Genomic DNA, 1,062,898 nt, shown 5'->3' with positions numbered 1-1,062,898 from the left:
AAAATTTTATATGGTAGTGACATATTTTTTCTCTCTTAAAACCAAAGGAAAAATAAAAAACATCCATCATAAGATGGCAACCACACTGATAACACACACCATGCTTTTAAGGACTCATTTAGAGTCTTGCAGAATGCTCAGTAATTATATTGGTCCTTTTTTAGGACAGAATCATCTGCTATTGAAATTTTGCCCCATGATCCCTTAAAGGTTCATTTGAGGTAATTCAGAAAAGGGATGCATTCCTTATTTCTGTTTGTGTCCTATTTTCTGTTGTATTTCCTTATCTAATTTCTCCCCTTCTGTTCTATTGAAGTCAGTGCTGAGAATCAGCACCTTACACGAGCATTACAGCAAGGGAGTGTAGGAATTCCACAGCCAATTTCATATAAATATTTGAAAGCACAAGAGAAGCAAGAGGGGAAGAGAACACTTATCATGCAGTGTGCAGTCATAAAAGCATCAGAAATGCTGCAACAGAACTGGCCCAGCCAACCAGCCAGCTCAAGATCTGTCCCTGGCACCCAAGGTTGTCCTTCCCTATGTCACCTTGAAAAGTTTGGTTCTGCTGCAAACAACTTTGCTTCCTCTGAATATGTTGTTAAGCCCATTAACAGAGCATAATATATGGCTTGTAAAAATTCCTACCTGAGTGTGTGTGTGTGTGTGGAGAGAGAGGGAGCAAGGAAGGGGTGGGGGGGAGGGAGGGAGGGAGGGAAAAAAGAAGGAAAAAAAATAAATAAGAAAATCTACTGGACCTCTTGAAATCACTATTCGTTGTTTGAACTTACACTCTACTTTTCTCCCGGTCTTCTTCAATCCTGTGAGCAAGAAGCCTGGTTGTTTATTCCCTTAGTCACTTCAGATGACCTTCTCCAACCTTCTCCAGGGGCTTACATTTTATTGAGGGCCAATAACCAGAAGTGCTTTGGGTGATAGGGCACAGTGAGGTACTTGATTTCCCCTGTCAGAAGTGAATTCCCTTGTTGATGATATTCAGGATGCAGACCTTCTGAGCCCTACTATAGTCATCTCACAGCTCCACAGCTATAATAATTTGTACGCAAATTATACATATCTACAAATGATGCAGAGACAAATAATGCAAACTTGGGTTCTATAAGTATTCTGAGGATTTCATATTTACATAATCCATTTTGCAGTATTTTTCCATATTTCTAACCCAATTCAAAGTGTCGCAGCTATCACCATTTGTTAATGGAAGTATTCCCCAATTACATTGTGCTTACTTACCTTAGGGGGTACAATAAAATAAACTGCCTACATTTTTGTAAAATTAGGGTTTTAAATTCCCTTGTACCACCCTCAATTAGCCCATTTTCTGTCTTTATTCTTTAGCAGACTTTAAAACTCTAATACCTGTGTATCATGAGTGGGGGATTTTGAAAAGGCACTCATGACTCTCAACTTTTGAGATGTCATTGTGATAAATCGGATGTGCCCAGTAAACCTTCTCCCAACTTCCTATCAAAATGCTCCAAAAATACATTAAAAAGATAGAAACTGGTGACACAATTATCAGCTAAACTTGCCATGGTCGGGGATTTACATTAACTGAGTCACTAATGATTATGAGTTGAGAAGCCCATTGTAGGACTACATGTCACAAACTACACACCCCACCCTGTGAACCAGAGCAGGCCAGATACTTGCTAGGAAGGCTGGACTCACACCCACCGTCCAGGCTTAACCAGCACTGTTCTACTGAGGAAAATAGGAAGTGCAACCCAATTAAACACTGACTTCCAAGCCCAGGGCCCTACCCTTCCTTGCCCATATCAGCTGTTTTTCTACATACATTCAGTCACTGTAACTCAGTTTGCAATACACCATGAATAACTCTTAGTTGTCAGAGGAAAAATATCACAGACAGGAGTAAAGGCAGGAAGAGATTTGTGAATGGTGGATGTTCTTTCGAACTGTGTCTGATTTTCCATGTCATGTCAAAAAAGCAAATATCAGATCAAGGTTCAACCAAACATGCCCAAACTGGAAGAAGCCTGTCTGTGGCAAACTGAGCAAGGGCACTGAATGTCAAACTGAACCAAGAAGCAGGAGCTGCCAGTACCCAAGTGAGCAGCAGGGACGTCTAAGACCTAAGGTTGCCATCTTTTTTGTTGATGAAACAGTAGCCCTAGAGAGCATTTTGTCTCTTTAAGGATGATAAAGAATGGCTAGCTGGCTGGCTGGCTGGATGGGTGGATGGATGGATGGATGAGAGGGAGGGAGGGAGAAAGAAAGGACGGAAGGGAGGGAGGGAGGGTAGAAAAAAACATATAGCATGGGAATATAGGTATAGGTGTAGATGTAGATTAGAGATACAGAAACATACATAGATATAAATATGTGTCCATGCACATGAACCAATAGTAAAGCATAAAATAAAGGGATATTCTTGAGACTTGGAGGAAGATACTAACTTTAAAAATGATTTTCTGAAACTAAAATTAAAATCTTACATTTCTCTGATTTCCTCCAAAAGATACAGGAGGACATGACTTCTTTGAAACAAGATCAGGTTGTCATGCAGAAAATGACTAAGATGAGGACAAATATGCCAGAATGTTCTGGTCAAAACAAGAAACGACTATAGAGCAATCCAAATTTCAAGATCAGCTTAAAAAAATTCTCATTGGAAGCCACAAAGCACAACAAAGAGACTGCAGAAATAAATTGACTCAGTGATGTAGAGACAAATATAAGTCTATCAGTCATCCAGAATACATATAGAATGTCTAGGATAAAAATCAATGAGTTAAAAACTGTTCAATAGGAGGTCAGAAACTGGCTTTACAATTAAAAAATTACAAGTAATTTTGAGGATTAAACCAAAGCAGTAGAAACAGAAATAATAATCAAAGATATAATAGAAGGTGATTTTTCTGTGCTAAACAATGAATTGAAATAACTTAAATCAATCAAATAAACAGAAAATAATGTTTCTGAATTTTGAAAATAAGGAAAAACTCATACACATCAAGTAAAAAAGATACCTATAAATCAGGTTGACCTCAGACTCCACCTGCAAACAAAACAAACAAAAAAGCAAAAAACAATGGAGGGAGGGAGGGAGACGCAAGAGGGAAGAGATATGGGGATATATATATATATGTATAACTGATTCACTTTGTTATAAAGCAGAAACTAACACACCATTGTAAAGCAATTATACTCCAATAAAGATGTTAAAAAAAAAACAATGGAAAAATGCCTATATATTTTTAAACAGGAAAGTTTGTGATACATTTCTAAACCTAGAACGCTGATATTTATATGTGACAGCAATAGAAAGAAAATTCTAGGGATACCTCAACAGATAAAACACACCACTTATGTCAAAATTAGAAACTCAAGAATTGGGAAGTTATAGAATAAGAAATAATAGTGCTGGGCATTGAAACTACTTAAATACTGTAAGGGGAACAAGTGCTCTCAATATGTGTCCATATTTTTGAAATTGTTTAACAGGTTATTAGTCCCACTTCTGATCTCCTGAATCAGAATCTTTGAGAGATGGAGCCTGGACATTTGTGTTTTTCAAGAGCTCCACAAAGGATTGTGATATGCAGCCAAGTTTGAGAATCATTGTGATAAATGGACAATATCTTTGCTTGAATTTGCCTTCTTAATGAATAAAGTCAGATTTTTATTTGTTTATTAACTATTTTTATTTCTTCTTTTGTGAATTATCTGTGTTGTTGTTCCTCTGAATATAGCAATATTTTTCTTACACTTTTGAAAATGTGTATATATTAAGAACATTAAGCATTTGTCATAAATGCTGCAAATGTTTTTCACAGTTTATCATTGCCTTGGACTTTGTTAAAGAGTCTATCTAGTCATTCACATTCACAGACACGGATTTTAACTCTTCTGGACTCTCTGGGTCTCTATAATTTTTAAATTCTTGCATGTCTTTCCTGTGTGTCTGGCATTCATACATCAAGAAAAATGAATAAGGAAAATATGCACATCTCTAGGACAGCCATAACACTATGCATAGGGAAAATACATTATGTGGTAGAAACAGTAAATGGGACAGATTCTTTCAAAGGTTGCCCTGCCTCCTTCCCTCCTGTTTCAGGACCAGGAGAATTTTGGAGGGCTTCTTCATCCAAAGAACCCCCATGGCTTCTCTAGGAGACCCCAGTTGACCGAAGGTAACTGAAACCTCAGAAAGCAAAACCCTGGATAAAGGGAGACTACCGCATTTCCATATTGCTCTTGTACTTTAATAAAAATAATACTCCAGTCATTATCACCATCATTAATTAATCTTTAGTGATTATTAATGTGGTGCTTCACATAAGGTGCCGTTAAAACATCTGCTTCGTAGAGGGCAGACAGCAGAAGCAAGAAGAACTACAATCCTGCAACTTGTGGAACAAAAACCACATTCACAGAAAGATAGACAAGATGAAAAGGCAGAGGACTATGTACCAGATGAAGGAACAAGATAAAACCCCAGAAAAACAACTAAATGAAGTGGAGCTAGGCAACCTTCCAGAAAAAGAATTCAGAATAATGTTAGTGAAGATGATCCAGGACCTCAGAAAAAGAATGGAGGCAAAGATCGAGAAGATGCAAGAAATGTTTAACAAAGACCTAGAAGAATTATAGAACAAACAAACAGAGATGAACAATACAGTAACTGAAATGAAAACTACACTAGAAGGAATCAATAGCAGAATAACTGAAGCAGAAGAACGGATAAGTGACCTGGAAGACAGAATGGTGGAATTCACTGCTGTGGAACAGACTAAAGAAAAAAGAATGAAAAGAAATGAAGACATCCTAAGAGAGCTCTGGGACAACATTAAATGCAACAACATTTCCATTATAGGGGTCCCAGAAGGAGAAGAGAGAGAGACAGGACCAGAGAAAATATTTGAAGAGATTATAGTCGAAAACTTCCCTAACATGGGAAAGGAAATAGCCACCCAAGTCTAGGAACTGCAGAGAGACGAATACAGGATAAACCCAAGGAGAAACACGTGGAGACACATAGTAATCAAATTGGCAAAAATTAAAGACAAAGAAAAATTATTGAAAGCAGCAAGGGAAAAACGACAAATAACATACAAGGGAACTCCCATAAGGTTAACAGCTGATTTCTCAGCAGAAACTCTACAAGCCAGAAGGGAGTGGCATGATATACTTAAAGTGATGAAAGGGAAGAACCTACCACCAAGATTACTGTACCTGGCAAGGATCTCATTCAGATTCGATGGAGAAATCAAAAGCTTTACAGAGAAGCAAAAGCTAAGAGAATTCAGCACCACCAAACCAGCTCTACCACAAATTCTAAAGGAACTTCTCGAAGTGGGAAACACAAGAGAAGAAGAGGACCTACAAAAACAAACCCAAAACAATTAAGAAAATGGTTATAGGAACATACATATCAATAATTACCTTAAACGTGAATGGATTAAATGCTCCAACCAAAAGACACAGGCTTGCTGAATGGATACAAAAGCAAGACCCATCTATATGCTGTCTACAAGAGACCCACTTCAGACCTAGGGACACATACAGACTGAAAGTGAGGGGATGGAAAAAGATATTTCATGCAAATGGAAATCAAAAGAAAGCTGGAGTAGCAATACTCATATCAGATAAAAATAGACTTTAAAGTAAAGAATGTTACAAGAGACAAGGAAGGACACTACATAATGATCAAGGGATCAATCCAAGAAGAAGATATAACAATTATAAATATATATGCACCCAACATAGGAGCACCTCAATACATAAGACAACTGCTAACAGCTATAAAGCAGGAAATCGACAATAACACAATAATAGTGGGGGACTTTAACACCTCACTTACACCAATGGACATATCATCCAAAATGAAAATAAGGAAACACAAGCTTTAAATGGCACAATAGACCAGATAGATTTGATATTTATAGGACATTCCATCCAAAAACAGCAGATTACACTTTCTACTCAAGTGCGCATGAAACATTCTCCAGGATAGATCACATCTTGGGTCACAAATCAAGCCTCAGTAAATTTAAGAAAATTGAAATCATATCAAGTATCTTTTCTGACCACAACGCTATGAGATTAGAAATCAATTACAGGGAAAAAAACGTTAAAAAACACAAACACATGGAGGCTAAACAATACGTTACTAAATAACCAAGAGATCACTGAAGAAATCAAAGAGGAAACCAAAAAATACCTAGAGACAAATTACAATGAAAACACGACGATCCAAAACCTATGGGATGCAGCAAAAGCAGTTCTAAGAGGGAAGTTTATAGCTATACAAGCCTACCTCAAGAAACAAGAAAAATCTCAAATAAACAATCTAACCTTACACCTAAAGGAACTAGAGAAAGAAGAACAATCAAAACCCAAAGTTAGCAGAAGGAAAGAAATCATAAAGATCAGAGCAGAAATAAATGAAATAGAAACAAAAAAACAATAGCAAAGACCAATAATACTAAAGCTGGTTCTTTGAGAAGATAAACAAAATTGATAAACCACTAGCCAGACTCATCAAGAAAAAGAGGGAGAGGACTCAAATCAATAAAATTAGAAATGAAAAAGGAGAAGTTACAACAGACACTGCAGAAATACAAAGCATCCTAAGAGACTACTACAAGCAACTCTATGCCAATAAAATGGACAACCTGGAAGAAATGGACAAATTCTTAGAAAGGTATAACCTTCCAGACTGAACCAGGAAGAAATAGAAAATATGAACAGACCAATCACAAGTAATGAAATTGAAACTGTGATTAAAAATCTTGCAACAAACAAAAGTCCAGGATCAGATGGGTTCACAGGTGAATTCTATCAAACATTTAGAGAAGAGCTAACACCCATCTTTCTGAAACTCTTCCAAAAAATTGCAGAGGAAGGAACACTCCCAAACTCATTCTATGAGGCCACCATCACCCTAATACCAAAACCACACAAAGATACTACAAAAAAAGAAAATTACAGACCAATATCACTGATGAATATAGATGCAAAAATCCTCAACAGAATACTAGCAAACAGAATCCAACAACACATTAAAAGGATCATACACCACGATCAAGTGGGATTTATCCCAGGGATGCAGGGATTCTTCAGTATACGCAAATCAATCAATGTGATACACCATGTTAACAAATTGAAGAATAAAAACCATATGATCATCTCAATAGATGCAGAAAAAGCTTTTGACAAAATTCAACACCCATTTATGATTAAAAACTCTCCAGAAAGTGGGCATAGAGGGAACCTACCTCAACATAATAAAGGCCATATATGACAAACCCACAGCAAACATCATTCTCAATGGTGAAAAACTGAAAGCATTTCCTCTAAGATCAGGAACAAGACAAGGTTATCCACTCTCGCCACTATTATTCAACATAGTTTTGGAAGTCCTAGCCATGGCAATCACAGAAGAAAAAAATAAAAGGAATACAAATTGGAAAAGAAGAAGTAAAACTGTCACTGTTTGCAGATCACATGATACTATACATAGAGAATCCTAAAGATGCCACCAGAAAACTACTAGAGCTAATCAATGAATTTGGTAAAGTTGCAGTATACAAAATTAATGCACAGAAATCTCTTGCATTCCTATACACTAATGATGAAAAATCTGAAAGTGAAATTATGGAAACACTCCCATTTACCACTGCAACAAAAAAAAATAAAATACCTAGGAATAATCCTACCTAGGGAGACAAAAGACCTGTATGCAGAAAACTATAAGACACTGATGAAAGAAATTAAAGATGATACCAACAGATGGAGAGATATACCATGTTCTTGGAGTGGAAGAATCAACATTGTGGAAATGACTATACTACCCAAAGCAATCTACAGATTCAATGCAATCCCTATCAAATTACCAATGGCATTTTTTATGGAACTAGAACAAAAAATCTTAAAATTTGTATGGAGACACAAAAGACCCTGAATAGCCAAAGCAGTCTTGAGGGATAAAAACAGAGCTGGAGGAATCAGACTCCCTGACTTCAGACTATACTATAAAGCTACAGTAATCAGGACAATATGGTACTGGCACAAAAAGAGAAACATAGATCAATGGAACAAGATAGAAAGCCCAGAGATAAACCCACACACCTATGGTCAGCTAATCTATGACAAAGGAGGCAAGGATATACAATGGAGAAAAGACAGTCTCTTCAATAAGTGGTGCTGGGAAATCCGGACAGCTACATGTAAAAGAATGAAATTAGAACACTCCCTAACACCACACACAAAAATAAACTCAAAATGGATTTGAGACCTAAATGTAAGACCGGACACTATAAAACTCTTAGAGGGAAACATAGGAAGAACAGTCTTTGATGTAAATCACAGCAAGATCTTTTTTGATCCACCTCCTAGAGTAATGGAAATAAAAACAAAAATAAACAAATGGGACCTAATGAAACTTCAAAGCTTTTGCACAGCAAAGGAAACCATAAACAAGACGAAAAGACAACCCTCAGAATGGGAGAAAATATGTGCAAACGAATAAACGAACAAAGGATTAATCTCCAAAATATATAAACAGCTCATGCAGCTCAATATTAAAAAAACAACCCAATCCAAAAATGGGCAGAAGATCTAAATAGACATTTGTCTTCTTCTCCAACGAAGACATACAGATGGCCAAGAAGCACATGAAAAGCTGCTCAACATCACTAATTATTAGAGAAATGCAAATCAAAACTACGATGAGGTATCATCTCACACCAGTAAGAATGGGCATCATCAGAAAATCTACAAACAACAAATGCTGGAGAGGGTGTGGAGAAAAGGGAACCCTCTTGCACTGTTGGTGGGAATGTAAATTGATACAGCCACTATGGAGAACAGTATGGAGGTTCCTTAGAAAACTAAAAATAGAATTACCATGTGATCCAGCAATCCCACTCCTGGGCATATACCCAGAGAAAACCATAATTCAAAAAGACACATGCACCCCAATGTTCACTGCAGCGCTATTTACAATAGCCAGGTCATGGAAGCAACCTAAATGTCCATGGACAGACGAATGGATAAAGAAGAGGTGGTACGTATATACAATGGAATATTACTCAGCCATAAAAAGGAACGAAATTGGGTCATTTGTTGAGACGTGGATGGATCTGGGGACTGTCATACAGAGTGAAGTAAGTCAGAAAGAGAAAAACAAATATAATATATTAACACATACATGTGGAACCTAGCAAAATGGTACAGATGAACCAGTTTACAGGGCAGAAATAGAGACACACATGAAGAGAACAAACATATGGACACGAAGGGGGGAAAGCGGGTGAGGGTGTGATGAATTGGGCGATTGGGATTGACATGTATACACTGATGTGTATAAAATTGATGACTAATAAGAACCTGCTGTATAAAAAAATAAATAAAATTAAATTTAAAAATTTAAAAAAAGTAATTGGGACAACAGGAAAATAAATATACACACATTGGGCCTTTTAAGGCCATGCCGTGTTGAGGAAATATTTCAAATCCCTGTTCAAACATAGAAAGGAGAAAAGGCAACCACTTTTAAGGCCATAAATCCCACACGACTCACCCAATTCTGACTGAGAACTTGCTTTCTAAACCCTCAGAGGAGGATCCACTGGTCTTTTCCTCTTAGGTTTTTTCCTTTGTTTTCATGTTTAGGAAAGCCTTTCTCACCCAAAGGTATTTTTTTTAAATTGATCTGTATTTCTTCTGGCCTTATGGATTCATTTCTTACCTTTAACTTATTAATTCATCCTTACAATTGGTGTACTATTATATTTTCCATTTTTCAGAGGACAATATGAAGGCTTAGAAATGATTCTAAAAACTTGGCTGAAGGTCAGGTCTTCTGATTCTAAATCAGTTCATTTCCAACAACCCTAGGATATGAACTTGATTTTCAACCATGGTAGCCTCCTATAATTCTTGCTATTATAGGAACTGGGCTAAAGGACATGGACTGGCATGGGCCAAAGACATGAATGGAATAATGTCTGACTTATCAATGCCCTACCCTCGCCAGTGCAACAACAGTGGTTGGAGGGATGCTCTGACACTGCACAAGACAGTGGGGCTCCGATCTGCCCTAGGGACCAAGTGGGAGCCACCAACGTGTGTGTTCAAACTTCAGCATAAGAGCCTTTTCCAGGGGGGATCTGTGGAACCTTCTCATATTTTACTTCCAGTTATTTTTCAGTGTATATTAGATTTTCAAGAAACTACAGAACTAGAGCTCTTTCAAAGATAAAAACAGAATTCTTCCTCTATATAGTAGATACCAAAGAAATAAATCAATCTCAGTGGTATGAATTGAATATTTTATTCCAGTGTTTGTCTGAGCCTATTAAATGAAAAATAATTACTTTGATCTTTCAGAAATGTGCTTGGTTCTGTTTTGAGAATTATTGAGAAACATAACATAAGAGAAAAATGGGCTAGATAGTGTCACATTTACTTCTACCTTTTCTAACATCTCCTTTGTAACTCCAACTCTGAAACGTGGGAGCCCACAAGTACCTTTTGGGCTAAGATTGACCCAATATTAAATATGTCAGTGTGTCACTACAGAGATTTACATAAGGACTGAGGAGGGATTTATGTATGTTTTTCGAAAAGTGGTTAAATCCCTGCTTGGTATAGTGGATTTTTATTAAGGAAAAGGAAAGTGATGCCAGTGTACTGCCTTAATTAAAACTCAGCTCTGCCATTTTTTCTTTCTTCCTTTACAACAGAAAAAGAGAAGTGATTAAATAGAAAGATTCTGTTTTATAAACACCCGCATTTTTTTCTTGATATCTCGTTGATAGGAATATACTGTTCTTAAGGTATAAACTACTCACCTTGGCTTTCTGTGTCTTTATTTTTTGTGTGGTAAAGATAAATTGCAAATCATCGTGTTGTTGTTGTTTTTAAATATTTATTTATTTATTTATTTTGGCTGCGCTGGGAGCAGCCAAAATAAATAAACAAACAAATAAATAAATATTTAAAATAAATATTTTTGCAACATGCATGTGGAATCTAGTTCTTGGACCAGGGATCGAACCTGGGCGCCCTCTCATTGGGTGCACAGAGGCCTACCCACTGGACCACCAGGGAAGTCCCAAATTGCATATCATTTTGGATGCTATCTCTTAAACTTTCCCTGTGAACAAAGCACGCTTTTCTGTGAGATGACTAAGGTAATTAAACGAGTAAAATGCAACTTAACACCCTATGGTCAGTGTTCCAAATTTATAGGCATTGTCTACAAATCATTCATTCATCAAGCACTTATTGAATACTTAGATGTCAGGCACTTTGCAAGATATTTGGGACACAAAGATGCAGACAACTGCCCTCACAGGACTCATAGGCTAATAAGGGGCTCTAATGAGTGAGTTAATTGCAACATGATGGTGGAAAATGGTATAACAGAAGCACATATAAAATATTAAGCCAATGGAGGACAGAGGAGCCAATCTGCTTGTGGGAGTTACGGAAGTCTTCACAGAGATTCTAATATTTGGGTTGAGTCTTGAAGAAAGAAAGGAAGTTTAGCAGTTTTAGCAGCATGAACAATGTTCAGAAGTAAGCAATCTTAAAAGACAATTATATGTTTGGGGAATAGTAAATAAATCTGTTGAATTTTAGAATATGGGAAACATGTTGGGGACAAACATAAAAGGAGACTGAAAAAGTGGATTGAAGCCTAGATCAGAGTTGGTAAACTTTTTCTGTAAAGATAGTAAATATTTGTGGCTCGGGAGAGACTTATTCCACTCTATACTTGCAGTGTGAAAGCAGCCATCGACAATATGTAAACAAATGGGCATGGCTGTGTTCCGGTAAAACTTTATGTGCAAAAAGAGTTGGTGGGTCAGATTTGGCCCATGGGCCGTAGTTTGCCAACCCATGACCTAGGATCTGAAGGATAGTTTAACGTCATATTATAGATTTGAACCCTATCCTCTGGATGTCTATAAGCATGGCATGATCAAACTTGTTTTCTAGGAGGTTAACTGTCATATCATCATGCAGGCACAGTGGGAGCAGAGATAGACATTAGGACAATGGTCTGGGTGCTGAGACAGAAAGATAGTGGGAAAGAGGAAAAGGGCCAGATGTTTGAAATACTTCCAAAGCAAAATGAATAGGAACTGAAATTAGAGTGGAGAACGAGAGGATGAAGTTGACTTTGACTCTGAAGTCTCCCCTATGTGTCTTAACAATCAATATAGGGAGGATGGGGTCCTTCACTTCTGTATCCCAGTTATCTTTTTGTCTATTTAGAAGCTGAAACCAGAAGATAAGCCCCAAAGGTCTGTCTCTAGAATAGGAACTATCTGGTTTTAGGTCTCAGCTCTTATTCTAATTGTCAAGCCCTAAGTTATAAAATTCCTGGAACTGGCCACACCCAAGACCAGCAAATCAGTCCCCTGCTAAATCACTGATGTTAAATGCTCTCATATTCTGGAAAATCCTTAGAGATCTTGGAATCTAAAGATAAGGTATAAAGCAAAAACATAAAGGATGAAAATAAATCCAAAATTTTTTTCATTTACATTCTTGTTTTACATTCTTTTCATGGATGTTAAATGTTCCAAATGGTTGTATCTTGACTACAAGATGTCCAGAGTACATTGGAACTTAAAAATAAATCACTGCCATGACTCAGAATTGAAATTACCATATCATAAATTTCTTAGTAATCTCTCTATCCCTGGGCACCTGGCCTTGTCACCATGTGTTTAAATCCTATGATTTATTCCTCACCCCTCCTCTGCTCTCTCACCTCCATTTTTGCTATAATGGACAAGAGTCAGCTCTTCTAGACAGAACATTTTTGCTCACCATTAGCGTTTTGGCTTAGTCTGATCAACATAGATCAACTCAGAGGTTTCCTGAAGTGGCTTTTAAAAACTGAAATGCTTGACTTTCTTTGGTCATTGTTTTTATTTATTTATTTATTTATTTTTGTTTGTTTGATTTATTTTATTTTTTCTTCATTTTATTGAAGTATAGTTGATTTACAATGTTTTTTTATTAATTTTTATTGGAGTATGTTTGCTTTACAATGTTGTGTTAGCCTCCACTGCACAACCAAATGAGTCAGCCATGCACATACTGATATCCCCTCCCTTTTGGGCTTTCCTCCCATTTAGGTTACCACAGTGCATTAGGTAGAGTTCCCTGTGCTATACAGTATGTTCCCATCAGTTGTCTATTTTATGCATAGTATCAATAATGTATATGTGTTAATCCCAGTCTCCCAATTCCTCCCACCCCACCCCTCTCCCCCTTGGTATCCATACAGTTGTTCTCCACGTCTGTGTCTCTATTTCTGCTCTTCAAATAAGATCATCTGTACCATTTTTCTAGATTCCACATATATGCATTATTATATGATATTTGCTTTTCTCTTTCTGACTTACTTCACTCTGTATGATATACCCTCTAGGTCCATCATGTCTCTACAAATGACCCAATTTCATTCCTTTTTATGGCTAATATTCAAAACAACACATGCACCCCAATGTTCATAGCAGCACTATTTACAATCGCCAGGACATGGAAGCAACCTAAATGTCCACCAGCAGAGGAATGGATAAAGAAGATGTGGTCATTGATTTTAAAGCATGACTTACCAGTGAAGTTCGTTTGAACACTTTTCCTATATCTTTGTGATGATTAATTGCTGGCTTTGGGACCTCAGTCTTCCCTGTTTTGGGTTCCATTGTGGGGCCATCTTGCTTTGCGGGATTGTTGAGAATCCCAGACTTCTCTGCCTCCTCAAGGTATCACCTGGTGACCCCGGGATTCACAGTACTGCAGAAGTGTGCTTCACTGGCTTGCCTTCCATTCCTTGGAAAATACAGATCATCTCACAGCTCCAATATAAGCTACAAGCACAAAGTGATAAATGAATATAGGTAGAATTTGTACTCCAGAAATCTTCACTCTGAAAGTTGTCTGCATGTCAATAAGGAAATTGCAGCTCATGTTCTTACATGTGTTCTGTTTTCCTCATTGGATGTATAGGCAAGCCAAGTACTTTTTTTCCAAGGACTTTGCTTTCAAAATGAAAAATTAAACACATTCTAGGCTTTTAAAAAATAGTTTAATTTGACTAAAATTTTATGGGTTAGGAAGACTTTTAGAATACCATATACTAAAAATATTTTATGGACAAAGAGCCAAATATAATTAAAGCACAGTTTTAAGTTAAGAGAAGTAGGTTCTTGTTTTGATAACTGCCAAAAAGTGTGTGCTGTGACCGTGTAACTAATTTCTTGCCCGTAGAATTATAAAGTTGGATTAATGCTTGATATCCTGACCAACTTTTAAAGCATTGTATTGTTTGTATATATAACTACAACACGTTTGACTTTTGGTAGTGCACCAAAGTAACTGTACTAAATGTGTGGCTAAAATCATTACTATTAAACCTGATTGAGGAAATCAACGTTAGGTTGCAAAATTATTCTTAAATATTTGTCTGATGGATATAGGAGTTCCTAAAAGATAGCGCTGTGCAAAGAAGATGGAATATGCCAGCAACTCTTCCTATGGTTTTATGGTAGAGTTCCTTGCTGCTTCTTTTCCTACTGCGAGGATGGAGGAGCAGTCCAGACATTTAGATAACTAAGAGGGGTGAAAGTCAGTGATCCTCGGAGTGTGACCATAAGACCATCTTAATTCAAATCACCTAATTTTTTTTTCAGTGATGATTTCTGGATCCATCTTATGTCTACAGAATCTAAATCCCTAAGTGTGGAGCTCAGGATTTTGCATTTTAAGCAAGAAACCCAGGTGAATTTTGTGTAAATTCAAGGTGGAGAACCAGCAGTTCTGTTGTGAAGGTTTGGAGTTAAGTAGCTTGAAAGGCTTTGGAGTCCAATAAACTCATTGTCAAAATGATGATAATGAAATCCACATCACAGGATTTCAGGGCATCAAGTGCCTGGGACATAGTAAACATTCAGCATGTGATGGTTATCATTGTCATCATTTTTGTTTGAATTGTTTAACTATTTGACTCAATTCTCCATTTTACAAATGGAGAAGGGCTGTGTTTTGTGGCAGAAATCTTTATCGTTCAAAGTGGGACGTTGGCAGTTTGGCATACCTCTTATGACTGTCATCTTTCCTCAGGGATGAGCTCTGTCTGGGAATTGAGATGTACCTTCTGAGCTACATCTGACTGCCATGGTGTTGTTGATGCAGAGACAGGGCTGCTACTGTCTCCTTGTCCCTGCGAAGATGAGCCCTTATCACTTTAGGGAACCTTTGTTTCCTTTCCTTTGCTGAATCTAGAGCTCAGAGAACACAGGAAATTCTGGGTTGGGTTGTCATTCTCTTCTCTTGTTTTCTTCTCCCTCGTCGGAAAACAGGAGGGAGGGATGGAATGGTTTGGGGGCCTCTTCAAGTTCTGAAGTTCAAAGACAGCATCTAATGTTTTTGAATCATAATGTTAAAGACCTGGAAGAGAATTTAGTGGTGGTATTCTATGACATCAAGTGACATACCGTCTTTGTGAAAATTGGTAAAGCAGAGAGAAAATCATAATGATTTGGGAATATTGGAAAATGTTAGGTTTCATAGCTCAACAACCCTCATTTCAGTCCACATAGTCAGCTGGCCTAAAATGTTTCTGTAGCAGAATCTGACTAGATATGGCTATATTGTGCTATTACATAGCAATGACAGGGAATATTTTCTATGTGGAATAATTTAGTCAGGGAACTTGACATTGAGATTTGTTCAGTGCCTTAGGGTTGGGCTTCCTAGAAGCAGAGTCAGAGATGGGGTTTCTTGTCAACGGGATTTACTGAGGGGAATTGCTCTCAGCTGAAACTTGCAAGAGAGTGAGGGGATCAGGAGAGGGCAGGGGAAACAGGCAAATATGTGGGTTGAGCTGACACCTAGCCATGGCCTGACACTCCCTCCCCCAAGAACTCTGGAGCATACTGGCATCTCCCAGTCATCCTGCCTGGAAGCAACAGAACTAGCCTTTTCTACCCTATTTAGTGAGTCATTGGCTGTAAGCCATCATCCCTGTCCCCCTCCTTGTCGGATTCTTGATCTTAAAATATCTCATCACCAAATAGGTTTGCCCTCGGTTTTTAAGAACTTTTTTTTAACATGATGGTATTTTTCCTCTGTTCCTAGTTTTCTTAGAATTTTATTTTAATCATGTAAATATTCTGAATTTTATAAAATGCATTTCCTGTATCTGTTAAGATAATTCTGTATCTTTTTTTCTTTAAGTTGTTAATAAAGATTAATAGTTTTTCTTCTGTTAAACTACCCTTGCATTTCAAAGATAATCCCTTCCTAGATAGAGTATATTATTTTTCAGGATGCTCACCTTCTGTTTGAAATTTATGTATCTGTTGCCATAACTGAGTTTAGCTTACTTGGTATTGAGGTTGTACTAGGTTCATCAAATGAGTTGCAAGCTTTCTCCCTTTTTTTCCTATTATTTAGAACAGCTTTTATAATATTGGGATTATCCATGTATTAGTTTCTTGAGGCTGCTTTAACAAATTATCACAGACTTGGTGGGTTAAAACAAGAGAAATTTATTTTTACAGTTCTAGAAACCGGAAGTCCAACATCAAGGTGTCAGCAGGGCCATGCTCCCTGCAGAGGCTCTAGGGAAGATTCTTTGTCTCTTCGAGCTTCTGGTGGCTATTGCCGCATCTCTCCAGTCTCTCTCCAGGGTCACCTGTCCTCCTATTCTGTCTGTGCCTCTCTCCTCTGTGTAGCTCTTATAGGACACACCAGTGGATTTAGAGCCCACCTGGATAATCAAGGACAATCTCCTCATCTCAGGTTCCTTAACTTAATTACATCTGCAGTGGTTGTTTGCTCAAATAAAGTTAATATTCACAGGTGCCAGTAATTTGATGTGGACATAACTTTTGGGGAGGCCACCATTCAACCCACTACAATCTGTTTCTTGAAAGTTTAGTAGATTTCATCTCTAAAATCGTTTGCTCCTGGAGGGTGGTTTGAGGTTAAATTTTTGAATACTGATTCAACTTTTTAAATAATTTTAGGCTGATTCACTACTTCTTCTTGAGTCTGTTTTTGATGCTTAATTTTTTTTCAAAGAAAGTATTAGTTTTGACTGTGTTTTCAAATTTACTTACACGAAGTAGTACACTGAATTCTCTTAAGATTTTCTAATCAAAATGTATTGTATATATACTTATGTGATCTAGTGCTTTCCTAATATCATTTATATACTTACTACTATTTATATATATTCACAGATATATAATATATTACATTACATATAAATATTTGTATCATCTACTACAGTGCTAATATTATTTCAGTGTACACTGTTGCTCTCCTTTTATTAATTTTTGATCAAATTTTCCAGTTATCCAATTATATTCATTTTTAAAAGAACACAAGTCACTTTCTTTTGAGATCTTGCAGAACCATCTCCTCTAAGATTTTTACCTCCCAGGCCCCATGTAATTTCCATATCCAACTTCCTTGCTTCATTTTTTCCTCCATAATACCTATCAGCATCTAGCATACTATACTTTTTATTTGTTCATCTTATTTATTTTCTGTCTCCCAAGTAGAATATAATTTCCATAAGAGCAGAGATTTTCATCCTTTTGGATCACTATGAATCCCTGGTACCTGTAACAGTCAAAAAATATTTGTTGAATGAATGAACCAAAATTTGTCTTAAATGTGTCAGTCTCTGCCATTGCTTTGTTTTCTATTCATTAATTTCTGTCCTTTATTAGTTATCCTTTATTTTCCCTAAATTTAAGTACTTTTTCTACTTGTTTTAGTAGCTTCTTGAGTTGAATACTTAAATCATTAATTTTTTCTTTCTTTTTTCTAATATGAACATTAAAGATAAGCATTTTTTCTCTTGGTACCTCTCTAGCAGTATCCTAAAAGTTTTATTTGGAGAATTTTCATTGCCATTCAGTTCTAGATGTTTTATAGTTTCTTTATGATTTCCTCTTTCATCCATGAATAATTTAATAATGTGTGTATTATTTTTAGCATTCTTAAAGTGAAACAGCTATTGTTGATTTACAATTTTATTGTACTTTGGTGGAAATATATGCTCCTTGTAATATTAACTCGCTGAAATTTGTTGAGACCTAGTAACATGTAAATTTTGCAAATATGCCATTTTTGTGGTATGGTATTTGTGGTATTACAGATAAGGTAAATTCTTCTATTATAGTCTGCCCTCACTATCCACAGGTTCTGCATCTGTGGGTTCAACGAACTGCAGGTGGAATTTCGGTTGGTGGCATGTGGAACCTATGGATACGGAGAGCCAACCGTATTTTGTTCTTCCTGAACTGGGGCATATAATTCTCCTTAGTAACATTTGTACTTCAAACCTTATGAACATTCCCTCTTATCACATAGATTTCTCTTCCTAGTGACATGGTCATTGCATTACAATTTATCAAAATCCACTGACTTTCATAAAAATATGTATTTTGCAACATACACAAAAAATCAAATTACAGGGTTTTTTTGAATTTATTTTAGGCTGTGTTGAGTCTTGGTTGCTGCACGTGGGCTTTTCTCTGGTTGCAGCCAGTGGGGGCTACTCTTCATTACGGTGCGCAGGCTTCTCATTGCAGTGGCTTCTCTTTGTTGTGGAGCCCGGGCTCTAGGCACGCGGGCTTCAGTAATTGTGGCACACGGGCTCAGCAGTTGTGGCTCGCAGGCTCTAGAGTGCAGGCCCAGTAGTTGTGGTGCACGGGCTTAGTTGCTCTGCGGCATGTGGGATCTTCCCGGACCAGGGCTCGAACCCGTGTCCCCTGCATTGGCAGGCGGATTCTTAACCACTGTGCCACCAGGGAAGTCCCTCAAATTATAGTTGAATATCACTTATCAGGCTATTCATATCAATGGTATTAAATACTACTGCGAAGTGTGAAACTTAAATTTCAGGAAAAAAGTGTCTTAATATTTTTTACAGAATATCGTGAAATATCCAAAATGTTTTCCCTTACAGTATCAATTGAAAAAACTCTTATAAACATTATTTCCTCTACTTGATAAAACTAGTGAGTTAAAAATGAAAAAAAAATGGCTGTCTCAAATGTACATAATGCTCTAACTTTTAAAATGTTAATTTTAGGCAAAAGCTTTTTTTTTAAACATTCTTTTCTGGGAGAAAGAGATTCTCATTCTGAAATGAGAATTTTTAACCTAAAAGAACATTTCCTCCAATTTAAAAAATATTTTTGTCAATCTAAGAGTTAAAATGAAATGTCCAAAAAATTAAACATCACAAATGTCAGCAGCACCTAGTGACCCAAAATGTGGGTATTTGAGTATATATGTCATGTGTTATGAGATCCAAGATAGTACAGGCAAACCTCAAGTCACAAAAAAAGATGCCTTAAAAAAATGTTCCTTTATAAGCCAGTTTTTGGAGCTTGACCCACAGTGGTCCTCAAATAAAGTTAAGACAAATAATGAAAGAGAGTGAGGTCCTAGGATAGCCCCTTCCCTAATGATCTGTTAAATCCAAAGGCACTAGGAATGCAGGATAATATTATGTAATCACTGATAAAATAATGTTTCTAAAAGAAAATACATTTAGAGTTCCAGCTTAGAATGTCAGGCACCCATCTACCCATTCAGCCGAGAGATAGAGCCTCCCCTTCCTCTGCCCCCATCAGCCTCAGGCTGCCAGTGAGGGACTGCTGAGCACGGTTACAGGAGCAGAGTTTGCTTGGGAGCTTGGGCCAGTGCTGGTGAAATACCCTCCTTTCCTAGCCCTAACTTTGGTGCCCTTCTCTCTTCTTTTCTTATGCCATTGCATGTACTCATTATGAATTAGTGGGGAACCACCAGACTGAAAATAGCAGTGGAGACCAGGAGAAGGGCAGCATTGCCTTGTGGTTGGAATCTTTCCTTTGCCCCTTGCCCATGGTCCAGTCTTGGTTTTCAATGCCCTCTCTGAATCAAAAGAGCCTTCTCTTTGAACAGACTCCTGCACAGTGCTTGGACCAGGTGATTTCGAGCCTCTGCTAGATTTTTGAGCTGGAATTCTCTCCCCATGAGTTTACGTCCAGCTTGGTTTTGTGAGCCCTTAATTGCCAGTTTTGTAAGAATCAGACATCATCCAGTTCAGCCTGATGCCCTTGATTCTAGGATCTATCCAAAGGAGAGCAGCTAGTCCAGGCTTCGGTCAAACACTGAAATATGTTTGTCTTCTTCAACTTGGAATGCAAATTTCTTAACTAAAAACAAGCTGAAAATTTTGCTCAAAGCAGGGATGCAATATTTTTTATTCCTAGATCCCCCTAGTACCAGGGGCTGACACAAAATAGTGGTTATATTAGTTGACAATTCATTGGCTACTAGGAACTGAAAATCTGACTGCTGTTGCTTTCACAAAGAGAGGTTTGTTTTTCTCAAATAAGCAGTCCGGATTAGACATCTGTTGGTGTTGGTTCAGCTGCTCAGTCATGCCACTTGGGATCTGGGCTTTTTCTCCTCCATTCCGCATAGTGTATTGGATTTTTGTTCTCATACTTGTCAACCATGTTCACAAATGGCCACCCCAAGGTCTGGGCATCACAAGGCAGCGTGCTCGTCCAAACCTGCCCTCGTCTGCCTTCTGACATACCACAACGATCTCCAATCCATCTCTGCTTCCACTCTGCCACCACCCCCAAATCCATTTTCCATGTCACAGCCAAGATGGTCTTTCTAAACATAAAATCAGAGTCTATTTTTTTCCATTACTTAAAACACTCCTTTGTTCCTAGTAGAATTAGAAGAAAACCCAAACAGGCTGTAAGGCTCTAGGGGATCCAGCCACTGTCCCCTTTGCTCCTCAGCTTCTGTCCTTCATCCTCCCTCTCTTCTTATCTTCAACCAACCTGCTTTCTTGCTGTTCCTCAGAAAGATACTGCTTAGTGTCACTCTAGGCCCTTTGCACTTCCCATTTGCTTTGCATGGAATATTTTGTTGCTTCTTGTTTTCCGTATCTCTGCTCAAAGACCATATATTCAGTGAAACCCTCCCTGACCATCCAAAATAAGTAGCCATACCCTCTGCCCTCTTCCCCCACCCCCAGTCATTCCCTTTTTCCATTCCACCATGGCTACCCAGTGATTCTTGCTCCTGGCTGCAGGTTTGAATCACCTGGGAAACTTTAAAAAATACCACATTCAGTCCCTATTTCATAATTCAAGTCTAATTGATCTGGGATGGGCCCAAGCACTGGTATTATTTTTAAAGTGTCCCACGTGATTCTCTTGCAGCTATGATTGACAACTACTGGGCCACATGGTTAAAGGTAAGAAACTGTGAACAATAATTTTGGATAATCCTATAATACTGACTTTTTTTCTTGCTATAACTTAACTTGATGAGGAGGAATTAGGATAATAGCCATTCTTGGTATGTATCTATACTAAGAAACTAGTGAGTATTTGTGTTAAATCAAAACTTAGGGTAAAGAATTACTTTCTTGGAAGAAAATGATCCAAATGAGAAAATAGTGTTTGCTCTGTGTGTGTGTGTGTGTGTGTGTGTGTGTGTGTGTGTGTGTGATTCTCAGAGTGTGGTTTCTCAGTTTAGTTTGCCCTCTGCACCCCCTCTTCTAACTGTATGGGAGTTGTCAGTTTTGGGGAGATGGACTGTGGAGGCGGGGACCTCAGGGGGCTCTCAGCAAGCCTGATGCCCGCCCGAGTGGTCTATGAGAGGGAAGGCACGGGTCAGAGGCTGACAGATGGTCTTTCTGCCACATGGACGGCAGGCAGATGGCTCTGACAGTTTGGACAAGGCCACCACTTTTGGGCTACTAAGGCGGAGCTCTGAAAAGATGCTTGAAGAAGCTGCCGATAACAACCCTCTCTCCTGCCCTGAGCAGCCATTGAGCCTGAAGACTCACACGAGGTAGGGAGGGGGAAGAGAAGCAAGAAAATGAGGAAGAGTGAGAGACTATGGCTTGCTTGCTCCACGAAGGTGGCCCTTCCACTCCCCGCCCCTTTCCTGCTGCGGAGCGTGTGGGAGAGACCTTGGAGACAGGACGGGGAGAGGTTAAGCGCACAACCATCATCATGCACAGCTGCCTAAGTAGTTCCAGCTCTGCATAGCCTTCAAAGTGTACCAACATCTTTTCATTCCTGTTTGCTCTTAATGCTTGAATCTAACTCAAAGCATTGTCTTGTGGGGCCACATTTGTACCATTCTCAGCGTAACACCTGGCCTCCAATAAGAACTCCTAGCAAGTGGGCTATGACTTAACATAGCCCAAGGTTTAAAAGGAAGTAAAAACCAAATCATGACTGCCTTATTAACACATCCAACGGTTTTCCTTCTGCTGTGTGACAGCAGTCTTCTCTTTTCCTACCGTATGCTCTTATTTTCATTGACCAGTAGGGTCCGTTTCTACTGAAAGCAAGGAGCCGTTGTGTCATGGGAAGGGAGTGGCATGAAGAGGTGAGAGACTAATCCCACATTTACCTCTAATTAGTAATTACCTTTACTCATCCCATGAGGCCCAGGCACATTACTTAACCCTCTACAACAATTGTTTGCATGGGCAGGATTTCTTTGTTTCCAGTTATCTCCACAAGGGCCCAGAGGAAGATCTTTATGACTCTCCCACTTTGCCAGGAGACGTTTGGGAATGGCCGCTGCAGTGAGCACGCCCGTCCTTTTTTCCCCACGCACTGCATTTTGCAAGGCCTCTTGGCACAGAACTACAGCAGACATTTAATTAACATAAAACACTGTATAACACCATCAAGAAAGGAGCTAGATTGGGAAGCTGGCAATTCCCCAACCCCATGCAGCCAAGTTCTCAGACTCAGGTCTGTCCTTCAACTTGCTCATGGTGGTTGAAGATGCAGGAGGTCTCTCCTATCCCAGAGCTATCTCCTCTGAAGCTCCTCCACCAGCATTTTCTGGTGTAGACTCCTGGGGTAGAAGCTGGGGGCACTGCTGCACCCCCTTCTCCCATCTGTCTTTTGGGATTCACCATCTCCTTTGCAGCCACTGGGTCACCCCAGCTACAGGCTGAACAACTTCTGAAAACTGCAAGTCTGATTCAGGACACTTGTGGCCTTTAGAGTCTCATGATCTTTCCTTGCTTATGTCCATGTGTCTTCTTCAAAGCCCACTCCAAGTCCCCACTCTCCAGCTGTCACCCTTGTTGTGACTAGAGCCTGACGTCCCCTTGGAGGCCTTCATGTCACACCTAATTTGCGTGTCATGCCTTGTTCTCCAGTTAATTGGATCATCCCCATTTTAACTCATATTACATGGAAAAAAGGAATGTGTTTGATTTCTTGGCAAAATGTAACTGAGCACTTGCGGTGTGTCCAGCAACTAAAAACCTAAGGCTGAATAAGGTGTGGTCCTTATCACTGAAAGGACCTGTGGTCTGATGAGACGTCTCACACATATACCTCACTTTAATGCAATGTAAGAACACTCTGGAAGCAGAGACAATGGATTGACCACTCTGCTAGGCAGGAGGGGCATGTAGAATCAGAGGACAGCAAAGGATTCTGAAAGCAGCAGTTTTAGCCGAGCTTCTCTCATGGCCCCACCCAGCCTTCTTCCTTGTTCCAGATGCAGGTCTCAAGGTTCACAGATGTGTGGAGTTGAATGATTTTGGGGTGCCGAGAAGGGCTTTCATAGGATCGCCCTCTGTGGCCGGGCCTAGATCTGAGATGATAGCATTTGAGATTTGTTTTAATTGTCATCATTTAGGGAGCAAGCCCATTAAGCCTAGAAGATGTCATTTTGGATTAATTTAGGATTCCTACTTTTCTTCTTTTGTTCCTCTTTGGTCATTCTTTACTCCTTCTAGGAACATCTGACAAACTCTGATTGAAAGGTAGAGGTGTACATAGAGATACTTAGGGTTAGACCTACACATGGGCAGATTTCCTTTTCTCCTTAATTTATCCAAGAGGATTGCCTGATTTTCCAAAAGTTACTTTATTAGAAAACCAGTGACTGAGATGGGGGTGGGAGTGGTGGGTAAGGGGAGGAAACATAGCAGATGGAAGCACAAAGCCAAAATCAGAAATAGTATCATTTACTAATGCCATTTGCAGCAACATGGATGGACCTAGAGATTATCATACTAAGTGAAGTCAGTCAGACAGAAAAAGACAAATATCGTATGATAGCACTTATATGTGGGATCTAAAATATGATACAAATGAGCTTATTTACAAAGCAGAAACAGACTCACAGATACAGAAAACAAACTTATGGTTACCAAAGGGGAAAGTGGTGGGGGGAGGGATAAATTAGGAGTTTGGGAGTAGCAGATATAAACTACTATAAATAAACAACAAAGTCCTACTTTATAGCACAGGGAACTATATTCAATATCTTGTAATAAACTATGATGGAAAAGAATATGAAAAAGTATATATATATATATATATATATATATATATATATATATATATGAATCACTTTGCTGTACAGCAGAAACTAATACAACATTGTAAATGAACTATACTTCAATTAAGAAAAAACAAACAAAAAAACAAATAGGACTGAAATTCATGGGTCTAAGCATTTTAGTTTGGAAATAAATATGAATGTGCTAAAAAAAAAAAAGAAAAAAGAAATGGTAGCATTTACAAAGACATTATGATGTAGAAGGGAAATTATGATTTTGAGTATTAGGGAACCTGGGCTCAGGTCCTCATATAACTATTCACTGGCTTGCAGTTTTCTCTGAGCTTTACTTTCCTCCCGTGCACTGTCTACCTTTCAGGTTTGTTTTGCAGATCCCATTCTATACTGTTATATGAATGTCCATAGTTTGGTTAGATAAGCTCAGCTTATTTCACACAGATCCTATTCCAGTGTGATCCATGGACCAACAGCATTGGCCTTACCAGGTGCTTGTGAGAAATGCAGACTTTTGGGCCCCACCCCAGACCTCATAATAAATTGGAATCTGTATTTTAACAAGATCCTAAGTGATTCATTTTGAAAAGTCCTCATCAAGACCACTAGTTCTCAAATGTGGTTGCACATTAAAATCACTGAGGGAATGTTAAAAAATACAGGGCGTCAAAATTCCTTTCCCAGAAATCCTCACGTAATTACTATGGGGGTCGGCCTGGGCATCAAGGTTTCTAAAAGCTCCCCAAGGTGATTTCCACATGAAACAAATTTTGAAAATCATGGCTCTGAACCAGTGCTTCTCAAACCATCTCTTATGGTTTGAGACCATTTTGCTTATAAATTTCCAATCCATCTGGTTGTAAAATTTAAAAGTGTCACATGCCTTGAATAATAGCAGCAAAGTCAAATTGGTATAAAAGTAGATAAATTCCTACTTTCAATTTGTTCCTTCACTTATCACAAACCTGTAACAGAGAGTTCTTGGGCCAACAGTGGTGTCTGGGCCACACTTGGACTGAGATACACTGCAGTCCAGGCCACACTTCACCCCAGTTAGGACAACAGCCTCACCCATCCCCTCCGCATTGACTCCCTTCTTCTAGGTCAGAGGTTGGAGTATATTCTTTATTTTATTGACCATGCAGTTATATGGCACCTATCTTGTACCAGGTACTGTTGTAAGTGTTTTACATGTTTTCACTAATATTAGTATTAAACTTATTTATCATTTTCCTCTTCACTTTTGTGGGAGCAGAAACACGGCATTGGAAGGTTAAGTAGCTTGCCCAAAGTCACAGAGTTGGTAGATAGCAGAGGCAGGATTTTGAACCCAGGTTGTCTGGCTCTTTATCACTATGCTGCTTCACCCACAGGTGCTTGTGAGAGAAAGGACTAGTCTCCCACATACACCACATCTCATCTGTCATCTGTCCTGTCCCCTTGACCCCTAAATGTCTCTGAGTCCCATCCCTACACCTCCATCTCTTCATCCTCTTCCCACTCACTGCCTCTGTCCAGGCTCTTGTCATCTCTCTCCTGCACTGTTGCAGTAATCTCGTCTCTCCCTTCTGATGTATCCTCTGAACCTTCTTCATCAGGGTGATCTTTTTCAAATGCAAAGCTGAGCAGGTTCTAAATCGTTTAATGGATCTAAATCAGTCAAGTTCATCTTCCTACGGTCTGCACAGCAGCCACTTTGCAATGGAGCACTGCCTGTCTAGCCTCTTTCTTGTCCCTTCCCCTCCTCTCGCTCCAGCCATGCAGAACCAACCACACTGGTCATGGACTTTGCCTCAGCCACTCATGGTGTCAGGTCTTTTGTGCATTTGGTTTCCTGGATGGAGGTCCTCTGTCTGAGACTGACTCACCCTTCAAGGTGTAGCTCAAGTATTGCTCCTCCAGGAAGTCTTTCCTGAACACCCTACCAGCACCACACCACTCCTGGTGGCTTGTCATTCCCTCTTCATGCTTCCCCCATAGCATTTGTGACACTCTGTCCTGGTTCCTGGTTTCTGTGCCAGCATCCCTTTTGACTATGACCTCCTCAACTCTGTGTCTTTAAAGCTAGTACAAGTTCAGGATCATAGCAAGTACTCACAATTTATTTGGAATGAATGAGTGAGTAAATGAATGCAAGCAGAACCGCTGTACCTCTTTAGAGACCCAGGGGCTGCCCTTCTTGCTCCTTTTCTCCCTTTCCTACTCCACTCCCTTGCACTCCCACCACCCTCTGCCTTTGAACAGGAAAGCTCTGTGTCCTCATTTTAGCCTTGCCAAAGCTCCTCAGACTGTCAGCTTACGGAGTCTGCCCCTTCCTCCTGAGAGCCTCAGCTGTTGGGCAGCCAGCAACAAAGAGTGGTCTAGCTTCCTCTTATCGCTTCCCTGCTCTGTGTGCCCTGGAGAGAATACTAAATGTGTACACAAAATAGATGCTAAAATATTCATGAATATATTTGGAAGATTTTTTTGCTTAAGCCCCCTTTGTCTGAAAATAGAATAGAAGAGACAAATAGACAAACGTGACACACAAAAGTGTGGAGAGAAATATACAATAAGCAGTTAGATGCAACTGATCACTTTGCACTAGGTTATCTAAAGACCAATCTTAAAACATACCTGAACATCAAAGGAGAGACATCCCTCTACTGTCGGAAGAGATTGCTTTTTAATGAATGTCTTCTTTCTGTCTTCAGGACCATGAGTCACAAGGTTGTTCTGCCTTTCTCCCCACCTCTTTAACATCTGTCCATTATCCCTTGAGGCGATCAGGCTTTAGTGAACATGGAGAATTGGGTCAATCTGGATGGCTTTGCCTCAGCTTGCTTGGTGTTGTGCATGGGTGGATCGTGGCGAGCCCCCAGGGCAGGCAGCTGGGTGGTGATCGTGGCTGGTGCTATCAGGTAGCCTTAGACAGAAGCAGGAATGGGCAACCTCACTTGACTAAGAGAGAGGGGACTCTCTGTCCTTCTAAGCCTCCTGCTTGTGTTCTCCATATCACTGGTTTCCACAGAGAAACCCAGTTCCTTCATTAAGACCGTCCCAATCAGCCTTGCCTACAGGCGTGTCTCACACTTCTAACATCCTGTAATGTTAATCACCTTTTCCATTCATTTCCTTCCGTCTGTCCGTCCTTCCTTCCCTCCTTCCTTCCTTCCTCCCTCCCCCCTTCCTTCCTTCTTTCTTTCTTTACCTTCCTCCCTTCCTTCATTTTTTCCTTCCTTCCTCTGCCTGTCTTTTCTTCCCCCTGTGAATAATGATCTTCCTATCGCTGCCAAACCTGGAACAGTAGATATGCAGTAAGAGCTATTTCACCATTTATTAAAGGGTATGGAAGTTATGCTTCAATGAGGAGACCATTGCCCACTGAGATACAGCTCTTTTCATGGAGCTAATATGTGTAAAAATATACTTGTGTAAAAAGATGAGCATGCTAACGTAAAGCTCGGGCTTTGGGAAATGGACTGATGTCAGACCTGAGACCAAGTGGCCAGGGTATGAGGGCAAGGCCACACACTGGGAATGGGGACAAGGGTGGGGTTTTTCCCAAAGAGTGGACTTTTTCCACTATGTCTCATCCTGGAAGGACAGTCCCAGGGCAGGAAATGAGAACTTGAGAGACAGGACTTAGGCTGACTTGAAGAGAAGACAACAAATGTCCACCTTCCTTAATGCAGAGCTTGGCTCAGCCCAGATTCTAAGGCCTAGAGCAGTTTCTGCAATGGTGGGTGAGCTGCCCTTGGCCTGGGGAGGCAAGCAGCTGACCCCATGAGAGGTTCCAACAGCTGTGATATTGCTCTATGTTCAGTACATCCATTTTTCTTGTCTTTTGTTCAGCTCTCAGTTGAAGTTACCATTAGTTGTTGTGGTGTGTGGAAAGCTAGGGAGAGACCAGTGTCCATGTCTGGGGGTGTGGAGTGTGGGGACACAGGGTCCTCTCCCTGAAACAGGACTGGGTGTGGAAGCAGCTCCATCACCCTCAGCCAGAGCCTGGTCTCAGCAGAGCCATGGGAGGCCAGTTAGTGGGTGGTGAGGTGGCATGACCAGGGAGTCCAGATAAAGAATTTAGGTGTTCATATCCTGAGCAATGAGCAGCCTGGGCAAACTCCCTGATACAGATGAGGGCCTCTGAGGAGGCGAACTTCCAATGCAACATCATCAGGGTCTGTGCCTCCATCATTTGTGGCCAACGTAGATTCGACCTTGAATAACAATGGCTCCAATTTGAAGGAAGACAGGGGCTGATAGGCTGAATAGAGACAGGATCTTTAAGTTAGGCAGAGCAGGGTTGGGATTTCAGACCCACTCCCTCTACTTAACATTCCACTACCTTGATAATGGTTTGCACAAGTTACAAAGTGTCTCTGAGAACCAGTACATTATCAGTAACATAGGGATTAGTAACAAGTAAGAAGTCTGGTTAGCATTAACAAAAATAAAAGCAAAATAACTACAGTGCCTTATGTGTACTGTTAGATGATCTAATGATCGTGATTGTTAGTTTCTTTTCCCTTCTATCCAAAATGGCAGCTGAAGGACACTTGTCCCAGTTGACAAGCATATCCAGTCATACTACTTTTCACAGTGTTTGTACAAACTTCACAAGCCTCAGTAGAAGGGGTACAAGTAGCTGTTGCTAACCCCTGAAATCAGTGTGAGAGATGGACTTTCTCTGCCATTTTGCCTGCAAATCACACCATTTAAGCAAGTGCTTAGCTCTCGTGCTAATTGCTGAACCTATTTCTAAGCCTACCAAGCGATGCAGGCAATGGGTATGGAAGGTCTCCTACTTCAAAGGTCTAGAGGCTGAGGATACTGAGAATAGCCCCTGAACTCTGTAGCCTAGTGACAAAGACAGAATTTCAATTTTATGTGGTATATGCTATGGCAGAAGTATGGATAGTGTCTTATGGAGGTTATGGCAGAAGTATAGATAATGTTTTCTGGAAGCAGCAGCAGCAGAGAGGGGAGTGGGATAGCCAGAATGCTTCCTGAAGAAGACAGCACCTGAGTTGAGTCTTAAAGGAAAAAAAGAGAGTTGAGCAAATGAAGAAGGGGTATGGCATTATGTAGGTAAGAAGCCACACTGAGTAGGGAAACAGGGATGGAAGAGCTGAGTATGTACAGAAGAATAATGTTTCTGGAGAATAAGATTCAAAGGATGAGATGAGGGGAAGTGAGTGTTGGGTGTTAAAAAAGGAGCCAGGTCATAGAAAGTCTTAAGTTCAACGTTACGGAGCTAGTACTTTCATCCATAGGCAGTGGTAACCACCAAAGGATGTTTACCAAGGAAGGAGCATGGCCAGAATGAAGTCTTAAATCTGAAGAGCAACGTGTGGACTTGAAGGGAAATGACTGGGAAACAAGTTAGGAGGAAGCTGCTGCTGTGGGGATGGGGGTATAAAGGAGGGGGCTGGTCTGACAACTCTTCAGGAGCTAAAACGGGCTGCATGACTGACAGAAGGCCACAGGAGCAAGTCTGGAAAACAGAGGAGGCACAAGAAGGCCCCAGAGATCCTGCCTGCCTCGAGTCAGTACAAGTCCACTGTAAGGAGAAACCAAGGCACAAGGACAAACCTTACTTTTCAAATTTGATAAAGGTGGCCCTTGAGCTTGGGACACCTGAACTAAAGACAATAGCCCTCCTCACATGGAAGGAAATTCTTCTTGCTACATAAGACAAAGGAAAATAAGAAGTGGCACCTTTTAAAAATAAATTGACCTCTGTGGTCAGTAATCTGTAAGATTATGGGCTGTATGATCACAGAGTACCCAATACCTTCTATTTACTTTAAAGGTAATTTTCATCTTAATTTTTTTTTCGAGACGTAAGCTCCACAAACACTTATAGGCATGATATTATTTTATAGCCAAAAAATGAGTGAAAGAAAAAGGGAAGAAAAAGGGGAGGAAATTGAACCTGAGTCTGTTGTAGAATGAGGATACTACTACTCACTTTCCCAACCATGGCCACCCCTCTTCTAGACCCTGCTTTCCCAGCTGGGGTGGAAAGCTGGCAAGCTGATTGGTCATAGTGCAGAACACTCACTGGGCCACATTTTACCAGCAAGCATGGTGCACTGTGCCCGGAAAGGCAAAGCCCTCTGCTCTCCTCCTGCTCTGCTCTTGCCCCTCCTTCTTCCCTGCACCTGAGCTGTTAAGGTGAGACCACCCCCCCAGAGCTCTTGTCTCCCTCTTTCTTTTCTCTGTTTCCACATGGTGCAGTGGATGAGTAAACCCACTCTGGCTGTCTCTCTCCCTCTTCACAACCTCACTTTGTCCATTCTGGATTTTAAAAGTTTTTTATTATGCGTTATATCAAATTTACCACTTATGAGTGAAAATTAAGACTTTATGTAGTTTTTAAATTTATTTATTTATTTATTTATTTTTGGCTGTGTTGGGTCTTCGTTTCTGTACGAGGGCTTTCTCTAGTTGTGGCGAGTGGGGGCCACTCTTCATCGCGGTGCGCGGGCCTCTCACTGTTGCGGCCTCTCTTGTTGCGGAGCACAGGCTCCAGGCGCACAGGCTCAGTAGTTGTGGCTCACGGGCTCAGTTGCTCCGCGGCATGTGGGATCTTCCCAGACCAGGGCTTGAACCCGTGTCCCCTGCATTGGCAGGCAGATTCTCAACCACTGCGCCACCAGGGAAGCCCCTATGTAGTTTTTATATGTTGTAATATTTCTTCAAATAAATCTCTCCTACAAATAAAAAAAAGTCACAGTGCAGCACACTGACCTCCTCCTAGTTGAGATTTGGGGTGTGGGCATAGAGACGGGGAGAGTGGTGGTTGCTTGTCCACGTTAGTCTCAAGTCTAAGCCACATGCTGCAGTGAGGTTTTGTATCAGCGTTTTAGTTTGGGGGCTGGACTCTTGCTCAGCTATTAATAAAGTGGCACCTTTGTTCCCATTGTGTTATTGTCCCTTGTGCATATAACACTCTCAGGGGAGAGGGCTGGGGGTGGAGGGAATGGGAAAGAGTGGTTATCGGGACAGGATATCACTCTTCTTGGGTCTGGGTCTCTCTCTGGTCAAAATCTCAATGTTGTGGGCAAACACAAACATCAATTTCTGATGATTATAAAAAGGAAAACTGTCCCAGCAAGGATGAACACCACTGTGGAAATCTGATCTAGACTTGAGGTTTGGGGATCCAACTTTCCTTTGAGATCTGAGGCCGTGGCCCTTTCTGATGTTTACAATTATCTATTATTCTCCCTTTGGCCTATGAAGTCCCAGATTATATGCTGCCAATCCCATGTTCTGACTTTGAAACCATTTTACTCAAAGAAATTAGGTAGGGGGACTAAATGTGATGGCCAATCTTAACTATTTTATTAGGCCCTGAGCTTAATAAAGGTTATGATCTACACAAATCCTTTGAGGAAGGAGAGCAGTAAACAGTATATGCATAAAAAGGGGCAGAAGCAAGTCCATGTATTGAGTGCCCATTATGTGCTAGGCACGGTGCTGTTACTTTACCTGCATCATTTCCTTTATTAAGAATTATTGGGCATGTGCTTTGCACTTCATAAGGCACCACGCTGATGTCAAGTACACCTATTATAGTAGAGGGGAAAGCATGGATTCTGGTGGAGAAGACTCAGCTTTACATCCCAGCTCTGTACCAACGAGTGATGTGACCCTGAGCCACTACCTCATCTTTCTGGATATCTCCATCTTCATATGTGAAAACTAAATAAGGAAGGACTGTATCTATCATGCCTGGGATAATATCTGCAAAAGAACTTTATAAACTAGAAACACAGTGAAGCATTTTGAACAGAGATTGTTAATTAGAGGTCCTTTGTATGTGTGTGGTTGGGGGCTGGACTTGCCCTGTGAATTGGCGTCTGGTGAAGAGGCACGTGGGGAGAGACCACGCAGAATCATGCGGTCTGCAGGGTCCTGAGATGGTTCCTATCAGTGTTTTCAGCTGTAAATGAGCGCTCTGGCCTTGTAAGTTCTGGATTTTGCTAAGTCATTTAGGAGTTACATGCCTGCCAAGGAGGTGCCAGAGGAGCATAACTTGCTGTGCTGCTCTTGTGAGTGTGAACTACACTTCTCAGGTACTGGCAGGACTATTATAATATTTGGTGTGATGTTGCCTTCTGTTATCACCACCTTACCCTCTCCTCTTTTCCCAAGCTGTGAGAATGGGAGAGGTGCTATGTGGTTCATATGACTGGGCTGTATTTGAGGGTTTGAAGAAAAGATAGATACATGCATTGTATCTTAATAAGTTGCCCTTCATGATGTTAGGGTCTTTTATACAGAGTTTGGTGGTCGTGGACCACCCACAGTTTACCAGAAACTGGAATATGTATTTGTTTGGGATTTTTTTCCCATCTGAAGACAGTATTGTATCTTTTGTCTTCAATAGATATTCAACAAATGTTGAATAAATTTTTCTTAGATTTCATCAGTTCACCACTCAAAGAACTACCCAAATGCTTAAGGAATCGAACCCACTGTTGTAAAAATTCACCAGTACGTATTGGCAATGCCTAGTGTGGTGGCTAACGTCAACAGAAGGCCTCAAACCAGTGGTTCTCATCTCTGTCAACACGGTAGACTCACCTGGGGAGCTTTGGGGAAAATCACAATGCCTTGGCTTCTTCCCAGAGATTCTGGTTCAGTTGGTCTGGGGAGGGCTCTAAAAATTTATATCTTTAGTAATCCACTGATACCGAAGGCTTGGTTTTACTTTGAGTAGAGGGTTTCAACATTGACTATGCATTAGAATCACCTGGGAAACTGGGAAAAGTACTGATGCCTGGGTCCCACTCTCAGGGGTTCTGATTGTGACCTGGGTAACAGGATTTTTTTTAAAGCTCCCTACTTATTTCTAATGGAGCCAAGGTTGAGAACCGATGACTTAGAGGGAGCTAGAAACAGCTTTTCTTACAAAAGTACAACTCATAATTAACACAGCCAAACTTAAATAAGAAGATATATAGGGCTACTCCTATTCTGGTCACTGTTTAATGTTCGTTGAAGTACATTTCATTTAAAAAAATTTTTAAATCAAATATCTCATCCTTTTGCATAAATCCTAGCCCTGAGTATAATCTTAGACTTGAATAAATTGCTTCTTTCTTAACTTAAATCTTGGTTCAGACTCTCGCTGAGATGACTCATGATTTTTTGGCCAGTTTGTTGTCAAAAGTCTGTGGAAATTTATTCTCAACCTTCTGCCCCCTTTTTCTTGCCTCAACCATAAAGAGCCGCTGCCCCCTTTCCATATGGATTTATAGAACTCTGAAGGCTCCATTTACTCTGCCATTTTGAGAATCAGTGAGGAAAATCAGCTACTCCTCTGACTCCCCAGGACCCCCTCTCTCCACACAGCTAGAACAGATGGTTCCCAGCCATACACATTTTGGTTTCAGCTTTTAAGTTCAACCCGAAATCCTGCCTGGATTTTGCCAGGGATGCAATGACTATATAGATCACTTTGGAAGAGAATTAATATCTTTGCTATATTAAGTGTTCCCATCTATGAAGACCATATACTTCTTTAATTTAAATATCCTTTAAAGTCATTCAATAAAGTTTTATAATCTCTGAAAGATCTTATACATATTTCATTATATATATTCCTAAGTTCTTAAGGCATTAACTATATCTTTTAAAAATCTATTTGTTGCTAGTATATGATTTCTGTATATTGATTTTTTAACCTGGCAATCTTACTATACTCTTATTAATTCAAATAATTTATCTGTATATCCTTTTGGAGTTTCTAAATATAGAATCACATAATCTGGAACAAAAAAGACAGTTTTATTTCTTCTTCATCAAAAACTATGCTATTTCTTTTTTTAAATAAATGTAGTTATTTATTTATATTTTTATCTTTTTGGCTGCGTTGGGTCTTCATTGGTGCACGGGCTTTCTCTAGTTGTGGCGAGCGGGAGCTACTCTTCGTTGCAGTGCACGGGCTTCCCACTGCGGTGGCTTCTCTTGTTGTGGAGCATGGGCTCTAGGCGTGTGGGCTTCAGTAGTTGTGGCACGTGGGCTCAGTAGTTGTGGCTTGCAGGCTCTAGAATGCAGGCTCAGCAGTTGTGGCGCACGGGCTTAGTTGCTCCGAGGCATGTGGGATCTTCCCGGACCAGGGCTCGAACCCATGTCCCCTGCATGGGCAGGTGGATTCTTAACCACTGTGCCACCAGGGAAGTCCCTGCTAATAACTTTTTAAAGTTACAAATGAATGTTTAGTTGTATCAAGGGTTGACACTTTCTCTATCAAGATGAGTATTTTTTCCCTGTAATGTGTTAATATGGTGATTAAATTAATTTAATTTGTTTTCCTAATGTAAATCAGTCTTGTATTTCTGGAATAAATCCTACTTGGTCATGATATATTCTAGTTTTCATGAGTTTCTTGATTTGGTTGCTTAATTTTGTTTAGGACTTTTGCATCAATGTTTATGAATGAGATTCCCTGCAATTTTCTTGAATTGTCCTTGTTAATCTGGGTAGCAAGGTTATGGTAGTCTTATACAATAAAAGATGGGGATCACTCCCTCTTTTTCTGTTCTTTGGAAGAGATCATATAAAATTGAAATGATTAAATATTTTTAGAACTTGCAGGTGAAGAAACTGGGCCTAAAATTTTCTTTGTGGGAAAATTTTTGACTGTTGCTTTACTTTTATTTATGGCTATGTAACTATTCAGGTCTTCTTCTTATTCTTGAGTCAGTTTTAGTGTTATATTTTTCTAGGAATTTGTTGATTTTATCCAAATTATTCATAATATTTGTTTATCTATTTGACATCTACAGCAATTATTGTGTTCTTCATTTCATTTCAGATAATGATTGTTTGTAACCTCTCTTTCATTATAATTTTGCTCAATCTCACCTGTTTTAAAGTTTTTCAAACTATCATCTTTTTAAAGAATAAACTGACTTCGTTGGTTTTCTCTGTTGCGTGGTCTCTCTCAGTTTTATTCATTTCTATTCTTGTCTTTACTATTTCTTTCCTTCTACTATATCTGCATACTGTCAATACTTTGAAATTTGTTGAGAATGGCTTTATGGCTCAATATAGAGTAAACTGTTCATATTCTGTCTACCTTTAAAGAATGTACAGTATGGAGTTGCTGGGTATTGTGTTCTTTATTTGTCAATTAAACCAAGTCTGTTAATCATGTTGTTCAAATCTTCTGTATTTTTACTGGGTGGTTGTTGTTGTTGCTTTTGCTATCAGTTACTCCTATAATGATTGTGGAGTTTTCTCTTTCTCCTGGTAGTTCTTAAATTTTTGCTTTATATAGGCACTCTGAATTTCAAATCATTATATCTCCCTGGTTAATACAACCTTTTATCTTTATGAAACTTAATCTTTATCTTTAGCGTTATTTTCTTTTGACTTTAGGTCCATTTGGTCTGATGTTAATGTAGCTACACTAGCTGTCTTTTGATTAGAATTTGCCTAATATGTCATTTTCCATTCTTTTACTTTTAAACTATTCTATAGTTATATGTTGTAGATGTGTATCTTATAAATAGTATATGGTTAGCTTTTTAAAATCCATTCTGATATTTTTGTCTTTTATTTGAAACATGTATCCATTTATATTTAATGCAATTGCCAATATATTTATATTTACCCTCATATTTTGTGATTTCTTTTTGACCCTCTCTTATGACCTTCTTTTTCTTTTAATTATTTTTATCTTATTCAAGTTTTCCCCACTACTACTTTGGAATTTATGTTCTATGTTCCTGTTCTTTAGGGACTACCTGGGAGATTACAGTAGGTCTATGTAATGTATCAGAGGCTAAGGTTAATATCTTTATCTTCCCCCAGGACAAGAAGTTTAGAAGAGTTAAACTCCATATCTACCCACTACCCAACTTATATGCTATTGCTGTGGTGTGTTCTAATTCAGTCTTAAAAAAAAAAAAAAAAACCCTTGGTAAATGTATTAGTTAGGTAATGTTAGAGGTTATAACAAGTAAATCCTGGAATCTTGGTGGTTGTACTGTGAAAGCTCATTTCATACTCATGTTCCAGTCCACTGGGGGATATTTCTGGTTGGGCTACCTTCCATGTGATCATTCAAGGATTCAGGCTACTTCCAACCTGTGGCTCCACCCTCCTTTTTGTCTTTCATTCACTCTCCATTAAGCCAGCAAATGGGAGACAGTATAACCATTTCTTTACCACTTTACACCAGAAGTAACCCTTATTACTTTTGCTCAAATGCTAATGACCAAAATGCAGTCACATGCCCATATCTAATTGCACTTAACACAGGTTCCTCATGAGAAAATAGAGAGAACAGCTGTAACTACCTTACAGCATTTTGTGAACATGAATCTCAGTGTATGGTTGAATATTTAGTAAGTGCTCACCATGTGCCAGGTACTGTACTAAGTGTATAGTTTTTATCATCTGGTATAATCCTTACAGTAACTTGTAAGGTAGGAGCTAGCTCATTTCCATCATCAGACAAAGTAACCAAAGCTTCAGGTGAAGTTGACTGTCTCATCTGGAAAGTAGCCTGTAGCAACTTCTCTCCCTGCCAATCTTTTCATGACAGAAGAATCCTTCAAGGCTAAGTAACTCTGGGAAGCCTCTTCTGACTCCTCCCATGCCTACTTATTTTCTTCTCCTATTTTCACATCTAAAGCATACTGTTTGCACTTATATGAGCCACCTTGCATGTTTCTCTATTTGTTCCATGTGAGTTAATGTTGTTTTCTCAACTAAATTGTTACTTCTTTGATGGCATGTAACGTCTTACACTTAATTTATCATCCCCAAGCTGAAAGCTCAGAACACTGCACACAGAAATGTCCTAATGCCTATTGTTGATAATGCCTGAGGCTCTTTGTTTTTTTTAATTCTTCACAATTCTTAACACAGTGCTAAGCAATTAAAGCATACTCCATAAATTGTGTTGATTGATGGATAAGTGTATCTTTATATGCAGGATCTGCATAATGTCAAGGTGGCCACAAATAGAATGGACTGGACTGCACATTGACTTAATTATATGATGTTTGGATTTTAATTCCCTGGGCTTTACCTTTCTAATTTATAAAATCAGGTGTTTGAACTCAATATCATAGGTCTCTTTTACTTCTAAAATTCTATAATTTTGTGGAGTTTGGGGATAACAAATATATTAAGTTCTTACATGATTAATTCATTTAATCCTTGAAACAAACCTGTTGGTAAGTAACCATTATCCCAGTTTTATAGATGAAGAATCTGGGGCTCAGAGAAGCTGAATAACTTGTATAAGGTCACACAGTTACTAATTGGAAGAATTGGGATTCATGCCTGGGTCCCATAGAAACCAGAGCACGCATTCTCCCTCCTTTACCACTCAGCCTCCTAAAAATCTCTGCCTTAACAGTAATGGAAGTTTTTTTTATCAGATTTCCTTTAACTGCTTTTCCTCGAAATGGACTGTCTCAAGCCTAACCATGTCAGAGAAAATCCTAAGGCTATTAGATCAGAAATCAGTCGCTGGCAGCTCCTCCTTGCAAGGTGCGTGTTTGGCTCACTTTAATTTGTCATTCATTAAGCCTGGAGGAACGGAAAGAGAGACATCTTTGACTTTGCAGGAGCCAGAAGAACAAAGTTTTTACCCAAACTCGACGTAAACACTTGGGTTTCGTTTGGGTTTGAGATTCTGGCAAAGGTTCAAAGCTTTCCATTTTCTGTGAAGCCATTGCCCATTCCTGTCAGGAGATCAGTAAATTTTGAAAGAGATTCCAGAGCTGATGGGTGAGTCACAGACGTCCGGACTCCATAGAGCCTTGCTTGCGCAAATGAAATGACCAGATAAGATCCTGCGGCTTCTTTCTGTTGCATGGACGTTTGCCATCAAACGCGACATAGAACTGGGTTGTTAATGCCAATGGATAAGAGGAAAGAATATTGTGAAAGGGACACTTAGAGGAGTGTCCAGAGGATCTCCCGAGACTTTGGTTTGACTTTGCTTTATGATACTGTCAAGTGCTACAGAAATATCAAGGGTATGTCAGGCACAGCTCAGGGTAGTGGGTAAAGATGTGCAATTTGGAACAGGGAACAAGCTGGCCTGGGATTGAATTCTAGTTCTGCCATCTACCCATGAACTTGACCAAGTTACCTAACCTCTCTAAGCTTCAGTTTTCTCATCTATAAAGTAGGGATAATATCAGTAGGATGGACTATTGTGAAAGCAAAATGAAATAACATATATGAAGAAGTTAGCAGAATTCCCAGAACACAGTAAATACTCTGTAAGTTGTAGGATTTTTTTTTGAACATTGAAATATCATGTTTTTAAAGCCTTGGTCCTCTTTATCTTTTCAGCTGAGGGGACTGAGGCCCAGACAAGTGAAATAAACAGGTCCTTCGTTTCACAAGTGATGCAGAGGAAGAGGGGAACTTATGTTTCTCGACACATAAAATATCTCTCCCCTATTTCTTGACTGAACTAGCTGGAGAACCCTTCCAGCTTCCTTTCTTCATCTGGCCCAGGATGAACAGAAAGCAGGAGGATGAGAAGAGCAGGACAGCCCTGAGTGTCTTTGAGCTATTGGAGGTCTCTGTCAGGCTGGGCCAGGTCACACTAGGTGCTTGTTATACTTTATGGAACTTCAAGTTATGACTTAATACTTGATTGTTTTGTTTTGTTTATTTTGGCATTTCTGATCTCTTAGACAACCAGGCTGTAAAAAGTTTCTGAGGGAACTTTGGGAGAGAGAAAACCTCCTTCTGGTTTGTCTCTGGCCTTTAGCAGTCTGGCTAGGATTTCAGGTAGCTGACATTTTCAACTTGGGGCAGACCTGAGAGGCAAGTTGATTTTGTGCTGGGAGAAATTGCCTTCGGTTGTCAAAACTTCACAGAAAACTGGAAACTATCTTAAAGTTTCACTGAAGTATCAGGGGAAATACCATTGAAATCCAAATTCTAGAAAACAACAACAAAAAATAATAATGAAGAGATTTCACATGTTGGATTTATTTTCATACTATCTCATTATAGCGTGGAGTATCAATGGAGTAAAATGTTCCTGGCTAAAAGGACTAGCTCTTTGCCATCAGGTTTGATTGCAAAAAAAGGGGCACCATTGATTGCCATAAAGCAATTCCGTCTTCCTGTGAATGACCTCTCAGGCCAATATCCCCTTTACTTAAATTCAGTGTTGGGGCTGCCAGATAACTTCAAGAAAAGGACCACGATCTTTATAAAAATCTATCAAAGTGTTTTTCCCATGAACTACAAGAAATAGTGATGATATACATTACAACTTGTATTTTAGATTAGATCTATATGGTTTTATTAGTTGTTATATCTGTGTGTACATCAAATATATCCATTGCGTGTGTTATATCTGTGTGTGTATGTGTATTACTACAATGGTCACTGCAGATGGATTAATTATTCATTCAGTAAATAAGTATTGAGGCCTTACTATATGCCAGGCACTTTTCTATTCAGTCTGTTGCTTTCTTTGTTTTATAGATAATCATGTCCCTAAAACTTCTTCCACACTATCAATTGACAGGAATTGAGAGAGCATATTTAACTTATTTTAAGCAACTTTGGTAGACGTAGTCTCCACTGAAAGCTCATGTTTCCATTTATCAAGATATATTCCTTAAAACAATAAGAATATTATGTCCAAAGCACATGCTTCCTCATAAGGAGAAATCAGAGGGGACTATTTGTCCAAGGTAACAACAACCAGATTTCTACTGATTAGCTAAAATTAAGGTATTCAGGTCATGGTACTGTAATTTTTTCAAAAGGAAATCACTTATTCACATATCTAAGGCTCCTCTGCTTTTAAGGGAACTTGATATACAAATGAACTGGTAAATAATTCTTCTGTAATGGAACTATAACTTATTTACTGAAATATGTATCAGCTGTTAAAAGAAGAATTTTGCGCATAGCACAGGGAGATCGGCTCAGTGCTTTGTGACCACCTAGAGGGGTGGGATAAGGAGGGTAGGAGGGAGACGCAAGAGGGAGGAGATATGGGGATATATGTATACATATAGCTGATTCACTTTGTTATACAGCAGAAACTAACACACCACTGTAAAGCAATTACACTCCAATAAAGATGTTAAAAAAAAAAGAAGAATTTCTGTGCTCAATTAGATTTTAAAGCTTTTTTTAAAAACAAAACTGTCAAACATTCTTTACCTTAAAAGAACACTGTGGGATAAAAGATAAATAATTGCTAGATAAAAGATTCTGGTTTATCACATTATATGCTTTAAATATATGTATTAATAGTAATTAATATTTATAGAGCACTTGTTATATGCCAGGCACTGGTGCTGAGTTCCTTGGATTCCTTACTTCCTTTAATCCTTATAATATCACAATGAAATAGATGCTATTCTTATTCCTTTTTAGTGGCTGAAGAAAGTTAGGGATAGAGAATGTAGGTAACTTGTCCGCAGTTATGTAGCTGGTCAAGTCATAAAGCCAGGCAGTCTGTGTCCAGAGCCTGCCCTCTCCAGAAGCAGCAGAATGGAGCAGAGGAACATGGGCCTTGGAGACAGAGAACATCTCAGGTTAGAATTCTGACTTCACCACTTACAGGCTGTGTGACCTTGGGCCACACTATATATTCAGCACTGCTATGTTGCAGACTGCTTGGCTGGTAGACAACACTATATTGACTAGGAATCATGCCAACTGAGTCACTGTGTGGTGCTGCATACAAGATACCTGTATTAACTCATCAATAAGTTAATACCGTACAGAGATGCACTGGTAAATATGTAACCACAAGCCCTCCAGGGAAAAGATCACCCTGATTGATGGTTGGGGTTTGCCAATTTCTGTGGTGTAAATACTCCCTTATGGCTGATTTCAGGGTGAGAAAACTGAATGCTGAGTTGGAAAGAGATGCACACAATCAAGTCCTCCAAGCTGACACAAGCAGCCTCCAGCACACCACTGAGGGAGACTCATTCTCATACACAACACCAGGTAAGCATCTGGGTACATGGTTCAGGTTTTGAGAGTGAGGGAGAACATCTGGACATCAGGCAAATCACAGTACGATCATGACACGGTTTACTTAAATGCCTGCAAGGAGGTTGATTACAGCATTGCTATAGCAAAAAACTTGGACAAAACTCAAAGACAAAAAGTAGGGGATTCGGAGATACTACAGTGCAATGCTGAAGTACTCAAAACATTCACCAGAGTGAATTTGGATCAATGAATGAAATTATATTTCTATTGCAATTGAGGCACATACTGTCACAGATACATTCAACAGGTGGACTATTGTTTTGGGTAGGCATGTAGACTAGGAATAGAAAGAAACAGCATTTTAGAGGTAGGAGGAATAGCATAATGCCAAACCAATGCCAAAGAAAGATTTAGTGTTTACTGTAAAATAAGGCAACTTGTCCTATTAGCAATACAAAAATGTTGTATGGCAATTAATAATGTTAGTTACACAGTAATGAAGTGGGACTAAATGAATATTGCAAAGCTCTTAGCATAGTGTCTGGTACATAGTAAGTGTTCAACATATGTTGGCCATAATTATTATTCTGATTAATTACAGTGTCCCATATGATAGAATAATGGTCACTAAACTTTTACAGAAGATGTATTGACATGAAAAGATATTCACAATTTATTTGAAAATGAAAGAAGTTTTATCTTATTTCTGGAAAATATATATAAATATAGTGTTTTTTGATAATAGGAAAAATATCTGAAATATCATAAGTGGTTCTTTATGGATGGCATGATACTGCTTCATTTTAATTTCTTTGTTGTGTTTGTGAAGATATCCAAGTATTTCTACAATGAATTTGCCTTGTTTTTATTATTACAATAAATTATTTAAATTAAAAAACAAAACACACCTATATAATTATTTATCTCCTTGTTTCTTTGGAAGAAAAATCAATACTTGCTTTGTGGTTCAACACTGGACAATCCAGCAAATCTTTTCCTTGTTAGTTTTGTTGAATAGTAGATTGGTTAATACCTAGACAGAGGGCTTGGATAATATTTTGAGTCCTATACTACCCCATGAACTTGCATGGCTGAAAAACAGAGCAAGCCCAGAGAATGGGAAATGTAGCTGGAAAAAGTTTAAAAAATGTAAAAAAATCACCTCAGATCCTTTGTCTATTTTTTATTTTAAACTAGGTCTTCATCTTTAAAGTAGATTTTATTTTATTTTATTTTTTTAACATCTTTATTGGAGTATAATTGCTTTACAATGGTGTCTTTCTGCTTTATAACAAAGTGAATCAGCTATACATATACATATATCCCCATATCTCTTCCCTCTTGCATCTCCCTCCCTCCCACCCTCCCTATCCCACCCCTATAGGTGGTCACAAAGCACCAAGCTGATCTCCCTGTGCTATGCGTCTGCTTCCCACTAGCTGTCTATTTTACATTTGGTAGTGTATATGTGTCCATACCACTCTCTCACTTTGTCCCAGCTTACCCATCCCCCTCCCCATGTCCTCAAGTCCATTCTCTAGTAGGTCTGCATCTTTATTCCCATCTTGCCCCTAGGTTCTTCATGACCTTTTTTTTTTTTTTAAGATTCCATATATATGTGTTAGCATACGGTATTTGTTTTTCTCTTTCTGACTTACTTCACTCTGTATGACAGTCTCCAGATCCATCCACGTCTCAACAAATGACCCAATTTCGTTCCTTTTTATGGCTGAGTAATATTCCATTGTATATACTTACCACATCTTCTTTATCCATTCTTCTGTCGATGGACATTTAGGTTGCTTCCATGACCTGGCTATTGTAAATAATGCTGCAGTGAACATTGGGGTGCATGTGTCTTTTTGAATTATGGTTTTCTCAGGGTATATGCCCAGTAGTGGGATTGCTGGGTCGTATGGTAGTTCTATTTTTAGTTTTTTAAGGAACCTCCGTACTGTTCTCCATAGTAGCTGTATCAATTTACATTCCCACCAACAGTGCAAGAGGGTTTCCTTTTCTCCACACCTCTCCAGCATTTCTTGTTTGTAGATTTTTTGATGATGGCCATTCTGACTGGTGTGGAATGATATCTCATTGTAGTTTTGATTTTCATTTCTCTAATGATTAATGATGTTGAGCATTCTTTCATGTGTTTGTTGGCAATCTGTATATCTTCTTTGGAGAAATGTCTATTTAGGTCTTCTGCCCATTTTTGGATTGGGTTGTTTGTTGTTTTGATATTGAGCTGCTGGTAAATTTTGGAGATTAATCCTTTGTCAGTTGCTTCATTTGCAAATATTTTCTCCCATTCTGAGAGTTGTCTTTTCGTCTTGTTTAAGGTTTCCTTTGCTGTGCAAAAGGTTTTAAATTTCATTAGGCCCCATTTCTTTATTTTTGTTTTAATTTCCATTTCTCTAGGAGGTGGGTCAAAAAGGATCTTGCTGTGATTTATGTCAGAGAGTGTTCTGCCTATGTTTTCCTCTAAGAGTTTGATAGTGTCTGGCCTTACATTTAGGTCTTTAATCCATTTTGAGTTTATTTTTGTGTATTGTGTTAGGGAGTGTTCTAATTTCATTCTTGTACATGTAGCTGTCCAATTTTCCCAGTACCACTTATTGAAGAGGCTTTCTTTTCTCCATTGTATATTCTTGCCTCCTTTATCAAAGATAATGTGACCATATGTGTGTGGGTTTATCTCTGGGCTTTCTATCCTGTTCCATTGGTCTATATTCCTGTTTGTGTGCCAGTACCATACTGTCTTGATTACTGTAGCTTTGTAGTATAGTCTGAAGTCAGGGAGCCTGATTCCTCCAGCTCCATTTTTTCTTTCTCAGTATTGCTTTGGCTATTTGGGGTCTTTTGTGAAAAAGTCAAATACAAATTGTGAAATTTTTTGTTCTAGTTCTGTGAAAAATGCTGGTGGTAGTTTGATAGGGATTGCATTGAATCTGTAGATTGTTTTGGGTAGTATAGTCATTTCCACAATGTTGATTCTTCCAATCCAAGAACATGGTATATCTCTCCATCTATTTGTATCATCTTTAATTTCTTTCATCAGTGTCTTATAGTTTTCTGCATACAGGTCTTTTGTCTCCTTAGGTAGGTTTATTCCTAGGTATTTTATTTTTTTTGTTGCAGTGGTAAATGGGAGTGTTTCCTTAATTTCACTTTCAGATTTTTCATCCTTAGTGTATAGGAATGCAAGAGATTTCTGTGCATTAAAGTAGATTTTAGACTACATATCCAGTGTGTCAATCTCTGTCTTTCAGTTGGAGTATTTAGAGCATTTACATTTAATAAAAGTATTAGTATGTTTAAGTTTAAATTTATCATCTTTCTATTTCTTTCCTATTTGTCCCATTTGTTAGTGTTCCTTTCTTTTTTCCTACCTTCTTTTGGACTGAGTTGTTTAACAATTCCATTTTGTGTCCACTGTTGGCTAATTAGCTATACATGTCTTTTTCTGTTTTTTATTTATTGGTTGCTCTAAGGTTTACAATGTGCATTTTTATTTATATATGCATATCACAGTCTACTGTATACTTTATTGTAGCAGGAATCATAAGTCCCATATCCTTTTTAGAGCTTAGGTAGTAAGTAAGTTGATTAGAATTAATGAGTGAGACATGACAAACAAAAATACAATTAATGAATCTTTATGTGAGATAGAGTATAGACCTACTTTTCATTGTAGGAGTATCTGAGTAGATTTTATTTTAAGACTTTTCATCCTTTTGTTTTAGAGTTCTAGAGAAGCAGCTCAATGTAATAGAAAGGGAATGTGCTTTGGAATCAGGCCATCTAAGGTTAAATACTCTGGACCACCACTTTCTGTTATGTGACTTTAGACAGATTACTTAAAATGTGTGAACCTCTTCTGTAAAAAGGGGGTAATAATATCTATTCTTCCGGAACTTTATGAGGATTAAATGGCATCATATGTGTAAATGCTTTAGTGGTAGAGAGCACATGCTTAGTAAGTGATAGTAGTTTTCAATCAGGAAGATGTGTTCATCTTCATTCAGTAATTTTTAAATGGCTTTTTTTTGTCAAATTTATATTGGAGTCGAAATGAATTTTTATTTCTCTTAAGATCCCCCTACACCCCCCAAAAAGTCAGGCTTCAAATCCTGGCTCTACTGACACTCTACTACTTGAAGTCAGGTAAATCGCAAAATTTCAAGTCTTTGCTTCCTCCTCCATGAAATGGAGATAATTTTGTCATAATTTTTTCAAAAAGTGATTGTGAGAATGAGTAGAACTCTCTTTTTAAAATGGCTGTACCAACAGTATATCTTTATCCAAATGTAAGGTACTATTAAGACTTTGATGATGATGATAATGATGATAAATACTGGAGTTTGTTACCATGTTCTTACCTAAACATGAATAATCCAGACATGGATTGTGCCCCCAATGATCTCACCATCTAGTTGGAGGGAGATGGATGAAAATTTGAGATCATATCTAGCAATAATGGGTAGCATGTCATTACCATATAAGGGGCATAAGCAGAAAATGCTAAACTATTGCAGGGAAGGGAGAAGTTTGTGGACTCAAAGTCTTCCATCTTGGTGAAGGGATGTATGACCAGGTTCATAAAGATGGGTAAGAGTCATGTGAGTAAAGCAGAGAGAGGAAGGGGAGGCCAGGTGGAGCAGGACTGCAGCAAAGTGTTGGGGTGAGCAATGTGGAGGCTGATGTGCTTCTCCCAGAACATAGGATCCACCAGTGCAGCTGGGGTATGGTCTTGTAGTGGGAGACAGGGCCAGACAGGTACACCAAGGCCTTGCATCCTCAGTGAGGAATCTAAACATTTTTCTGTAAGCTAAATGTTTTGGGAATGGAGTAGGATAGAAAGGGATTGGCACTATATGAGGAAAGGGGTGTTAAACTTAATCAGACCCCGTATTTGTTGTTTCCATTAAGGTTAACATCTAGTCAAGAGCATCATTCCATTAAACTAACATCTTGCAACCTACAAACATGTTTTGATAAATACAGTAATTTTTCAGGAATATGGCAAAACGTTTTTATATAACCCTATTTATCTGGAGTAGTCAACTAGTTTTAAACTAAATATGTATATTTTATATAATAAGAGGATGTTATGCAGAAAACAGTACGTCTCTAAACAATTTTTGTTCCACTTCGTTGGAAACATTACGTAAGCACCACACACTCTTTCAAAATTGAATATGGAACCTGAGTTAGAAGACACTTTTCTTTCAAGGCTGCATTCCCATAAACTACCAACCCTGGAAATGGATTATTCTAGAACAGGGTTTGGTCTCCGATTTAAGAGACAATCCACAGGCTTTCACTTTGGCTCTTTCCAATCTGTGGCTTCTTTGTCCTGTTCTTTATTGACGAGTTTCCTCCTCATAAGGGAAAATGTGGGTAGCAAAGTTTTGCAGGTGAAGTAAAAGTTATTTTTAGCCTTTTTATAAGCTCCTGGGGAAAATTGCATTTCATTTACCATATGTCATAATGGCTCTAGATAGAATGGAAGACTATTGGACCTGAGGAACGTGAAGATTCAGGCCAGTAATATAAATGTTGTCAATCCAAAAACACTCAAGGACGGTACTCGCTAGAATAATTATTTTACTTAAGCTATGGCTAGTTCAGTTAACTTGGCAGGCTTGAATTGAGTTGAAATTCATTTCGGTTTTAAAAAACACTCAGGCAGGCTGATGGAGTTAACTAGTTATTTGACTAAATTGACTCCCAGTGTGAAGTAACTAGTCAATTTAATCAAAATGTTCCAACTGACTCTGCATGCAGAGGTAAATGCAGGCAGTTGAACGTGCTCTCCTGGCTATTCTTTATTAAATGAAATAACAAATGTAAAGAGTTTTATAAAATGTAATATGAATAGCAGATGATATAAAATGGGCCAGAAAGCAAGCAGTTTCTGCCCTGGGATTAGCACTCAGCAATCTCACTCACAGAGTTTCGATCCTCTAAATATATTCGCCAGATTACTGCTTAAACTCACAATCCACCTTGGGTCTTCCTGACTATATCCGCTAGGATATTTCTGGTCATTCTCTGTAGAGCCAAAATGTTTTGAGGATCTACTCTGTTCTGTACATGCCTTTATGCATACAAAGATTACATTTTCCACTTAAGAGGAAAAAACAGAAAATTAGATCATTTGTAACATGCTCTAACAATGGACTAAAATATTTTCTGCCTGGGATGTATCACTGCCAATTGTTTTGTGTCACAGGAAGAAAGGAAAGAGGGAGGGAGGGAAGGAAGGAAGAAGGAAGGAAAAAGAAAAGAAAGTCACCGCATATTAGAGAAAAAATATTAAGTGGAATCGGCATCATATAAAATGAGTAGTAAATTGAACCAAGTTAAAGCATAGAATCAACCCCCTTCTAACCCTAAGAATCTCTGGGTCTCAAAAACAAAATCATCTCTTAGCATCCTCCTTCCTCCCTCTTTTGTAACATTTTATTAAGATGCTGTGGTGCTTCTTTTTAAAGAAAAGGACAGATTTTTAAAGATGCAGGATATATTCAGTAGCATGCAGGACTCTAGAAATAGGGGTTTTGAATGCTAAGCCTGAATGTTACTATCTTGTGGGAAATGGGTTCAGTAGATGAGTCCTCCTTACTGTGGAGAAAGAGGAAAGCTGAACAGTTTGAAGACTTCTTAGCAGTGAGACTTGACTCTGAAGAGCCTTTGAGGTGAGTGACATGAATCAGAAACATATGGATTACATTTCGCTTCAAGTGCCTCAGGGCTCAGAGTGTTTGGCTAAGTACATTTTAGGTTTTTCCCAGTACAGAATTAAAAAAATACGATTGCCTGAAGCAGTTTCCCAAGCCCAACTTGTACTAGGATTCAGTTCAAGGAATGTCTTGCCCCACTTCTATTAGAAATGCAAATGAGCCCCAAGCATTGGATTTTTCAGAATGCTCTCAGGGAATACATGGCTGATCTGTAGGAGGCAGCTGTATAGATGGCATCATTATGAGAAGAGAAACAGAGAAGAAAGAGAAAGAGAGAGAGAGAGAGAAAATACCCCTTCTTCAACTATCCAGATGATGAGTTATCAAATTCAACTACTAGAATCTTCTCCCTTTGTGCTAAAGCATTATTTGTGTCCTTTCTAATTGTCTCTTACCCTGAGCAAAGGGAATTCACAATGGTGTGTGAACCTCTGAGTGTGAGTGAGGTCCTTAGGTTGTCTCCAGTGAAGGTCACTAGAAAAGACTGGTCCAGAGGATCATACCAGAAACCTGTCAGATCCTCCAAAAAAGGAGAGACTAGTACTATTGCTAAAATGAATACAGGATACATATTTCTTCCCTAATACAAGGGTATTGGTGGTATTGGGACTAGATTTCAGTTGATTAACCTAGGACTCAAATAATAAAGATGATAATAATGTCAGATATTTACTTAATATGAATAATCTGATTTTGATAAATTTTAAGACCTCATCCCTAGACATTCTGATTTCAGTTTCTGGAATAGGGCATGGATATTTAGTGTCCAAGACAGAAGATGTGCACCAGGAAATGCATTTCAGGACTGTTGGGAGTAGCATTCTTTTTGTAATTAAAAAATAAACAGCCTGAATGTTCATAAGCAGCAAAATGGAAAAATAAACTGTACTATTTTGTATTATGTCATACAATGGAATTTCTCTACAGCAGTACAGTGGACTGTGGACACAAGTTATGAACACATAAATATGGCAGCATCTTAGAAACACATGGAGTGGACACTCCCACTGGAACAACCACTCCTCTTGCCTCTGGAGACCAGATGTAGCTGTCATTGCTGCCACCTCCCATCATCAAGACAGATGTTTGCTGTCCTTGGGGTGAGGGTATCTGATTGGCAAGCCTGGCCCCTGCTTTCAAGGCAGCCTGGTAAAGCAAATCTCTCTGACTTTAAAATTCTCTAGCGGTGGGTAGAGTAAGGTCTAGATTGTGAGGTAGGAAATTTCCAAAATAGAGGAAGGAAGATTGATGTTGGGAAGCTGAAAAGAATACCAACCGTTATTGTAAACTCCACGAGAAAGGCATGAGATATGAGAAGCAGGAGTGAGTCAGGAAACCAGTGAACCCATTATTAAGTCTAAATAAGCTGTAGTTGATGCTTTAAAAATACTAGTAACACACTAGAATTTAACTCCTAGATAGTATCTTATGGGAGATGAAGAAGAGATGGGGAATTAAACACATCATAAATCTTTTGTCCAGTTTTGGAGAATAATATAGATAATGAGTAACTCTAGGGATTGATAGAAAAATATGTCTAAATATTACATTTAAAAGTGTAAGGATGAGGGGAGAGAAGTGAATAGCTGGCGCACAGAGGAGTTTTAGGGCAGTGCTCTGTATAATACCAAAATGATGGAGACGTCATTATATGCCCAAACCCATAGAATGTACAGTGCCAAGAGTGAGCCATAATGTAAACTATGGACTTTGGATGTCACATCATAATCATGTGACGTTAAACCCAGATATCATTGGATCTTTTAACCTTCTGAAAGTTCCTTGAGTATTGTTAAAGTAGAAATAAACTCTGGCTTCTAAAAAAAATGTGACAGTGTAGGTTCATCATTTATAACAAACGTACCACTCTGGTTGGGGGTGTTGATAATGGGGGAGGCTCTGCACGTGTGGGGTCACGGGGTATATGGCAAATCTCTCTACCTTTCCTTCAGTTTTGCACTGAACTTTAAACTGTTCTAAAAAAATAGAGTCTTAAAAAATTGTAAGGATAATTTCTTGGGGTAATCATTAGAATGGGCCACAAGAACGGCTTCAGAGGTGCTGGTAACGTTGTACTCTGATTACATCAGTGTGTGAAAATATATCAAGCTGTATGCTTGTGATATATTTTACTTCAATAAAGGTTTTTATATTTTATGAAAGAGCAATATGGGTACATGGTAAAAACACACACACACACTTTTTTTGAAAGTATAGAAAGACATAGAGTAAATAATGTCTTCCAATACCTCAGACCCACAGCGTTCTATGTCCCCTACCTAGAGGCAATGCTGTAATAATTTCTTCTAAATCCTTCCCGAGATATTTTAAGATTGTGTGGATTCATGTTTGTGTGTATGGGTGTACTTATGAGATATATATGTATATATACACATATATTTATGTACATATTTATTCATGTGTATTTCCCCCTCTTTTATATAATCAGTGTACTATTATATTCTACATGGTGTTCTCCATCTTGCCGATTGGGTTGATTTGCCTCCTCCTTTTCAAGGGCTGCACAGAAGTCATGGATTCTATTGTATGGTTATACCATTATTTATCCAGTCTGTGCCTACTCAAAGCAATACAGCAGAGAATATCTGTATAAATATGTCACTGAAGACATGTATGACTGTATTATATATCAGTTACACATATATGTATGAATATATGTATATAAACATATGAAATTGCTAGATCAAATGGTAGATGCCTTTCTAATTTTGATCTCACCAAATTGCTCCCTGAAAATGTTGCACCCTTTATATTTCACCCTTTATATTTCACAAAGTGTTATCAGAGTTTTTCAACATGGCCAATCTGATAAATGAAAAGCACCACTTGTTAATTTTAATTCACCTTTATTCAACTAGCTAATTTAATAGTAGTTAGATAGAACTTCTCTCATGTGTTTAATAGCCATTTGTATTTAGTTTTTTGTATATTCTTGTTTTGCTCATTTTTATAGTGAGTTGCCATTTCTTTATTAATTTTTATTGTGGTAAAATATACATAACATAAAATTTACAATTTAAACTATTTTTTTAAGTATACAATTCAGTGGCCTTAAGTACTTTCACAGTTATGCAGCCATCAGCACTATCCAGCTCGGGAACTCATCATTCCCAACTAAAACTGTACCCACTAAACAGTAACTCCTCATTTCCTTATTAATTTGAGTCCTTTATATATTAAGATAATTCATGATTTATCATTTAAATCCCCTTAATAATCATCTGAAGTAGGCAGTTGCTTGTATGATTCATTCCAATCAGACTTTTACCCTTGGCATTCAACTAAATCTGCTCTTACCAAGGTTGTCAATGACCTCCATATTGATAAATCCAGTCATCACTTTCATTTCTCATCTTGCCCTATCAGCAGAATTTGACACAATTGATCACTTCTTCTAGTAAAACTTTTCACAGTTGGATTCCAAGGTGCCACAATCTCATGGTTTCTCTTTTATCTCATTTGCTTTTCCATCTCAGTCTCCTTTGTCAGCTCTTCTCCAAGTTTTCTAATCTTTGGAGAGGCCCAAGTCTCAGTACTTACATTACTTCTCTTCTTCGTCTATACTCACTCCTTTGGTGATCTCTTCCAGTCTTGCAGCTTAATAGCATCTATATGCTAATGACTACCACATTTATAACCCCAGCCCAGATCTCTACCCCGAACTCCACACTTGTATATTTAATTGCCTCCTCAATGTTTTTACACAAATATTTAATAAGTATGTCAAAACTAACAGGTTCGAAATTGAATTTGTAGATTATAGCTTCTGATAATAGTACATCAACTTGGTTGGACTATCCCTCCAATAAATAGCAGTTTAAAACTGTGGGCAAAATATTTTAAAAACACATTAGAAAGCACTACAGAGCAAAAAAAATATAGAAAGAAGTTGTAGGGAAACAGCCCCATGAAAAAATAGGAATTGTATGTGGTATATATACATTTTTGTGGCTATTTGCCTGAGGGCACTCCCTGATCCACATGAGGCAAGGCTAGAGAAAGTCACAGACTTGCTGAATTGAGGTGTCAGAAGACAGAGTTTTGGGCTGGCAGAATGACTTGAAAATTAAAGTTGGGAGAAATACCAGAAAGAAGGGGCTGAAGAGGGGTCAAACCCCCAAAATACGAATATAACTCTTAGGACTGTTGAGTAATCATTGAATCATGCATGTCATGGGACTATTCCAGGGGCCCTGCAGAAAGAGCATATGAAGGCTAAACGAACTGAGAAGAGATCTCAGCTGCTTCCCACTACAGGAAAGACAGTTTGGGTTTGAGTCAATGCCCTTCACAGGGAGATAATGGAATTCAGAGTGTCTACAACTTACTACACACTGTCCAGCATTCAGTAAAAAAAAAAAAAAGAAATACACATACACACGCACACACACACACACTGGACAGATGAAGAAACAGGGAATGGAGATCCAGACCAGAAAAAAAAAGCAATCAATGGAAATGACCCAGAGATTTTTCAGATGTTGGAATTAGTAGATAAGAACTTTAAAGCTGATATTATATATATTTCAAGGAAATAAAGTTGTATTCATAATGAATAAATATGAGAAATCTGGCAGAGTAATTAAAACTTTAAAAGAATACAATAATTGTATTAATTAAAATTCTATAAGGTGAATTTAAAAGCATATTGCAGATGGTAGAAAAAGAGTGAATTTGATGACGTATCAATAGAAGTTAACCAGTTTAAAAAAGAGAAAAAAAGTACTTAAGCAATTTGCTTCATCAACCTATGAGAATATATCAAGCAGTGTAATATATGTGTAACTGGAATCCCCAAAAGGAAGCAGAATGGTGCAGAAAAAAACATTTGAAGAAATAATGGCAGAAATTTTCCAAAATTTGGTGGAAAAACACTAAAATTTCAGATCCAATAAGCTTAGTAACAATGGAAATTAGAGAATATTTTGAATTAAATGATAATAAAATTACAATATGTGAAATGTGTGAGGTGCAGTTAGAACAGTGATTAGGGAGTAATCTGTAGCTATAAATGCTTATTTTTTTAAAGTTTTAAAATTAATGATCTGAGTTTTCACTTTAGTGAGCTAGAAAATTAAGAGCAAATTAAACCCAATATAGTAGAATGAAAGAAATAATGAATACAGAAATCAATGAATTTGTAAGTGGAGGAATTTAAAGTCAATTGTTTTTCTACATACTAGCAACAAATTAATATTATTCATTTATAATGCCTACCAAAAATAACAGATTTAGGAATAATTTTTGTGTGAAAGACTCATATCCTGAAGATTGCAGACCATTACTGAGAGAAATTATTGAAGACTTAAAACAAATAGAGAGATATATCATGTTCATGAATTAGAGAACTTAATATTGCAAAAATATCCATTCTCCTCAAATTGATCTATAGATTCAACACAATCCCAATCATAATCCCACCACAATTCCTTATAAGAATTTAGAAGCTAATCTTAAATTTTATATGGAAATACAAAGTACCTAGATAAACTGAAGAAAAGGAAGAATGAAGTTTAAGGACTTGCACTCTCTGACCTCAAGACTTTTTATAAATCTATAGTAGTCAAGGCAATGTGACATAAGGTGTAGAAAGACAAATAGATCTATAAGGACAAAAAAAAGGACCTTAACCATTACTTCATATCAAACTCAAAGATCCATTTGAGAAGAATCATGAAATATAAAATCTAAAACTATAAAATCTTAGAAGAAATTATAAGAGAGTATCTATGTTACCTAGGGTTAGTCAAAGATTTCTTAGAAAAACAAGAAAAACAATTACTATAAAACAACAACAACAGAAAAGATAAATTAGACCTCATCAAAACTAAAAACATTTGTTCATCATTAAGAATATTAAGGAAATTAATAAATACACCACAGATTAAGGGGAAATGTTTGTAAAAATATATCTGGAAAAAGGTATTCTACAATCAAAAGGCAAGCAAACTGATAAAATATTGATATAAAGACTCGAATAGACATTTGACTAAAGAAAATACAGGAATGGTCAAGAAGCACATGAAAAAGTGATAACATCACATTCATTAAGAAAATACAAATTAGGTCCACTATGAGGTATGCATTGCCTACCTTTAAATTGGTGAAGATTAAAGAGACTGTTATGCTTGTCGATGGGAGTATAAAATGATATAACCACTTATTTTTTAAAGGTCTGATAATTTCTTTAAACATCTGTGACCCTAATTCCACCTCTACCTCTAGTATTTACCCAAGAAATAAAAGCACATATTCACAGAGACTTGTATAAGAATGTTCACAGCATCTTCATTTATAATATCTCCACACTAGAATCAGCCCAAGTATTCATCAACAGAATGATGATATACAAAGAAACACTAAGGGGCAATAAAATGCGGTATATTCATATATTTATGCCATGGAATACTATTTAGCAATAGAATGGAACGAATGAGTGAATGGTGCAACAACATGGATGAATGAAAGTAGACTTACACAAAAGTGTAGTGCTGTCTGGATCTCACAGATACCATGCTGAGCAAAAGAAGCCAGACAAAAAAGAGACACAAATGGTTCCATTCATATAGGCAAAGTAACTCTATTCTGAAAAATAAAAAAATAAAAATTGGAGCAGTGGTTGCCTCTGGTAACTGAGAGGGACAAGGGGGAACTTTACTGGATGATGGAAATATCTCATGTCTTGACGAGGGTTTAGTTTACACAGGTATATTTTTTTTGCCAAATCTCATCAAATTGTGTAGTTTAGATTTATGCATGTGAATATATGTAAATTTTAGATTAAGAAAAAATGTAAACTAATATTCAACTCAAATTAATAGGTTTTCTTTTCACTACCTTCTGTGTATTCCAAGCTTACACAAATGAGCAAATATGTTGAGGATAAGGAAGTTAGCTTTCTCACTGTTGGGGAAGGGGGTTACAATCAGGGGAGGGAAAAGGTAAGAATGTACCCTGTGCTTCTGGATTGGAACTGGAGATATCAGTATGAAATCATGACTCTTAAGGCAGGTATATAGATAAATAGACGGATAGATGAAAGAAGGAGAGTGAGAAATATTTATATATAACACAGGTATGTGTGTATATATATATATATATATATATATATGAATGATATATACATCTGTATGTCATAGATATTGACACATATTACCCAGCTCTATTTGCTGAGAGGGTACAGGAGCAATTACACAGCAGTATTACACAGCAGTAGGAATAAACATACCTAGTGCCCAGATCTTAGTTTCTGCTCAAATATCTTTCTTTCATACACCCATCCTTCAAGTATGTTCTTAAATGTCTTCTCAGTGAGGCTTAAGCTGCTCTATCCTATGTAAAACTGCAACTTTTCATCCAGTCTACTCTTCTCATCCAACATCCTTGGTTTTTGTGCACAGTGCTTTTTGTATCAATTTCTAACATGCTAATTAATTAATTATATATATTTCCTCTCCTCCTGCTAGGGAGTGAACTCCTGGAGGACAGGGATTTTTGGTTCATTGCTGATTATCTAGCACCTAGAACAGGGTCTGGCACATACTAGGTACTCAGTAAGTGTTTGTTGAATAAATGAATGTCTGACCACGTTACCGGAAACAAGGTTTAAATTCATGGCCAGTAAGTAACAGAGGTGGGATATAACGCATCTTATATTAACTGCAGGATTCATTACACAAAATGCCTTTATCATGTGAAAGATCTGTAATATGAAACCAAATGTGACTCTGCATCGTAAGCACTATATCCCCTGCGGCACTGAAGGTAAACTTCCTTGCTTCCTAGTTCAGCCCAGGCTTAGGTTAGGCCAGTTCAGAGAGTAAACTCAAGAGATATACTTAAAATCCTTTTGTTCTGAATGCTCATTTAGGTCACTGAAGATAGACCAGGCCTTTGAGGTAGATATGGTGGCACCTGCCCAATGAGTTCACCTTGGGGACATGGTTTCTCAGCCCCAGGACTTGCTGGGGCTGCAGGTCCTGTGTATCCTCTTTCTTTATCCTCACACGCTCACCAACAACCTGGTAAAAGAGTGTTCATGTGAACTCCTAAGAAATTTGTCCACGTAAGGGAAAAAAGGGAGTGAAAGGAAGAAAGATGTCACATCTAGAGATCAAGAAGAAACAAAAATTAACATCAAAAGAAACAGCTACTTGTTTGGCAACTGATGACTGTTTTTCTAGAAAAAAAATATATTTTCTCTAATATTAGTTTCTAAAAGGGTAACTGCAGAAGAAAGAAACAGCTAGATTTCTCCTTAGCAGAAGCACAAAACTATAGACAACAACAAGCAGCTAAAGCAACAAAAGAGGAAAAGCTCTGTCTGGACATTTTGGCTTAAAACAATTGGAATTTGGAAGAGGAAAAAGAATGTGACGGTTTAGGTATCACTCAAGTCTGTTCAATTGCAAATATGGACCTAGAGGTCCAGTAGTTCCTTTAGATTCCCCAGTCCATTAGGTTCTGAAGGGGCTGCTAATTATACAATATATTCCTTTGGTTGTAGGTAAACATATGACCTTTACCTGGCTGATCTTAATACCAAGAACCCTTGGCCATGGTGTTTGGCTTAGGAATGATCTCATGCCCTAATGGGCAGGATCTTTCTGTAGATTTCATGTAGAGACTAAGCGAGATAAATCCTCATTTTCTCCTGAGTTTCCCAACCTGGGATGGCATAAACCTGACTTTGTTGATGCTCCCCGCTTCTTGTCAATGGAGAAAGCCTGTGGGCAGCAAAAACAAATGAAGCCAAAACCAGGTATGAACAGAGAGAGAAAGAATGAGAGAAGCCAGGTTCACTGTCTGAATTCCTGGGAGCCTTCGAGACTAATCCTGCCCCTGGACTTCCTAGCTGTTTGGGTTTTTTCTAGCTACTTGCAGTAAAGAGAGTCCTGACCAACAGACCCACCCTTCAAAATGCCATTTGTCTATTTGTCAAGTGATTCTTTACACCGTTATCTAAGCACTATAAAGAGGAAGAAACTGCCATGAACCCAGTCTTCTGAGAGCTGAAAACAAAAAACATGCAATAATAGCTGTTGAGATTCTAAGAATTCCCCCATTGCAGTTTAGTAAACCTCAGGGTAGTTTTTTCATTGAGCCATGCTTAGCCATTGGTTGAACTCAGGTGGGCTCAGGAACCAGTCCCATTGGATCTCAGCAGCATAGATAAGTAGGAGGAGGAAATTGTGAGGAGACCAAGTCCAGGGGAACTTATGTAATTATAGGGATGACTCTGAGAAGAGCAGTCAGGAGACCGGCTAAGAGTGCTAGATTTAGGCCAGCCTCACAATCAAAGGAGATCCAACATGAGAGTGAGACAAAAGGGTAGAAGTGGATGAATCTGTGAGTCACAAAAGGTAGCAGAATTACAGTTCTAGGTGACTGATCCATGGGAGGAGTGGTATCCAGACTGTGGCTGGAAGTATGGGAGGTGTTACCAAGTTATACTGACCAGAGTCCAGCAGAATTCCAGCCTAACAGGTTACAGTTCTTTGGAGATCTGGTTTGCCTTTTCTGTGTGGGCAAGACACCTATCAGCCACATATTCAAGGTCCATGTGAGAACCCAGAGTTCAGAATTCACAGTGAGCTCTGAGTCTTCACCCAAAACAGTCTGGAGAGGGTGAATCAGATGATGAGTGTAAGCTACAGTCCTAGAAAGGGTCCAGGGACAAGCCGGAAACCAGAGTTCAACACTCACATCCAAGGGCTTGTGGGGAATCCAGAACTGGAAATGAAAGACCAGAAAAAAGTGGTTCAAGGCTGAAGAACCAAAGGAACAGACTAGGAGACAGGAGAGGTGATGAGAACAAAGTGAATGCTTCTAAGAAAATTTCACAAAGGACGTTGCAGTGCTCCCAACTTGTTTTTATTAATGGGCTATTAAGTGTGATGTGGCAGTTGGTGGACATCAGGGAATAGAGGAAGCAAAGGCAGAGGCCATTGACACACAATGAGCAAACTGTGGGCTCTGGGAAAGGCAGCATTCAGTGGGTATGCAGGTTGTTTGGGCCCTTTCCTGAATACTGTTGGGGTGAGGTAGTGGCACTATTCACTGGACTTATAGTCATGTCCCAAGAATGGCAGGATCCTGTTCTGCCATCTGCCCTGTTCACTCCAATAGAAGAGAGAGGTGTAATGGGTATGAGCAGACTGCCTGGGCTCAAATGCTAGGTTCACTGTTAACTAGCTCTGTGACCTTGAACAAGTTATTTAATCCCTATTCCTTAATTTCCTCATCTGTAAAAAAGGAGAATGTTTTGGTACTACTGCATAGAATTATTATAATAATATCATTAATACACATTAAACACTCAGAACTGTCCCTAACAGATATTAAGCACTCACTTAATGTTAGCAGTAATTACTCTCTCAAGAGAGAAATACATAGGAACAGTTAGGAAATAGGAAACAAAGGGCCACTTTGCTTTTATCTTGCAAGTATCTAATAAGCCCAGTGCAGAGCACATGATTTGAGTTTAAAGTCTAAGGGATCTTTGCTACTCCCTAAAGCTTAAATCCAAATCTTGGATCTTAACAATGTCTGGCCTGGCTTATTATCAGAAGCTAGAGGAATGACCCCTGTGCTTGGGAATGTTTGAGAAAAGAGTCTACTTATTCACCAGCTGCAGCGAAGAGAGGACAGCAAAATGCGGAATGATGATGCCCCTAGTAAATGTGGCCCAATGAATGCCCCAGGCTGCTCCCCAGTCATATTAGTAGCATATTTCCCTACCTAGGTAGGGGTACTTTGGAAAGGGGGAGTGGGCTGGATACATAGGGAGTAGAGCTGGGTCTCTGTGGAGAGAGCCGTGGCAGGTATGTCCATGCCTATACATGGATATCCAGCCAATTATAATAAAGCTACTTCCAGAATCCACAGGCTGGTGGGTCTGAGCTTGTTTCAAAAAATTCTGCCTCCTGCTTTCAGGATTTGCTTAGGAACTGGCTGGAACAAGAAGCAACTCATCACGTGCATGGCTAAGTGGGTAATACGGCAATTGACTGAAACTTTACCCTTGACCATACTTGTATCATTTCTACTAAAAAGTGTACAAACTTGGGTGATACTTTACATAACAATGAGTTTATATTGATAACATTTTATTTCCATCTTTTAAAGAAGCTATTTTTTATTACTAGTTGGCTCAGTTAAAGCTGTTTAAGAGGTGTGAACAGTGGTGCCTTTCAGTGCAGGGTCCTGTAATGCTCTTTCAACAACTCCTCCCGAGCCTTCAGCACTGCTGCAGGCTGCTTTCACACTTACAGTTTCTTTTTTTTTTTTTTTTTAACATCTTTTTTGGAGTATAATTGCTTTACAATGTTGTGTTAGTTTCTGCTGTATAACAAAGTGAATCAGCTATACATATACATATATCCCCATACCTCCTACCTCTTGTGTCTCCTTCCCACCCTCCCTAACCCACCCCTCTAGGTGGTCACAAAGCACTGAGCTGATCTCCCCGTGCAATGGCAGCTGCTTCCCACTAGCTATCTATTTTACATTTGGTAGTGTATATATGTCAGTGCTACTCTCTCACTTCGTTCCAGCTTACCCTTCCCCCTCCCCGTGTCCTCAAGTCCATTCTCTATGTCTGTATCTTTATTCCTGTCCTGCCCCTAGGTTCATCAGAACCATTTTTTCTTTTTCTTTTTCTTTTTTTTTTCAGATTCCATATATATGTCACACTTATAGTTTCTGATGATACTGAAGGCAGCCCCCCATGCAGAAGTTATATAGAGATATGACATAACCTTGGTGTGCACCCTAATTTGAAATGATGAGAATACACAGAAGGAAATGTGTGAGCAGATATTAAGAATATTGTATACAATTAATATTTATGTACAGCATGAGATGGGGGCATCTACTGGAACGTAGTGGTTGCAGCTGGGAAGGGTTGTTACCTGTGAATCCCAGTTTCTCTTCATTTTTGGCATATTGGATTCTACAGATAAGATTTGTGGCAAGCCTCCTATAGTGAAATATTGCTGCTTAACCTATGAGAGCAGAAATTTTGTTTTCCCTTTCTCACTTCTCTCTCACCCCAGAATAGTCTCTTCTGCTTAGGTATAGACAAATTTCAAAGAAACACAGCATTTCTGGTCTGGAAGCAATCTCTTAGCTCATCATTCTTTTTTTTTTGATACATATTTCCCTTCTAGAATCATGTTTCTTTTTCTTAAAATACATCCTTTAGATATTCCTTGAGTGTACATCTGTTGTTGGTAAACTCCAACTTTGTTTGTCTAAAAATGTTTTTGTTTCATTTTCATTTTGGAAAGATCATTTTCCTGAGTATATATGTGTAGATGGTTATTTTTCCTCAGAATTTTGAAAATATTACTTAACTGTATTTGATTTTTGTATTGCCGTAAGGAATGTGATGTGTGAGTCCAATTGTTATTTCTTTGGAGATAATCTTTTTATTTTAATTTATTTTTTTAATTTATTTATTTTTGGCTGCATTGGGTCTTAATTGCTGTGTGCGGGCTTTCTCTAGTTGTGGCGAGCGGGGGCTACTCTCTTCATTGTGGTGCACGGGCTTCTCATTGTGGTGGCTTCTCTTGCGGAGCACAGGCTGTAGGCGCGCGGGCTTCAGTAGTTGTCGCATGAGGGCTCAGTAGTTGTGGCTCTCAGTTGTGGCAAGCGCAAGCTCAGTAGTTGTGGCGCAAGGGATTAGTTGGTCCGCAGCATGTGGGATCTTCCCAGACCAGGGGTCAAACCTGTGTCCCCTGCATTAGCAGGCAGATTCTTAACCACTGCACCACCAGGGAAGCCTCCTGGAGATAATCTTTTTTAAAAAACTGTTTTTGAGATTTTATTTATCTTTTTTATCCTATAATTTTATTTATAGATAGAGATTTCTTTTCTATTTCAGATTTATTGTGCTTTTTGACTCTGAAAATTTGTGATTTTTATCATTTCTGAAAAATTTTCATTATCTTTCAGATATTATTCTTCCCACTTTCTCTGGTCTTTTCTTCTGCAATTTTGATTAGATGTTTTCTAGACTTTCTCTTTCAACTGTCCATATTCTATTACATTTTCATCTTTTCCTCTAAATAGTAAGTGCTTCAGTATGTACTATGCAGTAAGCTATTTCCTTAGAGCTATTTTTCAGTTCACTAATTCTCCCTTTAACTCTGACCATTCTGTTATTCAGTCCATCCACTGATTTTTAATTTTAAGAGTTATGTGATTTTTTTATTCATAGACATAATTTGTTTGGTTTTTCTCAAAATGTGCTTATATTTTTTCTTAATATATTGTTCCTTGATTGTATTTTCAATTTCCTCTCTTATTTCTTTTCATGCCAATTGTTTATTCTTTTTCTGGCAACTCCTTCCTGAAGTCCATGGAAGCCTAAATCTCTTTCTTTGTAGTTTTGTCAAATCTTACACATTTCGATTTGTTTCTCAGAGTTTTGTAAATTTGGTTTCTCAACTCTTATTCATTTCAGTTACACCTGTATGAATTCTGCAAAGTCCGCTTTGAGGGTGATTCTTTACAGGAATAATTTGCTTTTGTTTCTGCCTGACACTTTGTCCATGACCATTGTAAGTTAATTTGGGGCTGAGGCTTCCTAAGTCATCTACATAGTATAGTAATCCATGTAAACACAGACCTGTGTTCACAAATTTGAGAATTTTTTCCTCACAAGAGCTTACATCCAGATTAACAAGTTTCTCCTCTTCCCAGCAGGCTAATGTTTTCTACCCACCCTTTCACTGAAGTTAAACTCCTTTTAAAGCTCTTGATTCTGTATAGGAGTCCTAATTTCAACTCTGTATCTTACATAGCCCCAGGGTTTGTCTCATGTCCTCATATGCAACCATTAAATCACACTGAGTCACAGGGACTAGCAAAGGCCCTGAGAGCAGCCCAAGCTTCAATATAAGTCTATTACTCTTGTTCCCATTCCTTCTTAGTTTTTGGCCCTTAAGGATTTCTCTTACTTTGTTGTAAACTTGTCCAAACCTTTAAACGTCTCTGTTATATTTTATCCCGTGTTTCTAAGTGTTTTGAAACAGGAGAGTTTTTCAAGATATTTATAATAGTTCTTAATAATTCCCTGATATGAGTTGCAAGGTTAACTTAGATCAATCTGTTCTTTATCATAACACAACTCTGATTTCAAATGTTTGTTAAATCAATATGTTTAAATAAATAAAATACAATAAAAGCAGAACTTCTCTGGCTATATAGCTGGGCAAGCTCAGAATTCTGCCTCTTTGGAGTTTTCCTTACTCTTCATGGCAGCATCCAAGATACCTGCTAGGACCTATAGGACTACACAGGTAGTGTAGGACTTCTCTCTTAGACTGAGTCCATGCCACAGAACGAAATGAGTTAAGACAATAAATTGAGGTAGCATCTCTCTATTGAGGCATTTGGCTTCCTATTTGTAAATACAAGTGGGGCTTATACCTAAACTTAAGGCTAATGTATTTATATGGTCCTAATAAGTTTAAGTGCAGGGTTACCTTGATTTCTATAGCTATGCTCATGAAAAATTTAATGTAAATCAAATCCTACATTCCCACTTACTTTCATTGTAATATCAGAGCTATGTTACCATGGGAAAATTAGTATGGCCCCAGGACCCAAAATCACCTTAAAGAATGCAGAAAATCTATTATAAGTACATATTAATTGGAAAAAAAACCAATTTTTTATAATAAAATATTATCTCTTAATAAAATATTAAGCACAAAAAATGGAACATTGTAAATTAGATTGTAAATGAGATATGGAAGAAAGAAGCTCCGTTTCATTAACCAAGCACTCCAGGCTTTAAAAAACTATATTTATTATATCCACAAACCCTATCACATGCAAAGACAGCTGAATTAAGCATGTCTTCTCTGATAGTTTCTGGTTCACACTTTTCCCAGGTATGTTAGAACAGTTGAAAATGTAATGGAGTAAAAAGCTGGTCATAGACACAGACAGGTTTAGATATCTGTAACCAAGATCCTCTGTCAGTGTGAAGCTCCCACACTTTCTCTTCTGGTCACAATTGCAGGTAATACCTTTTAGTGGCTGGTTTCAGAAGTCAGAGCCAGAAAGATTTGTGATCGGAAAGGTTGGAAAAGTGGGATTGGGTGGAAAGACCACATGACTCGGAGATTTGTTTGCTTCCTCAGCAGGACAGCAAGAGCAAAGGGAAAAACATGAAAGTGAGGCAGGAAAGAGGGAAGGGAGACAGAACAAAGAAAAACACAAGGCAGGATGCAAAAACCAAAGTGCCTTTACTGGAATGAGCAGAGTCAAATTTAGGAAGGGACACTTGTATGTGTCGGCTCCTCCAAACTCCTTCACCCAGTGGCCAGTATTCTCTATATTTTGTGACATGTCTTGTCTTCCTTACTCGACTAAATTTCTTAAGAGTGGAGCATAAATAATAATTGTTATATTTCTGAAACACTTTGTTTATAATGAGATTCTCTCTTACCTTATCTCACTTATTATTCAAATTAAGGAAGGCATTTGTTAAGATTATCTCCATTTTACAACTGAGGAAATTGAGTTTCAGGAAAGTTAAGAGATTTGCCCAGGATCGCATAGCTAGTAAATGATAAAGCCAGGAGTTGGAACAAAGTACTTTGACCAACCTTCCTGTGTTTGTCCTACCAAACCAGTACCCATGTCCAGTTCACTTCTGTATCATTTATCACATCTTGCATAGGACTTTACACAGAGCAGATGTTTATTTATTGAAGGAATAAATGTTTCTGGAGGGAAACAAACTTCCTATTGAGATGGCTTGCGGGAATCTTTTCAAGTGTTCATGTGAAATTATATCATGTCCAATTTGACTCTCCAGTTGTACTTCATCTCTTATGTTATATGTGGTTATCTGTATAGCCATGATTTTCCAAATGTCTCCAGACCTTTCTCCCACATGGGAGGGGCCCGTTAGAAGAATACAGCCTCTTTCTGTAATAGCTTACACTTCATGATCTCTTCTTCTGGACGCTGGAGTTGGCTTACACCATTGGGAGTGATGGTTAAACTGCTAGAACTAACATTTGTAAGCCATCCACCAGAGGCCAGGACAGTGCTTGGAGTTTTAGAATCTTCATATCATTTAATCCCCTCAAAATATGATCATGTGAGAAAGAATTATAATCTACAAGCCTCAGAGACATTGCCCAGATTAAGTAATTTTCCCAAGATGATTGTGCTAAGTGAGAAAGTACGGATGCAAACTGAGGGTGACCTCATTCAGCAAACATCTATGTCAAACCTACTCTCTTCTAGTAGGTTAAAATGCTAAAAACTGCCTCCAGGGAGGTTTAATTTAGCTGATGAGGCAGATAAGTGAAGAGATAGAGGATTGCAATGCTGTGTAGCAAGGGCTATGTGAGAACCAAGCCTGATGTGCTGTAGGAAGGGGTTTTGAGGAGTATCAAAAGAAGACTTCACGGATTACCATATGATCCAGCAATCCCACTACTGGGCATATACCCAGAGAAAACCATAATTCAAAAAGACACATGCACCCCAATGTTCATTGCAGCACTATTTACAATAGCCAGGTCATGGAAGCAACCTAAATGCCCATCGACAGACGAATGAATAAAGAAGATGTGGTATATATATGCAATGGAATATTACTCAGCCATAAAAAGGAACAAAATTGGGTCATTTATAGAGACGTGGATGGATCTGGAGACTGTCATACAGAGTGAAGTAAGTCAGAAAGAGAAAAGCAAATATCGTATATTAACGCATATGTGTGGAACCTAGAAAAATGGTACAGATGAACCGGTTTGCAGGGCAGAAAATGAGACACAGAAGTAGAGAACAAACGTATGGACACCAAGTGGGGAGAGCAGCGGGGGTGGGGGTGGTGTGCTGAATTGGGCGATTGGGATTGACATGTATACACTGATGTGTATAAAATTGATGACTAATAAGAACCTGCTGTATAAAAATAAAATAAAATAAAATTCAAAAATTAAAAAATAAAATAAAATAAAATTTTTAAAAAAGAAGCTTTTGAAAAGAAGATTATGTTGAACTAAGTCTCTGGGGACGTTTGGAAGTTAGTCATATACAAAAAAGAACAAAATACATTAAAGGCAGGGATTATAATATATATAATATACACAAGACAATATATATGAGAAAGGAAAATGAAATATCACAGGTCCTTGGACATGATAAATATTCCATAGTAGTTTCATAAAAAATGAACAAGAAGGACGTCCCTGGTGGCGCAGTGGTTAAGAATCCACCTGCCAGTGCAGGGGACATGGGTTCCATCCCTGGTCCAGGAAGATCCCACATGCCGCGGAGCAACTAAGCCCGTGCACCACAACTACTGAAGCCCATGCACCTAGAGCCCGTGCTCTGCAGCAAGAGAAGCCACCGCAGTGAGAAGCCCGCACACAGCAATGAAGAGTAGAGAAAGCCCGTGCACAGCAACAAAGACCCAACGCACCAAAAATTTAAAAATAAATGAATTAATTAAAAAAAAATAGAATGAACAAGTGAATAGATAGATGGTTGTTCTACTCAGAGAACTGTCAAGAGAGCCAGAACTTAAGAGGGTGCGTGGTTTAGTGGAGCTAAAGAAGTATGAATAAAATTGGGCATCAAGCTTAAGAGTTTGAATTTGGTCCTGAAGTTAATAGGAAACCATTGGAAAGTTTTGAGCAGGGGAGTGCTACAAGATTTAAGTTTGGGAAACACCACTCTTACAGCAAGCTATGTATAGGGTATAAGTGAAGAAGGCTCAAACTCTAAGCAGGGAGAAGAATTAGGAAGCTCCTGTAATAATAACACAAGAAGATGTTGCAAGAGGCTAGACTAAAGCAGTAATATTGGAAATGGATGGGATGGGACTAACTTGAGAAAAACTTAGGGACAAAGAGTCTATATATAGGTTTGGGGAATGATTGGATTTGAAGATGACCTGGTGGTGGTCTTCTCTTTTAATGAAGTTGAAGATAGAGTGGCAGATTTGGGGGAGGGGAGTGGATTGTTACACTTGGTGATGAACACATTGAATTTGAGACCCATGTGAAAACATCAGAGGACATCTAGATGAATATATCAGCCTGGAGCTCATGAGAGAAATCTACTCATGTTGATTTGGGAGTTATCAACCTATAGGTGGAATTTTAATCAAGAATTAGGATGAGATCACCAGGATATAGGAATGGAGATCCAAGGATACAGCTTCAAGGAACACTGAATATAAGATACAAGAAGAAGAAGAGCCCAAAATGAGCCTGAGAGGAATAATGCTGAGGAGGAGGAAAACTAGGAAGGAGGGAGGGAAAGGTGGTATGGACACCAAGCCAAAGAGCGGGTAGTTACTCCTCTTAAATGTCAGAGAGAAAACACTTGAAACAAGGACACAAAGTTGTTCTGTGGGTTTCACAACAAGGTGACTCTGGAAAGGAGGACATCGGGTTGGAGGCATAAACCCCAATGCAGAGGGTTGCAGGACAATGTGAAGAGTAGGCAGCAGCAAACAGTCTTTCAAGAAGCTTGTCTGTGGAGGAAGGAACTGACATAGGACAGTATCAGAAGGAAGATCAGATATATGTGTTATGAATATTTGCTCCCAGTCTGAGGCTTATTGGTTTATTAATCATGTCTTTTGATGAGCTGACGTTTTTAATTTAGATAGAGTCCAATTTATCTTTTTTTTCTTCCTTTGTGGTTAGTGTTCTCTGTGATCTCTCAATGAAATCTTTACCTAGCCCCAAGGTCATGATGATATTCTCCTATGTTTACTTCTAGAAGTTTTATAGTTTTAACTCTATGTTTAGATTTATGATCCATTGTCAATTAATTTTTGTGTATGGTGTGAGGTAGGAATTGAGGCTCTTTTTTTTTCCCAATGAATATGCAATGGTTCTAGCATCACTTTTGAAAATACTTTTTTTCCTCATTGAATTGCTTTGGTCCCTTGTCAAAATGTATTTGACTACATAAGTGTGGGTTTGTTTCTGCCCTCTATATCATAGTTCATTAATCTCTCTGCTTATCCATTTGTCAATACCCTATTCTCTTGATCAGCATGTCATCTTGGCTCCAATTATTCAGTTTTTAACTAAGCAGTTAGTTCAGTTGACTCACCATAATTATAGAGACATTTGCCATTGTTTTATTCTTTCATTTATTTGTTTTTTTGTTTATTTAATGCATATTTATGTATTGCCAGCCTTGTAACAGACACTGTGGTTGGTACTGGAAAACAGCAATTAATTAATTAAATGTAATTCTTGTCTTAAGGAACTACCATAGTGAGGGAGACACTTAAAAAAAATCATTATTATACAATGTACTAAAAGTAATCAGTCAAAAAATATTTATTGAGCACATACGTATTGAGCTTGGCAGTGTGGGTTACTGAGCTCATGTCACATTTCAGCTTTGCAAATGCAAGTGTGAGCTGCTCTTCCTAACCTCATGTCACCCACATCTTATCTTTTCCAAGCTACACATTCACTGCTAATTAGTTGGATCCTTCTCTTTTGAACATTTTCCTACCACAATAGTATGAATAGTAATACCTTATATTTGCACAGTGCTTTCAAGTTTTCAAAGTGGTTTTACATCCATTATCTTGTTTTTCTCTTTACATTTCTCCTGTAATTTAGGAAGAGCAAATAATGTTATTTTTATTTGACAGAGCCAAGTAGATCACAGAAGTGTTAAGTGATTTGCTCACCGTCACACAGCTAGGTTTACAAACCTTCCCCTTTCCACCACCTCAACTCCCTTTCTGCTTCTTTTCCCATTAATCTCTCTTTTCAGCATCTTACCAGTACATGCTGTACTGGGAAGGCTTCCAGTTTCAGGTACCACTCCTGGGCTCCAAGTTAAGCTGCCACAATGGTTCCTTATGTTGAAAGACTACAATAGGTTGTCAGTGTTATCTTCAAGTGCTGACGGAGATTTATGAATGGGAATGGAGAAAAGAATCATGATCATTTTCACTATTACAATTGCCTGCAGAAGATTCATAAAATTTCTGACACATTCTTCATCCTTTTTGCCAGGCATCAGCTGTCAAGGGAAGGTCACCCCTTCCCACCCAGCTTTGGAATGAAGTGCTAAATGTGTCAGAAAGCTCATGCCAGGTGCAATCTTCTGCCTTGTAAACAGTTTTCATTGATAATACGTTAAAGTTTGCTTTCTTTTCTTAAGCCTTCATAAAGGTGCTTGAAAACCAGCACTGTCACTGATAAGTGTCTCCCTTATTGTGGGACTTTTATGGATATGGGCTTGTTTTAAAAAGTTAAGTTGTATAAGTGGCTGGATATCTTGAGTCTTGTTTGACAATACGTTGACCAGGGTGTCAGGGCAATTGCTTTTACATGAGGAAATCTACACCAGAGTTCTGAATTTTCCTGAGCTCATTCCCTTCTTCCATCCCCTCTCCTTTCCACCTCCAATAGCTTACAAAAAAAAAAAAAACCCAAAAAAACCTTACCAAGCCTCTAAAGACATGGAAATGTTAAATGCATATTTTTTAAAAAAGGATTTTTAGGTCAGTTTATTTTTTTCAGTGTTAATGCAGAAAAGGGCCCCATTTTGCATCCCCGCTGGCAGTGTAGACAGAGTGAGGAGTGTGTAATTGGGATCACGGCAAGAAGTATGCTAGGGACTGAGAGAGTTTTACAAAATTAAACTATCAAGAGGATGGGAGGGAAAAAAGGAAGAATATTTCTTTGGGCAGAATACGGGATACAGTACATGCCCATTTTTCGACAGAAGATGAAAGGGATGCATTATCCTACCAAATCAGAAAACAAAAAATGCTGGCAAAAACAGAACATGAAATGATCAGTTTAGCTCTAGGTATTATTATTATTATTATTAAATCATATATTATCCAACCAAGCTTCAGGGTAGGAGAGTAAAGTCAAAGTTGGATCAGAATTTTGGACCAAGAGTACGTCTACAGCGCTTTCACACTCTCAATTTCTTAGTCACCCAAACTCATTATCTTGGGCTCCATTGATGGATAAGTCAAGAGAAGCAGAGGTTTACCTAAGGTTACACAGCTGGAGACTGTCCAAGCAAGAAACTAAGTCTTTTTGAGTAATTCCTCCTTTGCCTGATTCTTATCCAGTCTGTTACAGTACCCTGACAGTTTTTCTGCTTCTGTGCTTTCATTTCATCCCTGCTGTCTCCATGCTTACCAAGTCTCTCAGCACTTTACCTCTAAGGTTCTTCATTCTGACCTCCTCCTGTCTTACACGTACTGACCTCTGACCTTCAGAAACATGGCTCTCACCATGTTACACCCAGGCATGCCTGTTCTCCCTGGGCTGCCTTTTTCTCAATGCCAATCAAAATCCCTATAACCCATGTCCTTCTGTATTCATTTCCTAGGACTACCATAACAAATTACCACAAACTGGGTGGTTTGAGACAACAGAAATGTATTGTCTCACAGTTCTGGAGGTTAGAAGTCCAAAATCAAGGTGTCGTGGGGCCACACTCCCCCTGAATCTTTCCTTGACTCTTCCTTTTAGGGCTTTGCCAGCAATCTGTGCCATTCCTTGGCTTGCAGCTGCGTAATTCCAATTTCTGCCTTTGTCGTCCCATGGCACTCTCCCTGTGTGTCTCTGTCTTTACCTGGCCATCTTCTTATAAGGACACAAGTCAGGTTGAATTAGGGCCCACCCTTCTCCAGTAGGATCTCATCTTAACTAATTACATCTGCAATGGCTCTGTTTCCAAATAAGGTTAATGACCTTATTTCCAAATAAGGTCATATTCTTAGGTATCAGAAGTTAGACCTTCAATGTATCTTTTTTTTTTTTTGGTGTGTGTGTTTGGGGGGGAACTTTTCAACCTGTAACATCTTCTTAAAGTGGCCACATCCAACCTAGCTAGCTTTAAATCCCAAGCCTCCCAGCATGTAACCTCAGTCTGGTTCCACGTGTGCAATACAGACAAGTCAAGTGATAGCGCCACCGTCAAGGAAAAAAGGCTGAGTCCTGGGGAGAGTGTCTACCTGAGAGGGAAGTTTATTCAAGGCCTCCTAAGGCATAACAGCTGGAAGGTATTGTGGTCAAGGGGAGCATAAAGTTGCTGGAGAGGACTACATACTCTCTCTTGTGTAAGACTCACCATATTCATTCCCACTTCCAGAGCTTGACTTATTCTGTTTCTTTCCACCCCCAGATAATATCCATTCTGCTTAGCCTTCAAAATCCTATCCATTCCAGAAAATCATTTGCACAGTACACATTTTCTTGGAAGCTTCTGGACAACAATCCAATCTTTATTTTTAATTCTCCAGCCCTCATGGGACCTGCAGCTTGCATAGCTCAACTTTGCACCTAGCTATGTACTGCCCATTACTGTTTGCACCAGGTCTGACCATTCATTCTCTGTCCCCCAGAGGACTATGGTCTGGGATGAACCCTTGGAAAGCTGGGACTCTTTGGGTTAGATAAAGCTTAGGCACCATCTATTTCCTGATTTCTTAAACTATGCTGAGAGGTGCCATGCAGATGAGTGTGGTGAGAGAGGATGTCAGTGGAAGAGCTTCTAAGCCAGCCACCCCTGTTCAATTAGTCATCCTACTTTGATCTATTTTTTTTTTTTTTGGAAGAGCTATGTAAGACATTATTTGGATTTGAAAGAGTTCTCCAGCTAAAGAAAAGTTTGAAAACACAAATTTAATTTAGTTTCTTCATTTTACAGGCAGTTTACAGTTTAAACTGAGATGCGGACAGACTTAATGTCTCCTCCACCATGACACAGCTAGTCTGAGAACTAAACACCTTCTTTCTACTAGGAGTATACCTACTTCATCTGGTATAATTCTCTTAACAAACTTGGGGAACAGCTGTTATTATTTCTCTTTCAAAATGAACAAAATTTAATACAAAATAAAATTCACATGATTTGCTTGAGCTGTGCCAGTTAGCAGGGGTGGAGTTATATCCTAAAGCACCTGTTCATTCCACTGGACCACACTGTCTCAGAAGAATCAGGAACTCTTGGAGGTAAACCATGAAGATCATTTAGTTGCACCACTTTTATGATGTTTGTGGCAGACCTCTAATCATAAACTCATTAAAGGCTGGTTACCATCATGATGTGTGACACGTTAGGGATTCAGTGAAAATTGATTTAAATTATTGTGTCATTTGGTCATATTTTATATATGAAGTTTATATATTCAACTTTGTAATAAAAGTAGTATTCTGTTTCTCTATATCCTTAGTAAGCCTGAGATAGAATAGGTTCTTATTTAATGCATAGTCCTGCTGAAATTGTGCCATAATGAGGTATTTAATCTATTGGTTTCTTCTTTTTCTCATGTATTGTACTAAAAAACTTTAGTTTTCATTCATATTCCCTCTTTTTTGTGCCTCATGATTTCCAAACATGGCTGGCTTCTTCTAAAAGCACCACCATAAGTGGTCTTGGGAAAGTGTTTCAGTTCTTCTGTGGAAGCCCCTTTATAATCCAGAGAAGCTAAATTAGGCCACAATAACCTAAGGGTCTGCAATGGTCCTGTTTTTTCTGACCTCAGGCAAGAGACCTTCTCTGGTAACGAATAGGGATACCTAATCTCTCTTTCCCCCTGGACAGCATGATCCTGAACCCAAGATGCTATAGGAAGGTGGCATATAAGAAAGCTGAGGAAAGGATCTTTTAAGTTTCAAGTGGTTATTAAATATTTTACTTTTGCAAGCCTTTAAATTGCCATAGGTGCTGGCTGGTGTCTCTTTGTGTTAGTTATGAGTGATATAAAACTGTCTGGCCAATGAAAATTTAAAGGGATGCTTTCACTGTTGTCTGTGCTAGGTGATATTTCTTCTCAGCTCAGTAAGCATACAAGAATTTTTGAATTCTGATGCTGTGCTATGTGCTGCAGTGTTTGAATATAGGGAGAGGTAGAAATTTGTCTCCAAAGTAAGTATCCATTTAGAAAAAGGGAAAGGCTAGCATGAGCCCAGTGGCGTTGGATTGGAATTAGAAGTATCAGTATGAACTCATGGTTTTGTAACATATATACAAAATGATAGATAAAAAAATAATTATAGGGCTTCCCTGGTGGCACAGTGGTTGAGAATCTGCCTGCCAATGCAGGGGACACGGGTTCGAGCCCTGGTCTGGGAAGATCCCACATGCCACGGAGCAGCTAGGCCCGTGAGCCACAACTACTGAGCCTGCGCGTCTGGAGCCTGTGCTCCGCAAGAGAGGCCGCGATAGTGAGAGGCCCGCGCACCACGATGCAGAGTGGCCCCCGCTTGCCACAACTAGAGAAAGCCCTCGCACAGAAACGAAGACCCAACACAACTAAAAATAAATAAATTAATTAATTTTTTAAAAAAAATAATAATTATAGATGTGTGTACACATGGGTTAATAAACATATATGGATTTCCTATCTCTGTCCAGGAAGAGGGCCTATAGGAAATGGCACTCTAGCAGCCATGATCACACCTAGTACCCAGATTTTGGTTTCTAAATACCATTCTCCAATAAAAGGAACCTGGACTTCTTGGAGAAGTGGTTGATTCCAGGGCTGGGGCAGGGAAAACACAAGATGAGCCTGGAGTATCTGTGGTGCCACAAAGTAAGAAGGATGAGGGCATGCTGAAAAGGCAGGAAGCTCTCAATGGCCAAAGCCAGCACAATTTGAACAACAGAAAATAATGATAGGGCTTCCCTGGTGGCACAGTGGTTGAGAGTCTGCCTGCTAATGCAGGGGACACGGGTTCGAGCCCTGGTCTGGGAAGATCCCACATGCCGCAGAGCAGCTGGGCCTGTGAGCCACAGTTACTGAGCCTGCGCGTCTGGAGCCTGTGCTCCGCAACAAGAGAGGCCGCGATAGTGAGAGGCCCGCGCACCGTGATGAAGAGTGGCCCCCGCTTGCCACAACTAGAGAAAGCCCTCAGACAGAAACGAGGACCCAACACAGCCATAAATAAATAAATAAAATAAATTTAAAAAAAAATAATGATAGTATTGGATTAGAGCCCATACAATAAAGCAAATATTCATGAGTCTATGTTAATATAAATTAAAAATTGAATAAGTAAATACATGGGGAAGAAGGGACATTTTTTCCTTACAGAAGAAGTCCAATTCATCATTGTAAAAAGAATGTGCCAAATATGAAATCAACATTAGAACACCATAGTAATAATTGTTTTAGGCAAGATCCACCAATGGATGCTAGAATTAGTGAGAAGAAATAGGATATTTGCATAGTCTAAAAGTATCTCTCCCAAGATTCTTATTCATTCCAAAGGGAAAAATAGTAACTTTACAGTGGTGATATCTGCAAGCAGCATTTTTACTAAGTGACTAAGGTCAGCTTTGACATCATGTATCCCCTGGTACGATGCACTGTGATGTGCTTGCCAAGACAGCAAGACTTGACATATCTTGCCAAAATGTCTGACCTCAATCTAATCATGAGAGCTCATCAGACAAACCCAGATTGCAGGACAGTCTACAAACTAACTGACCAGTACTCTTTAAAAGCATCAAGGTCATGAAAGACAAGGAAAGTTTGAGGAACTGTCACAAGATTGAGGGAGGCTACGGAGGCATAACAACTAAATGCAACATGGGGTCCTGGGTTGGATTCTGAAACAGAAATAGTCTGTTAGAGGAAATACTGGTGAAATCCACACAGAGTCTGGAGTTAGTTAAAATTACTGTGCCAGTATTAATATCCTAGTTTCAGTCATTGTACAGTAGTTATTTAAAATGTTAACATTATAAAACTGGGTGAAGTGTATAGGAGAGCTACCTGTACTATTCTTGCAACTGTTCTGAAAATATATAATTATTTCAAAATAAAAAATGTAAATGGTACGTAAGCATCCAGCTAGGACATTTTCTTTCACAGTGAAATTTGATTAATTGCAATTCAACTAACTGGAACCTTAAAGTATGGAAATTTTTCTTCTCTTTATCTTCTGTAATTAGCAAAAAACCTAGCAAATAGGCTACCTAGGATTTATTCAGAAATTTCAAGGGAAAGCCTGGAGTTAGTGTAGCTCCAGTATAGTCTATAGTCCTGGATTCTGGGGTGAGCCCCACCTCACCTCCCTGTCTAGCCTCTTCCTCTCTGGGCAGCCTACTCTGCAGTTTCTAAGCCAGTTTCTGAACCCATCAGGCACTTCCACATCTGTACTTTATCCATGCTCTTTCCTCGACCAGGAACTGCTTTTTCCCTTCATCTATGCACTGGCTTTGGGATCAACCAGAGCTTGGTTCGATTTATGGATAGTCCTGTCAAAAATTTGTTATACAAGTCTAAGTGAGTTACTTAACTCTCTGAACCTTGGTTTCCTCATCAGTAAAACACAGGCACTAATCCTTGTTCTACATGGATTTTAAGGTGTTGAGCTCAGTGGCTGATCCCCATAGACACTCCGTAAAGGGTAGCCCTGCAGTTGGTATTAATGATGCAAGGTTCATCTATGCCATCTTTCCTGCGAACTCCTTAATTGATTAATTTATTTGTGTATCCATTAAACAAAGGTCTACTGCGATCTACCCCGTGCCAGGCACTGTGCTAGACCTTAGAAAGACAGCAGTCAGCAGTGCTGATGGACCCAGCTTACAAAGGCTAATGCAGGAGGCATGTATCAAACAAGTCCTTCCAAGTGAGAACAGTGCTGGGAGAGGGGAAATGTTGGTTTCTGAAACCTGCTCTAATCTCATTGATAAGAATCAGTTACTCTTTCCTCTGCTTTCAGACAGCAAGGACAGATTCTTGATATTCACCGATTTCCTCTGGTTAAGCAGGAGCAAGGGAAGGTAAAATTAAAATAGATTATTTAGGACTATTTAAGAAACTTAGACTTCTCCAGAAAAAGTTCATTTCAATAGCAAGTGCTGCTCTCATTCATCATGTCCTAATTATCTAAAAATTAACTTTAATTCCTTATCAGTACTACTCACTTCATCTATGCATTCAACTGAAATCTCTGAGGGCCCTAGCTTGGGCTGGATACTTTGTTGGACTTCAGCTTCAATGAGCTCCCTGTCCAATGGTTGACGTCAAGGTACATAAATATTATAATACGGTGTGATGAGTTAAAACCCAAAGGCGGGAGCATTAAATGCTGCCTCGGGGGAGAAGTCAGAGAAAGCCTAACCAAGGAGGTGATATTCACCTGGGTCTAAAGGAAAACAAGACTACTTTCTGTGAAAAGGACCAGGATGTCCTTTATCCTTCTGCAAAATGGTAGAGAATGTACCACAGAATAAAAAAAAATTCATTAAATAGTCAGTAGTGTGTTCCCAGACCAATAAGTTGTCGTTTTACTTCTGTCCCACTGGATTTTGTAGGCTAGGAGGCAAGGACCAGCTAGGGCTCTGAGAAGGCGCACACTGGATGTTGTTTGCAGACTGTCCTGAGTGCCAAATGTAGGCTAGGCCTCAGTATGTGTGTTCATCAAGTTTGCAGTCGTTCTGGGTGATTCTATTCTTTCTTCAAGTGTTAAGTTTCTTTTGATTAATATCTGCATATGAGTCACTCCCCAAGCTGTATTTTTTCATACTCATCATATCTCTTTCAGTCATTTCCAAACACCTCCCTGCCTCTCAAATGCTTCTCTGCTGTGGGTGTTTTTGCAGAGAACACATCCTGCCCAGAAGCCTCAGGCTCCCGTGTGTGCCACCAAATATATCAGCAGTCTATTCAGAATGAGCTTAGAAATTCCTGCCTGGAGGGCACCATCTAACCCCCAGGGATGGTTGCCAGAGGTTCTGTAAACTTTGTTTCTCGGAAGAGTCAGGCAGTGGGATGTGCCAGAAAGGGGTCATATATGCTGCACCTGGAATCTTCTTCAGAGTCTACTTTTTATTTTAATAGTATGCAGTGGGGATGCTACAGCTGGGGTTGTAGAAAGAGCTTTAACCTTGGAGTCAGGTGATTTGGATTAAACTCCAGTTCTATCTCTTGTGAGCCACTGTGAGTAAGCGTTAACCTCTCTAAATTTCAATATCCTTTTCTGTTAAATGGGCAGAATAAAAATTGATCATGCCCATCTTCTTGTGAAAGTCTGATGAGATAATGAACATGAAAGCTCTGTAAACTGCAAAGCACTGTAGAAATTTGAGCAAGGTATTAATTTCAATGATAACCCTAAATAATTCTGAATATAATGGAATGATTCTTTGATGACATTTTCAGATTTAAAAATTAATCACTGCCATTTTTCTAGACAGCTTATTATGATTATCATACATTACTGGAAGAAAGAAATTATCATTTATCTGAGCTTTTCTAGATATATAAATTTTTGCTCTGTATGGTTAGTTTGTCATATACTTCAAAACCCCACCAAACTGCAAAATGTTAACAAGAGATGATGCATTTATATCCCTCCTGCCTTTGAAGTTAGAGGAAGAAAAATACTGAGAACGCATATCCTGTGTTAAGAGCTCAGGCTGGGGGGCCAGGCACATGAAGTTTGGATCCCGGCTCATCTGGGTCACAGCTGTTTGACCTGGGCTTCAGCTCCTCATGGGAATAATGACACCTCCTTCATAGGTTAGAGTGGATATTAAATAAAATAATGCATGTGGAAAACTCTTGGTAAACTGTTCAATGCCTCAGATAAATTATAGTTACCATCATTAGGTGAGAGATCTTGTATTCTTTTTTAGATTGACACGAAACAGTCATATCTCTGGGTGGTGAGGTGTGTCTGACAGTGCTCTGTATCATAACGCATTAGAACATAATGGAAAAGACCATGAATTACAGTCACACTTCTTGAGTTCAACTCCTCTTACTAGCTCAGTGACCTAGGTCAAGTTATTTAACCTCTCTGTGCCACGGTTTCTCGTTTCTAAAATGGAAATGACAACTCCCTCAACTTCACAGGGGTGTTATGAAGAGAAAATGAGTAAGATAATGAATGAAGACTTGATGTCAAAGGTTAATTCTTTTTATTACTACATATTTTGTGTGCCCAGTATTTCAAAAGAGCCCCTTCTTTCGTGATCAGAGTGAAGACATGCCAAAGGAAACACTTATATACTGTTAATGGACAGCAGCCCCCCTGCCTCAGAAGCTGTTTTCCTTTGGCGGGTTTATTTATTTTATTTATTTATTTATTTTTCACACACACACACACACACACACGCACACACACACACACACACACACACACTGTATTTTATTTTTACAAGAGATAAATAGACTGACACCAAGCATTGTAAATGGATGACCACAACAAAAGCAACAATGATTGCAATTACCAAACACGAAACACACTCATACTATGTCATAATATTGACATTCAGTCCAGTAATCCTCCACTGTAACAGCTCCTTTACTTTGCAGTGAAAATTGATTTGTATATTCTTTGCCTCTGAGTCCTTGTGGGATTTTTTTTTTTTTAATAATTCAAACAGAAAGTCACAAAAATTATAATCATCCTGGCGGGTTTATTTATGCTGGTTTTCCATTTGGGAGGGCTTGCTTTTCCCCGTCTCTCCACCTGCATCATAACTGGCTGCAACATCCAAAGGCAAGATTGGCTTTTTCTTGGAAACCTGCTGTGATAGGACACATACTAAACTAGAAAGGCTTGTTTGTAGTTTGCTCATCATATTTTAGGCACCGTCGTTTGCACGATGGGACACTGGTCTGGGAGTTGCCAGCTTCTGGCTCCAGCTCTGCCACCAACTCACTGTGGCCTTGAGCAAGTCTTTCCAGCTCCCTAGCTCCCAGGGTCCTCCTGTGTGCACTAAAGGAGAGATTCTCTGTTTAAGGAAATGTTCCAATTGCCAAAATACTTCCTTTCTGCATTCTTCATGTTTAAATGTTATTTTTAATTTCTAAAACAAAGCAAAACAAAAGATGGTGGGCGTAGTTGATAGGTTATTTAGGGATTGTTTCTTTTGATGCCCATTTTGAGGCAGAATTCAAGGTGGCAATTCTCTCTTGCTATACATTTGTGCTTCTTAAACCCCAATTTGAAAGCCGCTGCACTAGATAAGAGGCTGGCATGAGTCCCTCAGGGGTGACTGATAACTGAGCCCCACCTCCCCAAGCCCACTGGAAGGAAGGACATTTGGGGCTCCACATTCATTAGGAAAGTCTAGATTCCCGAGTGCATTGCAGAATTATTATTTCCTGGGAACAAAGCGAACAAATACAAAATGTTTAATGAACAGTTATGAGAATAGATTGTTGCTTTCCATTTTCCTTTCTCTTTCCTCCTGGCACCATATCGTTCTTCACCTCCTACTGCAGTGATCTGTCTCCCCTTTCTCCCCTCTAACTGGAAGCACTTCCTTTGGGGCAGGGGTTATATCTTACTCCTCTCTATGTTCCTAGTGACTAGTACCTGACTCTGCACATTATAAACACTTAATAAACTTAGTTGAATGAATGTGTGATGGATGGATGATCACTAAGATCCTTCCACCTTGCACACTCTAATTCCTATACCAAAATATTGACTGATTTACTTTTTCCGTTACATCTGGCATGGTCTCTGGTCTTTGGGGACAGCATTAAAGTATAATTTATTAAATATTGACGCATGTCCTTTCTCTTTCCTTTTATTCCTTCCTTCAGTCTGTAACAGACACTGCGTAGGTATGACTGAACAAGACAGACATAGTCCTGCTGTGGATAGTAGGAAAGCAGAGTGCATGAGGTAGAGGGAAAATGCAAGCTTCCTAAGGTGGAAAACTCTGAAAGTCCAACTGGGATCTTTCTGTCGTCATTCCAAGGGTTAAAGTAAGCTATGTCATAGACTAGTCAAGTGCTTCTCCTGAGACCATCCCTACTTAAATTCATTTCTGCCAATCATAATGTCCTACTTGTGCGAGCTTGCTCGGGTATTACCTCTGTCTCAGTAACGTAATCTTCTACCCTCTCCTCCCCGTGCTGCCATCTTATTTTCATCCTCATAGATCACACTTCCCTCTCTATCTGACTCAGCATCATATTAACTCCTCACTGGCCACCTCCCTCATTTCTCTTTTTCTGTTTTTTAGTGTTGATATTTTCTGCTTGTGTAGCTGGCCTTTCCACCACTGGCCCCGTTAGCTAATGGGAGGCAACAGATTTTAGAGAAAGAGCCTGAGCTTTGAAGACATTCAGACTTGAATTTAAAGTCTAGCTTCACTAATTAACAGTTATGTGACCTCGGGTAAGTGTCAATAATTCCAAATGCCCAGAGAGGTCAAATAAAATGAGGAAACTGAGTTTCAGAAAAATGTCTCTTACTGTTTTCATTCAATCTTGATTGGCTATGTGCCTTTTATAATAATAGCACTTAGGATGTATTAAGTGCTTTTATAAATGCCTTGCACATATTCACTCATAAATTCCTCACAGTTTTCCTAAGAGATGAAATAATAATCCTTATTCTCATCTCTATTCCTACTTTATATAAGAGAACGCAGACACACAGGAAGTTGTGGTATGTGCCCAAGGTTGCAATAGCTCATGAGAGTCAGAAGCCTGATTTAAACAAGGGCATTTCACTCCACACCATGCACTCTGGCGCCTCCCTGTTCCCAATTATACTTCACTTTCTTACCTATAGAATGAGACTAATAATATACATTTCATTTTCATGAGAATTAAATAAGATAATGTATAGAAAATCCCTGATGCTCTCCTGCCATTTAGTGGATGGTAAACAAATGTCAGTTCTAACTCTCTCCTTTATTAAAAAAGAATACAGTCTGTGATTTTACATTTGTCTTCATTTTGTTATGATACACCCACTGTGTTCTACCTATTCTTCATTCCACATAGATATAAAAAATGTGTCATGCTTTTCCTTTTATGAATATTCTCTCTTCTCTGTTCACTCATCATTAAGTCTCCTAGCTGCCATCCCATAGCCTTTATTTAACAAAAAATGATTTGCATCAGTGTAAACATGTATGTAGTTCAAAAAGGCAAGTGGTACTAAAAGATTTATCCTGAAAATATCAGTACCCTGCCTACTCTGCCCCGCATTCAAGTGCTGCTCCTAAGAGGCAACTACTTTCAACTCTCTTAGTCTTTTTCCTAGAGTTTGCTTTTATATTTTTAAATAGTATGTATATGCTCTATATCTTGATTTTTTAATTTTATTGAAGAGTAACATTTTTATTGACATCTTAGGTAAGATGAGGGTTTAACAACTACCACCACCACTCCCAGTCACAAACACAACTGTCCCACACATCCTTGTATTTTAATTACATCACAGTTTTGAAAAACGTAATGTCCAATCTCTATATCATTATGAACACTGAGTTAAACATATGTAGATAGATAGATAGATAATGTGTATATGTCTAGCTTATACATCATGTATATATACATATATAATGTGTGTATATAGGTGTGTGTATGTGTATATATATCTCTCTCATAGCTTAACCAAGTAGTATTCTATGATTACATTTAGTTTCTCAATCACCTTTTTGTTTTCCCTGGAATTAATAACTGCCTTTAACTCTCTGTGTCTCATCACTAAATCATCTGACACGAGGGAGAGACCAAACTTTTAACAGAAGGAGCATCTACTCTACCTAACCCCTGGCTTCCAGTCCGGCACCTCACCTTTCCCTTCTCTGTGCCTCCTGTTCCCAGGTTTGGAGCTTCTCTGGTCCAGTGTTTTCACAGAAAAGACCTCTGGTTACTTTTGGGGTGGAAAAGCAATAGAGATTTGTCTGCACGAGTTCAGAGAGGGGTGAGGGATCCTTTAAATTAATGGTTCTCAACTGGCGGGAAATTTTGCACCTGAAGGGATATTTGGCAATGTCTGGAGACGTTTTTGGTTGTCACAACTGGAGAAGGGGGTGCTTCTGGCATCTAGTGAGTGGAGGCCAGGGATGCTGCTACACGTCCTATGATGGGAGACAGCCCCCAAACAAAGAATTCTCGTGCTCCAAATGTCAGTAGAGCCAAGGTTGAGAAACTCTGCTTTCGACAGGATTTCCAGCAGTCATCTTGTTTGAAGACCCTCTGCTGTCTCCAGAGGAACTTGCCATCTCTAATTCCTGAGCTTTTCAAAGGCCCTAAAGAATGAACCAACTGGCTTTTCACTCGTACCTCCCTGTGCAGACACTTATGTTCCAATGATCCCTCATCTACAAGTTTTCCACCTTCCAAAATACTTTTTAGCATTTCTGGTCCTCTCTTGTCTCCCATCCCATTTTCCTTGTCCTCATAGGCGCAAACCTGTTTTATTCCTTACCTGTCTTTTCAGTTGAGTTTTGAGAGAGAGCCGAAATAAATGGGTGTGTTCAATCTGTCATGTTTAACTGGGAGTTTACAGCTTTCCTAAAACTCTTAAAGAACTATTTTCCCACTTTCTTTTTACAGTCCTATGACATGAACTACAGGTTGTTCCTATGTTTTTTATATTGGGTCGACCAAAAAGTTCATTCGGGTTTTTCCACATCTTATGGAAAAAAACCCGAATGAACTTTTTGGCCAACCCAATACAAAGATTCTGGGAGTGAATTGTCATATAAGGATGGACAAGGGGTATTTTGTCCTCTGTAAATGTGTTTGCGTTATGAATAAAAACAGAAGTCAGAGGGCATGAAACATTAGAAAGCTTAGGCTCAAGTGGTGTAAGGGCTCTGAGTGATCATCTAGACCAGTGTTTTCTACCTTCAATCATATCACTTGACCATTCCAGCCATATCCATTTACCTCTTGTACAAATAATAGTACTCAATAAGCATACTTTTAAAACTTAAAATTCAACTTATTTTCAAAGAGAACGTTGTATTACTGCTATCAGTGGAATAGCAGGATCACTTGCCATAATTAGAAGGTGACCTTAAAATCAAATACCATTGGTGGGAGCGGTAGTGGTGGAGACAGCATTTCAGTTCTAGCCAGATACTGCTGCCTGCCAAAGGCTCCGAGCCTGAGGCCCACTCTTTTTAAAAGGAAAGTCAGTAAGGGATTAGAAGGGTGTTAAAGACATACCAGTACCAAACTGAGGCTTTCTCTATGATGATACAATGTGAGAAAAGACTGAATGAATGTTGAAAAGGGAATTAATGTTTTTGCTATGTGGTTCAACGTGATCATATGTTCCCAAATCCCAGATCAGCAGCGTTAGGCGTCAGCTCCATTGGGTAGCTCTAGCCTAGTCCAAACCTGCTCTTTATTCTTCAGATGGTGAGTTGAAGGATGAGGGGGAAATACCCTTCACAGCATCCCCAGCTGGGTAACAGCAGTGTGGGTGCCCAGTTCCTGGTCTCCAGGCCCTAGTCTGCGCTTTCTCTCCTGTACACATCCAGCGTCCCACCAAAGTACAGGCGCCAATAAGGAAGTGTTGAAAGAACTGAGTAACAAAATGCAAAGTCAAAAGCAGTGAGACCTGTTTCTCTTCCCCCTTTTCCTGTCAAACATGCAGCAATACATAAGGATTGTTAAATTGACGCGCACGTGTCATGGAAGCCTGCTGGGTTCCCTCTTCCTTTGGACCATTTTTCGGTTAAGGATTGTTTTCCTTTTGAAAATATGTTCTAGCTACTTTTTCACAACATTATCCACACTCTACAGAAAGGAAGCTTATTAAAAGTTAAAAAGGAGCACAGAAAATAGCACTTAAGTTGGAGCCGAACAAAAGAATGCATATGGTGGGAAAACTGAGAATCGTGCCTTTATTAATTAACAGTATTACAGGTTCCATTTTCATATACATTTTTAACCCGACAGATTTAGAAATAGATATTGAGCAGTCATGATCCTGAAAATATAAATCATATTTTGACTTGGAGTTTCAAAAAAAATAAAGAGAGGAAAGCTTATATCAGGCTAATTAATTCCATTCACCATATCTACAATAGAGATTCTCACAAAGAAACAAAACCAAGGAAACAACGTAATTCCCCCAAATTCCTGGGCTCTTTTATTTCTCCAGTCTTTATTTCTAGATGCATTTCAAAGGCAACTTTCACTTCTACAATTAGGCTAATTTTTGCTAATCAGGATGCCCCGAAATATGGGGTGCTGGGGAGTCTAACAATTATTGAACACCTTTTTGTGTAATGCAAGTGGGTATTTTTTTAATGAGGTGGAATTCATCCAAAAATGTTACTCCCTACGTATTTTAAACATCTCTTGTTTTATTTGTTAGTGACATCAACCATAATAGATGAAGTGTTGGCATGTTAGTCATAACACATATGCCTCCCCGGGTCCTTTTTCATCCTAACACATGGAGCCCTCCCTGGCCAGGAAAGCAGAGCTGTGCTGCTCTTTGCACAGAAGTGGCCCCTTACTGAGGAAGGTGGTCATTTGACCTGAGACAGGCCTCTCAGTCAGTGGTCACCACCAGTGACCTGTTTTGAAGGGCTTTGTCCAACTGGGCTGAAAATAATGAGCTAATTCAACCAGGCTATCTCCTTCCTCAAATTGGCATTCATAATACAGAGCTACAACAGACACACAGCGATGGAAATGCTTTGCAAGAGAAGTCATTTGGGCCATGAGAGAGGAGTGGAGAGATCCATGGGCCTGATTCTGATCAGGTTTCTACTTCCAGGCTAATCTGCTTATATTTTTGTAATCACTCCCCTTTCAGGGTAGTCCAAGGGAATTCTGTTTCCTCACTGATAGAAGTAGGTATTAGCAGGCCCATTTTGTAGGTGAGGACACTGAGGCTATGAGGTAGGCTATAAAAATCACTCATATAATTCAAATTCAGGCCTGCCTTTGTCCCAACCCAGTGCTCTATTCACCATGCCTTGCTGCTTTCCCAGATTCACCATCTGAGACCCCTTATCCCAGGATCACACAAGTCCAGAAACATTCACAAATAGGGAGAAGAGACCTCAGTCAGTCCTATCTTCAAAATGCCTCCTCGTCCTTTTCTCTCTCCCTCTCTCTCTCTTTTTTTCTCTAACTCCCTCAGTTCTGACTTGGCCCCCTTATCTTGCACTTGAAACAGGTGCTCTTGAACCTAACTAGACTTTTATTTCCAACTTCTGCCCTCAGCCAAGCCCTCTCCACACATCAGCCAGAGTGATTTTCTCAAAACATCTGTTGATGTTCAAATGATGCTCTGCTTCAAGATGGTGGATTGAGTGAAGCCCCTCACCCTCCCCTCTTCATAAATCCCATCAGTCTTGGGAAGCATAGAATGAAGCACACTTTTCCAAGTGTTGAGAACAGGAAGGGGAGAGATATATCCATAGCAGAGATTTTTATAAATTTATGGAGGACTGACTATAAGGGGGATGGAGTCATGTTAACTGATAAACCAGGGAGAAGGGAGACCCAAGTCAGAAAGGCTGCAGGAAGGTGGAGGCTGCTCCCAGAGCAGCTCTGGGACAGGAGGCAGCAGACAGAATTCCTACTGAGGACAGAGGCCTAGAGGGGAAGCAGGTCCTAACAAGTCTGTGTTGAGTGCTGTCTTGGGTCCGATGCTCAACATGTTTCTTCATTTGTAAATATGGTAGGATGACCAAGGACCACCAGACAGCTGAGGCAATCCAATAGCAAGAAGGTGGACATCCACAACCAATCACCCAGGAGGTACAGAGAATTTTCAGGAAGAGAAGCAAGCTTTTAATAAATTCTTATTAGTATCCTCAGAGAGACTTAAGAATGTATTTTCCCTATAAAGCACAAAACAGGCCATTATGGAAAGAAGCAGTCAAAGAACAAGAAAAAATTCATGGAAAGAAAAGATATATATTTGCTTGCCAACAAATTCATTTAAAGAGCTACTAGAAAACATGGAGGAGTTTTTCTAAACATGGAGCAAAAAATACAAATACAGAAAAAGAGGAGGTGAACAAATATGAGACACAGAAAATCAATCAAGAAGGACCAACATCCATCAAAAGAAAGAATGTTTAGAATGCCCAAAGACAAAGCAGAAATAAAGAAAGAAAATATAATCTTGGAAATAAAAATGATATTAATATTAAAAACTCAATAGATGAGGTAAACTTTAGATTGGACACAGTTTAAGGAAAAACTAATGAAAGAGAAAAATGAAAAGTACTAAGCAGATGAAAAAGATGTTCAGCTTCACTAGTTATCAGGGATTTGCAAATTGAAACAGTGGATTCTATTTCACATCTCTTTGGTTGGCAAAATTTTCAAAAAGTCTTAAAATGCTAAGTGTGGATAAAGATGTGAATAGAAATGGGAAATCTCATATACTGCTGAAGAGTACAAATTGGCACCACCCCATAATTAAATATTTAGCAGGATCTAGTAAAGACGAAGATGCATATACCCAACAAACTAGCAATTTCACTACTTAGCATCCTAGAGGGAATTTCACACATGTGCACAAGGAGATATTTATAAGAAGGCCTATTGCAGCATTGTTTGTGATAACAAAAAATTGAAAACAACTTTAATACACATCAACATAAGGGATAAATTTAGATATAGCCATACTGTTGAATACTTTAAAATACCTAAAAAAGAATGAATTATAATTATCCATGTATCAACATGAATAAATTTCAAAAACTCTATTGAAATGTGCAATATATAAATTTGGAAAAAATGTGCAAACCAGTTCTACATATTGTTTAAGACATGTATGTATGTGTAGTAAAACTATAAAATTATGAAAGGGAATGAAAAACACCAAATTCACAATGACAGTAAACTCTGGGGAGGAAGGGAGGAGAATAGTGTTAGAGAATGTTACCCAGGAAACTTCAGTATCTATAGTTTAAAAAGATATTGTGGGAAATTTCAAACATACACAGAAGTAGAAAAAATAGTAAAACATACCCCCCTGTACCTAACACCCAGCTTCAATAATTATCAAATAATTATCAAACACTTTGCAAATCTTATTTCATCCATTTGCCCTTCACACATATCTACTTATTTTTCTGGAATTTGTAAAGAAAATATCAGACATCATGCTTTTTTTACCCATAAATATTTTAGTAAGCACTTGTAGCAAATGAGAACATTTTAAAAACTTAATTACTATACTATTCTCATATTTATCAAAATTATCAGTAACTTCTATAGTAAGATGAATAGTGGTCCCCCTAAAGATATCCATAGCTTAATCCCTGGAATATGTGAATATGTTACTTTACATGGTGAAAGGGACTTTCCAGGTGTGTGAAGTTAAGCCTCTAGCAATGGGGAGAGCATCCTCAGTTATCCAGGTTAGTTCAATGTAGTCATAAGGGCAATTAAAAGAGGGAGGCAGAAGTGTCAGAGTAGGTGATATGAGGAGGGAAGCAGAGTGAGCTTTGAAGATTCTGCACTCCTGGCTGTGAAGGTAGAGGAAGGGGATGTGAGCCACGTAATGCAGGTGGCCTCTTGAAGCTGGAAAAACCAAGGAAACAGATTCTTTTCCTAGAGCCTCCAAAAGGGATGCAGACCTACCGAACCCATGATTTTAGCCCAGTGAAAGCCATTTCAGACTTCTAATTTCCAGAGATGTAAGGTAATAAATTTGTGTTGTTTTCAGCCACTAAGTTTGTGATAATTTACTGCAGCAGAAAGAGGAAACTAATGCAATTTCTTAATATCATCTAGTGGACAGTCAATAGTTAAATTTCCCCATTGTCTCAGAAATATCTCATTACAGTATTTGTGCTGGTACATCAATAGAAGAACTAATTTAGGGGACTTCCCTGGTGGCGCAGTGGTTAAGAATCCGCCTGCCAATGCAAGGGACACGAGTTTGAGCCCTGGTCTGGGAAGATCCCACATGCTGCGGAGCACCTGGGCACTTGAGCCACAATTACTGAGCCTGCGCTCTAGAGCCCGCGAGCCACAACTACTGAGCCCACGTGCCTAGAGCCCGTGCTCCGCAACAAGAAAAGCCACCAGAATGAGAAGCCCACACACCGCAGTAAAGAGTGGTCCCTGCTCGCCGCAACTAGAGAAAGCCCACATGCAGTAGCAAAGACCCGATGCAGCCAAACATAAATAAGTAAAATAAATACATTTAAAAAAATAGAAGAACTAATTTAGGAATCAGAGGCCGGCCAGGATTTGTTATCGTGTGACTTTGGGCAATTCATTTGCCCTCAGTGTTGTTTCTGGTTTGTTTTTTAATGTGTGTAATGGGAAGTTTTTAATCAGCATCCCTATCACAGGGACTAAATTACCAAATGTAAACATACTTTAAAAAGTTTAAAATGCTGTGTACTATCAGGTGATTGGCTCATAATCCCAATTAGCCAAATAATATTTATTGAGCAACTATTATGTGCGGGATGCTTCCAAGCAGAGGCAGGACACCCGTATGAAAAAACCTGATTCCTGACCACAGGAGGTTTACCGTCTGGTTGTGAAAAGCATCCTAATGTCAGTGGAGGCCGTATGAAATAGTGGGCACCCCAAGATGTGAAAGTCAAACAGACCTATGTCCAAACCCAGTCCTATTCCCAGCTTGGCCACGTACTCTTGGAAAAGTTGCTTAAGCTCTGAGGGCTCTTGTGTCCTTCAGAGAGTTGATAGGGTGATTCAAGGAGTTAAGCCCTGTAAAGCTTTGGGTAGGTGAAAAGTGCTCCAGGCGAGCTGGTTTCCCTTCCAGGTGTTCTAGCAGCAAGATTAGCATTACTCAGCCTAGATTCATGACTCAGCAGGATGAAACTATCTAAAGGATGTGCAAGCCTGAGGTGTTGGCAGCTCAGAGAAGGTGAGACCATTGTCAGGTGGAAGCCCAGAAAATCAGTGGCTTAAAGAAGATTGTAGGATTTGACCCAAGCCTTGCCAGGTGTGGATCATGTGGACAGGGAGAAAGTGGGGAGGGCTTCCGTTCCAGCCGGGAGAGGACAGGGATGGGGAGGCAAGCTCACATTAGGAGTCAGACAGCAAGGAGATGGGGTCAATGGCAGAGGAGATTTACAAAGGGCAATAGCAGAAGAAAAGATGGGGATGGAAGCTCACAGCCAGATTACAGGAAGTGCTTTATCAACTCATCCTTCATTTACCAAGTAAGTCGTAGCATCTACAACGTGCCAGTCATTATGAACCCTTCTCTTTCCCCCTGCTACTGCTGCTTCAAAGAACCTTGAACCCTGATTTGTCTTGCCTTTTGGAATTCTATAGCTTAAAAAATAAATAAACATAGTACAAGCAAAATTCATAAATCCCAGGCAATGGCATCGTGACAGAGAGCAGAGCACATTGAGGCCACTGCCAGAAGCCAATTCCTGCTCTGAACCTTCCATTAATCCCCACAGTTTCCATTTAATTTGGAGGCCTGTACAGAATGTCCCACACAGAATTGCTTGCTGTCTTATTCACCTTCATCTCTGAGTTCCTGTTTGACCCTTACATCAGCATATATTACCCAGCCCCATACCCTTCATGGCTTTTTATTTGAGGGGAGTGACTCCGAGTGAAGCCATTCCTGGGTCATGGGCCCAAAAGAAGCTGAGTGAGCAGACATATGGAAGGGGAGTTGTTTCAGTGTGAAGTGCTTGTTTCTGTCCTCCTTTCTGGCTGTAGGTTAGGAGGCTGGATAGGAAACAGTGCTGTTGGTTAGGGTTGAGAATAGCAAACAGAAACCCCCTGTGTATTTAAGACAGAAAGGCATTTAATATAGAAGAAGGACTTATCAGATCACGGGGAGGGCTGGAGAGAGAGCTCTAGGTTGACCCTGCTCCCAAATAGCTCCCAGAGCACTGCAGAACTGACCCACCAAGGGAGCCACCTTCTGTGCCCCAATCAGGAGGCTGTCCCTGGAGCTGAGGACACTCCAGGGTAACCAAGATGCTGGGATAGAAAGTCACTGCTACAGACACCATCCAATTCTGTAACTGACTCCCAGCTCCACCCCTCACCAGTTTGTATGCTGGGTAACATACATAATTCTCTGAGCCTCCATTTCCTCTTCTGGGAGATGGATGTAAAAATCCAACCCAGATGGTGGTGGTAAATAGGAAAAGGGATAGGGTAGTGGAGGAATCTACCCCCACTGATCTGAACTCAATGAATTTCCATCCCCTCCTCTTCCTTCTATGGCTGCTGAACGCCTCAGAGAAAAAACACGTCCGTATGGGAGTGAAATTTTAAGTTTCTGGCTACTGACTGAGGGAGGAGCATCTGGGACAATATCAAAGAGCAAGTGAGAGAAGTTTTAACGCTGTGTTAAAAGTCCACAAGAAAGTCGTCAATGTATTCAATTTAGTTTAAAAACAAAACTTTAATTTGCATGCATTGTGGAGATAAAATCGCCAGGTGGACAATGGCCTTTTCCACTGTCCAGGAGAGAAGGATGGCTTCATATGGACACTGCTTTATCATTCTTTGCCCCTTATCAGCTCCATCCCTTTTCTCAGCTGTAGAGAAGAGCTTCTCCAATGGAGCCCCAAGGAGCCAGCCCTGGGGCTGTGGTTGCCAGCAGTGTCCACGTCTCTATTACGATGTCTGCCTGCTCGTTTCTTGCCAGAATGAGTCATGGCCCCATCATAATCTTCATGAGTATCTCTTCAAACACAGTCTCCTCACTCCTGCTGGTGATCAATCTTTTTAATTCTCTTAACATTTCCTGGGAACTTACACAAGGCCAAACACTGGGCTGCCTCTGGAGGAAGTGAAGTAGGATCACTCTCAGACTAGAGAGGGTGGCAGGCATGTTAACAAAAACTATAATTCAGTGTAATGAGTGTATAAAGAGGATCAAGGTTGGGGGTGGTGTAGAGGAGAAGAGCCCTGGCTCTGCCAGGGGAAGTTGGCAGTGCTTTCCAGAAGGGCCTTACCTTCGTCACTCTCTCAGCAGCATCCCACAGTCCACCACTGCATCCTCCCTGGACCCTCCCCGCTTGGTTTAGGGGGACACTGCTTCCCCCTTGCTTACTCCCCCTTCCTCATCAGTCTCCTTTGCCATCTCTTCCTCTTCAAATGCAGCTCTAAATGTTGAGCCTACCCAGGGCTTCTACTGAATCCAATTTCTTCTTTCCCTAAAGTTTGTCACCATGTGACTGAATTCATTCCCATGGGTTTAAATGCCCACTTTCTGCTAATACACCCAACACCTCTTTTCTGAACTCATACATCCAACTGCCCACTTAGCATCTCCCCTTGAAGATCTTAAGAACATCTGGAAATTATGTCCAAAACAGAACTCTTGATCCCATGTCCCCGACCCAGGTTCCTCCATCTCAGTAGTAGTACAGTCATCCACCCTGCCCTTTGTCCTCCTAAATGCCACCTTTCATTCCTCCCGTATGCAACCCATTAGCTTGCTGGTGTTCAAACTCCAAGCTTTAGCTCTAATCTCTAAGTTTAGGCCGTCATTTCCGGCCTTGACTACTGTTAGCCTGCCTCCGCTTCCGTCCCTTCCAATTCATTTGCACAGAGCAATAAACATGATCTGCTAATAATGAGAACTACAGCACATCAATCATCTGCTTAAACCTTCTAATGGCTTCGCATTGCATTTAGGGTAAAATCCCAATTCCTTCCCTCCCATGTAAGGCCCTGTATGATCTGGCCCATATCTACGTCCCTAGACTCATCTCCTGCCATGAAACTAGATGTGTCAGAGAAGTTGCTTCAAACCCAGCTCCGGGAACACAGTAGTGCTGACAGGACCAGGACCAGTGAGCCAAAAGAGGCTTGAGGTCAGGATGGGGTGGGGGGACATGGCTACCTGAGCAATCTCAGGTTCCTGACCCCCGGTAGTGGTATCATCAGCACACCCAGATCAGACAGACTCAGTGGACCCCAAAGCAGGATCCCCAGTGACCAAGCAGGCCATGTGTGCTTTCACGGGAGGCCAAAGCAGACCCAAAGGACAGGCACACTGCCTCCTGTGCTCTGGTACCGTGGAAGGAGGAGATGGGGGAGTCTGCTTGAAAGTTGAGAAAAGTACAGATAGGAAGTTTAAACTTTGAATTGATTGAACATTTATCAAAAGAGAAACTATTTTAAGTCATAGTCACTTAAGTGGAAATGCTTCTTTTCTTTTTTCTTTTTAACTCCATCACTTGGAATGGAGCTCCAGAACAAGGTGAAGACAATTACAGTAAGTTTTAAAAGTTCTTTATTTTGAACACATCTTATTTGTGACCCATTACAGATATAAATGTAACTATAGATGTGGACATAAATTGGAAATAAGTTAACCTAAATGTTAATAATAGTCATTCCTGGGATGTGAGAGCAAATATTTTAACTTTTTAATATTTTTCTCCTTTCCAATTTTTCTGCAATGAGCATATGTGACTCAGAATCAGAATAGCACAGTTACTGTTTTTTTGAGAGTTCAAGCATCTCTTCATCTGTGAAGACATTCCTGATTCCAAAGGCAACACCTAAGAGCTCCTTCCCTGTCCTCCAATAATTATCTGGCTTTCTCACCAGGTTGTGAGCTCTTCAGAACAGGGGCAGTGTCTCGTCATCTATATATTCTCAGTGCCAGCCCAAGACACACAGCCATTGGACATTGAATAAGCATTTCTTAAATAAAAGATTAAGAATCCACCATGAGAGATTCTTCCTTTTGGCTTTAGACATTGCATTTTTAGGATACTTTTGTTCAATTGCTAATGTCTAATAGGATAATAAACCCTTTGTCAGCAATTAACATTTAATAAAGAATAACCGAACAGGGCTTAGAAAAGCAAGGCAGCAGACCATAAATTGGGCTTGTCAAGGAAGAAGCTGAGGGACTTCCCTGGTGGCGCAGTGGTTAAGAATCTGCCTGCCAATGCAGGGGACATGGGTTCAAGCCCTGGTCTGGGAAGATCCCATGTGCTGCAGAGCAACTAAGCCCGTGCGCCACAACTACTGAGCCCGCATGCCACAATTACTGCAGCCCGCGCGCCTAGAGCCGGTGCTCCACAACAAGGGAAGCCATGGCAATGAGAAGCCCGTGTACCGCAACAAAGCGTAGCCCCGACTTGCTGCCAACTAGAAAAAGCCCACGCGCAGCAACGAAGACCCAGCGCAGGCCAAAATAAATAAAGAAAAAGAGGAAGCTGAGACAGGGTCAGGGGCCAGTACAGCCCGTGAAATGATGTAACGTGGAGGGAGGCAGGACCAGGGCTGGCGACGTGAGTGAGGCACTGACCTTGGGCACAGAATTTCAGAGGGCTCAAAAAACTAAGTGATCAAGATAAATCATATTTCAGTGCAATATTTTTAAAATCAAAATTTATGCAAAAAAATCCACAATAAGCAAAAATCAAAATTGTTCAATAAAAATAAGCTCAGTATCACTAATTTTCCTTTTTGCCTCAGGCTACAATGTGGTCAGTACAGTGCTGCTACTGATCTTGTCTTGACTTAAAAGTTTGGTATTTTGTTCATCCTGGAATTTTTTTTAAATTAAGTTTAATTTTTTAAAATAATACATGGAAATATTTATCTTGATGATGGAGTTTTTGCCGTCACCTTAAATTTTGCCCCAGGGTGAGTGCCTCCCCTCCTCCTAGTACCAACCCTGGGTGATTGCCAGCTATGTGGGATGGGGGGCGTGGGGGGGTATTTGAAGTCCACACTCTGGGGCAGGAGAAGGGATCTATCTCCCTGGCCTAACACCAAGTGTCTTAGTCTATTGGAGCTGCCATAACAAAATACCACAGACTGGGGGGCTTAAACAACAGAACTTTATTTCTTGCAATTCTTGAGTCTAGAAGCCTGAGATCCAGGTACCAGCATCGTCAAGTTCTTGGTGAGGGCCCTCTTCCTGTCTCACAGACAGCCACCTTCTCCCTGTGTCCCTTATGGTGTAGACAGAGGGAGAAAGCACTCTGGTGTATCTTCTTATTAAGATACTAATCCCATCGAGGGGTGCTACCCTCATGACCTCATCTAACCCTAATTATGTTCCAAAGGCCCCATCTCCAAATACCATCCCATTAAGGGCTAGGACTTCAACATATGAATTTTGGAGGAGCATAATCAGTCTGTAACACCAAGGGTGAGCATTGCTTTTGACAACAGTGCCCGAAACAACAGCGGGGATATTAATAATATTAATAATGTCTTAGAGCATGTCCCAGCTTCACTTACACTGTCTCATCTAATCATCACGGGAAGTCTGTGAGGAAGGATGAGCAGGCATGGTTGGCCTGTCTACAGGATGAGGGGACCTGATGAAGGCAAGTGGTACGTGACTAGCAGGGTGTTGTTTGAACTCAGGGCTCCTGGTTCCAAAGCGATGCTCTTTCCACCACTAGAGCGCTCTCTCTCCCTCTCGCTCGACCGGTGAAGGACATTTACTTATCAGGTACTTTAACCTCTGTTATCTCCTTTACGGTTCTAACCACTCTGTGAAGTAGGCAGGACAGGGATTCTCATCACTGTTTTACAGTTGAGGACACTGAGTCCAAAAAGACATTGCGTTGGCTCAAACCATAGAACACCTAAGTGGGAGAGTCAGGTTTCAACCCAGGTTCTGTGAGCACACCTCCCCCCTAGCAGAGACACCCAGGTCCCCACCCCGTTCCATTGTGAGGGGTGAGGGGGTCCTGCCTGCTTGCTGGGCCTGGGCTGCTGTGATGACAGGAGACCTTGCAAACCTGCTAAGTGAGAGGGTGTCTTCCTGCCAAGGCACCATGGGGCAGCATTTGGCTTCTTGGCATGATGGAATGTGCTGGCATGCTGGCAAGCTGTTCACATCCAGCGTCAGCCTTTTCTGGAGGCCCTCTGATGTTCACAGCCCTCCTGTGGATGAGGGCAGTTCCCAGGCTAACAATATGCAGATGGTCCTCAGGACAGGCTGTGGGGAGCCAGGCTCAGGTCCCTCATTTCACCTGCACTGATCAATTGGTAGCATGAGGGGCTTTCAGAGTCTCCCATATACCATGTTTTCCTCAAAACAGGAGATGTGCCCAGAGTCCCTCCAGGAACTGTAAAAATGCTAGCATGTGGTAAATGGACCACACATCTTAAAATTCAAGTATGGCGACAGGAGCAAAATACTGGGGAGAGAAAGTTGATCCCAGCCAAAGACATGTAATCAAAGAGGAGCCAGATGAAATCCCTTGAGGAAGAATTCAAGGGGTGTCTCATACAGAACTCAGCCCTTTGAAACCCAGGGAATCAATCACTAAAGGCTTTCATCTGCTTAGTGGAGCAATGATGAGTCTTTAGAAAGAAGGATGTCAGGTAAATGCGTTTGTGGCTCCGAATAAAGAATTAATGCACACCAAAAGTTCCAGCGGCCACAATATTAACTATAATATGAATGACTGAGAACAACAGTATCAGAGGCTGGCAATGTGTTGGAAGCTGCCAATGGGACGAGCATCCAAGGAAAGTTTTTTGTTTTTTTTTAAATTAATTAATTTATTTATTTATATATATTTTTTGGCTGTGTTGGGTCTTCGTTTCTGTGCGAGGGCTTTCTCTAGTTGCGGCAAGCGGGGGCCACTCTTCATCGCGGTGCGCAGGCCTCTCACTATCGCGGCCTCTCTTGTTGCGGAGCACAAGCTCCGGACACGCAGGCTCAGTAGTCGTGGCTTATGGGCCCAGTTGCCCCGCGGCATGTGGGATCTTCCCAGACCAGGGCTCGAACCCATGTCCCCTGCATTGGCAGGCAGATTCTCAACCACCGCGCCACCAGGGAAGCCCCAAGGAAAGTTTTATCTTCCTTAGACAGCATCTATCCTGTGGGAGTCTAGAGCAGACCACATTAAATAAGAAAACACCAGTTATTTGCCTTTTCCTCTTCTCCTTTTCATTCCTTCTCTTCCTCTTCTCTTTCCTTCTCCTTTACATGTTTTCCATCTGTGTCATATTCTTTCTCCTTTTTCCTCTTACTTCCTCTTTCTCTTCCTTTGTCTCTCTCTTCCATCTTCTTTCTAGCTTTCTCTCTCACCAGTTATTCCTTTTTCCACTTCCCCTTTCTCTACCCTTTGCAGCTAGATTTTTTGCTCCTAAGTTCCTTTGGCTATGTGATCTGGGGCCACCTGGAAACTGAGAAGTCCCCCTGGAAATGAAAAGATTATACAAGAGGCTTGTTGGCACAGGAAAGGAGAGCATGTGTATTGCTTTTAAGTTTTCGAAACTGGAATGTTATACAGCCATTAAAAATGATGGCCCTGAAAACAGCTTATCTGCTACATGGAAATGAAAAATTCAGGATGCAAAATTGTATGTGCAGCATGATTACAATTGTGTTTAAAATCCAGCCTAAATCTATGCAGAGGGAAAGCCTGGAAGGAAATACACCAAAAGGTTGACAGCCATCTTTTTCAAGTAGGGAGACTTTAGGTGATTGTTCTCCATTTTTTACTCCTTTCCAAGTTTTATTTAGTAAGCACACATTGCCTTTCTAGTGACAAAATAAGCAGTAGGATGGTCTTGCCGGGAACTTGCTATCAGGGCACTACCACTTTGCAGCTTGAGGTCACACCTTGTAATGGGCAGGGCTTGATGCCAGCTGAGTGAGAAACAGCTACTTATGAAATTTCTTACCAGTCCCCACACAATGCATGGTTCATGGAACCCTACTTGCTTTTCAACTTCGAGACAGGAAATTCATTTTTATTGAGTCCCCCAATGAGGGAGCCGGCATTATATTGGAAGCTTCACATACCTTATCATTGCAGCCCTAAGAGAGAGGGGCTATTATCATCCCCCTTCTACAGAGGCAGAAACTGAGACTTGGTAAATGATTCATTCACCATCACACAGAAACTCAGTCATAAAATAAACTTTAACTCAGTTTGGTCTGAATTCTCCATTACCCCAAGTGATCTCCAAGGAGTTCAAGCTTCTGAAAGAACCAAAGGTGGGGAAAAGCTCCTGAGGATAGTGAAAAATTATAGAAACCAGACAAGTTTGGGTTGGGAAAGGAACTAGCTTATTGTACGGAGGTGAATTCCCTGAGTACTGCATGATATTGGTTATCACTACTGGCTTCTGAGAATGTCTTTTCCCTTGACATCTTAGTTCAAAATGTTTCTATATGGAAGCAAACTATTAACTAGGGACCCTAAGAGTTCCACATTCAGTGCACATTACCATGCACTGCAAAAAGTAGATTTTTAAAATAATTTTTCGGTCTATATCATTAATTATTTTTACTTACTACTAAGACAACTTTATAATATATCATGAGGAAAATAAAGATATAATATGACCATTCAATCACATTAACTGTTCACATTTTTCATTGGTGTCTATAACTTTTTATACCTGTGTGTATGTGTTTATACAGTTGCAATCATACTTTTACACAATTTTTGTCTCCGTTTTGTCCCTAACATTTGATATATGCTTTTCCATTTCCTATACTTTGTTATTATAATTTTCAGTATGTACCTGGTGTTCCTGAAATGAATATGCCACAGTTATCTTAATTCCCTATCATTGGGCATTTTGTTGTTTTAATCATTACAAATAATGCTGTTATAAATATGTTTTATATATCACTTTTTTTTTCATGTGAATTATTACCTTAGGACAAATTCCCAAGACTTAGATTACTGGTACAAAATATGTAAAAATAGTAATGATTCTAAATATGTGCTGCTGAATTATAATCCAAAAAGGATAGACCAATATATAGTACCCAGATCTTAGTAAGTACTTAATAAATGTTTAATGAATACATGAATAAATGTCATCAGCGACATATGTAAATCTTCTTTTGAATATATAAACTGTTTAAGCGAAAGAGACATGTCCTTAATTTATTAAATGCATGTATTCTAGTCACATTGGATGAAACCAGAACTTCTGAGAACCAAATGTTCTTTTCTCATTTATTTTAGTTGTTCTAACCAAAGATTTCCAATAAGGGAAGGTTCTTCAGGAGACTGATTTGGAGACTTTTGCTAGGGAAAGGGTGGAAATGGGCCCCTTCACTGTGACCACTGGGAGCCTGGGTCTGGGTTGGAAGCCCTTGGGATTTCCAGGCTCCCTCAACCCGCCAGGTTTTCCCATGTCCACGTTGGCTTCCCAGGTCTGTGCGTATTTCCCCCATCCCTCAGGATCTCTTGAGTTTAAAGCTCCAGTGTTACCAGTTCTCCTCTCCTGATTCCAGACTTGAGCAGAGTCTTGGACAGTAGATCCACCACAAACAACCCAAATGAAGACACTGGAAATGAAGAAATGCACCAACTAGAACTCAGAATGTAAGCCTCAAAACCAATGTGTAAATTTGAGGGAAGTAAGAGGGAATCTTTCAAGAAAATACTCATTATACTCCCCACAGGACTAGAAAGCCAACAAGAGCACAGAGAAGACACCAGTAATGGTGGAATCGCCCTAAAGGCAGCAGAATCATCAGATACTAGCTCATTTGACAGATAATAGGAAAAATAATAACTACAAATGGGAGCTTGCAGGAACAGCAAAAGATAGCACTAAACTTGTAAATATGATAATAGAACCAAAGGTATCCATGGACACCTTTTCATCAGGGTAAAGAATTAGCTCTAGAAGCCTATGCATATCCAACCCAAATCCCACAAAATGTACAAACATTTGATATAATGCAAGAGAACAAGAGACCTGGGCAAAAGAATGTGGGGTTACAGCCAATGGACAAAAGAAAACCAGGCCCAACAGGGCCAGTGGTGGAGAATGTAAAACAGGAGGGTGGGGGTGAGTCCAAGCAAAATGAATGGTATTTATGTGAAGAGTGTGTTTCTCAACTGCTGTCCTTAAAGATAGACCATCAGAAGGTGACCGGTCAGAATTGAAACTGAAGGACAAAGACAAGCTCTCCTAAGTGATCATATGCAAAAAATAAGAATTATGTCACACTTCGCCCATCCACATTTGGCCCAGAGCAAAGGCCCTTGGAGGGACATCCACCCAGAGCTAAGAGAAATAAAGCTAGTTCACATACAGCTTCTTGCCAAGATTATTGTTCTCCTCGTAAGCACAAAGAGAATGTTCCAAGACCCACCCACAGGATGTGAAATGATTTGTCAACAAAGCTCCACAGATACAACGATCACTTTAGGAAGTAATGTAGCTTTAAAGCTCAGCAGAGTACAACATATTTTTTCTTAAAAGATATTTCCTAGTAATTAATATTCATTTTACCAAACTTTGCTGTCTCATGTGTGATGTTCTCTAGCCTAAGTGCTTCTTGCGTTTGATGCTCTGGTTAATACACAATGAAGTGTTGTCCCTTCTTTTTCAACAAGTCTTGTAAGGTCAAAGCTTTGAACTTCATAAGATGAATTTATTTAAAATGATGCATTCTTGTGACTCTAGGAACAGTACTTAACACACTGCTCTGCGAATTTTGCGCGTTTTATAAGTGTTGGTAATGATAAAAAGGCCTGTGTCAAAACCAGGGAAAAATGTTTTCAAAGGGGTTGTATCATCATGCTCACTGAGCTTGGATTTTTTTTAATTAATATTTATTTTTATCAAAGTAATACATGCACATAGTTTAAAAGTCAAATAGTTCTAAAAGCCTTATAGCAATTTCTAAGTAATTCCTTGCCCCACCACTTCACACTTTTTCCAATGTCCCTCTGTAGAGGCAACTATTTTGGTTTTTGGGGTGTTTCTTCTGGCATTTAAGCATACACATTTCTAAATAATATACATATATTGCTCTCTTTGGATTAATGAATTTTAAGTATTTTTTTCTGTCTATTATGATAGATGAGGATTTAGCTCCTTCTTTTCTGCTTCTCCTTCCCCATTATATTTGGATAAATCAATATTCAGTTATTTCTTATGCACATGTTTCTAGCTTTGTATTGTAGAGTACTACTCGATATTTGCTTTCTTCCTTGCCCTTTGTCTTTTCTGAAGTGGATTGACGTGTGTGTGTGCGTGTGATTGTGTGCATTTTCATGTTACTAGTCATCTTTGTATATGTTGTTAATTTCCCCCACATTTTCCCAAAGCTTTTCAGTACAATTTTCTACACAGTCAGCCACATCAAGAAATTTTAAATTTTCACTTTTTTCTTGGGTATATCCATCTGGAATACCTTTATCCTCCTCCTATCTCAGCCGAGTGCTGTCCAGACCAGTGGAACAGTGTCATGCTAGAAATTTCCTTTGGTTTTTCTCCTGAGTTGGATTTCCTGCCTTCGAATTTTTCATGATGCTTTAGAAATCTAAAGTTATTCTGATTCTTCTTTTTATGTACCTGTCCATTCTCATTGTCAGCTTGTAGGAACTTTTCTTCGAGCCAAACACCCTGAAATGTCACAAAAGTGTCCATTGATGAGAGCCCAGTTCCTCCCACAGTACCCTCAAGGGACCCTTTTAATCTGGAGATTCATGTCCTTCAATTATAAGAAATATTCTTGAATCATATTATTGATTATTTCCCTTCCTACATTTATTCTGTTCTATCTAGAACAACTGTTTTTTGAATGTTGAAACAAGTTAGTTGATTCTTTAACTTTTAAAAATCTTTTCAAAAATACTTTCATTGAGACTTTTTCATTTCTGCTATCATATATTTGATTTCCATAAGTGTGCCTTGTGTGTGTGTGGGTGGGGGGGAGGCGGTGTTTGTTCTAACTGTTCCTTTTACACAGCATTCTGTTCTAGTTTTGTGGATGTACTATCTTTTCTTATTTCTGAGGATAATGATGATTGATGATATATTTGTTGTTCTATTCTCCTTGTATAACCTGCCACCTCTGATTTGCATTGTTCTGTTTGTTTTGGCCTCCATCTTCTGTGTTAGAGGCTGTCCTCATGTGTTAGGTGATTCTTCTTTTTTCATGATAATAGGAAATAATGTAGTTGATTAAATTTGAGACCCGCAGTAGCATTTTGTGGGCGAGCTCTTTAGGGGAACCTCTCATGTGATTATTTTTTGGTCTCTTCCCTTGGTCTTGTCACATACTCCAGGGAGTACTGTTCCAGCACCCTGCTGGGAGGGCAAAATCTGGCTGCCAGCATTCTAAGCTGAACCACAGAAGAGGGTTGGAAGTTCTCAGCATTGGGTATGTTATTAACCACTCAATGCCATCCACTACGCTTGTCTACTCCATGTCCAAAGACCTTTTTAAAAATCTTATCCAGAGAGTAAAGCTCCAAACTTTTCATGAAATGGGAAACAGATAGTTACCCAGGAATGAGGATTAGGGAAGGGAATCTCCTTCAAAAAAAAGTGCCTTTGACAATCATTTGATTTGATCTTTCCACCTCTTCTCTCCTAGTTCCAGAACTTCTGGTGCTGACAGTTCCCGAGCCTTTTAAAGATTCTACAGTACAACTTTGGTTGGTTGTCAGATTTCCTCACTTCATCTTACAGTTTTATCACAGCTGCTAGGTGCATTATCACTCATCTGCCTGCTTTTCCACCTTCAAACATTTGAATTGTTGTTGCCTCTCCTGTTTTCCCTTCCTCTTAGGTTTATATCTTTTAAACCAACTACTTGCCTTGTTTTAGTGTATTTTAGGAGTGAGCTGTATTACCGTAGGTGTTCAGGTATTGCTGTATTTGATTTGAGCCATATAAAGCTGCCATTTTTTATAGGTTAAAAAATGGTTTGAAACTGGCAATTTCATATGATTCAACCCTATGTATGCCTCTTTTTCCACATCACTTTAAAGTTCTCTCTTTTTTTTTTTTTTTTTTAAGTTTGGTAACTTTTTAATTTTTTTTTTTGGCTGCGCCTCAAGGCTTACGAGATCTTAGTTCCCCGACCAGGGATCAAGCCCATGCCCCAGCAGTGAAAGTGCCAAGTCCTAACCACTGGACCACCAGGGAATTCCCAAGGTTGGTAACTTTTTTCTTTTTTTGAATTTTATTTATTTTTTATACAGCAGGTTCTTATTAGTCATCCATTTTATAAACATCAGTGTATACATGTCAATCCCAATCTCCCAATTCATCACACCACCACCCCAACCCCCTGCTGCTTTCTCCCCTTGGTGTCCATACATTTGTTCTCTACATCTGTGTCTCAATTTCTGCCCTGCAAACTGGTTCATCTGTACCATTTTTCTAGGTTCCACATATATGCGTTAATATACGATATTTGTTTTTCTCTTTCTGACTTACTTCACTCTGTATGACAGTCTCTAGATTCATCCACGTCTCTACAAATGGCCCACTCTCGTTCCTTTTTATGGCTGAACGTGGTACATTGTACATATGTACCACATATGGTACATTGTATATATGTACCACATCTTCCTCATCTATTTGTCTGTCAATGGGCATATAGGTTGCTTCCATGACCTGGCTATTGTAAATAGTGCTGCAATGAACATTGGGGTACATGTGTCTTTTTGAATTATGGTTTTCTCGTATATATGTTCTTAAGTTGTGCTTCACATGAAAGCATGAGATCACCCTGTAAAATCAACCTGAGTATTTTTGACTGCATGATACCTGCCCACATTTTTACTCCCCGCATTAATTGCTCCTTTTCCCAGCAAAAGGATTTCTGTGTGCCTTGCCAGGGTAAATACACCAAGCTTTGGTGTATTGAAATGAGTAATGGTGTTGACATTAAAGGTGCAATTCTTACCTTCAGTATTTACTCTCTGTATAATATTAGGGATTCCCTGATCCTTAGTGTTTTCCTTAATAAATCCTTCTGTCTTTGGTGTTAGACAGCACTGATTTTACAAATTTATTAGCTGAGTGACCTTGGAGAGTCTTCCTTTCTAAATCAGAGTGATAGCATGATGGGAGGACTAGATGTGACCATGAAAGTAAAGGTCTTAGCATTGGTATCTGGCATGCAATAAAGGTCTCAATGTTAATATTATCATTATCAATTGTTAGCAGTATTAACAGCAATAATACATACACAACAGGTATTAAGTTACAAGGATCGAATACATGTTCATTTCCTCTCTCACCATCACTGCTCTATAGATGTGAGTCAGATAAGACAACATACGGAAAATTTCTATGTAAATCCTATCTATAGTTTGCCATGTATTGCAGACCACTGATCAATATTTTTCTTTGGATTGGTTAACCCAAAGGAAGCTGCAGAATGTTTAAAGTAACTGCTTACTGCACCTGCCGATCAGACAAATGTACTTTCTGTTGCTTTTGTACCTTTCTGAAGTAGCTCCCCAAGCCACTGGGATCCAGACCAGCAGAAGTGACAAGTTAGGTGCAAACCAGTCTCTTCTAGACCCAAATGTATTTTATTTTTCAAAACTGAAATTGGTGTCAAAGAATAATCCTTTCCCCTAAAGCTTTTAAGAAATGTAATAATTAAGGAAAGAATAAATGTTAGGCTTTCTTTTCCAAATGTGGTCTTCCCTGCGTATTTTTCAGATGTCAGTAGATGAGACTAACCAAAGCATTGTTGGTCAATGTGGCTCTTAGTTACACTACTGTGAAACCTACTGTGATCTTGTACAACTTTGTGAGATGTAAGCATATGAAGAACCTGTAGATGGATCAAAGGATGGAAAAAACTTCCCAGGTTATCTTCCCATTGGTTTGAGACTATTTCTATGAGAAAGTCTACAACAAGAGTGTAAGTCTTTTGTCAAATGGATAAAGTAGAGTCCAATAGGAAAAAGTCTTTAAAAGAGCTGTATTGTGATGTACTATTGCTAGTAACTTGTTAGGAAGAAATGTCTTATAGATTAAGAGAATTATTCAAACCATCCAATAGTCTGTTTTTAGAATTAACAGAACACCACGGTTATAGAACAATCAAAGTGGAGGAGCAAACTAACTGTTATTGAACACTAATTCTCCTTCTTAGCTCCCTGGGGAAGGAAAAGTGGGGATTATTATCTATTAAATGAATGAGTAAACAGAGGCTCAGGGAGATTAAGTAATCTACTCAAGAACTCCCAGCATTTTATGTCGAAGTGGAACTGGAACCCAGGACTGTTCAGTTCTAAAGTGTTAGCTTTATATTCTCTAACCTGACATATGAGATAACTAAGACTTAAAAAGGGGAAGTGATGCACTTGAGGTTTCCCTGCTAGTTAGTAGTTAAATCAGAACCAGAACTTTGGTTTCTTGACTCTTAGTTCAGTTCACCATCCTCTACTTTATATTGTCTTTTTCACAAGTCACAAGTCACCCCGTAGACTGTCATTGTATAGATAATTTTGCCAAGTTCATAAGTGAGAATGGATTTGTCCTGGTCTCAGGTTCTAACACAAGGTTAGTAGAGAGAATGGAGATGAGTCCTGCCCTGGGAGAGTTCTTAGATAGCCAGGAGCTTAGTCAGCAGAGATTCTTTGTCGTTTCTTGGCTTGGTCAGATAGTGGCTGTTGAGATTCATCATTTTGTTACTTCTCAGATGTCTGTGAAGTAACTGAGAACTAACAAGGCCCCCTTTCCAACTGTGATATTGAGACATAATCATGAGAACCTACAATGTTTGCTTGACTTTGCGTAGAGAAAGCTCATTTGTCTAAAGGAATAATCCCTTTGAGCATGATGATTCAGGCTGTCATTCTCTAAGTCCACTCTAGTTGTTACAGATTCCACAGGCTTGGCCATGGCAGAAGGACTTTAAATGAAACCTCTGAAAATGTTTTAAGGGACATCTTGATAGCTAATTGCTGTACTTAATGCTAGGGTGTTGGAAATTTTTCTTTTAAGTAATGGGATGTTTTTCATGCAGTGAAAGAATTGCCTTACTAATGAGCTCCATGTTAAAACATACTGAATACCAACTCTATATGTGTATGTATAAATGACAAGAAAAATTATCATCAGGAAAGTTATTATTAACTTTCTAGAATATTCTAAGGGCAAAGAATGAATTACAGAAAATATTCAATAGATCCATGGAGATTGCTAGCAAATAGGAAGAACATGCAATGAAATTAAGCCTGTTTTAATTTTCACTTCAATTTTAACCTTATTTACTGAATTGTTAAAGTGTCAAATATAACATATGTGTTTGTACGTATAATCTGTGTAAAAATTAACTGGAATGCAGGTAGTTTGGTGAATTCTGATCTCATGGTGGAAAGATTTCAGCTTTGAAACCAGAAAGACATAGGTTGAAATTCATGATTTGCCACTTAATGGTTGTGTTATCCTTAGTGACTAGATGTAAGCATTTTGAGCTGTCTATGGAATCAGGGTAATAATGCCTACCCATGATTAAGCATCTAAGAGCCTGGAGCTCTTAGAAGAGTGCCTAACACATTGTACAGATTGTGTTATTGCCTCCAATTCGTCACCCTTTCCTGAATTCACATTGCTTGCTATGTATCTTTACAATGCTCTCCTGCTGTGAGCAGGGCATACTCGCTTGCCTCTTGTCTTGGGTGTGGTCCTGTGATATGCTCTGGCCCATAAAATGAGGCAGACTGTGACATGTGACAGTTCCCAGCTGAGGCCTTAGAGGCCTTGTGTCTTTCTGCTTTGCTGTTGCTCCTCTTCCATCACTGTGAGAGCATGCTGGACTAATCTGCTAGTTTCAGGAGGAGGATAAGAGACATATGGAGTGGAATTGCCCTAACTAAGCTGCCCAAGCCTAGAGCAGAAGCCCCACCACTCCCCTGCCACAGCCAACCCATATACACATTGAGTAAGTCCAAGCAGAATGAACAGAGCCACTTAGGTAAGCCCAGCCTACATTAGCCAACCCTCAGAAGCATTAGCTATAGTGATAAATGTTGTACATTTATAAAATCAATTGTTTTAAACCACTGAGTATTGAGGTGGTTTGTTACACAGCAGTCGCTAATTGATATACTCCTAATAGGTACCTAATAAGATCTTTTTCTTTTCTTTTTTTTATAAATTTATTTATTTATTTATTTGTTTTTCACTGTGTTGGGTCTTCGTTGCTGCGTGCAGGCTTTCTCTGGTTGCAGCGAGCGGGGGCTACTCTTTGTTGTGGTGCACAGGCTTCTCATTGCAGTGGCTTCTCTCATTGTGGAGCATGGGCTCTAGGTACACGGGCTTCAGTAGTTGCAGCACGTGGGCTCAGTGCGGCACGCGGGCCCTAGAGTGTGTGGGCTTCCGTAGTTGTGGCATGTGGGCTTAGTAGTTGTGGCTCACGGGCTCTAGAGCACAGGCTCAGTAGTTGTGGCGCACGGGCTTAGTTGCTCCGCGGCATGTGGGATCTTCCTGGATCAGGGATCGAGCCCATGTGCCCTGCGTTGGCAGGCGGATTCTTAACCACTGGACCACCAGGGAAGTCCAAAATCTTTTTCTAATGAAATCCAGAGTTTAAAAACCACAACACATGAATCTTTCAATGACATACCTGTTTGTACCAATTTGGCCCCCTTAACAAACTCTGTACATGCACAACTGAGGCTACAGACACCCTACAGATTCCTTCCAGAAGCTCAAAGTTTGTCTCCAGTGTCCTCCTTCTCTGTCAAGGTATCCTCAGATTCCATTACTTAGTGCCTGGATTCTTTCTCTTGGCCCAGCTATGCTGACTTTCATCTTGGTCCTTTTAACAGCTTGAGTTTTTATTTTGATTGAGGCTGGACACTCTCACATAATATTCAGCTTTATGCCAGCAGCTCACAGGGCTTGTCCCACCACATCCCCATACTCAGCCCAAGCTCTGAGACATGATTTCTGACTTTCCTTTTGTCTAGGAAGAAAAACTGAGCAAGAATTACCCAGGATGATAATGGCTTAAGTAGCACTCTGATTGTAACTTTTGTTGGAATCTCTTGGCTAAACAATTCTAATTGTAGCGTGAGGGCAAAACAAGAAATTTTACAGAGTCCTGTCAAAATCCTCCTCTCAGATAAGTGAGAGCCCAGGACACTTTAATCCCAGAAGTCCATACTGGGCAGAGGGTAAAATGAGACCAATCTTCAGGTTTATAGAGAATAGAAATAAAGAAGGTCCAAGAGACAACAGCAATGAACGAAACTCAAATCAAAAGCCAACTAGACAGTTCAACCAAAATATCAATACAAAGGACTTAGGCCAAGAGGCGTAATCCAGGAGTGAGGTGATAGCTAGGAATCCCACTCCATGTTAGAGTGAGAAGATTTCCACTAGAGAAGGAAATGGGTCCTGGAGAAGATCCCTGAACTCTACGTAGAGCTCCTGAGAACTCAGCTATGGCCAGGGAAAAAAACTCCCCATGTCACATGACAATTCCAGCTGTACCTTCAGTGAACTAACTATACATCAACTAATCATTACTGTCAGAAGACTTCTAGTGGTTCTTGGGCTTTGTATATAATACACATTCAAAATACACATTCACATTTTAACATTCAAAAAGCGAATCTCACCCAACCACGTTTCTCCCAATTACTCCCAATCATTCCACAGGAGAAGAGAGGAACAGAACAGCTGCCCTTACTCACCATACCCTGGGGACAGCTCAGCTTTCTCAGTTCCCAAGGATTCCATGGGTACAGGGAGATGTCATTGACAGTGGAGAGAACTGCTGTCTATATATGAAGAAAATTGTTCATATCTGCCCACGGGCCATATGTAGTCATAGAATTTTAACACAGAAGTGTGTGTGGTGGGGGAGAAAGAAAACTAGATGACCAACAAGGGATCAATCTTCCAATAGGTTGAATTAGTAGAGATCTAGGTATGGATGTATTTCACATGTCTAGTAAATCCTGTAGCCTTCTAAAATACCTTACATCTCTGTCTGACATTGTATCATTAGAGATTCATTTACTGGGTTAAAAGAGTACCTTAAATATTTCTCCAAGAGTACTCCATTATAATAAAGTGGTCCTTGGGAGAGGTGAGAATCCACTAGTCATCTAAACTTTAGTGGCAATTAGCTTAATAGAATGAGGTTGGGATAGGCAGGCCGACTTGGTGGAATTTCATGGTGGGTATCATAAGGCCCTAAGCACCTGGCTGTGAAAACGATGGCAGGGTAGGGACCAGGAGACAAAGAGAAGAGTAGACAAAGTGAGAGAACTGAGAAAATTTTCACATGCTCAATAATTAGAATGTTGGAAACAAGTAGGAGAAAGGACAAGCCAGGGTTCTAATGCTAGCATCTTTCTCAGTGGACCATCTGGGGGACCACCTAAAATAATGTACATAAAGCATCTAGCACAATGCTTGACACACACTAGGCACCCAATAAATGACAACTATCATTAATTTTATTATAAATAAGTTTTATTTCCCTAAAGAGATGCCTGTGTTCTGAAACAAGTGGCCAGAGACCAGTCTTTGAGGCTCAGATCTGGAATCCCTAAACCTCATTCAAGCCCACTTTTAAATCCTTATTCTACACAGTTTTCCTGCTACCAAGCCTGCTGCCCATCTCCCATTTAAGCCCTTTCTCTCCCCTTCCATTTGGATATACCATCTGATTCTCTGGTCCTTCTTTCTCACCTGTTTTCCTTTCATTTCCTTTGTTCAGTGTTTACGCAGACCTAACACGCTTCCTAGAATGAACCACCCTTCAGACTCTCCTCCTATATATGGTTACCCTTATGCAGACCTTTCTAGTCTGTCCTGGATTCACAGGAACAACCTTAATGGGAAGAAACTTGCACTTTTAGAAAAACTGAATGTTAGACCTCGTGCTGCCCTTGGTGGCTGTGTGACCATGAGAAACTAACTTATCATCTCTGAGCCCCAATTTTCTCATCTATAAACCTGAGATAACATTTTCTACCCTGTCTATTCATTCAGCATTTAATTCATATTTATTGAACAGTGATCCATGTAATAAGTATCCTATAGTGAGTGGAAAATAAACATGGTCCTTCTCTCCACAGACCTTATAGTCCAGGGTGGGAGAAAGCAACTCAGACATTACTAAATAATGTAAATAAATATAAAATAATAAACATGATTTAAAATAAAGTCAACTGTGGCAGGTGCTGTGAAGAAGGGGAGTTGAGGGGCTTCCCTGGTGGCGCAGTGGTTGAGAATCTGCCTGCCGATGCAGGGGACCCGGGTTCGAGCCCTGGTCTGGGAAAATCCCACATGCCGCGGAGCAACTAGGCCCGTGAGCCACAACTACTGAGCCTGCGCGTCTGGAGCCTGTGCTCCGCAACAGGAGAGGCCGCGATAATGAGAGGCCCGCGCACCGCGATGAAGAGTGGCCCCCGCTTGCTGCAACTAGAGGAAGCCCTCGCACAGAAACGAAGACCCAACACAGCCAAAATAAAAAAAATAAAAAAAATAAAAAGAAGGGGAGTTGAGCATATATTAATAATAGAAGGATTTTACAGAGCAGTGGAATCAGGGAAGATTGAGTTGCCCTGAGGAAGTAAAGCTTGAACTAGGGTTTGAAGAACTGGTATGAGTGAACAGGACAAGAATATGTAGGAGAAAAGCATTCTGGGCAAATAGAACAGCATTTTCAAAGGTCCTATAATTACATGGGATATTGACAAGACTTGATGTTGAATTGTATAAAAAGGTGGAGAAGGTGAAGTTTTGAGAATGTTCTTCCTTTCTAGTGGGTGAATGGCAGTTCCAAGCAATGTATAGCTGTCAAAAACTGAGAAGGGTTGGGACTTCCCTGGTGGTCCAGGGGTTAAGACTCCATGCTCCCAGTGCAGTGGGCCCAGATTCAATCCCTGGTCAGGGAACTAGATCCCACATGCTGCAATGGAGATCGCTCATGCTGCAACTAAAGGAGCCGGTGCAGCCAAATGAAAACAAACAAACAAACAGACAAACAAAAAACTAAGAAGGGCCTAAGATTTTACCCTACTTAGAAGCTAACAAGTTAGTCTCTTACAGTTTTATGGATGCTGGCAGAAGACATGAGACTCCTGGGCTAGAGACAAAGGACTTTCTTACTCATGTCATAGCCAAGTGTGGGTTTAATGTTTACATCAGTTTCCCTTGCCCCAAATCCCACGGGGGTGCCTGAAGTGGCCCAGGTGGATGCTGTGCACACAGCAGGTTCTCACAACTGGGGACCTCCAAGCTTAGGTAACACAAGTCCTTTATAATGAGTGCACACAAACCTGCCATTTGCCCTGGAAGGAGACATAATCTTTTATTTTATTGGACAGCAAGCAAATCTGCTCTTTGTTCCAGAGGTTGTCACTCCCTATAGAAACATCCTTAATAAGACAGTCCACAAAAAGGCCATGAGTGCCTCTGCTCTCAAGATGTGCAGAAACATAAGAGTCCTAGAGGGAATTGACATCCTATGGTACTAAACCCTGGAGAAGAATCATCAGATTTTATGGCTGCCGTGGAGATTGAGGATGAAACATAACAATGTATGCTAAGTTGACTGCAAAACTACAAAAAATTAAGAATTAACCATGTCACCATCTTTTCTTAGTCAAGTCACACTTTGTGTGTGCTTTGCTTGAAGCTTTGCAATCAATAAGGAGGAAAAGAAAACAGGAAGGGAAGTGACATTTGGTAGTAAGAGACTTTTGGGATATTTCTCACATGCCAGGTTGAATGCTAAGGTAGAGTTTCTTATTTTGCTCTCATAAACACATTATAAAATTAATTTTATCCTCATTCTACGTACATGTAAGGAAATTGAGCTTCCGAGAGGTAAAAAAACTTCCTCAAGGCCCCTCTGTAGGTCAGTGGTGAAGCAGCCATTCAATGCCAGGTCTCTTTAACCACTAAACCCATGTTCTTGACCACTGTTTTACATTATGTACCATTTTCCTGCATTTAATCTTCACACAAACTCTATCCTCAACTTTCACAAAAGAAAACTGACACTTGGAGAAGTTGAGTAACTGGCTTGGTTCTACATTCTGTGATATGTAGCGCTCTGATGGGCCACCTTTCTTAAGTCTCACCGATTAAGGTGACAGTAAGCAAAGAGGAGGGGTCATGGCAGTGGCTGTCTGGCCTTGGTCAGTAGGGGTAGAATTATAATAGTCATATGTGAGTCTATGAGAAATGATGCCTTTTCTCATATCCCTTGAAAAATGGGCCAACAGGCCTTATTTGAAAATCTGTTATTAAAAAAAAAAAAGCTCTGTGAACACAACAAGTATCATGAATATGACACTAGCTAAATAAATTATGGAATATCCATGCTCTGAGATACGATGTTAGCCATTAAAAAATAAAGTAGATATATAGGTACTGACATGAAAATAGCTCCAAGATGTATTAGTATGTGGGAAAAAAAAGAGCAAGTAACAAAACAATATTTACATTATTTTCTACATTTGTGTAAGAAACAAAACCACAAATATACGTGTGACTAGAGGTAGATGAATAGGAAGAGGATAAGAGGATCACTAGTTAACATGCCTGGGAATGTGTGTGGGGGGGAGGGAAGGCCAGCGAGGAGACTGTGGCCCCCAGGGGGATCTTTACATTTCATTTTACATATTTTTGTACTGTTTGAATCTTTTACAATGAGATTGCTTTTCTATATCACTTTGGTAATGAAATGTAAAGACGAAAAGAAGAATAACTTCACCACCCCCTTATATTTGTCACGTCCAAGTGTGTTCCACGTGCACAGTTGGCGCCACAGGACACATTTCCATGTATTACCGCCTAGCATTTAAACCCAGGGCTTGAATTTTGCATGTGCCCAAGTACCTTTTAACATTGCCTATGGAAGGATTGTCATTTAAAATATGTTTTGTACTGCTTTTGAAACACATTTAATCTTTTCTCCATTAATCTGCTTTCCCTAAACCTTTCCCTAATTCTTCTCAAGGATTTCCCACCTGCTGTGCAGGATATACAACAGAGTGACTCTAATCATGTTTGGAATTATTTTTATCAATTTAATCCATATTTGGCAGTTATTTCCATTCCCAAGTCTTAGACATTTTAGGAAGTATGCTGATCAACTTCTCAGTGTTACATGACATTGGCAACAGATAAGATAATAAACAGATAATTATCTTCTGAAAAATAATGTTAGCTCTTCACATAGGCTAAGCTTAGCTGAGCTCTATCTACTGAATATGTTTTAGGCCTTCCAGTTGTGAAAGTTCTCTACAGCCGAGAATAATACTCTTTGACCAGGTTCTATACAGGCTGCATTTGTTTTGAAGCCCTTTTTATGCAGGCTTACGGGTTTGTTGTTTTTTGCTAGCTTATGGGCTACCTTTTGATGTGTGATCCAGTTTGAGACTTTAAGTAGAGAGGGAAGGTCAAGTGGCTCATCATTTGAAATTCTGCTTCCTTAGATTTGGCCAGGACTCCCTTTTGTCCTTGAAGGAACTGGGGGTCAGTTTCTCCCAGGGTTTTGACCCCCTTGGCTGCAGATGCTGGGTCTGCTGCCTCACTTTGCTTGACAGAAATGGCATGCCCCTCAGTGTCTCTTCATTTACGCAAGACACAGCCTTTGGGAGCATGCGGGAAAAGCAATGAGGCTGGCATCAGAGAACACAGCCACTGGGCACTGGGTGGGCCCAGGGCTGCCAGGAGACAAGGCAGACATCGTGGAGTGTATTGTTTGACTTTGTTTGTTTGTTTATTATGCTTTTGTCATGAGAAGGAATCATGAAATGACACCTGGTAGTTCTGATAGAAAGCTCTGTGTTTTGAGCCATAGGGTTTATGTCCAGTTTGACATGCTGTGTGATTTGGACTCTATCTTCATGGTCTTTGTGCACTGTGAATTCCGACCTTTGCAAACTGGAAATTATATCCACTAGCCTTGTTCTAATGCTGTCATAAAACACTAAAAATCCTTTACATCAGTGAAACCTCACCAGAATGAAGTATTTAGTTTCTTTCTATACCCAAAGCTTTACGGGTCCAACACTGGCTCTGCCACTTACCAGCTGTGTGTCTTTGGACAAGTAATTTAATCTCCCGAAGCCTTGATTTCTTCATGTCTATAAAATGAACTTCCTTCATGAAATTGTTATGAGAATTAAATGGGATAAAAGTAACAACCCCGAATCTACCCCGCCTCTGGACTTCTCGTCGTGCAAAATAATTAATGTCTTTATTGTTTAAAACACGTTACCTGGGGATTCTTCTACTTGGAAACAAGAGCATCCTGACCAATGGGTCACATCTGATTTTGCTGCTTCCAGCCCTTAGGGTTATGCTTAAACAACTATAGCCTGGCCCCTCAGGACTCAGCCCAGGAAATGGCCATCCTGGGGGTCATTTTCCTTCTGCCCCTGCCTTCTGACAATAAACATGTGGTAGCATCTGGAACTAATACTTCGGTTCCTGAATTCTTGCCCTATATGCTATTTAATTGCTTCAAAGAGACAAACCCTTGACTCTTTCCTCTCAGCTATTCTACTTGGAGTCTGAATCGTGTGGCTGAGTGCCTACCCTATGTTTGTTTCATATCTGCCATTTGGCCTCAAATTTCTGTCCCATGGTTTCCTCCACAGCCACTGCTGTGACTTTCCTAGTGAGGATCTCCTGCCAGCCATACTTTATTTCTCTGCCAACAGCACTAAGCCTCATGTTCCAAGCTTCCCAATTTCTCCATAGTTCTTGTACATGAGGAAGACACTGCTAGGGAAAAATTAAATGATATTTCCTTTCCACTTTCTTTTTCCTGCATTCTTTTTTTCCCACTTATATAATAATGCAATAATGTCAATATATATGAAATACTAAGACCTCAATTTTCTTAGAATCTAAGCTGTTTTGTTGAACTTCTTCAAAGCTCCCCATTCTTTCCTCATCAATACCAAATTCAGCTGGGTGTTGTGTGAAATAGCCTGTGTGACCCTGAGTGCATGCTCTGAATCGCTGTAATTGCTTAGAGTAGGACTGAGTTTCTTGATTATTGAATAGATGAATAGATTTTTCTTGCCTAATATAACTACTAGCCCCATGTGATTTTTAAATTTAAATTCAGTATAATTAAATAAAATAAAAAGTTCAGTTTTTAATCACACTAACCACTTTTTAAGTGCTCAGTGGCCACCAGTAGCTAGTGGCTACCATATTGGACAGCACAGATTATAGAACATTTCCATCAACACAGAAAGTTCTATTATACAGTACTGTTCTGGATCATGAAGTGTCAAATTTTAAAAAAACTGAGTGTTAATTTTCCAATTATGGAAGGGATATGAGCTTAAATATGGTGATAACTTGTTGACCTTCAGGGTCACACCTCTGCTCCACAGACTAACCGTGTGACCTTCAGCAAATTACTTCCTTGAACTTTAGTTATTCCAGATCTACAAAATGGTGGTAAAATGTATTGCCCACTTCCCTGAGCTGTTGTATATGAAAGTGCTTTGTAATTAAAAAATTCATATTGAACTTGGGGGGGATTGTGGGGGGTGGAGGTACTTAGTAGAAGTGATCACCATGTGTCCTTTGCCAGCTCTTAAAATAGGGGGACAATTTTGGGGCGGATAGAAATGTAGTATTGGCCGCAGCTCCACTAGAAACTGGGATCCGTCACATGCTGTTTTTGACAGATTCATCATATCGTCAACCTTTCCTCTCGACCCAGCTGCACCCAGGAACACACACTGGTTTACTTGACCATGTTTGACAACATTTCATCCAGGGCCACAGCCTTAAGGGACAATTCTTACCCACATTCTTACCAATGAGGATCTGAGTAGCACATAGGGGTCCCTCGTTTCATTCGGTGGCTGTCATTGACCTTTCAAGACCAAATGCCAAGAGTCCATTCTGCTTTTTGATTCAGGTACAGAGGACCACCACTCACCCTGGGATAATGCCCTGGTATAGCATCACTGAACTGACTCTTAAATAATCTCGTCACAAACAACCTGTAAGCCATTTGTAAAGTCCCACAATTTATGCCATTTTCCCATGGTGGAGGACATTAGAAACTCAGCCCCATTTCATTATCCATTTGAATAACTTTTTCAATTTCGAGCTTGCTGCCTAACCATGGGGGCTGAATTATGACTAGATTCCCACTCTCGCTCTTTCTCTCTCTCCTGCTTAGTGGGAGCACTAAATAGATAAATAAAAATCACTGCAGAATAATTGTAGGTGCTGTGGGCTAGAAGCCAAACTGGGCTGATCTGCAGCCTCTGAGCCTTGTCTGTCTGGGTCTTTTTTTTTTGGCCCTTCATTATAGGGAATTCAATTATAATCTTTCTCCATAAGCACAGTGGAAGTTTGCATACACCAGCCCTGAGGCATTATTCATCATAATGCATTTTGAGAGTGAAAGAAAAAGAGGAAGATATCTCTGGTTTCCCCTAAAGCTGTATTTTTCATTTGGAGACTTTGTCAAATTTTAGCATTTTTAACCCTCCCCTAAGTCCCTTTCTCAAGCATAAGCTATTTTCAGAGCGTCCTCACAAAAGTGCTAGAGGATGGCTCGAGTACGAAGTCAAGGCTTGTTGGCATTTGCCGGGGAGGGTCCCTCACAAAACGCCGAGCAAACAGAAAGAAATTTAAGCCTGGGAATTTGTCCCTTTCCTTGTAGGATTTTGGGACTGGGGGAAATCTTAGGGAAAGTTTCCACTGAAGGAGAGACAACCAGATCTGTAGGAATCTGCTTTCTCTGGTACTACACCCTGTCCTAGTAATGACAGCTACCACTGAATGCTTCCTACGGGCCTGGCACTATTCTGAGTGCTTAAAAGGTATTAACCCATTTAAAATTCATAGAACTCCTTTGAGGAAGATAGTATAATTATTCTCATTTTGCAGAGGCAAACCTAGAGAGTCTTTTTTTTTTTTTAAACTTAGTCCAGTTCAGAGAACTAGTAAGTGGAAAAGTTGGGATTCAAAATCTAGATAGATCCTCTTCCATTATCCTTTATATATACACAAATAGTTTATATCAAAATAAGGAAGAAATACTCAACATTACTACGGTTCTCATGTCCGCATCTTGTCACGTAGTTGTAGGTGTTAGTTATAACTATTTTTTCCCACTACTCATTCTATATTGTATTCAACAAGCATGTTGGTTGGTTGTGGTTCCTTTCCTGGTGGAGTGACCCAAACCTTTGTTCCTGAAGGGTCTTGACCATAAGCAGTCCTGCATATATTAAGTTGTTGTAGTTTTTTTATTTAGTTTAATCATAGGTCAGGGGAGTATTAAGGGGCTCCAGGGAATTTCTTGCATTCCAGACATATTCCTCCTTTACTTCATGGTGTAGTAGCAAACCAATTTCCCCCTATAGTCAGGCTCAATCACCCCAGTCAGTAGAATAGCTCCCGTTTTTTGCCTGTTGATTCTCTGGTTTGAGGATCCCAAAATGGCCAGGTGGCAGTTTCAACTTCCACTTTCAGAGAACCATTGCTGTGTCCCATGGTGGAAGCGTTCCTCCTTCGGAAAGTATGTCCTGTACCAGATCCCTCACTTGTGGGGACAAGATGCAAAAATGTTTCTAGCGGATGACTAGTGAGAGAAGTCTCAGCCATTTCCACCCCGGTCACAGTCCCATGAGTCCTGTCTATGGGAGAAGCACCACCACATGTTGGTTGCTGATTTAGAGCACATACTGCCTCCTGTGGAACATCGTCCCAGCCCTGCAAAGTTTTGCTACCCAGTTGTCACTGTATCTGAGTTTTAAAAGCCATTCTACTATTCTGTCAGGCCAGCACTTTAGGAGGGAGTGGGGGACATGGTAAGACCATGAGCATGGACCCATTCCTATATTTCGTTTGCTGTAGAATGAGTTCCTTGACCAGAAGATAGGCTGTGTATAATATTATGATGGTGAAGAAGGCATCCACAGGTCAATGGATGGCGGCTGTGGTAGAAATATTGCAGGTAGGGAAGGAAAATCTATATTCAGAGTAAGTGTCTATTCCAGTGAGAATATAGCTATGCTCCTTCCATGGTGGAAGTGTTCTAATATAGACAACCAGATAGCTGAATGATACCCCTGGGGAAAGATGCCATACCAAGGGCTCAGCAGGCTGTTGACAGATTGGGCACTCTGTGTTACTGAGCCCATGCATAACCCCCGCCATGTCACCAGAACTACTTTGTTTGTGAGCCCACTGGGCAAGGATAGAGGAGGCTGAGGAAAGAATCTCACTGATGTTCACAGGACAGGTTAGCTGATCTACCTGATTAAGTTTAGGATAATCCACAGTTATTCTTCAAGATGTATGTGTCTTCTGCATTGTTGAGTGGGGAGGTGGTAGGGATCACCATCCCTACATCTTTCAAGTCCTTGATGGTGTCACTAATGTCCATAATCCTTCCAGAAATGTGGTATTGGTTTTGGCTTACTATTTTGGTAGATAGGGTCAGTTTCAGTGCATTCCACTTGGCCATTATTACCATAGTAGCTCTCATTCATTGGACAAAGGAGTCAATATGGAGATTCTCCCAGTTTGTAGTACTTCTATTCCGATTATGCATTCTAGGCCTAGTTTAATGACTACAGTTTTCACTGTTATTAATGGCCTTTATAAGAACAACCACCACAGTTCTCTTTAAGGAGGCTGGAGCCCCCCTTGCAAATTTCTTGTTCACAACCTTGGTAAAAAGAATGTGTTTATAACTCCTTAGGGGACGTGATGAGGAAGTGAGTGAGCAGGTCTTACCTGATAAACCCACTCTGGCACTCCAGTCTCTCTAAGACTTTAGATAACTTTACAACATACTAAGGAAGTTCTGGCTTCAAAGATATTCTTTAGACCTGTAAATGAATGTTCATAGTATCTCTATTCATAGTAGGCCAAAACTGGTAACAACATGAATTTTCATCAACAGATGAATAAACAAATTGTGTTATATTAATACAATGAAATATAGAATGAGCTACTGATACATGCAATAATATAGATAAATCTCAAAAACATTTTATTGAGTGTTAAAAGGCAGACACAAAAGAGAAAATATTAGATGATTCCCCGTTTGTATGAAATTTAGAATAGGCAAAACTAATATATTAGTGTTTGCCTAAATCAAAGGAGATTGGGGATTGGCTAGTAAGGAGTACAAGAGAACTTTGGGAGTGATGAAAAGGGCCTGTATCATGAATGAAATGTTGCATTTTTCATCTGTACACTTAAAATGGGTACATTCATTTTTTTTTTAAATAACTTTATTTATTTACTTATTTATTTTTGGCTGCGTTGGGTCTTCCTTGCTGCAGGTGGGCTTTCCTGTAGTTGTGGCGAGCGGGGGCTACTCTTCGTTGCGGTGCGCGGCCTCTCATTGCAGTGGCCTCTCTTGTTGTGGAGCACGGGCTCTAGGCACGCAGGCTTCAGTAGTTGCGGCACGTGGGCTCAGTAGTTGTGGCTCGTGGGCCCTAGAGCGCAGGCTCAGTAGTTGTGGCGCACGGGCTTAGTTGCTCTAAGGCGTGTGGGATCTTCCCGAACCAGGACTCGAACCCATGACCTCTGCATTGGCAGGTGGATTCTTAACCACTGTGCCACCAGGGAAGCCCAGGTACATTCATTTTTTAACAACTTTATTGGATTCAAAATACCATATCATTCTCCCTTCATAAATTTACAGTTTGATGATTTTTAGTGAGTTAAACAACTGAGCAACCGTCACCCTAAAAGTTTCCCTCCTGCCCATATGTAGTTCACCCCCACTTACTCCCAGCCCTAAAGAATCACTGATCATATTTTTATCTCTACAGCTTTGCTTTTTCTTGAAATTTCATGTAAATAAAATCATGAAACACATAGTCTTTTGTATCTGACTTCTTTCATTCAGAATAATGTTTTTGAAGTTCATCCGTGTTGTTGCATGTATCAGTAGTACCTAACTTTTTATTGCTGAATAGTATTCTATTATATGAAGAAACCACATTTTGTTTATCTCTTCATTTATTGGTTGATTTTTTTCGATTGTTTCCAGGTTTTGGCTATTACAAATAAGGTGCTATTAGCATTTATGTGTAAGTCTCTGTGTGGACATATGCTTTCATTTCTTGTAGATAGGTAGAAGTGAAATTGGTGAGTCCTATAATAAGTGTACATTGAAATTTTTGAGAAATTGCTGCTTAAAAACTTTTTAAGAGACTTTTAAAGAACCTGCTTTTTAAGAAGCATCATGGTATAGTGGAAAGAATATTGGCATTAGAAGCCAACAAATCTGAACTGACTTCCCATCCCTGCTGTTTAGCAGATGAATGACCCTGGATAAGTCATTTAATCCCTTTGTTTCCTCATCTGCAAATGAGTGTAAATAATTCTATATTTTATCAGTGTTGCAAGAAATACTTTAGATAATGTTTATAAAGTGCCTAAGTACAAAGATAAGGAACTCAATAAAGGGTAACTAAGAAATGAACCTATTTACAAAACAGAAATAGAGTCACAGATGTCGAAAACAAACTTATGGTTCCCAAGGGGGTAAGGGGGTGGGGAGGGATAAATTGCAAGATTGGAATGGACATATACACACTACTGTACATAAAATAGATAACTAATAAGAACCTACTATATAGCACAGGGAACTTTGCTCAATACTCTGTAATGACCTATATGGGAAAAGAATCTAAAAAAGAGTGGATATATGTATATGTATAAATGATGCACTTTGCTGTACAGCAGAAACTAACACAACATTGTAAATCAACTATACTTCAATAAAAGCTAATTTTAAAAAATAGTAAGTAAGGATAATCACAATAGTAGTAGTAGTAGTAATAGTTAATGCCTCAAATACTTTGTTATTTGGGGAATAGAGTTAGCACAAGCAAATAGTCCACTGATCATCCCCAAACCCACAGCCAGATCAAACAACAGGTGTTCGTTATATAAAGTGTTTGCTGGTATTTATTTTCATTCTTCCTTCTTTTCCTGAGCTTCACTTGGCATATGGATCAGTGAACTTCTCCAAATGCAGGCCACTAGATAAAGTTGTTGACAGGAGAGAAACCAGAAGGCAAGAGAGAACAAACCAGAAAAACAACAGTAGTCTTATAACTGTGCCTAATAAAGCCTTCCTGAGCGGCTCAGGATCTCAGAGCTTATCACACAGGAGAAATCGGAATGAAAGAAGCATGTCTCCTTACTTAACCCATTCAGTGTAACAGTTTGTCTCTGTACCTGATGTGGCCAAGGAATAGGTTGTTAAGGGCTCAAGGCACCTGGGGAGGACTACGAGTATTCTCTAGCTTTAAGAAATACACCATCTAGTTAAGAAAAGAGCCTATAACTCAGGAAGGAGTCAGCCGTCTGTCTACACAAGACAGTGCATAGTCAGTTGCTCAGTGATGTGGTCCAGATTCACTGACTGCGGGAGTCTGGCGGGGAAAGATTTGTCTGTATATGGGGGAAATTTTGTCGAACAATGTAGGCTTGAAGTGGACACCAAGTATTTCCTTTTTTAAGATGGATAACTTTAATAAGGCCTCAGAGAAAGAGGAAATATAGGAATAGCGGACAGATATTTGGAGGGTAAAAGGGTAGAAATGGATGTACTATGAAATGATCACTCAATTTCTGGAACATGACACTTTAAGACATGAACTGATACCAATGTGGCCATTAAAACAAAGCTAATGTTCAGTTTAATGTTCATAAATCAAATAATGATGGCTTTTACACTCAATGATTTTGAGGTTAGCTATCCAGGAAATAGTCACCTTGCAAGAGAGAAGGTAGCAAAAGATCCTACAGTTATGTAGGATTTACTACATACTGTACAGTGTGTACATCGTCCTGATTGGTAAGTACAGTGTGTCCTGTGGGAACCTTGAAAAACATAGAAACGTACACATACACAAACATAACAAGGAAACTGATTTGGCCATAATCACACCATCCAGAGATTCTGTTTGTTAGAATGTTATCTTTATCTTTTCAAAAATGTTTACATGTGTGGTTGGAATGATTGTAGTGATGTCGCATATGCAGTCTTACACTGCACATTAAAACTCATTCATCCTCCCCTCAGATGAAGACCAGGTCAATTCAGATAATGAGAAGTCTTCCAGTCACCTTTGGTCACACAGCAGTTTAATTCAGTAATTAATGTCCAGCCCAGAGTAACAAGATAAAGTTCCATCTTTACTTAACGGCAAAGTCCCCACCCCCACCTCTCCCACCCTCCAGTTTGCCCCGTGTAGGTCCACTGCCTGCTGTGGGAAAGGGGGCTTCTTTCTTCTTTCCTCGCCCAGTGCTTCTACTTCTCCTGTGACTTGCCCACTTGGTTTCTGATTCTATGGAGCTGGCATGTGAGAAGGGAGAAGAGAAAAGGACGCAGCAGAATCCGTACGTGACTGATGCTCAGTACTATCTGGTCTTGGCAAGTATTTAGGCTCCTTTTTTCTCTCACAGAGCATTTCTGTGGGTTTTTTGGAGATCCCCTCCCCAACCCTATCGTTGGGAATTTCTCACTTATAATTCCCTGGGTACTAGTGGATGCTTTGTCCTGGCTGATCATTTAAAATGCCTTGCTGAGCCTTTAAGATCTAGCAGTATATCTCCAGTTTGCTTTGCTGAGGTTCCTGTGTCGCTCCAGGTGGCCCCTCTTGGACAGGATCTCAGGCAACTTCTCACCAACTCTCTCTGGCATGTGGCCCTCAAATCTGGCCCACAAGAAACAAACCTTCTACCCATGACGGGAGTGAAATTACTTCCCAAACTGCCGCCCCTAGTCCCCCTCTGCCAGCTGCTGACTCCAGCTTCTCTCTCTCCAGACTTTTCAGGCATGAGTGACACACTCCAGAGTTCTCCACGTTGTCTCGCTGAAATCTCTTCCCTGGACTTAAAAGGGGAAGAGAGAGATGAGCCTCACAAAACACCAATAACTCTCTTCCTCTCTAAATAACTCCTCTTTGCATCTGTAACTTCAGATTCTGTTTACACTCTTGAGGTGGATGAGAGGTTGAGTTGCAAGACTGTTTTGTGAACACCTTGGGAGATCCTCCATGCCTCTCTCACATCTGTTGTCTTAGGGTCACAGCTTAAACTGAGACTAATCTAGTTTTATGTGTGTATGTTTAAGTGGATATATATAAACAACTTTTGGCTCCCATAAGGCATGGGATTTGGCTGTGGCTGAGATGAGATAGTGGTTCACTCACCATTTCCTCTTCTTCCTAGATATACAGCTATACAATATTTCCCTCTCCCCTTGCACTTATGTATTCTCATGGGAGTGTGACTCAGTTCTAGCCAAAAGAATATGAGTGAGTATGACACGTGCCTCTTCCAGGCCAGGCCTGTAAAAACATCCCATACACGAACCCTGTAGATTTTTCCTTTTCCACTGCTTTGTGCAGTAGAATGCAACCGTCTTGGAAGCCACATGTTAAAAATGATGGCACCACAAGTGGAAAAAGCTTGGGTCCTAAATTTTTACAGGGAAAAAAGCCTCCCACCAGTAAGGAACACACACTTATGTTAGACTTTACGAGAATGAGAAAGAATTGCTATTGTAAAAAGCCACTGAGATTTTGCTGTTGCAACTGTGGGCATTACCCTAACTAATATACCTTTTTTATGTTAGGGTATTGGATGTTTCTTCCTGATTTGCAAGATCCTTATATTTATTATTAAATATGTATTATTCACTTTTGTCATAAATTTTGCACACACACACAAAAATCCCAGCTTGCTCTTTGCATTTAAAATTGTCTTTATGTTGAGTGCCTGAAAAAATTAAGTTTTATACAGTGGGATCTGGCAATCAGTATTTTTATGATTTGAGTCTTTTGCCATTATGTTTAGAAAGGTATTCTTGAATGTTGGTAATTATAAATTCAATTGCCAACCTCTCCACTGATATGCTGGTTTTCCCGGCAAGTCTTAATTCCTGGTTTGGAGGCTTCTCATCTAGAGCTACACTAAGATTTTGAAATGGTCACTTGAAACTCACTTTGAAATTCTGAGTGAAAGGTTCTCAGCTAAAGAGGGAAACAGTATGTGCAGCTGGGCCTGGTGAATAAGATTAATCTTAGACCATTAAAGAAAAATGTCTTGTCAGAATTTACATAAGTAAAGTTCAACTTTAGAGTATCACTACTTTGTATCTTCATTCCCATTTCCGGCCAGACACTCAACACTCCCAAGATAATTCCTGGATGGGTAGGAATCTTCAAGAACTCTCTCTTTATTCCTGGCCTTTGAGCCATGATTCACGAACCCAAGTTTCATGATGCCACCCTCCACCTTCTCTTGACCTCTATCCTATTTATTTAGATAACTGCAGTGAAAAACAGAATCTGAATTAACATGAGCCCTCACATCTGCATTACTTATTCTACAACCAGAGTGGCAAAGAATGGCAGAATTTGTGCAACTTTGGGGAGGAGACCCTTAAATTCATGCTACCTCAGGCACTCCCACTTCATTTGTGGGTAGGGGTGACCCTGAGTCAGACAGTGATTAATGTAATTATTCAGCATCTGATTTGATCACTTGCCAAAAAAACCCCAGTGTTTTCAATGGTCTGATTTCCAGTATTGACATACTCAGGATTTCCGTGAAATACAAGGTGTTATTTAGGGAAAATGTTACATGTCAAAAGCATTTGCCTTCCTAGTACTTAACATAGTATCTGACTTATAAGAGCCACTCAACACACATGTGTTGAATGATTGAAAACCTTTGCCATCCTCGGACACAGAGAGTGGCTTGGAGGTGTCATGTACAAGCATACCCGAGAAACAAGAGTAACTGGAGGAAAAAATCATGAGAATTGAGGAGAATGAAAGCTTAGGACATCAAAACAACAACAAGAAGGAATGGCAAGACTAGAGCCAGGGATATGATCAGGTTGCTGTAGGTGCTGGGAGACAAGGGTTGTCCAAGAAAATGGCACCAGCTTGAAGAACTGCCATTTGTGAGAAACCAAGAAGGAGTTCCAAGGGAGAGAGAATCTAGGAGAGACAAATATGACAGAGAGCCACTCCCAAAGCCTCATGGGAGAGAAACAGAAAGATCGGTGCCTGCTCTGGTGATATATGAGCTCAGTCACTCCCCAGTGAAGGACACCCCCTCACACAAAGCAGGACTCTCCGGCACTTTGTGCACCCTTAAATCATCATGTGGGAAGACATTGCTTTCTTTTTATTCAGCCCCTTACTGAAACACTATCCTGAGGGCTTCCAGAGCTGGGGCAGGAAGAGGAAGAATCTGAAATACTGGAAGGGGACTCCAGATACGGAGAAAGTTGACACCATCCCCCCACAAAGTGAAAAACATGACCAGAACACCCGACATAAGAACTGCACCCCTGAACGGGCTAAGATCTACCCTGACACTGTTTCATCTGAAAAAGCAAACCATTTGTATGTATCTAAATGTGTGGCAGGGGACTTCCCTGGTGGTGCAGTGGTTAAGAATCCACCTGCCAATGCAGGGGACACGGGTTCGAGCCTTGGTCTGGGAAGAGCCCACATGCCGCGGAGCGACTAAGGCCGTGCGCCACAACTACTGAGCCTGCGCTCTAGAGCCTGTGCTCCGCAACAAGAGAAGCCACCGCAATGAGAAGCCCACGCGTCACAACGAAGAGTAGCCCCCGCTCACCACAAATAGAGAAAGCCTGCGCACAGCAACCAAGACCGAACACAGCCAAAAATAAGTATAAATAAATAAATAAATAAATGTGTGGCAAATATGCTTAGCATTTAGCAAGTCCTCTCCTATTATTTATCATTATCATCTCATGATTTATTAAGTCAGAATAGCATCTCAGATTACTTTAGCAGTGAACAGGAGTGGAAGGATAAGAGGTCTAGGGAAGCTTAACTCCCATAAGAAGCTAAAAGATTAGATGGTTAAGGTCTAGAACAGTGGTTCTCAAAGTATGGTCAGCTGGACCAGAAGCATCAGCACAACCTGTGAACTTGTTAGAAATGCAAATTCTAAGTTTTGGATTTTTTCCTTAGAATAATTTCTCAGAAGAACAGTTACGGTACCAAAATATATAAACACCCTTAAGGTATGTTATATGTATTTCTAAATTGTTTTCTAGAAGGATTATATCAATTTACATTTCCATCAGCAATTAATAAGCATTCTAGTTTGACCACACATTTACCAGAATAGAGTTTCATTATTTTGGTTAGTTTGGGGCAAATATTATAGGACAATTACGGTACAAATAGAGGGGTGATTTAATTCTCATTCTTTTATCTCTTCCTTCCTTGTACTTGAAAGTAGAACATGAGTTGACATTGCCCATTCCCATCATTAAACTAGAACCAGAAACTTGAATTTTCTTATGACATTATTTGCTCGGGAGTCTGAATAGGGCAAGTCTGATTTGAATCACATCTAAGAGTTTAGTTAATTTGGTTCTCAAAAGAATTCTTAATAATAACACCACTTACAAGGTGCTATCAAGGTATGATCCTTGAAGTGTTAAATTGAAGTTTCAATATGAAAAGAAGGAAAAAGTAAGAAAAGATAGAGTAAGCCACATTCAGTCTTTATAATTCCTCATATTTATATTATACCTTTTAACTAATAAGCACTTTGACATCAATTATTTCATTTGTACCAACACTGTTATTCTAAGTCTTAAGAAGCTAAATAAAACAAAGCTTTTGGAGGTTAAGTGACTTGCCTAAGGTTACAGAGCTGCTTTTAGCAGAGATTGACCAAAACCCTAGAATTTCTATTCATTCATCCAACTATCCATCCATTCATTGATTAAGTGAATAAATATATATTGAACATGCTGTATTTCAGTGCTAAGTCCTGAGACTAGAGCACCGAACAAAAAATAGAAGTGGTCCTTGCCCACATAAAGCTTGCTGTTAGACAATAGGAAACAGACAGGGAAGCACTCAATTACATAATACATAATAAACTACATAAATTAAATTGTGGTACATGTTATAGAGGAAGGAACCATGGAGAGAATAATAGAGAGCTATTTTATTTAGATAGAATGATCAGAGAAAGCTCCTCTAAAGAAGTGATGTACAAGCAAAGATCTAAAGGATAACAAGGCTTCAGGCCAGAGCATGGTGTGTGTGTGTGTGTGTTTGTGTGTGTGTGTGTGTGTGTGTGGTAAAAGGTGCATTCCAGATAGATCCTGATGTCCAAATACCTGACATGGAAAAGCTTTGGACAAGTTTCAGGAATAGAAAAACACCAGTCCGGCTGGTGCAATCTACAATCTCTGCCTCAAACTGCAGAGCCCACGCTCCCTGGAGCCTGCGCACCACAACTAGAGAAAAGAAAACCCACACGCCACAACTAGAGAGAAGGCCGCGCACCACAGTGAAAGATCCCACATGCCTCAACGAAGATCCCGCCTGCCGCAACTAAGACCTGATGCAGCCAAAAAAAAATAAATAAATCTTTTTAGAAAATTAAATAAATAAATAAATAAATAAATAAATAAATAAATAAAAGGGACCATTGAGTGCCCAGCACAATAAATGGGAAAAGACCTACAACATGGAACTTTCCATTATGAAATTTAGAACCCAGAGGTAGAAGACCCAGAGATAGACAAGAAGAAAATAACCACATACAAAGTAAAAGGAACCAGCATACCATTGGACTTTTCAACAGCAACACTGAAAATTAGAAGAAAATGAAGCATTGCTTCAAAATTGTGATCGGTCATGATTTTTAACATAGAATTATATTCCTAGCTAAATTTTTAACCAAAAGGATGAAAATACAATATGTATATTTTCATAATTGCAGGAATTAAAGTGAATGTACTCTTTCTTAGAAAGATTGAAGAATGTCCTTCAGCAAAATCAGGTTGTAAACCAAGAAAGAGAAAGTGATGCAGGAAAGATTTTACTTGCAGGAAAGATTTTACTTAACACAGAAGAGTGATGAAGGGGAGTCATGAGATGTCAGCTGTGCAGGAAAACAAGGATTGACTGAAGCAGGAGGGCAGAAGGCTATGGAAGTAAAGACTCCAGAGAAAGAAATGGAACTCTTAGATTATCTGATGTGTTTGCTTTTTGGAGAAGATTATAAAAAGCCAAATAATACTGTTAGGAGTCCATTAATTCCATGCATATGCTTCTTTGATAAAAATGAAAACCAGTTAAAAAAAGGAAAAAAAAACATAAGCCACTGGATTAGTTTGCTCAGGGAAAGAGAAAAGCAGCTACGAGAGTCCTGAGAACATTCTGGCTCAGAGGTCAGATAAAGGGAAGAGTGGGTGTCATGGGAATCAGAAGGGAGGGTGTAAAGAAAGGGTAGATGATTGCTGAGACACTGAACAAGCTGAGAATTGAAAGCTGTCCTTTTGATTTAGCATCCTGTAGGTCTTCGGAAACTTTGGCATGCACATTTCCCGGGGAAATCATTGGCAAGTTGGAAGGGGGCAAAAGCCAGAATGAAGTGGGATAAGTTAGTGTGAAGCCAACGTATAGACAACTCTATTTGTCTTAGTCTATGAACTCAAGAAATAGTGGTATATGGAAAGAGATGTGGGGTCAGCAGAGACTTTTTGTTTTGTTTTCAGTAGATGCAGGAGATTAAATAGAGCATGTTTGTTTATTGGTGGGCCTGACGCAGTAAGAGAGAGAGGGACTGAAACTGTAGAAAGAGGGAACAACCAAAGTAGGACAGTGTTTGAGGGGATGAGAGCCAGGGTGCACATAGAAAGGATTGGACTTTGATAGGCTGAAGGGCACTTTTTCCATTTTAACCAGAGCAAAGAAGGGGAAAATGGTCCCCAATGAAGATTGCACGTTTGGTGGAGTAAAGATGGTTTTTCAATTTTATCCATGAAATGAGAAGTCATCATCTGAGAGTAGAGGACGAAATGTAGGAGGTTTCAGGAGAGAAAAAGAAGTTAAAAGTCGTCTTCTCAGGGAATAGGGAAGTAAGTCAACAAAAGAAAAATACAAGACTTGCTGGGCAGTTTTGAGTGCCCATTTGAAGCTGGAGCTTGTGAATTTAAAGTGATCATATAGCTCCATTGCATTTTTCTATCCACAGTCAGGAGTTCAGGCACAAGTTCAGAGAAGGAGAAGGTGGAGTTTACCCAGTGCTGCTGTCTTGTCTGATGAATAAGATGGAGGGAGTGAAGATCAGAGGTTTTCTCAAGGAAAGGTAATAGTGAGGGAATGCTAGAATCTAGACTGATGGCCAGAGGGAATGGGCTAAAGAAAAAATGGGGGGATCGGTAGGCAGGATAGCTTTTTGCCCCCAGGGGCTTTGCAGTGTCGATGGAAAGTAGGCATCTGAATACCATGACACAATGTAATCATTTTTGCTGGGATGGTCATTGGAAGAATAGGGTTGCATGCTTGTCGAGAGAACCTGTGGGGCTTTCCTTCAGGCTGGTGTCCATGGCAGAGCTAAAAGTGCCAACTTCTGAGTTCCTGCCATCCTTCTTCAGAGTCCCGAGGGAAAGAATTTATTTAAATGAGGGTTGACCTAAAGTTGATTCCCAGGTCTCTTCTAGCAAGAATACCCTATGTCCTGTAGAAGCCAAGGCCTAGGCTATCAGAAAACTGGTGTTTTAAATCCTGGGGCTGCCACTTAATGGGCTGTAAGGCTTCAGGGAAGCACATAGTCTGCCTGACCTTGAGAAATATCCCTGGTTTTTAACATGTTTCTTAAAGATCTGATTTTGAATGAGCAGAATGTATGTGTCCCGCCATAGAAAAGAGAACATCATGCATCATCTTACACATAAGTAATAGGGTTTTATTATGTCAAACGAGGAGTGTCCAACTGGCCTTGCTGAATACTTATTGTGAAGAGGAAGAGCTATGGATCAATTACTCTGAAATCAATTATCTTGGTTGACGTTTCCAGGAATAACTGCGTGGTAAATACTAATCCTATAAGATGTGACCATTTAGTTACTTTTTGCCTGTTCCTCTAACTAGCGTGCTTCCTCCAGCTTCAGGGGTTTTGCACCCAGGATGCTCTTCCCCAGATCCACCCACATTTAGAGCTTCACATTCTGCAGGTTTCATTTGAACACCACCTCCTTGGAAACACCCTCCCTGACCACCTCCTTGCGTACCGTCTCAAGCCCACTACCCTTATTCTCATAGACACAGTCTGTGAGTTTTCTCCTAGCACTTAGCTAGCAACTTTTATAATTATGTATTTATTTGTGTCATTTATCATCATATCCCCTATCTAGTGCCCAACAGGTGGAAGACATTAAATTTATATTGAAAGGTTGAAAAACTGGAGAATATTAATACCTTGGGTATGATGACTTTTTGTGTGATTAAGTGGTTATGTGATTGTGGGGTTTCCCACACTGGTCTTCCACCTCTATTTGGGCAGTGATCCTGTGTTGGTTTTTTCTTAATTTTTAAAAAAAATTTTATACAGTTTTAAAGGTTACTTTCCATTTACAATTATTACACAATATTGGCTTTATTCCTCGTGTTGTAGAATAATACATCCTTGAGCCTATCTGACACCCAATAGTTTATACCTCCTCCTCCCCCACACCTACGTCACCCCTCCCCACCACTGGTACCCAGTAGTTCTCTATATCTGTGAGTCTCCTTCTTTTTTGTTATATTCACTGGGTTGTTGTATTTTTTAGATTCCACATATAAGTGATGTCATACTGTATTTGTCTTTCTCTGATCTATTTCACTTAGCATTATGCCCTCCAAGTCCATCCATGTCGCTGCAAATGGCAGAATTGCTTTTTTTTTTTATAGCTAGGTAGTATTCCATTGTGTATATGACAACTTAGGTTGTTTCCACATCTTGGCAGTTGTAAACAATGCTGCTATGAGTGATCCTGAGTTTTGTTCCCAAGAGTATGCCTAGTACGTGACAGGTGCCCCCGAAAATGCATTGGCTAAGTAAATAAATTGAGGGATGAATGAATGGATGGATAGACAAATATGTTTCACAAATAATTTTTCTAGAAGTAACATTGCCCAAATATAAGTGTTCTACAGACGTTTTATTGAGATTTTCTTTTAGCCGTGTTATGTGAAGTATTACTTAAGACCACAGTCATTCAACTATGTGGATTCAGAAGAGCACTTTTGGAGAAGAATCCTGTTCCTGCTCAGAGTTTTTGCTAAAATTTACTCACCTCAGAGCAGGGTTGAGATGGCTTTTGTTCAGGTTGTGTTCTTGTTAAGCAGCTGTGCCCAGTTTTCAGTTAACTCATTTGGGTCTCCACTCAACCAAAGCCCCCTGCTCTTTGAATAATCTCTGACTCACTGCTACTTAGCATCTTCCAAGCTGAGCTTAGGAAAATGGCACTGAGGGATGACAGTAGAGAGAAAGGTTCCTTGAAGGATACGTCCATTTCTCCAAGTTGTCCAGATGTAGTTCTGAATTAAACCAGAGCAGCCAAAAGCTAGGTTCTACACCATATCCCATTTGTCCCAGAAGGACTACATTTCTGAATTATGCTTGGTTTTGATGCATTAGCCTCCACTGGGGATCACTGTAAACATAACCCCATGAAAGCCATCCTAGGGTCTATCGTGAGTAACTGTTGAGAAAGTCGTTCACTGCGGCACACCATATTCCCTGTAGGAAGGGCCACAATAGATATCCTCACATGATCTGGGTGTGAAGAAAGGTTTGCTTTCTTTGAGAATTGTTTATATTTTTAAAATTACATAATCACTGTGAACTGTTCAATGATCAGATTCCCCTTTTCTTGTTGGCTTCTGGAAAGTTGAGAACCAAGAATGGCTCGCCCCTAGCAGGCATGCATTCCTCATGTGCTCATTGAGAGCCTCATTCCTGGCTCTACTTTGTTTGCACCCAGATTTTTCTTCTTGTCCCCACATTTAAACTTGTGCTGTCTTGTCCTGTGTGAGATATTCTTGGACATTGCTTCAGATTACTTTATGGATGAAAGTAGAACACGAATAACTGAAAATTCATAATAATCTCTGTCTTGCTGAATTACTGTAAGAATTACCCATAAAACACATATGCAATTTAAAATATCAAAGGTATTCAAGTAATGATTCTGCTGCAGCTACTATTATTGCTGGTGCTGGTGCTGTTATTGCTGTCTACACTCTATGGTCTCACCTTAAATTTCCTTACCTTGCTAATCAAGCATTGCCTGTAGCTTTAAAGAGACCCTGGTTAGATTATTGCGTTAGTTTCCACCCTCCTTTCTCCCACACAGTTACCCTAATGGCACATACTGGATAACAGCTGGAGAGTATTAGGGATGTCAGTCTGGTTTTAATTTCATTAAGAACTACTTGAGACTGCTTCACAGATCTGGCCGCTAACCACTTCGTGAGAGAAGGGAAGGTACTGAGCTTTGAAAAGAGGGCCTGTTCAGAATCCCGTGAATCATTCGGAAGCATTGGTCGTCAGCTAGGACTTTGCCACCCAGAGTGCGCTCAGCAAGCCAGCGGCATTGGCCCTACCTGGGCACTTGTCCGTCAGGCCTCCTCCAGACCTACTGAATCTGTGTCTGCAATTTAACCAGAACCCCAGGTGATTTGTATGCACTTTAATGTTTGAGAAGCACTGAACTAGGACAAACTGTGAGGACAGCAGTCCAGGCACCCTGCATTAGCTGCTGGAGAAGTGCCATGCCGCCAGCCCGCTTGGCAGAATTTCGATGGGATTATGGGAAGCATGTGCACGCTGTGATCTGATGAGTGGTTCAGATCCTAGCTCTACCACTGGTGTGCTGTGTGACCTCAGACAATTGGCTTCACCTTTCAGAACTCGTTTCTTCATCTGTTATATAGAAATAATCACACACATGCCCCTGGGAAGGTTACTATGAGGATGGAATGAAATTGGGTATGTTAGGATGACCCACAAAGACATAAAGTATGACAGTTTCTAAACAATGCCTTATGACGACTGGCTGCAGTCTTTGCCTAAAGGACACTGGGTGTTGTGGGATGTCTCTAGACCACAGGACCTAGAAGGTGGCTATCTATGGACCAGGTGCCAGAGTCACTGCAGGCACTGTCTCTGAGGGTATAGGGCTCTCCAGACTGTGGGTATCTGCCCTTGGGGCTTCTGTCCAAGCAAAGCTTAGCCAGGACCTTCTTGCTTGATTCTACCCTAAGGGGAAACCAACTGGGAAGGAGTAGGCCACCCTAAAGAATAGGAATTATTAGTCCCATTTGATAGGCGAAGAAAGGGGAATTGATTGACTCACAGCTGACATTCACAGACTTGGTGTTTGGACACAGCTTTTTCAACCCTGTGCTCTTTCTATCTACATGATGATTATTGTGGATACATTGACCCCACCATTATAATTGGGATTTAATTAATACCAGTCAAATAGTACCAATCCTAAGGTAAGGTGCCCTCCTCTTTAATACACACCCAGGATACACAGTCCATTCACCAAAATAAGGACTGTCTTGTTTAAACACTTTTGTAAATACAAATGGTGTCTCCTTAATTATAACTCCCTACTATCCCACTGGCCTTGGGGCTCTAAATCGATTTTATGGTTCTGCTCATTGCAATGAGGATTCATCTCACATTGAATGGTCCTTTTCCTTAAGGACAGTGACCAGTGGCTTCCTGGAGTCCACTCTACATGATTAACTTGGTAATATGTCGCCTGCATCTTCCTGGGCTAAAAAGCATCAACATTTCACATCAGGACCTTGATTTACTAACCGTCTGCTCAGAAGTCTGTCATCAACGGGGATGATTTCTTACTCCCTCCAGACTGCACGACTTTGCCAAGGTTCTAGTGAGTCAAGGCCTGACCTTGAAGGCAAAAGGCATACTGTACCTCCCTCTTTAATTGGTTTAATCGTCTGCCTGTAAAGGTAGGCGGCAAGCTTTTCTGGTTTTTCTCGCAAATCTCCTACATGTTGGAGATGTGACTTCAAGACAACCTCGTATGTGTATCTCTGAGGAATTTCTTCTTTATCGAGACTTTATTGTTAGGATCTTTGATACAGCAGTCTTTTAGTTGGAAGGAACAGATTCGCTTTGTGCCTCTGGGAGGGAAAAAGAAGAGATGAAATGAAAAGATACATGTGTATGCTCACCCAGGAAAAGTTGAAGAAGTGGGTAATAGCAAAGTCACAGACTGGGCTTTCTTTGGGGGACAGCTCTTCTTATCTGTCAACTACACTTTCACGAGGACTCCTGCTCTGCTTTTATTTCTGCTGTGTTTAGTTGTGATTTCCTCATAACTTCATCCCACATCCTACATCATGGCTGACAGGTCCTCTACTCCATGGATATTGTTTGACACTCAGGCCTTACTAACTGGCACCAACCTCTCAGTCTCCACATGGCAAAATTCCTTAAAGAGAAATCCGATTGGTCCAGTTTGTTTTGACTGGTCAGGCATTGATTGCCTTCGGGTTGAGTGTCTACCCCAGTCCAGTCTGATCATGGCTCCGTCATCTCCCTCTTTCAGTAGTGACCATGAGTGGGGTAGGTCCTCTGGGAGCCATCATGGGCAGGACATGGACTTGTTAGTCCAGGCACAGCCTTGTCATTCCAGTTCTCTGATCCTCGGTTTAGTCAGGGCAGAACAAGTATGCACAAAGTTACATCAGCTACAAGTAGCACCTGTTAAACTCCCCCATCCCCAGTGACCTCAGGAGCACCCAAACACAGCAAGCAGGGTGAGTGGGAGAACAGACAGCAAACACCCCGTAAGGAAGGATATTGCCCTGGCCAAATCCCTGGGGCACTCCAGGCCCCTCTGTTTCAGCAGCTCTGAAACTCACGTGTTGTGTACCTCTGTTTAGACCCTCCAGGTCTTGTGTCTTGCTGACTTCCTGCCTCTAGTTAATCCTAACCTCTGACTCCGTAGACCCAGCCCCGAAATCTTAGTTCCCTGGTTCTAACCTGTGATTCCTGATCTCTGATGCTTGTCCTCTTATCTAACTTGTTTGCCTTTTCATATCCTCATTTTGAAAATCCAGCTTGAGGATAATAATATACTATAGTGTCTGCCTCAGTTATGGGCATCTAGCACAAGGATAGTTAGTGGAATGACACACATAAAATAAATTGATTCTTTCCTCTAGAAATAATGTGATTGGGCCATTCACTTCATAGAATATCAAGTAGCCATCAACATTGAGAAAAAGCATATATGAAGAAAGATTCTAAAATAGGATGTTAAAAAGAATGTGGAACTGTTCTTACACTATGAACATTCTTATATAAAACAGATACAGGGATTAAGAGAGACGGAAAATTTTGAAAGAGAAAACCTAGGGGTGTTCACGTTGCACTTTTTCTGAAAATCCTTCAGAGTTTGGGTTGCTATACTGCTTTTCCATGTTGTTTAAAAGGGAGGTGGGGGTGGGATGAGAACGGTGTGAAACTGCAGAACAAGTGATCAGAGGGAGGAGGAAGTGCTTTCTAATTAGCTGCCACCGTTGGATGTGCGAAGTCGGCCTGATGCTCCCTCGCGCTCCCTTGAACACAGCAGAAATGTTTCAAAGTGCTTTGCCAAAAATGATCAGTAAACTTTCTTTCAAGTCTGCTTTGTCAAAGTCATGATTAAACGGTGGAGGATGCCAACCAGAAGTATGGAGGTAGAGTGGGGTCCTAACGGAGTGAAGGGAATAGAGTCTGGGGATCAGATTGAAAGAACAGAAGCATTCTGGGCAGGAAGCACCAACAGCATGAAGCAGAATGGCCTTCCAGGGTGATGTATTTGGAGGTAACTGAGACACCCAGAGAAGATCCGGTCTTGGTTGGTCTTTGGGAGTGCAAGGGACCCACGTCCCAAAGGCCTGTATGTTAACCAAGATTCCGAGGCCCAGGCGACAAAGTGATAGGGGGCACTCAGGATGGGGAGGTCAGCCCTCTGGAGCTAATACTGTCCAGCTACCAGAGTTATGAAAGCAGAATCGCCCAGCCATGTGCAGCACCAGGGATGGTCGCCCCAGGCCTCATTACATCAGCCTCCCTGCACTTCAGCTTTCCAGCAGGGCACCATGGCCTTGTGTGGTCTGGCTGCCCTGCTCTGAGCAGCAGTTAACACAGGGAGAATGTGTTGGTTTGTGTGCTGCATACTAAACTGGTCTCTATCGTGTATAAGTGACGTTAGACTTCCCAAATAAGCTGCTCTTCTATTGATGACTGTCATGTATCTGAATCCCAAGGAGCATGTCTGTATCACCATGGACTTCAGGTAGAAGATTCTGGGCCTTGACTGTAACCCTTTTGCAGCTTGACAGGAGATAGACAGTGGCTCTCTGGACGAGGATCTTAGTAAATCTGAGTTCTATTACCCCGTAGATGCCAAAGAAGCAAGGATGAGAAGTAAGGTGATAGGGTAGCCAGAATGTTGAACTAAGAGTCCAGGAACTGTATTCTCTCAGCAGCTCTGAAACTCACGTGTTGTGTACCTCTGGCAAATCATTCAGCCTTTCAGGATCTGAGTTCCTCTTCTAGCCTATGGGAATAGAACTATTTCAGATTTGTTTTAAGTTATGTTAATAATTACCGGATTCGGTCCTATTCCTTTAAACCTGTCAGCCCAAGGTTTCCTAGCCAGAACCCAATAATAATGAATCCCTGGGAGTTTCTTATATGAATTACAGTCCATATCCTGAACTGTTTTATCCTGTCCAGCCTTGCTTCCTAGCTGCTCACACCTCAGGTCTTCTTGGCTTCTGCACCTCATTTCTCATCAATGTTGAGATGAGCCTCTTGGGGAAGAAGCCTCTGATTCCAGTCTGCCCCTTCTCCACACACTCTCCTCTTGGACTTGGCATTCTCTGAGACCCTCCCCATGACAGCCTGGCTCACTGGACCCTCCCTGGCACCATTTTCACTGCATTTCACCCTGGATCCAACAGTGAGAACTACATAATCATTATTTAGTGCTCTGTGATTTTTTTGAGAGTCCCGCCCTTAATCAGAAAGCATGTTGGTATAAGACAGGAGCTGGGCCTTGCTTCTTTGTCTTTTGCTGTTTAAGAAATATTCTATTTAATACTTTACATAATTGTCCTGACTTGGGGACTGACTATATTTTAAAAACAGAAAATCCTGAACGAACCTGAAAACACTCTGTTGTAAAGTTCATTACATATAAAGTAAGCCCTAAGAGACATGAAAATGTATCCCATAAACAAAAGAAGAATTTTAGAGACAGTTCATTTGGAAAATGCTGTACCATGCATAAAAGCATATTAACGGCTCTGAGAAATACTGTATTAAAGAAACCTATTTAAATTTGCCTAATCCAGTATTTGCCACATTAATCTGACCAAGAATCCTTTGTTCATGAACATCTATTCGTATATATCACATCATTGGAGCTATGCAGGACATTTAGACAATTAGATTTAGACAATTTAGACAATTTAGATTGAGACAACTTTAATGTTCCCTATCTATCTATTTATCTGTCTATCTACCTATTGCTATCTTTCTCTTTTCTCCTATCATCATCATTGTTGTTATCATTTAATAAACCTCCAGTTGTCTGAAGGTTATAATATTAGTGATCAGAAAAAAGTCTGATGCAGTGCTACACAAATACTGTGTTATACATTGAGAATGGCTTGTGATGATACATTGAATGTGTTGCTTAGAAATAACTTAATAGTTACCTGCAGGCATCAAGTCCTAGATATGTGAAGTGTATTAGACACTCTGGGGAAATAATCAAAGAAAAAAAAAGAGAAGACTTTAAGAGGCTTATAATCAAGTTGGAAGAAATAACTATCATGTTACAAAATAATTTGAAAATAACTCTGAAGAAACCTATTAATGCCCAAAAAATAGTAAAATAAAGTCTATAGAGCTATCTAAGAAAATAATGGTCAGAGGAAAATGGAATTGATATCAGAAGTAACTGGAATTGGGTAATCAGAGAGCAATAGAATTCTGGAAAACATTTGGGCAAGGCATAAAGAACTTAGCAGACCTGGGAAAACTAATTCTAAACTCTCAGAGGAAATTGGCAAGAGTCCATTTTATTTCACAGAATCTGCAAAAGACTCAGGAGTTGATCTAGTCAGTTACCTCAGGAGGCACAGAGTTGGGGTACGGGTGGGGGATATGGAGAGATTAAAATTAAGGATGCTGGGTTGGAAGTCTACGGAGCATTTAGATCTCCAGATCCCCTTCACTGCTCCTAACAGCCCGGGAAATGCCCTTCCTTTACCCCCAATAAAAGGCTAAAAAGGATAAAACAGAGTCTCTGGTTTGGGGGAAGTCGGCACAGTTGAGGATGGGAGTACTGTAGCAAAATTGCGGCAATTAGCAAAACATAGACATATTAAATGGCAAGAGCACCAGTTCCCCCACCCCTGCCCCAGTCGTTTTTTTTTTTTTTTTTTACATCTTTATTGGCATATAATTGCTTTACAATGTTGTGTTAGTTTCTGCTGTACAACGAAGTGAATCAGCTATATGTATACATATATCCCCATATCCTCTCCCTCTTGAGCCTCCCTCCCACCCTCCCTTCCCCACCCCTCTAGGTCGTCACAAAGCACCGAGCTGATCTCCCTGTGCTATGCAGCAGCTTCCCACTAGCTATCTATTTTACATTTGGTAGTGTATATATGTCCATGCCACTTTCTCACTTTGTCCCAGCCTCCCCTTCCCACCCTGTGTCCTCAAGTCTGTTCTCTACGTCTGCATCTTTATTCCTGCTCTGCCACTAGGTTCATCAGTACCATTTTTCTAGATTCCATATATATGCGTTAGCGTACGGTATTTGTTTTTCTCTTTCTGACTGACTTCACTGTGTATGACAGACTCTAGGTCCATCCACCTCACTACAAATAATTCAATTTCGTTCCTTTTTATGGCTGAGTAATATTCCATTGTATATATGTGCCACACCTTCTTTATCCTTTCATCTGTCGATGGACACTTAGGTTGCTTGCATGTCCTGGCTATTGTAAATAGAGCTGCAATGAACACTGTGGTACATGAACTCTTTTTGAATTATGGTTTTCTCAGGGTATATGCCCACTAGTGGGATTGCTGCCACAGTCTCTTGGCAAAACAATGGCAGGGAAGCCAGGCAGGTATGATCCAGACAGACCTCAGAAAGGGTCAGTTCTTGGGGATCTGAACTGCCCAAGAAGGAACATTGAAACAAAAAAGCACAGTGAAACAAAGATGTAAGACATCTAGGGAAAGCCTCTAAAGTGGAAATTGAAGACCAAAATAAACGAAAATAAGCAACTTAAAGGAAACAGAGATGAAATGGGAAGAAATTTGCAAAATATTATCATCAGTGTCCTAAGAGATAGATTAGAAGATACTTCAACCATGAAATAAGAACAGTGTACCGGGACTTCCCTGGTGGCACAGTGGTTAAGAATCCGCCCACCAATGCAGGGGACACAGGTTTGATCCCTGGTCAGGGAGCTGGGATCCCACATGCCGCGGAGCAACTAAGCCCATGCGCCACAACTACTGAGCCTGCACTCTAGAGCCTGCGAGTCACAACTACTGAGCCTGCGTGCTGCAACGACGGAAGCCTGCATGCCTAGAGCCCGTGCTGCATAACAAGAGAAGCCACCACAATGGGAAGCCTGTGCACCACAACGAAGAGTAGCCCCCACTCGCTGTGACTAGGGAAAGCCTGCGGGCAGTGATGAAGACCCAAAGCAGCCAAAAATAAATAAATTAATTTTAAAAAAGAAAGAATAGTGTACTATAAAAAGAATCATTCAAAGAACAACCACCACCGCCAGCTCTTGGAAATTAAAATTAATTAGAAGAAACAGACCAATTGATAGGAGTTTTCAAAGATTAGTGAAGGAAAATTCCTTGAAAGTTAGGAAAAAACAAAGAGGAGAGAATAAGAAAATTAGACAGCCAGTTCAAGAAGTCCAACATCTAAAAGTTCTAGAAAAGAAGAACAGTAAAAACACATGGAAAGAAACAATCAATAGAATACAAGAAAATTTCCCAGAGATAAAGAACCCAAGTTTCCCATTCAAGAAAGCTAAGTGCCCAGAAAAGTAGATAGCAATAGACCCATACAAAGAAAATCATTCTGAAATTCCAGAACACTCAGCTTGAAGAGAAAAACATATAAAGTTCCACGAGGAAGAAAACAGGTCACATAGGAACAGCTATGAGGAATCAGAACGACTTAAGAGTTCTCAGAATTAACATTGGAAAGTGTTAAGCAATTGAGCAATACCTTCTTTTGAAATTCTAAAGGACTATTGTTTCCAATCTAGAATTCCATAATAAGCCAAATTATCATTCAAGGAAGAGCATAATAGACATTTTCAGTGATGCAACATATCAAAATATTTACTCACCCCAAGACAATAGAAAACATGGGATACAGGAAACAGTAGATCCACCAAGAGGGAAGAATCCGCAGGTGAAGGAAGATCCATGGGTGACAATGGTCCACTCAGTGTAGAGAGCAGTCAGTCTACTTTGGAGCAGGTCAGAAGTCTCCCGTAGGGACTTATTCAGAAGATAAAGCTGATAGAATACTGCATCTGAATGTCCTGAAAAGAGATTTAGACAATTGGTGAGCAGTTTAGTTTGGGATTTGAATTAGTGCTAAAACATAGAAGCTAAGCAAAGAAACAAGTAAAAATATCATCATTATTTAAGCAAAACCAACAAGATGCGGGAAAGGAAAAGCTGTCTCAGTTTTGAATAGCACTTATATAGTCTTTATAATAAAACACTAATGTCATATTTAACCAAAATTACCATATGACTCCATTAATAGGTGGAGAGATGGGAAGAGTACATTGTGTGTAGGAGCAGAGGAAGGAAAGAAAGATAAATCCTCACCCCTTATAGTGAGAAATAAATACTTCTTACTAAAACTGAAAAATCATGAGGTAGCAATGCAAGCATATTTTCCAGAAATCTTGAGGTAAATGTCAAAATGATCAGCTAAAAGTTTTTGCCCCTGGGGAGAGAAAAATGGTAGGTGTGGGGAGAGAAAAAATGGTAGGTGTAGGGAGAGGTGCTGGGGAGAGGGAAGCTTTTTTTTTTGGTAGCAAACCTTAGAGAAACCATTTTACTCTTTAAAGTGTGTGCATTTATAACAAACTGTAAGAAAAAAAATGAGGGAAGGCTTTACAACTCATTTTGTAAGGTTATAATAGCCTTGATATATATGAAAATGAATTTATAGACCAATCTGTTACAAGCATAGATACAGAAATCTCATATAAAATATTGACACATATAATTTAGCAGTATTTAAAAATAATATGCCAAATCCAAATATATTTAATCCCAGAAATCAAAGAGCAAAAAAGCATTTAAAAATTGAACAATATAACACACTGAGTTAACAAATGAAAGGGGAAAACATGAGACCATTTAAATAGATTTAGGAAAATCATTTGATAAAATGTAGTCTTTATTCAGGAAATAGACTCTTAGCAAACTAAATTGTAGAGACAATTTCTTTCATATGATAATAGGTATCTAAAATCTACATCATACATTATATTTAATGAAAACTTTAGAAGCAGTTCCATTAAATTGAGAAACATAACAAGAATACTCACTATCACCACTTCTAAGATTCTAGCCATTGCTTTAAGAAAAGAAAAAAAAAAAGTCATAAGTATTAGAAAAGAGAAATGTCTTTATTTATAGTGATTTTTTTTAATAGGAAGTCCACCAAAATTTACCAAAAACTTCCATAATTAATAAGAAAACTCAGCATGATATCTGGATATCATTTTACTATTCAAAAGTCAGTATTTTTATATATACCAAAAATAAACTCTCAAAATGAACTGGAAATAAAATTTTCGTTCACAATAGCAACAAATCTCTGAGATAATTAGTATGAAATCAACAAATATGTGTATTATAGCTCTGGAGAAAATTTCAAAGCTTTATTGAATCACATAAAAGATTTTCTGATGTAATAGAAATTGTATCATGCCCATCAACTGGGAAACTCAATATCACGTATATGTCAGCTCTCACCCAGTTTAATCTATAAATACAAAGAATGTCAGTTAAAATCCCAAGGAAGTTTTTAGAACTTGGCAAGTTGATCCTTAGGTTCATGAGGAAAAGAAAAATGTGTAAAGTAGCCAATACAATTTTGGAAAAAAGAACAAGATTGGGGTTGGTGGTGGTGCCTGCCCTATCAGATACCAAGATGCCTTATAACACTATACTAAGTGAGATAGTACATTACAGACAAAAAGACAGAAAAATAGACCAATAAAGTCATCAAAAGTGAAAATTGATATATAACAGAGATGGCATTGCAAATCAGGGACAGAAATGGACTATTAAAACAATAAGAGGGAATTCCCTGGTGGTCCAGTGGTTAGGACTCCAAGCTTTCACTGCCAAGGGCCCAGGTTCAATCCCTGGTTGGGGAACTAAGGTCACACAAGCCGTGAGGCACAGCCAAAAAAAAAAAAGGAAAAAAAAAAAAACCTAATAGGATGTGGGGACAATTGGCTATCTATACGGAAAAAGATAAAATTGGAAATTTGGAACCCTATCTCATACCATACACAAGTACATTCTAGGTGGATTAAAGAATTGTAGGGGAAAAAATGTCATAAAGTATTCTTTATGAAAATGTAGAAGAACATGTTATGACTTGGGGTAAGGAAGGATTATATAAACAACACAAATTGTGATTATATAAAAATTTAAAAATTCTGTTCAACAATAGACACAGAAAAATGAAGAAAACAAAGCCCAGGTTGGGGGAAAGTATTTGCCATACACATAACTTACAAAGGATTGATATCCAAAACCAATAAAGAACTCTAGAAATAAAAAGACAAGCAAACTGATGGGGAAAAGGGCAAAAAATAAATAACAGTCCAGAAAAGAGGCACCTCAAATGAAAAATAAACAAATGTAACAACACTTATCCCTACTAACAATCTGAGGAAATGCAAAACAAGACAATCAGAGGCCAGTTCATACCAACCAGATTGGCAAACATTAAAAAGCCTGATGACATTAAATGTTAGCAAAATGTGGGGAAATGGAAGCTCTCAAGAACTGCTGATAATAATGCAAATCAATACTGCCTCTTTAGTGGGTGATTTGAAAATATCTAGAAAAGTTGAAAATGTGTGTGCCTTACATATATTCCAGCTTTTCCACTTTTACTATGTACCCTAGAGAAATGTATACCAAGAGCCATGTATACAAAGAGCCATGCAGAAAAATGTACATCCTAGCATGGTTTGTAACAGCCAAAAACTGAGATATGATCTAAGCTAACAATGGCTGTTACTGTTTGGATAGAAACTTTAACGCCATGACGTATCTTATGTGGCTGCTCAGAAGTTTTACATTCAGCCATTTCAGGCCCAATGTCATGTGAGCTACACACACTCTAAAAACAAAACCTTTCTATTCCATGTTGCAGCTTGGTGCCTGTTATCAAAGGGACAAAGCCATATCATCATTTAGAACAGAGCTCAGACACCTCAGTTGTGACAGGTTCAAAGCTCAATTTTGCCAATTTAAGAGAACACAAATGTAATCTTTTTGGATATGAACAAAGACTGACAACTATGTTGATCAGATATTTATTTGCCAATTGTAAAAATGTCTTTTAATTTTGTGCGTTTGCTCTTAGTGAGAGCCACAGGTTCTACAAGTGTAAATGTGGATGGAATGGATCGATGTAAGCTGATTCCCTGATGATCAGTGGGCTCCTCTGAACAGTCCCTGGTGACACATTCTCCTTTGAACACTTAGTACTTTTGGCAAGAGGCACCACTTGGACCAGGCAGCTGTGCTTTCCAGAGCTCTGAACATCTGTCCAAATTGTGGCACAAAACCTGCCTGTCCCAAATTGACCTCATTACTCATTTATAAACATCCAAATAGATGATAGGGGAAAATCATCCTTGTGCTGCACGAGGGATCGCTCATTATTCTCCCCATCAGCTCCGCTGCTGGCTTGCATTACTGGGGAGACCTGGAGAGCTTTTCAAAGGGCTTAACAAACACCACGTTACCACTTTGGATGCAGCATAGACATAACAAGCCTGGAAGAAAAGAACAGCCTTTGTCCCACCTATTCAGAGATGATTCATATATGTAGTATGAACACATCGTCCAGAGCACTTGTTCTTTGATGCTTATTTCCTGTTTCCTCTTTTAATGAGCAGCCCAGGTTTCCCTGTGTGCTGTGGGCTTTGTGAGCCCCTAAATGGTTTCTAGGGAGCTGCCAGTAGCATTAGCTGGTTTGGTAAAGCATTTGGACTCTTGCCCAGTTTCCACTTCACCTTCAGATGAGGAGGAACCCAGTTGAAAGCCCTGATCAGACTGTGCTTCCTGTAGTTTTTCTAAAAGCCCAAGGGCAGCCTGAGAAGGATGAAATGTTTCTGTTCAATTTTCAGATCAAATCCAAGTAACAGGAAATTAGTAATGCTGTTAAGCATGAGCTCCTTTTTTGTGCAAAGGATACTTTATTTTAGAATTAATTTTTATTCCCTTTCAGATAAAGTCAATAGATCTGTTAACAAGTATTAAGCATCTATAGATTACCTAGCACAGGCCATTTACAATAAGTGGTCAAGGGTATGGACAGCCTACATTTGAACCCTGCCTCTCTTATTTCCTAGCTGTGTGGTCTTGGGCAATTAATTGAATTTCTCTAAGCCTCAGTTTCCTCATCTGTAAAATGAAAATAATCCTAGTAGCTGCCTTACAGCGTCGTTGTGAGGATTAAACGAGTTAACACATGCAAAGAGCTGGGAACGGTGTCAAGTGCATGGCAAATATTCAATAAATGTTGGCTACTGTGAAAACCTAGTGCTGTGCTATACATTTGGAGCTAAAAGAAATTATACAGCACTGCTGCTTCCCTCAAAGGTATTTAATTGAAAGAGACAAGTACTATTCATATGAGATAATTAGTGCACAAAGCATTTTCTTTGTCAGCAGCATAGGCTGAGGTAAACTCCTAAGCAGAGTGATGCAGGCTGTTAGGAAAGAGGATTGCATCTGCTCTGCCATTTCCACCACGTGGTGTTTAAAGAGTTAACAGAGCAATGAGATCTGAGAGCAATGAAAACATAAAGCAAGACTCACAGAGGAGACAGAACTTGACCTGGGCCTTGAAGTTTCAGCAAAATACACACAGGTAGAAGAGGGGTCTGGCGAGGCCATTTTAGAAGGAAGAACTACGTGAGAGAAGAAACAGATGGAGTAAATCTGGCATGTGAGGAGATGATGAGGCAACCTTAAAAATGGGATTTGGGCACCTGTCACTCTTTGCAGCACCAGTTCTGAACTGTGCACCTGCAATGACTTTCTTCATTGCTTTTCCACCCAAATACTCCTGTTTCTTTCCATGCTATCTCTTCCCCACTTTATCTTCTTTCCTTTACCCAACAGACCAGATGCTTCCAACTCGTGATTACAATTGAAATCTTCCCCTAGCTGAACAGCCTCTGGACATTCTTGTAAAAATCTCTCCCGCCTCAACATGGTCCCTGGTATCCATTCCCCAGGATGGTGCTCTTGTCAGAGTTGACCCTACAGGAAAAAGACACGTTAGTCATTGATATTCATTTCAACTGCTTCATGAAGACACATTTTTTTTTTACTTTTATGTTTTTTATAAATTTATTTTATTTATTTTTGGCTGTGTTGGGTCTTTGTTGCTGCACGCGGGCTTTCTCTAGTTGCAGTGAGCAGGGGCTACTCTTCGTTGCGGTGCGCGGGCTTCTCATTGCGGTGGCTTCTCTTGTTGTAGAGCACGGGCTGTAGGCACGCAGGCTTCATTAGTTGTGGCTTGCAGGCTCTAGAGCACAGGCTCAGTAGTTGTGGCGCAGCGTGTGGGATCTTCCCTGACCAGGGATCAAACCCATGTTCCTCGCATCACTTTGTAGTGATTTCCAGTACAATTGCAATCTTGAGCCCTGTCACCCTCACCAATAGTAAGGCCTCCAAGTAACAGGGACATTGGACCTGGTCTCCAGCTGAGCAAGGTGGACTATATTCCAAGGACTTGCTCATCCTGGAGCCTGTTCCTTCTAGATTAGTCTATAGCTTCCAAGTTCTAGGGTTGTGCTTTATAGGAAGAGGTGATGGGGAGAGGGAAACTTTCTCAATGGGAAGATTTCCCATCTGAAGCCTAGGCTCTTCTTAACCCTTGACAAAGGAATCTTTTAAACAGTGCTCCTTTCCGCACTGAATTGTCAATATCTGGCCAGAGGCCTTGGAATCAGAACAGAATAATTCTGCACAAATGTATGGCAATAACTTGCTCACTCCTTGGGAATCCGGTGGCCTATGATGTCCTGGTAAGTGGCCTAGAGAAGAAACACAGTCAAGGCAACGATAAAAGGGAAGGGACTTTCACCTTTCTATGTTATAAGCCAAAGACTTCTATAGACAAGATGAAGCAAACCACAAACACTGCCTTAAGGCAAATATGCAGGTCAAGTGACCAGACCTTGCACGTAATTCTGAACTGGTCCAAAGACCTCAGAAGTACTAGGTGGAGTCTCCTCCAGTCCACAGACCTTTTGTCAGTATCTTACTACCTGCAGGGACTTGTGCAGTGCCTGGCACATTTGAGTATTTGGTAAGTTACCAAAGCTCGTACGTTAATGGCTTCAGAGCATCTGAACAGAATCAATCAGAAGAGTGAGAGATTGGAGAATCAAGTGGGTTAATGGGGTTATGATTATGTTTGTTTAGTTCATAGGGACATGCACATTTGTGATTTAACAGGTCAGTTTCATCCTTGCAGGAGAAACTCAGTGGTCCATGATGTGGGGAATTTTCATTTTCCTCTGGCCCTGGCCCTGGTTTGAATTGCACGTGCTGATGGGTTAATGTGTGTGATCCCATCAAATGGCTCCTGAGTGAGCCTAGCAGAGTGCTGGAATCTACGTTTGACACAGATATTTGTTCTCTACTCATATCTATGTATGTGTTTATGGGAAAATTGTGTGGACAAGTTGAAAGTTTAAAGTTCCTGAGGGTCTCCTATGATTAAAGTCTTGTCATACTAGAAAAGGAAGGAGGCATCAGATCTAATAAAGGGTCCGATTAGAACTAAAGGACAAAATTTCCTTCCTTTCAACACTAGAACAGGTTTCTTTCCAGAGCAGCTTAATGATTTCAAGGGGGTCCTGGATAGGCAATTTTTCAAGGATTTTGTGGTCAGGGGAACCCATGACATCTGTCTTCGTACCTCCAGTACTCAGCTCAGTGGCTGGCACATGAAAGGTCTGAGTGAAATCATAAAATATTAGAGATATTAATGCTCTAATCCAATCACACCACTAACCCAAGAGGAAAACAAACACCAGAAAGGCTAACTGACACCCTCAATATCTCACACTATGCCAGTACTAGATACAGCCCAGGTCTTTAAATGCCATTTCAGTGCTATTCCTGATAGAGAAACACTTCACATTTATATTCATAAAAATACTCTTGAGGGTTAGATAGACTCACATATTAAGTGGTTTCTCAAGCTATTTCTAGAACTTCTTGAAAGAAAGGGTTGTTTCAGGACATGGTGAATTGGAACTTTTCCTTTCACCCTTAGCTTCACCATTGTACCACCTTCTCCTCCACGCAGAGACTGACATGAAAGGACATGAAAAAGGCACACAGTAGATTCACTACCTCCAAAGGGCTAAAACCCCCTTTGAAAGAACTGGGACTTTAAGGACTCACTTGGGGGTGGGGGCTCACTTCCCAGTTCACCCTCATGATTGACAAAGACGCGTGGAGGAGTTTCAACCATGTGTTCAGGAAGCATGGATAGCATCATTTATGCTCCAAGCACTGGGCACTGTGGATGGTGCTGGAAGGATGTAAAGAGAAAACTGATGCTGACGCTGATTAGTCCAGGGGAGAGAGAAGACAACTGCTCCCATACACAGGACATGCACTGAGGGCCAGACAAAGTGCAGGGGAAGCTCCAAAGAGGGAAAGACCCCATCTCCTGGGAGGCAGTCAGAAAAGTCTTCTTGGTCTCTGAAGGATGTGTAAGATTTGCAGATGTGGTTTAAAGACCATTCCAGACACAGGGGAAGGAGTGGGCTAAGGCATAGGGGCCGGAAATCTCTGATCTGTGTGTGAAATACTAAATCATTCTGTCAGAAATGTAAGATTTATGAAGGAAAAACAGTCAAGCAGAGGTCAGTGTTTGGTGCTAAATTATTGGGACTTTGATATAAAGAGCTTAGAGCATTTAGGGAGTCACTAGTGATTGCTAAGTAGAGCAAAGCAACGATTGAGCAGTAGTATCACAGTGTTTCGCTGGCAGTACTGCAAAAATTCGGGTGGTGGATGCTGTCAATGTTCTGTCAAGTGCCTGGGTCCCTTAAAAGTCTTTTGCTATTTCTCTGTGCCCCCCTTCCCAGCTTCTATATGCTTCACTTCTAACAGCTCACAGCTGAGAGTTTATTCAGAGGACCATCTTTGGGCTACAGGAGGAACTTTGACAAAACCAGCAGAGTGCTGAAAGTGCTGGTGAATTGACATCCCTTGGGGCAGCCCTTAGCCAATGATTGACAGTGTAGAGGTATGAAAGCCCAGCTCCCTTTCCTCCACTTGGCACAAACTCTGAGGTGCAATGTACACTCCAGAGTTCCCTGCGGGATCAGGCGAAGGCTGGACTGTGTGTGAAAGTTCATCTTTGCTTAGATTCTTCCCCTCCCTGTCTTGCTTCCTGTACTTCCTTAGCAGTTTCTCCAAGAAGCACTTCTTGATAAATTACTTGCTTATGAATCCTCATCTCATCTCAGGGTCTGCTTCTAACAGACAGACAGGTTGGAATAGGAGGAGTGGTAAAGTCAGGCCAGTTAGGAAGCTCCTGCGAAACTCTAGGCAAGAGATTGCGGAGACCTGTGCTAGGAAAATGGTCATGTGATAAAGGTCAGGAAGGCAGAGGAGAAATATTCCAGAAACAAATAAACAAGACCCTTAGATACATAGGGGAGGTAGGGGGAAGTAGAAGTCAAATAAGAGCCTATAATTTCAATCCTACATAATAGGATTCTGTTAAAAGAGTTGGAGAAACATATAAGGAAGAGCATATTTGGGAGAGGAGACTGGTTTAGTTTGGAGAGGCGCCCTTGCAGTACGAGGAGAAGAATTCTGTAAGAATGCTGAACAGCTGACAGAAGGGGTCAGGGATGGAGATCCCATTTGGGCCTTCATCAGCACTGAGCTAGTCACTGAAGCCGTGAACTAGGAGAAGCTTCTGGAGAGAGTCTGGGCTTTGTGTCCATCTATGGAAGTCCCCAAAGAGGAAAACATGGCAAAGCTCTTAGCGTTTGGGAAACCAAGTGCAACCCCAGCAGTGGGCATGACAAGGTCTGGGATGGATCTGAGCTGACTTCTGTACCAATGTCTGTTGACAAAAACACTCAGTGAGAACTCTGCCTGGCAAGTGACCTCCACTCCTGCAGCCCCTTCTCTCAGAAATGTGTCTGGGAAGCATTCGGGGGCCTGATGCACACTGGAAAATAAGCCATGACAGTCCCGAGGATGTTGATCAAAAGGCAACATTGTCTGTAAAGAGTTCATTGGGGAATTGTTCGTGAATCTGTTATTTTATTCTAAAGATCTTATCACAGCATATCAAGGCTGGAAGAGACCTGAGAGGTCATTTAGTTCATTTGGCAGATGAAGAAACTGGCAGAAAACAGTTGCATGGTCAGGCTGGATCGTGACCAGAGAGCTCATGCCTCCGAAGGCCAGTGCTGGGCTCTTTCCTCACCCCACTCCTGTGTTCTCCATCCCTGTCCTGTCCTGCCATTCACATCCTGGTCAGGGTTGGGAGGCCCTCTGCATGGAGTCATGTTTCAAATGAAATGATTTTATAGCAACTGGAGCATCTTAGTCTGTCATAGGACAATTGTTAAGGATTTACTATGAGGAAGGATGTGAAAATGCAGAAGAATGCTATTCAAATGTAACAATAACGCAGAATGTCTCTACTTTGTGGCGCTGTTCCTATGCGATGATTATAGATATCAATTAGGATCATGAAATTAAGTGAAGCCACCAGACCTCTGCAGGACTAAACACTCTTCTATCCTTTTCATTTACACTGGACTCCAAGCAACCAAATGAATATCATTTGTATCTGTTGAAGGGAAATCATGTTTAAACCAAAGCTCCTAGTTAATTAAGTCAAGTGGATGTCTCTGCCATGAAATAATCAAGCACAAACATGTACTGATCAGCAAACATGGGCCGCGCATTGTACGAGGTTCTGGAGTTAGAGAAGTACCATCCATGCCCTCAAGAGGTCACAGTCTAGCAGAGGCAAAAACTTGTAAAGAAACGATCAAAATACAGTGAAATAAGTGTATTGATAGAGAATTGTCCAAGGACAGTAATGGAAAAATAGGAGTGCAGGCTCTCACTAGGGAAGGACTTGATTTACAGAGAAGTTGGTGTTTTCCATGGAGCTTGGATGAGTTGGAGGTGAGCCAGGTAGGAAAAGCAGGAAATAAAGGACATAGAGTCAGGAAAGTCAACAACAATACCAAAGGCAAGGAGGTAGGGAGAGCTTTGCTGTTTTCAAGAGTTATATGGGATTTAAGTATCAGGCACCTATTTGAATGGAAGGCTGAGTGGATGTCAATGAGTGGCAGCAATGGAGGGCAAGGTTGGAATGAGGAAAGGGCCAAATGATTGAGGGCGTTATAGACCATAATGCTTTGCTGGCTGTATACAGTGCAGGCCAGTGGTTCTCCAGGTGTGGTAGGTATCTCCAGGTGTGGCATCCAGCAGCATCACTATTACCTGGGAAATTGGTAGAAATGCAAATTGTCAGGCCCCAGCCCAGCCCTATTGAATTAGGAATTCAGGGGGTAGGACCCAGGAATCTGTGTTTTAACATGACCTTCAGGTGATTCTGATGGATGCCAAAGTTAGAGAACCACTACTCTAGGCGCTGGGGAGAAAGAAAAAGGTGAAAGATGATTTTATGAAGACAAAGAACCACATTCATTTATTGGGGCTAAAAAGGAGAAAGAAAGCACTGACTTTTCTCTACAAAAATGCTAGCTCAGTCCTCCAGCAGTGCTCAGCTAGAGCCTTCTGGGGTCCTATCTGGGTCTTTTCAATCGAGTCCTGTCTCATCAGGTAAGTAATCTTGTAGAAACAGCACCTTATTACCCTCCATCAAATGAGCAGTGAGGAAGTACTTTTCATTTGAGTTAGATGACTGAAAAGATTTGTCTGGGGCAATCACAGTAGATGGCAGTGATTTAAGCTAAGTTCAGCTCTGGGAGACAGCTGAGCTATGGGACAACCAGTGTCAAGTTTAGGCTGAGGTGTCAGCAGGCATGTTGAACTGCACTCACACCCGAAATAGCAGGAATTCAGTGCATTCCCCGATCCTCTTTCAAACCAATTTCTATATTGAAAAAAATGGAAGTTTACACCTGACCCCTCATCTGAGGGTGAAGTCAGATAACCTATGACTCGGTTGACTGAAAAAGCAAACAGTCACCCGCCACTATCACCTTCCCCCCAAGACACTAATGAAAGAAAATGGAAAAATCAGTAGAGAAGCCAAATGATTCATAAAAATCAATTGAAGCAGCATGAGATAAGCAGAAAGCTTAAATTTTAAAAAATGAAGTTAAGGCCATCAGACAATTCCAAATGAAAATAAATATCTTTAAACAAGACTCTGTGTAACCTTGGGTGATTGCATTGGGCAGGATTTGACCACAAAATTCATGGTTAAAATGCAGAGGGATCTCCTTGGCCAGGGACACATTATAACAGACCCAAAAGAGGTAAAAGGAGCGATTTGAGCATCAGCACACTGGACAAAGGCTTGCGGAGGATGGACCAACAGGCATGGAAGCTGGGTTGGTGTACATGTTGGAAGCTTCCCCTTTTACCATGACACACACTGCCCACAACTCCCTACCCCGACAGCTGGAGCTGGTGTGGAAGCCGGCAGAGCACATGGTCAATAGGCAATTACAGTAATCGACTCTTGGAGGAAGTGACACAAGTGTAAATAGCCTACTCCCAGTTGGTTTGTGATTAACGTGACAACTTGGACGTGATTCCCTCCATGGAAGCAAGGACAGCCTAGTCACTTGGAGTAAAAATGGATAAAAGAGTGTCCTCTTCTATCCATCGTGCCCAAACTCTCAGTTAGTATCAGCTGAAGAGGAAATCCAGGATGGAAGGAATAACTGCATATACCTTGAAATAAAAAAAGCATGTGTTGGAAGTACCAAATATTTGCAAAAGACCTCACATATACATTAATGCACTCAATCCTTTATGAAGCAGTTGTTAGCATGGGCCCTATTTTATCCCTTTTTGACAAGGACACAGGCTCAGAGTGGTAAAACAGCCTTTTCAAACAAGCTGGGTAGCAAACGTCAGATTTGAGCTCACGAGTTTTCTGAACTTAGATCCTGAACTCCTCCAACCACAGGAAGAATTAAGATAATTAACTGGGGCTGCAGAGGAGGCAAAGTGATGCATGGGTGTGCAATCAAAAGACATTAATGAAAAGCTTATTAGATCCAACCTTAGGCATTAATCATGGCCTCAAAACTCAACACCACCTCAGTCGCTCTGGCTGTCACTCCTTTGGGTACTCAAGAGTGTGGAGACTCTCCAGACCTTGGCTGTTAATGGACCCACAGAGGGAAAAAAGACTTCTACCTGCACCTTGGGATTCAAGAGATAGTAGCAGCAAACTAAGAGAGGTGAAGATTTTAAATGTGGTTTGGAAAATGAGGCTTGGTAGAACAAGTTAGGAGGAGAGCCATGTATGACAACCGTGATGGGAGAGAGTCATACCTTCCCAATGGGGTGGAGATTGGGAATTCCCAAGGTCTTGTTGTTAATGAAGCTAATTTTAAGTTACAGAGGAAAATGGAGGTGATAATTACAGCCCTTGGAGGATAAGATCAAGTGTATTGGAACCAAGGCTTCGTGTCAGAAATAGGGGAGAAGATGGGAAAGCAAGCTATTCTAAGGGGACAAAATGTCTTGGCAGACAGGAAATCTCATGTTCCTGGTAGAGGCTGAAGCTCTAGAGAAAGGAGCCAGGCATCATCCTGGTTAAGGGGTAAGAAGCCCAGGGTGGGCCACATCTCTGCGGGTGAGGAAGTGTGGGGAGGCCTCAGGCCGTGGGTTCAGCCTGCCTGGGGACCAATGATACCCTGTAATGCCTCTCTGTTTGCACTGACTCTCAGAGCTCCAGCTGACACGTAACTGGTGTCATCAAGGAGGGTGAGGACCACTCCTCAGCTGTGAGCTATCAGACCCAGGAGAATTCTTCAAGCTCTCAGAAGCAAGTGCTTTCAGAGCAAGTGCTTTCTCCCCTTAGGAGAAGGGGAGGGAGGCTGTGCCTGAGTCTGAGGAGGCCTCAGTACCGTCTATTTATTTTGCCTTTTCCATAAACCATCGCCCCCTTGAGAGAACAGTCATATAATAGCTTATAGGGACAGGGAAGACATTCTCTTTGTTGTGAGGCAGCCAGTGAACGAGAGGTGGGAGAGGGGGAGATGCTCTAATAAGCTGCTTGTGATGGGGGCCAAGAGGACAAAAGCAAGCTCAAGTGACAAAAGATGGCCAGGACCTGCCTTCAGGAAGGAGTGTGCTCCGAACTGGAAGCCCTTGGTTTACAAATGCCATGATGAGTTTGGGCATCCGCGTGGGAGGGGAAAGGCTAGGAGAGAGTTAAATTGGCCTGACTCCTCACCCTCGAGAGAAGTTAAAGTTGGGAACAATTGAGAGAAGACATCCAGTGACACTTGGGAGCTCCATGATTCCTGGGTCAGGGATAAAATGACGTGTCCAAGAGGCCAAAGGGGTGTTGGGAGAACAGCAGTGTCCAAAGAGGGAGTTCAAGGTGTGGGTTGAAGGGTGTGATGTAACTTCCTTTTCTCTGTCCTCTACAATATTTGTCAGACTCTAGATGCTTATTGTTACTTTTCCATGAATGAGTTATTATTGGGGGTCAAGGTTGTCTAGGAAATGAGCTGAGTTCTGCCCTTTGCAGGGATCCAGGAGCCAATGCTTAGAGTAACAGCCCTCTGGGTTCTACACGGACCATCTCATTTAACGTTCTCAGCAACTTGGTGGAATAGATATTATTATCACCATGTGAGAGTGAGGAAGCTGAACCTCCAGGAGGTCTGGAAGTTTGCCCAAGATGTTGAGGCAAAGTTGCACACAGATCTTGGTGATGGTAAAGCTCCCTTGCTTCACTTCCATATGAATCGTTCTCAAATGTGGTCCCCTGCGCCAGCAGCATCGGCCTCACCCTGGAACTCGTTAGAAATGCAAACCCACAGGCCCCGCTCCAGACCTACTGAACCAGACGCTCTGGGGGTGGGGCCCGACATCTGTGCTTTACTAGGCCTTCCAGAGGATTCTGATGCTCACTCAAGGTTGAGGACCATTGATCTGTACTCTAGTGCCTCTCAGAGAGCCCACCCAGCCCTTCAGGTCTGATGGGTCTGTGACTCACTGCCGGGGACGTGACATGCCCCTTGACAGCTCCAGGTGCCTGAGTGAGCAAAACCTGCAGAGGCACAAAATTCAGTCCCTCGGCTGTACAATGAGATCAACTTCCAATCTCAGAGGGACTGATGGGACCCCACGGGTGGTAAGTGTGTGCAGACGTAATTATAGTTTGAAAGTCAAGGCGACGATGTTAGAAAGACCCTTAATCAGCCTGCTCCAACATCACCCTGCCTCCAGGCCACCTCAGTAGTATCTGTCTTTGGGCAGGACTGTCCACTTTTTGTTTTGCCATGTCTATAGACTGGGAAAATAGGGGCAGTGCGTCTTTCAGATTTTTATATATAATATATACATATGGCTCTGGGCTGAGCCACAGAGAAGCAGAAAGTGTGGTGGAATGGGAGTAGCTCCTGGCTTTTGAGCTCTAAATTCACGTTTTAACTTCGCAGACAGTTCTCTCTGTGATCTGGGGCAACTCACATAACCTCTTTGTAAAGCAAGGATTATAATAACATCTACTTCTCATAGTTTGTCACAAGAATGAGAGACCCTGCATGAGGCAGTGTTTTGTAAAATGCAACATTTTATGTTGTTGTCATTGTTTAGAGAGTTAGAGTGTCATCTACTTTCCTACCCCAACCTTCAGACTTCACAGGTAGGTACCTCATTCCTTCAAATTTCCCCTCTCTCTGGAGTCAATGATTGATAACGGATGTTCATCTGGTAAGTGAATCCTGGTATTCTCTGATCCCTATTGGATAGCACAATGCCCCATGTAGAACACGCCAGGGAGTGCTGGGACAGGCCAGAGGTGCAGGGATGTTTCAGTCCTGGGAGCCTTTTAACCACTTTTCCTGAGGAGACCCATGGTTTTTAGGTCAGACAGGGGCACTTGGAAATCATGGAATCCATTCTTACCATCACCCACCCCCTTTATTTATAGATGGAGAAACAGAGCCCAGAAAGGGGAGTGACCTGCCCAAATGGCCTGTTTCTTTCCTTTTTTAAAAAATTATTTATTTATTTATTTTTTATTATTATTATTTTTTGGTCTTCGTTTCTGTGCGAGGGCTTTCTCTAGTTGCGGTGACCGGGGGCCACTCTTCATCGCGGTGCGCGGGCCTCTCACTGTCGCGGCCTCTCTTGTTGTGGAGCACAGGCTCCAGACGTGCAGGCTCAGTAGTTGTGGTGCACGGACTTAGTTGCTCCGCGGCATGTGGGATCTTCCCAGACCAGGGCTCAAACCCATGTCCCCTGCATTGGCAGGCAGATTCTCAACCACTGCGCCACCAGGGAAGCCCTAGCCTGTTTCTTTTATTTATTTATTTGTTTGTTTGTTTATTTATATTTTGGCTGCACTGGGTCTTAGTTGCAGCACACGGGGTCTTTTAGTTGCGGCATACGGACTTCTTAGTTGCGGCATGCATGTGGGATCTAGTTCTCTGACCAGGGATCAAACCCCGGCCCCCTGCATTGGGAGCGCGGAGTCTTACCCACTGGACCACCAGGGAAGTCCCAGCCTGTTTCTTTATAGCCTCCATTCTGAGAGGATGTTTCCCTGGAAGGCGAGAGCACCTGTCCTGGGCAGTGACATGGGGCAAAACCCTCCTCCCAGGTGCCAACACAGGCCATTTCTCTGGTGCATTTGTACGTGACAAAGACCTACTCCTGGCCAGAGATTTTTCTAGTTATAGTATGTAACCAAAGTGCCTGCTAGATTGCGAGTCAACGTGGAAGCTGGGAAAAGAAAAGAAACTTTTGAACGCAGTGCAGTTAGAATGGTACTTATAATCTGTGAAAGATAGCATGGCGATAGAAAGCATGCTAGCCTTGGGAAAATACAGACAGCGTGAATTTACATATTCTTCATCATCATCATTATCGCATTAACATTTATTGGGTTCTTACCTAGTGTCAGGTGTGATGCCAGGTTCCTTGTATGGGTTATCTCATTTCATCCTTCAGTGGGTCCAGTGGATGAGGTATGAGTATCGTCTCCATTTTGAAGGTGAGAGCACTGAAGCTTAGTTAGGTAGGAGATGCTTAGGTAAGTGATTTGCCTGAGGTCAAGTGAGCTCGCTATTAACCAGTCAGACCCAGAGTTTGAAATCATGCTGCTATCCTTTTTGAAAGGGCCACAGCTTACAAACTGGTGACTTGAGCCAGATTAGTTCACCTCTCTGAAGTCATCTAAAAACATTCCAATGATAGTAATCCAGCCGCCGTCACAGGGTTGTTGTGAGGATCAAAAAAATAAATAAAAATCACTTTGTTAACTTACCACACACAAAACTAATTACTATTATTGCTAGCTTACTTACAAAAAGAATAAAGGACACATTTATTGTAGGGTAATTAAAATGGGAGTAAAGGAACAAGAGTAGTACCAGAAGACCTAGGGTAAAGTGAGTTACTGCAACTGAGAGATGAACAAAATAGCTTGGAGCTTCCCAAAAATCAAGGCAAAAAAGGGAAACAGTACCTTTCATAGTGCTCACTGGCTTATCAAAGAAGGAATGCCATAATGTCAGGGAAGACCAACCTCTTGCACTACATTCTAAGGATAATTTATCCCCTTATTATTCTATAAAGGATATTAAACGACACAGTAGAGGCTGCTTGTGGTGATGACTTTACAAAAATTTCAGGAAAGTTTTTTTGAGTGACCTTACTTATATAAACCGAGGGCTTGATTGTCATTCTAGGAAGGTGTTCCAGTAAGTTAAAATGATACAGCCAATGCATGTGTAGTGTTCTGCTACCTCATAGAGAAATAGAATCTGTCTGAAGAAGAGTTTATAATTTGATCTCAGTGACATTAGAAGGATTTTCAGTATAGAGCCTTTTCCTTTGAGGACATGGGTCCAAGATTTCTCTAAAACTATTCCATCTTCTGCCTCCCGATATACAAATAGAGGCCTTCTCCAAGACAGTTGTTCTTAGCCTTCTTTAAGAGAGGTGTATATGGCAGGGAACTATATTCAATATCCTGTGATAAACCATAATGGAAAAGAATATGAAAAAGAATGAATGTGTATAACTGGGTCACTTTGCTGTACAGCAGAAATTAACACAACATTATAACTCAACTATACTTCAATAAAATGTATAAAAAAGAAAGAGAGAGGTGCATATGGGACCACATGCCAAGGAGAGAGGTCCATCCTGTGAAGGCAGCCCAAACGGCCGCAGAGGGAAGTGAGATCAGTGAGGCAGATGAGACCAGGAGGAGGCAGGTGGCTCCCCTGGGCACCCAAGAAGCTGCCAGGTGGAAGAAGGCATAGGCTTGGTTTCCATAGCTGCAAAGACCAGGGTAAAATGAACAAGTGGAAACTCCCCAGAGATCCATTGATTCTATCACAGCCTCAGGTAGCAGTTATTGTACCTTAGATGCAACTCTTGGGTGACTTTCCTTCTGAGAAGTTAACTTGTATTCAGATTTTCATGGCTATGACATCTCTGGGGGATTGGATGGGAAAAAGGAAGCTAACTTGGAGGAAACAGAAGCATTTTCCTCCCTTTCTTCCTCTACTGTGAGCTTTTGGAAAGCAGCATAGCACAGTGTTGAAGGCATGGGTTCTGCCACTAAATTCCCAGGGTTCAAATCCAGCTGCTGCTGTTTACTGAGAACAATAGTAATACTTGGGGTTGAACTGGTTGTTCAGCTCCCACCTCAGATCCATTTCTATCCTTCTCTGCTGTACTCGGTACCCGAGAGGCTGAAGTTTATGGACTCTATCACCCAGCTCAGGGCCCTCTGAATTCCACTGGAGTTCCACCAACAGAAAGTGAGAAGAGAAGGGTCAGGGTATTTATTAACTTTCAATACCTTCACTCTGCCCACACTCAGTGAGATCCTAATTGGGGCAGTGGATGCAGTCCTCGACAGCCACAGCTCCTGTGGGGCGGCCACAGCTTTCACCCCTAGATTCTAAATACACTGTTACCCTCCTTGACCTTTCCTGTTGTTGTGATGAGCAGTAATGATTCTCATTGTCTCTCGTCTGTGGGTTCTGTGCCATTCTTAGATGATTCCCCTAATCCAGATGACACATCCACAAGAGTAAATAGCTCTTTTACTTAACTCTCTTCCCTTACACCCTGTGCTTCAGGCCATCTGTTTTCTGGCAGGGACCCTGACTGATACAAGGTTGTAGGGAAGTTAATATGTTTAGTGCCTGGCACATAGTAAGTGCTCGATACATGTTGGCAGTTATTATGAGCAGTAGCAGCCCAGGCCCTCCTGAGCCCCAAGGGAAATACAGAAGTTTTTTTCTTATCTCTATTGTCGGAGCCATCCCAGAACAAGAAGCTCTGCCTGGTGAACCATTGGGTTCAATGATGGGAGCAGATTAGCTGAAAAACTAAGAGAGGGAGTTTATCCTGAAGGGAGAAAAAGGATAGCTTAGGGTTGGAAACCTCCTCAGACATGAGCCCTGACAGCAAGTGCTGGGGCCAGAGGATGAGGAGAAGCCCCAGGAATAGTGGGAGGGAGCCCCCAGGAACAGTGACTGGCTAAGAGGAGCCATCCGAGACCCAGGCAGGGAAGGGCTCTCCGGGCAGCTGCCCTTGTATTTTGGGATGGGAGTCTCCCACCATTGGTTCAATGACAGTGTGAATCCTCCCTACCACACCTTAGGTCACATGTAAGGAGACCCTTAATGGGAGAGAGATGAGCTCCAGTATCTGTGATTTGGGAACAGGCTTGGTGTAAGCTGGGGACCCAGGGGAGAGGATACTCCTGTCCCTTGTGGAAGAACTTCTAACTGTTGGAGTTGGCCCAAGAGAAGCTTTGCATTGGTGGAGATGGTTCCCCACCACTAGAAGGCCCACTGTGTCAGAGAAAGGTTGTGTCAGTCGGGGTCCTGGGAGGAAGCAGATGGCACAGTCAAAGTGGGTAATCAGTGCAGAGATGAACACAGAGGCTATTTACAAGGTGTGGGCAGGCAGTGGCAGCAGCCAGCTCAGAGGGGCCCATGACAGCCCGTGGTGCGTGCTCCTTCCCAGCTCTGCCTGCCTTGAGCAACTTCGTGTTGGTAGTTTGACATCTGCCATGATGGAGCATTTACATCAAACACCACAAATCGGGCTTTTGGGTTTTGTTTTTTGTTTTTCATTTTTGTTTTTGGAGAGCTGGTTTACCAGTACATCACCGTAAGAAGCATCCCAGGGCTATGAAGAGCTAGAAAGTGTTACCACTTCTGGGCTTGAAAGAACGAGGGGAGGTAGCAAATACCAGAACCTCCAGGCAGAGAGCTGTGAAGGCAAGACCTCTGGACAGAATCTGAGGTCTTTGGTAGAGAGACAGACATAACCCATGGCTACCCCCAAGGGAAGGAGCCAGGGAAATATTTACCAAACTACGCTCTCCTACTGCACGGCTCCCATTGGCCAAACACAATGAGAACCAGAAGGATAGGAAGCCAGTGGCTTGAATTCATACAGGCCAGTCTCCTGGGTCTGGACGGTGAGCGTTGCAGGACAGATCTGGAGCAAAACAGCAATCATGCAACCCCCCTGGTAGAGGAAATTCAAGCACTGTGATGAGAGTGGAGATAGGGGCTGGACCTGGGAATTTTGAGCCTCTTGCAACCCAAGAGCCTATGATAACAGGAAGGGTTTTCCCAAGGTCCAAGGGTTCAGGCAGGTGTTGAGATGTTTGAGGTGAAGGGCAGGGTGCCATGGAAGGCAAAGAAGGAACTCCAACTGTGTAGAAACCAATCTGCCTGCCTCAGTCTGGTCCAGCGCAGCATAACAGCATCCACGTCGGAATTTGACTAAGGACCCCCCACTTCAGAAAACACGGCCCTTGAGTCCTTGGAATTCATAATGAATCCTTTTTCTTTGGCTTCTGTTATTTAGCACATTTCAGACTAGAAGAGAAACATAAACATTTTCATGCCACATCTAATACAATTATAAGGTCATTACACATTTTGTAGTGCAAAACAGCTGTTTCAAAGATTCTTATTAGAATTTAACAGAGTTTTATTTGTTTGGGGCAAAAAAAGCAATCTTTTAAATTGTGATTTAATGAGACTGTTAAATGTTCATCACCAAGTGGTTACTTACTAAAGCTGCATGGAGCTTGGCTATTTGAGTTCAGAAGAGGTTTACACACACACACACACACACACACACACACACACACATGCACACAGGAACAAATCCGCACATTTTTCTCTAAACCCTCTTTTCTCCCAAATTATGACCCATTCTTTTAAGGACAAACTTTATAAAGCTAAATAGATCTAAACTCCAAATTTCTGTGTCTGAGTGGCTTTTAAGTCAAATTCATGAGTCTTTGTAAAAATACCTTGGCTTCTAAAAATTATCTTCCCAGCACCTTTAAAGAGGGATGTGTTTGCATTGCAATTCACCAAATGATAAAATGTCTGTTACCAGCCCTAATATTTGGGGTTCTATATATATAGGTTCTTGTAGTTTTTAGAGTATTTCTCACTAGATAGAGAGACTTGACATACAACCTTCTTTTCTGGGGTGAGTGTTGGGGGTAGAGGGAGAGGAAGGATTTTGCCTGATGACCTACCAGTGATCTAATACAGATGTGTCATTTTGTCAGTCTGCAATACTGTGGCAGTTAATCCACCAGCATTTATAATAATTGCTGTATCCTGCAGAAACTGTACTGTGATACAATGTATCCCTGGAATTCATAAGTAGGTTGTTTAAATGCAAAATAATTATTAAGCACTCATTCTTGGAATTCATCCTGAGATAAGTAGCCCTTAAGAAAATGTCTAATACAAAATGACATTTGGGTTTTAGAATATATAACCTTTTGTATTAATGGTATCCCAAGGTGTTTTACATAGTAATTGGATGGTAGTGTGGTAAGTATTTCACTAAATGAAATGGCTCTTGGGACTGAAGTAGAGGTTTAGCTATTCTTGGATTTCAAGTTGGATTTCATTGACTACGGGGAGGTGAGGGGGAATGCCAGGCTGTTTAAAAGTAGCCCAAGGCCGCCTTGAAACTTCACTAAAAATATCAGCTTCGAAGCAGAAGGGATCTCAGAGGTAAAGAGACCAAGCCCCTCTATGATAGATGAGGGACCTGGATACAAAGGTGAGTTAGTGGCCCACACAGGGCTGGAAACCAGGTCTCCTAACCGAGAGGACTTGAGGCATAATATTCCTTCAGGGTTCACATTTCTCTCTGTCTACTAGGTCCTAGCTAGGTAACTCAGAGCAAGTGAGCAAGTTCCTTAATATTGGTGGGACTCCATTTTGTTATCCACAAAATTAAAATAAGTTAATCTGCCAGAGTCACGGGAGAAATAAAAATTATATATATACAAATTAGTTACACACACACACACACACACACACACACACACACACAAATTCAGTTCCGAACATTTTCAGTACTGATTTGCATCACTTTTCATATTAATGCTGTTAATGTTTTACAATTACAACTTATAATTAGGCAAATATGACTCATCCGACTTTCCATGTCCAAGTCTCAGCACTCCACCCGCACATCAAAAAACAAACCAAAATGCAGTTAGATGCCGACTAGATGCTAAATAGAAAGTTTGTAATTTATTGTCTCATCGAAGATTACATTGTGCAAGTGAATTGATCTCGTGTCAGTCATGGACGTCTTGAGACTAGATGTACGTCAGACTTGGAGAAGATGAATGTAGATGCTAACTTGATATGTTTGGTGGGGGAATGCCTTAAATTGCAATGGGTGGGTGTTAAAAAGTACAACCACACAGCAACAGGCTGAGAGAGAGATTGCCGGGCATATTTGAACAGATAATACTCTGAATTTTTTGTACATTAGACTATATATTTATATACATGAATATCCTTATAGATTGACCACTGCCACCCAATTTAGATTTATGGAAGTTCATACTGAATCCTTAAAAAAAATTAAGAATAATTACTAATTTACCGAAGGGGTCACAACCAGCGGGTTCTTTGAAATGCCTCAGCTCTCTAGTGTGAGTAAAGTATGATTTGACTTGTTTTAAAATCAATTTACGAGTAAAATTTTCAGGAACACATCTGCTAGGTAAAGCAAGTTCTGCCAGTATCCTGCAGTGAAAGTGACAGTGATATGTTCAGTTTTTGTAATGGATAAAATTATGTGAGCAGAGAACATAATTATATATTTTAGAAAGCTCCTAGAAATACTTATAAACCTGGATTTTAAAAATCACATTTTAGATTTCTAAATCAGTATATGAAACTGTTCAGCATTTACCTCTTTCTCTGGATTGGCCACCTTTGAGACACCGGTTGGGTCATCCCGCAAATACTATGGAAGACCTACTAACGACTGCACTCTGGAGGCTGTTAGAAAAGCCACAAAGCCTTTGCACGCTGGTGACCTAATTTAATCCTTGGGCAGCTCTATGGACTGGAATATCATTATTCCCATTCTACTGACAAGGAAATTAAGGCCCAGAAAAGTAAAGCCATGGATCCAAGTCACGAGGCTGGAATTCTGGGCTGGCTTCCTGCCGATTTCTTAAAGCACACCGCTGCCTCTTCTCCCACTGCCCTGGTTCAGAGCAGCACCATCTCTCACCCCAAGTAGCACAGCACCTCTTCTTCCGGTCTCTGCCTCCAGCTTTGTTCCAGTTCATACATCACAATTCTGACCTTTCTGCTCTCTGCCCCAAACCCTAAGTGGCTTCTTATTACCCACAGATAAAGTCCAAACTCTGTAACATGAATTCCAGACTCTCCGCCATCTGTTCCCCATATATGTCTCTACCCTTATTTTCACTCCTCCCTGCTTTGCATGTTTCATTCCCAGCCACGCAGTCTGACTGTAGGTCTCTGCAAACACTACATATGTCACCTTACTGCTTGCTTCTGTGTCTCTTCTCCCAGAAATGCCTTCCTCTCCTCTTCGTCTGGCTCACTCCTGCTTCGCCTGGGTATCGCCTCCAAGGACCCTTCTCTGCCCTCCCCCCATCTCCCTCGGTGGGCTTTGCTGAGCCTCCCCAGGGTTTTCATAATCCTCTGTTATGGCCCTTGATGCATTATTCCATGGGCATGTTATTGACTGGATGTGTCCCTCGACATCAGAGACTCTGGGATCATCTTCTTCTCCCCAGAGCCTCACTCAGGGCCTGGTCCACATTAGGTGCTCAGTAAATATTTGTTGGATGGATAAGTGCATGCATGAATGAGTAATGAAACATAGGCCAGGGCTCTTAAATGTAAGTGCAGTGTAAGTCTAGCTCTCTTTTCAATATGCCAAAGCTCTAAGTAACAAAACACAGCGAGCACTACCACCCACACCCCGCCTCATACTTAAGAAACTCACAGACCCAGCAGGCATGGGACATTCAGACCCAGAACTAGAGAGAAATGGCAGCAAGGGGTGCTGCATCAGGGGCTCATGGATTCCTTGTAGCACCCTACCCTCGGGGAGCTGTAGGGAAGAACCCTTCCTTGCCGCTCCCTAGCTTCTAGTGGTTCCCAGCAGTCCTTGGGGCTTCCTGGTTCGTGGCTGTGTCACTCCAATCTCTGCTTCCGTTATCGCATGGTCTTCCATCTGCAAAGACCTCCTATCTAAATAAGGTCACATAATATTTCACATTCTGAGGTTTCAGTGGATATGAATTTTGCAGAGACATCATTCAACCCATAGAAGAGGTGTCTCTCAGTTCTTTCTACAGATGGTTCCATTTACAAAGTGGTTACCAAGACCCTTCTTTATCCCCTGCCCAAGCCCCGGTTGGAATGTCTGCAGAACTTAGCTGGACTGGATGTCTTTCCCTTGAACCCCCAGTATCCCATAACTGGGATCCCAATAACCCATACCAGACTTTCTTTTTTTTTTTTTTAATTAATTAATTAATTTATTTATTGGCTGCATTGGGTCTTAGTTGCGGCACACGGGATCATCGTTGAGGCACGCAGGATCCTTCGCTGAAGCGTGCGGGCTCCTCATTGTGTCACACGGGCCTCTCTCCAGTTGTGGTGTGCGAGTTTTCTCTTCTCTAGTTGTGGCGCGCAGGCTTCAAGGCACATGGGCTCTGTAGTTGTGGCGCGCGGGTTCCAGAGCATGTGGACTCTGTAGTTTGGGGCATGCAGGCTCTCTACTTGAGGTGCGCGAGCTCAGCAGTTGTGGCGTGTTGGCCCAGCTGCCCCACGGCATGTGGGATCCCAGCTCCCCGACCAGGGATAGAACCCATGTCCAATGGGAAGGTGGATTCTTTACCACTGGACCACCAGGGAAGTCCCTACCAGACTTTCGTGATATCAGCCCCTCTTTTTTCTGGACTCCAGCCATCTTCCTATCCCTTCCTTCTGTTTGGATGATACTCTGAACTACAGTGGCCTCACTCAGGACTTTTGTCTAATGGTACTTTGCATCCTCCTCCTGTTCCCCTCACGACTGGCCCCCATATTCAGAGCAACCACAGACATATCTCCACGGATGTGCTCCCAAGCCCTGCCCTGGCTCCCCACCCTGACACTCGACCTTGCCTAGGCTGCAGCTCTGATGGATTCCAGTCCTGGCATTCTCCAGGCTGGCTTACCTCACCTCTCACAAAACCCTGATTCTAACAAAGTAATATATTTTCCCTGAAGTAATTTTTCCCTTCCTGAAATCCCCTATGACTGTTGCAGATCTCATTTATAAACTGAAATAGTCCAGATAACAAGTTCCAAGTGTACTAACACTTTAGCATCATAACCTGTTAGAAGGGAAAAGATTCTTGGTCGTCTTCCTCTCTTTTAAGATGTTTTCTGTTGGTCAATCTGCATGCTTCCCTCTAGGGCCCCTCTTTAAAATACTTACAGAGGCAAAGGCAGAGGATTCAGCTATATTTGTACAATCGTTGCTGGCGTTATACAGGAGACAGATGTGGATTTCATCTTTCATTAGCACAGTACCTATAGTCTTTTAAAGCAGACCTGCTTATGAATGTGAGGTATGAAATACATCTGAATGTACTCTTCACCTAAAAAAAAAACAAAAAAACCCAGCAAGTTTCACACCAGAAACTTCTTCCTGTATCAGGCAATGGGGTGAGATGAGGCTCTGACAAAAATGGTAGGTATTACATAACAGTCCCGTCTTCTTACAGACGCGTGCGCAGCTTTAAAATAGAAACGGCAAAGTGGTGCATTGTCTGCAGAAGCAAACTATTTGAGGGAGGTTAGCAACATTCCCATTGCCCACAGTATGGAAGTAACAAATAAGAAGGGGATGAAAAAGATCCCTATTGGGCATCTCGGAGTGATATCAGAGAAAGGATGCTGGTTAGACATCATTTAGGAGAGTTTCAGTGGTCAAAGGAAGAGTTTCCATCACCTTGAGGGGTCAGCTCTCCTTGAGTCAGGAGAATCTGTCCCTGTGTCCAGAGGCCACTTTGTAAATTGTACTATCTATAGAAAGGATGTACAGGGTGGAATAGTGTCTCCTAAAAATTCATGTCCACCTGGAACCTCAGAATGTGATCTTATTTGGAAACAGGGTCTTTGCAGATGTAATTAGTTAAGATGAGGTCATACTGGATTGGAGTAGGTCCTAAATCCAATCAGTGGCTGGTGTCCTTATAAGAAGAAGGCCATGTGAAGACACACAGGGAAGACCAGGAGATGACAGAGATTGGAGTGATGCAGCTACAAACTAAGGAACTCCAAGGATTTCTGGGAGCCACCAGAAATTAGGAAGCGGCAAGTAAGGATTCTCCTGTTTTAAACCATCAATTTGTGGCAATTTGTTACTGCAGCCCTGGGAAACTAATCTACCACCCAACCCATTTTCACAACTAGGTAAGAATAAGCTCTCTTGCTACTGCCCCCCACGAGGATGCTGCCCCAAGTCACACAAATGCCCTCTCTGTTCACCTGTCTGCCTTGCTCATTCCCGCCCCCAGGCGCCGGTTCACACTCTGGCATTGCCCTCTCTCCTTACCCACCAAGTCTAGTTCTTTCAAGACCTTGCTCAAGGCCTCAGCCCTCGCTCAAGGCCTCAGCCCTCATCAGGCTCAAACTAACTATTTTAGGGTGTCCTTCTGCTTCTCTGTGAATTGTTTAGACCAATGATTTGGGCCCACTGCTGTCAGTTTTGACCCCTCTCCAAATTCCAACCTCCTGCCATTCCTCCAGACACCCCCTCCTCCCCCAGCCTTGTGAAGGCTCTGCACTCACAAGAGACACTCACTGAATTTGTACTGAATTTGTGTCACATGTCTAGTGGGTCAACGGCCCAACAGAAAATTTTATAGCATGTCATATAGTCCTCTGTGGCTTGCTGCAGTGCTGGAATGCAGATCCAAACATGCTGTACACCTGAAGTGGGTTTAGAAGGTGGCTTGGCATTGTGGGAAAGAGACGTCACCTTGGAGACCCAAGGTGGAGATCCAAAGCCTTTGCTACTTATTAAGTATTGTAAACAAATTAGAGGTGCCAGAAGGCAAATGACTTCCTCCCCCATTGGCACTTCTTAGTTTGGGGCCCATCTTTGAGCTTATGTCCCCTGTTAGACTGTTGGTTCCATCCAAGTGCACTGCCTTTGTGGGCAAGGAGAGGGTTAGGTGTGCTGCTGAGGCTCAAATTCAGGAATTTTCAGTGGGAGCATAGCAGAAGGGAACACACCACTGGGCATGGAACCCACGAAGCTAATCAGGAGAGATGTTCTCTGCCCGCCATGGGGTGCCCTGTCCCTTGCGTCTCAGATCCAGTTCCTCACAGGCCCTGCTGTAGCCTACAGTCAGACCCTGCTCCCCACCATCAGCTGCTACTGCCAAGAGACAGGAAGGGGTGGGCAGGAAGTCAGCAGCCTGCCTGCTCCCTCTAAGCAGCCTATCATGCCCCTGGGCGCCTGCTCAGGGCACCCACCACTCCCAGGGGTGGCGCACCCTTAGCATTAGTCCCAACTTTCATCAGAGAACTCACAAAAGAGTCTTCCGTCTAAATCCTGCTGCTTCCTTTGAGATATTTCTCATCGTTCCTTCTAGGCCATTGTTAGTTTCCAGTGTTGCTGTGATTTTTTTTGGGAGGGTGGGGAGTGGGGATGGTTTTCTTTCACTTCTAGGGCTTTAAAGCAGGAAGGGAAGGCCATCGTGTGTGCTCAATCTACCACGTGATCAGGAAGCCCCAGGCAAATTATTTAACTTCTCTAGGCTTTGTTATTTTAATATATAAAATTAGAAAAATGATAGTAGCTATCTCATAAATACGGATTCAATGAGATAATGCACGAAAATGCATAGTACAATGGCCACACACAGAAGGGGCATAGATATTACAAATGCATAACCTTTGATGAATCACCTGACTTCTCTGAGCCTCAGGTTCCTCATCTGTAAAATGGGGTCATAATAATGACTTTGTATCTGACACCAGTCAATGTTGTGGTCTTTCTACTTTTCTCCTGAAAAACCTGTGCTCCAGCCACAGGGACCCATTTGATGTTCCTCACACAGTTCATTGTTTCTGGCTACTGAATTATCATTTTTGCCTCTGATATTCACACTGTGCCTGTACTTTCCTGCCTAGGGAAACACTACTCATTGCCGAGGTTACTCAAATCTCACGTGCTCTGGTAAACCTTCTCCTTCCTTCAGTCATTCATCAAGAATTAGTCACTGAGCACCACACGAGGCTAGGAGCTGAGAATTCAGCAGTGAACAGAGTAGACAAGACCCTAGCTCTCACAGAGATATATTTTTAAAAATAGGCTTTATTTTTTAGAGCAGTTTTAGGTTTACAGGAAAATTGAGAGAAAGGTACAGAGATTTCCCATATACCCCCTGCCCCTACACATATATAGCCTCTTCCATTTTCAATATCCCCCACCAGAGTGGTACGTTTGCTACAATTGATGAACTATATTAACACCTCATTATCACCCAAAGTCTATAGTTTACATTAGGGTTCACTCTTGGTGTTGTACATTCTATAGGTTTTGACAAGTGTATAATGACATGTGTCTATTATGGCATCATACAGGGTAGTTTCACTGCCCTAAAAATCCTCTGTGGTCCACCTATTCATCCCTTCTTCCCACTAACTCTTGGCCACCACGGATCTTTTTAACATCTCCATAGTATTGCCTTTTCCAGAATGTCATTTGGCTGAAATCACACAGTATGTAGCCTTTTCAGATAGGCTTCTTTCACTTAGTAATATGCATTTAAGTTTCCTCCAAGTCTTTTTGTTACTTGATAGCTCATTTCTTTTTACCTTGGAATAATATTCCATTGTCTATATATACCACAGTTTATTTATCCATTCACCAGCTGAAGGACATCTTGGTTGCTTCCAGGTTTTGATGATTATGAATAAAGCTGCTATAAACATCCATCTGTGTGCAGGTTTTTGTGTGGACATAAGTTTTCAACTCCTTTGGGTAAATACCAAAGACCACAATTGCTAGAATGTATGGTAAGAGTATTTTTGGTTTTGTGAAAAATGGCCAAACTGTCCTCCAAAATGGCTGTACCATTCTGCATGGTGCACCATCAGTGAATGAGAGTTCCTGTTGCTCCACATCCTTGTCAGCATTTGGTGTTGTCAGTGCCCTGGATTTTGGCCGTTCTAATAGGCAGGTATTGGCATTTCATTATTGTTTTAATTGGCATTTCTCTAATGATGTATCGTCTTTTCACGGCAGCTAATATTTTAGGGCTGGCAATTCAGTCTCTCCTCTACAGAGCACAGAGTTCTCCAGACGCTCCATGCATCCCTTTATCAGTGTTTTCTCCTGCAGGCTGGCCGACTTTGGAGCAGGCCTGTCAACTTTCATTTTCTTATTCCCCAGAGCACTTGGCACAGGGTGGGTGCTCAATAATTGTATGTAAGGTGCCAGCATGTTGAATGATTGGTTGAAAATTTGATCAGCATGCTGGTTTAGAGGATTCATGGCAATGGGCAAGAGTAAAAAGATGTGCAGCAGCATTTGTGAAATAATAAGCAACAGGCATGTATGCCAGTGCCTGGATCAAGTGCTGCTCTCAAAAGCTGCGAGTTGACTTCTGGCCAGAGCCCTCTTGGAAGTTTCTTTATTCTGCAAGTGCAGCTCTTTTCCTTTGCTTGACGGGGGAATGTATTGAGCGCTCCCAGATGGGCCTTTCCCCAAACAGGACCCACTGGGGCCCAAATGAATCAAGTTGAAGGAGGGTGAGCAGAGTTAGTAGCGAGAGAAAGTCTTAGCTGCAAGGTCAAGCCTCATCTGAAAACAGGCACAAGGGAAGACAGGCAGTTTTTCTCATATCATTGTACAAGGAAAAGGGATATTTCCTTCCTTTGCTGGTGAATACCTTCTCACTATATGACTAAGTAATACTATCATGATTGATTCCATCTCCCACCTGAGATGAGATCCCAGAAGAATTCTGGCAAAATCCTGGAACCCAGTGTTGGAAGACCCAGTCCCAGCCCTACCACCACTCTAGACAACTCAGATAACCTCAGACTCCTGACCTCTCTGTGCCTCAGTTTCCAGATCAAATAAAATGGACATGGTGAAAACTTCCCCCTGGGTGTGTAGTCATGAAGAAGTATGGCAGTTAACTTGAAATGCTTTGAAAAACTGTAAAGCACTCTATAAACGCAAAGCATTAATATTTCCCTCTTAGAAGCAAGTTCTTAAAGTGACCCCTTGCCTACTCGGCATCCTTTTCTCTTCTCTGTCTCTGCTGCAGGAAGCAGCACCTGAAAAACAGGGAGAAAAGAGCAGAGAATGCAGACTTGAGGGAACTGATGGCCTCTACGAAAGGAAAGGAGCAGAGAAGCTAGAAAATGAAAGAGCCAGTAGTTCAGCACAAGGACGCCGAGGAATACCTGACCTTGTTAGAGTGTTTTGCCTCATTCAAAGCACATTCCCCACACTGTTTTTTTCTCACAAGAGCTGGTTGAGTCTATCTAGGTCAGATAGATATTCTGTTCCATTTGAGTGACAAACTGAGGCCTAAAGAGGATAAGTGACTTGTGTGAAGTTCATGGAAGTTCAGAGTGGAGCGGGAACTACAAGAAAAATCTCCTAAATCCCAGCCTGGAGCTTTTTCCAATACAGCCCACCATGCTGCAGTATTAGGCAAGAGAGAGTGCGCCTTGGTCCTACGGTCCCTCAACTGAGAAGGATCCTGGGAGACAGTCTTAGCTTCTGTAATCTTAATAAACCTTTTTGAGATCATGATGAAGCTCTGTTAAACCCAGCTTCCAGGAAAATGCATGCACCTCACTCCAATTTTAACACACAAGTTCAAGGGCTTGCTTGAAGCCAATTTACAGATCTGGAGTTGAGTCCCTCTTCTAGGGTGTACTTAGAGACGTGTTCTAAGCAAAGAGGTGAAACGTTACTGACTGCTTAGGGGATAACTGACAGGTAAGGGAGTCATTTTGTTTTCTTCTACTTAGAATACCTCAACTAACATATACATTTCAAAAAGGAACTGATTTTGAAAACAGGAAAATAAAAAATAGACTTTGATCCAAGCAGCCTGTCCCAAGGACTGCCAAAACGTGAGTTACACATCCAATATTTAAAAGACTTCAAAGTAGACCCAAAAGGTTATTAATTTTAGAAATTGCCACTGTTACTACTATTATTGCTTTTTGAAATTATGACTTTTTCTGCAATTTTTGTCACTCTTTCTCTCTTAAACCTAAAACTTCAGCTAAGTAATGCTAGATAGGAAAGTTAAATGTAAAATACTGAATTTTCAAAACTCTTTGCTCACGAAGGCCTCAGCTGGTAGTTTATAAAAGGTCAACAGCTACTAATAAGAATAGTTGTCTCCTGCTTGTAAATTGAAATCGTGACAAGTTTAGAATGAATTTTGGTTGTGTTTTTTTTCTCCTACAGCCCAGTGTTAATTCTCATAGCCATTCCTTTAAGCCTTGAATCCAAATATTTCTATACCATTTTTTATGTACAATCTAAATGTAAATTTATTAAAAAAAAAAAAGCACTGAGGAAACTCTTGGTTCAGTGGTGTCTGAGCTTCATAATCCAAGATGTGTTTGGTTCATTTAACGTGAGATCTGTTTCCTGAGTAGAAATTCTTTTAAACCTGGGTATTTAAAAAATCTTGCCCAAAGTTAGGTCATCCACTTTCATGGCTAATGTGAAGCCCCTTCAGACTCTTTCCAGGGTTTCAGTCCTTTACCTGAAAATTGGAGGTGTCCCTGGAATCCTTTACTTAAAATATCTGAAGCTGACATCTCTTTTCCCCTTGAAACTTATTCCTCAACTTCCAATTCCTACTGAAGTCACCATATTTGCTCAGGTATGCAGGTGATAAGCCCCTAAGATACTTTGGATGCTCCCATCCCTGTACCCCACCCATCCCTGTTCATTCCAGCCAGTTGCCAGGTCCTAAGTTGTCCATCCTCACAGCATCTCTCAACTGCCCATCACCTTCATTCTCACAGGTGCTCTCTAAGCTGCTACCTGGACTGATGTTACTGATTTTCCCACATCTAATATCGATGCGCTCTTTCTTAATGCTATATTTTTGAACAAAGCCCAAAACTAAACAAACAAACAAAACAGCTCTAATCAAGTCATTCCTGTGCTCAAAACCTTCAAAAAGCATTCTTATATCCAAATTATTAAGCATGGCATTCAAAGCTCTCCAGGGCCTGGTTCCCACCTATATTTCTAGGCTTTTCTTCCTTCTCCCAGTTACACACTCTAGACTCCAGTCATATTTCCCTGTTTTCTACTCCCAAGCTTCTTTCTGCTCCACTCTTTACTCCATTAGAGGAAGAGTGTGGGAGCTTCACTGCTTAGTTTTTCAAGTTCAGCCCATTACAAGCTGTTAACGCTGGGCAAGGCACACAACCTCTCTCTGCGTCTTGTTTGTAACAGGGGGATAATAACACAGATGCTGTAAGGATGACTTGATTTAAGTATGTAAAACCCTTAGCAGAGTGCCCCCCACACAGGAAGACAGAAATAATCGTCAACTACTGTTATTATTCGCCCCCGATTTATTTTTATCCCAATTCCTGTCATTTTTCAATGCCAAACACACGTCATCAATCTCTTGAAGCCTTCTGTCATCCTCAAAGGATAATCTTTCTCCTATGAACTGTCCCACACCATTTTCTAACTCACATTTACTTGTATCCACACATTATCTCTGCCACCAAATTGTAAATTCCTTTTAGAAGCAGGATTTATTCATTCAGTTAATAGCACTTGAGGGCCTGCTGCTATGTGCTGGGCTCTGTGTTAAGCACAAGATCAATATCTCATTCCTCTTTCTGTGTTTGCCAGCATCTAGCTCTGTAAGACATAGCTGGCACTTAATAAATATTTCTGTCATAAATGGATGATTATGCCCATTCAATTAATGATTTGGTAAGAACATAAATGATCTCTTTTCCCCCAAATTGTGAGAGTGTGTAAGCCCCAATACAGTGAAATTAGTAACCTATTTTAAGACAAAACTTTAAAATCCTGTAATCTTAAGAGATGCTACCTTTTTTAATATTTTAAAAATGAATCATTTCATTTAACAAAATTCCTAGTTTTTTTTAGAACTTAAAAACATGCACACGTTTACGGAATATTACTCAGCAATAAAAAGGAATGAACTAATAATACATGCAACAAGTTGGATGGATCTTGAGGGCGTTATGCTAAGTGAAAAAGCCAAATCTCAAAAGGTAACATTCTATATGATTCCAGTTATATAACATTCTCAGAAATGACGAAATTATTATTTTCTTAAAGATTTGATAATGTATAGATTATACTTCATTTAAAGTTATTTTAAAATATTGGCTATATTCCCAGTGCCATACAATGGATCCTTGTAGCTTGTTTATTTTATACATAGCAGTTTGTATCTCTTAATCCTCTACCCCATCTTGCCCCTCCCCCTTTCCCTCTTCCCATTGGTAACAACTAGTTTGTTCTCTATATCTGTGAGTTGATTCTTTTTTGTTATATTCATTTATTTGTTTTATTGTTTAGATTCCATATATAAGTGATAGCATAAAGTATTTGTCTTTCTCTGACTTATTTCACTAAGCATAATACCCTCTAGGTCCATCTATGTTGTTGCAAATGGCAGAATTTCATCCTTTTTTATGGCTTATATTCCATTGTGTGTATATATTTACACACACATATACACAACATCTTCTTTATCCATTCATCTATTGATGGACACTTAGGTTGCTTCCATATCTTGACTATTGTGAATAATGCTGCTGTGAACATTGGGGTGCATGTATCTTTTCAAATTAGTGTTTTCATTTTCTTTGGATACATACCCAGGAGTGGAATTGCTGGATTATATGGTAGCTCTATTTTTAGTTTTTTTGAGGAACCTCCATACTGTTTTCCATAGTGGCTGCACTGATTTTACATTCCCACCAACAGTGTACAAGGGTTCCCTTTTCTCCACATCCTTGCCAACATTTGTTACTTGCAGACTTTTTGACATTAGCCATTCTGACAGGTGTGAGGTGCTATCTCATTGTGGTTTTGATTTGCATTTCTCTGATGATTAGTGATGTTGAGCATCTTTTCATGTGCCTGTTGGCCATTTGTGTATCTTCTTTGGAAAAATGCCAAAATTATTGAGATGGAGAACATATTAGTGATTGTCAGGGGTTGAAACAGTGAGGGGAAGGGGGTGGGTGTGACTTGAAAAGGTAGCACAAGGGAGATATTTGTGGTGATGTTCTGTATCTTGATTGGGGTGATGAGTACAAGCATCTACACATGTGATAAAATGACAGAGCTATACATACACATTGCAGCAATATCAGTTTCCTGGTTTCAGTATTGTGCTCTAGTTACATAAAGTGTGACCATTGGGGGAAACTGGGTGATGGGTACACTGTACCTTATCTATACAGTCTTTGCAACTTGCTGTGAATCTGTAATTATTTCAAAATTGAAAGTTAAAAAACTGTCCAGGTTTAAATAAGGAAGTTGTCTGGGCTCTTCTGAGAAATTAAAAGGAATCACCAAGTTTCCTAGGGACCCGTGGGGCTGGGACCTCATTGGAAGCGTAAGCAACTTCATGGGAGACTCTCCTGTTGGTCCTGATGTCACTGCTCATCAGAGTTACTCCTGTCATCACATTACTCCTCTTTATACCTGTCACTGCTTTCTTTTGGTGCACATCTGCCTGCTGTATGCATCCTTTTGATCCCTTCACTTCCAGCCTTCTTAATGTTTTAGGTATGTTTCTCACAAAGAGCATTTTTATTTGTTCTCAATGCAGTTTGAGACTCTGTGCCTGCGAAGATGTGTTTCATTCATCTGTGTAATGTATCAGTTAGCATTTAAGTGGAGAAACAGAACAAGTAAGAGATGTATATTAGGAAATTTATTGCAAGGAATCAGGTCAAACAATTATTGAGGCTGGTTTGGCAAGGCTGAAATTGTAGAGCAGGCTGTCAGAAAGGGCAGGCTGGAACTTTCAGGCGTAGACTGAAGCTGCTATCCACAGACTTGAATTTCCTCTTCTTCAGGGAAGCCTTGGCTCTGCTTTTAAGACGTTTCAGCTGATTAAATCAGACCCTCACAGATTGTCTAGGATAATCTCCTTTACTTAAAGTCAACTGATTATGGACTTCAGTCACATCTACAAAGTACCTTCACAGCATCCTCTAGATTAGTGTTTGAGTAACTGGGGACCATAGCCTAGTCCAGTTGGTAAATAAAATAGACCCTCATAAATAGTATATTGTTATCATTAACATATTTGGATTAATTCCTACTGTCTTATATGGATTTTCTCTTTTACTAGGTTTTTTAGTTGTTGCTGCTGTTCCTCTCCTCTCCTTCCTCCCCCTCCTTCTTTCTTAATTCCCTGCCTTTTGTTGAACTGTGAGTTTCTCAATTACCTTTTAGCTATTTTCTAGTTTGCAAGTTATAATTTTTATTCTTTATGTGATTGCCTTTAAATTTTTTAAGATCCATATCTGACTGTGTTTTTCTAACCAAGTCTAAAAGTAATCGTCTTTATTCACCCAAACAACAATGAGGAAAATAGAGTATTCTAATTATTTCTGAACTACTCCACACTTAAGAAAATAAGTCATGTTTTATAAGGCCTTATTTTTAAAATCATATTAATTGTTATTTTTTTCACTGCCCAGTGTCATTTTTATTTATGAACATGCTTACTAATATTTTTCTCATCATCACCACTTAGATTCTATTTCTCCCTTCTAGATTCTATTTCCCTCATCAGAAAGTTCTTTCAGTAAGTGATAAGCTCTTTGTAGTTCTTAAAATATCTTTATTTCATCCTCATTCTTGAGTGATAATTTAGTTAAGTGTAAGATTCTGAATTGGCTGTTATATTTTTCCCTTGATACTGTGAAGGCATTATTCTTTTTTCTTCCAGATTACCTTCTGACTGAGGAGAAGTCCAACATCAATTTGATTGTTTTTCCTCATAGATTTCCTGTCTTATCTCTTCTGGTGGTTTTTAAATTGTTTTCTTTATATTTGACGTACTACAGTTTCTCTGTCAGTCCGTGTGTCTGTCTCTCTTTCTCTCTGTTTCTCCTACACCCCACCTCAGTTTTCTTCCATTTGGGAGTTTGTGTGTGACTTTTCAATCTGAAAACTCATGTCTTGCTACAAAATTCACCAACATATTTGCATGTTACTACTCCTTTCCTTCCTCTCCCCTTCTGGGACTCTTTTAGACACATAATGGAGTTTCTTATTCTATTCTTCATCTCTTTCATTGCCTCTTTCTTTTATTATTATTATTTTAATGTTTATTTATTTGGTTGCGCCGGGTCTTAATTGCAGCAGGTGGGCTCCTTAGTTGCATCTCACAGGCTCCTTGGTTGTGGCATGCGAACTCTTAGCTGCAGCATGCATGCAGGATCTAGTTCCCCGGCCAGGGATCGAACCCGGGACCCCTGCATTGGGAGCATGGAGTCTTAACCACTGCGCCACCAGGGAAGTCCCTCTCATTGCCTCTTTCTTATCATACATCTTTGAAGTCTCTAAGTTGGATTCTTAAATTCATCTTCCAATTTATTAATTTTTGCTTTGGTCTACTTTGACATGTTCTGTTGAATTTTACAACTATGACAGCAATATTTTTCATTTCTAGAATATATGCTTATTTTCAAGTCTGCTTACTCTGTTTTCATAGTAAATTCTTCTAGCATGAGTTCAGTTGACTGATTTATCTCTTTGATCATTCTTTTATTTTTTATTTTTTAAAATTTTTTATATATATCTCTTTATTGGAGTATAATCGCCTTACAATGCTGTGTTAGTTTCTGCTGTATAACAAAGTGAATCAACTATATGTATACATATATCCCCGTATCCCCTCCCTCTTGAGCCTCCCTCCCACCCTCCCTATCCCACCTCTCTAGGTCATCACAAAGCATCAAGCTGATCTCCCTCTGATCATTTTTTAACATAATTATTTTGAAGTCCTTTGGAAACTGCTCTATTTTCTTTAGTATCTCAACTGAAAATTCTCTCATTTGTTGTGTCTGTTGCGTCTCTCTTATGAGAGTGGGTTTCCTGATGTGCTTCATATTTTTTACTGTTAGATTCTTCTCAACAGTTGTCTTCCACAGTAGTTTCTCAGTAGTGCCCTAGATTGTGGAGGTGATCTCATCCAACAGTTAAGCATTTGCTTCTAACAGTGCCCTCCAGATTTATCAAGTATGGAACACTTAAAAATTGTTTTACAATAAAATATTTCAGGCATACAAAAACATATAAAGAACAGTATAATGGGTACCTGTATAACCTTTTTCAGCTTAAGAAATAAAATATTACACATACTTTTGAAGCCTCCATATATCACCTTTCAATTGCAATTTCTTCCCCTCCTACCTCCAGAGATAAACACTATGCTGAATTTGGTGGGTTTTGATCCCTTACACATCCATATATTCCTCCAAATAATACGTGTGATTGCTTTATATATTCTTTAACTTTATAAAATGGTATCACACAGTATCATTTTGCTTTCATTTTCAATTAAAATTTTTATTTTGTCATTTTAATAATACATAAATCTCTAGTTTATTTAGTTACAGTTCTATATTATATTCCATGGCATGGATGTACTATAATTTAATTATTCATTCTACTGTTTATACATATTTAGCTTTTTCCTAAATTTTGCAGTTACCAGAAATGCTGCTGTCAACTGTCCTGTACATGCCAACTTGTACACACATGCAAGAATTTTTCCAGAGAAAATCCCTAGGAAAATAATTGTTGGATAATAGGGAATCTGTTGTCCACTTAATAGATTTTGTCCAACTGCTCCCCAAAGCTACACGTAATTTACTCTTCCACCACTTATAAATATCATTTCATCTGGCTCTTCATCTTCACCAATTCCTAAAATTATCAGCATGTTAATATTTCCCACTCTTGTGGGTTTAAAATCATATCCCTTTGTGATTTTCTCTTGTGTTTTATATCTCTAGTCCGCAGTAAGAGGAGACTTTTACACTTGTACATTTGCCATTTGAGTTTCTCCCTCTTATTCCAGTTCTTTCAAATTCTTTTTCTTCTTGACTTTGGGATGCTTTAGAATTAGCAGGATGCAAATTCCCAGTAGTAATCATTGAAAATGTCTCCTCCCAGTCTCACTTATCTTTCACTTTTCTAATGGTGACTTTTGGTTTATAGAAGTTTTCATCTTAATATAGTCAAAGCTCTCAATCTATCAGGTTAACATTTGTGCTTATTTGCCTGGTTAAAAAATCTTTCCACACTTTGAGTCATAAAAATATTTTCCTACTTTTTGTTTAATTTTAAAGTTTTGCTATGTAAATTTAGCATTTAAACCCACCTGGAATTTATTTCAAGTATGGTGTAAGATAAGCTTTGCTTTTATTTTTGTATATGAGTAATTAATTGTGCCAGTAACTTTGATTAAATTTTCTTTTTTCTAACCACTCTACAGTTCTACCACTATCATAGATCAACTTTGCATTCATGTACAGGTCGGCTTCTTGCCTTTTATTCTCTTCCATTGACTTATCTGTCTTCTCTGTGCCAATTCCACACCATTTTATTTATTATAGCTTTATAAAAACTTTGATATTTGATAGAGTAAGCCCCATTTAGCCTTCTTCTTCTTCAAAGCTGCCTTAGCTATTTGTGGCACATTGCTTTTCCATATAAATTTTAGGGCCAGCTTACCAAATTCTGTCAAAGAACTGTCCATTTTTATTGGAATCACATTGAAATATTAGTGTACATTGTGCATTTTACACTAATCCTACTATTTAATTATGTATATTAGTGTAAATTATGATATTGAGTCTTATAAATTCTTGATACTCAAGTGTGGTTTGTAGACCAGCAGCATAGGCATCACCTAGGAACTTGTTAGAAATGCAGAATCTCAAGTTTTGTTTTACTGACTTATCTTAAAATTCATTAATCCTTTCTTCTACTATTTCTTATCCACTACTAAACCAATCTATTAAATTCTTTTTATTAGTTATTATCCTTTTATGTCTAAACTTTTTGTTTAATTCCTTTTTTACAGATTCTGCGATGCATTCTCTAATGAAATGCTCTATTTTTCCCTCGATTTTCTTGATCATACAATCATACTGTGATCACTTGCGGGACTATTTCTATTGTTATATTTTTAACTCTGGTCATTTGATCCCCTTTCTAGCTTTCTGTGGTAATTTCCATTGAATGCTGGACATTGTATCTAACAGTAAAAAATGTAAAGGCTCTGGATAATGTTATCTTTGTATATGGAGGATTTAATTTTTTTCTGGCAGGTGCACAGAGTACAGGCAGATTACTTTGATGAGCTGAGACTGGGCTTCAGGCTTTGCTGGAGACAAGGGACTCTATTTTCAATTTGCTTTTGCTCTTAGGGCCCAGCTGTCAGTCCTAGAGCAGTCAGTCCTCAACGGAGTCAGTCCTCAATGGAAAGCCGGGCGTGTTGACCAGGGCCTCTCCACTTCTGTAGGTTCCAGCTCCAACCTCTTTCTCTCCAACCAAAGCCTCTACTCAAGCTCTTCAGCCTCACAGAAGCTGCTTTCCACTTGGATTCTTGGCACCTTGCCCAGTGCACATGCAGCTTAGGAGCTGAAAAACAGCTCTAAAGAAAATTACCTGTAGAATTTTTAAGCTGACTTCTTTGCAGTTCCCACTTCTGTGAGATCTGGACTTCTCAAGTCCTGGCCACCTGGGTCATCCAAAGTCTCCAGCTCAGTGAGACCATCACAAACCTCAAGCTGCTTCTTTCTACTTTTCCTTGTTCCACAAATCAGCAAATCCCCTTAGGGGAACAAATAGAGGCTAATGTGATGTTGCCCTCAGTGGGCTTATCTTCTCTTTAAGACCTTGAACTCTCACATCTTATCTACCTTGGTTGATCTCTGATGACTTCAAACAGTTCTTCTTATACTGAGTAAAACAGTTTTTACCCAGTATAATTATTCTTGAATAGTTATTGTTGGTAGTAGGGTTAGTGTTATACAATTTTTCCATCATAGACAAAAATAGAAGTCACTTTTTTTTTCCATGAAAAGAGTATATTCTTTTATTGTTTTTGTTCATACATGTTGTTTCAACTTTCAATAGTAAAATTCAATAAATTTGATTCCTTAATTATAAAAACTTGCTTTACACATTATTTACATGTTGCCAAAGTCTACAGCCATACAAAACATCACAAGGATTTGACTCTATGCATGGTACCATCACAAAAACTATGTATAACTAAGTAGTCACTTTATACATAGTTTTATTTCAATCTATTTCCTAATTTTTTTGAGTAAGTGGTTTTCAATTGGTTTTCAATTCTTTTTCTTTTTTTCTAATAGGAGAATGTGAGGTGTGATGTTCTTGTATATATACCATTGTAACTATACCCCACAAGTTTGTATATATCCATTAGTATTTGGTTCTAAATATTTTTAATTGTCTACTCTGATTTATTCCTTGACCTATGAGTTATTTAGAAGTGGAGTTTTAACTTCCCAAATATTTGGGATTGTTTAGTTTTCTTTTTCTTACTCATTTCTAAGTCATTTGCACTTTGTTCAGAATTGTGATCTGCACGATATCATTTCTTTGGTATTTATTGGGACTTGCTTTGTGGCCTTGCTTTGCGAGACATGATTCTTGGTCAGTTTTCACAGAAAATCTATAAATGTTTGAAAAGAATGTGTATTCTCAAAAATTGTTGGGTATAAGGTTCTATTTGTACCCATTCTGTCGAGCATGATGATTGTGTTGTTCAAATAGTCTATATTCTTACTAATTTCTAGAGTTGTCATTATAGTGAGTTATATATTAAAACTTCCTGCTGAGATTGTGGATAATTCTATTTTTCCATGTAATTATGTCAATTTTCGCTTCTCTGTATTTTTGATATTCCAATTTAGAATTGTTATAGCTTTCTGGTGAATTACATTTTTATCATTATGTAGACAGTGCTTTCATCTCTAATAGTGCTTTGGGTCTTAAAATCTCTTCTATTTTTATAAAGCTTTCTAGCTTTTATTTGGGTAGTATTTTCAATAGATAGATAGATAATGTATTTGTGTTTACATTTATTTATTCTTTTATTCTTTTATTTTCAAACTTTTGGTTCAGATGTAAGTACTCAATTCTTATTTTTTAAACTAACCTGCAATATGTTTAACCACTGAGTTTAGATCATTTATAGTTATAACTCATACATTTGGATATATTTATACTGTATTATTATATGTTTCTTTTTTAATTTTCCTATCTTTTTGTCTCTTCCCTGGTTTTTCTTTTATAATTGGTCAGGGTTTTGGAGGGGATTTTTCTCCCCCATTTTTCACCTCTGCTGGTTGGGAAATTATATGTTCTTTATTCTTCTAGTGATGCCCTTAAAATTTTAGCAATGTAACATTTTCAGTATGGTTTCTGGGAAGAGACATCCACAAACAACTTTAAGCCTAAGCCCCTGTGCTTCCCAGGTAATAGGAACTTGGCCCACATGAACATAAGGCACATAGCACCTAGCATGGGATTCCAGTTTCTTTCTTAGGCAAATGTTTTACCCTTCACAGCCCAGGATGAGTTGTGTGCCACCGGCCACTTCTTGGGCTATGGATCTGAGTTGTTCAGCACAGTAGCCAGTTGTCCAGTACCAGCTGCCTACGGTCCGGACTCCTTCCTAGTCAGGACTTCCCTGCCCTGTGGCATCTAGCAGTTCCTGGCAGCTCCGTGGCCTCCCTATTGTCAACCTCTTGTTGCTTTTGTTTTGGGTGTCCTCCTCATTTTTGGTATCTTGATATTTTCACGTCTTGCTTTCATACTTAGTTACATTTCTAAGTTTTTTCAAATTCTATCCATAATTTCTCATGTTTGGAGAGAGAGAGTGGCATCCACAGTTAGCTCAATATACCCATCTAAATTCACTCTATAAAGCCAGAAAACTTGCAAAATTTAGAAAATTATCTCTTCTAGTTTGGAAGATCCTTACATCTAAATCCCCTCACCATTAAAGAGTGCTTCTACTACAGTACAAGGGATTGGTAGTGTAATATATCAAAAAATTCAGTTAGTAGGTAGACAGAGGACTTCATTCTGTGTCAGGAAATTCATGTGAGTTCTGGTTCCATTGTTAACTTTGTGACTGAGTAAGTTATTGAGTCTCTCTCTGAGATAAACTTTTGCCCTCATATAATGCGGCTAGTAGATGCTTCCACCTACCTCCTATTTCAAAGAATCCCCTTGAATATTAAATGGAAGATTAAAAGATTAAATTATGTAAGTGAAAGTTCTTAAATTTTTTAGAAGTATCTATCAACAGGTAATTACTACTATTAGTGTCATTATCAATGGCTAGTTATATACCAAAGAGGAGAAGAGTTGAAACTCCTGGAGCATAATAAGTACATTTCAACTAACCTACAGCTTCAAGCATAATGCCCTGAACAGAACAGATGCTTAGAAATTATGGATGGGGGACTTTCCTGGTGGTGCAGTGGATAAGAATCCGCCTGCCAATGCAGGGGACACGGGTCTGAGCCCCGGGCTGGGAAGATCCCACATGCCGCAGAGCAACTAAGCCCATGCACCCAACTACTGAGCCTGCGCTCTGGAGTCTGTGAGAGTCACAAATACTGAGCCCGCGTGCCACAACTACTGAAGCCCCGCGCCTAGAGCCTGTGCTCCGCAACAAGCGAACACCGCAATGAGAAGCCTGCGCACCGCAACAAGGAGTAGCCCTCACTCGCCGCAGCTAGGGAAAGCCCGCACGCAGCAACAAAGACCCAACGCAGCCAAAAATAAATAAAATTAAATCTTAAAAAAAAAAAAAAGAAATTATGGATGGATCAATGTACAGCAAAGAATCCATAGCAAAACTTATAGACTAGTTTTTTTATTTGTGTTTGAAAGTTAATACGTTCGAGGTATTAGGTCAGGAAATATTGTCAGTGTATTGCTCTCTAGAGTAGAATTCAAGCAAATCCAAACGTACTTTCAGTTATTGGTAGACACGTAAGCTTTTAATAATGGGTAAAAAAAAATCTTTCTCAGAATGATTGTCCTTGATAGCTGAAGTGTAGTAAGGCTTTAAAAAATACATTAACTAATTGCTTGTTTTCTCTGATGTTTGCTATTAATGGTTTTTAATTGTAACATATGAATTTTAATTCATTTGCCCCCAGAAACCAGAAAAAAATGAAGGTAAACATGGTGACTGCTGCCAACCCCAGGGGTTAGTGAGGTACACTTCACGTTTCCCCTATTTGGATGATATAAGTTGAATTCTCTGCATGAGACCTTCAGACAAGTTCTTTACGATAGAAACCCAAAGCGAGAAAGTTGATTGCAGTAGCTACCCTGGGCAGAGTCTTTCTGAAACAGCTATTGCCCAGCATTGTTAAAAATGTACTTGTGGAATCTCAATGTGGTTTTTGGTCCCAGAGGGATATTGTAGGCACAAGCTTTGCCAGCAGGACAAGGGGGCAATCTTAAGATCTCTCCTTTATATTTATAGATCTGACCAAAATGTGGGAAACCATCAGGGAAGCTGAGGCTCTAGCCATAATTAGTCTGTGTTCACCAGTGCCCGTAAGTTACTTCCTGATGGGAATGTCAGAATCCTCATTACCTGGGGAGTGAAGGAGGGTTATCACCTCCTACCTTAAATCCACTTGTTTAAACTCCACCCTGGTGAACCCAACCAATGCTCTTTTCAGTCCAGCAAGCTTTCCCTTCTTCTAGTCGTCCTCTGCCTTGGTATTAAAACACCATCAATTTCATACCAATCTCCTACTCAGGAGTAAGCAATGCCTCCCCATTGGTTACTCTCTAAACTCATTCTGCATTCAGAGCCATCCACTATGTTTTCTGGCTTGGTTCTGATTCTGGTTCCTCTCTCCTGCATTTACTGCCACTGCAGACCCTTGCTCTGACGGCCCACTCTATGTCGGGCTTCTATGTGTTCTATTCATTCCCTCTCGTGTTCCTGGAGCTCCTCTAGCAAAAGCCCTCAGCTTTTGAAGGGCTCCACTTGGAACAGTGTGGGATGAAGGACATCCTTTAGCCATGCAGGTGAGCCAAACCAATCTAGTAGAATCACCTGCGCGGGGGGTCTTGCTGTCAGCTGTCCCTCACATTCTGCCTTCTGCATCTCTTTCAAAACTAATCCAAATCTCACCTTTCTCAGCCATCTCAATGCATTCTCTTTTTCCTCTCAGTGATTTTAAATCTTAGAGATTTAAGATAAAACAGATAAAAGATAAAAACTTCCATATTGGGAATCAATATTTCCCAAACCTGAAAAATATATCAACTCTTCCAGTGGGGGAAAATAGTCTCTCATATCCTTACTGTTAACTTAAATTAGTGTTATGATGATATGTAAAATATACAACCATAAGATGAGGTACAAATCCTTTATAATTTTATATTATATAAAAAGTTATAATTATGTAAAACAAAAATTCACAACCAAAAACAAGTTCACAGCATGTCACAGACAGTGTTCTTTTGCTGCATTAATTATGACAGAGGATGTCATTTTGCTGAAACTAAACCAGCAACAAAAATGTGTTTCTGAGTGCCACAGTGCAAGTTCTTCTGGGTTCAATCAATAATCTGCCACTTCTTAGCTGTGTCACCTTGGGCAGATAACTTCTCTGAGCCTCAGCGTCCTCATGTGTAAAATGGGTCAGTGGCTGTATCATACAGTTATTATGAGATCAAATACGTCTGGAAAGTATTTAACCATAGGACGTTTGTGAAGTTTTCTGCATAGTGTCTGATACATCATAGGTGTTCAGAAGTTGGTAACTTTTACTATCATTATTAGACTTATACCACTGTTCTCATTTTATAATTTTAAAATACTGAGTCTTAGTCAATTAAGTAACTGTCCTTAGGTAATGGAAGATTCTTTAGGTTAAAATGCTCTGGTAAGAGCCTACAGTACAGAGAAGAAACATTACAAATTTAGGCTTTCTTATGGTTATAGATTGACTCCATTCGGACAATAATCCAAACACCACAGAGCATAATGTTAGCGTTACAGGAATATTTCATTTCATTAATTTATTTATTTATTCCCAACCTTGTTCCCAAAAGCATTTGAGGCACCTTGCATATGTGTAATGCAAAAACATGATAAAATAAACTGAAGAGGAAAGCAAAATAAAGAGAAAATAGAGACTCTAGTAAGAAAGTCAAGGTTAATATCAGTTAGGCATACTCTACATTTCAATAAAGTCACTAAAGGTAATGCAAAAATTTCCAACTTTTCAAAGAACTGAAACATAAGGGATTTTCCTCCTATGAGTCATCAAATAGGAATACTGTTTGAAGGAGTGACCTTGATTTCAACAATGTTGTTGCTTGAACCCAATTGTGAGTTTTATGCAAATGATAACTGCCTTGTTCCCCAATGCAAGTGAGTAGCATAATGTCAAAGATATAGTCAGTAAGAGCCTACTTTTACAGTAGGGTGGCCCAGCCTGGTCTGCTGATGTGGAGGGACTGCCACCCTTCATGAGACCTCCAGGGACAGTATTTCTTTCAACTGGGCTTTTGGTAAATACTGAATAACATATTTTTTGGTTGATAAAGATAATAAAAGCATCTGCATCTTGAGTGACTCCTATGGTCAAATCCTCAAATGCTTTGTATTATCTCTGATACACTAAGGACTACCGTTTATGTGATGCTTTCTATGTGGCAGGTATAGAACCTATAAATAGTGACTATAAATAGTTACTGCATTTTATCCTATAACTATCCTATTTTACCATGAGAAACCAAGGCTCAAAGAGGTTATTTAACATGTCCAGGGTCGTAGAGCTAATAAGTAACAAAGCTGGGATTCCAACCCAGGCTCATCTGACCACAAAGCCATCCCATGGCTACAGATAATCAGCTCTTCTCAGAACTGCGGGGGGAAGACAGAAGGGCAGGACCAGGCAGTTCAGTCTTGCTTTTGTATATATGTCTGGTGGTTTTTATTATAGTAATGATTACAAACATTTATTGAGCCTATTATGCACCAGACACTGTGCTGAGCACTTTAATATCAATATGTCATTATAATTTAGTATTACCCTGTAAGCTAGGTCCTGATATTATTATCCCTATTTTATAGGTGAAGAAATTGTGGATTAGAAAGATTACGTAACTTACTCAGAGTCTTGGAGGTAATGGTGCCAGAATTTAAACCCCGGTCTAACTGTTTTTGGAGCTGGTCTTACTATGTTGCATTACTGCTAGGAAGTGTACAGAGGGCAGAGGGAAGGTACTATCATTATAGATCTTCGTATCTCCTGAGTCATATGGCCGTGCAACTGTGGGTACTCAGAAACTATTCATTGAACTGCCGGGAACATTATCAATCGTGGGTTGCGTGTTGATGGCTATCTACTAAGGATCCATATAGAAGGAGGTAAAAGGCTATGTATGCAATGATGGCAGATGACAGATGATGGATGGATGGATAGAAAGATAGATTGATTGATAGATGATTGATAGATACATAGATATAGGTAGATGGTAGATATATATATAGAGAGAGAGATAGATAGGTAGGTAGATTGATAGAGGTAGACGGTAGATATAGATAATGAGAGAGAGAGAGATTGATAGATAGATTTTCCAGTACATCTCGACTCAGATACCCACTCCTCAGGTGTGTCACCTTCAAAACAGTTGACCATCATAATCATTGGTCAGTTTGCCAAAATAGCACACTCTTGTGGTAAGGCTACATGATACAGGTTTTATGTCAGCAATTTTGAATAGGGAACTTGTTCTTTTCCTGGCACAATCCAGGTTTTCATATTTTTAAACAATGAAGTCATATGGTGAAACATTACATTTGGTGCTCATTTTATCAGAAAATTAGTCCCAATTCTCCACTTCTCTTAGTAAGTGTAGCCTGGCCAAGTTGTCCTCAAACATCCTCTCCCACACCTGAATGCCAGCCAAGCTCCAGGGCAGAAGGTAACAGATTTCCAGAATGAAACCTTTCAGCACCGGCAGCCAATCACGTGGGAGTGAAGGAGGCTCTCTCCTACAACTGAAACCACAAGGGAGTTAGAACAGGAGGCAAGATAATTACCTACCTGGCCAACAGCCAGGGGAGCAGCCCGGCCTCTTGTGAAAATGCCATGGGAAATGTAATGACCACATGTGGTAAGGAGGACCTCGCTTTCCTACCTGATCTGATAAGCAAGGTCAAGGCAGGACACTGATCCCAGGGACAGAAGGGACCGGTATTTATTATTTATCCAACACTAGGCAACAGGCAGGTTCTGCACGATGCAGGGATTGGTCTCAGCACCTATTTTAGGGCTTAACATTTTTCTCTGGGGACCTAAGTTTCTTGAGTTTAGTGTTTCCCATTTCCTTAAGCTGAGCCCTGATGTCCAGGGGTCTCTAGTGACCTGCATGGGAGTGGGGGTCAAGGCTTCACAGATATTGGAAGTTCACCCTGTCTCCTCACTCATGAATTCACCTCGGCTTCTCTTCCTCTGTCCTCTCCATCTCCCTGTTGCTCATCCATCAGGACTGAGCTTAAATGTCTCTTCTCTGGTCCCCCAAGAGTGGACAGGGGACTCCCTTGGGGGATGCATAGCGCGTTGTAACATCTGCCACAGCGTGCACCTCACTGAACTTTGAACTCCTGTTTCTCTCACTAGACTGTGAGTTTCTTGCCATCAGGGACTGTTCAGTATTTTATTCAAAGGCGGTAACCAATACCATCTGTTCTTGTGTAACACGTGGTCCCTGTGATGCAAATGAGCTCATACACAAGTTGCAAAGAGGGGTATGGTGTCTGCGTAATGTGGAAGTCTCATTGGTTTGTAGGCAGTTCGTTCTAACACTTTCCTCTTGTTCCATCAAACAGCAGCCAGTGCAAACTAACATACTGACTCTAGCAAGCCACGAAAGGACACGGTCCTGAACCCAAAGCCCATTCACCTCAGTGTGTACAATCCCCATGTGTCCCCTCAGAGATGCTGTAGGTTTCCTGCCTGGATCCTTCCAGCCTACCTGCTTCTACCAGGGTCACTTCCAGATTTCAGGACCTGTCAGTCACTTTCTGGCTCTCCCTCACTGAGGGTATTCTCTGCCCTCCGGGAGGGAGCGCTTGGCTTGTGTTTAAGGCAAGAAGTGCCAAGGAATTAGTGCCCCAGGAGTGATCTGCAACCTGCCAGGGTCCCACTTGGGGTTGAGTCCCAGTTACCCGCAGTGGTAGCTCCTCATTAATGGCACTTAATAAAGGGAAGAGATTTTCCTCCCTTCCCTCTTTCACTACTCTACTCCCTCATTGTGCTTCCTGAGATCACCTCCCAGTAAACTCCCTGCACCAAAATCCCGATCTCGAGGTACATTTTGGGGGAAAGCTACACTAACCCACCTCGCTCTTCCTCTTGACTGCATCTTCATGTGGTACTGCGAGTGCCTATAGCAGGGCCCTCCATAGCCTTGCCCTTGGCCCTGGCCCTGCCTCCGTAACCCAGCAGCTTCCAACTCCCTTACCCCTCACACCCACTTCTACCAAGTAACATCACCTTTTGAAAACTACTTGTTTAATAAATATTTACGCTAGTTTTTGTCTTTTAGAAATTTAACATGTCTTTTTTAACTATGCTATATCTTCTTAGAACACCTATTTGTTGTTACTTGTGTTAATTAATGCTCGGGTTCCAAAATTGCCTAGGTTTTGAGTGGTCTATTCTAACCTTATTTTACCTCCAAGTCCTGCTTTTTTTTTTTTTTTTTTTTTACAGAATATGAGGTTTTTTAGGAATATGTATATTGTGTTACAGCATAGCCACCTGTGTTTAGCAAGGTGCCTGGCATTCATAAGTTGATCAATAAATGTTCAGTGAATAAATAAATAGATGACTGGCTGCATGAGTGTTCTAGTTGTCCCACCTAACTTTGGAGAAGCTGCAGTTTTCCATGTGACAGAACCTTCCATTTAAAACTAAGACACCAATTCATATGTCCATCAGAATTTTCAGCAATGTTTTCATTACGATGATTACCTATCTTATTGGATTTCATTATGTATCATTAAGGTATTGGAAGAAATTTTTAAATGCTTAAAGGAGAATATTCTAATGAAAAGGCCCTCTCAGAATTTGAATGTGTATAATTCATTATGTCTAGCTACATATTTATTTCTACAGAAGCACCACGACCTGTAAGTTGGGTGGCAGCTATTTTGCTGTCTGCATGTAGGTTGTTTTTATTCCTGCTGTTTCTAAGTTTTAAAAACATTTTTCACTGACAACGTGCTATTATAAAGACTACAGTCAATTTATACAATTTAGATAAATATATTTCAGCCAACAAGATTAAAATGATCCACTTAACTCCATAGAACAGTCAATTAATCAGCATGTATGGAATTGATTAAACATATTTTACTTGGAAGGGACTATGCTATGAATCATGGGAAGATACACAAAAGTCTCAAATGATCATAATTTAGGTTTTTCATGGTTGGACTTCAAATATCCTGCCCTCTTTTCCCCAGGAGTACATGAGCCCCATTTTGGGGTTTGAATTAGGTGGTACCCGTAATAATCAATATCCTCCATCTTCAAGGGGCTTTTATTTACATGGGAAGATAGACAAGCGTGGGAAGGAAAATAAATTGAGACAACAGTGTAAGTAGCACAGATCTATTTCCTCCCAAAATATGTTCCCCATGTGTCCTAAGGGTTCTTTGGGAGATGGGCGAGGAGCTGAGTGTGGAGGGTCTCGGACATCTCAGAACTCCACTTCTTTTTTCAAATTGGGCTCATGCATAATGTTTATTATATTTTTAAAAAGATTCCACTGCTGGGGGAAATGTTGAGATTCACAGGCAGAATCAATAAGAACAAAGAATTGGGAGGAAGGGTTGGAGCTGGGGGTTCCTGTGAGCTCTGGTTGTGTAGGAAAGCCTTTTGAGGGAGAACAAGGAGAAAGGGTCTTAGGTGGGCCTTGAAGAAGGGGTGAAATTTAAGATAAATGAAAAGAAGGGAAAATGTTAGGTCAGTAATGAGGCCCATCAATATATATACACACAAGGATATATAATTGCAACGAACAACTTAGTGCTGCCCTCTCCCAAAATACCAAACCAAAACAAACAAAAAAACCTGCCACCTGAAATATCTAGATATCCAAGGCTGAGTGTGCTTAACCTGAATTTTCCGTGTTTCCAAAAATTTTTTTTAAATTCGCTTTGCTTACAATCACCACTTAGCTGAAGGCAGTGGGCATAAAACATACTTTGGGGGGGGGTCAGATGTTCCTGGGATAGAATTCTGCCTTTGAAACTTACAAGCACTCAACCTCTTAAGATATTAGTTTCCTCATTTGTAAAATGTAGAAATACCACCTAACGGGTGGTGTAATTATACACTCTACAGAGGGTGTAACACACTGCACACTACATACTAATGTTTCATGTACTTTTTGAACATGAGTGAAAATAATTTAGTATGTTGTAACTAAGTTTTATGTCTATAAATTTTTCATTACTCATCACCTGCTAAATAAGAGTAACATGGGCCCTCATGCTTCCTATATTTGAGAGGGGAAGAAAAATATCTCTGCAAAAAAATAAAGTGCAAGATAGCATTAAGGCTGTGTGTAGCAGAGGATCAAACAAGTGACTGATGTTCCATGCGGAGACCACCACACTATTTTGGGTGTCTGTGCATTTGCACATGCCATTTCTTTAATGTACCCCCTACCCTTTCCCACCTAGACCAGAGCTTCTCAGATGTTAATGCGTTACCAGGAATCTAGTTAAAATGCAGATTCTGATTCCCTAGGTCTGGGGCAGTGCCTAGGATTCTGCATTTCCAACAGTTCCCAGGTAATACCATGTTGCTGGTCTACAGACCACACTTTGAATAACTAGGACCTAAGACTAATTTTCAGTCTTTAAAACCCTGCCCTTGGGTAAGACCTCCCTTGAGGAAGCCTTTCTACCTTGACATTGTCTCAGTCATGGTGAAATGCTAAGCAATTAAAGCTTCAAGACAAGTCCTGTACCACTAGGAATGCCAGCTAAAATCCAAGGTTCTCAGTTAAATTTGAATTTCAGATAAATAATCCCCCAAATTATATTGCATGGGACATACTTATGCTAAAAAAGTATTTGTTGTTTATCTGAAATTCAGATATACCTTGGTGTCCTTTATTTTTATTTGCTAAATCTAGCAACCCTATCTACCTCCTACTGCTCCCACCTACTCCCAGCGCCTGCAATCACGTTGCTGCTCCTCAAAGTCTTAAACAGACATCCCAGAGCAGGCACAGTCTTTTCTCCACGCCAACATGGTAACTTGGGGGCACTTCTGATTTTTCACTTAGTGCACAAGATGAGCTCATTGTTCACTGGACATCTGTCTTCCTGTGAGCTCCTTGAGAGTAAGGACAGCAGCAAAGAAGGCCTAACACAGCCCAAAATAAATAAATAATTAAATTAAATATATATATATGTGTGTGTGTTGATTAATCCAATCAAGGATTATCTGTCGACATATTAGAACCAAGTGTAGGCAGGGGAATAAAGGAGGAGCCCCTGCTTATCTCTAGAACTGTCTCCATCTTTCAGCCAAATGGAGCACTGACAAGGTGTTGCCATGTGACAACTCTGATATTCACGGAGGCTGACATAGGGCCTGTTGCCTCGAAAACCACACGAAGTCATGGAAGACCCATCGCAAGAAGCAATTTCAATTCATTATTCAACATTTACTCAAGCTTAGGTTCATTTGGTATATGTAATCGCTAGCAAGCCACGTTTCTTTTATGAAAACCGAGAATCCAAACACAGAGTAATTACTCTATGGAGGAAAAAACCACCATCGGTCAAATAGTGTCACTCTAAATATTGACACTGTATACTTTCTGCTCTGGGTTAACCATGTGGATCCCACTGGCCTCCCTCTGTCATGCTGTCTCTGCATACAGAGAAGGAAGGTATTAGGTATAGGAGAATGATAGGGGGAAGGTTGAAAGTCTGAGCAGCAGCCCAGGAGGCAGAAATGAAATGGTCAGTGTGGTAAGAGGGAAAAAGGAAGAGCTGTACATCACATTTACAAGTTACAATGACCATCACCACCATAGTACCCTGTGGTTATCAACCCCCATGCTAAGTGCTTTATACATGTTAGCTTATTTGGTACTCAAAAAAAGTCTTCTGGAAAGTTGTGCAATACCCATTTTACCCCACCATCCCTGAGGTCTACCCAAGCAGACCATGCACACCTACTGTGGATAGAGCAGAGGTCTTTTGATTCCAGGAAATCAACTTTCAACATCCCCTTGCTTGGATACCTCTATCATCCCACCTCCCAAAGTGAATTTCTGTTAACATTTGCTTTGTATTTTTTCTCCCTCATAACAATTTACGTTGAGCATCTTTTCATGTCAAGAATGTTTCCGTGAGAACTCTAGACCTCCGGCTGAGCTCAGGGTGGAAGTACAGGATGCCTTGTCCCCAAGGCAGGAGTGCCTTTCAGATTGTAGAGAGGCAATGACTTTGGGTGAAAACAGTTACAGGTCTTCAAAACCAATCAGTTCTGCTTTTTTTGTTTTGAGAGGTCAGACCCCAAGTGGACATCACAGTGGAAAGAGAATCCCAATACATTTATCATTCCAAGGAAAAACTTAGCAATCACATGCTTCAGTCTCCTTATTATTCCAGTGTAGAAACAGGCTCAGAGATGTGAAAAGCATGCCCAAGCCCACATAACCAGTTAACCTTCAACCTAATCTGTGCCTGTGCTCCACCAGTCTGCTACCTGGCTTCTGTCATGAAGCCAGTGCTAACTGGAGTGCCAAGCTAATCTGAGTCTCAAAACTACCCTGAGCAAGAACCTAAAACTATGAATATTCAGCACTCTCTCTCATACAGATGTGAAAGTTCACCCAGCAAACTTACAGCTTCAGTACTCTTTGCTCATTACTGAACAGAGGCTCCCTCTTTCCCCTCAATACCGAGTTTCCAGGATATCAGCAACAATGCTTCTCCAGTCTAGAAAGATGTAGACGCCCCCATTTCCAGGTGTGTGGGGCTGTTGAAATGTGTGGCATTGATAAGTGAAATGTCTTCCTAGTATTTTCTTCCAGTAGTGGAAACGCTTACTTAGAAGCCATGCATGATTATTATTTAATTAAGAAGATAAGGGTAATGAAATCAAATTTAAGGACATCTAAAATCTCATCACCCAGAGATAAGTACTGTCAATATTTTGTCTATCTTCCTAGGTATTTTTCTATGGATGTATGTGTGTATGTGTGTTTCTCTGTATTTAAATATATTTCTCTTACAAAAAGAAGATGGTATTATACTTACTGCTTAATCATTTTTCAATTAACAATAATAGCAAATTTCTCCTCATGTCAATAAATGCATTTCTTAACCTGTTTTGATAGATGGAGAGCATTTTATTGTTATGTATTCATTTAGCAAATATTTACGGAGCGCCTACTTTGCCCCACATACTGTGCTTGGTACCAAGGATACAGAGTTGAATAAGACAGTCAGCATCCCAGCCTTCATGGAGTTGCATCACTACACAATATAACCAGTTTGCTTCCCAGCACCATTTGGGGTTCTGAAGTTTGAACTTCTAGGCCTGTGTAGCTGGGGCAATAGCTGGCACTCAGTATGTTGAGATAGCATCCTGCGGACACAGTTACCAAAGGCCAGGAGGTCTTTAGAATTGGTTTCCAGAGAAGTGACTTTCTCACATCTCTCTTCTTCTCACCTTCTGACTCTGTTTTTACTATAGGGCCTGATACATATTTAGTACCCAATAAATTCTTGTAGAACTTAGTGAACGCAAGTTATTGTTATGTGATATATGAATGTGCTCTCTGCTTATAAAATGTGCATTTTAAAATAATTTACTCCCCTGCAATGTAATGTTAGCAAGCAAAGAACACTGCACAGAAGTTACCTTGCTGTTCTTTTTTTTTTTTTTTATAAATTTATTAATTTTATTTATTTATTTTTGTCTGCATTGCGTCTTCATTGCTGCACACAGGCTTTCTCTAGTTGCAGTGAGCAGGGGCCACCTTTTGTTGCAGTGCACGTGGTTCTCATTGTGGTGGCTTCTCTTGTTGCAGAGCACGGGCTCTAGGTGCATGGGCTTCAGTAGTTGTGGCATGCGGGCTCAGTATTTGTGGCTTGTGGGCTCGGTAGTTGTGGCTCTTGGGCTCAGTTGGTCCACGGCATGTGGGATCTTCCCAGACCAGGGATCAAACCCGTGTCCCCTGCATTGGCAGGTGAATTCTTAACCACAATGCCACCAGGGAAGTCCCACCTTGCTGTTCTTTATACTATATACTAGTGTTTAATACTGTACTATATTAGTCTATTCTACACTGTACTATGCTATGCTGTAATTAGTACCTTATGAATAGCTTGTCACATAATTGCTATACTTTTGTCCTAGCAATGAGTCCACAAAAAAACAAAAATGCTTTTTCATTCACTACCCTAGGTGATAAGGATAGCATTAGCCCCTTTTAAATGTGGGGAAGTGAAACCCAGAAACATTAGGTAACCCACTGAATATCCTAAACTAGTAGCTGTTGGAGCCTGAGCCAGAATACAAGCTATTGCTTTGCTTGTTAGTTTAGCTACAGAGCATCAGTAACAAAGCAAGTAAGTTCAAGTAAAAGCAAAGCAAACACACTAAATTGGAGGAATGGATAACAGAGTCAAGATGGCAGTGTGGGAAGACACCGCTTTAGTGTCTCCCCACAATTAAGGTGCCTGCTGGCCTCTGTTGGGGACCCTGACACCCAAGGAGACGGGAGGAACCCCCAAGTGAACTGGTAGGATGTTGGGGTACTAAGGGGGGAGGAGAAGTGGAGGCCAGACAGGATTGGCGCCCCTGAAGCTGGGGAGATCAGGAGAGGCAGGTGGGCGGGGCCTTCCGGGAGGAGCGAGAGAGGAGCGGAGGGCAATCGCACAGCCCACTCGGGCACGGGGAGCCTGCTGAGCTCACTCCCAGGCTGGTGCCCTGCCCTCCAGGGCCCACCCTCCCCCAGCCACATTGGTCCTGGGGGCATAGGAAGGAGGTCGAGGGGAGAACAGGAGAGGCAGGTGGGAGGGGCCCTCTGGACTGGAGGAGCAGGAGAGGAACGGAGGGCGTTTGCCTCACCCACTAGAGCCCAGGAAGCCTGCAGGACTCCCAGGTGAGGTCCCCTGCCTTCTGAGACCAGGAGTGGGGGGCTGTTCAGTTGAGCCTAAGCCCCACCCCCCACAGCCCCAAGGGCCTTTTCCAGCCCTGTAGGTCCTAAGCATAGGCCCCACCCAGTGCCCAAACCTCACCCTTGCTTAGGCCCCGCCCTCCACAGCCAAGGCCTTTTCCCCTTATTTTTTTCTTTTTTTTTTTTCTTCTTTTTTTTCTTTTCCCTCCTCCTCTTTTTTACTATTGTGGTACTGTTGTACCTTCCGGTTGTTGATTCATCTATATTTTTATTTTTATATTCTTTCTAACATATCTGTTAGTTTCCTGGTCTAATTTTATTTTTTACTTTGTTATGGTTCTCTCTCTCTCTCTCTTTTTTTTTTTTCTGCCACCCCACGTGGCTTGTGGGACCTTGGTTCACGACCCAGGGGTTGAGCCAAAGTTCCTGTGGTGAGAGCTCAGAGTCCGAGCCACTGAACTAACAGAGAACCTCAGACCCCAGGGAATATTCATCAGAGTGAGGTCTCACGGAGGTCCTCATCTCAGCACCAACACCCAGCTCTACCCAACAGCCTACAAACTCCAGTGTTGGAAGCCTCAGGCCAAACAACCACTAAGACAGGAACACAATCCCACTCTTAAAAAAAAAAAGAGATGGCAAAAAAATATGTCACAGATGAAGAAGCAAGGTAAAAACCTACAAGACCAAACAAATGAGGAGGAAAGAGGCAATCTACCTGAAAAAGACTTCATAGTAATGATAGTAAAGATGATCCAGAATCTCAGAAGTAGAATGGAGGCACGTATTGAGAAAATACAAGAAACGTTTAACAAAGATCTAAAAGAACTGAAGAACAAACAGAGAGGAACAACACAATAACTGAAATGAAAAATACACTAGAAGGAATCAATAACAGAATAACGGAGGCAGAAGAACGAATAAGTGAGATGGAAGACAAAATGGTGGAAATAACTGCTGAGGAGCAGAATAAAGATAAAAGAATGAAAAGAATTGAAGACAATCTCAGAGACCACTGGACAACACTAAATGCACGAACATTCAAACTATAGTGGTCCCAGAAGAAGAAGAGAAAAAGATAGGGTCTGAGAAAATATTTGAAGAGATTATAGTTGAAAACTTCCCTAACATGGGAAGGGAAATAGTCACCCAAGTCCAGGAAGCACAGAGAGTTCCATACAGGATAAACCCTGGGAAAAACACACCAAGACACATACTAATCAAACTAACAAAAATTAAATTCAAAGAAAAAATATTAAAAGCAGCAAGGGAAAAACAAAAAATAATATACAAAGGAATCCTCATAAGGTTATCAGCTGATTTTTCAGCAGAAACTCTGCAGGCCAGAAGGAAGTGGCAGGATATACTTAAAGTGATGAAAGAGAAAAACCTACAACCAAGATTACTCTACCCAGCAAGCATCTCATTCAGATTTGATGGAGAAATCAAAAGCTTTTCAAACAAGTAAAAGCTAAGAGAATTCAGCAACACCAAACCAGCTTTACAACAAATGCTAAAGAAATTTCTCTAGGTGGGAAACACAAGAGAAGAAAAAGACCCACAAAAACAAACCCAAAACAATTAAGAAAATGGTAATAGGAACACATATTGATAATAACCTTGAATGTAAATGTATTAAATGCCCTGACCAAAAGACACAGACTGGCTGAATGGGTACAAAAACAAGACCCATATATATGCTGTCTACAAGAGACCCACGTCAGAGCTAGGGACACATACAGACTGAAAGGGAGGGGATGGAAAAAGATACTCCATGCAAATGAAAATCAAAAGAAAGCTGGAGTAGCAATACTCATATCAGATAACATAGACTTTAAAATAACGACTGTTACAAGAGATAAAGAGGGACACTACAGAATGATCAAAGGATCAATCCAAGAAGAAGATATAACAATTGTAAATGTTTATGCACCCAACATAGGAGCACCTCAATACATAAGGCAAATGCTAACAACCATGAAAGGAGAAATCGACAGCAACACAATAATAGTAGGGGACTTTAACACCCCAGTTACACCAATGGACAGATCATCCAAACAGAAAATAAATAAGGAAACACAAGCTTTAAATGACACAATAGACCAGATAGATTTAATTGATATTTATAGAACATTCCATTCAAAAGTGGCAGAATACACTTTCTTCTCAAGGGCACATGGAACATTCTCCAGGACAGATCACATCTTGGGTCACAAATCAAGCCTCGGAATATTTAAGAAAATTGAAATTGTATCAAGCATCTTTTCTGACCACAACACTGAGATTGGAAATCAGTCACAGGAAAAAAACTGTAAAAAACACAAATACATGGAGGCTAGACAGTATGCTACTAAATAACCAAGAGATCACTGAATAAATCAAAGAAGCAATAAAAAAATACATAGAAACAAATGACAATGAAAACATGACAACCCAAAACCTATGGGATGAAGCAAAAGCAGTTCTAAGAGGGAAGTTTATAGCAGTTCAATCTCACCTCAAGAAACAAGAAAAATCTCAAATAAGCAACCTAAATACACTTAAAACAACTAGAGAAAGAAGAACAAAGAAAACCCGAAGTCAGCAGAAGGAAAGAAATCATAAAGATCAGAGCAGAAATAAATGAAATAGAAATGAAGTAAACAATAGCAAAGATCAATAAAGCTAAAAGCTGATTCTTTGAGATGATAAACAAAATTGATAAACCCTTAGCCAGACTCATCAAGAAAAAAAGGGAGAGGACGCAAATCAATAAAATTAGAAATGAAAAAGGAGAAATCACAACTGACATCGAAGAAATACAAAGGATTATGAGACAACTACAAACAACTATATGCCAATAAAATAGACAACCACAAGAAGAAATGGACAAACTCTTGGAAAGGTACAATTTTCCAAGACTGAACCAGGAAGAATTAGAAGATATAAACAGACCTATCACAAGTAATGAAATTGAAACCATAATTAAAAATCTTCCAACAAACAAAAGTCCAGGACCAGATGGCTTCACAGGCAAATTCTATAAAACACTGAGAGAAGACCTAACACTGATCCTTCTCAAACTCTTCCAAAAAATTGCAGAGAGAGAAACACTCCCAAATTCATTCTACAAAGCCACCATCACCCTGATACCAAAACCAGAAAAAGATATCATAAAAAAAGAAAACTATAGAACAATATCACTGATGAACATAGATGCAAAAATCCTGAACAAAATACTAGCAAACAAAGTCCAACAGCGCATTAAAAGGATCATACACCATGATCAAGTGGGATTTATCCCAGGGATTCAAGGATTCTTCAATATATGCAAATCAATCAATGTGATACACCACATTAACAAATTAAGGAACAAAAACTGTATGATCATCTCAATAGATGCAGAAAAAGCTTTTGACAAAATTCAACACCCATTTATGATAAAAACTCTCCAGAAAATGGGCATAGAGGGAACCTACCTTAACATAATAAAGGCCATATATGACAAACCCACAGCAAGCATCATACTCAATGGTGAAAAACTGAAAGCATTTCCACTAAGATCAGGAACAAGACAAGGATGTCCACTCTGACTACTCTTATTCAACATAGTTTTGGAAGTCCTAGCCACGGCAATCAGAGAAGAAAAAGAAATCAAAGGAATCCAAATTGGAAAAGAAGAAGTAAAACTGTCACTGTTTGCAGATGACATGATACTATACATAGAAAATCCTAAAGATGCCACCAGAAAACTACTAGAACTAATCAATGAATTTGGTAAGGTTGCAGGATACAAAATTGATGCACAGAAATCTCTGACATTCCTATACACCAACAATGAAAAATCAGAAAGAGAAATTAAGGAAGCACTCTCATTTACCATTGCAACAAAAAGAATAAAATATGTAGAAATAAACCTGCCTAAATAGGTGAAAGACTTGTACTCAGAAAACTTTAAAGCACTGCTGAAAGAAATCAAAGATGACATAAATGGAGAAATATACCATGTTCTTGGATTGGAAGAATCAATATTGTGAAAATGACTATACTACCCAAAGCAATCTACAGATTCAATGCAATCCCTATCAAACTACCAATGGCATTCTTCACAGAATTAGAACAAAAAATTTTACAATTCGTATGGAAACACAAAAGACCCCAAAGAGCCAAAGCAATCTTGAGAAAGAAAAATGGAGCTGGAGGAATCAGGCTCCCTGACTTCAAGCTATACTACAAAGCTACAGTAATCAAGACAGTATGGTACTGGCACAAAAGCAGAAATATAGATCAATGGAACAGGATAGAAAGCCCAGAGATAAACCCATGCACATCTGGTCGCCTAATTTACAACAAAGGAGGCAAGAACATACAATGGAGAAAAGATAGCCGCTTCAATAAGTGGTGCTGGGAAAACTGGACAGCTACATGTAAAAGAATGAAATTAGAACATTACCTAACACCATACACAAAAATAAACTCCAAATGCATTAAAGACCTAAATGTAAGACCAGACGCTCTAAAAGTCTTAGAGGAAAATATAGGAAAAACACTCTGACATAAACCACAGCAAGATCATTTTTGATCCACCTCCTAGAGTAACGGAAATAAAAACAAAAGTAAACAAATAGGACTTAATTAAACTTAAAAGCTTTTGCACAGCAAAGGAAACCATAAACAAGACAAAAAGACAATCCTCAGAATGGGAGAAAATATTTGCAAATGAAACAACAGACAAAGGATTAATCTCCAAAATTTACAAACAGCTTATGGAGCTCAATATCAAAAGAACAAACAATCCAACTAAAAAATGGTCAGGAGACCTAAATAGACATTTCACCAAGGAAGACATACAGATGACCAAGAGGCACATGAAAAGATGCTCAACATCACTAATTATTAGAGAAATGCAAATCAAAACTACAATGAGGTATCACCTCACATTGGTCAGAATGACCATTATCAAAAAATCTAGAAACAGTAAATGCTGGGAAGGGTGTGGTGAAAAGGGAACCCTCCTGCACTGTTGGTGGGAATGTAAATTGATACAACCACTATGGAAAACAGTATGGACGTTCCTTAAAAAACTAAAAATAGAACTGCCATATGACCCAGCAATCCCACTACTGGGCATATACCCTGAGAAAACCATAATTCAAAAAGAGTGATGTACCACAATGTTCATTGCAGCACTATTTACAATAGCCAGGACATGGAAACAACCTAAGTGTCCATTCACAGATGAATGGATAAAGAAGATGTGGCACATATATACAATGGAATATTACTCAGCCATAAAAGAAACGAAATTGAGTTATTTGTAGTGAGGTGGATGGACCTAGAGTCTGTCATACAGAGTGAAGTAAGCCAGAGAGAGAAAAACAAATTCTGTACACTAACGCATATATATGGAATCTAAAATAAAAAAGAAAAATGGTACTGATGAACCAGTGGCAGGGCAGGAATAAAGATGTAGACATAGAGAATGGACTTGGGGACACGGGGTGGGAGGGGGTAGCTGGGGCTAAGTGAGAGTAGCATTGACATATATACACTACCGAATGTAAAATAGTTAGCTAGTGGGAAGCAGCAGCGTAGCACAGAGAGATCAGCTCTGTGCTTTGTGATGACCTAGAGAGGTGGGATAAGGAGGATGGGAGGGAGGCTCAAGAGGGAGGGGGTATGGGGACATGTGTATGCATATGGCTGATTCACTTTGGTGTACAACAGAAACTAACACAGTATTGTGAAGCAATTATACGCCAATAAAGATCTATTAAAAATAAATAAAGTGGAGGAATGGGTGACAGCAGAACCTCCTCAGTCTATGTTGCAGCAGAAAGAGTAAGAGTTTTAGAATCCCAGGGAAGTGGGTTCAGATCCCAGCTCCACCATTTATCAGCTCTGATACCATAACAAATTTCTCAATTTCTGGGACTCAGTTTTGTCATCTTTACGTAGGAACTTGCAGAGGCATGATGAGGATTAAAGATAATGTATACAGAAGTGTCTTACATGGGACCTGCACATCATAATGCTCGATATGAAGATGCTATTGTTGAGAGCATCATCATATTATTACTATTGCTATTATTACTATTATTATTAACTTCTGTGAGAGGGAGGATATTCCCTTCTCCAATCCTTTATTAGAATATTCAGAAGCTGAAGAAGTTTGGAACTGCTCATCTGCCATGGGGCTCTGTTTACATCTTGAATTACTCAAATGAAATGTAAAAACAGCTTCACTGCATCGTAAAGTGCTCATTACTTTAATTCAAACAGCACAGAGTTCCCCTCAAAATAAATGACTCTGTCCATCTGTTTATTTCCCTATGCTAAACTGGTTTCCTGCTTTTCTTGGGCTGGTGAGAAACACTTCAAAGACAGCTGATGTAAACTAAGTAGGGAAGTCTCCAGCCCACATCACTGGGCCCTGGAGGGCCTCAGACAGCCTGGGTGGAAAGGCAGTAGTACAATATCCAGGCTGTGTATGTTGTGATGTCCACAGTCCATAGGCATTGTCACTCAGAGGTCCACTTTAGGGAAGGATTTTTGGGATGCCACTTTTGCCATTTTTTAAAAAATTTATTTATTTTTTGTTATTATTTTTGGCTGTGTTGGGTCTTCGTTTCTGTGGAGGACTTTCTCTAGTTGCGGCGAGCAGGGGCCACTCTTCATTGTGGTGCGTGGGCCTCTCACTGTCCCGGCCTCTCTTGTTTTGGAGCACAAGCTCCAGACGCGCAGGCTCAGTAGTTGTGGCTCACGGGCCTAGTTGCTCCGCAGCATGTGGGATCTTCCCAGACCAGGGCTCGAACCCGTGTCCCGTGCATTGGCAGGCAGATTCTCAACCACTGCGCCACTAGGGAAGCCCCTCTTTTGCAATTTTTGACATCAATTTCATTTTGTATGATCAAATATAATTTTATCTTTGTAGTCCTTTAGATCATGACTATCATAGGACACAATTTCAATCAAAATCTTGATGATAACACATAAATGATTCTGTGTAAAGACCAGAAAAATAAATTGTATGAAATTGATACCTAATTTATTAAATGTGTTTGTCAGTATCTTATTACTGTTCTAAGCCTTGAAAACTCATCAAAAGATCCCTCAGGCATATGCAATTATTAAACTAAGTTATCTTCAATAATTTTCTTATTTTTAGTCATACAAAAACCATAAATTTTCACATATTTTTAAGTTCCGTCATTATTTGTCAAAACATAATTGATTAAACTGTCTTTTAAACATTTGATGCCTTTAAGTGTTTACACTTGTTATATGTGGGCCTCCATTTGTATTCTTGCTGCAGGCCTAGCAAATGTTAGGGACAGGCCTATTCCTGGAGCATGGTGACTACAGTGATTATATGAATCGACATGTCTGATGGTGCTAGTGTTGGATTGATCAGGAAGACTAAGAGACTTTGACAGTTATGATCTGTCAGAAATCTTCTTTTATGATTTTTACATAGACTTGACCCTTCTAATCTTTTTTAAAAATTGAAGTATAGTTGATTAACAATATTGTATTAGTTTCAGGTGTACAACATAGTGATTCAAAATTTTTATAGATTATACTCCATGTAAAGTTATTATAGAATATTGGCTATATTCCCTGTGCTGTATAATATATCCTTGTAGCTTATTTATTTTATACATAGTAATTTGTACCTCTTAATCCTCTCCCCCTTCCCTCTCCCCACTGGTAACCACTAGCTTGTTCTCTATTTGTGTGAGTCTGTTTCTGTTTTGTTATATTCACTAGTTTGTCTTATTTTTTAGATTCCACATATAAGTGATAACATACAGTATTTGTCTTTCTCTGTCTGACTTATTTCACTAAGCATTATGCCCTCCAGGTCCATCCATGTTTTTGTAAATGGCAGAATTTTATTCTTTTTAATGAATGAGTAGTATTCTGTTGTATGTGCACACCACATCTTCTTTATCCATTCACCTGTTGATGGACACATAGGTTGCTTCCATATATTGGCTATCGTAAATAATGCTGCTATAAACCTTGGGGTGCATGTATCTTTTTGAATTAGTGTTTTCATTTTCTTTGGATACGTACCCAGGAGTGGAGTTTCTGGATCATGTGGTAGTTCTATTTTTTGTTTTTTGAGGAACCTCCATACTGTATTTCACAGTGCGTGCACCAATTTACATTCCCACCAACAGTGTACAAGGGTTTCCTTTTCTCCACATCCTCGCCAACATTTGTTATTTGTGGTCTTTTTGATGGTAGCCATTCTGGCAGGTGTGAGGTAATATCTCACTTGGTTTTGACTTGCTTTTCTCTCATGATTAGCAGTGTTGAGCATCTTTTCATGTGCCTGTTAGCCATCTGTATGTCTTCTTTGGGAAAATGTCTCTTCAGGTCTTCTGCCCATTTTTAAATCAGGCTGTTTGTTTTTGTGATATTGAGTTGTATGAGCTATTTACATATTTTGTGGTCATATCATTTGCAAATATTTTCTCCCATTCAGTAGGCTGTCTTTTCATTTTGCTGATGGCTTCCTTTGCTGTGCAAAAGTTTTTAAGTTTAATTCAAACAATAGAATTTAAATTAAATAAAATCATGGAAAAGATCAATGAAACTAAGAGCTGATTCTTTGAAAAGATAAACAAAATTGATAAAACTTTAGCCAGACTCATCAAAAAAAGAGAGAGACACAGCCCAAATCAATAAAATCAGAAATGAAAAAGAAGTTACAATTGACACCACAGAAATACAAAGAATCATAAGAAATTACTATAAGCCACTATATACCAATAAAATGGACAACCTAGAAGAAATGACCAAATTCCTAGGAATGTATGATCTCCCAAGACTGAATGAGGAAGAAATAAAAAATGTGAATGACCAGTAACCAGTAATGAAATTGAATCAGTAATGGAAAAAAAAATTCCAACAAACAAAAATCCAGGACCAGATGGTTTCACAGGTAAATTCTACCAAACATTTAGGGAGAGTTACCTATTGTCTCAAGCTATTCCAAAAAATTGCAGACGAAGGAATGCTTCCAAACTCATTCTGTGAGACCAGCAACACCATGATACCAAAACCAGACAAAGATATCACACAAAAAAAGAAAATTATAGGCAAATATCACTGATGAACAAAGATGCAAAAATCCTCAAAAAAAAGTCAGCAAATCAAATCCAGCAATACATTAGAAGGATTTTACACCATGATCAAATGGGGTTTATCCCGGGGATGCAAGGATGGTTCAATATCTGCAAATCAATCAGTGTGATATACCACATTAACAAATTGAAGAATAAAAATCATATGATTATCTCAGTGGATGCAGAAAAAGCTTTTGACAAAATTCCACATCCCTTTATGATAGAGAACTCTGGGCATAGAGGGAACATACTTCAATACAATGAAGGCCATACATGATAAGCCCAGAGCTAACATCATACTCAACAGAGAAAAGCTTAAAGCATTTCCTTTATGATCAGGAACAAGACAATGATGCCCACTCTCACCACTTTTATTCAACATAGTATTTTAATTCCTAGCCACAGCAATCAGAGAAGAAAAAGAAATAAAGGGAATCCAAATTGAAAAGAAAGAAGTGAAACTGTCACTGTTTGCAGATGACATGACAGTATACATAGAAAATTCTAAAACGCCACCAAAAAACTACTAGAGCTTATCAATTAATTCAGTAAAGGTGTTGGCTGCAAAATTAATATACAGAAATCTGTTGCATTTCTATACACTAACAATGAACTATCAGAAACAGAAACTAAGTAAATAATCCTGTTTCCAATTACATCACAAAGAATAAAATACCTAGGAGTAAATCTAGGGAGGTAAAAAACCTCTATTCAGAATACTATGATTCTGATGAACAAAATTGAAGATGACACAAACAGATGGAAAGATATACTGTGTTCATGGATTGGAAGAATTAATATTGTTAAAAAGACCATACTACACAAGACAATCTACATATTCAGTGCAATCCCTATCAAAATACCAATGGCATTTTTCACAGAACTAAAACAAATAATTTTAAAATTTCTGTAGAAATACAAAAGACCCTGAATAGCAACAACAATCTTGAGAAAGAAGAACAGAGCTGGAGGTATCATGCTACCTGACTTCAGACTATTCTACAAAACTACCATAGTCAAAACAGTATGGTACTGGCAAAAAAAACAAAAACAAAACAAAACAAAAACAGACACCTAGATCAATGGAACAGAATGGGGAGCCCAGAAATAAGCCCACACACTTAAGGTCAATTAATCTATGACAAAGAAGGCAAAAACATACAATGGGGAAAGACAGCCCCTTCAATAAGTGGTGCTGGACAGCTACACATAAAAGAATGAAATTAGAACATTTTCTCACATCATATACAAAAGTAAACTTAAAATGGATTAAAGATGTAAATGTAAGACTAGAAACCATAAAAATCCTAGAAGAAAACATAGGCAGGACACTCTGTGACTTGCAGCAGTATATTTTTGGATCTGTCACCAAATGCAAAGGAAACAAAAGCATAAATAAGTGACCCTTCTATTCTTGATTATAAATCTCAATCAAATGTGCAGGGTTCTCAAACTGCTAAATTCTTAAGCACTACAAAGCTCCTTTTGATTTTCAGGCAACCTTAAATTCAGTTTCATCCTGGATAACTCCTAAATAGTTAATAGCATGCAGATTTTCATGTTTAAATTAGGAAAAGAATTACCTAAAATCTTACCATTTCCACAAATCACTTGTTTTTATTTTTCTGTATGCCACCTTAGTCCATATTATTTGCATTACTAAGAAGAGTAGTATATTTTAATTTCTGACCTATTTAGAATTTTATATCCTATTTTTTTCTGCTTAACATTGTAGTATAAGTATTTTTTCTATGTTGTTACAGAATCATCACAAATAACTACAGAAATTTTTATCAGTTTGGTAGACTGTATTTTATGTAATCATTTTCCTATTGTAGATTTTAGTTGTTTCCAATTCTTTCCTATTAATAAATGTTGCAATATATTATTCTCTCTTTCTCTGACTGGTCTTATTTGTGGGATTTCTTAGCAGAACTAGTAGTAATGATAGTAGTAGAAGAAGAAGCATTCTACAGTCCATTATGGAGAGCCCTTGGGAAAATTATATTTCAGAATTCAGAATCATTCAGATTTTAGAAAGGTCATATGGTGAGTATACTATATATCATATAAAACTCCCAGTAGTGTCTGAAAGCAACACCCCATAATCAATCCCATTGATATTTTCAATAGTGAGATGTATGAGTATTCACTCTATATAGTAGAAATAAAGACTATAAATAGCCTCTCATCAGTTTAGCTCAAGGTTTTTTTTATCAGATGAGTTGAGATCAGGTCAGTTATTGCTGCCAGATGAGTTAGAAACCTTTTCAGAGATGTTTGGAATTGAAAATAAGAGATTGGAGGATCATATAAACTGTAATTAACACTAGCTACCATGAATTTGGAATTTATTATTAAGGCCAAGTACTATATGAAGCTCTTTTAAGCAGCATAGATTTGGATTTTTAATTTATATGAAAATTTGAAAGCCTTTTTCTTTAATAAGCAAGAAAAGTCTATTCATATTTATTTACATTAATGTAATCTTTGGTCTCAGTGCTTTCATATCATCTTACTTTTAATTATTGGATGTATTATGTTGTATTTACTAAGTGTCTTTCTCTGTTTGAGGTACCTCTTTGCTTTTTCAAAACTTTTATTGTAGTATTTAAGTAGGTCTCTATTTTTATTTTAATGGCTACATTCATATTAATACTTTTTATAGTATTCTTAATTCCCTCTTTACTTACTTAATCTCTTCCTCGATTATAATAGTATTAGTTAACTCTCATCTATTATATAAGTCGATGATCTTACTTTAAGTTCACTCTTTTTTTTCCCTTCTCTCACTTTTTAGTTTCATTCTTTCTATTCTATTAGAACATCTGATGATATTATTCTTTTTTAAAATTAATTTTTATTAGAGTATAGTTGCTTTACAATGTTGTGTTAGTTTCTACGGTACAGCAAAATGAATCAGCTATACATATACCTATATCCCCTGTTTTTTGGATTTCCTTTCCATTTAGGTCACCACAGTGCTTTAAGTAGAGTTCCCTGTGCTATACAGTATGTTCTCATTAGTTATCTATTTTATAAATAGTATCAATAGTGTATATATGTCAATCCCAATCTCCCAATTCCTCCCACCCCCCATTCCCCCTTGTTATCCATACATTTGTTCTCTATGTCTGTGTCTCTATTTCTGCTTTGCAAATAGGATCATCTATACCATTTTTTCTAGATTCCACATATATGCATTAATATGCGGTATTTGTTTTTCTCTTTCTGACTTACTTCACTCTGTATGACACTCTCTGGGTCCATCGATAACATATTCTTCAACCCACAATGCCACTCTCATTCTAGTCTTAGATCTTTAGCTAAATATATGAAATATTCATCATCAGTCCTTCTGCAAAGTTTTGTCATTTATCCTTTGGTTGAATGATATGCATCCTCTAAAGTAGAGACCAGTAAACGTTTTCTGTAAATTAGGGACAGAGAGTAAATAGTATTTTAGGCTTTGCAAGCTATATGGTCTTGATCATAATTACTCAACTCTGCCATTGTATCACAAAAGCAACCATACACAATATGTAGACAAATGGGTGTGGCTGTCCCCCAATAAAACTTTATTTAAAAAAAATTTTTGACCTGTGAGCTATACCTTTTACCCCTGCTCTAAATCCACAGGAATGGAATGTATGTCCAGTATTCTCTGAGTTCTAGCACATTCAAAACTATTTTCATGTGGCCTTGATAGTTGAAGGAGAGTATAGCTGTATATAATAGCCTTGGTTTGCACTTTCTTCCTCAAGCTTACTGAAAATGCTGGTCCTCTGTTGCCTTGCCTTGTAGGTAGTTTTGTGAAATATGATGCCATTCTGATCCTCTTGCCTTTGTAGTCGATTTTATCTTTTTCCCTGGAGGTCTTAAAGAGTTTTCTTTTTCTTTAAAGATTTCTTTCTAATCGTTTTACCAGGATATTTTAAAGATATCTAAATCATTTTCCACAGTACCCAGTGAGCCCTGATTCAGGTCTTCTTTTATTTATGAAATGCTTTTTTTTTAGATTTTAGTATTAAATATTACACCTGATTTATTGTTTCAGGTTTCTTCTTCAGACCACAATTATATTTATGCTCAATCTCCTTTGCCTGACTTCCATTTCAACCACTTTCTCTCTAACCTGTTTTACTTTTTTCTTAATCTTGCTTTCATTCTCTTGGTTATTTACCTGTTTACTGCTCTTTATTAAGTTTTTATTTCTGATATTATTTTGTCTTTTTCACCCATTTTGTTCCTGAGTTCCATCAGCTCATGTTTAATTCTTCTTTTTTCTGTCCATTTGGGTTCTTAATTTTTATATTTCTGATTCAAGGTGTCCCCCCCACCCCAGTCTTGATTGAAGATATTTAATTCCATTTAGAATGCTGTGTTAAAGTTTTCTTCAGATTTATGGTTCACTGGGGTGGGGGGGATTTTTCAGCAGCAGAAGAGTTTTATTCACATCATTTTACTTTTTGCAGTAACTTTGTGTAGATATGGTATGCTTTTTTATTAGTTCTGTCCCTTGCATGGATAGATTTCCTAGTTAGAGAGCAACTTTCTCTGTCAGCTCTGTCTTCTTTGGGGAAGGTTCTTTCAATGATGATTTTGTTGGTGAGCAGAGGAGGGGAAAGAATTTCACATTTAGTTTCCCTTCATTTCTTAAGAATCCTTAATTTTTCTCTTATTTCCTTCTTTTTCATCACTGCATCATTACCTCGGGATACCACCTTCTTTATATTTATCCCCTTCTCCTCCAGAAGCACCATTTCTTCAAAGCTGACACTTCTGGTTCTGCACACTCTTGAGTTTATGTTTTGGGGGGAAGGAGGAAAAAAAAGATTTATAATCAGGTGTTTACCATTGTTCTGCAAAACTGGAAGTCCCACCTGTTCATTATGACACTTTTGAAAGTATATCTTTTTTTATTTTTTATGGATCCAACAAGGAAGCCTGGTATGCTTTTTAAAGATACAATTGCACATCTCCTGGGTTCATAGTTACATCATGGAGACTGTCTTAAATACTCATTCCCAAGGATAGGAAACACCTACTAGTCAACCCTGTTTTCCTTTACATAAAAGTTCCTGGCATGATTGAACATAAATTCTTTCATAATGTAATGAGGTATTATACAACAGAGTTATTGTTTGCTTTCGTTATTCAGTTATAATTCATTATTATGTCTAATTTACTAGCCTTATAAGGACTTGTCAGCTTTTGGTACTTGAATACATTGTGCAAGTCATAAAATCTCAGAATGTTATCCTGAGCATCCTTCCTCAGCCCAGGAAGGGCACACAATCTGATGGGGTTGCCCCAGGGTTCATAGGCTCCGAATTTCTCTCCTCCTGCCCTTCGCCAAGAAGTAATGGTATTAATGGTTAAAGTTCTTAATTTTTTATATTAATGATAGTAAGTATTCCTGTTATAAATATATTATCAGGAGAAGAGGCACATGCAGTTATTACCATCAATTAACAGTTCAGTGCTCAAGCATATCCCTGAGAAAATGAGAGTTAGGACCAGTAAGGCTGTTAAGGAGAGGCATTGAAGGGGCTAAAAACAATAGCAAAAACAAAACAGCAAAAGTAATAGTAGCAGCAACAGCAGTAGTATTGACTACCATGATACTGTACTAATCACAGAATTCCATCCGTTTGACCATCCTATGATTTTTAGTATAGTATAATTATTCCTATTTTACATATAAGGAAACAGAACTGTAAAGAAGCTAAGTCACTTTTCCAAGATACAAAAGAAATGCAGACTTGATGAACATAAATTATCTCATTTAATCCTATAATAGTGTTACGAAGAATTTAGTGTTATTTTTACTATTTTTCAGATAAGAAAATGAAAACTCAGGTAACAAAGTGTCCAACTTGAGAAACTTTAGAATTAGTTAAAAACAAAAATAACACACAGGCAAGTTAAAAAAGAAAAAAATTTAAATCACTCATATTTTTACCCTCTTGTGATGACTGCTGTCAATGTTTGGCTGTATTCCCTTTCAGTAAATACACATATGCACACATGGGATCCTACTAAATGAACTGTTTGTAAACTGTTTTAATAACTATGTGAAAATTCCTCATGTGCATGTATTGTTCCTAAAATTTTGTATTGTTGATCACTTAGGTTGTTTCTTTTTTATTTGTTTGTTTGTTAGTTTATAAGTAATGCTGTGATGAATATCATAGAGGGAAATTTTTTTGCACATGCCTAATTACTTCCTCTGGGCTTAATCCTAAAAGTTCATTTCATATTTAAAAAGTATTGTATCTTTAAAAGATTTAATACTTAAATCACATTTCTAATAATCTAAAATGTTCCAGATCAGAATGATGCCACTTTATGTCACAGTTTTGAATTTCACTCAATATGTTGAGATGTGTGATCACAGAACTCTCTACATACCTGCACATTCATACTCCAAATGCATAACAGTGCCTAATAATATATTTCCACTGAAATAATTTTAAAAGCCCTATCACTGAAAAAGTAGACAAACATTTATGTAGATCAGAAACACCTAAGGCAAGTTGCATCTGAAACCTTGATCTTCTATTCTGCTTCCAGAATAGAAGCAGAAAAAGGCAGCCAGGTTTCATTCCAGGAGAAAGGAATCAAACACAGCTATTCATGGTGACAGATCATATTTAGACTCACTTTGTGAAAAAGGTTCTAGGGTAGGGCTGTCTCAGTGAACTGAGGTTGAAAAGGTTTAAACTCTTACGTGGGTCTGCTGAATGGCTGAGTAATTAAAGATCTAGTCCCATGGGACAAGAATTTAGGGGTTCCAAATATGAAACCTGTTTCTGAACAAGGGACTCTACACTGAGGGCCTCTATGAAGGCAACCAGGAAAAAAAAAAATCCAATAGAGAAGACTGAGATCAGAGAGAAAAAATAACGAAACTTTCATACAAATGAACTTGCATGCAAAATGTCAAAGCTAATGTGGAAAACTGAGGTGCAAAAGATACCTCATCAACCAAAATAATTTGACTTTGAGGAAATGCATAAAAAAAGGATTCTGAAAGCAATTTCAAAATAAATATGTTTAAGGTCTATAAAGAGATTAAGGAAGCAATGACAATCATAAATATAGTAAAGAAGTTACAGAGGACTATTAAAGCAACCAAATAGAAACCCTAGAAATGAAAAATATAGCCATGGAAAGTAAGAACTCACAAGACAGAATAAACACCACACTGACCAACACAGTTGAAAAGAGAATTGTTGATTGGAAAGATAATTCTGAGGAATTTATCCAGACTGCAGAATGGAGAGATAAAGAAAAGAAAAAAATATGAAAGAGAATTTAGGAATTACAGATAATAGAATAAGAAACTGTAATATATATTAGAAGTTCAAGAAACAAAGGACAGAACTGCAGAAAGCAGTGTTGAAGAGATGTTAGCTGAAATTTTGCAGAATTAAACAAAGATTTCAATTATCAGAGAGACAAAATGAACACTGAATTGCACACAGGAAAAATAAAAATGTGAGTGAAACTAATGAACCCTAAGTTTTCTATTATGTAGTATTATGGAGCATTTCTATTATTACAGGGTTACATGCTTTATTTTATAATTTTGGTCACTATTATTGGTTTTGTTCCTCTTGAAACAATTATAAAGTACACATGACTAAATAATGGAAAAAATACCTTGTGATACAATACAATGAACTAAATGACATGAATTCTTCCATACTAAACATGAAGGACTTCAGTATAGAGCTCAGTTTCTCCAATATCTGCCCACTAAGTACCACTTAAAGGCTATTCTTTAAGTCCACGTAAAGGCAATTCTTTTTTATTTATTTATTTATTTATTTATTTGTTTGTTTGTTTGTTTGTTTATTTTTGGCTGTGTTGGGTCTTTGTTTCTGTGTGAGGGCTTTCTCCAGTTGCGGCGAGCGGGGGCCACTCTTCATCGCGATGCACAGGCCTCTCACTGTCATGGCCTCTCCCGTTGCGGAGCATAGGCTCCAGACGCGCAGGCTCAGTAGTTGTGGCTCACAGACTTAGTTGCTCCGCGGCATGTGGGATCTTCCCAGACCAGGGCTCGAACCCATGTCCCCTGCATTGGCAGGCAGATTCTCAACCACTGCACCACCAGGGAAGCCCAAGGCTATTCTTTATGTCTACATAAAGACAACTAATTTTAGGTTAATTTTTAAAAGATTTATCATAATTTTTATAATAAAATATTAACATTTTCAAACTAAAACATTAATGGTATTTTTATGTTAGTCCCTTTTATGTCAAGTGTGTATTGTTTACAATCTATCACCAACTTATCTGTACCAGGCCTACTATGAACTTCCCCAGATCTACCCAATCCCACTTACAGTGGCTATTTGCCTTACCTCCTGACCAAAGTTGCTTTAGCCATAGTTCACTCCATTCTCAAGATTATAAAGCCTAGGTGCTGCCACCAAATGCATGCTTAAGTAGCCCCTGTGTATGTTGTCAACTGATAAGGAGAGGACGCCACACCTGTGTACTTGTTGGAGTGGACCCATGGAGACTTCGGCTAAAGGAGAGTTGCCACCTTTTAAATGGACCTCAAACACTGGAGGAGGAAAGGCAAAAGGGAACCAGGAGATAAATTTGTCAACCTTTCTCCCACTTCCATCCCTCTTTACCTTCCCCTGCCCAGGGTTGTTCTGAAACATGTATGTTTCATATGGCCTCAAGGATGATACCTCTCTAAGAATGAACAACTGAGCTGTATTATGGCATTTGGCCACCTCAGTAATGCACTCCCCTGTATTTGATCTCTCCCCTTCCCTTAATTAATTCCCCTTTCCCTCACTCTTAATTCCCTGGAATTGTATCTCCCAATGAAGTGTTAACAGATTATCTTTTGCCTTAGGCTCTGCTTTCTAGAGAACCTGGGCCAAGACTGTATTAATATCTGAGAGATAACTTGAGCCATAGGCCATGTTCTGTATCCAGTCAATTTCTCTTTTTGCTCTTTCTATTCACTATATTAGAAAATCCAAATTTACAGTCACAGGTTGTCAGGAATGGCAGCAAGTTTTTGGTGATTCTGACAAATGGCTCTGGATTGAATATGGACATAGAAATTATGAAGAGATTTCCCACTGAAAACTACTTTCATCATTCAGTCAGATGCTAAATCAATTAGCATATCACATTCAAAAGCCAGAAGGTTGAATATTTCAACTTGAGAGATGGCAGCAAATGGATTCCCAATTTTGCTCTCATTGCATTTGATTTTGGAAAGTATGTCTGCATGTCCTTATGGTTCACATTATCTGATGAGTGTAGAAAATCAAGTGATGGAAAATGTCAAATTCTTAGTGGTAATGTTATTTGCACCACACTCTGGTCTTTGTAAGACATCCTAACTTTTATCCTTGACATTAAAAAGCATCTTTTAAAACCTGAAATAGTAGGTTTATCTTATTCAAAAGGCTTAAATTATTGCTAAGAAATACCACCTGATAAAAACACCTGAATTCATAGAAATGGTCTTTATGAGAATTATGAGAATCATTATTTTATTTACTTTTATTAGACACATTTTAATATGTTATTATGAAAGTTTTTCAAACATACAGAAAAGTTGAAAGAATTGTACTGTGACCACTCATATATTACCTAGACTCTACGGTTAACATTTTACCTTATTTGCTTTATCATATATGTGTCTCTCTATCCATACTTCTATTCATACCTTAATTCATCTCATTTCTGATACATTTCAAAGTAAATTGCAGCATGAACATTATTAACTGGAGTTCAGTTTCTTTTATAGTTCCTTGTAAAAATAAAATTCATTGTATACAATGAATGTATAAATCTTCAGTATACTGTTCTGTGAGTTTTGACAAATCTAAGCACCTATGTTATACAAACCTCTATTGATATGTAGAAAAGCTGTCACTCCAGGAAGTTCCTCGTGCCTCTTCCTAGACAGTTTCCACCTCTATCCAGAGACAATCACATTCTGATTTTTTTCACTATAGATTAATTTTGCCTGTTCTAGAGTTTCATATAAGTGGAATCATAGAGTCTACACTATGAACTGTTTTTTCTAAGAACTTTTTCACTGAGCATAATGTTTTAAAGATTCATCCAAGCCATTGGGTATACCCGTAGTCTATTATTTTCTATTACTGTGCTCTATTACATTGTACAAATACATCACAGTTTATTTAACCATTCTCCTGTTGATGGACATCTGAGCCATTTCCAGTTTGAGAATATTATGAATAAGCACCTATGAACATTCTTGTATAACTCTTTTTGTAGATATATGTTTTAGTTTTTCTTAGGTAAATACCTAGGAGTAGAATTTCTGGGATCTAAGGTCAGTGTATATTTACTTTGATAAGAAACTACCAGACCATTTTCCCAAAATGACTAAAGCACTTTTTACAGGCCACCAACAGTACGTGAGGGTCTCTGTTGCTTCACAGCCTTGCCAACATTTGGTGGTGTCAGTCTTTTTAGTTTTAGCCATGTTAACTAGTTTATAGTGGTAGTATCTCATTACGGCTTTAATTTGCGTTTTCCTGATGATGTTAGCACATTTCCATGTGCTCATAACCATTTGTATATCTTCCTATGTAGAATATTTGTTCAAATATTTTTGTGAATTTGTTTATTATTGGCTTGTGGAAGTTCTTTATACATCCTGAATACCAATTTTCTGCCAGACACATATATTTTTGTGAATGTTTTATCCTAGTCTATGTCTTGTCTTTTTATTTTCTTAATTGTGTCAATTGATGAACAGAAGTTTTTATTGCAATGAAGTCTAATATATCATTTTTTCTTTTATGGTTATTGTGTTCTGTGACTTGTCTAAGAAAATTTTGCCTACCCCCAAGTCACAAAAAAATATTATTTTATATTTTCTACTATAAGTTTTAAAGTTTTAGCTTTTACATTAAGCTTATTATCTATCTTGAATTAATTTATGTGTATTATGTAAGGGAATGGTAGAGATTAATTTTTTTTTTTTTGAATGGACATCCAGTTTTTCCTTCACCATTTATTGAAAAGACTTTGCTTTCTCTACTGGATTACTTCTTTACTTTTGTAAAAAATCAGTTGAACCTCTATAGAACACTCTACTCAACAACAGCAAAGTACACATCTTTCTCCAGTGTACATGGAACATTTTCTAGAGTAAACCATATGTTAGGCCACAAAACTAGCCTCAACAAATTTTAAAATGTTGAAATCATACAAAGCTATATCCTCAGATCAGAATGGAATGAAATTATAAATCAATTTAAAATGGAAATTTGGAGTATTCAAAAATATGTGGAAATTAAACAACAGAGTTCTGAATAACCAATGGGTTAGAGGGAAGAAACTACAAGAAAAATTAGAAAATGCTTTGAGATAAATCAAAACAGAAACATAGCATTTCAAAACTTATGAGATACACTGAAAGTAGTGCTCCGTCAGAAATTTATAGCTACAAATGCCTACATTAAAATAAGAGAAATCTCAATTCAATAATCTGACTTTCCACATAAAGGAACTAGAAAAGAACAGCAAACTAAACCCAAAGCAAGAAAAAGAAATGAAATAATAGATATTAGAGTGGAGATAAACAAAATAGAGAATAGAAAAACAATTCAGGAAATCAGTAAGCCAAAAGTTGGTTCTTTGATAAGATCAACAAAATTGGCAAACCTTTAGATAGGCTGAACAAGAAAGAAAGAAATTAACTAAAATCAGAAATGAAAGAGGGGCTCTTACTACTGAATTTACAGAAATAAAAGGATTCAAAAAATTACTATGAATAATTATATGTCAACAAATTATATGGCAACAAAGTAGATAAATGTAATGGACAAATTTCTAGAAATACACAAACTGCCAAAACTCATTCAAGCAGAAATAGAAAACCTGAATAGGCCAATAACAAGTAAAGGGATTGACTTAGTAATCAAAAAATTTCCAACATAGAAAAGTTATGACCAGATGATTTCACTGGTGAATTCAACCAAACATTTAAAGAAGAACTGACAGCAATCCTTGTCAAACTCTTCTAAAAAATAGAATAGAAGAGAATACTTCCTAACTTATTCTACGATGCCAGTACTATCCTAATACCAAAGGCAGACAAACAAAACATATGAAAGGAAAACTAAAGACCATTATCCCCTGTGAATATAGATGGAAAAATTCTCAACAAAATACCAGCGAACTGAATTCAGCAGCATATTAAAAGGATTATACACCATGACCATGTGGGATTTATCTCAGGAATGCAAGGTTGGTTCAACATACAAAATTGAATCATTGTAATACGTATTAAGAAATTAAAGAAAAAAATGATCATCTCAATAGATTCAGAAAAAGTATTTGGGAAAATCCAACTCCCTTTCAAGATAAAAACACTAACAAACTTGGAATATAAGGGAACTTCCTCAACCTAATGAAAGGTATTTATGAAAAACCCACAGCTAACATCATATTTAATAATGAAAGACTTGGGGCTTCCCTGGTGGCGCAGTGGTTGAGAATCTGCCTGCCAATGCAGGGGACACGGGTTCAAGCCCTGGTCTGGGAAGATCCCACATGCCGCGGAGTGACTAGGCCCGTGAGCCACAATTGCTGAGCCTGCGCGTCTGGAGCCTGTGCTCCGCAACAAGAGAGGCCACGACAGTGAGAGGCCTGCGCACCGCGATGAAGAGTTGCCCCCACTTGCCGCAACTAGAGAAAGCCCTCGCACAGAAACGAAGACCCAACACAGCCATAAATAAATAAATAATTTTTTTAAAAATGATGAAAGACTTAAAGATTTCCCTCTAATACCATAAGCTAGTCAAGAATGTCAGCTCTTAACACTTCTATTCAAAATTATAATGGAAGTTCTAACCAAGGAAATTAGGCAAGAAAAATATAGAAAAGGCATACCTATTAGAAAGGAAGAAGTAAAAACAATCCCTATTTGCAGATGGCATGGTCTTATATATAGAAAATGACAAGGAATCCAGAAAAAATATATTAACACTAATAAGTTAAGCAAAGTTACAGGATACAAGATCCATGTAGAAAATCAGTTGTGTTTCCATATACTAGCAGTAAACAATTAAAAAATGAAGTCAAGGAAACAATTCAATTTATAATGCCATCAAAAAGAATAACCTACTTAGGAATAAGTTTAACCCCTACACTGAAGACTATAAAATATTACTGAAAGAAGTTATAGAAGGCCTAAATAAAGGAACAATATCCTGTATTCATGAATTGGAAGGCATAATATTTGTAAGATGGAAATACTCCTCAAATTGACCTACAAATTCAATGCAAACCCTATCAAAATTCCAACTGCATTTTTTGCATAAATGGGCGGGCTGATTTTAAAATTCATATGGAATGTAAGGAACACCAAATAGCCAAAATTATCTTGAAAAAGATTAACAGACTCATTGGAGGATTCATACTTCCTGATTTAAAAATTTACTTTAAAGATACAGTAATAAAGACAGTGTACTGGGACTTCCCTGGTGGTGCAGTGGTTAAGAATCTACCTGCCTACACAGGGGACATAGGTTCGATCCCTGATCCGGGAAGATCCCACATGCAGTGGGGCAACTAAGCCTGTGTGCCACAACTACCGAGCCTGCGCTCTAGAGCCCACAAGCCACAACCACTGAGCCCGCACGCTGCAACTACTGAAGCCTGCCCACTCTAGGGCCTGTGTGCCGCAACTACTGAACCTGCATGCCACAACTAATGAAGCCCGCGCACCTAGAGCCTGTGCTCCCTAACAAGAGAAGCCACCGGAATGAGAAGCCCGCACACCACAACAAAGAGTGGCCCCCACTCACCGCAACTAGAGAAAGCCTGTGCACAGCAACAAAAAAAAGACCCAATGCAGCCAAAAAAAAAAAAAAAAAAAGGACAGTGTACTATTAGAAGGATAGATTTATAGACCAAAGGAATAGAAGTGAGAGTCCAAAAATAAACCCAGACATCTGTGGCCAATTGATTTTTGACAAGGGTGCCAAGATCATACAGTGGAAGAAAAAATATACTTTTCAACAAATGGTATTCAGGCAACTGAATATCCACGTGCAAAGGATGAATTTGGACCCCAACCTCACACAATATGTAAAAATTATCTCAAAATATCAACAACCAAAACTACAAAATGCTCAAAATAAAATGTGGATGTAACTCTTCATAATATTAACTTAGGCAATGATTTCTTAGGTATGATACTAACAGCACAAACAACCAAAATAAAAATGGATAAGTTGGACTTCATCAAAATTTAAAACTTTGTGCATCAAAGGTCACTATCAAGAAAAAAATGACAACCTACAGGATAGGAGAAAATATTTGCAAATCATGTATCTGTTAAGGGTCTAAAATCCAGAATATAAAAAGAATACTTACAACTCAGCAATAAAAAGAGAAACAACACAGTTAAAAAATGGTCTAAGAATTTGAATGGACATTTCTTCAAAGGAGGTATACAAATGGCCAATAGGCACATGAAAATATTCTCAACATCATTAGCCATTATGGAAATGCATATCAAAGCTATAATGAGATACCACTTCATGCCCACTAGAATGGCTGTAATCATAGTAATGTTTTTAATGGAAAAATAAGAAGTATCAGCAAGAATTTGTTGAAACTGGAACTTTCGTACACTGCTGCTGGAAATAGAAAATAGTATAGCTACTGGGAAAACTATTTGGTAGTTTCTCAGAGAGTTAAACTTCGAGTTTCCATAATGATGCAAGAGTTCCTCTCCTTAGTTATATATGCAAGAGAATTGAAAATATATGTTCATATTAAAACAAATGTTTATAGCACTATTATTCATAATGGCCAAACAATAGGAAAAAACCCTAATGTCTATCACTGGATGAAAGGATTAATGAAACGTGGTATATCTGTATACTGGAATATTATCAGCCATAAAAAAGGAATGAGGTACTAATATGAACCTGGAGAATATTACACTAATTGTACAACGTGGATGAACCTGGAGGATATTACACTAATTGAAAGAAGCCAGACACTATAAAGTCCACATATCATAGGATTACATTTATATGAAATATGCAGAATAGGCAACTCCACAGAGACAGAAACTAGATTAGTGGTTTCCAGGGACTAAGGGAGAAGGGAACAAGGAGTGACTGCTAACAGGTACAGGTTTTGTTTTGGAACGATGGAAATGCTCTGGAATTAGGTAATGGTGATTGTTGCACAACATTGCAAATCTACTTTAAAAACCCACACAATTTAAAATTGTGTACTTTAAAATAATGAATTTTATGTCATGAATTTTATCTCAATACAAAAACATGTTTTGAAAAAAAAAATCAGTTGATGACATAAGTGTGGGTCTATTTCTGGGCTTTCTAATCTGTTCCATTGATCTATTTGTTCCTTATACCAGCACCACCCTGTCTTGATTATTGTAGCTTTATTGTAAGCTTCCAAGTCAGAGTAAGTTTTCTAACCTTACTCTTCTTTTTCAAGATGGCACTGGATAGGTTGTATAACCCTTGCTTTTAAAAACTCAGGTGCATGCCTTTCCCTTTCACAGCAAGCATGCATCAGCGTAGGAGAACATTCTTGTACCTACTGCCCGTTTCTCTGCACAGCAAATTGAAAAAACAATGTGCTTGGTGGCTCTGATTTGCTTATATTCACAGAGGTCAATATTTCCTTCAGTATTTAATCAAGATCAAAAGGACCATTGTTTACTCCCAATTGACTTTTTTGAATAAATCAGTTTGTGGACTGGTGTTCAGGGAAAACATTTTTGTGTGTCTGTGGTAATACATGTTGTTGCATATATGCCTGGTGTTCCATCAGTATTTTTTACAATGTACCTTTTCCAGTTTAATCTTAGTTCAGAAAATGCCATTACCTAAACGCCTGTACATGAATTTTTTTTTTTTTTAAGATTTATTTTATTGATTGATTGATTGCTATGTTGGGTCTTCGTTTCTGTGCTAGGGCTTTCTCTAGTTATGGCAAGCAGGGGCCACTCATCATCGCGGTGCGCGGGCCTCTCACTATCGCGGCCTCTCTTGTTATGGAGCGCAGGCTCCAGACGCGCAGGCTCAGTAGTTGTGGCTCACGGGCCTAGTTGCTCCGCGGCATGTGGGATCTTCCCAGACCAGGGCTCGAACCCGTGTCCCCTGCATTGGCAGGCAGATTCTCAACCACTGCGCCACCAGGGAAGCCCCATGAATTTTTTAATGATTCACAAACAAAAGCTTATCAAGCACTTCTTCCTCATACATATACCATAATATGTCAGGACCTGATTTGTATGCTACATATTGCTGTTTCTTTTCCAATTGTGAGAGAATAATTGTTCTTTTACATTGTATGCCGCAGTTGTTTTGCCATGTCCATCTTTTTCCTTTGATAAAGGAATTTTACCAATAGCTTGTTCTTTCTAAGTATAATATTTGTTATATTGGGGATTACTTTATAAGCTTTTCTTTCAGGAGTGACACTTGCTCCTTGTTATGCTATAAAGAATGTGACTTTGAAGGATGCTTCTGTAATTTTGGATTCTTCTTTGCCTTTAGTAACAATGTACATCAGTTCTGTGTTTATTTTGGAAAGATTATTTTGTGTTTACTATGGAAAATCTAAATGTATTTACTAGAGAAGTCAGTGTGTGTAGACAGATTTTTTATGTGGCAGTTTCATACCACTATTTGACAATTTCATATCAGAAAAAACATTCAGAATTGAAAGTGAGTGGCTGGCTGGCTCAATAAAATCTAATTTTCAGATTCATCATGATTCTTTCTATTATCTTTTTCCTTTTTTGAATGTGTGTGAAAAATCATCACACTTGTAACTACATGTTGTCCCAGAACACAGATGCACAGCTTCTGTTTGCACTGGGGCTGTTCACTCTTCATGTTTCAGACATTATTTTGAATTGTGTTTGTTATTTTATCACCACTCGTGTGCTTCAGTCAGTGACTGCTGAATTAGTGATCATTTCAATTTATTGGAACTATAATAATAGAGTAACAGTAATAAATGCATATTTCGCAAACAAAAATGATAACATACAAGAGACATAAAAAATGTTTTAGCCAATATTAACTCTACCAATTACCTGAAATTAGCCAAGACAGAATAACTAATATAATTCTAGTAGTGCATAACCAACATTTAAGAATATAGTGATTCAGAGTATAACTCAATTTCTAGAAAATCTTAATTAAGCTCATATTTCAAATGTATATAAACAGAATTTTTAAAAACCTTTTCCTCTGAAACCACAAAAGACCTGGAGAACATTTGATAGATTACCAGAGACCACCAAGATGCCCAAGACCCACCTGAAAAATACTGGTTTATAGACTTACTTCTCTATTGAGACACATAACCAGAATGTTTAAACGTGGCCAACTACCAAGCCTGTCTTCTTGAACTGCTTCACTAAGTTGTTACCCAACTTTGCTAACAGTCTGTTCCCCTTGCTTGTTGAACAAGCTATAGTTCTTAAACACCTCCCAGGCCACTGAGCTTCATATTGCCAAATTCCCATCCAGAAAGTGTCTATCAACTTATATTTCCCACCAGCTGTGTGTGAGAAAGTCTGTCTCCCCAACTCTTCACCAACTCTGGGTAAAGAGAAGTTGCATTTCATATGATGCTTGTATTCTTAAGATAGCACTTAATACAGAAAATCAGGTACAGTCCAAATGACTCTTGAAGGTCCCTTACATTGTCCATGAAGTATAGAGAGATAGGGCCAACATCTCTTGTCTCAAGTGCAAGCAGGTTCATTGAGTGGGATGTGAGCCAAATAACCCCAATAGTTTTCATTGTGATTTTTCTCTCCCTTTATCTTTTTATTTGTTTTTGACTGTATTATAATTGTTTTGTGCATTGCCTTTGTCATGTTTTAATTTGGAGCATTCATCTTTTTCTTATGTTAAGGATGTGATTATGTTTTATTATGTGTATAGTTTGAATATGTTTCCTAATATGCCATCTCTGTGCATGGAATGGCATATGTGTGTTTGTATGTATGTGTGTGTATGTTCTGTTTATGGCCCTCCCCACTACTAAATTAAGTATGTAACATCCTAAATTTAATTGTAGAATACTTCCATTTTTCATATTTGAATTTTTAATCTTTATGAAATTCCTTTTTATATCTACAGCATGAGGTAAGCATCAAAGTTTGTTTTTCCTCAAGAGCTTAAACTACTATCTCCTGGAGGGACATCCTTAAAAGTTCTCTGATATTTTTATATTTTCCTGTTCTGTTTTTTATATAAGACTTAATAATCTGAAAGATAGGAAAAAATCAAGACATATTTTTCCTGTAACATACTTGTGCCCAGGGCTTTTCCTTCCTCTTGGAGGAGAATGGTGCTACTTCGATGCTTTGGTTATAAATAAGACAGTGGAGAAAAGACAGAAAGCAAGCTCTTTAAGCCTGTGGCAAAAGCTGTTATTTATCCCTCAAAATCAGTTCTTGCCTTCCTCCTTAGTAACAGAACTCCCAATTCTTAGCTAAGTACCTGACCAGCCAGCATGACTATATAATTACTAACTTCCTGAAAGCTGGGAAGTATCTGATTTTTATGAAATGTCTTTAAAGGTAGGAGGCATGACCTTTCTTACCTCTGCTTCTTTATTGCTGGCTAGGATGTGGCATGATGGCCGGAGCTAAAGCAAAAATGTTGGACTCTGTGGAATCATGTTAAAGAGCCCAGAGCAGTGAGACAGAAGTAGCCTGGGTCCCTGAATTTGTTGAGCTGGCATTTTAGTCCTGGACTGCCTGCTCCTTCTCTTTTTTTACCCAAGAAACAAAATTAACTCCTAGCTAGGGTAAAACATTGTTGTTTTGGATTAGATTTCTGTTATATGTAGCTGAACTTAATCCTGAATGATATAGAAACACAGAGAGGGCTATGTGTTATTCAGCATTATAGTCACAGGACTTGACACTGGACCTAGAACATAGTAAATGCTCAACAAATGTTTGTAGGAGGCACATATTTCCATTTATAGTCAAGATAGTAGTGATTCTGAGAATTTCAGGAAGGTTGATATATATACATTTCGCATCTCATCTTTCATATTTGGGCCTATGACTTTGAAACTTTAAAGAAAACATTATATCCTCTCAGCCATATTTTCCTAGTAGTCATCTTCCACAGGCAACTCTTTAAGAGACCCTCTTTTGTTTGACTTTTATTTTTTATTTTTTAATTTTTTTAATATAAATTTATTTTTATTTTTGGCTGCCTTGGGTCTTTGTTGCTGCGCGCGGGCTCTTCTCTAGTTGTGGCGAGTGGGGGCTACTCTTCGTTGCGGTGCGCGGGCTTCTCGTTGGGTGGCTTCTCTTGTTGCAGAGCATGGGCTCTAGGCGTGCGGGCTTCAGTAGTTGTGGCACTCGGGCTCAGTAGTTGTGGCTCACGGCTCTAGAGCGCAGGCTCAGTAGTTGTGGCACACGGGCTTAGTCGCTCCACGGCACGTGGGATCCTCCCCTAGCAGGGCTCGAACCCGTGTCCCCTGCATTGGCAGGCAGATTCCTAACCACTGCGTCACCAGGGAAGACCTAACTTTTATTTCTTAAGAATGGGCAAATCCAGGAGTGCTCGCCACCGTTTTGATACGTTTTCCCTTGGAGGGTACTATGAATGGGGGATGGTGAGTTATCTAGAATAGAGCCCAACTAAGCTCTGGCACTGTGGTGACAGCTCTCTGCAAGGTTTATGCGCCTATTCAATTGTAGTTACATCCTTCTGCATTCCCTGGGGGCCCATCTTTATGGAGAAATAGGCAGTTGTCCAAGGATGTTGGAAGTGAACATTCCTTGCTAATTATTTAATTTTCGTCTGGCACAAACTAAAGCTCTCAAGTTTAGCGGGACCTGTAAGTCAATTACCTTCCTTTGCTACCAGAGAGGCTACCACTTAGAACTAAAAACAAACACAGAGCTCTATTCTTGCCCTTGTCCTCTGCCTCAGCCAATGAAACTGCTGTTTTCTTTCACCTGCTGTTCATGGAATAATGAGAGCAAGCATCTCCAGCTTTCTGTTGTAGATTTGAGGCATCAGTAAAAACGGAAGGTAGACAAAAATACTGGCATCTCATACTCCATTTTCTTGCACGTGCTCAGATCTTCCTTTATTTAATCTACAATTTATCAAGTACCAGCTTGGGACGTAACACCCAGAACAGCCCAGGGAGAAAGATGTCAGGAAAGTGGGGCTTAGAGAGGTGAAACTACTCACCCAGGGCCACACAGCTAACAAGTGGCAAAGCAAGCGTTTGCGCCCAGCTCTGCCCTGGTTCTGATTTAGGCCCCAGACCATGATTATGTTACCTTTACTGTTAAGAAAGTTTTTACCTTCCTTCTTTCTTAACGAACTCTTTTTCACCTTTCAAAACACAGCACAGGTGTTGCTTTCTCAGGATGTGGTCCCTAATGCCAGGACTGAGGCTCTCTCTGTGCTCCTGCAATGATCTGCATCTTTATTCCAATAAAATGTTTATTTTGAGCACTGCATTTACTATGTGTCATAAATGTTTAGCATGGATTATCTACTTCAGTTCTCACAAGGCTTCTTGGGGAGGTTACTATGATTGTGGACAATTGCTGAAGATGAAACTTGAATAAATAGAACCAGGGGTGCAAATTCAGGTCTTTTTGATTCTGGAGCCTGTGCACTTAACCATCGTGGTGTACTGTACTACAACGAATTAATTTATTCATTTGAAGATGTCCCTCATGGACTCTACGTTCCTTAAGACCAAGGACAGTTTGTATTCACTCTGTACTCTCAGTAGGTAGTACAGGATGACACAGAACAAGCACTAGCTCATCTGATTTAAATCTCCCTCCCTCTCTGTCAGCCCTTGAATGGATTACCACTGTAGGAAGTAGGAATGTTCATTTGTGGGAATGGACATAGTTCCCCCAGAAGTGCACATCCCATCAAAAATAGAGAACTGTGGATTCATCTTCCTGTGGCATACACATACTTACAACTTGGCTGAACTTTTCTCCAGGTACTTCCAGATACGTGATGAAAATAGCTTTCAAGGAAGTTCCCACACAGGAATGTCCCCTATAGTCTGGTCATCATTAGCTGATTCACCAAATATTTCCCAGGCTCCCTTCTGGGAACGTGTTGGGATTTCCCTTCCCTGCCGCCTTGAGTAAGGCGAGCCTGTGTGACTTGCTTTGGACCATGTAGTGTGGACAGAGTGCCAAATGTTACCTCCGGGCGAAAGCTTGAAGAGCCCTCATGTGATTTCCCACTGGTCCAGTGACCAGCAGTATTTGAAATAGGACTACGAAGAGCAGATCCCCACCTCTGACCTGCAGTGAACATTCGGGTGAGCAAGACACAATCGTTGGTCGTTATAAGCTATTAAGACTGGGCGGTTGATTGCATCCACCATATAACAGTCTATCCTGACTGTGGCACTCATGAAAGTCTCCAATGGAGTGATTCTTGGCATTTTAATTTTGCATTGAGGAATTAGAAGGAGAGTCATTAAGCTGAGGCTTAACCCCAAAAGCTTTAGACCTACTGGAAGATTAATGACAGTCATCAAGCTGCAGAAAGTTCTGATTCAGAGTGTGCTGCCGATCGAGTGTCCTCCATCTCCACAGGAGGCTGGGAAGGTTGAAATGAGCCCAAGCTGAAGGGGTTTAAGTTAGATGAACAGAAATATTCTGAAGGTCAGTGGGTGGACTAATGTTCTGGAATCTCCTTCCTGATTCTCTTTTGAAATCAACAAAGATGTCAACCTTGCCTGAGACTGGGTGGTGAGAGTGTGCCGGGAGGGTGGGTGAAACTGCTGCTCTTGAGGAGTGCCTTCTGGCTTTATGATTTCATATCTTCTATCTTGGCTGGTTAGACGATTCATTTATACATTTAACCAGATTTTTCCCAGGGTGTAAATTCCCCCCAGAGATAAACACTTTTAGGGATACAGTCAGTCTGTGAGGCCGCTAGGGTACCATTCAGTGCTTTGCAGCAGCAATTTACCACACGGTACCCTGGTGACTTGGGGAGTGAGTGCGCATCTATAACAGGGCTTCCTTCGCATCCAGAGATGCACTCTCAGAATCCTCCCTGCAATGCATGGACAGCCTAGGGTGGAAAATGGGAAGAGCAAGGCCCCCTAGCTGCTCTTCTATTCCCATCACACTCTCACGCTGGGCTGCTGTGTCAGTGGAAGATAAGCCAAGGTGAATTAGTGAAGGAGGGGACTCAACTCCTGAGTATGTGCCATTTCCCTTTGGTTAGAGACACCTCTTCCCTGGGGATCATCCCTCCCTGAGGGGCCTGCTGTGTTGCCCAGGATCCCAAATGTCAAGGGTTTTTCCTGGACCACAGTCCCAGGAAGATGTCCGTGATTTTGTCCTACCTTCTCTCTCTTGCCTCATAAACATATAACCCTGTTATTTTTCCTTCTTTGAGGATATTGAATTCATATATACATTCATTCAACAAACAATTACCAACTGATTAGTATATTCAGGATAAAGTCTTAGTTAATCACACAGTTTCTGATTTAGATGGATCTGGGTTTAAATTTAGACTCCACTACTTATTGGCCTCCTGCCTCTATGCCTCACTTTACCCATCTGTAAATTAGGGGTAATAAAAGTGCCTCCTTCATGGTGTTACAGTAAGGATTAAATGAATCAATGTTTCTGAAAGGTTTAATAGTGCTGAGCACAGAATAAATATTACTTATTATACTTACTTACCATCTACTGTATGTGCCAGGCACGGAAGTACTAGAGATATAAATATAACAAGAACCTGTTTCTTACACTCAAGACGCTCATAGCCTAGAGCTATGATTCTCGAAGTGTGGTCCGGGACCAACATCAGCAGCATCAGCTGGGAACTTGTTAAATAGAGGAATTCTCAGACCCCACCCAGACTTACTGAATCAGAAACTCTAGAGCCCAGCAGTCTTTTTAACAAGCACTCCAGGGGACTCTGACCCTCACTCAGTTTGAGAGCCTCTGCTTTATATTACAGGAATACTAGTATCTTACATCTGCAGAGTGCTTAAACTATAGAAAATATTGCTACATGCTTTTAATACTGGTAACAGTCCTGCAAAGGAGCAATGGTTATTTTTCCTATTTCCAACTGAGGAATGGAAGGTTCTGCAGCAGAAATGGCTGGCTCACTGACAGGACTGCATTTGTGCTTGGGTATCCATCCCTCAGGGAAGGTGACCTTTCAACAATTTAGAATGAATCTCAGTTAGCCTAAGCCAATTCTGGTACTCCCAATCCCTTTTTCAGTGGTTGGTTTAGGAGTGGGTTTGTGACTCAGTCTAGCCAACAGGCATGAATGAAGATATATTGAGGAGTTCCTGGGGCTTGTTTTCTCTCTTTAAAAAAAAGCACAAGGACGAGATGGCCCTCTTCTCCTGCTGGACATGATACCTGGTACAGCAGCAGTCATACTGTCATCAAGAGGGAGGTAGCATGAGGCCCAAGCCGACATTCAGAGAATGCAAAGTAGGGAGATGGAAAAGCCCTTGTCGATGTCACTGAAGGCAGAATTAGCCAACCCCAGGACCATCCTATCATAGGACCTCTTGTATTATGACACATTTTTATTCTTAAGACATTTTGAGTGAGTTTTCCACAACCCAATAAAGTCCCACATGGAGAAAGACTGGCCAAGGGTAACAGAGCTAGCCATCTGAACTCATGTTCAGAGGTTTTAAACCTCTGCTCTCTCCATAACATAACTTGCTGAAGGATGGATCCTGATGGATGATGGTTCTGATAGATGGGGCAAAATTAATACAGTAATTCACACACATACCTCATACTGCATTCCACACCACTCCCACCACCCACCCCATCAGCTTGTTTCTTGAGCTGAAATTCTAGACTATCATATCTTTATCTCCAGTACCTAGCAAAATGCCAGGCCCACAATAAATGGTAACTAATATTACTTTTACAATGCCCTAAAAAATGTTTGTCAATGGAGGGGAATGACCAAATAAACAAATGAGTGACTATTGAAGGGTGGATGGCATATATGTATACATTTAAGGTACTCCCACTCTGTAAAAGTCAGTTTAATGGTAGTCTTACATGTTTAAACCCAGACAAGCTCTCACTGTAAAAAATGTCAGAGTTCAGTGGAGGAAGTACCGGAGAGGAGGGAGGCTTATTCTTTTGATAGAATCACTGCCCATAAGAGCAAAAGGGGAATTTGTGGTTACTGAGACCATCATTTTAGAAATAAGGAAACTGAGGTCCAGGAGAAGCAGTGACTCACCTGAGGAAACAGAGCTGGTTGGAGCCAAACCCAAACTGAAGCCTGTTTTCTGTGTCTCCAGAACACAGGGCTTGAACTTCTGGCTCTCAAATGCCTCTCAGCGCCTTCAGAAACCAGGGCCCTTTGCTTTGAGAGGATTCTGCTGACCAAAGTGTGGAGGACTTCTCTGGGGGAAGGACCGGTGGGAGGGAGGCTGCCTCCACTCCCCTGGTCTACCCTCTTCCTCCCCCTCCTCCTCCTCCTCCTTCCCCTCCCCTTCCTGCTCTCCCTCCTTCTCCTTCTTCTTTTCCCCCTCCTTTCCCTTCTTACTCTTGTTTCTCTGTAATCATGTCTTTTTTTTTTTTAAGTCTTCCTGTCTTACATAGAATCAGCAGATGTTAGATTTGGAAAGGACCCTACAACTCATCTAGTCTAGCCTCCTTGTTTGATTGATGAGGAAGCGGATGTCTGGGGAGAGGAGAGGAGAGTGATTTGTCCAGGAAATCTGAACAGTTCTAGAGCCTGCATTGGGCAGTGAAGGGCAGGTCTGGTGTCGTCTGAAGTTGGGAAGGGGGGCAGAAGGGGGGCAGGGTTGTCACCCTCAGATCTGCCATCCATGAGTTGTATGATCTTGGTCGTGTTACTTATCTGCTCTCTGTGCTTCAGTTTCCTCAAATATAACAGGGGAACGATAGCTTTAGCTGTTTATTGTGTCATTGTCTGGGAAATATGTGTAAAGTGCAGGAAATATGTTTGAAGAACTTGAAGGCTGAGTGCTCAGTAGCTGTTAGTTGTATAATAATATCTAATATCTGCTGATGAGGAGGATGAGACAATGATCAAGAAGAAAGACCTGGAATTTGGACCCAGGTTTCTTAATTCTTGTTTATTTCCACGGATCCATCCATCTGCCCCCTTTTCTTCTTCATTTCCCTAGCTTGAGATTTAAGCTTTAGTTTTGTTTTTCATTTTATTATTGTTTGCATTAGAAAGAAAATGTTGTCATAGAAAGAACATGGGCACTGCAATTAAACAGACCTAGATTGAGAGCCTATATTCACTGAATATTAACTATGGAGCTCTGGTCAAACTCCCTAAGAATCTGGGCTAAGTTTCTTTGTAAAGCAGAGAATCCATCACGCAGTTCCTAGCACTGTGATAACGTAAGTAACACTCCTTGTATGGTTCAAAACATGTTTGACTTTTCCCTGAAGCCACAACCCAGTAAGCATGCAGGTAAAGATTCCAAGTCGTAACTATATCTTCTCTGGGGCACCCCCAAAATTGAAGAGTGGAACTATTTGCCCAAATGGGCCAAGCCCAGAGTAACTCGAATCCAGCCTGATCATTTGGTTAAGGCTGAGGCCAACTGGTGACCTTGTAGAGTCATATGGTTAAGGTGTGGTTGACAATGAACGTAAAATATTGACCCCATTTGGGGCCACACTCATGGGGATCACGTTGTCTCCTATCTTAAAGGCTCTGTCTGTCCTCAAAGATCCCCCTGCTCACAGTAAAACAAATGGTGCTCTCAAGTGACCTTTCTGTCAGCCAAATGAGGACAGCTGCCAGTAAAGTTTGGTTTGCTAAACTTGGGCCCATGAAGCAGCCTGGGGCGGAGGGGGAGGGGTGGTAAGTGGGGAGATGGGGGTCCTGGATCCTCCTTTCACTCGGCCATCAGCTCTGTGAGTGACTTTGGCCAAGTCCGCACTGACCTCTCTAGTTTCCTTGCTGACACTTAAGAAACCTTCCTGTTCTCTGGGTCCACAGTGTTATTTCTCCATTTGATGAACTTCCTCAGCACCAGAACATTCCATCCGTAACATCTTCCATATTGAACATCTGCTTTATTCCATCTCTTGTAACACAGCTCCCTCCAACACTGTGTCTTTTGTAGTGCCAAGAATTCTTTTGGCAATTAAATGGAATTGCAGAGGGGCCTTGGAAATCATCTGGTTCCATCAGATGAGAAAACTGAAACCCAGAGATGTTGAGCAACTTCTCCAAAGCCACACAGCCTTTTGGCAGCTGTTCTGTGGCTCCTGCCTTCAGCCTCCTGCAGTGACACAGTGCTTAGTGCATGATGATGTATCCTTTTTGGTCATATCATCATGGAATAAGTGCAAAGGGTAACAGCTGTGTAGACCCAAGGCTTTATTTTCTTTGTTTTGACAACATGTCCCCAGGAAGAAAATATTTGCGGATCTAACTTTTGGATGTGAAGCAAGTGTCAAACTGAAATGTTATTGACTCTTCAGTGCTTCCTACTCTGATAAATGTATCCAATATGTTCCCAGTGACTCATCTGCAGGGCGGATGTATCTTTTTTTTCTTCTCCTTTGACACTGACATTTTTGTAGTTCTACACAGCGCTCCCCCTCCCCAAATCTGCATATGCATCCACAATTAGCCACAGCACTATGGAATTTCATCCAAAAATTAATAATTTGATTGGTTATTCAAAATCTCAAGCATCTTGACAGCCAGCAATCAATTGAGGGGGAAAATAATATGTAAACTGATGATTTATCTTCTTCTTTTTCCAACAAATGAGCCTGTCTATGAGCCAGACAACATGTTGGGAAATTATGGGAGGATGATTTGCTTGATCACTATATCTAGACGATCCCTGAAAGATATGAAGGGTTTTCTAAAACTCAGGTTGGTCCTTGAAATATTAGCTTTCTTACTGTAAAAAAAAAAATCAGAAAGGGGAGTACAACGTAATATTTTTATTTTCACAGTGTCATAAAGAGGTTCAGAAAGATCCCAAACTGAAAACTGTGAAATAAAATTAGTGATGAAATAAATGACATGAGAGCTTTAAGACTAAATATACACTGAGACCCTTAAGTGGCGAAAACTCTGCTGGGAAGAAGCGTGGTTTACAGACGACTAAAGCTGCTGATTTTAATTAGCCCCAGGTATCCCTTTTCCAAAATGTATGGCAGAAAACAACTCCCTTAGAACAGATCTTTATAAGATCAGTTATAAGGTCTTTTATAACTTCCACGTATTTACAGAATTTTGAATGCCAGAAGGCACAAAAAGGAAGAAAGCGAGAGAAGGAAAAAAAAATCTTAGTGTACCTACATACTGAAAATATGAAAAGATATGAAAAGCAAAATAAATACATACATTATCTACACAAGCATCCTATGCCTTGAGACTATAGATCCTAACTTCTAATAAGAGCAGGATTCTATACTCTTATACACAGGTTCTCCAGAAATATAGACATTTAGCAGTTAGCACCCACACCAGTGTTTTCACTTTAACGATAGATAAGTAACAGACTCACCAGCAATTCATTAGAATTCAACCCTAAGAAAATCTCTGATGATACCTTTTTATGAATTTGACCTGAGGCTGCTCACTAGAGGGAACAGAAATTGCATCTGACACAATAATGTGCTTTAATTGTAAAAGGTCTTAAAAGATAGGGAGTTCCCAAAATGAATAGGAGAGGGACCTCCCCAAAGCAGTGGTCAAAATTTTTTGGTTTATTTTATTGATGGCATTTGGTTTAACACCAGTGGTTCGCAGACTGGGCTGTTCGTTAGAGTCACCCATGGAGCTTTTACCACTCCCAGCCTGGGCTGCACCCCAAACCAATTAAACCAGAATCTCTGAGGGTGGGACCCAGGCATCAGTAGTTTTTAAAACTCTCAGGTGACTACAGTGTGCAACCAAGCTTGAGAATCTCTGGTCTACAGATAAGCCATCTCTGATGATTGGATTATTGGCCGCAATTGTTCACTCTCCTGTGGTAAGTAGTGCTACACATTCATACCCTTGCCCTGGCCTCTTGGTGGGCTGAGGGTGTTTCCCCACCCCTTGACTTTGGATTTGGCCATGTGACTTGTTTTGGCCAATGGGCTGTTAGCTCATGTGATGCCTGCAAAGGCTTGACCTGTGCTTGGTTGATGGGCTTGCTCTCTTGTGCACTTGCCTTTGGCCATGAACAAAGCAGGCCTCAGTCAACCACTGTCCCAAGAACAATGAGAGATGCACAGAGCAGACCTAAATCCAGTCAGCCAACAGGAGCCAAGCCCAGCTGAACCCTAGCCTGCCTACAGACATAAGAATGAGAAAGAAGTGCTTATTTTTGTAAGCCACTGAGTTTGGGGATGCTTTGTTATGCAGCATTGTTGTGTAAAGTAACTGACATATGTAAAATTAAAAAAAATTATTTAGTGAGATGGCCAACTACATTCCTTTTGGCATGAAAGAGAGGAGCAACTTAGAACTATTTCTAAAGGAAAGTTTGACCCATAATATCTACTATGATGTAGCTTTTTGGAGCAGTGCTACCGTCTTTGTCACCCTTCTGATCTGTTAAGCAGAAAATACTTCCTGCTGATTTCTTACTCAGTTTCACACAGGCCCTCCATCTAAACATTTATCTTCACCAGGGCAGAACTGGCATTCTGAATCATCAGTGCCCCAGGCTAGTTTAACAGGTTTTTTTTCTTTTGCCTTCTTTTTTTTTTTTTTTTTTTTTAATTTTAAAATTTAAGCTCTATCCAAGTTTTTGTGGAAAAATGGGAAAAATGCCCTCTCTATGTAACTACCACCAAAATAATGAGCCCGGTATAGACTTAGTTATGGTAAGGTTCCTTACAGGGACGGGGTTGGGGGGTCAGTGGTTGTGCTGGAGATGTAGGCCAAGTTAAGTCCACAGAGGCATGGATCTTTTCTCTCATAATAAGAGCCCTCCTTAGGATTCATAGTTGTTCATATATGTGCATTTATAATTTAGGTAGTCTTGAATTTAGGACAGTGGTCCTCAAACCTGAGTGTGCATCAGAATCACAAGGATGGCTTGTTACAACACAGATTGCTGGACCCCACCCCCAGAGTTTCTGACTCAGTAAGTCTGATGTGAGACCAGAAAAATCTGTATTTTTTAAAAATTTTATATTGGAGCGTAGTTGATTTGCAATGTTGTGTTAGTTTCAGGTGTGCAGCAAAGTGATTCCGTTATACATATACATGTATCTATTCTTTTTCAGATTCTTTTCCCATTTAGGTTATTACAGAATATTGAGTAGAGTCCCCTGTGCTATACAATAGGTCCTTGTCGATTATCTATTTTTTATACATAGTAGTGTGTATATGTTAATCCCAAACTCCTAATTTATCCCTCCCCCCAACCTTTCCCCTTTGGTAACCATAAGTTTGTTTTCTAAGTCTGTGAGTCTGTTTCTGTTTTGTAAATAAGTTCATTTGTATCATTTTTTTAGATTCCACATATAAGTGATATCATATGATATTTGTCTTTCTCTGTCTGACTTATCACTTAGTATGATAATCTCTAGGTTCATCCATACTGCTGCAAATGGCATTATTTCATTCTTTTTTATGGCTGAGTAATATTCCATTGTATATATGTACCACATCTTCTTTATCCATTCATCTGTTGATGGACATTTAGGTTGCTTCCATGTCTTGACTATTGTAAATGGTGCTGCACTGAACATTGGGGTGCATGTATCTTTTCGAATTATGGTTTTCTCCAGATACATGCCCAGGAGTGGGATTGCTGGATCATAAGGTAGCTCTATTTTTAGTTTTTTAAGGAACCTCCATACTGTTCTCCATAATGGTTGTATCAATTTACATTCCCACCAACAGTGTAGGAGGGTTCTTTTTTCTCCACGCCCTCTCCAGCATTTATTGTTTGTAGACTTTTTGATGATGGCCATTCTGACGGTGTGAGGTGATACTTCATTTTAGTTTTGATTTGCATTTCTCTAATAATTAGTGATGTTGAACATCTTTTCATGTGCTTTTTGGCCACCTCAATGTCCTCGTTGGAGAAATGTCTATTTACATCTTCTGCCCATTTTTTGATTGGGTTGTTTGGTTTTTTGATATTGAGCTGCGTGAGCTGTTTGTATATTTTGGAGATTAATCCCTTGTTGGTCAGATCGTTTGCAAGTATTTCCTCCCATTTTGTGGGTTGTCTTTTCGTTTTGTTTATGGTTTCCTTTGCTGTGCAAAAGCTTTTAAGTTTAGAAAATTTGTATTTCTAACAAGTTCCCAGGTGACTCTGATGTTGCTGGTCTTTGGACCACCCTTTGAGAACCACTGACTGGAGTACAAAGTATATATGTTTGAGATGTATTCTCTTTGGGACATTGCCTTGCACAGGGAAGATTCTTACATATTTCCTCAATGGAAAAATGCCTGTATATAACATTAAGAGTTGGTCCACCTGGAGAACAGAAATGGAGTCAGCAGCCTCAATTCTCTTTGCAAAAAGCTCATCTGTTCCCACAACCACTTCCTAAATGTGTATCTTTAGTCCTGACTCCAGCAAAAACAACTCATGAAAAGCTCCCTTTTCAAGGACGCCTTCCTTGATTTCTCCAACAGGGAACACTGGCTCTTTCTTTCCAATCCTAGCACTTTATCTGAACCTGTCCCATGGCATTTAATACTACATAGCTTAGAGTACAGTCGCTGACGGACTTGTCTTAGACCCTCATAGAAGATGTACAATCTACCTGATTCATCTTAGAATCCCTTATAGCATCTTTCCATAGCGGGTGCAAAATAAAAATTTATAGAATCTAAAACCAATTAGTGAATATCTATGTGAAGGTGGCACAGAAGTTCAAAAGATTAAAACTTGAAATAAAAAGCCTGCACCATCCATTACAATGACCACTAGCTACATGTGGCTATTTAAGTTAATTGACATTAAATAAAATTTAAAATCCACTTCCAAGCTACAGTAATCAGGACAGTGTGGTATTGGTGAAAGAACAGACAAACAGACCAATGGAACATAATAGAGAGCCCAGAAATAGACCCACACGAATACAGTCAACTGATCTTTAACAAAGGAGCAAAGACAATACAATGGAGAAAATGTAGTCTTTTTAATAAATGGTGCTGGAACAATTGGACATTTACATGCAAAAAAATGAACCTAGACACAGACCTTACAACTTTTCATAAATATTAACTCAAAATGAATCATATTCCTAAATGCATAACACAAAACTATAAAACTCTTAGAAGGTAACATAGGAGAAAACCTAGATGACCTTGGACACAGTGATGACTTTTTAGATACAACGTCACAGGCAGGATCCTTGAAAGAAAGAATTGATAAGCTGGATTTCATTAAAATTAATCATTTCTGCTCTGTGAAAGACAGTGTCAGGAGAGTGAGAAGACAAGCCATAGACCAGGAGAAAATATTTCCAAAAGACATATCTGATAAAAGAATGGTATCTAAACTAAACAAATAGCTTAAAAATCAATAATAAGAAAACAAACAGCCCACTTAAAAATGGGCAAAAGATCTGAAAAGATACCTCACCAAAGAAGGTACACAGATGGCAAATAAGCATATGAAAAAATGCTCCACATCATATGTCATTAGGGAAATGTAAATTAAAACAACGAGATACCACTACAAGCCTCTTAGAATGGCCAAACTTCAGAACAACAAGAACACCAAATGCTGCAGAGGATGTAGAGAAACAGCAACTCCCATTCATTGCTGGTGGGAATGCAAAATGATAACAGAACTTTGGGGGCAGTCTGGTAGTTTCTTACAAAATTCAACGTACTCTTACCATATGACCCAGCACCTGGGCTCCTTGGTATTTACCCAAAGGAACTGAAAACTTATGTCCAAACAAAAACCTGCACATGGATGTTTATAGCAGCTTTATAATTGCCATAACTTGGAAGCAACCAAGATGTCCTTCAGTTGGTGAATGGATAAATAAACTGTGGTATATCCAGACATGGAATATTATTCGGTGCTAAAAAGAAATCAGCTATTAAGCCATGAAATGACATGGAGGAAACTTAAATGCATATTACTAAGTGAAAGAAGCCCATCTGAAAAGGCTACATACTGCGTGACATTCTTGAAAAGGCGAAACTATGGAGACAGTAAAAAGATCAGTGGTGGCTAGGGGTTGGGAGGAGAGAGGGATGAATAGGTGGAGCACAGGATTTTTAGGGCAGTGAAACTACTCTGTATGATACTATAATGGTGGATACATGTCATTATACATTTGTTAAAACCCATAGAATGTACAACACCAAGAGTGAACCCTAATGTAAACTATGGACTTTGGGTGATAATGATGTGTCAGTGTAGGTTCATTGACTGTAACAAATGTACCATTCTAGTGGGGGATGTTATTATGGGGAAGACAGTGAGCGTGTGGAGGCAGGAGGCATATGGAAATCTGTGCACTTCTTGCTTAATTTTGCTGAACCTAAAACTGCTCTAAAAAAATAGTCTATTTAAAAGGAAAAAATTCAGTCACATCAACCTTATCTCAAGTGTTCACTAGCCACATATGGCTAGTGGCAATCATACTGGATAACACAAATATGGTTCTATTGGAGAAACTCCTCTAAGAATTCCCAAGTCACTTTCATCTATATTATCAGACCCTCACCAACTCTGCTGTTAAGTGGTTAAAAAAAAGGTGATCAAACCCATTTTATAAATGGGAAGATGGATCTTTAGAGAAGTTAAGTGAATGCTTCATGGCAAAGTGGAGGAGTCTAATCTATAGAATAACTATGAGACATGAGAGAGTATCTAGAATCTAATAGGTGTTCAATAAATTGCACTCCTTTATTTGTTGATGTATTCACAGCTTCCTTTATTTTTAAACCATACCTGCATTTATCAATGTGTTAGACACAGAGCTCAGCACTGAGGATGCATAGGTGAAGAAGTGAGACACACTCCCTGTCTTCAAGGAGCTTACAGTCTAGCCTTCTTTCCCCTTGTGTATTGCAAAGTCAGCCAAAGACCTTAGTGAGCCCAATACCAGTGGGCTCATCATGATGGTTCTTTAACAAACACTGACCCAATACATCACCTCACCTCACCCAGGTGAAGCTTAGGTGTTTCAGGTTGGAAACACTGGACTGCAGGACACCTGTTCTTAGGTTCCCTGGCAATTGCATGTTGTCAAATGCCTTTTTTCTTATCAAAGTCGATGGCCTCAGGTCCAGAAGTGAACGAAGGGAACATTAGCTTCCCAGGGCAGAGCCCTTCCTGCTCCATTCCCTGAGGGAGATTCTTAGTTCCTTTTGTGGTGGTCTCTAGGGCAGCTGAAGCCTCATCACTGAATGCCACTTAGTTTTGGTGAGCACATCTTACTTTCTCTGTAAAACACAATAGTTTTGCTTCTCTTTTCCTTAGCACCCAGCTTAATGCCCTGCAAAAAGTAGGCACGCGATTAAGATTTTGTAAAATGACAAGATGGATGTTAACTCTTGACCCAGTGGTGCCCCCCAGCTGAACCCTAGCAGTTACTCTAGTTAAATCATTAGAACACCTACTATGTACCAGATACATTCCATACCAGCCCTGACCAATAGATGTATAATGTAAAGTACACAGTAATTTTATATTTTCAGTAGCCAGATCTTTAAAAGTTAAAATAGATGAAATTATTTAAATAATATATTTTATTTAACCCAATATATCCAACCTATTGTCATTTCAACATGCACTCAATATAAAATTATTAATGAGACACTCTACATTTTTTTGTACTGTCTTCAAAATCTAATGTGGATTTTTAACATTTATCACGTATTTCAGTTTGGATTAGCCACATTTCAAGTAGCCAATAGCCACATGCAGCTAGTGGTTACTGCATTGGACAGTACAGTTTTATACAGTATTTTATTAAAGATGCATAACAATAATAGCAAAATTTTGAGTGGCAAGCATTTTAGAAGGCTCATCTTATCTAACCCTCCTAATTACCCTCATCTATAGATGAGGAAACATAGGCGTAGAAATGGTGAGCGACTCATCCTTGACCACACTGCTAGTACGTGGCAGAGTTGGATCTTGAATTCAGGTAATAGGAAGATTCCACATCCTGCCATGGATTAATTGGGTGTCTTGAGCAAGTCACTTTAGTTTCCTCTTCTACAAAATAGGAAGAGGGGTGGAGTGGATCATCCAGAGTGGACATTGCATGCCTTCATCTTCCTTTTTATTTTGAAGCATCTGGCAAGCCTGGATCTCCTGTTCCACCCATGAGGACTTCAGATTTACACCGGTCCTCCTCTGATTTGAACAAAGTGCTGTTCTTAACCTGGACTTTTCTGGTTGGGGCTGCTCTGACCATAAACCTATAAACCTTGCAGCAGGATGGAGAGCCCCTCCCATGCCCAAGAGCGGTGCTGCATGTTCATTTGAGTTTCTTCTATTTTCAGCATATTGTCCAGCTGCAGTTTCTTGATGCTTTTTTGAAAGAAAAGAAACTTCTTGCCTGGGCACTTGGTTTTAATTTTCTGTCTTCTTTGTTCTTAGGTATGTTGTAGAAAGCTCCCCTCTCCCAAGGAAATTCTACTATATATTTCCATAATTTTCCTTCTCTCCCTCTCTAAGAAATGCAAAGAAAATAACTGTCAACATTTTTTTGCATATATAAATTTTAACAGCCCATACGTGTCAACTAATCTTTTATCCAGGAAGGAAAAGCTTATTTCAAGTGATTGAAAGTTGAAACACTTTGGTTTTCATTCTTGTTGTGTAATGGAATCACTGTGTGGACATGCTACCTTATGATTAGATCATCAATTCCATTCCTCAAATCCACTAACTCTAATAAGTTCCTACTGTGTGCAAGGGCAAAGCCCCTGTTTTCTAGGAATGGATCTTCCACCAGGGAGGGTAAGGCAAGTGTTCAACCAACCACAGCACAAGGCAGACCAGATGCCTTAAGAGGGGTGCACAGTACTAAGTGCAAATATTTGGTTTGGGGTAAACCGGGGTGGTTGTACAGAGGAGCTGCCTTTTAGAATGGACCTCTAAAGAAAGGTAGGGATTCAATTAACAGAGAAGGCAGAAAGGGCCTTTCAGAAGAGGCAGAGGCAACTGTGCCTGTATCCTGCACTCCAAGCAGGAAGAGGAGTAGAGAGAAGCACGTGGCCTGGTCTGAGGATTACACATGGATTGCAGGAATTATGTAAGGATGTCAGGCCGTTTAGCAAACTCCTGGCGCCAGTGTCCAGCTCCCAATCTTCCACCCATGGGAGACAGCATTCATCAATCACAGCCCACACCTTTCCAAACAGCCTCAGGAGTTCCTTCATGAGATGACATCAATTTGCCATCCCTGGTGCAGGAGTGCAGGGCTAAGTGAGGTAGAGCCTTGAATACCTTGTTGACTAGTTAGTAGTTAATTGGATAGGCGATAGGGAGCCATTTAAGTCTTGTAAGCAGGGGAGTGACATGGTGGGAAATGAGAACTGTAGTTCAGGATAATGAACTTGGCAATGCTTTCTGAGATGGATTAGAATGGTTATAAGACCAAAGGCCAGTTATTTGGAAGGTTATGGTTTAGACGAGCAGTAATGTCTGGAATTGGAGTGTTAGCTGCAGAAAGGAGGGGCAGATGTCACAGAGGTAGAATTGAAAGCAACTGGCGAGTCTGGCCGGCTGTGGAGAGCGAGGTGCAGGAGTGAGAGAGGGGAGTCAAAGCCAACTCTGAGCTTCCCAGTAATGACCTTGGAATAAGAAAAAACTGGAGTCACCATCAAGAGGGGAGCCTGTGATTGAAGAGGAGGTAGGGGAGTTCTGGTGAGTTTGGTGAGGGCTAGAGGAGTCTACAGAAAATGGTTTTTAGGCTTCTCTCTTCTACAAAGCATAGGTTTTTCTAAGCCATTGTCTGTCTCAGAACTCAGTACTGCAAAGTAAAATAACCATTTTTAAGCAAACACTATTGCCTTTCACAATGAACAGAGTCTAAGGAAGGCTCCCATCCTTCCAAATATTTGGAAAATTGGAAAGCCTTATAATTAGTAATCAGGGAAGGGACATGAGGGAAGGAAAGAAATATAAACCTAATCACTGTGCTTCTCAGGTTTCAAATGCTTCCCCAGTCGAGGTAATTTACACTTTAGTAACAATGATTGACAGTCAAGGAATGTATCTAACTCACTTTTATTTTTCCCTTAGGGAAAGCATGTGAGTTCCCAATTGTTTTAAATTGCAGAAGCAGTAATTGTTTTAGGAAGGCAAGAGAAATGGCTTTTTGGTATCCTCAGGGGAATATGGAGTTTCTCTTAACTAAGGTCACTGGGGCCATTTTCAGGATGGTCTTTCCTGGGTAAACAAATACCAGTTTAGTCAAAGGAAAACAGCAAAGGAACCCATAAAGGCCCAGGGGAATAGGTCTCACCCAAAATATTAATAAGTTGCTATTGGTACGTAAAATGAGCCAGAGATATTTTTTAAGCTGCTTGGATCCCAAATAGAATCACTGGTGAAATTTAATATGAAAAGTTTCTTTTCTCTCAAATATTCTAAAATAAATATGGAGCAGTGGATGTATTTTGACACACTTACTGTCCCAGAGGAACTTGTTTATTAAACCGTGCACTTTGATATATTTGTTTACTTAGAAAAGTCAAGTGTGACAAGCTAGGTCAATTGCATCAAGAACGTTATTAACAGACTGACCCATTGTAAATGGTGTGAAGGCTGCTCTGGAAATCTGTGCTTTGATGTATGGGGAAACCGACACATCTGATTTGGGAGGGAGGAGACAATCATGGCATTGTTTGTAGGCGCCAACAGACAGGCAAAAGCCAGGGATCCTTGCAGAGACTGGATTAAGGTATCAGAACTGTTCACATCTCATTTGCATCACTCCGAAGAGTGGACCACAGGTTTTGCTGATTAACACACAGACCATGGCAAATAGCATTGTGTATTTGAAATCAGACCAAGATCAGTAACAGTAACACAAACCATGTGTGAAGTTTGGCATATGGAGGTTCCTCTTAAGCTATTATCTAACTAGGTTTTTTTCCTCTTATTTTTAAAAAGCATTTTTCCAAACCAGGAAGTTAGCAAAAGCAAAATGTTCCCCAATTCCCTCCCCACCTCCTAAATACTCATATTTATGCCACCTTCTGGTATATAACAATATTTTTTGTTGTCAAAATTTGCAAGTCTTCTGAAAGGAAGGTGGGCGTGTGTGTTAAAAGTGTACTGATTTCATCAGTGTCTCGGCAGGCAAGAGGAAATGGTGGATTGAGTATTGAGGCAGGGAAATCAGGCTACTACCACCTGAATATTTTCCACTCATCCAATTTGTATTTTTCCTTCATAGTGGAGCTCGGGATCAAAGTAACACTGATGCAATTCTTCACTACCCTTGGGTTTCATTAAGCACCTACTATGTGATGGGCATGTTTCAGTGGAAGGGGGGAGAGCAGAATGATGCCTACAATGATGTGACTTATTAAAAGCTGTTAATTACCTGAATTTTATCATCCAGATGTTAACACCTCTCCAGTATATCTTTTATGGATGAGACTGTACATTTTATAGCAATAGTACCAGTGGGAATTGACAATTAGCAGCCATGCATTAACTAGATGCAGTGTGGCATATTTCATCCAGGTTAGATAGTCCTCGACCAAACAAGCCAAAGTTTTCTTTAGTAGAAATTGCCCTGCCAAGTGGTTTCTGGATCCTTCTCGGAGGAAACAGCAAAGGAGCTGAAAGCGACCTCTTTCAACCATACCAAAAATTGGCTATCCATGGCAATTCTAGACTCACAAATTGTGTTTTAGACACATCTATCAAACCAATACTGGAAACCCACTGGACGTCCCATCGCAAAGTAAGAAGTGCCACGTCCTCCGTCCTCCCATCCTCTGCCTTGCTTGGGGTGTCAGCCCAGGTCTAATTCCTTTTTAGTTTCTCCTCAGTCCTGGTCTGGGCTGGCAGGGAGCTACCTGCGATTCCCCAACGTGGATAACCGGATTTGTTTCTTTCCAGGCTGGCTGCGGATGGGGACAAGTTCTGCTCCCGGGAGTCTCAGAAGTAGGTACAGAATCATTGTCGCCAATCTTAATTTCCGTCCCTGGGCTAGGGGGGCACGTGAGGCTCTCCCCTCCTCCTCCACTCTTTTCCCCACCTCCCAAAATTGGCAGCCAGTCCGTGGCTCTCGGTCTGGGGTCTGGAGGGTGGGGAATGTGGGTGTGGGGACCGGCTGGAGAAGCTCTCGCTAGCGCTGCCTGTGGCCAGACCCGCCTCCCATCCCCTCTCCGGCGCACACACACGTCCACCCAGACACACTTCGCGCGCTCCCTTGCGCTCTCGCTCGCCCGCCCGCCCGCCCGCCGCCGCCTGCTCTCTCCTTCTTGCTCTCCCCGGTCTCCTTCTCCTTTTTTTTTTTTTTTTTTTTTTGGTACCATAGAGTTGCTCCGAAAACAGAAGATAGAGGGAGTCTCGGAGCTCGCCATCTCCAGCGATCTCTACATTGGGAAAAAACATGGAGTCAGCTCCGGCAGCCCCCGACCCCGCCGCCTGCGAGCCGGGCAGCAGCGGCGCGGACGCGGCCGCCGGCTCCAGGGAGACCCCGCTGAACCAGGAATCCGCCCGCAAGAGCGAGCCGCCCGCCCCGGTGCGCAGACAGAGCTATTCCAGCACCAGCAGAGGTAGGAGGCTGCGAGAGGGGCTGAGGAGGGGGCGGCGGGAGCCCCGGCGCGGAGCTGGGGGCGGCCGGGAGCGGGCGCCCGGGGCACGGGGTCGGGGGCCGCGCGCGAGCCTGCGCCGGCGCCCCGAGCTCGGAGCACCCCCTTCCCCTCCCCCCTCTGCCCCCCAGAAATGTTGCAAACTTTTGCAGCCCGTTCTCGGGTTGCGGGAGGAGAGGGGGGCGGGGGAGGCGGCAGGAGGCTTGACAGCCGGCGGGTTCACCCCCTGGCTTTGATTTTTCTGCAAAGAGAGGAGGAAAGCCGCGTTGCCGAAATTAAATACGCTCCCCAAAATACGGAGAACCGGAGAGTGGGGGCCCGGGAAAGAAACTTTTAAAGCGGCAGTGTCCTTTAAAAAGGAAAGGAAGGAAAAAAAAAAATTCTGTTTATGACCACCCTCTTCCCCCTTTACCTTTTCTCCTCTTGACAGTCTCGGCCCCGGCAGCCCGAGACGGGGTGGGTTTTCGGCCACCAGCAGAGCTGAGGGGGGCGTTAGGAGTGAGTGACCAGGGCAGCCCCGGGGGTGGAGAGGGGGCGCTCCTGGACTTGGGGGGCGACGTGGGCACCTTCTCTGGAGCACGGCGGTGGGTTTGGGATTTGGAGATTGGGCTGGAGGAAGCAGGGTGCGGGCGCGCGAGGTGCTCGCCAAGTTGTCTGGAGGGCGCGGCGAGGGGAGATGCGCAAGTTTGCAGACCCGGGGTTCGCAGCCGGACGCCCAGCCTGGCGGGGGGCGTGTGCGCGTCAACTCGCCCGGGGCGGCGGTCCTGTGGGGCGCTCCACGCGCATTCGGAGTGAGCGTCTGCAAAAGCAAACAAGCAGAAAAAGAAAGATTGCCAAGGCACCCAAACTTATTTCTGACCTGGGAAATCCTTCCCTCTCCAAGCGTTTCTGCAAGAACCTGGGAATGGTCAGTGCGAGTTGAATGCTGGTTGGATAGTGCGATCGATATTCCCCCCTCCTCGGGCGATATTTACACACTTCATTTTGTAGAATGTGTGTGCGTGTGTATGTATTTGTTTGGGGGGGCTCCATTGCCGCCTCCTTGCTTTTTTTCTAGCTAAAGTGGAGTGTTGGGGAAAGCTCACTCTCTTCCTTCTTTCTTAAAGGTATCGGCACCTGATGTGGGGTTTTTTCTTGGGGATGGGGGATTATTTATTTGAATGTGCCTGGAGTTTGCAAAGAACAGGAGGAAGCTACGGCTTTAATTACTGTTGTTAATAATGTATAAATCATCCCTGTCACTCTAGAGGAAGCAGGCTAGAGCGAGCCGCCCAGGGCTGGGGGGCAGAGAGGATCTCCAGCCCTGGCTTGGGCACTGGCCCAGCGGGCCCCCTCCTCTTGCCACTCGGCTTCTGGCGGCGATTGGGGAGGGCGGGAGAGGCGAGTGCGGGCCCCCGGGAGCCGCTCCCTTCTTCTCGATGTTAGAGTTGGAGGTAGGAATATGGCTGATCATGTGCTAGCTGTTTTACAGTATTCCCCCCCTACACACACACCTTAGCCACACCCCCTGTCCAGGCGCTTTCCCATTCACGGAATTCGAGTACAGTAAAAGCCATCAGGATGACACACGCGAAAAACATTTAATTAAAGGCGATTTCGAAAGAGTGAACACATTGAACTGCGGTTTGAGCGGGAGGGAGGGGGCAGCGAGGGTCGGGAGTACAGGGAGGGGGATCGGGGCTGGGGGCCGGGACCTGCAGCTAGCTCGGGGAGTTTGTGTGTGGCGAGCTTTTGGCTGCACAGAGTATATTTAGACCTGAGACGGTGGATTTGGAATGCGAGCGGGTTATGTAACAGGGTTAATCAGAAACACTGGAGAAAATCCCCTTCATGTGTTTCTGAGCCTTTTTTTTTTTTGGAAGGGTGGGGGACATAGTATGTAGGAAGCCACAGTAATTTCTGGTTTGTGCTGCCACCCCCCTCCGTCTTAGGCATCCCCCTCCCTTGTGTTATTAGCATCTTCAGGTGTCATTCTTGCCAGAAGGTGTTCTTGCAAGAGATCGGGATGGCAGGCTGCAGAACTGACTAGCAAATCCGTAACTTGCTGTTCTTGCAAATTATATAACGATGGGGCTTTCAGTAGCACCAGCCCCCTAGGCTCAGCAACAAGGGGAGAGGGACAGAGTAGGGGTAGGATGCATCTTGCACAGCTGACCTGCTGACCCACATCCCCTTGCCCCCTAGAGGGCCACCCCCCACTCTCTCTTCTTTGAACCAATCTGTTGTCCATCCTTCCAGAGATTTAATGGAGGGAGGGAGAGGAGGTAAGGCCCAAACACTCAACTCACATCCTGCACGCAGGCACTAGGTTATATAACAGTCTGAATGGAAAAAGGAAGGTCAGAGATGGAGGCATCCTTTAGCTAACACAGCAGTAGTAATAGCTTCCAGAAATTATGTGCATTTGCAGACTTTAACCTCAGATGTACTGTCTGCTCCTGAGGGGTACCAATCTTTGAACGTGAGAGCTAGGGAGAGAGAGAGAATGTGTAAGTATGCTTGGTAGATGAGAGTGATTTGAAAATGGGAAATGTTTGGGTTTTCAGATGATGTAATGGAGTTGGCAGAATATGCAAGTCGGCTCCCAGAGTGTAAGCAGCAAGAAAATTGGAGCTGGCATCCAGTATTAATGTTGCATAAATTACAATATCGGAAAGAAATTAACCTACACACTACGTGATTACGCCTTTTTAATACTTAAAACATAAAGGCACACAACTCAAAAGGAAAAGCAAACATCGTCACCTTAAAATTAGCATTTTCAGCCTCAAGGAGGGTTGAGTGGAGTCCTTGGCGTTGGGTGAAGTGGGATGCTTTCTGATTCGGAAGACGCTTTCCAGAGAGGTAGCTGGGTTAGCTTCCAGGCAGCCAGTGTTTGCAGTCCACAGAGATTGTGGTCAGGATTCTCATGACATTGAGGTGACCTCATGAGACATTACCTAGGTAGACTTGAAGCTGTTGCTGGATTCTGAACTCCTGGGAATCTACCGGTGAATGGGCCATGCACCGTGAGTGCCTGAGCTTCCAAAATCAGATGTGTGACTTTATAATCTGAAGGACGGCCTCCCCTTCTTCTGAAAACTGGGCAGGGAATGTTAGCAGTTTCAGTGGAACTGTTCCGTTTTCTGGGTGTTATTAATGATGGCTGGTGTCATTCAGTTCCATCTTTTCAGCCCAATGAAAGGGAAGAAAGAAAGGCAAGAGGCAACATGGGAAGTAAGAATGAAGCGGAAAAACTACAGCGAATCTTTAATTTAACAAGGCTTTCAGGGACTTCAGGGAGCCATGAGCATTGTAACATAACAGTTGTTAAAAACCCTCTTTCAAGTAAGTCAGAAAGAGAAAAACAAATATCGTATATTGATGCATATATGTGGAATCTAGAAAAATGATACAGATGAACCGGTTTACAAGGCGGAAATAGAGACACAGATGTAGAGAACAAACGTATGGACACCAAGGGGGGTAAGGGGGGGGGGTGGGAGGAACTGGGAGATTGGGATTGACATGTATACACTAATATGTATAAAATAGATAACTAATAAGAACCTGCTGTATAAAAAATAAATAAAATAAAATTTAAAAATTCAAAAAACACCCCCCAAAAAACCCTCTTTCAGAATCTCGTTATTCTACGCATGCCAGAGCTTACATATTCTACCTCCCTAAAGTTAACCTCACGGAGCTGTGTGCCACGCAGCTGGTCTGGAACACCAGTGCTGAAGGTGGAAGGCTTTAAGGCCAGGCTGACCTAAGGGAAAAATCGAAGCCAAAAGATGGGATTAACACTGAAAAGCTCGGTTGGGTTGAGATCGAACCCCCTGGAAGCTCAGCTTAGATTGACTTAAAATCAGTTAAGAAGGCCTGTAGTTTATATGGAGCCCTGAGGACTTCTAGACCCACAGACGTCTTTGCCTTTCAAAGTGCTTTGCCACCATTCCCCTCCTCCGTCTTGGCTGATTCACTTTCTGGTCTGCTTTCTTGCCTGGCAATTTCGAGCACTTTCTAGAGATTGATTCTTGCATCAGCTTTTCTTATGTGGACCTGGCTCTCCCCAGTGAACAAATGATGCCCCATAGTTTGAAGGAGCTACTGGCTGGGATAAAATTCTTTGCCAGAGGGATGGAATAATTATTTTCTAAACTAAGGGACTTTCATTTTCCAGTAAATTGCTCATAAAAACATTTATAATTATACCCTTTAAAAATGTAATAGAATAATTTTAGAAAATGCATTTGATGATGATTATGATAACCTTTTCTGTTGCTTCCTCCTTCTTTCTTAAAAAGAATTGAATTATATTAATCCAGAAGTCAAATCCTGAGTGGCTAAAAACATTTACAACAGACTCTATTTTTTATGTTAGTCACCTGCTGGAATTTTCCAAAACCTACCGGCGTTAAGAGGAGCCCTTGGCTTTAGAAAACGTCTCTGTTTCCAAAACTGAGCCTGCATGGACCAGACCCCTCACCAGGAGACCTTAAGCTTGTGTTTTCCAGGTAGCAGAGGTCCGGGGGGCACAAGCACGAACTGCTGGTTCCACATCAGACTCCTAAGTGGGATGTAGGGAGGTGTAGGAATGTTCATCACAATAGCTGTTGCCTCCGGATGCAAATGTTCTGGGGTCTTTGGTGACAGCTGAATCACTTTTGGAAGCAAACTGATCCCTGTCCAAAGCTAACCTTTGGAATGTGAGTGACACAAGCCCAGGGGTTCTTCTCCATGGGCCATACTCTTGTCAGTTCTGAGTTAAGATTCACGTTTTTCTCCCGATTCTCCCATTCTTGCCTTTAGGAAGTTGTGGTGTGATGTTGGAAGGACAGACTGAGTTGGGTGTCACTTCGAATTCCGTTGGTGTGGTGTGGTCCCTAACAGCACGTGCCACTTTTTCTGAGGGTGTCCCCCCCCCGCCCCCCGCATCTTCCTGGTCTCCTTGATGAATGGTGCTTCTAAGCTTATCTATGTATTTCTGTGTCTGTGGAAGCAAAATACTTAACCACATTTCAGGTGTCTGGGGAAAGAGTTTTAATGTGATTGCCCCACGCACAAAATTTTTTACAGAGAACGCCACTCTCCTCAAATGACGTATCCTGCTGCTTGCCCTCTTTGTCTTTCACGAGCTAGTGTGCTGGGACTCTGAGGTGGACATCATCCTTCCCCTCCTCAAGGAGATTCCTGACCCATTCATCCCAGACTAGTAATAGGTTCTTCCAGAGCAAGAAGAGTCTGCTTTGAAAGGCCTTGAGGTGCCAGAGTGAGCGCCAACCTAGAATGTGCAATACCTTTCTGAAAATGAAGACTGTCTTCCTCGCTGAGAATTTCAGAACAGCCTCCTATCTACTTCTTTCTCTGTCTCTCTGAGGTGTTCTCTCTTCCATCATTTAAAGAAAATGTTTTTTTACGAGGGTGTTTTTTTTTTTTGGTATCTCATTCAGAATGGAAAGTGTTGGTTTGAAATGAGCTGTTAAAATGTTCATCCATCTTATTAAGCTGTACATTAAGAAAAATACAGTTGAGTATTGTGAATTAACACCTCCCCAAAACTCTACAGGTAGACAGTGTTGGAGCATTGATTAATATACAATAAACCATGATTTTTCTGTAAGAGTACTACCAAGGTGTCACTGATGAATTAGTTTTTCTGGCTAACAGGAGATTGAGCAGAAATATTTTTTGTCTTTTCCTTACTGAATGTGTTTTTAAAGTGTGCTGGTCCCCTTTCCTGCCCTGGAAAGAACATTGAGGATGTAATTGAATCTTTCTTGGAGGTTCGAGGATCTTAGGGTACCACAGGGTCACTGTTCTGAGGATGAATTCTGATTGTACATTATACAACTGTAAATGGAGACAGTATCAGAAATTGGGCTAATCTGTCCTGATCCCTGCTTGGAAATTGTTTTCTGTTTTTGGTTAAATCTTCAATATCAGTATGTTTTGTTACTTGCCTCCTTTGTTCTCTGAGTTGCAAGTTGCGGAATAGAAATTCACATCAGTTAGTTGATTCTGATTAGTTGATATTTTTACTTTAGAGGAAAATTTCGACCTGAGTCTAGACCTTAATTCTTTCTCTAGTGGCGTAGAGGATGTAAAATCATCCTTAAGAATTTAGGAAGGCTATTGTATTTACAGATAAGTTACGTGCTGTATTACCGTAGCATTATGTAACTTCTCCCCTGTGTAGTGGTAGATAGAAATGTCAGCTATTTTTGCCTCTCCTTTAGATGAGTTGAAGGGGTTTCATCAATCCTGAAAGTTAGGAAATTCTAGGGTTAGAAGGAAGACTTACAAGGATGTCAATAAAGAACGGTTAGATTTCTCCAGAGGAGACTCTCTCTCCAAGCTTAGGCCCTTGTTCGCTGGACCAGTGTGGAAAGCATCCCAGGTACTACAATCAGAGGCTGACTTTCTCAAGACCATCCCACCTGATTTAATGGTAGTCTGTGGTTATCTTATGATATTTTTTTTTTTAACATCTTTATTGGAGTATAATTGCTTTACAATGGTGTGCTAGTTTCTGCTGTATAACAAAGTGAATCAGCTATACATATACATATATCCCCATATCTCCTCGCTCTTGCATCTCCCTCCCACCCTCCCTATCTCACCCCTCTAGGTGGTCACAAAGCAGGGAGCTGATCTCCCTGTGCTATGTGGCTGCTTCCCACTAGCTATCTGTTTTACATTTGGTAGTGTGTATATGTCCATGCCACTCTCTCCCTTCGTCCCAGCTTACCCTTCCCCCTCCCTGTGTCCTCAACTCTATTCTCTACGTCTGCGTCTTTATTCTTGTCCTGCCCCTAGGTTCTTCAGAACCATTTTTTTTTAGACTCCATATATGTGTGTTAGCATACGGTATGTGTTTTTCTCTTTCTGACTTACTTCACTCTGTATGACAGACTCTAGGTCCATCCACCTCACTACAAATAACTCAACTGAGTTATCTTATGATATCTTTGATATTCTAGTGTTGGAAATTCAGCTTGGGAGTCTTAGTGTTCTTTTGTGACAGCCTTATTATTATTATTATTATCATCATCATTATTTTACTTTTGGAGTATAGACATAAAGGAGATTGTCTAAAGAAATCCTTAGAAGAGTGGAGTAGGGCATGATGAAGAATAAACGTACCATAGCCCGTGGGTTAGGCAGGCTCCATTTCGGCTCTGGCTTTTACATGCTAATGTGAAAAGGAATTACAGGTAACAATTCCCTTGTGTTGGTGGAAGAACAATCTTTTTTTTCCTAACAGATGTTTATGGCCTCCACTGACACATCATTATTACAAACTGTCTTATCACATTACATGCTGTGGCACGTTGACAATGGCACGGCCCTGTGGTTTTCCAGTGATTGTCTTGTCCACAGAATGTGCCCTTCGTGGCCCTGTCTGTAGGACCCACCACAGTGGAGGGGACAGGTTTTCCCACACCCTGGAAGGTGCTGGAGGCCTCCAGGCTGTCCCAGGTAGTTTCTACACCCTTGCTGCTTTCCCTGGAGCTCAATCAGAGGCTGGAAACGGAGAGGAATAATCAAGGTGTAGAGGATTTACGGTCACCCAGCCTCCAATGATCTCTAACAGTGTGGTTGGGCATTTGAGTTTTGATCATGAACTATCGTAAAGTTTTTTTAAACAATTAGGAAGTTCCTACATCTGTGAACAGACCATAATAGATGAAACTCTTCCTGGGTACCAGGAAGGGTACCACTTGGTACAGGATTCTCACGCCTGTGAAGGAGACAGTGCACTGTTAAAAATACCTAGCTTACTTCGGGGGAGGATTTGGCTGAATACTGATGAAGTTTATGAAATATGAATGTTGTGAAGTTGCTGTACGTAAGTGGTAGGCGTGTGTGAAAGAAGTAAAAAGCAATAAAATGGTGTATAAATGACACTCTGAAACTTGATGGACTTGTATACGTGACAAGAATGGTGACGTTCGGGTCTGTGCCTAATGGGGGAGAGTCAACTGGCTTAAAATCTATATGTCAGACTCTCAATGTGGGACTAAAAATTACAGCGTATAGAGTCATTTGACTTATTTTATAAGCGAAGACTGCTACCAAGGATAAACAGGCAGGTTGCAAAGAGGAGAGGTGAAACGGAATGGGGGGAAAACAGGAGGGACCAACACTTGAATTTGTAATGAGGTATGGTAATCACTGTTTTAAATAATCCAGACTATTAACAGCTGTGCTGCTAGGTAGAGAATTCGTTATAGCCAAACAAAAGGCATCACTATGAATTTTAGGTTGTGTGGGAGAAATCCTCTTGATCCCCAAAGCATAAAGGCATGTGCTGAGAAGCAGAGCTGCACACGTAATTTTTTCTGTCTTATCCTGATTAATTGACAGCCGACTGTATGCCTCTTTCCTGAAGGTGACTTTACAATCTCCAGACACAGACATTTCTCTCAGAAGTGGAGTGAAGGAAGGAGAGCCACATGCTAAAGTGTGTTTCACTGAGTGAAGTATTTGGGGGGAAAGATAAGAGTGGTGAAATAGGGGAAGGGGGTCGTGCATACAGAGATTAAGGATGCTGCCTGTGGGGGGCTGGGGAGCGGGGGCTGTGAGTGAAGGAAGGGAATCTCTAGAGGGAAGGAGATTCCCATGCAAAAGAGGATGAAATTAGCATTGACTCTGAAATGGCTGGGACTGTGCCTTTCTAATTTTAAATTATCTTTAACAAGGACGATGAACAGAGGAAAAGTTGACACTTTGAGAAGTTATGACAAACTTGTTGAGAATGCCAATTGACAAAGGCAGGTAAGGGAATATTTGGAGAAACAGAACAAGAACAGGTCTGAAGGGCAGGCCGATCTGCTGCCTAGTGTGTTAAGGGAATTGGCGGGCGTGTTTATTGACTCTTCCAATTAGTTTTAAAGAAACCCGAAGAAATGGACAAAGACGGAGAAAAGACAACCCGATATGATTCTGCCCTTCCAGAAGCAAAGAGGCCTATATCATCCCATATGATCGACGCCAGTTATGGGGAAGAGTGATTGCTTAGAAGTTAATGGATTTTCAACAGACAAATCGCAGAAGAAACGGGTACATTTCGCAATTCTCTTCAATAAACTGCATTGCTTTTCATTTTCACTGTACACTTATAAAGCCGGTGGATGGTAAAAAAGGCCACGGTAACAATAGAGCATGTACTCCCAGGAACGTTTGTGTGATAGGGATATTATATCTGGAAGTACAGAGCACCTGCTAGGGTGAACTGCCCATAACTCTCAATTGTGCAGGTAATGAAGCAGGGGGAAAGCAAAGGCAAATGAAATACTTTGATAATCAAAGACGATGCTTCTTCTAGTGATTGTATTAGTTGACTGATGATGAGAAGGATGAAATTGCTGGAGTTGTATTTTACCGTTTCTGGCACTGTGACCCACTTTGGATGAGCACATTGCTACAGAAAGTGCATGAAGCATGGTGAGCTGCTAAACTTTCTCGAGGCCCCCCAGAAGAATCAGTAGGAGAACTGAATGTACCCCTGAAAGGGCTCTAGAAAATTCAGCAGCTCGCTTTCTCATCTTGAGCTTGGGGGTGTACATTAGATATGTAGGGCTCACTCATGAGGCTGCCATGGGTCATGTTTTATTAGACTAAAGCCTGTTAGAGCCAGAAGAGGCCTTAAGAACCATCTAGCCTACACCCCACCCCCCGTTTGGACTGGTACCCACAGAGATCAGAATGTGCCTGAGGTCCCATTCCTAGTAGGTAGCAAGGCTGTGACCAGAACACAGGTCTTCTCCCTCCCTAACAATGTTCCTTCCACTTGTGTGCTATGTCAGGATGCTCAGAAGTTCCAGCAAGTTCTTGTCCACCAGGAGACGCGCCCCCGCCCCGCCCCGAGGCTATTACGTTATGTATGCAGGTTAACCCAGCCTTAGGTGGTAGATATGTATGAAAGTAACTTTGTTTTGGTTGTGCATCAACAGTAGAACATTATCAGTATTATTATATTTTAATCCCACTGGGCATTTTTATTATTCATTAAAAATCAGCTGGTGAGCTTGTGGCTCTGCCAGTAAAGCCATTCGAAAGAATAGTGAAAATTGTGCCTGTGTCTCCCGCTCTGACTTGGTAGAAAGTAAAATACAGGACATAGGGTGGGGCATCCAGTACTTGGAGCCCTTAGGTTTGCTGGAGCTAGAGGCAGCCAGCTCTAGCTGTGCAGGGGGGGAGGGTTATCTCTCAGCAGCTGTCCTCCTTCATCAAGGCAGAGGGTTTAAGGCTATGTCTTTTCTAGGGATGCTCCTGAGCAAGTCAGTGAATGGAATAGTATGTAGCCAGTAAAAATCATGTTGTAGTGGAAGATGCTTGGGATCTACCACTTAGTGAAAAGTCATGGCTTTCATAGTAGTGTGCACGGAATGGGATCATTTTTATAAAAACTATAGTGTGTGTGTGCGTGTGTGTGTGTGTGTATGTATGTATATATTAACATGGGCCCACGTGTACCTAAATGATGAAATGATAAAGTGGTCAACTCTGGATGATGGAATTATCTATGAGTTTCTCTTTCTCTGTGCCCTTCTGTATTTTCTGAGTTTCCTGCATTATGCATGTATTATTTTTATAACTCAAAAAAATAAATCTTTTTTTTTTTTTCGAAAGAGATTGTTTGTGTGTTGTGAAACTGAGGCCACTTTGAAGGGACTGATCTGAACTTAGTATGTTACACAGAATTTCTTGATGTTTCAGGATGGGCCAAGTTTACTGGCCCAAAGAGCAGTACCTTTGACAGTGATATTTAGCCAGGAAAACAAGGGTCATTCAGCTTGGATATGAAAACAAGTGTTCTAATATTGGAATTTCTTTTCCCTCTAGTGCAGTGTCTTTCAAGGGTTTATTATGAGAAAAACATAATATATTGTAAGCCAGTGTACACACAACACAGTAAACTTTTCACATTAAGTATCCATTACCTGCAATGTACCGTTATTTTTGCTTTATTATTTAAAGACAAAATACAAGTCATGAGCCACCAAATTGGTTTCATGATCTATTTATGGGCTGCTCCTCAAAGTTGAAAACCACTGTCCTGGGCATGAGGTGTAGAAGCAGCCTTTCTGTGGGCTGTGGCCTGGAGGTGGGAGGAGAGGAGGGAGGGAGGGAAAGAGGGAGGGAGGGTTTCCACAGTAACTGATGTCGGACTCCAGGTGTTACTCATTATAGTTTCAAGGAAGAGTTGGGGGAGGGAGAATAAGGTAAATGCTTATTATTTGTAATCATTCGGTGTCTTTATGCCACTTATAGCACATGCTCATTAATATCCTGTTCTGTTTAGACATGCATCTGCCTAGTTTGGCTTAGCATGTAAATTCCGGGATCCCCTTTGCTTGGAGCTGTCATCACTGTGTACAGGCACGAGGGTGGCATTGTTTCAGTCAACAAATATTTACTGAGCACCTTCTCTGTGCTGGGCACTGTGCTAGGCTCTGGGGATAAAGCAGCAGACAAGAGAAGTCAGATCCCTGACTTCCTGCATCCTACATTCTCATGGTGGCATCTCAGTGTAGCCCGTTGTCTGGGTCGCCTTTGACCAGACACTCTTGAGGGTTCTTCTCCACATGTGTCTTGAACTTAGCCTCTTTTTACCTCTGTTCCTTGTATGGACCCTGCCCCTGGCCCTTCTCTTCTTCCCCATCCAATCTCCCATCTTATGTTCAGTCTCTTTGCTTCCTGAGATCCTACCATCGTTTTAACTTCAGATAAGACTCATCCCGGCCTTCCTGCAGTTCTCAAGCCCCGTGTCTTTTACAGTGGTCAGTCACATGGGCCTTACTCATTCAATCAGCATGTGGCCTCTTCCTTCGCCAGGTTCCCTTACACTATCTTCTAGTGTTATTTCCTGGGCAGGAGCCTAGTCCCTGCAAGAAGACGAGCTCCGTGGTTTATTCTTTCACCCCTGCACAGCGCCTTGCAAAAAGTTGGTGCTCCTTAACTGTGCAGATCGTCTCTCCCACGTTGCCCTGCAGAGCTGTTTGCTGTCTCAAAAGATTCAGCTCTGCACCTCCCAACTCTGCAAGTGCAGCTTCTAGTTGCTTCTACTTCCAACTGGGCCTTGGGTTTGGACCCAGCCACCCTTGTTTGTCCCACTTCTGTCTCTCTTGGATCCACCAATCCTCCCCTCCGTAGCAGGTTCAGGCCTGCTCCAGTCTTGAGCAACTCAGACCAAGGCTAGACGTGTTGGGAAACAGCATACGTGGCTGGTACAGGCCTGCTGGGAGTGAGGCCCAGGTGTGCCGTGTGCTAGCTGTGTGACCTTAGGTAAGTTCATTCACCACTCAGTCTGTTTCTTATGTCACCTGAAAACCAGGGATGTTTATGATGCCGGCTTCCCACGGTACTTGAGAAGCTCACCTGCGAGGATGCCTGTGCAGCAGCTGGCGGGATGCCCAGCACACATTCGGTGTCGCTCCAGTGTTGGTGGTGACGGCGGAGCACACCCAGGAGCAGGGGGCCCTCTGGCCACTTCTCCCCTGTGGCCTCTTCAGGTCTGCAGCTCCCTTTGCTTCCAGCATTCCTCCCTGGTTCTGATTGGTTGCTCTGTGAAATAAGCAAGAGTCCTAGGGCATCTGAGTCTTTCCGTTTAACCACCAGTTCTCTTTCCTGAACTGGATCCTATCCCAGTCCCTCAGCTCCGCTGCCACAGGCTAGATCCTGCCAAGTGCAGGCGAATCACTTAAGTTCAACCCCATCAGCCCCTTGTTGGGCTTCCCTGAGGTTACACCCCACACCTTCAACTGAACCAGAGGAGGGCCTCATGTGTGCCTGCTCCCTTCCCCCGCCCTCACTATTCCTGTAGTACCGCTGGCTGCCCCCTCCAGCCATCTAGGCTGGGGGAGTGCCCTCCTTCCCACTCTGCTGGGTGCTCTCTCATGCCTCATTTCTCAGCAACCCATCTTTGCTTGCCCTCCCTCCCCCCTTAGTCACTTTCTCCTCCCTGCCAAAAAAAAATCACAGTGGAGAAGCTTGTCTTCGAGGGTTCCATTCAACTTGCTCCACGTTAATGCTCCACTATGGTGACCCACCGCTGAGTCTTTCACTTGTAATGTAATCTAATAATTTACATGCACTTTGCAAGCAATACTCTCAGAGACTCACAACCTGCTTGAAATCACTCTGCTGTTACAGTATTTGAGCTGATGAGAGAGCAGCACGAGAAAGAGTAGTTATTGGTACTACAATGGTATTGGGTAAATCTGGGAAAATAATGTTAGCACAAGGTGAGGGTGTGCCGATGGATTATAATATCCTTCCTTAGAGAATCATTTAAGCTTGCCAAGGGTCTTTGATTGATTTTTGGCTTGTAATTGGACTAGGCTCGGTCAACGTATTGTAGGGATAGAAGCATAGGAAGCTAGAGGAAGTGAGCTAGGCGTGGAATCCCATCTTCCTGGGATGCTGTGAAAATGTTTTCGTTTTGATATACTGCATGACTTTTACAGAATTAATTGGCACTGTGATTAGGTTGTTTTATTTCTTCACTCAAACATGTTGGAAGCCGAGCCTAATATGCAGTAGTAATGAAAATAGAGTAATGCTGTAATAATAGTGCCATTGTAAAGTGAATTACACCATTAAACATCTATTATGTCTAACTTGTATTGTGATGGTGTGAGTGATACACACACACGCAGACTTAGAGTAGCTGGTCTTTAAGAAACAGACTCTAGCTGAGAAGCCCCAATCCTATAATATTGAACAGTCAGTGAATGAAAATAAACCGTTGTTCAGTGAAAAAGTGAATTTTTATGTATTTAAATATAAATGTATATATGTATACACACATATATACAAGTACAAACACATAAACACACACAGGCACACAAATATTGTACCAGTCAGGCAGATCAAGAAGAAGATATATGACTAGCATTAAAGTGCTTGCCTGTGTTGCCTTTTTAACAAATTGGCTGGCCCGCCTGGGGACAGGTATCAGTTACGGCAGGCCAAGTCAATAATAGTATCAAGGGTAGGGTTTGAAAACAAGGCTTCGTGTATTTGTTTCAACCTTTTCATCCTTATTATGTCTGGGCGCCTCTATTAATTGACATGTCTCAAGTTGGGAAAGAAGCATTAATGGCGCAGGAACTGTGGTCATTTTATTTTGTCATTTGTCTCCCAAGGAAGGACATTGGCCAAACAACTTCTACCACAGCAGAAAGAGAGAGGCATATTTTTACGCCTTAAGTCATAAGCTAACCCTAGAGCAGAAACAGGATCTGAGAAGGCGGCATCAGATGTGGCTGCTCCCAGTGGGGCATGTGAATTAAAAAGTCCCAGGATGAATTACACTTTGCTTTGGTTCCAGTGACTTTATCCCTGAACCTTCAGGAGAATTGGCATCAGTGGGATAGTTTGGCAGTAAATGTGCATGGATTTGCAGCCATTTCCGGGGAGGTCCTGAAGACTTACCTGGTTAATCTCCAGGCTCCATTGCCGCCTCCAAGACCTCCTCTCCATGTTTTCGTGCAGAGGCCATCTGGAAGGGATTTTGTTGGTCGTCTCCACCTCTCACCTGCCCTCACTCCAGGATCTTGCTTCTGCAGCATTGTCAGTCATTACCACCACCTGGTAATCTGAAACCCCAGAAAGACCTCGTCCAAAGAGTTGAGATTTTATGTACTTTAGAATATATCTAACTTTCATACATATACAATGCTGGCTCCGATGACCAGAATATCAAAAGCAAATGTTCTTCATAAACAACTGTGCTTTCTGTATCTCAGGTCAATAGTGTTGATTTTTTAAACTCCGTGAGCATTTGAGGAAAGAGTACACAGTATCCATGCCTGGCATCTGGATTAAGAATATATTTAGTGGAGAAATTTTATTGCAAACCTTGATGAAAAAATATCAATATCACATTGTGCCCAATAAAACATTATAATGAAAATTACCATGGTGTTTGACAATATCCTGGTATTAATTGGTCTTGTCCATTATTATTTCTTAGTAGCAAACACACTCTGGTTTTATCACTCATTAGTTATAGTCTTTATTGAAGTCACATTTTGCTGCTTCAGCTCTGTTTATCTTCTTATTGGTCTCAGTTCCTGGAGGGCAGCGTTGTAGATTGTCTTGAGTTTTCTGTCCCACATCTCTGCCTCTTACTTTGTCGTTCAGTGAATGCCCTCAGGATGCCAGTGACGGTACAGTTTAGAATCAATATGTGAAAGATGAGCCAGCTGAGGGAAAACTGGGATGAGGCAAGAAAATCTAATATTCTTCGAAAGCTTCAGATGTTTAAAGGTGATGCAATATATTGCCTCCTTTCATTGATACACTAGGTATTAATTGAGCACTTACTATGTGCCACATCCCCTGTTGGTCAGTGGAGGTACAGAGTTAAATTAAGGGAAGAATCGATAGGCAGGAAAGACACATTAACTAGTCAATTTCAAAAAAAAATATGGAGCGTGCTATAATAGAGATATTTACAAAATGTATAGTGCACAGAAGAGGGAGGAAACATTTCACGAGGAGTCAGGGAAAGCTCACTGAGTGGGTATCTCTGCCTAATTTTTGGAAAATTGGGGAGTGATTTGCTTAGAGGGCAAAAAGTGAGAGGGCATTCTGGGCCAGGGTTCATGAAGTGAAGTTCATGGCACATTCAGGTAGGGTGAACGAGGTGGAGCCTGGCCTAAGCATAGACTATGTGGGCAGGACTAGGAGATGAAGCTGGAGAAAGAAGACAGGGGCCAGGCTAAGCATTTTGGACCTTTTCCTAGGGCAAAATTTTGAGCAAGTGAAAACTATCTGATTTCTTTTTGGCGAAGTACTTAAGCCTAAGTATGTTGAGGTTGGGGTGGAGGATTGACGGTGATAAGGAGCCAAGTTAGGAGATCTCTGGGGTGCTTCTGGAGAGCCGTACTGTAGGCTGGGACTGGAATGCTGTGAGGAGGTGGGCTCTGAGGGAGCATTTCCCAGGGGGCGGAATTGGAGGTGCATGGTAGAAGTTCCGACAGGAGTCAGTCCCAGAGTTGGGTGGAATTATTGGCTGGGACGGTTTGGGGTGTGATGTGAAGAGGGGAGACGGCAGGGGTTCCATTTTGGATGGGCTGAGTTGGAGGTGCCGGGGAAGTATCTGGAAATGTAGGTCTGGCAGGGAGCGTGTGACAGTGTGGCACCTTTGGGATTAGGAAAACCAGTCTTTTAACCAGGGCCTGGAGCTCAGGAGGGACCGCCGGGCTGGAGATATTACAAAGCAGCATTTATGACAGGGGACTGGCAGGTGAAATTTTTACACAGGACATGTTCCTGGATTTTGAAGTGAAACCAGGAGAAAATAAGCCTAAGGTCCAGGTGGGTGTGGCTAAGAAAGTTAAGAGGATGGATTGGTGCAGCGACAGAGAAAAGTATCTCGGAAAACTGGCTTTGGACCTGGAAATCTTACATTTACTAGAGGCACACACACACACAGAACAAACCAAGAATGTCTTTAAATTCAGAGTGAGGTTTTAATGCACTTTACTGCTTCGGATTGCATTTGAGTTTTATCTGCTTGGATGGTGGTCTTGTTCCCAACATGTCTAATTGATGATTGTAGAGTTGTTGCCCTTTTTAAAAAAACTTTCTACACAGTCCAGCTTTGATTTATCCTGTCTATAAAGGGAATCTGCCTCACACTTGACAGAACCAGAACCTCAGGGTTGGGAGAAGTGGAATGCATAGTAACTGTGGAGAGCCACATTGCCCTGGGAGAAAGGCTTTGTGGGAGAGAAGGTTGAAAGAGGGTCTTGAGAAAGGGTGTGAGATCTTCAAAGGATGGGTCTAGCCGTGGGAAACTAAAGGGAAAAAACTTTTTTTTTAAGTCGACCAGGAAGAGACAAAGAAATGCACAAGTGTTTGTTGGTGAGCTGGTGGTGATAATGTTGATAATGATTCTAGTGGGATCGCTATTCTGCATGTTTGCAGCACTTACTGTTTGCAAGGAGCTCTCCAGTATTCAGTAGCCTCTGGAGGCCCTGGAAGGAAGTTGATAATGTCGGAGGCCACAGAGCGACTAAAGAATAAAGAAGTGTTGTGTAATTAGGGAGACCTGTTGACTTGAAACAACTCCAGTGAGTGTGACAGGAGGGGCTTAGCCTGTTGGAAGGGCCCTCTCTTTGCCTTCTGACGTGGTGGCTGAGCTCCTATTGTTTTCAGTGAACCCTGACTAAACACTTCCCCCGCAGGTACGCTGCTAATATGTCACATGAATTATTTGTGTTATCTCCGTGCTGTGAACTTAGAGGCCTCTCCCCACAGTGCGATACGCAGATTAACACGAAAGCCTGTTTTGTGTGGTATGGGGGAAACCAGGCACATATCAGGGAGCCGTTTTGTGTGTGTTTGATCTGACAGTGGGGAGGCCTTGGGACGCCAGTGTCTTCTAAGACGCGAAAGCTGAGCTCCGGCTGGAGTTTTCTTCAAAGAGGTTTAAATTTTATCCGTTGGCACTTCTGAGAAGGGGAAGGAAGGTTTGGAGTGGGTGATTCTGTGATGATTCTTTTCTTGCTGCTGTTTTCTTCTCGGTCTTTTTAACTTTGCAGAAAGCCCTTCCAGTTGTACGGTCAGACCCTGTTCAGGACGTTGGTGGCCAAACAGTCCCCTTTTGTTCAGTGAGCGTCCTATTTTTGTTGCTCTTGAAAGGTGCCCTTTAGGACAGCGGAGCCTTTCTTTGGGCTGTTTAGAATCAAGGCCTGAAGAAATCTAAACAGAAATCATTCTCAGCCCAGGCCAAATGTCTCCTTTGCTTAGCGAGGCTAAGCTAACCCACACAAGATGAAATCTAACCAGCTGGTTACCTGAGAACCACCTTGGGGAGTTCTCCAGCCTGACTTCTTGCTTTGGCCACCATCCCAAGAGCCAGGGAAAGCTGAGGGTCACGGCCTTTCTGTGCAGAGATGCAGGAAGAGAGTTCCGGCTCCTAGTGAAGAAGCATAGGTTGGGTTATGTTTTAAAGGGTCCAGTGTCGGCTTGCAGACGGTTGAGGCTCTATAAGGATCCTGAGAGGAAATAGCTCGGAGTAGATATTTATGATCATTAGCTTAGTTGTCTTAGAGTGGTGCAGTTTTTTCCCTTTATCGCTCAAGCTTTCAGTGAGTCCATTTTATTCCATTTACTTACTTTTTTTTTTTCAAAGAAAGAAGTATCCATAGCTTTAGCCCACCTCACATATTTCTGTTATTCCCAGTTCTGCCTTTTTCTTTCACAAATTAGGTAAACTAAGTCATTTGAGAAAATTAGGCCATATATAGGATTTGATAGTTTAGAGGTTGTGCAGTTTGAGGTTGTTTTATTTGCTTCTGTTATAACAGGTATGAGGTTAGGCTCTGTGATTTGTAACAGAATCTTTATTCCTGCCCCAAAGATCCTCTGGTTTAGGGCTCACAGACCTCATTGCACAAGTACTGCCTTCAGTTTTGGAATTTTTCTTTCCACTTTAGGTATCGCATGGGTCAATCAAGTGGAATAGGGGAAGAGTTTTGGGCTTTGTTAGAGAAAGACTGGCCAGACAAGTTTGATCCCTCGGGGCAGTTTGGAACCTTCTTGAGCATGAGGTCATTGGTATATTTAAATTCTGAGCTTCCACTCGTACTGGTCAGTGAAGCTCTGTCCCTCCTCATTAACTGTATATTTTCCTCTGTGTTTCCAGAGGAGGAGACACCTGCCTGTCTGGGGAACCCCAGCATCCTGGGAGTGTCCGTACAGCTGGCCCCTGTGTATACAGACAACTGAAAAGTGAAGCGGTTTGGAGATGGGCATTGTTTTAAAGCTCAAGTCATATATTTCAGAAAGTTAAGGACTGGTTCTGTGACAGGGAAGTTGAGCTAAATATGCAGTTCTATTTTAATTTTCACTTTATGCCAAGGCGAAAGCATTGGTAGATAGGCTATAAATGTATAAGTAAGTCACTGCAAGAATAGCCCCTTGCAAAATGCAGATTTAGGAAGGCTAAATATTTTCTCACATACTTTAATGCACATGTATAACTAACCTCTGATTGAGTTCCTGAGAAAGGGATGTTGTATAACCACTTAACCTTGTTCACTGTAATGAATTGTACAGCAGTCTGCACAACTGTAATGGAAGTATTTGGTTGTCTTAGCTTAGGCTGCAGTGACAAAATACCATAGACTGGGTGGCTTAAACCACGTTTATTTTCTCATGGTTCTGGAGCCTGGGAAGTTCAGACCCAGGTGCTGGCAGATTTGGTTCTTAACGAGGGCCCTCTTCCTGGCTTACGGATGGGCAGTCTTTTTACCGTATCCTCACATGATGGAGAGAAGTTCTGGTGTCTCTTCCTCTTCTTATAAGGGCACTATTCCCAATGGGGACCCCACCCTCATGACCTCATCTAAACCTGTTTACCTCCCAAAGATCTCACCTCCTAATATCATTACAGGGGGCAGCGGTTATGGCTTCAACATATGAATTTGGGAGGGGGCAGGGACACATACATATAGTCTATAATGTTGGTGGACACTTAACGCTTTCTAGTAATTTTCAGGGTGGTCGATTTGTCTCCAGAAAGTTGTTTAAAATTCTTAACTTGCTCATTTGTTTGTTTAAACAGAATCCGATTTTTCTGTGTATGTTTTATCGTAGGCATGGCTGTGTCTCATCATATTCCTGTACTGTTTGAAAGCTACAGTAGTAAAGCCCAAGGTAATTAAGGCTGTGGTATCATTGTTTTAAATTAGTGTGGGTGATATTTTTAATGTAATTCAACGACAAATTCCTTCCTATTCTGCATAATTGGATCACATGTTAATTTTGTGGCAAATAAAGATCTATTTTACATTTCTATTAGAAAGACAAGCCCCTGTGGCTAGGTCTGAATTTGGATGTTTGCTGTTGGTGGTACTGAAGCAGTGAGCCTTTTAGAGTCGATTCAGCTTCTAAAAAAAACGCATCTGTGACTCTTTTGAGTAAGGAAAGAGTTTTCAATCTAAAGGTCATAAACAGGCATAGGTTTCACATAAAAACAAATATTGAGAAGACAAGAAAATGAAATATACAAGCACTAATGCAAGCAGAGAATAACTAATTCATAGGTTATCCAGTATGTTCTATATTCCCCAAAACGTTGACCTTTGCCTCAAGCACATCTGTTTGTGAATGGTTATCTGTATGGTTAATGCCTTGGGAGTTTGCATGAAGCAAAATAATAAAGATAAGTTGTGAGTAGTGCACTAAACCAGTAATCAAGAGACCTGGGTTCTCATCCCAGCTTGACCATTGATCATGGAAGTGGCTTTGAGCAACTGGCTTTCACCACCACCACCTCCTCCCACCCTCCCCCAGCCCCCCAGCCCCACCTTCTTCAGGTGAGTCCCAGGTGTAGCTTATGGAGGCACTGAACTACAAGTTCCGCCAGCTCTAATGTTCTGTGACCTCGTGACTAAGACCCAAGTTTTAAATGCAACAATGAATATACATTCCTTATTTTTTTCTCCCTTTTTTAAAAAAAAGAGGCATAATTTACATATCATAAAATTCACCCTTCTGAATATACAAGTTAATGATTTTTAGTAAATTTATACAGTTGTATAACCACCACCACGATCCAGTTGTGGAACACCTTCTGTCACCCCCAAAAGATCCCTCATGCCCATTTGTTGTCACTACACCCTCCTCTGGCCCAGTCTAAGAGTCATTCATCTACTTTCTGTCCCTGGAGATTTGCCTTTTCTGGATGTTTATTTAAATGTAATCATATAATATGTGGTCTTTTGTGTGTCACCTATTTTACTTAGTATCATGGTTTTGGAGTTCATCTATGTTGTAGCAGGTATTGGTATCTGGGTCCTTTTTATTGCTGAATCCTATTCCATTGTATGGACATACCGCATTTGCTTTATCCATTCATTAGTTGACAGTTTCCTTTTTCTTCCTTTTTTGTCCTGTGGGGCACTTATTCTCACTGTAGCCTACTCCATATGGGGAAAGAACAGATCTCTCTTAGAGAAATGCTAATTCTTTATCTCATATCTTCTTTAGTAGAAGAGGCCAGAATTTTGTGTTTTAAACCACTTAAAATCTTCCAAGTTAGTGGACTGAGCTGTCTGGGTCATTGAAAATGTGATCAAACAACCATGTAGTAACTATCAGTAAATGGGAAAACACTAGCTGTGGACCCTTCTCCATGATATACAATTAAAGTAAATGTGAGGTTTCCCCATAAATGAACTTGACTCAAAAGCTTTCCCAATGACAGCCTGCTTGTTGTTTTACACATTGGGTGATGAAATACTTGGGAGCAAGTGTTAAGGATACTGGCCATTACTCTGACGTAATAATGTTACTTTTCAGCATTTTCCTCTGAGAGTCATCAGAATTATTATGAGCAACAACAAATCCAGAGAGGGAAATACTTGCAGAGAAATTCATGCTTCATTTTTCAGCTATGAATCACAAAGACCACTGAATATAATTGTGAAGAAAAGGTGGATAGAATGAGAGAAGCTTGAGTTAAGTATTCGGGCCGTTGATTTCTTGAAAGAGATGCCATAGGCTAGACTCTAGGGATTTCGATATTTGGTGTTCTTTTTGTGTTGTGAGTGAAAATGAGATGTGTAGGCCCATTTGGTAGGCTCTTAGCTAATGGAGGGTAGCAATTCAGTACTCTTGATGCTTCTCAAATGGTTCTCCAGTTTGAAGTTTACCTTTTGAAATGTGGCTAATCTGCAATATGTTTCTATCTTCATCTATTCCCAGGTCCATTCAATTTTCTTGGCTAGTGTGTCATGGAGGATGAAGGAGAAAGACTACTCCCTTTGCCTTTCTCACCTCCATGGGGTCAATATGTTTTGTAGCCATGCTCTAGTCTAAATCTCAGAAACTGGACCCACAAGTAGTGTGTGTGTATGTGTGTGCGTGCACGTGCATGTGTGTATGTGTGTGTATGTACATACATATATATACACACATAGATTCACACACATGTATATTCTTCCAACTGCGTAATACGGCTAGGCCTCTGAAAGCCAGCAGCTTGACTCTGTTTTATTTAGCATGCTAATTATAAACAGCATCAGTAATATCTTTTGGAATTTAGATGTTAGACTGTTTACTATTCCCAGTGGTGGAAGTGATGTTTAGAGCATCACACCCTGCCTCTTGGATCCTGGGAAAGCTTTGCCTTGGTTGAATCCATATGGTCGGTTACTGTAGAGAAAGATAAACCAGGACATTCTTTAGTAAACCTCAGACCCTCCTTTGTGCCGAGCCTGAGCTATGGTAGCTGTGGGCAGAGAAGCCTGCCCAGGGCTGGGTGCTTCCAGGCCTTCCTAAGGATGATCACATTCTTACCCTTCTCTCCCACGGCTTTAAAGAGGGAAAAAATTTCCTCCTCTCACGCAGGAAGGAACCAGTTAGGAGAAAAGTGTCATGTCACTTTGTGGGTGGGGCGAGGGAGGGAAGGCCGGTGGCCTGTCTTATTTGGACCCATGTTACAGTATTATCACAGTTGATCATTACTAGAAGTATTTATGTATGAGTCTCTGCCTATATCATGAGATCCTTGAGGATAGGGATGCAGTAGAGTTACCTCTGTGTTTTCCAGTGATCCCAACACAGGGCTTTGCATACAGCAGGCACTCAACTATCGTTTTGTGAATAAGTAGATGATGAGTAGATACTTTCCATACAACAAACGATATCTGTGACAATGTTAGCATTCACTGTAGGGCCTGCTACTGTTGCTGGGAGCCAAAGATAGAGAAATAAAGGACCCAGTCCCCGGCTCTCTCCCTCTCCACCTCCCTGCCTCCTCCTCTCTCCTTCCTTCCACAACCATGTATTCAGTTCCTATGCTTACCAGGCCCTGTACTAGGCATTTAGGTTATAGATATGAAATAAAATATTACCCTGTACTAGGCATTTAGGTTACAGATATGAAATAAAATATTATCTGTATCTTTAGTGAGTTTGCAAGAACAGTTACCTTGATATGTGATTTGATAAGAGTTCCTAATAGTTACGAGCTCCTACTTATTGGTCACTTACTCTGCTCCAGGCCCTGGGCACACTGAGCTCAGCTCTTAAAATTCTCTCTACCTCCCTATGAGGCAAGTATTATGATCCCCATCTTGCAGATGAGAAGACTGAGGCCTCTCGCGAGTGGCTTAGTCAGAGCCCAGGACATGGACCTCCCCTACCACAGCTCACGTCCCCTTCCCCTGACTGTGATAAGGGTGTCTAGACAGCAGCCCTGGGGCCCCGGGGGCCTTTTTATCTCTGTTTATGCTCCTCTCCATCTGCAGAGGTGGGAGGTTGCAGTCTCGGCAGGTGGAGCCCCTTGGAGTTGTGCAGGGTTCAGCCAAGTCAGCTGACCACAGCCACCCCTAGAGATGGTTCTTTACTCTCTCTTGCCCTCTGGCTGTTCCTGTGGCAGCTTCTTCATCATTCCGGTTGCAGGTTTTCCTTTCATTCCTTAGGTATCCTGTTGCCCTTCCCGGGCTGGAGGTGGTCCTGCCAGAGAACTCCTAGAGATTTAACTCTTCCTCACTGCCCTGGCCGACTTCCGGCTGACTAGACAAAGCGAAACCCCGAGCTTGCTGGAGGAATTCCTGCATGCAGTCCTGACAAGTAACTTTAACCGACTGTTCAGAGCAACCTGTGATTGCGGCTTGGCAGCTGCATGTGCCGTCGACTGTGCTTGTTAAAGATGCCGAGTTTCCCACATGCCAGGGCCCGTGAACATATCCTCAGAACCTCCCCCAGCTCCTTCAGCGCTTTGCAGCCCTAACAGGAGCTGCCAGCAGAGAAGCTGCTGAACTTGGCATTGGCTGGGGCACGGTTTTATTCAGCCAGACTCTTGTGGGCTTGCTGCCCCTGGTATGGAAGCCGTCCGTACAAGGAAAGTCATAATTATTACCATGGACCCTTCTCTGGTTCACTGCTTTCGCAAGAAGGGGGGAAACCCAAACTTCATAAAGTTAGTGAGACTTGCCTGGGCCCACATGTGACACGTTGGTATTTCGAGGCAGGGTTTGGCCCGGTGCAGGGCAAACAACATGAGAACAGCAACGGTGCCGACAAGCACACTGAAGTTTTTAGATTGAAAAGCCTGAACAGAATGTTCAGCTGGAGCTGGGGACATATTCCTTTCCTATTTTATCTCTGCCATAAGCCTTGGGGCTGATTGGAAAACACACCCGCCGCAGGATGTGGATGGATAGCCAGGATTTTATGTTTATTTCTTAGACCTGCTCATGCACGGTCTCTCGGTCTCTCTCCTTCCCTCCCTCCTCCACCCTGCGGCCCCTCTCCCCCTGCTTCCCTCTTCTCTTTCTCTCCCTCCCTCCCATCTTCTCTCTCAAGCTCTTTTGGGTGAAATCTGAAAGCTGCTCCTCATGTTACTGGTGAGGAAGTATTCTTTCTCCTTATAGAACAATGCTAACTTCCCTGACATTGACACTAGGACCCAAGTGATTTTTGCAAATGCAAATCTAATATACCTCTCCCTTGCTTAAAACCCTTCATTGAATTCCTATTGCTCTTAAAATAAAATCCACACCCTTTAACATAGCCTAAATGGTCCCTGTCTAGCTTTCAAGCCTCATCCTGCACCTGTCTCCTCATCACCCCATCTTCCCCGCACTCACATACATACTCTGTTCTCTAGCCGTACTGAACTTTGGTGCTCAAACATGCAATACTTTCTCGCCTTCACCTGCTTTCTCTTATACCTGTGTTCTAGCCACTCCACTGATTTGCCCGTCACTCATTCATTCAGTAAGCAATTACAGAGCATCTCCCCGGTGCCAGGTGCTGTTCTGAATCCTAGGGATACAGCAGCGCAGACAGTCTTCCCTTGCTCTCACAGATTGAAGTCCTCCCTTGCTAATCCTGTTCATCTGATGGATCTCAGCTTGGATTTGCTTGTTCCTGGAAGCTTTCCCTGACCTCTCTCCTCTGGGTTAGATATATTTCCTTGGCCTTTTAGATCACCTGTATTTCTACTGTCAAAGTATCTGAATCCAGAGTTTTGAGCTCTTTGAGAGCGGGGAAGTTCCTTGACCAGGGTGGCACATAGTAGGTGCTCACTAAAAACCTGTTGAAGAAGTGAATGACGGATGCATTTAACATGGAAGGCTCTTAGTGAGAAAAATGTTCTCCCTGCAGTCATTTCAAACAAAATGCATTCTCCACGTTGTCAACAAGTTGGCAGTGGCCTTTGACCAATAGGAGGAACCAATTGTGCAGATGATGTGTTGGCTGTCAGTCAAATTGTTGCTTCTTTATAGGTAATTTGTCTTCCTGGTTGCTTTTAACCTTTTCTCTGTCTTTGCTGTTCTGCAGGGTCGCTATGATATGTTTATGTGTGGATTTATGTGTTCATTCTGCTCAGGATTTGGTGTGCTTATTCATTCTGATAATGCTTTCCTTCTGGAAAATTCTCAGACCTTGTCTCTTTTCTCTCTCTTTCTGAAACTCCTTTTAGATGTATGTGAGATCTCATTTCATCTTCTGTTTCTCTTCTCTTTCATATCTTTTATCTCTGTTTCTCTCTGTTCAACATTCTGGGCAATCTCCTTGCTTTTTTCTTTGAGTTCACTAACCTTCTATGTCTAATTTGCATCTAAACTGCCCATTGAATTTTTTACATGGTTGTTTAATATGCATACAAAGAAATAATCATGGCATTACCTGTGAATACTCTTCTGTAATCGTCACCCAGATCAAGATAGAGGACATTGCCCGTTCCCAAAGCTAAACGTTCTTTCGACTTCCATTGTCATAGATTAGTTTTGCTTGTATTGAGTTTCGTATGAGTGGAAACATACCAAACATATTCTTTTGTGTCACGTTATTTGAGTTTTTAATTTTAAATGACTAATATTTGTCCTTTCTAGATATTTTTTTTCAAATTTGTCTATTTTTTGCCATAGTGTTCTGTCGCTTCATTATTTATCCTCTTTCTTTTTTTTTAACCTCTTTAATAATTTCAGAGTAGCTTATTCTATAGAACCTACCATAATATTCTATTATGTCAAGTTCTTATGGTGCTAATTTTTTTATTTGTATCTGATGTATAACAGATCTTTTCCTTATGTAGTTTTTGATTGTGGATTCATCTTCAATCAGAATTTTTCATCAGGGAGTCTTGTATATATGGAGCTGTAGAAGTGTTCCTATCTTACAGCACAAGGGTAGTATAAATTCAGAACCTGGATACAGTTGCATATTACATTGGATTAGGATTTCAACTTCTTATAGGAGATTTTTTTTTATTACCCACCTGGAATTCTCAGTAGGTGGCGAGTTTCTTTTTCGCTTCCTTTGGTCAGAGGTAGAGTTTTTGTAGTGTTTCTTTCATGAAGGGGGAAATTTTTTATGGATCTCTGTTTTAGTTGAGATCTCAGTTCTAGCTTTTGGCCTAGCAAGGGTACAAGGTCACGTCTCCCATCACTGTGAGGGTGTTAGGACTCCGACCCCTATGTGCCCTCCCCAGGGTGTGTACATAGAGGGATGTGTCCCCCCTGCCCCCAACCCAGGCCATCACTGCATCATGACGTCATTACTTTTCTGGCTCTAACATTTTTGCTTTGTTTCTGGCCTCTGTGTTTCATCCTAAGTTTTGCTTCTGGTAAGCTTGTATAACAGAATACATTATGGAGGCCCACCCAGATCTCCTGAATCCAGATCTTTAGAAGGAGGACGTAAAAACCCTGTGTGTTTAGGAAATGCCCCAGGTGGCTATTAAAATCAGGCAAGTGTGAGACATGTTACATATGGTAATCTCTTAGGTTCTGTTTAGTCTGTGATGTTACGAGGACCTAATGTTTCTTTCTCTGTTTCTGTCCATCCTCCTTTATCTTACCTCTCATATCACATCCCTACAAAAGTGGGCATTGAAATGTCTAATCTGGATATTCAGGCAAAAATGAGTTGGTCTCATTCTATTTTGAGTTGCATTAATCTTCCCTGGCCCATGGCTGGAGGAGGCCCTGTGAGACAGTGGTTTACTATTTTCTGTCTCTGTCTCATCAGAAATGTCATGATAACCCAGTGGTGTGCAAACTTCTGAAGAACAATAGAATTACTAAATACTTTAGTTAATTCAGAAATATTTCCTGGAAAAATTTGAGTTAATATGCAGGGTTTGAAGATACTTGTGCAGTTAAGTACCCACAGGACTGAATCTGACTAGAGGCAAATCACCCAATTACTGGCAGGGAATGAAATCATGTTTACAGAGAAACCTTCAGAATCCCACCTGCCCCTGTTTCATCTCTTCACCATTTTTTTTGGCTCGCAGCATGATTGCATTGTTTTGGGGGCCTGATTCCAGATTTATTTCTTAGTGGGTTATTCTACCCACCTCTCTTACCAGCCACCATGGCTACTGTGCGATATAAGAAACCGCCTGTAATTCTTTCCCTTTATTTTGAAGAAGCAGCAGGTTCATGGGTGCGGCAACAAATTCACAGAGACTTTGACATTCACAACATTTAACAGGATTGGTCAACCTGGTCTGACCTTGCTTGGGCACCTGGGTCTGAAAACAATAGCTACCCATCCTTTGGGTTTGTGCGTGGTACCTCCAAGAAATGCCTCAACTTCCAAAACAAAAACCCAAATGTAAATTACGAGGGTGGCATGGAAGATAATAATTGTTATGAAGACTGATTTAGAAAAATCGTTTATTGTGCTGCTCTATCGCTGTGAAAAAATATGTAGCTTCTTGCATTTGTTAAACCCAGCCGGCTTCTGCTTTCTGGTCTCAAAACACACTTTGCATTTTTTTTTTTGTTTCCCCTGGGACCGTCAATTTAATTCAGGAATGATCTAATTATGAGGAAGTGAATCCAGTCCTCTGGATCATACGTGTTGACTACTGTGGGAGAAGCCCTGGCAGATGGTTAGTTCAGAGTGAATTTACCTTGGGATTGGGGCTTTAGACTGACAGCTTTTTTCACTCAATTATGTGCAACAACTGCCAAAAGGACAGCATTGAATTTGATGCAGATCACGACTGTTGCAGGCGTTGATAAAGTTTAAGCCCATGCCCTGAGTCAGCCAAACTTGTTAGGGTGTTTCAAGGCACCACGTTGTTAACGGAAAGCAAAGCCCAGTGATGTACAGAGGAATATGAGGCCCCTCCTTTAAAATGCAGGTATTTATTTCCTTTTCCAGGTCAGTTGCTCTATTTAGGGCCTCTATTTTGGTGTCCTGTCTGTCAGTGATTCATTAGGTATCTCCTGCAGTTGGCTTTTGCTCTGGGCCCCGCGGATCCTGCAGTGACTCTGTGTTCCCCAAAGTTAATTTATTACTATTTTATTTGGGATACACAATGACCCCACTCTCCATGCCCTGCCTACCCTGGATGGCTCTCTAAACACCTGAGAGGCAGGGTCCCAAAAGGAGAGAGACCTTCCCAGCGGGTGGGGTGCTTCCTTACATCGTCGAGAAGGCCCACATAGCTTTCTAGGCCATTCCTCAGCAAGTCAGCTTAGGCCAGAAACTGTGCAGAGCGATTCTTCTCCCTGACTTCTGCCGGGTGGCGCTCGGCAGTCTCCAGTCCTCACCGCAATGGACAACTTTGACTTCTTTCTGTCTCTTTCCGCTCCCCAAAGAGTCCCCTGACTTAGTGCTGTGTTTCTGTGGTGTCCAAGGTCAGGACCCATTAAGATGTTTTTGAGCAGGGCAACGAGAAATTGCTTCCTGCAAACCACGGTCTTGGAGGTGGGCCCATCAGAGGGGCTCCTTTGCCCATCCCCACCCCCAGTACCAGGCCTTCCTCACCCTCCATCCTTCACCCCAGAAGCGCCCAGGTGCCCAGCAGTGCCACACAACTGGTTCAGTGTTGTTATTTCTGTTTTACAAGCCTGGGGAATCTGAGCCTGAAATTCCTCAGTCAGGTATATGCCGTTGTCAGCCCATTCATTATCAGTTTCCTGATTTACTGTGTAAGTAGTTTTGATCATCCCTGTCATATGTGATTACATTCCCCCCCCCCTTCCCATAACATCTCGGTGTAATTGGTTTGATAAACTCAACCTCAGTCCAGTAGTTTGCTTGGAATATACTTTCACCTTCTATCTGTGTGACTAAGATGGTTTTGAATTGCTCTGCTCAGGGAAAATCAGGCTTCGAGCACCAGGCCCTTAGCTGCGGAAGCAAATCACCTGGGGCAGGCGGCACAGGCCTGGGATAGCTGGGGGCTTCTGTTAAGCTTCAGGACTCGAAATGGAATTTTCCTTTCCTCCCCTGCTTGGTCCAATAGTGGTGTGTGTTTCTGTGCATGTGTTCTTCAGCATCCAGAGAATATTCATGTTGTACCTGTATCTGGGACCACTGGATAGACCTCTTTTCCATACTTCATCTTTCTTTTTTTTTTTTTTTTTTAATTATTTTTTATTTTATTTATTTATTTTTGACTGTGTTGGGTCTTCATTGCTACGCATGGGCTTTCTGTAGTTGGGGCGAGCGGGGGCTGCTCTTCATTGTGGTGCATGGGCTTCTCGTGGTGGCTTCTCTTGTTGCGGAGCACGGGCTCTAGTCTAGGCGCGGGGGCTTCAGTAGTTGTGGCACGTGGGCTCTGGAGCACGGGCTCTAGTCTAGACGCGGGGGCTTCAGTAATTGTGGCACGTGGGCTCTGGAGTGCAGGCTCAGTAGTTGTGGCGCACGGGCTTAGTTGCTCCATGGCATGTGGGATCTTCCCGGATCGGGGCTCGAACCTGTGTCCCCTGCATTGGCAGACGGATTCTTAACCACTGCGCCACCAGGGAAGCCCCATACTTCATCTTTCTTAGAAGTTGGATGTGTTTGGTTTTTTTTTTTTTGTTCCAGGAGGAACAATGAGGAAAAGGAGCTTTATTTTTTCCATTTTTTTCTTTTTCTTTTCTCCCCTCCCCACCAGCGGTACTGCTCCTGAGGGCAAAGAAGGAGGAATCAGTATGCTTTGACAATGGGGCATTTTTGGTCAGTTAAGTGTTTTGGTTAATTTTGGGTTAAACTGAAATACAGAAGCTACTTGGAACTCTTTCTTACTAACATTAATTTGTCCTACAATTTAGCACCCAGAAGAGCTCTAAGGCTTCATGGAGAAGGTAGTTGTAGAATTGAGATGAGAAGAATGAATAAGATTTAGAGAAGGACAGATGGTTGGGCAGGTTCTAGAGAAGGGTGTTTCTGCTTCTAGGGGGCCACACCCTCAGCAAAGGCAGGAAAGCTGGAAAGCCAGGGTGGGGAAAGGGACAGGCCTCCTGGTATGTGGGTGGAGGAAGGGGGAATAAAGCCGAGTCATGGGAATTAGCATAGAGAGTAAGGTTCTTGATTACTTTGGGCTTTGGAGTTTGAATTTAAGTCTGTGGGCACTTGGGAGCCATGGAAGGTTTTTGAGCGAGGGGTGGCATCATCTGAATTATGCTTCCAGCAAAGTAAACATAACAGCTGCATACAGGGTTGTCTTTTCCTTTTAGAGGAAAATATAATGCAGGCCAAAGCTTTAGCAATGCTTGAATAGTAATTATTTTAAAGAACTGTCATTCTAGAATAAACCTTTTTTGGAGAATATTTCCTTCCAGGACACAAACTTTCCTGGGAGTCATCCTTGAGAATTTGTGCACAGTCTGGTCTTAGCACATAGAAGCCGGATCCCCCTCATTGGCATATCCCACCAGCGTGATTCTGCAGAATAGTACTCATTCCCAAATATCCATGATCAGAATGTTTAGCAAATGCAGATGTGGATGTGACAAGGATGAGAATGTGGATCAGTCATCAGCGGTAATTTCCCCTGGTTATTTTCTTAGATCTAAATTTAAAGCGGGATGGGAAGACGTTATGATGGTTTATTTCACACAAACTAGACTTACTCTTTTAGAAGAATCTGGCTGTCTGGTCATTCCTGGACTGCTCCTCTTTCTGTTCAAGATTCTGTTATTTTACTCACCGTGATTTTTTTTCATGAATGTTAACTTTTAAAGTGTTGTATTAAAATATTATTTATCTTGATCACTGAGTTTTTTGGTCCCCTTTAAGTTTTGTGCCTGAGGTATCTCGCTTGCTTGCTTAGTCTGGCCCCGTTTAGTTTACAAAACAGAGTGGAAAATCTTCTCCATGCTGTGAATTTTTTTCAGCATCTCTTCCAGTCTGCTCTGTCCTTGTGAAATATGCCCCTCACACCACACGAAACAAACAACAACTAAACCAACACAGCTCTCCAGCCTCCGTGAACTCCCTGGGGGTCTCTAGTGGTGATGGCTTCTTTCTTTCCTGGCCACCCCTGCTCCCCATCAGGTTTTGAGATATGCAGGGGGAGAACATCTTATCAGTGGACACCTCTTTGTCGAGATCGAGTTCACCAAGGCTCTTTGGATGGGGTCCAGGACAAACCCACTTCATCATGAGTTCTGCTGGGGAGTGAAGAGGATTGGCAACATGGTCCAGTGGATTTATCTCTTTTGACATCTTGACAGTGAATGTCCTTCTCTTGGCCTCACCTGACATAACCCAGTTTTGAATGAGAGGTTCCCTGCAGAGTTATTCCTTGTCGGAAATGAACAAAGAACTGCCAGTAAAACCAGAGGGAGAAATGATAGATTTGGAAGGGCCTCCTGGAGAGTTAACCCTCGTCCTTATTTTGCAGTTGCCAAACCTGAGGCACAGGGAGGTGATGGGGCTCCTCCTTAGCCCCGCGGCTGGCAGTGCAGGGCCAGGCCTAGCACCCAGCCCACAGTTCCTCCCTGGGTAGCCTTCGCCACGCCGTGGCCATGGTGGAGCCCTCGCCTGGGGATGGGGATCCACTTTGTTCTCGCTGGAAAGCAGCTGGTTATTAAAGCCTTGCCCTGATTCTAGGGTTCAGTGCCTCTCCTTCCGGACTACATTAGGCCCCCTAAGTGCCTTTATTGCCATGTGGGGAGAGAGAAAATGCAGACAGCTTGGTTGTTGAACAACCGTACTCTTGTCGGCCCTCGGTGTCTTCCAAGCAGCTATTACAGGGGGCTAGTGCCCTAGCATGGCACAGGCTGGCCGGGCTGGCCTTCTCCAGCAGCTCCTGAACCAGCCCCCTGGGGTCCACGGGGCAGTGTGGCTTTAAATTTTCGTTGTTTCCTAAGTTGTGCTCTGGCAAGCCAGCTCTGCCTTAAACCTGCAGAGTTAAATTTACCCCGACTGACAACTGTATATGCAGGGTTTAGTTACATAACAGCAGTTGCTGCCTTTCACATCGTGCTAATCCAAACATGGGGCTCAAAGAGACCATGAAAACGCAAGCTTCCGTTTGGTGCGCTCCATGGGTGACTGGCTTATACATCTTTGAATTTTTTTAAGCACTGTAACAATTATCCCATTATCCTGACTTGGGTGCCATTAGGTGACTTTTTAAAATATCTTAATTATTAGGTTAGCAGATGCTGTGTGCACATGTGCAATTTGTTAATTTATGCTGTTTGAAATGAAATCCAGTTGTTTGCAGCGTCTTTCATAATATTATGGCTAACTGAATAGGAGTGCTGCTGGAATTGTAAAGCTCCTCGCAGGGAAAATGTGCATGCGAGCCCCCGTGTACTCTTTGATCATAGCCTTGTGTGCTGTTGTGTTATTTCTGTGTGGCTCTCACCTCCCCAGTTTTCCTCTGAGAAGATCATTAGATCCCTTGCAATCTGTAGTGGGCCGGTGGGCCAGGCATAGTGTCTTAAGAGCTGCTGCAGCCAGAAAAGGAGGCTTTTCCATCTTGAAGCAGCCTTGGCTTGTTGGGGGACTGCTGAGCTGCTTGAGTTGTCACACAGAGGCTCAGGGGATCTGAGGACTGGTGACACATGTTACTGGTTGGTTGATGGTCTAATCCTGCCAGGTATTCAGCACAAGCTGCTCCTTAGCCATTCAAGCAAGCCCTAAATATTTATTGAGGAGGTACTGCTCACAATGCTAAATAGACATGATTTAATGGGGCAAAAATACATGGCTTTCAGGGTCAGATCTGGCTTTGAATTCTGGCTTTTGGCTTACCTACAGTGTGGCCTTGGACAAGTAATTTTATGTCCTTAAGGCTCCGTTTCTACAAAGGCAATAGAAATATCCATCTAATAGCACACCGATCAAGATTATAAAACGGCCAGCAATGTGCTTGGCACATACGAGATGTTCACTAAATGGTCAGACCTTCCTTCTATTGCTCTTGGACACTCATGTGGAATAGAAAGACATCTGTGGCCTCAGGAAATTATAGTCTCATTGGAGAGGCAAAGCATCAATGTGTACTGAGTTAAGTCAAGGTTCAAAGTAATCGTTTGAGATCCATCACAAATAGTCTGGGATTCATTGGCTAGGGATTGGTATAGACCTAAAGTTCACCTAAAGGAGGGGCTAGATCACTAGTAAGTTGAAATGCAGGTGTACCTTGATGAGTCTTTGAGGGACGAAAAGAATTTAGGTAGATGGAAAGCTCCCTGGGGATTGTGTGTGTGTGTGTGTGTGTGTGTGTGTGTGTGTGTGTGTGTAGGGGGGTCTCAGTTGCTTATCAGCAGGGGCAAATAGTGTGTGAAAATGCACAGAGATGAAAAGGCCCAAGGTCGATATGGGAAACAGTAGAATATGCTTTGTCTGGGAGTGATGGTTTGTATATGGTAAATAGTGGAGTAGGAGGTAAGAAATGTAGATCTGAACCCCACTGTGGAGAGCTCTGAATACCAAGGAAATCATTGCATTATCTAATGTGGTTTGGCTTGTTTAACCATGGAACTCAGGATAGACCAGCAGACCTCTGGGAAGCCCAACAGGGCAGTGAACCAGGGGATGGCGAGTAGACCTCTAGTGGCTGAGAGAGTTACTGCAAAGTCTAACGATACGAATCTTGCTTCACGCGTAGTTTTCACAAGCTTGGCTATATTGTAAATTAGAAGCAGAATGCAAATAATTTCCAGGCTGACAGCAGTAATGGCTCACAGTCTGAAATCTCACAGTGTCAAAAGAACTACAGAAAGCAGAGAAAAAAATTATAAAACAGCCTGGGATCATTTAGGGATGGCACAAACCCACCTGTATACCACTGTTGATCCTAAAGAAACCACTGCTTTACAAAAAAATAATAATTGATGACATAAAATAACAACCTTAACAATGTTACTTATAATGACAAAAAAAGGGCTAATTTTCTTTTTACTGGCACAGTGCTAAGCATTTTACTTACTTAATTCTCACGGCACTTAAATGAGAATGGTCCTGTTATTATCCTTGTGTTACAGATGTGGAAAATGGAGCTTAGAGAGGTTAATTAACTTGCCCAAGGTCACAACAGTTGGAAAATTGTATAACTAGGATACAAACCCAGGCAGTGAGGCTCTACCTAGGCTTTTAACAAAGACTCTCTACTTCCTAATAACCTCCAAGCCTTTAGTCATTTTAAAATAATATTCAGGAAACTCTTTTAATAGCACACTGAAATGTCCAGTGTTTCATTCAAAAATACAAACAGTGAAAAACTAAACTGAGTTTCTGTTATCTATGAAATCAGTTCTGTTGCTTTCTCCAACAATATGGTCTGAGAGAGTATCACACATTTTAAGTCAAGGTAAGAAGTATGTGTTGCTTTGTGCCTATTCCCCCTGCCCCCACCGTGTGCATTTTCTTTTCTTCTCTGGGAACTTGAAAGGGCACAGGGTCGTACATCTCTGAAAGGCATTCAACTTACCTTCTGCTCTAGAACTTGAAGCAATTTCATTAGTGCGCTTATTGATTCATGTTGGACTTCAGTGTACTTCTCACTGGCCATTCATTATGAGTCTGGCCTGGCTGCAAGGGTGAGTGAAGGGCAGCAGGAGGTGAGCTTTGTAACAGTGCCCTCCTCGGGGCTGTAGAGAATCACTATGGAGCCCCTTTCAACTAAGGCAGTTCTTGAAAATGGGGCCTTAGAAGACCAGTAACCCTTCCTATGCCTCAGAGCCATCCACTTAGGTTAGTGCCTCCGGTGGCTTATGGTGGTAATGGAGCATTAAGCCGGGAGTCTTGGCCTTTGATACTGGCACTACTGTGTGATCTTGGGGAAATTATCAAACTTCTCTGGTTCTCAGCAGATCTACCACTGTAAAAGTGGAGAATTAAAAAGATATCATACATGTAAAGCAATTTACATAACGTTTTTCACATTCAAATGGAGCTACTATTGATATTGGTATTGGTCACAATTCTTCTGAGTTCAAATGAGAAAAACCAAACTCAGACTAGCCAAAAGAGGAAATTAACGGGCTCACGTAACTAGAAAGTTTAAGGGGAAGGTCAGGACAGCCAAAGAGTTTCTGAGTTGGCCTTTCTCTGTTCTCAGGCATTTCTTCTCCAGTAAGAGATCCAAGGGAAAAAGTACAATTGTCTTCTCTCCCTGGGGCTATGTGAATCCTTAAAAACATACTCATTGGCTCAGGCTGGATCATGTGACCCCACCCTGCACCCTTAACCACCTCTAGTGGGGGCTGTATGACCCTCCACGGCCACCCTGAATCTTGTGCCTGGCCTTGTGGAGAGCACAGTGGATTCTACAAGTATATTATTGTTTGATGAAAGGATAGAATTTAGCTAGGCTGAGCTGAGAGAAAGACAGGAGTATTTCAGGATGATATGAACAAAAGTAAAAGGGATGGGAATTGACATCATGTGTTGCAGGATTAATCAAAAGACATTATGTTTGGAATAGTTTATCCTGGAAGGGAGGGAGATGTAAGGTGGGAGAGGGAATATGGGCTGCAGTGGGTCTTGACTGCTGGGGTTTTTGTTATTCTCTTGGTGAAAGAGAGTTGCTGAAGGTTTCAACACTAAAGAGTTATAATAGTAATAGCAACAACTAATATTTGCAGACACTTCTGCATTTGCCAGTCACTGCCATAGATACCTTGTCTGTTGGACCTCACAGCAGCCCTGGGAGGCAGGTGTTAGGTTTCTTTTACAGATGAGAAAGTAAGTACTCTGAGATATTAAGGGACTTGCTAGAGCTCTCTGAGAGCCAGAGGCTCAGAGCTGGGAGGTGCTCTGCTCACCAAATCACATATGCCGGGTGAGGGACACAGTGCGTTTGGAAGTGAACTGGGAGCCGCGTGTGTCAATCATTCATTCATTCCCTGACTCACTGTTGAGTGCTAAGCAAGGAAAAGCAATAGACTGACTCACTGCCCAACTGGCTTTGAGTCTTAGCAAAGTGAAGAGCCACCTTGGGTCCTGCAGGCTCCTGTATTTGGGATGCTTCCAGGTAGCTGAGACTGGGCCCAGCACAGAGCTGCAGATGAGGCCTGGTTACTGAGCACGATTCCCCATATTTTGTAGCACGTCTGCCTTTGCTGGTGAATGGAGTATCTGTAGGCCCCTGGTAGGAATGGTAGATCTGTCATCCTTTCCCTCCCATTTAGATTTTCTCTTGGACCATGGGTCGAGTGGGCTGGAACCCTTGTAGCCTGGTTGGGAAACCGGCAATCCAGAGTAATTTGCTTTGAAGCACAAGCCAGTACAACATGTCACTTTTGAAATAAAACACATTAATTTACAGGATGACTATTTTATGGTGAAGAGCAGCCTGCCTAAATGAGGGAAATTAAGGGCCAACGGTCAAGTCCTCTGCATTATTCACACCATCCTCCTCAATAAATCACAATGGCCGAAACCACAGGTTAGCACTTAACTTAAATAGCCATGTGTTGGTTAGGGACGACTGGTGTCGACATGACCTCTGTTTGCACACAACATGCTTTATGGAGAGCTACTCCCCAAAAGCTGCGCGTCTCCCTTGGCTGTCCACCTAAGTACCTTGTGCACCATTAAACAAGGTTGAGATTGAGCCTGGCCTGCAGTTGTCATCTTCATTCCAGGCAGCCTTTTCTGTGAGAAGTGAAGCTTGAATGGCAATAGTCGTTGGCATTCAGACCTTATAGCACTCTGCAGACCTGATTTTTAAATATTCCTGTTGCCACCAGGTTTTCAGAACAGAAGCCAGACTACAGAATGCGGGGAAGCAGAATTCACGGATGAGCCCATTGGCAGCTTGGGTCTTGCTGAAGGTGCCCTGATGGACAGAACTGTACTTGGGGTTATGAGGGTGTGTCCTTGGGTTAGTGCGTGGGTCGTGGTTGCCTGAGTGCCACTTTATTGTGTTTATTGTTTAGAGAGAGAGAGCCTAGATCAGCAGTCACTCTCTCCATTCCACTGGAAGGAAGGGTAGAAGGGGAAGATGAATATTTTAAAGCTTGACAGTGTGTTCATCTGTGAAGCTCCGGTTTTGACTAAAGTGGTTTGGACACAGCCTGAGAAACCCAGTAGCCAGCCTTTTGGTGTCCTGGTGCACATCAACATGAACTTGAAAGGGGCTGGGTGGTGGTGTCAACTTCCCATTTCACTTTTCACTCTCACCTGTTAGGTGTGCCCTGATCAGAGTGGATTTCTCTTTTTTTTTCTGATGATGATACCACGAATAGCAATTTGTGAAATAATAATGTAGGTAACAGTTACAGAGTGCATGCTCTCGGCCGGGAGTGGTACCAGAGGCTTCGTCTGTAGTGCTTCCATCCTGCATGATGATAGTGCAAGGGAAGGGCTGCTGTTCCTATTTTTAGATGAGGAAACAGAGGTTCAGAGCTTTGCCCAAAGCCACAGCAGTGGGGCCAGCCTTTCGACAAAGGTCTCTTCGACTCTAAAGATTATGTTCCTTCTACTACACAACACTGCCTCCCCAGTGAAAACCCAAATATACAAAATATCTCCCTGATGCATTTAGTCTTTGTTTATAGACCATTAATTTCTCAGCTGAAAGGCTAGGAATCTCAAAACTATGCTGTTATGAGCTGTTGAAGATCAATTGGTTGTTTGTTATTTTTAAAGGAAGCCAGTAGGAAAATAGAATTCTTATATATAAACAGAAGTATTTATGCTTTATGTGAAAAATGTATGAAATTATACATATATATACACACATATACATATATGCAAGCATTCTTTAATATATCCATTGGGTGATATATAGGTTCTTCCTTGAATTCTTTATGTAACCTATTTTTCATGGCTTTATTTTTTAGCAAAAGCATCTTCTGATATTTAAAGGTAGGCTTTACCTTATGTAGAAGATGTCTTTGTAGAGTTTAGTCAGTTTAATTTTCACGAGACATCATGCTTTCCGTGCACCCTGTAAAATACTCAATTTTAGGGAACCTATTGGAGTCCCTTTTGTTAGTGGCCACCCTTTGTAAACTGAGGAGTTACAGCTTTTTTGTGTGTGTTTCCTCATTTTAGGTCTGAGCACACTGATCTTCTTAATGCAGGACACACTGATTTTTTTTTTTCTGGCCAACGTACTAACTGATGGAGAAAATAACTGATTTATATACATGAGAATTTGCTTCAACAGGCTTTTGGAGTGAGGAACAGATAAACTTCAAAATGTATCGTGGACTTCAAGTCAATGTATATAAATCTAATTTATTCCTTTTATTAAGAATTGCAAAATTTCCCATAGTGTAGACACGTGTTAATTTATTCATCCCTGTCGATGAATATGTATATTGTTTGCAGTGGGTTTTTTTTTTTTTTTTTTTTTTTTCATTTCACACAATGCTGGAATAAGTACAGATATTCGTTCTATCTTTAGCATCTGGGGCCCCTTTTAGGCTGTAGCTCTCCTTCTTGCTGGGACATTGATATTGTATTGGCCTCATATGGCTCCTTCTTCTGCCATCTTTTAAATCATCTACTCTGGATCTACTAGGAGCTGGGAAGCTAGGTAAGAAGGCTAGTAGATCTTTTCTAAGACAAGAGCCCAAGGATGCTGAGTAGGAACCTGCAAACACAGTGCCTACATATGGATGCTGTGTATTATTTATTGTCTTCATCCTTTCATGTTCTCTGTTATTAGACCATTAACCCTGGGAAGTCAAAGGTCATCTCATATTCAGTTCTGAATCTTTTATAACATCAAGCATGAATGTAAAAATTCATTCATTCAAGAAACATTTACGTACTGTGTTAACACTGAAGAGTCAAAGATGAAGACGTGGTTTTTATCCTCAGTGAGTTGCTACTTATCACCCAGCCAGGTCATCAAGAGAAGCAAGGTCTCTTTACTCTTGTTTTCTTTCCCCAGAGCTGTGTATTTTTTCATTTTCCATTCAGTTCTAGAAAATCTGGGCCTGGGTTTGTAGTGCCTTTGGTTCTGACAGGCTAGTAAAATGTTTCCTTTCTCAGTGAGTCCTCCAGATATTCTTTCTTAATATTGATAACGGTGGTAAGGCTTTTTCACACTGACTTGTGTTATTCATGTGTTAGGAGACTATGTCCTCCTTCATTAAAAGTGTTTTGAGCTACCTGAGGGAATCTCCTAGAGAAACATGTGGCCTTAGATGCTTTTGAGATGCCCCGTTTGTGTATAAGCAGTAGGACCACTTTTATTACCTGCCCTCTTCCAATCATGGACCTCATGCTTTGAAAGATTTTGATCACCTAAGTATTTAATGGTTATTTCCCAGTTTTCATTAGTCAGACAATGGGAGGAATGTATTGTCAAAGTAAGTAGCTAATACAGTTCCAGCCGGGAGATCTGGGTTAGTCTGTGCTAGTATTGCAAACGCAAATACACCTTTTCTGTCAGAATTTTGGAACTATTCCATCCAGTTTTGCATAACTCATTAGCACCTGGATCCCTGGATCGGGCACTGCTGCTGTAGAGTAAGAGCCCGCCAATTTACAATCCACAGATCAAACCCGGCCCACGTACTGCTCAGTTGTGCAATAAAGTTTTATTGGCACACAGCCATACCCATTTATATATATATCGTCTACATGTGCTCTCAGACTACAAGGGCAAAGTTGAGTAGTTGCCACAGACACTGTAGGGCCTGCAAAGACTGAAATATTGGGGGGGAGGGATAAATTAGGAGCTTGGGATTAACATGCCCACACTACTATATATAAGATAGATAACCAACAAGGACCTACTGTATTACACAGGGAACTCTACTCAGTATTCTGCAATAATCTATATGGGAAAAAAATCTGAAAAAGAACGAATATATGTATATGTATAACTTAATCACTTTGCTGTACACCTGAAACTAACACAACATTGTAAATCAACTATACTCCAATAAAATTTTAAAAAATACCTTTCTTAAAAAAATATATATATATACATATCTTTCTTAAATTAAAAAAAAAAAAAAAAGACTAAAATATTTACTATCTGGCCCTTGACAGAAAAAGTTCTTCCATCTCTGGCCTGGTCTAAAGGAAGGCTACTGAGGTAGGTGGTATGTGAAACGTCTTCAAAGCATAGGCAGCTCGAGGCTGGGTTAGATTGTAGTTGGAGGGACCACAGGGAATGTACAAGATGTTAACAGAAAAGGTGTGGTGGAGGAGGGCACCGCCCAGAGCCTGTCAGGACCCTCCCTCTCATGGGGCAAAGGTGGAAGGTCTGGAAGGCCTGAGGCAAAGAGCTCAGGGCTGTATTAGGGGAGCATCAATCACCGGAGAGGATGTTAGGGGACTGCCTTTAAATTCCTGCCTTAGGACCAGCGCAGAAGGAAGTAGAAACACTGACAAAGCGAGACACTGGGCAGTTCCGTCTTCTCCCTCACAGAATGTTCTCCAGAGCCCCCCAGGGGGCTTCTGGGGAAGCGACCAGATAAACAGCAGCTCTTGCCAACAGTGCAGGCTTGTAAACTCTTTCTCCTTCCTTTTTATGCCTGTGGTGATAAACATATGCTTTGAAGCATGAGATTTGATTATCCTGTCTTAGCGCTTATAAATACAAATGTGATTAATGGTCATAAAAAACAGGTTGACAGTGTAAGTCTAATTCTCCGCAAAGTCTCCCCGCACTGTTCTCTGGAAATGCTCATTTCTTACAGGGGCACGTTGAGCAGCGTGGGTGACGCAGGCCCCCAGCCCGTCCCCACCCCATCCCCTCCTCCTGCTCCTGGTTTTCCCCTCAGATGCCCCTATCCTCTCCTAGGAGGCTCTTCCTCCTTGATCGTTAAAAGGGGTGGATTTTCCCCGAGAGAGCTACCTGAGGTAAGCATCTGAGCCTCTTTGTCATGCCATTAATAGTCCGGAACTCTGCAGAAAGGCATTTGGCTGCATCCTCCATTCCCCACTTGGGCCTGGCTGGCCGCCTATACATGTTGGGGAACAACACAACCTAAATCCGGACAATTTGTATTTTAGTAGCAACGGGGATCTTCGTGCTCTCCCTCTGTCATTTTGCATTAAAGACCTGCCACTAATAAAACTAATTAATAACTGCTGGCTCAGTGTGGAAGAGTTGGACTTCTTAAACCTGGCAGGCTGCCACCGCTGCTTTTGAAAGAAGCACTTCATCTCTGTCATGGACAGGATGAATATTTCTCCACACTTCTAATTGGACAAAGTGCCTTTCAAACTCGCTGGCATTTCGGAGAGAGCAGAGAAGTAGTTTGTGTGCTCTCTAGATACAATCACCTCTCGGCTGCCTCCGAGATGGGGAGCCAGTTCCTGAGGGAAGCTGGCACGGAGGGCCCTGAACTTTCTCTCCTTTAGTGACTCCTTCTGACTTCACCTCTGACCTCTGACCCGAGCGGGAGGGAGTTTGAAGGGCAAGCGGGTGACCTGAGCTCATCAGACCCACACGGTGAAAGAGTGAGTGGTTCTCATGTTTGGGGAGCAGCACAGTCAACTAGCAGGAGTGGAGAACCCAGTGGAAAATACCGATTTCTAGAACCCTCCCCAGTCCTCTGAGTCAGAATCTGCAGAGGCTGTGCTAAAGCATTTGCATTTTTAACAAGCTTCCTGGATGCTTCTGATGCACACAGGAGCTGAGGACCACAGGTATAATCCCAGATTCTTTCATCTCCTGGTACAGGATGGTTTTTCAGTCACTCACTGCCCCAACACATCTTTTTAAATGACCCACGTAGGCTGAGTGCTGTGCTGGGAGATATGAGGGAGGGAGGAGCTCACCGTCTAGTTAGAGACACAACACATACGCACATGAAAACATCAGTGACAAAGAGTTAAGCAATTAAATGCAACAGACAAATTGTATTCCGTAGACAATTCATAGATGCTCCATTCTTCACAGTGTGGTGGGTCTGGCCACAGAGAGAGCTTTAGTATGGAGTACTGAGTAATTCAGTGTGTTTGTGTCTTCCCTGGGGTGAAGGTTAACCAGAGCACTTTAGAGCTGGGCAGCGAAGGATGTATAGGAGCTTTTTACTTAGAGAAAGAGAGTGGAGCATCCCAGGAAAGGCGAGGGGTAGCAGAGCAGGTCTCAGTCTCTGGGCGTTTCATGGAGCTTGTGTGGTAAGAGACCAGAGGGAGAAGGTGACTGCAGACCATCTTCTGGTGAGGCCACCAGAGCCATGGGAAGAGCTGAGATTTTTGTTGTGCCTAAGGTCAGGTTGGTCTGTAGGGAAACCAGTGAGGCCCTTGTCCCAGACTAAGCAAGAGATGACGGAGGCTGGGATTTGAGCCCTGCCTCTGGATGGAGGAGAGACTTTTTTTTTAACTTTTATAAAATTTGAAATAATGTCAGATATGCAGAACGGTTGCAAAGATAGTACAAAGAACCCCTGCCCGCTCCTCAGCCAGCCCACCCAGAGTTAGCATTCTCCACAGCATCCCCACGCTGCGGTTACCAAAACTGAGAAATGAGCCTTAGCAAGACGCCGCCATCGAAACTACAGACCTTATTTGGATTTCACACTGGCTTTCCACCAGTGTCCTTTTTCTGTTCCAAAATCTAATCCAGGATCCCACATTGCATTGAGTTGTCTTGTCTCCTTAGTCTCCCGCAACAAGGACAGTTCCTTGGTTTTTCCTTGTTTTTCACAACCTTGAGCCTTGTGAAGAGCTTTAGTCAGGTACCTTCTAGAATGTCCCCCAGGTTGGGTGATCTGGTGTTTCCTCATGGCTAAGTGGAGGCCAGGGCTGCTGGGGAAGCCCACAGTGGTGCACTGCCCTTCCCAGCACACCATGTCAGGGGAACAGGACCCCACTGTTTCCCATTTTGGGAGATGTAGACCTCCATCCCTTAGTGAAGGTGGTGTGTAATAGGCTTCTCCACTGTAAAGTCACTCTTTTTCCCTTTGAAATCAACGAACACTTCAGGGAGACACTTTGAGGCTAGGCAAACGCCCATCTTCTTAAACATACAGAAGTGTGGGCCGCTCCTCAAGCCTGGGCCTGAGCTCTCTCTTGCTGCCTCCTTGTAGGATCAGCTCTGCTGCTTCACGGTGATAGTCTGTCTTCCATCATCCCTCAGTCAGCTCGAGGGAATAAACACACATGCTATGGATGTTCCTGGGGTAGCGGTGGCAGGTGGAAAGCATTGCTTTTATTTATGTAGGGAGGAAGTGGTGCTCAGGGCTAGCGATTTGTCCAAACACACATTTCCAAACGAGTATCTGTACTTCTTTGCTTTGGTATGATGGAAACAGCACTGTATTGCAGGAAAGGAAACCTGAGGCCCTGTCTGTTTCTGACAGTCCTTAGCTGTGTGACCCCAGGTAAGGGATTTGAGTTCTCTGGGCCTCAGTTTTCCTAAAGTGGATGGGGTTAGATTAGTCACTTCCTGGGGTGACTTTCACCTCTTAACACTCTGTGGTTCCTCAATGAGATTTCCCCCTGGGCTAAGACTCTAGCTCTAACGAGGAAAACTGAGTTATAATGGAGTAAAGAAAAGAGATACGGACCGTGTCTGGGTGTTAGTTGACCTTGGAGTCTCTGATAATTGAGACATCCAGTAACGGTGGTTTGAAATCAGACTAATGAATGAGAAATAAATTGCTATTTTCAAAGTCCAACAAAAGGATACACATCCAATTATACAGGGTGGTTGTGAGGGTGGAAAACCTCTTTTATGCTTCAAGACCTTTGCTCTCTGTAGCTTTACATAAGATTAGATGGCCTTTAGTTACCCAATCTCAAATTTCCACTTGAGTGCTACTGGTATTGCTGTCATCTTTTGGAGGCATGTGGACATCTCTTCCATATTAGATTCTGGGCAGCATCTTAATTCTTACCATATGGCCACATTCTTAAAGGTAAACATGGAAACGACCTACTTTACCCATTTCTTTGCCAACACTAACCCTAGGCATACAAATTCTTCCTTTGCTGTACTAATGAAAATGTGTGTTCTTTGCTGATGGGCATGTCACTTGAAAGGTGGCAACAAAGCCTGATTGATCTTAGAGCATGACTTTCCAGCCTTCTTTGATGTCATATAAGCATTCAGATAGTTAGATTTCCCCTCTTCTCCAGTCCTTTTCTGCTAATAGACTGTTTGTCACTTCACTACAGTTTTTTGCCTTGTGAAGTTTTTACCTTGGTTTGATTTATCATTTGCAATACTTGCCTCTACCATTTGCAATTTGTATCCTTTCAGAAGGATGAAAAGCTAAAGCTTCTTCCAGGAGATATGTTTTTAGGAGATGGCTCTCTTTCAGTGGGCTGCTCTTCATTCTCAAACATGGCAAGACTAACTCATCATCACTAAGACACACATGCTGGATTTCTAGCCAGCTGGAAGCAAGTAGAATTTCAAGTAGTAAACTTCCTTATTATTCTTTTGCATTGTACTTAATTCTGGTAGTTGTCTTATGCGTCTGTAAGGTGACTGACTAGAGTTTGTGTGGGTTTTTAAAATGTCTACAGTGTTTTGGCGCTGATAGGTACTGGAACACAAAGGTAGGCAGTGCGTGGGCCCTGCCTGCAAGTGGCTCAGGGTCTACTAAGGAGATAGTGGAAGTGAAGAACTTCAATAGCATGTGCTTCATGCTGCCACAGACATATGTACAAGGTACAGAGGTAAGTCAGAAGAAGGAATTTTTAATTTTTTCTGGGAAAGAAGGCAAGGAAAGCTTTTTGGAGGATGTATTGTCCAAAATGGATTTTACAAGATAAAGAAGACATTTCCAGGAAGAAAGATTGGAAGAAGCACATGAACACCATGGAACCCAAGAAAGTTAACTAATTGGTCCACACAGATGACCCTATGACTTCGTGGTCTTCTTAGCACTTGACTCATTCAGGATGTTACATAATTTAATTAGCCTTTGTATAAAGTCCTCATAAACCCCTTTGGAAGGACATGCTCTCTGAATTCAGAGAACATACTGTTTCTCTGAAATGAGAAATAAGTGGTGATAGGATGGATAAAGGAAATCCACTGATAATGAGAACCCATTGCCACCAATACCTACCCTCCTTTACTTGCCTTTACCTGTCTTTAGCCTGTACTTACCAGGCATCTTCTGTCTTTGTTTTGGCTCTACACTTTTGTGTTCTTACCATCTTTTAAAAAAATCATGTTGTGAGCGGGTACAGAGGCCTGAACATGGTCATCCCAGGGTCTTTACTGGCCATATCCATATATTGAACTCTGGAGTCTCTTGTACATTTAAAAATAATTAATGCCCTTTAATCAGTCAATTTGCCAAACATTTGTGTATTGAGCATTTACTGTAAGTCAAGAACTGTGCTAATAACTGGTTGTCAAACTGTTTGGTTTCAGGATCCATTTACACTCTTAAAAATTATTGAGGACCTTCAAGAGCTTTTGTTTATGTGAATGATATTTGCCATATTAGAACTGAAAATAGAGACCATTGCATCCTACCATAAATAACATATTATAATAAAAATAACTATTTTCCAAAACGAAAACAGAAGAATGGCGTTCTTTTGTATTCTTGTAAATAATCTCTTTTATGTCTGGCTTAGCAGAAGATAGCTGGATTCTCAACTCTGCCTCTGCATTCAACCTGTTGCCATACACATCATGTAGCCTCTGGAAAACTCTACTTCTTGTGATAAGTATTATTATGAAAACAGTTTTGACCTCATCGGTTTCCTTGAAACAGTCTTGGGGACCTACAGGGGTCCAAGAACCACATCTGTGGGAACTGCTGTGCTAAATGATGCCCTTACTCTCCCTAGAGTGGAGATGCTGAAACACTGGAGGTGGCTTGAAAGGAACCAGAGGAAGCTGACTGCAGACTGATGGCCTCCAGCCTACGCTACACGTCAAAAGAGGAGTCCACGGATATTTCATGAGACTGTGTTTCTCTGGGTTTAAGTCCACAAAAGAAAAGAAACCTCCTGTATTTAGGTTTTCTTTGTGCCAGAGTATATGGATGAGGGAGGGTCATGGAAAAACATTAAATAATGGACCAGATATACGAAAATGTTTTCATCCCATCAAAAGATATTTCAGAAGTTGCATGTATTCTATGCAGTTAGCTATTCAAGACTGTGCCATTGGTGTGATGTTTCTGTTTATCAGATGTCTCTTGGCAGTTTTCTGTTTGTCAGTTGTATGTGGGGTTGTTTTCCGTTTAAACTAACTCATAAACCATTTTCTCCTGTCTGGTGGTGTGTGCGTATTGGTAAAAGGGGTGTCATCATTGGTAGTTTCTTCTTAGAGAGTATCTTATATCTTTAAGGAACATTTTGGGGTGATGGTTTATTTTAGAGTTAAATTAATCAAAATATCAAAAAGCTTTCCAATGCTACTGTAAAAGCATTTTTTAAAATTTTTTAATTTTATTTTATTTATTTTTTTATACAGCAGGTTCTTATTAGTTATACATTTTATACATATTAGTGTATACATGTCAATCCCAATCTCCCAATTCATCACACCACGACCACCCCCCGCCCCCCACCGCCACTTTCCCCCCTTGGTGTCCATACGTTTGTTCTCTACATCTGTGTCTCTATTTCTGCCGTGCAAACCAGTTCATCTGTACCATTTTTCTAGGTTCCACATATATGCGTTAATATACAATATTGTTTTTCTCTTTCTGACTTACTTCACTCTGTATGACAGTCTCTAGATCCATCCACGTCTCTACAAATGACCCAATTTCGTTCCTTTTTATGGCGGAGTAATATTCCATTGTATATATGTACCACATCTTCTTTATCCATTCGTCTGTCCATGGGCATTTAGGTTGCTTCCCCGTCCTGGCTATTGTAAATAGTGCTGCAGTGAACATTGGGGTGCATGTGTCTTTTTTAATTATGGTTTTCTCTGGGTATATGCCCAGTAGTGGGATTGCTGGGTCATATGGTAATTCTATTTTTAGTTTTTTAAGGAACCGCCATACTGTTCTCCATAGTGGCTGTATCAATTTACATTCCCACCAACAGTGCAAGAGGGTTCCCTTTTCTCCACACCCTCTCCAGCATTTGTTGTTTGTAGATTTTCTGATGATGCCCATTCTAACTGGTGTGAGGTGATACCTCATTGTAGTTTTGATTTGCATTTCTCTAATAATTAGTGATGTTGAGCAGCTTTTCATGTGCTTCTTGGCCATCTGTGTGTCTTCTTTCGAGAAATGTCTACTTAGGTCTTCTGCCCATTTTTTGATTGGGTTGTTTGTTTTTTTAATATTGAGCTGCATGAGCTGTTTATATATTTTGGAGATTAATCCTTTGTCCGTTGATTCATTTGCAAATATTTTCTCCCATTCTGAGGGTTGTCTTTTCGTCTTGTTTGTAGTTTCCTGTGCTTTGCAAAAGCTTTTAAGTTTCATTAGGTCCCATTTGTTTATTTTTGTTTTTATTTCCATTACTCTAGGAGGTGGATCAAAAAAGATCTTGCTGTGATTTATGTCAAAGAGTGTTCTTCCTGTGTTTTCCTCTAAGAGTTTTATAGTGTCCGGTCTTACATTTAGGTCTCGAATCCATTTTGAGCTTATTTTTGTGAATGGTATTAGGGAGTGTTCTAATTTCATTCTTTTACATGTACCTGTCCAGTTTTCCCAGCACCACTTATTGAAGAGACTGTCTTTTCTCTATTATATATCCTTACCTCCTTTGTCATAGATTAGTTGACCATAGGTGCGTGGGTTTATCTCTGGGCTTTCTATCCTGTTCCATTGATCTATGTTTCTGTTTTTGTGCCAGTACCATATTGTCTTGATTACTGTAGCTTTGTAGTATAGTCTGAAGTCAGGGAGTCTGATTCCTCCAGCTCTGTTTTTTTCCCTCAAGACCACTTTGGCTATTCGGGGTCTTTTGTGTCTCCATACAAATTTTAAGATTTTTTCTTCTAGTTCTGTAAAAAATGCCATTGGTAATTTGATAGGGATTGCATTGAATCTGTAGATTGCTTTGGGTAGTATAGTCATTTTCACAATATTGATTCTTCCAATCCAAGAACATGGTATATCTCTCCATCTGTTGGTATCATCTTTAATTTCTTTCATCAGTGTCTTATAGTTTTCTGCATAAGGTCTTTTGTCTCCCTAGGAAGGTTTATTCCTAGGTATTTTATTCTTTTTGTTGCAATGGTAAATGGGAGTATTTCCTTACTTTCTCTTTCAGATTTTTCATCATTAGTGTATAAGAATGCAAGAGATTTATTTCTGTGCATTAATTCTGTATCCTGCAACTTTACCAAATTCATTGATTAGCTCTAGTAGTTTTCTGGTGGCATCTTTAAGGAACATTTTGGGGTGATGGTTTATTTTAGAGTTAAATTAATCAAAATATCAAAAAGCTTTCCAATGCGACTGTAAAAGCATTTTTAATAGACACAGTACTATGAGTATTTTTCAGTACCCTTGAAAGAAATGGGTATGCATATTCTAGATAAAATTGATATATTTATCTGTACTCTTCAGCTCACATAATGGAATTTGATCACTTTTGGATTATATTTTGAAGTATTTAGTGCCGGGTATTTAAAATGTTTTAAAAGTTAACTAGGGAGAAAAGATGAAAGACTTTTTAATTTCCTTGGATCTGAATAATTCAAGTTGAAAGCTTCTGTATTCAATTTTCCTTGACTTCTGTTGGTTGGTTTGGGATTTTTTTTGGCCTGGGATTGAATATTTTGTGTCACTTTAGGAAAGTCAGGATGTATCTAGCTTTTGAAGTAATAACCCAGATTTATAGTTGAATGGATTTAGAATCAAAGGATTTTGAAAAACACACATTAGGTCCATTGCTCTTTTTTTTTTTAATACCATTAACAGAGAATCAGAGTATTCCAACACACTTTCCGGTGGAGCTCTTGGAAGTTTTCCTTAAGGCTAAGAATAAAGAAATGGAAGGAAGACTTTTTTCCCTCCCTTGCTCTTTCCTTCCTCTTCACTTTTTTCTTCACTTTCTTCTTTCTTCCTCGTTTTTGCTTTAAAAACATTTCTTTATTCTTTCTCCCTCAGATTTGCAACATTCAGAGGTCCATTAAATTGTAAAAAACAGCGATGTGATGGAAACTGGGCCCTGGTGCTGACAGCAGTATTTTTCACGTGGTTGTGAACATGTGTGCAACCACAAATTAGTCTTTGGTTCAGTTATTTGTAGTAAAAATGCAGTGATTTATAAATTTCCCCTTTCAAAACGAAATCTGGAGTGTGCAGACCACACAAATTACAAACATATTCAAAGATGTAAAATGTCCAGAGTGAAAAACCCAAGCCTATTAGTATTTTTAAAAACAGATTTCTGGAAACACAAGTCCCCACTCATCCCCTCAATCCCTGTGCTCGCTTGGATTCTCTAACCTTAACCCAAAGCAGCGAATCCTCTTCCTTTCTGCTAGAGGTAGCATTATTTGTGGGTGCTGAAATGTTCTAGACTTAAACATGAGAGCTCCTTCTATCATTTCATGGCAGGCCTGTTATACACACTGAATGGCTGTATGGGGATTATTGGATTATCTCTTCAGTGTCTTTGATATCTTCAACCACCAACATCCATCTGAGGCCGACCCACCCTCCTCCCTTCTTTTTCACCATCTGCTTCCCCCCACCTATGGGAACAGGCATTCCACAAACACACGATAACATGTTAATAAGAGGTCAAGACGTAGAAAGCATGAACATTCATATCATAACCTTTGTCCCGCTTTTGATCATGTGTGAAGGCCTGCCTGAAGTTCAATAACAACCATAAGAGCGGTAACCATTTTTGTTAAATGCTTATTGTATGCCAGGCATCGTGTTGGTCACTTTATATGTATTATCTCATTTGATTTTGAATTGCACAACTTCTTTAAGGTAAGTACTATTATTTTCCCATTTTGCAGATGGAGAAACATTGGCTCATCCAAGTTCATGCCACTTAGGAAGTAAGTTTTAAAGCAGTCAGTAAAAATATTTTATTTTCATAGACTGGTTTACTGGAAGGGCTGGCCATCAGATGTGCCAGGAAACGGAACCTCTCTGAAAACTAAGGATTCCCCTAGTCACTCCATTTAGGCAAGATTGGCCATAGACTCCATTTAGGACACCAGGTTTTCATTTTGATCCACATGAAACTAAATGCGTTAGAACCACCCCCCCTCCCCCGACCCCATACTGGCGGGATTCATTACTTAAACAGCAGTAGGGTGGCCTGCAGAAGGTGCACCCCACGATCGAACTGTCCACAAGTAAGAGGCTGTTTGAATGCACTGTACACCCTCCTTGCTGTGGAGTGATGTGCAGCACTGAGTAAGAAGGAACTAGATCTAGTTGACCTGGGAATATAGTCAACATATGTTAAGTGATTAAGGTTCAGAAATGAATAGATGTGTGTGTGTGTTACATTTTTGTTAGTGTGAGTCTAGGAAATAGTATGACAGTATATGACTTGTACATATCAAGCTATTGATCTCTGGAAGGTAGGAGCCTGGGGTTAGAGTGAGACGGGGAATGCTTTTTTCTTCATGTCAGCTCTTCCTGTTCTGGTGCTACAGTGATCCTATTTTCTTTGTGATTAAAAAAAAAAAAAATTACTAAGGAAAAAAAGACAAGTCTGACTCACAGCAAGAAACATGGGTTAGGGCCTCAGCTTAGGGGCTTATTAGCTGTATGACCTTGGCAAACACCTAACTTCCCTGGGCCTCAGTTTCCCATCTTCAAAATGAGAAGATGAGACTGGGGATGTCCGGAGTCTCCCTAGCCCTTGTGTTTGTGAAACTTTGTGAGACGCAGTGCTGGCAAGGTGCCAGGTCCCCTTGAGCCCAGGGTTCTCAGGACTGAAGGGCACAGCCCTTGTGGCATCTTTAGTTAGAGGTGCCCCTGCACAGGCTTGAACCTTTGCCTGATGAGCTCTGTGCCCCTGGCCGGTGAGCTCCCGTGATGAAGCTGTGTCCTTTGAAAGAGTGTTTTCCAGCCTCGATCTAGAGCCTTTTCTTCTTCCACTGATATTTTGATGTCACTACTTACACTCTGGAAAATCATAAGGATGTTCTTTTTTAAAAATTAGCAGAGTAGTTAAGAACATGGGCTTTGCAGTCAGGCAGATTGGAGTTCAACTTTCAGCATTGCTAACTGTGCAGCTGTGGGCAAGTTAGTCAACCTCCTGAGTTCAGTTTTCTCATCTAGAAAATGGTGATCCTAGTATCCCAGAGGGCTCTGGTGAGGATTAGATATCATGCATATAAATAGAGGCTTCAGTTCCTGGAACACAGTAGGTGCTCAATAAACATTACCTGGTAATCAGTAAATTCTGTTCCCCCAGGGAACAGATGCCAAGTGAAAATGTGGAGTTGGATGGCTGAGGCTTCCTGGGGTCTGGGAAGGTGCAGTCAGGCTCAGGAGACATTTGTTCTATTTTGGGTGTGAATGTGGTGGTTGATAATGATGACAAATGCAAACATTAAAACTTTATGTCAGAGTTTATTACAGGAAGTTTTGATCACAGTGAAATACTAGTTCCTGAGAACCATTTGTGCATTATTAATCCTGGATCACATTCTTAAGGGAAAAAATGAACCATCATTTTTTTTCTCTCTGTTTAATTGCTGTATGAGCCCCTCTCCCTTCCCTTCTCTTTTCCTCTCCCTCCTGTTTCTAGTACAGTAGCTACTCCTGGTCTCCGGTGACAAATTAGACGTGCTAATCCTTATTAAGAACCTTCTTTGGCCAGTGCCTGTGCTGAGAGCAGGGGGAGCAAAGAAGGTTAGTGAGAACCAGTCCTGTGCTTAAAGAGCTAACTGTCTACTGGGTCAGACTAGGGACAGCTCTCCATGATAGAAGGCAGAATGTAAGCAGGGTGCTGTGGGGGCAGGTGGGACCTGACAACTGCTAACAGGAGAGAGCAGGCAAGGTTCCCAGAGGAGGCCTGGGAGCTGGGCCTGGGAGGAAAGGGTAGGACAGCCTGGGGAATGGTCCAGAGCAAAGCACAAAGCTGAGAGAGTAGGCAGTGTGCCTATTACGTGGTGAGTTGCCCTGGGAGATTAGAGTTACCATGTCTGTGAAGAGTCATGGTCAGGATGGAAATGTTGCCCAATCTTACCTGCCTATAAAGGTCTCCTGGGGAGCCTGCTACAGATTCTCAGTCCTCTCACCTCTTGTTCCAGACTCTGTGCATAACACAGTTCTGAAAGATGGATTTGAAGAGATAGTGAGGGCCAAGTTAAGAAGAGCCTTGAATGTCATTCAGAGTTTGGACTTGATTTGACCTTAGATCCCAGGGCATCAGACAGTATTTTTAACTAGCTCTTTTTGTGCAGACCTAGAAGATGCTCATTGCAAATGATACTCCGGTAGTTCTAGGTTAGGGGCTCCTCATGGGAGATCTGGGAGAGCTAGGGCTCCACAGAGACTTCACTGGGGATCTTCAAGCTATGTTAATTGTTTCGAAAAATCTAATGCAAGTTATGTGTTCATCCTTCCTAAGTTTGTAACTAGTTTAACTAGTCCGCTCTTTGGTCTGGAAATGTATTAACATGGTGTGGCAATTTGTAAGGTAAGGCAGCACTGTACAGTGGTTAAAAGCACAGATTTTGGAGACAGATCTGAATTTCAGACATGTTCCACCGCCTTCCAGCTGCAGGATCTCAAGCAAGTTACTTCACCTGTGTGACTGTAACTCCTGTATGTAAAACGGGGTAACAGTAGTACCCAGCTCAGAGAGTTGTGGAGAGGATTCCATGAGAGAATGCGTGTGCAGGGCCTGGCATAAAGAAACGCTCAAAACCCGTTGTTCATATTAACCTGTCTCATGGAAAAATAATCATACATGACTATGTGTAATTTGTCTGGTAACAAAACTCCGAGGAAATAAAAATAACAAAGGAGCCTTGAAGGTGAAGAGCCTGGAAAGCTTCTTAAAGGGCTTGTTTGGAAACAGCCTCTAGAGCGGAGAGCAAAGACATGGCTTTTCTTAGCTCCCCGGTCTAGGATGGATGCTCCTTAGAGGACCCTCACACTTAAGCTCTGCCTCTGGAATGTGATCTATCCTGGAAATGGTTCTAACGGAAAATAATAGAAGATTACTTGCCAGGAGAAGAATCAAGGGAGAGTGTGTATTTACTTTGGGCGATTTTCCCATTGCACTGGGTTAGCCTGCCAGGAAGTTAAAAATAGTGGTGATAAGCAGTCTGTGAATTGGTCCCTCTTGGGGTGGCAAGGGTCAACTGAAAGCAGAATTGTTCCCCTGGGCCCCTGAGAGCTCCACTGTATCCCCCTCTAAGTCTGTTTCGAGAACCCCTCTTGCAGCTTCTGTTGGCTGATCTCCTGCCATCTGCATACCCTGCCCGAGTTTCCCTGCCTGTCCTATCAATTCCTCAGACTTGTTCTCAGCAGCCTATGTTAAACCAACCCGTTTTGGATGGCCTCATGCTTTAAATACTCTATTTATAACCAGTAATTTATGTTTTCATGATACTTCATGTAGCAGCTGGTCTTTGTGCCACCGTAATAAGGGAATAATGAAATACATGGTATTTATATGGGTGGCTGTAGTGTTTGTCGTTTTGTATATGGATTGCTGTTGTAGGAAGCATGTCAAATTGCAAAGGGTCTTTTTTTTTCTCTTAAAGATAAGCCCCAGCGTATTAAACATTCATCTGCCATGTAAGAACATTACACCATCTTTTTGTTTCCTTCATCCTTATTTTCTCATGGAAATACATTCAGATGTCTATAATATATATTGCTCTCATAAAAAGCTCCTCCTTGCAACTGGTCCCCTGAGCAAAGTGTAAAAAAATCTTCATCAACAGTTATTCCAAAATAGGCTGATGTGCATGACCTTCAGGCTGGAGGGTCACATCTAAATACCACCATGTATTTTCAAAGCAGAAATAGAGACACAGACATAGAGAACGGGACGTATGAATACTGAGGAGGGGGGAGGGAGTGAGATGAATTGGGAGATTGGGATTGGACATATATACACCACTAAGTATAAAATAGGTAACTAATGAGAACTACTGCATAGCACAGGAAACTCTACTCAGTGCTCTGTAGTGACCTAAATGGGAAGGAAATCCAAAAAAGAGGGGATATAGGTATACATATAGCTGGTTCACTTTGCTGTACAGCAGAAACTAACAACATTGTAAAGCAACTATATTCCAATAAACATTAATAAAAAATTTTAAAAATAAATACCACCACGGAGCACACTGGAAAACTTGGCTCCCGAATTCCTTGAACCCTGGCAAGCTCATGACCTTGAGCTGTGGATGAGGTGTTGAGGATCCGTGGACCCAAGAACCTTTGCCCTTTTAAAGGCATCACCCCACTGCCCTGCTGCCTCATTCCCAAAGGGGATGTTTGGTGTCTTACGTTGTATTTCATTGTTTGGCCCAGCTGCAGAGACTGGGAGGACCTGTGACCCAGGGCTCCTTCTGAAGACGATACAAGGCTAAGGCTTCCAATAAGCGCCACCTGGAGGAGTCGGGGTGGGGAGGCGGGGGGTGGAGTGAGCAGTGTGCTGTAGGTCCCGTCCCCTCTGCTGGATATATTAGTCAGGTTGCCCTAGCAGCTCTGTGGAAATCAAAAAGTGGAAAGAGTGGGTGGGGACCAGGGAGCATGGATCCCACAGACCTGAGCCATTTATTCTCCTCTAATGAATTTATCCCCAGATCACTCCAGAAGAGTGTTTCTCAAAGCGTCAGCCAGCACCACCAGCAGCATCACCTGGGTGTTTGTTTGAAATGCAAATTAAGGCCTATTGAAGTCTGGGGGTGGGGCCTATGATCTGGTTTCTCAGGCCCTGCAGCTGATTGTGATGCCTGCTCCCAGTTGAGAGTCATTTATCCATCTCATCGGAATCTCCTGCTCCTCAAAACATAACCAGGGCGTCGTGGCCCACATCCCCGTGTGTCCATCGACGGGTGGAGGGCTGAAAGGACACGAGAGAAGCACAGACCTGCCTTCTGCCCTGAAAGAGTGTGCTGGCTGCCGGCGGGGCCAGCCTGGCATCGTTCTGATGACCAGAGTGCGTGTGAGCCAATCCTGGTGCCTGGAAAGAGAATGGGCTCTTGAGTTGAACAAAAGAGGGTTCAAATCCTGTCCTTGCCAGACACTAGCTGAATAACCTAAACAAACTGTGTAGCCTAAGTCTTACTATGAGGAGTGGGAAATAGTGGTGTCTAGTGGGTGCCCAAGAAACATTTTTTTACAAAAAATGAAGGGTGAGGCTATGAAACTAAAGGGATGTCTCTGGGCCACAATAGCACTTCCTGCGGCTCGCATTAAAATTTGACCACGTGGCCCCACTTTACCTAAGGAAGCACCAACAACCAATTCCCTCACTCCTGTGATGCTTGCATTGCTTTATTGCTGTAACCGTGGCTGACATCCTGGGAGTCCTTTCAGGGGGCCAGGCAGTGTGCAGGGGACTAGACATGTATTCTCTTCTCACATTTAAATAATGATCCTGTAGGGAAGGGTGGGAGGCACAATAATGACCCCCTAAGGATGTTCACATCCCAGTTCCTGGAACCTGTGAGTACATTACTTCACAGATGTGGTAAGTTAAGGACCTTGACCGGGGAATTCTCCTAGATGATGTGGGTGGGCCCAGTGTGATCACGGGGATCTTATAAGAGGGAGGCGGAAAGTCAGAGGTAGAGGAGAGGGGTGAGGAGAGAGAGCATGCCTGCACGCGGGAGAAGGAGGGAGGGAGAGAAGTTGGAAGATGCTATGCTGTTGGCTTGGAAGATGGAAGGGGGGCCATGAGTCACACGCTGCAGGTGGCCTCTTAGAAGCTGGAAAGGGGAAGATAAACGAATTCTCCCCAGTGCTTCCAGAAGGAACACAGCCTGTCAACACCTTGCTTTGAGGACTTCTGACCTCCAGAACTGTAAGTAATACATTTCCGTTATTTAAGCCACTGAGCTTGTGGTAGTTTGTTCCAGCAGCCATAAGAAAATAATATAGGAAGTCTTACAACTGTCTCCATTTGACAGATGAGGAAACTGGGGATCAGAAAGACAAGGCAGCTCCCCCTGGGTCACTCAGCCGGGAAGTGGTACAACAGGGAATCATGCCCAAACCCAGCTCCAGAGCCACACTTGGAACTCTCATGATACACACTGCCTCTGCGGGAGAAGGTGTCTGGAATAGTATGACTTGAGTTCTGGGCCCCCTTTTCTATTTTACTTGCCTAGCAGAGTCGGCAGGAAGGTCGACAGCAGACTCAGCTCTGGGGTGAAATGAGATGAGTTTTTCTTCCCAAGGGTTTTGTACCATTAATGTGAGCCGTCTCTCTTTTCTAAGGCATTTTGTAAGGAAGGCAGTTTCTGGGGGTGGTGATGAGAGGAAAACAGGAAGTGGCTTTAGCATCCAGTGCAGCTCCGTCAGCTGATTCAAAACAGAGCCCCCCAAAGTGCTTTCTCATGAAAACGGGGGAGAACAATTAAGCAACTAAGAAACACCGGGGTGAAGAAAGCCTTGTAAGGCTGGAGAAAGTCTGCGTGGCCCAGCTCCCAGCTGAAGTGTGTTGTTCATTTCCCATGTGGAGGAGGCTTGGAGGTGAGAGGCTGCATTTCCACTTATTTAGGAAGTTTATGCTCTGGGATCAAAGAGTCTAGGAGCCTAGAGAAGAGGCAGCAAAACTGCCCACCCGGAGAGAACTCCAGGGGGGTGGGGATGCCAAGCACAGCGATATCATCAGGATCCCCCCAAGAGCCAAGCTCCAGACTGAATGTTTTTAATATCAAAGTCAGGCCAGGGTTCGAAAGAAGCTCAGACTTCGTTTGAAGCTGTGTGCAGGGATGCAAGAGGGAAAGGGCCAGAATGTCCCTGGTTAAGGCAAAAGGAGGCCCAATGCAGTGAACACCTGGGGGCCAACGCTGTGCTGGCAGCTACAGGGGCTGGTTGGAGAAGTCAGGCCAGCTCTACCTCCAAGGGCCTTAAGCCCTGGTAGGAAGAAGACAGCATTTGCACAAATTGCTCTAAGGTAAGAAACAGGAGGCTAGAGCCACAGGGAGGCACAGAGAATAGTGGGTGTTGGGAGGAGAAAGAAATCAGTGCCTGAGGTAGAAGGGAGAGAAGGGACTAGTTACGGAGGGTCGCTCTGAGGCAGGTTCCATGCTAGACATATTCACATAAATTCTCTCATTTAGGCAGTCAGAGATGCTGAGGTGAACGTTACACTGTTTTGTAGAATGAGGCTCAGAGAGGTTAAATAACTTGCCCAAACACAGCGAGTCCAGGCCAGAACCAGGAGTGAAACTTGGTTTTGGTTTCAAGCCCGGTCACACTGTGTTGACTCCTGGGGGGAATCATAAAATGCCTCCTGAGTTATTTAATAACGTGGAAAGATGTTCAAGAAATACAGCTAAGTGGATAAAGCAGGTTATGTGATCCAGCTCTTATTAACACACATTTATCCTAAAAGATCAAGATGCATATATAATACACTCTAATGCCCTAATGAAATCAAGTGGCTAACTCAGAGTGTTGAAGTTGGGGGTGATTGGTTAAAATTCTTCTTGCTATTTTACAGATTTTCTACAGGGAACAACACTTAATATATTGATAAATACTAACAGAACTCTGGGCTTCTAAACCCATTTGGAAGAGTTTGGTCTGAGCAGAGATTTCCAAGTATTTTAGAGGTGCCTGAAAGAGTGGGTGCCATTGGGGGATTTCCGAACATATCAGAAGAGCAAGAGCAAATGTGTAGGAGCAGGAAATGTTATGACTATTTTTGCGTCCCTGTGAATGTGCAGGAAACAAGGATTCAATACGAGGATCGTGTAGGACAGTAGAGGGGGTGAGCATGGTTTGTGGAGTTGTTGCCACCTTGGAGGGCCTTGAATGCCAGGTTAAGATTTGGTGCAGAGTTCAACATTTTATGAGGGACCTAGTCCAGAGGTGGTGGTTGAAATGCTTTGCTAAAAGTAGCAGTTGAAATGTGGCGGGGAATTAAGTGGGGGCTTTGTTTCTGAGGTTGCTTTTTTGATAGAGAAAACCTGGGGAAAGTCCCCTGATCCCAGCACTGCTGGTTCTGGGTTGTGGCACAGGATCACCAACTAGCGGTTACACAACCAAATTGTAGGGCTAGTGGTCTTACAGTCCTGGGTTGTAGAAAAACTGCATCAAAGACAAAAATCCTGGTCAAGGTATCTACATCTCCAAAGACTTCCAAAGGTTTATAAATATCTGTATAAGGAAAGGAATATTTTAGTGTTAACCTGGGCATCCTTGGTGTGGACACTTCTTCAAGTAACTCAAAATTGTTCACACCCAGCAGATAGAAAAATAACATTTATATCCTCTGGAATATATGAGTATCTGGGTTCAGCTGGAAGTTGAGAGCACTCAATAGTTTTGAGACTTGTAATGAAGAAGGAAAAACTTTAATTCCTACCAGGTTGGCATTTAAGAGACTTAACTGAGTACCAAATGAGCAGTGATTTTTACGGAAGCCCTCATTTCAGCTGATTCCACTGCCTGATTAGATGTCATTACAACAAGGACTGGATTTTGAACGAAGAAGAGTTGAGGATGTAGCCGATTCTGTGATTTTTTATTTTTTTTTTTTTTATCACTGCAACTGATTTGAGCCATCTTCTGGCAACCAGGACTTTTTCCTTTTCATTCTCTGTTGTAATTCTAAGGAGGGCTGGGCTGAAGAAGTGAGCACAGCTGGGCTCAGATAATGGTTCCTTGGTAAGGATGTTGGGGAAGGTGCTTGGGGAGGAATAACTATGATCAAGGAGATGTAGTGAGGAAAAGAGTCCTTTTTTTTTTTTTTTAAACTGTGTTAGCTTTTAGCAGGCAGAGTAGCTATGGATAAACACATACAGGATCTGTCTGCTTCCCATGGAGCCCTGTGTGTGTTGGGATGAGCACTTTGCAAAGAGTCCTGAAGTCTGGGTGCTAGACCTGGCTCCACCCCTAATTTGCTCTATGACTTTGGGTAAGATGATCTGAGGCCACATGTTCCTTAGCTGTAAAGCTTGGTTTTTTATCTGCCCTTTCTACAATATAGTGGTGCTGTGAGATTCAGTCAAACAGCTCTGAGTAAATATAAGGTGATATAATAGTTAATCAGTGGATGTGCAATTTCTATGAAAAGCCCAAATGCTGTGTAAAGTTTACCTCTAATTCCCTCCCCATTCCTCTCCCTTTGTACTGTTCCTGCTCCCATCTGTGTCTGTTCTTATTCCTATCTCTGGCCATTTTCTCTAGTCAGATTCGGAAGGTGGACAGGGGGAAATTATTCTGGCATTCCAGGTTGGCTTATTCGTCTGTTACCTACCAGTGCTTGACCATGTGGTGGGTATCCAGTAAAAACTGGCTAGTTTAACAGGTCCTGAATACTGCCAGTATCAATCTTGTCTCTTTCCATTAGATTCCTCAGTAACTTCTTAAGGAAACAATTCTTTAAAAAGGTTGGTGGGACCCCAGGCCCCAGTCGGCTCTAATCAGGCAGCCTGCCTTCCATCTGTCTTACATATGGGATTTCTTTGGGGTAAAGATTCTTTGGAATAAAGTTTGAAAACGCCAGTGTTGGCCTTGGTCTAGGACAAAGACATTGGATCAAAAGAAAAGAGTTAGATAAAGGAGAAGACTCCGAAGAGGTGGAACAGCTATAAAATGATAGAAATGCTCTGGGAATAAAGAGTAGACCTAGATAGATGTAGCTGCTTTTGAACTGTTGAAGATGGGGCTATCATTCCAGTAAGAAATAACCCCAAAGGATGACAGCTGGAGTTGCATGTGCAATCAGTTGTTCAATTGATGGCATTTTCCTAAAGCTGGCGAAGAACTGACTTCTGTCACTGGGTGCTTGGTGTGGTATTGACCTGGGGATGCTCCTCCCCAGGTTGGAGCAGCAGGAGGGTGAAAAGAATGAAACTTTGGGGACTTGCCTGGTGGCGCAGTGGTTAAAACTCCACACTCTCAGTGCAGAGGGCCCGAGTTTGATCCCTGGCCAGGGAACTAGATCTCACATGCATGCCACAACTAAGACCCGGCTCAACCAAATAAATAAAAATAAATTTAAAAAAAAGAATGAAACTGCGTTCTTCCTACAAGACACAGATGCTGTGTTCACAATGATAGCAGTTGATTCTTTGGGTTTGAGAGGAGGGCCTGGGAAGAGAAACAGGATGCGTACCTCTAAGTAGGAGCTTCCACTGGAGTAGGTAGTACTGGATGCAGGGTGACTGGGGGGCAGGGCTCCTAGTCTGGCTTGGGAAAGATTCTCTGTTATAAAATCGCACTGTATTCTTTAGTATACACGGGCACTCGGAATTGAGTGGGGCTTCCTTGAAAAGTACTCTAATTACTTGCAGCAGTCTTATTTTTCTGTTATACCTCCATACCTTTCTTTTAATAATTAAAAAAATCAAATTTGCAGCTTCCAGATCTCTTGAGCCCTTACAAAGGAACCCTCTTTATTATCTGCAGATCTAGTACAGAAGAATAAGTGTTCGTTTAGGCTTGATGGATTCAGAATTTGTGATCGCTGTGTCAGAGGTAGAGCAAAAGTGGGCCTAGCTCTGCTCAGGAGGAAAGGGCTGTCCAGAGCAAGTTCATGGGAACAAGGTGCTGGTAGGTAGTTAAGAGAGTGCCATGTGATGTCTTCATTACAAATCCTCCTTGCCTTTTCATTAAAGCAGACCTCTCAAAGTAAGGTTGTGTTATGTAGGCTTCTGTTGCTCTTCTTGATAAAAAGAATGACACCTGATTGTTCAGGAAAAAGCAGACTTTTTTCCTTTAATTCTCATGATCCTCCATCCCCTCTTCTCCCTAATTAGTCTGAAAGAGAGCAGCTTTACCACATAGGAAAATTATCAGCCTGCCAACAAGTGCTGGCCATTTTTGGGTTTGGGGACTGCAGAAAGACAACAAATATGGGAAATACATTTAAAGTGCTGATGAAACCTTATCCTCAAAGTCAGAAAAAAGCACACATTAATACATCATTAAGAATGCACTCCCCACATGTTTGTGATCTGAGAGGTCACTGAGCCACCTGGCTAACACATTGGCTGTTCCAGTGATAGGCGCACTCCCACAAGAGATGAAGTTTCCAATTATAAGAGCTTGTCTGGGTTTTCCATTGTTGTTTATTTTTAGCATACAGGTGATTAAATTATCTAGAAGTCTATTGAGCCCAGCCTCAGTAATCTGACTAATTTAGATCAAATTAGTCTGTGTTACCTTGGGCAAGTCACGGGATTTCAGCCAAGCCTTAGCTTCTGCATGTGAATTATGGAGATAATAGCCTCTTTTTGGAAAGAAACAATATGTAAAGAGCTCAGTGCCATCCTTTGCCTGTAAAAGGTGCTCTGGAGAATGATAGGTATGATGGTAGACAGGCTGTGCATTGGTTTGGATGAGAAGATGACACCAGATTTCCTGGGAGAACTCTGTGTAAGTCATCTTTGCTCCAGAGCAAACCCACAGTTGTGATTTCTCTCCTCCCTAACCAGCTACCACTGACTTTCTGGCTCAGCTGTGTACCCTGATCTCTACACATCCCGTCTCAATTTTCTCACTTCCCTCCACATCCCCCCTCCTCCAGGAGGAAGTACTGAGCATGAATTGTTCTTACTTGAAGGTTAGGCTCATGTCTGAGTGTTGGTCGCTGGTGCTTTCTTGCCTTGTCTAATTTGTCAGTTTCTAGAAACTTCTACGTGCCCTGCCCTCTGAGGTCTTTCTGGTTTTTGGAATGATGACTTGCCCATGAACAGATAGTCATAGATGCCCTGACCCATTATGGCACTGATGTGTGGACTTTGACTTACCTGGGTGTGAACTGGAACACGAATGCCCTTGGTTTCTCCTCCAGGACCTAGGACCCTTGTCTGCTTAATTCCCATGTAACCTTCTGTGCTTTGGTAAACTGCCACTGAAGCAACTGATGTGTACAAACATAGACACACAAATAAATGGAGAAATAGATAACTGGAGAACAGTAAATAGAATTTGGTAAACCCCCCTGGAATAGATGGAAAGAAGTCATCATGTGTAACTACGTTGGATGTGATTCTTGGGCTGCCTGAAGCCATTGACATTGATTCGTTGATGCATTGAGTTACCCGGCCTGTATCAGGTCTGTGCACCTTATGAGCTATTCTTCTGGGTGCAGTGAGGGACACACAGATTGGAAGACCTGTTCCGACCCTATTAAATCGAGCATAAGACAATTCTACGTTCTGCCAAATTCCCCAGTGATCGTGGGCTTTTGTCTGGTTTTCCGTTGAAGAATTATGATGAGGATTGAGTAGCTGGAACCTGTCACAGAAAGCCCAGAAACCTGCTTCACAAAGTAGCTTGTGTACAGCTGAAGGAGGACTGGATTGTGTGTCTGGAGACCTTGTTTGTGGTCTCGGCTCTTGACTAAGTGCGACTGTGGATAAAACACTTAACTTTCGTCTTGGACTTTGGCTTCTTTAGCTATACAATGAGGCAGCTGATCTAGGTGAGCCAGCTCTTGAATAATATTAATTTATAAACATTAATTTGAAATGTCAGGGCTGAAAGAGCCCTGGATTGCTCTCACCTTATCCCTTAACATTACTCAGAGTTGGTAGATCCCCTCACCAAGACCATTGCTTGTGAGCCTGGTGTGGAAGCAGAAATGCCTTCTTGGGCAGCACCTGCTTCATGAACAGTCCACAGCATGTGGCTGGTCTCCTGGGTGTGGCCTGACAGGGCTTTTGCCAAGACTGGTTTCTTTAAAAATACACACTTACAAAGATGTTTCTTTTTGCTTTACCATTTTTTCACTTTATGTGATATGAAGAGCAAAATTAGCTGTTAGAAGTTATCACCATTGTAATGTGACCTAGAATCAAAGACTCCACCAGGTGGTCACTAAACACATCTTTCTCTGGGGCTGCTGATGGCTCAGGGCACGTTGACATGTGTACATATGACACGGGAAAGCTACATGTATGTTTCAGAGCAAGTTCATTCAAGTTACAGAAGCCTATTATTAAACTGTGGAATATTTTTGAAAGCCATCCTTAATTTCTTTCTGATTATAGGCAAAATATTTGCTTATTTTGGAATAGAAAACAATAAAATATCCCAGAAATGACCACTTTTTAGCATATTTGTGTATATATAGATACATTTCTATTTTGTATATGTGTTCAGCCTCTTGTGTCAAATATTAGAACTTATCCATTTCCTATGTGATTAAAAGTAGTTCAAAAACATAATTTTCAGTGGCTGCGTATAGTCCATAATGGCTGTACCATAATTCATTTAATCTTTGCCACAATGTATCAGTGTTTTTTTATTTAGACCTGGTGAGCTTTTTGTTCATTTTGAAGTGGCCTTTGTAGGTAGGAAGACAAATAGGTCTTCAGACTAACAGATTTGAAGTTTATGTTGATTGGGAGGAGAAACCACATGTAATTAACATCTTAAAATTTCTGGCCACAATCTAAGATGCTTAATGTTTAAAAATTCAAATAATACATAAGGACTTCTTTTGGAGATTCTATTTTTATAGTTAAGTGTGACTAAACCCTACAGTAGAGATAAAAACAGTCAAAACAATAAAACATGCAGAAAAGATAGGAAGGGATGAAGACATTTATGGAACACAGGCTATGTGGATGCACATATGTTATCTCATTCTGTTCTCACGACCAGGCAGTGAGATAAATGGTACCTTATTTCAAAGAAGACAAAACTGAGCTCAGAGAGGTTTTGCACTGGCCCAGGTTTATCCCGCTGGAAAATGGCAGAACCGGCGTTTGAACCCAGGTCTATCAAGTCCAAAATCCCAAATCCTCCTATATTTTACCAGTCTGCTAAATACAATTAAAGCCTGGCTTAAGGTAGTCGCTACCTGCTTCCCTCTCCCACATCACTATAAATCTGTAGGAGAAATTCAGAAAGACAGCCACTGCTCTTGAGGATTCTTGGCTCCTTGGAGCTACTTGGGCCTGGGAGGTTGGGGTTCACGTGGGATCCAAGTTGATACTCAGTTTCCAGCATCTACCCTCCTTTAACTTCAACCAGAGCAACCTAGCTTCTCCTAGTATTACAGACTGGGCTTCTGAGTGAGATGTTTCCCTCCATTTTTGCAGCTTGCCCCTCCTCAGAGTAGCAAAATTCCTGCCCGAGTGTTGGACAGGAATGCGATTGGCTTTTCATGGGAACTTGGCTTGAAGCAGGTCTTTGCTCCCCTCAGCACAAAGTGGGCATGTTAGAGTGGTACATCCGCCTGAAACGTCCTCCCCAGATTTCTAATGGAACTCTTCCTTCATTGAACAGATTAGTGCTTGAGACTCAGTGAAAAAAATTTTTTCTTTGTACTAACTCTGCATTTGTGACTTTTATGTCTTCATTTATAAAGACAGTTCTCTTCATAACCCCCTAAGAGTTCCCGCTCAGAGAATTGTCTGTCTTTGCTATGATCAATTATGATAGCTCTAAAATAGCATGCAGTTCTGAAATTCTTCACTCGCCACTGTTTCTTATCACCTCTGCAGTGTATTCACTCATCCATTTATTCATCAAGCAGATACTAAAGACCAGCTCAGGACCAGGCCCGGAGCCTTACTGCCTCCTCACCACTGTCCCTTTCTAATCATTTGCAGAACGCAGTGTTTCAAGGATTTTCTACCTTTGCTGAAAGTACTAATAAGCATAAACTTACTTACTTATTAGTACTTGCTTAATATAGTGAATATTAAAGCTCAATAATAAGATGCTATGGTGTGAAATGTGTTTCAACATTAAAATAACAATGCTGTGAAAATAAATTTAATGTAACGTGAACTTGTAAATTACAAAAAAAAAAATTATCTTTCTCACCTCAGTTACTTTACATATGTTACCTTAGGCTAAAGACCTAGCAAGTTAATGCCTATAAACAGGGAATGGTTTTTTACTAGTATCAGTAATTGGAGGCAGGTTCATGCTACTTTGCTATTTTTTTTTGTTTGAACTTCATCTTGTCAATTCTTGGATTAGTGATTCCTGTCAGTACCGTGAGAGCTTATGTGGTATAGTGCTTTAATTTTGTATAACACTCTCCCATTTAAAAAATTCTTCACAACAGCCTGTGATGTATGTACATACTAGTGTTCCCACTTTATAGACAAGGAAACTGAGGTCACCTAGCTGGTGATCAACAGAGAAGGGAATGGAGCGAATCATTTTCCCAGATTCCACTACACCATATTTTTCAGAACTGGGTAGGAATGGTGTTTTTTATCATTTGGGTGTACTCATCCCCAGAGCCTCACAAATGAAAATCTCAGTAAACAAATATTCCTACTTAAATGAACAAATGCTTTTCATTCACAGTAGAAAACTGAACCTCAAGAAATGAATTTGGCAATAGCTGGTACTCTTTATGGACAGCTGCCCAAACTAGTGAAACATACATAATATACACCTTGTTACCATTGCCCATTCAAAATGCAGTGTGATTGATGTGAAGGTACATTATTACCCTCAGTCAGTATGTTGCCTGAATGCAACATGGAGGGGGTATTTTGGAACACGATGTGAGGTTTCCTGATTGGAAATGTTCTTGAACTAAAATATCCTTAGTGAAAAGCTTTTTTGTGATTACAAAAAAAGATCAGCATCTCACAGGTTACGTGATTTGCTAATTACTTTGAATTCAGATCAGGTATTTGTGGTGAAATTAGCATGCAAAAACCAGTTTTTTACCAAATATAAAATAAATAGCTAGTGGGAAGCAGCCACATAGCACAGGGAGATCAGCTCGGTGCTTTGTGTCCACCTAGAGGGGTGGAATAGGGAGGGTGGGAGGGAGACGCAAGAAGGAGGAGATATGGGAATAGATGTATATGTATAGCTGATTCACTTTGTTATACAGCAGAAACTAACACACCATTGTAAAGCAATTATACTCCAATAAAGATGTTAAAAAAACAAACAAAAACAACAACAAAACCATCAGTTTTTGACAAGGACTTCTGACGGAAGAAAGGGATAGCTGTAGGTGATAACATGGTAAGAGAAAAATGGGGAGTAGATCTTCAGAATTAAATTTTGTCGCCTAGGTTAGATGATGGCGTAATGTTTTAATGATGTTTTGCCAGAGTAGATGGATACATAGGAAAGGCAAAGCCATTTCTTAATGAGAAGTGTCTCAAAGGGTGTGGCTTTTCCTTCAAAAAGGCTAATAACTGAGAAACTCTCTTATGTGGGCTAAGTTACCCCCTCGCATTCCATGTAGGAGAACTTGCCAGAGCTGGTTTTTTTCTAATTAGCAAAGGGTAGGAGGTTGTTCTTAATATATTTACTCAGAGGCCCTGATTTATTTATATCTATTTATATATATATATCTCCTGTCTGTATATTTATATGTGAGTTACTCTATGCTTGCCGTTTACTGCAGTCTAGTCCTCAAATGACTGAGGCTGAATCCAAGGGAAAAGCCTACAGACATTTGGGTCATGTGCTTCCCCTTTGTGGCCTCTGTCCTTAGCTACAGGTGCTGATAAAAATGTGAGTGCAATATTAACGGTGTACTTTTTTCTTGCGGTCCTCCCCACTCCATCCATGCCTCCATCCTTTAAATGCGAGAGACTTTGCTTCAGAATGACTCACCCCTGAAAAGGAATGGCACTCTTTTATTCTCAAGTCTTTCATTAAATATTGTTTTACCCAACATGACAGCTCTTGCAACCACCCGGATGACGAGCTGTTTCTTTGGGGTCTCAGTTACTACATCTGCAAACTGGGGGGAAGGGGGATAATGGTACCTACCTCAAAGGACTGCATGAGAAGTGAATGAGTGGATACTTGTAAAGCACTAGAAAGGTGGTTAGTACATAGCAAGGGCTCAGAGAGTGTTGATTCAATCAATAAAGGTAAAGACTGACTGCTCCCCGGAAAGTAATGAGCTTCCTACCTATTTAGACGTAGAGGAGGTCAAAATAATGTGCCTGTGAGCAATATTAACTACCCTGGGGCAGGAATGGAAGGTTAATGACCAATTCATGTTCCAGATTGCCCATCCCCCACCAGTTCTAGAAAGTTGAGAACGCAGGACTTAGAAAAACATCCTGGCTGATTTCCAGTAGAGATGACCCCTCCAGGGAGGAGACTGTCAGACCTTACTGTAAGCCAAGGCAGATCAGCACGTATTTCCCTGTTGTCTGGAGGAATGGAAAACTCCACGCTGTCACTGCAGACGCTCTGGAGATCACATCTGTCAGGATGGAATTGCTCATCCCACACTCTGTGGATAAGGACTTGGTCTCCAAGTCTGACATGTGATCAGTGCTCTGTTTGGGACCGTGGTCCTGCAAACTCTCTTGGAAGGAAATTTGGTGAGTTTTCCTATGCATCAGTGTGCAGCTGGGGTTGGGCTTTGGCATGTTTTCCCATGATTTGAACTGTGGCTCTCATGCCCTCCAGGGTGTGGGATTTGGCTGCAACCAAGGAACATACACATGCTTCCGAGGCCTGACGTTGTTTCTCTTTCAGACCCTGATGTGGGTCTGAGGCATGCGGTGATTGCCCGGTGCTGCTTTCATTTTCATCCATTCATTCTTCCACGTGTGCGTTTATCCATCCATTTATTCAGCAGTCATGTAATAATGGCCTAGTGTGGGGCGGTCCCTAGTCTAGGGCTAGTCACTATAAACACTAGTGGGACAAATCTACATAAAATCAATCACAAGGATTTTTATTTCATCTGCGCAGGCCAAGTATTTTTCATAGCGCCCGGCTCACGGTGGTGGGTGTGTCCCTTAAATCTTGGCTATTCGAGAACAATAGGATAAGTGTTATAATCAAGCTGAATGTGAGGTGCTCTGAGAACCAAATAAATGGTATTTGTGTAGCACAAATACCTGATTCTGTCCAGTATTTAACTTTACAATTTGGTTTCATATTCACTATATCCCTTGCTTTACATAAATAACTCTTGAAAATTAAAAGGTGTTTTTCTTTCCTTGGTAGATGAAACACAGAGGAGCTAATTTAGCTCCCCAACATCGGACAGTGTTGGTTTCTGTGCCCAGCATGAACTGTGTCTGGTTTGAAGCCAGTTTTTGCATTCATGGCATCGCTTGTGTCATGCTAAAGGGCTATTCCCACCCCTCACCCCCCAGAGGTGGTAAAACCTAATGCTTCCAGTGGTATCATCTGCTCTCGTTTGGCCAAAGTACTTGGTTTTGGTCATCTATTAATCCCACAAACATACTGAGTACCTACCACGGGCCAGGAGCTAACTTAAGTATTGTGTTTAAGATTTACTCCATGGACCATGTGGGGTTTTTCAGTTTTCTGAAGGTGGGAAAAGAATCAATTGTATTCTACCTTGGAAAAAAAAATTTTAATTGACTTTACTGAAGTATAGTTGATTTACAATGTTGTGTTAATTTCTGTTGTATTAATGTATTAATCATATTATTGCTTGGGTGATTGAGAAGGGTCTCGGGGCTCTGGCAGTCCCCAGGTTCTTCAATAAGAACATCCTTCTTCCCATTCGTTATAGAAGATAGATGGTGTTGAGCTGAATCTGCACAGGCTGTCGTTTACATTCTGGAAGATCCTTTTAAAAGGCAAAGCCTCGTTAGGGGCTACTACTAAGTCACAGAAGTGTGAACTTGAACAAGTTTTTTGACCTCTTCTCACTCAGCTTTCACATGATCTGTAAAATGGAGGGGTCTGCAGGAGTCTCCAGTTCCAAGGGTCTGTGTAGTTCCAAGCCTTGGCTGTATTTCATGGCCCTAACCTAGAGGATGGCTTTTAGAATGCCATAGTTACCAACATTTTTCTCCTTCCCAAACTGCCTCTACCTCCTAGGGTCTCAGGCTTCCTGTTTGCTTTTCACTCCCACAGATTCCTGCTGGGCTGTTCTCTGGCGCCATCTCTTCCTGTATTTGGGGAAGATAATAGAGAGGAGCTGAGACGACTCCTTGGGGGAGCCTCTTCCCTGAGCTAATTTATGATTCATGTGCTGTAGGGGGTGCTGGCCTGTGTGGGGAGAAGGGAAACTTCCCTTTGTTTCTTCCTTTCGCTTGAAAGAAACAACTCAAGGAACCTCCTATCTCAGGCGGACTCCTCTTCCACACAAGGTATTGGACCAATTATCCTAAACATGGTAACAGGAACAGCTATTTAAATATCTTTATTTAAATATTTTAATACCTCCCTTGTGACCCACTCTTTTTTTTTTTTTAATCCTCTGCTTTATAGTCAAAAAAAAAAAAAAAAAAAAAGGGACAGGCAACTGGCTTGTCACCCAGTAAAGAGTAGGAACAGCTCTTTGGCTTTGAGCAGCTCACGAGACTTTTTGTCTGTGAAAGTTTTAGGGAATTTCTTCCAGAAAAGTCATGTGTGAGAAGGGTAAATGGTTGCAGCTGGATTAACACCCTGGCTGTTGAGTTCCGAGGCATCAGTGGCATCTTTCTCTCTCTAATTGATCCCATTTTCCAGAACACAAAGCCTGGAAGGCACACTTGCCCATTCCTGGCTTGACTTGTTGAAAATGTTGGAGTCACCCCTCACCTTGAGTGTGGGGAGGGGAAAGTCACTCTTGTGGGGTGTCAGAATCTCCGGACCTGTGTCCAGTGATTCACTATACTCTGTATCTAAACACATTATCAGCCGTTGTCAAGTTTCTGCTGTGGTTGGATAATTAATATTATTGGAGGAAACAATGAATTTCTTCCCCTCACAGCTGAAGACAGAATTTGTCAAGCGTCACACACAAGTGTATTTTGCTTAATCTTTCCCATTTGAATGATGTCTGTTGCCCAATAGCCCAAGGACTCCTCCAAAGTTCTTCCCATGCCTGAAGCCACCACTCTCTAAACAGCCAGGATCCATTTAAAGAGGAAAAACCAAGCGACTCTTGTAGCTTTGCTCTTTAACTTCTCTCTCTCTTTTCTTGTTAGTATGGAAACACTTTTGGTGCCTTTTCTTAAGTTGAGTTTGGCTGTGTTTAAGGTTTACATGCCTAAAGAAGTGTTGGTTCCAACATCTTGAACAAGGGAAGTGATAGTATCTGCATCATTGATTAGCCCAAAGATCTTGCCCAGGCTGACACCCCCTCCATAAGGGAGAAAGCAGAACCATCATTCCTCACATGTCTCAGTTCACTCTTTAATGTTGAGCCCGTGAGTATTTTCTGCCACAATACATGGCAGACATAATCAATGACATAACCAATGACTTTTCCATGCAGGACACACACCCACATGGAGGCATAGATACAGTGGGAATCTTCGCTCTTAACACCACTGTTTTCTTTCTCATTTGAGGAAACATACCGGAATGTAGGGCTGCAAGAGGAGCTTTATTATGTGATAACATTCAGTCCCTTTAATTTATGTAGGAAAGCTTAATTGTTTGAACACTTGAGAAGGTGTCCTATTCTTAGCTACGAATAGTGGATGACACATCTGGAATGACAAGTCATCTAGAGTCACTGAGAACCACTTCTTTCCATTCCAGAGATTTTTCTACTGACCTCTTGCCCAGAAGTTTGGTTGGTAATGGAGCACTGTGGCTTAGTTTCTTAGTAATGGTATTTTTCACTTTGAAAACCAGGGCCTGAGAAGGCTTGTGGGCCTAAGAGTCATAGCGACCTGCCTGGTATATTAACAGTTGGCAGCTGGCCTCAGGGAAGTCTGGTATATAAGCATCAAATCAGCTTATCTGTGGATCCTTCTACGTTGCTCTTCCCTCCCTTAAATAGGATGTGCTAAGAGGAAGAGTGTCATTCAGAGACCCCAAAAGAGTAAAGCGGTTTTGTTGGTGGGGAGCAATACTTTCAAAATGAGCTATGGGCTTTGGAGAGGTGGAAGGGTAAATTATGCATGAGAAAAAAAAGGGGTAAGTTGAAACCTTGGTATTGGGACATGAAGGAGAGATGGAGAGAGTGTGGTTAGGAACTGTGGGGTATAAGCATTTGCGATCCACTGATCAAGCAGAAACATCTGCTTCACGTCAATAAGTTATGTGAGCTCACTGCAGGCAAGATGTCCAAGTGGCCGGAAGTGGCTTGGCCCTACAGATTCTGCTCACTGTTAAGAGCCCGATAGATGCTAGCAAGCATGAGTGGTAATGGCTGAGAACCGCGCTCCAGCCTGGGCCTCCATGTCATTGTGTGTCCTTGCATAACACTATGCTCCTGAGGGTTCTGAGCAATTGAAGAGGGAGCCCATGCATGAAACCCACGATCCAGAATGCACAAGGTCATTACTGATGCATGTAGCCATAGAGAAGAGTCATGGAGTTTCAGAGCTGGAAGAAAATTTAGAGCGTGTCATGCCCAAATCCCCTCATGCAAATCAATTAACAAAAATTATATAGCCAAACAGTCACATCAATGCCCTGTAATTAGTAACTGGAGTTTGAGGTACTCAACAAGGTAATAAAGCCCATTAACAGCCGTCAGACCCGTGGAGTCTCTTTGGCACAGCTAGTCAGTTAGCAGCTGCTCACTGGATGGAGTGGTTGAAAGGAAGAAAATACTGTCTGGGTGTGTTGTGCCCCATCCAGCCTGGGCCAGTCACACCCATGTTTCCTTTCCTGGTAAAAATTAGCAGAATTTCCCTTATTTGTCTGGAGACTGGAGGAGGATCAAAATCTTGAGGGACAAACCATCCCATCCCACTTAAGGAGTATACAGTGTAAGCTGATTAGAACAGGATATTAACCAGAAAATGGGTGTATCGTGTGGTTCTCCCTGGTTCAAGGACAAACTCCTGGACTTGGCATTGAAACCCAGCCCCTTGGGGCTCCAGCCTGCCTTTCCAGAATCCTTTCCTTTTCCACACCCATGCTCCAGGTATTCTTGTGGATCTTCCAACCTTCTCTGCCCTCTCACGACTATATCTCAGATGGGATTCCTCCCATAGTCTACTTGGTTTACTTTGGTTCAAAGGCCAGTTCAACTATGACTTGTCTTCCCCTGAAAGGTAAGGAACACTGATCAGTCAGTCCTCTGTCCATAATGCTTAGTCCATACCTGCCCGATGGCAGCCCATTACAGAATCCTGCAATGCATTGATTGTTCGTCTGTAAGTGCTTGGATATTAGGATCTTTTTGTTCTCCCAGTTTAACCTAGAGCCTGGCAAGATGTATAGTTCCCTAAGAAATACTTATGAGTGTACAGAAGGACAGATGCATAGATGTGTATCCCCAAAGCTGCTTTCCTGGTTTTATAGTTTGTATAAATGTAAAGGGCAGAGAGGTCCATCTGGTTTGTTCACTGCTGAATGGCCCAACTTCTAGAATAGTACTTAGCACATAATAGATTGCAAAAAATATTTGTTGAATGAATGAAACCCAATAGAATATTTGTTCAGGACTTTGAAAAGATAATCGACTTCTGTTCACAAGTGTGATTGATTTAGAAGAAAATAATTATTAGACCTATGATGATTCTTTTCTTCACAGTGGGCTCACATTGTTGTTGTCTTCCTCAAGGACTGCATATTGCCACTTGCTTCTAGTAGCTTCTTGTCATTGATAGTTGGACAGGAACTTACCTCTTTCTTCATGGTAAGAATTGGGTAATCCTTAAGGGAAGGTGAGTTGGAGGTGCTGACTTCAGAAAAAGGTCCATTTAAAATGTGTTTATAGCACTGACTTTTCTACCATGGCCTTTCCTGGTTTATCATTCTCTACCAGGAGATTTGGTGGTGGTGGGGCAGCAGGGAGGTGGAGTTGTTTTTAGTTTATGTATAGAGGAGAGAAGCTGTTGACTTGCAGAAAGTGTTTGAAATAGCCCTGGAATTTTTCCCAAGCTACTATGACTGACAGCTTGATGGAGAAAGATGAACAGCTATTTTAACCAACTCTAAAGCAAACTGGGCCTTCTTTATGACAGGAATACGGCAAGTGCAAGACAAACCACCCGATAGTAGCGGACACACAAACTGGGGAGCAGCATCCTGTTTTGTTTGTTGATTTTTGCCTTGCATCAATCGTAGCACTTTGCTTACAGTAGGGTATGAATAAATAGGTGCTGCCTTTAAAGGAAATTCTGACGAGTTTCATCATCAAAAAGGGTGTTAGAGGTCAGGTCTTTGAAACTTTCCATTTAAAAATGAAAAAGATGTTACCCAGGGAAGGGGATATTCAGTTCAAGGTGTCACAGATCTATAGTGGCAAAATCAGGACTGGTATGCAGTACTTATCCTGTGGGATTTAACTTGTGGGCTATTTGGATTGGCAGTCATGAGATGTATAGTAATGGGATGCTCAGTATTTTTGAATCCAGGAGTGGGTTGCAGTACTTTTCATTTGCCTACTAAGCTTCATTTGGTGCCCAAATATTATGACTTGATAATGATTAGGAGCACTGTTCCATACATGTCTTCCACAAAGGAAAGGGGAAGGCATTAAAGAACACAAGGGAAATGTTGGTGTATTCACTCATCCCATTTAGTGATGGCTTATTAAGTCTACAACAGTGCCCTGGTGTCTAGTGAAAGAGCACTGGATAAGTAGTGTAGAGTTCAGGGTGTAGTCCTGACTCAGGCTTAACTACTGTGCATCTTAACCAACTTGGAGTTTGGGGTCTTCATGTCAGCATCAGACTTGTCGACATCAAAGATGCGGAAAGCTTTCACCTCGTGTTGGCAATTGGTATTAACTGCCTATAGTGCTGGGTTGAAAAGAAATCTGAGGCCACATTTGGGTGTAGAGTAAATGAATGCTATCCATGATTGGCTGGTGATATCTGCTATGGACAGTGGGTAGGAAGTTACATCGTGTGTGCAACTTAATTGCTATCCTGGATCAGGTAATCTGTGAAATTCTAATGCCTCTGCACTATTGCTCCATAAGGTTGAGTCATTGCCTTCCAAGAACTAAAAACCTCTGCAGATATGCATAGTTGTTTAGTTTAATCGAAAATGAAAGCACCAAAGGGCAACTGAAGCAATGTAATGATTACAAATGTAATGATTACAAAACTGTAGAGAAACGGCAGGGGTTTTTTTTTTGTTTTTTTTTTTTTTTTCTTCAGACCATTGGCCTTAAACAGAACAAAAGAAAGGCATAGTTTACCCTGGCCAATCCCGTTTCCATGTGTTTTGATGAAGAATATTGAAACTATAGTCCAAATGCACCAGTAGAATTCTTCCTGAGTTACTATTTATCCTAAATGAAAATTTAGTCATCTGTGCGTCATTTCAGTGAAAACCTTGAATCTTTAAATAAGTCACATGAAGTTTAAAAATATAAGCAAGAACCTTTTGTATATTTTGGTCTAGGAGACAGATTTAACTCTAATTTGAAGTTGTGTTTCATTAGGGATGTATTCTTTTGACTATGGGTTTAAATTAAGGTTGTTATACATAATAGTGTTAGCATAGGGAGGGCTGAACAAGGTCATTAAATATGGACCAAATTTGAGATGATCTGCTTGTATATACATACAATCTGTATATGTTCATCTCGGCAAAGGCTCCAAAAGAATTATTTTTAAATTGTACATCCCATTTAAAAGAATGGCAATTGATGTAGATAAGCTTCAAAAGCCCAAGCAGGATCAATCAAACGAGGGTGGTAAGTGTTTTACAAGTGATTTTCTGATAGTGTATTTCTTTTACTTCTAAGATATATGGTAGAATGTCCCCCATCAGGTGTGCCTTATTGCTACACAGAACCATAAACTGTGATAGGATTTCTCCAAAAACTAAACTTTAGAGTTAATTTAGAAGGAGGATTTAGTCCTGTTTTACCATGTGTGGTACTCCTAAACTCTTCAAAACCAATGACACTCATCTTAAAAACCATGTAACGTTGGAATCGGAAGTGCCATACTTGGTTCTTGTCTCTTGTTTTACTGGAAATGTGAGGCTGTTTGCCTAAGGACCCCTGGCTGGTTATGGCAGAGCTCGTGACTCCTAGTCCAGTGTCTGTTCTTAAATACTTAAGAAAATAAAGACAGTATAAAACAGGATGAAGTCATGTGGATATTATAGCAGAGGAAATGGGAGTACTTAGCCAATGACTTGACCTTCCCCAGTCAATGCTTTGAAAGCTGCTCTGAAGCTTTATCCTCTGGGGTATTAGTATGTTTGATCATTTCTGATGCTAAGAAATAAGCACTGTTAGGGAACAGCTGCCTTCACTTTTGTTGTGGCTCCTTGGACACCCCTGGTTAACGTTTGTGTTGAATCTCAACAATTACTGATCCTTATAAGGTTAGTATATTGACTTCTCCTTCTTTGGAACTGATTTTCTTTATGGTGTATCTGCCCTTTGCTGTAAGTTGCTTCAAATCCTCTCTGGGAGGAAATGAAAAAATAAAAAAGAAATAATTTAGAGAGAATGGTATCTTCTTAGCAGCTTGAATAACTTTTAGGTGTTGGTGATGGGGTTCTTTTGATGAGAAACTTGTCTGATACGCTCTCTGTAGGAGAGAAGGAAGCCTTTGGGGTAACCAGGTTTAAAACCAAAGATAAGGTGCCTCTGTAGATGAAGAGGGATGAGAGGGACCATAGATGGGTAAGCACAGAGAGATGTGGAAGGTACTGTCCAGTGGGGACTCTTCCTTATGGCCCCACAGATCTTGAATAACATGAAGAATCACGATAGGCCAGGAATGGTTGAATTTCTCATGGAAGCTGGTGAAGGGGCTATCTTTGCTGTGGGTGATAGCACACAGTCACCTGACTAGATGAAGTCCTTAAACCTGAGTTACATTTGCTTCTATAGACCTCAGCATTTGGAATCCCCAGGTGTAGCTTCTGTCCATTTGTTAGAAGCATCATCAAGGGGAACAGAGCAAGTTGCCTGATATGAAGCCCCAACAGAGCCAGCAAGGGACTCCCATCTGACAAGCACGAGGGGAGGGATCTGAAATGGGTGCGTCTAGATTACATGATTTGTATGCAGGGTTTGTGAACTTCCTTTGTTTAATCAGCTTTCAAAAAGGGTCACCTGGGAGATTTTGGGGCCCATACAGAAGATCACCCAGGCCTCCTTTCCTCTTGGAGTAGTCAGACCTCATGATTCCATTATGATCTGATTTCAAAGTAACTGCTGAGGAGGTTTATAAGGACCGTGTAATAATATGGAACATTTGATCAGGGTGTTATCTGCTCTACTTACTGACCTGAATGAACTGGCTATGAAATTGCAAGAATGCTATAAACATATTAAGCAATTCCTCCCACTCTGCTTTTGTTGGTCTCCTTTCTTTTGGGGGGTGGAGGGGGGTGGTTTGAATTAATTTGATCTTTTAATAATACTTCATAGCAGTAGATCAGTTGTGTTTCATGCCTTGGCTATGTTTCCGGAGGTGAGGGAGAGCTTTTTGATAGTGAGCTAGGTGATGTGGTGACCCTGGTAGCAGGTCATCCTCTCCCTGCCTTTGTAGTCCAGCGGACTGTGTAATATCTGGGGAAATGAAACTGCAGGCCAGACGTCCAGGTCTGGCTTCTGAAACCTCCATTTGGATGTACCTTAGGCATCTGAAACTGAACAGGCGCAAAGCAGAGCTTGCCATTCCCCTCCTCCTCTTCCCCCTACACACTCCACTCCTCTTCCTCTTTGCCTCCAACCCTTAGAGACCAGCGTTACCTTCTACCTCCCTACCCTGGCCTGATGCTCAGAGCCATGATGCCTCCTCTCTAAGCATGCACTGCTGCCCACCTCACTCTCCCCCATGGCCGCACCCTTGCTCTACACCTGTAGTCCCCTTCTCCCTCGACTGATGTGGCAGCCTCCTCGCCAATTGCTGTATCCCCTTCACACCACTCGCCACCTTGTTGCCAGAGGGATGGCTCCAGGAAACAAATCAGACCCTGTCACTCTTGGTTTAAAATCCTCCTGGTGGCTCTCCATAACCTTCCCGATAACGTGCATATTTCTTAAGGTGTTTCTGAATGAACTGTCCTTGTTTCTGGTTCTGTTCTCTTTCTCACCATTTCCTCCACGTGATACCCAGGCTGTACGCAACTTGGGTTTATACAGTGAAGCAGGGAGGGCAAAACCCTAAAATCTGGGGACACATAGCTACACACACTCTTGCCTACTGACTGACGGCTCCCGTGTTAGAACTGAGATCAGGGTGCCTCCACTCCGGTTACCCGGACTTAGAAACGTGAAAAGAGTGTCACCTGGTTAAGAGAACCCCCCTGCTTACTCTGCTTACCCTCCTTTCTAGCAGAATATGAAGTTACTGATGGAAGGCTCATTTTTCTCCTCAATTTCATCTTTTTTTTCTTTGGTCTCCAACTATTCTGTCTTCTGGGAGGGCTGGAGTCAGGACTTCCTGAGCCAAAATCAGCTAGCATCTAGCAAGGGCTGGAAGCTTCCAGGCTTCTTCTTCAGTGTCCTGTGGTACCTGTCAGATGACGCACCTCTCGCTTCCCTGAGGGCTCGGGAGGGTGGCTGGGACTTTCTGTGCCTTAGTAACTTGGCTTCCATCAGGAGATGGAAGAGCCAAGCCCAAGTGGACTGGCCAAGCACCAGAGAAGGCCAAAGTCACGGCTCCCCAGCCTGCAGGTTCCTTCAGTGCCCCTCCCTGTCCTCACGGTCCCCTCAGATGGTGGAAATGTCTGTGGCTCAGGCCGTGGCTCTGTGAGTGACTCATGTGAAAGTTGTGGGGAATAAAATAAGACAGCCTGAAAAGGGCCAGAATGCATGAGGCATCTGCCAAAATTGGACCTTTTGTGATGCTTGGCCTGCTCATTGCTCTCCAGGCACTCAGGGGCGGCAGAGGAAGTGGAATCCGTTTAGTTCCCCCGTGACTGCCCCCCACCACGAATAGCCTGGAGAGGGTTTTCTTGTGAAAACGTCTGCTTCAGCCTTCTGTTGCTAGCCTGTGTTTTATTGTCTCCCCCTCCTCTGCTGCTATTTTACTGCCTCCACCCTGACAAAGCACCAGGTTTATTCTCTTGCTCTGTGTATTTGCCCACTTGGATGTCTAACCGATGTATCAGCCTCAGCTAATACATTAGAATTTGAATAAATGTATAACAGCAGGTAGCAAGTGAGTGGTGACAGGGTGACATATTGACTTAATATCTTGTGTAGTGTGATATGAAGGATGTGCCTTTTGGTGTGTATTTTCATTTTAATTATTTTTTGTTGCTTTTCTTAGGCAGACACTTGTAGGCAGTTTTGCGTAATTGTCTGAAATCATTAACATGTTTATTAAATAAGGAAGCAGAGTGCATTATCTAGCGAATCAATTATGTAAATGCACGAGAAGCATAAGAAATTAGTCTTTAACTGTTGCTGAACTACATCCATTTTCTAAATTATAGATGAAAGTTGCTGGGTGTACGTGTGCATGTGTTGGGAAGAGGGGGAGTGTTTAAATTCACACACACACACACACCCCCCGCCGCTGCTTTCTCAGTTTGAAAGCAGCAACAATTAATTTACGGTTTTCTTCGGGAGGGGGCATTTCTGAGGTACAGAAACTAGTAGGGGTTTCTGTAGATCCTTCGTGTAGATGACAACAGATGGTTGGCAGTGAGAAACAGAGCAATCTCTATTGAAGGGTCTGGGCGAAATGACAAACAGTGTCAGTGAAGCAGAAGCAATAGTATCCCTCCTCGGGATAACAATACTATCTAGGTTCAAAATCCTCAATATGTCTAAACCAACCCATCATTCACTCTGATTGCTTTTGATTAAAATCTTTAAAAGGTTCCTGTCATTGGTTCAAGTCTAATTTTTAGTAACATTGGCTATTTTCATTTGGGAAGCAGTTGTCTCAAATATTCAGGAACTCGGAGTACCCACCATCCCCTAACTCATTAACTGATCTTGACATGTAAGAGAAGCATCCTTCACTTTGTCACCTTCTTGGTTTTTTGTCTCAGAATTTTGTAGGTCTCCTTTCTCCCCACAGATTGAAATAGTTCACCCAAACAGACATAGGTTTCCCTTGTTCAGCCTTGAGTTCAGTGACTAACAGGAAAACAATGGTGTTGGACTCCTGCCCTTTCTCTTGGCAGAACATACTTCCCTAACCCTTGGTCTGATGGCAGTCCGAACAGGAAGACGGGCAGAGATCCACCTACTGTGAATTCTCTTCTAGGGAAAGGTTTATGAGCAGGTGAAAGTGTACTTAGAGGAGACAGTAAGAAGATGAAGACTTGCATTCTAGGATGTGAAATTTTAGCGCTCTCAGCTAGAGATACTTGCCTGTTACTGTTTCTCAATTTTCTTCAAAATGGAAATCATACCAACCATTTAGAATACCAATGGTTGCTTACAAAATATTTTGGGAGACAAAAGTAAAATTCTGTGGGACGCAGGAGGATGTCGTAGAAAGAGGTAAATGGCTAGATGTGAACTGGACTTGGCCACTTAGAGTTATCATTTAAACTGTGTGTGCTCTGTAAATTGGTAAAGTGGGCATGATAAGACATAACTCATAGGGTTGTGAAGATGAATTAGAATATATATTAGTGTCTATTAGCCTAAGTTGCGCATAATATTTCAGTAGCTCATGTTTGCTTTCCAAAAGTGTTAAGAACTACTAGGATTTGAGTTAAATTTACGGTATAGTTTCCTATGAGAAAGTAAATAAACCTAGAGACTTTATATAGATTCCCTGCATATAAGAGTAAGTTTATGATAGTAAGTGAATCCAGGAGATCGTCTTGCTGTAGTAGTATGGAAACAAAAAGAGGGTTCTTTTAAATGTAGAAAATATCTTAATACATAGACCATAAAGATATCTCTATAGGTAGATATTTCAATTTCATGTTCAGATTTTCTTTTTGACCATTACTTTAAAAGTAATACATATACAGGGTGGGGAAAAAAATCAGCATAGTATCAAAAGGTGTACAATTAAACACATCTCCTATCTTTTTATTTCTGAATTGACTCCCCAGAAGTAACTAGGGTTAATAGGTTTTTTGCATATTTGGGATATACATATGAATCTCTCGGTAGGAGCAATACCTAGAAGTGGAGATGCTGGGTCAAAGAATGTGTACATTTTGAATTTAGAAAGATAGGCCAGATTGTCCTCCAAAGAGGTCTTAGGGGTTCACATTCCTCTCACCAGTGTTGTAAGAGTATCAGTACTGACCACTCTGCATTGGCTGCCATCTTCTCTTTGCCTCTCTAATAGGACAAATGGTATTCGTTGTTTTAACCTGTGTTTTGTTAGTTGTGAATGAAGTTGCGTATCTTCTAGTTTGTTTATTAGCCATGTCCTTTGCTTTTTCTATGTGCTGGCTCTTCCTAAAGCACAGGCCACAGTGCTGTGCTGCTCAGGACAAAGCTCCTGTTCCCTCAGCTGCTGCCCAGGCTTTAGCAAAAGGAACTGCCAGCCCCGCTTTGGGGACTGCTGCAGCTGAAGAGATCTGCTAACCCGAGATCTCTCTCTCCTGCCCTAGAATACCCATATCCAGCTCTTAGTCAGTATGGGACTGTAAAGGCCCAACCCCTTTGCTGCCAATTTGGCATTTCCAGTCCCTGAGCTGCCCCTGGAGCCAGTGGAGTTCTTTGTTGGGATTTCATCACTGCCCAACTTCTTTTGTGTAGTCGCGGTTCCTTCCCTTCCCCAGTGGGTATTGGTCCTCAGAACACTCCCCAGTGACCCTCCTGCACCCTATTCTCCATCTCTAAATCTGCTTCCCAGAGAGCCCAACATTCAACACTAACCTTACCATTTGTATGCTGGAGTCTTGGTCCTTTTCTAAATGATTCGAAGACACTCTGTTTAGGAGAAATGAGCCATTTGTCTCACTTAAGAGTTATAAATATTTTTCTTCTTTGTCATTTGCTTTTCAGTTTCTTGTTGGTGCTCTTTGCCTTTCGAACGTTTCAAATGCTGATGCAAATTTATCAATTTTCTTTCCTTTTATTTTTAAACTTATGGCATTTGGTTTTTTGTCCCTTGCCTAGTAGAGCCTTCTTAGGCTAAGAATAATTTTTTTAATGTTCTCTTTTTTTGTTCTAACAACTTTATTTTTTACATTTAAATTTTTGAGCCATCTGGGATTTATTTTGATGTAAGACGTGAGAATGGAACCAGCAAAGTTTTTCCCCCTAGTAACTGGCCACTTGTACCCAACATATTTATTGGGTAATCCATCATTCTCCCACATCTGAAATTCCAACTTTATTATATAATTTCTATGTGTATTGTCTATTTCTGAACTATTTTTGTCCCATTTTTCTGACTGATTTTTTGCTAGTAATAAATTGTTTTAATTATCTTAGCTTCATAGTATGTTTTAATATCCAGTGGGGTTAAAAACTGTATATTTCCTGACAGTTCTCGCAGGTTAATTTTCCATGTGCATTTTAGAATTAACTTGGCAAATTTCAAAAATAGTCTTACTGGCATTTTTACTGGGATCACATTAAATTTATAAAGTAATTTAGGGGGAAATAATATCTTCACAATCAGTTTTACATCTGTGAACACTTCGTCTTTCTATTAATTTGTCATCTTACGTCTTGCTGTAGGATTTTGATTTTTTTTCTTATGAATTCTGTATACTTCGAAATTTCTTAATTCTACGTTCTTTTGCTCTTGTACCTAGTATCTTTATATTTAATTGACTTTTGTTTTTATAAGAAAAGCTATTAATTGTAATCTAGTTTAGTAATCATCTAGCTTAATTGTCTTTTAATGTTTTTATTCATTTTCAGTTGATTCTCTTTGGTTTTCTAGATTCAGAAATGTATCATCTGCAAAAATAATAATTTTGCCTCTACCTTTCCAACTTTACGTGTTCATGACTGTATTACTGCTTGGGCTGTCATACAAAATACCATGGACGAGGAGACTTAAAAAACAAATCTATTTCTCACAGTATTTGAGACTGGGAAGTCCAAGGTGAGAAGCAGAGAGGAGCAAAAGCATGAGCTCCCGAGTACCTCTTTTTGTAAGGACTAACCCTATAAGATCAGAGCCCCACCAATAGGACCTCAATTTACCTTACTCCAAATACAGCCACCCTGGGGGGTTAGGGCTTCATATGATTTGGGGGCGGGGCACAATCATTCTGTCCACAACAGTGACTTTCACCTACTTGCATTGGCTGGCGCTAATTGGGAAGTATAAGATTACAGAGTATTGGTAGTGGCCATTCTTGTCTTAATGAGGATGCTGTTTACGTGTCACCATTAAGCCTGGTTCTGGCTTTTAAAATATCTTTATATTTATTTCTTTTTCATATTAAGAAGTATTTATAGGGGTGGGAGGGAAAAATTAGGAGTTTGGGATTAATACATACACACTCCTATATGTAAAATAGACAAACAACAAGGACCTAGTGTATAGCACAGGAAAGTGTATTCAATATCTTGTAATAACCTACAATGGAAAAGAATCTGAAAAAGAGTAGATATATGAACATGTATAACTAAATCACTTTGCTGTACACGTGAAGGTAATACAACATTGTAAATCAACTATACTTCAATTTAAAGAAATTTAAAAAATTAAAAAGTATTTGTAGATTCCTAGTTTATTAACACATTAGTGATTGTGATTTTATCACATGCTTTTTTAGCATGTATGGAGATGATCGCATGGTTTTTCTCCTTTAACTTATTAATACTATGAATTATAGAAGTATAATTCCTGTTCTTGAAAGATCTCAGAATCCTTATAATTAGTCCTATTGGTCGTGGTATGTTTATTCTTTCATTGTGCTGGTGGATTCTATTTGCTAATATTTGAGTTAATATTTTTACATAATTATTTAAAAGTTAGATCTGAATTTTCTTTTTTGGGGTATTTTGTCAGGTTTGAAATCAGTGTTTTGAAAAAGCTGTTTTGAAAAGATAAATTGGAGGTTTTCTTTCCTGAATACACATTTGAGTATTTTAAATGTAAATCAGCATGAAACAGCTTATTGTTAGTGTCTTTTTCAGTACGTCCCTAAATATGTTTTTTAGAGGAAAGTATTTGACGAGTTATAGTTAATAATTTTCAAGGCTGAACCTGTCCTATTCAAGCTGAAGAAGAAAGATGGAGGGCAGACATATATTCCTCAGTTAAGGAGAGATGCCAGAGGAGCTGAGAAATGCATATGTAAGTTCTATGAGAAGGTGAGGAGCTGTGGAAATCAACTGGAACACTCTGGAAATCCATAGAGAAATCTTGGAGATATTTAAGGTAGCAACAACCAAAAACAGCCTTTGTAAATTGGTCTTTTTGGATTGGTCTGCACACTGTATTGTGTGCAGTCTGCAATTATAACTCTTTATCCTGTAGCAAAATGTGAGAAGGCTAAGTGGTGTCAGAGTTCCTTTGTCCTCCCTTCTTTATACTCTACTTGGTAGACCCTCCCCATACCTTAGCCTCCTGCCTCTTCTTCCCCATGTAGCCCAGGACCCACCTGGCACTACTCACTGGCCAGACACCAGGACTGTCCTTTCTCCTTCCCACCAAAGCTTACCCTTTGTGTGTAAGGAGCTGTTAGGCCAATCCAAACTCAAGTGCAAATTGGTCATGGTTTGGTTCTGTCTCCCAAAGGTGACCTGTGTGTATTTTGCAGGGTGCTGATAATATTTAAGCCCAAGGAGCAGGCAGTGTCCTACCAGGTGGGCTTGCTGGGCCTTTTTGTGTGTATGATGGAGCTGTGTTCCCCACATCTAAGTGGCTGTTAGGGGTCAATCTTGTACTTAGGAAGTCAGTTCATGGTACCATCTGATTTAGCCTCAGCAGTCTTTGCTCTCCTCCAATAGATTTCTAAAATTAAAATTTAAAAAACAGCATTTTTTTCTGGTTTGTTTCCCCCTCTTTCTCATGCAGGACAGTGGGATTAAACTGGATCATTTTGCTGCTTTTTTAGGTTTTTCTTTTGCTCTCTGGGTCTCTCTTTGCTCGTTCTGAGAAATTGCGTTAGACTTTATAACAGGGCAGAAGATTACTTAGGAACGTGTATTGGCTTAAACCTGTTCCGGTCACACATGGTTCTGATAAATTCATTCCAAATTCTACATTAATTCCAAACTTAACTGATCATAAAAATTTACTTCTAATAGCATAAATTGAAGAACGTCGTGTATAAGACAAATCTATGAATGTGACTTAACACCAGCAGTCAATATGTACTCCTTTCTAAAAGATATATCTGTATCCATATATCTGAAATGCAGCCTCTTGAAATGTGGACAGAACTCCTTGATCAGTTTTTGGCTTTAAAAATGAGGAGGATTTTTTTTTAGGGTCCAGTTCACACTTTTCTGTTGTAATACAGATAAGGGTACTGCAAATAGAATGGGAGTTTAGGATTGAGGGTTCTGAAAGGAGGTTTCTTGTGTGAAAAACAGCTTTTCTTTTTTTTTTTTTTTTTTTTTAAATTTTATTTATTTATGGCTGTGTTGGGTCTTCGTTTCTGTGCGAGGGCTTTCTCCAGTTGTGGCAAGCGGGGGCCACTCTTCATCGCGGTGCGCGGGCCTCTCACTATCGCAGCCTCTCCTGTTGCGGAGCACAGGCTCCAGACGCGCAGGCTCAGTAGTTGTGGCGCACGGGCCCAGCCGCTCCGCGGCATGTGGGATCTTCCCAGACCAGGGCTCGAACCTGTTTCCCCTGCATTGGCAGGCAGACTCTCAACCACTGCGCCACCAGGGAAGCCCCAAACAGCTTTTCTTGACAAGCTGTTTGTCATCATTTGCGGCAGCCTCTCTTTTCATTTATTTATTTGGTTTGAGGGAGTTAAGAAGGTGTTTGGTGTATTTTGTGCTGGCAGTTCACACGTCAAAGACACGAGACTAAAAATATTCCCCAAATATGAACATACAGTGGTTTCTTCTTCTTCCTTTTTTCTCTTCCCCCAGTGTTAAAACCCCTGACCCAGCCTGTTGAAATGCCCCTGAGGTGACCCCCTGTGCTTCTGCTCTGGATTTCCTGGGCCCCCCACCCCCGGCCCTACATTGTTATTTTTTACAAAGATTTTGGGGTTCCCTATCTGACCAGCTCCTCCCCCATGGTTTGAACAATTCCTCATCTCTTCCTCTACCATTGCAACTTAGCTTTCCTGGTTCGATTGCTTTCTGTTAAAAGATAAACTGAGACCTATTAAATTTGAGTCCATTTGAGCAAACATTGATTTGAATCTGGTCGTGCCAAACTGGAAGTGGTTAGGAGGACGGCCTGCCTGCAGGAGCCAGGGGAAGGGGGGGTGCAGAAGCCTAAAAGGGAAATGACGTGACCGGCTGGAGCGTCAAGCCTAGTGGGCTGTTTGTGATTGGTTGTCCTTAGCATTTTGATTTTATAACCTTGAGACATTTACAGGCTCAGGTTTTGGTTTGCTTATGTAGACTGCCAGGGAATTAGAGCCACCTCAGTCTGAAGGCCTCCTTGTTTAATTAATTTAACACTCTGTAAGTCAGACAAAGTCAAGTATCATATGATGTCGCTTATATGTGGAATCTGAAAAAACGATAGAAATGAACTTATTTACAAGACAGGAGTAGACTCACAGACATAGAAAACAAACTTACGGTTACCAAAGGGGAAAGAGGTGGAAAGGGATAAGTTAGGAGTTTGGGATTAAAATACATACACTACTGTGTATAAAAATAGATAACCGACAAGGATCTACTGTATAGCACGGGGAACTATACTCAATATCTTGTAATAATCTATAATGGAAAAGAATCTAAAAAAGAAAAAAATATGTAAATACACATATATAACTGAATCACTTTGCTGTACACCAGAAACTAACACTACATTCTAAATCAACTCTATTTCAATAAAAATTTTTTAAAAACAACACTACCAGGACTTCTCTGGTAGCACAGTGGTTAAGAATCCACCTGCTGATGCAGGGGACACGCGTTCAGTCCCTGGTCCGGGAAGATCCCACATGCCGTGGAGCAACTAAGCCCATGTGCCACAACTACTGAGCCTGCGCTCTAGAGCCCGCGTGCTACAACTACTGAGCCCGCGCGCCTAGAGCCCGTGCTCCGCAACAAGAGAAGCCACCGCAATGAGAAGCCCACACACCGCAGCGAAGGGTAGTCCCCACTCACGGCAACTAGAGGGAAAAAACCGTGCGCGGCAACGAAGACCCAACACAGCCAAAAATAAATACATAAATAAATAAATAAATAAATAAATTTATTCAAAACAAAACAAAAAAACACTATCAAGGCATTGTCCTGAAGTTCTGGCAGAGGACCATTAAAGAGTGAGGGAGAGCTCACACCTGGGTGGGAACATGGTAGAATGTTTGTTGAAGGACATGACATTTAACCTGGATCTTTATCATGAGTAGGATTTTGACGGGGGGTTATCAGTGAAGCACACCTATTCGTGCTGGTCTGTTAAGTACCCCTACCAGGCAGCATAATTCCTAACTTAGTTGAAAAGCACCTAGAATGCAGAGGCCTTGAAGGAATCACAGAAATGCTGAAAATTTTAGGGACTGTGCTAGGCCTTCTGCCGAAACATGAAGCGAGTGAACTCAGAACCAAGTTTTCTTTGCATTTCTTTCTTCCTCTTTCTTTGCATTTTTGGAAGTGAGCAGATCCTGGTAAAATGAGGCAACTGACGTGTTGAGGAGCAATTTTCTCTCTTGAAAAATAAGTTCGACATTGTGCATTCAGTGTACTGTGAATGTATATGTGTACTGGTGGTTACATTTATAGCAGTACAACTGAGAATGTGCAAATGAAGTCTGGGAGGTGCCGAATGGTGGCCTCCAGCATCAAGCAGAACTTTCCTGGGATGAGAGGAACTTCCAATCAGGTAACAGTTCCTTTCATACCAATTTTTAAAGCAGTATTTTTAAAGAGAACCTGGAAAAAGGCTAGAATTTTGGGAAAACAAAAAGAAAAGCTTTTGGAGAGCATCTTTTTTTCTTGTGAGTGCGTGTGTTTTTTTTTTTTAAGGTTCTTTTCTCCCATCAGGTCTTAAGCTCCCCCTGTCTCACCAGTCCCTGGTACCAGCCACCAAGGCAGAGCAGCACGTCAGTGCTGGCCTGTAGTCAAGTTGCTGGGTTTCATCAAGCCATAGGTGAGCCAGGGGTTTATCTGAAGATCTCCCTGCAGAATTGAGCTCATAGGCTTAAGGGATCTGCTTCCCTGGGCAAGATTATAGTCCCTTAAAGCTACAGGGTTACCATCACGCTGCTAGCTCAGGTGGCCCCTGCGTTGCCTCCATCACATTTTCTCACCCGCAAATCAAAAACCTTTCTATTAATTTATCCATAAGTTGACATGTTAAGATCCTCTTCTTCCTTTTTTCCCAGTCTGACTCCACGAATTGGAATACTTTGTGTTCCTTTATTTTTTTGTTGGTATGTTTTTATTTTCTAAAAAAGTAAATAAGACTTTGGGTTTTTTTCAGGCAAATTGACTAATTCTTCTCATCTATTAAGTTAAACAAGTGTTGTTACCCAAACTGGGTTCCATGGAACACTGGTGATTGGTGAGGGTGTTAGAGTTTTTCTGTGGAAGATATTTCCGGGGTCAGTTTAGTTTGGGGGATCACTACCTGCCTCGTCTCGCCTCGGTTGCTTCTCATTGCACATTAGCATATTAAAGACTCAGAGGTTTGCAGGTAAAAGAAACGATCTGTAAAATTTGTTGAGTCCAGTATTTGCAGAATTATTTTTTCCTCATAGTACCTCTTAACATCCAGGGGACACAAGGTGTTCCACAAACCAGTCTGGACTGTGGGGAGTAAGACCTTCCCCACATCTCGTGAGGGCTTCTCTGTGTGGATCACAAGTGTTTTGCTGGTATAGTAGTTTGATTTTAAGGCGTGAAGGGACTTGGATTCCTTGCAATAGAAAAGCTCACACATTTTGCAAAAGATTTCCAAAGATCTGTGCTTAAAACAGGCAGCCGCTAAAATCTGAACATTTTCAGAGTGGTCTTCTTTGCCCTAGGGAAGGAGTGACAGCCAACCCGAAGCAGTAAGTTTTCATACTGTGTAAAGTCTGCTTGCTCTCTGAATATTTTTATTCAGACATTATTCAGCATACACGGAACCATCTAGCTCCATCCCACATCTCCGTGAGTCACTTTTTTTTAAGTACTTCTTTTTTAAAAAGTGTCTCATGCACATAGATAGAAAAAAAAAGAAAGAGTAAAAATAAATCCTGTTGTTTAATTTAAAAACCCAAATGAACCTTAAGCACCAAATACATATGTTTCTCACTTTCTTGGATTACCAAGAATTATCACCTGTGTTCTGGTCCTAATCCAAGCATGTGAGTTAGCATTTTTTAACCATAAAAATGAATGCTACAGAAACAGCATGTCAAAATAGAGATGATACTGTGTTAAATTCTCCCAAATGATTCAGTATAAACCAAACACGGAAAAAGTCTGTTATAAGCATATGCTCAGGTTAACAGCTCCTTCTACTTCTCTTTCCAGGGTAATTATGTTGTCCTAATGGACAATACCTTTGCAATTTATTTGTCGCTCTTTCAATATTGTTGCCCAGGAAATGGGATGTTGAAAGTTACTCATTATTGTTGAGTGGATTTACTCATTGTGAGATATTTATGTCGGAATTGTAACCTGTTACTACTTATTATTTCATCATTAAATTCAGTGCATGAAAAGTGTAATATTATAGCTCTCTATTACTGTGTTAATTTAACGTAATGCAAATTGATTGTTCAGCAGGAGTGGCACTCATTGCAGACACATTTTAAATTTTAAAAATGGTAAATGTATTTGAGCTCTGTTCTGAGAATGGAGAGGAAGTGTATTTTGTGGTGCTGGAGAAAATCTGCATTTGGAAAGGCCTAGAACACTGACACAAGCACAGTTGTTCAGTGCTGCAGGGTGATGCCTTTCATCACCCTGCAGCTCAGTCTGGCTACAGACACATACTGCCAGGAAAGGGGGCATTTAGAAAAAGAGAACAAGTATGTGTGTGATATGAATTCTGCAGGAAAGATCTTAAGGCCTGTTCCTTTAAGAAAATTAATACAGTATTCACAAACACAAAAAGCAGTTGAACCTCATTCTCCAGGTTTGGGCTGCCTTCCTTTCTTGAGAGAAAACATCTTTGAAAGTTAGACCATCAACTACTATTGCTTCTGCATTGTATGTGCTGTGGACCAAATGAGTGATCAAGAGCCTGCAGTGAAATACAACTGGTCAGAGTTGGTAGTATTCAGAAGACAGTTTAATGTAAATAGATCCAGATTTTGTTCAAATCTTGTTTTTCATTCATACTGAGAAATGTTGACCACGTTTATTTGGGTCTGAAGACATATCTGCTCCTCCTTTTCTGACTCTTACTAGCCTTGATCTCCGGTCATCGGATATTGGACCATGCCTACGTGGCATGGGTAGATGCCTAGATGACAAATCCCAAGAAATATCTATATGTGAAACTGAGACCATCTTGACTTTGGACTTAAAATAAACATGATGTTTATGAATCTTATTTTAAGAGCATAAACTTGAGAAAGAGATGATATCCTGTACAGGAAAGCACTGTGAATGAAGTTTCAAGGGCTTCCCAAGGGCATTGTGTTATAATAGCCATTATTGTGATGATCACCATACTCAATGCCAGTCTCGTGTTGATTGATCCATACTGGTGTCTCTGAACTATTTTAATTGAGCCCTTTAATCTGAAGAACTGCCCCGTTTCCCCCACCAACACCACCAAAATGAATGAATCATCTTGTTTTTCTGGTTTTACTGAGACATGACTGACATACAGCACTGTTTAATGTGTACGGCATAATGACTTGACTTTCATATATTGTGAAATGATTACGACAATAAGTTAACATCCATCATCTCATAGGTTTAAAAATATTTTTCCTTGTAATAAGAACTCAAGATTTACATGCTTAGAAACTATCAACACTGCCATATGGTATATTTAATCATCATGTTGTACATTATATATCCCTAGGACTTATTTATCTTATAACAGGAAGTTTATACCTTTTGACTGCCTTCATCGTATTCCCCCTCTCCACACCACCCTCCCCACCTCTGGTAACCATAAATCTCTTTTTCTGTGAGTTAAGTTTGTTGTTCATTTTTTGAGTCCACAGATAAATCAAACAGTATTTGTCTGTCTGACATTTCACTTAGCATAATGCCCTCGAGGTCCACGTTGTTGAAAATAGCAGGATTTCCTCCTTTTTTTTGGCTGAATAATATTTCATTGTATACATATATGTACCACAACTTCTTTATCCATTCATCTGTTGAAGGACAGTTAGGTGGTTTCCATGTCTTGGCTGTTGTAAATAGTGCTGCTGTGAACATGGGACATCTTTTCGACATAGTGTTTTCATTTCCTTCAGATATATTCCCAGAACTGGAATTGATGGATCATATGATAGTTCTATTTTAAATTTTGGGGGGAACTTCCATGATGTTTTCCATAGCAGCTATACCGATTTACAGTTTGTCCAAGGATGCACAAGGGTTTCCTTTTGTCCACATCCTCACCAGCACTTATCTTTTGTTTTTTTTGGTGATAACCATTCTAACAGGTGTAAGGTAAGATCTCATTGTGGTTTTGATTTGCATTTTCCTTACAATTAGTGATGTCGATTACCTTTTCAGGTACTTGTTGCCCACTTGTATAGCTTCTTTGGAGAAATGTCTGTTCAGGACCTTTGCCCATTTTTAAGTTGGATTGTTGTGGGGTTTTTGCTACTGAATTGAGTTCTTTATATATTTTGGGTGTTAACCCCTTAGCAGATATGATTTACAAATATTTTTTCTCATTCTGTAGGTGTTTTTCATTTTGTTGATTCTTTTGCTGTGTAGAAGCTGCTTAGCTTCACGTAGTCCCACTTGCTTGCTTTTGATTTTCCTGCTTTAGGTGTCATATCCAAAAAATCATTGCAAAGATCCATGACAAGGAGCTTTCTTCTAGGATTTTTATCATTTCAGTTCTTATGTTTGAGGGTTTAATCCATTTAGCCTTAATTTTTGTGAGTGGTATAAGAAAGGGAGCCAACTTCCTTCTTTTATACGTGAATATTCAATTTTTCCAGCACCATTTATTGAAGAGACTGTCTTTTCTACATTGAGTATTCTTGGCTCCCTCATCAAATACTAGTTGACCATATAAGGATGGATTTATTTCTAGGCTCTTGATTCTGTTCCATTGGTCTATGTGTCTGTTTTTATGTAAGTACTATACTATTTTTATTATTATAGATTTGTAATATAGCTTGAAATCAGGAAGTATGAAGCCTCCTCCTGATTTGTTCTTTCTCAGGATTGCTTTGGGTATTTGGAGTCTTTGTGACTTCATATAAATTTTAGGATTTTTTTTTCTACTTCATAGAAGATGCCTTCAGATCCTTGAAGGGATTGATTGAGTCTATAGATGGCTTTGGGTAGTAAGGATATTTTAATAATAACAATTCTTCCAACCTGTAAACATGGAATACCTTTCCATTTATTTGTCTTCAATTTTTTTTCATTGGTATCTTAGTTTTCAGTGTAGAGATCTTTTACCCCTTTGATTAAATTTACTCCTAAATATTTTATTGTTTTTGATGCTATTATAAATGGGAGTGTTTTTTTCTTTTTCAGATAATTCATTGCTAGGAGAACTGCCAATAAATGACTGTAGGTTCATTTATTGTTTGTTTACAAGAAATAGAAACCTCTTTTCTTCCCCAACTCTGTTTTGTGGTAACAAGGTACCCATTCTCTTTTGTCTCATTGTAGTCTAGTCATGCCTTTTCTATCCTTTAATTAAAAGAACTAGTAACCAGACTTTTAAAAAATACTTAAATGATTTTGCTTGGATTGTTAACAACAGTAGATTGAACCTCAAACATTCGATAATGGCTACAAATTTGCTCCACTTTGAGCTTTATGACCACTAAAATGGAACCATCTCTAGGGTCAAGGGTAACAGCTGGTTAACAATGCCCATCTGGTGCCACATGACCATTTAATGGTATACAGGAGGATAACAGGGAAAGTATAATTTCTGAGAATGGGTTTTTTTTTTTTTTTTTTTTGGGGCTGCGTTGGGTCTTTGTTGCTGCGCGAGGGCTTTCTCTAGTTGCTGCGAGCAGGGGCTACTCTTTGTTCAGGTGCGCAGGCTTCTCACTGCAGTGTCTACTTTTGTTGCAGAGCACGGGCTCTAGGGGTGCAGGCTTCAGTAGTTGTGGTGCGTGGGCTCAGTAGTTGTGGCGCATAGGCTTAGTTGCTCTGCGGCATATGGGATCTTCCCAGACCAGGGATGGAACCCGTGTCCCCTTCATTGGTAGGTGGATTCTTAATCACTACGCCACCAGGGAGGTCCCTCTGAGAATATTTTAGTGGATAAATATTCCAGGGGTAGGGGAGGGTCAGGTTTTATGTCGGTGGGGATGGACATGGATTCTGAGCTTGTATGGTGAGGAAATCTTTTCTTTCAAGAATAGCGGATAATAAATTCTGGAAGTGGCATGCTAGATTTAAATCAGGGTCAGTCCCTACAAAGGAAGATGGGTGATAAAGATGCTTACAACATGTACCACGTAGACCTTTTAGTAGCCCCTTTTGTTGAATTTTTGAAGATCCGGATGCTTTTTGTACTCCACCCCCCAGCTTCAAGTTTTTTACTTCTTCTTCTCTCTTTTTTTTTTTTTTTTTTTTTAAACGATCAGACATTGAGGATTCTTTTTTTAATTAATTAATTAATTAATTTTTGGCTGTGTTGGGTCTTCGTTTCTGTGCGAGGGCTTTCTCTAGTTGTGGCAAGCGGGGGCCACCCTTCATCGTGGTGCATGGGCCTCTCACTATCGCGGCCTCTCTTGTTGCAGAGCACAGGCTCCAGACGCGCAGGCTCAGTAATTGTGGCTCATGGGCCTGGTTGCTCCGCGGCATGTGGGATCTTCCCAGACCAGGGCTCGAACCCGTGTCCCCTGCATTGGCAGGCGGATTCTCAACCACTGCGCCACCAGGGAAGCCCCAAGTTTTTTACTTCTTTACCCAACCTGTATACATAACCATGGGTCAGTTTTACTAATGTTTCAGAGGTGGCAGCGAGATGACCGGCTAGGTCAGCATCTCAGTGGTGCGTACTTGATTGTCCTCCTTGTTCAATCTAAGATGATGTGTCAGGTCTTGTTCCCAGTGTTGCTTGGTGTCCCTCAGACTTTCTAATCAGCTGGTTTGTCACTTTCAGCTGCCTCTGAGCTCACCACCCATGGTTCTAATCGTCCTGCTCTCCACTTACCTGGCACCAGGCTAAGCGCTTGTGCAAAGGATGTATTTGTAGCTACATGGTTTTGGGATTTGGTGCTAGGTTTTATTTTATTTTTTGAAATGCAGAAATAAAAGTCTGACATTACAAATGTGAGAATAACATCAAAGTGTGAGAAAAGCTCTCACACTTACATATTATTCTCACACTTTGGGGAACAAAATAAGGCTTTATTGGTACGTTGTGTCTGCACTGCTATAAGTGGAATATATCATATTATTCCTCCAAAATTATGATATAAACAGATAACAACACAAAAGTTTTGTTAAAGCAAACATTTAACTAGTATACATCCTGGAAACAAAACAATGTAAAGAAGAAGGGGAACTGGTTACTGTTAGAAAACAAAAGGAAAGGAGGCTACTTTCTGTGATTTTTCAAGGATTCTTGATCTTATCTGCAAGAATGGTTCTAACCTCAAGAAATGTACAGCCAAACTGAGTTCTTCTACTACTTAAGTGATGGAAGCCCATATCAGATGCTGACTGAACTAAAATCATGGTGCCCCTGACCTACTTCATTCCAGATTAAAAAGGAAGGAAGATACTAATTTTTTAAATTATTATTTTTAATATTTTATTATTATTATGGGTATTAAGTTTGAACAAAAAGACTTTAAACTGGTTTCACAAACAGATGCATTCTACCTCTATTTGGGAATTAATGTAAATAGACCACCTATCTCCTCATCCATTTATGGTATGTTGTGTGAGTACCAGCTCTGATGTCCTTTGGTTTGATTTCTGTTCCTATAAAGGGTTCCCATCTTCAAAAGGAAGCTAATTATTGACCGAGATTGTTGACTTTCATGCATACCTTCCAAAACCAAGGAAAGAATGGAATAATTATCCAGATACCAAAGAATAAAAACATGTTCCCCTTGATTAAACAGGTAGTTAAGGCCAAAAGAATTCTTCTTATGTGCTTTTCTTGATAGACCAAATAATTATTTGAATTTTCAACTCTATCACCCTAGGGAAAAATAACCTTACATGGTGAGTTCTCTTGAAATCTCTCAGGATGTGGGATGTTGGAAAGGGCCATGTTTCTGGCGGTGATAATCAGTAAACGATGGGAGCTGTTGGAGTGATATACTGATGAAGGAAAATGCCTGCTCTCCTGAAGGCCCATCAAAACACAAAGACGGAAAGTCTCCAGGTGTGATCACACCTGTCAGACACTTGGTTATGTTATGTTTCTTAGGCCAAGGACAACCAGAAAAGGTCAGAGTTAGGTTTGAAAATTGTGTATTTGGTAATCTAAAAGTGAGTTGCACATTTCCCTTTTTTTTATAAATCAAGCTTGAGTCATTGCATAGTTGTGTATTATTCCTACCCAAGGGATTAAGAACAGGAATTCTTGCTCAATTCCTTATGGGTTCACTATCAAGGCTAATAATTACTGAGTGCCTGCTCTGTTCCTGGTACTCTTCTAAGTGACTTACATGTGTTCTTTTGACGCTGCCTTACGGAATTGGTGAGGTACGGTTACTGTCTTCTGGCCTGTCCATGAAGAACTGGAGCTCAAAGTTACCAGGGACCTGGTATTCAAGCACTAGTGGTAGCTGCAGGGTCTGTGCTCTTTGCTAACCCTAGACTAGCTGTTCTTAGGTGGGAGAGGAAATCTTTTGTAGGCCACACTGATCAAGAAACTTTTATATTAACACTATTAATCTTCAATAAGCTCTGAAAGTCTAGCAGACCATTCAGCACTTTGAGACTGGCCTGGCCAAGCCAGTTCTCAGACTTCAGCAGATTTCTTAGGGAAGGATGTAAGGTGTCAATGAGCCATAAATGGCTAAATGAGGGTGCTAAATGTGGGTGCCCACTGAGAGTTCCGAAAGCCCAGGGCTGCTCACTTAGTCAACTGTGGTTCCAGAAATACGTGATCTCACTGCCTGAGCCTGCAAGGCGTCAGGCCTATCACAAAAGAAACCAGCCAGTGCTTTCAACAAACTGGGCTTCCCCTTTCAGTTGGGTTTCGGTAAGATGTTCACAAGAATTTGTCTTCGTAGTGGGGAATCTCAGTGTACTATGCTGCTGTTAGAATCATTTTCATCGAAGCTAGTGACATGGTAGGAAGAAGGGTAGGTGTTAGAAAGGTAGGGACAGGGGTTGGTGGTATCAAGGCAAATGTTCCTAGATTCTTGGAACTTGCAAGGAACCTAAAATAGGATGCCGGAGAAACCAGTCCATTTCAACAAATGGCTGATTGATTTCAAGTTGGAGGAGAGCAGAGAAGGTAGGCTCATGGAGTAGATGTAGTCATGGCCTGAGAGTCCCTCCCTTGGAGCCGATGGACCTTGCATCTGTCTGGGCTTCCTCTGGCCACTCTGACTTCCAACTCAGCCCCATCCCTGGCTTGCGTGATGTCACGGTGCCCGCTGAACTTCTCCCTCTCCCAACGGTCAGTGGCCACTTCCGGTTTTCTTGCTCCTTATATATGCTTCTCCAGATTGTTCTTGCCTTGGGTCATTTTTGTTTTAGTTTGTTTTGTTTTCACAGTAAGATGGTTATGTAAACCTGCTGAAAGGGTCAATTTAACTTGTTTTACTGTTAATACAATCGTTACCAAAGTCTTGTGAGAATTAGGCAATGCCAATTTGTGTTGCTATCCCATAGTTAAAAGGTTCAGGAAGGTGTTCAGAATTACTTTGTCTTTACATTCCCAGAGGGCATTAGCAGTTACCGTGCAGAACCTGATGTATTATCTGTTTGACATTATTTTATATACATACTAATAATTAGGAAAGTACTTCAAAAAAAAGACAACTTGGGTTTGGGGGTAAGAAACAAAGCTGTTTCTTTTATACATTTTCTAGTATTTACAGTTTTAAAGAGTTTGCTTTTTGAAGCATGCTTAGTTACTATTAAACTATTGTGTTCTCATAGTTGGAAAAATTGGAAAAATCTAGTGAAAAGTAGGCTATTTTAATTAACTGCCAGATTTCACAACAGTGGAGTGTTCCATTTTGATCCAAAGAGATATATAGCAGGATTTATTCAGCGAGTTCTTGATATTTATAAAAGTGTCACCAGTGAAAACGACACACATTTATACAGGTCAGTCATATAACTGTACCCGGCAAATGGTACCAAACGTATGGGCTGTGTTTCCCCCGCTAGCAGTGCAATTTGACCTTATTTATAGAACAGTAAGTAAAGTCGATGTTCTTTCAGCTGTTTGCATTTCTGACAGAAGTACTGTTACAGCAGAATGTATCCAAAAGCCAGAGGAAATTCAATTTATGTTTATAATCACTAAAGAACAAGCCCTTAATTATTGCACTTCATTTTTAAGAATTATAGTTATAGCACATTGAAATTTACTTTTTTATTATTCATCTTTCGACATTACTTATTACAGTATCATGAGATTATTAAATACAATATTGGAAGGAAAAATCTGAACTGGAATGTTCGATGCCTATAAAACAGGAACAAGGATGATTATACTTTATTATGGGAAATAATTTTTTTAAACAGCAATAACAATCTAACATAGGAGACACTTGGGTGAATTGTCTTTGTTTTGCCATGATGAAGGTCATGGTTTATTGATCATGCAAACATCCATTAAGATATAAAAAATTAATAATTTTCTTGTTGACATGTATATGTGCTAGCATTTAATGTAGTTATATTTGGGGGAAATTAAGATGAATTGAATTTATTTTTCCGGAATGCCATGGTTTCTGTAAACCACTCTGAATTACGCACTTCACTGAATTTCTACTTCCATTTTATTCGGAGAATAGGCAGATTAGTGAGCAAAGTCCCTCTTTTTTCAAGACTTGGATGCAAATCTGATTTCTCTTTTATAAAGAGAAGAGGGAGGGCAGGATGGAGAGTAAGAGGGAAGCGATTGGGAATGCCCAGAGGGACGTGAAGTCTGCCCATATGTTCCAGATCCTCTGGTAATCAGGTTCTCAGCATCCACCCCCCCAATTTCCAGTTCAGTGCTGTTTTTCCATATGCAAATTTCTCCCTTTGCCAATGATGAAATTTTACGCTTAGAACCATTTGGTTCTAAGGCAGGATTCAGGAGTCAGGTCTGCTTTCTCTCAATCCTGTGCTCCTTCCCTTTGATTCCCCTGCCGGCCTCGGAACTTCTCAGCGTGTTTGTCCACTGCACCAAAGCAGGGCTTGGATTTCGGAATGTTGACTTTCATTTCATATTTAATGTATTAATATATCAAAAGTGCTTAGGACACCATCTAACAGATAGTAAACAGTATAGCAACGTTGGCTAGTAGTAATATTATTATTTTTGTAGCATTAGTAACTTGACCCCAGTTTCCCAAACTTTCCAATGAATGATCAAAGCCGCCCCCTAGAGCCTCCTGCCCGTGCCCAGCAAGCTGCCAGCCGGCCCAGCCCCCAACACAAGAATGGCTTCCAAAGAGACTGCAGCTGTGTTCCCTCCAGAGAGGCTGAAGCACCCTGCCCAGCAAGCGCTGCTTCAATCTGCTAGAAGTCTCTTTGACAAAGAATCTAGATTGATTTTTTTCCATGCGTGAATCAAAAACTTTCAAAACAACTATTTTTAACAGATAAATACATAAATAACAGAAACATTTTGCTGAGACATCAGCTGGATCTGGTCCTCTGGAGAGTTATGGAAATAGTCCCTGGTAAAAACAAAGGCAGGAGTGTTTGAGACTGTCAGGTTCACACCTAATGTTCAAAAGTGGTCTGACTTTGCCGGCCGAGCAGAGCAGGCTTGTTCTTCCCATAAAACACACTGGTGAACTAGCTCTGCGGTGGTTGTTGGTGGTTTGCGTCACTGGATACTATAGAGGGTTTGGGTAGTAGGTGTATCCTGGGAACTCCATATGCATGCTAATGTTATTTATAAATTTGTGGAGTATTGGGAAAACTTTTATATTGGGGTCAAGAGACCTGCAATTCATCCACTACTCATGAGCTGGATCTTATTGATACCAAAACTACATTGTGAACATAGATGTCAGCCTTCTCTTCTTTGCTGCTGCTTTTTTTTTTTTTTAATACATTTTCTGACATTTTATTATGTTGAAACATACATGAAAGTTGAAAGACATGTATAGGGAAAATCCATCCTAGAGTGGATTTCAGCAGTTGTCATGCCGCCAACTACAATGTACTGAGGACTTACGTTCCAAGTCCTGTGCTATAACCCTTGACCTATATTTTCCTCATTTAATCCTCTTGGTGACATTAGAGATAGATAAACTTAGCTCTATTTTATAGATGAGGAAATCGGGCTGAAAGAGATGAAATTACTAACTCAGAGTACTTTTAGCTATTAAGTGGCAAAACACAATTGGAACCCAAGTCTATTAACTCTAAATTCTGTGTTTAACTGCCACCCTACTGCCAAAACATCTCATGCTGCTAGTGAGAAAGCTTTCACTTCGTTCTTTGATGTTCATAGACTCAAAATCTTCAAAGCCCACCATAAAACATTGTCTTTTTCAGGTCTTCAGGTGTCTTATTTGACCTTCCTGGGCCTCTTTTTCCATCTGTGAGATGAGGAGGTCATAGAGGATTTTGACCTCTTCCAGCTCTAAGATCATGTAGAGCCAGTTACCATTACCAGTCTTCAGATAGGTACATGTATGTCATCCCTTCCCAAACACATCTGAGTTACCTCCATTGTATGGATGAAGAAACAAGTAAAATATTATGCCAACATCACTGTAACTAATATTATTATGCCTCTTCTTCAGAGCAATGGAAAAATATTAATTATGCTCTCAGGGTTCAAGGGAAGGTTTCTACGGGTACTGTCATCTCCCCTACTCTTTATCCTCTTTCTGCTTCCTTCCCTCCCTTCCTGGTTTTCTCCTTCCTTCTTGATAGGGAGACATGATCAGGGTGTAAGAGTCCAGAGCGTTTTGGAGTTGATGAGCAGTCATCTTCAATTTCCTGTTCTTTGCAAACGTTCTTAAGAAATTGAAAACATCTGAAACTTTGTTAGCTGACTGTGGGTTGGTCACCTGCTTAGTTGAACTCTCTGAGGACTTTCTGATGAAGAAGGGGGGGGGAGAGGTAGTGGTCTGTGTCCTTCTTACTCTCTCCTCAATCTTGAACCTCTTTGAGCTGCAGACAGATGTCAGGATGAGAAGGTGGAAGCAGGCAAGCAGATAGTTGGAGGTGTTTCCTTCTCTCATCCTTCACAGAGCCCTGGCAGAATGAGCAAGTGCCCAGAGTTTCTGAACCTTTGATTCATCAGAACCGAGACTTTGAACTTTGCCATTTAAAACTTTGTCACTTTTTTTATTGTGATAAAACACACGTAACATAAAACTGACCATTTTAACCACTTAAAAATATGCAATGCAGTGGCCTTAAGTACATTCACAGTGTTGAGCAACCATCAGCACTCTGTAGTTCCAGAACCTTTGCATCCACCCAAACAGAAACCCTGTCCTCACGAGCACACACTCCCCACACGCCCATAATCCCCTCCCCCAGCCCCTGGCAACCATTGATCTACTTTCTCTATGTATTTGCTTATTCTGGACATTTCATATGAATGGAATTATATAATATGTGGCCTTGTGTGTCTGGCTTCTTTCACTTAACATGATTTAAGAAAATAATGACACCTCTAATCGCCAGGTAGTTTTACTTTTTTCTTAATTTGCCCTCAGATCACACATGGTACCTGATTTTCTAAGCCTCTTCAAATACTTTCTGTAATACGCAGAAGGGGAAAATATCTAGAAGTGAAGATGATAATCTAGAAATAGGAGATCAAATAAAGAGTAGACGTATTTCCATAATGACTTATAAAACTGCCAAATGCGGATTTTGATTTTCTGCCTGGCTGGAAAATCATTGAGTGTTAACAAGACATGTGAATTCTTAAATTATTTTTTTTTAAGTTATTTTCAGCTATTTTAATTCATGACACTAAATTGCTATTGTCCAAAGGGTCGGGGGCATTCAAAGAAGGGAATGGCATATAGGCACATGCCTGTGGTGGCCCGTGTTTCTTCATGGGTGGCATGTAAGTTAATGTGTAGGACTAGATGGGTGAGTCTCTTTCCCGGGCCATGGTCTGCTCATGACCTTGGACTTCACTTATCACTTGATGTCCTGTCTGTCGGGATGCTTTCCCAAGGTTGGCTTGTGCCCTGAGAGAATATATCCCTTGTGATCTGCTTTCACTCCCTTGGAGGAAATTCAGAAGGCATTCTCCTCTCCCCTTTTCTGACAGTTATCACAGCATTCATATGTGTTCCTGGCAGTTGAGAACCAGAGAGAGAACACTGCAACCCTTCCGTAAAGCTGGAAAGACCAAGGGAGCATATGTGACAAAATTCATTGCACACCCCATGTTTTCTCTCTGCCGGCATCCCTGAGTTACCTAACGTAATCCACAGCCTCAGAGGCCCGTGCTCATGGTATCTGTAATTAAATTCATTTGTATGGGTGCCCAGGGAATTCGAGTGACGAGCCCTCTGAGTGGTTAACTACAAACAGGAGCATACTGGAATTACAGCATCCTTTGGGGTCTTGCACATTTCATTGGACTGATCTGGAGTTTGGGTACTCTTTGGTTTTCTTTATTTGCAGTTGAAAAAATAAAGGCAAACCAGTCATTCTCAGGTCAGTTTATCATTTTTTTTCCTTGGTGCTTTTTCGGTGTACCCCTGGAGGAGAAAAAAAAAAGCCACACAGCAATCATGATATAGGGGAAATACAAGAATCAATCCAACTTAAGTAGAAATGACAAAGAAGCTGACTCCTGAGATCGTTTCAGTGTGAAACCAAAAGGATTTTCCCTCCGTTTCCGCTTCCTTTTTTTTTCCTTCAGATTTAGAACGCTATGGGTAAGCCTCTTCCACTGACTACAGAATTAGGTAGATTAATTAGCACCTGTCCTATAGCTGTAAGAAGTTGGTGCATACAGCGTGGACTCAGAGTCTGTGCCAGACCACTTAAAAAGGAACAGTGTGGGGTTCAACTTCTGGCCCTTAGACATTTTCATAAATTAGAAATATTGAGAGCCAGCCTTAGTGCTCTGTCCTCACTAGAGAGCCAGATGGTTGAATGGAGTTGTGCTGGGTGATTTGTCTGGATGGCCCATGTTAATGATGACAAATGAACTTGAAGACAACTGTTGAAAAAGCCTGAAAGGCTGAGTTCTGTAGTTGAAATGTTCTGTCAAATTTTAAAAAATCAGCTTAAGTGCCAGCAGTGCAAATCTTCTAGAAGGCCACCGGAAGGAAATTCCTGCATCTCCAGATAGGCTGCGTATTTGTTATTGCCATTAATTGGGTCTGTAAATCATGTGGTGAGAGAAGAAAAATCTTGGGTGGTGGGGAAATGACTGCCTATTTCTTGGGATAAGTATTTACTAAACATTTCAAGTCAGTGAAGTGACAAGTTGTTGAAACAAAGGGACTAAAGGGTGTAGAGTCACACGGGGACCTTTTTTTGTGACCCTGATTTTCCTGATCATGCACAAATTCCATCTCTTTATTCCCACCAGTCGAAATGCTGTATTTAATTTGTTTAATAATATGCATGAGGAAGACTTAGTATTCCTCACATGTCATCCTCCAAAGTGCATTGGTAATGGTGTTATCAGAGTTACTCCATCATGAGAAATAAACCAAGTCCTTTTGCTGTTGGAGAAAGGCTGCCAGGCATTGTTTACCAGACACTCAAGGTCAGAGGGCAGAGTCAGAAGTACACTTGGAAGCAGTTTGAAGACTGTGACATACTGCCTTTCAGAGAAGGTCCCTGCTGGATCTTTCCTGGGTGGGTGTCTAATATTGTAATATAATATAATTGGATTTTAATTGCAATCTGATTTTAGTGTGTGTGTTTCCGTTTGCTGCTGCAGAAGGACGATGCTCCAAATGAAATTATACAGTACCTCTCCCAGGGCAATTTGTTCTCCACCAAAAATATACTGGGAGAATAAAATGCACGCTGTGTTGTTTGCCTTAGTTTAAAGACTTAACAACCTAAGTCACTTTATTCTTGGGTGTTTTATCTTCTTTTGTGGTTCACCCCAGCAGTGCAGCCTGGTGGAGAGAGCATGGGCTGCGTTGCGGGCTATGGAGTTCCAAGAGTGACTCTGCTTCTTCCCAGCCTTGAGTGCCTGGGCAAGTTACTTAGCCTCTTAAAGTTTCAGTTTTTTTACCTGTAAAATGAGGATACGCAGTTTATATCAGGTGTGTGTATGTGGGTGAAGGGCGGTTATGATGATTAAATGGAATAAGTCATGGAAAGTATGTATCTGGCATGTGGGATAGAAAGTGACTTTCTGGATAATGGTAATTTTCGCATTTAGTATTCTTCACTGTCCCCATATAGTAATTATTGAAAAAAAAATTTGAGAGCCTTTGTTGATTTGAAGATAGGGAAAATCAAGGTCTGGCTGTTGACTGGAGGAGTGGTGAACGATAGCCAAGATTAATTCCTCATAGCGTCAGAAGAGGGACTATCTAAAGAAAAGTGACCAGAAATCTTCCCAGCTCTCATTACTCAGCGCAAAACTATAACTTAATGTCATTTCTTGAGGTCTCATATTACATTAATACTGGTGTCAACTGGTATTACAGTATGGCTTCCCAATGTGAAATTTTGCTTTTTTGGTTTTTGTGCTACAGTTCTGTGGCCATTATAGTATTGCTCACAGTAAATGTGCCAATTTTTCACTACCTTTTAGCTAATTGATTTTTTAAGTTGTGCTAATGGCACTGATTTTATTCAAATCAAAAGCATTTGATATGGGACTTCCCTGGTGGCACAGTGGCTAAGAATCCGCCTGCCAATGCAGGAGACACGGGTTCGAGCCCTGGTCTGGGAAGATCCCACATGCCGCAGAGCAACTAAGCCCGTGCGCCACAACTACTGAGCCTGTGCTCTAGAGCCCACGAGCCACAACTCCTGAGCCCTTGTGCCACAACTACTGAAGCCCATGCGCCTAGAGCCCATGCTCCGCGACAAGAGAAGCCACTGCAATGAGAAGCCCGTGCACTGCAACGAAGAGTAACCCCTGCTCACCACAAGTAGAGAAAGCCCACGCACAGCAACGAAGACCCGACGCAGCCAAAAATAAAATAAACAAAAAACAAAAAACATTTGATAGCTGGGCTTGATGGAAAACAGAAATTTTAGGTTCATCCTTGTTGGCAGTTGTGATTCAACTAGGAGGAGAAATGGGGAAGGACAGAAAAAGAAGCAAAATTTTAACAGTATTTGCTAAAGAAATCAGAAGCATTGTCAATTAAAAATTGTTCATAGAAAAAATAATTGAAATAGTGTAATAAAGCTGTTTTATTCTAATCTAATTTTTACAAAAGGGAATATTTGGGATAAAAACATCATATGCATTGTAATCTAATAAATGGAATGATTTGCTATGTAATTGAAATAAGCATGAATTCTAACAGAACTAATAGACTTTCTGTGCCCACTTGTTTGAACGCCATTCAGAATAGTAGAATATAAATATCTTGTAATCAAACTGCTCTGCAGATAAACAATACCAACAGTCCTGAATTTTGAAATTTGATAATACCTCTCTACTTGTAATATCAAGAATATTACCAAAACTCCATTAGTTTTCATATATATAGGGTATTTAATAACTCGTTTTGGCATTTCCTCATCCTTTTTGCTCTCAAAAGATGTGCTTTTTGCAAAAATGTGATAATTGGCTTTTGCTACTAATACTAACATTAATAGATGTAAAATATGACATTTAGTGAGGAAAAAGCAGTTTTATATTTTATAGCCAATTAATTTTCATACCACCAATGCTGCAATAATAGGAAGAGTTGATAAAGATTTTTTAAAATTTGATTTATTTTGATTCTCTCTCTCCCACCAATCCAAACACACCTTTTTTAGGGGATGGGTTGTACAAGGAAAGGTAACAGTGTTAACTCCTGCTGTGGATTAGATGCTGGAAAAAAGACAAAGATGATAAATAAAAGGAATAAAAAGGTATTACAGTCTTAGAGTCCTGAGTTCAGCATGGAAAATCAGCAGTCACCTAGTGAATTGTGCTCTCCTTATCAGATGGGGAAACTGAGGCCGAGAAAGGCGTTCCTTGTTCTTCAGAGTCCTGAGGCTCATTAACTGCAGCACCTGGGTTAAGATTGAGTTTTTATTGCTCCCGGGCCAGATTTGAAAAGTAATTAGGGAAAAGTGATGCCGAGGGGGGGAACAAAAAGAAAAAAAGTTAAAAAAAAAAAAAGGTTGAATAAATGCAGACAGGGGGTTGCTTGTAGTGACCAATGTTGGGAACTCCAGGGTTTTTCTTCTTTTGTGATTCTCTGTCCAGAAAGCCATGTTCAAGTTCAGCCTTCTTCTGCTGTTGGTCTTGCTAAGCTGTTCTATGAGAAGCCAGACGTGTGTGGCCTGTCCACCCTCCACTTTTAAGTGGGCAGAGAGGGTGCTGAATCGGCATCCACGGCAGGCAGGCGCCTCCCCGTGCGTGCATTTTGTTCCCGCCTGGAGGTAGGCTGCAGTCAGGGTCCACATATATGGGAAACAAAACCTACCAGCATGAATTATTATAAGCTGCCCCCACTAGAATATAAAAACAGTATTTTCCCAGTGTTGGCATTATCTCTGAGCCCTGATAAGGGAATGGCTTTAAGGAAAAGGAGCTGATACCTTAGTGGTAGAGGTTGCCAAGCTGCATAATTGGCCAAGAGGCGGGAGGCTGGCCCTGGGGAGCAGGGTGGGAGATGCGCATTGAAGGGAATCGGCAGAGCCCGCGTGGTCCTGGCTGCTTAGGGATAAGGAACCTTGCACTGGCCTCCAAGGGCTGTTCGCTTGTACTTAAGGAAGTCTGAGGCCTGATAAGCATTTTATTTAGTAGAATAAGAAACTTCAAGGACTTGGGAGCGGTCAGAAGTGAGTTGTTTCTGTCTTCTCACCAGCATCCTACCTGGAGATGGCAAGTGCCTGGAAAGGTTGGCCCCAGGATGGAGGGCGTGGACAGCCTTCCCTCTTCCCCAGGCAGAGGTGGACATGGGGGGCGGGAAGACATTTTAGGTCAAAGGCATGCTGTGAAGTCTCACCTAGGCCAGAGCAGTGCTTCTCAAACTTGCCTGCGTATTACAATCACCCTGGGAGGAGGGGAAGGGGCAATTAAAAATCCCAATGCCTAAGCTGCCCTCCAGACCAGTAAGAATCTCTGGAGGAACTAGGGGAGCTGAAGCACCAGCATTTTTTAAAGACTACCTAGGGACTTTCAATCTGGATCTAAGTTTTAAGAGCTGGGGGACTAGAACATTCCCAATCTGTAGATAGTTTTATCTGAGGAGTTTTTGAGGGGGAATCAGTTGTCTTGGGCCACAGGAAACTTTTCAGAGGCTCTGCACCCTAAAGTGGATTAGACACACTGGTTTAGCCCAGGAGAAGGAAGAGGAAGAAGAAGACACAGACAAGATGGCACCTACCTTCATTATTTGGGGTGGTGCCCTAACTACTCTGTTTTGGTGTACACTGGTCTGTGAGTCAGTGAAAGCTCTGTTCCCCCTGCCCCGTGTGCGCGTGCATGCGAGCACACACACACACACAAACACACACACACACACACACAGAGGCAGTTAACTGAGCCTTTGATGTATTAAGAAAGATTCTCACTACCTATATAGGGTGCACCCTGCCCCCCAACCCCCCATAATAGAGCAGAGCCACAACAGAGGAGTGGAGACTCAGGAAAGAAGTCTCATCATGAGTCGATTAAAACCCCAGCCTCCTGACCTGCAATCATAAGTTCCTGGCCCGGGGAAATAGCTCTCTAATGGGCTTTAGGCAATAAAGCAACAAGGTTGAAATTGAGGTTACATTAAAGCCTAATTTTCTTATGAGGAAAAAATGTGCAAATGAATATGAAAGTGATGTACCTTTGTAATACAGCTTCTTGCCTGTGCCCAAACATCCTTAGCCTTTTGTCTCAATTTTCTCAGTACAGCATGTGCCTGAAGCTACCCGAATACATTTTACCCAGTAATGCGGTCTCTCTTAGCTGGGGCGTGGACAGAGAGGGATGTTTTAGCTCCACTTGGGGTGATTCAGGACTAATGAAGCTTGGTACAGGTAGGGACGTCTGCCTGGCCACCACACACCTAACACAAGCCCTTTTCTGGATACCAGAGGACGATTCCAGACGCATGGCTTTAAGAACTGCCCCTGACTAGCTGGGTAGGCTTAGGAAAAATGTCACACTATCTTAGCCTCAGTTTTTCCACCTGAAAAAAGGGTTACCCTCAGTAGGGTATTTATGAGATATCTGGGAAAGGGCTTGAAGCATTAGAGCCACAAATAAAATGTAAGTTACGACTTTATTAGATCCAGTTCTGGCCAGGAAGCCAGCTTTGTAACCTCAGGCAAATCATCTCACTGTGCTGAGCCTGGTTTCCTTAGTTTTAAAGTCAGGAGTTTGGAATGGACACCTTTTAATATGTTCTAGCTCTCTATATAGTTCTTGTGTCTGTATTCTAAGGAGATGGTGGGTGTGCAGGTTTCTAAAAGTGTCCTTTTTCAAGTGCATCTTAGTTCTTAATGCCTCTCTTCCCCTCTCTGTTATCCATTGTGAAATTGTAGAAATAGAATGGGAAGTGACGGAATAACATGGAATAAAGGCAGCCAGAACTTTTCAGCTCAAACAGCAGAGTTGGGCTTGAGAAAGAAGGAAGTTGTGTGAGTGCAGGGAACTGCTGAGATGCCTTTTGGAAACACTGTTTACTCTCCTGCAAGCACTGAGAAAAGTGATCCAGAAATACCAAGTGAATATTTTTCCTCTTACATGTGCTGCTTATTTCCCTGGTGTTTCTAGGCTGTGTTAGCCTTTATGCTTAAGCAACGCGTCTTACATTGTCCAGGATTTCATACACAGTGGAGGACATTATGCTATTACCACTTTTAATGTTGCAATAATGTTTATAACCTGCAGTTATGTCTATGGATCCTTATTATAACTTCTACTTGGGCCTTTTTTTTTTTTTTTTTTTTTTAAAGAAGTCATTTTTTTTCTTTTGGCAGCTACATTGCTAGGGGCTTTGAGGATTTCCTTAATGCCATCACTCAGTGGGTGTACATTCTGAATTGTCATTTTCTGCTTTTGTGCAGTTTCTCCTGTTCCTGTGAGCTTCGTTAGCTGCTCATGCAGAATGTGACTCTTTGGAAGTCTAGATTGCAGGCAGCCCCAGTGATGCCCAGAGCCTTGTTAGGAGGGCATTTCTTCTTGCCCTTGGCGTGACAGATTGGAGATTCTGGTGCAGACTGAAGCTGAAATGAATTGCAGAGATGAGACCCCAAAGACAAAGAGACATGCAAGTGGCTATGGGCTTCAAGGAGCAATTTAATCATTGCTGACTTCAGGTTTACTAGTTTGCAGAAATAATAATTCCTGTGGCAGCAAAAAGCTCCTGCTTTAAGAAGTTGTTAGAGCTTGAGTCAGAGTGGTGGGCTCCCAAAGTCACCTGATGGTATTTAGTAAATTCTCTTCGGAAAGGATGCATGGATCCCTCAGAAAAAAATACACATCCCTGCACCGCACACAGCCTCCTAGTTCTGCTTCTTAAAGGCTGTGTGCCCTTTGGGAAGAGAGTAACTTCTCTGAGCCTGTTTCCTCATCTGTAAAATGGGGCTCTAACCTATTTATTTTACAAGGTGGTGTGAAAGGATTGAAGCTAATGCTTGTTTAAAAAATCACTAAAAGGACTCCCAATGCATTTTATTTTTATTAATTTCCTCCTAGCAGATAGTGGAATGTAAGGCTTTGATTCCTCTTAAAAAGATTTGTGGCCTTTAAACAAGGGGATTTAAAAACTTTTTTTTTCCCCTAGGACAAGGGTCTTCAGCCCCACTTTTGCATATTCCATTGTGACTTAATTGGTCTGGAATGGGGCCTGGGGCTTTTAATTGTTTTGAGGTGTGATTTAAGACAGTATAGTAGGGACTTCCCTGGTGACTCAGTGGTTAAGAATCCGCCTGCCAATGCAGGGCACATGGGTTCAAGCCCTAATCCAGGAAGATCCCACATGCCATGGAGCAACCAAGCCCGTGCACCACAACTACTGAGCCCACACCACAACTACTGAGCCCACACCACAACTACTGAAGCCCGCGCACCTAGAGCCCATGCTCTGCAACGAAGAGTAGCCCCACGCTTACTGCAACTAGAGAAAGCCCGCATGCAGCAACAAAGACCCAACGCAACCAAAAATAAATTAATTAATTAAATAATTTTAAAAAGTATAGTACACAAATCTTTAGTGTATGGTTCGAATTTTTACATAGGAATACAGACAGCCATGTGCTACCACCCATAACAACATGTCGGACATTTGACATCTGTATTTTTTTTCTCCAGATGAGTCTAATGGACAGTCAGGGCTGAGAACCACAGCCCAAACAGATGGCCCACCCACACTGGGTCTGACACTAGCTTTTCTTCCCTCCTCAAAATGTCCTGTGTGTTTTCACACCCCAGTGCCCATGCTCTTCCCTCTCATCTTCTGTTTCACAAAGCTCTAGTCCCACCCCATCCATGTGCCCCCAGCGTCTATACCCTCCTCCTTTGTTGCTCCCTGCACTTAGTGCTACGAAGCGTGTGGGTAGAGCTTGGTGCTAGGAGCTTCTCCAGCACAAAGACTGGATTTCTCTGGCTCTTCATATCCCCAGGGCGAGCTCACCGAGCATGCGTGGAATAAATGAGTCGACCCTGGTACAATCATATCATCCTGGCCATTTGCTTCTCACCACAACAATTAACTGTGATGGAGGGGGTTCAGAGAACAGGTGCAGTTAAGTCTAATTTTTTATTGTGGCCCTTGTGGCCAACCTGGGAGCAGCAGTGGGGCAAGCCCTGGTCACAGGCGACTTCTGAGGACGTCTCTGGGAGTTGTCCTGTCTCTGGACAAGGCCATTGCTGGTCCCTGCGCTCTGGTTCATTCAGTGGCTGCTCTCCCTCCTCTGTTCACTGAATCTTCCCAGACTTCACCCCCAGTTTGTGCCGATATCCTGTGTTTACGGCGTCTTCCAAGCACCCCGACCCTCCTAGATTTCCTTTTTTCTTTCCTGTTTCCTCTTGTATTTCAAGTCCATATCATGGTCGCTTATGACAAGCTTGTCAGGGCCACCTTCATCTCAAGTGAAAGATGAACTGAGTCTTAATACCTGTTCTGTTCTGTCTGCCTTGGAAATAAGTGGAGAAAAGTGTTTCAAAGATATTTGGGGAGTTTAAAATGTGGATTTTATTTGTTTACTTTCTGATGTGTTTTTATGAACAACAACCACCAGAAAAAAGAGAAAATGACTCCTCCCATTTTTGGCAAGAGGAGTGTCATCCTTGAGAAGAGTGTGATGAAAGAAAAATGCCATCTCCCACCATCACCCCCACCCGGGCCTGAGCTGCTCTCGGACCTTTCTTCCTTTGCAGTCTTCCCCAACTCTCTGGGCCCTGTGTCGAAATTTCCTCATCTGTGAAATGGAGATGTATAGTCCTTTCATTTTAAGTCCTCTCTAAAAACAGGTAAGATTGAGAAAATCGGCTGAAACTGGACTTTTAAAAACTCTCTTGCAAATCATGTTTGGATGTTTTCCTTAATAGCCAGAGACGGCAGAGAACTCATTCATTATGCTGCCACTTGCTATTTCTCACCATGGAAAATAATCCCAGTCCCCCTTTTTTGTGCTTTAGTTCACAAGGCCCTTTTCCAGGCTTTATCGTACAAGAGCCTTACAACTGGCCTGTGAAGCCGAGACAGGGCAGGTATTAAGGCTCAGTGGAGGTATTCCCTTCTTTAAGAAACCTTGAAACCCTGACATTCCCCCCTCATCACCACCCACTTTTCTTCCTCACACTTCTCAGCCTATCTTTATCAACATACCCACCACATTGTAGGATCATCTGTTTGTATGTCTCTCTCTCCCCTGGACTGTGGGCTCTTTGAAAGCAGAGACCATCTATCATGTCGTTATAACCATGCCAGTGTCTTGCTGTCAAGTTCAGTGTGTCTTCTTAGTTGAATGAATGAAAGAAAGAATGAATGAATAAGGTTGCAGAGTTCCACTTGATATCCTGAGACCAAGCAATTTGAGGACATTTCATCTATTTCTTCCATATGATTTTTGTGGCTGTTTTGTTGTGGAATTTTGAAACCTTTTTTGTTTTTTGTAACAATTTTTTTATTGTTGTATTTTGTAGAATCAGTCATTTAGAAGACCTACATTCTTATTTTGATGGTTTATGTGATGCTTCAAAATACAAAATTCGGAATTTCAGAAGCCTCAGTACAGTAGGTAAACTGCAGTTGACTCTTTTGTTAGTAAATGACTTGGAAAGATTCAAGTGATTTCAAAATCCAGCTTCCCAGTGTCTGAGAGAACATTCCTCATACACACGTAGCAGTCAAAACAATTCTATAGGGTATAAAAGATGAAGTGATAGCATTTCTATTTCAAATTAAAGTTTGCTAATTCTATAAATGAGAAAAGATTGAATAATGGATGACAAAATATTTTTAGCAGGAAAAAATTTACTTTGGGAGGCACTTAGGCATATTGTATTTTACTAATGTACAGCATATGAGGCAGTTGATAGGAATAGAAGGAACCTGGATTAAGAACTCTTTATTAACATTTACACACTAAAGTGGAAAAAGGTGTGTGAATGTGAACTTAACGAAATCATGGTAGATAAACAGGAGAACAGCATCCTTGAATGGTTTTATTTTGGATTTAGTTACTGCCATTAACAGGATATTTGTGCCTGCAACCTAGTGGGGTTTGATTTTGTTTTAATCCGATTTGTTGGCTGAGGCAGTTACCTTGTTTAAAAAAAAAAAAAAAAAATATATATATATATATATATATATATATATATAACTTTTAACATCCAGCTGCTTTTCTGAGAATTACCCATCTATGAAGGAAAAAAAAAGGTGGCACCATTAACATTTATGAGAAACAGACTTAACATTATCACAAATTATACAGTAAAGTATCTTGGCCTTGGATTGAAAGGTGTGTGTTTGTCTTTGAAGCTGATGTATTTTGACAGCACACCAGGAGGCAGCTCACTCTGAATAATGGGCAAGATGAGAACCTCAGAGGGAAGAAATCACTCCCTTAAGTGAGCGTAAACCAGATAGGGGGTAAATGAACTTCCCCACCTGGACACATCGCAATTTTAGAAGGACTGATCACGCAAGAGGTTAGTGCTCGCAGGGACCTAGGAGCCATTTAGTTATATCTTTTCTGTTTACAAATACAGAATCTTGAAGCTAGAAAAATAATTCTTTCAGCTTTATCCGGTGTGACAGTGGCAGAGCCTTCACGGGATGAGCACTTTGTTTGAGCTTCACATCCACTCCAACCAGAAAGTCCACATTGCAGTGATATTTGTAATCATCTGGCTCATTTCTCTATTTTACTACCTTGTCATTGCAGTTCGCCTTAAAGGAATGGCTGCTTGGTGTGGGAAGTCTAGGAATGGGGTGTCTCGGGGTGGGTGCTGGTGCTATGAGGGCTTCAGGAGAAGAGGCAACGTGGGGATCCTTTTACGGGCACTCTCCTTTTATTCTGCTGTTACCCTAGAATTTTCTTTTCTTTAGGCCAGTGGTGCACATGGCCAACCCCTATCCTGTAGTGTCTACACCTAAAATGCTAAAATCGGAACCACAGTTTGGCAGTAAGTCTGATGACTTGCTCAGCGGGGAGGTCATCTCTCGGGGGTGCCCTATTAATTGACATTTCCATATCCACCATCTTCATTCCAAAGCCATCTTACATCACACTTGAGTGATGACTGCAGACTTATCCCTAGTCGTCTTGCCTTTCCAATTCGTCTTGCTCATTATTGCTAAAACGGTTCATTCTCCATCAAGACAGTGCTTTTGAGAAAGTGTTGAAGGACCAGCAGAGGGTTCCTGTGGGTTGCCTACAGAGGTGTTTTGCCAGTGGTAGGTCTGTCTTTGACACTGAGCCCCCCAACCAATCTACCTTGTGTTCCCTACACGTGGCTCACCCTTCTCCACCCTACCCAAGTAGCTTTCCTCTCTGCCAGCACAGAACTGAGCTCATGACTCCCCCATCAAGGAAGCCCCTTCATTGATAACTTCTTGGCTTTTTGGCCCGTGGGTGGTCCTGGCGGAATAATCACTGCATCATTCGGTCTGGAGTCCCATTCCTCTTGTGGTGCTGAAATTGCTTCTTCCTTCCCAAGGTTCTTGGGGGCCAGCTTGTCTCCCAAACCACGTGGCACCTGAATCAAGTAGCTTTTCTCTTCCTGTCACACTTCTCTCGGGAGGCTGACTCTCTGAGACTGGTACCCTGTGAGGGAAAACAAGCCCATGTAGCGATGCCATCTCTCTCTAATAGAGAGAAACCTCACTTCGCTCTGTAGCCACAAAAATGTGCTCTTGGCTTTGTTGGAGGGTGTCTGTTTTGGAAATTCCATGGTCAGAACCAGCAGAGCCGTGGCAGGAGGCCGTGTGGTGTGGCATGTCCAGGATCAAGTGTCCTGTCTTTTGAGTCAGCCAGGCTCCCTTTAAAGCCAGTGGTTTGCTGAGAGATCTTGTGTGGGTTTTTATTTTAAATGGCGCCCTTGAATGTGGCTGGTAATGTGCATTTCGTTGGAATATCCATTACAAAGGCTTCATAGTGGAGCACCTCCCGGTAAGAGGGGCCAAATTAAAAGACTTGAAAGGCAACTCCTTCCTGCACTCCGGAGATATGAAAGGGAGCAGTGTCTTCACTGAGCCAGACCCAAGATTCCAAACCTATGGGCGCTGGATCCCTACGGACCTCAGAGTCTTCACTAGGGATGTGGGAATCCGTACACCTCTCACGACCAAACAGTACCTACCTACTCATTGCACACACATCTTCTGTGCTGTTCTTTTGGAAATAAATGTAGATGGTCTTGGGATTTATAAATACTTAAAGCGCTGCTAAATAATTTATGAGAGTTTTTAATTAATGGGCTAAAATGATAATGATGTGGGAGTTTACATAATATTTTGTCATAAAGGAGTCCTCACCCCCCTCTGGGAAAAGAGCCAATGTACAGAGACCCTGGGGGTTGTCTGTGGCCATGTCCCTGTGGACAAACATTGGCCAAGACTGTTAAGTCAGAAGGGGTAAGCCTGCTTGGGCTGCCTGCTGTGGGAAGAGCAAGGTGTAGGGCTAGCTGTCCGCACAGAAAAGCCATTTATTTACATAACCAACTTCATCCCCGGAGGGCTCACAGACCAGCAGCTTGTTCAACCCTTTTTCAGGTGTAGCCTTCTACAGAATTCTCCCTGGAGGAATCACTGGTAAGTTCTTTCAGGCAACAGAGGTACGTGTTAACGCCCAATTTTTTTACTCACAGCAAGAACCATTTTAGTAAATATGGATGTAGTGAAGAAATTGGAGAACCAGCCCTAACAGCAGGACATTTTTTTTTTTGCTGAAGATCACATTAATAGAATTGCCCCCCTCCTTATGGAACAGATGCTGATGGGAGTAAATTATCTAGTCTTTTTCCCCACCGTGTTTCTTAAAGCTGAAACTTACCTGAGCACTAAATGAGTTTGGAAATACGTGCCAGCCGTGCAGTAAAGCTGAAATTTCAGGCCTTTGTCACTTTCTCCAGAGTTCACTTGGGTTTTGGGGAGAGGGAAGTGGTGACATTGAAGAGACAGCACAGTGACATCAGTCTCCAGGCGTTTCAAAAAATAAAGGTCTCTCGTCGCCTCTGCGGTGAGCCCGATTTTCAGTCTCCGCAGTTAAGTTTAAACCTAGAGCTGTGTTGGCCGCAATAAGAACTTTGTGGAGTGACATTTCTGTTTTAAGGGCTTCTGTGGAGACCGTATTGCTGGCGTAGGAATTTAGCTTCGTGGGGCAGGAAACGGTTTCAGGCCCTGGTGAGTAATGTTTCCCTATTTCAGATGGAAAAACATTGAAAATCATGATTTTGGCCCTTCAAGAACAGCTATTCGTGGCTACGACGGTTAACTCTGTCTCTAGTTTTGCTTTGGCAACGATGGCCAATGTACCACAATAACAGGGACTTTGATTTTATGGCGCTTGACATTTTAAAAGTTGCCGAAGTGCCTCACAAGTTGGTAAGCGGACCAGACCGAATACACCTTCTTCTGTGCAGGGTCTCAAGAAAAGGTGGAGGTGGTGTTATGTGTGTGTGTATATATGTATATATATGTGTATATATTTTAATATTATAAATTATATTTATGTATTATCAATATTATGGTTAGTATTTTAATGTTATATAAAATATTTTAAAGCAGGCTCAAGAATTCCCTAGGTAGACATTTTAAGGCCTTGTCTGCAAAATGTGGACTTGGGAATGTCTACGGGCATCATAGGTACCTGGTTTAGGAAGAGATGACTGTGTTGGTTCAGCCCAGTTCCCCCCCACCCCCCAAGAGGACTGTGACCTAGGGCCACAGGAGTAACTTGGTCATTTTCACAGTATTGTTTTGTTGTGCCCAAAGAATGGGCTTTGTGGGAGCAAAGAGCCGCCCATAGGATTTTTATGCTCCTCTAAATTTCACCCTCAAATCTACGTGAAGGGTTATAAAGGCTTACTCTCCATTTCTGTACTTTTCCTGCCCCAGACAGGGGATGACCATTTTGAGGACGCATGTGCTCCCTCGTGCGCCCATGCTCTGAAAAGTGCACGGTGACGCCACCTGTGTCTCTACTGGTACCGTTACTCGGCTACATGTTGAATCCAGTGGCCTCAACCTCCCACACCTGGCAGAAGCCGTACATAGAGGGCGCTTGATAAATTAGTTGAGTTGAATGAATGAGTAAATGAAGGCACAGCAAATATTAGTTGAATGAATGAATTGATTGTGCAGAGCATATTTAAAACTCATAATCCTCAGGAAGAGTTTGCTTAATGGCATGCCAAAGGGATTATAATTTTTTTTATCTTTGCCTTTTATAAAATTCACACATTTGCATTGCATATTAAGACTCATTCTTCTTCCTTAGTTTTTAAAATTTTCCATCTCTGATAGCTAAATGAACATAAGGTTTATGCTTTCACCAGAATATGGACATACTTGATAATATCCTGAGAAACAAGACATAGGTGAGAATCTTAGTAGTTCTCTAAGGCACACTTACCTTGTGCCTTAGTGACAGAATTTCTGAGTTTAATGAGTGCTAATTAGACAGCAGAAGGAAGAGATTTTATATATATGTGTGTGTATGTGTGTGTGTGTGTGTGTGTGTGTGTGTGTATAACAAACTTGACATGAATAGTCACAACTCAAGAACCATAATTGAATTAACAGGGTAAAAGTTTATTTTGTGGTATTGCCTTCAATCACCAAGTCAATGTTGAATAGAAAGAAAATCTCCCTCCTGAGGTTTTCTTCCTCCTTGAGGAATGCACTCTGGTAATTTTCAGAGATGTGCAAAGGAACCAGTGTACCAGCTAGCAGGGCTGCTCTCCAGAAATCTCTGCTTCCGTCTCAAAAGAAGAGAGACCCAACTCAATCTCTTCTATTAACTACTTGAAGTTCTGAGGTTGAGGATGAGCTCATATACATTCTTCTCAAGAAATTACATACTGCTACTGTTTGTTACCTTAAAAAAAAAAATCAAGACTGGCAAATCATTCAGCTTTCTTCATTTCTTCATCTCTAGCCACCTCTAGTCTCACCTCGCCACAGACTCTTCAAGCCCACAGTGCTCTCTCCTTCCTTCAGGGTCCAGGCTGCACAGTCATTCAGTCCAGTAACATTTATGGAGGTTTCCTGTGTGTGAAGGCAAGACACACAGAAGCAAATAACTACACACATGTGATTGACAGTCTGTTGCACAAGTAATTTCAGGAATAATGCCTCTGTAGAAAGGAGGTACAGGGTGCAAAGAGGATGGGGATCATAGGGCGGACACTGACCCACTTGGAGGATGGGTTGGTCAGGGAAGGGTGCCCCAGAGAAATGACATTGAACCTCAGACATGTAGGGTGGGTGGAAATTAACCAAGGGAAGTATTAGGGAATGAGCATTCCAGGACTTAGAGAGGATTCTGTTCTCTAACCATCAGCCCTACCAACACATGGAATTATAAAATTATAAAAGATAAGGTACTACTCACTAATCACCTCAGTTGCAGGTTTCTTATTTTCCCATAGGAAATAAATATCAAAGAATGAAGTAAATATAATAAGCCACTCACATTAATGTAAGTGTATATTAATACTTACTATGTAACAGGCACTGTGTGCAACAACCCTCTTAGTCAGGTACTATAATCATTCCCATTTATAGATGGAGAAACTGAGGCCTGGGCAGTTAGATAACATGCCCAACGTCCCATAGCAAATGAGTGATGGAGTCAGGATGTGAAAGCTGGGCAGTCTTTTTCAGAGTTCATGCTTTTAACAGCTGCACTGTTCTGTGTGTGCTGTAGGCAAAAAACATCTCGTGTTTCTTTTTAGGTTTGTAGTTTCTAATGCAGTGCTAAGTAAATCAACCCCCAACAAACGCTTACCATTTAATCAGGTTAGACTTAGTTATCCCATTGCCAAGGAGTCTTTATTTAATTGAAAACAAGACGGGCTGGAGAAGCGCTTGCTGATTGAAGCACGTATTAGCACAGGCAGTGAGGTATCAAGAGATTGAAACCTCCTGGTTTCACATTGCCACTTGGCCACTTTACCTAATACTAGAACAAACTTTGTGGCCTTTTTGTGAGAACTTTCATTCATTCCTCAAATATTCGTTGGGTAACTGCAGTATGCTACCCACTGTTCTAAAGTACTGAGAATTCAGCAGTAAACCAACCCTGCCCTTGTGGACCGTTCATACTGATCACCTAATGACGTGTCATGTGTGCAGTGCCTCTTACTGGTTGTCTGTTACTTTTATTATTTGGTGCTTCTGTTTAGTGCTTTTTACAGGCAGTAGTGGTACATTCCTAGTTTTTTTGATAAGACACGTCAAATGAGAAGGCAAAACTGGGTTTATAGATGCTGATGGTAAATTGGATCATACAAGATGATGATGGTGGTTCTTTGGAGGTCTTCATCATGATCACTGTTGAATTCATCATACAACAGTTGGCCTCAGTTTTTAAGATAGCCGAAGTGTTCTCTTTGGGCCTTAGACTAGCATTTTGATACTATGCATTTTAGTAGTAACATTTTGGTGGTAACAGAGGTCTACCCACTTTTTCTGTAAATGGCCAGATAGTGAACATTTTAGGATTTGTGGGCAGTGGGGTCTTTGTTACAACTCTGTCCGTCGCTGTAGCAAGAAAGCAGTCATAACATATGAACGAATGAGCATAGCTGTGTTCCAAGAAAGCTTGTTTATAAAAGAAGTCATTCAGCCCATACATCATAGTTTGACAACCTCTGTTCCAGAAGGAAGTAAAAACTGTTAGTGATAGCATTGTGGATGGCATTAGTTTTTTAAAAGAAAAGAAAATGTGAACTGACATACAAAATAACATTGACTTACGTCAAATTCACAAGATACTCCTTAGATACTTTTATGTTTGGATTCCACTCTTGATGGTTTATTTCTTACTTTGCCTGACCTTCTTTCTTGATTGGTTTAAGACCAAGACCAGTATAAGGAAGATGTTTCAAGAACCGGGAAAGGACATCTTTCCTGGAATAGAACCAGAGTTAAACTGTCCCAGGGGATTTATGTTGGGTATAAGAAAGAATTTTCATCAGTGAAGACTTTGCAATAGATTTAAATAGATTACTGAGGTGGGTTATTGCTGAAAAGGCTTTTCTTTCTCTAGACATTTGAAATTCTAGATAGGGCCCACTCTGGCAACTCGTCAACAATTATTAATCACTCAGTGATGAAAAATCTGACTTTCGCCTTATCTTATCTGAGATGGTGAGTTCCTGATCTGGCCACAAGGCTGATGGTGGATGAACTTAATGGATTGTATGTTCTCCCTGGGCTTGGGTGATGAACTTTATAACATTAGCAAACTAAGATGAAGTCTCACTGAAGTGTAGTAAGGGAGAGGAAGCCGCTCTGAAATAGAGTAAAGGAAGCATTTTCTAATGACTTTCATGAAATGAAATTTTATTCAAGATGCCAAAAGTGCCACAGGGTAATGGGACCATGACCAGCAAACACCTATGTTAGATAAAAGCAAACTTAATTAACATATCAATAGTTTGTAGATCTTAGGTGCTTCCAAAGTGCTGGAGGGTGTTTGACAACTTTTTTCTTCCCTATAGCTCTTTTGCTTTCTGTTTGAAGAACTATTTTAAACAAAGAAAACCCCTGTTCCAATCTATTTTGGTCTCAAGGATGTCTGATTTAATATAATTTTCTCACGTTCCTACCAACTTGCCCAAGGTGAGGAATAATTTATTTTGTTAGAGCAAAAGAACAAAGAACTTTTGGGGAAATGGAGAATAGTGGACTTCTTTAAAAAAAAAAAAAATACTGTAGTTCTGAACATATTGGCAAAACTGCCACTTACCATTTTTAAACCTCTATATTCTTATGGTCTTACTTGCATTCAGAGGCCTTTGTGAATTTTTTCAAATAGGCAGTCATGCAAAAATAGCTCTTGCTCTATCACCGGTCTCCTGTGTGTTTAGATTTGGTTGATGGGTGTATTAGGAACAAGCAGAGCAGAGGTGATTCCAGCCCATTGGATACGGCAAGTAATTACTTCAGCGATTTTGGAAGCAGTGAAATACACGCCCACTTGAGAAATAAATGTAGCCAGGGCCAAGGTGGGCAGATGCTGGCTGTTCAGTGACCATGCTTCGAAGATGTGTGTAGGAGGGGAGCAAGACTTCCAGGAAGACTCAGTACCTTCTTCTGGGATTATTAAGACTTAAATGAGTCTGAGGAAGGGACCCGGCACATAGCTCCTTTACCGTAAAGGTGATTTTCCATCCTTACCCCATCTTTCTGCTTTTAGTTGCTCTTAGGAAGACTTACTTTGATTCAAACAAAAAATGCATTTGTTTTAAATCCACTGCAGAAGAATCAAGGGCCCATGGCCTCCTAGAGTTCATTATCAGATGGGAAAAATATATACTGAAAAATAGTGAAATGAGAGTTATGGAATAAAAGATGACTGACTGGGTTTGATAACACGGGCCCTGATGATATTGAGTAGTAAAATTGATATTCAAAATATAAAAAATTTTTTAAAGTGGGGCATAGGGGAAGATGGAACTGGTCCAGAATGGTTAAGGAAGGCTTCATGGGGGAAGTGTGATTTGACCAAAGCCTTGCTGGGTGAGCAGGATTTGGATGAATGGGGAGGAAGGGGGTCACGGGTGGTGAGAGTTGAGCTGTGGAAAAGCAGACATGTATTGTTCTTTTTAAACTATTGACTGAGGACTTTCCTGGTGGCGCAGTGGTTAAGAATCTGCCTGCCAATGCAGGGGACAAGGATTTGAGCCCTGGTCTGGGAAGATCCCACATGCCGTGGAGCAACTAAGCTCGTACGCCACAACTACTGAGCCTGCGCTCTAGAGCCTGTGAGTCACAACTACTGAGCCCGTGTGCCACAACTACTGAAGCCCGCACGCCTAGAGCCCATGCTCTGCAACAAGAGAAGCCACCACAATGAGAAGCCTGCACGCAGCAATGAAGACCCAACGCAGCCAAACATACATATATACATACATACATACATACATAAGTAGAAGCAGTGGGATAATATATTATAAAAAAACTGTTGACTGGTGTTTGATAGGACTTAACAGATGCTTATGAAATGAATAAATTATCCTTTTGATTTTTTTTCTCCTTTGGGCGTAGCCTATACCACCCCACTTAGACCTGATTTCCATACTGTCTCACATGATCAAGGCAAATTGTCTGTCTGGCTACACTGTTGGTGCCTTGTGGGAAAGGCCCATGTTGAGTATTTCTGCCTCTGCTAGGGTTGAGTGTGGAGCAGATGCTGCCTGAACACTCCTCCTCAGTGAACAAGATGGCCAAAAACAAAGTGTGCTGAGCCTTGACAGAAGCTAGGATTTTGCTGGGCACTTTGGGAAAGAGATCTTTGTAACATGAGTTGCTTTGCTACCACGGACAGCACACCTACCTCTAGGATCTGCATGACCCCCGTTGAAATGAGCCCATATACCTACGATGAGTGTCTCCGTGCCAGCTAGGGAAAATAACCCTTGATTGTCCTGGAAACAGATTTTGTGTATGAACTTGACCCATGCTGCTTCTACAATATGTCTACTTTTAGGCATGTGGACTTTGGTTTATGATGGTCTAACCTAAAGAGTGAAAGTATTTTCTTCACATGGTATAAGGGGGCTGATAGTTACCTAGTATTTACTATGTACCAGGAAATGTGCTGAGTGCTTGAAAAATGTCATTTATCTCTCACAGTGGCCTGTGGATATGGCATGTCCTGTTTTATAAGAGAGAAGTTCAGGGCATTGAAGTGGCATGGCCAAGGTCACACAAAAAGTAAGTAGCAAAGGCTGAATTTCAATCCAGGATTCTGGTACAGAGTGACGCTCTTCCCACTGTGTTAAACTGCCTCCTATGTAACTGTTTTTTATGTAGTACATTTTTATGGGTTGACTAGGTTTGACTAGGCAGGGGGCGGGGGGTGGGGGGGAGAAGAGACCGATTCAGATGAGGTGTAATGAACTTGGTAGGAGAAGAAATTACATTCAAGGGATTGATAAGAAATCATCTTGAATTCCTACAAGTTGGTGAGATTACAAAGGGTCCCGAAAAACTTCAGACTTCATGAAATGTCATGGGAGCTACTGGAAAATTTTTAACGAGAGGAATGACGTGACAAAATAATGAATTAAACACTTGTTGAGAGGGGAGGGTGGGATGAATTGGGAGATTAGGTTTGACATAAATACACTACCATGTGTAAAATGGATAGCTAGTGGGAACCTGCAGTATCGCACAGGGAGATCAGCTTGGTGCTCTGTGATGACCTAGTTGGGTGGGGGTGGGGTGGGAGGGAGGTCCAAGAGGGAGGGGATATAGGGATACATACAACTGATTCACTTCGTTGTACAGCAGAAACTAACACAACATTGTAAAGCAATTATACGCCAATTAAAAAAAAAAACTTATTGAACACATACTATGTGCCAAGTTCTGTGTTAGATCAAATTGTACATTGTTCCTGCTCTCGTGGAACTTTTATTCTGGTGGGGAAGACAGAGTTTATTTAAATAATCTCATAAATACCATGTATAGTTTCCATCTGTGGAACATGCTTTAAAATAAATGTATAAGAGCCATGAGAGGGTAAATGTGAGGCCTTCCCTAGTCTGAGGAAGTGACTTTTGAGTTAAGACCCAAAGGGATGAGAAAGGGTTAAGTAAGTGAGAAGAGCGCCCCATGCAGAGGACTAGGCTATGCAAAGGCCCTGGGGCAGATGGAACTTGACCTATTTGAAGAATTGAGGAGGCAGCCTTCTGTGGGGGCCGAGTATGATGAAGAGGAGAGTGGGGTAAGATATGGATGGAGAGGTAAACAAGACCTAAGTCTTGTCAGAACCGTACAGACAATTGGAAGGCGTCAGTCTCTATGCAGTAAGGTGGTTATGTGCTCCGAAGGTGGCAGTGGGTGATGAGCAAGGAGATGGAGGATGAAGATAAAGGTGAAAGCTGCTAGTGACTGGGCCCTGATACTTCCTCTGTTTCTAAAGAGAAGGCTGAACGCTGAGGTGCCATCCTCCTGTTGTGTTTGCAAGCTGTTGACACAACCTGGAAAGGTTAAGAGTTTTCAACAGACTTGTCAGAGTTTGTGTTCTATGGAAACTGACAGAGCCTACAGGCTGAGGGGCTAATTTTAATAGAAATAACCTAGGTGGGTTTGTTAATTTTCTGCATTCTCTCGATGACCTGTCTGCCTAGCGTGAAGGTGCTTTGATGTGACTAGAACAGAAGGATATTTTGTGCATAGCCAGCTGTGAGAGGAATGCCGGTTTTGCAGCGGAGAAGCGCAGGAAGGTGACAGGTAAGTGGTGAGAAAGGGGGTGGGGGGGAGGATGAGAACAGGTGTGGCTTTTCCCACCTTCCCAAATGCAGCCTTGTTCGTCTGAGATACATCTTCCTTCCCGCACAGAATTCACTTTTATGAACTCGGGGTGTTCAGAGTTTTAAGGAAATTAAACAACTTGGTGAATTGTTTTGTAACTGGCGTAGTGTGAACAACATGGGAGGGGAAGAAATTCTCTTTTCTTTCCTCTGATTCATTGAAGTTGTTATTGTTCCCCTTTGGTTCCATAAAACTTGTGGTGCTTGCAGAGGGCTTTTTGGGTCCAAGTCTCAGGGCACATTCTGCCTGTGTAAATGGATGGGATGGGGGATGGCCTCTCCCCAGCATGCAAATGATCTTGGTGTTGCCTTTGTCCAGTTCTTTGCTGGCCACAGTGTCTGGGATCTGTTCTGGGGGGTGAGTTGCCAGGACAGTGTGAACGCCGTGGGAATTAGAATCGATCCCTGAGCCGTCTGTGCCCACTGCCTTGGGGTCTGTGAGCTCTCCCTGCAGTGGCACACAGTCTCTTCAGGGGGGACAGAGCCGGACACCCAGGAAGGTATGGGTTAGTGCCTTGGTGGTCCTTTTTGTAGTCCTGGTATCTGTGGTGGTGGTTGTGTTGCAGAGTCAGCTGGATATGGGGGAACACTCTGTTTCTGAGTGTCCCAGCGCCCTGTGAGGGCTTGGAGAAAGCCCTCAACCTGTGGTTGACATAATGTGAGGGGAAGTCATTACTCTCTCAGCCTTCAATTTACTAGGTTGGGGGTGGGGTGGGCACAAAGGGCCCCCCTCCCCACCGCGGCCAAGTTCACATCCAGTTAACTCTCAGTGATCAGGCAGCTGATGACCCATGCAGTCATGATTCCGGCTCCCCACCCAGTGCCCCCTGATGCTCAGTGCCAGTCCTCCCTGCCAAATGCCTCGGCCTTGCCCGCAAGGGGACTGAAGCTCATGTTCCGCTGTGCCTTCCCGGGGTTCGCCAGCACACTGCTTAATCCTCCTCGTCCTCGCACTCTAGAACCTCCTGTCTCCAGTTTTCCACGTAAAATCAGTGCAAGAACTTAGGGGCGAGGAAGATGTGAGGGTGTTTGAATAGAAACATCTCTTATATAGATATCTTTCTGCCAAGCATATAGTAGGCACTCAATAGTTTTTGCCTAGCTTGAATCCCAGTGGACATTCAAAATTAAGAGACATTACAAGTCAGAGATCACATTGATTCTGAGATAGAGGAATTGTGGGGGCGGGGGTCGTCTCACTGGGGCTTTGAGAAGTATCTGGTGGTCCCTCTTAGGAAAGCACCCAGTTCTTTAACTGGAGGAATCTGATTTTGTAAAATACCGTCACGGAGGGAAAAGAGTAGTCAAGCAAGGAGATGTTGAGAGAGGAATGTTTGATATTCACAGAAGAAAAAGTGGGGGCATCTTTCAGAGTAGGAGGTGGCGCTGGAGAAGGGCAGGTTGGGGGGTTGTAAGGATGAAGCAGTGGCGCGTGGGGATGCAGGTGCACAGCCAGGAAGTGGTGGGTGCACAGCAGAAGAATTTGGATCAGTCCCCCAGCAAGAAAACAAAACCGTGCTTTTGACAGTAGGGGCCATATAAAAGGGAAACTGGATATCAGAGGATGTTTTAAGAAGAGGCTTGGATGTCAGGGGAATGGAGCAGAGGGAATACAGAGCAGCCACTAAAAGCTTGGGAGGCCAGAGGTCCTCCGCTGTAGCCCTGACCGTGTGGGCAGCCAAGGCAGAACTCACAGTGGGAAGCAGGGCTTTTATTTTATTTTAAAGGAAGGATGTTTACAGGCCACTTAAGGAAGAGGAGAGAGTAGCTTTCACTGTCCCTGTGACATTGTGTAGTCAGTCATCGGCAGCCCTGAGCATGTCAAGTTGGTAGGGCTGAGGAAGGGGCTCCTTCCGTGGAAACCCCAAGGCAACTGTTGACAAGGATGAGCCCAACCACTTTCTTCAGTGGGACCAGGACCTGGACCAGGGTATGGGACCTTGTGATGAGGACTGGGAGAAATGTATGTGGAGCTTGTGCAGAACTAGGATCCAGGGGGACAACCTGGGGCTTGTTACCGTGCATTCCAACAAACGTATCCCAGGTGTGTGCTTGGAGGATGGTTTGGGAGTTGGGCCTACTGCCATTGGCCCTGGAGGTCTAGGTTAGCTTTGAGAATGAATAAACCCACAGACACACACTGTCTACTTCACCCCCATATCGAATCCATCCCCCAGGACCTTGAAAGTTACTTCCAACATTCATACCAAACCCACCTACCATCCCCACTCTGCTCTTCCAGGGCCCTCGGGCCAGTCTCCCACTTTTGCCCTCACTCCCCACCTTTCCCTCCACCAAGACAGAGCAGGGAGAATGTTCTTTTTGAAATGCAGGTCTGGTTCTGTTCCTCTCCTGCTTGGAAGGCTTTCTTTTAACCTGAGGACAAAATTAAAAACCCTTCAACAGGTTTACAAAAGCCTTGCATGGATTTTGTTTTGTAATTTCAAAGGAAGGATATTTACTCGGGAAAAAGGAGGGAGGAATAGATTTTCACAATCACTCCTGCTTCACCTTCCTCTTGCTAAATTCTAGTCACATTGACCTATCAGTTTCTTGAATGTGTCAAGCTTTTTCAACCTCAGGGCCTTTGCACATGTTGTTCCCAATGCTTAGAAAACTTAATCTTTCTCCATTCTCCCTCCTCTTTCCCCCTGCTGCAAACCTACTCATCTTCCAGTCTCAGAATAAATACTATCCTTTCCTCAGTGTCTCATGGTTTCTTCCTACCCCTACATACCCTTACTTTTCCTTCATGTGTTTTGTCACAATTTGTAATTGGGTATCATTTGTGTGATCGTTTGTTCAGTGTCTTTCTTCTCCATTAACTGTCAACATCCTAAGAGCAGGGGCCATACCTGTTTCATTCATCTCAATGTCTCCTGTGCACTTTCAGTATTGATTACGTGAAAGAATGAATGATTGAATATACTATAGCAGGTTGCTCTGTCCCTCTTGGTGCTTCAATGTAGATAAATTTAAGCAGTTATTACCTATTTGTTCATTCTACAAACATTTAATGAGTGGTGACTATGTGCAAGCCAAGAAGAAGGCATATTTCCTTTTTCAAGGGGATTCTGATGGAAGTGACAGTCTTATAATAAGCTAATATTCCACACAGTAGAAGTGTTCTAGTAAAGTTACAGACAAGGTGGCCTGAGTGCAGTCTCTTGTGCTGGTCTTCCAGGTAGGTTATTAAGTATAATTTCTGAAATTAAAGCTGGTAAGAATCGAGGTACCAGGCAAGTGATTAACCATTCCCAAATCTCAACAGACAGATATTAACCTAAACTGTAAGGAGTGTAAGATAAGCGGTGATCTATTTAATTGTAACATGAGGACACGTGTTGGTGAGAGATAATGTGGTGGCTGATAAAAGGAATAATTGAGAACCAGAGCGGGAGAGAGCAGTCGTGTGCCATAGCCACTCACGCTCTGGGGGAGTGGAGACTCTCACTCCAAACAAACATCCGCTCTCTGGGTACCGGTGGCCCTGCCACAGAGAAGGGCAAGCCATTCTGCTGCTTTCACGTGGAACCCCAGTTCCACCAGCTTTTCAAAATGCTATTTCCAATTGGGAGACATTTAAAAATTGACCACTCATAACTAGGTGTGGTGGGGAGAGGAAAGGGGTGACTTATGGCTCTTTTGAATTATGCCTGTGATTTAGGGTGATTGTGACCACATTATTGGATTGAGTATATTAAACATATTTTCCTCCTTTATAAATTATGTATGACAAGAAATAATAGTACTGAATCCAAGTCGACCATTTCTAGAACTCTCTTCACTAACTCTAGAAAATGACCTTTAGATAGTTACTCCAAGAGTATCCCACAAATGGGTTCCCTTCACCTAAGGGTAGAAGGGCTTGAATTTTTTTTCCTGACTTGATGAGTATTTCATGATAAACCAGTTCTGGCCCATTAACTTCATTTCTCAAAACACAGGTTTTAAGAGTGTTTCCTAAAGGAGTTGCCACTAAAAATGGAATGAATTGAACTTGCTGGAAATAAAAATAGATCTGAACATGGTATACAAACTTGATGAAAATAAGTATTTTGGATTTTTTTTTCTTCTGGCAGGGGGTGTGTGTGTTTTAGTTTTGAAGTAGTAACATTTTAATAAATAGCAACCAACATGTGTCTGATGAACAGCAGCCTCGTATCTGAGAATTATTACGAATGCCTGTGAAGTATGAGCCCATGTCCCTCATTCTCCTTGAATCTTCCCTAATTTATCTAGAAAATTAAACAAGGGAGGTAATGTTCCAAGAAAGCCGTCCCCTCTCCGGCGGGGGAGGAGGACAAGATAGACTGTCCTTTTGGAGATAATTGAATGAATACACTATAGCAGGTTGCTCTGTCCCTGTTGATGCTTCCCTGTAGATAAATTTAAGCAGTTATTATCTATTAAATTTGTTCATTCTACAAACATTTAATGAGTGGTGAGTATGTGCAAGCCAGGAAGAAGGCATATTTCCTGTATATGTAGATAGATTGATGCACAATGAATTTGCCCAAATCTGCCTGTGCAGGAAAGTTGGGAACCAGAAGCATCGTGGAATTCCATGTCGTAAGGTGTGGTCTCTCATTCAAGGAATGTCTGCAACGCCTACTCCAATCTGAGTAAATAGGCAGAGGAGCTCCAGTGGTGCGGTCAGTTAGCGTGAGGTACTTATATGAGTAAACAGGCAGGTAGGAATTGTCACTGGGGTGCACCATAATTAGGTGTGTTCTTGAGATTTTTAGAATGATTCTTTCATACCTTTTTAAAATCGACAGTGTATGAAAGATAAATTTTACCCACAGGTGTTTCATCTAATTGCCCCTTCTAGGTAAAGAACGGCCCCATTTCTTGATCCGTCTGATGATGACTTTTCATTTTCTGACATACACTAACCTAATTTGCAAATGAAAAATTTCACTGAAGCATAGATAGCCTGCAAGGGAATTATAGCCCTGCACCTTTGGAAGGGTTCGTTCGGTAGAACACGTGATTGCATTTTAAACAAAAGAATTATGATCTTAATTCACAGTTAAAATAACAATTGCTCCTAAGTGGTACTTATTGTTTTAAAAAGTTTAGACATTCCAGTCACAGTAATCAAGAGGAGTTATGTTTGCTTTAAAGCAACGCAAATGAGGAGTAATTGTCAGAACTTGCTTAGTATTTCCTCACTGTACTGGGAGGGAGGTTTTCCTCCAATTTTACCACATTCGCTTGTTGATACATTTCGCTGATGGTCTTTCTAGATAATCAGAGACTAGAAGCCCTCACGGGCTTGGTGTCCAGCACAGGAGTAGTAATTCTCTTCCAAGCCCAACATATCAGCTGGGGTTTAGTAGAAGCAAATAGGATTTAAACCAGGCACAGGACTCGGGTTTGAAGCTTAATTCCTACAGTGACTGACTCTGGTTGCTCAGAAGGTTGTTTGTCTTGAGTATCAGTTTTCTAAATTGTGAAGTAAGAATTAAAATACAGCTGCGAACTGAGATGATCCTGTATTCAAGAGCTACAACAGTACCCTGGGAATGAAAGCTAATAGTGTATCAGGCTTAATATTTGTTACAGTTCCTTGTGGTTTAGGGCAGGTGAAGTGATTTATAGCCCAGATAGAGCTATTTAAAATGAAACAATATATATATCCAGGTGAGCTATATAAGGAAAGCTTCTACGTTTGTCGGTCCTTTTCTACTCTAGTTTAGAACTTCATTTTTATCCATTTATTCCAAAGATGCTTCTTGAGCTCCTACTGTGTGCTAGGCACTGAGGATAAAATTGTCAACAAGACAGAGGCCCTGCTCTGACGGTGTTTATCCTCCAGGCAGAGGGGAAGCAGCAGTGGAAAGTCCTGGAGGCTGGATGAGCTTGGGGAGCAGGGTGGCCACACTCAGGGCGGGGAAGAGGAGGAAGCTGGAACTGAGGTCAGAGAAGGAAGCAAGTTGGGGACACGTGGGCCTGGTAATTTGGGAGAGAGGGTGTGGATTATATTTCAGGTATGCGGCAACTCCTTGCATTTACTTTGCATGCAGAATGTCCTTTAAAGTAGGGATATTTAGCTGGAAGTCTAAGGTGCCAGGACAGCAAGGCAGCAGGACAAGGCAGACACCTCTCTAATTTACCCTTCTCTTGCTGGTCAGTCTGACCTGTCTTTCTGGAACCTGTTCCCATCTCGTTCTTTCCCAGGATCTTCCAGCGTCTTCCTGTTAGAACTATTCCCCCTCCTGTTTGCTTTTTCCTTGGTGTTGTTCTCATATTCTGCCTTGTTTGAAAGGCCTGGTGTTGGTCTCTCCTGGTAGAGGAGGAGCCTTGGGATGCTGGGCCCTGTATCGCTCACTTTTTCTTTTGCGTCCCTTGCCGTGCACATGTGCCTTCTACATGGGAAGTGCCCAGTAAATATCTATTGAGTTGAAATAAATCTGCATATCAGGCTAGCAGGGCCTAGTTTTCCAAAGCATTGTTTGTGCCAGAGAGAAGCTGATCTGAGAGCACTATGGAAAATGTCCTGAGTGCCCACAACATGGTTTCATTATTTCATTTGTCTTTACATTTTAAGGAACTTGATGGGTCCATAATAAAGTGGTTCATTTATGAGATGGATTTAATTGCGAGGATTGTTAGCCTGGATACTGCTATTAAATTCCACTTACAGAATGGATAAACAACAAGGTCTTACTGTATAGCACAGGGAACTATACTCAGTATCCTGTAGTGAAGCATAATGGAAAAGAATATGAAAAAGAATATATATATGTATAAGTGAACCACTTTGTTGTACACTAGAAACTAACACAAATTATAAATCAACTATATTTCAATTTAAAAAATCAACTTAAAGTACATTTTGAAATTCTTTTTAAATTTTTTCAAAAATTAAAAAAATTATCCATTTAAAAAATTCCAAACATAATACATATTTATAAAAATTCAAACATTTAAGAAAATGCATAAGGTGAAAAAATGAAAATCAACCTCTGATTTCCCCACTATCACCCCTTGGTAATTACGGCTAAGAATTCCTTGTTTATTTTTCCATTATTTTTCACCTGCTATTCCATTTCCCTTCGGCCGTGTCAGTACATACAGACCTGCCTCTATCAGTAGACTCTTTATCAGTGATTGCAGAGTCTTCCCTAATGTGGGCATATTATTTACACTTTATCCTATTGAGGGCTGTTTAGATTGTTGCCAGTTTCTTGCTATTACAGTGAACTCTTCACACATCCGACTGTGCCATTCAAATAGTTTATTTTGCTGAGTCAAACTATGAGTGCATTCTCCATTTTTTTTTCAACGTACGTTTTTCGACTACCTGCTGTGTGTCTGGCACTTTACTTCCATAGTTTCCAGACCATGCAAAGATAAATTATACATTGCCTGTGCTGTCACGAAACTCACTGCCTGGTGGGGAGAGCTGGCTCTCCATAAGTAACTGTACACGGTGAATGGGAGCTAGACTAGAGGGACACGTGAGGTGTGTGGTTCCCTAGAGGGAAAAGAGTCAGACCTGCTAGTGTGTGTCAGGAAAGGCTTTGCCAAAGAGGGGCTGGGCTTTTTAATCAGGTGAGGGGGTGGTGGTCTGGAGAAGGGCATTTTAGGACAAAGAAAAGCACCAGGAAGGGTGCAGCTGGGATGGAGGATGTTGGGGAAAGGGGGAAGTGGAGAAGGTGGGGTTGAAGGGGTGGGCCAGGACCAAATTGCAGCGGCCAATACTCTTACGTTAAGGGGTTTGGATGAAACCTCTGAGCCAGAAAGAGTTTGGAGTTTTTCATGAGCTTCTTTCTCACTCCACTGCATTCAATGCAAGTATGCAAGAGGTTGCTGCATATTCAAATCCATATCTTTTAGAAAAACAGTTCCCTGCTATTTCAAAGAAGCCTTGCCAATAAGCCAGTTCAGGAGTAGAGTTGCTCCTACAGTGGGCATTGCTTTTCAGCAGGAGAGCCCCTGGGTTCTGGTAAGCCTGCCATCTTCCTTGCTATCTCCCCACTCCCGCCCTCCTCTCCATGTGCATGGAGTCGGTGTGCAGAGGGGGCAAGCATCTTCTCTGGATCCTGCACATAAATGGATGGGACTGGTCCCTAAGGATGTCAGCCTGGCAATCTTCAGAGTGTGAAATCCATTTAGAAAAGGATTGGGAGAAGAAAATCAGAAAGAATGGGGAAAGACTGTTTAGATGGGGTGGTTTATACAGTTAGCGGCTTTAATTTTTCTTTCCTGGAAAGGGTTTGCGAGAAAGACATGAAAGGTAAATTCTCCTGTGAAGTGCTTATAGAATTGCCACTCTATCAGTAGGGAAACCGCAGACCAGGGCAGAAGTACTGTGAATTTAAAGCAACCTTGGATTAAATTCCTCAGGTAAGCCTGCTGGTCATGTCTCCCCAGTGCATATTTATCCAGATGTCCTTTTGGGATGGGACAGGACTGATTTTTAATGACTCTGAACCGCCTTCCCTGGGCACCCAGAGGCTGCATTTTGCTGACTCTGGAAGCTCTTTGTGTGAGCTCCACACACAAAGGAAGATGCGGCTCTGGCCGCCTCTCTGGAAGCCTGCCCTTGTCAGTTTCTCCATCTCTGAAATGGGGATTATCACCTCTCTCATAGGGCCTTCGTTGTAACAGGTAACGTGGTGGGGCTCTTCTGTTAAGAGAAATAAAGACTTATGGTATTAAAATATGCATGTCTAAAATAGCTTTCAGTGCTATTTGGCTGTCTTTGCCCGAATTTCACTATGTCTGTAAGTGAGATTCAGCATTTTCTGGTGGACTGTGGATTCCTGCTACTAAATGAGCTTGTCAGTCTCTGCTAAAGAACAGAATGTCCTTGGATTTACCCCACACTGCATTGCATTGCGTGAATTTACCGGAGTGGCTAGATATGGGATGTACCCAATTCCAATTTTTCCCTTGAAAGCTGCAGCTCCATAAGGGACACAGGCGTACACCGCCATCGTGCCCCAGAGTCACATAGAAACCTCGGGAGCCTTCAGATCTGGCTCTGCCGCTGTCTTCCCCCACGTGGGTGTGTGCTTGGGCGAGGTGCTGCCCGCAGGGCCTTCAGTTTCTCATTTGCAAAAATCCCAGCTCTGGGACTCATCAAGAGGAACCAACCTTGTGCTACTCTCACTTTTCCCACGTGTGGATGAATTTGGGGAGTTTTTCTTTGTGGCCTATGAGTCATAATTCCAAACCCACTGGTGGTTCTACAGTAAGCAGCAGGAAGTCCAATCCAGATGCCTTTGGGGTACATCTTGTCATTCTGAGGACACGGGTCTCTGGTGGGAAAGCTGGGCCAGTTGGGAACTCTCCCTGACTTGGGGAAAGTACTTCGTGTCCCAGGAGACTCGGGGGTGGGTTCATTCAGGACCTCTGTGGGCTGCCTCCAGGGGTGAGGAGGGGACAGAAAATAATGCACTCTGGGGTCCCCCAGCCCCTACTAGGCCACCTCAAACAAGCATTCTTATTTTATATCTGATTTCCCTGCTCGTTATTACCTATGATTTTAAGGAAAGCGTTCTGCTGCTTTAAAAAAATGTGTTCAAAACCTCTAGCGTATGTACTCTGTGGTATGTACTCTGTGATTTCGTATCCTTGCACAACCTTGGAGCTGTCTTATCTCATTCTCCCTGAAATTGGAAAATGCATTTGTCACCGGGGCCCAGCCCCCAGACTGAGTTGATATTTACAAAGTTGCCAGGATTCCTCAAATGGGTAGCCACTGACCTTGTTTAGTTGTATCAAAGTCTTTTGGTTTTATATGTGGCTTATTTTAAAATCGTTAGTACATGTTATTAAAAGCTCTTTATTTCTAGAAAATAAGCCTTTTAAAAGAACTGCTTTTAAAAGTATCTTTTTGGTAAACAAATCCCTATTATTAGTATCTAAAAAGTTTCTGGAAACTGCTTCCTATGATGATCTCTGCACATCCCAGCCTTCCCTGCCCTTCAGACTGTGTACAGTATTCTCCTACGTGGCCATTCTAGCTTCTCCCTGGTGGAGCCAGCTCACTCCCACTCCCTAGACCACCGGAAACATTTTTCAGAAACAAGGATCTGACAGTGACTCCTCTGATTATAGTTTTACACCCAAAGGGTATTCTGTCCATCCATGTCCTGAATTCTCTGACTCGTTTGGTAACCTTGATTGAGTGCCCATGATGTTTGAGGCACTGCTGGACCCTCAAGAATCAAGGTTGGTGAGAAAAAAAAAATGAGCCCTTAAGGAGATATAGTGCCTGCTCCCTGGAATTCTCTTTTCTGCTTGATGAAATGTGGACTCACCTTTCAATAACCAGCTCAGATAACACCTCTAGTGAATTCATCTTCACTTTTGCAAAGGAGCTCCACTTTCTCGTCCCTTAGACACTTTGCACACATATCCATTCTTGGTCTTCTGCATCAGGGCTATTGTAGTTAGTTGTCTGTTGGGTGCACTACACCCCTGAAAGGGCAGCAAGTGAGTTATATTTTTCAGGGTATCCCCAGCAACTAGTCCAGCCCTGGATACCTACTAGTTGTTCAAAGGATATCCTCATTTCTTCCCGATCTTTCCTATCTAAGCTGGAAATAACTTATCGCTCCCCTTTATGACATGTATCTTTTTCCACTCTTTAAAGTTATTTATATAGCTGTTTTCTATTTCCTACTAAAATGTAAGCTCCCAGAGGGCTGGTCTCTTGTCTGATGCATCACTGTCTTCCTAATAGAGCCACAAGAATAAGATGTGCTTGGTGCATTTGTGGACCTTATCACATCTTGTTGGAGAGACCTGGTGCCATTGCTGAGGAGCTCCCTTTTTGAGAATGTGAGCTGCGTTCCTGGTTTGCCCTCTAGCCAGTGGATCGTAACCTAGATGGGGCCGAGGCAAGTCTGGGCTCTGTACCGCCATCTATTTAAATAGGCCAGACAACGAAGCATCTGCTACATGGGTTCTGCTTATTTATACCTTGTAGACGTTTGATTAATTAGAGTGAGTGAGACGAAAATATCACTCTGAGGTCAATTTGATGGTCTAGATCTTCCTTCCTGTGACTGGAACGTGAATCTCTACCGCCTAAATCTATAGGTTTTTCTAGGGGCAAGAATTCTCAGTACTCTGAGATCTCCTTGGAAGCCATGGAAATCTCAGCATTTTTGTTCACTCACCTAAAGGAGGAGTCACCCCTTCTCAAGAGGAATGGATGCCTCTTCATCCTCTGTCCTTAGGAGAAAAAGCTGGATCTTTCCAATGAGTATTGTACCTTGACCTGCCAAGTTCATCAGCATGAGGGTCTCTCCTGGGCCCAAGTCCTACAGGTGAGGCATAGCCCTGGGCCATGTTGAGCCTTGGTGAAGATCTCAGGGCATCATGTGCCTCCTAGGACTTGGCAATGGAAACAGGGACATTTGTAGTTCTCTCCCGAAGTAATCTCTGTGCTCTGTGGGTCCATAAGTGTGGTGGACGTTGTTTCACTTTCATTCAGCACTTTCCCTGCTCAGATCCCGTTTCATGGAGCTCTGGACCTCTGTTGACTGTGAGTGATGGATGATGGCACATAGACTACTTCTAGAACTCGTGGAGCAAGAGAAGGACTATGTCTTGCTCCTTCCTCCCCTTCGCAGTTTGTTAGCTTCAGACATGGCTGTCAAGTAATTGGTCATGATGAGGACAGCTTTGTGACAGCCACGGCCTCCCAGGGTTTGATGTGAAACATGCTTTTCCTCAGGAAGAGCTGCAACCCCCCGCATCCAGGTGACCATTCCTGCTTGCTGTTTCCCCACCTGCAGTCACCACCCTAGCAAGGAATGTATCATGAACGGGTCACTCTCAAAGGGTTTTCTGCATCTCCTCACTGTCCAAGGGGACCCCTGAGTATGAGGATGAGAAAACCAACAGCTCAGCCATTGGTGGTGGAGAGGGAATTGTATTGTTGGCCCGCATCTCCTGGCTTAGGGGATAATGCCCAGGTAACCTGCCATGGGCCTTTGGGCCCACGTCATTTGTTTGACTTGTGCCCTTGACAGACCCATACCTGATGGCCACCTAGTACTAGACCTTGTGCTGTGTCTCGGGGAAACTGAGTCCAGGAGGGTCTCTAATGGCACCTAATGTATTCATATTAAAAAGAACCAAGTCATAGGAAAGGAAGATTCTCTTTCTAGTTAAGGTTTCGAAAATGATTAGAGATGGAAGAATATTGTCTTTTTTGGTTCACTTACCTCTTTGTGGGATAACTGAGTAAATATTGTCACCTCAGTCACATGAGAGAGCTATCAGCTATCAGTCTAACCAGAGAGTCTAAGAAGACAAAAGTAGTATTACTTCAGAAAAGAAGTCCAGGAGAATTCAGCAGCCGTATTCACAATGAGTAAAAGAGGCGCTCGGAGAGTGGGTCTCGAGGGGGGGGAGTGTCTAAACGGCAAGAGGGCTGGGGGTCAGTGTTATAGTAGGTCTGCACCTAAGTCATCATTCCCCTACACAATTGCCTAGCTCCCTCTGGCATTTATCTGGAGAGAGGAGCTGGGGAGCAGCCCCTAAATCTCCAGTTTGAATTCCGTAAGCACATTGCTTCGAAACCTCAGTTGCTGTCTGTTCACTGGAGGGGGAAGAGGTCAGTCCTCACCCTTTGACTGTGGTTAGTACCCCCCATTCTTTGCACAATGCCAGCACCACCCAGGGCAGTTCAGAACATTTTAATTTCCTCCTAAAATGTGATTTTGTTTCATTTTGCAATGTGTAAACCCATCAGATTGTAGAGATTTAAGTCAGTGGAGAATGTTATTTAAGTGGAATCTCATGGAAGACACACCCAGCGATCATTCTCATTCATACTTTTCCATTTCTTTTGGCAGCAATGATGCAGCATTTCTAGTTTTCATTATGTAGTGTTCTGGGGCATATTCTTTGTGGGTTTAGATTCCAGAGTAGTATATCTGATTTATACTTGATAAAGCAGTATTTGCCAAGTAAATTTGCTGAAAAGCAGCCACTTCGGCAGAAAGGGAAGAGCTTACTATAAAAAGAACAGAGCATGTTATGGAGCTGCAGTCAAGTTCATTGGGACCAAGAGACATTGGCTACCAAGAAGTCTGGAGACTGAAAGTTTGTTTGACTGTACTTAAATTTCTATTTTATTTCACATTTTTTGGACAGTGTGCCAGCCTTTAAGTAAACTGAGTTCCGTATTTGCTTATCACCAGGACCCTTAATCATTTCTTCCCTGTAGGACTGGTCACACCAAGCTAAACAATATAGGTGACTATACATCTGTTGTAACCATGGAAACAACTGTCAGTGATTTATTAAACATTCTTTCTCCTGACCCCAAACAATACATTGTGTTGGCACAAGTTCCCTGGAGGGTTGTCTTTCCCCTTATCATACAGACCAACGGTAGCCTTACTTCTGTCTTGGTTTGTTCAGTTGTTTGACTATGGTGTTGGCTTCTTGAAACATAGAAGCCCATCTTTGGGATCACCAATAAGTGTTTAAAGTGTTTCTAAAAAGTGTTTCAAAGATAATTTTAGCATGTTCCATTGTATTACAAGTCGTGAAAAACTGAAGCTTACATGATCCTTTTTCTTCTATTGGATGTGGATCCATAGAAACAGTACTTGTGTTTCTAATAGTGGATGGATCAACAGTACTTAGCTAGACCCTCAGCGAAGGTGTGTTGACTCTGCTTTCCTTGAAGTTGTCCTCTTGATGCGAAGTTGCTTGTGGATCAATAGAGAACGTCATGTAAACTCTCTCTAGAGTTAATCTATTAGGACCATCAAACCACGGGGGCTGGGTGAGGTCAATGACTCGGTCCCAGAACTCTCATCCCAGAGGGCTTTGCTGTGTCCTTTGTCTGGGCACCATCGCTGAGGCCTGCCCCTGGGAAGTAGGAGTCTGTGCCAAGCCCCAGAACGCCCTGGGCTTCCTTCATTAAACAAGCCCTTGAATCACGCTCAGGCAGTGGCAGTTGTAGCAGCGCTGACGGATGCCCATTTTGATGGCAATTTGGCAGGGAGTCAAACTTTGGCCCTAAAGCAGAGGTGGTGCAATTAGACAGCTGAGATGCATTCTCTAAACACACACTTTTAATTGATTTCAGCTTGTTCGGTTCACAAAGATAGAGCTCTGACACATAGCAGCCTTCTTAGAGGGGCTTATTTTTACTTTTCCTTTATTCAGCAGCGTAATTCAACAGCACCAGAAGCAACAATAATACAGAGCTCTAAAGAGCGCATATTTGGCATGGCTCGGATACAAAAAGTATTATTAAGAACTAATGAGTGAGATAGTTAGATGTTAACCGGAAAAGCATTAATGAGCAGAAGAGAATTCTGGCATAAACATCTGTTTCTGAAGCAGATGTTACCTTGTCAATCTGCTGAAGAAAAGCCTATGGAAATGGAACAGTGGGCCATTTTAGGTATTAGGAGGGACAGAACGATATTGGAAGGCTTTCAGACACTGTTTCTGGCTGTTCTGAAACTCATAAATGCTGGTGTGCGTCAAGGCAGTGAATTTTGGAGGGTCGTTTTGGGGGTGACAAAAGGTATCAAACAGAGGCACGTTATGTATAGCGGCAGATGACAGTGAGCTGGAGGCCACTGATGCCTGCTTCACGCGGAGAGACTGGGGATTCACATTAATTAAATACCTTGTCTTGTGTCCCATCTTGTCTAGTGTACTACAGTCATTTTAGTACACATACATGGACTGTGGTTGCCGTCATCTTCCTGGGCTACAGATTTAAGACCTATTCTGTGCCCCCCATCCCACCCCCGCCAAAAAAAAATTACCTAACCTTTGGCTGACTTACTGGATAGCTTACTTCCTGTAAATGACTTAAATGGCTGATAATGGTCATATTCTGAGATGATGTAATGAGCACATTTCAGCAGCTTTCAATCTTTCATCCAAGAGTCACTAGGTGGCAAGATTTTCAGGGATCCCCAGTGGAGGCTTGGGGTTTTTTTCAGAGCCTTTAAGTGACACTGGGTTGGCAACTGTCTCATTCGTATCCACAGAGGGACAACTTGATTTGGGTTACTTTCACTTAGTATCATGCAAGGAACTTAGGGCTGGCAGGAAGCTTTAGGATCATCTAGTTGGTCCAAACGCCTCAGCTGAACAGACTAAAAATATACGAGGTTCTGAAGGTGATTTATTATACTTAGCATTGCCCAGCAGTTGGTGAAAGGGTTAGTCCCCAGAATTCAGGCTTAGGTGTGGAGCTCTCCCCACTTCACCCCATTCTAGGGCAAAACTCCTTCATCCTTTTCTTGCCTACTGGAGGTCAAGAATGGGGAGTCTTCTCTAGGGGAAAAAGTCCCTTGGGAGAAGATCCCGGTCTTGCCCTATCTGGTTCTTTGAACTGGGAAGTAGGGACTAGGGCTAACGTGAATTCTGGCCCCCAGGCTGTATAAGTAGAGGTTGCCCTTGCGTGGCTCATTTGTTTATTTATATCCACCCTCAGAATGGTCATAAGCATGGTAATTGGAAATTTTTCTTAACCACTCATCTTTGGGAAGCTGTGTTTACCAACAGTATAATGAGGCGTGGCTCCCCCAGTGGTATACTAGGAGCCCACCGCTTGTCATTGCTGGTGGGCTGCAGAGGAACCCAGCAAATCAATCCTGATTCTAGGGACCCAGAGCCTGCAGTGATAGTTTTTGCTGCAGCTGGATGGGCCTTCTCTCCTTTACAAAAAAGGGTTGCTCTGAAACCTTTGAAGGAGAATTTCTTGATTAGGGGGATATTCCCCATTTGTGGCTATTCCAAGACTTTCTTCCTGGGCCTCAGGGGCTTCTGCCTGGAGACGTTTTAGAAGAAGTCCCCAAGGACGGCCTGTGTATTTAGACATCTCTTCCACCTTGCACGATGTTTGTAAGAGGTAGGGGTCTCAAGCCTGCAGACAGGATGATTCATTTCCTTTTCTCTGTGTGTGTATATGTGTCTGTGCATGCATGTTGTTCATGCAAGAAAGAGCATGAACAAAGCCATAGCTGCAGGAAACAGGATGAATTCCCAAGTTAGCTAGGGCTATATTCTTCTGCAGAATTCCCTCTCACACAGAATTAAGGAAGACCTTGGTGAAGAGTAGCCACTCATCTTTAACTTTTCCCCAGAGCACAGGCATTTACTCATAATCATTAGGGGCTTTTTATTCTCCCTGAGAGAAACTGGCAAAGCTCATCTTAACAGAAAGGTCTAAATTAATTCCTTTCTTTTTTTTTTTTAATGTTTGAGGTGCTGATTCATTTGCCTTGAAAGAACCTTTGCAGCTGTCACGTAGCTCCTGGTGTGTCAGAAGTGGGTTTTGTGTTATGTCGAGGGGAGGTCTGTATCGTACCCCGACGGTACTGGGCACATGATGGACGCACATGGAGCTTGTGTTGGCTTAGGCTTTGGGGAGGTGTCTGTGGGGCTGTCATTTTGGACAGTGTCACTTGTGTTCATGATTCATCGTCTCCCTGACGGCCTTTCTTTCACCTGCACGACGATGACACAGGAAAATGGGAGATTCGAGCAATGTTGCCGTGCCTTTGGGCTTCCTTCCTTTCTTTTTTTAAAATGAAATTTTATTTATTTATTTATTTTGGCCACGCCGTGCAGCATGTGGGATCCTAGTTCCCCAACCAGGGATTGAACCCATGCCCCACACAGTAGAAGCACAGAGTCTCAACCACTGGGCCGCTAGGGAAGTCCCTGGGTTTCCTCTCTTAAATGATTCCTTCCATCATTATTCAGTGTTGATGGAAGAAGCTATGGATAGAATTCTTAAAAAAAAAAAAAAGCCCTTTCTTGTGTTACAGAGTAGGCGTGTGTCCTCCCTCGTGGCTTTGTTGACCGTTTACCAGTTTACTAGCCATTTTGCTCTCAGGACCCAGCCATCACCTCCCTTGACCCTCATACCGACCCTCGGAGGCGTATATTACTAACCAGACGCTGAAGATTATGGAAATTCTAGAAGTTACCCAAGGTCACACTATTAGTGGGTGATAAAGCTGGAGCTTGAACTGAGATCTTTTTTACTCCCAAGCCCATATTCTTTCCACATGACACAGCTGTGTCCTCCCAACCCCTGCCACTTCATGCTACACCAGTCCTGAACTCCATGGACACTCTGGAGCACATCATCATGGTTCTTGGGTCAAACATGACCTGTAAGCAAACTTCCGCAGCTTTCATCTTGGCCCCTGCTCTTGTCCGTGGAGAGCCTCCGTGACACTCTGCCTAGCTCTGTGATAGTTACAGCACTTTCCATACCATACTGTGCGTATGACCTGTATGTACCCTGGCCAGTGTGTGAGTGCCTTGAGGCCAGGAGCCTCGTCTCAGGGCCTAGTCCAGAACCTGGCACATACAGGCCTTACTAACTTTCTGCATATCTGAACTGAAGCAAGTCGATAGTGAGAGATTGCAAACCAGTGTGGCATTGATAATTCAGATGGCCTGAACTTCAGGCATAGGCTGCATCCTTGAGTGGGTCTGGAAATGGCCCGCTAACAGAAGACATCTGTGTCTCTCTACTTTTCAATCACTGTGATAGTCTCCACAAGCAAAAGGTTTGAAGAACTATAACATTTATGGCTCCCCGGCCATAAATTCACTGTAGAACTCATAAAAAATGCCATTCCCACAGGGTTATGGCAGAGATTCAGTATAGCAAACATCTGCATCTGAGCAGTAAACCTAACCTCTGGTGTGCAGCTCTCGACTCTTAATCGACATATATTAACATTAGTGACAATCAAATGTGATTATCTGAGATGGCATTTTATCTGCCAAGTACAGACTTATGGCTTCTAAAAACCCAGTTTGCCCTCTTTCTCATATGTTGTTTTTATATGACTCAAATCACACTCAGAAATTCATGTTGAGTGTGGCTCTGCTTTTGTTTTTTGGTGGACCTGGCATATGAATAAATTTTCAGCCCTTAGATTGATTTTAGCACTCTGGATAGAATAGCCTCTCAAAAGTTTGTTAAACAGTTGAGTGAATTTCGAAGCATTGTTACTTTACATTTGAAGACATTACTGAGAGTCAGGAAAAAGGCGTAGATTCTCATAATGGCTGATAGAGTTTTTGATCAAACAGGTTTGTAATTAATTTACAAGGTAATTGGTTGGAGTATATGTTATATATTACATCTTAAGGTTGAAACTGCTGTCATTACTTTCTTTCTATTAAGTAAACCAGGGTTTGGCAGAATTTTTGTTTAAAGGGCTAGATAGATAATATTTTAGGCTGTGCAGGTCATATACTCTCTGTAGATTCAAGTCTGCCCTTATAGAGTGACAGTAGGCAATACATAAACAGATAAGAGGGGTTGTGTTCCAGTAAAACTGTATTTACAAAAATAGGCAGCAGGCTATAGTTAACTTCCTGATTCAAACAAATACAGATTTTTCCAAAAAATTTTGGATAATTGTGGAAAAAACCTTTTCAGACCTGTTGGGAATGGACCTCTTATCTGGCTCCCATTCTATTTGGCAATTTCTGAAGTGGCCAAATCAAATTGTAAGCTACAGTATAAAATGGTAAATCAAAATTTTATTCTTTATGCCAGTACTATGATTCTTTTTTTTTGGGCCACGATTCCTAATATTTATTTGATTTTAGTTCATCAAATGCATATGATGCATTCCTAATAACAGCAGCTCACTACAGCGAAAAATTGCAGAGAGGAAAGGAGAAACACTGATTTGGTGGCATTACCCTGACTCATTTTCTCTAAGTTCTCTTTTAAAACTCTGTCGTAGCATGAGCTCTTGCATTTGAATAAGTAGAGTTTCAGATGAGCAGAAATGTTTAGGCATCTGAATGCAGAAGCTTAGAATCAGAATTCCTCTTAGACATAATCCCAGCATCACCACGCAGTGCTTTCTCCATTTCACACCAGGCCACGTAATTGTAAATATGGACCTACGCATGCAGGACGTTACAGATATCTCATGGGTGATGGTCAGGTTGCCGTATGGCAGAAAGGTTTCACAGTATGAAAAGGATCATAGATCTAGGAGCAAGGTAAATATCTGAGAGTGTACCAGGTAATACTTCTATTTATATTGCTTTGGAGTTATTCTTTTATGCCTCTCCAAATAGTGAGTGAGACCACCACATTTACACTGCAGTGTTTCAGGTGACTTATGCAGTTGGCAAAAAAATATGACCCAGGATAACAACTTGACAGGTGGAGCCTATGTAACATATTCTTATTCCTCGTCCTTTGCTATTTCAAGTTATTTCCATCTTGTAATTTCAAATGGCTTTGAAGATGCCCTCACAGGTGTAGCAACTGCTGACAGCTGAAAGTTAAGCCAGTAGCACTCCTCACCCATGTCTTTGCTGCTTGTCTTTGCAAATAAGTGAGCAAAAGTTGGGAGCAAGAGAAAAACTGTAAGTGCGGGAGAGGCCTGTGACTTTTGTCAGGCAACCAAATGTTCTGACTTCTCAAGTGCCGGTGAATATGGGGATAGAGCAGTGGAATATCTGGAGGATAGCTTGGGCCAGTGGTTCTCAAAATGTGGTCCTCAGACCTGCCGTATCAGCATCACTAGGAAGCATGTTAGAAATGCAAATTCTCAGCCCCTATGGCCAAACTACTAAATTAGAAGCTTTGTAGGTGGGTTGAGGAATCTGTCTTAATAAAGGCCTCCAGGTGATTATTAGGCATGGTAAAGTTTGAGAAGTACTGCTTGATTCACCAGTCAGCTCTGTAGTGTCCGTTTTTATGGTTATGGAAATTGAAGGCAGGAAACTTGCCTAACATAAAACAGCTAGATGGGGGTGGGGATCTGGTGGTCTGATTCCTAGTCCAGTGGTCTGTTCAGTGACAGGGCCAATCCAGACGGACTGTGGGGAGGCCAAGAGCCCTGGAAAGAGTGATGTCTTGGGACCGCCATTTATGCCATGGTGGAGGGATGCTGGGTACGGGGAGAAATGGAAGGCTTTGTGACTGCGAGCTCTCTTCCTCCCCTAGGCAGCCTCAGTCCATTTTAAAGCCCGGTGACCCTGCTGTTGAACTTCGTCTTGTAAATAAACAGCTCCCTAGAGCATCCTCGCTGAGCTTAGCAACAAAGGGGGAGGGAGTGGGGAGGGGTGGGAGGAGAATGGGCTCCCCCATTACCATCATGTCAGTGCAATCACTGGGAATTACTGTTGAGGATTAAGAGTCACTTGGGGATAATTCAGTCGGGCTGGAGAGGGAAACACACACAGGAGCTCACACACACACACACGCAGGCACGTACATGCACATACACAAAACATAAACAGATTGCTAAAACTCATGGCAGAAAACAAACAGCACAGGGAAAAAAATGAGCGGAACTAAAAGGGCCTGAATTTTGAATAGGTGGTATAGGCTCCAGAATGATCTGTTTCCTAAACACTTTTGGTGAAGTTGTATACACAGTGACTAGAGCAGAGCAGCTGCTTCCCCAACTCTGTGCATTGCTCTGTTTCAGAACTCCTAGCATCCTTCTCCTCCAGGCATCTGTTACTGAGAACACTTGAAGGTTCTGCCAAGAGAACTCAAACTGGCAATAGACTACTTGAAATTTAGAAAATGAGACACACACACACACACACACACACTTCTAAAATGATACAGCAAGTCCCAAAGAAAAATGTGGGATATTTCCCAATATCTAGGCGTCTCTAAGAAAGGTCAAATGCATTATCCATCTCCTGTGATCATCCTTGGCCTTGAAGAAGAGACCTCAGCGAGTCAGTGTTGTGCTTTTCCCAGAGAGGCTTTGCAGTTGGCTCTCACTTTTTGACTTTGGGTCTGTACAGTCAGTGCCTAGAAAGTCTTTTCTTGCCATGTGGGGTGAAACCAGCCTGATGGGCTTCTCACAAGCCTGGTTAATGGAGTCTAGAAGAATGTCGTGCTTTTCCAATTAACCCTGAAAAGAGCTAAATAGACCAGAGCATTCTAAAGTAGAGAAAGGAAGTAATTTGTTCGCCTTCACCTAGAGGCTTAGCAGAAAATGCGAGTGAGGGGAGTGGCCTAGACTGTCCCTCCTGGGCCTCATCGGGGTGAGAGAGCTCCCTTGAACCCTTGGGTGTCTCTCACTTCAGGTGGCCTCAGGGAATCATCTCCGTGGTGGAAAGCCTCTTGCCTGCTTCCATCCAGCTGAGCCCTGCCCTTGAACAATAGTTAAACCAGGAAGGGGTGGAAACAGCCCCAGGCTTTCCGTGCAGGAGTGGCTTGGGGTGTTTATGCTCTTAATATCACTCTGAGCCAAACAGAAATGACTGTTGAGTTATCCTTTATTTTTGTGTTCTCTATTATTCAGCTTTTGGATTTGATCATCAAGAGAGGTCTGTGTACTCCCATCTTCTACACGTCCTGTGTAATGAGGCTGATGTGTTTTATTTCCTGGGGGTGAGCCATCCCCAGGAGAAAATGCTTGGGAGAGGTGGAGGGACTTGCAGGCCAAGGTGTTTTTCCTTTTCTCTCCTAATTTTCCCCTTTAGTGTTAGAGCACTGCAGATTCCTTTTCCAGATGAACAAACACTGCAACAGATGTGCCAGCAACAGTGTATTCTGGGGTTATTTGGGTCTGTTCAAACTGGGCTTTGCTTGCACCAGAGGATTTTGTGAAATGCGTAGGGTTTTTGGACACAGGTTTCCAGCCTCAGATTTAGAGAGGCTAAGAAATGAACTACCCCATTCCAAAAGGTCCGTGAGTGTGAACAGCTGTGTTTTGGGGAACAGCTTCAGGCCCAAGTAAGATAAGGAACAGAACTCCTCTTTTCTCTGATACCTACTGGAACTAGACATTGCATAATCTAGATCTTTTCCTTTGGATTCTGCCTGGGATTTTAATAATATGCTCGCTATCGTTGAAGCTGATTTGACCCATTGAGGTGCTGGAGGGGTGGGGAGGGAAGCCAGGTCCGGCCTCAGGGAGGGGGTGTGAGTCCCTTCTGCCTATTGTGGACGTACAGAGAAAGTATCCCGCCGTGAGCTCTCGGGTGCCACCCGCCACTGCCAGACTCGGCTTTCACAGAGATTCCACGGCTTTTGGAGAGGGATGCTTTTGTGGTCTCAGATGCTGGCTTCATGTGGAAAGCTGAAAAGGAAGGTTTTGTTTAGCGTGGAGCACTGCAGGTGGGGCACACTGCAGGAGTCAGGGGCCCTCCCATCTAAACCCAGTTCCGTGATTCTCTGTGTCATCTTGGGGAATTTATTCAGCCTCTCTCTGCCTCCCTTTCTGCATTGGTCAAATGAAGAGGTTGGATTAGAACTAGTTGCTTTCTAAGCTTCTTCTAATGACAACACTTTCTGACTCTTTGACTCAATATTAAACTGATCAAGTAAATGATTTGTATTGTACCTTTTCTCTTAGGATTCTACAATGTCCTAGCCAAAAGAAACCTAAAGAAATCATTGATGGGGATTTATTATAAACACGCCTTAACAGTTTTTAAAAAATAAGTTGGTGTAGCTCTCTCTGAAAGAGCAACCCCATTGGCATTTGCCCTTCCATCATTATGAGGAACTAGAAAGATCTCAGTTACTACTGAGACATACAGCACTTTACAAAATTCTTTTATGTATGATCATCACAGCAGATCTGTGAATGGACTGTGTGTTATCTTTGTGTTATGGAAATGATTAGTAAGTGGTAAAGCTGAAATCTAAATATAGGTCTTCTGGCTCCCCATTTTCTCAAACTTTAGTTATTATTCCCAGGGCTAATTCTCACTAATTATGAATTGTAAATTCTGGTTACTCTATTAATCAAGTAGGTTTTTAGCACCTGCTATGGGCTCCACTCAGTTTTCTTTGAAAAGTAAAATATAACCAAGAAAGGTATATACACTGAGAAATGATGAAACAGATCAGTTCATATTCAGTTGCTGCAAATATGTATGTATGTTTCCATCCTGAACTTGTAAATCATTTGAAAACTGACTCACCCTCCTGCCCTTTTTTTATAAGCTGTATCTAGTTCATTTCCTTTTTCCAAATATAAATTCCTAAAGGTTAAGAGTATTCTTATTTTTAAGGCAATACGGAACAGACAAAGTTAGCCTTTTCAGGTATTTTCATGTAGTCAGGGAAGCTCACCAAGGGAGTGAGGATAAGATGGCCCAGTGCCCTTGGGCCTTTAGAAAACATCTCAGGGGGGTACATGCTTTGATTCCCAGCAGTGCAGGAGGTAACAGATGTGAGGCTCTCCATGGTGCTTGCCAGAAATATGTATGTTCTGTGGGACAGAACAAGGTACTTTGAAGATTGGAGAATTCACCGGCCCTGTGTTCACTTTATTGCTTTCTTCCTGTGCAAAATGTCTCTGGACCCAGAGGGAGAGGCACAGACAGTGAGGCAAATGACAAGTTGACAAAATGGTTGTAATTCTAGAAGCTGCAGTCCCATCCCAGTCTCTTTATGTAGAGGTGGGGATGAAACCAAAATCTGAAGCAGCTCCCAGGAGAGCAAGAAGATACTGTTACTAATGGTTGGACTGACCCGAATTCTTTCCACATTTATTTATGCCCGAAGTTGGCATAAACATCTGAATTGCATCCACATGAACACCCATATCGACCAACGGCGAACTAAGAGAAAGTCAGCCAAACCTCATAACGTATGCTATACCCACCGGGTGCAGGACAAGCAGCTGATGTCATGTTAGAAAGGCCTCAAAGTGACACCACAATCGTCTCTACTTATCCAGAGATGTAATGACACCAGGCACAAGACAGGACAGCAGAATTCGATGCCGCATTTGAGCCATGTACTTTTTATTAAGGGCATATTTGTGCAGGTTTAGACATGGTATCTATTTGCATTCATTCATGTATCTTCTAAACAAATGGTTATTGAGCATCTGCTACTGTCCATTATTAAACTAGGAGTTGAGAGAGCCCCGCGTGTGGTCCTGCCTTCCAGTTTCATACACTCTAGTAGGGGGTGTAGGCAAGCACGTAGGGACTCTCAAAGGTGAGTGACAGCTGCTGAGTTACGGGTAAGTTTAGGTGCTTTGAGAGCATCTGGGATGTTTAAGAGCATCACGCCTCTTGTGATGGAGTGGGAGTTTCAGGGAGAAATGGGAAGGGAGGTTTAGGCTGAGGCGAAGGATGAATAGAGGTTAACCATGTGAAGTTTGCACGGGGTTCAGAGGTAGGGAAGTGGGAATTGGAACCAAGCCAAGGAGTTCCAAGCCCTGGAGAAGTAAAAGAGGGAAGCTGTCAGGAACTAGTGGCTTCCTGAGCTGCCTGCGATGGGGCAGAATCAGCCAGCTCCCTTCTAGTGAACCGCGTGCTGCCCTTGACTTTATAGTCCTGGCTACATGCTGGTCACGTGCTGGCCCCTTGCTACAAGACTGGCTTCCTGTTATAAATACTGTTGTCTCCATTTACAAATACGGAAACTGAGTCTGCAAGAGGTCGAGTAACTTGCTCACAGATGCACAGTAAAGAAAGCACCAGAGCCAGGTTTCAGACCGGGTCTGATTCAGAACATGGGCTCTTCAGCACCTCCATCCAGAAGTGCCCCAGCCAGAAAGAGGGAAGCTCGTGGAACCCAATAATGCATGTGGTGTTTTCTGAGCGTCTCTCTGCCCCAGCTTCCCACCAGATCTTTGAAGATGAGGAACAGGGTGATTCTTCAGGTAGGCCTCCCGTGCCTAGAATGGAGCAGGCACATTATACCTTCTCAATCAACACTTGCTAACTGAGGTGCTTCTCTACGTCTAACTACCTTTTCTATCCTTCTTGTAAGAGTTCGGAAGGAATTCAACAATGACATTTGGACTTGAGCTTTTTTTTTTTTTTGGCCGCTTTGGGTCTTCGTTGCTGTGTGCGGGCTTTCTCTAGTGGCGAGCGGGGGCTACTCTTCGTTGCGGTGCATGGGCTTCTCATTGCACTGGCTTCTCTTGTTGTGGAGCACGGGCTGTAAGCGTGCGGGCTTCAGTAGTTGTGGCATGTGGGCTCAGTAGTTGTGGCTCGTGGGCTTAGTTGCTCCATGGCATGTGGGATCTTCCCGGACCAGGGCTTGAACCTGTGTCCCCTGCATTGGCAGGCGGATTCTTAACCACTGTTCCACCAGGGAAGTCCCTTATATGAGAATTTGAAGACTGTCTAAATGAATTGGTGGCATCATTTCTGATGCTTAGAATTCATAAGATCTTCAAGGTTATTATCTTAGAATAGTCCTGGATTAGAGTTAATATTTTTTTGTGCTAGTCAGGAGGATGATGGTAATAAATCTGCAATTGGTTAATGAGGGAATCTTGGACAACTGGAACCAAGAACTCAGAGTGGGAGGCACGTGGGCTTTCTAATTTCATGTCCTGTACCCAAGCCCCGGGGAAACATTAGGCGAGTTACATGGACTCAGCGTTTTCTTGTTTGTTAAATGAGGATAAGACAGCTCACCTTTCAGAGTTGCTGTAAAGTGTTCAAGTATCGTATGAAGAGCATCCAGCTCATTGCCCAACGCATAGTAAACATTTAAGCATTTGACTCCATGAGGCAGGTGAGAACACATACCCTCCTTCAAATTGTCCCAGTGTAGGACATGCCCCGTTTCTGGTGTGGCTTCTGGTCATAGAGTATAAAAGCTTGGACACTGAACTCAAAGAGATGTGGATTCACATCACGAGCTTACTGCTATGACTATGACTTCCATAATATATTTATTCTGTGCATCAGTTTTCTTCTCTGTAAAATGGAGATCGTGGTCGTATCTACTAGGAGAGTTATTGTTGGGACTGAATGAGAGAAACTGTTTAAAGCCCTTAATATGGACTCCATGCATAGTAAGTACTCAGTAGATACCAATTATTATCTATTATCCAGGGGTCGCTTTACTAGGAAGTGGGTATCGCTTGCTTGCTCTCTCCATTTACTTCGCAAACAAGGTTGCAGTTCAGTGTTATTGAGGATGTGACATAGACACTCTGTGGAGGACAGGACTGGGGGCCCTCCCTCTGTCCTCCCCCGGTGCAGGGGATGTAGTTCAGGTGAGAGGGCGGGTCCACATGGGAGGGTAGAGAAATGGAAGAGCCACCCGGCAGGGTAGTGCACAAGGCCCTTAAGAAAAGAAGAGCTGCCTCTGGATGGAGTGGGATGGGAGGCTTCAGAGAAGTGCTGGGCATTCATTTTTATTTCAGGGACCTAACAGCACAGAGAAAGCACATTTTTGAAAAGGAGATTTCCTTGGAAGGTCTCCACCCTTCCTAGATGAACATGGAGGCACGTAGTTGGCAGTAGGCTTCTCAGTTGCCGGCATCCCTTTCCTAGTCCCTGTAGCCAGGGCTGCCCATACAGAGGTGGCCATGACTTTGAGTGGAACGGCTGGAGAACTGGGCAGTATGGGCAGACAGTTGCTGCCTCTCCAAGTCCATAACCCTTTCTAGGTAGGTGCATTCCAGCTGGGAGGAAATGATTCAGACTCCTCAAGATGTAATAGTGTACCTGGGCGTGGATGTAGAAAGATGGTAAAGAGCAAAGGACTGAATTCAGAATTCCCCGATTTCCTGAAACGGTGTCATCTTCTTTAGGAATCTGAAGCTGCTAGGTCATCCATAATGGGATATTCTTCTAACATGACTCCTATTCCCTTTCCCTCCCTATCTTTCTCCCTCTTACCCCCTCCCCAGTTAAAACATATGTCCCCCTTGATCACACTGGTATGATTTACAATTAAAGATGACTTCGACTGCTGACCACATACCAAGCTGTTCTCATTCTGCTTAGCGGTGCCCTGTGCCTGCCAATCCCACTGCGGCGTTTTCTCCATTTAAGACGTTGCCTCAACAAAATCCATTTTAGAGTTTTCCTTGCTTCTCTGTGCTGAATTACAGTCACAGTCAACGGCCCACTCGTGTGTAGTTCAAGAAGCAATTAAGGCTCTTTTCTTTGAACAAGCGAGGGAGACGGTAGAGAAAAATGATCATTATTCTGATGATTCCTCTGTGTAGCTCAACAGTTCACAGATCTTTGATGTCATGAGTCTTGGCATTTAAACCCATTTCTGTCACTGCCTTCTGCAGCCACTTCTGCCTGTCAGAGCTACTCCGTGGAGGTCAAGGACTCCAATGTCAATAGGTCACAGCCTCTCAATCTGACGTTAGGATTGTGATTAAACACAGTTGTAACACTGCTTAGTGATCCTCAGGATCATGATGGTATCACTGAAAATTAGAAAGCACAATCTTTGGAGACCTCCCCAGGAAACTTGCAGTCTCCATTGTAAGCCTTCTGTTTTATTCTGGGGGATTTATTATAATCAGAATATAGTAGTAGGGTCTTTCTATGCCTGTCCACATGAATTGTGTCTATCTTTAGCTTATATGTCTCTAAAGGGCAGAAACCTTTATTTAACTTACACCACACTGGGTCTAAAACAAAGCTGAAGACAGAAGCTGCTTAAATGATTTTGTTAAGATGATCAGTGAATGCCCTCCTTGATGTTCCTCAATAAGTATCTGCTATGTGTGGACCAGTAAGCCAGGCCCTGAGAAGAAACAAGTCTCTACATGTCAGTGATTCTCAGAGTGGTCCCTCAACCAGCAGCCTCAGCCTCACTTGGGAACATGTTAGATGCACATTCTTCGGCCCTACTCTCAGAAACTCTGAGAGGCGAGGCTCAGCAATCTGTGCGTTAACAAGCCTTCCAGGTAATTCTGATGCATGCTTATGTATGAGAAGCATGGGTCTACACCCCTCTGGCCCTCTTACACCTCTGCAGACTTTCTGCTGTGGAAAGGAGACTTGGGGTACTAGCAAGACTAGGAGGGTGAGGACTGAGCTTCCTGGAGATGAGGACAAGCTTTGACACAGCCTCTCAGCTACCTCCACAGGGTAACAGCATGATGACTTCTGCCTTTGGATGTTTTTGGGCTGCATGGCGGCTCAAGGAGCCCAGTGGTTCCATACAACCAAATGGGTGAGACTGGATCTTGCCTTGAAGAGAATGTCTTCTTGCTTCTCCAGTGAGTATGAGTGTTGATGCAGAGAAAGGCACTGATTCTTGCTCAAATTCGAAGCAGCAGTGGTGTGAAGAGAGATGGAGGTTTAGACATGGAGGACTCGGGTCAAGGCACAGCCCTGCTCCAGGAGCTTGGGGACTCTGGGAAAATCCATTAACCTCACCAAAGTCAGGTGGACCTGAGTTTACCCATCTCAAAACCAGAGCTAATTATATCTGCCCTATCTGTTTCATGGGACGTTCTGCTCAATTGAGATACAGGTTGGATGGGATTTTGCCCAAACTTACTCACTCACTACACTCAAACTGATTCCCGGATGAAGGTGCCTTACCAACAAGAATCATAGGTCAATGGGGACAGAGCACTTCGTTAATTTATTAAATGGACACATTTACATACACACACACACTGTAGGGCTTCTCTGGTAAGGGGTGATAAAGCACAAGGCTGAATCATGTTAATCTAAATGGGTCCTCCCATCTCCATTTTGTGGTCGTACTCCCCGTCCTGGTACCTCCCCACCTAGCTCAGGCATGAGAAGCTGGAACCCCAAGCCTGTGACCAGTGTCAGGGTGTGAAGACCACACAAAGGCAGGAACCTGAGTTGAGCCTGCCTAGCAGATGCCAGAATAAGAGAAGGAGGTGAGCCTAGAAGGCTGTGTGAGAGGACAGCAATTCTGCTGTCGTGATCGTGCCCAGTGATGGCCATGCTCCAACCCAGCGCATCAGGCATGCCCCAATTACAGAACCAAACTTGGGTCTGCTTGCCCAATGTGCAGCAAAGCCGATCTACTGACACCACATTGTGCTGAAGGAAAGTACAGTGTTAATTGCAGGGCACTGAGCAAGGAGAATGGGCAGCTCATGCTCAAAAGACCCAAACTCCCCCATGGCTTTCAGGGAAGAGTTTTTAAAGCCATTTTGAGGGAGAGGGTCACAGGGTGTGCGATCAGCTCATGTGCAATTTTCTGACTGGTGATAGTGAGGATGATGTTTTGGGAATCTTAATTATCAAACTTTTGATTCCAACCAGTCTGGGGTCTAGGTGGTGATTATAAGCAGTTACATATTTCCAGCTGGTGGGGGTTTCAGTCTCTGCAAAACAACTCAAGGATATGACTCAGGATATTATCTATAGCCCTTGAGGAGGAAATAAAGGTCCTTGGCTTTGTTTTATGGCTGAGCTATTGTTGTTTTGTCTTACTTGACTATTTTCCTTTGTTTCTGTACTTTCTTACATCTCTCATGAGATTTGCTCTTTGGAACTCGGGGAAGGCCTAGGAGGCTAAAGCTTTTCTGCAAACAGGAGGCAGGGATACTTGGGGCAGGGGGTCTGTCCCTGGGAAGGCCTGCAGGGTACTGTTTGGTTTCACCCCTCCCATGGGAGGAGCTAGCAAGGAGCAGAGGGTAGAGATGCAGGTCTGAGCAATCCCTATGGAACTCTTCTCAAATGTGAGAATGCTCAAATTCTCTACTCTTCAGGGTAGGAACTCTCCTTCTCTAAAGTACAAACACTATGAGAGGATGGAAGTTCCTTCCTTATTAGGTAAGCAATCCCTCTGAAAATGGTAATGATTATATCAGTACCATTTATAAAATGGTGTGATCTTGTGTTTAGTATTTCCTTTCTTCATTCTCCAAGTGCCATGACTAGAACCCTCTTTGGCAGGCTTGGCTCTTCCCTGCCTACTCGGCAGGGATGGATAGCAAATTAGCTCAACTGGTTGGGCTGGTGGTGCTGAGGCAGTTCAAGGGAGTGGGCAGAACAGAAGATAGTGTGGGAAGGCTGAGGTCAGGAGGAAACACAAATAAGAGTCATCAGATAGGAAGAGGCACACAGTGAAACAAGGTGGGAGGCGGCTTATGGATGGATGCCTCAAACAGCGGCTGGTGTTCGGGACTTATTTCATGAGATAGCTGGGGCCTGTTGAATGGGTGGATTTGCTAGGGTTAAAACGCTAAGGATCTAGCACATTTTGGCCTAACCTGCTAGCACATGAGAAGCCCTCCTCCCACCACTAGGTGGGACTTGATGTGTGCCTTGATGCTGCCCTGCCCTCCTGCTATCCCCAGCCTACAAAAGGTAGCCACCCAAGGCACTAATGTGCCTGATCAACACGATTGCCTTTCTGCTTAAGCTATGATGCTCTGCCCCCTGCCGGGGCTGAAGTCTATCCTCCACCACAGCAGACCTGAGTGAGATCCTGAGAGACCTTTCCCATGGTGGCCAAACTCTGGTCCTGTTCTCTCATTACTGCCTGAATTTCCATTTCTACTTGCCTGGAGGCCCAGTGCTGACACTCATTTAATAATAAACATGACCCTTGGCTGGAGACACCCATCACTATGTTTTATCTGTCAGGTGAGACTCTGGGATTACTGAGGAAGGTGGCTGCATAAGATCGTGCACGTTGTATAGTATACAACTTGAGAGGGTGCCTTCCACGTGGTAATCTAAGTATGTAATGTGTAAACACATATGGCAGCCCTGAGTGCCTTGGATAAAACCTGAGTTTGTCATACTTCTTTGCACGTTGTAGCTTAGATAGACAAACAACTCTGCATAGCTACATGGCTCCTTGCAAAGATTTGCTCTTGGGGTAAAAAGGAGAAAAGAATAGGTTCAAACAGATAGCATTTTTAAAGTCAACAAGTAAGTCTGGATGGAGATGCTAATGCTGATGACCATCACCCTCCATCCCCTACTACAACTGACATTTATTGAGCACATAGTACATGCCAGGCACAAACGTGTTTGAAGGACATCTCAAGACTACCTCTAACTGAGATTTATTAGCACCATCTCTTCTTCCTAAATCGGAACTGACATGTTACAGTGATGAACTGTATAAAGTCTCCCTTGGAAGCTCCTTTCAAGATGACCTTGAAGGGTAGAGACACTCTTAAGCCTGCTGCCTGAGGACATTGAGATCTGATGGAGAGAGTCTCCTCCCGACTCCACATTCCTTAGGTTCCCACACTTTCTCAGCTCGTGGTGCCTTTCCGCCTAGTAACTTTTTCACTCCCTAGACCAAGAGAAATACCAACAGTTCAATTTATTAATAGTTAGTTTCAGTGAACTTAATAGTAGCAGTCTCTGCTCCTGATATGTCGCTGTGCTACTCTGGAAATTTTAAAGTATCCCACGACCTTCCTGTGAGTTTGTTGCAGCCCACAGCTTGGGAACCACGGCCTTTACTTCATCTGAGGCAAAGAAGATGGAGCTTAAACACTGAGAAACATTCCCAGGAGTCTGCCACCTTCATGACATTTTCCCCTGGAACAGTCCAGTAAGATAATGAGAATTTCTACTTATTCTTATGGGAAGGAAGGTAGTTTGGTGGAAAGAAGGTGATTTTGATAAATTGTGAGGAATTGGTAGACATGATCTGTTTCTTTAAAGGCACTTCAATACCAGAACCATTTCCAGGCCAAGAATCCCTTTGGACCCACTTGTAGATGTGCTGCCTGAGTTTAGTTTAGAAGCAGTGGTTTCTTTCTGGAGTAACAGAATGATTGCCTGTATCCCACGTCTATTCCCATGTCTGTATCACTCAGTGGACCTTTGGCTACTTCAGGGCAGGGTCTGGTACACAGTAGGTGCTCAGTGTATGTTTTTGAACTACGTAACTCCTTTATGAATGGCTTGTGGTTAGTTTTAATTCCCCAAGTGGTTTCCCCAGTGGACATCACTGCTATCATTCTTTGGACTTACTTCTTTAGGCCTGCAGGCAAAGGGTAGCATGGCTATACGAAGCACTGCAGCTAAGGCTGCATTTAAAGATCCAGGCTCATCCTTTCAAGAGTTCTCAAGAAGCAAGATCAAAGTGTCTTGGCATGAGTGTGGAGGGCCTGGTGGAGCTTTCTTTGCTTCTCAAGATAATAGCAAGCACACGCTTTGCAGTTTGTCCCTAGGCTCCATTCTGTAGGTGTCTGTGTTCTAGAGCAGGAAGGTATTGGAGCCTTACTGCCATCCACGTTTAATAGTAAAGCTTAGTTACGAGTGGTAAGGCAAAGCTTTGGTGATAAGAAACTAAAAAGCTATATCTTATGTTCATCAAAATGGACTGCTTGATAGTCTGGAAGATGAAAGTCTAATACCACTGAAATTTAACAGTGAACTCGGCAGTGGCTGGCATTCGTGGTGGGAAGACGTGCAGAAATTGAGTAACTCCAGAAGAATCCCAACCGTTTTTTTCTTTTAAAGTAGGTCTGACATGTGTGGCCTGTCTCTAATCCAAAGAAGGGTGAAGTCTAATTGTATGGACATAGGAAGTAGCTTGAGAAGTCAACATGTCCAGTTCCTACTTACTATTTGCTTTAAGTCAGATACCCGACAAACTGATATGAGAACTTTTCTCCGGGTTCTCCCCAAGTCCATTTCCCTTTATCCCCTAGGCCAGTATCATTGAAACTCCCTTGGGTGGAGCCAAGTCACAGCCCTACCATACAAGCAGTCGTGCCACTGCTAGGCAGTTAGTGCCTTTTGAGAAATCTGAAGCCCTGAGCAGTACCTGACACTGCTGCAAGGCAGTGGACCTAGACAGCATTTAGTATCCATTCCAACCCTGAGAGAGTCCATGCTTTTGACATGTGACCTGTTCATAATCCCACAGGGTCATCGAGTGTCTTGGTTTTAAATGAAACAGAAGCAGTGAGGAAGCTTGTTGTGACAACTAGTACACCCGCTCACTGCCCTCTACCTTGCCTCACAATCAAACGAGCCTTTTAGCATATGAATCTCTACAAGCTGCTCAGAGGGGCCATTTACAGCTCAGAAGCAATAGAGAAGAGACCGTTTCCAGGCCTCTGCCAGTTGTAGTTGAGAGCACATATGAACTGCCTACTCTAGTTCAACTTCTTTGCTGCAATGAGTTAAGAAAAGATGCTTTTGATGGTGGAGAGAAGTGGATAGGAAGCCATTCCTTTATAATAGTCTTTCCTTCGTTTGCTGCAGAACCACTTTGGGTATGCCCAGACATAGATTCCTGGAACTGACTTTTCCTGGAACTCCAATGGAATGGAAACACTGAACATGTAACATTATTCCAACACTTTTACTGTGGTCCATACCCTGTTCTGAGTGCTTTACGTGTATTAACTCATTTAATCCTCAAAATAGTATTAGAACCAATAAGAAAGATACTGTTTCTGTGATCCTTCAGTCCTCTTTAGGGTCATATGGTAGCCTGAGGTAGATATCTATCTTGACCCTATGTTAGTTCACAAAAATACTGGTTCCAGGAGTAGGGATCGCTTTATAAAATAGATGTTGTTGCTCAGAAAATAAAAACAATGTAACTTACAGTAACTTTTTGTTAATCTAAATTACAGAGAAAAGACCCCACCTTATACAAAACTTCATTTGGGTTCTTTTAAGATTCAGTTCCTTTTGTTAAATGGTCAACCTTTTAGGGTAGATTTATTTGTAGGTCATAGACGTATGTAGTTCTTGGGACAGATGATCTCTCCATCAGATACTTAAAGTTACAATCTTTCTATTCTAATGATGCTTAGAGTAGCTTGAAATATGGAAATGTGAGTGATTTTGCTCCCATCACTGTGGGTATTACCCTATGTTCTAAAATCCTATCATAAAGATATAAACTTACTACTATATTTCTTGTAGCCTTATCAGTGCCCATTGCTCAGTGTCTGTTGAGGGGACTGAGAGAAGGGGGCATGATCCAGATAATATTTTTTTCATGAAAAGAAAGAAATGGAAATGTTTTGGCTTTCTTTCAGTAACATGTAATTTGTAAGGTTCTTCCCCTCATTTATAATCCTATCCGTGTATAAACAGTAATTTGCTCTTGTAAACATGTACTGTAGTAAGAGTTCTGTTGGGAGCATTTGTGTTCGTTATCTGTGACATCATGAGCATTTAAAAAACAATAATTATAAATGTCCTCTAGAGTGAAAAAAAATAGTAGAAAGAATTGGAGAGTCTGTCTAGAGAGACTAATTGTTTCTTATTGCTCTGTCTCTGAGTACCCTGACTCCGCCCCAATCTCTTTGAGTTTGGACTCCCTTAAATACTACAAAACTCAGTGGAAGTGTTACCTACTGCAAAGCTCTGAAAATGTTACAGTTTGGAGAACAGTATTTAGGAACACAACTTCTTTACAACTGAAGTAAGTTGTTACTGTTGTTAATGTTGACCTTCCAATTCTGAAATCCGAAGAATATGCCTAGGTTCCTTTGCCTGACACAGTGAATTGTGGGTTGTGGTTTGTTTGTTTGCTTTCCCTTTCTTTGCTTTTTCAAATCCAAGGATATACCAGTGGAATGAAGGTGTGTATTTCTCTGAAAGGTTTGAGTTACAGAGTCACAACTGGTTCTAGTGATGGGGGTTAGTCTATGAGATGCAAGCCTAAGTATTTGGATGAAAAGGACCACTGTATCAAAGACATACTTCAGTTTCATAAAATTTTACAGAGTGGCATTTCGACAGAGGAGACCATTAGATTACTAATGGGATACTTAGAAAGGAAAGGAGCAAAATTAGCATGGAATCTGAATATATAAATTGCTTATGTTCTTAAAGTCCAGTTTGTACCCAATTTTTTGTAACTTGGAATGTATTCCCCTGTAGGAACTATGTTTTGCATGCTTTTGGGCTCCCTAGCTAGCTTATGAAAATCTATGTCAAGCATAATGTAGTAACATGTTTTTTGGAAAGAGAACCGAATTAGATATCAGACGGCCTTGGGTTTGAGTCCAAACTGTAGCACTAACTCTTTGTATGGCCCTAGGCAGGTCACTAAACCTTTCTGTACTTTTGCTCATATATAAAATGCACATGCTGAAACCCAGTATTTGATATAGACATTCAATAAATGTTTGCTGAATGGATGAACAAATGAATAAGCATATATTTTATTCCTGCGGGGAAAAATCGATCCAAAGGCTGAGAGACTTTTACAACTTCTGCGGTATTGCTGTGGAGATTTCAGGCCAGGTACAGAAATGGAGACTTCTTAAGGAGCCTTTCTTGGCCATTTATATACTGTTGAGGTCACCTCTGCAGTGCCTGGTGGCTGGATGTCTATCTGCAGTAGCTTCAGAGGCAAGGCCAAGGCTTCGTGAAAACCTTTACAGGCTCCCATACAAGTAGTGGGCACATGGCAGGGGTGTGGTGGCCATTTGTATGTTTGACTCGTGCACAAGTTACATGTTTGCAAATCAAGGACTTTGTATATACTTCTCCCTCTGTGAAATGTAACAAAAAGTCTTAAAAATGTCCTGACTAGAAAATATATTAAATATAACTACATTTTGATGGGCCCAAAGGAGATAGGTTAGTACATTTAAAATAATGAGAAGGAAAAAAAAAAAAAACACTTAAAAAAATGAAATGCATAGTGTTATTCCCAAAAAGGAGCAAAAAGACACAAGGTACTCTAGACTTGGAGGCAGCATGTTCTGATTTTGGGAATGGACTTTCAGTTTATTTTAACGAAACCCCTGCTTTTCTAATTATAGTCATTTGTTCTCAAACAGGCATGGGTAGGAACAGTTTTAAATGTCTTCTATTTCAGTAGGCATACCTTCTGAAAAATCCCTAAAATTTCAAGAGGAGCTTTCTTTTTCTTTTTCTTTTTTTGTTTTTTCTTAAGCAGTTGCTGTTTTTTGAGCTCCAAGGGCTGACAGCTGTTCTAGTTTTGCTTGGGGACTTTTTCACAATGTGGATTAATCAATGTTATGAACTGGGTCCGTGGGGTTTTGGGAATGTAATTGGTTTCAGATGACACTTTGCTAGTCAATCTGTGAAACAGCCGAATGTTGACACAGCTGAACAATTCCAGCTGTTTCCACTCGCCCCTTCCTCTTTCCTTGGACGCTACATCCTTTGCCTTTATTTTTGTCTGCCCTCTCTCACTGTGACTTTGCTAAACTAATTTGTTATCCTTTCTGAAATTTCTTTTTGCTTTTCTCTCCTTTGGGATATCAGGGCTCCCCCTTTATTATATCCTCCACCCAATTTTATTTTGCAAAACTTTTTTCTTGGCTTGCATAGTTATTTAAGGAAATAATAATTTTACCACTTAAGTTCGCTTTTATTTGTGGCGATCACATAGTTTGTTTATTTAAGGGTGCACAGCACAAATTTAGGCTTTACACAAGTGCTTGATTTCTGTGAATATTTGGTTTCACAACTGCTTGATTAACCTTTTATTTGTTTTGTTTTAATTACCAGAGGCATTCCACTGAATAAACAATACAAACCATTAGCTTTATTCAGTGCATAGCCGTGTTTGCTACTGTATATCCTTCTGAAACTATGAGAAAAAGATTCAGGTGTCAGTATTGCCGGTAGAAAGATGTATGCTTAGAAGGGAGGAATCCAAAAAGGACCGACCCTGAATTATGTACAGTATATTAACAGTTTATATACTGTCAGGGGAATGGTTTGTAAATTGCTTTCAGTGGTTTTTCATTATCAGACTAATTTCTCTTTGTTTTTTCAAGAGTACTTATTTCTGCATCTTACCCAATAGGGGAAAGGCTTTAACTGCTTATGTACCCAATAAAATTTTGCTGTTTTATTGGGTGATGGGCTGCAGATCCAGAGCTAAATGAGCTAAACTGAAGAATAGGACTGCACAGATAGATACATGCTTGAGTGTGGTCGTCGTTCCCAATAGCTAAGACTCTTGATGTGGGCGAAGTAATCTCATTCTTCCCAGAAAGGTCTGTATTGACTGAATGGATGGCTCTGGTTTACAGGACAGTTGGGCAGCACCTACTCTGCCTTGCTTGCATAGACTTAGATGCACAGCACAATTAAATATTCCTAAGTCGGAGTCAAGTCTAAGATGTCAAAGAACGTGGAACAGTTGAGCAATTGTCATGAGCATTTGGTGAATAAATACAATTGACATAGAAAATTTTTCCAGATATGTCCTTCTCCTACAATTGTTAATGAACATGATATCAGAGGAAACAGTCTCAAGGGTGGAGATTATCTTAGAGACAGGAAACAATGGGTAGATAATGTCATTTCTTTGAACGGATACTATAAACAGTCCAGGCCTCTAGACATTGGTTAAGGCTGGTCCATTTTAACACTTTTATATAATCTTGCATGTGGTGAAACTTCTGGGTCTTTCTAACAGTGAAATATTGAGCTGCCGTGGGCCAGGTGTGCTAAAAAGAGGCAAAAGAGCATCTGTATAAGCAAAGCATGAGGCAAAAATAACTCAAATTGCACTCGGAGATGAGCAGCCAGAATTACAGGTGATAACCCAGTAGATGGGTTTACTTGTTATTGTAGACAGTTCTCTGAAGACCACCCAGATTGTGGTTATGGTTAAAAGGGCAGACTGGATGTAATCATGGAGGGTGCTGGAATCAAAATCAAAAGCCTGTTTCTGACCATTCATAATATACTCTACAGCTGGACCCATACACCTTGAGAACAACCTGACAAAGCTAAGAAAGGTTCTGGAAGGGATAAAGTAGCTAAGGGATTTGAGATATACCACAAGATCAAACGGATGTATCTAGTACCCTTCATCTAGGAAGTTGAGATTGGGTGGGATGAAGATGTCTAAGATGACAGAGGGTGGGGCAGTGTGAACCCAGACATAGTCCCCAAACACGGCAGAGGTATGTATTTTGAGGCTGGCACCCACAGCGTGCTGGGTAACAACACCAGTGTTCAAATCTGTGTTCTTCTACCATTTATTTGTCTGACCACAGACGTTTTACCTAATCATTCTTATTCTTGATTTTCTTAATTGAAAATGGAGGCAATAACAATCTTACAGTAGTTTTATAATTTTATTAGATGAGATGTGTATGTAGAATGCTTGCCATAATTTTTTTAATTTAGTGAAATATGTTAAAGAAATGGCTACCATTACCCTCATTGTCATCAACAAGATCATCAGTATTTTATTTTTATCATAATTAATTATAATAAAGTTTAACAGAGGCACAGAAGTCAAATTGTACAGGTTAAAAACTAGAGTTTACAAGTCTAAACTGATGTATATGTGTCAATAATGGTTAACTAGGGAGAGCTAGAAGCATGTGAGCTAAATCTTTGGCCTTTTGACATTGAAATCAGGATATGTCCTCATTACCTTTCACAACTGTACCTTAATGCCACTGCCAGAATAACAGTGGACTAAGACCTATCCTATCCACCAATTTTTTTTCTTTATCTCATTAACTCCTTACTTTCACAGCATGTAGATCTAGAAAAAGGAAGATTTGGGCATTTTGGACTTGAGAAACCACATTTTTACATACTCGGTTTTGAGAGACTTGGAACTTCTTGAAAGGATGTTCTGCAATCCTGAATATGCTGTCTCTTCTCAATACTGTACAGGTCCTAGACTGCCCAGTTCTTTACTGTCTGCCAAGAACAAACAAACAAATAAAACCCCCAAAACCAGTTTATCCTGGAGAAACTTTAATTGTAGTAAATACTTAGTATTCTCAAGCTTTTGTTCTGAGATGCTGTTAGGGCCGGTGAGCATGCTGTACACTCCAGTCTGTTTCTGGTTCCACAATGCCTGTCTGTCACCGTAGAATCCTTAACCTCTGTTAAAAGCTGACAGATGACGGGTAAAAATGTGCGCCTCATGTTGGGTTGGAGGGTAGGTGAGAGCCAGTGAACTCCTGCAAAATGAGTCCTTAACAACCGAGAAAACACTAGACTTGGTAAATTTCTCAGACAGGGGCACACGTGAAAGGCCCAAACCCTCTTCAAAAGCAGATCATTGGTTCAGTCGTTGGCTCTCTACTAGGGCACTTCATCCAAGCTGCAACCAACCTTGAATGCAATACCAGCCATGGCAGAAAGAGAAATTCCCTGCTTTTTGTGTAGAGCAGAGAAGTCATAGGAGAATATGGAATAAAGTCAGACTAAAGAATTAAGACCAGAGTCTTGCTTAAAGGAAATGGATTATGCAATAAAAACAAAGTCTTCATGTGTCACTCCTGTGCTCAGAGAGGCCCTTTCTCTCCCAGTTTTGCAGTCACACTAATGCTAGCTTGGGGAAACTGAATTCCTTGAGTGTAAGAGCAGGAAGCAGTCAAGATCAAACAGCCTGTCGTGGGTAGAACTATCCAGGTATCTGACTCTACCCCATATTCTCTGACCAACCTCTCCAAGACTGGCATTATTGACCTTTGAATCCATTCATTTGTTCAGGAGGTATCTTGGGGGTACTTTCTTTGTTAATTCCCTTTGTTGCCCTCATGGAGCTGGTAGGGGAATGAGACATTGATCAACCAATCACTAAAACACGGAATATGGCAGCTGCATTAAGTGTTGAAGAGGAGAGGAAGATGGTGTGCCGTGAGCATCTATAGTGTGAAGAGGTTTGACTTGGGTCAGGGAAGGCTTCTTGGGGAAGTGGCAGTTGAACCCAGGTCATTAGGAAGTGAACCAGGCTAGGCAGAGGGGAGCTAATGTAGAGCTGATAGAGATATGTCACCTACCTGCAAGGAGCTCAATCTAAAACAGTTACGGTGCATTATGATACCTGCTACCTGTGGCAAAAGTTTTGTTATCACCTAGGAGGGAAGTCCAAAACAGATTATGGGAGGAGGGGCTGTCTTCAAGGAAGACTTCCTGGAAGAAGTGACATTTGAGCTGAGCTTTGAATGATACTACTACTGTTAATTTGTGAAACGCCCTGGAGCCTTAAATACATTGTTTATAAAATTGCTCTGGACTCTGATCCTCCATGCTTGACAAACTGGGAACACTGGGTGATTCTTTTTTAGTCTGGGAAGGGGAACCCTGGAGGAGACCGGAAAGAGTGAGTAGCTCAGGGCAAGCCATGAGGCAGCATTAGGTAGAAGGGCCAAGGGCTAGGATGGCAAACTTGGGGAAGGCTTATGACTCCCAAGTTGGCTTAAATCTTAGAAATTCGACAGTTCCACTTCTGTGCTAGGAAAGGGGATGGACAGACTGTGCATTAGTTTTTCTTGCTACCCGATGACGAGGGGAAACGCAGAAGCTTCGGTTCAAGTAGTGGTTGCTCAGCCATTCACATGGTCTCCCCAGAGCTAATCATGATGAGTCTCAGAGTGCTTTTCACAGTGTGGACCACTGACATCAGAGGAATTTGGGGAGACTGAAAATGGCACATCGCTGGGCTCCGCAATAGACCTGGAGAAACAGTGTGGAGGGAAGAGGGCCTGCATTTTTAACAAGCTCCCTAGGTGACTCTTATGTACTCTGAAGTTTGAAAATCCTGAAGCTGGGCACTAGGATTTTAGGCTAAAGGGGAGGTACCAGGTTACAGCACAGGTATAATGGGATGTAGCTCCCCAGTTTAATATAAAGCCAATAAGAATGGGCCATGTAAATGTGGCCTTTGTATTGCAAGGTATTACAAAAATAAAGAGCTATTCAAATATTTGGTGCTAAGAAGGTGCAGACTAAAATTACCTGGACAGCATTCTTAGGTGGAAACTGTGGCTCAAAAGAATGAGAGTTGTTTTTCTCTGTGATTCAATGTGCCTTAGTGCCCTTCCTTTCAGAATGTGATTGCATAATTGTACACAGGCACTCCCTCCCTTGAGGCAGAGGGCTAATTACATAACACAGCCAAAAGGCCCCATCACACTCTCCTCTAATTACGGTTTATGAAATGTACTGGGTTGACCTTTGCCATCACAGCTGCCCTAGAGGTTGACTCCAGAATGTTATGGCTGGAAGGGGCTTGAGACATTATCCAGCAGTAACTCTACCAAAGCTTATTCTGAAGCTAGTGGGAGCCCCAGCAAGGTGAAGCGCAGTGCCCAAGACTTCACAGAAAGGTAGTTCAGGACCAGGACTAGAACTTGGCTTTTCCAGTGTTTTCCATAGTTGACACCTAGGCCAAACATGCTCTTACTTTATTTTGCAACACTGGCTCATTTTTCACTGTTCTCATAGGAGACTCGATTTGGAATCACCTAGGATTCTTAAGTTGAAAAGCTGTCATTTAACGTGCCTACTATTTTATACTCACAATGGCTAATATTTATTGATCACATGCCATGTGCCTGACAATGCGTTAAACACTTGATAACGCATTAATCATCTCATCCTCTCGGGAGGCCTATGGGGATGAATATCCCCATTTTAAACATAAGGAGAATGAGGCTTTTGACATTTTCAAGACCTTTCCAAGGACATATAACTAGTAAATAGGAGACCAAAGTTTCAATCAGGCCAATCTGATCCCAGGGTATTATTTTATATTTTACTAAACTATTAGTTGATCATGTTGATGTATAAAAATTCCTTTTGTACAGATACAAAGTCAGGCAACCTTGTCTGAATTATTCGTTACATTTAGATAACGCAAGATAAAGTGTGTTCAACATTTACACCAGGTTCTGGATTATACAACTTTTGCTTTATCAGGTCACATTGATAGAGTGTAAATACTCCAGTGTGGTCTCACGGGGCTGTGGCTGTCTTCTGTCTGCCTCCTTCCACCCCCATCTTTCTTACAAGCTCCCTTTTTATGCAGTAAGATAACCCAAGATGCAAGGAATCTTTTTCTCTTGTGGAGCCTTAATTTCTATGTAAGGACAACAGCAACTCCACAGTGTGAAGGCATCGGCTACTATTTAGTCTCTAAGGGGAGCTTTGTTGTTGGCAGTGCCATTGAATGATGTGTCGTGATTGGTGGGCTTGGCGTGGCCAGCCTGGGGCACACAGCTGTGTCCTGAGGGTCAGCAAGCACACTGGTGAACGTGTCTGATCTTAGTGCCCACTCTCGACCTTTTTACATTACGATCCATTTGTGTTGTGGATCTTCATCTCTGGTAATATACTCAAACTGTGTAAATTCTGTTGTATTCAGAGGATTGGAATAAATTAGAAAAATCCAGTATGGAAAAAGAGCTCACTTGAAGTGGGATGCCTTGTTCTACTACGTACTTTATCACAGGCTTTTTGAAGGGAGCATGTCCCCCGGACCTCGATAGTCAGCATGAAAATACTTCCACTCAGGGATGGAGACTGCGTTTCCCTGTAGACACAGAGCTCCTACCGCCACCCTGTGTATGAGGGAGAGGAAAGGGTGTGCCACTATCATCACTCCAGATACGAATGCCGTGGGGACACTGAATGCATAAACTACTACGCGCGTGAAATGCACCTACTGCCTAGCAATGCCTGGGGGCTGCTCATCGAAGAAACGGTGGTCACAGACATGCCAGCCTTTATCCAGGCTCTTCCGTCTGCCTGAAGCGCCCTCTCTGATCTTCTCTACCGGGCTGACTCCTTCTCTTTTCAACACTCTGCTCCAGGTCCTCTCCTCTGAGACCACTTCCCTGCCTCCGTTCTGGCCAGCACTGCCCCTCCTCACTGCTCTGTGCTGACCTTGGTCAGCTTCCACTGCGTGCTGGTTTAGAGTTGTTTATCTTCTTGGCCAGATCTGATTTTCAGGTCTCCCAGAGGCCTCTTCAGGGAAACACCGGTCCAGAGAAATGCCCCTTCCCAACCAAGGAAGCAGAAGTGATGACTTTCCCTTCCATTGGCATCTGGGCCACTCGCTTCGGTGCAGGGACTGGAATCGTCAACATTACTGGCCACTGCATGGCCCTCCTGGGGCTTATCACCCAAACCTTACAACCTTTTCTCAGAAGGTAAAAGGGGCTGCTTCCAACTGTGTTGAGAAGTGGGAGGTCGCTGAGAACAGGAAGCCTTGGGGAGAAGGACCAGAGCTGGATCTTGAGGAAAGGGCTAAGAAAGACACAAGAAGTAGGGAGCGTGGCCCAAGGCCATCTCATCAGTTCTGTGGTTTGGCCAAACACAACGGGCAAAAGCTCTGTGTGGGCACATGCCTTTGTCCCTGTTGAAGGCGTGGCATCACCCTGGTGCCCTGTCAGGATTTAGGAGCTAAGAAGACCTAGTGAAGAGGGGGCAGTGCCCCTTGGGGTGGGGTGCTGGCTTCACCTCTAATATTTCTATTCAACTCATTAACATTTATTGAGCACCTACGATATGCAAGGTGCTGATACGGTGATGCATAATACCCTACTCTTTGCAGGCCATTTCTGCCTAGCAGCTAAAGCAGTAGTTTAAATTTCCTTTTAACTCTTGACATTAGAGAGACGCTATGTAAATCTGAATTATTTTCAGTATACCTGGGGTGAATAAATCATAAAGGGCTTGTGCATATGAAGAAGACTTAGTCTGGGAATTACACCTTAGAGTGAGGGATGAGGTGAGAAGGTTGTGTACCAGGTGCCTCCCACACCCACTAACATCATCCATGCCCCATATCAGCACACGGCAGATGTGCCTGCCACCTGCACCAGCATTGCCTCGATATCAGCACTTCCTGCCTTGCCCTTCAATGCCAAATTCCATGGGGGCAGGGTGAGGGGTGGAGAATAGCACCTCCTCCCCTCATAAACACTTTGGGGATACCTGCCTTTAGATTCAGGCTAGATTTTTTTTTTTAATTTTATTATTTATTTTTGGCTGCATTGGGTCTTCACTGCTGCACGTGGGCTTCCTCTAGCTGCAGTGAGCATGGGGCTACTCTTTGTTGCGGAGCACGGGCTCAGGTGCGCGGGCTTCAGTAGTTGTGGTGCGTGGGCTCAGTAGTTGTGGCTCACGGGTTCTAGAGCACAGTCTCAGTAGTTGTGGCACACGGGCTCAGTAGTTGTGGCTCGTGGGCTCTAGAGCGCAGGCTCAGTAGTTGTGGCACATGGGCTCAGTAGTTGTGGCTCGCAGGCTCTAGAGCGCAGGCTAGAGGGATCTTCCCAGACCAGGGCGTCAAACCCGTGTCCCCTGCATTGGCAGGCAGATTCTTAACCACTGTGCCACCAGGGAAGCCTGGGCTGGATATTTAAATTGTCTAAGATGCTGGATTCTTGCCATTTTGCTTGTTTTAATAAAAAGAATTAGGTGATGTGACCACTGATGCCTCCCAAACTACTTTTCCCTCGTGTTATTGGGATGAGAAAGCGGAAACTCCAGTGACAGAGTCCCCTCTTTCACTGAGCATTTGAGTGGTCTCTGGCCAAGGGAGGTGTCAGCAACTGTGGATGGGATCTCCTCACTTCCTCCCCTGTTGTGGGTCTCAGGGTCTCCGCACTCCCTCCTGCCCTGAGGTGTAGGGGAAGGCCCTTGTCAAGGGCCTGCTGTTAGGGTGGGTTGTCATGGCAACCACCTGGTACCCAGCCAGGGAGCAGGTGCTCCTACAGTGCATTGACTTAGCCAGAGCATGATGGGGAGGGGAAGGTGAGTCAGGAGGACAATGAAACAGGGGTCTGGATGCCAGAGGACCAGGGAACATGATTATCACGTGCTCACTTTTGCACAGCGTAATGCCAGGTATGGTGGGGGGGAGCCCGGGAAATGTGAAATCTGTCTTTCCCTGCAAGGAATTAGTTTACAATCACTTCACTCACCAAGTATTAATGGAGTACCTCTCTGGAACTACACTCTGCACTAGGTGATGAGGATTAATCAGATCATAGAGACATCTGCCTCCTCCTGCCTCCATGGAACTAATCATTGGGTGGCACTTATCAGAAAGGCATTGTTTTTTTTCAAATGCAGACCTGGGTTTTGATCCATCGTTTATATTTTTTGGATTATTTTATTGAACATAACTAAATCCCTTTATTTTGATTAGCGCTATTGGCTGCTAAAACTGGAGCTTTGAGTCTACTTTAATTTTTCTCTTTGATACCATCTGTCCTTGTCCCAGCTTTTAGACTGATCCCTATTTAGGGACAGGTAAAGAAAATTGAGATGAAGACTCTTTTATTATATCCCATAAATAGCAGGAAATCCTGAGCTCTAATTTCCCTATGAAGGAAAGGTTTCTGTTGATAGAAATCAGAATAGCGTATCTCAAGGCACATTTTGAATGGAGTAAGGAAGATTCCTGCAAACCTCTGTTCCTCCAGACACATGTGTAATTGCTCATACAATGGTCTTGAGGTAAATAGGCACATCTGAATAACTCTTTGGTAGGCAGGAAACCATAAAGTGAACGTATCCTTCAGAAATGAGAAATAATATTTACAGCAGAGTAAACATCACTCTGAGGTATGCAGTGAACATCTTCCGAGGTCATCTTCCGATGGCTCAGGTGGCCTGCATTTTATGTGTTTCCTTCCATAGGCATGGATCTTGGTTGTTCTGATTCCATTAAAACCACTAGAAAATCTTTCTGTCCCTGCTACCAAGATGGAGGCACCCTGGAGGTTCAGTTACTGGCTTTCTCATCTTCTCTCTGCTCTCTCTCCAGGAGAGGGATGCGTCCTGATAGCCGTAACATTCATCTGCCCATTGGAAAAGAAAGGATGCAACGGATAGACATTAGGAGGGAAGATGCAGGAGTAACTGGATGTTATTGGTGGTGGGGGAGGGCTGGTAGTTATGAAAGAAATCAGAGACGAGCTCTCTCTTCCAAATTCCAACATCAGTCACATCCATGGAAATACTTCATTACCATAAATTCACCTGATTTTTGACAACCTCGTCATCCTCCAAAGTGGAGTCTCCCTGTATTTGTTAGTCTTTTTGGGACACCTCTTTTGTGTCAGGGGTTGTGCTTCCAAAGCTTGGAACGTATAAAGGCAAGTAAGACTCAGGCTTTGTCCTTGTCCAGTTTATAGTGTAATGGGCAACACTGACTAATGATAATACAGTGTGTTTTATCCTGTTAAAATACAAAGTGTTAGATCCTGGAAGTCTGGGCCCAGTGCCCCTAACTCCCTGTCTCTGTCAATGCTGTTCCCATTCTTCTGGTCTCTCCAGCGTAAAGACCTGGTTCTCCGTAATTTTGTCCTCTCTTCCCCATCTTACCCTCTGATAACCTGATAACCTGATAACCTGAATCTGTAACCTTCCTGACATTCCTCAAATTACCCACCTTGCTTTCTTCTGCCACCCACCGGAACCTTTCTACCTCTTACCTGTACCATTTTCCTTGCTTCCTGAGCTCATTTCTTTGCCTATGAACTGACTCCCTTCAAATCCATCCCAGACCTTGTAGCAAGAGTAATGTTCCTTCAAACATGTTCGTTCCTCCCGAGTTTTCATCTCCTGCATGTGTTTACCCATTCAGCAAACAGTTAAGAGGTGCCTAGAATCCCTGGAAGCTCCCCCTGGCTTTGGGGATGAACTCCAAACCTTAGCCTGAACTCCTGTCTGCCCGCACCCTGCCTGTCTGACCTGTATCTCCCCTCTCTAAATGTGACCCTCCAGGCAACACTGTTTCCTCCCCATCTCATATCATACCTTGTATGTTCTTATCTCCTCCTTTGCTCTTGCTCTGTTCTCTACCAGGGTACCAGATGCCCCTCCCACGCCCCCCCCCCCCATGGTCTAATTGAAGTCCTTCCTCCTTTGTGTGGCCTCCCTGACTGCTGTAGCCATAAGGGGCCAGAACTGAAAAACAGAAAACACACTGTCCAGTCAGGAACAAACCACATTCATGTAAGAAGCACCCACGAAACCCCTAGTACCTGAATCCGTGATTGAATCTCTTCTTAAACTTTGTTCTGAACTAAACAAGCACCCTTCAAGATTCCCTATCCGTAGTGGTCTGTTTTAACTAGTGTTTTGGTTCGATCCACGAATGAAGAGAGAAAATTTCAGAACCATGGAGTCCCAAATGTCTATTATTAGCTTAATCACTGCTCTTGAGTAAATCAGGGTGGGCTCAAGTGTTAGTGATGGATCCTGAAGGTGACCTTGTACAAAGACCAACATCTTTTGTGTGGTTTCACCTCCCGAGTTCCTTGTTTTAAGGAAAGTGGAAGGGGCAAAGAAACTTGAGGTTTCTGCAAATGTCTGTGACTCACTGTGGCCCTTAGACACTAAGTGTGGGGACGCAAGAACATGGGTGCCGTAGGGATGAGCATAATTATTTGTTGTTACTTTCATTATTATATGACAGTGTTACAAGCCGATTCCAGATTTCATGTGCTTTCAGTTTTAAAATGCTTCTTGACATCTGAAGAAATGCTGAAGGCACTTGCCTTCCCAACAGAAAATACTAAACACCATCATTCTGAAAACTGCCGGCAGAAAGATCAAGGTGGAGTGTTTAGGGGCTTGAAGTCACATGTTCATGTATTTCTGCATTTGGGGGCTTGGCAGTCAGAAATAATATTCTTTGTCTTTTATCCTGTCTTTCCCCTTTCTACTTACAAATTAAAAAGCCGGGCATAATGAAGTGCATAAGACTGAAGTAGAAGTGGGTCGAAATACCTTCCTTTTGTGTGGAGGATCCAGTGAGCATCCTCATGCTTCCTTCGTCTCTCCTTCTCGCCTGTCAAGTCTAAGGAGACCTGGCAGCCGGAGATACCCTTGGATGTTCAGGGAGATCATTGGAGGCAGGCGCCTTTGATGTGCTCACCCACCAAAAATGTCACATCACCACCATTTCTGTTGTTTCACGTTGAATGTGAAAGATTCACTAAAAGCTTCATTTCAAGTCTTGTCAAGTGTAGATCATTAAAGGCATTTTTGCCTTTTCATGGCACACCTAGAAAAGGCAGGGGGCACGAGGGAAGGCAGATGCAAAGGTGGAACAGGCCAAGTGCTGTCAGAAGCCCTTCGGATGCCCACATCAGGGGATTCTTATCTCCACACAGCAGAAGTAGTGATTGGTGACTATTTGCAGGAGGAAACCGGATGGGTGTTTGCCTTTCTTCATGGTAACATAGGCTTAGTCTCCTTTAGGGCTGGTTTTGGTAACTATTTGTCATTCTTTGCCTTTATTCTAGGGTAGAGATTGCCCATATTTTTAAAAAATGGTTTTTATGTTTCTATTTGTTTTGATTTCTAGGACCGTGTTTAAATGACAAAAACACCAGATTGAAAGACGGTCCATCTGGTATCTTTGGCTTTCGGAAAAGCCAGTTTGAATCACACCATAGTTGATCCAATGGCTGGAAAACACATATTTACTCAAAATATGGTTAATTCGATGTCTCTGAATAATCCTAGATTTTGTCATCTTGGATGGGTCAGGCTTTAATTTCTCCCCTTCTTCTTTTCTTCAATATGAAAGGCATTGTGAATGGTGGAAGGAACATGGTATTCAGAGAGACACAGACAGGAGTTCTGGTTTTTCCACTTGAGAGCTTTTGCCCTTGGGTTAGACACTTAACTTCTCTGAACTTCAGTTTCTTGATCTGCTATAAGACCGTTAATACCTACCATAGGATTTAGGATAAATCAGAAAACCCATATAAGAGTATCTAATGTAGGAGCCAGCAAGTTAATAATACACAGTCCAAAACTGACATCCAGTATGGATATTGTTTCCTAGTTTATTTTCTTGATTACTTCTTTCATTTTTATACTTCTTAATATTTTTCTTTTCCTTCGCTTCTTTTCAAAAATAGTGGTAGTATATGAATCTTTTTATGCATTTGAGTTGGTAGCATTAATTGAGTATTTAAGACTTGTTTATTACTTATAAACAGCATGGTTTTCTGAGACTTTTATTTAAAGTGTGCTTTTCAATAACAGTGCAGTTACCTTGAACAGTCTGAAGTTAGGGCCTCACATAAAGGAATACTACCTGTCAAGAGGCCTTTGCTCTACTAGGTACAGAAGGGAGGAAGAGTGCCCTGATGTTAACTATTTAAAGCATTTTCTGAAAACATTTCTCAAACCCTAATGATTCTGTTGCCTATAGACAATTAGCAATGCTATTCCACACTTCCATCCATTGAGGTGCTTCTAAAAATATAGAAAGGACATTTTGATGTGTGATAATATTTCAGGATGATCAAACTTTTCTGCCTGTGTACTTTATTTTTTTATATTTTTAATTTTATTTATTTATTTTTGGCTGTGTTGGGTCTTCATTGCTGCGCACGGGCTTTCTCTAGTTGTGGCGAGCAGGGGCTACTCTTCATTGCGGTGCACGGGCTTCTCATTGCGGTGGCTTCTCTTGTTGCGGAGCATGGGCTCTAGGCGCGTGGGCTTCGATAGTTGTGACTCACGGGCTCTAGAGCGCAGGCTCAGTAGTTGTGGCGCATGGGCTTAGTTGCTCCGCGGCATGTGGGATCTTCCCGGACCAGGGCTTGAAACTGTGTCGCCTGCATTGGCAGGTGGATTCTTAACCACTGCGCCACCAGGGAAGCCCTGTGTACTTTCTTTAAATACTACTTTTAAACACCAGCTGGAATCTTTGAAGCAGACTTTTTCTTTCTAAATTTATTTTGTATGGTGGGTCTGATAATGGCCTACCAGATGACCTGAACATCTGAAACACCTTAAGAAGCTGAAACACCTGCACAGGGTAGGGGATAGGCAAAAGTGTTTTCTTCAGGAAACGAAGTGACTTTCTGTTGAATAGCGAAGCTGCAAAATAAATATTACTCCTCACTGTGGCCCTGGTCACTCAGGGAAGCCATGCTTGCTTCAGGAACTGCTCTGATGAAAGGTGAGGAAAAATCTGCACGAAAACCAACCCATAAAATATATTAAAACACACAATATTAAACTTTGCTACAGAAAGGGTAAATTCAGAATTCCAGTTCTTTCAGAAGAGAACTGAGAAGGAACCAGAGGAAGCTTAGGATGATTAAGGTGGCATAGTTGACTGCCCTGTGGGACAGCTCAGGTAAGTGCAAGACCATGTCTTTTTTTTTCTTTTTTGGATTTTTTTTTTTTTTAAATTGAAGTATAGTTGTTTTACATTGTTTCAGGTGTATGGTAGAGTGATTCAGTTATACATATATATGCATAAGAATCTGAAAATATATATATTCTTTTTCAGATTCTTTTCCATTATAGGTAACTACAAGATATTGAATACAGTTCCCTTGCCAAAGATCATGTCTTATATGCAAGAAAGTTAAAGGGAGAGTCAACCATTACTTCAACAGTACAGCCCAGAGACTTGGGCCTTTTTCATAAATAGTACATTGTTTGATGGTGTCATTTCCCCATACTATTCATGTGCCTCAAGCTTCTCAAAAATAGAGTATTTAAAATAAAATAGTTAATAATAAGAATATGCAAATTCTCAGTGAAGGGACTTAATTGGGACACTGAGTATCGTTTGGCACCTAATTCACAAGGGCAGCTGTTTCTTAAGCCTCGGTGGGATGAGAAAGACAAGGTCTGGGGATTCTCATCCCGATGCCATGCCCCCAGCCTTGTCTACATTACCCTTGATTTCCCTCTCTGTGAGAAGACACTAGCTATCATTTGAGACATTTCAGAAATAGAGAATGGCTGTGCCAGGTAATGAAGATGAACTCTTTTGCATCTATGGGAGAATATTTGTTTGGAAAACAAAAATTCTTTTCGAGTGTTTTGAGGGGCTACAAGGAGAGAGCGTAGCTGATGGTTATTTTTGCTTCCTGCCTCACTCTTTCTGTTCCTCACATGACAATACATGTCTTCTTGTCTTCAGGAGAAACTACATACATGTAAAAGCAACAACAGGAAGTATGAAGATGCTAAGTCCATCCTTAAACCTTGCCATTTGTTCGTCACCATCCCTTTTGCTTTTCTTCCTTCACGCTCAACTCAAGTGGGTTTGCTTGAAACAAACTGCAGATTTCCAAGTCACACCTACCACCCAGCAGCTTTGGGATAAAAATGTCATGTAGTCTATTTTACTTTGAAAGGATTCCTTTTAAAGAAATAGCTTTGCAGGAAACAAAATAACTCAAGTAAGCTGTTCCCAACTCTCCCTTTTCTATAAGTTTTGAACTTTTTTTCAGAAGGAAATCTTACCCCAAGAATGCAAGAGGTATATTATGCCTTGGGAATGTTCAAGGAACAAATGGAACGTGAGCACGCTTCACTATTGTGCAGACGGAGAAACGCCTTCAAGGAGCACATTTGTCTGAACACTGGCCCGACTCTTATTCTACTTGTTTTCTGGCTACAAAAATAACCATCAGCTGTGTTGTCTCCCTGTAGCCCTTCAAAAAGGGAGAAGCAAGAATTTTGTTTCCGAGAAGCATTCTCAAAGGCTTTGCATCCAGCTTTGCTGCTGGGGCTCTGCCTCTCTCTCTGGGTCTCCACTCTTCCCCAGACACTCGCTTCAGAGCCAGCAGTGATGGGGGAATCAGGAGAGCCGTCCTGAGGTCTGTCCATTTGTAACTGCTCAGAGCCTGCATGGTGGCCATCGTGAAGCTGTGTTCCCAACGGTGACCCCTCTCACTGAGCTTTCTCTGAAGCAGAGGGGTCACCTGTGCAAAAGGAATCTGTCCCCTTTTGTCAGCATGAGTCGGTAGGCCACCGTCGAGTCTCGGGGGAAAGGGGGCAAAAGCCAGATTTTTGTGTCCAAAAAAGAATGTTTTCACAGCTGACAGCTGTATGCAAAGAGTAACAGTCCATTGCGATGAGCATTTTTATATAAGAGGAGTTGAGATTATTGGCTTTGGGTGAAAACCAAGTGATCCAGGACCAAGTAATTGAGTAGTTCCAATCATATGTCTCTTCCTGACAACACAGGTATTGATCATTCCAAGGACAAAAGCAGGGGTGATATACCTGGTTAAATCTTAAGTCACATAAAGTAAATTAATGAGCATGAATATGAGATTTATTTTTCTTTAAGATACTTTTTTATACCACGAGACTGTTTATCCCCCCAAAAGCACTTTCAGTGAATTAGAGGAGCATGTCCCTTCTGTAATACCTATACCAGGTACACAGCTAGGTAAGTAGGGTACAGACTGGATATTTTTGTGCAGGGCACAGCATAACCAACCATACATGGCACACTGCCTGGAGTCTTCATCTCTCTTCTCTGTTGAGCTTTTTGTACACCTTTTGTGCTTTTGTCTTGATGAACTGTATAGAGATAATCAAGAGTGTCCCAGAGTAGAAACAATCAACAAGAGAATCAACTACCCAGTCTCAAAACATGCACTCAGAATGTCTGGAAAGGTTCCCACAGAATTGATGATGATGTGTAGAAATGGGCTGTCTTTGATCTAGTGAAGCAAATCCATTTTCAGAATCTACAATCTGATAAATGTCACTCATTCTCCATTTCTCTCCCGGACTGATGTTTTCCTTCCTTACGGAAAACACACAGTCATAGCTTATTATCTCAGCATCGTATGATGCTAGAACCACTGTTTGAAAGCAGTGTTAGTGCTACTGCTGCAGTTTGCTGTATTTTGCAAGATGATAAGCATCATGCATGAGGCTTGGCCATCCAGACTTCGAGAATTCTAGCGGTGCAGTAGACTTCTTGCAAGGAATCTGAAATGTAGGGGGGAAGAGTGTGATTTGGCCGTAGAATTTCTCCTAAACCTTAGTAAGGCTCAAAATATCTTCCCCTCTGCCACTGTGTTTGGCAGAGGAGCAGTTCCATTTTAGGAAAACACTGATATTTCTCTGTGTGCGTAAGCTACACCCGCATAGAACTAATAGCTAGCGCCTCTAACTCCTTCCATTCTGAAATGGTGGACGGAGCCTCACCACCCATCCTGCGTCTTTTCTGTTTCTGACTGCAGACGATAGCATTTTTGTGTAGTTTAGAAAGCAGATGCTGTATGCATAAGACTTTAAGGCTGTACAATCAAGAAAACATGTTATTGCAGCCAAATTCAGATACAGGAGAAGATGCATCTTCCATCTCTGTTGAAAGGCAGGATGCGAGTGTGTGTGTGTCTGCTGTTTATTCCTTGGTAATTTGTGCCACAGAGTCGGGCTGTTCCCTCTTGGCAAGAAGTCACTCATATCTTCTGAGCCTTGCGGGGAATGGCTAATGCAACCGCAAGGAATGTTTCAAAGCCAAGATGAGGCTTCGGACTCTTGCGTGTGGAAGTGTTGGCCAGAAATAGCAAACGCCAGGTCTCCCTGAAGCCTCTCCAGCTCTCTTTGGGAAGAACAGTACAGGCAAGCATCACTAGGTGGCGTAGCTGCCCTGGTGTATTATTCTTGTGGAGCCAAGCTGGTAACTGCGGTGGGATGCTTTGATGATATACCTGGTAGGCTTCTTGTCCAGAGGCACCAATACAATTCATTCTGGTCCAGCTGAAGATTCCATTAGCAGTGGATCACTGGATAGACTCCAAGACAAAGAGAAGCTACAGATTAGGATCCCTCAGTGTAAACATCTGCACACTGCCACTCATCCCGCTCAGGCTGCTGCTGAGACAAAGCTGCTGAGAGAGCTCAGGCTTTCAAGTTCATGGCTCAGTATGCCCCACAAGGTTTCTATGTCTCTGCCTCATCCTCACCAGCCCATACCTGCTCCCCCAAATATAGATATAGATATACACATACATAGGATTGGCCAAAAAGTTCGTTCGGATTTTCCCATAACATCTTACAGAAAAACCCAAACTTTTTTATGTGTGTTTATATATATGATATATATATACACACATGCACACACACACACAGATACATACATACGTACATACATATATCCTCCACTTGGAAGTGATCAGGAAGGTTTTAGGAAAAACTACATATATACATACATACATGTGTATACATACATGTATGTCTCCATATGGTAATAAGCATTGTGACATTAAAAGACTCAAATCAGTATATAACAAACCCATTTGATTCGACCACTAAACCATTTCCCTAAACCACACTTTTTACCGTCTTTATAGTTGGGGTCAGAAAACCACCACCCATGGGTCACATCTGGCCACTGTCTGTTAAGTTGTACTGGAACAGAGCCAGCCTCATTTGTTTGTTCATTGTCGATGGAGAGCTGAGTACTGAGACACTCACTGCATGACTCATAAAGCCTAAATTATTCACTCTCTGGTCCTTGACAGAAAAATATGGCCAACTCCTGCCCTCTAGATAACCATTTGGAAAACCCACTTCATTCCCAGGATCAGTATTTCTAACACATTTCTTAAGTCATCATTGAGACACTTCCCATGGTCAATAGAGTTTGTTTAATAACTACAGTAAATAAATTTCTCATTGACAATTAAAGTATTTAGGCAATAACATGGCAAGGCACTGGGCCGTTGTGTTTGGTCTCTGTCTCCAAGGAGCTCACACTCTAGTTTGGGGGGCATATATGTGAGAAAGAGCACATGGTCAGTGGGTGCCAGTGGGTGTTCTAAATAATAAGAGGAGGCAACGTGGCATAGTGGAAAGAGTGCAAGAATGTGGGAAAGTGAAATGATCACAGAATTTAAGCCAAACGGTTGGGGTTTAGTCTTGGCTGTAACACGTTATCCTGTGATCACAACAAAACCTACTTTTCATTGAGCACTTACTATGTGCCAGGCACTCTCCCAATTGTTTGACATGAAGAATTTCTTTTACTCCTTATGATCAGTACCTACAGTGAAGTAGGTACTATTACTATCCCAGTTCGTCGAGGAAACAAAGTTTTAGGTTAACTAATTTATGAGAACAAAGCATTTACCTAGGAAGTGATGAACAAGAACCAACAGGAATGTGTGACAGGCGACCACCCTGTTATAGTGGCTCCTCCTGAGAGATATTCCCAGAGGTGACCGGATGTCCGAACACACCTTGCTCACAGACATAGTGCAGAAAGTAATATTCTCATTGCTCTGACACTCTGCTTAGTTCACTGACTGAGCACCCACACGGCAGGCATCACGGCACCTCATGTGGTAGGAAGGTTACTTGGCGGTTAGCACAGATGGGCTGCATCTGAGCTGGGTATAGAAGGATGAAAGGATGGAGGGAAGAACAAGGCATTTAGGGTGGATAGAAAGTGATAATGCCACATCGTCAACTTTGAAAGAATTAGGAAGGTTTGGGGAAAAAACATGTTAGAAATAGTAAGTTACATACATATATGCTGATTCGAGTCTTTGAACCTCACAACACCTAGTACCATGTTAAAAGCTCTGAGAAGTCCTGCAGTTACACAGTTTTCACTTTAAACCTACAGCTTCCTTGCTTCTGTAAGCATGGAATGTGTTATTCATAGCGTATCAGCTAATTTACATCTTACACACCAGTATTCCTCACATGACCAGTTAGAAATGCTGGACTTTTTGCTGTTGATTCACTACAGTCAAACGTACTGTATCTTTTATTGATACAGTTATTTGCCTTTATGAAAGTATCACTTTCATTGGAGGCCATGGACTTGCATGATGACCGATGTCTGCAATTCTGTGTCTGTCCACTGAAAGAAGTTAGCATCTCATCAGAAACGGGCCAGAGGCACTAAATCCAAATGGGAGGATGCTGGAGAAGGGGGTATTGCTGCACACTCTCTGTGCTGAGCTCCAGTGTTAAGTGGGAGTTCTTAGAGGCCGTGTAGTTTAATACATCTGTCTCCTTGGCTGCTGTGCCAGCTTTTCATGACAGTGCTCTTCATCATCTGAAACATGTAATTGCTTTTGACGACAACAAGAGAATTGTGGTGCGAGAACTCTCCACAGTTTCCGAAAACGCTGAGCTGTGCCAGTGTTTCAGGTCCAGTCAACTTCAGCACATGTGGTGTTGGGATGGGAGGGTTTTCAGACCCAAAGGAGGATGCAAGGGGGCTGCCTTGGAGTGGCTGCCTTGATGGGCATTTTTTTTCAAAGTAAGGATTTATAGTTGGAGGTTGGTCCACGATACAAAAACATGATGGAAACCGGAAGGGGAAGTTGATGTGGAGGAAGAGGTTCAAAGGTGCTTCTGTGTTTGCAGCGGATGACCCATGGCTCATCTGAGGCCAGAAGTGGCTCTTGTCTCGCATCAAGCTCCAGGATACGGTGTGTGCTCTGAGTCTTAAGTAGAAGAGACTGTAAATAGTAAGGCCAAAACTCACTCTCCACACCAGCCGCTATTTAAAACCTCTGTTAGGTTTCCCACCCAGATGACAATTGTTCGAGGAGACTGTATGGATTCTGCTGGAGTTGACATCAGAGTCTCCTTGTGTCCTGAGCTGATGAAATTTCTAACACCGCGCATGCCAGCAGATCGTCTCTATCGAGCAGAATAATCAGAAACATGCTGCTCGGCCCTGATGCTCGCTGGGCTTTTGGGGTGAAGGCCACTGCGAGGTCTGGAGTGTGGGGCAACGGGGGAATAGTTCCTCCTTCACAGAGGGCCGAGACCCTGTGTCAGGAGACGTCTGTGCCTTCCTCACTTCCTGGGTCTGTCTGAGCTACTGACCTTTCGGGAGGCCTGGCTGATGGGAAAGAGGAGACCAGGATTCAGTCTTCAGCTCTCATTTCCTGGGGGAAAGTGGGCACTCGGGTATGTGAAACTGGGTAACTTAGGAGCAAGTTCTCAAAGGCTTAGGGATGAGAACCCGCAGAGCAGACCTGCATATAATTTAACCGGTGATACTGGCATAATCTGACTTCAAAGTGCTCTTAATGCTATTTAATTTTAAATACAATTTACAGGGAAGACATCATGAAGGATACTGATTTAAAATGCCCATGTGTCAGATGAATCTCAGCTTAGTTTTGAACACCTGGATCACACAGTTTATTTGGATGCTGCTAGCCCCTTTTTCGCCAGCGCTCTCTTTTCCACGTCTAAATCTGTGGCTGTATAAACACATGAATCACTTCTGTCTCTTGGGGAATTTTAAAGTCGCTCAGTTTGTCACCATGGGAATAAGCATCTTGGTTAAGATGGTCTAACCTGGAAAATGGGTTTGCAAGAAAGGCTGAATTAATGACTTTATTCTCTTTTCATAGCTGGGGAAACTATGGCAAAAAAGTTGTGGCCAGAGGACAACACTTCCTCTGCTTTTCTTTCCAAGTCTATTCAGGATCTGAATAATTATGGGGCCACAAAGGAGTGGCGTGTATTTTGTGTACCATTAGACATGCAAAAAAGAAAGAATGTAAAACTCATGTTTTGCAAGGAACAATGCAGCAAAAGGAAAGTGACGCCTTTGATTTTTCACTGAATTTTTCCTTGACCACTTTGAACACCCTCATTCTGAGTTATTTCTCAAGGACAAGGTGAGAGACACTCCTAGGAGAAGTTCCAGTTGCCCTTTGGGGAAGGTAGAGAATGCATTGGAGGCTGCTATTACTGGGCTCTCCAGAGGCACTTCTGGGATCTTAATGCGTTTTATTCCTTCCTACTTGGAGAAACCCAAGTCCTGCTGTTTTCCTCTTCAGAAAGAATATGGGTATAGAGTGAGAAAAGTGGTCTTCCTTTTGAAATCCTTCAAAAGTCAGGGGACAGAAGTCTCTCCCCTGGTCGCCCTGCCTTATTTCCTAGTCCTGGGGGGGGAGGGATTCTGCAGGGAGCACCCAGGCCATAGCCACATGCCAGCTGGCAGGAAGAGAGAGGTTCAGATCCTGGGCATGAGGACAGACAGAACCCATTCACTCCTGGCATCAAAGAAGGCCCTCTGTGCTGCTAGGACAAAGTCATGTGGTGCCACTTTGCAGCAGGCTAGAGACCCCCCACCCCTTCTAGAATCAAAAGAGAAAAACCTGACAGGTTTATACCACAAGTGGCTACAGTATGGCTGGCTGCCCCATTCAGCGTAAGAAATTAAGGACTGTGCATGTTCTGGGTGGAGCTGCCTAAAATGAGCTTCCCCAGCACTCTCATCAAACCCAGATGCCATTTGAAGCAAAAGATGCTCTCAAAGAAGGAAGGGCCTTGAGCTTGAAAAAAATACCAACTCCACCTTGACAAGACGTGCCGTCTGGCAGGAGGCTGGCTCCGAATACTTCAGGGGGTGTTTATCTTTCATCAGAGCAGCCTCGAAGTCAGAAGAACCAGGAAGTCTTCACACCTGGCAAGGCTGTTCCTTCCCTCTGGTCAAGGAGAGTCCATGGACCCTCTTGGAGCTCATGCTGGAAGCAATTCTGGCTCCTTTCCTCCACTGCGATACTGGGGCCTGCTGCACAAGATTGCACCCAGTCCAGCTGGAGTTGGTTGTTTCACTGGCAAAGGGGTCCTGCTGGTTGGTGTAGGGGCGTGGGGAGCACCGTCCTCTCACCGTGAATACGTTTGCGGTGACATCTCAGGCTTACCCCTGGCTCTGGCAGGCGGAACTCCAGACTGCCCTGTGTAGCGGCAGGCAGGTTGGCTGTGTTGTACGTTCTGTGTGCCCAAGTCCACCTTTCCCGTCACAAGAGGCTTCTCGCTGATAGAAACCTGCAGGCTGTATCCCACAGCCGCTCCTGGGGGAGCCTGCCCCCTAGGATGATTGTCAGAGCTAAGAAAGAGCCCATGATGTTTTGCCAGAAAGGGATGGAGCAGAGGTGAACTTGCAGGAGAGCCATCCGTGTTTTGTGACGCCCTCTGGCCACACAGAGACTCCTCTTCTTCCTCTTGCTCGTTAAAAGGGAGATATTTTTTAAAGACACACCTTCATATCCCCCTCCCCTGCGTCCCTCTCTTTGTCTCTCTCCCCACCATGCGCTTGCAGTTTCTGATGGCATTTCCAGGACCTCATTCCTTCCTCTCAATTTCTCCCTTTCTCCTCATCTTCTTGCCTTGTTCCCCAGTTTCTTAGTCTCTGCTGTCTTTTCTCTCTACCCCCCTCCCGCACTGGCCCTCTAGCCCTCTGTTTTTTCCGTCTGAGGGTGGCTGGGTGGGGAGGTTGCGGATTTTTGGGAGCAAGCACCAGGAGACGGAGACAATAGCTGTGACTTTTGTTTTCTGCATGCCACGACGTCCCTTTCCCTGAGCATTTGCTTCTGATTAAAAAAAAATCAGCTTTATGAGTGTCTGTTTTTATAGCTAACGTGATCAGACATTCCAGTTGTGTCAAGGATTTTAGGTCTAGAAAGGAATGAAATGCAGAGTTGGGATGCAGAGTAATCCTTTGTCAGATCTCTGCCTTGCCAGATACTGTCATGTGCCATGTGCTGTGGGACCCAGCCTTGCCCTGTCCTCTTTCTCTGCTCCATCATCTCTGTCTAAGGCCTTCTCCTCCTCTGTATCTGGTGCTCCCGCTTGGGTGCTCTGGGTCTCTTGAGATGCCAGCAGAAGCAGTCTTGCCCTGCTTGGATTCCTTTAAGTCCTCCCGCTCTGGTCTCAGCCTTCTTGCTTCTGTGAAGTGATTGAGAGCTCTCCCTTACACCCCAGCTTCTCAGTAATGTGCTTACCATTCACCTGGGGGGGCTATTTATCATCCTGATTCCAAATCAGAGAACCTGGTGAGAGATCCAGGATCCTGAATTTCTGACCAGCTCCTGGGACTCAGGGCTGTACAGACAACACTTTTTCTCAAGGCCTGCATTTTCTCAAGGCCTGATTCTACGAGCCAGCTAAAATGAAAGGTGGTTAATCTGATGAGGACATCAATGTTAATGCACTAAAGAGAAAGCCAGGAAAGGGCCTTACTCTTTTTCCCAAGTGTTCTGTGTGCAGCTACTTCCTAAACATAACTCATTTCTTCGTTTAACAAATGTTTCTCAGGTGCCTCCTGAGTTCCAAACAATGTTCTAGGCCCTAGGGCAGTACTTCTCAAACTTTAATGTGCATGCAGATTACCTGGGGATCTTGGTAAAATGCAGATTCTGATTCAGTAGGTCAGAGGTGGGACCCAAGATTCTTCGTTTCTAACAAGCTCCAGGTTGATAATTATGTTGCTGGTCCGGGGAGCACATCACAGCTGGCAAGGGTCTAGACCAGTGCTGTTCAAAGGAAATATGGCCTGAGCTACAAATGATTAGCCACATAGGCAATTTTAAATGTTTTCATGGGCATGTTAAAAAAGAAAAAAAAAAGTTAAGAAACAGGTGAAATTAATTTTGAAGGAATGTGTTATTTAACCCAACATGTTCAAAATACTATCATTTCAACATGTAATCAGCGTAAACATTGTTGAGAGGTGCACATTAAGTCTTCAAAAGCAGGTGTGGGTTTTGCACTTAGAGCACATTTCAGGTGGGAGTAGCCACATTCCAAGTACTCGAGTGCATATGTGGCAGTTGGCTCTTGTGTGATACAGGGCAGGTCCAGGTGCTGCCCTCGTCGCTGGGGAGCTCAGCGCAGTGACTCTGAGAAAAGCAGAAGATACCACCACAGGGCCTGGGACTCCAGTTACAGGGCTACGTGGTCTCCTTACCTGAGGGGCAGCCTCAGTGATGTGAATCGTAGACCAGCTCACTTCCCACCCCCATGTGAATAAATGAAATAGAAATCTCAGCGCTCAAGCCCAGTTTCCTCCTACCAGAGGATGCTCACTGTTCTTGGGTGGGTGGGATTTCCTTCCATGCCACCTGGTATGCCCATCCTGCTTCATTAAAACGGACTCTCCTCCAGCTCTGCTGCTGGGTTAGGAGAGTGGGAGGCGCCGGGGCCCCCTTCTGGTTCTGTCCATGTTTGTGTCTGATATCCGGTTTTTTGAATACAGCTTTACTTTGAGAACCAAATTCCGACTTGTGCATCACTGCGGGTTCTCTTGACACTCTAGCCTGCGCGTAAAAACGAGAGATGGGAGCAAGGTGCACGGTGCTTGTGAGTCACCACTCCACCTGCCAGACCAGCCAATCAGAGCAAAAGGACCAGGTTAGAGGACTGGGGGACATTTAAATAAAATCTTCGCCTTTCTCACCTCCTGCCCTCTTCTATGTGCCCCCTCCCCTGTACTCTGCTGTTATAGTGTTTTAAAGTGACTTTATCCTTGTTGACAGTGCCCTGGGATGTGGCCAGTGTGTCTGCCCTGGGAGACACCTGTGTGACAGGTGTGAACCTAGGACACGATGCATGTCCATGGTTAGGTCGAATTTGCCCAGGCCCTGTGCCTGGTGTCCCAGTATTAAATGGCTCTATTAGATTAAAATAAATTCTGAAATCAGGTTTAAGGGCTGGTGCAGTGATAGAAATTAGCATTTATATAGCACTTCTTGGTTTATGTATCTTTTTGACCTTCTCTCATTTTTACAAAGTTCTTGACAGGTAAGTATTTTCTGGAGGAGGAGAAAGGACTGAGCTGGAGTTCTCATCTGCGAGGTGAGGAGGTGGGAGGCGTGGGTCTCTCCAGTCCTGCTTCTCTCTGACATTGTGTTATCTGGGGTTAGTTTGTGCATTTGACTGTCCAGGCCCTGTGGATGAGAGGGTGGGCTCTGGGGCCAAATTGCCTAGGTGAGATTTGGGGCAGAATTTTTACTTTCTGTAAGTCTCAGTTTTTCCATCTCTAAAATGGGAATGATAATTGCACCTGCCATATTGAATTGAGAGAGCATTAAATGAAATAATCCTGTAAAGCACCTTCTAAATTCTTGGTGGTATTTCTATCATCATCATCTCTATCACCCTCAGCGTGGGCTCTGTGTCTGACTATAGTCGTAAACAATGTGAAGGAGATGAAGGGTCTAGGTAACCTTGTTCTTGCTCAGTCCTATGTTTTCCTGCACTCCAATAGCCTGGTTCTTTTCTGCACTGTTTTAGAAGGGGAGAATTTTGGGTGTCTTTGCTAGTATTTTCATTTCAAAAAAAAAAAAAAAAAATGGCCCAGGAGAAAATTGAAATCTACAAGTCAGAATTCATTCAGGCAGGCAAAAATGAGGTAAATAAAGGGCTTGGCTGATAATTCCCCCAGAAGCAGGCTTGGGAGGGATGGTGTTAAGAGCAGGTAGGAAGGCTTGTATAGAGCAGCCTCTGGTCCAAGCATTGGCCCCGTCCGCTATTGAGTTATCATGGCGTCTGCTCAGCCAGCTACGTACAAATTAATCTCTCGTGGCTGACCAATTACGCACAGCCTTTTGTGAGCAAACAAGTTAAAAGAAATGCGTTAGGTAAAGCAAAGGCTAGCAGCTCTTGGGGTGAGATCAGGGATGGGCCTGCAGAGTGTCAGAAGGCATTTGATTTCACAGCTGTTAGTTATCCAGGTAAGCTTATCAGAAGGTCTGAAAGCGACTATATCTCATTGCGTGTGTGGACACATATTCATGACTAGGGTAAACAGGCACCCTTGTGCACCTGGGACGGTTCCAGGTTACAACTGTAGTCCTTGGGTAATTATGAATAGCACGTCCTTTCACTCTCAGATGAGTCTTGGTTTGGACAATGAAGTATATGGTTCCTTTAATTACAACCATGTAGGATGTCTGTACGTATAATAAAAACGTGATTTACAATGCTGGAAGAGTCTAATAGGGCTCTAGTTGAGGTGTGCCTGTTTTGTTTTCTCTAGAAATGTAAATCAAAGTTGTATCCTGGAAAGAACCTGGCCTTTGGAAAAAGCCAGCCCAGACCCCATTATAGAGAGTGATTGGGTATGATAGTTAAGAGACTAGGGTCCAAAGCTGACCATCTGGGCTCCAGTCCCAGCTCTGCCACTCACTAGCTGTAACTCTTTGGGCAAGTTACTTAACCTCTCTGTGTTTGTCCTCTGACCTCTAAAAAGGGTATAGAGGTACCTACCTTGTAAGGTTGAAATGAGGATGAGAGGAGTTAATAGTTAATGCACATGAAACAATGACTAATGTTGATTAAACCATCAGTAAATATTTGCTATTACTTTAGTCTCAGCTTTACTGTTCTTCAGCAGTTTGGCCTTGGGGATGGAGCTCTCTGAGCCACAATTCCCTCCCTGTAAAGTGAACATACTAATTTCTACCTCCTGAAAACGTAGTAAGCATCAAATGCGATCATGTATGTGAATAGTTTAGTTTAGCACCCAGTTGTCAATGGATTCTCAAATGTTAATTTCTCCTCCCTCCCTCCTTTTCCCTAATGGGATGGGAAGAATCTCTGATGGCTCACGGAGGTCATCTTTCCTCTAGTTTGCTTGTTTCTTGAAAAATTTAAAGTTGTTTTCAGTGATGTCAGGCTGTGAAGCCCACCAGTGAGATAAGTAAACTTCCCAAGGGTTGCCTACGTCATCTGAATGATGCACAGAGAGAGTGAGCCTGGGAATGATTGTAGTGAAGACAGCAAAGAGAGTTTTTAAAGATGCCTGAATTTTTGTAGGCTTCTAGATCACCAGCTGCTAAATACTCTGGTGAGTTTTATTTTTTTAACCTTTCCATCCCCCTTCCCAATTCCTCCTCCACTCCCCCCACTACTCCCCCAGTATCTACAAGTTATTTCAACTTCCAATAAGGTTTCTTTTTTTAATTATTAATTAATTTACTTATTTTTGGCTGGGTTGGGTCTTCATTGCTGTGCGTAGGCTCTCTCTAGTTGCGGCGAGCGGGGGCTACTCTTCGTTGCGGTGCACGGGCTTCTCATTGCGGTGGCTTCTTTTGCTGCGGAGCACCGGCTCTAGGTGCACGGGCCTCAGTAGTTGTGGCACGCGGGCTCAGTAGTTGTGGCGCACGGGCTTAGTTGCTCCGCGGCATGTGGGATCTTCCCGGACCAGGGCTCGAACCTGTGTCCCCTGCATTGGCAGGTGGATTCTTAACCACTGCACCACCAGGGAAGTCCTTCCAATAATGTTTCTATTTAAGTCATAACAAAAATGAAATGAGCTGAAGACTGCAAAGAAAAATCTATATGATAGTTGGTATTACAAAGGAGGGCATGTTTAAAATACCGTATTTCCTTTTGGCTTCTGTGGGGTAAACAGCACCTAAGAGTTTAATCAATAAGACAACCTTTGAGAAAATGAGTATTCATTGGTTAACATTATAAGCTCAATCTTTCAAACTAGCTTTATTCACTCAGTATCCAGACAAGTGAGTTTTTACTTATTGTCTGTCATCCAAGTATCCTTTCATTGATTTATTTATTCGACAAAGACTTATTGAGTGCTTACTCTGTGCCAGGCAGTCTGCTGTTCAGGGGTTGCAACTGTGAAAAAAAACTGTGTCTGTCCTCATAGAGTGTACCATCTACGTGTATATACAATATATTTGTCATTTACACACACTCCTGAAACATGAACTGTCTTGAAACATACAAGTGAAAGACAGAAACTGAGCTAAGAAGGAAATGCAGGGAAAGGATCGGTATTACTGATCTAGAAATAAACAAACAAACAGAAGCCTTATGTCAGTGTTTTGCAGGAAGATAAAGCAGGTATTCTGAGCCCAGGTCAGGCAGACCGACTAGACTAGAGAACTGGAGCAGCCATTTCATGTTAAAGCTGCCACATGGCTCTTGCTCTAATTAGTGGTCTCATATCAAGCCTGAACGCATATCTGCTTTCCTTTTCCACCTCACTTCCCTTAGACAAATTTTGATGGGATGAATTAGTGTCTCGTACACCATCTACCTGTTTAAGATAATGCCTACTTACAACTGATAGAAAATGGTTGTATATGTATAAAAGCCTTGTGCTCAGACCCATTAAAACTGTGTTCTCGTGATACAAGTGATACACACAAGTCATGAAGTTGAAAGTGTCTGGGAAGAAATGGGTGTGAAAAACCACCGTCAAAAAAATCACCCAAATCCTTTGCCAAATATCATTAGTTACCGATATTTTCCAGGATGGTTGACAGACGAAGTGCATCAGAATTACCAGGGCCACTTGATAAAAAGGCAGGTTCCTGGGCCCAACCCCACATGCTAAATGAGGATTTCTAGAGGAAGTGTCTGGGGATCTGCAATTTTAACAACTTTGGTAGGTTCTCATGCACACTGAAGCATGAGAACCATCAAGTTAATCCATTTTACCAAGAAAGAATGTAAGCATCAACCTCAGAAACTGTCTCTTTGAGAAATGGGCGTAGCAATAATGCAGTAGGAAATAAAAAAGAAAAGTAATAAAGCATCTCTTCGAAAAAATACAGAGGAATCTTGGAATATTTGAGACTTTTCACGATGAAATCTATATTTACAAAGCATCATTGAACCAAATGCCTTGCAGGTTTTTGAGAAGTCCAAGATGACTTTCCTAATGTTTGAGGTTGACAAGAGTCCAAGTATGTTTGCCAGGAGCAGACTACCCCCTCAAATTTAACCTCCCCTCCCATGCATTTTTAGGGAAATGCAATCCATGTGTTCATGACAGTCCTGCCCGAAATTCATCAAAATGTCATTTTGTAACAGTGATTTAGTAGCCCTGTAGTATTTCAGCGTCTTTTGTTCCCCCTTAGAAAGCGGAAGTTGCCTTTGGCCAAGGACTAACTAACCCCAAACAGAGAGGTTTGCAATGACTCCAAAACACAAGCCCCACAAGTATCCTGTGAGCCTCCTACAGGCTCTGGGCGCTCTGCTTAGAGCTGGAAACTAACCTTCAAATATCTCTCTTGCCTCACAAGAGAAGGCATTTCATAACAGCAGACAGACATCCTGAAAGAGCACTGGGCTGGGGGAAAGTTCATGTGTTAGTCTCAGGTTTTCCACCAATTAGCTGTGTGGCTTTGGGCAGACATTTTTACCTCTCTGATCCTCTCCTTTTTTCATGTTTAAATGAGAGGATTAAACTATATGACCTTTGGGTCTAAAGTACTTTTCTGTCTTAAGTATTATAACAATTATCAAAACTGCTGCCTACAAGCTTCCACGACCACAGTGTATTTTGGTTGCCCTATCTGTTTATTGCCTTTGCAAACACGATGCATTGCTCTGTCTTTGGCTTCTTGCCAGGAAAGACGAGCCAGTTTGATCGTGTTGCTTCTGGATGTCAAAACATTCTCGCCTGACCATGCCACAGAAGAAGTTTGTTGAAAGTGTGACTGACTGACATGATGACTGACTGGCTGATAACGACGGCTGACAGTGATTGATTGAGTGTAAAATTATCTGCTCTCATTACTTCTGAAATTGAATTCAGATTGGTTCTATTGGAGGGTTTCCATGGAGACCATAACCTGCTGTGGCAGGTGTTTGTGGATGCGGTGGCTTATTGTGATCAATACCTGTTTCCTGTGCTGGTCTGAAGAAATTATTAGTGATCGTAGTCTGGTAGAAAGAAGCAGCCATCTATAAGGAAAAAAACTCTTGGGTTTTTTTGCTACATAATATGCAGGCTTTCTTCAGGGTTCTGCTTTGGCCGACTAGTAGGTGATACCTTCAGTAATTAGCCCCTCTTGAATTGTTATCAACTTAGAGGATTTGCTTTTGAAAAAGAAAAGTATTCTAGGATTTTTTTTTCTCTTTGAAGAAGACAGAATAGTAGATAAATGTTCATACTCGTTTTTTTAAAATGTGATATGTTGTAGTAACAACAAACATTTAATCAAATCTTAAGCACACTCATGCGAATGCAGAGACAGGACTGGTCCCTCAGGCTTTTCCTGGGTGGTTTCTGTGAATGAAAATGTCATTAAACTATTTCATAGGCTTGCCTTATTGATCTCTTAGAATGGCATGCTATGTCTGCTCTTTAGGGAAGCCTTTCCTAACTGCCCCCATCAGAGTTAATTACTGCTTCCTCTGTGCTCACATGGCATTCTTCCATCTTGTGTTACAGCGTTCATCTCAGGCCTTAAAATGACTTACATCTCTTTCGCACTCCAGATTATGACCTACCTGAGGACAGGTTCGTTTTCTTTTTTCTCTTTATATCATCCTCAGCATCTAGTGGAGTTCCTGATACATCACAGGGGGTCAACACATGCTTGTTGGATTGAATTCACTGGGTTTGCGTTGCCAGCTCATCTCCTTTGAGACCAGTGTTTAATGGGATTCCACCTGGCGGTTTGGTTACTTTGTTTCCTGCCCCGTGGCTGTGTCTGTGCCGGGGAGGGTTGTTAGGAAATCTTGTGTTATAAGAGGTTCACGTTATATAGAAAGTCTTCCGTATATATGAATAGTTTAATGACTAACTACAGCTTCTAGAACAGCACTGACCATACTGAGATGATGGTGGGAGGATACCTAAAAAGGATCAAATTTTATGCTTAGCCACATTCACTTATTGGTTCTGTTGGACTCTGCTTTGGCTTACCCTCTCCCCCTCCAAATCTGGCTTGTTAGTTGAAAACACTTTTGGATGAAGCCACTATTAAGAGCTACTAACATTTTGGAACATCTACCACATGCCTGGTGTTACACTAAGTCCTTGACATCTTTTCCAGTTCTTTCACGTTGCTACCATTATCCCATTTTGAAGTTAAGGGAACTGAAACACAGAACGGTTAAGTACTTTTTCTAAGGTCACACAGCTAGGAAGTAGTAAAGCCTAGAGTCTGGCTCCAAACCCCACTCTTGAACTATTTACCATGTTGGGTCTTGGCAAAAGGGTTTTAATGTTTAGTTCCTGACCACCTGCATCAAAATATACAGAATCACATAGAGTGATTCTATCAAAAATCAAAATCACCTGGCAGTTTTGTTAAAAATACAGATACCACCAGATCTGCGGATTCGGATTCTTTTGACTGAGGCCAGTGAATCTGCACCAAGATGTTCTATTCTGTTCTGAGCTTCAGGAGCTTTGATGCTGGTTTGTGTCCTTGTTTTGTGAGGAGGAGGGACAAGTGATTTCGATACTACAACTTTATAAATCTCTGCTCTAAGGTAGACACACTCCTTGAGACTTGTAAATGAAAGTCAAGGCTCTGGGGTTCTTGTTTCTTTGTACTGCTTAACTTTAGAAATAACCGGCAATGGTAACATGAAAACATTTTTAAAGAGAATTACCAGGCCTTTCTGATAGAATGAGTGTTTAATGGAACAGTCCAGAGAACTCATCCAAGACTTTCATTAAAAGCCGCAGACCTGTTCCAGTTAAGGGCCCAGCCAATGGTGTTAGCCCTGAAGGGACTGTTCTAGGGGCACATTCCACAGGGATCCCACCACCGTAGGCAGTGTGCCCGTGGCTTGCCAGTGAACTTGATGGCCTTCCCCTTAATCTTCCTGAAGTACATGTCCTGCTTCATACGGTATTTTCCGCACTGTAGTAAATGCAAACCAACGGAGATCTGACGTAATTGAAAGGCAACCAGACAAAGCTCTTACCTCCTCCAGAGGATTGTTGCTTTTTGCTTCATCTTTGCTGATGCTCTCCTATGTCCCATCCAGATCAAGTCATCTTTCCTGTCTTTCTAGCGAGTTTTGCCTGTTCTGACCCGAAAGCCTCCTTGCAGGAATTCTCCCTGCCAGGTGCTGCCTCCAAGCAGAATCTCCCCACCTGGAAGTTTTAAGAAGCTTATGCCTCTGGGGTTAATTCAGTCCTCGCTTTCTGTTGCTAGTTACCTGTCTGCGCTTGGTTTCCTAAACTCCTCTGAAGGGCAGAGGCTGTTTCTTTTAAGCTCTCCTGTTCTTACCCTTTCCCTCACTCTGGGGACAACCACTGCCACCTGCACATGCCAAGGCTGCCATTACCTCTTAGTATTTCTTTCTTCCCTCCCTGCCCCCAGTTTTATTGAGATATAATTGACATATAACATTGTGTAAGTTTAAGGTGTGCAATATAATGACTTGACAGATGTATATATTGCAGAATGATCACCACAATAAGTTGACATCCATTACCTCACATACTTAAAGCATTTACTTCTATTTCTTGGTTTTTGTTTTGTTTTGTTTTGTTTTTGCAGGAGGCAGTGGGGAGGGGTGTTATTTTCTGCCTCCCACTATTAGAATATTTAGAAAACAAATAAATGCTTGTGGGTTAATGGATTTTCTCCATCTCTCCTTCCCCCAACTTTTCCTCTCTCTCCCCAGTCTCTTAGAAATGCTTCTGTTCTTGTATGTGTAGCCATGTTCTGTGGGTGGAGTCATGATCCTGTCTTGATGCTATCAGTATTGGAATTTTGTATGTAGTGTAAACATTTTTTAATGATATTTGTTAGTGATTCGGGCACCTGTCAATTCAGCTTACCTGCCGTTGCCTTCTATGATGAGCAGGAGACCTGTTTTGTTCTGGAGGCCAGTCATAGTTGAAAAGCCTCCAGGTGGTTTGCCGCAGGGGTCCAGCGACCTCCCTGCAGTCCAGGAAGGCTTCTTGTGACCTCAGCTGTGTGGTTCAGGCCAGATTCTTAGGACTCTTAAGTGAAATGGTCAGAAAATGGCTTGATGTATTTTGCCACATGAGGTACATTTAACTGCCACTTAGTTCTTAATACTCTTTGGCTTAAGAACTCGCTTACCATTGTGTGGGTAAGTAAATTCTTTTAATTTTATTCTGTTTTAAAAAAAGAAGAAGAAAGGAGAGAAAAAAGTCTGGGCATTGTCAAAATATTTGCTTAATCTTGCAGATTTGGGAAGTTGTGTAGCTGCTTGCTCTGACAGACCAGAACAATGGTCATTAAATGAAAAGCAGATGCAATAAAGTGCGCAGTAAAAGCCTTCTATTACGGGCTGTGAGGGGAAAAAAATGAGTTGTTAACAGAACACAGTAAGCGTTACGGAATAAATCAGAACAAAACCATTCCCAATTACTGTACAAAGATAATTAAAGTCTACAACGCTAATTAAGGTCTGTTTATATCTATTTCTGTTTGTGTACAAACATATGCACATAGTTAAATATTTTCTATTGTTTTTTATGCGATGGTAACTTCAGAGTTGAATCTCTCTGCATTTAACTTTTGTTTTTATATCACCAGGAAGTACAATCTCCAGAAATTGAAACTCCAGCTTTCCCTCCTTGATTTTATTTTTCTTGGCTAACTTCATGAAATTCTTCAAGTATGTGACCCTACTTCCTTGAGTGCATTTTTTGGGTCTTCTGTGTTTTTAGTGGGATCAACTAGGTTCCCCCCTCCACCACCACCATTTTACAAAGAAAAAGGATTTTTCTTTGAACTGGACCCATATGCCAAATTATATTCGCACATTAGCAATACATAGGATTACAAAATGTCCTTTGGATATGAATCTCAAGAAAACTCAAACTTGAAGAATGAGAAATTGATAAATAATCCTCCCTACTGGCAGTTCCCCAGGGTTTTCTTCACAGGCTATAAATATCACATAAATATTCCCTGAACTGTAAGCTGTAATTTTTTGGATGGATGTCAGTGCTTTTTAAGAGGGAGCAACAATGAGCTATAATTATCGTTCAAGAGTGATCAGCTAAACAATTGGAAAGGCAATAGCTTTCATCTAAGGTCCTGGAATAGCCTCTGTATATACTGTACTTGACTCAACCTTGGGAAGTAGGAAAAACTTAATTCTAACTTGATGTTGATATTCTTTTGAAAATCACTTAATGTCAACAAACAGATCACCAATCATGTTTTTGAAAGAAAATGGTTGTTTCTCCCCTTTTTCTTTCCCTTTCTTTCACTCCTTTCAAACCCACCTACTTTCTCTTTTTCTCCCTTAGTTGCAATCCACTCAGGATTTACTATAGTTGCAGTTTTAATACAGTTCTTCCTTTTAAGACTGAACAGAACAAAATGGACTTGTTTGTGTTTCAGAACTGTAGCAGTCTTTAAACAGCATCAGCAAGCCTTCATTCTGGACCAGCACTGTCCAACAGACCTATAATGCAAGTGGCGTATATAACTTTACATTTGCTAGTAGCCATATTTTAAGAAAGTAAAAGGAAACAGAGGAAATTAATTTTGATAATGTATTTTGTTTAACAAGATATTTTACATTCTTTTTTTCATACTAAGTCTTTGAAGTCCAGTGTGTATTTTACACTTGGAGCACATCTCAGTTTGGACTAGCCTCATGTCACAGGCTTACTAGCTTTATGGGTTAGTGGTGACCAAACTGGACAGCACAACTGTAAATGATGCCTGGAGAGGACCCAGTATTAAATTCACAGACTCTGGTAGCTTGAGTGTCTTGTTTAGATGGAGCTACTTCTCTGGGTCAGTTTGGAGATAACGGAACAATCAACCCCTGTTTCTCACTTGGCTGGTGATGGATTTGGAGAAAGGATATGGCAGGAGGTCCTACAAATTTGGAGGGTCCAACTGATAGCATAACATTTTTTTTTTTTTAACATAAAGCTATGAATTTGGGGCTCTTGAGTTCTACTTGTATGAGAATTCTCTCTTGTTGGGCTTCATGTTTTTATAAGGAGCAAGCTAGGACTGAGCTAGAAGGATTGTGTTGGGAAGAATTAGTTCTCTCTAAACAATCTCAGAACAGACGGAACATGGGAATTACAGGAAAGATCGGCACTCCTCTCTCCTGCTTCCCTGAGGCAACTCCTGCCACATCGAAGTCTCAGACTGCCTCTTCTGTCTTGTCTTGTACCCATAGACTGGAGCCTAAACTTATTCCCAGCTTGGTGATAAACACACACAGAGTCCTTGGGGTGGAGCCAAGAGAGCATGGACTTGGAGAATCAGATAGTCCTCTGTTTGAACAGCTGGGTGACTTGAAGCAAATTGCAGATCTGAATCTGTTTCCAGCTCTATAAAATTGCAAAGATAATGCCTGCCTTGCAGAGCTGTCTGAGGAGTAGATACGATAAAGTGTACAAAGCACCTGGCCAAGTTCCTGACACATAGTAGGCAGTCGATAAATGATGGCTCTCATCACACCATATTACATAACTATGCAATATTTGTGTGGACATCAATAATAATATGTAGTACCATATTGAATTACTGTCCCAAGCTGCTGCTGCGATCCTGTGCAGGAAGATTCCTTGTATTGCTCTACGGTCCCTGAATGAAAACTATGTTCTCTAGTTTATGATCTGTATGAAGATCCTTTTTGGTGAAGCTAGGGCAGGACTCTGTAGATGTCTGGGCTATGTTAGAAAACGTCTAAGTGTTGAACTAAACTCCTGCCTCTCTTCATTTTTTCAGAATGACTTAAACTGCGAGTGTAAAATGTCTGTAACATCTGTGCTTGGTCCAACCTTGGTGTATTACTGTGTGATTAAACTCCTTGTGGTCGTCATCGGAAAAGGTGGGGCAGGCATGCTTTGGTCTACTCTGTTTACCAAATATAGATGAAATTCTGGGTTTTTAATTTTTAGGGGCTTGTGGTTTTCTTGGAAACCAACTTTTTATTATTTGTGTTCTCTAAAGGTTACGACTTTAGCAACATCTCACATGGACTCCTCTTGGCCGGAAAGGCACTGTTTGCAGGAATTCTCTTTCATTTGGTGGGGGAGGGAGATGAGGGTCTTTGTTATTCCGTTCAGAAGTCTTTGCTTTAGATGATGTTTGGGCTACGTTTCATAGCTTCTTTTATGATCCATAAAAGTGGTCACTGCAATTGGTTAAATGTGATGTGAGCCACTTGGAAGGCTTTTCTTTGTAATTCTACTAGTTTCAAGCACCCTGCATGTAATTTTGCGAACCAGTCAATTAACTGAAGTGTTTTTCGTTGGTAGAGCATGTGCTGAATTTGACGTACACAGCTTACATAAAATACAATCCCTTTCACGGTGTACTTCTCCTGTGACACAAAAAGACACTGTTTTCAAAGGCAGGCCTTTTTTGGTAATTGGTGATAAAATGACCATTCTTGGCAGGACGAGTGGGAGGGACAGGTATCCTCCAACTCTTCAGAAAGGAGGTCACTAATATGGAGAACAAAATTATGAACATCTTTATCTATTATACAGAAACATCTGTATATGATACTTTACATGAGAGGTTCTCTAACTCATGCCCTCGGCCCCCCAGATCATGATAGAACAGTAATAACAGATTGTTGTCTACACCTCTTTCTTCTTGCTGATACACATGTACATATGCATGGATATATACTTATGGGGGTGTCTCTGGGGGTTTTTTGGTATGGAAATAAAATTGTACTACACATATTTTTATTTTTTTCCATTTCATATTGCATCACGTACACACCTAAAGCTCAGTAGATACAGTTCTAATTCTATCCTTGCCACTGTAATTTGCTAAGATCTTTTAACAGCCTTCTACATGGAAGTTCAAAACACACAACTACATTATCTTTACTGACAGTAGTCCAGGAAGTTGGTTGCTTGCTAAGCCGAGGTCATGTGTTAGTTCAAAAATGCATCGAAGCTAACACCAAAAGAGTATTTCCATTTGGTGTAGACCAGAAAAGAAATAACTGAAATAAATAAGCGGGAAGCATTGTGTTTTATGAACATTATAGATCCTAGATGAAGATGTGTCAAAGTAAAGGTAGTCTTCACCTGGAGACTAGTGAGGGGCTGGATAAGGAAGAATATAAATTACACTTTTGTAACTATCTCATTTCAGCGGGTTTGATATTCAGAGAGAATTTTTTTATATCATAATTGAGTTTCAGCCAGCAACAACTTGGGATTTCATATTTTTATGCAACTATTTCTCTTGCCCATTCTTTCCCATTGCCAAAGTACAGTCAAGAGGTTAATAATTGGTGAATGAATTTGGTTTGGTTTAGAAACTAAACTGAGTTGGTTTTGAAGTAAGTGTTTGGATGATATTTTAAACAACCTGTGGAATTATTTGTTAAAATGAAATACGTGTGTGTATACATGTAAACATACATACATATATACATACACATACTGAGTTTTACTGCTTTGTGAGTTTTAAACTATCTATATATTTTTCTAATGTCTTTCACAATTGTTAGTTTGAGTTTCCCTCAAAATTGAGGAAGAGATAACTTAAAATATAGTTTATCTATTATTAGAAATAAATATGTTTACTAAGTTGCATATACATATCACTTAAGGAATCAGTTTAAAATGATTTATTTTTAAAGTCCTTGAATGTGGTTCAAAGGCATGTTGCTTTGTCCATAATCACCATTTTGATATGAGCCCCAAACCTGCCTGGCAGTCTCATTCTACTTCTCTGATCAACTCATTCTCCTGTTTATCAAGTCTTCTCAAACTTCCTTCTCAGGACTGATGCACCATTGATTATTCTCTTCTGTAATCTTCTTTTCTCTCAAATGCATCATGCCCACTGGCTCACAAAACAGTAGCAAGACTAGTACAAAGAACTTTATTTTCCTCTGAATCATTTGAGATTAAGTTGCCAACCTCCTGCCCTATTAACCCTGGAATTCTTTAGTATATAATCCCTGTATGCAAGGGTGCCTTACTGCGTATCGGTGATATTAACCATCAAAACCAGGAAATTAGCATTGATACATTACAACCTTCAAATCCATCGACCCCATTCAAGTTTCACCAATTGTCCCCATCCTTTAAATATATACGTGTATGTAAATAAAATATAAAGAGTATAATAAATTGTCTCTTTATAGCAAAAGGTTTCACTACAGAATCATGTATTACATTTAGTTGCCATGTGTCTCTGGTTTCCTTTCAAGTGGAACTGTTTCTCAATCTGTCTTGACTTTTGTGACCTTGACACAGTTGAAGATTATAGGCCAGTTATTTCACAGAGTGACCCTCAGCTTGGGTTTGTCTTACAGTTAGATTCCGGTTATGCAGGTGGTATCAGGCTCTTAAATGTTGGAATTCCTCAAAGCTCAGCTTCAGGCCTTCTTGTCTTCTCCCTGAGCCAAGGTCATGCACACCCATCGTTCCACTTATCTCTCTCTTAGGTTGCTCACAAATTCACATCTGCAGCTCAAGGTTCTCCAGGGAGCTTTGGAATCTTAGAACCACTGTCTCCCTAGTTTCTTCTCTTGGTTGCTATCAATAAATATCAATCTACCACCTTGTCCTGTTGATTGACCTTCTTAAACATCTTGCTAATCTGTTCACCCCTGTCCTTCAGTGCCAGCTCCACCCTTGCTCTGGACTCTAACAGCCTCTTAACTGGTTTATATATATGCTCTCCGGCCCCCTGCAGTCTAGTCTCCTTACTTGAGCCAGAATGATCTTTTCAGAATGTAAATTGGATTGTGTCATACCCCCTTGCCTGTTTAAAACCTTCCAGTGGTACCCCAGTGTACTTAGGACAGACAAACATGAACTTGGCTGATGGGCCCTGTGTGGTCTAGCCCCTTGCCCCCTCCTCAGGCTGATCTCATGCCTGACCCTCCCTGCTCTGGCCACACTGGCCTTCCTTCTGTCTTTCCGAGTGTGCTTTCCGTGCTTCCACCAACTGCAGCCCCTTTGCTTCTCAGCTCATCATCTTCCCAGCCTTCCAATATTTTGAAATAGCTTTATTGAGATAAAACTCACATACCATACAATGCACCCACTGAAAGTGTAAAAATGTTTTTTTAAGTATATTCACAGAGTTCTGCAACCATCACCGCTATCTAATTTCAGAATATTTTCATCACCCCCCCCCAAAATAAATCTCATACCTGTTGGTAGGCACTCCTCCTTCACACCCACTCGCAGCCACTCTTCACCTTGCCCACCTCCACCTGCCAACTGATCTGCTTTTTGTCTCTTTAAATTTTTCCATTCTGGACATTTGAAATAAATGGAATCATACAGTACATGATGTTTTATGACTGGCTTCTTTCACTTAGCCTGATGTTTTCAACGCTCATCCATGTTGTAGCATGAAACACTTCTTTATTCCTTCAAGTGGCTGAATAATATTCCACTATGTGGATATAGCATATTTTAATCACCAGTTGATGGACGTTGGGGCCAGCCTTCAAATCTTGAATCAAGCGTCCCTTTATCAGAGAATTTCCCTGACCTGCGTAGGCAGGCTGATCATGCTACATTGGGGTTTCACTGCACTGTTTCTCTCTCCTTGCTAGCATTTCTCATAGCTCCAATTTTACATTTGTTTGCACGCTCCTTGGCCTAATGTTATGCTGGTCTTTTCCACCACACTGTAAACTAGAAGAGGCAGGGACCATATCTGTTTGGACTCACCATGGTTTCCCAACTCCTAACACAGGGCTGTGCACACAGTAGGAGCTCATTAGGTATCTGTTAAATGAATAAATCCTAATTCTGCTCATTGAAACAAGATTGTATCTGGCAGTGTGGATATTTGAACCGTTTGTATGAATTTCCTTGGCATGGCCTCTATCGTGCCTTAGATTAGGGCCCTCCATAAACCATTCGGTTCTCCTTTCCTCCAGCAGGCATTTACTCAATTGTGTTTCTTAATAGAATTCAGCGTATATTGTATGTATTTATTTGAATTAAGTTGCAAAAATATAGAAGTAACCATGACAGGCAGAAACAGAGAAGCGTGCTGAAGTTAATGCATTGCTAGGCACTCGCAGAGCTGGAGCAGCCTGGGTAACTAACAGATGGGAAGAGAAAAGGGATTTTGGGGGCAGGCTTCTGTGTGTATCTGGGGGAAATTTTTTTTTAGTGAGCTTCCTCTTTGTCACTAGAGTGTGGGAAATGGTTTATGGTCAACATTTTTGCTTGAACAAGGGGTTAACTGGAATGACGGTAGCTACCTTTCCTGAATTGCTTCCTGAATTCCTAGATTAGGTGCTGTGCTGTGAGCTTCAGGTGTGGACATTCATTTCATTGTCCCAGCCACCTTGTGAGACAGGCATTACTGTTACCATTTTACAGATGAGTAAACTGAGGCTTTGAGAGAAAAAGTAACTTGGCCTTTATCCCATAGTACTTCTAATTCCAAATCTCATGTTAACTCCCACAATTTTAGATACTGCCTGTCCATTATGGCAGATCTGGGGTCTCCTTTTAGCTAGAAGTTTTAAAGTAGAGAATTAAATTTGAATATTAAAAGTTATTAATGATTATGCCTGAATTTTAAAAAATCTTTGTTGTAACAGACCGGAGAAAATAGCTTAGGCTCTGGAGCTACATGGACCTGGATTCAACTTCCACTCCTACCCTTTATTTGTTGAGCATGATATTTACTTTCCCTGAACCCCAGTTTCCTAATTTTAAAAGTGAGAATAATTATATCAATCTCAATAGGATAGTTAGGGATTAAACAAAACAAACAAAACCCCAAGCCAATGGCTGACACAAAGTAGGTGCTTAATTAAAAAGAAAAAAAAAAGACACCTCTCCTTTTATTTCTTCTACTACTTATATATTAACATGCAAACTAATGGGTTCAGCATAAAGTTTTGGCTAGCTCTTCCACTTAATATTTTTTTTTCAGGCCAAGACTAGAAAGATATTAGCTGCTGAACAGTTAATATGTTTATTAGAAATAGAAACTCGCATTCTCATCTTACAGTTTCTTCTCATTCATTTCAGTGAATATCAATTCAACTAATGTTATTCGAGCACAGAAGTACATATGATGGTAACAGTCCTTTGCTCACGCTGGGCTCCTATTCCAGCAGAGGACACACGCACAAAAAAAAGCTCTTACAGTTTAACCAAATACAGCTCACTTACTATGACAAATGCCGTTGAAGCTGCCTGGGGACATTTGACAACAGTTTTTGCAGGCCAAAAGGCTTTCTAAGCCTTCTTCTGATGCAGTTAAAACCTAAAGGCTTCTGGGAGCCAGTGAAAATCCTCACTTCTTACTTAAATGTAATTTCAAGGGAGAGGAAATTCAGTGTATCTTGTGAGGCCAAGTCTCTATTAGATACTCAAGGACGGCGTTGCTCAGATGTGCCCCCTAGTAATTCCTACAGGAGCAACACAAGGTATAGGTACTTCCTGTGTCTGGTTTTTAAGAGTTGAAAACCGAAATAGATTAAGGACAAATTTGGAGGCCAACTGGAAAAGTTTAATTCTGTTGATAAACCTTTCTCACTGCTTTGCTGTGAAATAGAAATTGTGAGACTGGCAAGTGGCTTATTTCACTATTCATGAGGCAAGCATATTAAATATGACAGAGACCAACTGGAGTTGTGGATGGTATTTCATGGAATGGTGTCAAATATTGAGGGCGAGAAAGACAGGAAGATGAAGTATCCTTGATTTTCTTAGAAGTCACTTTGCCCTTAAATACCCACATACCCAAAGTGTAAACACATTTTCGTGATTCCTTTGTATAAAAGCGAACAGAATGGCTACCACTGTAATTGTGCTGCTTCTAGCAATTCGCCAACAGAATACATCCCGAAATAGCACATATACAATGCAGCATATGCTTTGGTGAATCTCCTAATCTCATGAACTCCTTCGCTGCTGGGTTGGTAATCGACATAGCTTTCATGGTGAACTTTATAAAATTTGGAGCCTCATGAATCAGAAGAGAAAAAACAAAAGTGGACACTTTGAACAATGATGGATGAGTTGCTAGGGAGTAAAATTAAATGGTTGATAATAATTGTGGTAGCTCACAAAGACTGATGTTATTTACAAAAGCTCCATTTTGCATGTAATCAGATGTCTATTCCCATGAGCTGGGTCATAATTCATATTCCACTTTCATGTTCATGGAAAATGTGCTTTTCTCTGTGTATGTATTATTTTTAGGATGTTATGTTTCCTTGGTGCATACACAATGAGCCTGAAATCCTTTAGGAATGTGTTTAATTTGAAAGTTTTATCCTCTGGGTCTGGTTAATTCAAATACACGGTGAGGAGCATTACCGTGGGACCTAAAAGAATGTGGACATGGCAGATTCTGTGCACAAAGGCGGCCCCATCCAGCGTTGCCGACACTCATTTGGTAAAAGGTAGCAGGGAGAGTTTTTTCCCCAACTTTTTTCTTCATCTATTCATTTGATTTTTCTGCACTAACTCTTTCCCTTAATAAGCTTGATATATACTGGACCAGATTTCCCTGCTTTTAAACTCAGAACCATCTCTGGTGGCTCTTTTGAATTTAAACGTTCAGCCCAGGGACTTCTCATAAACATGTGTCTTCCGCTCCATAGCTGCAGGGTGTCTTGTGGTCTCTGTTATATGCTGTCCCATCCTTAATCACAAAGATGGTCTGAGCTGCATTTTCATCTCTAGAAGTTGGGAAGAGTGCTAAGAGAATGACTCAAGGACCGTAGCTCTCAGAAACGAGCCGGGCTTGCCCCGCTGCCTCAGAGGCGATGTGCCTGCATTATGTCATCACAGAGCTGCTGGGGCCTGGGAATTTGGCCTGGCTGCCCTTCAAGGGGATGAGTGGCTCTCTGGGAGCTGAAGGGTTTCCTCAGGACTCAGTGATACCCAGTCTGACATATGGACAGAGAAGTGTCTTATGATTTGAGAAGTCTGAGGAGAAACCAGATCTTGTGCCTATGTGCGGTGCCATGCTGAGGAAATGGTTAGAATGTTCTGGAGTACCCACAGCCTGACGTGGGCTCGTCATTTTGTACACGACAGGGCTTTGGCATCACAGAGACTCAAGTCTGAGTTCTGGCTCCTCAAATCATGAGACGTGTGACCTGGGCCTGAACCGAGACTTGGGAGACCTTAAACATGAAAAAAGGCACTAATTTGAAAACATGGAATGCAAAAAAAACCACATACCGAAAAACAAAAACAAAAAGTTAAACCGGAAAGTATCAGGAGATTGAGCAAATTTCTGCCTTTTCCCAAGATGATTGCCACTTGAATAATTCTTTCAGAATATAAAGTTATTTTCCCCCAAATTTTGCTTGTGCCCCTGCTAGGCTGGTGTCCTCAGTTGGGAATCCCAACACGTGGGATTACTGCTTCCCTCTGTAGGGTTGTGCATATTAAATGATCAGGAGGATGTTATGAACCTTGTGCAGGGCCACGGATGCACACAATCAATTTTCTTTCTCATTCCTCATCTGTTTTTCCCCGTAAACTCTTTAGAGACTAATTTAATGGGCCCCCAGTGCAGTGTAACTGGGCCTTGAACTGAACGTGGGTAGGAGAGCACCGTGATGTTATACATCAGTGTATTCACATTGGCTACTTTTGTTTTCTTCTTGAGCCACTGGGTGTTATGTACTGATGAAGATGACAAGTGTGGTGAGATCTCCCCTCCCATGTACAGTCTTTTTTTTTTTTTAAATTAATTAATTAATTTATGGCTGTGTTGGGTCTTCGTTTCTGTGTGATGGCTTTCTCTAGCTGTGGCGAGTGGGGGCCACCCTTCATCACGGTGCGCGGGCCTTTCACTATCATGGCCTCTCCCGTTGCGGAGCACAGGCTCCAGACGCGCAGGCTCAGTAATTGTGGCTCACGGGCCCAGTCGCTCCGCGGCATGTGGGATCTTCCCAGACCAGGGCTCGAACCCGTGTCCCCTGCATTGGCAGGCAGACTCTCAACCACTGCGCCACCAGGGAAGCCCCCATGTACAGTCTTGAAGGGGAAGGAGTTGGGTGTGTGATCATGATAAAGTTGCATCTTTTATAGATTGTTTGTTTGTTTTACTGTTTGCTCATTCCAAGCAACTTTTTTTAGATTAAAAAAAAAAAAAAAAGCCCTTAACTGAAACAGTGTAGAACCACCAACAGCAGGTTTGCCATCTCAAAGGTTCACGGTGATCACGAGGTCGTCCCATTTCTTCGTAGCCCTGCAGAAGTTGAGCATCAGTATCGGTCATTTCTGAAGCATTGGTTACCACCAGGAGTGCTTCTGCCTTCCTGCATCTCTTCCCTGAGGAGCCAAAGACAAACTGCAAACTTGGGCTTATGTTCAGCCCACCGTTTTCTCCTACCCTTGTCTAGACAGCCGAACCACAAATATTACTTAGGATGGAATTAACCAGTTAATTTTCAGTTAACCATTTTGCTTAAACCTGAATGATCTTTGCCATGGTGTGTCTTAGGGTTCATAGTTATGACCCAGCTTTGAAATAAGAAAACACAAAATTCCAGAAAGCTGTTTTACTTATCAAGGCAGGGCTCTGAACATGACTCCATGTACCAGGTTTTAGTGCTGCACCCATCAATTTCACTGTGGCTTTCATTCAGTTCATTTTTAAGGCCTTGTGAAATAGAGTGCCTTAAGTGTATTGTGTGTTTATGTTTTGCTGAGTCTATAGCAGATGTCACATCAACACGATGTGTCTGTGTGGGCACCATACTGGCATGGAAACAAAGATGGAGCTCTGAAATTTGAGCTCTTCAAAGCATTGGGAAAATGGTAGTACCCTTCAGGTCAAGCCCAGTGGCCACAGATCCCATCCAAACTTTTCTTCTTGCAGTATCTTAGCACATGACGCAATTGCCACTCACATTTCTACTGAAATACATTTGTTCACACAGATTAATTAATGTGTGTGTTAATTAATGGTTGCCAAAATTTTTAGTGTTTTCATGTCAGGCATTTTACATGCGTTAGCTCATGCAATTGTTCCAACCACCCTATAGGGTAAGTGCCTTTGTTATCATGATTTTACAGAAAGGGAAACTGAGGCAACATACTGGTGAAGTAAGTTGTCCCAAGTCTTAGATCCCACAAGTGGTTGGCATGGTATTTGAATACAGGCGATCTGATTATAGAGCTTGTACCCCACCCACTCCTCACAGCTGCCAGCCTATGGTCCTTTGTCTAAGCAAATTCTGCCCACGTTCCAAGGTTCCCTCAAGTCAGCACATGGTTAATCGACCAAGGCACTTACTCTGAGAAGAGCATCACATGACGCGTACCAGGGGGATGCACCCACCATTCACACCTAGTCCCTGCCCGCACAACCTCACTGTGCAAGTAAGATGTGCGGTAGCAGGTTCACAGGCACCCTGCTGGAGGTTAAAACCCCAGGGGAGATGTTTGCATATCCTGGTTTGCCCAGAACAGTATGACTTCCTGGTGTAATTGTTACTTGTGCTTCCATTCACTCTCAAACGTGCCCTGCTTTGGATGATGGCATTGCCTTAGCCATAGGAGAAGTACATTTGAGGGTTTAAGGAGGGAAAGAGTGCCTCCAGTCAGGGAGGTTGCATGCAAGATACTCTTGATGGAGAAGGTTGTCCTTAAGCTGTTCCTTGCAAGGCAGCTAGGAGTGTAGGATCTGGAGTCAGCCTGCCTGCTTTAGACGCCTCTCTGCTTCAGTTTCCTCACCTGTGAGCTGGGTATAATAATAGTCTTATCTTAAGGTTACTGTGAAAATTAAGAGCCTAATCCCTTTAAAGCCTTTGGAGCACTGGCTAGCCTAGAGCAAGGGCTTACTAAATATTCGCTATAAATATTTTTTAAAATATTTATTTATTTGGTTGCACCGGGTCTTGGTTGTACCACATGGGCTCCTTAGTTGTGGCAGGCAGGCTCCTGAGTTGTGGCATGCGAACTCTTAGTTGCGGCACGCATGTGGTATCTAGTTCCCTGACCAGGGATCAAACCCAGCTCCCCTGTTTTGGGAGCTCGGAGTCTTAACCACTGCGCCACCAGGGAAGTCCCTCGCTATAACTATTTAAGTAGACAGGTTCCAGAAGGATGTTGTTTTGAGTTAAGGCAGTGACATCTAGAGTGCATTTAGGGAACTCTAATGATTGGCTACTCAAAGCCATTCACAAAGCTCCTTCTCCCTTGCCAGTCCCCTGCAATCGAGGCTATACAATAGCAGTCACCTTCGCAGCCTCTTTTGCAACCGTGTGACTCAGTTAGGGCCGATGAGGCAAGAGAGGGGGGCCCTTGAGGAGTCTGCCTGTGCAGGCCTTTCCTGCTTCCTGCTTTGGACCATGAGTGTGGACTTGATGCTTGAAGCTGCGGCTGTCATCTCTTTTCCTTGAGGGGATAACCACCTATGGCCTGGAGCCCTGACCTTGTGCACCCTGTGACACAAAGTACAAAGCCTTCTGCCTCTAGACTTCATCATGTGAAGAAAAATAAATGCTTATTTGTTTAGGCCGCTGTCAACTGGGTTTCTATACTTAGAACTAAGTTCATCATGATGGATAGGGAACAAGAAATAACCTAAGTTGGCACAAGGATCAGTTACCATTGGGGAGGTAGAGAAGATGAGGGGGCAGTGCAAAAATGTCCTCAAAAAATTATAGAGAACCCTTGAAGGTTTCTTAGCTTGAGAATAGTATTACTTGAGTTATGCTTTAGGAAGTTAATTCTGGCTCCACAGTCTATGATGGATTAGAACAGAATCTCCAGAATCTAATTGTGCACGAAGACGCCCTGAGAAACTTTTCAAAATGAAGATTTGAGGGGAATGTTGTTGACATTGTGAATCAGAAGCTCTAAGGGTGAAGGTTTGGGGAATGTCCAGTTTGGAGGAGGGAGACCTTGGTGGTGGTAGCCAGGCATCGTTATTTTCAGTAAACCAAAAGAAAGGAGCCTCGTTCATATTTTAGAGATGGGAAAATTGAGCCTGGAAGAATAGAGACAGTGTTCGAAGCCGGTTCACGAAGGGGCAGCAAATTGGAATGAGGATCCCGGCTCATCTTCGTCCAGGGCATGTGTGCTTCCCACTGGTACAGTGCTCACTTCTGAGACAAAGGCCTCTTTCATCGTGGCCTCAGGTGGGAAGGTTTGAATGTGAATGGTGGGAGAGAGGATGGAATGTAAGTGACCCATGAGAGCAGATCCATGGAGGAGATACTTGCAAGCTGACCTAATGTGGGAGCCGAAAGAGGAGAGAACCGAAAAGACTTTATGAGGCGTTTCACACTTGCACATCTCGGGGAGTGGTGGCCCCAAAGGGATTTGGAAGGAAGGGGCAGCGTTCAGAGCTGGTTTCACGGATGCTTTACAGAGGGACATTCTGTGGTGGTGTCCAGCTGATGCTTGGAAATGTGGAGCGCCTGAGAGAAGTTAGCCATTCCTCTGATGGTTAAAGCCATCAGAGAGGTGGTGAAGGACCTAGGGGAAGGAGGGGAGGTCAGAGGTCAGGAAGTTGGCTCTGGGGGTATACTGGGAGCTGAGCAGGAATCAGCAGGAGATGTTTGAGAAGTGAGAGGGGAACCTGGAGGGTGCTGTGCTATGGAGGTGTGAGGAGGGGCTGAAGGCATGGGGTGATTGACAGACTACTGGAGAGGGTGCCACTGGGAACCTCATGGGGAGGGTAGACCATCATCAATGGAGTGGAGAAGCAGTGAAGCAAGATGCACGGAGTTAAGGAGGGGATTGTGAGGGATTGAAGTAGCAAGAAGGGTTTGTTCTTTTGAGACTAGCTCTGGAAAAGATGCGAGGGGGGCGGGACCGTTGCGATTGCTCGGTTTCCAGCTCCTCCCACCACTCATCCCAGAACAGCCTCTGTGTCTTCTGCACGTAGATAGCGGTTATCATTTGAACCAAGCTATTCCACACTAAGACTGAACCTTTCATTGGCCTCTTGTCTCTTGAAATCTCACAGATTGTTAGGACAGTAGTGTTCACTACATACTTGATAACTGACTGACAAACAGCGACCAGGAATTGCTCCACAAAATGGAGGAGGAACCCAGGGGAAGACATCTTTCCTCTTTAAAGAGCACGATGAAGGACGGACATGGGGATAATTCTGTTCCTTTAAAATGTGCGAAGCACAGCCTGAGAACAAATGGGGTTATCATGACAGTGTTAGGAATTTGGGGCGAGTGATGCTGGCAGTATCCATTTCAGAAGAGCCCTGCTGGAGCCGTGTGTTATGTATTCCGCTGGGCACGTTCCGTGGAGCAGTGAAGCCCGTGCAATTCTTGTGCCTCGCAGCAACTGGGTCCTTTTGTATTAGAGAGCTTTGGAGATGTTAAGAGCATTTGGGGATCTTAGCAGAAGTAAAAAAGATCTTTCCTTTCAGAGGGTGTATTAGATAAGATGGAAGAAAACTCAGAGGGGAATAGAGCTGGATAAGCTCTGCTTGCTTTAAGCCCTTCTGCCTGGGCACAGAGGTCTAGATTTAGTCCTGGGCCATTTCAGGTCCCTCTATTGCCAAGGGCAGAGGTTAACCAGCTCAGATACATGCACATGTAATGTGTGAATTGGCACATATAGGCATATATATGTACTAGTGAGCATACACATACATAATGAGTAAATCTGTATCAGTATGCCATCATATACATATATGCTCATATGCGTTATCAATATGTCTTTACTTTGAGGTCGGTATATTCATATATACATCTGTACTTACCCATAGGTACGTATAAGTATGCACATGTGTACCTATACATATACAATATGAGCCCAGTATACATATGCATGAACATGAGTAAACACGAATGCAAATGTATGTATGTGTATACAAGTGATGTATGGTATATGTTTTCTTCACTACACACACACACACATGCTCACAATTTGAAGACCTGTGACATCTTACATTTATGAAGTACTTTCAGTACTTTTTTCAAACTCTTTCAGCGTCTCTTTTCCCCTCTTTTGATTCCTAAAGCAATCCTGGAATGTTAATGGGAAGAGAAAAGCCCTTTAAAATAAAAGAGAGAATAAACCCCCCGATGCTTGTGGCCTCTGAGCCATCGGACTACTTAGAACAAGTTACAGTCAGAATGAAACGGAGGCCCCAGGAACCTGTGACTTTAAGCCCACTGCACTTGGCTGAGGAATCAGAAGATGGGGCCCCTTCAAGTTAGTGACCAGCCTGGATTAGAGACAATTATAAAGGCATTGAATTTTATCACTTTTCTACTATGCATAGTGAATTATAATGGGCTAACAAAGTATTATATAGGAGAGTTTTTTTGGGGGGGCAGAATCTATTATACTAAATAGAAAAGGAAGTTGAATAGTTTTACAATTTTCTGTAACAACAATGTTTCTAAAAGGCTTGAGAAGGGCTTATTCCCTGACATAGTTGAGTGTGGGAGCTTCAGTACTTGTCAGGATGTTTCTTTGCTTTACCAACCCTCTCACCCCATAGGTAAAAGGTCAGCTTCTGCCCCACCCCTGTGGGACTGCTCAACATGGAGAATGAGTGGAGCTGAAATTCATAAGGTTTTACTATACCAGCAATTAGGAAGGAATGCACATGTGTTTGTCTCTGGGAAGGTTAGAAATGGAAATAAATGCAAAAATATGCTTTTCTGGCAAGTCATCATTTTTAATACGGAGACGGAAAGCACAAGACAGCTTTGTTTTGCCTTTTTTGGGGGGCGGGGGGGTTGCCGTTGATTTTCTGCTTCCTGGTTTTTGCTAGAAAGAAACTTACTCATTTCCCACCCACTCCACACCCCCTCTCCCGAGCTGAAATCTCTCTAAGATCATACTTTTAAGTGCTCAGTCTTAGAAAAGGGAGAAGAAAAAGAACTGTGGTTTAAAATATATATGTACATCTTTTTTTTAAGCTTGCAAACTGGGATTTCTGGACTCAATTTGTGTTCTTGAGACATTGGAGTCAAGTTTATGTATAGTTTTTGATGTAGGACCTAATTAGGCTCTCAGCATATCTTAATACTTTCTGCTACATCTGCATTAAAGATAACATTGCATACATTTGCATTTCATTTACATAAAAAAGTTAGCCATGCTGTATGTAACAATCACTTTAACCAAGTACCATTGACAGCAAATATTTTGAATAAGCATGTGAAAATCCATGTCTACACAAAGCCTGTCCTGGATTCTGTCACATCTCTCTCGTTTGGAACTTGTTTGTGTGTAACACATTCCAACGGAGCCCTTGAGGTTAGGCCAAAAAATAAAGCCACAGGAGTCAAAAGGATCCCATGTATGTGATCTACTCAACTAGGGAAAGAAAGGCTCCACTGATACACTTTTTGATGCTGTTTATAATTTTATCAGTAGTGATAATCAATGGTAATAGTAATGGTGTGATTTTTTTTATATGCTTTAAAAGAGAGGGGATAATCTTGAAATAAAAGTGTTCATTCATTTCTGTATTCATTCATATGTATTTGGATGAGTCTATATGGGGCAACCTTATATTCAGGTCTCATTTAATGAATCTCAGGTTTATCTGGGCCATTTTACTTTAAAAAAGATCTTTTACCTGGGGACTGCTTCGCCAGTTTCCTTGGAATGAGCTACTTCTTGACTTATGTCCTGGGCCACCAGGCACATTCCCTGTGTTTCATCCTGCCCCCAAATTTGTCACACTGGGCTCTTCTTTCCCTCTTATGGGTCCCACAACCTCTGGGCAGACTCCCGGGAGTGTGGTTTCTCGACATCAGATGATGATAGGGATACCTTCTGATGTGTAGGCTCTTCTGTAGTCATGGGACCCAGAGCTTGCTCTGCAGAACACACTCTTTCTAGGGAATATTCTTTTAAAATGGTTCTAACCAAACATGTCTGAGAACTGTTACATCCTTTTACCTCTTCTTGGAGAGCCACAATACCTAGAGTAAAAACCTTGCTTCTTAATATTCTTTAAGTGGACATTTCCCACATCTTTGGGACTATGGAAGCCTTTGCTGGCATGCCACGTATTCACCCTGGGAACCCAGTTTCCTGCAGTGATTTTGCTGATTACTTATATATTACTCATATAATCTCATCTGATTCTCTCAAGAACCCTCTGAGTTTAAGTGCCGTATTCGTGCCATCTTAGAGACAAAAAGGCTGAGACCTAGAGAGCTTGAGCAACTTACTCCACTTTGTGCTGCTAGTAAGAGAGAAAGGTGAGACTGGAAACCAGGTCCGTGCTCTTACTTATGACACTGTCTGTGACCTCTCGCTAAGCCTGGTCCTCTTCTTCGTCCAGGCGACCACTGCTGGTTCCTGCAGTCATTTCTCAGGTGTCACGACTCAAGTCTCCTCACCATCTCTGCCCCTCTCCCCCGGGTTTATCCATATCCCGTGTAACTGTGTTCATGCTGTTGAACACAGACACCCAGATGGATGCTGAGGTCTTAGGAGTCAGGCAAAACATCATCTCCTTTGTCCTGGACCCTTTCATTCAAATGATGCAGCCTAAGACTGCAATGGCTCTGTTACAAGCGTATAATTATTTTGTGTCATTTGGAGCATATTCTCAGAATTGTTCAGTATCTTCCCATGTGTATGTGGCTGATTTTAAAAAGCTGAGATTTGTGATCTGTGGCAAGTTTTTTAACCTCTTTAAGCCTCAGTTTTCTGGTCAGTAAAATAGGGATAATAATAGCACGGGCCTCCTAGAGTTGGGGGGGCAACAGGGGAGCAGGTGAAGTCCTCACTGTTGTGTCTTGTGCCTAATAGCTATTCAATAACCACTAACTAGTGTAATCATTATTGTTGGTATTAGAAAATTCGGAATTGCCGTTGAGCAAAAAGCCTTTCTTCCAAACATTTTTCTGTGCATTCCAACATAATTAATTTTTCTTTACTTAAAAAATTTTGCATTAATGTCAATTTATAAGAGTGGCTCTGTCAACACATTTAAAATGATTCCCACAATGCTGATTTAGGCATTTTACATTTTCATAGGCGTTTTTAGCTGGTTTTCAAACTCTCAAGACTCCAAGGAAAAAAACTAATCCTTAGTTGGCAGGCAAGTTCCCTCCTCAAATCCTCGGATTAAAATAGAATCTGCCGCCAGGGCTTTCCTTGCCTTCTGTGATTGAGATCTGTCTCAGGCGGGAAGGCATCCAGTACCTGGGCATGGCAAATACATTCTTTAGAGATGGAATTTGCAACTTTAATATTTATCGATAGGCACACTAATTCTCTTGATGATGGTAATTAATGAGGTGCTTATATCTTATTTTGCGGTAGTTTAACAAGCTCCAGGCTAGTGGGGGAGATCTGGCGCTTGCTGTAAATGCCGAGAATCGAAGATGCTAGAGGAAAATGCAGAAAATGGAGCATAAAAATTAAGCTTTTAGTAGATAAAATGTATCCGATTAAAACAATCCCAAAACAAACCTTGGAAAGGCAGCAGCATTTAAAAACTGGTGAGACCTTTCTGGGGAGAAAAGTAACATGTTTCACATTCATTCCCGCCCCCTCCACTGCCCCCAATCATGCTGTTCATTTTGACCACCCACTTGTCTTTTCTACCCCTTTGGTCTGGTCTGTGTTAGTGTGAAGTGAAAAATTGAGAGGAAAACATATTTCGCTTCTTAAGCCTTAGATAGTTACAGCCAAACTATTTTGTTGTTTTGGGTTTTGAATAATTGGACCAAATCTACACTTAATTTTGCCTTAGACAGCTAGCCTTATAACCCTAGTTAAACTGTGTTTTCTCTTGTTCCTTCATCCTTTGGAAATAAGGTCCACAGAATACAAATGCAGAAAGGCATAAATTCTAACTCCTCAGAAGACAGGAAAAGAAGTCAAAGTGACCTCAATAAATCAAAAGCAAGTTGAAGTTCAGTAGGGACAGATGTAAGGCAGGATTCTGATGTCCAATAAATGGACTCACAAATTTAAAATTGTCTGAGCACTTTTGTGGCAGAGAGGTCAGGGATGTGAGAAGGGCATTCATAGCCTGTCCTAGAACCTACTATGTGCCAGGCATTCTGTATAAGTCAGTTCATTTACAAATACATTGTTATAATCTCTACAGTAACTCTCTAAGCTCCATATAATTTCTCCTCTCATTTTCTAGATGTGGAAGCTAAGGTTGAGAGAGGTTAAATCATCTGCTCAAATGTTCACAGTTTGTAAATGACTTACCTGGTTTTAAACTGTGCTCTTTCTACTTGACCAAGAGTGCTTCATTACAGAGCTGTTATTTAAAAAGCCAACCCAGTTCTTGGCTGTATTAACTTGGATTTCACTCGAGAACCAGATAATAACCTTTCCAGTATGCTATACATTAATTAAAATTTAAAAGAAAAAAGAACAGGAGAAACTGGAGCAAGTCCAAAAATACCCCACCCAGCAACAAAGGCAGTGAAAGAAATTTAAACCTGACCTAATAGGAAAAAGACTCGAGGTGGTTGGGATTGCTTCGCTTGGAAGAATGCAGCCACGGGGTGAGTGGCACAGTAATTGCCTATAAACTTTGAAAAGGCAGTAATATAGATTTACATTTTACATAAATATTGCAGTTTACAAAGCACTTCCAGATCAGTCATTTTATTGGTTTCTCACAGCAGTCTTCCAGAGAAGGAGTCGGCACACTTTTTCTGTAAAGAGTCAGGTGGTTAAACATGTTCGGCTTTGCAGACTGTGTGATCTCTGTCACAACTACTCAGTTCTGCTGTAATAGCACAGGAAAGCAGCCCTAGGCAGTTCCTAAACAAATGGGCATGACTGTGAGCCAATAAAACTTTATTTATAAAAAGAGGTGGCAGGGCGGATTTGGCTCTCAGGCTGTGTAGTACTGTGAGTACATATTATTGTTCCCATGATACAGATGAGAAAATTGAGGCTTGCAAAAGTAAAGTGACTTGTCCAACACAACTCAGTGAGTAAACAGTGGCCCTGGAAAGAGAATGCAGTTTCCTTGGTTCATAGTTTGGTGCCCAGTGCTCTAAATTGAAGACATGTCCCCAGAAAGATTTCAGAGAAGTTTGTCATCCCAAGCTACTACTGGCCCGTGATGGTGATTAAAATTTGGAGCCAACTAATCAGAATGTTAGGTGACTACCCGGTGTAGTGAAATAGTTTTTGCCAGGTACTTGAGAAGTGGTATCTCGTCAAAAAACATTTTCTGGCTTACCTGAAATTTCCATTAAAGCAGTTACTTAAGGATCTTCCTGAGACATGTAAATTTCATTTGAATTACAGCATTCCTTTACCTGGGAGAGAAAATACATTAGGTGGCTTACAAATTCCTTTGTCTGGTTATCATATTGGCGCTGAATCTTAGCTAGTTAAGGGTAGGATTGAAAGGGAATACGGCAGCAGGACAAGTTAGTATTTTAGTATTGGGATTCAGAGTGGGGAGGAAGGTTGTCAGCAGAAATCCTTATACCAGTGTGGGTGTCCTGTAGGAATAAATGGAGAAAGCACTAACATCTGCTAAATGCATGGGGTAATTAATACCATCATCTAGCACATGTTCTAAGTGCCGCACTTGAATGAATTCATTAAATCCTCCAAACGATCCTGTGAGATAAGTGCTGTTATTATGTCCATTTCAGAGGTAGGGAAACTGAGGCACAGAGGCTCACAATAAGTATGGTGGAGGTGGCACATCACAGTCATGTTTTCTGTAATCGTCTACTGGGGGTCAGAAGCTCTACACCACTGAGAAGCTTGGACTGCATACCCGTGCTTTCCATACAGTTGGCTGGACCAGGTGATCTAGCTTTTCTGTTGGCTTTGATAGGGGTGTAAATTGAGGTAAGCTGTGGAGAAAACAGAGGGCACATTCTCTGGAAGTTAATGCATCATTCCTGGGAAGGCATGAACTCTAGCTGAAGAATGTTTCCTCTTGTTTGCTGAAAGAATCCTTAAGTGGGCACTTGCAGCAAGCTTGGTTAAACCTACCCTGCTCGGGGTTAAACTCTCATAAATCAGAATAGCTCAAGTGACCTTAGTAAATGCCAGGTACCCAGCAATGGCTGGAGTAATTCAATCTCCTTTATGTGTCAAGTAGCTAATACATTTTTAAAACCTTTTTTTTGGGTGTGTATGGGAAAGATTTTGCAGATACACTTTCAATAAGAGTATTTTCCCAATATCTCCCTTGAGAAAATAGAACGGAATGTCACTTCTGTTTCTTCTTTAGGTTATAGTTTCTATTTGAAACCACTAGTCTAACATACTTAAATTAGAAAATATTTATACATTTAAAAACAAATAACAAATGCAAAATGTTTTATTATTTTATTCGTCTTGACACCATTAGTTTTGGGATATCGTTATTATTAGAATTTCTTTTCAAATTTCCATCTTTCTCTTAGACTTCTGGAACTTTAATACCTGTACAAAGGGAGAGAAACAGATTGAGTAATGAGATAATGGATGCTTATAAAGAATAAGAATGTGTCGGGACTTCCCTGGAGGTCCAGTGGTTAAGACTTCACCTTCCAATGCAGGGGGTAAAGGTTCAATCCCTGGTCAGGGAGCTAAGATCCCACATGCCTTGCAGCCAAAAAACCAAAATATAAAACACAAGCAATATTGTAACAAATTCAATAAACACTTTAAAAATAGTCCACGTAAAAAAACTCTTAAAAAAAAAAAAAGAAGAAGAATGTGAAAGATCTAGATAGTGGGAAGAGAAGGGAAGAAATAGGAACTGGAGATAGGAAGGAACGGATAAGAAGCCAGATGTGTGTGCAGTGGAATGAGGAAGCAGGAAGAAATGCTGGATTTGGAAATCAGAAGATCTGCATTCAGTCCCCAGCTCTGCCCCTTCCTTGCCTGCATGACCTTTGACTTGTCACTTGACCTTCATCAGACTCGTGGGAATCATCATACAAGCCTTAAAGAGCGTTGAAGTGACATGATGGGGTGGAGGTGCTTGACTTAATCCAGAAGATGAATGGACTCTAAGTCAGGGTCTTGGAATAACAGCAAAACAGAACTGAGGGACCAGGCTCAGGATGTAAGCACAATGGGAAGGAAGCATCTCAAGGAGTCAGTTCATTTGGGTGCTCCCAGCCAACAGTCCTCATTTCCCAGCTCTGAAAAGTCATGGACCGTTCTTTTTGTTTACAGCACCCACTTGCAACTAGGTCCTGATACTACCAGGTCACTAATTTTCACCAGAACCTTATAAGCCAGGAATATGGTCTAGGGTGTGTACCATTCTTACAGATGGGCACTTAAAGGGATAATTTCAGTACTTCAAGGACCTTTTCAGTGGGGCTCAAGATGACTCTGCTTGAAACAGAACCTCTCCATGATACTATTAGATTCAGGTTCTATTGTGCCTTGAAAAATTCTCAACAGAAATTGTCCCAAATGCTTTCAAGCATAGGCTCTTCCTCCCCAAAGCTAGGGATTTTCATAAGCTAGATTTAAATTTAATTCTTCTCTCCCAGCGTCTTTTCATTTTAACTCACCATCTGACAGGGAATAGTTAGGATATAACCCAAAGCATATGTGGTGAGCTTGTTCCTCTCTGCCTAAATATGAGTTTAATAAAAAAAAAAAAAACAGTTAAACATATGTTAAAAATGAAGCAGTGCAGTTGGGGGCAAAGACTAAAAGGCGACACAACTATTTATTAGTTGTGTTTTTCATTTTCATGTTCAGAGAATTTTAAACCCTGATTTTTTTTTTTTTTCCAAGCTGCAGCCAGATCTGCACTGTTACGTGCTCTATTTTGGTCTTTATTTCCTACCAATAAACCCTAGACTGTCAGTGTTGAAGTCCATGTCCAAAGCAATGAATGTCAATTACCAAATTAATGAATTAGGATCATTTTATGTGCCAATTGTCCGAGTTAATAATGTCAGGACTTACAATGTTTTACCTCAAGAGAGAGCGTTGGCATTATGTATGGAAATCAGTTAAAGAAAGTGTTAAGTGATCTTGGCTCCTGGATTGCAGTTGAAGATTGGTGAGATCGAAACATAGGACAAATCAGATGTTTCCGTTTCTCATTGTTGTTAACAGCTTTATTAAGACAATCCATCTGACTTGAAATCAGTGATTAGTCCTGACCTTGTAAGTGGAAATTAATTTGCCAGTTTTTCTTTTCTGTGTCATAAAGATGAATCAAGGTAGAGACATCTTTTATCTTGGTGTACCCATCTACACAAACCATGCTTGTTTAAGAAGAGGACTGTGCCCGTAGCCGTGGCTGTTTCTTTCATTGTAGTGAAACGAGGGCTGCAAGCCTTAGCTTTTCATTGCAGTGTGAATTTTCCCTATAGTAAATTTTTTGTCTATGTTTATGACGTCAGTGACAACTCTCTGTATCCACCTTCCATCCAAATGGACTGCTTTATTGGGAATGAGGTGACAGCAGGACAGAGAATGGAATGGAGAACACTGAGTTAAGGTTCTTCTTCCAAAGATGTTGGCATAGAAAGGCCTTTAAGACTCAAAATGATGAATCAGTCATGGTGTATACTGTTCATTTGGATTCGTACTTTAAATTTGCTACTCAGAGAAGTTACGCGAAGTAGTAGACAAGGTGTGCTTTTGAACTCCAGTTTATAGATAGGGAAACCAAGGCTCTGATGGCTAAGATGGTGAGTGATAGGACCTGGTTCTCACACCCCCTGTCTCTCTCTCTAACTGTGTTGAGTGGGTAACTTCCTATTTCTGAAGTTGCCCCTGGTCTGATTTGGCAGAGAGGAGGAAAGGCAGTGTGTGCCTCCCGCTAATTCTTCTATGTCATTTATTGCCACGTCTTTTTTATTGTTCGATTGTACGTGAATGCATGCAACTTTCTAAATAACATAGTGTACTTAGTTGTGGAATTTTGGCCTAATGAAGTCAAGGATAAAGCATTAAAAGGTGGTAAATAGTCAGATATGAGCAAAAGAGAATTCCATCTGCGTGCTAATTTTTTTCCATAGGATTTCTTCTATTCCCACAAATGATAAATATAAATTACTTGACTATTGCTTTAAGTCACATATGGGAAACTTAGTTTTTCTTTCCTTCTATGAGTCAGATCTATTCCACCATCAAGGAGCTACCCAATGTCAGACATCACCCTTGGCCTCAGAGCTGCCCTATGCTTCTTCCTGTTTATGTGCTCTGAGCACCTGCTTCACGGGAGAGCCAATCAACACCTGGCCTGTGGCAGCAGGTGGGGTGAGGCCAGATCTCCTGAGAGGACTAAATCAAGTATTTTCTTTAGCCCCCTTAAACCCAATAAAATAAACGTCATTCTCTTGGGTCTCATAGAGGAAAAAGGATAGCCATGAAATGTAGTAGACTGAATTTCACTTGTTTTTCACTTGTTTACCCCCTAAAAAAGAATTTTGAGATTTTTATGTGCCTTTCTAAAATTTACCATTAAAATTTTTTCATCATAAGTGTAAATAGTTGAAGAGGATATAATTGCTGGCAAATTATAAATATTGGTGTTTTTTCAATAAAACTTTGATCGCCTTTGAAAATGCATTCAGTGAAATCCAAATGTTTTGAGTGAATATTCACCATCATTCATTTTTTAAAATACATGAATAAGCTGTTCTTTAACAGTCAAAAATGTTACATCTTTTTAAAAACTTGTATTTCTATTATATTTCCCCTGAGAAATTTTATCCTGTTACATATTTTTATGTTTAAAAGTCTTTTATTGATACTGCTATCATAATCCTTTGCAATAAAAATGTGTAAAAATAAATTTTAGAAGTTCCGTGATCAAAGGCTCTAAGTAATAGTCTTCTAAATTGATTATTACAATGATTTTTAGTACCAAGTTGATTAAAGCAACATAAGTGTATTAAACATTTTGATAGCTATTAAACACAAGGAGTAAAGATTTATTGGAAATGCGTTTCTTAATGAGATGGATGAGGCTTTACTTCCAATTAGTTTAACCCATGGATGAATATTATTTATTGCTTAAAGGTTCAACATCAGTTCTATTCCTAGTTTTAGTTTTTATGATGTAAGTGGTGAGAAACATTGTCTACATATTACGTGATGGGACAGATGGAGTTCTGTTAAAACAGTATCATTTCTATCTTTAAGTTCTGAATTAGCCCAAAACAAACCACCACCAGCAGCGATATTTAGTCATCTCTCAGTTGGTTAGGTCTTGTTTGATTTTGTGAAAAGCAAAGAATTAGTGGGCACCTGACTTCCAAAAGCATTTGTTAACCATTCAACTTTCTCAGTGTATACCAAAAAATGTGTATCAGAAAGGCTATATTACCAAGACATTAAATGGGTAAAATTTATATTCCTTAAATAATTACTCTTTCACTTAGTGACATGCTGCTTAACTTGATCTACTTAGAAAGTGTTGGTAATTTAGAAATGTTGCTAATTTTAATAAACCTTGGCCTGCCAAACAATATTTTTATATAGTTATGGGAAAAAATGCTTTTATCACATTCTATAAATACATATTCCTCAAACCTTGGATCTGCAGATTTAGTTCATTCAGTGCATAGATAATATGCCCTAATTATCTGTCCTCATTATTCAATCAGCCAGCCAAGGCAGATTTATTTTGTGTCAGAAAAAGTCCGACTTCATTTTTCAATGAACATGTTTTTCGATATGTTAAATGCATCCCTGTGACAACCATATCACTTCTGAATTCAGATTGAATTTGACTAAAATGTAGCTCTGTGAGGACAGGGTTTTTTTGATTTTTTAAAAACTAATTTTTATTGGAGTATAGTTGATTTACAATGTGTGTTACTTTCTGCTCTACAGCAAAGTGATTCAGTTATACATATTCAGCAAAGTGATTCAGTTATGCATATACATATCCCCACTCTTTTTCAGATTCTTTTCCCCATGAAGGTTATTACAGAGTATTGAGTAGAGTTCCCTGGGCTACATAGTAGGTCCTTACTTTGACTTTTTCTTTTTTAAATTTTTTTAATGAATTAATGAATTTATTTATTTATCTATTTATTTATGGCTGTGTTGGGTCTTCGTTTCTGTGCGAGGGCTTTCTCCAGTTGCGGTGAGCGGGGGCCACCCTTCATCACGGTGCGTGGGCCTCTCACTATCGCGGCCTCTCTTGTTGCGGAGCACAGGCTCCAGACGCGCAGGCTCAGTAGTTGTGGCTCACGGGCCTAGTTGCTCCGCAGTATGTGGGATCTTCCCAGACCAGGGCTCGAAACCGTGTCCCCCGCACTGGCAGGCGGATTCTCAACCACTGCGCCACCAGGGAAGCCCTGACTTTTTCTTTTTAAGGGAGTAATTGTTCAATAAATATTTGTCAGAGAAAGAGAGTGATTGAGAGAGAGAGAGAGATTTGAGAGAGACAGAGACTGAGACTGAGGAGTGCAGCTGGGGAACCCTGAGCTTGTGGCCTGGCTGTGAGAAGGCTGTACAGCCATCAGTAGTCCTCACTGACTTTCTTGGCTGTAATGGGCTGGGCTGTCTACCTCTTTACAAAAGACCCAAAGCCCTACCCATCTTGGCCTTATTAGTCACCTTGATGACAGGAGGCTTACTTCTAACCCATATATCAAGTTTGTCCTTTCTGGGGCCCTCCGGTGCTGTTCGTGGCTCTGGGCAGGGTGGCCCAGTAGATTTGCGATGGGTGAGAGTGATGTCTTTCTGCTGCAAAGTAGGAGAAGGAGGTGTAGAAGGAGTAAGGGGGCAGGTGAGTGTGCTGGAATGAACTCCTCAGCACAGGTGCATGCAGACAAATTGAGGACAGAATCTTAGAGAAAGGAAGATTCTGGAAGTTAATTCCCTTAAAACTATGTGTCCATGTCCTTCTTGGAAAGCTTTTTGTGACACTTCAGTTGTATACCTTTCCTAGTTTGAAGACCACTGTAATAGAGAAAGGAATAACCTTTAAAAGACTGAGGACTGTAATTCAAAGAAGGCTGGGATTTGGGAGGGGAGGGACAGGCCAGGCAAATCTAATGGGCATTGATAATCAGGCATTCTTCAGGCAGAATATGTAATATTTCCCTTTGATTATGAGTCCGTGGTCTTCCCTAAGACAATGAAAACTATGTATTAGGCATAGCTTGGAGAATGCCACTTCTGGGATTGGTGTGTTCCAGAAGACTGGCTAGAGAAAGGGGAAACAGCATTTACTGAGCAAGTATTATACGTGGGGTGCCTTTGCACATTTATTTCTTGCTTTGCATTAAGGGGCTAAGTGACCCTTCCCAGGGCACATGGTCAGTAAGTGGCTGCCTGACTCCAGAGTCCATTTGGGAAGTAGTCTGTCAGCTACTTCCTGCCTCTTCTTGAATCCTCCTGAATCCCAAGGAGTCAGATGATCACAGTCAGAGTATTATCTTGAAAGAAGAGCTCATTTTATTTTTTTCTTAGTTGCAAAGGAAATACACGCTCATTGTGGAGATCAGGAAAGCCACAGAGAAGCACAAAACAGTAACCAAAAATCATCTGGAGCCTACCCCTCAGAGATGACTATGGACATTTTAGAGTGGATGTATTCCCAAGGAAGGACACATGTACCCAGACTTACACACAGTCATTTTCACTTCAGAGAGAAAGTTTGTGTGGTTGAGACCAGCCCCCACCTGAGTTTAAATTTCCACTCCCCGTTTACCAGTTTCTTTATCTGTGAAAAGGCAATAATAGTACATACTTCATGGGGTTGTTGGGAGTGTTTCAGTAGCACACAGTAAGCAGGATGGATGGATGATGGATGGATGGATGGATGAATGGATGGATGGATAGGTAGTTAGGTAGGTAGGTAGGTAGGTAGATTAGACAGACAGATAGATAGGGAGAAAGACAGACGGACAGCTAGCTAGATAGCTTCCTTTTAGACTTTCCCCCCCTTTGGTTAGCAACATTTCCTGAACATTTTTTTCCCATTTCATTCATCACTACTGCCCTAGGTATGACTCTTAATCACGTCCATTGTATGCATATAACACAGTTGACGTGACCGGTGTCACACTGTTGGGCTCTCAGATTGTTTCCAACCGTTTTCTATTCTAAACAATGCTGGGATGAACATCCTACTGAATATGACTGATACAGTTAACTTCTAAAAGTGTGATTGCTGCACTGGAATCTACACATTTAAGGCATTTTCAACATGTTACCTAATTTAACTTCAGAAAATTCTACTAATTTATATTCCCACTCTAAATAGACATGAGAGTGTCTGTTTGCACAAACCCTCACCAACATTGGTATTATCTTTCTTTTTCATCTTTGCTAATTGGATAAGTTTAAAAAAGTGTAACACATTTTGGTTTGCATTTCTTTGATTATAAGTGAGGTTTGACATTCTTTTTTATTTCTTTGGACTTAAAAAAGAAATCTGACACTGAGAACGCATGCAGGTATTTTTTCTTCTTATGATGCTTACTGTTATTTACTTGCAAGTTTGTATCATCTCTTTTCTGTAGGAGGCATAAAATTAAAGTTCAGCTTTCCTGGAGTAGGTGTGTATGCATAAGAGGTTTAATCAATAACTGACAGAGGAAGTGGGGTTCAGAGTGCCCCCACCCAGGTCTCTGTGGATTCTTTCTCTCGATTCTGGCTGCTGCTTCTCTGACAGGTGTACTTCTTAGCTCCGGGGACCTGGACCAGACAGCCCTCAGCTCTGACTCTGCCCAGTGTGCCTTGGGACTCTGGATGCTGCAGAAATACATATGGTCTGGAGAATGCAAAAGGTCACAGGCTTATTTTTAGATGGGAAAAATAAGACTCCATTTTAAGCATAAAGAATCCTTTAATAGGACGTGCCCCCTTGCTGTGTGGTTTGGATTCTGGTATTAGTCTCTGTCTGTCTCCCTCCCCACCCTACCTGCCCCTCCCTCCCTCTCTCTGTCTCTCTCTGCCTTTCTTTCTGGCAAATTACACTTTCCCATAACAAGAAGTGCTGTCAATACAGAAAGCAAATGCATAACAAGGAATTTAAATAATAGAAAAAAAAAAAGTGCCCTAAACCTAGGAAGACCTTCTTGTTTGTAAACTGACAGAAGGATTTTTCTCGCTTTGCAGAGTTGAAACCTCACCTCATGTGAGTTCTCTTCGCTCTGGGTTCTGAAACCTGTGAGAGAATTCCCTGTTGCTTCAGATCTTCCATGTTGGGATTTTGGTCCCCACCACCAACCAAAAAATTTTTTTGTTTTTGACCTCAAGAAAAGATTTCTCATCTTTGGAGAGATTGAAAGAGCCTTAGAGTGAGTGTGTGTGAGAGAGAGGCGGAGACAGAGAGAGATGGGAAAGTGGCAGCCAGGGCAACGCCTGCGCCTTTCTCCCATCAGCTCCCCTGTTTCATTTCCTTCCCACCAGGGACAGAGGCCAGGCCTTGGTAGCCTCTGCTGGAGTGAATTGGAACTATTATCCATACCTTTTCTCACATTTCAGCCAATTTCTTTCTTCTTCTAAAAGCAATCTGGGATAAGGATAAAGTCTTCCTCAAAGCTGGCTCTATTCTCCTCCACTCCCATGGTGACCTTGTTTTGCATTTTGCAGTTGAAAGGACATGAAATAAACTTTAAAACGTGCCTGATTCAATAAATATTCACGGGCCTCACAGATCTGCACAAGCCCACATGGTCAGTTGGACCACACTCAGCATATGAAGGCATCAAAGATAAATCTAGTTTGTCTTTGAATTTGAAAAGTTTGCATCTCCCAGCTGGAACCCTCGAGTGGGCCTGCCTTCATATATATTCAATACCAGCACCAATGGGATCCTAATTAATGAGTTTGTTAATTCTTCTTGCCAGCTGGGGACAAAAACTATTGTTAGGTCTCTAGCCATTGTGTGTGTGTGTGTGTGTGTGTGTGTGTGTGTGTGTGTGAATTTGGAATCTCCAGATTTCAAATCACTAGATCAGCAGATTATATAGTCTTTTCCATCCCTCAAGATTTTTTTTTAAAGGGTAGACATTGTTTCTTATAATGGCTAATCATCAGAAGCAACTTTCTTTTAAGGCTGTATGCTATATAATTTTTCATAATGGACACACAATGATAAATGTTAGATAGTTACGTTCTTGTATTTTCAAGTGACTTACAGAAAACCCGTTTTGTTACATTGTTAAGCACAAGATATTTATATTCCCTTGCTGGGTGCATCCAATAACTCCTTTTCAAATTAGTACATCAGCTCCAAGGATGAAAGGATCACTTCTCAGAGTTTAAATCCTAAAGAGGCATCATTCATGAGAACGATTTGCTTGCAGAGATTATCTCTCTGACTAGATGATGTTTTGGATAAAGTAAGAAGTGGGCTGACTAGTTCCTAAATTACAGGTAGGCTGCGCTCCAAAACTCTAAGGTATTTTTTCAATATGATTCAGGCCCTTTAATTTCTCTGCATGGCATTGTTTTAGCGCCAAGCAAGGCTTCTCAAAGCCCAAGATTAAATTAGGAGAAATCCCCCCTGCTGCTTCTATTGAATTGAGTTAATATAATGAGTTTATTGTTAAATTAAACAAAATGAAACTTGCCATGTGGAAGAAATACGGCTGAGATCGCAGTGGGATGTTGTTTTTCCCTTCCTACCTTGCTTCTGTGTTACTTAGAGGTAGCTTATGGGCTCAGAGGCTACAACCCCAACATGCTGACGCACCTTTCCCTGGGAGATGAAAGCCGAGAGTTAAGGTTGGCACACGGAGCAGCATGCAACTTCAAGCTTTGAGGATGGTAAAATGTGGTACCCAGCCTTCCTACCACGAACTCCTTCGTAGGTGCGGCTGCCCGTGCAACATGGATGTGGCTTCTGTGTCCCTCCCCTTGCTTCTATTACAAGGGTGAAACCAGCTGACCTACCTCAACAGCCCAGCAGAGAGAGGACCTTATTAGTCGGCAGCCAGCTTCCCAGCTGCCCCTCGTGTGCATTGGCTGCCTCGCCCAGCTACATTCTGTTTGATATGCGCTGTCTCCATCATATAACTGGTACCCTTTTCTCTTGTTCACTTGATCTGACTCTTGCCCAGACCTTTGCATGGCTGGGTCCTTTTTGTCATTCTGTTGTTGGTTTAATGTCACTTCTTCAAAGAGCTGTTTTTCCCTTTGCTACATAGAAGTAGCCCCTCAGTCACACTCTGTCATATTCCCTCGTTTTATTTATGTCATATTTCTTGCTACAGAATATATCTTCATCATTGGCTGGTGTGTTCACAGCTGCTCACCCCTCTCCCCAGTAGAGTGAAAACTCTATCAAGGCACGGGCCACGGTGGCATCGCCCACTGTATCCCACAATGTCTAGAATGCAGTAGGCACTCAGTAGATACTTGAGGAAAGGGCGACTTCTCAGTCTGCCTACGTGACCTGGAGCAGGCTTCTTGACCTCTCTGAACTTTAGATCCCTCACTTAGGACATGGAGATAAAAAAATGTGCTTTCTCTGCCTCTTGGAGCCCAGATCATACTCAGCCAGCAAGTATATTATTAACTGGTTGCTGTTCCCAGATGGGAAGCTGAGCTCTAAGTTGAGTTATTAATGACTTTTCTATAGCGCACTCTTCCCTCCCACAAGGATTTGTAATTCACTTTTCAAAAGCGTCATTTCCTCCAGCAGACCATGGATTAGAAAGTATCATCTCTATCCCAGCAGTGACTGATATAGTGATGATCTGGCAAGTGGGTGAAAAGGCAGGCCAGAACCAGAATGTTGGGAGGACCTTCAAGAAACTATTGGGTCAAACATTTGTCCTTTAATAAGAAAATTTAAAATGAAGAGTCCTCTGCAACCTACTTGATACTCTTTTTTTTTTTTTTAATTTATTTTTATTTATTTATTTTTGGCTGTGTTGGGTCTTCGTTTCTGTGCGAGGGCTTTCTCTAGTTGCGGCAAGCGGGGGCCACTCTTCATCGCGGTGCGCGGGCCTCTCACTGTCGCGGCCTCTCTTGTTGCGGAGCACAGGCTCCAGATACGCAGGCTCAGTAGTTGTGGCTCACGGGCCCAGTTGCTCCGCGGCATGTGGGATCTTCCCAGACCAGGGCTCGAACCCGTGTCCCCTGCATTAGCAGGCAGATTCTCAACCACTGCACCACCAGGGAAGCCTGATACTCTTTATTAACCTTCTCATTTGAGAGAAGGTTTTTTTATTTTTTAGGTTATTTTTAATTAAACAATTATCTTGAATCTGAATCTGAAAAAGAATATAAAAATATATATGTATAACTGAATCACTTGCTGTACACTTGAAACTAACACAACATTGTAAAGTATACGTCAGTTTAAGAAAACTCATCAAATTGTACACTGTGAATATATGCTGTTATACCAATTAACCCTCAAAGCTGTAGGAAAACATTTTTTAAAAAATAACTATTACAAGTTTAAAAATTTTTTAAAAAAGATTCTCTTGAGCTGGGAAGAATCTTAGAAATCATTTGCTCCAGACTTCACACCTTACAGATGAGGAAACTGAGGCCTGCAGAGGGTTAGATATTTATCCACGGAGTCCTCACTTGTTTGTGACCAGAGGGTCTACCCAGGCCTCCTTATTCTCTGGCTTATCCCTTCCCTCTTGGCTGGCTTCCCTTCTCAAATGCCCTCCTGAATTTCTCCTGCTTTCACTTAATTTTCCAAAAGCCTCTTATGAAAAGTCATTCGTGTACATGATGATAGTCATCAGGGTGCCCTTTTTCTTTTCTTCTGAAGTCACAACCACCCTAATTCCACTAATCTGTCCTCACTCGATCTGTTTTCCATCTAGTTAGTGATCTGTTTTCCATCTAGTTAGCGGCTTTGTTCCTCCAGAGTAAATCCTGTCTTCTCCCTCTGCCCCTCCCATTGCCGAAATTTGGCCTCTGTGCACCAGTGCTGAATAGAAATGCGGAGACAGAGTTTTGGGTGAAGTAGAAAAGAATAGCTTTGTTGCTTTGCCAGGCAGAGGGGGGCCACAGCAGGCTAATGCCCTCAACACTGTGTGTCCCACCCTGGAGGCCATAGTGAGGAGTCTTACGGTATTCAAGGAGTAGGACGTGGTCAGCTCATGGACATTCTTCTGATTGGTTGGTGGTGAGGTAATTGGGAGTCAGCATCATCAACCTTCTGGTTCCAACCGGTCTGGGGTCTACGTGCTTGTGGGCAGCAGACAGTTAACTTCTTCCACCTGGTGGAGGTTTCAGTCTCTGCAAAACAGCTCAAAGGATGTGGCTCACGATATTATCTCTAGCCCTAGAGGAGGAACTAAAGGTCCTTGACTTTGTTTAATGGCTAAACTCTTATTATTTTGGCTTGCTTGACTGTTTTCCAATCTTTCTGCAGTTTCTTACTTCCCTGATTAAATTTATTCTTTGACTAAAGTTTTTCTACAGACAAGAGGCAGGCAGGGACATGGGTGGAGGTCTATTCTGGGAAGGCCTCCTAGAGTCTTGCTCGGTTACACTCCTTAGAGGGCAGTGGCCAGACATCACCTCGCCCTGCTCTCCTGAGCATTCTCCTCTGAGCCTGTGATCCCTTGACTTCAAACTTCTCTCACCAGCCTTATTGTCAGTTTCAGCTATGGAATGTTCACTTTGCATCTGATAGCAAGCCTCGATGCCTCTCATCTTTTCTATTAGTTGGCTGGTCAGTAGGGCAGTCTGTTCTCAAGCTTAAAATTTGTGTATTTATTGCCTAAAAATGTCCAGTTAATCTTAGATAAACCTGTATAAACCACATGTTAAGCTGATTAAAGTATGATTTAGTATAATGAACATTTTTATTTAGTGTAACGAACATTTAAAAAATTCTTGCCATCGTCATCAAGAAGGACTAAACATCCAATGTATTTTCCAAAAAGATCTTCTTTAGCTAATAATAAAAAAACCCTAACTGCTAAGTATATCCTGTAATTTTAATCTGTTAAGTGATCCGAACTGTGAAACGTTCATGCTAAAAAACAGTTTGCCTTTCCAGCTGTTGATCTGCTCTAAACATTGAACGTTACTGAACGGGAAGTCTTCCCTGCAGCCTCAAAGTAGTTCTCACTGTTAGGATGCTTTTTGAGGAGGGATGAGGAGCAGATTAATTTTTTTGTCTGCAGTTCAGCTGTTTTCATTTTCTTTTAACATATAAAGTCTGTTTAGAATTTGCCCCCAGAATCTGATGTAATTCTAAATGGCCACAAGCTGGTTTTCATGGTCCTCTATTGGGAAAGGGTGGAGTCTGCTTTGAAGCTAGAAGAAAAAACAAGAACCCAGCAGCAAAATCCCTTCCTTCCCTCCTTGTCCACGTGCACAGTCAAAGGCTCCATGGATCCTTTTGAAGGCTGAGCCCCAACCTACACATGTACACGAAGCCATGATAGGACTGGGGACAGGGAGAGGTGGGGAGCAGAGGTGGTTTAAGCTTGGACACCTGTGTGAGGGCAGGTGTGTACACAGCCTGCCGTATAATGAAGAGCATGTCTAAAATACAACATGCCTGCTCCTTTCAAATATATGAAGATTTCTCCATGTGATATGGGGATATGTTTTATTTGGCTTCTAAGGTAAACTAATATCCATGAATTATGAGCCACCAGGACAAAGATTTCAGCTCTATGTTGGGAAGAAATCCTCTAAGAGTCTGGGCTGCCAGTAGTGGGGTGGACCTTAGCGGTAGAAGCTCCCCCGTCACTAAGAAGAACCTCCACGTTCAAAGTGCTCCAGGAAACCTCCCACAGCAGTGTTTTAAGGCCCCACAAACAAGGGGATGAATCTTTCCATCAAACAGTGAGGATTTTTAATTACTCCACAAACAACCGTTACTCAATTTTGTTTTCTATGCCAGAGGGCCAAATAAGATTTAATTTCAAAAGAAATTCTGCTTAAAAAAAAAAACAAACAAAAAACCTGCTCGGAAACCACCACGCCTTATGATTATTCAGCTCCCTTCTAGCTCTGGGGTGCTGTCACTGTAGTAGAATCCAGGATAGTTGGACATTGGGTTCTGGGACCCCAAAACAACCACTGTCTCTCAAGTGGGTTCAGTTCTGTGTATGGGCAGTAAGTCACCCATGTTCAGTGTGGCTGGTGGAGATCTGAATGTCCTGTTAGTGTCTGTTCATTGTGGCTCGCTCTCTCGAGGAACAATATGTTGGAGACATGAGCAAGAGCATTGGTTTTGTTTTGTTTTATTAAACATAAGAATTGGTTTCCATGGGATTATGGTTCTTTTACCTTATCATTGGCAGTTCTTAGAGCTACAGAGAGACGGATGACTTGCCAATCAGTGAAGCACAGTTAAAAGAAACACTGACATCCGAATAGGAGAAAATGTGGGTTTGTGGTGATAAAATTGCCTTTGAGAATATGTATTCTAGGAATGGGGTATCAGCAAACATGAATTAGAGTTTTTAAAAGCCTAACTATTATAGAGAAGATATACACGAGTACCTTCTAAGGAGATAAACGTGTGTAGCTAAGTATAACACTAGTCTATCTTAATTTTTAAAAACATACTTTATTTGAGAAGGAAACTTTCTCAGGGGAAAAATATTTTTCTGAAGATGTTTTAAAACACCAAATATTACTGTGTAGAAAGTTGATTATAGATATAAATAACATATTTGTTTTAAAATATTAGTAGAGGACAGCATTTAAAACACAAATAATGAAAAAACTGAAAGGAGAAACAGACTTTGAGAGCCAGATGATCCATGTTTGGCAGAAACGGCTACGTATTCTTTGGAAAATTGCTTTCCTTCTCTGAGCCTCAATTTTTTTTTTTTAAACATCTTTATTGGAGTATAATTGCTTTACAATGGTGTGTTAGTTTCTGCTGTATAACAAAGTGAATCAGCTATACATATACATATATCCCCATATCCCCTCCCTCTTGCGTCTCCCTCCCACCCTCCCTATCCCACCCCTCTAGGTGGTCACAAAGCACCGAGCTGATCTCCCTGTGCTATGCAGCTGCTTCCCACTAGCTATCTGTTTTACATTTGGTAGTGTACATATGTCCATGCCACTCTCTCACTTCGTCCCAGCTTACCCTTCCCCTTCCCCGTGTCCTCAAGTCCATTCTCTACATCTTGAGCCTCAATTTTTATGTTGATTTAATAAGGGAATTAGACCACATAATCCAATGCCTTTTCACCTCTTAAATTCTTTCATTCTCTTCCTGAATTGAGCAAGTGTTCTTATTCCATCTGCAAATCAGTAATAGTTCAAACAAACCAACCACACTACCAGCCAGTACTCCCCACATCAAGGCTTTTGAGACTGACTAAGTCAAGCACCTAATATACTTTACTTTCAGATTATAAGAATAGTAGTAACTGGTCAGCTCACGTGTAACATACAACATTATCATCTCTCCCTCCAAAAAAAAAAATCTTTCTGAGCTACTCTGGATTATTACAAGCTCCTAAAATGTATCTGAGGATCGTATAGGAATTATTTTCAGTTCTTTTGAAAGTATTCCATTATGTAAAGGATAACTGATGAAGTGACGTAATGTATGTTTTTTCTGTGCATTTTTACAGTGGTAGCCGCTTCAGTAGGCTGGTATAGATGTAGACACAGTACTGGAATGTGAGCCCTTACATTGTAAATTTTTATGCAGATATAATTAAAACAAAATGAACAGATCTTATGATTCAGTTCAGTGAGTTTTGACAGTTGTATAATATGCTCATGTAATCACCACTCAAAATAAGATCTAGAACATTTCCATCCCTATAGAAACTTCCCTTATGTGAGCACTTGTTTTAGTATCTTAGTTCCTAATTTTTGTCCTTTTTATTCAATTATCAAATAATCCATGAACAAGAATTACAGAAAAAGTGGACAGTTCAGTAAGAAACTTGGATTGCTCCTTACAGGAACACTCTCTTTACCTTGAGCTTGATTCAAAGTATTAATTGCTTTCCTTGAACTGAATGTCCAGATGCACACTCCTTTTGTCATGTTCATATTCTGTGTGTGGACAGAATGTGTAAATAAATATGTGTGGCATACTGTTTTGTCTTAGGGACCATTCACAGAGCAACCTTCACTGTCTTGTGGGGAAACATCAGGGTATTCTGCCAGGGTGTCCACAGACTCCAGTTTGATGTGGTGGTCTGAAAAGTACTATGCATCAGGCATTTTCTGGTGGCCTTGAGTTGGACCATTACATGTTCACTCAGATACTTGAGGACAAGAGTCCTTGTGTTGCAGGCTTTTCACTGAGTGAGCTAGATGAAACCCCACCAGATTGAAAGCAGAGCTTGTCAATTAGGGGAGGATATTTGGGAGGGTGATGGAGGAACAAGTAGAGGAAGATTCTTCTCCCAAGGTCACCTTTATCAGAACCTGGAGCCCAGAGGTGGAGGGGGGTGCTGGTGAGTTCCTGAAGGCCTGAAGGCCACACACTGGCCAAGAATCTCTCAGCAACAGCTCCGGAAGATCTGCCACACCTGAGGCAGCCCCTCATTTATCTGAGCCTCTGTGCCCGGACTGCTAACAACCAGCTCAAATTGGCTTGATTTTTCCACATTTGTCAGGGAGCCAGCTGCACTGGCTCAGCTGAGCATCTGCAGAAAGGGAAGCAGAGAACTAGGAGAAAAAAAAAAAAGCTTTTAAGTCATTATTCTTATTCATTTCCCTATTCTCTGCCCCACCCCCTTGCAGTCTCCACTGCCATGCCTCTTCTTCTTCTTCGTCTTTTTTTAAAAATCTTTTTATAACAATTTTTTCCTTTATGTGGTGAGAGCCCTTGGCATCCTTCCAGTGACCTGTCTGTAGAGAGATACTCCTCCCTTATAATTAGGCCTTTGTTACACCACTCCTTGATTTTCTCCTCTTTCTTTCCTTTTTAAAGCTTCTGGCCCTTGACACCCCAATGGCCCAGTGGAATAACCACACTTGTTAAAAGGAAGGGTCTTCAAAAGGGTGATAAAGTTGGCTTCCTCAAGGAGGCCTGTGAGTTCATTCAGGCCTGTGGTTACAATGGACGAGGGCATGGAAGGACCCAAAGTAAGACACGTGTTGAGATGTCTTCATTCTTGTCGCCACCTCACCTACAGAGCTCGCCTAGCATCCCCGTCCTTATTCTTGGGCCTGTTCATTTCTGGATCACAATTTCTATATTTCATCATTCCTGGGTTATAATCATACAGGTTTCTGGGCAGGAGGATGGGATTTCTTGTTGTCAAGTACTTCTGAAAAGACAGAAAGAGCTAAACCCCAAAGAGGCAGGGGGAGCCAGGGATGGAGGTGAATGCAGCTAGACCCCATTCTCTTGGGGCTCAAGCAGTGATGGTCAGAGGAGAAGGGACACACTTTGATTAAGCTCAAGAAGGGAGATACAGATCTGATTATTTACACAAATACTTGGTTGCATTCCATTCAATCCTCTTAAAGAAAATTGGTACCAGGGTATATGTAGTAACAGCTACTACATTTGAGGGGACTTAGAGTGAAAGCCTGGAAATCTCACAGTCACTGACATCTTCAGAATATAAAGAAGAAATTATGAGAGGTTTTAGTTTTTCTGCATCAGGATTGGTGATGTTCCATTCTGCTCCCTTTGTTTTGAAATCTGTGGTTCAAAAACAAATAAATGCCAAACAGGCTAGATAGCCACTCTTGGTGATCTCTCTTTCTTGAAGGTGGCTTTTAGAAACGAAAAGCTTGCCCAGTCCAAACTTGGACATGATATTGGATCTTTGTTTGTCCTCAGATTGATTTCCTTATTAACCCAAAGTGTTACCAAGTAACACTTAGTGGGCTTAAATCAGATGAGAGATAAAACTAAGGTTTTGTTCCCACTTTTATGGATTTTAGGGGTTTAGGGTATAGATTGTATTTCATTCCGCTTTGAAAATTATGTGTCTGTGGAGTATTATAAGGAAAAAGTGGGGGGTTTTTTTGGTGGGGCGGGGGTAAACAGAGATCCACCCCCAAGTTGTCTTTATAACCAGCCTCCTAGTAGAACTGTTGATAGGTGTGTAGTTGAAGAATACCAAATGCTCTTCCTGATGGTTTAAGAGATTGAAGTTAGGTCCCTTGGGACAAGTTTGGATTAGGTGAATGAAAATTAAGTAGGGTATTGATTGTAAAGGCATGTCTAAAACATTGAAGCTAGATCCCAGGTTTGTAACTTGCTTTGTAAGTTACTTAGCCAGTCTTTGAAAGGGGATCGTTAATACCTTCGTCACAATAATTTGGTGAAGATTAATGAGATCTCGTGTATGAAGTGCTTGGTAGGATGCTAGAATAATGCACAGACTAGCCATTTTTCAAAGGCCTGCAGTGTGCTTTTTCAACTTAGAAAAGTTACCCCTATCCAAGTAAGAGCTGAGTTTAACAATGAGAAACTGTAGGTAACCAACTGCTATCTATGTTGTTAGGTATCCCATGCCAAGGACAGGTAAGTTTAGAAGAGTGTGACCATGCCTTCCATTTCAAAATAGTCTGGTGACTAGAGGGAAGGGTATAGGTGGGTGAGACATCTCCAGTCTATGGATCACTTGTTTTCTGCTGAAGCACTTGGAGGTTTTGAGTCCAAGAAAGCCTTTTCCTATAAGCACAGTGAAACAGTGTTTTAAGTATCAGCTAAGTACCCAAAGTAAACTTTTTTTTTTAAAGCACAGACTGACTTTTGACTTGCTTAGCATCTATAGTATTTTTTTTTCTGTGAAACAGTGCGTTCTGATGTCTAGATAGAAATAATTCGCCTACATCTCCATAACTTATGTGAGTGGTTCTCTGACAAGTTCTGTGGTGTCACAGGCTCTGACTGTGGGATAAGAGCTGACAACAGATGGGTAGATGCTCATGGAGATAAACTTGAACCTCCTCAACAATTGAGGCTGCCAGAGAGGGAAGCCATCCCACTGTAGTTCCCCAGCTAGATCTAGACCGGATCCTCAACTCTAACTGGGGGCAAAGGGTTCCTGACTATCTTTGTTCCTATTCTTATATATGAGTTATCTATAAATTGAAAGTATGTTGTGTCAGGTAGGACCCACCCTCTGTGAGTTGTAATGACAGATTTGTAATGCACAGGTTATGTAGGTCTGTAATCCTCCGGCAAATGTAGGAAATACAAATACCCAGATTCCCCCTCCGTGAATGCCAGCGCTTCTTAAAATATGATCCCTGGACCATCAGCATCTCCTGGGAACTTGTTAGAAATGCAAATTCTAGAGCCTCACCCCAGACCCCCTAAATCAGAAACTGGTGATAGGACCCAGCCTGCTAAGGGTGTCTAGTGGACACTAGAGTTTGAGGGTTACTGGTGTAAGTATAGGATTCTTGTCTATACTGCAGCCTTTGGGGCAAAGGATGCCTGTGGAAAGTGGGCTGAAGAGACTTCTGTGGACAAGATGAGGGGCTCAGTAAACTTTTATGGCTTTTATTGGGAATTTATTTCTGAAAGTGGGGATGCCAGATAAAATCCAGGAAGCCCAGTTAAATTTGAATTTTAAATAAAAAAATAATTTTTTAGTGTAAGTATGTCCCATTTGATGTCCTGTGTTTTTATTTGCTAAATCTGGCAACTCTGTCTGGAAGTAAAGTTGGGTTGTGTAGAAACTTGGCAGACACCATCCTAAACAAGTGATCAAGGTTAACATCACCAGTGATAAACCATGTTAATATTATGTGCTCCCTGATAAAACGTGATCAGAAAGGCACTTCACCTCTTGAGCTGTTTTTCTTCAAAGTCTATAACCTTAATCATTAGAAAACATCAGACAAACCCAAACTGAGAGACTCTTCAAAAGTGTCAAGGTCATGAAAAACAAAGATTGAGAAACTGTCACTGATTGAAGGAAAAAAGCAGACATGGATGACTAAATGCAATGTGGGATTCTGGACTGGATCCTGGAAAGAAAAAAAGACGTTAATGGGAAAACTGGCAAAAGTTGAATGAAGGTCTAAGGTTCAGTTACTAGTAATGTACTAATGTTAATTTCTTTGTTTTAAGAAATGTACTGTGGTTGTATGTGATGTTAGCATTAGGGCAAGCTGGGTAAAGGCTATATGGAAACTCTCTGTGGGTCCTCCTTATCGAAGGGTTCGGAATCCACGGATTCAGCTCCATATCGGTGGATGTGGAACCCGTGGATACAGAGGACCACCTGTACTACACCATTTTATATAAGGGACTTGAGCAGTCGGGAATTTTGATATCTGCAGGGTGTCCTGGAACAAATCCCCCACGGATACCAAGGGACAACTATGCTATTTTTGCAGTTCTTCTGTAGACCTAAAATTATTTCAAACTGAAAAATTTTTTTCAAGTTGGATTGGGTATACATTAAGAGCTTTGTGAGTACCACCTTCCTTTGTTTTCTTATGGAAACAAATATTTTACTTAAATGCTGAACTGTATGAGAACATTTAGATGAATTACAAACACATGGGACATGGATCATCCAACGCTATAGGGGCCAAAAACTGTTGCAGTGGTTTTAAATCTGCCAAAGCAAATGTAGTCTTCTCCATGAGGGTATAATGTGTTTTGCCTGGACATTCATGGGAATCCGTATTTACTGTTATGGCTTATTCACCCCGAGGTGATTGAGATGGATGGTTGGGAAGGAGGAGAGTTGAGCAGTGGGGTGGCTGTGTAAGAGGACATTGCAAAAGGATGGCTTCTCAGGTATCTTGATTGTTCTGGAAAATTCTGTTAAATTGCCCCAGTTTAGAGTTTTATCTGCGAAGTTTGGTCTGCATAAGCCCATGAGGTTGTGGATGAGACAGTAGATTTTTCAGCCAAAGAGATTTTCACAGAGCCAGCTAGCAAACGGTTGACCAATATTTTCTGGAATTCATGGTTTCAGATAAAAACCTTCTGGTAGTGCCTCTACTTATAGGCATTTGGAATCAGGCTGTGAGTTTAGTTTATTCCCCATCCCACCCCACCCCACCCCCTTCAGTCGTTCCTGTATTTCCTTGCATGGGGATGTGTATGAAATGATAAGTCCCCAGACCACAAGGACTGTGGTGTCTTCTTCCTAGAAACTGAGATGCTCAGCGCCCTCCCCACCGCAGAAGGTCTAATGACTGCAGTTAGCATCTCTGTGGAGGTTTAGGTTCACTTCATCCCTAGCTCAGTTCTTAAAAATGAGTGTGGCCTCAATCCTCCCATTAGTTGGAACTCTCTGTCTCAGACAAGTCTCATTTTCAAACGGTCCTCACCATCATTCCAAACCCATGGGCCTTTTCAGTGCCATTTCCTCCAGCAGGGATCCATTTTTCTTCCTTGTTTGAAACTCTTGTGCTTATTAATAAAATATATAAAAGCATATATTATAGTACTTAGATTTTTTTTTTAATATGTACTCATTTGAGTGTGGATTCTTTCACTCAGTTTTATTTATTTATTTATTTATTTTAATTTTATTTATTTATTTATTTATTTTTGGCTGTGTTGGGTCTTCGTTTCTGTGCAAGGGCTTTCTCCAGTTGTGGCAAGCGGGGGCCACTCCTCATCGCGGTGCGCGGGCCTCTCACTATCGCGGCCTCTCTTGTTGCGGAGCACAGGCTCCAGAGGCACATGCTCAGTAATTGTGGCTCACGGGCCCATTTGCTCCGCGGCATGTGGGATCCTCCCGGACCAGGGCTCGAACCCGTGTCCCCTGCATTGGCAGGCAGATTCCCAACCACTGCGCCACCAGGGAAGCCCCCAGTACTTAGATTTTTTTATACTGATTTTTTTCACTTAACACTGGTTCATACCTGCTTCTCCAAAGACTTGATTTTATTTATTCACTTATCATAATTCTCTTATTTCATATTGTTAGATAATAATTTATTACTATTTATTAATATTAAATGTTTAAGATTTATCAGTAATTTATGTTGATATTTCTTATTTGGTTGTTTCTAACTTTTTACCATTTTAAATAACAATGGGATTTATATTTTTAAAACATTACTACTTTTAACTTCTTTTTCATCTTTTGAATCATTTTTATTAGGAAAAACTCTTAGGTATAGTATTATTGGACGGAAAAACTCTTAAAATTTTTAGGACTTTTGATATATATTGCCTGTCAATTTAATTTTTGCATGTCTAAAATGACCCAAAATGTCCTCTGTTATCCTCACTCATCCACGCCTATCACCTCTCTGACCACCCACATTGAGACTCCCCTCACCCAGTGTGTAGTTTCCAAATAAGTTCTATCTACTTCTTGATTCCGTCTCTAGTGTTTCTTTCTTTCTTTCATTTATTTATTCATTCAACAAACAGTCCCACCTGCTTTAATGGTATTATAGTTTTGCTCTTTGGTTTTTGGCTAGAAGTCAACTTGATACCGGAAGTTCTGCTCTCTTCCCACTTGCTTCTGGGAAGAAGAATGAGATGGTTATTTTCTCCTAGGTATAATTGATGTCTTCTCGACAGGATTTCTATTTGTTTTTAAAATTTTTATTTTTGTAGTATGCATCCAGTAGTTATTGAATAAGACTCATTCTTGCTAATTTGAAAAACAGTTGTAAATATACAGATAAGGATGACCTGGGATTTGGTGACACAGCACTTTTACTTAGTAACTCACTTTAGCTAAGTAGATCTAAGGTTTATAATTTGACTTCTACATGCGTGGTGTTTTGAGATTCCATTTATTTTAACTCCTTTATAACATCTAGTGCTTGGTACCATCATGTGTTGAATTGGTGCATGTTAAAATAATGGTCCAAGTATTTTTGCCTTGTTGGAAGCCTGGGAAACTTGCTCGTGCAGTTGGTGGGTGTTCAGGTGTAGGTGGCTCTATGTTCACACACTGGAGGATATAACTTTGTAATTGCATACATATATATTACCATATTTTAAACTGTTTGTTGCCTCATTCAGAGAACCCAAAATCTTCCAGAGTTCACTGTCTCACAAGTTTACTTTTCTCATGAATGGTCAGAATAAAAGTGTTTACTGTTTGATCAGCCGTTTCTTATCCAGGAATAATAGGCTTTGAAAGAATTACACCATTTCTTAACAGTGTATAGGACTCGCCATTGTATTTTACTTTTTATTGTTTCCACAATTTACTGCAAACAACACAGGAGTAGAAATTTACTGATTTTCTACCTCTTAATGACTGAGTTACTGCCCAGTCATAATGTGAGACAAGTATAATTATACCTTAAAACAATGGCTAATAAAAAAAAAAAATCACACAGAAGCCTTCCTAATTCCAAGCTATCCTAACACTTTTATAGTATTAATTTTCAAATTAAAATTTCATTTATTATCTCATTAAGCCCTCTGAGTACATAAAGTCTGCATTAGGGTGTAATTGGAGCTTTTTAAAGTAAAAGTTATATTTGATCTAACAAGATAAAGTCTGTTGCTACTGATTTGCCTGGGAAACAAAAAGCTCAGATCTCAGCAGGAGCCAAACGAAACTACTGGTTCCACGAGTTCAAATTAGTGTTATTAATCATATGACCTCAGGGTGTTTGAGTTGAGGTTAAAAGTTAGCAATATTCTACAAAATAACTATTGAGTGAATTTTTAGCCCAAGAAGCCCTAGGTTTAGTGGACGGACTATAGAGTTGGCAACCAGGTAGACCTGGGTCCCAATCCTAGCTCCACCAGTAACAAGCTGAATGACCCTGGGCAGGGTACCTACTTTCTCTCAGCCTCAGTTTCTCCATCTTATAGCAGCTTACAGCAGCAGTTCTACTGCTAGGTCTATACCCAAGAGAAACAAAAACAAATGTCCTCCCGGAAGTTTATATGTGAATGTTTATCACAGCATCATTCATAATAGCCAAAAAATAGAAACAATCTAAGTGTCAATCTATCATCTGGTGAATGTATAACAAATGTGTATATGTATATATACATACACCTATATATATACACACGCAATGTAATATTATTCACATAAAAGAGTGAAGTACTCATACATGCTACAACTTGGATGAACCTCAGAAACACTCTGCTAAATGAAAGAAGAAGCCATACACATAAGTTCACATATGATATGATTTCTTTTATATGAATTTCCAGGATAGGCCAATCCATAGAGATTCTATCTAAGCAGATTAGTGATGAGGAGAGAGAAGAATGGCAATGATTACCTAAGAGGTTTGGGGTATTTTTCATGGGTGGTAAAAATGTTTTGAAACTAGAGAGAGGGATGGTTGCTCAACATAGTGAATGTACTAAATGCCACTGAATTGTACACTGTAAAATGTTTAATTGTATGTTATGTGGATTGCACCTCAAAAAAAATAATGCAATATGGATGCCTCTCACTCTGAAGTTTATTAGGATTTAATTAAGGTGACATGCACACAGTAAGCACTCAAAAAAATACCCTTTTCTTTATTCTGCCTTTATCACTGCCCATCCCTCTGCGCTTTCTGGATGATTCCTTCTTGGGTGGGAAAGAAAAGAGTGAGATAATAGTATTTTCAACTGAAAGTGAGTAGAAATGAAGATGGAGGGGTGCAAATACCAATTTCTGTGCACCTGGAGTAGATCAATCGAGGTCAGCCCTTTAAGATGTTGTGTCTATTAAAGTACATTGTATACGTCGTCTAGAGTGTTTCAGGTGGCCTTTAAACACCACACCGCAGAGGGATGGGAAAGGATGCAGACAGCTACGGCGTCAAGCACTTCATCGAGAGCAGGCATTTGCCAAAGAAGCAGCGAGTCATAGTTCTAATAGTTTAGCAACAGGATTTGCCATGGTTGATAGGCTGTGACTTTTATATATTCTTTTCAACAGAGGCAGAACAACAGAACAACAAAAATCCCCAAACAGTGCACTCACTTGTCGAAAAATAGGCATTTCCTGAGCCGAATGAAGGTAATTGCCTTTTGACCCATGAGGTTATCGGTTCATTTCCAGAAGCATCAAATGTGACTCCCCTGCCATTAGTATACTGTGACTGATCATGGGGATGTTTGCTCCTGGTTTTTCCACCCCAAGGGGAATTAATATTTCTACCTGATTCTAGAAATAGGTAAGCTATCACTTAACCACCAGTATCTGCTCTCTCCTAACCGCCCTTTCGACCCTACCAGACCTGCTGGAGGGTTCTGCCTGCACCCTTGATCTTACCTTTCCACTTAGTTGCCCCATGAAATGTGGTTTGCTAACTGCCTGGGGTCCTTGGAATTGTACAGAATTGTGCTGATGCTCTGTATAGTGGCAGGCGTGAAAACAGAGCTGGAGTGGGTAAGCACTTCTCAACAGCAAGGAGGACAGCAGGCAGAGATGCCATGAAGAGAAGGAGGCAATTGGACTAGGCGTATGAGTGCAATCCAGCTAATCAACCAGTCAGTATTTGCACTTGAGCATCTTCTGTATGGAGAACACTTGCTATGATTAAAGAGGACTTGAGTTCAAGGCCAGACAGGCTCATTACCAGCTGTGTGGCCTCCAAGAAGTATCAGTGGCTCTGGCCGTCAGTTTCCTAATCTGTAAACAGGGAGTAAAAATCTCTCCTTTTCAGGGCTATTTTGAGAATTAAATGAAAGCAGCCCAGTACCATCACAAAGCAAGCATTCCCTAAGTGAACACTCAGCAAAATAGAGTCTCTGCTTCAGAGATATGGGATGCCCTCACAGCCCTTAAGGATTTTGGGGGAGCTAAGGCCAAAACTCCTGAACTATTGTGCCATCGTACAAGTGCTAAAGGATGTGGTTCTGATTGTTGTGTTTTTGGTATTCATGAGAAAAGAGCATTAGCCAAATAGATGATTGGAATAATAAAAGTTATAATACCCACCATATCTTGCACCTCTAATCCTCACAATGATCCAGAATTTTATAGTGATGAGTCTATCACTCAGATTAAATAATTTTAATTATTAAATTAAACCCCTTCGGGTCTGGCCAACCTCAAAGACCACGGTTTTCTTACCACCCAGTAGTGTTTTGGAAAGAAGCCTTTGTAGAAGAGGTAGAGTATGAGTTGAACCTGGAAGAATGAACAGAATTGGATAGACCTTGAGTGTATCTTAGGTAACCATGATGGGAAAGACCATCCTCCGGAAAGGAGGAACACCTGGGACAAAGGCCTGGAGAGGAGAATGACATCACCCAACAATAAAGACACAATCCGTGTGGAGTGGGAGGAAAGAATGAGACCTCACAACCCCGAGTCTTCAGTCTTAAAATCTGTTCTGAGCATTAATTTCCCCAGCTGACCACAGCATGTTGCCAGCATCATCCTTTCCGTTTTATGTGATTATAATCTTTCCATAGAGAGCCTAGTTTAGCCTCCACTAAAGGAACATTTGGCATTTCTGAAGATCAGAAGTAGCCTAATCCAAAGTGTTTCAGTCACCCAGTCTGAAGATTGTGCTAAATGAAAGTCTCAATGACTTTAGGTACTTCTGTGTCCCCCTAAACTGAGACAGAGCCGATATTTCAGCAAAGACTGGAAATTGGTGTGGGCTTATGTAACCCTTCTGGCTCAACCAGACCCCTGTGCAACCAGCTTGGAAAAAGTTGTCCTGCATGTAGAGACAAATATACATCAATAACAACTGCAGCGTGTGATGTGCTTTATGATCTAAGCACTTTTAGTGCCTTTCGAAGACTCAAGGTTTGTGTCTCGCTGGGCAAAGTGAGCTGAACAGAGGCCTTCACCCTGCCTCTAAGAGCCTTGTATTGCTACCTGGTGAGCCCATGTCTGAAGTTCCAATGGCCAGTGACAATTGCCAGCTTCTTGTCCAGCCAGGCTTCTTCTCTGCCCTGACTTGCTGTGATCACCCAGGACTTTGGCTAGTTGATGAGGTGGCCTCAAATTGTTCAGGAATTTGTAAAGCAAGAACCTAGAGACTGATGGTTTGCAATGTCTAATTCTAGTAGGAGAAAACCACACAAGTAAGTGTCATGGGTTAGAAATTAGGGGATCTCATTGCCTTTACTCCCAATCCAGGGTCCTGTGTCCTAGTCCTACCTACCCATGTCTTACACAGGGCCCCCTGGGAAGTCTTAGTTTCTCATGACTGGGGCTCTTCATCTCTAAGTTTAAGTGACTTGATTTGGCTTAGCCATGGTGCTCTCCAGTTCCCACAGGCTTCAAATGCTATAGAGGTTTTCATTTAAAGCTTTATGTAAATTCTTGATTTTGAAGAACTCCTTGATTTAAGAAAATGTATCGGACTGAACTCCTTGCCTAGCTTCAGCACAAGATTAATTTTTCATACATGAGCCCAAACATTGTCTTCACCCATTTCCAAATAGAAGTATGGCTTTTGAAAAGAGAGGTACTGAAGTTTAATAAGGGTTTAGTTTTTCTTAATTTGATCAAATATTCTGATTACTTTCAGTGCCAAACATTTTAATTTAGTTTTTCTTTCTCTTAGGCAGGAGCAAGCTCTTCTATTTAATTTTGAAAATGAGAAGACATTTAATTTATGTTTTCTCCTTCACTCAAAGAGTCTACCAGTCACACTATTTAAATTCTAAATCTCTTCTTTAAGGAACTTCAAAGCCAAGGAGGAAATGAAAAGATTTTAATCCACTTCCTGATCTTACCCCTCATAATGGAAAGGGTGCCTATATTCAGATAAGAGAGATGCAAAACCTTAGGAGAATTTACAACGCCTTTTGTTTCCCAATTTTAGGCAACTCAATCCTGGGATTTTCTCCCATTCTTCACCTATAATTTGTTACAATTTAAAGTGCCTCTTGTTCCATAAACCCTGCTCAAACCACTGTAGTCTATAGCGATCACTCTGTTCCTCCAGATTCAAGTAGTAAATGTTGCCCAAACCTTTCATTTCCTAAACCAAGTAGTACAGATTGTCTAAACTAGCATTTCTCAAACTTTCTGTAGTGAAGTACTTGTTTCTCCCTTCCTCTAATTTATTGCAGACTAATAATTTTGTTTAAAAAGAAAACACACCAAAAAAAAAACCCAATAAAAATGAATTACCAGAAAAATGAAAAAAGAAAAAAGACATGTAAAATACAAGCCTAGATTTTTATTACTAAATTCCATAGTCAACACTTTTCATTTTGAAAGGGATGTACCACATTCTCAAAGTATTGTAAGTTTCTAAACACTACTCTCAATTTCTGTATTTATCTTGTCTCAAACCGGTAACAACAAGCTTATAGATCAGTTCTGAACCATGAACTGTACTTTGAGTAAGTAGCACTGGTTATTACATGCAGTGCCTCATTATTTTTGCATGTGTTACCTTCTATGTTGTGTAAATTACTTGTGGACAGACGTTACACAGTACATATTTCTGTATCCACATCCCCCTACTCTTTCTAGTAAGACTCATAAATAGATAATTGTTATTAGTAATTATAATAATGACGATGACAATAACGCTAACTTAAAAATAATTAAAATAATTAGCACTATCAGTAATATCATTGAATTGCTATTATTATCATTCCTTGTTCTTTTTAAAAACAAAAATATTTTTAGAACTTGCTGTTTTCAACCTCTTTTTTTTAATATTATACTCCAAATATTCAATTGTTTAAACCTAGATTTTAGGGAAAGTGTAATGTTTTAAAAATCTAAAGTAATATAACCATCTTGCTAATTATTATTACTCAATCAGAGTGCTGTATATTCTTACAAAGTAGATCAGGAAATAATTGCATGTGAGAAACTCCATACATGAGCATGTTTTCCACATCTTGGTTCTTATACTGCTAACATATGCTCAAAAAGTTTTTATTATTATTCTCAGTGTGTTCAAGATCCAGGAGTGCTTGGGAAGAAAAATACAGCAGTTACAATTTTGCTATGCAATATACAAAACAAACAGACAAAAATACTGCTTTGTAGAAACCCCCAAGCCCCACTCTTCAGTCTGAGACCCAGAAGAAGTAGACACTCTCACATTACTAAGAGGGGGAAAAAAACAAAGCAGGGGACATCAGAGAAAATAGTAAAGCAAGGAATTTTATATGTCCATGTCTCCATAAAAGCAAGAAAAAAAAATGTGGCAAAAACTATCAAAATCAACCTTTTCAAAACTCTGGAATCTAACCAAAGGCTTGCAGTAATCTGGGGAGTGTTTATTTTTTAAAAAACAAACAGCTGGTTCTTAATAAAAAGAGCAAACTTGGTGGTGTCTTAATTTAACTTACTTTAAGTTAAGGATGGGTTCCCCACTCTCTAACTCAGCAGCAACCTTGAAAATAGCAGTCCACACTCTCAGTGCAGGTGCCTGAGGGGGCAGAATGGACCTCATTCACAAAGAATTTTTATTTGGTCTGTCTGATGGCTCTCTGGAAGGAATATCTTTCTCTCTCCTGACTAGGAGCTTGCCTGGTACTAAGCCACTCTCCAAGGGGCATGGTCTAAAACATTTAGAGGCAACCAAATAGAAATTCTGGAGTTGAAAATTCAGTAACTGTGAAAGAAAACTGTATTAGAGAGGCTCAACAATAGATTTGATAAGACCAAAGAAAGATCAGTGAACTTGAAATAGGTCAGTTGAGATCTTCTAGCCAGAGGAACAAGGAGAAAAAAGAATGAAGAAAATGAACAGAGCCTAGGAAGCCAAAGGCCATCAGCATATCAATATACCCATAAGGGGAGTACTAGAAGAAGAGGAGAGAAAAGAGCAGAAAGATGTTTTGAAGAAATAATGTTGAAACTCCCCCATTTTGATTTTTAAAAAAATCTGTCGACACATACAAGAAGCTCAGTGAACTCCAAGTGAGATAAACTCAAAGAGATCCACAACTGAGACACATCATAATCAAACCATTGAAAACCAAAGACAAATGGAGAATCTTGAAAGCAGCAAGAGAGAAGCAGTGTTCTAGTCTATATAAGGTATTCTCAATAAGATTAACAGCTGATTTCTTGTCACAACCCATGGAGACCAAAGCGTTGGGATCATATTCAAAGTGGTAAATGAAAAATACTGTCAACCAAGAATCTTGTACCTGACAAAACTATTTTTCAGAAATGAAGGAGAAATTAAAACATTCCCAGATAAAAATTGAGACAGTTTGTCAGTAGGACACCTGACCTACATTGAAAAAAGGAAAAAAGAAATCAATAACCTAACCCCCACCTTAAGTAACTAGAAAAAGAAGAGCAAACTAATCCCACAGCAAGCAGGAGGAAGGAAAAACAAAGATTAAACTGCAGAGAAATGAAACAGAGAATAGAAAACAATAGAAAAAACAAAACCAAAAGTTTGTTATTTGAGAAGATCAACAAAATTGAGAAACCTTTAACGAATGTTGACCAAGAAAAAACAGAGTCGACTAAAATCAGGAATGAATGAGGAGATATTAATACCAATTTTATAGAAATAAAAGGATTGTAAGAGAATACAGTGAACAATTGTTTGTCAACAAACTGGAATAGATGAAATGGATAAATGTCTAGAAACACAAGCTACAAAAACTGACTCAAGAAAAATAGAAAATATGAACAGACTTAAAACAAATGGATAGAGTTAGTAATCCAAAAGCTTTCAATGAAGCGAAAGCCCAGGACCAGATAAATTCATCGATGAAGTCTACCAAACATTTAATTCAAATAAGAATTAACATCTTTCCTTCTCAAAATCTTTCAAAAAATTGAAGAGGAAAGAGCACTTCATAACTCATTCTATGAGGCCGGTATTACCCTGATACCAAAGCCAAAGACACCACAAGAAAAAAGAACAGTAGCCCAATGCCTTTTATGAATATGTATGTAAAAATTCTCAACAGAATACTAGCAAGGTGAATCCAGCAGCACGTTAGAAGTGTTGAGCACCATGACTAAGTCTAATTTATCCCAAGAATGCAAGGTTGGTTGAACATACCAAGTTAATCAATATAATACACAATGTTATAGAATAAAGGAAAAGAACCTACACAATAATTTGAGTAGATGCAGAAGAGACATTTGACCAAATCCAACATCTTTTCAAGCTAAAAATATTCAACAAACTATATAGAAATAGAAGAAAACTTCCTCAACATGATAGAGGATATCTGTGAAATGCCCACACTTAAAATCATACTGACCGAAAGCTTTCCTTGTAAGATCAGAAACAAGACATGGATGTCTGCTCTCACCACTTTTATTCAACATTGTACTGGAAATTTTAGCCAGGAAAAATAGGCCAAAAAAAATTTTTTTAATAAAAAGCATCTAGATTAGAAGGAGGAAGTTAAAACTATCTATATTAACAGATGGCATAATCTTACACATATAAAACCATGAAGAACACACACACACACACAATTAGAGCTAATAGTTGAGCTTGGCAATGTTGCAGGATACTAAATCAGTGTACAGAAATCGGTTGTTTTTCTATACACTTGCACTGAATAATCCAAACATGAAATGTAAAAACCATTACACTTAAAATAGCATCAAAGGTAAGAAGTACTTAGAAATAAATTTAACGAAGGAAGTTGAGAGTCTTGTATACTGAGGACTACAAAAGAGTTTTAAAATAAAGATATCCTGTGTTCATGGAGTAGAAGGCCCAGTACTGTTAAGGTAGCAGTACTCCACAAAGTCATTTACAGATTCAGTGCAATCCCTATCAAATTCCAACTTTTTTTTTTTTTTTCAGAAATAGACAAGCTGATCCTAAAATTCATATGGTAATACAAAGGACACTGCACAGCCAAAACATTCTTGACAATGACAAAGTTGGAAGACTCACACTTCCCAATTTCAAAACTTATTGCAAAGCTACAGTAATAAAAACAGGTTGATACTGGCATAAGGATAGACATATAGACCAATGGAATAGAATTGAGGGTCCAAAAATAAATTCATACACGTACATATGACCAGTTGATTTTAACAACTGGTTAAATTGTTAATAGTCTGAACAAATGTTGCTGGGATAACTGGATAGCCACATGCAAAAGAATGAAACTGGACGCTTACCTCACACTATGTCCAAAAAAAATTCATCAAGACTTATATGTAAGATGGGACTTCCCTGGCGGTCCAGTGGTTGAGACTTCGCCTTCCAATGCAGGGGGTGTGGGTTTGATCCCTGGTCGGGGAGCTAAGATCCCACATGTCTCAGGGTCATAAAACCAAAACATAAAACAGAAACAATATTGTAACAAATTCAATAAAGACTTTAAAAATGGTCCACGTCAAAAAAAAAAGACTTACATGTAAGATAGAAAACTATAAAACTCTCAGAAAGGAAACATACATATAAATCTCATGACTTTGGATGAGGCATTGGTTTCTTAACTATGTCTCCAAAAGTACAGACAACGAAAGAAAAAATAACTAATAAGACTTCATCAAAATTAAGACCTTTTGTGCATCGAAAGATACTATCAAGAAAGTGAAAAACAACTCACAGAATAGGAGAAATTATTTGCAAATCATATATCTCAAAAGGATCTGCTATCCAAAATATGTGAGAACTAATGTAACTCAACAATAAACGATAAACAACCAAATCAAAAAAATAAAATGAGCAAAGGATATGACTACCATTTCTCCAAAGGAGATACTACAAATGGCCACAGAGGATATGGAGTAATTGGAACCCTCATACATTTCTGGTGTGAATGTAAAATGAATGACCCAACCTCTGTAGAAAACAGCTTGGCAGTACCTCAAAAAATTAAACATAGAATTACCATTTGACCCAATAATTCCACTGCTGGTATATACCTAAGATAAGTGGAAACATGTTCAGACAAAAATTGGTACATGAATCTTCATAGCAACATTACTCATAATAGCAAAGGAAGAAAAACCCAGTGTCCATCAATTGATGAATGGATAAACAAAAAGTGGCGTATCCCTACAATGGAATATTATTCAGCTATAAAAAGGAATGAAGTACAGCTACATGGTACAACTTGGGTGAACCTGGAACACATTATGCTCAGAGGGAAAAAAAAAAACAGACTTGACATGGCACATATTATATGGTTCTGTCTATATGAAATGTCCAGAATAGGCAAAACCATAGATACAGAAAGTCAATTAGTGCTTGCCAGGGGATGGAGGGAGAGGGAAATTGGGACTGTCTGCTAACAGCTATAGGTCTTTTTGGGGTCATGGATATGGTCTAGAGTTAGTTTGGTAGTTGTATAAAACTTTAAAATACTAAAAACTACAGAATTGTTTACTTTAAAATGGTTTAAATGGTGAATTTTATGTTATATGAATTTTCTCATTTAAAAAACAAGAAAACCTTTCTTTTCATAGAAGAATATTTTAAATGAGTATGGACAAACATTTGGTTTTAACACAATATTGTTAAATACAGGGTGCTTTGTTAAGCTGACAACTGACATTTGTTTTTTAAAAAGGCTACAGAATACCATTCTTGCTTATATATCTTATAACACTAAATTATGTTTAATATCCCCTCCCCATCTCTTCCTTGAACTAAATATATAATAACTTCTATGGGCAAAAACTTCCAGTCTTCCTGGTCTTGGAAAAGTAATCTTAGAATTTAATCATTGATGGTTCTATAGCCTCTTCTCCTTCCCTCTAACACATTTTGAAAACAACTTGGTAGAACCTGTAACCACCTTATTTATTGTCCATATGGGACTCTTTGGACGTGAAAGTGGGCACTAACCATATGAGATGCTCGTACAACAGGCATAAACCAGACTGTCATGGGCAACCCAGGATGTGTGGCCACCTGAGCAGAGGTGACGTTTATTTCCAGGCACGGGCTGGATACTCAGAAAGTACTTGGAGTGGGAGGGAGGATTGCTTCCGAGGTAATAGCTGTGCTGCTGTTCCTCCTCCTGCAGCAGGTGGTGGTGCTGAGCTGTGTGGCTTCCTCCCTCCTCAGCGGGAAGCAATGGCTTCAGTGCAGCCCCCTGTAATCCCAGCTCACTGGGGCCAGGATTTCCGTGGAGGCAGGAAGGGTGATGGTCTTCTAATGTGCCTGAAAGGTGCCTGTCGAGGGTCTCCTCCTGAGATTGTCACCCCTTTCCCTGTTCTGGATCTAAATCATGGCTTTGGGCTTAGCCTGGGCTGCTTTGCTCACATTTCTCTCTCCATCATCAGCTAGTGTATGTGAGAGCATGCACGTGGTCAGATCAAATTGGCCAATTTGAACTGTGCCTGCAGATGTTGGTGGGCCTGGGCTGTTCAGACACAAGCAGAATGGGGGGGGATGTGAAAGAATCCATCTTCATTTAGCTCTGTTCTGATCTGCATTTGTCTGGAGACACTTTGAGATTATTTCATCTGCCTCCCTCATTTTATAAATGAGGAACCTGAGGCTCATAAACGGTCAAGTTGTTTCCATTTAATAGCCCTTCTACTGGAGTAGGAATTGATCCCCTATCTACTCAGCTTCTGTTTTACTGGGGGTGGGGAGTTGGATTCTTAAAATGAAAGAAATTTGCAGAAGTGTTGGGTGAAAATCCAGAGGGTCCAAGGTACTGAGTCCTGAAGGGGTTTTTGCTGTCCAGGGGGCTCAGGTAACCGAGGATGCTAATTCTGCCCCCCGCGGCCTGGCCCCATGCCACAGCCAAGCTCCCACCTGGCCCATCCCATGCCGAGAGCCACAGCTCAGCAATCTTGTTAGTGGAATGGCGATCCTGCGCTCTACCTCCCTGGGCTGGGTTGTGGATTACCTGCTCAGTGATCAGAAAGTACCTTAAAGAAGGAGGGATTACCTGACTCCTTCCAACTGATCCCATCACCCAGGCCAGCTGCACTGTGGGAGTCAAAGCTCTCTGAAAAGGCCCCACGCCAGAAAACCTCGCAGACTGCCAGGTCCTAACTGTTGGCTGAAAGTGGAAACTGAGTTAGGGGTGTGTGTGTGTGTTGATCAGTGGTGGTGGCAGCTTTGAATTAAGAGGGGACGCATGGCAGCCATGTAAGCACCAGGGAACTATGATAGAGGCCACATTTTCGGCACCCGCCTGGCACTGTCTTAGTTATTTTTCATCCGTTCACTCTTTTTTAATCCTCCGAGTTCTTAGACATAGGCGTTCTCCTCCCTACTTCCTAGATGAGAGCGAGTTTGCCCCAGAATACAGCTTAGCCTGGCTGTGGAGGGCGTTTCATTACAGGTGGCCCAGATTCCATATAGTCCTCATGTCCAGAATGTGGTCCCACAGGTTTATTTCAGCGATTTTCATCATGAACTGTGGGGTCGGCTTTCCTTATCATCATTTGAGTAGTACAAACGGGAAATGGCCTCCTTCTGGAAGGTCTGTAAGAATCTGTTTGACAAACCCAGGAAGATGCCATGACAGTGGTAGGACTTAGCCTGGAAGGGACTTGACAGGCCAGCTGATGTAGGAACAGGAATCCACCGCTTGGTTTGCCCACTTTCTCTTTTCAGACCTGACTTGACGTCTGCCTGCCTTCACGCTATATGCCGTGATAGGTTGCATTGTTGAGGCCTCCTTGCTCCTTGCCCAGATCAGGGCAGTAGCTTCCAAGGGGCACCCGCAGGCAGCATCTGTGCTCACCCTGCCCTGCCCCCTTCCTCCGTCCTCTCTCTCTGCAGAGTGATACTCCCCTTGTTGAAATCCCACTGCCCCTGCCCCTCCCCTCACTCCCCCCCCCCCGCCCACAGATTCAGGGCTGCATGCAGGCTGGCCCTGGCGCATCCCTCTGGCCTGCAGTCTCCAGGCCCACACTCATTCACCCAGCCCAGCCAGGAAACACCAGCTGCCCCTTGTCCAGACAGGCCTGCCTTTCCCATCCTCTTCCTAATGCCTAGGACGGCCACCTCCCACTCTTCACTGGCTGAATCCAGGCAAATCTCAAATTACCTTCGACGTTCCCCTCCTCCAGAAAAATGGGCCTGGTCCCTTGGTCCCCTCGGGCCCGGGCTAGGAGGAGAGGTTGTCGTATGGTGAGACATGGCGTTTAAGTCACACAATGCTGCCGCTGATCTGTAGGCTCCTTGGGGGCCTGGTGTGCGATTTCTCTCTACCCGTGTCCTTGCACAGAACCTGGGACAGAGAACAGGCGCAGTTCACGTGGAATGAATGTGGCCTTCAGAGGGCTATATTTCTCACATATTTTGACTCTCAAGGGTCCTGATAACTCAGGAGCCACAAAGATAAAGCACAGAGTGAATAAATTCCCTGCTACCCAAGGGGGTAGGAACACTTTCCTTAGCAGGACATAGCCCTCTGTCCACAATCTCCTGGTGGCTGTGTAAAGGGGAGAGGTGGGCGAGGCAGATATTTTTCCCAGTTTATAGATAAGGAACTTGAGGAGTGGAGCAACTTGATCCACATGAGCTGGCAAAGGGGAGCTGGTTGAGAGAGCTGCTCTGGGGTTCAGTTATGGTACCATTGCCATGCTTCCTACCGCACCCACCTTGAAGCCTGGAAGGACGTGAAATAACCCAAGCTCATGAGAGGCTTCGGGTGAGTCATGGGGAACTGATGCTCCCTTCTGGGGGGGGCTCCATGGGAGTCAGACTGTGGGCATAATCCTCCCAGGTTGTCCACAGACTTTCTCCATAGGGGTCTTCATCTGGGTCACTTAGCCCTGAGACTCAAGGAGCAGCACGTTAGCTAAAGGAAATCAGTGAAAAGTCGTGTGAAATGCAGTGTCCTGCAGGTAGGGGTGGCTAGAATAAGTCCCCTTTAAAACGGCCCCTATTGCTGATTGCTGATAGGGGTTCCACGCAGAAGGGTCTCTCTGGACAGGCCAGAGGCAACGTCTCACATCTGCAACACACAGTTACAAGATGGAGAGGATACAGGAAGCTGGACTGAGTGGCCAGTGGTTTCCAGACCTTCAGAGCCAAGGTGACTTTGCTCTTTGTTCTTCCTGAGGCCCGGCCCTGACAGGGTCACCCCCTCCCCGGGCCTGGCTTCAAGGGTCTTAAGGGCAACTTCTGTTGTAAGCAGAAGAATGTGAACAGCTGGGACGTGCCAGTCTGTCATAGGTCACTGCTGTTACAAGTTTCAGAGTGAACGTTTTTAGTAGAAGGTGAGACAGGAGAACTGCAGGCTGCGCTTTGAGGCTGCACACTTGAAAAATCAGAGCGTTTTCAGAGCAGCAGGCCAAGGCTGCCCAGCCTTCCCTGCTCATCCCTCACAGGCCCTGGCAGTTCACACAGACCCTGCTCTGAGTAGAACTGGGCAGGTGGCAGGGAAAAGTCAGTGGCCCCTGAAACGGAAGGCAGAAGCTTTTATCCTGCTCTTCCACCAGTGAGCTGTGTTGCCTTAGGCAAGTAATCTAACCTCTCTGGGTCACACTGTTGTGTGGACTGGAAAGAGGGTTCTCACAGATCTTGCTCTGACATTCAGTGAACCTGTGATTCTAGAATTCTCTCATATTTTGGCATCTTCCACATTCCTTTCCAGAACCTTCCTGATGGCTCTTTCATGTCTCCACCCACTGAGACAAGGCGGGTAGGGCTTTAATTTGTGTCCTCCCCATGCCCAGCTGCCCAAACTGCCTCTACTTTTGAGTTCTAATCCCAGATTTCCTATGAGTCAAGTGATGATTTAGCAAAGCTGCCTCAGTTTTTGATGCTTTTTAATCAGTGAAAGCAGGACACCATCTCTTATCTGAAGAGAGATGAGGATTCTTGAGAAAGCTGGTCAGGTATGATGGAGAATCCTCAGGTCAGAGTATAATAATAACAATAATAACAATAATGGCAAGAGCAACAAATATTAAGAGAACTTATCCTGTGCCTGGCCCTAGGCTGAGGGATTAACACGTTTTACCACATTTAAATCTCCACCAAAAAAACCTATAAAGTAAGTAATTTTATTATTTCCACTTTACAGATGAGGAAACTGAGTTTAGAGAGGTTAAAGGATTTTTCTGAAGTCACACAACCTGTAACTTTTGGAGCAGCATTTGAACCCAGGCTAAACACTCTGAGGCCTTGTTTCCCCAAAGACTAACTAGAAAAATTCTGGACTTTGATTTTAAAGCAGTGAGACTAAACATACACACACACACACTTATAGGGTCGATTTATGTACTTGTTCCAACAGTGTCATAAATGCTTGCTTGGGGTTCCCAGGTTCTCCCGGGAACACTTCATGAGCCACACACATGTACAGTGTTTTTATATTACGGCCACAGTCTGCTTTTTTATTCTTTGTGCTCACATATCTTTTCACCAGCCTTGGCTCCAGGTGGCCTTTGGCTCTTTCCAATATGCAGATTCCACCTACCCTTAAAAGAAAGATATGTCACCATTCAACCAATCTGTCTGGCTGTATGCTTTCCCACTCTTCCAGTGGCTCGCAAAATATTTTAGCACCAGAACCATTTTTATTTCCACTGGAATCTTTTAAAGAAGCCCAATTTGTGAGGCAGATAAAAGCGGAGCGTCTGTGTTTGAAGTATGAATGGGAGGCATGACCCCTGTCCACTCTTCCCTCCTGCCCTTCCTGTTCTCCTCCTTGGCCTAGAGGCTACCACCAAGGAAGCTTCAGGTTCCAGGGAACCCAGTTTGAAAACCTCTGCCCTGGCACGGGCTCCCCAGTGGTGGGAGGGGCAGTGCCAGGAGCTCCATGCCCTCTTGCCGGCCCAACGTGAGCAAGTCCTGTCTATGAACTGAAGGACCATACTTGTCTCTCCTGAAAGTTCTTACTGGCTTCAAGAAAGGAGAACGTGACTCCTTGGTGAAAGCCTCCTCAGGGTCTTTAATCCACCATTCATATTTGTAAAAGAGCTTTAAGGGGTTTGCAGAAATGCTTTAAGGAAGGAAGAAGAGGGAGCTCGGTGGCTATAAATAGAAAGGCTAGTTCTGAGGTCAAGGATGATAAAAGAGGAGAGAAAAAGTGAAGGACTGCAGTGGAACGAGGAAAAGAACCACGAAGATATTAAGAAAAAGCACAGAGAGTGGGGATTTCCAGCAGAAAGTAGAAAGCCCAGCGTGTCCCAATCCCAGGCTGAATGGTGGACGTCTGCTCCCCGCCCCCCGCTGATGTGTCCACCCTCCCACTGCAGTCAGGGGAGCACGAAGTCGGGAGGGGGAAGTGCAGACCAGCGAGGATGCCTTTCTTAAGGTCATCACTATCCAGTAGGGCTTACACTCAAAAACTCTCAATTCCAGGAGGAAATCAGGAAAAAGCAGTAAGGGAGATACACATGGAGTGTTAGAGGAGATCAGAGGAGGGGCCTTCTGTGAAAATACCTGAGCCAAAGCTGGGCTCCTCTAATGCATGACTTCCTTTCAATGCTTAAATGTGAACGTTGGGTGCATTTTGGACTCTAAAGATTTTATCCCATCAAACTTATTTTGACTCCTTCATCCTAATTTAGTTCTCCTCAAAAAAAAAAAATTAAAAATTAAAAAATTAAAATAGTTACTCCTCTGTTTATACCCCCAGAGGAGGTATAAAGTTATAATCATGGTTTTTCCAACATGAGTCACTTGGACCCTTGCTTTAAGTCATGTTTGCTTGTGCCTCAGGAATTTTTCTGTCCTCCCATCTGAATTTCAGTGGAACACAGCAAGGCCTTTCCACTTTTGCTTAGTTGGTTTAAAGTTGCTTTCTCTTCAGAGTGTCGTTATCTAGTACCTCAGACCAACACGGAGGGGAAAAAAAAATCTCTTTGACAGGCAAGGGAGAAAAAAAAAAGACCTCTGTTAGTTTGCAGGCCTTGAGCCAGTTACTGGTAAGCTGGGGGAAAACTTCGTTACCATATGAATATAAGGAAACCAAGGGAGACTCTGGAGGATTGTCTCATCGTATGACTCACTCATTTTCTCAGCAGCCCAAGGCCTTAAGACAGGTTCCAAACCAAGTTCGTATTTCCTCTGGTGAATCAGTCCCTTTACTACAGATGGAATCTGAAACAACTCCTAACCTAGGGCAACAGTGGGCAGCCTTTCACTCTTGGCTTCGGACCTGAGGCAGTGCCTTGTTGTATTCTGTATCCCCAGGCCTAGTATAGTGCTGGCACACAGCAGGGACCTGCTCAGACGGTGTTTGTCGGACTGACCTGATCATGAACAAAGGCAGGGAAGTGGGAATGTGCCGGGTGTGGCTGAGGATGAGTCAGGTAATAGAAGTACTCAGGGCCAGTGCCATGCTAAGTACTTGATGTTTTCTTCCCAGCTAAACCTCATCAGACCTCCAGCAGGTAGGACCATTAGTATCTGTTTTTTAGGTGGGAAACAGACTTAGGGTCAGATAAGTTTGCTACAGCTACCATAACAAAACACCATAGACTGGGTGACTTAACAGGAATTTACTTTCTCACTGTTCTGGAGGCTCAGCGTCCAAGATCAAGGTGCCATCAGGGTAGATTTCATTCTGAGGCTTCTTTTTTGGTTCACAGATGGCAGTCATCTTGCTGAGTGCTCACATGTCCTCCTTTTTGTGTGGGAGCGTGGTTGGGGGGTCAGGTGGGAGACAGAGAGCTCTGGTGTCTCTTCTTATAATGACGCTGTCCCCTAGGATCAGGGCCCCACCCTTGGGGCTACATTTGACTTTACTTCCTTAGGGGCCCCATGTCTAAATACTGCTACCCTGGAGGTGAGGGCTTCAACGTATGGATTTCAGTCCATAGTAAGTAATGAGCTTAAGGTTGCACAGCTAGGAAGTGTCGGAGCAGGAACTCAGAGCCCCTTGCCCTGAAGTCCATGCTCTTAACTGCGAGGCAGCACTTCCGTGGTGTGTGGGGTTACGGCCTCATGTGCTCGGAGGGGTAGGACCTCATTGTTGGAGATGATGATGATGGGGTAGTCTGGGCCCAAATGAACCCTAAACACTGAATCTCTTGCCACCCCCATCTCCATCCTGCCCGCCAGCCATACTGAAACCTTGCGTTTTCCTGAAGCAGTGCTCATTGTCTTCGGTCCTCTGGATATGATGCTTTGCTCTACCTACAGAAGTGGTTCTCAACCTTGGCCTCACGTTAGAATTGCCTGGCAAGCTTTAGAAAAACCAGGAATCAGAGCCAGGTTGAAGGGCTCCCACTGGCTGCAAACAAATAATGATAGTAACAGAGTATAACCTACTGAACAAAATAAGAAACTATGAATTCATGCTGGTGTAAATTACCTTAACGAGTAAATTGAAAGTTTGATGATAAGCAGGATATTTACATAATTTCCAAGTACCTCCTCACAAAGGACTGATTAATTACAAAAGGAAAATGAGTAAACTTACAGTGGAGAAGCCTGGCAATCACCCCCTTAAGCACGAGACCAAAGTGAACATCATCAGTATTGGGGCAAAGAGAAACCAGGTGCCACCTCGTAGGTTACAATAAGAAGGCACCATGTCAGGCTTCCCTGGTGGCACAGTGGCTAAGAATCTGCCTGCCAATGCAGGGGACACGGGTTCGAGCCCTGATCCGGGAAGATCCCACATGCCACGGAGCAGCTAAGCCCGTGCACCACACCTAGTGAGCCTGTGCTCTAGAGCCTGTGAGCCACAACTGCTGAACCCACGTGCCACAACTACTGAAGCCCATGCGCCTAGAGCCTGTGCTCTGCAACAAGAGAAGCCACCGCAATGAGAAGCTTGTGCACCTCAACGAAGAGTAGCCCCTGCTCACGACAACTAGAGAAAGCCCGCGCACAGCAACGAAGACCCAACACAGCCAAAGATTAATTAATTAATTAATTAAATTTTTTTAAAAAAAGAAGGCACCATGTCACAACTGTAATCACCCCGCGAAGATGCGTAACCTGGGTCCCGTCACGAGGAAACGTCAGACAACCCAAAATTGAGCGACATTTCTACAAAATAACTGGCTCATAATCTTCAAAATTGTCAAAGGTATAAAAGTTCACGAAAGACTGAGAAACTTTTCCAGAATAAAGGCGACTAAACAGGGACATGACAACTAAAGGCAACATGTAATCTGAACTAGGTCCTTTTGCGATTAAAAAAAAAAACTTTTTATTTGAACATTTGGCAAAACTTGAATGATCATAATGCATCAGTGTGGATTTTTTGATTTTGAATACTGCATTTTAGCTAGGAGAATATTCTTGTTTGGAAGAAAATACACACTACAAAGAAGGGAGTAGTGGGACAGTGTCAACAATTCCTTCCAAATGGTTCAATAAAAAAAAAAAAAAAAAAGTTATTTGTACAGTAATTGTAACTTTTCTGTAAGTTTTGAAATTCTTAAAATACAAATGCTCAAAATCCCTGATATCCAGTTTGCACACCAAACCCATTAAGACAGTCTCTAGCGGGGAGACCCAGCATTCAGGAGCTGTTGAAATTCCTGGTGATTCCAGTGTGAGCCTGGGCTGAGAACCGCTGGCCTTTTCTCAAAACATGGTCCCTGAACCGGCAGAATTGGAATCAGTGGGAAGCTTGTTAGAAACACAGATTCTTTGGCCCTACTCCAGACCTCCTGAATCAGAAAATCCGAGGGTAGGGCCCAGCAATCTGTACTTGAACAAGCCCTCCAAGTGCTTTTGGTTCATGGTTAAGTTTAAGAACCGTTGGTCAAGAACCTTCCTCACTCTTCTGTACATACTTGCTTCCAATTATGCACACAGAGTCAGGTCAGACCCTCATCGGGTCCCACCCCTGGGGCTGCCTCACTGTCTTAGGGTACACTTCAGGGTTTAGAAATCATCTTATGACACATTTGTCACCCCCACCAGAGCTGGTCCAAGTATCATTCACGCAGTCCCTGGCACAGAGTAGGCACCAATGCATGCTTAATTAATCGATGCTTATCAAATGAATGTCGGAGCGTGGTGTTTCGTGGTGTTCCCCTAGGCCACATTTACTGCCATTTGCATGCCCTATAGAGGCATGCAGTGACACGTCTCAAGTTGTTCCGTGATGGGAATTTGATAAGGGGCTCTGTGGAGGCAGGGAACATAGCAAGCGTTTGAAACCACATTCAGAATCACCTCTGCCTTTAAGGGAGAGCTGCTGGGCTCTCTAATTAAACCAGATGGACTGGATGATAGCTGATTAGATTCCTGACTTACCGATCCTCTTCCTATTTACTCGCGTAAATATGTTGATGAGCCAGAAACCATCTCATTCAGGAAAAGCACCTCACTGAATATTTTCATTCAGGAAAAGCACCTCACTGAATATTTTTAGAAAATTAAACTTTCATGGTTGATCCAGTCTGTGAGCAGCTAAAATGCCAAAGTCTGTTTCCTGTGGCACTGGGATGGTTGAGCTTTCAGCAGGGGAACCATGAACGAGTTTGTTTCTGCAAATGTGTGCCAGAATAACAGCAACAACAAATTACAGGCCCACCCGTCATATTGGATGGAGCTGGGAGCATGTCATAGTGATTGATGTAACCGGGGACTTGGGTTCTTTGCTGTACCTGCTGCTGCCTCTTCTAGCTCCATTTGTTGGTGACACATTTTGTGGATGTTGATTCTCAATTCCTTTGCCTCTCTTGATGGGAAATTTTGGGGTGGGGGTGATGAAGGTAGATGCTGCAAAGAACACGTAGAACATTAAAACATGTATTTACAAACACATGCATATAAATATAGCTACATCTGTCCATGCAGAAATACATATGCATATTTATATCAATAATTATACGTTATACTCTTTAAAAAAAATCTACTGAAGATGTAGTTACTCAAGTAGCAAGGACCTTAAGTAATGATGGGGTTGAGAGATTCTTCACTTGAGTTCCTGCTATTGATTGGAATCCATAGGCATGCCCTATAGAAGATGTGTAGGTGGCTCAGATTGGACCCATGGAAGGTCATTCTGTGTAATTCATTGCGTCAGAGTATTTCCAAGATAATTGTGCTGAGATGACAGAAGAATGAGTGGAATATTCTAAAGGTATGACCTGGAATGCATGGGCCTGCAGAAACATCACGGTAGTTGAGAGGACAGACCTCAGTCCTAAGTGCCCAGATTGGCCTTGACCCGGTGAAAACTGGCGCTGAGCTGGACTGACTTCCTTGGTGAACTGTATAATCAGAATGTTATTCATTCACACTCAAAGAGTATTTCTGACTGCCTGATGGATTGCTAGCATGTGTTTATTTCCATGGCTGATGCAACATATTTAGAAGTTACCAGGTTTACCAGAAATACAGAGGTATTTCCTTTTACACTGAAAGCCAACATTAAGATTGTTCCCTAAAGGCAAGGTAAGTCTTGGGAAGGTCAGAGGGATGTAATTCCCAGTGTGGAACTTCCTGGTCCTTTATTCATCCATCTAGTATTTAATGCATTCCTACATGGTGCCAGATACTGTTCTAGGAGTAAATAGTGCTTAATAAGACAGTCACAATCTCTCCTCTCATGGAGACTACAAAATTTTTTTCTTTTTTTTTAACTTTTATTTTGTATTGGAGTATAGTCGATTTACAGTGTTGTGTTTCAGGTGTATAGGAAAGTGATTCATTTATACAATACTGTCTCTAGTCTTTTTCAGATTCTTTTCCCGTGTAGTTTATTAGCGAGTACTGAGTAGAGTTCCCTGTGCCATACAGTAGGTCCTTGTTGGCTATCTGTTTTCTATATAGCAGTGTGTATTATGTTCATCCCAACCTCCTAATTTATCCCTCCTCCCCACCTTTCCCCTTTGGTAACCGTAAGTTTGTTTTCTATGTCTGTGAGTCTGTTTCTGTTTTGTAAATAAGTTCATTTGTATCATTTTTTTAGATTCCACATATAAGTGATATCATATGATATTTGATACTTAACTTCGCTTAGTATAATAATCTCTAGGTCCATCCATGTTGTTGTAAATGGCATTATTTCATTCTTTTTTATGGCTGAGTAATATTCCATTGTATATATGAACCACATCTTCTTTATCCATTCCTCTGTCAATGGACGCTTAGGTGCTTCCATGTCTCGGCTATTGTAAATAGTGCTGCAGTGAACATTGGGGTGCATGTATCTTTTCGAATTATGGTTTTCGTGGAGCTTACAATTTTTGTTTTAACTCACTGTTAAGTTTTGTGAAAATGGAAATGAATGATGTTGGTGGAACTTGCAAACTAGTTGAGGAGGTAAGAATCGTCTTCCAGAAACGTATCAGAAAGCCATCTCTACAGAATATTGTTATGGCCTGAATTGTGTACCCCCCAAAATCCATATGTTGAAGTACTAATTCCCAGTACTGCAGAATGAGACAATATTTGGAGATAGGGTTTTAAAGAGGTAATTAAGTTAAAAAGAGATGATTAGGATGGGCCCTAATCCAGCATGACTGGTGTCCTTATAAGAAGAAATTTGGACACAGATAACATAGAGGGAGATCATGGGGAAACACAGGGAGAAGATGGCCATCTGCAAGCCAAGGAGAGAGGCCTGGAACAGTTCCATACTTCACAGCTCTCAGGCAGAACCAACCCTGCCTGCCGACACCTTGATAGTGGATAGTTCTTCTAGCCTCCAGAACTGTAAGACAATAAATATCTGTTGTTTAACTACCCAGTCTGCAGTACTTTGTTACATTAGCCCTAGTAAACGAATACAAATATATTAACCACTAAAATGTAGACAGGGAATAGACAGGCCTCTTTGGGCAGAACAAATAAGGTGAACTATTGCTCAGGTTTTGAATAGGGAGGAAGGATGGCATAATTAGTGTCTCAGGGAGGAAAAAAAGAGAAACCAGTGCTTGCAAAAAAAAAAATTGTTCTTGCAAACAGAGAAATCAAGACACAACTCTCCTTGAATCCCAATACCATCATCAATGGGAAAGAGGCTTCTGCCCTCTCCAGAGGGCACCTTCTCCTTGATATCATGTTTATTGAATTGTCTTGTTTTACAACAAAGGCAAATGGCTTCATGTTGGACTACCTCCTTCTTTCGCTCAGATATGTTAACTTCTTGCCATGTAAGACTTGCTTTGTCTCTTGTGATTATACACTTAGTCGTTTCCTTAACGCTGGGACTTAGAGTTTAAGCCCAGTGGGCAGAGACCATCGCTGATTCTGCATTTGGATTTGTGCCCCACCACTCAGAACAACATGAGGATATATACTCGGTGGTGAGAGAAGCGATAGAACTGAGAAGAGGGTGGTATTTTGCTATTCCTTTCCTATTATTGGGATGCTGTATGACGGGGTGTTGAAAATTTAAGCTGGGAAGGAAGGACGGTGCATGGGCTCAAAGATGTGAGGTGGAACACTACAAATACTTGTGATTGACGTGGTACTGCCCTGGTGCTCAGAGGGCACAGAAATTGGCGCAGTACAAGAGGTCCCTACGTCAGTCCTGCTGGCCTGGAAAGCTGACTTCATGGCGGTCTTTCAGACGTCCATGGGAAAGGGTCTGGTTGCCTTTAGCACTAGCTGAGGAGTCCACTGTCCCTCACTGAATAATAACATAGCTCGTCTTCCTTCACGTCTTGAACCTCCTTCCCACTGGTCATCAGAGAGAGCCACGCAAAGGTGAGAGGCGTCGTTCTGTTCTGAGAGGGGTGGATACCAGCATGACCATCCCACCGCCTCTCGCTCTCCTGTGTTACAATTGCTAATTACTTCACCGTCTCCCCCCAGATGGCAAACACTCACCGACAGGGAGCGTCCTGTAGTTCTCTGAGTGTCTCTGAAATCCAGTCTGTGCCCGGTTCCTACTTGGTGCTCACATGTTTGCTCCAGGAGAGGAGGAGGGAGAGAAGCTTACTTTCTTTTGGTCTGAGGAACACCCTTGTGGTGTAATTAATATGGTTTAATTCCATGTAACTTATGGTTCCTGGGAGGCTCCAACAAGACCTCGCCCTATGCCCCACCCTCTTGTAACTGCTTCACCCAGAGGTGACTCAGGTGTGTTTCTGAAGCCAGTCCTCCCAGCTGCCATTCCCAGGCCTCCATTTTCCTGTTCTCCCACACCGGCATCTGCACTGCCCTGTGCTGCTAGGGCTGCAGTGCCTGGAGACAGGGACCGATGTTCTCCCCTGGTTTCTCCTGGTTACTGAGAAGGGCACCTGGCGAACTGCTCAGGCCGCTGCATTCTGCCCCAGCAGGACCCCACACCCCAACTCCTGCTGGTGATACTTAGCCTATTTGCTATAAGGCAGCACTGCCTTCGTTCCACTCCTCAGGCCCCAGCAGTTTTTCCTGGCTCTTTTCTTCTAGTTTCAGGGCTCAGATATGACGCCACAGGGAATGGAGCTGGATGAAAGCTCTGAATGACTGTTTCCCCTCGGACCCTGGCCCTGGCCCTGGCCCTTAACACCGTGGCTTTAAAAGCTCGTTCCCTCAGGAAGCTCCCAGAACCTCCTGCGATCAGACACAGGTTCCCACCCTACCTTCTACCTGCCAAACCTGAGTCCTGGGATCTGTGCCAGTTAGACTCAAGGTGGGATCCCTGCTTCCAGAAGAAAGCAGGCCCGTCCTCCTCAGCCAGAGGCCATACCTCTTCTTACCCAGGAGGGCATATTAATGCCACGGTTGCTGAAAACAATCCATATACACTGCAGAAAGCCTTCAGCAGGACAGGAAGCCCATGCCAGGTGGGACTCAGATGGACTTCTGTTTGAAACTAGAGGGTACCACTTGCACGCTGTGTGACCAGGGCAAGTTAGTAGGACTTTTTGGGCTACGGTTTCCCAGACTGTTAAATGGGATCATTCCTACCCCACGGGGCTGTAAGAGCTTTCTATGAGTGAAAACATAGAAAACAAGGGTAGGGTGTTGCTGGCAAATAATAGGTGCTAAATTCACCTTGATTTTCTTGTCTTCTTCGCATTCCCTTAAGTCAGGAGTGAGGACTAACTTGATATAAACCACCCACTGATGAACCTCCCCTTGAATATCCTAGCGGAAGAGGCCCGTGAAAGGGTGGATCCCCCTCCTGACGGCTGAGACGCATAAGTGTCTGAGCTTCATAGTGGTAACCAGGGCTGAGGTCCGTACCTGCCAGTCAGAGCCTCCCAGAACGTGCTGGCGGAGCTAAGTGGGCCATTCTTGCTGAGTTCTGTAGTGTCTGGAAGAACTCTTTCACGTTAAGGTACTCAGAAAGGGCTTTGGATGAAGCTGAGGGAAGTACGGTAAGCACAGTGAGCTGGGCAGGGAGCAGAGGGACGGGAGGGGAAGCTCACAAGTAAATGCAGTCTCTTCTTCACCAGCCGACCACCGCCAGGAGGCCAGGGGGCCGGAAAGCAGAGGATGCCAGCTCCCTGCCCACCACCAGCCAGAAATGGTTAAATGCTCTACGTCTAAGGGGAATTGACGTAAACCTCCCGAGTTTCCCTCCCAACTTGGCCCTTTTCCACCATTTGCTCCCAGCGTCCACCTCCACTGTTCCTCATCGCTGCTGCTTCTACACAGTGGGCAGTGCCTCCTGGGCCTCGCCCCCCACCCGCACTCTGAAGCTCTCCTGCCCCTCCACCACCCACATCAGGCAGGCAGAGTGGAACTTCTAGCTTCCGTGCCTTAGGGCATGAAGAGCTCAGACTTTACGATCAGACTTCATTGGCTCTTCCATTTGGGGGCTGGTCATTTACCCTCTGAAAGCTTCCATTTCTTTGAAATAGGGATAGTCGTATCCACCTTACAAGTTTGGGAGTGAAATGAGGTGGTGTATGTAGGTCATCTGAGTGCATAGCATGTAGTACGATGGCTGTTTACAGCTGCTGTGGTGGTGGAAACCATGGCGGTTGTTAGATGCATTTATTCGTACCAGGAATACTCTCTCCTCACCTTTTAAAACCCTATCTCTTTTTCGTCACCACAGATGGCATCACTTCCATACCATCTTTTTTTTTTTTTTAACTTTGGGTTTATTTATTTAATTAATTAATTTATTTATGGCTGTGTTGGGTCCTCGTTTCTGTGCGAGGGCTTTTTTTTTTTTTTTTAAAGGTTTGCATTTTTTAAAATTTATTTATGGCTGTGTTGGGTCTCCGTTTCTGTGCGAGGGCTTTCTCTAGTTGCGGCGAGCGGGGGCCACTCTTCATCGCGGTGCGCGGGCCTCTCACTATCGCGGCCTCTCTTGTTGCGGAGCACAGGCTCCAGACGCCCAGGCTCAGTAATTGTGGCTCACGGGCCCAGTTGCTCCGCGGCATGTGGGATCTTCCCAGACCAGGGCTCGAACCCGTGTCCCCTGCATTGGCAGGCAGACTCTCAACCACTGCGCCACCAGGGAAGCCCCCACCTCCATACCATCTTTCCCATCTTCTGTAACCACTTCATTTCTTCTGAATTCATGTTGCACCTACTTTCACCCATTTCTTTGGCCTTTATCTCTTGCTACCAATTCTTCTGAGCAAGTCTCATATTTTCCCCATTTGACTGTAAGCGTCTTCAGACAGAGACCATGCCACCAAATCACCCTTCTAGCAAGCGTTAGAGTACAGGGCTCCTGGGGGCTGTGAATATCAGTGAATATCAACATCCATGTTTGGGCAGGTGGACATGTTAAGGCTGCCGAGTGTTCATTTGATGGTGTCCAAGGCAGGGTACTAGCGTGTTGAGGACAGCTCAGAAATGGCTAAGATAAAGTACAAGAGTGGGGAAGCCTCAGATAGAACTGCAAGGGCCATGTCGAGGAACTGCTCTCAGAAAAAGCCGGCTTCTTTGATCTGTGTGTTTCTTTTGGGACCAGGTGATTGTAATTTAAGATGGGTCTGGGAATTTCCATGCTGCCGGAGACACCATCTGAGAACCTTCCCAGTACTTGGTTCTGACAGCAAATGCTGAAGCGGAAAAAATATTTCCATCCATCTGCACTAATCTCTTGTTTCTCTAGCAGTTAGAAAGAAAGAGAGGGGGAAAAAATAAATTAAAGGCTGCACCAGAAAAAAAAGCTGAAAAGCCAGACTTATGTTCAGTCTGCTGCCAGGCCATTTTTTAGTAGGTAAAGGAAATGCCAAACTTTTGCAGCTATTGGGTAGAGGTGCTGGGAATATAATCATTTGAACTGTGATAATTGAAGGCATTAAAGAAGAAAGCCCAACTGAAAAAATTCCAGAAAAGCAAAGGCTCTCAGAATTCAAAGCAAGCCACTCACACCCTCCAGCCTCGTGGCCACAGTCAGAAGAAAGCTGCACTAGGTCATTATTGGGACCCCTTTGCAGGTCCCAAAAGAATCCACGCATCTGTGGCTGGTGCCCTGTGCCAAACAAAATCCAGCTCCATCACCTTCCCACATCCTTAGGTGCAGACTTTCCACGTTTGTGTGTGTAAACCCATCCACATGGTGCCTGTATCACTTACTGCTTTCAGGCTGGGACCCCAGGGAGCAGAAACCTGCTGAGGGCTTGGCGCTTTCCTTCGGTTATACAATCTGCGTCTTGTTGCGCTGCCCATCAACTTAGCATGTGCTTGTGTTGGCTTGAGCTGGCGGTTCTCAGTGCTCCTGGAGGTGGGCCAGGCTGACAACATCTACCCGCGGATTAAACCATTAAAACCATAGTGGCTTCTTCCCCCTCCTGCCTCCTCCTTGCCCGTGGCCCATTCATAGCCGGAGATGCCTCTGAAAGGGAAGAGGTTCCTGCCCATTCATATCCTAGGCCAGATCTAAAGTAGCACCTCAGGTGCTTCACGATGACAGAAAAGTGGTTGCTTCATAGGATCCGCACTTGACTTTGAAGTGTCTGTCATGTACATCGTGGGTGATAAACGTTTTCTTCTTGTTAGGTTGCATGTCTTTCCTTGTGGATCTTGGCTTCCAGGACCAGGTGTGTCTGTGTTGTGGGAATGGGGAGATTGAGTATGGTCCAGTGCCTGCCTAAGGCCGTCAGAGAACTCATCTGTGAACAGCTTCCTTTTTGAGCATGATGTGCCATGCACCAAATACTGTGCAGAGCTTTGTAGCAGATGTAGATGTACTACTTTGACTGATTCCTGACTTGAGGAGGCTCACGGTCAGATCAGAAGCCATTCACACACAAGTCGGCATGACACAACAGGAGACAGAGATGGTGAGTGAGAGGGTGTAGCAACAGAACAGGGGGGCTAAGAACTCTGAGAGAGTGTTTCATGAAAGAGATGGGATTTGTGCTTGACCTCAATGCAGTCATCAGAGTTGGAGAAAATGACAAGACGAACGTAGCCTCTATAAACTGGTAGTTAAGAGTGATGACTCTAGATACGGATGGCTTGGGCTTAAATTCCCGCTGTACCTCTTCCTAGCTGTGTGACCTTGGGCAAGCTACCTACCCTCTTTGTCTCTCGGTTTCCCCAACTGTAAAATGATAATAATAATAGTATCTGTCTCAAAGGGTGGCTTTGAGAATTACCTGAAATAACACCTGGAAAGCACAGAGCTAAACAGTGGCGATAATGGTGATGAGACAAACTTGTGGGAGAGCAAAGGGCAGAACTGTCCAGAGTAAGGGGAATACATTGTAAGTGGAAGGAATCAAGTGAAGCCAGCCTTTGGGGGGCCATAAAAGTCACCCAGAGGAGTTAAGACTTTGTGCAATAGGAAAGGGGAAAGTGTTTTTAGATTTTGTGTGTATGTGTGCACACGCCAGGGTGTGACATGGTGGAAATGGATTTTAAGGGAAAACTAGTGTGTCAGCAGTTTATCTTTCCTGGTCATTTAACTCTCCAATCCCTGCCCCATCATTAGATCATCTGGGCAGGCATCTAATCAGACGTCCCAGTGGCCCAAAGCATCAACCAGACGATTTTCGGAGTGATGTTTTATTTTTAATCAGGTGCACAAATGTGTGACCTTAATCAGTGCATAAAGTGCCACGTCATCTCCAGCCCCTGCTTCCTAAGAGAGTCACCCAGCGTTGAGGCTGGCTTCAGGAGGACAGGGAAAACGACAAGTGTATTTGCTCCTGGCAGCCATCTTGGCCACGGGGACTTTGTAAGAGCAACATACTTATTAAATACATCAGCCATAAGTTGATGATTTTATGATAAAGTCAAAATTTTTTCTATCAGCTCATCTCTATGGAGTCATGTAATTTTGGAGTGGGAAGGGGGTCTCTAAAGTCATCTCGTCTCTGTAGCAATGAGAGGGATATGAAGCCAGGTGGCTCCACCAACTGGGAAGAAATATCTAAAACCTGGATCTCAGTTTCACGAAATGTTTTCCTCATTCCACAGAAAGTCCTGTTTCCATGTAGTTTGGGGACTTCTGAGGAAAATTTTACAATCCCTATTGGCTGCAGGAAAGTATAGAGGGCAGCCTCTCCTATGGCGAGCTCCCTACCTCCCATTTCCAAACCAAGCAATGAGTGGTGCTGAGGTCTTAGGTGCCGGATGGGAGAGGAATCGAGAGAGACGTTCACAGATCACGTGTCTCTGCCATAAACCTACATGGCAAAAAGGAAACCTTCTCTAGAGGATCATGGGATCCAGCAGCAGAAGGAACCTCCACGAGCATTTAATCCAATATCCCTGAAAGTGTGTTGTACCAGTTTCCCAAGCTGTTTAAAGGTGTCACATGTCATGGTCCACTAAATTTGGAAATGGTGGCTTGAAGAACAATAACAGGTCTATTTGCATCAGGAATCTCAGAATCTTTAATAAGCTACCATTAGCACTGTGACACTCCAAGAAAGGGATGTAAACATTAGCCCTATTTATGGGGTTTTGTTGTTGTGTTTTTGTTTTTTATTTTTGTGAAGAACCCTTTTATGTTAAGGCTCCCAGAAACATCTCCCAGCATTTGTGTTCTGTGGAGCTTCAGGACACTCTGATTTTGTCTAATACCTTTGTTGACAGATGAGAAAATTGAAACAAAGTCATTATCAAGTTCATGGTTGCAGTAGGATTCAAGCCCAGGGCTTTTGAGCCTCTCCTTCAGAGTTCCAGAATTCAAATTAGGCAGGCTCAGCTGCCCACTTTAACTGCCATTATCTGAATGTTTCGGGGAAACAATGTTTTTAAAAAATATTTTCTTTGACCTCTTTGGGTCCGTATTTCTATTCATCACTCTGTCACACAGAGACAAACAGCCACAGAATATCTAATAGAGCCCTCTGTCCAATAGACATAAAGGGAAAGAAAGGGACACTTAATTTCTATTCCTTCTGCACAAAAGTGCCCAATAGGAATGGCTGTACTGCACAGGCTAGTAATCCTGGTTTTTGAAGTTTCCAAAATCCTGCACATAATTAACCTTGGAACGCGTCCATAGGATCTATTAGCAGGTACAGGTTTAGTGGGTGTGCCAAGATGCAGACTTTGGCAATGTCTGAAGAGTTGTGATACTTTGGTTTGTTGGGGGAGAATCTGGCCCACGTGACCCAGAGGGGTGTGGGCCGTTGCCTGTCTTAGGTCTTGCCAGCCGCCCAAGAGTGTCCCGGAGCCAAGGTGCTATGCACACCTGCTGAGCGGACATCAAACATTGTGTCGTATCCTGGCCAACAATCAGGAACCTTCTTCCCCCATGGTACATTTTCCAGGTGATACATTTTGTGGACATGAGCTCTGTTAGATTTTCTTAATGACGACAGTGGCCGCCATTATTGCTTAGCTATCCATCACCATACTAAGCATTTAACGTATGTTTTATCTCATTTATTCTCACAGCAATCATCACTAAATCCTAGTTACCTGACCTTGAATAACATGTTTATTCCCTCTGTGGTTCAGTTTTCTCTGGGGGGAGGAGGGGAGGGTTTAGGAAGTTTAAGTACTATAAGGTATCATTGAATGAGCATCTATCTCACACCTGGCATATACTACGCAATTAATAAATAGTTGCGTATTGGGGCAGAAGTTATGCTATATAGGTTATTATAAAATTCCACTTCCCTCTTGCCCCACCTCTAGCCAAGGCAATTAGGCCAGAGTAATATTTTCGACAGTCATATGTTTTGGTAAAGAGGCCGTGGACCACATTAGCCTGCTAAATCCAGAATGACTCTCCAGGGCAGCTTCTTATCAGGATGAAATGGAATTTGATTCTCCGTACACGTGAAGACTCAGGTAATTTGAGTCTGATGTTTAATCCAGTATGAACGTCCTTTGTATGAAATCTCTGCCATCACCACTTCAGGAAAATTAATATTTATATCAAACATCTTCTGTAATGAGAGAGGAACCTCTGACCACCAATATTCTAGCTCAAATTTTAGATTCGCATGCTCTCATAGTCAGGTTTCTGAATAATTTATTGGTCCAATTGGAGAAATAAAGTAGATGAACTGTTTCAAAGGAGACATTGAATCAGAGCGGATCACTAATTCTTCCCTCTTGGTTCAGGAAAATAAAAGAAGATGATTCTGAAATCAAACACACCTCACAGATAATTTTGACTATTAGTTATGTTTGCAAAGGTCCTTATAAGACAAACCATGAAAAGTAGGTGACATAATGTGATTGTATTTTGAGACCAGGTATTTAGATTCGAGAGGAAAGGTAGCAGTTCACTGGGATAAGTGGTTTTCTCTTGCAGAATAGTTTCTACCTTTTGTTTGTGTTCTTCCCTTTTCTGTCCTACCACCCTGCCCACCATTTTCTTTCCATCTAACTAACGTTTACCCTTTAAGACTAAGATCAGATGTCACCTCTTCTAGGAAGCCTTCTCTGACCTCCAGTTGGGCCAAGGGGCCTTTCACCATTTTCATACTGAGCCCTTTGCTTACCTGTATCTCATCCATGAGCACCTAATTCTGGAATAATTAATATGTGAGTGTGCTTGCCCCACTGAACTGCAGTCCCCTCGGGGTCTGAGCAAAGTGTCTTTTCTATCTCTGTTTAGCAGACACAAAGGCTGGCATGTAGTAGGTCTTCAGTAAGTGTCTACTTGAACTACAACACATCCTGGGACATTGGGTCTCACCACTGCCCTGCTGGGGGAAAGAGCCGAGGAGTCACGGGATGTCATAGGCCTGATGGAACTGTAGCTGCAGAGGCCCCCTGCATCCTAGCGCTTCCTCCTAGAAGAAAGGTGACAGGCACAATGGAGTCCTCACCTGCCTTTCTTGGCAAAGTTCCTAAATGTGGGCGTTGAGAGGATGTTAGTCTTTTCTCTCCAACAGGATTGTAGGCGGCATTCACATTTTTAAAGGATTTTTATACCCTTGGAGCCCCCAGGGTATCTATTTCAGTCATCGGCACATTGTAATAATACCTTACGTGAGTTCATATCCTAGTGTAGTCATTTATCATTTTACACGTCTGTCTCCTCTGCCATCCTGAGCATTTTTAAATCACCACTGTTCAGCACGGTACTTGGCACTCAGCAGGCATGCTGCCAACAGGCTGTGAATGAATGACTGGATGAATGAATGAATGAATGAATTTGCATCACACCTGGTACACTGCGTAGTGTGTTCCCTTCAAATCTCACTTGGCTTCGTACAGCAACACTGTGAGGCTGCCAGGACTAGAGTTACCGTCCCGTTTCGTAGCAGAAATCGGCCGTCCCAAAGATGGGAGAATTTCTCATGATCTTGAAACTGATAAAGGGCAGAACCAGGACTTACACCCAGGCCTTCAGATGCTTGAGCCATAGGCTCATGTCTCTAACTCATAGCTCCCTCCACTGTTTAAAGCAGACTAGATGTGTAGTATTTCATAATTGAAGGGATGATGGGACCTGCTAAAATACTTTTCCCAGGACAGAAAGAGTAATCATAGTAACAATTACAACTACTATTTATGGAGTCCTTAAGATGGGCACTCAGCTACCCCAAGGTAGCTACTGTTGGTATTTTCATTTCTCACAAGAGGAAACTGAGGCACAGAATGTGTATGTTTCTTGAGTGTGGGCGCAGAACTAGTTCATAGCAGGGGCACAATTTAAACCAAGGCAGTTAGAGTTTAAAGCCCAAACTCTTAACCACTCTGCCATACTGCCTCCCCTGAAAGACCAGTTTTCTTCTAAATTGTCATTGTGTCCTAACAAGTCAACGCCTTGTGAGCAGTTTTGACCTTGGGCAAATGATCTAACTTATCTGGGCCTCTGCTTCCTGATTTGTAAAATGAAGAAATTAATATCTACCTTTTGGAATTGCGGTGCGAATAAAATGGTAATATACGAAGAATGTGCTTTGTAAGCTGGAAAGCATTATACAAATGGAAGTTATTATTGCCCAGTGGAAAAAAGCAACAAGCTATTGTAATAATAATTCGATTGAACAAGCATTTATCGAGTTCATACTATGGGCAAATCATGATCAAAATAAGAGAAATACTTCTACTCATCCCTGAACATAATGCTATTAAATTTCTAGGGAGAGACTCTACTTTCCCTGCTTCTTTTTGTTACAAACCTGCCGGTGAAATGATCTAACAAGAAAGAAAACAAAACTAGGTAAAGCAATCTTGTTTAAAATTGTGCCAGCGTTTACAGTGTTGTTTATGATTTTCTGTTTTCAATAATACACTATCCCGCTTAAAAGCTTTGCCTACCATTATTGCAATTTCAGACATCATGTGGCCCCTTTGGAGAGCGTACATATGTAAACTGTCCTTTACTCAGTGGAATAAACAAATGGGATAAACTAAAAACATGTTAGAATGTTGCAGAGAAGAACCAGAGAGGCACTGGGATGTCAGGATTGGAAGTCAGACAGCTTGGCTAGGTCTGATTTCTCCTTTGGTTCCATCCTGGCTCTGTGGCCTTGAGTGACACACTTAACACTGACTGAGCTTCCATTTCTTCACCAGCAAAACGCAGCAGTTGAAACTTTATAAAAACAGTTCATAAAAATTTTTGCACTGTGTAAATCTGAGTTCTTGTCTCATGTTGAATTTCCGAGAATATTTAGCCTCTTTTTGAAAATATTTGCATGACAGTTGGGACCAGGCATTTTAAAGGCACGAAGTCAATGTCCAGTTAAATTTATATATGGTAACAGTACAACAGCTAACAACTAACACGTATTAAGCACCTATTGTGTAAGTGACATATGCTGAAGGTTTTACCTGTACTGTTTGATATAACGTTCGTAGTTCTTAATCTGAAATTTCAGCAGTCAGAAATAATACATGTAAATTAAATCGTCTTTAGAAAAATGGAAAACCCACATAAATGATAAGTCAACACAAGAGATAACTAGAGAAAAATACCCAGTTTTCCTTCATAATTACCTTGAATTAAAATCTGCCAGTTATTGGATGGCTGGCAAGAGAAATGAAATCCCTGTTCTCAAGGAGCTCACCATTCAGCTCAGAGTGTGATGAGAGCTGATTAACACCCATAAAGTGTTTGAGGGGCTCCGGAGAAATAATTAGTTCTGCCCGGGGATCATAGAAAGTATTCACAAAAAGGTAGGTGTTTCTCCTGCCACTTAGAGGTTGAATAGGATTTCTCCTTGAAGTTTGTGGCTGCAGGCTGTTTTCACTTTTGTTAAATCCAGCAGAAACCCCATATAAGCCCATAGGTGTTGGATACCAGATCCATTGAGAACCAAATCGGAACCTTCCTCCCAAAACATACTTCAGCAGAACAAAAACATTCACCATTCTCGTATAAGGAGGATGGGAGTCCTGCCTTTAGGTGTATGGCAAGTTTTCCCCTTTGAGTATATCCAGAGACTCTTTAAATTAAGACTTAGCCTCTAGCCTGCAGAGCTTGAAACTATTCTGAAAGCGTCCATAGCCTTAAACGATTCTTTTCATCCCTTTTGCAAAACCAGTGTTTGTGACACATAACAGATGGTATGAAATTGAAGCTTGACCAGTTGATTTCCCTTACAAACCAAGTGCAGAGAAGGGTGTAGGGAGCTGCAGAGTGGAAAATGTAATGCCGGTGACTTGTAGGAGGGGGTGTGTGGTAAGACCCCCGGTGCCAAGGAGGGAGTTACGAAGCATCCCCTTCATCCGTTCCCTGCATCCTGCAGTGGAGCGTCCAGCTCCAGAGCTCAGAGGAGGCCGCGATGACGAGAACAGAAGTGGAGGGGTGCTTGCGTTGATGTTTTGTGTTCCCTCTCAGAGCAGCTGCTCCGCTGGTCAGGTCCAGAGCTGCATGGCATGCTCCTGAGTGTAGTGACACCAGGTGCCGAATGGAGTGGCGAGGGAACTCTGTTCGGGCAGTTTATTTTTACAGGCTGAACTTTTCACCCTTAGCTCTATACTGAGAGGTTTGATCTCTGTGAGCAGTGCTGGTAAGTAGCCTGACTTGAGAAGCCAAGCAGGATCTGGACCGGGAACTGACCACGTTTTCATAGCGCATAGGAGGAGAAAATTTGGCTGGCCTGCGAATCAACGTGGGGTTCAGCCACCTCCCCACATTAGGCTTTGGGCTTTTTGAGGGAGAGACCACGGCTTAGGTGGATGTATGCTCCTGGACATAGCAGAGGGCCTGGCACATGCTAGGTGCTTTTGGAGTTGTTTGTGAAGGAGAGAATGAGTGGCTGGCCATCATCATTATGTTGAATTCAATCACTCTGGTTCATCTTAGAAAGACTATTCCTATTTTTTCTCCTCATTCACTGCTTAGAATATACTTCGGTTCACCCCTGCCTGTTTTCTATTTGCCTTTTCAAATCTTTATATCTCCCAAGTCTCTGGAACAACTCTCTGACAACTTTCAGTGATATCTTCCTGTCTGAGTTCTGTCACTCTCTTCGGCATCCATCCTTTGGAACCAGGACAGAATATAACCAGGTTCCAGTTTTTCATTGTTTCCTGGGTTTGGGTCTCATGGCTCCTTGAAAGCAGGGAGTAGGGCCATATTTTTTTTGTACTCTACATGGGGGATACTTAATCGGGGGAGGGGGAGTGGCAAAAGTCTGGAGCTAGAATTGGAAGATCCAAGTATGTGACCTGGTTCTGTCCCTTGACGTTTGTATGATCTTGGCCAAGCCACTTAACTTCTCTAAGTCTCAGTTTTCCCAGCTTTAAAATAGGAATAAACAGTGCTTGTCACAGTGGGGTCTCGAGGATTAAATGAGGTTGCATATGTTAAAATGTCTGGCATGAATTAAGTGTTGTTTTTGTTGTTGTTGTTATTTATCCCCGAAAGAGGTTAGCACTAGCTGGAAACTTCATCTCTTTTTACTCACTCTTTGTTGAGTGACTGAGGAAATGAACCATGGAGAGTGTTTTGCCTTCCAGGAGTGAGCCCTATAACTCATTTATAAATGCTGGCATTTTGGAGTAGAGAGAAAAAAAAATGGATTTCGTTTCTTTGAAGTGGATGGTGCCTTGCATTTGCATCACAAGAAGAAGCAGAGAGAATTTTCCATTCAGTTTTCTTTTTCTTCTTTAACTCCTGTAACTTGTATTTCTTGGGTCATATTTGCCTGGGAATAAAAAATAGGGTCACCAAATAGTTTTTGTTCCCATCCATTCTGGAAATAATTTTAATCCCTCCTCTTCCCAAATATCTTTTAAGTAATTTGGGAGTCTCGGGGCATATCTCTGACCCAGTCATCTTGGCTGCCTTCATGTTCCTTGTGGCTCTAAGTGGTGACACCTTCTGAATCTGCTGATGCTAAAAACAGCAGCTTAGTCGATATCCAAGGAAAGCATCATCCACTGCCAGAGATGCCCATGGGTGGCCAAGGGAATGGGGTTGTTGCTTCCTCTTGATAGCATTGATGCTACTTCTCATGCCCACAGAGAGCTGCCTCAAAGGCCCTGAGACCCTGTGTCCTGCCCGTTCAAGGTGCCATCAGGGGTGTAGCTCCTGCCAGTACCCTCACTTAGGTACCAGCTCCCTCTGCTGAGGTGCAGGCAGCCAGGCAGCCAGGATGCCCTTGTGCCGACAAGGTGCCACCCATCTTTTTGGGGAAATAGCTCTTTTGTGTTTCATTTTGTTTTTACTCACCCATGCAGTTGTGGCTGTTCTCCCACAAGGCACAGGACAATTGGGGCGAGGGATGCTGTGTTCCGCTCAGAACCACCCCTCCCTCTGATCCTGGCCCATTCTCTTTGATTCAGAAAGATGCACTTTGATTCACTGTCTCCTTAGAATGCACCTTCTTCCTGGAGGCTCCTTGGTCCCACTGGCCCACATCCCACACCGAATATCACGTCTCCTTCAGGCTTGCCTGAAGCTTAGGGTGAGCCTAGTGGCTGGAGATGGGGATCCTGCCACAGCCCTGACCTTCAAAGTGTCCAGCTGCCCGGAGAACTCATGACCACCGTCACCTGGGCCAAAAGGGCAGGAAGCAGACCCAGTTCGTCTCATGGATTGAAAGTTGGGTCCATAGCCTGGTTTGCTTCTGGCTTTTCAGGCCAGTTGCGTGACTTTAGGTGGTCCTGGCTTTCCCAGAAGCATGGATGACCTCGTGATTTCAGGTGTCACCATTTCTTCTGTAATAGGTAGGCATATACACCAATGTGAGCTGTCTTGGGTTTGCCAAGGAGATGCCCCTTGCCTGAATCAGTTATTTCCCCTTCTCCAAATTATAGTTGTGACTCTATTCCTTTATTTCTAATACCACTTTTTGATGGAACGTCTTTTTTGCATGTTGGGGGTGGGGGCTGGTAAATGGAAGGAGTTTGAAGAAAGAACCCTTTTTCTCCCCTACCAGCAAGAAGCCGTATTTCTTCTAACAAGCTCTGTTCTTGGCAGTTGTAGAGTTGTAGCCTGGAGGGCCTCATCCTTCCCCGCACCTCCTTGTGTGCCGCAGCCACAATATAACAGCAGCGTTTCCCCCCGACAGGAGCTCAGGCAAGCACTGTCTCCTGGATGTGAGCCAGCCTCCTGTGCTGGCCAGTTGGCATTGCCCACCTGCTTGCAAGAAGCCGGCGTTCTGCTCTGTCCCCGGAAATGTCAGCCCGGCAATGCCTAGCTCCTTTCACCAGGAACCTCGGAATACAGATATTTCCCTTGCAGAGGAGACCTGAGAGTTCCTGTTTCCCCGCCATGATGTCAGTGGTTGATAGGATCATGAGTTTGGATTTTCGGAGAGACTGGGGAAGGAAATGATATTTTATAGGTTGTCTCTCCATTCCAGCCCCAAATTGCTGGGAATATTCAGCCATAGCCTTCCTCCCCTCTCTGCTCTTAAGCCAAGCAGCTCCTGACTTGTTCCGTTCTAAAACCAAAGTGAGCTGTTTGCTTTTGTTGTTGCCGTTACATCCTCTTGATTTTGCTCATCTCCAGCACCTGTTACACCTTCTCGCTTTGGACCCTGTGGACACTCTGACGTGACTGTATCCTCTGCCTGTTGCTAAACCCAGGTCACTATGGGAACTTACACCCCGCCGGGCGTGTAACATCCTTCTCGCCCGTGGGTCTGGCATGCAGTTTCTCTCATTGCTGACATATTTCTAGTTTTCTGCGGGAGCAGTCACGGGAAAGGGTTTCCTGCCCTCTGGGACTACAGGAAGTATCATTCAGGAATTTGGGGCCAAGCTGCTTACCATGCACACATTTGGGATTTTTCTCCCTGCAACTGTGTCCATTCAGCAGTTTGTGCCATGTCCCCAGTGCCGGGTTCATTCAAGCTGGCCGGGTTTGGAGCAGGGGCTCTGGATCTAGATGCACATGAGAATCTCCTGGGGGCTTTGAAATAATACTGATGCCTAAGCCCCATGTCAAACCAGTTAAATCAGACTCCCGGCGACTGGGAGTGTGGTAGGCTGGGCTTCAGGAATTTTTAAAGCTGCCCAGGTGCTTCTCATGTTCAGCCCATGTTGCAGTTCTTCAGTTTATAGGGTTTCTCTGACAGCTGGCTGACCTTGTGTGAGTGTGTATGTAGTTTTCCCTTCACAGTGATGGTCAGCTGACCGACCGTGGCAAAGGCCTCGGTTTTATTTTGTTTAGCTAGAAGCGATATATTTAACCTCATGTTACAGACCCTCTTGCCCAGCTCCCTAGATTTCCAGCTGTGGTGAAATATGTCCTACTTGGAGAACAGGAGTCATGCAGGTCCTCGTTGGGCTGAGACCCTCAGTCTTACCCTCTTGAATGCAGTCCTCTAAAACAGTGGCTGAACCTTCATACTGAAAACATTATCATCCCAGAACTCCGATCAAGAAATAACATCCCTTTTTAAGTGTGACCTTGATTACAGCAAAGAACAAGAGCATCTCGGAAGAGTGACTGCCAAAGCCAGAACAAGATGGAATGGAATCACAAATGATGTTCTTAAGCTAATTGAACGTGTAAAAAATAGAAGAAATGTGAAAAATGAAACTCTCAGCCTGGCAGCCCGCTTTTAAAGTGTCCTGCAGAACTTGGCAGTCTGGGTTTCCCCACAGCATCGTAGCAAAGTCGCCCTTCTGAACCGCTAGCAAGTCTCAAAAGAAGACACTGCTGTGCATAGCTACTTGGACATAGATTCGAACTTGATGCCAGCAAAGATGGGTACATGTACCCTGTCTCAGTTTTCTTGGTTTAGGTGAAGGAATTGCAGAAGAGAGTGCACACTAAAAATAGGAAGCTGTTATTCAACCATTCTACAAGGGTAGAAAAGAGAATCTAATAAATTTGACCTTCAGTGAGCTGCTATTTTAACTCTAACAAGGCTTTGTGGGCTCGATAATATCATTAGCCTTGTTTGTTCCGTAATATGTAAGAGCAGAAAGGGCCAGCCTTGAAGTTGTGAGTTTTTGCATCTTTTTCTCTCTCGTGATGTGTCTCTGCCTGTGTCCTCCCCACCCCCATCCCAGTATCTGTCTCTCTTATCACTTTTGCGCATAAACTTAAAGATGAAAGATGGTGTTTCGAGGGAAGATAGGGAGATCTGGGTTAAAGAGGAAACAAAACGTTGGTAGGTATATGCACATAATAGGCACACAGTGTTCTAGGAACCAAGTTCCAAACATCATCGGTAACAGGAAATTTCTTTTAAGCAGTCATCTTATGAACTGATTACAGGTCACTCCTGAATGGCTGCTCACAGGAACGTATGCCTGAGGCTACATTGCTAATGTGAAGTAAAGTGCAAGACATGAAAAACCTACACACACCTTCTTATCCATGGACAAATAATTCCAGAATATTTTGCTTAACACACACAATGAGCCTTGTGAATAGAAATGTAAACAGAAGCCGGTTCTCAAATTTGAAAATAAGCAGAGGGAAGAGCATTGAATTTGGATTTGGTCCGACATGGGTGTATATCCCAGTTCTGCTGCTTACAAGCTGGGTTGCCTTGGACTTGGGACATGAACTCACTAGGACTCAGTGTCCACATTCAGTTGTATGGTTTGAAAGATCTACTGTATTCAGAGTACCTGACCGTTATTAGGGGCTCCGTAATTAGTTTTACGATTAGGTATGGCTTTTGCTGATACGTTGGTTTTCAGCCAGATCTATTAAGTAAAAAAAAGTCAACGCTTTCAGAAAATTAAGAAGAATCTTCCCAAGACGTTATGGGTTAAGTTTTCAGTCAACTTTATAGAAAGGAGGGCTTGCTTGAAGACTTAGCAGGTTTTATGACAGAGGAGATTTGCCTGCTCCCTGAACTGGTAGACAATGCAAAGATCAACAATGAACTTTGTAAAAGCTCTGCTTTTGAAAACCATTTTCTTGCTAATAACTGCAATGCTAGTCACCAGTATCAGGTTCTCATGTCTTTTCTATTCAAGGGCAAATATTAAAGCCCTTCCTTACCTGCAGGATCTTTGAAGAGATAAAAGAGTGATAAGAGAGGGGTCTTGGGTTACAGATGCTAATGTATAATAATTGCATAAAAAAGTGAGATAAAAAAATTCCTTGTCTTGAGACCTAAAAGTTTTCTTGGACTACAAAGTAAGCACTCACCAAGGAACTAAAAATAAAGCAGATAAGTCACTGGAGATCTTCCAAGAACCCCTCTTGGTAAGAACATAATAGAATCTGGCCACTGTGTCCACGTAGGGAAGTCAGCCTCGGGGTGTCAGCCTCTCATCATTAGGGTCCACTGTGGACTAAGGCACTGGTAATCTCCCCTCCAAGTGCTGTAGGCCCTCTACCCCGTTCTACAAAATGCCCACACTGAGACCAGCCAGGTTTAGTTGAGGGGGAGGGAGGGGGGATTACAAGAGCTAAATGGCACAACTGCACCATTTTTAAGTTTTAACAGCCATTATGTCCAAATCCTTCATTTTTAGAGACAAGGAGGTCCAGGAAGATGAAACCACTTTCCTGAGACCACACCGCCGGTTATTAATTACTCCATCAGTTTAGTGCCTTTTAGACCCAGCTTGAATTAACCAGAAGTTGAACTGAAACTGACAGGACTTTTCTGTCACAGTGGTGGTCTATGTAGCTTACCATCATACCATAGAGATTATGAAATGCTTGTTCTCTACAAGTTGAGGCCCACAAGATTGGCTTATTCATTTTTACCTAATGAGTATAACTCACTTTCCTATACAATACCAACGCTTGCTTGCTTTTTTTTTGAAGTATAGTTGATTTACAATATTAGTTTCAGGTGTACAACATAGTGATTCAGTATTTTTATAGATGATACACCATTTAAAGTTATTATAAAATATTGGCTATATTCCCTTTCTGTCCTTGTTGATTATTTATTTTATACATACTAGTTAGTACTTCTTAACCCCCTCCCGTACCTGGCCCCTCCTCGCTTCCCTCTCCCCACTAGTAACCATTGGTTTGTTCTCTATATCTATGAGTCTGTTTCTGTTTTGTTAAATTCATTCACTTTATTTTTTAGATTCCACATATAAGTGATAACATACAGTATTTGTCTTTCTCTGTCTGACCTTTAACTTAGCATAATACCCTCTAGGTCCATTCATGTTTTTGCAAGCTGCAAATTTCAGTCTTTTTTCTGGCTGAGTAGTATTCCATTGTATATATACACCACATCTTCTTCATTCATTCATCTGTTGATGGACGCTTAGGTTGTGTCCATGTCTTGGCTATTATAAATAATGCTGCTGTGAACATTGGGGTGCATTTTTTGAATTAGTGATTTTGTTTTCTTCAGATGTATACCCAGGAGTGGAATTGCTGGATCATATGGTAGCTCTATTTTTAGTTTTTTGCGGAACCTCCATACTGTTTTCCTCAGTGGCTGCACCAATTTACATTCCCACCAACAGTGTACTAGGGTTCCCTTTTCTCCACACTCTCATCATTTGTTATTTGTGGTCTTTCTGACGGTGGCCATTCTGACAGGTGTGGGGTGATATCTCACTGTGGTTTTGATTTGCATTTCCCTGATGATTAGTGATGTTGATCATCTTTTCATGTATCTGTTGGCCATCTGTATATCTTTGGAAAAAAATGTCTCTTCAGGTCTTCTGCCCATTTCTTAATTGGGTTGTTTGTTTTTTTGATGTTGAGTTGTATGAGCTGTTTATTTTGGATATTAATCCCTTATCAAATACCATTTCTCTCTTGTAGGCCTTCTGTCACATAGGAGGAAAAAAGTTAGTGCAATTTCTCGTATTCAGTAATCTTTGCTTGTAGGTTTTGTTTTGTTTTGCTGTTTCCATTTATTAAGGTACTATTTATATATAATAAAACTCACCAACTTGAAGTGTACGGTTTGATGAATTTCTGTAATTGTGTGTACTTATATAACCTCCACCAGAATCAATATGTAGAACAGTTCTCGTACCCTAAAACAGCTCCCTTGGGCCCATTTGCTCTCAAGTCCCTCTCCCCACCCCTGGCCTCTGGCAACCACAGATCTGCTTTCTGTCACTGTGGTTTTGCTTTTTTCTAGAACTTCATATAAATGAAGTCATATATATATAGTCTTTGTGTTCAACTTCTTTCTCTTAGCATAATGTTTCTGAGATTCATCCATGTCATTGTGTGTATTAACATTTCATTTCTTTTGATTGCTGGAATGGTATTCTATATTGTATAGGATATAGGATATACAGTTTGTTTATCTGTTCACAAATTGATGGCTATTTGGGTTGCTTCCACTTGGGGGCTATGAGGAATAATCTTTGCTGACAGTTTTATTCTTGATCTCTCCTAGTCACCTAATACCTTGAACCAGTTTTCATTTTTATGATCCTAGACAATTTGCCATTACTATCACAGTGAAACATTTTCAAAAAATGTTGATGGGGTGGCGGTGTCGGCCTCTGATCCTCCCATCTGTGACTTTGGAAGTGATCTTCTACTCATCTTGAAGTAGCAGTGCCAAGGCCCAAAGTTGACGTGATGGCCTATTTAGTGTGCTATAATGTAATTTACCGTCATCACAGGCCTTCGGGGACATGACAGAGTGCAACAAAATGCAGTATCCAATATTTATAGTAGATAGAGTTGAGTGGTTTTTTATCTTGCCTGGTAGAAAAGTGCACCCATTCTGTTTTTCACCCATCCTAAGTGCTCGGGGAGGGAGAAGAGAGAAGACCAGTGGGCAGTACCATCCCAGGCTAGTGCAGCCGACTTGGAACAACCTGGGATGAGTTAGCACTTAGACCTAACAGGAGAGACTCTTCTGAAAAATATGCTGTCCCCCTGTTATAATTCACACTAATGAGCAGGGAACAAAAGGTTGTGAAGGAGAGTGGTGACTGATGGCCGATACGGCCGCCCCGTGCTGCAGCTGGCACAGCTCCCGCTGGCGAAAAGCATAATATATTATTGCTCTAGGTCGCAGAGTGGTAAATGAACACTTACGTCCGCTATGGCAACTGGATTGATTATCGCAGCTACCTCAGGACCAGCCTGGCCCCGGCATTACAAGTGAGCGCGTGCGTCCCTGCCGGGCTTCAGTCAGAAGAGCGCCTCAAAGGCAGTTTGTACAAACTGAAATCTCTGATGACTGCAAATCCCTCCTTTCTAGCCCCCGTGTCCAGCGGGGAATTGGGGTCAAGCTGGCCCAGATGGTTGGACCCCTCAGACTAGAGAGGCAGGGCTGCCCCGTCCAAAGAGCGGCTGGTTCATTGTGAGGGTAGGGTCGCTGTTTGTTGGATACAATCAAATAAATGAAATGAATGAATCCAAGAAAAGAATGCCAAGTCAAGGGCGAGGTGGGAAGGGAGGAGGGTGGGGAGGCCAAGGATGGTTATCAGCCGGCTGGGATGCCTAGGCAGGAAGTCCAGGAGAAGGAAAGAAGGAAAGCAGGATGTAGCAAGTGGAAACAGACACACTTGATTTCGCCATTGCCAGTGACTGGACTTTTACATGTTGCTGGGAGCATGTCGCATGAATAAGCTTGGTTTGTTTAATAATCAGGGAATGGGCCAGTTCCTTTTCTTTGAATCTACAGATACTGTTTGGAATTTACACATAAATCTCCAGTTTTTCCAACAGTAAAGGAAAGGGAGCAATGCATGCCCCCATTGGCAGGTCTAGTTAGAGTTGTAATAATGTTCTAGATTATTTTTCCCAATATTTTATTTAAAATGTTAAAATGAATTATTCTCTCTTCTGGTTTGTGTAAATTGATCTAAATAGGTACCATTGAGGAAGGAGGGTGGGTAGCATTAAGGATGCATTAACTTTCTGTTTTGAATGGCAGAAGATTTACCCTTTGGACTTTAAATACGAAGGTATTTTAATTCTTTGCACATGACCTCTAAGCTAGACCATCCACAATGGCAACTAAAGTGGCAACCACCTTCTCTAGGACCATGTTTGAACCCAGCATCTGATCTTCCATTGTAGGAGCCTAATGGCGTGGTAATAATAATCTTTATTAATTATAGGAAATGACATGATGTAGGGAAGTTTGACAAGTATTTCTCAAATTTTTCTTCATTATTGCCTCCCAAGGAGTCTTTTTAGAGGTTGTTTTTCCTAATTGCCTTCCTCATGGAATTTTAATACCATGGATACACAGTATCCTTTCTTTATGTGTTGTATGTATATCTGTGTTGAATACATTGAAAAGTTAGATTATCTTTGCCCCCAAGAACCAATTTTCAACTCTTCTGAAAACGCATGAGTTAGAACAACCTGGGTTTAAATTCCACTTCTGCCAATTCTGTTTCTCTAAGCCTCACCTTCTTCTTCCTCACCAGCCATGGAGATATTAGTGTCCACTTAATTGCGGTTCTTGGCACATAAGCAGTCAAGAAATGTTATTTATCGTCACTGTTATTTTTATTTATGCTCATACACGTTTTCATATATAGTATCTTCATTGATCCTGATTGTAAACTTCTGAGGTATGTGGGTTTATGTCACTTAAGTACAGATATCATCTCTACTTTACTGATAATAACACAGATGGTCAGAGCAGTTTGGTGATTAGCTCAAGGTCATGCAGAGAGCACTGTTGGTTCGGGCTGAGACTTGAGCCTAGATGTCATAGTTCAAAACTCTCTGGTTCAGGAATCTCTCTGCTGCCCCTTGCTGCCTGTGGTGCTACCAGAATCGATTGTGTTATGAAGACCCAAGTTGGAGTTCGGGGAACTGGAGGAATCACCCACGAGAATAGGCTCTAATGACCAATCGTATATTTTTCTGCCCCTATTGTGTAAAAAGTGGAATTATCAAGGCTTTGAACCAACTGGTCACACCCAGTTTCAGGAAATCTATGATAAGCTTTTCCTGTGCTGCTTGGTAACTCATGGGTTTAATGAGGCAGGGTTTCCTCAAGCTTGGAAGAACTTGGCTCTCCAACTGGTTGAGTGTGAGTCCTTTCTCCCCAAGATAAAAGCTTTATGAAATGCACAGTAAGAATCGCTCAGAGAGGACATAGTCTTGAGCATCTCCTGTGTTCAGGCTTGGTGCTGACCATCTAGAAGTATTCAGAGAATGCCTACGCTGGGCCTGGTGCTCTTCTGAGCTCAGCGAAAGGCTTTGTAGCAGAAGGGGACAGTCAGTTCTGGTGTCAGATCTTGGATTCTCCTCCCAGCTTGGCCACTAGCCAGTGGTGTGCCCCAGTTTCCATATCCATAATCCAACATAAAGCACTCCATACTGTGCCTGGCACACTGTAGTGGGTAAATGCTTACAATTATAATCAGATTAAAAATGAACGACATACACCCCTCCCATCACAGAACGTGAGATCTACCGCTCCTTTTATCTAATAATCATGCCCTATCTCAACCCAGTGCTTTCTATTTGTTTTTTGTTTTTTAAATATTTATTTATTTATTTGGCTGCATCGAGTCTTAGTTGCAGCATGCAGTATCTTTCACTGTGGTACACAGGCTTCTCTAGTTGTGGCGCGTGGGCTCCGTAGTTGCAATGTGCAGACTCTAGAGCGCGCGGGCTCAGTAGTTGCAACGTGCAGGCTTAGTTGCCCCACAGCACGTGGGATCTTAGTTCCCCGACCAGGGATCGAACCTGCATCCCCTGCGTTGGAAGGCGGATTCTTAACCACTGGACCACCAGGGAAGTCCCTCTGTTTGTTGAAGTGGTGTTAGTTGAGTGGTTTCAGAAACAGAGTCCTTGGCATCTGGAGATTTCTACCATCTTCTCCTGCCCCATCAAAATCCCTGTCTTCTATGTGTATGCATATGGCTGATTCGCTTTGTTGTGCAACAGAAACTAACATGGTATTGTGAAGCGATTATACTCCAATAAAGATCTATTAAAAAAAAAATCCCTGTCTTCTACATTTCACCAGTATCAACTGCTCATTTTTATACCTAGCTAAGGAGATATTTAATTCCCTGCACTAGAAAAAGAGGATGTAATGAAGACAAGGGCTGGTTGCTTGACCGCTGCCACCACTTGGTGGAGGGCAGAGCGGTCCGTGTTGGTTCCTGCACACAGTTGCTTTCAGGGCTGGATAGAGCAACCGTGATCTGCATTTGAGATGCTAGATGGTAGTGAGAGTGATGGGGAGGACGCCGAGGCAAACGTTCTCACTTCTGAAGCTGCAGAGGCTGAAGGCCTGGAAGGTGTGTAAGGATGCCTTCTGCTTCTCCATCCAGGCTGTTTCTGGAAACATACCTCTGTGCTGCTCATCACAGCAGATCTCTCCAGACAAGCCCTTCCACAGGTTGCCTAGCACCAGGTTACACTGAGAACGGGGTGAGAGTAGCCTCGTTTGTTCCAGCTAAGAGAGGGCTGTTGGGAGCAGCCAGAAGGAAAACCGTAAGGAGCAAGGCAAGTGACGTTGCTCCCCAAGATGGGCTTCCTCCAGGGCCATAGATCCCACAGGGACATCTGTTAGGCTTGAATCTGGCATAGTTGTCTTTCTGCTGGAACTTTGCATGGAGACTCTGATGACTTCTCTCATGTATGGACTTCCTGCTGATTGTGTTAATCCTGGTGAACCCTGAGGCTAGGTCACTGCAGGGCAGGCCAGTGGGGAAAGCCCTGGAGATGATCCAGAAACTGCAGCTGGTGATGAACTCAACATCAAGCTCAGTTTACCCAAAGAGATGTGGGTTCAGACTCACTTTGCAACCATCATCTTCCATTCACAGCAAACAAGAATGTTCTCCAGAAGGTCAAAGTGGAATATCCTTGGGGAAGAAGACATACCTTAGGAATGACCTGCCTGGTCTCATAGGCTGGCATTTTGCTGGTCATTTGTATAGTATCCAGCTGGTGAAGGTCACCTCCTCCAAGACAGTGAGGGATTAAGCTACCAGTTTGAGTCTGACGTTTTATTTATCTGTACTGGTAGCTTTATGTGTGCTGTGTTTTCTCTGGGCCTGAAGGCTGGTTGAGCAAAAGGCGGGAAACATAAATAAGTAATAGACAGAGAGGGCTGTCCATTTATAGACTTTCAAAGATGACCTGGTTTTCTGTTCCAATGCAGGCATTAGTGTTGCATTAGAGTAATATGCGTCCGTAGATGTTTTTGCCGGTGCATTTGGTGGTGATGATCAGGAGAGACATATTCATGTTCTATTTTTACACTAAAAATTAAGAAACCTCAGGCCACACCGGAGGCCCTTGTTGGCAGGGTGGGCACCAGGAGCCTGAAGAGTCCATTTTTCCTTGGATTGTGTGGGATCGTTGTGTTCCTTTCTGCTCTTCTCCAGTTTCTGGTTATTATTAAACAACCCTTTGTGAGGGAGTATCTCTGGCTTTCCTCCCAGCGAGGAGATGTCTACACAAAGCCAGAATATCCAGCCAATGGCAGGCAAACGGGTTATTTGGTGGAGTGCGGGAACAAATAACTGGTTGACAAGCCAGTTCTTCACTTTTTGCTGGCTTCCCTTGGCATGGAAACAGCCTTCTGTAGTACACGGTGTCAGTGCTTATGCGGGTCCCTCTATCCATTCATTCAGAAAATATTTCCTGAGGGCTCACTGTGGGACTCATTATTTCTAAAATGGGGATAATAATAGTACCTTCTGCATAGAATTATGTGGATACAATGAGTTAATATGGGAAAAGGGTTTAGAACAGTGCCTGGCACACAGTTAGAACTTAGTCAATAGGAGCTTGGCTGGGAAGTTGGAGTTTTATTTTATAGGCAAGGAAGAGGCAGTGAAGCCAGTGGTCTAGGCAGGTGTGGACTTCCAAAAGGTGGTTCCTGTGGCAAAGGTGGGGGAGCATCTCCATGGGGCAGAGCCTGGAGGCAGAGAGACAGTCACGTAACTCTTGTCCAATCTCCGATAGCTTTCACTTGCCTTTCTGGGGGTGGCCTAGAGCAGTGGTTCTCAAAGTTTGGTCCCTGCACCTTGAGCGTCAGCGTCACCTAGGAACTGGTTAGAAATGCAGAGTCCCGGGCCCTGTTCCGCAGCTACTGAATCAGAGGCTCTAGAGTTTTGGCCCAGCAGCCTATGTTTTAGCAACCCCTCCAGGCGACTCTGACCCTTGCTAAAGTTTGAAAACATTGGTCTTTCGAGGGCAAGTAGAAAAGAGAGCTTTAGAAAATCTTCCTTCCCTCGCTTGCCCCTCCCCACACATACACATTTCGATGCCACTGGGCCAGCATGAAGCAGGTGCACAAGCTTTGGGGAGGCTCTCCACGTGCCAGGCAGGCCAGTCTCCTTCTTAGCTGGTCACACAGAAGCAGGAGCCCTGTTAACACAGATCAAGGCCACCCAGGAGCACAGCAAAACCAAACCTCCCGTCTCCAGCTGGCTCGCTGCCAGGAGGGCACTGTGACCCACCCCTGTTGATGCATGGTGTGTAGCTGGAGTGGGGCTCTGCTAAGTGGGTATTTCTTTACCAGGAAGACTGTCAGCTCCAAGATCCCAGTGTGCTTCTCATCATGTTGAGAAGTGAGGGAGCCCAGGTGCCCTGGGCCCTTTCAGAGCAGATCCTGCCTCTGGCTCCTGGAAGTCTGTGTACACGCACCCAAAGACATCGCGTGGCCAACAGAGTGGATCACGCCGAGGCTTCTGCTTTTTCCCATATGAAAAGCTTGTGGCCAGGCTGCTTTTTATTACTGGTGTGCAGCTACCTGTGGGACCAAGTACCACAGTGTAGATAATTTTAGAACACTTATGTAGAGCTTCTGAATTCATTCATTTATTCATTAGTACAAATTTGTATATGCAAGCCTAATGGGAAGTAGGAATAAGATATCCTCCCACCTCACTCCCATCATTTTCTAAGGAGCATATGCCATCCAGGAGGAGATGTAAGTCATTCATACAAAGGCCGGCAGTTCAGAACAGGGTGCTGTGTGCCCACAGGAAGGTACCAACACTGTATGGTATGAGATCAAAGGGGCTGCACAAAAGATGACCTGGGGAAGGTGTGGGGGGAGGAGGTGGCGTTTGATCTGGGCCTTGAAGGGTGGGCAGAATTTCAAGAGGCAAAGAGAAGGCATCTCAAGTAAAGGGACCTGCAGAGCACAGGACTAGAAAGGGCACTAGCTTGAGAGAAGAGTGAGTATTTCTCACTCAGTTTGCCCAGAACATAGGCTACGAGTAGACTAGTGGAGGAAGAGGAGGCTTGAAGGATAGATTGGAAGTTAAATAGCAGGCCCAGGAGTTTGGACCTGATTCCATATGCAGGGGGGCCTGTGGAGAGTTTAGGTTAGGAGAGTGATGTGATCATCATGGCGCTGGAGGACGATTGAGCTGATGATGAAATTTCGATGGGGAGGACTCGAGGCCTCCAGTGAGTGACTTGCTCAGGGTCCTAACCCAAGGAAGCTAGAACTAGGTATTCTGTGTCCACAAGTTCATGACCCTGGGAGACAACCTGGAAGCTCTAGAAGGAAGAGTGAGCTTTTAAAGTAAAGGTTGCCTGATGTTGAAAGCCACCCAAACTCTCCAGGGCTTGGGAGGCACGAGAGAAGGGCCACTGAGTGATGTCAGCTGCTCTTCTGGTCACTTGTCAGAGAGAGAGTTCATCCCTCTGTAGAGGAACACCAGAGGTCCTCAGTATCTCATGTCAGCCAAGCCCAGAGCATCTCAACAATGGCAGGGAGCCCTGGCACGGGGGCCATGGGCTTGGTCCTGACTCAGAAGAGTCGGAACCACCTACTGAGTCATTTGCAGGAGCTGTGCTTTCCTGGGAGGCTTCCCAATCAGGTACCCACCCCGCCAAATGGCTGATAGCCTGCGAGATCTGAAGCCGCACGTTTGCCATGCCATGGCTTCAGGCAAACACAAGTTGCATCTCTTGAGCTGTTGCATGGAAATTGTTTCCTTGCTCTGCACAGAGAAACTTGGCACTTGGCAGTGACAGATAAACAGATGAAACTTTTTTACTTACTTACTCACCTGTTCGTTATTTGTTCTTAAGGTGGTCTCAGTTTCCCCAACTATGAATGAACAACTCCTTATGAACAGTTGTGACTTCGGAAAGAACTGATGGTTCCTAATGCTTTCTCTTTAGGAAGGTCCAGAATGCCCCACATTTTACAAAGATCTGCCTTTCCCTGCATGCCACTTGCCTAAGGCTCCCGGCTGGAATGGAATTGGGCCCAAGTCTGCTCATGGCACCTCCGTTTCTTACATCTTTATTTACTGCCTTTCAAGCAACTCTGCCTTCTCAGGTTTCTCTGATTACCCCTTAGTCAGTAACCTTGGAAATTTCAAATACCATGGAATCTTTCCACTCAGAGGGCCACCATGGTTTGTTTTTCAGGGTGAATTCAAAGATACTGGTACTGCTGTCTTATTCCAAATACAAGTTGCCCCTCCACCGTTGGATCTCTGTTTTTTGGAAAACATCTTTTGATTCAGTATTATTCCACAGATTGCTTTTAGGATTCAGGATTAGAATGGGTCCCATGGGTAAATTCCAGACCCTAATTGCCAGCAGGTATTAAGCTGGAGTGCCAAGCCAATACAGTGGCTTAACATTGCGCTGACGTTGATCAGATGAATATTCAGCTGGAGATCTCAGCCAGCTGTTCGAGGTCTAAGCTGTTACCATCATAAGGCAGAAGGGCTTGGGGAGACGGCTGAGAGTTTTCCCTTCTTTTCCTGCCCTTCCATTTGGTGGCCTGGGACCCCTAGGGAGTTCTCCTGTAGGACTCTCTCTCTCTCTCCCCCTGCAGGGAGAGGCAGGCAGTTTTGGCCCAGTGCTAGATCCCCGGGAGCCTGAAGTCCTGGCATCAGGAGCAGAGCTCTTGCTACCGGTGCCTGTTTTCTGGAGGCAAAGTAAGGCCACTTGATGCAAAGAAAGGAGAATTGAATGTCGGAGACTTGAAAGACTCCAGGAGCCTGGGAGGTTGGCAGAGTGAGACCTCAGCCAGCTGGATCCAGGCGTCTCCTCTCCCCAGCTCTCCCCCCTGCAGCTGTGAGCCGGGGTTCTGCCTGCCCAGGGAGCAGAGGCGTGAGTTAGGAAAAGCGCTTGAGCGGGGAGGGGGTGACTTTGGGTTGTCCCCTCCCTTCTGGAAGGAGGGCTCTCTGCCTCTGGCTAGTGGGCAACCCACCTCCCCAGGCCTCCTCCCTGGTTGGGCCTGGCTGGCCCCCCCCTCGCAGGCCTGAACCCTTTCAGCAGCTGCCGTCAGATACACCCTGCACTCCAGGTGGAGTTTTCTCACGGCAGGGAGTTCCTCCTCAGGCCCTCGACCTGTCTCCCTGGCATGTGGATTTTATCCCCCTGTCCTTTAAAATGTATGTGTGTGGGGTGCGTCCCTCTCACATCACTATAAAGGAAGAGAGAACACCTGTGTTCTTTTACCGTCAAGAAACAGACCGCTTTCTGCTTTTCAGGGGCCAGTTGCCCATGTGACTGGCAGCCTTAAGGAGGACACTGGGAGACCCGCTTCGGTCCGTGTGAGGCCATTTCATTTTAGTATTTACATCTGGTTGTGTTCCAGCAGTGTCAGCCGCTGGGCTAGGCCCTGGGACCCAGAGAGGAGTGCGTCCCCCTCTCTCCCCGCGGGTCACCCAGTCTCTGCAGGCTCGCGGGGGAACAGGTGAGGACAGTCACCCAGGCTAAGTGTGGGACCCACCTCAACATGGCGGAGACGGGAAGCAATCTACCTCGGACGCTTCAAGGAAGGAATTTAGTCTGAGTTCTCTCCGTGAGTTGGGCACCATTGACGACTAGGTATCTCGTGCATGCCACGGTGGGGAAGGTGCAGCTCCTGTCCAGAAGTGCCTACAAGCACGAGCTGGGGGCCAGACGCCGGCCCCTTGCTTCTGTAAGTGTCTTCTGTTACCACCCCAGGGCTTGCTCAGAGCGTTGATGACGCTGTGCCGGCTCACTTGTGTATTGATCTTCTCTCCTGTGTTGGGAAGGGAAGGACCTGGTGCTCAAGGACCAAGACCATGTCTCATCTGAAGGGCTTCCCCACAACCCCACGTAGCAGGTGCTTAAGAAATGAGATCACTCTGACTCTCCATGTGTATAGACCCGGGGAGTGGAGGAGGGAGGGTATGCAACTCCCTCCTGCTGTTCTGAAGTGACTGGAGAGGGCACCCCCCAGGGCCTTGCAGTATTTTATTAGCTGGCAAATAAGGAGGAGACTGGTATAGTGGGTCTCGCGTGCCTATTGAGCTTTTCAGTTTGTACGTGCTCTTCAGAATTCAGATATGCGGAGTGATGGGCTGGAGCCTTTCTGTCCAATATGGTAGCCACTGACCACATGTGACCTCTTAAATTTCAAGTAATTAAAATGAAATCAAATGAAGAAATTCTCCTCTCATACTCGCCACATTTCAAGTGCTCGGGAGCCACAAGTTGACTCTTGGCTACAGTATCAGGCAACACAGACTTAGGTCATTTCTGTCATTGCAGAACTTTCAAATGGACGGCGCTGCAGACGCCAAGCTACGTTTCTTGATCCAAGGTGTACACCGCACATCATGTGCATCTGAGTTATTTGAAGGCAAAAGGGAAGAAGAGTTTATCAAAATACAAATTCCTGGGTTCCTCCCTAGTCTTCCTGAATCAGAATCTCTAGGGGTTGGGGGAACTGGGAATCTGTATTTTAATAAGCACCCCCAGATGGCTGTTATGCAAACTCCCATTCCCACGCTCCAAGGGAAGCCAGAAGTTGAATGGCGAAGCTGGGCAACGTCCTGGTACAGCAATTCTGAGCACCTGACATGTCTCACGGCACTTTGCACTCCAGCATTAAGATTTCCCAGCCCGATGTTTCCCAGAGTACGTGACTGGAGCTTCCTGGCTGGCAGCTAAGGGTGCCATCTCAGTAAAATCCTGGCTCTGCTTCCACCAAGCAGTAAATAATGAAGAAAGAGGCTGTCCTAGCATTATCTCCCTCTCTCCTCTTGCAAAACCAGGAGGATGGAAATAACCTCGCTGTTCCCCTTGAGCATGTTTGAATCACAAGTAGTACCTTCTCTCTCAAATAAATTTATTGTCTACTGCCTTCATCCCAACAAAGACCAGCCGGTGATGAATACCAGACTTCATAGCTTATTTGTCAAAGCTGCACACCTGTGAGGATTCCTGTGGAAGATAAATTTTGGTTTGGGGGAGCGGGGCCTGGAGGAGGAGGGACCTGTCCAGGAATAAATCTTAACATGTTGCCCCAGACGGTGAATGAGCGTTTGCCTTGCCAGGCTTGCCCTCCTGACAAGGTATGATAAATTACCCTCTTTGTTGACACCTTCATTGGGTTATTTATGGCTCATTAATTGAACCGAAAAGGGGGCTTGCAGACCCAGCGGGGGCACCTTACAATACTCCTCCAGTGGACCCAGCTCGAAGAGGAGAACAAAGGAGAAACGAGCGGGAGGGACGTACTCACGTTTCTGCTCCTTGGCTGGAGATGCTCTTCGCCAAAGAATTCAAGATTTGTTAAAAACAAAAACAAAAACTTTGGAAGCTCAGGTGAACCTCTCTGGGGATAGTTAGCTGGGTACCTCGTACCCAGCCTGTGCTGCTGTATGGCACCTTCTAGAGAAGAGGAAGCCTGTGCTGAGAGCTCTGTGTGTAATGGCCTGCCTTGCTCGAGGCTTGCCTAGGAAGACAGCACAGCACAGCGGAGGCCATCAGAGGAGCCGGACACAGGCCTCGCTTGTTCATGGATTTGCTGTGCTACTCTGGGGAGGTCACGCAATCTCTCTGAGCTTCAGATTCCTCTCTTGTGAAGTGAGGGCGTCAGACGGGATGATCTCTGAGTCTTTCTTCAGTTCTAAAGGGTCTAAGAAAACAGAATAGTTTGCTCTTCACTGACCATTGCATTGGGTTACCCCCTCCATTTCTGGTTACTAATTAGTTTACTCATTTGGCAAATAGTATCTACTGGGGTTCTACCACGTGTCCAGTTCTGAGGGGGATGCAGGCATACTGGGTATGCATGGCTTTGTTGTCGGCTTCCATCCATTTTCAGTCTAGAATTTTGTTTGTGTTTTCAAGAGCTGATTAGCACATAAAAATTAGTTTAATCCTTAAGTAAAGTACTTACAAGATCGTGCCTTGTCATAAACTCTCCTTTACGTGACAATAAGGGATCCTGCAGTCTCTCCAGCTGCTTCTCCGGGGGGCCACTGTGGTTCATGAGTAAGTTGTAAAAGGCTCTCTTTTAAAGTGCCAGGTGTTCTCCCTATTGCTGTTGCCTTCTAGAAGGCTCCATCCTGTGGAAAGAACTTGCCAATGAAAGGAATGACAGCATGGTTTCATTCATTTCTATACCCATTCGTCCATTTAGTCATTCTTCTATCCCACAAAATTTTACTGAATAGTTACTCTCATCTTTGTGTCAAGATCTGTGTTCACAAGATGAAGGAATGAGATAAAACTCAGAAATTCAAGGAAATTACACTCTGGTGGGAAGGTAAATGCACTCCACAATTATTGAGTGCTATCATAGAGTCATTCCCAGGAATCTGTGGGAGCATGTGGGAGGGAGCTTGACTGTGTCTGGGGGCTTTGGGAAGGCTTCCAGGATATTTAAGTAGGGTTTTGAAGGAAGACTAGGAGTTTTCTGGGCAAACAAGTTGTAGAAGACTATTCTAGATTGGGCAAAGAGTGTGTGTAGAAGCACAAATATGTACCTTAGCTGCTTGAGAAATTATAAATAGTGTAGTCTGGTTGGAGTATAGTATGAATTTAGGAGATAGAAGGTGAAGCTGGCACAGGTCCAGATCTTGAAGAGGTTCCTGTGAAATGCTGAGGAGCCTGCCCTTTGCCCTGAAGGCCATGAGGAATGTTTGAAGAGATTTATTCAGAAGAGAATCATGGTCAACTTAGTATTTTAGGGAGATCCTCTGGTGCCAGGGTACAGGAGATTAGGGGCGGAAAAACCTGCTAGATGACTTTTTTTTTTAAACATCTTTATTGGAGTATAATTGCTTGACAATGGTGTGTTAGTTTCTGCTTTATAACAAAGTGAATCGGCTATACATATATCCCCATATCCCTTCCCTCTTGCGTCTCCCTCCCACCCTCCCTGTCCCACCCTTCTGGATGGTCACAAAGCACCGAGCAGATCACCCCATGCTATGCAGCTGCTTCCCACTAGTTGCAATAGCCCCAGCAAGAGGAAATACAGGCTTGAAACAAGGGCCTGCGTGTGAGGGAGGTAGAGAGAGCACAGGAGCTGGCAGACCTGAGTTCTAATCCAGGCTCCGTCAACATCTACCTCAAATTATTTATTTTCTCCAGAATGTATGTCCTGCTCTGTAAAATGAGGACATTGGACTTGATGGTTTTAAATCTGACTCTGACATTTGGTAAGGACTGGGTTTTCTGTTAGAAGTGGGGAGAGGAAGGAAGGTGCAGGGTCAGTACTTACAATTGATAGAAGTGTTTTTAATAATAATGGTTGGAATGTCCATCAGCTGTGTCCTGCTGAGGATATAGATGGCCCACAGTAAATGCACATTCCAGCAGATAGTAGGGCAGGTTCTTTGCCTCCATGCCAAAACTCACTCCTAAGGAGAGGGCTTCCTTAGGAGTCGTACAAAAATGGGGGTTTGTAGAACCCTCAGGAATTGATTACCTGGCAGCTAGAAGGGAAAGGCCTTGGAAGAACTGGTCCACACAGGCTCTGTACTTTCTATCTAGTCAGGTGAGGAGGACGAGCATGACTCGTGCCTACAGCCTTAGAAATTCATGTCCACTGTTTGGAGAGAGATCTCCACTCTTTCTTTTTCCTTTCCAAGGTTGCCAGTGAAATTCTTTTTTATTCCAAAATGAAAATGATTATTTTTCTGGTGTTAAAAAAGAACATGCTTATAGTAAAGAGTTCTAGCTGGAAGGGAAGGAAGGAAGGAAGGAAGGGGAAGGGAAGGAGGAAGGAAGGAAGAAAGGACGGATGGATGGGGGAGGGGGAGGGAAGGGAAGGGAGGAAGGAAAAAGAAGTACAGAGTAAAATTTATTCCAAATCTCACGATCCAGGTTATAAGTTAACATTTCTGGGAGAATCCTTTTAGTCATCTCTCTATGTATAATAATCTGGATATCTTTACATGTATGGGCTGTATCACATAAACTGTTTCATTCAGTCACCATATCTCGTGCACAGTTTTTGCGATATATTTGTGCATCATCATTTTAGGATGCATAGTGTTTCATCAGTAAATCATAACGTTTTCAGCTGATATATCAGTATTCGTGGACACATGTTGTTTTCAATTTTTCTTTTATAAACAAGACTAAGGAGCATCCATGTACATTTGTGCACTTGTAAAATTATCTCCTACAAATGAAACTACAAGGCAAAGTGTATGCATGTTTTTGTTTGTTTGTTTTTTATATAAATTTATTTATTTATTTATTTTTGGCTGTGTTGGGTCTTCGTTTCTGTGCGAGGGCTTTCTCTAGTTGCGGCGAGCGGGGGCCACTCTTCATCGCGGTGCGCGGGCCTCTCATTATCGCGGCCTCTCTTGTTGCGGAGCACAGGCTCCAGACGCGCAGGCTCAGCAGTTGTGGCTCACGGGCCCAGTTGCTCCGCGGCATGTGGGATCTTCCCAGACCAGGGCTCGAACCCGTGTCCCCTGCATTGGCAGGCAGATTCTCAACCACTGCACCACCAGGGAAGCCCCTGTATGCATGTTTTTAACTTTTGCTGCATGTTGCCCAACATGCTCTCTGGAAAGATTTCCAAATGCACTTTAAATGTAATTTAATATTTTGTGTGACTGGAGAAGCAGTGTGCCAAGGGTTGGGTTTGGGCAGGATGAAGGCAGGGAGAAGTCTGTGGTTTGCCCAGTGACTCTATTTTCTGAGCACTGCCGAATCCATAGGCCCGATGGGGGTCTGAGACTTTGCCAAGGGCTCATGGAAGGCTCCAGAGAGTCAGGGTGCCAACTGATGCCACGTCAGGTAGAGTGCTTTCCAGGTTCTTCTCCAAGATGGCTAACCCTGGATCTTGGGATCTGTGGCCTTTGAATAGCGATGTGTCCCTACACACGCAAGCTGTAAGAAATGCAGATGTAGAGAGGCCTCCAACGGCAAAATCTGTACCTGTCTGAAATACTACCTTTTCTGGGCCCCTGTGCAATGTTTCCTGGTCCCTGATTGGGCAGCCTCCTGTCCTGGGTGTTCAAGAGCAGTTCCAGTTCAATATATTCCATCGTGCTGCCTTCAGGGTGCCCCCATGTAGGTCACACGCAGGCTGGACATGGCTTCAGCATGTCTGGTCATCACTTGACACCATGTGATGGGTTAGAGCAGAATTCCACCATCATTGTGTTTCCATGGGTGACAAGCACGAAGTTTCCATCTGTTTATTCATTGCTCGTTCATTCAACAGATATTACTAAGAACTTACATTATTGCAGGCACTGGGCTGGGCACTGAGCAGAACACAAAAATGAACAAGAATTTACAGGTTCATGGCATTTGGAGCGAGAAGGAATCGTATCAGGCCCAAGCCCCTCATATTCCTGTTGAGGAAACTGAGGCCCAGAGAAGTAAAGTGCTTCACCTCCGATGGTCCATCCGCTGGTCACTGCCCTAGTCGGTGTGGGGTGCTGCTTCTGAGATGTGGAGGGGCTACGCAAAACTCCATGTGGGCCCCTCTGGGGAGGGGATGGCCTAACTCACCCGTGAGGATAGCCAGTCCTGCAGGGCCAGAGTCTTTATGACTGAGCCCTACAGACATGGTGGGGTTGTACTGTGGGATCTGGGAGGTCCAGGGGAAACAGAGCCGAGCTTTGTGGCCCCCGACAATGTGGGTAACTCGGCTTCTCTCGGCTGGCCTTGCTGGACCAGCCATCTTCTGTAGGCTTGAGTGTGGGAGCTCCTTTGGAAGTTGATCCTATTTAGAGAGGCTAGATAGTCTGAAGGTAACCAAATTTGAGCTGGGAGACGTTCCATCATTGAGAAAATGACAACTTTCCAAAAAAAAAAAAAAAATACTATTGAGAGAGCATTCTATAATTGTGGCTGCAGCTAGGATCTCCCTGCCAAGATGTGATACAGAGGCACTTTCTCAATGGTTAGATTACCTTTGAATCCTTGAAAACAGTAACACATCTTATCAATAATCACTCTTCATATCTCTATGATCATTAGAGTTTACAAAGTATCTTCCCCCCATTAGCTGGTTCCTTCTTTACACCACCCTGTGTATTAGCGATTCACTAATTAATTTTATTATGTGTTCGTGCTTTTAGGACTCTGAATGAATCAATGAGTGACTTGTCCAAGAGCTAACAAGAGACAGAGTTGGATTTGAAACCAGGTTTTCTTTCTTCCAGTTCCTTTCTTTACCCAGACCTGCCCTTGTTGGTTTCTGGGTTTGTACACTGACCAGTCAGGTGAATGGCTAGCTGAGAGGGTCAGCAGGGAAAGAGGCCTCTCTGCCTAGAGATCTGAAGGTGGGCTAGGAAAGACGCTTTGCCTTCACAAACTGTCCTTACCATGAAACAGTCATTCCTTTGTATCTTAGATGCTTTCTATTATTAAGAATTCCCTTTCAAAATGTAACTCTCCACTTCAGTAAATTAAAAATGCAACCATATAATAGAACTGCATGCATTCTGTTCTATTGGAGTGAGAATGGAACAGAACAGAATAGAATAGAATTTATGTTCCATTAGGAATAAAATAAAATTCAGTAGAACACTGTGGGTAAAATGTGATTATGGACATGTAAAGAAATATACTCACTTAAAAATACATTAAAAAAATAGAGGCTCTGTAATTTCAAAGGCCTCTAGTATGTGGATCATATGTGACAGCTGTAGTGTTCTTCTTTATGCCAATTTGCATACCTTCCTTTCATTCTCCCAGCACCCACACTGGTCACACCGTAAGCCTCAGAGAAGTCATCAGCTAACACTTTCAAGAAATGATTTGTCAACCAGCTAAGAGCCAGAGTTATCTTGTGGAATGGGAGAGTACATAGAGGGTCTGGGATAGATGACAGGGAAGGAAAGTTAGTACCTAGGTGGGTTTCATCCACTTGGTAAGATTTCAGTCGGCCGACCCTTCCTGTGCTCACCTCCACCTGTGCTCACCTCCTGAAATGCAGTGCCCTGTGCCCTCTCTTACTAATGGCCAATGCTCACAGCTCTGTTGACAGCAGAACCAGACATGGACTAAGGGGGAAAGAGGAGGCTTCTTAGTCCCCGCTTACCCTGCTCCAGAGCAACTTGACTGAAGCACGTCCAGCGCATGGCGTGCCGTGGGGTGACTTAGGCAGGCGGGTTTCTCCTGGCCGTCCTGGGTGGGGTTGTTAGCGCTGTTATTTGTACTGGGAACACAGTAGGTGCAGAAGCTATAGGGCAACCAGCAAACAGAGTTGCGTTGCTGTAAGGTGTCTGAAAGGCGTCAGGGTTTTGCCCAGCAGTTAGTCCTCAGATGTAAATTAATAGATGGGTCAACACAGCATAGTAGTAAGTAAAGTAAATACATTCTAGAACTGGGGACTCTTTTTGAGTTGGAAGAGATCCTAGGAATTCCTGGAAGCCTGTGGAAGTTAATGGCTTGCCTTGGGTCACCTAGAGGGTCAGAGGCAGAGATAAGGCTGGACTTCAGGCCTCCAACTCCCAATGTGGTGCTTTTCCCACGGGCTCTGCTCACTCTTGTTCACTGATTTATCTCACACGCATTTGTTTGGGGGCCTACAATGTGCCAGACACTGTGCCGGGGTAGGGAATCCACAGATGAATAAAATGAGGGCCCTTTCCTCAGGGCACTCATGAGTTAGTTGGAGGAGACAGAAACATGAGCTTGTTATTTCATAAAATACAGGAAGATGCCTCCTTGAAAGGAAGGACCTTGAGATGCATGCAGTCCAGGAGACAATCTATTTTTCTAAGGAATCAACACAGGATAAAACCCTGGTTGGATCTTGGACCCTGCCTTTGCTTGGACCTCAGAGGATAGCATCCAGGGTGAGAGAGACCCAACAAGGATGAAAACGAAAAGAGCCGAGGGAAGAGATACAGCATGCAGCTTTCGCCATCATTTGGGCAGTATGTTTATTCGAGGAGCTCGAGACCTTTATTTTATCTGAATAGTTGAGCCCAGATGCCACACTTCTCTGTCTTCCAGGGAATGTCCTGTACAGGGTTTCTTCTGTATACTGTGTGACAGTAGGAGCTGCTCTCCCATTCGTACTCACAGTCTTGTGCTAGAGGGTCTTTCCTATATTGTGTTAGGTCTAGTTCTGAGAGTGACAGCAGCCATCCATTGTTCTAAAGGATTCGGAAGAGTGCTGTAGACAGAAAGGAGGGGTGTTTTTAGGAGGCTTCATGACAGCATGCTTTTTTTTTTCCTCCACAGAGGCTTCTGTGATTGGTGGGCAAATGTCAGAGACAGACTCTCTGCCCATTGCCCTTGTGATTTGTTAAGAGATCGAATGAAATGAAGAATGAAAAAATATATATATACATCACTATACCTTGTATGGGTTGATTTGAGCGAACCAGTTATAAAAAGATATTTTTGAGGCAATCAGGGAAACTTGGTTAGCTGCTGCAGTTGTAGCAGTACTTAAAGATAACGATATCATGATTATGTGTTTTAAAAGTTATTTTTTAGAGATGCAAAGTGATGTGTCTATAGATAAGAATATATATCTTTAAAATATACTTTTATTTTTTAGTGGTTGGGGAGTCAGATTTAGGTAGAACAAGATTGGCCATCAGTTGATAAGTATTCAAGCTGGATGATGGGACCATGAGGGTTTGTTATACTATTCTCTTTAGTTTTGTGTGTATTCAATAACTTTCTATTCAAAACATTTAAATAGTGAATATTATTGAGCAGCTATCATTTGCCAGGTTCAGGGCTGGCTGTTTTTTATGCAGCCTCTTATTATATTCTCACAACATCTCTGTAAGTGGGTTGCGTTACACTGATTTCTCAGATGAAAAAGCTGTAACATAAAGGAAAAGTGAATTCCACATGTCACACAGCACATGGCAGAGCTGGGAATTGAACCCTGATCTTTTCCTTTAACTTTTATTTGAAGTATAACACATATAGAGAAATGTGCACAAATCATATTTGTACATCTCAATGACTTTTTATGTGACCATATCAAATAACCTAGACCAACATGAAAAGAATGGAATAGTAGCAGCATCCCTGAAGCCACCTCATGACCTTGCCAATCACAGTCCCTCCTCAGAGGTAACCACTGTCTTGACTCATAGCACCCTGGATGAGTTTCGCATATATTTGGAACTTTATGTAAGTGGAATCATATTCTTTTATGTGTGGCTTCTTTTTCTTAACATTATGTGTGTAAAATTCATCCATGGTGATGCCTCAAACAGATCTTTCCCTTTCATTGCTGTATATTTCATGGTAGAAATATGTCAGAATTTATCTGTTCCATTACTGATGGAAGTATTTCTGCTTTGGGGTTATTATGAGTAATGGATTGTGAACATTGTGGTACATGTCCTGAGTGGACAGAAAGAAGGATTTCTGTCGTACGTATTCCTAAGGTGGAATGACAGGCGCACAGGGTAGCATATGTGAACCAGAAGCTCCAGTTTTCTTTCTATCACCCATTTCTCTCTAAACGGATGAAAAAATTAACTACCTAATGTAGTTAGTTCCATAAGACTGGGGATTAACATAGGGTCCTGAAAGGCTCTGAGGTGCAAACAGGATTGAGATTTGAGGCTGAAATGTTCTGGTCCAGCGCTGATGAACCCCAAGTCCCAGTTCAGGCCTTCAGTGTTTCATGAATCTTCCTTGAAATAAGTTTAATGCAAGAGAAGCACTGCTCTGAAGTGTCCTGCATCTGTGATTTAACATAACAGCCCGTCACTCTAGGATACCAAAAATCAGGTAACAGAAAGAAGTATGACTACTCTTGTCTAAGCCATCAACAAAAGAAAAAATTTTTCATAGATAAAAATTTTAATAAAATCCATCTTGATATTCGGCATACTTGAAGATTTGCCAATATTCTAACAATGGTGTCATTACTGTTTCATTTTGAAGGATGAAAAATAGCTATTGTAACAGCCCATGGTTAACTATGAACCCCAGGGAGTGGGCTTCTCCCCTTGGTGAGCTGGGTCATCCTCATCCTTCACACCTGTAGCCCCCAAACTTTTCTTCCTAGGAGTCCAGTTTGGGTGCTGGGAAAGCTTGGTGACCTTAGGCCTGAGAGAGACCTAAAGTGGGTGGCCTACTTTGACAACTTCAGGTGACAGTGATTGTCTGAGGATGTGAGGGATACTGTAGAAGAAAATGTGAGCATCAGATACAAATGGGGATGGGTTCAAACCCCATGTCTACTTATTATTTGACCTTGAAAATATGAATTCCGAACCTCTGCTTCCTTATCTGTAAGAGTAAGGATGTTGATGATGCCAGTTTTAGAGAAAAATTAGAAAATGGTTAACTAGAGAGATGATCGAGGTAGTTCACTCCTCAAATTGCACGAGTCCAAGATCTCCAGGAGCCTTTTATTCTGCTTCTGACTGTTGTAGATATAATGGTTAGTGGGGCAGGATGGTGTTTCTGGTTGATAAAGGGAACCAGCCTCTTCTGTCTACTGTTTCTTTTCACAAAAACTGAGCTTTCCTCCTCTTGCATGTTGTACGTGCATAGTGCTGGAGGGGGCAGGATCCTTCCCAGCTTGGCTGTAAATTCTGTGAGATTTAGTTCATTAAACCTTGAACGCCAAGGTTTAAGAGTATTATTGGTTTATTTAAGATTGGTTGATAGCCCCACCTCCATCTGGAAATTTTATAATGAAAGCACAGGTACAAAAAGATCAAAACAATTTACCTAACGTAGAAGCAAGTATCAAGCAAAAGAGAGGAAAAGAAAATGATAATCAAAACTCCTCCCTGAGGAAAATTTGAGCAAATGAGCCCAAAATGTTGCCCTCACCCCACTAGCAGCCGGGAGAAAAAGGGGAGTCATTGTGGGCTCCAGAGTTCCCATTATCTCGTGGTGGGAGGCATTTCGGCTGAGGAGAAACAAATGTCTGTCTGCTCTTGGCCACTGAAAGGATTTGATACGGGAGTCTTTGTGTAAGGTTATTTCAAAAGGCAAGAAAAAAAATGATCCCAGGCAGCTTTTAGGATGGATGTAGAGGCACTCCCCATCCGGCTATTATTTGTGTGAGTCTAGTCTCAATATGACAACATCAACTCTTCCCTCACCGTGGAGTTGCATTATGGAAAATCACTTGGAGGTGACAGATGTGCATTCCAGGCCTGGCTCTGCCGTTTTATCTGCTCTGTGACTTGGGCCCACACATTTACCCGTTCTGGGCTCTAGATTTCTCCTCTGTTAAATGAACTCCCCTTGCAGTTCTAAGAGACCATGCTTGTCTTATTTCACGTGTGCCGAGCAGAGAACCATCCAGAGGTCTGAGAACCGTCGCGTTATGTGGGTTTCTCCTCCCCGTGCCTCCATGTTACAAACAATAAGAGCAGCCTCAGAACTGCCATCTCAAGGGGACAGAGGAAGGAACAAGGAGGACAGTTTTGCCAAGAAAACCAGCCCTGGGATCATTTTTTTTTTCTTGGGAGAGGAGAGGGGTGGCACATGCCCAGTATATGTTACGTGAGCTGCATGCCATTTCATAGCATCCCTCGCATGTGGAATCCACCGTCTCCTCTCCTTCTGGAATCCTTTCTCCGACGTATATTCTCCTGGTCCCACACAGCAGACGACCAGGCAGTCATTCAGCCCCAGGACTCCTGTGCCCTTTAGCCCAAGCGTAGGTTCCCTGAGCTTCCTGACTTGCTCCTTTACAGGTCGATATTTCCCTCCCGTGCCCTGGCTCAGCAGATGTGGAGACGCGCCTGGTACAGCTCAGCGCTTGCACCCTGCACTAAAGCTCAGACATCTCTTTCTGCCCCCTCCCTGTCACCAGAGCACCCCAGACATGCCCACAAACAGGCTAAACGTGCAAGACTGCATCCTAGCCTGCCGGAAGAAGAAGAAAAAGATATTCCTGCTATCTCCGAGGTTCCTGCTTTTTCTGTCAATTGGGAATGCAAACGTCAAGTCCCTTACAGTTAACGACCTGTCTTACAAGGCCTCAACTACTCATGTCATTAATGGGTAATTCCAAGGTAGGCAGTTGGTAGTAAACACACACCTCCAAAGTGCCTAGTTTGCTACCTGGGAATTCCAATCATAATTACCATGAAGTTATATTAACTGCAGATTATCCTGCCGTATGAGTGGTATAAATAAGTATGTTCCTGCTCTGTGATAATAAATTTGAATGACATGGCTAGTTAATTAGTAGCCATTGGAAATTCACTGATGGGCTACTGAAGCAATACATTTCTCCTAAAGGGGGAAGAAGATGGTTGGAGTTTGTTCCGTTTGGTTTAATGAAGGCCTTAGTGCAGGCCTTGATATAGTCCCTGTCGTTTCTTTTCTCCTGGTCCCTGATCTTTGAACCGGGAAAGTGAGCCTCTGTTGAGTTGGCAGTGAGCGCTCCCTAGAATGAAAGCAGAACTTGGAGTCCAAAGACGATGAGTCCCGGCTTAGCCATTGACTTGTGTGATTTGGGGACAGTACTTAATCCCTCTGAGCCTCAGTTTCCTCCCGTGTAAAATGAGAGCGAGGCTAGGTGCTGGGGACACACACCTCCTGGGGTTGTTGTGAAGATTAGATGGGTTACACACATGGAGGGTGGGGTAACCCCTCCACCCTCGCCAGGGTTAGCTGTTACCATTGACCAAGGCTGGGAGGAAAGCCCCACTTCACAGGCCATGTGACTTCTGTCCTCAGAGGGCTGGGTCTGATTCAGCTGAGTGTGAAGCACTGTCAAAGCAGAGACACGGTCACGCTTTGTCACTTGAGGGTGGCAGATTGAACCCAGCTCTGAACTTTTGCCATTTTCTAAAGGGAGAGTATAACTCCATTTCCATCAGGAAAAAAGGGGCGATGCCTCAGATGCGTGAGAGGAAGGGATTACACCCAGAGAAATTTAACTCCCGAGAGATTATGTTCTCAGCCTTTAGCTGAGAAATAAATCAGCCAAGAGTAAACAGTCTAGTAACACCTCCAGCTGTGCAACAGGAGGGCTCTGGCCTGGCAGCCAGAGCTGCCCCATCGCCAACTTTTCTGACCTTCTGCCAGCTAGCTCTTCTTATGGGTGCCTCACTCAGGCAGGAAAATCCCCTGAGGGAGAAAGTGGGACAGCGCCCAGCAATTTCCAAGGAGTGCGTCTACACTGGGCTCAGAGGACTTTCAAATACAATTTGGCCAAGAAAGGCCGCTTTCCTTAAGACAGAAAACGAATGCCACTGCTCAGCTTGCTTTTCCATGCGCGTAAGGGCTGCACCTTGACAAATAGGAGGCTGCTTTCGGGAGATGATAGATTTATATTCCAAAGTACTGCCTAACTCGTAACCATAGTAACAAACAAAGCTATTACATAAAATGGCTTCACCATGTGAAAGCAATAATTATATTAACCAGATGGGAGGAAAAAGGAGAAGGAAGTCTGATCAATGTGGAAGGCACCGGTAAATTGGATTGAAAATGCATGACATTTTCCGAAATTACATCTCTTTGGGGGAGGGGGCGGGAGCCCAAGAAGGAGGGGCCGTGATCAAGTTGGGAGTGGCCCCACCAGGTGGCAGCAGGCAAAAGTGGTTGAAGTAGCTCTTCTGTTGATGGTTTCTGGGCTCCGGAAGCGGGCTTAATACTTCTGCAAGGCTTGATTTTAAAGCACCAGCCCCTCACATCACCAATTCAGTGGGGGATTTCCCTGTCAACGCTAACAATGTGGAAATGGCCCAAATTTGACTTTATTAAAGAGCGTGTTGGTTGAGAAAGATCCCCGTTGCCGTAAGCAACGTGAGCTAAATAGAACATCAGCGTTATCTGATGAGGCCTGGAGTGTATGATATAGATCAGAGCTCCCCGTGGACTTAAAACTCCTGAGTTTCTGCCCAGATCACTCCCTCTGAACGCTTGGTGCTCAAATGTAGCTGCACGTTAGAATCATCTGGGACACTTTAAAAAGTACTGATGCCTGGCTTCCACCCTCGCCATTTCTGATTTCATCGTATGTGGTAGAGCCTGGGCATTGGGATTTTTAAAGCTCCTCCAAATGATTTAAAGGAGGTTTGCAAGGGTCAGATGGATAGGAAGCTATTTATTTATTTATTTATTTATTTATTTATTTATTTATTTATTTATTTATTTATTTTTAAATTAGCTGATTTTTTTTAAATTTATTTATTTATTTTTGGCTGTGTTGGGTCTTTGTTTCTGTGCAAGGGCTTTCTCTAGTGGCGGCGAGCGGGGGCCACTCTTCATCGCATTGCGCGGGCCTCTCACTATCGCGGCCTCTCTTGTTGCGGAGCACAGGCTCCAGACGCGCAGGCTCAGTAGTTGTGGCTCACGGGCCTAGTTGCTCCGCGGCATGTGGGATCTTCCCAGACCAGGGCTCGAACCCGTGTCCCCTGCATTGGCAGGCAGATTCTCAACCACTGCACCACCAGGGAAGCCCAGCTATTTATTAAGATGGAGGTGATGCGAATTACTCACAGTTGGCAACTTTGGGAGCCACAGGAGTAGGAGACTGACTTTCTTACTACCTGCTTTTGCTTTAGACTAGTGGGTAGGTCTCTGGTTAATTATTCTAGCTAGAAAATACCAGCTAAATAGCACAGAAAGTGTCATCCTGATGTTTCAGACCATTTGTGCGTTTGTCATAGAATGTCAAGGACCCTTCCCTTGTTTCTCATGAACTAAAAATCTCAGTGAAGATGCCTCCTGTAAAATCCCTGGCTAGTCAGATCTGTTCGTTTACAAGGCTGGGAAGATTACACAACACAGACACGTCTGAGGGAATCTGAATATCTACCTAGATCTTGTGTAATTTGACCCAATCAGTCAAACAACACATACAGGGACAGCCCTGGGAAAAACGTGAAGTAGGCAAAACTGCCTTTCCTTCCCTGGCTCATCCCTCCCCTCCCCTCCTTCAGGGGCCCGCCCAGTGGATTTTAAACCTTTCTCTCCTTCCACTCAATCTTCCATGTGACATCTTGGTGAATGAAACAGTGGATTAATCAGAGAAAGAAACTCCCCCACGCCTTCATGTGTAGAGCCCTCATCATGTGATAGACAGTACATTCAGAGCTTTATCTCATTCAATTTTCAGAGCACATTTGTATGGAAGCCATTAGTATCTCCATTTTATAAGAGAAGAAACCAAGGCTTAAAGAGGTTAAATATCTTGGACTTGGCCCCATAGCTAGCAAGTGGCAGGATGGGATTTGAACCCACATCACGTGTGAGCTGGAACACTTAATATCCTACCTTAAGCTGCTTCCTTCTCTGCTTCTCAGAGCTGAAGGTTTCTTCTTGCTTCTCTGTCCAATAGGGAGCCACTAGCCACGTGTGGCTATTTAAATCTAAATTAGTTAAAATTATGTAATATTAAAATGTCAGTTCCTGAATCACACTAACCACATTTCAAGTACTTAGTGTGTGTGTGTGTGTGTGTGTGTGTACACATAGATAGATTAATAGATACAGATAGCTAGTGACTACCATATTGGGAAGTACAGAAAGTAGAATATTTGCGTCATCATAGAAAGTTCTACAGTGCTTAGGAAATATCTGTCAAGTCTTTTCAATGGGCAGTCGAGGAACTAAGGGCCAGGGAGGAAAAGTGATTTGCCTCAGAACCAGCCCTCCCTTGCTATACCCCTCCCCCCACCGGTGGTAAAGCAAAGGCTGGAACCTGGGCTTCCTGATGCTGACCCCTTGCGACCTTCACACTAGACCAAACGTGCCACTCAAAACCATTCTCGAATGTTGAATAAAGGAAGTCAGCACAAACCTGGGGGGCTCTGCATTGTCTGTGCTGGGCAGCCAGGGTAGCCATAGGGAGGAGACTTTGAATGCTGCCATTCAAAAGTCCAGAAGGAACTCCTCAAGCCCCCAGGGTTATTGCTGCTAAAGTTGAGTCACAAGGGTCTGTGTAATAGCAAGGAAACATCTCTGCAGAGAAGCCCGTGCTCCATCAGTGAAATCAGTGCTGCCTGAGCACTTCCTGCAGGGCCAGTGCTGTGTCCTCCCTCAGGGTGGCTGGCTAGAGTCAGATTACTTCTCAATCAAGAAGTGTCAGTGCCTGTGACCTGGGCTGCAGCTCAGGAAACACGTGTTAGGGCTTCTCCTGGTCCAAACCAAGGAGAGCAGGCTCCAGGGATGAGTAAGACATGTGCCTGCCCTGTGGGACTCCAAATCCAGAGGAATGCTAGGGGACAGACACATGGTAGACTGGAGAGAGTGTCAGCTTTAGAGTTAGGTAGGTCTGTGTTCCACTTCTGACGTGGCCACTTTCTAGCTGGGTGACCTTGGGTAGGATATGTAGTCTCTTTGAGCCTTCTCTCAATGATACAGTCACGATGACCATAACCATCTGGTAGGTTCTGTTATCAGAACTGAAATGAGAAATGGGAGTATGTGGCCAGATGCCTGACTCAGAGTAGGTGCCAAAGAAGCCTTAGTTCCCTTCCCTCCCCTTCATTCCTGCTTCTTCCTGGATGTCCCACCAGCCCCCAGAGTCCTCTGACATTTCTTCTTTCAAAAGGTGGATACTCACTTTAGGATGGCTGAGATTTTGAGTCTTCACTGCATTTCTTTTCTAAATGGTGGAACTCCCAGGCCTTGGTACGCGTGGATTTGCTTATTTCCCATTTGTTAACGTGTTCAAGGATTGCTTTCTAGACGAGAGAGATGGTCAATGGAAAATTCATTCCAGGACACTTGTGTTTTTAGAGCACAAAGGAACCAAATCTACACATTTTATGGGGAAAGAAGCCAGCCAGAATATGAAATATTCATTCACATCTCGAGTATCTCCTGAGTGCTTTCTGTGTTCTGGGTACTGGGGATGCAACAGTGGACATGAGAGACAAAATTAAAATCGTGAAGGCAATTTCGTAAGCCACAAATGGAAAGCACACCTTTATATTGCTTGTTGTGGATATAGCTCTGACTATAGACATTTGTGAGGAGGATTGGTTGCCTTATTCTTCCAAAGCATAGCTGGGGTGTTATAAATGTCTTCTCTTCCGCTAGAAGGCCGCACTCCCTTGGCCTTCCCAGTGGACAAGTACTTTGGGAAAGCTCCTTCCCCAAAGCCTGCAGCCCTTTCTCTTGCAATCCAGCATTGCCATGTACATTTGGTGCTTCTTGAGTCCAAAACAATTTCTTAATTCACAGAATTATCATACCTTGCTCCCTGGTCATGTAAAGTCTGGCAAATTAGCACAGCTGCCTGCAGAAGGAAATACTTGCTTGGCATGTGAGCCCCTATTTGTTTTCATGGTCCTTTCTTAGTCATTTGAGTGCAGATCATCTTTTGAGTGTCTTTTATATACCAGATACAGTGTTAGACACCAGGGTTGAATAAGACATGGTCCCCTTCCTGTAAGACTTACAGGTTAGAAGTGTGACAGACACCAAACAAACACTTGATCCATCAGCCTAAGTTCCACAGGAAGGGGTGACATGGGGAAAAGGCATGGTCATTTGTTTGTGTTTGGAGGACGGTGAGCTGGAAGGACAGATAGGAGAAGGAAAGAGGATTCTCCAAAGAGAGAATAGCATGTGTAAAGGCACACATACCTTTTGTTCAGACTCTCTTTAATAGACTCCCACTCCACAACTGTTACTTTGAACCTAAACAGTCAATCTGCAGTGTTGAAGTGGGTTCTGTACTTAACCAAATACTTGCTCATACTCATTCTTTACCCATGTCTACTGCTAACAGATGGCAGCCACAGCAGTGTCTTTGTTCTAGCGTTTTGCCTTAAACTAGGGCTGCCTTTCTGTCTTGCACTTGACTGCAGTGAAACAGAAAGACCTGGAATGAGGTAAGTCATTGATTTGGTCCCCTGAGATAAAGGACAGCATAGCCTGTCACATGGCGGGCGGGGGGGTGGAGGTGGGGGAGTTGTGCTGACAGTCTCTAAGAAGTGCAAACACAATAAGGGGACTTGGCAACCAGACAGGAATGCCGTGATGTTGGCCAATTTCCTTCAGGCTTTCCCAGGAGGGGGTGGGTGTAGGAAGCTGGGGTGGAGGGGCTGATCACATGCTTGTTCTCCTGGTTCTGGAAACTGGAGGTGTGACCAAGAGCTCTGTGTAACTTTCCAAGTAGTGGGTGTGGAGGCTGTGGAAGTGATGGTGGACCAAGGGCCCCTCCTTGAGTCTGAGTAGTGGGTGGTTGGGCTCTGAGTTCACCCCAAATGCCAGCATGCAGAAGCCAGGAAAAGAAGGCAGATCTGTTAAAAGCATGGCTGCCTTGATCCAGTGTTACCGTGGGGCCTCACTGAGGCAGATGATCATAAGAATAAATCCTTGAGTCCAAAGGACAAAAGGAAATACTCCTTGTGATGGGAATATTTTCAAAATATTATTTCTTCAAATTGAACTTGTTTCTAAAACTAGATTCTGGTGATGGTTATACTACTTGATACACTTACTAAATATCATTGAATCGTACACTTGCGGTGTATGGATTTTATGGTATGTAGTTTTATCTCAATAAAGCTGCTTAAAAATATTTTTTAAAATCCAACCTGTTAACAGATCCTCAAACCACTTCTCTAGTGCCTAGAATATTCAAGAGGCATTGCCTTAAGCCAAATAATGCAGTCAGTGTACTGTCTTGAGGGTTCCTAGTACACTTGCTCTGCCCTGTTCCCACCTCTGTGGCCTCTCCCCACATCAGCTGCCTGAGACCCTCCTCTTTCGTCTCAGCCCCTCTTGCTCCCCAAAAGAATTGCTTAGTATTCTACTTATTCATTAGTGAATGAGCCCATTGCCCTGAATTGATTCTTTAATACATTTGCACTTTAAACCTGTGTCTCATTGTAGAATGATTATTTTTAAATCCCCATTCAAGGGATTTAAAACCTTAGGGGAAGGGATAGAAGAGAATTGAAGAGGTGCTTTCTCCTAAGAACCTGGAAATCACAACAGGAAGGCAGCCTCGTATTTTGTCTACAAGTAAAATCAACAGACCAAGCATGATGAAAGATTGCGCTGGTCCGATGTTCTTGGACCTGGCCATGTAAATGGCCTTGGGAGCAGAGGGTATGCTGCAGGACTGGTCCAGCCGTTTCATCCATCCATCAATGAACCAGACCCAGCCAGGTGCTGCCAGAGCTAGCTGGAGTCATACAAGGATGATTTATGTCTCTGGAGAGGAGCATGGACTGCCAAATAGTGATGTGACTGACAGGGTGGGGCTGACTTTAATTAGTTATTACAGCGTCGCTCTTTTTAACCTTTCAAAGCATTGTGCGTGTACCAAGATAGAAGCATTGTGATTCCATGCAGAGAGAATTGGTTGTGGAACCAGCCAATCTAGGTTTGTCCCTTCCTCGTTGTTCTCTAGCTGTGTGACTTAGATGAGCCACCTAACCCCTCTGAGCCTCAGCACTGTCATCTCTAAAATGGGACTGTTACCGCCAACTACACAGGGTTGTGTTTGAGGCAGGTGATATTCACCTGTTTACAGATATTACAGGGAATAATTGATGTTGAGTAAAGGGGTTTTTACAAGTTAAAATGCTCTACAAATAGAAAGTATTATTATTTACTCAAGCTTCCCGATCAATTTCAGAAAAAGATAGTGTAGATGGTTATTACCTATCTATTTGATGGCAAAGCAGGGCACCCATAGCTAAGTGACTTCCCTGCCCAGGATTAATATTCACAACTCCTGATAGAAACATGAGGCTTTCTGGATGGCAACATTTTTAAGATTCAGGGTTAGTTTCCACTGTGATTCAGGGAAGCTAGACTGGGGATGTCAACACTGACATTTCAGAACCCTTCCAATTAGTCTCAAGAGTTCAAATAGCTCTCTGTTCAGTACAACCAGGAGTGTAATCGTTTCTTGGTAATAACCTAGCCCTTGTTTAGCTTCATAGATCTGACTTTGAACCTGGACATCCCATGGACAAAAACATCACTTGCTTTTTATTGGCATGTTGGGTGGAATGGCTCCACACAGCTAGGAAACAATTTTATTTTTCCCCTTTGCAACTCAATTATAAGGCTGAAGGGCATATATAGATTTTTCTGCAGGACGCAAAGGGCTTTCAGGCTTACTTTATTGGTAGATTTCTGCATCACCTGGTGGAGGGTTAGCTGCTTTTGAGAGGCAGAAATGCCCGGACTGAAACAAAGAAGGGAAAAATAGTAATATGTTCCAACTCGCCTTGTAAAAAAAAAAAAGAGGGAGGTGTTCTAAATCTTGGCCTTTCACTCCTGTCCCACCTGAGGCCCCTTTCTTTCTGGAGGCTCCATGAATCAAACCAGAAACCACAACAAGGGCCCTGGATGGTGGTAAGAACTCTGAATTAGGAGCCAGAAGCCCCGGCTGGAGCGCCATCCCCAGCTCCAACACGTGCCGTGCGGGCCTGTTCAGAACCTTCAGGCTCTGTTCTCAGTTTGTCTATGAAATGAAGGAAGTGGACTGGCTGCTTTATAAATGCCCCTCTGTGACTCTGTTTTCAGCAGATTTTCTCAGAGTACACATCTTCCTCCATTTATTTATGTGCGTGATTAAATATTGTGATAAAGTTTGCGAGAAGATGCACAAGCGGGAATAAACATTGGCCCTGGGATTACTGCTTGCTTGGCCTTTGCCTGCTAGCCCACCTTAGATGCTGGGCCCCTAAGGAGCCCAGGTGTCCAAAGTATGGACACTTGGGACTTGGGGCTTGGCGAGGTATTCTTGCTCTCTTTGTTTTTCTGTTCAAATCCCAGAAATGCCCAGATGCCCCAGAGCAGCTCAGCTGGGAGTCCGTGGCTGAGGCTGGCAGATGCGTCCAGCGTGGCATCAGGAACAGAACCCAAAACTGGGGGCGTATTGGGAGCCAGTGTCGTTGCAGTGTGAATATTTGTGATCCGTCTCCTAGCCCAGTAGAGCTGTCGATGGCTGGCATGACCCTTTGGGACGTGTTTCGACCTGCCCTGAGATCAGTGGAGTGGGCAGACCCCCCTCCTCCGCCCCCTGCCCGAGGTCACGATGGCAGGGGAGAGCAAAACAGACTGGAAAGGGCATCTGAGTCTGAGGGGGACAGGCTTTCTCTCCAGCACTGGCTTGTCTGTGTAACCTTAGAACTTTCCGTAAAACATAAAATTAAACTAAAGGAAAACAATTCTCATCCCCAGTACAGCAAGCAGCAAGTGGGGCATAGTGGCCCCAGTGACATGGCATCTGGCACAAGATTCATTTGGCAGAAACACACTGCCTCGTATGGGTAATAAGCTCGCTATCCAGCCTGCATTACTGGGGCAATGGTGACGGGAGGGCTGGGAGGGGGACAAAATGGGAGAGAGACCACTGTGGAAATGAATATTGAATCCAGAGTATTACTGTTGGACTCTCTGGAGGAAATGGCTTCCGAACATACAGGATTTTCAGTACAGTTTAAAAAAGGAATGACTTCTGGTTTTTCCATTTATTGTAGCTTCCCCAAGCTTATTTTTAGTAGCACTAATAGTGCCGCCTACCCCTGTACTCATTTTCTACAGATTTTAAAATTTGGTATTATCCTGTCTCTCTAGAGGTGCCTTCTATTTCTAAAACAGTAGTACCATGGAGGAGGGGAAAATAGGGCATTTCTGAGAAAAAGGAGCCTTGGATATTTGCATTCCATTTTGATTAGTATTTTTGCTTCTCTCAGTTCATTCTGAATCGAGGGAAAAACATTTCTAAATGGAAATAAATTGATGCCAAGGATCTCTGGACACCAAAGGCTCCCTTTGCCCCTGACACACAAACAACACAGTTAACTCAGGCACGAGTGTCCCCTCGGAGCTGGGCTGATGGTGGCCCTGACACTGGGGCTTCACCAGGATGCAACGACTATAACCCAACTGCAGAAGGCACCCCGTACCCAGGGTGAGCTTTGGGCTGGAAAGAAACCACCTGAGCATGTGGCCTGTGTGTTTCTGGGTGGATGTGGGGACTTCTGTGCTGTCAGGCAGACTCCAGGCACAGGCTCAGAGGCCAGCACTAGGCATCTATGGATGGAGGAAGTCAAGAAACTGCTATTATAGCAGGACCCTCTGTGTTTATTGTGCACCTGGGAGCAGGATTCTGACAACAGAGCCTGCAGCTGAAGGATGACAAGACTTCCAATTGAAGTTGCAGAACTCAGTGACTTTGCAAAGACCTCTTCACAAACTGGGCAGCTTTGCCCATTGACACATGGGAACTAAAGGGAGTGAAGCGTATGCTCTCTCTCCCTATTGGCTCCCGGAGTGGCTGATTATTCCTGAAAGTAAGCTAACCGTGGGCATCCTCAGCCCATCACTCCTCCTTTTATAAAGCAATGGCTTTGTGACAACATAGTTATCTGGGTTCTAAGAGAGACATTACAGGTCAAGTTTTGAGAAACTAATGCTATGTTAGATTTCTATGTATGGCCTCTCCTAGCTCGAAGAATTCACAATTAACCTAAAATGGTAGATCTGGAAGGGGCCAAGAGAGCTTTTATCTAACTCCCTGTTTTGGAGTTGAGGTCCCCGAGCCTAGAGAGGGGGCACCTGTGGCTGAAAATCTTGTACAGTTTGATAGGCTGTGTCTCCGGACTCTTCTGTTACTCCTTCTGTTACCAAATAAAGTCATAAGTCATAAGTCATAGGGACCCTGCTCAGGCCCTAGCCCAGCAAGGCTCTCTGCCTTGGCGTGGGAGGGTTCTTTTTCTGTTTGGGTTGGAGTAGGCGAATAACGAAACCAAAGCTGAGATCAGCACAGCACAAGCTTTAGTCAGTGGCCAAAGAATGAAGCGGGGAACTAATAAGTTCACAGATCAACTTCTCGCCCACCTGGTAAGAGAGATTTCATTTTAAAGAGTGAAGACAAAGGGAGGAGGAGTGCGGCTAATGATGGGGAGGCATAGGCCTTAGACTACTGCTGGGAAGGGGCAGGGCTTTTTCCGAGGGAGTGGGGTGCCACCCCCTTTTATCCTTCTTTGGTCCTTAATGTCTCATCATGGCCGCTGGTAGGTGTGTCGTATTTAATATGCTAATGTAGTCAAAACACCGTATAATAAGCCTGAGGGTTTGTGGGAGGTCAGATTCCTTGCCATCTTGGTCCCAGCTGGTTCCATCTGGGTTTTTTGTTGTTGTTCGTAGCTTCCTTTCTTTTCTGGACCCTTTAACTTAAAGATTTATGTTTACTCCTGCTAAAAGTGAGGGGCGGGGAGTTGGCAGGTTCTGAGCAAGGGCACTCCTGCTAAAGCAGGCGGCCGGTTGAGGGGGGGTGTTGATGGATTTTGAGCAAAGACCTGGAGCAGCTCTGGCAACACGTCCATTGGTTGTTGAACAAGACAGACAGGAAGGCTACTGTGATGTACGTTTAGAGAGTCAGAGATTCCACTAACCCCCATGACTGGCTCTTCCCTCTCCTTCGAAACTCTTCCTTGCTGAGTATCCCTGAGTAAGTGGCTTTACCTCTCTGTGCTTCGTTTACCACATGTGTAAAATGCTGATGTTGCTGATGGTGGTGGTGATGATGATCCCTCCCTCCCAAAGTGGTTCACGGGTCCAGAATGAGCTTTAGAGTCAGAACATTGTGTTCAAATTCTGGTGCTTCCTTATTCTAGCTGCTTGGAGCATTTGGCTCCAAAAGTCAGGCTCTCTGAGCCTCAACTTCCTTGATTTTAAAACAGGGGTAATAATTCCTAACTCAAAGTTGTTGTGAGAATTCAATGATAAAATGTGTATGTAAAGCTCTTGATCCAAGTGGTCAATAAATGGCCACTGCTCTTATTATAATCACCAATGATAATAATAAATTAGAAAGATGTAGGTAAAAGTCCTTAAAAAGTCCTAACGAGTAGTAAAAATATTAGTTATTATTAACCAAAGTGACCACAGCATCCATTCCAAGCTGCCATCAAGTAAGATTCCTGCATATCTAGCAGCTAGATCAGCCCAAAGCTGGGTGCTAGATTTGCTTGTTAAGACAGCTTAAATCACTTGTTTGCCTCTGACACAGTCTGGCTATTTCTGACATGGCCAAAGAGACCACAGAGGGCATTAAGCTGCAGAAGAGAAACTACAAACAAGATTTCAGAGAGGAAGAGATTTCGTATGATGGTCAGGACCACCTCCCTGCCAGTTGGATCTCCTGTGCAGGTGAGTATGTTGAAAAGATTGACATGGGCACGACCTTCAGACCTTGTTTGGAAATTACCACGTACAAATGGTACTCTAATGGTGCATGTGGCGGTTGGGGGCTTGTGTTAATTACATTTGAACAGCGAGATGGTGATAACTCACTAGCTCAGCCCCTGGTAGTTAATTTTGTTACATCCAGGGGAAAATTCTGTTGGGGTCTATGAGTAGCTGTGGTGCAATTAGGCGGCCAGAAGGTTTATGTCGGCACAGTTGCTATTGATTAGTATTTACTTTTAAAAGAGTAAAAGCTATTCCCTCGCTCCAGAGCTGCCTAATCTGTCAGGGACGAGGCTACACATCTCAGACCATTGCAGCCTTTTTCATATATTATGACCCCCCCCCCACAAAAGAGAGTCCAGTATAAAAATCTCCCCAACTGGTTTTAATGATACTCAAATAAAAGGCATATACCACAGCCAAGATCTCATTAAAAGAGGGAAGTCTTTTTGTAGATTTGCTTATTTATTTATGAAATGCCTCTGAAATATTTATAAATGCTTCCCTGATATTTGTCTGAAAATACGTTTTAGGGCTTCTTTGGTGGAGGGCAAAGGGAGGGGGAGAGTGGAGGAGAGGATGTGGGTAGAAGAAAAAGAAGTGAATTCGGCCCAATTCCTTCCTGTAGTGAAGGAGTGGATGCGCCAGGGTATACAGACGTGTCGCTAGGGGGTGCCTCAGGAACCAGACAGAATAACCTGCTCAGCACAGGTGACCCACTCGCTTGGATCTCTTAAACAGAGGCAATGGCAATCACAAGTACTCTGTTTAATTTTCCTGACAGAACCGGGGCAGATACAGACGCTCTTGAGGGCTTTATCACTTCCTTCACTTTTAGAGCTATTTATTAATTGAAATAATAGTTATGCTACCCCTTGCCTCAGACCTACTTTCATCTGTTTAGCAATTGCTTTCTACAAAATACAAAAGAGCTCAGCGATGACACCAGTGTCTTAATTAACCACTGAATACTTTATAGAGCAGCTGTCACAACTCTTGTCACTTGAAAGAAGGCACAGTGGTCCCTGTTTAAAAAAAAAACAACACATACACAGGAAAAAACAAAAAAAAAGTTGATCTAATGAGCTGTCTTTGACGTGCCTGAAGAATTATATTTTTTTATTGTCGGGCTTTGCACTCTCAGAGCAATGCACATGAGAGAATTGCAGGCCACTCTGGAGGAAACCTATGAATCTACTTTTCTCCCCACCTTGCAGAAAAGAAGAACTTGGTTGCACAGTGGCTCAGGGAAGTGGTCCAAGATCAGAGATGATAGCAGGGCTAAGACTGCATGTCAGTTAAAAAAGAGGAGGGGCTGATGTAAACTTATGTAACCACAATGTTTCCAAGCCTTTCCAGCCAGGGCTATGAATGCCTCTCATTAACATTAAGATCAGAGCCTCAAGCCCTCACCTGTTAGTTCAGGTAATACAATCCCTTACAAAGCTCATCCCAACCTCAACATTTCTTTGAGTTCCCAAAGTGGTGTTTTACGTGCCTTGAGGAATTAGTCTGGGCTTCCACTCATCACTAGACTCTACTTGCTATTCCAAGTTCCACTAGTGCCATCAACATGGGCTTTGCCCACCCCAAACCACACCACTCTTATTTTTCTTGACTGTTACTTATGGGCTTCTGCTCCTTCGCATGGTTGATTGCTGGCCCCTGCTGCCAACCCGTTCAGATCTTTCATTACCGTGACAATTGAATAGCAGTCTATGCTGAAGTGAGGAAGAAGGTTTCTGTCTCCGGGCTCATATAGGAGCACATCGCCTTAGTAAAGTAATTTGAGCCCCGAGTGCTCTGGAATTGGATGAGAGAGTTCTTTTCTCCCCCAGAGTATACACAGCCCCTGGAAAATAGGGCTGGATGGGTTTAAACACCATCCTGGAGGGGAACATCCAACCCAGCTGAACATCTTCCCATCTGACTCCCAGACTTGTGGCCAGATTCTCCCATGGTGACCCTTGCTTTTCATCCTCATCTCCTGACTTTTGTCCCCGCACCATTCCTCAGGCCATCATATTTGTCTATACATATCTGAATCCCCAGTGTCACTAAAGTTGAAGTCTGCCTCCCCTCACGAGGAAGTTCCTTAGCCGCCATGCAAATCAATGCTTAGGGGAAAGACTTGTCTGACTCCATACACCCTGTATCTGAAGCTCCACGCTGTCCCAAAGAGGACCTCCAAATCACAAAAGTAAACCTAATGAGAGAGGAGGCTTTTAGGGAAACCCAGAGTAAATCTTGGGGGCATAAATGTGCAAATGGCGTAATAAATTGGCTTGTTTCTAATACATTACTACAGTTACATTTGCACCCTTACAAAGGACATTGACACCAAGTAACTGGTCTGCAAACTCTTCAAGAGCAAAACAAATGCTGTTCCCAACACTGAGCTTAAAGTCCAGAATTAGTGGGCGCTCAATACGAGAGCGGCAGGGAAATCATGGCAACCCAAGGATTGTTATTATTGGCCTCTTGTTTTTCAAAGCAAACAAGATACTTGATATAACACTGTGTGTGAAAGCAAACTGCGCCCCTGCAGGCTTATCAAATCAATGGAACAGCAAAGCCTTCTATAACAGGACTTTGCCATGGAACTTTTAACGTGTTAGAAGGTAGCGTGCTCATTGCTACCTTATTTAAATCACTGTTAGGTGAACTTTGGCCTTCTTCTGTTTTGCATAATTCCAAATTCAGGGTCCCTGGGAAGGTAACCACCCGTGTAATAACAGCTGCGTTTCTGTTTCTTTCTCTGCGGCCTCATCTGTGAGTTCGCATTGGGACAGCATGGTGCATTCTGAATGGCGCGTCTCTGAATTTGCCACCTTAAGTCGCACAGCACTTGGGGAAGGAGTTGGTGGAATATAGTAGTTTCGCCAGTTAAATTTCAAAATAAAGCAGAGCTTTGGCAATGGGTACCAGATCCTATGCCTGGGGCCTAGAGCAACTGAGGAGGCCTGGTGCAAAGTGGACAGAGCTAGGACCCTGAAGCCCGTGACTCACACTGGACAGAATGATTCTGGAAGTCATTTTGTATAAAGCTTCTTGCCAAATAGGCCAACAGGGCCCCATAAATGTGTCCATCAGTAGGGACAGTGGGTCCCGCTGGTCTCTGCCAATCGAAGACAGTGTTGCTTGATTTACTTTAAAGTTGCAGTGAGAAGAGTCTGGAGCTGGGTTTCTCTCACTTCTCATATAATAAGCCTCCGCTCCCACTGACCTTTTCCACTCCTCAGGACAGAGTCTACACCGTCTTCTCCTGGGACCCTCCAAAACAGCTAATAGAAATACTGGGCCTCTGATTGGTGCCTCATAAACACCGGTCCACTTGATTTCCCTGGGCTGCAAGGCTCAGCCGGCAAGGTCAGGATGGTTCCTCACACACAGAGGGGAGGGCCAGGATTCACCCCCTCTGTAAAATGCTTCCGATTAGCCTACTTTCTCTCCACAGTGCACTTCTTTTTTTCTTCGATTTGATTTATTGTGTCTGGGAGAAGTCCTCAATTAGGAGCTAATAAACTTGAACATTTGCATATCTTCCTTTCAGCCAAGAGCACGTCCCTCAATTCAGAGCATTCTGCAGGCAGCCATAGAAGGGGAGGAAACCCTTCTGCCTGGTGGTGGGATGACGGTGTGCTGCTTCTCCCCACCCTGAACTCAGGGACCTTACTCCTCCTAGCTGGGGGTTTCTGTAACAGAGAAATCAGCCAACGCTACAAAGCAGGGCTTTTCCTCTTAGCCTTTGTCGAGCACGTGTGGCATATACGTTCTGCGCCACCTCTCCTTACCACTCTCTTCCTGAGCAAGGTCTAAGCCATCTTTCAGTTCTGTAGACACGCCTATAACACAACATAGAGTCTGAATAGGAACAGGGCCAGCCCTGTTGCTTCCCTAGGCCTGGATTCTAGATGCCGAACGGCATACGTGCCAGCAGAGTTCGTAGATATTGAGCTGTTTTCACATGTGAAAGGAGAGTCCCTTCCTTCATCTCGAATGACCCTACGTGGAGCTGATCCACAACAGCTCACAAGTTACTGCTAATGAGAAGGATCCTTCGGTAAACTCTGCATTACTGTATGGTTTTTGAAGTAAGTAAACATTTGAGATCAAGATAAGTAGACGTTTGTCTGTTTGAAGCCCCAGAACCTTCACTGCAGAATCGATCTGGTGACCAGAGGACACTAGTCAGACATCTTTGAATGGATGAAATATTAAAGGCTGAAAGGTGTAATAGAAATACAGAGCTCCATTATAACAAGTCTTGTTATTATTTAGGTTTATTTATAATGTTGTCCCAATTCATATTTCTGTGATACAGTAGCAGAGAAGAAGAATCTGATTTGATGTAATTGATTAGCCTTTTGGTTCCCAGACAATGAGCCAAGGCACCCTGGGTGTTGCAGCAAACTCAAAAGAGTGCTGGGAAATGCTTTAAATAGTTGAGGAAAATACGTCAATTCTTGACATCTGTCAGACAGTGTGTGAACTACTAGCTCAAGGTAGTTCATAGTTTCACTACCGGAATGCACAACATTTTTTTCAGTGATGTCATACCTTTGCAAAGCTAGGGTTTTGGCAGTTGCTATCATGCAAAGCAGTACCACGTGGTACAATGTGGAGCAGGAAATAGGGGGTGGAGGTTTCCAGTCTAATGCCAAGGTTTGAGAAGTTGTGAAGTGCCCACCAGACACAGGCATCTCTTTAGTAAATACTTGTGATTATTTCACAATGAAATGAAAATATTATTTTCTTTACATTTATTGGATATTTTTTCAAAAAACTACTAAGTTGTTAGGACATAAACACTTCTTAAGTTATTTGGGTCTAATTAATTAATAAACTGAACTGTTAGGTATTTCTTTTTAACCTAGGGGTGCTGTAAAACAATTACCAGTACGTTAATCATGAAACAAGAATGTTTGGGAACTTCTGGGTCAGGCAGTACAAAAGGTAAATAATCAATGTTTGTTATTGAATAAATGACAAGAAGTATTTATTGTGTGCCTGTTACAGGTAGGCATGACTTCAAAGCTAAATGCATACACACATGAGATCTCTCTGCCCAAAATGTTTGGGGGGGCAGGAATAATCCTAAGGTTGTAGTGTGTGCCAGGGCCAGATACTATACATGTAATCTTATTGTATCTATATAAAAACCTATGAGGAAGGTCATATGGTCGGCATTTTATAGCTTCTGAGATAGTTTCAGAAGTAACATTCTTGCCCCAAATCACACGTTGGTAATGAGTGTGTAGGCTAGTATCTGACTCAGCTCTATTTGATTCTGAAGCATATCCAACCTTGTTGTACAAGTGTCCTGGACTATATGATGGCAATATTGAAATAGCAGTCCGCGTGTTTCCACATAGATCAAGAAGATGTCATTTTTTTAAAAAAATTATTTTATATTTTTATAATATAAAATCAAGCATAGCTGATTAACAATGTTGTGTTAGTTTTAGGTGTACAGCAAAGTGATTCCGTTATACATATACATGTCCATTTTTAGACTTCCGTGACAATCCATGTAACTGTGTACTCTTGGGCTACTGCTGTTTATATTTTCCTGTGTTGATCATTTTATGAGCATACTTAATTCTGTATGTGAGCATACATCTTAATTCTTTCTTCTTCCCCTAATGGTGTGACTGAACCATTTCACTTTGAAACATTCCATTTGGCAGACAATAAATGACCCTTGTAACCTTGGACTTTGTAGGTTGTACCCAGTTAAAAGTTAAAAAGCACCAGATGATCCCAGCTGTATTGTGGTTGTGAAGTTGTGTGATGTTCAAGCTTAACCCACATCAATTAAAGCAGCTCAGAGAAGGAGAATTCCATTCAGACTAATGGGAAAAGGCAACTTGCTCTTTCCAGGAAACAACTAAAATAACTGCAGAAAATTTACTTTCCTGCTCTTTGTGTAAGGGAAATCAGGCTGGAGGGTGGAAGCTAGCAGACCCTGGGCCTCCCCTGCTCTCCTATGTTGGATAGATTAGGGAGTCCTTAATAGCACCTCAAAAAAGGAGTTTGACTTTGTGATCTGACATTTGTATAACGGATATTCTGTACACATATTCCCCAGACTTTGTTGATTCAGAGATTACTCAAACTCCATCCTGATAAAGCTGTATTTAATCTGGGTTTACTTAGTCATTTGTTTAGTTTGAAGTGTAGAGAGTTGTTTTGGAAAGTGTGTTGCTACTTGCGCTGAAAAGGCTTTTTTTTGCTGATGTCCCTACCTGGTGAAATGGCAAGAGGTGGTTTTAGTAGATGGTCAAGCGCTGGGTGAGTGCAGATATCTATCAACCTAAATTGAAAAGAGCGCCATGAAAGAAGTGTGGCTAAAAGCTGCTGGGTTATGCTTGCTCAGGAAACTCCCTGTCTGGGTTACTTACCTTTTATTACTAACTTTTTACCCAGTCATTCTACTGGATTTCCCCTTTTTCCCCCTCAGAAAATTAGTAATCATGACATTTCTAATCCACTTTTGTGCATTTCAATCAGATAAGAGCTGTGAAGGTACCATGTGCATATTCACGCTTTGACTTACTGCATGATGATCTGCTTTCCACCTATCCAGGTGGCTGAATGCAGAGTTGTATGTTCTCTATGTTGAGGACTTTTGAATATGATGTGTTCATATTCACGTCTCGGAGATCTTGCCTAGGAGATCCTAAAGCTCGGTAGATGAAAATGAGGTGGGAAAATGGCATTTGTAAAACGTGTTTGCGTACTGGCTGCCCTGTCAAGCTCAGGCAGGGTTTCTATTGCACTGTGGACGACCCTTGGTAGTCTGGAGATGAAACGCTGCTTACTGTTCTCCTAAGTAGGATGTGGACCACCCCTGACCGCCATGCTGGTTAACAGTGGCATGAGGGTCAGTTGCTGCCCATGGGACTCTTTGCTGAATGTTTCTAGGGAGTATCTACCATGGTCTCATCCATCAATAAGCCTAAGATCATGGCTTGGCCTCCATCCCATCCCCTATACCCTCCTATCAGATCCCTGAAAACCGTATGCTAGAGAGAATGTCTTCACATTAATTTTGAATAGTTGTTCTTGGAGCACTTCCCCATCCAACCCCATGTGATATTTCTCAAAAAAAATATTGCCTTGTTTTCTGAAGAGTTCTGCCCTGCCTGCCTCCATTTTAACCCCAGAGGACCTGAGACATACAGAGGTTCACCAGTTCTGTCTGCTTCTAGTCCTTGAGCCCATGCCTCCAGTAAACAGAAGACCTCCAAAACCTAAAGACCATCCTGACCCCACCCCACATGTGCTTTGGAGTCACCAGAACTCAGTTTGAATGAGTTCTGTCACTTACTAATATGCACAAGAAGTAGAGCTTCCTTTTCTAATCTTCCAGTTTCTTGACTCCTACTTAAGATCCATCTTCAACATTGTTCATCCAGGATAAGAAGGATGTAGGGGGGGAGGGAAACATCAAATCCTTTCTCTAACTCACTGTGGGCCTTGTCTATCCTTTTCGCAAGGTCTTCCTCTCTTTCTTATGGGCAGTTTTGCTTTCCCAACTGAATGACCTTGTGCTTAAGAGGAGGCTCAAGAAGATTGACGTGAATGAGTTAAGATGTGAGACGAACAGTTGTCACGAGTAAGCATTATCTGTGTACGCGTTATCTATAGACAGACATTGTAATATTTCTGGGTTCATCTCTTTCATTTAAGCATCATCTTTTCAATAAAAGTGCTATTTTAAAAGAAACATCCACATAAATAAAATTCACAAATCATTTGGAAAACAAGTGCCTTAATTCTGGGCTCAGAAATATGTCTTTAGCTACAGTGGATCTACCCAGTGGGTGTGGATCACAAAAAACGATTCTTCCCTGAACAATGGTAAATCAGACTGTTGGAAACTTTCATCCTCACCCCCCAAAACAGGCATTCGTGGTCTCTGGACAAGTCATCAAGATAATTGGTTCATGCTTTCCTGTACATATCCATCTAGTGTTCATACCCCCTCCATAAAAGAAAAAGATTTGAGGCAACTCTTTAATTTGATCTTTAGTGGAGATTGATGTGTACATCCTGATGACTCATTAATCCCACAGGCAAAGATCTCAAGATGTCATTTTTGAGATAATGCGTACGAGGCCCTTATATATAATCAAGTTAGGGCAGAACTGGAGTGAAACTCATAAAACTGTGGGTAGTGCTGGCAATCAGCTGACGAATGGGGTAGGCAAAAGGCTGTCCTCTCTCCTTTTTGTGGCTGTTTCCTCGGCTCTGCAGTCTGCTCTCCCAAGTGACTAATATTCTTGTTTCCACTGCTGTCGGTTAAACAGCACACGCGTGCGTGCACACACATGCACACACACACACATACACACACACACACACACACACACACACACCGGGTAGCCCCCTCCTGGAGCTGCCTTTCCAGGATATACCCTGTTTCTGTTATCTTTTGTTAACCTTAGGAGGATAATCTACCCTGACCTCGCTCTCCCTGCCCAGCCGGCCCCTGAGAAACAGAATTCACGTTAGTGAGCACTGCCCAGGGGGCAGACCCCATGTAGAGGGCTCTTCCTGTTTCTTTATTTACTCCTTGCAGGTAGGTCTTATTATTGCCCTTCTATAGATGATAAAGCTGAGCCTCTTAGAGGTGAAGTGACTTGGCCAAGTTCCCAGGGCTAGAAAACCATGGCTCTTGGATTCCAGCTCAGGTCTGTATAATCCCAAGCCTAAATTCTCTTGGCTATGCAACCAAAATAAAAGACTTGCTAAATTCTTTATAGTCTTACTGATTAGATAGATTAAATAGGTTGCCTCTTGGAATAATTTAATACAAAAAGGATATTCCTGAGCATAAAATATCTTAAAGGATTTTTCAGTGGCAAAATTTTAGGCATAAGGTAGGTTGGGAAGGGAACGGTTTTGGGGTTGGACTTTTTGGTCACCCCCTCATATATACTATGCTAAGGGATGGCTGAGTATATTAATGCCTAAAACCAGGTTTGTAACTAAGACTTGCTGTATGGGTGTCAGGAGAAATGTTTTTGTCTGGCAGATGGATGTTTTGAAGGGGTCTAATGGTGGAAATGGGAAATTTGAAACATAGTCTGTATCCGAGGGGGTAGAATCAATCCTAATTCACATGGGGAGCGTTTTGCAAGTGTGTTAGCTTTCCATCGATTGGCACCAGTCACATCCAGGATGTGTTAGCTCTGAGAGCTGATATGAGAACAAAGATTTGGGCAGAAAAACTGGAATGTAACCGTCTAAGAGGCAGATAGGAAAATGGCCTTGCCTGGTCCCCCTCTCGTGGGGATAAATGCCAGTGTCTCTAAGTGCTTACGGTGTGAGTGGGTCTTTTCTACACACAAGCTTAAGACCTCCACACAGAGACAGACCTCCATAATCTAGTGATAGGAGCTCCAGAGAAGACTGTTCAGAAGTAGAACACAAGTCCTGATGATGGTTTTGAGAGAGTAAATCAGATGACCCTTTATTGATAGAATTAAAATGTGTACGCTTCAAAGGCTGCCAGCGGAAAAAGTTGAGTATTAACAGGGTTTGCCTTTTTCTAATTAAAAAAAGTAATCAACTACCCACGTTCAAGGATGAAATTTAAATTTAAGCTCTTGCCCTTCCCAAAAGAACAAAGTGAGCAGTTAAACCTTAAGGAAAGAGTCCAAAATGAAAAAAGGTAAAAAGCTGAAGTAAGAGTATTAGCGTCTAACAGCGCTATGTAAATTTTTCTCAGGGAAACTGCCAAGAAAAGAAAGGACCATACTTGAACATGTGTGTTGTATGGGCAAGCCTCTGAAATACGGTGCCCGTAACGATTTCTTTCCAGCCACTGACTCTGCTGTGAATGACAGAGTTTATTTTAGTTTATTTTTAAAGAAGAAGCCTCAGCCTAAGGAAACACTGTGCGTCCACAAGATGCCAAGCTATTGAAAGAGCTGTTCTGAGAGGAGGGTGGGGGGCAGGGGAAGTATATTTTCTAAGATTTTCCGATACTAAAACCCATTTACGACTGTTGAGAAAAATCTTTCTGACGGAGGATTTAGCTCTCACTAATCCTTAAGTGACTTGTTTTGACAGAGCCTTTATAGGAGATTTTCTCAGTAACTTTGGTTTGCTCTAAAGGAGCAATTACTGATTTGTCCTCCAGCACCATCTTTTTTTTTTTTTTTAACTTTTTCCTGTTTAATGTATGCCAGTTAATGAACTTCATGTATGTTCCAAAATAGCAAGAGAATCCAATCAGAACTGTTTACTGTAGAAATTCAGGAACATTTGGATTTTCTTGGATCTTCTGTTCCCTTTCTTGCCTCCGGGTATCAAGGACCTGGATTTCATTTCGCGTGTCATGTGGCCTTCTCAGCAGATTCTTTGACTCGGGCTGGTGGAAATCGAGCCCTACTTTCTATTTACACTGCACTTTCTCTACATAAAGATATTTTCTCCTGCTTGAGGAATGAGCACGGGGACCCCGGGTTTTTAAGCCTCCCGGTGTTTGCTTTTGCTCAGATAGGCATTATCTTTTTAGAGGTGACTCAAGGAGCTGGAGTACACCGCTCACATCCTGTAAAAGGGACCGCTCGATGCTGATGCTAGGACAACGGGGCCTTCACATCTGTGCGCTTTTCCCACCCTACCTGCTGCATCTGTGAAGGGATTTTTAAAATCCACCTAGCATCCTATCTTGCACCTTGTAATTCAGTCCCACCCCACTGGAGGCCTGAGGGGGTCTTTCCAGCCCAGAGATTCTCAACGTGTGGTCTTCAGACCCAGCAGCATCAGCACATCCTAGGAACTTGTTGGAAATGCAGATTCTCAGGTCCCACCCCAGACCTGCTGAATCAGAAAGTCAAGGATGGCAGGGGGGTGGGGATGGGGGGCGGCTGGCAATCTGAGTTTTAACACACTCTCTTGGTGATTCTGATGCAGGCTGAGTTTGAGAAGTACTATTTCCTAGTCCAATTCCCATCTTATTTGCAGGGAAAAACCGCTAAGGAACCATGCTCCAAAAGAACTACCACCTTCTGCCTCAGAAATCCCCAGATTTGTGATCCCACATTCCATTTTGGCTTGTGTCTTGCAGAGCTTCCTCAGCACAATTAAGTGTCTGGTCCTAATTTATGGCTGGGTTCACTCTATTTTTTTTTTATTTTCCTAATTTCAATAAACCATGCCAGTGATGGGACTGCTGATAGGGTGTGGCAGGAGAGATTTATGAGTTTTCACGAAAGTGTACAAAACTCTAGACAAGCATTAAAATATTGCGTTTTAAATTATTCTTGAGACTTTTTGAAAGCTGCCTGCTTTAATCCTCTTGTCAGGGAGCTGCCGTGCTAAAAAAAAAAAAAAAAAAATGATCACCGAAGCGGCTTTGCCAGCTTCACAGAAAAAAATCAGCTGTGAGAGCTCTTCGCAGGGAAAGCTGTCTCTGGGCCCACGTGGCTGATGGAGATAATTTTTAGAGAAAGTGGGCAGCCGTGACATTGTTTTTTGAGGAGAGGAGCATTGTGGGTGGCCTCTTGGGGTTGGACGTGGGGTCCTCCTGTAGGACCTTGGAGTTCCCATGACCGTTTGGGGGGGGACTGTGGGGAAGGTCCTGGATGGGGACCTGGGAGGAGCTGGATCTGGGTCCTGGTTCTCCCTTCACAAGTTTTGTAACCTTGGGCAGATCCCTCAGCATGTCTGACTTTTAGTTTCCTCATTTATAAAATAGAGGAGGTTATACCGGGTGACCTCTGAGGTCCGTTCATCCTCAAAATTTGTGATTCTGGGATCCTGTCTCCCATCTGCCTCCCTGCGCTGTCCTTCCGCCGAGGCAGGGACAGTCGACTATATTGATCCCTCAGAGGCTCTGTCATCCATTCTTCTTCCTCCAAGCCCCGCTACCCTTCGGAGACTCTTTCTTTCAGGACTTGAAAAAAAATAAAGACAGATACAACAGCATCTTCTTCTTTTCAGCCGCTGGGAAATTTCACTACAAATTGGCTGCTTTGATCTCTTGTGCAGAAGTAAGGTGGGCACCCAAAGGTGATAGCGCCTGGGTCAGGGTAGGGGTTTGGTTGTCCAGAAACCCTTCAGAGAAACTCGAAATGAGAATGTGTAATACCCTCTTCCCTCTGAAAATCAGGGCTCCCAGCTTAATCCCATTCCCTCTTGCCCTGTCCTCTGAAGAAACCAAGCTGCTAAAAGCACAGCAGAGGTGAGACAAAGGACACAGTTGCTAATTGCTGGAGAGCATCCTAGGATAGGGGTTCGAGGGGAACGTCCTATCATCATCTCTCATTTGCTTCCAGTTCTGGGAATTCTCCCATCTTTGGTCAGAGCCGTGTCCTTAGGTAACCTGGCAAAGCAGGTCATTTGATGTCAAAGCGCTTCACAGGGGGACATCCTGGTGATTCTCTTCAGCCCAGTTCACGGAACTGAAGTTGAAAGGTTAGATGATCCTTTGCCAAGTCGAGCCACGCTGGGGGACTTCATCTCTAATCACAGACTCTCACGGAAGCACGGGCTGTGGGAGAGGGGATGGGCAGGCAAGCGATTCGCGTTTCTCACCATTTAACGTCTCAGGAAAGTGCATTATAGGATCCGACAAGCTGTTCCAGCTAAATTTAAGTACAGTGGTAATGTGACAACCCCTTGTCAGACTGAGAGTGTGCCGGCTTTCCTTCCCTTATACCTTGTAACCTTCTGAAGCTGGAACCCTCTGGAAAATTCCTTTCACAGTAAGACAGGGAAAGAGTTCATTGAATGAAACCGTTCCAAGTATATTTCTTTCTCAGGAAAGTTTCAGGTTCCAGAGTGAGGAGTGAAAGATGAAGCTGAAAAGGTGGCTTCAACTTCCTCCACTTTCTTGCCTGACCCCAGGGACTGTGCATCTTCTTGATGGTGTATTTGTGACATCGGAAGAGTCAGCTCAGAAGTCTTCATTTTAACTTGGGTAACAGGCACTGGCAGTACCGACAGCGCTGACTAGAGAAGAGCAGGAAGGCAGGGCCTTGCGGAGGATTAGGCTGGAGAGAACATCATAAGACACCGGGGCTCAGGTGAGGGGTGTCCAAGCAAAATCGCCAAACCTCTAAGCTTTTCCTCGCGGCTCCATCACTATATAATTATCTTCCTCGTCTGGAAAGGGCTAAGAATCTGTTAAGAGTTTCAATATTCCAGGTTTAGAATTAGGGGTAATCTTATCACTTAAAAGGAGCACTTGGTAAGGAATCACAAGCCCTGGAATTCCTTTCCTGATCTGGCTGTTAACTAGCCTTTGGAAGCTAAGCGGGTATTTCCTGTCTTTCAGCCTCAGATGCCTCATCTGGCAAATGAGATGCTGCTCTAGAGCAAGAATGGCAAATTGTGGCCCGTGCCCCTAAGTGGCAGGTATCCTTAAGTAACTGCAGTGTTCTTTCCAAATGGCTCCAGATGAGGCCTCAGAATCCTTCTCAACACAGTACTCTAGGCAGCCATGACCCTTGCAGAGTTCACAGCTGACCCTTTACATGAAACATCTTTGCCATCTTCCTTAGGTGGAAGCTTGGAAATTGGTATGATGTCATCAGAGCATGTAGGTGTGGTACTTCACCCAGCCTAAAGTTTGGGGGAGCAAGGAAGGCTGCCGGGAGGAGGTGACTCTAAAGCTAAATCTTGGAAGATGAGAGACATTATTAGGAGAAAGGAGAAAAGGTTGTCTAGGTACAGAGAACAGAAAGAGCACAGGCAAGAATGGAGACCAGCACAGAGTCTGCTGCGTGTTTAATGTGGTGGCATATAAGATGTCACATGGGGGACAGCAGGAGATGAGGCTGGAAAGACAGGCAGAGAACACATGATGGAGGATGTTGGAGGCCAGGCTTTCACTGACCCGTTCCTCTAGTCCTTCACGCTCCTGCCTTGCTCCCCACTTGGTGAGTATTAGTTTCTGAGTCTGTACCTCTCTGCTTCTGTCTCTTGTTGCCTTCACTCATCCCTGGCTCTGACTCTCTGCAGCTAACTTTTTTCCTCTTACAACCTCCATCCGTGAGTCCCAACTAGGTGCTAACCTCTTGATCCAAGGCGCACCCCGGATGCTTGTCTGTTCTTGTACTTTTTGGGCAGCTCCCCATCCAGTTTCTCTACTTTGTACGTACATCTTATTCTTTGCTGCCCCCTCACACTCTCCACTGTGCACACACATGCACGGGCGCACGCACACACACACACACCAGATCTGAAGCTTCCATCAAGGGTGCTTGGGAAATATTACATAATGACAGCTTCCTTCAGATACGGTTTAGGCCGGTAAGAAAAAGAAAATTGGGCTCATTTGCAGGATCGTATCAGCTCGCTCATGGAAGAGGGTCTTTTGAGGCTCTAATGGGCAGGCGGCTGATTCTGACAGCAGAATTCGGGGTCCTTGATCTTCCCAAGACATCGCCCCCCCGTTTTGAACATCAGCAGTGGTGTGGGTCCTTCCCACGGAGAACTGTGAATCCTATTCAGCCGCCTCCTTGTGATTTGGACACGAACAGGGAGCTTTCTCTGTCTACTTAATTCCCTTTGAAAGCTTTCTCGTCCCCCTATTGGGCACTTCAGAGAGAGCACTGCATTAATATCTTCTGCTCTGGTTTCAACTTGGTATGGTTTTGTGATCTTAAAATAGACGGAATTACCACGGCAAGCATTGTTCTGCCTTGAACTTAAAGTCTCAAGAGCAAGTCCTTCTAAAAAAGTTAATCCTTTTCTTATTTGCAAGGATTCTGGACTGCAGTTTACAAAGAAATATGCTAAATTATTTATAATCCAGGATTATTGCAATACCGAAGATTTCCTTGCATAACATCACAGCTCCACTAAACTGACACAAAGAGAGCAGCCCTTAGCCCCACCTTATGACAGCTGTTCTCTGCAGTCCCTGTGACGGGGCCCTGGAGCGTGCGAGGGTGGCCTCAGGAACACATGTTCTTTAAAGCAACACCTTCCACGGCTCACATGCTCATGATTCTACTGCTGGGCCCTCTGGGGCAAAGAGAAAAGCTGAGATGGTGTGGACAAGCGGTATTCCTCTTAATGGCTAATGTGTAATTTCTCTCTTATTTAAGATCTGTACCCTGTATCCTTGTGAGAGGAGTTAGGATCGTCAGTAGTTAAAGAGTGGCATTAGATTAGACATTTTCGAAACATGCAGTGTTCTAGGCCCACCTCTACTAAAACTTTGAGAAAACTCATTGAGCTCCCAGTTTTTCCAAATATAAACTAAAGGGGTTAAAATAAATCATCACAAAAGGGCCTTCAGTTCTAACATCGGATGACTTAAAACAAGTACTGATACCATGCAGGCATGCTTACATGTATGGCGCAGACAATTGGAAAATAAGACAGTGACCTCTGAGTTTCTTATTATAGAAAGATGGAGGGCTTCCCTGGTGGCGCAGTGGTTAAGAATCCACCTGCCAATGCAGGGGACATGGGTTCAAGCCCTGGTCCAGGAAGATCCCACATGCCGCGGAGCAACTAAGCCCGTGCGCCGCAACTACTGAGCCTGCGCTCTAGAGCCCACAAGCCACAACTACTGAAGCCTGTGCTTCACAACAAGAGAAGCCACCGCAGTGAGAAGCCTGTGCGCACCGCAATGAAGAGTAGCCCCCGCTCACCGGAACTAGAGAAAGCCCGCGCGCAGCAACAAAGACCCAACGCAGCTAAAAAGAAATCAGTTAATTAAAAAAAAAAGAAAAAATGGAGCCTGAGAATTATAATAGGGCCTGCTTTGAGCAGTGAGCCTTCTGGCATACATGCACATATGTATAATACATTTCCCTCTCTTTTCAGAATTGGGAAATTACTTCATGTTCTTTTAGAATCTCTTACTCTTTCTAAGTTGTCCCCAGTTTTCAGAAGTAATCTTCTTATATTTTGAAGATATTCTTATATCTGTTGCTATCCACAAGGGTTGTCGTGTTTCCCATTTCCAGCAGCGGTGCATTTTGGTTTTTATGTATGAGTTCCACCTAGTATAAAAATTAAACTCTGCCAACGGGCAAAGGTGAAGGGGGCAAGGTAGAAACCCGCATTTCTCGGTTTGGGTCTGTTGCCCTTTAACATTTTAACTTCAGGGATTCTGCATCTTTGCGCACGAGGCAGGCCAAATTTAAATTCCAGGAGGACTTGGTTCCTCTCAGACTTTCTCCCCTAGACAGCCCTGCTCTCATTCTAGTTCGCCGTGAGGCTTGTGACACTGGTCTCTCCTGTGGTCACTGTCCCCAACTATTCAGCCTTTCATTTTCATGCAACCTTGCATTTTGTTCTCTCCCAAGTAAATGTGTGTCCCAGCGCCCACGAGCAAGTCTGCAGAGCAGGGAGACCCTAGTTCACTGGGGTTCTGGGAGGAGCTGAACTATTGAATGTCAGATGCCTAAGATGTTCTCTGTCCTGTGGGTTTTCCAGAAAGGTTGGATTCTTTCCCTCCCTGCTTCCTTCCCTTTCTCTCTCTCGAAGCACCAGCGTCCTCTGCAAAAGGATGCTTTACAAAACAATGTCTTTTTTTTTTTTTTTTTAACAATCAGTCTTTCAACAAACGCTTAGGGAGCGCGTCTCTCCGTTGGAACCGTGCAGGGTGCTGGAAGCACAGCCCTGGAGGACCTAGCTCCTGCCATCAGGAGTTGCTAGTCTGGTGGGAAGTAGCCAGCTATGGGCCAGGATGCTGGCGGGGGAAACACTGCATGCTTGAGGGACCCTGGGAGCAGACCTGACTCCAAGTCAAGGGCCGGGGGCATGGTAACGAAGACTCAGAAAGGTGCCTCAGAGGCGGCCTCCTCGATCTTAGACGTCCTTCACGGTGCCATCACCTTCTAGGCTCCAGGGATTCTCCATGCGTTGAAGACACATTGCCTTTCCTTCTATAGTGAAGGTCTGATCTCTGCTCCCACCCTCCTGCCTCTCAGAGCAGAGGGAATGTGAGGGTCCAGTCCAGTCTCTCTGCCCGTCCCCTCAGGGCAAGAGACTCGCTGCCAAGTCAGGAAGGACTTGCAGAGTGGCGCACTCACATCACAGAGGGCGAGGACAGCTTCTGTCTCTCTGCTCACTGGAACTGATAGGCACCTGCCTGGAATCTGAAAGGGACAGAGAGTCTGGGGAGAGCCAGAAACAGCAACAGTGGAAGGAGCTGCAGGGCAAAGGCTGCCACCGGCTACACTGTGCCCAGAAATACCATGCGTGGGTGGGGCCGGCAGCTGCTGTTACCTGGCGGGTCGGTCTAGTGTCATTCAGTAGAGGAAGAAATGGCCATGAGCTGCTGAGCCCTGGAAAATCATCTGTGTGTGTGCACGTGTGTGCATGCGTGCGCACGTGTACGCGTGTCTGCACGCCTTCCTCTGCCTGCCTGCCCTGGCTCCCATGCCGTGTAACTCTTGATGTCGCTCACGTGTTCTCTTCTCCACACTGAAGGAATTGTTAGTAAACCTACTCCAGAGATCAGTGCCACCCGGGACCAGATGCACTGCCCTGCTGCCCTGGTGTCAGCTCAGTCCAGTGCCCCTGGAGGGCATCCCTGACAGGCATGCCAGCCACCGTCCGACTGGGGCTGAAATGCCCACCTCGAGTGGTTGGAGCAAGAGGGCACGTGAAACAGCAACAGCAAAACCAGACACACGTGCCCCGATGAAGGGCTGCGAAATCAAGGCAGTGAAGCGGCCGTGTGGCGGGGGTGTGTGTGAGGCTGGGAGAGGGAACAGCAGGGCTGGAGAGAGGCGACCCTGGGCTTCCTCCCATCCGCAGGCTGGGCTATCTCGGGATACATTTGTTGGCTGAATAGGGCTGATTTTTAGTTTATCTTTGTTTTGGTTCTCACTCGCCTTCTTTCTTAGATGCCCATGATTAGACTACATAAAGTACTAGACTATGTGAAGGAAGATGTCAGGAATCTGGTTGGTTTTGAGTGAAACAAACTGGGACCCAGAGGGCATCTCTTACTCATCACTGCAGCCAGGCGCAGGTCATGGTGTGGTACTTACATGAGGACAACCCAACATTCTGTACTAGTAGTTTGGAACAACCAACCTTTCATGCTAGTACTGTGTCTTGTGCCAGAGAGAGTGGGCTAGTTTTTAAAACCCCTTTGCTACTCAAATGCCAAATAACCACGGACATATAAGCACGAAGAAAGAAATAGATGTCCCCAGAGTTACATCGACGGTGCATAAAAAGAGACTTCTTTTCCTACCGATTTTGTACTCCTGCTTCTTGGCCTTTTCATTCTCTTTCTTCCTGCTCCTCTGCTCTTGTCTCTAATATGTAGAACACTTTGGTTTGCCGAACTCAGGTCTAATCCTGGTAAGGGTCTCCAGTGATACTGAGACTCCTGAAATTCCTGTAAAAACCCAGTTTGGCTTCCTTTTATCATGAAGCAGGCATGCACCCTAGTGACAGCACGACAGAGTAGGAACAAGAGAATGTCTTCACAACTGACCAAATAACTAGATCCCTTCAGGCCAGGAAGGGTTGCAAATCTGATATGCTTTACATCTCTCTTAAAAGATCACAGACGTCAGAGAGGTACTTGAAACCTTTTTTCTAATTCCAGCAATCGGTAGGTCTCTCTCTCTCTCTCTCTCAGCTCTGGCAAAGGAAAGTATCTTGCTGACAAAGAAGCCAGCCCTCTTCTGACCTGTCTTGGTTTTCATTTGTGATAACCTGATGAAAAGCAAATCACTTCCAGAAGCAATAAAAACTATCGAGGAAGGCAGTCTTGTGGTCCAGGAGCAAAAGAGAGAGTCACAGATGATGCTATTTTAGTGGGCTTTTAGGTTTAAATGTGGTGACCACGAATCTTGTCTGGTCTTTACAATGGCAGGGATTTTAATGTTTTTAGTTGTCTTCCAAGTCTGTGCCACAAACAGCAGGTATGCCAAACCATTTCAGAAATAGACCCGGTTGTCTAGGAAGAAGTTGTAGCTGTAAAATATATTCATTGCTCAACCTGGATGAGGACATAGTAATTTCAGTAACATCTTAAGTTGTCTTTTAAGACTTTTCATCCTTTCATCATACTTATAATTGTTTATGCAGGCAGAGTTGCTTTTTTTGTTACCGTCGACCCACCTCAGATGGAGATCAAAGCTGTGTAGATTGATTAAGCCAATGGGTTGACATTTTTTGCAGGAGGAATTGAAATCCATGGTTGTAACTGGGTGGCCCTTGGCAGGCAGACTCTATAAGGAGTTTAACATAAGCAGGTGTAAGGAATGTTTCCCAGGAACCACCCAAGCATGGAGGTGGGGCCTTTCGTGTGAGATATTTCTGCACTTGGTCGTAGGCAAAAGACATTGCAGTGGAAAGCCTTTGAGACCTAGTTATGCCTTAACCTTCGTGCACTGTGGAATGAGATAAAATAACAGATACAGAGGGGTCCTGAGTTGCCCATCTTTCTCTAGTCTCTTAACTAAAATCCCCTATTAGGACCTTCTAGTTCTCTTTCTTACCATCTCATTCTCAGGGCTCCTCTACCTCTTTTTGTGGTTTTCTGATGCCTCTACATCTATTTTGGTTTCCAGATGCTCTTCCTTCTATCAGATCATGTTGTCTGATTTTGTTGGGGAAATGCTACCTCCCTATATAACCAGGTCTTGCCTCTTTCACTTTAAGGACCTTCTGCATACCAGATGGGGTTCTTTTTAAGACACCCTCTATTTGCTAACATTCTAAAAGTGAGTCAGGTTGAGATATAAACAAGACAAAGAGTGAGGCAGTCATTCACCAGGAAAAGTCAGAGTGTCCAGGAAATAAGGTGGCAGAAAAACTAGCTGAGATTTGGAAACCGGAGGCAAGGATAGGCAAGATGGTGCAGGGATCATGGACTGTAGAAGCCCCTGCCTGTGAGCCAGCTGCCGTGCTGCGTGCCTTACATTTGCTTACACATAACAGCACAACAAGTAGGTGTTGTTATTCCTGTTTTACAGATGAGGAAGTTGAGGATTAAAGTGGTTAATGATTTGCCTGAGTCGTACTACCAGGCAAGTGAGACTGCTGAAACTTAAGCCAAGACAGACACTATTTGCATTGCATTGCATTCCATAAAGAGCACAGACTATATTTTATCTCATATTTCAGATAGATAGATAGATAGATAGATAGATAGATAGATAGATAGGAAGAAAGAAGATAGATAGATACATTGATTTATGTTTGAGGCAAAGCCAATATTGGAAATGGACGAACATGATCACCGTCTTCTCTGGACCACACTATCATTGTATATAACATGCTACCCCAAAACTTTGGATCTTATAAACACAACCATTTTATAAAGAAGATATATATATATATATCTCAACATATGCATATATATGTGTGTGTATATACATATGTATATATATAACGGAATATTACTCAGCCATTAAAAAGAATGAAATAATGCCATTTGCAGCAACATGGCTGGACCTAGAGATTGTCATATTAAGCGAAGGAAGTTAGACAAAGAAAGACAAATATCACATGATATCACTTATATGTGGAATCTAAAATATGACAGAAATGAACTTATCTATGAAACAGAAACAGACTAACAGACATAGAGAATAGATGTGTGGTTGCCAAGGAGGAGGGATGGATTGAGAGTTTGGGATTAGCAGATGCAAACTATTATATATGTATAAACAATAAAGTCCTACTGTATAGCACAGGGAAGTGTATTCAATATCCTGTGATAAACCATAATGGAAAAGAATATATATATATAACTGAGCCACTTTGCTATACAGCAGAAATTAACACAACATTGTAAATCAACTATACTTTGATAAAATTTTTTTTAAAAACACAACCATTTTATTCCATCTCACAATTTTTTGTGGGTTAGAAATTCAGGCAAGACTAGGCTGTGTTTTTCTTCTGTTCCACGTGACATCAATTGGAGTCACTTGTTGGTTTTCATCTGTAGCCAGGCTGGTCTGAAGGGTCCAAAGTAGCTATACTCATGTGTCCAGTAACTTGGAAGGGACAGCTGGAAGCCTGGGGTCTAGCTGTACCCACCCCCCAACCCTTTTCATGTGTTCTTAAGTCATCTCCACATGGTCCTACCACAGAGTACTAGGGGCTTCTTACATGGCAGTTCAGGGCTCCAAGACAGCATGGTGGAAGCTACCGTCCTCTTATAGGCTGAGCCCCAAACAGGCATAGATAGCGTCACTTCTGCTGTACTCTGTTGGTCAGATCCTCATAGGCCAGCCCACATTCAAGGTGAGATGAAATTGAGCCCACTTGTGACTGGAGGGAGTGCCAAAGACATACTGCCACCTTTAATCTAGGGAGGCAAACATGCCTCCTTTCCATAGAGTCAAGTGAAAAGCCTCCTTTTTAAGACAGTGTTTGCTGTGGGCCAAACTATGAAGAAAACAGCACTCATTTTTGTGGCCTATTATCCTTTCTGTGACTCCCAGCTTTCTCTCACCCTTCCCCTATGTCCCTAAAACCTGCACTTAAGAAAGATCAGATACCCACGACCCACATGCCCTTTTGGGGGCCATTTTCATCTTGAGCTGTATCTCTAATTAGAGAATGAAAGGATTTTTCTCTTTTTGAAGAAATGTGTTGCTTCTCAAAGTCTTGGGGAGAAAAAGAAGGCAAGAGAGAACAAGTTTGGGCAGAGGGTCCTTGACAGATCCAGTAACCTGCAGACCACTCCAGTAACTGCTAATTCTACCCCGAGACAGAGATGGCTGCGTCCACTCAGTTTTATAAGCTTTCCTATCCCGCTCTCTCTCTCTCTCTCTCTCTCTCTCTGTATCCCTCTGTTTTTTTCCTTCACTCTCACTCTTACTCTGTCACCATACACACATGTGGATTCATTTATATATTTTAATATATTTTTTAATATATTTTATATATATAAAATTTTTATATGTATAAAAATTTTATATATATTTTTTAGATTTGTTTATTTTCTTCAATCACCCCACCAGCATAACCACAAGTAGTCAAATAGATAAAATCACCATTTTTTTTTTTTTTCTACCTCGGTGACATAAGGATCCAGCCATTCCAGGAAAGGGGCAGATGACATTTTTCAGGGTTGCGGTCCCAATGAGGCATTTGTGAAAAGGGAAAAAAAAAAAAGTTCTACAAAAGATGTGAGAATTATATTCATGGGTCTGGCTTAACATTGGTCTTTTTAGGTTGTTCCAGAAGCTAGCCTCTCATGTCTGTGTCATTTTCTTCTTCTTCTCTCTCTCTCTTTGGGATACTTTTTTCTGTTCTATTTTGAGCTCCGCAGCACAGCTCTTTTATTCCATTTGTCAGCCGCAGACGCACATCCAGTTGAAAAGCATCCCCAGCCTCCATCGCCACAATGCCTCTGATCTTGTGGCCACTGGAGCCTCTGACCACACGAGTCTGTTGATCTGTGGCTGCTCTGCTGTTTTAGTTCTTGGTGTTACCAGTGGGAGAAATGCTTAGATGAGGGAAGAATGCTGGAAGAGTAAACCCGTTATGACCAAGGGCTGCTGCCCGTCCAGTGGGGTGTATACAATCCCCATATTTTGAATCCATGGTAGCTGTATCATGGCATCCCTCAGGTACGTCATGGAGTGGGCTGTCCAAGTGCCAAACGCCGTTTCCAATGACCCTTCCTACTGACCTCTTTCTTTTCCCCCCTTTCGTCCTTAAGTTCTACTGTGTTCTTTTACTTTTTGCATCAACAAAACAATCTATATATTTTTTTTCTGTTTTTAAAAGTAACACATGCTCATTGGAGAATCTTTGAAAAATAGAAAAAAAATTAAAAGATGCTGATTATCTTTAATATCGTCACTGACTGGTAACCATATTCATTGATGCATTGCATTCATTCAACAATAACGATAATACTTACCTATTGTGTGAACTGCCTTTGGATACCAAGAATGCAGAAGGAATTGAAAAGGCAGGATCCCTGGACTCATAGACTTTAGTTTAATGGAGAGACCAACACTGAAATAATAAAGAACATGATTTTTAGCAGCTGCATGACATTCCATAATTTTCACATATTTGGGGTTAGGTTAACACTTTTTTTTTTTTTTTTAGTAATTTATGTATTTTGTTAAGCCAAACTAGAATTTATTAATCACCTGTATTAGATATTTGGATTATTCCCAGTGTTTTGTTATTATAAATAAAACTTCACTTCACATTCTTATACATAAATATTTGAAACTCTTTCTTTCCTTGGCATAAATTTCTTTAGGGATGATTACTAGGTGAAAGACTGACATTTTTTAAGACTGTGAACACATGTTATCAATTTGTTTTCTAGAAGAGTCCACTACCAATCCCCACCCTACCACCTTGTAATGCTGGTCTTGCCATACTCTTGCCAGCAATAAATATTAAGCAATGAAGTGAAATCTTACTGCATTTCATATAGTTTTTCAAAATGAAAACCGTTTCTCATTTTTTCGGCTTATAAAAGCAGTCAATGCTTATTGTAAAAGCAAAACAAAAAGAACAAACCAAATAAATCCAAGCTGGACATACCAGAAAAAAAGAAAAATCCGTGCAATCTTATTCAGACGTAATCCCAGATTACCCTTCGGTGTGTATCCTTCCAGGCTTTCTTTTTTGTGAGGTGAAGGGCCATTTTAAGAGTAAGTCCTTTTAGAATAAACATACTATAGGGAAAGCATAGAACCAGCTAACCTGGGCGCCATGCTCAGCTGTGCTACTACCTGGCTGAGTTCCTGGCAGATCCTAGCCTCCCTCCCCCTCCCCGGGCTTCAGTATCTTCATCTGTGAAATGAGAGGTTGGCCTAACAGATTTTTATTACTGTGTTTCTTGTAGGCCAGAGATTCTCAACCTCAGTGATGTTGACATTTCGGGCAGGATTATTCTTTGTTCTGGGGGCCACCCGGTGCATTGTGGGATGTTTAGCAGGATCCCTGGCCTCTCCTCACTAGATGTCAGTAGCTACTACCACCCCCAGTCGTATCAATCAAATATGTCTCCAGACAATGCCAAGTGTACCTGGGGGGCAAAATTGCCCCCGACTGAGAAGCTAAAAAATACTATAATTCCACATCTAGTGAATTTTAATGGTTACTCCAAAGCAAAACTTTGGGTGGTAGCCAGCATGCTTTGTGTCAGGAGAAGGAAGGGATGGTAGATACAAGAACAGCAGGGCTGGTGGAGAAGGAAACACCACCTCGGTGCTGGCCTGGACAGCGGGTTGGGGACAGTTCTGGAACACGTACACATGAGGACAATGCTCTGGGCCACATTTAAAGTTTCAGGTGCCCATTCATGGTCAGCGGGTAGGAAAACAAATTTCTTTTGGAGTACTTATATTGTACGCCAGCAAGGTGATGAATTATTGAATGGGTCCTTTTTCTGTAAACATATTTATCATCTTTCTTTTTCATCCGTCCTGTGGTGAACAAGGGGAGGCAGAAATGGGGAAGCATTTTGCAAAGAGCTTCGAACGTTACCTCCCTTTGTGAATAGCTCCCTGGTTTGAGGTGTTATTTCCTTCCCAAGGGGGTCTCTCTGCCTCAGGGACAACTTTTAATGCCACTATTGTTCAGAAAAAGAGTCACCCTGTTTTCTAACACTTTCTCTTTCACTCGCTGTCTGTTTCACTTTGGTGGTAAAAGGAAGCCCAGGGGTTCATTAAAAGATGGGATGACAGTGGCCATTTTGTGTGCTTTGAAATGCGCTTTGAGCCTCAGCTGTAACGGCCAGCCTAGCAATGGAAGCAGCATCCTGATTTTCGAAGTAATGGCATTGAGCTTTACTGAATGTTAAAATGGTGTTTCATCCAGTGGGTGGGATGGGGACTTGAGGAGAGTGGGATGTATTGAGCACACCCTTCTGGAGCAATGATGGGGCAGCACTGGGTCCTGCTGGGACTGGTCAGCATGTGTCTGTTTGGACCTCCTGGCCAGGTGAGGGACCTCTCTCCAGCAGAGACAGCCATGGTGAGAGTGCCCAGGAGGCGTGCAGTGCAAGAGGCCACGGAGGGTTTAGGATCTCAGGGGGAAGAGAGGCAGGTGCAGCCAAAGAAGCAGAGGCCATGCTGACAGTGATAAAGATGCACCAAGAGTCTAAAGGTCATGATGAAGGTAGGAGTCTGTAAGACTCATTGAGGGAAAGGCAGAGTGCAGGGAGGGCATTGTTCCCGACTCTGTCTTGTAATTAATGTTATCTGTTACAACTATTTGTTTAGATCACTGTTGTTCAGATGGTGCTTTGAGGAGACCTCAGGGGGGTCCACGGAACCGGCCTCAAGGTTAAAACGGGGTTGGGAGATGGTGGCTCAGGTGTTGAATGGGCAGGGGAATGGCAATATGTTTTGTATGTTAGTACTTGCCTCAATTTTCATTTAAAGAGAGAAATCCTATAATTAAGGGGGAAAAAAGTTAAACCCATTGGCAGATTTTTGTATTTCTGGTTTTCTCAAAGTAGACACGTATTAAGTTTAACCATTTTGTTCCATAATTTTAACGTTTTTAAAAATCAAACGATTCATTTATACCTTATCCCCTTTTACAGAGGCTTTGATTGGCCTACAGCATTACTATGAACTAAAAATGGAAAAAGTATGTTGAATCAAATGAAGTTGTTAAAATTCAATGACCTTTGACCTACAAAAGTGGTGATAGCTTTAACCGAATAGAAATAATCGTTTAGAGATGAGGACCAAGGAAACGTGAAGAGAAGGATGCCGAACCGATGCCAAGGGAGAGGATGGGGTGGGAGATAGAAATGCACAGACTTGTGGACCTGCAGGGTTGCTAGCCATTGAGCCTTAAATGTTCCTGGAAACCAAGGAGTAAAATGAGAGGTGGTTGGTTAGGTGAAAGTATTTCAATCTCTGAGGGAGGCAAACCTGCTCCTTACACTTTTATCTAAAAGAAATTCTGTGTGTAGGCCCTCTTAGGGGACTCAAGGGTGATGGAGTAGATTATTTCTTCAAAGCATGCTAACAGGAAATACAGCTGCACATTTCATAAATCTCCTTCTTCTAGTGACTCAGATGACAATACCACATTCATGATGCTGGCTTGCATATTTGTTTTTAAAGGAAATAGGATTCTAGAATGGCACATAGAGGTGGAAGGTTTATGTTTGTGTCTTCTTTGACAAATGGTGAAAAAGGAAATTTTTTGTTTCTGTTAAATAACATTTAAAGGCATTTCCTCTAAGTGTGTGAGGAATTTCCAGAACCCTGACCCTAAACCCCAATTGTATCAGTCTGTTAGAGACAGACTTTATTGATGTCCTCTTATATCTGGTATCCACTGATGTCACTTCATGTTGTCTTAAAGGGAGTCCTTATAATTTGTTTCTGTAATCCAGATAATTGATCGTGGAAACTAAATGTTGTTTGTGGGAAAAATGCTTCAAGTCATATTAATAGTGCATTTATATGATGATCAGATTGTATCTAAGTAGATGCTTGGTGTGTCATTTTATTGACTTTGGATAGTTGTTTGCTTTTTCTTCTCCAGTTAACACTAATGTCTAATATTTCTGAGCATTTACTGTGTGCCAGGCTCTGTTTATAAGGGCTTTACATACATCATCTCATGTACTCTACCCAACATTCCCATGAAGTAGGTACTATAATTATTCCCGTGTTATTGATAAACAAACTGAAGTTCAGAAAGGCTTAAGAATAAAAAGCAGACGGAGACCTTCCCAAGGCTACCGAGCAACTAGCAAAGCCAGGATTCACACTCAGCACTGGGCCACACAACCCTTGTTCCTCATTGTGGTACACTCCAAGGCGTAGATGACTGTTCTTTGCTGCTGCTTCAATAGAGGTGAAGCATGTGTTTCTAACACACAGAAACAGCTTGACCTTGTCACACAGGAACTTGGGCAGTAGATGGACTGAGAAGCCGAGAGGACCAAGGGCAGCTGGATCCCAAAGAGAATGATCCCAAGAGCCAGCAGGGTCATTGGAGGTATTTGGGTCCTGTTTTGAAACCAGCTCCAGCAGATGGGTGGCTGAGATGGGGCTTGAAGAGCATGTAGGTCCCTGGGGAAGGTCTGGAGGTCTGGAATCCCAGGAGCTCAAATGGAGAAAAGGAGGACTGAAGATGGTAGGACAAGGCACCAGTTCTGGATACCTAGAGGGAGGGCTGCGTAATGGGAACTTTCCTTTAACCAACCCGCTGCAGTAACTTGGGGAAAAGAACCTTACGTCTGGCACAAGTTAACTTCATCTGGAAAAGTAAGCCCAGTAGGTCACTACAGTGACATTGCTTCGGATAGCTGCTGCTTCTGTGGGACCAGGCTTTCAGACAGAGGAACTCGGAAGTTAGCCACAAAGCTAAACGGACAAAGTACTCATGGAGGAACAGAGCTTCCCTCCAAGCAGGGCTTTCAGGAGCCAGGCCTGGCCTCAGAGGGTGGCCAGGACTCAGCCGCTGTCGGCCAAACAGGCAGACCCACGAAGGAACAAGGCAGTTTCAGCACCTCTTGAGTTTCTGAGCTCTGAATTTGCTCCCTTCACACAAGCCACCAGCAGGGCCATGCCGAATCCGCAGCTCTAGCTGCGTCCTGAGAGGGTGAGTGCTGGTGGGGGGAATGTCACTCTGTCCTCCTTAACGTGGGAAAATTCTCTTAGCTTAATTTAGGCTCCACACTAGATTCTTTACCAGCCCAAACTCATTTCAATGGATTCTGTTTTGAAAGTTTGTGTACTATGGTGAGCTGTTAGAAGTAGGGCATTTTACACGTTTAGTTTGCCTTGAATAGAAATGAATCCAAATCAGGTCTCATTAGAGCACGACTAGTGTATGATTTAGGCAGTTTTACCGTTATATGCAAAGAGAAGAAATCGTGGGTACACTAAGGTGTAATTCTGTAGCATAAAAGTGAAATCTCCCTTTTACTACTTTGACTGCTGGATTTTATTTATTTATCTTACTTGCACTTCTGAAATAGTAAGCATCAAGAACCAGGGAGTAGGACCTCAAATTCTTAATGAATTTTTAGACCTTGGAATGGCTGAATGATTTTAAGGGTGAACTTAGGTGTTTTTATTTAAAAATTCTTGGTTATTTCTTGAATTCAGAAGAGACACTGGCTTTTTGATACTAGTCAAAAAATATTTACTGAATTCCACTCTGGGCCCAGGCCTGGGCAAGGCACTGGGGAAAGATAACCAAAGAGATAGAAGATATAGGCTGCTCTAAAACAAAGTCCCCGTGGGCTCAAGTTTCAAAGGAGAAATCCAATCTGTAGTTGTTTTGTAAAGACTTCCACTAGCATGAAGTCACTGCTCAGTGACATTTGATACAGTAATGGTAACAGTGATGGTAGTTATGAAGGAGATAACATCTACCATGGTTTTTTAAAAATGGCAGCTCTATTGAGATATAATTCACATACCATAAAATTCACCCTAATAAATTTTACAATGCAGTGGGATAGTCAGAGTGCAACCATCCTATCGTGATTTCAAAATATTTCCATCACCCCAAAAAGAAGCTCTAGTATCCACTAGCAGTCATTTCCCATGCTCCCTCCCTTTAGCTCCTAGCAACCACTCATCTACTTTGTGTCTCAGTGGATTTGCCTATTCTAAACATTTTGCATGAATGGAATGATAGGATATGTGGCCTTTTATGACTCTATTCTTTCATTAGCCTATTTATGAGGTTCATCTGTCTTGTTACATGTGTCAGTACTTCATTTTTATTGCCTAATAATATTCCGTTGGATGGATATGCCACATTTTGTTTATCCATTCATCAGTTGATGGACATTTGGGTTTATTTCCATTTTTTTACTATTATGAATAATGTTGCTATGAATATCCACATACAACTTTTTGCATGGACATGTGTTTTCAGTTCTCTTGGTTTGACACCTAGGAGTAGAATTGCTGGGTCACATGGTAACTCTTTGTTCAATATTTTGAGCAACTGCCAGACTGTTTTCCAAAGTGACCACGCTATTTTATAAGTTCCCCAGAAAAGTATGAGAGTTCCAGTTTTTCCATATCTCCTCCGACAGTTATTACTGTCTGTCATTTGGATTTTAGTCTATTCTAGTGGATGTGAAATGGTATCTCATTGTAGTTTTGATTTGCATAATCATTAATGACACTGAGTATATTTTATGTGCTTATTGGCCTTTTGCTTATCTTCTTTGGTGAAATGTATGTTTAAATCCTTTGCTCCTTTTTTAAATTTTTTAAACTTTTTTTAAAATTTAATTTTGTTTATTTTTTGGCTGTGCTGGGTCTTTGTTGCTGCATGGGGGCTTTCTCTAGTTGTGGCGAGCGGGGGCTACTCTTCGTTGTGGTACGCAGGCTTCTCATTGCGGTGGCTTCTCTTGTTGTGGAGCACGTGCTATGGGCACACGGGCTTCAGTAGTTGTGGTGCACGGGCTTAGTTGCTCTGCGGCATGTGGGATCTTCCCAGACCAGGGCTCAAACCTGCATCCCCTGCATTGGCAGATGGATTCTTAACCACTGCGCCACCAGGAAATCCCTTTCAGCATTTTTTTTTTTTTTGGTCATTTTTACATTGATTTGTTTGTCTTTTTTCTATAGAGTTACCGGAATTCTTTACATATTGTGGATATAAATCCCTTTCTGATACATGACTTGCCAAAATTTTCTCCCATTCCGTGAGTTGTCTTTTCACTTTCCTCTTTTTTTTTTTTTTTAAGTTTTTTTGATGTGGACCATTTTTAAAATCTTTATTGAATTTGTTACAATACTGCTTGTGTTTTATGTTTTGGTTTTTTAGCCGCAAGGCATGTGGGATCTTAGCTCCCAGACTCGGGATTGAACCCACACCCCCTGCATTGGAAGGCAAAGTCTTAACCAATGGACCACCAGGGAAGTCCCTTTTCACTTTCTTGACTGTGTCCTTTGAAGCACGTATATTTTTAGTTTTGACAGAGTCCAATTTTTCTGTTGTTTTCCTTTGTCATTTGTGCTTATCTTATCAAATCTAAGGGACCATAGCCTAATCCAAAGTCACAAAGATTTACTCCCACGTTTTCTTCTAAGAGTTTTATAGCTTTAGCTCTTATAGTTAGGTCTATGATTCATTTTCAGTTAATTTTTATGTACAGTATGAGGTAGGGGTCTAGCTTAATTCTTTTGTATGTAGATACACAGATGTTTTAGAACTGTTGTTGAAAAGACAATTCTTTGTCTGTTGAATTGGCTTGGAATCCTTGTCTAAACCTTGATTGTTTTTCACTCATCAACTAGGTATCTTAGGATCACATCAAAATAGTCCCATTCCCTATCTTCAGAGAACTTGTCATCTCCAAGGGAGAAATGCTTGTGAAACAAATCATAACATTCATTCATTCATTCCACATCATTACTGTATTTTTACAAAATAGCAGGTACCTCGCTAGACCCTGGGGAGACTGTGATATATAAAAAGGATAAGAGTGTACCACACTGAAGCAGGTGAAGAAAACACAAGCTTTAAATTTATAGTAAGACCACCTTAGGTCCCAAGAAGTTCTAGAATCTGTATTAGTGTTTGTACATGCTCAGCCTGGCAGGTGCTTGCCTGTTTACTTGCCTTGGTGAACTATTTCTCACCCTCAAATTCAGATGTCATTTCTTCTAAAAGGTTTTCACCAATATCCCCAGAGTTGTAAATACCTCTATAATAGCACTTAGCACATGCACCTAGGTGTCTCTCAGTCTCATTCATCTTTGAGGAAAGAACCATGTTTTTATGACATCGTTTCCCTGATAATTCTCAAGAAGATGTCTCATACTTATATATTAAACAAATGAATATTTGAATCATGAATGCTAGACAGAGGTACTCTTTGAAAACTTCCTGGAAGTAAGAATTTGCAGATCTTCCAAGTGATCTCAGAAAAGATAGTAACAAAAATCTCAACAAGTATAATACGTTGTGTTACGAGTGGACTGAAGTCATGTGATTCTCTCACATTGCCTTGATTTGATAATGAAGGTTTTAAATCTGGGTAAGGAGATGGTGCGTAAGGGCACCAGTGCGGTGATGTATAGAAATTCCAAAGAGAACATTGTCTTTGGCTTGGCAAGAAAGACTTTAAAATCAAATTCAAACCCAATATGACCCAGATGTCTCAAGTCAGCAAAATCATTTGTCAAAATGATAATTCTACCAACTCTAAAAGTGCCGTGGTCTTCTAGCCCTTCTACTTCCTGTCAGAACCCACAAATGATAGATCCCAGAAAGCAGCAACCTCAAGAAAAAACTTTTTTTTTTTTTGCACCAGCCTCAGGAAGTTAATTCTCTGCAGTCTGTCACATTCACGATTAATTAGCTTAAAGTTCCTTGAGAGAATATTTATGTTGTTGTGGCTGATTTCTTTGAAATAGTAGAAATATGTGGGCCTTCAGAAAGGTGTAGTGGTACAAAACCCTTGGCTCTCATGGCTCTAGTTTTTTTTTTCTTTCCCTGAGCATAACTTTCATTCAATACACTGAACAACTGTGGTCTTCAAAGGAGTTTTTGGAGAACCTGATCCCTAACTGAAACAAGTGAAAGGTTGAAAATAATTACCATGAAAAGTAATATTTTGAAGGGCTCATTGGGTGGTCACAACAGCCCACAGGCCAAATCAGGCCCCCTGCCTGTTTGTATTAAGAAAGTTTTATTGGAACACATCCACACTTATTCTTTTACATATTGCCTACGGCTGCTTGTGTACTACAGTGGCAAGTATTTGAGTGTTGCAAAAGATAGTCTGGCTGTGACGCCAAAATATTTACTCTCCTGACCCTTTACAGAAGAAATTGGCTGACCCCTGTGCTAGAATGTAAGTCTATAAAGCTGGGGACTTTATTCTGTTTACAACTATATTCCCAGCACCTAGAACAATGCTTGGTACATAGTAGGCACTTGATAAATAGTTTCAGGAAAAAATGAATGAGATAAAATCTTTTGTTTGTAACTTCTTCAACCTTGCCCTAGCAGACACAGCTTCAGTCTGCAAATAAGCAGAATTTTAGTACAAGCTATCCCCCCAAAGCTGAAAACCTATAAAATTTAATGTTCAAATATATAAATTTTATGAGCAGTGAACTCATAAAATGAGACTTTTATCAATTTTCTTGAGTATTTACTGAAGGCTGGGAAACGCTAGATGTAAAATAAGCAGTTAGGTTAGGTTTTTCTATCCCCCCGGCCCTGCTTCAGGACCTGCTGCCTTGGCTTGCTAAAATTAATATTGACACTGAAAGCTAGTTTGTTTTAGGTGGAGTCCCTGTAAAGCTAATCAGCAAATATGTCTAGGATAGACAGACTGCTTTGCATTCTGTATTTACCCCTTCTTTTATGAATTACTTTGCAAAAGATAAATTCCCTGGTATTTTACACCTGTCAATTACCTGCAAATTTTGTTTTTTGCTCCAGAATGTATTATTTGGGGATGTTTTGAACAGCAGCTGGGTATGTCTAGCTGTAGGTTGAATAGAGCTAATACAGCTAATTGGAGGTGGGAGTTGCTCAGTGGAAGGTACTTTATATTCCAGAACAAACTTAGAAACATAATAGCTGTGGTGGCTTTCTTACAGTCATTTATCTTAGCAGTGAATTAATTAATATCTGGTACTTAGTCATAAAATGTTGTCATTCTCATTATGTCATTCTGCAGAATGCTCTGTACATAATGTTAGAACAATATGAGCTCACTGCTGTCGCATGAGTGCATTTGGAAATTAATCCAGTAGAAATAACATGTAACATTTAATACCAAGTTTTTCTGGCCTTAGAACTACATACATACTTGTAAAATAGATCTGAGTGGCTTGACCATTTTATTCACTGATTTATTTATTCCTGTAACCTACTTTGTGCTGAATACTTGGCTAAATGATTAGGATACTAGAAACACACACACACATCCTTTACCCACAGAAGATTGCAGTCTGTTGTGAAAGGTGCTTGGAAGACAGCAAGAATATTGGATGAACAGTTTAATCAGGGACTAGGGGGAGGCACCAGCTGAAGTTGGGGGAGGGAAAGATCAGGGAAGAAACTTTTAGGACTTGACATTTGATGTGAAACCTGAAAACCAAGAAAGAAAAATGAGAAAGCCTGGGAGACCATGAAGAAAGGATTATGAAAAATGGAAAAGAAAGAAAAGAGGAGTCGGGATTATTCTGGTGAGAAAGTAGGGAAGAGGAGAAGCAGGTGAAGGGCACATAGCCTTAAACCATATGTGTACTTGAGAAACAGCAAATGGGTGATAACAGCTGGATGTAAGGAGGAGAGAACAGGAGCTGAGTAAAGGTGAAGGACCTTTGGGCCATGCTAAGCAGTTGAATTTGACAGTCTGGGTGCTGGGGAGCTCTGGAAGAATGACCAGATGTTCTGCCAGAGCGAGAGGACTAACTTGTTGGAATGACAGTTCAATAAGCAGTGCTGCTAGCATTTGGGGCAGCAAGAGTCCCTCTGCCTGTGAAGGAACCACCTCTTCAATCACTAGATGTTGGGGTGATTTCACTCCGGAGTTCCAGAGCTTCCAGGAGATGGTAAAGAAAACCTTTGCTTCTGTCACTGCCCAGTTTTGCGCTTGGTCGCTGAATCCCCTCTGTATGCCTCAAAGCCGCCCTGGTGTCTTCTCTCGGGCACCATTTGAAAACTTTCTCTTGTGCAGTTTCCAGAGTTGAGATCAAACAATTCCTGCCTACACATTTGCGCATAGATCGTGTCTCTAAAAGTTATCAAGATACTCAGTGGCTTGTTAAATTTTTAGGACTTGACACTTGATGTGAAACCTGAAAACCAAGAAAGAAAAATGGGAAAGCCTGGGAGACCATGAATAAAGGATTATGAAAAATGGAAAAGGAGGTGTTAAGACCACCTTTCCAGTTTGTTGTGTTTTTAAGTTTTCAGTGAATTCTCTAAGGCATCTTTGCATTTGGTCCTCATAACGCCCCTGTGAGAGATGCAGACCCTCTCACAGATGCATGCTACAGGAGCTTACATGGCTGATCCAAGGTCATGGCTTTAATTATAGGTAGACCTGGGTCTTTGACACAGAGCTCCTACCTCCTACACTGGTGCTTCTCTGCTCTGTCACACTTCCTTTCTGCTATAGAGATTCCCTCAGAACCAGTGACTTATCCTCCAAAGTGTAAGTTCATCCCTAAAGTTTTGTAATAAACTGTTTATTTTAGAATAATTTTAGATTTACACAGAGCTGCAAAGATAATGCAGAGAGTTCCTATATACCCTTCACCCAGTTTCCCCTATTGTTCATGTCATAACTATGATTCATTTGTTAAAATTCAGAAATTAACACTGGCACATTACTATTAACCGAAGTCCAGACTTGATTTGGATTCCTTTAGTTTTTATATCAATGTCCTTTTTCTATTCCAGGATTCAGTCCAAGGCATCTCATGGCATTTATACATTTATTTACTTCATTGCATCCTTAAGATTTTTAATTATATGCGATTGTGGTTTATGGCAACTGACTATTCTGCGTAAGAGGCTTTAAACTTGGCGAGACTGGAGAGAGACATTTCTGTAAAAGGAAAAGGTTTTCCTTTATAAGTGGAAAAACCAGCCACCCTTTGGGATGTAGATGTAACATTCCCTTCATAAACTCTCCTAGACTGAATGGTTTTAACGAGGCAGACAAGAATTGGATGAGTCAAAATCTGACATGGTGATATGGGGGTGTTATGGGTCTGGCTGGCCATGACCTCTTGAAACAAATGGTGCTCATAAAAATACTTCAAACCTCAGGTAGATGTAGTCCTCTGGTCCCATAAGCAGTGCTTTGTTTGCTAGGTCACTTAGTACACCTTGGGCTTGTAAGCTGAACTCCAAATTTAACAGGAAAGTTACCAAATACCTCTTAAGTGCCTTGAAGAGTTTGGCCTCCAAACGTGTGCTTTGGTGTGGTTGGGAAAAAAAAAACAACTTTGATCTGCAGCAGGAATGTGATTTGGGAAAGTGTACACGATATCTGTTGCCTGAATCTCTCCAGCCTGTCTTTTTCCCTAGACCTGAGCTGTTGTGCACTGGAGCCCATTCGAATTAACACTTGCCATGCTGCTTCTGATGTTCCATTTCCCAAAGTTCTCACTTTGGAGAAAAGAGGATATGGCTGTGTTTCCACAGCCGAGCAGAGCCCCTCCAGCTTTAATTTTCTGACAAAGCAGCCAGGTGTGTCTTCTGACAGGACCAGCGGAGTAACTGAAGGGGTTCAGAAGTTGTTTAAAAAATACTTCTTGACAGAAAGATCACATTGATTGCCTTGGAAAAGAATGATATGTTGAGGAGGTGTCTCCCACGAGGGTCGCAGTCAGGCGTGTTCTACTGTCACAGGGACAGATAATCTGCGCTCTCAATGATGCATCTCTGACTGGTGGGGGTGAGGACTGAGCTAGCACAAAATGCAGGTAACCACGGAGAACCAGCATGCTCAGTGAGGAGAAAACTCAGGCCACTGCCCAGGTCTTATGCTTTTGTGACAATAGGCAGGTTTCTAAGCAAACGCGTTTGAGCGTCACCTGCACACACAATCATCAACTGACTGCCTCATGCAGCAGTAAAGTGTCTTTCTGCCTTCAGGACCCAGACGTTTCCTGGCAGAAGATCCCTCTGCCCCATCATGGCTGACCCTGCACCTCCACCACCACCACCTTCCCATGTCCCGGTTCTTTTGATGCATTAAGGACCAGCATCTGAGCTCCCTCTTCCATGCAAGCTGGGGGATGTCCATAGGAACAAGTTATCATTGCCTCCTCTAAAGTCCCCCAAATCTCTGCCCATGGCTCTTAGACGCGGTTATGTAAGTAGGTATCTAATTCCTCCTCATTTAGTACAGTTAATTTGGGCACAGGATTTATGTTTAGCTCACCTTTGTATTCATTCCCCCACCGTGCTTAGCATGCTGCTGGGCACATACCAGCCATTCAATAAATATCTCACTAAATAGCACCTGGTTTCTGTAGCCAGTTCCGCCGATAACAGAACAACCCTAGCCCTGCTCATCACCTTCTGAGCGAAATCATGAATAATAAGAATTACTGGCCAGATGTCTGATTGAATTCTAATGCCGTTGTTGCTCAGATCACTTCATGGAGATCTTTTCTTTAGCCTAATCAACCATGATGAGCTTTCAGCAGCAGGTGAGAAAAGATAAGCAGGCAACAGAAGAAGACAGAGTATCCCAAAGTCACTTTTTATTGCCATGGCTGGGAATTCAGAGTCCAACACTGTGTCATAGCCGAGCTGCCTCCAGTCTCTGGGATGTGGGGAGGGGAGCATGGAAGGAGGGGGAGTGAAGGCAACACACTCAAAAGCCAGAGGGGACCAGAGGAGGATGACACGGGTGTCGGGCCAGCGTTCTCCGTGGGCCAGCATCACCTACTCGATTTCTTATCTATTTTATGGTTTTCCAAGGAGAGAGGGAGCTGTAGTCTCCTGCTTGCCCTTTAAGGTTTCTTCCCACCCCCTCTTACCCCCATCGGAAGACTGGAGAATCTCCTATATAAGAGCTTTCAGAAAGCCCTAACCTGGATTAGGTGGGGCAGTTTGAGACTTCTAACAAAGATTTATAGCACCTATCATATGGCTGGACACGGCTTGTCACCAGTCCTGCCCACTCACATTTCAAGAGGCTCTACCAACAAGAAATTGCCAGTCCTGTTTCCAACCAAAGAATTGACTGACCCAGGAGTATTAAGTTGAAACCTGTCCTTCATGACCGAGGCTGCCATTTCTTCTCCACTTAGACACAGGTTACACCTGGACCATCTACATTGTGGACTACCTGGGGTGACACCTGTAGTCCCAACCTCTATAATAGATGCCCCTCCTGGGATTTCCATGGAAAAGAAAAATCTTATCTTTAAAATCATGAAATCAGTGCATGGCCTCTGTATCCCTGGAGAATTTCCCACCAGTTCATTCTGCCCCATTCAGGTACCTGACAACTCCTTAGACAAAGGTCACTGGAAAATGGTTTCCGTGGTTGTGTTGGGAACCTGCAAATTTATGGTCATTCCAGCCAAAATGCTGAGAGTTGGTGGGTTCCTTTTCCTAGACGTGGCACGTTTTCTGAAGGACGCCGCCATCAAAATCCAGGTATCCTCTGCTTTTCGAAAGTTCAGCTTATACCAGTTAACTTTTACAAAAGACCTATATTAGTACCTGTTTTCACTAACCAAAAGAAATCTGAAGAGGATTTTCTCTTTTAGAGAGAAGGGTAAAAAGTGAAAACAGCGTTCAGTGTTTGTTTTGCAGTGAGCCATTATAGAGGCAGCGCGTACCCTTGAGCACGGAGGGCGGCCCCGCCAAGCTCCTTCCCCGGGAACCACACGCAGCGTCTTAGCGTCCAGCCGCCATAGCTTCGAACTGTCTGTGAGCATCTGTGCTTTCCCGGGGCTTCTTTTGCCTACCCGTTAGCAAGATGTGTCCTAAGGCAACTGCTTCTTCACTTTACGCCATCTCGGTTTTCGAAAGATTTCATAGGAATGCTCTACTTTCGGATAGCGGGGGGAACCTTGACTGTAAAATAGCAGGGATGCATAATGGAGCAATTCAGCGTGAGGCTGCCAGTAATGAAACTGGAACGCCCATCACGTTCGGCATGCGTTCTGGACAGTTTCACTGTTGGAAGTGTGCTGTATGTGCCTTCCCGGAAATAATCAGGTTGCCAGCCTGTGTGTGGCACGCCATGGAGAAAGCAGCTCTTTCCTTACAGTTAGATAGCAAGGCATGAAGTGCTCTCCGACATTTCCTCCACTCCTCTCTTCCTGGGTATTTTTCCCTGGCAAATGCTTTAATATCCAATTGATAAGGTCCCAAATGAAATTTATGCATGAAAGGACAAAGAACTTCTCATTAAATGACACTAGAATCCTTTTCTTCCCCCAACACCCTTATGATACCTCTGAATGAACAGATTTGAAACGTGAGTATCGTGAATTTGGGGTTGGAAAGACGCCTAAAAGTTACCTCATCCAGCCCCTCATCTGCTGTGGAAATCCTCCTCACAGTGGCCACACAAGCAAGGTTGGTCCATGACTACACGTTCGAGATTCTTCTGCTGACTGTGGGCTTGCTCACCCAACAAAACAGTCGGGTTTGGAAGTGAACGTAAGCTAATAAAACAGCTTTCAATGCACGAGTCCTCTTTAGTGATAACCTCTGCTTGTTTTTCAAGTGCTCACGATATGTGTCAGACACTGTGCTAAGAGCTAAAGTGCTGGACATGCACTAACTCATACACTATTCACAACAACCTCAAAGGGAGATACTATTACTCCCATTTTATAGATAAAGATACTGAAGCTCAGTAAGCTGGCTGAAGTGCTTATCCAGTTTTTTCACAGACACCTCCAGTGACAGTGACAGGAATCACGCATCTCTTCTCTAAGCAGCTCCGACTCTCAGAAAGTGCTTTTTTATAAGGTGAGATGTAGCTCCCTATAAATCAAGCAGTATGTATTTACTGAGTATTTGCTGAATTTCAGGCATGACGCCCCTATTTCAGATTCAAAGAAATAACGGGTTTTATTTATGTATTTATACTTACCTCATTTGAAGGAATATTGGGGGCAAATTAAAAGGGAACTTCTGATATACAACAATGGCAAAATACAAGAGGGGCCAGAGAAAGTATAAGTAAAATTGAAAACTATCATGACCAAATTAAAGAATATACTATACAGAGTATATGGAACAAAAAAGATGATATCGATTTATTTCGTGTTTGACCTGGCCTTCCTGGCAGCCAAAGCAAAAGAGGAGACACTCTGTCAATTCACAGTTCCTAATATCAAAATGATCATCAAAATGGGATAGCTGTATTCCTGAAATTAAATAGTGAAAGAAATCTCATAGGGAACATTGAGAGGCTGACTTAGCTATAGTCTCAGCAGAATTCCTAAAAGATATGGCTTAATCTACTTAGGGTGGTAGTTTTTGCAGCATCTTTTGTTACAACCCAAGAGCAGAGCATTAAAATAAATGTGGCAAACAGGGCAATACAGGTCACATATGTAGCCTGTGGCCTTCAGTCCATATTCCCACCCCCCTCCCAAAGCATAAAACATTGCCTCTGGCACAAAAGATCTTCATTATAGATCTCAGATATTGAAACATATAGACATGTCTGAGTCCCGGACTATAAATGTTAAGAATAATAGAGAGCAGGTACCCTCCTGAGGTTCAGAGAGACAACCCATCACTGGGGACTGAGCCTTAAAGGGGCCATTTCTAGGATGGCTTGGCATTTGGACTGAGCTGGACTGAACAAGCATTGGGAAGGCGATGGATGAAAGATGAGTCAGGCTGAATGTGGCTGATTTGATTTATTCCTTTTACTTAAACTGTGTTGTGCCTCACTTTTGTGTTTCTGCGGAGGATACTCATCCTTGGCACCAACTGGAAAGTGAAACTGCAGGGCGTTCATGGGCTGTGGCCAAGGAGCCATCAGCAATCCCATTACCAATGCTTAGAGTGAGTCTCCTAAGGCAGATTTGGCTCCAAGCAGCAACCACAGCTCTGTTTTCATAACGTAATTTCACTTATTTGCCCCAGTTAATATTAATAAGCCCAGGGCTACATGCTTCTACTTATCAGAGCACAAAGATAATAGAATAATGGAATGTTCAAGCTGAAATAGACCTTGGAGATCATCTCGTTCAACCTCCTCACTTGACAGATGAGGAAACAGAGGTGCAAGGAAGTGGAGGGCCAGGTTTCAGATTTACAGACTGGCTGGAACCCGGTTTCTGTGACCACTAGCCCTGTACATGGTTCATCAGTTCTGTCTGACATCTTCCTACCTCATCTCTGAGAACTAGAGTGTGGTGGAAAGAGACTGGGCCAGGCAGTGGGAAAACTACGATTGAAACATACCTTCATTCATTTCATCTTGAGTTTCTCTAGCCTCTTAATTTCTCCCCACAACAGCAAGCTCATTGTGAAAATGGATGCCTGATACCGTTCCCAAAGGAAGAGATGCGATAAGGCCAAGTGTCCACGGTACTGGTAGCATAGCATCATGGTCCTTCTTTTAAAAATTTATTTTATTCAAGTATAGTTGATTTACGATGTTGTGTTAATTTCTGCTGTATATAGCAAAGGGATTCAATTATACATATATATATATTCTTTTTCATATTCTTTTCTGTTATGGTTTATCATAGGATACTGAATATAGTTTCCCATGCTGTACAGTAGGACCTTGTTGTTTATCCATTTTATATACAATGGTTTACATTGCTAATCCCAAACTCCCACTCCTTCCCTCCCCCCACTCCTCCCCCACCCCACCCCGGCAACCACAAGTCAGTTCTCTACGTCTGTGAGTCTGTTTCTGTTTCGTAGATAAGTTCATTTGTGTTATATTTTAGATTCCGCTTATAAGTAATATCATACGGTATTTGTCGTTCTCTTTCTAACTTTCTTCACTTAGTACCATGGTCCTTTTGAATCAGCCCAAACTTGGGACAAACCCAGTGCTGGCAGTACTTAGTGGTCTGTGACGTTGAACACATATTCTAGCCTTGGTCACCCTAAGCTTCACTGGACTGTTCCGATTCCTGAGTGAGTAAATATATACAAAGCACAAGTACAAGGCCTAGCACTGAGATGCTCTTATTGTGCTCCTGCTTCCTTCCTTCCTGATAGATCACATGTAAGTCCATGTGTATCTCTAAGGCACATGAATCATCCAGAACTCCATGTAGTCAGAATGTAGAGTGATCTAATGTTCCTAAGTTACTTACGTCTTTCCACTAAGTCAGCCTGCGAGTCTCATTTCCATTTCTCTTCAACTACCCAAACATCCATTTTCACCTACATGGAACCTTCTACTGGCCCAGGGACAAATAAATCACATTTTGAGTGGTCCCAGGACAATTCAGCGTTACAGAAAAAGAAAGGATGGCAACGTGAAGGACATTCGCTGTGTTGGGCTGTCACCAGGTCCCCATCAGAACCATGAAAAATTATGGCCAATAAAATAACATTTTTCAAAATGTGACACTACCCTTCAATTTATCTTGGGCAATAAATGGATTTTGAAGAGAATATTTGAGGCAAATTCATTCTTCAAGCACTCAACAACACATCAAAAATGAATTGCATTATTAATTTATAGTAGCATCATTTTTTTTCTCTCAGTAGTCATCTTTACAAACTCTGGTGTAAATTTTCTCTTTCTCTTAAAACATCTCAAAATATTAGCACATGCACCGCCGCCAGCATGCCACCCAATCGTCTTCACCTCCTGCTACAAATATAAAAATGGTTCCGATTGGTTGGCATGCAGAATCTTCTAGCCATCCTTTTGTGATAATGAAGAGAATAAGAACAAAAGCAGGTCACACTGATTGAGATTGACTGTCTGCCAGATAGTATTCTAAACAAGTTTAACTATATTATTTAATCTTCCCAACAATCCTGTGACGTAGGTGCCATTCTTTTTTTTAAATAAATTTATTTATTTATTTTATTTTTGGCTGCATTGGGTCTTTGTTGCTGTGCACGGCTTTCTCTAGTTGCTGCGAGCAGGGCTACTCTTCCTTGTGGTGCACGGGCTTCTCATTGTGGTGGCTTCTCTCGTTGCGGAGCACGGGCTCTAGGCGCGCGGGCTTCAGTAGCTGTGGCTTGCGGGCTCTAGAGTGCAAGCTCAGTAGTTGTGGCGCACGGCCTTAGTTGCTCCGCGGCATGTGGGATCTTCCCAGACCAGGGCTCGAACCCGTGTCTCCTGCATTGGCAGGCGGATTCTTAACCACTGCGCCACCAGGGAAACCCCTGTAGGTGCCATTCTTATGTCACTTTTACGTATTAGGAAACTGAGGCAGAGAATCCTTTCCTAAAGCAAAAAAAATAAACATCATCCCCACCTATGAGGTCTCATGAATACAGGTTTCCTAGACCAGATTTGCTTAAATCAGAATATGTTTGAGTGCTATTTCTTTTATTTAACTCAAAGTGTAATTATCCTCTTTAACTGTTTCTAAGTCTAAATGGTGAAGAGCAGAGAAAAATTAAGTAAAGTACCTGTTGAGTTAAGACCAACACAACAATGTCTTTGGAAGGGAATTCTCTCTTTTTTTTAAATGAATTATACCATTGGGTTACTTGCCTATGTTTTAGTGTTAAGATGACCTTACTATGACATATACAAGTGTTTTGATTGTTTTGCTCTTGGAGACTCAGGACTCGTGGGTGCCAGCCCTGGTTCTGTCACTGTCTGTGCCATATCAGGTAGGTCACTTCATCTTTCAGAAAACTGAATCTCAGTTTTCTCAATTGTGAAAGATTAACCCTATGATCCCAACATTCCCAGAGGTTTATAATGACCACAGGGTAGATCCAAGCAGCTGTTTGCAAACTCATCATGAAGATGATGAGGAGAAAACTACCCATCTTTAATGCACAGTCATCAACCTTCAAAACTCAGCGTTGCATTTCGACCTGTCTGAAGGGAGGACAGTATAATTGGACTGCAGAGAGGAAAAAGCCTGTATGAAAGCTTAATAATAACAATAATCAAAAAAAAAAAGGCAGTCTTGAGGCATCACGACACTAAAAGCTCATTAAGATCTCTGTCCCAGCTATTACACTCCTAATTGAACAGTTACCCAAATAGATGTACAATGCAATCGTGACTCTAATTAAGGCTTCAACCTCAGAATCTAGTAAAAGCTCGTACAGTTCCTGCTCCCCCTTTAAAAAGCTGTTCTGGGCAAGCTTTGGGAAGAGAAACTGTTCTATTGTAACTTCACTAAAATAACATGAAAACTCATACAAGTCGCTCTTTTTGTTTCTTTTCCTACTGCAAAGCACACCTCTCACTGTCCGCTTCTTTCCTTTGAGTGCCTTTTGTTTCTTTGGTGGAAGAGGCTGCAGTTTGCCAACTCCAGTGGTGCCTGCCATATCGCGGTCAGCATTTTTCTACAGTGCCCTCTTCCAGCAGGGCCTTGGTCCGCAAGACTGTGGGTCTGAGAGAGTCCTGTCTTGCCCTCTGAAGCAAAGCTCTCTCCCTATTGGATAATTGATTTCTTGCCTATGTATTGGTTTTGCTTTCTCTTGCCGGGTTGTCCTTGCCCATATACACATCTCAGCTAAGAATTTTAACAGGTAAACAGTTTTGAGTTTCTCTCTACTTTTCCCTCTTCCCTCTTGTCCTGACCTTTACAGGGAAGAGGGATGCCGGGACCCATAGGAGGGAACCTTGGGAGGAGTAAAAGTCAAGGGCTGCCTTTGAATAAGGGAGAGTCCACAGGCTTAGAAAATCCTCACAGAGGTTTAAGATTTGTACATAGAAGATATTCACAATGTGCTCATTTCCTGTCTCTCTGGGCTGGTCACCTTCCATGTTAATGGAAGTTGGAATAGTCATCAGCTGGACCCAAGATGAAATCTAGAGTGAAAATAATTTAGTTGACCACCTCCATGAATTGTTTTCCTTCCTTCCTAAAACTAAGGAATGGTTTTGAGGTCAGCTTAGTATACCTGTTGAGGAGAGCCCAGAGACCTAGAATTCCTTTAGATCCTTCTGTCCTCTTCAGTCTGAGCAGTGTGGCCTTCTGCAGGGCCACTTAGATCAATGAGAGTCTAATACACCAGGATACTTACTGTCAAATTACGTAAAGAGGAAGGCAGTTTAGAGAGATGCTTCCTTCCTTGGAATTTCAAAAAAAGCATTTCTAACACTTTTAAAGTGAGGAATGGCTGCCTTTTGCTTGCCTCCCAACTCCCAGCACGGTGTAAGACAGTTCACATGTCAACCCTGCACATACTGGCCATGTCACATTACAGCAAGCCACCAACTACCCAGGGTGACTCTGAGGGCCCGATGAGTAAACACTTAGGAAAGTGCTCTTAACTAGAAAGGTGGCTTACCAATGTAAGTGATTGAGTCTACAGACATACCCAGCTCCTCTACTGGGAATTGATTTACAAAAATTAAGAGGGAAGCACATTTTTCTGAGCTGTGTGATTGGCATTATTAAACTACCTCTGTTATAGATGGTTGACCTCTTTATCAACTCTGATATGCATGTGATTTTCTCACGAATTTTCAGTTCCAGTAAGGACATAGCAGTGGAATGGTGTCTTTGGGATCTAGTTTTATTGTTGGCATCCTCAGTTGCAACCAACAGGTCTTTTTTCAGGGACTGAAGCTGGAGCATAATTGTTAAGGATATCTCTAAGGACCGTGTGCTCATCGTGTGCCCAGTAAATATACATTGAATTAATAGCTTTGATATCTGTACCAGGTATTTTAGAATTTTGTACTTCGATAATACTTAGTAGCATGTCACAGTTTGGGGAAATTGAGGAGATAAAGCTGAAGACTTTGGCTTTACTTTTTGGATTTCAACAATATCTCCATATCTCGTGGGGCCATAGCTGTGGGTTGCTGTGTCTTGAACCGTAGATGGGCTGTCGTTTTCTGGGGCAGAAGGCACTGCTTAGGTTGTTGCTTCCTTAACATTCTGGCAAACACTTCCACTATTTTTAAGGCACAGTATCGTTCATGCCTATTTGTGCTGGACTTTGGGTCGAATGGCCTCTATTTACCTAGGATGGTTTGACTGAAAGCCTTTATTATTGAAACCTTGAGGTTTGGCACATTCTCAAAGGTGTCAAGTTTCTCTTGCAACTTTTGACCTTTGATGCTACAATTAGATTTTCCATTGATGAGCAAATGATGCGTCTGCTATTAGAGAAATGACTCTACTCTCTTGGATTGGGTTATACGGCAAACTCTAACCGGTGATCAACACATTTAGAATGGTTTGAGAACACAGATTTGGTTTCAATCCCCAGCTAAAGGTTTGGATGATAATCTGAACTGGACTCGTCAGATCTCGATCCGGACCATTGAGTTTGCAACACAAAGCTCAAAACCTCGAGAGGGAAGCCTCTTGACATTTCTGTTCATGCCAGCTTCCCATCAGGAAGTTCAACAAAATGTCCTCAGGCCTTTTGGCACATCCGGTTCTGTTCCAGGTCCAGGTTGTGGTTTCTTTGAAAGTAGTAGGTGTAGGTGGTAGGTACATGGTACGTGGAAGCTGGCCACCAAACTGCAGAGTTCATGTTTCAGAACCACTGCAGGCCTAGGAGAGAGGGCTAAAGGATTTGCATTCCTTTAACCCTTTGTTGTGTCCTCTTGGAAGAGAGAGAACTTCATCAGGAATGATTGGTTGCTTCAGGTAAATTACAGAAACACTGATCAAGTGTTCCCCACCGCATCCCGTCCAGTGTCTTAAACTTGAATGTGGCTGCTTATTACCTGGGTATCTTGTGAAATGGAAGATTCAGATTTAGTAGGTCTGGGTGGAGCCTGAGATGACACTTCTCACAAGCTCCAGGAAATGTTGATTCTGCTGGACCATAAACTGTGAATATTTTTGAGAAGCAGAGCCCCATTTTCAAAGCATTGTGCCAAGTGTAGGGAATACAAATGTGAATAGAAGCGGAAGACAAGGCTGTTACCTTTAGGCAACCGCCTGGTGGCCGGGAGACAGCCAGGTAAACGGTATTCGTTCCACAAGTACTCAGGGCAGAGACTGAGCTGAAGGGAGCCCAGGTGGGCTCTGAACTGAGCCTTAGAGGTGAATAGGAGGAGACCAGGTAGGGAAGCCAGAAAAGAATATCTTAGGCAGAAATAAGAACCTGGGTAAGAAGAGGAATCAAATACAAGCTTGTCATCTTTCTGCAGAGGAGACCTCTAAAATAGTGCCCAGCTCATTCCCAGGCCTGGGCGGGGGGCGGTGGGAGGGGGGATGAAACCTATGAAAGCACAGCACCTTCCTGTGGCAAGTAGGCAATCGCTCACATCCAAGGGCACCAGGCCGTCCTGCTGCTGCGCAGTATAATTAGAGCATTTGAGACGTGGAATCGGGAGAGGCACCAAGCGGAGGGGATTGTGAGCCAGCCGAAGCTGTGAAAAAGTCCAGCAATCCCATTCTTAGCACTGTTTGCAACCTTGCTGTTATTTCTTGTGGATTGACCAAACGGATGTTTTGCTTTTCCTTTTTTTTGGTGTATTTTCTTCCTCCCTTCCTCCCTTCTTCCCTCCCTCCCCCCACTTCCTCCCTTTCTCCCTCCCTCCCTTCCTCCCTTCCTTATCTGAAAACTCAGAGTGAAACTCGGGCAGAGTGCACCATTTCCCCACGTTTTTTCCTCTCCTTCCTGCTGCCCACCTCTGCTTCACTCCAATCCCACCATCCCCTGGAATTCCACCCAGAAATGAGAACAGTTTACATTGCACGTACTTGCAGGTCTCTTCTCACATTTGAGCTCCACACCGTCCCATCAAACTCTCTGATCTGACAGGGAGAGTCCAAGCATTGCAATCCAACAGGTGCTCAGAAAAAAATCTCACCTGGTCTTTCTCTTTTACTGTGTATGTCTGGCCTTGCCTGCCCACTAACCAGTAGGGTGGCCCAGAACATACCTTGCCATACTGTAGCAGCAACAATTTGCTTGGAAACTTAACACAGCTCTCATTTTCAAGCCTTGCACTGGAAAGTAATTAGGGCAGGAACCAGCATTCTTTTTTTTTTTTTTTAATTTATTTATTTGTTTATTTATTTTTGGCTGTGTTGGGTCTTCGTTTCTGTGCATGGGCTTCCTCTAGTTGCGGCGAGCGGGGGCCACTCTTCATCGCAGTGCGCGGGCCTCTCACTATCGCGGCCTCTCTTGTTGCGGAGCACAGGCTCCAGACGCGCAGGCTCAGTAGTTGTGGCTCACGGGCCCAGTTGCTCCGCGGCATATGGGATCTTCCCAGACCGGGGCTCGAACCCGTGTCCCCTGCATTGGCAGGCGGACTCTCAACCACTGAACCACCAGGGAAACCCAGGAACCAGCATTCTTATCCTCATTTAACAGGTGGAAAAACTGAGGCCCAGGAAGCCACAGCTCCTAAGTGGTGGTCCACGGATATGAATACAGTGTTCTGACCTTCTGTCATACACGATCCGGCCCTGCAGTAATCTTTAGTCCACCCTCACAGCAATCCAGGTTTCAAAGAGGCTGAGAGAGGCTAAAGAACTTTCCTGAGGTCAGTGAATTGCAAACTTAGGATGCAAACCCCACACTTTCTGATCTCAGAGTCTCCACTCTTACCCTGAGGCCATAGAGCTTCCTATATCATTCTGCAGTCCACTCTGCCTTCAGTTCACTTCTCTGGGCCTTATTTTCTCATCTGTGAAATGGAGACACTGTCTGTGATCTGTGAGACCTCTTCCCAGCTGTAATAGGCTGTGATCCTGTCATTTCAGCTCGGAAACCAGAGTTCTTCGCTGCCAGCTTCTATTCAGTGCTAATCATTGTGCTTAATTATGTTTAACTCGGAGTGTGTTTCACCGCAGCTGTCAACACACTTCAGTTTGTCGCGCTGATGAAGTCGATAGCTGCATGATAGCACCTGTGTGCCATTTTGCAGGGTGTATTCAGCAGCCAGCCAGACCTTCTCCTTGGCTACATGCTACCCTGTTCTGTCTTGATGCCAGCTTAGTTCCTCTGTTTACACTGGAAAGAAACGGGCATACCTTCAGCTACAAATACCCGGAAAGCAACATCGGTAACTTTTGGCCGAGTGTAAACCACTGGCTGTATTCCAAAGTCTGGCAGGCTGTGTCAATGGGGTGCTCAAGGTGAAAGAGCAAAAACTCACATATGACACATTACTTCCATGTTGAGGGCACAAGCAAAGAGAATTTCAGTCTCGGGCTTCTCCATGGTAACTCCACCTCCTGGGTAGCTCCCCCTGTGATTGAAATCTCTGCCCATTGTTTGCCTTCAAGCTTCAGGGGGTGCCACCTTATCTAGAAAGCTCTCCCCCGACACGTTCTGTCTGTGCTCACACTTCGCCTGTATGTCCCTGAATTTCCATGCATCACAGCCCTTGCCCCACTGTAATGAAAATGTCTTTCATTATTTTTCTGGCTGAGGGTACCAGCCATATGTCATTTACCCCTGGATGTATTCCCACTAAATGTTTGTTGAATGAAGAGTGAATGAATGAATGAAGCCATCACTTTCTCAGTATTCAGATTAAGAATAAGATTTTCCTTTGTCTTTCTGATGTTCTTCCATTTTTCCTCCTCCTTCCTCTTCTGGCAGGTTTGCTCAAAGTTTATCCAATCACTTGATCTCTGCTCTGAGCCTTCTTCCAAGCTCCTCTACAGACAGAATAGCATCCCTTTTCCCTCTGTTTTCTTACCCCGTACACTCCTCTGATGGGCCAGGCTCTGCGTCCTCCACCTCTGAAATGATACCTCAAACTTTGCCAATTTGCTGTGTTCTCTGGCCAGAAAAGGGACAGCACTTTCTCTGTTACCCTATTTGAAATAAACATGCAATTTCCAGGACTACTCTGTCTTCACACTCTACAGGATACTCTGTTCTTTCCCCTCGATCCAGACACAATGTGAAATACTATATATATGTATTTTTCAAGTTGTAAAATTACCGGTTCATTTGCATCAGTGACTTTTCTAAAATCTGTCTTTTTCAATTAATATTTTGGTATTATCTAGGGACCTTTCTAGTTCTAAAACAAAAATTTTTCAGTCAGTAACTCTGCAGATCAGGGATGGCTCTCCATTCAGGGGATCTGCTACCAGACCTTCTATCTTAATAGGTGACTTGTTGGTCGAAGGGAGACCTGGTCAGTGTGAATACATAGGGTGTTATCACCAGGGAGAGAGTTGGAAGGGAAATAAGATATTGAGTAGTGAGAGGCCTCTGGGGGGGGTCTTCCTCCTTAAGATACAAAACCTACCATGTCACTTAATCGCGGCCTCAAGTGTGCCAGGAAGGGAGTCTTATCCGAGCTTTTCTCATCATCTCCCATAATTTCCTTCTCCACCTGACGGGTTTCCTGGGTTGGTGGTGATGATCTTCAGACCTTTTAAGGGCTGTGGTTGGTGAGGAGGAATCATGCAGCCATATTTACCTTCAGTGGGTTTAAGGATCTCTTGATGTTGCTAAAAGTTTAAGATTCCCAGGCCCTTCATCAGGATTCCTGATTCAGTATACATGGAATCAGCCCAGAAATCTGCATTTTAGTTATTTGCAGTTCAAATTTAATACAGGAACAAGTTTTTTTAATAAGCAAACCTTGCAGAAGAATGAGCGATAAAATGTAAGACACCACACGTTTGTCCTCCAAAACTGCAATTACAGTCTACCTGCACGACGGGAGAACCGTGGCAGCGTAAACTCAAACGTAACTCTGAAATTCAAAAATTCAAAAAAAAAAAAAAAAAACCAAACATAACTCTGCATCAATTTCTGCTGGTGCCCTCCTTCATAATTATATCACTAAATCTGACCAGTTCCACCAGGTGGAATTCTACTGCGCTGATTCTTAACTTTTAGGGGACAGGTTAGAGCAGGGTGGCAAAGACCCGCTGGAAAATCTGGTGAAGGCACAAACATCTTAAGCCCTAAGTATGGATTCCTTTGGCGAGGGGGATGGGAGAGATAAGGAATCCATGTATGTCAAGTGAAAAAATCTTGCCCCTGACGAGCATTGCTTATCTCCTCAATACGGTTCCCTGTAGCTATAGACAGAAGATGCGCCGAGGAGTGAATCAGAAGTTATGCAGGCGCGTAGACAGTCTGTCACGTGGTTTCCATGTTACCATAAAAGTCGATTCTAAATTTTCGCAGCCCTGCTAGGCTGTGTTTCTCTCGCTCTCGTTTGCAGCATGAAAGGCCAGGAGACATCTCATTCCTTTGATAGCCAGTGCTCCAGGAAACTTGAAAGAACAGATTTCTCCCATGTCTTACCAAATAGCTTGTGTCTACCAATGAGTTCTATGCAGGCTAGTAAAGCAGCCGGTGCCAGCAGCCTCCTCAGTGTGGTCGGTCACACAGACGAATGTGATCTTAAGCTCTGCCCCAGATCCCGAGCCCAAGTCAGCTACTTTCAGATTACTATGCTATGCTCAAAACTTCTACAAGCATCTTTTCCAGATGTATTTACCGGGGTCAAGTTCAGAACTTTCGAAAGAAAAATCCTGGTTGCTATGTTGGGTGATTCTCTCTGTTTGGGAGTGTCGCTGATACTACAATTGATTTCCTTCTGGTAAGAAAGGGGACAAATATTTTTAAACTACCAAACTATCGTTCCTGCTTTATTCTCTATACTTTGCAGGTTTAAAGTATCAGATTCTTCATTGCTGGGTGAGTTGCAAAATGCCAGATACCTTTAGATAGACCACACTTGGAGGGACCAATTTTACTGTGTTTGTTATTTGTGTGTTTCTGTTGCTAGGAAGCTTACCCGAAGGGCTACAAGTTGCTAATTTTGTTTCTGATACCCACCCACCGAAGGCCACATTCAGCCATACATCATATATGTGCTATGTGCCTTGGGTTACTTTTCTTCTTGTGTTTTATGTCATCCCATCTAAATAGTTGTGTGTGTAGCATTTTCTAGATAGCATTTAGTCATCAACAGCAGAAGATCCTCTCTCCTCGGAGTGTCTAATATAGAAAAGCAGCCTTACCTCAGTGTGTACAGGGATTACCTCAGAGCGGACATTATCACTAGCTAATAATAATAATTATTATGATTTGTATTTATATCGTACCTGATCATTTATAAAGTACGTTTCCATCGTTTAATCTTCACTAGGACCTTAAGCTGTAGATACTCAGATCATTACAACTTTCCAGATAAACACTGTATTCACAGTACAGGAATGATAAAAGATGATATAAATTGCCCATCACATGGGGACTATAGCTGAGGTTTGAATGTTGGTCTGTCTGACTCCAAGTCCAGTGTCCTTCAATTCATCTACGTTTAAATTCCTGAAATTTTTGCAATGACATAGGGGTACTGTTGCCCGTGCTGGGCCACAGTGGTTGCACTCTTCCTAGAACCACGTGGTAAACGCCCTGCATTATTGTATCAAGACCTGTCCAGATATACAGTGAGCCCGTTTCCACAACAAGGTGGCGTCGCGAGATGTTTTAATCACTGCTTTCTCCTTCTTCTTCGATGTCTTCTTGTTGACAATAGTATAGCCATTTGCTACGCTACCCACTTAAGTCGGCAGCCTTGTAGTCTTTTGTAGAATGTGGAAGCTTCTCGTTTTATGCCTTGTGACACTGCTTCATGGAGCCGACAAGAGAGATGGTGGAAAAGGTTACAGTCACTCCATTTCCCTATTATCGTCTTCTCCTCAGAGCTTATCACTAATTTCGGTGTCAGAGCCGTAGTCATTTTGAGGCCTCATGAAAGCCAGCATACTCCCCAGAAATGCAGACAGCCCCCCTGACCTTTGCGGCTGGAGATAATGGCCAAGGCAGAGGCACAGTGACCTTTAGGCCACGTGTGGGTGGCAGCACTTTCTTTTCTGTGACATTCGTGTTGCTTTTTCCTCTGTCTGTGTTTTTAATTGGAAGCGTGTACAGTGTGAATCTTCCTGGTTCCCTCCACACACACCCTGAACTCTGAGAGATTGAGTGTATCTGATTCCCTTCATAAAGGAATGCTCTTGATGCTAAGCTGGGGGCATTACTAATTGCCACCGTTAGAGACACAAAAGATATTATGGGCGACCTTTCAGGGGGAAATGCTGTTTGCAGAACAGGGCCTTTGTGCCACCTGGCCCAGACATGCTTCTTTCTCATATTCATTTTACCCTCATGATCCCATGAGATAAATCTGGCACTTGGAGTTTTTTTTTCAATCGGCGTGTTTTGTTGCCCCAGAACTCTTATTATTCAGGGGGAACCAGAGTCACTTAAGCTTCTTCCTCAAGTTCCATCTCAGGTTTTTTGTCTGTTTGTTTGTTTGTTTGTTTTTAACATCTTTACTGGAGTATAATTGCTTTACAATGGTGTGTTAGTTTCTGCTGTGTAACAAAGTGAATCAGCTATACATATACATATATCCCCATATCTCCCCCCTCTTGTGTCTCCCTCCCACCCTCCCTATCCCACCCCTCTAGGTGGTCACAAAGCACTGAGCTGATCTCCCTGTGCTATGCGGCTGCTTCCCACTAGCTATCTATTTTACGTTTGGTAGGGTATATATGTCCATGCCACTCTCTCACTTCGTCCCAGCTTACCCCTCCCCCTCCCCATGTCCTCAGGTCCATTCTCTATGTCTGCGTCTTTATTCCTGTCCTGCCCTTAGGCTCTTCAGAACCATCTTTTTTTTTTAGATTCCATATATATGTGTTAGCATACAGTACTTGTTTTTCTCTTTCTGACTTACTTCACTCTGTATGACAGACTCTAGGTCCATCCACCTCACTACAAATAACTCAATTTCGTTTCTTTTTTTTTTTTTTTGAATTTTTGAATTTTATTTTATTTATTTTTTATACAGCAGGTTCTTATTAGTCATCAATTTTATACACATCAGTGTATACATGTCAATCCCAATCTACCAATTCATCACACCACCACCACCCCCTGCCGCTTTCCCCCCTTGGTGTCCATACATTTGTTCTCTACATCTGTGTCTCAGTTTCTGCCCTGCAAACCGGTTCATCTGTACCATTTTTCTAGGTTCCACATATATGCGTTAATATATGATATTTGTTTTTTCTCTTTCTGACTTACTTCACTCTGTATGACAGTCTCTAGATCCATCCACGTCTCTACAGATGACCCAATTTCATTCCTTTTTATGGCTGAGTAATATTCCATTGTATATATGTGCCACATCTTCTTTATCCATTCATCTGTTGATGGGCATTTAGGTTGCTTCCATGACCTGGCTATTGTAAATAGTGCTGCAGTGAACATTGGGGTGCATGTGTCTTTTTGAATTATGGTTTTCTCAGGGTATATGCCCAGTAGTGGGACTGCTGGATCATATGGTAATTCTATTTTTCGTTTTTTAAGGAACCTCCATACTGTTCTCCCTAGTGGCTGTATCAATTTACATTCCCACCAACAGTGCAAGAGGGTTCCCTTTTCTCAGGTTTGTGTCCTCCGAGAAGCTGTTTTCTGCAGGCTCATCCAGCACCTTCGTTCCCCCTCCGGGCTACAGACAGCTTAGCCCACACCAAAGAGCTTGTCATCTATTCTATTTCATTCTTTATTATTCACTGACTCTATCCTGTTCCCAAATGACTTTCTACGTGTTCATCTTGTTTCCTGAGATAGATTTTTTTTTATTACTTGTCAAAGAAAAGTTGGCCACCAGAATTTCCTAAGCACCTACTGTGGACTGGGCCTGTGTTAGGTGCTTTATACATGGTTTCGTCAAATCCTCACAACACACCTGGGAGTTGGGTGTTGCTGTCTGCATTTTATAAATGAGAGACTGGAACTTATACCCAGTGTACACGTTATAAACTTGTCAGGGGTCGCAGACAGCTAGTAAGCAGGGGAGCCGTGCTGCCGGGCTGCTCCGTGTGCCAAACCCTGGACCCCTGGTGGGGATGGGCGGGGGAGGCTCAAAGCTTTACAGTGATGGGCTCCTGGAGGCCCCCAGACATGGGTTACGTTGCCCGTGTATCCCGCACTCCACGGTGCTGGGCCCGTGGCGGGTGTTCTGTAAGAGCATCTAGGATGGTGTTCTTAAAGGTGACACTGTTATGGCCGAATCACGTAGGGACAGGCTGCCCACTGAGGGTCAAGTAGCTGGGGCAGGGGTCCATAGAGATTGAAATCAGAAAAATGCCACAGTGATGCCGATCTTTCAACAGTTCCCTCAGCAAATACAGTGTTGGCACATGCTGGACCCTGAGGGGACCTCATGGGAAATGTGGTGGAGCCCTGGCCCCCAGGCAGCGGAGACATTATCAGGAACCACTTCCCCCTTCTTCAGAACCGTCCAGTGATGCAGAAGAAAAGTTCTCGAACTTCTGTCTGGTTGGCACAGTGATCTTTTTGACAAAAGTTGGAGAGAGGAAAACTGTTGTGAGGAAGAAAAATCACACACACACAGAGCCTTCAACCAAAGCCACTGAACTGTCCTTAATAAAGGAAAACTTGCAGAATACCAAGATTTACTTCCTCCCCCTATTTGCCATTGCTTTTTATCTTCAGAAAACTCTGGGTAGAAGACAGTGGCTCTCTCTTACTTTGAGTTACGTGATGTGGACAGCCGAGACCTAGAACACCCCAGTAAATACCCAAGTACGTCAAAAGCACCACCCCCAGCCCGGCTCCAGGCACGAGGCTGCCAGCCTCCCAGCCACTCACACGCACGCCCGGGCCCCGGTGCATCAGGAATCGAGCAGTCCTGCCTTCGTCCTCAGGGGCAAGAGGAGCACTGTTTCCCAGGTGGCAGGATTGACGCTTAAAATTGTCAAAGGGGATGATGACAAGGCGCCAAGGTCTTAGAAGAACACTGCGCTTTTATGTTCTGCCGACTTCTGAAATCCAGCTCCCGCTCGTAAATCGTCATGTAACCATGTCAGGGATTATGTAGGGTTTTTATATTTATATAAAAATGTGTGCACTGTTCTTCCTGATGATTCAAGCAGTGGGACTGGCAGGCAGGCTTGGTCCACCTCACAGAGCACTGAACAAGAGACCTGACAACAGCAGTATGTTACTTCTTTTGTGTGTACCACGTCTTCACACCCACTCGCTGGGCTACAGCCTGAATGAAGAGTGCTCCGGTGCTTTGTGTGAGGGAGAAAGAGTGAAAATAATGGCCATTCAGGCAAAAGAAAGCTTTTTAGTGCTTTTCAGAAAGCAGTCTTGTTTTCATTGTTGCCCCTGTGTTCACATAATGGCCTCATCCTTGTCCTTCATTGAAACACACCCAAAGCAAGGAAAACATCTCCCCTGCACACAGCAGATGCGTGCTCTTAAAGTGATCAACCTGGAAGGCGTGGGCCTGTGAGGACTGTCAGACTTGGTGTGTAGAGGGGTGTGAGGAGAGGGCTTCCTTCTCAGAGCGAAGGCAGTGGACGGGTGGCTCTGGATGGCAGGACCTGGAGAAACAGAATTACATGATTTTTACCATTATCACCATCATTGTGCATACTGACCGGCCACTTACTATGCCCCAGGCGTGGTGCTGCATGTATTTTTATGCATCTTGTAATCCTCACGTAACTGTCTGAGAAAGATATTATTATTCCCGTTTTCCGTATGAGGAACCTAAAGCCTAGAGAGATCAAGACACCTCCCTACTGTCACTTATTTGGGAAGTGGCAGAGTCAGGATTTGAATCCAGGTACCATCTGATCCTATACACCAACCTCTTAAATACCACCCTAGGATCCTCAGAACCAAATCTCCCAGCCTTACAAATTACAGGGGACGCTGCCTGGATGAGGATGGAGATTTCAGGGAGGGTTACTTTGAGAACCTTGGGTGGATTGTCCCAAGTTCACTTGACAGCTCATGTTTAGGCTGGGACTGCGGGGAGCTGCATGCATGTTGTATTGATATCAATTGAACGAGTGTGCAAGAGGCAGAATGCGTGAGGGCATCAGCCTGGTTCAGGTCTGGGTGTCCTATCCCCGGGTCAGCGAACACAGACTGTTCACTGCTCATCCCTCACCGTTGGTTGCCTGCGATCTTAGCTCTACCCCATCTCATTAAATTAGTGCTGGGCCGGAGTATCACCACAGTCCTCCTGGCAACAAGATTCTCTGCTCCTGCGTCTCTCCAGGCAGCCCTCTTCTGGGAGAGTTCTGTTAGTTGCTTTTTTCTGTTTGTCTCAAGGACAGGAAACCCACTGGAGCCACAAGGACCATTGACCCCACTTTGCCAGCCCTGAAGAGATTCTTGCCTTTGTGTACAGCAGGCCTCCTGCCCCCTCCTGAGGCCAGCCCCAGCCCACCAACACTTTTACATCCAGTTGAAATCCCACCTCTCAACAAGACCCTGCTTGTGTACAGCTCTTCCCAGTGCCACGTTCAGAGACGTTATAATGGTGGCTTGAAATCAGTCATTGTTGGGGTATTTACACCACAGAAATTGGCAGGCGCTACAGATCAGGCCTCTGTTGTTGTCATGATTGTTGTTTTGAGAGCTGGTTTGCCAGCACGCCACTGTTCATACCTAATGCCCCGCCAGTCATTTGACCCCAACCATTCAGCACACCCGCCAGTCATTGTTTTATCATGTGCATGTCTCTCTACAGAGACGGTAGGAGGGATAGGATTAGTGGATTCTTTGTATCTCTGCAGCACCATCATGGTACCCTGTCAGTAGTAAGCACGCTCCAGTATCTATCAGTGTTCTTCATTTCATCTACTTGGGTGTAATTTTTCTCTAAAAATGTTCAGATGTTATTCATTTGGTTGAAAGTAAATCTTTCTTTTTTAAAATTTATTTATTTATTTATTTATTGGTAACGTTGGGTCTTAGTGCAGCACACAGGATCTTTCATTGCGGCACATGGGCTCTTCGTTGAGGTGCGCGGGCTTCTCTCTAGTTGTGGTGCGCAGGCTCCAGAGCGCGTGGGGTCATAAGCTGTGGCACCCCAGCTCTCTAGTTGTGGCACACAGGCTCCAGAGTGCACAGGCTCTCTAGTCGTGGCGCGAGGGCTCTCTAGTTGTGGTGCAGGGGCTCTCTAGTTGCAGCACGTGGGCTTAGTTGCCCCTCGGCATGTGGGATCTTAGTTCCCCGACCAGGAATCAAACCGGCGTCCCCTGCATTGCAAGACGGATTCTTAACCACTGGACCACCAGGGAAGTCCCAAAAGTAAATCATTCCCATAGCCAGTTGTCTGTCATTCTTTTATTCATTCATTCATCAACCATTTATTCATGCCAAGGAGCATTGACTATGTGTCAGGCACTAGTTCAAAGGGCAGAGTCTGATAGCAGTAAATGATATGGAAAGAATAACCTAGAAGAATGGAATAGAGGAGCTGGGGGCCAGGTGCTACGTAGTCTCAGATGAGGATGTGTATTAGTTTCCTATTGCTACTGTAACAAATTACCACAATTATTTTGGCTTAAGACAATAGAAATTTATTGTCTTATAATTCTGGGGGTCAGAAGTCTAAAATGGGTTGGCAGGTCTGTGTTCCTTTTGGAGGTTCTAGGGAGGAATCCATTTCTGGCCTTTTCCATTTTCTGGAGGTTGCCTGCGTTCCTTGGCACTGGGCCCTGCATCTCACTGACATCTGCTTGTGTCATCACATCACCTTCTCTGACTCTGACTCTCTTGGCTCCTTCTTTACCTCATAAGAACCCCTCTGATGACTTTGGGTCTGCTCAGATAATCCAGGATAATATTCTTATCTCAAAATCCTTGACTTCATCGTATCTGGAACTTCTCTTTTGCCTTGTAAGATAACGTAACAACAGATTCCAGGGAGTAGGACATGGACCTCTTTGCAGGGTCATTATCCTGCCTACCACAGGAAGGAAGGGAAGGCTTCTCTGAGGAGGTGACATTTGAGATGAGACTCAGATGATGAAAACATATGGGGGAAAAGTATCTCAGATAGCGAGAACAGCCTGCAAAGCCCTCGAGCCTGGTGCAAACCTGGAGATTCTGAGAAAGATGCCAGCATGACTGAAGTGAGCAACCAGAGGGAGGCTGGAGAGGTAAGCAGAGCCCAGGTAGCTCAGCATCATCTACCTCTCTACCTCACAGGCGGGAGCATGGATTTCATTCTCAGTGTGATGAGGAGCTGAGAGTTGTGTTTTTCACTGCATTGATATGTACTTGAATGGAAACAACTTTTCTGATAATTGTCTAGAGTGGTGCCCTCCAGTAGAAATATAATGCAAGCCACATTTGTAATTTTGAATGTTCTCGTAGCCATATTTTAAAAAGTAAAAAGCAGAGGAAATTAATCTTAATAAAACATTTAACCCAGTGCATCCAAAATATTATCATTTCCACATGTAATCAATATAAAAAAATATTGACATAGTTTACATTCTTTTTTGTTTTGGTACTGTGTTGTCAACATCTGATGTTTGTTTTATATTTACAGCACTTCTCGGTTTGGACTAGCCACATTTTAACTGCTCTGTAGGCATCTGTCATGACTGTTTTGGGCAGTGCCTATCCAGACAGGGTCCTCAGGGTCCTGTGCAAAGTCTACACAGGCAGTGTTTGAAAAAGTGGTGAACAGTGAGATGTCACAGAAAATGTGGGGCATGTGTCACGCCCATTAACCATCCCCAACTTCGGAGGCTCTGAGTAGGCCATGGGAAGCGAGGGGTGGATTCGCAGATTCTAGAAAGGAGTATGTCCCCTGGTGGGGATGGTGGGACAGGCGGGGCTCAGTCCCAGACCCAGAGTGGACTCCTGTGTCCTGGAGCCCCCAAGGAACACCTGTCTCTACCCATGTGATTGGTCTTAAGGTTCCCCTCACTGTTCACCCCTCATATCTTTAATCCCCTGAAGGAGTTTTGGCCAAAGCCAGAATTCTCCCATTTCTTTATAGACCGGGCCATTTATTCATCTCATTAGACCAATATTACTGAAAACAAGGACGGAGGTCAAGAACAGGAAAAATTCAATGAAGCAACGAGAGGGCGTCAGTTGCTAGGGCAAGAACTATATCCCAGGCACTTACCATACTCTCTTGTGCTCTTGTGGTGACCCCAATATTAACTGTAAAAGTCTAGCCTGGAAAGTTTAGTACCGACAGAACATCATGTACGTTCATTTGGATTTTTACAGTGATGTTAGATTAAAAGGGTTTATGAAACAGAAAATAAAGATCTGAATTAAACACATAGGTCATGGTGGTTTACATAAAGGCCAACTTATGAGAAACGTATTCAGCACTGCACAAGACAATACAAATCACAGCAGCATTTATTAAGATATGTAGAGCCAGTGATCTGCACAACTCGCTCGGCTTTCAGAAGGCATGGTGCCGCGTTCCCTTCAGATGATGGATTTTGTGGGCTGGCATCTGGACCCTCACATCTGGTCTATGGGAACCAGCAGCCCCATCAAAAGGCAGCTTGCCCATTTTGACATGTAGTGACAAAAAATCTACTCTGCAAGGACAAAGGTGTCTTCAGTGAGTGCTTTGGGGTTTTAGAGCATCAGTCAAATTACCAGTGTCTCCGGTTATTGTGTCTGCAATCTGGAGCAATCTATAGCTTCCTTCCAAAACAGGTTGGAATGTTTCCCTCTGACAGCACATTAGCACGAGTTCCCCCTTGGATGAGTTTTCCAAAATTATAAGGACGTGGTAGCGTGGGGAAGAAGCAGCTATGACGTAGAAACCTGTTGCCTTGAAAATCAGCTGTGATCTTTGCAAACTATCAGCTGATTAACAAATATTTATCTAGTACCTATAAAGTGCTGCACTCTGGAGGAACTTCAGAAGCACAAGGTCCCTACTTTTCATGGGCTTAAGACGTGGTTGGGAAAAAATGACTATGCAATGAGAAATTTAACAGTACATGGTGCCAATGTGGTGCATATGTTCAGGCTCTGGCCTGCGAATCAGTAGATCTGAGTTCTGCCCCTAACTCAGCCACTTACTATGGTACTACCTTCAATCTAGTCATTGTCTAGCAGGGCCAGTAACTACTGGATCACTCAAGATTAATTTCCTGGGGATAAATCTCCTTACCTTCCTCAGGATCCTCTTCTGGACATCAGAAGGGTTTGAATGGATTATAATGATGGTGATAATAATAATAGCTCCATTTAGTAAGGTCTAACTTTGTGCTCATGATTGTGCTGCGTACTTTATTTTTTTATATATTTTAAATATTTATTTATTTATTTATTTGGCTGCAACGGGTCTTAGTTGCAGCATGCGGCATCTTTAGTTGCGGCATGTGGGATCTAGTTCCCTGACCAAGGAGCGAACCCAGACCCCCTGCATTGGGAGCACGGAGTCTTAACCGCTGGACTACCAGGGAAGTCCCTGTGCTATGTACTTTACAGGAATTAACTCATATTTTCTAAAGGAGACTTAACTAGGAGAGGGGTTCTGTTATAGCCATTTTATAGATGAGAAAGCTGAGATGTAGGCTAATAACTTACCCAAAATCAAAGAGCTTTGACTAACGCAGAGCTGGGATTCAGTAGCAAGTCTTTGAGCCTGTAAAGTTTGGGGTCTCAATGCCCTGAAGCCCATCCCAGCTGTCACATTCTTTAGCTGTGGGAACCTTCCCAATCATGGGGAGGTTACTTGGAGGACTGAAAAGAGTGAAGGCTGATAAAGGAAACCATGTTGCCGTAAAACATGGACCAGGTGTGAGCAGAGCTTCAAAGAGGAGAAAGTCCGTCGTCTGTGGCTTGGAGAATTCAGACCTACCTACATCAGAACACCAGGGTGCTGAAGTTCAGCATCCGGATCAGTCATTGCTGGTTTCTCAGTTTGCATTCACGGGGCACTTGTCATTCAGCGAGCGAGTCACACACCAGAAAGGGACTTCAAGGCTGCTGAATGACAAGGCTCACCTTTTCAACCTTTTCATTTTATACCCATCTCAGCCACAGATGGGGGGCTGTTAATTTCACTTCAGCCATCATGTTTAGTGAGGACACACACACACACAGATTGGCACCCACAGAGTCTTCACTTTGAGACAAGGGTGGGTTCGGTCGCCTCTGCTTACACAACCAGTGCTGCCCGAGGACACTTGGGTTTAGATGGCGCGTTGGCCGCAAGCTGTTTGGTTATGTGTTGCCCGGTGCCCTTGGCTTCCTGCACATTCTCTTGAGCAGATAGTTCATCTCCTTATCTCAGAGAATTGTTTCCCCAAGTGTAGCCCCAGAGTCCATAGCTTTGATACCATCGAGGCAAAAAGGTATTAAACCACCTTTTGTGTAATTGTTTTAGTCGTATTTTTTCATGTCTGCTTCATGAAAAGATGATGTGGTTAGATATGAGCTGGGCCTTGCTGAAGGTATCGTGTGTGCCTGGGGTTACCCACATCATCACGTGGCTTACCTTCCTTTGCAGCGAGGAGGTCTTATCTTCTTTGCTGCACTTTGCCATCGAGCACCAGCTTCTCCCATCTTCTGTGTGTGTGTGTACACCCACGTGCATTCAGGTGTGCATGGACGTATGCTCATGGCAGCAACTTGTAAAATGATACTTTACCATTCATTTAGAATGAGGCCTTTCCTGTACTCTTAGGATAAAAAGAAAAACACCTTCATTGGCTTTTCCACTTAAGAATCTGGAGCAAAATTTTCCTTAAGCAGACACATTTTTATTTGATTTAAGCTGGTAATTCTGCTGTTCCTTCTATGTGCCAGGAATTGACTGGCTACTCAGGGTACAAAGATAAATGTGACTGAGGTCCTTGAGAGATTGTCTGTGTAGCCATGGAAAGAGAATGTGTTAGCAAACAGCTAGAATTAGACCCGGCAGGGGCCAGGGAGGTGCCATGAACAGAGATGTGAGGGAAAACGGTTGAGGGGGACTAAGAGGGAAGGACCAGGGGATGCTATGAAAAGGAGGAGGAGGTTAAACTCCATATTCAAAGTCAAGTACAAGTCTTGCAGTTAAAGAGGGAAAAAATATTCCTGGCAGAAGAAACAGCAAAAGAAATGATGAAGATGTGAAGGTGTGGGCCGTGTTTAGTGTGGCTTGAGCAGAGCAGGTGAATGAGGGTGAGGCTGGAAAAAGATGGGCTAGTCCAGCCAGGGAAGGACTTCGTGCGCCATCCTGGTGGATGCTTTAAGATTCGAAGCCAGTGAGTGTACCAGAGACCCCAGGAAAATCAAGAGAAAACCTCAGAAACCTCTCCAAACTGAAGAGGTTTGCTTTCCCAGCCAGACAGGGCCATGCCTGCAGGTCTGTCCCTTGTTCTGACCCAGCCCAGGGTTCTCCTTTCACAGGTGACTTAACCCTCCTAGGACCTGGCCTGCCATGGTCAGAATGTGAATCTTCAAAGCGTCCTCAACTCCTACTGACCACTTAAAAGACACATGGGAAGAACTGTTTTTATATCTCCTCTGGCCCTTGGGAAGCCAGTGGACACTCAGCTCTGACCACAGCCCCCCCCCCAGTAGGAGCAGCTGTTGGTTTGTGTGACCACAGCCGCAAGGTTGCAGGACGAGGGAAAGAGCTCGATGCCTGGGAGAGACGGCACCCACAGTCTTGTCTGGCCTCTGCCACTCTCACGCTGAATGACCTTGGACACATAATTTCTCTCCAGCCTCCAGTGAGCTCATCTGTAAAACGAGGGGCTGGACTCTGCAGCTTCTAAGGGGCCTCTCCTGCCCCGTCTGAGTCTTTCTTACCTCTTTAATTTTTAGGAAGTCCGAATGGGAAGTGTTTCGTCTTAACAAGGCGGTTCTGGGGGTTTTGTGCCCTGAGCGGGTTGCGGGGGGGAGTTGGAATCATCCAGTGGCCCAGTGGGGACACTCCTCCCTCCATCTCCCTGGGGGGCAAAACAGCAGGGGATGGAAAGTCAGCACCCCACTTCCTGCCTGAGTAGTCCTTGGGTTTGGAAGTTTGGAGAGCTCGCCCTGGGGATGGAGCTTCTTCAGGGAAACAGGAGGTGACAAAGGAGGATGGAGAGAGAAGGAGGTGGCAGCCCTAGGACTGTGCGGAGGGCAGAGCACAGGAGTGGTTGGGCCGCCTCCCATGGGGCCCTGGTTCAGGCAGAAGGGGCAGTGGCGAGAGGCGGTCACGAGCGTGGGTTTTGATATCTATAAGATCCGGGTTCAAATGCTGGGCCCGCCACTGACTTGAGGTCCAGCCTTCCGTGCATGGTTCCTTCACCGCTGCCGGCCTCATTTTCTCATCTGTGAAGTAGGACTCTCCTACTTCATCTCATCTCATCGTAGGACTCTCCTGAGAACAAACTCAGATAAAGCGCTTAACGCTGTTCCTGGCTTGTAGAAGTATCCCATAAACGGTAGCTTTAAAAAACTCTCTTATTTTTAAGGTCTAGAAAAGTAAGTGAGGGCCAGAATGTAGAGGCTCCTGTCTGCCATGGCAAGGAATTTGGACGTTGTCCTGTAGCCCGTGGGCAGCCAGTGAAGGTCCTCCAGCAGAGAATGGCATTAAAGAAGCTGGTGTTTGGGGAGATCTCCGCCTGTCATCAGTTTGGGGCGGCTCGGAAGAAAGAAGGAGTGTTGGTGAGGAGGCTCTGTCCGTGTCCAAGCGCAGTGAATGGGGGCCCGGGGAGGTGGCAGAGGGGATGGAATGACACCAGCAGGAACAAGCGCTTTAAACAGGAAGGTGGCTGCGCAGTCAGGGATGGGCGCTCAGCTTGCAGACAGCAGAGGAGGGTGAAGGAGGGATGGGCGCTCAGCTTGCAGACGGCAGAGGAGGATGAAGGAGGAATCCAAGTTTGTTCTGAGGATGCACCCTTGCGGCATGTGCCCAGACGGAGGTGTGAACAGAAGGATGGCGCTCTTCTCTGTCCTGGGGTGGTGCTGCCATCTGGGGGGATGGGACCCTGGTCCTGAAACCCCGAGGGCATCTTTGGCACATTGATGGGTCTGTACGTTTGTGCCCTGCTTTGTCTCAAACCCGAAAAGCGTTTGAGATGGTTTTATACCTGAGGGAGTAGGTAGTTTACACTTTCCTCGTAAGTGAAAATGAACTGAAACAGTAATCACTAAAGAAAAGAGGAGAGAGAAAACAGAGTAAAATGCTGAGGCGTGGAGAGTGAGGTTATGACCGACAAGGGAGGGAGTGGTGTTGAGTCCCCGAATGTCGACTCTTGGCCTTAAAATTAAGATTGTACCATTTCTCATCTCCCTTTCTGAAGGAAGAATCCCTCCCAAAGGGACAGAAAAACCAGGTCCTTTGACCGCTTTTCTAACTTCCAGAATAACAGTGGGATACTTCTCAATGGTATTTTTAATCTTCCTTTTCTTTGCAGTGGAGAAAGCAACAGCAGTTGCTTCTTCTCCAGAACCAGTACAGCTCCCAGGAAGGGATGAGAGGGAGGGAGAGAGAGAAGAAGCCAGCAAGAGCAGCAAAAAGGGAGAAAGAGGGAGGGACCCATCGCCAGGAGGCACTGCCAGGTGAACCGCTGGTTGGATGGAGGTGGAGGTTGCTGCCACAGTTATCCAGCTTGTGGCTTTGCTTCCTCTTTCTCTCTCTCTCTCGTAGCACAGAATCACTCAACCCTTGATCCCTCAGGGTTTCACGACCTAAGAGGTCTGGGAGGGCACCTTGCAGTGCCTGAGGCCCCGAGAGGGTTCACAGCGGCCGCAAAATGCTTAGATGCTGTGGGCAAGTGGCCTTTCTGCGGACGGGGTCAGCTGCTGGAGGCCCGGGAGAAAACAAAAACAAGTTGTGTTCTGCAGGTCTCTGCTGCAGTTGCTAACAGAGAGTCACCCAACATTTGGTATGTGCAGTGAATGTGTTTACTTTCGGTGCCCAAATTTCTCTGGGTTCCGGGAGCTACTGTTATCGAGGAAGGAGGTGCTATGATCGCCCCCTCCCTCCCCGCATGGTGTGACAGTGCAGAGATGGTTATCTCCACACCCAACTCAGTGTTGCTTTTTTTTGGGTAACAGCTTTTGAAAAACCATCCACTAGGCTCTAGCCGGTCAGGTTTCCAGGGCAGTTGCCACAGTGTGAAAAGGCGGGTGGCTTTGTCAGGCAGGCTGCGGACCACCGATGCAGGCTTTGGGAGATAATGAATGCATCCTCTCCTGTCACAGACTAGAATCTAGACCCACCCATTCCTGGGACATGGAGAGAGAAGGGCTGGGTGAGGGTTGTGCTGGTTAACCCAGACCTCCTTCCCGTCTCTGCTCTGCCAGTCTGGTGATGGCTAGACTTGTGCGTGGTCCTTTTCTGGAGAGGGTCGCAGCTTAGCAAACATCTAGCTCTCGTGACCCTCTTCTTAATGGGATCCCTGAGGCCCAGAGTAGTGAACTCGCTATCCCAAGGTCAAGCCATTGCCGCCCAGAGCTGGAACAGGATTTCAGGAGCCATGACTCTGAATCCAGTGTTCAAAGACTTCTTGGTTAAGAGCAAAGAGCCTGCCTGGCTTTGCAGCCAGATGGACAAATCTAGCCTAAGGACCTGGGAGATTTTGTCTTCACCCAGTGCCACGCTGAGCACTCAGTCCTCCCCACCCCCACCAAGAGACCAGGAGATGCCCAGGACACCTGGATGGGAGGACAAGGCACCTGGTGCCAGTGAGTCATTAGAAAGGGGACTCCCTCTTCCCCCTCCCCCCGTGAGCAAGCCCTACTAGGCTCAAATGGACCACCGAGAACAGGGCAGCCTAACGAAACCAAGGCGGGCCCCATGTTGAGGTAGCAGTTGGCAACATCAATGCCCAGCAAGTAGGGTTCACCCCGGAAGCAGTTCTCGTTGCTGCTGCAGACCCAGGCCTCCCTCTGCCCACTGGGAGCCGTCTCAGGGCGGCTCTGAGGCTGAGCCCCCTACCTGTCTTCACAGCTCCCATCTCTTAGATGATCCTTCTGTGAGGAGGCCTCTCTTGCCTGACCCTGCCCCAGCCTGCCAACCACAGAAGAATATGACTCTTAGCTCTTCTTCCAGTTTGGGCATCCTTCTCCATTTACCTTTTTAAATGTATTCATTTAATTAAGCAAGCAGCAAACCTGTTTGAGCACCTCCTGATTGCCAGCCTCCATATTAGAGACGACTGGTGATACAAAGACTTACATAGCCGTCCCTATACAGGATTTTTTCTCCAGCACTGCTAAAGCCTCTAAGTGAGCCAGGATGGATCCGCTTTGTCTCACAGCTTGGGGCGAAGGGGGGGGACATCGTTTTCCTTGTGTCCTGTAGAGCACTTGACTCCTGCAGGTGCCAGTGACATGGAATACCATGCATGGTGCCCCCCAGAGCTGTGGAATCATCATACCGACCCAGGGTCCTCTCTGCCACGTGTGCTGTGCACGTGTGTGATGATAATGCAGTGGCTGAGTGTGTGGTCTCCAGACTCAAGCAGATGTAGATTTTCCACTGTCTATAAGCTGTGTGGCTTTGGGTCAGTTACTTAATCCGAGCTTCCAAGGAGATAATAATTGTATACATATTTTAGGGTGGTTTGATAAATTCAAGCAAAAATACAAATAAAGAGATTATTATTCAGTGAGGCACATAAAGGGTCAATGCCTATTAGCAATTATTATTATTATCAACATCATTAATGTAATTACTGCTTAGTCTTATTGTCATTATGTCCTTTAAAGGTAGGATATACTATGCTGACAATGCCCAACACATAGCACTTAATAAATATGTGCTGAATGGATGTTTTTCAAGGATGATCAGGTGGAAATCCAAATGCTCTCTTGCGTGAAAAAGAAAATTGTTCAGGGGAGCTGAGTTAGAAGCAGAAGACACTAAGCTTTTTAATGTGGCTTTGGTTAAACTGTGTTCCCTGGGAACTGAAAGCAGAGAGGGAAATCTTGACGTGGCCACGCTTGGGGTACCTACAAGTATGAGCCAATTTTATCTGGTTGGGTGAGGTTAGTTGTGAAGACGGCTGGCATTCCCCTGACCCCATCCCACCCCCCTCCATGCTTCTTTTCTAAAGGAAACTTCCAGAATGAGAGGCTTTAGATCTGTAGTCTTCAGGGCGGATTTCGTCCTGCACAGAGATGAGGTGGCAGCCCTGGACCTCAGGGGTCTGACTCCACAGCCAACATGGGGTGCCAGTCAGCCAAGCCCTGGGACCTCTGCCCTTCTGCTTGAACAGTCCATCCTGGTTGGTGGGATAGTTGCCAGGATGTTCCCTATTCCCCATGCCAGACATCTGGATGTTTAGGAACAGCTGGTTAGCTTTCTTTCTTTTTTTTTTTTTTTTTTTCATTATGTTCCAGATACTTGGTGCTATGCAGTCACAGACAGGGTAAAATCCTACACCCAGGTACTGTGCCTTGGTCAACCTGTGTTTGGGGGTGAAGTCAGGATGAGAATCCAGGACTCTTATAGGCCAGGCCAGGCTTAAATCAGCAGGTAGGAATCAGGTCTGAGCTGGTGGGGAGGACAGTGCACCTGTTTCCTAGGGTTGTTAGTAGATGAAGCAGACTGTGGGTGTGGTTCCAGAGGAGCTGTGTGCTGGGGAGAGGGATGGTGTCAGGGGCGTCTGTGGGACAGGAGACCGAAGTCATCCTGTAGCCTTTGAAGGCTCGAGGATCTCAAAGATCGACATAGGCAAGAAAAGAACCTCTATTCAGAGGAGAGCTGGGATGCCAAACCTTGAAAGATCTGGAGGGCCAGCAATGCTCCACCTCACAGCATATGGCTTAGCTTATTTGTTTATAAGGTCCCTTCCTAGGCATTCATGGGCATTTCCTCTAACAACCTGTACTCCAGGGAACAGGGACACAAAGATGAGGCAGACCGCCCCATCCTTCAAGATGCACCTTCACAATGCCAAGTGCCCGCATGCAAATTGAACAGGTAGCTGCCTTCAGAAGCTTGCAGATGTCCAGGCTTTGGGCACCATGAGAAGAAACAATCAGATGCTAAATTGTTTGGTGGGGCCCTTTGTGACTTCAAAGCAAATGGGGACAATGAAGGCTTTGCCCCCACTTAGCTCTTTAGAGTAGTAAATGGTGCACTATCTCCAACTTTGTGGTCCACATGGAAACCAAAGGCAAGACTCCAGACCAACATGAGACATGACTTGGGGTGGGTACATCTCTGCACTCCAGATGGCTCCCCGTGGAAGGAGGTGGCTGTTTCCTTTTTGTTTTTCACATGTTCAACTTGTAGTACCTGCTACCAAGCCTGTGATGACATGAGCGGGGAGGGGTTGGCAGTGTGTAGTGCCCATTGATTGATATACGTGCATCCTCCTCGCTGCATAATTATCAGAGCCCCACCTTTGGATGAGCTTGTATTAGCCAAGCTCCCTCCCATATCTAGAATCTCCTCAATCAAATAGCCTTCATTTTTTAATCCTGCTCACTTTCTTTTCCTATTACAATGCATTGACCAAAAAATAGAAAATATGGGATAGAGAACAAACAAGAAAGAAATGGGTTGTGTGATAAGAATTTAAGATGGGAAGATAAGTTTTCTGGGCTCTAGCCCAAGATCTACCTCTAACCTGCCATGTCCCTTCATTGCCTTGGTCCCCATTCAAGGAGCCTGGGGAGAGGGGGAAAGACAAGGTTGTAGAGGACCTTAAAGTCAAGGTAAGGATTTCATACTTGATCATGAGTATGGGGAGTTGTTGAAGGATTTTTCAGTAGAGAGGGTCCTGCTCAGATTTACCTTCTAGAAGCCTCCCTGGCTGTAGTATTCACAGGGGTTTGACTTGTAGACTATATGGGAGACATGATGGGCCTGACCTAGAACAGGGTGGATGGGGAGACCGAGGAGAGGACTGACAGGGGAATCTAGGAGATAGAAAACCCTCGGGGACTTAGTGACTGATGAATATGAGCTATGATGTTGGAAAGAGTCTCAACTTTCCTGCTGGGGTTGAATGGAATGTTTCCAGCCAAGATGGAGAACCCAGGAGACAGTAGGTTAGGCAAGAAGGCCATGAATTTGATTCTGAAAATGGTACATTTGGAGTCCCCCCTGGACCCGGGGGTGGAAATGTTCAGGGAACCAAAGGAGAGTGAGTCTAAGATTGGGAGGAGGCTCTGGTTCAGAGATTGACACTAGGGATTCACTGATTGCCCAGGGAGAGTGTGGAGCATGGAATGCCAGCCTGTTGATGAAGGAAACCTGTGGGACCACAATCAGGCGCAGGTGGATGAGGGCAAATCTGTGTGGAGATGAAGAAAGAATGGTCAGAGAGGTTCAAGGACAACTAGTGTAACCTTTCAAGTCTCTTCTCATCCTGTCATTATCAGTATGTGAAAAATCAAGAGCAAGAATGAAGTTTCTCCGTACAAAATTTGTATGGAAACACAAAAGACCCTGAGTAGCCAAAACAATCTTCAGAAAGAAAAACAGAACTGGAAGAATCAGGCTCCCTGGCTTCAGACTATACTACAAAGCTACAGTCATCAAAACAGTATAGTACCAGCACAAAATAGACATATAGATCAATGGAACAGGATAGAAAGCCCAGAAATAAACCCACGCACTTATGGTCAATTAATCTATGACAGAGGCGGCAAGAACACAGAGTGGAGAAAAGACACTCTCTTCAATAAGTGGTGCTGGGAAAAGTGGACAGCTACATGTAAAAGAATGAAAGTAGAACATTCTCTAACACCATATACAAAAATAAACTCAAAATGGGTTAAAGACCTAAATGTAAGACTGGATACTAGAAAATTCCTAGAGGAAAACATAGGCAGAACACTCTTTGACATAAATTGCAGCAATGTTTTTTTGGATCCGTCTCCTAGAATAATGGAAATAAAAGCAAAAATAAACAAATGGGACCTAATTAAACTTAAAAGCTTTTACACAGCAAAGGAAACCATAAACAAAATGAAAAGACAACCTGTGTACTGGGATAAAATATTTGCAACTATGCTACTGACAAGCGATTAATTTCCAAAATATACAAACAGGTCATACAGCTTAATATCAAAAAAAAACCCAATCCAAAAATGGGCAGAAGACCTAAACAGACATTTCTCCAAAGATGACACAGATGGCCAACAGGCACACGAAAAGATGCTCAATATCGCTAATTATTAGAGAAATGCATATCAAAACTACAATGAGGTATCACCTCACACCAGTCAGAATGGCCATTATTAAAAAGTCTACAAGTAATAAATGCTGGAGAGGGTGTGGAGAAAAGGGAACCCTCCTACACTGTTGGTGGGAGTGTAAATTGGTGTAGCCACCATGGAGAACAGTATGGAGGTTCCTTAAAAAACTAAAAATAGAGTTACCATATGATCCTATAATCCCACTCCTGGGCATATATCCAGAGAAAACCATAGTTCTCAAAGATACATGCACCCCAGTGTTCATAGCAGCACTATTTACAATAGCCAAGAAATGGAAGCAACCAAATGTCCATTGACAGATGAATGGATAAAGAAGATGTGGTATATATATACGGTGGAATATTACTCAGCCATAACAAAGAATGGAATAATGCCCTTTGCAGCAACATGGATGGACCTAGAGATTGTCATACTGACTGCAGTAAGTCAGAGAAGGACAAGTATCATATGATATCACTTATATGTGGAATCTAAAAAGAAATATGCAAATGAACTTATTTACAAAACAGAAACAGACTCACAGACATAGAAAACAAACTTATGGTTACCAAAGCAGATAGCAGTGGTGGGGGCCGGGGGGGATAAAACAGGAGTTTAGGATTAACATATACACACTACTATATATATAATAGATAAACAACAAGGACCTATAATGGGAAGTAATCTGAAAAAGAATATATATGTATATATGTATAACTGAATCACTTTGCTGTACACCTGAAACTAACACAACATTAAAAATTAACTATATACTTCAATTTTTAAAAATGGTTAAAAAAAAAAGAAAGTACAAAAGGAAGAAAAAGAAATATACCCATTGATGGACACATTAAAAGGGATCAGTGTAGTGGAGTTAATAAGTGTTTGGACAACACCCTGGGTATTGAATACCACAGAACTTGACAGTCCTTTAGACAAAGACAGATAAGCACCAGGGAGGCTGTTTGCTTTTAAATTGGTAGCAAGTTTTTATCTCTATGTTAATTTTTGGAGGTAAAATAGGTTTAATAATCTTTCCTACCTTTGAAGTTGAATCAAATGACACAGAGCAGTCATCTTCTAGGTTGCATCTGAGGATACTAAACTGAAACAGAGCATTGCAGTGATTAAACAGACAGTTCAAGTTTAAAATACAAATAAGCCACTGAGGAATTAGTGGAAGGAGGAGGGAGTCAGAAGACCTGGGATCAGGTTCCCCCACCACCACCTCTCTGACCCTCAAGCTCCTCATCTATAAAATAGGGATGATAATAAAATAAAATCACAGGTTGTCATGACAGTTAACTGTGTATGAAAATGCTTTGCTATGTGAAGTGCGTTGGACACAGGTTGCTTTTATTGGTAACTGATCTTGGGAGAAAGACTTCACTTCCAGGTATGTTTCAAGCCCCTAAGAGGGCCAATCAGAGAGCTGATGGTCTTTCTGCAGGCTATGTTTTTGAAACCTTCTTTGGTCCACAAGGTTTTTGCTAACCCTCTCCACTTTACAAACGTCAGGAAGATTATATGATTGGCTGATAGAACACCAGCAACTGGGAGAGATACTGCATCACAGCCCAGGGCTATACTTTCCATTTTTATTAAAATTCTTATTAACTCATAGCCCAAGAGCTTTTAAGCCAAGCCTGATCTCCTTTAGGGCCCCTTGATTTGATCAGAGCAATTTGTGTGCAGTGTTCTGGTCCCACTTTGTGGCAAGGCAGTGCAGACATCAGCTGTGTGATGTTATTCTGAAGATGCTGGGGTCTTCTCTGCATCCAAAATCACCTTCCCTTACAGCAGCACTCCCGCCCTCACCATATAGACACACTTGGGTGGCACAGTGAACAAATCTGCTCCCTGACTTTAAGACCTCCTATCCCTTTGAAATTCTAAATATTTCTAGGAAAAAGAACTATCAGTCATTTGTAGCTCAGTGATGCTGAGTTTGTTGACGCCAGTTTTGAGTGCCAGGAGAGCTCAGTGGAGGGGGGGATCCTGAAAAGATACGGTCCTGAGGGAAAATATACCATCACGAGGTACAAGGGGAAAGGGGGATCAAGAAGGGACCTGGCAGCACTGGGCCAGCTCGGAGCCTCATTGAGCGGGAGCTATATCTGGGATGCTCTTGTCGTTCTTTGGGGCCAACAAGTGGCTTTCTCTCAACAAATGAGCAGAGGCTCTGCATGCGTCTGTGATGGGATCAGGTCCATCATCTGAGCTGTTGCGTGAAACAGCTTCTCTCTTCTTCCCCCTCGGGCTTCGTGGTGATTTTTATCCTTCAACTGCTATTTGTTGAAGAGGCCACCCTGAATTACTCACATTTATCTTTCCATTAATAGATAGTCTTAAACTTAATGTCATCACCTTGGTAATCTGCTAAACTATAGAGCACCTGAAAATAGCAGCTCTTTTTTGCAGCTTGCTGAGTAGAAGCCATTTCTTTCCTGACATAAAATATATCTGGACCCCTTTTGATTTTTCCTCATGTCGTGTTGAAGTAAAGGACACACAGAATTGAGGCTGAGGAGGGAGGTGCCGCTGTTCATGGAAACTAATCTCGTATCACTAAATTGTGCATTTAGACTGCATTGCTGTGAATTAATTAGTAATGTGGTGTTTTAGAACCTCTCACAGTTGCAGATTTGTGTCTGAGGTCTCAGTTTGATATATGCCCAATATTTTGTGGCTTCTTTGCATTTGAATGAGTAGATGTCCCGGAAAAGCCTTATTTTGTAATATTTAAGGAATTATTATATTTACCTTTTTCCCCCTCCTTTATTGATTCTATTCAGATTCGTGGAGTTGTCATGTACTCTGTCCCTGGCACTATGATAAGCCTGTTAGGGATATCTAGTGACTATTAGAGAACCAGTTCTCAAGAACAGTTAACATGGTCATGGTGCTTGATGGTTGATGAACTATTCTCATAGTACTTAATCTCAAAACAACATAGTATAATAGGCAGAGGCGGTATTATAATCACTGCCACCTTACAGATGAGGAAACTGTCACTCAGGATCCCCCATGTAGCAAGTGCTGGAACTCAAACTTGAACCCAGATCTTCTAAACCCTAAGCCATGTTCTCTCAACCACATTGCGTCCCTGGATATTAGAATCTTTCCAGGAGACAGAGCTTAAACATGTAAATAAGATAAATGACTATACAAAGAAGTCTGTGATTAATTATCAAAGGTGTGGTAAAGACAGGTGTTGCCAGAATCCAAAAAAAGGACAAAATCATCATGGTAGCCAAAAATGGTAAAAGAGACGGGGCTTAGTGGGTTAGATTAGCTGGAGGGAAAGTAGTAGAGACCTTTAAAGAGAGAGAAGCTGATTTGTCTTTCACGTAAAAGTCTGAGCTGGTGTGGCAGCTGAGCTGCATGAAGTTGGTGGAGACCCAGCTCCTTCTGCCATTCTCAGCATTTCCCTTCTTCTCCACGTCCAAGATGGCTCACCGCCTTGTCCATATTCCAGGAAATAGGCTGAAGAAAGGGGTAGTGGGGAGATAATGGCCAAATAGTCCACTTATGCCCGGAACTGGAACATTTTCCAGGATTTTCAATGCCAAAACCAGGAAAGTCCCTGGAAAACGAGGGGCGTTGTCAAGCTAGTTCTAGGGCTCTACCTGAAAGTCGCATGCTTCACCCTTGGTCACATCCCACTGGCTAGAACTTAGTCACATGGCCACACCTGGCGGCTTGTGAGGCTGGGAAATAAAATCTTTATTCTGGGTGACCCTGGGCCCAGCTAAAGTCTTCATACCTATGGAAGAAGGGGGCAGGAGTAGATGATATTTGAGCCATAACTAGCTATATGTGCAGTAACACAGAAATATTTTTGTTGGCAGAAGAGAATAGTGTTAACAAGCATTTGTGTGAGCGCCGGTGCTGTATCAGTAATGGTAGATCTGTAAATACTGTCCCCGGGGTCAGGCTGTGAGCTTTGTGTACATCCTACCATATTAGCTGCAACTTCCCCCTTTTCCCAATCCAGGAGACATATCTGAGAGTGATGTTTTATAGGGATAACATTGGACTCTACTAGCTTATAAAGAGAAGAAGTATTAATGGGTCACAAATGTTTCTTGTAACATCCTCACAATTGATTGCAACACACCAATGTGGCCAGATATGGAAACTCAGATGCACTCTGACAGGTCCTCAGTCTGGTTTTGAGTTCAGTAGTCATGAAATGACGTGATGCAAAAGTACTGGAGAAAGAGTCATCTGGAGGGGCGGTGTGTCTCTCTACTTAATCCCAAAATAGCTAAATGAGGTGGGGATAAATGCATGGATCTAGAGTTTTGTATTTAAGTGTTATCAGAGGTATGTAACTGTGTGCTTCTAGAAGACTCCACCGTAAGAAATTGAGGACTTACCTCAACCCTGCCCTCTGGAGAGGACTGTCCGTTTAACTAGCTAGTTAGCCCCCCAGAGCAGCTTTCAGAAAAAGGTCTGCTCTGTGCCCCACGCTATTAGGAGGTGATACCAGCCCTGAAGCTGATGTGTCGGAGATGGGGTGGGTACTATTGTACACAGGTGTGACCACTAAGTGGGGAGGGCAGTCACCTCCGCCCTGCCAGACATGCCATCCGGCCTTGTTCCGCTGGCTATACCAGGGTGAGCGGGTGAGTTTTCCATGCAAAAGCCTCCTAATCAGAGTTTCAAATTCACCTAACCAAACACTCCTGCTACAAGGCAAAGAAGACTGGATCAGGGTAGGATGGGACCCAAGGAGTGAAAGAGCCTATGGCAACATTGGGAAGCCAGTCATTCAATGGAAGAGAACCCAGGACTCAACTCACTCGGGGCTTCGCAGTCTGGTCAAGGCCCTTCATTACCTCCTCTGTCCTCATGGCCTTACCCGTGTTCCCAGTCTCACACCGATGACACAAGCCTGTGACCGACCATGGGTCGACTTGAAATTATTTTTTCTCTTCCTGATGGCTTAAGATAATGTTTTTTAGCAAAATCACTTTGTGGTAGAGAACGAAAATATTTCTGTTCCTGAAACGAGGTGTGGTCCCTCCTGCCCAAGTAAGTCTCAAGTGTTTTGTGAACCAACTAGACTCTTGCCATGTGTTTCTCATCATGCTCTGTGCCTGTTTTCTTGTGTACCCTGGAGCCTCCAACTTGAAGGGAATAAACATTCCAGAGGCATTAGCCTGCTGGTATGAATTAGTAACTTTGAGGAGGGAAAAGCCAAAGATGAGATCCAGCCATACTTGCAACAGCTTTACTTGCCTGGAAGTATGTATTTGTCATTTTGTAAAGGTTTTCAGTCCGCATCAGCCGCTAGGATGGTTACGGAAGCCTGGGAACAATTTTGATTGTGCAGTGATTCAGGGAGTTATTAAGGACAATAAATCTGCATTAGTTAAAAATTGAAGAGCTGTAATGTAATATTATGCAGCCATTAAGTGTAACATTTTCAAAGAATATTTAATGGGTGGTAAAATGCTCATGGTGGAATGTTCAGTGGAAAAATCAAGATCTAAAACTGCATATACGGCATGACTCCAACTTCATCTATTTGTACATATAGAAAAAAACCTAGAAGGAAATTCTTCACAATGTTAACCGTATTGGTGAGATTATGGACAACTGGTTTTGTCCTTAAAATGATTGATCTTTTCCACGTTAAGTAAACAACTATCCCTTCTATTTTAGTGCAAACACATGCCACACTTATAACTATAGAAAGCTATTTACTTTAAAAGAATAAAGAAGTGTCGTTATATGAATATGGGAAGAGATTGGTGAAAGTAGATAAGTTTCTGCAAAAATCCAAGGCAAATGTTTTGACTCCTTGCCTTTGAATGAGTTCTAACACACAAGTCATGTGCTCAGTGGGATATCTTTAAATTTGTTTATTCATTCATTCATTCATTCATTCATTCATTCATAAACTATTTATTATGCTCCCACTATATGCCAGGCACAGTGCTAAACTGGCCAGGCTTTGGTCCCACCCTTGAGAAGCCAGCTATACGGTCAGGATTGGTTAACTACTACTGAGATATCATGTTCCTTGGCTTATAGTGTTGTGAATGAGGTACGTGTTTACTGAATGAATGAATCAATGGATCAGTTAATGAACAGAACAAGAGTTTGTTCCCCGTGTTGTCCTCCCCTTCAGGAGTTTTCTGGTGCTCTGTGAGATTTCTCCCATCTCCTTGTAGAATCTCAAGTATCTGGGCCCTACCCTTTAAGTTAATTGCTTCATAAAATGACAAAAGCTCATGGAAGAACTGACCAGCTCTTCCCATGTGCTGTCCTGGAGAGCTTGTACCGCTTGAAGAATGGATGATTCTGGAAGAAGTCAGAGTTTTGGAGGCCTCCAGATGTGCAGAGTTTCTCCCCAGTTATTGCAGGGTTCGTGGAACGAGAACTCAAGTCAGAGACATGAACGGACCACTACTTTTCAGCAGAATTGGGCCCAGCAGGAGATAGAAGTTAGTATCTCTACGGTGTGATCACAAAGCTCCTGAAAAAGCCCTTCTGTCACCCCCACTGTCTCCTGATCACTGATGCAATAACTGAGGACAGCATCTTCCACTCCAGTTGAGGGATAGAGTTTAACAGGTCAGTGCCCCAGGGAGCAGCGACCCACTGAATTCCATCAGCCCTAAGGTATAAATAAATGCCAAGGGAGACTAACACTTCCTGCTTTGAAACTCCCTGGGGCAAATCCTGTCTCCAGACTGGCAATAATCCAAGTAAGCAAAGGTGAGGCCTGAACCAGGTTGGGCCAGAGGAAAGACATCCCCTCCCTGGTAGATTCTCACTAAATGCTCTGCCTGACTGGCTCTCTCGCTCTCTGGGACATCCCACCTCCCCCAAGAGGGGCTATCAATTCTTTGGAAAGTCTTGTGGGGCAGGGGGATTCCTAATACCTTCTTTGAAGGACTCCTGGAAATCCTTAAATGATCTAAGTAAATGAGTAACTCTTTGGATATTGCAAGATGAAAGTAAATGAGTTGCCCAGGGACCGTAATGAATGCAAATGAATTCTGCACCTTTGCACAGGTTTGAGAGAGACTAGAGGAGCTTCCGGTGGCAAGACGTTGTCTGAAGATGAGAGAGAATCAAAATCAGTGGGAATCAGGAAGAAGAGAGGGAAGGAGAGTGTAAAGTAGTAGTCCTTGGAGAAGCTATTAACCAAGGCTTGGCTTTTATTACTTTATTCCTAAGGTTATAAAAAATATCCTGGGTGATTTCTGCCAAGTGCCTCCCAAGAGCTTTCTCTTCAAGGGTCCCACATCTCCTGTGGGTCTGGACCAGGGTAGAGGGTGCATCCATTTGCTGAGCAGGAGGATGCAGGTGCCTGGAGGTGCAGGAGGTGAACAGAGACACACACACACACACCCCAGCCCCGCCCACTGTGGCTGAGTCCAGATTGGACCGTCACTAAAGAGTCTCTCCACCTCCCCTTTCATTGTCCTCCTCTTAGACTCTCTTTCCTTCTGGGAGCCTCGTGATGCCCTCTGGGGCCCCAACCCAAGCCTTCCTTACCAGGAACAGACCACTGCATTGGCAGGACCGACTTCCTGTCCTACCTGCCTCTTCCCCTTCGCTCCAGGCAGAGGTCTGGAGTCAAGGCTGAAAGGGTAGGGAAGTGAATCTCTCCCCAGCCGTGCTCCCTGCGCCTCACACCGACCACCACGCCTCCCTGGCTGTCTGCTCTATTCTCAGCTCCCTCCCCACGTCCTCCTTCATACCTTCTTCAGGAAGCTTCTTCAGCCAGTTCCTTTCCCCACCGCTCCTGACGTCTGTCACCTGTGCTTCACCCTCATGACCCCCTACAATGAAATGCCCCACATAGCTGGTACTGGTTTGTCTCTGAAATGTGCACAAATCTTTCTTACATCATCCAGTTCTTGCTGAGCACCTAACACCTGCCATCCGCTGTACCAGGGGTTCCAAACCTGAACAAGAGGTTGCGTCTGGCTGCTTAGAACACAGTGGCTACAATACAGTTTTCCGACTGCTATAATAGTACTGACTGCTCTAAAGGAGGCTTTAAGAATCCTGACCGGAAGCAGCTGTAATAAGGGACAGTCAGTAACCCCTGGGGTCCTGGGAAGCAGACAACAACAGATGAACCTGGCCTGTTCTCAGGGACCAACATAGGCATCTCCTTCCTCCTCCTGGATTCCTTCAAGAACCCCTCTCTCCCAGGAGGCAGCTCTGTGTCCCCCACGTAACTGCACCACGAAGATGGAGTACTGGCCCCCATGCTGATCCCTGAACACACTTCGCTGTGGAAGCCTCGCCATGAAGGGTGGTTTGGGGATACCTTCAGGATTGTGCTTCAAGTACGTTGTGGTTGAAACATACTTTTTTAGACTGCCCTTTGGGAACATAACCACCCTTCACAATTTTGCATTTCTGGGAAAAAGCTTTCAAATAACAAATGAACAAATGAGTTCATTTGGGATTTTATATACACCAGACGTTTTTGTACTAGCCCTAGATCCTTCAAAACTCTCCTTCTCTCAAGGCTCCATTTCTACAACCTAACTCATCTTTCGAAGTCATTTATGTCAAGGTATTATTGGGTTAAAATGTTCTTTTCTTAAGTAAGAAGCGTTTTAGCAGAGGCTTCTGATGGACTAATGCCTTAACTCTAGAAAAGAAAAGATTTCTTCACTCTAGTAATTCTCTCCATAGCTGTAATAGAGGGGATCTCAGATAAGACAGTAAGGCAAGTCAGTAATAGAAACATTTGGGAAGAGGAGATTTAGGGCACTCTGAAATTATATACTTTGAGTCTGGTGCCCAGTATATGTAAGCACAACATTAATACTGTTTTCCAGTTAAGCTTACTGTTACACTTTATGAGATACTTGACATTATATCTGTATCACAGGTATGGGAGGGGAGGGGTTGGTCTACCCAGGTAGATGCCTCTAATTCGGAAATGTAATTGAAGGTTGTGAAGTTTCTGAACTGAGGTTGCACACCTTTTCCTTTCTGTGGTTGGTTAGGGCTTGGGAACTAAAGCTAAACACAATAAATAATACTAAGTTTGAAATTTGATGGGAAAAAAAAAAAGAGTATGTCTTTAAAAAAAAGAGAGCAGGTAGAATAATGTCCCCAGGCCAGGAAAGTACCAGTCATTTTCAGATAAATTATACCTTCCTCCTCCTCCATGGGAAAAAAAAAAATCATACTCAGACTTAACTGTCCCTTTGGCACTTTTGTCAAATGAGTTTTAGTAGCAGGAGCTGCTAAAAATACAAGCCAATTTCTTTCTTCATTTAAATCAAGCTGCTTAAAAAAAAGTGTAGCGCCTAGAACTGGTGCAGGGCTCAGCATAGCAGCGTCTGGTCTGCCAGAGTCCCTGAATAGTCCGCAGTGACAGGCCAGCACCCTCTCAGAGCTAAGGGGAGGCATCAGAGAGCCTGGAAATTGCCTTTCCAGGGTGGGGCTGTTTTTAGCACCTGGGACCTAAGTTGAAAAGGTGCCCTTGGTACATACTGACCAGGTCAGATGCAGGAGGTACTCTCAAGAATACTTTCTTGTTTGGACATTCATTAGTCCTTCCTCCCTTCCTTCCTTCCTCCCTTCCTTCCTTCCTTCCTTCCCTCCTCCCTTCCTTCCTTCCCTCCTCCCTTCCCTCCTTCCTTCCTTCCCTCCTTCCCTCCTTCCCTCCTCCCTTCCCCCCTTCCTTCCCTCCCTCCTTCCCTCCTTCCCTCCTTCTCTCCTTCCTTCCTTCCCTCCTTCCTTCCCTCTTTCCTTCCTTCCCTCTTTCCTTCCTTCCCTCCTTCCTTCCTCCCTTCCTTCCCTCCTTCCCTCCTTCCCTCCTCCCTTCCTCACTTCCTTCCCTCTTTCCTCCCTTCCTCCCTTCCTTCCCTCCTTCCTCCCTTCCTCCCTTCCTTCCTTCCTCCCTTCCTTCCTTCCTCCCTTCCTTCCCTCCTTCTTCCTTCCTTCCTTCCTTCCCTCTTTCCTTCCTTCCCTCCTTCCCTCCTCCCTTCCTTCCCTCCTTCTTCCTTCCTTCCTCCCTTCCTTCCCTCTTTCCTTCCTTCCCTCCTTCCCTCCTTCCTTCCTTCCTCCCTTCCTTCCCTCCTTCTTCCTTCCTTCCTCCCTTCCTTCCCTCCTCCCTTCCTCCCTCCTTCTTCCTTCCTTCGTTCTTTCCTTCCTTTTTCCCTTCTTTTTTCCTTCCATTCTTCCTTCTTTTCTTCCTTCTAAAAAAACAAAAACATTTTAAAATATCAAGCATGTGCCCTAACAGGATTTAGGGTTATGAATGCAACCAAGTCCACACTCTCAGGTAGAATGGGACCCACCCCATCCCCATCCAGCGTTCCGTTCCCATAGGGCTTTTCTCTTAGTCATGTTTGGAGAGGCATCTGACCAATTGGCCCTGCCTATAAGGTGAGAACTTGTAAAGGCTTAAATTGCTTTCAGAGTTACTTGCCTTTTAAGAGAAGACTCTTAAGAATGTACAAAGCCTTTGAAGACCAAGTAATATATTCATCATGGTAAAATGTCAGGAACTGTGACAGGGAGAGGGGGAGATGTGTTTTCAGTGGGGAGACTCTTCATGTTATCGTTTGTGACAGCTGTTGTGCCCAAGAATCATATAAATTAGATCTAAATTATGCATATCAGAGATCCCCTTAGATTCACATTTCGGAAGTGGAAGGGTCTTAGAAATTACCTAATCCAATTGCATATTTTTACAGATAAGCAAATTCTGGAAGGGTCAGGATCCCAGTATGCAGTCTGCTGTTGTCTCTTCCCTGCTGTACTTTCTGCCAAGGGGAGGGGCAGCACCCCACTTGGAGGATGGAGGTGTAAGGTGGGGAAGCAGGCCTACTCGGAGCTGACTGTGGATTCTGCTAGGAGTTCACTGGCCTTGGGACGTTTAAATGAGGCCACCTTGAATCAAACCCCTTATGGAGCTCCAGTGATTCAAACAAACCTCCTGAATGAGGCTCTGAGATAGCTTTGCCATAGTTCAACTTCTGGTCTCTAATGAATAGTGAACATAGTTATTAATGTCACAGTGACTTCCACGGAAAAGCTTCATTTTTACCACTCTTATGCAACCTGACTTTCCTATACGATAATTGCATTAACGCCTTCCGTGTGTATGGAGGGTGCAGATTTAGAAGCACCTACACGTGTGCTAGAAGCAGTGACGGATTGTGGTGAGCCACCCCCACTATGCTTTCTACTCGGTGACAGTGGCACAGAAACTTAGAAGGCTACCCAGATAACCCTGTTACCACAGCACAGGGGGAAGTCAACTGATTCCAATTAGGATTAACTCTGTAACCCTTTGTTCCACCTGAGCTAATACTCAGGCATCAGCGTGAGACAACTCCAGAAGTTCTGGGCTGCCCTGTCCTACTTTAACCTGTTTGGACCCTCTTTATTTGTGATGTTTTATATTCAGGTTGTTTTGTCCTTGATCAGCTGCTATCCTGTCCCTTAGCTGAGTTGCAGTTTATTGTGGGTGGTCTTTTGGATAAGCAAATAGATCTAAACAACAGATTGCATGGGTTTGAGATTGAGTTTGGTTTCTAAATAGTGATTTCTAACACTTCTGTAGCATTTCTTATGTGTCAGGCACCGTTCTGAAATTTTATTTAAATTGCCTCAGTGCGTCTTCACAGTAACAATCGTACAAGCAAGGTACTGTTATTAGCTCCATTTTACAGATGAGGACACTGAGGTAAAGGGAGGTTATGTAATTTTTCCAAGGTCATACAGCTATTAAGTGGCAGAGCTGATATCTGAATCTGGCCAGTCTGCTTTAATCACTACAGTATACGGCCACTAGCTCACTAAGGTTTGAAACACTGATTTTATTATTGAATGTAACACCCCAGTTGCTGGCACTTTAGGATCCCTTTTACAAGGGAAGATGTCTCTGAAAAGAGCCAGTTGGCCTCTGTCAGCAAAACGGTATTTAAAGTTCACAGAGACAATTGTTTCTCTTCATTTGAACCCCCAAATCCCATCCAAGAACAAAGTTTATCTTGACTTCATAGATGAGGCCTGTTCTCCACGCAGTGCTAGGGAGAATTGTTGACTAGGTTAACTTCCAAAACCCGGCAGGGTCAAGATGTTTCCACATCCCAGACCTCTTCCTCCTCCACAAAGGCCCCCCTGATTATGCCAACATGTCCTGCGCCCTCTCTCTGTGGATCTCTTCCTTGGGTCTCCCGTGAACCTGAATCAGGACAGCTGATCTGACCAGCACTCATATTTGTAAGCATTCAACAGATCTGCAAATTGGAAATCACACTTCACTACTCACTAACTTATGTTAACCTCTTTATAATTCCACATCAATAAGCTCTGTTTTCACAACAGTTTAAAGGCCATGAACCATGTCTTTAAACGTCACTATTTTTCACGAAGGGCTTATTAATATTCTGGCTGCCCCAAAGCTACATTTAATAAATAGTTAGGGACCTGACCTAAAACAGCAGTAGTGTCTTAGGCAAGCCAGTCTTTTAGCCAGAGTTTTTACATTGATTTTTTTTCTCTCGTCAATATCAATTCTTTACTTTTTTTTTTTTTTTGGTCTTTTCCTTTTCTTGGTAGTTGTCTAAAAATTCCTAGTTGCTTGCTACCTTGAGTTAAACTTCCTTGCTTATTTCTGAGGGAGGTAAACATGTTATTACATATGCTTGTGTTCTACCCAGTAAGGCCACAGCAATGAATTCTGAAAAATGGAAAATGCAATAACACATCTGTCTTGCCTATACATACCTAACATTCATTCACTCATTAAATTGGTATTTGTTGTGTCTCCCCGCTGTGTGCCAGGCACTCTGAGTAACACAATAGGCATGGTTAGAACCTCCATTCATGAAAGCTACTGTCTAAAGTAGAGGGGGGTAGGCAAGGACAGTAAATAAAGGTATAATTTCACATCCTGCCGAATGGTGTGAAAACTAACAATAGAGTATGATGAGAGGAAATGATAGACGGCACCTAATGTAGAATCTGGATTTCTAATACAAAGCCGAGTGACGCTGCTGGTTTGCGGACCACCCTCTGAGAACCACTACCCTAGTATATTATGGGTGGAGGACATTTCACTTGCCTTACGGATTATCTCAGGACTTATTAGAATCACCTGGAGGCCTTTAAAAAATAATGATGCCTGGCCCCATCCCAAGAGATTCTGTTATCGTTGGTCTGGTTATCTACATTTTCAAAGGCACCTAATGCACATCGCGGATAAAGAACCACTGATGCTAGATGGCCCCAGGGAGGGTGAGTGTTGCTTGCCGGCAGAGTGCTGGCTAGAGTATATATCCTTGGATAGTTTGCAACATAAATGCTGACTCACTCGCTCACTGGTCAGCCTGCTGGTGGGGAGTCCTGCCTTCTTCCAGTGCAGATCTCACAAATCCCCAGTTGCAATGTGATTCTGTAATTCTACCCACCTGTCATATGAAAGCACTGGATCTTGATGGACTTGCTTCTGTGAATTTGAGCTCCAGCATGGAGTGTTTCTACTAAACCTGAGTCGTGGACAGTTGGACTCGCTGTTCCTGAGCTGAGAAGGCTGGGACCCGTGGGTGGTTCTGTGGGCGTGCAGCTGAAGTCAGGAGACCCAGGTTTGCTTCCAACTCTGCTTTGACAGGGTGGAGACTTTGGCCAGTTGTCTGACTCCTTGGGCTTCTTCATTCGCAAGATGAGGGCATGGAACTAGGAGGTCCCCAGGCTTTTTAAAAAATGATCAAATCCTAGCGTTTCTAGTTGTGAAAGTAAACATAGAACTCAAGCCCCATTTCCTCTTTGATAAAATCAGAGTTGGACTTAATGACTTCCAAGGCTATTGTCAGCCCCGAGTGCTGTGATTCTACTAATAATGACGAAACAGCTAACATTGAAAGAGCGTTGCTATATACCAGACACTGTTCTGAGAAATTTGCGTTATCTCATTTAATCCTCACAACAACACAATGAGATAAATTCTGGTATTATCATCCCCATTTCATAGATGAAGAAACTGAGGAACAAGGAGGCTAAGTAACTTGCCGGTCACACAGAGAGCAGGTGACAGAGTTGTATTCTGACCCAGGCCATCTCGTCCACAGCCGGGGGCCCCTCGTCACCACAATATTTTACCTTGGACACCTTGTTTCACTGCTCTGACCCTCAGTTTCTCCAGCAATAAAATCAGGGTTTAGACTAAATGGTCTCGAAGTTCCTTTTAGCTCCAAAATGCAGTGCTTCTGCAGCTGCTTCCTCTTGCTCATTTGTTCCTATTTCCTTTATTTATTTAGCAAACTTTGAATGAGCTCTTACCGTGGAAGTCAAGAGTCAGACTGCTGGGATTCCAATCCTAACCTGACTGCTTACTGGCTGTGTGACTTGGGTCAAGTTACCTAAACTCTTTGGCCTCATTTATTCACATGGGATTAATGAAAGTGTCGCTCTTGGAGGGTTGTCGTGAGGGTAAGGTGGCACAGTGCCTGAAAGCACCTAGCACAGGGCCTGCCCAGTAGTAAGTGCTCAATAAATGTTTCTATCAGTATCATGAGGCCCCACATTCGTTGCCAAGGACGCAAAGATGAGTGAGTCACAGTCTTGGGCATCATAGATCTCACAGCCTCGGCAGGGAGGACAGATGGATACAAATAATTAGAGCATGATGTGAAATGATAGATGTGTGTCCTGAGCCTTTGGGGAATGCAGTGGAGGGAGTGATTACTTCAGGGATGGGGGTAAACATGGTGAGTTGCCAGTCACATGGAAGCCTTCAGGACACTTTGGTGAGGAGAGAAAGTCTAGAAGGCTATCCTTTTCATGTGAGCCTCACCTTCTGGAGGGCCGAAGGCTTTGGGGACCCCTAGCACTGCGATCTGGGCAGCTCAAGGAGTGAAGCACTGAGGCTAGGAGCCCCTGGTCCAAACAGCCAAGGAGGCACAGACCACATTGCTGATCAGAGGAGCAAGTCAACAGTCACCCTGAAGGAGACGGGCAGACCGCCAGGAGCGGGGAGGTAGGAGGAAGCTGCAGCGAGGCAGGGAGTTGCCTAGGAGTGGAGCGCACAGCACCTCCGATGATCAGAAAACCTGGAGGCATTGAAGGCGTCTTCGGTGGAGGATAGATGCCTTACACAGCCAACTGGCCCTGCTTCTGGGCTCTTCTTTGGGGCTGGTGGCAGGAGCCAATCTTGGCCAAGGCTGGAGGGCCTGCAGGGGAGCCTAGGTAATCGGTGACACCTGGCAGAGGTGAGGTGTACTCTGGCAGCAGGGTAGCTGCAGTTCTGGTGGTGCTTGTTTCCAGAAAGTCTAGACTCTTAGGGCAACAGAGCTGGGGTGGGGGTTAGAAATCTGCTGCCCCCTTTACAGATCCCTGGACCATACCCAGCATCCTTTGGGGCGAGGCCTGGGAGCATGCATTTTCACAAGCTTCCCTCGTCGTCGTTCTCGTGTCTGTGAACTGCAACTTCGCTTCAAAACACGCGTGGTCGAGGGAAGCTCAGAAATGAAAAACCGAGACGAGGCTGACTGATAGTGAAGTAGGGACCTCCGGACATGCAGTTTTCACAGCTTAGGGGAAACCTGTGTTGTTTTCCTCCACGTTTCCTTTAAGACCTATACACCTGCCCCCTCCACCCCACCCCCGTGCTCATTCTCACTGTGAAAGCTACAGGCCAGAAGAATCACATGTGGCTTAAAAATCATTTTAAAAAAATTTTACACGTAAGAGAATCCACCTCTTGGACCTCAAATCTGAAACCCCCTTCAAGCAATGCAGGCCTCATTCTCACCAGCTCTTTCCCAAGCGTGAAATGTTTAATAAAGGGTTCACTTTCTATGAGACCTCCGGCACACTCAGGGCTGGCAGGGAGGCTCTGTCTTTTCCCCACTTTTGTCAGCCCCTTGCAAGCCAGCTCCTGATACTGTCTAGTCTCTTATAACTTAAGGGAACTGGCATATAGTTTTGATGGGCAATGTTTACCTATCTCTGGGAAGAAAAAAAAAAAAGGTTACTTTCAGAACACATGCTGGAACCTGCGTGAGCAAAGAGAAACCCTATAAATTCCCCTAACTACCCTCAGGTCGCTGGAAGGCAGAGGGCAGCGTCCTGACTTGTAGCATCACTTGTCAACTTGTCCCAAACAACGAGTTTCCCAATCGCAAGATAGCAGGATGGCTTCAGACTTCAGTGGCCCAGGGGAGGACAGAGTTGTGTGAAATGCGCGCGCGCGCGCGCGCGCGCACACACACACACACACACACACACACACGCGCGCGCGCGCTTTTCCTTTAGGTTGTCAGGGAGGGGAGGGGCTGTGTGAGAGAGGTTTCCTCCCAGGTTGCCCTGGAGCATTCACAGGGGTGGAGTCACCATCCCAGAAGCAGGCAGGATGCTTCTAGCATCCCTTCTCCCCCAAGGAACCTCCCTCCTGCCTCATTTGGGGTGCCGGGTCCTCACTCTGAGACGGGATAGAGAGGCAGGCCGTGAGCTCCACCACGAAAAGATGACCTTTTGCTGTGTCTGGTGTAACCTCAGTCCCCGGATGATAGTATTCCCACAGCTCTCAGAAGTCCCTTACTGGAATTCAAGTGTCCAGCCAGCCAATGGTCCCAGGGAAGAAGGAGGGGGCTCGTACTGCCTGCCTTTCACTCCACAGACAAGCCCCAGCCTCCGAAGGGCACCGGCAGCAGCCTAGACGCTGTGGAAAGTTCTCTAGGGAAATCTCACAAGCCTGTCAGAAACTTGACCTCATTTGCATTTTCTGATTGAATCACAGATAGGTTTTGGTTCTCCCTCTTCCCTTTACAGAGCCAGGCCCAGGAATGAAGAAAGGCGAAGTAACCTAGTATTTTTCAGGAGAAATGTGTTATTATTGATGATAAACTTGGTTCTCTTACACATGGTATTTCTAGGCCTTGACTCATTCCACAGTAGATGTGTGCCTGTATCGTGTTACTTAAAAATCTTCCTTTCTTATACATCATTGTTTCATGAAAAGTTCAACAGCATCAGGGCACGCTCCTGAAGGATTTATTTGTTAACTGCATCTTCGTTCTCATGATGGTAGTGAAGGAATTTCTTTCAAGGACCACAGTTCCTGTGATAGCATAAATCAAAGACAAGACAGTTGCCTGCTCTATGTGGGACTTTTGTTTTTAATCTCGTTTTCCAAAGGGAGGGGAAATTTAGACCTCGGAAAGCAGAGAGTACGACCAAGTTATTTAGATGTCAGTAAGCATCTGGACTTCTGGCATCTATTAACTGGTGTCACAGAGCCTTTCGAAAGGCAAACAGTGGTGGAGGGCGTATGCTGCTGGGCTTCGTCGTGCTGGTTTTGCAAAAGTGCATAAGCACAGTTGTGTCTGCCAGGCCCAAACCATGGCAGAAAATGTTGCTGTGACAAGGGATTAACAACTTGCTTGGTGGGCCTACTTATGCAAAGGGACTCAGAGACATGTACCTAATAATAGGAAAGACAAACCAAGAGCCAAGGAAAATCAGTTCAGTTCCTTCTCCTTCTGATGAAAAAAAATAGGAATTTTTTTTTTTCATGCAAATGTAAGAAACCACTCTTCGAAGTGCAGCATTTAATACTGTAGCTGGATGCTAAGGGTTTTTTTTTGGCTTTTTAGTTCTGTTACCCCCTTTCTCTTCTGCATCTCAAAGAGAAGGGACACTTGAGGGCCTCAGAATCCCAGAGGAAGTATGCTCCATCAGTGGAGCGGGCATCCTGCTCTCCTAAATGGATGGGATTCGGACACATTCGGGTTTCATGTTGGGTTTTGCCACTTATTAAGCTGTGTGACCTGGAGCAGGACACTCTCACTCTCTGAGCTTTTCTGCTTTCCTCTGTTACCTGTTGCAAAAATTACTGTCTAATACGGTGAGTGGAATAATAAAGGAGATAATGCATGTAAAGAATCCTAACAGTTTCCCCCTGCCCTCCCCATTCTCTTATGCGAAGAATTCCTGAAAAAGAAAATTTAAGGATGGTTTTAATCTAACCTTAACATATTAGAATCCATGTACCTGTCCCCTACTTTCATTTTAGATCTTCCCCTCCCAGATGTTCCTCTTCCTTTCTCACTTTGCCTTGTTCCTCATCCCTCCCACCTGCAGTATTTCTCTCCTTTCAGGAATCTATTCCTTCTTTTCTTTTCTCCCTTTTTTTACCCATTTTCCTTGCCCATGATTGGTATAGGGGAGGAGTAGAAAAGGATAAGGACGAGAGTCAGGGCATTGAATATAAGTGAATGGAATAGAAGAGAAAAAAGAGTGAAACGCTATTCTTTCATGCATTCGACAAATACTGATGAAGCACCTACTGTGTGCAGACTTAGGGCACAAGAGCGGCACACTTGGTGCTCCCACACGGTTTCATGCGCAAACCCGGAATTCAACAGGAAAGTGCGATTCTCTCTGCCAAGTCTTTGACCCAGGATACAAAGGATGTGGTGGGACACTGGGGAGGGCTGGGGAAGGAGGAACCGTCTACCTGAGAGCTAGAGGTAAGGACAGAAAAGACGGGGTTTGGAGAGGCTGCAGAGTAGCTTGTTAAGGACCGAGGAGAGAGAGACCCTGGTGTGTTTGGAGAAATAAAAGATCAGGATGGAGGCACAGAGCTCACAAGGGAGGGTGTCTAGAGGTGAAGTAGAGGGGCAGTCAGGGTACCACTCGAAAGGTTTGCATGACTTGGGGAGGCATTTAGACTTGACTCTGAGAACCAGAGGAAATCGGTGGCGAAAGTAGGGGGGCAGCAGCGATCGGATCTGTGATACTGGTGCCTTGCTCTGGCTGCAGCGGGGAGGCTGGGCCTGCTTATCTTGGCTCTGCGCCTATCTTTTCAGGGCTAGGTTGGGCCCTCAGAGTTGTCAAGTCCTCGCTTTGAAAGCCAGCCGCCTTGCAAAAGTCTAGTGCTTTCAGTGGTCCAATGAACCGCGATCAAAAGAGGTCCCCCTTGGCCAGGCGCTCTTTTAAGGACTCTGCTGAGGGTTTGAACTGACTAGTTTTGAAATGTAAGACAAACCGTAATCACTGGGCAATGCTCCCTTGTTTTGCTAGGGAGAGACATTTATAGGTATTAAACTAGATCCAGAAGGCCCCTAATACAGCTCCTTAAATGCAATAATAACACACAATTATTAGGGGGAACTATTATTATTATTCCAAGTAATAACATAATTTTGTGCCCATGGAGAGCATCCAAAGTGTTGAAAGAAATGAGCATTGGGTAATGAAGCCTCGCCACTCCTCCACGAGTTGGGCGAAGTATCATTAGATTCCTTTATAGAGGAGTCAATCGAAATGCTGTTGGCTCAGTTGACTTCCTTGAGGTCAAACCGTGGGAAGAGAAACTGGGGATTTTTATGTTTTATCAACCCCTTTTGCTTCATGTGTCCCACTTATGAACACAGATTCAGATTTTCCCAGTGCCTAAGCAAAGAATACTCCTTAAGGGTTAGGAGAGACCTTTGGGGAGAAGCACCCAGAACCTGTCCTGCTAACTGCACCCCCTGCTCTTCCACACTCGAGGGTTCTCTGCACACAGAGAAGCTGATTTACCGCCACGCAAAAGGCGGCCCTTTGGAGGAGAATCACAGCACCGGTCAAGTCAGAAATGGTGAACAAAGCCCAACAGCACAGGGAGGGGGGTGAAAGAATAGAGAGGTCGCTGTTGGGGGGCTTCAGGTTCAGGTAACAGGAGTACAGACCCCAGACATTTGTATGCATCTGCTGCTGCAGCCCCTTTCTTCTCTTCCACCCATTTTCTTTAGCTCTGGTCTCCTGCCTCCAAAATTCTAGAATTCAAGCTTAGGAAAGACACCTAAGGGACTATATTGGGCATCTTGGGAAGCTCTGTGCTCTCTTCCAGATCATTTGTTTTTTTCATTCCATGAACTTTTAACTCATGTCAGGAACCACACTGGGCCCTGGAGATGCAGAGCAGGAAAAGGCTTGATTCCCACCTTCAGGAAATCAAAGACTTCCCTGAAGGAGAAAAAGATACCATACATCCCCTCCATCCTGTCCGTCTCCACCCAAAATCAACAGCCTGAACACACATGTGATTTGTGCTCAGTACAGAAGAGGCAGGTGCAGGGCGCCTCGGAGGGGGCAGACTGGAGAGCTTGGAGAAGACCTTGGGGGAAGGGAGTAGCATTTGAACCAGCAGTAGACAGATGAGATTACTGTGCTAAGATCTAAGAGAAAGTCCTCTGTGTGGAAGGAACAGCCTGGGCAAGGACATGGAGACATGAGGCTGTATGAGGTTTGGGAGCCATTTAAATACTCCATCTTTGTTGCGCAAAATTGTCCTTTTGGACCGGAAGAACTGAATTAATCCCTAATTATATATTCTCTCCTAATTTTTATAGATTGTTTTATGAAATGTGGTAGCCCTCTTTATCCAGATGGATTCTAAATTACTTAAGTTCAAAGACTTTGTTTGCCCCATAGTACAGAACAGAGCAATAATGCGTGTCCAACAACTTCCTAAGACACACAAAGGAAAAGTCCAAGTTAGACACGAGTGAGAAGACCCGGTCTCCAGGGTCACTTCCAGCAACGGCTCACTGAGTGATATTTTTGTTTTGTTTTGTTTTTGACTGCATTGGGTCTTCGTTGCTGTGTGCGGGCTTTCTCTAGTTGCGGCAAGCGGGGGCTACTCTTTGTTGCGGTATGCAGGCTTCTCATTGCGGTGGCTTCTCTTGTTGTGGAGCATGGGCTCTAGGTGCATGGGCTTCAATAGTTGCAGCATGCGGGCTCCATAGTTGTGGCACATGGGCTCAGTAGTTGTGACACACGGGCTTAGGTGCTCCATGGCATGTGGGATCTTCCCGGACCAGGGATCGAACCCGTGTCCCCTGCATTGGCAGGCGGATTCTTAACCACTGTGCCACCAGGGAAGTCCCCACTGAGTGATTCTGAATGTGATGCTTCCATTCTCTGAGCCTTCATTTTCTCGTATGTAAAATTATGATAATTCTGCTACTTCTTAAATGATTTTGATGATAAAATAAGGCATCAGAGATAAAACTACTTTGTATAAACTATGATATACAAAATATTGTTGTTATTAGGTCTGACCTAATAAATAATTATAATAAAGATATAATATTCTAGAGTAATTTCTTTTCTTTCTATTCCCTCAGCTGTCACCCATTAGAATCTCTAAGTTCAGCCGCAAGGCAGAACTGATGGAATGATGGGCAAGGGATACAGTTGAGTAGGGCTCATTTTGAAGACCAGGTTTTAGTCAACAGATTCCAGACCCCACTCACCACTAGAGGTGGAGCTCCAACCATATTGTCTGCCTAGATTCTCACTGCCTTGAGTACTAGGATGGCTAAGCACATAGGTTTCAGGTCTTGGCCACCAATGGGTTCTATGGGACTTGAGCAAAGAGACTGGCAGCCCACCATGCACAACCATGGGTACTCAGTGAATAGATAGAAAAGTGTTCCCTGGAGAAAGCAGCTGGCTGTCCAGACAGATCTCCACAAAGGGAGTGTCCTGCATGAGGCTCTGTACTCACCACCCTGTCTGCTCTTCCTGGGCACACAGGATATGACATTTCCCTGTCTCCTCACAGTTAGGTTGGGGCCAAAAGACTGAGTTCTGGCAAATCGAACGTTAGTAGATGCGGTACGAGTTTTAGTGCAAGGCACTGGAGAATCGATGTGCCTTTTCTCTCTCCCTTCTCACTTCTCTTGGAGACCTTGGAGACCGTGTGTTCCAGATGGTAGAGAAACAAGATGGGGAAGGACTATTGATCCACATCAGACTTGGTGGAATCAAGAAATAAAGCTCCTTCTGTTAAGCTACTGAGATAAGGATTTCTTTGTTACCACAGAGCCTAGCCTTTTCTGGTTGGTGCAGTGGAAATGCCTTGGCTATTGTCACCATAGTTCAGACTCTGGCAGTATCCTTTTTAAATATAATAGCAGGACATGCTTCTGGATAATGTTCATCCATCCATTGTGTACGTTCCATCAGTCATATCCCACTAGGGCTCTCTGACCTGAGAACTCTTTCTACCAGACTGTGTATTTCTTCTCAAATCCACCAGGTGCTGAATTTATCATTTAACCGTCGCATGACACTATTATTTCTCTTATATCACTGAAGAGTGAAGGAATGTCTCATTATCAAGCCAAGTTACAGTTAATGCATATCTATTAATTTTATTCCTAAGGCCTTAAGAATATGGGATAATAATGATTAGAATTAGCTAACATCTATTGAGTTTTTTCTATGTGTCAGTCACTAGGAAAAGTGCTTTATCTATATTTCCATTTAGTTTTCCCAATAAACTTACAGGGTAGGTGCTATTGTTGTTCTTTTACAGATGGGGAAACCAAAGTACAGAGAAGTTAATCAGTTTTTTCAAGGTCGCATAGAGGGAAACAGATTCAAATGTAGGCAGTATGATACCAGAGGCCATGCTTGTCAACACACTGTGCTTTTCCACAATTTGCACAATTCTTCAAAATTAAAGAATTCTACCACTTGATTCAACTTTGGGGTTTGGGGTTTTTAAACAGGTAGGGAATAGCCATTTCAGAATTAAAATAATGAACATGCAAATGACTCAACTTTCGTAAATAACCTGAGATGGAAAATTGTTCCTTGCCCAAGAGACAGTAAATGAAATTGACATCATTTGGTCTTGGCTGACTTTGTACATGGCTCACCACAGATTAATGGTCAAATAGATATTTAAAAGGCTCCGATTACAAATCCACTGGACAGGACCAGGCCTACAGATATGTACGAGGCAGAAATGAGAATTGAGATAAGGGCAATAATAAATGACATAAAGAAACTGTCAGTTTTCCAGTGGATTAAGATTTCTTTTCAGACAATGTTATTATATTGTTGGTCCAAAGTATATTTGACTATTTTACTATGTTAAAGACAGAATGAAGGAGCTTAGACAAAATGGTTAGTAACAGATAGCAGATTAAACACACATATTTAATTCTGTTCTCAAAATCCACTAGAATCCTTTGTAAAGAGTCTTTTTAAAGGATAACCCATAAGGCCACACATGAGAATACATCAGCAACTATTTTGGAAGCTAGAAAGCCAATGGAATACAGGTCTGTGCCTTACCAGATAAGAAAACTGAATCCTGGGACTTCCCTGGTGGCGCAGTGGTTAAGAATCTGCCTGCCGACGCAAGGGACACAGGTTCAATCGCTGGTCCAGGAAGATCCCACATGCCACAAAGCAACTAAGCCCACGAGCCACAACTACTGAGCCTGTGCTCTAGATGCCGTGAGCCACAACTACTGAAGCCCGTGCGCCTAGAGCCCGTGCTCCATGACAAGAGAAGCCACCGCAATGAGAAGACCACGCACCGCAACGAAGAGTAGCCCCCACTTGCCACAACTAGAGAAAGCCCGCGTGCAGCAATGAAGACCCAACACAGTCAAAAATTTTAAAAAAAGAAAAAGAAAAGAAAAGAAAACTGAATCCCAATCCAGTAATGGGGAAAATCTAGAATATCACAGAACTCACTGCCAAGAATTGATGGGACCAGTTATCTCTGAAAGTGGGGTAGGATGTGGGCTAACAATAGAATATTGTTTAAAAATCTGTTTAAGTAGCAATTTGATCCTAAATTCCCTCTGAGAAACTGCCCCAGCCCTTCTCTGAATAGAGTTATTCTTTGGATATATGAACTGGTGGCCCCTCGACTTGGGACACCATGCACAAGCAGTGGAGTTAAGGGTACATGTATGTGTTTAACTGAAGACTCCCTGCTTTCTTCCTCCAACCCGGCTCCCACACAAGGGCAGCCAGATGTATACCTCTTAGCAGGAGCTGGAGTCTTTGCTGGGGTATCTCACTGGCCTAAGAGGAATAAAACACTGAACAAACTGGCTTTGGAGTTCCCCAAGGAAATGGCCCAATCATTTATTATAGCCGTGAATGAACCCCTCTCATGAACCCCAAAGTCATACTCAGCTTTTTAATGCCCCACTCCTAAATATAAGCAAATAACCAAGAATTACCAGGCATTTGAGGAAAGCATCTAATATGAAAGACAGAGTTTTTTTTAAGTAGCAAATTAGAGGAAACAGAAACTAGGAAGGGAGAAGAAAAAAAACCTGTGTTTGTGTTTAACAAACACAGAAAGATAAATGGAGATATGACATCATAAAAGAATAATAGAATGTTCTAAAAGAAAAAAGGAATGCTCAAAAATAAAAGAGAGCTGTAACAAATTAAAAATCTTCACTACCAAATGTAAAACCGATAGCTAGTGGGAAGCAGCCGCATAGCACACGGAGATCAGCTAGGTGCTTTGTGACCACCTAGAGGGGTGGGATAGGGAGGGTGGGAGGGAGGGAGACGCAAGAGGGAAGACATATGGGTATGTATGTATATCTATAGCTGATTCACTTTGTTATAAAGCAGAAACTAACACACCATTGTAAAGCAATTATACTCCAATAAAGATGTTAAAAAAAAAAATCTAAGAGTAGAAATGAAAACCAATACAGAGAAAAGGAATGGGGGAATGGAAAGGATAAAATAATTCAAGAGATGATTCAGAAAATTTTGAAAGTGATGGACAAGAGTTTTCCATTGAATCTATTGAATACCTATTATAATGGATGAAATTAGATCGATACTAAGGCAGGATCATTATGAAATTTCAGAACACCAAAAGCAAGGAGAAGACGCTTGGTTCCAAAGAGAAACAACAGGTTTCCCATAAAAGATCAAGAATTAGAGTGGTATTAGGCTTCTGAACGACAATTTTGGAAACTAAAAGATGATGGAGCAAGGTTTTTAAAATTCTAAGGGAAAATGATTTCCAGTGTAGAATTCTGTATCCCACCAAACTATCAATTACACATGAGGTTAGATTAAAACATTTTCAGATATATGAGACCTCCAAAGTTTTACCTCACATACATCCTCTCTCAGGAGACTATGGAAGGAAGCTCCATCAAAATGAGAACATAAACCAAGAGAGACACAGACTCTGAGAACAAGGCAGTCAACAAAATAGAGAATGAAGAGAGTTCCAGGAGCAGGGGAAAGAGAAATCACAAGACAACAGCTGTGCAACAGCCCAGAGAAGAGCTAGTCCAGATTAGAGTTGGTCAGAAGCTCCTGGAGAAACCACTTCGAGAAGGTGAAATGGGTAAAATACCTGATGTGTTTGAGTGTATTGAGACTTACGCAACCAGGGGAGAGTTTGGGGTTGAATAAAGTAATCAGTAGATAGAAAATTAAGCAAACCAGTTCATGATTAACTCCAGAGAAACAATATTGTACAGGAAAGGAAGATTACTCATTGGACACAACAAGACCTAGCAGTGCATAGCATTTTCACTGTCATTAAACCAGAAGCACAGAATATTGATTCAACCAAATTGTGATAGAACTACATTGGCAGCATGGGGGACAGGAAATGTGCATGTGTGTGGTAGGGGTGGGAGTTCTTAAAAGAAAGCACAGACCTCATCTTCTGTACTGGAAGTTCATTAGATAAAGCCTAAAACTGAAAAGTCAAGAAGAAGTTACATAAAATTGGTACAGCCACTATGGAGAACAGTATGGAGGTTCCTTAAAAAACTACAAATAGCACTACCATACGACCGAGCAATCCCACTACTGGGCATATACCCTGAGAAAACCATAATTCAAAAAGAGTTCATGTACCACAATGTACATTGCAGCACTATTTACAATAGCCAGGACATGGAAGCAACCTAAGTGTCCATCGACAGATGAATGGATAAAGAAGATGTGGTACATATATACAATGGAATATTACTCAGCCATAAAAAGAAACGAAGTTGAGTTATTTGTAGTGAGGTGGATGGACCTAGAGTCTGTCATACAGAGTGAAGTAAGTCGCAAAGACTTACTAAAATACAATAATAAAAACAAATACCGTATGCTAACACATATATATGGAATCTAAAAAAAATAAAGATGGTTCTGAAGAACCTAGGGGCAAGACAGGAATAAAGACGTGGATGTAGAGAATGGACTTGAGGACACGGGGAGGGGGAAGGGTAAGCTGGGATGAAGTAAGAGAGTGGCATGGACTTATATACACTACCAAATGTAAAATAGATAGCTAGTGGGAAGCAGCCGCATAGCACAGGGAGATCAGCTCGGTGCTTTGTGACCACCTAGAGGGGTAGGATAGGGAGGGTGGGAGGGAGACGCAAGAGGGAAGGGATATGGGGATATATGTACACATATAGCTGATTCACTTTGTTATACAGCAGAAACTAATACACCATTGTAAAGCAAGTATACTCCAATAAACATGTTTAAAAAAAAATTTTTTTTAAAGAAGTTACATAAACATGTTATTTAGCGATATGGAGGGAAATATCAAGAGTCAGCTAAGGGAGTTGAAAGTGGTTGCCCTTGGGGCATGAGAAATGGAGGGAGGGGACTGCTGGGTTTTCTATGAAGCTTTCTAGGGTTGTCTTTTTCAATAATATGCAGGTATAACTTTTCACCATGAATTTTTTCAAAGACATAATTGGAATTCACTGTGAACATTTCCACAGATGATTGCAGTTCAGGCTGCTGTTACCATACAATTTACCAATCCAAGCCTGATGTCAGCATGGTCATCCCAAGAAGACAGGGAATTAGTTCTAGAATTTAGAGCTGAAGGACATTGTTCTATAAACACGAACCTTTCTCCAAAGAAGGCAAGTAACTTGCCCCAGGTCCCCCAGCTCAGAGCAGAATCAAAACTGAAAACCAGAGCCCCTCACACTTGGCCCAGTATTCTTTCCTCGACACTCTCAAGACTCCACTTTTCTCCTCTTTGTGTGTGAGAGGCTGCTCGCTCAGTGGCAGGGACCCGTGGTGATAGTGGAGGAGGTCACCTCTGACTCCTGTCCCAGCTGTGCTCCTGACCTGCTCATCTTTAACCTCACTCAACGTGTTGTTGTGTTTTCATCTGTGAAATGGGGATAATCATGCCTGTGTTGCCCACTTGGTAGCATTGTTGTGGGGATCAAAGGAGAGCATAGAGATCAAAGCACTTTATGAAATTATAAAGGCTTTTCAGGTACTGGGGGTGCTGTTATTCTCATTGCCACTGCACCTCCCTGGGAGAGGCGGCAGTGCAGGCCATCTGAAGGTTCCCGTTAGGGGTATTGCTGAGCGTGCTGTGTAGAACTAGAAGGATGGCATTCCAAAAGGCGTGGCGAGAGACGTTTGAACCGTTCCGTCGGGCTCTGGCCCAGAATTAGTCTGGTGCTACTGCTGTGCGTGGTGGGTGGATACACCTTCCCGCAGAGGTTAGCTTGTAATCAGAGTGTGTGTGCATTGGATGCTTTTTGGTCCAGCCATCCACTAGAATATGGACTTTCCTCTTCCCCTGAAGGTTTTGTTTTTGTTTTTTAAACCCCTTGCCTTTCTTTCCCTCTTGGGTTCCTACCAAGAAATCAGAAGCAGAAGAGTTAAACTCCTCTGACAGTTCTGACTTTCCTACTGAAGGGAAAAATTTCAAAGCAGCATTAGAGATGCTGCCGTGGCCTTGACTGGAGCATTCTAGAAGGAGGGAGGTATAAAGACAATTCCCAGGCACCGAATCCTGCCCAGTCTACCCTGACACTCCTGGGGGAGGGACAAGTACGGAGGGAAAGGGCTCCGGGCTCCAAAGGAAAGGGTTCCCGGACGCCTAAAATGTGCACCTTTGCCACTCGTGTTGACAATCTGGTATTGAACGATAGGTAGAGGAAACAATGCTGTATTAGACAGTTACACTTGTATTTGGCAGAAATGGACACTGACACCAAGTAAAGTGACTGTCTCAAGTCCCTCATCTGGCTGGACGCAAAACCAGGACTGAAATCCAGGCTTCTTTCACGTCCTCCTTAATGGTGCAGCCAGCAGTTCGCCAGAGAGGGGCACACTGGGCTCTGGAATGTTCACTAATGTACAGGGAAGGCAGACTTACCATAAAATCTTAATTTAATAATACAATATAAATCAGCTAACTCAAATTGAGGGCTACGTGCTTTGTGTTCTATATAAATACTCAGTATCTTACAACGACACCATGAGTTGGCTCCTATTGTTATTCCGACCTACAAATAGGAAAACAGGATGAGAGAGGATAAATAAGTTTCCCAAGGTTGCATCCCCAGTCAGCAGTACTGCTCGGCTCAAACCCAATGCTTTCTGACCCTTACGCTTCTCTCCAGCTGCGCTCTCTGTGTTTTAATTGTTTGTAGCAATAGCGCTCTCTCTCTCTCTCTCTCTTTCTCTCTCTCTCTCCCGCCCTCTCTTTCCCTCTCTCCCTCTCCCCCTCTCCCTTCCCCCGCTTTTTCTGTAACTCTGTCTGAGTTCCCCAGCCCTGTTGCATTGTTGTTCATGGTTCAAATGACACGGTTTTATTTGGGCAGTTGTCAAGAGTGATTGGTGCGGTGAAGTCACCCTCTGGCAGGTGTTCCCTTGCCTGTCAGTGGAGAGTGGCGTCATGGTGAGAGGGGATGGCCACATAAGGGGGGTAGCGGGGAGCAGAGAGGAGCCTGGGATGACTTGGGCTGCCTACTGGGGAAGTGACTGGTGGAAGCAGTGATTCATCACCCTGGATGTGCTCAGGACTGGATCCATGGGATTCTCACAATTTTCACGCCCTCAACAAAACTGGCACATTTAAAAACTGTGGCTGGCATAGCACAGGGAGATCAGCTCGGTGCTTTGTGACCACCTAGAGGGATGGGATGGGGAGGGTGGGAGGGAGGGAGATGCAAGAGGGAAGAGAAATGGGAACATATTGTATATGTATAACTGATTCACTTTGTTATAAAGCAGAAGCTAACACACCATTGTAAGGCAATTATACTTCAATAAAGATGTTAAAAAAAAAAAAAAAAAAAAAACCTGTGGCTGGGAAGTCATTTTCCCTTGATTTACTTGGGCCATGAGGAAATCATTTTTTAAACTACACATATAAGGAGGCCATTAAAAAAGAACAATGAATAAATTTGGATTTTAGGTTTCTTCTGTCGAAAGGGAGAGACGATTTTAATGTAAAAGCTGTGATCACAGGCTTATTAAGAGGAATAAACTGAGCCAGGATCCCTGAATTTACAATTCAAATACATAAACCCTGGCCAAAATACAAGGAGACTAGTTTTTGTGTGTGGCTCTTGCAGTCAGTCGTTTAATCTCATACATATGTAATTTTATCATCACACCTCTTTCGCTTGTGGAAATTCAAAAATATTTGTAATCCCCCTTAACCACAGGTGATCGTAATCACCAGTGGAGCTTAAGCGATCAAACTTACTAAACCACATTTTAAAGGACCCTGATACATGAACTTGCTACCTTCAACACTGTGGAAATAGCACTTGTTTGGAAGTCAGATGGCCCTGGGATCAGATTCAGATTCTGCCATTCCCTGTGTGATCTTGGGCAAGTTACCTCTCTGTGTCTCAGTTTCCTCCTCTGTCAAACGGAAAGGATTAACTTGGGCCTCCCTAGGCTATTTGGAGCATTAAATGAGATTGTTTTATTCAAAAATGATGATGTAATACACCTAACATGGAGCAAACCCATCTTGAATGTTTGTTAGTATTAATGCCAGCTCCTGCAAGTGTTTTGTCTATTCCTGAGATGTGTGGAAAAAAGAGATAGTGAAACATAGAGAGCGGGGGAAAAAAAGAGAGAGGAAAAAAAAAATAAAGTGGAGATAGAAAAAGGAGAAGACCAAATACAGATTTCCCCACCCAGATGTATTAAAACCAATTCTCCATATCATGGGTCAGAAACTTATAGTCATCCCCCCCCCCATCTATTTTGGGGTAGCTGGAGAAAATAGTTATACTGTAGGGGTTATAGGTAGTAATAAATAATTGGTTGTAGTAATAAACAACTACTTCCTCTTGAATTAGAGCCATGGAATGTCAGTGAAGGAAGACCTTGGACGTCTTTTATTTTCCTGCTAGGGATGCTGAAGCCCCGAAAAATGATATGAGCTGATCAACGTGACATACAAGTAGCAGCAAAACTAGGACCCTCAAATCCCAACATCTACTCTGGCATCCTTTCCAATCTGAGATGCTGCCTTATGGGCTCCACATCCCTCCATCTCGCTCCTTTTCAGTTCCTTGTCTTTTCTTAGAGCAAAAATTTAAAAGCTGACACACATGTCGTCTGCTCTTTGGGATGGAATTGTTGAACGTTTCAGGATAGGTACCTTCCTTGGTACCTATTTGGCCTATGAGGAGGCCAAACAAGTCAACTAGAGAGGACTGTTAGGCCCCAGCTTTCTTTCAGCCGGCTTCTTCCTCCTCCCCTGAGAATAAAGAGGTACCGAGCTTCCCCTCTCCCCTGAGCAGAGCACGGTTGGTCCTGAGGGGCTGCTGCTCAGGTGCAGATGAGAGGGAAGATTTCAGCCAACCGGAGTTCTAATTTGAGGCATAAATTAATGCACACCTGAACAGGTGACATTATCCACATGATAAATTGCTATAGGCACAGGCCATTGTGTTCATAAGGGTGATTTATGGCCCGGGTTTGGAAATAAACAGAGAAGGAAGTATTTAAATGTAGCCCATTTAAAAACCAAGCTGTGAGGTTGAGGGCTGTCTTTTAAAAACTGAGGTGTCTTTCCTCTGTCAGAGTTGTCCGTATTAATCAAAATCGAGTGCAGTGGCTTTGTACATTTTTTTAAACAGGAAAAAAAAAAGCATTTATGTTTTAAATAGAGCATGTAAGGCTCTTTGTTCTTGTTTTATTTTTTTTTCTAGAACATAGAACCCAGAATGAAACCTCCAGGAATCAGTACACATTTTCTTTACTTAGGCCTTCTCTCATCGTCTTGTCTTTTGAGGCTGAGCAGAAAATGAAAACCTTAATTGATTTCCTGCCTTATTGAATCTGGGCAAAGATTTTCATCTCTGTAGACACAGAAATATCTGAAAAAGACAAAGATGGTTTGTCAACTACAAGTGACTATCATTTCAAAAGTTAAGAAGAGTGGAAGAGAGCGGCCGCCAGGCTTACCGCTCCCTGCCCAGCACGCGCACACACACACACACACACACACACACACACACACACACACACACACACACACACACACACACACACACACACACACACACACACACACACACAGAATATGCCTAGACAGGCACGGTTTTTCCTTCTGAACATGGAAGCCAGACACTTGAGCTATTTGTCTCTAGCTCAGCCCCTAAAGGGGCAAAAGAGAGATGGGCCTTATGAAACATTTAGGAGTCCCACCAGGCAGAGTCACAAAGAACAAATGAAATTAGCCCCTTTCTAGGGCCAAGAGCCCTCGGTAAAGCTAGAAATAATGATCAATTTTTTAAATCCCTACCATCTATTTTTTCTTCCCACCTCTGCCCCCACTACATGGTCCTCACAACAACCTTTGAGTTGGGAACTCTTATTCATATTTTTAGGTGGGGAAACTGTGGCCAGAGGGATGCGAGTTGGCTGGTGATCAGGAGGCCTGTCCTTGGGAGGCACTGGTGTAGATTCAGGTCGGCCTGACTCCAGCCCTTGCATCCCGTCAAATCCTCTCTACTTACAGCGGTGCCTTTTTTTATCCACCTCCCGGACCCCACCCCACTACTACCAGCCATCTTAAGAGAGCTCTGGGGTCTGCTATAAGATCATCCGTTGCCCAAGAATTACACCTGGAGCCAGCCAAGGCACCTCTGTCAGGCTTCCCTTTCCACGTCCGTAACATCAGTGATTCATTCCCTACCTAGTGAACATAGTTGCTGTGTCTAATAAAAGGGGAGAAATGTACGTGAAAACAGCTTTTTACACTGCCATACACCACCACCATCATGATCATTTTCTTCTGTAAGACAGTTAAGGAATTAACCCACACCAGCAGTCTTGTATTTTATGAGGAAACGCCTAGAAACTAAAAAGCCCACGAACAACGATGCAACTCATCTGAGATAGTGAGTCTGGTTTGCAAGGGTCTGCTCACAAATTCCACACTGTGGCGAGCGCCTCTCCCGGGCTTTGGGCGGCTGCATCGGGGCATTTGAGGCCAGAGAGCTTCACGTCTTTATAACATTATGCATTAAAGTCATCTGTAAAGTGAAGAGACATTCCAAATAGGCCTTATGTTTTTCATTTTTTCATTTTGGCACGGGGACACAGAGCAATTTTCCAGAATGTTTTAAATAGGAAAAAACGGTCATCCTCAAGACAGCCGTTCTGTATTCCTGAGCCCCTGGGTCATATCCACATTCTGAAATATCTGAGCCACTGAAGTCTGTGTTCCTTTAAATGCGCTGTTTCTTTTATTAAAACAAATGAAGGCAGCATTCATTCCTTATATAATATTCTTACCTCTGAGCCCTGTGGGCAGGGAGGGTTCGGAATCCTGGAATAAAGCTGTTGGAACACATTGGGAGGGGAAGGAGGAGGAGGAGGGCCACTATTGAGGAGAATGCTTCTGTAGTTCCTAATTGCTCCTGGCCACCCAAGTCCTCCAGGTGTTCATGAATTTTATCTGGCTGCTATGGGATTAAGTGTTTTCACGGGGTCTGGGCAGACAAGGGCTGTTCCTAGGGTTGGCAGTAATGTGCCACGCTTTTGTGTGGTCTGTCCTTGATAGTAACGCTTTACATTTTATATAAGATGTGCACAGTTTTAAAGCCCCTTCACGTCTAGTTTTTCAGTGGTTTACTTCAGTAAACATGCAATGATCAACTACTGTGTGCCAGGCACTGTGAAGAGTACTGGCAGTGTGGCCCCCTGCCCTTGGGGAGGTCACAGAGTGGCAGACGTTGCGGGGACCAAATCTATAAGCAACTATATGCAGCCCAGCATAGTTAATGCTGTTTTTTAAATTTTATTTATTTATTTATTTATTTATTTATGGCTGTGTTGGGTCTTCGTTTCTGTGCGAGGGCTTTCTCTAGTTGCGGCGAGCGGGGGCCACTCTTCATCACGGTGCGCCGACCTCTCACTATCGCGGCCTCTCTTGTTGCGGAGCACAGGCTGCAGACGTGCAGGCTCAGTAGTTGTGGCTCACGGGCCTAGCCACTCCGCGGCATGTGGGATCTTCCCAGACCAGGGCTCGAACCCGTGTCCCCTGCATTGGCAGGCAGATTCTCAACCACTGGGCCACCAGGGAAGCCCCATAGTTAATGCTGGAATCGAGACAGGAGTGTTGTGAAGGAGCCATACACCAAAGAGCAAGCCCTCTTCTTCTGAAGCAGCAGAAGGAGCAGAGGCATGAGAACTGGGTTCTGGAGGGTGAATAGGAGCTCATCAGGGGGTAACCCTGCAAGTTAGGCAGAGGAAGTATTGTTTACTAGTTGATAGCAAGGAAACCGGCACTCAGAGAAAGTCACTTGCTCCCTGAGGTCACAAAGAGAAGGTAGCTGTACATGACTGCCCTCTGAGCCCGGCATCCTTCCTCTCACAGCCCTGTCCCAGCACTTAAAACGATTCTCTTTTTAACATCAAAAGAAATGAGAAACGATGTGAAATCTTCACCTCTTCCTTGTGGGTTTGTAAGGTTGATACTTTCCGCCAGAGCTGAGTCAGAGACACTATTACCAAAGAGAAATTTTGTTTTAAGTTAGTCTTCCTGGCATTTCTGTCTGTGCTTCATAACTAAATCCTAAGGTTTGTCATCCTGTTGTTGAGAACTTACAGAGGGTATGCTGTGAGTAGGGCCAAGAGAAGTGCTAGAAATGGCTGAATTAAATGGGACAACATGTCATTCTTCCTTTTTTTATTTAACAAATATTTATGGAAGACCTACTGTCAGTAATTTGCTGATAAATGTTTAATAATTGGCTCTCCAGAAAAAGAAAAGTCCTGATTTTCAATGTCTGTCAATTTCTATGGTGTAAACACTCCCATTGTAATCAGTTTCAGGCAGCCAGTGTAAATATCCCTGCATGCAAGGTTGACAGGACTTAGGCAGAACTGGTACAGGCCCTGGGCTAGGTGTTCGAGATAGACTAGTGCACAAAAAAGACATGATTCCTATCCCCATAAGAAATCAGAACCCCCATCACTGGGGAGATGAGATATGGACAGTATTTTCCACTTGATCCTAGCAATATTTCTGTTATTGTTTTAAAGAGAAAGCCAGAGATAGAGACAAAAAAAGACTGAGCTATTCCTTATACACGTCTTGATAAATTCTGAAGTGCTTCAGCCATCTGTCTCTTCCTGTGCCCCTCCATCCTTATCTGCCTCTCTGCGATGGCAGTCTCCAGCACATGGGTGTTTAACAGAACATCAGATGGCAGAGGAAAATGAGAGAAGGACGAAGAAAAGTGTGTTACTTCTCGGTGCATTTTAGCATGAAAGCATCATGATAAACTTAGTATTTTGGTGGTGGGATCTTCTTAGCATAAGACCTTGTCTCCCCTAGTGACTCAGCACCCCCCTCCGCAATATTTTTGGACCAATGTGGATTAGAGATAAAGTAACTGTGAACCAGTCAGAAGGGGAGCTGTAATGTTTTGAACGGATACCCATCTCGCTCTCACTCTGACAAGGCACACAGGTACCTTCGGCATCCAGGGCTTGGGCCTTATCACTGCCCCAGCCTCCTTATGATAATGTTTCAACCATCCAAAAGAAGCTGGTTACAGGTGTGATTGAGAAGACTCACCTTTGCTGAAATGTCACCGGTGGAGATGTATTCCTTTGGTTGATGGCAGTGCCCCTTACTAACTGATACCCACGAAACCTTTGCTTTGCTAGCGTCAACCACTGACACCTTAGGATAAACTAGTTTAATCAGATAATTTCTAGAAAAATAATTAGCTGAAGGTAGGTTTTAAAGAGAGAGGGAGAGCGTCTGAGCAGGGCTCCAGAGATAGATATAGAGGTGTGAAGGCCCGAGGTACCAGGGTCCTGGCGGAGGAAGGGGGTAAAGAGCCTTGTTGGAGGGAAGGTCCCTGCCCTCTTCCTGACAACATGCAGACCACATGGCTAGCCTCCTCCCTGATGACTCAGGATTCTCACCTCGAACATGAATAACCAGACCACACCACGATACCCTGATGTCCTCTGGTTTTTAAAAAAAAAAAAAAAAGTCTTTATTGAGCAATAACCAGATGACTTTGTTAACTCATTACATAAATTATCTCATTTTCACAATAACCATGATAGGTCGATATGCCTGTCCCCACTCTAAAATGGGGATATATTGTTCGTTAAGAGAAGGAAGCTAGCCGTCAGAGAGGGCAAGTAACTTACCCAAGATTCTGCAGCAAATAAGTGGCGAAGTCTGGCCTTCAAACTTGCGCCCGTGTGATTCGTAAGCCTGCACTCTGCCGTGCGGCCCGCTAGGGTAGGTAAGATTTGCTGGCTCCAGGCTGTTCGATTTCTGATTACTTCTGCTTGCTCTAAGTCCTTCTGGATCTTCCTCTTTTGGTGGTCAGGAATCACATACTGCTGCAGTCAGGGCGTCTGGCCTGTGGGGCTTCCTCTCCCCCTGCACAGGAGCCAGAGTTTGGTTTTAGGAACTAGATAACCAAGCTCGTTGTTTCTCTCTGTAAAATAAGAGTCTGTCTTCTGAGTTGCGTCCTAAGGGCTTCTCCAGATTTACGTACTTGATCTTTGAGACATACCTTGAGTAGGCTTTTTTTTTTTAACTTGTTTTCTATTTCCTTGCTATTTTCTAAATAAATGAAATTATGAAGTATTACATCTTATTGGTAAAATATTCCATATATATTTAGATGTATCTTTTGGAGGTACACTATAGGTGAAGTGTGTGTGTGTGTGTGTGTGTGTCTGTCTGTCTGTCTGTCTGTCTGTCTGTGTGTACAGGAGGAAGAGAAGGAAGAAACAGAACTTGTGAGCTTAGCAACTTGTTTGGGGCTCATGCATCAAATAAAGTTGGTTTTTTTTCCAGATGCGATCATTGGTTTAGTGACTGTTGCCAGTTAAAAACTTTTGTAATCAGTGTCTCCTTCATGCCAGAATTCAAGCTCCATTGATAAAAGTAGTCATCCTCCTAGTTGAGCCGGGACTGGTCTGTGACACAGTTCTAGAACAGTGATGACTGTATTAATATTTTTGATACCTGGCTGACTTTAAAGGCTTCAGTATACAACACCCAAGTGTCAACCTAGCTCCTGGAAAAAGACTGGAACTTTTAGTAGAACTGATTTCCGTGCTTGAGTCCCTTCACCCATCTGGGTGCCTCTACGGCCTCACGTAGAGAAGGAGGACGTGGCTAGACCTGGCGATGGCTTGATGGGCCCATCCACATCTACAGCCAGATGACTGCTGCTTCCCCTCAACCACGTACTGGTCTTGGCGGAAGCTGAAGTGTGCTGCTATTTCATAAGTGACACCCATGTCCTTGCCTCTGCCAGTAAGGAGTTAACATCTCGTACGCAGAGTGCAAGGAGTCTTACATAACTCATTCAGTCTCATCTCATGGGTGTTTTTCTGTAAACTCTGCCAGAACTAATTTCACGGTTTTAAAACAACTCATGGTACTAAAAGAATGTGTAATGAGCTGCCAGGAGATATGATCGTTTCCTGTTTGTAAGGAAAAGACCTGTAGCTCCTTGGGACTTATTAGGAATAATTTCTCAATTAAGTCAACAACACAGGCCCTTGGAAGAGCACACATGGTGCAGCAGAGCTGGTTTTTGAAGGTTCTCCCTCTACTGGGGCTCTAGAATCTTCCCTTCCTCCTACCTCATCCCCACCTTTGTCTAGCTTGCTTTCTTTCTTTCTTCTTCTTAATTTATTGTGGTACATTACATACAAGATTTACCATGTTAGCCATTCCATTTCTTTTTTAATTCCTGCTAGGATTTCAATTAACATTTCATTGGCTTTTATAATTTTTCCTCATATTTTAAGAGTTATTTATGTATTAGGGATATAGACCTTTATTATAACATATATTACTAATTAATTCTTTTTTTTTTAACTTTTTATTTTACATTGGAGTATAGCCGATTAACAATGTTGTGATAGTGTCAGGTGCACGGCAAAGTGACTCAGCCATGCATATACATGTATCCATTCTCCCCAGACTCCCCTTCCATCCAGGCCATGTTAGCCATTTTAAAATGCACAATTCAGTGGCATGTAGCACATTCACAAACTGTGTAACCAGCACCACTATCTCGTCCATAACGTTTTCATCACCCCAAAAGGAACCCCCTTCCCATTAAACAGTCATTCCCAGTTCCCAGCCCTTGGCAGCTACTAGTCTGCTTTCTATGTCTATATATTTACCTGTTTGGGGTCTTCATGTAAATAGAATCATCTGTTATGTGGCCTTTTGTGTCTGGCCTCTTTCACTTCGCATAATATTTTCAAGGTCCATCTATGTGGTAGCTTGTATTGGTCCTTCATTCCTTTTTTGTGGCTGAATAATATTCTATTGTGTGGATATACCAAACTTTGTTTATTCATTCATTAGTTGATAGACAGTTAAGGTTGTTTCCACCTTTTGCCAAGTGCGAATGGGGCTGCTACGAAGATTTATAGACAACTGTTTGTTTGAACACCTGCTTTCAGTCCTTCGGGATATATACCTAGGATTAAACCCGCTGGGTTATATGATAATTCTATTTTTAACCTTTTGAAGAACTGCCGAACTGTTTTCCAGAGTGGCTGCACCATTTTACATTCCCACCAGCAATGCATGAGGGCTCCAATTTCTCTCCATTTTTGCCAGCACTCTTTATTTTCTCTTTTTTCTGTTTAATTGCCATCCTAGTGGGTATGAAATGGTATCTGGCTTTCTTTTGGAGGGATTTATTTCTCAAAACAGTTTAATTTTTTTCAGTGGTGGAAAGCTTGTACAGGCCAAATCACTGCCATAGCCCAGCCCACTGAGTCTGTATCATGTCTCTAAGTTTAGAATCCAGCTCCTGCATTTAGGGAAGTCTGAAGGGTCACCTCTAGGATTGCAGGGCGCATCAGAACTGCCAAGAGCTGCCTAGCTTCATGTCCTTGTGCCATCTCGTGGAGTCCCTTCCAGCTTAAGTAGTCTGTGCATCCCACCAGAGCTAGGCTATCACTCTGTCCGTGATACGGAGAGCAGGGCAGCCGTGGTCCAGCACACAGAATGAGATGGCAACAGAACCACAGCCAGACCCTGGTTCACTCCTCCTCCAGGCTTCTTTCCACTCTGTCGTGAACCACAGATTCATTTCACACTTCCTGTTTGGAGTATGCAGAGGTTAGAAAAATACTGCAGCGATGCTGACAATATTTACATAGGTTTTAAACATTTTGATACTCACAGTAATCCTGGGATGTAGGCCAGACATCAGGTAGTACTATCCCCATTTTAAAAGCTGAAGAAACCAAGGCACAGGGCCATTTAGGTAATTGCCCAGAGCTATTTCCACTGTAATAAGTTGCTGTAAATAACGTTCCATGGTGGTCCAGCCTACAAGGTACCTTTACCTTGAGTGGGGCTGGAGGAAAAGGAAGGATGGGGGTCTAGGTGAGAGGAATGGGCATACTTAGGGGGGTGTCATAAAGAAGGTCTCCTCTGGGAGTGTGAGGTTGGCAAATAAACCTGTTGATTCTGGTTGGCTCGTCGTGGAGGGAGGGAAGGGAGGGAACTGTTTAAAGTTGTAAACTTAAGAGCACAGTGGCTGCTCCTCATCATTGCACCATAGGATTAGATGCCCGTGCACCCCCATGGTGTCATGCTGTGCCCCACAGAAACGAGGTCAAATACTGAGCCTTCTTCCCTCCAGGGGCTTCCAGTCTAAACCATTATCAAGCTTTTAACCCCCCAAAAATACGCTCCTGAGGTCTGGCCACCTTTTCTGAGACATGTCCTAGGAAGAACAATGTGGAAGCAAATTATGTATCACAAGCAACCCATCTAGGGGCTGAGGTTTTATTGCTGCCGCTACTGTTGTGTTGTGGTGCGTATAGCAGTAAACCGACAATTGCTACCAGCCTGCACACGGTGAATAGCCCACGTGGAGCGCTGGCTTGGAGGCACCATGTTGAATTCTCTCTGTACCTGTCCCCACTACTAGCCTCATCATCCAGGTTAGTTCTCTAGAGATAAGGATTCTTTGTCCTGACTCCTGAGCTGGAAGATACCAAGGGGGTGGGGATTGTGGATAGCTGCTATCGCCCAAGAATACCCATGCCAAAATGGCCATAGCTTATAAATTCTGATGCTCTAGCAGTGTTTTCTTGAGGGTGTTATGTGGTTGGCAAGTGATAGAAGGTGGTGTCACATTTTAGAAACTAAGGTCCAGGATTTGGTTTTAGACAAATGCATCCGAGATCCGTCCCGCCGCCTCGCATTTCCCACCTGGGCTTGGTTGAAGGTCTGGAAGTGGAAAGGCAGAACTCCAGGCCTGATCTGCATTGAGCAGTGAATTCAAGGATATGGGCAGATGGGCCAAAACACCCGTCTAAACAGAAAACAGGAAAGGAAGTCCATTGTTTTTTGCTCAAGTTCTAATGCATTGACGACTCTGCACTGTCAGAGGTGAAACACTGTTATTCGACGACCAGTGGCCCATGGCTTAGAAGGTTCTGGGTGTCATTTTGAAAATATATTGGATTTTACTGTCAGAAACCCACAGGCAGCTCACAACAGCGACAGTGACTCAGTTGCCTCTGACGTCAGTGGAGATTTGGATATCGGAAAGCAGGCTTTGGCTCACTGGTTAGAATTTTTCCCTAAGGCTTTCTCGTTGTCTTTCCCCCAAAGGACAGCATAAAAGCAGGTATAATGGTATTGAGGGGACAACGTTCAAATCTGTCTAAGAGCCATTCAAAAACACAAATGATGTGTATACCTCATTATGGGCTACAAGTTGGGAAGTTGGAACAAATTTAAAAAGGAAAATTTAACCTGGGATGCGTGTGTAGGAGGGGAAAAGGGCTTATCAAGAATGATGCGAGGGGGCTTCCCTGGTGGCGCAGTGATTGAGAATCTGCCTGCCAATGCAGGGGACACGGGTTCGAGCCCTGGTCTGGGAAGATCCCACATACTGCGGAACAACTAGGCCCGTGAGCCACAACTACTGAGCCTGCGCATCTGGAGCCTGTGCTCCGCAAAGAGAGGCCCACGCACCGCGATGAAGAGTGGCCCCCGCTCGCCACAACTAGAGAAAGCCCTCGCACAGAAACGAAGACCCAACACAGCCAAAAATAAATAAATAAATAAATTTATTAAAAAAGAAAAGAATGATGCGAAATAAGCAGAAAATTATTCAGCATTTCTCTGCTCTGTTCATTAAAGCAATGGTGTTAGGCTTCGAAATTTTCTGTTTTAGTCAGACCTTTATTTCATTTATGCCAGTATTTGTAAATAATTATATTAACGTGACATTTTAAGTAGACCTGTTTCCAAACAGTGTGTTATTCACAGTGACTGTTTTCTGGGGGAGAAAAGAAACCCCTGAACACACTGTGCTCAGCAGAATTGCAAAGCTACTGCGGATAAAGGGATGGAATTATTCTGCCTTTCCTCTGCCACCTCAGAGGGGCAGCTGGGACCCGGGTCCTCAAAGAGCCCACTCTAGAGTACACTCAGTCGAGAACCTTCCAGGGCTTGCGGAATCCAGCAGAGTGTCAGTGGCACTGAGGGAGGAGGGAATGGCCCCCTCACTCAAATGTCACAGAGCATTGTGACTGTGGAAGGTCACCCCAGAGGCAACCTCCCAGAATGTGGTGGCCAGTAAGCCTTGGAGTCCACAGATTGTCCCCCCAGTGAAACATGGACACACTGAATATTAAATTAACTGTTCCTAGTCCTTGGGGCCTTACTACTCTCTGCTTCACACACAGGCTGGACTTGTGCAGTGAACTTTCGCGCTTGGCTAAGCACATGCTGATGTGGTTTAATGTAGTTCCTCAGTGTTCAAGATGACTAAGAAACTGGCATCCAGCATCGATATATCACAAATGAGAAAGGGAATCTGACAGCTAGGATCATCAAACTATCTTACCTTTATCTGTTCCAGGGTTTACAGTTTGCAAAGCACACGTACTGTGACTTACCTCGTTTGATTACTTGAGCAATGGGAGCGTCTTTTGGGTTATTTTTGAACTGCGAGGCACAGAAGGGTTTGGTGTGTCTAAGGAGCTTCTGAGGTTCATTAGTTCTTGGGTAAATTTTATGAGTTCATCTGATTATGAAGAATAAGACTCAGTTGGGACTTCCCTGGCGGTCCAGTGGTTAAGATTTCACCTTCCAATGCAGGGGGTGTAGGTTCAATCCCTGGTCAGGGAGCGAAGATCCCACATGCCTCATGGCCAAAAAACCAAAAACATGAAACAGAAGCAATATTGTAACAAAATTCAGTAAAGACTTAAAAAAAAAAGAATAAGACACAGTTACCGTAACTGTAATAATGGAAATATAAATAATAATAGTAAAAATTAAATGGAGAATATTATTAATATACTGCCCCAATTTAGTATAGCATCCATGTATGTTCAAGCCAAAAGGAACTTTTGAAATTATTTAGTCCATCTTTTCATTTTATAAACGGAGAAACAAATGCACAGATACATTCACTTTTTGCCTAAGATCACAGAGCTAGATAATAAAACCAAGTTTTCTTTATTCTTTTTTAGGGGGGAGGGGGTTTGTTGGGGGACAGGAAAGAACAGAATTTATAGGATTTATGGGTTCTGTTTAGAGGCCATGTGTCATTTAGCATAGGGTAAACTATGATTATATGAGATAAATTTGCTTAACCCTGAAAAAATTAATAACTGGGTACATTAAATTTTTTTTTTCAGTGATCCTCATTCCTTCTTGTAGATCTAGTTATCAACTGGTGTCATTTCCCGTCAAACAGAGGAACTTCTTTAACCTTTCTTTTAGTGCTGGTCTTCTGGTAGTGAATCTCTGAGTTTTAGGTTATCTTGAAATGACTTTATTTTGCCTTTATTCCTGAATATAGAATTCTGAATTTTTCTTTCTGTATTTTAAAGATGTCATTCCATCATCATTTGGACCTTGTTGTTTTTTGAGAGAAGTTGGCTGTCATTCATATTGTTTCTTTTGAATATAATGTCTGGTTTTTTTCTGGCTGCTTTGAAGATTTTTCACTTTATCTTTGGATTTCAAAAAATTGACTATGGTGTGACAAGGTATGGGGTTCTTTGTGTTTATCCTGCTTGGGATGTGTTGAGCTTTTTTTTTTTTTTAAAGATAGTAGTCATCTTTTCTTTTTTAAACTTATTTATTTATCTATTTATTTTTGGCCGTGTTGGGTCTTAGTTTCTGTGCGAGGGCTTTCTCTAGTTGCGGCAAGCAGGGGCCACTCTTCATCGCGGTGCGCGGGCCTCTCGTTGCGGAGCACAGGCGCCAGACGCGCAGGCTCAGTAGTTGTGGCTCACGGGCCTAGCTGCTCTGCGGCATGTGGGATCTTCCCAGACCAGGGCTCGAACCCGTGTCCCCTTCATTGGCAGGCGGATTCTCAACCACTGCGCCACCAGGGAAGCCGGAGCTTTTTGAATCTATAAGTTGATATCTTTCACCACATTTGGGAAGTTTTCAGCCATTCTTTCCAATATATTTTCTACCCATGATCTCTCTCCTGTCCTTCTAGGGCTTCAATTTCATGTATGTTAGACTGTTTGCTGGTCTCTGAGACTCTGTTCACTTTTCTCCAATTTTTTCCTCTCTGTTCTTCAGATTGCATACTTTCTATTGATCCATGTTCAAGTCCACTGACTCTCTCCTGCTATCTCCAGTCTGCTGTTAAGCTCACACAGTAATTTTTTTTTCATTGTAGTCATTTTTCTTTTCAACTGTAGGATGTCTGTCTGATTCACTTTTATAGTTTCTGTTTGTCACTGAGGTTCCACATGTCTTCATGCATTATGTACATATATTTTTTCAATTCCTTGAACATACCTGCTTTAAGGTCCTTATCTGCTAAACGCATTATCTGAGTGTTCTTGGGGTTGGTTTCTATTGACTCCTTTTCTTGAATATGGGTTAAAGTTTACTCTTTCTTTGCCTTGATTAGATAATATGTAATACAAATGTCTAGTGGCCTTGATTAGATAATATGTAATACAAATGTTGCAGAGACTCTAGATTCTGTTATGTTCCTCTGAAGAGAGTTTTGTTTGTTTTTAAAGCAGCCAGTTAACTTGGCCAGCTCCAGCTTTGTCTTCCCTGTGGTCAGCAACAGCTAGAGTGCCTTTTCTATTCTTTAATCTTCCAGCTGCTGCTTTTGTATTGAGCCCCCTGCGTTCTCCTTCATGCATGTATAGTTTAGCAGTCAGCCAAGAATTGGGGCAGATTTTACACACTGGTGTTGTGACTTGTCCTTCTGCAGTTCCCACCCTTCCAGAATTGGTCGCCTACCTTTCTAGTTCCTCACAAACCCTGATCTTATCTCTGACAGCTCAAGCTCTACAGATCCAGAAACTAACTAGGGTGTGTTTTCAGGCAAAAATCCTCAAATTCACAAATTTTACCAAGTGGAGGCCCTGTCTTTCAGGGTGAAGGCTCTCTTCCAGTTTCTGTTTGCTTTTGGTTATACTCCATTGTCTTTAAATCATTTTTAAAAATTATTTTGTGTCAATGTTTTGTTATCTGTGGGCACGTTAGTAGACCATGACCAAAAGCCAGTATTCCTTATATTTACATTTAGATTTTTCAAAGCACGTTGGCTCAATATCACAGCTCTGTGATGCAAAACTCATTAAGTCCATACTACAAATGAGGAAACAGACTCAGGGAGGTGAAGTGCCCTGTCCCAAGTTCATACAGCTGAATAATGGCTGAACCAGGACTGGGACCCAGTCCATAGTCTGTGTTATGCACATTTGAGTCTAAATGAGGCCGACTTTTCTTTAAAAGCTCCTATTGAATTCTCATCCCACTGAACAAATGCCAATCCTGACTTTTTGAAACCTTTTGGTCCAAAGGAAGGATCTGGGGCCTCTGTGGGTTAGATATCTCTGAGAAGAGAGACTGTGTTATGCTGGTGTTGGAAGCAAAATACCTGTGTAATCCTAGAACCAACTAATACCTACAAGCCCTGGCATGCATGATCGTGAAACTGAAGCCAGCCCAGAAGTTTCTTTGCGGGGAGCCACGTACAACCATGGCAGGAGTGTTGTGTGTTACACACCCAGGACTATCTATTGAAATTCTTAGTGTTGCAAAGCTGAAAACTCAACCTGTGTTGGCCCCCGTGGTTGGAGAAGGTATTCTGCTCCTCTCCCTCATGGGGACTTGGTGCAAAGTGTCTGCAGGTTGAAACTCACAGGAAAACAAGGATTGGTCTAGAACTGGGATTTATGTAGGTATTTCCTAGTAAATCTACAGCCTTCTCTACTCTCCAGGTTCTAGATGCATGTTTTCCACACCCTCTGTCAGTCCTGGATCTTCCTCAGGCCATGATGCCACATCGTGTTCAAGTCCAATTCCAGCTTCCTGAGGGAAGTCTAGTTGTCCGCTAGCCCTCCCAACCATCTCCCACCCGGTTCCCCCAACCCACTCCCTTCCAACATCAACATCTGTATTTAGTCAAGGTTCTCAAAGCATGGTCTTAGAAAATCTGGAGCAAGATCATGGGATTTGGGTACGGTATGTGACTGTAGTTAACAATACTGTATTGCATACTTGAAAGTTGCTATGAGAGTAGGGCTTTAATGTTCTCACCGTGACGACAACAACAAAATGGTAATTATGTGAGGTGAAGTATGCATTAACTAACTTTATTTTAGTAAAAATGTAGCTAGGGGCTTCCCTGGTGGCACAGTGGTTAAGAGTCCACCTGCCAATGCAGGGGACACGGGTTCAAGCCCTGGTCTGGGACGATCCCACATGCCGCGGAGCAGCTAAGCCCATGCACCACAACTACTGAGCCTGCGCTTTAGAGCCCGTGAGCCACAACTACTGAGCCCGCATGCCACAACTACTGAGCCCACGTGCCACAACTACTGAAGCCCACGCACTTAGAGCCCATGGTCCGCAACAAGAGAAGCCACTGCAATGAGAAGCCCACGCACCACAACAAAGAGTAGCTCCCGCTCGCCGCAACTAGAGAAAGCCCGCGTGCAGCAACAAAGTCCCAATGCAGCCAAAAATAAAACAAATAAATAAATAAATTTATTTTTTAAAAATGTAGCAATAGGTATGTGTATCAGATTATCGTGTTGTATACCTTAAACTTCCACAATGTTATGTGTCAGTTATATCTCATTTAAACTGGGGGGTGGATGGAGAAACATCATGGGTGTGCACGCATGTTTGAAATGCAGGTTCTCAGGCCCCACTCAAGTTAGAAGAAATTAGAATCTCTGACTCTCAGATTCACACCAGGGAATCTCCCATGTAGCCAGTGATCCAGGTGATTTAGGTGCTCACAGAAGTGGAAGGACCGCTGATCTGGGTGAAAGGTTGAATGTTCAGAGCAATCGCAAGTCTGAAGACTGAGCTGTATGAACCACATGTCTTCACTTGGGGAAGTCTCTTCATTTTTCTTTGGTCATAGGTTCTCAGATGGAGAAATAGGATTCTTGGAAATCAATTCTGGCTCCAACCCCTATCAGCTGTGTCCTCTGGGCTGCTGTGGTGTTAGAGGAGACTCTCCTTGCCCCAGTTCTTTCACTGAGCCTATCTTAGACCATTCGATCAAAAGTAGTTCCTTTTCCTTTAGTCATTCAGTTCATGCTACCTACATTTATCAGATGCTTGTTATGAGCAAGGAACATTGCTCAAGAAGGAGACTTACCTCAAAGCTGATAAAGCTTAATCTTCCGAACCCCTCACTTGCACAGGTCTCTTCCAAGGCTGTGGGAGGAATCTTCATCATGTGTTCTCAAGGTTATACTTTTTTGGGTAGTATTTGCAAAAGTTAGATAGTTTTTATTGTTTTTTCTTAAAGAAAGTCCCCCAGCTTGAATAAGCTTCAGCCGCCGCCCCAAACCTAGATCTGTTCCTGCAAAGAGCTTACAACCAGTGGGAGAAAGAGACATACATGTGGATTATTAAAATACACTGTGGTAAGTGCAACGTGAACTGTCTTCTGGGCATTCTGGGAATATACTTGTGAGGAAGGAGGATGATCAGGGAAGACTTCCTGGAGGAGCTGTTGCCTGAGCTTGAACATGAAGTAGGGAAAGGAACGTACTTTTAAAGAAATAGCTTGAGCAGAGTTACAGAAGTAAGATATATCATGGGTGTGTGTGTGTGTGTGAGAGAGAGAAAGAGAGAGAGAGAGGGAGGGAGAGAGAGAGAGGGAAGGAGAGAGGGAGATATTAAAGCACTTTGCTATTTAAAGGCATTGCCTTTAGGTTGGGGGAGCCTCCGATAATACGATGGTGAACAGATTCCCCATTTCCAGGGAGCTGTATGGACTGTGGGGCTGTATCCCCAGAGCACACCCGATCCTCCAGATCCTGGAGCCCAGCTGACCCCTCTACTTGACCTTTAGGAGACCTCTTGGTTGACTCCATCAATAACTGTTCTTCAAGGAAAAATAGCCCTTTTACCCCTCACTTCTTTTCCCACATCCCTCCAACCCTTCTTTATTGTCAGCCTTGCAAATCAATATTTCATTTTGAAGAGCCTTGTTTGATGCCAGTTCTGCTTATTTGCTTCACAGCCACTGTGGGTAATGCTTTGTAGGTCTGTCAGTATGTAAATTAAACCAAGCATAGATAGCTTTGTGTTGCTTAATGTTCAGCTGATAAAAATTAATGTGGTGTGAAATGAGCATTTTATCTGACTGCAGATACAGTGACGGAGTTAATTAGACAGGCAGAGGGAAAATGTTATTAAGCGGGATGGGGTATTTCTCCTGGAAAAGGGCCTCGACCCTCAGACAGGAGGCTTGGATGGGCCGCGGGTTTGGCCGGGGCGCCTGGGCTGAGGCAGGCTGGGCGCAGCGAGGCAGAGAGGGTGCCCCTCTTTGAGCAGTCAGCCCCACGGCCCTGCTGACTGTGTGGGTCCCGCCTGGGGAGGAAGGGAGGGAGGCACAGGCCAAGCCAGGCCGGCCACTTCCAACTCACTGCAAAGTTCTTGCATCAGCACTTACTGAGGTGGCATCTTCTCCGTGCAACAGCACTGCCATTGGTGGAGAAAGGAGTTTCGTTCTTAAGCAAGGAAGAGCAAGATGAAGGGCCAGGCAGCGCCCCACACAGCAGTCAACCAGGGGAGCGAGGAACCCCCAACCTCAGTCTAAGGTGTCTTGAGCTCTGCTCTCCTGGACTTTGCACATGCTGTGCCCTCGGGTGGGAAAGTGTTTCCCCCGCCCAGCCATGCATGCAGCACATCCTGTTATGATTATCTCCTCCCCGACTAGCCTCACTGAAGTCAGAGGTGTCTTGCTCGTTGTGGTGACCACGGTACTGAGCACCGTGCCGACACACATAAATACTTCATAAACGTTAAGGGAATGAATGAACGCACGTGAGGCTCCCTCTGCTGCATCTCTCTTGCTGCCTGCACTTCCCGCCCCTCGGTCTCCTACACCCCTGAGCATCCGTCCCACCTCGGCTCAGTGTCACGTCCTCGCCAGAATCTCTCCCGTCTCCCAGACAAGATCAGCTCCCCAGGTAGACTCTCTTGAGATACCTTGTACTTTCCCTTCAGAGGACTTTCCAAATGTATGGTTAACCGTTTGTGTGTTTCCCCACCCCCACTAGACCATGAGCTCCATGAGGGTAGGGACAGGGCTATTTTGTCACCACTGTATCCTCAGCACCTGGCAGGGTGCCCAGCACATTGAATGTCAACGAATGAATGACTAAATGGTTGGTCTTTCCGATGCCTGGTAAATTTCTAGTCTTTCGTCAATACCGTGTTTCGGGAAGGTTTCCTAGGCTCTCCTGGCAGAGTTTCTCCTTCCTCTGAGTTCCCACAGCACCTTGCATATAACAGCAATAGGCGTGCAAGGGGGCAACTGTAGATTGCGGTTTATGTGCCCTTCTAACCAATTAGGATATAGCTCCTTGAGAGCAGTCATGGTGCCCTATTCAGCTTTGCATTCTGAGTGCTTAGCACCGGGCTGGCCTTTGTAAGTGCTCCATACGGACGGCAGGATTAATCAAAACAATTGTACATATCCCTTGGTTAGATAAGCAATACTTCTGTTAGATGAATAGATTTTTAGCCACTAATATAGCTCTCCCCACTCCATGCCTTGCAAGGGGACACCCAGAAAGGACAACTGGCTGTGGCCATCCCTCCATCCCTCCTCAGCCTTGGCCACAGTTGGGGTGCATTGTTGTGCAGAAATGCCACATTTAGTGGATCCATCCTGATTCCACATTATCATGTGAAGAGGGTGTAACCTTTCCAAATGAGAAAGGGACTAGCTCAGTGTTTAATCCTGTGACGACCACGTCTGTCTCTCAGCTGGGCCAGGGTCCCTGTGCTCCCCAATGTTGCAGTAACAGCGCCTTGTGTTCTGATACTCCCGTGTGGTGACCCAGCACTTCTCTCACGTGTCCTATTAGGTCTCGTGGGATGAACCTACAGCTACCTTCACAGCATTCAGCGACTCACAGTAGACCTGCCGATTTACCTCTCTGCCCCCCCTTTGTAAAATGGGATGACATTTGCCTTTGAAGAGCTGTGGCCTGGAAGTCTTGACATGTTCAGAAAACACTGATGAAGTCCCACTCACACCCCACCCAGTGGTTCCCGAGTCCCTTTATGCTGAGAAAGGCCACGGTTCTCGCTCTGTGGTCACGCGGGACTTTCCATACCTCTGCCCCTAAGATTGCTAAATGGTTATCACACCTGAGACTCCAAGAGGGCGCTGCCCCCGGGTGAGGGCTGGATCCAGTCTGGTGAGCATCAGGTAGGGAGGAGGCTTCCTGTGTGTTTGCCAAACCCAGGTGAAATAGGGCCCAAGAACCATTAGAGAAACAAAGGCGCTCGGGGCAGACGGGTAATTTGCTCTTGAGAAGAACGTGCCGCCTTTCTCATGTCCTCTGGTCCTCTGCCATCCTGAAGCTGCTCAGTATCTCTGCTGCAGGGTGGTCACCCAACCACCATCCTCCCCGGCTGGCCCTGCTGGCAGGAGGGCAAGCTCACCCAGCTCCCTACAGGGTCCTCCCCTCTGTCTGTTCATCTGCCACTGAACTGTGCCCCCAAACTGGGCCCAGCACCCTCCTGCTGCATAAGCTACATCTCACCCAAGAGGGTTGCTTCCATCGTATTTTTCTGGTAAGGCTCAAGACTCTTTATAGAGGTGGCCAAAGAGGCGGTTACTTGTAAGTAAAAAAGTAAAATCAACATTTACCTTTTCAAAGCATTCGTGTTTCTGTTGTCTGGCCATTTTGTTTGTTTGTTTCTGTTTATCCTCTGGCCATTCAACAAAGGGCATACTGATCTTGTCACCATTGGACATGTGGGGAATAGAAGGGCAAAAAGGTCCAAGCAGAAAGGTACCATCTGGAAGACACCTGGATTCACTGATGCCACATTCTGCCCAACCCTCAACCACAGTGATCTTGTTCATGTGTGAAGAAGATCTCTCCAGCTGCTGAAACCCCCATAGGCCTGGAACCAGGACTGTTAAGTTGTTCCACAGGGTGCTGTGCAAAGGCAGGTCCCTAAAAGTGGATTTTGGTGAGGTTGTCAGGGATGCATTTATTCCATTCATTTAGTACTTAAATAGTTACTGGCACCTGCCATGCAGATAAGATGGGAGCAAAGACTGGCAGTCTCTGTTCTGCAGAGCTTACAGTCAGTCTCCTGGGCGGAAAAGAGTTCATCAAACTGTAACCAAATAACTGTAAAGTAACAACAGCAAGGAGTACTACAGAGGGTACACCCTGGAAGAATACATAGCAGGGGTCTTGTCCCAACGTGAAGGGGAGGAATGCTTCCCTGAGGAAAGGATGATCGGAAACACGAATAGGACTGAACCAGGCAAAGGAAGTGTCATGTGCAAAGGCCCTGTGGTGAGGTGAAGCACGTGTGTTTGAGGAGCAGGGTGAAGTCTACTGAGGCTAGAGCCCAGGAATGCGGGAGAGAGCAGCGTGAGATGCAGCTGGAGAGGTGGTTGAGGGGTCTTAGTGAAGCTTCCCGTGCCACAACGGGCCGAACATCTACCTTTTCTTTGTGCCACATGTGACATAATTTGCCAATGAATTTGTTCAAGATAACAAATGGCAGTTACAACACTCTCTTTGCCCCTTCATGCCTAACTTATCCACAGTTAAAATTCAAATCCTTTCTCCATTTATTTACAATATTTATCACTGGAAAGGGGAGGCTAAAAGTTCTTCTTCCTTGTTTGCACCCGTGACTTCAGGAAGAAAGCACACGAGTTTCAAGCCCACACAAGTCCCCCAGCTGGAGTCTCCAGTAGACCCTCTGAGGGTATGGATCAAGCCTGTTAGAAAGGTGCTCACCGATGTTTACGTTTCAAGTGCGTGAAACCAGACACTGAAACTGTTCATTAAAAATTCCTGTGTTCAAGGGAACAAAGAGAGAATCATTTCAGAAGCTCTGTAATGAATGTACAAGCGAGTGCAGGTTATCTTGTCAAACACAATAATCATGAGTCAGTGTGAGCGGATGCTACTTGTATTTGATTTTGTCTTTCACTGGAGCTCGCTGACGGCTGCCTCTGACCCTCCACCTCCCCTGGTGGGTAGGAGGACCCGCCTTTTGCTTTGGGGTCCCCTTTGGCCAGGGCTGAGGTAGGGGTGACATGGAAGTGTGAGAAGCATGCAGTCGGGGCATAAGATGGCGAGAGTGAAATGAAATTAACCCCCGTGCAGGACTTTGTCATGACCTGTACACAGTGACGGCTGGGATGCCGGTGGAGGGTGTGGAAGTGTTTCTACACTGTTGGAGCTGGAGAGGACCAGTAGCTACTCAATCCCACAGCTGTTAAGTGGCAGAACCAGGGTTCTAATAGGGTCTGCTGAACCCACATTGAAAGTTTTCTTCTCAATTCCGCAGCTGGTCTTCAGATTTCACCCACGTTGTCTGTCCAGCTACAGAGTATAGTTTAACAGCAGTATACTTGAAGCTGTGTTAGTCACCAGAAACACAAGGCAGAGGTTTCTTCACAACCTGGAAGGACAGACAGACACATGCAGTGATGGAAGCAAAGCTCTGTAACAGTCATACAGCACATTTTGAATAGTCAACAGTAGGACCAGAACTTTTCACCAAAATGTTTGGTGTGGCCCCATGAGAATGTCCAGAATCTCCATATTCCTATTGAATGGGGATCCAAGGTCAATGTATGTAATGAAATAGTTTGATTTCACTTACATTTTGGGGGCCAATATAAAATTCCTGTATTTTACTGCAAAGAAATAGCAGGACAAACACTAAAAAAACTACCCATCAATAGTCACCATCTGTTCTCAAAAGGATGGAGTTTTAACGCCAAAAAACTGGAAAGGGCATTTATCTTAGAGTAAGAAATAATTTTTTACTTTGTATTTAGCTCCATGAAAACTTATTTTCCCCAATTGGACACAGACCAATGAAAACTAAAGCACAGACCTGCCCACACTGTTTACTGGCAGGCATGAGAAGCTGCTGATATATAGCAAAGGCATGGCTGCACTTGCTTTGACCAGAAATCATTGAGTTAAACCAACTGTGGGACTGGTTTATTATCATATAGAGAGATTTACTTCTTTGCCTGTCTGTGATCAGTCACATAGACCTGAGTTTCCTTAATTTCAGGATGGATAAGAGACAGCTTTGTCCATCTGGAGGTTCTGAAACCCTGGCATTGAGAGTTTTCTCAGGTTCCTTCCAAGGGTGTTTCCAGGACTTGAATGGATGTGAGCTAATATGGCTGGTGTGAGGAGAGTGGGCCCCATTTTAGCACCTTTCAAAGTCATCTTATTTGGAATAAATGGAAGAGGTCCTCTGCAAAGGTGAGACTCCAAGGCCAAAGACCTGACTTAGACTAGAGAGTAAAGGATACAATGTGTTAAGCCTTCCCCCAGCATCCAGCCTGATGGTGGTGACCCTCTATATTTCATTATTTTCATTCAGGAGATCCTTAATAAAAGCCCCTTTGTACCAGAAAATAATTGTCCAAGGGGCCTCCTACTACATTCTCTATAATGCTCTTCTTTTTTTTTTTTTTAATTAATTAATTTATTTATTATTTTTGGCTGTGTTGGGTCTTCATTTCTGTGCGAGGGCTTTCTCTAGTTGCGGCATGCGGGGGCCACTCTTCATCGCGGTGCACGGGCCTCTCACTATCGCGGCCTCTCTTGTTGCAGAGCACAGGCTCCAGACGCGCAGGCTCAGTAGTTGTGGCTCACGGGCCCAGTTGCTCCGCGGCATGTGGGATCTTCCCAGACCAGGGCTCGAACCCGTGTCCCCTGCATTGGCAGGCAGATTCTCAACCACTGCGCCACCAGGGAAGCCCCATTTCTTTTATATATTAAAAAATGATGAAGAAAAACATTCAAGTAAATCCTATCATCCTTGTGATATTAAATCTTAAATTTTCCCCTCGTGCCTTTTGGAGTTTAATGTTGCATAATATTCCATCATCAGTATCACATAATTTGTTAAACCATCCCCGATTACCGAACATTAGGCTCCTTCTGGAATTTTGTGTGTATGTGTGTGATTAGATTTGATCATTAGAGACAGCGCTACAGTTTGTGTAGCTTTTTGCTTCTGTCAGATTATTTCTTTAGTATACATTCCCAGGAGAAGGATTACTGGGTCAGAGGAAGCATATCTTGATGATTCTTGTTATACATTGCCTTAGTTCTTTCGAGAAGAATTATGCTGATTTAACTCAGTGCCTATAGCATTTGAGTCTATCAGTTTCATTGCAGCCTGACCGGAGTTAGGGTATTATTTAATAAGACTTAAATGCTACCTTTTCAAAGTTGCTTTAATTTGCATTTTTTATTACTAGCAGGGATGAACATTTTCCCACACACTCACTTATCAAGTACCATTCATTAAAAATGTTTTAGGGCCACATGTGGGTGCAGGGGGGGTATGGGTGGGAAACTTTACTTCTCATAGCTGCAGGGCAGATGACAGCTGTGGATGAGTCTATATTAATAAAACTTGACTTGAGTTCTGTGATATGGAGTGACTGCATGTCATATGACCGCCTTTCCCATTTAAAAAAAAAAAAAAAAAAGGTGGTTTTAACTTTTGTGTAACCCAAAAATAAGTAGCCAAAATGGGACTTGTTTGTTTCTTCTGTTGTCCTTACTGAAAGGTTTCAAGGACCTTCTGGAAGGCCCTTCATCCTCCGATCTTTCCGTTGTCCACTTTAAGACTTCAGAAGCAAAAGAATGGATGTAAAACTCACAACAGGGTACGCTTCCCTTAACTGCAATTGTGCATTAATTTTCACATGTTCTTCAGCATGGGGTTCGGTCTACTGAGAACAGTTGTACAACAGGGCACGTTTTAAGGCCAAATAAACTCACTGCCTGAAAGCATCTGAGCCCTTTCACTCTGCCAGCCTCCCTACCCGCAGCTGTCCAGGCTCAAATGCGTAGGATTCAAAGATGATAGAATTAAATGGGAAACAAATTGTATGGGAAACAACGGTTCCAAACTCTCAAGTCTCGGGAAAGATTTCGAAGTCTGTTTTCTGAGCATTACGCTAACAAATGCCTTTCCTGCTCACCCGCCCAGTCTCCCCCTCCAGGGAGGCACTCAGCCCAGTGGTTATATAACTGTGACTTGACACCACGGCCAAGGTACAGGAGCCCGGGAGCTCGGCTCACTGAACCACAGCAAGGCGTGCGTTGGTCTCCCCTGCACTTGCCAGGGAGCAGTGCAGTTAGAGGATAAATAGATGACTTTGAGTTACAGATCAGCCGCACCTAACTCTGTGGCCTGGCCGGGCACTCTGAGCTGCTGAAACATGGGAAAGCAAGCCAGGCAGAGTCCTGCCCTGGGGAACTGAAATAAATGCCTCTCAGGTACCACACTGAGCCCAGCATGAGGACTCCGGGCTCGTTCTGTTTTTTCCCCACCAAGAGAGAGAGTAGCCGCAAAGGCATCGCTGACCGTAAAACTGCTGGGTTTGCTTGGATGGGCAAGTTGAAGGGGAGGGAGATTCCTTAACACCAATCTTGAAAGCTGCAGGCACCCAAGATGCTGAGTTCGCTCTGATGTGAAGCAGCACTGATGTAACAAGAGAAAAGGATGTGCTCAACTCTCCCCACCCCACCCCGACACAGCCAGCCCAGCTGAGCAGCCCACGTACCGGAGCCCCCCATACCTTCTATCTACTTCTGAAGCAGAATAAGATGGGGATATAAACTTGGCTTGCTGAGTCAGAAAGACCCAGATCTCCTCCTTACAGATTTTGTGACCTTCAAGAAGTTAGTTAAGCCCTCTAAGTCTCAGGTTCCTCATCTGTAGAATGGGTACAATAATAGAACCCACCTAATAAGGTTGTCGTGAGGATGAAATGAGATGTGGAACTTGAAAGATTACGTGACCCATGGAGGAGGCAAATAAAAATCAGCTTTTATCACAGCACTTATCTTATCCCCTCCCTTACTAGGCTGGGTGACCCTAGCATGTGGGGACTACATCTGCTTCATCCCGGTACTGCTAGGATCAGGCACATTTCCCAGCACACAGTGGACCCTCTGTAAGCTTGGTGCGTGCATGGCTGTGTGGAGGCAAGCTGTCTGAGGAAACCTGCCCCACGGATTACAGATGCAGCAGTGTGGGTTTTGTTTCATTTTGTTTTCTTAAATACTTTTTCATTTTAAGTTATTTTGGGGTCAGTAATGTAATTCCTAATTCTGCTCATCTCTAAAGCGAATTGTTTCTTTTTGAGTCCATTTAAATGAAAGTGAGAATGAAGGATTTCTTGTTTTAAAATAGTTTCTCATGTGAAACATCAAAACTTAATTACTAATTGCACAATGACGCAAGTTAGAGGCAACTACCCGAGGAGCCCCTGCCCAATTCTTTTTTGTTGTTGTTATTATCGTTGTTACTGTTATTTTTTCTTTTTTATTGAAGTATAGTTGATTTACACTATTGTGTTGGTTTCAGGTGTACATCATAGTGATTCAGTTCGCTTTTCCTGATTATATTCATTATAGGTTATTATAAGATATTGAATGTAATTCCCTGCGCTATACAGTAAATCCTTGTTATTTATCTATTTTATGTGTAGTGGTTTGTATTTGTTAATTCTAAACTCCTGCTTTGTCCCTCCCCCTCCTCTTCCCCCTTTGGCAACCATAAGTTTGTTTTGCATGTCTGTGAGTCTGTTTCTGCTTTGTATATAGATTCATTTCTATTACTTTTTAGATCCCACACAGAAGTGGCTGTCCGATTCTTTTTAAAGGAATATCCCTCTTGTGTGTTCCCTGACAGGTGATGTAACTCACATGTAGGTGTTCACTGTCTACACTGTGCTCCCTAGACCAGCCCAGTGGTTCCCGGACTTGTCCGCACAACAGAATTACAAATGCAGCTTTTAAAAAATACCTCTGGGCTTCCCTGGTGGCGCAGTGGTTGAGAATCTGCCTGCTAATGCAGGGGACACGGGTTCGAGCCCTGGTCTGGGAAGATCCCACATGCCACGGAGCAACTGGGCCCGTGAGCCACAATTACTGAGCCTGCGCACCTGGAGCCTGTGCTCCGCAACACGAGAGGCCGCGATAGTGAGAGGCCCGCGCACCGCGATGAAGAGTGGCCCCCGCTTGCCGCAACTGGAGAAAGCCCTCGCACAGAAACGAAGACCCAACACAGCCAAAAATAAATAAATAAATAAATTAAAAAATAATAATAATAAAATAAAATTTAAACAAACAAACAAACAAACAAAAAAAAAAAAAAAAAAAAAAAAAAAACTTCTAAAAAATACCTCTGTCTAGTCCTACTCCTGGAGAAGCATATTCAGTAGGACTGAAATAGACATGAGAGTTTACAAAAGTTCTCCAGATTGTTCTGATAAGCAGCCAGGGTTGAGATCCACCAGACTAAACTTTTCCACTCCCAGCATGGCAGTAAAGAAATTTCTCTCCCTCTATTTTTCCTTAAATTCCCATATTCATTATGGCTCACCTAAAGCTCTTCCTCCTACCATCTCCCCACGGAACAGACACATTTCATGTGTGTTCTGTGAAGGATGACTGTTGTTGCTTCTGAAGGTACTTTCGAGAGATGTATAAAGATTTGCTGGAAACCCCCAAGTGCTTTGGAAAATATGTATCCACATGTTTTTGATGAGGGAAAGCTGAAATCTCAGTGTCACCACCCTCTGAGAGGCAAAACTACTTGGTGCATATGAACTAGAAAGATAATTCCTCCCATGTCTCAGTTAACCATTTCACAATGAAAACAGAAAGACTATCGGTGCACGTCAGTTTAAGGCAATTCATGGGGAAAATGTAGAACCATGTCAAGGTCATCAGAAGCTCAGACATCTGGGACTGTCTTGAGAAAAACCTTGTCCAGTTTCCCACAAAGTGACCATCAGCTTGGTCTTTGTAAAAGATGTGTGGATTACCAAGATTAGCCAAAACGTTCACAACACAAAATATGTTGGTCAATTTATCTGTATTCTTCCCATCTATCTATCTATCTATCTATCTACCTATCTATCTGCTTGTGCCAAATGGCATTCCCCTTATACAATCCAGCTACGGTCTTATATCTCCAGAGGCTGCAGGTCCAAGGTGCTGTGTGCAGGCTGGGTTGAACACGACTTGCATAGCAGAGCGAGGCTAGTAAAACTCAGGGAGTCTTACTAGAGGAAGATGTTGGACAGGCTTTGGCATTTAAATGACCCATTGGTGAGCCTTTGATCTGAGTTTCTTTGAGTTGTGTTGGAGAAAAGCAATCCCTTCTGGCCAGAAAACTGAGGGCAGAAATCGGTAGTAGTAGCCGTGCTGAGCTGAGAGATGCTGTTCTGACCAATGCAGAGAATCAGCTGAGCTAGGCTCGGATTCCTGAGCCTGGGACAGGGTTTTCATCAATTTCTGTGAATGAGAAAAGTCACGTGAGCCCTCACTACACACCGGAATCCAAGTTGCTCATCCCTTCACCGACTAAAGTCCATCTGGGCTTGGAACAAGTCATTCATCCTCTCCACCTAAATGTTCTCATCTATAAAGTGGGGCTAATTCATACCTCACACGGTATTGGCAGGGGGAGTTGATTAGTTAATGTTTACCCTCTGCTTTGAACTTGAAAAGGATTCCCTCGAAGTTGTTATTAAGCCTATACCATTTTTACTTTGAGTTCTGGGGTGTGTCTAAACGGAAACTCAAAGCAAACTGCACAGTTTGCTGCACCCCCAGGGAGAGATAGAATGTAATGAAATTAATGCAAATTCCCTGAACATTGTGTTCTTTTTAAGGCTCTAAATTAGGGATCCTGAAGCAAAAGGAAAAGAAGAGTAGCCACCTTCCATGCGAAGAAGCAGGCAGCAGTTCTTCGAACTGAGAAATTGGAAACTGGGGGGAGGATTTTATTCTTTGGTAAAGGCAGCTGGTTCTCAGAAAATTTCGTTCTTGACCCCTCTGCCATCAAGTCCCCGAGGAAGCCAGACAGAGAGTCTGCCAGGCAGAGGGTTTACATGTAAGGCATTAAAGCATACTCAGTATAATTTAATTTCTAGCTCTTCTAATTTATCTTGTTGTCACTCAGCAGCCAAACAGCGAAATATAGACGCTGGTCTACAACCCGGTAATTGGGCTGTGCTATGGGGTTAGGTTTGACGCCAAAGTAATGCGTGACAGAGAGCACATTCATGGGCAGTGGCTGTTCGGAGCTGGGCGTGTTTAACCCTTCTGATGGAACAGGGGGAGAAAGACGGATCCTTGTGCGTGGGAAAAAAAAGCATGCTAACCGAATCCCTCTAGAGAACCTTCATAAACAGTAAAGATAACAAGAGTGTGCTCAGCTGTTCAGTAAGCAAGATCAAAAAATTATTAGCCACATCGATCTCTGAGCGCTGACCATTCCCACCAAATGCAGTTTGGGATAACTGTTTCTTACAGCTCCCTGTGATATGTATCGATACCAGGCCTGCGCAGTTGCATTATGCTTTTCTTGCCGAAGGCTATGACTTGAGTTTTAAGTCAATTGAGTCTATACAACAGAAGCTCGTATTGGCTATTGGATTAAACAGCAAGTCGATTTATTTTTCTGGGTTCAGTATTCAAGGGTGCAAGCGAGCACGGAGATCCTCCAGATGTGCTTTTGTGAGGCGGAGGTAACCCCACTCCCATTGTTGTGATGCTTTGTAAGCCATTTGAAAGAGCATCTGCACACCCCTTGCTCAGCAGTTCTGTAAGCACCTAGTCTCTCTGTATTGTACTCATTCCCTGTGCCGGTGAGATTGCTGCTGGATTCTTGGTTCTTCGAAGTGGCTATTAGAGGTGTGTGCCTAGACTCGGCTGCACCAGGGGCTCTCAGCGCCTGGCCTCTCTGAGTAAATGCCTGCCCTGCTGAGTAAGGATATCTACATGAAGGTGCAATCCACCTGGGGGCTGCAGCCCACAGCAAGGAGGGGAGGGGATAGAGCTTTAATTTCTCGCCCACGAATGATCAAATTTAGATAGTAGGCTATTATAGCATCTTAATATCGAGTGGGACTTGGTAGGGTTATGCCATCTTAGGTCTATGCCATCTTAGGGCTAGAAGTGATGCAGTGGGCACTCATTAAAAATTTGCATTGAATCAAGCTAAACTTGGATGGAGAAACTGAGGCCCAGAGAGGAAAGGTGACTTGTCTAAGGTCACACAGCTGGTCTGTGCCAAGCTGGGTCTTCAACCAGGGTCTCCCTATATCTAGGCTAGTGAATTTTCTATGATATTATGAGGCTTCTCCTGGTGAAAGAGGAGGTATTTCTGTGTTTAGCTCAGACATATGTGTTTCCTCCTGAGCTAATGTTCTGGGTTTGTGTATTTGTTTGTTTGTTTGCTGTTTCAGCTTTTCACTTATGTAATTGGAGTATACTTTTTTAGAGAGGACTAAACTGTGCCAGTGCTTATACTTTTTTTGTGTTGTTTGGTTTTGTTTTTGCTACTGCCTTAAAGGGGCTCCAGTGTTTTAGAGTGTGAGAACTGCATTTAAGAACTGACAATATTCATTCATTCATTTACATAGTAAATATTTACTCACCACATACTCTGAGCCAGGCACAATTCTAGGTACTAGGAATATATCAACAAACATAAATAAATATCCATGCCTTTGAGTTGCTTCTATTCCTGCAGGAAGAAGACAATTAGCAATAAATATCAGAAATAAGTAAATCATATAGTGTGTTAGAAAGTGTTAAGAGCTAAGGGAAGGAGGAAAGGGTAGAACAGGTACGGGGGAGACAAGTTGCCGGTTTAAGTAGGGTGGTCAGAATAGGATGGCATCAATCCAGAGACGGTGATTGCACTGCTCTTGATACAGTCTCTGGATAGTGGTTGGTGCAGATGATGATTCAGAGGCTTTTTACAATACCTCTACTTCCCCCAACCAGATCCAGACCCCAAGCTTTGAGAACCCCAGACCTTGTCTCTGCCTTTTGCATCCATGGCTTGATTGCAGACCTTTAGGCTGGGGATCTAGGCTCTGCTCTCTCAGTTTGGTTTGCTTAATTTAAAAAGGAGCAGAGAAAGCACATGTATTTCAAGAAAGCAGGGTTGGGAAGTGTTTGATGCTCCCTCTTTTCTTTCTTCCCTGCACTCATCTCTTGTCTGGTGCTCCTAGCTTCTCAGCCCGTCACTCTCCACCTGGCAATCTTTGGCATCTACGAAGGCCAGGACAGAGTTGCCCTGCTCTCTTTTCCTCCTTCAGAAGACCTTATTAGGACATTACCTAGCCATCAGACAGACTCATCTGAGATGAAGGGGATGTGGGTAATCCACTGTAACACATCCTTCCTGAGTTATATTTGCATTTGAACAATAATAACAATAGCAGACACATACATCCCTTTTGATGTAGGCCAGGTAGTGTGCTCAGCATTTTAGAATACTAAATCGTTTAATACTCAAACCATATAAGAAAGAGACTCTAATTATCCTCATTTTACACTGAATGAAACTGAGGCACAGAATAACTTGCCCAAAGTCACACTGCCTTTATGTGGTGGAGCTGAGATTTAAACCCCTGAGGTTTAGGCTTATTCATTGCCTTAACCTAGGAAGGTAAATGTCAATAGAATTCAGCTCCCATGTCAACTCTAGTGGATTCGTGGTGACTGCTTGAAGTATGGGAAATGGGAAAGTTCTGTGATTGATTAGCAGTGTCTGGCATGGGTTCAGGATGGGGGAATTCATGGTGTCAATGGTGACGATTCCTTAACTCAGAGGAGTACTGGAGAGTCAGGCCTAGGGCATGGCCAATGAGGGAGGTGCTTAGGGGCCGGTCCCTAGTAAATCATATTGCAACGTCAATTGTCTAATTTACCAGCTGAATTTGATTCTCTTCTCTTATTGTGGACTTTTTTTTTTTTTCCCATGAGAGTGGGAAGTGTGAGGTTGGAAATGCAGAGGACACAGTCTGAAGCGCATCCAAGGAAAGTGTCAGGGGATGGAGAGGAGGGCAGGGGTATGGGGGTGGTGGAGAGGCTTGCTCCTGAAAGCTGGCTATGAGTCCCTTCACCTCAAGCCAGTGGATGATCACAATATCCTGGGCGCTGTCTGAACTCACGTCTCCCAGAGACGGCAAAATACCTTCCCCTTCAACAAAGTTTCAGGTTCCCATCGAATTACCGATAAGGGCTAAGCCACAGAATTTGAGGTTGAACTAGTTCACGCACAGGCACTGCTGACATCTACAGATCTGACGCCTCCCCCGGCACTTAGGGATGGAAGACATGGAGTCAAAGGGTCGAAGGAGTAGAAGCCCAAAGCAGGGGACATTTTCCCTGCCACGTTGTACTCCGTAATGCCCCAGCCGGGAAAGGACACGGGTGCTGCGCGAGATCATTCTTCTATGTCAGTAATTTTAAACCTAAAGAGGTTTGATGTCCCATAAGCATATTCATCTTTCCATGTTTATTCAATTAAGCCCTCGATGAATCTGCAACAACATACTGTTCATTAATAGGAAAAGAGACCATTGTTTCCCCCCAGGGAATATGTTGGCTCAGATCTGTTCCAACGTAGGCACAAATGAAATGTGTGTGTATCTGTGTGTGTTTGTGTACACGCGTGCCTTGAATAGGGGCAATAAGGGAGGGATGAAGAACAGAGAAGGAAAGTAGGAAAAGAGGTCTTCGAGCTTAGAACAGAAATATCCAAGAGGAGTTTTTAATCAGAACTAAATCTAAGTACTCCTGGTGGAGTGCCTCGCAAGGTATTAGTTTTTATAGGGAGAAAAGAAAACATGTAATTGTAGTGTCTCCACAGGAAGAAAACTGCAGATCTGTTCAGGAGAACCCCCCCATGCAAATTTGAAAACAGCTTACGTATAGGAAAATCAGTTTTTTCCTTCTAGCAACATTAACATAGTCAAACAACTGAAGAGAGAATTCTGTTAACGAAGTCAGTCCCATCAAGTTAAAGCCTAGTAATACTGCCATCGGGGCTCAGTAGGGAATCTAATCATTTGCAGCCTGGACCAGAATAACGTGGAAATCCCATTCGTTTAGAGTCATGTTACTACAGATGCCGAAGGCAGATCCAGTGAGGACAACTGAAGGGAACTTAAGAGAGAAGGATTGAAAGAAGAAAGAAGAGGGTTAAGATATTTTGGCAGCCATGTGATTCATAGGTGAGAAATCTTAGAGGTGTGGGGTGTCTCAGACCCCCCTGTTTCAGGACAACACACTTTACTCAGAGAATGTTACAGTAATAGACTCTCAAAATATCAGTCACAAAGGAAGTTGAGGAAATGTGTTGAGTAATCATGAATTGATACTACAATTACCCTAAATTTTCCAGTTGCCAGTTAAAGCCAATGGTTGTTTTGTAATAAAATCTAAGGAACGTGGTTATCATGTGGGTTTAACAAAGAGAGCGCTTTTGTCCTCAATTCGTATGCTGTGCTTCAGGATGAACATAAGATTACCATGAGAGGGGGCAGACTAGAACACTTAGAGACTGTAAGTGACTTCTGTCCACTCAGAAATACTAGTGACAGTTGTGGTGTGTCTCAGGACTTCAGCGTAAAGAAAGACGAAGGCCGTGAGATATTTGAGTGACCTAGATATGGGTATATCCATTGGAATTCTCAAGTGCAGCTAAGACTGGTAATTACTCGGAGCAGCGAGGTAGGGAAACCAGAGAGGGGCTTTCTCTTTTCTAGGAGTAAACTCTACTAGTAGAAGCAGGAATACCAACCACCATGTGACATGTGAGCAGGAGTCTTTAGAAAGGCGTGTCTGGGGATTTCCCTAGCCTTCTAGTGGTCAAAACTCCACACTTCCAATGCAGGGGACACGGGTTCAATCCCTGCTCAGGGAACTAAGATCCCACGCGCTGTGCAGCATGGCCAAAAAATAAAACAAAATGATCCATTCTTTAAAAAAAAAAAAAAAAAAAGGCGTGTCTGGTATCTTGGTGGAGGATCCAAGGAGATTGGCCTCCTGTGATCCTTATGAGATCTTTGATGATGGCCTTTCAGAATTAAGCGGTTTCCAGTAATGGCTCCTAGATGAAGACATGCTCAGATGAAGACATCATGAAATGGGACAGCACATCTGAGGATGAATGTTAAGGCTGACCTTGACATTGATAAGCACTCTACAGACTCACCTGACCCGTGTACTCTGATAAAAACTAATTCATCCAGAGCAGTAACAGGATTAAGTTCACTGGGGTAGAAAGCAGGGAACTGCCCTATTAGGAATCTCCAGAAACCATGGCTATGGGTAGGAGCCAGCCCCTCAGTCTGAGTCAGGCCAGAGGTACACACCATCATGAAAGGGCCTTTCAGCTGTGTGGTCTTCCCATTGCTGCTGAATGCTCCTGATTTATGCCTCCCCAGATAGCTACACAATATTTCATAAGCAATTAGTATCTTAAACTGAAGAGAAAAGATGTGAAATAGGTACAGCTATCATCAAGTCTTTATTACACACCACATAAATGCCTGAGCACACCCCTAAAAAAAAAAAAAAAAAAAAAGACCTCTTGGCCTCTGCACTGGGGAAGCCTCCCTATCTAGACAGGGTGGTGTCAAGTCTGGTGAGGCAGGTGCTCTGAATGTTTGCAGTGTAGAGACTGACCTGGCCCTCCTTGAGTCTTTATGCTCTTATCAATTCAATGGCCAGAAGTTGGCCTCGTTGGCCTTTTATTTAACTACATTTGCTCCTTCATGACCAGTTTTGAAACGCTTGTTAGCACTGGCGTTTTTTCTTCAAAAGACAGAGACAATGGGTGGGAGAAAACTGCAGCCTCTGTGCCCGCCCCTGCCCTCCACCACCCACCCCTGAGGTGCGCCCGTGACCCTGGGGCCCTGCAGTACACTGTCTGAGAAGCTCTAGCAAGACAGAAAAGCTGACTGCCTGAGTTCCTGAGCTTGTCTTGACTCTGCTGCCGCTGTGAAATGAGTTCTTTCTCATTTCTCTTTCTTCAAAATAAAGAGTTCTCTTACTCTTTCCTGAAAATATTATTTCTTCCCCTCCATTTCCACCTCTATTTTGTAACCAGATCTCAATAGATACCCAGGGTATTATTTACTGAAGCAGATTTCAAAGTACATTGATAGAGTAGATAGCTAATTGTAGCCATGTAATTTTTTTTTTTTAATTTATTTTTGGCTGCATTGGGCCTTCATTGCTGCGTGCGGGCTTTCTCTAGTTACAGCGAGCGGAGGCTACTCTTTGTTGCGGTGCGCGGACTTCTCATTGCGCTGGTGCCTATTGTTGTGGAGCACGGGCTCTAGCCGCACAGGCTTCAGTAGTTGTGGCTCATGGGCTCTAGAGCGCAGGCTCAGTAGTTGTGGCGCACGGGCTTAGTTGCTCCGCGGCATGTGGGATCTTCCCGGACTAGGGCTTGAACCCGTGTCCCCTGCATTGGCAGGAGGATTCTTAACCACTGTGCCACCAGGGAAGTCCCGTAGCCATGTAATTTATGAAGTTGATGACTGTGGTTATGTCATCATATAAGAGAATATTCTTCTTCTTAGGAAACACACTGAAGTATTTAGGGCTCAAGGACCATGTTGTATATACCTTATCCTCAGACAGTTCATAGAACAAATTATGTATATCCATTTAGAAAGAGAAATAGAGGGAGAGAGAAAAAAATGTTTTAAGTAAATCACTGTGAATAATAAAGCCAAAACTCAGTGTATCAAGAATATCATTCTTCAGGTCAAAATTCACCATAGATATTTAATGCCAAGAGCCCACCTGAAAGCTCGTGGCTTTCTGTGCTGCAGCTTTCATAGACTTGTCACAATGGATCAAGGCTTCATTCCTGCTGAAACTTCAGATGCAAATGTGCTGTCAGGGAGCAATGAAGAGCCTCTTCCTCAGAGGCCGGGAGAGTCTGGATCTCCCATTTTAGTCCAGGGAAACTAAATGGCACTGGCAACCCCAAATATGTAATGATTCACCCCATGGTAATAAAGCAGCCTTGGAAAACTCCCTAGGGGGACTAATCTTAATCGGCAATTAAGATAAAGTCAGGGCACATGCTAATCCAGGGCTTAATCGAAGACATTTTAATGTGCTGCTGTGATGTGGCTTTAAGACTGGGTTTCCGCTCACTGAGCCTGGAATGTGGATGTGAGGAGGAGGGGTGCAGCAGACGGACAGCCTGCCCATCCAACAGCTTCAGGAGGTTTTGCAAGAGCACTGGACAGTCATGGCTTGGCTGCCCCGTGGATGGCTCACCCTGCTCTCACGGCTCCCAGGTAAATGAAAGCCCCGCTGTCTTTACGGCAATGCAACCAGAGCAAAAAGGGAAAGTAAGTTACTAGCAAGATGTGTGGATCACTTCTTGCCTGGCTACCCTGTTCTGACAGCCCTGGTTCTTGAGATGATCAACAGCTCCCACGAGGTGTGGAGACCTGTATGAATACAAGGAAAAGCAAAATCGAAAAATGAAAACAATGTAAAACAGTTTTCAGAGAAAGTTAAAGCCAGTGTTATTGTTCTTCCTAGAATTTCCTTTTCTGCGTATTTCTAAATCCAGATCATCATGCGATATAGTTTCTAAGTGTAAATTCCCAGGGACCATGGCATACGCCCCTAGCTTAGCCAGAGAATCTTGACACATGCTCTGCAGCTGGTTTTCTCTCCCCTTGTGTCATTTTAAGTCCCATCTTGTCAATCGTGATTTGAAGATTTGATGCTGACATTAGCCCGGAAATCCTCATGAGAAACCCAAACATCCAGTTTAAACAGTATACACTTCGGAGAAGTTTTTTCTGTGTTCTTATCCTCATCACTAAACGCACTCCAGACACCATCCTACCTATCTTTTTCCAAGATCACATGTATCCTCAGGACCCTAGGAGGGAGGTTGGGTACTAGGCTCTTCTCCCAGATAAGGCATCTGACATTGAAAGAGCTCAAGTGCCTTGTCCACAGAAGAAGGGGTTTTGCATTATTTACTCACGTGTCCAGGAGAAATGAATCTGGCCATGAAACTTTTAATCAGGTCTGTGGCTGAATGCATATGTGAAGGCTTGCCGTGTGCCCACTGGCTCACATTGTGGAGGGGGCACTGTGCCTTCCCTCCATGCAAGAAACCAAGTAAGGGAAAGTGGAAGCTGCAGGAGAGAGGGGCTCACTGACAATCAGCAGTCACCTTTGAAACCAGTAGGTATCTGGTGAGCACTGACCATGTGAAAGGCCTAGGGCTGCACCCTATGAAGCACAGAAAAAGGTTGGAAAGGTAGGGCCACTTCCACGCAGGACCTTGTGCCTTCGTGAAAAGAGTATAATATACAGGGGAGATGACTACCCACGCTCCTTGGCAGTGTGTGAGAGGTCCAGAGAGAAAGAGCTGGATGATCTAAATGGGGCAAGAGGTTACTTTTGGCTGGGTGTTCCAGGAAGGCTTCTCGGAGGAGGAGCATTTGAGTAATCCAGGGAGGGGGAAGGAAAGGAAGCTTTCCGGCACAGAAAATAACCCAAACTCAGAGGCCGGTAAATGGCGCACAGGATTGGAGGAGGGAGGAGAGGTCAGATATAGGAGGAAAGAAGGCAGAGAGAAGAGGGTCAGAGTCAGCGTATGGAGAAAGGACCCAGACGTCCTGGTTTAAGAGTTGAGGCCTGTCCTCTTAACACACTGCAGATGGGGTTGCCAGGTTTAGAAAAACACACAAAGCAAAACAGAGCATCTAGTTAGCTTTGAACTTTAGGTGAACAAAGAATAATTTTTATGTCTCAAATATTGCAGCATGGGACATACTTATAGAAAAATTATCCATTATTTGTCTAAAATTCAGATATAACTGCTATCCTGTATCTTATCGGATCACTCTGTTTTGGAATAGAAGAGCCCCATGAAGATAAACCTCTTCCAAAAATAAGGCTGAAAATCAAATATAAAGACCTGAGGTATTATGAAACCTTACTCACCGTATGTGTTCCTTTATGGGAAAGCTCAGTGGAAATCTCATGCCCCATCTAAGGGGCTCCCTGTAGGTGAAATGCATGAATTACCTGGTTATTAGACATGAGCTTAACACTTAACCATGAATTCAACAATGTCACCAGTGAAGCGTTTGTCCCTAGGAAGGCTGATTAGTGTCGAGCTGGATTGGGCTTTGAAACCATCATTTCTTAGATACCCCTGACTTCTAGGCTTTCTCCACCTGCCTGTGTGTGCTGGACAGTTAAGAAAAAAGGAGATCAGATATAATAGGCATGACATAAAAAGCATGATAGGAAAATAATATTGGACCACAACAATTTTGATTAAAATCTTTTTTCTCCAAGAACGTAAGGAATGTATTTTTGGAACGTTTGTGTAGTTTTTAGGATATTAATGGGCAGCATTCAGAAACAAAAAGCCCCTTAACGGAGGTGTAAATTGTGCCTTTTAAAATGACTTTTCTTTCCTACCCTGGTACCCACAGTAATGAACACTCCTACCCAATCAAAATATGAAAACAAAATTGGAGCTGTGTCAGCATCTTGGCTGCAAATAAAACTCAAAACAGGTTATAGCACATGCTAGGAATACAAAATAAGGTTAGAAATAATGCTTCAGCTGTGAGTTCTTCAGGCTGTGGAAATAATAGAGCATAATTTAGTAGAGGGGAACTAGGGAGTCAGCATACACAGGAAAAATGAAAGAAGCAAGAAAAATGCAGGGGGTAGGAAACAGTTGGAAGAAATTTGAAGAGGACACTGTGTGGCTTATCATTAGAGGAGAAGAAGAAGAAGAAAGGCCCAGCCTCATCAGAGAAGGCCTGGGAGGATAGAGGCCAGACTGGTTGAGTTTTATATAAACTGCTCGTAGTGAGTTTTCAAGGTGATTCTAAATGGACCTCAGACTTCAGAGTCAAACCAGTAGCGTTAGGGTTTATACCATCAGTATACGAGTCCTGACAAGACCAGAAAGAAAGAATCCACTTTTTCTGACCTGGTGACTAGAACACTCGAGAGCTATTAATTCTATTCGTCTAAGATTATCCCCTAAACCCGAACCAAATTTGTAGAGCCACTCTGTAATTATCTTGGTTTATAGATTCAGATATCAGTTCACCATGTTCAACGGAATGGATTTTTTTTCTTTTCTTTTTGCAACTTCACCAAGATATTACTGGTCCAGATTCCCCCCTCCCCCTCCCCCTCCCACCCCCGCCGAGAGTGCCTGACCCTGGTGAATAGAGAAGAAACAAAATAGTTAACAGGTTTTCTGCTTCATATTGTACTTGCAAAGAGCTTATCAAGACAGTTATCTTAAATAGCAGTTTTCACATTTACTTTCATTCTAACTCAATTAAAGAGTATTTTTCTTAACAAATATTGATCGTGGAAGTTAATTTCCCTTTGTACTTTACTTCCTGGCACTAACAGTTAAGAATCTGTTACTAAGGGAAAGTGGTGGACTTTCTTTACCCTCCCTTAACACCAGGAAAAATAATTTTTAAAAAATGTGATCTCTGCCATACACCAATCCATCATACATCCACTGACACAGAGGGTATCAGTGGCCTGGTGATGATGATGACCGTGGTTTCTCAGGCTACGTTCACTGTTCACGTTTTAGAAATAACCACACCTGCAATGCACATTCAGTGAAGCTTTGCTCAGGATGGGGAACAAAAACATGCCTATTAAAACTCCCCTCAAGGTACTACAGCCTCTCCTCCATATCCTATCTTGAAATAATCATTTTGTGAGAAGACGTTTTTCTCACCTTTAATAATTCATTGCCAGAGTCAACACTTCCGTCCTGCGTGGTCATTCCTTTCTCATTGTCTGCATGTGATGAGTTCATTAGGAAGAATAAAACTCCATTTTATCAGACCAGCCTTCCTTCTTTGTGCACCTGCTCTTAATTTTACCACTTATTTATGAGTCGAGCGTGAGATGGAGTTTAAGCTTTGGCCTCTGGTTTGGTTTATTCCACACTTATGCTACTCCATATTATTTAATGAGGCCTTTAGTGGTTAGCTGTCGAGACAATTATTTTACACGTTCAAAAATAGTATGGGAGTAGAGAATAAAATTGTGAAGGTCAGTTGAGGCCAATGATTTGGAGGGAAATCAGTGTACATCCAGAGTTTCCCATACCCCACGTGAGAAAGAGATGTTCAGCCAGCCCTCGGCTCACATCTGGGCACACCTGCCATCCTTTCACAGGTATTTTCACAGGCTCTTGGTAGCACTGGTCATTTCCTGATTGAGTTTACAGCCGTGTCATGATCCTGAAGGGCACATATGCCAGTTCCTCATTACCCGTATGGTACCCAGCAAGTTTCTAATATGTTTCCATTTTGAAGCCGCTCGATGAACTTATCTGGGTATTCAAAGCAGTGAGTGTGTTCAGCCATCTGGCACCAGGGGGGTGAGTGGCAGTCTTGTTAAGCGTTGAATATGGAAGATAAGTATGGGTGCAGTAATGGGGCAGGAGAAAACAAATGAAAACATACATGGAATGTACTGTTGACCCTTCTTAGTCAATTTCACTTCCCCAAGGAGACCTTGACAGGTGTATGTATGGTTCAGATCCTTCATTCCATAGACAACCCTGAGTTGAATACGTGCTGTTTGTCAGGCGCCTGTGCTCAGCATGTGGGATGCAGTGATGAATGAGATACGGTCCTGCCCTTAAGGACCTGACGGTCATCTGTGAGGAGACTTTGACCTTCTACCATGGGACACTTAAGTGAGAATGGGAGCTACAAGAGCTCCAAGGTCAGAATGACTGATTCAGGTGTTCATGAAAACCTTCACAAAGGAACTGACAGTTAAACTGGGTTTTGCAGGATAGGGAGGCATTTCCAGGTCCAGAAGGAAAGGTAAGGAGAGAGCATTCAAGGCAGAGGGAAAAGCCTATGCAAAGGCAAGAAGTGACAAAATGATCTAGACTATCTGGGGTACAGTGAGAAGTTCAGCATATCTGAACCAGAGCATCGCTGAGTGAGAGTGGGAGAGGAGAGGGTGGGTCCAGGAGCTCTTGGTACACCCTTCCCAGGAACTTTCTTGCATTGCTAATTGGAAAGAAGGATGCTTTAAAAAGCTAATAGCTCTAGTTGCAACACCCAACTCTTCACTCAGCAGCTGCGTGAAATACTGCCAGTTACTTAAGAGCAGAGAGCCTCAGTTTTTCCTCGTGTAAAATAATGGGTGTTAGAATCCTAGCCTTGTAGATGTGTTGGGACAGTCAAATGAGATGACATCTCTTAAGTGCCTGCTGGTGTCCCCCAAATATGCCAGTTGTCATTATCTGCCTTTGTATGTGTCCTTATCACGGGTCACAAACTCAAAAGGCCAGTGGCCCAGCAGGTAAGGTAAAGATAACAAGAGATCCACATCTAAGGTGCTTAATGTCATCTGTCGCTCACCTGAGTTGAGAGAGAACATCTGAAACAGGCCACATGCAGGGAGAAAGCCCTGTGCAATCACATCTTCCAATTTTCCAGGAGAATCTGGAAGTACAGATATCTAACTAAAATTTCCCAACTTTTCTATGTTGGCTGCTAAACCAAATTTAAAACACAGTGCAAGCAAAACAGTTCTGTGGGCCATACATGACCTGTGGGCTGCCAGTTTATGGTCTTTGATGTCTGTCTCCTCTCTCCCACCACATTACAGGCTCCTACAGGGCAAGGGCTGCGGTTGTTAATGATTTGTATCAGGGTTGGCTCATGGCGTATGCTCCGTGGTTGGAGAGCTCAGACTGGAGCCACGTACAGACATCGGCACCGGGGCGAGGAAAAGCCAGCCAACAAGTGAGGTGTTCAAAAGTGCAGAATTCAAAGGGTGACCCAGTGCCATAGCACAAGGCCAGGAATGAAAAACTTTTAAAACTCGGCCCCAGCAAGAAGCTCCTGGGAGAGGAGCCGATTCTTGGGGGGAAAAAAAAAAAATGCGCAGTCTGTGAAGGGCAAAGTTTGACCATCTATTAAACAGCAAGTTACAATAGGCAAGTGTGGAGATCACAGAAGCTGGGATTAATGTACACACATCTATACAGGGAACTTTGATGCTTTCAAATGCCTGTTCGCCATCTGAAAATCAGGCAGCAGCCATCGCCTACATATTTCACAGCAGTCTACCTGTCTAGGTGTTTGGGCTTGACAGCGGGAAGCGCTTTGAAATGAGGCTGAGGCATTTCAAACACTTCTGCTTGAATATCCAGTTTGTATATTCTGCTGATGGCTTTTTAAATGTTTTTATTTCATTTTATTTTATTTTATTTTTTTACTAATTTTGGACTTGCTTATGAAGTCAGAGGTCTGCAAAAGAACAAATTACAAAGCTAAGATGCCTTTGACGATCTCACATCAGTAATCAGATACAGACTCCCATGCTCACACACCATCCCGGGTAACGAGGAAGGAAAGAAGTTTTATTCACAGATCAGAACTATTTTCAACAACAGCCCAGTAAAAAGTGCCAAATGTTTGAACCACTTGACTCCTGCCCAGATAATTTCATAATGGTTTAGGCAGGGATGTTTATGACTTTCCATGAGTAATAAATAATTTAGAAGCCATTCATTAAAACCTTCTAAATTACAGACACTGCAGGCAAATCCCTTCTTTTAAGAAGGAAAGGATGACCTGAAAATTGGTCCCCTGTCTCTTGTTTTCTTGCCTTTGATTGTTTTTTTTTCCCTTATTTTCTTACTAGTGAAGAAAAACACCAGCATTAGAAGGTTTACAATCCCATGGTATAGGTGAAAGTGAAGCTGGGACACACTGGCCTGGTGAGATTCTGGGGGGAAATCTGAAGATTTTAATTTTTATTCTCAGGTGCACACATTTCTTGTTCATCCTTCTCTTCTCCTGTTTAAAAGGAGGGGCTGACGTCCTGAGTGAGATGGAGAATGTGAAGATTTGCATTAGGGAGGTTTTGTGACTCGGGTATTCAAAGCTGCCACACAGGAGACAAAAAATAGGATCCTTGTCTGCATCATGATGGAGGTGTGGTGGCTTGCCTCTCTCTTCTGCCACATTGCAAGGCCTTGATTGTGGGGTGTGGGAATCTTACACAAGACCTAACCAAGCCAGAGAGGATTAGTTTTAATTTCATTCAGAAACTGTAAGTAGGAGAAAAGGTTGTCAGTACCCTAGGGCAATACTTAGGAACCAGTAGAAGTAGGTATGAGAGTTTGGAGAATGACAGGAAGACCGTGATTCTAAGTGGATCTCAAGCGCTCCCAGGCCAAACTCGGTAGGTACACATGAAATTAATTTTCACTGGGTTCGGTGGGGCATCTCAGGAGCAGGGAGTACTAGTTCAGCCCATAGATACTAAAGGTAAGAGACCAAACTGTTAACTTGGTTCTCCCATTTCACAAATAGCCAGTATCAGCAAGAGAGAGAGGAATTACAAATGTGCTGTAGATTCTAGGGTCTTCCCATCTCTGTCCCTAATGTAAGCATTTCTGATTTCCACTGTTTTGTCACCCATATTGAAATATAACACCAACATTCCCATTCAGATGGAATCAAGGCAACACGGGAGATGCTGTCTTTTGCGGTAACAATCTCTGGGCTGCCCTCCTTTCACTGAGGCAAGCCACCGAGAGGGCACGCTTCTGGTTCCAGGCACAGAAGCCATCTCAGCTACATGATGAACACATTTTTTGAGATGTCCTTTTTATGGTTTCTTAAATGACAAGGGATTTTAAGCACAACATGATCAAGGGGCACAATCATAAAGTAACGTGCTTGGGAAGGAAGGTATTTTATGTGAGCAGGAGTGTCAAAGCGGAGCTTTATCAATGAGTGGAATTTCCTGTATGTTAAAAGATAAATGAATTAGTAACTCAGAGTAATTTTTAAAAATACATATCCAGATGAAAGCTTGGATAAGTTTGATCCCTTTTAGCCAATGAAGTATGATCTCTAATTAGGTTTCCATGCAGACGGTGCAGGCTTGGAGGACATTTCTGAATCTACTTGACCTTTTCAGCTGGAGAAGCCAAATGATTTCCATTCCATGCTCTTTAATTCTGGAGGAATTTCTAATTTGTTGCCAGAGATAAAAAACTGACTCCAAACAGGAAAATGTTTTAAATAATCCAGAGTCCCATTTATTGAATATTAAAATCTGAGAGCTGGGAGAACCCTAAGAGATGGCTTTATTCACTCCCCTTATTTTACTGGTAATAAAACTGAGGACCAGAGAAAATCAAAGACTGGGCCAAGGTCACTCAGGGACGTAGGACCCAGGGCTAGAACCCAGCTCTCCTGCTTGTCACCCCAGACTCCCTGAGCAGCTGCTTTCTCATCTGCCTGCCGGCCTTTCTGGAGTGATCTATATCGCTGCTGAATCAAAGGTCCCTCCCTGAACTCCAGCATCAGGCCTGTTTTGGGAAACTTCCATGGGCCAGCACCTACCCTCTTGCCTTTCTTAATTTCTTTTGGAAATTCTCTATTCTCTCACCTTATTAATGTTAAAACAAAACGGGTTCTTTTATTGCCACAGGCGGCAGGAAAGTGAACTTCTTGATGGAGGGAAGTGTCTTCCCTAGTGAGAGCAAGTAAATTAGTTCTGAGGTCCTCTCACTCACTGTAACTGTAATGAGAGAGACACCAGCCCTTCTTCATTAATGAGATGCCAATCACAAAGGGAGCAGCCTCGGAAAGCCTTTGGGGAGGGGGGCGGCTGCGGGGGAGAGTGGTGATTGGCACTGGAGCGAGAAGGTAGGGAGCAGAAAAGAAAAGCCTTCCGAGGTGGGAAACACACGTGGATGATCTAGAATTGGAGGGGCAGGTCCAGTGGGAGCTGGTGGTGTTCCTGAATGGGCCCATCTGTGTAGTTTATGGGGAACATCTCCGAAACGGAGCAGGAGAACCGGGGAGCTACCATCTGGCCTGTGTCCCCCCCCGCACATGCTTCCCGAGGCAAGGTTGTGATCACGCTAAGTATGTCCCACATGGGGACCCGTAGGCTTGGTGCCATTTGGGGCTGGTTAACGATGGGCTGTCTTGGAAAGTCGGTAGCAGTGCGTCTCGTCTCTCCTCTGCCTCGGAAATTGTCAAGAGCTTAACATACTGTGGAACCTCCTAAACTTTGAAAAAGAAACTTTCTTTAAAAAAAAAAGCTAAGGACTTTGATGCTGAGGGAGTCTCTTCCTTGCACGAAATAATTTCCCTGGTAGGAGACCCTGGACTTAAGTTTACTCGAGGACCAGTTAACCCAGGGCAGGGGAAGCATCTAAGTCTGATTTGTTCAGTTCTCACCATCAAAAAATGGTTTGGGAGTAAGTCCTGCCCCTGGCAAGACGATGCTGTCTTTCCCCCTTAGCTGCCCAGAACAGCGTTCACCACACTGCCGAGACAGTTTGCGGAAAATATCTGTGCGAAGTCTCCTAACTCAGTTTTCAACATCCGTAGCCTGCTTTTGCTTTGGTAGGTTGGTAAATTTCTGTGCATTTCGGAAATGAATAGAACTTCCATTTGGAATTAAATGTCCTTTTTTTTCTCCAGTTGTTTTTTTTTTCCTCAAAACATTTCTTTTTTATGAATATGGGTCTCTCTGAAGGTTAAGAGACTTTCAGCGCTCAAAACAACTTAATAAAATGGCTGAGCACACAATTAGGCATGCTTATGTCCTTCAAGAATCAGGTAGCGGAAGTTCTAATTGGCAAAGCAGCATTTTGAATGTCATTTTCTAAACCCATTAGACCATGTATAACAGAGAGAGGAGAAGCAGCGGCACTTCACAAAATACCAGTAGTGTCTCTCTTGGAGACACAATTTTAGGGTAACAGTTAGCTGGTATTGAATTTGTAGATGTTGCGAAAAACATAGCTACAAAGCCACAATCGCTTCAAGCAAAAGGACATTCATTTAGATCGTATGCACGCTCACCTATTCATAGTAATGGGAGTAACTATGTATGCTAGCAAGCTGGAAACACTTCTTCATGCTGTGTGTGTGTGTGTGTGTGTGTGTGTGTGTGTGTGTGTGTGCATGCCCCTCATTTCGTTTAGCCCTTTGGAAAATCTGATGAGGCTCACCTAGGAATTCCATTCCTTGTTGAAGGCCAACAGGAGAAATCCGTGGAAAATAAAGATGCATAAAGCCAACTACGTTTTATTTTTGAAGTTTCGTTTCTGCTAGAAACCTATTTTTCAAAAACTTGCTTTCCAAAACCTCATGTATGTATTTTTGTCTTCTTAAGTTTTAGACACCTGGGTTTTTAAAGATAAAATCCTTGCAGATGTTTTGGCTTAATTTGTTTTCAAAAGTGACCATGAACTTGATTTCCAAAGACTAGATGTTTTTTCTTCATTACCAACCACTGTGGTTTTCAAGGAGGGAGAAGCTCAACTTGTGATTGACTTGAGTGCAGTAGAGTCACGTCCTCCTGGGTTTTAGGAACATTTGAAACTAAGCAAAGCACAAGTGTGTCACCTGACTCTGAATATTTAAAAAAATAATTTTGTCAGCTTTGTCAAACCAAATTTCTCATGTAGTGATTTGAATGTAATTAGAGGCATCAGTAGATGGTTATGGGAAAAGGGTAGAAGCCTACCCAAAAAGTGGTTCATAGGAAAATGAGGGAATTTCAGTTTGACCTACTCAGGCATACTGTGGAATGGGTATTTCTCCAAGCTGATAAATGAACAATTTTTGCAGAAATTAGTAGTAGTAGTCCTGGCAAGAGCTTGAAAGCAGAGAAGGCCTGGGATAGAACATTATTTCTTTTAATATTGTAAGAGAATATTGCCCAGCACTTTCTTAACTAGTACCCCTAGTGAACTGGCTCTTCCACACATTTACCAGAAAATAATTGATGTTTGTAATGCTCACCCTCAGGCACTACAGGATCCCAAAGTGCCTTTTGAATCATCAAAGAATGATTCATTGCGTTCTGGGTGGTCTTCTTGTTGAGCGTATTTTATTGTATACTAATCCCTTTGAAAATTGGTAACACATTTATGACAGGTACCAGAGGTGTGCAATCAAGAGCACGCAGCCATAGCTGGCGAGTGGGAAGTGTCTTTGGTATTCAGGCTGAGTGCTCCCTGCCACATCCTCCATCCCACTGCCTCGGAGGAGGTGATACTGCCCAGGGAAGCTGCAGAGATTGGTCTCTGAAGGTTTCCATTCAACTCCCCGTCCCTCCTCCTTTTCCTGCATAGCTTGCTAGCTGGAGCCCGCATGTAAACAGAATTCCATATTCCCACCCCTCCCTGTGCCCAAAAGGAGAAGGGCCAGAAACTTGGGGCAGCGTGAATTAGGTTCAACAGTATGAAAATGCTGATATTTGACCACTTTCTATCTACAAAAGCAGCGACTTCAAATGGCCAATTTCAGTGATTACAAATATCAGGTGCCTGTTGGTACTTGTGTCTGTGTGTGTAGATATGCATATATCATTCAATTACTCAGAAGATGCAATTAACAAGAGCACCAAAGTTCCACCAGACAACACGATTTGCTGCCCTCTGCTTTGTTAAGCAAATGATTTTTCCTTCTGTGCTGTTCTGTAGCCATTCCAGGAATGGAACCCCAGCGTATCTCGGCACTGCTATGTATTAGGTGAAAATGGCCTTCGTATTTCTTGGTATGCTCTGTTTATATTTTAATGCTGTTTACCAATGGAATACTCTATAAATATTCATATAGTGGCTGTACAAAGGAAAGGCTCTGAAGAGCTCTTTATTAACAAGCTCCCTTAAGTCAGGGTAACTATGGGAGAGAGGGCTTTAATCCATCCTCATGAAGTCCTTGCACAAAAATGGCTCTACCCTCTTTGCACATAACGTTGGGGTGACCTGGGAGTTACCAGCTAAATTCACAGCTGAAAGTGGCAGCTAATGAGTTATTCCAAGTAAATTAACAGACCTAGGGAATCCTTTTTCAATCCCATACCAATGCTCCTTCATTAGCGAATACTCTGAATGTAGCAGACGTTATCAGCTGGGGGCCCAGAGAATGTTTAGCCCACATTCAGCCCCTCTACCGTTCCCCCGCCCCAGCAAAGTTTGAATTTTATTTTAGCATCAATCATCAATTGACATTTGTTAGAAGAACATTTTATTCTTCCAAAGGGCAGTTTGGAACATATTAAAAAAAAAAAACAACTCAGAACTCATAACGAAGCAAACTGAAACAATTTTTTTTAAAAACAATTTTGGATGCTTCAAATTTAAAACTATGAAAAAAATAGTCCAAGTTTGTACGTTAAAAATTTTTAAATACTGAGCTATTGAGTGACTGACTAGTAAGTCTCAAATATTGTCAGACTGATCTTTGTACCAAAGAAATTAAAACAAAAATGACAAATCATTTGGTATCTCCTTGATGGGAGGGAAATAAGATCTCAAATGGTAATACCTTATCGTTGAATTAGAGACGGTAAACTATTCCTTACTTTCAGCCGTACAGGCTTAACTGGCAAGATAATATTGGGGGCAAGTCTAGGTAGAAGAAAGAATGAAGCCCCCCTGGGGTCCGCAGGGCAGTATTTGGCAGGCACTTCTTCGAGGCCTACCCAGAAGTGGCTAATCAGAGAGTAGGGACGATGTCAGATTACATTAGAGGCAGATTTCTCTGTGTTTATGGGCAAATCTGAGACGGCCAGTCTTTCAGGTCTGGAGCTGCGGTTGCACGCAGAATGTGATCCTCAAAATGAAATGCCAGTATTTAATCCTTCCAGCTACTCAGCTTCCTCATTATCCCCTTGTGGGAATTGCGGTTGCTACTGACTCAAAGCTGTCCCCCCGCCCCTCTGCTTGGTGATGTATTAATTGCTAGAGGTGGCCCCCAAGGTTCATCTCAGCCTGGACTCCAGTGGAGGGTCCTATCATGAGGATTCAATTAGTCTCAAGATAAAATCTAGCAGAAAGAACTTTTAAGCCTGGAAGCACACAATGCTGCGTATATATTTATGTGTGATGTGATGTTCACCCTCAAACACAGTCTGGACTGGCCTCTGTGGGTCAGGGCTCTCAGTGTGTTCCCTTGGGCCCTCCTTAAGGAATATTTCTTAGCAGAGCACATATTTGTTACATGAGGCCATAGCTACATGTGGCCACTGAATCAACCATTTTAACGTCAGTTAGTTCTCTTTCCAGTTGTCCTAATGACTGTTCATTGAGCATTTGATTGGATTAGAATAGGTTGATACAGTTCAACTAAATCAAGGTGTAGGAAGGAGAAGAAAACAAAAAAACAAAACCCACTACATTGTAAATCTAGAGAATTATTCCAACCTCAGCTCAGCTACTGACTTTCTATGTGACGATCAAATCTCTTGACCTCCCTGAATCTCATTTTTGGTTTTTGGGGTTTTTTTTTTTTTTGGTCTGTAAAATGATAATCTAGCCTATCTTATCAATCTTTCAGGGTTTTTATGAAGATTAAATGAGTTGGTGGATGTGATAGCTCTTTAATCCATTTGAGTGATCAGCCTGAACTTTACAGAATTAATTGGCATAGTGCTACAGGAGAGAATTTGAGGATGGCTTTGCAGGGAATTTCTGTGCCCATCGGAAAACAATCTTTTAATATGTACCAGCGGCAGTAAGGAAATGAGAGTCAGTTGGATCATTTGGACCCACTTGATCACCACCGCTTTAAAGATAAGCAAAAAATAGTTGAGAGAGTCATGGTAAATTTTTTGCATTAGCTGTTAACTAAAGAAATGCAAAAGAGAATTCCCACTCCCCAACTGTGTGTGAAAACAGAAGAGTCTAAAGCATTTGAACAAGCCATGGTGAGTGGACAAGATGTCCTGGAATGACACTCTAGGTGTGAATAAATCACTGGAACTAATGGCATCCACCCAAGGAACTCAAGGGTGAAATTGTGGAACTGTTGGCCAAAATGTGTAGCTTGTTACAAATGGGTACTGTGCTCCAGACCTGGCAAATTGCCACTGAAACTCTGAAAGCAGAGAAGGACAAATACATGAGTCTCACTTTCATACCTGGCAAGCTGGTAGGGACTGTCTGAGTAGATAGTGTCACTGAATACGTGCTTATCATGGCCCAAAGCATTTATTGAGCATTCACCGTGCCCCAGGTACGGTGCTGGATGAGGGAGGTGAACAAATGAAGGTGTCTAGGAGGCAGTGTGAAAGGGGGTTGGAATACTCCAGTGCTGTAGATATAGATTTAGGGAGTCATTGGCATATAGATCAGAGAAGTGGCTTTCATCTGGAGAACCAACACCTCTCAGTTGGCAGAGCTTGCCTGGAGGGCCGTGCACACTAGGACTAGACTGTTTTGAAAAGAGAGCTGAAATCTGCTAGTAATGTCTGCCCTGGGCAGCACCATGCTCCGTATTTGCCATCTCCGTATAGATGGGTGTTGGAATTCTGAGGGTGGCCATGGTAGCCCAAGGGAAGTGGAAAGTGTGAAAAGGGAGAAGAGAAGAGGTTGGAAGGCAGACTCCTACACAAAGCAAGCATTTAAGGAGTGAGTGAAGGAATAAAGGAGAAAGCAAAGGAGACTGAAACAGATCATCATTTGCTCATCTGTTCATTTATTCAACAAATAACTATCGAGCACTTTCTGTGTACTAGGCACTATTTTTCACACTGGAGTCACATCCAGGGAGCAGGCAATGCTCTCTCTTTGGAATTGTTCCAAAATAAATAAATGTCAGACAGTAATAAATACTCAGTATCAGAAGAGGGTGATGTGGTGGAGTTGGGATTGGATGGGCGCTTTAGCAAGGCTGGTCAGCTTTTGGAGGAGCTGAGAGCTGAACTACAGGACTCAGCCAGCTACGTGAAGGACCAGGTGAAGAACATTCCAGGTGGCAGAAACAGCTAGTGTAAAGCCCCTGAGGCAGAGGAGATGGCAGACAAATATTCTTCCCTGAAGTTTGTCTGTGTAAGTTAGCAACTTGATGGGAAGACGGGCCTAAGGAGGAGGTTTCCCGATGCTGCTTACAGCTGGTTGGCTGGCTATTTAGAGTAGGGAGACTTGATAATGTTTGTAGATTGAGGAAAAGAAGAAAGTAGAAAGGGAAAAATTGACTATACAGGAAAGAGAAAGGATGATAGATGGTGCTGAGAAGGACATTCATCTTGAGAAGGAGCATAGATAATAAAAGCAAGTCAGATATAAAGAGTTTAGAACAGTATTCCCCAACTATTTTTAAACTTGTGAAATCATTTCTTAAGAATATATATTATTTGGAGAAATTTTTAATCATCTGATCATTTCGCATGCAATGCAAAATTAAGCGATTTAATGTTTTAAAGTATGTGTGTCATTTTAGATCAGTATATATTAGAGATTTTATTACAAAATTAATTGAATACAATAGTTACTAATATTCATGGATTATATTAAGTTCTGAACGAGTTCCATCTAACAAGTGATGCACACAGTTTAATTTACTTTAATTATGTAAGAAATGACAATTTATAAAACATACATTAAAATGACATCTAATAGTGCGCTTAGTTTGGAAACCAAATAAATATTAAACTGTGGCTTGAAATTTAACTCATTATCATAGCATCAGATATTGACAAAAACAGACAAAATCTGCTTTCCTAAGTAATGTTCAGAAACTTTTCATTTTGGGTAAAAGAAAAACAAACTTCTGGTGTATTTTTATTCTTTGTTTCTTTTATTTCTAAATAGTGAAATAGAGATTTTTGGTCATTATTTACAAGCACTTATATACAAGTTATTGAAAACTGAGTTGGATATAAGAAATACCGAATTTTGTATTATTAACATATTTTTTTAAATGATAAATCTCAGTGGGTTCTGTGAGAGGTCAGTCAATGTAATTCTGAAATCTGGTGAAGAACAGCCTAAAGTATATTTGCAGAGTTACTATCCTATGTAAGCTCTTCATAAACTTTTCAAATTTTTTCTTCAGAATTCTTCTGCTGTTTGCCTTTACTTAAAGGCCGATTATGGGTAAAAATTAGACAAGTTAATCAAGTAAACAACTAACAAAGGAAATAAAACATTTGAAATTGCATGGCAGTCAGATTGCCACAGTGGCTGGTGGTATTCAGCTCAGCACCCAGTAGTGGAAACCAAGTCATGAGCACACGTACGTGATCCCAAACTCTTCTAAGTGGAAAACATATTTAAGTAAACAATGTGTTTATTCAGTTATTTAAGTAGAAATTAAAATACCTACCATTATCACCTGCAATGAGTGAACACTCCTGGAACATCTTTGTGCAACTCTGGGCTTCCCGCACATTGGGGACTGTCACCTAGGAGGAGAAGGTGGAGACATTGAGGGCTGATGAGCTCAACGAGGGCGAAGACTTCGTTTTGTTCGCTGCTGCATCTCCAACACCTGGGACGGTGCCTGGCACAGAATAGGCACTTAACAGATATTTGCTACTAAGTGAATGAGCAGAGTAATGAATGTGTGGTGAAGAAGGTCAAGCCCTCTGTGGAAGTGGGGAATGAGGTGGAGGGGGCTTGAGGAACAGGGAGGAACAAGAGAGGGAACCAGCAGGGGTTGGGTAGCAGATGGTTTCCATAACGAATGTAGCATCCATAGACAGTCATTTATCCCAAACTATGCCTTGAACAACTACTGTATGTTTGGGCTTGTGAAAGATGCTGTAGGATTCAGTGATGAAAAAGACTCAGCCTTTGCCTTCCAGAAGCTCACCGAGTTTATGGGGGTAATGAGACAGATATCCATTCTAGACTGTGTACGCACCGTATAGTTCCACAGACGTCAGGGGAGAGGCAGAGGGGTCTGACACAAGCAACGCGAACCTCAAGAATCAGGGAGTGGGGTACTTGTTACAGCTTCAGCATCAACCAGAGAGTCATTTGACCTCTCTGACTCCAGTCTCCTCATCCATATAAGAAGGAATTAGGACTGGGTCTCCACTAAGGTGCCTGCCCAATAAACTCTGACAATCTCTGGGCTTTGCAAATTCAGAGTAGGTGGATGTCGGTGTTGGCAGAGGTATTGTGGAAATGTGTCTTCAAGGACATGGGAGTGAGTTGGCCTTGAAGAAATGGGGAGTGTTGTAGAAGTTAGGCGGCAAGCATTTCGGGCAGAAGGACTAGCAATGAACTCAGCCATGAGGGTAAAATGGTACAAAAATTTTTCCAACAACCATTTTATGAATTAGGAGAAGAGAGGTATGAATAAGCAGGGTCAAGTGATATGATAGATTCCATGGTAAAGTTGGAATTAGCATAAGTCTCTTTGTAGTAATGTTTTGTTGCTTACGTACAAGTAACAAAAGGTTAGAATGATCTAATTGGAGTAGTACCAACTTTGGAACCCCCGTATACTGATGTAAACAGCAGCCTTACACAACAAGAGCTAAGTGAAAGAATGCATGATGGAACCTCCATGTTCATGAATGATGATGATATTAATAAAAGGTGATGGGAAATGCTACAAATTTTTACAAGGTGGAAAAGCAGCAATTGATATTCAAAGTGGGCAAGTATAAAAATACCCCAGGTTGTATTTCAAATGCGGATTTCTACCTAAACACAGGATGCCATGGAAACCCAAAAGACTGACATATATAGGCAGCATCCAGAAGTCTATTGAAGCCAAAACTGAAAACACTAGCCTCCACTTGTACATCCCCGTTGAAAGGAGGTTGGTGATGGGGGGGTTAGGGCGTGGCGGGGGAATAGCCCCTGACCAGTGTTCCTGTCCTAGGACAGTTCTGAGTCCAGTTTTGGCATATTGCTTAACCTTGGTCTCCTCAACTGTGAAATGCGAACAATCACACTGTTACAAGGATTAAATGAGACAATAGGAACGATGTGCTTTAAAACAAATGAAGAGCTGGATTTGCTGGAATGAGGCAACCAAAATTTGTGCATGTGTGGTGTCTGTCTAGTGTGTGAACATCTTGCATAAACACAGTAGAAATAATTCTTTGTACCTGCAGAATGCTTTAGAGTTTATCAGGTTCCAAAAAAGTATAAAGGGACCTAGCAGAGCTTTGAATTCAGAAAACCTAGGTTTGAATTCCAATCTAGTCACTTGCAAATATGACTTGGCATGGAGTTACTTAAAGTATGTAGTCTCCATTTCCTCATTTGCAAAATAGGGATAGTGATACCTACCCTGATAGGGTGGTTGTGAGATTTAAATAATATTATGGATGAAGGGTGGTGAGGTGGATGCCTGCCCACACTGGCCCTCGGTGCACAGTGGCTGTCTTTATTGTCACACTTCACTAGGACGCGAGCTCCTAGAGCCGAGACAGTGTCAGCTGGTATTCCCAGTGGCCAGCACAGTTCCTGAGTTGGAATTGGTGTTCCATCAGTATTTGTTGAATGGATGGATGAACGGCATGAACAGATGGGTGAACACCAACTTTGTAATAGAGATGCTTTCTTGGGTGAGACAACCAAGGCTCAGAGTCTTTAAATGACTGCCCAGGGGTCAGTGTCAGAACTGAAAACTGCAAGCCCCGCGTGCGTCTTGAGCCCCTTTGCAAGGCATCCACTTGCTACCCTCTGCTGTAAACCTCCAGCCTTGGGTGAGATCACGAGCTACAGCACTCTGAGCAGTTATTGCCTATCTTCTAGAAAAGCAGAGGCGATACTATTTGCCTCTGCTTTTTTTCCTCTCTCTCTCTTTTGTTGTTTTGATCTAATAAGCTCATGGGGTAAAAAATTCAAGTCAACTTAATTTTTTTTTTTTTCTTGAAAAGGGGCCAAAAGAAAAAGAAAAGAAAAAACATGAGCACAATCTCAGATATCTTTGGTTTTGATAGTCCTTGGTTGGCAGGGCGCAGCCCGAGAAAATAATCTTCACTGAAAGGTACAGTTTGTTTCCTTCCCCCGCAGACGGAAATGTGTGTTTGGGAGGCTGATTCATCCGATGGCCCTGGTTCCAGGCCTGGGACCAGCACTTTTCATTATTAGCTCTGTTCCTCTTTTGGTTTACAAGGTCAGCGTCGATGTTTTGGTTGTTTTCCCAACAGTGCTCTACTGACCGACTTCGCTCTAATCCCTTGATGTCACTTAAATAAACTCGAGGCGGCTGCAGGTTGGGGGAGCGATTTGAGAACTCCAATGATTTCCGGCCGCTGTTGTTCTCGGCGGCAAATTAATTTGATGCTGTTATGTAAGTGTAATCATCCTCTCTAATCACATCACAGGATTGGGAACTGCCAGAAATAACAGAAGGGAACATTCGAGGTATCAAAGGGGAGCCACTCAAATAGACTGTTTATTTAGGTACCACATTGAAACGCTATTATTGGAGATGGAAAACAACCGTTGCCACACTTCCTTTTCACACATCCCTACATTTCACATACTGTATTTATCAGTGTGCATCATCCAGAAGTAAAAGGAGATATGAAATCAGAGCTTCCAATTGTGCCATGGGGGAAGGAAAGGCACGGAGTCGGAAGTGTCTGAGCGTCAGTGGGTTTTTGTTGATGCCTGAAATTTTGGTTGTGTTTATGCTGTTCTAAGAGGCTTCTCTCATCGCCTGATGTTCTTTCTTTATGTCTGTCTCACTCTCTTTCTTATTTTCCCCCAACGTGTCCCACTGCCTTCTGTCTCCCCAGTTTTTTTTAGCAAGTCAGAGAACCTCTACCTAACTCCAATGACCCTCTCCAGCTCCTTGGTGATACCCACTCACTCAGCCGAGGGGTCACAGGAGATGCGCTACATATTTACAGCTTGCCTATCTTCTAACACACTTTGTCCATTCTTTCCTCTTCCCAAACTCTCGCCCAGCTCCTACCTGGACATAGAGTCCTAGGTGCAAGAGAGAGGGTCCCATCCTTATTTCAGAACGGGTTTCTCAGAATGGTCTAGGTAACAGCAGAAGAGCGGCTTGGAGTCTGTGAAGTCAGATAATGATAACACTGATCAGAATAGCAGAGGGTTGAACAAGATTGCGTATTTTAAATGCTTGGCATACTGCCTGGCTTTCTAAGTGTTGGTTTATCAGCATTATTATCATTCTTATTATTGTTATTTATTGTTCTAATAGCAAAACCTAATTAAATAAAAACAATAATCATAATGATGACCCATTTCCTGCTCTCCCCACTTCTTATTCCCACCACTTATCTTCATACAACTGCAAATCACTCCTGATGTTATTTGCCATAAGTCATCGAGACATGACAGCGGGCTGAAGGGAATGAACAGTTGAACCCGTGGACAGGTTGTGGGGAGGGATGCCCACCTAGGTGAGGGAAAAGACATTCAGCTGGACGAGCTTAGGAGACATTCTCCTTGGAGCCTCTGATGGTGGCCTCTCCCTGCTCTCCTGGTCTCCACAATCCTCTACCTTGTTCCATGTTTAGTCCCCCGGCTGCCTTTCTTCTCTGCTTAGATCACCACCTGCTTTGAAATGCCCTCCACCAACGAAGTCCTCACATCAGAATGAAGTACTTCCTTTATCCTGGTGTAATGGAGGGGCACCAACCTGGGGACTGGGAGACTCAAATCCTTCCTTCCCTGCCCTTCACCCTTCGGGTGACTTTGTCTGTGGGCCTTGGTGGCTTTGACTGTGAACATGAATGGCAGGGGCATAGCCCATGTAACCCAGAGTGCCAGCTGATTCCCTGTTTCTGAAGCAACTACTAGGACATTGAATGTTACTTTTCCTTGCCTTGCTTGAATTTTTTTAAGTAAAAAATAAAAATTCACTTCTAAAACCATTCTCTACAAGCCCATCACAGAAGGGAAGAGATTACTATTCATGGTCATCTTTCACTCTTTTTCCTCTAATCTAATCTCAGGTCTTTCCTCTGAAGGTTTTCTACACAGGCGATCTAATGATAAGGCTGCCCCAAGCATCTGTTAGACCTGGGTAGGATGAGAACCAAGATTTGAGCACCGGATCTGGACAAAGCTGAGCTCTGGGGCACTCAGACCAAAATAGGTTTGCAAAACTATATTGAAACTGAGATGAAGATGAGGTTTTTTTTCTTTTTCCTAAAGAAAAATATCTGGATAATTATTTTCTGTACACCACTTCATTCTACATGAACTTTTCAAACTGCAAGTTTTAGCTGCATGATTTACGCTTAAAATAAAGGAAACACTGTTTGAGGAGACTGGTCACATGCAGTGGAGAGAGTGAGTTTTTTCTCAAGTATAGACACAGCCGTGATGTCTTGGGCTTTGGAGTCAGATTCTAGCTGTGTGACATTGGACCAGCTACTTAACCTCTCTGAACCACATTTTCTTCATCTGTAAATATCAATAGGAATGTTGTGAAGACAGTATGGAATAATGAATGTAAAGTACTTGACACATAGAAAGGGTTTGATTAATATTAGCTATTAATGTTATTGTGGTTATTTAGATTTAGCTCTTTACATGCCTAAAATCATGGGGCAGATTTTCTCTCTGTCATACTCCTGGTGAAGGAGATAGTGTCGAAATTTTCTAACAGTCACCCTGAAACATTTATCTGGGCAGGTCTAGATCATATCCATTTGGCCCATAAGGGTTACTTAGATGACCATCAGCTGTATTCTCCCTCTTAGCTAGTGTAAAAATAGCCTTGAAATTAATTTCCTAAAATAGCTAAAACAGCTCGGTATTTGAATGTATATATCATAACTCACCACCATAGAATATTAGTTAGCAACATATAACAAGCATTTACAGAAATCTCATTAATTTGCATTTCATCCATTCTTAGAACAATTTGCAGTAATTCAGTATGGATCAGACTACGTTAACTTTTACATCTATGTTTTATAGAAATAATTTACTTGAAGAATTAATGGTACAAATGAGATTATAGGGGACATACTAAACTTTTTAAAGACAGCAAATATTTTTCTAACAATAATGGTATGTATGAAAATAAAACTTGTGATTCATACATGGATGTTGTTTACTGAATACATAGAGCAATGTTTCTCAAAAATTCCATCCAAGAGAGAGAATCATGGGGAGAAAAAGTCCAAAAGTCCTGAATTATACCCCAAAATTTCTGAATTAGGATCCTGGGCCGGGAGGGATGGGGGACCTAGGAATGTGCATTTAACAAGCTCCTTGAGTGACTCGTAGGTTTACTAAAGTTTAAGAACAGCTGTTACTCAGAATATTGACAAATCACATATACCTTAACTGAAGTATCCCAGGAAACTCTTCTTAGTAGTTGACTAGAGCTTCTCCTTTCCTTACTGGAAAATACCAGGACCTCTTCTCTTTAAAATATTTCAGAATTCAGACTTTTCTGCTAGTGCAGACTCATATTCCCCCATAACAGGGAGGTGTTACTGAAACAGACCCAACTTCCCACAATCAGTGCCAAGCTTCCTGCGTTATAACTCTCTGACAGTCAGAAAATCTAAAAATTATGATGGTAAGATTGGGATTCAGGCAAGGAGAGGAACCAGGCTGGGACCCTGGGAGGCCTGGAAAGAAAACCAGGGTAGAACCTGACAAATACTCGGAGAGACTTGCTCATAAGGGTTAGGTCAGAAGCCCAGTTATGGGAATGAAGGTTGGCAAAGAGCCTGCCTTGCTTCCCAGCCACTGCACAATCCACCCTTGAGTTGACATGCAAACCAAAGTGGTGTGAACCCTTAGAATATCTAAGAATGACATGAGGAGGAATATTCTTACTCTATTTCCATATGACTTTTTTTTAAAGCAAATGACTTGTTCAATATTTAGACCCATTCCTTTGTTAATAAAATAATTGCTATGTCTGTAAAAAGCACATTTATGGTTATCAAAGGGGAGGTGAGGGGAAGGGACAAATCAGGAGTGTGGGATTAACAGATACAAACTACTATACATAAAACAGATAAGCAACAAGGATTTACTGTATAGCACAGGGATTTATATGCAGTATCTTGTAACAACCTATAATGAAATATAATCAGAAAAAATAACTGAATCACTATGCTGTACACCTGAAACTAACACAATATTATAAGTCAACTATACTTAATTGAAAAAACAATCCCTAATGTCTGAAGGTGTTGGTTTATATCTCCTTAGATCTTTATTAACTAATTGCACCAATATGGGGTTAGAACTATTTTTTTCACCCATTTCTGGATGAAATGGGTGAAAAAAATAGTATACAGTATATATATCATGTAGATGTGCACATGTGAAAACACACACATTTCAATCCAACTATGTACATAACTTAAAATAATTTAAGCTAGGCTTTGACTCAAAACTGGATCTTTATATCTTTTTTTTTAATAAATTTATTTATTTTATTTACTTACTTTTGGCTGCATTGGGTCTTCGTTGCTGCGCGTGGGCTTTCTCTAGTTGCAGCGAGTGGGGGCTACTCTTGGTTGCGGTGTGCGGGCTTCTCGTTGCGGTGGCTTCTCTTGTTGCAGAGCATGGGCTCTTGGCACGCAGGCTTCAGTAGTTGTGGCACGTGGGCTCAGTAGCTGTGGCTCACGGTCTCTAGAGCGCAGGCTCAGTAGTTGTGGCGCACAGGCTTAGTTGCTCCGCGGCATGTGGGATCTTCCCGGACCAGGGCTCGAACCCATGTCCCCTGCATTGGCAGGCAGATTCTTAACCACTGCACCACCAGGGAAGCCCTGTATCTTTTTTATAATGGCAAAGAATGTACAACAAATACAAAATTCACCTAGCAGTCAATTTTAGGCCACTGTTTGCCAGAGATTAAGACCACGGGGTGAGCAAGTTTGCTTGTAACTAAAGCACAGACTCTTGGCTATTTGCAACATTTTAAACTTTAACAAGTGGGCAATGCAATATAAATGATGCTTTAAACATTTATGCATTGGGTGGGAATCTATATTAATTATAAAACAAAGGGCCAAGTCCTAGAAACAAAGAAGCATTAGTTTTTTTCTTCCTGAGTTGCTTTACTAAGAATTAGATCCCTAAAGGAAAGGCGCAGAAACAAGAAAGGTTCTGCCTACTTACTAATACTTGATTTGTGGCTTACCTGGGAACCCAGGACGACTCATCCAAGAATTTCCCGTGGTCTGTTTATGTATTCTATTCTGTGCCTTGCTTGTACCCTCCAGCCATCACACACTGTGTATCTGAGAACTCCTCTCCTTATGCACAGCACTCCTTCTCGTGGTCCATGTGAGAAAGCCTCACCTATTCTTTTTTTTAAAACATTTCTTAATTGAAGTATAGTTAATTTATAATGTGTTAGTCTCAGGTGTACAGCAAAGTGATTCAGTTATACATATGTGTATATTCTTTTTCAGATTCTTTTCCATTATAGGTTATTACAAGATATTGATTACAGTTCCCTGTGCTATATAGTAGGTCCTTGTTGTTTATCTGTTTTATATACAACAGTGTGTATATGTTCATCCCAAACTCCTAATTTATCTCTCCCCAACCCTGCTATCCCCTTTGGTAACCATAAGTTTGTTTTCTTGTCTGTGAGTCTATCTCAGTTTTGTAAATAAATTCATTTGTATCTTTTTCTTAGATTCCACATATAAGTGATATCATATGATATTTGTCTTACTCTGACTTATTTCACTTAGTATGATAATCTCTAGGTCCATCCATCTTGCTGCAAATGGCATTATTTTATTCTGTTTTATGGCTGAGTAATATTCCATTGTATATATGTATCGCATCTTCTTTATCCATTCATCTGTCGATGGACACTTAGGTTGCTTCTATGTCATGGCTATTGTAAACAGTGCTGCAGTGAACATTGGGGTGCATGTGTCTTTTAGAGTTAGAGTTTTCTCCGGATGTATGTCCAGGAGTGGGATTGCTGGATCATATGGTAACAAGCTTCACTTACTCTGAAGTCCTGAGATGGTAGAGGCAGCCTGAATTACAGGAAGTTTGTAAAGTGTCCCTGCAAAGTGATTGGGGCGTGTTAGCATTTTTCTCTCTGTCTAAAATAGTTGTTAGTATTTCGCTATTTAACAGGCCAAGGTTGAATAAAGAGATGTTGGTTATTTCCAGCCTGTTCCTTTATGTTTGCTCCACTTCCCATCACTTAAACTCTGTACCACAGAGGAAAGCAGGCTCTTCCTTACGCTTCTATCTCTTGGGAATGAAGACTGGTTGAATGTTTCCATCTCCCAATTTACAGTGTCTCTCTCATCAGCTCGCCTTTGTCCCCAGGAGTCTGACTTTTTTTGGACTCTCCCTTGGTGATTAAAACATGGCTGTTCTCTGGGAGGTGACCCCTACTCAGCTGTTCTCACCGCAATGGAAATTACTTTGCTAGAGGAGAAAACTCCTAAGTAAGTTTTAAGTTGAGCAAGGGACTTCTCCCAACCTGGGATGCCGCCAAGCTTGAAGGGAGGGTCCCGACTTGGGAGACAAGGGAAGCACAGGGGGAGGGCGAGGGCTGTGAAAACACATAGTCACCAGTTCACAGTTCAGCCTGAGGCTGACACTAACTAGAGTCGATTAGTGAGTTCGTGCTCACTAGTTTATTCAGAGTCATTTGATATGGAATTCGACTCCTCTTCACTGGAAATGAAGACCTTAATTCCACAGGTTTAACTAAAGCCGGCGGCCTACAGTACGAAGTTAAGACAATAATCTGAATTATTTTTGCAAAGCCACCAAGGGAGAGAGATTTTTATGACCACGTATTTGAGATGGTCTGTGCAGGTTTAAGTGTCCAGTTGATTGTACCTCCCTCCGTTTTATCTCATCTGTCCACGTATAGACTTAGTGGGCAATAGTCACGCACAGTGAACCCAAGCCTGGAATCTTTACCTCTTCCGGAAAGTCAGTAGAAGCTTCTGTCTCCTTGAGTTTCTGTTTCAAAAGGTTTCAGTTTTCTCTTGGGAAAGGCCAGCAGGAGTCTGGATCGTTGATCACAGGTAGTTTAAGGTCAGAATGTTTTCTCTCTCTCCCTTTCTAACTTTTAACCATGTTTATACAGAGAGTTCTAAAGACTAGAATTTATGAATCTCAAGGCTCATAAACCACTCTCCACCCACCGTATAGTTGTAAGCTGTGCCTCTACACATCTGCGAGGCATACCTGCCATGTACAGCATCTGCAAAGCTACAACTGGGCGGCAAGCTGGAAAGTCAAACCTCCATTCATTAAAAAAATTATAAAATAAAATAAATGCACATGGCCTGCCACCCCCCGACAGCTGGCAGCCTCTATTTTTCCAGCTGGGTTTTAGCTTAACACCTTTTGGGATGTTGTCCTCCAAGAGGATGTCTTTGGGCTTTTCACATCTGACTTTTGGATTTTTAAAAAAAATGGAGCCCAGAGCCTGTGTTGGACACATTCTTATAAATCCATGAAGGCTTAGCCTACAGAAGCCACAGGAAATACTATGATATTTTGGAAAAGGTCGAGTTTCATAGATTCTGTAAGGCACTCAGCAGGTTGTAATTATTTTCTTTTATTTAAAAGCCCTCCAGATATTTTTTTCCAGAGGGTCTCTGCAATTGAGGGCAGCAGACATTTTTTTCATACTGTACATTCTTTTTGGCCGAGTGCTGGAAATACACAGGAAATCAAGTGGTTTTGGAAGATACCAGCAGAGTGCAGGCCAAGGCATGAAGTCACCGAAACAAAATGGGAAATCTCCAAATCAGCAGCATCAGGCTTTGGCTGCCTTGTCCCCCTCCTGGTGCAGGAGGGAAAAAATGAAGCAGGTGAAGACACTGATCTGTTGTGTTCTAACAGAAACCAAATGTCACTGTGTCTGCAGGCCCAGCTCAGCAGCTGGAATCGTTCAAGGGTTTTAGACGCAGGCCGACAAGACAGATCCATTGAGGCGGCCAGGAAAGTGGAATGAGTTGCCTGTGTCTTAATTCAAGGTCTTGGTGCTGCTTTGAGCCCTGAGTCCTGCTGGCCTGGCTCAGGGCAAGGGCAGAACTGGCCAGGCCGAGGCCAAGGAAAGCAGGCCAGCTCCTTGTCACACCAGCCTCTGGGCTGCCTCTCAGGAAAATCCGCTGCAAGGACTCTTGCCTCAGACCAAGGAGGGAATGGGCCAGGCCTTTGGTCTCAGCTACTGAAAACAAAAAGGCAGGATCAGATTCTGAGGCAGCAGGTAGACATGTGTCTGGCTTCCTTTCCATAGGGAGGTTCAGCTCCTGGGAGGGATGGGAACATATGGGGAGAGACCTCCACGGGAGGCGGGCCCTTGGCTCCCGCCAAGCCATTGCCTCCGTGGTTGGATGGGATTCTCCTGGAATCCTGGAAAGCAAAGAAAACTCCCCTGGAAACATACTTGGATTGTGCAAGGTCCTCCCTCGCCGCTGTCTCATTCAGATTCTTTGTGGCTGCTTTGGGCTGAGTAGGGTTAATTTTGAGCAGAACGGGAAAGAACTTCAGCCAGCATGAATGAAGTGCTCCCAGGACAAGTCACAAAATGGCCTTTCAGAGAGAGCCGTCCATTGAGATGGGAGCCAGTGGGTGAAGTCACCATCAGCCCAGGGCGCGGTGGCCAGTCATAGGCTGGATTCAACAGAATCCTGGCCTGGGCCCATTACACCCTCCAGCATTTCCATTTAATCAGTGGTGGAGGCCCTGGGTGAAATGAGGTAGGGAAGTTGTGAAGTTCCCAGTAGATTTCCTAGGACTGAGTTTATTCCTCCCTGGCTCCCAAGACAGAGGAGATACCAGGAAGGGATAGAGAGGACTTGCTAATAGCCCTGGGCAGAATCAGTCCTGGAACCATTCCAGCCACCATTGTTATGGTGAGTTACGGTAAGTGGCTGAATGTCACGTTGTCCAGGACGCCATGCCACGTGATGATTTGGGTAGCTCTTCACAGTTCACAGAACAGGCTCATATATACTTATCTCATTTGATCCTCACAGAAGCCCAAGGTGTAGGCAGATGGCACCATCCTTGCCCACAGTATACTTGTGAGGGCACTGAACTCAGGGAGTGACGTATCCTGAGCCACACAGCTGGTAAGAAGGTGAACCAGGACTCAAATCCTCCTTCCTCCTTCAGAGCTTTTAGAACGATGACAAGATGCCTCCTGGGGTGCATCCAGATCATCTGCATGGATATGGGTCCCTGCCCTCTAGAAACTGAGAGCTCAAAGCCAACCACACAGGTTTTTGTATGTAACCCGCATAAGACTAAGCTGCCTTGTTATCTCCAGTATCAGCACCGTGTCACTGCCAAAGAAGCACACGCTGACTTCCAAAAAGAATTTTGAAGCAATCTGTATCTTTATTACAGTTTTTCAGAAAATGCCAGAAGAAGGATTCCACCTATAGCTTACAGCAGATTTTCTGAAAAATCTCTTTATCTCCCCAAGACGCCACCCATCACAATATGACAGCTGCCTGAATCACTCCCTCTCCTCAAAACAAAAAAAAAAAAAGAAGAAGGTCTTCATACTTTTTCTCAAACCCAGTGCCTTCTGATTCTTAACTTTTCCTCACCTACCTCTTACCTTCCAAATCTATTATTTCCTCTTCCATGAGTCTGGTTTCTCCACTGTGAACCAGTCAAAAAAATCTCAGTTCCTTTTAGTCTCCTTCATCCCTAATCCATTACTGTGATTGGACCAACAAGGCCCAGGATCAAATTGGACCAAGGCTGTCTTCTCCCTGGAGGGCAGGTGGGAGACAGAAGCTGTGATTCTTCTATTTTCCTGGTCACACATGCATATGACATAGAGACGGTGGCCTCAGACCTTCAAGCCAAGGCAAGCGGTGTATCAGCTGTGCCTGGCAGAGCCCCACACTAGATTTGGGTTTAGAATCAGACTCGTGCTCTGTGATACTGGGCAGAAAGATTGGCAGATTTGCTCACCAGGCCCGCTTACACTTCTTTTGTCAACCTCAGTCACCCTTTACCTAAACCAATGTTTCCCACTTTTGCCAGACTCATCAGTGTCTATAGCAAAGTGATAACGGGATTAAACTTCACTCCTCTTCCACTTCACAGACGGTATCTTACTTGTGTTCACTGTTTTCTTTTTTTTTTTTTTCGTGTTTTAAAAAAAGCTTTATTGTGGTATAATTCACATGCCACACAAATCTCTATGGATTTGCTTATTATGGACATTTCATATAAATGAAATCATAGAAATGTTGTTTTTGGCGTTCACTGTTTTCTTAATGACACTCCTAGTCAAGCTGAAAGTCTCTGCTTAAGCATAGAAATGATCTTTTCATGGTAGGCGTGTAAACAGAACTAATTAATGAGTAGCTACTTACTCTTTGCTATGTTAATTAGCCCCATTTTGGTCTGTGTCCTAGAGGCAATATCTGTCAAGAGTAAATGCATTTATGGAAAGAAGTGTATCTTGTAAAAATTTACCTCTGTATAGTGGGGTTTGTGTGATTTTTTTTTTTTTTTTTTTACATTCTTCAGATAAGTTTCTACATCTACGAATCTAACTTTAGTGTGAGCATCTGACATTTTTATACTGAGTAAAACATTAAAGTTACTTTCACTTTTTAAAAGAGTAACAGCATTCACTGGGGGTGGTAGAGAAGGGACACCTAGGGACTTGGAGGTTGTTAGAGACAACAACTCCTAGAAATAAATATGTATATATTTAGTTAGGGCCGTGGGAATCATTTGCATTTCTCCGTAATCAATCTCGAGTGGCTTCCTGGAGGAGGTCGGATTTCAGGAGTTACGTAAATGTTGTGAGGGAAACTGTTGTTCAGCTCGGAGGGAAGGTAGAGTTCTGAGGAAGCTTGGCAAGGGGTGGCATGTTGGTTCCCAAGGAGATTTGTGCCGTCGGTCTGAGGCATGTGGGGGGGGTCAGCTGTGGCCGTGCAGGAAGTGGGGAAAGAAGACAAGGAAAAGCAAGGTTGCCGAGGCCTCCCACGTGAATAAGGAAGAGGTGAGGAGAGTAAGACGGGCCCTGAGGCTCTAAAGATGAGATTGGAGGGAGAGGGCTAGACTCCCATAGCTAAGTCCATGGAGCCCATTAGGTCAATGAAGCTTGGCCGCTAGGTCTGTGCACAGAGCTGAAGTTCCAGCACCTGCCCTAGAGAATTACGGGGCATTGGCTCAATGCCCTGGGTGTAAACCTCCATGTTTCCAGGACCAGACAGGAAAGAAGCAGCAGCCGTCTCTGACCTGGAACATGGCCCTGTGAGCAGTGTAGATGAGAATTTTCACAGTGTGTCTGACCCTACCCTCTGCCTTATTCCATTCTTTGGAAACTCTCACCCCAAGGAGGCATTTTCCCGTCTCACTGTGCCCTGATCCTGGTTATTATAGCCTGCAGAAAGAAAGCGTGAAGCTGGCGGCCTCTTGAAAGCCATATTATCAGAGATCGTGTGGACAGGGAATAAACTGTCTTATTCCTTTTCTGAGAGGGAGAAGCATGGGAGTGCAGGCAGCTCCTCCAAGGTAAAGAAAAGCTCAAGGTCATATGACACAGAAGCCACCGTTCCTTAGGACACTGTCCTCTGAAGTCCGTACTGTGTGGCATGAAGTTTCTGGCTGGGAGTGGAATTTGAGTCGTTTGTCCACTGAACTTTCTCTTCCTGTCCCACATGATTTGCTCGCAGCCATTGTTGTATAGGATTAGTCAGCTGAGGCATTTGGAGAGGACCTTGGGACACCTCCCGCGGTTCATCCTATACTGACCCAGAGCTGAGACCACCCATTCCTTCCACCGCCCAAGCAGGATGCCTAGGGCTTATATTTTGTAGTTGCTGAATACCATGCAGGAAATAGAGGTGCTCTACGTGTACAGCCTTAAGAAAGACCGCAGCTTCTTTCTCACTGGGGTTTGCTCAACCTTTGGGCTGAGTCTGGTAGGTCAACCAACTTGAGGATCTTTTTTGAGGAGAAAGGAGAACTAGCTTCTTCCACAAGTCACTGGGTCGTGTGTATGTACGTAACAGTATCACTTTTTTTTTTAAGTTAACCAAGACCTAACAGATTTATGGCTTGGAGTCACCACTACCATTATTTTATTATAATTTGTGCAGAGAGAAAAAGCCTTCCTAGGGTGATTTCAAGTGCTCCTCCTTGGAAACGTGAAATGCTTCGTGTTGGGCACACACACCCTCAAAGCCATTCCTATTATTTACTGCTCTAAGAGAACCTTCTCTCGGGGACAGCCTGCCTTTTGACACAGCCTAACTGGCATTGTCCTGGGTGCCTGTAATGATGACTTAGGCTCCAGTTCACATCCTGGGCTGTGAATGGTGTTGCCAGACCCAATTGTGTGTCTGCGAATGAGCTGGAGCTTTTGCAATTTAAATGGACAGGCCAAGTTCGTGGACTGTTCAGTTCTCACTCTGTGGGCCCCTGCCCCTCCCCCCCCCCCCCCCGCCTCAGGCTGTGCTGCTTTATTTGGCTGTTTTTGTGTGAGGTGCTTTTTGTGTGGGAGGGGAAGTTTCAAGGAGGACAGCCAGCACTTTGTTTGGGTTTCTAGAATCCTTTGGGAATGAAACCATTGAACCACAGACTGAGAAAGAATTCGGAGGCTTTTGTTGCAGTGGGCTGATAGTAACTTTAAAAATGGAAGCCACAAAGGGAGTACTCATCCAGCTCGGGTGTCCTTCCCAATCTCCCTCAGTCTCTTTTTCTGTTTTGTGATAGAGGAGGGGGCGGGGGGGAAGAGGTAGCGTCTGGGAGCGATGGACGCACCCCCGTCCTCAGCGGGATCCTCCGTTAGGACCGAGGGGCAAGTTGAAGTTTTCTTGCAGGGGAAGAAGAAAGGTTAACATGGGGGGGAAAAAAGCATGAGATGCACATTGCCTCCGTGAAAATCAGATTTTTTTTTTTAAAAAAAAAATGAAATTGTGTCCTTCCTCAATTCCTAGGAGGGCTCAGCTCCAAGAGACAAGCACAAACGTGCAGGATGGAGACGTCCCAAGTGGAGGAAGGTTGGCTCCTGATCTGGAGTCGAGGCAGGTTAGGGCTCACCTGGGCTTATTGGAAGCGGGGCGTTGAGAGAAGTTAACCTCCTCCAGGGTGAGTTGATCCACAGAAAATCTCCCTTGAAGTGTTGCTGAATCCTGAACTATTTCCTTTAGAAACAGGATCAAACCGTTTGATAAGTTTTGGCATATGTATGTGTAAAACCCTTTAAATCTATGGTTTGTTGTATGTCAGTTACACAATAAAGCTGTTGAAGCATTTTTCTAAAAAGAGGGTAAAACTAAATGTAAAATGTCTCCCTCTTTCACCCCTGGGCCCTTATCTCATTTCTGATGCTTTGGAAACCCCAAACCTGCATCTCCCCTTCGGCATCCTAGAGGAGGCTCTGCACGGACAATTTCTCCATTAGACACAGAGTGTAGGCCCCGTGTTGCGTTGAATTGTATCCCCTCGAAATCCTTAATCCCCAGCACCTGAGAATGTGACCTTATTTGGAAATAGGGTCACATTCAGAGTAATTAGTAAAGGTGAGGTCATATTGGAGTAGGGTGGGCCCCTAATCGGACATGATTGGTGTCCTTATATAAAGGGGAAATTTGGAGACAGACCCGCACACAGGGAGAACACCAAGTGAGGATTAGAGTTCTGCTCTCACAAGGCAAGGAAGCACAAGAAGCTAAGAGAGAGGCCTGGAACAGTCCCTTCCCTAACACCTTCAAAGGGAGCACGGCCCTGCTGACGACTTGATCTTGGACTTCTAGCTTCCAGATCTGTAAGACAGTAAATTTCTGATGTTTAAGTCACCTAGTTTACGGAACTTTGTTACAGCAGCCCTAGGAAGCTACTAACAGACCTGCAAAACGTAAATACTAACGTGTTTACGTTTTTAGTGACTATAATAGCAATAAGTGTATAATCATGAAGCCCAGCCTGGATTATATTTGTCTTTATACCTATACAGTCGTAAAATATAATTTAAAAAAATTTTTTGGGTCGAGGAAAGGGCTTGTGGAGACAAAAGCTCCCAGGGCCCACAAAAGGTGTGATGTGGCCCTGAGACCCGGCATTGATTCGGAAAAGGAGTTGAAACGAGAGACCTCTCCATTGCTGAAGAGAAGCCCTGAATTTGTGGTTGGGGAGGACGTTAGCCCAGGTACTAAAAAAAGAGACAAAACGTCCAATAGCTTGTGTAAGTGTGTTGCAAAATATTCCTGAAGCTTTGCTGCTCTGTCCCTCCTCCTTACCTCTGGCGTATTGAGCTGTTTTCACTTTTGATTTCTGTGGAAGGAGGAGAGACTCGGGAACGTCTACGTTTGGTAGATTGTCTATGTTCCGATACCTTGTGCGGAAGCACAAAGTGAAACACAGTCCACCGCGGTCTCGGCTGGTCCCCTGTGGACGGCTTGCTTCAGGAAAATGAGAAGGTAGGGCTTAAAATTAAGTCTGGCCTCCCTCTTTCAGCTCCCAATAGGTCTTTCTTTTCAACCGTCTCTTCCCATTCACTTTCAAAGCTATATGACTTATTTATGATCCAATCCAGTGGAAATAATATGCACTTAACTTGCACTCGTAACTGTTATCCTATTAATTACTCAGTGAAAATCCATAAAAGTGGATGGCTGTCACCAGCGTCTCTGCTAAAATCCTCACAAAGGGGAGCAGCTCTTGACAAATTCATTCATTAGGATGTGGTATGTCGTTCTTCAGAGTCAAATAGCCTGAGCTTCCCGGAGCCCAGTGGCCTGTGAAGATGGTATCCCATCCTCTCCAAGTTGACAGTTCACACCAACTATGGAATTATAGTATCTCTTCCTGACAAGCAGCAATAAACAGAGGTCACTCAGGTCAAACAAACCTAAGTTTGTGACGCTACGTTGACAAGTGGTGTGTACACTTGATCCTCCTGGGCCCCAGTCTGTACACCAGTGGCTCTCAAACTGTAGTGAACATCACAGTCACCTGGAGGGCGTGTTAAAAGCACCAATGGCTGGGCCCCACCCCCAGAATTTCTGATTCAGTAGGTCTGGGAGGGGGCCCGAGAATGTGCATTTCTACCTAGTTCCCAGGCGATGCGGGTGCTGCTGGTCTAGGGGCCACACTCTGAGAAGCACTGGTCTAGACATCAGCCTTCAATTGGTCTTTATTGCTAATAGGTGGTAGAGAACACCATCCCGCAGTTGCTAGGGGACAGAATGAACTTTTAACATAGGAATGACTGCCTGAAGTCATCGAATCTTCTTTCCTGGAAATAGGAGTAGACACCATCCCTTTTCCAGAAGGGTTTTATGTAGTTTAGCTATAAGACCATGCAGCAGGAATGACAACGTGATCAACGTAATGGTACCCTGCTCCCGGTCCGTGCAAACTGCTACCCTCCTCATTACCCCACTGGCATCCCCTCTAGTGATGTATAGCTATTAAATGGTTGTAGCGGGATGGTCCAGGATCAAGGCACTGCAGGGGTTCAGGTACGAAAATACACTTGGTTGCTGAGACACTTAGGAACTGCTGCACGGGGGGCAGTCTAAGAAAAGGTACAGAGGGTTGGTGGGGAGGAGCAGTTAATAAAGATTTTGCAAGACCCTGTCTTCTGCACGATGGAGAAGTGGAAAGAACCTGAGTTCTCTCCTCTGTGTATTCATTGAGCACTTTTGCCGGGCACGTTTCTGCACTGGGCAGCTGGAGAATGCCCAGGTGATTCATCCAGGGGAGCTGACGTTCTAGTGGGGGAGAGTGAGTCAGGCCCACAAATCACGCATGGTAGACAGCGCCACAGAAGCAGACTCACAGCTCCTCCAAGTTGCTCCGGAAATCATCATACCACAAACATAATTACGTTTCAGGAGGGAAAAAAAGATCAGAGTGTGTCAAAATCAGAGAATATCAAATTAGAGTTCATGAACTGAGAAACTGAAGCCAAAAGTCTTCAACTGAATGCTGGCATATGCAAAGGTCTTCCTCTGGGAGCAGAAGTCCTTTCTCTAATATTACTAAGTGCCGACGGGCCCCTCTTCTCATTGCCCTTCGGAAGAGGGAGACAGAAGGGGTTGTGCTTTGAGATTTTTTTTCCTTGATAAATCTGACCTCCTGTCGTGCTGCTGGCACCTGTCATCTGCCTTAGGTCCCTGTAACCAGCTGACATTGCCAAGATGAAAGCTCTTAGCCCAACCAGGAAGTACTATTCCAGGATACTTTGGGACCAGGGGGAAAAGCAGAAAAGTGAATCTGGGCCCTACACTTAGCCAGCGGGGAGCTGACATCCCTGTTCACCCTGATTCCCACAGCCTGCACAGCTCCCCCACCAGACTCAGTCCCTACTTCCGATAGCATCTCTTTGATCCCTAGATGACTCCTTAGAGGTGACAGGGAGCAAGATAATTAGGAGCGGTGACAGCTGAAATGTGCTAGATGATGCCCTGGTGTGAAGGGCATGGAGACATCCCATCCACTTTGTGTTTAGAATTGGGAATGGAGGATTCAGTTGGGCTTGGACAGTCAAGTCAATACATCTTTCTCTGATGGTGAATAATCAAGCTTCCTGTTGGTGGCTTTGCTGCTTCCAGATATTTCATCCCAAATGGAAGTGAGGAATTGAATTTTATCTTAAAAAACACCAAATCTTGTCTCTGTTTTTCTGCTTTGCTTATATTTCCTGCCAAACTTCCTTGTGAAATTTTACCTACTGAGCAAAGCTCATCTCTTCCATGGAAGTTTCTCCTGCCACATTCTAATTCACATGGAACTTCTCTAAACACAAACATTTCAGTACTGAACTTCTGTGTACCTTGTCTCTTCTGGAAGCCAAAGTGGTCCCTGCCTTTCTTTTTTTCCTGAGGGTGCTTAGCACAGTTCTACAGATGGTGGGCACTCAGTAGTGTAGGTGTTTTGCTTTGTTTTTTATTAAATAACGTTAGTCTCTATCCCTAAATATATAGCAAATTAAGCAGGTAGGTATAGGTGTGATATACTTTCCCAGACACAGATTAGAATGATGTCTGCCACAGATTCAATAACACTAACTGGTCTTTCTTTTCTTCAAAGAGCTACAGAAATAGTGTTTGGCAATATTATATAAAAAAAACAACCTTTTATAAAGCAAGCTATGTTTAGTTAGGGGTCAGATGATGCTTTGTTCAGTGAAAGACATTTCACAGATGTCTTTTATCGTAAGCAACAAATCTTTCTGTGTTGGTGAACATCTCTGAAGCTGATGTCCTGTGACCCAGGGTGGAGGTTCATCCTTTGTTCTGTGATATATTTGCCTTCTCTTGAATTGCAAGCTCAGTGACTCAGCTTCTTTCTCTCCTCTACAGAGATGTCAGTGACTGTTGTTTTGCTCTCTGATGCTTTATACCTCACAGGGATTTGCTTTTGTAAACTGCATGGCTAAGGTGCACACCTTAAATAACTCTCTTTTATACCCAACTGTGCTGCCCACAGTTGTCTACAAGTCAAGTCTGAGTGCACATAACAAAGAACGTGAAACAATAAAAGCAGTATAGAAACACACACAAGAGTGATATATTGGATAGCAAGAAAACAATTTAGTTTAGCCAAAAGTTTCACAGAAATTTGTCACCTGAAAGTGGCCACATGATTACCATGACATTATACATAGAGCTGAATGGCTGTTTTGGAAGAGTGCACTAGACCTTTCTAAAGCATGGTACCAAGATGTGGGTCTCTCTCAAATCACAGAAACCTATTTTTCTGTGTCTGAAAATGGAGGAGAACCTCCCCCCAGCATACGGAGAAGTCAGATGTCCAGAAGCCTAGTAGTGGGTCATTACCTTGGTGACTCTCTTCTCTTGGCAAGGACCAGCTTTCAGCTCCCCCAAGCTCAAAGACTTGTCTTTGCAATATTCAGAGATGTGAGGACAGACTCAAATCCCACAGGCTCCCAAACTGATGTATAAAACCAGAATGTTCTTGTGTTTATGTAAATGAGAGATTTCTCCAGCTCTTTCTTCAGTGGAGCTCCAGATACAGTAGTTGACTTGTGTTTAGGGCAGTGGTTCTCAAACTTTATCGTGCGTTGGAATCACTGAGAGAGCCTGTTAAAACACAAACTGCTGGGCCCTACCCACAGACTTTCTGATTTAGTAGCACTGGGTGGGACCCAAGTTTTCATGTCTAACAAATTCCCAGGGGATACTGATGCTGCTGGTCCAAGGATCACACTTGGAAACACTGGTTAGGGGTCGTACTGAATGAACAATAGCTATATTTAAGCACAGAAAATCGCGAAGCACAGAGAGATGCTAATAGGCTCAAGCACTGGGGCTGATTGAAGAACCAACAGGGTCACATCCCCTGTTTTCACCTCACCCTCCCTTTCTCTCTCCTCCTCCGCTTTCCTCTCTCCTTCTCTTCCTCTTTCTCTTCTCAGTTGCCCCCTCTCTTCCTCTGTCTCCCTTCTTCTTTCTGTCCCTCCCTCCATCCCTCCTCCCCTCCCTCTCCCTCTCTCTCCTAACTCCAGTACCTCATCGGCGTGTAGGTAGTTGAATACACTTAAATCAGGCAACTCAACTTCCTTCCTTGCCACTGGGAACAACTGATTGGGGCCTTCGGCCTGAAAAATCCCTAGAAGGGCATTGCCCAAGTTGGTTTCCATAACCTTCCTTTCTCTCTGCTTCCAAGGTCAGACTTCATGGTCATATCTTCTTTTGATGTATTTCTAAATCAAGCAGGTTTCAAATTTTGTCTTCCAGAAAGACCTCTGTAAGGCAACTGCATATCTCTGCTGTGACTTTTTATGTGGGATAATATAGTTTAAGTTTCAGGCCATGGTCTTTTTTTCCTCCCTAGGACTTATTCTTGGGGGGCATCTCTGTTATCCCCAAATATTGGCAACGTTACTATTTGCACTTTAGTTCAAGTATAAAGATCTCCTGTATTGAAATGTTATTTTGCTTGGGAATCTCACTGTGATACTGATCATTGCTCAGTGAACTTGGCTTGGCCCTCACTTGCCCGTGAGGCCTTAACCATATGCTTATCATACTCAGAGTACCTAGTTTGGCATTTGTTTCCTCACTTATCCCCTTTCACATCTCAGTATGCGGCCCTGTTTATGGTGCTACAGTTGGCAGTTTTACTAAGTCAAAGAAAGCACCCCATGAAAGCAGAAAAAAAAAAAAAAGATTGAGAAATGAGTAGGGGAGGAGGTTGAGAAGGACATTGACTAATGTATTTCCGTATTTAGCTCTATTTCCAAATTTAGGGAACTCATAAGAAGCATAATTGAGTCTCCTACTTATAAAAGTTCTGAGCCAGTATTCCTCCAGAGGAACAGGCTAATACCACCTCGGCAATAAAGGGGCCGACGGCAGAGCAGGTGTGTGCTTATTTTCCACACGGTCCCCAGGGCTTGGTGTTGATGAGTGTCCCTTTAGAAGAAGGAGATTTCTATCAAAGGAAAGTCGTTGCTGTTGAGAAGGAAAATAATGTGATGGGGGAGGGGCAATATCTGAGTCTGCTTCTCTGGGGGCTGAAGATAGGACAGTGTGTGTAATGTGTGAGTGAGTAGGTGTGTGAGTAGATGTGCATGGATGTGTGTGTGGATGTGTGTGTGTGTGGATGTGTGAGTGTGTGAGAATATGTGAGTGTGAGTACACGTGTGAGTTTTCATGTGTACATGTGTGTGAGTGTATGTGAGTGGCTGTGGTATGAGTGGGTGAGTGAGAGAAAGACAATGAGATTAATTATCCCATCTTAGACAGGCTGGATGGGCTTGCTTGACCTCCCTCTGATATGATGAACAAAGCTGGTCAAATCAGGTAAGGGCTTCTTTTATTTGCTGAATTTTTTTTTTTTTTTTTTTTTTTTTTTTTGACTGGGACAGTTTCTGCCCTGAAACTCCGGGAAGGCTTCCTAAAATGTGATGGTAGATTCTTCGGTGTGCCCTGGGGTCAGGAAGCCAGCTGCTTGTTGAAGATTCACCACAGGGAGAAAAGCTTTGGCCTGAATTCTGAGCAGGCAGCCCAGCTTTGCCCCCTCTCCAGAATCTGGAAGGTGCTGGCTCATTCTCACCTACCTTTCCATCTTACATTACCCAAAAAGTGGACACTCACATCCCCTTCCTGTCAGATTCCATTTCTGTTTTCCTTGATGATTGCCATATTTGAAAACACTGTATCATAGTTTTCGATAAGAGGTCCTTTTACATGTATCTAAGTTGCAGGGGGGAGGTGCATATGCAGAGGCTGCACTATCCAAACAAGACTTTTTAAGGCAAACTTTTTGTTAATTCTTGAGAGCTCTTAGACCGAGTGTCTGCTGGAGATGTGCTCTATTCCGTTGTACGGTTCATTTGGGCGATCACGCAACTCAGTACCTGCCATCCATTGGATGTTCTCTTGGGCTCTAGGGGAACAAAGCCATTCCCCTTGCAGAGCTTCCAGTCTGGTGGGGAAGGATCCCAGTTCATTAGCTCAGAGACCTCCTGTTTTCCCTGGGATGTGTCCTCTGCAGATACTTGACTGAAAAAGAATCCTAACAGCAGTTTTAAGGTTACGCAATTGCTATCTGCTTGTGAAATTCAAACCCATGGTTGGTCATAATGGAGACAGTGACTCCCATAAATGAACGACAAACTGGATTTCATTTGGGGCACCAGCTAGAGTCAATGCGTAGTGGCTGCCTGGAGTGCTGAGTACAGAAGAAATCTGAGGCCGCGTCCTGGTTCAGTGGGAAAGAATGCCACAGTAGATTAGTGATGTCTGCCATAAACAGGAGTGGGGGTGTTGGGATGCTTGCTGAATTTCTCCACCTCTCCTCTGTTCTAGTCAACAAAAGGAAGCCACCTCCTTTATAAAAGTCTCTTTTTATTTGCTTGGTGAAATTATCTTTTGCTTGTAAGCAGTTGGGGCCATCTCTAGACAGGTGACTGATATTCAGCTAATTTGGAAATCTTACTGTTTTTATTTTTTGTTTTCTTCTTTAGGCACATCCCCTCTCTCTTGCATCTCTCCCTCCCCAGTTTTAGAATCCTCTTCCACCAGAAACACTCAATGTTTTCAGATTGAATCATACTTTCTGGGAAGGAAAGCACCCAAACAACTAAGTGGTTGCTCGTTCCGAAAACATGCATGTTTAAAGAGAATGTTTAAAAATTTTTTTAAAAAAAAGAAATGTTTAGAGTTAGCCATGTTTAGACCAAAGGAATGAATTTCTATTGGTGAAATTCAGGTGTACTATCTGGAGGTTTGAGGTATGGCCCATTTCCTGACACAATTCAAATGACCATATTCACCATCGCTGATAGCTGTTCGCCCCATACGGCCCATCAGAGTTCTCAAGTCTCTTGAGGTAAAAATGATGCACTGCTTCACTCTTTGCTTTACTACTTGCTACTGTTTAGCCCTAATATATGCCAGATTATTGTCAAGAAACAATATAAATACTGCTCTTTCTGTAGAAAAAGCATTCCTTTCCTACATAAAGTAGGTAACTTCTGAGACACAACAATTCAGACTGTAATATACCTTTCAATTTATTCTAAATAATACTATACAGCCGTTGGAAAGAAGTATGCAAATATAGATATATCAACTTGGAAACCAATCCATGATATATTATTAAGTAAAACAAAATAATCACAAAACAATGTGCAAAGAAAAATATAAGTGAACACACACATACATATATGTATACATATATATATATTTAAGCCTATATTTAAAGCCTATAAAGTAGCCTAGAAAGTTTAATATTAAAAACTTTTACCGTAGAAGAGACGAGAGGAGTTAGGGAATGTGGGAGGAAGTGAATGGGGTCTTTTGATTTTTTTATTCTACATCTGACTGTATTTTTTAGCGTTTACAGCCAGCATGTATTACCTCTATGTTTTAAAGAAAGAATGACTGAAATTAATTGGAAGAGAGCAGCAAAGGAACTCAGGCCATAAAAGGTTAAGGCCATTGGACCAAATGCAGTTATTCAGAGTGAGGAGAATGGCATTTCCTATGTCCTTGATTATCCTAAAGTTTCCAGCTGGTAATGATCATCTCCTGGGGTCCTGTACACACGCATGAAATGAGAGAGGAAAGCCATCTTCCTTTATAGTGAAGAGGGCCTTCTAGCATCTCCTACTTCAGGCCCTCTCCTGTGGTCAGCTGAAGGAAGATAAGATGCTAGGGGCCTCGTATGGAACTGCTGACTATTTTTAAATGATATCAAGGTCTGCTCTTTAAAAATTGCTTCCCACACGCTAGCTTTTTACTCTTGTTTGTGGCTTTATTTTAGTACAACAAGAGATAAGCGTAAAGAGTGACAGGTCACGACAAGGGCCACTTTGATTCAGGGCTGTTACTACCCCAAGAAATGGGACCAGCAAAGAGGGAATCTAGCAGTTTTTTAATGTTGAAGATACATCTTTTGTCAGCAGCTAGCCTTAAAGCAGAGAGTTGAAATATCAGATGGAAAATATTACATTATTAGCCCTACTCCTGACTATATAAAGCGCAGTTTGGATTAAATGCATGATGAGAGGAACAAGTAAACAAGTGACTGCGTTTTTATTACAGTCCAGCTGGGATGGATTCAATGCCATTTGTTGTCACAGTAGGACAAACCTACTCAAGGTACTGTAGACAGGGCTCCTATCAAAAAGATTCCCTGCACGTGACTAAAGTTCCCATTCATGGTTGTCTTAAAATGTGTCCATATACCTCGTGAGAGCTTTGTATTACATATTACGTATAACATGGTGACTCTGCTACTGTTGAATTTTAACAGTGAAGAAAACAGAGGCTCAGATAAGTAAATGGGTTTGTCCAGGGTTACTATAGTGAGTGATGAATGTAGGACTTGCACCCAAGACTCCTGACTCTACTCTCTCCATCTTTCCTCATACGGAGTTTGCTTTTGGTTCAGGACTCATCCCCGGAAGACCTTGTTAAAATATATTTTGTTGGAGGTTGGAATAAGGAAAGCGACCAAGAGATTGAGCCTTTCCAGTTACAGTGTTGGCATTAACTGGAATGCTCTTCATTGGCATTTGTGGGGTTCCTGAGTGATGAAGTTTTGATGAAGCGGGAGGCATCCAGCGTATGGGGTGGAGTGGAGGATCTGGGAGGGAGGCCAAAGTGGGAAACTGCAACCTAAAGAGAGGGACACCAAAAAAATAGGAGGTAAAGATCAGCACCAGCTTCAGCTCTTCCTATGGGCTTCCAGCTCCTGTTGCTAATACTAATTAAACATAGAATAGATACCCCACCAAAGAAAGTTGTAAATATCCCATGTATGGAAACTAGAGTATCACTTTGTATTCAAACGGGATAATTTAAGAGGAGACCCCTGCCAGATGAGATGAATAATATTTTATGTTTATATAGCAACTTCATCATTTTATAATTTTTTTTAATCTGCACCTCTCTTATGGTACTTTTCACACTCTGACTTGCAATTTAATTATATGTAAGTGTGACTTGCTCCCCCTCAATCACTCTCTAAGCTTTTTGAGGGCAGGATCTGTGCCTGCCTCATCTTTAGGTGTTGGGAAATGACTAGCACTCAGCATGTACTTGTTGAATTAATGAGCTGAGCAAGGATGTCGACACAGATCTTTTTAACTCTCTTTAGTGTATGATAGTTGTACGTGCATGTACTTATAAAATACTAAAAAGTGGGAGACTCATCTATCCTTCATTTTTAATCTGCTTGTTCAACTTTATAAGTGAATTGTATGTCTTTATGGGAGTTTTGGACGAGAAGAATGATGATTTATTGAGTAGTGATATTTTAAAATCACACAGACGAACATATGTTTGTCTGTATTAACAAACTATAACTTGCTGCTCAACCAAATATATAATCACATATGAGCAACGTAGTCCCCACACAAGCAGGGACAATATAATCCCTATTCCATATTGCCTAGATCCCAGGGCAGTGAGCATATTGGAGATCATTAATCAGTACTAATGAATAGTAAGAGAACATCTGTCTCTCAGTTATGGATTCGGGTTTAAAAAAAATAGAAAACAGAAACAAAGGAAGCATCTTCATATCATGTTAAGTCCTACACAAAGAATACTCACCCAGATGGGAAGTAGAAGTAAGATTTTAGTTCCAATAGCATGCAAGAAAAAATGGAAAAATTCCTTTGGCGTGCATTCTCTTGATACAGAGGAAAAACACTGGGCTCAGCGTTCCACAGACCTTGGTTTCCTAATCTCTGGTTAAAGGCAGGAGGCAGCCTGTTGTGAGCAAGCAGACCTTTCAAACCCGTTTACTGTGTATTTGGAGGGAGGAGGGGAAGCCAGGCCCAAGAGAACCTTCAAAGAGGGGACAGATACCTTCCGGCTGCTGTGACTGTCAGAAGCCCTGTGAACCTCTCCTAGGGTTTCACTTGGCTGCCAGGCGCCCCATTGAAACCACTCCCTGGGGATCTCATGGGATCTGAGATCCTGCTCCTTCTCTTACTGGGTGGGATGAGAACACTGGGCCGGTTCATGTGAGGACAGGGACAGATTCTTTTCATTTGCATGCCTTAAAAAAAAAAAAAAAGGCCCAGACAACCTATTCCAGGCCTTTTTCCTTCGCAGCGTGGGTCCAAGCTGCCTTTTCCTTTCCATCTTTCTTCCCAAGGATCCCTGCACACCTGAAGCATAGAGCCGTGTGCAGTCTTTCCCTGCTCTGTTTTGCTCCTGAACTATTCTAGTTGACAGCTTGGAGCTTCAGTTCATAAGAGATCAGCCGTCAAGGGCAAGGAATGTGAGGCTCTCAGTTTGGACCGGATTTGGGCAGAGTCTGTCCGAATCCTTGCTTTGGTCTGGAAACGTTAAGAACGATTATAGCACTGTGTGCCCAGTAGCCTAGGAGTGGAGGTGCATCCAAGCAGGGGTCTGTTAGCTAAGGAAGGTATGCTGGGAATTCAGTGGGTTTGCAACCGTCGGGATTCCAAACCATAGGAAAGGCTCAAGGAGCACAGGGAAGCAATTACAAGGAAGGGACAGAACGGAGGCGCAAGTATTGTTGCGCTTGGGGCTATTCCTGCCAAAAAAAAAAAAAAAAAAAAAAAACAAGCAATGGGCTGAGTTCAGCTGAGCAGGGGAGTTAGCTGAGGGCAGAAATCTTTCTTTCTGGTTGTGGACATGTAATCGTGAGGCTTGCTGGGGAGGAAAAGCGGCCCGACCTGCGCGGGCTGCTGTTTGTGAGGCGTTCACCGGAGTTTGCCATCCAAACGATTGTGAATGTGAAAGTTATTACTGCTCAAAAAACACTTTATATCAGGGTTAATTATAAGGAGATTCTGGAGTATAATTAGTGTTCTTTCTATGGAGGATTAAGGGGCTCTCCTAAATGGCCTTTTTGATTGCCTTCTTCCCTTTTTTAATTTCCTCCTTGTCCTTTTTTGATTATCTACCCCACGACCCTCAGGGCTCCTCAGTGTAATACAATTAAAATAACATTTTTGTGTTAGAGGGTTTTATTTTATGAGCTATTAACCCCCTGCTTGCCTGCAGTCTGGTGGCGTCTGCCGCGTACCCGCCATCCCCAGACACCTGGCGCGTCTGCAGCCCCGCGGGAGGGAGGTGAGGCTGGGGACCAACTTCGCTGGGTCTTTCAAGACCCCATTGGATGCTGACTTTCAGGCGGGAATGGAAGGCAAAGGGAGCCCTTCTGGCTCATCTGGACTTAATGCAAGTCTGCAGCTGGGTGATGTGACTGTGTCCAGAGTCTGTTCCACTCTGCACTGTGACAGATTGCCTTGCACACAGTAGGTGCTCTAAACTGGCCGTGGATGACCAGTGTTGAGAACCATTTGCCGTCTTTGTTTTTGCAATGGTACCACAACCAGGGACTTAGACCTTTCAGCTTCTCTTTCCTTTTGGTCCTGAACTCATTCATTTATTGGCCTTGCCAGCTAGGCCTCTTATTATCCTTTATTTCCCTCATTCTGAGCCTGAAGGAGGATTCTAGCTGGTACATGCATTTCAGATGAAGGTGACTCTGAGAAGTAGTATAAAGAAAACAAGTATAATTTTGGAATCAGAGAAACCTGGAGTCCTACATGAACCCCACCCCTGTGTGACCTTGTCTAAGTTATTTAAATTCTCTGAAACTCATTTTAATCATAGGTAGAAGGAAAGGGGCATTATGTCCACATCCGAGGGTTGTTGTGATTACTAATCAAGTGCACAAAACATTTAGCCCGGTGCCTAGCTTATGTGGCCATTCAATAAATATTGAACAACGCCCCATCACCACCTTCACCTTCTGCCTTTCTTACCATTCATATTTGACCAGAACTTCTACAGTTCTGCCTGAAGACTGCTCTATAGGACCTCCCTCCACTACACTTATAAATACCCAGTAGTGGAGGACATTTCTATTCAGTTTATCTGAGGGACATAACCTTTTATGACATTCCATGGACTTTCCCAAACCACCATGGAACCAATACTTGAGTGACTAAACTCTGTGAAGAGGCACAAGTCATGATGGTCTCTTGTCAAGAAATTTCCACAGGAGACAGTCAGGAACGTGGGGACCGTGAATTAACAATGCAAGAGTTAAATAAGAATCGGGCACAATTGGAGCTTCCCTGGTGGCGCAGTGGTTGAGAATCTGCCTGCCAATGCAGGGGACACGGGTTCGAGCCCTGGTCTGGGAAGATCCCACATGCCACAGAGCAACTAGGCCCGTGAGCCACAACTACTGAGCCTGCGCGTCTGGAGCCTGTGCTCCGCAACAAGAGAGGCCGTGACAGTGAGAGGCCCGCGCACCGCGATGAAGAGTGGTCCCCGCTTGCCACAACTGGAGAAAGCCCTCGCACAGAAACAAAGACCCAACACAGCCAAAAATAAAAATAAATTAATTAATTAATAAAATGTACCTGAACCAGTAAATGATAATGGAGAATTATTTAAAAAAAAAAAAAAAAAAGAATCCACCTGCCAATGCAGGGGACACGGGTTTGAGCCCTGGTCCAGGAAGATCCCACATGCCGCGGAGCAACTAAGCCCGTGCGCCACAACAACTGAGCCTGCGCTGTAGAGCCCGCGAGCCACAACTACTGAGCCTGCACACCACAACTACTGAAGCCCGCACGCTTAGAGCCTGTGCTCCACAGCAAGAGAAGCCACCGCAATGAGAAGCCCATGCACCGCAAGGAAGAGTAGCCCCCGCTCGCTGCAACTAGAGAAAGCCCATGCGCAGCAACGAAGACCCAACGCAGCCAAAAATAAATTAAAAAATAAATAAACTTATAAGGAAAAAAAAAGAATTGGGCACAATAGTCTATATCTCTAAGTAAAACATAACTAATTGTCGAGTAAATAGCCCAGGAAATAAGAGCATAGACGATGAAAGAGGGGAAAGACCATGTCAGAGCAGGAGAAGGAAGCCTTTGGTGCTGCTGGTGTTGCTTTAAGATGAATCGTTGCGGGAGAGGTACGGGGTGGGGAGAAAATGTTGAAATGCCTGAACTCATAAGATAATTAAAAATGCCCATTCCAATTTTTAATATAGCACTTTTGAATATACTAAGTTAGACTGAAATCAAGTCAATTTTATAATCACTAATCAAGAAGACCTTTTCTCCCTGCAAGATGTGCTTCTCTGTGTTTGATAAAACCTGGATGCATATGCTTGACAACTCACAGATTAATAGTTGTTTAACTTCAGAAGCAGCACCTAGACAGGTAGAACTATCCAAATACAAGTAGGTGAAGCTCCCGGCAGTTGCCATCATGAAGGGACCAGTGTGGGGAGGAGGGAGACAGGACCTGGATGGTTCTCTCCGGGAGGGCTGTACAGTGTTCATGGGAAAGTGATGGAGCCCTCATGCATTCAGTCAACCCACACCAGCCTTGATTAAACATCTGCTGTAGCTCATATATGCTACCAGGCACTGACACCTTGAAAGTGAGGCGGACACAGCCCATGATCTTGAGGAGCTCACCCTCCAGAGATACAAGTGCTCAGATGTGGGGCCTCCTACTAACCCAGCCACAAGGTCAGGGAGGGATCACAAAGAAGATGAGGCCAGTATTCCAGAAGGCCCCCAAGACTAGGTAGGGCCCAACATAAGAGTCCTAGGGTTAAACAATAGAGTGAGCCCAGTAAGCAAAGGGCTTCTCTACCACCTCCTAACACATTACATCAACTCTCTGTGCATCGTTTTCCTCATCTATGAAAAAGGGATAATAATCGTGACAGTCTCACATGATTATCATGAAGAAAAAATGAGAAAATGCTTGTAAAGTGCTTGGAATGATACCTGACACACTGGAATCCTCAATGAACATTACCTGTGATAATAAAAATTACCATCTTTGTTATTGTTATTACATGACCTAGTAGGGTAATTGTATTTATTTTTTAAGAATTTAGACCTCTTTATTTCCCAAGAGGCTTTGAGGTGGCTTATAATAATAGAGACAGTACACAAGATACAAATTCAGTGAATAAATCAGGGTAGAAAGAAAACACGGGTAAAATAATAAAATGAAGCCAGAGGTAAAGTATACAAATTGCATGTTATCAGATCTTGCTAAGCTTTGAGAGAATTAACACCTTTACCTAAGTACCTAGTCTCTCTAACACAAGGTCAAGGGCTCCAGAGTTAGTTGGGCTACACAGATAGAACCACCTGGTCTCTAGTGTGGCTGAGGAGAGCCCTACACATCTGCACGTACTGCAAACTGTTGCCTTCCTCTCACCCGCCTTGAGGACTGAGAGCTTGCCTTGGTCCTTCTTGTAGCCCCCAGTCCTCAAGCACAGGATCTTGCACATAGTAAGCCCTCGATAAATACTTATTGATTTGTTATTTGAATGGATGCATGCATGCATGGGTGAATGCGTGGATGGTGTTGAAGATAGTCCTGCCTTGAGCCATCACGCTGAGCCTGGTAACCTCTCAGGAGTTTATACCATATTTGTTTGGGGTGTGAAAATCTCCGGGAAGAATTATTTGTTTAGAATCTGCCATCTGTTTTATTTAGGGAGATTGAAATCATTTCAAGTCATTTTCCAGATTGTTTCATTGAGAAAGTGCTTAACCAATACAAACCTACCTTCTTTTCCTTTGCTTTTCCCTCCTTCTGACTTTTCCAAGAAAATGGCCATTTGTGTGTGTGTCTGTAAATGGTTTGAGAGGGGTATATTTGTCTATATCTATCAGTTTTGAGGTGACAAATGATCTTTTTCTCTCCTTTCAGCGAGTCTTTCAACCTCTTTATTCATCTAAACCAAGGGTAGCTGCTATTGCTGAAATAAAAGTCCTCATATTAGGCCGTTTATAGCTGCATAACTGTTAGGTTTTTAGTAAAATCTAGCCTTGGCACTATCTTACTTGGCTTCCTTCCTTAGATAAGGAGATCTTTATCCTAAGAAAACTTTTATGTTTTCTTATTTTATTATTATTGGAAAACAGTGAAAGTCCGTGATCTCCACACCCTTAAGGTTCTCAGCAGCCTGAGGACAGATACTCCAGAGAATCCAGCATTTCTCTCCAACTAGTCTTGTTCCATCTTTGCAAAGAGTGAGACAAATAGTCTCACTAGTCTCAGTAGTCAATAGTCAATAGTCTGTAATATGTTCACAGGCAGAATTCCTGTGGCTTCCTGTGTCACTGGACCCTGATCACCTCTCTGGGAAATGTTCTCGTTGTTTGTGAGACATGGAGAGAGAAGGGTGAGGAATGGGAAGGAGGACTCTGGGGTCTGATGTTGGACATCACTGATGCAGAACAAGAAGGTCTGCATCCTCCGAGGGTGTGGTCCTCCTTTCCCATATTCTTCTGGGATGACTGCAGGACACGGCTGCCCAGGAATGACCAGAGTCCAGCCTTGCGTGAGGGATCTGGCATGTAGACAGTCCAGGCCAACAGGGAAATGAGTCCAGGGAAGTCAGCTGAACCACAGAGGAGCAAGTCTAGGTGATACCCTAGGTGGGCAGGGCCCAGAGTCCAGGAGGTCAGACAGGTGACAAGAGCAGTAAAAGTGAGCCACAAACTCTGATTCTTCAGAAGGAAGCTTTCTTCTGGTGTCATCAGCCTCTTGCATGTGGGTACCCAGGTCCCTTCAAGGTTAATCAGAGTCAGAAGTTCAGAGAACTGCAGATAAGTCCTCTATAGGAATAAGGCAGGGCAGAAACACTCATTTTATTTGTGTATATGTAAAGATAAGAGTTCTAAGAAATAATGTAGTGGGTGACAGGAGCGAGCTACCACTTTAGCTGCACCTCAGTTTGGTAGTTATCTCCGAGATTTCATTTCCACTTAGTTTGCTAACTGCAGCATAAGCTCAGTTCTTTAATGACATGTAGATAATGTCATGCACTTATGTTGATGATATACATTACGTTGATAACACGTAGACATTTTCTTGGAATTCAGGACTCAAGAAATTAACCAGTATTTGGCAAACTGAAAGGGAAGAGAATGGAGTCAACAGTAAACAGTGATACCATGGGCTATTGTTATTTCTTTGATAGGCTTTCAGTAGAAAAGATGTTGGTATAATGTAGCCAGTTGTAATCATGTAGACTTTGGCTGGGCTAAATCCATAACAAAATGATTTGCTAAACAAACGAATATAGGTATATAGTTTGTTTAAACAACCGATGTGTTTCTAAAGAGCTGGTTGTACACGTTCTATGGTGAATTCTTCTGTAAGATAAATCACCAGCCTCTAAGGAATGACCCCCAAAGCGTGAAGCTCTGTTGGAGCGTCAGGCGCTTCTCACAGAGACGTCCCTTTGCCGAAATCATCTTTGCTCAAACTGCAAAGGATTTTGTCTTTTGTTTTAATCAGGAAGACCTATCCTGATTCATCTGTAATAGATGTGTTTCATATATAAATGTTTCCTGTGTCGGATTTGTTTAAATACCCTTGTATATTGATAGTGTAAATAAGATTTCCAGCAATTATTTTTTTCTACCGGAAGAGCACTTAAGAAATAGCTATTTACCAAGTTCTTCGAAGATACCCAGATCTGCCTTCCCCATGGCACATCTTACTATGAATTGCACATAGTGGTACTCAACAAATCTGGTTTGTATGAGTAAATAAATATTACTTAAATAATGTACGTCAGAATATGTAAATAAGAGTATTATTGCAACAGAAGCAGCGCCTCGCTGTCCTCTGAGAGGTACTTGGCTATTGTGGTTTCAGTTTCCTCTTATCTGTTTGTGAATCAGAACTTACACCAGGCAAGTTTATTTGTCTCGCTCTTGAGACTGGATATAAAATAACAAAACAGTATTTTGATCATTCAAAATTTTTGTTCATTTGGACTGTCCACTCCCCAGCGATCAGTCCATTTTTTTTTTTTAACATCTTTATTGGAGTAAAATTCTTTACAATGTTGTGTTAGTTTCTGCTGTATAACAAAGTGAATCAGCTATATGTATACATATATCCCCATATCCCCTCCTTCTTGCGTCTCCCTCCCACCCTCCCTATCCCACCCCTCTAGGTGGTCACAAAGCACCGAGCTGATCTCCCTGTGCTATGCGGCTGCTTCCCACTATCTATTTTACGTTTGGTAGTGTATATATGTCCATGCCACTCTGTCACTTCATCCCAGCTTACCCTTCCTCCTCCCCGTGTCCTCAAGTCCATTCTCTATGTCCAATCAGTCCATCTTAATGGGGTTATTTTTCTGTACAGGCTGATCTCTCTGAGACACGGAGTCAAAGAACCCGTGGCCTCTTTTTTCTCTCTTCTGCCCCTGACTCATTCCGTGACCTTCAAAACGAATGCAGTGCTACCCCAGGAAAGGTGGTTGTATTGATTGCAGTTGAGAACGGAGGCTTCTGCGTTTCTCTGGTTGTTTGATTGATGATGTGGGATGCAGGGAAGGAAAGCAGCGTCCGGGGAGACTCTCGGGGGTGGGGGCGGGAGGTAGTGAGTTCGCGAGAACCACAAAGTTCTTTCTCCCCGGCTGAACTGAGAGCCAGCAGGGGGTTTTGGTTAAATTGTGTTTGAAAACCTTAGCATCCCCCAGACGAAATATGGCAAATTCAGACGTGAGGAACGCTGTCAGAAGTCATACCCACAAACTCTGGGAAATTACAGCCGACAGTTATTAGTCATCCTTACGGGCAATAGAGAGTGTTGTTTAAAAAAAAAAATTCAAATCTGACGCTGTGAGTAAAGAGATATTCATTCCTGGACCGGATAATAATACTTCCAGGATCGAGTCAAGAAATTAATAGGAGACCTTGCTCTGGGCTGCCAGCAAGCTTCCTTTCTTGTCAAGTTCAGCCGGCACACAGGTGTTCTTAAGTTCGTGGGGAACCATTAATACATAGAATCCCAAAGCACTCGCTTATTTAGGCAAAAGTGCAGGCACTAAGGGGGACTGTTAAATCTGCTACTGAGAAAGGTGATTGGACCCATTCAGATATTTTTGACTGGGGAGTCTAGATTTTTCGATTGCTGACTTAGATCCTGCTGGTTATCTTCTGCACCTCTCTGTTCACTTTAAACTTTGCAACCCAAATAGGACTCTTGTTTGCCATCTAGCTCTAGGGGAGGGAGATTGGGGCCGCCCTTGTGGTGGGAAGGGCATGGGTGTGAGATGCTGTTCCCGTGTCCCAGAGAGGCACCGAGGCAAGGTCATTGTCTAAGATTCACAGTAGCACACGGCAGTAGGGGGCTGAATTCTAGGTTCCTGCTTCTTGGTTAGCCCATAGCCCTCCCTTCAAAATGCTGCCTCTGTCCAATTTTTTGAACAGAAACTGGGAGAAGAAAAATAAAGGTAGGTGGGAGGTTTGTAGACCAAAGGCCTCTCCAGCAAGGTAGTCTATCCTGCATTAGATAACAAAGCTATGCCCCATATATTCCGAGCCATGTCTCTGCTCCTTCCTAAGCATATGACACATCTATTTGACCTGTGAACATCCACCCCCACCCCCAAATCAATTCTGCCAGTACCCAAGCACCTCCTCCAATCCTTGAAGCAGGAGTCTGCAAGGTGAATTTCCTAACAAGCTGACTTTTCAAAGGTTTTTCAGCTCTCGAAAACATGAAAGCCGTGTTTAAAAATTTAAGGGTCTGATATGTACCAGTTCTGTGGCGCAGCAGCAGGACGTAGCTCTTTGCAGTGCCATGATTCCCCAAACCCCAACTCTTTAAATTAAGATGTTTATGACAGCTGCTTGGGCTTAATGGAATGCACGTAGGATTGGCCATTAATTATTGCTCTCGGGTTTTTGCACTTTTTCCCTGTGTTTTACCGCAAAAGGTGGTATTGTTGTGTAAACTATTTTTAGTGCTTTTTAAAGAAACCCTCTTTATTTGGGGTTGGATCTTTTTTTTAACCTGTATTGTAAAAATTTCTGAACATACTCAAGAGTGGAAAAACAATGCAGCTCTCCAAAGGACCCATCATGCAACTTCAGTAACCATCAACATGATATCAGAGTTGTTTTATCTACTCCCCCACCCCAAAAACACACATATACTTTTTAATTTTGCTGGAGTATCTTAATGAAATTCCCAGACATCATGTCATTTCACTAATAAATATTTCAAGGTAGACATTCCTTTTAAGTTGTATATGTCCATAAAGCCATTATCAAAATGAAAGAAAATTAATAATTCCTTAATGTTGTATAATTTTGAGTCTATTTTCAAATTTACAAAGAGCCAAACAAGGAAGAAAAGCAGTGAATCATAACTGAGTGGTTTGCATGATGTCTTTTAGCAGCTTTAATTTTGTCAACCCTCGTCTAAAAGTGCCACACACACATACACACATGTACATACAAACACACACATACACACATAGAAACATACACTCACACACAGATGATGTTTTTTTTTTTTAAAGCTCAAGAAGGGTCAGTCCTTGAACTCTGACCTCCACACTTCACTTTCAGAAGGGATCCAGAGCCTGTACTAAACAGAAACTTTGCCTTGGTAATGACACAGTGTCCTGTATCTATTGTGGAAATTCCTCAGCTTTGTGACAGAACTTATTATTTTATTGTGGTAAATATTTGTACAGTTGCTTTTGATGTTCATCAGTGAAAGGCACACAGTCTTGGTATGCCTTTGAGAGATCCCTTTTCCACATATTAATGACTTCATCTGCTTTCTGCCAAGTTCTGTGCTTTGGGTTAGAAGGAGGTCAAGACGTGGATGTTTAGATGAATTTCCTGCAACCCGAGCTTTGTGTATTAAGTTCTCACTATTCCACTCGGGCTCTAGTTATCTTTTTTAAATTTATTTGCAACATGGTGACAATTTTGACAGGAAAGTCAAACTTAGCAAACCACTATTCATCTGAATGTGCTTAAACCCAAGACTTTCATTCATATCCAGCCAGAAAACCCTCTTCTAAAGTGCTTTTTCCTATTCAATTTGTAAATCTAACTTTTTTTCATTGACTGGACGAGATTTTATAAGTGGGGGGGGTCCCCTTTTTCTAGGTGAACGTCTTTACTTCTCTGCTGTCACATTCACCTTGAATTCCACAGCAAGAGAAAGACGTTTAGAAAGTTGGCAGGTAGAGTGGCTGCATCTGAACGTAGCATCAGGGACGAGGTGAGAAACTTGAGCATTCTAGAAAGATTCTTCCACTGGTGACTGATGGATGACCAGAAGGATAAATATCTTCCCAGTGATGTTCAGACCACCATTTGTTTCTGCCTGTATGTCGAACTAATTTTTATTATGCCAGCTCTGCCATGTTGACCTACCTTCCCTGTTAGAAGGTCCCAGCTAGAGAACATCAAATACTAGAATGAAAATGCAACATTTTGATCAATTATCCAAAGTTTTCCTACGTGAAATCCAACTAATCGGGAAGCTGGTCACATTTGGAGGCTTCATCTAGATCAGGGGTCCCCAACCCCCGGGAGCGGGGCCGCACGGCAGGAGGTGAGCGGCGGGCAAGCACGAGCGAAGCTTCATGTGCCACTCCCCATCGCTGTCATTACCGCCTGACCCATCCCCCCGACTCCCCGGTCCCTGGAAAAAATGTCTTCCACGAAACCGGTCCCTGGTGCCAAAAAGTTTGGGGACCGCTGATCTAGATATTTGATTCAGTGTCTAGCACATAATAGGAGCTTTAATAAAAATATGTTAATTAAGTAATTGATGAGATCCAAAGACGCCCGTTTAGGAGTGATGACAGACCGTAATGCAGGACAAGGGTTTTATAACTTACCTGCCAAGAGAGGAAGGAAGATTGTACCTGTATTTCCACCCACCTTGCCTTCCAACTTCCAGTGTCCTGGGCAGATCTTAGTAACATGGTTTAGGTGTTACAAATCCCATCCCCTCTTCAAGTCTGTGCTGATCAGGCCACATATGAAGCGCTGATTCTGGGCATGACACTTTAAAGAAAGGAGGAAAGGGGCCTGATATTTGCTGAACTCCTATTTTGTGCAAGGCACTGTGCTGGGGTCTGTACACTCCCTCATTTATTCCCAGTGACAAGCGCATGGGTGGGTGTCTTAGCCCCATATTACAGAGGTGGCTCAGAGATGAGAATTGCCTGGCTAGTAAATGGTGTTGCTGAAATGCAAACCCAAGTTTGCATGCTTTTTTCCTTGTGCCAGTACAACAGACTGCATCCTTTAGGTTAGGGACTGCAAGTACCTTCAGAAGAGTGGGAGGAAGATGGTACCGAGGCAGTACTGCAATGAGGGAAGATTCACAAGGAACACAGTGGTTCCTAGAAGCCCGCTCCTCTGTAATTGTCTGTGGCCCATTTCCTTCCCTGGTGAGAACGACGTTAAGTGGGCTACATCTAGAATTGTGCTTCCCAAAGTTTCATCCATGGACCAGAAGTTGTGGTATCACCTGCAAACTTGTAAGAAGTATAGCATCTCAGGGCCCAGTCCAGACCTACTGAATCAGAATCAGCATTTTTAACAAGATCTCCAGGCAATTTGTATGCACATGAAACTTTGAGAAGCACCGGCCTAGAGGCTTGTGGGAAATGATAATTAAATATGCTGACTGAATAGTTCTAGTGTAGCGTAAGATCATTTCTGAGTAAAGGCACTTCTCCTGCATTAGGCTGAGAGGGAGAATCATAATTTTTTTATTAAAAAAAAAAGTATAACAATTTCTTCCAACTGTGAAGCTCCAGATTGGTGGCTTGAACTAGGAAATGGGTCTTTCCCTTCTCCAGCATTTAGATTGCTTTTGGACTACTAAACCTGGAGTATGTGTGTGCCCACGCACACACACAATTAGAAAAAATTTATTAGAAACTGTTGTTGAGCAGTGTTTGGAACATTAATGGAAACTCAATTGTGTTTTCATTACATTCCCTTTCTAAAAATATGATTTTGGTTTTGTTGTTTTTCAACATGCAGAACAATTTGCCCAATTTGTGTGAATGCAAACCTTAAGGAATAAGTAAAATTGTGGTTTTTCTAGCTTTGTTCGCTCCGGCTGCCTCTACTCTCCTTAGACAATCTCCAAGTTAGCCCCCTTCAGTCGGTCATGAGACACCATGTGAAGGTCTTTGGAAAAACAGAGTTTACCACCCACCTGTTGCCAGGAAGCTTTTCAAGGAAGTTAGCAAAGGAAAAAGACGTTTTGCAGTTGAACGTGCCATATCACCTTGTTGATAGGAGGTTCTCAGTATTCAGTGTTTTCAAACTTTCATCACAACTGAAATTCTTTTTGCCCCAGATTTGTGCCTTTCCCCCTCACTGTGTCCTTGTACGTTGGATTCCTGCTCCTTGTAGGTCTTCTTGTAGAAATGATTATACACTGGAGGCATAGCTGAGGCATTGCATCACAGAGCCTACTAGAGAAGGGAGGGGGTGTGTTGCATAGCTGCTGAAGCTGATCCTCTCTTGCAAGAAAGAGCTAGAATTAGAGTCTTGCAAGGCTAACACTTTCCAACAGCATAGTCAATCAAACCAGCTGCCAGAGGTGGCCTGTGAAATGAAAAACTCATTTGACGGGAAAGCCACATGACGTGCATGCTGGCCCCACCCTTGCCTCTAAGTAGTTAAGAGATTTTGGTCCTATTTCTTCAACTCTCAAGGGTTGGCTGGCACTTCTGCAAAAAGAGAGCTGGTACAACCTCTTCTGGCCTTGGAATTTAAGGATTCCATTATTCAGTCTACAAAATAAGGAGACCACGTTTTAAGTGCAGCAATAGGCTCATTAGATGATCTCCTTTTCTATCTGGTCACAGGTCCCGTCAGTCTACTATCAAACTGGGAAGGCAGAAGCCCATTTTGACACATCCCAGGATTCCCCATAAATACAAATTGTCTGTGTGGGAAGAATAATCCTTCTTTAAACAAGAAAGAGAATTAAGAAGGTGCTAATTCAATTGCTCTTGGGTTTCTGCAGGGTCCAGTTTTGCTAAACAAGGGCACCTCACTCATTCGAGATGGTTGCAGAACTTTATTATTCTATGAAATCTTAGCCTGAGAGGCTCCGGGTCAATGGTCTACCAGCTGGCAGCTATTACCATATATTGTAAATCCTGTTGTAAGGTGCATGTCTGAGAAATCAGGTGCTTTCTTTAGAAAACTAAAAGGATAACAGCAGCTCCTGTATATTGAGCCCTTCCTATGTGACAGGTAGTAGAATCAGGGACTGACATTAACCTCACTTTACTGATGGGGAGACTGTGGCACGGAGGTGTTTGTGTACTTACCTAAGCCCACCGGTACCCGAGTGTGGTGATTAGGATTTGAACGCAGACAGGAGGGGAACATGACATCCGCCTCCCTCTTACGGGAATATCCCCAAGGGCCATCTATCCCTTGGCTGGGGAGAAGAGAAAATTGAGGAGAGTGGAATATATGGGGAAGTGTATTTTAAAATGTTTTTTTAAGTTTGGATCTTTTCCTCCTCGTTACCGCTGCTCAGTGTCAGTTTCACAAAACTCTTCAAATATCTGTTCAGTGTTCTCTGATCACTGCGAATGCCGACAGTAGGAACCAAGAATTTTAAGTACAGAATTAAACATTCCCTTTGTCCTTTTGCCAAACTGATAAAAGGCGCCATTGGTTTTCTTAGTGGGTAAAGAGGGGTGGGAGGAGGCGAGAAGCCATTTCCTTGAACCAGATGACCTCTTGAGCCTCATTGCTGTGGCCGCAGGAATGACTCTCCTGCTCCTGGGTGGCCGGGCAGCCTAATAAAAGGCGGAATTCCTGGGCTCCTCTGGCGTGGATTGCTGGCTTTAGCACGTTCATTTTCTTAGGGAAGATGACTGTATTAATGACTATCATCTTCCTACCTAATTTAGAACAATTTAATGTGATTGTTTATAATTACAATTTAGTGTCAGTGAAACCCTGGCCACAGTCTGAGAAAAGTAAAAGAAATGAAAAATCTGTTTGCCTTGCTGATTAATGTAACCTTAATTGTTGTTTTTTTCTAGCTTAACTGGGGTTCAGAGTATCCACCCTGACTGTTGAATAAGGTAGAGGCCCAATATTTTGGAGCAGAGAGATTTGGGGCTTGCTAGTCTGAGAGGCAGGATTTCCATCTTCAAGATAGATAGATAGTTAGATAGATAGATAGAGAGATATAGAGAGAGAGGTAAACTTCACCTTTTCTTGAATATAGAAATAATGCGGGACTTCCCTGGTGGCGCAGTGGTTAAGAAACCGCCTGCCAATGAAGGGGACCCAGGTTCAAGCCCTGGTCCGGGAAGATCCCACTTGCCGTGGAGCAACTAAGCCCGTGCGCCACAACTACTGAAGCCCGCGCGCCTAGATCCCGTGCTCCACAACAGGAGAAGCCACCGCAGTGAGAAGCGTGCGGCAACAAAGACCCAATGCAGCCATAAATAAATAAATGACCTTTAAAAAAAAAGAAATATGGCAACAGAAAGCGTATATTCTATCATTATACAATCACATTATACAATTGATCTGAATGACATACTATGTATATTCATCTTAAAGGAAATATCTGAATGTTTAAATATTGGAATATAATTCAGTTTGTCAAAAGTGCTAAACAACCATTTGTAATCCAAGTAGAACATGTAGGGAACCACTGGTGTGTCACCCCTGGAGTAAACCTTCCTCCCTAAACCAACACAAGGATATTTTCAATATGTCCTATTTAGAGTCTGGATTCCATTTGAAAATATCAGACAATTCTTCTAAGATAACAAACATCACTTCTAATATTCATAGAAGGAAAATTACTGTTGTTGACATAGATTTCACGTCTAAAAGAGAAAGAAATCCATGTATTATTAGATTACCGATCACAAAATAGTTTTATTGTACTGTTGCAGGAAAAAAGAGTGTTGAAACCACTATTCCTATCATTTATAGCATCTTGAGGGTGAGCGTGGGAAGGCTGAGGAATTTGGCATTTTATTGTCATGTAATTTGTTTCAGTAAAGGTGTTTTACATTTTGGATTTTTCTAGTAGGTACTGGATGCGAAAGTGTGTTGCTGGACACTTTTGAAAAATGTGGAAGGCTAATCTGAAATTAAACCATCTGCCCTAAAGGAATTATCATCTTCCCATAGTCTTTGAACTAGCAGGTATCAGGACCGGAGGAGGCAGCAGGGTCAAAAACAGTGAGAGGGAATAAGGAATGAATGGGAACAGAACAAAACCCACCACTAGGGGCGCTTCTCACGAGATGGGCAGCCCTCCACCTAGCTTCCTTTTCAACCGTAGAATAGCTCCCTAAAAAATAAACCCTTCTGGTTCATGGTGCGTGTGTTCATGGAAGGCAGGGCACAGTAATGGGGAAGAAGGGTCACCTTATATTACTGCTTCTTGCTGTTGGCTTCTAATTAACCACTGCCTCAAGCTGTCCATCTTCTTGAGTACCGTAGGCAACTTTTTGACATTTATTCATTATACATTCATTTATTTAATAAATATGTATTGATTACCTGCCCTATGCTGGCAGCTATTTGGGCAAAAAGAAGTTGGCAGTGAAGAGAGAAAGAAACATAGTCCCAGGCCTGCAGAAGTATGCATTTAGAAGTAGGAGTGAGAAATGTACATTCATGACTAATTCCAGGTGAATGAAGAGATACATGTGGCCTTGAGGACATGTGTTGGGAGCTGCACATAGGAAGGGCAGCAGTGACCCATCGTTACGAGGCGTTATAGAGGCAATGCCTCTCCGGGATCAATTTGCCTACATTGGGCTCCAGGGGAAGAAGAGAGGCCTGGCACCATGGGGTACAAGGAGCTCTGGGATTCTAGACTCAGCACACCACTCCCTAGCCGTGGGACTAGGTATGCAAGGAGCTTCCTTTCCCATTGCCTCGGTTTCCCACCTCTAAGTGATGGAGCTGGAGGAACCATCCCTGAGGCCCCTTTCTGCTGTAGGGGCTACAGGTCCTAACTGCATATGTGCCCTGGAGTGTGGAGGGGCAATGGTTGGCTGGGGTTCCTCCTGCTGGGCCTGCCCTCCCTCTTCTCTGGCCTGAGACCAGTGCAATGAGAGAAGAGCCTTGCTTTCCCAGGCACCACAGAGCCATCCAGAAGGCCCATCGTGCTCTTCAGGGGGAACTTGGGCCACAACAATGAGAATATGAGTAAATATGCCAAGTGAAGGCCATCCGGCCATTAACAGCCAACGTCTTGTGTCTCATGGTTCTTGCCTTGGTAGAGATTTAAATGTCTCTTATGCCACATCCTAGATGGATATCTATCTACGATCTGCCTGAGCATTTACAGTGGAAGGTTATCTGCTCTATTGTTTGGTATAGATCATTCCTAGGGCAAGGAGGAATCCTTCTCTCCAAGTCCAGGTGCAAGGCAAGACAGGGGCTTTGTCCAAAGTGGCAGAGCCTGGCTTAGAATCTAATCTCCATCTTACCAAGTCTCCAACCCCAAAGTGTTCCTGAGACAGTAAAATCAAGGTTAAAAACTCCAATTAACCCAACACTTGATATTTAATTACTTCTTCCCTCCGCATCAAAATCCTCAGGCGCCACTCTCTAGCTGTGGCCATGGCCTCCTTTGCATCATGTGGAAAGGAGGGTGGTCTAAGGGAAAGCGATGGGTTTTGGAATCAACAGGCCTGAGTTTGAGTCTCCAGTCTGTTACTTCATAGCTATGAGATTTTAGGAAGTTACTTTGCCTCTGAGTTCCTCAATCAGTAAAACGAGAGTAGTAATAATGATTTCTCAGTGTTGTAGAATTAAATGAGATCTGTATGTAAAATACCTGGTGCATAGTAGAAACCCAGTGAATGGTAGTAGCTGTTAATTACTGCTGCTTAAGAAACTTACAGTTAGTTCAAAGAGGAGTTTACACGCAGTTCATCAAGCAAGGGGAGGAAAGATTAAGGTGTATTATGTTGTAGAATCCTACCACCGATCTTTTTGAAATAAGTTTGAGGGTGGGAAGGCCTGGAGGAAGGGCCTACGGCTCAGTGGTCTCTTGACAGGCTCTGGGATTCCCCCCATCCTCGTGGACTTTCAGGAACTGCTCTGAGATACTCATGTCTACCTGCTCACACACCCTTTGCTGGCTGCTGACACCACATCAAGGCCTTTTCCCTGCATGCCCTTGTGTTGTTCAAGGTCTGCAGTGAAGCCAACTGTACAGCATGGGGTTTTACCTTATCATCAGTACTTGTTTTCAGCCTGACCCCTGGATGCCCTGTTAGGCGACAGATCTCCTGATTCACTTCCTTCTCAGAACTCTACTGCATAAACAAGCCTAAGCTGTAAGATGTAAATAATTCTAACTCTAATACCAAACAGACTTAGCCGCAGTGTAGCTGCTATACCCTGGGAACAGGGAGGGTGAAAGTGTAGGGAACATAAAGGGCTTGGGAGGGAGGGGAAGATGTCAGAATTTCTATGGAGAGTCTGGGGAGCTGAGTGAAAGAATTTTTGTCCAAATAGTGTGGAAAATTCCCTCCTGGCCCTTTATATAATAGAAGCTATTTCTAAGTGTTTCTCCCACCCACCTTGGGACACACACAGGCATAAAATGACAAAGAAGTTCAACTTCTAATGCTAAGCCACAATGGAATGCCACTTGGATGAGAAGTTGGTGACATTTTGATTTTTAAAAGAAGGTAGGTGCCTAGGAAAGTCCCAGTTGGGCAGTAAATACAGATAACACAGAACGACCCTCTGTGGCCAGAGTGCTGTGGGGAAGTTCAAAGGACCCGATACATAGTCTCTCTCCCCACCAGAAGCCTAAACTTTAACCCTCAGTCCAAGGAGTCCAGAGTTTCTTTGCAGGGAGCAGGTTGAACAAACATCAATAATCATGTATGCAAATGGGTGATAAACATGAACTCAAGTATGTGTGCAATTAGTTTTATGTAAATCTTACAGGGCTCCTGAGATGATCAGGATGAGAGCAGATCTGGGAGAAATTAGAGTGGGATCCCAGTGTGGATAAGGAGGAAGGTGAAATTTTTTTTTTTTAATTTATTTATTTATGGCTGTGTTGGGTCTTCGTTTCTGTGCAAGGGCTTTCTCTAGTTGCGGCAAGCGGGGGCCACTCTTCATCGCGGTGCGCGGGCCTCTCACTATTGCGGCCTCTCTTGTTGTGGAGCACAGGCTCCAGATGCGCAGGCTCAGGAGTTGTGGCTCACGGGCCTAGTTGCTCCACGGCATGTGGGATCCTCCCAGACCAGGGCTCGAACCCATGTCCCCTGCATGGGCAGGCAGATTCTCAACCACTGCGCCACCAGGGAAGCCCGAGGAAGGTGAAATTTGAAGGGATGGAGTGGTATTCTAGACTGGAGAATGGCCAGTGTACAAGCTAACAACGTGGCACAAGGGGGGAACTCAATAAAATAAGAGAAGAATTGTTGGAGAGGAAGGAGCCAAGGAGAATAATAAAAGAGGATTTATGTGGGAGTGAGAAAAGGAGGTGGTCCTAGGGACCACAAGAGTGACTTCAAGAAATAGAGGATCATGGATGCTTAAAGGGAATTATTCTTGCTTTCTGAGGGGCAGACTAGAGTCAGAGAGTTAACTCAGGGATTGGAGGAGAGGTCTTCCCTTTGCAATAGCCAGCAGTAAGCTAGTTTGCCATTCTGAGTTGCTTCAGCAGATGCCCAACTCTGTACTAGCTAACCAAGACCCACAGACTCCAAGGACCACTTGAGGGCCATCAACTGACCTATTAAGTTCCAAGGTTGAGCCAAGTGGTATCTTTCCTCAAAACACTCCATATACCTCCTCCATTTGCTAAACAAATGACATTAGTAGTGTCTTAAAAACAAACAAACAACAACACAAAACAAGTAACAGTTTCTCCTGAGCTAGGTAAGTAAGAATCAGAAACTGTTTATTATCTCAACATGTCAAAAACTGTAGTTCACATCAGAGGCAACTAGTTTATTAATTTGAATTTTCTCTTGGGGGTTTTTCCTTTTCAAAAAGTGATTTTAGCTGAGCCCAATTCCCCAGAGAGCTTGGCACTAAAAGAGTTTGAAGTTGAGGAAATGCTACCCAGGCTGTTGTTTTCAGGCTTGCTCACTCCTTGCTGAAGCACCCTCTTCAGTTCATCAGTTATTGATCAAGACGCTGGTATAGGCTTCAGTCTCCAGAGAGGGTGTGTAACGATGGGAAGCTGAATTCTGCCAGTGGAATGTTTACAGATGAAATGGAGCATTCCTTGAGGCAACAGGGCCAACACATTCCTCTCAGGACTCCCAGGATTAGATCTCTCTTGATACAAGAGATGAGGACTTATGGCATGTTTCCTATCAATTTCATATCAATAGATAGAAAATAGCAAACCAATCATCCAACCCCCCTGAGCCCTTCTTACCAAGGCACCACACCCCAAAGTACCATACACAAACCCACATTGCAGAGGGCCATGGACACCAGTGTGGTCAACCAGACCAAACCAAAGGACAATGAGAAGCAAAACTAGAGCCACACGGCTGGTGTGCTATTTGAGAGTACTGTGACAGCAGCACATAGAAAATTCGAGTTATCCACAGCATCGGTGCTATATCCAAGTTTGCCTTCTGAAGAGACCACCAGGCTAAAAGTCAGGAAATATGGGTTCTTTCATTGGCAGCCCCATTAAAGCTCATGACACATGAGCACACTTGGGGGAAGGGCAAAGCATGCGGTCAAACTGTCCTGTCCTGCTGTTCATTCGTCAACAGTATCAAACTTGATTGATTCTTTTTTTCCAGTGAGTTGATGAGGTGCTTTGAGGTCATGCAGACGTAGGCGTGTACCCTTTTTACCACTCTTTATACAGCTCCATTTCCTCACCTGAGACGTGTTGATGATCTTGATGAACCTTCATAAGACTGGCCACCTCCCTTCCACCTGGGGACCCTAGGAGGATTAATTAGATAGTATCTATAATATGCTTACACTCCTTGGAGAAAGATTCTACATAAAAGCAAAGTAGGGGCTTCCCTGGTGGCACAGTGGTTAAGAATCTACCTGCCAATGCAGGGGACACGGGTTTGTGCCCTGGTCCGGGAAGATCCCACATGCCGCGGAGCAACTAAGCCCGTGTGCCACAACTACTGAGCCTGCACTCTAGAGCCCGCGAGCCACAACTGTTGAGCCTGCGTGCCGCAACTACTGAAGCCTGCACGCCTAGAGCCCGTGCGCCACAACAAGAGAAGCCACTGCAATGAGAAGCCTGCGCCCCGCAACGAAGAGTAGCCCCCGCTCACCGCAACTAGAGAAAGCCCGCACAGCAACGGAGACCCAACGCAGGCAAAAATAAATAAATAAAATAAATAAATTTTTTAAAGTAAATAAAAATTTTTAAAAAGCAAAGTATTATTATTTCTAAGAGAGATGATACTTATTAGCTCCTTATAGGATAATTAAGCAAATAAATTATGCTTCCCTTTAGAGAAATTATCTCCCAATTTTCCTAATTCTTACAGTCTCTAGAATGGAAAATACACTCAAAACAAGAAAAAAAAAAGGGCAGGTTGGTTGGTGAAAGAGAATGGGTTGGTTTCCTAACCGTAACTCAACAAGCTTGTTTTTAAGGACATAGCAGTGTCTATTTTCTTTGTTAACTATCACCTTCCCTCTGATTTTATAAAATGCCCTTGTCTCCTTTATAATAATTACATGGTAAAGATAGCTCTACATTTCTCTGTTTGTTCATTTGATGGCCTTTTGACTGTTCCAATTGTTGAATCCTTTGATTAAATGGCATTGTAGTTGAGTAGCTGTTCAGAAATCACAGGTCATCATTGCACTCATACTTGTGGTGATATTTTACAAATTGATAATGTGAGTTATGAGTGGAAATTTTTAAATCCAGACTCCAGTCCACAGAAATTTCAGGGAAAACTCAAACCAGTCTTCATTTTATATTCACCTCATTTTCCAGATCGTGTCAAAATGCCTTATTCAGCATTTAATACAAGCCCAGCCTTCACATGAAACCAGTTCGACGTGCCCTGTGTTTTGGATAACTTACTACAATGAGGTGCAAACTGCCTAGGTTTCTTCACTACGTAGGTAGGGAACTGCTCACTTTTTCTTCTCCTTCTTTTTGTCTGACAGAAGAATTTCATGGTGAGAATGAGAATCTTTCTGGGGGAAAGCAAAACAAAGCACAAAGTAAAAAAAAAAAAAAATGAGACCTTAAAGTAAGTTGTTGAGTGAATTTTAGAGAAGAAAACCCAAAGCAAATGTATGTAGTGCCTCTGTGTGCCCACAAAGAGCATTGCCAGCCCTAGCCATCACAGGTCGAAGCGCATGCGAATCAGATCTTAATCCATTAAACTCATTCACAGGAAAATGTAATGTAGGTCACTGTGGAGAGCAACGTGGTGTCATGTGCAAGCTCATTCACCATCCCAAATGACATGAGTCAGGGGCGTTCAGTGTGGAAGATCTGAAGCCAGTATATTGCAGTCCAAAAGGTAACCGTGGAACGAACTGAATGAGTAGCCAACAAGGCCTGGTGTAAAGTGTCTCTAATACAGCATGCTGTGAACTGGCACCCATCGACCTAGATTAAGCATTTGAAGCACCCACAATTTCAGTACTGTCTCCTCTTTCTTTCCAGTGCATTCATGGCCATCTTTTTCAAGCGTTTATCTTTTCCACTTTGTTTATTTTATTTTATGAGAAGGTTAATGCTTCTCTGAGGGATTTAAGCAAAACTCAGTCAACTTCTGTGGCCAGTAAGGGCAGGGAGAAAGGAGACAACAGAAAACTTTGCCCGAGAGAGCTTGGGTGATTCTTTTTATGATTGTTTTTATTTTTGCATCTCAGCCTCCGCAGCCCCACCCTCTAGGAGTATGCCTTCAGCATCTCCAGGGAGCCACCCAGGCAGTCTGACAACAGGGTTTGTGGGTTGTGTTTGCTCTTAGGATGGGTATGGTGAAAGGAGCATGGCCACACCCTTCTTTCTTTGTAACCACAGCCTGATATAGCTCCTCCCACAACTCCTCTCCAACCCGAAACCATGAAAAAGCTCCAGAAAAGAAAAGCCAAAATGTAGACACTTTGGAAAAATCCTCAACTTTCCACTTTGCCCATTCAAGTTTGGAGTCACCCATTGTGACTTTGTCTCAACTGTGTTGCCTACAGTTAGAGGTAAACTTCCTTGAGGGCGCTGAGGGTGTTTAAAGCATATTTTGTCAGAATTGATTTTTTAAGAAATTTTAATAAATTATCAAAATCAAATTAATTTTATTGTCCCCACTATAAAAGTAAAACAATACTCATTATTTAAAAATTGGAAAAGATATAAAAGCAGAAAAACACTAGACATGTCACAGTTAAAATTTTGATATATTTCCTTCTAGACCTTCTTTCTTCCTTCTTTTCTTCCTTCTTTCCTTTTTTCTTTCTTTCTGCACAGCAAAGGGAACCATCAATACAATGAAAAGACAACTTACCAAATGGGAGAAGATATTTGCAAATCACATACCCAATAACGGGTTAATATCCAAAATATATAAAGAACTCACACAACTCAACAAGAAAAAAACAAACAACCCAGTTTAAAAAGTAGGCAGAGGAGATGAATACACATTTTTCCAAAAAAAGACATACAGATGGCCACAGGCACATGAAAAGATGCTCGACATCGCTAACTTTAGGAAAATGCAAATCAAAACCACAATGAGATGTCACCTCACGCCTGTTAGAATGTCTCTCTTCCTTCCTTTCTTTCCTGTAAGTGCTCAGATTTTTCTTAAACCCCAGGTAGTATGTTTCCAGGCTCAAATATGTGGTATTTGGACATATATTGCTTTAATCAAAACACAGGGGTGAGTAAGGATGCACCTTACATTACCCCATACCACCTCTCCTCCAGCACCTTCCCCACTCACATTGGCCCAAAAGGACGTGTGATGTGAGCTGGCATCCTCTCGGTCCCTAAAGCAACTGGAAAAAAATGTTAGTGACATCAACCTAATTGCCCTCAAGCAGATTAAGTCTCCTAGTTCTAGTGGTAAAACCTGCTGGTGACTGTCCTCATCTACACCCTCCATATCCAATGTTGATTAATTACAAATATCCGTGCTTCAAGACAGGGGTGAACACTTGTGCCCCTCCGGTGTTCTCTGCATGTTCTGTGTTCTTTGAGGAAAGTGGAGCCAAGTGGGAATGTGGCCAGCAATGCAACTGGCTTTCCGATGCATGTTTCTGTAACACATCTTAGTGCTATATTTGTCAGTGGACTTAGGGCCTCAGAGAACTTTCCAAGGTGAAAACCTAACATTGCTTCCATGGATGTTAAGGGTAAAGCCCTTAACCCTAGGACTTAATGAGAACAAAATTAAGTGCTTCTTTAAGCAGCTTAGATTTACCCTGTCAATATAAGTGATGGGAGACTTCTTCATGTGCTTTGGAAAAGAGATTGTGTGTCTGTGTGTGTGTGTGCGTGTGTGTTAATCTAAAGCATCGTCTCCTTGCTTCATTATGTCACCATACACACTGTTCCTTTATGATAGACAGGGTTCATCTATTCCCCTGCTCTAAACTTAATTACTTTGCAATTAATTCTTTGTTGAAAATAGCAAGGCTCCTAAACTCAGAACATCTCATTGTGAGAAAGGCTGTTTATGGATAGAGGTCAAGAGGATGTATTGGAATATTCCGCAGCACTGCCACAGATATTTTGAATGAAAGCAGCAAGAGAGAAAAGGCCCATTCCAAACAAGTTTGCCATGGGAAGTGAGGCTTCTTCCCAAACTGAGTTCAGAATTTTAAACTTAACACGATAGAAAAATCTCATTGCAGTCATCTTAACATTTCACATTTTTCTAGGGTTTACCTTGTGGCAACCACTCGCACATGAATTGTTTTAGTTAATCCTTATAAAAGTCTTCCCAGTTAGGTATTATTAACACTATCTTATAAATGACATAATTTCTTAAGATTATACAGATGGCCCCTAAAGGAATTCATTTCACGTGGTCATTGCTGAATAGTCTGCATACATAAGATCATTGAATCCATTATGCCCGTTTTACAGATGAGAAAACTGAGGCTTTGAGAAGTGACTTGCCCAATGTATTACAGCTGGTAAGTGTTAATCCCAGCCTCAGACTCCGTTGTCTGCCTGCGTTGTCAGCTGTGACCCTAAATTACCTCCCTCCCAAAGTCCTTGTCCTTATCTTCCACCAGCCTGGGAAGACAGTCTTTCAGGGAGGGCCCTTCATGTCAGTTGGTCAAATAAGTGTTCCTTGGAAGGAACTCAGAGGAAATTACAGAAGTGTGCCCTTTATGAGAAGATGCTTCTGTCTTATGTATCCTGGGGTCTGTGAGGATCGGAGGCTGACTAATCAGTCCCTGCGGTACCCACAGCCCTTTCCAAATGCTACCTCAACAGTCTTCCCAGCAGACCTTGGAAGTCAGTGATGAGGACACTAGTGACACCAGTGGAGGAGGCCACCATCTTTCTCTTGTACAAAAATGGGTACATAGGGGCTTCCCTGGTGGCGCAGCGGTTGAGAATCTGCCTGCCAATGCAGGGGACACGGGTTCGAGCCCTGGTCTGGGAGGATCCCACATACCGCGGAGCAACTGGGCCCGTGAGCCACAATTACTGAGCCTGCGCGTCTGGAGCATGTGCTCCACAGCAAGAGAGGCCGCGATAGTGAGAGGCCCGCGCACCGCAATGAAGAGAGGCGCCCGCTTGCCACAACTAGAGAAAGCCCTCGCACAGAAACGAAGACCCAACACAGCAAAAATAAATAAATAAAAAAATACAGTGCTTTAAAAAAAAAAAAAAAAAAAAAAAAAAAAAAAAATGGGTACATAGGACAAGATTGGGAAAAATCAGAGCCTCGGCAGTCAGGGTCAGGCACTTCCTGTAGCACGTGCTGCAGAGCAGGGTCTGGGCGTTGCTGGGGCTTCCACACATAGTAAATAACAGATAAACGTTGAGTGTGCGAATGAATGAATTCTCACAGTTATAAGGGCAGAGAAGAAGCAGTACATTGGTGAGTTCAAAATACTTTGCCCACTTTACCCTAACTTTAGAGAAACTGAATCTCCAATGAGAAGTTTCTCTGTGAGACCCTGTGAGGCAGTGATACCAGCTCACTTCCTCTGTGCAAATTTTTTTAACTTCTACTGACCCCTCTGATCTTCGATGGTTCTTGTCCGAGCCCCTCTTCAGAAACTTAACATATGAAGCATTATTTTGTGTGTTACAGTGCTTACAGGAAGATAAGGTACTCATATAGAACCGTGCATTTCTTGAAGGCATTCCCTTTTTTAAAAACTTTTTACTTATTTATTTTTGGCTGTGTTGGGTCTTTGTTACGCACGGGCTTTCTGTAATTGCGGCGAGCGGGGGCTACTCTTCGTTGCGGTGCACGGGCTTCTCATTGCGGTGGCTTCTCTTTGTTATGGAGCGGGGGCTGTAGGTGCTCAGGCTCAGTAGTTGTGGCTCATGGGCTTAGTGGCTCTGCGGTATGTGGGATCTTCCTGGAGCAGGGCTCAAACCCGTGTCCCCCTTCATTGGCAGGTGGACTCTTAACCACTGCACCACCAGGGAAGTCCCAAGGCATTCACTTTTTTCCCTTTTCTTTAATTGCGGTGTAATTGACAGAAGGCATTCACCTTTGATTCATTCAGCAAATATCCCAGAGGTATTTTCTAAGGAGCTACCATGTGCCAGGCACAATGGCAGGAGCTTAGGACTCAGAAACAAAAGATAGCGTCCCCGTACTTAAGAGGAAGGAGTAGTATTTTCTGACTTTGAGAGGGAGGATGGTGCGTGATAGAGGATAGGGGCGTGTTTAGACAGATAAGTAAATAAAGATCATGTGGCATAACAGCTACGAAAATGGTAAGCACAGAGAAAAAAGGCAACTTCGGGGGAATTTAGAAAAGGCACCCTTTCCTAGAGGTGGATGCAGATGCAGGCCCGCACCTGGGCTCATAGATTCGTGAAGGAAATATGTCCCGCCCATCCTTTAACCGGTGCGCGTGAGCTGTGACCAAGCTGCACAACAGAGCAGAGGCCCGATGAAGGGTACGCTGATGGCAAAATGCAGTTTGCACTGAGTCTTGGAGGTTTTGTGGGAATTAGCCCAGGAGAGAAAAAAGGTATCGCATTCCTGGCAGAAGAAACAGAAGACCAGAAATCTCAGAGTTCTTTAAGAACATGGAATACTTGGGGAGCTATAAACGCTGAGAAACCAGGAGCCTTTCTTCATTAAGTAACTTCCTCGATGCCTTGGATACAGCATTATATTAGGAAAACGTTTATTGCTGGTGAAATATATCAGCAGAAAGATTCCTGATTTTTCTTGCTTTATCTACTGGGCTGTCCTTTCACACACACACACACACACACACACACACACACACACGAAGTAGAGGATGACTAGTTTACACCCGGTTCCCACATCCATAAGGAGTGAGTTGAAAGTGTTCCCTGTGAGTGGAATGAAAAATTTCCCTTAAGCATCATCACATTGTCTCTGCTTCCTCCAATTTCTGCAAAACTAAAGATGTCAGGTGTTGGGGCTGTGGTGAGACAGGATCAAGGTCAAACCCCTGCTCCCCTTCTCTTACTGCAGGCTTTACTTTCCCTTAAGGAAAGCATGCTGCTGAAGATGGTGTTCTACGTGACCTCTTTGCTGGCAATTGTCCTGGCGAAAGGAGTAATAAGGAAGAGTTGTTACATTTTAGACACTTTTGAATAGACTGGAAAATTGTTGTTCATATCCCATTCGATGACCAGGGTGCACATTATTTTTCCCATGCTCTAGTTTTTTCATAAAATGTATGCTTTCCCCACCTACCCACCCCCCTCATTTCTCCTAATGAGCACAGTTCCCACATCTGGACAGGACAGGCCTCTCTGCAAGGTCCTTCCTGTCTCTTTGACCTCCCTGGCTTTCCTCCTGGACAAAAAGCAGATCAGCTAGTGGAATTGCATCGGGAGTGTCACATCGTGTGCTTTGTGGGAAATCAGTGAATGGGGCCCTCTTAGCTTCTGGAGTATAAAATTCTGATCTAAACAAACTTGGGTCAAGAGCACATGGGGCCTAAGTTATAGAATCAGCTCTATTTAGAAAACTCTTGGTAACTATTAAAACGTCACCAGTAATTTTCATTGCAGGCCAATACGAAATATACTAAAGATAAAAGGGAAACTTTGTATGGTGCCAGGGATCTGCTATAGAAAGTGTTAGAAATTGGTGCTGCAGTTCTCTGCTTCTCCCCATAATCTGCATTTTACACAGAAATCAGGAAACATGCCCAAGTTTACTTGGTGAAAACAAATTTAAGAAATGAATGCTTCAAATCTTAATGTTGGCCTCATTTTCTATAGGAGGGGTGAACTGACTCAAATTCTATATATAAAGCTTTTGGGCTAGAATTTGGCGCTAAGCCTTTTGATATTTCTGTTTTTTTTCCTGATGTGACAGGCACAGTGACATACCTCACTTGGGAGGAGAACAAAAAAAGACATAAGATAGTTGGTGTATTGTTTAGACTCAAATCTCAAGAAGTGGAGTGGAATAATTTATCTACAAGCTAAGCTAAAGAAAGAAAAAAAGGAAAGTATATCTAGATAAATTCCATTTGAATTTTAAAATTAAATATGAAGAATACAATCATAAAAGTAATTTTTTTAAATATAGGCAAATATATTTTTGGAATAGACAAAGTCTTTATAGGCATATAAACAAAGGCAGAAACTATAAATAAAAGCCTACTAGATTTGATTCTATCCCCTTAAATAAAATAAAATTTCTTAAATTTGCACATGTAAAAAGAATAACCCAAACAAAATTTAGATAGAAAATAAGCAACATACGATTAACTTTGCAGAATTGTTTTAAATTGGTAAGTAAAAGACAAATACTACCATAATACAAAAATGAGCAGAGATTATGAACAGGCAATTAGCAAAAGAGGAAATACAAAAATCAACAAAGTTAAACAAAGCAATCTCATAAGTAAACAAAGAAATGTAAATTAAAAGAAGATACCTTTTTAGCCAACTAACTATCAAGATTTATTTTTCATGATGATGTTCTGTATACAGTACTCTAGGAATTATAAATCATAACACTTTCTACAGAATGCCTTAATATATATTCAATTCTTTTTAAAAGTTAAACTATCAAGAATGTACTTTTTAAAAAATCACCTGTTAATAAACATCTGTGTAACAAGGATATTTATAGTAGAATTCTTTTTAATAACAAAAGGAAATGGCAGAAAGCGCTATGATTATTAATAAGTGGTAGAGTTAATGGGATTTTAATTCTCTCCTTAAATCTTTAAAAAATTTGTCCAGATATTCTGCAGTAAATATGTATTACTTTTTTTTTTTTAAGTGATGATGGATCTTAAGAAAGATATTGGAGGGCTTTCACAGTGCCATATCAAACAGGGGCAGGTGATGGGAGTGGCTGGCCCTGGGGAAGGAATATTTTATCCCTGGCATTGTTTAGAATTGTCAGCCCATGGTAATCATCAAAAGCAAACCAGCTCTTAGCTGGGATTTTTATTGTTTTTAAATTATTGCCTGCATCCTGGGCCATTGCTCCCATGGCATTCTCCCCTCCTCGGTACATAACTGTGTCTGCTGATGCTTCTGGAAAGAAAGAGGAAGGGGTGACACATCAATTTCAGCATCAAGTATGTAAAAATCACTCAAGATGGGGACTTTCTACCAGTTTGTACCATAAAATACGTAATCATTTCATGACTACAAACACGGGAGCTTTTTTCCAGCTTACCTGGGTGATCCTACTTCAAGAGTGGAGTGGCACCATTTTCACTTTGTCGGCTTTCATATTCTGCGTGTGTGTGGAATCCCACAGGAGTCTCATTTGTCCTATCAGACAGGAACTTCACAGGTGAGAGCTGTCAGCTGACTGAGAGGTATAACTCTGCGTTTCCATCCCGGACGAACCGTGAATGAGATGCCATATAATATGAATGGCTGTCCCCCTAGGCACCCTATAAATTTATTATAAAGCACTGGATTTTGCAATAACAAAAATAACTTATGAAACTGCAGGAACGTGTAAAAATGAGAAATTTCTGTCTCTTCAGGGTCGCAGTAGACCCCAGATTGTACTGAGTAGCAGGCCTGATTTCATTAACACAAGAGCAGGCCTGGTGTGATCCAGACCTGGCAGAAATTCCGCAATGCGTGAGTGGCTCTGAAGTTTCTAGTGTTTGGGAACAGAAAGTTAGATGTGAGTCAACCAGTTTTTCTGGAAGGAAAGAGCAAATGCGGACAACTCTGTAGATTGAGAGGATGAGGACAGCTGGTTTGATGATACTTTGTTTGCTTTTAACATTCACTTTGTAAAAGATCCTTAGAAAGGTCCGATTTGGGGTTTTGACTGTACTTGGGAGATTGGGGTGAGGGGAGGCCTCATTTGGGCAGCTGTGTGGCACAAAGAGCATCTAACTTAGGCTTTTGGTTTTTGAAAAAGCAGTCTGTTGGGGTTTATGTAGCTCTGTAGACATTTATTGTTGCAACTGGCTTGGCATTTAGTTACCTTTTAAGGAAGTCCTGAGTAGAGGTAAAATTTGTAATATGGACATTACTCAAAGTCCTACAAAAAGCAATCCATACCAGCTGGAATTGTGTTTCCTTTGTTGTGGCACAAAAATCTCTTGCCCTCTTTATTGTGTCACCCAGTCAAGAGCGAGGGCAGAACATAAGGCCTCTTTCAGACGTCGGACCCTCATTTTTGCTCCCCTGAAAAACCCTTTAGAATCTCAGAAAACAGTTTCCCAGATTCAGTTGCCCACCCTAAGGTATTGTTTATCTATTATATCAGTTTAGCGAGAGGACCATCTCACACTCATTAAGTTGATTGAAAAATGATCAGAAGAATCGCAACTGTGTCCTTCGAGAATATAAATGCCTCCGAGGCCATCTCCATTTTAGGAAAATCAGGTCTTTTACCTTTGCTCTTGCTTCCCCTCAGCATTTTCTCCTGCAGCAGAAATAATGCGTTTAGTCATTTTGGAACAGCGGTTTAATACGTTAATGATTTCAGGTGCTGTTTCTAGAATTTTGGCTCTGCAAATGTGATCTGGTGAGTGGGTCAGAGGCGGTGAGTGAGGGTCCTGGGAAGTGAGGATTTTATGAAGCCAGGATGCACTGCAATGAAAGCACAAGCATCCCACGTAATTAAAACACATGAGGCATCCGTGCTGTGTAGCCTGTCAGAGACACATGTGGCCTTATGGTGGGCTGAGAGGAGGGGAGGGGAGAGTGAAAGGGGCATTAAAATGATGAGAAACCAGAGAAATATGGGCCTCCTGTTCCCCAGCTTCTGGAATTAGGGAATTGTTATATAATCCAAGCCAGCAGCATGAGGGGATTTGGCTAATAGTTAACTTAATTTTCTGCAATGTCCTTTTTTTCTGTAAGTCAGCCTAAGTGGAAAGAAAGTGGAACTCTTGTCAATGAATCAAATGGCGGGAGGGGCCGGCTGGGAGGGCTGATTCCCCCTGGATCTTGTACATATTACTCCATTCCTTGGCTGTACTTCCAGTGTAGGTTAAATGAATTGTTCCCATTAGCGAGCGGATAGGACAGCTCCTTTAGATGAAGGAGACTCTGTACTTTGAATGTCACCGTGAGGAAAAGGTAGCCCTCGTAGAAAAGTTGACAGTGCCACTTGTGGCGGTATTTTACTGTCATTGTTAAAACTATATCAAATGATGACTTACAGTGAGGCTCAGAGTTTCAGCATAATATATAATAGTAATAATACTTCTGTCAGCTTAGAAGTGATGTCAGATTTCCGTGCAGCTTCGTGCTTTATCTGAGACATGGTGTGGTCGTGGAAGCAGTACTTGGTGCCAGACTTGCTGTACGAGGCTGATTCATTCTGCCATGGATGCTCCTGACTGAGTCACATTCACTCTGATTAGTCACTTTGCCTTCATGTGCTGAAACTAAAATCCTGAATTTGCTTCATCTGTGTATTTTTTAGAGCCATATTTAAAGTACCCTTCAGTAAGTGACACCAAATATGACTGTTGGGGGAAAAATATTAATAATCAGGAGGACGTTGAGTTGGCTGAAAGGTTCCTGATGTCTAAGTTCAAAGCCATGTGACATCATATTGACATTCCCATATTGGCAACAGGGAGATGGCTTGTTTTATTTGTTCTGTTACCTTGGAAACTGAGGCATAGGCTTTATTTGTGTAAATAAAGAGTAACGAGATCAGTTATCTTCATCATACAGCAGTTGTAGGAATTATTTGGAATATTCAGATCATATATAAGAATCTTTTAGAATGCAAATTTAAAAATCAAGATGTTTGTATGGGAAAATATATAAGCAGGAAGAAATCCCTGTCACGTACATTCTTTGATGGACATTGGTACCCGAAAAAAGTCAAATAGTTTCACACTTTCCTTTGGTTCTGGGACCACATTAGTGACGGTTCTGAAAATAGAAGTAACTAGAGCTACCTCCCTGGATAGGGGTTGATTTCCAAATTCATAAAGGCCTTGAGAGCGCTGTTTTAATGTTGCGTGGGTGAAAGGGCAGAGGGCGGGACACGTGGCTGTGAGTGGCAGAGTGGATCACCATGCGTTTGCATAACATAATATCACAGGAGTCCAGTCTCTCCCTCTGGCAGCAAGGAGTGTCCCAGAGGCTTGGGCAAGTCTCCTCCTGTGTTGTTCACAGATACAGCGAGCAGAACAAGAGGCACTCACTTGTGCAGCAGTAAACCATCTAAACTCTGGGTTATCAAATCCCAACTGCACAGAATGAGAAGGGACAACCAGAACGTAAAGCTAGGAGAGCCTTTTGGTGAAAAAGTTAGTGCTGGTGGGAGGTGATGGGAGAACACAGGGAGCTCTTGGAGCCAGGATTCAGATGTGTGTCTCTGGTACCGTTTGCTGGGTGCCTTTGGTTTTTGGTGTGGGCATGGGAGGAGCCCTTAAAGGGTTCAGCCAGAGGAGGAAGTAACTGCAAGGACCACTGAAAACATCTCATGGCTGAGCTCTGGCCCCAACTCTGTCACACAGGGGCCAGTTGACCTTGAGCATGCCCCTCAACTTTTCGGACACCGTTTCCTCACTGTAAAATGACAGTATCCTCACTACTTACATCACAGAGGGAGGTGAGGGAATCAGAAGATGGGGTGAAAATATGCTGTCCACTGTACAAGAGTGAATACGTTGTTACAATGGTGAACTGCAAGTTGCCCTTGAATAATCTTCAAATGAGCTTTTTAAAGTGTAGGACTCAAAAAATAAAACCCTCATGGAGATTGCTCCATCTTGTTTAAATGAGGATCAGATTGCTATTCTGGATGATGAATTGAGATTACCTGCAGAGGGACAGAGAGAACAGACTTCTTGTTGCCAACGAGGAGGGGAGGTGGGGGAGGGATGGATTGGGAGTTTGGGATTAGCAGATGCAAACTATTATATATAGAATGGATAAACAACAAGGTCCTACTGTATAGCACAGAGAACTACAGTCAGTATCCTGTAATAAACTATAACAAAAAAGAATATGAAAAAGAATATATATATAAATATATGAATCGGGCTTCCCTGGTGGTGCAGTGGATAAGAATCCGCCTGCCAATGCAGGGGACATGGGTTCGAGCCCTGGTCCGGGAAGATCCCACATGCTGCAGAGCAGCTAAGCCTGTGCACCACAACTACTGAGCTCACGTGCCACAACTACTGAAGCCCGCGCACCTAGAGCCCGTGCTCCGCAACAAGAGAAGCCACCCAATGAGAAGCCCGCGCACTGCAACGAATACCCAACGCAGCCAAAAATAAATAAAATTAAATCTTTAAAAAATATATACATATATATGAATCACTTTGCTGTACAGCAGAAATTAACACAACAGTGTAAATCAACTGTACTTCAACAAAATAAATTTTAAAAAAGAAATTACCTGCAGAGGGACTGAACTGCAAGTTGGAGACAGCCATTTGCCTTAAAATAACCATTTAAGAGGGTAGCCAGGATTTCTCAGGTTTTTGTTTGGAATCATCAACCAAGAGACTTCTGATTCTGTTTAGGTTTCTGTGTGGTGAAGCTGGCCAGCTTTTAAGGGTGGCTGCTATTATATGCCACTTCCGGGACTCCATCCAGCCAACAAAATGTGGGCTGCTCAGAACAAAGGGAATCACGCAAAAGATTGTCCAAGAAGGCAGAGCCATCAAAACTCTAGTAGAAAGATGGTGGAGGGCTGGTGAGGGGCCGGTGGGATTCAAAGTCGGTTCTCCTGATTTATGTTCTACTGCGTGCTTCCTTCACACGGCTTTAACACATTCCAGTGTTCCCTCACCAACCAATGTTCCTGCAGTGTATCACGGTGGAGAAAGTCATGATTGGAAAGACTAAGACCTCATTGGAAATGAGAATTAAAGGGGAGGAATAAAAGCGATGACATATTCCTTTTCATATAAAAAATAAAATGAATGACTAAATAAATAAGTAAATATGCTACGGGTATCTGCTCTACAAAGTATGCAAACCTGCTCTAGTGACTAACACTTTCTTTAGCTGCTGAGGAAGTATGACTGCTGCGTATTCACGCACACGGGCAGAGTCACCCCCAAACTCTGTCTGAGGGAGACGGAGCCGCTTTTTAATGTTTTCCAGCCAATAAGGACTTTTTTATTATGGAAACTTCAAACATATGTAAACGGAGGCAACAGTGTAATGAACTCCGGTATACCCAACGCTCAGATTCAACACAAGATTTTGCCACACTTGCCTTATCTATTCCCTTTTTTCTTTGCTGAAGCATTTTGAAGCAAATCTCAGACATTGTATCACATCACTCCTACATATTTCATGTTCATTACAGCAACTAGATGCCTGGTGCACTCACATTTCCCCTTGTTTCCTTTTCAAGGCCACTCAGAAAGGTTTTGTGATTGTTGTGTTTTCTAAACCTGCTGTGTAGCATAAACTGGTTTTCCCTTTCAGTACTACTCCCATAGACATGCCCTGGACCATGCGGTCCATTTCTTCATCAATGAAGAAATGATGCTGCATTATTCAATTTAAGAAGAATGACCCCAAACTCACATATCAAATAATAATAATAATAATAATAATACAAGGATTTGAACTCTGGGGTATACAAATATAAAACAGAACTATCTTTAAAAAATAAAAATAAAAAACTAAATTTGGCAAAGAGACTTTTGCCAAACTGCTATTTCCTCTCGGTCCCAGCATAATTCAGTGGCGGTGGTATCCTGACTTTTATTTTTAAGTCACTTTGAATAGAAGGGAGATTGCTAAACCCAACCTCTATCTAAGAACCTTGAGTACTGAAGTCACTGCTTCCAAAATAGCTTTCTCCATCTCAGCAGTGGGAGAGTTAAACTATTCTGAATTGCCATGTATGAGAAGCCACGCAAGCCCTTGCTTCTTGCTATAACATATGGCTAAGTGGGAATTTTTCTGTAGGTTCTTTATTATCCCAGAGCCAATATGAGATTAGCTTTACAAGTTGGGTTATAACCTTTACAGCTTCTGTGTCCCGAATCCGTTAACAAGATCATAAAGATCTTGCTAACAGATAAGGCCGATGTGCCCTGTGTTCACCTCCGGTAATGAACAAATTGATTTTATCAGAAGTGTTTAAAAGGGCCATTTTAATTTTGCTATTGATTGCCTGACCTCTGCTGTGGGTACTGGGGTCGGTATTCTCCCCCCTCTCACTTTTTGTATGGAGCCTTCCACTTTCTCTTCACCTGGGCAAACCTTTCCTTCTGTGCCCCTAAACCGTCTCATTTAGCACTTGGCCCACCATCTACATTCCCCTTGGGCCCTCTGTACATTTCTGGAGGACTAAGCTTTGGGGTCACAATCGGTAAACTAGACGCATAGCTTCCGGGAGCCATCTTCGTTCCCTGGACAAATTTTCTCGAGCTTCTCCTTTGTGCCAAGTACATTCAAAGCACTAAAAAGTTCAGTGATAAATCAGGAACACGAAGTTCCAGCCGGCAAGAGCTGACCTTGTTGGAAAGACACACGTCAACTATTTAATAGAATGTCAGAAGAGAAATAACTGAAAAGTAAAGCAAAGTGGAGAATGGGGCAGGGAACACAATTCTGGATGAGCTGGTCGGGTAACATCCTGAGAGGAAGTGGCCTGTGAGTGGAGATAGGAGTGGATGTGAGGGAGGACTTGGAAAATCTGGAGGAAACTTGAACCAGGCAGAGGGAGTCATAAGCAGGAGGGACTCAGGGCCAGAGCAAGCTCAGAGCTTTAGAGAAAATCCAAGTGTAGAAGAGTGAGCTAGGCCAGGTAGGGAGCGGAGAACACGAGGTGGAGACCCAGGTGGGCTGGGTCACGTGGAGGACCTTACGAGCCATGGAAGGAGTTTGAGCAGGAGACTGACGGGATCTGATTGACAGCTGAAAAAGTCGGTCTAGCTTAAGTGATGCTTCTAAATGATGTGGGTGGTCTGTTGAGGTGTCTTGTATGATTGTGGGGAGACTTGAACACAGCCAGGCCTCAGAGCCTGCAGAGCTGAGCGCCATTCTCTGCCCTGCTTCTCACTGGCCGGTTGACTTGGAATCAATCCCTTAATTGCTCTCAGGCCCTAAAGTTTCTGAGTCCTTATCCAGGGAGAGGTGCAATTTATTAAGACTCTTCCAGATCTGACATTTGGTGGTTCTAAACTGTAAAGGAGAGTTACTTCCTGATCATTTGTATCTGTTAGGGTAAAGGCTAAAAGCTGCTGTAGCAAAGAGACCTGACAAGACAGTGGCCTCTATGAGGTAGGGACTTGCTTCTCTCGCCTGTGGGGTTTGAGCCAGTGGAGGCTGCCAGGGAAGCCCGGCTCACGAGCTCCGCGGTCCTACCTCCGAAGATGGCCCTTCCCGCATGGTTGGAGCTGGGTGGCGGTCTCATGCAAGTTCCAGTCTACGGGAAGAGAGAGAGGGGAGATCTGGGCAAGCAGTTTCCTTCATTTCCTTCTAAGTGACATGGAAGTTACACACCCTCCTTCGGATCACAATGCTTGGGGAGAACCTAGTGTTGTGGCCGTACCCAGCCCCAAGGGACTCTGGGAAATGCAGACTCTAACTGGCCCCTCTGTCTGCCCATCTAAAATGTGCCTGCTGGGACTTCCCTGGCGGTCCAGTGGCTAAGACTCTGCACTTCCAATGCAGGGGGCGCGGGTTCGATCCCTGGTCGGGGAGCTAAGATCCCACATGCCACATGGCACAGCCAAATTTTTTAAAAAATGAAATGAAATGAAATAAAATAAAATGTGCCTGCCATGGAAGATGGGAGAATGGATTTCAAGGGGTAGCAGGAAAACTGCCACATCCTGTTTTTGAAAAATTCCAGAGTATTGTCAAGATAACTTAAACTCTTAAAGTTTCCTGGACCTTTGTATTAATTTCCTGGGGCTGCTGTAACAAATTGCCACAAACTGGGTGGCTTAAAAGAGCAGAAATGTATTCTGTCACAGTTCTGGATGCTAAAAGTCCAAAATCAGCAGGGCCATGCTCCCTCTGAAGTCTCTAGGGGAGAATTTCTAGAAGTTTCTCTCCTAGCTTCTGATAGTTGTTGGCAGTCCTTACCATTCTTTGGCCTGTAGCTACATCCCTCCAGTCTCTGCCTCCATCTTCATGTGACCTTCTCTGTGTATCTTCTGTGTCTCTGTATCCAAATATCCCTCTCCTTTCTCTTGTAAAGACAGCAATCACTGGATTGAAGGCCCACCTTAATCCCATATGACCTCATCTTGACCGCATCTGTAAAGACCCAATTTCCAAATAAGGTCACATTCACAGGTACCAGGGCTTAGGAGTTGAACATATCTTCTTGGGGGATGTAACTCAAGCCATTACAATCTTCTTAAGACTAAAAGAAGCAGGAAGAGAGAGAGAGAGAGGGAGGGAGGGAGGGCTGTGCTAACTGAAATCAAACAAATTATGACAAGATATATCAGTCTCAAAAAGAACCCATAGTTTGTTCCAAAGCTCAGTGCCACCTTAATGCCACAGTCTAAGGACGCATAGGCCTTTTTTCATTCCCTTCTCCATGGGGACATTCCAACGCATTGGTGTAAGATACCTTGCTTAGGTAATGGAATTCAAGAACCATTGACAGCTTTCAGCTTTGTGGTGTGTGTTCCATTTGGTGATCGTAACAGCCCCACAAAGAAGGTATTCTTACCTCCATCCCACAGAAATTGAAACTGCAGCTCAGGCTAAGTAACTTGCCTAAAGTGAAATGACTTCACTGTTGGTGGTGAAGCCGGGCTTGCAGCCTGGGTCTCCTGTCTCCAAAGATCCTGCTCTTCACATTACATGGCTCTGAGTCCCAGCGACTTCTCAGGGGATACTGACAAAAGGGCTCACTCTTGTCTTGAGGGATTTGTGATCAGTGTCTGAGACCACACATGCTCTGCAGAGGTCTCCACAAACCCATGGGGGACCTGAATGCTAGAATGTGCTGACAGCGCAATCAGATACCCTTAGTCATCAGGATAAACAAAACCTCTATTAGGTAGCTAGAGGACACTTGTTTGCCCAGGAGTCAAGGCTTGTCCAACATCAGAGTCCAGGTTCTCACTGCATTCTAGAACATTATGCATTGAACTCAAAAAGGCTTATTTTTCAGACCTTCATCAGCATGTTGATTGGTGGTTTGATTACTACTTTACCAAGTCCAACTGACCCTTGAACAACATGGGTTTGAACTGCACAGGTTCACTTACAGGCGGATATTTTTCAATAGTAAAAACTACAATATTACATGGTCCAATGTTGGTTGAACCCATGGATGTGGAGGAACCATGGTTATAGAGGGCCAACTATAAGTTATATGTGGTTTAACCCTGAGTTGTTCAAGAGTCAACTGTATTATGAGATTGCCCATCACCATGGGGCCCTCCTATAGTTGCCAGCTATGCCATCACACATATACTAAAGACTTCAGATAGAGTTCCCTGGAGTGTGTAATGCAATTAGTAGTTGCCATAGGAAACTGGGTCTCCTAATGGTCCCAGAGAGGTGATGTTTGTGATAATAACCAATATTAAGTCACATTTCCATTCATTATTTCATTTTAATATTGACTTTTCTTTCTTATTATTAAAATCTTATCTGTACAGCTTTATTGTAGAAATTTAAAAAAACATAGACAAAGAAGATAAAATACTAATCATTCATAATTCCTCCACTCAGAGATAACCAATGTCATTAATCTGGTGTACATTTTTTAGTCTTTTGTTTTTCTTAAGACATCTTTCTTTGCGATTTTTTTTTTAATTTTTAAAATTAATTTAATTTAATTTATTTATTTATTTTTGGCTGCGTTGGGTCTTTGTTGCTGCACGCGGGCTTTCTCTAGTTGTGGTGAGCCAGGGCTACTCTTCGTTGCGGTGCATGGGCTTCTCATTGCAGTGGCTTCTCTTGTTGCGGAGCATGGGCTCTAGGCGTGCAGGCTTCAGTAGTTGTGGCACGTGGGCTCAGTAGTTGTGGATCGCAGGCTCAGTAGTTGTGGCACACGGGCTTAGTTGCTCCGCGGCATGTGGGATCTTCCCGGACCAGGGCTTGAACCTGTGTCCCTGCATTGGCAGGCAGATTCTTAGCCACTGCACCACCAGGGAAGCCTGCGATTAAGTTTTCATTATTTTAATAATGGTAGAGTATTCCATTATGTCAACATACATCGTTTACTTAACTCTTCCTCTACTGTTGACATGTGAGTGGTTTCCCCCCTCATGTGTTGCTTATAGAAACAATGTTGTGATGAAAGCCTGGTGTTCATCCATAACTACTTCCTAAGTCTACATTTCCAGTGTTTGCACTGCCAGATGAAAGGAGAAAAAAATTTTCCCTTGTTTCAGAGATGAGGAAACTGAGGCTCAGAGAGATGAAGTATTCTGGCCAAACTCACACAGCTGGCAAGTGACAGAGCTATACCTGGGATCCAGTTTTCCTGACTCTAAATCTCATATGGGAGAAGAGTTTCTGCATCTAATCATTATCACACTAGATAAATTCTGTGAATGCAAAGCAAATGCCCTGGCAACTACCTTCTTTTCTAGAATTGTCACCCAGCAGTGGTCAATCCAGACAAATTGCCAAAAATTGTCATCAGAGGAGAGTAGAAAGGCTATAGACAGTTGATTTAATTGGACTTTTCATCTTTCTTCTTCAAGATGATAATAATGTTGACATTTTTAGAAACCTTTACAGACCCCTGGTATCCTGTACATTCAGGAAAAACTGAAGCCATCTCTCCACGTCTAAATACTTATTTGATACCCCATTGGATTCTGGGACTTTTAGTTCATCCTAGTTCTGAGAGTAGAGCTCATTTCCTCCAAATTTAGAGCCAAATTCCCCTTGTTTCCACTTCAACAGATTCCCTCTCCTTTCTAGGTGATTCAGCACATGAGTGAACCCTTGGAATTGTTTCCTCCTTTGCCATAACTAGTATACTCTTGCTTTATCCATGCTTCTGACATCAGTAGCAGACTTTGGTTTGGGATGGCTGCAGACCAGGTGAGATTTCTTCAGTCATTACTTGCCTTGACCTGGTATGCTGACCAGGATCCATGGTCCATGAGGTATGATTATGTTGAGTATACAAGGACATAATATATGAGGAGTATCCATATACAAGGACATAATATATGAGAAGCCTGACTTGCTTTGGGGCCCCAACTCCATAATCTTTGGGTCATCCTTGTCCAACCAGTTCTGGTAGCTTTGATTTGGGGCTTTGAAGCTAAAGCCACGTGTTTGACAACATCCAAGCAAGTCACCTACAGATCATTCAAGTCAGTCCCTGCCCTATTAGTAGCAAAGATAGACAATTTCAACAGATTTCAGAGGCATATAAGTAAAGCGTTTCCTGGAAAAGCACGGTAAAATATGTTGATCTTTACCTGAGTTGGATCATTCACTTAAAAGATAAGACTACTCAATTCCAGAAGGCTAAGCTGGAAGTGTTAATAATTGTCAGTTCACATCTCTGCCCAGAGCTCTCCAAGATCAAATTTAAGTTAACCAAGTAATATCTAATGGGTAACTCTATTTTCAGGATAGAGACTTGATAAAAGGAAATCAATGTGAAAGAACAAAGATTCTTACTATTCTTAATGTCCATTAGTGCTAATCATACATTTGGCACCGGCAAGTCATAAGAGGAGAAATTACCCTCCTTAGGTATGGACTTTTCGTAATGCAGTGAATAGTCATCTCTAAGAGAGAAAGTGGATGTTTCCCAAATAAGTTTAGCCTCAAAATTTCTTTCTAGGATAGACTGATGGTCTCTTGATGTTGCCTTTGCTGGGGGACCAGGAATGATGTTTTGTGCTTGGAACTGTTTTGTCAAAGATAAAGGGAGGACTTGAAAGAGTGTATAGCTCTGTCCTGCCTGCCCAAAACTAAAAGATATTTCTGGGCACATATGTCAGGAAATATGACCTAGAGATGGAGTGCAATCATAAACATTTTTTTAAAATTCACAAACCAGAAACAATTTCTCTTATTCATTCCCATAACCATTTTTCAAGCTAAAATTAATTTTTGTGTGTGTGTTGTAAGAAGTACCTCGATTGGTAAAGGAGCTGAAGTGTTATCGAAACAGCTCAACCTAGGCTCAAATCTAACATAAAAGAAACCTCACGTTAAAGTATTATTTATCTTCATAATTAGTATTTCTAAATGACTTTTAAAGGCTTTTTAATGCAATTTAAAAATGTTTGATTGTCGTAATGTTGCTAATGTTTTGATGCCTTCCAAGTGTTGTCCTTGGTCCCTGCAACCCTGGCACATAATTTATTTCTCTTTTGAGTGAACCCTAAGCATTAGTGTCCATTAAGAATTTTTAAAACAAAGTCCAGAGATTACTTGGAGCACTTTCAATAATATGTACTGATTATCATTAATAGCTCTTTTGTCCTAGACAAGGACATTGTTTTGTAACATCATTTTGTTTGGCGAGGCCCTATTCGGGCTGTGTTCCTGATCTGAATCCTGCACTGATTCTCTCCTTGACAGTGTGGAATAGAGCAAGCTCATGGGACAAGTCAGGACTGGGGGAGTGGGGACAGAGGCCAGCACAAAGTGATAGGTTTTCTTTATGAAGCAATTGTTAGCCATTCAAAAAAAAAAAAAAAAAGAAAACAATCCTACATGCTGGGCCTTGTTTCTTATCTCATGTTCTTACGCTGCATATAAATTGCTCTTTTAACTACCAGCTCCTTACAATGAGGCAGTGAAAGAGAAGGACGGGAGAGAGCAGGTGGACCCAGACGATCCCAACCTTGTCACTGTGTGTGTTGGTTTTATGGCAGGAGGGAGGTCTAATCTTCCAGATTTTAGTTTGAAAGTTCTGCCCTTGCTCTCAAACGTTTATTTACCAGATTATCCACCTGTTTAACAGCAGGGCTCTAATTAATGCGTATTGCCTGTCTTCACCCAAGGGGTAGCTCTCTGTTTATCCAGTGCAAAGTATCTGCAATTAGAAACATCTTTAAAAGGAAGGAGACACTCTGCTATGTGTCCCACGTGAATTGCCTTATTTAAGTCTTACTATAAACCTAGCACTGAGAATCTTATCCCCGTTTTATGGATAAGAAAACAGAGGTTCAAGAGTGGTTAAGCCATTCTCCCAAGATCACGGCTTGAATAATGGGTGTCTTATTTAATGCAGGCGTCTTGTGAGGAGGGAGAATAAATCTTGCAAAGGCCTTCGTATTTGGAGCCCTCCTCTTCTAGAAATGAAATGAAGAGTTAGTGTTCTGGGGCTTGTGTACATGCATGTAACAAGCGGGCCCATTACAGAACAGATTTTGTTAATTATCGTTCAGCACCTCTCCTTCTCCCTGCCACACACACTCACTTGAGATAGAGAAACACTGATCTATTTAAAAACAAAAAGAAGAAAAGAAAAACTGCACAGCATCTTATTTTAGGTATTTTTTAATTGAAGTATAGTTGATTTACAATGTTGTGTTAGTTTCAGTTGTATAGCAAAGTGATTCAGATATATATATATATGTTATTTTTCAGATTCTTTTCCCTTATAGGTTATTACAAGATATTGAATATAGTTCCCTGTGCTATACAGTAGGTTCTTGTTGTTTATCTCTCTTATATACGGTAGTGTGTATCTGTTATTTCAGGTATTTTTTTGTTGTGTTTCTTTTTCTTTCTGTTTTTTATTCTAACACAGAACTTACATACGTTGCATATATCTCTGTCTCAACAATTGTTATCTCATTGTGAGAGAGGACAAGAGAAGGCACACAGGCTGAATATTAGCAAGGTGGCAAAAGGGCATCTTTGTAGCTAGGGACTTGTCCAAAATGCAGGGCCTCTGGAAATGCCATTGTGGTAATTGGTATGTCTGGGGAGGAGAAAAGATGCCATTTCTTACCAAAAAAAAAAAAAAGTTAAAATAAACTTGGTACCCAGAAAATTACCTAGAAACCAAGAGACAGTAAGAAGTCCACCAAGGAAGTTAATTGGTCCAAGATTTGGCACTGATTGGAAAAATCAGATTCTATCCCTCAAGTGCTCTGCTCTGCCATAACTGTAACTCTGAAACTACTGATACCCTGACAGTGATAAATTTGTGGTATTTTCGTGACTTTTCCTTTGCTTTACTTTGAAGCATAGTCGGCTAAATAGAGTCAGGGAATCTTGCTGTATTAGAGGTCCTAGTTCGGGGAGAGTCGTTGTGGAGATTTTTTTCCTCTTCGTTTTAAGGATATTACTTGTCAATTTAAAATTGTTATCATAGCGTTAAGTTAGAAATTACTCTAAAGCATTACCTGGGAATGTTTCTCTCTCTCTCCATATATATGATGGGCTGGGTAAGATTATAAGGAGTCCCACAACTTTATCAAAGGTACCATTTTTCTCTAGCCCAGATAATTTAAAAATATCACCCAAAAGAAGTGTATCTTTTACTTATACAACGTTTTGTGGATACTGCCTTCTTTCTTCTTTGGTTTTTAAAGGCAAAAAGAAAAAAGTTTCAGGGAGTTGCCCTTGATTGTGAGCTACATTAGATTTTTTTCACACTGAGAAGTAGATCTGGCAGCCTGTTGCTTAGAGGAAGTTTGGTTTGGTAGCTTGAAAGCACGGCAAGGAGTCATTGATCAAGGCTCTAGAAGGGAAATCAAGAAAGCATGTAGTTCAGCTATCTCATTCTACAGATGAGAAAACTAAGGCCCAGAGAAGTTAAGTGACTTTCCCAAAACATCCAGCAAGGTCACTTTTGGTTCACGGTTTGTGAGTGCTTTGCATTTAGAGAGTTGGTCCCACCCATCACTCTTCCAAAACTCCACAAAGTCCCAATCTCTGTGGCGTGCATGCCTCTGCCCAGTGGTCTGTTTGTGAATCTCTGGGGAAGGATCTTGGTGTCACTTCCCAGGCATTCGGAAGTGTATCAAAACCTTCACATCTGGACTTGGTTTGACACCCTTTGGCGGTGGTGATCCAAATCCTTTTCCCACTTAACTTACCTGCCCATAAGCAAGTATCTTCCCTTCATTTTAGAGAGTAGAGTCCAGGGGAGTTTGGGGTCTAGAACAGAGTACGCTTACTTTTAGAAACTTGGTTCTCTGTCTTACGCTCTCCTCCATTGGATATGAATTTTGAAGTCAGAGCCCTTGGTCTGAAAATCAGAGTCCCGGGCTATGAGTCAGTGTGAAACCCAGGAAATCATGAGCAGCTATGGCATAGCTTTCAGTAGAACATTCTAATTCACCTTTGTTAAAGTAAGACTGTGTGGGTTGCCCACCTTTTGTCAAAGTTAATAATTAACATTTATATCACACTTCCCACTTTGTAAAGGTCTTTATACATCCTTATTTTGTATGGATTTTCACAACAGCCTTTTGAGTATTATTATGATTATATACAATTGTAGAGACCTGGAAATTCAGGCCCAGAGAAGTGAAGTAAGTTGCCCAAGGTCTCTCATCCTTGCGTAGGAAAGTGGATGGGCTAAGAATGTAAGTTCAGGTCAACTTGACTCCAAATCCAGTTATCTTAAAAACTGCCTTTAAAAAGTTTATTCTTTTCCACTTCTGGGTAGAATTAGAGCTATTTGCCTCCTAAACACTCATCATAGTTTATCTTTAGAAAACCCAGCTCTCCCAGAATGGTTGATTCAGGGTCACTGCTAGTAGCATTAGGTTTGGATAAGTCTTACCCCTTCCACTTGAGGACAAAGATGGGCAACGTAGACTGCTGTGATTTCAGAAAGGATGAGCTCTATGGCGAGAAAGACAGGAATCGTGCAACCTCTGGGGAAATGAGAAGAAAGAGAAATGGAAGACCCAGCCACCCCATTTAAGGAGGAGGGAGATGAAGAAATGGCTCCTCTCAAGTAGTTCTTTCACCCAAGCCCTGGTGGGGATTCCTGGCTTAGCTAAGGCTGGGGGACAGGACCCTGTAGGTTTAAATTAGTTATAGAGCTGACTGCTGAGTGATATGCTTTGGGGAGTAAATCTTTTTCTTTTTTATTTTTTAATATTTACTCTTATTAGATGCACTATCTATACCAGGGTTTTTCTGGTTTTTATTGAAGTATAGTTGGTGTATAATATTATGTAAGTTACAGGTGTATAATATAGTGATTGACAATTTTTAAATTATACTCCATTTGTAATTATTATAAAATATTGACTATATTCCCCGTGTTGTATAATGTATCCTTGTAGCTTATTTACACATAATAGTTTGTACCTCTTAATCCCCTCCCCCATCTCGCCCCTCCCCTCCACTGGTAGCCACTAGTTTGTTCTCTATATCTGTGATTCTGTTTCTTTTTTGTTATATTCACTAGTTTTGTTGTATTTTTTAGATTCCACATATAAGAGATATCATACAGTATTTGCCTTTTCTTTGTCTGACTTATTCCACTGAGCATAATACCCTCCAAGTCCATCCAGGTTGCTGCAAACTGCAAAATTTCATTCTTTTTTATGGCTGAGTAATATTCCATTATATATGTATATGTGTGTGTGTGTGTACCACATCTTTATCCATTCATCTGTTGATGGAAACTTAGGTTTCTTCCTTATCTTGGCAATTGTAAGTAATGCTGCTATGAACATTGGGATACATGTATCTTTTTGAATTAGTGTTTTTGTTTTTTATTCAGATATATTCCCAGGAGTGGAATTTCTGGGTCATTTGGTAGTTCTGCTTTTAGTTTTTTGAGAAACCTCCATACTGTTTTCCCCAGGTGCTGCACCAATCTACGTTCCCACCAACAGTGTTCAAGAGCTCCCTTTTCTCTGTATCCTCACCGACAATTGTTATTTGTGTTCTTTTTGATGATAGCCATTCTGACCAGTGTGAGGTGATATCTCATTGTGGTTTTTTGTTGTTTTTTTTTAATTAATAGCTACTTTATTTATTTATTTATTTATTTATTTATGGCTGTGTTGGGTCTTCGTTTCTGTGCGAGGGCTTTCTCTAGTTGCGGCAAGCGGAGGCCACTCTTCATCGCAGTGCGCGGGCCTTTCACTATCACGGCCCCTCCCGTTGCGGGGCACAGGCTCCAGATGCACAGGCTCAGCAGCTGTGGCTCACGGGCCCAGTTGCTCCGCGGCATGTGGGATCTTCCCAGACCAGGGCTCGAACCCGTGTCCCCTGCATTAGCAGGCAGATTTTCAACCACTGTGCCACCAGGGAAGCCCTCATTGTGGTTTTGATGTGCATTTCCCGATGATTAGTGGTGTTGAGTATCTTTTCATGTGCCTATTGGCCATTTGCATGTCCTCTTTGGAGAAATGCCTATACAGGTCTTCTGCCCATTTTTTAATTGAGTTGTTTGCTTTTTTGATGTTGAGTTGTATGAGCTGTTTATTTATATTGGGTATTAACCCCTTATCAGTCATACCATTTGCAAATGTTTTTTACCATTCAGTAGGTTGTCTTTTCATTTTGTTGAAGGTTTCCTTTGCTGTGCAAAAGCTTTTAAGTTTAATTAGGTCCCATTTGTTTATTTTTGCTTTTATTTCCTTTGCTTTAGGAGACAGAGCCAAAATAAATATTGCTACAATTTATGTCAAAGAGTGTCCTGCTTATGTTTTCCTCTAGAAGTTTTATGGTCTCCAGTCTTACATTTAGGCCTTTAATCCATTTTGAGTTTACTTTAGTATATGGTGTTAGAGAATGTTCTAATTTCATTCTTTTACATGTAGCTATCCAGTTTTCCCAGCATTACTTACTAAAGAGGCTATTTTTTCTCCACTGTATATTCTTGCCTCCTTTGTCATAGAAGAATTGACCATAAGTGCATGGGTTTATTTCTGGGCTCTCTCTTCTGTTCCATTGATCTATGTATCAGTTTATGTGTCAGTACCATAATGTTTTGATTACTGTAGCTTTGTAGTATATTCTGAAGTCAGGGTGCGTAGTTCCTCCAGTTCCATTGTTCTTTCCCAAGATTGTTTTGGTTATTTGGGGTCTTTTGTGTTTCCACATAAATTTTAAAATTATTTGTTCTAATTCTGTGAAAAATGCCATTGGTATATTGATAGGGAATGCATTGAATCTGTAGATTGCCTTGGGTAGTATGATCATTTTAACAATATTAATTCTTGCAATCCAAGAACACCATGTATCTTTCTCTTTGTGTCATCGTTAATTTCTTTCATCAGCGCCTTACAGTTTTTGAGTACAGTTCTTTTACCTCCTTAGGTAGCTTTAAATACATACCATGGACTCACTTCCCATCAGATATTAACTTTCTACAGGAAATTTTTATTGTGATGATTAAATTGTCTTTAGTTGACCCATCTGTGAAATGAAAAGGACATTTTCTTTTTTTTTTTTTCTGCTTTTTTTTTTTTTTCACTTCTGTGGAGTCAGTTAATATGAAGTACTGGAGCTTCTATAGAGAAAGGAGAGACACAAGACATTAGTGTGAGCACAGTTATTTTTCAGGAGAGGAGAAGGAAGGGAATTCCAATAAATTTTCTGATTGTTTCATTAAATTTGTCTTTTGTGTGTTCACATTGTTTCAGTTCATTTGCTTTTCCTAGAGAAATAGAATTTTGTCTTCATAATGGCTATTAAGTAAAAAAATTGAAAAAAAAATATTATGCACAGTTATGTCTCCATAATTAGGAGTTGTAATGCACTTTTAAAAATATTGCTTTTGTGAGAGGGATGTGTTTTTTAAGCCTTTCTCCATAAAAGTGTATCTATTAATTTATTGGTATGTTTTTCCTTGCATGTGATAGATATAATTTACATTTTATTTCTATAGGTTGGGGTTGCCAGATAAAATACAGGATGCTCAGTTACATTTGAATTTCAGATAAACAACAAATTGCTAGTGTCTGAAATTTAAGTGTAACTGGGGATCCTGTATTGTTTCTGCTAAATCTGGCAACTCTTGTGTAGGTATCTCTCCCAATTACTTATACTCATCGCTAATTGGCAGTTAAACGAAACTGAGGGGCCGAGTTTGTGCTGTTACAGAAGTCATGCTGTCTCCTGGAGACAGATATGAGAAGTTTTAGCTCCGTGCTGCTGTGATCTCAAGGACCAGGCAGCTTTCCTGGAAAGATTTTCAAAATCTATTATCATTATAATCGTCATGAAAATATTTGATGAGAACACTGCATCACACTGTATAATAAATTTAAGTAGAAAAGTCAAAGCAGTGGTATTTTCATCAGGCCTTTGGTTGTCAGGAGAAAATAGTTCCACACTCAGCGAATATAGATAGGTCTGTTTGGGGCTGTGTTAAACCAATTGTGTGAAGGTTCTGAATAATCAGGAGTGACAGCATAAGCACTTTCTCTTCAAAGTGATTTTACCGAAAGCATCATTTCCTAAGGAAAGTACACATATAGCTTCCATAATGCTGAAAGAACACTAAAGTATCCATTTATTGGTGCTGGTGTCATGAGCTGGAGTTGCAAGTGGTATTCAGATTTTCAACTTGATTCACTGCTGCTGTTGGGGGCAGTTCCCTTCTCATGAAAAAGCTTATTTCAAAAACTCCTCAAACCCTTTGGTTAGTTCCCATGTGAGAGAGCCTTCAAGACTTTGCAGAAGCTTCTAACTTCACTGTGCCAAGCCAAGTCAAACATGATGAAAAACAATAGTCGTGCTTTTCTCCTTAGAAAGGGGGGGGGGAAAGAATTTGAGTTGGGCTATGTAATTTCAGCTTCCCTAAATAAGTCCTGTGGAAATTTGTGGGGGAACAAGTGTGTGATTTTGGTCTTGTTGCACAATTTTGGCACTAGCCTTTTTTTTTTGATGTCTACCATGGATTTTTTTTTAACATCTTTATTGGAGTATAATTGCTTTACGATGGTGTGTTAGTTTCTGCTTTATAACAAAGTGAATCAGATATACATATGTCCCCATATCTCTTCCCTCTTGCGTCTCCCTCCCTCCCACCCTCCCTATCCCACCCTTCTAGGTGGTCACAAAGCACCGAGCTGTTCTCCCTGTGCTATACCATGGATTTTCATAACGGATTTCTTCCCTGTCCAATACATTCCATAGCTAAGTAATAGGTCTGATCTGAGTGCCAAATTTTTCAACAGTGTTACTTTCCAGAGGAGGGTTCAATAGTTCTCTTAATAACTTGAAAGAATTAAAGACATGCAAGGTTTACCACACTTCTTAGTCACAAGCTAAATGTTTTCAAGAGCTTTATGACTTTGAGCCTATTTGGTCTCAAGAATATCCCCCAAGAAGAATGAAGCATACAGAATTCAAAATGGAGCACTTCTGAAGTGGCGATAGCACCGTTTGCATTGAAGTGTGCATTCACGTTATCTTTCTGCGGTCTTATGTGCAGAATCTTTCCCAGTTCCATTCTTCACCCACTCTCTATAAAGCATCTTAGAAGTATCAAGGGTGCTGACTCACGAACCCCTTATGTTTCCACATAGTTTGTGTTCATTGTGCTGCCATTTGCCGAGAAGTAGCCATCATTCCCCTTCTGACTTTAACAAGTATAGACAGAGAGGTACAGTTTGTGGATGTATTTTCCCTCACCATTAAAAGTGATGCTTCACGTGAGCACAGAGTCATTTTCATTAAAAAGTAAACACAAAATCAATGGCCAGAGCAAATTAATTGCTCTGCGGCTCAGTTCACTCTTGTCTGAGTAAGTTGGCTTCACTCTCTTGTGCCTTAAATCTTCCCCACTCTGCCTATAAACATGATCGTCTCCCCTATTTAAAATCAAAAATAAGTCTTCTCTCACTCTGTTTAATTACTGTCCGTGCTGCTACTTTTTACCACAGAACCTCTTAAGCCAGTAGGCAATGCTTGCTGGCCCCATCGTTAATGGTTTCGTTACACTGGGGTAGATCCAGTGACGCTGTATGTGAGGTGAGAATGCATCTTGCCTCTCCATCCCCATCTGAACAAAATGCGTTTCTGAGTACACTGGGGATGGTGTACATTCTAAGAAGTACACACAGGCTCCTTTCTTACCTTTGTCACTGTTTCTTCTCTTCTAGGTATCTCAGTAACAAAGAAGACACATACATGTAAGTAATGCATTTTTTTTTTTTTTTGTCCAAAGTTTTCTGAAGAGTTGGAATTCGCATATGTCTGGCTGCTGTGGCCTTTCAAGTATAAACTAATGTTTCAGCTGTGATCCATGGTCAACAGAGGTCATACTTCTCTACCTGTAGTGGTCGGAAGTGGTACATCTCCACCTGTTTGTACTGAGTGTGTGTTAAAGAGAGTCTAGACATAGTGTGATAAATTCTAGCGATTCAAGCCACTCATCTTTAGAAAAACCATAAAATCTAGCCAGGAGGATCGTTTAATTACTTACTGATCACCCTTACTCTGGATCCTTCTTAGACGAGTTGGTATGTTTCTAGGAAACATCACCTTGATTTCTTTTAAGCTTTGGTCTCCTTTTCCTCACCACTAGTTCACGATTTAGGCCGTTTTGTACTTGTGTCTGTGGAGCAGAGATACTGACCGGGAATCTAGGCGCTGCCGCTCGTGTGGCCTTTGGGGGCCCTGGTAAATGGCATGGGTAGTTTGATGTGAAAATGTGCGCTGGATTTATCCTCTGTATTCATTCCCACCTCTCAGGTTCAACTGCTTTCATCAATTGCCTTCATTCGAACTCCACCATAAGTTTACAAACTCACGTCAATGTAAAGTGTTGTGATCTGCATTCTGAGCAATGATGTTTGACTGTGCCTTGATCCTCAGGATGAAACCAATACGTCATTGATGGCAGGCAGTCAACTTTCACTGTACTTGACCAGCATATTATTTAGACTTTCACTTAAGAGTGTCATTAGAATTTGATAACTGTTTTAGACCACAGATATGTGCTACCTACGAGATGTGTTTGGGCATCCTTCTAAGGCAAGCAATGGAGATATTTACGGCACAATTTAGGGCCGACAAAGACGTGTCCCCCAATTTTTCCTATTTATGCTTTGAAAATTTTTGATTTCATGTGAACCATTTGGAGGGAAAAAAAAATTCTGTGTACCATCAAAGTAGTTTATCTTGTGCCTAGGTTGATTCTTGAAATCTGCTCTTGGGTTTGTCTGTCTGTCTATCTGTATTTGTAGAAAACAAACATAAAAAGCAAAAAAAAAACAAAAATCAAACAAAAAAAAAAAAACAAAAGCAACCCCACCCAATTTGATGGTTGCCTGACTTTCAGGGCCCAATCCTGCTGTCTCTCCACGTGGCTCTCCCGTGGGCTTCAGTGGAATGTTGGAGGAAAGAGGCAAAGCTCAGGCCCGTAATGGACACATGCTCAGGACAGCACCTCGTCTCTCAACACAAGGTTCCAGTTGGCTGTCCCTCCACCAGGGTAGTCTGTGGCCCTTAGCTTTTTGGGGGTTGTTTTGTTGTCGTCGTTGTTGTTGTTCTTGCTGTTGTCGGTGCATAATTGAGCTCATGATGACTGAGAGATTGACAGTGCAGGAGACTGAAGTCCTCTGTATATCCGCAGGGCAGGCATGGTACAGAGCGCTTCCTTGCACAGCCTTGCCCATGAGCTCGTCCCTGGCCTGGTGGGACCCACTCTAGAGGTGGTAAGTAATTCAGTCTTTCTGCTAGCTCAGTCCTGGGCCTCTCCTGAACAGGGGCGGATGGTTGTGCCTACTGTTTATGGCGGTTTGGGGTATGGACTCCTGGCCACCTGGCAACATACAGAAAGCCGCTGACTGTTTGCATTATGACTTGGCTCCTGGATAAATGGACAAAAACCACTAGTTCAACTCCACTGGATACAAAGAATACCCCTCAACGAATAGGAGAGAGACCATAGATGTTACTTAATATAGAGACCATCCATCCATAAGGACCTTTAAGGAATTGTCATCCCTAAGGATAATTTCATTGGCCTATTGCAGAAATAATAACCCGTGGTTGGATTTAAATTCACGGAAGGATGTGGGTGACAGCATGAGAGTGGTAGCTAGTTGAAAACAAGTGGCACTCCAGTAACAGGCAATAGAACAGGTTGGTCTTTCAGCAGAGGCTTAATGAACTCTATCAGCTATACCTGCTTTAAAACAAAAGCAAGATATAGCCAGAGTGGATAGATTTTGAGTGCCTTTCTAACTGTGAAAATCAGCAGGAAAATTCTTAGGGATTAAGCATAATGTAAATGTAGAAAGATTTAAAGCTTCCTTTATGTAGTTCAAATATTAAATTGATAGAAAGATTTAGATCAGAAGTCATCTTGGTTTTTGTGGCTGATGTTTACATTCATGATTTGGGGGAGAGGGCCCAAAATAAAATGGCCCAATGACAAGTTGGGGAGAAAGCTCCTGAAAAGACAGTTGACACAAAGCTTTGCCCATGCCAAGGAGAAATTGAATTGTCCAAGTTGCATGTTAGTGAAAGTCTTCTATGCCACGTAAACATGGAGATTGTTTTTGTCACCCAACTCAGCAGACAGCCCATCCTATTTCTGATCTTAGCATCTCTACAGGCCCCACAACTGGTGAGGAGGAGGAAAATCAATCAGTTCTTTCTCTAATAACTATCACCCAAATGACTCCTTTAGCATCTGTCGGATTTTTCTTGAAAACTGAACTGTCTTAATTTGCTGATAAGTTTTCTTAAGATGTTAAATTTCAGCTCCTCTTAAATCATCTTGACATCTGCTCTTTAAAAAGTGTCACTATCAGTGAAGTGTGCGAATTCATTTTTGGGCCGTCTCAAGACTTCCGATTTTAGCCAGGGTTCAGGAAACCTTGGTCAAGGCTTGACTACATAATCATCAACAGCTGAAGTCAGCTCACATTAGCAGTTTCAATCTGGGTTTCCTAACTGCCTGCACAGAGAGATTGTTCCACTTACAAATGAACATGTACAGTTGCAGAATATATTACCAGACCCGAGTGTCAGCTCACAGGTACACCAGTCAGAGGTGCAAGAACTACAAAATGAACCTGAATAGTTTGTGACACTTGATAATATTTTAGGCCACCTTGTTATCTGGAAAGTACAGGTATTGCTTCTTTAAAAAAATGCTTTGGGTGAGTTAAGCAAGAAATTCCCAGGAAAGGAAGTCTGATTGTTAGCTTCAGAGAAATCCACAAGCATGGTCTTTGGAGAACACAGATTCTCCTGAGTTCCTGGGATAGGACCGTCAGTGTTTGTCATTAACTTCACTTGGCAGGTGGGGGAAGGCAAAGCTTGGGGCTTCTTGTACGAAGTCATCATGACCAATTGGTCAAGGAATTCTTACATTTGCGATGTTCTTCAGCTGTTGACAGGAAATGTTGCTGCTGGGTTTTGCTGTGTGAACATAAAAGAGAGTTTTTACTTGTGGGATAGGGATGTACTCGAGAAATTTTACACCGTGGTGTAGAATTTTAATTTAATTTTTGTGGTTGATTATATAGCACCTGTATTTGATTGGACACTTGCAAGACTGCTTTTGCTTTGTGATTCACAAGTTTGTTCTGGTCTCATTCCTGCCGTAATAGTACTGTGTGGATAAGTATCTTTCTCTTGGAATCAACTGCTGTCTTGGTTTTTATTAGTTGCCATATTTTATTATTTGCCAAATCTGTTCATTTGCTCCTGACTTCTTCATCTAATTCTGCATGGGTAGTTCTGCATTCACTAAAATGTTAGAAGATGACATATATAGAGATGAAAAAGTGAAAAATACAACAGAAAATAATCTTAGCTATTTCCAGCTACTGGGAAGTTTGGCATCATAGCTCATCACCTGAGGGAATCTATCAGCCGGCCACCAGAGCGCAGACCCGAAAGATACCTGGTCGGCTCCTGGATTGCTTCCAGAGTCAACAGACCATTGTCACTTCCTCCTGTTCTCATCCTTGTTTGTATTTCTTATTCTTTTTTGTAGAGTTTGTTTTTTATTGAATATGGTTGATTTACAATGTCATGTTAGTTTCAGGTGTACAGCACAGTGATTCAGATATAGATATAGATATAGATATCTATATCTATATCTATCTATCTATATATATATATATATCTTTTTCAGATCCTTATCCCTTATAGGTTATTATAAAATATCGAGTATAGTTTCCTGCGCTATAAAGTAGGTTCTTGTTGGTTATCTATTTTATATATCGTAGTGTGTATATGTTAATCCCAACCATCTAATTTATAATCCTAAATTATATTCCTTATTTTTCCTGTTTAAGGCTCTTCTGCTTACTTTCTTCCACACTCGGGAGCTTCCAAACATGTAAAAATTACAAGTTACTCCGTAAGCAATCAGGAAAATATGTCAGTTTAATCCAACTGAATGTCAGTTTTCCCTAGTAAATAACAAAATCAAATATGCTTCTGAAGCTTCTGGAATTTTTAATCTTAACCCAAATAACCATTAAAAATGAATTTAGTACGTTTGCAAATGTTTGGTTGCAGCAGGCTCATGCCTAAGATGTAAACTTAAAGCAGTGTATTATTTATAAAGAGATTTTAGTTCTCTAGAGTAAAAATATTTTAGTACAAATCAGAATATTTCTTTGAGAACTAATCCTTTGTATTTTTAAAGAAAAAAAAAAGTATTTATTGCAATCATTTAAAGTGGACTAAGTTAATGTATTCACTTCTTACCCCTAGAGGCTTGGCTTAAGTTTGACTTAGAGAAAATGAGTTTTGAGGCCTCGACCACCTCTCCTTGCGTATTTGCTGATATCACAAAACCAACCCAACAATTTGTCACAGTTGTTGCCGTTTACTCAGGGGGCCCAAGAAGTACAGTCACCTTATTTTCTCGTTTTCTTTTCCTTTCCTTGAGGCTATTCCTTTTGGTTGCAGACTCTTAGCAACCCCAAACTTGGGGCTCACCCACATTATTTTCACAGTCCAGGAAAACTCAAGAACCATTCTTGGCAAAGCTAATGGAAGGTGCTTTGGTTATATAGTTAATAGGTTGCTGTGGCAACCCATGTGACCCATGGTGTGACTCACGTTGTGACTCACGGCAATTATAATTTCAGTTGCTGGCTGGATGTTTCATTAGGACAGACCTGAGAAATAGCCACACTCAAGTTCTTTCAGGAGGCTTTCATCCAGCTCCCGTCCACCCATTGACAAACAGTCACAAACTAGTACTCACAAAGTTGCCAGAAGATTCATCTCTTAGCTTGCAGACACTGAGCTTGCTGCCGATGGGGCATGACCAAAATACAAGTGCTGGCCTCTTCTAGAGCTAATCAGTGGACAATTGTTTATTGAGGACCTACTATGTACTGATAGGTTCTTTGCCCTCAAGGAGCTTACAGACGAGGTTCAAGGTTGGGACTGCGGGAAAGTGAGGACACATAGTGACAGAAAATAATCTGAAAATACAAATGCTAAGTGTACCCTTTTCAGAAGATTTGGCTCATAAACTGGAAAGCAGACTAAGCCGGAAATGTGGGAGAGGAGAGAAGAATTAGAGAGACCTCCAGGGTTCTGACACTGTGATCCAAGTGTACAAGAGCAATGAAGGGAAAGGTAAATATTTAACTCTAGATGCTGAAAACTACCTTTGCTCCTCCTCTCCCCCTGTTCTCACCCAGAGGAACATCTATGTCATTCCTTCAAGATCAGTCAGTCCAAGGAAGTAAAAATGCCCCGTGCTGTCTGGAGATGTTTGCCTTGTTTAGACTTGGCCTGTATATCTAGAGCCAAGCCTCTGAACTTAACAGGATTTCTCTGTCTCATCATATTAGGATATAAATGGATAGCACTTGGCCCTGCCAGTCAGTTCTTCCAAGGTAGAAGATTTGCATAGTCTTAAAATCCACAGTTCATGGTGGGGATCTGTGAATTCCGTTTACAAATCTGAATAGTTACGGGCTTGGAGTGAGTTTGCTCTGATTCATAAGGTTTCTGAATAGGATTTGTGATGGGCATACTCTACTGATGTAACAGCACAGATATATACTTTATAAGTATATACATATATACATATATATTGGTGTTTTAGAGGCAACTGAGGCTATAGTAGGGTCAGAATAGTCATCTGGATCCCAGCAGATTGTTGAGTGGATTCATATTCACATCCACGAGAGCCATCTGCAATTTTCCTAGTTGTTTGAGAGGCCCTTCCTTGTCAATAGTAGTAGAAAAGTTGGGGGTGGGAGAGGGATAAATTGGAAGATTGGGATTGACATGTACACACCACTATATATAAAATAGATAACTAATAAGGACCTACTGTATAGCACAGTGACCTCTACTCAATACTCTGTAATGGTCTATATGGGAAGATAACCCAAAAAAGAGTGGATGTATGTATATGTATAACTGATTCACTTTGCTGTATACCTGAGATTAACATAACATTGTAAATCAACTATACTCCAATAAAAATTATAAAAAATTAATTGATTAAACATCTGAATATTTAGCTAAATGTTTCCATCAGAGCATCCAGTTGGTTCAAGTTTGCTGTTCATAGACCTCAGATTTGTGAATTGAATTTGGACAAAAAGTATTTGTGTTCTCATCTCAGAACATAGGCTCAAAAGGGTGTATTGAGATGGGGAATGGCTCTTTAAAATCCACCATCACCGCTAGAAAATAAAAATGCCTAGCCTACCAAGTACTGGTGTCTACTTGACGGATTTATTGTATATTTAATGAAACTCTTGTACATGATTGAGTTGATCTTTAAAGAAGGGCCGATGTCTTTTCAGGATTTTGTGTTACTTTGAGTTCAATAATAATAATAGTGTAATAATAATCAAAGTGACGATAGGAAAGGTCCATGTACCAGTAGTCTCTGTAGCAGCAGCAAGATCAGGAGCTACCACCTACTGCACAGTTCTGATATTCCAGGCATTATGTTGAGCGCTTTACATGCATTATCTCATTTAATCTTCTCATCGGCCCCATGAGCTTTGTCCTACTTGTACCCCCAGTTTAGATGAGAAAACTTGTCTGAGGGGGTCAGGAACTTAACTTCGAGAAGTGAGAAAACTTGCAAACTCATCCAGCTGGAAATGGGCAGAGCCAGGACTCAGAGTAGATTGACTCCTTGCATGCACACGAGTACCACACTGTTATCTCCAATATCAGCATTAGGTAATCATTGTGGAGCACTTACTAAGTGCTGGATGCTTCTCTAAGCGCTGTGTACGTGTTAATTTATTTCATCTTTACCACAATCTTGTGAGGGAGGTGTTGCTACCATCCCCATTCTACAGGTGAAAACTGAGGCCCAGGGTTCTACAGCTAGCTGGTATGTGGTTGAGCCAGGGTTTAAAGCCAACCCATAGAGCCTACGATAAAGAACTTCATTCCTTAGAGTGGTCCTTCCACTTGAAAATATAAGAAGAAAGCCAAGCGAGCAGTCATTCCTACAATTGACTCAGGTTATCTTTTACCTTAGAACTATTTTACCTATAAAGGCTCCTAAGCTTGGTGAACCAACTGATTACGAGAAGGAGGTATGCTATTCCCACCATATGAAAAAGTTCATTTAAATCAGTTGACCTAAAATGATCATTACTAATCTTTTTGACAACCTAACCTCATTCATCAAAGAACTGACATCCATTTAACATCACTATTCATTCACCTCAACTGATTCCATAATAAAACAAGAGTTCAAAATGGTTATTTTTGCTTCTAAGATAGTTATGCCCCCCACACTAGTAGTAACATGTATTTCTTACAGCATGAACTCGTTTTCCACTGCAACAAAGCCTTTAACAGACATTAATGACATTTATAAGAAAATTGTACGTTAGCATTCTTTTGTCAGATCAACTTGATAATCCATGTATAACTTTCACTGCCACTAAGAGGTAGTATGATTCAGGATACTGTGGTTTCCCTGAAACCTAACCAAAAACAAACAAACACAACCATGAAAGCTAAAAGTTCCTTAGGGAACTGAAATATATATCAAAAGGATGCATAAGAGACTTAAGCATCTAGGTTTCAAGTACGCTTGAGAGTACCTGAATTTAGGATTGGATTTACAGTTACACCAACTTCTGTCTTTATTGAGATCTGCGTCCAAAGGACTGAAAACTGAGGAGCAGCAGAGATTTCAAAGTGTTTGAAATATGAAGAAAGTTATTGGTCTACATTCACTTGCTTTATGAATTATACAAAAAATTTTACACTAGGTCTATCAACTGCACTTCCAGGAAGTTAGTGTATTTGTAGTCACATGGTCCTTTTGATTATAATTGATGTCCATATCCGCACAAACGGTGACTTTTTCATTCCCACGCATTCAATTACCCTTTTTCCTGTGACTGCCCGAGATTCCTCACAGTGAAATGTTCTCCACCCACTTCACCTCCATCCCTGGGTAAACATTTTTCTTATGTAGGAGTGATAGCTCTTTACCTGGTTCGACTTTGTTGAACTCGTAGGCATGGACTTTAGCTCCTAATGTCTTAAATAGTTAACAGCCGAGCATAACGATTAGAGGGCATATTGAAGAGAAGAGCAAAAAATGCAAGAATGTGCAAGATTCAGGTTTGGATTCAGTGAAAGAGACTTAATCCATACATCTTTTCTTATAATCTTCTTGTTTCAGAGGAGAGAAGGAGCAGGCTATGTGGTGGATGATCCAGATACCTGTTATACTGGAATCTAAGGAAGGCAGGCTGGAAAGCAGACCACAGCCAATCCCTGTACAAAGGGCAGGCGGCTGGGAGTCAGAAAGATTTTATTAGCTGAATATTGCTAACCCCTTCGCTGTGTCTGGCAGTGTGTTAGGCACAGTGTAAAACAGAAAGTTTAACTCAGTCCTCACACTCCAATAGTTTACATCTGAGGAGGAAGGATAGACCCACTTGAGGAACTTTTAGTAATGAAAGAATTGCAGGAGACTGCAGGCCTGTGATTCAGTTGGATTGTCTGTCTGAGTGGAGAACACGGCTGGGGAGCTGAGCTGCATCTGGAAGGGTAGCGAGGTGTAGGTGTGATCAGGTAGATTGATGGAGGACTTGGAGGGGGGAGGGGCGTTGTATAGACCTGTCTGACTACAGTAGAGTATTAATAAGAAAAAAAGAGGACGTGGACGACAGAGATACGGTTTTGGCTTTGTCTCATAACCAGCGGGGAGCCACAGAATGGGCGTGAAAAACACAGTGACCTGTAAACAGTGTTTTTATTGCTGTCATTTAGTGAGCATCATAGCAATCACAGGTTCCATACTTCATTCCCTTCTCTGAACTCAGACAAAATTCTTATCCTCGGATTGAGGTTCTTTTCTGGTCTTTCCTCTGATCACCTGTGTAGAAAGTGCTTCTTGAGCAGGAAAGATCTAGTCCAAAAAGAGAAGGCTGTTCTAATTATTAAAGCAAAAGCGTTTCATTTTTTTCCTCCATCTTCCCAGTTTGAAGGTCTAATTGTCAGACCAGTGCTTGCCATTTCATTAAAATCAGAGGAATGAAGCAAGCAATGAAACTTGAAAACTACATATGCACTTTGAATTGCATGGCTAATGGTTCTTTTTGCTTTCTTTCCTTCCTGCTGCTAATTGGCTGGAGACGGCTGTAATATACTAGGACTCAGCCGCATGTAGCTTTCCAAACATTTGAACCCCGCATGCCCAATCTTGCTCACTCCTTACGTAAAGCAAACTGCATTATTATTTTTTCATAAGCACAAAGAACTATTTCCCTTACATAGCTGGACAGTACAGTTAGAAGATAATGATACTCCCTTTTCTCTTTGTTGGTCTTTCTTCGTTTTCCAAGAACGAGTTTCTATTGTTTCACTTAAAGAACACCAAGGTTCAGATGAGGCTTTCTGTTGGCTGCATATTCAGAAAAGTCTTCCGTGTATAATGAACCGAATCACGTTAATTTATCTGTCTCTCTCCACCGTGTCTTTTTGTGTTGACAAAACTGAATATTCACTTTCCCTCACCAAGTTGGGGTGTCAGGATAATTGATTGTTACCAGTCTCTGCTGTTCTTAGACAGGATAACACCAGTGCCTCTAGAGAACAGGTGAAAACTAAACTCTGTCCCCTGAGGCCAATGAAATAGCTGTTTGGTCCCTTGTGTGAAACTTCCTAATAACTTAACTGGGCAGCCTCTGGGTCCCTGGAGGCTTTCTCCACCAGAGTATTCCCTTTCTTTGTTAAGATTGCTTATTAAAAATGATTTTATAATGAAGTTGCCTCAAATAGCAGCTCTTTTCCTGGTTGTCCTTGAAGCTGTGGTGAAGAATCTTAGAGACAACTGTCTAGGGTTTTCCTCCTTGTTAAAAACTTCTCTCTTACCACTGTTACTCTTGATTTTTAAGGAGACAAAGTCTAACTGACACAAGTCCCTCTCCGGTTGATTATGTCGCTTAAAATCCTGTGCAAGGCATTATTGCTAGTTTAGCTTGTCATTCAGGCTCAGGAATCGAATTGATCTACATGGATTCAGGCAGGACATTTAAGTCTGCGGTGGGAACAAGGCTGTCGGGCTTCCCGGGGAAAGCAGCAGCCCAGGAACGCGATTGCTAACTCTGCCCCAACTCCATCAAAACAATGATTTCCAATTATTTTATTTCTTTGGTCCTAGGTGTCTCCTATCTGCAAACTAACCACTTTCCTGCCACAAGGGACTGTCGTGAAGGGGTATCAAATATTGATTAAAAAAAAAATCAGTGTTGCATTCTTTGCTACCCATATACTGTATAAATTCAAAGACTTCTGATAAGTGTGGGCAGTTAGGAGAAAAATCACTTTTTGGTTGTTCACATCATCAGCTTGGCTTCCTGGCTTGAAAGAGCTTCGATATGCTGGTCTATTTAACATGAAGAATGATAAAGCAGTTGTCAGTAAGGCTCACCATTGGAAACGTGTTCTTCAGACTTGGTCTCCCAGTGGCCAGACGACTCAGGAAACAACAAACTGTATAAAGCTGTTCGTGACAGATTCAGCTTGGAATATTTTTCTAACTTTAAGGCTTGTCAGGCAGTAAATCTGCAGCAGAGTAGTCAGGATGCAGCTTGGCACTCCTCTTGCTTTGCTGTGTGAATATAGTAGAACACCAATAATAAGAAGGACTGTTGTGAATCTCTTAGTGGAGAGATCAGTCTTGTCTCATGGTGCTAGGGTTGTGTGCTAAGAACATGCCTTGGCTAAATTCTGTTCTCTGAGACCAGGTATATTAGAAAATACTACCTTTCCATTCAGCAGTTCCTACTCCCTCCTCCCCCAGATAAAAAGAAAAGAAAAAGAAAAACTATGGCCTGCTTTGGGATTCCACTGTCAGCAGGATCTTCTTATTCTACCTCCTTAATGACCCTCTAGGGCTCTCCATTGCCTGAGGAGTCTAAACTACTTAATATGGCAAACAAGGCCCTTCACAACCTGGTCTTAATCTTTCCATTGCTCTTTCCTTGACTTCTATGCCAGCAGTTTTTGCCACACTGAATGACTAGTTCCTAGAAGACTCTGTGTGTGGGTATGTCTCAGCGCCTTTGGTTCTACTGTATTACCTTGTTTGTCCAGGAATGTCTTTTGCCAACTTCTGCACCCGTGGAAGTCTTACTGCTCCACCAAACGCCAACACAAATAGCAACTTCCATACAAAAGCTTCTCCAACCCTACCTTGTTAGATTAATTGCTGCAGTTCCTTTGCTCCCACAGGACATTGTTAAGGTCACAGTACAGAAAATGTATTATAGAATAGTTGTTGTTTTGTAGCTTTGTCCCACTAGATATGCTTTAATTATCTTGGTATATCTTGGACTTAGCAGAGTGATTGGTATCTACTATGTGCTCAATTAATTTCTGTAGACTTGATGTGTGTGTGTGTGCGTGTGCACGTGTGTGTGTACATACACAATTTTATGACCACTCTTCTTGCACATTTGAATATGGAGGAAAATAATCATATTTTCCTTGTTAACAGCTATAAGGAAGAACAGATATTTATTATGTGAAACTATATTGTGAGATTTGTACTATATTACTTTGGAAACCAATGCTACAACTCAAAGGGCTTCTTGATGTCTGACAATTTACTGTACGTATTTTGAGTCTCAGTTTTAGGACTGCTTGCTTTTTTTTTTTTTTAAGTTGATCAAACTGCTCTGTTTCATGTTTTTAAATTTTTTTAATTGAAGTAGAGTTGATTTATAGGACTGCTTGCTTTAAAGTTTCTGTTAGCAGTTTGTAAGATTTAAATCAGAATCTCATCCAGAAAATTTAAGAATATTTTTATATCATCTAAAGATGAAGAACGTGTGACCCCTTAGATACCATTTGTTTGCATTATCTATACAAGATTTTATAAAGGAAAGAGACATTTTCAGTTACCATTGGCATCTATGTAAATGCAAAGGAGAAAACCACCTACTAGAGAAGAGAACTGGCTGGTCTTTCCAAGAATGGAGGGTATATTCTGTCAAGGGAAACATCCTGTATTTGTCTGGTCTCTAGAGGAAAAGGTGATCCTGATATGTTAAAGAATCTGGGAAGTAGATGTTCTGATAATCCTAGATTACTTACTGAATCTTAAAGTAAATTCTGAAAAGAAATGACATTTATTTATTCAAGGTCAGAACATGTGACATTGCTATGTTTGTCTGGTCTGGAATGTAAGTATGTTCCCTTAACTTAGCAGGGACCATTGATTTCAAAACCATTATCCACTTCATAAGTAGCTGCACACAACCATGGTTTCTGTCTGCTATTCCTTAGAACTGTCTGTCTTTTAAGCTTTATGTGCAGCTTCCTCCCCACTTTTGTTTGTAACTTTTACTTGAGTCAAAACATGAGGAGCAAAATTATCCCCTGCAGTATCAATTCCTTGAGTGGAAAGCTTGCTTACAAATGAGAGGATGAGACGTGACCCAATAAAAGAATCTATTTTAATTTTAATTTATTTCCTGATGTCCTTTTATGCCTCCTTAGGCGATAACCTAACCAATTCCACCTTAACACTGATTTTTTTTCTTCCAAGGTCAAAAAGCACTTTAGAATGATTATAATCAGAGAATAAAAGTCCTTTGCCTCTAATGTAAAGTCCATCTCTTCATATGAAATCTAAATCCTAGTTATCTCAGCTTCACAATAATTCTTCTGTCATTATGCATCTATTAACAAGCTCAATGACAACAGGATGAACTTATGAGATCTTTAGGGACTCGGAAGTTGCTTTTTCATAGAAACACCATCTCTGGTAGTCTCTTTCATCCCTTTCCTTTCTCAGATGGGAGTTTTTAATAACGCAGGGAGAGGAGCTATCTTCATTTCGTGCTGCAGTTTCACACAGCAAAGTGCAATCAAGGTAGAAACGGTCCGAAAAGGCAGCTGAACCTATGGTTTTCCAGGTTGGAAAAGGAAAAGCTGTTATGCCATCACACATACATACACACCACCATCCCTCCCCTCCGCCCCCCCCCCCCCGCAAAAAAAAGAGTTCTGACTGATATCTCTAAATCAAAGAACTTTCCATGGCCTGATTTGTGGAAGTTACCTAATCCTGTGTATAATTGGGGTGATTTGAGAGATGGGAAAATGTTCTCATTTTCATTATGGGAGCCACTGGGGGACAGTATCATTTAAAGACTATGTTTTTATTGCCCTAAATTGCTTTACCTGATATTCTATTGATGTGTTTCTCTTAAGTTAGGTTTCTAATGAATAAAATGACCAATATGGGTCCCATTCTCACAGATTCTCCTAGTGCTTAAGCTACTCTTTAATGGTCAATCTATCCCAGAGTCTCACTTATAGGGAAGAATTGTAAAGGGTTGGGTTAACTCCTAACCCAAGAGAGAAGAGCCAACTTCTAACATTCTGCATACGGCCAAAGCATCCACATACTGTCCATGATTTGTCTGTATTAGTGCAACAGTAAAACCTCTTCATGAAATTTCTTATATGGTATGATCACCATTAAGTGAGCTCACCTTGCAATGCCAAACTTAGGAAACTTCTGGAACCAACCCTCTTGGCATCAAGACTAGGCTGGGACTACCTCACACTGAAGAAAGTGAAGTTCTACCATATTCTCATCTAAAAACTCATCATTATTCCCAACTTGTCACTCCATTAAAGTATTCTTAAATAAGTGGATATCTTAGATTGGGTTCCCCAGAAAATAGACTCGGAGACACTGAGATTTATGTACAGAAAGCTGATTGGGGAGTGCACTTAGGAACAACACCTATAAGGAGTGAAGGAAGCTGGATTGGACAGGAGAAATTGAACTGTCATACAGTTGCGACCAGAGTTTGGCAGATGCCACAGAGAGATCAGAAGCAGGGATACAGCCTTTGAGAGATGTCCCAGATGGAGGCAAAGGAACTGGATATTTTACCCTGCATCAAACCAGCCACTGGATGCCAGCTGCCCCCAGGGAAGGGCATCATCTTGGGCAAGGCAGCTCCCTTTAGCTAAAGATGAGGCTCAGAAAATGACTCAGCTGTGAGCCACTGGCAGTCAACACTTTGGGCCAGAGGGGAAATAAGGGCTTCAATCCTGAAGGGAGGTATCTGGGTGGCACACCATAGCATCACTGCAGGGGAGCCAAAATGGACATTAAATTTAACTTTTGTGAAAAACATCTTTATTTAAAATGACACACATTTTATTGCTTAGCTAGGATTTAAACTAATAAAATATATGCTTGGCCTCAGCATTATGGTATACCAGAATTGCAAATGCTGAAGAAAAAAAAAATTTTTTTTTCTGTTGAATAAGGTTCTTCGTTAGAATTTCTGGTCCTGGATATGTGCGTTATAAATCATGTGTGTGCAGTTCCATATAATGTATTATTTTTCCACACATGGACATTCCAGAGAGTTAACACATTTTTCTCAATTATAAAAATAAATAAGCCATTTCCATCTCTTTGGGCTCATGTGAAATGTATTCATATAGGAACAAAGAACATGCCTGAAAAGAACTAGTTATACATATTACATGTTACTTTTCAGATTTTAACAGTCTGCTACTGTTTTATAATTGAGATACAGTATCTGGAATATTTTGCAGGGCTGATTTATGTACATAATGTCTCTCTTTTTAGTGGCTTATGAGACTCCACCCTCATTTTGCCTGTTAGCAGCTACTTGCCAAATAAAGTCAGAATTAAGTTGGAGATTAGTGGTGGCTTCAGTGATGAGGACCATCCTGAGCCAATAATCCCAGCCCCCAACTGCTGTCATGGAAGAAAAGCTTCTCAATAGGAATTAGTGATGGAGTACAGAATGAATTGTAGTTTCATTCCTTAAAATCGCAACATAACCTCTGATTTAGCAAATTTTGACTTCAATTTTACTTCTAAGAATGAGAGATCCCATTCTGAGAAAATCCAAACTGCCTTCACGGAGTATTATAAATGGAAGGAAAGACCTAATAAGTGTTTCCACTCTTTTCACCTTGGTTCAAAATAATCCCCCCAACACGAACCCCAACCTTCTAAAGCCCCAGCTTTTTCTTCATGTGTTTCTGAGGTTTCCACGGTTCAGAATACCCCTATTCCCTCCAGAGCCAGAAGCTCAAGACACCTTGCAGATCTGAACAGGAGCTTTCCAGTTTCACAGATGCTGAAGGTATACATTTCTGAACCTGTCGAGTTCAGATGGAGTCAGGGTTTATCTCAGTGGAATTCAATCTTCATGGATTTCCACGGTTTCGCTTCTGTGCCTCTGCCTTGGAAAAGAGGGCCCCTTTCAGGCTGATAGTGAAGTTAATTCAGATTATTCTTTCCCTTATTCAAAGAGAATTAATAGACTGGAGCAACAGTTTACCTTGTCTAAAAGCTTCCATGGTTCCAAAAGCTCCTACCTGGGAAAATCCCCAGCCATTATTTTGGAGATCGCTGTGTCTGAGGCCTTGTGAAAGGAATTCTGAAGCTGCCCGTGAATGTCAATGGCAGCCTCATCAGTCTGCCCTGGGTATTACCATAATAATTACAAGGTCCTCACAGATGGCAGCTTTTCAAGTGGCAAAATCATGGGGAGGATAGTCTCCTACAACTGGCTCTTGGGAGAGGAATCCCATATATATATATCAAGTAACCCATCTAAATTTGCCATTTCACAGATTATGTCTGACCCAAACCATCCCATTGCATGAGCTGTGAATCCACACTACTTCTTTACAATACTTGCTGATAGTTAGTGCAAATCACAGTGATTTTTTTTTTTTTTATATATAAAGGTAGCTAATGAGCTGACATGTAAAGTAATGGCTGTTTTCAATGGACAGGATGAATCTGCTCCTTAACTTTTTCCTGGAAAAAAAATAGCTCCGTAATTTTTTTTTTTGCCAGAATTTGTGAGCGGTTCACATTCCTGTCAATTACACGCCCTGATTACGTAGTACAACCACGGGGCAGCTGTCCAGGAAAACACAAGTCTGAAAATGCTTCTGTTTTAAGAAAATTAAATTCATGGCTGCTCCTCGTGTGGGCATGTGCAGCAGGCAGGAAGCTTCCACTTTCTGGCCAAGGAAAGGGATAAGGCCTTGCCTACTTCACCTGGATTCAATAGCCACTCTGACATCTTTAGATCTTGATATCAATGCCCCGCTGCAGGGCTTGGTTTTGGTTTCTAAATAGTCTTGTTTGTTTGTTTGTTTCAGTGTGTGTTAGAAAACATAGACTCGTGTTATAAAACGGTGTTTCTAGTTATGAATCACAGCAACTCCTGTGTATTACCAGAGAGGCCTGAATAGAGAAATTGTTCACCTTCCTCCTTCCCAAAAGTTGGAGTCTATGACAGTTTAGGGCTCCTAGCCCTATTTACAAAGCTGGCCTCTTTGTTGCTGTGTTCCTTCAGATGTGTCTTTTTCGAAGTAGAGATGAAGCTACAGATGAAAATGCTACATTTGCTGTTGGGCCGCTTTACAGTTTAGGACATTCAGCTTTTATATGGGTAAAATAAAGGCCACTAGGGTTTGTCAGATGGGATTCTTCCTGGGAATGTTATAAAGTTTAACAAAATAGCTTTAAAGCATGCAGTTAAAGTTGCCCAAATTGTTTACGCATTTGAGAAAACTATGAGAATTACTTGATATCTTTCCAGTTGTGAGTCTTTAACTACATTTGTATCTGCTTCATAGAATAGGACATTTCAAATAATGAAATATTAAGTAGCGATGAAAGTGGCCTTCACATTATCTGTGTCCAGATACACTGTGTCTAAGTAATGGTAGCGTCTAAAAGAAATATTTAAAAGACAAAGAATTGTGACCTGGGTGAAATCAGTTTCACCTCTGCCCTGAAAAAGAATTTTTTTAGGTGGTTGATGAAGTTTGAATATGAACTGGTATTTTAGATGATGTTAAGGGATTTTTTACAATATTGTCAGTCATAATAATGACCTGGCAGTTGTTTTTGTTTGTTTGTTTTGTTTTTGTTTTTGTTTTAATCTCTATCAGTTAGAGATGAGTACTGAAATCATTAGGGGGTAAAATGACGAGATGTCTGAGATTTACTTCAAAATGCTCCAGAAAGAAAGTAAATTGGGGATAGGTGAAACGAGAGTGACCAAATGTTTTACCAGGGAGGAAAGGAGGAGTACATAGAGATGTGTTATACTATTCAATTTTTTAATAAGCTTGAAATTTTTTTAATAGATTAACTTTTTTTCACCTTCTTGTCTGTGATTTATAAGCTGATTACTTTTACATGGGAGGTTTGACCACCTTGGATAATTAGTCTTTAAGGAGAACGAGGTGACACTGATGAGCTTGTCAAATTCAGGAAACTGATAATAATCTCTTAAAATCCCTGCTTTGCTATAAAAATTATGCATGAACTGTTAGCAAGCATGTAAGAAAAATTATCTTTTATATTAAGGTTCCCTCACCTTCACTTCAGGTAGGAAAAAGGTATGAGTGTTAGTTGCTCTGCTCTTAAATCTCTTCAATGTTATGGTCATAGAGGCCCAGATTTGAGAGTTGAATGGATCAGAGAGTTCATTTGGTGGTCCCCACCTCCAATATTTGAGAAGAGGACAGTTTCTCAGGGAAGTAGAAAGTGTCATGTTCAAAGTCAGTTGTCTTGTTCAAAGTCAGTTCCAGTTGCTTTTACAGAAGTGGAAGCAAGACTGGAACCCCTGGAAACCAGTACCCTTTTCTACTCTTATCATGCTACCTCAATCTTGTCCTTTAAAATACTCATTAACAATCTACTCTCTGGGGATCAAAGCAGTTTTCTAAATCCAGACCAGTGACTGTGAGTCAGATGTTCATGCCGGGTAGTGTGGCCCCAAATTATCTTTTCTTTTATTGAATACCATTTCCAAGTTGTGTGATAAGTCCCAGAAGTGCTAATGTTTAATTCTGTTCTTGTTAATGCTCTGCAGCAGGTTTGCAGCCTGTTCTTCCCCCTCTGGCTTTTCATAGACTTTCCGTCAAGGAAGGGTCAATATACTCAAATGACAGTCCAGGCTGACAGGAAGATACACTTGGCCTAGTGATTCCACAAGAACCATCAGCCTCTGCTATAAAGCCTTTCCCAAGGCCTTTTGTAATGTAAGCTGAAATTCCAAACATCACAATTGAAATAGGGATGTTTTTCTCTAAATGGAAACATTGATCCTGTTGAGCATTTGTGGCCAAAATCTTTTAAGCACAAACTTCCCTGCTAAATTTTCTCTTCTTTGCATAGTACGTAGTAGCAGCTCGTTGGGATAAAGTAGAAGATCAGACTGGCATTTATAAAATAATTTTTACCCAGTCTTTTCAAGAGTTTTACAAAGAGCAACCTCTGATTCCTAAAAACATAGTTATACAAGTGGATAGGAAAATAGAAATAGAGACAGAAGGACTGCCCTGTTGGTGTGGTCTGTGAGGAAACCAGCCACTGGGTTTGTGTGTTCATTCAGGAATTGCCCTGCGCTTACTGACCTCCTAATGTGTAGAAAGCACTGGGGACAGAGAATCTGTATCACTACCACCACCCCCTTTTTTTGGAGGAGGCAGGGGCACAGAGACAGAAAAGTACACAAATGCAGGACCTAAGTGCTTTGGAGGCAAGTAATAAGGAAACAGATGACCTAGGACACCCCCCTGCAAACTGGGGGCTCCTGGAAATCACCTTGGGTGAAGATGTAGCTAAGTAATATTTCAGAGCATGAAGGAAGGTGAAGGAAGAGCTGAGAGAACATTCCAGGCAGAGGTAGATGGGAGTACGGTGCACAGACGTGGCTCTTTGTCTTGTCCAAGGTATACTTAATCCCAAGGAATTGAAAAATTCATTTCAACTTTTCCTTTTTTTTCTCAAATTATACCTACTAAAAGACATCTACTTAACTTTCTAGAACTCAAGATAACGATCCCGTAGAGGGGTCTATCTTTGGACAAATGAAAACAGGGAAGTGCTTGATTTCAGTAACAGGCTCCCAAGAAGTTTTTGAAGGGTCCCCGCTCTGGCTCAGCTTTTCAAGAATTAGTTTTGTTGTCAATACAGGGAGGTTTGTTCCTTTTTCAGACCTTTGAATGCCGCATAATCTGACAGGGGAATAACTCCTCTAGTCCTTGAGGGGCAAAAGAATCAGCTTCCCTTGGTTTTATTCATGGAAATATGGTTTGTCCCATTGTCCAAAGCTGCTTGTGGATTCCTAGCTGGTTGTCGTCATGGAGAGGGCCCGTTTCTTCTGTGGGGTTGGCAGAAGCATCATTAGCTACAGTTAGACCCACCGAGATGCCCATATCCAAAATGAAAGGAGAAGGAGGGGAAGATGAAGAGGAGAGAGTGGAGGAGGAGGAGGGGGAGTGAGGGGGGAGAGAAGGAGAAGTAGGAAATGCACAGGTAGCATCTGAGCTCATCCAGGGGCTTTGTTCATGAGCTGACCTCCGACCAGGCAATCCGTAGACAAGGCCGTTTAACTTTGTTCAGGAAACTCTGGAGATTTGTGGTTTCTAATATTCACGGTGCTGTGTGCCAACCCACATAGCCAGTTCTGCAAGCAACTAGTGCTGCAGACACATGACCCATATTTCTCACAAATCCCACTATTCAATGGTCTTTCTTTTCTTCTAATTATACCCAAAAGAGAGTCTCTAGTGGGTAATAATCTCTCTTTGCTAATACTTTGTAGTTGGGTTCCAAACCAAGAGCTTTCCTCTATCACAGCTTGAGTGTGTTATTTTTATTTTAGAGCCAGCCACGACTAATAGGGAGGAGAGAGTGTCTTGGCCTCCTCAGGTGGTGGTCAGTGGATTTATCCTTTACTCGTCCTTCCTTTTTGACCCAGTGCCTTCTTTGGTTTGGCTTTCCTGGATAGACAGGAGATACCTGCCCAGAAGATCTCATCCAATGTGCATTGTGTGGTCTGGCTTGGTTGTTTGTTTTTTCAAATCAGATACCCAAATACGGTGTGTTGTAAAATCCTTTACTAAGTTAAAGTCCAAATACTTGGTTTCAAGGAATCTTGGAAAAAGGAAGAATTTCACTATTTCACAAGTGTGATTACTATAATAAAAAAAACTGAAAAAAATGGTCAGGGGTCAGTGACTTAAAGATTCCTTTTTAATCTCTACCACTTTAGTAGAGCCTATCTCTGTTTGCTTTGTGTCATAATTTATATGTATATGTGTTATCGCCCCTGCTAGACCATAAACGCCTTGAAAGCAAGATTGGTGTCTATTTTTATGTGCTTCAAACTTGTACCATCATCTGATGACGCAAGGCAGGTGGATATGCATATTGGATTCAGGACTCAGAAGGCCTGGGCCCCATTGCCAGAGAAATGTTATTTCCTAGCCAGTGTGATCTGGGAAATGCCCCCTGGGCCTCAGTTTTCCTCATCTGTGAAGTAAAGAAGCAGGACTAGATGATCCCCAAGGCCTCTTCCTTTCTAAATTATGACCTTAAGAGACAGCCATATCTTAAATTGGGAGAACTAGAGTTATTTTTAGTTGTTATCATTAATTTTTTTCCGTTCCTATATTTCAAAAATGAATCATCTAAATCTCTCCAGTTTGGTAGAAGGTATTGATTTTACCTCTATGATAAATCTAAAAGAATCCTGAATGAGAAGTTACTGTAAATCACTAATATGATCGTTAGGTGTTAAGTTCCTTAGGAGAACTATTCTTCAATCAGCCAGAATGGCTTAGTTTATTTTTCTTTAAATTATAAGACTTGCAGAAATTGAACAAGCGAGAGGGTCTCAGAAAAGGTGAGGTGTATTACTGTGGTCTGCAGCCCCTGTGGCCAAAATACCTGTGGCTTGTTGGGTTTGTGTGTGTGTGTGTGTCTGAGGTTAGAGGGTGCTTTCCTTTGCTCTTCTTTAGTTTATATGAGTAAAATCTGATGGAAATGACATCCAGGGAGGCAGAGCAGGCAGAGGTGGGGGGAGATTGACATCTCCTGTAGAAGGCTTTGAAAAGGGGCTCGGGGCAGGGGTGCAAGGTCACGATTATACACTGGCTCTAATGTCATTCATTCTACCATTTTCTTCTCTTTTTATAAGATTTTTTTTTTTTTGATGTGGACCATTTTTAAAGTCTTTATTGAATTTGTTACAATATTGCTTCTGTTTTATGTTTTGGTTTTTTGGCCATGAGGCATGTGGGATCTTAACTCCCAGACCAGGGATCGAACCCTCACCCCCTGCACTGGAAGGCGAAGTCTCAACCACTGGATCGCCAAGGAAGTACCCTCTACCATTTTCTTCTTGAGTGCCTACTATATACTAGACTTTCTTCAAGGTGCTGGTATTTTGCATTGTACAGTATGGACACTGCCTCTTCTTCCTCCCTGTCTTCCTGGGGCTTTGAGTCCTTGGAAACACAGAATAGTTATTCTTAAAGCAGTCAGCCTCTAAAGGCTGTTTATCATGCTCCATGCCCTCCTGCACCTGCTCCCAGGAAAGAGCTTGCTAGCCCTGAAGAGCTAATGCAAAGCTGCATAAACTCTGGGGTCTTGTCATGGATAACTGAGTAACCGTCCACCCAACTGAGCTTTAAAGAACTGTTCTTCTCATCCTTAGAAATAGGGAATTTTTTAAACCAAAAAAATGTTGCCTGAGTTGGGTACATTCCATTCTCATGATTTCCTTCATTTACATTTTCAATTTATTCAGTAAATATTAATTTATGAGTCCATATATATGCCAAGCACTATGCTAGATGTAAGAGGCAATAAATGATAAACGAGTTTATTAGTTTCCTATTGCTTCTATAGCAAATTACCACAAGCATGGGACTTAAAACAACATACATTCATTCTCTTAAAGTTCTGGAGTCCAGAAGTCTGAAATCAATTTCACTGGGCTAAAGTCAGGGTGTCGATAGGGCTAGTTCCTTCTTGAGGCTCTAGGGGAAGTCTACTTCCTGACTTTTCCAGCTTTAGAGCCACCTTTATTCCTGGCCGAATGCCCCCTTTCTCCATCTTCAAGACCAGCAACATAGCATCTTCTGGTGTCTTTCTCTCTGTCGCTCTGCTTCCATGGTCAGTTCACCTTCTGTGTCTCTGACCCTCTTGCCTACCTCTTAGAAGGACCCTTGTGATTACACTGAGCCCACCAAGATAATCCAGAATAATTTCCCCATCTCAAGATCCTTAACTTAATCACATCTGCAAAGTCCCATTTGCCATCTGAAATAACACAGTCACAGGTTCTGGGGATTAGGATATGGACGTCTTTTGGGGAGGGAGGGCCATTTTCAGCCTAGTGCAACAAAGTATACAATATTTCTAACCTCAAAGAGCTTAGGTTCTGGTTGCCTAGCAAGGGGGAAATGGAGTAGGTTTTTTGTTTGTTTGCTTACTTGTCTGCTTGTTTGTTTTTGATGCTTTATTCCAGCCATATAGTTTCAGTGGAGTAAATGTGGAAAATAAAATGTGAAGAAAATATGTCTGTTAAATTCAAATTGTGTCAAGTTTAAAAATAAATCTTCCTCTTACAAAACTCTACCTTGAAAACCAAACATTAATGGTACCATCAAGAACTTTAGAGTATAAATCTTAACTGTCACATTATCCATATTTCTGAATGAAAAGATTTGAATCTTGATTTACAAAGGGAAGAAATAAGATTCCTCCATCCTTAGCCTATGAGAAACTTCCGTCAATGAGTCTTTATTCCATAGCTTCTTTGATTAAGATGATAGATATTCTGAATCCCAGCTATCCAGAGAGGCAGCGTTCATGACAAAGGAAGAGAAGCCACTTCTTTTTCTTTTTTTTCTTTTATTTATTTATTTATTTATTTATTTATTTATTTATTTATTTATTTATTTTTGGCTGCGTTGGGTCTTCGTTGCTGCATGGGCTTTCTCTGGTTGTGGCGAGCGGGGGCCACTCTTCCTTGCGTTGCACGGGCTTCTCATTGCGGTGGCTTCTCTCATTGCAGAGTGCGGGCTCTAGGCGCGTGGGCTTCAGTAGTTGTGGCACATGGGCTCAGTAGTTGTGGCTCTCAGGCTCTAGAGCGCAGGCTCAGTACTTGTGGCGCATGGGCTTAGTTGCTCCGCGGCATGTGGGATCTTCCCGGACCAGGGCTCGAACCCATGTCCCCTGCATTGGCAGATGGATTCTTAACCACTGTGCCATCAGGGAAGTCTGAGAAGCCTCTTCTGCATCTTCAGTGTCAGCTGCACAGGTCGGGATCTCCTGGCAGAATCGATGCTCTTAATGGGATTTTAATTGCCCCTAAAGTGCTTTGTAGCTTTGCAAGTTTGAATGTGCAAAGATGCCCTTGGGTATCTGAAGCATAAATTATAACATTAGGCAAATAAGAGAACGGACTTGGGGAGGGAGGAATCTGACCACAGATAGCAAGGAATATAATATCAGAGACAAACATGAGACAAGGTGGCTAAGGCAGGGCCCGAGAAGCAGATACAGTCAGACTCTGCGCCGAAAGCTGGACAGTGTCCTGAGGCCTCACAGGCATCATCGTAGGGCAAACTTGCATCTCTACCACCACCTGGAGTAACGTGGCTGTGGGCAGGCTGCGTGACCTTTCGGAGCTTCATCTGTAAAATGGGGATGACGGTATCTAGCTGAATAAATAAGGTCACGTGGGTAGAAGCACCTGCTTCCCCAGTGCCTGGCTGATCAATGTGTAATCCATGTGTAACCATCATTTTGTGATGAGGGTTAGGCTGGCAGCCCTAGTCTTATTCGCTCTCCTCTCATTCCCTATTGCACGATATCCTTCATCTTCTGTGGCCCTCCTTCAGTTTAAGACTGGTCTTGACATTCCCTTTGGCCACTATTTGTAAGGTGCACTTGTGATTCACTTCCTGTCCTGGTCACGTTCAAATGCACACACAAGCATAGGTTCACACTCTCCCAGAGGATGACCCTGTGTCTGTGACTCATACATGACAGCCAGTTTTCCAAGCAAACTCAAGCACTAGACCGAGGGTTGGGCTTTGCCCAGTCGGGTGGGATTTGTCTGCAGACTCACAGGTCATTTCTCCTAGCAAGCTAAAACATTCACTTTCAAAGTGGTTCATCACCTGTAGAAATGAAAGCCCATGGTGTAACATCTCAGAAAAAATCCGGTGTCACTCAGATCGGGTTCACTGGCTGAACCCAGGTGATTACGGAGTGAACTCTGTTGTTGGAAACCTGCATGAGCGTCCAAGTCTGTCATCACTTTTATTGGCAGGTGCCATGGGCTCCGACGGCACGAGGGCAGAATGGGAGAACACTGCTGGGCTAGTCCAACAGAGACACGGTGGACAGAAGGAGACCAAGAGGCAGCGTACAGAATTTTGACCTTTCTAAAAATGGAACTATTTGTGTAGTGGGAAGTAATGAAAACATATGGCCACGTGCTTTGTGTTAAATGTTAAGTGTTTCAAAATGGTTAAATGTGTTCTGTGCACTCGGTAGAGATGCGTTTCTCTACCAACTGAGTGGAGGGGAAAAGGCATGGGAGAGATTAGTTTTCTAGAAGGAAAATGAAAAGGAGAAAAAAAATAATGTCATTTTACTTTTATTCTCCACTGTGGATTTTGAGAGGATTTATCTTGGCTTTTCTGGAAGGACACATATGTAAATCATAGAATCGTTGAATTTCAAGGGCAGCAGGGAGAATTGCAGTAGCCACTCTCAACTCCTCCACCCAGCATCCAGGTTAGGCACAAAGCCTGCAGTAGCTGGTATCTACTTCTTCATCTCTTTTCACAGCAGCCCATTCTATTTTTGAGCCAGCCTCGTTTTTAGAAGGTTCTTTTGTTTGCTGAGCAGGAAATCTAGCTCCCTACAACCTCTCCCTATTGGCCCTAGCTATACCTTTCTTATACTATTAATTATCTTTAATAATTTTACAGTTGGAAGAACTAGAGCTAAGACAGGTTAAGTAATTTGTGCATTATTTCATGGCTACCAATGACAGAACAAGGACTTAAATCCAGCTCTGCCTCACCGCCAATCTCCTGTTCTTTCCATATGTCACCTAGACTTTCAATCTAGGTAAGAGAAAGGTAGCCTGCTGTCTGGCACAGGGGACAAATCCTAAAGACCGAACGAGAACTGAGTTCTGAGGAGGGAGGGATGAACCAGTGAGTGGAACCATGGAGCCAGGGGGGAAAGGGTACCCATCGCTGATCGGGGCTACACTTTCTTAAGCTGGGCTGACTGTGCTTATCTCCATGTAACTCACTTCCAGCTATTGACAGCTCTCCACCTGGTGACACACTTAATGGCCCATGAAATTCTAGCCCTCAGGGCTCAAGCCTGATATTTATGGTTCCCCACATAAACCTAAAGTGGATTGTAAATTTATCTCTCTCAGATTTAGGTGACTAAAATGGCTGTTGGAAATTCTGGAAGGGATAGTCGACTTTATAGACATGTTGTACCAACTTTACAAAAGATTAGGGTGGGAGGAGGGTACCTCCTGGAGTGGAAGCCTTCTTGTGTACTTGAGTGTATTGATGTCATGGGAGAACGGAGGCCACGTAGGGAATACACATCAATTTTGTACTGTAGAAGAGATACATAGTTTGTATTACCAAAATATATACTTTCATAATGAAAAAAAGGGAAGTTGTTCAGCATAGGTAGGAAGCTTTTTCTAAGCTCCAGAGTAAGCCAACTAATTGTATAGCAAGGCGTGTATATGGTGGGAGATACCTAAAGAAAAACACTCTGCTTGTGGAAGACTCATTCTTTATTTTTTCCTTTATTTTATTGAAGTATAGTTGATTTACAATGTTATGTTGATTTCTGCTCTACAGCAAAGTGATTCAGTTGTACATATATACGTTCTTTTTCATATTCTTTCCCATTATGGTTTATCACGGGATATTGAATATAGTTCCCTGTGCTATACAGTAGGACCTTTTTCTTTATCCATTGTCTATATAATAGTTTGCATCTGCTAATTCCAAACTCCTAATACACCCTACCCCACCCCACCACCCCCTTGGCAACCACAAGTCTGTTCTCTATGTCTGTGAGTCTGTTTCTGTTTCATAGATAAGCTCATTTGTGTCATATTTTAGATTCCACATGTAAGTGACATCATATGGTATTTGTCTTTGTCTGACTTAACTTCACTTAGTATAATAATCTCTAGGTCCATCCATATTGCTGCAAATGGCATTATTTCATTCTTTTTTATGGCTGAGTAGTATTCCATTGTGTATATGTACTATATCTTCTTTATGTATTCATCTGTCCATGAACATTTAGGTTGTTTCCAGATCTTGGCTATTGTGAATAGCGCTTCTATAAACATAGGGGTGCATGTATGTCCTCAAATTATATTTTTGTCTGGATATATGCCCAGGAGTGGGATTGCTGGATCATAGGACAACTCTATTTTTAGTGTTTTGAAGAACATGCATACTGTTTTCCATAGTGGCTGCACCAATTTACATTCCCACCAACAAGGTAGGAGGGTTCCCTCTTCTCCACACCCTCTCCAGCATTTGTTATTTGTAGATTTTTTAATGATGGTCTGACTGGTGTGAGGTAATACTTCATTGTAATTTTGATTTGCATTTCTCTAATAATTAGCGATCTTCAGCATCTTTTCACGTGCCTGTTGGCCACCTGTATGTCTATGGAGGACTCATTCTTGCTGACGTATGGGTAAACCTTACTGAGACCTTCTCCAGAGGCAAGCAATGTGGGTATTTATGTGATTTTAGGTGTGTGCGTCCTTCAGACTTGACCCTTCTGGAGACAGCGGCTTTCTCATCTCTTGCTTCTCTGATGTGAATTTGCACCATATGCAGGATGGGACTTAAGTTTTACCACCAAGTTCCAACATGCAGATTTTGAGAAGAAATCTCTGTATATTTCCACGAAAAGATGCAGAAATAGTAACAGTGACTGAAGTGCCAACATTTCCCTCTGCGTCGTGCCCACTCCCCAGTCAAAACTCTTTCCTATTCTTCTCCAAAAGTTTCTCTCTCTTCCCATTGGTAATAATACGCTTTGTTAGGAAGGATGTAGTAGGAGCTGATGTGGCATGTTAGAAAGACCTCAGGCATTAGAGGCAGAAAGACCCAGGTGTGAATCTTAGCGTTTTTACGTATTTGTTGTGTAACTTTGGACTTAATCTCTGAGCCTCAATTTTCTAATTCATCAAATGGGGATTCAAAACACCACCCAAAACATTGTTCTGAGCATGAATGACCCTAAGAACTAAAAAGTAATAGGTTTATGAAACAAGAATTTTGTTTGCCAAGGGTGGGCATCGTTCCTCGTTTATTCTGGAAGACAGTTTGCTTGAAAATTCAACTGTCTACCAAATCCTCCTCCCCAGGGACCATCAGAAAATTGCAAGCTCCTTCTGAGTGGAAACCTTCACAAGGGTTCCACAGATAGCCTCTCTCATCTCCTGGTTTCGTCTCACAAGAAGAGTCATTCTCCTCACAGGCACATTCACACCATGAGAAAGCTTTCTCACCCTCTCTCTCTCTATGGAATTTCTCTCTCCAGTTTTTGAGATGTCTTCGCCTCAAGGACAGAGCAGTAGTTTGGAAACAAATTCAAATCTATGTGCTTCCCCTCCCTCACACTGGGGTTGGGATGCTCAGACCTTCTTTTCTGAAGATACTTTGTGAGTAACCTGAAGTTGGAATGCCCTCCTGAGGTCGGTGTATAAAAGCCAGCAGCATAAATAGGAACTGAGGCTGAAGTGAGCACGAATGTTCTCAAACAACTTCAATAGAGAAAGGCTTGTTTGATCCTCTCTAAACTTCCTGAAACCGAGCTGAATATTTGTTTGTTTTGTGGTAGCTCAACTTTTTTTTCAGGCCTTGTAGTTCATGGCTGTTGGTTTCTCTGTTTAAAAGGAAAGTGCTTTTTCTCAGTAACGATGCTCGCATTCTGAACTCGGCGATACCCACTTCTAAAGGCCACTTCATCATAAAGATAAAGTTCTGCTAACTCTCAGGTCCCAACAGATAAAGGATGTGGCCAGTTACCATGACTTGTGCTTACCTCCCGAGTGTGTCATTCGGGGCACACACCTAAAAGCGTGTGAACAGAAAGTTTCTAGATTTATTTTCACATTGAAGATTGGAAAATATCAACGTAAATGACGATGCAAAAATGACAAAATAGCATTTTGACCTTTCATTTGTCAGAGAAACAAAGGCCAAGTTGAGGTGAGTTTGGTATTCTCTTGCTTTTTGAGGAACCTACTGGTAATTACAGCACTATTGTTTATTATTTGAATATTCGTGGAACCTCAGGGCCACAGATGCCCAGTCCAAGTTAGACAGACAGCCCAAGAACAGTACATGGAGAAACGGCCCAGGGGCAAAGCAGGGGACTCATTTGCAGAAGATAGCGATGGAGGTGAGTCCTTCCTTTTGGCCTGCTTTCTGGTAGATGTGAATCAACACCATAAAACCAGAATATGAGGTCGAGCTGACAACTCCTGAGACAGAATGTTCTGAAGCTGGAAGAGCTCACAAGTGGCATGTCAGGGATAAGGTGCTTGGCAGAGGTTTCAGATACATGTAGAGTCTTTTTCTATACCTTGTCTCCAAAATGCTAACATCCCCAGCTTTCTGGATGTCGCAGGGCCCCTCAAAGTGTGGGAGACAGCACTTCAGGCCGTGACAGCAATGGTCAGATATCCTGTCTGTGGCCTGTGAACACAGAGGAAATTTGCCAGGTGTCAGATGCGAGAATCTTATACGCCATGGTTTTTTTTTTCCTGGAAGCAACTGGAAACCAACTGAGTGACACTTAAGTCCTTCACCTGCTGCATTACTGTAGCCAGTGGGTGTGAGCCTAAGTGGTACCAAGAAGGGCCCTCATCTGAACAGCCGCAAGAGTTATGGACTCTGGCTTGGAGCGGAATGTTATACTATGTTCAGAGTCATGGCAACTTGAACTTGGCAGCCATATCTGCTTCTGAGATTACGAGTGCCTCCTGGCCAAGTGCACCTGTGACGAGGGTTGACCTTGGAGTGGGATGTAGATTGAGAAACCTCCCTCTTGTAGCTAACAATTCATTTGAACTCCTTTAACAGCTAGATGCTTAAGTAGCAGTTTAAGTGTTGGAATTACCTGGCACTGCTTTCCATCCTCAATTTATTGAATGTAAGATATACATGGAATCGCTGAAAGCTCCCCTCCTCCCAAAAAAGAGAGGAGGTGCTCAGGACTAAAAGGATGTTTCCAGAGTATCTTTTGTTTCCATCGCCCAAGTACATAAAATGAACCTTATTTGAAACTGAGATCCCTCAGTGAAGTATAAGAATAAGTGCTCCTTGCAGAAGAGCTATTTTTCAGAGGACTGTTAAGACTGTATTTCACGGTAGACATGTTTCAACATATTTGCACTTCTCAGAACACGCTACATTTCCTTTCATGTGTTGTGATTAGCTGGTTTCTGTGTTTAATCTATAGCATGTGGTATTTTTCTATAACAGTGCTTCAGTAGAAAATTTTACTCTAGGCGTATGGGAGACCAGTTATAATGCTTTGGCTTGAAAAAGATCTAACATTTCCAATAGTCACATTTTCCTAAGAAAATGATCTATGGGCACTCAAGGTTAAAGTTCCAAAAATTATTTTTGCATTTTCTTTTTTTTAATTTTTATTTGAGTGTAGTTGATTTACAATGTTATGTTAGTTTCAGGTGTACAGCAAAATGAATAGTTATACATATATGCACTCTTTTTTAGCTTCTTTTCCCATATAGGCCATTACAGAGTATTGAGTAGAGTTCCCTGTGCTACACAATAGGTCCTTATTAGTTATCTATTTTATATTAGTATAATATATATGTCAATCCCAATCTCCCAATTTATCCCTCCCTCCCCCCTTTCCCCCTGGTGACTGTAAGTTTGTTTTATACATCTGTGACTCTATTTCTGTTCTGTGAATAGTTCATTTGTACCATTTTTTTAGATTCTACATATAAGCGATAGCACATGATATTTGTCTTTCTCAGTCTGACTTACTCAGTATGATAATCTCTAGATCCATCCATGTTGCTGCAAATGGCATTATTTCATTCTTTTTTTTTTAATTTTCATTTTCTTCAAGTCATTTTTAAATACATTTGAGAAATTGCATTAACAATGCATCCAATATTGATGTAATTAGGATATATAGCATATTCTACTGATAGCAACCTTCTTTAATTTGTGTGTATATATTTAAGGTAGCATGTGGTTTACTGCATATCAAACTTCCCATTTATCCCCACCTTCTTCAGGACTGTATTTGGAAGACACCTTCATATTCACTTGCATACAAATGAGATACTGTCATGCTTTCAAAAGTGTCTTCTCTCCCGCTCTCCCCCTCCTCCCTCAGTCGGCCTCATGTTGAGTTAGCCAATCAGAATCAACCTTACATCTTCCCCTTTGGCCTCCTTCTTACATAAGCCTTGGTGGTCCCACGCATTTCCACAGCTACCGCCACACCTGGCTGGGCACCTGCAATAGCTGTCCCACTCTTCCACCTCCTCATCTGATCCCTGTGGCTGACCCAACTGCCTCCTGGGGTATGATGCCAGGGATTCTGAAGACAGCGAGGCAGGATGAGGGTACAGAGGAGGCGCTATGGAAATAATAGCCACCTTCTGGCCTGTATTCCTCTCTTGACAACAAACACTGCATGCGAAGTTTGTTTGGGGTATAAAGCTTTAGAATCTTTTTCTCCTTCTGAACAGTTTTGGTCTTTGAATGTCCCTAGTACAGCAATGGCCTCTGTGATTACAAAACAAGCAAGCAAACAAAATGCAGTAAGGAATAAGAAGGTTTTTCAAAGTAGTAATTCAACCCACTGTTTTGGTTTGTTTTTCTGTCTCTCTCCTAACTTCTCACTGTTACCTCGGGATCAGTTGTTCTTTTGCTCAATCGTTCAGCAAAAAAATTGGCAATGAGGCTGCAGGCTCTGGCAGTGATGGAAACAGTGAATCTGCTGAGGTCTCCAAGTGCTCAGAAGAGAGATGCGTGTCTACGAAGCCAGGCAGAGTCGGGGGGGTCACTTGTGCAAGGCTTCACAAGTCCCTGTGTCTTCTGGCTCAGGGACCAATCCCTGTGGGTTCACTCACAAACTTTTGTGTACCATCTGTGAACCTTGTTCCTTTTCTTTTTTTTTTTTTTTTTTTAATTTATTTTTGGCTGCGTTGGGTCTTAGTTGCGGCACGTGGGATCTTTGTTGCGGCACTCGCATTTCTCTCTAGTTGTGGTGCGCGGGCTTAATTGTCTCAGGCCATGTGGGATCTTAGTTCCCCGACCAGGGGTCGAACCTGCGTCCCCTGCATTAGAAGGCGGATTCCTAACCACTGGACCACCAGGGAAGTCCCTGAACCTTGTTTCTGAGTGTGATCTGAGGGTCTGGGGACTGAGATAAAAGTTTCAGGCATCACAATACATCTGAGCATAAAGGAATCATAGAGAAAGTCCTTGGAGTCAGGGAAACTGAGGCCAAGAGGTAGCAAGCTGTCCCCATGAAGTTAGCAGCAAGGGCCACAGAATGTACTGGAATAAAAGAAATAAATATGTGGTCCTTGCCCCAATCAATACAAGTGAGCCATTTTAGGATGAGAATAGTAATTATAGTTTTTGCTAGACTCTTCTTCCAGCTTATAAACATTTCCTACCACAGGCTACTGAGCCCAAAGATAAATATGGGAAGAAAATCCTTTGCGTGTATGAAGCACTTTGTATTTTCTGCCTCAATCCTTAATTAAGCTTTGCAGCCACCATGTGAAGCCGGTCATTACCACTGGGTGAGGAGTCCCACGGGAGCTATGTGACTTGCCCAAGCATACGAGCCAGACAGGCCGGGCAAGGTGAGACTTCCCAGTTTCTGATGCCCACGCCCCGTGTGCAATCCAGCCTCATCACCCTGGGTCTTGGCTCAGGGAATAAACAAATGACTATTACATTGCTTTTACTTCTGGGGAGCAAGGGGTTCTTATTTCAAAATAGGAACAAGGGGCAAGACAAATGGCATCCAATAGCAAAATTATTGGGGGAGAGTGGTACCGCCATTTAGGGGCTTGGAGTTCTGCTCTTTCTGAAGCTGTGCGTCTACTTGTAAGTTTCCCTTTATTACTCACATCCCCAGGTTTTATTCTGCAAAGGACCCGTATGTCTTGCTGGGCAGTGGGGATTCAAAAGTGGTACCCTGAGGTCTACTTTGTTGTGTGCAGGTTCAATCGCATGTGTATCATGTCATACATGGTGTATTAGAGAAAGATATATATGGAGAGATACAGAAGTTCAGAAGAAGAAAATTACCCTCCCTGGGGGTCAGGGAAAACTCCACAGATAAAGTGACATTTAAATAGAGTCCAAAAAGATGAGTAGGTGTTTGCTAGTTGGAAACAAGGGAAAAGAGCATTTGGGCAACCGTGGTAGAGGTTCGATAAATCATGACTTCAGAATGCACCCCTGTATTCAAATCATGTCCCCTATTACCTACAGTGTAAAACTGAAACAGTAAGCTCTGCTCCCAACTCTGATGTCAAATAAGCTCTCTCTGCTCTTTGAGATGTCTCTCAATGCACTTTCCCCAGGCTGCATGGAAAGCCAAGACCTTGCTGGATTTCTGAGAATTCTAAGGTTTGAGAGCGTAAGGGGGAGGCACCAGGGCTCGGTTTTCATGGTCACCTCTGGTGCTGAATTTCTGCTTTTCACTGATCCATTTCAGTTTATCCAGTGTCTTTTAGGTACATGTACGTGTATCTATACACACACATATATATATCACGTGCAAATATATATACGTATACATATGTGTACATGTATATAAAATTCATCCCTTAATTGATTAAAAAAATCTATTTCACTTAACATTTTACTGGGGTGTAAAGAAGAGGATGGGCACCGAACAATGGATTTCTTTCACAGAAACACACACAACCTCAAATTGATCTTTAGAGACCTTGTTGTTGAAGCCCTCCAGCACCTGAAACACCATAATTTTTATTTTCACTTTAGCCACTTTGCCACAGGTCCTTTTGTCTTCCCCCTTTGTCCTTTTTCCCACTCACATCTCTCATCTCTCCTTCTCTCTCTCTCTCTCTCTCTCTCACCCTGAGATTCCTAGTTACTTCTTTCCTCCCTCTCCTTCTCCTTTCTCCTCCTTCACTCCACAATCCTGCTCAGCTCAGTGAAGTTGTCTCTTGGTTCTTATTGCCCACCTCATCATGGTCATGGCTTATCATGGAATTTTCCTACGCAAAGACAGTTCCTTTCCTAAGAGAAGCTGTGATATTACAGTGGTTATAATTTCCATTTGTCTGTGACTTACATAGCATGGCCCCTGGCAATAAGTGGGCAGTCAATATCATTTGTTCTATGAATTGATTAATCAATTAAATAGTACTTTTTAAAGGTTTGTCTTATCCTAGTGTTTGACTCTACTGTAATTCTGCCCTGAATGCTGGATGAAAAGAAGACTTGCCATTTAGTAAGACAGGCCCAGTGACTGCCCACTGCATGGTGATACCCATCCCTCACGGAAGCCTGGCTGCCTGAATACTCCAAAGGCCAAGTTCTTTAAACCAAATGGCTATTTGGTCAGGCCTGCAGAAGGGCCAAGGGTGGAAGGACGCACACCAGTTGAACAGGGTTTGCCTCTTGGGAAAGAGGAGGAAAGAAGCATGGGAATAGGAAAGCACAACCATAGCATTTTATTTCTTTTAAGAAGAGCTCAAGTAGCAGTTGTGACATCTTGGGAATAGGATATGCATTTACCAAGTCTCTGCATTTTTGCCTGTTTTAGATATTTTGTAGTTTAGAAAAGATTACATCATTGTAAAAGGGAAAAAAAATCCCATATCCAAGATGCCAATTGAAAATGAAGTTGCCTTTGCTAATGAAGAGACATTTCAAAATATGTTACTCTTCCAGAAAGAGAGGCCCACAGCCCCCCAAAACAGGAGATGGCTCCCAGTGAATGTTATCAGCATGAGGCAAAGCCCTCAAGTTTCATGAGAAGTCTTTATTGCTGGCGGTCTTTGTCTCTTACCACTGTAATGTGATTAAATCGTTACAGGCCCGTGGTAAAGACTCCCGTACTTGTCCACAGAGGCATTTTCTGGGTGTTCCCAGCTCTTAAAAAACCCTTGGTGAAATGGTCCTCTCTTCCCTCCCTCACCCTCCCTGTACAGGGCACGTTGCAAAGGGCTCTAAGGAATTTTCTCAAACTAGTCCCGTCCCCAAGTTATTTTCAAAGCACCGTGGAGCTAGTTTTTCAAAGTGAATCATTTAAGAAAAAAAAAAAATCCCAGTGGCTTCCCGTGTTATTCTAGTAACTTCCCGGGAAGGTGAGAGAAATGTACAGACATTCCCACAGCCACTTTTGTTACTAATAAGTCTCAGAGAAGCCGCGTCACGAGATTCTGTCCAAGTGACCACACACTGTCCTGAACCTTCCTGCTCAGTTTATTTATTTATGTTTTTCCCATTCTAGAACAGCCAGCAAATGATTTCACACCTTTTTGTTTAGCTGCTAAAAGCAACACAATAACTCCCCTCAGGGCTGCCTCTGTGGGTTCCAAAAATAAAATGGGCTCATTTTCATGCTAAGCTTGCAAAGGCTCGCAGGGATTCTAATGAAAGGCGAAGGAAGGAAAGAAAGAAGGTGAAAAGAGGGGTCAGGCTGGGGGATGTCGCTGAGCAGGGGGTCAGCTTCTGCCCGGAGTTTCCGGCCATCCTGCCAGAAGGGAGAGGTAAAGGGTAACAGAGAGTTCTTAGACCACAAATTAAAAGGCGAGCTAATTCAGCTCTTAAACTCATCCAGCCTTATCGTCTATCCGTAAACCCAGGGTTATTTTTGGAACACAAACTATTATTCACCAAGAGAAGAAGTAGTCTGCTTCAGCCTTCCAGATGAGAAATCTCTTGGGTAGGAAATAGCCAGTAACTTCCTTCCGGGTCAGAAAGTAAAACCGTGGATCTATGAGATTCTAGCTTAACTTTTGAAATTCAAAATCTCCTGGGCCTGAATCATTAGCAATAAGAGACTCATCATATTCTGCACATTACATACTAGAAAGAACGCTGTGTGATGCAAATCACACAATATTAGACCCCACTAGTCAGCCTGGAATTCGTGAAAAGAGCTCCGTGAGAACTTGCCCACCTATAATGGGAAGAATTCTTGTAGGACATTGCTCATTAGTGGTCTGCCTGTCTGAAGTTGAAACATCCAGTGATGGCACCCGCTTATTGTATTTCCAAGCAGACCTTTGCTTATATATCAGGGCAGACTGACTGCTAGAAATTCCCTCCATTTATGGCACCAAAATCTGCCTCCCAGTAGCTTCTACTCATCAGTTCTAGATTTGTCCCAGGGCATGTGCGGGACAGTTATCAGGCTCCGGTTCAGCTAGGCCTGCCTTCAATTAGGCCTTCCCGTTTTCTTCTCCTAACAGTGTTTCCAGTTCCTTCCCTAAGATTGATCCATTTTGTATGGTGTCCCTCTCACAGCCCAGCCCCAGAAGTGGAATGAATGACTCCCTGAGCTGAATAACATGCCGTTCACGCAGTCTGTGCTCACCTGAGCCATTTCTTTTATCAGATGTGTTATGCTGTGGAATCATATTCCTTTTCAAGATCTGTGAACTAAGGATGTGCTAAGCCAACTGTAAATAAGATTGTTGGGAAAACCTTAATGCTACTGAAAGGAACACAATTTTTAAATAGTAGTTTAAAAGGATCCCTTGACATGCAAATTATAAGTCCTTCTTATTTTTTTTCATTAAAGCAGATAGACAGTGTTTCAACTGGGTAAACCTAATATGAATTAGTATATGATGAGTATTTGAAAATTTCCTAACTACATTTCTTTTAAATTATTCTGGGATTCAGTCTTGCTGTTCAAGGCGTCATAGAATCTTTAGAAATGGAAAGACATAGAAAGACTGCCAAATCCAGTCACAAACTTTCAGGAAGTTATCATTACCCCATTTTACATATTTAATCAGAATTCGTTCACCACATGCTGCCCGAGTGTTCTGGGTTTATTCAGGGGTAAAAGGTATAGTCCCCTTCTTTGATGAAGTTTACATCCCCAGTGGGGGAATCAGAGAAGCAAAATTTAAAATAATTTCATGCAGTAATAAGTGCTATGAAAAAAAAATGGAATAGGGCTGTGATAGAGACTAGGTCAGGGAAGACAAATTTTACGAGAGAACATTGGACCTAACTGTTGAGAAGGTTTCAACCACAACAAAATATAGAAGGAACTTCTTCCAAGCACATGCAAAGCCCCCGAGGTAGAAATAAACTTGATGTGTTCTGGGGAGTTAAATTAGGCCAGTACAGCTGGAAAATATTAATAGAAGAAGGAAGTGATAGAGATGAAGTCAAAGAGTAAAGAGGTAGGCAGGGGCCGGATCGCAAGGAGCCTCGAAGCTTGTGATGAGGTTTGGATATTAGTCTCAATAAGAAGCCACTGGAGGGTTTCAGGTGGAAGAATGGCATGATTTAATATGCATTTTTTTAAAGTTCTCTCTGCCTGCTGTGTAGAGATGGATTGTACAGGGTTTAGAAACAGAAAGAGAGAAAGTAGTTAGAAAGCTGTTGCAGTGGCCTAGGCAAGACATCCAGTGGCTTGTACTGGCGTGGTAGCAATGGAGTTGGAGAGAAGGGGACAAATTCTGGATATACTTTGGAGGTAGAACCCAAAGGACTTGATAAGAGAAAAACAAGTAGAGTCCAGGGAAGCTTAAACGGTTTGCCTCAAAGGGGAGAAGGAGATGGGCACCAACAGAAGTTGAGCGCTTAGTAGTGCCATGTACGTTAATCCTAATGTTAAGCCTAATTAACACTGTGAGAGATATTATTTTACCTGTATTTTATATATTAGGACTCTGAGGCTCAGAGAACTTAAGTAATTGACTCCACATCAAACGTAGGGTCAGATGAAGCCAGGATTCAAACTCAGGACCATCTGACACCATGTCTCGTAGTCTCTTCTCACTGTTACTACATTGCTTCCAAAGCGGTAGTAGAGAAGGAACTTGAACACAGACTCCTGGGAGAGCGCCCCTTCTGTATCTCTTTTCTAACAAGTTATCGATGTTTAATGAGATTTTTAAGCCGATACCATCATTTGCTGTATACCCCGCAGTGTGTCATTATATATTTAACCAAAACCTAGACTCCTTTCTCCCGTTTCATTCTACCCTCTTCCCTAGCTCCCCACAACCCACAGGTCCGGGTCAGATCCTCTCTACGCATTTTACCTACCAGAGACATGAGCCCCAGTGACTGCTTCTCTTCCTAAGGAGCTGTAGCTGGAAATTGCTTGTGCAACCCGATGACAACTTATCTATATTTAGCAGAAAAAGTGGTGGCAAGGATCTGTCCAGCTCAATTTTTTTTACACTTCCAATGTTCAGAATCTCACAGACAGTCTCCTGAAAGGCACATTGGCCCTGACAGTATCTGAGTGGAAAGAAGCTTCCTGCATCTCACTGGGTTATCCACTGCAAGCCTTATTCCAAGAAATTACGTGGACATCCATGGCAGAGCAAAGACTACACATGCCTGACACTACCCCTGCCCCTGAAATGAGGAGCTACTTGTTCTGTGGGTGCTTTGATGGCTTTTAAGTCTTATTCTAAGATAGGAATACAAGGTTTTCCTTTTCCTTTCCATGAAAAACGGTTTAAGGGAGAAATGGACTCTTACCTAATTGTTTATGTGTTGAAGTGATATGTACGGCACTTGGTTTTTATTTCTTTTCAGTGTGGCATGGAAAGGAAATACAGAGTGTGGCTTAGGGTTTAAGAACAAAGATAAACTTGCTTTGGGGCAGGGGGATGTGAAAAAATTACACCAGGTATTCTCAAGCGCTTACGACAACGAAATGATTGCAACCATGGAGGCTGACTGTCCCTTGTACTTAAAGTGACTAATTTGAGGCTGAAGCACCGTTTAACTTTTCTCCAGCCAGACAAAACCAGATATGGTATATTGTCCCTGACTCTGACCCCCATCACTGTCAAACAGAGAGAATTATCTACTGATGAAAAGCAGAACAATTAAGAACTAAGAAAAGAGGAAAGGAGAGACCATTAAAGAAAAATGGAAACATTTAAGACAGTAAAAGAGCACCAATTGTATCACAAAAAGGGAATTTACAAGGAAAAAAAATTGTAGCCAGTGAGTACTTACTCATAGTTCTGTACTTTTTAACATGCAAGATGTATCAATCCTTGGTTGTCAAGGAAAGAAAAAAAAAAAAAAGCTATTGCAAAAGAATTCCTATTAGCTTTAGAAACAGAAATTTTAAGAGGTAGTTTGTCATACCTTCTTCCAGTCCCCAGCCTCATTTTGGGTTAAATCTTATTCAGAGGAAAAGCACTTGGTTTAGAAATGTCCTTTCTCATTTTCTCAAAATCTCTTCTAATGAGATGAATTTTAGTGTTGCTGTGTCTATTAAGAAAAGAGGTGAAGAAATAGAAAATCCACTTTTGGTACCGTTGCACTTCTTGGGACTAAGGCTTCCAGTACTGTATTTTCAGAAGTTAATTAACAGAACATTATGAAGAAAAAAACTTTTATGCAATTTGGGAGGAAAATGCAAATGTAATGAAATTTAAAAAGAAAAAAGTCAACTATAACCCCATCATCCTAAGATACTCACTGTTAACAAGCCTTAAAAACAGAAAATTATTCGGCACATACCTCATAGAACCCTAGCAGGACCATGAGGCTTCCTCTCATTTTTCATTTTGTGACAGTTTCTGGAAATTTTCTACAGATACATGGGTTGAAATCTTTACTGGTGCCCTAGAAGGGGAGATGATCTTTCAACATTAAACATCTTAATCTCCTCACTGGAAATTTTCTTTTCTTGAGGTGAATAAAAAGATATGTAACTTTTCTTCTTTATATTACTGTTACTATGACTATCAAGAAACTAAGAAACTAAGAAAGTCCTTTTCTGATTTTCTGTGTCATAGCGGGAATCCCACCCTTCATAGACACAAGAAAAACTCACCTTAGGTGAAGCCTTAGGTGAACTGTATCTTGTTCACCTAAGACCCAAAACTATAAAGGCAGAGATTCTCTTTCTCCAATAATTTTAAATGATCTTCTTTGTACATAATCTTGGCCACCTTTTAAGTGGAAAGAATGCAATATAAGAGATAAAAGAACCTCTAAAAACAAAAATTAGGGGTGGAGAAACTACTGTTTAAAGAATAGGCAAAGAAATCAGTAGAAAACCCGGAAACATAATCTTGCATTTTTAAGAATAGTCTTGAATATGTTTATACAGAATATGTATAAAAACTGTGCAGAAAACAGTTGACAAGTGGTGCCAGGATAATTGATGGTTTATTAGGAAAAAATATATTTTTTCTCATACCATGTAACAAATTAAGTTCTAGGTAGATTCAAGAAATATTATTTTTGAAAAATCGATTAAATAACTAGAAGAATATATTTCTGCATATTTATCTAGTCTAGATGGGTAAAGATTTTCTATACATTAAAGCAATGGAAGAAATATCAGGGTAAAATGCCAATAAACTGAAATATAGAGAAATATAAAATTTTTATACCTCAAAAATAATCGTAACAAAATCAGAGGACAAAAGCAAACAGGCAAGAAGATGTATTTTTTTCAAAAACTGGGGCACAAAGAAAGCTAATGACTGTAGTTTATAAAGTGTTACTATAAATCAATGAGAAAATGGACAAAGGTCATGAACTGATCATTCATAGATGAGAAAATACAAATAGCTTATTATATACTAAACAATTTTTCAGCCTCACCAGTGAATACAAAGTTAAGTAACAGGGACCTGACAGAGTAGCAGAGATTTTTAAATGACATCAATCAATGCAGCCAGAGCTTCAGGAAGACATTCATGTACTGTGTTAATGTAAATTGATACAACCTTCCTGGTAATATGTACTAAAGACCTGAAAAATGATGATATCCTTTGATCCCATATTTTTCTGCTTCTAGTAGATTATCCTAAGGAGATAATTTGAAATGCTAAGATTTATTCACATACACAAGGTATTTATTTAAGTATACCCTAGATGTCTAATATTAGGAAAATTATTAATAAATTATGGTATAGTCATATGGAAAATGATTCTACCATTAAAATAATATTTAAAGAATTAATAATAGCATGAGAAAATATTTTTGGTTGATTGAACAAAAACATGGTATGTGAAATTCTGTGTTAAGAATGATCTTAATTATGTGAAGAAAAAAAGAGCATAGGAAAAAATACTGGAACCATTCCTAGATGTGATTGCATGTGACTAATAAGATTTAGTCATGTTTTTGCATGCTTCTTGTAACTTCTATATAAATTCCAAATTTTGTACCAAGTATATGTCTTATTTTTAGGAAGGAAAAATTAAACTTGAATGGGATTCAGAGTATGCCACCCCAAAATATGCCACTCTGGCATAAGGCTTATTTTGAGCTGAAAACACAATTGAGAAAAAGCAGACACAAGACAAACTCTATGGCCTCCCTCTCACTACCAGGAAGGGCAGGCCAATCCTTAACCACCGGAGACAGCTCTAGACTCTTAACCAGCCCAGAAACTGCACCAGAGGATTCTACGTAATAAACTTTGCTAAAACAATCCTTATTTTCCATTGGTTTTCCCCATATATTTACCTTCCTACAGTTTACCACCCTTGGAAGCCTAAAACCCTTCTCCTTTGTATTGTCACTTCTCCATAAATTTATTGTTCTTTGCTAAGATGCCATAGAAGCCCAAGTTGTAAGCATTCCTTTGAGTTACTCATCACTGAGTATCCTATGTGTTGAGTTCATAAACTTGTTTTTCGCTCATTAATCTGCCTTTTATCAGTCTAATTTGCGGGACCCCAGCAACGAACCCAAGATGGGTAGAGGAAAAAGAAATTTTTTCTTCCCCTACAAATTACCACAATAATAAAAAGAAGAACCGATGGTCGGCATCCTTCTTCAGCAATCTTAGATTGCGTTCTGCTTGAGAGTAGAGATAACTGGATACTTTCAAGCCCATAAAGGTACTCCTACCTACTGTGAGTCAGTTTACTGCGAAGGGCAGATTGCTAGGTGACTTGGGGGGGTGGCTACTTTCCCTTCTTCTGCTTTGTCCAGGTTTAGTTTTTGCTTCTCTTTTACCCACACTTGATCCAAGTAAAAGCCAGGGAATATGAGCACCACACCCCTCCCCCTTTCCAAGAGTGGCGACATAGGGTTGTTTCCATCTGTCCTTCCCAGCCTAAGAAGAGAAAAGTGAAAGGGAGTAGTCTCTGTAAGGACCTGCACGAGCTTCTCTGCCCTCCTTCTTGTAGACCACTTCTAAATATGCAGGAACATGCTTCCTCAGGGAGTTTATTTGAGAAACAGGCACAGGGAATGTTTAACCTAAAAAATATATATTTTGGTGTTTTAAAATGGTGACTCTTAAAGTGATAGACCCTCGATGATCACTACCGCTATTAACAGCATTACAACCACAGTGAGAGCCAGATCTGAAAATAAAGAAACTGAAAATGCAGTCAGTCATACCAGAGTTGACTTGGGTAGAGGAAGGGAGATGAAGAGGCTCAGGATTTTTCTCCAGAGAAGTCCAAAGTGAATTGGGTTTATTTTTTTTAATAAATTGATTTATTGATTATTTATCTTTGGCTGCGTTGGGTCTTCGTTGCTGCGCAGGCTTTCTCTAGTTGCGGCGAGCGGGGTCTACTCTTTGTTGCGGTGCCCGGGCTCCTCGTTGCGGTGGCTTCTCTTGTTGCGGAACATGGGCTCTAGGCGCGCGGGCTTCAGTAGTTGTGGCACGCGGGCTCAGCAGTTGTGGCTTGCGGGCTCTAGAGCACAGGCTCAGTAGTTGTGGCTCACGGGTTTAGTTGTTCCTGGACCAGGACTCGAACCCGTGTCCCCTGCATTGGCAGGCGGATTCTTAACCACTGCGCCACCAGGGAAGCCTGGGGTGGTTTTTTTTAGTTGAAATTAAAAGCAAGATGCAGATTGTTTCTGTTTCTAAGGAAATGGAGGGCCGAGTCTCTGATTCATTTCTGTGATGCCACACCACATCCTTGAATGAAAGCATCGCTGTCCAAGAAACCTTGAATGCTTTTGGAAAGCCTTTGAACCTGTTCTTTTCCCTCTAAATCTTGTCGTTGCATTCTGATTGCAGAAAATATATTTTAAATCAGTAGGGGCAAATGTAATTGAAATCTGAGTACACAGATTTTGAGTGTCTGGCCAGAAACACCTTGTTCAATGATCACAACTTCCTACAGTTTGATTATATTATTCATCATGTTTTCTTTATGTCTAGAACCCAGGAATTAGGAAAACCTAGCTTTTTCATCTAATTTCTTTGGATTCAAAGCTCTCTTTTCTCCCCTCTCTCCAACAACAGCAACAAAAATCTGATTTATTCAAGTTGGACTAAAAGACATCATTCAACAATATGCCACCATCACCCTAAGGTTTAATGTTCTCTCCCCTGAAAATAAGTAAAAATAGCACATTATCCTCAAGCTTGGTGGTTAGGAAGAGAAAAATATGGGAAGAGTATAACCTAACAGCTACCCTTAAATTGCAATTTGAGGGCCACACTCATTTGCATCCCTCCACCTGCCCTGAGGCAGCATCCCATGTGCAGAGTTCTGGACGTGGCAGCTTGGCTGGGATGACAGAAACCATTACACCATTACAGAGAAGCAGAGGGCCAGGCCGTGCTCCATGGGTTTCATTAGCTCACTTGTTGTGTAGGATGCAAACGATGTCTGAAGGGCTCTGGACTTGCTAACCAAAATGTTCATCGCTTAGAAACAGCGAGAAATTAGTTAGTGAGATGTTTATCAAGTACCTGGAACCAGAGCTGACTTTCTGTGAAACATCATTGTGGAATCCAAGCCAAAATCTCTCTCTTCTGTTCAGTTGAGCCTGAAATAAAACATCGTGTCAGAATTAGTAAGGCAAACAACAAAGAGAAGGGAATGAAAACAAGCTGATATTGAAAAGGGCTGCAGGGAAAATACCTGAGCTACAGTAATTACAGAAGATCTGAGATTCTGAGAGGTTAAAAAAAAAAATTGGTCGCACTGCTTCTTTCAGAAAGACAAATGTCTCAAATACAGAAGGGGTATTGAGTTTCTCAGGTGGGTCAGGGAGAGGAAGAGGACTGTGGTCAATAGGGTGTGATCTTGAGGTGATGCTAAATGGTCTCCTTAAAATTCAGGTTGAAGTGAGTTTTAATGGGAGAGTATGTGTTTTGTATCTTTGTTTTTTACTTATTATGAAAGTAATAAACAATTACAGTTATTTCAAAAATAAAATATATACTTTTATATATTTTATAAATGTATAAGTAGAATAGAATAGAATAGAATCAAAAGACACCAAATAACCCTATGACTAGAAAAAAATAAAATTATATCAAAATTTTTTAAAAGTTAGGGGTATTTTTCATGTTTTTAAGCATATGCTAACATATATTTCAGTGTGTGTGTGTGTGTGTGCTGTGTGTTCAGTGACTACTTCTTTGCCTCTAAGAGCCCCTAAAAGTTTCCAACTTCCTAGCCATGGGGAGAAGGAAAGAATATCTGAAGATCACTGGTAAATAATACTTTGAATCTCTCTGCGGCTTATGAAATTGAATTTTAGTCCTATTTAAAGAGAAGTTCCTGTGGTAAAAAGTCTTTGTGTGTGTTTCTCAGGCAGGAGAAGGACAGAAGAAACTACCCACAAGACTTGGGTTAGGCAATGATTTTAATCGTGGTTTCTATTAATTACTCAGCAATTTCAGGCAATTCTCCACTTTCACACCATCGTTTTCCCTTGTGTAATGGGAAGGGTGATAGAAACTCTGAACTTGGGGACTCGGTCTCCCAGCACTGCTACAAGCTACACCTGTCTTTTGGCCAGCTCTTCTCAGCTGGGGTCACACGTTCCGCCAGCTCACAGGAGCCAGGAGGCTTCATTACCCGTGGTTTCAAAGACCTCTGAACTCTCTTAGGAAGGGGGCTGTTGAAATGCAATGTCATATTATCCAGTTCCTGAAGCATTCATTTTAGAGAGAGAGAGAGAGAGGAAGAGTACAGAGATTGTGCTGTGCTCCAAAGGAAATTTAGGAAAAGGTTTTCTATAAGTTTTAAGTTGAAGAAATGCTTCCTGGTTTGAGAAAAGTCACAGTAGACTCCCACACAAATGAGATGCTTCTCGGAAATTAAATCCTTAAATTAGCTATTAATTTAAGGTCATCGAAATTCAAGCTGGCGGTGTTCACCTTCTCTCCCCTTTACTAGAAGTTGCTCTGTGATTATCTGTTACCAGCACAAACCTGTAAGATGTGCAGCGTCGCTGCAGGGCTTATGCTGCTATGGCACACCCTGGCTGGGTGTGCTCAGATCCCAGGGCCAGCACCACACTTCGACAGTTTCCACAAAACTGAGAGTGGTACATGGGAAGGCTGCCAACTTTATTTAAGAAGTATTATTCTTTTTTCTAAGACTGTGTCGTTCCTACTTTGGGGATATTCAAATGTTATTTTCTTTTATGAATTAATGATCATTGAAGATGGCAGTTGTGGTATTTTTAACATTCTTATTTGATCGAATTTAAACTTGGCAACCATATATTGATCTTCTCACAATTTCACAATTTCCTTTTCTTTTTACATTTTACTGCTCTGCAAAATCCAAACTCTGGAAAACATCAGTCTGTGGCTAATTCTGTCTATATGGTAATAGGGAGAATGCAGATAATCACCATTTTCAATCCAAAGTATCAAATTCTTCCCCTACTAAAACATGAGCCTCAGCTGATGGTAAGTAGGACACGCAATGTGCTTGAATTGTATTTCTCCCTGCACCCTCTAATAGGGTTCCTAAAATTAAGCCACCAAAAGGTCAAAAAAGAAGGAAGCAGAGGCAAAAATTATCTGAATAATAAATAAACCGGCTGAGTAACAGACCCAGTGTTGATTAAAAATGAATAAAAATATGTTCTATGTAATGTTTGGAACATACTTACACTAAAATTTTATTCACTGTTTATTTTTAATTCAGATCTAACTGAATATTCTGTATATTATCTGGCTGCCCTACACCCAACACTTTCTGACCCTTTAGAAAATACATAGATGGTAAAACATGACTTCAAGTAGCCTGTACATATAAATGGCTATTAATGAAATACACCTAAGTGGCTATTAATGACATACTCTTTTGGTTATCTTTATGTTGTCTAGTTTTCTCATCTATATGTGAAATATTTAGATGATTGGGTTCTCATAAAACATAACAACCTTCAGGGCTTCCCTGGTGGCACAGTGGTTAAGAATTCGCCTGCCAATGCAGGGGACACGGGTTCGAGCCCTGGTCCGGGAAGATCCCACATGCAGCGGAGCAACTAAGCCTGTGCGCCACAACTACTGAGCCTGTGCTCTAGAGCCCGCGAGCCACAACTTTGGAAGCCCACGTGCCACAACTACTGAAGCCCGCACGCCTAGAGCCCGTGCTCTGCAACAAGAGAAGCCACCACAATGAGAAGCCTGTGCACCGCAATGAAGAGTAGCCCCCGCTCGCTGCAACTAGAGAAAGACCGCACGCAGTAACGAAGACCCAACCACAGCCAAAAATTAAAAAAAATAAAAAAACATAACAACCTTCTATTAAATCCAGAGAGGAGTAAAACACGTTAACTTGCCCTCAACTGGCTTACCTTGCTATGAGCTGATAACCAGTGTTGACAGGCAGGTGCTGCTGAGTAGTTCCCTTCAACCCGTGTGATGTTTCAGGATCTGAAAGTTTGTGTGTGGGAAGTGAGGTGGAAAGCCAGGATCCTGTGCGGTGCTCTTCCAAGTACTCAGCATGCAGCCAACACACTCGTTCTTTGTTTTGCCCTCTGATGTTAAAACTAATACAAAGTTAAAAACTCTGCCTTTTGAAATAATGCCATTTGCAGCAACATGGACAGACCTAGAGATTATCATACTAAGTGCAGTAAATCAGACAAAGAAAGACGAATACCATATGATATCACTTATATGTGGAATCTAAAAAAAAAAAAACGGATACAAATGAACTTATATACAAAACAGAAATAGACCCACAGATATAGAAAACAAACTTACGGTTAGCAAAGGGGAAAGGGAGGGGAGGGATAAATTAGGAATTTGGGATTAACATATACACAATACAATATATAAAATAGATAACCAACAAAGACCTACTGTATAGCACAGGGAACTATACTCTATATTCTGTAATAACCTATAAGGGAAAAGAATCTGAAAAAGAAATATATATATTTCTTTGCTGAATGCCTGAAACTAACACAACGTTGTAAATCCACTATACTTCAATAAAAAAATAAAATTAAAAAAATTAAACTCTACCTTTTTTCACCAGACTACCTGGCAAATGTAGAGTTCCACACCTTAACCTGAAACAAAAGTAATAATAAAACTGTCCAGTAGTGCTAGTAACCTGTCTGGTAATATTTGCAGGGAAATTACTTTCCATCTGCAAAGTTGACACCTATTTTCTGTTAGGGAAATGAATTGATATATGCTGGAGATTGGCACTGAATTAAGAGTCCAGGTCAGATACCTGGTGTATACATTTCATTTAAACGAGTGTGAATGTAAGTAGTATTTTCTTTTGTTTTTCCCCCGGCCACCTTAAGGTTATTGTGGAAGTAATGTGAGGGAAAGAAAATATATGGTGAACAGTGCTTGATATATTTGAATATATTCAAATGAATGTAGAGTCAGAGCCAATTTTGTGGTCAGTCTCCAGGTGAGTTGCTGAGGATTGGGAAAGGAAAGCTGGGTTAGAAGGTCCCATCCTGGCTCCAAAGCCATCTACCCAGGTGACTCTGGGCATATCACGTTGTCCTCTGGGCATTAGTTTCCTCCCTTCTCAAATGAAGGGATCACAGAGATTAATACCTGCTGTCCCTTTTAGGCCTGATCTAAGGAGGTACAGAAGAGAGAAGGAATTCCTGCGTTACAAGTCGGTGAACAGGACTCACCTGCTTGCCTTCTGGGGGTTCAAAGGCTGTAGATTTAAAATAGCAAAGACACATTGCTTGATCTCATGTTCTGACCTTCAGATGTAGAAGTGCAGCCATTCTTCATACCTTCCTCTGCCCACTCTTACCTTGTCAGAGGACGATTGGTTGGACCGTGTTCTTGGTCCTCCTGGGGAACCCTGTGAGCTCTGTCACTGACGGTCCCTCTTGACTCCCAAACACACAGGTCATTGTTATCTTTCTTTTTCAGGACTGTTACTTGGGTTGGATGAGAAATAGGCAGAGTTCAACCATTGTAATTATTTATATAGATATACACAGATGACACATACCACTTCAGTTTCTAAATCATACTCTGGACTCAGAGTTTCTTTGCCATATGTTTTCCAGGCCTTTTCCCACTGGGCTTGTTCCAGTCAGAATCTATGAAACACTGCCTTTGGTCAGCATTTTTAAGCTGGACTCAGATGGGAATATATATATATACTTTTGGAGGTAATCAGCATATACTACAATTCTGTCTTTTGTAACCATGTAGAAAACATGGTGGATATTATCCAAGATTTCAGTGGGGTCCTTTCCATTCTGAGCCCAGAAGCTCATTTTTCTTCCTGCTTCCAAAGATTGCTGTCCTTTCCTAGTACTAAATCCTAGAGCAAAAATCACATGTCTTCATCTTCCATTTTATATTTCTCACTGAGGAGCATTGACTTGAGTGCCCTTTTTTCTCCTTGGGTTTATGCCAACACCAGAGAAGTTAAACTGGGAACCCCCTTTACTTCCAGGAGCTTTTGTGTTATTCTCATTCATGGGGTACATTCTCAACTTTAAAAGATGTTCCTATGGCCCCCAGCCCTCCCTTGACTCCACTTATTCCTTATCCCCCACTTTTTGACTATGAACCCTTTTTGGCCTTCCCAAGATGGAAAACTACTGGATCGCCTCTACCTCTGTGCAGCCCACACCTAGTACACTCCTGGCGTTTGCCCAAATTATGCCACCCTGTTTGGGATCAGCTGACACCATGGTGATCAGTCTCATGACCTGGCAGCATTCCACTGCCTGCCCGGGCCATTGCTCCATCCCAGTGCCTCTTCCAGGGCTCATGGATTTTCTCGCTGTCTCATGTCTTGTCAGGCTCATCCAACATCAACCCTTTTACTTATTCAGCAAGATAACTTGAGTACCATTATGTGTGGGTCATGTGCTCTGCCGGGGTGAATTAAAAAATACAGTCCTTGTCCTCAAGGAGCTGAGACTCTAGTGAGAGAGACAGACAATAAAGAAATAAACAATCGGTATAAACGTTGACAAAGGCTATGAAGAAAACAAACAAGGTTGCTGAGAGTGACAGGTGGAGCCTATTTTTAATAATGTGGTCTGCAGGGAGAAGCCAGCCCCGAGAAGAGAGGGGTTGGAAATGCCTTCCAGACCTTGGGCTCAGCAGGTAAGCAGACCCTAAGGCAGGAAGGAGCTGGGTGAGTTTGAGAACTGAAAAGGGCCTCTCTAAATCCTCCCTGCTTTTTCAGTCCTTTCTTTCACATAGACGTTGCTGACTTCACCCACTCACGCTGATTAATCCATCTCCTAAGCTGCCACAGGTCATTCTCCTGGCTCCCCTCATTTGACACATGCTGTCTTTTGTTATTTAACAGTGTGGAAGATCTTTACAAGGCTTGGGTTCCATACTTTATCTCTCCAAGAGCATCAATCGGGGTTCTATTTGTATCGAAGGTGCTAAAGAAACACTTGAATTCTGGTCAGTTCATTAACCATTCAATCAAAAGCCTGGTCTATGCTAGGTGGTACATGCTAGGTATTTTGCTCAGTGCTGGTGTTTAAAAATGAAGAAACCCCAGTCTAACATGATAGAAACCCCAAATTGAACAACATTCTACAGCATACCTTACCAGTATGCCTCAAAACTGTCAAGGTCATCAAAAACACGGAAGTTAAAGGAACTGTCACAGACCAGAGGAGGCTAAGGAGACATAATGACTAAACATAATGTGGTACTTGGATGACATCTAGAATAGGGAAGGACATTAGGGAAAAACTAGTGAAATCTGAATAAACTGTGAAAATTAGTTAATAGTAACAACCTAGTGTTGATTCCTTAGTTGTAACAAATATACCATTGTAAAGCCAGATGTTACAACCAGGCAAGGGGTATAGAACAACTCTCTGTATTATCTTTGTATCTTTTTTTATAAATCTAAAACTATTCTAAAATAGTTTATTTAAATTCAAAATAAATAAATAATTAAGACATAGAACCTGCCTTCTGTGAGTTTACGCTCCCGTCAAGAAAACACACATCTAAATAAACATCTGCAATACAGCATGATAAGAGCAACAACAAAATTATGTACCAAGTACAGAAGTAGCCCAAATGAGGCCATGATTGTCACTAAGAATTTAAGGAAGGATTCACTGAGGAGGGAAATGCCTGGAGCTGGGTTTTGAAGGATTATTAAGAGTTTGAAGAATGTGGAAGACAAGCCTGGAAAGGTTTGTTCAGGTCAGCTCCTTGACAAGGCATGGAATCCTTTCAAGCAGTTTGGCATTGACGGAAGAGAAATAAGGAAGAAACGGGAAAAGCACCACTTGGGTATTTGCCGACCAGTTTTGGTAAAATGGTTGGTAACCTCATTATTTGTGGCTGGGGCTTGAGCACTATCCGCCAGGATTCCCTCCCATCACTCTCCACCCTACTGTGAAGGCCGCCTGCTTGGTCACCTTGGACTCTGTGGTACACTGGGCCAAGTTTCTGGAGGTGGCTAGAAAACCAGGAAAAGGCATGAGTGCAGGGAACCACAGGTGCAGTGATGTAGGGACTGAGACAAGAGCTCAGTGGTCAGTCATGGTCATTGTCTCCAAAGTGGACAGGCCAGAATGTCTGCCACCCCCATCACTGCAGGTCAAGGAGGTAGAAGGTGAATGCACGGAGAGCAAGGGCTTTGTGCTCTGTTGGTGCTGCACCCCCAGTGTCCCAGTGCCTGGTTTGAGGTCAGTGCTCAGAAACAAGTTTCGATGAGTGAAGGAGAAGACTTAACCCCAAGAGGCCTGGTAGCCCTCAGCCACAGGGAAGTGAAACAGAACAGGAACCTGACCTGGGACAGCCCACCCTCGGGTCCGGAAGTGGCTGGCCACCAGTAGCGATGACCTCTCACGTTCTCTCTCATCGGAATAGACGGGACGTCTGAAGAGGAGGAGGCCATTAGGAGGCAGCTGAAGCCCAGAGGAGAACTTGAGGTGGAGGAGGGTCTCCAAGGACCGTCCTTGAAGGACTTGAGCAAGCAAAATCAATGAGTGAGCCCAGTGGGCAGTGAATAAGCCAACTGGTATCAGAGAAGCAAACATACAGGGAGAAGCTGCAGCCCTGAGAGATACCGTGCTGCCCAGGGGAGTGAGACTGAGGGAGAGGCACGTTTTCCATTTACATGGACCCCGTCGCTCCATGGCACCCGGGACCTCTGCAATGTTCTGTAAAATGGGGGTAATAGCAGTGACAGCATCATGGGTTTGTGGTGGGACTGAAGTGACATTATCCGAGCAAAGCACTTGGCACAAGGCTTAGCACCTAAGTGCTCCATGTTGTTACTTTTGAGATTGTTGTTGTATTATTCTTATTGGATTCTCATGAGAAATATTCTTATCACTCCACATATAACTTTGTGATGAGCATCCCCTAGCTTGGTGAGTCTTTGTTCCTTGCAACCCCCAGAAAACACAAAACCTAATTCCAAAATTATCACTGGTCAGACTTGCAGCAAACGTTTGGCATAGCCCAGTGGGGGTCCTAATCCCTAGGGATCATTTCCCCTGTCAGTTCTACAGGGAGGGTCCCTGCATCCTCAGATCTATGTTTGATGGATCTGGTGCAGATCAGGTACTTCCTGGTTTGGGGACTGTTAGCTCAAACAGGTGCCAGGCTGACCCACCCTGAATTGAGCTGTGGGCAACCAGGGAAGTCAGAGACTGGGAAGCCAGGTGTTGAGAGGAACATGGGAGAGCTCTGAAGACACACCTTATCCAGCCCCACCACCCAAAAAATGGTAAAAGTTTCATTATTTTACTTTGGCATTTGATCAGTGGTTTCACACATATTAACATTGTTTGTTTAGTTTTTTTTGTAAAGGTCACATAGGTACATGATACAGCATTCAAAAGGATATAAAGTAGAGGTAAACCCTATCCTTTGGCCAGTTACCAGTTTCTTATGCAGCCTTCTAGAAATCATCCATTCTATGGGACTTCCCTGGTGGTGCAGTGGTTAAGAATCCACCTGCCAATGCAGGGGACACGGGTTCGAGCCCTGGGCTGGGAAGATCCCACATGCTGCAGAGCAACTAAGCCCGTGCACCACAACTACTGACGCCGGAGAGCCTAGAGCCCATGCTCCGCAACAAGAGAAGCCACCACAATGAGAAGCCCACGCACTGCAACAAAGAGTAGCCCCCGCTCGCCGCCACTAGAGAAAGCCTGCGCACAGCAACGAAGACCCAACATGGCCAAAAATAAAATTAATTGATTAATTAATTTTTTTAAAAAAAGAAATCATCCATTCTATGAATATATGAGCATGATGAATCCAAACATACATATTCAAATATATTTATACATATATACACACACACACTGGTCTGTGTATTGGTCCTTTTCAATTAACACTGTATCTTTAGAGCTAATTCTGTACAGTGCATACAGAGCTGCCTTATTCTTTTTTTTTTAAGTGTTCTTTTTTGTTTTTAATTTTTTTTTAATTTATTTATTTATTTTTGACTGTGTTGGGTCTTCGTTTCTGTGCGAGGGCTTTCTCTAGTTGCGGCAAGCGGGGGCCGCTCTTCATCGCGGCGCGCGGGCCTCTCATTATCGCGGCCTCTCTTGTTGCGGAGCACGGGCTCCAGACGCGCAGGCTCAGTAACTGTGGCTCACGGGCCTAGCTGCTCCGCGGCATGTGGGATCTTCCCAGACCAGGGCTCGAACCCGTGTCCCCTGCATTGGCAGGCAGATTCTCAACCACTGTGCCACCAGGGAAGCCCCCTTATTCTTTTTAACAACTGTGTGATACTCCATTTTATGGATACACTAGAAGTTACGTAATCCCCTACCAATCAACTTTTAAGTTGTTTTCAGACTTGACTGATACAAACAGTGTTGCAGTGAGTAGCCTCGAGCATATACCATTTTGTACATATGCAAATAGATGTACAGGATAAATTCGTGGATATGGAATTGTTGAGATAATGGGAAAGATGCATTTGTAATGTCAATAGATACTGCAAGGTGGGCCTCCATAGAGATTTTGCCAGTTTACGTGCCCACCAGGAATGTATGTGAGTGCCTGTTGCCCTGCATCCTCACCAACCCAGAGTGCGTAAGTTTTTTATTTAGAAAAAAAAAAGATTTGGTTTTGCAGCAAATATAAACATATGGGCAAAAGCCTTTTGCCCAGTTTTTTTCTGAAGCCCAGTCTGTCTCTCTGAATGTCTGTCTCTCTGTTCTCATCTCCTTTGCAGGTATGTGCACTCACACAATACCTTGCCCTCACCCTGCTGCAGTTTGATTTTAAAAGCTTGAATTCTTTCTTTTTCATATTGCAGTGGGTTTTCATCTTTGGTGGTTTCCATTTGCAAAAAAAAGAGAAAAGTAATTCTTGGGTGAGTGTTTTCACTGAGTCCTACATTTCCCAATGCAGAGGGTCTCTTAATTTTTCCAGAAGCGACTGCTGCTGCCAGTATGCCAGGACCCATTTCTTCATTAATTTTTCCAAAGCCCTGATAATACTGAGGAGACAGATACTGGGGCCGATAATGCCCAGTAATTCTCAGTAGTTACAGAGCTTCTTTGTCTGAGATCTCAAAGCACTTGACAGCATTAAATCATCATTCCCTTGGCTCTCTCAAAAGCATCTTTGAACCTAAATGGGTGATGCACAGAAATGAAAACTCTGCTTTCTAGTCAGATTGTCTGAAAGGTGACCAGGAAGAGAATACAAACGAACCAGGATAGTTTCTACCATAGCAGCATGTGATTTTGGTTACTCTAATTTTTTTTACCTTTTGTGGATGCTTTACCAGTGAATCGCCTGTGTATAAGCAGCAAATAGAAAAGTCTCTCTTCCATGCATGTGGTAAAGGGGTTAAATGATATCTGGGGGGTGAGTCCCTGGATACAAAGAGAGGTGTGCTCAGGCCTTCAAGCCACTCACATTCCCTCTGGTCTGAGTCTCTGCTTGTCTTTTCTATCTGAGAAAATGTGTAAATATGACAGAACACAACTTCCACTGGCCCAGAAAAAGAAAGAAAGAAGAGAGAGACGGAGGGGGGAAAAGAGGAGTCAGGCAAGGTGAGGTGAGGGCCTAATTCAGATCTGATGTTTTCATTGAATGTTGGACTGTCCCTTATGAACAGAAAGCCCAGCCCGGCCTCATGCATTACATCGGATCCCACCAGTGAGTAATCGGCCTCAGAAAGAGATTTGCCGTCACCCCACCGTACCCCTCCCCACGTTTTCCCACCCCCTAGTCTCCACAATCTCCATATCCTACACACATCACACACAGAATATCAATCATAGAGCAAGTATTTTAGTGGGAAAATGTTAGCAAATATCATCTCATATTTCAGATACAGAAACCAAGGCACAGAGAAGCTGTAATTTACTTAGTGACAAAGATTCTATGTTAGGCACACATATCCCACACATACTGAGCCAGGAATTATCCATCGATAGGGTTAACTTTTTAAAAATTAGTACACAAATAACACTGAACATGGAAATGAAAGTAAACATCACTGCAATCTCACCACCTCCAACCAATCATACTGCTTTCATCCCCCCCTCCATGTCCTTTGAAATTCTTAGTCCACATGCACATAAAGTAGTAACCAGAACCTAGAGAGTATAAAATTGTGGGCAAGAGCCCAGGCACTGGAGCCACGCTACTTGTGCTTATATCCAACTCCCCTGTTGAGTCGCTGGGCCTTAGTTCCCCTGTCTGTAAAATGGGAATTTTAATAGTACCCACCTCATGCACCTGTGATGGGGAATCTATGAGATGCTCATGTTGGGTAGTTAGCAAAGTGCCTAGAATATCGTCTGCACCTGGTAAATCTTAGCTACCGCTGCTGCCGCTGTTATTATTAAATTTTGCTTTCTGCTTTTTAAAATGTATTAAAAACAAGTACAACAAAATTGTTGGATAGATCACAAACCCTTACTAAGCTGACTGCCCACTCCTGGTGGCACTGCTTCCTCTAGGTTCCTGGGGGTGGGCCCTTCCACTGCAGAGAGACAGGCAGCATCTTTTAGCCCCTTTCCTTTCAGACCCTCTGCAGACCACACCTGCTATGAGTTTCACTGCTATCCTGACCCTCTCACCCTACAAATCTCAAGGTTTTAAGAAAAAAGAATAGGGTACGGATATTGTACATCAACTATACATCAATTTTAAAAAAGAACAGGGTGGGGAAGTGAAGAAGGAACCACAGAAGACACTGCACTCCTCCACACTGTTCTCCATAGTGGCTGTATCAATTTACATTCCCACCAACAGGGCAAGAGGGTTCCCTTTTCTCCACATCCTCTCCAGCATTTGTTGTTTGTAGATTTTCCTTAAAAAACTAAAAATAGAATTACCATATGACCCAGCAATCCCACTACTGGTCATATACCCAGAGAAAACCATAATTGAAAAAGACACATGCACCCCAATGTTCATTGAAGCACTATTTACAATAGCCAGGTCATGGAAGCAACCTAAATGCCCACCGACAGACGAATGGATAAAGAAGATGTGGCACATATATACAATGGAATATTACTCAGCCATAAAAAGGAACGAAATTGGGTCATTTGTAGAGATGTGGATGGACCTAGAGACTGTCATACAGAGTGAAGTAAGTCAGAAAGAGAAAAAAAAATATCGTATACTAACACATATATGTGGAATCTAGAAAAATGGTACAGATGAACCAGTTAGCAAGGCAGAAATAGAGACACAGATGTAGAGAACAAACATACGGACACCAAGGGGGGAAAATGGGGGAGAGAGAGGAATTGGGAGATTGGGATTGACATATATACACTAATATGTATAAAATAGATAACTAATAAGAACCTGCTGTATAAAAAATAAATTAATTAAATTAAATTAAAAAAAAAAAAAAAAGAAGACACTGCACTCCTCAGAGTTCCCAAGGCCTAGGTGGGTCGCTGCATCAATCTGACCAAATTGTGTTCTGAATATTGCTTTTCGGAATGATGGTAATAAAAGACTTCGTCATTCTGGTAGTTTTAAAACTAAGTTAGTATTTTTTGTACTTTAAATTTTTTAAAAACTTTTTGTGTTGGTGTAATTTCAAAGTTATAGAAACTTGCAAGTGTAGCACAAATGCCCTTTATCCAGATTCACCATATGCCCTTTATCCAGATTCACCAGTTGTTAACATTTTGTCTTCTTTGCTTTATCATTCTCATTCTCTCTCTCTGACCCCCACCATATACAAGTGTGTGTGTATATATATATACAAATATATATATATGCATATATGTGTGTATATCTAGAGAGAGAGAGAGAAAGAGAGGGGGTATTCCTCTTTATGCTTTCCCAGAGTAGATTTCCTAGGAACATGGTCTTTCTCTTCTGTGACCACAGTACAGTGATCATAATCAGGGAGTGTAATGTTCATACAATACTGTTCTCCAACCCACAGTCTGTTTTTGTATTTTTAAAACCTCACTTGAAAAAGCAAGTATGGGACAAAGATGGTAAATGTACATCACAGCCTAATTAGGCCACTTGCTCAGCTGGTGACCTTCTCGCTGGAGTCATTCTTCAAAGCCCAGCTCTAACAAGACTCCCCAGCAAGCCTTTGTGGCTTCTCTCCCACCTGGCAGAAAAAAACTTCTCTGCCGGGGGGCCCTCTGTGCAGCCACAGCGATAGCCCTTCATAACATATAGCTACCGTTTATGCTGTCTGTCTCCACACCAGACTATGAGCTTCTCAGGGTTCCCAGGGCCCCCTTGTGTAGACAGATAATCGATGCGTAGGAAATGTTTGTTTAGGGGACATATGTATACATACAGCTGATTCACTTTGTTGTACAGCAGAAACTAACACAACATTGTGAAGCAATTATACTCCAATAAAAATAAATAAATAAATATTAAAAAATAAAATTAAAAAATGAAAGAGCAAATAGACAAAATGGAAGCCTCCGATGAGTTGAACTTGTTAAAAGAGTTAGATTATTTCTTTAAATCTATGAGCTGAAAATTCAGCTGTACGCGATACCGTGGGTGAGATTATTCATTGATCTTAGGAACATCTTAGGGCAAGCAGAAAAAAGCATACATGGGATCTTGGCTCATGGCCTTACTGCCACTCCCTCAAACTTTTTTCTCCTCCCTCTGCTCCAAAATATAGTATCTGCTGAAAAGAATACAGTTATGTGCCGGGGACGTGTATAGACTAGACTCTCCGAAGAGCCGTGCCTGTGAGCATAAGAAACGCAGCCCAGGATTTCAGCACTTGGCAGCCCTGGGCTTTCCATCGTTCCTGCCACGTTAGCACGCAGTAACTTTCCGTGCCGGCTCCGGGCCGGGGAGGCGGGGGCGGGGCCCCGGGCTGTCCCCCTCGCCGCGGGAGCCACCATCAGCGGGCGCCAGGGTGCCCGGCAACCCCTCCTCCTCGGGCTATCCCGAAAAACCACATGTCCCCATCCAGGGAGCGCTCCAGCTGAGTTTGTGGCAAAACCTGGGAACTTCCAGGGCCCTTGAACTGGAGCATGGAGCTTGCTGTGTTCGCAAGAGCTGTTCCTTCTGGAAGATGCTGTCACCAACCAGCCCATTGGTCCTGGCAGCCGCTCCATCCCAGGCCCGTGCTGGTTCAAGTGTCTCAAAACAAAGACCTTGGTTGAGTTCAGCCTTTACTGAGCAGGCACCGTGGTAGGTTTTGGCATTGTGATGGTATTTCATTTTCATGTTAACAAATGCCTCTGTGGCGTTTGCTGCATGCCTGGCACTTGTTTTACAAATATGAACTCATTTAATCCTCATGACGGTCTATGAAGTTGGTACTATTATTGTTTCAATTCGGGGACACACAGAGAGGTTAAGTAACATAAGAGGATAGGACTGGGTTTCTGCCCTTGTTTAAACTAATACTGTGATGTCTTTTTCTCTTTCACATTTTCTACACTGTTTTCACTTACCTCCTTTTCCATTTGACAATGATCTCATCAACCTTGTTGTTTGAATCAATCTATAAATATACGTTAATACTTCCCATGCACTCCAGAGAAGTCTGAAGGATATTCCTCAGTTTAAATGCAATAGAGTTTGGTTAGGGAGGTGAAACATCTACACTTTAGCAACAAAGGGAGAGGGTGAGAGATGCTGACCATGGAGCTGAAAGGAAGGGGAGAGTCCTCCTATAGGCAGGAATGGTTGGGAAAGGCCTTTGAGAAGGTGGATGGAACTCTTTGAAATCAGATCAGCTTTGGATAAATGGAACCGAGAAGATCAGCCTTGGGTGGACCATGGCTTCCTGGGCTTTGAGACCTGAAAATACAGGCAAAGATGCTATGTACCGTCTGCAGAAAGTGTCTCAAGTAATGTCTGTGGTTCTACACCTGAAAATCATAAAGCCCTAAAATCTTGGGTAGTTTGCTTGTTCTGCCAGCTCCCGAGCCCTAGTGAAGTGTTGAAGATGGCTGATCCTTGTGCTACAATCCATCGCGATTCATATGATGAGGTGATGATACAGAGAAGTGTGGGTGAGAGCAGACCTCCAACTTGAGTGTAGACAGATTTCAATGCTATGAGACCCATGAAGTAGGAAAGCAGTTAATGTGTTTAAGTTTCCAGGATTGTGACTTTCTCAGTTTCTTTATACGTTGTGGTATTCTTATGCAGTAAAATTTAAATTTGTTAGCAATTAAAGCAAAAACAAATATTTTTCAAACCCGCTAATTACAAATGCACCCAAAAGGAATCATCATGATACATCATTTGTGATATGGGGTGGCCATATTGGTAGCCCCAAGATATCTTACACCAGAATTGGTCAAAAGAACCTGAAATGACTGCTGACAATGCAAAACACTAAATTCGATCCTCTATAATCAGAGGACTCAGAACTTACCTTTGTCTCCAAAGAAAGATAATCTACTGAAGAAGATGTGTCAATTTTTGTAGTGGTCTTATTACCATAATCATGGTTTAAATCAAAGAAGCCATTACTGTGTATTAAATTCTGGAGGGTGCACTTTTCATTATGAAACGTTACGGTAAGCAGCATATGTCCGACATGATTGCAATTAGAGTTTAGTGAACCACAAGAAGGGGCAATCCATGTAGGATACATCCGTGTAAACTCCTTTGCCAGGAACAAGTTTTAACCTTCGTACAGCTGTTGAGGGAACGTTCTCCCTGTGAGAATATCTGTCAAGTTTTCATTTGAACAGGGAACACCTAGTTTATGTTTTCAAAGACCACTCCCTTCTTAAGCTGAGCGCCTTTGGGTGTGTGTCAGCAGGAGGTGTTGGGAAAGAAAAAAAAAAAAATTGCACGAGCTTCAAACCCAGCAGATTAGCAAGACTTGGGGAAATGGCAAGACAGAAAAAAAATCCAAAGATTTTGTCCATTCCAATCTCATATATGTAAATTTTGGGAAGTGATATTTGGAGAGTTATTACAGGGGCAGTGAAGAAGGGATTGTGTTTAAAAAATAAAATTCACAAGAAAGATGACTTTCTGTTCTCTTGAAATGAGAAAGTAAATTATTTTTATTTTTGTCACCAAGGTACGAAGAACATATTACCTATGTATCCTGACTTTCATAAAGCTCTTTTATGGACAATAAATACGTGAAAAAAGTTTTGTCCACATAATTTTATAGTGAATTAAAGCTTGGTAGGGTCAAATGTAGCATGAGTGGGTACCCTGCCTCCTAATATTTTAATCCAGTCATTCAGCATTTGACATACAGTTGGCCCTCCGTATCTGCAGTTTCCACCTGCACGGATTCAACCAACCGTCGATTGAAAATATTTGGGGGAAAAAAATTCCAGAAAGTTCCAAAAAGGAAAACTTGAATTTGCCTTGGACCCAGCAACTATTTTCATGGCATTTATATCGTATTAAGTATTATAAGTAACTTAGAGATGATTTAAGGTATATGGAACGATGTGCATACATTATATGCAAATACTATGCCATATTGTATAAGGGACTTGAGCATCCTTGGATTTTGGTATCTTGGGGGTCCTTGAATCAATCCCCCACAGATGCTGAGGAACACCTGTTCCTCCTTGTACTGCTGTGTGCCAGGTGCCTGTAGTGCACAGAACACGACATGCTTCAGGATGTGTATTTGTATGTGTGTGTGTAAGCGCTCTGTGTCAGCCTGTACTCGGAGTGTTTGTGGGGGGCTGTGTGGGTAGGTGGGGGGCAGCAAAGGGAGGAAGGTAGCAGAAGTCATCTCTTGGCCTTGGTCAGAGTTGGGAGAGGCTTGAGTCCTGCCACCCAGGCATTGCTCCATTGCTATTCCTGAGCATGGCATTACCATCACATTCTTGGAGTTCTCATTTACATGTGCCTCACCTCCAGGAACACAAGAGGGAAAATCCAGCCAAGCTAAGTGTTAATGGCCAAGAAAAGAAAAATATGTGACAATAATCAGAAGGATGTTTAACAACTTATCTGTGGCCTATAATTGTCATGTCCCAATCGGATCATTAAAAACTGCCCTCAAATACAAACCCCAGTCACTTCTCTATGACTTAGTAGTTTTAAGAAGCAGAGTTTGACTTACCATCATCGCTCTTAAGAGCACAACACCCTTTCCAGGGATCTCTCATTCCCAACTGCCTCCCTCTTTCCCCCATGCACACAGGGCCACCCCAGTCCCTAACACAACAGGGCCCTGCCTCTGAAACAGCTCCGTCCCAAGTTAGGCTTAGCAACTGTTGTCAAGGACCAGAGGAAGCCAGGCTTTCTGCCCTCCATGGGGCTGATCTGCCCATCACCAGGTATGAAGACTGGGCTGTGGAGAAGCTCACGGTTACGGGTTTTTCTGTGTGAGTGTATATATTTTTTTGCTTTATTCTTTCTTCCTGATTAATAGGGCTCGTCACCCACTGTGTTAGGAAACTGTAACAGGCATTGAAATTGGTGCATGGCAGCTCTACTGCCATTCCCTCTGAGGGAGCCTGTGAACAGGGTGTTCTCTGAGAGGGCGTCTCACTGTCACTGTTGTGCTTCTTGCTGAGTTGCCACCTCAGACCTTGCTGCCATTCAAGACTCCATACCGAGTTCACCTTTTGCTCCTGTATTTCCGAGGTAAAAATAGAGACCCCACATTTCACTGGCACCAGGTATAATATTTTTTTGCTTCAATTAGTGGGCAAGCACTTATTGGGAAGCCACTGGATTCCCCACGCTGCCTGATTGATTAAGTCAACAATTATAAGCAACAAAAATGGCACCCATTGTGTGCCTAGCACTGCAGTGGGCTCTGAGACCTTCTCACTGAGCCAGAGACAGTCCCTGTCCTAATGGGCTCACCAGCAAAGACTCCATATAGCCCCTGCCTTTGATAAGTCATGGTAAGATTGAAAGGAAAGAACACGGGGCTGCTGGTGGGTTTTGTTTTTTTTGGTTTTCGATTTTTTGTTTTGAAGCATTTCTATATTGTAGACGTTTTCCCCCAAATGCATTGTCTTTTTAAATGAAGTTTGTCTGTCACAGTAAGAGCATTTCCATCATATCTTTTAAGTTGTTTTCTTAGAGAACTGCTCCAGAGGTGTGTGTGTGACCCTGGGCTGAGAACAAGGGGTTTCCTACAGCCTTGCCGTGGACTCAGCAAACCTTTGAGCTAGCTGGGCTTACCCTGGATCTGTCCCAGCCATAGAATGGAGGTGTGGTCATTTTTATTTGTGCAAAGTACAAGATTATTCAGGGAAAATCAGTTTATTTTTACCTGACAGGCTTCCTTTTCCCAAGCTGTTTTCCTGGAACGTAGTTCTGACATATTTGGGGTCTGTTTTGGTTCCAAGATCAGAATCTCTTAAACCCTGTGACCACGGGAATTCCTTGAGACTTCCCCTAAACACTCCTCTGGGGCTCTTCCAGACTCTTGATTTCTTTCTGAACCTTTCTAAGGACTACAGGGGATATTTTCTAACTTTTGGTTAACACCAGATACCAGTAAAACAAACAGAAGTCGAAATTTCTCAATCATCGCCAACAGTCCCCGTGCAACTGGGAGGGTGCCTGGCAAGTATGGGAGACAGATTTTAATAGGCAAAAAGGGGAGAGAGAGGAGAGAGCACGTGTACATGCTGGCATCTGTCTCATACACACTGAAGACACGTCCCCGCACCACCCTGGAGAAACACACACCCTTCTGGGGTTTGATCACCACTTGTACTTAATTAACACTAGCAAGACACACGTTCTCGAATTGACCTCACTCTTGTTGATCCCCAAACCACAGATACCTATGTGTTTATGTATATATGCACCCATACATTAAAGAGGCTATCAACTGTATTGTGTATGTAAGTGTGTATGGATTTACAAAACTTTCTGTATTTTCTAATCCTCTTCATGCTGAGTCTTATCAGTCAAATGGAGTTGCATTTGCTTTCCCTGGAGCCGTGACACTATAGGGATGAAATAAATGCAGCTCACCCGAATGAGACAGAGCCATACCGAATGCTTCTGGGTTGCCCACGTGTAAAGGACTAGGATGGAGAGTGAGAAAACAAACTCCCTCCCAAAGCAGCCCTCTCACCCTCGGTGCACCAGGCTCCAGGCAGCTAAGGGTTTTCACAGCAGCAGGGCTTCATCAGTCCTTCTTTACTCATTAACAAAAGGACTTGTCATCTGGAGAACTGGTTGCCATGTGTTTATTATTAGGAGATCAGGACAAACAGGTTCAACAACGCACCAAGGGTTTTTGGCAAACAGAAAACATAAACGGTTTCCGTATGAGCTGGACTGGGAGGGAGCAACTTCCCCAGACCCTGGTTCTCGTGGGCTCACATTCTGCCTATGCCCACCAGACGCTGCCTGTCGTGGGTTTTACTGGGTAAACTCACGTGCCATCGTTAGCCTTCTCTTCCCCAGCTGCTGACGGGAGCTCAGGTACAGAGTCACCTGCCAGCTCCCAGTAAGTCCTCAGAGCCCTCATCCCATGAGACTTCGGGGAGAACCTTCTCTCCCTTTCTCATTTTCTACATGTTGCAAGGTGCAGGTTAGAGATACCGGCCGGGGTGTTATTCTTTTCTATTGCCGGCCTCCCAGATAGGCAAACCTTCACAACTTAGAAACAGTCTGTGTCGGGGCTCAGTAGAGAACAGAAGTCACCCTCTGCCCCTTGATCTGTATCCCCTGACCCCAAGCGTGGGGTATTACAGGATTCAAAATACAGGAATCAGAGCAATCAGCTCAGCCAAGTACTCCAGCCCCAAGACAAAGAAGCACGAAAGAGCATTAGGACTTCTGACTGTGGACAATGGCAGCTAATCCACCACCACGGAAGCAGAGTGGGTGCCTGCGGGGTGCTGCTGCCTCTTTTCACTGGCAGCTCTTAAACCCTGGCTCCCTGAGAAAGCTGTCCTGGTCCCTCCTTGTGCATAGAAGCCTGGATAGAGGCACAACCTTAACCTTATTAATTTTCTTATTATCTCAGGATGGGAGTTCTTATTTTTTTCCTCATCCCTGTAGCAAGAATAGGTAAGTAATTTGGGAGCTTACTATGTTCCAGGCATTTTATATGTATGGAAGTGTGTGTGTGTGTAATCTCATGTAAACCTTATGATAACTATGACTATTAAGTATAACTATGAATATTAATTGAGGAAGCGAGTTTCAGATGTTAAGCAACTTGCCCAACCCAAACCCACATAGCTAGTGAGTGGCAGAGGTGGTAGCTACTTCTGTCTAATGCCGAAGCCCTTGTCTTTCCTACTGTGCCAGGCTGCCCTACACTTCCCAAGGGTTGTAGGACTAAAGCCAGAGTGTCAGTGAGCTGTATTCTTTTTTTTTTTTTTGCCCATGCTGCACAGCATGTGGGATCTTAGTTTCCTGACCAGGGACTGAACCCACGCCCCCTGCATTGGAAGCGCAGAGTCTTAACCACGGGACTGCCAGGGAAGTCCCAATGTGAGCTATATTCTAAACTCTTGAATACTTGGGGCTTTCTCCAGAGGTATTGAGCTCATCAGTGCACTTTATGGATGCCTCTTTTCTTCAAAAATATACACACAGCCCCCAAAATAATCAGCCCCTTAATGTTCCTCCCCGTATTACTTGCCTTACCTCTATAACTTTCTCATTTCCATTTTCCACCCACTCGGGCTCCTATTTAGAGCCCACTTTCTCTAAGTCTGCTCCCCTCAGCAGGTGGCCATCCTCCAAAATTGTCCTTCCTTCCTCTCCCTCAACTCCATCAACACTCGTATTCACTCCATGCTCTTAGGAGGAAAGTATTCCATGAAGCCAAACTTGATTTAAGTTCCATTTCTGAGATATTTACCTTTTGACCAGATAGCCCACCAACCTAAATGGGTGAATCGCCAATCATAGGATACTCTATTTTTCACCTAAATGTCTAACCTCATTATACAAATGATAAAGCATATTATAGAGGAGAAAAAATGTACCCATTTTTCTCAATAACCTACCAAAAAAGTTTCCAGTTTTCCTTTTTCATGTTTTATCATACACATAGGTCATTTTTATGTTTTTGTGGTTATAGTATAGATTCAAAGTGCTATTATTTTTTTCCTATATAATTTCTCTATATCAGGCATCACCTATTTGAAGGAAAGGCTAACTGAGGTGGCAGCAGCAAATTTTTGTCCCCTGGTGCTGCCTTTTCATGAGTTATTAACATGGGAATTTGAGGGTGCCCCTTTACTAAACAGTAAAGATAAAGGGAGAAAGTCCTTCTCTTTGACACCCCCTTTTCAGGTGAGTTTGGGGACCCTGATCCTACCACAAAAACCAGACATCAGATTTGAAATGTTATAAGTAATAATCCTCTCTTACATACTAATGATTTTTAGGATTTTCAAAGATCAGAAAGAGACATTCATTGAACACCACGTGCCTGGCACCCTGGTGGGCACGTTACAGTGAGTTGTCGCATTTCAATCGTACAGCAATCCTGGGGGGAAGGTACTGTTACTCTCATTTATAGATAAGGAAACCAAGGTTCAGAAGGATGAAGCTCCCTGCCCCGGCGACAAGTGACAGGACAAGATTCAAAGCTCTTTTCAACTTGCCACCTGACTTTCCTCTTAGAAAAACCTTCACTAAATAAATAAGTGTTAGTCCATGTGACATTTCCAAAACATACCAGAGCAAACGTAACAAAGAAAAGGAAATGGACAAGGTTTTACAGTCAGTGACACACACATATATTACAGGCGCACAGAGAATATGAAACAAATGTAAATTTATTCAAAAATTATGAGAGAGGCAGCGGTAGTGATACATGTTAACAGGAGACCTATTACTCATAATTGATTTTACTAATATTTTAGCATCTGACCTGTTTCTCTTAATTGAATTGAAATGTCTTATGCAACAAATTTGTTTTACTGACTTTGGAAAGATATAATCACCTTCACCTACACTTTTCATTTTAAAATAGAGTCTTTAAAAAAAATAATAATTCCTGAACAGTGGCCTTAAAGATAAGTAAAATGCAATTAGAGTTCTCTTCGCTAAGAAATGCCTAGAAAATGGCAGTGACTTTGTTTCAAAGGGAAAAAATAAAGAAATGGCATTTTGCACAAAGATCAGCGAGGTCACCCTGAACGAAAATAAAATACGTCCATTAAACTCTTCCCAAGAATCACAGATCAAGTCACTTGGAGTCACTACTCTGCCCTGTTTAACTTAGTCAAAATTAGTCATTCCAAAGCCCTTAAATTACAAACTAATTTCATGTTTGCAGAAAATACTTTACCACCGGGAACAGGGTAAATCAGAGAGACACAGAGAGATTCTTACAGGAGCAGAGGCGTCTCAGATCTTGGCTTCTCAGGACAGATGACTTGCTCTGCCACACTGCAGAGAATGCCAGTCTGCTGGGTTTGCTAATGCCTGGGCTGGCACTATACCAAGGATGAGAATTCAAGAACATACCAGGAGATTGTTCACGAAAGCAAGTAAAAAATGATGGCTCTCACCTCAGGCTTCAACTGGGCTCACGTCCACCAGTCTCTGCCCTGGGTTAGCTGAGGCTTGGAGAAACATGCCAACACTAGGGGAGGTTCATTTTTGTTTTTCAAGTTGGCAGGTCTTGTCTTGGAAAAGAAACCGAATTGGTATACTAGCTTTAATGGATTATAAGATGATTGAGCGTTGGCCGAGAGCAGAGGGGGGATAAAGGCAAGCCAAAAAAAAAATTTTTTTTTGAGAACTTGCAAGTAAGAGGTCTTGCTGGCCAACAGTGGCCCTAGGTTTACATCTGTTGTATGTTAGTTTCAAATGCATCTGTTTCTTAGTAAATGATCTCAGAACTTCAGTGATAGCATCCAAGGGAAAATTACAAAATGAGCTTGAGGAAACATTTTTCTGGGTTCCTTCTCCCTGTGCCCAACAGGGAAAGAGCAGAGAGAAGCCCTGCCTAGTCTAACTTGAGGCCACCCATTGGCTGATAGGACTAGGATGAAACATCAGCACCTTTAATGTGGGGTTGAAAAACGGAATGCCAGGAAGTTAAAAGGACTTAGGGGAAAATGTCCTTTGGCCTTCCGCTGCGTGACAGGATTCTGAAGTGACAGCTAGTGAGCAGAGTAGACTCAGTTAGTCCAGTCAGAGGAAAAAAGCAGCTAAAACCAGAGGACCAACATCAGTAATATCTTTGAGTACAGTGATGAAAGAGTGAGGATGGCTCTGCCAGAAAGGCGGGCCTCTTCATCAGGTTTCCCAAAGCAGTTTGTGTCTCTGGGCAGCTGTCGGAGGAAATGAGCCCTGCCTATTGGCTGGTATTTATTGAGCACCTACTAGGTGCTCAGAATAGTCTAGACCCATCGTGCAAAGAAGACTTCATCCTTCTTTGTTGTTGCCAAGTTTAAGATTGTTTGAGATGGAGACAAGTGGTGATTTTGTTTCCTACTGGGACAAAGAAAGTAAAATGTAGAATGGAATAACGAAAAAAAAACATATTCTTGTATTGATAGGAATCTAGTAGTGTACAAACACCAAAATCTTTGAGGAGGGTTAAAGCTATGGTAAACTGAATCCGTTTTTCCCTCCATCTGTGTCCTATTCTCATGCTGATTCAGTGCTGGATGCCTGGTGGGGTATGGGATGAAGAGCCAAAGGTAATAGACAGAAGAAATCAGAATCAGGCTCCAGCCACTCCTGTTCTAGAGACTCGCTTGGGGATTTTTGAGATCTGAGAGATTGAACCCATTCAAGAGTAAAGAATTCTCCGTTCCCTGCTGCCTATGTAATAATACTCAGCCCGACAGAGTGAAGATAATCAAGTGGGAAGAGATGGTTTATTTCCCTTCGTATGCAAACTCCCTTTGACTTATCCCTACTAAGGAATACCTCCTCCCTCCCTTTTGTCCAAAATTAGGTTAATAGTTAGCACAGGAAAAACCACTGGCCCATAAACTTTTGATGATGCGACTTCTTAGCTTTACTACAAATACATACATCACTTTTGATCATCTGAAGATTTTGTACCTTACATGAACCAATACACTCTCAATCCAGAGGTGTTATAGATAATTATCTGCATGAAAAACAGAATAATTTTTAAGTCTATATATTATATCTTCATAGTGCAATTTATCTGCATTGTATTTGAGTGAAATTGTTAGTTTTTATTCGGATGATTGCCCTGGATTGGACACAGTCTTAAAGAGTCTCTCTGATCCTTTAATTTTCTCTTTCACTCTCTCCCTTTCTCTCTGATCTGGGTGTGCTTGCTCGATTGTGCTGTTTCTATCATTGCCTACTTAGTAACAGCAATGGGAAATAAGCCATAAAAGTGATAACCCATCGTATTTTTTTTATTCTGCTGGTCTCATAAAAAAACTACCAGTCACTTATTTTATCTCACTTATGGTCGATCAGTCCCGCATTTTTCACCTCCTTACCGTGATTTTCTTTGTGCTGTGGTTCCCAGCCATGGCCCGCTTCCTGCTGAATTAAACTGCAGCCCACACAAAACCAAAGAGCATATCTCTCCCCAAGTTCACTCAGAAGGTCACCCCTGGTGAGATGGACATTGCAGATGTGCTGGAAAGATTAGAAGCTGCTTTGATAAAACCCACGTCTGTTCTCTGCTCCAGGTCCTCAGAGTGGAAGATCGGATGGATTGCCATCGCCTTGCATTATTTAAGAGTTTTGATGAGCAACTCCCGTCAAAATTCCCCACAGACTCTGGACCGTGCATGCGTGTGTGTGCATGTGTGTGTGTGTGTGTGTGTGTGTGTGTGTGTTTTAAACAGCATTTTAGAATGATTGAGATGTTCAAAAGGACATTGCCGTGTGAGCTCTTTGCAGGGCTCATGTTCCATTAGGTTATCCTTCCTTGAGGTCTCTTGGTGGCCCTTCTGTTCTATTTGATGGCAAATTCTGTTCATTCCAGATTGTATTAAATCCCTTTAGCAGCTTCAAACAGCTCTATGTGCTGCAGTTTTAGCATGTGGGTGCTGATCACTCCAGCCCCTGAACTTTTGTTATTTTCCACACCTTTGATGGTTTTCCTTCGTTCTTCTGTTTTCATTGGTTTCCACTTTCATCTCTACTGTCTGTTCGTGATGGTGTTATCTATTCATCCGAGCAAGTCCAGCCATTCAGCCCTCTGAAGAAAAGGCTATTTTCTCCCCTCTCTGGCCTGGCTGCCCCAGTGGGTAGTCCATGATTTGTGCCTTTCATCACACAACTGTGGAGGCCCCCTCTTTGGGCAACCACTTTGGTGATAGGATAAGGATGAATGTATCATGATTTCATTTTTATCAACCTCTTCTGTGTCTTCCCAGTTTTAGTCGAGATGCAGCGGTTTCTGTTATGGCAGGTATTTTATAAATGGCTTCAGCTCCGATCATTGCAAATGATGAAAGTTAGGCCACCTCATTTCCATCTCTGGACTTTCCACAGACGTATACTTATTGTCTCTTCCTGGAGTGTGACTGAATGATCAGAACATTGAATAGGAATGAGACCTTGAGGATTTTATTCCTGGGTCTGTCAGTATCTCTACCTGAGACTTTTACCCCTAGAGCTACCACATTTTTGTTCTGTCTAAAATCCTTGCCATAAATATTGCATGTTATTTTGCCCAATTAAAATTTTCACATTTTACTTCAAAAGCCCTACTATCAAGTAATATAACGTTTAAAGGTAATATAACCTGTTATGGTTCTTTAATAAACTAATTCAGTATTTTATACCAAGCAAACGCTGGTAAGAACAAAGTTATGGGGGGCAGGATGCCAACCGAGCACCCTTTCAATATGGAAGAAGTTTTGGAATTAATCATAGGAATCACTCCCTTATGCTATTGGAGGACACGTGTGATACAGCTTGCCTGGACCCCCCTCCCCAACCCGAATGGATAAAATGTTAAATGGTACCAGAAAAGTTTAAATTAATTAATGAGAAAGAGATCCATAAAAAAGGAGAGACATAACTTCAATGCATACTATTCTTAACTTCTGAGGCCATTGTAGTGATGGGCACCGGGGCCCCTTGCAAGCACTCCGTGTATCTCTTTCACTCTGAAAGGGCAGAAACTGTGAAACAACCATCATATGACCAGGCTTGGTTTGTAACTTGCATCATATGAGCTAGTTTTCTTTGGATTGTCGTGAGATCCAATAATTAACATTTAATTGGTGATTTATTGGTGGCATATCGTTGAAGAGCCATGTAAATTATCTCTTGTGGCAGGAATGAATAGATAACACAAACATGTATGAACTGAAAGGAAGATACAATTAGTGACAAAAGTCTTCTGAAAAAATATGACAGACTCGGGTTTCATTTTCAGAAATCCTACAGTGGAAAATTTTCCTTATACTTGCCAATCTGAGTTTCTCAGAATATAAGTTCTTAAAGAATAGGAAATCAGTTTTCAATACCTAGCAAGTGGCAACATTTATTGAGCACTGGACTGAAAGTCAGAAGCCCGCACTCAAGTCCCAGCTCTCCCTTTCTCGATGTCCCAGGCTAAGCTGGAAAACCTCTCCAAGCTTCATTTACCCAATCTGCAAGTGGGGATATTGACTCTGCCTGCTGTCTTCCTGGGCATTGGTGAGTGCCGAACGGTAGCCTTTAAACTGTGTTCTCACTAATGAGGACAACAATAGTGATGAAGATAATAACACATTTAGTAGCAATTTAGAGGTAGCCATGGTGATTTTAATGCAAAAAAGCATTACTCTGGAGCCTGGACAATAGGTGGAGTGAAAGAGGCAAAAATCCAAAAGTATGGGCCAGGCAGTTCCGAGAGGTGGCTTCCCTTTCCTCCATCTAGCTTGGAGCGGAGAGAATTCATCTCGGGACCTTCGGCTCCTGCATCGTAGAGTCTGTACAATGTGGATCTAGCTGGCAGGTATAGAGGCAGCAGTTTCCATGACTCCAATAAATTAACTAGTGTTCACGGATGTTTTGCAGCTGCCCTGGAAACAGGCTAGCAGTTTTGAAAAAGGATTATTGCAGCCATGAAGAAGGGTGTTGGTGTCATGAGTGTGCATGTAAAAAGCGTACTTTTAAAAACCTATCACTTCATCTGCCCTGAATGAAAACAATGCCAAGTTGTGCCGATGTTTTTCTTTTTTTTTTTTTTCCCCATTGAACTTATTGTACTAACTTTTCCTTCTTCAGAATTCCGGCAGGTTAAATATTATTATATAAATAGCCTTTACTATTATATAAATAGCAAGTATCTTAATATAATGATATATATTTAAACCTCAGCCCTGAACACTCATAGTTCAAGTAAACATTTACAAAAACATTGTCGCTTTAAAAATGGGGTATTTGAACAGTTTTTATTTTATTGATATTTGGCTAATAATGAAATTGAATGAAATACTGGGGTACAAAACAGTTATTCCTACTATGGAAGCCCTTTACTTTTCCAGCCGGCTTCAGAGTATTGCTTACTGAAACTGGAATAACCTAGACCCTAATTGTAAGGTCTGAAGTAATTAGGGTTATTATTTGAAGTATGTATATCAATGCCAGATTCACAAACATTATTAGAAAATGAGATATTCCATGTAAATTAATTTTCTGGAATGTATCTGTCTAAGTGCCTAAACTACTTCACTCTGTTTGGCGGTGGGGGAAGCCTTTCAAAATATATTATGTAAGTCCCTGGCTTCTTAGAGTTCATGGGCTAATCCATTCTTAATGTTTCAAAGTCATTATAAACACTAATTATGATGGTGTGTACAGTATGCTGTAATACAGGATGTCCTCGGAGACTTCGCAGGTGTGGCTTGTTGTTTGACCCTATGCTAAGTAGTCCCAAGCTGCTATAATTTTTGAGTTCTTATGTCTAACTTTTTATCATTTTTTATCTCTTCCTTCAGTATTTATTGTTTCTCCTTGCTCCTATGAGCAGAACTCTCTATTCCTTTCTGCTGGGCTTTTTTTTTTTTTTTTTCTAATATATTCTGTATACTGGAAAATCAGATATCAAGGTTGTCAGAACTGGCTTACATAAGAGTAAATAGTCTCTGAGCGAATGCCTGAGGGATTTGTTTAAGCTCAGACATGAACTTTAGTTATTGGAATTTTAGTGGTATCTTTGTGGATCTTTCTTTCTGTTTTGTTTTCTTCCATGTTGCATTTCATAAGGTTTTTGAATGACAGTGCTCTAATTATGAAAAGTGTGATAGCAATTATTTATACTACTTTGATAACTGTTCTAACTTAGTGTCACTTAGATAAACATTTTCCTCACCTGTGGATATTCTGGAACCTGCACACCTTCTACTATTCTTTTTTTTTTTTTTTTTTTTTTTATTTTTTATTTTTATTAATTTATGGCTGTGTTGGGTCTTCGTTTCTGTGCGAGGGCCTTCTCTAGTTGCGGAGAGCGGGGGCCACTCTTCATCGCGGTGCGCGGGCCTCTCACCATCGCGGCCTCTCTTGTTGTGGAGCACAGGCTCCAGACGCGCAGGCTCAGCAATTGTGGCTCACGGGCCTAGTTGCTCCGTGGCATGTGGATCTTCCCAGACCAGGGCTCGAACCCGCGTCCCCTGCATTGGCAGGCAGATTCCCAACCACTGCGCCACCAGGGAAGCCCCCCTTCTACTATTCTTAATGACAATTCTTGGTGCATCAGCATGGGTAGGATGTTTTTAACTTTATTTTTCAAATATCTCACACAGTACCTCGCCCACAGTCTGTTCTCAGAAAATATCTGGTGATTATCTGAGATTTAAAAATAATTATCATGCACAAGCTACATACAAATGAAACTTTCAAAGAACTGTACTTGTCTTTCATGTTCTGGAAAACGCTCCAGTGCTTTTGACACCTTAGTTTAAAAAAAAAAAAAAAATCAAGAAAGACCAAGTTGAGCATATCGTTGAGAAACGATAAAAAAAATTGTAAAGGGGCTGAAAATAGAACTCTTCATAGATATGAATTCCAAGTACATTGCTGCTTTCCTATGGGATTATTTTGTTGATGGAAGAATTTGTAGCTCATAATTAGAAACTCATTAATTCATTCATTTGTTCCAACAATAGCATTTATTGAATGCCTTCTGGGCCCACCAGGGATGCGCAGACCTATCAGACACAATCTCAGGAAACAGATATTTTGGCCAGAATTCGAAGGTTGCTTTGAGTCAGAGCCCAGCGGCCATATGTTAGAAGCATCTCCCCCAGTTAAAACTGACGCTTCATATGAAACTAGCCTTGATTACATTAGAATGATCCCAAGTATTTCATGTTCTGGGAAGAAATCTGGAGAAGTGGTGTCATAATGTTTTCCTGTTCCCTGACAAGTCATTCAGTAGCCCTGTCCAAGATCATTTAAAATAACATGGAAATAATCGGAAGTGATGTCCCTCTGTGGAAAACACTTGGAGGGTGCCTGTCAGCAAATAATGTTTTAAACTCTAGGTTTAATTTAGGCCTGTGGTTAGGTTCCTTATAAGAATTTATGTGTTGAAAAAATGTCGTCTCAAGAAAAGTTAATATGAATCTAATTTAGGAAACAATGAAAGTTTCATATAAAATAATGATTATTGATTCTGAGGTTTTACTATCTGTTCTGCTTTGTAATCAAATACACAAAGTTAACATCTCTCCCTCCCTACCATTAGCTTGCTTTGCCAGTGAATCATCATGCTTTGCATCTACTAAAGACCAACAATCTTAAATAGTGTCACTTAGTCATATCTGATCATCATAATTTTGTAAGGCAATCCTCTGTATAAATTTTGAGTGATGTAACCATTGTATTGTTTATGCAATTTCTTTTCCACAGGACCTGAGCATTTACTTTGTTAGCCTTAGTTACACACAAAAGGATTGTGATGATTTTATAGAAATTATTGATTTTTATTGCCTTGAAATCTTAAGGGAGGTAACAGATCTTTGCAAGAAAACATTTCAGGCAGAATCATGGTATGGTTATTAATTAAATTTAATTCTTTGTTTTTTCAGTAGTGTTTGAAAGAGAAAAAAATCTTGTTTCCAAAGAATACAAACTCTATGTTATTGCAGAGTGACTTCCAAATGTTCAGAAAATATTTTTGAAATGGAGTACATAAATCATCAGTTGCTATGAAGATATATTCATAGTATATAGTGTACATAACCTTTGATCTTAAAGAGTGTGGCTTGATGGAGTGCCAAAACTTCTAAAGTGAAAAATTATCTTAACTATTGGAGTCCCCTGAGTTCATAAAACCAAATACATGAAAAGTTGGTAGTATGTGGATGGCTAAATAAACTTGCTGTTCATAGTGTTCATCAGTATATTTTATACTGCTCATATAGTTATAAAAGTCTAGTCGTGGTTCATAAACCATTCCAATCCAGTGACTTGGATATCAACAGATACTAACGTTTTCAGGTTTATTGTCTGACTTCGAAGGCTTAAATTTTTTTTTGAAATATGGGTATTGTTTTTCCAATTTTACAGGTGAGAAAACTGAGGCTCAAGGAATATAAGTAACTTGTCACCAGTTACACAACCACTAGGTATTAGAACTGGGATGGTAAGACAGATTTTCCAACTCCAATTCTAGTGCTCTTTCCACCATACATGCTGCTTTCAAAGAAGCATTCGTTTATTCAACAAATATTTATCCAACGTGTAGTGTATACCAGGCAGTGTGCTCAGCCTTCATGTTACAAGAGGTACAAAGGCGAATCCCTGCCTCTTAGAGTGTAAAGTCCAGTGAAGAAGACAGAAAAGAGAACAAATGATTACAAAAAACAAAAACAAAACAGTGTGAAGAATCAGGTTTACAGAAAGGGAAGAACAGGATGCCAATGGGAGCCCAAAGCTCATCTGATGGAGGCTAGCAGTTTGGACAAGACATCCTCAAGCCTGTGACATTTAAACTGAAACTGTAGGATGGCAAGATAGATAGATAGATTGATGATGGTAGAGTTGATTCACATTATTGGCAGATTCTGTATTTGCATATTTGCCTACTCACCAAAATTTATTTATAACCCCCAAATCAATACTTGCTGCCATTAACATTACTCAGCCATGAAAAGAATGAAATAATGCCATTTGCAGCAGCATGAATGGACCTAGAGAATATTATACTTAGTGAAGTAAGTCAGACAAAGACAAATACTTTATGATATCACTTATATGTGGAATCTAAATAAAACAAATTAAACTATATACAAAACATAAACAGACTCACAGACATAGTAAACAAACTTTCCCAAAGGGGAAAGGGAGGGGGGGATTAGGAGTATGGGATTAACAGAAACTGCTATACATAAAATCGGTAAGCAACAAGTATTTACTGTATAGCACAGGGAACTATATTCAAGACCTTGTAATAATCTATAATGGAAAAATAATCCAAAATAATATATAACTGAATCACTTTGCTATACACCTGAAACTAACACAATATTGTAAATCAACTATAATGTAAATCGATTGTACTTCAACTATAAAAAAAATTACTGGCTGCCTTTCTCACACTTAGGCAAGCGCAAAGCATCCTGACACACATGTTCCCAGCTGAGGTTGGTTGAGGCAACGTTCTGCCTTCTTGTTTCAGCTCTCATACTGTAAACAAGTGTCCTTTTCACAGTCTATTTAGTGCCACATTTTTCTAATTTGTGTGCTTTTTGTTGGTAATATTGCTGTTTAAAGTAGCCCCCAAGCATAGTGCTGAAGTGCTGGCTAGTGTTCCTAAGTGTGATGTGCCTTACAGAGAAAATACATGTTAGGTAAGCTTTGCTCATTGCTGTTGGCTGTCGGTTCAGTGTTTTGTTTGTTTGTTTGTTTGTTTTGGCTGCGTTGGGTCTTCGTTCCCATTACATTATTTACCCAAGTAAAATAAAAACATATGTTCACACACAAAACCTGTACATGAATGTTCATAGCCACTTGGTTTGTGATTGCTGAGAAATGGAAACAACCTAAATGTCCTTCAATCAGGGAATGAGTAAACTGCAGACTGGAATACTACTGAACTATAGAAAGTAACAAATTATTGATTTGCTCTTGGAGTGTATCTGAAATGCATTGTGCTAAGTAAAGAAACCAGAGTCAAAGGGCTACATTAATATATTTTTCCATTTAAATGATATTCTTTAAAGGCTAAACTATAGGGATAGAAGAGACAGATCTGTGGTTACCAGGGTTTGGAGAAGGCGAATAAGTTGGCTACAGAAGGACACAAAAGAATTTGGGAGGAGAGGGAGATGGAACTCTTTCATATCTTGATTGTGTTGGTCATTATGAAATTAAAAACCTTTGTCAAAATTCGCAGAACTGTTCACTAAGAAGAGTGAGTTTTGCTGTATGTAAATTATAGTTCGATAAGAAGTTTTAAAAAACTGAGGTCTGAAGGATGAATCAAAATACAATTCCTCTAGTTTGCCACAGCAACATCAGAAAATACTATTAAAACGTATTTTACTACAGTTCTCATTGACAAAACACTGTTAGTGTAAAATAAACACTATGTAGTAATTTATGTTACACCATAATTGAGCAGTGGATACAATGGACATAAAAAACATGTTTTCTTTTCTGCTGTTTTGTAGTGCTTAAATTTAATGTGGTTCTTACTGGTTTACAGGAAGTATTTTCTTACTGTTTTTTTTTGTTTTTTTTTTTTGGCTGTGTTGGGTCTTCGTTTCGTGCGAGGTCTTTCTCTAGTTGCGGCAAGTGGGGGCCACTCTTCATCGCGGTGCGCGGGCCTCTCACTATCGCGGCCTCTCTTGTTGCGGAGCACAGGCTCCAGACGCGCAGGCTCAGCAGTTGTGGCTCACGGGCCTAGTTGCTCCGCGGCATGTGGGATCTTCCTAGACCAGGGCTCGAACCCGTGTCCCCTGTATTGGCAGGCAGATTCTCAACCACTGTGCCACCACGGAAGCCCCTTACTGGTTTTTGACAAGCGGTGAAATCTGCAAACTATACTGTAACTCTAATATTCAGTATATGCATTACTCATAAGAGAACAAAACTTTCCTTTGACTTGAATTACCCAGTGAAATGGCATATCGTCCCTGGGATAATAGAGAAAATACGAAAAGAGAAAAAATATAATATCACTTATCTTGCTTATATATGATTATTTAATGATAGGCAACTGTCAGACATGGACGGTTTAGCTGCTTACATCCTTGGAAGCAGGAAGACCTACCACATGACCTCTCTGAGTGTCTCGCAATTCTGATATGTCCTTTTAAAATTTTTTCCTTGTTTACCATGGCTCTGCCACATTATCTCTGTTACATTTCAAGGAGTAAAGATGTGGTAAAGTAAAAAAAATTACTTTATATTTTACTTAAGATGTGTTGTCAAAACATCTTGAGGCTATGTATGTACTATGTCTTTGTATAAATAACGAGGCCATGCATGAGTATAGTCACTTTAAAAATGTAGACAATGATTTATTGAAAGTGTATTGAAAATTAAGTAGCTCTGCTTATTATACTATGGAAGCCATTTATTGGGTGATTAAAATAGGTGAAAGAAATGCTATATTATATGACATGTTGCAAAAACTATTTATGAAAAGAGCAGCCGTGATACAATTTGGAAAAGTAAAAACAGTAACTATCTCTATCTTGTGCTTTTCCTGTAGAAGAGGATGAAGTATAAAATTATTTTTTGTGTTTCTAACAGATTTGTTACTTTGTTTGGAGTCTTTTAGAAACACCAGCTTTGGCTTTTGTAAGTTGTTAGTTTCCTTCTATTCCTATGTCACATTCTATTGCCAGTATTTAGAGTTGTTTATTCCAAAAGTGCAAAGAATTCCCCTCAAGAGTTAATGTGTAGCAAGTGTTTATTAAATGGACAAATGACAACATTGTTTTCAAACAGGATAATTACAAACCTGTACAGTATGTTTCTTCATTAGTAAGTAATTAAGTAATTTACTAAATTGTGCAATAATTCATAATGACACATGCTAACCCCGCTCAATTATGAGAGCTAGTGATAAAAGAATTTCTTGCACGCATGCCTAAATTTTATTAGAGTAGTCAACTTTGATTCCTGAAGAAGTCAGCTTGCCTTTTTCAAAATACTGAGTAGTGCACAATTCAAGGAAAATTCAGAAAATGTTTGAGAGTCATAAGGTAGTTGTTAAGAGTGCATACCCTAGATTCAGTTCACCTGGGTTTTCCTTATGGTTCCTTGTGTTCTTGGACAAGTTACTTAATTTATCTGTGCGTCAGTTTCCTCACCTACAAAAGCCCGTTTCGAGTGAATTCAGTGATAAAAAGCACCTGCCACAGAGTAAGTTCCAAGGAATTGTGAAGCAATGGGTGAGGTAAAAGCAAGAACAGCAGCAGTGTGATATAAGTATTGGAAAGCCATTTTGATTTCAGAAAATCATCTCTGTGGAACACAAGGTTTAACTGGAATACTCAAAATCTCATGTGGATTTTGGAGCCTCTGAATGGAATGCCTAATTTAATGAACCTCCATCTTACAAAATGTAGGAATCGTTTTCTTAATTCAAGAGAAAAGTGTTGATTTTTTACTGTGAATCTAATATATTTAGAAGAAATTAACATTTTTTATGAAAACAGAAAGACACACCCAAGTCTGTTCTTGTTTCAGTCCTCACAGCATACTTCCTCAGTGCAGGACTGGACATAAATAATAAGTGTACTTCTGAGGGCAGAGAATAGACTTCTGACCCAACATGGTCAGCCCAGTGAATTCCACCCTATGAGCTGGAGCTTAAATGTGAGCCTCAAAACCATTATTGACATGTGGCACAACTGTCTGAAATGTCAATAGTTATAAAATGAGTATTTCATAATGCATAATAATTGATTACTTGGCTGAACAGAAGCATATTTTCTCTGCGAAAGCAAAATAATGCCAGCATTTTCTCCTGGGACGCTGCTAGCTGCGAGACTCGGATTTCCCAGTGAAACCCATGTTACACTGTGGTCCTTGATCATGCGTGACAAAAATAGGGAAAACCATCTGTAACTGCTTATCTTCTCCCCATTATTAGAAAATATATATTTTAAGAGTCCTTAAAAGATAACATATCACCTCTATATGAAGCATCTGTATTGATAGAACTGTCTCAGATCATTTTCAGAACTGAAATGGATGAGATACGAAATCAAATAACATTCAGTTTACCTAGTTCCTCTTAAAATGCTCTGCTTAGCTTTTCACTCTGATGAAATAACACCCATTTCCAGTTTTATTCTTCCTGGGTGTGCTGTGATGTGGAACTCTTTTGCTCTATGTGTTTTATTAAGTGCAATTTAACTTTATGACTATCAAACCAACTATTAATCCTTAGAATAAGACTGTGAAATAGGCAAGCTGCAAAGAGATTTACTTTCTAAAGCACAGTTCCCTTCTTCTGCCCTCAATTCTTTTTTCAAAACTCATTCTCTGGCTGTGTATACTTTGAAAAGCTCTGTACTAGGCACGTCGAAGGAAAGTGAAAGAAATAGCTACAACCTATATTCTGAGCTTTCTCCCCTCCTTATCTATATGTACTTCATGATACTCTAAACCGTCACTACTAGTTGTTCCTTAAGTTAAAAATGCATTTTCTATCTCTGTTCTTTTACCTGTGTTCTGCCCTCCTTCTAAGATGTCCTTTTGCCCTTTATTCCTTTTTCTATCCCCTAAAATTTGATTTGTCTTTCAAGGTCTGGTTCAAGTGGTACCTCCTCCATGAAGTCCTTCTGCTTATAAAGTATATGATTAACCCTGCACAGAGTAACCTCTCTTACTCTTGGCTCACATAGCACCTTACTTAGAGTATGTGTCACACATTCTGCCTTACATTATAAGCATTGAATTCATTTTCCTACTAGATTGCAAACTCCTTGAGGGAAGGTCTGACATCTTACTCTTTTTCCTTTCCTCTCCACGTCCCAGCACAGTGTAATGCACAGATGTTTATCATTGTTCATTGGATGGGAACTTGCATTCTTACAGGAAACAAGACATAAAAAAGCCTGCACTCTTATAGAAAATAATACATTTTAAAAAGAGGCCCCTTATGCCAAGGGGTAATTTAATATTTATTCATCTTTGTATTCCCAGTACCTAGCAGGTACTTAATAAATGCTTGCTACACACACACACACGCACACACACACATTTCAAAATTGTAGAAAGCTTATCAAAAGTGCGTGCTGATAATCATGTCAACACATCTTTATTAAGGTCAATAATTTTTGCCAGGCACAGGACCTGCGTGTATAACAATGTGGGAATGGTGATGGTATTTCCACTTGTAAGTCTACTAAGAGATAATCCCTGGGTCCTTTAAATTGTTTCATTTAATCCTCCCAGTGTGCCTACAAGTTTCTACTATCCTTCTTTCACATATGAGGAAACAAAGATTTGCTCAAGATCATTCAGCTAGTGAGTAGGATGAAGGTTGGTTTGGAGCCCAGTTTTGTCTAATGCCAGAGCTCATGGTACCCTACCGTGGGGTTCAGTGAAACAAGGAAGGCTCCTTGGAGAAGGAAGTGGACATGGCGCCCCAAAGAGGAAGGGATGAAGGTGTTTCTGAGAAGGGGCTAGGACATGGTCCTGAAAGTAGTCACGGGATGTTTGAGTTGCAGGAACCCTTTGAGGTCTGTTCCCATTTCTTCATTCTACAGGTCAGGGGCCTGATGGCCTGAGAGGGGAAATAACTTGCCCAAGGTGACGTAGAACGCTAGTGACAAGTGTGAAATTTGAACCCAGGGTTCCAGGTTCTGAGTTCACTTCTGCTACCCATATTCCTTTAACGTAAAAAAGAAAAGAAGAAGAGAAACATCATTTCCTATGCTCTTTACAACAGCCAAGACACAGAAACAACCTAAATGTCAATCAACAGATGAATGGATAAAGAAGGTGTGGTGTATATATATATACGACGGACTATTACTCAGCCATAAAAAAGAATGAAATAATGTCATTTGCAGCAACATGGATGGACCTAGAGATTATCATACTAAGTGAAGTAAGTCAGACAGAGAAAGACAAAAACACAATATCACTTACATGTGTAATCTAAAATATGAAACAAATGAACTTATCTACAAAATAGAAGCAGACACAGATAGAGAACAGATTTGCAGTTGCCAAGGGGCAAAGGGGTGGAGGAGGGATGGATTGGGAGTTTGGGATTAGCAGATGCAAATTATTATACATAGAATAGATAAACAACAAGGCCCTACTTTATAGCACAGGGAACTATATTCAATATCCTGTAATAAACCATAATGGAAAAGAATATGAAAAAGAATATATATTGTGTATCTATATATATATACACATATATATGACTGAATCACTTTGCTGTATGGCAGAAATTAACACATTGTAAATCAACTATACTTCAATAAAATAAATGAAAATCATCATTTCCCGAATGCCTGTTCCACTGCCAGCTGTAGGAGTGGGGTGAGGACATCTCATGGGAACACCAGGGATGGCAGTTCCTCTAGCCTCTGAGGTGAGTCTCCTTCCTTGCCACCTTGGCAGGTGTGTGTGTAGTGAGGCACCTCCCACCTACCTATTTCTGTGGGGGTTGCTTGGGTCTGAATGCCTGTGAACTTTACCCTTTCCCTCCTTGTGATGGTTACAACACATCTGCCAGTTCTTGAATTTCCTAATAGATGTATGAGATATGTGGTTCCAGAAACTCAGAATCCCTTCACCATCGTCTCAATGCAGCCAAATCTTTCACCTCTAACATCCCATTACACTAACAGCCACACTAATGATTTGCAGCCATCTATCAACTGTGAGGGGTGAAGTGCTGTACAAACATCTTTTCAATGGGTGACCGACCAGACACTGCCTTTCTTTAGGAAAGTTCAGACTCAGGGAACTGACTTCTATATAGAGTTTTCAGAGCCAAGGTCAGCTGATTAGGGAGCTTCTCAAGATCAGAGCTATTGTCTTGTTCTTGTTTGATTCTCCAGTATAGGGCCAGGAGCATAATAAGTATTCAGTAAATGTGCTTGGTAAAGTGAAATATGTATGTGTGTGTGAGTGTGTGTGTAAAATTGAAGATGTCTCTTGCTATCAAAATATCATTCATTTCACTATATTTCATGGACTATGTATGTGCATACATACATGTACATTTAAATCTGGCATCTATATTTGCTTTAAAATCATGAATAAAACAGGTTATATTAATCTGTTCATCCCCTCCCCCTTAACACACATAAATAGGGGGACCCCTCTGTCACCTTGGTCTTACCAGTATTATTCCATTTATAAATGTTTCTTTATGAGACATTGGCTCCTTCCAGACTCAAAACTAAGCAAGGCTGTGATCTACTGTAGGCAAGTTTGTGTCTACTCTGGAGCTTCCCAAGCAGTCTTGCTCAGAACTCTCTAAGTCTGACCCTGTTTGGTCTGTAGGAGACCCAGTCGCCTGGCTTTATGTCGGCCTGAATGGCCCAACTCCTACAGATCACAATGCCATGGAGGCTAAGGATTCAGCTGAATCAAGCTGCCTAGGACCACATTAACCTTTCACTGATCCCTTTCTTGTTCAGCTAGGAAGAAGTTAGTTGAATTAGCAAGCTGCCACACACTGGAAAAAGAGAATCAGGGCCCAGGCGAGACAGAACCTCAGAGCCAAAATGCTCCCTCTCACGTGCATCAGCCAACTTTGAAAACATCTTTGTACTGCGAGCCACTTGCCGATTCTGGAAAAGTTTGTCAACCCATTGTTTTGCCATTCTCCCCAATAGCACTCAGTGTGTGAGTCGGTGTGGTATACCGTGAGATCAGATTCCGTTTGGTAGAAAACCAAATGTACTTTCCTAAAGTCAAGGATCATTTCTTTATTTAACCTCTGAAAGTGGGAAGACAGACACCAATTTAGTGATTATACTCCAGTCTAGACCCCTGCAGAAATCCAGCAGGCTTTCCTCATAGGCATTTTGGAACAACCTGACATCGGTCATATCCCTCCAATTCCTTGCTAAGTAACAGATCCAATATGAAATCCAGTACATAGGGACACCATGTGGGGCTTTCTGTAGAGGACTCCGAGTTGAATTACATGTGTTTTAAGTATGCAGCGTGTGCCTTCTTTTTCTGAGATTAGCCAACAGAAATATTTGACTTGAGAATGCATGTATGATATAATCCCATTCATGGTAAAGAGTTCCCGTCCTGTTTAATTATCTTCATGTAAGCAATATTCTATTTATGGGTTTTTTTTTTTCAGAACGCTTGGTAAAAATTTTTCAGATGGGAAGAGTATACTGCTTAACACTGTTTTTCCCCCATAGCAGGCACTCCAGGAGTGTGTATTTAATGGAATCCAAATAATTATTCCTGCATTTTAATATTTAGCTGGTAAAATTTTGCACTGAAATGTGCTTCTTTTTTGGCTCCAGTTTAGTAGTATTGAAGGGAAATACAGATCGTTTCATTCCTGACTGATTTACTTGGTTGAGGACGTATAACTCTGTAGAAAAGTTGTATTTCAAGAGGTTTTTAAAAACCTCTCATTTTTACTTTTGAAGTTTCACGAGAGCTTTGTGTTAATATAAAGAACACTAATATACCCTGGGTTAAAAGCTGTGTTGAAAATAAAAGAATACATTTAGTAGAGGCATGTATTACTAATAGCATCTAGCCACACAGGAAGGTTATGACTTAATATCTGAAATTCTGTTGCTCATTAGTTGCAGGGTGAGAATGGAATACATTTCTAAAGGGCAAGGTCCATATTACATTATCCTGGAAATGTCTTTGTTGAATAAATGTGTAAATATTTCAAATAAGTATTGTGAGAATATATTTCTATTGGGGACATATCTATAGGATGAATGATTCTTCTTGTAATTGCAGGAGCACATGTCATGTTACATGTCATTCCCGATTACCGATTTCATTTGAAATGGTCTGGAAATAAATACCAATTACTAGTAATGTAAGACTATTTACCTTGGAGTCAGATGTCTGACAGGCAGACCAAATGGATTTGGTCATTTTCGAAGCATTATTTTCTAAAGCAGCATGCTGTTTTAAAGTAACACTGAATTTTCAGAGTGGTATATCTGGATTTGTTTGCAGCGAGTATGGACAAACACCCCTATGAGCACGCACTCTCTGATGTTTTTCCATCCTTTAACAATACAAAGGAAAGAAAATCGTATCCAGGACCTACCAACAGGACAGCTTGGCATTACCCATCCTTGTTAAAGTCGTTAGGACGAGGGAAATCAAGAACCAAATATGAAGTATAGTGTCAGTGTAACTGAGGGGTGTTGCCTCACTGGGAGATGCAGTTGCATCATGGGAACGTGGTGTGACTTAATTTCATCATTATAAACATCACAGTGGGTATGGTTGATTCATTTGAAACCCTTGTCCACTTCGCTATGGCTGCACAGCTGAGTTAACATGGGTAGATCTTGACTCCACGCTTTTAGGATTTCTTATTTTTGTGGTTTTATTTGGGAAAAACTCTCAAGAAAAAAAACTGTGTTAGGATGACTTTAGTTGAAGTCAAACTTTTATAAAGCTACAGCTTGATTTAATGTACGATGAATTTTTTTTTGACCTTCTAAATCAGAGCGCTCTGTAAATTTTGCCTTGAAGGGGGATGCGGGGGTGGGAGTGTATGAATCCTAGTTTTTCCAGTGTTGATTGTCTGCATGTGTTTTAAATTATGGCCCAACTCAGAGTCAAGGACAACTCAGTTATATGGGAAAAAATGTTAGGACTCTCCTTGTTTAACTACCATGAATGCAACAACTAATAACCATCTAATATTTGAGTTGTAAATGGAGACACAGACCATCAGAAAAGAAAGCAGAGTTGAAATTGTGTGAAGGAACTGGAGTAGGTAACAAACTTGGCTTTTGATAATTTTTTCTGCTACACTCAATACTGTTGACAAGCCTGCCGAAATTTTAAATAACACAGACTATGGGTATGTAGCATCTGAAATTCATAGTAAAGAGATTCATCTGATAATAATATGATTTAAGTTTCCACAAGACCAGTAAAAAGGATTAAGTATGGAAGGAATTAGGTCTTAGCTGCAAGTTAAAATTCACAAAGTTGACCTTTAGAGGTTGTTTGCTTTTTTGTTGCTGTTAGTTTTTTGTTTTTCCTGTCAAAGTACCACAACATCTCATTTTTAGGGTATGACAACTAGAACCTTTTCCACTTGTGATGGGTTCTCTGGAGAGAATGGTGGATATGGAAGAGCCTGGGAAATTAGTGGCTCAAATCGGCTGGCAACGAGTTCATTTAGGTGATTCACACAGAGTTTTCTGCTCTCCTTCCAGGTATCAGTGGTCCTGGGGGAAGGGCGAGGTGTAAACCAGGACCTTAGGTGTCGGTGTAATGAGAAATATCATCGTCTGGGTGGGCGGAGTTCCCCCTTCCCAGGCCGAGCCTCCCAGGCTCTTACTGAGGAGGCGCTTCCTCCACTCCCCGAGCAGTACGGATGACTGCGTTCTCCACGGCCCCGGAGGGGGCTCTACCTTCCGAATAAAGCTGGGGCGATCTGGGAAATTGGAAGTGAGGGTGACTACACCACCACCCCCCCGCCAGACGGAACAAACCCCTCTTTTCCGCCAACGAGTTGGCACAGTTATCACCCCTGGGAGATCCGGAAAGAGAGCAGGAAAGTAGCGTCGGGTTGCGCCCCTCTAGCCCAAGGGGTGCGAGAGAAAGTAGACGCGCGATATTCCGGGCGCTGCACGCAGAAAGCGCGCGGGCGGCCACAGGTGCCCAGGGAGGCGAGCAGAAGGCCGGGGGCCCGGGTGCGGGCCGGGGGCGCGGGAGGGCAGCGCCAGCGCGGGTGCGCCCGGGAGCTGCCGGCGCCGCCGCCGCCGCGCTCACCTGCCCGAGAGGGCGGGGCGGGGCGCGGCGCTGGGGCGCCCCCGCCTCGCGCCGCCCGCCTCCCGCCCGGGGAGGAAGCGGAGGGGCGCGGTGTAAACAGAGCGGCGGCCGTGATGTCAGCCGGTCACATGGAGCCTCTTATGGCTCGGGATGGCTCTCGGCGGACGGGCAGCTGCGGCAGCTGCTGCTGTGGCTCAGGCGGCGGCGGCGCGGCGGCGGCGGCAGAGGGGGCTCCGGGGTCGGACCATCCGCTCTCCCTGCGCTCTCCGCACCGCGGCTTAAATGATGTATTTTGTGATCGCAGCGATGAAAGGTGAGCCCGGGCGCCCCGCCGGGGCCGGGTGGGCTGGCTGCTCCGGGGGGCGGGGAGGCGGGCGGGCAGGGGGAGGGGTGGGCGCGCCTGCCCGAGCGCACGTACTGCCCGGGGCTGGGCGCTGGAGCCCCGCCAGGGCTTTTTGGGCCCCTGCAGGGCGCCCCCTGAGCCCGGCCGCGGGATCTGCTTGCCTCCTGTCGGGGGCAAAGGCGCAGGGGCTGGACCCCCCCCTCTTCTGTCCCCTCCGGCTCCTGTCAGTCGCCCGGGTCCGCCTGGCACCCGGCGGGGCTCCCGGAAGAAAGTTTGCTGGGAGTCGCCGCGCTTTTGGCAGGGAGGGGAGGGTCTGAGGAGCTCGGAGGAAGCCAAGGGGCGCCCGCGACGGGTCCCCAGGGCCCGCACCCCGGACAGCTCCGGCCTACGTAGGGAAGGCGCCGCGGCCGGGCCGGGCCGAGCGTGCGCCCGGGCGCGGTGTCATCCCTGGGGACTGGTCAGCGCCCCGGGCCTTGCGCCCTTCCCCCCCCCCCGCCCCCTCCGCCCCCTCCGCCGCCCGGCGGCCCCGAGCGCCCGGGCGGCTGCTTGCAGGGGTAGTGCGGCCGGTCCGCGCTGCGTGCCCGCCGCGGCCGCTTCCGAAAGCGCGCAGGCCCGAGCGAGACGGGCTTCTGGAGCGTGCCAAGACTCCCTGGGCGGCAGCCGCAGCGCACCCTCACTTGATACTTTGCGTTGTGGATGGATGTGGGGAGGCAACTCCTCCCCCCCCCTCCCACAGGATTCGCGGGCAGTGGTGGAGGTGAGACGGCGGCGAGGGCCGACGGGCGCGGGTTAGTCGCGGCCAAACCTCCTCGCCCGGCCTTCCGCCCTAATCCGAAGTCCTTTGCCGGGCTGGTGGCGGGATGGCAGCGGGGACTGGTTGCAGAGAGGACTGGCTTCAGGTCCTCTCAGGTGAGGAGGAAAGAAACCGTGGCAAGTCAGGGAAATTTCTAATGGGAAAGCCAAAGTTTGGAGGTGCGCAGCAACTCGCCTGCGCGGTCCGGACAAGCCGAGACACGCAAACAGCCCGAGAGAAACTCAGCCCGCAGCCCTCCGCCGGCTTGTGCGCCAGCAGGTTCTTCGGGGCCGATAATCTGCCCGCAGACCCGGCCGCTGTGAGTGGGGATTTAGAGCCCCATCTGTTTTCGGCGGACAGGGCTCCCCTCATACGCAGCAGTTTTGCAGACGCAGACTGTACTGCGGGTTCTGCCCATCCGTGCGGGCGCGGGGCGCTCGTTAAACGTTTGCTAAGGTTGAGGTTTTGTTGCAATCCTAGACGAAGGACACCAGTTCGGTATCTGCACTGGGTTTACTTTCGGATCACCGAGCTTTGCCTTTCTTCACTAGAGATTGGGTGGCATCTCTTTTATTAATTATTAACAGGCCGAAACGTACTGGACGCTAAGATGAGCAGCTTGAGATGAAATCTTTCTATACGACGTGCCCAGAACAATTTTTTTGTCTTTTCCCCGGTGGCTTGCGGGAAATGAAATTTAATCATTTTTAGAATATGCAACAGATAAAGGAAAGGGTAGGAGACCTCCACTTTCTTAAGCACTTAACTTTTTTTTTTCTTCCCAAAATGATTTGAAGATTTTCTTACCGACTTCTTATGTAGACGAAACGTATGCTCCTCCCCTCCCCCTCAAAAAAACTTTTATGCTATTTCCAGCGGTTCATTAATCCTGTAAGAGTAAAACGATTCAGATAGCCTTTGTAGTTAAGACATTTTCCGTTGTTTTCTTTAAGGCGTGAAATAAGATTTGGGGAGGTGTCAAGGTTAGTCCTTATCTATTTTATTTAGTATGATTGGTGTCGATTGGGGAAGGGTGAGAAGCTGATACTATTTCCCCTAATGAACAGTAACCACTGAACAATAAGGAAAGTGCGTTTGAATATTTTAACTTAATTTTGATGTTTCTGAGTACATAGGCTTTTGCTTTTGTAGTTCTAGCACAAAATGAAGTTCCATACTATCCCTTAGTGATATAATCATGGGAATCACACCACCACCATATCCCCCAAAAGCTCTAGCCCACACATTTGTCTTGGAGTGACCTCTGGCTGCCGGAAGATAATAGATGCATAGTATTGTGCTTTGAGAAAAGTAGCTCAGATGTACTGGCAATTCAGTTTTTCTATAAGCTCAGCTGCGAGGGGGGGGGGCGGGGAGGGGGGGAGGTGTAGAAATAAAATGCATCTAGACAATTAGAATATTTCATTCCCAATATCGTAATATCCTGTGTCTTAATGGGATTATCTTGCTTTGGAGCATATTTAAACTGAAGAAAAATAGTTTGTGGGAAAATAAGGAATGCTGTAAATGTTTCCGTATCAGATTTAAGGGGAAAAAAACTGGCCCAGAGTCATATTAAATACTTCCCTACTGCCTCTCAGTTTTAATAGTTAAATTGGTCCCATATGTAAGAGAGTTTGTGTAATTAGGTTTTTTATACAAAACAGAAACACTCTTTACAATATAGTTTTTTGGTATGTGTATGCATGTGGCCGGGGGAGGAGAGAACAAGCCACCCTAAAAGAGAAGCGTTCTCTTTGTTGGCTGATTTACTGATGTTTTTAAAACATCATTAAAGCAGGCCTTTTGAACTCGCCAAAGAAGAAAATCCTTCCTCTGCGTTAGTTGTCAAATAAGTTTAGGCTTAAAGTGGGCTCATGCTTAGAAGTAATAAATCTTCATTTGAGCAACTCGAGTCTCATCCTTCAGTTTTGTTTTTGTTTAATTAACAACAGAATTCCAGTACCATTTGGATTGCTTCTTGAGCAAATGGAGAGAGCCAGAGATAACATTTATAATCAGGGGAGCACTTGTTCCACTCATCATAAAAGTGCTTTGGCCAAATGTCAGGCAGCAGCCAGTGCTGAAGGGAAATGCGAGCGCTTCATCAGTTTTAGTAGATTATACCCCCTTTGCTTCCTAGGAGCGGAGCACTCAGCCTGTGTACATGTAAATGGAGTTAAGGGAGTGAAGGGAGGCTTAAGGGGAATGTCTGTCCCATCATAGATTCTTCCCTCAGCACAATCCATGTGCAAACACAAGGCATGTTACCGCCTTGAAAATACTGTATATGTGGGTGATAAGGGGTATTTCCAACTCTAGTAAATGTGATTTTATAGTTTTAAAGAATTTGGCCTTTGTCTTTCCCGAATGAAATTTGAATTTTATCCCTCGTCTTATTTTAAGTACTGTGTCAGTGGTATCCCTTAGCTGGGATTTTTGTTCCATTTTCATGACCTTTGATGGGTAGGATTGGGAGAGGGTGATGGCTGGATCTTGGAAAGAGAAAACTCAAATGGCTATTTCAGCCCCCAGAGTGCTTAGCAGGCAAGGAGAGGTCAGTTCTTTTAAAGAAAAAGGATCTCTGAGTCCATTTGTCCACTGGGCGAGGAGGGAGCTCGGACCTTCTGTGAAGTAGAGAATATTTTAGAAGCACCATTTTCATGAGTAGTCTCTTGATTTTACATATTTCAATCACATCACTTTCAATTTATCATACTCAAGTAAACCACTTTGCCCTCGATTTGAATTGAGTACCATATAATTTCTTTAATGCTGCCCAGTTATAAAATAATACAATTTCTAAACAGACTTAGTCCTTTAAATATATATATGATTTTAATATTAGGGTTTTTTTTTTTTTTTTTACTATCTAGTAGATACATTAGTAAATATATTAATAGTTCTTACTAGACTCCTTTTTCTCCCAACCTTTCCCTCCCAGCCAAGTGAATCACAATAAAATGGATGAGGTCAGCAAGTAGATAATTGCAAAGCATCAGCAGTAGCACCTAGCTACTTTGTAATTTGCCCTGGGGCACCTAAGAAAATAATATTCACAAATGACCATTTACTGGGAGAAAAAGTTACTGGATGGTTAGATACATAGATAGATAGCTAGATCTGCAGAGGTAGAGTTGAGTTTTCTTAAAATTTTCTCAGCTTATTTTAGTGATCAATAAACCCCTTGTGTTGAACAAATCTATGAATACTTTGTCATAGAAATTTTCTGCATGGATTCTAAGTATTCACAGTGTTTATTAATAAGAAATCAAACCTGCCTTAACCTATATATTTCATATTTATTAATTTTAAGAAACCATAATTAGATGCTCAGAGTTAGCATTTATGTTTCTCTGCTTTAAAAATAATAATAATTTGGAGGGGTCCACCAGTGACAACACAGGTGTGAATTCACATTTGGTATTATCTCCAAGACCACATATTGACCCTTTGAGGAATGATTTACTTGTTCTCTCTCCCTCCTCTAGCTCCTCCACTGACGATACCTCCCTTCCACACCAGCCCTTGAGTCATGGCCTTAGAGATTTGCAATCAGAGATTTTTGTATCTGTCAGTATTGTCTGTGACATGATGGATCATGGGGTTTCTGTTTCTTGTCAGAGTGTTATATCCAGAAATAAGAGGTCTAAGTAGACAGATACTAGCATATATTAGCCAACAGGCAAAACGCAAGAAAGCAGTTGAAATCTTTTGTTTCTGGATTTTCTAAGTGGCATTTGTTAGCCCTCATCATAATATAAGGAAGAAATATGATGACTTTAAAATCTTTATATAAAAATTAATGTCAAACCTATTCCCCAGGTTTGCCAGTGATTTCATTTTTTGCTTTTGATTTCATTGCCTCTGAAATTTACTAAGCATTTCATAAACAAATAGCAGTTTGATGTTAATCTATATTTGTTTTTTGCTTTATGGTTTGCAGCCATTCTTGTCTCATTTAATCCTCCCTGGGAAGTCACTGACACTGTCGTGGTTTTTAGTCAAAGAAACTGAGGCTCACAGAGGTTATATGTTGGTTAGCCAAGCTTGACAAGTGAAGCGAGGACTAGAGCCCTAATTTCTACTGTCTTCACGCTGCCTCCCCTGGAGGAAGCTGTGAAAATGTCCTGGATATAACTTTGTCTCTAGTTAGTGGAAATTATAACTCTGGCATTTATAAGGGGAAAAAATAGATTCAATTATGTAATGCTTTGCCGAGCCTAATATCTTTAAATTACTATTTAATAAAATCAATTTGATACAAATAGGGTTATTCTTATTTGCTTACCATTAGCTCTCTTCATCCACGATTTTCATTAAGTCTGCTTGTTGTAAGAGGATCTGAGTGAAATGTAAGCATTACTTTCCTAAAGAATATGGAATACTATGAAATGCAGCTAACCTGTGTAACCTAACTCCATTATGAGAGAATCGAGCTGGACATTTATCTATATGGTCCACTTAGCTTTAGGCAAAGGGAGCATTCACAAACGCATCTTCTAAATTTCATCTCCCTTTATGGAGTAGAAAACTCACGAATCCTTGGGCTTGTGAGTGCTGTCCTGGTTGTTTCCATGACAGCTAACGGGCATGATCATGGGCGTATTCTTGAGAAATCTGTTGTCTTTTAGAAAATCAGAGTCAAAGTTTCCAAGTAGATAGATCTGCAAAAGCTCATTTCTCACTTGATGGGGGTTTATTTCTCTGGCAACTGGATTGAGTGGTCTTTGCCTGAAAGCAAATAAGCATCATTTCATAGAGTCTCAGGGAGAGCAGAAACCTAAAATGTCATTCAGATACACACCCTCTTGGCATTTGGTTCCTCTCCACAGCGTTCCTGGCAAATTGTCTGGTTATGCTTGAACACCTCCTATGATGGGGAGCTCACTATCGTTAGAGGAAGCTTATTCCATCTTGAATAAGAAAATTCTTTTTATTTCAATCATAAGTCTCTCTTTTGTACTTTTAATCCCTTCATTCTGATCCTTTCTTTTGGGGCTGTGTACAATACATTTAATCCATCTTTCATATGAAAGATTGAAAGATTGTCAGTTATTTGAAGACTAAGTATGAAACACACACACACACACACACACACACACACACACACACACACACACACACACACACACACACACACACACACACACACACACACACACCCTCCCTCCCTCCCTCCCTCCCTCCCTCAATCTTTGCTGTGCCTCTCCACTGCATTCTGTTCACAGTCAGCCTTCTAGCAACCTTGGTCATTTTTTTCCTCTAACACATTTCAGTTTGACTAGAACCTCTTGAATTTTTGTACTACAACCCGAGTCCTAGTTGTGCTTTGATTGACTCAGCACTTAACCCATCAGGTAGTAAAGAGAAAAGAGTTTAAATTTTGTTTTTAATTTTTTAAGATTCATAAGCTAGGCTGTATCTTTTGAACGTCATGACTAGCCTTTGTGCTACCGTTGTAATTTGTGAAAGTGGACCTTTGACCTACTTAGAAGTACTCTTGGATGAACTGAAGTTGATATTAAATATCCAAGAAAATCAAAGATATTGAAAAAATAATTAAAGGAACATTAGAAGCATTTCTGAGGTGCGTTTCGCCAGTGTGTCAGAGCTGAAATAAGGCTGCCCTCTAGTGGTTACTTTCTCATGGAATGCTAAAAGCGGTAACAGTGCCAATGAATTTCCCATCAGGCTAGTGGAGAAGGTCAAAGGTTGAAGTTATTTTCTCGATTGCTGTGGGACTTTCTACATCAGATTCAAAAGTGTAATTTATTGTTTTGCATGGTTATTAGAAATGCGTCTGTAGGAGAGATAATGAATGTTAAAAGTTTGCTTGGAAGGAAGGGAATTTTTTTTTTAAACTTAAGGTTGATTTATAAAATTCTGTTTGGCTCCATATTAAAGTTAAATATTTAAGTGAGATTTGGTTTGTGAGTAAACAGTTATGACCTTTGTGGTAATCCTTGGTTTTTGTTGTTGTTGTTGTTTGGTTGTTTGTTTTTAGAATTTCAACCTCAATTCTATTCCCATACCCTCGAATATTTTTTAAAAAGAGATTGTCAGTCATTTTGATCAGAGAAATCCAGCATTTTCCCTTTTTAAACCTAAAGCTTTTTTTTTTTCCAAAAAAGGGAAACATTTAGAAAGAAGTAAACTATTGTAGATCTTTTTGGCAATAAAGCAATTTTTCAATGGATGCAAAACTATTAACCCGCTGGTTTCTGAAGACAGGGGTAGAGCATTTTGTTCACTTAAGTATATACAATTTGCCAAAGAAATTGAGTATATGTTACACAGGTTTTTAGAACATTATATCATTTATGCTTTAAAACAGTGCACAAAGTAGATAAGCATTCGTTTGTGTAATTTTTAGGATAATAGATAATACAAGTGAAATGTGTGCTTAGATTTCAGTGGTATATCGAGTGTGAAACAATTATGAAACAATCTGGTTTCTGTATTGGAATCAAAGAAATTATTATTGACCTTCCTATTTCCTTAAATATCTTTTGTTACTGATGCTACGGGGAGAGATGAGAATTCAAGTTTACGTGAATTTTGCGTTGCTCAAGTAGTCGAGGCTTCTGAGCTGAGCTAGAATAACCAGGGTGATCTTAATGACAGATAATCACCAGGATTTTAAAGGACGACAGTGCTTACTTGTTCCTACCGGAAAGATTAAGTTGCATCTTTACATGAAAAAAGAAGGAAGGGAATAAAAAAAAAGCCAGGAAAACCTGCTGTTTAAACCTTTTCATCATAGAAATAAGGTAGTGGTTCAGAAGTGAAGACTTGTGGTTAAGTTTCAGATCAGTTATTGAAGCAAACCGTTTTTCAAACTGCGCCACCCAGAAGTGTGATTCTTTCACCACATGAGAAATACTCTCTTTTTCACAGAATGTTATTTTCATTTTGCAGTCGTTGGGTTTTTTTCTTCTTTTCTTTATCTCATGTCAAATCTTCGGTAGAACCCTGGGTATAAATAACGAAATAAAGTTGTTTCAGCAAATACTTATTAAGTGCCTATTGTGTGCTGCGTTGTTTAGGCGCCACCTGTGTGCTTTTATAATAGAACAAGGACACCTTCCTCCCTATCGTGTATCTTAAGCCATGAATCAGCGTTTAAAGACATGCACTGAGAAATTGCCTGCCACGCTTAACTAGAGAAAGCTGCTTTAAGACTTTTGAGCTTATAGGTTTGTAGTTTCTATGAAGTCCGTGCCATTTAAAACAAAGATTTTGCAACACGCAATGAAACATTAATGTAATTGGATAAAGTTAATCCTTCTATTTATGTGTGAACATGATTCCCTTCCAAATAAGCCATAAGTTAGCTCTAAAATCCTGCCTAAGCAGTGGCTCTGCAACTTTGGAGAGCAACCCATAACCGGAAGAGTTACAAAGGCAGATTTCTGGGTCCCACCCAGGGAGACCCTGTCAGCCTGTCAGATTCTGTCAGCCTGGTCTTCCCAACCCAGGAAGGTGAGTATTTAAAAGGTGTCTCAGGTGTTGCCAATTCAGATGGTCCTCCTCACTCCCTCTGTGAAACCTCGCCCTTGCCTGTCAGAGCTCAGATGGGCAGCAGAATCCTCCAACCCTTCAGTGGTTCCCAAATATCATTGATCTTCACGGTTAGCTGAGAAGCATTTAAAAAAAAATAAGGGACCGGTCTCTTATCACCACCTATACGGATCCTGATTCCGATGGTCTGGGGAGAGGCCAAGGAATTTGAATTTGTGAAAGCTCCCCTTGGTGACTGAGGATCTGACAGGTTTGGGAACTACTGCTCGGGTCTAACCCTCTCCTCTTACTAGTGAGGAAAGGATGCTCAGAAGGTCAGTGATATTGAGTAAGCATAAACTTTCCTTTGAGGCCACTGAAATCTCCTTTCAGAGTGGGCGAGGTGCACACCATGAGCAGTTTCTGCCATTGTTTGGATGTTATTAACACATTTGAGATATTCTTCTGATTATTTCTGGCCTTTCTATCAACCAGTGTGTAGGAAAAAAGTGGGCAGGCTCCCAGTCTGTTACCCCAAATGATCCAAACAGGAGAGGCCCCTGTGATACTTTCCCAACCCTGTATTCCTTTTCTGCATAAACCTTTCCCGGGAGCTCTGGCCTTCTAGCCCTCAGTGAGCCCCGGGGCTGGGTCTTGCCACCATTGTGACCACTCAGTGGGGCAGGCTGGGGATTGTGCCTCAAAAGTCAAGGCCAACTCCAGTGGCAACAGTGATGCCTCTTCTATGTTGCTTTTTTTTCAGCAACAAAGTACAGGTTTTAGAGCCCTGCAAGTTGTGAATGCTTCCTATTTATAAGGTGGTGTTTCTGAGGCCCTAAGCACCTGGCGTGTATCTGCCCCCTTCCAGGCACTGGAATGGCGAAGTTTGAATGACACCGACACCACACTGCCTTTGTGCAACTTAGATTCTAGTCTGGTGACACAGAAAAGTGGAACTACTCTGGCTGATGTGGAGAAAGGCCGACCCCTAACCCTAACTGCAGCCCCTCCTTCTTTGGAAAATGGCGGTGCCATAGCCCATCATGTGGCGTATGTGATGTTGCCATGGGGGCAACAGCAAACACAGCAGACTTCACCTCTGGTCTCTTCGAGTGTATGTTCTCGTGGGAAGAGGTAGATAATACCTAAGTAAACATATAAATGAACTAGATAAATACAGATAGTGACAACAGCTCGGCCAACATAGAAATTGTAATGGCTTAGAATTGCTTATGGCCTCATGGATGAACAGCGGGGAATGAAATCCAAGAATTTTTTCTAACCAGTGATGAATGTTCCGCCGTAGACCCAAGAGGGAGTTTAGAGGTCATCTGGTCTCTTAGTTCTCAGCCTTGTCTGCCCACTAGACTGTCTAGAGAGCTTTTTGAAACACACCAGCCCAGGCTCCACTCCTGGAGGCTCTGATTTTATTGGTCTGAGGTGGGTCTCAAGTATTGATAATTTGTTAAAGCTGTCCAGATGATTCTGGTCGAGAAACCTCTGAGGTCCAACACCCTTATTTGACATGTGAGTCATCCATCCCCAGTGCAGGGCAGTAGTGTTGGATGGTGGAAAACCCCCCATGTAGGGTGGGAGAAGACATGGGTTCTCCTGCCAGGTCAGGCTACCTCAATTGCTCACTTTCCCCATTTGTAAAATTAGGGAAAATTGATAGCCATCAAGAGCTTTTCCAGCTCTCTCATTGTGTGAAAATGTTTCTCTTAAAACAGAAGGAAAGGTCTGGTTTCTCATCCAAGACTGGGAGGAAGAAAACAAATGCACTCTAGTTTCCTTATTCCTTGTCTCAACCCCTAATTGCTAGAGGTGCCTTCATCAGCTGATTAGTTCCTTTGGGGAGTGAAAATTTAAGGTAGAAAGAGGTAATTACTTTCTGCCAATTATTTAAATAAATTTAAGAATAAGCAAGCTTTCATTAATATTTATGCCCTGACTTAGTTCTGGTAAATTAGTCATACCTTATTTATCAAATTCCAACCCAAAGCCTTTTTTTTTTCTTTTTTTTTTTTGTGATTAATGCATTGACTTTATTTTTTTTTTATTTTTTTATTTTTTTACCAAAGCCTTTTCTGATGGTTGAGTTAAAACCGAGGAGGGTCAGGGTAGGGAGGTTGCTTACAAATGGAAGCCCTGGAATAGTCTTAACCATCACACACCACAGTATTTTTATTCCTTACCAAATATTCCAGGCCAGAAACCCAAAGACATTGAGCCTCTCCCAATATATTGTTTGCAGTTTTTTAACAAGCAGAAACAGTGTATCTCCTGTGTTGCCAGCTTAATAAAAGAAAACTACAAAACTAAGTTCTGTCATGAAAAATATCATTGTACTTCCTCATCTGTGACCCTGTATCTCTAAGAACTTGGGTTTCCTTGAAACATTTATTCAGAAAGATACCAGTTCATTATAAACCAGCATGGTGTGATGTAAGCACCTTAACTTTATTTCCTTTTTGTGTGGAATCTCCCAGTGGGGTTTGATGATATTCGGCAGTTGCACAAATGATAAAGGAGTTTGAAAAGTAAATCTGATGGGAGCCGGTAAATGAAATTAGAGCCGTGTCTTTTTCAACAGAGATTTTTTGAGGATGAGCACATTGCCTGTTTTGCATGTATATATTTAAGAAATTGGACACATGTTGATATACATCCATATGTTCTCCTTAGACAGAAAATTACAGAAAGCCATCTTCCTGTAACTTAAGTTACATCCATAATAGCAAGCACCTTCTGAAAATGATACCGTTTGACAAAATAATTGGCAGAAATCTATTTCAAAAGCAATGTTTCTATCACAAGCATAATCATGTAGAACAGAAGTGTTTTGTTTCCCCCACTGCAGAGCAACAAAGTCGTTTAATATGAGTCAAGACGTCCCAAAGTTTTGGCAGACTTTCTAAGCCCCCTGTTGCTGTTGCATTCAGAATCCCTTTTACAGTGGCTTGGAAGTTTCTGTGTGATTTCAATGGCTGCTTAGGGGAAATATTGGCTAAACTCCTCGTTTCGACTGTTAAGATGGCTTGAGTGTTTTCAGAATGTTTTCATTTGCTAGAAATATGTTTTGCGCTCAGGCTTCTCTTGTTGCAGAAGGTTGGTTACCAGCCATCTGATGACGCCTCAGGGTGTTTACAGAAGATGTGGGTGCTGTAGTTATATTTGAGCACTGCCCTCCTCCAACGAAGAGTGTGGTAGTCAGCAGAAATGCGAAAACATGTACTTAAGGATTGATGCTTGTAAAAAGACGTGCCGTAAAGAAAAATGGTTGTTCAGATGTACGACATGACTGACAGCTCTCCTTGTAGGCATGCTAGTAACAATAAAGTCTAGAAGTTCAACATCAAAGCGATCACAGCTTACTCCACCAGTGACTTACACATCAAAGAGGGAGCGCAAAGACAAAGGAAGTGCACTGAGGTATGTTTCTGCCTCAGAGCCAGATGCTCAGGGGGGGCTCCCAGAGCTCCCTTCTTGAATGCTAAGTGATTCTTTTGCAGATCAGCGCCTTCATTTCATAAATGACCAGGAATATAAAAGGAGGGCAAATGAGCTCTATAATTGCTCCCCATCACTCTAAGTTTCGTTAGGAGAGACTCATCGTAGGAGAGATTGGTCTCTGGTTTCCTTAAGAAGCGAATTGTGTACCGGCGTGGGCAGCTCTAACTTCACCTAATAGGGTCCAGGGAGTTATTCACAAAATAAGAGAGTACAAATTGGATACATTTCAAGTTGGTTGTTTTGATTATGCTTGACATAAAACTGGACATAAGTTTCTGGAGTTGTCCCCACCGGCACCCCCCCCCCCCCCCCCCCGCCTCCACCTTGCTTTTAAATTTTTTAACATTCGCCTTGTGGGTGGATTTTCTGCTGAATCAGGTGTGCGTATTACCTAACAGGTGTGTGTGATAATGAAATTTAGACCTGTTCAACCGGCTCTTAATTAATCGCCAGATCGGTGCCTCAGTTCTATCAAGCAAATGGTGTGTACTCCAGAATGCTAAAGGTAGAACGGGAAGAAGAGTCTGGATTTGACTTCCCCCCCCCCACTTCTTGTTATTAAATTGAAAATAAAATTAACCATGCAAGCATTTTGGGTGGTTTGAAATAATGTGCTTGTTTTTTTTTTTTTTTTTTTTGCTTGCCTTTGACATTTGAAGTTCTTTTATAGTTCATCTTCAGTAATTTACTCATTTTCAAATGCTATCGAAAAATAGTAGCGCTCTGTGTAGTCATTAATAAATACAAAGCAGCTTTCTCAAGGCTCTAGGGAGACCTAATAAACAACTGTGTTACTAATTGATGCTATACTGAGCTGACAAAAGTAGTGCATCGGTAAACAGAAGTTAGAAAGCAAGAAGTTAAAGAACTATAGGGGATTATGTAGACATCAAGGGTTGGAAATTATAATAAGGCCTCTTTAGGGGAGCATTAATTTGCATGTGGCTGAATTAGGACACCCAATTATTTCTGAGGACACTATGAAGAGCTCATCCAGAATACCCCCCAAGTGAAAGGTTTGGGAGGGTTGGGAGTTAGACGGGATAGAGGGGGGACTGAGCATGTCATATTTCCTATAACTCACAATAGTTTTCCCAGTAGCTTGTTAGAGTAGCTTTCTTTGTTAGGGAGAGAAATGCTGATGAACTCAAGAGTACTGCAATTTCTTTGTTCTATACACACTATTTATGTTGGATTGGCACAATGGAATTTTTTTTGAGCAGGGAGGGCAGGAATGTGGAGACAGAAATAAACCTTTTAAATCTTCTTTCTGTGAACCCCACAAGGACATAAGCATTGAGCAGATTAGAGAGTGGATTTATACTGGTACTATCCACCACAGCAGTGGTCCTCAACGTGTGATCCAGGCACCCCTGGGGGTCCCCAAGGCCCTTTCAGGGGTTCCAAGAGATTAAAACACTTTGCATAATAACACTAAGACATTATTTGCCCTTTTGACTGTACTGGTCATTTGCATTGATAGTGCCAAAGCGCTGGCGGGTAAAACTCCTAATACCTTTGCAGGAATCAAGGCAATAGTCATTTTTGCTATTACTGTGGACTTGCTGGTAACAAAACATTACCAAGTTCATTTGAGACTGTCCTGATGAAGCAGTAAAAATTATTAAGCTTATTAAATTTTGACCCTTGAGTACAAGTCTTTCTGACAAAATGGAAAGTACACATAAAGTACAGAGCACTTCTGCTCTGTACCGAAGAAGGATGTTGATCTCCAGGGAAAAGTACTTGTGCCATTGTTTGAGTTAAGAGCTGAACTCACTGCTTTTTTAATGGAATGCCATTTTCTTACTAGAACCACTGACGGCAGTTCTTCAAACTTAGGTGTATGTCCTACATTTTCTCAAAAATGAACCAATTAAGCTCATCATTTCAAGAAAAATAGTTGACAGTATTTATTACTAATAGATTCAAGCTTTCAGGCAAATATTAGAATTTTGGAACACTTGTACCCAACACCGTGAACTTGACAGCATCCTAATATATAAAAAATTTTCTGATGATATAGGTGGTGATATCAATAAATGTGATTACTTGATATCATCCCATTTGGTAATGAAATTTGGTAATGCAACATGTCAACATCTGGAAGAGCTACATAACTCATTGAACTAATAGCTTCCAAGTGACCAAATGCATGCCATTATAAAAATATGCATGGGTGTAAAAGAGTCATTCAAAGTACAAAATATACCAATGTATTTGAATTTAACAGAATACAGAAAATTACTGGTATGGTTTCAGGTTCCATATTCCAACTAACCTTTAAGAAACTACCACTTGTTGAGTTTTGGTGTAGTATCAAAGAAGAAAATCCAGAATTATTTGAAAAGCCCAGTAAAATGCTCCTCCCTTTTCTAGCTGCATATCTGTGTGAGGCCAGAATTTCTTCACATACTTCAACCAAAAGAACACAACAGATTGAATGCAGAAGCAGGTATGAGAATCTACCTGTCTTCTCTTAAGCCAGAGATTAAAGATGCAAAAATAATGGCATGTTTTTACTAACTTTTTTGTTTTGTAAATATATATTTAAATACTTTATGTCAATATGTAATGAATTTATTCCTATTATTTTCAAATTAATTATAGATAAATATTGTTAAATGTTCTCAATTTTAATTCCTTGTATGGTAATTACTGACATCTAGCCCACATAAACAGAAGCTCTCTTAAGAGCATGAAATGATCCAGACACCAAAAGTTTGAGAACTCTTTACAATTTACTCTAGGAGACACAGAAGATTTTGTGACAAAGCACAAGGTAACAATAGAAGGGGCTTTAAATTTATACAGATTTAGCAGATAAACCCCCCAGTTATATATTAAACAAAGCACTTTCAAACATGAATTCAAGAACAAATTTTCTAATCCCCATTTTCTTTATAATGTATTTCCTCTTTATTGGCCGTGGAAGACCATTGCTGATGGTTACCTTTTTGTTGTTTCCTTTTTTAATAAAACAGAGGTTTGGCATAAAATTGTGGTTTATGGAGGCTTTACGATTTATCTTTAATCATCTGCACCCTATGTTAGCAAACGTAGTAGTAAATGACTGCCATTTGTCTTTTCAGTTTGGACTTGTACCGAGAAAAAAATATTTTGTACAATTAGTACAACTTCAGGAGGGATCCCAACTCCTGGTAGATGTGAGATTTTGGTCACTAATGTGGGCGCTTTGGGGAATCTTATTGCTGTGTGTAGTGATGGAAAGGTCTCGAGGTCCTGCTACCGCTCAAGTGATGGGTACCTTCCCCTGAGGTTCATCAGTCACACTTCCCTCAGACCTTCTCCGAGAGAGAAGAGTTTGCCCAGATATCCATTGGCACCTGGAGTGACAAGGAGGCTGAGCCTTCGACTGGCTTCCGACACACCTGGCAGAATCAGTTCCGCTAAACTAATGAAATGTATGAAAGTCCATCCTTCCCCGAAATTTCTTGTGAAAAATAATGGGCACTTAGAAAGCAATGCTCAGATACTTGTTCTTAACTTTATAATTGCTTTGTTGACATCTAACATATAGACATTGACATTGCCCTTTGTAGCTGGGCCATCGGCCTCTTTGTCGTTACCAAATAAGAGGCATGCAGGTCTTGGTTCCATTTGGTTACCTACCAACAGGCCATCAGTTGACTGGGAGCAAATGTATTTTGGCACATTGTGCATTGCCAGGGTCTTGCTCCTGACTTCTCTTGCTAAGAGAAGAGTTGGTGCCCCTAGAGCCAGATCAGCGGCAGAGTATCGGGTTACCTCGCTCCCCACATGGTTTTATTAGCCAATTAAAGGTTAGGCTGAAACACACTCACTGTGTAAACAGTGGTTGTGCAATGGCCCAGAGTGAGGCTGGCCAGGAGAAAGAGCGCCTCATTTCCTCTTGGATCTGCCCAAAAGCAGGAGGGCTAAGGCGAGTGAGAGAGTGAGATGGTCTCGCTTCAGAACAACACGCAATGATGACGTGAGGGAAGGATGGGAGTGGAGAGGAAGGGAACAAAGATAGCGTCCTCTCTCCTTAGAAAGGCTGTGGGGAAGGCGAAGCCCTCACCTTTGCCAAAACGGTTAGAGAATGAACTGCATGCCTACTCATGGTTACAAAGAAAACAAAACTTCCTCCAAATTTCCGAGATAATTAATTCTCTTTGAAGGAAAATGGCTCTTCTTAGGCATTGTATTTTATTAAATTTCTAATATTTTCCTGCTAACTGAACTTAAGATAATACATTTTATACCTTCAGTTTTGCATTAGTCGGGGGTTTTAACCCAAGCATAGAAAAACTAAAAACCAAAAGGCATTTTTTTTTCTTGATCTGGAAGTGTTTACTGTGAAAATTCATCAAGCTTACATTTGTGAGTTGGGCCTATTTCTGTGTATGTTGCACTTCGACAAAAAACTTACTAAAGGGTGGGGGCATTCTAGTACCCTTTGTGTAAATAAGACACTCACAGTACTGAAAATATTCTCTGGACTCCAGGCTTTGGAATTTTTCACTGTCATTTAACACACATTGCGTTTATCCTCAATTTCTTCGTACCACTGCTTCACAAACAGAAGACTGAATCTGTGACCTGACGAAAGGGAAACTAAAGGCATTTGTATACTTCAAATATGTGTACAAAGCCATAAACTATATCACAATAGCCACCTTTACATTTTTCTTTTCTTTTCTTTTCTTTTTTATAATGTTGGCTTTTGAATGATCCAGGAGGAAGGTAGGAGGAGAAAGTGAATCAGAAGACGCGGTGATATTGTTATGGGTACAGGAGGTTCTTCTAAGACTTAATGCTTTCTGTGTACTTTTTAGCTCTTTGCTAAGGGTTCTGGTTCTAGGTAAGGATGGCTCAGCACACTGGCTGTGTTTTCAAAGTCCGTCATCCCCTATCTCAGCACTCCCAGTGGTCTCCTGGCTTAGCAGCCCAGGGCTGCGTTGCACCACCCCCTGTCCCCCGCCCGGCTACATAAAGATCAGTAGTGCCTCTTTTCCAGACCGCCTCCTCTTCCCTCTCCCCAGACTCAGGGTTTCCGTCTTGTGCCCCATTCTCTCCCAGCTCTTCCAGGTGACATGAGGGAAATGAATAAGGAAGGAATGTAAGAAATTCGGCACAAGTATAAGAGCATGGATGGATCTGAAAATTTTTCCAGATAGGTTTAAATCCCATAAATACTGCATGCCAGCTGAAGGCTCTTAGGCAAATCATATAACCTCTCTACACCTCAGTTTTATCAACTGTAAAATTAAAAAATAATAATAACATGGACCTCATATGGGTTTTGGAAAGTAGGAAGTAACATATCCAAGGTGCTTTCTACAGTGTCTCACCAGTAAGAGGTGCTTAGCCCATCTTAGGCAGTGAACAAGCATTATGATGAATACGGTCCTCATCATGTTCACGTGGGGAATGGGGCACACGCCATGTACACAGATTTGAAGTCGGGGTAGTGGCTTCATCGAATCTTATCTCAGCTGATGCACACTGGCATTTTAACCGGGGCCTTTGCCGGTGCCCAAAGACGTGAGTTATGTGATTTGGTCACAAAGGGGCTGGTAGAACGGGCACTTGGATGATATTTCTCATCATACAACCTAAGAGGCTTCCAATTCTGCACGATCCAAGCCCTACCGCTGTGAACAGTAATACAAGTCCTAAGCCTGTCATTTTTAAAGTGCTTCCCCTGTGTGCCAAGTACTGTGAAGTGGATTCCCACATTTCATACTCCTGTGAGCCTTTCACCGCCACCCCTCGGAGGCAGGGACCTGCCCAACGGCCACAGAGCTAGCACGGAGCTGCCCTTGGAGGCCAAGCCTGTCTGACCCCCAAGCCCATGTTTCGAACCTCCTTGCTGCTCTGACCCAACAGCGCAGCACCATGGGAGTCTCACAAAGATACATTGTTCCAGACTCTGAGCTTGGGTGCAAACTGGGGTGGCAGGCTCCTTCGGAGCACTTTCGTGGAGTGAGAGGTAGGCAAAATATGCGCGGATATTTATTGAGCATCTGCTGTGTGGCAGGAACTGTACAAAGTGCTAGAAGCAGAGAGAAGGGAAGATGTAGTCCCTGCCTTCGAGGAGCTCACAGGCCAGCGAGGACCTGAGGCGGAAATACAGCCATGACACAGTGTCCGTGCCAGATTGGAGGAATGGGGGGTTTGTTGGGAGCACAGAGGAGGGGCCCGAATCAGACTGAGGGCTTAGGAACAGCTTTCTGAGGGAGGCAAAAGCTTAGCTGAGCTTTGAAGTGAAGGAAGGTCTTCCCAACAAAGAGTAGAGCTTGGGAAAATTCTCAAAGGCTAGACAGGGAAGGAGGCGAGTTTGGGGCTGGCAAGTACTTGAGTGTGGCCTGTAGGGATTGCAGGAGATGAGGCAGCTAGAGGAGGCCGGTGGAGTTCAGACCATGAAAGGCCCCAGCTGTCGCTCTAAGGGAGTTGTTCTTTAGCAAGGTGACGGTAAGCCCCTGGGGGAGGTCGCCAAACATTTTCAAGGCACATGGAATTCATTAGGAACAATCAGATGTTCTCAGTATCGTCCTTTCCCTTAATCATTTCAGGGAAAGAAAAAAAAAAAACGCTTTTTGGATGTTGCAAAAGACCCTTCTATGGTATGATTTGGGTTTCTGTGCAGACAGTTTGCCTCTCGTATGCTGTTGAGAGATATATGAAAGGCATCAGCCACGAGACTCCTTCAATGGATTTTTGCACTTTGCTTGTTAGAAATTGATTCCGGGACTTCATTTTGATGTCGCGAAGATGAATGGGGCAGTAGTGTTTTGGCTTGCGCTGCCAGGAGGAGGGAAAACAAGGTTCTGTGGTGCCGCAGTTCAATCACGCTGCTTACAGAAGTAGGGCCATGAAAGGATGCAGGAGTGTGTCTTTGATACTGGAAGCCCTGTAGCCCTGTTGGTGCTACAAGCGAATGCTTAAATTAAAGGTTGGAGCCCGCTTTCAAGTACTGACTAGCAAGCAAAAAGCTCAGCCCACACTCATGCACCTACTCAAGCTTGTTAAAATAAAAATCCACTCTCGGCTAGGCTCGTGTCACAGCCAGCGTAATTATGACATGGAAGACTACTGTTTAAATTTGAGAGGCTGGAGCACACGTTTATTTAAAGCTACACTTGGTAATTGAATACGTGTTAGTCAGGACGTAGGCCCAAACTGCGAAGAAGTAAATATCATTGCCAGCTGCCTCTCAGGTTGTTTCTCCTTCATGTATTCAAGATCAGCACTCGGCACTGGGCAGATTCATCCAGAAGAGAGGTGGTTTGACTCCCTTACCTTAGGACGGGTTACTTACCTCTCTCAGCTCTCACCCACCAACGGGGATAATCATGGCATCACCTCAGTGGATTGTTTTGAGGACTAAATGAGATAATACATTTAAGGTGCTTGGCAACCATCACTGAGTGCTTCATGATGCAGTTTTTTTGTTTGTTTGTTTTTTAAGGTTGTAACTCTATGTACTGACATATAGTTGATTTACAATGTTGTGTTAATTTCTGTTGTACAGCAAAGTGATTCAGTCATATATATATATATACACACACACACATTCTTTTTTTTTATATTCTTTTCCATTATGGTTTAATCTCAGGATATTGAATATAGTTCCCTGTGCTGTACAGTAAGACCTTGTTGTTTATCCATAATGTAGTTTCATTATCAGCATTATTTATAGATTTTTTTTTTTTAAAACAATGGGCAGGAGTATGACTTAAATGCCCCTCTTTTTGTCTGGCTACCAAAGATAAAGGCAGAACAATGCAGCTATCTGTAATAGCCATGACCTTATTAGGCCCGTTGAATTAGAGTCCCTGCATTTCTGGTGGTTAGATAACATGCTCAAATTATCCATGTGTTTGGGGAAGCCGTGGTATCATGCTCGTTTTGAGAGCATGAGGTATCATGCTCATTTTGTGATTGGTTTCTCATGGGTTCTTCCCCTTGCCATATATATTTCGAAGTCATTCTCCCTCCTTGCCTTGTATGGACCATGTGAAATGCAGGGTAGCATGTTCTCCAACCAGTGAATCCCCTTTATACCCACTTTATACTGAGCTACTTTCTACATTTAAGGTGTTCAACCTTGCTATGTCATTTTAAGACCCCAAAATTCAGATTACAGATACTGAGGAACAGAGGAGGGTGTGCCTCGTATCTTTTCTGCAGAATCTATGGAATCTCATGCATGGGACTTAGAGGTTAGGCCTCCGTCTCCCCATCTCAGAGTGCTGGGATTTATGACCTCTGCAGCATGCTCTGGTATCTTTAAGTTAGGGCATTATTCTATTTATATAACTCACACTCTGCACTTCTGTGTGGATTATTACATTTTTAAAAATTTATTTATTTAATTTATTTTTTGTCTGTGTTGGGTCTTCACTGCTGCACGCCGGCTTTCCCTGGTTGCGGCGAGCGGGGGCCACTCCTCCTTGCAGTGAGCGGGCTTCCCACCTCAGTGGCTCCTCCCACTGTGGAGCATGGGCTCCAGGCACTCGGGCTTCAGTAGTTGTGGCACGCAGGCTCAGTAGTTGTGGCTCGTGGGCTCTAGAGCACAGGCTCAGCAGTTGTGGCACACAGGCTTAGTTGCTCCACGGCATGTGGGATCTTCCCGGACCAGGGCTCGAACCCGTGTCCCCTGCACTGGCAGGCGGACTCCCAACCACTGTGCCACCAGGGAAGTCCCGATTATTACATTTTAATGAGAAAAGTAGTGAGGTCAGTTTATGAGTTGGCACAGTGTTCTGATGAGTGAATTTTGATAACCCCCCAGCTGGGAGCAGGATTTTGATTGTGGAAGATGACATAGCTAAAAACAACAGTCCCTTAGCTAGTCAGGCATTTTATAGGATATTTGACCTATAGCAACTTCAGAAGTCATCTAATCCAATCTGTGTGCTTTGCACAGCAAGTACCTGGGAGATGAAATGCCCTGCCCGGGCTAAGCTAGTGGCAGGGTAAGGACTAGAATCAGAGTCTCCTTACTCCTCTTCTGGAATTGTTTTCACTGATCATGTTTCATCTGAGAGCTGCAAAGAGTTTACAGCTGCAAAGAGTTTACAGTGGAATATTCTAATTTCAGAGAGGGCTGTAAGCGATGTGTTAGGTCTGTTTAACTCTTTAGTAACAAGGCCATTCATTTTTATCAAAACGTCTGATTGCATCATTATTTGTATTTTCATAGAAAATGGACAAAAATTAATTCCAGCTAAGCGTAACAGCGCAGAGAAGACCTGGGCTTTAATGTAGTCTCTAAAACATGGAAAAACACAGGAAACCACTTCAAATATACCATCACAATGGGTTCAGACTGTGTCAGAGAAGCCAGCAGAATGGTGTCCCTTCCTGCTGAGTATTGTGAAAATCTATCCTCGTTGTTTGCTGTGGTCTCCCTGCGAGGGACACGTCGAAATTCCTCTCCAAGGAAAAAAAAAAATAGCAGGAACAGTAAATAACAACCCTCAGATAATACAGATGGGTAAACATTTCCAGCATTGATTATATAAAGTACTGTTGACAAGCCACGAGCAGGCAAAATGAGAAGGGAGTGGAAAAGAGGACTTTTATCTGCCATTCAACTCTGGGCTTCTGAGGCAGGAAAGAGACAGAGCAAAAGACGTGATTAACATGGTAATGTACATCATTGCCTGCGTAGGATCACAAGAGGGTCCTGAGAGTTATCTGGTCTGGGCCACTCCTGTTACTCCAGAGGAAACAGAAACTCAAAAAGGTTAAGTGGCTGGCCCAGTGTCACACGCTTCACAGCAAAGCCAGTTTTGGAACCCTGGTCTCCTGCCTGTCAGTCCAGTGTTCCAACTGCTGTAGCATGACCCCCCCACTGAATCTATGACAGGAGCTGCATCAGGGGTACAAGATGAGGCTCATAGAGATTTCTCTAAATAGACAGATGTTTTAAAGTCATCCCCAAAGGGCAAAAACTTGTTAATTCAATATTGTATAAAATCGTAAGCTGTCATCAGATACAGAAAAGAAGGGACTTTTCATGTATATTTAGTTATGCAACAAATATTTACTGAGTGCCTGTGATGTATTTGTGTGACCTGTGGTCCATGCTCAATTATCCTCTCCCCTTTCTTGGAGCCTGATACGCAAGGGGATCACTGGATCTGTCCGCTTCACCTCCCTTCTGTCTAAGGATGTCACGCTCACATCGTTCTCTACTTTTTCCTATCCTTTTAATCTAGTCTTTAAATGTCAGTCTCTGTTCTCGTCTCCTTTTCTAGCCAGTGTGGGTTTCTCCTGTTTCTCTTACTCTCCATTCGCTGACGTATTTGCATCACTTTAGCTGCAGTTAATATCTGCTAAATCAAACCATATTGGATTGAATAGCTTCCATTGATTTGTGAACAAAAGGATGCTTCAGCTGCCCAGCCCTGCTCTCTGTCCCTTCTTTGTTACCAGCAGGGTTAACTTACTCAAAACCCTCCTTGTTCTTGTCCCTCTGTTACCCCTGTATTGTTCATCCTCCCCCTGTTCAAGCCACCTCATCCTTTTGGACTGTCGTTACTATCAACACTATCTCTGTTTGCGGAGGTGCCTGCTATTTCATTTACTCATTATTTGCTGAACGAGAAGACCAGTTGTCATTTTTCTTTGCTGGTGTCCTGTTTTTACTTTTACCCATCACCCCTCCCGCAAATGATCGTGAGGACCACAATCCTTATTGTCATGGGCTAAGCCATATTGAGCATCTGCTCCCTATGTGCTAAACATCGGAAGACTTGAATTTTGTAAAAAATGGAGCCTTTGGTTTCTTTTGAGAAGGGGTGCACAACGAACAAGCCACTTTCACTGATTAATTTAATTCAACCAATTTTCTCTACATAATGCCTCTCCCCGGAGGGAAATGATTAGATTCTATATGCCGAAAGAAGGAAATGTGAAAAGCACTAACCACAAAAATACGATTTTGTAAGTCGTATCATCAGCCTATCTATTTTACACTCCAGGAAATGCCATAATCTTGATATTTCTTTCTTAGTTCAAAACCAATCCAACCTGAAATCCATATGAAAAATATCAACACTCTTCCATCAGCTTTTACCTACTTCTTGCCTTTGTCACTCAACAGTTGCCCACTCTTCACCTGCAGGAGAAGCTCATCTTTTTTACTTATACCAGGAAAGCATACAAAATCACACTGACAGGTTGCTGATAGAACAATAATGCGTAGATTCAAGAGAAACTTATATTCCTGGAAAAATGAAGGAAGCTCTCAGATAAGTGAGCTCTGTGTTGGAGGCCTTAGAGTTGGAGGACCGAGAGGCCCTGGACGTGGTCTGATGTGTTCCGAGGTCTGCACCTGGCCTCTCCCAGGTGTTAGCGCAGCAAACCCTGCTCTCCCCAGTGACACCCAGAGTGGACCTCGCCACTGCCTCGTTGGGGTGCAGAGGCTTTATCTGTCCTCAGAGACATTCTGACGCCACACTTGGCCAGGGTATGTGAATGCGGAGGTTTGGGTCTTGAGTAAATCATGTAAGTTCCTGTCTTCTTTCCCTCAACTACATCAGTAATTAAGAGCATAGAAAGAGGGGCTCTTGGTACAAATGAACTTATTTACAAAAACAGAAATAGAGTCACGGATGTAGAAAACAATCTTATGGTTACCAGGGGGAAAAGGGGGGGAGGGATAAATTGGGAGATTGGGATTGACATATACACACTACTATATGTAACATAGACAACTAATAAGGACCTACTGTATAGCACAGGGAACTGTGCTCAGTACTCTGTAATGACCTTATTGTCCTGGAAACCCTCCTCCCCATAGAGCAGCCGTTCTCAACAGGGAGTGATTCTAACTCCTCGGGGACATTTGTCAATGTCTGGAGACCCGTTTAATTATCACAACTGGAGAGAGGTAGTAGCATCCAGTGGGCGGAGGCCAGGGAAGCTGCTGAACATTCTACAGTGTCCAGGGAAGCTTCCCAAAATAAAGAATTATCCAGCCTTAAATGTCAATAGTGCTGAGGTTGAGAAATCCTGCTATAGAGCGTGTTCTTTACCCCATGTTCACTGTGGGCCCCTCACATATGACATCTGCCTTTTCAACCCACATACATTTTATTTAAAAGTACTTATCTTCACTTTTAAATAAAGGTATAAATGGAAAACCTCATTGGCAGGAGGGGCCCAAAAAAGGGGTAAAGGGATGTACTGGCCAAAGAAGCCAGAGATCATCAGTATAAATTAACTCATTGAAGTTAATTTATGCTGCTTGCAGTGGTAGAAAGACACGTACTGTTGAAAGAGGACATCTCCTTAAAAGAGAAGTCACAGGACTTCCCTGGTGGCGCAGTGATTAAGAATCCGCTTTTCAATGCAAGGGACACAGGTTCGAGCCCTGGTCTGGGAAGATCCCACATGCTGCAGAGCAACTAAGCCCGTGCGCCACAACTACTGAGCCTGCGCTCTAGAGCCCGTGTGCCACAACTACTGACCCTGCGTGCTGCAACTACTGAAGCCCACGCACCTAGAGCCTGTGCTCTGCAACAAGAGAAACTACTGCAATGAGAAGCCCGCGCACCGCTACGAAGAGTAGCCCCTGCTCGCCGCAACTAGAGGAAGCCCGCGCGCAGCAACGAAGACCCAACAGATCCAAAAACAAATAAAATAAATTTATAAAAAAAAAGAGAAGGCACAAACCCAAATGTTTAGTGCCCCTGGGCAGGTGGTATGAGTGTGGCAGAGAGAAGAGGCACCTGGGCCACTGGACAGCACATGTACCATCTGGAGCAAGCCACCTCCCTTGGCTCTGACCAACTGTCCCCATTTAGAATAACGGGTCCACCATTGCCAAGCCTTTTGATTTTTTTCAAGAAAATCTGGTTGATCTGAGCTTTTATTGAAATTCCCTGGTTATTAACTGTTAGAAACAAATTTTAAAACTCATAAGCTTTGTGCCGTTGAACATGGATCAAAATCTCTTCTAATACATGGATCTGAATAGGCTGCCCACCCCCTCCGTTCGAAATCTCTCAGTGACTTAGAAAATAAGTCCACATTCCTTTGCAAAGTATTCGAGACCCTTTAAGATTAGGTCTCACCAAGCTGGCTACCTATTTTCCATCCGTTAGCTCCTCTCCACCCTCCTTTGAACACACCACGCATGCGTATGCGGGGACCTCAGCCTGGCTTTTTCCCTCATGGCCATCGCAACTTTCTCTGCCTATTGAACTGTGATACTCATTCTTCATGGCCCAGATCAAATGACAAAGGATCTTCCTGAATTCCCTCAAAAAAATCTGGTTTGGTGTTTTATGTTATCGTGATCTTTACAACTTACCCTGTATTCATCTAGTCATCTCCCCACCTCAAGGAAAATATAAGACTTGGAGGCTGGGAACCCATTTTATTTACTGTTCTCTCCTGCATGTAAACTTAGGTTTCAGTATATTTCAATCACCTTCTCCTTAACCATCCACTAGTATGCACTGTGATTAATATGGCAGTTTCTGTATGTAACACGAAACTCTCTCTCTTTCATTTCTATGGCCAAATTCTCGCCCCAGATTACAGTAACATTGAAATAAAGTTATTAACGGCAATAAGGGAATTGTGAAATTTTTTGCATCATCTAGGACCTTTTATCAAGAGAAAAAAAGTAAAACTTCAGAGATGAGTAATACTTATTAGACACTTGGAATAGCATTAAAATAACTACTTTTACATAGTTAAATATTTGCGTCTATACTTAGATATATAAATTACTATTCTTTGAACTTGAAGTGGATTTTGAACTGTACTCGCCACAATTGTAATAATCATACAGTTTATTTGTTGGGCTATATAGACATTAACCAATTAATTCTTGATCACACTGCCTAATAAGGAGACTTTCCTTGGGTACCCTCTTTTTAGAGTACACATAGGAGTGTGTGTTAATTATAGACCTCTGTTACTAACTTTGCATTATATTACCCAAATGCTTACTTAATAATTTACCAATGTCGAGGGGTAGGTGGGCAAGAAGCTTGTATCCGACTTAACTTCTGTTTTCAAGCCAGGAGGCAAGTGACATTTATAAATCCATCAAGTACTTGGCCTGAGTTCAAGGACAATTTATTTTCTTTAAGTGTTTGAGTGGTTGTTCAAGGGGATGTGTTGACTTTCGCAATTCAGGTCACATCATAATTAGCTAATTTTTGTTGGAAAAAACAGGGATGATAGATATATGTGTCTGAGCCAAATTGAGTTTTATTATGGTCCTGGTTCTGTGTAGAGGATATAGCTAATAATTAAGTTATCCCCATTCGGTTATGCTTTCAGAAGTTGCTGTCACCTGCTGCCTATGTCATTTAAAAAACTACCTTCCTTATTAATTTTAATATGAAACAGATCCATTTGGAGAAAATCCATTATGAAGGAGACAGTGTTGTTTGTTCAATAACATAGGTTCAGGCTCAAGGCTAAACATAAACGTGGTACAAATGGGAAGATATTGGACAAATGCGATTTATCTCATTATTCAGCAGCGAGGTATTCCAAATGCCTAATGAATGCATAAAAACAGATTGCATGTAACATGCACACTGTGAGTCTCATTTGCAGAATTATTTTTGCCACCTCTATCACTGTCTGAAACCAATCCTGTTTGAATAGCAACAGTTCTTGAGCTTCTCAAGATTACAAGAAGCAGCTCCTTTAAAGAGAAAAAAGAAAACTCAGTGTCTTATCTGTGGAATTTACCTTTATGGAAGAATTCTTGGGAATCCATCAGTTTTATCTAAGTCCGATTGTGTTGTCCCCTGTTAAACCTCTATTGTCCCTTGAAATCGGCCCACATGAAAAGAAGACAGTGTTCTTCTTCAAAGCTCTGGTGGACGAATGCAGAGACTGAGGTTTCTGGAACACTCAGTCTCTTTGCTGAGATATTGTTAGAACACAATAGATAATATTCACCGAGCTCACGGCGAGGACACTGCTTGCCCATAGCAGTTTGTAAGCAGTTGGTTGTGGCATTGAATTTAAAAGCCCCAAAGAGTGAAGCAAAAATGTGTAATGATGCTATCATTGCCCTGGTTACAGGGTTCTAACTCAGGTGTTATTCGGGTACTGAGTGATTTAAATATCACTATATACTCTCCTATAATTTTCTGAGAATAAGCATTATTTTATTTTTTTAATTAGTTTATCTATTTACTTATTTATTTATCCGGCTGTGTTGGGTCTTCGTTGCTGCGCGTAGGCTTTCTCTAGTTGCAGCGAGCGGGGGCTACTCTTCGTTGCAGTGCACGGGCTTCTCATTGCGGTGGCTTCTCTTGCTGCGGAGCACGGGCTCTAGGCGCACGGGCTTCAGTAGTTGTGGCTCGCGGGCTCTAGAGCGCAGGCTCAGTAGTTGTAGCGCATGGGCTTAGTTACTCCGGGGCATGCGGGATCTTCCTGGACCAGGGTTCAAACCTGTGTCCCATGCATTGGCAGGCGGATTCTTAACCACTGCGCCACCAGGGAAGTCCCAGCATTATTTTACTTTGAGAAAATAGTGTTTACTCTAGAATTCTCTCTGATTCCCATTCCCCCAAATATGTTTGAACAATACATCTGTTGAAAGTTCAATAAGTCGAAGATGACTTGCTCTCGTGGGCCCCCATCTTTCATGGTTAGAGGATTGTCCTAATGAGACCGAAAGATCAGATTTACGACAGCCTAGGAGACTTCAAACACAGGAAAACAATTTTTTGCAGCCCTCCATTGTACTCTTAACCCTAGCCAGCTCTCTCCTAAGTGGAAGTAAAAGTAACCAGATGAGAGAGTGTGGATAATTCTCAGCAAGTTATCGTCCCTGCATGTTAAAAAACAGCTCCAGAAGAAGATCCTAGTTGGAGGGCCAGATGTGTTACCATGTTAGGATAAAGTCAGCAACAGTAACAACACAAGCTGTCATTTATTGAATCTTTTCTATCTGCCAGGCCCTGGGCTCAGCAGTCAACATGCATGGTCACACTTCACTTCTAACAGCTCCCTAAGTAGGAACCATGGTTACTCTCCTTTTACAGATGAGGGAAGCTGAGGATGGGAGAGGTCAAAGTGACTTGCACGAAGCCACATGGTGCTGTCAGCTGGGATTTGCATTTAGGGGTCTAACCCCGAGGCCTCTCAACCATGTCTCCACAGCCATGCTGTGTACCGATTGTTAAGTGTGCACATTTCTCAGATGTCAGAGTCATTGTCTGGACATATAGTTCACAGGCTAAAGGAATGAAGTGTGTGGTGACAAGCAGGCTTAAGTTAGAAGGCCTGTGGAAGGCTGTACTGAGAGGACAAAGTGAAGGCTGGATATACTTCCAGCCCACAGAATACTGTGAGAGCATTTTACCCAATCCTGAGGGCGTGATCGCTGTTCAATGAATATATAGGTCATTGTTATCAATGTGTGTACTCGCCGTATTGGAAGCAATTTCCCGATGACAACTCAAGAGTGAACCACAGTGAATTAAAACCGATGTCCTCTGATAAACAATGTCTGTGATGTTGCCACACAGGAAAAGCCACGGTTTGAACCTCTGGGAAGCCAGTTTACTACATTTACTGAGAGTCCTGTATCCCCCAAGCACTGTACTATCTCATTTCGTTTTTAGGACACCATGAGATGAGGTGAGTGGTAAGATCCCCTGTAAATAAAATTTTTAAAGATTAGAAAAAAATGAAGCCTCTTAATTTGTTAAATTTTCTTTTTGCTTTTCCACTGTTTGTACAATTTTCCCTAGGCCATGGGATATGGTAAAGAAGAAAAATATATATGAAAATATCAACTTAAAAAACTCTTCTTATGATGTGCCATTTATATTTACAGAGAATTTTTGTAAAGAAAAATCTTGAATATTGGTATAATTCGCATCTGCATCATTCTTTGAAAAACATGAATTAAGGTGTTTTAAAAAAAAAAAAAAAAAGATCCCCATACTACAAGTGAAGAAACCGAAGCTGAAGGAAATTTTCCTAAGATCTATTTATGTAAGTGGCAGAAGAGAAATCCTGTGTTCTTTAGCACTGCAGTAGATGAAAATATACACCGGGGCTAAAATCTCATGAAGCTTCCCTAATCAAACTCACAAGGTAGACTTCATTTTGAAGTGAAGTGAGACACCTTCTAAATCAAAGCCTGTTTAATATCTTCTATCCATTAGAATAAATGTACACTTCAGCCAAAATACAAGAAGTGGAATCCCACATGGAAAACCGCAGGCATATCCAGTTAGGCAGAGAAGCACAAAAGGCTGGGCAGTTGTCTGGCACACCTGGTATTTGCATAATCAGGATCTTGCACATAGTAGGTATTCAGCAAGTATTTGTGGTTTGTTTCAGGAACAGGGATTTTTGTCTGAATATTTGAATACTCACCTCATTTTGGATTTGCTTTGGTAGACTGACTCTGTGCTCACTTTGGGAGAATTTCAACTTCTATGGACATAGTTTTGGATTGACATTTACTTTCCTTCCGTTTTTCTTGACCCTTTTTAAAAATGCATTGGTATTTTACGATTTGGAATCTATGGAAGGGGGTCCAAAACCTTGGGGGCCATCTTGTGGTTAAAGCATCTTCCTTAAGTTTTCCTGCATCTACAGCACTGGGTGAAATTCTTGTGTTCATTTCAAAGTTAAAGAGTTTAAAATTTTTTTTATTACTTTTTTTATCACAATTGCAATTATGTCTCAATTATTTATAAATATTTGCATTTTCTAATATTACAAAAGTACAAATTAAAATCCTGTGTATGGAAGCACTTGTATTTTAAAACATTAAATGTTTTAAAACATGTGTGAGGATGTATGTATAAAGGCATGTACATATTTAAAACTTTGATTATGTCTAGGAGTGAAGACTGTGAAAACATATTTTTTATACTTTTATTTTCTAAATTCTGTCCAATAAGCCTGTGTAACTTTTAAACAGAGAAAATATTTAGCCTAAAATTACAGTTAAATATTAGCAGCTGCTGCTAAGGGCAAATCAACAAATTGTCCAAGCAGCCACATTAGAGGGAGAATAACTACTTGAATCCAGTTATTAAGCACAAATATTAAAAAAATGGAATAGCAGCTCAGTTCCTGTGTCAATAAAATATTAAGGGTGTGACTGGGGCAAGTTGACCCTGGTTGGGTCACATGATTTTTGATTGTTTCAGAAAGCACTTTTGGAAACAAAAAGAAAACCGAAAGAAGAGAAAAGAAAAAATAATTTTTAAGTACTCTTGTTACTCGGTGTTTTTTAAGTGACATACATCGTAACATACAGCCAGAGTGCACTTCGTGGCTGTATAATCATTTTCAACCTAAATCTCCTTAAGAAGTGAGTCAAATTCTCTAGAGAGATTTAAAATTAATACAGTCTCATAGGAAACATAATAAAGACTTGCTCTGATAAACTTCTTGCTTTGCCAGATATGAATGACACATGATTGGTTGATGGGGTCCAAAATGAGCTCAAGCCACACATTCAAGTCATTCACAGACATCTTGTTATAACTTAACCCCTTAAGAAAAATCAACTATAGTAACTTTTGACTATCTGTAACAAAGAAGAAAAGACAGTAGCCAGAATTTATAAAGTCTATATATTTGGCTTGGAATACTTGGGGGGGAATCATAAAATTTGTCTTGCTAAAGTAATATCGAATCAGTTTGCTGTTCCTTCAAACATATCTACTTGAAGGCATTGAGAAGGGTCTGAGAAACTTTCTCAAACTTAATGTGCTTTCGAAAATTATCAAGCCCTAATGCCAATAACAGAAAGGTGAGAGTCATACTCTCTGCACACACTTTCTCTGGGTAACTTGAAGAACATGGTCTTACAGTCACTTTGTTTGCCTTCCTACGGTAGCAATACTTCACCTATGATAAATCTGTCCTCTGGCAACCTCTTTTATCAGGAACCATCTGAGGGCTTAAGCGGTAAGCAAACAGGCCTTTGGGTTGCCAAAACAGAGTCCCAAAGTTCAGGCACAACAGCTCATGCACTTGACCCAGAGGAAATCCCTGTAGACCCGATACATCCTATTTATAATTGGTCTTTATACAGGTCCTCTGACAAGTTTGGGTGTCTGGCTGGGTTCCAAGCACATAGTGGATTCTAAGATGAAATATTAGTTATAAGTAAGAGGGCCTCATGACATGTAGCATATGGCTACAGACGGAAGGAAAACAACTGATAAAGGGGAAAAAACTGTAAAAGGGACAAGAGACTAGGGCATTTAGCTTTGGGGCAAAATGTCATATAAACCTTAGAAGGCCCTCAGAGTATTACAGCATATAAAATAATTTTGTACTGTTTTGATAAGTTTCTATTTTGTACTGTTTTGATAAGTTTCTAATAAGTTTTAAAAATAAGTTTTGAAATACTACTTCATCATCAGGAAAGAGTAAATTATGTTCCAAATACTCTAAGAAGAAGAAAAATATATCATGATTTTAGAAATATTCCATACAAAAGATTTACGATAACTACCCCCTTTGTTTTGGTGTGCTTGCTTGGATAAAACTCCAGCTATGAGAAAATTTAGCTTTACTTAGTAAAGCTCTAATCAGCTGAGATTCGTTGCCGTTTGCTCTGGTGATGCTCTAAAACACATGATGTTCACAAAAGTTTTCTGCAGGTAGGAGAATTTACTTCGTTGAATTCTTTGAGAGAACTATCTAGAAAATGACTATTTGTTTCCAGTTTGCAAGATGTTTCTCTTTTAGCCCAAGGGAATATGCTCCCGATGAATGGTGGGCCTGACAGACTGGAGGACGGAGGACAGAATTTCCTGTGTTTATCCTCCCATCCCAGAGTTTTAACAGTTGACTTTGGTTATTTAAACTCAAGCAAGGCTGAGCTTGTACTTCATTACATAATAGTACAAAGTTAGTTACTTAGCCAAAACACAGTGTTCACTACCCTGGCCCTTCCTGTCATGTAACCACGACCCCTGTGATTTTTGCTGCTTCCAAATGAAGGCCAAACCACATCTTACACATTCTCTTCTAGGGCCAAAAAGCCCCACTCTCTAGTTCCCAGGTAACCATAACGGTTGTGTGCAATTTAGATCTTACTTAATTAAGAAAGTGGGTTAATTTTAGGTATGACTATAGAGGAACAATGCAAATTCTTCCATGGCAACTTGAACTTCAGCCTTCCCAGAATCAAAGAGTACTGGCCAGAAAGAATACAGGTAGCAAAAAAATTATTCCTGCCAGCAAGGAGAAGGAGGAGGAGGAATTTCTTTAGAAAAAAGGAGAAAAAGACATCCAGTGACAGTGGGAGTAAATCAGAGAGTCGTCAGAGTTGGCTATTTAAAGGGTATTTATGAGGTACTTATTGCTGTTCAAGCATTTGGGGATGTTCATTTGGAGATGATACAGAAATATATGCTCCAATAAATCTGTTCCTTGTCATTTATCGTTGAATTAGGGTGGACATACAAATGTTCCTGGGGGGAAGGTGGGAAGGCAACATGTTCACAAAAGGAGGGTAAGGAAGTTCACACTGGCTACATGAATGGTGGTGGGAAACATCTGTTGTAATTTACAAGGTTTCTTCATTTTACAAGACTTGCAGGAGGAAGTAAGGTTTGAATCAAACATAGTCTATGGTAGAACCTGAAATGATGGGTAGAGAGGGGAAGCCATGAACTTCTAGGCGTAGAGGACCTCATTAGTGGCCAGTGGATTTGTGGATGCTGTCTTGGCCCACAGCACTTTCTCCTACCCCACCTTCTCAGAGTGCGGGCAGTAGTCAATGGCACTGTCTTCACCTACAGAGTAAATGGAACCAAGAAGATAGCCTGGATCCTCAGAGTAGGAAAAACATTTCCCTAAAATATTTAGATGAGTAATACAAAACTTGTTTTCAGATAACTGCCTTAGGTCTCTATTTTTGCATGATGTGCTCGTGAAAGAAGAGGGGCATGGGAAGAGGAGAGGATCAATGGTATAAATTCAGAAGTTGTTACTTAGGCCAGATTTTTTTCCTCCCTGTTCCTATTCATGAAACTATCCATAGCACCTTCAGTTTTGAGGATGGATTTCATCTGGAGATGGTGAGGGAACGGAGAGCCTCCCACCCACAATTGGATGCATCTAAAGGAGAGAGAGCATGAAATAAAGATGAGAGACACCCAAGAGGTATCCCATTTTTTTTTCCCCCTAAACACTCACCTGAGATGCCAGATGCTCTAAAAGCGTTCATTACAGATAATGCGAAACCTCTCTGTTGTCTGTGCTTCTTGGGAACATAGATGGACCCCTCTTTCAAGTGGGAGAGATTTGTGTAACAGAAAGAAATAGCAGAAAATAGGTCAACAAAGTCAAGTGACCCACACAGATGGGTGCTTTGAGATGTGTAAGCTGTGGTTCCAGAGTCACTACCCAGGTTCACTTAAAGTAAAGGCCGGAAGTGGAAAAATATTCTCTGGGCAGGTGGGAGAGGGGAATATGGAGAAGTGGGTTATCATTCTTCTTTCAAGTAACTACTACTTGAAACATTTTTTTAAAGTCATTTTGCTCAACAGACGACAGTATTTCTCAGAAAAGAAGCAGAAGAAGATGTCAAGCAATGTGAGTGTTCTCCCAGCCTTCCCTCTCTTCCCACCTGTGAACACAGAACAATTCCTTTGTCCTTTATTGGCCCCGTTCTGCTTGAATATCGCAAAGTCATGCAATCACTTCTTGTCTGAAACAGTAACCTAATACCAAACAGAATTTAAACACAGCCACTAATCCTTTTGAACAAGGCTGTGTTGGCAATTATGAAACAGGGCAGACGTTGGCAAGCGCTTTCGGAATAATTATAGGGTTCCTTGAGTAGTACAGTATAAATAATTGCGGGTTTAAAAGCGGCATTGTGAGCAGCAATTTATACTAAAATTTATATTTGCTCCTTGAAACCAATATACGTCAAGAGTGCCTCACTCCCACCCCCACGTCTCCACCTTGAGATCTCAAGGGCTTTGGAAGCTTTTGATTCCATTGCACTTTTCACTCAGCAAGGCAACTACAGGGCACATCTGGGCTGTAGTGAACAAGGGTAAGAGTGATGCATTTAATAAACGGGCATGAATGAAGTAATGAAACTCTTCCAGCTCTGGCCACCCGGCCTGCTCCCAGGATACTGGCATGCAGAAAGGCCATTTTGGTACAGAGAGAAGCTAAGAAGTGCAGTGGTATCACTTTTGCCTGGCAAGTAGGGCACACCGGAGAAGATTATCGCCTCCTCTTTGGCTGATGATGGTGTGGCTGCAAGGCACAGAGGACAGAGACATGTCCACTGCGGAAACTCGTGGAGATAATGCAGCTCTAAAATAGCCACAGAGACTTATTAAAATATCTGTTTTCCTCTCTGTGGAAATTCTCATTTTATCCTACAGCACAGGAAAGATGGGTAGGGATGTCAGGAAAGTAGGGGGTGGGGCTGGGACGGGGGTGGGAGAAAGCCTGGGTGATGGAGGGAGCTGTTTTTAAAGGGCTCTGCTCTTGGGGTGAATGCTGAATAGAGGCCTTTCTTTTTCCAAGTAGGTGACTGTACGTGTGGCATCTTCTTGTCTTTCTCTTGATCCTGGTGGCTTCTCTTACCCAGTCTGAGAACTCCCCTGAGATGTTCACATCCTGAATGTTTCTCACCAAGCTAGCTAGTGTCCTCAGATAATGTGGTTTTTGTTTCAATTGCTGTTCCTGGTTTCTGCTCTCTAAAACCCTTTTAAACCATATTTTCCATTGATTGTTCAGTGCTGGCTTTGGTATTTAAATAAGCCTTTCAATGGGTCATTAGCGCTGTAATTAATTCCAGCTATTTTTAAATGGTGCCTTGGTTATTAAAGAGCTGCCATATTCTCAACAGCCTTGCCTTTCCTGAAGCATCCCTAAGCATTAGCTGATCTTTCCCTTTTTTTAGTGCCAAAAATATGGTAATTTTTTTTTTCTCCTTTCAAATATATTCTTCATGGGTAGGAAGAGTCAAACTTTTTGAAGGAGGACAGAAAATATTGAGCTGTTACACTTCTGCATGACAGCCTTGGGCTTTTATTTTTCTTTCAAATGATCTCAGCAGATAACCATCAAGGACTTCCTGTAGGCCAGGCCCTGCCTTATGTATTTTTCACTTATGTTTTTAAAATCAAGATTGGTAAATCACAGGATTTGAATAGAAAGTGATTTTATGGAGAAGAAGTGACTGGAACAAAATCACTTTAGCCAGTTAGTTACAGAGCTAGAGTTAGAACCCAGACCACTTGACCCTTAGCCCCTTCTTTCCATTTCTTTGTGCTTTGTTATATAATATTAACATAGCTGTTAGTCTCTGTGACACTAGGAGAGGCTTACCAATTCTAATATTAGCACCAATGAGCCTGGCCGCATACCCTTGGCAGACGTCACAATCAACCACAGCACAATGCATCGCATCCAACATCCCAGGGATCCACTAGAAATCAATCTGACTTGGAAAATGAGCTGAAACCCACTTGCCACCTTGACCTTATAGTAATCCCAGGATAAAGCAGTAATGCCTGGTTCAGAAAAGCAGATGGAGATTAACTTTGATTATTGAGTATTATCTGAGATCAGATAAAAATACCAATAGCTCATATAATAATAGTTCATAAGGCTACCATTGTGTGCCAGGCACTGAGCTAGTTGTTTAGATGTCTTCTTGCATTCAGCCTCCTAACAATCCTGTGAAATCGTTACTATTGCCTCCATAGTACAAATTACACAATAGAGGATTGGAGAAGTTAAATAACTTGCCCCTGATCACTGATCTAATAAGTGGCCAGCTCAGCTTTCGGACCCAGATCTCTCTATCTCTAAAGCTACTCCTTGCCTTCTGACAGCCCACACAGGGTATCCATGTGCTGACCACTTGTGGACCAGCCCTCGATGTCAGAAGAATATTCCTACATTTCTCATCCTGAGAGTCCCCCTTGCCTCCACCCCCAGCCCCAGCCTTTTTTCTTTCAATCCTGTGAGGTTCTAGTAAATGTAGTTCCGAAAAGAATGCTTGCCCCAAGTGATTTATGTTTGTTTCGTCTTTTACGATAAATTAGGAATCCTTTCATTTATTTTGGTTCTCGCCATGGTTTCCACTGCTAGAAGGAAATGCCTAGGGCTGTCTAGGATGGCTTTAACAACCCTTTCATTCCCTCTAGGGTACCAGAGAGTACATGCTAGAAGCAGGTGATAGAATCTCTAATTTTTTCATTTTTTTTGGAGCCCCTGCTGTGTGTCAGGCACTGAACTAGGCACTGGGGATATTGGATAAGGAAGAAAGACTCATCCCTGCTCTGTACCCCTTCCATTCTCAACGTGTGGAGACAGCTAATAATTATGTAGCATTCCAGGGAGTGATAAATGCTGTGAAGAATGAATCCAAGTATTATAATGGCAGATGACTTGGGGGTAGAAGGCTAGGAATGCCTCTGGTTTTTTATTTCCTGTGGACCCTAGCACAAATATTAAGGGAGACTTTAAAAGGCAAGTTAAGCTTCTGTATCTCTAGATATGTCTGCAGTGCACGGTGGCCAGGACTGAGACTGGGGGAAAATGTCCAGTGGACACAGTTTTATTTCGATATAATCTTCCTCTTTGGTACCACCATCATTTTTTCAATCTGCCGGGACCGTATCTCCCTGATAGCTCTCTCCACCCTCAGCTGCCCGGCATTGTGTGTGTGATGCGAAAGCTCTTTGCGTCTCCCTACCACCACCACGGTGAACCATGAACTGTCCTGTGTTTCGTGTCGTCAAGGTCAGGCCCCATGCGGCTGCCAAGCCCTCGACTAGCCACCCTGATAAATTAACCTCTGCTCACTCCTCCCAAGTGAGTGATTTCTGTTGACACTGGTTCTGTTCTTTCATCTGTGAAATGGGGAGGTTGGGGTAAACCTAGTTGGAAAGATGGTAGGAGAGTGAGCACATGTGGGTGGAAATCTCTCCTGGGTTTCCCACCAACTTGGTAATCTCGGGATGGTCATTTTACCTCTCCGAGCCCCGGTTGTCTTGGCTAAAAAGTCAGGGGTGTGATTGGGTGATCTCAGAGGTCTTTACCGCCTGGAATTCTGTAACCTGAAACGTTAGGTTTAGCTCTTTAGAACACACGAAACAAAACAAAAACTATGATTCACGAGAGGCAGAGCATACCTTTATTGTCTAACCCAGAGAAGGAGTTTCAGACAAGGAAGGGGGCCAGCAAGGTATCATTGCAAGGGCAGTAGGAGAAATTATTCGGGGTTTTCTAACTTCCCTTCCTGAGAACAGTTAGTGTGATGGACTCTTATTGAGATTGTTAATGTAATGAGAACTGAGATGACTCTTCATATACCCAAACTATGTTTAATATATTAAACCTTGGAAATAGCAGGTTTTAATTAAGTCTGCCACATCTGCTGACCAAGATGTGGGAACTGAGCAGACACCAGAATGAGCCAAAGCATCAAAATCACTTACTTGTGTAAGTGACCAGCGTCTGCTTCCTTGGTATCTGTCATTGTACTCCACAGTGAGATCAGAGTGGTAAAGCCCTTATGCAGTATACGTCTCCTTTTGCAGTATACGTTTCCTTTTGCCTAAAAGATGTGAGATTATCAAGACAACAGGTAAGGGCACTGAATCACACTTACCAGTCATTTCCAAATGCTGAAGATAAATGCGTCGTGAATCTAGTCTACATGGGTATATCAATGTATTGCTTATGCCTTGTATAGCTATAATTATCACTCAATTGATATCACTTATGGAATCCTGAGACATCTCCTTGGAGAAATCTGAAAGATGAAAAGATGCAACTTAATTCACAGCTGTCTTGTCTTCTTCTAAAAGTGTTGGTTTAGTGTGATAAAGAACAAGTGGTCCACACAGCGCATCTTCTGCACAAACAAAATTAGCAGAAAGAGCAGCAAAAGCAGTGTGGTTCTGCAGAGTGCTTCTCTTGTTTTCTGTAAGTGTGGTAATGATTTCACACAACTGAAAACTTATTTTTGTAAGCCTGTGTTTGGTGTAATATTGAGGTGTTAATTCAGTCATTCATTGCTTGAACTGTTATTGTTTTAGAATTAAAGCAGCATTATTTAGATTCCTTCTTCATCTCTTTTGAGAGTCACCATTTACCTGATAATATATACCTCTATTTACATCTTTTTCTGACTATCCTTGAGAAAAACAAACAACGTCAAGAAAAAGATTAATTCTTTTCCAATGAAAGCTTATTATACACTGACATTGACTTTAATCTCCTTAATGTCCAAATGAAGAGGATTGATAACTGGTAACACTTTCACTGATGTTTTCCAGAAATGATTCTATGGCAAAAAAAAAAAATTTTTTTAATGCCTTTTTGGTGAGCACTAAAGTAAGAAACCATTGATACACAGATTATAAATTCTTAGCCTTTAAATGTTATTTTTTGAAATGAATGTGTTGTGAATTTTGAAACTTTAAAATGCCCATCCAGATTTCAAGCCTTAGATGTTCCTTGCCTATACTTTTTACTAGGTCAAAAGCAGCTCAAATATAAACAGTTATGTCCTTTGGTCATTTAGTTTTCAAATATCAGTTATATTTTGTTTTATAAAGTGATCTACGTTGTCCTTGTGAGTTCATTCATGGCTGGAAGAAAATCAAACACTTTGTATAAAGCAAAACTTGCAAAACCCTGGAGTCCTATTTGTGGCTGTTTCATGATACAAGTGATAAAATATAAATTTTTGTTTTGTAGATTAGAAAGGACATGGGAGAGGATGGAGAGTGACACTGTAGTTTGAATTTATAATTTGAAAGCATAGAAAATAAGTGATATAAAAAGATTACCATAAAAGTATCACCATTTTGCCACCCACCCTGCCTCCAACACCCAGGCGATCTGTGAGAATTCACCTTCGCTGTTTAAAACTCATTGCAATAAAAAAGTGATATTAAAAATAGTATACTACCACTTTAGCCAGTACAACACATATGTGATATCCCGGGAAATTGCAAAACATCTTCTTATCCAAAGTTTGGTACCTCGCTCTTAGAGTTTTGCAACCAAGGAATATAGCAAATACTGTTTTACATTTCACCTATTCCCTGATGCTTTGCTTGTTTCTTAAATTAATTCACGGGCAATGCATGGCGGGAGGAAAATAACGAAAGCAAAATACACTGATGATATGATAGCAAATACCACTTCCTAACACTACCTACCTAAGAAAATAGCTTTATTTTCTTCTCTCTTGTGCCCAACTTGATTGCATAGAGCAAAAAAATAGATGGCAACTGTTTTTTAATGTACTGTTAATTCCCTCTCAACCCAATATGCTTAATTCCTCATTCCTCATACCTTTGGGATGAAGTATAGTGTTTTGTTGCTTGTTTACAGTATAGTCAGGCAACAGACACCGTACATAAAAGGTGCTACATATCATCAAACATATCAGGAATGCCAGAGAGTTTTCTGCTTTCATCAATAAGACTGTTCCACTGTACATATCAAGAAGTTCAAGGGGAGCAGTGTAAAGCTACTCTGCTGTTGTAATATTTTTATCCACTACATTATTTTTGAACCAACCCTATTTACCTTTAAATGTAGTATTCATACTTCTTGCCTTCCAAAGTTTGAGGATTTCATCATTCACTTACGGTATTCCTCAGAAAGGAACACGTTCTCTCGTGGAAATTAGTGGCTAACATTAGCAAATTCAGGCCACCTGTTCATTGAAGAGTGTTGTATTTATTTGAGCACCTAGAATGGATTGCCCAGAGGTTGTCTTTTGGAAAAGTGCCAGCACATTGCCCGAAATAGCAGAGAGTGGAAAGTCGTGGTCTGGACGGGGAGTGACTGCTGCACTCATGAAAACAGTGTTTGCGCGTGGCTGACATTAATGACAACCCAGGGCTGTGCGCTCACCGAACGTTTTCATTTCAGAAGAGCATCAAAACCACCGAGTCCTTTCAAGTCATCTTTTTTTACTGCGAAACCAGAAACCATGCCGACGGCGACTTCCAGTAATAACCTGGGTCCCAGCTGCAGGCTGGATTGAACTGCTTGTCGTATAATTTTCTAATTTGTGTGTAGGTAGTTGTAGCAAACAACTTAGTTTATTTCAGAGCATGACATCAGAAAGCATATTTTAATGCAGCAGTGATGGGTCATGAAGTCAGAATTTCCACAAAATCTGCTCGAATTGAACAGTAACATAAGGAGGAGGAAACGGGAGACTCAGAGGTTCCTCCCGAAGTCAGTTACATTATTAGGTAAGGAGGCTGATTTTAGTTTAACAAATGTACTAGAAGGTATGCTTCCACGGGAACATTGCCCCGTCAAAGCAGTCAACCGGAGAGGCTAAACCTCTGTACCTAAAACACTGTCACGGCCCAAAAACTAATACGTGATTTCTCTTCTGGAACCGCTTTCAACTCCTTTAGCAAAGTTTTAATATTCTCCATAGTGACCACTGTTCCTCTGAAAAAGTGAATTTGATTTTTGAAAACAACCAACAGTTAACTGCGATGAATAAAGAGAAGAAACCAAGCGAGGCTGTTTTCCTTTTAAAAAAAAAAAAGTGACTCTAAAGTGACAAAGGTGTCTTTCTCATCTCATCTCATTGGCACTGAGAGCAGTTGCCAAAGAAGGGACTCAAAGTAGTCCTGTGGCAATGACAACATCACTACTTTGAAGATCAGTCCTTATTCTGGGGTAGAGGCTGGTGCCAGTGATCTTGCTGGAAGAAAATACTGGCCGCTCATTTTCTTCTTCCAGAATATTAATATGGTAGATAATGGCCACAACAGAAACAAAGGATGGTCAAAAGCCATCCTCTGCCACAGCACAGGAGCACCTCCACGCATCCAGTATGTGCCCAGGATCCAGACGACCTTACCCTGATCGTACGTGTTTTCGGTTGTGTCAGAATTACTATTCCCCTGACTAACAGAATTGTACAGCAAGTGGCAAGGGTGGGAAGTCGAATGGAGGAAAAACAAAAGGGAAACTCCTGCCCAGGAGGACCATGGAATGGTGACTTTCATTGTCATAATCTGATGGTGGTCACAGGAGAATTCTGACTGCAGCCACCAGTTGAGAAATCACTAAGATGAAGCAGGGTTTGGTTGTGGGGCAGCTCGGTGCTTTTACTGCAGTCAACATAGAGTTCCCTGGTTCCGGGCTGGGCGAACCTCACCTACTCGGCAGGGTTCAAGACAAGGGCACCCTGGGGAATTTGATGGAAACGTGAGTTGTGGCATTGAAGTTTTCTCCACGAGAAGTCCTTTGGAACTGCCCATGTTTTATCCTGTTTTGCAGTTTGATGTGTTTGGGGGTATAAAAATGGGCTTTCTTAAAGTTTCCTTTCTTTTAATGTCTATGAAATGCTACTGGATGATATGCAGAAATGCTACCTATCTTCTTGTCCCTATGCCTTTCTCGCAGGGGTTGTTTTGACTTGTTGCAGATGGAGAAAAACAACCACACGGGAGTGAAGTGAGCGGCCGCAGAGTCCTGGAGGGAGGCACTCTTACACCTGCCCCTCATGATCTCAAACCCCTCGGCCCACTAAGCCCACCGCTAAAGTCTTTGTGACTAATCTCCCCCAGTTTAGCAATTACTCTCTCCACAGACTGACCAAACATTAATTCAAATAACAATTAATACGAATTTAAATTCCTAGAATATTAAAATACATCATTCGTTTACGAACTAAAACCGTCGGGGTTTTTAGCTTTCTCCTATATCATCCTTTCTTCCTCCCGTCTCGCGATTGTAGTTGAATAGAACGTGGGCCTGATAAAGTCAGCAGGGATGGAGAAACCACACAGCTGTTTATCAGATTAGAAGAGGAGTGAAAAAACTTGGTATCCGGTGGGGTGAAGGCTCCCCAGCCCTTTGACCCCTTGACGTACGTTAGGCTAAAGGCAGCCTGATCACCACTTTCAAATTTTGGTTTTCTCCATTTTAATCTCTTCCTGAAAGCCCCTTTAAGGAAAGCCCCTGGAATGACGCAATATAAAAGTCACACAGACCTTTTTTTTTTTTTAAACATCTTTATTGGAGTATAATTGCTTTATAATGGTGTGTTAGTTTCTGCTTTATAACAAAGTGAATCAGTTATACATATACATATGTCCCCATATCTCTTCCCTCTTGCGTCTCCCTCCCTCCCACCCTCCCTATCCCATCCCTCTAGGTGGTCACACAGCATCGAGTTGATCTCCCTGTGCTATGCGGCTGCTTCCCACTTTCCCACTAGCTATCTATTTTACATTTGGTAGTGTATATATGTTCATGCCACTCTCTCACTTTGTCCCAACTTTTACCCTTCCCCCTCCCCGTATCCTCAAGTCCATTCTCTAGTAGGTCTGTGTCTTTATTCCCGTCTTGCTCCTGGGTTCTTCATGACCTTTTTTTTTTTTTTTTTTTTTAGGTTCCATATATATGTGTTAGCATACGGTATTTGTTTTGCTCTTTCTGACTTACTTCACTCTGTATGACAGACTCTAGGTCCATCCACCTCACTACAAATAACTCAATTTTGTTTCTTTTTATGTGAGTAATATTCCATTGTATATATGTGCCACATCTTTATCCATTCATCTGTTGATGGACACTTAGGTTGCTTCCATGTCCTGGCTATTGTAAATAGAGCTGCAATGAACATTTTGGTACATGACTCTTTTTGAATTATGGTGTTCTCAGGGTATATGCCCAGTAGTGGGATTGCTGGGTCGTATGGTAGTTCTATTTTTAGTTTTTTAAGGAACCTCCATACTGTTCTCCATAGTGGCTATATGAATTTACATTCCCACCAACAGTGCAAGAGGGTTCCCTTTTCTCCACACCCTCTCCAGCACTTATTGTTTGTAGATTTTTTTATGATGGCCATTCTGACAAGTGTGAGATGATATCTCATTGTAGTTTTGATTTGCATTTCTCTAAAGATTAATGATGTTGAGCATTCTTTCATGTGTTTGCTGGCAATCTGTATATCTTCTTTGGAGAAATGTCTATTTAGGTCTTCTGCCCATTTTTGGATTGGGTTGTTTTTTGGATATTGAGCTGCATGAGCTGCTTGTAAATTTTGGAGATTAATCCTTTGTCAGTTGCTTCATTTGCAAATATTTTCTCCCATTCTGAGGGTTGTCTTTTCGTCTTGTTTATGGTTTCCTTTGCTGTGCAAAAGCTTTGAAGTTTCATTAGGTCCCATTTGTTTATTTTTGTTTTTATTTCCATTTCTCTAGGAGGTGGGTCAAAAAGGGTCTTGCTGTGATTTATATCATAGACTGTTCTGCCTATGTTTTCCTCTAAGAGTTTGATAGTGTCTGGCCTTACATTTAGGTCTTTAATCCATTTTGAGTTTATTTTTGTGTATGGTGTTAGGGAGTGTTCTAATTTCATTCTTTTACATGTAGCTGTCCAGTTTTCCCAGCACCACGTATTGAAGAGGCTGTCTTTTCTCCACTGTATATTCTTGCCTCCTTTATCAAAGATAAGGTGACCATATGTGTGTGGGTTTATCTCTGGGCTTTCTCTCCTGTTCCATTGATCTATATTTCTGTTTTTGTGCCAGTACCATACTGTCTTGATTACCGTAGCTTTGTAGTATAGACAAAGACCTTTTTAAATCATTGCACTCTCTATGCCTGAGAACTCCCTGCCTTACTGATGACATTATGTTTTTGCAAAGTGCCCTGAACTTTGGTATAGGTTCTCAAAGAATATCTGTAAAATTATGCCCGAAGAAAACATTCTTTGAAATGAATTAGTAATGTCCAAAAGTCAAGAAAGAAAGGAAGGAAGGGAAGAAAGGAAAATAATAAATTCACTTTAAAATGAACTGTACTGTCTAATTGGGCAATGAAGTGTATCTCTTGAGCACAATTTAGCTCGACAGACCAGAAGAGGGGAAAGGATTGTTCTTTCATAGATGAAGTAATTCACTCTCAAGAAACATTTTGAAATGGACTGATATTTCTCTGGAAGAGTTACCTGCTTTGGTAAATTTTATGGTAAAGTAATCAGTTCATCTTGTCTAACTGACAACTCAAAAAGCTGATTCCAAGAACAGGAAATTGGCTTCAATAGAAATACTATTTGTTTATTTTAGAGGGTGGGGATGGGTAAGGACCTGGTCAAGCTTATTCTCCTGACTTATTTTAAAGGATGTTTTAAATGAATAATAACTCCTCATAAGTCATCCTTTTGATTATTGGTGGGTGTGTTTGAGGTGTGACTGATTTTTTAAACCTACCAAGGTTATGCACCTAAAAGAATCCTATTCCATTCAGAATTTCAATTTGAAAGTCTGTACACTTATTCAACTTATTTTTTTCTAAGCCTTAATTTTTTTTGAGCTCCATTTTTTGGAATTGCTTTCAGTGACTGGTTTGGTTTCCCTTTAAATAACAGGGAAGGCAAGATCAGGGCAGGTCATGGTGAGTAGTTAGGTTGATTTTCCTGGAGCACTGGAATGACTCCAGTCACCCCTCTGGGCATTGGTTCCTCAACATCTCACAGGGAAGGCTCTTGTCTGATGAGTACATTTTGGTGTTACCACCAGACCTTGCTTCAGAATTTACTTCTCTATGTCCTAATGGTCCCTGACATGGCCTTGGACTTGGTCCTTGACATTTAATGCCTTAGACAGTTATAGCTGGGAACCATGTAGCTTGAGAGCCTAAAATGCTTCATTGGTGGAGATGCTTTTGTTTTGAAAAACACATATCAATGGGAAATAGATTTGCATTACTGATGCTACCTGCCAAGGGCTTTGCCTCTATGGATTTAAAGCAAAAGCGTACCTATTGTGGGCTTGGACGAGAGAGAAAAAAATAAAAAGCAACTAAGCCCCTGCACAACCAAATAAATAAATAAATATGTGAAAAAAAACCCACCTAATTTGGTCCCAGAACCGTCAATTGAAATTGTTTACCTTGAAAGGAGAAAAAAATACTTTATTTTCCATTCACACCATTTTAGCATTGTGCTGCCCTGTCTCTTCTGTCAATATACGGCAGGGTGTGGTATTGAAAGGAATTCTCTTAGATAGTAATAAACACTATTTTTTTTTTTTTTTAGTAAGGCCAAAAAAGGAGGGGGCAGGTGTGTAGAAACAGAGTGTTCTAGCTCCAATGGGTATTCTGCCAGAGCTTTTACTCTGGACCTTGACGAGAACATTTCAGTGTGTTCCCTTGTCTAAACCAAAATGCAATTAAAATGGACAAAGTGGTTGCCAGATGGGCTTCTCTTCCACATTCTATGACTACTTTTCCTGACTAGTGACACCTGGTGGGTTTCGCCATTGACGAGATCCCAACTGTTGGGGAAATGACTGTTCAACTCACTCGCAATCATCATATCACTGTGTAACATAGCAGGACCGGATCTGGCAGTTTATCTGGTGCAACACTACACCTAGGGGCAGGGAGTATCGACAGTATTCCCTAAGAGGGAAGCTGAGCCCTGGAGAAAGAAGGTCACAAAGTTTCACACATGTCTGGTAAATTTCACTTGTTAGCAGGTAGATTTAGAAGCTTCCCTACTTCACCACACAGCTTTTAGAAGCCTGGCTCCCACTTCCTCTGCTTACCACCTCTTCAATATGCCAGCCTTGCTGTGGGCTTTACTTAGAAAGTGGGGAGCTGCTTAATACCCAGTGGTTTCTTTCCATCATGCTTTGTACCTGCTTAGTGTTACTTCTCATATTAGACCTCTGCATTAGAAACAAAGCCCCTGGGACTTCCCTGGTGGTGCACTGGTTAAGAATCCACCTGCCAGTTCAGGGGACACGGGTTCAAGCCCTGGTCCGGGAAGATCCCACATGCCGCGGAGCAACTAAGCCCGTGAGCCACAACTACTGAGCCTGCGCTCTAGAGCCCGCGAGCCACAACTACTGAAGCCCGCGCACCTAGAGCCTGTGCTCTGCAACAAGAGAAGCCACCGCACTGAGAAGCCCGCGCACCGCAACAAAGAGTAGCCCCCGCTACTAGAGAAAACCCACACGCAGCAGTGAAGCCCCAACACAGCCAAAGATAAAATAAATTTTAAAAAATAAATTAATTTTAAAAAATTTAAAAAAGAAAGCCACTGAACTCCATGTCTTTATCTGAAAGGAATATAATGACCTATCCCTCTTCAATCTTCTTGCTCATTCCCGCAACTCCAGTAGCAGCTCTTGCCAAATACTACTGTCCTTGAAAGATAGGTGGTGATGGTGATGATGATGATAGCTAATATTTATTGACCCCTTACTATGTGCTATGCACTGATTCTATAAGCACTTAGTTACCCTATAATAAGGACGTAGGGGTCATTTTAAAGGCTAGGAAAATAAGGCACAGAGATTAAGAAAGCTGTCCAAGTTCACATAGCTAGTAAGTGACAGGGCAGGGATTCAACCCCAGCCTCTAGCGCTTGCAAAGTGATCCTCTCCACTTTACTTCAAGGTTGTACTTTTCTTTCTTCTTTAAAAAAAGTGTCCACTATCATCCTTAATTCACATACAGTGAAGCTAATGTAACAAGATGATGTGGGCCAGTGGGTTCCGTGTACCCTCTTGGCATCCCTGGTACCTAGTCGTGCAGGCTCCCAGCAAGTGGTGGTAGGACTTAACAGCTGGAGAGACCTGTGTGTAAGGGTGTGGAACGTGTGTGTGTGTGTGGTGATTTAAGATGGTAGCAGCCATTGGCATTAAAAAGGACCTGCTATTCTGAGCTCTGGCTGTGACAGTAAGATGTGCCTGTAGCAGCTGTTAGCAATCAGAGTGTGTTTCCATCTGATGTGAAATGTGCTGCCATCACTTGTGAAGTGGATTTCAAAACCTCGCCGTCCTGAAGTACCAAAGTGTGTGAATGGTGCGCTTTTACTGCAAATTAGAAAGATTCACTTATTCCAGTGATAGTGTCACACTCACTCAAGCTCTCTTTAAGTGACAAAGACGCACATTGCCAAGTGCTGGCTAGCTGATAGGCATATGTGCAGGACAGTCATAAAATGTCATCTGAAATGTTTGTCTGCAGGCAAAAGAAGCTCCTCAGATTGGAGGAGCAGAAACTGAAAATGGAAGAGGAAGGACAGTGTTGTGAACCTTATTTTGCTATCTTTCCACAGCTGTGGCGTTCTTACCCCACCCCTAGTGCATGACTTACATAAAGATAGTTTCAAGGTGAACCCCCAAGATATACATTTTCTTTTGTAGGGAAGAATGACATTTATTAGGTGTTAACGGTCTGGGAATTGATGCTTAGATGTCAGACCTTCTTAAAATAAATCTGACAATCTCTAAGCTTGGGCCAGAGCATCCCTTCTCCTCCTGTCTCGCAACTACTTAATATCCTCAAGGCTCTGCTGCCTTTTTCTGTATTTCCCTTTCCAGTGAAGAAATAGCTAGAAGCTCCTGCTTTCCCCCCTTGGGAATAGACATAGAAAACAACCCTACTTAAGCTATCAGCCCATATTGTTATCCATTGTCTAGTTGACGTTATATATTATAACTAAGAATGGAAACATTTCTTTAATAAGCAAGTTTAAAGAACACGCATTTAGATAGTCAGAAAAAAGTCCTCCGGGCATTGGTCTGGTCATTCCTGTGTCCGACTGAACTGGTTGTCTTAGAAAAGCATTATAAAAGAGAATTTTTAAAAACTTACCATTGACCTGCAGTCCAGAAATACATCTCTGATGTTTTCGAAGGCTGAGAACTTGCCATATCTGTTGTTTAGACATCATTGGCTATGTCCTGGAAATTGGAGGTGGAGAACCTAGTAGAATTTGTCTTCTAGGAATTGGTCACTCATCCTTCAAGATCTTAGAATCTTAAAACGATTAGTATGACAACATCTACACTTCTGCTTCTGGCAAGTCTAAATGATTTGCTTGTGATTTTTAATAAAAAGCAGGCCTTTCCCTGGTCTCTTGCCCAGAGTTCCATTCTGCCTATTAATTCTAGGGAGACTTTGTGAAGTGGGAAACAGCACAAAGGTAGAATGGGGATCTGGGCTGTGAGATAATCCTCTTAGCCATCCTCACCCACTAAAATGATCTGTGGACCAAGACATTTTTGGTATCACCAGTCTGTGTTCCTGTGGCTGTGGACGTGTTGTCATCTTAGTCCTCAGTGGCTTAACATAGAGGAAAGCAAATGTGTTTTCAAGGTTTAAAGTTACAAGTTATTCCCAATTTTTTTGCCATGAATCCAAACAGTTTGGTTGGGGAATATTTCTTAAATGACATGGTCTAATATTCAATGAACAGTAATTGATCTTCACAAAAACTACCTAAGCTAATGGAAAGAAGCAATAGGTTCCTCTGCCTGGTGAGCTATGATGACTTAACCTGGATTCTTGTTATTTTGACCCACTTCTGCACATCTTCAGCAGGTGATGTCACCGTTAAGGAGGATAGAAACTGTGCAGTTAGAGTTAGCAATCAGTAGCTGACTTTTTAGGCAGGAGACTTTGGCCCTTTAAAGAGAATTCTGAGACAAACAGAATATTTTGGCTGATTTATTCAGTGAACTATGATGCTATGTGCCAAGCATACAATGGACCAGACTCATAGGAAGCCATAGAACAAATAGATTTAAACAGATATCCTACTTGTTTTTTTGATTATTTATTAATTTATTTATTTTTGGCTGTGTTGGGTCTTCGTTTCTGTGCGAGGGCTTTCTCCAGTTGCGGCAAGCGGGGACCACTCCTCATCGCGGTGCGCGGGCCTCTCACCATCGCGGCCTCTCTTGTTGCGGAGCACAGGCTCCAGACGCGCAGGCTCAGTGATTGTGGCTCACGGGCCCAGTTGCTCCGCGGCATGTGGGATCTTCCCAGACCAGGGCTCGAACCCGTGTCCCCTGCATTGGCAGGCAGATTCTCAACCACTGCGCCACCAGGGAAGCCCTCCTACTTGTTTTAAGACCCACTTCTGTGTCAATGGATTTTTCTGTCTTTGGACTTTGGAATTGAATCACCAGGTTTGTTTCTTTTTGTAACATTCTGTGTATCCATTGAAAAACTACAATCTTGTAAATTGAAGTACCAAGATCATACAGTGTACCTATAAGTTGAGGTGTGCATAGGCAGGTGCAAAGTTAAGAGGGCTGTAAAATGGAGTGCTTATCTCTTGGGCTTAGGTGTGAGAATTTGGGGGTAATGGTGTAAAGTAAGGTTATTTCATAAAACGCAGTAAGAGTAATTTTGATGTTTTTGGTAAAGCAGAAACTAGATAAGATCTCCAGATTTGGTTTGGTTTTAAAGATGTTCTTTTCTGTTGTTGTGAAAAACAGACTTTGAATGATGAAAGCAAAGAGCTGACCCCATTGCTCTCAACTGTGAGCAAAGGAAGACGTAACCTAAATGTGGCACAATTGCTCTTGTTAAGGGGAAAAAAGGGATTGGTATCTAGAGTGAGGTTGATCGCTAGAAAAGATTAGCTGCAGTTCTGTGAGTCAGATGACATCTTTTTGGGTCTAGTATTATCCAGAATTATATAAGGGACACATACCTATTGTTGGAAAAGAAGTTTTTAAGAAACTCTCTTGATCATAATCTAACAACTTAGTAAGATAAGATGGATTCTTTTTCCTGCTGATATGAAATGGCTTAACCCACCCTGAGAGATTCAAGAGAAAGATTAGACATTTCTGATTTCAAGGTTCAAGAAAATCTGCAAGAACTTCATATTGAAAAAAATGTAGTCAATTCTAGAATCTTAGAAGGACCTTGAGAATAATTGAGAATAATTGGCTGAATGGCCAGTTACCTTTGTCTTAGTCCCTGATTTCACATAACCCCAGAAATCCTCAACAAGGCTGCTCCGTTGTTCACAAAAGTGATAGAGATTAGATTAGGAAAGACCAAAAAAAATAAAGAATATGTTGCCTTAAATTGAGGTCTTCTGTGCATGACTGTGTCGTAGGAGAATTCTAGAGAGAACTGGATCTAAAAATCAAAGCCATCCACTGTTCCTCTGTATGAAAAATCTGTTTCTTCTCTGATTTGACAGAATTTCCCCATCTAGGGACAAAAGTACTCATTTGGATCTGGCTTTTAGCAGAGATACATGTGCATCAGGGAATGCGAGTCAGTTTCTCTGGAAAGCTTAATCCAGTAGAGATAGAAACATATTACAAAGGATTAATATTCAGTTCCCATTGTCAGAACTACCTGCACATTCACAGAAAGCCACATGACAACACATACTTGTCTTCCTCATTCTTCAGGTATTTCCTGCATACACAGCTCAGCTTTCTCTGAATTCATATGGGCTTTAACTCTTAGGCTCCTAAGTCTTACATGTGTAAAGACTGAAGGAAATAAAGTTTCAAAAATCTAATTTTGTCATATTTTAGCTTTAGTTTGCAAATGCTTGATCTCTTGAAGAGTTTGAGGTGTGTTTATGTGTATGTATTTGGCAAGTATATGTAACACTTTTTATTTGAAACAATGATTTCTAAAAAGCTGTTACATTTTCAGCAGAAACCACAATCAAGTTAAAGCTTTTAAGAAGTGGCTTTAAATAGTATGTAAGGTGTAGGACTTTGGTGGGGGGGAGGCAGAGTAAGGTACAGGACCTTTTTTTGGATGGCTATAATTTGACAGGGTCCTTTGAGTCAGATATGAACTTAATACCAAGGGTCAGAATGTGGGAGGGCAACATGTGTTTTTATTGTGTATAACAAGTGGGAATCATACCATTTCCATGATACCTCTGCAAGACAACTGAAGCCCTGGTGAAGGGCTCAGTTCAGTGACTTTGCTTGTGACAGCTGTTACAGAGAGGTGACTTCTCCATCTATGTGCTTTTTCTCTCAAGCTGAGACAAAGATAGTAACATCTGGACCCATTAGTCCCTCAGGAAGGCATTTTGGAAACCAACAATTAAAAAAAAACTTTGAGTCTAGTTAGCAGATGAAAACTACAGTTCTGTGGACTTTTCTTTATTCTCTTTGTGGCAGAGCCTGTAGTGGGTAGTAAGGGCACAGCGTCCTGGTCCTTGCCAAGAATGATATGCCAAGCTTCCTAAAGCTTCCCATCTATATAGGTGTTTTCATCTTCAAAGAGCTTTGTGAGCATTCGTTTACCACCACCTGCCTGGGAGGTAGGAGTTATCCCCATTTTATAGATGGAGGGAGTGGAGGTGTAAGTGACTTGCTTGAGGCCATTCAGGGAGTTGAGTATCAGAGGGAAATGCAGGCGTGCCAACTCCACTTTTTAGCTGGATCAACCTCCAGCTCTTTCTCGCTCATGGCATTTCCCCTTGAGAGCCCCAGATTGATGATAACATAAATCTAAAGGCATCAAATAATCCTGAGCAGGAAAGAGACACTAAGTCTGTCTTTTTTTTTTTTTCTTTGGTGGCTGCTTCTACAATTAAACCCTGGGAAACCTAGACATAGAGAAGAAGCCATTCAACCCTCCTGAGGTTCACTTTCCACATCTGTAGAATGGGGCTAATAAGACCCATCTGCCTACTTCAGAGTTGTTGTGAACACCAAAATCAAAACAAGCTAGTGAGGACAAAAACTTTGAAAACCGTTACAGAGCTCTGCAAATATCAAGCATTATTGTTGTTGCCAGAAATGACCACAAGACTGCTCTACCAAAGGGGTAGGACTTTTCTAATTAGGGGGCTAACTGCTTTGCTGACGTTCAGCTAGGATCAAGTACTATCATGAACAAATCCAAAAATCAGTAGAAGAAAAGACTGTACCGGGGACACATACCAGTATTATATTTAGTAGAAAAAATGGCGGAACAAGTTGATTTTTAGTTTGCAGAGTGTGTAGCTGGAACTCGGCCCTCCCCACCCAGGATGCCTATTGAACATGCCTGCACTGTGAAACAAATCCATGTTATACTCCAAGCCTTAGGTCCAGGGACAGAGTGTGCCAAACTGTTTGAATCCCACGGTCTGTTCTTCCACCATGAAGATGTATTGCGAGTTCTCTGCAAACCCTGATGGTGGCCTGGGGCCTCCAGCGGCAGCGCTGAGAGAGTGGAGAGAGAAAAAGGCTCCCTCCCTCCAAGCTGTTCCAGCCACTCTGCAGCAGGGCTCACAGGCAGGCGAATTTCAGCTCCTATTTTTGCCGCCTCGGCTGAGCCCCATGGGGCAGAGTCCTTGGAGACCCTGGAACTAGAGGTGGCCAGACCCAGAGGGGCTACAAAACTCTCGAAGTCAGGAGTTGCCAAAGTCCCTCCTCCAGGAAACCAGGTGAAGACTCCCTACTCCCTCCCAGCCCCCCCCCCCGCCCCCCGCCGCCCTCAGCTGGCCTTGACATACAGGCCAGACTGCCATCCAGGCAGCTGCAGAAGCCTTTAATACCCCAGCAGTTTTAAACAGGGGATAAAATAAAGTGACTAATCCATAAAGGACTCAAGCCATTTTGCTGAAAATAAAATCAAATGCCTTAGGGTTTTTCTTTTTAATCTTTATTGGTTTTTCTGCTTACAAAAGTAATACATGCTGGTTGTAAAAAATTCAAACGTTAGAGAAATATGTAACATAGCAGGGGAAAAGTCCTCCATATTCTCAGCCTTCCAGGAAAAACACGGTCAACAGATTGGTATAAAGATAGCTTTTTTGTTGTTTTTTGTTTGTTTGTTTGTTTGTTTTTAGCAGCAGTTCTTGACAGTTTTTGCAAGACACACAAAATTGCTTGGCATTCGTATGTGTGACATAGTGTCATGGGTGTACCCAAGGTTTGACCATTTCCTGGCAAGCCAGCAGTAACCCCACCCTGTTCCGTCCAATTTGAGAAAGCATATGGTTGTGCAAGTGAGCGAGAGTGAAAGATCCTATGGGGGTGATCTTAGGTCCATGTTAGTTTATTTTTTTATATGAACCAGTAAAAAACTTTATTTTTTTTTTACTATTATTAGCAACAAATGCCTTGTGACACATCCCACACTGATTACAACATGCTGCTATGTTGTAGCAGTTAAGTGCCAACGTTGTAAAGGATCGCTGTGGTAGCTGGTATGAACTGCCTGTCATATTAGCTGGAGGCTAAGCCGCTTTTCTCTATCCCCGCTTTGGAAAGAGCTTAAAGTCTGCAGAAAAGAATTTCATTTCGCTATAAGGCAGGATTTCTTATCAACAATAACAATAATAATAACTGTGTTTTGAGTGCCAACTCTTTCTAAGGATTGTGTGTGATGTGCATATATATAGAGTACATGTATAAAATAATCATATGTGCTGTGTCATTTATACATTATATCATTGAATCTTCAAATAGAACACTGAGACTCAGAGAGGTAAGTGAAGTAATTTGCCCAGCCCTAAGAATTGTTAAACATTGGTATTGGTCAGGCTAAGGTCAAGAACTCGGAATTTTATAAAATTGAGAATGGTCTTAGAAGGTTGATGATTATTTCCAGTTATAAACTAGTCAGGTAACTCCCAGAAAGACCTCTTGACGTCAGTTCTGAGTAGTATTAGGATTAATCAGATTACTTGTGAGATGCCTTTTGATCCTTGGTTAATGGTTTCCTACCAAGAGCAGTATATTCCCGATGTTTGTTATTGGAGTGATTTAGCTCGGCTATTCAGTATGATGAGAAGGGGGGTAGGGTGGAGAGGGAATAAGCTTTTGAGTTAGAGAAAAAGACCAAAATGTGTCCAAATTCCAACCTTACCTCTTCCAAGCTCTCTGACTTTGGGCAAGTTATTTAGCCTTTCTGAGCTTCAGTTTTCTCATCTAAAAAAAATGCAAATAATGATGATAATGATAATAATACCACCTACCTCACAGAGTTGTTGGAGCAGCAAATTAGATAATGCCTGAGACTTTATAAGCCCAAATACATGTTAAATATTATTGATTATTAATCAATCTATTTAGGTTATCGTCGAGACATCACTATTCACCCACAGAATGAAGTGATGGGTACAACTCTTGGGCAATTATATATTTTAATACTTGGGCAGAATGGGCATTTTTCTCTGGACCACGATAAATCCAGAAATAGGTCCTGAGGAACAAGTGAGGTGTTAAGAATGCCAGTGTCTTGTTACCTTTTATAATGAAAAGTAAAAAGCAAACTTTTTTACAGAGGTGCAACGCTATATGACCGCCCAGCCTAAGGACCACTTGGCTAATTAGCACACCTGCTTTCCAGGATTTCCTGACGCCCCGCTGCCACTTGTTGTCAGCTCCTTGAAACTGCAGAAATTTGCCTGTGCAGGTGTGGAGAGCCTGCTTGAATTATTTAGGGTGCATGAAAGAGCAAATTATTTAGGCAATAGAGCTGAAAATGTGGGCAAATTAGAATTTTTCATAGCAAGATTGTTCATTGTTAAGCCAATTCATGATTATATGTGTGCGTGCATCTTGCTTCAGATATTCCGCTACAAAATAAACCTCTTTGCTGCAATGAATATGGATGTGGACTAATTTAATCAATATACTTGTGACAGTAGTGGTGTCTGACAGATTTCATCCTTTGAAATACTGGCTGAGTCAATGTGTGCAGTATATATATGGGCCAAGACTCATAATTTTTGTTACAAGAAGATTATTTTGAAAAGACACAATGCTGCCTGTCAGAAAATGGAAAAGCCTGAGGGATAGAAAGCAAAGGGCAAGGGGATTTTTGTCCTGTTCCCTCTTATTGGTCTGAAAACTCAAATTTGTGAAACTAAACTGCTTTCCTTTTGAAAAATTTGTAAGGCATTGACTGTGTTTCTTCTCCTTGATACATTTGAATTCTGTAAATTGACTAAAAGGTGAAGGGAGGTGGATTTTGTGCATTGTTGGATTAAATGGAAGATTGAGTAAGTGCCCTGCTCCAATCTGCAAATGTTTACTTTCTGGAAAGATCAACACATGTGATAGATCACTTTCAGAGAATCTGCTTTTTGGAGCAAGTGGATTTTAGTCATTTCCTAAAGAGCACTTGCACCTGAAATTGTCTTCTGAGATAAGAGAGCCACCCAAGGGGGAAGGCTAGTAGAATAGTTTAATCCAACCAATCAGAATATCGGAACCTGGCTTTGGAGAACCCTCCCATCACCTCACCATGAGATTCCTAGGGAATCTTGTTCTAACTAATTTGGAATCTTTGGCCAGCATTGCCCACTGGAGCCAAGCACAAACACAGTGCGGCAGGGGGCAAAGTTCTAGGCAAATGGCCCCTCGCTTGAAAATGCAGGTCAGTCTACAGCGAGTCCATTCATACTAAGCATCTTGGCCTCCATAAAGTCTCGTAAAATAAGTCTCAGCTTGAGTGCCCTCCAGATCTGAAAGACCCTGAGAGCTGAAGGAAGGCTGAAGACCAAGAGTTTGGGAGCCTGACTCAGGCCAGTGGTCCTATGCAGTAGTGGCACCAAACTCTGGATTTATGCTGCAGTGACTTTCCCAACCCTCACACCCACCCTCTCCCCAGCCGGCTGAGAGCCATTCCAAGGGTGGAAGTGCTGGGCCAGGATGTCAATCCCAGGGGCATCCCCATCATGATCAGACCCCTCCCTGCCAGACCTCCAGATCCTGCAAGATTACAGGAGCCTTTAGTAGGCGTTTTGGTCACTGCCTTAAACGTCATGATGTCACTTCTCATGCGTCATCCACTAGGAGTCCAGGCAGAGTGAACGACAATACACCATTCTCCATTTGATCCAGATACATACAGTTTTACTCAGTGTTCCCTGTCTGGCCTGCCCAGAGCTTTCCTATCTTACAGAGGACTAAATAGATTTGCTTGATCTCTCCATTACTAAGATGGAATGAAAATAACTCTTGAGAGGCCCGAGTTTAGTGTTAGAGTTGCTTTTAGTTTTGATGCTGACTTAAACTATAGGGCCTAATGAGGTTTGTCTAGTTTCTGTGACTACAACTTGAGGTGAGACATAAGCAGAAGCAGCTCAGTGTCTGTCTTCTTTATTTCTTGTATGAGTTTTATTTAATAGATGGTCCAAGTCCTTTGTGTTGTCTAATTCTTCTCTTCCTTAGGGGTTGGGGTAGGGGAGGCTGGTTCTCATTACAGACTAGTTAATTCCTATGGGAAAATCCTTTCAGCTGATATCACCTTTCAGAATTTCTCTACTACCACTTGGCTTTTATGAGTCTCTGAAAAACGTGGGGCATAACCATCTCTCTCTAGAGCTGCAGACAATCTGTGGCACAAAACTTTGCCTTAACTATGTATTAAAAATATTGGAGGAGCCGTAAGTGTGAAACATTATTAGAGTTTAGATTTCATAAAGAATTTTCCTTGAAGAAATCAAGCTAGGCTCTGAGATGAGGAGGCCGACTTGAAGATGACGGTTTTTGTTATGCGTGATCTTATAACGTATTAAGTTGCATAACTCAGAATAGACATATTAGATAGTGTACAAAGATGCCACTATTGGAGTATTAGAAGGCTTCAGGATTATGGCACATTTATTGGAGGTGAGATTTTGAACAGTCTCTAACTCTGGATAGTGAAACTCAGGATGTCAACCCTAAAAGTGACTGATAGGCAAAGGACTCACTAAAGGCACTGCAGTACTTTTAGTCCCCTTGAAAGGAAGTTAGCAAGGACACATGGTTTATAATGAGGTTAAGTCCAGTAATTTAATGTGTCCTCTTTTGAAGTATTGAATACAACTTTGTATCAAATCCAGAGTAGGTGGCTGTGGAATTTACCCCAGGATATGAGATTACATTGGAAGAAACAGTGGGCTCTGTGTATGTGTGTTACTTACGTCGTGCAATACGTTCGTTAGACTAGTCATTGCTTTGTGTGAGGCATGGCACTAGGTAGGGGCTTTATGAAAATGAAATATACTTGGGCACTTGCAACTGCCTTTGTGTGTGTGACTTAGTAGGTAATCTGACATGATATCCAGTAGTGAAAACCATGGAAAATAAATTGAGTGTAATGGAGCATTCGAGGTAAACTGGTGAAAGTTGTCATCCTGTATATGCAGCTCAGTGTTGGTTCTTTATTTCACATATAAATTGTATTTAATAGGTGGTCCAAGTACTTTGTTTTGCCTAATTATTCTGTTCCTTGGGGGTTTTTTTAATCCTTAATTATGCTGTTTCCAGCTCTGCTCAAGATATAATGTGTTTGCTTAGAAATGCGCTTTAACATATTTGAGAACTTTGGTGTAATATGTATGAATTATTTGGTTATTCTTCCAGTATGAGGCAACTGTAAGTAATCAGTTAGACAGAAACATACGCACGCTGTACCAGAAAATCAATTTCCAATGTAAAGAACTCTGAAGCTACATATTCTATTTGTCCGGATTCATCATTATTAAATTCAAATAGGATATGAACTTTATGGTTGAAAGGTTTTGATCGTACACAAGTGGACTAACTTTTTAACACATGGCAGGTACACTAATTTAAAAAAGATGAGTAAGGAATTCTTACCATCATATGTAACTTATTAATATTTAGAATTGAATCATTTTCCTAAGTAGTCTTGGCTTTTTGGAGTCTACTTTTCTCCACCAGCCGAGCTACAATGCTCAGCCAAGACAGGTTTATGACCTTTTAAAAATAATGATGGAAAATGAGATCGGAGGAAACATTTTAGTATCTGCTTTGCTCTGAGGCCTAAACTGCGAACTCTCCAGTTCTTGAAGGCTTTGAAATGCTGATTCCAGTCTTCTTGTGGGTTCTTAAACACCTCCTCAAATGACCCATTTTAATAACCCGAAAGCTATTATATAACGAGCAGCCATAATTTAGTCCAGGGCTCTAGGGGGACCCTCACAGTTCAGCAATGAATAGTTAATGCAGTATAATGTTTAGCAGGTTATTAGTTTTCACTATACAAATGCTGATCAGGGAACGCTTTTATAAGGTGTTTAAAAGAAAATGTAATTAACTGGTTGCGTGCTTCTGTTGCAGCTCAAATTGAAATTATTCCATGCAAGATCTGTGGAGACAAATCATCAGGAATCCATTATGGTGTCATTACATGTGAAGGCTGCAAGGTAAGCCTTTTTAATTGTTGTTGTTGTTTCTATTAACGTTAGGATGTATCTTTGTGACTTCTATTTTTTACTTCTACTATGCCTAAAAATTCACCTCCTTGGCATTCTGAGTGACGAGAAACGACAGGACAGAATAAATATTTGGGTGTTCATTACAATCAAGGAAGTTATATATATTTTTATGCCTCCCATCACAACAATGAGAGGCTGGAGAAAAGTATTCGAGCATGGCTTGTTTGTCACTTCCAATCCCAGAATTGATTGAACTGATGAAAAACTCTCTTTGGTTATCTTTTTTCAAAAAAGAGATGACTCTAGACTTCTGTAAGGTTCCTGTTATAAGCTTTATAAGAAGGCGTTTCCAAGAAGTTTAATGGGAATGTGATTGAAAGTCTTATTGCTGGCACACAGATGTTGACACATCTGGCCAAATCACGGCAAGGTTTTTAGAAAGCACTGAGTTCTGGTCCTGGGGCCGCCATTTGTCCCTATTGTTTTGGACATGTCTTCATCTTTTAGTGACTCTGTTTCTTCATCTGTAAAGTGGCATTCTTCCTACCTTTTAGAACTATTCCAAGAATAGAAATGATAACTGTAAATAAAAGTCCTTATAAACTGAAAAGTGCTGTTTAAATCTAATAGTCTTACTGCTGTTGTTACTATTTTAATTATTACTGATGCTGATCTCAGGGCAACATGGACAGCACATGCATAATGTGGGAATGGAAAATAGAGATGTTTTTCCTAATCATTCAAGACCCCCGAACCTAGATTGCCTCCGTTATTCAAATTTCAATTTATTAAGATTTAAATCCTCCTGCTTATCTTGGAAGGGCCTTGAGACAGCTTATAGGATAAAACAGTGCAAAAAAAAACAGGAGAGAAGCTATTTAGACATTCAGGAGGCCTCTGAGATAGTTGTTTGCCACTGAACCAGGCCTGAATTAGCCCTAAAGCGTTTGGAGGCTGAAGCAAAAAATAAAATCCACAAATTTGGTTAGCTTTCGTTTAGTGAAATTAGAAAAATACAATGTCATAAAATACAAAACCACCTTCAGACACAAATAACTACTGGGAGACTTCAGGGAAATTCGCCTTGTAATTTCCTTATGTCTTTGTTTTACTGTTAATCATCATAACACTTGCCACTTTGTACCTATACAAATGCTTCATATTGATCCTATCTTGGGGAAGCTTGAGATTTTTGCACACCACCTACCATACTTCATTATCCAGAAATCCATCTCGGAACAGAAAAAGGACATTGTCAGAAAAACTGATGAAATCCAAATAAAGTCGGTGGTTTAGTTTTAGTAGCACTGCACCAATGTTAATTTCTTAGTTTTAATAAATATAGCATAATTACATAAGGTGTTAACATCAAGGGATGCTGGATGAAGGGTATAATGGAAATCGCTGTGCAATCTTTGCAACTTATTACTAAATTTAAAATTATTTCAAATTAAACAGTTTAACAAAATAAAAAAAAAAAATTCACCCACCTTTAGGAATAGAGAGCTTTCTACTCAAAGGGGATTTTGAATTATTCACCTCTGTGGTACCCTCAAGACCTCAAGGTTCTGGATTACCAAGGACAAAAATTATTTCCTCAATTTGTCCTCCCTCCAAATTAATTAATGAATTAAAATTAAACAAAATAAAATCAACTGCCTGGCCTATGTTATCCCAAGATGTAAGCAAGAGAGGTACCTGCCTGTGACAGCTGTCCCTCCATTGATTTGGGGGGGTTAATTCGGCTGATGTGGCTGGGCAGCTGTCACACTGCACCCTCACCCACCCTGGGTACGCACCTTCTTATCACTGGTAGAGGATGGCATGGTCTTTCTTGCTGAAGGGTATATAGACAGCAGTGCTCCCCTACCAGGAGTTCCAAGCAGACTTGATTTTTGTGCATTGCCTATCACCTAGGTATTTTCTTAAGTGGTCTGGGTCCCAGGGATTAACCACGTGTGTACCTTCATGCTGTTCACGAAACTGATCGCTCTCTCTGTGTCTGTCAGTAATGCCACATGTAGTTTTACGTGGCAAATTGAATACGATACCTAGGAATGGCGCGCAGGGCAGGACCAGGGAGAAGATGGGGGCTACTTCATAGGAAACACCTCAACAATTCAGAAGATTAATTAACAACACGCTATTCAATAAAATCTGAATTCTCTGAGTACCACTGTTTACTGAGGCATAAACAATGTGTGTTTTCTTTTTAACCCAATGTTTATTTATGACAAAAATAAAAGCAATAAGAAAACAAAGGGCAGCTATTATTTCACTGTTGTCATTTTTCTAGATTCCCTTCCAGATCTTGTACAGCCTCAGTGCCAGCGTGTTTTTCGGTCATCTGCAGTTCTGCTTCTCTTTCCTATTGACTTTATACAATGAAAAATCACAAAAACAATCAATTAAAAACTTCATTTTATTAACAGATTGGGCCTGTACCCAGCCTGGGACCTATACGGTAGTATGTGTTTATATTCAATGCATATAGTATTTGCCCTGCGTCATAGTTTCTGCTACAACTAACATTTTTTTTTTATTGAAGTATAGTTGATTTACAACGTCATGGTAGTTTCAGGTGTACAGCACAGTGATTCAGAATCTTTTTCAGATTGTTTTCCCTTACAGGTTATTACAAAATAATGAGTAGAGTTCCCTGTGCTATACAGTAGGTCCTTGTTGGTTATCTATTTTATATATAGTAGTGTGTACATTACAACTAACATTTTTATCTCTAGTTGTGGTGAAGTCAAGAGACTTCTTTTGCCACTGATGTTAATGATTTATCATGTTCTAACCAGGTGAAGGTGGTTGTGTCATGACAAATTATAAATAATTTGTCTCTGTAATAGTATCATTAGACTTAAGGAAAATTTCTGAATAGATATATAAATAGAAATCTAATGAGAGAGAAAAAGTGACTCAGTCATTTTCTGAGCTAATCGCCTTGTGAATGTATTTTAAATTGCATTTTAAAATCAACAACCTGAAACCACAAGAAACCAGAGAACCTATTTAATTGCTGAAATGATTCTCTTTCACCACATACTTGCTCAAGTAAGCATTGCACATGAACGGCAAAAGTGGTGGACGTTTTGGTAGCTCTTTTTCTGGTTCCTGAGTATTCCCAGCTCACCCTCTCCAAATCCCTTTGGCCCTGTGTAGAGAGACGGTATAGTGTCAGGCTTATGCTCTGACTCTGGAACCAGACTGCCTGGGTTCAAACTCCAGTTCTGCTATTTACCAATTTGAGCAAATACCCAACCTCTCTGTGCCTCTGTTTCCTCATCTGTAAAATGAGGACAGTAGTTGTAGTTACTTCATATGGTTATCACGTGCATATAGGTAAAGCACTTACACGAGTGCCAGGCACGTAACAAGCACACATTGAGTGTTGGCTCTTGTTATTATCATTCCTGGGCAAACTCCTCATGTCTGAGTAATGTGCTCTGTAGAGTCAGATACTCTTTCCAGGATATCTGTGGGTCCAGTCTTGATTTTGTGAACATTTGTGATTTGAAATGTAGACTCTGCCAATAAAAACAGCGAAAATAGGAGCACCCCCTTGGGTGTTCTGTAAGCACTATTTGGAGTCCAAAGACATAGAAGACCGGATCCTTCCCTCGAGCAGCTTACAGTCTAGTTGTAGAGATGAGGCCTTCATAGCAAACGAAGAACTAGATACTAGAGTGAGGCCGCAGTCTGTGATGTGACCCAAGAAGCACACATCCACTAGGCAGCCAGAGCCTAAAAATGGGGAAGTCTTGGTTGTATAACCTGGTTTGACTGGAGCAGAGAGTCACTTTCTGCAGACAGTGGAAGATAAGGATAGACAGGTATGCCATTCCCAAATTTTTTTTTTAAATTTTATTTATTTATTTATGGCTGTGTTGGGTCTTCGTTTCTGCGCGAGGGCTTTCCCTAGTTGCGGCAAGCGGGGACCACTCTTCATCGCGGTGCGCGGGCCTCTCACTATCGTGGCCTCTCTTGTTGCGGAGCACAGGCTCCAGACGCGCAGGCTCAGTAATTGTGGCTCACGGGCCTAGTTGCTCCGCGGCATGTGGGATCCTTCCAGACCAGGGCTCGAACCCGTGTCCCCTGCATTAGCAGGCAGATTCTCAACCACTGCGCCACCAGGGAAGCCCCCATTCCCAAATTTTTAAGAACTCTGTTATGCCAAGGTTTTCACTGTAAAATTAGTTTCCTTGTTCTTTGGAGATCATGAAGGAACAGTGTACGAGCACTGGGCCAGCCCTGAATATTGCATTTCAGAAGACCGTTGAATCCAGGCCTGCAAGGGCTTAGTTCTGCCAGTAAAGACGTTCCTGAGCTCTTGGAACAGAATTTAGTCCCAGCCCTGGGTGAGCGCTAGCAGGGGTGTAAGGTAGGCTGGGTAGGCCTGCCAGGGAGGAGGGGCCGGGTCACGGAGCACGGGGACAGCAGAAAAGGCCAGAAATAAAATGAAAGGCTGCAGATGTCAGGGTTAAGGTTCGATCTTCAGAGTGAATACAAGTGCCGAAGTGTTTATAGAAAAACGACGACTGGTTGAGGCTTTCTTTCCAGAAACGGTTCTGTTTATCATTCAGCTTCATTTCCTGGCTTCAGTATTAGATACAGTGGCCGCTTAGAGGAGGAGGATGAAAAATGTATCTCAAGATTAAAAAAACACACACACACAGAATTTTTAATCCATGTCTTTTTAGACTTTGGGCCTCTACCATAACTTTTTTCCCCAATTTTGTTGAGAAATAATTGACATACTTTACTGTATAAGTTTAAGGCATTCAGCATGACGGTTTGATTTACATATCTTGTGAAACGATTACCACAATAGTTTCAGCTAGCATCCATCTTCTCATGCACAGTTGACCCTTGAACAACATGGGTCTGAACTGCATAGGTCCACTTACACGGATTTTTTTAAATAAATATATTGGAAAAAATCGTAAATAAATATGAATTTCTTTTTAACATTATCTTTTCATTTTTGATGTCTAATGTCAGTAATACATATAACATCTCCTTTATCGTATATGACAATATGGATGTAAATACTGACAGACAATTCACCTTGAAAACAAAGGACATAAACTTATGGTATTGGTAAATACAGTACAGTACTGTCAATGTATTTTCTCTTCCTTACGATTTTTTTAATAACATTTTCTTTTCTCTAGCTTACTTTATTGTAAGATTATGGTGTATAGCACATACAACATACAAAATTTTTGTTAATCAACTGTTTATGTTATCAGTAAGATTTCCGGTCAACTGTAGACTATTAGTAGTTAAGTTTGGGGGGAGTCAAAAGTCAAACTCGGATTTTTGACTGCATAGGGTTCTACAAACCCTAACCCCCGCATTGTTCAAGGGTCAACTCAGATACAATAAAAAGAAAAGAAGAAAGGGAAAGAAATATTCTCCTTGTGATGAAAACTCTTAGGATCTACTCTTGTAGCAGCTTTCCTTTATATCATAAAGCAGTGTTAGCTATGATTATCATTCAACTATAGCTTCTCAAATAATAATGTACAGTTGAGTACTGAAGTTAGTGAATTGATTTCTGATTACATCTAAGACCCTTTGCCTCGTGATAAGTCTAAGAATAGAGTCCATTCATGTGTCAAATATTTATTCATCAATTAATACATTTAAGATGATGTCTTATGCAAAACTTCCTCTTCCACCCAGGAAAGGGAGAACTTGGAATAGTTTCTTCACATTAACAAATATGCTCTCTGAAATTAACAATAAAAAGTCTTTTCAAAGATATCAAGAATGTATAATTAGTACTTTTTTTTTTCCTGAAAGAGTTAAAGCATTTTCTGGAGCTTTTTATGTATTAGGTTAAAAACCATATCCATAAATGTTCCTTTTAGGCCCAAATTGTTTTTTAAAGGATTCTAATATTTTTATTTCAGTTGTAAAATATCACTAGCCCTGGATCAACTTGTCTACTTTTCAGCATTGGTACATTCATGCTCAACATTTTTACTTTAATATTTTATAACACTTGGCCCCAGTATTAGAGCTAGCCATTTAAAATGAAAATTAGACTTGGCTTTTTATTACATCCTGTGACATCAGAGTTTCATTTCTGTTATATACAGGTGATAAGAACAAATTTTTTATTGAGCAAAATCTTCCAGGCCTGTGATGAAGTAAATGCACAAGTGGTAGGATGTGTTAAACCCCAATTTGCATCAAGATGATTTGAGGGGTTTTTTTTTGTATTTTTCTAGTTTCTTTGGTTTAGTCTTAATCGTGCCTCAGCTCACAGAAGATGCTGGGCTTCTGACCTTGTCATAGACAGGGTCTAACGTGGTGTCTGGCTCAGAGTAGGGCCCCTCGTGCTTGCTTGGGAATCACTGTTGCTGAATGTGCCCACTGGATTGGATCTGAGGATGGCAAATCACCGTATGGCAGAGCAGACATCTCCACTTACCAAATATAACACATGAGGTCAGCTTTAATCAGAGATCATTTGCATATACAGTTCTACGGGGAGGCCAGTCACTACTGAACAGGAAAGTAGTTGAGGAGCTCCGCATTTCCGTGACTGATTGCTGCCCGATGCCTGAGTGTGGGACCATACCAGCTCACTTTGGAGAATGAGGTTTCCTGTTTTTTTTTTTTTTTCTAAAGAACAAATTTCCTTCTTACTTGCTTCCTTGGGGACTGTTATTCCTGTCTCCTCCCCCCATTTTAATTTTATCATTTCTTCTGCCTCTTCCTCTCTCTGATTTTAACCTATGCATGCCCTCTCTTGCCCCCTCAATAAAATTAAGTTGCCAGTTACCTTCCTTCTTAACTTTAAATCCTTAACTTTCTGCCCACGTTTATCCAAAGATATTTCTTGTTCCTCACCCCCATACTTCCGAACATTCCAACAGAAACTTCCCAAAATAAATAAAATTGAAACAGAGTTCATGCCTCCCCAACTAGGATTCTCAGCTCATCTCAGCCACAGAAATGGAATGAGAGGGATTCCCACGTCCACAGTCCCCCAAATACCAACATTTCCGTTGGATTGGAAAATACAATAATCCGCTCAGGCATATGAGCATTCACCATAAATCATAGAGTTATGAATAAATCTTGGTTGTCAAAAGCAAATGTGTAGCCGTTCCAACGCGTCTGCCATTAGAATTCAGCAAGGCAGCTGTCAGCTGTTTTCTTGTAATTAAACAGCCAATGAGCAGCTAATTAAGACATATGTGTATACAGAAGTGGAAGTGGGTATGTTAATGAACTGTAGGAATCAATTCATTAAGTGAAAATTGTCAAAAGACCAAACATCAGATCAGCATTTCAGCCTGTGCCTCACTGGGAAGGAGCCCCAAGCCGGAGGGGAGCCCCTCAGAGCTATACCCCACCCCACCCCAGCACCTTTCCAACCACACCCACAGGTCTCTGTGCAGCCAACACCCTCCTGGGGGCAAAACTATTAATAACCCCAATAGGAAATGCCATGTCTATTTCAAAGCTTTTTATCAAGGAGACCTAGCAAACGAGAGCGTTTTCCTACTTGTGTAAACCTGGTATTCGATACCCTATAAAATGCCATCTCCCTCACCTTGTGTTTGAACCATTACATGGATCTTTGTACAACTGAGAAGTGGGGCATTTTTACTTGTTTGTTTTGTTGTTTATCTGTTTCTGTTTGGTCTGCCTCACATGTTTGTCTGGATGCCTTTTTGGATAGTGTATTAAGAAGTCTCTGGCCTTTGGGTTAAGATGCACGCAGGGTTCAGGGATTCAAATCCTGGCTCCTCTCCTTACCTGCTGTGTGACTTTGGATACGTGGTTTAACCTCTCTGAACTGTCATTTTCTTATTTGTAAACAGATATAAAAATACCTACTTTGCAATGTTGTTGTGAATTGCAAATAAATCATGGTTGCGAAGTGTCCTCCACGGTGCCAGGTATAGAATAGGAGCTCAGCATATGATTGTCACCACTGTTTTTATCACTGGCATCATTTTTCCTCTGGTCATTCATTTCACAAGTGTTTGTTGACTGCTCCAAGTACTAAGTTAGCTCCTGGAAACAAAGAAACAAAACTGTCAGTGAGGGAGACAAATTAGTAATACAGCAAGTTAAGGACTATGAGAGGGATAGCTACAGGGCTCTAGGCATGTACATGGGAGGGAACCCTCAACCAGCCTTGGGAAGGGCAAGGTCAGAGAAAGTGAAACCTCAAGAGAGGAGGAGAACTTCCAGGAAGGTTGCGGGGCCGGGGTTGGGGTGGGGGTGTGTGGAATCCTTTGAGGAACTGTGGACACAGTGGTTTAGGTTTGGCCAGAGTGTGACTTTGAGAAGAGGAGAGAGCTGCCTGGGCAGGTGGTCACAGCCAGGTCATCAGTGAGGAGCCATTGAGGGCTCATAAGCAGGGAAGGGACTTGATCAGGGTTCTGTTTTTAGAAACAGAACATCTTCGGTGACTGTGTGAGGATGGATTGGAGGGAGTAAGGATGGAAGCAGGGAGCAGTGGGGAGGCTGTGTAATAACCCAGTCAGGAGGTGGTAGATGTGGGAACCTGAGAAAATTGCAGTAAAGATGGAGAAAGGTAGATGGATTGGGGAAACATGAAGGTGACCAGAAACAGCCTAACTTAGTGAGTGCATGGATGTGGGTGGCGAGGAGGCAGGGAAGCCCATCTTTGTGCCTCGAGTATCTGGGTGATGGTGGTACCCTTGACTGAACAAGAAAACACTGGAGGAGAAGAGGCTGGGAAAATGGTCAGTGGGTCGGGAAATGTTCTGTTCAGAATGAAGATCAAGCCATTCAGTATGTATTGAATGGGTAAACAACAAGGTCTTACTGTATAGCACAGAGAAAAACTCTACAGTATTTAGTATCCTATGATGAACCATAATGGAAAAGAGTATTTAAAAAGAAGGCATATATATATATATATAAATATATGTAGCTGAATCGCTTTGCTGTACAGCAGAAATTAACACAACGTAAATCAACTCTACTTCAATTAAAAAAAATAATAAAGCCATTCAGCTGAAGTTTCTGGAGAGTGTGTGTGTATGTGTGTGTTGGTGATGGGGGTGACAGGGCTGTAGAAGGCCAGGCCACGACTTTGGGTGTGTGCCTGTCCAGAATACGGGGGAGCCACTCAGACAGCCTGGTGGGAAGTGAGGGGTCCAGCCAGGACTGGGCTCAGTCCAGTCACGTGCTGGTTAGTTTTTAGCAACCAACAGTGTCTATATGTATGTCCATAACTTTAGTGTATATGTCACTGATGTAATTTCATACATTTTATAAATAGTAAAATCGATAATATTATAAACAGAGAATATAGTATATAGTATATATATATATATATATACTATATAGTATATATATATATATACACTATATTTTATATATATATATATATATATATACACACACACACATATATATATATATATATATATACTATATAGTATATATATAGATGGCCGATTCTCACTGAATGTGCTCATTGATTTTTGCTGAACTCTCACATCCATACCTGTGGTTGCAGCTGACGAAAGACTGTAGCACCAACGTGATTTTTCGTTTACATTAATGAATAAGAGGAAAGTGAAACAAGGAAAAACATGTTTTGGAACTTCACTCATTCGTCAGTGATGACGTGAGCAACTTCTTTGCTGAATCAGATAATAGTTTTTAAAAACTGGAAGAATATTTCTTTACATTCTTTTTTTGTGCTCTTCACAATGTGATGGCTACAGACATGACATATTTTTAAATTGAACCCACATCATTATCATTTTCTTCATCACTTTTTAAAAATTTTTATTGAATTATAGTTGATTTACAATGTTGTGTTAGTTTCAGGTGTACAACAAAGTGATTCAGTTATATATATATGTACATATATCTATTCTTTTTCAGATTCTTTTCTCATATAGGTTATTACAGTGTATCGCGTAGAGTTCCCTGTGCTATACAGTAGGTCCTTGTTGGTTATCTATTTTTATATAGTAGTATGTATATGTTAATCCCAAACTCCTAATTTATCTTCATCACTTTTTAAATCTAGACAGTAAGCAAAGCCATAAATCAAGCCCTGATCCATAGCACTTGTCAATTTTCTGTGGCGGAAATACTCTCAGCACATGGTCAATTTCAAACCTCCCCACACGACATCTCATTGCACGCAGGATAAGGAAGAGGTGCACAGCAGCACACTGTTATGCAGTGAGCTACCATTCAGATATAATTGATGTAAATAACCTCAAAAACAGGGACAGTAGCAAAATAGTAATAAAATAATAAGTTAATGTTTAATAATGGTGATGTTTAACAATTGGTTCACGAATGTCCTGAAATGTTAACATTCAGCTCTTGCAACCTGGTATCAGCCTTCTCCCACCCCATGGTCTCAGTCCCTGTCCTGGGGAGCTCCAATCTAGTGGAATCGATGAAAAATTTCATAGTATACAGCCAGATTGTTTTTTTAAAAAAAGTAGGCAATAAAAATTTCCAGGGCTTCCCTGGTGGCACAGTGGTTAAGAATCCGCCTGCCAATGCAGGGGACACAGGTTCGAGCCCTGGTCCGGGAAGATCCCACATGCCGTGGAGCAACTAAGCCCGTGCACCACAACTACTGAGCCTGCGCTCTAGAGCCCGCGAGCCACAACTACTGAAGCCTGCGTGCCACAACTACCGAAGCCTGCGCGCCTAGAGCCCCTGCTGTGCAACAAGAGAAGCCACCGCAATGAGAAGCCCGTGCACCGCAACGAAGAGTAGCCCCCGCTCACTGCAACTAGAGAAAGCCCACGCGAGCAACGAAGACCCAATGCAGCCAAAAATAAATAAATAAATAAATAAACAAACAAACAAACAAATAAATATTTTTTTCCAGAGAATAGAGGCAGAAATCAGAAATAAAACTCAAGGAAAGGCACTTTGAAAGACTTGGTGAAATAAGGGGAGATACACTTGAGAGTTCTCTTTGAGGCAGCAGGAATGGGGGCAGAAGGCTGACGTGTGTGAGGAAATCAAGACTGTGTGACATCGGTTTTGTTAGCCCAGCACAGCAGGAGAGATGCTTACGTGGGAGGACACTGCACTTAAAATTAGGGCACTGGAGTTTGAGTCCCAGCACTAACACGTAGCCATGGGACAGCCTTGGACAAGTCACTTACCATTCTGAGCTTCATTTTTGTTATCTGCAAAATCAGAAAACTAGAGTATAGACCTTAACAAAGGGAAGGCAGCAGAGTCTTCGGAAAGCTTTGTTAAATTGTTTGCCATACAAAAATGACATTTCTTCTTTTTTGACCTATAAAAATGGTGCTTTCACATTGTTCAAACTAGTTTGTATGTCTGTGACTATACTCCCAAAGGTTGTAGTTCAATAGATCTCATGTGTATTTTATAAAAGCTCCATGGGTGATTCTCATACACCATCAGTTTGAGAACTACTGAATCTGATAATCTCTCTACTTCGTTTCATCTCTAAAGGCCTGTTTGTATTATTCTAATGTATTGCAACAACTGCATGTGAGTGTGCTGCCACTAGGTGGTGGTAGTGTGCCGCAGTCACACCAAGTGCTGTATCCTACCCTGCAATTCATCATGGTGGCCCTCTCTGCTCAAGCCCACCATGTTTATAATGGCACATCTCTGTGTATCTTGACATCCATAAAAAGTGAACTTTTAAGAAAGCCAAAGAAGTCATTCATTAGCTCAGCTTTTAGAAATAAAACTCCAAAACTGTGTACTTAATATCTTTGCCAGCTGACTCACAGCTTCAGCACTTTCTTCTTCATGTATACCTCCTCAGTTCCACCCCAAAACTCCAAGTGCTGCCTTGTGCTGTCACTGCTCTTTGTGTGGCCTCAAGCTTCCTAGCCCCTAGAACTGGTGTCTCAGCTTACTCATTTCTCAGTGTGACCCTCTCCAGGATTGCACCCCGGTCAGTCAAGATCCTGCTTCTACATTTATGAGCATACTTCTCCCTTGAGGAAGTAAGGTACCTACCATACCTTCTCCCTTTCTTCCTCTTCTTTCTTGCTCTTCTAATCCTTCTCCTCTTATGTGTTCATCAGCTTTAAATACTTTATCAGTAATACTGCCCAAATCCTCTGAGAAACCCCAAGGAATACTGAAATGAAAAGTTTTTTTTGTTTGTTTGTTTTTAAGGGAAAAAAGGGGGCAGGAAAGGAAGACCAAGCCCTCATTCTGTCTGAAATGCAAAGTTTAGTGTGTCTGAGTCACCCAGCCTTACCCTCTTTCTCCCTTCACAGCTCTCACCTTATAACCCCGCCTGACCCCCTCCCACTTGGTATTTGATAGCTAGCCTTGTGGGCATGACTCTGTCGATTTAATCCAAAAGAAAGGTCTCTTCTCTGGGTCTCAGCACTGCCACTCCCTGAACTTTCCACAGGCATTTGCTCAAATGACTCAGTGAGAAATAAATGGTGTTGTAAAGAGTAAGGTGAAGCATCCATGCACAGGGAACTATATTCAATATCCTGTGATGAACCATAATGGAAAAGAATATTTAAATAAAGGATGTGTGTGTATATATATATATATATATATATATATATATGTAAAACTGAATCACTTTGCTGTATAGCAGAAATTAACGCAACATCGTGAATCAACTGTACATCAATAAAAAACAAACAAAAAACAAAGCTGAGGCATCCGAAGAAGTGTAGTCTTTTTCCAAACGTTGGTTCCAGCCTCAGTGCTGTCGCTCCAAGAGCATGTGGAAAGCCTCGTGGATTTGCCTTGCAACTGATGGCATAATTTCTCAGACATCTTTAATGATAGTGACTGTGTGTCCTTGAAGTCAGTTTGTTGTTGTTATTGTTTTGTTTGTTTTCTAAACGAGCCAGAGTAATTTAGAAATAAGTAACGTGAATAAAAGGGGACATGGTCCTCCCGGTCAGAAATGCGGGAAAATCACGAAATCGTGAGACTGGTTTCCTCATGTGAATAACCCACATCAGGAGGTGGCAGTAGAAGAGGAATCTGTAAAATGCCTGGGCATTGGCCCCGTGACCAGCCAAAGGGGCTAACCTGAAGGAAAACGCTAATTTCAGAGCAGATCAGTCTCGCTCTTTTGTCATGCATACCTTGTGCCTTGACGCTGCCTCCTTTCAGGACTGCCTTCTGTAAGAACCCCCAAGTGGGAATCCTTCTGACACTCAAAGGAAGCAGAAAAACAACAAAAGGGATAGACGTGTGAGTTCTGGAATTAAACCACCTAAATTCAGATCCTGGCTTTACCCCCATGCTGGGGGGTAGGGGGGAAGGCGGTGGGGGGGTTCTGAGCTAGTGCCTCTCTAAGCCTCAGGTTCTTTGACCTAAAAACCAGGAAAATGATAGCACCTGCCTCGTGTTGCCCTTGTCAAGATTACGTGATGGAATCCATATAAAGCACAAGGTGCCTAGCAAATAATAAGCACTGTTTTAACGATTCCTGGGATTGGTTTTAATCAAGTAGGTGAGACATATAGACAAAAAATGACTGCTGTGAAGAGAGAAGTTTGTCAGATTCACAGACTTAGAGAGTGAACTTGTGATTACCAAGGGGGAAAGGTTGGTGGGGGGGGGGGGATAGATTGGGAGTTTGGGATTGACATGTACACACTGCTATATTTAAAATGGATAATCAACAAGGACCTACTGTATAGCACAGGGAACTCTGCTCAATATTATGTAACAACTTAAATGGGAAAAGAATTGGAAAAAGAATAGATACATGTATATGTATAACTGAATCACTTTGCTGTACACCTGAAACTAACACAGCATTGTTAATCAACTATACTCCACTATAAAATAAAAATTTTAAGAGAGAGAGAAGTTGGTTATAACATAGGTCCCTTGAAACAGGAGGCACAGCATGCCACACAGAGGACCACAGTGGAAAGCACCAGGGTCAGTCAGGAGGCAGGTGGAATGAGGGGGAAACATGGGAGGAGGTGGCTGGATGTTAGGGCTCTGGATCGGTTGGTCTGCATATAAAAGGTGTGCTCCCAGGCAAGTTGTTTGCTATTTCTAGGAATTAGGTAGTCCTGGGAAGCATAATCTCTCCTGGGTTATCAAGATCTCAAGATGTCAAAGCATTAAAAATACAGAATAAAAAGGTATGATTAATACAGACACTCATTAAGATCTCTCTCATCATCACCATCATCATCATTATCATTATGCCCTCCCAGAATTCTCTTGTAGCAGAGCAAACTGGTGGTTGTATATAGCATCTGTGCTAACATCCTGGAATTTCATTAGTGGTGGTTTGATGTTAACTTGAGTTTAATATGTGAAAACTAAAGAGTAGCCTTTTTTTCCTTTGATAATGATCCAAGCATTATTCAAGAGCTGTGTCTAGTCCTGGATTTCAGATTTTTTAAGAAAGTGGAGAAACTGGAAAGGATCCTAGGAAGAAATACTAAAGGTACAAAAGAACCTAGAAAGGAAGCTGACAGATGCTGTGATTTGGTCTACAGACAAGGTACTGGGAGATAACTTGGCAGCCTGCAAGTACTGGTTCCATTTAAAGAAAAAAGAGAGATTGTGTAGACATTCTCCATATTCGACGATTATAGAACGAAATGGAGCAGGCTCATTCAGCCTCAGCTAAAGGAAAAGCAAATAATTCCTGATCCTAGGCACCTGCAGTGACAGCAAACATGGAGGGTCTGAAGGTGGTAGAGTCTCAAGAAAGTAATAAACACCTTTCAGCCTTGACAGAGATTATGTGTCTCAGACTCAACTGAATACCTAGACAGGTGACCTCTTGGTATCTCTTTCTAAGGATTATCTGCCTCTGTTACCATTTATATTTTCTTGAATTCTCTCCACTAAGCCCCAAAGAAAGCTTTACTTCTCACTTTCTTGTCAACAGAGGAAAAAAAAAACCCCACAGCTTTTTAGATATTTTGAGAAGAGAGAGATTGCCTCACAGAAGAGGCCAGACTTGATATCAGGGAGATTTGAAGTACAATAGAGAGACAGTCTGAGACCCTGGGCCCCCAGCCTTGCCCATGTTGGTCAGTGAGCAGCCTGGCAGAGAGGTGGTAAGAGGTCAGTGCCTGTCCCTCCCATCCTAAGTTGGTTTCCAAAAGGAAAGAACTGGGAACTGAGGTCATATCCATCATAACCATGACTCAATCCGCAAAGTCCCCAGCCATCACAGAAGAAAGCAGATGTACTGAATAGTTCTTCCTGAGTAGCCCACATACCTTTCTACCCACATATTGTAGAAAAATCAGAAAGCACAGATGAACAGAAAGAAAATTAAGATCACTCATGCCCCCACCAACCAGTGCCAGCTGTTCTTTTCATTCGAGGGCATAATTTTCCAAAGTTTCTTCCATGTTAAATATATGGATTTTCCCTACAAAATTGGATTATATTGTGTTCAGTTCTTTAGCTGTTTTTTTTTATTCAGCAGTATATTTTTAATAACCTTTTTATGTCAATAATTGTGTTTCTAAAACACCATTTTTAAAGGTTGCTGAATGTATAGATATCCAGTATGACTCTTCCAATTCACTACTGTTGGACATTTAGCGTCTTTCTAAATTTTTTTTTTTACCTTACCGATAGTGCTGGGATGAACATCCCTGTAGGTATATCTTTGTACCATTCTTAACATTCCTTTAAAAATATATTCCTTAAAGGGTAATTACTGGTTCAATGGATAGGCATGTTTTTAAGGATTTTGATAGAACTGCCAAGTTGGCCTCCAGAAAAATCTTCTGGTGAGAGAGTGCTCTTATCAGTTTGCCCAGCACTCTGTCGCTCTGTTAGTTCTTCAGGATTTTACCTTACCTTCTCCACTAGTGTCCCCTTGGTTGGGATCATCTGTCTTTGCCATTAAAGATTTGAAGGTGACTATACTCTTTTGTACCTTCCATGGCTCTGCTTCATAGAAATGACTCTGGTTACCTTCTTTTTTTTTTTTTCCAGAGTACATCCCTAGTTTGAAAAACCACTGAGAGATAAGTAAACAATCAAAAGATAACCAGAAACAAACCCCCCATACGTTTGGAAATTAAGAAATGTGCTTGTATAGATAAACAGCAATATCCTACTGTATAGAGCAGGGAACTATATATATATATACACACATACACACACACATACATATATATGTAACTGAATCACTTTGCTGTACACCAGAAACTAATACAACATTGTAAATCAACTACACTTCAACTTTTAAAAATGTGCTTCTCAAGAACATATGGATTAAAGGAGAAAGCTGTTGAAAACTAGAGCATGTTTCAGGTTGAATAATCATGAAAATACTACATAGCAGAACCTGTGGGTTACTACCAAAACGTAACTAAAAGGAACCCTTGCAGCTTTAATTAAAGAAACAGCAGTGAAAATTAATGAGCTAATAAGAATCCAGCTCAAGAAGTTAGCAAAAATGAATAAGTCAGTGAGTGAATGAATTAATGAAATCCTTGAGGTCAGTGCTCCTTACGCATCTCAGTACAACTCCTCATTTCCAAAACAGTGCTTAACAAATAAGTGGAACTGGATGAACATCAGATTGGATTTGTTCAGTCTTCAAGGCCATGATTCTAAACACATGGTATTTCCAAACTGTCAAGGGTAGAGTATTCCCAGTCTGATTGATCTGCCAAGATAATCCTTCCAAGTGTCACTTAACTTCTTGGGGCAGTAGATTCTGACTTGAGGAATGGAAGACACCTAAAAGATGGTGGATTTACGTGGTCTGGTTGAGATGACCACAGTGTACCAGGATTGCAGCCACCTGGCTTATGGTGAGGCTGCATTTTCTTATCTCTGGACACCCCAGAAGAGTGTTTTGTGTGTATTCTACTAAAAATGTTTTGGAGATATAGGTTAAAGATAAGTGCCTTTGTACCGTTTCATTAAGCACACAGCTTTTGATCATCAGAGACCAAGTAGAGGGCCCAATCCTGTGCCTTCTACATAGGCAGCCGTCTGCTGCAGTTAAAGAAAGTTTTGCATGTGTAAGGGACAGAGGATTGGGCTCTGGGGATCAATTTTACTCGAGGAAAACGAAGCGACTTTAATTTCATTAATGGTCTCCAGGATGATTGTGCTACAAGTTAATTCTCCATTAAATATGCATGTTGCGTGGCACTCCGTTTCTTGCCTTTAGTATCATTCAGCCCCAGCTGACACTAACCTGTTTTCTATTTCATAACTGAATCACAGGGCTTTTTCAGGAGAAGTCAGCAAAGCAATGCCACCTACTCCTGTCCTCGTCAGAAGAACTGTTTGATTGATCGAACCAGTAGAAACCGCTGCCAACACTGTCGATTACAGAAATGCCTTGCCGTGGGAATGTCTCGAGATGGTGAGCGCCCGCAGCCTGCGTTGTACAGTAGCACGGGGTTGTGAAAGCGCCCTCGGAAGCCTGGACGCAGATCTGCCAGAATATGTCCCCTCTGTCCCCCCACCCCCTCCACCCCTCCCTCCTCTGGTGGCTTTGTGGGTGTCACAGCAGTTACTTCTCCTCCATAAACCATTCCAGTCAGTTCACTGGCTGATGGGGGGCTGGGGGCGGGGGTGGCATGGAGGAGAAATGTCTGTGTGGTCAGAACACCTTCAGATTTTTGACATTTAAAACAGGGGTCCCCAACCCCCAAGCCATGGACCACTACCAGTTAGGAGCTGGGCTGCACAGCAAGAGGTGAGCGGCGAGCCAGCAAGCTAGCAAAGCTTCATCTGCCGCTTGCCATCGCTCCCCGTGGCTCACATTACCGCCTGATCCCCCCCACCCAGCCCTGTCCGTGGAAAAATTTTCTTCTATGAAACCAGTCCCTGGTGCCAAAAAGGTTGGGGACTGCTGGTTTAAAACATTACATGTGGATGGATTGATGGAAGGTAAGTGTCACCTGCGGGTCTTAAAAAGGATACCTTCTAGAAGCATTTTTCCCCACAAAAAACACAAGCCAGAGCTAATTGTTACATGTCTTACACTAGTAAGGTTATTGGCAATTGGGATGAATTAGCTTTTATGCTAACTGGATCCAAAGTCAAACATTTGTACATACAGTATGTGTGAAAATAGTGCAAGGCATGCCCAAGTGACAAATGTTCTTTTCGTTAAGAGAAGCTATTTTAAGAACTAGAGACCATCTACCATTCATTTGCAAAACAGTTCAGGATCTTCCTGGAAAACTGTCTTAAGTGCACGGAATAATCAACACCAGACTTCAAGACTATTCTTATATAAGGAAATTGGGCAGATAGTGTAGTGGATACATTTTAAGGACTTTTCCGAATATACTGGCTGGCTGGTTCTCTTGAGAGATCCCTTTGAAGGAAACATCTCTTCCAATGGAGTTTCAGCCTGTGGAAAAATAACTTCAGACTGCTGGGCAGGCATTCTGAAGGTCTCCTTTCCCCATAATCAGATGTTCTTGGGGCCTGTGGACCCACCCAGGCACAAGTTGTACACAGGGTGACCTCTTAGAATTTGTAGGACCAAAGTGAAGTTTTGGGGATTGGAAGATGCAAGTCACAGAACTTACACTGTATTCTCAGAAATTCCTGTGATATGCAGCTCTGCAGATTTCATCTTCCAATGGCACTAAACTCACAAAATTAGGTATATATCTTATGAATCTGTAAGTTAAAAATCGTAAGTTGTGTGTGCATTTTCTCAAGACCCGATCCAGGGACTTCCCTGGCAGTCCTGTGGTTAGGGCTCTGGGCTTCCACTGCAGGGGACGTGGGTTCGATCCCTGGGCAGGGAACTAAGATCCCACCAGATGCACAGCACGGCCAAAAAAAAAAAAAAAACACCTGATCCATTCATGTCACTTATGGGATAGTATGATTACTGTTGTTAATATTAAGAAAAGAGTTAAAACACAATTCAGAGTCATAGCAGAACAAGTTTCCCCTATGGGTATTAATCCCCTTGGGGGTTCCAGAGTATTCTTTTCAAAAAACTTAAGTACCTTCAGTATGCCTTGTGGAGATTTCTCGTATATGTGACAGCACACGTTGTTGTGGACTTGGAGTGAATTTGGGGACTTATACAATTATAGGCCTGAAATTCAGAGCTCACATCAGCCTGACTGCTATCTAACCAGCCCCACCCAAGTTTGTCACCTGAGTTGTGGAAACTGGAAATTGACCAGAATCCAGCTCACTTGTTTCCTCTGTGCAAAATGAAAGCACATCCTCCTTGGCAGGAAAAAGATCCACCAGCTGGCCTAGACGGTGGGCCCTGATTCCCAACTTCACTTCCATCTATCCTGCCTCCTGCCCCAAGACTCATAGAATTATGTTGATGGTCAGATGGGTGAATTCATCCACCTGGTCAGGTATCAATTTAACCATAATCAATTAGGAGGTCTTAATCCCTCCAGCAGTGGCTTTATCTATACATACAGAGTCAGGCTGAGAAATAAATGGGTTAGTGGGGGGTTCAGACCAGGAAATCATAGGATTTTTTTCCTCAATTATCTGGGTGTTTTAGGAGAAATCATTTGGGATTCTAAATGAACTGGAAAATTACTCCAGTCACTGTTCCACTTTAAATACGGGGACACATCACACGGAGAAGGGCTGCACACACAAATTCTCCCAATGGGGATCTTCCACAGTCTGCCCTTTCCAAAATTCTGATATTCTTTTTACTTGAGGCTAAATGAGAACAGCAGAAAGTGTCCTTTAAAGATGGGTCCAAGGCATGGAAGCAACCTAAGTGTCCATCGACAGATGAATGGATATAGAAGATGTGGCACATATATGCAATGGAATATTACTCAGCCATTATAAGAAACGAAATTGTTATTTGTAGTGAGGTGGATGGACCTAGAGTCTGTCATACAGAGTGAAGTAAGTCAGAAAGAGAAAAACAAATACCGTATGCTAACACATATATATGGAATCTAAAAAAAAAAAAAATGGTTCTGAAGAACCTAGGGGCAGGACAGGAATAAAGACACAGACATAGAGAATGGACTTGAGGACACGGAGAGGGGGAAGGGTAAGCTGGGACGAAGTGAGAGAGTGGCATGGACATATATATACTACCAAATGTAAAATAGCTGGCTAGTGGGAAGCAGCTGCATAGCACAGGGAGATCAGCTCGGTGCTTTGTGACCACCTAGAGGGGTGGGATAGGGAGGGTGGGAGGGAGACGCAAGAGGGAGTAGATATGGGGATATATGTGTATGTATAGCTGATTCACTTTGTTATAAAGCAGAAACTAACACACCATTGTAAAGCAATTATACTCCAATAAAGATGTTAAAAGAATAATAATAATTTTAAAAAGACAGGTCCAAATGTCTCACAGGGACCCCAAGACCCAGGAGCAGGAGAGGGCATAGACTCAAGAGATGTAATTCATGGAATTGCAAATGCTTCGTCCAGTCTGTTGAGCTTTCTCAAGGAAGCCCCAGATTTGGCTGTTTGATCAGGAAGAAACTCATGTAAGCATACGGATTAGTGAAATGAGTGCAAGTTGAGGTTTGACTGCTTGTGCTCTGATAACACCTCCGTGAGTCTGTGCGTCCCTGTGCTCTGGTCTGAACACTGGGAAGAGAAACGTCTAGACCAACTGCCTAGGTAGAGAGGGAACAAGCCCATTAAGTCGCATTTCAGTAGCTCCCACTGAGCCTAGGGTTATGTGACAGCACAAAAACATAGGTGGTCATTGCTCTGGGTCTCTTGTACCAGCCCTGGGTCTGTTTCTGAAACGTAGCTCCTCTGGGATGTGTCTTTGCTGTTCGGGATGTGGAACAAGCCTGTGTGAGGTGGGACCATTTATTTTCACCTCGGGATCACATCCTTATTTTGTGGTTGTGTGGTTTTTGATGGAATTGTCTGCAACTTCAAAGGAACTCCTAAAGCACGCTGGAGAGGATTATGGAGAAAAGCGTGTTGTATATGGTGTGCCTTGGCTTTTTTCTTCCAGCTGTAAAATTTGGCCGCATGTCGAAAAAGCAACGAGACAGCTTGTACGCAGAAGTACAGAAACACCGGATGCAGCAGCAGCAGCGAGACCACCAACAGCAGCCTGGAGAGGCCGAGCCGCTGACTCCCACCTACAGCATCTCGGCCAACGGGCTCACGGAGCTTCACGACGACCTCAGCAGCTACATCGACGGGCACACCCCCGAGGGCAGCAAGGCAGACTCTGCCGTCAGCAGCTTCTACCTGGACATACAGCCTTCCCCGGACCAGTCAGGTCTTGATATCAACGGAATCAAACCAGAACCAATATGTGACTACACACCAGCATCAGGCTTCTTTCCCTACTGCTCTTTCACCAATGGAGAGACGTCCCCAACTGTGTCCATGGCAGAACTAGGTAATGGCTTCCATGTTTCCATTGGGATGGACTACTTGTGCCATTTGAAGGAAATGGGATTTGTCTGACTTTCCTCTGATGAGTTATGTTATTAAAATAATGCATCTAGAAGGGCGAGTCACCTTTACCATTTGGACCACTTCATAATTCCAACCTGCCCCCTTGTTTTTGACTGTCCACTGTTTCCCATCATATATCCAAGAAACTCAGTGACCTCTCAGCATCAGAGCTGAGACAATATGAACTTAAAGCAATCTTTAAATTCCACAGAAAACTGTAAGTTCAGGGAATGGCCCCATTAACTCCATTGATTGAGTTATCTTCTAAGTATTGCTTTATACCCAAAGTTATAAAAATAGCAACCCACAGACTTAACCTGGCGCATAGACATGGTTTTTTGACCAGTGCAGAGCTTTACAATTTTTGAATTGGTTGCTAAAATTTTAAACCTGGACAATTCCACCTGAAAGTTCAGATTTTCAGTTTCTTGTGGAAGGAAAAAAAAAATGATCTAGTTGCACTGGACCAGCATTTGGGAATGGCAACAACCAACTGGTACCAGTTAGGGCCTAACGCCTTGAAATGGGCCCATCCCACTCTCGGCATTTATATCACTGCCCAGTCCCTGTATGCGTCTAAGTTTTGCAACTCTGACACATTCTATAATCGTTAAAGGGAAATTGGCTTCTTTATTTGCCAAAATGTTTTGGTGATGGATATTAATCCAAAACTGATGTATTTCATAGAAGACTCACCATGCCAAAAAAAACCCCACAAAAACCTGTCATTTCCTTATACCTGTGACATTGGTGCTTCTTGGGAGATGTGACCTAGAAATGTTAACACAGACAATGGAAAACTTTTCATTTCAAGGAAGTTGTTATAACATCCTCTGTTATATTTAATCGATTTTTAAGTACAGCACTATTATTAGAGAAACTTTGATAAGGACCTTTACTGTTTGAGAATTTGATCTGTTCCTCCCCATGGTTCCTCACACAAGGTTATAATCCTTTGGGATATTTCAATTAGTTGCTATGAAGATGACTAAGTTAAGACGAAGAGAGAATGAAGACTTCACATGGAAAAGAACCAGCAGGTTCTGACTTGAGCACAGACGTCCTTAGTTCACAGAAATAACGGTTGTGTTCTTTAGATGGTTTTTCCACCTCTGTACCCCATAAAACATTTTTTAAGTGAAATTTATATTTCCAGTAAAATCTTTCTCCAAATAGAACAAATTGAATGTTCTTTACGGTTTTTACACAAGCACCTCTTTATGGGTCTAAATTTAAATCCACAAGAGCAGGGACATTTTAAGCCTGGTCTTTAACCACTGAACAGCATTAAAGGTGTATCACAGCTCTTTTGATTAACAGAGAAACCTCTGAACTAGAAGCCAAGCTGAGCAGAGCTAGGCTTGATTTTTTTTTTTTTTTTTCTTGAACTAGAACAAAAACCTTCCGTTTTTGTCGTGAGATCTTGGTTGACTGAGCCTTAAGCGGAGCTGTAATGAAAGTAAAATTTTCAGAAATGAATAAGGATTTGATTGAAAACTGACATGATACAGTGAAAAATGACCTAGCTCGCTTTAGGTTTGCTTCTACTTTATCATAAATACTAGTGAATCTATGCCATTTGCTTGTCGAATGTTCAACCCAGAAATAAACTCACACCGCTTGGCCTAAGTGTGTCGCTTGAACATGGCACTTGGGCTAAATGTGCACTAATACCTGAGTGGAGCCAGAAGTGGCTCAGCCGATTTCCCCAGCCCCTCCTTCACCCACAAATCCCTTTCCTCTTCTACAGCTATCACCTCCCAGTGAGTCTGGGAGCCCTGTGCCCTCATCCATTCTCCATATTCTCCTAAACTAGGGATTTTTCACACGTAATTGTGGCATTTTTTCCACGATGAATAAAACTAACTCATCACTAGGATTTGCCCCAAACCCAAAACTAAACAAAAATTTAGCTGAATGGGATATAATGGAGCTCTGATTTTCTGTCCCATTTACAGGTGCAAAATAGTTTGAGGAGCTAAGAGTAGCGTAAAAGCAGCCAAAGACCTTGCTGCTACTTCTTCAAAGCTCTCTGAAGTTCCCTGACATTTCCTTGGGGGCTTAAGTCCGACTCTTTCTTTAACTAACTTGACTTCATTTTAGGCTAAATTTTATCATCAGATTTGAAACAAATGAAACCATTTGTGCAATTGGAAAATAAATTGTAAATTAACATATCCTAAGCTCAGTTCTATCTTTCAATAATAGTATCTACTAATCCATTACTGTTAGTGGAAGTACATCTGCATTCCTGGCTACGAAATTTTGCCCTTGATGTACACTTAGTACCTGAATTATACATTCCAGATAAACTATCTAGGTTCCTTTTTTCAAAAAAGCTAACTGGAGAATTAATTCCCTGGCGGTCCAGCGTTAGGACTCGGTGCTTTCACTGCCATGGGCCCAGGTTCCATCCCTGGTTGGGGAACTAAGATCCCGCAAACCAAGCTGCACAGCCAAAAGAAATAAAAAATAAAAAAGCTAACTGCACTTATTACTATAATTAATAACTAAAGCCTTGTACATAAGAGACAACTGATATGTTGGGCAAAGCATGAGACAAGAAGTCAGCTTATGCGGGTTGTGGTCCTAGCTTTACTGTAGGTTGTACAACCTAGTATAAGTCATGTTACCTCTGCAAGCTGCAGTCTCCCTACCCATGAACTATAAAGATTCAGAGCATAGACCCTGGAGCCAAATTGTGTATGTTTGAATCACCGTGCACTTGCCAGCTATGACACCTTGAAAAGTCACTTAACCTCACTGTGGCTTGGTTTTTCCATCTGTAAAATGGAGATAATACTAGTATCTTCCCCCTAGAGTTGTCATGAAGATTAAGAAAAAATATATGTATATATACACAGTATATATATATATATATATATATATATATATATATATATATATATATAAAATGTATATATATAGATGTAGGTAGGTATGTTATATGAGTCTGTTATATGAGTCTATGTTATATAGAGTTTACATAGTAAACTCTACCTAAGTGTTAACATTTATCATCATTGTTAATGTTATTATCTACAAAGTGATGAGAGTTTGGACCAGATGATATCTAAAGTTCCATACCACTGTGAAAATCTGTGACTTTCTCAGAAGACAGGATTTTCCATCTGAAGTATCTAGACCTTGGCTGTCCTGATGAAGCCATCATGGTCGAGGAGGTGAACTGATTTGCCTGTCACAAAGTGAGTTATCCAGCTGAGCTCAGACCAGAAACCAGGTCTCCTAACTCCTAGTTCCAAGGTATTTCACTATTCCAGACTGTTTGTCTGAGAGACCACACTAACTTCTTAGCTTTTGCTCAGTCTGACCATATTCTCCTTTGCTGAAATGGAGACTTAAAAACAGCACAGTGTCTAAAATCTTACACTTGCCAAATCAAGTATGAATTTTGATCAAAGGCATCTGGTGAGAATGCAGCCACTGCCCTCTACTGGTCATTGGACATGGCATCATTTGTTGTTGCTTCTGAAAGCTGGACTCAGATAGGTAGGGATGGATGGGGACAATTTTTAGGATGAAGTGAAACAAGAAGATGCGGACCATATTAACTGGAAACAAAGCATGATCTGGAAGGGAATACTGTGAGCTTCTTCCCATTCTTCCCTTCCTAGGATTCTCCCAGCTTCCCTGTGAACGCTTTGCCTTCATCATTTCTTTCATATTTACAAAAATTGAATTTACTATGTACACATTTATTTTCTTGTTTCTGATCCCCCATTATTTTGTCTTTATTCCCCTCTTCTCTTCACACACGTCACTGATTCTAAGACATAATTTCTCTTTCTCTCTCTCAGTTTGTCTCCTTTAAGTTTTTTTCTTTTGTTTATGTTTTATTTTTTATGATATTTACTTATGTTGTTTTCACGTCTGTGTGTTGCCAAGTAGAGCTGTTAAGGTTTATCGTGCTTCAGTGTTTCAGAATCTCTGAGGAGGTTCTAGTCTCGAGCTTTGTTTAGGTGAACCTACTCTGTTTTCACACAAACAAATCTGATTCTGTTTGACGTAAGCAGCAACAAATTTCCAAACAAATAGACACTCTTACTAGTGTTGCTAAGTTTGCCCTCAGCACCACTGTTTTAAATAACTTTCCTATTAAATATTCAAGACCCTAGGAGGGGCATCACTTTGGGGTATGGTTTTGTATTCTTGGAGTCTTGTTAGTTCTTCTTTTTTTTTTTTTTTTAATTTATTTAATTTATTTATTTTTGGCTGCATTGGGTCTTCATTGCTGCTCACAGGTTTTCTCTACTTGTGGAGAGTGGGGTCTACTCTTCGTTGCGCTGCGCAGGTTTCTCATTGCAGTGGCTTCTCTTGTTGCGGAGCACGGGCTCTAGATGTGCAGGCTTCTGTAGTTGTGGCTGGCGGGCTCTAGAGCGTAGGCTCAGTAGTTGTGGCTCACAGGCTTAGTTGCTCCGCGGCATGTGGGGTCTTCCCGGACCAGGGCTCGAACCCGTGTCCCCTTTATTGGCAGGCGGATTCTTAACCACTCTGCCACCAGGGAAGCCCGTCAGTTCTTCTTTTAAAACACTTCTTGAATTGTCCTTCCCTTCCATGACAATTATTAGCAGCCTGTTTCAAGCTCTTAGTCCCTTACGTCTAGATTTCAGCAGCCTTCTAATTGATCCTCCTGCCTCCAGTCTGCCAATGACAAAACTGCTTGTTCTGTTGCCCCAAATACAGTGTTCAGCATGTCAGCTCCCTCTTGAGAATCCTGCTGACGCCTTTTGTTAATCAAGTCCATACTCTCAATCTCAACCTTCAAGATCCTTCAGGATGTGGACTCTTCTCTACCCATATTTCTGTTTTGACACCATCACTTTATCACATTTTCCTGTCTCCTGTAGATGCCATAGCCATTCTTTCATCTACCATCCCTTGAACGTGGAACTGGTCCACTGCCTCACATACTGGCCTCTGCCTACCAAATCCTCCCCTTCCTTCAGGGTCCAATCCAAATGTTCCTCCTCTGTCAAGAAGCATCCCCTAATTCCCCTCACCTCTCCCTTCTCTGATAGCACCTAGTATGTTTTTATTTTTCTTTCTCTTCTAGTAGAATTCAACTTCATGCTTTATTGTCTAGTGTCTTGAATTGTCCTTTCAGCATGTGTGTACATGTTCACCAGATTATAAGTCCCTAGAGAAACTTATTTGGCATCTATTTCTTTTAATATCTTCAAATTCGGTACACTTCAGGATAATAAGAACAAATGTTTATGTAGCAGATGCTGTGTTATCCTCTCTATTCTAAGTGCTCAACTCACTTAATTTTCACAGATGCCCTATGATAAATAGGAAATTAGGTACTATTTTCCTCATTTTACAAATAAAGAGACCAAAGCGCAGAGAGGTTAAGTAACTTACCCAAGATCACACAGCTACTAAGTAGCAGAGCTGAGATTCAAACCCAAGCAGTCTGGGTCCAGAGTCCATCTCATCTCTTAACCACCACACTATATATATATATATGTATATGTATATATAGTGACATGGTAGACTTCAGTAATGCTTGTTCTGCCATTTTTGCAGGAAAAACAAAAGAAATACGTTGTTGTTGTCCCCAAAAACATACCATTTTCTAATTTTTCGGGAGTAATCCTTCCCCAGTCAATGTATATGGCAGATCTGTCTTTATAAAAATACCAAGTACAGGTCGTGTCAGTCATTTTTCACACTTCTCTAGGTCAATATTTTCAACTCCAACATTCACTCCCAGACGCTGGTGTAAAGGCACAGAGAAGGTCAGGTCAGGAGGGTCTTTGAAGACGCCAAGCCTTATTGCTAAATGTTGGCTTTGCCTGTCCTTCATCCTCATGTCTCCAAATATAGAATAGTTCCAAATTGCTTATTAAATATGTCGAGATCATTAAAACTGGTTCAGCCATGTTGCTTTATACTTGTTACTTTTTAAATCACATATTAAGTAGGGAAAACCCTGAAGAACTTGGCTTTTCATGTTGTGATCTCCTGTTTTCTCCTCAGAACACCTTGCACAGAATATATCTAAGTCACATCTGGAAACTTGCCAATACTTGAGAGAAGAGCTCCAGCAGATAACGTGGCAGACCTTTCTGCAGGAGGAGATTGAGAATTACCAAAACAAGGTAGACTGAAGAATTTTACCTAAGATTGAGGCAATGTTGGGAAGGGTGTTTGTGCAGGAGGCTTGAATACAAACAGACCAAGGAATGAATGTTTTTCATCAGATAGCAGATTTCTATTTAAAAATCTTTCTTCCAGAGCTGATCACGTTCTTGGGGCTTTGTCACCTTATTGAGATGTCAGTGTGTGAAATTTCAGAAATAGCACTCAGATTCTATTGTTCCTATAACTATACACGTATGTCCTGTCATTTGTCAACAGGGAGCTAGATTAAGGAGTTTCCAAAAGGCTCAAAGAATTGGGATTTGTCCCGATATCACAATGGAAGATTTCACGGTCCAGAAGTTGATGTAAAATAATCTCAGCCTCATGATTCCGAAGTTAAAAAGGAGGAGTTTAGAGAATTTGTGTAAAAACAAGTTTGGAAGCTATGATTCTAATTCCAGTCTGAATCTAGCAATATGAGACTGACAAGTAGTGCTGCCAGTTTCCTTCTTCTATAAAACACTCTGATCAACAAATTACCTAAACGGGAGGGCAGGGCTGGAGAAGGAGGGCTTTTAATTTTCCATTCTGCCTTTAGTAAAAGAAAATGCTGTGATTTTTCCCAATAATCATAGAAATTCAGGTTTAGGAAGTACCGTAGAGATTATCAAGGTTAATCCTCCCCTTCATTTTACACATGAGGAAACGAGCATCCCTTGGCACATGGCTGAGGTTGAAAACATCAGGACTAGACCATGAGTCCTGGTTCCTAATTCAGTGTTTCTTCCACCCTGTTGTATTGGTAGAAACAGTCTTAAACTAAGATTGGGGAAATAAGTGAGCAACAAGATGGATCCAGGTTGGCCTGTAACTAAATTGGAGAGTGGGTATATAAAAGGAATTAAACAGGACAGGTTGGGGGAATAGCAGTGCATCACCTTGTTTACCTTTGAGATAGCAGGTAACACCAGCAGCCAAAATTACAAAGGGAAGCAAGAAAGCAGTAAACAGCAGCAAGGTGTGTGAAATGGGATTCAGAGTCAGAAATGCTGGGATTTGAATCCCATCTCCAATACCTCTTAGCTGTGAAACCTCTGTGAGCATTTGTGTCCATTTATGGGAAATGGAAGAACGTTCTTGTGAAAATGAAATGAGACAAGGATGTCATAAAGCACCCAGCTCATAGCAGGTGCACAATAAATATAACTGACTCCCCTTTTCTTCCCTTCCCCCAGTAAAGTGGTGTGAAATTCCCCAAGGCAAAATAATTGCTTACAAGGAGATTCTACTTTGCTACTCTCCATGGCCCAGGGTTAAATCAGTGGCGTGGGTTGCTTTCTTGACTCCCGTTTTCATCTTCCGCTGCATATATGCTCATAACATCTTCCCCCTGTCCCTTTGCCACCAAAATGGTAAGAGAGGAATTGGAGGAGACCAGGAAGAACTCGGAAGCAATCATTATAACCCAAGTAACTGGCCAACTGATTATTTTTAAATCCTCTAGCTTTTTTGGATCCATTTCCAAAGAAGGATTTTACACAATAGGAACAGTTAAAACAACTGTGTCAAGGGTATGGGTAATGGGGATGTTAATGCGTTTCCCTCTTCAACAGCAGCGGGAGGTAATGTGGCAATTGTGTGCCATCAAAATTACAGAAGCTATACAGTATGTGGTGGAGTTTGCCAAACGCATTGATGGATTTATGGAACTGTGTCAAAACGATCAAATTGTGCTTCTCAAAGCAGGTATGTGCTTTGCAAGTGAATTTTGAGATCTCTGACTAACCTGCTTTCACCAGCTTATTAAAGAAATGCTTGGTAAGGAAGGTGTCGAGAACAGTTTTTCTCCAAATGATAATAGCTCAGTTTCTCTTGGCAGAAACTGAGAGGTTTTTTTTTTTTTAAGGTTTTTGAGCTATTTGCAGGAAACATTCCCTCCATTTTGCTTCTCCTCTGGGTGAAAAGATTAATTTGAAAGACACCTGCATTCCACAGTTTTAACCATCACCTGTGTTTTGTTTCTGTGCCCCAGGTCCTCAGGAGGTTTTGGTAAGCTGTTAGGAAGAAGGCTGTTTGTGGAACTCAGAGAGACATCCCTGGGTGTTTGTTTGTTTTAATAACAGGAGTCCATGTTTTTCTAGCAACTCCGAGATTCTGTATTATTGCAGGACAGAGAAGTGCCCAAGAAGTCATTCATAAATCAATCTCTCTTCAGTAATACAGGCCTAAGCTTTGGCACAAGTCTTTAATTACTCTAATGAACTCTGCTCTTTTAAATAGAGAGCTAAGGTGACTGAGAGTCTGCTAGTTAAGCCCCGCCCCATTGACTCAGAAAGGGGTCTCTATGGTCAAAATCAACTCACCAAGACAATAACCCACCCCGTTTCTGCCTTTGCTCAGGTTCTCTGGAGGTGGTATTTATCAGAATGTGCCGTGCCTTTGACTCTCAGAACAATACCGTGTACTTTGATGGGAAATATGCTAGCCCCGACGTCTTCAAATCCTTAGGTAAGGAAATCTCTGGGTGCTTTGTCTTCAAATCAGGACTAGGGGAAAAGATGGGAGTTGGGTGAAAGCTCTTCTTGAACAAAATGGAGATTGGTTTTTTGGACACAAGAGTTAAAGGATTTTATACCTATGTTACTTTATAGTTAATCACCGTAGAAAAGATACACAGCTCAAATGCTTTTTGTGTATATTACACGTAAGGGTCTAGAGTCTCATTTTATCTAATTGGTAATCGAAGAAATTTATGTTATATATCCTTCCAGTTCCCTTCTAGATTTTAAGAACCAGGTTTGCAGGGGATATATTATTCAATAAACTAGAGGATGTGATTTGCTACATAAAATCAAGCAAGGAGCTAAAAGTCTGCCCTTCCATACCCGTCAAATAACAACCGTTAATGAGATATCAAAGAAAGAAAGTATAGCTAAGTGAAACTGTGACATATACTTTAAAAATAAATTACTTTAGATTTCTGTAATTTAACTAAAGTAAGACAAAGTCATTAAGAAGAATGGGACGGTATCCAAGATATGTTGTTAAGTGATTTTAAAAACAATTAAATGATGGAAGGTATGTATACTTGAGAAGAGCCCGTTGACACTTTTTTTTTTAAATTTATTTTTGGCTGCGTTGGGTCTTCGTTGCTGCACTCAGGCTTTCTCTAGTTGCGGGGAGCAGGGGCTACTCTTCCTTATGATGCACGGGCTTCTCATTGCAGTGGCTTCTCTCGTTGCAGAGCACAGGCTCTAGGCGCACGGGCTTCAGTAGTTGTGGCGCACGGGCTTAGTTGCTCCATGGCATGTGGGATCTTCCCAGGCTAGGGCTCAAACCCATGTCCCCTGCATTGGCAGGCGGATTCTTAACCACTGAGCCACCAGGGAAGTCCCTAGCCTGTTGACATTTAACTATATGTACATAATATGAAAATCTGAAAGAACAGACCCCAACTTAACCAGCTTTGTGGGGGTGGGTTTTTATTTTATGGGACTTTCACATTCTATGTTTTCAGTTCTGTAATAGTTACAATAGGGACTTCCCTGGCGGTCCAGTGGTGAAAACTCTGTGCTTCCAATGCAGGGGGCATAGGTTCAATCCCTGGTCAGGGAAGTAAGATCCCACATGCCATGTGGCACGACCAAAAACAAAAAAAAATTATAATGGTTTTACCACCATAATGTGTCATTTGTTTTCATTTTTAAGCATGTTGTACATAAAATAGAGTAGAAAACAAAAAAATGAGTGAAGTTAACATTTCAGTTAGATTATAGCTGTTAGACTCTATTGGTTAAGAGTGTGGGCTCTGAAGCCGGGCAGCTGGCTTTGAATCTCAGGCTGTCACTTCCTACATGTGGAATCTTCAGCACGTTCCTTTTCTTTCCAAGTCCATTTCCTTGCCTTTAAAATGGGGATAGTAACAATAATACCTCCCTCATAGGGCTGTTGTGAAATAGTAGAATACCCAAAGAATCCTCTCAGAGCAGCACCTAACACAGTAATCACACAACAGAAGTTCACTATCATTATTGCAAATGATGATGATGGTGGTGATGTTGGTGGTAATGGTGATGGTGGCTAAACTGATTTTTCTTTTAACATTTGAAAGTATTAAACTATAGAAATGTTATTACTATTCCCTCTGATCTTCAACTGCTAGATCCCTCTTCACCTTCTTCCATATTTTTCTCCTAGGATAATAACCAAAGTCCTAACCTGTCTTTAATTTTGGCAGGTTGTGAAGACTTTATTAGCTTTGTATTTGAATTTGGAAAGAGTTTATGTTCTATGCACCTAACTGAAGATGAAATTGCATTGTTTTCTGCATTTGTCCTGATGTCAGCAGGTAAGATAACCAAATACAATGGTTTTTAAGTTGTCCAGGTAAAGAATTTCTACAAGTACATAACTTACAATGGCTATAGACTATTCAGAGGGACTGCCACCCTTACTAAGTCTAATTTTAAGTTTTTCAGACAACAGTCCCCTGCTACACACGTACATATACATGTACGCTTCTAAGAGGACCTCATGCCATTCTGATAAAATCTTAAGAAATGAGAATTGAATAAAATCCCGTCTACAATTAACCTCCTGCTACCAAGAGAAATGCTGTGGTAGAGTAGGTGTGCCCTTCTCAACACCAGTCTCCAAGATAACATGGTTTTTAAAACATTCTGCTTTTTAAAAAAAATCCATTTGGATGTCATCCACAAGCCTATCTGAATTTAATGTATGTTTTCAACCAGTACTGCCTCTTGGTGATCATCACTTTTGCAAATTTGCTATCTTCTTTTTGGAATTCTTAAACATAAAGCCTTTATCCTAAATTAACAATCCTTAATTCATTTGGCACTCTCTTGACAATTTTAGTTGCCTTGGACTATAAGGCACTTTTCATATTTTCCAGAAAGACTAGCAGGATTGATATGAGTATGTCATTCAGAAACATAACTATTAGAAAGGCTTAAGGGCCATGGTGGTTTCATTTGCACTCGTCCGAGCATGGCCTTAGATTTAAATGGCTGTCTTTTTGGAAAGGGTGGACCCTTCCTTCTTTCAAGTGTCAGTAAAGATGGAAAGGCTTAACACTCTGTTTTGTAACTGTCCTAGATCAGTTTTTCACTCCTTTAGGAGCAAATTTTGAAAGAGGGGTGAAAGTGGCCTGTTAGTCCCTGACTCTGCAGTGTGGTGTAATAATCTGTATCTAGGAGTCAGGAGGAGTTGGGGTTTTCTGACACCATGTTGGAAGAATACTCAGGAGTATGGTTTTTCATATTTAGATCGCTCATGGCTGCAGGAAAAGGTAAAAATTGAAAAGCTGCAACAGAAAATTCAGCTAGCTCTTCAACACGTCCTACAGAAGAATCACCGAGAAGATGGAATACTAACAAAGGTGAGAGCCGAAGGTTTCCAACTGACAAGCCTGAATTATCCTTGCCCAGATCACGCCAGCCACGTTTATAAGTCATGCCACCAGACCCCAAAAGTATCAGTAAGCAACGGCCTACTGAGAAGAGAGAAGTATTCTCATTTCAAAAAATTATCTTGGGCCAAAATTCAGGTTAAATTCTATTTATTATCATTGGTTATAAAGTGTCCTGGAATAATAGAGCAATGATAGAATTTTTTTTAAAGCATTAATACATTCTGAAGAATCCTCCACTTATCCCATCAAAGATGGGCAGAAGGCAGAATTAATGTTCTGCCGTGATATAAACTAGAGAATTTAGAATTTAAATCTTTGATTTTAGAAAGACGAAGTTATGAAGGACTAAAACAATAGAATTAATCTATTCTAATATTAGTTCTAGTTCCATTAAAGTCATTAGTAATCAACAGTAAATGACTTTTGTATTTTCTTCATCAGTCTCTCATTACTACCCTGTATTCAAAGCATAGAGTTTCATTTTTGCTAATTATTATCTTTCACAATAAAAATATAATTAGGATGTCAATTTAAAATATGATAATATCCTTCAGTGTTAGTGCTAGTAGTGTGTATTTGGTCTTAGAAAAATCAGCCCTATTCTTTCTTGGATTATTTTCTGTTTTCTTTCTTTTCTCCTGATAGCTAGGTTAGGTCAGAAAGGGGAAGTTGGGGGGTTAAATGTGGTTTTTTGTTGTTTTTTTTTTTAATAGTAATCTTTTATTTTTATTTATTTTTTTATGGCTGTGTTAGGTCTTCGTTTCTGTGCGAGGGCTTTCTCTAGTTGCGGCAAGTGGGGGCCACTCTTCATCACCGTGCGCGGACCTCTCACTATCGCGGCCTCTCTTGTTGCGGAGCACAAGCTCCAGACGCGCAGGCTCAGTAGTTGTGGCTCACGGGCCTAGTTGCTCCGCGGCATGTGGAATCTTCCCAGACCAGGGCTCGAACCCGTGTCCCCTGCATTAGCAGGCAGATTCTCAACCACTGCGCCACCAGGGAAGCCCTGTGGTTTTGTTTTTGACTTTGCATCTGTTAAATGAGACACTGAGGCAGGATTGGGAAAGAGAAGGAAGAAGAACTTTTCTCCATCTTCTTGCCCCAGTGCAAGGGTACCATTAGGGTCTTTGATTATAGAGAGCACCTAACACATGGCCAAGATCGATGCTCTGGTGAAAATTTTCTTAGGATTATTCTGGGTGGAGATAATAAATATTTTGTGCGGTACAGTGCTTTAGAGTTTAAAAAGCATTTTTGCAAGTCATGTTATTATACTCAACAGGTAAATAGTCAATGCTGAGACTTCCACCAGGCCTGCTGACTGTTTTTTTTTTGTTTTCCAGGCAGGGCCTCTTGCTCAGACCCAGAATTGCTTTGTTCTAGGCAGAGCTCTTTCTCCAGAAGAAACTTGTTGTCACTGGAGTTGACTAGTACTCATTTCGCATAAAATATGTAGGGGATGCCGTCATCTCTAGTTGCAGTGACCTCACCTACCGGTGGCTGTCCCCTTGCCCACTTCTCTGTTACCACATGTCTTCCTTTTCCCCAGTGGTAGAGGGCGGGGTTCAGGATGGTAGAGCAGAAAGCATGTTTGAATAGGAGGAGGAGGTGAGACACTTGGGTTCTTTTGCTTATGAACATCTTTTTGGGTTACAAATTATTTGTCTTCAAAATCATATTTGATGTATACCTGGTATTCTATGATACGACTATATCATCATTTATTTTTACCCTCCCTCTATTACTAGACGTTTAAGTTGCTTCAAGTGTGTTTCACCATTGTAAACAATGTTGAAGATCATCCAGGTGCCCTGATTTTTGATTCTCACGTCTCTTCTCTCCTGACCCTATGTCCTTTCTTCCACTTACAGTTAATATGCAAGGTGTCTACATTAAGAGCCTTATGTGGACGACATACAGAAAAGCTAATGGCGTTTAAAGCAATATACCCAGACATTGTGCGACTTCATTTTCCTCCATTATACAAGGAATTGTTCACTTCAGAATTTGAGCCAGCAATGCAGATTGATGGGTAAATGTATCACCTAAGCACTTCTAGAATGTCTGAAGTCCAAACAATGAAAAACAAACAAACAAACAAACAAATTAACCGAGACACTTTATATGGCCCTGCACAGACCTGGAGCGCCAACACACTGCACATCCTTTGGTGATCGGGGTCAGGCAAAGGAGGGGAAACAATGAAAACAAATAAAAGTTGAACTTGTTTTTCTCATGCATATGATTTCCATTATGCCTACAGATATGGACCCTTTTTCTGTCTCGACTTCTTGATCATTGACCTCTGTTTACAACAGAAGGCGGGTACTAAGGTCAGAGGATGTCCTTTTTTTGTAGCTCACTGCCCACAGACTTTCTACATCTGTCGGTAACAACAGAGAGTCCAGCACTAATCGGTGACTGGTGTGCATAGCGGAGGTTGCGGCATTACTTTGCACAACTTGCTGTTTGTCTCATGAAGGAAGTTTTTATTTTTTCACCGATTATTGCCAGTCAGCAGGATGGCACGAAAAGGGTCCATAGCACTAGCAACAATAGCATTATAATATATTACAGGGTAAATGGGCATGAAGACTATATATAGCTAAAAGAGATATTGTTTATATATTGTTTTAATTAATATAAAATGTAGTTACTGGTGTAGCTTTTCCTGTTGAATTGATAAGGCACTTTCATTTTGCACCTTTTTTCTTTAAATTAAATGCTAGCGTGTTCACTGTCGTGTCGCATGTGCACCAGAAACACAAGTTTAACTGAGAAGGCTTGGAAGGTACGTCGGGAGGTATTTATGCTGCTGTTTACACAATTACTTTTAAAAGACTGGCTGGTCATATCTAGAAATCACGCTGTTGGATTAATTTTTTTTTTTTTTTACACATGAATTTGGAATTAGAAACAGAACTCTCCCTAAATTGTACTTTGCTTTTGGGTCAGTTTAAGGATAGATGTGTTTATGCTTCATACAAAGTTGAGTGATTGATTGATTGGTGCTGTGGACTTACACCCTCGTGCACAGTATTTTTTCAAAGCTTTTGAAAATGCCACCTCATTGAGGCAGGGGAAGGGAGGCTCATTTTGCACAGCTGTGTAGTTATGTGGACTCAGCCTCAACTTGGAGTTCTTATGCTTTAAGAACAGATCAGTAACCAGAATATTTATCAGAATCTAGCTTTTATTAGAAGAAGGACCCAAAGATTATATCTGGAGCAAATGCACACTCCCCATGTGAAAACATGAAGTATTTACTTTGTGAATGTTTATGTTCTTGGTATAATCTAGGAACCCTGAGAGTTTATCTCAGAGTGAATGGTTTCTAGACTAACTGCCTCTAGATGGTGTCATTCTAGAACACTGTGTTCTCCCTATTTCATAGTCAATGGATAGGAGGGCAAAGGAGGCGTGCGATGTTGAACCCGTTTCTCTTATTTAAGTATTAAATATTTTAAGCCTTTAAAGTGAAGTCGATGCAAGCTGCAAACATTTACTTTTGTATTTATCTTCACTAGAAAACTGTGGACTGTAATTTATTTTATTAAGTCTTTAGAAGATTGTTTGGCTTTTGTGTTCAGGTGAGAAATATTGAGTTGTTTTTGTTTAATTTTGTGGCTTTTTTTTTTTTTTAATAATTCCCAGTGGGGGAAGGGAGAAGGAACAGTCTGATAGACAAGTGTGCATATTTTAAAATAAGTGACCTTTGGGAATGTAGGCATTTAGATGATGATTTTAGTCACACTCGGAGTGGGATTCAAACTTCTGGTCTGCCATCGAAGACCATGTTTGTACAGAAAAGAGAACATTTCCCATAGTGTAAAGGTGGGAGTTTCCAAGCAGCCCTTTACAGTGAAGAAAGCATCTCCCCTACCTCCAGGGTCCCTCCCAAATCTTCTGCAGGAATTCGGCTCCTGCTGTCGTGCTGGGTCATCAAGCACGAGTTTCCCAGAGCCTTCTACTCTGTTTTTAACTGCACTGGCTTTCTGACTTGTTTCCTGAGGGACTTGGAAACGGGGAAGGAATTATTCACACCGAAGTGTGTATGAAGCCTAAATGACATCTAAAAAATTGTTTTTTCAAAAATATAGTAAGGGTTTCGCCATAAATAGAAGACGAGAGTAATACTTACTTAAATTTCTTACAAGCATATAAAACTTTATGTGACTTTATATAGAGAGGTAACTATCAGCATATAGTATTTATATTTGGGCAAGAAGGGTTAAATCAAATTTTTTATTTAAATAAGCATAGTTCCTTGAAAGATCAATAGTATTTATACTCTGAAAAGAGTACCAAGCTTAGTTCGGTTATTTATTTATCCATTTTTTTTTTTTCCTGTTGTTTCTCCTTTGGGGGGAAATGGTGTGTTTTTATTTTGGTTTTGGTTTGTTTTTTGTTTTTGTTTCTTGGTCATTCTGATTCACTAAATTTGGGGATGGTTTTATTAAAGTCTATTAACTTCTTTTTAACCAAAGCTTTCTGAATATGACCAGCCTCAGGTGCTAGCGCGTTAAAGAGCAACTAAACCTAATTCCAGTGTCCATTTGTGAAATGATGAGAGCTAATTGAACTTCTCTGAGGGTGAGAGAGAACGCAACGTTGAACTTAAATTCCTTTTCCCCGGAAAGGATTTTGCATGTACCTAATGCAAAAAAAAAAAGCTCTAATCTCAGTAATAGTCACACCATGGTGACATTGCTTTTAGAGTAAACCAAGATACATTGACATGATGCTGCTACTAGGTCTTTGTGAAAGAAAAACAGGGTGTGAGACTTTAAGACTAAGTACATCGACAGTGTAGGAACAGAGTAGAGAGTAATAGAGGCGTGCTAGGTGAAATGAGGGAACAACTATTATTCGGATCGAAGTTGGGATCTGAAGTTAAACAATAATCTCTGTTGAAAAAAATATGAGGTACAGAGAAGGATGTGAAAAACTTCGTATTTTTATTTTCTTCCTTATTATAGAAACACCTGTGTGATGACACAAAATACTTGGTGATATAGAACAATTATTATTAATCGTTCTTATAATTAAAATTTCCTAAACTTAAATGTCCAACAGTCTTTTAAAGATTGGAATCACATCATTGTTATCCCGGCTGCTGTAATGCCTTTTATACATTTTTTAACATAGGGTAAATAAGGCTTTTGCACAGAGCCTGAATACCTTCGGTTACAGTGGTGTCCAAATGATTGCATTATATTGTGAAGAAACTGGCCGTGGTCACAATGAAATCAAAAGTGCAGATGAAAGTGCTTTTGGGGGCAGTTTGCAAATTGTGGTTAAAGCTACGGATTTTTTTTTTTAAGTGTTCAGCATCCCAGTTTGCTTTAAAGGTGTGGGTTTTTATTTTAAGTCTTCAGCATCCTAATTCACCCTTTCTAACTTAAAGAAAACATGACTTAAGACACTGCTTCTAAGTTTGGTTGTTCTTTATAGTGTGGATATTCAGATCTCTGTGAGTGTATGGGGGTGGGCTGAGGGTCAGATGAGGAGGGAGCGTGTGTGTGTGTGTGTGTGTGTGTGTTTATGTCTGTGTGTATGGTTTTCGTGTGTATGATGTGTGTGTGTCGAACCGCTTCTAGGCTACTAAGTGTCAATGGAAAAGAAAATGTATTCAAAATACTTAAATCAAAACTAGAAGATGGGAAAAAAAAAGATTTATTCTATACAAAGCCTTGTCTGGACCACTTTAGAGAGACTTCTATTTTTTTAACCCTTCTATAAATATTTGATGGCACTTGAAATATTCCTGCAATAAAATGTGATTTGTGTAAAGAAAAAAAAAAAGATTTTGTAATGTGAAACAAAGAAAGAAAGTAATGTAATTTTCTAAAAAAAAAAATACAAACAAACAAACTTTGTATTATTTTCTTGATGGAATTTGTCTATCTGTCTTTGGAAAACTTTTTATTTCATTGAATGTGCCATAGTAGAAATACGTGTTTTTAGTTTTAGACTTAAGGAATAACTGTTTGTGTTCCGACATTCCAAAATGCAAAACAACCTAGTAGAATCTTTAATGAAAAGGTTTAAGTAGGATGTAAGCTTCTCTCATTGTTGCTTTTTTGCACATGTTCTTCATTCCTCTCTAGTGCAATATGTACATAGAGCACTTGCGGGTGTACCTTGATCCCTCAGGGAAAAATACATATTTGTACAGTTTTTTTTGGTTTTGTTTCTTGTTTTGTTTTTTTGTGGTTTTTTTGCCTTTTGTTTTTGGCTAAGGAATGTCGACTGAATCACTTGTTATTGTTGAGGGGCAGCCAGATAATAATCCTAAAGCCACTGTTTCAAACATTGATTGTTTAAATCATGTGTCCTTCCAGTGCTATTATTTGAAGATAATAATAATAAAAAGTTATTTTCTGACAGTTCTTTGTGCTGATTGGTGAAAAAAAAGGGTAAATAAGCACCTTAAAATTGACTTACTGTGAATGACAATCCCTCTTGATATCAACAATAGAAGCCCTATCACTTTGGAGTTGGGGTTAAGAGTCAGAAATAATGTGCTCAGGGATCTTCTAAAACTCTTAAAAACAGGGTGGCCAGTACTACTGGGACAAAATTGTGTTTTGTATTGTTAATAATAATGATAATACTATCCCTCCAAGGCACAAGTGAACTGTGTAGAACTGCGCGTGTGTATGAACTTCACTGTTGTTCATTTTGTTTTGTTCAAAATGTATGCGTTCTTCAGTCTTGTATGCTTAAAAACATTGAATAACTTCCAGAGCAGTACAAAGTGATGCCAGTATGTTCAAAAGATAAATTAATAGGTCATATATCAACAAAGAGCATCATTCGAAGTACAGTCCTGCCTACTCCACTTACCATTTCTCTAATAATTAAAATATTCTTGATAAGTATATTTATAGCATTATATGTTAAAAACTATTCTTCCAAATCCTATATAGCATGGATAAAAATTTTTTAAAGCAGTAATGAAATGAGAGCCCTACCTATCAGTGCAGTGAGAGAGGTAAAAGATGAAACATTGGTTTTTTTTTCCCCAAATACCAGCAAATAACTCCCATTTTCACCATGTTCTCCTCTAGAAACAAACCAAAAAAATCTCTTTATGTAACACAATTCTTCTACTTCCGCATTTGTAATCTGTACGAGAGCTAATGTTTAAAGACAAACAAAACCCACCAGTGTAACAGCAATGTGAGCCAGCTTTTAGGGTTACATTTTACATTTTTGAAACATTTTGAAAGTAATATTTCGATATATTACTTTCCATAAGGTCAGTGAACATCACTGTAATTGTTGGCTTTGGTTCCTGCACACCTAGAATACACTTTCAGAAGAAGCTTTACATGTTTTCTTACCACCATGGAAAAGCAAAATTTGGGATAACTTTCCATGTTGTTTAGATAAAAAAGAAACCATCACTTTGTTTTGATGACAGACTATGGGAAATGGCAGAAATCTCTCTCTCTCTCTCTCTCTCTCTCTCTCTCTATATATATATATGCACACACACAGACATTACTGACGTACATATTATAACATTTGGTTGCCACTTCTTACTTACAAAGATATGACACAGCAGAACCCCATAAAAACAACTTTATACTGTGGATCAAATTATATGCCCATAAGTGCAATTGCAACAGTAAATCTTCATCTGTTACTAAAAGTCTGTGATATGGGTCTTAATTGTATTCCCAAAACAGTAGTATTGTTAAAGAGGTTCCACCAGATTGGACGAAATCCAATTATTATTGTTTATTCTTAAGAAAAGAGCAGGCTGGCAAGCAATGTCTTTACAAAGCAATTGGTTTCACTTTTGGGTCTGTTTGCTTATTTGTTTGTGTAATTGTGGTCATTTTTGTCAGGCTCTCAGTACAGTTTTTAAAATAATCCAGAAGCCTGGCTTCATACCAAGGAGACATCGTAGATGGGGGGGAATCTCCATGTTTAACCAGACCCTCAGAACTTAGAGCAATAAATACATTCAGTCATTTATTTATTTATAAATGAATGACAGAATATTCAATCCAAATGGAAACAATGTTTTTTCAGCAATGCAACATAACATGGAGTCTTATGTTAAGAAGGTGAATATGAGAATATTAAGTAGATGCCTAGAAAATCCATGTTTGCTGTTGACATTTAGTGTGTTTGCCACATTAGTAATATCACACTTATTTTTTCTTTTTCCCTTCTAAGAACTGATGAAAGATCGCTTGCTGTTAGCTCTGACATGCTGCACATGCCATTATGTTGTTCTGTAAGAGCAACTAAATTCTTTGCAGTATTCGTGTGTGATTCCGTTCTCCCTCGTTATTACTTTAATGTGGATGAATACTATCTCTAGGAACTTGGTTATCATTGAACAGATTGCATATGTAAATGCAGATAATTCTTGAGCAATATAGTGAATCTGATTTCACACACACACACAAAATCCGTATGTACTGTACACATCTTACTGAATCCAAAACTCTCTCCTTATCCACAATGGTTTGAAATCTCATATAATAACAGTGGTAAATTTGTAAACGTTAGGACATTAGCTGGCTGCTTCTTTAAATGTACCTGTATTGTCTGCCTGCTCCTTTTGTGGAGATGTGTTTTTGTATTGGATGTTTGGGCCAATGGGAGGCTTCAAGCTACAACATATTTTCCCAGTTTAAATATATTTAACATATGACAAACCCCAGACAAGGCTTTTAATATGTATAAAGAACTGCAGTGTTAGGTGGTTTATTTGCAAACCGTTTTCAATGTTGTCCATTTTTATGGCACCTTTAACAATATTCTTGTTTCCAAAGTACAAAAAAAAAAAAAAAATAGGTTAAATAATCTAGCCATAACTGAATGTCAAGCAATAAAACAAATGACTTCTGTGCATAGACTTAAAAAGAATACAAATTTTAGACATCTGCATGTAAATGCAATCTTGTTTACTGCTTTCTTCAACTTGAGCAATTGATTCCTTATTTACTATTAACTTAAGAACTTGTAATGGCCTGTAAACATTTTCTCTCTTACTCTTCTTTCAAATTTACCTTCGTCCCTGCTTTTGAGTCATAATATTTAATGTTGTTCTGCACATCTCTATACAGTTAACTTTTTGGCTTTCATTCTGTATAGATAAGAAAATGTTATATTATAAACAGCCTACTCAGTGCAAATATTTATCTGTTTATCAAATCCACAATATGCTGTATGATACTGGTTTTACTATATAATCTATTTTAGACATAGCTGTTTAGAACTAGAGTGTGCTATTTTTGTGTTTTTCTGATGTGTGGTGCTAGATAAGTTACTTTTGTGAACAAAAAAAAAACCCCTTTTATTCCTAGACAATACCACCTTTGGGTCTTGTTAATTTCACTGAGTATAACTATATATTTGTATATATATATACATATATATATATATATATATATATCTACCTGTGCCCAACTGGCAGCTGTATCAGAGTGCTGGATTTGGGACATGCTTTTCTCTTTAAATACATAATATCATTATATAAATTATTCTAGAGTGTATTTAATTAGGATAAAATTACTTCCTTAGTATGGATATTTGACATCTATAGGGTGAATTTGTTTATAAATATGGATATATAAAAACGTATTAGCATTTACTTTATGTTTGCTACTTGGCTTTATACCATATCTCCTAAGCTGAAAAATAATTTGCCAGGCCTTCAAGATCCTAAAGAAACACTCTAGTTTAATGGAGTAATATTTTTTTTCTTACTAAGGCACCTTATTATTGGCACCTGGCAGAGTTATGTATTAGCTCCTATTATAGATAATAGGCACTTATATAAAGTATCCTTGGTGGCTTGATGGCAGAATAAACCTTTCCCCTCCTACCTGAGCCATGAGAAGTATATAGACGTCCGCTATCATGGCAGAACATTGGCCATAAAGCAACTTTGACAAGGGGTGTTCTGTGTTAACATGACCTCAACCAGTTCCATGAACTGAGTGAAGGACCTTCATTTTAAAAGTCATTTAATAATGAGCTTAGTTAAACTCTTTCACCTGTTCTTCCAAGACCTATCGGCATTGTTAAAAAATCAAAGTATATCAAATATCTAACTAAGGATGTAGTTAACCTTATTAAATATTGATTAGAATTGTTCTGTAATATTACTGAATTTATAAGATCTTTAGCAAAGATTTTTGAGCAATTTATAAATATAGAGCAAATGTTTCTGTTTATTGCACTTTTTGTAATTGAAGGTGATAAATTCTCAAGCCATGGTTATTGGCTTCCATGCACTGAATATTTACCCACAATTCTAGACATTTTCCATTTTTATGGAAGAGTTGCTGTTACCTTAATTATAAATGCAATCATGTGGTTAATGAGAGCTAATGCTAATAGTTAACCTTTTAAAGTGAATTGGCTACAGTTTAGGGAGAAATCTCTTTTAATACAAATCACATCATTCCTTATTGCTTCGCTTAGAAAGGAATTGAAATCTTTTTTTTTTAAGCACCATTTAGTATCCTAAGCTTCCTGAGGATAGAGATTGTATCTCTTTGTGTCTGCACAATGGCCAGAACATGTCAGCATTTGATCATTGTTAAATGACAAAAAGTATGCCCCAATTCAAACTTTTTTCCTGGGTTGTTTTGGTAAATTTATAAAGTATGCCAAGCCTTATGGTTAAAACTTTCTTCTACAACTAAGTATTAAAGCCACATTTTAAAAGACCACATGAAATGCTGATTCTAATTGTGTGTAGGTCTTGAGGATTAAGCACACAAATTTCACAAAACTCTGTGAGTAACAAACTCAGCCTTCTGTAAATATACATGCAAGTTTGGAAACAGTAATACTGTACCTATAAATATATGCTGTCTGTTTTGTGTACAGTATGTAAAAACTCTTTTTCTGCCACACTAAAAATGCAAGCCATTTATGGGAATCCTAAAAATAGTATTGTACTAAAACTTTGCTAATGATCTTTATTAGAGGATCATCCAACTTTTCACTTACATTGGGTTTTCTTTTCAATTCACTCTTACAGTAGTCTGCTTATTTCCAGCTGTTTGTTATTTTATTGAGTCCTGAATTTAAAAAAAAAAATATTTTGATTCATTTTGTACATACAAGCTGTAAAAAAAGAGAGATTTAATGTTGTCTTTTAAATACTCCGATTTTCATTCTAATATGAATGTTGTTATATTGTACTTAGAAACTGTACCTTTAATATTACATTACCTTTATTAAAAGTGCATTGAACACATCAATTTTAGATGTGCTTTATGTACTGTTATCCTATAATAAAATTTCAGCTTCTAATGGAACACTTGCCTTGTTTTTCTTCTTTTTTCTTGGTTCTTGAGTTGCATTGTACAGAGTTTTCTAGCTTACATCTTGTCTCCAGAGAATGGAGTAGTAGAACCTTGCTACTCAAAGTGTGGTCCACAGACCAGTAGCACTGGCATCACCCGCGACCTTGACCTTGTTAGAAATGCAAAATCCTAGGCACCACCCCAGACCTACTAAATCAGAATGTGCATTTTCACAAGATCCCCAGGTGATTGGTTTGCATATTCAGGTTTGAGAAGCACTGGTCTATAGTGTAGTACTTTAAAAAATATAATTAATTTCTATTTTGCAGGGGACAAAACACATATACAAGGATCAAGCTACCCTTTGATCAGAAACGGGAAAGAAAGAAATCTCAACTTGTGAGTTAACGTCTATTGATTGATAGTAGCTGCCAGAAATGCAGAATTGAGTATTCTTAAAGGAGGACCATGACTGATCAGTGATACCTGCCCTGAGTGCAGGAGGGGAGAAATCCTGAATGCACACCACACTTCGTCATCTTTGCTTTAGAAATCATTAAAATAGAATGTCAGAATAATGCCAAAGACTTTAATGATGCCAAAGACTTTAAAAATCTGGCTTTACTGGGCTATCATTGTACCATCCCAGCCCCACCCCCTTCTCTTGAGTAGATCAGATAAGAGTAAACCAACAGGGTTAACATCAGCTAAATATCACACTATTTTAATGATGCAAAACCTCATCATAAATTATTTCCAAAGTAATCTCAAGGACATTCAAATTATAAAATATTCAGAAGTCAGAATAAAGGCAACTGAGTTGGGCTTTCCCTCCACCCACATTCTATAATACCTAAGCGTCTCTTGCACTTTATAAAATAAATATTTGAAATGATCCCAGAAGTCATTGCGTATAACAAACATCATGAATCGCATTGATGGATCCCCAGATTTTCTGAAGGCAAGCCTAGATTCCCAAGAGTGGCAGAAGCCTCTTGCTAGATTAACAGGCACTCTATCCTTTCCCTGTACCACCAGTTGTGAGCTGGAGAAAAATCCAGTTTTTTGCTAATGTCATTTATCTATGATGTGAGGAGCTAACAAACTAGTGTTTGTGTGTTTACTTTGATTCTGGATTTTTTTCTCTCCTTTGAAGGGGAAATATTGACTCTAGTAAGGTATAGTCATGTCTCAGTAATCCATTTGTTGTTTATCTGCTTGATAGACTTCTCAAACAATATTTTTAATTCCAGAATGATTTCTTTGTGGGGGGAGGTTGCTTCAACTATGAATTGTTCTGTGCTTAGAGAACAAAAATTAATTTTGGCCTCACTCACAGTTAATTATGATAGTCACCTCCTAGCAAGTCTCACATCCATCCTCTACCATTCTGTCTTTACCCCTCCCATAAAATGCACACTTTATTGTAAAGACAAATATCAATAATTATTTAGTTTTCCTACTTGGAATTATTTCTGCTATCATTACCTTCTCTCTGTGGGATAGTTAGATGCTACCTATAAAAGACCAGCATTCATAAAGAGGGTGTGGAGAAAAGGAAACCCTCCTACACTGGTGAGCATGTAAATTGGTGCAGCCACTGTGGAAAACAGTATGGAGGTTTCTTAAAAAACTAAAAATAGAGTTGCCATGTGATTCAGCAATCCCACTCCTGGGCATATATCTGGAGGAAACTCTAATTCAAAAAGATATATGTACCCCAATGTTTATAGCAGCACTATTTACAATAGCCAAGACATGGAAGCAACCTAAATGTCCATTGACAGATGAATGGATAAAGAAGATGTGGTATATATATAATGGAATACTACTCAGCCATAAAAAAGAATGAAATAATGCCATTTGCAGCAACATGGATGAACCTAGAGATTATCATATTACGTGAAATAAGTCAGAAAGAGAAAGACAAATACCATATATCACTTATATGTGGAATCTAAAATATGATACAAATGAACTTACTTACAAAACAGAAACAGACTTACAGACATAGAAAACAAATTTATGATTACCAGAGAGGAAAGAGGGTGGGGGAGGGATAAATTAGGAGTTTGGGATTAGCAATTACAAACTACCATATATAAAATACATAAACAATAAGGTTCTACTGAATAGCACAGGAAACTATATTCAATATCTGTAATAAACCACAATGGAAAAGAATATGAAAAAGAATATATATATTTATTTATTTGTAACTGAATCACTTTGCTTTACACCAGAAACTAACACAGCATTGTAAATCAACTATACTTCTATTTAAAAAATTTAAAAAAAAAAAAAAAATTTTTAAAAGAAGACCAGCATTCAGATGAACAGTTATTTCTGGGTCTTTTTTTAGCCCAGGGACAATCTTATACAGAATACAACAAAATATACTATAGAAAATATTATCTTCTGAGTAGAAAAATTGGAATACTTTTAGACATTCCGTTCTGACACAGTATATCCTAGACAAAGCATAGCCAGTATTTTTTCTGGTTTTCAGGAGTAATAATAATTCCTCCCCACTTGAAATACCGTTTATTGCTGAAAAGCCTGATTTGAACAAACTACTATTGGCAACAGTATTTCCCCCACTAGTTTCTGAATCAATTACTAGATTGAAACCTCTTTGCTAGAGGGCTGTTTCTGGATTCTCACTTTGAAAGGGCCTTATGGATGATTGTAAATTCATGAAGCAATTCCCTGAGTGAAGTTGTTACCGGCCATAAAGTCTCCAAGGCCAAGTTCACCCCAGATCAAGCAAAGGAAGCTCCTTAGCTGAGAGGTAGGAAAATAACTTGGTACTGATAAAAAACAGATGATCTTGCACATTTCTCTGTCTTGATTTGGTCTAAAGAAATACACATCTAGAACAACTCTGATAACTTCACTTAGCCAGGTGCTTGCAGTTTTAAGAGTTATTTTTGAAATTGTGGTCCACTGAAACATAAACTCAAAATAAGTAACTACTGTTATAAATTCTTTCAAAAAGAAATTGGCTTCTCATTCAACTTCAGAGTTTGTTTATTTCTCAGCTTAGAAGAAATGGAAACCAAATCTTTTTTCTGCTTGAATATCCACAGAATAAGATGGAACAATCACTTTGGAAAACAGTTTGGCAGTGTCTTAAAATGTTGAACACAAATTTACCATACAACCCAACAATTCTATTCCTGGGTATCTGCCCAAGGGAAATGAAAACACAAAGTTCACACAAAGACTTGTATACAAATGTTCATACCAATATTACTCATAATAGCTAGAAAGTGGAAACCATCTAACATCCATCAAGTGTTGAAGGGTTAAAAAAATTGGGACATATACATAAATGTCATGCTACTATTCAGCAACAAAACAACTACTAATACTTGCTACTACGTGGATGAGCCTCAAAAATGGATAATCTACTAGGAGAAAGAATCCAGATGCGAAAGACTATATACTGTATGATTTCATTTACATGAAATGTCCAGAAAAGGCAAGTCTGTAGAATCACAAGCAGTTTAGTGTTTGCCCTGGGGCTGGGGATGGGAAGGGAGATTAACTGCAAAGGAGCACACAGGATTTTTCAAGGCAATGGAAATGTTCTAAAACTTGGTAGTGTTGATGGTTGCACAACTGTACATGTACTAAAAATTAGTGAATGATAACTAAGTGGGTGAATTTTATGGCACTTAGATTACACCTCAATAAAGCTGTTTTACAGGCACACACACACATACACATGCACGCACACACACACACACACACACACACACACACACACACACACACAGTGGTTTCCCTATCACCCAGAGAATAATGTCCAAAGTTCCAAATTATCTAGCATGGCATGAAGACCCTCTCAGGCCCCTCCTCCCCTGTTCAGTCCAATGGCCTTCACTTCCCCCACAAGGCAATACAGTAGCTGTTCCCCTCCCCACAACACGCAGCACTGTTTCACACTTCTGGGCTCTTTGCACCCCCAAAACCACAGCCCCTTCTCAACCCAGTGGACTCCTACTCGTCCTTCAAGACCCAATGTAAATTAACTTTCTTCTCTGAAGTAGTCTATAAATTGTCTGTCAGAATGAGTTCCTTCCTCATTGTGTTCCCATAGAATCTATAATATGTGTGTGCGTGTGTGTGTGTGTGTGTGTGTGTGTGTGGTCGACTGAAATAAAAACAAAATGAGAGGTGTGAGTTTCAATTTTATTTAGGGACTTACTGAGGAGTATAGCCCAGGAGACAGCCTCTCAGAAAGCTCTGAGGAACTTCTCCAAAGAGGTAAGTAAATATGTGAGAGGTCAGTAAATATGTGATTTTGTTGAAAGAGGGGGTCTGTGCAATCAAGCACACATCTCGGTAGAAGGTTGCTACTAGTCACAAGGAACAGACAGCTTAGTTAATGGTTTTAGAGATTTTCTAAGTATCGGAAGATGCAAGAATCCAGGTTCATAAGAAATTTCTCCTGAAAATATCTATCTAAAGGCTTGCTCTGCCAGTTTTCCCAGAGCACAGAGTGTCTCATTCCTGATCTCTGCCCTGAACTCCTTTCAGGGTGTGTTAAAGGTCAGCGGCTACAGTGGCTAATTACCTAATCCTTGGAGAGCCAGATGGAGAGCGACATTCTTTAGTTGGCAGTGTATATCATTTCCTATTTATACTGTATTATAATCATTTGTTAAACAATGCCACCACCACCGTGAGTGGTCAAATGTATTTGCTTGTTTGCTTTTGGCATGAAAGTATATACTAATAGCTACTACTTGTTGAGCATTTACTCTTTGTAGTGAAATTTTTACATGTTACTTCTAATCCTCACAACAATCCTGTAGGTGAGATATTACCTCACGCATTACCCAGATGAGGAAACTGAGGCCCAAAGAGGCAACACAACATGTCTGGGTCACACTGCCAGTAAGCAGGAAAACTGAGATACAAACCTATATCTGCTGGACTCCAAATCCATGTTCTTTTCTTAAACTGCTTAAACTGCTTCTGGTTTACAAAGCAGCGTGTAAAGAGGGAAGGATGCATAGACTTAACATATTTTAATGGCAAAAGTTATGAGACCTGATTTGTAGTATCAGCTTTATCACTGATCATGTAAATGTTAGAAAAGTCACTTGACAATGTGGGCCTCAGTCTCCTTATCAGGAAAACAAGAGAGTTGGACTACATAATCTCCAAAGTTCCTTCTTGTAACCACTGGCACTCAGATACACTGAACCAGAGCAAACTGATGATAATCTGTAATCTCAACACAGGCCATGTCTGGTGACGTTACCATGCCACACTACTCTGGGCTGGTGCATCCCAGCAGCATGAGTGCTTCAACAATTCTTGAGCAGTTCTTTTTTTTAAAGGAAATATAATTTTTTTATTTTATTGATGCATAGCTGATTTACAATGTTGTGTAAATTTCTTCTGTACAGCAAAGTGATTCAGTTATACATATATATATATATATATATATATATATATATACACATTCTTTTTTTAATATTCTTTTCCATCATGGTTTATCACAGGACATTGAATATAGTTCCCTGTGCTATACCATAGGGCCTTGTTGTTTATCCATTCTCTATATAATAGCTTACATCTGGTAATCCCAACCTCCCACTCCATCCTTCCTCCATGCCCCCTGCCCCTTGGCAACTACAAGTCTGTTCTCTATGTCTGTGAGTCTGTTTCTGTTTTGTAGATAGGTTCATTTGAGTCATATTTTAGATTTCACATGTAAGAGATAATCATATGGTATTTGTCTTTCACTTGAGCAGTTCTTCAGCAGTTGCTGAAGACTAGGACATGACTCCCAACTCTGACTGCATGCTTTGCGAGATAGTACCCAATTCTTAAACTTCTACACTGCCTTGATGTCCGTCTCTGTCCTAGAACATGAGTCAGCATCGCTCACCTAATAAGAAATGCTGCCCCACAGTGCTGGGCACTGCACCAGTTGCTTTGCAAGCATCCACAAGCACTGTCTCCTAACTGGCCTCTTCCCTACAAGTCATTCAATACATTGCCAGATAAACATTCCTAAAACACAGAAGCTCTGTGTCATTCCTCTCCTTATAAGCTCCCCTCTCCCCTCAGCATCCCATTTCTTATACAATAAAATCAAAATCCTTACTCTGGCTTATAAGGTCTTCTGTGGTCCATTCCCAACCTAATTTTCCAAACCCTTTCCTCTACTGCTCTTCAGAGACCTTGTAATGCAGGCAAAGTAAATTACCTAAGGGTCCCTGTATTCAAGGGAGATTTTTCACATATGTGTGATTTTTATGTAAACATAATTTTAAACAATATCACAAATCATTCTAAACTTTAGAACATGCTTTCCTGCTAGCATACAGACTGGACTCTTTTCATGCAGTAGGTTTATGCAGCTCCCTGTGCTGGTCTCCATCTAGAACCATCCTTTCCCATCTTCCACATACCTCAAATTCTTCAAGTGAGCTGACATGTCAAGTGCCCAAAGTGGTAACTGACATATAAGTGCTCAGTAGATGTCTTTAGCTATTCAAAGCTGCTTTCTGTTTCTCTCACTAGTGATTTCTCTCCCTCCCTGAACTCACACAATCTTTTCTATAATACCTTTCTTATGTAGCTCATCACTTTGTATTTTATTTTGTAATTATTTAATGTGTATATCTTAGATTCCCAATGATCAAAAGCTCTTGGAAAAACCAGTATTGGCTCCGAGTCCTATGCGTACGCAGCACCAAGCACAAATTATAAGTGCTCAATAAATCTTTCCTGAGCGAGTGAAAATCTTACACTTAGTGAGTGTAAGAGCCAGAGTGACCGCTGGTAGAAAATGACATCTAAAATGGGAGGAGAATGGAGAGGAGATGCTACTGCGTGCCAGGTAACTGTGCTGAGTACAGCTTCATCCCTCATTTCATTTAATCCTTTCAAAAAACCCTACTAAGTAGGTGCTTATGATATCTCCATTTTATTGATGAGTCAGTTAAGACACTTAAGTAAGGTCACAACCAAGTCTGGGTCTTTCCAGTAATGTACTTGTCTCCTGTCCTCCTTCCAGTTTATGATCTTCTCAAGGTCGAGGACTCTCTAGGACAATACACAGCCCCCCAGCCCCCAAGGTGAACTCCAGCAACCCCTGTCTCACAGTTTCCAGCGGGAACTACCAGGAGTCCGGGGGCGGGGAGGAGGCGGGAAGGGGCGGGGGGCGGAGGGGGAGGCGGGGGACGGCCTTCTCGAGTCGCGCGGGCCCCGCCCGCTGCGTCGCTGATGACGTCAGCACGCAAGACCGAGGCGACGCGGCCACGTCCTTTAAATAAGGCCTTCCGGAGACGCGCGACAGAGAGGAGTGAGTTGGACGGGAGTGAGTGTGTTTCGGGAGGGTCTAGGTCGCGGTCCGGGGCCGAGGCGCCGCGGACCACGAGGTGGGCGGCAAAGGCTGCTTTGTTGCGGAGACTCGGCGGGGAGGGCGCGCTTGTGAGGGGCGGGAGGAGGGAACATGGCGGCCCCTAGGCCGGGCCAGGACCCTTCGCACCTGGTGCTGGCGCGGTCCCCTCCCCCGTGTTTGCTCACCAATTTACTGCATTTCTAGAACCTTGTTTTTCCTTTGGTTCCCTTTCCCTCAGCCTTCCTTGTGCCTTCTTCGGCTCTCCCGCCCCAGCCCCTCACCGGGCAGAAGCGTGGGAGGTGGATTAAGTGGGAGCAGGTGAGGCCCGTCCGCTACCGAGAGATTGACTCCTACGTTTGACTGTCCGTTGCTCACAAACTCTTTATCAGTCAGCGCGGGGTGGCAGGAGAAGCACTGAACATGCAGTGTTGACGTTCAAGCCAGATGCAAGCCAGATTTCTAGTGCTGGTGATTCCTCTAAGTGATCCCGTGAAATGTCACTTAAGTTATCTGGCCGTCAGTCTCCTCAAAAGTGAGGTTCTCTTTGAAAGATTCTTGATATCCAGATAGCTTTTGTCCTTCGTTGCTTGCCAGAATCTGCCCCATAATAATGTATGGTTGGGAAAATGGAAGCAAGATTTATTTTGACAATAAGGGAGTCGGGGCAGGGGACTGAGTCAAGATATAACAGCCCATGCCGGGATCTTGTATGTGAGCAATGAGAACACCATTCTGTTTCGGTCTTCTTTCGTGACGTTCCTGGAATAAGTTAAACGGAGAAGGACTGATCCTATGTTAGCTTCGCTGTTCTGCCCCAAAGACCTTGGGAATAGTCATCTGTCTGCTCTTTTCTATTTTAGGTGTCTGTGTCGATTGAGGGTGGGTGTTAGGAACAGGTTCTTGCCTCATCTGAGTTAACATCTGGTCCAGCCAATCACCTGCTTTTGTTCTTGACCTTTGGTTTTTCCTCAGTTGAGTGCAAATTCTAGACACATCCTGCCTCCTCAGGAGCCTACACTGCCAGGCAGCAGAATTGTGAACTAGAGTGAAGCAGCAATCTAGGAATATGAGCTCCATGATGGCCATGGGTGAACCAAGGCTGAACTGGTGAGTTACATCTGTTTGTAATCCCCTAAAGAGGATTGAAGTGGGTCTGGTGGCTGCATTAGGAAAGGAGGGTGTCTGGCCTGGAGAGATTTGGAGGAAACAGAAAGAAGATAGGTACAGTGGCTTAGAGTTTACCCCATTCTCATCTACCCCGTTCTTATCTACACCTGCTTGGCACTTTTGAGTTATCTTTGACTGCACTTCCTCTCCTAAAGTGGTAACAATTCAGCACTTAGATTGCTTCTAGGTATAACTCCATCATGTATTTATTGTTGGTCTTAGTGAAGGAGAGATGCTGGAACTTTCCTGCGTTCAAGAACCTTTTTTTCAGAATAGGCAAGCTTCTTTTTGTTATATTGGAAGCTATATCAAGTGATAATGTAAATGCATAGACTATTTCAGAAGTGTATGAGAACTTTACAAATAGAGGACTCTATTAAGTAATATGGTGGCTATGTAGAAATCTAACTAATGTGTGTGCTGCTTTAGATCAATTTAACGCACATTTAGTGAGCATCTACTCTTTACTAGCGAAGGAGTTTGCTAGCGGAGGAGAATACAAGGGTTATAAGAGATTACAAAGATGACTAAAATAGTACCTGACTCAGAGAAGATTCAATCACTACGTCCTCTAGTATAATGCATATAGACGATGATATTGTCTATAATGATGTAATGTGATAAATATTGATTCATTGGCAATCATATTACAATATAGAAATGTTATCAAAGTAACATGCTGTACACCTTAAATTTACAAAGTGCAACATGTCAAATTTATCACATAAATACAATCAGTATGTGTTCAATAAGTATTTGTTTATTGCAAACAAGTGTTTCCTCCAAGGAGCTCACAATTCCTGAGGCCCATGACTTTGTTTTTGTATGTTATGCAAAAACTTTAGAATTTAATGAGATGTCACAGATACAGCACAATAGCAAGTACTAAGAAACTACACCAGTGCATAGCAAATAAGATTTTTTAGTTTTATCATTTATACCTTAATTACTGTTTTTAGATAAACACCTTTAAAACAGTAAGAAATGAGTATGGAGCAAATATGTGAGAATTTCCCATTTTAGTAATGGGCCAGCCACAATGTGCCATTTGACTAGATTTTTCTGTTGTAAGTTTTAAGAGGTATGAACATTTATGCTCCTTGCCATAAAAAATGTGTTCAAATGCAGCACAGATGCTCTTATATACCATTGACATTGTGAAACCAAACGTGGTTTAGAGCCTTTGCACAGTATTACGGTCCTTGGAATGGTCCTTTTCTACAGAGTCCTTCTAATTTTTGTTCTCCCTAGATTAATCGTTCTCAGTGTGTTTAATTTTTAAATTCTTTCGTTCAACCAGCATTTATTGGATGCTTACTATACAGAAAGCATTGACTATAGTATGTTAGTCTGTAAATTAATTACAATATAGAAAATCATATATGACCTTGCAAGTAGTTTTCGTAGAGGCAAACCATTTATCACATTTGCCAAGTTAACAAAAAAAGTTGGATAATCAGTCTTCGTAGTGTTTTTTGGCTGAGCACAATAGTGAATGAGACAAAAATAGGTTAAGAAGCATTTTCTTTCAGCAATCAAACATCTTAATGTTATGCCACAGAGCCTGAGGTGAGCCTTGCCCCTGACAGACCCTTTATGATACTTCAATCTGTTCTATCTTTAACTCTCAAGTATCTCTGACATTTAGATTGGTACTAAAGGAAAAAGCAAAGCTGATTGTTGGAATTGGAGAATTTCAGAATGGGCCTAGGTTGAAAACTATCCAAGAAGTAAAACATGTAAACTCACACATGAAATTAAAATTACTAAGAGGTGATTTTCTGGGAAAGGGGATGTAGGGGACATGTAGTTTTAAATTATAATTGTACCATTATGCTTGTTAATCTAGCATGAAATTTTGAATTGTCAAATTCAAGTAAATTACTTTGTTTTACAGGGATGTTTCCCCCAAAAATGGCCTTAAGACATTTTTCTCTCGAGAAAATTATAAAGATCATTCCATGGCTCCAAGTTTAAAAGAACTATGTATTTTATCTAGCAGGTAATATGTTTATTTATTTGGTTATTTATTTCCATATTTGATTGTTATTTTCCTGATAGTTGAAGTTTTGTATCTATCTATATCCACCATGATAAATTCAAATTATAGAAATGTAGAAATTAAAAAAATAGAAGAACTCAGTACCAAAAAGCAACCACTCTTTGGTGTGCATATATATCTTTTCAGACCTTTCTCTACACACATGAACAGATACATATTAAAAGAAAAATGGGGGGACTTCCCTAGCAGACCTGTGGTCAAGACTCCGTGCTTTCACTGCTGAGGGCCCGGGTTCAATCCCTGGTCAGGGAACTAAGATCCCGCAAGCCGTGTGGTGTGGCCAAAAGAAGGGGTGGGGGGATCACACCATAAATACTGTAAAATGCTGTAAACACTATAAAACTGTTTTGCAATTTGCTTTTTTCATTTAAAATAATAGTTTGGGTATTTTGTGCCCCTACATTAACTCAGTCTTCTTAATGGTTGCGTATTATTTTACTATACAGAGATACTTTTAATTCTTTTAGCTAGTTTTACGTTGCAAAATGTTTGTGTTCCTCTTTGGGATTTTAAACAGTAACATTTATAAAGTTCTTGTAATTATTTCTGTAAGATAAAGTCATAGAAATTGAATTGTTTGGGCAGATTCTATAAACATTTTATATTTTAATAGATACCACCAAATTGCCATAGAGTTTTTTTCTGGTATGAAAATGCCTGTTAAGTGATGATTTTCCCTTCTCACTGCTTACTTGCCTGTAACAGCTCTTCTTTCCTTTGTGATTAGCTGTTTCAACTCTGTTGTGGTTGAATCTTAAAACTAATCAAGTTTACTAGAAAGGAGTGAAAAAATGCCAAATGAGGAATTGGGGAGCTCCCCTAGGGGAGCTCAATTTTTAACTTTCATCCTTTCTCCACTCGTTTTGCAATGGAGGAATCATACTTCTAGCCTCTGCATGGAATGGGACCTCATCTTTTCCTGCCTTTTCAGTACCCTTTCTGTCAATTAGCATCCCCTCTTAACTCCTGTCTCTCTTTTTTAAGCCATGCCGCGCAGCTTGTGGGATCTTAGTTCCCATACCAGGGATCGAACCCATGCCCCCTGCAGTGGAAGCACAGAGTCCTAACCACTAGACTGCCAGGGAAGTCCCTCTTTGTTCTCTCTTGACCAATATTTAAACATGCTCAAGTTTGTCCCATCTCAATCCCTGGGTTCCACATCCCCTCCTAGTTACTTTCTTAGCTTTTCTCTCATTTGTACTTAGACTTCTTTAAATACTTGTATATGCTTGCTGGGAGGAAATGAGGGACAAAAAATCTATAAGACATACCAAAAACAATTAACAAAATAACATCGCTGAGTCCCTCCCTCCCAATAATTACTTTAAATGGATTAAACTCTCCAGCCAAAAGACAGATTTGGAGAATCGATTTAAAAAACAGGATGGAAAAAAAAAATCCTTCCCTTTATTCCATATCCCATTGCACTTGCTTTCACTGAACATTCCACTGTAATCTGCCTTCTGCCCTCACTAGGCTACTAAAACTGCTCCTCTTAAAATCATCAATGAGCTCTTGACTATGGATATATCTCACTCTAATTTTCCTCCTAGTTTTCTGGTGACAGTGGTATTTCTTAGTGGAATCAATTAATTGCTACCACTGATACTCATTTAGGTTGTTTCCATTCCTTTACTGTTACAAACAATGAGCATCTTTCTTTTTTTTTGGCTGCATTGGGTCTTCGTTGCTGCGCGTGAGCTTTCTCTAGTTGTGGGGGGTGGGGCTACTCTTTGTTGTAGTGCGTGGGCTTCTCATTGCGGTGGCTTCTCTTGTTGTGGAGCATGGGCTCTAGGTGCGCGGGCTTCAGTAGTTGCAGCACATGGGCTTCAGTAGTTGTGGCTCTCGGGCTCTAGAGCACGGGCTCAGTAGTTGTGGCGCACGGGCTTAGTTGCTCCGTGGCATGTGGAATCTTCCCGGACCAGGGATCGAACCCATGTCCCCTGCATTGGCAGGCAGATTCTCAACTACTGCCCCACCAGGGAAGTCCCCTGCTACTGCTTCTTAATTATTTTATGGTTCTTTTCAGATCTGGTTCTATTCAGCATATCCCAAGCGTGGGTTATAGTCTGAAATTTGTAAGGGAGAGGACGCCTTACTGGAAGTTGAGTACACTTATCACCTAAAGTCTTTTTTTCTTAGAATATCACTTGTTTTTCTTTAGATTTCTATATAGCACAAAATAATTTGTTAGTATAATACACCTTTTAGCATAGAAGAAATAAAGACACAAGTCATTGATTTCATATGTTTCTAGTCTTTTTTGCTAACCTTTAGTTTTATTATAGTAAGAATGGATTTTCAGACTATATTAAATTACCACAGTTTTCTTGATGAAAAAACTAGGAAGAAAAAAGCAAAAAAAGACTCGGAAGAATGTAAATTTATTAGCCCTAATTTTGTATTTTGTGTTCTATAAATAACATATTTGGGAAAATATTGATACCTCTAATTATGCTACTTTCAACAATATGAGGTTTTTATTCAACCCTTTTCCCTCCACTAAAAGGTAAATATTTGCCTTTTTAAAAATTAGTTTCTGGGGACTTCGCTGGTGGTGCAGTGGTTGGGAATCCACCTGCCAATGCAGGGGAAAGGGGTTCGAACCCTGGTTCAGGAAGATCCCACATGCTGCAGAGCAACTAAGCCTGTGCGCCACAACTACTGAGCCTGTGCTCTAGAGCCCATGAGCCACAACTGCTGAGCCCACGTGCCACAACTACTGAAGCCCATGTGCCTAGAGCCCGTGCTCTGCAACGAAGAGAAGACACCGCAATGAGAAGCTTGCACACTGCAGCAAAGAGTGGCCCCCGCTCGCTGCAACTAGAGAAAGCCTGCGTGCATCAACGAAGACCCAATGCAGCCAAAATTTAAAAAAAAAAAAAAAATTAGTTTCTGTTTATAGATATTTATAACTGAGTTTTAAGCCAACAAAGGGGAAAGAAGCTTCAAATACACAAAAAAGAAAAAAGAAATTTTAACATGTTTAATGTATATAAGTAAATCAAATTCAGGAGGTACAGGTAGACTTTAGATGGAGGCTAGAAGTACCATTTCCAAATGCTACTTAAAGAAGCTACCCAAACCAGGAGACTTAAAGCATAGAAATGAAAACTTTTGAATTCTGTCTTTTTTTTACTGAAAGTAAAAAAGGAGAGTGGGTAGTTGACAAAATGAAGGGAGAAAACTTCAAACCATCAACTTAAATAAAATATAATGCTGTAAATGTGGATAGAAAAACCCCATCAGATGCTTTTGGCTTGCACCCTGATGAAGATTTTGACAGCGCTGCACACAGAAATGATCTTGATGTGCTGCCGTTTCATTCTTTGCTGAATGTAGCCAATTTAAACTGCTAGAATTTCTTGACATTCCTACTCTGGCATATCTGAGTCAGCATCTTGTTGCTGCAGCAGCTTAATTAAATTTGCCAGTTTGTGTCACAAGGACAGACATGTTCTCATATTCAGAGAGACAGCTGTGAAGCAGTATTGTTAAGAATTGCGGACACAATACTGTGAGGTTTGAATAGCTCTCAAGACATTTTCTACTGAGAAATCAATTTGCTGTAATACATTTCTCCCAAGATCAGCAGTTAATATTCATTTTGTTAACCTAAAATATGCTTATTTTTATGCAGTTATTGGAGAAACTTTAGTAGCTAAGTGTGTCTTCTTTCACTTGTATTATTTTCAGAGCCAATCTAAGCATCCTTATTTTAATTTCCAAAATTCTTTTTCCATTTACTAACCTGCTCTCTTGATTAGTTCTCCATCCAGAGTTTAGCTCTAAAAGAGTAATCTTGAATATTTTGCCTTATTTGAGGGCTCTAAGTCTTTTTTTAAAGAATTTTGGAATTTTTCCCATATTTATTCTAATATTTTAACGTTGATCTAAAACAGATTAATGGTAGTTTTGGATGGGACTTAACTCACCCTTTGTCCAGACACGGATCTAGATTGGCAATTCCCAGACTTACCAGGCTGAAACTCTCCCACTTTGCATAACAAATGTTTATAAGAAGTAAGAAATCTTGTTTACTATGAATTAAAATTCATAGATATTAGTAGCCATAGACATAATATTTTAAAATAATGCTCTAGATATATAAATGTGAAATAAAAGGAAAATAATTTATATTATGCATTGTAATAGATACTACTGCACTAGAAGATATAATGAAGTAGTCGGATGCACCAGCTAACATGACTAAGATTGGATTTAAGAGAAGTAAGATAAACTATACCATAAAAAAAATCATAGAAATAAAAGAGTAAAATGTGTTGTTAGGATAAGTAATAACAGACCACACTTATTTGTATATGATAAGAGAAAGCTTGAAATGACCTTTGAAAGTTGTGCAGGACACTACGATACATTACAGAAATCTAGTGTTCCTCACCTCTAAATGCCTTTAATTTTTTATTTTTAAATAAATAAATATATTTATTTATTTTTGGCTGCATTGGGTCTTCGTTGCTGTGTGCAGGCTTTTCTCTAGTTGCGGCGAGCGAGGGCTACATTTCGTTGCGGTGTGCGGGCTTCTCGTTGCGGTGGTTTCTCTTGTTGCGGAGCACGGGCTCTAGGCGTGCTGGCTTTAGTAGTTGTGGCACGAGGGCTCAGTAGCTGTGGCTCTCGGGCTCTAGAGCGCAGGCTCAGTAGTTGTGGCACATGGACTTAGTTGCTCAGCAGCATGTGGGATCTTCCTGGACCAGGGCTCGAACCCGTGTCTCCTGGATTGGCAGGCAGATTCTTAACCATTGCACCACCAGGGAAGCCCTAAATGCCTTTAATTCTATTTTGGACAACCTAGATGCACCCACAGGCTTCCGGAATGCCCTGAGGGAATTAATACTGTTATGACTGAGAACCACTGCTCTGGATATTTCTTTCCCCTCCCCTTTCTTCCTCTTCATCCCTGATTTCTGTGTCCTTAGGATTTTTCTCAGTCACCTATTCAATATGTTCAGTTTGGAAACCTCAGATCACCATAGTCATATTGTATTGGTGTTCATATTTACTTCTCTTTCTTCCCCATTCGTTTGTCTGATCCACTTGATTGTAAGGTCCTAGAGGGTAGAGGCTGTATTGTGCTCAGTGTTGGTCGTATGTCCAGTACCCAGCATAGGGCTGGCACATGGTAGTCACTCAAAATATTAATGAATCGAGGAATGAAGAATGAATCAACAGACATTTATCCTTTCATTAGTTTCCCTTCCTTTTTGGTTATTGTCGTTTAGTTTGGAGCCAGATCATTACTGTGGTGGAAATTAAAGTTGTAGAGGCTAAGGAAATGTAGTTTCGTGTGTGTGTGTGTGGTGTGTGTGTGTGTGTGTGTGTACTTTAAGACTTTCTTATGAAAAATGTAGATTATAACACTGAATAGCAGCAATAGAGACAGATTATGTACAAGATAAGAAATTTGTATTCATATACCTTAATTGGGGTAGTAAGGTGATTTTTTTTTTTTAAATTGGGGGTAGCATTTCATAAACAGATAGGGTAACAGGTTCTCTAGCTACTCACCACTTTTTCCTGTAGTGTATTTCATTATAGATGTGCCAAGATTTCTCTTTTATATCTATACAAAACATAAAGACATTTCCATAGACTCAGCCACGTGCATGAGTGATAGAGGATTATACAACTTTTCTCAAACCACTGTTGTTTCCATAAAATATATCACAGAGTGTTGGGATTTTCTTTTTAATTCTTGAGATAATTAAAGCAGAGGAAACCAGAAAATTTAGAATCTCAATGAATTTATGAACTTCAAGTTTGTGACCCCATCATATCCTGCTCTTAGTGGCTTTTGTTCACCGCATTAGCTGATATATCTTATTGAAGAATTTAGGTATTAAAAAACAACTTGAATTGTAATAAAATGTAAACACAAAATACCTGCATATATAACTAGCAAGAGTGATTTACCCCTCTTCAATAAAGGGAGGAAGCTTCCAAATTGAATAACTTGTCTAAGGATTTTGCCTCTTCCTCTCCATCAGGTAATTGAAGGTAAACTTGTAATGTGATCCTATCCTGCAGAATACTTAATTTATACTAAATGGCTAAACATCAAAATGCAGGTGGCAGAGTTAGATAATAATCCAGAATTTACTCTGTTAATCACTCTATATTCTCCCTGGTGATTGAGAATCATGAAGTTTCATGATAGTAATCTTCATGTGAAAAGCACATATTTGTAAATTGTATTTTTTTTTCCCAGACGTATAGGAGAAAATTTGAATGCCTCAGCAAGTTCTGTAGAAACTGAGCCGGCAGTTAGTTCAGCAACTCAAGCAAAGGAAAAAGTGAAAACCACAGTTGGAATGGTTCTTCTTCCAAAACCAAGAGTTCCTTATCCTCGTTTCTCTCGTTTCTCACAGAGAGAACAGAGGAATTATGTGGATTTGTTGGTTAAATATGCAAAAATCCCTGCGAGTTCCAAAGCTGTTGGAATAAATAAAAATGACTACTTGCAGTACTTGGTATGTATTCTGTTCTTCAGCGTCAGTTAAAAAATATTTAAAAGTTAGGAAATATTTGAAGTTTGCTTTTATGTTTTTAGGTGCAATCACATTAATAAAAATGGAAACTATAAGGAGTTTAATTGACAGAACATTGGTGCTTTAATTCTATTGTTTCTGTTATAGTTGAGGCATTTTGCTCTAGTTCTGAGTATATTTCACCCCAGTTCATATTACGTACTAGCAGTAGAACTTTACCTTGCTCCTTGAACCACTTTAAAATTTTTGTTAATTATTACTTTAATTAAGTAGTTTCCAAATTCTCGATTAGGTAAGTGATGCTGTGCTGAATATCATTGTTGCAAACTCTTTGTTCATATCTATGATTGTTTCCTTAAGATAAATTCTTAAAAATATAATTAGCAGATCAAAAACTATACATGTTTTTAAGGCTTTGATCTGCAGTTACACACGAGTAAGTTGTTCTGAAAAAAACTTTAAACCAATTTGTATGTACCACTACTGTATGAAGGTTTTTTTCAAAATATCCTCACTAATAATGAACATTACTTTTTTTGCCTCTAATTTGATATGGAAAAAATGGCAATCTCTTGTTTTATATTAACTTACAGTGGTTACTAATGAAAGTAAGCATTTTCCATGTGTTTATAAGCCATTTCTAATTCTTTTGTAACTTGCATATTTATATGTTTACTTATTTTTCCATTTGGGTGTTTGTCCTTTTTATGTTAAGAGCGTTTTATAAAATGAACTTATTAATTCCTGATCATATATTGTAGCATTAGTCATTAGCTTTTCTCTTTTTGTGGAGTGAACTTTTTTGTGATTTCTGCTTTGGACATGATACTTTAAGTCCAAATGATTAGTGCAGCGATTGAGAAGTGATTGTTTTTAACCAAGCTTCTTATTCTAAGGTATGTCTACTTTTTTTCAAAATCAGGATATGAAAAAACATGTGAATGAAGAAGTTACAGAATTCCTAAAATTTTTGCAGAATTCTGCAAAGAAATGTGCACAGGATTATAATATGCTTTCTGATAACGCTCGTCTCTTCACAGAGGTAAAAAAAAAAAATCACATTTACTTAAACTGCCAAGTAATACGCAATAGCAGCATTTTAAAATGTGTGATGATTTTCCAAAAACACACGTTAATATTGTCAAATTAGAGACCAAATTGTATGTAGGTCTTTTATTCATCATGTATTTAAATAATAGAAATACTGACACCTCAAAATCAGGTACTATAGTATATTCATGTTTTTTTCTTTTAATGATCTAACTACTGTATTTGAGTTATATTTTACTCATATGAATGGTTTGATCTGATGCACTGATTTCCCTTGCGAGAGAATGGGGTTTAAGGAGCTATCTTGGTCCTTAAAAATCTGTATGGTCCTTTAGAACCTAGTCATATAAATTTATATTCACTATTTTCATGGTAACCAGCCACCGGATGATAAATTTCATCAAATAATTTTTTGATACTTAAATTATTCATGCAGATTTATTTTTTAATTTTTTTTGAGGGCAATTATCATTTATTTTTTTAATACATCTTTACTGGAGTATAATTGCTTCACAATACTGTGTATGTTTCTGTTGTACAACACAGTGAACCAGCCATATGCATACATATATCCCCATATCCCCTCCTTCTTGAGCCTCCCTCCCACCCGCCCTATCCCACCCCTCTAGGCTGTCGCAAAGCACCGAGCTTATCTCCCTGTGCTATGCTGCTGCTTCCCACTAACTATCTGTTTCATGCATGTTTATTAACAAAGCATGTAAATCCTCCCATCATGTAGTAGGCGTAGGAAAAATTTAGAGTACACTACTTGAATAGTAACTTAATAGTAGAGTTGTAGTAGAATCCATCTAGAAACACCAACACCAGTCTGAATTTTTTTTTAAGCCTTTAAAACTAGTCAGGGCTTCCCTGGTGGCACAGTGGTTAAGAATCTGCCTGCCAATGCAAGGGACACAGGTTCGAGCCCTGGCCCGGGAAGATCCCACATGCCGTGGAGCAACTAAGCCCGTGCACCACAACTACTGAGCGTGAGCTCTAGAGCCCGCAGGCCACAACTACTGAAGCCTGCGCGCCTAGAGCCCGTGCTCCACAACAAGAGAAGCCAGCTCAATGAGAAGCCCTCACACCACAACAAAGAGTAGCGCCCGCTCACGGCAACTAGAGAAAGCCCGCGCACAGCAACAAAGACCCAACACAGCCAAAAATAAATAAATAAATAAATAAATTTTAAAAATTAAAAAAATAAACCATACATGATAAAATTGATAAATTTGAAATAAATTAATAAAACTACTCACTGTACAAAACAATGTGATATACTTAGTAGTATTGAACCCTACACTTAAAAATGGTTAAGATAGTAGGTTTTAAGGGTATTTTAGCACAACTTTTTAAAAAACTGCTCATTATAAATTGGAGGACAGCAGAGGGTATTAGTTCTACTTTAAAACAAACACTTTTTTAAGGTGAAATTTTGTTGTTAATATGAACCAGAAGAATGAATCTTCTAAATCAAAGGCAGAATTTCATTTTTCTCTGAACCTATGTATGATATACTTAAACAGAGTGTCATATTACTCCATATGTGAAAGGCACTGTAGCTGTTCCTATTTTAATAGTGTTGGTGAAAGGACCACAATGACAGTTTTAAAACATAAATCACATCCCCTCATTTTGCTGGTTTCAAATGGCTTCTCATCTCACTCAGGAAGAGACAGTCTTTAGAAAGTTCTGCAGTGCCCTACCTGATCCCGCCTCCTCACCACCACCACCCCAAGCCTGCTTCATCTCCTGCGTGTTCCTCTCAGTTACTCCATTCCAGCCTCCTGGGCTCTTTGTGTCTCTTGAATACATCAAGCACGGTTCTGCCTTAAGGCCATTGGCTGTTCCCATCTTTCTGGCAAGCTGTTCCCCAGATACCTGCATGGATTAGTTCCTTGATTCCTTTAAGTCTCTCTCTGTTCAGATGCCAGCTATCACTGAGGATACTCCTAATTACCGTATAAAAAGTAGCATCACCCTCAGCGTTTCCTTTACCATGTTTTGTTTATCGTCTTTCTCCCTAACACTTGGATGTAAGTACTGTTTGCGTGCTGGGGTGTTCCCAGTCACTGGAATAATGCCTGGCACACAGTAAGTGCTCAGTATAATTACTTGTTAAGTGAATATAAAACTGTTTATGAACAGAGTACATTATTTGATGGCTAGAAATCAGCATTAGGTCTTGCTTTTTAGCCAGGTTGACTTGGCAGCACATTGTCTTATTACACTTTACATCTTACCCCAAAGACTCACTGATATTTTTCTAATCTTTTTATTGTTTTAAAATTTTAATTTTATATTATGAAATGTATTAGTATGTATAATATTAACATTAATATGTTAATGTTAATATATATAATATTAACATAATATATAATATAATATATTAATATATATAATATATATTAATATATAATATTAACATTAATAAATCTTTATTGTTTTAAAATTTTAATTTTATATTATGAAATGTATTAATATGTATAATATTAACATTAATATTTTTATACATTAATATGTATATTATAATATTTCATAATATGTATGAAATGTATATTATGAAATATATTTAAATACTATGAAAAAGTATTTAGAACAAATATGTACGGCTTAACAAATAATTATATAGTGAACACCTATGTAACTCTCTTCCAAGTCAAGAAATAAAACATTACCAGTAACCTAGAAGGCCCCTGTATATCCCTCCTAGATAATAACATTTTCCCTTGTTGAAGAAATAATCACTGTGCCAAGTTTGGTTTGATAATTTCCATACCTTTAAAAAAAATTTTTTTTTGGTAATTCAAGTTTTCTTTTGCCTGTGTTTGAATTTTATGTGAATTCTTTTGCTCTTTTATGTGAACAGAATTCTTCCTTTACTCAATAGTGTGTTTGTGAGATTCATATGTATGTATGTGTGTAGTTGTATTTCATTCATTTTTATTTCTGTACATGTATAAGTAAACTGGTTTATTCTGTTGATCAAAATCTGGGCTGTTTCCAGTTTTGAGCTATTCTAAGCAGTGCCCCTATGAAAATTCTCATACATGTCTCTTGCTGCACATGTACACATGTATCTACTGGGTATATGACTAGGAATGAAATTGTTGGGTTATAGAGTGTGCATATCTTCAACTTCAATAGATAATGTTAGACTGTTTTCCAAAGTGGTTATGCCACTTTACATTGTACCCAGCAGTGTTTGAGAGGTTTTTACTCCATATCGTCAACAATTGATACTTACTGTCATTGTAGTTTTAACCAGTCTAGAGGATAGGGTGCTATATTTATAAGACTGTATACCTTTTCCTAAGTTTCTTGGTCATTTCCTGTGAATTGAGTGTTCAAGTTTTGCCCTTTATTCTACTTGATTTTCCATCTTTTTGTTACTGATATGTGGGAGGTTTTGTATATCCTAAATACGAAAGTTTTATGGGTTGTACAGTAGTCCCCCCCTTAATCTTGGTTTTGCTTTACTCCGTGTCAGTTACCCACAAATGGAAATTCCAGAAATACTTCATCACACACCATTCTGAGTAGTGTGATGAAGTCTCTCACCATCCCGCTCCACCCCACCCACAATGTGAATTATCCTTTTGTCTAGTATATCCCACCCATTAATCTCTTAGTAGCCACCTTGGTTATCAGATGGACTTTCAAGGTATCACAGTGCTTGTGTTCAAGTCACCCTCATTTTACTTGATAATGGCTCCAAAGTGCAAGAGTAGCGATGCTGGCAGTTTGGGTATGCCAAAAAGAAGCCGCAAAGTGTTTCCTTTCAGTGAAAAGGTGAAAGTTCTCAATTTAGTAAGGAAAAAACAAAAATCATATGCTGCAGTTACTAAGATCTGCAGTAAGAACGAATCTTCTATCCATGAAATTATAATGGAGGAAAAAGAAATTCATGTTCTGCTGTCACACCTCAAACTGCAAAAGTTACAGCCGCAGCGCATGATAAGTGCTTAGTTAAGATTGAAAAGACATTAAATTTGTAAGATATTTTGAGAGAGAGAGAGAAAGTTGCCACATTCATATAACTTATTACAATATTGCTATAATTGTTCTGTTTTTATTTTATTATTATTGTTGCTAATCTCTTACTGTGCCTAATTTTTAAATTAAACTTTATCGTAGGTATGTATGAATAGGAAATGATATTCAGTCTTATCCACGATTTCAGACATCCACTGAGGGTCTTGGAATATATCCCCCATGGATAAGGGAGACTACTGTATACATTGGGAGTTTTTTCTTTTATTTGATAAAACAGGTTTTTTAATCTAGAAGTTCCCCCTCCATATTTTTTTTCCTTTAACTTTATCTTTTCAAGAACCTGGGTCATTTGACCTTTAAAGTTTCCCACAGTCTATATTTTGATAATTATATATTCATGATGATGCTCAACATGTTCTTTTTTCCTCTATATTTCTTACAAATTGTGAACTGGATTCAGAAGCTTGATCAGAATTATAGTCTTGCCAAAGGGTTTGAACATATAGATGGTGGTGTATTCTTTAATCAGGTGGCACATAATGTCTGATTGTTTTTTGTGATGTTAGTAGCTATTGATGCTTAATGCCAGATTTATTCATTCACTGGGGTTTTCAAAATTGTAAGATTCTAATTGCATCATTTATTTTTATTCATTAGTTGGAATAATTTTATTAAGATATGTTTTTCCTCATCTACTGTTTGGCTTCCCATTTCATGTAGCAGAAAAAGTCCTAGATTCTTTATATACCAGTTTTGAAAAAATTAATTGGTTCCTTCTTATTTTACAATGGTCATCACTGTTTTTAAAAAAATATTATTATTGAATCATGAAGTTAAACATATTTGATGTGTTTTAGTCCACTACTGTTATCCTTTTTGAAACTCAGATAATACCAACTTTGACCAGTGATGGGGTCTTCATGCTGGCTTTTGAGTCCTTTTGTGTCACTCTAGGAGTCTTTGAGGCTTATTTTGTACATTTCCTATCCCAGCCCTGGAAACAGCTATTTTCTAGAGCCTTTGTTTCTTTTAGTGTGAAATGGCATTTCAAGACTACAGTCTGGGCACTGGGGATGCTCACTGCACCTGAGTTGATCAGTGTTTATGAGACTGTTTCAGGAGATGGAGCTAGAAAAAGTACGTTTAAAGAAAAAATGACCATGTGTCTCGTTTGCTTTATCCCACATGATACTCACAACAGCCTCAGAATAATAATACAATGCCACCAATCAATAGACTTTCTGAAAATAGTTTGAAAAAAGTTTTTCATATGTTCTCACCATTCTCCCCTACTTTTTTTAGTACTGCATTTATATTGTTAGAACATGTAGCCATTACGTACTAAATAAACTCTCTCTCTTTTTTTAAAGTATAGTTGATTTACAATGGTGTGTTAATTACTGCTGTACAGCAAAGTGATTCAGTTATACATTTTTTACATTCTTTTTTTTAATATATTCTTTTCCATTATGGTTTATCATAGGATATTGAATATAGTTCTCTGTGCTATACAGTAGGACCTTGTTGTTTATCCATTCTATATATAAAAGCTTACAGCTGCTAATCTCAACCTCCCACTCCATCCCTCCCCCAACCTCCTCCCCCTTGGCAACCACCACTCTGTTCTCTATGTCTGTGATTCTGTTTCTGTTTCATAGATTGCTTCATTTGTGTCATAGTTTAGATTCCACATATAAGTGATATCATATGGTATTTGTCTTTCTCTTTCTGACTTACTTCACTTAGTATGATAATCTCTAGTTGCATCCATGTTGCTGCAAGTGGCATTATTTTGTTCTTTTTTATGGCTGAGTAGTATTCCATTGTATATATGTACCACATCTTCTTTATCCATTCATCTGTTGGTGGACATTTAGGTTGTTTCCATGTCTTGGCTACTGTGAATAGTGCTGCTATGAATATAGGGATGCATGTATCTTTTTGAATTATAGTTTTGTCTGGATATGTGCCCAGAAGTGGGATTGCTGGCTGATATGGTAATTCTAGTTTTAGTTTTCTGAGAAACCTCTCTACTGTTTTCTTTTTTTCTTTTTTTTTTTTTAATATTTATTTATTTATTTTGGCTACACTGGGTCTTAGTTGTGGCACGTGGGATCTTCGTTGCAGCATGTGGAATCTTTTAGTTGCAGCATGCGGACTCTTAGTTGCGGCATGTGAACTCTTAGCTGCGGCATCCATGTGGGATCTAGTTCCCTGACCAGGGATCGAACCTGGGCCCCGCCACACATTGGGAGCTCAGAGTCTTACCCATTGGATCACCAAGGAAGTCCCTCCCTACTGTTTTCCACAGTGGCTGCACCAACTTACATTCCCACCAGCAGTGTAGGAGGGTTCCCTTTTTTCCACACCCTCTCCAGCATTTGTTGTTTGCAGATTTTTTAAAGATGGCCTTTCTGACCAATGTGGGTGGTACCTCATTGTAGTTTTGATTTGCATTTCTCTTATAATTAGCAGTGTTGACCATCTTTTCATGTGCCTATTGGCCATCTGTATTTCTTCTTTGGAGAAATGTTTATTTAGGTCTTCTGCCCATTTTTGGATTGGCTTGTTTGTTTTTTTGTTGTTGAGTTGTATGAGCTGTTTGTATATTTTGGAAATTAGGCCCTTGTTGGTCACATTGTTTGCAAATATTTTCTCCCATTCCATACGTTGTCTTTTGATTATGTTCATGGTTTCCTTTGCTGTGCAAAAGTTTATAGATTTGATTAGGTCCCATTTGTTTATTTTTGTTTTTATTACTATTGCCTTGGGAGACTGACCTAAGAAAACATTGGTACAATTTATGTCAGAGAATGTTTTGCCTATGTTCTCTTCTAGGCATGAACTCTCCCTTTTTAATCCACATTTAACTTTAAATCAATTTTACTGAGGTAAAATTTACATACAATAAGCATCAATTTTAAGTGCGTCTCAGTGAGTCTTCCTGTGTAACCATGACCCCACCCGTGATATGGAGTATTTCTTTTTCTTTTCTTTTTTTTATAATTTTTTATTTTTTTAATGTATTTTATTTTATTATTATTTTTTTTAATTTTATTTATTTTTGGCTGTGTTGGGTCTTTGTTGCAGCGAGCGGGGGCTTCTCTTGTTGTGGAGCATGGGCTCTTGGCACGTGGGCTTCAGTAGTTGCAGCACGCGGGCCCTAGAGCACACGGGCTTCAGTAGTTATGGCGCGTGGTCTGTAGGGTGCGTGGGCTTCAGTAGTTGTGGTGCGCGGGCTCAGTAGTTGTGGCTCGCGGGCTCTAAAGCACAGGCTCAGTAGTTGTGGCGCACGGACTTAGTTCCTCCGCATCACATGGGATCTTCCCAGACCGGGGATCGAACCCATGTCCCCTGCATTGGCAGGTGGATTCTTAACCACTGTGCCACCAGGGAAGTCCCGATATGGAGTATTTCTATCACACTAAAAAGATCTCTGTGCCTCTTTCCATCCATGGCCCTAGGAAACCACTGATTTGCTTTCTGTCACCATAGATTAGATTTGCCTTTTCTGGAGTTTTATAAAAATTGAATCACACACAGTGTACTCTTTTGTGTCTGACTTCTTTTAGTCAGCGTTTTTGAGATTCATCCACATTGATGCAAGTATCCATAATGTATTCCTTTTTATTCCTTTTTGTTTTATTGTATGATTATACCAAAATTGGTTTACCAATTCAACTGTTGATGGGCAGTTGTGTTATTCCCAGTTTGGGGCAATTTTGAATAAAGCTATTAAGAACATTCTTGTACAAGATTTTTGGGGGACATATATTTGCATTTTCTTGGGTATATAACTAGGTATAGTATTTATAGATCATCTGGCAAGTGTACAAAGTTAAATTTTATTAGAAACTGCCAAGCTGTTTTCCATAGTGGATGTACCATTTTATACTCTTCGCCAACAGTGAATGTATAAGAGTTCCAGTTGTTCTCCACTTTAGCTAACACTTAACGTTGTTAATCTTTTTTAATTTTAGCCAACCTATGGTGTGTAGTAGTGTCTCATTATAGCTTTAGTTTGCATATCCCCAAAGAGCAGTGATGTTTGAACATCTTTTTTGTGTTTTTATTGGCTTTTGTGAAATGTCTGTTAACATCTTTTGCTAATTTTATTGGTTTTTATTTTTATTGATTTTTGAAAGTTCCTTATATATTCTGAATACAAGCCTGTTTTATATATATATATATATATATATATATATATATATATACACACACACACATATATATGTGTATGTATGTATGTATGTATATATATATATATATATATATATATATATATATATATAGTTTTCTCCCAGTTTGTGACATGCTTTTTAATTTTTTTAATAGTCTCTCAAAAAACAGAATTTTAATTTTAATGAAGTCTAATTTTTGCAAGTGTTTTATGGTTGGTGCTTGTATGTGTTCTAGCATAGAAATATTTGCCAACCCCAAGTGGTTCTTATCCGAGGTCACTTTTACTCCTTTACCCTGTGCCCACTCCCCACGCAGGGGACTTCAGCAGTGTCTGGAGATATTTTTGATGGTCACAACTGGCAGAGAATTACTCGTATCTAGTGACTAAAGGCCAGGGATGCTGTTAAACATCCTACAATGTATATAATATCCCCCACAGCAAAGAATTATGGAGCCTCAAAGGTCAGTAGTGCTTGTGTTGAGAAACCCTGATCTAGAGGTTTTATAGTTTTAACTTTTATGTGAATGTGTATATGTTAATTTCAAGTTATTTTTTTTGTGCAAGATGTGAGGTTGGGGTCAAAGTTTATTTTCCTTTCATCTGGATATCTCGTTGTTCAAGCATAGTGATTCTGCCTCCTACCAGACATATGGTAATGTCTAGAAATATTTTGGGTTCTCATAACTGAGGAAGGAGTGCTTCTGGCATCTAGTGGGTAGAGCCAAGAATGTTGTTAAATATCCTGCAATGTAAAGGTTGGCCCCCCCAACACAAAGAATTATCTGGTCTAAAACGTCAATAGTGCCAATGTTGAGAAATTGTTTCACACTATTGGTTGAAAAAGCTATTTTTTCCCCTCATTAAATTGCCTTTTCACCAATGATGTGTGGGTCAATTTCATGACTCTAGTCTGTTTCATTAATCTATACTTCTGTCTTTATGCCAATACCACCATGTCTTGTAGTGGAAGACTACAAGAAACCATCTGGTGGAAATCCTACAACTTTGTTCTTTTTTAAAATTGTTTTGGCTTTTATTGGTTCTTTGCATTTCCATGAAAACTTTGGAATCAGCTTGTCAATTTCTAGAAAAAAACTAAGTGGGACTTTAATTGGGATTGCTTTGAATCTATAGAACTTATATTAAAGTTCTATAGATTCTATAGAACTATAGAAATAATTTGTAATTATGGAAACAAATACCTCTTAAAATGATGTTTAGCTAGAGTGCCTTTTTAAATAAGATCTGACCATCTCTTGCCTATTAATTAAAAAGTTGAGTCATTTACATTCATTGTGATAATTTATGTATATAAACCTGTTTATGATTTCTCTTTGTTTTTTTCTAAACTTCTTTCTTTGACTTCTTTTGAGGGGGTTGACTTTTTCCCCCTTCTTTTTTCCCTCTCTATTGATTAGGAATTTATACATTGTTGTTGTTGTTGTTGTTCTTAGTGGTTACTCTTGAATTTTCACAATGAATTTTTTCCTTATTGAATTACCTTGTCACCATTGACCTATGGGTAAATTTCTCAACTCTATTTAGTTCTATTAACCTATACATCTACAGAGACCATAGAGCATTTTGACTTTCATCACATCCCTCCTCATTGATACTATTGTTTTAATGCTGTCTCTTTTTTAAACCTACCTACATTATTATTTTATATGAACAATGTTTGTCTTCATTTATCTACAAATTTGGACCTTTTTTTGCCTTTCCATCTCTTCTTTTCAAATCTACATTCTGAAATCCTCTTCATTTTTCCTGAAATGTTATATGTTCTAGATGTTCCTTTGGTGAAGGTCTCTTGGTGATGAACAATCTTCTTTTTTGTTTACCTGGAAATATTTTTATTTTGTTCTCATTCTAATACGATAGTTTTGCTCCATACATAGTTCTAAGTTGACAGTTTGTTTTATTTCTCAGCGTTTGACGATATAATTCTACTTTTTCTGGCTCATGTATTATTATTGAAAAGTGTATTGTTTGTTTAATTGTCATTTCTTTTAGGGAATCTGCCTTTTCTTTCTGACCGCTCTTAATTTTTGGTGTATTACAGTTTCATTACAATGTACTTTATTAGAATAAAATTCTACTTGTTTCATTGTGTGTCTTGTATCTGTAGATTCAAATCCATCATCAGTTCTTGAAAATTCTCAGTCATTTTCAATTATTGCTTCTTTTTTGTTTTCCCAACTCTCTTTCTGGAATTCCCAAACTTCCTAGGTTTCAGTCTGTCTTCCATTTCTCTTTTTTTGGTGTGGTAAAATATATATAACATAAAATTTACCATTTTAACCGTTTTTAAGGATAGTTCAATGGCATTAAATACTTGCGCACTGTTGTAAGTGGATTTTCATCATCCATTCCCAAACTTTTCCATCGTCCCAAACTGAAACTCTATATTCATTAAATAATAACTCATCATTCCCTCTTCCCCCCAGTCCCTGACAACCACCATTCAATTTTTTATTTCTATGAATTTAACTTCACTAGGTACTTTATATAAGTGGAGTCATTTCAATATTTGTCCTTTTGTGATTGGCTTATTTTACTTAGCATAATGTCTTCAAGATTCACCCATGTTATAGCATGTGTCAATATCCTTCCCTTTTTTAAAAATAATTTTTAATTATGGTAAAATACACATAACAAAATTTACTGTCTTAACCATTTTTATTATTTTTTTAATAGATTTTATTGATTTATTTATTTTTGGCTGCACTGGGTCTTCATTGCTGCACACCGGCTTTCTCTAGTTGCGGCTAGCGGGGGCTACTCTTTGTTGTGATGTGTGGGCTTCTCATTGCGATGGCTTCTCTTGTTGCAGACCACGGGTTCTAGGTGTGTGGGCTTCAGTCGTTGTGGCACGTAGGCTTCAGTAGTTGTTGCTCGCAGGCTTTAGAGCACAGGCTCAGTAGTTGTGGTGCACAGGCTTAGTTGTTCCGTGGCATGTGGAATCTTCCTGGACCAGGGATCAAAGCTGTGTCCCCTGCATTGGCAGGTGGATTCTTAACCACTGCGCCACCAGGGAAGCCCCTTAGCCCCTTTTAAATGTGCAGTTCTATAGTATTAAGTATGTTCATATTGTAGTATAGCCAATTTCCAGAACTCTTCATCTTGTAAAACTGAGACTCTATACCTGTTTCTGAACTGTTTCTATTCACAACACTTCTGACACCAAATATGTGGGATTTTTCCCCCATGCCAACCAGTTCTCCAGCTCTCCAGACAGTAGGCCTAGGGTTTCCATGCCCCATCCCTACCTGAGTTAAATAATTAGGTAGAATGGCTTACAGAACTCAGGAAAGCACTTTACTTGCTATTTCCAGTTTATTATAAAGAATACAACTTGGGAACAGCCAAATGGAAGAGAGAGATGCGTAGGGCAAGGTATGGGGGAAGAGGCACAGAGCTTCCATGCCCTTTCCAGGTACACTGCCCTCCCAGCACCTCCATGTGTTCACCAACCCAGCTCTCCAAATGCCATTGTTAAGGGGAGTTTTATGGAGATTTCATTTAGTGAGCATGCTTGATTAAATCATTGGCTGCTGGTGATTAGCTATCTATGGGCCTTTTGTCATCTAATTAGCATAAAAAAGACATTCTTATCACTTAGGGGATTCCAAGAATTTTAGGAGCTGTGTGTCAGGAACCAGGGACAAACACGAAATATTTATTTATTATTGTGCCACTCACCATGCTACTTTCTGTCTCTGAATTTGTCTACTGTAGGTACCCCCATATAAGTGGAATCATGTAGTATTTGTTTTTTTGTGACCGGCTTATTTTACTTAGCATAATGTCTTCAAGATTCATACATGTTCTAGCATGTGGCATAATTTCCTTCCTTTTTAAGGCTGAATATTCCATTGTATGTATATGGACATTTTGTTTATCCATTCATCCATTGATGGACATTTGATTTGCTTCCACCTTTTGGCTGTTGTGAATAATGCTACTGTGAACATGGTTGTACAGGTATCTGTTCAAATCTCTGCTTTTCAAGCCTTAAATGTAGGGCTCTCCTGTTCAGCTCCCAGCCTGATCTTAGAACTGGTTGAGGCATTTGCCCTCAAGCCACTTCACCTTCCATGGGTTTTCTTACTGCTCACTGCTCCTGTTTCTCCTCATTCTAGATGTCTGATGTTTATTTATTTATTTATGGTCCTTGGAGATTCTCCTCGCTTTTACTGAGCCCAGCAATGCATGAAAATTGTTAGTTGTCATTTATCCAGCATCTAGTGTTGTTTGGATAGGAGTGCTCTTCAAGGTACCTACTTTACCATATTGACAAAAGCAGTATCTGTTTAATTTTAAGCTTCAAACATGTATGAAAACATATTGTATTTTCTCTTTCTGGAGCATAGTTATTTTCATCTTTCTTTGTAAATGATGCATGTGTTTTGGTTTGCATGTGTTTTGGTGTTTTAACTTTCAAGATACTTTGAGTGTTAAATAACGTTCGGGAGTGGGTGATGATGGGGAACAGCCTGAATCTCTTAACCGCCTTTGTTCACTCTAAGCAGTTTTTCCAACATAAGTCAATTACTAATTAAAAATTTTTAATTAAATATATTAAATAATGATCCTTTAGTTACTTAATATCTACCAGTTGTGAAATACCTTTAATACTATGTAGTGTATCTGAGTATAGGTATAAAACTGTCTTAGATTTTCCCTTGAATTTTTCTCTTGCCATAATTACTGAGCTAAGTGAAACTCACTTAAAAAGCACTGTAACATCTAGCATAATTTTACCAAGAAAGATGTGCTGATAAATATCTAACCAGAGTAGTCTATATGTCACATAGTTCTTATATATTGCTTTCCTTTGCATGTTCAGATTTTTGTAATGACTTCTATAGGATAGGAATATTAGGGGTGAAAGTTGACTAATATTATAAATGAGGAGCAAAGATATTATGCAGATCCGAGTTTGCAGTTTACTAGGGTTTCTAAGAGCAAACAGAACTTCTCCATATTAACCTATATCTGCCTTAATTGCAAGTAATATCCTGATTAAATATTAAGGTCATTATTGAAAAGCATAGAATTGAGGGGGGAAATGTGAAAGATAATAGAGAGGATTAAAGAAAGAGAGAAGAGGATATGAAACTATAGATAAAAAGATGTACTGGAGTAATGTTATTGATTTGTAACTTGACACACTTTATAAATATCTGAAGGGAAAGAGGGTGTAAGATATAAAAATATGCTTATTGCTAAAAGCTTTTGTGATATAAACTATATTCTAAAAGGTTCAGATTAAGGTTCATTGAGAGAAGAAGAGAAAACACATACATTTGGCCCTCCGTATCCGTGGGTTCTACATCAGTGGATATGGAGGGCTGACGGTACTATACCATTTCATATAAGGGATTTGAGCATCCTTGGATTTTGGTATCCATGGGGGATTCCAGAGATGCAAGGGACAACTGTATCTTAGAAGATAATGTAGTATGTATGGTTTTATAACTCCCCTACCCGCTCCAAAACTGCTGTGCTTCTTTGAGTTGTTTACATGTTATCACATGCTTGGGTGAAACGGTGAATTTTTCTTCCTCATTACATTTCCTGGTAAGTCATTAATATTTTGAGAACATTTTGGAGAGAAGAAAATACTAAATACTCCATCATTTGAAGTAGTTATAAAATTTCTCATTTATTTTTTAGATTGAAGGTTAGAATGACCTGTAAGATAACTACTTCATTAATTCATTGTGCTTGGGGATCTTTTTAGGGTATTAAACTTACTTATTTCTAATCATTCATGTAACTGCTTTTATTCCCATAAAGTGTGTTAAAATTTTCACGTGGCTTTATTTCTTTGACAGTCTCTTAAATAGCAGAGAAAATATGATGTGTCTTCTCTAACTTTAAATTTTATTACAGTTGCTAATTTTAGTATTATTAAACATCAATGTTTTAAGAAATTAGGTTAAAAAGAATTGTTACGAAAAATAAGAGTTTAAATCAAGTAAGGAATATACAGTATTCCTGGACTGTTAGAAGTTCGGTGAATGAAATGAGGCTCATATTTGAAATGAATAATTATTTAGTCACATGTAACTAAGTTATTTTTGTTGCATTATTAGAGAAGTACAAAAAAATGAATTTCTCTTAATTTTTATTTTTTAGCAAATTTTAAAAGCTTGTATTGAACAAGTGAAAAAGTATCCAGAATTCTATACTCTCCATGAAGTCACCAGCTTAATGGGATTCTTCCCATTCAGAATAGAGATGGGATTAAAGTTAGAAAAAACTCTTCTCGCATTGGTAAGGTTTACCATAAGAAAATAAAAATAAACTTATTTTTGTCTGAAACATCATCTGTATTTCACACAGAAGCATAATTTAGATATATTTCAGTATTTATGTTTAAATTTTGAGCAGTAACGAGATATAATTTTTAAAATACGCAATACAAATGTGTCCCCTTTTATTGTATGACTAGCATTACTTGATGTTTTTAAAAATATCACTACCGGAGACTTCCCTGGTGGTCCAGTGGTTAAGACTCTGCACTCCCAGTGCAGGGGGCCTGGGTTCAATCCCTGGTCAGGGAACCAAATCCCACATGCCGCAACGAAGATCCCGCGTGCCATCAGCTAAGACCCAGTGCAGCCAAATAAATAAATAAATAAATAAATATTTAAAGAAAAAGTTAAAAAAAAAAATCACTACCAATTTTTTTCTTGATTTTCTTTTCTTAGTTTCCATCTCTTTTATGTTTCTGAATACAAGCAGAAAACCCCTTTTCTTTTAAGGGGATTTTACTCAAAATCATATTGGAAGTATGTGTGTGTAAAGAAGATATTTTAGAGTTTCTCTTATAACCTGCTATGACTTGTACTTCATAAAATGAGAGGTTAGAATTTAAAATCACAGGGAAAATTTCACAGCACCCTTATCTTGGACCCTTTTTTAAAAAAAAACCTGTATGGGGGACTTCCCTGGTGGTACAATGGTTAAGAATCCGCCTTCCAGTGCAGGGGACGCAGGTTTGATCCCTGGTCGGGAAACTAAGATCCCACATGCCGCAGGGCACCTAAGCCCACATGCCACAACTACAGAGCCCACACACCCCAACTATAGAGCCCACGTGCTCTGTAGCCCGTGCGCCACAACTAGAGAGCGTGCGCACCACAACGAAAGATCCCGCGTGACCCAGCTAAGACCCAGTGCAACCAAAAATAAATAAATAAATAAAATCTTAAAAAAAAAAAAACTATATGGTGGTTGTCAAGTAAAAACATTAAGGTCTTGTCTTAAGAAGGCTCTAAATTTGATATTTGCATTTAGTACAATGAATTTTAAGTTATAAGTTTCATATGATGAAAAGATACTTCAGGAAAAAAATACATCAAGATTTCTGCAATAAAACAGTCATTGTTTTTCTTATTTAGGGCAGTGTAAAATACGTGAAAACAGTATTTCCCTCAATGCCTGCAAAGTTGCAGCTGTCAAAAGATAACATACCTACCACTGAAACACCAGAACAAACAGCTGCAGCTATGCATTATGTAAGTAGTAAAGTGGTTTTGGATCTTCCCAAGCAATCTTCTGTACCTCATAAAGTACATGTAACCTGGTTGTTCTAAAGTACCCTTCCTGAATTTCTCCCTTCTTTTCATTATTTAATCAAAGAAGTTTCCAATAAGTGTAATCAATAACAAGTTTTATGTTGTTTTTCAGGACATTAGTAAAGACCCAAATGCAGAGAAGCTTGTTGCAAGATATCACCCTCAGATAGCTCTAACTAGTCAAGCATTATTTACCTTATTAAATAATCATGGACCAAGCTACAAGGAACAGTGGGAAATTCCAGTGTGTATTCAAGTAATACCTGTCGCAGGTTTGTGATTTGCCATGTCAAGTAACACTCTCAAAAGAGGAGTTGAAACAGTTCTATTTCAGCTGTCTAATTATAGGTGGTCATTTGTCAAATACAAAAAGCTAAGTTTTGATTTAAGGAGGATGTAAATTTGACAATTACATTCAGTAGAAGAACTTTTTAATATATAGTGCTAAGTATACAATTGACATTCATAAATGAGTTATTAGATTTACAGGACCTGTATGCATGCTGAGTGTGTGAGAAGTAGAGAAAAAATTATAGTTTAGGGTGGCCAAAGATACATGAAATGGTGAAGTTCTTCTGTCTTTCACTGAAATAAAAGGAATGTGATACTTTATTAGACAGCCTCAAATGGGTTAGTTTCCAGGGTTTATTTACTTACCTACTATTGGAATTCAGATTTAAATAAGTCTATACTTATAAATATAAGATAGTCTCTCTCTTAATGGTAAAATTAATATTTACACATAAATTCTGTACAAAATATTATTCCCCTTCTATTTTTGTTCATATTTAATAATTTTATCATATCTTTTAGAATTAATATTCTTGTATGTAATAACATAATTGGAGTAAATGAAGGACTATGTCTAAAAACAAAACTACAAATTAGAGTTAAATGTAATATATTCTCCGTGATAAACATTTTATCACTTTTTGAAAGTATAACCCAAGAGGAACCGAGTAATAATGACAGTAAAAGTATAACAATAAAAAACAGAAAATCTTTGTTTAAATTGTTAGAAAAAGAACATATTTTTCTTGCCAGTAAGAGTCTCTTGCCCTTAGATATCGAAGGGACTTTAAAAATCTTTTCATTCAAGGCACACATATGGGACATGTGCTTCCAGTTTCCTATCCTGTGTCTCTTTGTTTAGTAATTCTTCTGTTATACATCCTGGTTTTTGTTTTTTTTTTTTAATATGACTACTAGTAACTAATCACTCCCATTCTTTTTCTGTTTTAAGGTTCAAAACCAGTTAAAGTAATTTATATTAATTCACCACTTCCCCAAAAGAAAATGACAATGAGAGAGAGAAATCAAATCTTCCATGAAGTTCCCTTAAAATTCATGATGTCCAAAAACACAACTGTTCCAGTCTCTGCAGTATTTATGGACAAACCAGAAGATTATATATCTGAAATGGATGTATGTAATGCTTTCTTTTCTTTTCCTTAAGAGAATGTACTTGTTTATCCTTTTGAAGAATAACATTTTATGGCAAGTCTCTAAATCTGGTAGTTAAAAAGTACAGACTTTAGATTGAAACTTAAAATTGAACCCCACATGGATCTAGACTTTAGACAACTAATTTAACCTCCTTCAGCCTCAGTTTTCTTCTTTTATAAAAGAAAGATAATACCTACTTCATAAAATTACTGTCAGGATTAAGTTTGATATTTATACATAAGATGCTGAGCACAGTCTTTAGTAAGTATGTACTAAAAATTCAGTCAATAATGGTGATCATAGTGGTGATGGTTTTATTTAATTAGTCTCATTCGTATTCAAGAGTTTTTAAGTATGAAAAGGAACAGATGAGTTAGACTGGGGCAGAAAGAATTTGCCAGATTGTTAATCCTTTTTAGTGTATGCTTATTATCTGCGTGACCATAGGCAAACTACATAATCTCTTTGTGTCTAGTTTGCTCTGCCTGTAAGATGGGTATCATGATAACCTAACTCATAGAATTATTGGGGATTAAATGAGTTAATACACCTAAAGCATTTAGAACCATGCTTGGTACTCCATAAATACTAGCTTTTATTATTTTGTGTATTTTGAAATATTTTTCCTTGATCATTAGAGCAAGACATTCTGTTTATACAAAACTTTATTCATCCATTCCACAAATATTTATTGAGCAGATACAGTTCCATGCACTGAGGATACAGCAGTAAATAAAAATGAAGTCTCTTTTCTTTCAGAACTTACATTAGTGTCAGAGGGCACAGATAATTAAAACAGTATCAAAAAATCACGTATCGATAAATGCTCTGCTGAAAAATGGAGTAGGTTAAGGGGAAAGAGATGGGAATGGGATTCATGATCAGGAAGGCTTTTCCAAGGACAGGAAATTTGAACAGGGACTTGAATAAAGTGAGAGAGCAAACAAAATTAGAAAATAAAATAGAAAAATTTTTTCTTATTTACATATAAGAGCTCATACTATTTTAAGAATATTGGCCTTTTGTCTTTAATATTGGTTTATGTTTTTTTTGGTTTGCCATTTGCCTTTCAGTATTTTTATGATGTGTATGTCATAAAGCACTTCCAACTTAAGTTTTTTGGAGGTATTTTTGTTTTTTTGTTTTGTTTTACATTTTTAAATCTACCTAAAATTTATATTGGTGTGAGGTGAATGTCAGTAAGTAACAAGTGCTATGAAGAAAACATGAAGTAGGTTAAGAGGGATGAAAAGTGACGGAGTAACTTCTTTCAGTAATGGCAGACCAAGTAATTCGGGCCTTCCATTACTGATGACAACTAAAAAAAGCTGGACATGTTATGTAAGTTTATTTCTTAGAATCATCAAAGACCTAAGAAGATAGGGAGGACTTACAGGACTGAGATACTAAAGAAGACCAGAATCCAGGTTGGTAAGCCTGTCACTTAGGGTAGTTTTTGCCCTGAATGGTATTTGCCAGTTCTGAAGAGGCAACAGAAAATGTCCTTTTGGTAGCATCACAGGACTAGGGGGACAAAAGTCAGAGTTCAGTTTTCCACCATGAGCTTGGACCCTGCAGGGCTATACCCCAGGAGTAAGAGTGAACAAGAAATAAATCAGCTTTCTTGTAGATTGTATTCTGGGTTTTCAGGCCTTGAACTTGGATTCAGATGCTTTGGGATTGCTAGTGTCTCTAGATACCTAGCAAAAGCAAGTGAAAATAATTCTTAGAGGAACAGAATGTCATTTTGAGCCTCAAATTATTTCTACAAGTAAGTTTTTAAATATAGCATCTGGAAAACATTTAAAGATAACTAGACACTGGAGGAGTAAATAAAAATGAAGTTTCTTTTCATGTACTGGATACTCTGAGCAACAACCATCACAAACAATGACCAAAGAAATAGACTCACAGAAATGGATCCTAGAATTATCAGTCACAAACTATGAGCCAACTCTGTTTAATTATACAGCATGCAGGAAAATTAAAGCCATGCTTTAATTGGAAGGAATATGCCTTGCAATGCAGGGGACGTGGGTTCGATCCGTGGTCGGGGAACTAAGATCCCACATGCCGCGGGACAACTAAGCCCATGCTGCAACTACTGAGCTCGTGTGCCTCAACCAGAGAGCCCGCGTGCTGCAAACTAGAGCTCACATGCTCTGGAGCCCGTGCACCACAACTACAGAGCCCACACGCCCTGGATCCTGCACGCTACAGCTAGAGAGAGAAAACCTGCATGCCACAACTAGAGAGAAGCCCACACGCCGCAACTAGAGAGAAGCCCATGTGCTGCAATGAAGACCCGACGCAGCCAAATAAATAAATATTTATTTATTTTAAAAAAAAGTACAGTTAAGAATTCTGTAAAGGGGGTTATTAGCACATTAGATAAAACTAAAAAAAAAAAAAAACTGATAAGAGAATTAATAAACTGGAAGATGGGTCTGAAATGACTATAATGAAACAGGCAACAAAAAGAAAATACGGAGAATAGGGCAAGAGGTATAGAGAATGTAGTGAGGATGTCTAACATTTGTGTACTTGCACCCAAAAGGGAGGTGTAAAAGAGGTAATGGGACCAAACCATACTTGGAGACAAAGAAAAAACTCTTAAAAGCCACCAGAGAAACAAAAGGCACATTAGCTATAAAGGACTGAGAGTTAGACTGGCAAGTAACTTCTCAACAGCAACGATGGAAGCCAGAAGACATTGGGACAATATATTCTCCTGAGAGAAAGTAACCCTCTTACTAAAATTCTCTAACCAGTGAAATATCCTTAAATAATAAAAAATTAAGAAAAGATATTTTCAGATAAAAACTGAGTTTGCTACTAGCAGACCTCCTCTAATGGATGTTCTTCAGGCACAAGGAAAATTAATCCCAGGTGGAAAGAGGATGGTGAAAGATGCAAGAATGAATAAAGAATAACAAAAGTGAAAATAATGTGGATGGGCTCTAATTTGTAGGTGAGTGCAGGGGCACTTGGGAACTTAAATAGTTCTGAGATGACCTGGGTCCTAAGAACTCTAGAAACTAACCAGCCGAAGTTCCTTCCAAGACAAAAGCCTTGGCTCAGGAAAATTCACCAGTGGTAAAGTTCATATTGAGCAGAACAAGGACATTAAAGGTAAAGGAAAAATAAGTTTTCAGATAATTGTGGGAGAGGGAAATAGAGAAAGCAGATACCAGAATGTACTAAAGATTTTATATGCACACACAAACACATACAAACCTACATGCATACATACATCCATCATGGTAACAGTGAAGCATGAGCTTAGAGCCATGAAGCTAAGAAAGCTATCCTGGCACACTCTCACACAGGATTGTCCTCCTGCGGAAGCAGGTGCGCCCATCTCAATTAAACATGAGAAACAGAAGGGGATTGTTGATGGAAAGTCTTACAAAGTTATTAGAGGAAGAAAAGATAATTGCTATAACATTTCTACAGTCAAATGAAGAAAGATGTACCCACAGAACAGATGAAAACTAATGTGTTCACCCTTTGCCCTAGAAATCTCACTTCTAGAAATGTAGCTCAGAAGTACACTAGGAAAAGAATAAAATATTTGTGCAGGGTATTCACTTCAACTATAGGTATTCATTAGAAACAGTCGTCATGTCCCTTCATAGGGTATTTATTAAATAAACTGTACATCTTCAATAGCATACTATGCAGCTATTACAGGCATACCTTGTTTTATTGCACATTGCTTTATTGCACTTCAAAGATGCTGCGTTTTTTACAAATGGAAGGCTTGTGGTAACCCTGCATCAAGCAAGTCTGTCATCGCCCTTTTTCCAACAGCATTTGCTTACTTCATGTCATTGTGTCACATTTTGGTAATTCTTGCAGTATTTCAAACTTAATCATATTTGTTACGGTGATCTGTGATCATTGATTTTTGATGTTACTATTACAAACTTGCTGAAGGCTCAGATGATGGTTAGCGCTTTTTAGCAGTAAAGTATTTTTCTTAAGACATGTACATTTTTAAAGACATAATGCTATTGCACACTTAATAGACTATAGGTGTAAACATATCTTTATATGTACTGGGAAACCAAAAAAATTTGTGTGACTCACTTTTTTGTAGTATTTGCTTTATTGTCATGGTTTGGAACCAAACACACAGTGTCTCCAAGGTATGCCTGTAAAAAGAATCAGAAAGCTCTAGGTATGCAGCTGTAGTGTGGTATCCAAGATATATTGTTTAAGTGAAAATGGTCACTCAGAGAATTAAGTGACTATACATCCTTAAAGATTTATATCCTAAGTTCAAAAAGAATTGCCAAAAATCTTAAACTGCATTTAGTAATCATATTATTAGTAATGATATTGCTGTTGTTATTTTGAACACATTAGATAATATGATAAAGCAAATAAGTACTTATATTAGAAACCAAGAATTTTAGCATAAGAAATACAAATGCCAATCAAAGGACTTAAGTAAAAACCTTATAATAATATTGGAATCATATAAAAAAGATGCCAGTGACAACTTGAAGGGTTTCCCATTGGCCAGAGTGTGTCAGTTTGACCATGACAAAGAATAACTGCAGTGGATGGAAACATATGAAATAGTTAAAATCCATGAATTCATAATAATATCTTTTTTAAAAAGTATTAGTCACCTTTGGAGGGTGCTAGTGTATCAAGTCATTATTCTGAAAACTGATTTTTGAAAATTCAAGTATTTGTCTTACTTTTCCATTACAAACTGTTTCAGGAAATGATGAAATATGACTGTTACCATTTTGCAGTTCCTAATGAAATAGTGAATCTAGGCAGTGATCATCATCAATGACTGCTAAAAGCATTAGAAGATTAATAAGGAATTTTAATGGCTAGATTAGTTTGTTGACCCTTGATGAATCAACAGAACAGTTGTAATATCGCAAGAAGAAAGATAACCAGACATTAGCCTCCTGATTGAAGTGGGAAGTACACAGTACTACATGTAACATGTTCAGATTTTTTAAAATGTGCCTGAATCTGATCAAGCTACTAGATCATTTTAATAGGAAATGTAGGGGAAGAGTGTATTAAATGATATCATGGGGATGCAAAATCCAGAATATGGAAAATTTTATAGGATAACTGATCTAGTTTCTTCTACAAATACCTGGTGGATATGGGAGTTGGCATAGTATGGGGGAGAGGCATTTGACAAATAAATTTGAGAGACATCAGCCAAATGCAGTGTAGGAACCTTGGTTGGATCCTGATTCCAATAAACAATTGTAAAAAGAAATTTATCAGACTAGGAAATTTTAACACTGATTAGATATTTCCAGCCATTAAGGAAGTGTTAATTTATTGATATAATTAATATGTTTTACAGAAGAATCCTTCTATAACCACATACTAAAATATTTACAGATAAACTGCTGTTTTTACTTTATCCAAATTTGTTCTGTCAGAGGTTGACAACTTTGTTTTTCAATTCATTAATTTTGGTTTTATATTTATGAAATTTCTTCATTTTATTATTGTGATTATATTATTCTTTTCCTATTTCTTGAAAAGGCTATGAATGATGCTTCAGATTTTTAATGTCCAGTGTTCTCATTTTTATTGCTTTTTAAGTATTCTGTAATTATCATTTTAATTTCTTCTTTTATCCAATAATTTGGAGAGTTTTTAAATTTCCAAGTTCTTGGGTTTATTATTGTTTGTTTACTTTTTTCTTAATGATTTCTAATTTTATTTGCTTCTAAACAGAGAGTCAGACCTTAACAGATTCTGCTTTATACTATATTGATGTTTTCTTTGTGTATTAATTTATAGTCCATCTTTGGAAATGCCCCTTCGATCCTTGGGAGGGAAAAGGTATATCTTTGCAGTCTATATGTATGTTTTCAGTCATTCATGTATCTTTGTTTCAGTCATTAAATATTACTCATACTTTCTACATCCCTATCTTTACTAAGAGACAGTGTATCAATGACCAAGTACAGTTGTGTTTCTGTCAAGTTTTCCTTTTATTTTTCAGTTTCGACAATTTTGATGTTGTTATTTGACATGTCACAGTTCGTTATCTATTCATCATGGATTGCATCTTTTTCAACATAGGATTCCTGTTTCTATCTAATGCTTTTTGCATTGACTTCTCTCTAACACTTAATATTGCTAGTCCTTCTTTCTTTATTTCTTGATATCATGTCCCATTGTTTTGTTTTGAACCTTTTTGTGTAAGAATGCCTCATGTAAACAGCATATAGTTTAATTTTATTTTTTGACTAAATGTGGTAGTCTTTTTATTTTAGCAAGTGCTACCATTTGCTGAGAAACTACTTACTATGTACAAGGACTATGCCAAGAAACTTTCTATATATAATTTCTCATTTAATCCTTAGAACAAACCCAAAAGGATGACCCTATTATCCCTATTTCAGAGATGAGGAAATTGAGTTTCAGAGAGGTAAAGTCATTTACACAGGTAGATCTTTCTTACTCACTACCTGATGCTGTCAGAATATTTTTCTCTCAAATCCTAAACTGTAATCCAATTCCATGGTATTTATCTAAAGTGCTCTGCCAGACTGAGGAGAGATGTTGCTACCTGGGGAGAAGATAATTTATTCCTGAATAAATTAGAACTGTCTGTAGTTCTTCCATTACCCAAACAGTACATGAAAAACTGTAACCTCAGTGGCTTCATGTCCCAGAATACAATAAAACCACTTCCTATCCATTTCTCCTTGTATTACTGAGAGTTGTTTTCCCTGAGTAGATGTATAAAGAAAGTCACTGATTGATGTGAGAGGCTGTTGACACTTCCCCAGTTGCATTAGAGAGCAGCTTCCTTACCGTGGCAAAGAAGCTTTCCTCCTGGTCAGCTAAGTCTCTGCAAGAGTGTATAAGTGGGTATGAGTGAAGATCTTCTGCCTTCCTATTTGGCCTTACATTTCTTCTTTGTGGTCCTGTCTGTTTTTGATTAGTGGAAATACCTCTTGAGATGTGGTAGTTCACAAGTATTCCCCATTTCCTGTGGTATTGCAACTTGGCAAATTTTTCTGTGTTTCATCAACATTTCAATGGGAAGGTAAGGTTAAATAAATTAGTTGCTAGTAGTTTGTCAAAGCAAGAACCTTTCAAAGCCATTAGACTTTTCTTTCTACTTTTAAAGAGTATGAACTATGTTTGTGATGGGACATTGATGGGTGAGGGGTGGCCTGGAATTTTTGCTAATAGTTTGCCAATATATTTTCTTAAGATGTCTTATGAAGTTAATGAGTGCCGAAAAATTGAGACCCATGAAAATTTGGATCTGGATTTTGATGATGATGTCACAGAACTTGAAACTTTTGGAGTAACCACCACCAAACCATCAAAGTCACCGAGTCCAGCAAGTACTTCCATAGTACCCAACATGACAGATATGCCCCCAGCCCCCAGCATAGCAATCGCATCTGAGGCACCAACTGCACCAGACATTACTGCTCATTCTAGAAGTTTATCTCAGATTCTGATGGAACAGCTGCAGAAGGAGAAACAGCTGGTGACTGGTATGGACACTGGCCCTGAAGAGTGCAAAAATAAAGACGATCAGGGATTTATCCCCTGTGGTGAAAATGTATCAAATTCTGAGGAGTCTTTGGTACAAGATAGTGACTTGAAAACATCTGATGCCTTACAATTAGAAAGTTCTTCAGAAATTGAAACCTCTAATAAAAATGATATGGCTTCTGATATGGAGTGTGTTGATGAAAGAGTGAATGTTCCAGAGAACACAGACAATAATTCAAAGGAAAAGACTGTTACATCAGAAGCAGCTAAAACTGAAGATGTAATACTTTGCCATAGTGATACAGATGAAGACTGTTTAATCATTGATACAGAGTGTCAAAATAATAGTAATGGAAAGACAACTGATATGGGTTCTAATTTAAGTTCTAAAGCAGCTAGCCTAGATTCTTCCTCAGGACAGGCTTCTGTAGGAAACCAGACTAATACTACCTGTAGTCCTGAAGAGTCATGTGTTTTAAAAAAACCTATCAAACGAGTATATAAAAAATTTGATCCAGTTGGAGAAATTTTAAAAATGCAGGATGAACTCTTAAAACCAATTTCCAGAAAAATACCTGAAATGCCATTGATGAATTCAGAAAATTCTAAACAACCTCCTAGTTCTGAGCAAGCCTCTGCTACTTCAGATGCCTCTAGTTGGCCAAAATCTATATGGCCTTCTGCGTTTCAGAAGCCAAAAGGACGTACGTAAATATTTACAAAGAATTTTATATTAACTGTTTTGCTTGTTCCTTATCCTTAGGGTTTTTTTTCCCCCTCTTTCCCCTACTTTCTCTTTGTTATAATATGTTTGTGATCTTTATATAGTCATTGATAGTTCATTTTCCAATCTACTGATCAATATTTCAGCTTTCAAAACCTTCACTCTAACAGTGTACCCACAGTTGTATGGATTTTTGTAACCTATGTTTATCCAACATTTACGATGGCTGCTAAGCTATAGATAACGTGGTTTGCTGAACTGATGAAGGGAAAGTCCATCAAAAATAATGATAAATATTTATTAGTCTAAATTTACTTATTCTTGGTGTTTAGACTATAGTTTTGTACTTTTTCATTTTGTGAAATAGATATAAGGCTGCACCTCAACTCTGCCTCGATTATGAATAACAGTACTTTTTTAAACTTTTTTTTTCTTCATATGTTGTCTCACTGATTTATACTTTGCCTAGGGTTAGTGAAGGTAGTAGGTAAAAGGAAGAGAACCCTAAAGCTTTGATTTCAGCTCTTGCTGGAGTTCCAGTAAAAGTAAACAGAAATGGTAATAGTGTAATGGTCAACTCAGAGGAAACAGAAGGTTGATAGTTGAATTGTTTTATCTTGGATTATGATGGATAAAGGGCTAATGTATTTTAAAATAAAAATGACAAATATAATTATTTTTAAAGGATTGCCATATGAACTTCAGGACTATGTTGAAGATACATCAGAATATGTAGCTCCTCAGGAAGGAAATTTTGTTTACAAGCTATTTAGCCTACAAGACCTGTTGTTACTTGTGCGATGCAGCGTCCAGAGGATAGAGACCAGACCACGTTCTAAAAAACGGAAGAAAATCAGAAGAGTAAGTTGTTACCTGGGGAGTTAGGGTGTGGTAGCATTAGTAGATGATAAGCAAATATTTAACATGCCATTGTTATGAAGTTTAATTTTAAATTGTTGATCACTCTTATTAGAGTAGTTTTTTCAGGTTGAGTTTTTTTAGTAAAATACTGAGAACACTTTTAATTAAGTGTTTAGTTCAATGTAATAGTCATGAGTGCCAATAACATTCTTGCATGGAATATATAAACTTTGTGAAAAACGGCACCATTATAGATATGACCTAGACTGGCACGTATGTTCCCACTTTCTCTGTGAATTTGGATTTCCTTTATGACATATTAGCCTCTTTCTTTCTTACTTTGGGAATCTTTTTGAGTCATTTTAGAAGTTCACATTTTGAAAGGTGGGCTTCCATACACATTTGAAATGTCTTCCCAGGACTGTTGGAAAACCAAATGTCTTCCTTTCTTTTTCCCCTATTGTTTCTTTTGGGATTTGATATAAATATTTCCCTCAGTTAAAAAAGTTTTTGCTACAATTTGAGTAATTGGTTCTTTTGGCAGTTTGCTGTATTTGATATTTTAAGCTCTCTTTCAGATTAATTTGATTTCTGTGTGTGTAACCACTGAATTCAGGTAAATAAAGAGGAGCTTTTATGGTATAATTGATTATGTAAGAAATAGTGAAGTCTTTCTAATTTTTTCTTAAGAGATTTTTTTCAGTTGTATCCATTATATCATAGTTCACTTTTCCTTCCTTCCTCCCTCTTTCCTTTCTTCCTTCCCTCCTTTCTTCCTCCCTCCCTCCCTTTCTTCCTTTTTTTTTTAATTTAAAAAAATTTAATTAATTAATTAATTTAATGGCCACACCGTGTGGCATGTGGGTTCTTAGTTCCCTGACCAGGGATCGAACCCACGCCCCCTGTATTGGAAGCGTGGAGTCTTAACCACTGGACCACCAGGGAAGTCCGTTCCTTCCTTTTTTGATGTCTCTGTTTCTTGCTATTTAACCTACCACCCAATAAGAATCCTCAGTGACCACTTTAGAACGTCAGTGTTTTGGACTAGGGAACATGTTTTGGACTAGGGAACAGGTGACTCAGGAACAGTGATGTTCCAGCATTGACACTTATGGATCAAGTCCCTGATTACTACTTTACCATATTAAGTTATAACTGGAAAAAAATTTTAAAAAGAAGAAGAGAAGAAAAAGAAGTACCAACCTTTCTGAGCTGCTAATAGCAATAGTGTGAGGGTCTGTCATGAAAAACCTCTAAGGCTAACCCGTCAGGATCAAGGATGTATACGTTGTCAACCAAAATCCAGTGGACCTAGTGGATCTTTTGCTTGATGATACTTTTGTTCTTAGAAGGAAGACTGTGAATAAAATTTTAAATTTCTAATTCTCGTAATTTGGTATTTCATCACTGGTTCAGACTTGAAATTATAGAAACCAACTGGTTTTGAATTAAATACATGGGGGAGTGTTTTTTATAAGAGAATGTCAGGAATGACGAAATGCTATAGGTCTGATTTTAGTCTCCTCCTAGATAAATACAAATATTCCCTGTATTAAAAGATTTTACTTTATTTGCTGATTTTTTCCTGTCTCATCTGTATTTAATGGCCATAGCATGCATATCTTGAATACATATAGTGTCAGTGCTATGGACTGTATTTTCAAGGTTTTATTTCATTAATTCATATTTGCTATCTGATTTATTTGGGGACTAACCTCATTTCATTTTCTACTCTGTGAGCCCATACCACTCTGTATTGATCTGCCAGCTTACAGCACTTAGAAATTATTGATGGCCAGGATGTCTTAAGTAAGAATAGCCTAGGGATATTTTTGGACACTGTTTTAATTGTTGAAAGAGACAACCTGTTAAGGACATTGTCATTCACTTGACTAAAGTGAAATTTGTAAATATTAAGATAAAACCTTATAGGAGAGAATTCACTCTTCATCAAAATATATCAAAAAAGTCAAGCCCCAAAGATTAGCTAAATAGGAGCCTTCTATTTCTGACATGTCAAACCCGGAGTAAAATTTTAAAATTTTCAGTGAATGCTTATCATATTATACCTATCATTATATGTAATAGCTTAGTACACGTGGTTTAAATTCCTTTGTAGAACGTATTCCCTTTGGAATCATCTCCTATTCATCTCTGTTCCTCTCAAATGTTTTACTCCGTAGATACTCAATAAATAGGTATTGAACAAATGAGAAAAACTGAGGCGTGAGGAGAGAGGAGGGTGTTGTTAAGGAAGGGAAGTTGAGGCTGAGAAATTTTGAAGGTAGTGTTTAAACTCTAGCTAGGTAAGAATGCATCTTCATTAACATTTCCTTCTTAAAAACCAACGTGTTTAGGTCAAGCTTTAAAATACTCGGAAGTCTCTTCAACCTCTGCTCTGCAAGGACCTCATCTCTTCTTTTTTTCCTTTGGTTCTTCAATTCTGTGTTATTGTAGCCGAGATTTTACTTTCCAGTATCATTTATCCCTTCTCATCAAAATTCTGCTTAATAAGAGCTATATGACAGAGGAGAACTTAAAGCAGCAGCCAGTCTCAAATGCTGGCATGAAATAAAGAGGGCTAATTTGGAACACAAGATGAAGCTAGAACTTACTGCATTCTACATATAATGATGAAATCCAGACCACGTACCTTTGAATGATTTAATATTATGTTATCGTCTGTCTCAGTTAACCAAATTTCCTAAGAGTTATGTTCTAAAGTGACTCAAAAATTTAGATCCAATTATATTAAAGTTTATATTGGCATTCTCGGGCCAGAAGAAAAGGATCCTGAAGGTGCTTGAATATTAGGAAAGAACAGAATGTACCTATTGGGATTAATGACAGGATACTAGCTTTGAAATATTTACTTAGGAATGTATGTAAACGTTTGGAAGGTTTATGTAAGAAATTGGAAGACAGAGAACCAAAAGAAGCTTTCATTTAGGACAGGAGTGACCAATAAGGGATAAAGGAAATAGTAAATTTAATTTTTATAATTTGAAAACTTTGTACTTAAAGTTTCACTTTAATTTTGGAATACTGAGATCAAATATTCAGACTTTTCTTTCCCTTGGTTTCCTGGAGATGGCAGTAGAATACATATGGAAATTAATACCAGGTTCAGGATTTAGTTTTGTAGATATGACAGTATTATCAAAGAAGATCCCCCAGAGTACTTTCTTCAGAAAGAGTAATATTTTTTAATTTGAAAAGAAATCTGGAATTAATTCTATTACCTATTCATGATCCAAAAGGGGATCTTCTTTATCAATTATTCTTTTTCCGACTCTGCTGTAAACTGGTTCTCTCTCCTTGAGCAGATGTCTTAGCCCCCTGGGCCTTCATTTCTTTATCTCTGGCTTCTGTTGGCAACTATAAGCAACCATAAATGCAGATTACCAGTTGCTGAAAAATTATTATACAAGTAAGTGCTTTTAGCAATGAAATTATCCTAATCATAATTTTTTTTTTTTTTTAATTAAGAAGACACTGTAGGGACCTTACTACTCAAAGTTTGGCCCCTGGAACAACAGCTTGTTAAACATGTAAAGCCTTGGTTTTCACCTCAGATTCTGCATTTATTTTAAAATGGTTATTCACACACACTGACATTTAAGAAGCACTGCTGTAGAGTTTTACAACATTCAAAGGTAATAATGAACCAAAGTTAATTGTTAACAGAAATTTTACCGGATTTGAATTGTTCTTAACACCACCATTGTGCTAATAAGCCCACTAAATTTGCCACTTTATGAAAATCAGTAATGCTGAAACATTTATGAAATATTTTCAGGTATAAAAGTGAAATACAGCTTAGTATAATTTCAGAAGTACTAACCAGTTATATCACTTTAAGTTCCTTAAATCATGTGTTTCTCCTTCTGCAGCTGGAAATGAAGAGACTGCTATTAAGATTAGAATTTTCTTTGACAGAAATGAGATAACATGAGCACAGTGAACATGACTAGCACTATGTTATTTCACAAGCATGTATTTCCTTACATATCCTCCTTTAGGCTAGTAGAGGGTATAGTCATTTTGCTTAATCTATTTAGTGTCCTGACCAATAAACGCTAAATGGCTAATTTGCCAAGTACTTAGTGTCTGGAATAAAGCCTTTTGTATTAATGCAGATAGCAACGTTCACAGATATTAATGTAGGTGTTAGTGCTCATACATTCATAGAATGAAAACACAGTATTTAAGCCTGAGACAATGTGACTAATGCTTTAAAGGGGCAAAAAATTCCTACCTTTTTTTACCCTCTTGAGAATTATTAGTATGTATGTCATGGCTTCCCAGCTTCTGGCTTTGAACCTTGGGCCATTATGTATCTGAGGCTTTGTTCCAAGGATTCTGTCAGTCACGTTCTGTGACAGAAATAAAATATGTGCATGTGTGGAGAGGTATGTTGATTTTGGTTGGGTGGGGGGCAGCCTCTGGTTCACGATCTCTTATTTATCCACCACTTGCCCACATCCACTAAGGGTTCTATCCGTCTTTCTGTCTGAATCCTACTGTATTTGAAAGGATGAAATAAGATTACCTGAAAGTGTTTTGAAAGTGGCAAAATTATATAGGCAAATGTATTTACTGTTAATAGTAAATTAATGGAGCTTTATAAGAGTATAACCTTGGATTGCAGCAATTTCCGGTTTACGTACTACCAAAAGTGGAGTATCAAGCTTGTTATGGAGTTGAAGCTCTGACTGAAAGTGAACTTTGTCGCTTATGGACTGAAAGTTTATTGCATTCCAACTGCTCATTTTATGTTGGTAAGTTATGCAAGAGGCTTTGCTCTCCTTTTTAATTCCCTTGTAAATATACACAGTTCAATTCATTTATAGATACTTACATTCTGTACTTTTAATTTTCAGTTTTCTGATTATATTAATATTTCTTTCTATTAAAACACCATTCCTACTCAAGAGTTAAATGGCAGGGTAAGAGTAGTGATTATCAAATGTTTTAATTTCTCTCTTATTCCCTTATTAGTTGTACATGAATGCCAATGTAATCATTGTATTTTTAAAATACTTATTTTATTTAGGAGTGTAACTAAAAATATAGACGTGTTTTGTAACAAGCTTCTTTTAAAAGTACTATTTAATTGGCTTTAAAATATATATTTTGAAATTTTCTTAAAATTATAATGACATTGTTTTTTAAATCTCAAATATTATCTTGATGAAATAGTTTTTTACTTTGTTTTTGTTTTGGTCTTTAGTTGGGGGGGGTAGTTAGGCATGGTCTTAATTTGTGTTGGCTGGGTTCATGTACAGTTAACATACTTCACATGAAGGATTACTTGCTAATCATTGTTGATACTGTTCTGTTCCATCTGAATGCCTAATCCTGTGCTTCTCTGTTCATCCCATACATCTCATGACAGCCATCTCAAGCTGCCCCTCCCTGACATAATTTCCTTCCTTTGATCTCTCAATGCATTCTTTTTTTTTTTTTTTTTTTACCACTTTTATGATTTGTTGCTTTCTACGTAATTGTTGTTTTTTATGCCTATCCTATCTTCCCGGTAGAAAATAAGTAGTTTAAGGTCAGAGTCTGATGAAACCTTTATGTTCTCATAGTGCTTAGCGTAATTCCTGGTATGTGATAAGTGTTATAAGTGTGCTTTTCTTAATCAAAAAAAGGTTACTCACTTGAAAACTTTTCCCATATTTTGGTTAATCAATATTCTGTCTTCATATTTTGTGGGAGTGTTAATAAGATCATTGATTCACTCTCTTTACTTAACCCAGAAAGGAAGTGGCTAATGTACTACTTGGTGGCCCTAGCCTCTTCGTGCCCCTTTATACACACTGCCAGAAGTTTATTGTAGTAGTTTTCAGCCAATAACCACAATTTCAGTGTTCCTCCAAAAGACCTGTTGCCATGAAACACACCAACAGTCCTCGTGTAAACTACTTGAAAGCAGTTGCCAACCTCATCCATTTTAGGAAAGCACCAAACAAAAACCTATCATTGAAATCCTCTTTAAAGTACTGACAGAAAAGACATTCCTGACTAAAACATTTAAGGTTTTTTTTTTAATGTACAGTTTAACAGATAAAACTACCATCATCTATATCTACATGGCTTACTTCATCGAAACTACAGTAGTCTCGCCTTAATTGCAGTTTCACTCTCTGTGGTTTCAGTTACCTTCAACCAGTCAACCACGGTCTGAAATATTAAATGGACGATTCCAGAAATAAACAATTTATATGTTTTAAATCTCACACCATTCTGTGTAGTGCCTGGGACGTGAATCATCCCTTTGTCCAGCTTATCCCACCCATTAGTCACTTAGTGGCATCTCAGTTATCAGTGCTTATGTTCAAGAAACCCTTTTTACTTAATAATGGCCCCAAAGTGCGGCAATTTAGATATGCTGAAGAGAAACCGCAAACTGCTTCCTTTAAGTGAAAAGGTGAAAGTTCTCAACTTAATAAGGAAGGAAAAAAAGTTGTATGCTGAGGTTGCTAAGATCTGTGGTCAGAACGAATCTTCTATCCGTGAAATTGTGAAGGAAAAAGAAATTCGTGCTTGTTTTGCTGTCAAACTGCAAAACAAACCTCAAACTGCAAAAGTTATGGCCACGGTGCAGATAAGTACTTAGTTAAGATGGAAAAGGCATTAACTGTGTAAGATATTTTGAGAGAGAGTAAGGGAGAGAGACACCACATTCAGAAAACTTTTGTTATAGTATGGTTAAAATTGTTCTATTTTATTATTAGTTATTGTTGTTTACCTCTTACTGTGCCTAATTTATACATTGAACTTTATTGTAGGTATGTATGTGCAGGAAAAAACAGTATATGTATAGTTCAGTACTATAGTTTCAGGCATCTACTGGGGGGGGGTCTTGGAACGTATCACCTGGGGATAAGGGGGGACTACTGTATTCTTTAAAGTCATAAGTAATCATTGCCTTATGTGCTATTTATCGTCGGTAAATCCTATCCACTGATAAGCATTCATTTTAATGGAATAGAATGGTGTGTTTGGTATCTTTGACAACAGAAACAGTGGTATCTGTTTCTCACTGTTTGGTGAGAAACTTATGTTGCATTGTTATATGGTTGTGTTTGCTTTGTTTGGGTTTTTTGTTTTTTATGTGGGGGTGAATGTTTTGAAATGCTATTTTAAAAGCATCTCTGAGTTTTGAGGGGTTTTATTTATGTATTTTATAAATTTATTTATTTAATTTTTGGCTGCATTGGGTCTTCGTTGCTGCGCGGGCTTTCTCTGGTTGCGGCGAGCGGGGGCTGCTCTTCATTGCGGTGCACGGGCTTCTCATTGCGGTGGCTTCTTTTGTTTCAGAGCACAGGCTCTAGGTGCGCGGGCTTCAGTAGTTGTAGCACGTGGGCTCAGTAGTTGTGGCTCGCGGGGCCTCAGCTTTTTCATCTGTATGTAATGGACATAATAATATTTTGTTCAGGGAATTCCCTGGTGGTCCAGTGGTTAGGACTGGACACTTTCACTGCTGTGGCCCCGGGTTCAATCCCTGGTCAGGGAACTAAGATCCCACAAGCCACGCGGCACAGCCAAGAAATAATAATGTTTTGTTCGATCTACCTCAGGGACTATATACACAAATCCTTTTTCTTCCAATGATTACATAATATAATGCCCTAAAAGTACGCTTCTCCTTGATGAAAATAGATACCCCAAGATAATGGAGTGATACTTCGTATATTTCTGTACGGAGAAAGAACCAGCTATTAATCTAAAATTTAGATGAAAATATGGACAATCATCTTTATGATACAAGAGTAAAAAAGGGTTTCTTAACCAAAGATTAAAAGCAGACTAAAACAAAAAAACTGGTAACTTCTCTATATTTACACATAATTTTAAAAATGTCTACGTAGTACTCCGTCTGTCCTAAAATATTGTCAGTTGTAAAATACATCTTTGATTTGATAATGTTTTATTTTCCATATGCAACTTTTTAAGTATAATATACACTCAGAAAAGTGAAAAAAATAAATGTACAGCTCAAGGAATTATAACAAAGCCAGCACCTCTATAATTTGCACCAAGATCAAGAAGTTGAAAACTGCCAGTGCCCCAGAAGACCCCACCTTGTGCCACTTCCCAACATAGCCGTATTCTCTTCTCCAGGGGTAACCACTGTCCTGCCTTCTAATGTAATCATTTGGTTTTTGCCAGGTCTGTACAAATGGAATTATAAAGTTCTTTTGTTTATATCTTCTTTTACTTAACACAGTTTTTGAAATTTATGTGTGTGTAACAGTAGTTTTATTGTTTTTGACATATTCCTTTGTAAGAATATATCACCATTTATTTATCCGTTTAACTTTGGGAGCCTGTTTAGGTTGTTTCTATGTTAATGGAACTATGAACATATTGTAAGTGTCTGTTAGCGCAATGGGTACATATTGCTGTTGGGCACATACCTAGGAATGGAACTACTTGGTCATAGAATTATTGGGTCATAGTTTAAGCTTACACCTCTCTTCAGTAGATAATTCCAAAAAGTTTTCCAAAGTGACTGTACCAATTTACACTTATATTAGCACTGTGAGGGTTACATTTTCTCCTCATCCTTGCCCACACTTGGCCTTATCAGTTTAATTTTAGCCATGCTGGTGGGTAGGTATTATTAACATCTCATTATTGTTTTAATTTGCCTTTCCTTGGTTATTTATGAAGTTGGACACCTTCATGTGATTAATAATCATTTGGATGTTCAGTTTTGTGAATTGCCTATTCAAACCTCTTTTTCTCTTGTCAAGTTTTTGTTTGTTTGGTAGTTCTTTGTTGGTTTTAAATGTTACAAATATTTTTCTCGTACTCTGTGACTTGCCTTTTCAGTCTCTTAAAAGTGTCTTTTGAACTTAATATAGACCAATATTTAGTCATTTCCTTTATGGTTAGTGCTTTCTTTGCCCAGTTTAACAAATCTTCCTTCCAGCAGCCTCATGAATATAATATCTTCTAGAAGCCTTTTTAAAATTATTTTTAAATTTCTAGATACACAGTTTATATGGTGTTTATTTTTGCATGGAATATCAAGATTTTTTTTTTCAGTTTTCATTACTGTTTATTGAAAAGACCATCCTTTCTCTGCTGCTCTCCAGTGTTACTTGTGTTGTAAATCATATATGTGAATCTAATCTGGACTCCCTATTTCTCTATCCTTGAGGCAGTACATGTCTTAATTACTCTAGTTAGAGTAATTACTCTAGCTAGACAGTTAACACTGTCTTAATTACTCTAGCTTTATAAAATCTTTTACTGTTTGGTAAAGTAAATCTTGTCAACTTTTTTTTTTAATTAATTTTTATTGGAGTATAGTTGATTTACAATGTTGTTAGTTTCTGCTGTACAGCAAAGTGAATCAGTTATACGTATACGTATATCTGCTCTTTTTTAGATTCTTTATCCATACAGAGTATTGAGTAGAGTTCCATGTCAACTTGTTTTTAAAAGAATTTCTTGGCTATTCTTGGCCCTTTTGCATTTACAGATTTTGGAGTCAACTTGTTAATTTCTCCCAACAGCAACAGGAAGATTGGGATTTTTGTTAGGAAGTGCATCGACTCAATGTGGAACAAATTGACAGCTGTACAAAAACAAATCCTTCAATCTGTGAACTTTAGATATTCTTCTATTTATTTATATCTTTAATTTCTATTAATATCTTTATGATTTTCTTTGTAGAGATCTTGCACATCTTTTGTTAAATGTATTTGTTGATAATTCTTTTATGTTATTATAAATGGTATTTCTGAAATTTTATTTTCTTATGGCTTGTTACTGATAATACAGGATTTATTTGCATATTGATTTTGTATATTGATATTGTATCTTAGTAACTTCTAAGCTCATTTATTCTTTCTAGTAATTTATATTTTCTAATTAAATAATTATGTTCTCTGCAAATAATGACCATTTTATTTCTTCTTTACAATCATTATACGTTTTTTTTTTCCTTGCCTTCTTTGCCTAGAATTCGAATAGAAGGTGAATAATGGGCATCCTTGCCTGTGTCTAATCTTAAACGGGAAGATTAGACATTTTGTTTAGTATTTTGTATGGGTTTTTGTAGATAGCATTTATTAGAAGAAAGCAGTTCCTTTCTATGCCTAGTTTAAGAATTTTAATCATGAATGGGTAAAAAAAATTTATCAGATATTTTCTCTGCATTTATTGAGATTATATGATGGTATAACTTTTGTCTTTTATCCTACTAAGGTGATGAATCATGTGAATTAATTTTAAAATGTTAATCCAATCTTGTGTTCCTGCCATAATTCCATCTTGCTCATGGTATATTACTCTTTTTATTTATTGGTAGATTTAGTTTGTTAATATTTATTTTGCTGTTTGTGTTTATGAGTGAGATTGGCCTGTAATTTTCCTTGTGAGGTATTAGTATTAAGATTAAGTTTATGCCATAAAATGAGTTGGGATTTATTTCCTCTTTTTCTGTTATCTGGTAGAATTTCTATAAAATTGGTGTTATTTCTTACTTAAATGTTTGGTAAAATTGACCTGTGAAGCCTAGAGTTTTCTTTTTGTTTTTAATTTTGATTGATTGATTGATTGATTGATTGATTGCTATGTTGGGTCTTTGTTTCCGTGCGAGGGCTTTCTCTAGTTGCGGCAAGCAGGGGCCACTCTTCATCGCGGTGTGCAGGCCTCTCACTATCGCGGCCTCTCTTGTTGCAGAGCACAGGCTCCAGATGCGCAGGCTCAGTAGTTGTGGCTCATGGGCCTAGTTGCTCCACGGCATGTGGGATCTTCCCAGACCAGGGCTCGAACCCGTGTCCCCTGCATTGGCAGGCAGATTCTCAACCACTGCGCCACCAGGGAAGCCCTAGAGTTTTCTTTTTGAAAAGTTTCTAATTATCAATTCAATGTTTGCTCTTTCTTTTTAATTGAAGTGTAGTTGGTTTACAGTGTGTGTTAATTTCTGCTGTGCAGCAAAATGATTCAGTTATACATATGTACATATACATTCTTTTTTATATTCTTTTCCATTATGGTTTAATCATAGGATATTGAATATAGTTCCCTGTGTTATACAGTAGGACCTTGTTGTTTATCCATTCTGTATATAATAGTTTGCATCTACAAGCCCGAAACTCCCAATCCATCCCTCCCCCACCCCACGTTTCCTGGCTTCTTTTGTTTCTGTTGAAAAGTCAGCTGTTCATCTGATTTATGCTCTTTTGCAAGTAATATGTCTCATTTCTTTGGCAGACTTTAAATTTTATCTCTCTCCCTTTCAACAGTTTTCGTACATTGTGCCTATGTTATGTTTTCTTTGTAAATATTCCTTTTTACATGTTCATTTTATAACATTGCTCCTTAATATGTGATTTGATGACATTTATCAGTTTGGGAGAATTCTTGTCATTACCTCACCAAACATCACTTCTTCCCCATTCGCTCTCTTTCTCTTCTGGGATTTCAGTTTTATTATGTTACATCTTAACTGTATCCTTAACGTCCCTTACATGCTCTTCTGTATTTACCTTTCTTTTGACTCTTCATGCATGAGTCTCAATATTTTCTTCTACTTTACTAATTTTCTCTTCGGCTATCCCTAATATACTATTTCACCCATCACCTGAGTCCTCAATTTCATTTATTGTATTTTTTTGGTTCTAGATTTTTCATTTGATTCTTTTTTATACATTATAGTTTTCTATAGAAAACTTAAGCGTATTAGGCAAAAATTACTTTAAAGTGTCTCTAATACCTCTGTTATCTAGATTCTTTGTGAATCTTTTCTATTATTTTTTTGTGTTAGTTTCCTAGCGCTGCCATAACAAAGTACCACAAACTGGGTGGCTTAAAATAATAGAAACTTCTTGTTTCACAGTTCTGGAGGCTGGAAGTTTAAAATGAAGGTGTCACAAGGCCATGCTCCTTCTGAAACCTGTAAGAATCCTTTGTTGCCTCTTTTTCCTTCTGGTGTTTGCCGGCAATCCTTGGCTTGTAGATGCATCACTTTCATCTCTGCCTCTGTCATCATGTGGAATCTTTTTCCTGTGTGTCTCTATCCTCTTCCTATAAGTACAGCATTCATATTGAATTAAGGGTTCACCCATCATAACTAATTACATCTACAACAATTCTACTTACAAAGGAAGTCACGTTCTGAGGTAGTGGGGGTTAGGGCTTCAACATATCTTTTTACAGGGACACTTCTTTCCATGGCATGTTGTTTTCCTGTCTTCTTTTTTATTCCATGTTTTTTCATTGTATGCCAGAATATTCTTTATCAAGGGTCAGATATTGTATACAAAAAATTCTAGAGCAAATATAAGAGCTAAAATGTTATCTTCCTCTAGATAGGATTACTTTTGACCACACTAGCAATCCGGATTCACTGTAATCCAGTTACAGGGATTTAGGTGATTTGAAGCTTGACTTTGGACCCTAGATAGGCCAATCTGTTTCCCCCTTATTGCTAGGATGTTGCCATTCATGGTCTGACATTGCCAGTCTTTGGAAAATCTTACTTGCAAGTCGGGCCCTCGGCGGTGTCTGGGAACTTAGCTAGTAAACAGTTTTCTACACTGACATAAAACTTCCTTTAGCTGATAAGGAGAGTTCATTGTGTCTACACCATTTGTATAAACAATATGGCTTATTCTGAACATCTGCTTTCCTTCTGAGAGTCTGGAATTTTGGTATGTGTTAGTCAGAGGGTGCCTACATGATGAGCTCCCAATAAATACCTTGAGTGCTGGGTCTCTAATAAGCTTCTCTGGTATAAAAAGAAAATATTGCTGGAAGAATTAAGTGAATCTTGTGTGACTCAAATGGGAAAGGCCTCTTTTTTTTTTTTTTTAATTGTGGTAAAATATATGTAACATAAAATGTACCATTTTAACCATTTTATGGTACAATTTACTGTACATTTTTTAGCACATGATTTAGTGGTATTAAATACATTCACAATGTTGTTCAGCCATCATCACTGTCCATTTCCAGAGCTTTATCATCATCCCAAATAGAAACTCAAGAGAGGACTTTTGAAAATTGCATCTCATTTCCTCTGAACTTTACCCACACTTCTTTTCCTTTTGGTGATTCTCCTTTTGCTTGTATCCTTTTGCTATAACAAATCTTATCCATGACTACAACTGTATGCTGAGGCTATGAGTCCTTTTAGAGAATCACCAAGCCAGGATCCCAACTCAGAACTTGTGTTTATCTAAATCATAGACCCTGAACTCCAGTTTTTGTTCCTCTAATCCTGAGAGACTATTGAGAGCTCTGGTTCATTTCTTAGCTTCTCAGTTGCTTTTTCCAGATTAACAGGTACTCCTAAGAGAGAAGCAGCCCTAAGTGCCAGGCTTACATCACTGGGTTTCTTTCTTCCTCTGGTTTGTTGGCTCCAAATATATCCTCAATCCCTTTTTCTGGTAGCCACTAACAAATTATATAATTTAATTAGTCATGGTATTTATTGCCTGTCTTTGTCTCTTGTTTATTGATATATCCCAAGCACCTAGAACAGTATCTGACACACAGAGGTGCTCAATAAGTATTTTTAGAATGAGTGAAGTTGGCTTGGATAATTGATTGAAGGAACAGTAAAAGTCAAGGAGAAGGGAGATGGTAGAAAACAAGCCATAGAATTTATATACTTTATTCTTTTTACTGTCCCTAGATGTATGTAAGACAAACCATTGGGATGCAGGAACAAAATATTATAACTCTTATTTATTTTTTGTATGAAAAATTAAAAATTAAACATTACTCATATTAAGTATGTGGATTGACAGGTGGTCCTCTCCTTAAAAACATTCAGTGTCATGCTTCAGTAAGCCAAGCAGTGAGGCACTTGTTCCATTTGGATCTATGTATAATTGTGGGTATCTTTTTTTAGCTATGGCAGCTGTTAAAACCTACAGCAAAATGAATTGAACTTTGCAGCCATCCTTCAAATAGTTGTTATCACATAGAATTAAACCAAGATTTTTCAAAACAACAAAGCATAGTTAATTATATATTGCATATTATTTTATTCTTTTCAAAAATTTTCATCTGTTTCGATTTCTGTTAGTTAATAGTTTTTAATGTGTGTTGACTGCTGCTCTAAATAAAAGAGAAAAATAAAGCTCAGAATGATTAACTTAGGTATAGATACAGACTCCATCAGTGGCAGGATCAGAATTTAGTCACAGTCTTTTAAGTGTTTATAACTTTGCTGTAAACCTAAAAAGGGCTAGGGAAAAATTGGTGGGGGGGCGGGGGAGGTCAGATGTAACAAAAATGAAGCACTGTGAGTGTAACAATGTTAATCAGTGTGACTTAAGACAAATGATTCATTGTGTCTTAGAAACTGGGACCTTAAAATCCTAACCAGAAGATCTCCACGTGCTCGTATTCTCTTTCCCACGCAGTCATGCACCATAGTCCTTCTCAGTTGTGGCCTGTGTTTCCCTCACTCAACCGTTGCTAGCCACTCTTCCATTTAACTTAAGCATTTCGTTGTCAGTTTTCCCTGCCCAGCCCTATCATCTCAAAATTTCAAAGAAACTTAAGACAGTCTCTTCTCAGAAATCAAAGTTGGGGACCAGTGCATTAGATCTTTTGGAGAGGACAGTAAGGGTAGAGTTTACGTGCGTGGTTGAGAGATTCAGATACAGCATATCTTACGAGACACAAGTGAGTGACAAAGAATCTCATTTATTTAACTGAAGAGCATATTGGCTTATAGGACTCTAGTTCAGCAATTTTGAACTAGAGTCCTATAGTCTCTTTTTCAGGTAGAATAAACATACTTGTTTTTTGTTTGTCTGCTTTGCTATGAACATGTTCTCCTGTTCCTTTAGATTGCAGTATTCTTTTTATCCTCTTGCCCCATAAAAACATTGAGATGTATTCCTTAAAGAAAATTCCCAAAGTCATCTTATCACAAGTTCTGTATCTACTTTCCAGTTCTCTAATATATATCAATTTTGTATAGTTGACATACAGGCAGTCCTTCCTTTGCGCAATTCTGATATACACAAATTTCAGTTACGAAGGTATTTAACTGTGAGTAATTGCATAAAGTGCAGACGTTACTGCTGACTCTTCAGTCCACAAATCACTACATAAGTAACAAATGCACATCATGACCAGTGACCAATGATGTCACTTCTTTCAAAGTCTGTCAGTGATTGTTCACTGCGCACCTGTTAACTGAGTTTATGCACAGGAAGCAAAATGTGTAGTTGTGGTCCCTCCTTGTCTCCCAGTGATAAACTCGTGTGATGTTTTACAAAAGTGGATAATCAGAAGAGGGAATTGGCCAACAAAGATTAAAGCACAGCAAAGGAACAAAAGGTGATACTGCTGGAAGTTAAATTTGAATTGAGCATAAATGGAGTTACAGAAGAAATAGCTGACAGTAGAAATGTTGACACTGGTGCAGTTCAGGAGACCAGATATGCCAAAAGAGGAACTTAGCGAAGGTGAACTTACATAAATGAGGAAAGTGCTTGTGGCATAAAGGATGAAGAAGTGACACTGGCATAATATTTTACATTAAAAGAACTCTTTGAGATATATCATGATATTAAAAGCACAAAGGCTATCATGTTGGAAGCTGATCCAAGGAGTGTGACCACTCACCACAGCATAGAAAAGGTGCTTGCTCCCTATCATAAGTTGTACCAGGAGAAGGCGACAAGCACTATTCAGACTGCTCTTTTTTTTTTTTTCTTTTCACACACACACACTGTATTTTATTTTTACAAGAGGTAAATAGACTGACACCAAGCATTGTACATGGATGACCACAACAACAGCAACAGTGATTGCAATTACCAAACATGAAACACACTCATACTATGTCATAATATTGACATTCAGTCAGACTGCTCTTAATGAGTTTTTTATAGTGAAATAACACTAAATCTCAATGTTTTTAATTTACAGTATACTAAATAAAGATTACTTTTTACTGTTTTTTCATTTCTCTATACATTTATAACTGATGGGGAATTTATAATGTTTTGACCAAAAAAATCTGAAAGGTAATGGAACAGTTGTAATTTTTCCCATTGATTTTTAAAATTGCTTCCATAGTTTTGGCTTATGTATGGTTATTTTTCTCATCCCATACTCCATGCAGAGTAGGAATTGCCTATGTATATGTATGTGTGCACATAAATATGTATGAATGCCTGCATGTGTATAAAGCCTTGATTTGTATTATATAACCTTCCCAAACTTGACACACATAAAAAATATTTGGATAGTGCACTGTGATATACAAAAGAGATAGCTGTGACTGAGGGGTAATGTCCAGGAAGCTCTTGCCATCCCACGCCTTGCTCAGCTGCCCCAAGGACTGAGGAGATAAATATCTCAAACACACATGTAACTCATTTAAGGCCCACAGGTTAAAACGCTCCAATGTTGAGAGAATTGTAGACTCCTTGAGGAGGTGGGCCCTCATAGTGCTTAGTATGGTATTCTCTGTATATTTTTGACCTAACTGTATTTGACATATACTATATAATACATACTTTTCATTGAGATTGCTTTGAAAAGGTAAGAACTGTTAGTGATTTTCCTCGAAGGCACATTTAGTAAATGTCTAAAAATGTTTTATTGTACGTGATATTCCCTTTCTACAGTTATTAAACCATTGAAATGTGTCCTTTTTATTAGAAATGTCACTATAATGAGCGTTAGAAATGCAGAGGTGAAACTGAAACTTGGCACAGGAAACGATAAGTAGGCGTGGGAAAAATAGATTTGTTGTCGTAGAAGAAAGGTATCTGGTAAAAATGTTTCTAATTCTTTTTATGAGCACAAAGCAAATGAAAGGGGACTAGATAAGAAAATGCGATATTAAATTATGTGCATTTTTTGTTGCACAATGATTGATGTCAGCTTTCCAGGTCATGTATTTTGATAACCAAATATTGGAAGCTGAAAAAAATTAAAATTAAAATGGTATTATATTCAGCATTATTGAGTATTATACTCTTACACTATTGATGTATTTAACTGCTGTAATAACATTTTTGTATTGACATGGTTATATAACATTTAACTAAGAGCTATCTTTTATATCACTTCCTTGGAACATTTCAGGACCTCAGTGTTGTGTCTCAACCTGCTTTGTTGTAGAACATACGCATTACTTTTTAAAATGGAAGTGTAATCTTGAGGATTTTCTATTTTGTTTTTTGGAATTCTAGAATTAGGTCACGTTTGTAAGAAAGTAAGTCTTTGAGCAGACTTTTGATTTTTTTTTTAAACCATAGGAAATCTTATGGTGTGCTTTAATTAAAAAATAAGCCAGATTTTTTTAAGGTTTATTGAGATATAGTTAACTAATAAAATTTTAAGATATTTAAAGTATACATCATGATGATTTGATATATGTATACATTGTAAAAGGATTCCTCCCATCTAGTTAAATTAACACATCCATCACCTCACATATTTATATTTTTTCTTTTTTGTTTTTTGATGAAAACATTTAAGTTCTACTCTCTTACCAAATTTCAGTTATATAGTACAGTACTATCAACTGTGGTCACCGTGTTATACATTAGATCCTCAGACTTTATTCATCTTATAGCTGAAAATTTGTACCCTTTTAGCCCCCAACCCCTGTGAACCACTCTCCTACTTGTTCCTATGAGTTTGACTTTTTTTTTTCCAGATTCCTCGTGTAAGTGATATCATGCAGTATTTCTCTCTCTTTCTGACTTATTTTACTTAGCATAGTGTCCTCAAGGTCCATTATGTTGTTGCAAATAGCAGGATTTCCTTTTTTCTTATGGATGAATAATATTTCATCGTGTGTGTGTGTGTGTGTGTGTGTATCACATCTTTATCCATTCATCCATTGACGGACACTTAGGTTATACATGTCTTAGCTGTTGTGAATGAGTAAGCCACATTTTTGTAATCTAATTTTTACCTTAACCCAGTCTGTCTTAGAAATTTGTAGAGCATGCCCAAACTATAAACTTGACTGTATCTGCTTGCTTTCATAATAGGTACATATTTCTCTAAAAATTTAATTTCCATAAAAATGCAACTTTAATAAAAATTAGAAACACCACTATGTTAACAGTTGTTATTCTTAAATTGTGGGCTTAGAGATAATTTTTTTTGTTATGGACATGTGTAAACTTTTCTATGTTCAGCAAATATTTTAGAATTAATACATATTTCTTTTATAATCTGACTTATTTTATTTTTTCTATAAATTTATTTATTTATTTATTTATTTATGGCTGCTTTGGGTCTTCGTTGCTGTGCGCGGGCTTTCTCTAGTTGCAGCGAGTGGGGGCTACTCTTCCGTTTTGGTGCCCGGGCTTCTCATTGTGGTGGCTTCTCTTTGTTGTGGAGCACGGGCTCTAGGCACGCGGGCTTCAGTAGTTGTGGTTCGCGGGCTCAGTAGTTGTAGCTCAGGCTCTAGAGCACAGGCTCAGTAGTTGTGGCACACGGGCTTAGTTGCTCCGCCGCATGTGAGATCTTCCTGGACCAGGGATCGAACCCACGTCCCCCTGCGTTGGCAGGCGGATTCTTAACTGCTGTGCCACCAGGAAAGTCCCTAATGTCATTTTAAAATACATCTTTAGTTAATAAACTAAATAAAATGTCTATTTCTCCTCTTTTTAGAATATAAAGTTACATTACAATTATTACAATTTTGTAAAAACATCTTTAAAGAGACTGGATAACTTGGCTTTTTTGTTTTTTAAATACTGCAATTGTTCTTTTTAAGTTTGACCTTTTATTTTAGGACATATTGATACATTTACTTCAAAGCTTTTCCTGCTAGAAGAAATCACCTCAGAAGAATTAAAAGAAAGACTTTCAGCACTCAAGTAAGAAGCTTTACTTTGTGGTGGGAATTTAAAAACTTAGTATGATCACTAATTTTCCTTTATCTGTAAATATTGGTTAAGTTTAAATTATTTATTTTCAAGACTTTTAGTCCTTTTTTACATTGAGGCTTCCCCCTGACCCAGTTTGTGATCCATTTCACATGAATCATTTCCATTTCCAAATTAAATGTACTAGTGACACTAGTATTTCTACTTAAGACAGAGGAGGCTAGAACAGCAGACGAGTCCTCCATCTTGGCAGTGTCTGGGAGCGTAAGAGTCTTAGCTCTCAGGGATGTGTGCGCTCATTTGGACACCCTGACTTCTAAAGGTTTGTTCTTTTACCAACTGTTACTGTACATCGGATTGAAATGAATTTAATTTGCATCTCACAACTTTCCGGGAAGGACTGGTGGTAGTTTTATCTCCATTTTATATATGAGGAAACTGGAACTTGGAGTGACTTTCCCCAGAGCATACAGCTGAACTAGGGTGACAACCTTGGTAGTTAATATGTTTGATTCACCTTGAAGGATGGGAAATTGTCCTGACTTTTATTACTTCCATAGTTCCAGCTTTGGGGCTTGTCATAGTTTTTGAAGCCTCCAGATTCAAACTTGAATTCTCTGCTTATACTTAAAAACATCTGCTTCTATGATAAGGATTGCTTCTTTTGAGGAGTAACTTTTTATTTACATATGTGAATAGAAAAGCTTTTCCATACATTACTCACGGCCTGCTCTACCTCTTCCAATGAAAACCATTTTTAAATAAATAATAAAGGGAATGAATTTAGGTCTAGAAGAGATACTAAATCAATATATTTCATTTCCCTTTATTCATTTAAAATACCTCTCAATTTCTCTGGTTACCACCACCATCTCTAAAAGACAAAGTCTTCTGCAGATTAGTTCTACTAAAGGCTTTTTAAACTTTTAATCTTTAAAAAAATTTTAAACTTATAAACTTCTTAAAAAGTTTATAGTTTCAGTATAAAATAATGATCTCTTTACAACTGCTCTGACTCACACAAGCCAAATACTTTATGATTTTGAAGAGAAATCAGAAAATGGCAAAAAATTAATTAAATATTATAAGTGAATCAAATTAGAAATAAATTTTGGTGTTCTGTGTTTTACATTATTTCATCTGTTGTTTTTTTCTGTTATTGAGGATATTTCTCTTCCTGAGGAGATAAAATTGTTAAGAGTAAGTTTTCTTGTCGCTTAATTTTATATAGATTTCTTCTGTTTAATAGGATATCAAGTTTATTTAACATCCTTCAACACATTCTGAGAAAATTAAGTAGGTAAGTACTTTGGAGGCATTTTGTGTTGATATGTCTAATTTTCTTGGGTGAAAATTCATAGAAACTTTGAATATATGTTGTTAGGAATAGATAGAAAATAACCTAGAAATACAGAATTTATTCTACTGTGTCAAATTTGAAATTGTGAAAATATAAATAAGAAGGTAATATAATAGTCTCTGGCTTTAATGAGCTTGCAATTACATTTTTTTGTAAGGCTATTGTAATGGTTTCCTATTGCCACTATAACAAATTACCACAGACTTAGTGGCTTTAAATAACACAAATTTATTCTATTATAGTTCTGGAAGTAAAAAATCTGAAATAATTTTCAGTAGACTAAACTTTTGTCAACAGGGCTGGCTCCTTGTGGTGGCTCTGAGGAGACAGTTGTTTCCTCACCTTGATTTTCAGCTTCTAGTGGCTACCTGTATTTCTTTTCTGTTTTAATTGAAATATAGTTGGTGTACAGCATTATGTTAGTTTCAAGTTTACTACATAAACTTGCAAGTGATATGACATTTGCAAACATTGTGAAATCACAATAAGTCTAATAACCATCTGTCCCCATACAAAGTTATTACAATAATATTGATCATATTCTTTATGTTGTGTATTACATCCCTGTGGCTTATTAGTTTTATAACTGGAGGTTTGTACCTCTTAAATCCCGTTCGCCTATTTCTCCCTACACACACCACCCGCAACCGGCAACCACCCTTTTGTTTCTGTATCTGTAAGTCTGTCTTCATTTTACTTTGTTTGTTTCTTTTGTTTTTCAGATTCCACATATAAGTAAGTCATGTGGTATTTGTCTTTCTCTGACTTATTTCATGTGGCATAATACTGTCTAGATCCATCCATGTTGTTGCAAATGCAAGATTTCATTTTTTATGACTGAGTAATATTCCATTGTATACATATCACATCTTCTTTATCCGTTTATCAATGAACACTTAATTTGCTTCCATATCTTGGCTATTGTAAATAATACTGCAGTGAACATTGGTGTACATATATCTTTTTGAATTAATTTTTTTGTATTCTTGTGGTAGATACCCAGGAGTGGAATTGCTAGATCATACGGTAGTTCTATGTTTAATTTTTTGAGGAGCCTCCATACTGTTTCCCATAGTGGCTGCACCAATTTACAGTTCCACCAACAGTGTACAACGGTTCCTTTTTCTCCACATCCTTGCCAACACTTGTCTTTTTGAAGATAGCCATTCTGACAGGCGTGAGGTGGTATCTCATTGTGGTTTTGATTTGAATTTCCCTGATGATTAGTGATGTTGGGCATCTGTATGTCTTCTTTGGAGAAATACCTATATATCTTAACTTGTAGCCCCTTACTCCATCTTCAAAGTACATCACTCAAATTTTTGCTTTTGTTGTCACGTTGCATCCTTAATTGCATTTGCAAAGCCATTGATGGGTAACATTCACAAGTTCTGGAGAGAGGATGTAAACATCCTGGGGGACTATTAGTCAGCCTTCCATAGCTATATTGTTTACATTTTCAAGGTAAGGAAGCAACATAGAGGCTAGTCACTCCGTCCATAGCAAATCTTAGAATATAGATTCTCCACGTGATCATTTATGAAACCGTTTAATTATACGAACCTTTGCACTCCTTGTCTTAACGCCCTTACCAAAAGATAAACTAAAAAACAATTCAAGAATTTGAACAAAAGGTCAAAAACCTCAAAGTTCTAACTCTCCTACTTTTCATGCAACTAGATAGATGTCAGTTTCCTTATTTATAAAATGATGGTGTTGATTTCAGTGATTTCCTAAGTACTCCTCAGTTCTGAGATTCTGTGATTCTGTGGCAAGATTTTTGTTTTATATATTCCATTCTTCATGTGAAGTACAATGCTTAAACACGAAATTTACCAAGTGCTTTTTGAAACTTGAATATCAATATCTTAGCTTATGTATTAGTTCTCAACTGCAGCTGTGACAAATTGCCACAAAACTAGTGTTGACAACAGGAATTTATTATCTTGCAGTTCTGTGAGTCAGGAGGCTAACAGGTCTTCTCAGGCTGAAATCAAGGTGTCATTTTTCTGCCTTCTTTTCTGTAGGCTCTGGGTATGGTCTGTTTCCTTGACTTTTGTATATTCTAGAGGCTACCCGCATTCTTTGGCTTGTGGCGCTCTTCCTTTCCTCCCTTTTCAGACTTTGAAAGGCGAGTTGAGTCCTCCTCACATCACATCACTCTCACCTCTTTCAAAGCCATATCTCCCTCTGAGTCTCTTCTGCTTCCCTCTTCTACATTTTAAGGACTCATAGTTACAGTGAGCCCACTAAAATAATCTAGGAAAATCTTACATTTTAAAATCAGCTGATTAGGAACCTTAATTTCACTTTAATTCCATCTTAATTCCCCTTTGCCACATAATGTAGCATATTCACAGGTTCTAGGGTTTGGGATGTATGTTTTTGGTGGAGGCTGTTATTGTGCCTACTGATATTTGTTTCCATCCATGTACATTGCTGCCCCCATGCAGCACTTTTAAGATATTCTTTCTTGAACTGTCTCATTCTCCATGAATTCTCTCTGTAAACCAAAGCATTCTTCATTTTTAGTGAAGGAGGTTAAGATATAAAGTTTCACTGATAAAAGCTCAGTGTTTGAAATGTTACTTATTCCCACTGTCAAATCAATTATTATTCATTTCTTTATATGGGAATAGAAAATGATTGGGGGAAAAATGCTCTGAGAATAAGAATAGTTCTCTGAACCACTTTTGTCAATACCTATTACTTTTCTGTTTAAAAACAGTAATGAATTAATGAAAAACTTATCAGGTTTATAGGAAGATCCTTGTAAGTATGACTAATCCTTATTTTTAATGATAGCTTGTGGGAAAGAACTGATATCTTCCATTGTACCTTTGAGCTAGAATGTAAAATCCCAAAAAAACCACAGTATATTAATCGTATCCTTTTAGCTCTTTATGTTGTTACACTGAATTCCTTAAAGCTTTCTAAAGGGAAAGGGAGAATGTAGATTTGACAGAACCTACTATTGTGACAATAGAGGATCATAATTAAGGGTATGGCTTTTGGTGTTCGACTGCCTGGGTTTATATCCAGGTCCTGCACTCAGAACTTTGGGCAAATTACTTAGCATGTCTGATTTTTGTTTATCTCAAATATGAGGTTAATAATTAATATTATTCCTTAAAGGTTTGTTTTGGAGAATTTAATGATGAAATGGTTATAAACAGTACAGTCGTCGTTAGCTCATGATAAACATTCAGTACCTATTAACTGCTTTGGTTGCTATTATTCTCATGGCCCCTTGTATTGTGATTGTTCCATTGACTGTTTCTGCCACTTTATTTTAAACTTCTCAGTGTAGTGAATTTGTCACATTCACTTTTCTATCTCTGTTCACCTATTAGTAGACAGAAAGTAGGTGCAGTGTTTGTTTAATTAATTTAAATGTTGTGTATAGGAATGGTACGTGTATGTACTCATGTACTCATATGTATATGTACTTTTCTGTATATGTTGTCCATGGATTAGAGAATTAGGCAGACTGTCTGTTTCCCATTAAATTTTTGAAATTTTACAAATTAACTGATGTAACAGTGAAAAGAAAATAATTATATATCCTGAACTTGGAATAAGAACTAAAATGAGTTGCTGAAAAGGCATGAAAATAGTTTAAAAGATTCTTAAATCTTATTTGGTCATAAAAGTGTTTTTAGAGGTGGTATCCCATTCCCCTAATTGTTTTCAATTTTATTAATATATTATGATTAAGAAAGTGCTATTGAATTTGACACAGTGAACCAATGAGTTGAGTTTCCTTGTGTGTATTTAGCTTGCAGGAGGGTTCCTACTTGTTGTCTCACGCAGCAGAAGATTCTTCACTCCTGATCTACAAGACCTCTGATGGAAAAGTTACTCGGACAGCGTACAATTTGCATAAAACACATTACAGCCTTCCTGGTGTACCTTCCAGTCTCTCAGTCCCCTGGGTCCCGTTAGACCCCAGTCTCTTATTACCATATCATATCCATCATGGAAGAATACCTTGTACTTTTCCACCTAAATCACTAGGTCCCACAACACAACAAAAGGTAAGATCTTTTCTGAAATTAAATGTTCCATTAGGTTGTTTGTTATTAATCTGTTTCACTGACTATATAATATTTCAACCTGATGTCCACATTTGCCATGTTAATCACAACACCATTCTAAAAATAATATCTATAGGAAGCATAGATAAAGTTGTACACTCTACTGAACCCAGTCATCATGTCAATGGAGCTTTTTATTTTTGTAAGGTTTATGAGTCAACTAAAGAAAATTCTATTAGCCTTCCCAGTGAGGGCATGGGTAAAGCAACCACATAGTTAAATCCCTATGTTCCTATGAAAAGCAAAGTTATAATTTTTTTTTGCAGTTTTTATTTATGTATACTGTTTCATTTCATTAAATATTTGAGGCAATTTGCAGAATACATGCAATAAAATTATGATGATACAATTAAAAATTAGTAAGTAGGATATGGGAAAATATAAAAGCAAATGTTAGTAATTAGTGACTGCAGTGCCTTATTAAAAGTACAATAGGGACTTCCCTGGTAGCGCAGTGGTTAAGAATCCGCCTGCCAATGCAGGGGGCACGGGTTCGAGCCCTGGTCCGGGAAGATCCCACATTCCACAGAGCAACTAAGCCCGTGCGCCACAACTACTGAGCCTGTGCTCTAGAGCCCTCGTGCCACAACTGCTGAAGCCCGTGCGCCTAGAGCCTGTGCTCCACAACAAGAGAAGCCACCGCAGTGAGAAGCCCACACACCACAACGAAGAGTAGTCCCCGGTCACCGCAACAAAGACCCAATGCAGCCAAAATTAATTAAATAAATAAATAAATAAAAATTTTGTAAGTACAATAAGATGTTAAGATGTACATTGTGTTTTAACACTAAGTATTTTATCACTCAATATTTTAGTTATAATTAATGTTATGCTCTTTATAGAATCCTTCCCCAGAAATACCAGTTGAATGATATTTCTCTGTCTGAAACTTTTGTAAAACCATGGTTAGAGATACTCTTTACCATGTCACTCATTCTTTATATCATGTAAGAAGTTCCAGTTTGAGTTTAGTTGAAGGAAAAGTTTTATTCTCTACAAGTGAATCTGACTGTTCAGTCAGCAATAACACAGTACATTTTCCTTCCCTGCTGCCAAAAATCTTTGAACCAAAATTATTGTCTGAATTCTCTGCTCTTCTCAATATGTTTGCCACAGAAAATCTATCACGTGTATGTATTTCACTTCTCCATTCTAATGTTATTATTGAGAGGATCCTTTTAGAAATGACAACTTCTTACACATTCTTAGTTGACTTTGGCCAAGAAAATATATAAATGTGGTTAACTAGTTGGGACAAGTGAAAGAATGGAGAAAGTGAGTTATTAGTATTTTAAGCCATTTTAGCTACAGTTTTTGTTGGCTATTTCCAGTTTAAATTTAATATAAGTAGTGATTTTTATAACCTCCTGAGGCAACATTTTCTTAACTTAAAAATAATAATTGAAAACTGTTTTTGAAGAGTTTATGTTATTTCTAAGAGAATTATTTTAACTTAGAAAAATCTGATTATAGTTTCACCTGTAACATTTAACTGTGTGAGTGGCTTATTCCTCTTTAGTGAAAATGAACAGTTTAATGTCTTGATACAATTCCATGTTTTCAGGATTTGACCACATAAATATAAACAGCTTAATTATGTATATGCTGAGCATTTGTTGATTTGTGTTTTTTTGAAGATATTTCATGCATTCAGTCCAAGGACAAATCCTTAGTGAGACTGTCTAGGACCAGGTTGTTGTACAGCCAAACATTAGGTACAGTAGACAATTAGCTAAATAGTGCTTGGTTTGATTTTTTTTAAGCCCATGGAAAGTTTTTGGTGATCTCTTACACATCTCCCTACAATCTAGCCCTACATATGTAGGAATTACCCCACCTTTCTCCCTTACTTCCTCCTAGCGAGGCCATGGGAATGAGACTTTCTAGTCCTACCAAGCTAATAAGCACAGATAGGGATTCCAGCTTTAGCAGCAAGGGAAAAGATGAGAGCTTCAGGAAACCCTGGGACGTAAGATCTTATATGGAACAGAAATGATCTACTTATTTCATGATGTAAAAACTCATATGACAGATATCTCCACCTCTAATACGATTCCTTAGTCCCTAGTCCACTTGAACTCAGATGTCACCTTTGTGTAGTAGTACCTTAAGCACTAATCCTGAGAGATGCCCCAGTAGAGCCTGTGTCTGCCTCTTTCTGCATCAAGCAGAGCTTAATAGGAGGATCCCATTTGCTTCCTGTGCTACTCCGGACTTCTGATTCTAGTCTTTTTGTAATGGCTCTGTGTCTATCCCTTTTCTCCTTCCGCAGCTTCTGCTATAAATGTGGATCACACACCCTCCATGCGCATACACACATACACATATAGGGTCAAAATGCTTGCAATATGGTAGATACAATCAGTGTGGTCAGTATACTTTTATAGTAAATACCAGTTGAGTGGGGAGTGGTATACATAATCTAAAAATCACAGCAGTTTTTTAATCTGTATGTTAAAAAAGTTCTTCAGATTCAGACAGACAGACTGGCAGACTCAAACCCTAACTCAAGTTTGTCTTTTCTAGTCATCTAATTGTAAACCAAAAAATGCCCCTAAAGAGACAAGATATTAGGTGAGGGTAGCTGGAGTTTGATTCATTCTTAGTGAGCCAGTAGCCTCTTGGGGCAATGCTAGTAATATTTCTGTTGTATAAGGACTATGAGAGAGTGTGATTGGAATTACAATCATTTCCAGGTCTGAAACACACTGGAGAAGATGTGAAGAAATAGAAGGGGGTGCAAGGTCACTAAAGAAAATAGAAGTAGATATGGACAAGTTCTGGGGAAATGGTTTCAGGCTGTACAGCTTTTGTCCTTCTCTGTAAGGCCTGGCTTTCTCCATTACCTCATTTTAAAATTTTATACTCTTCCAGTGGCCAAGGGGATGACAGTATTTCCAGACCTCATCTTCAGTGGGACTGCAATTAGCAAGGGGTTGCATCCTAAGAATACACTCTCTCTTCCCTAGACTGTGAGAGCTAGAAAGTGGGAGTGAGTAGCAACTTGTGCTGAGGAAGAGTAGATATTAAGGTAGAACCAGCACCCCAACAAAGCTTCTTTCCCCTGCTTCCCTTCTTCCTCTTTTCCCATCCTCTGTAATCGCCTTCCAATTTTTCCTTCCCCCTTTTCTTTCTTTCTTTCTTTCTTGCTCTTCTCTTCCAGCCTCTCAATTTTCCTTTCAAATTGGGGTCTTTTTTCTTTTCCCTTCGTTTCACTTTTATTCTTTTTATCCTTCTTCTTTTTTGGACTCTTCTGTTTTTCTTACTCTGTCTCTTTCTCCATTTCATAATTTCTTCTCTCTCTTTACCACCTCTGACCTTCTCGTATTTCCTTTCCCTCCCTTCCTATTTTTCATTTCTCCTGCCCTTCAGTTTCATTATTGTAAGCGCATTGCTCTAAAGGCCTGTCATTCCCTCATTTTCTCATTTAGCATTTCAAACTTTCCCAAATTTAGCACAAAGTGTGGTTTTCCTCTTCACTTTTCTCCATTTACCCTGATGTATCTCCTTCCCTGATTGTTATTTGAAAGTTTCGTACTTTAAAACTCTGTCAGATTAAAGCTTGCTTAGAAGCAGTTAATTGGCTAGGGATTAAAAATATATAAAGGACCATTTGCAAGGTAGTGAGTCCATGTGTAAATAATAGAGTTGACTGTGTTTGAGAATGCTGTAAACATGTTAAGCCGTCCTGTTCTTTGCTTCATCTCTTAGATTGGTGGAACAAGAATGCCTACCCGCAGCCGCAGGAATTCGGTTTCCATGGAAACCAAAAGTCTGCCTGCTCAGCAAGTTGAAAATGAAGGAGTGGCTCCAAGTAAAAGAAAAATAACTTAAGGACTGTACCATGGAAAACGAAGAAAAACCAGTTATCACAACATTCAATTTAGAAAAGTTTGAGGGGAAAATATACCTGAAAGATCTGTAGGCAAGAGGAATGTTTTTCTTTTACTGTTCTTGAGAGTTTTTATAGTGCCTCGAAAATACACATTGACTATGTGAAGCAGTGTTCCAACTAAAATGGAATGTTGTGCTCTTAACACCTGATGTTTGAGGAGGCTCCAGATTGGCAGGGAGATAAAGAGAGAAGAAAGTATTTTTATAGTAGACCTTTTGCAAAAAATTGTAAGTAGGAAAATAATTTGCTTTTTTTCAAGAGCAATATTTATCATTATGTATTATGTTAATAATTTGAGTTGTATTGCTGGTCTGTTGAGGTTGGCTCAAAAGGTTAAATCTTGCCACTGTCAGAGATAATTTTGAGCTACGTAAACCTTATTTCTGACCCATCTGACAGTTTTTATATACTACTTTAAAATGACGATTGTTGCAGGTTAATGAAGTTAATATCTTTAAAAACTTGGAGAAATTCCATTGCAGAAGCCAAAAAAGGAAAATAAAAAATAAAAAACTCTCTGCCTCTGAAAATTCACAAGTAAGTTAACAGTTTTTTGTTGGGCAATCATCAGTTTGTTTAAAAAGAAAAAAACTCTTGTGGTGTAACGGGTTCGGTGACGAATGCCTCTATCTCTTGGCACAAATCCTGGCTAAGTGTTGAAATACACTACTAAAAGCAAAGAGATGAGTATAGTTTCCAGAAAAATCTCATATTTCAACCAACAAGGCTAATGTGTGGTAAAACGGAAGGTATTTTTCTTCATCTACACTGATTCATTTAAATTTTTCAGGACCGTGGAGATGAATTTGGAAAAGGGCATGATCAATTGATGTTATTATAGCCAATAATAAGAAGGCATGTACTTAAGAAGGGATGGACTTATTTAACTTTTGTATTCCTCTTCTTTAATGTGCACTAAATATGTGCATCTTTTGTAAAATACAAGCTTTGTAATCCAGGGCAATATTTGCTTTGTTTTTGGAATTTTTTTATACATTTTATGTTAATATAAGAAACTAGTCCTAGAAACCTTCTCACCTGTTATAAATAGCAGTTAAGTATTTTATTTACTACCAAGTTTTGATTTTTCTGGTTGGTTATAAAATATTTTTTTAATTAATGTGCAATTACTAGTAAAGTTGTTTTATGCATTTTAATATATAGTTTCCTCATCCTGCCATTCCCATTTTAAAATATTGAGCTTGGTTTTCAGTGGTCTTGATCTTTTTTTTTTTTTTTTAACTTTGTCACATACCAATATTTCCCAGAAATTTTCCAGCTGTGAGTTATTTGGCAGTGAACCAAGGGAGAGGCAGGGATTCCCTTGGAATTTGCTCTTTTAAAAAAACTAAACAATGATTGCTTCAGACTTCTGAATACCAGAAAGACTTGGCTTTCATTTTTTTAGTGTACTTTTTACTTAGTAAAATGTGTAATCTTACAGGTGGTTATTCTGAGATTATCTTAGCCATCTATCTGAGTAACCGTGATAATATATATAAAGCTAGACTTTGTTTTCCACTTGTGCTTTATCAAGCCTCTTTTTTCTAATGTATATTTGATCTTGTGTTCTTTTTCTCGATTTTTAGTACTGAGAATGTATAAGCAAGAAAGTGACATTGGCAGTATGAGCAAAGATTTAAAAAAAAAAAAAAAGACTCAGTGTTGGCAAGGATGTGATGAGCTTGACCCACTTATATCTCTGAGGTGAAGGTATAAACATTTCATTCAGTAAATGTTTGAGTGCATCTGTACTGTATGCCACATAACCTAAAGTAGGTCCTCACGTTTACTCTCTGATAAAATTCTTTTTTCATATATCACAATATTTGTTTATTTAACTTACTGTCTTTCTTCTTGAATAGACTACAAGCTATGCCAGGGTAGGGCATATTTGTTTTGTTCTCTAGTATGTAACAAACACCTAATACAGTGTCTGTCGTAGTTGCTCAGTAGATATAAGTTGAATGCATGAATAAGTGAATGTCTAGGTATCGAGGATAGATTTTTTTTCTCACGAGCTAACGTTCTAGTGGAAGACACATGCTGATCTGTGTGATAAGTGCCCCGATGAAGTAATACAAGAAAGTCATCTAATCTGGACCTGATAATTAAGGAAGGTTCTGAGATAAATGCTGAGCTGAGTCTTTTAAAAAAGAGTAAGAGTTATAAGGAAAGAATGAAAGATCTTCCACACAGAAAGAAAGCAGCATATGCAAAGGTGAAAGATGGCCAGATTGTAGGCTGTGGCGTGGAGATGAGAGAAAAAGCTATAGAACACGACAGACATACCATGCTATGGCATTTGAATTTTGTCCTGTGCAATGTGGGAACTAGTAGTGATTTTTTAATAAAAATAAATAACATGATCAGATATATTCTTCAAAAAGTTCTTACTGGCATTAATCTAGAGAATGGAATGGAGCTGGGAAAGACTATAGGGAAGGAGAAAAGTTGCAAAGGTATGTTATCAAAATTGAAAAATGGTAAAGGCCCTGAATTAAAGCAATAAGAGTAGGGATGGGGAAATTCCCCGGCGGTCCGGTGGTTAAGACCCCACCTTCCAATGCAGGGGGTGTGGGTTCGATCCCTGGTCAGGGAACTAAGATCCCACATGCCGTGTGGTGCGGCAAAAAAAAAAAAAGTAGGGATGGGCTCAAGTGATGGAAGAAAAAAAATGATAACTTGGTGATATGGTTGGTAGGGAGAGTCAAATATGACTTTCAGGTTCCTCATACAGGATACTGGGTAAATAACAGTGTTACTGAGAAAGTACGAGGAGGAGTGTGGTTAGAATGGGGAGAGAGCTCACTTAAAATGTTCGTTTCCTTTCACCACTTGTATTCCTTGGATTCTGGGTCTGGGTGTGCCATTGTTGCCGCATAATAAGTTACCCCAAAACTTACTAGTTAAAACTACAAATAATTATTATCTCAGTGTTTCTGTGGGTCAGGAGTCCAGACGCAGCTTAGCTGGGTGCCTCTGGCTCAAGGCCTCATAAAGTTGCAGTCAAGCTGTTGGCTGGGGCTGCAGTCGTCTGAAGGCTCGCGTGGGGCTGGAGCACCTGCTTCCAAGGAAGCTCTCTCGTGGTAGCAGTGGAAGTTCTCAGTCTCTTGTTGGCTGTTAGCAGGAAGCCTCATGCTCACCACATGTACCTCTCTATAGGTCTGCTTGAGTGTCCTCTTGACGTAGCAGCTGGCTTACCCCAGAGAGAGCAATCCAAGACAGAGCAAGGAGGAAGCCACAGTGTCTTTTAAGGCCTAGTCCTGGAAGTCAAATACTGTCACTTATGCCATAGAAATAATGCCTTGTTAGAAATAAGTCACTAAGTCCACACTCAGGCTTCACCTCGTGAAGGGAGGAGTATAAAAAGGTTTAGTGAACATATTTTTAAACCTTCACAAATTCCGTGAGCATTTTAGGCATACAGAAGAAATAGGTTTAGGGTGGAGAGAAAACAGAGGACACTTTAAAAAAATTCCTTACTACCAACATGTTAAATCTGACATAGAGATAGTTGGTGTCAAAGATAGTTGATCATTTGAGTTTTAAACTCAAGAGAGAGAAGCCTGATCTCATTAGTACAGATTTGGGAACTGGTGGTGTATCTGTGGTGATTGAAATCAGAGAAAAGGATGACATAGCAGTAATGAGTGAAATGAAGAAAGGACCACGAATAGAGCCCCAGGAAGAACCATAGAAATTCAGTAAAAGGAGAAGTTTCATTAAAGTGGCTACAATGGAAGTCAGATTTATAAATGTTAAGGAATAAGAAAGTGAGGTGGAAACAATGAAAATCTTTATTGCAAAACTTGGAAATAGTTCTGTTCGGATCTTCTTTTGCAACTGCAAAGGAAGTTAACCTATTCCTTTCCATTTCTACTTGGATTCTGTGTGTGGACACCATGAACGTTTTAGAGATAATAGAAGGAGGCACAGGTTTAAGGTAGAGAGGGGAGAAAACACTTTTTAATATTTTATTACCAACATGCTAAATATGAAGTTCTTGATGGACATGCTGGTAGAGATATTAAGATGTTTTTCATGTTTTATAGGCGTATGGTAGGTACTTTATTTTTAACATCTTTATTGGAGTATAATTGCTTTACAGTGCTGTGTTAGTTTCTGCTTTATAACAAAGTGAATCAGCTATACATATACATATATCCCCATATCTCCTCCCTCGTGGTCTCCCTCCCACCCTCCCCATCCCACCCCTCTAGGCAGTCACAAAGCACCCAGCTGATCTCCCTGTGCTATGCAGCTGCTTCCCACTAGCTATCTATTTTACATTTGGTAGTGTATATATGTCCATGCCACTCTCTCACTTTGTCCCAGCTTACCCTTCCCCCTCCCTGTGTCCTCAAGTCCATTCTCTACGTCTTCGTCTTTATTACTGTCCTGCCCCTAGGTTCTTCATAACCATTTTTTTTTTTTTTTTACATTCCATATATATGTGTTAGCATACGGTATTTGTTTTTCTCTTTCTGACTTACTTCACTCTGTATGACAGACTCTAGGTCCATCCACCTCACTACAAATAACTCAATTTCGTTTCTTTTTCTGGCTGAGTGTGGCAGGTACTTTTTAATCAGACCTTAGAGTATTTGATGTCAGGATTTATCGAGTTTCTCACTGAGATGTAGAAATAAAGGGTATGCATTTCATTGATCCTTCCACTCTTGCTGTCTTCCCTTGGCTAGTGTCCAGACTTCTTATCAAAGTACATAAGGGCAGACACACAAGCATCTATCTGGGGATTGGGTCCGATCTGCTGAGGAAAGCTTACTGAAAGAGTCGAGGCCCAGACATATATTTCTAGGCTCGGTCTCCAGGTTGCCTCAACAAATAGGAAGATTCAGTTACCTTGGTGTATATGTTTGCTTTCAGTATATGAGCTACTGTTAGAAAGTGATCAAGCAAGGACCTACCGAGGGTTAGTTTTTAATTGTTGTACGTGCATGGTATAACCTGGTTAATTCTCTTAAGGAACTGGGGTTGGGGGGAAGCCTGAGTGTAAATTAATTGCTGTTTTGAAAGTGAAGAAACCTAAAGAATCTGTGGTTAGTGGGTTGAATTACTCCTTCCCTTTTCTTGAAGAATATGCATTTCTTAGAGGGGAAAAGGAAACCTTTTTATATTCCCCACCCCAGGTTTTGCTTACCCAAAAATATACAGCCCAGGAGAGTATGTGCATGTTACTCTTAAGAGGCACACTCCAGTAAGGCAGTGCCACACCATTGCCACGGGTCTCAGGTCTCTCCCAAGCCCTGCATTAACGCAACATCTACTCCAGTCAGGCTTTACCAACACACAAAGTAGCCATTCTTGTCCCTACCTGCATGCTTTTACACATAAAGCTACATCTGCTTGCATTTATTCATGCCTCTCAAAACTTTGCTTGTCCTCTGTTGAATGGATAATGCATATTTTGAGCATCTATTGTAATACATTATACCAGTCTCTTGAGATTTAAAGATAAATAAGATTGGTTTCTGCCTTAAGGGTATTACCTAATCCAGTTGGGGAGATAGGTATGCACGATTAGCTATAATACAGAGCAGAATATTCAAGTGACGTAATAGTGACAGGAGTAAGAAAAAAGGATACTTGGAAGTAAGAGAAACTCATGGTAGAAATGACTTTTAAGCTGTATTTGAAAGACAAGTAAAATATTAACGTGGATAAAAAGGAAGCAAAGCATTAGGGCATGAGGGAAATTCTTATGAAAAGAGCTAGTTTTAGGAAATAGCGAATATGCTTATTTAATAACCACAGAGGTAAAGGATGATAAATGGAAGATGAAGTTGAAGAGGTAGGTTAAAGCTTGATAGCGGAAGGTATTGACTGTTATTTCCAGATAGTTTGATTTGATTCTAAAAACAATGCAGAGGGCTTCCCTGTTGGTGCAGTGGTTAAGAATCCGCCTGCCAATGCAGGGGACACGGGTTCGAGCCCTGGTCCGGGAAGATCCTACATGCCGTGGAGCAACTAAGCCCGTGCGCCACAACTACTGAGCCTGCACTCTAGAGCCTGCGAGCCACAACTACTGAGCCCGTGTGCCACAACTACTGAAGCCCTCGCGCCTAGAGCCCGTGCTCTACAAGAGAAGCCACGGCAACGAGAAGCCCGCACACCACAACAAAGAGTAGCCCCTGCTCACCGCAACTAGAGAAAGCCCGCACGCAGCAACGAAGACCCAACGCAGCCAAAAATAAATAAATTTATTAAATCAATCAATCAATAAATAAAAGCAATGAAGATTTATTGAAGGCTTTTTGAGCAAGATGACATGATCAATTTTAGGAGTTACAATATAAAGGCTTATTTAGAAAGGAAAAAATCTTCATACTATTTTACAATATGAAAATATTAGAGGGAGAATATGGATGGGGTGAAGAGACAACTAGTTATGTTTTCAACCAAATGTTGGCAGTACAATTAAGGTGATATCCTATGGAACCTATAGACTGAAAATGTGGGTCTGCAACTTAGGAGAAAGAAACAGGAAGGTTGGAGACCCACCTTTGGGCTGACATACCAAGAAATTGGGGCATGTCTGCAACCAAGATGGCCTTTTTTTTTTTTTTAACTTTTTCTTCCACTTCCCCTTTATTTGGGTCAAGGGGCTAAGAGTTTGGTTACATACCAGATTAACTGAGCAAATAAATACATTGAGAATAATGGGAAAGAGGAAGGCAAGAATAAACCCTGTAGTATTGGTTTGGAATTGGAAATGAAATCATGGTACTTAATATATAGAGAGGTGGAGAAATAGATGTGTGTGTATACATATGCATACATATTTCCTAATTCTGCTGATAGGGTCTAGAAGCAAGGGCACTCTAGTAGTAATGCGCACAGCTAGCACCAGCACCCAGATCTTGGTTTCCAAGTCCCATTCTTCACTTAAAGAAACTGGGGCTTCTTGGAGAAATTACTAATTCCAAGAATGGGGAAGGGAAGCTGTAAGATGAACCTGGAAGCGTGAAAATGCTCAAAGAATGATGGGTGCATGTCAAAAGAACACAGGAGCTAGCTTAAAGGAGTTCCCAGGTCCGTTTTAATTTGAGCATGAAATAATGATAGTAACAGATTGAAATCCTTTGAGTAAAATAGTAGTCCACAAGCCCATACAGATATGAGTGAATTAAAAAATGGGGCAAAAGGGAATATTCTGTGGTAGAATGCCAATCAATTAATCTAGAGAGAATGATGGAATTAGAGAAGTCACAGTGTGCAACCAGTATAATAATAATAAAGCTAAAAATCATCAAAGGATGTTAAATGTAGTGGGTGAAAATTTGATGGCAAATAGGAATATTTGCATAGTCTTAAAGAATCTCACTGCCAGACAGTTATTATTATTAATAAGTATAACATGCTTTTTAGTTTACTTAATGCTGAAGAAACCTGGCAGAAACTATTTTAACCAAGTAACTAAAGTTGATATCACCAGTAATGAGACAAATTAACAATGTGTGTTTCTAGGTATGCACGAAGAAGAACACAGCATCACTTTTGTGGTATGTTCCTGCCAAATGTGCGTAAGTTATAAGGAAATACCAGAGAAACCCAAAGGCATAGTCTGTAAAGTGATTGGTCAGCAATCTTCAAAACTGACAGGATCATGAAAGACAGAGAAACACTGGAGGACTGCTTTACTTAAAGACTAAGTTAATGGGACTCATAATCCTGGTTTGTATGTATAGTCCGGTAAAGGACGTTATTGGAACAACTGGCAAAACTTGAATGGAGTTTGTAGATTACATGGTAGTAATGTATCTATGTTAATTTCCTTTGCTGTGGTTATGTTAGAGCATGCCTTGTACTTAGGAAATAAACACTGAAGTAAAAATTGGTAATGGAACATCACATCTACAACTTAGTCTCAAATTGGAGGACTTGGGCAGAGAAACGTTAACAGGGAGTCTTGGTGAAAGGTATATAGGAGCTATATGTACTATTTCTACAACTTCTTTATAAATTTGAGATTATTTCAGAAGAGAAAGTTTGTGAAGGGACTTCCCTGGTAGCGCAGTGGTTAAGAATCCGCCTGCCAATGCAGGGGACACGGGTTCAAGCCCTGGTCCAGGAAGATCCCACATGCCGCGGAGCAACTAAGCCCGTGTACCACAACTACTGAGCCTGTGCTCTAGAGCTCGCGGGCCACAACTACTGAAGCCTGCACGCCACAACTACTGAGCCCGTGTGCCATAACTACTGAAGCCCATGAGCCTACAGCCCGTGCTCTGCAACAAGAGAAGCCACTGCAATGAGAAGCCTGTGCACTGCAACAAAGAGTAGCCCCCGCTCGCCGCAACTAGAGAGAGCCCACATGCAGCAACAAAGACCCAACACTGCCAAAAATAAATAGAAAATTAATTAATTAAAAACAAAAAAAGAAAGTTTGTGCAAAATGTATTGTTCAGTGTCAGGTATTATAGGAAGGTCAAGGAGGATGAAGACTGAAGGGAAACGGCTATTAGATTGAATAATCAATCAGGCAGAAAGACAAGAGTCTAAATGAAATGGCAGGGGGTGGGGGAATCAGGGACTCCTGTTTTTAGGGTCCCGAGCATGAAATTTTCCTTACAGTTCAAAACCCTAAAAACAAAACTTTTCTGCTTTAAATTCCTACTGTACTTATTATAATACCACAAATTTTGAATCTCAGTTGTTAGCAACATTATTCTCTTTCAAGTATTTTGCACAAGTCCCTAAACAGACTGTAAGCTCCTCGCAGGCAACGATTATGTTTTTATACAGCTGTGTGTCTAACCCAAGACCAAGCACAGGGCGAGGCAGCCTCCAGATGCTGCATCAACACCTACTAAATTGTGCTGATACCTCCCCATATACCAGCATGCGGCTAAGTTGTCTCTAACTCAGTCTTAGATCCCTTACTCATAAGGGCAAGTCTATGGGCAGCTATGAGCCCTGCACAAGAAAAGAAATTTTAAAACGTGTATTTAGGGAAACCCTTGGTGGTCCAGTGGTTAGGACTCCACACTTTCACTGCTGAGGGCCCAGGTTCGATCCCTGATCCGGGAACTAAGATCCCACAAGCAAGCAAGCAAGCAATAAATAAATAATAAAAATAAAAACAAAAACTTGTGCTTATTAAAGGCCATGCCAGTCACCTCTCAAGAAAGACTGAAGTTCCATGTTTTGGATACATTTGTACAATACTGTCTAACAATGTTACTATATGTCATTTAAGAGCAACAAGGTAAGTATAAATTCAGGTTAGATTTAACAATTTGGAAGACACTGTATTTAAAACCTCTTAAAAACATTCTATCTAGCACCCAAAGCTTGTTTGGACATGAATATGTAATCTGTGATTCTTTCTGCGGCAGAAAAACAAAAAACTTCCCTTGTCAAAGAGTGAGACCCATGTCCAGTCGCCGGCATGCTGAAAAGAAGCCTGCTCCACAACTCTGGGGTTGTGTGAATGCCAGGTAAACTCAACTCCTCCCCAGTTTGCAAACTGCTCTTTCAACAAAATTCTGCCCAATTTAGACTGCAGAAACTAAACTGTAAGATATTCTGATTTTAGCCTGTTAGATAGGACTCCAAATAAATAGGATGTTGTGTCCAGGAACAGCCTTACTGACTCCATCCTCCTCCATGAGACAATATTTAAATTTACTCCTGAAAGTTTTCAACTGAAAGTGAGAAATGAGTCCGAAATAGATAATAAAGTGATTACAATCTCTTTGTTTAATTGAATGAGAAAGTGAACATTTCTATAAAACTTAAGAAATAGAATGTATTTTATGGAGTTTGTGTTTTATGTTTAGCTAGTCTTGGGTCCCAACAATATGCAAACAGCAGTTTTACTAATGTGAAAAACAAATAATTGACAAGTCTATTGTCTGCCCTCTGCCCCACCAAAAGTGATGCAAATTATAGTTTCCCAAGTGCCGCAGTGGGCAGCTGGAAATAGTCTCTGTCCAATTACACAATGAGTTCTTTTGAGTTCAGGAAGAGGGTGAGGGAGACTGAAATCACAGTGCATCAGGCTTGAATGTCTCTGTATATGTGTGCATGTTGGGAAACTAATAAAGTGGTAGGTCAGTCCCTAATTCAGTTTGGCTTTTTTTAATGCTACACTCTAGTGCCTGAAAACTTTTACTCTTAAGGAGCAAGGACCGTGTAACTTACTAAGTGCCTAAGGCCAAAATGTCATTTTGCATATGAGGGAGTGCTGAGTTTGCTGTCAGCCAAGCCTTCTGCCTCCCAGGAGCCCCTGCTAGAGTTAGTTCACATCCAGCAGTTGGGGAAGTCTTCAGAATGTTAAGACTGTCAGCTGCAACTTGGAGAGGTATGAGATGCTGAGTCTTAGAAGTAGCCAGTCCAGAGTTTGTTGGAAGAGGCAAGCGATGAGGGGGGAGCAGAGAGCACTGAGTTAGTCTCAACTCCACCATTTGCTAAGGCTGTATCTCTCCCCTCTTTGAGCCTGGGTCTTTTCATCTGTAAAATCCAGAATGTGATGCCTTCCCAGCATATTCTACAGGCTCTAGTGGCCTTCCAATAAATAATGGATATAAAAGTTCTTTTTAAACTGCAAGTCACTGTATAAATGTGAAGAATTGTCAGATCACATCAATTGGAGATGTCATCTGAGTTAAAACTTGAAAGAAGTTTGTCAGACTGGAAAGGAAATTTCAAGCTGAGGGACAAAGTATGAGCCATGCTGCAGAGGTAGAAACATGCACAGCATGTTGTAATGGCAGAACATCCAGGGTGCCTAAGGCCTGCCCAGGGTAACTACGGTGAAGAGACCAAAAGGAACCTAAGAAAGTGTGCTTGGGAGAACTTAATAAAAAGCCCTGAGTGCCTTCTTAGAAACAGAGGGCATTGTCTTGAGATGGGGAGTAATCAAAAGCTTTTTAATGAGGGTGGCAGTCGAGGTGGGCAACATGATTAAACTTCTATAATGGAGAGTATGGCAGTAATATGTCAGATAGATTGGGAGGCAGAATGGACAGCAGGGAAGCCTGAGGGTGGGGGAATCAAGGGAGGCTATTTTTCAGTCCAAACCTGAGGTTATGGTGATCAACCTTACTCAGCAATCTGTTCACCTTTGTTTCTGCAGTACCAAATATGCCTGCCACATTTGTGAGAATGTGGCCGAGCCAATGAGATAGAAGGTGCAGATCTTAAATCTACTGGAGTTGGACACGTCAGAAATGGGTAATAAGTACTACAGATCCTCACACAAGGTAAGCCAGATGCCTCTCCTTTCTCTAGGGCTCAAAGCTAAATGGGATAAGGGTTCCTTTGCAAAAGTTGTTCTTTGGGGAATTAAATTCTAGTTGTGTCACTTGGAAGTGGATTCTAAATGCAAAAAAAAAAAAGGTGGTATCCTCCCAAGAAGGTCGCTTAATAAAGGATGGTTAACTCTTTAAATGTTACTTTTACCTAGCTGGACTCTCCTAACCTTTTAAAGCTTGGACTCTAGAGTCCAGGAAGGAAAAAGAAAGTGAGGCAAGCAGCAGTGCCCAAATTGAAACCCAAGTTGCCCTCCCTCAGGGACTTGAGAATCTGTGTAAATCACAGCATGACCTCCTCCCCAGAACATTTCAATGTTTACGTGATATTTATGTTAATGTTTAAACGTTTAAAATGGATACTACAGCCTTGAGAGAGAAATTGAACTTAACCCGTTAAAACTTAATAATAATATGGAGACCAACATTGCCAACCCATGTGGGTCTCAGGACATGCCCCCGCCCCCCATTCCTTTTCAGTTTGGTATCAAGTGTGTTCATGCTTCATGTGTTTTTTTTTTTTAACAATACAAGGTGGATGATTCTTTTTTTTATGTTCCTAACTTATAAACAGACCAACTTGTTAAAAGACTAACAAAAGCAATATTAACAATTCTGAGAAATGATTTCTGTTTATGAAGGAAGAATAACTGCAGCTCCAGGAGAGTAGTCAACCTTTGTGAGAACTGGCTGGTAGAGGTCTCTGGGCCGGCTCTGTATCCACCAACTCTGTGCCTTTTCCTTTTCCTCTGCAGCTGTCTGGGGTTCTGTCTAGGTTTGTTCCAGCTCTCCAGAATGCCCACATGAATACCACTGGCTCTGGAAGGGGAAAGGGACTGATGGGATTAACTGAATTCATTTTGCTGGAGACTTACAGGAGGCTGATGTCATTCACCGGAAACTGCAACAAACTTGGCTATTCCCTTGCCCATGGGAGTATTGGGTTTTTGAGAATTTTTTTGTTATATAAGTACCTCATCCATAGATATGTCGTTATTGAAGATTCCACTTCAATCCAATATATTTTTGGACATTTTTCACCAAAAACATTACTTTTAAATAGTATTACATAATTTTGAATATTTAGTATCTCAGGAACTCTGAAAACTTTATTGGGCTGATAGATATCCACTTCAGACCTCATATCAGAACAATCAAATTTCCTTAAAACTAGAAAAAAGGTACTACTGAGTCCATTGAACAATGTAATCAAATGAGGGCCCGATCACACCTTCATGTGTTTTTAACCCTAGCTGGCGGTATTCTCTCCTCCTGCTATTTTTTGCTCTCTTAGTCATGGACCTTGTCTCAGAGTGACCTTTAGCTGTTCCTCAAAACTCCTCTCAAGTGACCAGGATTTGCCTTAGGTTCTAAGGGAAATACTTAAGTGGAGGATTTCCAAAAATATTTCCACAGTTTAGACAATGGTGCCATTAAATAAGTATACACCTTCTCCAGTGACTAATCCTCTTTACCTGTTTTTATAATGGAATGCAATTAAAAAAAATTTTTTTTTCTTTTTAAAAAAAATTTATTTATTTTATTTATTTATTTTTGGCTGCATTGGGTCTTCGTTGCTGTGCACGGGCTTTCTCTAGTTGTGGTGAGCGGGGGCTACTCTTCGTTGCGGTGCACGGGCTTCTCATTGCGGTGGCTTCTTTTGTTGCGGAGCACAGGCTCTAGGTGCGTGGGCTTCAGTAGTTGTGGCACGTGGGCTCAGTAGTTGTGGCTTGCGGGCTCTAGAGCGCAGGCTCAGTAGTTGTGGCGCACGGGCTTCATTGCTCCACGGCATGTGGGATCTTCCCGGACCAGGGTTTGAACCCGTGTCGCCTGCACTGGCAGACGGATTCTTTTTTTTTTTTTTTATAAATAGGTATTTTTTATAGTGGGTAATGTGAAGACTTCAGATGAAATAGATTGAGAAACTGATTGGAAATTGAATGCAAACTAAGACCACTTGACTGTTACTGAAATGAATAGCCCAGTTTGCTTTTTTTTTTTTTAAAAGAAATTCACGTTCTTTTATTTATTTATTTATTTATTTATGACTGTGTTTAGTCTTCGTTTCTGTGCGAGGGCTTTCTCTAGTTGCGGCAAGTGGGGACCACTCTTCATCGCGGTGCGTGGGCCTCTCACCATCGCGGCCTCTCTTGTTGCGGAGCACAGGCTCCAGACGCGCAGGCTCAGTAATTGTGGCTCACGGGCCCAGTTGCTCCGTGGCATGTGGGATCTTCCCAGACCAGGGCTCGAACCCGTGTCCCCTGCACTGGCAGGCAGATTCTCAACCACTGCGCCACCAGGGAAGCCCAGATGGATTCTTAACCACTGCGCCACCAGGGAAGTCCCTGGAATGAAATTTTTAAAAATTAACAGCCACATCTCTCTACATTGACGCTTCCCATGGATATGGAATACTTTGGTATATGTTGCATTTCCTCTTTTATGATTGCACAATGACTTCAAATAGCTATGAGTAACTGTGAATGCGTTGGCCAAGAGGGACTATCTTACTTCCTTTCTCTAAGGGTTAAGTGCTGCTGGGCTCCCCTAGCATTTTGATTTCATTTCTGATACATTTGTTATATTACAATTACTTGTTTACCTCCACCAGATCTTGAAGTTAGAGTTAATGTGTTTTCTCCTATGACACATCTGCTATGCAGTCTTGCCCTAGTACCTGGCATATAGTGGATACTCAATGTTGGTTAAATTGAATGAATTTACCCTGATTTCTATAGTCAGATAGATACTGGCAGCTTTCTCAGGGACATGAGTGATCAAAATCAAGTAGGCTTCTATGTATACTAGATTAAGCATTTTACTAATTTCGTAGAAAAATATGTGTAAAACACTCAATAAACAAAACATTCATGTAATTGATAATTAAAGAGAAAAGATGGGGGCACCGGATATAGGGAGACCTCCTGGGAAAGATTAACAAGTTAGGAGTATAGTGAGTCATATTTTTTTTCATTGTTTTACAATCTTAACAGCTTTTCTTAGATTCCTTCCTTTTGAGTTGCGGCATAACCTGAATATTAGGGTTGTTTTTTTTAACCCCACCCTGGTTGCTATAGTTGATGAGTCATAGAAACCAGAGAAGGGAAAGACCAGTGAAATCATCTGGTTCATCTCCAAATTAGGGAGTGGAGCACTGGGATTTGGGGAAGACTATCCTCTCATTTGAAAAGACGAAAGGAAAAAACTGCAACTAGAGCTGATGAGAGCAGCTCACCTATCTGTTTGCCTTTTGCTTCTAACACAGTCCTGAGATCCACCCTGTTAGAAAGCAATCAGGAATTCTTATCGAGGGCCCCAGGAAAACCAGATGCCAAAGTGTTGAGGAGTCGAACCGGAATTCTACTGCCTGAGTAATAAAGTTGGATTATGAATCTTTCAGTGATTGTTTTAATGGAGTCTTACAGAATTTGAACCTCTGTTTTTAGCAAGGTCTTATAAATTTAAGAGCTAGCAAAAGCCTCACAGAAGATCTGGGCTAAAATGCCTAGTTCCCAGATGCAGAGACTAAGGTGGAGATGATAAGAGATGATAGGTATGCCTAGGTTAGGAGTACAGACTCTCAATCCCTTTCTCTCTGTGTCACAGTCGCACAGTATCCTCCCTCACAATGCTCTCCTCCACTGTCATCGTCCTCCTCTTCTCCTCCTCCTTCTTGTTCTCCTCTTTTGCATCGTTGGTTGAAGCAATGGCAGAGACGATTCAGCATCCGTGTCTGCTCTTCATGTTAACCCAGGCTGACCCCCCCCAGGTATCACATGACCTTGGGCCACAGAGGCAAGTGGATGCCACTGCAGCCTCACCTGCAGCCTGTCTACCACGCTCCTTGCTCTCCTCCTACTTGCTTGTGTGTCGTTCCAGCCGCAGAACCTTGGCCTCATCTCCTGTTCAGACTTTGCTCTTGTCCTTTGAAGTTTTTAACAAATCATAGTGTCCTCACCTTCCCCCTTGATACCTAGCTTAGCGCTCCCCCAACTTTTGATGACCCATAGCGTCCCTGCACCAACTTCGGCCTCTCGGGTTGCAGAACCGGCTTCATACTGCTTGCTCTTTGCCAATGTCCCCTTACAAAATGGGAGGACTCTTTGAACCTTATCAATGCTGATAACATCTGTATATCCCCAGTATAAATCCCCATATCTAGTTATCTGAGTATGTTATCACAGGTTCACATTATTAGAAATCTAAATTCCTTTGCAACATTAGAGATATTCAACAGTTGCCTGTTATTTTATTTTGATAATATTCTAACAGACTTATTTTACTTTAAGGTGATGTTTTTCGGTCACAGCTGTACAGTTGAATAACTTAGGGACGAAAAACATGTTAGGGTCTCATGACCCAAAGACTCTGAATGAAAACAACAACTTTATGTGGATATATTCAGTTAGGCAAGGGGTAATCTTCCCAACTTGGACAAAAATGGAATGCAGAGAAAGAAGGTGGCCAATTGTATTTGATAAAAATAATCTATTGATCTCCTTGCAAAGAGATATAATTCTGTTATTCAAAGTATTTCCATTTAGAAGTCCTGCTGGGTCTGTTTTAATGAGTAGATAAGACCTGTTTATGTTTAGTAACATCCATGTGCCTATAGACACTAATGTGCCTAAATCAGTTACATTTGCATATTAAGGATTGAGTTTTAGAGCTAAAAGAGAATTTGAAGATTTTCTAGTCAAAGCCCTTCATTTTCCAGATAAGAAACAGAATCACAGATCCTGGGTGATTTGTCCAAGTAAACTCAATTAGGATAGGAGCTAGGACCAGAACCTCTGCTTCCTGGGGTCGATGATGACTAGCACAGGACTCAGCAATAGAGTACAGTCCAGCAAAGTCAGGTCTTTAAAGATGCAGAGCCTGTCATGGGCCCACACTGGGCGAGGTGCTGGAGTTGCAAAGACGAACAGGGAGCTCCCTGTCTAATGGTACAGCCTGGTACATAAACAGTCATAGTGCCATGGGATAAAGAAGTACTGCAAATAAGACAGAGGTTATGTGAATAAAGAAGTCTAGTCTACCCTTCCCATAAACCTCATGCCACGAGGTATCTTATTTATTATATTATCTTGCTTAGCAAACCTTTTTATTTTTTCTATATAGTATATGAACTGTGTAAGCTTTGGCCCTACCTAGGTTGTATTATCATAAATTATGATTAGAAGAATCAAAATCAAATGAGGGACTTCCCTGGAGGTCCAGTGGTTAAGACTCTGCACTTCCACTGTTGGGGGCACAGGTTCGATCCTGGTCAGGGAACTAAGATCTGATGTGCCATGTGGCGTGGCCAAAAAAAAAAAAAAGAAATGTTGGTTTAAAAAAAATCAAATGAAATTTTACTAGATTGAGTGTTTTCTTTGTCTGCAGAGGGTGCTGTGATATCCAACTTTTACTCTATAGTTTTTTAATTGTATTTTCTTGAATATATTTGAAAAAATACCATCAAGAAGATTGACGTTTTCCCCAAAGCCTGCCACAGGCTGTTATAATCTTAGTGTGTAAGACGGAAGCCCTCTTTTCACTATGTCTTTTTTCAACTATGTATAAAATTATAGAAGTAATATGTATTCATTGTTAACAAAAATCAAATAATATAAAGAAGTGTGTAAAAGGTGAGCATTCTCCTTTACACATACACACCAATCTTCTTCTTTCCCAAGAGCTAATCAATATCAGCTTGGTGTATATCCTTCCATATATTTGCATGTGTGTGTATATATACATTTGTACACCTACACACATATGTAAATATGTAAATGTACATACATAGCTATTAACTTAAAACTAGAGTCAAATTAATATTATTGGTCTAATTGACTTTTTTTAACTCAGGAGTTGTAAGGTCTTTAAAGTATAAAAATATTCAAACACTCAAAATGTATCTAGTAGACATTTAATAAGGATGAAAACATTTGAAGTGTAGTTATCTTTATGTGTGTTTTCATACTCACTAAACATATTTTATTTTATGAAAAATACTGTCCTATTTTAAGCAAACTCTTATGGCTAAGAGATATATTTTTTATTACAGAATTAGGATTTTTCCAGACACTTAACACCTAAGTAATATTTGTATATATGTTGTGGAAAATGCTGCTTGAAGGAATGATAGAGGCTGAGAGAGTTTGAAATATTTATCCTCTGACTTGTCGAACCATAAAACTGCAACAAAATGCACTGAGGTAAGACCTAAGATGCTACTCTGATGGCTCAGGAAGCATCCCAATATCTCAGCAATTTAATATAAGAGTGATCATGATGGGGTGGATATGTGTAGCCAGATCTGTTTTCATAATGTTGTATATATCAGTATTGCAATAACTTAGCATGCCAACAAGACACAGGTTTACACTCACATTCTGCTTTCTCTTCTGTTTTACTCTATGTTTTTGAAAACTGTCCATATTGATCTAGCTTCAGTCGATAATACAGATATTTCATAATTAATTTTAATTTAGCCTCACTGATGAGCACTTAGGGCATATCAACCTTATAATGCTACAATAAAAATCCTTATACACATGTGTTGTGGTCATGTATGACACCCTTCTTTTTTTTTTTTAAAATTAATTAATTAATTAATTTATTTTTGGCTGTGTTGGGTCTTCGTTTCTGTGCGAGGGCTTTCTCTAGTTGCGGAAAGCGGGGGCCACTCTTCATTGCAGTGCGCGGGCCTCTCACTATCGCAGCCTCTCTTATTGCGGAGCACAGGCTCCAGACGCGCAGGCTCAGTAGCTGTGGCTCACGGGCTTAGTTGCTCCGCGGCATGTGGGATCTTCCCAGACCAGGGCTCGAACCCGTGTCCCCTGCATTGGCAGGCAGATTCTCAACCACTGCGCCACCAGGGAAGCCCCAGGATAGCTTTCTTGAAGCAAAATCACTGAATCGAAGGGTATGAACATTTTAAATATTGATAGATACCGCTAAATTGCCTTCTCACCGATAACATATAAGCATTTCCATTTCAGCCATTTCCAACCACACTGGATACTATCAGCCTTTTAGTTTTTGCCAGGCAAGTTTAAGTATGAATAAGGGCAAGGTAATGTTTTATGGAGAGAAATCCAATAGTAAGAGGTACTGGGTAAGAGTGTCGGCATAACCAGTAACAACCAAATGCCTGTCCTCCAGGGGCTCCTGCCTAGTTGCAGAGACCAACAAATAAAAGAATAACAATGCAAGGTGATAACTGAGAGAGGAGAAGGACATTAAAAATGTCAAGAGAAACAGATAAGCACCAAATCTGCCCACAGGGCTTGGGAAAGGTTTTCCTTCATGAGAAAATAATATTTGCTCTGATGCTTGAAGGATGAGGAGAAACTCACTATAAGGAAAGTGGGAAAGGGCATTCCAGGCAGGGAAGCAGCGTGGAGAAAGGCATATGGAGGTGTGAGTATGATTGGCAGTGGTGCAAGGTGGGAGTGAAGGGAAAGATGTGGGCAATTGGCTGTCAGGTTAGTCAGACCCTACCTACCAAGAAGGGTTTCCAGAGAGGGGTCGTGTAATCAGACCTATTTCTTAGAAAGATATTCTGGATGCCTTGTAGAGAATGAATTGAGACCAAAAGTATATGTTACAGCTGGGAAAGAGAGGTTGAAGTCACTGCAGACATTTCACTGAAAATATCTCAAAACAAAACAGAAACTGTGGTTTGACCACACAGAGTACTCTGTGTGGTTTGGGTCATGATACCTTTATTCAACAAGTGTGTATTGAAACCGTATCATGAGTTCAGCAGGGCTAGATGCTGAAAGGACTCAAAAAGCCAATGAAATAGCCACTGTTTTTTCAACACCTACAATACACCAGGCACTTTTTATACTTCGTCTAATCTTTACATTTGTCTTGCAGTATCACAAATGAGAAAATTGCGGTTGTTAAAGAAGCAGAGGGACTTCCCTGGTGGTGCAGTGGTTAAGAATCCACCTGCCAATGCAGGGGACACGGGTTCGAGCCCTGGTCCGGGAAGATCCCACATGCCGCAGAGCAACTAAGCCCGTGCGCCAGAGCTACTGAGCCTGCACTCTAGAGCCCGTGCACCACAACTGCTGAAGCCCGCATGTCACAGCTACTGAAGCCCGCACGCCTAGAGCCTGTGCTCCGCAACAAGAGAAGCCACCACAATGAGAAGCTCGTACACCGCAACGAAGAGCAGCCCCCACTCGCCGCAACTAGAGAGAGCCCGCACGCAGCAATGAAGACCCAACGCAGCCAAAAATAAATAAACAAATTTATTAAAAAAAAAACAAAACAGAAACAGAACAAGACGCCAGAACTGGTTCACTCCAAGCCCCACTCTTGTTCACGGACTCAGTCTCTCTGATTCTCCTCTACCTTCTTCCCTTCCTCTCTTCCTTCCTTCCTTCCTTCCTTCCTTCCTTCCTTCCTTCCTTCCTTCCTTCCTTCCCTCCCTCCTTCCCTTCCTTCCTTTCTTCCTCTCTACCTCCCTCCCTTCCATCTTCCCTCCTCTTTTAATATTTATCTTCAGCTAAGTTATACAGGTGAATAATTCTAAAAGTCACATATTTACACAAAATTCTATATCATTCTATATAAATCAGAGTTAAGCTTATTTGTTAGTAACAGAGACTGGATGTAAGTACTTTAAGTGAGGTAGAAATTTATTTTTTCTTCCATGTACAAGAAATCTGGAGGAAAGCAGTCCAGGACTGAGTTGATGGTTTCACACTTGTCAGGAAAACAGCCTCCTCCTGACTGTTTGCCCTGACCTTTTGTTTTCATCCTCAAGTTTTTGATCTCCATCCTTTGTGCCTACTTTCCATCTTCCAGTTTTCCTCAAGGTCCACAGTAACTGAGGGAGCTCCAGACATCACATCAAGTATGAGGCAAAGGAAGTAGGAGAAAAAAGGGTGTTCAGCAAAAAAACCCAGACCAAACCAAACCAAACCAAACCAACAAACTAAAACAAACAACAATAAAAACCCCATGTCAATTGTCTGTTTTCTCTTTAAGGAGATTTTCTTGAAGCTGAAAACTGCAATCTTTTAGCTGAGTATGTTGTTGCCCACTTTAAAGAAAAGGTTGCTAAGGAAAAAAAATCAGAATGTATATTGAGTCAGGAATTTGGATTTTCTATGATAGCTTCCACACGCGCGCTCCCTCTCTCTTTCTCTCTCTCTCTCTCTCTTTCCCTCCCAGGTAGCAATTACTTAACTTGATCCACAATACCCACAATTCCTGCTCCCAAAAGCCAAATATTTTCAACACTTGTAGTTATTTCTTGTGGAGATTCACCACTATATTTTTAAATAACATGCCAATGTTTCTTAATTTTTCAGTTTTAAGTAGTATCTATTGTGTACTAATGAAAAATAAGGTCTTTTACTCCTCACCTACAGTATACACACAGAATCTCAAAATGGTTACATTATTTTTCTCTAATGTTGTTTACAGAATTATGATTATAGAAACATAGAGCCAGGTAATGTGTTATGTTTACATTTCCTTCTCATGGCAACTGTTTCAGCTATATGTTGCTGCATAAGTAACCAGCTCCAAATTTAGTTTCTTAAAACAATAATTTGTTTTGCTCACTAGTTTGCAGTTTGGACAGAGTTTGGTAGGAAAGGCTTGTCTCCACTCATATTTAGCTGGCATGGTCCACCTTCAAGATAGCTCACACAGATGTCAGGTTGGTACTGGCTGTCAGGTGTAGACTTTGGAACCTCTCCATAGGCTGCTTGGGCTTCCTCATGGCATGGTGGCTGGATTCCAAGGCAAATGTCTCAAGTAAACAAGGTAGAAATGCAATCAGGATCTAGCCTCAGAAGTCACACAGCATGACTTATGCTGTATTCTGTTGGTCAGATAAGTCACAGCAGGTCATGAGATTCAAGGGGAGTGGGCATACCCTCCTCCTCTTGATGGGGAAGTGGCAAAATTCTAGAAGAGCATCTGGGATGGGAAATATTACTGTGGTCATCTTTGGAGAATATAATATGTTGCGTCTCAGTCCATTTGGGCTGCTATAACAAACTGCCATAGATTGCGTGGCTTATGTACAACAGAAATTTATTTCACACCGTTCTGGAGATAGGTAAGTCCAAGATCAAGATCTGGTGAGGACCCATGAGGCTTGTGGGATCTTAGTTCCCCAACCAGGGGTTGAACCTGGGCCCTGGACCCCCAGGGAATTCCCTGGGCCTCTTTTTTTTAACATCTTTATTGAAGTATAATTGCTTTACAGTGTTGTGTTAGTTTCTGCTGTATAACAAAGTGAATCAGCTATATGCATACGTGTATCCCCATATCCCCTCTTGGGTCTCCCTCCCACCCTCCCTATCCCACCCTTCTAGGTGGCCGCAAAGCACTGAGCTGATCTCCCTGTGCTATGTGGCTGCTTCCCACTAGCTAGCTATTTTACATTTGGTAGTGTGTGTATGTCAATGCTACTCTCTCACTTCGTCCCAGCTTACCCTTCCCCCTCCCCGTGTCCTTCATGAAGTCCATTCTCTACACCTGGCCTCTTTTATAAAAGTACTAATCCCATATGAGCGTTCTGCTCTCATGGCCTAATCACTTCCCCAAAGCCCCATCTCTAAATACCCTCACATGGAGGGTTAGGTTTCAAGATACGAATGTGGGGAGGATATAAACATTCAGTTTATAGCATGCTGCAATAATTTTTTGTTTTCCTGGAGCTTTTCATTTGATATCAATAGTTTTTCTTATCACGCTCACAAATTCATTCCATTAACAGTGAAGCTGTTAATGTCTTCTCAGTATGTTCAAACATCTGGGGTAATTTCTTCCTCCTACTCTTTCTGAGGCATTTGTGCTGGGAGCCTTTGGTCCTCTAATCCAAGCTAGACTGGTTGCTCTTTTTTTTTTTTTCCCTTTTTTGGCCGTGCTGCACAGCTTGTGGGATCTTAGTTCCCCAACCAGGGATCAAACCCGGCCCCTCGGCAGTGAAAGTGCGGAGTCCTAACCACTGGACTGCCAGGGAATTCCTTAGACTGGTTGCTCTGTATGCCTGCTGCACAGCTATTGTTCCAAGTTCTCTCTTCCCCATCATTCTGGGAATTCTGTTCACTTATTTGTGCATTGAACCCCTTGTTTTCTGGATCCAGTGCTCCTGTTTTTGCTTTATTCTCTTGTTTTGGTGAAGTACATCATTCAGAAGTCTCCTGAGACGGGGTGTATAGTGGGATGAATGGTGGCCCCCCAAAGCTTATGTCTCCATCCTAAGCCTCAGAATCTGTGACTATTTCCTAATTTGGAAAAAGGGTCTTTGCAGATGTAATTTAGTTACAGATCTCAAGATGAGATTATCCTCAATTATCTAGGTTGTTCCTAAATCCAATGAGAAGTGCTCTGCTGAAAGACAGAAGAGGAGAAGATGTAGAAACAGAGAAGAGGGCCTTGTGAAGATGGAGGAAGAGATTGGAGTGATACAGTCACAAAGAATGACTGGGGCCGCCAGAAGCTGGAAGAGACAAGGAAGGATTCTGCTTTAGAGCCTCCAGAGGGAGTATAGCCCTGCTGATACCTCAATTTCACACTTCTGGCTTCCAGAACTGCAAGAGAATACATTTGTGTTCTTTTAAGCCACCAGGTTTGTGGTAATTTGTTATGGCAGCCTTAGGAAACTAACACAGGGCACATAGGCATAAACAACGTTTTTGAAAACTGTTAATTATGCATGCATTCTTGATTTATTGTTTGGCTGGGTATGGAATTCTAGTTGCAAAATAACGATTTTTTATATTTATCTTTCCTGATACATTAAGTTAGCATTCTTCTCTAATTAAGAGCTTTCTCTGTCCCCTCTTTGTGTATTTTCTATTTTACTATCAGTTAGACTATTCAATGTGTATCATCAGTTCCTATCATTATTCAATATGATGCTCAAATTGTCCCCAGTTTTAACCAGTGAGAATCCCTTCAAGTTGGCTTTTGTGTCTTTTTGCTATGTTCCCATAAGTCATTTAGCACAAAGCCCATCACGTATTTTCTCTCTGTCCCACCTCTGGAACCAGCCATTTCTCTAAGAACTAGACCATTTACTGGGGAATAGTATTTGGAAACTAAGATCTGAGTCTTATCATGACATTCTCCTTTCTTACCTTTCATATATGACTTACTTTTTTAATCTCTCTGGAATCTTTTAGGAATTTCTCCCTGGCCCCATCCAGTGTTCTGAAATTTCATGATAATGTGCCTTGGGTTTGTTTTTCCATTTCTTATAGCTTTCTCAATCTAAAGACTCAGCCTTCAGTTCTAAAAAATGGTCTTCAGTTATTTCTTGGTGATTTTCTCCCCTCCATTTTCCCTATTTTTCTTTCTAGAACTCCTATTATTTGGATGTTGGGTTTTCCAGATAGATCTTTTTCCTTTTCTGGCCACGTCTTCAAATATAATACATTATTATATACTGATTGCATATAACAAGCGTCAAGGTAATAGCAGCTTTATGGTTGGTGAGACTCTAAGCCATATAATGTAGGGGACTTGGAGACAGCCTGTGTCTCCCTGAAGCAATGGTGGTATGTGAGAGATACGGTGTAATGGAAAAAGCAGTGGATTGAAAGGCAGACAGATGTATTCTACCCTCAGTTCTGCCACTTACTAGTTTAAGGATTGTGGTAGATTGTCTACAGAGGTGGTTGCCAACAACTCCTTCCACTCATGTAAACATTATGTCTTTCCCTTTATGAAGAGGTGGAATCTATTTCCCCTTCCCTTGAATCTGGGTTATATGACTTCCCTTAATCAATGGGATGCAGTGGAAGTGGCACTGTTCCACTTCTGGGCCCAGCAGCTTCCACTTTCACTCTTGAAGATCAGTAACTACCCTGCTGGAGGCAGGCCCTTGTGGATCTTCCAGCCTCCTTTGAGTCTCCCTAGACAACTCTAAATAGACCAGAGATGAGTTGACTCCATGAACTCTGCCCTATGTGGAATCATGAACAAC

The 1,062,898-nt window shown here is 41.5% G+C and overlaps 2 protein-coding genes and 3 long non-coding RNA genes across 23 annotated transcripts; 3 read left to right on the top strand and 2 right to left on the bottom strand.

Moving 5' to 3' along the window:
• Positions 1–239,946: 239,946 nt before the first annotated feature.
• On the top strand, positions 239,947–965,254 carry RORA (RAR related orphan receptor A). 3 transcript variants are annotated; one of them, XM_082446740.1, is made up of 11 exons: positions 239,947–240,466; positions 778,894–778,923; positions 921,697–921,782; positions 938,988–939,129; positions 942,712–943,107; positions 949,170–949,291; positions 950,888–951,020; positions 951,675–951,782; positions 953,512–953,622; positions 954,560–954,672; positions 956,574–965,254. In XM_082446740.1, the coding sequence occupies exons 1-11, from the start codon at positions 240,301–240,303 to the stop codon at positions 956,736–956,738; spliced, it is 1,572 nt and encodes a 523-aa protein (XP_082302866.1). In that variant the 5' UTR covers positions 239,947–240,300; the 3' UTR covers positions 956,739–965,254. The 3 variants fall into 3 exon arrangements, with proteins under 3 accessions (XP_082302866.1, XP_082302867.1, XP_082302865.1); XM_082446739.1 differs by lacking the exons at positions 239,947–240,466; positions 778,894–778,923 and adding exons at positions 864,103–864,988; positions 878,268–878,343; XM_082446741.1 differs by lacking the exons at positions 239,947–240,466; positions 778,894–778,923 and adding an exon at positions 863,712–864,049.
• LOC309654365 lies at positions 673,964–689,524 on the bottom strand. The gene is made up of 2 exons (XR_014260190.1): positions 677,713–689,524; positions 673,964–677,333 (listed from the first exon to the last, which is right to left on the bottom strand). It is a non-coding gene; the product is annotated as an uncharacterized lncRNA (long non-coding RNA).
• LOC309654372 lies at positions 810,304–822,676 on the bottom strand. The gene is made up of 2 exons (XR_014260198.1): positions 822,031–822,676; positions 810,304–821,339 (listed from the first exon to the last, which is right to left on the bottom strand). It is a non-coding gene; the product is annotated as an uncharacterized lncRNA (long non-coding RNA).
• Positions 965,255–973,238: 7,984 nt separating the features above from the next.
• On the top strand, positions 973,239–1,046,537 carry ICE2 (interactor of little elongation complex ELL subunit 2). Of its 17 annotated transcripts, none has more exons than XM_082445704.1 (20): positions 973,282–973,396; positions 974,332–974,466; positions 976,424–976,528; positions 978,618–978,692; positions 982,815–983,076; positions 984,017–984,136; positions 998,468–998,605; positions 999,736–999,852; positions 1,000,025–1,000,184; positions 1,001,156–1,001,337; positions 1,007,155–1,007,196; positions 1,008,584–1,009,580; positions 1,010,286–1,010,461; positions 1,015,113–1,015,242; positions 1,029,222–1,029,306; positions 1,030,547–1,030,615; positions 1,034,454–1,034,712; positions 1,038,484–1,039,204; positions 1,040,257–1,040,374; positions 1,046,159–1,046,537. In XM_082445704.1, exons 2-18 carry the CDS (start codon positions 974,426–974,428, stop codon positions 1,038,604–1,038,606), a joined length of 3,081 nt encoding a protein of 1,026 aa, XP_082301830.1. In that variant the 5' UTR covers positions 973,282–973,396; positions 974,332–974,425; the 3' UTR covers positions 1,038,607–1,039,204; positions 1,040,257–1,040,374; positions 1,046,159–1,046,537. The 17 variants fall into 17 exon arrangements, with proteins under 17 accessions (XP_082301834.1, XP_082301830.1, XP_082301829.1 ...); XM_082445703.1 differs by having other exon boundaries at positions 1,040,257–1,040,380; positions 1,046,159–1,046,214; XM_082445705.1 differs by lacking the exon at positions 1,046,159–1,046,537 and having other exon boundaries at positions 1,038,484–1,038,894; positions 1,039,103–1,039,204; positions 1,040,257–1,040,483.
• A 1,682-nt stretch (positions 1,046,538–1,048,219) lies between these two features.
• LOC309654246 lies at positions 1,048,220–1,061,615 on the top strand. Its single transcript, XR_014260069.1, has 4 exons — positions 1,048,220–1,048,997; positions 1,049,772–1,049,898; positions 1,055,996–1,056,146; positions 1,057,816–1,061,615. It is a non-coding gene; the product is annotated as an uncharacterized lncRNA (long non-coding RNA).
• The last annotated feature ends 1,283 nt before the right edge of the window (positions 1,061,616–1,062,898 follow it).

Source organism: Balaenoptera physalus, assembly GCF_965194825.1.
Source record: "Balaenoptera physalus genome assembly, chromosome: 2".
Taxonomy (NCBI): Eukaryota; Metazoa; Chordata; class Mammalia; order Artiodactyla; family Balaenopteridae; genus Balaenoptera; species Balaenoptera physalus.
The sequence above is the reverse complement of the archived record's forward strand: the minus strand, read 5'-3'. Positions and strand labels throughout refer to the sequence as shown.

Bases quoted from the DNA above. Each gene is read 5' to 3' on its own strand.
- RORA (XM_082446739.1), top strand. From the start codon at position 864,776: ATGGATGTGGGGAGGCAACTCCTCCCCCCCCCTCCCACAGGATTCGCG. The intron at 864,989-878,267 runs GTGAGGAGGAAA...TCCCTTTTCTAG, and splicing joins CTGGCTTCAGGTCCTCTCAG to CTGCATATCTGTGTGAGGCC. The intron at 949,292-950,887 runs GTAGACTGAAGA...CCTCTTCAACAG, and splicing joins TTGAGAATTACCAAAACAAG to CAGCGGGAGGTAATGTGGCA.
- ICE2 (XM_082445704.1), top strand. From the start codon at position 974,426: ATGAGCTCCATGATGGCCATGGGTGAACCAAGGCTGAACTG. The intron at 999,853-1,000,024 runs GTAAGTAGTAAA...GTTGTTTTTCAG, and splicing joins CAGCTGCAGCTATGCATTAT to GACATTAGTAAAGACCCAAA. The intron at 1,000,185-1,001,155 runs GTTTGTGATTTG...TTCTGTTTTAAG, and splicing joins TCAAGTAATACCTGTCGCAG to GTTCAAAACCAGTTAAAGTA.